Source organism: Heteronotia binoei, chromosome 1, assembly GCF_032191835.1.
Source record: "Heteronotia binoei isolate CCM8104 ecotype False Entrance Well chromosome 1, APGP_CSIRO_Hbin_v1, whole genome shotgun sequence".
Lineage (NCBI taxonomy): Eukaryota > Metazoa > Chordata > Lepidosauria > Squamata > Gekkonidae > Heteronotia > Heteronotia binoei.
In genome coordinates this window covers 248763892-249684163 of record NC_083223.1, presented here as the reverse complement: position 1 = coordinate 249684163, position 920272 = coordinate 248763892, and the positions used below count along the sequence as shown (strand labels likewise).

General features: G+C 45.8%; 29 protein-coding genes across 54 annotated transcripts; 16 read left to right on the top strand and 13 right to left on the bottom strand.

Annotated features, from left to right (window-relative positions):
* The first annotated feature begins 31773 nt into the window (after nt 1-31773).
* Nucleotides 31774-42136, top strand: RBM4B (RNA binding motif protein 4B). Of its 2 annotated transcripts, none has more exons than XM_060251899.1 (3): nt 31774-31970; nt 33633-34058; nt 41547-42136. In XM_060251899.1, exons 2-3 carry the CDS (start codon nt 33647-33649, stop codon nt 41639-41641), a joined length of 507 nt encoding a protein of 168 aa, XP_060107882.1. In that variant the 5' UTR covers nt 31774-31970; nt 33633-33646; the 3' UTR covers nt 41642-42136. The 2 variants fall into 2 exon arrangements, with proteins under 2 accessions (XP_060107882.1, XP_060107880.1); XM_060251897.1 differs by lacking the exon at nt 41547-42136 and adding an exon at nt 37971-38640 and having other exon boundaries at nt 31863-31970.
* Nucleotides 42137-45349: 3213 nt separating this feature from the next.
* CCDC87 (coiled-coil domain containing 87) lies at nt 45350-48256 on the bottom strand. Its single transcript, XM_060251895.1, has one exon. It carries the CDS (start codon nt 48144-48146, stop codon nt 45540-45542), a length of 2607 nt encoding a protein of 868 aa, XP_060107878.1. The 5' UTR covers nt 48147-48256; the 3' UTR covers nt 45350-45539.
* On the top strand, nt 48238-55258 carry CCS (copper chaperone for superoxide dismutase). The gene is made up of 8 exons (XM_060251896.1): nt 48238-48498; nt 49569-49641; nt 50377-50514; nt 50914-51094; nt 51197-51257; nt 52700-52777; nt 53040-53143; nt 53936-55258. The coding sequence occupies exons 1-8, from the start codon at nt 48457-48459 to the stop codon at nt 54075-54077; spliced, it is 819 nt and encodes a 272-aa protein (XP_060107879.1). The 5' UTR covers nt 48238-48456; the 3' UTR covers nt 54078-55258.
* Nucleotides 55259-57370: 2112 nt separating this feature from the next.
* LOC132580871 (RNA-binding protein 14-like) lies at nt 57371-68592 on the top strand. Its single transcript, XM_060251894.1, has 3 exons — nt 57371-57889; nt 65164-66523; nt 67689-68592. The coding sequence occupies exons 1-3, from the start codon at nt 57535-57537 to the stop codon at nt 67906-67908; spliced, it is 1935 nt and encodes a 644-aa protein (XP_060107877.1). The 5' UTR covers nt 57371-57534; the 3' UTR covers nt 67909-68592.
* A 12223-nt stretch (nt 68593-80815) lies between these two features.
* On the bottom strand, nt 80816-101773 carry LOC132580825 (pre-mRNA-processing factor 39-like). 4 transcript variants are annotated; one of them, XM_060251891.1, is made up of 14 exons: nt 101530-101773; nt 100132-100448; nt 98347-98472; nt 96571-96689; nt 93677-93844; nt 89911-90112; nt 89017-89124; nt 88142-88306; nt 86611-86737; nt 85506-85774; nt 84513-84697; nt 84318-84392; nt 82046-82199; nt 80816-81379 (listed from the first exon to the last, which is right to left on the bottom strand). In XM_060251891.1, the coding sequence occupies exons 1-14, from the start codon at nt 101618-101620 to the stop codon at nt 81317-81319; spliced, it is 2169 nt and encodes a 722-aa protein (XP_060107874.1). In that variant the 5' UTR covers nt 101621-101773; the 3' UTR covers nt 80816-81316. The 4 variants fall into 4 exon arrangements, with proteins under 4 accessions (XP_060107874.1, XP_060107875.1, XP_060107873.1 ...); XM_060251892.1 differs by having other exon boundaries at nt 82046-82202; nt 100132-100442; nt 101530-101720; XM_060251890.1 differs by having other exon boundaries at nt 82046-82202; nt 101530-101714.
* A 9355-nt stretch (nt 101774-111128) lies between these two features.
* SYVN1 (synoviolin 1) lies at nt 111129-136911 on the bottom strand. 2 transcript variants are annotated; one of them, XM_060251888.1, is made up of 15 exons: nt 136740-136911; nt 131651-131743; nt 131018-131170; nt 129680-129728; nt 127350-127453; nt 126304-126430; nt 125267-125366; nt 124056-124121; nt 123299-123415; nt 122275-122438; nt 121082-121231; nt 120252-120374; nt 118799-118985; nt 116602-116759; nt 111129-115755 (listed from the first exon to the last, which is right to left on the bottom strand). In XM_060251888.1, exons 1-15 carry the CDS (start codon nt 136869-136871, stop codon nt 115607-115609), a joined length of 1872 nt encoding a protein of 623 aa, XP_060107871.1. In that variant the 5' UTR covers nt 136872-136911; the 3' UTR covers nt 111129-115606. The 2 variants fall into 2 exon arrangements, with proteins under 2 accessions (XP_060107871.1, XP_060107872.1); XM_060251889.1 differs by having other exon boundaries at nt 120252-120371.
* Nucleotides 136912-149603: 12692 nt separating this feature from the next.
* Nucleotides 149604-161843, top strand: SPDYC (speedy/RINGO cell cycle regulator family member C). Of its 4 annotated transcripts, none has more exons than XM_060251852.1 (7): nt 149604-149909; nt 151559-151815; nt 152475-152533; nt 152894-152979; nt 154004-154175; nt 154417-154711; nt 161558-161843. In XM_060251852.1, exons 2-7 carry the CDS (start codon nt 151599-151601, stop codon nt 161623-161625), a joined length of 897 nt encoding a protein of 298 aa, XP_060107835.1. In that variant the 5' UTR covers nt 149604-149909; nt 151559-151598; the 3' UTR covers nt 161626-161843. The 4 variants fall into 4 exon arrangements, with proteins under 4 accessions (XP_060107835.1, XP_060107845.1, XP_060107855.1 ...); XM_060251862.1 differs by having other exon boundaries at nt 149604-149917; XM_060251872.1 differs by having other exon boundaries at nt 149842-149913.
* Nucleotides 161844-167648: 5805 nt separating this feature from the next.
* Nucleotides 167649-232941, top strand: CAPN1 (calpain 1). Of its 2 annotated transcripts, none has more exons than XM_060251833.1 (22): nt 167649-167790; nt 192577-192875; nt 194701-194770; nt 198979-199097; nt 206596-206729; nt 206942-207110; nt 210054-210137; nt 211571-211656; nt 213999-214073; nt 214183-214343; nt 217127-217302; nt 217706-217717; nt 219830-220041; nt 220744-220783; nt 223708-223773; nt 224510-224567; nt 224885-224949; nt 227219-227287; nt 229279-229357; nt 230703-230819; nt 231825-231883; nt 232048-232941. In XM_060251833.1, exons 2-22 carry the CDS (start codon nt 192609-192611, stop codon nt 232072-232074), a joined length of 2145 nt encoding a protein of 714 aa, XP_060107816.1. In that variant the 5' UTR covers nt 167649-167790; nt 192577-192608; the 3' UTR covers nt 232075-232941. The 2 variants fall into 2 exon arrangements, with proteins under 2 accessions (XP_060107816.1, XP_060107824.1); XM_060251841.1 differs by lacking the exon at nt 167649-167790 and adding an exon at nt 190095-190115.
* Nucleotides 232942-240365: 7424 nt separating this feature from the next.
* LOC132580761 (solute carrier family 22 member 20-like) lies at nt 240366-258813 on the top strand. Its single transcript, XM_060251818.1, has 10 exons — nt 240366-240819; nt 243022-243125; nt 245775-245929; nt 247047-247215; nt 248420-248543; nt 249795-249910; nt 251037-251251; nt 256062-256170; nt 256865-257068; nt 258012-258813. Exons 1-10 carry the CDS (start codon nt 240421-240423, stop codon nt 258091-258093), a joined length of 1677 nt encoding a protein of 558 aa, XP_060107801.1. The 5' UTR covers nt 240366-240420; the 3' UTR covers nt 258094-258813.
* RELA (RELA proto-oncogene, NF-kB subunit) lies at nt 247462-789699 on the top strand. Of its 2 annotated transcripts, none has more exons than XM_060251807.1 (11): nt 247462-247470; nt 765206-765248; nt 779309-779457; nt 783650-783798; nt 784533-784624; nt 784749-784883; nt 785282-785386; nt 785718-785930; nt 786869-786949; nt 787248-787322; nt 787556-789699. In XM_060251807.1, exons 1-11 carry the CDS (start codon nt 247465-247467, stop codon nt 788161-788163), a joined length of 1656 nt encoding a protein of 551 aa, XP_060107790.1. In that variant the 5' UTR covers nt 247462-247464; the 3' UTR covers nt 788164-789699. The 2 variants fall into 2 exon arrangements, with proteins under 2 accessions (XP_060107790.1, XP_060107781.1); XM_060251798.1 differs by lacking the exon at nt 247462-247470 and adding an exon at nt 747085-747247 and having other exon boundaries at nt 765207-765248.
* LOC132585259 (splicing factor YJU2-like) lies at nt 252934-254383 on the top strand. The gene is given in 3 exon segments (XM_060257064.1): nt 252934-252939; nt 253341-253596; nt 253599-254383. Coding segments are annotated over 3 exon segments (1047 nt in total).
* POLA2 (DNA polymerase alpha 2, accessory subunit) lies at nt 261367-310008 on the top strand. The gene is made up of 18 exons (XM_060251752.1): nt 261367-261536; nt 262761-262885; nt 263916-264001; nt 265003-265060; nt 266266-266372; nt 269400-269593; nt 270990-271078; nt 271448-271603; nt 273157-273219; nt 273929-273971; nt 276807-276931; nt 277493-277531; nt 278790-278863; nt 285160-285268; nt 291348-291454; nt 304928-304987; nt 306147-306273; nt 309546-310008. The coding sequence occupies exons 1-18, from the start codon at nt 261398-261400 to the stop codon at nt 309690-309692; spliced, it is 1848 nt and encodes a 615-aa protein (XP_060107735.1). The 5' UTR covers nt 261367-261397; the 3' UTR covers nt 309693-310008.
* On the top strand, nt 341873-352562 carry CDC42EP2 (CDC42 effector protein 2). The gene is made up of 2 exons (XM_060251738.1): nt 341873-341985; nt 351099-352562. Exon 2 carries the CDS (start codon nt 351555-351557, stop codon nt 352269-352271), a length of 717 nt encoding a protein of 238 aa, XP_060107721.1. The 5' UTR covers nt 341873-341985; nt 351099-351554; the 3' UTR covers nt 352272-352562.
* DPF2 (double PHD fingers 2) lies at nt 369676-409805 on the top strand. 4 transcript variants are annotated; one of them, XM_060251710.1, is made up of 12 exons: nt 369676-369832; nt 372984-373144; nt 373742-373849; nt 381128-381291; nt 383575-383667; nt 387447-387525; nt 388519-388560; nt 397491-397628; nt 398523-398651; nt 402864-402976; nt 403837-403918; nt 406145-409805. In XM_060251710.1, exons 1-12 carry the CDS (start codon nt 369678-369680, stop codon nt 406219-406221), a joined length of 1341 nt encoding a protein of 446 aa, XP_060107693.1. In that variant the 5' UTR covers nt 369676-369677; the 3' UTR covers nt 406222-409805. The 4 variants fall into 4 exon arrangements, with proteins under 4 accessions (XP_060107693.1, XP_060107685.1, XP_060107709.1 ...); XM_060251702.1 differs by having other exon boundaries at nt 398520-398651; XM_060251726.1 differs by lacking the exon at nt 388519-388560.
* Nucleotides 419361-421097, bottom strand: CHRM1 (cholinergic receptor muscarinic 1). Its single transcript, XM_060260123.1, has one exon. The coding sequence runs from the start codon at nt 421006-421008 to the stop codon at nt 419380-419382; it is 1629 nt and encodes a 542-aa protein (XP_060116106.1). The 5' UTR covers nt 421009-421097; the 3' UTR covers nt 419361-419379.
* Nucleotides 463388-490626, bottom strand: LOC132580679 (solute carrier family 22 member 6-A-like). Of its 4 annotated transcripts, none has more exons than XM_060251665.1 (10): nt 489983-490626; nt 485342-485445; nt 483438-483592; nt 479324-479492; nt 477024-477147; nt 470249-470364; nt 469597-469811; nt 468349-468457; nt 465245-465448; nt 463388-463699 (listed from the first exon to the last, which is right to left on the bottom strand). In XM_060251665.1, exons 1-10 carry the CDS (start codon nt 490388-490390, stop codon nt 463609-463611), a joined length of 1695 nt encoding a protein of 564 aa, XP_060107648.1. In that variant the 5' UTR covers nt 490391-490626; the 3' UTR covers nt 463388-463608. The 4 variants fall into 4 exon arrangements, with proteins under 4 accessions (XP_060107648.1, XP_060107656.1, XP_060107673.1 ...); XM_060251673.1 differs by having other exon boundaries at nt 469687-469811; XM_060251690.1 differs by lacking the exon at nt 485342-485445 and having other exon boundaries at nt 489983-490355.
* Nucleotides 494644-517823, bottom strand: LOC132587750 (solute carrier family 22 member 6-B-like). Its single transcript, XM_060260111.1, has 10 exons — nt 517380-517823; nt 515880-515983; nt 513590-513744; nt 512464-512632; nt 511513-511636; nt 510097-510212; nt 507435-507649; nt 503437-503545; nt 499717-499920; nt 494644-494837 (listed from the first exon to the last, which is right to left on the bottom strand). Exons 1-10 carry the CDS (start codon nt 517773-517775, stop codon nt 494672-494674), a joined length of 1758 nt encoding a protein of 585 aa, XP_060116094.1. The 5' UTR covers nt 517776-517823; the 3' UTR covers nt 494644-494671.
* LOC132587740 (solute carrier family 22 member 6-A-like) lies at nt 521773-540052 on the bottom strand. Its single transcript, XM_060260100.1, has 10 exons — nt 539557-540052; nt 537320-537423; nt 532823-532977; nt 530912-531080; nt 529744-529867; nt 527982-528097; nt 525935-526149; nt 525518-525626; nt 524058-524261; nt 521773-522040 (listed from the first exon to the last, which is right to left on the bottom strand). Exons 1-10 carry the CDS (start codon nt 539956-539958, stop codon nt 521956-521958), a joined length of 1683 nt encoding a protein of 560 aa, XP_060116083.1. The 5' UTR covers nt 539959-540052; the 3' UTR covers nt 521773-521955.
* Nucleotides 548496-575667, bottom strand: LOC132587732 (solute carrier family 22 member 6-A-like). The gene is made up of 10 exons (XM_060260087.1): nt 575203-575667; nt 572357-572460; nt 569611-569765; nt 567544-567712; nt 565265-565388; nt 563816-563937; nt 554472-554686; nt 552612-552720; nt 550757-550960; nt 548496-548580 (listed from the first exon to the last, which is right to left on the bottom strand). The coding sequence occupies exons 1-10, from the start codon at nt 575587-575589 to the stop codon at nt 548496-548498; spliced, it is 1674 nt and encodes a 557-aa protein (XP_060116070.1). The 5' UTR covers nt 575590-575667.
* LOC132580670 (solute carrier family 22 member 6-A-like) lies at nt 590590-614400 on the bottom strand. Its single transcript, XM_060251652.1, has 10 exons — nt 613374-614400; nt 605745-605848; nt 602996-603150; nt 600773-600941; nt 598838-598961; nt 596886-597001; nt 596033-596247; nt 593716-593824; nt 592570-592773; nt 590590-590870 (listed from the first exon to the last, which is right to left on the bottom strand). Exons 1-10 carry the CDS (start codon nt 613773-613775, stop codon nt 590783-590785), a joined length of 1686 nt encoding a protein of 561 aa, XP_060107635.1. The 5' UTR covers nt 613776-614400; the 3' UTR covers nt 590590-590782.
* Nucleotides 654933-666629, bottom strand: OVOL1 (ovo like transcriptional repressor 1). The gene is made up of 4 exons (XM_060260075.1): nt 666530-666629; nt 659250-659440; nt 657795-657981; nt 654933-655701 (listed from the first exon to the last, which is right to left on the bottom strand). Exons 1-4 carry the CDS (start codon nt 666627-666629, stop codon nt 655400-655402), a joined length of 780 nt encoding a protein of 259 aa, XP_060116058.1. The 3' UTR covers nt 654933-655399.
* AP5B1 (adaptor related protein complex 5 subunit beta 1) lies at nt 712641-722643 on the top strand. 3 transcript variants are annotated; one of them, XM_060251587.1, is made up of 4 exons: nt 712672-712771; nt 714550-714697; nt 716068-716236; nt 719973-722643. In XM_060251587.1, the coding sequence occupies exons 3-4, from the start codon at nt 716084-716086 to the stop codon at nt 722541-722543; spliced, it is 2724 nt and encodes a 907-aa protein (XP_060107570.1). In that variant the 5' UTR covers nt 712672-712771; nt 714550-714697; nt 716068-716083; the 3' UTR covers nt 722544-722643. The 3 variants fall into 3 exon arrangements, with proteins under 3 accessions (XP_060107561.1, XP_060107570.1, XP_060107579.1); XM_060251596.1 differs by having other exon boundaries at nt 712747-713157; XM_060251578.1 differs by lacking the exon at nt 714550-714697 and having other exon boundaries at nt 712641-712771.
* On the top strand, nt 725743-733446 carry RNASEH2C (ribonuclease H2 subunit C). The gene is made up of 4 exons (XM_060251642.1): nt 725743-726178; nt 729458-729570; nt 729662-729781; nt 732928-733446. The coding sequence occupies exons 1-4, from the start codon at nt 726007-726009 to the stop codon at nt 732955-732957; spliced, it is 435 nt and encodes a 144-aa protein (XP_060107625.1). The 5' UTR covers nt 725743-726006; the 3' UTR covers nt 732958-733446.
* Nucleotides 733587-745003, bottom strand: KAT5 (lysine acetyltransferase 5). 4 transcript variants are annotated; one of them, XM_060251615.1, is made up of 14 exons: nt 744829-744983; nt 744676-744742; nt 743011-743079; nt 741997-742133; nt 741489-741668; nt 740189-740269; nt 739414-739488; nt 739057-739305; nt 737403-737492; nt 736759-736899; nt 736145-736238; nt 735084-735243; nt 734809-734890; nt 733587-734476 (listed from the first exon to the last, which is right to left on the bottom strand). In XM_060251615.1, the coding sequence occupies exons 1-14, from the start codon at nt 744838-744840 to the stop codon at nt 734342-734344; spliced, it is 1572 nt and encodes a 523-aa protein (XP_060107598.1). In that variant the 5' UTR covers nt 744841-744983; the 3' UTR covers nt 733587-734341. The 4 variants fall into 4 exon arrangements, with proteins under 4 accessions (XP_060107598.1, XP_060107614.1, XP_060107590.1 ...); XM_060251631.1 differs by lacking the exon at nt 741489-741668 and having other exon boundaries at nt 744829-745003; XM_060251607.1 differs by having other exon boundaries at nt 739057-739488; nt 744829-744989.
* A 1239-nt stretch (nt 789700-790938) lies between the features above and the next one.
* Nucleotides 790939-794730, bottom strand: C1H11orf68 (chromosome 1 C11orf68 homolog). Its single transcript, XM_060251562.1, has 2 exons — nt 794433-794730; nt 790939-792711 (listed from the first exon to the last, which is right to left on the bottom strand). The coding sequence occupies exon 2, from the start codon at nt 792687-792689 to the stop codon at nt 791952-791954; it is 738 nt and encodes a 245-aa protein (XP_060107545.1). The 5' UTR covers nt 792690-792711; nt 794433-794730; the 3' UTR covers nt 790939-791951.
* Nucleotides 794731-800940: 6210 nt separating this feature from the next.
* DRAP1 (DR1 associated protein 1) lies at nt 800941-817114 on the top strand. Of its 2 annotated transcripts, XM_060251543.1 has the most exons (7): nt 800941-801142; nt 808205-808277; nt 810960-811053; nt 811782-811901; nt 813450-813540; nt 816102-816187; nt 816850-817114. In XM_060251543.1, the coding sequence occupies exons 1-7, from the start codon at nt 800957-800959 to the stop codon at nt 817001-817003; spliced, it is 804 nt and encodes a 267-aa protein (XP_060107526.1). In that variant the 5' UTR covers nt 800941-800956; the 3' UTR covers nt 817004-817114. The 2 variants fall into 2 exon arrangements, with proteins under 2 accessions (XP_060107526.1, XP_060107533.1); XM_060251550.1 differs by lacking the exon at nt 811782-811901 and having other exon boundaries at nt 800967-801142.
* Nucleotides 817115-817267: 153 nt separating this feature from the next.
* On the bottom strand, nt 817268-847878 carry LOC132580597 (actin-related protein 2-like). The gene is made up of 9 exons (XM_060251534.1): nt 847684-847878; nt 836996-837106; nt 830207-830422; nt 828768-828840; nt 827296-827432; nt 825081-825230; nt 823123-823268; nt 819963-820095; nt 817268-819396 (listed from the first exon to the last, which is right to left on the bottom strand). The coding sequence occupies exons 1-9, from the start codon at nt 847729-847731 to the stop codon at nt 819226-819228; spliced, it is 1185 nt and encodes a 394-aa protein (XP_060107517.1). The 5' UTR covers nt 847732-847878; the 3' UTR covers nt 817268-819225.
* A 3606-nt stretch (nt 847879-851484) lies between these two features.
* PELI3 (pellino E3 ubiquitin protein ligase family member 3) lies at nt 851485-871457 on the top strand. 2 transcript variants are annotated; one of them, XM_060251521.1, is made up of 7 exons: nt 851485-851693; nt 856133-856285; nt 859007-859136; nt 860161-860262; nt 865603-865800; nt 869605-869793; nt 870828-871457. In XM_060251521.1, the coding sequence occupies exons 2-7, from the start codon at nt 856134-856136 to the stop codon at nt 871392-871394; spliced, it is 1338 nt and encodes a 445-aa protein (XP_060107504.1). In that variant the 5' UTR covers nt 851485-851693; nt 856133; the 3' UTR covers nt 871395-871457. The 2 variants fall into 2 exon arrangements, with proteins under 2 accessions (XP_060107504.1, XP_060107493.1); XM_060251510.1 differs by lacking the exon at nt 851485-851693 and adding an exon at nt 855895-855951.
* Nucleotides 871458-886564: 15107 nt separating this feature from the next.
* Nucleotides 886565-914009, top strand: DPP3 (dipeptidyl peptidase 3). Of its 3 annotated transcripts, none has more exons than XM_060251487.1 (18): nt 886565-886670; nt 891557-891835; nt 893536-893625; nt 893800-893937; nt 894076-894150; nt 894602-894692; nt 895831-895961; nt 896617-896747; nt 896909-896967; nt 898217-898411; nt 899616-899728; nt 901765-901857; nt 903334-903396; nt 903954-904078; nt 906054-906174; nt 908228-908407; nt 909861-910023; nt 913636-914007. In XM_060251487.1, the coding sequence occupies exons 2-18, from the start codon at nt 891566-891568 to the stop codon at nt 913779-913781; spliced, it is 2184 nt and encodes a 727-aa protein (XP_060107470.1). In that variant the 5' UTR covers nt 886565-886670; nt 891557-891565; the 3' UTR covers nt 913782-914007. The 3 variants fall into 3 exon arrangements, with proteins under 3 accessions (XP_060107470.1, XP_060107462.1, XP_060107478.1); XM_060251479.1 differs by having other exon boundaries at nt 886649-886682; XM_060251495.1 differs by lacking the exon at nt 886565-886670 and adding an exon at nt 886730-887525 and having other exon boundaries at nt 913636-914009.
* The last annotated feature ends 6263 nt before the right edge of the window (nt 914010-920272 follow it).

The window sequence follows — 920272 nt, the reverse complement described above, 5'->3', positions numbered from 1 at the left end:
ACTCTGTCACACAGTGGCCAAAGAAACCAGGTGCCATCAGGAGGTCCACTACAGCTAGGGTGTGTGTGAGGTTTAAACCTCTACTCCATCCCGATGCATGCTAGGTGACCATATGCCAGTCAATCTCTTGTCAGCATAATGTGGTACACAGGGCTGTTGTGAAAATAAAGGGGGGGGTGAGGAGATGAGAACCAGTGGCCACCATATCTAAGCTTGGATATAGTGGCAATTGGTTCTCCTCCAGTTTATCTTCACAAGTATACTCTGCTGAGGTCCCAGAAAAAGGGCAGGCTAAAAATTTGTCTTAAGGCCTCCCACCCTTTATCTATCTCTTCCCTTTTTAGCATCCTCTCTGAAGAAAAGTTCTAGAGAACTCGAAAACTTGCACATTATTCTTTGTGTTATTTCGGTTGATCTTAACATTAAAAAAAACTCAGAAGATTTTTCTAAAAGTTTATCTAACAAGTTATACAGATCAACAAATATTAGAGCAACATTGCAGAGAATACAATAAGATACATGAATCTGCCTTACACTGAATCAGACGGTTAGTCTGTCAAGGTCTGCATTGTCTACTCAGACTGGCAGCAGCTTTTCAGTGTCTCAGATCCTTGCAGCTGTGAATGCTGCGGCTCAACCCTGGGACCTTCTGGATGCCAAGCAGATGCTCCACAGCTCAGCCACTCTGCACCCCTCCAGGCCCTAACAAAACAAGAAGTGATTAAAAACATGCACAGAAGGGGAATAACTTGATGAAAAGGAGTCAAGTTGCACCTTTTAAGACCAACAAAGTTTTATTCAGAATGCCAGCTTTTATATGCAGGCATACTTCTTCAGACGAGAAGTATGCCTGCATATGAAAGCTTACGTTCTGAATAAAACTTTGTTGGTCTTAAAGATACAACTTGACCCCTACTTTGTTCTACTGCTTCAGACCAACACGGTTGCCCACTTGAATCTATCTTGATGAAAAGAAGAAAATGAGGTGTTTTTTTGAACTCCACAAACAAACCCATATGACAAATTCCTTTATTGCCACCAAGAGAAATATATTTTGACACTATCCCAAAATCGTACATAATGTAATAATTACATTAGTGATATTGCATTTGTAATATCACTGATTCTTACATAATCTTTTTCCTCTGCAATAAAATCTTATATTGTGTTAGAATTCTATACTGATCCAAGTTTTACTCGATATAGAGTAAGGAAGGACGCCATGTCGCAGCAAAATAGTCTTGTGTTTTTTTGTTCTCTACCTAGTCAGCTTTTCCATGGACAAAGCGTGCCATATGTAACTAAACCAGGCATATCCATCTACACTGAAGCATTCATCACTGTGTCTTCTTATCAGTGTATTTGTGCCTCTTCCACTGAGCGGCAATAGTTGTCCTAGCTGCTGAGAGGTGGAGTGTATGACACTGATATGATGAACTGTTAATTCTGGACTTCTGTCCTAGGATACTGTCTATAAGAATACTCTACAAACTTTCTACAAACACCAGACTACAGAATGACGACTGTACCAATTTCATGACACCCTCCTCCATGAACAAAAGCTATGTAACAACTTCTTTATTAAGACCGACCAAAATGACAGTATTAGTTAAAGTTGGACAACAAAATAAGGACTAGCAGGGATCCTTGCGGGGGGGGGGTGGATCACAACCTCCCCCACCCACTCAATCATTCGCCAGCCCTCCTATCTGCCAATGGATGCCTGAATCACACGGCAGGAGCTCCAGCTCACCCCTCGACCTCCCTCCTGCCCACCGTGCCATCACCACCTCTGCCTGCCTGCCTGCCTAATGCAGGGGCTCCCACCCTTCCTTCTGCCCCCCCCCCCCAGCCTGGCATGTGCAGTGGTGGCTGTGGCACTCTTGCCCAGACTTATGTGACAGCTCCTGTTTCTTCATCTACCTCCCAACCATCCTGAAGGAGACCCTCCGATATGTTGTCTGTATGAATGCAGATGTTTCTCTTTTTGCAGAGGGGATTTAACCCTTCCTCTATTGTGGTCCCCCCACATTCTTCTGCAAACCTGGAGGTCCCTATCTGAACCTGGCCCCATTCTCTGGGACTATCAATTCTCGTGGCACATGGGTTCATCATTAGATATAGGGTGCTAAGAAAACCCAGATGAATACAAGTGCCCTCCTGAACGGTTCTGTCCTACTTTCTGCAGAATGATGGAAATGTGGGAAACTTCTGGCTTTATGAAAACATCCTCCTGAACAGTTCTGTTTTACACATTCTGTAGAATGATAAGAGCATGGGACCCTCTCCAACCTTGCCAGGCAAGCCAATTCTACCAGATGGAAGCCACAGCAGAGAATGCTCGGATATGGTGGCCATTCACATTCAGAGGGGCTTGCTATGATGGATATGGAAATATGCAGGTTCTTGGACATGACAGATGTTGTAAGTGATAAACATTAACCTGACCTGTATCCAGAAACTAATTGGTAACAAATGCAATGATAGTTGTAATATGCACACTGCATCTAGGTCCCAGTAGTAATTAAGTTGCAGCATTCTGTACCTGGTGGAGTTTCTGAGTAGTCTTTAAGGGCAGACTCATGTAGAGTCTACTATGGTAGTCTAGCCATGAGGTTACCCTGCCATGGATGAATTTGGCCTAATTGAGGTAGGGAGCTATCCTCCAGGCTTTTAACTGAGTCAGTGAGGGTCAGTTGAACCCTCTTTTTTTAAAGGCCTGAAACATTCTTCTACCACCTTTTTAAACATCTATCCTGATGAAAAATTAAAAGCTAGCACACTCTTGTGTGTTATTTCTGTTGGTCACATATTTTAATTATGTATTTACTTAATTGAAATATTTATAGCCTACCTTATCTCTGCAAACTCAAGACAGCTAACAAAATAAAGCTTTAGGACCCAAATCACAGAACCATAGAGTCAGGGACCTTCAGGTTCATCTAGTCCAACCCCCTGCACAATGCAGGAAATTCACAAATGCCTCCCCCCACCCCACACACACACCCCAGTGACCCGTTCCATGCCCAAAATATGGCAAAAAACCCTGCAGGATCCCTGGCCAAAGAAGGAGAGCCCATCACTTCCCAATGAAGTGATATATGTATCCAGCAAGTTAAAAAACAATTAAATATAGTTAAAAGCCAGTACAAACAGTTAAACATGTTTTCCACATGGACACACAGTACAGGAGCAACCATTTCCCGAGCCCCAGTCTCCCACCAGCAGCCACCCCCTCTGGAGCATCTTCAATTTGTTTTTAACCTGGCAATTTAATATTGCCATAACGTTTCAATTATGTGTCAAATTCACTGAATTATCAGGTTTTATTTTTTAAAAAATCTGTAGCCTCTTTTGTTCTGCAGATTTAAAGGGAAAGGCATCTCTCTGCAACAAAAAGGGCCAGAGACTTTTCAACTGGAAATTCAGAGAAGCTGATACTCAAATTGTTAAAACATTGTAATGATAATAATGCTATTGAATTTCCGGTTTAAAATAAAAACCAGGTAGTAGGAGGAAATGGCTGCTGTGTGGGCAGAACCAAGAAAATCTGAAAATTTCCCACTCATACGACAGATACCCAGGCTTTGGTGTGATATTGTCCAAAATTTTGCAGCAAAGCAGGTTTAGGAAAAATTAGAGAAAAGCCAGGGAAAACCTTGATGCAGTTGGGCAGGGGGATCTGCCTCCCAACAAGCATTGAACCTTAAGCAAATCACTTTTGTGGAAAAGGTCACTGCCAACGCAATCTACTTCTCCACCATATACCTTCTGGAAAAGAACAGGCTTGCAAAGCTTCCTGAATATGAAAATGGAAAGCACTCATTGCAAGCTCTGTGGTAGGCTATTCCTGAGGAATGGATTTACCACAGAGAATACCAGTGACCTGTTGGCAAATGGACCATCCCAGATGAATGTTTCAGAGGATAGTTCAATTCAGGGCTTTTTTTTGTAGAAAAAGCCAGCAGGAACTCATTTCATATTAGGCCACACACCCTGACATCACCACTGTTTCACACAGGGCTTTTTTTGTAGAAAAAGCCCAGCAGGAACTCATTGGCATATTAGGTCGCACCCCCTGCCACCAAGCCTGCCAGAATTGTGTTCCTGTGCATTCTTGCTCAAAAAAAGCCCTGGTTCTATTAGTCTGCAGTAGAACAGCTAGATTTGACTAAGGGAGTTTTGATTCTAGAAAGCTTATACCCTGAAAGCTGGCCTGTACAGTGCTAGTGAAGTCGAATCTGGCCATCCTATTTGAATGTACCATTAAGAGAAGGCTGCCTGAGGAATGCAAGGTGCACAGAAATATATTAGAACAAGAGTGGCCAAACTGTGACTCGGGATCCACATATGGCTCTTTCACACATATTGTGTGGCTCTCAAAGCCTCCACCACCCTGTCAGCTGGCTTGAAGGCATTTCTCTCTTTAAATTGCTTCTCTAAACTAAGCCAGCAGGTGGCTTGGAGAATGCATTTAAAGCTGCTTTCTTCCTCTCTCTCCCATCTATTTGCCTTCCTGCCTTCCCTCCTTCCTGTCTTTCAGCTCTCAAACATCTGACGTTTATGTGGCTCTTATATTAAGCAAGTTTGGCCACCCCTGTACTAGGAGATGACAACTCTAGGTTGCAAAAGTCTTGGGGATCTGGGGTTGGAGACTTGGGGAGAGCAGGGTTTGGGAAGGAAAGGGACCTCAGTGGGGTATAATACGGAAAAAGGTAAAAGTCGGATCTACACGGATCTTCATGAATTCATATGATTTTTACATTGAAATGAAATCAAACCACTTTAATCCTATAGATCCTGTCTTAGACTATAGGCAGGACCACAAAAATCATGCCTCCACGAATTCGTGGCGCATCAGCAATGCAAAAACTGGTTTCCAAAGCACGGATCCTCATGAATTCATATGATTTTTATGGAGAAATGAAATCAAACCACCATTATGTTGTAGATCCTGTCTTAGACTATAGGCAGCACCAGAAAAATCATGCCTCCACGAATTTGTGGCGCCACAGCACTGAAAAAACATGTTTCCAAACCACGGATCCTCATGGATCCTCATGATTTTTGCGTTGGGCCACCCCAAGATAACCAGCCAATCACATATCATGTCCATGGGCAGATGTTGCACCACAGAAATCGTGGATCCACGTGTTCGTGGCAGCGCCAGGGACCAAAAACTTGCTTTTGGACCACGGATCCTCATGGATCCACATGATTTTTGCCTTGGATCCCCCCAAGCCATCCATCCAGTCATATATCATGTCCATGGGCACAGTTTACACCACAGAAATCATGGATCCACGGCTTCGTGGCAGCGCCAGGGACCAAAAACTTGCTTTTGGACCACGGATCCTCATGGATCCACATGATTTTTGCCTTGGATCCCCCCAAGCCATCCATCCAGTCATATATTATGAACATGGGCACAGTTTACACCACAGAAATCATGGATCCACGGCTTTGTGGCAGCGCCAGGGACCAAAAACTTGCTTTTGGACCACGGATCCTCATGGATCCACATGATTTTTGCCTTGGATCCCCCCAAGCCATCCATCCAGTCATATATCATGTCCATGGGCACAGCTTACACCACAGAAATCATGGATCCACGGCTTCGTGGCAGCGCCAGGGACCAAAAACTTGCTTTTGGACCACGGATCCTCATGGATCCACATGGATCCACATGATTTTTGCCTTGGATCCCCCCAAGCCATCCATCCAGTCATATATCATGTCCATGGGCACAGTTTACACCACAGAAATCATGGATCCACGGCTTCGTGGCAGCGCCAGGGACCAAAAACTTGCCTTTGGACCACGGATCCTCATGGATCCACATGATTTTTGCCTTGGATCCCCCCAAGCCATCCATCCAGTCATATATCATGTCCATGGGCACAGTTTACACCACAGAAATCATGGATCCACGGCTTCGTGGCAGCGCCAGGGACCAAAAACTTGCTTTTGGACCACGGATCCTCATGGATCCACATGATTTTTGCCTTGGATCCCCCCAAGCCATCCATCCAGTCATATATTATGTCCATGGGCACAGCTTACACCACAGAAATCATGGATCCACGGCTTCGTGGCAGCGCCAGGGACCAAAAACTTGCTTTTGGACCACGGATCCTCATGGATCCACATGATTTTTGACTTGGATCCCCCCAAGCCGTCCATCCAGTCATATATCATGTTCATGGGCACAGTTTACACCACAGAAATCATGGCTCCACGGCTTCGTGGCAGCGCCAGAAATCAAAAACTTGGTTATAAACCACAGATCCTCATGGATCCACGTGATTTCTGCTTCGGACCCCCCAAGCCCTCCATACAGTCACATATCATGTCCATGGGCACAGTTTACACCACAGAAATCATGGATCCACGGCTTCGTGGCAGCGCCAGGGACCAAAAACTTTCCTTTGGACCACGGATCCTCATGGATCCACATGATTTTTGCCTTGGATCCCCCCAAGCCATCCATCCAGTCATATATTATGTCCATGGGCACAGCTTGCATCACAGAAATCATGGATCCACGGCTTCGTGGCAGCGCCAGGGACCAAAAACTTGCTTTTGGACCACGGATCCTCATGGATCCACATGATTTTTGCCTTGGATCCCCCCAAGCCATCCATCCAGTCATATATCATGTCCATGGGCACAGTTTACACCACAGAAATCATGGATCCACGGCTTCGTGGCAGCGCCAGGGACCAAAAACTTGCTTTTGGACCACGGATCCTCATGGATGCACATGATTTTTGCCTTGGATCCCCCCAAGCCATCCATCCAGTCATATATTATGTCCATGGGCACAGCTTACACCACAGAAATCATGGATCCACGGCTTCGTGGCAGCGCAGGGACCAAAAACTTGCTTTTGGACCACGGATCCTCATGGATCCACATGATTTTTGCCTTGGATCCCCCCAAGCCGTCCATCCAGTCATATATCATGTTCATGGGCACAGTTTACACCACAGAAATCATGGATCCACGGCTTCGTGGCAGCGCCAGAAATCAAAAACTTGCTTTTGGACCACGGATCCTCATGGATCCACATGATTTTTGCCTTGGATCCCCCCAAGCCATCCATCCAGTCGTATATCATGTCCATGGGCACAGTTTACACCACAGAAATCATGGATCCACGGCTTCGTGGCAGCGCCAGGGACCAAAAACTTGCTTTTGGACCACGGATCCTCATGGATCCACATGATTTTTGCCTTGGATCCCCCCAAGCCATCCATCCAGTCATATATCATGTCCATGGGCACAGTTTACACCACAGAAATCATGGATCCACGGCTTCGTGGCAGCTCCAGAAATCAAAAACTTGGTTATAAACCACGGATCCTCATGGATCCACGTGATTTCTGCTTCGGACCCTCCAAGCCCTCCATACAGTCACATATCATGTCCATGGGCACAGTTTACACCACAGAAATCATGGATCCACGGCTTCGTGGCAGCTCCAGAAATCAAAAACTTGGTTATAAACCACGGATCCTCATGGATCCACGTGATTTCTGCTTCGGACCCCCCAAGCCCTCCATACAGTCACATATCATGTCTATGGGCACAGTTTACACCACAGAAATCATGGATCCACGGTTTCGTGGCAGCGCCAGGGACCAAAAACTTGCTTTTGGACCACGGATCCTCATGGATCCACATGATTTTTGCCTTGGATCCCCCCAAGCCATCCATCCAGTCATATATCATGTCCATGGGCACAGTTTACACCACAGAAATCATGGATCCACGGCTTCGTGGCATCTCCAGAAATCAAAAACTTGGTTATAAACCACGGATCCTCATGGATCCACGTGATTTCTGCTTCGGACCCCCCAAGCCCTCCATACAGTCACATATCATGTCCATGGGCACAGTTTACACCACAGAAATCATGGATCCACGGCTTCGTGGCAGCTCCAGAAATCAAAAACTTGGTTATAAACCACGGATCCTCATGGATCCACGTGATTTCTGCTTCAGACCCCCCAAGCTCTCCATACAGTCACATATCATGTCCATGGGCACAGTTTACACCACAGAAATCATGGATCCACGGCTTCGTGGCAGCGCCAGGGACCAAAAACTTGCTTTTGGACCACGGATCCTCATGGATCCACATGATTTTTGCCTTGGATCCCCCCAAGCCATCCATCCAGTCATATATTATGTCCATAGGCACAGCTTACACCACAGAAATCATGGATCCATGGCTTCGTGGCAGCGCAGCGACCAAAAACTTGCTTTTGGACCACGGATCCTCATGGATCCACATGATTTTTGCCTTGGATCCCCCCAAGCCGTCCATCCAGTCATATATCATGTTCATGGGCACAGTTTACACCACAGAAATCATGGATCCATGGCTTCGTGGCAGCGCCAGGGACCAAAAACTTGCTTTTGGACCACGGATCCTCATGGATCCATGTGATTTCTGCTTCGGATCCCCCCAAGTCCTCCATACAGCCACATATCATGTCCATGGGCACAGTTTACACCACAGAAATCATGGCTCCATGGTTTCATGGCAGCGCCAGGGACCAAAAACTTGGTTTTGAATCACGGATCCTCATGGATCCACATGATTTCTGCTTCAGATCCTCCCAAGCCCTCAATCGAATCACGTATCATGTCCATGAGCAGAGTCTACAACACAGAAATCATGGATCCACGGCTTCGTGGCAGCTCCAGAAATCAAAAACTTGGTTATAAACCACGGATCCTCATGGATCCATGTGATTTCTGCTTCGGACCCCCCAAGCCCTCCATACAGTCACATATCATGTCCATGGGCACAGTTTACACCACAGAAATCATGGATCCACGGCTTCGTGGCAGCTCCAGAAATCAAAAACTTGGTTATAAACCACGGATCCTCATGGATCCACGTGATTTCTGCTTCAGACCCCCCAAGCTCTCCATACAGTCACATATCATGTCCATGGGCACAGTTTACACCACAGAAATCATGGATCCACGGCTTCGTGGCATCGCCAGGGACCAAAAACTTGCTTTTGGACCACGGATCCTCATGGATCCACATGATTTTTGCCTTGGATCCCCCCAAGCCATCCATCCAGTCATATATTATGTCCATAGGCACAGCTTACACCACAGAAATCATGGATCCATGGCTTCGTGGCAGCGCAGCGACCAAAAACTTGCTTTTGGACCACGGATCCTCATGGATCCACATGATTTTTGCCTTGGATCCCCCCAAGCCGTCCATCCAGTCATATATCATGTTCATGGGCACAGTTTACACCACAGAAATCATGGATCCACGGCTTCGTGGCAGCGCCAGAAATCAAAAACTTGCTTTTGGACCACGGATCCTCATGGATCCACATGATTTTTGCCTTGGATCCCCCCAAGCCATCCATCCAGTCGTATATCATGTCCATGGGCACAGTTTACACCACAGAAATCATGGATCCACGGCTTCGTGGCATCTCCAGAAATCAAAAACTTGGTTATAAACCACGGATCCTCATGGATCCACGTGATTTCTGCTTCGGACCCCCCAAGCCCGCCATACAGTCACATATCATGCCCATGGGCACAGTTTACACCACAGAAATCGTGGATCCACGGTTTCGTGGCAGCGCCAGGGACCAAAAACTTGGTTTTGAATCACGGATCCTCATGAATCCTCATGATTTTTACTTTGGGCCACCCCAAGCTCACTATTTAATCACATATCATATCCATGGGTAGAGCTTGCACCACAGAAATCATAGATACACAGCTTTGTGGAAGCGCCAAAGAGCAAAAACTTGGTTTTGGACCACGGATCCTCATGGTTCCACATAATTTTTGCTTTGGATCCCCCCAAGCCCTCCATCCATTCACATATCATGCCATGGGCAGAGTTTGCAGCACAGAAATCGTGGATTCACAGCTTCGTGGCAACGCCAGGGACCAAAAACTTGCTTTTGGACCACGGATCCTCATGAATCCTCCTGACTTTTACTTTGGGCCACCCCAAGCTCACTATCCAATCACATATCATGTCCATGGGTACAGCTTTCACCACAGAAATCGTGGATCCACGGCTTCGTGGCAGCGCCAGAGACCAAAAATGTAGTATTGGACCACGGATCCTCCAGAATCCTCATTAATTTTGCCTCGGATCCCCCCAACCTCACCATACAATCGCATATCATGTCAATGGGCAGAGCTTCTACCACAGAAATCATGGATCCACGGCTTCGTGGCAGCACCATGGAAGAAGAACTTGGTTTTGCACCATGGATCCTCATGAGTTTACACCCCGGAAATCATAGATCCTTGGCATCGTGGCAACATCATGGAGCGAAAACATGGCTTTGAAGCACATATACTCATGGATCCTCATGATATCTGCATTGGCTCATCCCAAGCTCACCATCCAATCTCATGCTGCGTCCATGGAAAGAGCTTGCTCCACAGATATAATGGATCCATGGTTTCGTGGCAGCACCATGGATCCAGAACATGATTTTGCGGCACGGATCCTCATGGGTCCTCTTATGAGAAGATAGGAATGTTGGAAAACAATTTCACAGTAGACCTTTATTCCTGGTTTAGCAGTGTCCCCAAACTGACATTCTACACCAGGGGGGGGCCAACGATAGCTCTCCAGAAGTTTTTTGCCTACAACTCCCATCAGCCCCAGCCATCAGCCATGCTTGCTGGGCTGATGGGAGTTGTAGGCAAAAAACTTCTGGAGAACTACCGTTGACCACCCCTGTTCTACACTAAAATCATAGAATTGTATAGAATCATAGAGTTGGAAGGGACCTCCAGGTCATCTAGTCCAACTCCCTGCACAATGCAGGAAACTCACAAACACCTTCCCCAAAATTCACAGGATCTTCATTGCTGTCAGATGCCCATCTAGCCTCTGTTGAAAAACCTCCAGGGAAGGAGAGCCCACCACCTCCCGAGGAGGAAGTCTATTCCACTGAGGAACCGCTCTAACGGTCAGGAAGTTCTTCCTAATGTTGAGCTGTAAGGAAAACTTTCTCCAGTAGAACACAGCACTTGAGCCCGAAAGATTCTACAAACCCTAATGATGTTACCAGCCGTGAAAACCTGAAAACTTTGATTGGTAAAGATATTGAACAAAACAGGTCCCAGGACAGATCCTTGAGGCACTCCACTTGTTGTCACTCCTCTCTAAGAGGATGAGGAACCATTCACAACCACTCTTTGGGTGCGATCTGTCAACCAGTTACAGATCCACAGAGTAGGAAAGGGCCATGAACTCCATCTGGTCCACCACACTCAAAGCTGGAAACTCTTTTAATTTAATTTCAACCCATTGGTTCTGGTCCCACCTTCTGGGGCCACAGAAAACAATTCCAGAGGGATGGAATGACATACTTAAGTATTGTACTGATATTTTGCCTTCTTCGTTTCAGGGCCGCTGCTTACAGTGCTTTCTGAAGGAGGGTTGCATGAAGCCCAGCAGTGACTTTGATTCATATCCCACCCTCCACTCTGAATCTCAAAGCCTAAGAGCGGCTCACATTCTCCTTTATCTTCCTCCCCCACAACAGACACTCTGTGAGGTGGGTGGTGCTGAAAGAGCTCTCACAGCAGCTGCCCTTTCAAGGACAGAGGCTCATAGCGGCCTACAATCTCCTTTCCCTTCCTCCCCCACAACAGACACCTGGTGAGGTGAGTGGGGCTAGAGAGGGCTCTCACAGCAGCTGCCCTTTCAAAGACAGAGACTCAGAGCAGCCTACAATCTCTTTTCCCTTCCTCCCCCACAACAGACACCCTGTGAGGTGGGTGGGGTTGAGAAGGCTCTCACAGCAGCTGCCCTTTCAAGGACAGAGGCTCAGAGCGGCCTACAATCTCCTTCACTTTCGTCCCCCACAAAAGACACCCTGTGAGGTGGGTGGGGCTGAGAGGGCTCTCACAGCAGCTGCCCTTTCAAGGACAGAGGCTCAGAGTGGCCTACAATCTCCTTTCCCTTCCTCCCCCACAACAGACACCCTGTGAGGTGGGTGGGGCTGGAGAGGGCTCTCACAGCAGCTGCCCTTTTAAGGACAACCTCTGCCAGAGCTCTGGCTGACCCAAGACCATTCCAGCTGGTGCAAGTGGAGGAGTGGGGAATCAAATCCAGTTCTCCCAGATAAGAGTCCATGCAATCAATCACTACAGCAAACTGGCTGAAGAGTCTTGAAAATGTTCAGTCTATGAAAACTTTAACTAAGCGGGGGCAGACATGATTGAGGATTTAAAGTTATACATGGAGTGTAGAAAGTGGATAGAGATAACTGTTCCTCCCCCTGCCGTAATACTGAACTCAGGGGCACCCAACTTAAAGAAGCACCAATTTACTCCATGACTGACATAACCATGGATTTCACCACCTGAGGATTGACTGATATCCACGGGCAAAGAAGGCTTCAAAAGGGGACATGGAAGAGATCTATAAGTGGCTACTAGCCAATTTAAATGAAGGGAACTTTCATATACAGAGCCAAGAAACCTTTGAAACCCAGTGCCAAGAGGCAGTACCAGGTACAGAACTTTGTGTCTCTACTGCATTTGTTGGGCACACAGTGTAGTTGTATGGCCACTGTGTGAAAGCAGATTATGGACTAGATGGTTGTCCATACCCATCTATACTTTAATTTGGGAATTTTTCACAATACACAGAGACCACCTGTATTCCTTGGCAACAGTTTTAAGCATTCTCGCTGAAAGGATACAAAGAGAGACACAGTATTAAAGCTGAATCTTTAAACTTTAACTTTGACACCTTTATATACAGTTTTGTTAATAATAAGAACAAATGGGTTGCACTAGAACAGTGCACTTGGAGGAGGAGAGAACTGAGACAATCAGAACTTGTGATGGATATCAGAAAACTAAGGTTTGAATATTTCTGTAACACTTCAAAAGATCAAATATGCACAACTCTTGTTTTTGCTTTGGTCATCTTGCAATGTGCCACCAGCATCACACAGCCTTCTGAGGTTTCTGTTCACATGATTATATGGAGACCTGAAAGTGTAATAAACAGGATTATATGCTGAATTCACATTTCTCATTCCTTCTTTATATTCCAGAGAGTTGTTTAATCTTTTCATGAGATGCTTCATAACATTAATGATTAGAAAATTATTTTATCTGCACATTATTGACCTTGCATTGAAAACTGGGAAAGGCACTTAAGTTGTTCAGGCTGCTGTTGTGGCAGTAACATTAAAAGCAGGACAGCAGAAACATCAGTTGGCCATCACTTTCGCAGATTAGGGTAAGAGCACAATGAGGGCAGGTAAAGGACAATGACATCATGCTTAGACCATAAGATCATGTGGGTGCTCCCCCCAAACCATCTACAGTTGGGAGTCTATTATAGAAATAACTGTTCATAAAGGTGCAGTCACTGTAGCATCAAGGAGAGGTTTACAACTGAAAAGGTGATTCCTTGAGGGGGGGCTAAGATATGTTTTGGGCCTAAGTGACACCCACCCACATCTTCTAGTAAAGGTTTTACTGTGCTACTATTCTAAAGGTGTGCAGCCGGGGAGACAAAAGTGGCTGTACACTCAGGGAGCGAGCCAAAGCACAGTGGAATTGAGCAAGGTCCTCAGTGGGCTTCCCTCAGTCCCAGCTGGCAGCTCTGTTGCTCTGAGAGACCTTTACTTCACTGATAGCCCCCCTTTCTCCCCAACGAGGACTCAGAAAGAGTTACATCCTTCTGACCTCCACCTGGTGTTCAAACCACACTGCCTGCTCTAGTGCTGCAGCCAGTGCCTCAGTGGCTCACCTTGGTTGCTTGTGAGAAGAAGTGGTTCTGCACTCTGTACAAAATCATGTTCTACATGCAGTTTGCTACAGGGATGGATGATTCCCTCACCCCAGGTTAGAAGCATCATCAAGCCACACTTGGGCAATTCCATGACCCATTCATTTAGACCATAGGAGTTAGGGATGAGTGTTAGGGGAGTTACATCAATCATGATGGTGCTGTTTGAATCCTCCTCAGTCACACCTGAGTGGATTGTTAATCTAGAAGTTGGTATTCAGGGGATTGGTCAAGCAGTCTGCATACCAGTGTTCCCTCTAAGCAGAGTTAGCATGAGCTAGTTCACAGATTTTTAGCCTCCAGCTCACACATTTCTGTCTTGGCTTAGGAAAAATAGCCGCAGAGCACAATAATATATGCAGTAGCTCATAACTTTAATACCAGTAGCTCTTAAAGTAGAAGTTTTGCTCACAAGACTGCAACTTAGAGGGAACATCGCTGCATACCCGATTGTATCTTCTGGTTTACACTTCTTATATTGGTATATACCTCCTGTCTGTGACTCTGCCTTACAGTAAATAACAGAATCATAGAACCATAGCATTGGAAGGGACCTCTAGGGTCATCTAGTCCAGCCCCCTGCACAATGCAGGAAACTCACAAATACCTCCCCACTAAATTCACAGGATCTTTATTGCTGTCAGAGGGCCATCCAGCCTCTGTTTAAAAACCTCTAGGGAAGCAGAGGCCACCACCTCCTGAGGAAGCCTGCTCCACTGAGGAACTGCTCTAATGGTCAGGAAGTTCTTCCTAATGTTGAGCCAGAAACTATTCTGGTTTAATTTCAACCCACTGATTCAGGTCATACCATCTATAAATAAATAATAATATTAAATAATGATGATGATTATCATCTTCATTTATATTATTATTAAAAATAATATGTAATAGTCATAATCATGACTGTCATCTTTCTCTAGAAACATGCCTTGATACCACTGGGGCTGGGGTTGTGAGGAGGGAGGTGAGTACCAGCACCTTCTATGCCTTCCAACTCCAACGTTCACAAGTGGAAGATTCATGATGCATTTGAGAAGCTGAGTTTTTTCAAAGGCACTTTGCTGATGTCTTGTGCAGGAACTCTGACCACAGAAACTCTGCTTGTTCAATCCCATTAAGAGCAAACTCTGTGTTCTTGTGTGTGGGAAAATGGGAAAGGGTCCTGCTCATCACCAACCTTAACACCACAAATTATTATTTCTATGGGGATGAATTCACGAACTTGCTTCACATTTTTCATAGATACCGTGCTGTCTCCGTACTTCAAAAAAAATGTGGCCCCTAAAAGTTTTCTGTCCCTTATGTGGGAATCCATACCAAGATGTTATGGGAAGTTATTGACCTGCTTCCCATCTGCTCAGTAATATATCTCCATACTGCATTTTCAAAGTGCTGCTGAATCATAGTGACATTTGAAAAGCAAGATAGGAAATCACACAGCATCTTGTTCAGTCAAAGCTTAAGTCACGAACTCAAACTCATGAGCACTGCTTCAGTACTAACATTTAAAATTGTGATTGTAATGGAACCAAGCAGAGTTTGTTTTTTTTTAGCAGAAACTCCTTTGCATATTAGGCAATACACCCCTGATGTATCCAATCCTCCTAAAGCTTACAGAATGACCTATACTAAGAGCCCTCTAAGCTCTTGCAGGATTGGCTACATCAGGAGTGTGTAGCCTAATATGCAAAGGAGTTCCTGCTTTTAAAAAAAAAGCCCTGGAAACGAGTCATGATTTGTCTTCTGCATTAAGAGCCTGTAAACCTTTAATTGGAAGAAAGTCCCACAAATTTCTAAGATTATTGCAGCAAAGTTGTCAAATTGATTTCTTTTTCTAGCAGTAGAACTACTTGTCTATTATCAGATGCTGAATCTAGAATGTTATTTCATTTTGCAATTAGAAGAAGATATCGGATTTATATCCCGCCCTCCACTCCAAAGAGTCTCAGAGCGGCTCACAATCTCCTTTACCTTCCTCCCCCACAACAGACACCCTGTGAGGTGGGTGGGGCTGGAGAGGGCTCTCACAGCAGCTGCCCTGTCAAGGACAACCTCTGCCAGAGCTCTGGCTGACCCAAGGCCATGCTAGCAGGTGCAAGTGGAGGAGTGGGGAATCAAACCCGGTTCTCCCAGGTAAGAGTCCGCACACTTAACCACTACACCAAACTGGCTCTCCAATTACAGAAAAGAGGGCCAGCATTTGTTTTATTCCTCATGCCACTCAGTGTCATCTGTGGAGATTAGGGCTTTAATCCTAAAGATATTTTTGGCTTTACTATTGAACAATGCCTAAACATGTATAATGGATATGTGCATGGGCTCTCTCCAAACCATCCAGCCTCTGTGCTTTCCAGAGTTCTCCAAGGCATGGATGTAACCCATGCACTAACACTAGGTGCACCTGCAGGGTGCACTGGCTCTGATCAACACACACGCTGATAGCACAGGAGTTGGAGTCAAGGTATGATCCTTCCTCTTACCCTTTACAGTTTATCTGCCTCCCTGCATCTCCAGAACACTCATAATATTACTTCAAAACCAGAGGTTGGATCCAGCTGATTTCCACATGTGCTGGAGCCCGAACACTTGTGGTGTTACTAACCGGACCATGCTGACCCTTGCATCCTGACTGACATTTCCACTGGAGCTAGACATTGTACAAAGTGATTGCCAGCTGTTCTTTAAGGGGGGAGAACCTGCAGACTTTCTGTGTGTGGTGTAGTATATCTCTCGGGTGCACAAGCAGAACTCCAGTAGGAAAGGTTGCACTCGTGATCATGCATAGAAGGATGTAACTTGGTGTTTCTACATTGCCTCATTAGTCACAAAGAAAACTGGTATTAGGAAGTTTCACTGTAGCACTTTAGAATCCCCTCTACCATGGAACACTGCACCATAATTCCCCCGAAATGAATTTTGAAAATCAGGTAAACTCTCCATAAATACAAGATACACTGAAAGGGGTCAGCTCAGCTATGATGCTGAAGACCATGTGTGTGGATTTACCTGTTCACATAATTTATTTGGTATGTGTTACCTACCTGTGTAACAATTTCAAACTCTATTTGGCCATTGTGGATTGACAGTCTGGACACATGAAAATTTGTGGTAGATTTTTGGAGTCCATGCCTATGCAAAAGCAGTGGTACCAGTCCTTGCATTTTCCTTCACAGTAAACCATGGTCAAGTCACTGCTGGGCTTCATGCAACCCTCCTTCAGAAAGCACTGTGACCAGCGACCCTGAAACAAAGAAGGCAAAATATCCGCACAATACTTAAGTGTGTCATTCCATCCCTCCGGACATGATCTGGAAACCGTAATGCCACTCTCTTTCAAAATTTCTCTCTCCTTGTAAGTGACAACAGCAATTTCCAGTGGAATGTATTTGTCTTTTCTTTCCAGATATGTTTTCCCACTGTACTGGATTATTTCTTTTGCAATCCAGGGTCTAACTGCAGTCATATCCTCCTGTGTGAAATTCAGTTGGGTGGCAGAAGCAATCACATGTGCAATGGAACATGTGAAAGGACCACAGTCACTGGAGTTGTCTTGCCAGGGTATATCAGTTGGTGCAAAAAACGACCAGTCAGCAAAACTATACGAACATTTCAAATCCATCTCATACAGACAACATAAGAAGGATGTTATGGCTTCAATCACTGAGTGGTTCAATCCATGTTTGGAGTCCAGGTAGAGCATGGTCTTCCATTTGAATATGATGACTATCAGTATCCAGTGGACTTGCCTGTCATTAACTGGAATGATCAAAACATCCTTCTGTAGCACTCCATATTTCAAGCAGTACTTCAGAGTTTGCACAGAGAGTCTTCGACACAGCAAGGTCTGTATGAAGTGGCAACTTAGTGTGAAAATTGTTCCATCATGACCCATCTCCTTGGCCATGATCACCCTTGAGGCTAGAAATGCATCAATTATGCGGTCATTTATCCACTTTGATCCCCTCAGTGTGTCTATGTCGTAGTCGTACACACAGATGTTGGCAACGGAGGCAACAAGCCCCCTTTTTTGAAGACTGAGTATCTTGAAGGTACAGTTGTGCCATGGGGGAACTGATTTATAGGTCTCTGATGTGTCTGCACACTTCTCACTGTGAACTGAGAATGTGGGACTATTATCCAAAGAATCAATAGTGACCACTGTCAATTTTTCTGGCACGCCTTTTGGAGTGGAGGTCATTTGAGGTTGGGTGCTTTCTAGATGTGTCATGGTCAGAAGGTGATCTGCTTTTAAGGAATCTAACTCCGTGGCAGTCTGCATTGAATCTACTGCAGCAGCTACAGTGACGTTTTCCTGAAGTCTGGGGAACTTTCTTCCTGATCTAGTCTTCTGCCTTTTATTTCGCTTCAACTGTGTGAGCTGCAGCCGGCGAGGCTTCCCGGGTACTGGTGGCATGCCAATAGTTTTTTTTGCAGCTATGATATGATAGCAAGTCCTGGATGATGGGCAAGAGCAGCTCTCTTTGGGGAAAAGGGAAACAACATAATTTTTATCCTTAACACCCCTCACCACAAACACACCAAGCTGTGGACAAGTGGCTGTTAAATTGCTTAGCACAGTGAAATCTGCAAGGACTACCTGACAAACCGATGGGTCCTTCTCGTAGATTTCATCTTTCTTGGGTCGTGGAAGTTCTCCCCTTTGTACAAGATCCATGATTTCAGATGGATCACAAGCTATATGAGGGAAGATGGTGTGTTCTGGTGATCTCGAGTGTCTGAGAAATTGAGATCGCAAATGAAGGTTTCCAGTGTTGCATAGTCCACGTAAAATTTCTCTCCAGTAAAAATTTTGCATTGCATATAATGCTAACACCATTGCTTCCATGGACATTTCTTTCCATTGTGCAAGTCTTTTTAGAGCAGCATGAAAACTTTCAGAAACATTTGTTGTGATTCCACTCTTTTCGTTATAGATGTTCAGTCTCTTTAGAATCCAGGCACCAGCATGACTGATTATAGCTGGGTGCAGCTCCTCATCAAAGTAATCTACGAATGCTCTGCTCCACTTTCTGCTGAGTTTCTCTAGTTTGACTGTGTACTCCTCCTCAGAATTTGACCTCAGGAGGTCAAAAAAGTCCGTAAGGTATATCTTGGTATCTACAGATTTGGCGCCATGTTTTTTCAACCAAAACATGATGTCTCTGCGGATGTGATTCCAGCATAGCACTCTGTGAATCTTTAGCAAAACACGATCCAAAGCCTTACAAATTCCTTTCTCCCTGTCAGACACCATGACAACCTTCTCTGAATTGAGTGAAGGACACTGCTTTGAAAGGTTTTCAAAAAATCTTCTGTGATTTTCCTCATGCTTACTATCATGTATCATAAACATCACTGGAATCAATGGTGATTCAGTGAAAAGCACATTTTGAAATATCAAAGTAGATAGGTAGAAGTCTCCAAGCTGAAATGTTGTGTCATATGAGAAAAGCATTGGTAATTCAGTCTTCAGCAACAGAACTTTCCCAATTTCAGATAAAATATCCGGTAGGCCCATAAGAACAATCACTGCTGGATACAGGGAGTAATCATGGATGAAGCCTTCGAGGAGTTCTGTAAATTCTATTATACTGTACACATCATCATGGCTGACTCGTGTACGTTGTCTTTCAAATTTAAGTTTGTTTCTTATCTGCTCCAGATTTCGTGGCTGAGATACAGGTATACTGGTTGAGTCAGTTACAGGTTTGTTACAGAGGTCCTGATAGATTTTGGAAGGCTTAGCATTGTGATCTGTAATACGTCCTATGACAGAAGGCATGGTCCGTACATGTGATCTTTTCAAATTTTTCTTTCTATTGCCATGAGGAAGTGGCTTGAACTCCTTCTCATCTCCAATGTAGTGTAACAGGACAATTTCACAGGAAAGTTCAAGCAGTGTATAACTGTGCCTTACAAAGTTGCCTGTGCTTGAACCACCTTTGATTTTATGATAGAATTTTCTCAACTTTGGATCCTTCTTTGGCCATAGTCTGACACCACAATTGATCCAGGAATATTGATCACAGCGCCAATCATCTTTTTTATGAGGAGAGCCACTGAAAGAATACAGGAAGACATCACCACCCTGAGGCTTGCATGGTGGATTAGTTATAGTCTTCTGATAATCAGGATGAGTTAGAATATGAAGGGCTTCTTCTACTGTGAAAGGGTTGCTTCTCTTACAATATAAGACCATCCTGAAGATTTCCCCTTTCCAAAGAGTTTTGGAAGCCTGTCACATAAACTGAATCTGCCTCCTTGCACACACTTTGGAAATAGACTGAAAGTATATCTCTCACCAGTTCTGCACCTCCAGCTTGGATTCTGAAGACCTGGCTCCTTAAACTGAGCTCCACCCAAATCTCAGCCCCCTTAAAGAGACAGTTCACTAAAGCTTCACTAGTTTCACTTTCCATAGTAACAAGTAGGATTGCCAATCCCGGGGGGGGGGGGGGAAAGAGATCCCCCAGTTTGGAGGCCCTCCCCCCACTTCAGGGTCATCAGAAAGCAGGGGGGGGCAGGGAGGGGGAAATAAATGTCTCTTGGGGACTTCATTATCCCCTATGGAGATCGATTCCCATAGGGTATAATAGAGAATTGATCTGTGGGTATTTTGGGCTTTGGGGAGGGCTGTTTTTTGATGTAGAGGCAGCAAATTTTCAGCATCCGTTTCCTCTCTTCAAAAACCCATCCAAGTTTCAAAAGCATTGGACCAGGGGCTCCAATCCAATGAGCTCCAAAAGAAGGTGCCCCTATCCTTCATTATTTCCAAATGGAGGGAAGGCATTTAAAAGGTGTGCAGTACCTTTTAATGCAGTGGCGGAAATTACCTTTCAGAGTTCAAGTATCCTTGTCACAACCTTGCTCCCGGCTCCACCCCCAAAGTCTCCTGGCTCCACCCCCAAAGTTCCCAGCCATCTCTTGAGTTGGCCCTGGCAACCCTAGTAAGAAGACTAGATCCACTCAGATATGCAAGCAGAGCTGTTGTTGTTGCACCTCAAATAGAGCAGGAGCCTTAACAAAACTAATGTTCTCATATTGAACCATTACATGCTTTACTATCATTGTCAACGTGGTAATATGTAATCTTTCAACTTCACATAATCCCTAAAGCAACTAACGATCAATCCAAGTCAGCATCAAAAATTATCAAATGACAACAAACACAACCAACCTCCTTGAATCAACTGAGCACTCCAGGAGGGCGTTAGGGATTGATGCAAACTTCATTTGAGAGAGAGTTGAAGAGACTGGGTTCCACTGTTGAGAAGGCTGTTCTGTATAGGCACCCACAATATTTCCAGTGGAAGGGGTAACGGAGAAGGATATGGGAGGAACATAAACTGAGCATAGCTAGATAAATATACTGGTCCATCATCCTCTCTCACAAGGGCCAACAAGCATAGAATATATATATCTTTGTTTACTTTCTGCTTAGTCCTTTTTTCTCCCTGAAACTCAAGGCAAATTACACAGTGTAAGTTCACATGATCAGAAAAAATGAGGCACGTGGTTAGCCAAAAGTTCGCAATAGTGGTGCCTGGGCATGCCATGGTGGCTGCCAACACTTTTCCTGGCACCGGTCATTTGTTCCTGGAGAGTGGGTGGGGCCAGGTATGGCTTTTTTCCCAGCAAGGCTTCTATCAGGATACTGGAGTTTTGAGTAGCTGTGGAGATTTTTAAAGATGTTGCTTTTGCAGTATATTCCACATTTTAAGCAATAGTTTTACCCATGGGGTTGGGGGGGCTGGGGGTGGGATTATCTACTATTTTACCTCATACATCATTTCACAAAGTGTTCTCATGTCCCCCCTCATCAATCCTTTCTGTAGACTTAACATTCACAGACTCTGTTGCTTTTGGTCACATAAAAGGCACACCAACCCCATAGTTGTATTGTTTGCCCTCTGCCCTCTTCCAAACAGATCACAGACTCGTGGAATCATAGTGTTTGAAGGGACCTCAAGGTTGATCTCATCCACCCCCCTTAACCATGCTGGGAGTTCACAGGTATCTCCCCTGCCCTTCTTTTCATGATTTGTCTGAGTTCACAGGATCCTCATTGCCATAGATGGCCATCTAGCCTCTGTTTGAAAACCTCCAAGGAAGGAAAGCCCACCACCTCAAGAGGAAGCCTGTTCCCCTAAGCCTAAGGAACTGCTCTGTCAGGAAGCTCTTCCTAATGTTTACCCAGACACTCTTCTGATTTAATTTAAACCTGCTGTTTCTGGTCCAACATCCTGGGGCAACGGCACCATTCTCTATAGGACATTCCTTCAAGTACTTGAAGATGGTGATCATATCACCTCACAGTTGTCTCCTCTCCAAGCTAAACAGACCGAGCTCCTTCAATCTTTCCTCATAGGACTTGGTCTCCATGTCCCTCATAATCTCCATTGCCCTCCTCTGGACATATTTCCTTATTAACCTGTGGTGCCCCAAACTGAACGCAGCAGTCTAGTAGGGTCCTAACCACAGCAGAGTAAAGTGACACAATCACTGAACATGATGCGAACACTTGGTTTTTGGTGATGCAGCCCAAAATTGTGTTTGCCTTTTTGGCTGCCACATCACACAGCTGACTCATGTTCAGCGTGTGGTCCACAAAGCTCCCTAGATTGGTTTCATACATAGTACTGCAAAGATAAGTCTCCCCCATGCTATAATGAATATGCAACTAGGTTCAGAAAAGCATCCTGCAGTTGTTTGAGACTTTGAAAATAAAACCCAGAACTGTAAATAGGAACTATAAATAGGCCAGCCATCCACAAAACTGTTTTTATGTAACTATAGCATGATCCTTATATTCTGCCCCCACTTACATCCAGAGAGCTCACGCAAGAGCAGCTGTCATTTCTGTACACTTCCCAAAAGCACTAAGTTAAAGAATAGGTAGCTGTACTCCAGTCTGAATATCTGTAAGGAAAAGTATGGTGATTCGGGAACATCATCCAATCCTGGTTAAGCTAATGGGAGAGAGAGGGATTCATCAGAATATCACACAACAGAGCAGGCCTTGAAATCTCTAGTCTCGTTTCAGAAACCAACCTATGAAGCTCTTTTGCCCTCAGGCATAGAAGGCAGTGCACAGCTTGCTCTTTCATGGGAAAACCACAGATTATGCAAAGTCACTATGTTTTTATTCTAATTAAAAGAAGACTCAATAAGTTTTAATTCTGAGCAGGCAAGTGATGTATGGAAAAAAGTCAACCCGTTGCCACTGACCCTGTTTCACTCTCAAGGTGTCCCATCAAGATACATATAACATATGCATGACAACACTTCTGTCCTCAGTCATATGCTCTCCAATTTGATGAGGGAAAAGGCCCAGCCACACCCCACATTCCACATGTATATGGGAGGACTCAGGGATGGATTCTCCTTTTGCATCTCATTCCATTAGTCTCCAAAACTACCTTTGTTTGCTGGCTTCGTGTATGTATCATTTTTCTCCACAATGAAAGCAAAGGGGCTGACATCATTCTCCTGTCCTCCAATTTTATGCTCACAGAAACCCTGCAAGGTGGGTTAGGCAGAGAGTGCATGACTGTCCTGAGGTCACACAGCAAGCTTCCATGGCAGTCAGGATTTGAACCTAGGTTTACTAGATCCTAATGTAATATTCCAACCACTACACCATACTGGCTTTGCATGACCTGGCGAGCCAAGAGTACAGCATGTAGAACAAGGGTGTGCGACTTCCCTAAGCCTTTCTTCATCTTTGGAATCATGACACAGCATGGTGGCTGCAACCAATAAAACAGCTGTCACAAAACAACTGCTGCAGGGGCAAAGCCAGCAAAAGAATGGGTGCCACGTTTTACCTTCAGTCACACAGAGAATATCCTTGTACTGTTGGAGGCAGCTGCTGCCAAAGCGACATCTACCAAAATCCACACAGTCAATCAAATGTACAACAACCAATCAAAAGCCAAGCTGGGCACAGTTTGCCACCTGATTTTAAAGAAAAACACTCCACTGTTACCAGGAAAGGTGCTCCTGGGCACCATGGCACCTATAGGCATCACTAGTTTGGAGACTCCTGCTTTAGAAGGCTGCATTAAGGAAGACTCTTGAGAGTCCCTTGGACTGCAAGAAGATCCAGTCAGTCAGTCGAAAGGGAAATCAACCCATACTATTCCCTGGAAGGTCAGATGCTGAAGCTGAAACTCAAATCCTTTGGCCACCAAATGAGAAGGGAGTGCTCCCTGGAGAAGACCCTGATGCTGGGAAAGACAGAAGGCAAAAGAAGAAGGGGACGGCAAAAGATGAGATGGCTGGAGAGCGTTACTGATGTAACAAACACGAATTTGAGCAGACTTCGGAAGATGGTGGAAGACAGGAGGGCCTGGCGTGACTTTGTCCATGAGGTCGGTCGCAAAGAGTCGGACTCGACTGTGCGACTGAACAACATTAAAAAAATCTGTTGACCATAAACAGTTGTGATTGCACCTATGTTAATGAGTACAAGACAAACTCACCCCTAAATAACAAAATGTCCCCCTTAAACCATTTACAGTTGAATTAATGTAAGAGAGATGACAGCTTTTCATTATTAATGAAAATAATTATTAATGAAAAGTCCTATGAAGAAAGGTTGAAGGAGCTGGGCATGTTTAGCCTGGAGAGGAGGCGGCTGAGAGGTGATATGATCACCATCTTCAAGTACTTGAAAGGTTGTCATATGGAAGATGGCGTGGAATTGTTTTCTGTGGCCCCGGAAGGTAGGACCAGAACCAGAACTGGTTGAGATTGAATCAAAAGTGGTTTCAGCTCAACATCAGGAAGAACTTCCTGACCGTTAGCAATTTCTCAGTGGAACAGGCTTCCTCCTCGGGAGGTAGTGGGCTCTCCTTCCTTGGAGGTGTTTAAACAGAGGCTAGATGGCCATCTGACAGCAATGAAGATCCTGTGAATTTAGGAGGAGGTGTTTCTGAGTTTCCTGCATTGTGCAGGGGGTTGGTTGGACTAGATGACCCTGGAGGTCCCTTCCAACTCTATGATTCCATTATTCTAATTTGGTGGCCTCTGTCTAGTGAGCAAGATGTTTTGAAGTCAAAGATAAGACCATTACAATATCTGGATAGTTTTGCAACTCGGTGGCATCTGAAAGTTCAGAATGCAGTTATTTGCAGTGAAAGGTATGGACATTATTTTGATTTCTCATGTTACTGTGGTGTTCATGGTAAGGTAGAACCATTACAGATACTTTTTTGTTTGGTCACCCTGTAGACATTGGTGTGATGTCATAATGCACAAGCCACAAAGTATTTGAAGCAGTGTTTGGCATCTTGGCAGTGTTCTGAGGTTTTCGTGGGTTATTCTGTGGTCATGGACGTGCTGTGTGATGTGAAAGAAACCTCAGGCGGACCACGCATGATGAGCCCAACTATTCAAAAATGAAAAGTCACAGAATTCATGAAGATTAAGTGTTTCAAAGTATGTAAGCACACCGTGACAGCATACAAGGTACTCGAAATCCAATTTGTAGTTTGCAAACGCTGGACATAGACGTGACATCTGGATGGATAATGAGTGTGGTGAACAATAAAAATGTGAATGTGTGATAGTTGTTCAGCAAGCTATGACCATGGATATTACATGTGGTATAAAGTCGAGTTTTCCTTGACCCAACGCGAATAACTTTAAGATCAAGAAGGATCTGCACTTCGAAACCATATTTTGGCTCCTTGGTACCGGCACAAAGCCATGGACCTGTCATTTCTGTGGTGCAAGGTCTGCCAAAAATCATGGTGGAATGCAACGCAGAAATCATGTGGATCCATGAGGATCCGTGGTCCAATACCAAGTTTTTGTTCCATGGTGCTGCCACGAAGCTGTGGAGCCATGATTTTTGTGGTAGATGCTCTGCCATTGGACATGATATGTGATTACATTGAGGGCTTGGGGGGTTCCGAAGCAAAAATCACATGGATCCATGAGGATCCGTGGTCCAAAAGCAAGTTTTTGGTCCCTGGTGCTGCCACGAAGCCGTGGAGCCACGATATCTGTGCGGCAGACTCTGCTCATAGACATGATATGTGATTCAATTGAGGGTTCGGGGGGATCCGAAGCAGAAATCATGTGGATGCATGAGGATCCGCGGTTCAAAACCAAGTTTTTGTTTCCTGGCGCTGCCACGAAACCGTGGATCCAAGATTTCTTTAGTGCAAACTGTGCTCATGGACATGACATGTGGCTGTATGGAGTGCTTGGGGGGATCCGAAGGAGAAATCACGTGGATCCATGAGGATCCGTGGTCCAAAAGCAAGTTTTTGGTCCCTGATGCTGCCACGAAGCCGTGGATCCATGATTTCTGTGGTGCAAACTCTGCCCATGGACATGATATGTGATTGGATTGAGGGCTTGGGGGGATCCGAAGCAGAAATCACGTGGATCCATGAGGATCCGTGGTCCAAAAGCAAGTTTTTGGTCCCTGATGCTGCCATGAAGCCGTGGATCCATGATTTCTGCGGTGTAAACTGTGCCCATGGACATGATATATGACTGGATGGATGGCTTGGGGGGATCCAAGGCAAAAATCATGTGGATCCATGAGGATCCGTGGTCCAAAAGCACGTTTTTGATTTCTGGAGCTGCCACGAAGCCGTGGATCCATGATTTCTGTGGTGTAAACTGTGCCCATGGACATGATATGTGACTGTATGGAGAGCTTGGGGAGTCTGAAGCAGAAATCACGTGGATCCATGAGGATCCGTGGTTTATAACCAAGTTTTTGATTTCTGGAGCTGCCACGAAGCCGTGGATCCATGATTTCTGTGGTGTAAACTGTGCCCATGGACATGATATGTGACTGTATGGAGGGCTTGGGGGGTCCGAAGCAGAAATCACGTGGATCCATGAGGATCCGTGGTTTATAACCAAGTTTTTGATTTCTGGAGCTGCCACGAAGCCGTGGATCCATGATTTCTGTGGTGTAAACTGTGCCCATGGACATGATATGTGACTGTATGGAGGGCTTGGGGGGATCCGAAGCAGAAATCACGTGGATCCATGAGGATCCGTGGTCCAAAAGCAAGTTTTTGGTCCCTGATGCTGCCACGAAGCCGTGGATCCATGATTTCTGCGGTGTAAACTGTGCCCATGGACATGATATATGACTGGATGGATGGCTTGGGGGGATCCAAGGCAAAAATCATGTGGATCCATGAGGATCCGTGGTCCAAAAGCACGTTTTTGATTTCTGGAGCTGCCACGAAGCCGTGGATCCATGATTTCTGTGGTGTAAACTGTGCCCATGGACATGATATGTGACTGTATGGAGAGCTTGGGGAGTCTGAAGCAGAAATCACGTGGATCCATGAGGATCCGTGGTTTATAACCAAGTTTTTGATTTCTGGAGCTGCCACGAAGCCGTGGATCCATGATTTCTGTGGTGTAAACTGTGCCCATGGACATGATATGTGACTGTATGGAGGGCTTGGGGGGTCCGAAGCAGAAATCACGTGGATCCATGAGGATCCGTGGTTTATAACCAAGTTTTTGATTTCTGGAGCTGCCACGAAGCCGTGGATCCATGATTTCTGTGGTGTAAACTGTGCCCATGGACATGATATGTGACTGTATGGAGGGCTTGGGGGGTCCGAAGCAGAAATCACGTGGATCCATGAGGATCCGTGGTTTATAACCAAGTTTTTGATTTCTGGAGCTGCCACGAAGCCGTGGATCCATGATTTCTGTGGTGTAAACTGTGCCCATGGACATGATATGTGACTGTATGGAGGGCTTGGGGGGTCCGAAGCAGAAATCACGTGGATCCATGAGGATCCGTGGTTTATAACCAAGTTTTTGATTTCTGGCGCTGCCACGAAGCCGTGGATCCATGATTTCTGTGGTGTAAACTGTGCCCATGGACATGATATACGACTGGATGGATGGCTTGGGGGGATCCAAGGCAAAAATCATGTGGATCCATGAGGATCCGTGGTTTATAACCAAGTTTTTGATTTCTGGAGCTGCCACGAAGCCGTGGATCCATGATTTCTGTGGTGTAAACTGTGCCCATGGACATGATATGTGACTGTATGGAGAGCTTGGGGGGTCTGAAGCAGAAATCACGTGGATCCATGAGGATCCGTGGTTTATAACCAAGTTTTTGATTTCTGGAGCTGCCACGAAGCCGTGGATCCATGATTTCTGTGGTGTAAACTGTGCCCATGGACATGATATGTGACTGTATGGAGGGCTTGGGGGGTTCGAAGCAGAAATCACGTGGATCCATGAGGATCCGTGGTTTATAACCAAGTTTTTGATTTCTGGAGATGCCACGAAGCCGTGGATCCATGATTTCTGTGGTGTAAACTGTGCCCATGGACATGATATGTGACTGTATGGAGGGCTTGGGGGGTCCGAAGCAGAAATCATGTGGATCCATGAGGATCCGTGGTTTATAACCAAGTTTTTGATTTATGGCGCTGCCACGAAGCCGTGGATCCATGATTTCTGTGGTGTAAACTGTGCCCATGGACATGATATGTGACTGTATGGAGGGCTTGGGGGGTCCGAAGTTGAAATCACGTGGATCCATGAGGATCCGTGGTTTATAACCAAGTTTTTGATTTCTGGCGCTGCCACGAAGCCGTGGATCCATGATTTCTGTGGTGTAAACTGTGCCCATGGACATGATATATGACTGGATGGATGGCTTGGGGGGATCCAAGGCAAAAATCATGTGCATCCATGAGGATCCGTGGTCCAAAAGCAAGTTTTTGGTCCCTGGCGCTGCCACGAAGCCGTGGATCCATTATTTCTGTGGTGTAAACTGTGCCCATGGACATGATATGTGACTGTATGGAGAGCTTGGGGGGTCTGAAGCAGAAATCACGTGGATCCATGAGGATCCGTGGTTTATAACAAAGTTTTTGATTTCTGGAGCTGCCACGAAGCCGTGGATCCATGATTTCTGTGGTGTAAACTGTGCCAATGGACATGATATGTGACTGTATGGAGGGCTTGGGGGGTTCGAAGCAGAAATCACGTGGATCCATGAGGATCCGTGGTTTATAACCAAGTTTTTTATTTCTGGAGATGCCACGAAGCCGTGGATCCATGATTTCTGTGGTGTAAACTGTGCCCATGGACATGATATGTGACTGGATGGATGGCTTGGGGGGATCCAAGGCAAAAATCATGTGGATCCATGAGGATCCGTGGTCCAAAAGCAAGTTTTTGATTTCTGGCGATGCCACGAAGCCGTGGATCCATGATTTCTGTGGTGTAAACTGTGCCCATGGACATGATATGTGACTGTATGGAGGGCTTGGGGGGTCCGAAGCAGAAATCACGTGGATCCATGAGGATCCGTGGTTTATAACCAAGTTTTTGATTTCTGGCGCTGCCACGAAGCCGTGGATCCATGATTTCTGTGGTGTAAACTGTGCCCATGGACATGATATATGACTGGATGGATGGCTTGGGGGGATCCAAGGCAAAAATCACGTGGATCCATGAGGATCCGTGGTCCAAAAGCAAGTTTTTGGTCCCTGGCGCTGCCACGAAGCCGTGGATCCATTATTTCTGTGGTGTAAACTGTGCCCATGGACATGATATGTGACTGTATGGAGAGCTTGGGGGGTCTGAAGCAGAAATCACGTGGATCCATGAGGATCCGTGGTTTATAACCAAGTTTTTGATTTCTGGAGCTGCCACGAAGCCATGGATCCATGATTTCTGTGGTGTAAACTGTGCCCATGGACATGATATGTGACTGTATGGAGGGCTTGGGGGGTTCGAAGCAGAAATCACGTGGATCCATGAGGATCCGTGGTTTATAACCAAGTTTTTGATTTCTGGAGATGCCACGAAGCCGTGGATCCATGATTTCTGTGGTGTAAACTGTGCCCATGGACATGATATGTGACTGTATGGAGGGCTTGGGGGGATCCAAGGCAAAAATCACGTGGATCCATGAGGATCCGTGGTCCAAAAGCAAGTTTTTGGTCCCTGGTGCTGCCACGAAGCCGTGGATCCATGATTTCTGTGGTGTAAACTGTGCCCATGGACATGATATATGACTGGATGGATGGCTTGGGGGGATCCAAGGCAAAAATCATGTGGATCCATGAGGATCCGTGGTCCAAAAGCAAGTTTTTGGTCCCTGGTGCTGCCACAAAGCCGTGGATCCATGATTCCTGTGGTGTAAACTGTGCCCATGGACATGATATATGACTGGATGGATGGCTTGGGGGGATCCAAGGCAAAAATCATGTGGATCCATGAGGATCCGTGGTCCAAAAGCAAGTTTTTTGTCCCTGGCGCTGCCACGAAGCCGTGGATCCATGATTTCTGTGGTGTAAACTGTGCCCATGGACATGGTATATGACTGGATGGACGGCTTGGGGGGATCCAAGGCAAAAATCACGTGGATCCATGAGGATCCGTGGTCCAAAAGCAAGTTTTTGGTCCCTGGTGCTGCCACGAAGCCGTGGATCCATGATTTCTGTGGTGTAAACTGTGCCCATGGACATGATATATGACTGGATGGATGGCTTGGGGGGATCCAAGGCAAAAATCACGTGGATCCATGAGGATCCGTGGTCCAAAAGCAAGTTTTTGGTCCCTGGCGCTGCCACGAAGCCGTGGATCCATGATTTCTGTGGTGTAAACTCTGCCCATGGACATGATATGTGACTGGATGGAGGGCTTGGGGGGATCCGAAGCAAAAATCACATGGATCCATGAGGATCCGTGGTCCAAAAGTAAGTTTTTGGTCCCTGGTGCTGCCACGAAGCCGTGGATCCATGATTTCTGTGGTCCAACATCTGCCCATGGACATGATATGTGATTGGCTGGTTATCTTGTGGTGGCCCAAGGCAAAAATCGTGAGGATCCATGAGGATCCGTGGTTTGGAAACATGTTTTTTCAGTGCTGTGGCGCCACCAATTCGTGGAGGCATGATTTTTCTGTTGCTGCCTATAGTCTAAGAGAGGATCTACAACATGATGGTGGTTTGATTTCATTTCACCATAAAAATCATATGAATTCATGAGGATCCGTGCTTTGGAAGCCAGTTTTTGCACTGCTGAGGCGCCACGAATTCGTGGAGGCATGATTTTTGTGGTCCTGCCTATAGTCTAAGACAGAATCTACAGGATTAAAGTGGTTTGATTTCATTTCAATGTAAAAATCATATGAATTCATGAAGATCCGTGTAGATCCGACTTTTACCCAGACCCGTATAATACCACAGAATCTTCCTTCTGATGCTGCCAATTCCTCCAGGGGAACTGATTTTTGCAGTCTGAAGATCAGTTGTAATTCCAGATCTCCAGGCCCTACCTGGAATCTGGCAAACTTAACCCACTTCTCGCATGGATTAAAAGTTTCAGTATGTTCACCCTCAGCCCCTTGACCATAGCTTTCCTAGGGTTGCCAGCCGAGGGCTGGGAAATTCCTGGAGATTTGGTAGTGGATCCTGGGTAGGGACCTCAGCAGAGCCTACTGACGCAGTCAAAGGCAGCCGTTTTCCCCATGGAAAAAGATTTGTGTCGTCTGGAGAACAACTGTAATTCCAGCAGCTCTCCAGGACCCACCTGGAGGTTGGCAACCCTTTCCTTAAGACAGTGGCCACAGGACCTTCCCCACTAGAGGCTTAAAAATACAATTTTTAAAATACTGTTGTCGTTTTTTTTTAAATGTACCTCCCCTCCCCTCATCACCCACGCCACCGCCCATGGGTATACCTGTGGTCACCCCCCGCCCCCGCCAAGCAACCATCCCTGTCCGCTCGAACAATGGTACAGTCCCATTTCCGACCGTCACAATAGAGGTATCGTTGACAAACAAAAAGAGGCGGGACTAGTTTAAATCCGTTGGGACGCAAAGGCAAGGGCTTAAATCTCATTGGCGAGAATCCCGCCCGTCCTTTGCTCCTTTCTTTACAGCATTAAACCAACCCCCCACCTTCTGCTGAAGCGAGTTCTTATTGGCTATTTCCACCCAAAGGATTCCAGCCGCTGCTCATTCACCGGGCCGGACGGCCCCTTTGGAGCCAATTAGGAGGCAGCGCTCTGACGTGAGGGCGGGTCGCGAGGCTCGGGAAAGGCGGAGAACCTTTTCAGTTGTTCGTGCCGCCATTTTGTGTCGTTGGCTGCTACAGAGAGGGCCGGGGCGGTGAGTGACTAAGGTGCCATTTTCTACTTGGGGAGGTTCGGAGTGGCGAGTTAAGCTGTGCTTGGTGCTCGGTTTCCGAGCCCTTGCAAAAGAGTAGCTGCCGATGAAGAAAGGCCTGAGTCGGGGCTTCTGAAAGGAAAACACAAAATAAAACCCCCCTATACCCGGTCATTCTAAGGGGAGCGGGGCCTGACTGCGCCTGCCTGGAGCCCTTCCTAAGACGCAATGTTACCATTAGTAACATTTCTATAGGAGGTCTTTGCCTCCCAGCAGTTTGGAAGCTCCGTTCCACACACAGAGAGAAAGGAGAGATGGAGTTGGACATGATGGCCGCAGATTACCGCTTAATCCGCGAGCTGCGGTTGGTGAGGAGGAGGGAAAGAGAGGAAGCATCACGTACGCAGCCGCCATGGAAACTCCCTAAGCTCGCTCCCGTAGCAGTTCATGAAAACAGGCTTGGCTCAGCTGGGTTTTGTTTCTTCGAAAGAGCCTTTTCCGAGATACGTTTGCATTCTTGTGCCTTATAGTACCTAAGGCCCCGCACTTCGCTGTAGATTTGTCTGTGATGCTGAAATTTTCCCGTTATAGGCATAAAATGGTGGAGCGAGACATAATTTGTTAAATTTCGCAGTTGTAGGTCAAGGGGCTGAGAGTTGGACCAGTAAAGAAAAAAGTGCCAGTCAGTGCAATTGTGGTGTTTGGTGGTAGGCGAATTAAGGATTAAGCCTATGGTTATAGGAGGCGGGTCGGATCTTCCTTGAGAATTGTAGAGGTGGAGGCATGTTAGCCTGTTGTAGGAAAATAAAAAATTCCAGTAGTGCCTGAAGTTTATTTCAATATGTGCTTTCATGAGTCAGAACTTCTTTAAATGCATAGAAAGGAGGTCAATTTGGGATTACTTACAGGAGAAGAGAGGAGCTGCAGGGAGACGGAGATCTGGAGTGAATCCTAACGTAAATCTTTCCAGTGTGAAAGGAACTAGAATTATTATAGGTAATGGATTGCAGCCTTACTCGGAGCAGGACTAATAAGGTAATGACGGGAGAAATAAAATTGGTTGGGAAGAAATTTCTTAAATGTAAGAAAATTAACTGATATCAGTACAACAAAAATCTAAACTCTCTAATTGCAAATACTGGAGCCAGTGTAGAAAGCAGTTGTTCAATAAGTGACTTTATCTGCCATCTCCAAATAATGTATGTAGAATTAACAGATAAACAAGCAATGACCATATCTTCATGCATATGGGGTTTTAAGTCATACGGGAGAACATTCTGAATTTATAAAATAAGTTTTGTATTTCTACAGAAGGTTACCAAGAGGCCTGGACTCTTCCTTTTCACATATCTAAAGTGAGCTCTAATAAAACTCATATTTAAATACATTTTAGTCTTTAAGGTGCCATTGGACTTTTGTTTTATCTTGGAGAGCCAGTGAGGTGGTGTGGCAGACAGATCTTGCATCTTCAGATTTGGCAAACCCTGGTTGGAATTTCTGGTCAACTATGAAATTCAGTGTGATACAAACTGCTTCTGTTAACTGAAGCACTAATGTACAAACTCTTATTTGCAGAAATGTGCTGCTTGTGTTACTTCATAATGGTTTTTTTTTTGTTCTTCATAAAAATGTAGTCTAACTCTTCTCTCCCCCCCCCCCCCCAAGCTCTAGCCACCACCATGGTGAAACTCTTTATAGGCAACCTTCCTCGGGAGGCCACAGAGCAAGAGATTCGTTCTCTTTTTGAACAGTATGGACGGGTCCTGGAATGTGATATTATCAAGAACTACGGCTTTGTGCATATTGAGGACAAGACTGCAGCTGAGGACGCCATCCGCAACCTGCACCACTACAAGTTACATGGTGTCTGCATCAATGTGGAGGCCAGTAAGAACAAGAGCAAAGCCTCCACGAAGCTTCATGTAGGCAACATCAGTACTGCTTGCACCAACCTGGAGCTGCGGGCCAAGTTTGAGGAGTATGGCCCTGTGCTTGAGTGCGACATTGTCAAGGATTATGCCTTTGTGCACATGGAGCGAGCAGAGGATGCTGTTGAGGCCATCAGGGGTCTTGACAACACAGAGTTTCAAGGTGGGATAGGGGTCTGGCTGACAGCTGGATGTACAAGTGTGTGTCATTTGCCACTTGCTTTACTGAGGCAGTCAGTCTTTTCAGCAGGAATCTTAGAGGGCTGTCCCACTGGCTGTATTTTAATCTTTGGCTAGGCTACCTTCTAACCAATTATTTGATTAATTGATTATGCTTAAAACTTCAGAAATGAAACTTTAGAATCTTGGGAAAGACAGTTTTTCTCAATGAAAACTTAGACTTTGAAAAGCAAAAGCTCCTATAATGATAAAGGCTGCTTTAATACAATTTTTCAAAAAATTGGGGGTATAGATTTACAGCCCTGATAGTTTGGGACATATCTATGACTATGAGGTACTACAGTTTTAAGAGAGACCCATACTTTAAAAATGTCCTTAAATTCTCAGCTAAGTATTACTATAAGAAACATGAGCTAGGGTTTTGTTGTGTTTTTTGAGACCAAAAAAACTTACCTAATTTTTTTGTTCCAACTGTTCAGAAAATCCATTAGGTTTTCTTTGCATCCAGTTTTGTACAGCATTGAGGGAAGAAATGCTTATATGTAAGAGTGCCCAGTCTACTAGTTTTCAGCTGTACCTGCTTTCCTTTTTGGCTTTGTGTAACTCAGGCAAATATCTTAGCAACAAGCTTTTTGTCCCCAAATTCCCTTGCTGGGTCCTTTCCCATAAACAGGAAATTCCTTTTTATTCCTGTGCCACTGCTGCCTAACTTTCACTCAAGTATGTGCTTCTTTACCTACTGACTTACATCTCTCCCATCCCATCAGTCATCATTTCTAGGCACAGTAAATCTACCTCTTCCCAGTTGTCTTTTCAGCCTTCAGTTGCTGTGATTCAGTCTCCTCCCTCATACACCAGCCATTTACTACCAGAAGTTCACCACCCTAAGGCACTTAGTGAGGTTTTGGTGAGGTTAACCTTTTACTTATCTTGCAGAAGCTGCACTGTTAGTGTTCTTTCTGGTAAGTTTTGTATCAAACATTTAGTATATTCAGAACATTACAGCACGTCTGGCAGTAGCCAGAAGCAGCTTACAGGCAGGAAGGAGCTAATCTTTAACTTTATTTCCCCCCCCCCTCCTTCCCCTCTTTTGTGTCTGGATATCTAAGGAGTACAAACAGCATTAAGAATATTGAACGCCAACTTAGTAGATTGGTAGTTTAATGGTATTAAAAATTTCCGGAGCAAATGTTGGAAAAGTGAATACCCTCTGTGTCAGATTTTTTGGCAGTCTCCTGAAGGAGTCTCAGCATCAAAAACTAGGCAGTCATGATTACTAATAAGCTGCACAACAGTTTGTCTTGATGGTTAGAACTGTGGAAAGGGAGGAACTTTGTATTGTTGAGATGAGCTGAAAGCTAAAGTGGATCATTATCTCTTCTGCTAATAACTCAAGCCTTCTCTTTTCCTGCTTCTCTGTTGATGAATGTCTTAGAACATGTAGACTTAGGCCTAGCACATACTCTCATCTCAGTAAGTGTTCTGGGCAGGACTGATGGGGTGGGAGGAAGGATGTCATTTGTGCGATACAGAGAGTTGAATTTACATGTTTTTGAATTAAGGGATAACAGGGCTGTATACCCAATACCTGGCTGCTGTTACTTAATGCCCTGAATGTGCTTCTCTCTTCCAGCAGCATAACAGTCAGACTTTCTAAGGAGTGTCGAACCAATAACAGCTACTGCTAGATCCCTAGAGAGTAGCTTTGTTAAGTTGTATCAGCAAGGAAGCAAAACTTCCCTTAAGGACTTGACAGACTGTGTGGTTGAGTTTTGTAAAGAACTTCACTAAGATAGATGGATATACATCTAAACCTGCTCCTGATAACATTGGAGATGGGCCACTGAGAACTGGTGCCTTAAGCATTCATCTGCCAACAGTCTCCCTCTCCCAAAGAAAAACACATGTCTTTCAGGCAAGCATAAGTTAAGAAATGTCCCTGCAGGCTATTTTATGGAGTGCTTGATCCATCATTTGCCAGCCAGGAAGCTATGTATGCCAGATAATAAGATGTAAAGGTGCACTTTATAGATAAAATTAATTTTTGCAGGCACGGCTTTTCCTGTTGGGATTAGAAAAGCAGCACTTCCAGACATACCTTTTCTGGCTACTCCTTAAAGGCACAACAACTGGTCTTTCTGTGTGGGTTAATGTATGGTGGAGGGTAAACGTAATTAGTAGTATGAGAGCTGAGTAACAGGGATAGAGGACCTATAACCCAGTAGCCCTGGTGTAAAACATTAACTAAATATGCCAATTAACCAATTCCTGGAGCTCCAGGTAGAGGAGAACTAGAACTCAGTTGAATGGTAGCCGCTTATGTTCTAGGTTACAGAATCTTCAGTGTATCCTAAGCCACTAGATGAAAGCATGTGGGTGGGGAGAAGGATATGGGAGGTGGGACCAAATACTCTGCTGAAAGCCTGCTTCCCCTTTGAGTTCTCCAGGGGTTGCTGCCCAGGAGCAAGGATAGCTTTTGAGCCATGCCTAGAAACCCTAGTGTCAAGAGGGTTGCCTTCCTGTCTGTCATCTGGTCAGAACAGTGGGGTTTGTTGAGCTTACCATGCTTCTGAACAGGATCAGCAAAGGGTGAGTAAAAGAGAGGCGGAAGGACACCTGTTTGAGGCTAAAAATGCAAGGGGTTTCAAGCATGTGACACGTCAGCTGAATGTAAAACTGCTTGCTGAAATAAAAGTTTTTTGGCTGCTCAGTTTGTAGACCGAGGATGTTAAGGGGGACTGAAGATAGGCCAGCCCTGATGGGTCACCCCGTGAAGCAGGACAACATTGTGTTGTGAACAACAGAATGAAGTGCAAGGCCCATAGCAATGAGATAAAAGATGCAGAGCCTTGGAAAAAACTATGGCACCCTTGTGTTTAGAATTCATATGTGGTACATATTATTGTAGTTGATGTCTCAGCGACTGGGTGGTTTTTGTAGATGTCACAGTATGTAGACCTTTGGAAATGCATCTAGAGTTTTCTGTACACCCATTAGTCTGCGTTTCTTTACAGACCTACCTCAGGGATTCTCCATTTAGTTGCTGTTGAAAGGTTTCCCTCAAGTGTGAAATGTGTTGTCTGTTTGTGGTAGGATAAAGCTGGGCCAGTAAGCAAGGATTGAATGCATCCTAACAGCCGAGGAAGCCAAATTCTATGAGATCTCTGAGCATAAGAAGTATTTGTTCCAACATCAGTAGCAGATAACCATCTTTTAAGTCACTGTGTTAAACTTGGTCTGAGAGAACTAGAGTGTGGAAAGAGAAATAGGCCTACAGTATAGAGATCTGTGGGAAGGACAAGTTTGAAAGAAGTTACTTTGTGCTATTCTGAGAACCTTCAACATATGTTGTCTTCATCTCTGTAAACATTTTGCCTGCTATCATAATGGCTGAATTACCTGGGTTTTTTTACACAACAGTTGGCAGTTGTAATTTTCTGGAATGTTGTAGGTGCTTTGAGTAGCACATTGGGAGCCAAAAACCACCCCCATGTAGCAAATCAGCCTCCATAACTAGTTCTGGCAGGATAGTAAACTTTCAGCTTTAATGTTTAGCATCAAATCTTCAGGGGTCGAATGAAATCTTGCACCATCAGAAGCAGGCAGAAACTTGGCTTTTTCCCGCCCCCAGTTATTTGAAGATTCACCTGCTGTTAGCTGCTTTGCTTCCTAAACAACTTAATGACCATTACAAGGTGGGAAACCACCCTCCTGCTACTGGGAACAACCGGGCCCAGAGGTGGCTTGATTTGCTGTTACGTGGTTAGCGTTGGTGGGTGGGCAGATTAGTTGTTGTTCCCTTGTTCTTTTTTTAATTCTTGACCTGCTGTGCTTTTGCTTTGAACTGTTTTTAACCAATCTTTATAGCTGCCCTTCTTGCGTCTGTTTCTTCAAGGCAAACGAATGCGCGTGCAGTTGTCCACCAGCCGGCTCAGGACTGCGCCCGGGATGGGAGACAAGAGTGGCTGCTACCGGTGTGGGAAGGAGGGTCACTGGTCTAAAGAGTGCCCGGTAGATCGTACGGGGCAAGTGCCTGAGCTGACCGAAACTTATAGCGAGCAATACGGAGCAGTGCGCACCCCCTACCCCACGGGCTATGGGGAGGCCATGTATTACGATGACCCTTATGGAATGGTGGACTACTATAAACGGTATCGCGCGAGGTCCGCCGCGTACGGGGCTTCTGCATACGACACATATGCGGAGCACACCATGGTCCAGTATTCCCAGTACGCCCAGTACTCACAAGCACAAGCCACAGCGGCCGCAGCCATGGCCAATCGCCTTTCTACCACCTTAGACCCTTACGACAGGGCCTTGCTGCCTGCCTCGGGAACTGCAGCAGCGGTAGCTGCCGCTGCTGCAGCTGCGTCTTCCTCCTTTTATGCCCGGGATAGAAGTCCCCTGCGTCGCTCGGCAGCTACGGCTTCCACCGTTGGAGACGTGTATGGATACGAGCGTGTTCAGCTGTCTCCCGTCCCGCGATCCTCTCTCTACGATGTCCAGCGGTTCGGGCGGGATGCGTACGCGGAAAGGTTGCGGTACACTGCGTTTTGATTCTGGAGGTGAGAGCGTATTTTCTCATGCAGCTTGGAAGAGGGGGATGAAGTATTAGTGTGGCTCGTGAAAGATGGGAAAGTGGACTACTTTGTGTGCTTGAACACCTGGTATCTTCCGATCACTGGATGTCATAGCTGAGCAGCAGCAGAGGTATAGGTTTTAGGACATCTTGAGTAGGCTTTGCTGCTGGGTGAGAGGTTTGGTCTCAGCCAAGCAAGAAAGAAGGCTCTAACAGCCTGTGTTCCTAGGCATTAGACACTCCAAAGATTTTGCCCAAAGGGAAACTAGGCTCCATCCAGATACATTTAAAGATCTGTTCCTAGGCTAATCTTGTCAACCATCTCCTCTCCCAAGTGCACCTACTTCCCCTTTGGTTGCTATAACCTTTACTGTTTGATTATAAGGCTGTCAGTTCTCCTGTTCCAGCCTCTCTGCGTACAGACCTAAGCATGCACAATTGAGTATGGGATTGAGATGCTAGCACCTACTCTGATTATCAAGGGAGAGGCTTCATCCTTGAGTAATAATAACTGTGGAATTAAAGCAAGACCTTTAGCATATAGGAGGAAGCATCAGACTCTTCTAGCTCTTCATGTGTTGGGTCGGTCATCCACAGAAGTCCCCAGCACTTCCAAAGGGAGCAGTCTGTTTAAGGTGTAGTTTTCATTACATAAGTATTGCTTATGAGGTTGAGATCCACTCTGTCAGTTGGAAGCATAAAGCTGGACATTAGCTGTCTGTTCCTGGGAAGCTGATAATCAGGACAGCAAGGCAGCAGCCCTTCTCAATTGGTGTCTGTACACCTAGTGATACTGTGCCTCAGTTAATGTAGATTTCCAGTTGGCAGTCTTGGCTAATGGACTGCTGAAACTCCTCCTCCTCCAAGAATTTGTCTCAGACCCTTTTTCAAGTCTGTGGCTATGACCACATCTTGTGGGAATGGATTTTATGTCTGGTAAACTCTACAAAGAGGTGCTTTGCTTTGTTTAATATGTGCTCACTGCCATTAATTCTAGTGAGTGGCTTCAACATTTAGTATTGTAAGATGGTTAAAAATAATCACACTGTTCCAAATCCAAATACCTTTATTGGCGCAGAACACTGTTCATAATTTCAGGAATTTCATGTGCCTTGTCAGTCCTTTTTCCCTCCCACCCCAAAATGTTTTGGTTACTTATTGCAGTGAGGATACTCCAACCCTTCAGGCAACTTAATTGCCATATTTGGATATTTATTACATTAAATTTATATCCCGCCCTCTCCGCGAGTGGACTTATACTCCACTTTTCTCCACACTGGGGACTTAAAGTCAATTTAAAGCATCATTCTCCCTTGCTCCTTTTCTCTTTAAAACAGCAACCCTGAGAGCCTAAGAGAAAGTGACTTGGCTAAGCAATGAGTTTTCATGGCGGTCAAGCTTCCCACCACAGCCCCTGTCAGTCTGTTTGTGAACATGATGTTCATCTGGTAACAAGCAGGCAGCATTGTATGTAGTTCAAAGGCCCTTGCAGGCTCCTTGATTTGTGTTGTCTTCTGAAGTCCCATCAGGTATTCTTTTGCCTGCAGCTTACTGAAAAGGCAGCGAAAGTGCTGTCCTTTTTTGGCCTTCGAGCTTGTACTGTCCCGGGTAAGTAATGAAATTACCTGAGTCTTCTCAGGGGCTTGCCAAAATGGATTGAGTCAGTCCTTGGACAGTCTGATAGGAGGGGAGCTGTGAGAGTGCTACTGCTGCTAACAAGGGCCATAGCACATGGTTTGCATGTAGAAGATTCCAGGTTTAGCCCCTGGCATCTCCAGTTACAGGTGTTTTTGGAAAAGAGGGCTAGGAAACCACCTGTCTAGGTAGACAGTGTCTGTAATTGGCCTTTTGTTGCACTTCAGAGGCTGATTGTGAATGTGAACATAAGTAGCGTGGCCAAATGGGAACTGGCTGCCACAGACTTTGGCTCTGTCAGCTGCAATACGTGACATTTCAGCCATTTGCTTGCTTTCCAGGATATGTAGAAATCATTTAATTTTGGAAACAATTTGCAGAGAACTTCCAAGTAAATGGACCAGTTGTGGCCTTACAATTTTTCCTATGTTTAATATAAAATATTCCAGTTTTTAACCGTAAAAAAATATCTTTGAACTGCTGCTTTGTCTTTGTGGCATAAAGCTAAGAAACAAGATTCTTAGCCAGTTTGGTGTAGTGGTTAAGTGTGCAGACTCTTATCTGGGAGAACCGGGTTTGATTCCCCACTCCTCCACTTACAACTGCTGGAATGGCCTTGGGTTAGCCATAGCTATCGCAAGAGTTGTCTTTGAAATGGCAACTGCTGTGATAGCCCTCTCAGCCCCACCCACCTTACAGGGTGTCTGTTGTGAGGGGAGAAGATACAGGAGATTGTAAGCAGTGATTTGGAAAAGTGGTCTTAAACTGTTCCAGATCTACCTCAGTTGCTTGCTTGTGACTTGACATTAATCAAGACAGGAAGAGGGGAAGCCAGAGTTATGACATCACTGAGGCCAGGACTGTGAATAGCAAACCAGAAAACGATTCGTGAAACACAAGTTAAGCACCAGGAGTAGGGAGAGTTTAGGGTGCAGGGACAGTCTTCTTGATGCTGCACAGACTCACAATGTGCTAGTGGGCCCTCTAGGAGTCACGTGATACTCTGTGGTTAAACCATAGAGTTTGTGGTGAATTCTAGACCCATTGATGAAGGTATAGTGCAAGGTAGCATTTGCTTCTCTCACCGGCCATGTATAAACACACCACACATCTCAGCTTTCACAAATGTGGATGGACATGCCCTATACTTATAAGTGAAAATCTTTATGCTGACATCCCCTATACAGTGGCTCTTGGGCTTTCTCTATACAGAGATATATCTGAGCCTTGAAATGAATTGTGTCTTTTATTTTTCAGGTAGGCTATTTGAGGGCTGGATGTCGGGTTCCTGTGGTACGTCCGCGGCAAAACAGTGCCAGGCTTCACGATGTGACGATTTGTGTTTAGCATGATTTCATTAATGGACATTTTGTCTCTCTTCAAAGCTTAGTGACAATTAACTTTCTTTTTGTTTTTACTTCTGGGGAGTTGCATAGAGTGGGGGAGGTGTTATTTTGGCTGTCACTTGCACCTTCCTGTCTGGAGAGGTGACTGTTTTTGCTGGTCCTTGACTTGTGCCTGGACCTGACCTCTAAGCTCAGGCAAGGGGGTGTTGGTAGAGTATGGGAGGTGTCTTTTCTTTCCAGAGCCTGGCTCGAGCCACTGTCCTCTCCCCCAGCTCATTTTATCGCTCTCCCCCTCCTCTCAAAATAGGCTTATTTTTGAAAATGAATAAATAATCAGCTCTTTTTTTACTATGGGAAGCCATTGTCATGCTTCGTATTATCTTGAATTTGGCCCCTCCTGTGGAATCCTCTGATATTAATATTAACCTGTGACTTTTGTCCTTTGACATTTGACAAGCACTCTTTTTTTTCTGCAGTAAAATAAAGCTCTTGTAACAGAAACCTGTGTGTTCATTTTGTATACCCAAGAGGAGAACTTAAAAGCTAGTTGCACACCCTCTGATTCAGTGTTTTATCAGCACCCTTTGTATGTGTGAGAAATACACTCAAGCATGTATGTCAAGTTCCACTGCTAGTTTTAAGCTTGGTTTCAGGTAGAATTGGCAGTTAAATATCCATTCCTTTCACCTGAAAGGCCGAGTGGCTTAATTTCAACTTGAAATTTGTTTTCTTTTGTAACAGGATATCAGGTGAAGTACCAAAAAATTCAGCTGCTTCTTTTTGCTCAGCCTCATTTGTGTCCCTTGAGGCTGGAATTAGGTTGGAGGCTCAGGCCTGCTGCTGTTTTCTTACCTAGAAACTATGCTGAATTGTAACATCCATGCAGTGTTGAATTGAAACCACCTATGCTGCTTTCATTTCAAGCCCTTTGCCTTAATGTGCATAAATTGCAGGTGGATTACACCTATAAATTATCACCAGAGTGCCTTTATGGTTAATGGGAGTATGTCACTGAACAAATGGCTTAGTCTAAGCTTTCAAAGAATGTGAGGGAGATTGTTGGCATTCCCTTTCTGTGTTTGACTCCATTCTTTAAACCTTGGTGATCGCAGCTGTAAAGAATAATTCTGCTCAGCTTCCCTTTTCATAGTGAAGCCAAGTACTGGAATTATTTGCCAGTCATAACTTTCCTGGGTTTCTGGAGCCCAAGAGTAGCAATGGTTGCCAGGGTCCTACCATGACAAACCCATGTACACCTCTAGGTCTCACCTTAACTGGGTAACAACAGCCCCCAAGAGGGAGAAAAGGCTGATTACATGGTGAGCTGCCTGTACAGGTTGGACTCCAGCATCCCTACTCAGGCTGTAGAGGACAGAATGCACGATGCATGAGCAACTTGCATTGTGTAGTTTTCTTAGGTAATTGCTTAGGAGCAATTAATGGTTCTAGCAAGCATGTCTGATGCTGGTTGGCACTGCTTGAGCAGCCATATTGTTCTGCTGTTCCTTAATTCAGCTCTTATAGCAGTATGAGCAGCCTAGATCAGGGAATGAAGCTTGCAAAATTTTTACTGTGAAATAAGCTTGTGGCCATCTTAAATACTACACCTCAACTCAAGGCTGGGGCATCCATCGGTGTGAGATGACTTACTGTTGTCTTGGTCCTGAAACTTAAGATTCTATAGTTTGGTTAACACTGAAAGCTAAGAAACCAAATGGAGGATATGAATAATATTTAATTTGTATCCTGCCTTCCCCGCCGAAGGGGCTCACATAGCATAACATAATATACAAACATTACAATATTTAAAAAACAAACTGTTTACACAGCATATTACAACTCACTTATATATACTATTATCATACTTTATATGAAGGGAGCTGGAGCTGTAATAACAGCAATAAGTGGGAGTTGCTTTAGATCCAGGTAGGAAGCCATGCTGATCTGAAACAACAGAACAAAGTTTGAGTCAAGTGACACTTAAGTTCTGGGAGTTGCTTGTAGCTGGAGGGTGCAGCCTGAGCTCTGGCCTGCCAAAGTTGCTGACCTATGGTCTTGAACCATATTTTTTAAAAAATGCATGCTTCCACAATTTACAAGTTTGGTCCCATACCAGTGATTCCTGCATTAGTCTTCCCATGTAGCTCCCTTGTCTTTAATATTATAAGGACTATTTTCCTGTAGTAGCATGGATTGCCATTGTGCGACAGTGGAAATTCAACAGTAGCCTAAAGAGGTAGAGGTTCTGCTGTCCTAGTATAGTCTGTGGACCACTGCAGCTATAGAAATGTTCAAAGATTCTGCCACTACTTGAAACATTAACTGCTAGTTTTTTTTAAAAAAAATGGAATGTGTCAGGAATACAACATTTGTACTATCGCACTAATTTTTTTCCCCACATAACTACTAGAGTTCCTTGGGAATGAGCCAGGCAACGCAAGTTCTGACAAGACCCAGGGTTCTCCTGGCCCTCGTTACATACGAACATAAGAGAAGCCATGTTGGATCAGGCCAATGGTCCATTGAGTCCAACACACAGTGGCCAAAAAACCCAGGTGCCATCAGTAGGGCCAGGACCCTAGAAGCCCTCTCACTGTTACCCCCCACCACCACCAAGAATACAGAGCATCACTGCTGCAGACACAGAGTTTCATCAATACGCTGTGGCCTTGTTTGAGATTGATTCCTCCATTCCTACTCTGATAAATCCCCTCCTTGGTTTTGAACCTTTCCACATGCATGGAAAAGGAAAGGTCCCCTGTGCAAGCACCAGTCGTTTCCAACTCTGGGGTGACGCTGCTTTCACAAAGTGTTCACAGCAGACCTTTTTACGGGGTGGTTTGCCATTGTCTTCCGCAGTCATTATGCTTTCCCCCCAGCAAGCTGGGTACTCTTCTTATCAACCTTGGAAGGATGGAAGGCTGAGTCAACCTCGAGCCAGCTACCTGAACCAGCTTCCGCTGGAATCGAACTCAGGTCTTGAGCAGAGGGCTCCAACTGCAGTACTTCAGCTTTACCACTCTGCACCATGGGGCTCTTCATGACATGCCATTAAAAGCAACAAGTTTATTAAAAGAAAACAGTCTTATAAGCAAGCAAAGTAAGTTGGTGCTATAAAATAACTCACTCGGGAGACATGTAGGTTACAGCAGCCATGTGAGATTCCTCTCCCCCCCCCCTCCCCAGTGGAATGGGCCATCTCAGGAAAAGGATTTCTTGAGGCACCCCAGTGTGCTTGTGCACATAATCCTACCCCCAGTTCCTTAGTTTTCATTTTATAGGACAACTGTTCCCTTGACCAGCTTGAGCCAATCACTAACATGATTGCCTAAATATTTCTGGAATAAGTAAAATTTCTCTGCCCAACCGAGAGTAATTAAGTGGTTCACTTAGATATGCAGGTAATGTTTGGCTTGAACAAATGTTATTCTTTGTTCAGGATAGTACAAACAGAAAAAGGACTATTGCCCTGGGGCTCTAGAAGAGAGTGAAGGGTGGCATGTAAACTGTCAGATTGATTGAAATAAGGCACTTTTCTTGACTAGTTATGCTCTTACATTACACATTCAGATTGACAGTTCCACTTGTTAGTTGTGGTTTTGTCTGAATCCATTTTCTGCCTTCTGCACAGCTTGTGCTCTTTGAGTCCTACTAGAACCTGCCTTGAATTTCCCTCTCCTGGATAATAAAGAATATGGATTGGCTGCTGGGGTTTGATTTAGAATATTTTTTATTAACATTGCTTGGGTCTGTCTCCAGGTTGTGCTACTAGTAAAGCCTTTCATTTGTTGAAGAAAAACCTGTAAAAAAAATCTATGAATGAATTTGGCATATATGCAGAAAAGTCCTGAAATGGTCTCTTGGTGGGTCACTGAGGGACAATAAACTGGGCAATGATGCAAGTCTAAGTAAGAGGGTGGAGTTTCCACTGCTCCCTGCCTCTCTGGATTACTTTATTCAGGTTGTTAGCACGCCGCTCCTGCTGTAGCCAGTACAGCATCTCCACTAGGTCCCAATCCATCTTCTCCAAGTATGGGCGTCCCTTGAAGGTCACAACATCATTGAATGTCTTTTTGATGTGATTGAAGATGACACAGAGCTCAGAGTCATACATGGACAACTCAGAGTACAGCTGGCTCCTGATTCTGGATTCTTTCATTCGCAATACAGATGATCTGGTAGCCTTGTTGAAGAAACGGTTTGGATCTGAAGCAGTTAGCTCAAAGCTTTCCAGTTCAGACAGCAAGAGCTCCCGGTCTTGGATACACTGTGCTGCTAGCTCCCAAGATTTGAGCATGTCTGGAAGCAGCAAGTAATATATTTTGGAACTGTATTTAATTGCCATATCCAGCCTCTCTTGTTCAGTGAAATGTAGAACTGTCCACAGTCTTTCCAGCCTCCTTTGTAAAGCCTTGAGTTCCTCAGGCTTGTGATCATAGCCAATGAAAGTTCCTAACCCCCCCATCAAGATGGTATTGAAGTTCCATTCCCCAGACTGGTAGTCTTCCTTCTCAGTCTGTAACTGTATAGTTTTCTTTCTCTCTTCTCTTTTCACCTCCTCCTGTTTTTTAATTTCAGCCTCATCTAATACGGGTTGCTCCTCTTCCTCTTCTTCTTTGTCATAGTCATACAAATGAAATACCACTTGTAAATAGTCTGAATCCTTTGTACTGATATATTTCAGGTAATCATCAGTGTTGAAGGTTGCCTTCCACCATTTGAGCCAAGAAGCACGCCGTTTTTTGGATAAGTTCTTTTTGATAGGTAGATTGGGGGTTGCAGGTGTGTCTACTACTGTCTCAAGGATGAATGGCCCAGCTGGCAGGATTTGACTCAGCTCTTGATTGATGACCTGCTCGCTTCTTTTCCTAGTTAGTGTTGAGGAAGCAAAGCAGGTAGATAGTTCTATGTCAGTTGCAGCAGGCTCTATCAAGGACCCCGTATCAAACTTCTGGTGGTCTTTTAGGATGGTGTTCTTCAGTTCCATGTATATCTTCTTGACCTCTTCCCCAGCAGAAAGATTTGCATCCAAAGCTTTGATGGTAGGAATGTCTATCTCCCCCAGGAGGTGATTGTACACTGCTGTGTTTTTGTTTGTAGCCATAGTTTCAATATATGTTCTTTCAGATACCTGTAAATCCGCTGCCTTCACCACCAGCCTATTGTGAACTGTGAGATTAATTGTGGCAGCTTGAGGATGACTGGCTGGTGCAGAAATTATGGTGTCTCTCTGCTGCTTCTCACTATCTTGTTCCTGCTGCAGGGAACAAAGTATCCTTTGGAGCTGCTCGCAGTGAACTTCATTAGACTTGCGCCACGTCAGGGCTTTAATGAGGGGAGGAAGCTCTGACTCCTCATCCAGTTTAGCTCTCCGTTGGCTGCTTTTCAGGATGGAACCCTGCACCAGCCTCCGGAGGTCCTCAGCTAGGTTTTTCGACACCTTGAGGTCACCATCTTCTGTAGGTTCTGCATAATGAGTAGGCAGATCAGGAGTGAGGCGACGAATACATAAACTGATTCCAAGTTCATCTGCTAGGAGCTGACCAACACGCATGTTGGGCAGGGATTTGCTCCTCTTGACAAAAGAAACAGGCCGATGAGCACGTTCTCGTTTAGGCTTAGCTACTGGTTCAGGGATAGGTGGACAAGGTGTTGTGACTGCAGCACATGTCATTTGTTGCATGGGAACAGTAGGTCTTGACAATGGAAGTAAATGCTTTATTTTTCTTAAATTCAGTGGCGGTAAGTCCTCCAACTCCCTTATATCTTTTGCTATTTTCTGTCTCAGCGTTGGCAGATGAGGTTTGATGAGCTTGATGAAGTAGCTAATAGTGAATCCCAAGCGGCAACCCAAAGGGTGAGATGCAGTCTGTCCATACAGACTCTTCGTAGTTTGCTCTGGATGGCGATTTTGCAGAGTCTTCATTTCCATCACCAGGCGGTGCCGGACAGCAGACACTTTGAGGAAGGTGGAGCAGTCCAGGGAGAGCTGAGCAGCAAAGCGAGTGAGGTTGGCACAGTCAGTGAAGACACCCAGGGTTCGGCAGTGTTCCATGAGGCACAGGTAGTGAAGGAAGAGATGCTGGCATACCAAGCCAATGTAGGCCACTAGATTCTGGTAGATCTCCCGGTTCGTTTGGAGACTGAAGGCGGGGTCATACAACGAACGCTGGGTGTCCTTCCAGATGCGCTTCACTTCATCCAGGATGACCTCCTGGAAGACACTCTGCCCTTGAGTGCAGACGTTCTCCCACTGCGGCCCTAACTCCAGGCGCCCTTTTACCAGCTGCAGGAGGGCCGCCTGGGAGAGGGGCGCACCGGGCTTCTGAGCAGAAGGCGAATAGAAGGAAGTAGTTTTAAAAACTGGGATCCTCCGCCGAGTATGGGTAGCGGGGAAGAGGGAAAGTGGAGCTAGGATGCGCCGGTATTGGCTATGCAGCTTCTGAGCAGCCTGTTCTGTGTCCTCCAGGGGGTACAGCCCGCGATCGGAAGGCGAGCGGGAAGACGCCATAGCGAGAGAGGGAAGCAGGGCTTGCCAACGTATCTAGCGGTAGCCATAGAAACGGTGTTCTGCAAAGAGCTGAGCCGGCTTGTTTCCGGGCGGAACGCTGGGTGCGTGGCTTTGTTTCTGTAACTGTACTATAGCGACGGGAACGATTTCCCCAGCTCCGCTCGCGAAGAGAGGGCGGGACTATCGGCCCGCCTCCCGGAAAAATAAAGACCATAGAGTTTGTTGCTCAGCCCGGATTTCCGATATGCCGATTTTGTGTGTCACGTTCAAATACGTCGTGTAATATTTCCCATTAGGAAAGTGCTACGAAATGGAGGCTGCTTCTGGAGAGGGTGAAGGCATCAGCTGTCGGGTGAGAAGACTTTCCTGCCCTATAGAGGGCACTAAAATTGTAAATTATTTCTTCTCCGGGGTATTGGCTGTTAAGCTTTCTGGGAGATGCCCAGCAGGTGGCAATTCAGTAGGTTCAGCCGTATGTGTTAAGGAGTTACTGTTGAATTTCTGTCTGCTGAGCAGCCGTTAAAAGTGCAGGAACGATTTTAAAAAACGAGCAGGAACCTTTTCAGGGGAAAAAAAAGTTGCTCTCCGTGTTGGTGAGGAAACCCTGATAAGTGGAATTGAGGGAAAAGGCTGTAGGTGGACGAGGGATTTGATTAAGGAGGTCTTGTGCTCTTCAGTTCTGTGGTAAACAACCACCACCATGCCACTTACCATTCTTGTTTAGGTCTGTGAGTTGGAAGAGGAGGGCTACTTGAGTGCTTGTAGGGTGGGAATGCTATGGGTGGAGGTAGGCTGAGAGGTGAAGAAGGGCAAACAGGTGAGCATGTTGGAATCAGAGGAGAAAGAGCGGAGATGTGGTCGCCCTCGGGTTTATTTATAGGTGATGAATGCCTCTAGTTAGGGGCGGGCGGGGAGGCCAAAAGGGCTCTGGAGAAGAACTACGCTCCCTACGCCGATAGAGATGGAAGAGCAGTCTGGGGAGAAAGAAAGCGCTATGCTCCTGCTCGCCAGCCTCTTGCAGCTTGCTTCTGGGCACTGCTTTACTCTGACTAGTAGACTTTACGCCCCCAGTGGGAGATGGGAGTAGTTCCGCTAAAGCAGAGCTGGTCAGCAGCCTTCCCTCTCCTCCGTGAAAGAAATTAAAGAGCTAGAAAAGAAACAACGTCTTGACCCCTGGCCAGTTTCTGGTGTTGAGGATTCTTGTAAAGAATGTTTAGCAGGGTGGACCTTGATCTAATTGCGCAAGACTGTTCTTAAGGCTCTTAGGTTTCATTTATGTGTTACATGTTGGAAATCTGGATGGAATCTCCTCAAGCCTTCCAGGAGAAAAAATGCATTTATTCACTCCATGGTGTTTAGCTTTTTCTGTAACTGACTTTCCCCAGTAAGTTTTGCCTCATGTGATACTTCTCTTTTATGCAGCTGGAGTTTGCTGTCCAGATGAGCTGCCAGAGTTGTGTGAAGGCCATTCAGGCAGCTCTGCAAGAAGTACCAGGTAAGGTGAATGGCTGGGCTGCTCTTCTAAGCTCCACTTTTGCAGCAGGTGTTCACCTCTTGCTCACCCCGACCCCTGCATATGGATGCTGCTTATGCTATCTGAAAATGCACCGGAACTTTTTTTAAAAGCCTCATAGGAACAGATGTGTTATTACATCATCACCACATTTACAGAGAACAGCTAGAAATGGTGCCCCAGAACTTTCACAATCAAGAACTTGATGAAAGAAAGAGGAGAGAGAGTGATCTGTTGGAAGTCTAGCCTTTATGATGCTTACAGATTGTTTCTGTCCACCCACAAACAGATCTTGTATGAATTGATTTAAGCTGTTAGGGGAAGGGGTTTCACTTTGGTTCATACATGTGTGTGCAAATGTTGTTTCACTCTGTGCATTTTAACCCTGCACTGCTTCTCCCTCTTTGCTGTCTCCACAGTACTTGTGGTCTTATGCAACTCTCTCACCCTTTTTCTCTATAGAGAAGCTGGTGTCTGTATCAGGCTTCTTCAGCCTAACCTCTGCCTCACCCCAGAATGTTTCCCTGACACTCATCGTAACTGCTGTTTGTTCAGTTCTGTCTACTTTTTAAAAAACTTGATAATAGTGACATGAAAAAGATTATGGTAGGATCCCGGGGAGCGATGGTGGTCAATTAAATTGCATACAGCACAATACAGTAGAGTATATTTATCGTATTGGTATGCATCTCTCACTTTGCCTTAATTTTGCTCCAGGCATCCAGCTGCTTGATGTCAATCTAGATTCACAAACCGTGCTGCTAGAGACCAGCCTTCAAACTGAGAAAGTCCATAGCCTTTTGGAAAGCACTGGACGCACAGCTGTGTTGAAAGGAATGGGGGGCACTGTGCCACGTAAGTCCCAGCCTGCCTCATCATCCCTCCCCAACATTTGCCCTCTTTCGCAAAGATGTGCACAACAAAATTACATTTATAAAAGTAGTTTTCAAACATCATGGATTTCGCCCTCAAATGATCTCTGGGGTTTGTAATTCTGTCAGGGTTTAGTGATCAGTATAACCAAATGCGTTACTACAGAGAATAACTGTCTTGAGAATTAAATGTAGATCTGGCAGTCCTGGGTTCAAGTCCTACTCCTGCTGTAGATTTTCTTACCTTTAGTTCCCCATGTGTAAATTGTCTATTATTTTTAGCTGCTGGGTCTGTATGCATATGTAGGGTCTGTATGTATATGTCTGTATATGTAGCCTATAGATTAAAAGTACACGGTTTTGATTTTTTATTCCCTTGTAGAACCAATTGACAGTGCAGCAGTAGCTATGATATCTGGCCCTGGATCAATACAGGGTGTGGTGAGGTTCTTGCAGGTGTCCCGAGAGAAATGTCTCATTGATGGCACTGTGGATGGTTTGGAGCCAGGCCCACATGGCTTGCATGTTCACGAATTTGGGGACATCACCAGTTCCTGTGACAGGTGAGAAGAACCATCCATTATCAATTGGGGCAGTGACTGGGGTGGGGGTGTCTTCTTTTTTATGAGTATCAAAACCTTCACTTTTGCTTCCGCATAACACAGCTGTGGGGAACACTTCAATCCTGATGGGAACTGCCATGGGGGCCCACAGGACCTGTACAGGGTAAGATGCCAGACCTCTGCACATAGACATACCCTTCTGCAAATCCCTGGTGTGGTCTCATTTGGAATATTGTACACAGTTCTGGTTGCCACAGGTCAAAAAAATAATAAACAGCGGTGAGGAAGAGAGAAAGGTTATCATTAACAATCACAGGGTTGGAACACTTGCCCTGTGAAGCAAGTTTTAAGCATTTGGGTTTTTTAGTTTAGGGGGAAATAGTAAATGAAGAGTGACATAACTAAGGATGGGCATGAACTGCATTTTTGCAGTTTGGTTTGTAGTTCATAGCTGAACCACAAACTGAACCATGAACCCATATGAACTGGGAGGCTGGTTTATATTGGTTCGTTAGCTATTTAAAGTTTAAACTCCTTTCTGCTCCCTTTGGCTTTTCTCAGCAAGCAGAAAGCAGGGATTTCCAAACAGCAGATCAGTGGGACCACCACTCAGCTTTTTGGAAACCCTTGCTAAGAAGAAAAAGAGATTGGATTTATACCCCTTCCTTCACTACCCAAAGGAGTCTCATAGCGGCTTACAAATCTCCTTTCCCTTCCCCTCCTCACAACAGACACCCTGTAAGGTAGGTGAGGCTGAGAGAGCTCTCCCAGAACTGCTCTTGAGCAGAACAGCTTTGAGAGAACTTGTGGCTGACCAAGGTCACATCAGCAGGTGTATGTAGAGGAGTGGGAAATCAAACTTGGTTTTCCCAAATAAGAGTCCGCACACTTAACCACTACACCAAACTGGCACACTTAACTACTACACTAAACTAAGACAGGGACTGCTGCAGGAATCACTGCTCAGCTGTTTGGTTTAAACCATTTAAACCAAACAGCTGTTTTTTCATGAACTGCCACAGACTGCACCAAAATTTATGGAATACTCCAGTTCACAAACATTGTTTTGCAAGTCACAAACCAGCCAAAATTCATAATGATTTTTAGTTCGTCAGCAGGTTCGTGCCCATCCCTAGACATAACAGAGGTCTACACAACTATGCATTCGGGGGCTAGAAACTTCTCTCTCTTTCCTACCATATAAGAACTTAGGGCCAGTGTACAGATTAGGTAGTAGATGCAAGATGAACAAAAAGTACTGCTTACAGTGGGTGGCTTGCAGGCCTCAGTGCCAGATGTGGTGGTGGTGGCCGTTGGCCTAGATGAATTTAAAAAGGGGTTGGACAGGCTTGCAGAAAACAGGTCTACTGTTTGCTATTAGCTGGTATATAACCAAATGGGGCCCCTGGATTCAGACCAATGGTCAATCTAGTCCAGTATCCCACCCCTGATTGACGGGTGGTGGGGAGCAGTCGCAGGTGATGGCTGTTGCCTCTGGTCCCTGCTTGTGTGTTTCACTGACTGGACATTTCTGGAATGGGATACTGGACTAGATTGACCATTGGTCTGATCCAGCATGGTTAGTTTTGTGTTTTTATGTTCCAGCATGCTGGGGATCTTGGGAATATCCTGGCTGCTGATGATGGAAGGGCTTCCTTTCGGATGGAAAACAACCAATTGAAGGTGAGGCCATCTGGAGCACATGAACCATCTGATGAATGATTTTAGCAAAGGCCTTGAAAAGCAATGATAGGATGCATCTGCATCCTGGTTATTTTTGCATGCTCTAGTCTACCAATATCACAAGTAGTGTTCCCAGTCCACACCGAAGTCCAGAATTCCACTGACAAGTTGTTATGCACTCCATTTGCTTATCACCTGCTCAGCTGGGGTGAATAGCATTTGCTCAAGGCAAGTCCCAGTCATTGCTTTGCTTCCCTCTTAGGTCTATGATATCATTGGGCGCTCCTTGGTGGTAGACTCAGGAGAGGATGACTTGGGCCGTGGAAGCCACCCACTCTCAAAAGTCACAGGCAATTCAGGCGAGCGGTAAGAAATGAAGATGTAGACTTGGACCAGGTGTTCTTCTTGTGCCTTACAAGCTGAAACGTGATAAACTCTGCAGTTTGATGGGGCTGGAAAGTTTGGGAGCCACTGGGGAAGGGAAGGAGGTGATGGAAGAGGGAAAGGCAAGGGATAGCTTTGTCTCTAGCTCAAGCATAAAATAAATATCTGCATGCATACAAACTTTGTGTGTAACAGTTTCAGCTGTTTTAGTCTGTTAGGATGAAAATAAACAGAAGTCCTGTGGTGCTGTGAAAGTTAGTCTTGTTTAAGATGCCAGACTTCTGTTTATTTTTACTTTGTGCTTGAAATCCAAAGGCTGCACATTATTCCTGTTGCTTATTTTGCTTAGCTTATTTTCTTCTGCTAGTTGTGAAGAAGGACAAAGGTTTCCATTTGGTATGGAAACAGCGCTTTATTTTTTTTACAGAAAAGTCCAGCCGGAGCTCATTTGCATATTAGGCCACACCCCCTGGCCTGGAAGCATGTGGCTGCTGCATGGTGGTTTGGGCCAGCTGGAGCCCTGGTCAGCCCAGGTGGAGCTCCACTCCTGTGGACTCCTGCGGAAAAAAAGCCTGGCATAGAACCTTCAATCCTGTTCAGCTTCTGTCCTCTTGTGACTTCAGTTGGCATTGCCCACACATTCAGCTTTCTCTTTGCTGCAATCAGGACTAAATGTTTGCTGTTAAAAAAAGTTATGAATTCTGTGGTGGAGAAATCTTTAATGCACACCGCCCCGGCCCAGCCCTTTCCAATCCTCTGTTTCTTTGCTTTCAGAGTGGCCTGTGGAATCATTGCTCGCTCTGCTGGCCTCTTCCAGAACCCCAAGAAAGTATGTACCTGTGATGGAGTGACGCTGTGGGAAGAACGGAAACAGCCAGGCAGGAAGGCGGCCAGCCAGCCAACCCCTCATCTTTAGGATATCTGGTCGAGCTTGCACCATCTCCACTGCAGATTGTCTGTCTGTTTGGCATAAGACTCTTTGGGGCATTGCAGGAGTTGGCTTGTGGCTGGTTGCCACAATACCAGTCAGGCCTAAACAGAGATCTTGGCCATGGCATAGGTGGAGTGAGCATATTTTTAATAGGCCAGCTTCCTTCATGAGTGAAGGTGATTGGGCAGCATCTCAGTGTATGGCCCTGTGAACTATACTCTGTCTAGAAACATTCCAATGAAAGCATTTGCCCTCTGGATGGAGGCTTCTGTGCCCATATTGTGTTGGTCTTGCCCTGCTTGAGAATACTTCTTTCTTTATGCCAATAAAGGTATTGACTGACTGACACTTCTTCTCTTTTCCCACTCTTGTTGCACTCTTAGGTGCAGCTACATGGAAGCACAGTAAAGGCAGTAGCTTAGCCTGTTGAATAACTGCTGGTCATGCAATCTTAAATGCTTTGTAGCCCAGCTGGGGAGGAGGTGGCATCTTGGAAAGGCACAACCAACTCATGTTGTGAAGGAATATCCCATTACCTTAATCTTTCCTTGAAGTAGGAAAATGTGTGGATGGTGGCTATGCCACTTTTTATGGGAAATTGTTGCTATCCTTTGATGTCCCTGGTTGTTGATACATGAGTTAAGTGCTTGCTAGTGCTGTCATGGGTGTGTTTAATGTTAATTGCCAAGTATTGTTTTTTAAAAAGTGCCTTGCACAGTTTCCTTTTTGAAACACTGTCTTCCGTGTTGTGAAAGGATGGTAGGATGTTGAGGCATGTGTTCTTTGAGAGCACCCTCGATGATCCTGCATACAAAGCTACCTTTATAAACACAGATGACTCTTTTGGCCACATACTTGCAATCTGAAAAGCTAAACCAATGACCTTTCTCCCACTGTCAGCACGTACTGATAAACAAAATGGGGAATCATCATCTAAGACAGAAATTATGAATGACAGCAATGCAGTGGGTCATTTATTCTGGATTGATGAATACAAAATTTGTGTAATTGTCTTGGAACTGTGGGGGGATTACTGAGGAAGGGATTCTTTCTCTTGCTTTGTATGTTGGACGGATGAAATGTCAGAGAATTTTCAGATGAGCATACTCTAGGCCTGTTCCTTGTGATCTAAAATCAACCATTAAATTTTGCATTCTTACACTCTACTTCCAGGTCTCATGTTAATTTTGGGTGATCCTTGTTCTGTGTCTGTGTGTTTCTGTGTAGGAATCTTTTGTGGAGTATTTTCAGGATTCCTGAACGTTATGCTCTTCTAATCTGGAAGGGCTGCTTATGGTTACTGCTGTGCATGATTATTTCTTCTGACTCGAGCCAGAGCTTAGTTTGTGATATTTTCAAATACATCAGAAGAGAACAGGTGGCATTACAAAGGTATTCCTAGCCTGGGCAACAGATCCACTAACCCACTTCGGATCTAAGGGAGACATCTGCATCCATAAGGAACTTCAGCCAATTTACAGCTGTGTCTGCTTCTTTGTATCTTGCAGAAACTAAACTATATATTTTTTCTTCATACACATAAAGGTGCGCTCCTGACCTTTCTCTTCAGATGAGGGCCACCCTCTCCATATCCTGATAGGTCCTTGCCATTTCCCAGCACTTAAGGCTGACGGAGACAACGTCTACAATCACTGAGATGCATTACCATTCCTTTTGTCATGGGCTGTAGTTCCTCATAGGCATGTCACTGTGTCCCTTGACCTGGATAGCCTAGCCAAGCCTGAATTCGTCAGGTCTCAGAAGCTAAGCAGGACCAGCCCTGGTCAGTATTTGGATGGGAGAACCATCAAAGTCATGAAGCAAAGGCAGCCAATGGCAAACCAACCCTGAATGTCTCTTACCTTGAAAATCCTATGACTTTACTGCAAAAGAAAAAAAGCCACTGAAGGCAAGCCTGTAAGATAGACTTAGTCACAACCAAGCTCACAACAGCTTTCCCTGTGTTCAGTTATCACTAGCTACAGGATCTTTTCTAGTGGATGAGGAAGCAGGATTTAAAAACAGAAAGTGCATGAACCTCTGGGCACCTACAAAGTACTCCTTATGCACAGCAGCTCACTGAGCCAGTCCAGGTATGTGTTTATTAGCTGAACTTAACATAAGAACATAAGAGAAGCCATGTTAGATCAGGCTAATGGCCCATACAGTCCAACACTCTGTGTCACACAGAGGCAAAATTTTATATATATATATATATACACACACACACACACTGTGGCTAATAGCCACTAATGGACCTCTGCTCCATATTTTTATCTAAACCCCTCTTGAAGGTGGCTATGCTTGTGGCCGCCGCCACCTCCTGTGGCAGTGAATTCCACTGTTCAGAAGTGGGGTGCAGGTAACATGGTGGAAAGTGCCATAAATCACATTAATTTAAACAGATTTCCTCAAATATTGCATATGGGGGGGGGGTTAGTTGCCAGGAAGAGCTAATTAGAATCAAGATGCCTTAAGTAATTGAGCAATGAATACAGCTAAGATTGAAAACACATATCTAAGATATGTAAATACCAGTCAGTTGGTATATGGATAATAAAGGAGTTAACAACAGATGTAAGAATTAACTTTGAGTTCAGTGGTCAACAAAGTTTGATTTCTGGGTATAAGTGAGAACTGAATGACTTAGCATGTGTAAGAAGCTGATATCTGTTATGTCCTGTGGATTCCATTGTTCTTCTGAGAGTTGTAATAACTTGTCATTCAGCAATCTCTCGTTCCCATCTGTTTCTGAAGTTCCTATCTGTTTCTGAGAGTTGTAATAACTTGTCATTCAGCAATCTCTCGTTCCCATCTGTTTCTGAAGTTCCTCTGGAGACTGTTAGTGTTTTTATAATATTAAGAAATGCACAAATCCCATCAATAATAGAGAACCGGGCTCGAGTCACCAAGGTACTCTGCCTCTAGGGCAGATCTGTTATTCACAGTAGATCCCAAACACGTTCTCCTCCCCATTCCACCTTTCGCCAACTTAAGCAGTTCATACCTGCCCCCTTTCCCTTAGATGAGAAGGATCACATTTAACTTTGATGATAGTTATTTGAATGGCTTTGTAAAATGACTACTTCCAACAAAAGGAACCGCTGTATTGAGAGCAGTGCGCATGTGTACAAAGAGGCTCTACGGTACGAGGCAAGACGGAATTCCTTTTGGAAGGGTTATGGAGACACCAGTGCGCAGGCAGCTGATTTATGTAACGCAAGGGGAGGGCCGAGCCTTCGCCTGAGACTGTTTGGGCGCGTGCCAAGCGCCGAGCAAGCGGTTGGTGTCTATGGTTGATGACGTCCCGCCTGGCGGTGTCTGGAGGGCGCGTCGTCTCCCTTCGTCCCTCTTCCTCCTCCCTCCCTGCTTCAGAACGCTGGCGCCATTTTGAGTGTCTTTCCTTCCTTCCTTGGTTCCGCTCGGCAGGGAGGGCGAGCCGATGCGCCCGGGCGTGAAGCTTTTCGTGGGCAACGTGCCCGAAGAGGCGTCGCAGGTGGAACTGCGCGAGTTGTTCGAGGCAGCGGCGGCCGAACCGGGCGAGGTGCTGAACGTGGCCCTCATGAAGCAGTTCGCCTTCGTGCACATGCGCGACGAGGAGGCGGCCGAGCGCGCCATCCTCAAGCTTAACGGCCACCCGCTGCATGGCCGCCGCGTCGTCGTCGAGCCCTCGCGGCCTAGGCCCACACACACCGTCAAGGTCTTTGTGGGCAACGTCTCGGCTGCCTGCACTAGTAGCGAGCTGCGCGTCCTCTTCCAGCAGTATGGGCCCGTGGTCGAGTGCGACGTCGTCAAAGGTATCGGCGAGAGCGAGAGGCTCCGTTCTCTCCCTTGGGTGCAGGACGCCCGCTAGCCGGGCCCCTTCTCCCGTTTCTAGTTCCCTTCTCTTACCGAACAGCGTAGTAAGGCAGCGGCCGAGTCTTCAATAAATGGGGGGAGGGGGGTAAACTGGCTCCGGGTAAGGGGGCTTCGCCACCACGCAGTAAACTGGCCCGCCGTTTAAACTTGTTCGATCCTCCTCGTTGGAAAAAACCCGGCTTATTGAGTCGCCTGTATACTCTTGGGAAGCTCCCACTTAGGCTCTGTCGCCTCTAGGCTCCCCCGGCATCGAACTGTGAACGCGGAAGCTCCGTTTAGCACTCACGGCTTTCGGCAGGCCTTTTCTTTGTCCGAAGGTGACTTCGATGGCGGCAGTCGGTACATCCTGTGTACACATGAGAGAAGCGCCATCATGGGTGGGGTGGGTAGAGATTATTCCGAGTGGAAGCATAAACGTCTTCTGCCTCCTTGCGGATACCGCTAGAGAACTCTTTAAGAAATGGTAATTCTCCCTACGTGCCCTCATGGGATAAAGGGAGATTTTAGAGAATGGCTCCGCGAGATAGGGTGGGAATATGGTCAAGTAGAAAGCAGTGGTGGGATTGGGGCTGGGGGTTTACAGTTATCAGAAGGTAACTGCTGAGCCCTGGTTTGCAAAAACAATTCCTGACAGAGGTACAGAGCATCCAAGTTCATTGCCATGATATGTCTGATATGTGGCACTTTCTGTGCTGAACAGGTATTATTCCTACAGGATCTCTGGCACAGCAAACTTCATGGTCTTCACTCGACTTTGCAGTGTCATGCCATGCAATTTAAACTGTGCGCCCTGTTCTACTCACTCACCTGTACAAGGATTGTGATATCACAAGATTGGATTCTCTGAGGTTCCACTGTTGCTAGGCCAAAGGTTTTGAATCTGCAGCAAGCATTAGGAGAACTCTCTTCAGTGCATCATTAAATTAGTGCATCATTGGGCATTAAACAAGGTGTAATAGAACACCTGTTTTTTTGAGTCACCATGGCAATAAGAGGAAAGTGAAGGACAACTTATTAATTCAGTATCTCCCCCCTGTGTGCAAAATTATAAATAATAGGAAAACAAGATATTTGCACTTTTAAAGGATATTTGAAATGTACTAACTATAGAAAGAAAATTTTGTTGCTGGAAGAGTTCAAATTTCAAAAATCCTTTTGACTGCAAATAAGTTTTTTTGTCTTGTTGCTATGGTGACTGTCAACAAAACAGACATTCTGCCTTAAGGGGTAACACATCCAGAGTTGCATACTCTGTTGTATTAGTATAGCTGCATGATGGTGCATGGTTTATTTTTGGGTGTTTGGTGGGGGTGGAATGTTAGGAATTCAGATTACTCTTCTGGTATGTACACCTGGGCTGTGTTTAGGCGCAGACAAAGCTTCCCATTTGCTTAAGTCTCCCTTTGCAGTGCAGAAAGTTCCTCTTTCTGGCCACAGCAGGAAGTATGATTCTGCAGAAGGGAGTGACATGAATAAAATCATGTTCTCTGCAAAACAGGAAAGTTCTTATTTTAATTCCCAGCCCCATTAAAGTAGGTGTATGTCTGTATCCTAGTTCTGATTATTTATTGTGTGCTCAGCTGTGTACACAAAGGTGGTCTCTGACTACAAATGTTCAGCCTGATCCACCTCCCAGGGTGGTGGTTATGAGAGAATGGAAGAGAACAATGGTCTAAGCTGCTTTGAGTCCCAACTGGGTAGAATAGTGGCATATAAATAAATGCATATATGCAGATAGGCTTCCTGCCCCTAACGCTTAGTGTTCTGAGGCTTTATGGTTCTTTTTATTCTCTCGCACATTTAGTATATCCCACTTAAGGTTTTTTCTCTTTTTTTAAAAAAATACATAGTAGCACAGGAAGGGAGACAGGGCCAGTTTACTGCCCACATGACCGCTTGGGGTATTAAATCGTCAGAGAGTGTACCATGGGAATAAGTGAAAGGTGTATAGCTTGTACCTGTCATCACCTCCCAAATTTGTACCACTGCAGCCGAGCTTGGGTCCGACAAGGCCCTTGCATGGGAGGGGGCATGTGCAGGGGCACCTGTAGTGCCATGTTTGGGTCCAATATGGGCTGCAGAGGTGCTTCATTGGACTCAGGTGGATGGCATGGAAGGAGGGCTCTTGAGCAGGATCCTCAAAGGGGGTGTTAATCTTGAAGAGCACATTCTGACTCCTAGCTAGTACAATTGAAGGCAACCTCAGGTTTGCAGCTGCTTTAAAAAGTTGGTATCAGCATATATGGTATTTATGGGCTTACCTACTTGCAGTGCGTAAAACATTAATGATTTTTAGGATCTGTCTTCTGTGAATTAAAATATTTGAACCCTCTTTTTGGGTCAAGGCAGTTTACAAGTAAGAATTAAAACACTACTGAGGAAAACCAGCTAAAATAAAAACCCCAAACTCTCGGTTGAAAGATGTCTGTGGTTCATACCACATGTAAAGCCTCAGCAAACAAACAAGCCTTACAGCAGTTCTTGAAGATCTTCAACAAGGTTCTCCTTCCTCTTCAAGGAGCCTGTTCCACAGAGTGGGAACCACAATGGAAAATGTCTTGGACACTGGTTGATGCCAGACAGGTTGCCCTAAGTGTGTGAACAACCTGAAGACCATAGTTGGCATATGGCAATGTATGGGGAGAGATGACGGTTTAGCAACATGAGCTCTAATCTGTGAAGGGCTTAAAAGGTTTTAACTAGCACCATGAATTAAATTGAAAACAAACTGGCAGCCATTGTAGCTGTTTCAAAATAGGCAAGATGCATTCCTGTTGTCTAGTGCCTGACAGTAATTAGGCTGCTGCATTCTGGATCAGCTGCAACTTCTGGGTCGTCTTCAAGGGGAGCCTACTATGGGCATATCAGAGTAATCCAACCCTGAGGTTACAAAAATGAATCAGCATGGCCATATTGGCAGTCTAATAAAGGAGAGAGTTAGTTAACCAGTTTTGGCTGATAGAATGCACTCTTACCCCCTGTAGTATCTGTGAGCACCATCAGTCAAAGCCAGCTCCATTCCACCTAGCACAAGTGGATCCAGTCTTTCTAAAACATCAACCTTCCCGACCAGCATTACCTCTGCTTTGTCTGGATTCAACTTCAGCTTGTTGTTCTGTTGGGACTGACCAGGTCCAACGTAGGCTCAATATACCACAGATGGATTTATTTTCTTGTTTTGACCACCTTTGCCAAAAACAATTGGAAAATTCTTCCCTGTGATGTTAATACAGAAATTTTGTCTTCTAAATCGAAGGTATGGCAACCCTTCTTGCAAATTAATTTAGCACACAGGGTGGTAAGCAGCATTGCTGAACCTAAAAGCATGACCCCTGAGGTACAGACCTCATATTTCTCCTTTAGCCTTTATTGTCTTATTGACTTACGGTTAAGCAGTTGCTGACTGCACTGGCAGCTCTCCAGAGGTGGCTATACTGATTATGAGGCCATGGGCAGAAGGATCCCCTTTACCCACGTCATTTTCTCTCAACTATCCCCCAGCTGATTGCTGTTTTCTGTGGCTGGCAAATCATTTGCAGTTACCATAGGGTGGTGTGAGGGTGCTGGATAAAATGTATAAAATCTACCAAACTCACAGTGTTCTTGTGATGATATAAAATAGCCAGAAAACACTGAACGTTATAAAAAGTGCTACACAAACTAGTATAATTACACATCTCTATAAACAATAGTAGCATAATATATTTTATTAGGGCTAAGCACAAAGTCACACAACAGCAGTCTTTAAGATTCCCAGAAATTATCATCCGTCTGGTTGTTGAGGGCAAAAAACCAAAATGATGGGGGGGGGGGGGCGGGGAATGTTTGAGAACAGAATGGAGGGGTCTAGTTTCTGTGCCCCCTTTTGTACTGCATACTCAGGCAGATGAAACATTAATTGAAGGCTTGAATTTCTAAAGTTTAAGCACTGCTCTTTCTAATGTTAGATCTACTTGCCAGTCATTCTGCTTTAAGCCAAGGAGACACCATGTCTGTGGGATGCAGTGGAAAGAACAGTGAGGAGTGGTGGGGAAAACGAGAAAAAAGAAAGGAGATATCTAGCAGCTTTGGAAAGAAAATGGCTGCCTTGATCTGAAATATTATGATCTGTCAGACTTTTTGACTATGTAGCAAAGATATTTTACAAGCAGTTGCTGGAGAAGGAGAGGCAGTTCACACTGAGGTAGACCATTGCACACACTTGATCAGCTGTGTGGCTTTCTTACCTCTGTGTGATTCTGCAAATGTTGGCTGGTCAAAGCAAAGGGAGTGGGGGGGTGTTGATGTCCCTGAGAAGGAAGAGACCAGCAGGTTGCAAAAGGCAAAGTATGTTGGCCTCCCAGAGCGCAAAAGTGACTGGCTGGGTTGTGCACTCTGCTGCAGCTGAGATCTCCAGGTAATCCAGGCTGGAGCTGGGTCTGTGGAGCAAGTAGAGGAGACTTTGACAACCCTACAGTTGATTGCCCAGCACTGTCCATGGCCAGCTCACAAATGCAGCTGCTCTGCATTCAGGGCTCACAGTGCCCCCTGCCTGGTGCAGCTGCTCCAGTTGTCCTGTGACTAAGACCCACCTCCTGCAAATCGCTGTCCACCCCAGCTGTGGGCATTGCATGAAAGAATACTGTTAGGTCAGGGATGGCCAACGGTAGCTCTCCAGATGTTTTTGCCTACAACTCCCATCAGCCCCAGCTGGGGCTGATGGGAGTTGTAGGCAAAAAAACATCTGGAGAGCTATCGTTGGCCACCCCTGCTGTTAGGTCATTGATAAAGCCTTATCCCTTGAACATCTATCCTGATACTGAGCATATCTTTTTAAAGCTGTCATGAAGTAGTCGTAAAATTATAGGGCTCACTATAAAATTATTTACTTGTTTAGCCCAGTCCTGTTGTTAGGTGGGCCATTAGGAAGACATGTGATCTCTGCTTTTATGTGCCCAGTAAGCTTCCTGACAGGACCTTAGGGTGGTTCTTTGCATATCCTTCTCAATGCCATAGTCCAACGTTGCTTATAAGATGTAATCATCAGCAAGTCTCATTTTCCCACAGGACAACTAAACCCATTCGGAGATATGACCTTTGTCTGTTAACCCTCTGTGGCAGTAGGAATGTACACCTTAGTACCATGTAGTATGTTACAGTAGTCTAGCCTTCAGGTTTTGGGGCATGGATCTATATGGGTAGGCCCTCAGAGTCAAGTTAGGGAGCTATTAATGCTAAATGGAGACTGTCACATGTTAAACATAAATTTGCCCTTAAACACTATGTAGTCTGAGTGTTTTCACTGTCCTTCGTGCAGTGCCTCCCAAAGCTCTGTGGCAAACACAGGCCAAGGAGTCTCTTTTCCTATTGACTTCTGTTCTGACTCCTATCCACTGCTGATTGGTTGACATCCCACAACCATCCAGATCACCAGGCTCGTTAAAATACATAAAATCACGCTGAGAATTGTGGGCATCACTGTCATGTGACTTGTTGAGGCAAACTTGGCAGCATATCTCTCCTTAGAAGCAATTTATGGTGTATGTCTCATTTCATGAGAATGCCTCGGTGTGTGCTGTGAAATGAATGAATGGTTTGTGTTTTGTTTAGCAGTCAAATTATTTCAACAGAATGAATATGTAAAGCCGTTTAAAAACAGTAAAATAACATTTAGTTTTAGAAAATTTCCCCAAGCGTTTGAAACCAGATGTGCAAGCACAGTTTCATTTGAATAATGCCAGACGTCTTACTGCTGAGGACTTTCCCCTTCATATTTCCTCAAGTCATGAAATGTGCTGTTTTCCTAAGAACATAAGCACTGCTGGGTCAGACCAGAGGTCCCCTAGTCCAGCATCCTGTCTCACACAGTGACTGACCAGTTACTATGAAGGGATGAAAGAAGGCCTTCCCCTGATGTGGCCTCCTGGCACTGTGGTTCGGAGGTTGACTGCCTCTGAATGTGGAAGGTTCCCTTTACTCACCATGGCTAATAGCCACTGATAGACTTGTCTTCTGTGAATCTGTCTAATATCCTTTTAATGCCTTCTATGCTTGTGTCCATCACTACATTCCCTGGCAGCAAATTCCATAAAAACATGGTTATATTTGCCACAAAGGAAACAAATTGGAGCTTTTGACTTATCCCAGAAGACAACTTAGTTCAAGCAGCTTTTAAGCTGCTGTTTGCATTGGCTAGATCCAGTGATGTGAATTCAGTTTATTAGACTATTTGGACTAGGAGTACCGAAAAGTCTTGGGTGTTTGAAACGTTTTATTAATTACTCCTGTAATTTTGGTTATATTGAGTACTCTAGGTTTCTTGTCTAAATCATGACAGGTAGCATCTGGTGTATGAAACTTAGTAAGTAGTGTTCCTGTCCTGTATCATGTAAGCCTGGTGTCCCTGATGAGAGATGTAACTGGGAAAAGAGCCTGTGAAGGTGGCTAGCAGGTGCTCTGAGGTGTGAAATCCCTCAGAGGACTGTTGACTTCAGACTGTTGACTCAGAGGGGGGGAAGACTGTTGACTTCAGTCCCTGCATACTTTGCCCAGTAACCTGAAATTCATCTTGTTCAAGCTAATACACTCTTTTGCTTGGAGAGGGGAGGTAAATTAAGTTCATGTGCTGTCAAAATGAGGCAAGTGTGATGTTATTAAATTTTATAAGTTTATCTTTACATTATCTTCTTAGATGCAGTTTTTTTTAAAAAGCATGTTAAAAAAATTCAGTGCAAGAACTGTTGTAACAATGCTAGCTGTATAGAAGCTTTACAGCATGGCACACCTTTGCAAATGAGACACCTGGTCTGCCATCAGAAGGTTATATTCCTGCCTTAATGTGAGGACTCCAGAATAGCAACTGCCATGTGAACTTCTCTGCTGAGGGTTAATAATACAGAAGCTGAGGTGCCATGGTACTTTCTGGTTGTTCATGGGAAATGTCCTGTAATGAACCCAAAGAGCAGGGTGGAGTGTGAGCTGTGGGGCAGATGTGAAAGTCAGATGATTAACCTGAAGACTTGTAGGGCAGGTGGCCTATTCTTTCACTCTGGCTGCTGGTCTGAGTTGCACGTTTACCCATGTCAGCTGCTCCAGCCTGCATTCTGCTGCCAAATAGATATGTTGCAGTTTGAGGTCTCTGACTGTTTCCAGGCTACGTCCCAGTAGGATTGGGGTCCTGTAATAACATGTAATGTGTTCCTTATTGATAACCCTCTGTCTGCTGCTTTATCAGACTATGCGTTCGTTCACATGGAGAAGGAAGAGGATGCTAAAGCCGCCATTGAACACCTTAACGGAAGGGAAGTCAAAGGCAAAAGAATTAATGTGGAACTTTCTAATAAAGCTCATAAAAGGGGACCAGCTGCATACAGCGGGCAGCCAGGAGGTGGAGCTGAAAAGAACAAAATACCAACTCTGGATAAACTCCAGAACAGGAATGATGGTTTGAGATCTGCTGATCTTTCCTTCCCGATGGCAGGCTCCAGTTATTCTACACTTGAGTATGATTATCAGCAGCGCATGGGCAACAACTTAACCAAATTTGACTCACATGATGGTCAGGCCAGACAGGTATCTCCCTCCTATTTTGGAAGAGACAGGAGTCCCATTAGACGTTCACCCACAAGAGCAGGTTACACACTTCCTATGACAGCCCAGCAAGCTTCCTATAGAGACCAGACTGCTGCCTCCATGGGAGCATCCTACAGAGACCAGCCGTCAGCCTCTCTTGGGATGGCTTATAGACCCCAGCCTACAACTGGGCAAGCCGCAATGTACAGAGCCCAGCCTTCAGCTTTGGGTGGAAATGCATACAGAGCTCAGTCCTCTGTTCCCATGGCAGCTTCTGGTGCCCAGCCAGTAGCCTCAGCTCTAACATCCTACAGTGCCCAGGCGGCTGCCACTTACAATGCTCAATCTGCTGCTGCTGCCGCCGCCGCCGCCGCCTATGCAGCACAGCCTGCTGCTTCTCAAGTAGCCTCCTATGGGGCCCAGCCCAACACAACCTATGCTGCTGCTTATGGGGCTCAGGCTGCTGCAACATATGCAGCTACCTATGGGGCTCAAGCAGCTGCTGCATACTCAGCCTCCTATGGGGCCCAAGCAGCTGCAAGCAGCCAGGCAGCCTTGTACAGTGCCCACTCTCTCTCAGCCCAGCCATCTTCGTATGGAGTTCAGCCAGCTGTTGGCCACCCAGCATCCTATGGCTCCCAGGCTGCATCTGCTCTGCCAGCTGCATACGGGGCGCAATCGGCGGCAAACCTTGCAGCCACTTACAACATGCAGGATGCAGCTGCCGCTTCCTACAAAGCATCACTCCCTGCTTCACTGTCTTCAGCCTACAGAGCACAGGTCGCCAATCCAACAGAGGCAGCCTATGCAGCACAACAGTCTTCTGTTCCAGTGGCAGGTTACAGAGCTCAGCAAGCATACAATGGGCTAACTCAGTCTGCACAACAGGTGGCCGCTGCCTTTTCAGCCATGTCTCAGTCAGAAGCTGCTGCGCTGCACCCCCCATATGAACGCACCCGCCTCTCCCCACCTCGTGGCAGCCGTGAAGATCTCTTCAGAAAAGCAGCTGCAATGAATAAGAGGTATGCAGCTAAACCCAGGGTAATACTTTGCATGTCAGTCATGTCTTCTGTCTAAGGATCTCCATGCACTTGCAGAAAGAACCTTCAGTCTTCAGTTCCCTGGGAGGTGGCAGACATCTTGCTAATATTCTAAATGGGTGGTTGGAACTGAAGGTGGGTGGTGAGTGGGGCTTGCTTCCTTTCTTTTTGCTATGCTGGCTGCGCTGTTAGTTCTTCACCAACAGTTCAGCTTAAGTTTTCAACACCTTTTCCCCTGTGCTCTTCTCTTTGGGGGAGGGGGACCTTTTGGGCAGGATTCTGTTGCTTTTCCTGTTTTCATATTTCTGTGGAGGCTTAAGAGGGCTGGATTGGACACATTGAGATCTGAAAGGCTCAAACCTGCAGGGGGTGGTGGTGGAAAGGGTCTTGTATGCCTGACATTCCACAGAAGGGAAACTATGCTCTGGACTTGGATTGTATAAAAGGATTGAACCAGTTTAGCTCCTGGTTGTGGCGACATAATGCAGGGTTGAAATACTCCTGATCCCAGAGAGCCAACTAGGATTCAGCCTCTTAATTACCTGAGGCCGGCTGTGCACATAGCACAACTATTTTGGAATACACAAAACTCCAGGAGCCTAGAAGAGTTTTCAGCTGTGGTATAGCTTGAGGTGAATTTGAGCCCAAGGCTCAACTGTGGAACACACAAAGTCACGTGAAAGTCCTAAGTTTGTTACTATGCGTTTTCCTTGGCAGATAACCACTGCCAACTTCCATATGCCTGGGATGAGTGTGTGTATCTGTGTGTGTGTGTGTGTTAAATTGCAGCCTTGAACATTTAGCTCTATATACCTCTTTTTAGGTATTGTGGCCCCCTAGATGAAGTCTCATAAGACCTGAGCCTCCTTGCACAGTTCTGTTGATTACAACAGATCCTAGGCATCTGTTCCCCAGTTCAGAAGATACTCTGTTCCATCAGAAGAGGGTATTGTCAGAATGTTGCTTCGACACTTGGCACCTCATAATGGCTCAAATCCTAGCAAATGCAACAATGGAGGCAATATTATCCTTTGGATTCCTGTAGTGTGTCTCCTAAGCTTATGCTTCAGTGATCCTCTCAGTGGTAGCATATATAAGGGCATCATCCATAAGCTCTTATTTATCAAATGTCTCTTCTCTTAACCAGGTACGGTTCTGACCTCTCAGATGACCGCCGTTTAACTGATCTCTCAGATTTCCGCCGTTTAGCAGACTCCCCTCACGCATACCGCCATTCGCCGACAAAAGCTCAACTGGATTATCGCCGTCTCCCAGAAACACAGGCCGATTATGCCCGGTATGCGGGTGCCTATGGCGATTACTTGCGTAATCTGCAGCTGCAGGCTAGTTACCAGCGCCGCCTGTAGAGGATTCCCCCCTCCCTCGGCTCTTTCTGGGGTGGGACTGCGTCACTGTTCAGGAGCCCGCCGTTGTGACCCACATAACATAGCCCCCCACTTGCTGCGTTCGCAGTGTGCAGCCTTTGCCATTTGATTTCAAAATCGCCTTTTAGTCACTACATTTCTTCCTGCCTGTTGGCAGCTGATCAGTTTAGTTAGCTCTTTATAATTTTAAAAGATATATAATTTGCTTATACCAAGTCTAGATGGGAGCATGAGACCTTCCTGAACCAATGTGGCCATCTTAGATCGCTAGAGAGTCTTGAGTTGCTGTTGTAACTTCTTAGAGTTAGAGCTCTGTGCTTGGCCTTGGAAGCACTGTACTTGGCTGCACGTTCAGCTATTTAAAACCAAAGTCCTAGGATGAGGATGGCCACATACTGAACTGTGTTTGCTTCCTGTCCTTGCCTTTCTCTAGCTTGTGCCCCAGTAAAAATAAAACTGTTCCTGTATTGCAGTCCATTTCATGTCTTTGCTGAAGGGATTTCTTGATATCCTTTCCAAACTTGCTCAGTTGCTTTTAATATAACAGCATACTTTGTTGATTTATGCGAGTATCAAGCGTGCAAGTAAACCTGATGTTAGAACTAAGCTTAGACCTTTTTTTTGTATTCTGTAAATAAAATGTGGGCTGTTTGACAGTTTAGAAAATCTAATTGTCTGGTGTATATTCCTTGAGCAGTTTTGGTGAGTGTGTGCAACATTTCCTTCTTTCCTATTTGCATGTGTGTCAGTAGCCAGATTTAGGATTGTGTCTATCAGCATGGAATGGGGATGATTCATACACAGCAGGTATCTGTCCCCAGTCTACTTCTGTAATATTGAGGATGGCTCTCTCTGTGTAAGTGTTAAGTCTGTCTATGTAAGACTCTTTACAAGACAGTCGTGAACAATGCATGATTTTTTTTTCCTTTAGAGATTCATCAGCCTTGGTGTTGACAGTTGTACAGAGATTGGAGGGGAGGGGTCAGAACTTTCTCATGGGGACTTGATGGGGAGAATCTCATAGGGGAGGGGAGGACCCTGTGCTCTGAAGGTAGAAGGAGCAGAAAATGGGATTGTAAAACCAGTGAAGGGAATAGATTAGACAGGAATAGTTACAACAGTGTTGTGACATTGTTCTTCAGGCCTGTTTACTTTACTTGTTGTACATTAACAAACATGCCTCAATCCTTGCATGGAAAAACAGGCTGCGAGAGGAGCCGGCTGAATGTCCTTCAAATCGGGGTTTGACATTGCCACCCAAAAGTAATTTGTAGCACTGCACCTCTGCTCTTCCCTTTAACTTACTAAACAGATGTTATATAGCCTTTTTGCTTCTGCTGCTAACTCAGCATACCTTCAGAGAAACATTCCCCCTTTTAAAAACACTTTCAAAAGGACAGATTTCTTAACTAGAATTGGAGCAGAGCTCTAAAATAGTGTGGCTGTGTAATCAGTCAGAAGTGATGTTGGACACTGACTCAAGCTATAGTAATAAAGATGCTTAAGTGTGACTTGACCAACTGACTCTCTGAATAATTTAGGTTGGTAGTGTATATATGAGGCTTTAGAGGAGTAAGATAACCATATTCCTGCATCTGTAGTTTGTGAGGCTGTTCCTTTGGGGTGAGCGCCTGTTGTGGTTTGCATGATCTGTCCTTTTCATTTTTTGTGCTTGAGACAATCTCAGGCAGCACTTGTTTTTATAAAAAAAAAAAGCCACACTGAATAGCCTGCTCTTCTCCTGAAGTCAAGGTATGTGCAGTCTGCTTGTATTTAACTATAATATTTTCCTCTTAGACCTTTCCCTTCTCTAGTAGTATTGTGGGACTGCACCAAACTCTGTCAAAAAAGCTGCAACTTGGGGAAAGGAGAAGGGAGCTCCCTCCCTCCCTCCTTTGCCCTTTCCTGGAGGTTCAGAATGGATTAAAACAACAGTTGGATATAAAATATGTATAATCAGACACTGATAATTCATAATCAGTAAAATATAAAAAGAAGTGGATAAGTTCCAGGAGGGATAACAGAAAAAAATTAGGCAAAGGCCTCCCTGAACATGACAGACTTGCAAGCCCTGCAGGGGTCTAACCTTGTCCGGCGAGGCATTCCACCAGGACGGAGCCAAGGTGCAAAAGGCCCTTGTCCTGGTAGTAGCCAAGGATCTGGCACCGCCAACAAGTTGTGTGATGATGAATGCAGCATACAAAGGGGATTATAGCGGGAGAGCCAGTCCCTTGAATATGATGGTCTCAGACTGTTTAGGGCTTTAAAGGTGAGTACCAGCACCTTGAATTTGATCCAGAAACAGGTAGGCAGTGTAGCTGCGCCAGCACAGGATGGATATGTGCATCTCAGGTTACACCATCTGGCAACTGCATTCTGAACTACCTGAAGCTTCCGTAGCATTTTCAAGGGCAATTCTGTGCAAAGCGAATTACAGTAATCTAAGTGAGAGGTGACTGTGGCATGGATCATTATAGCAAGATCGGAATGAGGCAGGTAGTACACTAATTGGTGGGCTTGCATAGATGGTAAGAGGCAGTCCATGTGATGTTGAACACCTGTTTCTTGAGACCAAGTTATCCAACCATACCCCCAGATTCCTGATGAAGTCCAGCAATGTAAGCAGACCACCATCAAAAGCCAGGAGTTCTGTGTTGCCAACAGGTCTGTGCTGACCCAGGCGCATCTCTTTGGTCATGGAAGGATTTAGCTTCAGCCATATGTTCCGTTGCTTGGATTTGTCTTGGAGGCAAAATCACTACAAGCCATGAGGGTTGTTGGAGCCGGGGATTTTATGCAGTGGCTTGAGATTCCACCATTGTGGCTCAGTATTTCTCTTTTAAACCATTCTATCCTTCAAGAATCTTCTCTGTGTGTGAGTGAAGTGCTGTGAAACTGCAACCAGCGTATGGCAGCCCCAGCAAGGGGCTTTCAAGGCAAGTGAGAAGCAGAGGTGGTTTGCTATTGCTTTCCCCTGCAGAGTCTTCCTTGGTGGTCTCCCAAGTACCAACTTTGCTTAGCTTCCAAGATCTGAGATCAGGCTCTACTGTGCTGCCTTTGCACCACTCTCCCAGTATATTCTGTCTCTGTTCCAAAGAGATAGGAGCTTAAAACACATCTAGGATATAACTTTACCCACATCTGTACCTGAAACATGGCTCAAGAGAACATGAACCTACTGTCAAAAAATACAACATGGCTTCTTTGTCACCTGTAAAACTCTTATCTTGTTGGGCTGTTTCCTGTGGCCTTCCAGAACAGGTGACACTGACCTTAATAAAATGCCTTTATTTCCCCCATAACAAAAAGGTTATTTTACTATTATGATAGGTAACAGATCCATATTTAAATGAGAGAACCAGTAAAGGAGAAATGATTTCTTCCCCATGACTTGATAGTGGCATACATAAATCTTAAAAACAAAGGAATGAGGCACATTGGTTTTTTGCAATAAAAACAAAGAAGTGAAAAAGACAAAGTCATGGTTTTGTCTTTTTAGACACTCTGGATCCAAGAAGAACTTTAATATCATTTTTCTTTTCATTAAGATTCTTTTGTTTTTCTACATATGATCATAAATATTCACAACTTTTTGAAATTGCTTTTCATAATCTATTTCTCAATGGCAGTCGTCCCAGTGATATGAACTGAGCAAAAAAACTGCCTCGGAGACCAACTAATCTACAAAGCAGGGTGACCCAACTTCTGCAAAGCATTGAGCTGGTATGATGATAGTGGGATCTCCTTCCACAAGAGTACTGCTCTCTCCCTAGTTGCAGTCCTTTTCATAGCATCTCCTTCCCAGCAGGCAGGCATTTCCTTTCAGTGCTAACCGTTATTAACCATGAAGAAGCCCAGCTGCAGCATGTGCAAAGCACCAAAGACTCCAGTCTAACAGTGGGCTCTTCAGCCTGATCAATTAAAAATAGTTAGTTAAACTGAAGTCACCTGCCCATTGAGCATTTAAGAAATCCATGTATTGGAGATTAAGTAAACTTCCAGCGGAGAAATTGGGTACTGGAAAATCCACAGTTTCTGTCCTGATTCATCTAGGCACTTGCCTGGTCACCACAGGCAAGCAAGCAAGCAAACCAGTTTTCTTTCACCCTCCACAGCATGGGTATCCTGGCCGTACAGTGTAGGGTTGTTTTAAGGATTATTGAGAATATACATGAAGCTCCTCAAACACTAGATAAATGTTAAAGCTGAAGTGCTGTGCACACTTATATGCAAGTCCCAGTAACCCCAGTGGGACTCACTTTCAAACATGCCTGGGATTAACCTGCATCTGGACCTCATACAATGGAAATAATTACTTGTATAGAGCTATCCAGTGTTCAGAGCACTTTGCACATATTGTAAGGGCTACAGGGCTGGCCAAACTTGCTTAACAGAAGAGCCACATAGAATAAGCATCAGATGTTTTGTTTGAGAGCCACAAGACATGTATGTAGGATGTTTGAGAGCAGAAGGAAAGAATAGATGGGGAGAGGGAGGGAGAGATGAAAAGAAAGCAGCTTTAATTTTAAATGCATTCTCCAAGCTGGCTTACAGGGTGGTGGGAGCTTTGAGAGCCCCACAATATGTATTGAAAGAGCCACATGTGGCTCCTGAGCAGCAGTTTGGCCACCCCTGGGCTACAGCAATCTTGCAAACTAGATTGTTATCACAATATTGTAGATGGAGTTTGGTGCTGAAAAACTGGTATGTTTGAGACCACTTCGTGCATTCATGGATGTAAGATTCAGACCAGGGACTTTCTTATTGGTCGCTTGGTCTTTAAGCTGCCTTGAGGGTATCATAGTCCACTGTGTCCTGTTTTATCATACAAACCTTGTGATGTAGTGTATACCAAGTGTGACTAGGGATCCAGAGAGCTCATGGCTGGGATGGGGTTCAGAGTTGAGCTTTCCACACTGAACAATCCAGTCACTGTGTAACCTTTCGACTGAGGAAGTGTATTTGCATTTGGGCCTTGACTTGCCAAACTGAAAAATAAGGTTTGCTTCCTAGACACGTCCTGTTCATGTTTCAGTTTATAAAGTGACATAGAAAGCTTAAAACAGCTGCAGCAAGGAACATTTATGCAAAAGAAAAGGAAGGCAATAAAGTTAGAGTGCTCTACTGGTTACTGTTACATTTATTTTACAGTCAGTAGTGTACCAGGTGGTATATAGAACAGAGAAATTAGGAGTCCCCATTAGTGAGGCAGTGCTGGAAGAAGAGATGCTTTTCAGTTGCAGAAATTTGTATAACACTGAACTGTCTAACAAAGTCTTCTTGATCTCTGATCCACGAGCCACTGACACTGTGTTCCTGAAGTGATGTCTGTTAAATTGCTTGGCTTCAAGTAAGTATTCCCCACACAAGGCATGAAAACGTCTTAGCTCTCTAGCCTTCAGCTTTCTTCCTCTGAAGCTGAGAGGCAAACATCTGATGCCAACCTGACTACCTCCTGCTTCCTTTCTCTGGCTGGGAGTTCTCTGTGTTTGTCAATTGATGAGGATGGGGAGCCAGTCCTGTCTAATGGGGGGGGGGGAGTTCTCCAATTCCCATCTGCTTTTGTCTTCTTGGGGCTTTCTTGCCCAAATACCTGGTTCCAGCCAGGATGGTGCCTGCTGCCAGGCACCTAACATGAGCAGGAGCTGCCTGCATCTCTTTGATTTGGGGCTATCTTACGTCTTTGTGCCCAGGGACTGTATATCTATTTGATCCTGCCTGCGTCTCTCTTACTGGGGAGTTCCTCCATCAGCTCAGCACCAAGTGATTCTCGTCAGAGGGAAGGATGACGCAAAGAAATTCCTTTTCCTCTTGTGATTGCGTCTTTTACTTACTGTTTTGAGAGGAGGTTCCATGGAGCTGTCACAGCCAACCACTGCTGAAACAGCCACCACTATGCAAACATGGCTGGGAAGGTGATATTTTCAGCATTTTGTATTCAGAAGGTAGTGACAAACTGATGCAGAATAGAGTCCTGCATCAGTCTTCTCAATTGAGTATCCATTACTCAACTTGGTTTATTCTAGAAGTCAAAATGCTTGAACTGGGAATGAAATTGAATGGAAAGAGAGAAGGCAAAGGATGGATAAAAGAGGAAAATGGGGCGGGTTGCAACACTGTCAAAACCATACTCTCCTTTAGTCAAGACACAAAGGGTCAGAAGGAATAGATGCACTCTAGGGAGTTAGCACCAACAGTGTATTGCCTGATGGTACAGTCACTGGCCACGGTTGGTACCCCCACCTGACGAATCATCATTTATTGTTTGAGGAATCCGTCTAGTAGCTTTCGTTGTTGCAATCACTTGGAACATGATCAATATAAAGAGATCAGACTCAGCTTGCGGTGGCTGCTCTTTCTGCAGAGGTGGGAAGAGAATGCTTGGGAAAGGGAATTGGGTTTGTAACTGCCCACATTCCTGTAGTTTTGAGGATGTGGAAACTAATGAAAAGTTGTGTTGGGTGGTAATAGCTGCTGATGTTCAGTAGCTACAGCTTTTCCAAATGAAAGGATTAGATGGAGGGAAGTTGTGAAATAGGAAGAGTCATCACTCAGCATATGGATGTGTAGCTTTACAAGAGCCAGTGGAAGTAGAGAAGGATTCTCTGCTTGTGCATGAGCAGAAGTGGAGTTCTCCTACCCCCAACACTTCATTGAAGATGGTGCTGGACTCTGGCCTTCCAGCTATCACCTGTTAAGTAGGGGCTAGAAGTGTATCTACTTCCCCCAGCCATCTTTGTGCACAAAGGAAAGGCATCCTGCATTCCAGTATTGCAAGGCACTCTGAAAGGGCATCTCTGAAAACTTTTTGCCTTCTAGCACCTCTGGAGATTTTTTTTTTTGGCAGAGGCATTTGAGGGTAGACAGGAAGAAATTGATTCCTTCCCTACAGGTAGTTGAACAGTGGTTATGAACCTGCTGCCCTTTAAGGGTTTCACAGGTGGTGTTCTCTTTCCCCTCACCATTCCCAGCATAGTAGTGATAGGCTGATTGCAGGACTCAGCTCTGGTATTCTTTTGCCACCACTGTGAAAGAAGACAGCAGCTCATAGGCAAAAGCAGGTGCTGTGGCCTGGTTTTGCACAATAGAAGGTGCAGCGGAAATATTTTATGGAAACTGCTTCAGTTGTTGCTTTTCTTCTCAGGTGCCATTCTGCCCCTTAAAGTAAGGTGGTCCCTAGCACCACTCCACTTGCTCTCCGTCAAAATATGTAGGAACCATTTGGCTTTGAGAAAGTTGTATATATAGCCCTAGGTTTAAGATGCCAAATTCTGCCCCCTTCTCATCTGTACTGTATTTTTCTCACACTCGTTGTGTGCATCGTATTGAAAAGGCATGAGCAGAAATCCTTTTGTGTACTCTGCAAAATACCTATGTATTGGAAGTGGAAAAGAAATTATTAAAGATTATAGTGTAATGAACAGTTAAATATTTACAATTGCCTTAAATTGGGAGGAAGGACGATTAATGCTAACAGTGTGTTTATTTGCGTCCTAAAATCTGTTGCACTTTAGCACATGTGATTGTTCAGGAATGCCATCTTAAGCTCATTTTCTGGAGGGACGGCTCATTGAACACACTAGAACTTTTTAGTGAGTAAACATACACACAATATAAGCATCCATACTTGCAAAACAACTTTTTCAGAGAACCTTCTGGATCAATTCTGAGCACACTTACTCCAAAAATTCCGCTTCATCAGATTTGCTCACAAACGATACATGCATAAGACTGCAACCTCTGTTACTTTAAAACAACAATTACAATTATGTAGGAGAAAACTAGGTGTTCCCAACCAAAAAGAAAGTCTACAATGTTCAATACACATAATAGGAACCAAATTGGACTTCCATCTGAGTAGACTTACATAAGATCCGCTTCTAATGGGATATTCCCACTTGGTTACTGGGCAGGGGTGGTAAACGCTTAACATGGATTGCTAAGGCTTCCTTTTCTGTGCAAGACCTTAGTGATCACATGCACCCCAAGATTCCCGTGCATGCTGATGGTTTCCAAGCTGGAACAACTTGTGACTCCTTGAGCTGCATTCTCTATGTGGCCATCGTATTCTGTCAGCCTCATTGCAGGGAAGCAAGGTACAGCAAGTCCTTCCAGTAGCTTTTAAGAAACAGCTTAGAAGCAAATGTTGGCAGGAGAAAGAGACAATGCAGAATGAATAGTGAGGCAGGGGAATCTTCAACTTTGGTCTGTCTCCTCTAGAAGTGAGGTACTACTCAGAAACAGAATGGTGCTTAAGTTCAAGTAAGATGTGTAGAGGACTGGTTTTGTTGTGATACATTTAAATATACACTTCCCCTTTTTATCATGCTTTCAATCTTTCAAAAATTAAAGAAGGCATGGAGATATCTTTCAGCTCCATATTTTTGTCATGATGTCTTGAACCATCAGGACTAATCTGATGCAAACTGAGTCAACCCCCCCCCCTTCTACAACCTGTTGCAGGAAATCAGTGGCTTACCTCTCCAGTGCCTGTGTAATCATTAACCTCATCCTTTGCCAAACAAGCTTCAATGCCCTTTGCTGTGGAACTCTTGCAGTTAGTCTGAAGTCTACACAAGATCTCCCCCCCACACACACCTTATCATCAATGCAACATCAGGCTCAGCTGGAAAGTTCTTGATGCAAACAATGCCATGCATGGATGAATTCCACTGAAATAAAGATGAGACTTTTCGGCAAGATGAAAGATGGGACAGGTTTGCCATATAAGGTGCAAAGGCAGTAACAGAAGCAGCCAAGAAAATGCAGCTTTATCAGAAAAGTAAAGAGAAGGCAAAATTAAAATGAGTGCCCTGTGGCATGGCTTATTTGCAAGGCCTTAGCTAAGTGACAGTAATATGAATTCTGCCATTTTCTCCGGCTTCAATATCAGTATAATTCTGGATTCTTTGCGAGCAATTTGGATTATTCCCTCCATTTTTTCCCCAGAGTACACAAATGGCAAAGAATGATGATAGGGAGGGAACTGTTTGCTACAGTCTCCTACCACTAGCTAATGACTTCTGCCTTGGTTTGTAAGGAGGCAGTGATTAGTATCCCTTTGGCTCACACAGCCCTGGTATAGAAGGTAGAAAAGCCTCTTTGCCAGCTAATTGGCATGCAGGACTTTTTCCTACAGCTAGCACCTGAAAGCTTCTTCTGCCACCTGAAGCCAAAGTCAAGCAGCCAGTGGCTTTTTACAAGGCAGACTAATGTCCTCATGTACCTTGGCCGTCTTGCCAAACTTGAGGCCCAAGCAGAGGCAATGATGTTTTATCAATCCTGGCAAACTAGTCCCTGCATCTGTTATTAGTCCCTCCTTGCTCCCATAAATGAAGAAGACTGGTCATGCAGCCTCTGTCAGTGACTGTATTTTTGTTTCAGTAACATCTATATGACCCCTTCTGTAATGCATATATTGGAGCCAAGAACTCTCGAACTATAGTTTATCATCTCCATTCTTCAAGCAGCTATTGTCAGCCATTAATGCAGCGTATTAAACCATTCCTGTGTTCTCATACTGGGTAGTGAGTTCACAGTGATTACAGCTAGGTACCTTACCCTGTGCCAGGATGGTAGGCTGATCCAACCTATGCTGTTGAGATTCTCACATCAGTTCATAACTCAGTCGTGGCTGGAGGGGACCCCTGTGCAGAGGATGGATTATATTTTCTGCTAAACTCCCCAGACTGGTGGGTGGGGGTCCTATATGTTGACATCTTCAATAAAGGCTAGACAAATTGCTCGCAAAATTTAACACCCTTAATGTTGATTGACATGGCACAGGGGCCTCAGCTAGGAGTCACAGGGTTTGATCCCTCCAGTTGGATTAGAACTCAAAGAATTTGGGATAGAAATGCTACCTACATGAGGCTGTTCTTGAACTGTTGGAAAATTTGTGCCCTGATGACCTTACTGAAGAGCTGAGCAAATGGGATCTGTACAGGTAACTCAAGTTCAACCTCTTCTGCTGTGGCCAATGTTGTGCAAGATGCAACAAGCCAGGAAGACCTGTCAGAACAAGGGCAGGGGATTGTATTGCAAAGAGCCAGTGGACATCCAGGCATCAAGAGTGACACATCAAGAGGTCTCAGGTACATTGGAGGACAGAAGGATTCCTGATGCCAGCCATTTTTTTTCAGCTGTGTCACAAAGAAATGGAAATGAGGTCATAATCCAGGTTTTTGGCAGTAACTCCTGCCCCCTGTGGACTGAAGAGGAAATATAAGGTACATATAAGAGGGTGGAAGGTGTGTTATAACCTGTTGGTGTAGTGGTTAAGTGCGCACTCTTAATCTGGGAGAACCGTGTTTGATTCCCCACTCTTCCTCATGCACTTGCTGATGTGACCTTGAGTCAGTCATAAGTTCTTGCAGGGCTGTTTCTCTCAAGGAGTTTATTAGAGCTCTCTCACTCCACCTACCTCACCAGGCTGTCTGTTGTGGGGAGAGGAAAGGGAAGGTGATTGCAAACTGCTCTAAGACTCTTGGGTAGTGAAGGGTGGGATATAAATCCAATATAATCTGTATTACCCATATAAGTGGGCCCAATTCATGCTGAATCAGACATTCCTTATTAGACTCCTAAACAAAAAGATGCACCCTTTACCTTTGTGCTAATGACCATCTTAGTCTGGAGTTCCTACTAGTCATAAGCATTTTGATACACTTAAGTAGGCATGGCAGGATCTATCTTATAAGGTGAGAGAGGCGATGTAGTGTAGTGGTTAGCACATCAGAGGCACAGGTCCTCCCGCTTCGAGACTCGATTGACCCTTGAGGCTCTGGCTTTCTTGACAACAAAGTTGTTGCAAGGGCAAAATAGGTCAACGGTATCTTGTGCCCGCCAAAGGGTGTGCTTTAAACGCAATAAACCGAAACATTCGATATAAAACGAGGCAGGGAGAGAGACTGCGGCATAGCGTGTTAAAAAGATTGGGAACGGGTCTCTCTCCACCAGAAGAATTTTCATGGAGTGGGCGCGGCTAGGGGCCGGCTCGTGTTTGGAGGGCGCCCACTGTCTGGCCTGAGAGGGGACGCCCTCGCTTTCCTTCGGGAAGATGACGCAGCCGGCGCCACGGAGTCTTGGAAGAACCAGGCCGAGCGGTTGACCATGACTGACTGATACCGCTGTCCCTTTTGACAGCCACCCGCACGGCCCGCCACACACCCCAATTCCGGTCCCAGGTTGCCGCGCAACAACCCCGCGACCGCCGCAGCATTGGCTCGTGGGGTTTTCCTCCCAGAAGGAGCCACGCCCAGCGCCGGAGCTGCCTCCTGCCGCTCTGCACTCAGCCGCGACCGCAGCAATAATGCCGTTGGTCTGAGAGCACTCTGCGCCTGTTGCCAAGGGCAACAGGCCCTGGCTGGCGGGACTATCGAAAGGAAGTCCCGCCCCCTCTTGCGCTGTCTGAATGGGATTGGCCCGATGCTCACCTCAGCTCTGTGGGTGGGAAGTCCCCCCCTGCCATCCCATTGGCTCATTCCCAACCTCGTGCTCTTGGCCCAGCCCTTGGGGAAGGGGACATGCGGGAAGCCCGTTTCTTTTCACAAAGCAGAAATCCTGTAACCGTGGTGTCCAAGAATAAAATTCACGTGTATTAGCCCCCTTCACCTGTGTGTCACAATTTTTAAAGACAAAATGCCACCTGCAGCTCATTTCCTGCTCTACTGCCATGAGAACCGCCTCACCACCATCTGAGCAGATCAGCTACTGAAGGAACAGTCTTATAGCTGCTGGTAGCCACTGGCCTGCCACCCCTAACAATGCATTATGCCGGCTCCTTGCAGCGACAAATGGGGTCTGCAGTTTATTCTGAATATCAGTTTTCTTTCCCTCCCATCCCTGCTATGGAGCAAGAGTTCGGTATTGGTGGTTCTTTTTGACTGCATCTTATTTATGAAGCATCCAAAAGTGGTAAGAGTTCTTCCTAGAGTAGGCACAAGAAACACAACTCTCTCACCAACTGATGTCAAACTATAGAGAAGCCTCCCTCAAGATGTTCATCTGACTTCTTCCCTCATTTTATGAGGTATTAGAATGAGAAGCCAGTAGATTCTTTGTTTGGGTGGGGTTTTTTAAAAGTACAGTTGTGAGGAACAAAAAGAAAACACTTTACATATAACAGAACAAGCTGCATTACAGGGAAGGGAGATGAAATGGCAAAAACTGCCAGTTCTGGTCTGTTAACATTTTTATCTTGCCTTCTTCCAAGTACCACACATAGCCTTTGAGGCCAAATTAGGCTCAGGGTCACTCAGGTAAGCTGATCTGTCTAGTCCTAAGTGAATAACCACTATAACTCTGTCTCTGCCCCACTGCACACTTACATACACTGCTGTATATACAGTTAAACCCCAAATAGGTACATTCATTTAATTAAAACAAAGATTAGGTCCAATGGCAATCAATTCTGCATATTATCTCTTGGAGTGGGTATCGCAGCATACATTTGGCCAACAGGAAACTCCTCAGCCAGTTTTACTTCTATAAAGCACATGTATGATCGTTTGTTCCCACTATTTTTTTTCCTTTTGGAGATCTTATCCCTTCAATACACATTACAAGACAGTCAAGTGTTAGCTTTCAGTGAGTTATAAAAACTGTTTCAGCAGAGTACACACCTGCATAGTAGGACATTGTGCTATGACTGCTGGCAGAGAATCTAGCCTCCCCCATCTCAGCTTGCTAAAACAATTTTATCCCAGTTACATAGCTGCAGATATGACCCCTTTTCACTGCATCAACTAAAATAATCACACAAACTTGCAAAAATGTATTCAAGTCACAGAACTTTTAGCAGAGAAGACGCAGTCCTGTCTAGACAGTATTTTAATTGCAGAGCAGTGCCAGTGTTCCTAAAGTGCTTAAAAGAGAAGACAAAAGCATGTTATGATCCATTCCTGTTTATTTACAGTCACCACACATGAAATGTACAAAGGTAGGGAAGGAAGTTTACAAAAAAAGGGAGGCAATTCTGTTTAGATTACTTTTTTTTCCAACACAAGTCCCACTAACAATATTCTGTGGCAGACGTAGTCCATGGTCAAATGTGAGTTTTATATTACAGTCCTAAAAGGTCTGTCTCTGGTGAGTTGAGGCAGCCTCCAGTTTATATGGGGTGAGTCGATTCAAGCCTCCACTCTTGATCCACTGGCAATGTGTTTCCTTGAGGCTGATGATAACAGTGGGCGGCCTGTTACACCAATGTGGGGGAAGGAGGAAAGTCAGTTTGTAGATGAGAGCAGTTCTGAATTATCTCTACTCAGCTGCCAGAGGAAAGGCTACAGGTCATAGCCAGATTTCATCATTTTGCTTCTACTTGGGGATTAAACAAGAATAGCTGCAGCTGCTTGTCATTCTCACTGCTGGCCTCTCACTCCAGTCCCTTTCAGCTCTGCTGGTAATACTGATTGTAGTTCCACGTGTTCTGGTACCCATAGCCACTGTAGTTCTGCAAACAGAACAAATGAGATATCAAGGAGAAGGCCCCCAAGGAGGTCTCTCTCCCCAAAGGGAAAAATGCTTTGCCCCAGAATTCAACCCAGAGTATCTTCGCCGTACGCCCAGCTTATTAATGTGATATACTTTATCAAAAAGCACCTAAACTGGATTTTTATATACACATTTTTAAAACAAAAAATCTGGGTAAAAAGATTTTCAATTAACAGACAAAAATTGTTGACAACCCAAATTTCCTATACATGCTAGTTTGAGTTCATCTGATCCATTTGCAAATACTTATACTTTTTCAGAAAATGTTTTTTTTTAAGTGTGGGAGACAAGGAACTATTAGCAAAGGGTGAAAAGGGAATAGCTTTCATGTACCGATCTACTCTCCTGGTAGCATTTCACACTGTTGCTTCAATTTATGATTATAAATAAGCAATCCAAATGTCCAAAAGTCCACTCAAACTAGCCAAAGTGAAGATTAAACATTCTCCCTCCAAGAGATCTCACTGAACCCTCTGCAACTCATTTAAATTTAAGCTGGTTTTGTAAACAAATCTGGTTGGAACCAATCTAAAGAAGGTATAAGTGTGCACACTGCTTGCTGGATCAAGGTTATGAACTGCTTCCAAGAAGTGTTTTGGGCTGTTGTCATTCTGCTACAACTGACCTGGTACCAAGTGTTGTAGTTGTAAGCTCCAGTTCCACTGTTGCTCACATCTGTCGCCATCAAGGGTGTGATGCCTGTTGTTGGAGCAACTGCAAGATTGCCTCCTACAGCAGTCTCTTCAAGTCTCATTCGCTTTTCATCTGCTTCCTCAGAACTGCTTGAAATTTTGGATGAGAGAGAAAAAAAGCTGTGTCAGCCTGTATCCTGCCACAGGGAGTCTCTATTTACTCTGTGGTATTAAGCTGGCTTAACTGTTCCAGCTTCCACAAAGGGGGCTATTTAAATGGCAGCTAGGAGCATACAGGTAACTGCAGAATGCAGATCACATTTATTTGTAGGGAGGGAAAGGGGAGGCCTCACAACTGTTTACATTTCAGGGCTGAGAATACATTTTACAAAACTGATTCAAATGCAGAATACGTTGTTTGTGCTTGCATAACATGCAGGCTTCATTTCCTAATAAAGATGTTTATATTTTTATAAAATATACAGGCCATATGGCATTCAGTCCTGACACAAGTGAGCATGTCTCTGTATAGGAGCTACAGAGGTAATGAGAGTACAAGAGCAGAGTTAGCATTTATATTCCCTACAAAAAAAATGCAGCAAAATCCACTGGTCACATGGTAGGCATCCAAATTTGTTGAAATATCCAAACAGGTTTAAAAACAGTGCAAACACGGAGGGCAGGAGAAAGAGCATGGGAACAGAAGCTATTTAGGGGCTGATCCATGAGGGCAGCCTCTTGAGAGACGTGGATGAGGGCCCCATAATGGCACACCCTAAAAGCCTTTCAGCACTGGACCTTTTTGTGTGCCTGCTTTCTTGTTTTGAAAATATCTCTACTGGAGTGGGGCTAGAACACCAAACAAAGCAGAACAAAACCACAACAAAAACATGTGTTTGAAACTGAAATTGGGGAGATGCATACTATCTGAACATATCTCGTACAGACAGCAACAGTAATACTACTTAGCATATTATATAACATTTTACAAGATTCAAAGCATGCCCAATCTTGGTAATTCTTACAACAGGATGGTAAAGAGAGAGTGTAGTATTATTACTGATGGAAGGCAGGGAAGCTGCGATGAGCATGAATTGTGAAAGGCTGTATGGGAGGGCAGTTCCATATGCTCAGAAGTCCCAGGTTCATTTCCTGACATCTCTGGTTTAAAGTGCATCAGGTAGCAGTTGCTGGGAAATGCGTTTCTTAGAGACAACACTGAACCAGATCAACTAGTGGGTTGATCATAGAAGTCTTCTCCTATGCTTCTAATTTTAATGCCACCCATTGAATTCATTAATACAAACACACACTGTGATAATGCTGGCTAACACATTTAGTAAAACTTTTTATAATAACCACACAAATCTTTTGACATTATAGAGAAATACATCTTTATCATATTACAGAGAAGTCCATCCTCATGATGTTACCCATCCTCATGATGTTACGCAGTGAGCACCCAGATGTAGGCTTATTTCATCAAATTTCTTCCTTAGGAATATCCTTCAAAGTTATCAACCTCTTGTTACAATTCAGTGTTTATCTTGGGAGCAAGCCAGTCCTTAATCTCTTCTCTAAACAGATGCAAAAACCTTCTGAATTTGGCTGGCAAAATGCTCTCTGAAAACCTATTTTCTTCAAAATTATCATCCTGGAATAAACCATGGTTATTACAATGAGACACAAATCAAAGTTGAATGGAAGTGAATAATTTAATATTATTGAAGAAAACAGGAATTATTCCTGAGGAAGACTTTGATGAAATGAGCCTACATCTGGGTGCTCACTGTGTAACATCTTGAGGATGGACTTCTCTTTGTAATATTATGATGTACTTCTCTATAATGTTTCAAAAGATTTGTGTGATTATTATTATAAAGTTTTACTAAATATGTTAGCCAGCATATCACAGTGTTTGTTTGTATTTCTTGTAATATAAACTGTGATCCCAAGTTGTTGTGTTTTTTTAATCCACTGAATTCATGGGCGATTCTAACTGGGGACTTGTATGGTCCACAGTTCAGACTCTATTGCTGTACCCTATGCAGCGCTAACAGACTTTATTCAGAGGTATGGCCAACATCACTGGGATTTGCTCCTCAATAAGTGTGCCTAGCACTGCAGCCTTAGCAAGCATTGGTTATTTCCTCAAAATGCAGGCAGAGGGGGCTACTAACTGAGAATACACCAACTTGCTTCCTTACCTGTTTTTCTTTTTTTTAACCCCCCCCCCCCCCAAGGTTTTTTAGAAAGTTTGCTTACCCATTTTCCAGGAGTCTCTTCCTCATCATTTGTTGGTTCAGGAGCTTCTGGTGCTCATCATATGATGTCAACAAGCTAATGATATGACAAAAGGAGAACTATCAGCAGAGAACACTGGGTGATTTGATACTTCCCAGACTGAAGACAGACAAGAGGCCTTCAGCACTCCAAAGTCCACTTTGCCCTTCCAAATACCTGTTTATGCTGGACCCAAAGTCCTCAAGAAACTCTACTCTGCGCTGGGAGAAAATTATTTTTGTCTCCAGAGGGAGGCCACTGGTCAGGGCTCGGTCAAAGCTGCTCATGGTGTTGCCCTCATTCTGCCGGACATCAGCACTGAACTCCATCTCCAACAGATTGGCATAAAGTTTGGCATTATCCTACAATAAAGGAAAAGGGGAAAAAAAGAATAGGCAAGCCAGCAAACTCACTCACTGGAAGAAAGCTTCCATCTCTGGTGCCTTGATCTCAGGTCCCCCAGAGAATCATAGAGTTGGAAGGAACTCTAGTCATCTAGTCCAACCCCCTGCACAATGCAGAAAATTCACAAATACCTCCTCCCACACCCCCAGTGACCCCTGCTCCATGCCCAGAAGATGGCAAAAAAACAAAACAAAAACTGAAACCCTCCAGGATCCATGATCAAAGTGGCCAGGAGAAAACTGCTTCCTGACCCCAAAGTTGTAATCAGCATTTCCTGGACATGTAAGAAACGGCCATGAGAACTAAGCACTGATGCAACCCTTCCTGGTCTCTCTCTCTTGATCTGCCTAAGTTCAATAGAATTATCATTGCTGTCAGATGGCCATCTAGCCTCTGTTTAAAAACCTCCACAGAAAGAAAGCTCACTACTTCCCAAGAGAACGCTCTGTCAGGAAGTTCTTTCTAATGTTTTGTCAAAAACTCTTAATTTCAACCTGTTGGTTCTAGTCCAACCTTCTGGGGCAACAAAAAACAACTCTGCACCATCCTCTGTATGACAGCCCTTCTAATACTTGGTGATCATATCACCTCTCAATCTCCTTTCCAGGGCTTATTATGCACCCACTGTGAAAGGCTGTGCAAATCTGCATAACAGACACAGCTTGAAGACCACCCCTGTTTCACTCATCCGAAGTCCCCGTTACTCCTTTCCATTTAGCAAGCCATATAAAAAGCACATTTCCCACCATCCCCATTATTCCTCACCGGATCTTTCTCCAATGCCTCCAAGAGGATCTTTCGAGCTTTGATCAAGTTCTTCTGCACTTTCAACACCTGACGAGCGAGTTTGACGGAGTAGAATGACGACACGGGCATCCCCTCGTTGTCCCGGATGGCTTCCATCAAGAGTGCTTCTGCCCCCTCCATGTTTCCCTGCCGGCGCTCCAAGCTCACTCGCCGCAAGCGCACCATGGCAAGGCCAGGGACACAATCCTCAAATGACTTCAAGATGCGCCGGGCTTCCTCCACTTCTCCTAAGGGGAGAGGAGAACGGAGGGATAAAATAATAGCTGAGTGCAAGCAACTCACTATGTTTTGGTGATTTACAGGACGGTTAACATTATCTATGGCATTTGAGACAGCCTCTGCTACGATCTCTATGCAAAGTGTGGGACATCCTAGCGAACACCACTTTCTAGGTAGCACACCCTCTTTGCCTGATCAGTTGGGACAGGCATAGAACTGGGTTTTCTGCATCATTTGGCTGCTTGTGATGTTTCCCACACCTGAAGTGGCATCTGGATCCCAGTACATAGTTAATCCTCCCTTACTGTTGATATTTTGATAGAGAAAAGCAGTGTGTGTGCATGCATTGAGGGGGAAATCAGTGAAGCCTCCCCCCATGGTGTGCAGAAAGTGGTGCATAAATCCCAAAAACAACTTTCTTCAGCTTCTCTCACGGCATACTAGAAATCATTCTGGCTTATAAATGCCAACCTGACCTGGACAGCCCAGACTAGCCTGATTTAGTCAGATCTTATACACTTAAGCAGAGTCAGCCCTGGTTGGTACTTGGATAGGAGACCACCAAGGAAGTCCAGGGTGCCAACACAGAGACAGGCCATGGCAAACCACCTCTGAACATCTTTTGCCTCAAAAGCATGTGGGTTACCAAAAGTTGGCTGCTATGGCAAAAAAAAAGGGGGCCAATTTTAATAGCTTGGTATAGATTTATTTCAGCTTTTTGAGCTCCACAGAAACTCTTTATTGTGGCCAATAAAGAGCCCTGCAAAACCAGAAAGCCTATATAAAATGGTTCAGTAAGGGACAGTGGACAGAAACAGCCAGAAAGCAGGAGCTCCAGGTGTACCTTGTCTCTCTTCAAACGCTGCCCACAGGAGGTGGATGTTGGGCTTACGCGGAAGGTGGTAACAGCAAGCTCGCTGGAAGACACTTCTGGCCCCGGCCATGCTGTGGTTCTCGAGGTACCTCGTATACTGGATTGGGTAATGGGAAGTGGACAGAAACAAAAGAAACAGGCAGTATTCAAGGGCTGGCCCTATGCAAAATATCTGAAAGTCTGGTACGGTAGCTTATATTGAGAAGGTTTTATGGTTAACTCACATTGACAAGGGCTTAACACACCTCTCTCCAGGATTTCCTGCACCCTCTTAGGCAGAGGTACGAAAGACGGGCAGATAAAAAAAAACAGCAGCAGAATTCAGAAGAAGCCTGTTAGAATTTTTTCTCCAGAACACAGAAGAATTTTTTTTAAAAAAAATGGAAGCTCCCAAGAAGCATTAAGAAACCTGCAAAGTCTGAGCCTGAGCAGCAGAGAAAGCCCTTTCAGTACCTGGGATTGGCTCCTGGACACAAGGGGATGCTACCCACAGTTCACTTCAATGTTTCAGAAGTTCTCTGCACAATCAGTTCTATCTTGCTGCTAGAGAAGCAACTGATTTCTGTCATTCTCTAAGTGATGCCTAAGCATCCCAAAGAGATTTGGTGGAATTCTGCTCCTCCCGTCCCATCTCCAGTTGACCCAAAAACAAAGCAGAAGCTCCTGGCCACCTTTCTCCATCCACCTCTTGTTCATCTCTGTCTACTTCTCAACTCAGCAGAGAAGGGGAGAAGCAGTGACAGTTAGCGGACAGAAAAGAGATAGAGTAACACACTTTTTTTTTTTTTAAGGATCAGTGGAGAGAGACAGGCAGCCAAGGGCTGTCTGATGCCCCGCTCATCTTAAAGGCAGCTTCCACATGAACAAGCATACCACGGCTTATATACAATGTGATTTTTGGCACAATGAGGGTAAACATGGAGCTGATAAGGGAACACAGGATCTTCGGTTACAGGCGAGACCCCAAACTGCTTGGACAGTCTCCTGTTCCACCATTTCCCCATTGTCCCAATTCCAAACTAGAATACTTCTATAGGGTTTGGACTCAAGATCTCTGCCACATCTCCCACTTAAATTTTCCAGGTCTCTCATGTTGGTTTCAACAAGTGAGAGCACCACAAGACCCTGCTGGCAACACTAGCACTTTGTTTTTGTTCCTCCTGAGAAAGGAAAGGAAGGCTAAACCTGCTGTACCAAAAACTCAGAATGGATTTCCTGTATCTAACACCAGCCACCTAATGTATGTAGGTGTGGGGCAAGCACACCCCTTTGTACTCTCAGGAAATAAAAAATACCGAAAACCATTCAGTTATAAGAAATAGCTGGGACACCTTCAGTGAGGTGGCTTGCTGCTGGCACAATCCAAATGAAGCAGTGGGGCTGTTTGCATTAACTGCAGCTTCTGATGCTTCTTTAGGGCACAGAGAAGGAGCTGCCACAGCTATTCATAACAGAGACAGCTATGATTTAGGCATGGAAACCAAGGAAAGAGGGAACGCACCTTGATCCAGAACTCCTCATAGAGGGCACAGGCAATGACACAGCGTTCAAAGAGCACAATGGTGCGTTCGTGTGAGCCGCTGGCTATCTCAAAATCCAGATAGTCCCGCCAGTTCCTCAGCTGTGCTCGCTCCAGTGGTTTTACGTGGAAGTAGGGTCTCTTAATCTAAATTAAGAAAAGGAACAGGAAGGAAAACAAAACCATAATGAGCAAGGCAAGAGTGGAAGTAATTACTAAGGAATGATGGAGGAAGCTCTATTTAGCTGCTAATTCATGTAAGGGGAGGAAGATGACCACGGCAGAGGACCCAGACCCCAGAACATAAAGCATTTCCAGCTTGCTGAATTACTCCCTTCTGTTCTCTCCTCATGACCACTTGGCACTTCTCAGACTTCCTGCACTTGGAGGCCACAATTATCTGCCATATTTACAAGTCCTAATCAACACTGTAAAAAATTAAGCACTGGTAGCCACTGTAAGCAAGAATGTGCATAAGGCTGGCAAAGGTCTCTATGTCAGGTTGCAGAGTTAAGCACAAATTTATTCGCCAACAGATGTGCAACATGGTCCCATGCAGCTTAACTGAAGCAACCTCCCCTACCACCCTGTTCGCTCCCCTCTGGCTTTCACAGTCAGACATGCTACCATTCTCTCGGCATTCAACAGCCACAAAAATTGCAAATAAACAAAAAAAGTAGAAAATGTCAGGCTACTGAGCATCTGCATTATGAAGACACAGAACAGCTAGGGGCATCCAAGAAAGATTCAGTTTTTCCTTTTGTTAGAAGCCAAGCACAAAGGAATCTTCCCTCTCCTCTCCCATCCCCAATATGCCACAAGGCACAAGCCCTGATCTATGACTCCACTATACGAACCCCTTCCTCAAAATTCCAACGCTTGCTGACTTCTGCTTCGTTCTGGGAGTGGATCTGCTGGCGGATAGAAATTGCGAGTTCCCGGATCTTGTCCTGGTCCATATGGCCCTGAAATCCAAAAGCAGTAATATCTGAGAGTTTGGTTGCTTCTAGAAAAATATGCCGATGTTCTTAAGTACTCCCTGAATTAAGCCCTGCCTCACTAGATCAGTTCAAAGATTTGTCTAGTCAAGCACTCTACTTCCAATGCAGTGCTCTCTACTCCTGTGGAAGGAAGCAGATATCTGACTGCTGCCTGCATCACTGCAGGGAGGGATAATGAGTGACAGGTGGGCTATACTGTGGTTCAAAGAGGTCCATGCGTGTATCAAGATGCAAAGTAGCTCTTAAAAACAAAACAGAGAACTGCCATGCAGCAAGGTGGTGGTGGAACTCAACGCACACTTTTCTCTGGCATCCTCAAACCTGAGGTTCACAGAACATATACACATATCTCTTGTTTAAAGAGAAAATAGCACCATCTTCCCACCCCCATCTCCAAATAAAGAACACTCAGGCAGCTGTACTTAAGCACCTGGATCAGTGTTTTGGCAAGGAACAAAGTCAGGATATATAAAAGCAAGCAGTCTGCAGCATGGGGAAATGCCCACATATGTGCAAGACAGATTTAAACATTAAGAGAGCCTTGTAGTGCATGTAAGTCAGGAGCTCTTTGCCAATGAAATACAGGCAGAGAAGGGGCTTGCATTATGCTGCCTGCCCACAGACCAGTTTCACTGCTTAAAATGTAGAAATCATGCACTGGCTTCTTGCAGTGTTCAAAAATCATGAGGGTCCTAAGAGAACTGACTTCCTAAATATCTGAGAATGAGGAGATGTGCCAGCACCACCCACCAATATTCGACTCCCGTCGCCAGCTCCAGTCTCATGCATGGCTTCTGCCTTCAATGGCATGTCTTCCCCAGGAGGAGCCTCCTCTGCCTCTGCTTCCGTGGTCTTGGCCACTGTATCAGAGACCATCTTTGACTGCAGCCACAGCAGCTCCTCAGTGGACAGGATGTCCTGGGGGTGGTGGCTGGTAACATGTTCCTTGAACCTGTACCATGTGAAGGAACCAAGATGGATCAAAATCAATGATGTTTTAAAAATCAGATTCTTTAAATCGAATGCTTTTTGAGGAAAAATCTATGTAAGATACATTATAGTCCAAAGGTTATTCACCATGAAATATGGATTAGCTTTTAATTGTGTGGCATGTGACTGTATAGTCATGCAATATTTACGTTTTTTGGTAAATGAATTCCATTAATCCATTCACAATGTCAAGTTCTCCCAGAAGTTTCTGTAAGATTATTTTGGGCAATTTTTCTATCTAGAAGATATTATCATAGATGCTTGGTTTTGCAGTTCTCAAAGCTGTGTGTTATAAAATAAACATACGGAACTGAGAAAAACACCTTAATCCTGTTGTTCCTCTGCAAATATATGTACACAGAATCAATCCCTTACCTCTTAAATGCTAAGTTTCAAGAAGCTCAATGAACAGAAGACTGTTTGGAGTGGAACAGATTTGCACAAAAGGCAAGCAGTACAAACGAAAGTGAAACCTTTTGAACAGATTACTCCACAAGTCTTGGGATCTTTGTGTGTATAGCCAGAGGTTTATCATATTATCCTCTCCCTGGAGGAGAAAATCTATAGCAGCAGCAGGTTATCAAAGAGATCCAGTTTGGGAAGATTTACCATATAACCAAAACAGTAATTTTTTATATAATTGTAAAACTAATCAGAAAAGTTATTATTCTAAAAATGAAACCTTAATCTGGTTGTAAATATTAAGATTATATCAGCAAGAATTAGTCTTAATGTAGATAACCATGATTCAAATTATTGTTGTTTAAATCAAATCCATCCTGGAAGAAACACTGACAGTTCAGAAGCTGAAATGGCAGAAGGCCCATCGCTTCTCAAGCCTCGCCTGCAGGGGGTGTGGAAGTGGTAGATGGTGGGATTCCTGTGCAGTACAACTAACTGGGTCCTGGAGCCGAGGTCTAGGCTTGGAGTGAGAAACTGGGTCTTGGTGGAGTCAGGGAGGCTGATGCTGCAAGCCTATTGCCATATCATGCTGAGTCCATTTCAGGTTAATGAGAGGTCCTCCAAGTACTTCAGGAAAATTGTACAATGGAAAATGAAAGTGTGTTGGCTTTGCATGAAGAAGACACTGATTCCTGTTCAGTCCATTAAGTCCACTGGCCTTGGCCTTCAGAGGAAGATACATTTTTTCAAAATATGGCAGCCTGAATCACAGGACTGACATGAGAATGAAAGAATATATCATGGCTCTAACCACACAAAGTACTTTCTGATCCTCTGCCTTCAACCCAAAATTTAAAATGGCATACATCTTGATGGAAAAGAATGAGTTATCTGAACCATGAAAACTTCCAGTCGAAAATAAAGAGATATCCTGAACAGGAATCCAAATTCACGATCGTCTTGGGACTGTCCCTACAAAACGGCCAATTGCTGTGTTCACATAATAGTTTATTTATATTCTGCCCATTCCTCTGCGGTGGCTCAGGGTGGAGCACAACATAATAAAATCACATTAAAATCATATATTAATAAATGCAATTACAATTATTTCATAAACAAATAGCTCAGCAGAACAGTTTTGATGAGATGGTGCAGCTGGACAGTGCAGTGAGTCAGTGCAGTAAGATATGCAGTATATACAGTAAGGGAAGCTGACCTATCTAATGGGTAGATGCCCACCACCTCACCCGAAAACCTGGCGGAACAGCTCCATTTTACAGGCCCTACGAAAGGCTAATAAGCCAGGTAGGGCCCGGATCTCTATAGGGAGCTGATTCCACCAGGTTGGGGCCAGGACCGAAAAGTACCAGACCCTGGTAGAGGCAAGATGGGGACAGTCAGCCTATCCTGGGAGGCCAAACGAAGCGACCTCCGAGGCATATATGGAAAGAGATGGTCCCGCAGGTATGCTGGTCCCAGGTTGCGTAAGGCTTTGAAAGTCAGAACACCTTGAAGCGGATCCAGTACTCTATAGGCAGCCAGTGCAGGCCACAAAGCACCGGCCGCATGCTCACCCATATAGGTGATGCAGTTAGCAGGCGAGCTGCTGCGTTCTGCACCCGCTGCAGTTTCCAGATCAGCTTCAAGGGCAAGCCCGCGTAGAGCGAGTTACAATAATCTAATCTGGAAGTGACCACTGCATGGGTCACTGTGGCCAAGTCTTGGGAGGAGAGATATGGTCCTAGTTGCCTGATCTGCCATAGATGGTAGAAGGCAGACCTGGCAGCTGCTGCAACCTGGGCCTCCATAGAAAGTGAGGCATGCAGGATCACTCCCAAGCTCTTCACCTGTTGAGCTGGCACTAAAACCATGCAATCCAAGGGTGGGAGCTGAGTACACAACACCACGCCCTTGACTCAGGCATAGGACCTCCATCTTTGCTGGATTTAACTTCAGTCGGCTCTGCTGTAGCCATCCCGCTATGGCTCCTAATGCCTCGGACAGGTGTTCAGGGGCAGACGACTGTCTGCCATCCATCAGCAGATAGAGCTGGGTGTCATCAGCATAGTGGTGACAACCCAGTCCGAAACCTCGGGCAATCTGGGCAAGGGGGTGCATATAGATGTTAAATAATATGGGTGAGAGAATAGCTCCCTGCGGCACTCCATATATAAGTGGGTTTGCTCACCCAGCCTCACCCTTTGTCCCTGCCCCCAGAGAAAGGAGGAAAACCACTGCAAGGCTGTCCCCCGTATTCTGGTGACGGCGAGGCGGTGGGTCAATAGGTCATAACTGACCATGTCAAACGCTGCTGATAGGTTGAGAAGAATCAGTAGCGCCAACTCGCCTTGGTCCAGATGTCTTCTTAGGTCATCTGTGAGGGCAATTAGTACCATCTCTGTCCCATGGCCCGGGTGGAAACCAGATTGGAATGGGTCCAGGGCAGATGTTTCATCCAGGAAAGCCTGTAGCTGCTCCACCACCGCTTTCTCAACTACCTTTCCCAGAAACGATAAATTCAAAACTGGGCGGTAGTTGGCTAGAACCATAGGGTCCAGTGAAGGTTTTTTCAAGAGTGGCTGAATTTCCACCTCCTTTAACTTCTCTGGGAATGTCCCACTTGTCAGGGACAAGTTGACAATGTCACCTAGAGAAGCCCTGACATCATCCTGGCAAGCCTTCACAAGCCAGGATGGACAGGGATCCAGGGGACAGGTAACAGGCTTCACTGCAGCCAGAACCCTGTCTACATCCTCCGATGTGAGTCGACTGAATTGGTCCAATATTGGACCATGTGACGGCCAAGGGGCTTCCAGTTCATGTACTGCATCAACTGTGACTAAGAGGTCCTGGTGGAGAGTCAAGATTTTATCTGCGAAATATGTTGCAAAAGCCAATGACTATATCACATTCATGTCGTGTTTTCCAGTTTGGACACATATTGTTTCCTTTTTCATACATTTGTGCCCCATCAGGGAACCAGCTGCTGCCACACAGCACTTCCCACCCACCCCCAAGGTTACAAAGCAGCCCCCAAAAGAGATGGGGAAAACCACCTTGTGACACTTGTAATTCTTAACTCCCCCCATGGCTGAACCCTAGAAAGGAGGCGTCTCAGACTTACTTTTCCCAGTGGTGGCTGTACATCTGAGTTGGCATGGTAAGCACTCGATCATAAATTGCTGTGATGGCTTTCAGGCTACCCTGCTCTCGCTCCCATTCCACGTACATCTCCCAGAGTTTATCTGAACGGAAATCCACTCCTGCAGCAGCTATAGCAGATTCAAATGTGCTGCAAGAACAGACGTTATAGGGAAATATTATTCATCTAATAATCTGCAACACCAAATCCGCATTACTAGAACTCCAGAGAACCTGACCACATAAGAACATAAGAGAAGCCATGTTGGATCAGGCCAACGGCCCATCCAGTCCAACACTCTGTGTCACACAGTGGCAAAAATTTTTATATATACACACACACTGTGGCTAATAGCCACTGATGGACCTGTGCTCCATATTTTTATCTAAACCCCTCTTGAAGGTGGCTATACTTGTGGCCACCACCACCTCCTGTGGCAGTGAATTCCACATGTTAATCACCCTTTGGGTGAAGAAGTACTTCCTTTTATCCGTTTTAACCTGTCTGCTCAGCAATTTCATCGAATGCCCAAGAGTTCTTGTATTGTGAGAAAGGGAGAAAAGTACTTCTTTCTCTACTTTCTCCATCCCATGCATTATCTTGTAAACCTCTATCATGTCACCCTGCAGGCGACGTTTCTCCAAGCTAAAGAGTCCCAAGCATTTCAACCTTTCGTCATAAGGAAAGTGCTCCAGCCCTTTAATCATTCTAGCTGCCCTTCTCTGGACTTTCTCCAATGCTATAATATCCTTTTTGAGGTGCGGCGACCAGAACTGCACACAGTACTCCAAATGAGACCGCACCATCGATTTATACAGGGGCATTATGATACTGGCTGATTTGTTTTCAATTCCCTAATAATTCCCAGCGTGGCATTGGCCTTTTTTATTGCAAACGCACACTGTCTTGACATTTTCAGTGAGTTATCTACCACGACCCCAAGATCTTTCTCTTGGTCAGTCTCTGCCAGTTCACACCCCATCAACTTGTATTTGTAGCTGGGATTCGTGGCCCCAATGTGCATTACTTTGCACTTGGCCACATTGAACCGCATCTGCCACGTTGACGTCCACTCACCCAACCTCAACAGATCCCTTTGGAGTTCCTCACAATCCTCTCTGGACCACCTTCCAGTAAGTCCTCCTCATCCTTTTCTGCATCAGTTTCCCATCTCACCTTTCAGTCTTGTATCATAACTAAATATGCCAAACATGTTTTCCAGAACAGTGCTCACCAAATGTAGAATTTGACAATGGATGTAGACTCAGTATCTAAATAACTCTGGTTTACTTTCTTTTTTAAAATAAATGTTGTACTATTTATGGCTACAAAGACAGACTTGAAAGCCTTGTTCAGTGAAATCTCTTCAGGTCTGAGTTTGTTTCCTAGCTACTGGTGGGGGTGAGAATTCAGTGTGCCATATAGCTTCTTGCCCCTCTCCCAAGACCAATAGATTATTCAAAATAAGCAAACAATTGCATGATCACTTCATTTATATGCAGCTGAAGACTTCAGATGAGGGGAGGGGGCAACCATTTTTAAAAGCCAGAATTCATTCAATCCTGATCAGAAGCTCAGTGTGAGAGAAGGAAACTGCACCCTGGTTCAGTGAACAAGGAGCCTTGATTCCAGCATGAGTAATGCCTTGCTTTGGTTCACACCAGCCTGCCATGCTGTAATACAATATATCCTTCAAAACCTCACCGGCTGAATTATCACTCTCGCACAAAAAGTGTGTAAACAAACATTTAGTGCACAGTTTATAATAAGTCCATACAGCAAAATAATAGAATGAATACCCACATGATGCTCCCCCAGACTGTTTTCTAAAGTCACATCTCAGAGGCACCGCCTTCAGCCGCTTCTTGCAGTTCAGAATCTGGGTGGAGATAGGGGCATCGTTCCGCACAACTTCTCACAAAGAGATCAAAAGATCGTATTTCCTGGATTTCCTACGGTTTCGTTGGTTTTACCCTTCGTCAGTCTTCTCTCAGTGCTGTTTTAACTGGAGCCACAGTACAAAGAATTCAATCACAGATCAATGCGTACGCGCTCAAGTAGCAGAGACTTGAGCATGTACGCGTTGATCCATGACTGAATTCTTTGTTCTGTTATTTTGCTGTATGGACTTATTATAAATTGTGCACTAAATGTTTGTTTACACACTTTTTGTGTGAGAGTGACAATTCAACCAGTGAGGTTTTGAAGGATATATTGTGCTTAATACACCGGTACCTGTGCTATTGTATTAATGCTGTAATACAAGGCGGACCTGTTGCTTTGACTACCTTACATCATCTACACCGGGCTCCAGAACAAAACCAGGTCCCTGACTAGACAGAATCTGGCTGGAGTCACTGGCTCTGAAACTTTGCCACTTACAAATCAAGAAGCACTTCTCACGCATTAGCCATTAAGCAAAAGCATGCAACTTGGAAAAGTTAACTTCTGTGATTCTGCTGTATCATGGAATAAGCAAGTGTGTAAGAGAAGTAATATTTACTTCAGCTTTCATCAGAAAGATGAAACCCTCTGAAGAAACTGGTCAGCTTAAACATACTGAACGAAATTGCCGTGCCTTTTTGTTCTTCCATAAGGAGGGGATCCATTGTCATGTTAGCAACAATCCTAGCTTCTTGATGGTGGGAGTATCTTTTTCCAACTAATCCTGTTACTATCAGCTACTTTTAGAATGTATATCCGGATGCATTCCCCAGAAGAGACAGGAGGCAAGTCACAATAAAACTAAGATATACCAAGTATAACTACAACAGTAAAATAATTCCTCTCCTTAAAGCATTCCTGTTGCCCCTTCGTCTCAACCTAAGTCCCTACACTGGACCTTCTTCATCCATTCAGACTTTGTCACAACCTACCCACGGATCTTCTGCACTGAGTCTGGGATGTTCATATCCAAGGAAGACTGCAGGAAGGAGATGTAATGGATCCACAAGTCCATGCTGAGTGGGATAGACTGCAGCCCTCGCTGGAAAACCTGTGCAGAAAATTAAAAATACATAAGTATTGCATATCATTTTCTAGTTATGGAAAGCTGGGATGGGATTAAGGATGTAAAAGTACAGAAAAAAAAATAGGGGGAAATTAGGGGAAAAGTTTTTCTGGGACTGGGAACTTTAAAAAATTTCAGATGGAAAACACTGGAAAATTTGGGGGAGCGGTGAAAATAAACTCCTATGACATATTTTCTCCTTTACTACGAGTAAATGCTTCTTAAGACAAGATTTTTCACACTCAAATCTATAGAATGAAGAGTCTGAGGACTTGTGCAATTTTTCCAATAGAAAAAAATGGGAAATTTGGGGGGCATTAAAAAGAAATTTATACTATAGACCTATAGAACATTTTTAAGTATGTTTCTTGTTTAAATGCAAATTTTGGCAACAATTTATATAAATTGTCAACAGCTACTCTTGCATTTAATAATGCATTATTAAAGCATTCAGTGCTTTCAACAATATAAAGTTTAACTTAAGATCCAAACTTGCAATTTTTCTTACAGAAAAAAATATACTTTTAAATGCCATAAATATGCCAAATAGTATAATTTTATAAGCTCACTCATTTATTTACATTATTTCTTGTCTATCCTTCTTATTGAGATCAAAGGCAGATTACATGGTGTAAATAGATTTTATGCTGTTTAATCAATAAAAATAAAGTTTGATAGGAAAGTAATTAAATATGTTTCAATTTCCCCCCTAGAAGGGTAGTAGTGGGGAATTTTTTCCCAGTTACTTTAAAATATCTGGAAATTATACATCTCTAGGAGGGGTCAGCCCTGACTGGGATTGCCCAATCTTATCAGATCTCAGAAGCTAAGCAAGGTCAGCCCACTTAGTACTTGGATGGAAGACCACCAAGGGAGTCCAGGGTCACTACACAGAGGCAGGCAACATCAAGCCACCTCTGAATGTCTCTTGCCTTGAAAACTCTGAGTTTTCAGCTCCAGCTTGATGGCCAAAAAAAAGGAAGGTTCCAGAAAAATCTCTCTTCTCCATTCACATTAAAGGGGATCTTCAGTTCCTAACTTTCTTCTGGAGCACCAGGAGGCTCTCTTTGGGGATGCAGCTATGTAGGAAAATTTTGTTTCAGAGTGTGCCTGGTACAACAGTGTGGAGATCTTTTCCATACCACATGAACCAGCTTGACTCACTTCCTTGAGACTTCTGGAGCCACTTATTCAGCAGCACCTTCAAACACTGCACCTGTCCCCAGCATATAACGCACTGTGACACAAATGCAGAACAGAGTGGCCAAGCCCAAAGGTCTGCAGTACTTCAGATTTACAGAAGTTAGGTTCCAGATTTGAATGTTCCTTCACATTATATTTAAAAAATCCTTTTATATAAACAGAAAACAAACACAACAGGGGAAAAGGTTCTATCTCCTCACTCACTGCATTAATTTCTATTTACAGGGAGTTCTTAACAGAGTGAAGCGTTCCAAAATGAAATAATGCACCCTATTCTATCACCACAGCATTCTGCTGCCTCATTCTCACGCATGTATTGGATGCGAGGGCCACTGCATTCATGCTTGTGTGAATCAGGCTGGTGATCTGAGCTGTGTGAAGGAAAACTCGGGGGAAAGGGGGGAGAAGACAGAAAAAATGTCTTCCTTTATCCCATTACCTCCTCTGTCTCTTTGATGAAATCAAAGCGACGCTCCATGTCTGCATACTTCTTCCAGTAGCCATAGCAGTAAGGGTAACGTAGGAAGAAGCTGTCAAAGGCTTTGCGGGCTGCATAGATGTGATTCTGCAGGAGTGGTAAATGGAACAGGTTTGATAGCTTAAAAAACACTGAATGGGAAATACAAAAAAATACACAAAGTCTACCATTGCATAAGAATCAAGTACCAGATGCAAATATAAGGCAAATACTTGGAAAATACCATGAGCACACACTAAGCATCTAGGGCAACACTGACCACTGTGACTGGCACCTCCCTCTTAAGTCTCAGGCATTGGCTCTCTTCCTATGATCTGTTAAGTGAAGATGCCAGAGACCGAAGCTGGGACCACTGACATCCAGTGTAGGTACACTACCACTGAGCTACAGAACTTCCCCTGCCAATGGTGGTATTTGTTTGAAGGGCTGGGGACAGTGGAAAAAACCCAAGGATATCCTGAGGTACAACCTAAATAAACCTCATAAAAACATTAAATGAACTGAGATTCATTATTAAGGAGCTCAAAATTTCTCCTTCTAGTACTGGGGTCCATAGAGAAGACTTTGGTACATATTTAAATAGGTATCTGTCAGACAGTGGCTGTTAATCTAAACCAGAAACAACAACAAAAAATCCTGCATCTGAAAAAAGGAGGGCTTGCCTACAAAAACAGACAGTCACAATGGATTTGTCTCTTAAGATGCAGTAGGAATTTCTAGGAGTCTAAGAGTTGAATGAGAAAACTCAAAAATATTTTCATCAGAAAGCTTTCTGACCTCAGGGCCTCTCATCTGATAAGCATCCTGTGACTAGTGTTCCCTCTAAACTGAGTGTGACCTAGCTCAGTTTTTTATTCTCTGGCTCACACATTTTTCTTTTAGCTTAGGAAAAATGGCCTCAGAGCAAACTAATTTATTCAGTAGCTCACAACTTTAATGCCAGTAGCTCACGAAGTGGAATTTTTGTTCACAAGAATCCACAGCTTAGAAGGAGCATTGTCTGTGACCAAATTATAATCATTCTGTATGCATATTAGCATAAGCCAACCAGATCAGAGTTGCATGGGGTGTGTATGACACAGAAGTTGGAAAACATCATTCAAACCAGAGAAGGAGGAGTTAGTCGTCATGATATTTTAGTTATGAGGTAAGTTGGAAACTGCTAGGGGTTAGTTGGGGAGGGCCATACCGTTTCTATTCATCTGGTTTTTTAAACACAGAGCAGCATTATACCATGTAATCTCCAGGAATGAGACTGCTGATTGCGTGGCTTGGCTCTTAGAGCCTAGTCACTGAACTCCACGCCACTGAACACCATGGCTCCAAGCAGGGCCAGCTCGTCCACTTGGCAAACTAGGCCTAGTGGTGCCAGGCGGGAGGGGGTGCCGAATTGAGCTCCCCTCTCCCAGTGCCCAAGGCAACCGCCTAAATTTGCCACCCTTCTCCCCTCTCGCCATCCCCTCCTCCTGCCGAAGCTCACCGCAACAACACTCCTTTCCAGAACTGGAAGTGAGGGGAGAGTGAAGTCTCCTCCATCCGTCTCTTCACAAAACGTGCAGACGCAACTGCAAGAAGCTGTTAGTAAGACTCAGCATTGTCATGGTGAACTTGGGGGGGGGCGAGTGGAGTGCGGGGGGGGGGGGGGGGCGGGCGGCAGCCTGCCTTGGGCACCATGTGCCATAGAGTCAGCGCTGGCTCCAAGGCAACTTCCAATGGTTCCTTAAAAATAATAGCCTCTCAGCCTACCTCTTGCTCCACATATTGAAGCAAGTCAGTCCATGCAGTGAAGTCGAGCGGGTTCTCTTGAGCGGCTCGCCAGTACCGCTCAAACTCCAGAGGGTACGTAATAGAGACCTCTTCTATGGGAGGGTTAAGTGCCACATGCATCACCACATCAGGAGCAGGAGGCTGAGGGGCTTCTTCCTTGGCAATTTCAGGTTTTGGCGCTGGAGTGCTGGCTTCCATGTTGACTCCGTTGCAGCCCTGCACCGGTGTTGTCTCATCTGGCTTTGGGGCACCGTTGCTTGTTGGCTTGGGAATCACGTCTTGGTCAGGGCCTACAGCTTTCAAAAGCAAACACAGAAATGAAATTTCTGAACAACTGGTTTGGTAGCCATTACATATGGAAGTCAAAGATTCCCTACACTGCTCTGACAATGAGGTGTAGGAAAGCTGAGCAACACTGCATCTCAATCATTACCATGATACCTTCCAGCATTTTAAGGATATCATTGAGACTCCAGACTCTCACATTACATCAGTAACCAAAGCTAGTATTCTCCCTCATCTCCACACACAGGTTCTCTTTCCTAGGTCAAATTTCTCTAATCTCAACATGCATATCACTAAAACTTAACCCACTTCATTATTTCTCCTTCTGATGGTATTCCTCTTCTCAGATTTCAGAACAGGCATGTGCTAATTATCTCTGATAAGTAAATATGACTTCCAGGGAACAAACCAAGAAGACTTCTGCAAACTGGACACATTACTTCCCCCCTCTGTCAGGCAGCCTTGTATTGTATGGTGCTAGCCAAGGTAGTAATATTTTGTGGGCAAAATAAACTTTCAATATTCACATGGAAGGCAGTCCTTATTTATGGGTTTAGTGGTCACATCTGGCCAATTAAAGCTCTTCCACAGACCTTCCTTCAGCACCCCCGACTGCCAAAAAGGCTTAAAGGAGTATCAACCGATTAAACTGGCTGGTCAACGAAAACAGAAAGTTATAAACAGGTCACTGCTGTCTTTTAGATGCTTGACAATCTAAAAATACCGTTTATTCTGAAGTACATTGGAAAAAAGTTTTTCCTTAAGTCCTTCTTGAACACAGCAACAATCAACGTCATTGGGCGAGCCAACATTATAAGAAACTAATCTGTACAGCCTTGATTAAAAGATACAGTAAATGCAACGATTAAAAAAAAAAGCACACGTGGCCCAATGCAGCCTTCGCCTTCGGAAGCAGAAGTTCTGGGGACGGAGAGGGCGCTGCATTCCTGCTGTGTCTACTCATTCCTGGGAAGGAAACGCTGGCTGGGCTGAGGCGATCGACCACGGGGTGCCTCCCTCAGCGCTCCGGAGGTTTCCATCCCGTTCTCCCATCCACAGCCACGGGTAGCTCAGCTGACGGGCGCCTCTCACCTGCCTCGACTTCGGCCCCCAGGCTTCCCTCACAGCCTTCGTTATCGCCGCGAGTGGGGCTGGCTGGCGCCTCAGGCCCCTCAGCCGCCATCTTAGCTCGGCAGCCGAACTGATGGTCCTAAGGCCCTCTCCCGTCGTCGGTGCTCCCGCTTAGTTCCACCGCGCCTGCGCGGCCATGGGACCCGGAAGTGAAGATGCGAAGGATGGGGCGGGAAGACAGGACCCGGAAAATCATAAAGAAAAAGATCAGATAGAAGGGCGACCATAGAAAAGGTAAACGGTAGAAGGGAGTGAATAAAGTTAGAGTCCAGTGGCGCCTTTTAGACCAACAAGGTTTTATTCGAGGTATAAGCTTTCGTGTGTACGCTCACACACACACTTCTTCAGATACAATAAAATGGGAGAAAACCATTCAAACTTATAGACAGGGTTGAAAAAAAACAAATTAGCATATAATATGATGTAGACATTTTGAAGCAAAGCAGGGACAACAAGCCAAGTGCACGGGGTCAGCAGCTGTATGGATCCAATTAAGGGGAAACTACATTTGAAGCAATGATTATGTCAAAATAGGAGATAAGTTTGTAAGGGACTCTTTTCTAATTGCGGGAAAGTTAACTTTATGATGCCCATCTGCTTCCCCTCAAGGGTGAAGGTGACAATTGCTATATGTTGTTCTAAATACTATACCAGTATGTTGTGTCTGAAAATATCTATACCTGTGTATTGCGTTCTATTACAAACAGTATTCCATTATATTATTCAAAAGAGAAAAAAAGAGAGCAAAATAGGAATGCACATAAGAATACATCCAATCCAGCAATCAAACAAGGTCTGTCTCTCAACCTCTCAACCAATTTTTCCACCCCATCCACTGCTAACGAAACCTAACAATGCTTCATCAGTCTAGATCAGGGGTGTCAAGCATGCTGCCCAGGGGCCAAATCAGTTCCCCAGAAGGTTCCTATCAGGCCTCCCGAGCAACTGATTGTCATCTGCTTCATTCTCCCTCTCTCTTGCTTCTTTCTGCATAACAGCTTACTTTGCAAGGCTTGCTCAATTGCACAGGAGCTACGGAGCAAAACCTCTGTTTTCTCCATTGGTTGAGGCTCCACCCTTGGGGAGGAAGGGAGGAGGAATAGCTCGCTTTGCCTGGCTCTCTCAATCACACAGCAGCGCTACTAAGCCAAGCCTTTCTTTCTGTTGGCTGAGGCTCCTTCCCCTCATGGTCCCCTAGGGAAGGAAGGAAAGAGCTAGAGCTTCCTTTGCCCTAGCTCCTATGGGAGAGATGCAAAGAAAGGGCACCTTTAAGACCAATGAACGCTCATGTTTTAAGAGTTTTTTAAAAATAAAATCTTTAATTTTCTGCACTTTTTCCAATGCTATAATTTTCTGCACTTTTTCCAATGCTATAATATCTTTGAGGTGCGGTGACGAGAATTGTACACAGTATTACAAATGAAACCGCACCATCAATTTATGCAGGGGCATTATGATATTGGCTGATTTGCTTTCAGTTCCCTTCCTAATACTTCCCAGCATGGCGCTGGCCTTTTCTATTGCAATCGCACACCGTCTTGACATTTTCAGTGAGTTATTTACTACAACCCCAAGATCTCTCTCTTGCTCAATCTCTGCCAGTTCACACCCCATCAACTTGTATTTATAGCTAGGATTTTTGGCCCCGATGTGCATAACTTTGCACTTGGCCACACTGAACCTCATCTGCCACATTGATGCCCACTCACCCAGCCTTGACAGATCCCTTTGGAGTGCCTCACAATCCTTTCTGGTTCTCACCACCCTGAACAATTTAGTGTCATCTGCAAACTTAGCCACTTCACTGCTTACTCCCAACTCCAAATCATTAATGAACAAGTTAAGAGTATGGGACTCAGTACTGAGCCCTGTGGCACCCCACTGCTTACCATCTTCCACTGCAAAAATTGCCCATTTATACTCTCTGTTTCCTATTAATTAGCCAGCTTTTGATCCACAAGAGGACTTGTCCTTTTACTCCATGACTCTTGAGCTTACCAAGGAGCCTTTGATGAGGAACTTTATCAAAAGCTTTCTGGAAGGAGGGCGGGGCGACGCGGAGCATGGCGGACACCTGAGGAGATTGCTCCCGACGTACAGTCCCTTTTCTCCTGTCCCGTTCCCTTTGAACGTCCTTCAAATGCCTGGGCATGGGCAAAAAGAACTCCGGAGCAAATAAAGCAACCGCCAGAGCCTCCTTAAAGTCACAAAAGGTCCTTACCTTCCTCCCGGTGAGTCCCGACGCACCTTTCCCCCCCCGGCCTACCACTTCTCAGAAAATGGCATCGGAGGCTTCCCCTAGCTCTGAAGGAAGCCCTTTACTAACTACTCAAGCATTTCAAGAAGTGATAACACGTCTGGAGGAAACTCTGGGGGATAAAATCTCCAATGCTATTGCTCCCATTCAAAACGAACTAAAAAAAAATGAAACCATTTTGGCAGTAACTCAAACGGCTAACTCCGCTTTTGAAATGGCGTCCAAGGCACAAGAGGCTGTGGAAACCCTACAGCACTCTGATCTTTGGCTCCATGAAAAAATCCTTCACCTGGATAATAAATTAAGGGCTCCTAACCTGAAGTTAAGGGGCCTGCCAGAACAGGCTGAAGAAAACAAAGAGACTAGAATTTTTATAGCAAATTGGCTTGCCTCTGCTCTAAACCTCCAAGATGGCGTCGCCCCACTTATTGACTCGGCCTATTGTCTGGGTACCCTACAACCAAATTCTAAGGATTTTTCTCGTGACATCTTGATTGCAGTCCTGGACTCCAGAACCAGAACCTCAATTTATCGGAAAGCCCGTTCCGAGGAGGGCCTGCTATACAAGGGAAAAAAGATTTTGTTCCTGGCTCTTGTCTCCAGAAACTTTGGCACACTGAAAGGGAATGAAGCAGATTCTAAACCTACTTGCAGATCACAAGATTCACTTTCGCTGGTCTTCCCCCTCGCAAATTTCTTTGGTTCATCAAAGTCTTTGATTGTCAGCTTCTGGTTCATCAAAGTCTTTGATTGTCAGGATGTGAACTTTTCAAGCAACTTAACACTGACCCTCCTCAAGCCATTGATTTGAACCAGGTCACTCCATCTCGACCACCTAACTTGCTTTTCTCTTTCAGATTAAGAAAGTGGTTAAGCTTATTTGCACGCTTGCACGCTTATGTTCCGCCCCATGCCCAACACACGCTATTGTTTAATAACGCTGGGTTTTTTTACATTTGTTCTTAGCCAAACTCACTATAAAGGGTTCGGATTTATTAATTTCTTAACTATACTCCTTTAGGGACAGTCGGGAGGTCCCTTCCTTTTGCTCTCCACTTTTTGACTAATTCAAAATATTGCACTGAGTTCCATTGTTTCTATTCAGAGACAATGAACAGCTTTGTTGATTTTGTGTTGTATTGGATGTTATTGTTATTTTTTTCTTGTTACAGGGAAAAAAGGCTACCGACCATTCGTGCCCATGGCTGGGCTGTTTCAGCTTGTTTCTTTTGACCACATTTGGTCCAGTCAATACATTTACAGTATTGGTTCACATACCGGTCTGTTCACTATCCCGACCTCTTGGTATCTAATTCTTCCTCTATTTTGGTGGAATGGTCTGAGTCATTTCAATGTTATATTGACAAATCTAAAACACTACCAGGTTTTGGTCCTTCACATTTTAATTTTGTTCTTATTAGGCAACGTTATGGATGTTAATCCAGTTTTTTATAGTTCTGCATTTTTTGCCTTTGACCTTACTATTATAGTTACTGTATGTGCTTACTGTAAAGTAGCTACTAATTTTCAGCAACTGTCGATGGTTCTCACCTCCTTACAGCTTTCTAACCTTAATATAAGCTATTGTTATGGCAGAGTTTAAATTAATTTCCCTCAACTGTAGAGGCCTTAACAATGTTATCAAGGCTAAAAAACTCTCTTCAGCTCTGACTAAACTACACCCGGTCCTCCTTTTCTTACAGGAAACTCATATCAAGTCGGCAAACACTGCTATTTTTCGCTCAAAATGGTTCCACTCACAATACGCTGCAGCTGGGATGTCCAAATCATGTGGTGTGGCTATTTTACTCTCTAAACATATTCGGTTTGTGCCTTCGGCTCAAGAAATTGATCCTCAAGGTAGATACATATTTCTAAACGGTATGCTTAATGACTCTCCATTCACCTTAGTTTCTCTATATGCCCCCAACACTGCACAACTCACCTTCATTAAAGAAACACTATCTAAACTGGCCCTTTTTCAAGAAGGTGCAGTTATCATTGGGGGAGATTTTAACCATATTGTTGATCCCCTATGAGATAGATCATATTAACTACACCCCCTACAACTGTTTCTTCACCTCCCCTACAAGCCATGCTGCAAAATTTTGACTTATTTGACATCTGGAGAATAAAAAACCCTGGTGTCAAAGATTACACTTGCACAACATCTTTACTAGAATTGACTATTTCATTTCTCCCTCCTTAATAAATCAAATAACTCTTGCCAATATAGATCTCAGAACCCTCTCAGACCACGCTTGGTTGGAGTGAACTTTAAACATGATTCCACTGGAAAAACCTACATACAACTGGACTTTGAATAAAACGCTTCTTTTAGATCAAGAAACTTGCACACAAATTGATCAAGAGATAAAATTTTATTTTGGAAATAACTCTGATTGTGGTGTCTCTCAAGACATAGTATGGGATGCAATGAAGGCTGTCATTTGAGGCAAATGTATTTCCTTGAACTCGGCCTATAAAAAGAGAAAGTCAGAACTTAGACATACCATACTTGAAAATATCAAAAGTTTAGAACAAAAAAACAAACTGACAGGTTCAAAAAATATTCCACAAACTTTTACTTGAAAGGAAAAAGTTGGATTTGATGGAAACATCTACTATCAGGGAAAACGTACTTTTTCTAAAACAGAGATATTGGCACAATCACCCTCCTGCATTAAAATTGTTGTCTTGGAAACTTCGGAAAGAAATTAGTGAAAGACAGATTTATTTTATAAAAAAACACCTTGGTAATGCACACTCCACTAACCAAAATATCTTAGAAACTTTCCATCAGTACTTTGGCCAACTGTACGCTTCAACTAATCCTTCTTCCTCCCTAATTGACAGTTTTTTACAAGACCATAACATAGTCAGTCATTTATCTCTTGAACATCAACGCTTTTTGTACTCCCCAATAACCCCTCTAGAAATAAATGCAGCTATTAAAGCTTCCAAACCCTACAAAACTCCAGGTAGAGACGGTTTACCCTCAGAATTTTACAAAAAATTTGGCCCTTCTTTTACACCCTATCTTACCTCAGTATGTAATTCCATCATGGAGCCAGGTCGTATGCCTCCCCCATGGTCTCAAGCAAAGATAATCCTTATCCCTAAAAGGGACAGAGACCCACTTAATACTAAGTCTTATCGCCCCATGTCCTTACTTAATAATGACTATAAATTATTTACTTCAGTTTTGACTGCTAGACTAAACTATAATTGGTTCTTATATTCACCCCAATCAATCAGGTTTTATCCCAAATCGTGACATTACTGATAACACTAGACAAACTATTAATTTGATTCAGTACTGTGCCTTTCAACCTCATGAATCTTGCCTCCTTGCCTTGGATATTGAAAAGGCTTTTGACACTGTTGAGTCTCAATTCTTACATAAAGTATTACAATATATGGGCTTTGGGACAAAATTTATGACAATCATAAATTCACTTTACTCTTGTCCATCAGCTCTTTTACATGTTAATGGTCAGCAATCTCCTCCTACTTTCCTTCTAGAAAGAGGGACACGCCAAGGCTGTCCTCTCTCACCATTGCTATTTGCCATGGCAATAGAACCTCTTGCAAACAAGATACAAGCTTCTTCAAGGGCTCAGGGCATTGCAGTTCAGGATCTTACTTTTAAAATTAGTTTATTTGTGGATGACATAGTCCTTTACATTTCCAACCCTTTACAATCCTTGCCAGCTATTTCTAGCCTCTTGTCCGAATTTGGTAGGTTATCTGGTCTTTGTGTTAATACCTCCAAATCAATTCTTTACCCAATCAATCTACTTCCTCTTTCTAAAAATGCCACAGCTTCTAACTATCCATTTCACTGGGTTAAAGAAACATGGTCATATTTAGGTTTGAAAATTCCGCTAAATCTCCCTGACCTGTTGAAGGTAAATTATAGCACTACTATGCCAGATGTTTCCAAAACCCTAAAGCAATGGGACAAATTACATTTGTCTTGGATGGAAAGAATTCAAGTTATTAAATCTTTTATTCTCCCGAGACTTGTATACTTATTCCGGGCCCTCCCCATAGAGATACCTCAGACCACTCTGAGATCCTGGCAACAATCACTGACTGCTTTCATTTGGAATTACAAAAAAGCCAGAATAGAAATAACTACTATATGCAGGTCCAAGGCAAAAGCAGGAATGGCGGTTCCAGACATTATACGCTATTACAAAGCTACAATTTTGACTCAACTGGTCAAATTACTATACCACCATCCTCTGCCCCCTTGGAAGTCTATAGAAGAGGCTCATTTTTCTCCTCTCAAATACTATGAAATATTATGGCTCAAGAAATCCGAACGGCCACTTTGGCATTTTGTTAATCCTTTTCTTAAGGCTCTCTTATCCGTTTGGGACTCTGAACTTTTTTATTTAGCACCAGGATACTCTATCATTTCTTCCTATATAGGCCAAAAATGGTTTCCCCCAGCTCAGCTACCATCCTCTTATAAAATCTGGAGAAGCTCTTCAAAAGTTTTTCTTTTTGATCTCTCCACCTCAAGACAAGTTTTACCCAAAGATAAATTAGACAAAAAATTGTTAACGCCTTCACCATGGTTTGAATACTTCCAAATCAGACACTTACTTCAAGATCTTAGAGTGAACCAGTCCATTTCTCGTCCCTCGACAGATTTTGAACACCTGATCCTTCAACTGCCTAAAAACAAAAAAAAACAAAAGGTCTCATCTCATGGCTATACCAAATCCTTTTAACTAAACTAGAATTCTCTCCACCTTCATATACTATCCTTTGGCAAAAGGATTGTAATGTTACAATTTCCTCAGAACAGTCGGATTCCATCTGGGCTAGTGAAACACTGCAATCCAAAATTATAAACATTTCTCAACAAAACTATAAGTTAATTGCTCGCTGGTACCATACACCTCATCAACTCTCTAACATATCACCCCATGGATCCTCTGATTGTTGGAGGGACTGTGGCTTCAAGGCATCCTATAGTCATTGTTGGTGGGACTGTCCTAAAATCAAATCTTTTCGGTCACTAATTTGTGCTCACATTTCTTCCTTAACAAATATTTTAATACCCGTTACTCCAGAGGTAATACTTCTTAACCACTGGTCGAGTATACAACTTACTCCTTCTAAAAAATCTTTGTCAAATTATTAACAGCTGTAAAAACAACGATCGCACAAGCCTGGAAAAACCCATGTAGCCTGTCACTTAACTCCTGGTTTCTTAAGATTTGGGAGCATATTGCAATGGACAAAATTCAGGCAGCCTTGGATCAAAACGATCCCCTCCAAGCTTACACCAATTATGTTGCAATATGGCTACCTATTTTGGAAAAACTAGATAGTGATCCATTTTATATCAGCTCTCTTACCAAAAGTTTGATGTACAAAGATCTGTTGTTGTTGTAAGGCTCCTTTTGATGTATCCTTTCGTCTTGGATATTCCAAGATCCACTATAACCAGTTTGTTATGAGCATACCATTTCCTTGTCCCCTTTGTTGTTGTTATGCTATTTTTTGTATTGTTACATTTTACAGACTGACCTGGATCATATCTCAGCGTTAGCTGTGGTACACCAATGATAAGTTTGGTATGTTTCGGCTATATGCTGCTCTTTGCTAAAACTATACTCACCTTATATTTGTATGATCCTTCTTACTTTAATAAAAAGCTTTCTGGAAGTGAAGGTAAACATCATCTATTGGGTCCTCTTTGTCCACGTTTGTTCACCCCCTCAAAGAACTGTAATCACTCAGCCTTACATACTTAACAAGCCTGGAAATATAACAGCGTCTTGAAGGATTGTTAAACTATACAAATCTTGTAAGTACATACAAATAAATGTTTAGAACTGGGAATTGCTACTTCAGAAACTGATCTCAGTAAAGGAAAAACTGGAGCCAAAAAGGGAAGAGTCATTAAGAAACCTAGAACCTTTTTCTGTGGCCCATCCAGGACATGATTTTGAAGGACTTCAGAACAGTAGCTTTGGGAATACTAAACACATGCTGCTGCCCAAGATGGGAGAGGACATAGGAACTTTATGTAAGCACAATGGAGCATGTATAGATAGTTGCTTACCTGTAACTGGTGTTATTTGAGAGGTCCCGAGCCACTCTTTGCAACTGTTCAGGGCTGGATTTTGAGCACTGGTTCCCATCTTGCAGGCTGGAGACTCCTGTGGGGGGTGGGGCTGTGGAATTATTGCAAGGGGTCTGGGAAATGATCCAGCTTGGACAGATTTCTGCCTTTTTCCATGGCTCACCTGTATAGCAGCCATCCCCCCCCCCCCACACACACATCAGCTTGTTGGGCCAGCTGCTGGCTGGCTATCATCTACCAGCCAGCTAGCTACAGAACAGTCACACCTCCCCTACTGGGTCAACCTGCTTTGAGCCCTCCCCCCCCCCGCCCCTCCTTAACCAGAAGCTTCAATTGTGCACCAGCCCAGTTAGGGCTGCTTGCCTACTCATGAGAACTGCTCCTTGTAAGAGATTTTAGTTGGACATATGGGCTGCAAGCACCCCTCCAACTGGAAATGCCTATGCCTTGAACAGAAGCACGGACTGTAAGGAGCCACTGTTTGGCTGGTGGATTGTGGGCCCAATAAATGGCTTCTCTGGGCCCTCCTATATCTCTACCAGCCCAGGAAGTCCCAGAGCTGCATGAGGCAGCTGACAAACTCTATTACGTGTCCCACCACCACCAACCAAAGTATAGCTATCATGTGGGGGCTGCATATGCTCCAAGGGAAGGAGTCTTGCTTTTCCTGCTCAGCTCCTTCGTTTCTGTTGCATCAGAGAGGTTATTCTGAAACTCCTGGATGGGCAGATATATGCATAATATATTTTTGATCAGAACATTCTGCCATTCACTGCTGGAAATTTGGATGGTACAGAAGCTTTTTTAAAATATGAAACATTTATATGCCTTTTCCCACTTGTGGTGGAAGTGTTAGAAAATGGAAGTATGTGTGGAAATATTAGAAAATGATAATACTATTTCAGATAGTATTTACCTCTCCAGGCAAAAGGAAACACCTAGACAAGCTACAAGGTGTATTCTGTATGATGATTAACTTATTCACTTATTTTAAAAATGAAACTGTAAAAAAGTATCAGTGCTTGGAAGCAAATTATAAAGAGAGAAATCTAAAATGAATACAAATTTGATTTATGTGATTATTTGCGAAGATGTAGATTTATGTAATTAGTATATAAGTAGTATGTTGAATATTTGTAACCTTGTAAGACAAAACATTTTTTTTAAAAAGGAAGTATAGCTTAGTCACCCAACTCAGTATTCAATGCAAGTTTATTTGCTGTGTATATACACAATTCAAGCTATTAAAATTATACAGTATTTACAAAAATTAAATAGTTATCCAAACTTCCTTCACCTCCATATGTAACACAGCTGAAAAAAAGCTGCAAGGATAGAGGTCAAACATTGTTTTGCTGTGGGCTTTCAGCTTTCCAATCAGCTCTTTTTACTCAAAAACAGAATAGTGCTGGTATTTAACAAAACCTTGTGCCAAGCATCTGTGACATGAGAAGTCTGAAGACAGGAAACAGAACTCTCCCCAGAACAGTTCCATGTGTCCTGCTGGTAAAAGTTCAAATCAGTATTTTTTTTTCATTTAAAAAAAAAAAGACCATTTGTAGGTTTGACCTATAACCAAAAATTTTAACCTGGCACCTCCTATGTGCAAAACAGCCTTTTTTACAACACAGATCTTTTTCTATGCCAAAGAGATTTGTCAAGAGAAAAATCCAAAAAGACAGTAGTCTGGGGTCACGTTCTTGCCTCCTTTATTGCCACAATTTCCTTTCACTAATGAGCCAGAATGTAAATTAATTTTCCAAGGGACATGCAATGAAAAAAAAAGTACGAAATGCTGCAGGCAGAAGGATGAGAAAGGATCAGCCAGTTCTAAAAGGGACCACTTTTAATCGTGCTCCTTTGGAGGAGTGAAGGCCACTTAGGTTTCAGAAGAAAAATGCATAAACTCAAAAAGTCTTTAGTGGGGTGGAAGAGGAGGAAACACAGGTGCACATGTGGTCATTCCAAGCAACCTAGTAGCCCTTCCAAAGTCTCCCTGTGAAAAAGACCTCTTCTAATTTCAATGAAACCCTCAGTGACTGACTGTTTGCCACTGCTATGGGGAAAATCCACTAGAAACCCACCCACCCCAGTCACATCTCTCTCCTCCTCTGCACTGAGTTTTCATTCAGTTTCCTCCCCCTTTTGGTCTGTAAAAACTACCATAAGTCTACACATGCCCTCTCATTGATCAGTATTTTGCTCTCCCCTCATTTAAAGTTTGCCCCTCAAGACTTAGCAAAGATACCCCTAGGTCAATTACACTGCACTTCCAAGAGCAAAGTAGCCCGCTCCCTTGCTCCAAAATAATATGAAATGGGGGCCATCTGAGCCTTGTTCTGCCTCATCACTTTCCTATAAGATCCTTCTTCTCAGTCCAAAGTGCCTCCTCCTCCTGCTGCTCTCCAGTGAAAAAAGCCACTTGGTGGATTCAAGTTACATTCCTGGCCCACAGTAATTTTGTACAGCAGAAGAGCCCATTTTGTCTGCTCTCCAAGAGGTAGGAGATACTGACCCCCCACCCCACCCTCCATGTTGGAATCAAATGCTGAGTAACAGGATTTGGAGAAGAGGGTAAAAGAGGTCCTTGGGCAACCTCATGAGATCTGAATGGCAGGATCCAGGATTGGTGAACACAGAGAGCAGGCAGAGACAATTTTTTAAAATAAACTACTCATCTTGGTCAAGCCTCCTGCCTTCCACCACCACACACACTTGCATTGCACCCCTATTAAGCCAAGCTCACTCAGTGTCAGCTGCAGTTTCCTGATATGTACTCATTTAGGTATATTTTACAAATATATAATTTTTTTGGTAAAGACACACACCACCTTGGTACTTGAACTACAAGGGTTTTAGCTGCCAAACTTAAAAGCTCTCTGAAGAGCTTTTAGTAACAGCTAATTGTTCGCCACATGCACTTGCCAAGTACAAAAAGATTTGCATGTCACTTATCAGAGGGAAGTTTACAGTTTGGTGGATGGTTTGAGATTGGGGGGGAATGGACTTTGTGATTGCTCTGCACATTCCTTACTGGAGCCTTGTGCTTGCAGAAACACCTGGCCTTAGTCAGTTACATATTGCATTCTTTAAAAACCAGCTTTGCTTCAGAGACAGACTGGCTGTGGGACTGCCAACTGCTTCTTGTCCCAAAAATGCTACGTATATATATTCACCCTTACTGCAGGTAAGTGGGCAAAAAGAGCCACTGTGTCCAAACTGAAGCCCTTCTATTCACTACCGAGGAAGCCTAAGTAATGAGAAGCCTTGACCAAAGTCTTTTATTTGAATCAATACTTTGAACAATCCCTGGCCATGCTCCTTGCAAATGCAAGAACAAAAAAGCTAGGCTACTTTTTCACTCCAAGAAACAAAGTGACTGCCAGGAAGTAAAGGAGGTGTACATTACTCTTGTCAAAAAGCCAATTTTAATACTGTGTTTGAGAGTTCACTAACCACTCTTAAAACTACTACCTTTCCTCAGAAAAAAGTCCTGGAGCTTTTTTTTTTTATATATATATAAAGGTGGCAAACCTATCTTGAAAACCAGGCTGGGTCTGTCCTCGAGAACTTCAGCTATAGAGCAGGTGTACCCAAAATGGAACAAAGTTCCAATTTCCTGAAACACCACAGGGACATGGGGAAGACAGTATAGGATAGGCACCCCTCCCCTCCAGAAGTAACAGTACAGAATATTTCCCCCTACCAAGCATATATATAGGGACCCCGCACAAGTGGGTCAAACAACCTCACCCACTCATATTGTGGAAACCCAGTCAGAGAACACTGTTGGCTCCAGGACTCAAAGCCCCTCCTCATGCCGGATGTGTCCCAATTCCTGCCGTAAACACTTACAGCCATTTAAAATTTCAGAGACTTCAGTGCATCACACGCATAACCATGGCTCCAGGAGACACGTGCACACTGACAGCAAATACTTCTGAACATGCACTGGGGCTTCTGTGGCAGTTCCTGCATATCTGTAGGTTTCCTTGTACTGTCACAGCAGCTCTTTTCCAAGTCTTGGGAGCAGTTTGTCAATGAGCCTGGTTTGTCTCCTGCAGAAGCCCCATTGAAAGCCCAGAAGTCCTCCCTCCACACAAACACAGTCTTTGGATCCTAAGCATTTTCTATATACACCATTAATGGGTGGAAATACAAGCAAACTACACCAGAAAGATAAAAGGGAACATTGTGACCAAAATGTTGGACCAACATAAGCAATATAATCAGATTCAGTTTCCCAGCACCTTCTTCAGAAGCCAAAGGAAGACATGTACTGCCTGCAACAGCTTTTGCATGAGTTTTGCTGTGTTGGAGGCTGGGTTGAAAAGCCTGTGCACAGAGCAGCAGCAGATCCAAATTATAAAGAAGTTCCTTGGGGGAGGGGGAGGAGTGCTAATCAGAAACTCAGAGCTTGATTCTAGAGAACTACATACCAGAGTCCCACTATACTCAGTTTTACTGGGCTTCTCTTGACCGCCATCACCATGAAGCTCCTAGGGTTACATCAGCAAAGTCCCCATCAGCCCTGACTCATCTGCAACCAGGAAAGAAATTTGGCGGGGCAAGGCAGACGCCTCCAAGATCACACATCACTTCCCAAGCCTCCTTGGGGAACACCATACAGCTAACTATGGCTTGCCTTAATTGTTGGGGATGATTTTTTTAAACCAAATAAGGAAGCACAAGGAGAAAAAATGTATTCAAGTCACAAGTTTACTGCACTGAAAAGCCACCCCACAATTCTGTGAAAATAAGGAGGGTACGCCCAAGTTTACAATTCTGTCAGATGCAGCCTGGAGCAGGAAGATCTCTCCCTGTCTCTGCAGTTTCAATGCCAGCCCAGATACACAATTCAACCCCCCTGCAGGGTGCGATTCCAAGCTCCTGCTGTGCAACTTTGGCTCCTACCACAGGCAGGTGGATTTCAGATGGGAGCAAGGACTTCGGGAAACAGCTGTGGTTCTGCTCTCAGCTATCCTGAGAAGGCCTCCTGCATTTTACCTCCACCTACAGGTGGCAAAGCATACACATCCCAGTCAGCTCCCATTTACCACTGCTGCTTTCCTCCCAGGAAAAGGAGGAGTCCACACAAAACCACTACAAAACTAGAAAGCTGGAAGTCCCAACTGGGGTGGGATGGGGAGTGGGTGGGAAGAGAGAGATTATTTGTAGGCGAAACTAACAGCTCCCTTCCTGATGGGGAAGGTCCCTTAGCTGGCAGCTCCCACATTGTTTAGGGGATAACCCAAGGAAGGTCTTCCCCAAGCTAAGCGAGCTGCCCTTGCAACTATGAATCTTGCAACTATGAGTCTGTCTGGCTGATAACTAGATACCAAAAAAGACTTTGTAAGCAAGAAACATTACCGCACTGGTGAGAGTAACTGGATCAGGGCCAGTCAGTATGGAGGGATGGGTGATTTACCCCCCCCCCTTCAGAATTAGAACATCGAGGCAGAACTGCTGCCGCCACACACCCATCCCTGCCGAACGGCATTCCCAGCGAACTCGTGTCGGCACTTGGTGGTGCAGTTGAGCTGTCCAGTCCTCATTTCCCCCCCCCTCTGCTCTCCTCCCATGTTTCCTGGAGGTGTGGGGGATGGGTGAAATCAGTCAGACTGTTAACTGAGGCACAGAGCAAGGCTCGCCGGAAAGGGGCAGGAGAGATGTCAATGGGAGGAGGAGGGCAGTTCCAGTTTTTGAAGGCGACGCCTGCGCAGCTCAGCTGTATCAGGCTCCTCCAGAGGAGAGGGCTCGTCATCCTGCTCAGGACCAGTTGGAGCTGTGTAGCCCTCAGCGCCTGCCACTGGGGATGGAGCTGGGGAAGGGGGAACAACAGTAGTCAGTCAAACGAAAGAAAATGCTCTTCGGCATTAAGCTACCACCCCGAAATTCAAAATGATCTGTTCTTAATGCCTGCCTTCTCTAACCTGCAGTTTCTTGCTTCTTCTACTCAGCATATTCTCATCTACTGTCAGCCCCACCCACCTTATCCATAGCTTCCCTATTCCCGAAATGGATTTCCTCTGTTCATCGATCAAACCAGTTCCTTCTCTTAAGACTGCCAGTCCTTCTCTTAAGACTTTCTGGAGGTTTGCTCTGATCACCTTAGCCACAGAGCTCTCCCCAGTCTCATCTTGTTGCATCTATATGCAGACTAGAGAGCTGTGTGGCTTCTGTCAATCCACAAAATACTGTTAGCATCTGCCAGCGGTGAGTTAATAGTAGCAGCGGTGGCAGCTCGAAATCAAGCACAACTGAGCAGCTTCACAGGCATCAAATATTTCAACAATGTTTCTAGCCCCTGGGAGCTTCTTTCGAGGAGTCTGATCCCTCTACTACAAAGCAAGGTCTGCCTTCCTTGACACTGTCAATGCATCTGAAGAAGTGAACAGTGACTCACGACTACTCCTACCCTGCCACAAATTTTGTTAGTCTTTAAGGTGCTACTGGACTCTTGCTCTTTTCCACTACTATCAGTGCATGCTATCCAGAAGACCACCTGAAGCACACAGGCACCCATCAAGGTTAGAAGCTGCAGCATAGCTTGGTTTTAAGAAGCGAAAAGTGAATTAGGAGATCTTAAAGATGCAAAACTGGGGGTGTTGCATGGTGCCCAGTGAAGCAATATTTTACAATGAAGGGATCCACCCTGGTTGCCCACCTGCTTGGCTTGAGGAATCTGGGACCACTGCTGCTGAAGTGGTGCTGTCAGCAGCCTGGAAAGTGGTGGGTTTGCTGGTGCTGGGTTCTGCGCTGGCAGTCTCCTGAGGGGATGCTGAAGTGGCCGGAGCACTTGGTGATGGTGCAGAGTGGGGTGTCCTGTGCAAGACAGAGACAAATCCAGTAGGATGGACATAGACAAACATTTGAACCGTCCCAACCCCACCAACAACTTTCTCCAACTGTGTTCGGGCACCAACTTGTTTTGCTATTTCCATTCCCATTTTACAGATGGGGAACGACAGACTTACTGAAAAACTGAACTAGGGGAAAAAAAGGGAACAATGGTTGCAGCATCTAGGTCAGACCTGAAAAACTGAGGCTGAAAGTAAGAAACAACTGCTACACCCATTAAACAAAGCCAAGTGTGGCTCAGAGCTTGGAAATTTTTACTCAGCCTCTTAGATTTCACCAAGTATTGGCCATTCAAGCCTCTCTTTGGAAACAAAAGCTAGATATTCTCTCTCTCTCTCAAAAACTACTTCTTAGGAAGCTCAGTCTTGGGGAGGGAGCATCCCAGAGGCACTCCCTTAGTTGCGGGGTGCCGCAGGGAGCGGTCCTATCCCCGATGTTATTTAATATCTATATGTGCCCCCTTGCCCAGATTGTCAGGAGGTATGGACTGGGTTGCCATCAATATGCGGATGACACCCAGCTCTACCTAATGATGGGTGGCCAGTCTGACTGTACCCTGGAAAATCTAGACCTGGCATTACAAGCCGTGGCCTCTTGGCTCAGACTGAGTCGGCTGAAATTGAATCCGACGAAGACGGAGGTTCTCTACCTGGGTCGGGGCGGTCCGGGGAGAGAGATCCAGCTGCCGGCCCTTGACGGGGTGCCACTAATACCGGTCCCCAAGGTCAAGAGCTTAGGCGTGCTCCTTGAGTCCTCCCTTACAATGGAGGCTCAGGTGGCAGCCACTGTTAGATCTGCCTTTTTCCATCTTCGGCAAGCACGGCAGCTGGCCCCCTACCTGGACCGCAGCGACCTAGCGACGGTAATCCATGCTACGGTCACCTCAAGAATAGATCACTGTAATGCTCTCTACATGGGGCTACCCCTGACGCTAACCCGGAGACTACAACTAGTGCAGAACACTGCGGCACGGCTGTTAATGGGGCTACCACGACGGGGGCACATTCAGCCAGTGCTGAGAGAGCTGCACTGGTTGCCTGTTGTGTTCCGAGTTCGCTTCAAGGTGTTGGTATTAACCTTTAAAGCCCTTTATGGTCAGGGACCTGCCTATCTACGGGACCGCCTTTCCCCATATATCCCCCAGAGAGCACTGCGATCAGGGACAAAAAATCTGCTGTCTGCCCCTGGCCCAAAAGAAGCCAGGCTATGTGCAACAAGATCTAGGGCCTTCTCGGTGGCAGCACCAGAACTCTGGAACACCCTCCCAGAAGCTATAAGGGCCCTGCGGGATCTGTCGGCGTTCCGCAGGGCCTGTAAGACCGAACTGTTTAGACAGGCATTTCTGGTTCACTGAAAATGAGCTGCCACCGGACATCCTACAGAAGCTGGTGGTCATAGTCAGAACCCAATACCGCCAGACCGGATCGAGATAGCGTAATAGTTTTAAACTGATAAATGTATTATGGTTTTATATGTTTTATGGAATTATTGTTTTTATGATACTGTAAGCCGCCCTGAGTCCGCTTGCGGAGAGGGCGGGATATAAATGCAAAGTAATAAATAAATAAATAAATAATATTGTGGCTTTTCTGCAGAATGAAAACAGCCCTTCTCATAGGGAGTGAGTGCAAACAGGGGACATTCCTGTAAGAAAGGGTTAAGGAAGTAGGTGAATTGGGAGACAGTCATTTTCCTTGGAACTACTCCATATGATCCTCTAGAAGCCAAAAGCCACATACTTGGAGGGCAAGATGCCCCCACCCCACATTCCACCCCCAGTCAACCATGGATGCTGGCCAATCCAAGCTGGGGGGAAATCCTCACTAATATTCAAATAAGGCAATCACTCAAACTGAGCAGCACTCAACTACCAAGCTGTCTCGCCAAGAAACTAAGGGCTACTGTAAAGTATTCTGCTTACAGCAGTTGCAGAGTGCATTTGTTAAATTTGCTTTGCCCCACCTGACAGACATGCATGCAGAGGAAAGAACCAGCCAAGTTACCCAATAGTGGCCAGTACTGTGAGGTACTGGTTGATCTGCAACATGGCTGCATCGAGGAGCGTGTGAATGTTCTGCAGGCACTGGAGCCGGGCTTCCAAGTGCTGCCGTTCATGGCCTTCCATGGCTCGCAGCTCTTCCTCAGTTAGTCCTGCAAACCCAGAGGGTGGAACTGGCATAGGAGGGAAACCTGCAAGGGGGGTGGGATGAGAAGAGGGAACAATGTGTGAGACCAGCATGACAAGGAGGCAGCTACTGGTTACAGTGAAAGCCGTTGAGGACAACATAGAAAGGAATACAGCACAACTGTCAAAAGAGTAGCCACTCCTACTGTGCCATTACAAGGTGTTAAGACATCCTGCTTCAAAATATATGCCAAGGGTGGCCACGGTAGCTCTCCAGATGTTTTTTGCTTACAATTCCCATCAGCCCCAGCCATTGGCCATGCTGGCTGGGGCTGATGGGAGTTGTAGGCAAAAAACATCTGGAGAGCTACCGTTGGCCACCCGATATATGCATACAAAGATGTTGAAGCCCTTAGATTGGGGTGCCAAATTCAAATAGGCTGGAGGGCCAAGCTGCCTACCCATTAGGTATCTATATGCCAAAGCCATCATTTTTCACTTTTAACTGGAGAGCCAGTTTGGTATAGTGGTTAAGTGTGCAGACTCTTATCTGAGAGAACTGGGTTTGATTCCCCATTCCTCCACCTGCAGCTGCTAAAATGGTCTTGAGTTAGTCACAGCTCTCGCAGAGCTGCCCTTGAAAGGACAGCTTCTGGGAGAGCTCTCTCAGTTCCACCTACCTCACAGGGTCTGTTGTGGGGGAGAAAGATAAAGGAAATCGTGAGTCACTCTGAAACAATGAAATTCAGAGTGGAGGACAAGATATAAATCCAATATCATCATCATCATCATCATCTCCCTGAAGAACCATCATTTTTCATGGGGGGGGGGCCTGACTAGCAGAAAGGCTCCCTTCACCATTCAGATTGTGCACTTCTCTTCATTCTGCCAAAATACTTTCACAGCTGCTCCAACTCCACACCATCATACTAAGCTTTTAGAGCCACACGTGTGAAAGAGCCACAGCTTCGTATATACTTTGAGGCCAGAGATGTGACAGCCGGGGGTGGGGGGAGAAACCAGGAAAGTTTCCCTAGAGGGGTTCAGGAGAACCTTCCATCGCCTCAAATATTTCCAGACACTGAACACGTCTGCCTAATGCATAACGACTTGTTCCACACTATCCTATGGTCTTCATGGCTCAGCAGGGGATTTAAACACAAGGTTCTTATGCCCCCAAAACAACACTATATCAACTGTGTCACACTGTCTTTGCCTGCCCAACTTAGCGATGCCTCACTCACCTGCATCTCCTGGCAATTTAACAGCCAGCTAGAACAGTATATTCCCACATACTCATTAGCAGCGGCTGTTCAGCTTCCAACACTCACCAAAGAGAGGAGGGAAAGGCATCCCCATCCAAGGTGGAGGGAAGGGGAAACCTGGCACTCTTCCTGAAGGGGCAGTGGAGTCTGATCCAGATGCTGAACTTCCACTGGGCCGTGAAGTGCCTGCTGAGAAAGATGATAAAAATGGAAGCTCAAAGCTAACTTACACTCTTCCATTTAATGCTGCACTATGCGGACAATCAACTCAGAGGCTGTTGGCATCTGCTCTAGCACACACTTCCTGTGAACCTGTGTCAGAATGGACAAGTTACACTCATACTCATGGACAAGTTACACATCAAACTTTCATTCAAACTGAGCACCAGAGTCACCTGAAGAAGAGTTTAGTGCCTTGGAAAAGCAGTGTCCCCATCAGTTCTATAGATATTAACAATCTGGTTTTCTCCAACACTTTAATGCAGCCATTCCTCTAAGGAACTATACGTAGCATCAAGTTTTTTATCTGTCTATAAGAATAGTACTGAGGTAGGCCAGGCTGTGAGGCAGTGACTGGCTCTAGTCACACACAGTGAATGGCACACAATGAATGAACAGAGGCTGTGCTCTGCTCCTCCCAATACACATCAAACTGTGCTTCCCTCTCAGTCCAGGGAAGGGAGCACAACCCATTTCTAGAGACTGTCCTTTCTCTTCTCCAGTCCTTAGAGAGAAAGAGCTGTCTACGTGCCTTGCACCTCATGCTGACCATAAACCACCATCCCCATCCTTCAACAGCTGTGCACATTTGTTCTTATTGGAACCCTGGGCTGCAAGTCACTTTGGAAGTCATTTTCAGCTGGAAAAAACAGCACTTCAGTTGTAGTGCATCTCACCTGCTGTCTGCGTCCCTGATGTGGAAGGAGCAGTTGAAGCACTGTCTGCATTGTTGGGTGGCTGGGCACCAGGAACTGGAGGAAATGGGCCCATGGGGGGCCACAAAGGAAACATCCCAGGTGGAAATGGAGGCAGGATGCCTTGAGGAACTACAAGAAGGAAGGAGAGAGTAGTGCGTAAGAAAGATGTATAAATGGTTCTCTGCTGCCTGGCCTATTACAACAATCTGGAATCTGCCTCAAAGGAATCACCAACATTTTAAGAGAATCAAGCCAATTTAACACTATTTATAAAATATTTTTTGGAGAAAACTTTTAATCTGCAATCATATAGTATAGCCCAGGATAGGCAATCTCTAGCTGCGCTGAAGAGAAGCAAACCACATAATTTTGCTTGGCTGATAGGCCAGTTCCCTGTAACCAAAATAAGCCCCCAAAGTGCTCATGGCGGCGACATTTTATGCCTGTTCCTGCCACCTTCTGGATCCATTCATCTGTAAGCCACACCCACGGCAATGTCACTGGGGCTCTGCTTCTTCCCAGCGTTTATCCAAGTATAATCCTAACTTCTCTCAACTCCTTTCATTTCGGACATTAGCATCTCCTTAGGTAGATGTGCTTTTCACCTGAGGCAAAAAGGCTACCTGCCCCTAGTACAGCCAGTTTGCCATGGAAATATTGGGATGTTTTGTCCATGACCTACAGTTGCCCACAGCCGCTTTATGATACTGAAATGGATACACGACGAGGCTGGAAAGATTTTTTTGATTCATGCAGCATCACTGTGATTTTTTTAGAAGCCAGTCATCTTGGAATCCCAGCTATTCTTCAGAGCAGTTATGTAAAGAGCCAGTTTGGTGTAGTGGTTAAGGGTGCAGACTCTTATCTGGGAGAACCGGGTTTGATTCCCCACTCCTCCACTTGCACCTGCTAGCATGGCCTTGGGTCAGCCATAGCTCTGGCAGAGGTTGTCCCTGAAAGGGCAGCTGCTGTGAGAGCCCTCTCCAGCCCCACCCACCTCACAGGGTGTCTGTTGTGGGGGAGGAAGGTAAAGGAGATTGTGAGCCGCTCTGAGACTCTTCGGAGTGGAGGGCGGGATATAAATCCAATATCTTCTATCTTCTTCTTCTAAAGACAATTGCCGGGAAGCAGTTTGTAAGGCTGGGCATAGCAAGCTCACAAGTCAGACTCACAATTGGGCGGCTGAGGAATCAGCGGGGTCTGGTGAGCCGGTGGCTGCTGCCCTGCCTCCTGCTGCTCAGGAGGTGTCTGAGACTGAGTCGGAAGGGAGGCACGGAGGACATCCATCCGGCATGTGGGGCAGGTCTGCTGGCGCTGGAACCATGACCGCAGGCAGCTGTAGAAGGGGAGAGGCAGCCTGTGTTAGAGCGAGAGACCCCTGCTGTAACCACCATCACCACAGCATGTGTATGCCCAGGCACATGCTGCCCCCTCAATCCCCTCCCCTTGCTGCTAGTGAATCAACTGCGATTCACGTGTTTTTTTGGGGGGATTATTCCGTTTTTCTCCCACACTCCATTACAGGAGCTTAGGATGCTATACAGGCACCCCGTTTCCCTATCGCACTCTGTGCACACTAACACGAAGTGGACAACAGCCAAGGATTTGTGCTTGATAGAATAGACCTCAAAAGGCTTATTGTTCCATTTCAGCAAGAGCCTGTGATTTCCTGCAGTTCGGAGAAGGGTGGGGGATATTCCTGAAGTCATACTAAACCTCTAAGACATTGGGGGTAGAGGCTTGACTCTGCAGTCATGCCAGACTCAGATTGGGCAACTCCAACACTCAGTGCAAGAGCCTACCTCTATTGTTGGGAGAAAGGACAGTGTCTGTGGAGAGGGCATACTCTGGCTGTCTAACACAGACAGCCAAGATCACTCCAGTATATGTGTTTGTGCCTCCCAGAGCCCACCCTCGCCTGCTAGACAGGCTCAAACAAGGTTCTCCGGTTTGACTGTGAGAAAGGAACATGCTTCAGAGGAAAAGCATGTGCCTAGAATGCCTGTTACCTTCTTTTATAGAATTTAGAATTTTATAGAATATCAGGTAACAGAGCTGGGAAAGACCACTGGCCTGCCAATTTAACAGACAATATGGGGCTAGATGGTCTGACTTACTATACATTGATCCCATACGTTAAGTTACACAAGACAGCTGTGTCAGCAAATTTACTATCACACAGAGGCTTTTCCTCACCTAGTGTGGAATATGTGGTTGCAAGGCAGGCGCTTGGCACCTGTCACCATCTCCTCCCGACAGATAATACACACATTGTCCATGGCCTGCAGCTCTTCTGGGGTGGCATCAGGGTATCTGAGAGAGAAAAGGATTGCAGAACCTACTATAATGGCCTGTCTTGCATCCTGAGATGTACACATTTGTAACCAACTGTTCCATTCTGCAATCATCAATATCTGTTGTGGCAGTAAACAGTTCTATAGCACCCAAATGCTTTGTTGTGGATGTAACTCCATCTTCTTGGTTTATCTATTGACTCTCACCTAGGTGGTCAAAATTATTCAGCGGTCATGACCCATGTTCCCTCTAAGCTGCAGAGTCTTGTGAGCAAAAATTCTACTTTGTGAGCTACTGGCATTGAAGTTGTGAGCTGCTGCATAAATTATTGTGTTCTGTGGCCATTTTTCCTGAGCTAAGGCAAAAATGTGTGAGCTGGAGGCTAAAAATCTGTGAGCTAGCTCACACTAACTCAGCTTAGAGGGAACACTGATCATGAGCAATATCACGAGCTGTGGAGTCTTATGAGCAAAAATTCTGCTTTGTGAGTTACTGGCATTAAAGTTGTGAGCTACTGCATAAATTAATTTGCTCTGGGGCCTTTTTTTCCTGAGCTAAGGAAAAAATGTGTGAGCCAGAAGCTAAAAAACTGTGAGCCTTGCAAACACCCAGGAGAACCATCTCCTGCTTGCTCTCTCTCAGAATGGTGAATACTCACAGGGTGTTCATGTTGCGTATGGCCCGGCGAGACATGATGGCATCTGTCACAGCCTTTTTGAACTGCCTGGAAAGATACAAAGAGTCCACTCTAGAGTTTTGAAAGCCTTATAGTGCTAGCACATAATACCATTATGAGGCAGTGACCCAAGAGCAAAAGACAACAAAGTTTTGTACACAAAAGATTATTCAGGAAAATATTGTTAACCAATACATCGGTTTATTCTAATAATGCTTAATTTTATTTTAAGATGTCCATTTAACATAAGCTAAACAAAACGACAACGCTCTTCACACTAGATTCATCTTTTGGTATGTCAGACTATTTTATCCATTACAAAAAAAAAAATCTCTTTCGGAAAGCAAATGCAAACATGCTATTGGCATGTATGGCCGAGGACCTGCCTACCTGAGGGACCGTCTTTCCCCATATGAACCCCAAAGAGCACTGAGGTCAGCAGGGAAGAACCAACTGACCATCCCCGGGCCGAAGGAAGCAAAACTACAGAGCACTCGCATGCAGGCCTTCTCTGTTGTAGCTCCACACCTATGGAACCAGCTCCCGGAAGAAGTGCGGGCCCTGCGGGACTCTGAACAGTTTCGCAGGGCCTGCAAGACCATCCTCTTTGGGATGGCCTTCACCGATTAAAAGATAGAGGGACTGCCTAAATGACTTTCACCATCTGTTGAAATAGCACCAGAATGTTAATTTTATTAATTTTAGAATTTTAATTAAACTGCTAAATTAGCTATTGCTTTTAAACATTACTGTATAACTTACTGTATCTGATTTAATGTTGTTAGCCGCCCTGAGCCTGCTTCGGCGGGGAGGGCAGGATATAAATAAAATGATTGATTGATTGATTGATTGATGACTGGGCAATTCAGCCTCATTACTGACAGAAACAGTATTTGTTATGAATATGAAACGTCCCCCCAAAAAACAGATTCAAGTGGATAGCCATGTTGGTCTGAAGCATAAGAACAAAGTGTGAGTCCAGTGACACCTCTGAGACCAACAAAGGTTAATTCTGGGTAGGATATCTAATAAAGTGTGCATGCACATGAAAGCTTATACTCTGAATTAAACTTCGTTAGTCTTAAAGGTGCCAAAACAGTTTGCAAGCACAACGCTGTGAAGACAGAATTATCAAGATGGAATTTTCAGATGCACCATTACAGACTGGTGCATGCTACACACCACTCACTCACCTCATAGCCAGGTACATGGGCCGAATAGCGAAAAGCGGGAAGGTATGTACTTTGATCATGATGGTCATGAAGGCCATATACAGCAACACCTTGATGAAACCTGGAGCAGGATGAGGTGGCAGCATTAGCCTTGCTTTCACTTCCACAAACCATTATTTGTCATTAAAGCAAGAAGAAGCTGCCTTGAAGCATGTACAAATCTGGGATGCAATGGGAAATCAGAACATAATCGCTTAGCCAGTGTAATACTGAGGGGCAACAGAAGGTGATGCAGAAGCTAAGACTACACCTGTGCAACAGCTTCAACACACCACCTCTGTGCCACACCAGTCTCACCTCCTCGAGGTGCCCCTGGGAGAAAGAGGAGAAAAGCAGCTGGTAAAAATGGCTTGAGAAGCTGGGGCTGTAGCTAGCATCTGGCTATTGTACAAAAATAGGAGAACAGCAAGAATGATGCAAAATCATCAGGCACACAACTGAAAAACACAGTACAGAGGCTGCAGAAGCAATTAACACTAGACAAAAATGGTTATATAAGAACTAGGTCTCTTACCATGCAGGCAGGATTACCCCAAACCTAAAAACAACCCAATCTCTTCAAGTTTAAAACTGTGCAAAGGGAATCAAGAAAACAGAACTACAGTGACCTAGTAGATTATTATTTAATTGCATTTATATATTGCATCCTCTCCTGTGTAGTCTTGGAGTGGTCCCTCCTTACTCCCATAACAGCCTCAAGGGAACATCCCTTCAGTATCACAGTCCTACACCCCCAATATCGGAAACATACAAACGCACATACTCCTTGTGCTCATATATGGGCTGGCCATCTAGTCCACACTTGTCCAAAAGCCACAGAATTAGCAGTGTTCCAAGACCATTCACTGAACCCAACTTGATTTCCATTTTTTTAGAAAGGGGAGCAGCTGGCAGGCAAGTACATGAGGACAGAGGGCAGCCTCTTGCACTAGGCCAGCCAGCAACACTGGCTCAAATGTTCCAGAAAGGACCCAACAGAAGCAGACACCCTTCCTTACCTGTGAAGAGTTCTGTGTAAAGCATGTACACTGCCTTGTTGTCCCAGGGATTCTCACTCTGGAGATCAATGGAGTGCAGGATGTATTTGATGAAGATGGTGAGCACCATTGTCATGAGGATGGCATACTGGAGAGATGGGGGGGGGGGGGGAAGAGAAGAAGAGGAATCAACAGGATGCAGTATCCATCTGCCTGCTTCTCTGTGATCCTGTTGTCACTTCACTGCTCAAACAAAACAAAACACAAAGCAGGGTGGGATCAGAAGTCCCATCTCCTGCTCTCCCAGAAGCAAACCCCCCATGTAACCCATATCAGAGATAAAACTGAAAATAACAGAAGACCAAAATAAGTTAACATCTAAATGTACATATGGAAAAGTTAGAGAACTTTTAACCTGGTGCCTAAAACTTAAGAAATTTGATACTGTATAATAAGTTTTGGGGAAAGGAGTTCCAAACACATTTTTCTTCAAACAACAGAGGGGACCCTAGCACAAAGTGCTTATGAAATGCCCAGTTTTCAAAAGTGGGTGCCATGTGATATAGAAAACTCTTGCTTGACACACTCGGAACACAGAACTACTGATGCCATGGGGATGAATCAGAATTCACATAAACCAGGTCTTTTGCATTGGCTGGGAAGAAATACCTGATGTCTAAGTGCAAACATTTTTAACTCTAACCCTGCCCAAAACCACTCCTGGGAATAAAATCTTTCCTCAACCCCATGGGCACCAATGACAGGCTGCTTTAGAATGAAAAGCATATCATCACCCCCATCAAACTGTGAGAATGAAGACTTTTCTGTTTCATCTCAATGATCCCTCCTTCCTGCCTAATGTGTTCTTATTTTTATGTCCTTGTACTTTAGCACTGTTTGTAATTGTTTTAAGGTGTGCTTTTTGCAGGCGGTGTGTTAATCTTAAAATGTGATTTTATTATGTGTTAATCTGTCAGTTGTCTAGATGACCCTTGTGAGGACAGAGAAGCAAGATATAAATTTTGCAAATAATTATGTTTGTGCATTTGAAAAGAATGCCCACTCACCTCAAACCCGAACACCAGCTGGACGGAGGCTCCCCGGGTGAGGATACTGTGGTAGGCATGGCTGACAAACAGAAAATCCAGAATGCCCAACAGCAGCATTAGAGCTGGAAAGGCAAAGCAGGATATCACCAGCTTAAGAACATAAATAAGCAAGACATCAACACTTCTCACAACCTCCATGCCCACTATGTTCCAAGTCACTTAAGGAAGCACTTCCTGAGAGAAGAGTAAGGTTAAAAGTTAAGGTAGGAGGCAAATCTGGGACCCCAGGATTCCCACTTGAGCTCTGGAAGTGAGAATAAGTAATTCAAGAGTTTTGTTCTACTGTTCTACTGCTATTTCTTGGTAACGTTCACAAGAAGAACTGCTCTCCTTCAAACTGCTTGAGGAAGTACAGTCCTTCATTCAGTGGCCCGGTGGGGCTGTGTGCTGCCACAGGCCACATGCAAATTGCTGCCTGAAGTCATCCTTCCTGACCAGCTGCTGCTCTTTGTAGAGTTGCTGGAGGGGAGTGCTTAAAAAGAGAGGACAATGGCACCCATGCATCTGACAGGGGACACCCCAGAGGCACACTTCCTCTACTCTACCAGCATCTCGCCACCTGTGCAAAACCACAACATGCAAACTAACTGCCACTCTACAGCAGCCAAAGCATCTTTGACAGTTTTTTAACTAGCTCGGATGAGGTATGCATGAGCCGCTTGACCCCCTTTCCTGACCTGGTTGGAAATGCCTGGCAAAGCTCCCCATAGGCCCACAGTTACCCACACAGGGGAAGGAAGGGCTGCCAGAAGGGGATGGAGGCCAAAAGAAAGCTCCCCAGGAGGAATTTGCACTCCACAAATTCCCCACAAGGAGAGCCCACCCCCCTCAGGGACATTCAAAGGGTCTTTCAGCTCGCTCTGGAAAAATAAATTGAAGGCCCATTTAGTTATGGAGACAAAAGGCAAAGTGTGCACGTGCTATCATAATCACTGCCCAGTAAGAAGTCAACCTGCTCTAACTTCTGTCCGATGAATGCGAAAGCACCAGAATGAGTCTTGTCTCATTCAAAGCTCCCCACAAGGGGCTCACTGTAAACATAACACCACTGGACAATATTAAACCTTTAATGTGTATTAAGCTGATGTGTCAGATACTTCATATATTAGGCAACTTAGTTCTGGGTGCTCTGCTTTCAGATCTCTGCCTCCTACCCCTCAGCCTAGAGCACCTTTAAGCCTCCTCACCACACAACACCTGGCTAGAGGCCTTTCGCTCTTTGCTACAAGCCAAGTCCCTACATGGCTTAAAGTTCATGAAAAATCACAAGAACAGTTTAAGAGCTTAGCCTAAGCATGTGACTTAAGAAATCTTTTGGCTGTGCAGGTTCTTGTGGTATCTGGCAACTAACTCATCACTATCCCACTTCCTTCTCACTGGCTGGGAAAGGGAACCAGTCCACCTTGCACCCTGTTTAAGAGGGTTGGCCACAGAGAAGGCTTGAACCCACACCCTTTGCTATTAAGAAAACAACCACTGGACTGTTGAGCAGGAGAATGTGTCTGTGGCACCTGGCCTGAACCCCATTTACTCTGCATATTACAGTAATGTTGCCTGCTTTGTCAAGAAGAAAAAGAAGATATTGGATTTATATCCCACCCTCCACTCCGAATTTCAAGAGTCTCAGAGCGACTCACAATCTCCTTTATCTTCCTCCCCCACAACAGACACCCTGTGAGGTATGTCCCCCAGAGAGACCGACTTTGAAAAGAGGTTGCAACTTATATAGATTATACAAATATGTCCCCCAGAGAGGCCGACTTTGAAAAGAAGTTGAAACTTATATAGATTATGCAAATAATCACTTATGCTGCACATTTTGTATTTTAGTTTTCTTCTTTAATCTCTGCTTTATCCCATGAGGTTCAGTGGGGCTATCAAACCACATCTCCCTAGTCTTAAGTCTAATACTTACACAGTCACCAGTCAAGAACTGAGAACAAGCACCCAGGTGGGCACTAAGGAGACCACTATCCTGTTTAATGATGGGGAAGCCCACCTTAGTCCCCCAAAACATCCTTCCACAGTGGCTTCTGAGACAATGAATGTATACCTTCAAACATCTCTCCACAGCTCAACAGTTAGAAAACTGCTTTTAAAAGGGTGACAAGGGAATCAGGAAGCTGAATCAAGTTCCATCCTTTCACAGAACTCATGTAGCCTTCACCATAGCTACTGTTCAGGATATGAAGCTGAGCAAGGTGTGTCATGTCTGATGCTGGAGAGCAAAACTTAAGTGAAGAGTAGTGTGCTTACAGATGACAGTTCAAGAGAAGACTCATACTTACAGACAATGCGGAAATGGAAGAGCCAAGAAATGTTTGGACTCCTCTCCATCTGTGGGGGGCAAAAAAACCCAAAAACAGATGAAGCTGAAGGAACCTGCCTCACCTACCACCCAAATCCACTTGTATCTCTACTAAATAAGTTGCCACAGTTGCCCTGCATGTAGCCCCTCTGTGTAATGGGTAAATATCAATGTTTCTCGTGTGCCCAGAAACATGAAGAACAAGGATCACTGAAGACAGAAGGATTCACAAGGCATGGCCTCACGGGCAGAATTCCTGATGCTTAAACAGGGCTTTTTTGTGGCAGGAACTCCTCTACATATTAAGCCACACACCCCTGATGTAGTCCATCCTCCCAGAGCTTACAGGAGGCCCTGTACTAAGAGCCCTGTAAGCTCTTGGGAGAATTGGCTACATCAGGGATGTGTGGCCTCATATACAAATGAGTTCCTGCTACAAAAAAAGTCCTGCACTTAAAAAATTATGGTGGTGCTAAATAATTTTGCTTTGTCCTTTCCTGAACAGGGTTAGCGTCCAACCATAAGAAACTGAGTATATTTCTGTAGCCTTGTGATTGCAGAGCTAACTTACTGGCTTAGTTTGAAAGACAGGCTGACAGAAAGGAAACTACCGTAACTACCTTCTTGAGTCCAAGTAAGAATGGTGGGATATAAAATATGTAATTAAATGAATAAAAACAAATAAAACTACCAACCCAGGCCACTCATGTAGGGGCTAATTTTGACAGAATTACATTTACAGGCTCCATTCACTGCAAAAAAAAAGCCTATACTTCGCTTCACACTGTGTCACTTCTGCCTGAAACAGTGACTTGCAAACTTCCTACTCTTAGAAAATGCTCTTTTACATGACTATTCAATTGTCACGTGAAACAAAAACACATACTAGAAAACACTTGGTACCTGCAGATTGCAAAGGAAGAGTGCAGCAGGTCAAATGTTTTCAGGAAAGCTTGTCTACCACTACAGATTGTCTCATGGAGGAACCCCTCTAGGAGTTCCTTGGAAAACAGTTTGAAAACCACCAATATCAAGTTATATCAAATTTCCTTCAGTGCTAAACTTTAGCTTAAGCTTCCCTTTGCACTTATTTATAAGGCTATACTGAGAGGTTACAGAACTTCCAGGTTTAACAGAAAAAATTAGCATAGCCGGATTGTACTTCTGAACACTAAAGCAAAGTAAAATTATTTCCCACTATGCCAAATTCCACTGCCTTTGTGCAGTAAGGTACTCTCCGTCCAACCTTGCACAAATCACATACTTAGCATGCCTTCCCAGAATGCTGTCATTCTGTGTATTTGCATATCGTACTCACAAAGTCCACCCGGTCTTCTGCCAGCCAGTGGAAGCACTTGAGGAAGAGCAGGAGTGTGAAAAGGGCCACAAAGCGGGGGCTGAAGTCATCCCTGAAGACTGTGAAGGCAAGGCAGGTCTCGGTCACTGCATACCATGACCGCTCAAGCAGATGCTGTGTGAGAAAGATTGATTTAAAGCGCTCTCTCTAGTCCCAGATCCTCCCGTCTTCAAGGAGTGCACATGTGCACACACTGCCTTTGTGCAAAAGCAAATTCCTCTCAATTTCCTAACAGTTGCTCTTTGTAGGCAAGTGGAATGGGAGACCTCCACACCTTTAGGTTCACTGACACATGGGGGGGGGGGGAAGAACCTAGCTGGCTGGCTGATAATACAGAAGCATGTACCAAGTCCTAACATCTCATTGCTTTCACATGAAAGAAAACATGCTTCCTACAAGACCCTTCTGGCTCCATTTTATTCCACAGAACAGCCATTAGAAGCAACTGTGTAAGATAAGCTTTCTGAACACAAAGGAGGACACAGAGATCTTGGTTCCTTCAAGACCTTAAATGCATCCACTTTCCATGATATGTAAAGCTTTTCAGTTTCCTCTCAAGGCTATTGTTTTGCTCCCTTTCATCAGCAGGCTCACCTCCATTTCCGCTGCTCGCAGCTGTCCAAAAAATACTTTGCCCATGAATTTGCCTAACAGGAACACCAGGACAAAAGCCTGAATGTATAGAACCTGCAACACAGAGAAAGAATTTTAAAAAAAAACAAAAACACCCCAGCAGTTTCTCACTCTTTTTAAACAGACAACACTGCACTAATGACATATCAAGCCATTCCACTGAATACAATCCACTGTTCAGATTCTTGCAAGGTAAATACCATCACTGTTGAAAAAAGGATCTCCCCAAATATTTTAAATTCTTTTATCACAGTATGTCAACCAAGGACTGTTCCCTCCAAGTATATAACAGGAATGCCCAGTATAAAACAAGCAAGCAAAAATGGAAAAAAATCCAGGGCTTGACTTTCCAAGCACCAAAAAAACCCCAGTATATATATACCCCACAAAACACAGAACAGTGCTTGCACATACAAGTCTCTCCTAGGAGCTTCCCCTCTCCTGCCCAACACTAAGGCAGCCTTGCTGGAGGTGTACAGACAGCCAGAAAAGCCTCCAACCACCACCAAGCCATCAAAACCACCACTAAGATGGCAGTGACAGGAAGCAAGGAAGCCTCTGCTGCCCGACCCCCTTCCTTCTCCCAGTCAAAACCATCACTGAGGTGGCAGCACAGAAGGTGGGCCAGTGGACAAAAAAGGGGAGAGCATCTGCCACTCCCTGCCTCCAGACCCAGGGAGGGGGACAGTGTTAGTGATGAGACAGAACAGTGAACCAAGGTACACCCACCTTGGATTCTTCACTGTGTCTTTTCTGTGCAAGAGGCTTGCTTCAGTATTGACACACTGCCCTTACCAAAGCACATATCTTATCTAACAGTTGTGGAAGTAAAGTAAAATAGTGAACGGGTCACATTCATCAGTAAAGTCCCCCTCCTTAGCACTGGAAAGTGATAAAAGAAAAAACAAGCTTCACTGCCTAATCTTGATGAGGGCCAGTCACATGGGAGGATCCTGAGAGAGGGACCCTCCCAGGAACACCCCTTGAGGTAGAACTGCCCCTCCTCTGAGTGGCTTAGGCTAATCACAATAGATGGGTGGAAAAGGCTTGAATTGCAGGGGTGTATACAGCACACAGCCCAAGAAAGAGGGTGGGTTCCCTGTGCAAATGACACAGCTCAACTCTACAGATTCTGGAATAAAATACCACCAGTGAGGCTGGACTTTCAGGGTGCTGGTGGTGGAGGAGGAGACTGTAGATTTATATCACACCCTTCTATCTGAATCAGAGTCTCAGAGCTGCTTACAATCTTCTTTATCTTCCTCCCCCACAACAGACACCGTGTCAGGCAGGTGCTGCTGAGAAAGCTCTCACAGAAGTTGCCCTTTCAAGGACAACCTCTGCCAGAGCTATGGCTGACCCAAGGCCATTCCAGCAACTGCAAGTGGAGGAGTAAGGAATCAAACCCAGTTCTCCCAGGTAAGAGTCCATACACTTAACCACTCCACCAAACTCTGCAAAGGTGAGTGTGCTTTGAGTGAGTTCTCAGGCCGGTGGTGGCAATTCTGTCTCTATCTATCAAATGTATATTTCACTCAACAAACTTGATTAGCCTACATGTCAAAGAGGTCACTCTTGTTCACACACATCCAACAAGATTCAGTTGCCTCTCAACAACCTCCAAGAACTGATCGATCTTGGAAGACTGGTGTTTGGCAAAAGACCAGGGTGAGTTAAAATACAGAATTCCCAACCCCCTTTCTAATAATGGCCAAGCAAAATTCCCCCTCACCCACCCCAAAAAAATCTTGCTGAGTGGGAGGGGGAGTTGCGAGCTGCCAAGCAAGTGGCAGGCCCAGGAGACGGAAGGATGGCATAGGATTCCCTCAAGACCCCACCTGTATTGTTTCCATATAAGCTGATGCAGACGAGGAAATACTTTTCATCTGCACATGTAGAAAATGCAAGTATTTTCACCAGTTCTGCTTACAAGCTATTCAAGATGTTTAGTGGCTGCACCTCCTTAGGAACATTCCCTCAAATAATGAGTCTGCTCAACAAGAAACAAACTAAAAAGAGGACAGCTCCTCAGATAGCTGTCATGTGGTCTACCTCATGGATGATAGGTCTGTCTCCCAGCAATAGGCTCTTAACAGAGAAGCCCTTTGGCTAAGGACTCCCCTCTGGCATTACCATAGCATGAACCACTCCCACAGCACTTCAACAGTACTTGAAAATTTTAGGTCACATGGAACAAGCAAGAGGTGCAGCTCTTTCTGACACCAACATTATATATCTGAGTAAATGGGGCAGCACTGACTTGGAAAGGCACTATGTACTGCAGGGGTGGCCAACGGTAGCTCTCCAGATGTTTTTTGCCTACAACCCCCATCAACCCCAGCCATTGGCCATGCTAACTGGGGCTGATGGGAGTTGTAGGCAAAAAAAAATCTGGAGAGCTACCGCTGGCCACCCCTGATTTATACTGCATGAGTCCTTCTCACATAGTTTAGAACCTTTCTGGGTTAACAGAACAGGAGGAGCACACAAACCCTTGGAAAAAGTTCTCAGTACATCCCCTTACTCTAACTCACCAAGAGTTCTGAGAACACTATCAGCTGCTAATTGAAGAAAAAAATGCACTTCAATATGGGCTGTCCTCCAAGTCAACTTCAAAACAGTCTGGCGATGTCAGATGCTCTGAAATGAATTGGCAACCTTGCCCACATGCAGCAGAGAGATTTTCTTAAAAGGAACACAAAGAGCCAGAGTGGTGTAGAGGTTAAGTGCAGCAGACTCTTAATCTGGAGAAACAGGTTTGATTCCCCACTTTCCACATGAAGCCTGCTAGGTGACCGTGGACCAGTCACAGATCTCTCAGAACTCTCTCAGCCCCACCTACCTCACAAGGTTCCTGATGTGGGGAGAGAAAGGAAGGTGACTAAGTTGTTTTGAGACTGCTCACAGTACAGAAAAGTGGGATATAAAAGGCTCCTCTTCTTCATTACTTTTTAATTGGTGCAAGTTATTATTTACTTCATTTATACTCCACCTTTCTCCCCATGTGGGACACAAAGTGGTTTACATTGCTCTCTCCTCTATCTTATCCTTAAGAGGTAAGGCTATGCTGAGAGACAGTGTGACTAGACCAAGGTCACAGTGCAAGTTTCCGTGGCAGAGAAGGGATTCAAACCCGTGCCTCCCAGATCCCAGTCCAGCATCCTACACATTGATAAAAGAGGTTGAATATGCATGGATGTTTGAAAAGATACTTTTTAAAAATACAGCTCATTGCTAAGAACTTGGAATGCCAAATTTGGTCTGCTAACCCCCAGTTAGAGCAGGATGTGTGTTCTACCACCACCATTCAAACTAAATATAATCACATCCACAAACCACAATAAAAACCCTTTCCCCCGACAAGACACACACATTCCTGAACCAATTCCCAGGTCCAGAAAATTGGTTACAAACTCTTAAGCACCAGCATCACATTTTTAAGCACATGGACAAAGCACCTGAAATATTCAGGCAGAATACATCAGGATACCAGATGCTGAGGGAGAGGGGCAACAAAAGGGGTCTTTGGCCTCTGTGGTCCTGCTCATGGACCTTCCAGGACACCTAGCTGACCACTACAGGATTTTGTAATAGACAGATCATAAGACTGGCCCAGCAGAACTGCTCATTATGCTTGTGCATTAAGAGAATCTTTCTCCAGCTGCCAAGATGCCATCCTTTCTTCAAGGGGCTACTGTTCTTCAGCAAACTGCCTAAGCCCCCCCCTTGCCACCTGATCACCCATTATGTATTTGGCAATCATTAATCGATACTGTTCCAGTTGAAGGCAGACCTTAAAGCCTGTGATTAACATGAAATGCCATGGGGAATGTTCTGAAATCTGCATATTACCCTAAACAGCTCACATATATTAAGTGTGTGGTGGAATACATGTAAGACAAAAAGGAGTCCTATGCTCTAAAGTGGATATATTCCCTGATGGATACATTGACTTATTTGATTACAGAAAAAAATCAACTACATTTATAGCTAACTGTAAACCCCCATAGGCTTTTTGCTTGAAATGGGGGAAAAAATGAACTGATGATCTATGGGTCTGAGGATTAAGATAAGAAAAGAATTATACATAAGAGAGTTTCTTTTTATTTATGCACATTCAGAGAAAACAAACAGAGAATTAAGTTGTACTAGCCAAAGATGAGTGTTGAAACATATTCCCTTCTTTCTTTCCTTTACTTCTTTTTTCACTCTTTCCTTTTTCTCCATGTTTTTTCTTCTTAATTCCCTTTTTATTAGCCACAGTGTATGTGTGTATATAACATTTTTTGCCACTGTGTGACACAGAGTGTTGGACTTGATGGGCCGTTGGCCTGATCCAACATGGCTTCTCTTATGTTCTTATGTTTTTTCTGCATATTTTCTTTTATGTATTCTGCTTAAAACTTAATAAAACTTTAAATGACATAAAGTGGATATACTCCCTGAAAGAGATGGAATGGGTGCATGCTCCGGTAATAAGCAGAATACTCATAGTTATAAGGCAAGTCATTCCTGCTACATTCTCATTTTAATTCCCCACTGAGTCAGAATAGAAATCAACATACTGAGCAATTAACATATTAAAAGATTTAACTGAAGTGTTCACACACAGTGCTGCACAATAAATCACTTAAGTTGCATGTTCAGTGCAGCTCCTTGTATTCGGCTGATGCTGAAAATATGTTAAGCCAGCAAACTTCAGGACTATACAGTCTCCTCGTAATTGCTATAGGCAGCCATCCAGAATAATGAAAAAAGGGAAGTGTCATAAGTTTGTCAAATCTCAGTTAACCAGGTGGAATTATTAAAACCCAGAACAAGCAAACCTGTTCTCCGTATGCCCATCCCTTCATAACCATACAAGGCACTGGCTTATGGCTGAAACAGACCATAGGCTCCACCTACCTCAATACTGTCTATCCTGACTGTAAGAAGCATTCCAAAGTCCTTTGCTTTCTGTAAATGGGACCTGGAATCTTTTAAACTGAAGAGACCCCCCCAAAGGCTGTACTAAACCCTGATCCTTGGCAACTGAAGCGTGCACACTCACCGCCATGCTGGGACTGGACTTGGTCAGGTACACCACAGTCGGGTAGAACTGGTGCTTCAGGTAATAAGCATGAGCCACTACTGCAGAGGTCAAGGCCAGGCTGGCAGCCATCATGATGGCTGTTCGGAACATCTCCCCAGCCCAGCGTCTTGTAGCCTGCACAAGAGGAAGGGAAAACACAAAGAGTCAGGTTAGAGACACAGACTGAGGCAGCACTTACAAAACAGGAAAAGCCATGTAATTTGCATTGCAATTGCCCAGTGCATCTGTACTGCTATTCTCAGCAGTCTGGTGAACAATCTAATTATTGTACATGTACTCTTTCCTGACACAGTGCAGTTCATGCTTAGTTGCCCTAGGTAAACTGCCTCACAGTGACCAGGCAGAAGCACTTAACAAAAGCTGGCTTTGTTGCTGTAAATTAGTTACCGGTACTTAAAAAAATAGCCTAGTTGTCTATCCTAAGTGGGCACATTTCCAACACTTGTATGCTCTATACCAAAACCCAAATGTTAACACCTAAAACAAGCGAACAAAAAACCACCTACATATTTTGATTCTTCTAATCATAATGCCTGAACAGCCCTGACTAGCCGAATCTCATCACAGCTTGGAAGCTGAGCAGATGGGATGGTAGGTGGGAGACCACCAAGGAAGAGTGGGGTTGTTATGCAGAGGAAGGCAATGACAAACCACCTCTGCTCATCTCTTGCTTTGAAAATCCCATGGTCACAGGATTGCCATGAATTGGTTGTGATTCGACAGCACACAATTTTTATTAGTCAGAGAAGGGCAATACTAGGCATAGGACTGAAACCCCTCCTCCCTGGCAGTCCTGCATAGCCTCTCCAGCTTTCAAGATTTCATCATGCATTGCATGCTGTTTTCAAACTTCTCCTTAAAGCTGTAAGGGCTGGAAATTCAGCGTTTCCTGAAAAATGCAGAAATATCTGCCCCGCAATGGCATCTATGCTTATGTGGTGCACTAATACACAAATCCCTACTTACAGAAATCAACCAAGCTATACTAATAGGGGTGGCTTGGCTGTTGTGAGGTGGAACAGTAAATAACAAATTTGCCCCACTCACACTGAACATGCAATGTAACATAACTACCGCTTAGCAACCTGGTCCAGAGAGATTATTACCCAATGTAAAGGATACTTTCCCAAAGCTTCTTCTGCGCGCTTTTCTGCAGCAGTTTCTGGAACACAGCCAGACAACCATCCGCTACACAGAAACATACAGTAACTAACAAAAGTGAAAATCACAAGATTTAGGAGCCTGTAAAAACCTGACCTGGATGGCTTGGCTAGCCCAGTCTCATTAGACTTTTTGAAACAGGGTTAGCTTCGGTAAGTATTTGGATGGGAGAACACTAAGCAAGTGTAGGGTTGTTGCACTGAAGCAGGCAATACCTCCTCAAAAACTACCTCTTTTCCCCTCTTGCCTTGAAAACCCTGCGGGGATGCCATGCCATTAAGTTGGTTGTAACTTGTCAACACTTTCCACCATCAACCATATGCCTTATTTCAAAATGAGCAAGCAAAGTTGCATGCTGCCAAAAAGCCCAGAGCACAAGTATTTCGGAACTTGACATGGAATATCCAAGTGACACAAACATGAGGCACAATCCAGCAGAAACACCCCCTGAACAACCCTCATTGAAATGGAGTCATACAAAAGCACAGTCAGTTTCAGTAGGGATTGTGCAGCCTTGTGCAAGGTGTCACCTTTGCGTTTAGAAAGTTCCAGAAGTCTGCCAATAAGCAAAATGTTTTACTAATCACATAGTGTGGCTTTCCTGGAAGATGCAAGTATCCCCTGCATCCCAGGCCAGGATCACAAAACAATTTGACCATGGTGTTATGAGCAAACCCCATCTAAATTGTGCCCATCCAAGAAAGTCCCCCCCACACACATATGAACCAATATTCTGTCACTAGCTTGGCCATCCCAAATTCTAAATACTTTTGCAGTGAGATGAAAGGAAAGGTCCCTTGTGCAAGCACCAGTTGTTTCCGACTCTGGGGTGACGTTGCTTTCACAATGTTTTCACGGCAGACTTTTTATGGGATGGTTTGCCATTGCCTTCCCCAGTCATCTACACTTTCCCCCCAGCAAGCTGGGTACTCATTTTACTGACCTCAGAAGGATGGAAGGCTGAGTCAACCTCAAGCCGGCTATCTGAACCAGCTTTCGCTGGGATCGAACTCAGGTCATGAGCAGATCTTAGGACTGCAGTACTGCAGCTTTAAACCTCTGCGCCACAGGGCTCTTATTTTGCAGTGAAAAGTACCCATCAAAATGGACAATTTCAGAGCCATGGAAAAGAGTTGTTATAATGGTAAAAGAAACTTCTGGTTTGACTCACTAAGAAAAAATAACTTAGATAAAAAAAAAAGACAGAATACTCCTCATTTGGTGGAATGCCACAGCCTACCTTGAATTTGCATTTCTAACATTTCTATTCCATCCTTTCATCACAGCATTCAGGGCTTCTAGTTTATCCTTTAAGTTAAACCTGGCTGTGAAGTAGTTACTGGGCCACTATTACCCAATGATCATCACAGTTTAGCAATAATTTTGATACAGATCTTTCTGGCTTAATTGTAACTCTATCCACAATGCACCCATCTCCTCTTGCAACATGTTAGGCTAAAAATCTAGAAAGGACTCCCCCTCACATCCCTCCCCAAACGCCTGACAGCCTACTGCATTCTCTGTCCCCAGACTAACTGGGAAAATATTTAGTTGATAAATGGTGATAACAATTGGAATGTGGATAGAAAGCATTCCACTTGCATCAGGAAACTTTCTTTTCCCTACAGGACAGACTAACAAATTAGGGTTGAATACATAAATTCCACTTTCCAATAGACTGAGAGTCACATCACAAGCACACTGCTCTGTGTGTATGAACAGCAGGAGGTATGGGTGATCTATGCTAATCCAGGCTTCTGAAGCATAAGTATGACTGGCCCAAGCAGGAACTTCCAGGCAAAGCTGGAGAAGAAGATACTGAGCTGCAAGTCAAAGTGAAAACCAAGGCTAGCTAGTAGGCAGCAGAAACAAAAATCTCTTCAGGATGTCATCTGGAATAGGACAACTACATGCACCACTCCTCCAGTTTGCACAGATTACCAACCCTTCCTTCCTCTCCGGTACTGATGCAGAAAATGAAATCCAATGTAGTGGATTTCAGTTATCAGACAACAACAAGCAAATTCAGATCTGCCACAAAATTCACCGAATGATTTAGCCCTGTTACCACCTCTCTGCCTACCCTCTCACAGGAAGGAACCTCCAGGGTCATCTCGTCCAACCCCCTGCACAATGCAGGAAACTCACAAATACCTCCCCCTAAATTCACAAGATCTTCATGATGAGAAACCAAGCGACCCAAATAAATAAAGTTCCTAAATACAACCAAACCACTAACTCCCCAAGTGCTACATTATGTGCTAATTATGCTTCATTATGTGCATAGAGTGGGAAAGCCGCAGTACTGTGGTCTGAACTCTCTGCTCACGACCTGAGCTCGATTCCGGCAGACGCTGGATTCAGGTAGCCGGCCCAAGGTTGACTCAGCCTTCTATCCTTCCGAGGTCGGTCAAATGAGTACCCAGCTTGCTGGGGGGGAAGTGTAAAAGACTGGGGAAGGCAATGGCAAACCACCCCATAAAAAATCTGCCGTGAAAACGTTGTGAAAGCAACGTCACCCCAGAGTCAGAAATGACTGGTGCTTGCACAGGGGACCTTTCCTTCCACCTGATACACAGCCCCACACATACCGTAAGTAGTCTACTGTTGTCCCCCATCCAATATAGGACCTCCACCTTTCAAAGTCCTTCTCCTTTATGAATCCACAAACCTGTCTAGTACTCTACCCACCATTGACAACCTCATTTGCACACACTCCCATTATCAAGACCCCATTAGAATTCCACAATCTTCTGCTTGCATAGTAGCCTTGTTGTCACCACCTCTCCCAGTCAGCAGCTCATACCCTTATTTTCAGTTTCCTCAAATCCCCCATAATACCTCCTGATTCTCCACAGACACCTTTACTACACCTTATCTTTGTCTTCAACACCCCCCTCCAATCTTTAGCTTTTATATCTCCCCACACCAGCGCCCACAAGGAAGCCTCACAGCCTCCATCCATGACAAGAAAGCTTCCAAGCCACAACTTTTGACAACCTCACTCTTCCCCATAACATACCCAACCGCTACCAAAACTTCATCCCACCTCCCTTCAGTGACAGCCCCATTAAACCTTTTTAGCCACATTTCATAGTTTTGACCTTCCACTCCCATAATAAATACTTCAGCTGTCCATTTAATTTGACTTATATGCTACTCCTTTCCCCTGGAAAGCAGGGCTCAGGGTGGCTTCCAACAATTAAATATATAATAAAATCAACATTTAATTATATCAAATATTACTGTAAATCACATACTAAAATCCAAATTTTACAGTTTAAAAATCTAGCAATTTACTATCTCAGATGGCACCCCAAACAATCCATCACAGGTACACAGCTGGGAAGGTAGCCAGGAAGGAGGAAGGCCAACCCACCTCCCTAGCTGTCACTGCCCTAAACCATATGCCAGGTGGAACATCTTGGTCCTACAGACCCTGCAGAACTGAACCAAGTCTCATTAGAGAGATGGTTCCATCAGGTTAGTGCCAGAATAAAAAAATCCCCGGTCATGGCTGAAGACAGTCGAACTGCTTTGGAGGCAGGGATTAACAATAGGTTGTTATTAGACTAGCATAATGCTCTCTGAGGGGTATATAGGGAGAGGGGGTCCCATTTTGTTTATGACTTTAAGGTAAGTACCAGAACCTTGAACCTGACTTGGCATTCAATCTGGAGACAGTGCAGCTGTTGAAGCACAGGTTATATATGTGCTCTCAAACGGATCCCAGTAAGGACCCATGCTGCCACATTTTGGATGAGCTGAAGTTTCCAGAGGAGCCCTGCGTAATGCAAGTAACAGTAGTCTGATCTAGAAATGACAGTTGCATGGAGGAATGAGCACTGTCCCACATAATCTAATGGCAGAGAGGCAGTGGGTCAACAAATCATGCTCACAATATCAGCAAGCACAGACTCGCCCTGATCCAGTTGTATATGAATGTCATCTGTAAAGGCAACCAGCACAGTCTCTGTCCCATGGCCAGGCCAAAAGCTAGACTAGAACAGTCCTTTTGTATCCTGCTGACAACAGTGCAAACTTTGAATCCCTAGTAATATGCCATAGATCAATGCCTATAATCTGCTTCTCCTTCCACCACCATACACCACTGTCCATCAAAAAAATAAAGTTATGATTTTTATACTAGAAGTACAACCACATCAACTGGGAAATAAAACACCCCATTAAATTTCCCCTCGCCTGTAATTTAAGAAGAAGAAGATGAAGACGATATTGGATTTATATCCCGCCCTCCACTCCGAAGAGTCTCAGAGCGGCTCACAATCTCCTTTACCTTTTACAACCAGCTTAACCCAGGCTACACTGTAATAAAAAGAATACACATTCCTGGTTCAAAGCTTACTTTTGCCACAAATTCATTAGGCAAACCAGTATTTCTGCAGCCTGACCTCCTCTTCCCCACCCCCTTCCTATTATACATACCAAGACACCCATATGAGAAAGAAACATTAGTGCCCTCATGTACTATTCTGTGGTCCTCCAGACTAGAGCAATTGGCAGGTCTGGAGACAGAATGATGGGCTAGAAGGACCACTGGTCTGATCCAGCAGGGTTCTTATGCTACTGGCCAACACTACAACGTAAAGAGATAATTAAATACGAAGCGTCCTAGGCATACAAAAGCACTACAGCCATCCTAAAAATTGTTATTAAGACAAGACCTTAAGAAACCACACTACACGAGAAAGTCTCCAGTCTACAAAACATTTAGTCAAGCCCTTCCTTGGGCCTCAGCCCAACCCCGCCACTACAACAGGACAATGATGCTGGGCACCGAGGGCAACTCCAAAGCGCTATTTAAGCACCAAATCAGGCTACTCCTCAAAGGCGAGGGCCCTCAGGTAGTTCTCATCCGTGACAGCAGCAGGAAAGTGAACGCAACGACACGGCAATTTTCTTGAGCCACGCCCCCGACTGCCACCCCTGACAACCGCCATGCAACGCCAGCCTCCCCACCCAAATGAAAGCTACCCGATCACCTTTCTCACCGGGAGTCCCGGGAGCCTCCGTTCCCACCTCAGCCACCACTTCGCCTGTTTCCTCAACCGGAAGTCCTGAAGCTCCGCTTACACCTCATTTCCGCTCGGGTCGTACCAAGAGTTTCCCTGAGCTGTTTTGTTTCACTTCCTGCTCAAACAGGAACACGGTTAGTCCCCGCTGTCCTTTCTCTCCTATTGAGTTGAATTTAAAAAAAGATTTTAAAAAACTTTGCTAACGGTTTTTGCTCTTTTCCCTACTCTTATTCTTGACCCCCCCCCTCGCTCCCATTCTTTTTATGGTGCAGTCCTAACAGCTTCTCTGGGTATTGTCCGTGAACACTGAACGGGTGAAGAGGGTCCCGTGGCTCCCGCTGATTGGCCCAAAATGAGACATCTTCTCCAATTGGAAAAATCAGCCAAGCAATGGCCAATGGAAGCGGAACAACCGTTGCTAAGTGAGGGGGAGGAGAAAGGTAAAAAGAACGAGAGCGGCTCTAGAAATTGGTGTTCGAAGTCGCCACTACCATATGATTACTGGACACGTCATTGTATCGCTCCGTTTTGCTTGTTTTTTTAAAGGAGTTTTTTTTAGCACAGAAACGATTATGTGAACCAACCTAGGGATTCTACTCCACATTAAGTTTTTTTTATCTTTAGAAATGCGATACTGAAGGATTAAGAATCCGAAAGGGCTGCTGTATTAGGTTTTAGGCTGCAATCCTTAGAATGTTTTCCTGGAAGAAAGCTCTATTTAATATAGTAGATTTTATGCTGATTGGTTCTGTTTTTTAAATTAGTTATTTTATGTATGTTTTAATTTTATTATGTATGTTTTAATTTAATCATGTATGTTTAAACTTCAGTGGCCCTTGTCGAGACAGAAAGTTGGGGTATAACTTTTTAAAAATAAAAATAAAAAACTTCCCTGAGAGTAAGCTGCACTCAATAAATGGACCTTACTTCTCAGCAGAGGTTTCCAATTTCTTCTTGGGTCTCTAAAATGTTAGATGCTTAAGTGAAGAGTGAATGAGACTTTAGTGCACATGCCTAGCACACAGCTAAATGGAGCCTAAATATTCTGGAACAGTATATCTGTGTATAACTAATAGCAACTGGCCACTGGTGCAAAGGGTGCTAGAAACAGATAAGAACATAAACAGAGCCTACTGGATTAGACCAGTGGTCCATCTATGTTGAACTTCATGGGACTAAACAGGGCTCTTCTGAAGTTTTTTGCCAGATTAACACATAAACATTAATGCAAAACACTACCACATTGCTTCCTTTTGTCACTCCCTCATAAACACTGCAAAATATATTTACGTACATTGTAACGGTTTGGCAACAGGTACAAATAAATCCCTTACACGATTTACCAAATTTGTTTAAAATTTGCTAAAAGAAAAATGGTTCTGATCAGGGCAGTTTACCAATAGGGTTGCCAATTTTTAAACAGCCTTCTACCAAGTAGAATCTACTGGTCCCTTTAATATCAGTTTGTGCTGCAGTAAACAGCTGCAGTGTATCTATCTTCATATTATGAAATACTTCACCTGCCTATTCCACTCCACTACCACACTAGTATTTATTAAAGGGACAAGACACTTTTGCCCCAGCCAGTTGGCAACTCTGTTTACTAACAGAAGCCAGTTGACTAGTAAATGAATACAGCATACAACAAACTAATAGAGAAAAGTATGCTGCCAGGGCTGGCAGCAGGGAATAAGGTTCAAAATTCCACAGGACCAACTTAACCCAGAAGAGTGGAGAGCTGAGCAAGGTCCTGCTGGGGTGCATTTGCAATATACATATTTATTCAAACATCCATGCTTCTGAATTTGAGACAGCCCCAAATGTGACATATTGGGAGTCACAGGGAATCTTCATCTCAGGGCCAGTGTGGAGTAGTGGTTAAGAGCAGCAGACTCTACTCTGGAGAACCTCTACATGAAGCCTGCTGGGTGACCTTGGGCCAATCTACATGAAGCTTGCTGGGTAACCTTGGGCCAATCATAGTTCTCAGAACTCTTTCAGCCCCACCTACCTCACAAGGTGCCTGTTGTGGAAAGAGGAAGGCAAGGCCATTGTAAGCCACATTGAGACTCCTTAGGGTGGAGAAATGACGGGGGTATAAAAACCACATTTTCTGCTTTGGGGTCCACACTGCCAGCATTCTTCTCTCTCAGGCTGTAATCCTTGACAGATAAGTTTACCAACCTCCAGGTGGTGGCTGGAGATCACCCGCTATTACAACTGATTTCTTAGAAAAAGAGATCAGTTCACCTGGAGAAACTGGCTGCTTTGTAAGGCGGACTCTATAGCATTATACCACATTGAAGTCTCTCCCCTCTCCAACCCACTGTCCTTAGGCTCTACCTAGGAAAGGAAAGGTCCCCTGGGCAAGCATCAGTCGTTTCCGACTCTGGGGTGACGTTGCTTTCATAATGTTTTCATGGAAGACTTTTTACGGAGTGGTTTGCCATTGCCTTCCCCAGTCATCTATAATTCCCCTCCAGCAAGCTGGATGCTCATTTTACTGACCTCGGAAGGATGGAAGGCTGAGTCAACCTTGAGCCGGCTACCTGAAAACCCAGCTTCTGCCAGGAATTGAACTCAGGTTGTGAGCAGAGTTTAGGACTGCAGTACTGCAGCTTTTAATGCTCTGCACCACGGGGCTTTTATTATGTAAAGTGTCCTCGTGGCTCGATTTGTTTAAAAGGTGCCACAAGGCTTGTTCTTATCTTGAGTCTTTGTTGTTCTCCTAGTCTCCTGTCAATAGAGTTTTCACTTCCAGGTTGGGAATTTGTAAGGCGGACTCTATAGCATTATATCCCATTGAAGTCTCTCCCCTCTCCAACCCACTGTCCATAGACTCCACCTCCAAACTCCAGGTATTTCCCAACTTGCACAGGGGACCTTTCCTTTCCTTTCCTTGGAGGTGGAGCCTAAGGACAGTGGGTTGGAGAGGGAAGAGACTTCAATGGGGTATAATGCTATAGAGTCCGCCTTACAAAGCAGCCAGTTTCTCCAGGTGAACTGATCTTTTTCTTAGAAATCAGATGTAATAGCAGGTGATCTCCAGCCACCACCTGGAGGTTGGTAAACTTATCTGTCAAGGATTACAGCCTGAGAGGGAACCTGCTATTAACCTCCTCCCCATCAGGCACAGCTAAGGGAAGAATGCTGGTAGTCTGGGTTTTTATACCCCCCATTTCTCCACTCTAAGGAGTCTCAATGTGGCTTACAATTGCCTTGCCTTCCTCTTTCTACAACAGGCACCTTGTGAGGTAGGTGGGGCTGAAAGAGTTCTGCGAGAACAATGGTCAATTTCTTATGCACATAGTGAAAACATGCAAAACTAATCTTTGCTACATATCTAAGCTTATTCATGAGTGCATTATTTTTATTAGGGCTTTTCTAACATTTGCATAGGACATTTTGCTCAACTTTTTTTTGTTTAAAAACTGTAGTTATTTTAAACATTCTCTTTTGTTTGTTATAATTTTTTAAAAAGTCAACTGATCTATTTATAAAGGAAAAGCACATCACATATGTTCACTTTTTCCTTCAATCCAATGCTGTTCCTATATGTCCCCCTTTGCATTCCACTGTCAGAATATATGGATGATCTATGATGAGTGACTCACTATTACTTTAGTTCCTATTCTTTAAAATGGTCACTATGAAATATTAACACTTTAAAGATACATAAGGGTTTTCACCACCACATGAATAGAAGAGCCCCAAAATATTCTTGAATTTTATTTATTGAATCTAAATCAGCACAGGGGAAATTATACACTAGATAGCCAAAAATTCTATTGCAGGTATGACAACACTAGCATGAATGCAAATGTTTTCAGCTGCTACGATTCAACCATCTTTTGTCAAATTCTTTTTAATTTGGCCAGATGATACTGTTTACTGGATTTATCAAGATACATTTCATACAGTTGCAGCAATTGAACATATATGAACATATGAAGCCTTATACCGAATCAGACCCTTGGTCCATCAAAGTCAGTATTGTCTTCTCAGACTGGCAGTGGCTCTCCAGGGTCTCAAGCTGAGGTTTTTCACACCTATTTGCCTGGACCATTTTTTGGAGATGCCAGGGATTGAACCTGGGACCTTCTGCTTCCCAAGCAGATGCTCTACCACTGAGCCACCGTCCCTCCCCCTTTTTTTCTTGATAATCTGATTAACAGCGTTACATAACAGAAAAAGGCTAAAAAACATGTTCTTTGATAACCCTCTCCCCAGAGCCCACAAACAGAACTCAGGTTTCTTGTGGGAATTCTATTGAATGGTACCAACTGAGGACAACTTACATATGAAGGATCGTCCATCCACAGGCATAGCTATCTGGAAACACTGTGTTTGTGTTGGCAAAATGATAAATGCAGGAACCCTTTCATGCAACCCCATTTCCATTGGGTTAATTGGGGAGAGAGAGTAGCTGGTTTCCCAATTGCATCAAGAAAGAGAGACAGTTGTTCTAAAAAGTTCTTATTTATTTAACTTAGAACCCAAATGTAAGTTCACTAAAACATATAAGAATCATACATCATAAATCCAAATTCAATACTTAAAACACTGTGCATAGTAAGTTTATAAAAGGATATATCCTGGTTATTCTCTCAAGTCCTTTAACACAGGGAGATTGGCCAGAACAGCCTCCAACAAGAATACATTCACACATTTGGTGCATTCACACTACACTAAATAATGCGTTTTACATCTGGATTTTTGCTGTTCTTACAGCATTACTTAGTGTAGTGTGAATGCACCAAATTGGTGCCTTTCTCCATCCATAGGAGCCAGTGTAACCGCCAATCAACTCTGTGATGAGTGTATGACATATAGAGAGGTACACAACCCTTTCTCCCTATCTTTCTGGGTCAAAAAGGTCAAGGAAACCCAGGAAGAGCTAGGGTGACCCAGAGAGTTCCAAGAAGCTAGGTTTGGATATGGTATCTATTTACATTCCAAAATGCAACAGTCATGTGAGGCTAAAAGGCAGCAGTTATCAGTACCCACAAGGTCACATCACTCGAAGCATCTTAAAGTCTCCTGGGAAACAACTAAAATTCTAACTATGGAGTATAATTAATATAAAAATAAGAACAGCACTGGGTTAGCATGGGCAGAAAACTGAGACTTAATGCAGCCCTAATTCAACAGTTTGGCTTAACTCTTTACAACACAGTCTAAAATCTACAGAGCAAAGAGAAACTGGCCCAGTCGGGATCTTTTTTTCTTTTGGGACAGTTATCCTAAGTGTGTGAACCAGGATGAGAGCCAGAACCATAACATTTTTAAGGAAACATAGACTATTTAAAGTTGTATAAAGCTGTGTATACTAAAGTTGTGTACACACATGGGAGGGAAGTTGGCATGGTATAGGCTGATTTCATCAGATCTCGGAAAGCTAAGTAGAGTTGGTACTTGGAAAGGAGACCACAAAAGACAACTCTGCAGAAGAAGGCAAAGGCAACCCTTGAAAGCCCCTTGCTGGGGTCAGCGTGAATTAGCTGCAACCTAACAGTACTTTACACATACACACACTCTGCTGGAAATTTGGGAATGGAGCCTGAGGACAGGTTTCTCAGCAGGGTACAATGCCAAGAGTCCACCCTCCAAAGCATCTATTTCTCCAGGCTGGAGAAGAGCTATAATTCCTGGGGATCCCCAGGTCCCACCAGGGCACTGGCATCCCTACTCTAGTTACTGATCCCTATCACTCTCTAATCACTGATTTTACTGATAAACCAAGTAATACCTATTATTGGTATTATTTCCCCTTCCCATGTGGACTCTTATCTGGGAGAACCGGATTTGAGTCTCCACTCCTCCACTTGCACCTGCTGGAATGGCCTTGGGTTAGCCATAGCTCTTGAAAGGGCACCTGCTATAAGAGCTCATTCAGCCCCACCTTCCTCATAGGGCGTGGGGAGAAGGTAAAGGAGATTGTGATGGCTCTGAGACTGAAGCTGCAAGCACACACACTAAATAATGCACTTCCCAATTGGATTTTGCCTGTTCACACAGTAAAATCTAGTTGGAAAGTGCATTAAAAATGGATTGAAAGCACATTATTTAGTGTGTGTAATCTCAGCCTGAAATTTAGAGTATTGGCCGGGATATAAATCCAGTATCTTCTTCATCTTCTTCTACTTAGAACCAGTTAATACCACCGCAAAAATAAGAAGTAATACCTATTATTGGAGAGCTGCTATAAGAGCTCTCTCAGCACCACCTTTCTCACAGGGTGTCTGTTTGGGCGGGGTGGTGGTGGTGGTAAAGGAGATTGTGACTGCTCTGAGACTCTGAGGCTGCAAGCACACACACTAAATAATGCAGTTCCCAATTGGATTTTGCCTGTTCACACAGTAAAATCTAGTTGGAAAGTTCAGTTAATACCACCGCAAAAATAAGAATACCTATTATTGGTATTACTTCTTATTTTCGCGGTGGTATTAACTACTGGCATGGGAAGGGGAGGTCTTGCCCAAGTCCTGAGGGTGAACCTGGTGGAAACCAGTGCCACTTTATATATGAGTATCTGTACCTTTTAAAAAAAACATTACTTTTTGGTATTTATCAGATTGATCCTAATTTTAAGAAAGGATACCCCGTGGCTCGTGCTTTCGGATACTGGAGGCATTGACCGTCTGTGACGCTTATACTTCTGTTCTACTCAGAAGTAAGAGCCTCGAAGTCCTCCAGCACTTACTCTGCGCGCGCATGCCAAGAGAATTGCAAGCTTTTGATTGACAGGCTGTCTGACGCGCAACGGGAAGGAAGATATATTCACCCTATACCCTCCCCGTTTCCAGCAACGATTGGTTTAGCGGCACGCCTGACAGAGCCTATAAAAAGTGGCTCTGAAAAACTGGGCGGAGTTAATCTTTATTTCCACCCAGCTAGCAATACGTTGCGCTGGGCGGGTTGCTCTATGCCGGTGGGTGGGTAAGAAAAAGAGGGGGGGGGGTCATGAAGGCGGGAAATGCGGTTGCCTGGAAGGGGCGGGGCTGTATTTTTTTCTTTTATTTTACCTCAGTCGTTTCTTTTGCATAGGTTGTTAAATTATTATTTTTCTCTCTATGTTATAGCGCCCCCTGGGGAATATTATCCTACCGATTTTATTTCACAAAATAAGGGAGTTAAATGGAGTGTTCTGTACCTGGGTTATAAAACAGTCCTAGTAACTTATAGCTGTATTATAGGAGGAAGCTTTTTAAAAGCTCTTCCTGTGAGGTGTATGCGGCTTCTCTTGCTGATTGTATGCATACATGCATATACGTACGTTGTGTGTATATGTAACACAAATGTTGCATTATGTGAAAACAGCTCTGCCAGAGCTGCTTTCATGAATCAGCCATAGCTGGGATAATTTCTAGGACCCATTAATTCAATTAGAGAGCTAAAGAATATGCATAAATACCGTCCTCTAAAATCTGTGGGTTTTTAAAGGGTTCAACTTTTGTTAGTTTTGCTAATATTTCCAGTGTGTGAATAAATAATAAAAGGGGCTTAAAATAATTATCACTTAATTGAATATAGTTGAAGAACAGTGTTCAGTTAACATCTAGAATCTGAATACTGAGTTTTGACAAAATCCTTTCCCCTCCCCTTTATATAACAGATAATTGACTTCTCTGCTTCAGCACCAATATATTCCACATGTTTTACTTCATATCTATAGGGTATATGTCTCTCCCTCTGTTTAAAGACAACTTTTAGAAAGCTAGTATCTGATTTCTAGGGTTGTTGTTGCTGCTTGTACTGGAATATTTTGTCCTCTTTGCCCCTCTCCTCTAAAAATAAAAAAACTAGTTTACAGAAGGTAGAATAAGGTTTTAGTCTCAAAACTTGTTATCTAATAATATGCTTCAAATAAATCAAAAGGCTACTGAAGAGGATCTTAATTTTGTCCTCACATTTTTCTGGAGCTCACTTGGTGCTGGAGGGAAAGTGCTTTGTTTGTTTCCAATGAATTTATAAAACTAGGAACAAGGTTCTAGAAATTAATACAGAGGAGTGTTCCTAAGTGTGTGCCAGGAGTGCATTATCATAAGTAGGTCTGCTGAGAATTCTGTTCAAGTTTGTTCAATGGGGCTTACTCTTATGAAACTGTTTTTAGCATTGCCTTTGTAGTTTTTGTTTCCAGCTACGTTGCTTCCTTATGTCAAGTCAGACCATTAACCTGTCTTGCCTAGTGCATTGTCTATTGCAGCTGGCAGCAGCTTTCAAGCAGAAAAGAATTACTTCAGGAAAGTGCAGGGTATTGAACTGGGGAGTTTTTGAACTAGGTGCTTTGTCATCAAACCACAACCTGTCTAGCTACCAAGTGTTCTCCTTTCCTCATTTTATAATATTTCTCCAGATCACAAAAATTTATTGAAATTGGATCTATATGCTTCAGAGCTACAGTCTGGGTATATGAGTTTCATACCTCTGTTCAGATTTTCCACATAGTTATTCTCGTTTAACATTTGCGTAGTATGAGAGAATTTGCAGTCTTGTATGATATACTTTTGCTGAATTTTTACAAGCTTTTCTGACATTTTATGGCTGATACTAATCTTTGCATTTAAACTACTTTTGCAGAAGACCCCTTTAAGCCTCTGCTATTGCCACTAAAAAGAAAATGAGACACAACCAGAGTGCTTGTGTCCCTCCTTTGGTCACCACGGTGGTGAAGCCAGGGAGCACAAAACAGCACCATCAGATTGCTAAGGTTGTTGGAACACACAGTAGTGTACGAGTGGCTGAGAGAGAACTTTCCAGAGCAGCCCTGAAAATTCCACAGCAGCCACAGTTACACCTGCGCAGAGAAGAACAAGATGCCTTCTTCAACCTCTTGGGTGAGAACCCTGAGCAGATGTGCTAGCTTGTGCTAGGGATAGCTAGCTAGCTGAAAGCATGTGATTCACATCTGGTCTGCAAAACAACTTTGTGACCCATTGCAGCCTTCCCAAATAAAATTTTTGTATAGCTTCACATAAGATGAAAGACAGCTTGTTTTTAAAAGTTGAGGTGGATAAGTATAAAGCTGCACATGTATTATATGGCTATAAATGTCTTTCTTCTAGCAGGTTTGTTTATTTACTTCATTTATACCCTGTCTTTCTTCCTAATGGGTACCCAAAATGGTTTACATTCTCCTCCACGTTATCTTCACAGCAAGCTGTGAGGTAGATAAGCTCAGAGTGTGATTGGCCCATGTCCCCCCTAAAAGCTTCTATAGCAGAGAGGGGGATTCAAACCTGGGTCTTCCAGACCTAGTCCAGCACTGAGTATACTGAATCTGTAGGAAAGCATGTCCATTAGCTCAAATGGACTGGAAAACTAAAATCTACTCAACAAATACCCAGAGGTCACACCAAAACTTACTATCAAAAATCACAGGCTTGATAGATGAAGGTAGTAAAGGATGTGTCATCGAATCCCCAGTACTGTGTAAGTGCTGCCAAAAATAAGTAGCCAAACTCAAACAAAACCACTTTGCTTCATTTCTTATCAGAGGATGATTTGGTACAAGAATTCCTGTCAATGGACACATGCTACAGAATTTCAGATAAGGTAGGTTAACCTATGGAATTGTGTGTTCTACCATATAACCCGAGTGTTTTAAATGTTAAAGGATATTATTTTGTAACTTACCTTTGAATATTCATATCCTGCACTAAACTGGTTCTTGAGGCGGCTCACATCAAATAAATACATAAAACGGGTAGAAACTATGAATACAATAAAAACAGCCAGTTTAGAACATACACATTTCCATTAACCTTATACCTGGGGGGCACCGTTTCCTGACTCCCATTTTATGTAATTATGTGTTGCATTGTGCTTCTTCCCATCTGTTTCCTTTCTCCCCTTAACCACTCATGTAATGATTAGTTTGGGACAATTCTTGTTAAACCTAACTTTTTTACACAGTATCTTCTAGCTATGGTGCTGACATACTTCAAACGTGCTGGCCTGCATATAAGAGAATACACGAGGATAAACCTCTTCACAGCTTTGTAAGTCTTATGACTCTTTATTCTCTTCATGATCAATTTGAGCAGCAGGAGAAAACAAACTGAATAGATCTATTAAACTGGGAATTGGATCCAGACTAAATTGGCGATTTCCATTTATTGCCTTTTCCCACTACTAACTCCTTTTATATCATTCCTCGGGGTCTTCTACTCCTACAGGAGCAGCATTTCACGGAGGTCAGTGGACTGAAAGGGCAGGGGAGGAAATTTAATATTGGAATTTAAAGTTGATGCTGAATTTTAGAGGCTATTGGAATACCCTTGGAACATAACAGAAGTGTGCAGACCAGCACCTCCTCCCACCTTCACTGAGTTGGGGGTGGGTTGCAGCTTGCCAGGTTCTTCCCTTGTTGTTTAGCTTGTGATGGATCATGAATACAAGGCACTCAGCATGGCAAAGAAAGCTGTTTGCCCTTAGTTATGGAAAACTATTCTAAGCTGGGAAGTAAATTATTTTTTAAAATTCTATTTGGAATGTGATCTAGTGCAGGCAGCTTCCAGTTTGCATTCACATTTCTGATAATAAGCCTGTTTAGCTGGCACCAGCGTGCCAAATGCTGGATCAGTTTTGGAACTGTGTTTGGATGTGCACTGGTGATATCTTCAACCTGAATTACTTCTGGACTTGCCCCCCTAGTATGTGCAAGCAGCCTTGGTCATAACAGTTCATGCTGGACTGCCCATATAGATATATAAAAACATTGCTGTTTGGTGTACGCAGTCTGTGAAGCGGGTGCAAGAGAGTATCAGCTGCATATGTAGTGTAAAATGCTTCTCTGCAGAACAGAAGCTATTGCTTGACACCACCACCACTTCTTAGACAGCTGTCTCTATAGGCAGCACAACCCTCTTTTCTTTTTCTTCTGCCACCCTTTGTTTGCTGGCATACCAGCATTTTCATAGGTAGATGGTGCATTTCATTTGGCACTTGGGCCATACAGGCTAGTACTTTGTAGGGGAAGTCTTCAGAAATCTATCCACCCATGCCTCCTTTTCCTGATGACAGGTACTTAGCTAATGATATGGAAGAAGATGAAGAAGACTACAAATATGAAATTTTCCCTTGGGCGCTTGGTGATAACTGGAGGCAACAGTTTCCGCAGTTCTTGAAAACGCGGGATAACTTTTGGGCTAGAATGAAGTACAGAGCATTTGTTAGTCGGAGATGCTGTGATGAGGTTAGCTGCAACTTTGTCTTTGCATGTTTCTGGCATTGGTGTGTTATGGTTATGTGTATATTCCTTAAATAAGATGTAAAGTATCCCTCTGGTCGTGGGATGTCCCATCTTCCGGGAGGTCTACAAGGATTAGAGGACTTTTATGATAGTAAGAGTTGGAAGAAACAAAGCATGAAATTCCTTTTAAGCAAAAGGTTTCCAAATTTAGAATCTTAAAGTTATCCTTTAACTATCAACCTAGATAATGTTGAAAGAGCCCACTCATTGGGCCTGGTCCCGGGAACGACCCATCCACCACAGTGGGGCACTGAGGAGTTACCTAAAGAATGAAAAGGACTTGTTCCCTAGAGGGCCTGGCGTAACACCCCCCAGCTGCCACCTCTGTGCATTTGATTTGATAGAAGATGATGCTGAGGGATCTTCTCCTGCCAGCAACGCTCCTGCCACTGACTTGTTACCTTTCACGGAGTGGAACCAGGATTTGAACAACCTTCCTCTGTTGATGCTGGATCCAAAGACTAACTACAGCATGCAGAGTAAGTAGTAACCAGTGTCACCTTTTGGTTCTCTGAAGTATGCTTGACAAATGGCATGAGTTCCTCTTAACTTTAAAGATTGCCTCTGTCAAAGCTTTCCACTTTGCACAGGGGGTGAAGAATTCCTTGAACTGAAATAATATCGTTGGTGGCAAGTTCATAGATTGGGGCCCCCAGCCTTTTTCAGCCTGCTGGCTCATTTGGAATTTTGAAAGGGGTTGGTGAGTACCAGACCAAAATGGCTGCCATGGGAGGTGGGACTGAATGGAATTCATCCTTCCACATGCCTCCTGAAAAGGAAGGCCTGAAGTGGAAATGGAACCACACACTATGAGAAGGGATGCCTTAAAGGGAATGGAACCACAGGGGAAGCTCAAGCACTTATCAGTCCTTCTGATTCTCCAGTGGAAACCTCTTTCATTTGAATGAGGGCAGCCAGTAACAAGCATCACCTTACAATGGCTCTAACCACTTCCTGAGAAGCTTGGTAGGTGCCAACCATGGTGCCCATTGGCATCATGTTGGTGAGCCTTGCCATATATAAGTTTATGTAGTGACTGTCCCTGATCACAGGAAAACAGTGGGACTTTCTCTGTTTATTAACATGTAGGCTTAATAAAACCTTTTTGCGTAAGTAGTACATGAATCAGATCTTGATGAAAGGGCACTTGAGAATGATTACTACAGAAGATAGATGGGAGCAGCTGCATGTATAGAACAACTCTGAGGTAGCTTTTCTCAGTTATCAAAGTGGAATGATGTCTCTCTGATATCATTATTGCTTTGGAGTAGCTTTGTCCCAGTTAAAAATGGCAAAGTTTCCCTTCAGAATAAATTCATGAAAGCATCTAAGTGTTAACAATACCTTTATGTGTCTCCAAGACAATTTGAACTTGCCCTGGACCAGTAATCTGGGGGAAACCAAAATTTGGTTTGTTAATTTTGACCACTTAATAGCTTATAAGTAAATATAAGCCTCCTTATAAGGGTTTTCTGTTCATGTTGTTTGTTCTGGGTATTATACTGTTGGGAAGCAGGTTTTCTCCTGCTTCCCTAAAGTATTGTGGAGCATTCATGAAGCTTCTAGGACTCCGATTTTCCTCATATCTGCTTTGCTGAAAAATTTTGAGAAAGATCATAGTAAAACTTGTATAGCTAGCATCTGTGTAGGTGCGAAAATTTGGATTTTTCTGCCCACATGGCAGGAATTTTCCCTGTCCTTGTGGTGGCCGTTTCCTGCCCTGCCACTGGATGTGTGCAGCATTTAATTCCCAACTTAATATGGTTATATCGGTATTATAACAATCTGTGTATCAGGTTCTCTGATTCTCGGTTTTCATTTTTATAAGTGTCTAGCCCAGTGGTTCCCAAAGTTGGCAGTACTGCCCTGGGGGGGAGGGGGATTACCTGGGGGTGCTAAGAGGTAAGGGGTTGGCCAGGGGTGCTGAAGTTGAGCCCCTTTGACTACTTTTTTCACTTATTTACAATTGACAAGACTATGGCATCATACTTGCAAATGGCTTTACAAGTTTCTGCCTCTGCATATTGCTAAAATCTGGTGGAAACTATTGGAATTTTTAGTAAATACACCACCAATGCTCTAGTCAGACCAATATACCATGTTTTGAGGAACTGTCATCACATGTACATTTTTGTCTCTTTTTCATTTTTCAAGTTTTTGCTGTTAAGTCCTGAGAGACGATACCTCTCAGCAACGATTCAGTGCAAAGACAAATAGATGAAATGACTGAAATGTGGAAGACATACTATGCAGCATACTGAGGACAACAGAATTTCTATTACAGCTGGATGAGCCAGATTTGCCAGGCAATGAATCTTTGTTTCTTGCTTATGTGTGCCTCTAAAAGATGAAAGCTTGGCTCAAGAGTTGCTGTTTTTATTTATGTTATTTATAGTCTGCCTTTCTCACTAGGACTCAAGGCAGAGTCCACAGAGTGAGTCAATACAATCAACAGGATTGGACAGTCAGTAAACAATGAAATAGGATTTGGGTTGTAGAGCCAGTCAGAAATCTGAAAAACAGAACAGAAGCAAAGCATAATAGAATCATAAAGTCAGAAGGCACCATATGGACCGTCTAGTCCAACCCCTTGCTCAGTGCAGGATCAGCCTAGGGCATCCCTGGCAAGGAAGTGTTCATCCAGCCACTGCTTGAATACAGCTAGTGAGAGGGAGCTCACCACCTCCCTAGGCAGCTAATTCCACTGCTGAACTACTCTTATTGTGAAAAAAATTAAGTGTTAACAGAACACATTAAATGATGCAAAACTGCATAGTAGGATCCAGCTTGCAGCAATGTATACACAGTACTACAGGCTTCAGTCCCTAATAATTTGCACAAGTAACTTTGAATCATTTTGTACAGTGCTACCCTATTGCCTGTACAGGAAAGTCCTTCTGAATAATTCAATTTTGCATAGTTCGTGGAAAGCAAAGAGTGGGAGCCTTCCTGACCTTCTTAGGCAACTCATTGCACAAGGTGGGGGCCACAATAGAGAAGGCACCTATATGGGCAGTTGTTGATTTGGCATCTGCAGGAAGGCCCTACTCAGATGAATGAAGCTGTTGTGCAGGAGCATAAAGGGAGAGACAGTCTTATAAATATGAGGGTCAAAGGCCGTGAAGGACTTTGTTGTGATAGCCAATATTTTGAATTGAGTCCAGGAACTGATAGACAACGGAATAACTCAGAATGGAAGTAATATACATGCTCCCTCTCACTCTGGATAGTAGCCAAAGTTGCAGCATTCTGCACTGGCTGGAGATTATAAATTGAGTAGTCTAGTCCCAGTTTTCCTGTGGTGTGGATCCAGGTGGTCTGATCAATTGTATCAAGGTAAAGGCCATTTTTCAAGCTAGTCTGAGTTGGAAAGAAGTCTTTTTTGCAACTGCATTAACTTACTCTCCCAGCAATAATGTTGGATCTAGTATACCTCTGAGGCTCTTCACCAAGTCAGCAAGAGTGAACTTAACCCCATCGAAAGTGAGGAGTATAATGTCCTTCAAGACATCTGATACCTTCCCAACCAGGATTACTTCTGTCTTTCCAGGGTTTAATTTCCATTTGTTCACTCTTAACCATTTAACCACAATAGGCAGACAGCAATTTAAGACCTCTGCTGCCATCACTAGGAGATTTAGATAAGGGTGTATATTGTTGTGTATCATCTCTGCACATTGATGACTGCCAACTCCAAAAGAGGAAATGATTTGACCTAATGACTTTAGATCAAGATTGAAGAACATGGGAAACAGGATTGTGCCTTGTGAGAATCCACAATATAGGTCCCACACTTGATAACTAGTCTCCATTGGCAATTCTTTGGGTCCATTCCATGAGGAATGATTTGAACCAGTCCAATTCACAATCCTGGATGCCTTCTTATTCCAGGTGCCTCAACAAGATGGCATAGTCTACTGTGTCAAAAGCAGCAGATAAATCCAGTAGGAACAATAAGAAAGCCTGACCCTTGTCTACATTTAGATGGAAGTCATTAGTTAAAATCAGCAGAGCCATCTTCATCCCATAGCCCAGTCTGAAACCACACTGAAATGGCTCTAGAAGAGATGAGTTATCTGAGAAGATCTGGAGTTGGTCTGCTACTGCTCCGTCTATGATTTTGCCTGGGATGGGCAGATCAAAGACAGGACAAGAATTGGCTACATCATTTCTCTGTAGGGATGGGTTTTTACTAGTGGATGGATAATCTCGTTGATTGAGGGAGAGTGCCCTGCATTAGTGATCAATTTATAGTAGACATTAAGGATTTTAGAGGCCAGGATGTGTAAGAATCCAGGGCACAAGTAATGGCCTTAACAGAACTGAGGAGTTTGTCAGTATCCATCATGGAAATGGGATTAAAAAGTGGTCCATGAGTAGAGCAGGCAGTTCTTCTGGTGGGCCTATATTAAAGTCAGCATCTAAATCAGAGCATATTCTTGATATTTTATCAGCAAAAAACTTTACAAAAGTATAATAACTAAGGCTCAGTTTTAGGAGTCAGTAGGTGCCATGTTACATTAAATAACTGCATCAGCTGGTTCATGGTCATCCCAATCATAGCAGAGAAATCACATTTCTTAGTCACTTTATTTATTTTATTCCACCTATATCCTGCCCTCCCCACCGAGGCGGACTTTCAGTGCCACTTCATAGATCTAGCAGTGAGGTCTATGACAAGATCTGTATGACCTAGTATGAGTTCTTTGCCAGTGATGTAGATGTATCCCAGCCCTTTTCAGATCAACCAGCTCTGTGGTAAACCAAGAGGCTAGGTTTCATCCCAAGGGTAGGAGAGGTCATCAAAGGACAACCATGGAGCTTCAAGGAGCTTCACATTCCATGCTTCTGCTACAACCTCAACTGTCCTAAAATCCTCTACAGTTTTCTAGAATGCAGTAGGATTCATGAGGCTCCATAGGTGGACCATTTTAACCCTCTTCTGCAGAGTATTGCCCCACTGATGTTGGTTTTGAGTAGGCAGTGTTCATGATTCAGGACAGATTTCCAGCCCTGATATCAAACCTGCCCTCAAAGGTTCAATGCAAAAGATTAGATTCAAGGTATGACTCCTTTCAAGTGTTGGGCTAGTCAATTGTTTGGGAGTGACCCAGGAAGAAAAAGAAGTTATAAAATCCTTGGCCAGCCACAATGAGGTATCCTCAGCATGAATGTTGAAATCTCCCATAACGATTACTCTTGTTGCTTCCAACACTAAGAGGAGACATTTAAAGAGTCAATATTTTGTGGCATTGAGCAATTCTTCAAAGACAAGAAAATTTCACTTACTAACATACTTCCTTGTGCAAACTGGTGGAGTACTATCAATGACCGATTGCCACCATGGCTGTGTTGTTTTACTTGGAAAAAAGTAATAACAAATGTTTTTACCACTCACTGTATCATTCATTGCCAACGCCTAGTTGTAAAAAACCTCAGTAATCACATGCATGTCATAACACTATTGTCATAACTGCCGTGAATAAAATTAAAGCCCATGCTGTCAATGACTGAGTATCTTGAGAGCAGATTAATGAAGATTTTGAATATTTGCTGCTTGATCCTGAAGTTCATTGGCTATTAGCAGGCAACTATGTGAAATGCTTCTATGACCTTTGAGACACTGCTGTGGAGTTTTTTAAAATGATATCAATGTTTTGCTCAGTGATGAACTCAAGAAGATCAGCATGATACCACTTATTAGAACTATTTACAAAGTTTAACGAAATGAATTTGCAGTTGCAAGGAATGAAATCAGTCTTAAGGCCAAATCTGTCATCTTTACATTTATTTCAAAGTTAACTCTATTCAAATACAATACAGGCTGTCGTGAGCTGTACCAATTTCTAAGCCTGTGTGAGCTAGAAGAGAAAGGTGGTATACAAGATGATGATCTGCAAGTTTTTTGTGACCATGTTGCATGATGATACCTATGAGCAATCTGAGGATCGTCTTGATGGAAATTCCAGATGGAGTGAAAAATTCATTTCAGACACTGAGGAGGGTGGGAGTAGTGGAGGAAGAAATAAGTGAGCTACAAACTGACATTGACCTGAAACCAGGATTTAAGAAATCATCTCAAGAGTTCTGGTTACAGGAGAAAATTTCTGCTATACAGCACGGTGGACAGTGGTTAAGAAGCCACTTGTATTTCCAACATTGTAGTTGGTGAAATGTGGTTTTAGTGTGGTCATTCAACTTCTCTCCAAGCAATGAAATTGATTCCAGATTACTGAACATAGCAATTTAAGACTCCATTGGAAAACTGGTATCACTTCATCAAGCCCATCCATGGTATTAAGAATTTACTGAATAGTGAATATGGTATCTAAGATTCTTGCTAAACGACTATCAGACTTTGAAAAGATGGTGTCACCGGGTCAAGTCCATTTTGTTGAACAAATATAACTCATGTTTTAGATTTTTTAATAAATGTACAATTGTTACCATTTTTAATTTTATCATTTTCCATAGTGGGCCTTGCAAAACAGCTATTCTGAATAATTCTTTTTGTTGTGTTGGGTAAGGGGCACTGAGGATGGGTTTATGAAACCAATGAGGCAGTGGCCTGAAAAGTTTGGGAACTACTGGTCTCTTTGGTTGCAGACCTGGAAGGAGAAAGACTTTGTGAAAGCTCAATGATAATGTCAACCCAGTGTGCAACCACAATGAAAAAGGCAAACTCCATGCTGAAATTCATAAGGAAAGGGGTTGAAAATAAAATGGCCAATATTGTAAATAAGCTGTGAAGTAGCCTCATTTGAATTACTGTGTGCAGTTCTTTTTTGCTGCATCTCAAAAAAGGACACTGCAGGACTGGAAAAGGTACAAATGAAGGCCACATCTAAGATTAGGGGGTTGGAGCAGCTTTTCTATGAGGAAAGCCTGGAGAGTCAATGAATTCTCAGCTCAGAAAAAAAAATGGGAGACAGGAAAAAGGTATATGAAATTATGCATTGGGTTTAGAAAGCAGATAGAGGTAACTTATTCTGTTTCTTTATACCAAAACTTGGGACACCCAATGAAATTGAGAGATTATTTCAGGGCAGACGGAAGGAAATACCTCTTTACTTAATGAGTAATTAAATTGTGGAATTCACAGCTAGAGGCGTCTTCACCCTTTAAAATGTTAACCTCCTTACTTTTAGAATATTACTTATGACTTACCTTATCCTAGGTCTCAGTAGTTTTTTGTATAATTCTGTCCCCAAGGGGTTCACACGGTATTGAATTCAATAGTGTTAAGATTGCTTGAGTATATTCAGCCAAATGCTTTAGTTGAACTCACAAGGGTGTAATTTCATATTTAATCTTTTGATTGACAGCGCTTCAGGAGCCTGCTATCGCTGTGGAGGGAGATGGAATAGTCATGGATTGGCGATCAGAGGGGTAGTTTGGATGTCTGAAACAGACATACCGGGAATTCATTTGATGTTCTCATTCTGTCTACCCAGTGATTTATTTTTTTCCAAGCACTTTATGCATCTCTGAAAAGGAAGATAAATGGCAATGCCTGTATTTATATTTAAAAAAAGAAAAGAAAAGCTGTTCACTGTGATTTATACAATGTCAATGTACTTGCTGGACATAATAAAGAAGTCCAGAAGAACATGTCTTGGACTTATTATTGGAACATTTCATAATATTTTTACTGGTTCATCAACTGTTGCCTACTAGAAAGATTTTTTCTGACTGAAGATTTTGAAGGCATATCCCCCTCCACAGGGAACTTAATGACTAGAGACTGCACTGAATTTGGTACCCTTGATTTTAAAAGGGAGATTTCAATGGCAAGACAAAAAATACCATGTGCCAGCTGGCATAAGCACTTACTTCTTTTCATCTTTGAGCAGTTCTGTCTTTTTAATACAAAAGAATACAAAAACAGCAGTTCATTCTACTTAAGTGGTAGGAAGGTCTATGATTGTCTCTTTACGAGGTCTGTGTCCTTGTAAGAAGAGACTACTAGAGACTTATGGTATCTTCAATATGTTTATAAATAGACAAGCAGAGCAAACACTGCTGAACTGCACAGGAATACTGGCAGTCCTGTATTAGAACCCTAAGCAATGCTTGCATGTAGTTTTGGATAACACCTTCTAGAACATGTTCTAGGTCCAGATTCAAAACTGCAGTACTTTCTCAGCCTCCCCCACTAAGAGAAGCCTGCAGCATTCAAGGTGCTGGAGAAAGAACCATTAAGCTATTTTGTTCATATCGGATTATATAAAACTGTGGGGGCCTACTCTCAAGGAGAGTTGGTTAAGTAATTTCCCAGTTCTAGCTTTCCTGCTGTTGCACAGCAAGGACTTTTCTCCCATCACTATACGATACAGTGGTGAGAGTTGCATTATCTACTTTGCAGCTTTGTTCCCTTATTTTAAATGAATTCTTTAAAGTATTTGTATTTTGCTTTTCCTTCTAAATGAGCTGAAGGAAGCATGGGCTATCTTGAAGTTTCTGACTCCAAGACATGTTCAGCTTGCTTCTGCTCTGTATGGCTTGGAAGTACTATGCTGTTCGCAATCCCTCCAGGCCTATCTTTCCTTAGTCTGCCATATGGTTAAAAAAGAATGATGCTTGGAACCTTGTGGTTTAAAGAGACATTTAGGATGTAAAGTTTGAGGTAGTAGTTGGAAAGAAAACAATTCCTGCCTAGATGGCTGCAGTTATTGATATTAACTCCACATTATTTACAAATAACTGATATCAGATGTGGTCTAAGCACTTGCTTTAAAAAGCAGCTGGTTATATAGTGTGACAGCTCCTTAAGTAAGTAGATGCTCCAGAAATTGCCTGTAGGAAAATGGTTTCCATCTTCTTCCAATCATTCTATTAGTGTGCTATGCAACTGGACTGCTGTGTGTAGCGTTATCTGTAAAGTGTTTGAAAGGTCCATAACCTGCAGGCAAGACCCCAGCATCCTGTTCCATATATCATGTTATATTCCAAGGGTGGCCAATGGTAGCTCCAGATGTTTTTTGCCTACAACGTCCATCAACCCCAGCCATTGGCCATGCTGGCTGGGGCTCATGGGAGTTGTAGGCAAAAAAAACATCTGGAGAGCTACTGTTAGCCACCCGTGTTATATTCTAATCAAATGGGGCCTAATTTGCAGATCAGGGCCACTGACTGTAAACAGATACATCTGCAAACTTGGGGTGTAGAAAAATCTTTGAATGTTAAAAAAAAATGCATTGGAGGGGGTTTAATCCCCTTAAAACAAAAGCATTTTCTACACAAGCACGGACAATGCTCATAAAAACTTAAGAGAAGCCATGTTAGATCAGACCAATGGCCCATCTAGTCCAACACTCTATGTCACACAGTGGCCAAAAAAACCCAACAACCGAGGTGCCATCAGTGGGGCCAGGACACTACAAGCTCTTCCACTGTTGCCCCCCCACAAGCACTAAGAATACAGAGCATCACTGTCCCATACAGAGTTCCATCTATACCCTGTGGCTAATAGCCACTGATGGACTTCTGCTCCATATGTTTAGCCAACCCCCCTCTAGGAGCTGTCCATGTTTGTAGCTGTCACCACCTCCTATGGCAGTGAATTCCAAGTGTTAATCAACTTTTAGGTGAAGAAGTACTTCCTTTTATCTGTTCTAACCTGACCACTCAGCAATTTCATTGAGTGTCCACAAGTTCTTGTATTGTGAGAAAGGGACAGAAGTACTTCTTTCTCTACCTTCTCCATCCCGTGCATAATCTTGTAAACCTCTATCATGTCATCCCTCAGTCAATGTTTCTGCAAGCTAAAGAGCCTCAAACATTTTAATCTTTCTTCATAGGGAAGAATGACAGGCCCAAGGTCACCCAGCAACTTTTCATGGCAGATTTGGGATCAGAGCCTGGATCTCCTGGATCCTAGTCTGACACTTTAACCACTACACCACACTGATTCTTAGCTTTCCCTCCTTTGCTTCCCATAGCAGCCTCCCTGGGAAAAGCTCCTACTTCCTCTTCCTCTGTTGAGGGGGGAGTGTAACCAGGCTTAGTGACAGGGGTGGTGATGGGGGGAAGCTGAAATGCACCCATCAGGAGCTGCTCTGGGCTTCTCTCTGGGAGTGGCAATGGAGGGGGGGGGTGAGGAAAACCTCAAAGGGCCCATCAGGAGTAGTGCAGTAGGGAATGGCAGGAAGCCACAGAGATCCTGGGGTGGTGGTGGTTAGGAGGTGCAGAAGGCAAAGGAAGGAAGAGAAGGGTGTGAAGAGTGAAAAGGGATTCTCCAGTAAGCATTGTGGATCCCCACTTGTTAATATATCTAATTCTCAATATATATCTAATTCTCAATATATCTAATTCTCAATATATATCTAATTCTCAATAATATATCTAATTCTCAATAATAAGCATCTTTGGATACATTCACTTTCAGAAGCCTGAACCTACAATTTTTTGCATGCAAACAGGTTTTCTGCTGCTAAACCACGACTGTACCCAGTTTTGTGCCTGTGTGCACAATGATCTATAGACAAGGTAGTTATTCTCATTAGAAAGTATGAAACAATACATCTGAGCCCAAAAAATGACATGCAGAAGCAAATGATCAAGCATGCAAATAGGAGTGGTGATCAAGGTAGGAGATGCTGCAAGTAGTGTATGATGCTTGCCCCCCCCAGGAGTACTATGCCACACAGTCAGATAATCCATTAATAATGGATGTTCTTTCTGTGTATCTCTGAGTTCTCTCAATAAATTTTTGAAAAGTTAAAAAAAAATGGATGTTCTCTCTCCCTCTCTTGTATTTTGTGTGTGTGCATGCATCTGTAAAGAAACAAATTATTTGGAAACTTACATGTAACCACATGAGCAAGATTACATTTGGCATCTCACCCTGCTACTCTCCTCCTGCTTAGTAAACTATTTGTTGCTTAAACTATCAGCTTTAGTTTGAAGCTTACTTCCGGTCTGTTTTGCTACTGTGGTTGTAGCAAGAGGCAAAAATGTCCCTCTCATTAGTATCCTGTGCTTAATATAACCCACCCCACACTGTTGTTCAACTTAACACCGCCTTTCCTTTTTGGAAGACCTTTTTTTATGACTCAAGAGTCCTGTAACTTGAACTCAAGAGGGGTACCCTTTTCCCACAATGCCTTCTTTACAACAGCCTTGCTGGATCAAATAATCTAACCTACTCTAATGTTGCCAGCAACAAGATGTCTGTAGGAAGTCCATAAGCAGACTCCCATTAATAATTTTATAAATATCTATCCTGTCCCTCCTTAGTTGTCTCTTTTCTAAATTGAAAAGGCCCATATTCTTCAGGCTTTCATCATTGGGAAGGTGCTCCATGCCCCTAGAGAACTGCACACAGTTTTTCAAATGAGGCTGCACCTTAAACCTATACAGGGACATTACAATACTGGCCATTTTAGTCTCAAATCCTTTCCTAATAATCACTAACACGGAGTTTGCCTTTTTTACTGCTGCAGCACACCGGGTTGACACTTGTCCTCTACAACTCCAAGATCTTTTTATCTCTCAGTCTCAGCAAGTTCAGAGCCTATTAGCCTATACATGAAGGTGGGATTTTTTTTTTTGTTCAATGTGCATCACCTTACACTCACCAACACTAGAAAATATAAGAATCCAGTAGCACTTTAAAGACTAACAAAGTTTGTGGTAGGGTATGAGCTGAAGAAGCGAGCAATGACTCACGAAAGCTCATACTCTACCACAAATTTTGTTAGTCTTTAAGGTGTTACTGAACTTTTACTCTTTTCTACTGCTACAGACAGACTAACAAGGCTACCCATCTTGATTTACCAACCCTGAACTTCATTTGCCACATTGTTGCACACTAATCCAAGTCTGAGGGGTCTGGTGACCAAGTTCTATGAAGAAAGGCTGAAGGAGCTGGGTATGTTTAGCCTGGATAGGAGGCGGCTGAGAGGTGAAGTACTTGAAGGACTCATATAGAAGATGGTGCAGAATTGTTTTCTGTTGCCCCAGAAGGTAGGACTAGAACCAATGGGTTGAAATTAAATCAGAAGAGTTTCTGGTTTAACATTAGGAAGAAATTCCTTACAAGTTAGAGTGGTTCCTCAGTGGAATAGGCTTCCTCAAAAGGTGGTGGGCTCTCCTTCCTTGGAGGTTTTTAAATAGAGGCTAGATGGCCATCTGACTGCGATGCTGATCTTGTGAATTTAGGGGGAGATATTTGTGAATTTCCTGCAATGTGCAGGGGGTTGGACTAGATGACCCTGGGGAATCCCTTCCAACTCTATGATTCTAAGTTTGTGGAGGTCCTCTTGGAGGTCTCCAGTCAACCGTGGTTTTCACCATCCTGAATAATTGTGCGTCATCTGTAAACTTGGCCACTACAATGCTCAGTCTTCATTCCAAGTCACTGATGAATACATTAAATAGTACAGGCCTCAATACCTATCCTTGGGGGGTCCCTACTGCTTACTTCCCTCCTGTCAGTTGATTCCTACTATTTGCTTCCCCTCATTTAGCCATAAAAGAGCCTGTCCACTTTTCCCATGACTGCTAGGTTTACTCCAGGGTGTTGATAAGACTGCACACTGATCCCCTACTGTATCCCCTCAGAACAGAGGTGAAATGTTAGGACAAAGCCCACTACATTACCTCTAGGCCTGTAGCTACCAGGGGCCCATGGGGCCTGGCACCCTGACAGTTTGGGGGCCCTCAACCCCCCATCCCAGGGTTGCCGCCTCCTGCACAATTTAAATTTAAATTGCGCAGGAGGGGTGCCCAGGAGCAGCCACTGCCTCTCCTATGCCATTTAAAGGGCCCACAAATCATGGGCTCTCAATCACACGGAAGGGTGGCAGGAGAACTCATCTAAATGATTTAAAGGGCCCCCTCACTCCATGGTGCCCCACGGCCCCATCCCCCCACAGTCCCTATCTATGGGTCTGATTACCTCCCTAAACATACATAGGGGTGGGACTGCAAAAACACTAATTATGTGGTAAATAATTTACACACTATATTAAAACGGTATTCAGCGACGTCGGATAAAGATTTGAGAAGCTGCTGAGTTTTTTCACGGCACTGTCATTGTCTGATGTTTCTTCGGCGGCACAGACGGCAGGGAAAGTCGCAGCCGGCCCACCCCCTGCTGAGCGCCCTTTGGTATTCTGCCCCAGACGGGGACTGTTGCAATGCGGCGGGACTGCAGGAAGGGAAGAAGAGAGCGTGGGGGACGCCCTCGGGTAGTCGAAGCCGGGTCAGTCACGCTTCCAAGGCAGATTTCCACGGCTGTCTTTCGCTGCGGGCTCCAGGAAACCCACAAGGTGCTCCTACCTCTACCGCTTCTTTGCCAGGAAGCCACCCTCTCTTCGCTGGGCGCTGCTTCTCTTTGCACCCCCTCCTTTCCGGCTGGCAGACGCCCAGCATGAGAGGCGAAGGAGGAGTCTGCAAGGGAGGAGTCGCTGTCTGCTGTGCAGCCAGGCAGCGGCAGCAAGCGGGGGGTTAAGCGCCGTTGGTTTGCCTGGAAGATCTTGCCTCGCTCGGTTTCCTTATTTCCCGAAGATTGCCCTGGCGTTCTTTCGGCGCCGAGGTACCGGTCGAGATCCAGGTAAAACGGCAAAGGGAAGAATTGTGGGAGCTGAGATTTATTGGCAGCCCTGGGAGTTTTGGTAACAGCTGGTGGGGAGGAGCAGGCGGGAGAAGGGGGCGCAGAGCAGAGGGGAAGGGAGCTGCACTTTTGCGAGTTCGCCTATTACACAACAGCGCTTGGGGACGCGGCTTCTCAGCCCAGGCGAATCAGCCGCTGTCTCCAGTGGGCCTGATTTAAGAGGTGGGAGGGAGGATAAGGAATCATGAGTGCCAGAAAAAGTGAAAATGAGGTGCAGAAGTTTAATCCCTGCTGGAAGTTTTTCCTGAGGCGTTAGCCAGAGTCAAGGCTCAGACCCGGAACCTCTTATCCAAAGACCTCAGTCCCAAGACATACGTGCATAATCGTGAAGAAAGCACCTCTGGGCATGTATAGAGCGTCCTTTCACTCTGAAGAACTACAGCCAGTCCACGTACTAATGGAATTAAAGCAGCTATATGGCTATGCAGTTGTTTAGAAATCAAACTCTGCTAGTTTGTTAAAACTACATGCAAATTGAGTTAGACTGTGGCTTACTTGGCAAAGCAGAATGTTGGCAAATGTGGATGTTTGCTCTGAAGGAAGAAAGACCACATTTCTTTGTTTCAGATATTTTGGAAATAATGACAGAGCAAACCCTTGTGCTAGTTCCAATATTTTCCCTCTGCTGTCCTTGAATGCTGATATTAAGTTGCAGAATGTTCCTACACACTTTGTTCAGTTCTTCTTCATCAATTGTGCGAGGATGGTTATTATTTCTTACTGTAATTTGGGATTACCGCTGCACTTAAACCTTATTTTATGGAATCCACTGCCCAGTTCTATGCAGAGTTACTCCAGCCTAAACTGATCTGTTTCAGTGGATTTAGAGTTGATTTTTATGGGATCACACTGTCTCCAAAACAATTGTCCCCGGTTTATAGGTTGCTTTGATAAAGAATTAAACTGATGGGGGGGGGACTTAGGGGGAGACATGGTAGAGCTTTGTAACATTATGTATGGAGTGGAGAGAGTTGACAAAGATAACTTTTTCCCCTCCCTTTCCCAAAATAATAGAACTTGAGGGCATCCAATTAAGCTGATGTGCAGTGGGCTCAGGATGGATAAAAGAAAATGCTGCCAGAGGAAGTAGTGATGACTACAGGAATAAACAACTTTAAAGAACTGAAAACAGATGGTTTGTTTGCAACTTAGTTGCAAACTGTTCCATTATTTTTGTTTGGTCCCTTTGGGTTCCTTTTTAAATTATTTATATAGTATCTCTTTGTCCTGTCCATTCTCCAAGAACCTCAAGGCAGCTTGCATCAGATTTCCCTCCTCCATTTAACTTCCAACAGCAACTCAGTGTTGGAGACAGAGTGACTGCTCCAAATTCACCATGCAAGCTTTAACGGAAGAGTGAGGATTTGAACCTGGGTCTCCCAGATCACAGGCTGACACTCTAACAATTGCATCAAACTAGAGTTGCCAGCCTTCAGATGGGGCCTGGAGATCTTCCACTTTTACAACTGATCTCCAGCTGGCAAAGATCAGCTCCCCTGGAGAAAATGGTTGCTTTTCAGGGTGGGCTCTTTCACATTCTACCATGCTGAGGCCCAGCGCTGGTGCTAGGGTGCCCTGCCATGCCTGCTGCCCCAAGCAAGGCACTCCCTGTCCCCCCACTGGCAAAGGATGCCCATCCCACCCCTGGTCTCCCCCCCCCCCCATGCCTGGTCAGCTTCGCCACAGCCACCGTACCAGCCAGAGCTCTGGCAGCATGGCACACCAGAGCTGCCTCCAGATGCTGCAATACAGATACACATCTGGATGCACACCTCTACCGCCTCCTCCCTCCCGCACAATTTAAAACACACAGGAGGGCGCTGGAAGAAAAAGAGTGGTCACAATTTCCTTTACTCTCATAGAAGCTGCTCTTTCAAGGACAACTCCTATGAAAACTATGGCTGACCCAAGGCCATTCCAGCAGGTGCAAGTGGAGGAGTGGGGAATCAAACCTGGTTCTCCCAGATAAGAGTCTGTGCACTTAACCATTACACCAAACTGGAAGAGTTGGCCGACCAGCTGATCGGCAGTGTCTTTATTAGCCAGTAGGAAGGGCAGCAACTCTCCCTTCCTCACCCACTCATTCCCCCACCCGCCCCCAGGAGCGCCCAATTTGGCGCTCCCCCAAGGCTTCATCCCTAGGCAACCACCTATGGTCACCTAATGGACACGCTGATCCTGCTGAGGCCCCTCGCTCCTCAAACCCTGCCCTCTCCTGAATCCACCCCCAAAGTCTCCAGGTATTTTCCAACACAGACCTGGCAACCGTACGTCAAACTGTGGGGCTCCTCAGACTTTATGAATTTAGGAAAGGTACAGTTTTGTAAATATCCAATGGAAACCAACTTGCTGAAAGATAAAGCAACAGAGATCCCTGTACAGACATGACCATGAGTTGATTTCTTTAATCATAGTTCATTGTTTCTTCTGAATAGCTGTTTTTGCAGCTCCAGTAGGCAAAAGAAAATTCATTGCACTTCCTGCAGGCTACCATACCTGGCTGGTGTGTTGCATTTTCCTTGGGAGAAGAGAGTCACCAGCTAGGTTGACCTATCCATAGTAGAGTAAGGACTGGTTGCATACTGGCATCTGAAGCCAAGGTTTGAAATGGACCTGCATTAACCATGGTTAAGCGTTATAGTTCGGCTGAGCAAGCTGTGGTGAAGTTGGTTTCCCTGTCTCTTCAGCCTCTCTGTTTGCAAGCAGGTCTCATGCTACCACTTAGGGTGGCCTGTCTGGCATCAACCAGAGTCTGGGCTCTAGCTCTGTGGAATAGGCTGCCAGAAGAGGTGAAAAGAGCTCCCTCCTTGGAGATCTTCAAGAGGCACTGCAAGGCCTGACTTTTTTTTTAAGGGGGTTTGAATGGCAGGCATCTTTTAAGGGCGATAATGTTTGGAGATAATGTCTGTAAAGTTGTGTCTTAATCTCATTTTCAGGGGAGAAAATTCACTCTTCCTATATGTTTCTCACAGATGGAGGCATTTCTCTGTGTAGGGTTTAGACTAGAGTGGGAAGGAGACAGGAAATGGATACAGTGCTCTGCCAGTCACTTGGGAGCAGTCTTTGTGAGGTAAACTTGGCTGGAAGATGGCTTACCTATGACTTGCTTTGCTTAGCCAAGCAAAGAGTTGAACATGAACCTCTCATGGCTTACCCTTAGTGCTGTTCTTTGCTAGTTTCTATGTTGAAAGTCAAGCAGGCCTTGGCTTGGCTAGTAAATGAAGGCATGATGAGCACATCCAACAAATTTTGAATATCTGCACCATTATTTTCAAACAGCGAATGTTAATAATTACTCTGGCATTACCTTGGGCAGTAAGGATGTTTTCCTTCGGTATCTCATGCCAAGGAGGAAGGAGTTTAAACTTCCTCTTTGCTTTGGCCCCAAGCTTAGAAGAAAATTAGCACCTATTCCCTTGCAGTGGAACAAAATTTGAGTCCAGTGGCAATTTTGAGACCAACAATTCTGGGTACAAGCCTTGGTGTGTATGCACACTTCTTCAGATACTTTGAAACAAGACTTCCTCAACCATTACATGTAGGTAGATGGGGGTAGTTGCCAGGAAAGACTAATTAGAATCAAGATGCATAAGTAACTGAGTGATATGTATAGCTAAGATTGGATTAAAGCAGTTGGTAAGACCTGTGAATAGCAGCAAATTAGTGTACAAATAATAAACAAGTTAACAAACAGGTATGAAGACTATGTTTGAGTCCAATGGCACCTTTAAGACTAACAAAGTTTAATTCTGGGTATAAGCAAGAACTGAGTGACTTAGCATGTGTAGTGAGATAAGAACTCGATATCTCTGTTAAGCCCTGGGATTTCTGTTGTCCTGAGTGTTGTAATAACTTGTAATTCAGCACCCTCCCATCCAGCTACTTTGAGGTCTCCTGTTGAGTGCCCTGGTAGGTTGTAAGTTCCCCTAGAGGTTTCTCAATTTTGTAATTCTTGATGTCAGATGTGTGTCCATTTATCCTTTGGTGCAGGGTTTGATCTGTTTGCCCTATGTAGGCATTGTTAGCATTTAATGGCATATAGTCTTAGAAGATGAGCAAGTGAATGTGCCTGAGATGGTGTTGATATTGTTAGATCCAGTCAGTTGTGTTGTCTGGGTGTTATGTGGTAGCAAAATCTCTTGCCCTTGCAGTGAGAAAGAGAAGTTAGGAGAGGCTTCCTTTGAAAAAGGAATCTCTAACCCAACCATTGATGCACAGGAGGTCCAAAGTAGCTATGCTCTGCTCCGGAACTTATAAGGCAATGGCTTGTTTTGCTGAGCTTCTGGTCCAATATTCTGTGTCCAGCAGCCACCAACCAGATGCCTCTGGGAAGACTGCATGTACACAAGGAATAGTTTTTCTGTGTTTTATGTGTGTCATGTATCTGCTAAATGTGGGTAAACTGCCTCCGAATCTGGAGATTATATTTAGCTTTCTTAATGGGTTGACAGAAATATCCTGGAAAAATGTATTTAAAAAGCCATCAGAACTAGTGACCATGTCTTGTAGCAGTGAATTCCATAAGTTAATTGTGTAGTGGGTGTGGAGTCATTCCTTTCCTTTCATGTGTTCTGAATCTACTGCTTGTTACATTTATTAGGTGACTCCTAATACTCAAACATGTTGAGTATGCCAAGGAACAGCAATAAAATACTGTTGGATTCTCTAACAGTAATTTAACCATAAACTTTCATGATTCAAGTGTGAACACTGCAGAAGTGGAGGGAGTGTTCTTCTGCAGTGTTCACACTTGAACCATGAACGTTCAAAACAGAGAGAGGGAGATTTCTCTGTGTGTGTGTGTGTGTGTGTGTGTGTGAGAGAGAGGAACTGTCCATAAAATATTTCCCACTACAGAAGCTTTTTAAAAACTCCTTGTCATATGTCTTAATCTACTCCATTTATTCTTTGTCATAGATTTTCATCTACTCCATTTATTCTTTGTCATAGATTTGTAATTCCCTCCCCTCCTACCCATGTACAATATATTTTGTGGATGTTTTCTGCCACATCCTAGCCAGTACTTTCTTGCATAACTGTTAATTTGTCATGCAAAGTGAAACTCATAATGCAAATATGCTTCTTTTCCAGGATCTCTGTTTCCTGGATTGTGGGGTTTAAGCAACTAGTAACAATTGCCCATTTTCTTGTTCTCAGCTGGGGTTGTCATCTCCAGCTCTAATTGTCTTAGAAAGGCTGGAATAGTCGTGAAGACAAATCCAAACTCCAGTTTGGTATAGTGATTAAGAGTGCAGACTGTAATCTGGAAGAACCAGGGTTGATTCCCCACTCCTCTACATGCAGCTGCTGGGTGGCTTTGGTCAGACACTACTCTACCAGAGATCTCTCAGCCCCACCTACTTCAGAGGGTGTTAGTTTGGAGAGAGGAAGAGAAAGGAGACTAAACTGCTCTGAGCCTTTGAGTGAAGGGCAGGGTATAAATCCTATCTCCTCTTCCCCTCCTTCCCTTGCTCCCTGACCCTTTCTCTCTCTCTGCAGACTGATAATGGGCCTGGCTCCCATATGCCTGAACACCACATTTTACAGCCATCCTTGTATTCTATATTAATTAATCTAGAACACTTAGTGCCCCGGTGCCATGTTTGTAATCCCAGAAATTCCCCTGTGCTAATGAACACTTAATAGGGAACTGCTGGGAAGGTTCCACCCTTTCACACCTCCCTTTCAGAGCATGCAGGAGAGCTTCCTGGTGGTGGATAGAGCCCAGTCTTTGCTCTGTTTTGAATTGCACTGCCCTTGAAGGTGCTGAACATCCGCTGTCAGAAGTTAGTTGCCATTCCTGGCCTAATAGCAAGGCCATCTCTCACTGTTGTGAGAAAACAGAGCAGTCAGATTCTAGTCCAGGGGCACCTTAGAGATCAACAACACTGTCAGGCATTTTCAGAGTTCCCTTTGTCAGATATGAAGTAATTTCTGACGAAGGGAGCTCTGGCTCAAAAACTGATACCCTGAAAACTTTGTTGGTCTCTTAAGGTGTTCCTGGACTCGAATCTGGCTGTTTTGCTGCAGATCGACATGGCTTCCTCTGAAACTGTGAGAAAAAATTTGCTTTGTTTATTATAGTTTCCTAAAAATTTGATTTTCCGCTGGATCTCAGATCTGTCTACCTGGGCTCCTGTCTTGGATAAGATAAATCAGTGGACATGTCCTCCTTGTTAATGAGGCTCAGTTGTTTTCCTTCTCCAAACCTTTCTACCCAGTTTGCCTACCAAAGCACTCCTTAGAATGGAATTATTATTTTTTTTAAAAGGTAGTCAGCTGTGCAAGCACCAGCCGTTTCTGACTCTGGGGTGACGTCGCATCATGACATTTTCATGGCAGACTTTTTTATGGGTGGTTTGCTATTGCCTTCCCCAGTCATCTACACTCCCCCCCCCCCCACCAGCAAGCTGGGTACTCATTTTACTGACCTCGGAAGGATGGAAGGCTGAGTTAACCTTGAGCCGGCTACCTGAACTCAGCTTCCGCCAGGATCAAACTCAGGTCGTGAGCAGACAGCTTGGACTGCAGTACTTCAGCTTTACCACTCTGCCCCACGGGGCTCTTGGAATTATTACAGATGGATGCTTTTTCAGCTGTGTTATTTAAAAGCTAACAGAATAGATTGTAGATCATTCCCTAAGCCATTATTATTAAGGAATTATTATAGATGGATGCTTTTTCAGCTGTGTTATTTAAAAGCTAACAGAATGAATTGCTGATCATTCTCTAAGCAAGTGGTTCCTTTGCTTGACTTCTTTAAGAGGCAATTCTTAAAGTGGGTTCTTAAGTAGCTTGCCTACTCACCTAGGATGAATACAGCTTGTCTGTAGGTGAACAGTTGGAGAAGGTTTTGTAAATATATTTTCCGCTCCTTCAGCAAGAGTATCAGGGTGGAAGGAAGGAAGGAAGGAAGGAAGGAAGGAAGGAAGGAAGGAAGGAAGGAAGGAAGGAAGGAAGGAAGGAGTGCTGCTCAAATGTCCTGGGAGAGAACAATGAATTCTTTTTAAAAATAATAGCATTGCCTTCTGAGTATCTTTCCAATTGGTCATTGCCAGGCCTGGGATTTATAAGAGAACCTGCAATTTCAAATGCTGATATTGCAGTTTTATGAGTTCTTTCAGAGTCTTGGAAGTGATGTTTCTGTTGATACCATCTAAAATGACAATAGACAGTTGCATAACTATTTAGGTAGGGTTTCATGTAATCTGCACCTCTGCAATCCCAATATTTAGCATCCTGGAAGGAAAATCAAGACAATTAAAAAGGTGAGTGAGGAAGATAAGAGAAGGTGCTAAAATGATGCACGGTGTGGAGAGAGAGAAAGAGAGAACTTTTTTGTTACTCCAGAATTTATGTTAATTTGGTTGGCATTGGTTTTAGGACAGACAAAAGTCTTTATGTAGTAGACTTGGGAATGTGGTAAGGATCACTAATGTAACTGGCTCTATGAAAAATAATTACATAAATTCATTAATAATGCAGGTTCTTATTTAGATTACAAACTGACAACCTGTATTTGTTGTATCTTTGTACTGTAGAGATAAAATAAGTAAAGTAAATTTATTTTTATATCCCGCCCTCCCCCGCCAAAGGCGGGCTCACAGACATGGAATACCATGATTTGAATAAAATACAATGTAAACAAACAATTTTAAATACAATTCAGTTACATAAATTAATTAAAATAGATAAAACAGGTGCTATAAGGTACTATAGATCACAATCATGCATAAGTTGGCTAGATGGCTACAGGTCAGTTTAGCTAGGTTCTGTCTTAAAGGCAAGCTGAAAGAGAAAGGTTTTGCAAGCCCTGCGGAACTGATTCAGGTCCCGCAGGGCTCGCACCATCTCTGGAAGTTGATTCCACCATCGAGGGGCCATTGCTGAAAAGGCTTGCTCCCTGGTTGTCTTCAGTCTAGCCTCTCTTGGCCCAGGGATTTGTAGAAGATTTTGAGAGCTAGATCTCAGTGCTCTCTGGGGAACATATGGGGAGATCTAATCTTCTAAATAGATAATAAAAGTAATAACAGTTATAACAATGAATAAACAAATGCAAATGAAGCCCAAATCACATGTAGACCCAATTGTCAGCTTGCAGTTTTCCAACATGCCTTCCAACTGGTATCTTTCTCCAGAGGTGAGCTGCTGCCACCAGACTTTTTTTGTGTCTTTTGTTTCTGTGCTTTCTTCTCATCTCTGTGGTCCCTTGCCAGTTCCTCTTCCACCTGGCTTCTCTCTCACTCGCACTTCCAGCATCTTACATGCCCTTCTTCCATGTGTTCAGAAGTATTACATTTCTGTGACTGCTTGCCTGCATAACTAAATGGAACCTTCATATAGAGGCAGAATACCTTAGCATTATGAGATGCTGAGGGCAAATAAATTGGGACAGGCATCGCTTTTATGGCAAATACCTGAGAGCTTTCTCAGAATTTTTTGACTAACCCCTGATGGCAAGAGACAGCTAAACCAAATGGATCTTTGGTCCTGTCAAGAAGGTCTCTTATGTGATTATATGGTTGACACCCCTGATGTAGCCAATCCTCCAAGAGCTTACAGGGCTCTTAGTACAGGACTTACTGTAAACTCCAGAAGGACTGGCTGTATCAGCGGTGTGTGGCTTAATATGCAAACGAGTTCCTGCTACAAAAAAAACCCTGGTAGGCATGAGAATTAAATGGAACATTCGTGTACACTGGCAGCTGAAAAACATATGCTGAGGAGTGAGGACAGTTAAACAAGGAAGGCTTCTGGCCACTGTTGAAGGCAGGATATTGGATTAGATGGACCTCTTGCTTGATCCATAGGCTTCTCTTAGGTTTGTATATATTTGTATCTATGCTTTTAGTTTTGACCACCCCCCCTCCAAGTTTTTAGCCCTTGTATCTGTATATATATGTCAGAATTCAAATGCAGGAGCGGGGTAGAGAGGACTTGGGGCTTTTACAATGTAGATGCAACGTATAAATAACCATGAGGTAGCGTGGTGTAGTGTTAAGACTGGTGGAGTCTAATCTGGAAAATGGGGTTTGATTCCCCCCCTCATCCTCCACATGAAGCCAGCTGGGTGACCTGGACCAGTCACAGTTCTCTCAGAACTCTCTCAGCCTCACCTACCTCACAAGAAGATGATGATGGAAGAAGAAAAAGATATTGGATTTATATCCTGACCTCTACTCCGAATCTCAGAGTCTTAGAATGGCTCACAATCTCCTTTATCTTCCTCCCCCACAACAGATACCCTGTGATGTGGGTGGGACTGAAGCTCTCACAGAAGCTGCCCATTCAAGAATCTCTGGCAAGAGCTATGGCTAACCCAAGGCCATTCCAGCAGCTGCAAGTGGAAGAGTGGAGAATCAAACCCAGTTGTCCCACATAAGAGTATCACACAGCCATTCTGCCCACTAGGCAAACTAGGCATTTGCCTAGGGTGCTGGCAGGGCAGGGTCACCAAAATCATCCCTTGCCCCTGCCCCTTAGACAAATCCCTAGTTGTTTCCCCCTCCCTCCCACCCAATTTTTACTGCCCGCAGAACTGGTGATGAAGTGCCAGCTCCCTGGGCTCTTTCAAGGCCGCCCCCCGCCGATCAGCTGATTGGTGAGAAAAGCCACGCCAAGGCCAGCGGCTCCTATGCCGGCCTTCCAGCACTCTCAGCATTTTCAGCGCTGAGGTGGCGGTGACAGGGGAAAGGACAGCGAACCGCTGGAAAAGCAGTGACCGCAACGTCTGCTTCCTCCACACTTTTCAGCAGTTCGCTATCCTTCCCACTGCTGCCACTGCCCCAGCACTGAGAAGGCCAGAATAGGAGCTGCCGCTGGCTTTTCCTTTCGATCAGCTAATTGTCAGGAGGGGCGACCTTGAAAGAGCCCTCGGACCTGGTGGTTCAGCGCCGGTTCCCCGGCCATTGAAACTGGGAGGGAGGGGAGGTGCCGTGGAGGGGGGCAGCAGGGCATGGGGGGCAGCGAGGCTGCCTGGGGTGCCATGCATGCTTACGCTGGGCCTGAGAGTATACACACTTAACCACTACACCAAACTGTGCCTATTGTGGGGAGAGGAAGGGAAGGCTATTGTAAGCCACTTTGAGACTCCTTAGGATAGAGAAAAGTGAGGCATAAAAATCAGCTCTCCTCCAAAGAGACCCAGTTTGGTGTAGTGTTTAAGTGTGCCGACTCTTATCTGGGAGAACCGGGTTTGATTCCCGACTCCTCCATTCGCAGCTGCTGGAATGGCCTTGGGTCAGCCATAGCCCTCATAGGAGTTGTCTTTGAAAGGGCAGCTTCTGCGAGAGCTCGCTCAGCCCCATCTACCCCACAGGGTGTCTGTTGTGGGGGAAGAAAATAAAGAAGATTGTAAGCCACTCTTTCAGAGAGAAGGGCAAGGTATAAACCAATGGTCTTCTTCCTCTTAGACAGCTCTGTTGAACAGGAACAGTCTCCAGGTAACCCATCCAGAAGTCTTTTATCTGTTGGAAGGGGGACAGCTCTTTTATTCTGACGGGCCATCAATGTACCACAATTTTAGACAAATTATTTGCAAGTGTGTTCTGTGTCAAGTCCTTTCCCTTCCACGTAGTAAACAGTAAGAGAACAAAGTCTGAGTCCAGTGGCACTTTTAAGACCAACAAAGCTTAATTCTGGGTAGCTTTTGTGTGCATGCCCACTTTTCCAGATAAAAATATACTTCCTCAAGCCTTACATGTGGGGGGAGGGTTTTGTTGCCAGGAAGGACCACTTAGAGTCAAGATGCATAAGTTAATGAGTGATAGATCCGAATAGGCAGCCATGTTGATCTGAAGTAGTAGAACAAAATAGGAGTCAATTTCACCTTTAAGACCAACTAATAAATATTTATTTATTTATTTATTTATTTTTATTATTTATAATAATTATTTAAATTATATTTATTTATAAATAAATAAAACTAAATTGGTCTTAAAGGTGTGATTGACTCTTATTTTGTTCTAACTGAGTGATGTATAGCTGATTGGACTAAAACAGTTAGTAAGACCTGTGAATAGCAGCAAATTAGCATACAGATAAAAGAGTTAACAAACAGGTGTGAGAATGGATCTGAAAAGAAAAGGCATGCACCTGCCTCACAAAGTGTGCAAAGACTTAAGCTTGCGTGTTGGAACATCAGAACCATGCTTGACACAGTAGACAGTGGTCGCCCTGAACGACGCTCTGCTCTAGTTGCCCACAAACTTCTCAGGTTGAATATTGACATAGCAGCTCTCAGTGAGGTCCGTTTCCCTGAGGAAGGTATGTATGTATGTATGTATGTATGTATGTATTTATGTATTTATTTATTTATTACATTCAATTTATATCCCGCCCTCTCCGCAAGCGGACTCAGGGCGGCTCACAACATTATAGTTTTACCATTGTATTTTAAGGTAGTCTTCAAGAACATGGTGCTGGCTATACCCTCTACTGGTCGGGTAAGTCAAAGGCTGAGAGCCGCCTTTCTGGCGTTGGCTTCATGGTCAGGAACTCCATTGCCTCCAAACTCAAAAACCCGCCAACAGGTCACTCAGATCGCATCATGTCCATGCGCCTCCCACTTCAAAACAAGCAGCATGCAACACTCTTCAGTGTGTATGCCCCAACCCTTCAAGCAGATCCTGCAGAAAAGAACAAGTTCTATGCTGATCTACACAACCTTGTACGGAAGACCCCTACAGAGGACAAGGTGATCATCCTTGGCGACTTTAATGCCAGAGTAGGTAAAGACTCGCAAGCCTGGAAAGGAGTACTTGGCAAACACGGCATTGGCAACTGCAATGATAACGGGCGCCTCCTGCTAGAATTCTGCACGGAGCACCAGCTCACCATCACCAACACTATGTTTCAGCAGAAGAACAGCCTGAAGACAAGCTGGATGCACCCATGGTCCAAGCACTGGCACCTTATCGACTACATTCTGGTGCGCCAGAGAGACCTTCGAGATGTCTTACACACCCGAGTAATGCCCAGCGCGGAATGTCATACGGATCATCGTCTTGTACGCTGCAATCTCCGTCTTCACTTTAAACCCACACCCAGGAGAGGAGGTATCCCTCGGAGGAAGCTTCAGGTTGGCAGCCTTCAGTCAGCCGAAGTTAAAGCTGCCTTCCAGGCAAAACTCCAGTCAAGAATTGAGGACCCCAGTTGCCCCACAGACCCTTCTCCAGAAGCACTCTGGGAACACCTAAAAACTACCATCCTGTCGATCTCTGAAGAAGTCCTCGGGTTCTCCACAAGGAAGAACAAGGACTGGTTTGACCAGAACAATCAAGAGATCCAAGAATTACTAGCAAAAAAGAGATCTGCCTACCAAGCACATCTTGCTCAGCCCTCCTGTCCCGGGAAAAAAGCAATCTTTCGCGCTGCATGTAGCAACCTCCAGCGCAAGCTTCGAGACATTCAGAACGAGTGGTGGACCAAGCTTGCAGAGAGAACCCAGCTGTGTGCAGACACTGGTGATTTAAGAGGGTTCTACGAAGCCCTGAAGGCAGTATATGGCCCATCATATCAGGCTCAGAGTCCCTTGCGTAGTGCAGACGGCCAAGTGCTCCTCACAGACAAGGCATCCATACTGAACCGGTGGTCGGAGTATTTTCAGGCTCTCTTCAGTGCCAACCACGTAGTTCAAGATTCAGCAATCCACCTCACCCCACTTCAACCAGTGAAAACAGAGTTGGATGAGATCCCCACCCTAGAAGAGACTGTTAAAGCCATCAAGCAACTGAAAAGTGGCAAGGCAGCGGGAGTTGATGGAATCCCACCAGAGATCTGGAAGCATGGGGGCACAGTACTACATAGCACACTTCACAAAGTACTTGTCACCTGCTGGGAACAAGGCAAACTACCACAGGACTTTCGCGATGCAATCATCATCACTCTACACAAGAACAAAGGAGAAAAGTCAGACTGCTCCAACTACCAGGGGATAACCCTGCTCTCCATCGCAGGCAAAATCCTTGCCAGAATACTCCTGAACAGACTGGTGCCCACCATTGCAGAAGAACTCCTCCCAGAGAGCCAGTGTGGCTTCAGAGCTAACAGGAGCACCACCGACATGGTATTTGTTCTCAGGCAGCTCCAAGAGAAATGCAGGGAACAGAACAAGGGTCTATATGTGACTTTTGTCGACCTTACCAAAGCTTTCGATACCGTTAGCAGGAAAGGCCTGTGGCAAATCTTGGAGCGTTTAGGATGTCCCCCAAGGTTCCTCAGCATGATCATCCAGCTACATGAAGACCAGCGAGGCCAAGTCAGACACTGCAACGACCTCTCGGAGCCCTTCCCAATAGGCACAGGTGTAAAGCAAGGCTGCGTTCTCGCGCCAACTCTCTTTACGATCTTCTTTAGCATGATGCTTCAAAGAGCCGCAGTAGATCTAGATGATGACGATGGTGTCTACATCCGCTATCGCACCGATGGCAGCCTGTTCAACCTGAGGCGACTAAAGGCTCACTCCAAGACAATGGAAAAACTCATCCGAGAGCTACTATTTGCTGATGATGCTGCACTTATCTCCCACTCGGTATCAGCTCTGCAGCATATGACGTCCTGCTTTGCAGAGGCTGCCAAGCTATTCGGCCTAGAAGTTAGTCTGAAGAAGACAGAAGTTCTCCACCAGCCTGCACCCCAGGAAGATTATCACCCTCCCTGCATCACTGTGGGTGAATCAGTACTGAAGACAGACCAGCAGTTCAGCTACCTGGGGTGCATCATCTCCTCAGATGCCAAGATCGACAAGGAGATTGACAACAGGCTGGCAAAGGCAAACCGTGCATTTGGCCGACTGCACAAAAGAGTGTGGAGCAACAAGCATCTGAAAAAAGGCACAAAGATCAATGTTTACAAAGCGGTTGTGATGACAACCCTCATCTACGGCTCCGAATCGTGGGTTTTATACCGTCATCACCTGCGACTCCTTGAGCGCTTTCATCAGCGCTGCCTTCGCACCATCCTCAACTTCCACTGGAGTGACTTTGTAACCAATACTGAAGTCCTCAAGAGGGCGGAGGTTACAAGCATCGAAGCACTGCTGTTGAAGATGCAGCTGCGCTGGGCAGGGCATATATCTAGGATGGAAAACCACCGCCTTCCCAAGATTGCTCTGTATGGCGAACTTTCCACCGGCCATCGAAATAGAGGGGCACCAAAGAAGAGGTACAAGGACTCCTTGAAGAAATCCCTTGGCACCTGTCGCATCAACCATCACCAGTGGTCTGACCTAGCCTCAGATCGCAAAGCATGGAGGCACACCATCCACCAGGCTGTCTCTCCCTTTGAGAACGCACGTATAGCTGGTCTTGAGGACAAAAGGAGATTGAGGAAGAATCGCACTGCTACAGCACCAACCCCAAATCAGACTTTTCCCTGCAGCCACTGTGGCCGGATCTGCCTGTCCCGCATTGGTCTTGTCAGCCACCAGCGAGCCTGCAGCAGACGTGGACTACTGCACCCTTCTTAAATCTTCGTTCGCGAAGTCAAGCCGAGAGAGAGAGACAAATTATGCAAAATAAGTGCACATTGTTTCCGTTTATATTAATTATTCAGGATGTGGAATTCCTTTTGGCACATACAATACAGAAGTGTAGCAGCTCTAATAGTCCAGAGTAGCCAGAGCACAGAAGTTATGCAGAGTCAGGACTTTGATGGGAGACTACCAAGAAAGACTGGGGCTGCTATGCAGAGGAAGGCAATGGCAAGCCGCCTCTGCTCATCTCTTGCCTTGAAAACATCATAGCCCTTGTATTACCATGAGTTGGTTGCAATATTATACAGAAATAACTGGACTTCAGGAGGCAGATAGCTTGAGACCCTTCGCCCAACAGACTTGGAATACCAGCATGTTCCTGCATATTCCTCAGTAATTAAATAGAATTGTTGTGCTTTGTCTGCCATGAGACCTGTAGGTGGAAAAGGAGGGATTGTATAATTCTTCTTCAGTCTTGAGACTGCAGAGCCTTCTCACTAGTAACCTCCTCTCTACAGGATGGTGTTTCCTCTTCCTCATTTTTGCCCACACAGAGAGAGACATCTAATTGGAGAAGATGGTTTCCCCACCACCACCCCCGAGACATTCTGTGGGTTTAAAATGTTGCAAGTTTTTAAGTTAGGCAGAGCTGCACAGACCAAAAACAAGGAATCTCCCCTCCTCTCTATAGCCTCAGCAGCTCCAGAACCTTTTCTCCAGGGGAAAGCAACCCGCCGAGAACAAATCTGAATCTTTCTGATAAAAACACTTTTGCAGGTCCAAACCCATCCATTGCCAGGTAGGGCAATGGCTTCAGGAATAATTGATTAGGTGACTAAGATTGTTGAAGAGAAAGCTGCAGGCCACTGATGACTCATTCCTGGGGTTATCTTGCTGCCTGCTGTTACTTGAAATACTTGTTCTAAAGTTCCTGGGAATGGGAGGGAGAGGGGAAGGAAGCCACCATGGCAACATACCTTTATGAGTCCACCCATTAGCACTTCCTCCACCCAATTTATTGTTCCCTCATTTGTGGCTTGCAAAATACCTGGTAACTCGTTAACCTTGCTATATGGCAAGAGTGTTGGAACAGCCCTCCTTGTATCAAACCATCTGTCTGGTTCAGTGTTCTGCTTTTGAGACCAGCTGTCCAGGCAGCTTGAGGGCCCTCCGCATTCATTTCACCCTAGCAACCAGTATAGAGGTAGACTGTGTCTGAATAAGAGATACTGCTTAGCTGCCATTGGTAATAGCTGGGGATAGACCTGTCCACACCTGTCATTGTGGCTAGACCTGTCCACGCCTTTGAATTTCTGAAGCGATCGCTGTGTTTCTAACTGTCAGTTCCACAAGCTGGTCTTTCACATCACCTACTGCATGGTCTTTTTAACAGGAGGTGCTGGGAATTAGATCTGGGATCTTCTGCATGCCAATTAGAGGCTCTACCACTGAGCCACAGTACCTCCCAGAGCATCTGCCTTGCATGGGAAAGATCCTAGGCCCAGTCCTGGACACCTCCGCAGCTGCTGCCTGTCTGAGTACAGAACACTGACCTTGATAGACCAAAGGTTTGACTTGTGTTCATGGACTTGCTTTTGTCAGTCCTATTTGCCCATCAGTTTTGCTAACTGATGTTGCTCTAGAGATGTGAAGGTGTGGGGGGCAGGTTCAGAGTGGGTTACAAATATGAAAAGCAACTCAGTCAGAAAGCTGAAATGTCCAATAAGCAAAGCAGTGCTGTAGGATTAGCAGGGATTTTTTTTTTCTGGAAAAAAGTGCCAGAACTCTCAAGAGGGAAAGGAAAGAGAAACACACAGCTGCCGCTCATGAACTTTTAAACATTTTCTGAGAATGTTCTATCAGTTGAACAACTAGATTAGAGGCCAGTAGCACCTTAGAGTCCAACAAAATTTTGGGGGTATAAGCTTTCAACACTCAAAGTTCCCTTCCACAAATTAATCCCTTCTGCTAGTGATTGCCAGTTCCTCTGTCTTCCACTTTGCTTGCACAAAGCATCTCCAAGGTCTGGAAAGAAGGCGACTATAAAAAAAAAACTTCATGCAATTTGCTAATCTCTTAATATGACTACTATAATGTGCTCTATGTGAGGCTGCCCTTAAAATAGCTTTTTCCTCTTTTTCAATGCAATAAATCAAGCAAGATACAAGAAGTGCACTATTTACAGAGTAATTAACAAAATGTGCTTATCACCCCATACTGAATAAAATCTTGAAAAGTTTGTCAGTCTCAACTGATCCATATGTGGTCACTCATCTTCTATTGGGTGCAAATAACACCACATTTATATTGATTTTTTATTGTAGAAGCCATTCAATTAATGTCCTTTGTCTTTCTAACACCCTTTATTTGTTATGTCATACCTTGCATTTGTGTTTTTCCCCATGGTTTGGTAATCCCCAGGGCTTTTTTTCCCTGTGGGAACACAGCAGAACAGAGTTCTGGAACCTATTTGTGGGAAACAAAATTCACTTCAAGGTGTCATAACAAATATTTGCAGACAATGTTCCGTTTCTAATCCAAAGTTTTAACACATGTCTTCAGATTCTCTAAAGTGTGGAATTTTACATTTTCTTGTTTCGGTACCTAGCTTTTTGACAGTTATAGTTCCAGCTGCAGAATTTAAATACAAAATTATAAATGCACACAGGACAGGAAACCTGAAAAATATGAATTTTTCCCTGGTGCAGGATATTTGGATGCGAGAATCAAATGTTTAGGTTTGAGTGAGCTCTGCTGGGATTCTGCTACTCTTAGCTACAGAATGACCATTGTAAAAAAAAATTTAGCACAGGAAATGAGACCTTGCTGATTTGATCTTCTGATTTCTGCTGCTAGGCAGCTGTTTCTGGGTGTGGGGGCTGGTTTCTCGGGGGACCTATCAAGCTTGCAAGTAAGATGATTTTCTCACCGCTTTTTTATTGAGCTAGCTAACAAACACGCAAAGATCCCTGACCTCCTGAGGTGTTCTTTCAGTGCACTCCAGCATCTTGCAAGGCTGATTCATGTGGTGAGAATTTATGTATATGTATGTGTGCAAATTCCAGAGGGGGGGTAGCCCTCTGATGCAGCATAAACCAGAAGTTGCAGCTAATGAAGTGAGTTCTAACCATGAAAACTTTTGCTAAAATGAATCTGCTAGTTGAATGAGCAAATCTGAAGATTCTTCAGGCAGACTGAAGTCCCATTTCAGTACACTGGGGCAAGAGGCTTCAATTTGGACTGCCCTACAGGTGCAATCCTGTGTGTTTGGTGGAAAACTGAGAGGGAAGTTTTTGATCTATGTTTATCTGGCCAACATTCCACTTTTAGTGTTTACCATGAGAGTGGGGGGGGGAGATAAAAATTGAAAGGTGCAAACAATATGAAAATAGATTTTCAGAAAGTCGTTTGCATATTAGGCCACACACCCTGATGTCACCATTGTTTTACACAGGCAGTTTGTAGGAAAAACCCAGCACGAGCTCATTTGCATATTAGGTCACACCCCTGACACCAAGCCAGCTGGAACTGTGTTCCTGCTTAAAAAAAATCCTGAGAGATTTTTTTGTAAACGCAAATTCTGCATCTCTGTGTGTGTGCATGTATATGCATAGTATCCGTGGTTCTCATAATATCCGTTCTACTACAACCACAACTCGGTGTGGTTGTAGTAGTTAGATTCTCAGACTAGCATCTGGGAGACCCAGGTTCAAATTCTTACTCATACAGTGGAAGCTCATTGGGTGACTTTGGGTCAGTCATGTTCTCTCAGCCTAACCTACTTCACAGAGTTGTTGTGAGGATAAAATGGAGAAAGAGAGGAAGTTGGATCTTGATTGGGGAGAAAAAAGGGGTATACATGAAGCAAATAGATGTGTTGAGTCTCTGCATGTGCTTCGGGTCTGAGTCTGACATGACACAAGTGGAAGTTTTGTGGTATTTGAATGAGCTTAAGAAAAGTGCTTTGTGCTCACTGGCACAATCTCTCACTTCTCTCCTCATATCCCTTGAACTGGATGTTTTGTTCTTAACTAGTTCGTCCTGGATTTCCTCCCCACCATAGTTTGCTGATCCATCTAAGGTACCAAAACTAGGGTTTGTGACAAACCAAACAAACCAGACAGGGGGAACCCTGTGCACTGAGGGCTACCTAGTAGTGAGAGAAGGGAAGATCACACAAATAAACACATGAAGCTGCCTTATATTGAATCAGACTATCAGATCAATATGGCCAGCATTGTCTTATACAAAGAATGTCAGGAGCTCTCCAGAAACTCAGGCAGAGGTCTTTCACATCTCCACCTCCTAAGATGAGAGGGCTGCCAACCTCCAGGTGGGGCCTGGAGATCTCCCAGGATTACAACTGATTAGATCCCCTGGAGAAAACTGCTGCTTCGGAGGGTGGACTCTGTGGCATTATACCCTGCTGAAGTCCTTCCCCTCCCTGGCTCCACTCCTAAATCTCCAGGGATTTCCCTACCCAGAGTTGGCAATTCTATCCTGGGGGCCAAGTACTTCCTGCTCTACTGCTCTACTAGTTCTCTCCCACAGGAGAAAGGATCGATGAAGGAGCAATGTGAGAGATATAACAGCAGCATTATCTCTTAGCCTGGTGTTTTTTTCAGGAGTCAGACATCATGTTCACACATGAAGCTGCCTAATACTGAATGAGATCATCACGGTCAGTATTGTTTGCCCAGACTGCAGTGGCTCCCCAGCAGCTCAGACAGAGGTCTGTCACATCACCTACTACCTAGTTTCTTTTAACTGGAGGTACCAGGGATTGATCTTGAGATCTTTTGTGTGCCCAGAGAGCACTGAGCCATAGCCTCTCCCCTAAAGCATCTTCCAAGCTTATTTGTGTAACGAGCGTTGCCTCTGAATGAAGGTTTTGCCTTGCTTTTCTCACAGAATACAGGAATTACTAGTAAAGCAGCATTCAGGTGATTTTACAGTGACACTGGCAAAAATAGTAAACCAGTGAAGAACAAAAGCATTATTTTGATTACGATTAACTTTATTTATAGTCTGCCTTTCTCTCTCAGACTCAAGGCAGGTTACCAAATATGAAAAGCAATTCAGTCAGGCAGCAAAGACTTCTAAATAAACAAAACAATGCAGTGGAACTAGGATTACAGAGCTGGAAAACCATGCAAAGGACAAACTGTCCAAGGCAACAAAATAAATGAAAAGGCTGCAGCACTTGCGTTCCATTCACAATTACCAACTGCTGGCTAGTTTTCGACTGGTTTAACTACTCCCCCCCCCCCCCCCCTTTCTGGCTTGTTGGCAGCCGAGTGTTGTTTTTTTATGTATATATAATGTGGGAAATAGCAGACAGACTGGTTTAAAATTATTTTTTCTTTATTTTTTAGGCCCTATTACCGTTTCATAGATTGCCATTTGGATTGTAGGTTGTATATTTGTTATTATGTTTTAACATTTTAAACTGTTAGAATTACTGTTGTTCATTATTGTTGTGACCTACTGTGTGTGGGGGGGAAACAGCACAGAAAGTTAAATAAATGTGTTACCATTCCTCATAATTAGGGTTGCCAATCCCCAGGTGGGGGCAGGGGATCCCTCAGTTTGGAGGCCCTCCGCCTGCTTCAGGGTCGTCAGAAAGCGGGGGGAGGGTAGGGAAATGTCTGCTGGGGACTGTTATTCCTTATGGAGATTTATTCCCATAGAAAATCATGGAGAATTGATCCGCGGGTATCTGGGGCTCTGGGAGGGGGGCTGTTGTTTGAGGTAGAGGCACCAAATTTTCAGTATAGCATCCAGTGCCTCTCCCCAGAATACCCACCAAGTTTCAAAAAGATTGGACCAGGGGGTCCAATTCTATGAGCCCCAAAAGAAGGTGCCCCTATCCTTCCTTATTTCCTATGGAAGGAAGGCATTGAAAAGGTGTGCCGTCCCTTTCAATGTGAGGGCCAGAACTCCCTTTGCAGTTCAATTATGCTTGTCACAGCCTTGATCTTGGCTCCACCCCTAATGTCTCCTGGCTCCACCCCCAAAGTCTCCAGATATTTCTTGAATTGGACTTGGCAACCCTACTCATAATCAAAATGACTTCGATGACTTTGGGTGAGGTCAGATAGTCCCCAAATTCGCTATAATCTCACCAGGTCATCCAAGGCCTACAACTCAGTGAGGGAAAGCAGCTGGGATGTGGTGCCCAGGTAGCTCTTTCAAACCATCCTGTTAGGCCTTTCCTCTCCCCCCCCCCACCATACCCCTCAGTTTTGCAGCAAGTACATGGTGGGTGCCCTTTTCCAGATATGTGCTAGCTGGCAACGCGGTTTATGGTTAGAGCCTTTCCATGAAGGACATTTTGTAAGCTTGCATCATTTTTTAAAAAATACCTTTTTCAAATTCCTTTTTTTCTTGTGTACTCAAGGAAGGAGAAATGTCTGCTACTGTCACAGTTGATGTAGCAGAGCCAGGGTTTAATTTCTCTTGACCTCTTTTCCAGAGAAGGCCCAAGATATTTAAATGCCTGAGCTAGAGAAACTAAGTGGCAGCTTCCTTATGGAAACAAAATGTACCCTTCTACATCCTGTCCCCTGAGTAGAAAGAAATTAATCTGCTTCTACCTCTGGCTACTGAGGCAAAAACCCCAGGATAACCAGTAAGCACCAGGCCTTAGTTTTAACTGCTATGCATTTTAAATTGCATTAATATTTGTTCCAACTAAGTCACTGAACAAATGTTGGTGACTAACAGGGCTCTTTTTGTAGAAAAAGCCCAGCAGGAACTTATTTGCATATTAGGCCACACCCCCTAACACCAAGCCAGCTGGAACTGCATTCCTGTGCATTCCTGCTCAAAAAAAGCCTTGGTGACTAATAAGAATGTAGGTTTTGGTTGTGCTGTACAGATTCCACACCCTCTCCACCTTAGCCTCTCTTGACAAAGGCTGAGAGGTGGATCTTTCAGCAGTGAGTGTGCCCAGGGCTTTTTGTTTTTTAGCATGAACGCACAGGAACATAGTTCCAGCTGGCTTGGCATCAGGGGGTGTGCCTAATGTGCAAGTGAGTTCCTGCTGGGCTTTTCCTATAACCCTCCCCCCCCCAAGTGTGCCTATCCAGGTAGTTAATGTGTGCAGGAGCCCTATACACAGACTGGACTGAGAGATGGGGAAAGTGCTCTGATGGAGCTTAAGTATGGCCTCTGTAGGAATATAATGGAGGGATCAACTGGGCTTCGTTGCCATTTTGGGCTCCTGAAAGCTGAGAACTGGAATGCAAAGGGCAGGCAGATGGCATTTGGCAGGCATTGACACTAGTGGGGGTTGTCTGTGCACTGCAGTTTAAAAGAGAACAGAAATCCATGGGCATACAATACAGAACTTGGTTCTGCAACCGAATCAGTTATGCATATTGAACCATTTTTCACTTGCCTTAATTTTGTTATATTACATGATTCTATTTTTTTGCTAGTCAAAACACAGTTACAGAGCTAGCCTCACACTGAAGTCCTGTCTCCAACCACTAGAAATATCATTCAGCCATTGCTCTTGGCTTTTGAGGTTTCCACTGGCATTGCCCATCTGTTCTCAAGCAGCCATAGGATTTGTGTTTCAGAATTAAAACTGAAATTCTCATAAAGCTAGTTCTTGGAGCTTAGAGGCAAAAGTTGATTTATGTCAGAAGCCTGTCAAAGAAAGTCTGTTTTTGCTTTCTAAAGGAGTAGAATCTTGATCTAGAAAAAATTGAAACTGAAATGCCACCAGTTTTTGTTCTTGTATGGTGTCATCCCAGAATGGAACAACATATTCTGCAAGTTTCTTGTGGATACATTTTTTAAACATAAAAGTTTCATCATGTTTTGAGCCACAGTTCTTTAGAAGAAAAGTTTACGTTGGCTGCCATCAATGTGCTGATGATACCCAGCTCTTTGTGTTCTTATCCAAATAGAAGCACTGAACCCCTGCCTGACTGTTATGATTAGCTAGTTAAGAGTGAAAAAACTGAAACCAAACCTTGGGAGGACATAGTTAATGCTTGCTGGGAAGCCGGAGGCCTTGAAGGGCATTGTCCTCCCCAGTTTCGATAGGTCCAGCTGACCCTTGCTGACTCGGATAAGAGCCTAGGGGTTATACTAGATCCAGCAATACTGCTGGAGAAGCAAGTTAATAAAGTTAACAAAAAGCATCTTCTTCCAATTCAGTGGCCTGGGAAATGACACCCTACATTGACATGACCAATCAGCTCACCTGGATCTATACCTCAGTAACACTGGGAATATAGGAGCCCCGTGGCACAGAGTGGTAAGCTGCAGTACTGCAGGCCAAGCTCTGCTCACAACCTGAGTTCGATCCTGGTGGAAACTGGGTTCAGGTAGCTGGCTCAAGGTTGACTCAGCCTTCCATCCTTCCAAGGTCAGTAAAATGAGTACCCAGCTTGCTGGGGGTAAAGTGTAGATGACTGGGGAAGGCAATGGAAAGGAAAAAAAGGAAGGTCCCCTGTGCAAGCACCAGTCGTTTCCGACTCTGGGGTGACATTGCTTTTACAACATTTCCACAGCAGACTTTTTTACGGGGTGGTTTGCCATTGCCTTCCCTAGTCATCTACACTTTCCCCCCAGCAAGCTGGATACTCATTTTACCGACCTCGGAAGGATGGAAGGCTGAGTCAGCCTCCAGCCGGCTACCTGAAAACCCAGCTTCTGTCGGGGATCGAACTCAGGTTATGAGCAGAGCTTAGGACTGCAGTACTGCAGCTTTAACACTCTGCACCATGGGGCTATGGCAAACCACCTCGTAAAAAGTCTGCCATGAAAACTTTGGAAACGACTGGTGCTTGCACCTTTACCAGTTACCTTTTTAACATTGGGACTAGACTACTGTAATACAATCTACATTGGTCTCTCCTGAAAATCAACTCAGAGACTCCAGTTAATACAGAACATCTTCTGTAGCTGCCACCTTGTAAATGGGCAAGATCAACAAACAACCATACTGGTGCAGTCTGTGTTCTGGCCTATGGAATGGCCTGCCTGGGGAGGTCAGGAAGATTCCCCTCTCCTTACTTTCTGCAAACTATGCAGAATTGAATTATTCAAAAGGGGTTTTCTACACAGATGATAAATCTGTACTATAAAAAAACAGTTCAGAAAAATACTTGGGTAATGAATTAGGGACTGAAGTCTATCCTGCTTTGTATAGCTCATACTTCCTGTTGCTGTTGGTAGGATCCTGCTATGCAATTTTTGCAATGTTTCACACATCATATTAATACTTATGTTTTGCTTCCATTCTGTATAGATTTCTAGTTTGTTCCAGATTTCTGCAGTCCAAATTCAGTTACATTGCCATATTGGGCATCCCATCTTGGTTGACTGTACTGAATTGCTCTATGTAAACTGCCATGGGTTCCACTGAGAAAGGCAGACTATAAATAAATAAAATTATAGAGAATAATACTAAAATCCAAACAATACTATAGGTGTGTATTCTTCTACCCAAGTCATGAACAGTCTTACCCTTTTGTTTTGCGAGCTTTGACAAATGTAGTCATACATCTCCACTCTTTCTCGGAATCATTATTCTGGCAGGGACCGTATAGAACCAGCGTGGTGTAGGGGTTAGAGTGCCATACTAGGACCTGGAAGAACTAGGTTCAAATCCCCCCACTTGGCCATGGAAGATTGTTGGGTGACCTTGCTTCAGTTTCTCTTGGCCTAACCAACCTCACAGGGTTGTTGTGAGGATAAAGTTGAGGACAAAGTTGTAAGCTGCTTTGGTCCCCATTAGGGAGAAAAGTGAGGTGTAAATATAGGCAATCTAGCCCAATATTGTGCCTGGTATAGGAAATCCAAGCAATGGCATTCCTGAAAGATGCGGCTGTCTATGCCTGAAGATCTCTAGGAAGAAAGAGGCCTCCACCTTACTAGGTACTTCCTTGTATTGTCAAACTTCTGTCTCCACTAAGAAGTCTGATCCTACATTGAGCTGGGAGTCGAACTAGGTGACCTATATGGCCCCTGTAATGGCTCTTTCCAGCTCTGTGATTCTAAGCTTATGTTCATGAAACCTGGAGGCTTAACATTTTTACACACCCATCTCATTTGGATGGGAGACCCCCAAGGAATTCAGGAGTTGCTACACAGAAGCAGGCAATGGCAAATCACTTCTGAATGTCTCTTGGGTCACCATAAGTCAGCTGTGACTTGATGACACTTTTCACCACCACCAAGGTTCTCTGTTCTGTTGCCCAGAAGTCATTTCAGTGTTGTTTTCTCTATTTCAGGCACAATTTGTCCAATCCAGTGATCACTCAATATGGCAGAAGAGGTCATCGTGCCCATTTACTGTACTGGAGTCTCAGCGCAGGTCCAGAAGCAGCGGGCAAAGGAATTGGGCTTGGGGAAGCATGAGAATGCTGTGAAATACCTTGGTCAGGACTATGAGAGGATTCGGAACGAATGTTTGCAGAATGGAACTCTTTTCCGGGATGACTCTTTCCCTCCTACGGCTTCTTCACTGGGTTTCAAAGAGCTGGGACCAAATTCTTCCAAAACATACGGAGTCAAGTGGAAACGGCCTACGGTGAGGCATTAATATGTAGGCTCTCTTTCCTTATCTCATTATATGGTGTCATTTCCCCCCTACATGTGATTGTCCTCCAAATCTCAGCTGTCATAGGCTATAAAAATATCTATTTTGGCCTATTAAGCGGAGTCCTACCATCTGTGTGCAGAAGTCAGACAGTCCCCCCCCCGCCCCCAATCTTCTGCATTATCATTCACAGATTGCATGATCCATGCGAAAGAACAGCTGTGAGGGTTGCTGGGCTGGAGTGAAGAAAGACAAGGGAATGAACATTGCCTCCTCACCTTAGGGAAATTGCAGGTACAGAAAAGAAAAGTTGTTTCAACTTTTCCTTCAATCTGACTCCCACTCACCCATAAGAACATAAGAGAAACCATGTTGGATCAGGTCAGTGGCCCATCTAGCTCAGCACTCTGTCACACAATGGCCAAAAAACCAGGTGCCATCAAGTGGTCCACCAGTGGGGCCAGGACACTAGACGCCCTCTCTCTGTTGCCCCCCCCCAAGCACCAAGAATACACGTTGCTGTTCTTCCACTAGAGTTGCCAATCCCCAGTTAGGGGCTGGGGATCCCCCAGGATTATCAGAAGTGAGGGGGGGGAGGGAAATGTCTGCTGGGCATTCCATTATAACCTATGGAGACCAATTCCCATAGGGTATAATAGAGAATTGATCTGTGGGAATCTAGGGCCCTGGGGGAGGTGTTTTTTGAGGTAGAGGCACCAAATTTTCAGCATAGCATCCAGTGCGTCTCCTCAAAACAACCCACAGGTTTCAAAAAGGTTGGACCAGGGAGTCCAATTCTATGAGCCTCATAAAAAAGGTGCCACCCTTCACCATTATTTCCAATGGAGGGAAGGCATTTAAAAGGAGTGCGGTCCCTTTAAATGTGATGGCCAGAACTCTCTTTGAAGTTCAATTGTGCTTGTCACAACTTTGCTCCTGATTCCACCTCCAAAGTCTCCTGGCTCCACCCCCAAAGTCCCCAGATATTTCTTGAGTCATACCTGGCAACCCTAAAAGGTAAATAAAATATTTTAGCATCCAGGAGCTAAAATGGTTGTGTCTGAAACAGTACAAAAAATCTGTTAGCAACCAGCTGCTAAAATGGATTACAAAGGCTGTGTTAAAGGGGCCAAAGCATATGTGCCAGTCTGGGGCAGTAGCAAAGAAGCTTCTCATTGTAATTCACACCAAACTTTGACTCCATTCCATCCAACCTGCCCCATAAGGTTCCCCAGTACAATTTTTCCTCATGTACCTATCTGGCAAAGTGGGCACAAAAGCTCATATTGAAATAAATGTTGTCAGTCTTTCAGGTGCCAAGATTAAATCTTACCATCAGCTCTTTTAACCTGTCTGTATGATGGGAACAATAAGGTCGCATGAAGGTTGTGATTCTGAAGAAGGCAGGAAATTTCCTAAATAAAACCCATAGAATGCAGTGGTGGGTGCAGACCATCTTTCAAAGGGTCCTCATTTTCAAACAAAACGCATGTTGTTAACCATTCTGGCTATACAGAACCCTGAAAGCATGTGGGCAACACCTGCTGGGGCTGAAGCAAATAGCTTCAAACCAGAATAAATTGGCCAAATGCAAGAAATCACACCAATGTATTAGCATAATTTATGTATTGTCAAACTTCCATGTCTTTTTATTGCTGAGGTCATGTAGAGCTCTTGCTCACAATGCAAAGAAGGGAATGACTTCTAAAAGAATTTTGCATGTTGAAACACAGCAGAAATGAATTGGCAGCTGAAGACTGCCAGGGTTTAGCACCACCGGCAGCAACATTAAATCCCTGCCTGATGTGTGTTTCAGGAACTGTGCCGCAACCCGCTCTTCATTGTGGATGGTGCCACCCGTACAGATGTCTGTCAGGGAGCTTTAGGTAAGGATGTTTCAAAAGGTGCTCCTCCACAAAGATTCAGCTTCCTTCTTAAGGGCCCGGTTCTTCCCCTGGTCCTGTTAGCTTCCTATTGGGTGAAAGGTAGGGTCTTTTGGTGCAGCAGGCAAGGTGGGCAATGTTGGTTGTAAAAAATAATTCACAAGCTGGAACTCCAGAAGGTTCACTGGGAAAGTTCCTCTTCAAGGTTAAGTTTGCTTCCCTTCAGCCATCCACGCTCTTTATCTCGGCTAGCTGGTAGAATATGTTTCCACACCACCTTCTACTTCAGGAGTTGTTCTCTGGTGGCATGAGTATAGGGTTGCTGGCACTAGTTTGGAAAATACTTGGAGATTTTGGGGGTGGAGGCTGAGAAGGGTGGTACTTGGGGAGGAGAGGGACTTCAGTGGGGTATAATGCCGTAGCCCACCTCCCAAAGTGGCCATTTTCTCCAGGTGAACTAACTTCAGTTGCCTGGGGATCAGTTGTCATCCTGGGAGATTTTCAGCCACCACCTGGAGGTTGTCAGTCTGCCTGAGTTTAGTGTGTACATGCATCTCATAGCTTTTGTTGGTTTGGGGGGAGTGGAACTTGGCCGTCATTTTTGGGGGGTGGGGGAGGTTTTTTGCAGGAGTTAGGGGATTTCTGCTGTCAATAAAGGCCTTCTCTTAACACTTAACCCTTTTAAAATACTGGTTACTTTGCTCATCTAGGGAAAGGCTTAACACTGTTTTAAGATGCTCTAATGCAGGGGTAAACTCATTTGTTATTAGGGCCAGATCTGTCATAAATGAGATTTTGTCGGGCTGGGCCAGGTGTGTCATAAAATATAATACCTGGTAGTGAAGATATAAACTTTATAAAGGACGCAAGCACAATGAAATTTTTAAAAACTTGAAAAAATATGATTAAAAATTAGCACTCTTGCAATATTTTGTTTATTTAATGGTCTCTGATAACTGTCACCTCTTGCTCTGAATTATTGCATCAAAATCTGGAGACAATGTCTGTGCTATAGCAGTCTTGAGTATGCTGTTCAGACTTGTTTGTGGGCCTGATAGAAGCCCTCTGGGGGCCTGAACCAGCCCCCGGGCTACATGTTTTACACCCCTCCTCTAATATCTAATTTATGCAGGAGTTCTTATAGATAGTCTCATTTTGCTTTTTAAAAACTATCATTTGGCAGTAGTCACATGGTCATTCAGCTATCTGTTGTTGTTTTTCTTAACTTTGATAGTTGCACCTTAAGAGATCATTCTGTAATTCTTGTTGTGGACTGATTTGATAGACTTGATGAATTGATTTTAATATTTATTGCGCTAATAAAGAGTATATGTCATATATTAGAAATTATTGTTAGTTAATTTATTCACAACTATTTTCTCTAACCCTATCTTATTCATTGATCTCTTTCTTGTATATTTTATATAAGCTCCAGGCAAGGCCTGGAGAATTCCCAGAATTAAGGTTGATCTCCAGGGGACTGCAGAAATCCCCCTGGAGAAAATGGCTGCTTTGGAGGGTGGACATTAGACTCCACTGAAGTCTTCTTCCTCCCTAGGCTTGGGCCCCAAATCTCCAGTTATTTCCCAACTCAAAGTTGGCAACCCCATGGACGTGGCAAGAAGCCTGGGAGGTTTCAGTTGGGGAAGGGAGGATGTCCATACTACATGTTGTACACCCCAGCTCTAGGAAGATGTCGTGAATGGGGTTTTTTTGTAGAAAAAGCCCAACAGGAACTAGTTTGCATATTAGGCCACCCCTGATGTCACCATTGTTTCACACAGGGTTTTTTTGTAGAAAAGCCAGCAGGAACTCATTTGCATAATAGGCCATTCACCCTGACACCAAGCCAGCCGGAACTATGTTCCTGCTCAAAAAAAGCCCTGATGCCGTGCATTACCCAAGGCATGTGCTCTGCAGAAAAAGATAATGCATTTTACATTTCAAGAAGAGAGAAGCATGTAGTCAGAGGCCAAACACACCCTAAGGAATATGAGCCACTACCTCATCAGCAACACAAAGCAATCCTGCAGTCTAAACAATATTGAAGACCTTTATTTTTCCTTAGGCTTGCCAATCCCCAGGTCCCAGCAGGGGTTCTTCCGCTTTCCCAGTCTCCTTCCTGCCCCCAGTCAGCTGGCCGGTGGGGGAAAGCCCCGCCCCCAAAGCCACCATGTGATTTTTTCCCCTTCGGAGGCTCCAGTCTCGGATTGGAAAGGCTTCCTTTTGGGATGGGGTGTCTGTGCTACTTGGAAGAAGTTGGCTGCAAGCCCTCACTTCAGAGTCGCAAGAAAACGGGGAGGGTGGGGGAACGTCTGCTGAGCACTTCATTATTCCCTATGTGGAGATCGATTCTCATAGGGTATAATGGGGAATTGATCTGGAGTTTTTGGGGGCTCTGGGGGGAGCTGTTTTTTGAGGGAGAGGCACCAAATTTTCAGTATAGTATCTAGTGCCTTTCCCCAAAGTACCCCCCCAAGTTTCAAAACAATTGGACCAGGGGTCCAATTCTATGAGCCCCAAAAGAAGGTGGCCCTATCCTTCATTATTTCCTATGGAAGGAAGACATTTAAAAAGGTGTGCTGTCCCTTTAAATGTGATGACCAGAACTCCCTTGGAGTTCAATTATGCTTGTCACACCCTTGTTCCTGGCTCCTCCCCCAATGTCTCCTGGCTCCACCACCAAAGTCCCCAGATATTTCTTGATTGGACTTGGCAACCCTATTTTTCCTCCAAATATTTTTGGAAACACAAGCTTGATCTTTTGGTAGCCCCAGTTCTTTGGAGCCTGTGAAGAGTCAAAGCTCTCAGTGTACCTAAGTGGGGAAGGGGGGCTTGTCTACTGCTGCTGCTACCTGTGTGGTTGTAAATCACACAGACCTTTTGTTGAAGAACACTCCCAGACAGCTGCAGGAGATGAACTGTCCCACCTCCCTTATAGTCAGAACGCTGCAAGCATTGCCTGTGTATGGTGTTCACCCCTTCCTGCGATACAGTGCTGGGTACAGGACCATTAAATGTGATGTTGGCTGCAAAACAGTTTGTTTCTTGAAAACCACAGAAATGAGGATTACATAAGCAGCTCTCAGGGTGCAGTCACCAAGGTAAATGACTTGGTAGTCCATTTGGGCTAAAAATACCTATGTAGATGGCTGGGAAACAGACTTTGACATACATTATTTTAAACATCATTGTAACCCAAAAGAGTTATAAAATACTATCTAGAAAACTGCTATGAGTGTAATCTACAAATTACAGATGACTAGAAAAGCCTGAGAACATCTTGTTAGTGCCATCCTAAGCAGAGTTACTCCCTTCTAAGCCCAGTAACTTCAGCAGATGTTGTTACAATAGCACTGTTTGTTTGTTTATATAGTATTTTTGTATTTATGTGTGTATGTGTATGCATGCACCTGGAAGTCATGGCAACTTCTGGTGACTGACCCCTATTGGGACCTGGAGGATATTCATAGAGGTGGCTGAATAAAGCCTGCCCCTGTCCTCCTGACTGCTGGTATTCCAAGGAGGTCTCTCATTCAAGTATTTGCCAGAGTCAACCCTGCTTAGCTTCCAAGATCTGACAAGATTGGGCTTGCCTGGGCTATCCAGGTCAGGGCTACTTTTATTGTTATTTAGCATCCCACATTTAGTGACCTGAATAGCCCAGAGTACTATGGAAGCTAAGCAGAGTTGGCCATGGGTAGTACTTAGATGAGAAACCTGGTTGCTGTGCCAAGGAGAGCAGTGGTAAACCACTTCTCCTTTGTTCTTCTCCTTCCTTGGAAACCCTGTAAAGGGTCACCCTGAGTTTGTTGCAACTTGATATCTCCTCCTCTGTTATTATTAGTGTTACTGTTGTTATTGTTTTCTTCGTCTTCTTCAGCAGCAGCAGCAGCACCACCACCACCATCATCATCAGTTTCTAACCAAAAGTATCCTGGGGCAGACTTTATACTTCACAATTCTCTCCTGAAATTAGGGCAATAAAGTGGCAAATGGCAGAGGCACTTCCAAAGTACTGAAATTGGATACTGACTCAATTAAAACTATCCCCATTACTAGGGAAATTAAAAAAAAAAAAGGAAATGTTTACACTGGATATTCAGAACGAGGGGAGCAAACTTTTACAGATGCAGCCCTTACAAAAATGGCTTTTCTGCAGTAACCTTTCATTTTCCTTTAAAAGTTTTCCTTTTTTCTTCTCAAATCAGGTGACTGTTGGCTTCTGGCTGCTATTGCCTCTCTCACATTGAACGATCCCCTTCTCCATCGCGTGGTCCCCCATGGGCAGAGCTTCCAAAATGGATATGCTGGTGCTTTCCACTTCCAGGTGAGCTTGTCTTGCTATCCACAGTATGGTGCACCCTTAGGTGCATGTCTTTTCCTCAGCAGTCTGGAGTGTCATTAATAAACCAAAAGGGCAGTCCTCAATGAGTGTATTTAGAAGTTTTAATGATAGCAATCAGGATCCTGAAGGGAAGGTTTAGCATTTTTGTGGGGGGAGAGAAATGCTGAAAAATACTTCAAGGGATTGCCAAAACCTCTAGTAGAGCTGTAGCTACAGCACATGGTTGCTGGATCAGTTCCTTTGCAGGGGTCTCTTACTGACCAGTGTCCTGGGACAATCCCCGATTTGTGATGGTTGCCCTTGATAAACCTTTGTTGTTCCTTGTTTTGGGGTGACAGCAATCAATTGCTAGGTGTCATTCTTGAAATTTTAGCTTGAATATTCTCCTTCCACCCAAGGTAGTTTTATCCATTTGTTGCAGCTAAAACTACCAGCAGTCTGGGGGTGCCTTAAGGACTGACAAATGTACTATGTCAGAAGATTTCAAGGAGTCAGGGTTCATCAGATGCAACCTGAATGTCTGGCTACTGTTGCAGTTGCTGAGGAGGTTCACAGTTTGCCTGTTGACAGTATAGGCTGCATTCCAACATCATTCTAGGGTTGCCAGTGCTGTGTTGGAAAATCCCTGAAAATCTGATGGTACAGCCTAAGGAAGGGCAGTTTGTGGAGGAGAGAAAGCTCAGCAGGGTGTAATGCCAAACAGTCCATCGTTCAAAGCAGCCATGATCTCCAGGGGAACTGATCTCTTTAGCCTGGAGATCAGTTGTAATTCTGAGAGATCCCCAGGCAACCACCTGGAGGTTGGCAACTCAACATGGCACTTTAATGTGCACAAGTGCAGCTTCTTGCCAGGCTTATGTGTGTCTCTCCCTCCTTTTGAACTGAATGGCAGGAATCCTGGCTGCAAAATAAGTCTGATTAACCCACAACAAATGAAGGTACCTTGATTAACCAGAACCAGCCGACTCCTGACAGCATTCCATTCAGGTTTGCTGCAGGTCAGGGAACTAGAAGGGAAAGTTCCTTTATTGTGTGCTTAGGGAACTGGAGAAGGGAGTGGTTCACACAATCCTGGAGACAATCCAGGTTCATGCACATTCAGGGTTAGGGTCTGCTTGACATGCTGCCTTAACGTAGGAAAGTTTTGTCCCCCCATCCCACCCAGGACAGCTGTAATTGAAAGATTAAAACTTTCTTTTCAGGCTAGGTTGTTTCACAATTAATTAATTGTGTCTGTAGCCTGGGGGGAATATTCTTTACATATTGTTGATAGCGTGTGTTTTGCATGCATGCACTCTGGCAAGGATCCATGTTTTGAGCAAACAGAAGAGAGAAACTGTACACAAGAGTCACTTGGTTTCTTCTGTGAAACATTAGCGACAAATGATCTCTCCCTGGAAAGAAACCATTGCACATTGCAAGACTGAGGTGTCATGTGAAAGAGGACAAAAATGTATTTTTCAGACTAGATCTTATGTTGCAGGAGGGTAAATTTCAGTTGAACATTTGGAGAAACTTCTCACTGGTGAGCGCAGCTTGACAAAGGAACCTGTTATCTGCGTCAAGCAGAGGCGGACAGCCATCAGTTGGGGATGTCCTAGGGTTGGATTTCCTGCACTGAACATGAGGTTGGACTAGATAGTGCCTGACTCTGTGGTTCTGAGACTGGAAAGGGCCCTCGCCCTCCTGCTTTAAAACCCTCAGCTGTTTCTTTTTCTTCTATATATTCTTTCACATTTGTATATTTAAAGTATTTATATCCTGCCATTTCCTTGGTTTCAAGGCATCCTGCCCTGACTTTGATATTGTCAGATCTCGGAAGCTAAGCAGGATAAGCCATGGTCAATATTTGGAAGGGAGACCACCAAGGAATACCAGGGTCATGATGCAGAGGCAGGCAATGGCAAACTACTTCTGAATGTCTCTTGCCTTGAAATCCCTACTTGCTGTAAGTTGACCGTGACTTGATGGCATTTTCCACCACCTCCAAGGCATCTAACAATGCAGCACCACATTGCAGGAAATAAAAAAATACAGCATCCATTAACAAAATATTAACAAAAATACAGCATCCATTAACAAATTAACAAAACAAAAATTAAAGATTTTTAAGACATCTTTTCTCCTTCCTTTTAAAGAATGCTCAATGGTGGTTTTTTTTTTTTTTTTAGGAAAGTGCTTCTCATGCCCCAAGACCTGTTACCCTAAACTGATCAGGTCCATGTCTCTTTAACTTTGCCATTCATCCAGAATAAGCCTGTATCCTTATTCTGTTACCTTATATCTTCATCTCTCAATCTTTCCTGATGATATAAACTGTGATGTGAGCTTCTCTGGCCACATATGGCCTAGAAATTTTGTCTGATGACATCCATTTGACTGATTTTCTTAACTAATTAATTAGTTAGATTTTTAAAAATTGGTTTCTAGAGCACTGTCATGAATCTTTTTACTAGCTTGCACCCCAGCAATAACTACTGTAGACAATAGGTGCAAATTCCAGTTATTCTATTATTTGTTAGTACTGACCTCCCAATTCCAGATAGAAAATATTAAAGTTAACCTCTTGAAAACACCACAATGTCCCATTGCTGTAAGAACTGGTGTTTTCCTTTAGCCCAAAATCTGTTTCTTAAATGAATAAACACACCTCTTTATGTTTTTCCCCACCCAAGACAACACCTTGCTTGGTTAGCTGCCAGTAGTAACAACCTGGTCTGTTATTTTTCTAAGCCTTCCCTGAGACTCCACCCTGGCTTGGAATCTGACTTTGTGGGTGATACAAATGCTGGTTTGTGGGAGTGGCATGGCAAGGTTGTGGTGGTTAAAAAAGGGAACCACCCTGCAACAACCCCCACCCCTTTGTCTAGATCTTTCAAATTCAGCTAATTCTGTACCCACAGGGTTAAACTGCCTGAGCCTGCCAAATGAACTGTGGTATAGAGGAGGCTGCTTTTTGTATCCACCCTTGTGCACTGCCATTTTAGGCTTGGGAAGAATAATATGTTGAGTGAGAGTTGCAGAGCTCAGTCTGAACCTGTTCAGAATACCATGCATGAATGCCATAATAAAAGGAGTTCCTTTGAACATATGCAGAAGAATACTAGTTACTTTTTCAGTGAATAATCACAGCAAGCTTCTGAACCACTTCCTGTAGCTTCCCTTTTAAGTGCAGCTCAAAGGCAACAATTAACGGGTGATATGATGTTTCAGGCTTCTGCAGATTAAACTTCTCTTAAATGTACAGGTTAGATTTTCTTTAGTCATTTAGCAGTCCCTTGCACACCTGAGATTAGAGAGCAGGATGATCAGATAAAAGCTAGTAGTTTCCAGGCAAGGATGGAGCCCCAGCACCCTTCTTTCTATTGGAAATATAAGAAGTTCAAATGCAGCAAATGGGAAAGGCATTAAAAGTGAGAGATGTGGATGCTTGCTATCCCATAATTCCTTACAGTTTTGAGCATGCTCCTTACCTTTATCAAAATAAGGGGCATCACCATACAGCCACAAGAGGGTGTCAGTAATAACGACTGGCAGTGTGTATGAATGGAATCGTATATTAAAAACATAAGAAGAGCCCTGCTAGATCCGACCAGTGGTCCATCTAGTCCAGCATCCTTTCTCACACAGTGGCCAACCAGTTCCTCTGGAGGGTCAGTAACAGGGCATAGAGGCCAAAGCCTTTCCCTGATGTTGACCCTGGGCTCTGGGATTCAGAGGTTTAGTGCCTCAGAATGTGGAGGTTCCCCTCAGTCACCAGAGCTAGTAGCCATTGATAGATTTATCCTTCATTATTCTATCTATTCCTCTTTTAAAGCCATTTATTCCTGTGGCCATCATTACATCCTCGGGCAGCGAATTCCACATTTTAATCACTTTCTGTGTAAAGTAGTATTTTCTTTTGTCTGTCCTGAACCTACTACCTGAACTTCATTGGATGTCCTTGGGTTCCAGTATTTTGGGAAATTGAGAAAATTCTCTTTGTCAACTCTCTCCATCCCATGCATAATTTGATAAACCCTTATCATGTCCCCCCTTAGTCGTCTCTTTTCTAAACTGAAAAGGTCCAGATTCTTCAGCCTTTCCTCAGTTTGGCGTAGTGGTTAAGTGCGTGGACTCTTATCTGGGAGAACTGGATTTGATTCCCCACTCCTCCACTTGCACCTGCTGGAATGGCTTTGGGTTAGCCATAGCTCTGCCATGGGGCAGCTGTTGTGAGAGCCCTCTCAGCCCCACCCACCTCACAGGGTGTCTGTTGTGGGGGAAGGAGACAAAGGGGATTGTAAGCCGCTCTGATTCTCTGATTCAGAGAGAAGGGTGGGGTATAAATCTGCATGTCTTCTTACTCTTATTCTTCTTCATAGGAAAGATGCTCCAACCCCTTGATTATTTTGGTTGCCCTCCTCTGTATTTTTTCCAGCGCTGCAGTGTCCTTTTTAAGATACTGTTACCAAAACTGTACACAGGATTCTAAATCAGGCCACATCATAGATTGGGCTGGCCAAACTTGTTCAAGAGGGAGGGGGGAGAGAAAGGTGGAAAGAAAGCAACTTTAACTTTAAATTATTCTCCAAGCTGCTGCCTGGCTTGGCTTGGCAAAATGATTTAAAGAGACAAATTCCTTCTCCAAGCCAATTAAAGAGGCAATAGAGGCTTTGAGAGCTGCACAATATGTGTGAAAAAGCCACATATAGCTCCTGAGCCACCGTTTGGCCACCCTGGCCATAGATCTATACTGGGGCATTACAATATCAGCCATTTCATCCTTGCCAGATTTGATCTTTTTTTAAAAAATTGAGATTATATGCATGAAAGTTCAAATGGATTTTTGAGCTCTGCTTTGCTTTTTTCTTTGTGTATCGCTGCCCAGTTTCAAATGGAAAAATGACACAATCTAGTTGTTCCCATCCCACGTAGAACTGAGATATACAAAAAAATCTGGTGCTTGTTGCAAAAAACAAACATTTCACAAAAAAGATAGATAGATCAACCAGTGTAAATCTAGCCTAGAGCAGATGCTCTGCACTGCCATCTCAGTGAGATAGAGGTATACAAGTGCCAGGCATGTGGGTGTGCAATCACACAAACAAGAGAACAAACACTGGAAAAGAAGAAGACGATATTGGATTTATATTCTGCCCTATATTCTGAATCTCAGAGTCTCAGAGCGGTCACAATCTCCTTTACCTTCCTCCCCCACAACAAACACCCTGTGGGGTAGGTGGACCTGAGAGAGCTCTCATAGAAGCTGCCCCTTCAAGGACAGCTCTGTGAGAGCTGTGGCTGACCCAAGACCATTCCAGCAGGTGCAAGTGGAGGAGTGGGGAATCAAACCCAGTTCTCCCAGATAAGAGTCCATGCACTTAAGCACTACACCAAACTGACTCAAGAGGGATGATGTAATGATGTGCACAGACAGACAGATGTGAACATCTATGGATACCTGTTAGGGTTGTCATCTTCAGCTTGGGAAATTCCTAGAGATAGGGTTCAGTGCCTGGGGATGTCAGGGTTTGGGAACAGAAAGAAGCACAACAGGGCTGTGATACCATAGAACCCACTCTCAGAAGCTGGTGTTTCTTCCAAGAGTACTGAACTCTGTAGTCTTGAGATCAGTTGTAATTCTGGGGAAAGCTGTAGTCTCTTGGTTGCTGGTAGCTTTAGAACCAGTAAGTGCCCCTGTAAGGATAATATCCCCTGGGCCACAGTCAGTGAACTGGCTATTCTGGGTGCTCTTGGAGAAGCTATTACTTTCATTCCTCAGGACATATTAGTTTTGCTATCCAGTGTTTTACTCTGCCTTTGAAAACACAGTGGAGTCTTCTCACGACAACTTTGTCCATCTAGTTAAATTTACACTAGAAACTCCCACCATGGAACCTATTTAAAAATTGAAAATTGTATTTGTGGGTTTTTTTTAATGATATGCAAAGAGAAGTCATATTCTTCACCAGGATATAGGTCAGCAAATGTACTCACTTTGCATAATTTATTATGGTTTTGCAAACCATATGGAGGAGGGGACAAAGAGCCATACAGGGCAATGAACAATGACTCTGCTCAGCAATTCCTTCAAGCTTCTAAGATTTGTCAGGCTTTGACCACCCATTTTCAAGTCTGTCTTCTCAGCCACAAGAACCAGAAACTTGCAATATACCCATGGGTTGAGTATATTGAAAGCATGACAGCTTTCGCACCTCCCTCCTCCCAAATGATTCCCAGATGCCCCCTGGAATGCTCCTGGGAGACTGGGGACTTTGGTGAGCAACATGACAGGGGAGTTGGAGGGCTGCTGTAGGAGGGGGGGAATTGCCCCCCTTGTACCTGTGTATATTTTCAATGGCATTCAACCCAGAGAATAGATTTGTTTGGTGTAGTGGTTAAGTGCATGGGCTCATATCTGGGAGAACCAGGTTTGATTCCCCACTCCTCCACCTGCACCTGCTGGAGTCAATCTTGGGTCAGAGCTGTTCTGGAAAGAGCAGTTTCTGTCAGAACTCTCAGCTTGTCTGTCATGGTGTCTGTTGTGGTGAGAGGAAGGGAAAGGAGAGCATAAGCTGCTCTGAGATTCCTTCAGGTAGTAAAGGGCAGGGTATAAATCCAGTCACCTCCTCCTCCCCCTCCCCCCTGAGATTTTGTTCAGGCTGCTGAATTTTGCAGTTAAATTCCATCATAGTTATGCAAATATTATGCACATGTATATTATTACCTATTTGAATAAATTCATCTGTCATGGCTTGCTCCCTCCCAAGGGAACTGAAGCTCTGGGATTAAGGAACTACAGTTTTCAGGAATGCTGCATTCTGCAAATTCTACAGTTATACAATGTAATCACTGAATACACACAGCCCTGGAAATAGCCTTGTTTAGAGTCCTGAACAGATATAACCATGGTTTGCTTTCCTAAACCAAGATTGAATTGTATATGGTTACCTCTGTGTGTGTATATACAGTGCCTCCTAGTCACAGCTGACTTAGAGCAGTTCCATGGAGTTTTTAAGGCAAGTGATTAAGCAGAGGTGGCTTGCCATTGCCTTCCTCTGCAGAGCCTTCCTTGGTGGTCTCCCATCCAAGTACCCACCCTGCTTAGCTTCTGAGAACTGATAAGATCAGTCTATACTATACCATTCTATAGCCTATATGGTTACCTAAGCTAGGTTTCAGAATGGCCGCACTTCTGTGGGTTTGCAAACCATGGTTTGTATTAACCATTACTAACAGTTCAGTTCTTAGCAGAGTTAGCTTGTCTTAGCAGAGCTCTGACTGTAAGTGTTAAATCTCATACACAATGTCTGGTAGGGTGGGGAGAACAAGCTAAATCATGGTTCATTTGTAGATTTGAGATCGTAAACAAGGGTAAAGCAATAATGAATAGTGAGTGCTGTTAAATGATGCAGAAGACTTCTGAGTATTGTTGGCACTATGTCTGTTTCAGACTTAACTCACCCGCTATTCCACTGTCTCCTTGTATTCTGTGCAGATCTGGCAATTTGGTGAGTGGGTAGATGTGGTGGTAGACGACCTCCTTCCAACAAAAGACGGCAAGTTGGTGTTTGTGCACTCCGCAGAAGGCAATGAGTTCTGGAGTGCCCTGCTCGAGAAGGCTTATGCCAAGTAAGCATCTCATCTTTTTATCTGGGGGGGAGCCAGAAAGGTGGCTTTGGGAGAGATAGGTTTATCCCATGTCTACCAGGGACTGATTTTGTGTCTTTGGGCAAGTCTGTATTGCCACAGCCTCAGAGTCAAATAAACAAAGCACTGGCCTTATCTGACTATGTTTATATTTTGGAAGGGACCCTGCCAACTCTCTGCCACTTTAATTCCAGAGTAAATGGCTGCTACGAGGCCCTTTCTGGGGGAAGCACTTCGGAAGGGTTTGAAGACTTCACTGGTGGTGTTACCGAGTGGTATGAACTCCGAAAGCCACCCAGTGACCTCTTCCAGATCATCATGAAGGCCTTGGAGAAGGGGTCTCTCTTGGGTTGCTCCATTGATGTGAGTATCCGTATCAGACGCTTTTAATATTTGTGGGGTTGCTTTTAAATATTTTTTCTGTAGTAAAAAATGTATGCCGATCCCTCTTCTTACAGGGTTTAGGTTTTAGATTTATTTATTGTATTTCTATCCCATCCTCCTGCAAGTGGGCTCAGGGTGGGCTACAGCAGAAACATATCAGGCCTATAAATAGCTGGTCATCTCTGGAAAAGTTAAGTATTGCTCCACGTGAGGGAGGGGGTGGTGGCTCAGTGGTAGAGCATCTGCTTTGCATGCAGAAGGTCCCAGGTGCAGTCCTTGGCCTCTAACTTTTAAAGGATCAGGTAGGAGGTGACATGGAAGACCTTACTTCTTCACCCAAAGGGTGATTAACATGTGGAATTCACTGCCACAGGAGGTGGTGGCGGCCACAAGTATAGCCACCTTCAAGAAGGGTTTAGATAAAAATATGGAGCACAGGTCCATCAGTGGCTATTAGCCACAGTGTATGTGTGTATATAAAATTTTTTGCCACTGTGTGACACAGAGTGTTGGACTTGATGGGCCGTTGGCCTGATCCAACATGGCTTCTCTTATGTTCTTATGTTCTCTGCCTGAGACCCTGAAGAAGTGCTTGTGTCTGAGTAGACAATGCCAATCTCAATGGGCCAATGATCTGATTAAATACAAGACAGCTTCATATGTCCATATAATATGAACCACTTTGTTCTTTTTCCATTTGTTCAGGCAGTTTATGTGCTGCAAATGACTCTTGTGAGTATGTGGTGGCAGACTGATAAAACTTTTAATGGACTAGTCTGTGAGTCTGATGTGGACACCTTTAGCATCTTCTTAATCCTTTCCAATGTGACTTGAGAGAAATAAGTTGAACTTGCCTTCCCTCAGCCAATAACATCAGGCATCCCCATCTACCTTTGTTTCCTATCTTTGAAGAAGAAGAAGAAGAAGATGATGATGATATTGGATTTATATTCCATCCTCCACTCCAAATCTCAGAGTGACTCACAATCTCCTTTACCTTCCTCCCACACAACAGACACCTTGTGAGGTGGGTGGGGCTGAGAGGACTCTTACAGCAGCTGCCCTTTCAAGGACAACCTCTGCCAGAGCTATGGCTGACCCAAGGCCATTCCAGCAGCTGCAAGTGGAGGAGTGGGAAATCAAACCAGGTTCTCACAGATAAGAGTCCACAAACTTAATCACTACACCAAACTGGCTCTGGAATACATAGATACCGACAAAGACACCTTAAGGTTTCAGTGTTCTTAGTCCTGACCTGGATAGCCCAGGCAAGTGCAATCTCAGAACTAAGCAGGGCCAACCCTAGCAAATATTTGGATGGGAGACCTCCAAAGGATACTAGAATCAGGAGGCAGAGGCAGGCTATCAAGCCACTTATTTGATGTCCTCCATGCCCCAGCAGGAGTTGCCAGAGGTCGCCATGGCTTCTAGGCATGGGGGCACTAACACACACCTGCACACACACGCACACACAATTTCAATGTTCTTTACTACCAAATATTGCAGCAGCCATCTTGATTGTATTCCTGACTAACAGAGAGGACAAAACAGCATACAAGGCTTCAAGCTGTTGTCAGTGGTTATAGTAATAGTTTCAGTAAGATATTTATTCCATTTTTATTCTGCTCTTTGTCCAAAGAGCTCAGGGCAACACACATGCTTCTGTCCAATGTTCCCTCTAAGCTGTGGAGCCTTGTGAGCAAGAATGCTGCTTTGTGAGCTACTGGCATTAAAGTTCTGAGTTAGCAATTTGACTACTGCATAAATTAATTTGCTCTGGCACCATCCTTCCAGAGCTAAGATAAAAATGCGTGATCCAGAGGCTAAAAAACGGGGGTAGTTCACACTAATTCAGCTTAGAAGGAACACTGGTTTTGTCTGGTTAGAAATAGAATGCTGGATTAGGTGGATCTTCTGGCCCAGACATAACATACAATTCTTGGGTTGTGCCTGGGTCCACCGCAAGGACTTGGTATCAGACTCAGTTCCCAGTCATGTGGGAGGCTGATTGGATGGCTGCATGTAGAGAAAGGGTGCTTAAGTCTTCCTCTCGTGCCATTTTTCTGACCTGAAATGGCCTGGGGAGGCATTATTTGGCCTGCTGTAGAAACGATGTGTACCATCACTGTACATGGAACCCTCAGTGGGGCAAGCAGCAGCTCCTGGAGCCATTTCAGATCAGGAAAACAGCACAGGAGGAAGGGCTGTGGCTCAGTGAGAGCCAGTTTGGTGTAGTGGTTAAGAGCAGTGAACTCTAATCTGGAGAACTGGGTTTGATTCCCCACTCCTTCACATGCAGCCAGCTGGGTGATCTTATGTCAGTTACAATTCTCTTGGAGTTGTTCTCAAGAGCAGTTTTTTCAGAACTCTCTCAGCCGCACTTACCTCACAGGGTGTCTGTTGTGGGGAGAGGAAGGGAAGAAGATTGTAAGCTGCTTTGAGATGCAAAGTGAAGGGTAGGGTTAAATCCTCCTTTTCCTCCTCCTCTACTTTTACATGCAGAAGGTACCAGATTCAATCCCCAGTATTTCCAGTTTAAAAGGACCAGGCAGTAGCTGCTGTGAAAAACCTCTATCTGAGACCCTGGAGAGTCACTCCCAGTCAGAATAGACAGTACTGAGCTTGATGGACCAACAATCTGATTTGCTATATGGAAGCTTCATATGGATTCACAGGGGGGGATGACTTAAGCCTCCTCTCCCCACTTATGGGCCCAATCTGACTCCTGCACACCTGGGAATTGACTTTCCAGCAGGGATCTCACAACACACATCTGTTAAAAGAGTCCTTATGGCAGATCCAGATACAACATGCAGGTTGTGTAATGGGTGGTTAAGCAAGGTTTTCTTAAGGAGCTTGTGGAAGTTGTTACTTAAATGTATTTTTTTCCCTATCCCCTTCTCCATCAATCCCTAATCATAGATCACAAGTGCTCTTGACATGGAAGCTGTCACCTTTAAGAAGCTAGTGAAAGGCCACGCCTATTCTGTCACTGGAGCTGAGCAGGTGAGCTTTTGGGTTTGCTACTTTAGAGCTATTCCAAGCCACAGAAACAGAATCAATCAAAATCTTAGCAAGCTTGTGCCAACAAATATGGAAAACCAAGCAATGGTCCACAGACTGGAAACATTCAGTTTACATTCCAGTTCTGGAAAATGGAGATAGCAACTATTGGACCATCGCATGGTGCTTGGGGTGGCAACAGTGGGAGGGCTTTTAGTGTCCTGGCCCCACTAGTGGAGCTTCTGATGGCACCTGTTTTTTTGGCCACTGTATAACAGAGTGTTGGACTGGATGGGCCATTGGCCTGATCCAACATGGCTTCTCTTATGTTTGTATCAATTTCTCATGCTCAGAATGTTACAACAAAGACTGTTATCATATATGGAATGAGAAATGCCAGATGTTGGGTTCAGAAAAAGAAGAGGCACAAGAGATCATATTGCAAATTTGCATTGGTTACTGGAGCATATGAGAAAATTACAGGAAAAAAATCAGCATGTGTTTCATAGATTACAGCAAAATTGGTTGGATTTAAAGGAAATGGTCTGATTGTTTGGATGTGCAGCCTGTACTTTGGACAAGAGTCTACTGTTAGTTGAGGCATTGCAAGGCTGAGGCTTGGAGCTGCAAGAGAGGATCAGCTGGGGTGGCGTGGAGCTGGCTCGTCTTACATCTTGGTTTAAACTGGCTGGGAGGCTTCTCCTGCCCAGTGATTTAAATCACAGGCCAATAGAAGCTGACTCCAGCATCTGCTTGCGGTGGGGAGGTCTCTCCCTGCCACACAAAGACCTGGCTGGGAAGCTCCTCCTGTCCAGTGGTTTAAACTGCTAGGCAGGAGAAGCTGGTCCCGATCCTGGGTATGGTCCTTTTTGCAGCTCAGTTGAAGAGTCAGCTGGTTCCAGCCATGCTGCATCAGCTGGGGCTGGTTCACGGTATAGCTGTCACTAGTATAGAAGCCAAAAAGAAATCAGCTTTTTCAGGCTCAGCTATATCAGTAGCCTAATACAGATCTTTAATATGTGTTCAGCTTAATTAAACCCAAAGAATACTGATAAGATATTTTTCAAGTATTTATTTGGGTTGGTTTATACAGAGTGCACGCCTTGAGTTTAAACTATGGTTTGTCCATAAATTACATGTCTTCCAGTATAAGTAAAACTAAATCCCAGTATGTGCACAATTCATGATTTGTCCGCTTCTTGCATCCTCTCCTGCCCCCCAACAAGGCAAATGTCATCCCCAAAATGTCCTCACAGTGACCAGGTCATTGCATGAGGCATTTACTACTCCACACAATTGTAATTCAGAAAGGAAGCTTTAAATAAAAATTGGATAAATACATACTCTGTTCAAATGCAAAGCCATCTCCTTCCGCACCCTAACTGGCATTGCTTATCTCTAACTGGCATCGCTTCTCATCTCATGTGTTCTCACAGATCAACTACCGAGGGCAGAGGGTCAATCTGATAAGGATACGAAATCCATGGGGAGAGGTTGAATGGACTGGTGCTTGGAGTGACAAGTAAGAAAGAACTGATGTGTGTGTCTGTGAGGGAAGGGAGAATTATTTATTTCTGTCAATTTATATCCTGCCCTCCCTGCAAGCCAGCTTAGGGTGGCTCACAAAAAGTTCTAAAACACAATGCAACATCAATAAATAGTTAAACAGTTTTAATCCATGTATTTAAACAAACATGTGGCACTATTGGTTTATATGCATAGTTTCCAAGCTGATGCCGTTGGGTCTCTGAGGTCTCTTAGATCTGGGCTGCTGAGAGATGGTAGCTTCAGCAGGGGAGACCGAATTTTTATTTTAACTTTAAGTTGCAATAAAAACTGCCCTTCTGTCTCCATACCTGTGACTGGAAGAGATCACAAATGGACCACTGTATCCTGATTTCTGTGGAAATTGCTTAAGCCATTTGCCAGGATTAGAAGTGTGTATTCCTCCCTTTTTCCAAAGAACTCAGGGCAGTATACATGGTTCTCCTCTCCTCCTGTGAAATAGGTTAGGCTGCGAGAGAACAGCTGTCTAATATCAGCTTCACGGCATTATGTCAGCTTTGAATCTGGATCTCCCCAGTGCAGCATTCTAACCACTACAGCATATTATTAACTATAAGGCACACAAAAGTATAGTTTAGGTGTAACAACAAACCATTTTGTTTGCTTGTTATATGAATGAACCTGGGGGACTCTGAAGCTTCCCGACTCTCCTCCCTCCTTCCCTTGTGTGTGGCTTGAAAATTCTGCTTTCACAATAGGGTTGCTGGCAGGGAATGGGAGGGAGCTTTCCGAGGGGGCAGAATGAAGTTGCCACATGCGACATCCCTGACATAATGACATCTTGTAGAAGTAACATCATGCCAGTAACGTTACACAGTGACACTCTGGGTTTTGGGCAAGCTCTGTGGTAAAATTGGGCTCAGACTATAAAATTTGAGTATTGCCATGCACTGTCCCAGGCATGATGACATCACTTCCACATGATGTCATTGTGTTGGGGTTGTGGTTGTTGAGGACAGAGCCCACAAAATCGGGAGATCCCCCACTCCCACCTAGGGACTGGCAATCCTATTTCATAACAAACTATAATCTCCCCTGAGTCTCAGTGAGAAAGACAGGATATAGATGAAATAAATAAAACATCATCCAAATCAGAAACTGTTTTTTCTGCCTTCAGCACTAGTTTACTCCTGGTTTGAAGAAAAGAAAACAAGCCACATTTTTTCACATGGTTTATTATTGCGTTCATTTTGGTGAGAAGAGAAAGAGTGTGTGCATGAACACGTGTATCACTTCTGTTATGTTACTAGTTTCCATAGGGATTGCTATGCTTCCCTTCTGATTCTCCTGTACCGTGGAAGTGGGGATCGAAAGCCTGTTTCTGTTTTCTTTGTTGTGTCTCTCTCTCTCTCGGCTTGGCTTCGCGAACGAAGATTTAAGAAGGGTGCAATAGTCCACGTTTGCTGCAGGCTCGCTGGTGGCTGACAAGACCAATATGGGACAGGCAGGTCCGGCCACAGCGGCTGCAGGGAAAAGTCTGATTTAGGGTTGGTGCTGTAGCAGTGCGATTCTTCCTCAATCTCCTTTTGTCCTCAAGACCAGCTATGCGTGCGTTCTCAAAGGAAGAGACAGCCTGGTGGATGGTGTGCCTCCATGCTTTGCGATCTGAGGCTAGGTCAGACCACTGGTGATGGTTGATGTGACAGGTGCTAAGGGATTTCTTCAAGGAGTCCTTGTACCTCTTCTTTGGTGCCCCTCTATTTCGATGACCGGTGGAGAGTTCGCCATACAGGGCAATCTTGGGAAGGCGGTGGTTTTCCATCCTAGAAATATGCCCTGCCCAGCGCAGCTGCGTCTTCAACAGCAGTGCCTCAATGCTGGTAACCTCCGCCCGCTTGAGGACTTCAGTGTTGGTCACAAAGTCACTCCAGTGGATGTTGAGTTTGTTGTGTGCTCCTTATATAAAAGCACAACTAGAATTTAGAGATTCATTCAGTGTGCTTGGGAAGAGGCGTTCCATCCCCTATAATTGGTGGGTTTGCCAAGTAGAAAGTGGCAAATGAAAGCAGAATGTTCTTGAATGTGAAATCCAGCATGAATTAAGCCAAAGTTATGAGATAAACATATTGGCTCTTGATCCATATATCAGTATAAAGAGCTCAGTTTGGTGAGGTCACTGATCAAGCAGTGTAATTCAGACTGCAGATGCCTCTTGTTTAATTTTAAACAGAGAGGAAATTTTAAACAGAGGAAATATCAGCAGGTGACTTTCAGAAGTGAGCTAGGCTGCATGCTAAAGGAGGGGGGGGAAATCTCATTTCCTGCCTCTTTCTGACAGCTCTTAAATTTTTTCAACAGTTCTGGGGAGTGGAATGTGGTGGAACCCTCTGTGGGGCAGCAGCTGAGAATTAAAATGGAAGATGGAGAATTCTGGTAAGTGTAATTTCTATAACCTGTAAGGGTTGCATTATTATTTTTTTTTAAACATGCACAAGTAAATGAACATGGATTCTGCACTCATCATAATTTTCTTTTCACACAGGATGTCCTTCCAGGATTTTCTCCGTGAATTCACTCGCCTTGAGATCTGCAACCTCACTCCAGATGCACTGAAGTCACGCAAAGTCCGGAAGTGGAACACCACACTGTATGATGGCACCTGGCGGCGGGGGAGCACAGCAGGTGGCTGCAGGAATTATCCAGGTAGTGCACGTTGTGTGGGATAATGCTGTGACACCTGGGAAAGCTTTTGACAATCCAGCAGAAAGGAGGTGAAGACCTAACACATAAGAATCCCATGAGGTGGCAAACCAATATTTGGATTGTACCACTTCAGATTGCAGGCTGGGGTGTGTCTATGAAGTGTGCTTGAATATTTCCACGTGGAGGAAAAGTCTCCCTGCATACAAGAAATGGTATGTTAGGGGAGGAAACTGACTAGAGCCCTTCTTGACTTCTAATTATCTATGTGCAAGGGATTTTTTTTGTGTACAGAGGATAATTCAGTCTAGGGTTGCCAATTCCAGCTTGGAAAATTCCTGATGATTTGGGGGCAGTGATGTAAACAGAGCAGAAAATGATCTACAATCATAGCAGTTACATTAAAATCTACTATGAAATGAGAATAATACACATAGCATTGTCTTCTTTGATGGGCAGGGGTTCTCCAAACTTTTTGGTGGAGGTCTTTCACATTGTCTTGAACTAGGGACCTTCTGTACGGAAAGCTTGTGACCTACCATTGAGCCATGGCTCTCCATTTTGGAGACCTGCAAGTGGTAGAAAGCTGGAATACAAATAACTTTTCTAGGTGATGGGCAGCCCAATCCAGACATATGTGGCAGCCGGCCGCTCAGGCGTGGGCGCATCTACGACGCCACTCGTTGGCTTCCAAAGGGGAGATGTTACGCCATACTTGGAGGGGGAAGAGCAGCCCAACGAGTGAGAGAGAACCCGTCGCCATGGTGATTCCGCCCAGGCGCACGCCATTGGCCCAAGGCGGGGGTGGGGGAGGCGCAGGCTCGTGCAGGACCATGGGATTGGCCAGCCCGTTGCACTTGACTGGGCAAGGGAGTGGAAAGCCTGCGCCTGAGAGGCCGTCAATCCCCCCACTCCCTCCCGCTGTCAGAGAGATTGCCAATGGCAGGCAGGCGGGCAGAGGCATGTGCGGACAAGCAGGAAGTGTCAAGTGCAGGAGTTTGCTGTCCTAGACAGCAGCTGGAATGTGTGTCTGAGAGTGGCCAGACCAAGTCCGAAAGACACCCCCTGGAGCCCCCTGCTATGTGCAAGAAACATCTCCCCTGGGGGTCGCAGAATTCAGAGTCTGAGCCGCTGGGCATGCATCCACTTCAGCGTCCCCCCCCAAGTGCCCAGCACACAACAGCCCTGTGTAGTTGGGTAGGCCATCAGCCCGGGCAGGCTGAGGGGCGGTACCCCCCATCCCCTGTCCAGCCACGCGGGGGGCAGCATGGCAGCTCATAGCCCATTCCCCCCTCCCAAGAACCAAGTCTGCCCACCCTCCCAGGCATTCCCTCGGAGAGGCCACTGACGGGGGTGGGGGTTGCCCCGGGAACGTGCAGCAGATGCCAAGCAAGAGAGACAACAGAGGGCACAGCTCAGACTTTATTTTTCCGGAACAGAGTGCAACAGTCTCCCTGGAGCGCACTGTGTAGTCTCGCCGTGGACGGGACTCCATTCCGAGCGGCAAGCAAAAGCAGCTGAGGGAGTGGGGGAGGGGTGGAGTGACACATGCGGAAGCCTCTGTGTTGGAGTCCCACCTGCAAAACGGAGACAAAGATCAAGAGCACCTGCAGGGGCAGCAGCTGGAAGAGCAGGCTGCATTTCAGCCGGGTGCTCTCTTAAAGGGACAGTCTCTGACCCACCTTCCCGCTTTGGGATTAGCTGCCACACATACTCCCCCCCCCCGGTGCCCTTCCAGGGGTTGGGAATGCGGCAGAGGGTAGACCAAGGGAAGGGAGCAGGCAGCAGCACAGGGGAGTGGGCTCAGCAAATGCCCCCTGCTGGAGCTCACTGCCAGGTTCAAGTGCCAGAGATGCTCGCACACTGAGCGGTCGAGAGTGGGACAGTGAAACTTGGGTGACAGTCCTCGCATGCAGTGCCTCTGGGAGCCCGGAACCTGTGGAGACCTGGAAACAAGAGCAGTTAGCCCCAGGGGAGAGACCTCTCTCTCCCCCTCGCAAGTCAAAGATACTGTCAAAACAACTGCACGGTGCAAAACCCATCACCAACATGCCTGCCTGTCCCTCACTCTAAGTCTGTATGGCCGGGAGCTCACCAGCAGAGCTTCCCGCCATGCGGAAATGTCCCTAACAACTGAGTTGGGCAAGGCAGAGTGGAAGTATTTCTAGGAAAAAGGAGAGGTGCAATTGGGCACCGGGGAGGGGGCTCGCCAGGCTGATACGCGAGGGGATTGGTGAGGCAATCACGCCGCTCCCAAAGGGGTTTGCGAGCTTCTGCAGCGGTGGAGGCAACTTTTGTTTTTGGTTTCAACAAGTGCCTATGGGACACGCCGCTATTTTTGCAGGCGTAATGTTGAGTCTCTCGGGGGGGGGGTGTCATGGGCCAAACTGCTCAGGAAGCCGCCTAAGCCTGGCCGCGCCCCCAACTTCACCCCCTCCTCTGCCTGAACGCCGCGCTCCACCTCACTTCCGCCCACACTCGGGCACAGCCCTCAGGCACCGCTGCCCTCGGGCGGAGCGGCGCTCGGGCGGCCCCCCGCCCACATAACTCCTCTTCACTGTGGCGGCGCCAGTCGTACGTCGGCACAAACCCTTCCTGCTTCCACGTAGTGGCTCGTTTGCTCCCAAAAGTCTTTCTGCCCCCCCCCCGGATTGTGCTGTAAATTGCTTTAACTGAAAGCCTCACAAGGTCTTGGGGTTAGGTGTTTGGACTCAGTGACCCTTGGGTATCTTTCTGGTTCTTCGATGAGTCTTCAACCCATCTCTCTCTTTTGCTTTCTCCTTTAGCTACATTCTGGATTAACCCCCAGTTTAAAATCCGTCTCGAAGAGATGGATGATGATGACGATGATGGAAGGAGAGAATCAGGGTGCAGTTTCCTTTTGGCACTGATGCAGAAACACCGGCGCAAGGAGAGGCGAATTGGGAAAGACATGGAGACCATTGGCTTTGCAGTCTATGAGGTAACCGCTAAAGCTGTTTTGATAATCTTGGAATCAAAAAAGAATGTGTGACTAACTTGTGGAATTCACTGTGGTTATGATGGCTACCAGTTTAGAAGCAGGCTAGACATATATATTAAAAGCAGACTAGACAAGTCCATCAGTGCTGATTAGCCAAAATAACTGAATGTTCAGGAGCAGTATATCTGTGAAGGTCATTTTTGGGGGGCAGCAGCAGATAGATGCACTGCCCTCTGTACCTCTCCTGTGGGGCGCCTGATGGCCACTGTGGGAAACAGGATGCTCAGCTAGATGGACTATTGGTTTGATCCAGCAGGGAACTTCTCTTATAATGATTTGGACTAGTGCTGATTCTCTTGCCTGTGTAGCTTACTGTTCTTTCTTCTCTTCTTCTCCTCTGTAGGTACCTCCTGAGGTATGTATACAAAAAACAACTCCCAGTGCCTCAAGGAAGTGGATCACCTACAAAATAGGTGGAGGGGAGCTCACAGATCAGTGGTAGAGAACCTGCTTTGCATGCAAAATAGGTTCAACATCCAGTGTCCCCAGTTTTTAAAAAAGAGATTGAGTAGGACTGAAAAGTTAATAATATCAATTTATATAGTACTTCAGACTACTGTGTTATTGCAAATTGTTTAAAAGATTAATTACCAATCCTGCTTAGTTTTCAAGTTCTGACATGACCAGGCTAGCCTGGGCTATGAGGGCTGCAAATATCACTATACTGGGGTGGGGGTGGGGCTGGAGGCTGAGATTAAGAGAGAGAGATGTTTGCCTAAAAAGAGTTTATGGGATTTAAACATGGAATTACTTAGCTTCACAGTTCATTGATCATTACACCATTCGACATGGTACAAAGATTTAAAATGCCAAGAACAAATATCTAGTTTAAATAACTGATTTAGTCAGTTTCCGCATGCATTTCCTGAACAAGCAGGCATATTAATTGCTTGCTTTAACCATTAACCAGACACGCTGGAGAATGCGTTTTGATCCTCTTTCAGAATCCACTTAACTGTGTGAAATTGCAAAATCCACCTGCAACGGATTGCTACATAGATTGAAAGTGCCATATGAAAGTACAAGAAAAGCCATTATACTGCTTAGGAGCATGATCTGAAATCCCTAGGCCTGTAGTCACATGACTTCCACACTGCCTTTCTTAGAAACAAGTGTGAAAGTATCGACATCCTGTTTGGTTGACTGTGCATGTGGAAAGATCACTAAGCAAAAGAACTTTCAGAGCTAACATTCAGTACAAAGTTGGTTGTGCTGTCTAACAGCCCAAAAGGGCAAAAGTTTCTGGAAACAAACCAGACAACTTTCTTGACATAGACTGCAAATGTTCCGAGTATTTATATTTTAACACAAAAATAAACAAACATATCACATGCATGTGTAGACTATGAGATCAACTGGCATCTTCAGTTCAACATGAGTATAAATGGGAAGCAGAGAGATAGCAGAACATATCCAGGAATGGTAATCTTGCCTCCATGAACTTCATACTTTTGTTCTGCCAGGCCCGGCCTGGCCATCTGAGTCAGAAAGTCTTGAAGGGGAGGCTACTATTGCCTTTCCCAGGAGTAAGCAAAGGAAGAGGTGTCCCTTGTGGGACAGGCCCTTCGCGGGCTGCCTTGTCTCATGATCTGTAGAAAACCATTAAGCTATGGAACTAGTTTAGTTAGGGTGCGTTAGCTTAGAATGCATTAGGTGTTTTATCTCTGTTTTGCATCTTCACACAAGTTAAATCCTTCCTTTGTTACAGAAATAATCTGAAGAAGTGTGCATGCACATGAAAGCTTATACCCAGAATTAAACTTTATTGGTCTTCAAGGTGCTGCTGGACTCAAACTTTGTTCTTTTGCTCCAGACCAACACGGCTGCCCACTTGAATCTACACAAAGTTAATCTTGTTTTTACTGAAGAGAGCCTGGTTTGTTCCCAGATCACTTGGGTGTAAAAAAACTACCCAGACTCTCAGTTGAAACAGGTCCCATCTATAGCTGAATGAGCAGCTTGTGCATGTGTGAGACAGAGAGAGGCAGAAGTGAGTCTATCAGATTCTCCTTAAGATATTTAAGTGACAGGACTGAACAACAACAACAAAATGGTGACAGCTACTTGTTGAAAGTGTGAGGCTACTGAGTCAGGGCAAGCAACAGCCAAATGGCTGCAGGGGGGCTGCGGAAGCAGGGCTGTACTTCTTTGGGCTTCCCTGTCCTCCCTCCTGAATCACCATGACAATGATGTACACAGTTGTTGTATAGTCCCCAGTTTTGTTCTCAGATCAACCTTTGAGAGGTAATGTAGATTGGGAGAGAGCAGTCATTATCCAAGAAAGCCACTCAGCTCTCATGGCTGAGAGTAAATCTATGATTTATATCTATGTCTTTCTGGTGTAAGTCTGACCCACCATCCACTGTATTATGCTGGAAATATGCAGATTACTTACAGTGTCAAAAGCTCATGTGGGGAGGGTAAACAGATAAAGCACTTCAGTCTGTCCCTTCTTTCTCTCTGCCAGTATGTGGGTCAGTCCTCAGTCCACCTGAAGCGAGACTTCTTCCTGTCAAACTCCTCCCGAGCCCGATCAGAGCAGTTCATCAACTTGCGCGAAGTCAGCACGCGTTTCAAGCTGCCGCCGGGCGAGTACATTGTGGTGCCTTCCACCTTTGAGCCTAACAAGGAGGGAGACTTTGTGCTCCGGGTCTTCTCTGAGAAGAAAGCTGGGACAGTGTAAGTCAACAATTCCCAGGGTCGGGTGACTTACAAAAAACTGTAACAGAATTAAAATGCCTTGCTGTGGCTACAGACATGCAGTTGGTCCATAGACCCTTCCTGGGAACAGGGCCAAGAAATTGGAAGTGGGGAGGGCAGATCATCTGCCAATAGCTAAGAAGGGAACAGATCCTAACAAGTGCAAGAGAACTAATGGGAAAGTGGATCTCATTTCCTTTTTGATCCCTTCCCCACCTAACAGTATTTTGGTATCTTTTATCTCATACAATGTCACCTATTTTCTTCTTTTGAACCCAGAGCCAGCAAAATGCATTTTTGGTGCCTAAGGCAGAAACTCAGAATCCACCCCCCTCCACTAAATAATGCAAGGTTCAAGCTACTGGGATCTTCTTGTGCACAAGCCTCAGTGAAATAAATGAAATCTAAGCAGCTTCTGTTAATTTAATTGTGGTTGACTAGCATTCCTTTCTGGCAAGAATGGTACATTCTGCTCATGCTGAGGAACACTCGCCTCATGAATTCCCAGGGGAGATCTGTTGAAAGACCCTCTAACTTTTCTCCCCCTTTCTTTCTAACTTTAGGTTTTGGATTTTCCCCTTTGTTAGGTCCTGCAATATTTACTCACATTTGTGTATTGTTCTGCACAGCTTTGCATTTCTGGACTGAGATCTTTTTGATTGATGCATTCTTCTTCTTTAGGGAAATGGATGATCAGATCCAGGCTACACTGCCAGATGAGGTAAGAAATGTGTTCCAGCAAAACCCTGTTCTAAGCAAGAGGCTTAGATTTGTATTTTGGAGTTAATGGGAAATCTTTTTCAGTTTAGGCATTCCAAGCAGATCCCATCTATAGTAGTGCCCTGTTTTCACAACATGGAGGCCATTTTGATGTTTCAAACAATTTATTAGTAACATATGGTAGCATAATCAATTTCTTACATCATTAATAACTAATTTTTCCCTCTATTCCATATATTACATTCTACCCACCCCTACCCCCATTACTTGACCCCCGCTGGTGTACTAAACTTAAAAAATTAATATTAAAGGTACCCTTAATTACTAAGAACCAAAATTAATATCCTCCTCCCTCTTACACTTAATCATTATCAAAAATTGTCCAATGTCCTTTTTTTCCCCACTCTTTTTCTACGTAACTTCTGAACTTTTTCCACTCCATCTTAAATACTTCTAAATCATAGTCTCTTAAGGTTCTTGTTAACTTGTCCATTTCACTCCATGTCACAACTTTTACAATCCAATTCCATTTCTCTGGTATTTTTTCTTGCTTCCACAACTGCGCATACAATGTCCTAGCAGCTGAGAGTAAGTACTTTTATGTAAAAATATGCAAGTAAATAAACAAAAGGAACTGCAGAGGTTAACAGGATGTAAAGTTACCTCTAAAATAAAATATTTGGGTGTGGACATAACAATGAAGAACATTGATTTGTTCAAAAATAACTATGAAAAGTTATGGCGTAAAATGGATGAAGATATGATAAAGTGGAACAAGCTTAATTTGTCATTGCTTGGGAGAACAGCTGCAATTAAGATGAACATTTTGCCGAGAATAATGTATCTGTTCCAAACTATTCCAATTGTGAAAGACAGTAAACAGTTTAATAAGTGGCAAAAAAAGATTTCAGAATTTATATGGGCTGGAAAGAAACCAAGGATTAAAATGAAAGTCCTAATAGACGCGAAAGAAAGAGGAGGGTTTCAATTACCAGATCTAAGACTATATCATGAAGCAGTTTGTTTAGTGTGGATAAAAGATTGGGTGACGCTATTGAATAAAAAACTTTTAACGTTGGAAGGTCATGGAAATAAATTTGGCTGGCACGCTTATATGTACTATGGGAAGAAAAAGATGGATGGTTTTTTCTCTCACCATTATATAAGAAATAATTTGCTAAATATCTGGATGAAGTATAAGAAATATGGGGATGAGAGAAAACCATTATGGATAGTGCCAGCAGAAGTAATAAAAATAACAGCTGTGTCAGGAGAGGGAAAATGGATGTCATACAATCAGCAATTAAAAATACAAAGCGGTAAAATAGAGTTGAAAACTGCTGAGGAGTTGAATTATAAATATGATTGGTTTCAAATGCAACAAATAAAGAGTTTGGTGGAAGTGATCTTAAAACTGAAGGAATAAGAGGAGAACAAACAGAAATGGAAAAAGTTCTGCTTGGAGATAATGAAAAATTAATATCGAAAATCTATGTTGCTTTTAAAATGGTCTAAGGAAGATGAAGTAGTGAAATTGCAAATGATTAAGTGGGCAATTAATGTGAATAAAGAAATACAGATGGATACATGGGAATATTTGTGGAAGAACTCTATGAAACTCTCAACATGTTAGAGTATTAAAGAAAATAATTTTTAGATGATGTACAGATGGTATATGACTCCTAAAAAGTTGGCAAAGATGAATAAAAAGATGCCAGACAGGTGTTGGAAATGTAAAAAACATTAAGGTTCTTTCTACCTTATGTGGTGGACTTGTGAAAGAGTGAAAAAGTATTGGCAGATGATTCAACAAGAGATTTCTAAGATCTTGGGATATGAATTTAATAAAGTTGCAGAGACCTTTTTGTTGGGATTACAAATGGAAAAAATTCCAAAACATCATGGAGGCCATTTTGACTTGAAGCTATGGTGCTCATGTCCTGGGGCAGCCAGGACATGAGAAAATGGGATGTATCTTTCCAAATCAGACTGAGGTCCATGTATTCTATTATCCACACACACCCCCCCCCCATCAGAAGCTAGCTAGAGACTCAAAACAGAACAGGAAAGCAATGACTGTTCCCATGAATTCAGAGGTTGCATTAAGCTTTCACAGTCACTTGTGCATCCATACTCCATGAAAGTACCTAAGCAGTGCCTTGTTGTATTAGACCAAAAGTTTATTTATTTTTTTATTTATTTATTTGGGATTTATATCCCCCCCTTCCCACAAGTGGCTCAGGGCGGCTAGTGGCTCAGGGCGGCAAAAGTCTTCTGCAGCTAGGCAGATGCCTCCCAGAAGCTCACAAGAAAGGTACAAAAGTGATGGCTTTCCCTTGTTGTGTTTCTCCACTGCTTATGAACATAGAAGTCCCATGTAATAATAGCTGCAAATGATTATTAATAAACCTTTTCTTCATGCTATTTTTAGAATAACTAAAAGTACACTAAATACATTAAAGCCATTTATGCTAGTCACATGGTATGATAGTGAATTTCTAAAGTTAACTGCACATTATGTGAGGGAAGCATCTCCCTTGCCAGTCTGAATTTACTGCATACGCTGATAGTATTTACTGATGACACTTGAATTGATTTTTGGTGTTCAGTCTTATCAGATGATCTGTGCAGCGGAGCTATGCCCTGTACGTCAGATCTGTCTGTCTCTCCATTCTACTTGATGGGGCTTCTTTGACTGTGCAAATAGACTCAGTCATATCCCTTTCCTGCTTCCCTTGGTTTTGTAGGCCCCCAGCTTGCTGTGGCTGCTAACTGGAGGGCAAGGGTGCTCCTGTAGTAGTGGTCAGAGAGATTTCTTTCTGCCTGAAGCATCCAGGGGGCCATGAGCCTGGCAATTTAATACTTCTGCCAAATGCAACCCTGATCTCTCTGCATATTGATTTTTACTTCTTCTTGCTCCTCCAGAAAGTGCTTTCGGAAGGAGAAATTGATGAAAATTTCAAGCATCTCTTCAGGCAGCTGGCTGGAGCAGTAAGTGTGCAGAATAACAGCAAAGGGGACTTGGGGAGAACTTTGGAAGATGTGAATTCCTTTCCATATTACAGATCAGATAGAGGTACTGAGGCTGTGAGGTTTATCTAAGGCCTTCTAGTAACAAGTGAGATTCAAACCAAGGATTGCTGGATTTGTAGCTCATTCTTAGCCACACCCCTACGTTAAACAATTAAACACTTTCAGTTAAACTTTTAGTGAGGTTGTTGCTGTTGTTCATTTGCACAGTCAAGTCCGACTCTTTGCAACCCCATGTACAAAATCACGCCAAGCCCTTCTGTCTTCCACCATTCTCTGAAGTTTGCTTTAGTGAGGAGGAGGGTGTAAATGTAAGGCTGTTGTTAACAAAGAGGAAAATGCTTAAAGGGAGAAACCAAGGAAAAGGAGAAACACTTGGGAAAAAATATTATCAGCCCAACCGCTTTGTTCTATAGGGCATGGTGTTAGCCACAGATTCTTATGCTTTGACTTACTGATCAGCTCAGGAAAATTATAACTTTGGTGTGATGATCCCTGTGTTGCCCCACCCTGGGGAGGCAAAAGGGGGTATGGAGTAGGGAAAGCAGGCAATTTATAGCAGTTTGTGATAGAAGCGGTCATCTTTTGTGCAGCTTTATGGGATAGGATTAGAATGATCAATTGGATTTTAAATCTCTCTGTATAAAATGCTGGGTGTCTCCCCCCACACCACCTTTTCCTATGCCTTTTCTTCCAGGATATGGAAATCAGCGTTCGTGAACTGCAGACCATCCTCAACAGGATCATGGGCAAACGTAAGCCCACACCTCTTCCCCTGTCCCCTCCTTTTATGGTAAATGAATTAATGTCCATCATCATTAGGATTTGTGCAGGAGAATGGCTTGCATATTGCAGGGATTCCTGAGACTCCAAGCAGGATCCCTGATGTGGGGATTGTCCAGTGTCAGAGCTGCAGGGAAGGTTTTCTGTTCAGTGTCTGCACATGCAGCTCTGTACTTCTTCCCAGTATAGTATTGTGCTTTCCTGACATCATACTGGCTGCCAACACATTCCTTGCAAAAATGATAAGAAAAAGCAAGTGCTACACATACTCATTTGCTTGAAATTGCAGATAAAGACCTTCGGACAAAAGGTTTCAGCATAGAGTCCTGCCGGAGTATGGTGAATCTCATGGATGTATCCTTCTTCTGTGGTTTGGTTAACAGTAATAATAGCAATACTGTTGTTGATGATAATTATAATACTGCACATTTCTACAAAACTTTCTGATGTGTAGTCTAGATAGATAATACAGCCGTTGCTTTGAGATACCTGTTTTCATGTGGCATATTCATTTATCAAAACTCATGCACATGTGGTGTGTTGAGGCAGTAACTGGCCATCTCAAGAACCCACCTCAAAAATTCCTTGATGATTTCACATGACCTTTTTGGCCTATAGCAGTTAGAATGTTTGTGTTATGCTCCCAGGAAGGAGGATTTTAATATCTGTTGGCCACTAAGTTGATTCCAAATTATCTGAAAGAACGGAGACTTTTCTAGCCACCTGTGTGTCTGTGGATCTCCTTTAAAATAATGGCTTCTACAACTTCCTTTAAATGGTTAGCAGTTGTTCATGGAAGCTCTGGGGACAGGTGAATACATTTTGATGGAAAATATTTTTTAAGTTGTCAATAAGCCCATATTTTAAAAAGAGAAAGAATAGACATTCCATTTCTCACTTACAAATTCCAGTTCTTTATGGAGTGCAGTAAACCAGTCAACCATTATTGAAAATATTTAGGTAAAGATAGTCCCCTGTGCAAGCACTGAGTTGTTACTGATGTCACATCATCACATTTTCTTGGCAGACTTTTTATGGGGTAGTTTGCCATTGCCTTCCCCAGTCATCTACACTTTCCCTCCAGCAAGCTGGGTACTTATTTCACTGACCTCGGAAGGACGGAAGGCTGAGTCAACCAAGAGCCAGCTACCTGAACCCAGCTTCCGCTGGGATCAAACTCAGGTTGTGAACAGAGCTTGGACTGCAGTACTGCAGCTTACCACCCTGTGCCACAGGGCTCCTGATTGAAAATATTAACCACTGACAAATTCGTACTTCTACTAAAAAAGTAATTCCTTACCCTTAAAACTTATTTAGAAAGAGGGGGGCGGAAAGTTCACATATATTTTTAAGATAAACTCTTTTGCATGGTCAATACATTTTTTCTGTACACTCTTCCCTTCTTGTATTTTCTTATATAAAGAGTTTTTTCCCCATTAAAATCCTTTACACCATGAAATGCATCTCATTTGCAACAATAACACTTGTGGCAAGTACTCTTACCAGTTTTCATTGCACCAGCCATAAACATGGTATACCAAGCTCTTTACATGTTTATGTGGCTCCTATGCAGTGCCAGTAGAAAGTGTTAGTGAGGCAGATCTTTCCCACCGTCTCCATTCCTCCAGCAGCCCCACCTGTGAGCATCATAAACACTGAGGATTGAGGGACCTACATGGATGAAAAGCTAGAGGAGAAAATGAATAAAACTGTTCCTTTGCCTCTCGTGTCAGTGTATATGGAACAGCCAGCTAAAGTGCTGCTGGTGGAAAAGACAGGAGGAGGGGTGATTTTGCCCACTTTTCCCCTCCTTGGTGCAGCTATGTTGTGTGGATTTATGTCCATATGGGTCCCTAACTTGCAGCATCACCTTGTTGTGACTCAGGCAGCAGATGGGGGAGAGGCATGAGACAGGAAATAAATCTGCTTCCACCAGCACCTTGTGCTGGTGGCACATAGAATCATTATGGTCTCAGTCTTTGTAACAATCTTGTAAGATCTAGGAGCGTTTTTGCACTGACCTTACTTGAGAGCGACGTCCCTCTTCACCGCGCAGCGTCTGCGCGGATTTTGCACTAATTGCTCCGCAGAACCCGGAAGAGCCGCAAAGTCCCGCAGCTTTTGCATCGCAAATGTAAACTGCTTTTTGGCCAGTTTACATTTGCGACGCAAAAGCCGCGGCTCTTCTGGGTTCCGCGGAGCAATTAGTGCGAAATCCGCGCAGACGCTGCGCAGTGAAGAGGGACGACACTCCCGAGTAAGGTCAGTGCGAAAACGCTCTAGGTTTATTTATTTAACTTGTATCCCAGCCATGACACTTCAGTGGCCCTCTTTCTATTCTTAAACCAATCCCCACAGCTATGATGGGGCAGAATGCAGACTTTCTCCCCTAAACCAGACCGCTCCCAATAGCTGACCTCACTTTCAGACGTTATTTGCCATGTTGCACAATTGGGATGGTGGGAAGGGGCTGCTCTTTGAGGAAATCCAAGGCCTGCTTTTGGCACATGAAACTACATGTACAGTTCTTCAGATCTGGCAAGGTTCTTTGGGGAGAAAGGGTCAACGGGGACATGTGGTATTCCAACAAGAGTGTCTCCTTAACAGCAGCCTCCTTGAACAGAGAGATGGGAATGGGAAACTTGGACTTGTAGAGTTCAACATCCTCTGGACCAAAATTAAGGACTATTTGGTAAGCAAAGTTTACCTGCAGAAGAAATGGCTGCCAATTGACTGACTGAATTGTTTACATCACTCATTGTTTACAGCATTCCTATGCTACTTTTCTATTAAAAGAATATAAAAATCACTATACAATGACTGAGTTGCCAAAAATTGCATACACTTACCACCAGAATTTTTAAAAATCAGATAAAGACGCAAAAGGAAAAGAGATAAAAACATGATGATTCAACCTTCTAATCTCAGGAACTTTAAGCAGCTGTTCGATTTGGCTCTTGAGTCTGGATGAGGGCTTCAGACTTTGCTCAGTAGAGTGGTAGAATCCACACCATCCAGCTGGAGCTCAGTCTCTGAGATTTTGACTCCATTCATCACATCAAAAATAGCCATGTGTTAAGCCAAGTCCTGACTGCTGATAATTCTGGAGGTTGCCAGAGAGCCACTGACCAGCCACCTATCCCCTTCTATCTGTCTATCGGACTCTCTCTCTCTCTCTCCCTCTAAGGGGATGGAAGGGGGAAAGAGGAGCAGCAATTAGTTCCTAAGGAAACATAAGCAGAGATAAACAGTGTGTGGAGAAAGGGAGGCAGGCCCTCTACAAAACTCCTTCAGATTTCTGTGTCTGTCTGTGAAAGAAAGTCCAGAATTTGCAGCAGGCATTTACAAATGGCTATTTGTCACATAATGAGAATAACATGTGATCAGGGTTTTGGACATGACACTATACTCATCTCTTACTTGGCCTCATAGTTTACCCATATGCATGACTGTTGCTTCCCTGAAGCCACATTCACTCTTCATCCAATTATTTCCCTTCTGGTTCATTAGCAACAGGTGTCCTCATTTTCCCCACAGTTAGTTGTTCAAGGATGTTTCTTAAGCCTTGCTAATTATCTCACTCAATTCATCTGGATAGGGTTGCAAGGGGAAGAGAGATTGCTTTCATTCAGAATCTTCTTGAGAGAGCAGAATTGGCTGAAGAGGGTCAGGAGCAGTGTTTCCTTTAAGGCAGAGGTAGGGAACGTTGGTTCTCCAGATGTTTTTTGCCTACAACTCCCATCAGCCCTAGCCATTGGCCATGCTAGCTGGGGCTGATGGGAGTTGTAGACAAAAACATCTGGAGAGCCACTGTTCCCTACCCCTGCTCTAAGCTGTACATGTGAGTGGCCATGCATTAGCACAGGAAGCCCAGTTCAGGAGCAATCTGGAGCCGTGCAGGATTTTGCATTGCCCATTAACCATTTTCAGATTACAGCAGTTATATTCGAATCAGGATATGAACTGCTCCACTCAGTGTGTGTGTGTGTGGGGGGGGGGAATTAGAGGGAACATTGTAATCAGGAACCCTGTGACGTACTTTTCAATAAAATAGTCTATGCTGGTAAGCCCACAGTCCTTACCCTCTTTCCATCTCCCTGCTCCTGTCCATGTTATCTACTTTGCCTTATGCTACATCTATATGATGGTTCACTGCTTGCTAGGAACTAAGGTTCCTACACTGCTGAGATTTATAAATATATTTAGATAGTTCTCTTAGTGTGATTGAATTACCCACCCAAATATATGGCTTTTTAAATCTTTCTTTACCATCATGAATAAAATTGTTTTATTCTAAGTTACATTGTGAGTTGCTGGGCCAAGCCCAAGATTAAGTTGGCTACATTACATCGAGGAGTTTATTCTGGGGTCTCTGGTCAGAGACAGAGGAACAAATTTCTCAGACTCAGGCAGGTCATCTTTGACAACCCAGAACATACTAGTCAGGCAAAGGAAGTGGCACTATATTTTACTGGTAACATATGAGGTGGGCCTCAGTTTTGGCCCACTAAGGACAGAGGGTCCACACACATGCACACATTCTTGTGGCTTCCTCTTCTCTTACAAGCACTCAAAAAGAGCGGCAAACTCTTGATGCGTTGCGGAAGCTGCTTAAGGATGCCCTGAGTTCTGAGAGGCTGGATTCTTTGTTTAGTTTTGATATCTTTCTTCTTTAATTTTAAGGCGGTCTTCAGGAAGTTTGACCTTGATAAGTCAGGAAGCATGAGTGCTTATGAGATGCGGATGGCTCTGGAGTCTGCAGGTGATGTTTCTCCTTTTTCTTTTATTTAGTTCCTACATTGCTTTACAACCAAAACAGGGCAATTTGGAAAAAAAAAACCCAAGCAGAATTAAAAACCTATCACTTTTCAAACTTGAGATGCCCAGTTAGCTCTGACCCTACTTGGTAGCAGGGACAAGGAATCGGAAGGGGGAGGGGGGTCTTGTCTGATAATTTCTAAGCAAACAGATCCTAACAGGTGCAAGAGAAATAAGGTAAAAGTGGATCTTTTTCTGATCTCCTCCCCAACTAACAGTATCTTGGAATCTTCTTTGGGCCGACATATTTCACTTTTCTTTTTTTTTTTTAACCCAAAGCCAACAAAATGCCTTTCTGGTGCCTAAGGTAGAAAATCCAGTGTCCCCAGCCTATCCACTGGGAGAGCCAGTTTGTTGTAGTGGTTAAGAGCATAGATTCTAATCTGGGAGAACTGGGTTTGATTCCCCACTCTTCCTTGTGCAGCTGGGTCAGTCACAAGTTCTCTCAGAGCCCTTGTCTTCAAGAGCAGTTCTCTCAAGAGCTCTCTCACTCCACTTACCTCACAGGAGGGTCCGTTGTAGGGAAGAGAAGGAGACTGCAAGCCACTCTGAGACTCCGAGTGAAGGGTGGAGTATACATTCTTTTCCTCTTCCTCCTCCTCCTCCATCTTTTGAGCACAAACCTCACTGAAATGAATGCTACCTGTGCAGCTTCTGTTCTGAACTGGGGAATCACTCAGGAGAACTCCTGAGGATTGAGTCTCATAGGTCATCTCTGCCCACCTCCCACTCATTCATGCTTAGTGACTTTTCCTCAATATGAGTGGGTTTTTTAAAAAAATCTTGTGTGCCACTGTGGGATTCCTTATAGCAAGGACTATGTATGAATGATGCAGCCAAACAGGTGAGGCTGATCATGTGGGAAAGACCTACATGGTCACCTCAGTCATGTAACCCCAAACTGTGGGAGACTGAGAAAGAGCAGCTGCCACATTATGTGTGAGACAGCATCCTTTCCCCCCTAAGTATTGGCTTTTCAAGTGTATAACTTTTTGATTTCTTTCAGAGGGTAGCTGTGTTGGTCTGCAGTAGAGCAGCTAGATTCAAGTCCAGTAGCACCTTACAAACCTACAAGATTTTTGAGGTATAGCCTTTCAAGAATCAAAACTCTGATGAAGGGAATTTGACTCTCAAAAGGTTACACTCCAGAAATCTTGTCGCTCTCTAAGGTGGACTTGAGTCCAGCTTTTCTGCTTTCTGAATATGTGATTGCAAAGAAGAAGATTCTGATATTTTTAAGTAGTTTGGTTTCTTGACTAAATACATCTTCATTGTGTGTGTCTTGGCAGGCTTCAAGCTCAACAAGAAGCTGTATGAGCTGATCATCACCCGCTATTCTGAGCCAGATTTGGCCATCGACTTTGACAATTTTGTTTGCTGCATAGTGCGGCTTGAAACCATGTTCCGTGAGTGCTGTTTTCTTAGGGGGTTTCTTTTCTTTAGCTTGCACCATCTATCAAGCAAATTCATGGTGGCATTTGGACCACCACTCTTGGTACAGCAGTTCTGCCTTCACACCCAAGCAAAGGTGGTTCATGTCATGGGGCATGTGCAACATATTTTGATACAGATTATTCCATGTGATAGTGACATGTCTGTGGGAAGAGAATTAAAAGTGAAGATTATTGAGTTGTGCTACTGAAAGAGCTTAGGAAAGTCAGGATCATAAACATTTTAGTCTGGAACAAATTATGTATATTATTTTTTCCTTCTTAATCTGGCTGTTAACCAGTTCTTGGGGAACTGCAAGGGAGGGTATTGCTTATTATACAGCAACAGTAAGGGAGTCTAAACCATGCTCAATAAGGTAGAATCTGAGCAGCAATAGTGATAATGTCAGTGTGTACAAAGATTCTCCCATGCAGTCCACCAGTTTTGTTCACATACAAATGGGTAAAAGTAGAGAGTAGCAGCAGAGGCCCCAATGTCACATTTGTACCAGATCCTAAAAATCCTCTGGGCAGTCCTGATTGGCTATGCTGGCCTGATGTCATGGAAGTGCAGGGCAAGCCACTGGTTGAACTGCTAAAAGGACCATTGAAGGCAGATGAGTAAATGGAAAAAAGAAGCAGATCTAGCTATCTACTTTTACAAAATTAAACTGAGAGCTAGTGAACTCTCAGATCAAGAGTCCAACTTTTGCATGTCCAAGTTCTAGCCCTTAGAATGTGTTTTGGCTTTAAGACATCATCATCTCTGTATTGCATCCTGCTTTTGAAACTCCTGTAAGTTTCCAAATGGCTTGCCATATGGCTGGAGGAGATGGGGGAATGAGAAATACTTGGTTCTCCCTTGGACAGTTCTTTGGGTTCTGGCTTTGGAGTTTTTGGACCTTATCTCAGTTTGCTTCCCAGAGAAACTCTGCAGCCAGAGTTTTTAAAGTTTAATTCTCTCTCTTTCTGTTTTACCAGGGTTTTTCCAAGCCCTGGACACTGACAAAGATGGAATTGTCACTTTTGACTTGTTTAAGGTAATGGGTTTTGTTTTATCTAAGCAAGTAAGAATCTCTTAGACATTCAGGTGCTGGGGCTGGAGATTAAAATGCTGGGCTTCTTGCATGTCAGTATATAATTCTGTTGTAATAAAGACTGGCATTCTCAATGTTGACTGGCAGTTTTTCGCTCTCCTCTGCAGTGGTTACAGCTGACCATGTTTGCCTGAAGAAGACAGAGCCAACCCTGCACGGCTGTCAGGCCTTCCTTCTTCCTGTTTCTTACCTGCAAGTGCCTTGCATCAGGAGGTGGTAGCTTCTTGCTTGATGCCACCTCTGCTTCCAGCAAAGCTTCCCCCACACACCACCTAGCATCATTTGCCTCACGTGCCAGGTAGACTCTCTTGGCTCCCACCACTGTGCCTGGTCCCTTGTGACTTTAGAAGCCTTTCACGTTCACCACTTCCTGAAAAACCACCTTTTGTTTTGGATCATCTATAGCTACAGCCATTGTCAAGAACAGTGCAGTGCCAGAGCTGCAGAGAGGCCTTATTGCTTGGTTGCAGGCTTGTTGTCTTCTAAAGGAGTATATCACAGTGCCAATCTGATGGATGCTAACTCTGAGCAAGAGTTGTCAGCACTGGGCAAAACAGTGCATGCTGGGACAATGCTGGCCTCCAATGGCCAATCTCTCTATGGACTTCTTTTGTGCTTTCCCCCCTGATGTTATGGTTTGGCTGGACTTCCATAATTTCTGTGTTCTTGAGAAGTGTGTGTAGAAAGGGTCAGATCATAGCCAAAGAAGCATTTTTAAAAAATGTCTCGTGCTGGACTCTCGGGCATATGTCTTAAAACATGCCTCTGCCAAACTGGCCACCAACATGCACTTCTCTCTGTCCTTATAAAGATGGGTGCAAGTCTTCCACCATATTCCCAGATGCTTTGCTACACTCCCAGTTGGCAACCATAGCAGCTTGGCTCATGCCAACGCTATAATTACAGCCATGCATGCTGGAAATGCTCCATAGGCCAAACTTTCTAAAGCCTTTTGCCATTCTTCTAGTAGCTATTTTTATCCCACCTGTTCCTTCAAATAGTTTGGGGCATTATATGTGATATTCCCTTCCAGTGTTGCCATTGCAACTACCCTGTGAGGTAGAGCTAGGTTGAAAGCAGGTGGCAAGCTTAAGATCAGCTAGGTCTTGGCCACTGTGCCACACTGGTTCCTCCTGCCTCCTCTTAAGCTTCTGTATGGATTATTTCACTCTTTGCCAGTGAAATGCCTGCTAAATTTTGAACCTTCATGTTGATGCTAAGGACGTTTTCTTCCAGTACCAGAGTCACTTTCTTTTCATTGTACACATTTAGACTTCTAGTATATCGCCTATTGACAACACACATTTGAGCCCTGAAGTCTAAAGAAGGGAATTTTTTCTTAGGAATAGGCCTGTTCCAAGTAGCCAGTCCTCAGTCCACATGAGAAAGTCTGAGCCATGGTGTGTATAGTGTTTTCTCTGCCACCATCCATTTCTGGGGGGGAGGGTGTCTTTGGCACTTTCAGAATTTGGGTCACTTCACAGAATCTGGGTCAATTTATTGCTGAAATGCCTCTGTAGATTCACTGAAGAGATATTCTGAGGAACTGGTTAAATCTGAACTAGCCCTGTCTGTACCTTTCAAGGTTTGGGTTCTCACCACTGACAAAAGATTCCTTTTTATGTTCTTCTCCTTCCCCCAGAGTTATCCACGTAGGATGCAGTTTAGTCTCACAAATAATTCAAAGCACTTGTGGCCAGAGTGTTGTGGGATCACAGCTGGCAACAAGAACGTAACTAGATCTTGCTGGTTCAGACCAGTGGTCCCTTTAGTCCAGCATTCTGTTCACACAGTGGCCAACCAGCTGCCCTCAGGGGCCAGGTGAACAGGGCATAGAGGCCTTTCCCTGCTACTGCCTCCCAGCACTGGTATTCAGAGATTGCTACCACTATAGATGGAAGCTCCCTTCAGTCACCATGACTAGTAGCCATAGTTCCTCCTCTGTTAGCTGAAAAGGAGGTTTTTAACTGAGCAATATCCACTACCAGGTTTTTCTCATCTTTGATTAATGGGCTCAAGAAAGAGGCCACCAAAAATGAATAGGGGTCAGATGTAAAATGATCAATAATCTTTTAACCCCTGGAGATGCTAGTGAAGTGAAAGACAATCTATATAACCTGGTTAGTCTTCAAGGTAAACTGTTTGGTATCATGTAACTTCCTGTGTATCATATCATCAGAGTCATTCTTCATCATCATCATCATCATAATAGATAATATAAAAGCTCTTTCATCTTGGCAAAACCACGATCTCCCATGGGTTGGGGGTGCGCTACATCAACCTTTGGCCCATCAATCAAGAGTACTTGCATGCCATTGGTTAAGTCTGCTGCTCTCTCCCGCCCAAGTGGCTGTTGCTAGACAGTACAGTTGATTCTTGAGAATCATGAGAGTCCCTTTGGACTGCAAGAAGATCCAATCAGTCAGTCCTAAGGGAAATCAACCCAGACTGGAAAGTCAGATGCTGGAAAGTCAGATGCTGAAGCTGAAGCTCAGATACTTTGGCCACCAAATGAGAAGGGAGCACTCACTGGAGAAGATCCTGATGCTGGGAAAGTCAGAAGGCAAAAGAAGAAGGGAACAGCAAAAGATGAGATGGCTGGGCAGCGTTACTGATGTAACACACGAATTTGAGCGGACTTTGGAGGACTTTGGAAGACAGGAGGGCCTAGCATGACTTTGTCCATGGGGTCGCAAAGAGTCAGACTCGACTGTGCAACCGAACAACAACAACAAAGCTGATTCTGTCAGTAAACACAACTAACCTTGGTTCTTGCAGTTTCTGGCTCTCCCTACTCTCCCATTGTCTGAGCCTCCTGTTGCACTGCTTCACAGAGGAGAAACCCTTCCCTCAATTGGCTGAGGGAGGAGGAAGGAAAGAGCCAGAGAAAGCTTGGCTGAGGGCTCCTTCCTGTCCTCCTCTGGAAGGGAAACAGTCAGAGCAGCAGACCAGATACAGAGAGAGAGATAGGGAGGGAAAGTGAGACACAGAGAGAGATTGAAGTCTTGTGCTTAAGACCAACAATGTTATCCCAGAGAGAGTGTTGGTCTGAAAGGCATCACTAAAGGCTTCTGAGGGAGAACTCATTGGGGCCAGTCCTGACTAGGACTGCCAGTTCCAGGTTGGTGGGAAATTCTTGGAGATTCTGTGATGGAGTTTGAAGAGGGCATAGAAGTTAGGGCTTGAGAGCAGGGTCTGCCAGACCCAGGTTCTTGCTGTGGTAGCTGACTGGGTGATTTCAGGTCAGTCACAGACTTCAGCTGAATCTACCTCACAGGATTGTTGTGCAAATCAAGGACGGGGAGGAGAATGATGTAAGCTGCTTTCCCCCATACACACATACTGTGGAGAATGTGCTTTTCCTATGTAGAGGCTGCAGGGAGGGGGGAGGTAATGGAAAGCTGAAGTCAGAAAAGTGGATAAAGGGAAGGATATAGTGTTGCCAACTCCAGGTTAGGAAATTCCTAATATTTAAGGGGAGGAGCCTGAAGAGGGTGGGGTTTGAGAAGGGGTGGGACCTCAGACAGGTACAATGCCATACACTCTACCCTCCAAAGCAGCCATTTCTTCTTGGGGAACCACTGTTGCCAATCTCTGGGTGATGCTGGAGATCACTCAGAATAACAACTGCTCTCCCGATGGCAGAGATCAGCTCCCCTTGAGATGGGAGGGAGTGAATGCCTTCACTTGGATGGCACGACAGCAAGGGTAGGGGGGCACTTGCCCAGAGCTTCTTTCTAGAACTCATTGTATTTTTCTTCACTACAGGACTTATTCCTAGTCTGTTATAATTACAGTATCTTTCTGGAAGCTTCTGCAGGCTTCCCAGTGCTTGATCATCCCTCACTGGAGCCCCAAAGGGCAGATTTTTTTCTTCTTACAACACCCAGCTTAGGAAGATTATGTCTAAAGACTGCAGCAGTAGAGCCTTCTTTGCCTGTTGTGGGGGCCTGGAAGCCCTTCTTTCCCCTCTGAGGCTTGTTTCTGTATTCCCTAAGTGTATTGCAAAGGGAGACATTGGTGATTGGTTTGCTTCAACAACATTGTAAGGAGAGTTCCATATCAGGGATTGTATTTTATGCACTTGTGATGTAACTGGGTACTACTGGTTTTTGTCTTTTGTCGTCCCCCCCCCCCTTTTTTTAATTTGTATTATAGAAACTGATTGCCAAAATAATAAAAATGCTGTTATTAAAGCTTAGAAGTGTGGGTCCTTCTTGATTTTGGCTATTCAGTTTTTATCAAGCTTTTAGCTGTGTTCAGTACAGGGGTAGTGCCAAAGAGTAGACCACTGCCTAGAGCAACCTCTTGCTACAGGGGCAGGCTCCTGCCTCCCACACCACTTGGGCTGGGAACAGGGAAGCTGGAGAGCTCCATTTGCCTCTCACTGGCTCCCCCAGCTCAAGAGCCACCTGGATGGAGCACTCATGTCCTTTCCTCCCTCCCTTCCCCTCTCCCTCCCAGTTTGAGAGCCAGAGAGCCAGTTTGGTGTAGTAGTGAAGTGTGCGGACTCTTATCTGGGAGAATCGGGTTTGATTCCTCACTCCTCCGCTTGCAGCTGCTGGAATGGCCTTGGGTTAGCCATAGAGTTGTCCATGAAAGCACAGCTTCTGTGAGAGCTCTCTCAGCCCCATCCACCTTACAGGGTGTCTGTTGTGGGGGGAGATATAAGAGATTGTAAGCCGCTCTGAGTCTCTGATCCAGAGGGAAGGGCGGGATATAAATCTACAGTCATCTTCTTCTCCCACCACCTTTGCAGCTCCCCTCCATCCCCAGCACCTTTCCACCTGCCTGACCACCCAACCGACTGCAGCAGCTGCCACAAGCATGGCACTGGGTAGCGCCAGCAGCGAAGCATGCGTGCATGCCTCCTTGGGAGCTCAGCCAGCAGCAGTACAGTTCACTGCAACCTGAACATGGTGCCTGTCTCCTGAAAAGCATCATGCTAAGAGAAAATGCTGCTGTTATACCTCTCATCTTGAACCTCCATTGATCCTCTTGCCTGTTTGCTGTAGCAGGTGGGAAAGAAAACTATAAGAGAAGCAATAGAGCAGGAAGCACTGGGCCTCTAGTTAGGGTTGCCAGTTCTAGGTTCAGAAATTACTTCATCTGACAGAATGGAGATTGATTGCACATGATTTCTCAATCAGGTTGCTCAGACCTTGATGGCAGCCCAGAAAAGTTAACAAGAACCTTCACAGCGAGTCCAATGTTCCATTCCATGTTAAATCCAAAAGGAGCCACTGACTGCTTTTATGAGACAAGTTTAGAACATTCAGAAACCACTTTAAAGATACTTTTCTGGGTTACAATTCTGAAAGATGAAATACTTAAAAATGTCATTTTTTAAGGTACACAACCCTCCAAACATTTGGAGTTTAGTGCTGCAGTAATACCATTTTTTTAAAAAATGTATTCCATCTTTCCACCCAATGCGGATCCACAAGGCAGTGAGCATAATAAAATAAAAAAATACATTTAAAATTATAAAATTCAATTAAAATATATAAACAAACAACGCTAGAAGGGGGGCCCAATAACTATTATTGGAGGTATACCAGATTAAACAAAAAAGTTTTTAAAGTTCTCTATGGCCCCAGAACCAATGGGTTAAAATTAAATCAGAAAGGTTTTTGACTAAACATTACAAAGAACTTCCTGTCAGAGCAGGCTTCCTTGGGAGGTGGTGGGATCCCTTCTTTGGAGGTTTTGAAACAGAGGCAAGATGGCCATCTGACAGCAGTGCTGATCCTGTGAACTTAGGGGGAGGTGTTTGTGAGTTTCCTGCATTGTGCAGGAGTTGGACTAGATGACCCTGGAGATCCTTTCCAACTCTATGATTCTATCAGTTTTGTTTCATTTAAAGGGAAATTGTATGCCTTAGTTAATGTTTGCAGATAAATTAATTCCTGGTTTTCAAATACAAATCACTGCCATAGAATCTGAGATAGGGATGCCCTGGAATTAGTCATCTCCAGACTACAGAGATCTGTTTCCCTGGAGAGAATGGATGCTTTGGATGGTGGACACTATAGCTTTGTACCTCATTGAGTTCCCTGTCTTCCTCAGTCTTTGTCCCCGAATTTCCCAACCTGGATCTGGCAACCCTTCCACCCTCATCTCCAGCTGATAGCCAGTGGGGACTTGGCAACCCTAGGAGACTATGCATTGTTTATAACAATCCCCCTGCAACTACTTCATAAAATCAGCTCCTGTTTTGAATTTTTAGAATTTTAGGAATGGTTTTTATCACAACGTACACCATTCTAGCTGTTATTGTGGCTTGCCATTGCATAACCTAAATAGGTACCCATGCATGGGCTATAATTTGCAAAGTGTCCTTTACACATATAAGGCCCAACATGCATTATCTGGACAATTAACCTGGGGGGTCTTCTGCTTATGTGTACCAGGGTCCCATTTCAGGGCAGCACTTCAAAGGAAGAAAATAGCTCATAAATAAAAAAAAGATATTTCCCCCCAACAAGATACAGAATGAGAAAAAGGAAAGCCAAGAATTAAAAACCAGACAGTACAGTAAACAAATTTAAAATATTTACATAAGCCTACTTGCCTATGAGCTGAGGGAAAATCTGAAAAAGCAAGGGGGAGGGGGGAAACGAAAGGGGGAAATAAAACATACAAGCCTGATCCTGATGAAAAAAGTTGGGCAAGAGTCCAGTCCAAGAGTGGGAGATGAAAAGCAGGTCTGGAGATGAAGTTCCAGAGTTCACAGGAGGAGAAAAGCAAAGTTATTTCTGCAAAAAGGTGGGGACTCTACAAACTGAACCAACTATATGGATGGGGAAGTGGGGAGATTCAGTGATTTCAGCCAGCAGACCAACCACAAGGTTGGCGTAACAGGTGCGATCCAGAAACCAGCTATGAAATTGTAGGGGGGGGGGGGAGTAGATGAACCAATGGGGTAGGTAGGTTTGGAGGTGTGTGGTCTTGGTGCTCATTGGCAGATTTTGAATCTAGGAGAGTGAAAGGTTGAAAAAACTATGGTAAAGTCAACCTAGGGCAGAGTGTGATGAGGTTACCTGCCCAGAGTACCAACTTAACATAGCTTTACAAAGGTCTGAGCAAACACTTGGTAAGTTCCCTGGGGTTCTTGACTGAGTTATGTTGGGGAGTGACAGACGTATGGCCAAACGGGAAGGTTTGCTTAATTGCCTTGCACACCTGGATGTTGGGGAGAGCTCCAGAGTCTGAATAGGGCTTTGATTAATGTTTTCGTGGAGATTTTAGTCAAGTGGGTTCCTCCCAGCCAGGAGTATCCTTGAACAACCTCTTTTTAGATCCAGGGACCTCTGTTTGATATTAAAGAGATTTTTTAAAAAAAATCCGACAGAGGCTTCTGGGGAGGGCAAATATTGGGGGGTCCCTATGGGGAAATCCGTTTGCTGGGTATCAACTACATGAAAAGGTCAAAAAGTATGGAAATAGAAGCACCTTAATGCTGAATGAATTGTTGGTGTAAAAAGCTGTTGTTTGAAGATGTAATAACAAATTTGGTCCCTGCAGCATTGATAGGCAATAACTGAATCCTATTAACCAAATGGAGCAAACTCCTAAAGAACTATAAAGACTACCCTCCCCCCAACACACATAACGCACTATAATTCCACAAGCTTGCTTTGAAACCCTTCTCCATGACCATAAACGGTTCTTATTCTCTGCAAAATGCCTGAACCCTTATAATTTTCTTTTAATTAATGGTTTTGATTCCAATAACAAGCAATCAAATAAAGGTTTCCCACGGTTAGTGAACACCTGCTGATTACATAATTCCCTATAGCTCCTTTGGGTAGTCTGTGAAAAGAACAGACATGCAGGTAAAATCAAGTCATCTGGACCCATCTATACAGAATGCAGAGAGAGAATCCAACAATCCTGGTTCTCTTCTTTTTTTGCCAGTTAACCAAAATTATAAGGCTTTGCAAGTAGATTCCTGTACTCCAGAAAACATGCTCCATTCCAGTAATTTTTGTTCCTGGTTGCATGGTTGAAGACTTGATTGATTATGAACCCACAACATTCAGCCTAGTCCTCCCTACCTTATTTCTCTTGCCAGAAGTGCGACTGAGGATTTATAGAAAGAAGGGGTGTATAAAAAATAGACTTCAACAAACTGCTATTTAGTACTATTGGCTTAAAGACTAATTTTTTTTTTTTTTACATTTCTGGCTGGAATCTGAAAGGATTATCAGTGTTTTTAATGCTGAGGGTTTTTTAAAAACTACTTTGATCTAATTATATGCCATTTCAAACAAAAGCAGATGCTTCATTGATAGATCATTAGACCTATCAGTAGATCATTGTTTCCAAGCAGCTAGCAAAGATTTTTGGATTTTTCTGGGATTTAGTACTGAAGGTCTTCACAACTGAGTGGGTCCAACAGAGGCAAAAGTTCAGAAGAGTGAGAATTGGTCTACTGTATTCAGACAAGCATTGTTCAGCTGTCCTAGTCTTCCAGCATGGCATTCAATGATGTCTTGGAGTCCATTGGGGGAGTTGGCTGCTTCCAAATCTCACAAGTCATCTTTCTGGTGATCCCAGTCTGCCTTATTGCTTGCCACAACTTCCTCCAAAACTTCACTGCTGCTATTCCAGACTACCACTGCAAACCTTCGATTCAGGGCAACCGGACCTTTCTCTCTAACATCACTGCCAAAGAGGGAATCCTACTAAAGGCATTCATCCCCATGGACCAAAATCAGAAGCCAGAGAAATGTCTCCAGTTTTCCACAATTCAGTGGCACCTTTTAAATCCAAACACCACCATCATTGAGAATGTCACTGAGATGCATACCCAGCCCTGTATTGGTGGGTGGGTATACGACACGACTGTTTTTGAGTCTACCATTGTCTCCGAGGTAAGCTTTTCTATTTTCAATGATAAATATGTATAACTCTGAGAGCCAATGGTATTCAATAGGGCTTATTCCCAGGAAAGTGTGTGTTTTTTTAAAAAAATTTATTACATTTGCATCCCGCTCTCTCCTGATGGGCTCAGGATTGCAACCACTGTGTATTGGTTTTAACTTGTTGCTGCATACCTGTGACTTCTGATGCTTTGTTAGCTGCCTTGAATCTGAGGAGACAAGGCAGGATATAAATATTAAAGCAAAAAAAAAAAAGAAATTGAAGACCATTGTAAATACTGAAAGGTGTAAAATTATGCATGCAAATGAAACAACTCCGCTTTAAATTGGGTTGCCAACCTCCAAATTACTGCTGCTCTCCAGGCAACAGAGATCCGTTCCACTAGAGAAAAAATGGCTGCTGTGGAACGTGGAATTTATGGAAACATAACCTGCTGAGGTTATCTACCCTCCCCAGGCTCAACCCCGAAAATCTCCAGGTATTTCCCAATCCATACCTGGCAACCCTACTTTACAACCTATTTTATGTGTGTGTGGTGGCGGGGGGGACAGCTTTCACAGCTATCTTTGCAGATGGGAAGTCACTAGAAAGGAGCGTCAGGGGCAAATAAACTTAATGTGATGCTTAGTCTTGTATGCTTTTGTTCTCTGATGTGTGGAGGAGAGGGTTTATCCTTTCCCTCTGCACCATTTTCCTGAACTGAAATAGTTCCAGAAGGTACTGCCTAATTTCCCCTGGGTATTTTCCCAACAGGCCAAATAGCTCTTCCAAACAATTTCAAGTCATGAAAATTAGGCAGGAAAGACTGAAACCTCTTTTCAATGTACATCTTGATCCTAATCCAAATACATGTGGGAATTGCAGGTGAATCACAAGTCATGTGTCTCACTTTAATACAGGACAAGGAGTACTGTGCTCTGTAAAATGTAAATTGGACTTGTATTCCAGTTAGCCCTGAAAAAAATAATTCTTACTACTTAAACGAAACAAATGCTTCTGAAATTTCTAAGGGGAACCCTCACATTCAGAAGCAGTTAACTTCTGAATCCCAGTGCCAGGAGGCAACAACAGGGGAACGCCTTGACCTCCATGCTCTATTGTTGGCCCTTCAGAGGAAATGGTTAGCCACTGAGTGAGACAGGATGCTGGACAGGGTTGCCACCTCCTGGATGGGAAAGACCTAGAGATTTGGGCGGTAGAGCTTGGGGACGGCAGGGTTTGGGGAAGGGATAGAGTTGCCAGTCTCGAGGCGGGGCCTGGAGATCTTCCATTTTTACAACTGATCTCCAGCTGGCAGAGATCAGCTCCCCTGGAGAAAATGGCTGCTTTGAAGGGTGGACTTTGTGGCATTGCACCATGTTGAGGCTCCTCCCCTCCCCAAACCCCACCCTCTTCAGGAATTTTCAGCACCAGCGCTAGAAAGCTCGCGCAAGGCTGGCACCACAGGCAAGGCACCCCCACTGCCCCAGCGAGGGTGAGCTTGATGGCAGTCACCACGGGGCTTCTGGGCTCAGTGTGTGCACATGTACATGCCAGCTCTCCATCTCTCACATCTGTGCTTGGAACCACATATGTGAGGGGCAGAATGACGGCGAGCAGTGAGGAGTGGAAACCCAGTGGCAGTTGCCGCAGAGCTTGCTATTAGAGCCTAACTGGCACCCTCCCCACAGAGCCACACTCCAGGTAGCCACCTCTTGCTACTTAATGGATGTGCCAGCTCTGGGTATTTCCCAACATAGACATGGCAACCCTGAGAGGGGAGAGACTTCAATAGGCTATAATGCCATAGAGTCCACCTTCCAAAGCAGCTATTTTCTTCAGGAGAATTGATCTCTGACACCTGAAGATCAGTTGTAATAGCGAGAGATCTCCAGGTTCTACCTGGAGGTTGGCAACCCTAATGCTGGACTAGACGGTCCACTGGTCTGCATTGTTTTTTGTTTAAAATTAAACTTAATAGCATACAGCTATATTCCTTCTCTTCCTCTGATGTCAGTGCCTTTGTGCTCATTTTCTCTGGTTACAGTTTTCCTAGCTTCAGTTGCAAATCTGTTAGAGATATGATGTCCTCAGCTGTGAAGTTTATCGGGTTGCCTTAGGGCGAAGGTGATTTTGCCCAGGCTACATTGTGGGAAGGGTTGCTGTGGAAAAAATGGCTCTAATTTTTTAACTCTTTCACCTCTCCCTTCTAGTGGGACTTAGTGTGTGACCTGCAGGTGCTGAGAGATGTAGCTCAGTCCATCTATATGGCTGGAGTGCTAGCCGGAGCTATTGTATTTGGAGCTTTATCGGACAGGTAGGTTGCAAAGGGGTGTGTGGCAAGATCTTGGTATTTTTAATTCTAGACTTTGTGTAACAAGAGCTAGTCTGCCAGTTTGTCTCATGTAGATTTTTGTGTGATGGACAGGTGCCAATGTGCATCTTCTGAGATCTTAATATAGATGCAGACAGTGTGGGGGGCACACTAATTTCATATGATGCACTAGGTAAAGAGTCATAGATGCAGGGGTTGTTTTGTAGAAAAATAGGTGGTGGAGCTCATCCAGGGATTGTTATGTAGCTGCACATACTATTCAATGGACAAGGAGGTGGAACTCTCAGGAGGAGAAGGAACTCTCAGAAAGGTTCAGGAGCTGCGCTCCTGTGAGCTCCCACTGAATCTGAGGCCTGCATAGATGCTATATTGGGTTAGACTACCTATCGGGTGAACTCCTCCTTCTCAGACCACAAAGCGAAGTGTCATTTCACCAATGGCATCTTTCACACTGCACCTACTTTTCAAGTTGTCCCTGATGTCATTGCAGTTTTGGCTATCACACTTTCATCATAAGAACATAAGAGAAGCCATGTTAGATCAGGCCAATGGCCCATCCAGTCCAACATTCTGTGTCACACAGCGGCCAAATATATATATATATATATATACACACACACACACATACACACTGTGGCTAATAGCCACTGATGGACCTCTGCTCCATATTTTTATCTAACCCCCTCTTGAAGGTGGCCATGCTTGTGGCCGCCACCACCTCCTGTGGCAGTGAATTCCACATGTTAATCACCCTTTGGGTGAAGAAGTACTTCCTTTTATCCGTTTTAACCTGTCTGCTCAGCAATTTCATCGAATGCCCACGAGTTCTCGTATTGTGAGAAAGGGAGAAAAGTACTTCTTTCTCTACTTTCTCCATCCCATGCATTATCTTGTAAACCTCTATCATGTCACCCCTCAGTCGACGTTTCTCCAAGCTAAAGAGCCCTAAGCGTTTCAACCTTTCTTCATAAGGAAGGTGTTCCAGCCCTTTAATCATTCTAGTTGCCCTTTTCTGAACTTTCTCCAATGCTATAATATCCTTTTTGAGGTGCGGCGACCAGAACTGCACACAGTACTCCAAATGAGACCGCACCATCGATTTATACAGGGGCATTATGATACTGGCTGATTTGTTTTCAATTCCCTTCCTAATAATTCCCAGCATGGCGTTGGCCTTTTTTATTGCAAACGCACACTGCCTTGACATTTTCAGTGAGTTATCTACCACGACCCCAAGATCTCTCTCTTGGTCAGTCTCTGCCAGTTCACACCCCATCAACTTGTATTTGTAGCTGGGATTCTTGGCCCCAATGTGCATTACTTTGCACTTGGCCACATTGAACCGCATCTGCCACGTTGACGCCCACTCACCCAGCCTCAACAGATCCCTTTGGAGTTCCTCACAATCCTCTCTGGTTCTCACCACCCTGAACAATTTAGTGTCATCCGCAAATTTGGCCACTTCACTGCTCACTCCCAACTCTAAATCATTTATGAACAAGTTAAAGAGCATGGGACCCAGTACCGAGCCCTGCGGCACCCCACTGCTTACCGTCCTCCACTGCGAAGACTGCCCATTTATACTCACTCTCTGCTTCCTAATACTCAGCCAGTTTTTGATCCACAAGAGGACCTGTCCTTTTACTCCATGACTCTCAAGCTTTCTAAGGAGCCTTTGATGAGGAACTTTATCAAAAGCTTTCTGGAAGTCAAGGTAAACAACATCTATCGGGTCTCCTTTGTCCACAAGTTTGTTTACCCCCTCAAAGAAATGTAACAGGTTAGTGAGGCAAGATCTTCCCTTACAGAACCCATGCTGAGTCTTCCTCAATAACCTGTGTTCATCAATGTGCCTACTCATTCTGTCCTTGATAATGGTTTCTACCAACTTTCCCGGTATTGAAGTCAGACTGACCAGTTCACACTCATACTTTTTCTCAGATTTTCCCCATCAGGCTTCCATCCATTCTTCGCAGTTCAATTTTTTCTGGTTATTTTTTTGTGTGTGCATTCAACAGTGCGCAACCTGATTAAAGAGTAAATAAAGGCTTATTTAGGAATTAATATACTTGATAGGAAAGAGGAGAGACAGAGATAGGTTCCTAGCTACATCTCTAGTTGAGAGACAGGGTAAGACTGAGTGTGTCGCTTCCAAGAAGAAGGGGGAAATTGCATTAAGACTAGCAATCTGGAGACAGACAAGGAATGACACTTAACAGGAGAGAAGGTGCTGACCTCACTGTCCTATCTAATTGTCTTTTTGCTGCCCCCTGCAGAGTCTTCTTCTCTTCTTCTTTGTAATTTCACTATTTTGCCATTGGATTCTAAATTTGTACCACTTTGCATTCTTAACCACTGCCCACCAGCTATAAGTTGCTCTGCTTACTGTACTCCATTCCATTGTCTGATGAAGTATGCATGCATACTAAAGCTTACATTCTGAATAAAACTTTGTTGATCTTAAGGTGGTACTGGACTTCTACTTTGTTCTTTGTACACCAGACATTGCCTTTTCCAACTGTTGCAGCCCATCAGAGTAGGCAAGACCAAGGTAGAGAGACCATCGATCAGACTCACTCTAAGGAAGTTTCATAGGATTAACCCTCACACTCCTCATTCTTTGGGACTCAGGTTTGGACGGCGCATCCCCTTGATCTCATCGTACCTGCAAATTGCCATTACTGGCACCAGCACAGCATTCCTGCCCTCCTTCAGCAGCTACTGTGTGTTCCGCTTCATGGCTGGCATGACATTTTCAGGAATTGTACTGAATTCCTTCTCTTTGAGTGAGTATTGATTGGTCAGAGGCATTGTTATGACCCACACAGCAATGCCCACGTCAGGGTATCTGATCAACTGTAAGTTGTAATGGATTGATCAGCCTGTTGTAGGTTCCCACTTGGTGCATACATGGTGCAATAGACTACGTGCATACTCACTGCATGCTACTAGTGGGAACACCTGCCCTCCATGTGGGCGGGGCATGGATGCATCCCCCTTATAGGAAATTGCTACTTCTAGAATATGGGCTTAGACTGTTTGGCACCCTAGGCAAGGCTTACTTGCAACCCCCCGCTCCCAATAACCAATTCTATCCTATGGGCCCATTCTGTCCTATGGGACATAGGATAGAATGGAGAGATCAGGTCGCTGCAGCTGTGACTCAATGTCTCCATTCTATCCTTTGGCCAATAAACCAGGGGTGGCCAACAGTAGCTCTCCAGATGTTTTTTGCCTACAACTCCCATCAGCCCCAGCCAGCATGGCCAATGACTTGGGCTGATGGGAGTTGTAGGCAAAAACATCTGGAGAGCTACCGTTGGCCACCCCTGCTATAAACCCATAGGATAGAATGGAGAGATCAGGCCGCCACTACAGCCCGACCCCAGAGAAAGGTTACCCCACCACCTGCACCTCTCAGAGACTCCAAGAAGCACGTGGGAGAAGAGATATTTTTCCTGCATTTGCATCCCAGGGTGCAAAAGCAGGAAGAAAGCCCTGCCAGTCTGGAGGGTCCAGACAAGGCATGCCCTAGGTCAGGGGTGGCTAACGGTAGCTCTCCAGATGTTTTTTGCCTACAACTCCTATCAGCCCCAGCCATTGGCAATGCTGGCTGGGGCTGATGGGAGTTGTAGGCAAAAAACATCTGGAGAGCTACCATTGGCCACCCCTGCCCTGGGCAATCACCTAAGTCACCTAGCCGCCCTGAGCCTGCCAAGGTGGGGAGGGCGGGATATAAATAAAATTTATTATTATTATTATTATTACCTAGTGAGAGATTCAGCCCTGCTTCCCCTAGTCTGATTTCCCCTAGTCAGTCTGATTTTGATGCCCCCTGCAAATACCTTTAATATTTGCTGCAAATACCTTTAATAAAAATGCCTTTTGCTGTTTCTCACCTAGTTCTGGAATGGACACCCACCAAAGGCCGGATAGTGGCAGGTGCCTGCTTGGGTTATTTTGTCACTTTTGGACAGATAATCCTGGCAGGGGTTGCATACAAGATCAGGAACTGGCGCTGGCTTCAACTTGCTGTCTCAGTGCCTTTCTTCATTGCCTTTTTATGTTCATGGTAAGTGATAATAATTCTTAACAAATGCTAAACAAGATCAGGATGGCATGGTTTTGAATATTGTATATATAGATACCCCGCTTTTCTCCCCAGTGAGGAATCAAGCGGCTTATAACATCATTCTCCTGTCCTCCATTTTATCCTCAGAACAACCCCGTGAGCTAGGATAGGCTGAGTGTATGTGACTAGCTGGCAGACCGTCACCAAATTTCCCTAGCAGAGCAGGACATCAAGCCTGTATCTCCGACCATGGACTGACACTCTAATACAGGGTTCCAGAACTTTTTTTGAGCCTGTGTGTACCAATAGAATTCTGACACACGGTGGTGGGGGCAACCACAAAATGGCCACTGTGGGAGTCAGAACCAATCACAAAATGACCCCTATAGGAGACACATACAAACACAAAAAGGAAGCCAAAGAGGAAGCCCAACTGCAGGGGAGAAAAGGAGCAAGATTTAAAAATACACTTGGAAAGAAAAGTGAACGAGAGAAAAACCAACACTATGGTGGCATCTACCATGAAACAATGTTATTATAATCTGCCCAGCCAATCAGAATCCTTGCCAAGCAAAAGGTCGCTCTGGCACCACCTACTTTCTAAAAACACTGTGGGGGGGGGGGAGGCTCCAGGAATGGTGTTGTCAGGCAGCACAGTGCCCTTGGGGCTCTAACTGCTCTAACCACCACACTATGCTCTGTGGATACAGACACACACATGCAAATGATTGGCCCTTACTCATTATTGCAGTGGTATTATAACTGCCCAGGTACTTTCACGACTGCTTTTGAATTGTGATGCTGGAGAAGACTCATGAAAGTCCCTTGGACTGCAAGAAGATCAAATCAGTCAGTCCTAAGGGAAATCAACCCTGACTGTTCCCTGGAAGGTCAGATGCTGAAGCTGAAGCTCAAATACTTTGGCCACCAAATGAGAAGGGAGCACTCACTGGAGAAGACCCTGATGCTGGGAAAGACAGAAGGCAAAAGAAGAAGGGGACAGCAAAGGATGAGATGGTTAGAGAGTTTCACCAAAATAACAAACATGAATTTGAGTGAACTTTTGGGGGCAGTCGAAGATAGAAGGGCCAGGCGTGATGTGGTCCATTGGGTCACAAAGAGTCAGACTCAATTGTGCAACTGAACAACAAACTTCCACAACAGATAAATAACCCTATATTCTCCTTTTTTTCTTTTCTATAAGGAAACTCTCAGAATCGCCACGCTGGCTCCTCCTCCACAACAAGTCTCATGTGGCTGTCAGGAACCTGAAGAAAGTAGCTGCAATAAATGGCAAAAAGAAGGAAGGAGACAAAATCACCCAACAGGTATGCTTTGTTCCCCACCACCACCACTGTTTGAAAGAATCTCGTTTAATAGCCTGATAAGCACTTTCCATAGAGTATTAGTTATGGAAATGCCATAAGTTCTGCTGTCAAAAAGCCAGGAAATGACAAGAAAAATACTCTCCGTGTAAAGAAACAATATCAAAATATAATTACAATGATTCCTGTTCCACAGTACAGCAATATGTTAGTGACAGCAATATAAATTTCCAGTGACAAAAGTACCATCCAAAGCACACAGCTTCACTACTGTCCATGAGATGAAGCAATATTCAATTAATAGTCTAACAATTATACAAAACCGGTGTGTTCTCGTTTCGGATCTGTATGATCCTTCTTCTGGGACCATCTTGTTTGCTGCTGCCATTTTCCATCTGAATAAGGAAATTAAATAGAGAAAGCCTGGAAAATAGCGAATTGTAATGAACTAGGGCACTATCAGACTACTGCACCTAAAAGCAAATTAGACAGTCCCAGAAGAAGGATCATACGGATCTGAAACGAGAACAGTCCGGTTTTGTATCATTATTGGACTGTATTAATTGATTAGTAGTGAAGCTGTGTGCTTTGGATGGCACTTTTGTCACTGGAAACGTATACTGCTGTCACTGTAACATATTGCTGTACTGCAGAATAGGAATCATTGTACTTATATTTTGATATTGTTTCTTTACACTGAGAGTATTTTTCTTTGTCATTTCCTGGTTGTAAAACCTCCATGGTCCCAGCATTGTTTGATGTCAACTTAAAAAGTGCTGGGAAGGGGGTGGTACCAGAAGCATCCAGCAAGCCAAACAGAGCTTAGTTCAAGCCCTTCCAGCCTCCCCGTAGTACAATTATCCCTTCAGCAAGAGTGAAAAAGGACATGCTACTGAATTCTGACCAGGCACTGACCCCATAACCAGTAATTAGTTGAGATTACGAAACCAATCGATTTTGTTGTCAAGTTAGCCAGAGAACCCAAAACCAGGTTTTCACTGCCCCAAGCTCACACAAGCATTGTGAAGCTCTTCTGAATCTCCTGGCAATGGCTATAGAGACAGCTTCTGTTTCAAATGTTTGACTGCATGCTCCTCAAATCATAGGCCTATCTTTTGTAAAACAATTCCATGTGCATTTGATGGTGCTGTATGAATAAGGCATAAACTCTGCCCCCAGCCATGAATCACTCCTAGCCCTGCTCTTATCTGTCTCACTTTAAATGTTCTGATGTTTCCCCCACTCCTTGGTCAGGTATTGAATTCCCACATGCAAACAGAAACCACCAAATTAAAATCCAGCCACACCGTCTTCGACCTCTTTCGCACCCCAGCCTTGCGGAGAGTCACTTGCTGCCTCATGGTCATCTGGTAAGTGTGCCAATCCCTCAATCACCCCAAATCCCCCCATGATCTGAACTTGTCCATTTCCTTCATAAAACTCTGCCACCCAAAATGGAACTCAGGTGAGTGCTGAGCAGTGCTTGGTCTTTGGAAAAGCAGCAAACGGTTACCTTTGTCCTGGCAGCATGTTCAGTTCAGCATTGTCAATGGGTGTAGCAGCAAGAAACATGTGGAGAATGATGACCAGTGCAGTATTCAGCTTTGCCGTCCTTTACACAAGGAGCTCTTTCCAGGACACTTCTATGACATCTTCTTCCTACCCCTCTTTTCCTTCAAACCCCACCTCAAAACCTCTTATTTTGTGAAATATTTGGTTGGGTCCTTAATTCCCAATTGCAAGGGGCAGACTGGGAAGTTAAAATGAACCTAGATCAAGCCGAGCTGAGTGACCTCAGTGGAGCTAGAAGCCAGCCAGCACTGCAGGTCTACTCAGCTCAGGCCCTGCTGGTGGCACCAGCCAGAGCCATTGCCTCCTTCTGCACTACTGATAACCAGTGAGGTGCAGGAGGAAGCAGTTGGTTCAAACCCCTTCAGTGGCAACAATGCAAGGTGTTTCATTCACCAAATGCTGTGGCTCAGTGGTAGTGCGTCTACTTGGCATTCAGAAGGTCCCAGATTGAACCTTGGTGGCAATATCAGTTAAACAGACCCAGGTGGTAAGTGATGCGAAAGATCTCTACCTAAAACCCAGGAGAGCTGCTCCTGGTCTGAATAGATAGTTCTAATCTTAATGGATCAAGGGTCTGACTCAGTATAAGGCAGTTTTGTGTGGGTCATGTGTGTGCTTCCTGCAACACTGGCAGAGCTACTGGAGCTCGTCTCAATTTGCTCCTGGCCCTCCTGGCCCTCCAGAGCAGCAGCCTACTGGGAATTTTCCCTGTAAGTTAAATGGCCAGTCAGCTCTGACTGAAACTACCCTATGGACCAAGATGGGTTGGATCCAGGGTTGCCATCCTCCAGTTGAGGCCTGGAGATTGTCTGCTTTTGCAACTGATCTCCAGCTGTATAGTAATAGTATTGGTGATAATAATGTATCCATAGTAATGCTCATGCGTTTACATTCATAGTTCAATTTACTTGCTGCCTTTCTTAGGTTTTCCAGTTCCTTTTCCTATTATGGCTTAGCAATGGATGTGCAAAAATTTGGGATGAACATCTATATTGTGCAGATGATGTTTGGAGCACTCGACCTCCCTGCTGTGCTGCTCTCAACCTTTACAATGATCTTTGTTGGTCGCCGCATCACCCTAGCTGGCTTCTTTACCATTGGTGGGCTTATGGTGCTTATCAACAGGTTTGTGCCAGAAGGTGAGTCATTTTGGGAACCTGACAGATGTGCTGTTAGGGTTGCTAGTCAAAGCCTTTCAATAGGGTTTTGAATTAATTTCATGCTCAGACAAATGCTGTCATCTACAAGACACTTACCTCTGCTTTAAGGCAACAGCACAAACAGGGCCGTGTGAAAATTCCTTGCTGCCCTAAGCAAATGGCAATTTTATCTTCTACCTCCACCTTCTGTGTTTCGTCTTTCTTCCGAGCTGCATACAATAGCACAGGGGTGGCCAAACTGTGGCTCTTTCACACGTATTGTGTGGCTCTTGAAGCCCCAACAGCCCCATCAGCCAGCTTGGAGAAAGCATTTGTCTCTTTAAATCACTTCTCCAAGCCAAGCTAGCTGGCAGTTTGGAGAAGGTATTTAAGGTTGCTTTGTCTCCACCTCTCCTCCTTCCCCCATCTATTTTTCCTTCCTTCCTTCCTTCCTTCCTTCCTTCCTTCCTTCCTTCCTTCCTCCCTCCCTCCCTCCCTCCCTCAAACATCTACTATTCATGTACTGCAGCTCTCAAACATCTGACATTTATTCTATGTGGCTCTTACATTAAGCAAGGTTGGCCACCCCTGAAATACCACATGACATCTGATTTGTAATTTTCAGTGATATTGTTCTTCACAATAGTACTTCCAAAATACTATTCCCCAGATCCCTGGACACTATCACTGACAAAGGGAAATGCTGATTGCCCCTTTGGGGTCAGGCAGCAATTTTTCTCCAGGCCAGTTTGGCCAGGGATCCTGGAGAGGTTTTTCTTTGCCATCTTCTGGGCTTGGAGCAGAGTCATAGGGTGTGCGTGTGTGGGAGGGGGAGATATTTGTGAATTTCCTGCATTGTGCAGGGGGTTGGGCTAGATGGCCCTGGAGGTTCCTTCTAACTCTATGATTCTGAATCCCCATTTTGCTATAAGCATACATTGAAAAAGTGCAAATGTTCTAAAGCATAGAGAACAGCACTCATGCATTGAGCTCAAACAGACATGATGTGACATGACAAGACAGTGTTTCTTTTTCTCGAATGTTAGGTGGGTGACTGGGCCTGATTCTGATTGGGACTGTGGCAGGCGGGGAGGATGGGTTTAAGCTCCCCACACAGGTTTAAGCTCCCCACACAGAATTCAGACAGCCCTGAGGAGCTGCTGTTTTTCCCACAGGGAAAATATATAGGCCTTGTTTGGCCTTCAAGTAGTGGGTTTTAAGTAGCATTAAGAGCAGAAATGAGACAAATCTGTCCCTAAGGGTACAAGCTGCTAGAAATAGATCCAGGTAGGTAGCTGTGTTGGTCTGAAGCAGAAGAATCATAGATAGAATAACAGAATCATAGAACAAAGTTTGTCCTTTAAGACCAACATTATATTCAAGGTATGCATGCACACATCCTCAGAATAGACACAATGAAATGGAATTTACCAGTCCATACATATAAGGCAGAGGTTGAACAGCAAATTAGCACACACAGCATAATAAAGATGCAAACGGGAACAACAAGTTAAGCTTATAAAGTCACCATTATTGGGATTTAATTCCGAGTAAAAAAACCGTGTAGCAAATAAATATGTCAGAATTGGAGAAAGACGTGTACATATATAATTCTTAATCGTGGAGTGCTAATAATAATTAACTGAGCCGCTGTTGTTACGCCCATCTGTCTCCTCTCAAGCATGGAGGTAACTAATAGCATCTTTTGAGGTGGGTTGATTTGTAGTGCGGTATTGTGTCTCCTTAGCTACCAGACCAGAGAAATGCCTTCCAATATACCACTCCTCTAATATTCATTACACTGCAATCACTATTCTAATTTACCAAGAAATACACTAAACGGCTATAAAGTTTGCCTGCAGCAAAAGCCACTAAAGACGCAACTCCTAAATCGCGGCAGCTAATAGCAGCGAGAATAAACTGCTTGCAAATTCTGCTCTATGGCATAAGCTTATAGGGTGCAGACCTTACAACTTGGCAGCCAATAGCAGCAGGAGAGGCGGGAATAAAGCTGCTCTCAAAGTCTACTACTGCAAAAGCCAATAGAGGTGAAGACCTTACAACGCGACAGCCAATAGCAGCACGATAGGCGGGAATCCTGAAAGAGCTGAGAGCTTGCGGAGGGAAGGGTTCGAACTGTTGTGAAGAGCCAAGATGTCGGAAAGTGCTAAATAAATACTACCCGCCAGACTTTGATCCGTCGAAGATCCCGAAGCTTAAACTTCCAAAGGTCCGGCAATATGTGGTGCGGCTGATGGCTCCCTTCAACATGCGGTGCAAGAAGTGCGGAGAATATATCTACAAGGGCAAGAAGTTCAATGCCCGGAAGGAGATGGTTCCTAACTCTGGCTCTTCATCTTCCGTTTCTACATCAGGTGCACCCGCTGCCTTGCAGAAATCACCTTCAAGACAGACCCCGAGAACACGGACTACGCCATGGAGCAAGGGGCCACGCGGAACTTGCAAGCGGAGAAGCTGCTGGAGGAGGAGGAGGAGAAGCGGCTGCAGAAGGCAAGAGAAGACGAAGAGCTCAGCAACCCCATGAAGGTTTTGGAGAACAGAACCACAGACTCCAAGCTGGAGATGGAGGTCCTGGAGAACTTGAAGGAGCTGAACCAGCACCAGGCCGGTGTGGATTCTGAATCCATGCTGCAGCGGTACAAGGATTACGAGGAAGAGCAGAAGCGGCTGGCGATGGAGGAGGACGAGAGGGTGATGGGAGCCATGCTGGAGCAAGCCCTGGCTCGGCTGCTGTTGCAGGACTCGGATTCCGACGAAGACCCTGCTGTGGCCCCTGCAAAGACGTTAACGAAAGCAAAACCTACGGACATCTTGCAGGAGGATTCAGAGCCCCGGGCCAAAAAGCTGAAGGTGGGATGCTGGGAGAGGAGCAGAGGCAAGCTGCCCAGCAAAACCGCACTCTCGGGACTTGGTGGCGGCAAAGAGGAAGCTGGATCACAGCACCACCAATGGAGCCAGGGCTCAGGATGGCCGCCGGTGGGCTCAGGGGCTGGGAGTCAGAGCATAGAGGCCAGCGATGCTTCACTGCTTTCGAAGTCACGAACGCCCAGCTCTTCTTCGCTGAGCCTCCTGGGAGCCTACTCAGACAGCGAGGACAGTAAGAGTGATTAGACAATTAAGAGAATACAGGGACCGTCGTTTATGGTAAATTTGTATTTGCTATATCATTTGTAATAATGTTTGTTCAGAATATAAGGTTATCATACAACTTAAATAAATATTTTTTTAATGATATAATAAGTTAGAGTTCAGTGGCACCTTTAAGACCAACTATATTTTGATCAAATTATGAGCTTTCGTATGCAGGTACATTTTCTTAGTAAGAGTCATTGACTGTCACCAGATCAGAGGCAGAGGGGCTGAGCCCATGGCCCTGACTTTGCTCCCACTCCTTCGTAGTAGATGGATCCAGTTGCAGATGGAGATGGAAAAGAAGATGATGATATTGGATTTATATCCTGCCCAATACTCTGAATCTCAGAGCTGTCATAATCTCCTTTACTTCCCCCCTCCCCACAACAGACGCCCTGTGAGGTGGGTGGGACTGAGAGAGCTCTTGCAGCAGCTGCCCTTTCAAGGACAACTCCTGCCAGAGCTAGGGCTGACCCAAGGCCATTCCAGCTGGTGCAAATGAAGGAGTGGGGAATCAAACGGGGTTCTCCTAGATAAGAGTCCGCACACTTAACCACTGCACCAAACTGGCTCTCTGGGAAAAGAAGACTTTCTGGCCATCTGCATGTGACATGTTTGTTTTGTTCTTTCTCGGACACTTCTGCCATGAAAATGGGCCTACAGGTTTTTTTTCTGAACTTGACCCTGTGTGCCTTTCATCCACAGCACCGCCCGGGCTTCTCCTCTTATCAATTGCGTTGATCACAACAAACCTCAGCAGCAGGAAACAGACCTTTTGATTTCGGGGGTGTTCATATAAAAGATTTTATCAGAAGTGTGCATGCACACACAAGCTCATATCGTAAATAAAACTTTGTTGGTCTTAAAGGTACTACTGGATTCTAACTATTCTGTTGCTTTGGACCAATGCAGTTACCCACCTGGAACTATCCACAGAGCAAGTCAGTATAATCAATAGGATGGGACATTCAATAAACACCACAATAGGAGGGGCTGTGGTTCAGAGGCAGAGCATCCACTTGGCATGCAGAAGGTCCCAGGTTCAATCCCTGGCTCCAGTTAAAAGGACCAAGCAGTATGTGATGTGAAAGTCCTCTGCCTGAGACCCTGGAGAGCGGCTTGAGTTGACAATACCGACTTTGATAAGGCAGCTTCATATGTTCAGCGCAATAGAATTAGGATTGTAGAACCAATCAGAAATCTAAAAACAGAACTGAAGCAAAGTATAAGTTTTAACATGAGGCATTAAATGCAAAAATTGCATTGTAGGATCCTAGTTTCAGCAAGCTAGACCACAGTCCCTAATGATTTATCCAAGTGAATTTGTCAGTAATTTAGTACAATTCAACTCTGTTGTCTGTGCAGAAAAGCCTCGTCAACAACTCAGTTTTGTATTTAGTCCAGCATCCTCTTTCCATCAGTGGCCAGCTCTGAGGATGCCCACAAGTAAGGCATAAAGCTAATGACTATCTCCTGTTATTTGTCATGAGTATCTGGTACTGCTACTGGGGTAGACTGCATCGGAATATTCAGGTTCCATTTAGTTATCATAGATAACATAGCCGAGCAGGGAACTGAATCTGAGCCTCCAAAGCTGCAACTATACCTGATGAGTATTATTTTTTACAGCTATTTCCCCCCCTTTTTCTTCCTTTAGAACTGCAAACCCTGAGGACGGCACAAGCAGCACTTGGGAAAGGGTGCCTGGCTAGTTCCTTTATTGGTGCATATCAGTATTCTGGAGAACTCTATCCTACAGAAATTAGGTAGGCAGCAATTAGTTCCTTGGACTTTTTGAAATTCTTACATGTGGGCCCCAGCTGTGCAAACAGGCAGGAGAGAGGCCTGTAATCAAAAGAAGCCTTACTTTGTATATAAAAAAAGATTAAAACATCCTGCAGGCTTAAATGTAATTTCCGTAATGCCATGGAATATTCATAAACGATCTACCTGATGAAGAGTAAACTCAGCAATAAAATGTTTGCCAACCTGGCACCTTCATCAAGAGAAACTAAAATCCTTGTTGTCTATTGCCACAGGGCATATGGATAGGAGGGGCTGCATGGTCAAATGCAGAGGCTGCTAGGAAGCTTACTGCAAAAGGAGCCCTAAGATAGGGGAAGTACAAGACAGTCTATTTTGCAAACGGAGTAAAGTGGATTTTTGGTTCCTCTTGCTGATTGATTGTAATCAGAATTAAAAGAGCCTTCTTCTTTAAAGTACCCCTTTAAAGGGAGGATGGGGGAACAAGAATGGGGGGAAAATACTGTGGGTAAAGCTAGTTTATTTGGAGAAAATCACAAAATAAATCCTCTTAAGGGTTATGAAATATATTTGGATTTTTAAAAATTAAACTATTTCTGCATCATGTTGGTTATGTCCTCACTCCCCACCACTTCCTTATAGTATAAGGTCTCAGAGATTTTATGATTCTCAAACTTTAATGTTTCTTCTTGGCAGGCAAACAGGCATGGGTTTTGTATCAACGCAAGCTCGGATTGGTGCCATGATAGCCCCCCTCGTCTACATGCTTAGGGACTCCTTTCCCATCCTGCCATCACTGATATTTGGAGCAGCTCCTCTTCTTGCAGGAGTCGTTACCTGCTTCTTAACAGAAACAAGATGCTCACCCCTCCTGGAAACCATTGCTGAGATGGAACAACGGTGGGTGCCAAATAAACCATTTATCTTCCCATATATAGCAGTTAGAACATCATGCCAGGCAGAGAGTGGTTCTTAAGTCACATGACATACAGTTAAACTTCTGGTCTACATCAGAATGGAAGATGAGCCAGAAGTCCTGGTTCCTCTATCCAGAGTTCCTTGATGGGACAGGGTACAAATAATAAACCGTATCTTTAATGTATCAGTTTATGTCTTACAATTGGACAACTTGTGAAACACATACATGCAGCATCCCAGCAAAAATAATTTTTTTACACATAGGTAACAGTTTATTTTTTAAAGGGCCCAGGCTGTATCCTAGCCCTGAAAAAATGGTAAAGGTTTTCTAGTCTCCAGAATGCCTGCATCTAGTGTAGGTCTAGAAGTATAGCATCACGACCCAGGCATGATCTTGCAAGTGGAGGGCCAGCCACGCATTGTGCTAGTTATGAGGCTGTATTATGACCCTATCTCTTATAAGCATCTTTCATGAGACAGCCTGCAGTCTAGTGTTGGACATGGCAGCAGGATACATTTCAAGTCTACCTCTGTAGAAGGAACATACGATATACCTCCGTAGAAGGAACATACGATATACTTTAAAGATTCATCCACTTAGTCTCAGTTCACCACCTGCAAAATGGGTATTGGTTGTAGAAAGTGCTGTCAAGTTGCAACTGATTTATGTCTACCCCTCATGGGGCTTTCAAGACAAGAGGCTTCAAAGGGTGCTTTGCCATTTGCACCACAACCGTAGACTTCCTTGGTGGTCTTCCATCTAGGTACTAACCAAGGCCAACTCTGCTTAACTTCTGAGATCAGGCTAGCCTGGGCCATTTACCTATGTGTAAAAAAATAAGTATTACATTGACCTTAAGTATTATAGAGTACTAGGTAAAAGGAAGATGTGGCACTTATTTTTGTATGTGTGTCTCATACTTAGGGCCAGAAAAGTACAACCACTGAAGGAAGAAGAGATTTCTCTCCAACAGCAAGCAACTGGTCATTTGAAAGAGTCTGTTTAGTTTTCTCTGAGTTACTTCTCATCTGAGGGTGAAATGCTTCTGCTGAAATTAGCGAAATAGAGTGCATGTTGTCCTTCCGGTTCCTCTCCCCTTTGCCTCCTTATGTGTGCGTAGTAGGTATACTGTAATCATTGCAGCTGGACACTGGGATTTTGCCTCATAAATCCTTCCTCCTTTTCAAGATTTCATGAGTAATCCAGAGCATGCACTTTTCTCATCCTTTTCCTTGGCTGCAAGTCAGTAGGGCTCCCAGCAATTTGTGTTGCAGTTACACAAAAGGTATCTTTGCAAAATATGCCTACAGATGTCTCAAGTGACATGAGCTGCTACACCGTTGTTATTGGATCTGGGTCCCATTTATGCCTAGTGTATGTAGCATCACTGACGTTTTCCCATGAACCACTGCCTATAACACCATTCTGGTTTCAAGAAGCAAGACATGAAAAGCTCATAACTGTATCTTTATATTGCCTCTCAGCTGTTTTAGATTGCTTTGTTTTGCTTACTGGCCTGCCCTCCAGTGACCTCAGACCCAACTGATTCTTGTTGTGATCTGTGTCCAGGCATCAATCATGTTACGCTGCTTTTTGATTTACTGTTTTTAAATACATTTTAACTGGTAATTTGTTAATGCTGTGAATTTTATGATGGGACCTGCCTTGAGCCTGCTTGTGGGGAGGGCAGGATACAAACTGAATAAATAAATAAATAGGTACTTTATACTTTGCAGCTCTTTCCTTCATTTTAATTTCTTCTAATAAAATTTGCTGCTACAGCTTCCTTTGGTTTTTGTGCCTGGAACTCAGGATGCACAAATCGTTCTCCCTACCATATCCTACTGTGAAAGGCAGAGACAGCTGCCCCTCCTAATTTGCAGATTGGTAGACATATTAGTTTATAACAGACAATAAAATGGGAGCCCAATGGCACTAGAAATCTCCATATGTAGTGTACATCAATAAGGCTACTGATTTTATATTAAAGGCTGCCAAAAAAATTAAGGGGGGAAAGGCATTGGAAGGAATGCTATTTGACTTTTGATTGGACCTTGATTTAATCAGTGGAGTCAGAATGGATTAAGACCACTCCCAAATGCTGCCAGGCAAAGTCCTAACACAAAATCTGATTTAATTAATTCTTATGTTCTTAAACTAGCCATGTTGATTGTGGGGAACCTCCACATTCTGAGGAACTAATACTCTGAATCCCAGAGCTGGGAGGCAACATCAGGGAATTACCTCTATGTCCCTTGTTGTTGACCTCCGAAAGAACTGTTTGGCCACTGTGTGAGACAGGATGCAGGGCTAGATGGATCATTCTTACAACAACCCTGTGAGGAAGGTTAGGCTGAGAGTATGACCAGCCTAAGGTTACAAGTAGGGATTTGAAACTGGGTTTACCAGATACTAGTCTTCTAACCACATGCTACACTGGCTCTCAGTCTGGGAAAGTGATGTGAAAAGCAAATCCAATTACAAGATTATAGAGCTACAGCTCGTATACTCATTATTATCTACAAGGGATGGGCCATACAAAATATAGCACCTAGGGCAAGAAAGAATTCCAAAATCCTCGGCTGCAATCACATGTGCTAAATAATGCAGTTTCAATCCACTTTCAGTGTACTTCCCCACTGGCTCTTACTGGGACCTTCCGCATGACAAGCAGAAGCTCTTCCACTGAGTCATGGCCCCTCCCCTTCTCTCAGAACCCTCTTGCCTCATAAGAACATAAGAGAAGCCATGTTGGGTCAGGCCAGTGGCCCATCCAGTCCAACACCCTCACACATTGGCCAAAAAAACCCAGGTGCCATCAGGAAGTCCACCAGTGGGGCCAGGACACTAGAAGCCCTCCCACTGTTGCCCCTCCCAGCACCAAGAATACAGACAGAAACTTCCATCTATACCCTGTGGCTAATAGCCGCTGATGGACCTCTGCTCCATATGTTTATCCAATCCCCTCTTGAAGCTGTCTATGCATGTAGCTGTCACCACCTCCTGTGGCAGTGAATTCCATGTGTTAATCACCCTTTGGTGAAGTACTTCCTTTTATCTGTTCCAACCTGACTGCTCAGCAATTTCATTGAGTGTCCATGAGTTCTTGTAAGAAAACTGGTTGGTGGCACATATGTGGACAACCACAAGGGGACACCATTCCCTGTGGCCCTGTCACCACTGGCTGTATTATCAATTTAAATGAAATATGGTTGCTCCTCACACCTCAAAGCAGGCTGTCTTGGTTTTGGTGTGGTTCAGGATGTCCCCACCCCACCACCTGCACACACACGCGCGTGCGCACACACACACTTTCTCCGTCTGTCAGTAGTGATTATGAGGAGTTCAAGGATTGTTTGTGCACATCTGGATGCCAGGAAGGGGGCAGGAGAGAAGCTAAAGCAATGGTTGGCCTTTGGCTGAGCAGGGAATGGTATCCTGGACCAAAAGGTGATGGGACAGGGAGAGATCTCTTGACTGCAATAATTATCCTCCATGTCTTCTTCGTTCTTGCTTTAGCCTCATTCCAGGATAAAACGGTCTAATTTCGGGTTCCATGGCTGAGATGATTGGTGAGTCATTTGTAATTAGGTGCCAGATTGCATTAAAGCATTTTATATATATATTTTATATATTGCATTAAAGCATTTTATATATATATAAATGGAGTTCTCATCCAACGTTAAGACGGGTTTTGGGGGGGCGGAGGATCATATTACATTGTGCAGGGCTGGATAACAGTTCTACTACATTTCAAATGCAGAAAAGGGGACTGTGTGAACTGGCAAAATCTAGTTTAAAAGTGCAATGAAAGTGGATTGAAACTGCATTATGTAGCGTGTATGATCGCAGTCCTTGTTAAGACTGCGGAGGTCTTAAATGTCACAGTGTATCACATCCTAGCTGAAATCGCATCTGTCCCAAAAACCCACCTTCCTAGGCAAACCAGGCATTTTCCCAAGCCAAGATTGGTTTGGAAACCCCACAAAGAAATGAGTTGAACAATTATTAACTTTTGCTTGTTGGGCGTCCTCTGTCGGAGCTGTGAAACGCCCGGACGACAACTGCATATTCAGGCAAACCCCACCGAATGGGACTTAAAACCCCGCACGGTTGCCATTGGTGAATCGACCAGGAAGACAAGCGAACGCGCGGGAGAGACTGCCCCGCTGACTTCAGGAGTCTTGACCACGCCCCTTCCAGCTATTCTCCTCACCGATTGGCCTGGCGCCTCAAGCGCGGCGCCTTCCTCTGACTTCCCATTCGGAGGCTCGGCTGTCCTTGGACGCGCAAGCCCCGCCTTTCTGGCAATGTGGAGACACTCGCGCGGTTATTTTGCTGTAGCAGCGAGAAGGAGGCTGGTGATGGCGGCTGAAGTGATCTTAGAAGAAGTAAAAGTTTTCGGGTTGGCGGTACAAGAGAATGAGGAGGCAGCTGTGGCCGAGAAATGTGAGCTGCAAAGGAGGGGGGTGGGAGGACGGAAGTAGACCATATTATGGTAATAACCGTGCAAGTAGAAGCCCATCAAGGCAGAGCCATTATCTCCCCTCCCCCCGCTTTGTTTCCCGTCTCAAAGCAGTGTATGTCACAGGTAGACTGCCTCTGCAAGTGGACGTTCTGTTTGCCTATTGTGCTTTACAGATAGGAAATTGAATCTTTAAGGAAGCAATACTATGTTGATGTAAGAGTAAGGGGTGACATGATAGAACAGGGCTGGCCAAACTTACTTAATGTAAGAGCCACATAGAGTAAATGTCAGATGTTTGAGAGTTGCAAAACGTGAACATCTGATGTTTGAGAACTGGAAGGTGGAAAGAAAGCAACTTTAAATGCATTCTCCAAGCTGATGGCTGGCTTGGCTTGGAAAAGTGATTTAGAATCATAGAGTTGGAAGGGACCTCCAGGGTCATCTAGTCCAACCCCCTGCACAATGCAAGAAACTAACAAATACCTCCCCTAAAGCCACAGGATCCTCATTCCCGTCAGATGGCCATCTAGCCTCTGTTTAAAAATCTCCAAGGAAGGAGAGTCCATCACCTCCTGAGGAAGCCTGTTTCGCTGAGGAACCACTCTAAGGAAGTTCTTCCGAACGTTGAGCCGGAAACTCTTTTGATTTAATTTCAACCCGTTGGTTCTTGTCCTACTTTCTGAGGCTACAGAAAACAATTCCACACCATCCTCTATAATGACAGCAAATTTAATAAGCATAGAGAGACACTTGCCCCCTCCAAGCTAGCCAACAGGGCAGTAGGGACTTCAAGAGCCACACAATTTGTGAAAGAGCAACATGTGCTCCTGAGCCACAGTTTGGCCACTTCTGAGTTTTACAAAATTATGCATGGGATAGAGAAGGTGGAGAAAGAAGTATTCTCTCTTTCTCACAGTACAAGAAATTGTGGGCACTCACTGAAATTGATGAGCAGTAGGTGTAGAACAGATCAAAGGAAGTACTTCACCAAAAAGACATGGAATTCACTGCCACAGGATTTTGGGGGTATGAGCTTTTGAGAGTCCCGGGGAGGGGGGGGGGTTGGCCAGATTTATGTTGGTCTTGAATCTAAATGTTCTACTGCAGATCAACATGGTTACCCTCTGAAACTGTCTTTACGGGATTTTTGGTAGGCTCTGTTTTCAATTTCTGGATAATGAATTTGTGCCTCTTTCTCTTGGTAGTGGCAGAGCTCTGCATGTTGTACAGGCTGAAAGAGAATGAACTGGCAGATGAACTGGTTGCCTTTGCAGCTGGGAAGCAAGCTTTCCTCCTGACAGCTGACTTCCTGAACATCTTTGAGCATGAGGTAGGGAGGCCATGGGAAGGGCTGACAGCTATGAGGTTTTGGCCTTGGTGTTTTGTTAGTCTTGACCATGCAGCCATTGAACTTTTAAAAGGGCTTGCTATTTTAGGTAAGAGGATCTAGCTGAGGCAGTGCAGAGCTCTCAGCTCTTGCTGCCGTGGCCAGTCCTGGGCTGGCTGCTCTTACAACTTGGTTTGAACTGAGCTGGAAGAAGAGTCACCCCCAGCTGAGGTGGCATGGAGCTCTCAGCTCACGCTGCCCCAGTTGATCCTCTCTTGCAGCTGAAAGCTTCACAATGCCTCAGCTGGGCTAGTTCCTTTTTCAGCTTGGTATAAACTGAGTTGTAAGAGGAGCCAGCTTGAATAAACATATGGAGCAGAGGTCTATCAGTGGCTATTAGCCGCAGCATATTGTTGGAACTCTCTGTCTGGGGGCAGTGATGCTCTGTATTCTTGGTGCATGAGAGGGGCAACAGTGGTGGGCTGTTGGCACCTGGGGTTTTTTTGCCACTATGTGACACAGAGTGTTGAACTGGATGGGCCTGATCCAGCATGGTTTCTCTTATGTTAGCCAGCATCAGCCAAAGTAGCACAGAGTTCTCATATCCCACCACCTTGGTCAATCCTGGGCTAACTCCTCTTGCAGCTTGGTTTAAACCAAGTTGCAGGAGTAGCCCACCAGCCTACCCAAATAAAAGCTGAAAAAAATCCGGCTTTATTTGGGCTCAGCTATATAGGTAACTGATCAGATTCTCTGTGCTATTTTTGACTTTTGCATTAAAAATACAAGTCCTGTAAGCACTTTAAAGACTCAGATTTATTGTAGCATAAGCTTTTTGTGGGTATGTGTGTTTAAGGAGCCAGAGGACACAGTTATAAACAGCTTGATTTGCTAGAGAAGATGAGGGAGTGCCCCTTTTCGGCTACAGGCAAAACAAGGAGGCCAAATGGAACCAAGTTTTAACATTCAGTTAATTGGTTTTTGAGCCACTGATGTCCCTGAGTTTTGATGCTTTGTTATCTTTTTTTAAAAGGCACTTAATAAGAGACCCACAAAATCTCACAAGAGGAAGGAGAATCGTTATTCTGGAGTCAAAGACATTAACACCATTCAGGATATGTATCCTTCATAAAGGTTAAATTGGGGAGACCTTTTGTGGTGGTGATTACTAATAATCTAATGAATGCAAGTCTTTAAACAATGATTCATGCCTAGAATGCCGTTACCAGTCAGTTCTAATATTCTGTTTTGGAACAAGTGTTGGAGTACTGAAGAGAAGTCTGTCGTGTGCTCTAGGCTTTCGTGTGCTCTAGGCACACTTCAAAAGTTTACATTCTGAATAAAACTTTGTTGGTCTTAAAGGTGCAACTTGACTCTTGCTTTGTTCTACTGCTTCAGACCACCTGGATCTATCAACTTAGCAACTAAAGACTTTGAACATATGAACTGCTTTCTCTCTGAAGTTAGATGGTTAATCCAACTAGTCCAGCACTGCTGGCATTGACTGGCAAAAGTGTTCCATGGGCTTATGCAGAGAATTTTGCAGCCCTGCTTCGCAAAATCCTTTAAATGGAAGTTGAATCTGGAACTTTTGCCTGCAGACCCATGCTGTACCCATGAGCAATGAGCCCTGCTGAAATGTTTCTATATATGAAACTGCTGCCTGCCAAATCAGATCAGTGGTTCATCCAGTGCACTCTGAGTTGCAGTGCCTTGTCAGTGTTTCAGGCAGACAGAAGACTTTCCCAGCATGGTTTCATTAGATCCCTTAAAAAGCTGGAACCCACAAACAGCGTGTTAAGTGTCCAGCTTCTTGTATGATGCTAATTTTAAAAAAATATTAAATCCTCTCTTCCTCCCCAACAAACCCCAATATGTGGCATCAGTTTAAATGTCAGGCCAAAGAGATCTGACAACAGAACCTGCCTGACTTTTTATTGACATGTGGTACCTAGTTACTGCAGTTGCTGTGAAAATAAGACTCCCCTCTGGCTTGTAAATTTGGCAGTCCCTTCTCTCTTTTGCTATAGAAGAGAGTGGTTTACTCCAGACTGCCAAGGAGTGAACTATGGAGCTGAGACTTAGATTATATGAGTGTTTTGAGTCTTAACTCATTTCAGTCTTGATGTCGAGGAGGAGGAAGAGAATCTTCTAGATGCCTACACAACGCCATCAAAAGTAAGTATGCTGTTATAGCAGATTTTAAAAAGAATAAAGGCACTGGGCTTGGATGGCCTGAATTTTATCAAACATTCTTGCAAAAAATTGCAAGGTTATTATTGACAGAGAATAATTAGATACACTCGGAGGGGAAGTCTCCACTTCATGGACAGAAGCCAAAATTATAGTCATCTCTAAGCTGGGGAAAGATCCATCCATGTTAGGGTCATATTGACCCATTTCCCAGCTTAACCAAGATTTTAAAATAACATAAAGGAAAGGTGTTTGATAGGTTAGATTTGAAAACATATTTTTACTTGTTCTCTATTAATGTCAAAGGTACCATTGCATTGTTGTAGTATCAGCGAATTAATACGGACAGTAGGCCACTGAGCTATATCTTGAAATTGGGAAAAGGATTTGCAAATTACGATCACAGAAGAATGGGAAAGAGCTATTCCTAGAGTTCTGTAATGTAATCTTAAAGAAAACATGTGTAAACTATTTTTCCAATGGTACCTAACTTCCCAGAAATTAGCCCTTGTATATGGTACAACAGAGGATAAGTGCTAGAGATATAATAGTTCCTCTGTAGATGTGCTCCATATTTTCTGGTCCTGCTGTAAGATTCAAACATTTTGGAAGACTGTGGTAAATTACGGTAATGAAGTGCTGGGTAAGAAAATACATTTGAACCAAAATTAATTCTTTTGGGGTTTTTAAGAGATTATGCAGACTATTCAGATTTGGAATTAGTACTAAGTTTATATACAGCAGCAAGGATGGTTATTGTAGTAAACTGGAAACAGAACCACCATCTCTCAATTACAATCAAAGGGCTAGTAGGAGTAACTTTATGGAACCTGATTTATTTACTAAATATTGGGTATTATTCATCTGTTTTTAGAATGAAAAAAATATCTAATAAGATACACTCATTCATTTGTTATAATTTGTTGTAAAAGTACTGGAGAATTTTTGTGTATGTATATGTATGAGTATATGTACTTATATTTTTGCAGGACTTTTTTTGAGCAGGAACGCAGTCCCGGCTGGCTTGGTGTCGGGGTGTGGCCTAATATGCAAATGAGTTCTTTCTGGGCTTTTTTTTTAACACAAAAAACCTCTGTATTTTTATATTGAAATAATATCTTAAAAATGCAAAACAAACAAAAACAAAGTAAGTATGCAGAGCTCTGAGATTTTTCTGAATTGTGTTTTAGGGCTCTCAGAAACGGGCTATAACCACACCGGAAAACCCCCGTTCCAAGAGGACAGTTTCCAGTTGCAGCCCCCATCTGTTGTTCTCTCCTAGCACCTTTTCACCCGGGTAGGCCTTCACAGAGTAACCAGCAGATTTCTGATGCCTCGATATTTTTTTTCTATCAGATTGCTTTCCTGATGAGCATCTCTTCACACATTACAGAGTACACAGGTTGAGTCTGGAGTCCCTGCTGTGTGTGACATGTGACTTGCACATTCTCCTGAATTCCTGGGTGTGCTTTGCTGTATTTGGATTGTAACTGCAGTGGATATGGAGAAGGGACTGCAACCATTTTCTTGAGCTGAATATTCCCAGGGGTGTGCTGTGCTGGAGACACCAACTAGCGTACATGTGGTTTTCCCAAGTGAGGCATATAGTATATTCTGGGGCTGGTTGGGAACACAGCTCTGTGTATGGGAGAGAGAGAGAAGCCCTCCTGCATATGTGTCCCAATCCAAATCAGGCACTGCATGCATGGAAACTGAGAAGAAGCCTGCAAGTCATGTGTGACTGCTATGCAGGATACAGAATGTGAAGAGGTCACTGATAATCACATCTAATTCTGAATGCCCAGATTGATTCCCATGATTAGGTGCACATGCAGGTATGAAGCTTGAATGGTTTTTGGCAATGATATGTAGTGAAGGGATTCATTTGATTAAATGTATTTGAGTGCAGCATGAATTTCCATCTGGTCCACCACATGCTCAGTCTCCAGACTGCTTTGCCAATGACCAGATTTGCCTGAGATCCTCTTGGTCATGTGAATTGGCCTTAGTTTTTAGCCACTGCATTTATTAGAGTCCAGTCATACTTAAGAGATGTGTTGTAAAATGTACATGAAGTTAAAATTTAGTATTTTACATGTGGTTACTTGCAATATTTGTGGGTGGAGGGATCCTTCAACCCCACAAGTTACCACTGTTGCCTATGAGCATGGCAGAGCTCCCAAAGTCTGCTGCCAGACTCAACTACATCTCCCCTTCCCATGGGCAACAACTCCAGTGGGACCAACATGGCTTCTGGCTTCACACCACCACAGCTGCTCTCCTCCCCTCCCCTCCCCATTGCCAGTGCTGACACTAGAGCTGATGGGACTCCCCTGACCCCACCATTGCTGCAACTGTTGCTGAGTCTGGTGCACCTCCTGACCTCTGCTGCCAGGCTCCCTGCAGTTCCCCCCAGTGCCACAGTTGTTTCTGAGGCCACCACAGTTACCAGGAACCTTCCATCGCTGTCACCATTGCCACCTGGAGGAGGTATGTACATTGCCTGCACATGCTCAGTCAATGTTTTGTTTTGGGAGGAATTTAAACCTCTCAGTAATTTGGAGGTTTTTTTAGCTTTCAGATGTTTTTTTATTTGCAAACTGGGGTGGGGGGTTTCCCCCAAGTTTGCAAGAATTTTTTTTTAGTATTGGTGTAGTCCAGTCTGCAGATTTAGATGGGAACCACACGTAGATATATAGATACGAAAGAGGCTGTTTATGCTATGGACTTGATGGCTGCTTCCTCTCGTCACCAAGGAATCCTGGGAGCTGTAGTTCTTGAGGTAAAGGAGGTTAGAGGTTACCAAGAGAGTATTCTCAGCAGTCTTACAGCTTCCAGGAATCCCGACAGAGACATCCATGATAGAGACATCCTGGATATAAAATTTATACAAATGTACACAACTTTGGTTTATACAAATTTACAAAACTTTGGTTTTTCATTATGGCTGTTCCTTACATGAAAACATTTAACCACTTAATACTTGTCTCTTAACTGATTAATAAAATACATAAATTTGCATCCTCTTAAAACCTTGAGAGGTGAGATGTTAAAGAGTGATCCTTACCACTTACTAGCTCAATTCAACAATGCACCAGACCACCAGTTGCCTTGACTGTATCTGAGAACCCAAACCATCATTTAAACTTCTTAACTGTGCAGCCAGCCTGTGGTTTAAAGCTGCTTGTCTGCTTTCATTGTCAATCTGCTTGCCATTTCAGTCTCCAGGAGCAGTGGCTCCCCTTCCAGAGGCAGAGGGGTGGCTGTAACGACAGTTGGTCTATTCAGACATTATGCCGGTCCATAAGTAGTCAAGACAAAATGGCTTGCGAATCTGTTCCAAGCTGCTGTTTCTATTCCAGTTAGCTGGCAGATCACAAACCTTGGCCTCCCGAGTCAAGCATTGCAATGTCCTTTCCTGGGGCTTGGTGTGATCTTTGAGTTGAACCACTATTTGAGAGCCAGTTTGGTGTAGTGGTTAAGTGTGTGGCCTCTTATCTGGGAGAACCGGGTTTGATTCCCCACTCCTCCACTTGCGCCTGCTGGAATGGCCTTGGGTTAGCCATAGCTCTGGCAGAGGTTGTCCTTGAAAGGGCAGCTGCTGTGAGAGCCTTCTCCAACCCCAACCCACCTCACAGGGTGTCTGTTGTGGGGGGAGAAGATACAGGAGATTGTGAGCCGCTCTGAGTATCTGATTCAGAGAGAAGGGCGGGGTATAAATCTGCAATTCTTCTATTTGAAGGAAAGCCTTTGACGTTTTATTCCCCCCCCCCCATTGTATCATATTTCAAAAGCTCTTTGAAAACCAGGAAGGTTTTTTAAAAATACAGAGGTGCCTTTATTCATAAGTCCCACCATTAATCAGCTAGACCAAAGAAGAGAATATCTGGACTGTGCAGTCATTGTTTGCCTAACTGTTCGCTGGTGTAAGGGTGAGGCATGACCATAGACGTGAACCCTTGAACTCTTGGCCCTTGGTGCCTACCCTGTGAAGCTTGGGGGCTTATGATAGCCAGCCTCGGGAAGCTAATCCTACCAACCCTGTACTTGCTACCTTTTTGTTTTGATTGTTTAAATTATATTACTTAATTTGGTCCGCAAATATCTATAAGGCTGCTTTGAGTCCCTTAGGATAATAGTGGTAAATGCAAATCCCTTATTTAAATAAACTTGAGCTTTCATTGATTAATCCAATTGTTAAATGAAGTTTGCAGCCTTATTCAAAATAGCATACAGTTTAAATAAAGACCAAAGAAATACAAAAAGAAAGAAGAGATGAGATTTTCCATTCCCCCCCACCATTAATCTTCTGTTCCCCACCCAGTGCTACCCCTTCTCAGAAGTACACCTCTCGGGGCAACCGTGGAGAAGTTGTTATGTCCTTTGGGTCCGTACAGGGCACTTCTTGGAGTGGAAATGGAGGCTCAACTGCCAGTGTAAAGTTGTTCACTTCTGCTGAAGATTCTCTCACCAAGCGATACAAATTCATGTTCCAAAAGCTCTTTGAAAAGCGGGAAGGTAATTTTTTTAAAAAATGTATTATGGGGGGTGGATAATTCGAGGAAATTATTCCTGCACAAGCTCCACTTTTAATGAAGAATGGGAGCTGTAAGTTATAGCTCTCCATTCATTTTGGTGGGGGGCTCCTCCTGGAGAAAATCATGCTGCATAGTGTTTTCTCTGCAAGATAGTGACTTGTATTACTCTTCATTTCCTAGGGGGGGTGCTGTTGCCTAACTTTGCCTGGAAGTTTCTGACTACAAGCCTCATACTTCAATAGGTTTCATTGTGGTTGATTATTGGCAAAGGAAAGGTATTTTGCATAAGCTCAGAGGAAGTCTTGTTTTTACTCATTCATATGTAGTCTGGACACCTGAGAACATTAACCTGCCTTGGGTTCTGAGTTGATCGGGGGAAAGGCAGGTGCATAAATATTTTAAATAAAATAAATATTTGAATATCATTCCTAGGATTGAACTAAGCCCTGAGGAAAGGCATGGTGGGGAGGAAGGAGCAAGAAAAAGATTGTTGTTGTTACCTTCATTTCTAGCTCACCTTTCTCACTGAGTCTTAAGGCAGATCAGAAAATATGAAAAACAATCCTATCAGGCAGTGAAGACCTCCAATAAACAGAACAATGCAGTAAAATTAAGAATTTTTATTGCTGTCTAGTCACAGCTCATTTATGGTGACCCCGTAGGGTTTTCAAGGCAAGAGACCTTTGCTGTTGCCTCTGCATAGTGGTCCTAGACTTCTTTGGTGGTCTCCCATCCAAATCCTGAGGAAGGCTGATCCTGCTTAGCATCTGAGATTAGATGAGATTGGGCTAGCCAGGTCAGCGCAAAAATGAGTATTACAGAACTGGAAAACAATGCAAGCATGAAATAGTTTAGGGGTGAAAAGGGGTTACAATTTAGAGGACAGTGCAGTAAAAAAAAAGGAGGTTATTGCTGAATTTGATTCACTTGAATGGTTTAAGGTTCTAGCTGTCACGACGCTCAGGGCAGTTAGACTAGGATAAACTGGTGATATTACTTGAAGATAGATATAAATGGGCAACACTACAGCTGGCAGAGTTTCCTGCCCAGGTTGTAAAGACAGAGTCAAAATCCTCTCATGCAAATTTGGTGAATGAATAGTTCACTGGCTTTTCTTGGTATTATTATATGAATTATATGCTATTGTTAATTCTGCTTCTTTTAGCTATAAATATTAATGTTTTAAATGTCCACTATGTGTTTTAATCTTTTAATGACTATTTTAAGGGTTTTACTTGATACTTTGATTGTTTTGTCTTGTTTTGTTTGTTTATTGTTACTGTTTTGCTATAGCTTTGAGTTAATGCAATAAAACATCCATGAGTTTCCTCTCCCCTCTGTGTTAATTTTTCTTTTAATTTTAAAACCTACAAAAGTATTCTCCAGCAAGATTGAAGAACTCGGTGAAGCACTGAAGGAACATTACCAAATAGAAGAGTTCTCCCCTATAATTGTCCCAATGCAGGTAATCTTTCCTTTTTAAAAAAGGTATGATCTGTAAATAGAGCATCACTGTCTTCAAGAGGTGCAAGTCCAGGCTGTCTAGAAGCAGAGCCCCTACATTCCAGAAATGATTTCATATGCCTCAGTGGTTAGTCTCATGGCTTTGAACCTGGATGTCCTCCTTGACCAAATCTCACATTCTACCCACTCCCTAACCGCTAGATTTATGAGTCCCATTAATGTTTGCTGTTCTTCTGATATCTTAGTTTAGCCTTCTGTTCTGAGTTTAACAATGAACTCATTTGATAATATCGAAACATGTTTTGTTTAAGCATCCAATTAGGCTAAAGTCCTCTTTCCCTTTTTTTTGTTTTTAAACGATGCTTGGAAGGAGCCAATGACTGTTCTGGGCCAAATTGGTTGTGATTCCAACGGGAAACTGAATGCGAGGTCAGTCATCTTGGAAGGAGATCAAGAACACTCTTCGGGAGGGCAAGTTCCTGTGGATGTATCAGAGCTTGCAGAATACTCTCTTTTCCCAGGACAGGTGACGCATACTGGTTATTATTTATTTAGCAAATGTTTGTGCTGCCTCACCAGAGAATCTGCATGGGGTGGTTTGTGTAATACAAATAAAGCATTAAAGGTTATTAAAATTGAGTGTTAGAACCACAAAAATACCATTGAGGAGCTTAAATTAACAGTTTCAGACTAAAAGCACACTAAAATGCTGCTGAAGCCCTTTAATTAAAAACCTGAATGGACAGAAATGTTTGGCTCAGAGCCTAAAAGAAAGCAGTATATAGGCATCAATTTGAAAGGCATTGTATGAATGAAGTGTTGCTACTGCGAAAAGCCCTTTCTCTGATTTCTGCCCACCTCACCTCGGGTGGCGCTAAGAGCAGGGCTTTTGAGGTAGATCTTAACAGGTGGACCATGGCTCAGTGGTGGAACTTCTGCTTGGCATGCAGAAGGTCCCAGGTTCAACCCCTGGCATCTCCAGTTAAAGGACGTGGCAGTAGGTGATGTGAAAGAGTTGCTGCCAGTCTGAGTAGATTGAGTACCAACCTTGATGGACCAATGGTCTGATTCAGTATAAGGCAGAAATGGGCAGCCAGTGCAGATCTTTCAGCAATGGAGTGATTTGATCCCTATACTCCCATCTTTGACAGTAGCCTGGCTTCAACAGTAGCCTGCCTGCAGGCAGTCCTTGAGATTATCTGGGCTTTGAAGTCAAAACTAGCCCTTGGACAGTGCAATGCTGGTCAGAGTTACACCCTTCTACGTCTACTGATTTCAGTGGACTTAGAAAAATGTAACTCTGCTTAGCATTGGACTTTCAAATCAGCTGGTAGCTTTTGAAGCTAAACCAGTGTTGACAATACCTTGGACATTGATTGGCTGGAGCTGTAGTGCCATAAGGGGCAGAGCAGTCAGAGCTGTTAATCTAGAAAAATAGATTGAGCATGTTACAACATGAAACAAATTAGGGAAAGGTTGTTCATGTAGTTGTAGAGCAGATGCACTGTGTGTAGAGATTCACAATTCAAGTCCTGGTATCCCAGTTAAAGGATCTTGGGTAGCAGTTATTGGGGAAGACCTTTCTTTGCCTGATTTCCTTGAGTCAGGCTTCGTTAGGACAGAATGATGGGCTGCTGGGTGGAACAAAGGCAGCTTCATATGGTTCCCCTGGAACTTCTTTGCCGGGACAAGGAAGATAAACTGAAATATACCAGTAGAAACTGAATACACACACACACACATGTGCATATATGCAATCTCTGCTAGTACATTTCAGTTTGCCTTCTTTTTGTGTGTGTGTGTATGTATATGTATATATGCAGTTTCTGCTTTTATATTTCAGTTTGTTTCCTTGTCCCAGAGAAAAAGTTGTATGGGAACCAAGACTGTCTTTTTTTTCTCAGTTCTGATATTTTTTCCTCTGACTTCTGCCATAAGAGCCAACATAGCTACCAGTGATGCAAGGTACTGGTTTCCCAAGTACTGCTTTGGCAGTGAAGAAACAGTAGTAGAAAGTGATGAAGAAATACAGTAAAGATGCTTTGATTTTTGCATCTCTTTTTTCCCCCTATCCTCTAGGTTGTGGTTATGGAAGGTATAAACAGTACCGGTGGACAGCTGGTAGCTTCCAAGCTGTACGAGGTGATGAAATCCACTTTCAGCTGCTTTGGTTTTTATTGCTTTGTCTGTGGTTCTTGGCCTAAAGGCAGATTACAGTCTTTTGTTCTATGTATTAAGCTTGTAGGAGGCTAAAGCAGATAAAGAAACGTGCTTCTAGGGCAAAGAATGGGAATTCGGGGTTGGGCACCATAAATCTGTTTTGTTAACAGCAGCATTTTTCTCTGCGCAAGGACGTTTCCCCTCTTGCAGTGATTCCTCTGAAATTGGATGTCCGAGGAGAGTTTTACGGACACCATGGGCTCCCAAAAAGACAAATGTGGGTTCTAGATCAAATCAAGTCTGAACTCTCCCTAGAAGCTGAAATGATTAAACTGGGGCTATTGTACTTCAATTACATAATGAGAAAACAAGAGTCACTGAAAAAGACAATAATACTAAGAAAAGATAGAGGCAACAGGACAATAGGAAGACCCCAACATGAGATAGATGAGCTGAGGAAACCACAGTTCTCAGTTTGCAAGACCTGAGCAAGGATGTTGATAGGATGTTTTGGAGGTCATTAATTCATAGAGTCTCTACTGTTGGAAGTGACTTGGCAGCACTTAACACACATTTTTTGGTGTGGGAGGCTCCTTGCTCCAGAAAGTGCCACTGCTCACAAAAAAAGATCCACATGATCCAGCCTATATGCCTTTTGAAAGAAGTAAACTCATTATTTTCTTCTCTTCAGGGGGTGCCGCTTCCATTCCATAAGCCTACAGGTCCAGCTGAAGGTGAGTTAAATGCCATTCTTAATTTCTAGAGGGGGAAGCTGTGGGCTCTTCATGGTCTGGAAGGATGGCTGTGTACATTCTGAATACGATGGAAGACACATGGATGCTATTAACAGAGCCCCAAAGTCATGTCATAGCCCCCCTTCCCATAATACGTAGTTTGATTAGCTTTTGAGACCTGGTTACCAACCCTTTGTTAGTACTAAACAGGCCTTTTTTGCAGCAGGAACTTATTTGCATATTAGCCCCCCCCCCATGTAGCCAGTCCTCCTAGAGCTTACAGTAGGCCATGTACTAAGAGCCCTGTAAGCTCTTGGAGGATTGGCTACATCAGGGGTGTGTGGCATAATATACAAAGGAATTCCTGCTCCAAAAAACCCTGGAAAGTTTTCTTTGTAGGAATAGTGATGAAGTGGCTGCTGGAGTTCACGATGCCCAGGTCAGTGAGACAATGGTGGCTGTGCAGTGAGACAATGGTGGCTGTGATATGGATTAAATGGCCAGGGGAGCAGCAAATAATTGGGACTGGGGGGTGCACAAACAAGCTGAGTTTCTCGAGAATTAACTTGAAACATGACTTATGTTTCTGCTATGGAGTTCTAATATGGGGATTTGCCTACCTTCATTCGAAGAACAAAGTCTTTGATGTGATTTGATCATTCAGAACCATCCCAGGAAGTGTTGCATCTCGGACAAGTCGACTGCCTTCTGAAGCTGCCTGCTCAGCTTCAACAGCTGAGAAGGCATTTTTGGTTATTAAGGTCAAGGAAGGAAGAGCAGACCACAGCTGCAACCTTTGGTTATGTCTGAGTTTTGAGGATCAAATTGAAAGCTGAGAGGCTTGGGCCTAAAGTGTGTTCAAGCTAGATGTTATGGGTGTTGGGGACCCTGCAGAGGAAGTTGAGCCTACAGAAGAAACTGTGCCCCTGCCACCTGCACCAGTGCCCCTGCCTCCTGCTAGAGAAGATCCCAGCCCCCCTGCCTCGCCCTCTCGGGTGGCGCGTGTGCGTGACCGCCTCCGTCAGGACCTCAGGGATCGGAGGAGGGCAGCACGCTCACAAGCAAGACGCTCCCTGAGCCCTGAGTTTTGAGAGGATTCTGGCCCTTCTAAGAGCAAGGATGCTTGAGTTGCAACAGGATCCTGGCTGCCTCTCTGAGCCAGCAATTAACCCAAATGGGCAACAGCCAGCAGAGGGCTATATAGCTGTAGGCTTTGGGAGGAGGCTTTGTGGAAGCAACTAGTCATCTCCCTGACGTTCTAGCATCCACTCCGGCTTTACTTTGGTTTCTGGACTCCCTGACTTTGGCTTGTGACTTCTGGACTCCCTGACCTCGGCTTCTGGACCTCGGACCTGCGATACTTGTACAGTGATTCGGATTTGGCGCCTCGGACCCTCCTGCTTACTGGCTACAGACCTCGGACTGCCCCTGGACTTTGCCTGACCCGGCCCCAACCGTGACACTAGAAATGAAGAAGTTGGGAGCTTGTGAGAAATTTCAGGGTGCAGCTATTTGGAAACTTCCTTGCTATGTCTAGATCTTTCTCTCCAGCTTTCTGTAAGCTCCCAGGGGCTGGAGCAGTCCAATTTCTGCATTTTATGTCCTCCCCCCCACTCCAACTAATCACACCTACTCTCAATATTTTGTGCCTCCTACAGCATGCTGAGTCTTTCTTGCGAGGCTCTGGCAGGGTGAATGGAGTTCTGATTAATTTACAAAGCTGTATACACTTGAAGCTGCCTTCTGGCCTAGATAAACTAATGGACTTAGTCTGTAGTATTGCCTACTTTGGCTGGTAGCAGCTCTGGTAGAGAGCCAGGTTCATATAGTGGTTAAGAGCACAGACTAATCTGGAAGAATCAGATTTGATTCCCTACTCCTTCACATGCAGCCTGCTGAATAACCTTGGACAAGTCGGAGTTCTCTCAAAGCTGTTCTGCTTAAGAGCAGTTCTCTCAGAACTCTCTCAGCCCCACCTACCTCACAGGGTGTTTGTTGTGGGGAAAGGAGATTGTAAACTACTCAGAGACTCTGAGTGAAGGGTGGGGTATAAATCCAGTCTGTTATCTCCATGGTCTCTCTGAGACTCAAGGCTGATTACAACAAAAAGCAATGCAATGAGAGCAGCATAATATGCACAACCAACAACTACGCCATAGTAATTGTAAGCAAATCTAGAATACACTGCACTAAAAACTGAAATTCAAGGGTGAATGTGCATTTCTGGCTGCTGCAGGAGAGGGAAGCTACAAAACTCATATTCTTTCAGGAGGAAATTCTTGCACCCACAGAAATATATCTTGCTTTGTCACTCAAATTGAGCCATTTTTAATCTATATTTTCCCCTTCTGCAAATTACTCTGCTTTCATAGTCATGTGGGGGCGGGGTGGGGAGAAGGGTCTTCATGGAAATTTTCACCAGTGGAAAAACATTCTCCTCAGCCTCCACATCTGGGTTCTGAGGAGAGACTTTGTCTATTATCTTTCCATCTCAGAAGACTAGAAATTTCATTTTTATTTTATTTGTGTTCTTTATAATGTACTGATAAAGAAGAAGAGTAGGTTTCTATACCCTGCTTTTCTCTACCATAAGGAGTCTCAAAGTGGTTTACGATCACCTTTTCTTCCTCTCCCCACAACAGGCACCTTGTGAGGTAGGTGGGGCTGAGGGAGTTCATCATCATTCCTAAATACTGCTAATAAGTAGTGTTTTCTTTTGACAGCCTTTTTCTATGCTACCTCCCAAGCACTTTCTTTCTGCACTATCCTTGTAGACTTGGGTATGGCCTCAGCATCAGTCAATCGTGAAAACTGAGATTTGATTAACTCTTTCAGAACTAGAGCAGCAGATGGTCTTGGTGGCCTGTGGCCCTTACACGACTTCTGACAGTATTACCTATGACCCCTTGGTGGATCTGATTGAAGTAATCAATAAAAGCAGGCCGGACGTTTGCATTCTGGTAAGGGTGTCACTTCTTGTGATTATTGTATTCTGTGCTAATCAGACTTTTCCCTGCAGCCACTGTGGCCGGATCTGCCTGTCCCGCATTGGTCTTGTCAGCCACCAGCGAGCCTGCAGCAGACGTGGACTACTGCACCCTTCTTAAATCTTCGTTCGCGAAGTCAAGCCGAGAGAGAGAGAGAGCTAAATATCTAGCTGGTGGGGTGTCACAATTTCCAAGCGCTGTTTTGACTGCTGAAGGGAAGGATTAGACATGGAGTATTGAAAAATCAGTGATGACCAAGAAGAGGCTGTTTGCCTGAAAGAAAATGAACTCATTGGATTTGGCAGAAATTGGATGAATTTAAAGTAGAGGAAGTTGCCAGAACTTTGTTCTGCAACTCACTTATATCATGTGGGTTTTGAGAGGTTTCCTGTGCTTTTTGCCTTGGACTGAAAAAATGCATCCTTTCCCCTGTAACTTTTGCCATAATTTGAGCTCTTAAGGGACCTTGATTAGTTTTTCAGAAATTACCCTGTTGGTTAATTATCTGACCTCCATTTCCTTCCATTGTTGCAGCTTGGACCTTTCCTTGATGCAAAGCACACCCAGATTGAGGTAAGTTAAAAGCACATGAGATCTCCACAGATCAGAATGTTCCTCTTTCTAAGCCGCTGCCAGTGTGTGAGCTGGCGGGGGGCACTTGGAAGCATAAATCTCAGGGGCCTTAGTGTGGGGAGAGACTCCCAGCTTCTCCCCAGATTGTTAATTTTTGCTTTAACAAAAGTTTGCAGCCCTCATACTTACAGAGTGAAATATCTCCTACTTTAATACTGGAATAAATGCTCTTGCCTTTCTGTTAATATAGCAGACCCCACACACTGTTTTGAAAAATCTTTGATGTCAATGCAAGCCAGGTATATTGTTGGTTTCTCAGCATTAATGGCCTCCTGAAAAGTGTAGCATGGATGTAAAACTTTCCTGAGGGAGACTGATGTAGTAGTGGTCAGCCAGGTCTAAATCCAGAACTGGAGGGTGGGCGCTCCAAGCCACAGTGTCAAGTCAGTTGCTGGACCTTGAAGAGCAGATGGCAGAAGGTACTGGGCAAAGGCAGAAGTCAGGGTTCTAATAATTGGCCAATACAGAGACTACATATTGCCATGCCGAGCAGCACGAGCTGGACTTGTGAGAGCCAGCATGGGCTAGAGGTTCAGAGTGGTGGACTCTAATCTGGAGACTGGGTTTGATTCCCCACTCCGTCACATGAAGCCTGCTGAGTGACCTTGGGCCAGTCACAATTCTCTCAGAACTCTCTCAGCCCCACCTACCTCACAGGGAGTCTGTTGTGTGGACAGGAAGGAAAGGCAATTGTAAGCTACTTCGAGACTTTTTAGGGTAGAGAAAAGCAGGGTATAAAAACCTGCTGCTGTTCTAGTGTGTGCTGTTTATTGGATTGTACAATATTTTATGGGTTACAACTCTTAACGAATATGATTGGGCTTTCTTGACATTCATTGTTCTGAAACATAATGAAGAAAGTTCCACTTTTCTACAAGCTTGTCTTCAGAGGTAGTTGTTTCCACACAACCGTTTTAATAATAGGTCAGTTTGGTTAAAAAGATTATATTCCAGATTTTATGTTACCACATAAATTATCAGTAGTACCAGATGCTTCCACTGCAATGCACATACTAACGCGCTTGTGCCTTGTTGGCATTATTATCCATTGAGCCTAAGGAGATAAGACAGAATATAAATATTTTAAAACAAACATGCATGCCCCTGTTTACCTTGGCATAAGCAGCCCACCAACCTGAATGGACTTTAGTTGGCCATGACTGAAAATCATGTGGCTTTTTTGCTCATTTCTTTTTAGAACTGTCAGCTTACGGCCTCGTTTGAGGATGTCTTCAAGCGGTGCATGAAGTCAATAGTTGAGAACACAAGGAGGTAAGGATTCGATTTGTCCTCTTGGACTCTCTGGACATCTTTTTTCAGAGGCACATGTTTCCCTTAAGAACATCAGCAAAGCCCTGTTGGATCAGACCAAGGGTACATCTGCCATGGCCACAGGACTCTGGAAAGCCCACATTGCTATATTTATTCATACATCCTCTTTTCTCCTCCAATGGGCACACAAACCATTTTACAACATCATTCTGGTTGTTTCCCTAAGTCAACCCTGTGAAGTAGGTTAAGCTGAGAAAGAGAGTGACTAGCCCCAGGTCACACAGCAAGCTTCTGTGGCAGAGTGGGGATTCGAACCTGTATCTCCCACACTCTAGTTCAGCATTCTAACCACTACATTTGCTTTCTTTCAGCAATGTGCATGTGTAGTTTTTCATAGATCCTGAGTACCTAGCTAGATTTACTGAGCACATTATTGTTCAATTTTATCTTCAGAACAGCCTTGTGAGGTAGGTTAGGTTGGGAGAGTGCCTGGCTGAAGCTCAACCAGTGCCAGTTTGGTGTAGTGGTTAAGTTCACAGTCTCTAATCTGGGAGAACCAGGTTTGATTCCCCACTCCTCCATATGCAGCTGCTGAATGACCTTGGGTCAGTCACAGTTGTCACAGAGCTGTTCTCTCAAGAGGGGAGGGGAAGGGAAAGGAGATTGTAATCTACTCTGAGTGAAGGGTGGGGTATAAATCCAATCTTCATTCAGCCAACTTCATAACAGCTTCTTCAGCCAGATTCATAGCAGAGTGGGAATTTGACCCTGCAGTCTCCCAGATCCTACTCTTCCACTGCACCGGCAGTCTGTAAGCACAAGCTATCCTTGCACATTGTTGCATACTGAGGTTGGACCATAGTTTACCTTAAGGTAGCATGGGTTGCTCCTATTGGCAGCAGTACTTCAGAATCTTAAGACTTCACCTTGCTGAGCATGTGGGCACTTCTGGAATTTTGAGAAATGGTAATGGGCACAATCACAAAATGGCTTCTGTGACTTACAAAATAGTGGAGCGGCTATTTCCTGATCAGTGCTCCCATTTGACCCAAAGGTGATGCTTCTTGGGATACACATTACTTGATCCAGTGAAGTGGAGGGTAGCCAGGATAGACTTTGTTTTGGGGCAGAAGCAAGTGGGAGCCAGGAAGCAAAATGGTAGGCCCAACAAGGCCCACAACTGCCACTGGAGATCACCTGTGTAAGGCACATAGAAAGGACTTCCTCAGCACCTACTACCAGAGAGTCTTTACCTGGGAGATCCCTGCATATAAAGCAGGTGCTCTTACACAGCGAAAGTTTAAATTGACCGGTGTTAATCTATGTGTCTGACTGCCTGGGTAACCCTCCCAGTCTCCTTGGGTGGTTCGGCTTAGAAATTGCTTGCAAGTTTGATGTGATGTGAGACTTCCTCCCATCTCCCATTTTACCACACCAAGGATTTAGGCTGGAACTGGGGTAGTGAGTTCTGGATTCATCCATGACGCTCTTCTCAAAAACATCCACACTAACCTTTGTGCAGTCCTTGTAGTAGTGAGTGTGGTAGTGAGTCTTTTGTGTGTGTGTGTGATTTTGCTTTAGCTGTGTGGGCTGAACTGCATTAGGAGGCCTGGCAGCTGGTCCTTTATAGATGCAAATCACTCTCCCCCCCCACACTGAGTTCATACAGATGCTCCCCAATTGTCTATACGGAGAATGGGCAGAAAAGAAATATACTCAAATAAAATAAATAAATATACTAGGGTTCCCCAACGTAGTGCCCATTGGAACCTTGGCACCTGCTGACATCTTTCCTGGTGTCCACCAAGGGTCTTTAGAAAGTGGGTATGGCCAAGCAGGGCTGGTGTCCAGCAAGGCTTCTGATTGGCCACTGGATATTTGATTGGCTGTGCAAATTGAAATAATGTTTTGGTGGCAGCTGGTGGTGTTAGTTTTATTCTCTCTCTCTCTCTGCTCTTTGCCTTTCTTTCTGTGTGGCTCCACCTCTTATGGTGGCCATTTTGTGGTTGCACCCACCAACTAGTGTGTCAGAATCCCAACAATGTGCACAGGCTAAATAAAGGTGGGAGACCCTTGCTCTATACCATGGGTGGTCAAACTGTGGCCCGGGAGCCACATGTAGCACTTTCACACATATTGTGTGGCTCTTGAAGCTCCCATTGCCCCGTCAGCTGGCTTGGAGAAGGCATTTCTCTCTTTAAATATCTTCTCACCAAGCCAAGGCAGCTGGCAGCTTGAAGAATGTGTTTAAAGTTAAAGCTGCTTTCTTTCCACATCTCTCTCCCCCATCTGCCTGCCTGCCTGCCTGCTTTCAAACGTCCGACATTCATGTCTTATGGCTCTCAAACATCTGACTTTTATTGTATGTATTTCTTGCATTAAGCAAGTTTGGCCACTCCTGCTCTATACTAACCATTGCCACTCTTCCACTCTACAACAGAGCATAACTTAGACAACATAAGGTGGTGGATTTGGAGCTGTGTTAAGGGCATCAGAGGCCACGGTGGGTCAAACTCAGAGTGCTCTTGCGTAGCCCCCATTGCTTGCAGGGAAGAACTTCTTGCTGTAATTGGAGTAATCAGTGTGTGGAAGGGAGTCCTGATTTGGATTTTCTGCCTAAGGCACCAAAGTATCTGGGATTGATCTGTACCCCACAAAAGTGTCAAAAAGCAGGGCAGAGACCTCACGGCAATTCTAGCTATCGCCTTCTTGTTCTTGCTGTTTTGCTACCAGCGAGATGGAAGGAACAAAGAACAAAACAGCCCTCTTCCCCCCCCCCCCCCGTCTGCTTTCCTTGGGTCGAGTGCAAAGCCTCCCTGTTCCTTTCATCTCACGCCAGCCTCTGCTGTCCGCTAGTGTCAGTCTGGGCTTTTTTTTCTCCCCCATTAGCGAAGGCACAATGAAGATTGTGCTGGTGCATCTGAGCGATCATTGACGTGATTTTCCTCCTGGGGCAATTCATCATCAAAGGCAGCTCCACAAACATTTCACTTTGGACAAAAGGGAAAAAAAGAGGCTCCATTAAAAAGAATAGAAGATACTGTTTTCTGAACAAAAGGGACAGCTGTTTGTGCAAGGGAGAATTGTAGCTTGGTAGCTCAGTGGTTCTCAAAATGTTGGGACAGTCCTCCTTTAGGTCATAGGAGGTAGGAAGGGACATGTGGGGTTCTGAGGAATGGAGAGGATTCTGAGCCTGGTGGTATATAATGGCAAAGAGACTGCGTTTTGAATGGAGCAAAGCTGCCTGATTTTGGGTGAATCTAGACACTCAACTCAGCCAAGATTGAGGTCTTTCTTTAACCCAGCTTTGTGGATCCATCTCAGTGAATGAACTCTTCTATCCCAGTACTTTGTTACTGATAGGCAGCTACTTTCCAGAGTTCAGCCACTCTTCAGGAGAGAGGCCATGGCTCAGTAGCAGAGAATCAGCTTAGAAGAAGAAGGATGCAGATTTATACCCTGCCCTTCTCTCTGAATCAGAGACTCAGAGCGGCTTACAATCTCCTGTATCTTCTCCCCCCACAACAGACACCCTGTGAGGTGAGTGAGGCTGAGAGGGCTCTCACAGCAGCTGCTCTTTCAAGGTCAACTCCTGCGATAGTTATGGCTTATACAAGGCCATTCCCCCAGCTGTAAGTGGAGGTGTGGGGAATCAAACCCAGTTCTCCCAGATAAGAGTCCACACACTTAACTACTACGCCAAACTGGCTCTCTTAGCATGCATGAGGTCCCAGGTTCTGTCCCTGGCATCTCCAGTTTAAAAGATGAGATAATAGGTGATGTGAAGGAGGCTACTGGAGACCTTGGAGAGCCACTGCCTGTCTGAGTAGACACTACTGACTTTGATGGACCAAGGGTCCAATTCAGCATATGGTAGCTTCATGTATTCATGGTCTTGGATCTTTCCTAATGCTTTCTGTCCAAGATCCTCTTACTGGGGATGTCTGGGATTGAACTTGTGACCTTCTGCGTTCAAAGAAAGTGTACTGCCACTGAGCAGCATCCTTTCCCCAAAGCTGCCTTTATACTGAATCAGACCTTTGGTCTGCCTAGCTCTGTATTCTGTAGTCAGATTGACAATATCCCATCAGGCAGAGCTATTCCTTCTGAGCGTTAGAACAGGTTTCTTCAGGAGTTGGTGGGCTCACCTCCTTTGGAGGGTTTTAAGCAGAGGCTAGATGGCCATCTGACAGCAATGCTGATTCTGTGGCTTGTTATGACTTTAGGAAGAGGGAGGGCAGGAAGAGATCAACTAGTGCTTGGCTCTTATGGCTCTTTCTTATATGTCCAGGGTAATGCAAATCATCATTTTGGGGTCAGGAAGGAATTTCCCCCCAGGCCAGATTGGCCTAGGGATCCTGAAGGTTTCTTGCCTTCCCATGGGCACAGAGCTGGACCTCCGAAAAGACAAATCAGTGGCTGCTAAACTAAACTGAGTGCTATCATATTTTGGTCACATCATGAGAAGATAAGTCACTGGAAAAGACAATAATGCTAGGAAAAGTTGAAAGCAGCAGGAAAAAGGAAGACCCAACATGAGATGGATTGATTCAGTAAAGGAGTCAGATGGGTAGCCCTGTTAATCTGAAGCAAGGCATATAGGAGAACACTCAGTGAGAGCTTTAACTAATATATATATTGAAAACAATATTTTAAGTCACAATATTTCCACATTAATGTGAAATTATTTCACAGTTCATTTTGCAATATACAATGTTTTTCTTCATTTGTAGGACTTCCTGAAGTCCAGTTCACCAACGCAGGTGTGATTGTAGTTCCCAAACTGGTGTGGCTGCTGGTTAGCTAAGGAGAAAGAGAAATGTGGAGCTGTGCTTGATCCCTGGAGATGTGCAGAGCCAAACTGAAACTGTTTCCCTCGGTGAGCTGCCTGAAGAAGGATTCTCTGAAAGTGGACAGAAGCAGCAGTCCAGTTGCAGCCACACTAGTTTGGGAACTGCAATCACACCTGCATTGGTGAATTGGACTTCAAGAAGTCCTACAAATGAAGAAAAACATTATATATTGCAAAATGAACTGTGAAATAATTTCAAATTAATGTGGAAATATTGTGATTTAAAATATTGTTTTCAATATATATTAGTTAAAGCTCTCAAGGAGTGTTCTCCTATATACCTTACTCATACCCGTGAGCTCTCTGGTTCCACAACGTTGATCTGAAGCAGCAGAACAAAGTTTAAGTCCAGTAACACTTTTAAGACCAACAAAGTTCTAGGTATAAGCTTTCGTGTGCATGCACACTTCAGATATATTGAAACAGAAGTCACCAACCATTACATATAGGTAGAGGGTGGGGAGGGTGTTGCCAGGAAGAGCTAATTTGAGTCAAGATGCATAAGTAACTGAACAGTAAATATAGCTAAGACCGGATGAAAGCAATTGGTAAGACCTATGAACAGCAGCAAATTAGCATATAGCATAATTGAGTTCACAAACAGATATGAGAACTGACTATTAGCATATGTAGTGAGATAATAAACCAGTATCTCTGTTAAGACCTGGGGATTCCATCATCCTGAGTATTGTAATTACATGTAACTCAGCAATCTCCTGTTCTAGTCTGTTTCTGAAATTCCTTTGCTATAAAACAGCTACTTTGAAGTTCCCCATTGCTTGTCCTGAAAAGTTGAAGTGTTCTACAGGTTTCTCAGTTTTGTGATTCTTGATGTCAGATTTGTGTCCATTTATCCTTTGATATAGAGTTTGACCTGTTTGCCCTATATAGAGAACTGAAGGGCATTGCTTGCATGTAATGACATAGAAGATGAAGAAGTGAATGAGCCTGAGATGGCATAGTTGATGTTATTAGGGGATGTGATTGTGTTGTCTGTGTGTGTATGTGGTAGCAAAATTGGCATCTGGATTTATTCCAGGCTCCAGTACCAGTGTCCATGTTCAAATTAGTTGTATTGTTGTGGAAGTTAGTTTAAGATTGAGGGGCTGTCAGTGGGCAAGAAAAGGTTTTCCCCCCAATACTTGTGAACTGTCATCCAGTAGAGGCTATAAGTTGCTGATGATGCATTGAACTGTTTTGAGCTGAAAGTTGTATGTGATCAATAGTGGTGTTCTGTTATTGTCTCTTTTGGGACTTGGTAGATAAGCCACGCTCTCTCTGAGTCTTGTACATACCTGTGCAACATAGATAGGAATGTTACATTGACTGAAATAACAGGACTGTTGTAAAGACTGTAATATCCCATCTCCCTGAACATTCCATTCTCCCTTCAATTTGTTGCTAGCCAATCTCTTTTCTCTCCTTCCCACCCATCCCCCAACAGTGCTGGCTCACGCCTTGTCATCGTCCCTTCTCTGAGAGACGTGCACCACGACTACATCTATCCACAGCCGCCTTTCAGCTGTTGCGAGCTGTCAAAAGAGGACAAGCAGGTATTTCCCACTGCTAAAGGAGTCTGGCCTCGTGCAGTGTAGGTGGGAGGAGCCCCCCATGAGGAGTCTTTGGTTGCATGTCCTTCCAAGTCATTGGCTTTCAAGCTGGGCTTCCTTGGAACTCTGAGATTCCTCAGATACTTATCAGGGGTTCCTCACTGAAGGTATGGAATAGCAGGCAAGCTCTCTGGCAATCACCTTGTGTGGCATTCCCCTTCGTGCCTTGCAGCTGTGGTGAAGCATTGGGTGTGTCTTGTGGGGAGATAGTGAGGCCAAACAGGCCCAGCCTGTTCTCTCTGGGATTACAGAGTGCGCGCCCAAGAATGTATTCTGCAGCCCACAATCCTTTGCAAAATACAAAGGTTCCACGGAGTGCAAATGAGATTCTCAACACTGGTATCTGTCTTATCTATGGGATCTATCTATCTATCTATGGTTCCCAAACCTGGGAAAATGTGCTACCCAAAGCAGAGTTGCACCCTTCAAAGTACATTAAAGTAAATGGGTTAGAAGAGAGTCATTCTGCTTTGGAATAGTACTATCTTGAAAGCTTGACTGGGTCATGACCAGAGGAGGAATTCAGGGTGGGCCTGGGCCAGCCCATCCTACCTAGTTATCATCTTGAGATCCCAATTTAACCTTCTCTTCTTGCTCTCAGTATTTAACCTTTCGCTTGTGTTCAGTTAACATGAAATAATTGAGATACTTTAAAACATTCAGATTTTTATTTGGCTTTACTCAAAAGATTATATACACACCCCATTAAATAGACTACAGAATTCCTGACTCTATTATTTCTGTTGGGATTTGTGTTATGCTTCTGGTACATAGTACTAGTCCGGATCATGGTAGGCAGAGAGTGGTGGGCTCAATATTGTATGTGGCAGCTTACCACCAGCTTCTCTCCCCCACCTATGATCAGATGAGTGGAGTTTCTCCTGTTTCTAAGGCTAGAAATAAATCTTGCCTAGCTTCAAAATGACTGTGGGCAAGTGTGACCATTGGCACATTTATCCCTGGCTGAAGGAAAGTTTGCTTTATTTACAGTCAGCTGGTTTTCCTTGAGATTCTAGACGGAATCTCCCTGAGATTCAAGACGGGCTTGGTGCTTGTGGGAAAACAGTGGGAGGGCTTCTAGTGTCCTGGCCCCATTGATGGACCTCCTGATGGCACCTGGGGGTTTTTTGGCCACGTTGTGGCACAGAGTGTTGGACTGGATGGGCCATTGGCCTGATCCAGCATGGCTTCTATTATGTTCTTATGTTCTTACAGATCACACAATTAAAAACAATGCAGTAAGAACAGTATAACATGTTTAAATCTGAGTCTAGTAGCACCTTAGAGACTAAAGAAACCAACAAGATTTTGGGAGCATAAGCTTTAAAGAGCCAAAGCTTTCTTTGTCAGACACATACTTAGGTTTGAGGAAAGGAGCTTTGATTTTCAAAAGCTTGTATCTTGGAATTCTTGTTGGTCTCTACTGGACTGGAATCTAATTGTTGTACTGTAAACTGAAATGACTACCTTCTGAAAGTAAATGGATAAAACCAAGAGTCCAGTAGCACCTTAAAGACTAACAAAATTTGTGGCAGGGTATGAGCTTTTGTGAATCACTCCTCACTTCTTCAGTCTTCAGTAAACTTACCAAAGCCACAAATTTTGTTAGTCTTTAGGGTGCTACTGAACTCTTGCTGTTTTCTATTGCTACAGACTGATTAACATGGCTACCCATTTTGACATATAACCAACAATGTAGTAAAACCTGGTTACAAAATTAGAGGACAGAGCACGAAAAACACAGTATGTTAGAGTCGATAAATCAGTGTTAGAAGACCAAAGAACGATGTCAGAATGCTTCTTCAGGGAGAATTTAAGAGAATCAGAGTGAAGTCACATCACTAAGCCATGTCTCTCCCCCTCTAAGCAGAGAATCATATTTGGCCTTTTGGGGGCTCCCCCTTTAGCTGTTTTGCTTGTGTAGCATCCATTAAAGCCCACAGTTTATACCTTTTCAAGCAAGAGATTTTGTAGGCTGCACTAGTGATTTTGTTCGAAATGCACTAGATTTAATTGAACTCTGTTAAGGAGCGTTGCTGCCTTGCAATGCCAGCAGGAGGAGCCACTGGTTTATAGGTTTGGTCACTGGAAGGTCAACTGTGCATTGCACCATAATAGACCCCAGCATAGCAGGGGCTTTCCTTCCGCTTCTGGTGAAAATTGGAGGCACTGTAATAAAAATCTTAACAGCTTTCAATGCCCAGGCAAGAAGTTCAGCTATCTCTTTCCACGAACAGGGAGGGAGTCTACCTGTTTAATGGGAGCAGTTCTGACTGGTGGACTTTGCCTACCGAACTAGGAGCTCTTCAAGGTGTTTTGCAGCCTAATCACACCTTGGAGCTAACAGTGTTTGTCTGCCAGGTGCACTGAAGGCAGCACAGCAGGGCATGAGCTTTTATGCCTGGCTTGGTGTGCTCTATTAAGTCCTTTAAAAAAAAAGAGTCCTTTAAAACATTTATACCTTGCCTGTCTCCAAATGTGTTCAAGGCAGCCTTGAGCCAGGGTGCTAAAAACATCATCCATAAAATCCAAACAGTTTTGTGCAGAATTTATTCCACTAAGAAAACACCGGATGCATTAAAAAAAAAAAAGCAGGCATTGCAAATTCAAGTCATTAATGAAGCATCCAAGAGCAGGGATCAAGTAACCTTTTATAATGAAAATAGTCAGGGCTTCTTTGTAGGAAAAAACCCAGCAGGAACTCATGTGCTTATGAGGCCACACCCACTGATGCCAAGCCAGCCAGAACTCCAAAAAAGCGCTGAATATAGTCAAGCTGTGTCAAAATTCAGAACAAAAGATCAGCCAGTGTAAGAGAGCCCATTTGCATAACTGAAAATGTACAACTTCAACACATTACTGATAATGTTTCTGCAGCCCAGATCTGGTTGTGGCAAGTCCTTTATTAAGAAGAGGTTCACACAAGGTCTCACAGTCTGGAGCACCCTGAGCGATTGCTTTAGGGAACTGGCAGAATTCTCTGCATGGCTGGCACTTGGATTCCTGGCAACTGTTTAATCTCTCTCATTTCCCTTTCTGTAAAGTATTTCCAAGAAGTCCTTTGGTCGCATAAAATATCTTAGGTTGCAGACCCTTCGTTGTAGCATTGTGCCTCCTTTGGAAAACCAGCCGCCTTCCTCACTTGGTCTAATAGCCCATTCCATAAAGCTGAGAGGGCCTGAGTCCTGCTGGCACCCCTCAGAGCAGGTAGCAGCTGATTAGGTGACTGCAATTGGTATGTAGCATACAGAGATTAGGTACATGAAGTTGCCTTATACTGAATGAGACCCTTGGTCCTGTCAAAGTCAGCACTGGCTACTCAGACTGGCATTAGCTCTCCAGGGTCTTTCACATCCCCTACTGCCTGGTTCTTTTAATCTGCACATGCCAGGGATTGAACCTGGGGCCATCTTCATGCACTGCAGAGGCTCTTCCACTGAGCCACAGCTCCTCTGGGTTCTCATAAAGAGCGATGGCCCTTCAGAGCTTGCTGGAGTTCGGGGCAAGCCGTCATTTTTGCTCTAGAATTTCTGTCGGTTTTGGTAGTAGCTGCATATATTTGTCAGCTGGTCTTAACTGGTCAAACAGACGAATATTTGCTGGCCATATGTGACTCTAAAAGGAGAGTTCTCCCCCACTCATGCCCCAGTATCCTTTAACTGCTTGCCATTTGGGAGAAGGGAAACAGGGTATGGCTAGAGAAGGAGGTGAAGCAATTAGTAGATAATCTTTTTAAATCCTTCTCTGAAGCAAGAAAAGACAAAAGATGACTCAGCTTTTGCCTTTCTGTGTGTTTGTTTTTCATTTGCTTTTTTGGAGAAAAATTATTGGGAAACTAGACTTCATTTCCTGTCAGAACCACTTGCTGGGAAATTTGTGTTACTTACTCTCCACTATGGGAAACAATCAGGGACTTCCCTGAATAGGCTAAGATGCAGCTGAGCACCAAATCCATAGCCTTTGAGACTTATGCAACCTCAGCTATTGACTTTGCCTGGGGAAATCCCTTGACATAAGCCAATGATCAGTTCCTTCCCAAGTCTGCATTCTTCCTCTCCTTCCTCCCAAGTTTCCCAGAAGATACAGTCTGCGGCTCTCTTTCCCTGAGTAGCAGCTTGTTACATGATGGATCCAGTAGAACCAGGATACTGTAGTTGACAGGGATGAAATTAGGTGGAGGAAGACCTTCATTCAAATCCATGTTCAACCATGAAGTTCACGGGCAAGCTACATTTCCATCTTGCCCTTCTTGTGAGGATAAACCGGGAAATCTGTTTCTGCCACCATTGAGAGAGTGTGGCAGCTCTGAACATTATCCTAGCTCCAAGGTCCTCAACTTCATTGAGCCAGTGAGGATTAATGGGGTTTTGAGAGAATGTAGTTGGCCTACCACAAAATGGCTGCCATATCTGGCAGGACAGGTCACAAAATGGCTGCCACAGTGGGCAATTACAAAATGTTGGGAACTTCTAAACCAAAGATCCTCCAATATATGAGCTATTATTACTGCACGGGCAGTCTTTGCCCACCCAGAAGAGATGTTTCTTGGAGTCTTCTGAAGCACCTTGCATTCTAGCAAGGTTGAGGACAGCCAGGGTTGGCTCTTTGCTTTGGGAAATAAGCAAATGGGTATTAGGTGATGCATTAGTGGGGTGCTGCATTGGTTATCATTGTCCTGCCTTATCCTCACAATAAACTTGGCATGTAACTTAGGTCAGGAGAATGGTTTATCTCAGTATTTGTCATTCAGTGTTGAAAGATGAGAAAAAACATATCAACTAGTAGTGACTAAGAAATGTGTTTTTTACAATGTTCGCTGCAAGCTGTGAGGTAGGATTGGATCCCTTCACATACATGGAGAGGGTCAAAACTGGAGACAGGGGAGGAGCAAACACCCTAGATCTCTCCTGAAAATGTAAGGCTTCACTGGGGTTTCCAAGCCCACTGAACAGCACTGAGAGTTTCATTCAAGTAGAAGAGAAAGTGAGGTACTTGTTTCACCCTGTGTACCCTTGGGTTGCTGCTTTTTGCGGTTTAGAATTGATTTATCTGGGGTCCTACATGCTCCTGCTCAAGGAAACTACAAATATAAAATCAATCATTAAAATAATCAATTCATAAAGATCAGCACCAGGTCAGAACATGCAACAATATATTCCTTAGTTACATTTTTTTTGCCCCACCCGTCCTCTAAATTGGAGGATTTTTGGATGGCATAACTAGTTCTCCCCTTCTCCACTTTCATCTCAGAGCTGTCCTCTTAAGCTAGGAGTTTGTTACTGGCCCAAGGACACCCAGTGAGCTTCATGGATAAGTCTGAATCTGAACACACATCTTCCAGGACACAGGGCTGTGGCTCAGTGGAACAGCTGCTTTGCATGCAGAATGACTTGGGATCAGTATCAGGCATTTCTAGTTAGATGGGCCTGATAGAAGTTCATGTGAAAGACTTCTTTCTGAGTTCCTGGAAAGCTGCTGCCAGTCTGACTAGACCATACTGACCTTGATGGACCTAGATAATTCACTGTAAGGCAGCTTCATGTGTGTTTCAAGAATAAATACTCATAAGCTTATAAGTCTCCCTCATATGCTAGGAGGGAGAAAAGCAACCCCCCCCAAAAAAAACCCCTAATGAAATGATTGGTTAGAAGATAAACAACTTTAACCAGGTTCTTGAAACAAAGTTTAGGTGTCAAGACAAGTTGCTGACTGGATATCCCGTAATGGAGAAGACACTGCAGAAAAGACCTTTGTCTGCAGCCAACTACCACACTTTCACAGGGGGTCAGAGAAGGGCTTCCACAGATCGATACACTTCTTGTGGAGCAAGGGATTAATGATCTTCAAGTGTCCTACTCCCAGGCCATTCAGGGATTTAAGGGTCTCTGCACTTTGCCTCCCAGTTTAGTTTTGATGAAGAAATCCTTCTGTAGTACTTGAGGGCTCTACCTAGGCCTGTTTGTTGATAAGGTGTACAGTTCTTCTGTAATCTTGCACAGTTCCTTGCCTTGTCTAATTTCAGAGGGTGCTGTTTGTCTCTGACCCCTGCACTCTGGAAATCAATGGTGTAATCTTTGGTCTGACTTCCACCGATCTGCTCTTTCATATGGGTGCGGAGGAGATCAGCAGGTAAGCACAAAGCATTGCTAAATTCTTTAACACCATGACCTTAAATTACTTGAAATAAACTGAATGGCCTTTTCTTTCATCCTTCTAATGCTCATATTAACTTTCTGGCAGATATGATTCCCATCTTGGGGTCTTACGCTCCATGCTGGATGTACTCTGTACAGTTTGTGCTGTTTGCAATCTCTTCTACTAATCTCTGGGTAGCAGTTAGTGTGAGAATAAAGAGATCAGGTCACTTACTGAGGAGGAAATTGGTGGGGTGGGTGACTGAATAAGGGAGGCAGAAATCAGCCATGAGCATGGTGGTTTGAAAGCAGATGTATGTGTTGTGGAATTACATTTTGATCTCGTAAGGTAGAAAGCCATTGCATGCAGTGTGTGTGCACTGTGCTGAACAAAAAGTCTCTATTTCAACTGTGCTCTGAATAAAGTTTGTAAATTAAGCAGATATACTTATTATGTTTTGCATAATTTGTCCTGCTGGTGGTGCAGTATGTGTGAGTGATATGGAATTAAGCAGGGGCAGTGAATTCCCTGCCCATTAGCAGTATGGTAGTCAGCAGCAAGCATGTGTTCAAAACCAACGAGGACTAGTGACTTGATTATTTAAAAAAATGAAAAATGGGAATCTTAGTTAATGAATCACAGTGTTGCCCCATATGCTCCTTTTCATATATATTGACACGTGAACTTTCTGACTTGAGTTGGGAAACTCTCCCAGAACCAGGCTGGGGGGATTAAGATCAGTGTCAGGGGAGACCTCTTCCCACTTCCACATCCTGGCTAGCTTGAAAAACTGACACATTCACCAATTGATTCTGACCAATTCACCGATTAACATGTGATTTAGGGGTCTTTACTTGGATGGTGAAGCAAGCAAGCTCAAAACGCCTCTAATAGGCTATCAATAACCACAAAACAACCAGGTTTTTCCAAAGCAAGGTTTAGAATTTATTGATGGGAACTGAAAAGGTACTCAATCATAAGAACAGTGCAATCGTGTTCAGAAGAATATACACATGAAGAGTTACATGAGAAGCAAGAAGGTAAAAGAGAGCCAGCCTCTGGCTGAGTGAGAATTGTGCACCAGGGAATGGCCACCAACAGAAGTGAGAGGGGGGTTTAAAGAAGGGGAAATAAGTGTTTTAAAGAGAAAAGGCGTTGTGAGGGAGCCAGGTCAGAGACTTTACTTGGGAGGCAACCACTTTAAATTTCTCCCCAGTCACCTTCCTTCAATAACACTCCCAGAAATCCTGTCAGAACTATTAATTGGCACCAGATGGTTTTAAAGTCAAAAAACCACAAAATATTTATTAGGTAACAAAAGGCAAGGGAGAGGGACAAAATAATAGTGATTGGAACTAAACAATAGCGCAGAATCAGTTGGCAGAATAAATCAATTACAGAGAGTAGAGACTAATAGCGCAGAATCAGTTGGCAGAATAAATCAATTACAGAGAGTAGAGACTAATCAGGCTGAGGTAAAATATAACACTACTTTGGCAGAATATCTTTAAAATAAACAATAAACCAGGCAGGTTTCAGAGTCCCACTAGACTACTTCACACAGGCTGTCTGTGCCTTCTGGGCATTCAGAGTGCTGTGACTTCAGATGTTTCCCCTAACTTTGGCAGTGCCAAATCATAAAAATAACAAACTTCAATCACTCTTCCACACACACAGAACTCCTGACTGGTGTCAGTATTCTCCCTCACAGACCCTTTCACACTAGCTATCTTCCAGGACTCGCACCCCTCTATACCGATGCATCTCAGCCCCACGGCTAGTTCTCTGGTCTGAGTCTTGAGTAACCCTGCTGACCACCAGAATCCAGTTCACCCCTCAGTGTGTATTTGTGTGATCTAGTTTGTACCTGGAGATTGCCTGATGCACTGGCAAAATCTCCCTCAGAGAGTTTCACACCGCTTGAAAACTCCCTCTTTCAGACAGAGTCCACTCAGCTGTGTCTCCCACAAGGAGCCCAGCCACTCTGGTCACTCTTGGCCCCTCGTCCAGTTGGTTTTACAACTGCCCGGCCTAAACCTACTGTCTTTACTTCAGATTGGTGTACTGAAGACTTCTCTCGAAGACCCCCTGGTTCAGACTAAAATCCTGAGGTGATTTTCTGCTGAGCAAGCCTCCAAAGGATACTTTTACGTCGCTTGGGCAACATTCCAGCCAATTGCTGCAAGCCTGTCAGTTACTCAGGCTAAGTGCCTGAGTCCGTCACAGGTGTGAACAGAGAAAGTGTTTGCCTATCCTGAGTCTGCTGAGCCAAGAAGCCATGTTGGATCAGGCCAGTGGCCCATCCAGTCCAACACTCTGTGTCACACAGTGGCCAAAAAACCAAGGTCCCATCAGGAGGTCCATCAGTGGGGCCAGGACACTAGCAACCCTCCCACTGTGCCCCCCCCCTCCCACAAAGCACCAAGAATACAGAGCATCACTGCCCCAGACAGAGTTCCAGCAATATGCTGTGGCCAAGTAGAGTACGTATAATATCGAGATTCAGCATAGAGGACTTTAGGCAGAGCTTCCAATGGCCCCAAGGACATAGTAAGAATGTTGGTTGGTTCCAGAGGAGAAGAGCAGAGTGAGCAGCCTCTGAGCCAGCAGATGAGTGGGACTGCACAATTTTGGCTGGCAGAACTACGGTATTTATAAGGGCCCACAAAGATGAATATAAAAGATATAACTGAACAAAGTTTGAGCCCAGTGGCATCTTTAAGGTCAACAAAGTTTTATTCAAGATAAACTCTCATGTGCATGCATACTTCTTCAGATACAAATAATTGTAACGTTTAGGAATTCAGGGTGAGCCCAGGATGAGAATCTGTGGGTTTCTTGATTTTGGTTGTGTTAGGAAGGGGGACTTCCCAGCAGGTTAACAAAAGGTGATTAATTTGCATCTTGGCAGAGTGGACAAAAGGACTGGCAGGGTGGAGGCATCACCTTATGCCTGAGTCAGATTGGGAGGAGACATTCAGACAAGGTTAGTAAAGTAATCAAGCCCACCTGGTTCCTTGATAGGTGTGAAGATATGCCATTTTGCTTGTGTTTAACTGTGAGTGAGATGGGGAGGAACTACCAAACCTGAGGTAGGCCTTGGCCTAGTCTCCTCCTCATTCCCCCATCCCCTCCTGTGTGTAACTAGTAATCTGAGGGCAGCCCCCTAGAGAGGACAGGAGGGTGGGCCAGTTCCTGGGTGGGAGCTGTGGTTTATATTAGTGTTTTTGGGGTAGGAAAGGAGAGTTCAACAGCCCTGCTCCTGGGCCAGAGTCCCAGAGTCATTTTCGACCATCTAAATCAATGTAACTAATTAAGGTGTCTGCCCTGCACACCATCTAGTTAGGGCATGAGTTTAAAGCAGGGAGAGAGGTAGACTGTTTTTGTCTGCTTTGATTTAATTCTTCTGTTCGCTTATTTGTATATAGTTATAATCTTCAAACAAATCTTTTGAATGTTAATGAGCTATACCACATAGTTCCCCCAAACACTTGGAAATGCTAGGAGAGGGTCAGGGAATCCCTAGAGTGGAGAAAGGTTGCAAAACGGACAGTTGACAGCTTTCCATGGGATCCTCAAAGATCCCTGGGAAGCCCTGAGGAAATTACATAAGTAGATCTTGGCAGATGCCTGGCTTTTTAAGTCCCCATGAAAATGGATAAACATGCAGTTGTCCCATCGGTTAATCAGTCTCCTGCCCAAAGTTTTGGTCACTTGTTAGCATAGCCCCATGGCGCAGAGTGGTAAAGCTGCAGTACTGCAGTCTGAACTCTCTGCTCATGACCTGAGTTCGATTCCGGCGGAAGCTGGATTCAGGTAGCCGGCTCAAGGTTGACTCAGCCTTCCATCCTTCTGAGGTCGGTGAATTGAGTACCCAGCTTGCTGGGGGGAAAGTGTAGATGACTGGGGAAGGCAATGGCAAACCACCCCGTAAATAATAAGTCTGCTGTGAAAACGTCATGATGCGACATCACCCCAGAGTCGGAAGTGACTGGTGGTTGCACAGGGGACCTTTCCTTTCCTAGCATAGCCTGCAGAGAGCTCTGGCCTCAGCATTGCTAGCTCCTAACATGGCTGCCAGAGCAAAGTCATCCAAAATGGAGTGAGAGCACACATCTTGGGAGGGGAAACCCTGGTACCAACTGCGCAGATGCAATTCTGGCTATAAAAATAGTAAAACGAAAGTGTTACCTGTTCTCAGGTATCGTGATTGTGTCTGTGGGTAGTTGCAGTGCCTTGCAAAACTGAAGTACCTGCTTGCTCAGCCCATGACTCTCCTATCCCTATAAAATGTGTCTTCAATTCCTGAACATTCATGTCCAATAGAACAGGTATTCTTAGCCATAGCCCGGGATAGTGTTGCCCAGTAGTCAGTATAAGTAGCCACTGCAAACAACGGAATAACATGAACTCTGAGTTAATTAGGGAAATCCATCAAGGTAGCGGATAGCCTAGGCAAACCCTATCTTGTCAGATCTTGGAAGCTAAGCAGGGTTGACTGTGGTTAGAACTTGTATGAAAGACTGTCCTTGAAATACCCAGTCGGGAGGCGGGAGCACACTATTCAGTCATCTCCCTGAATATCCATACCCCCAGTAGGGGTCAGTCACCAGAGGTCACGATGACTTCCAGGTGCAAAAAGGCAGACACACACACACAAACACAAACGAAAAATACAAAGAAAGGGAGGAAGTGGAGTCCCCCCTCCCACTCTGGACCTTTGGGGTAACAGCAACCAAGAGATGGGGCAATTGTATTCGCTTCTGCCTCCCAGTTTCCCTGATTGTTTCTCTTGTCTCATTTTCCTGATTGTATCAGTTTATATGGCTCAGAGCAGTGTTTCCCAAAGTGGGCGATACTGCCCTGGGGGTGCTGGAATGATCCAAGGGGGTGGTAGTAGCCTTGGGTGCAATTGGGGGAGGCAATTAATAAAAATAAGGGGGCAGTGGAAGCATAAAGGGAGAAGAGGGTTGTAGGTGTCAAAACATGTTTCTGGGAGGGGTCCAGAATTTCTGATTTAAAGAAAAATTCCAATTAACAAAAAAAAAGGCTTCCTTTTTGTTTACTACTAAGTGCGTATTCACCCAATTAGACTAGTAATGAGGACTAGAACTCCTTCCAATTAAAATATAAGAAGGATGCAGTTTATTTCAAGACAGAATAAAAAAATAGATGTGTACAGACAAACAAAAAACCTTACTAGTCTATCCTAGCCAATACTTGCTACGGCTAGCAGCTTCTCAAGGTTGCTTGCAGTTTCTCTCTCAGCAATACAGTTCAAGTCAGGCAGTGGAAGCACTGAGGCAATTGCACAAAGTTCTCTGAAGAGTTCCAACCTGTAGCTTTCTCACAAGGTTTTCTGCAGAGCGTCAAGCTTCTTACAGTTCTCTGGTTACCAGTTGGTTGCTTCTGTTGACTTCAACCAACTGCAATGCCCCAGACACAGTGTGTATTCTGCAGGGCCAGTGCGTGGGAGTAGGCAGGGTAGGCAACCGCCTAGGCACCACCCTGCCAGAGTGCCCTGCTGGGTGCCCCCTTACTCACCCTTCCCATGTGGCACGATTGCAACAGCCAGCAGGCAAGCCAAGAGCCCTGGGCGCGCTGCTTTTCTTTGCAGGGCAAACGTTGCCTGAGCTTGTCGGAGGCAAATATGTCTTTTAGTCCACTTCTTGAAGGTAGATTTCCAGGGGGGTGCTGAGTAATTTTTTTTTCTGAAAAGGGGGCGTTAGGCCAAATAAGTTTGGGAACCTCTGGCTCAGAGGAAAGAGAGTTGTTGGTAGGATTGCCAACCTCCAGTTAACGACTGGAGACTTGGGATTACAGTTGATCCCCAGGTGATGGAAATCAGCACCTGGAGAAAATGGTCACTTTGGAAGGTGAACTCAAAGGCATTATACCCCATTGAAGTAACCCCTCCCCCAACCCCACCCTCCTCAGGTCCCACCCCCCCAATCTCCAGGTATTTCCCATGCCTAGTGTTGGTAAAATGGTTACAAGAATAGGAAGGGGGGAGTACAAGTCCTTCCCAAGTCCCAGAGGAATCCATCTCTCCTGCCTACATGATCTGTGTATGTGAGAGACAGTAGAGCTAAATCACAGAGGATTACAAAATACTGGTTCACATTCTTTCAAAGATAACTCCAAGCTATGTGAAAAGGTGAGCTTAAGTCTCCACCTCATGTGAGCTTAAGGCTCCACCTCAGAGCTTAATGGAAGTCATCAGATTCAGCTTAGTGCCTCTGAGCATGTTCAGAAGGCCTTCAACCACATGCAGCTTGCAGGGGGAAATGGATGGTGGCCGAGGAAACTGTTTCCAGATCAGTTTGGCCCTTCCTCCCCTTCCTGGTGTGCAGTTCCTCAGTCCCTCAGCATAAAAGGGCCTAGGGGATAAGAGGTGTGCCTTGGAGTGGTGCCTGTGATACAAGCCTGATGTTAGTGGGCCCTGCAGCCTTCTCATTAAGTCAAGAAAGCTCCTGTCACTGTCTGTCTTGAAGGTATGTGTCATCCTTTTCTTTCTTTCATTCCACGCCTCTCATTTGCTTCCTTCCTCTTTCCCAAGTAGGTCACTCCTTATTTTCCAGTGATTGTTGTGCATTCCACCCCTCCCATTACAGACACCCAGACATTTTGCCCCTCTAGATCTTCACAGTGCCATTCCTCCCCCCCCCCCACCCCGGTCTATGTATCACCATCTGGAGTTTCAGTTCTTCTCCCTGTATGTCAGTTCATCCCAGGCCGCCTCACTGTTGCTATGACCATTTTCAAGTTTTTTCTTCTATGGTAGTATTGTTAATTTGACAACAAAAAGTGAGCGGAAGAAAGCCAGGTTTTAGTCCTATCTATAAGCCTCTCATCTTGTGTAAAAGTCATTCACTGCCCCAGATAGTGTAGAAGTCATCACTGCACCCCCCAACCCAAAACATAGGTACTAGTGACTGGAAAAGGCAATGAAAGAGCTTAGAAGCTTCAGACTTTTCAGTTATAGAAAAAAGACCTCTGAGGGAGACATGATAGAGGTTTATATCATTGTGCATGTTGAGAAGAATGTGGACAGAGAACTTCTTGTCCCTGTCCCGTAATGCTGGAACTTGGGGTCACCAAAGAAATTGAGCAGTAGATTTGTGGCTAAGGTTCCTTTCCTGCTAGCCATTTTCTCTGGAAAAGACACTCCCTCAGTTATAAAAAATGTAGTCAGTGTTTGTCTGTTTTATAGGGAGGGGATGGAGAACAGAACTTTTAACTATGGCACACAAGCATGCAAATAAAAATTTAAAAGGCAAGTATTCAAATACTTTTGGCCTTAGGATTGCTATGGTTGGCTCCTCAGCTGGAGGGATAGGTACTGCAGAATATTAGAATGGTGACCACGGTGACAGTTCTGCTTCCAGCCAACTTCAGAACAACAAGTCTAAAGAAGGCAGAAGGGGCAGAGGGGGCCTGAAACAATTACTGTTGCACACAATGCATAGTAAAATTATGAGCTTTGTTGCCACAAGGTGTTGATGGTGGCCACTGGCTTAAATAACCTTTCAAGGGCATTGGATATATTCATGTGACACACAGTTCAAGAACACCCATTAACCATGATGCCAGAGCTTTTGCATTCAGAGGGAAGAATATCAGTTGTGGGGTGGGGGGGGAATGACAGGAGAGCGGTTGTCTTCATACCATGCTTGTGGGTGGGGGGCTTTCCAGAGGCAACGGTCTGGCTGCTGTTGGAGAAAAAAGGATTCTGAGCCAAAAAGGCCCACCCTTTGTCTGACACAGGACAGTTTGTTTTTACTCAAAAGTGACTGGATGTGTGGGTGTGTTAAGTACCATCAAATCTCTTCTACTTATGGAAACGGTAAGATTGAATGACTGCCTGAACATCCTATCATTGACAGCCTTGCTCAGACAGGTCATGCAAACCAAGGGCTGTGGCTTCCTTGATTGAGTCAATCCATCTTATGTTGAGTCTTTCTCTTTTCTTGCTGTTTTCAGCTTTCCATAGAATCATAGAGTTGGAAAGGACCTCCAGGGTTATCTAGTCCAAACCCTTGCACAATGCAGGAAATTCACAAATACCTTCCCCCCCCCCCCACATATATCCCTAATGACCCCTGCTTCATGCCCAGAAGATGGCAACCCCCCCCCCCCCCCGATCCCTTGCTAAGCTGGCCTGGAGAAAAATTGCTGACTAACCCCAAAGTGGCAAACAGCATTTCCCTGGGCATGTAAGAAAGGGCCATGAGAACTAAGCACTGATGCAACTGTTCCTGCCCTCCTTACGATCTGCCTCATTTCTTAGCATTATTGTCTTTTCCAGTGACTCTGGTCACCTCATAATGTGACTAAAGTACAATAGTTTAGTCATTTTAGCATCTAGGGAGAGTTCAGGTTTGATTTGATCTAGAACCTACTTATTTGTCTTTTTGACAGTCCATGACATCCATAAAACTTTCCTCTCACACTAAATTTCAAATGAATCCACTTTCTTTCTGTCAGCTTTCTTTGTTGTCCAACATCCTCCTCACCCATACAGAGGGAATACTATGGTATTACCTTGATCTTGGTCTCCAGCAACACATCCTTTCACTTAGGAATCTTTTCTAGCTCTTTCATGGGTACCTTTCCATTCTTAATGTCCTGATTTCTTGGCTGCAGTCTCCTTTTAGTTGATGAAGCCAAGGAATAGAAGATCTTGAACAGTTTCAATTTCTTCATTGTCAACCTTAAAATTCTGTAATTCCCCAGTAGTTACTATTACTGTCGTCTTGATGTTCAGCTGTAATCCTACTTTCTGCTTTAAGTTTTATCAGTAGTCATTTCAAGTCTTCACTATTTTACATGCTGGACAGTATTATAATTATTATTTGGGTGACCTTATTGTAGATAGTACTTAACATAAACAGCCACCAAGCAGTCTTGGTTCCTGCCTCCACCTTTCCGGATGAATGTCATTTGTACATCAAATGTGTAGTTGTTTTAAATTTGCCTGATTCAGGCCACTTCCTCCTGTCAGAAGCACTTGAGGGAAATCTCCCTGGAAAATGCAAGATTTTATCACTAGGCAAAAATGTGGTTCTCTCATCCCTGCTTAGAAAAACAGTTGGGTGTTGTGAGGGTTGTTTGGAATTCTGGCAAGCATTTCCTTTAGGATGTGTTAATTAGGTGGCCACCATTATGCTTATCTGGCAAAATGGACCCTCTGCCAGAATAACTTCTGCCTCAAAAAATGTGCCCAGTCTCCTGATGCCACAAAACTATTTGTCATTTCAACAGACTAACAGATACCCTTTGGAATCCACCCCCCCGCTTAATTTGGTATTTCACTTCACTATATCTCAGTCTCATCAGTTCTCAGAAGCTAAGTAGGGTCATTACTTGGAGGGGAGACCACCAAGGCAGACTCTGCAGAGGAAGGAGTCCTCTATTTCCCACCCCCCAAACTTCAGCCCTGCTTGAAAATAAAATTCAGGTGGGTAGCCGTGTTGGTCTGAAGCAATAGAGCAAAGTTTAATTCTGGGTATAAGCTTTTGTGTGTGTGCATACAAAAGCTTATACCCAGAATTAAACTTCATTTTTATGTTTGTGTGCATACAAAAGCTTATATCCAGAATTAAACTTCATTGCCACTGGATTCAGATTTTGTTCTTCAGCCCTGCTGGTTTGTCTGCATAGGTAAAATTGCTCAAGTGATGAATTTGAAAAGAGGGATCATTTCAGGCTGCCTTACAAAACTAAAACTAGTTCCAAAAGCATATTCTAAACCTTCTTGGCAGCACAGAACTGGCCACATATTTTTGGGTCTTGGCCAGCTGGACTGTGAGTGTAGGGCAGTGGTTTATTGGTTTATGGTAGGGTTGAAACTGGAGAATTGGAAAAAGCAGCTAGGCACAGCCTTTCAGGTCTGCAACCTGTAATGAATCTGTTCTCTTAGAGCAACACTCAGTGAATTGGCAGTTACATAACCCTGTAAACAAAAAAGATTAAACAATGCAGAATGTGGCAAAGGAAATTAATGCTGTGACAACTGCCTTCTCATTACTTAGGGAAGAAGGGCCAATTTCCTGTCACTTGGGGGAAAAGGGACCAGAAATCATGCCAAAATTTTAATTGAATAGGACTTGCTTGGGAGCCTCGGGTATCCCACTTCTCTTCCTCCACTCTGCAAAACAGGAAACACATTTCCCAAACTTGCCCTGATATATCAGAATGCAAGTTGCTAGTCCTTACTGTGCTGTGTCTTCAGGGACTTTTGTTCTGAGGGAGAGGCTTGTTTAATCATTGCTTTCCAAGGCAGGGAACATGAAGCAAGTCTGGCTTGTTCCAGATTGGTTCTAATGTATATGTTACCGATCCTTGAGCGTTTTGGGATGGAGGTGGGCTAAAAACTCATAAAGAAATGGGCAGTGAGTTCTCAGTGCAGCAACAGCAGCCTTCGTCCCATTGATGTGGCTTTTGTGCTTTCCATTTTTATGGAAATATACCTTGTTTATCTTGCTGTTGGGGTTGCCTGGTTGTCATTTTGTTTGTTCAAAAACTTATGTGGGATCCCCCTCACCCAGGGTGACTTGCTTCTGCTCTCATTTCCTCTTTAGTCTCAGTATACTTAAAATTTGTGAGTTGATGCCTCCGGAAAGCAGAAAAATGCATATTTATCAGCATAAGTTTAGGCTTGTATTAGGAGAAATGTCTGTAAGTTCAAATGATGTATTAGGGGGATGGTGAACAGAGACTGCCAAAAAGCCTGCTGGCTGCATTTGCCAGAGGGCCAGTTTTGACATAACATATAGACACAAAACTATATGTTTTGACATAACATATAGACACATGCCTCTTTTCTCCCTCTTCTACCTCCCCCCCCCCGCAAAAAAAAATCCTTAACACACCAGCCCAGTTTGGATAACTTTGTAAATGTCAGTTAGCTCTCAACTTAAGCAATCTTAAAGGGTTGCTGTGAGAAGAAATGGAAGAAACTGTCCACCTATGTAACTCCTTGGAAGAAAGCAGGGGTGCAAATGTAATGAAATAAATTAATTCAGCATCTTTAAGAAAATGTATCAGTGCTTTTATCAAAATAATGTGCAGTTCTGTCATTGTTCTCTCATAAGAATTTCACCTTTCCACCCCTTAACCCTGCAAAGATAGCATCGAGAGAGAGTGGGCAGTGCTTTTGGAAATCTGTGAATCAAGAAAAGGAGCTGTTGTGGGAAGGTGTTCTGCACCCAATTCTAAAGGAAGCACAATGAACAAGTCAAATCAAGCCTAATTCCTGTAGGCTGCAGAAACTGCCTTTCCAGGGTCAGACTTGGGTTTCCTTGGTGCTATGTCTTGAAATCCCTTCCCCTACATCCTAATGTACACATTTTTGTCTCTTACTGTTTCAGAGGGTAGGCTTGTTGCTCTGCAGTAGAACAGCTTGATTTGAATCTAGTACCTGAGAGTCCCACAAGATTTTGGAGGTATAAACTTTTGAGTGTCAAAGCTCTGCTGAAGGGAGCTTTGGCTCTTGAAAGCTTCTACCTTAAAAATCTTGTGTCTCTCTAAAGTGTTATCAGACTGAAATCTTGTTTGTCTCTAATGCCACTTAACATTCTGGTCCTTTTTAGGTTTCTCTATTTAGGGACCGCAGTCCAAGTTTTGTTCCCTGGTGAAAGGAAGTGGAGGGAGATAGGGCCCAGGGAATGTTTGGGAGTGTCTAAAGCTGCCCTATGTAAGAGTGAAGTAATGTGTGTTGTATTTTGAAGTTTGTTTCCACTTCCATTTTTCAGGGAACTTCAGCTGGTGTTTAAAGGCTCCTCTGCAGGGCTTTTTTTGAGCAGGAACGCAGTTCCAGCTGGCTTGGTGTCAGGGGGTGTGGCCTAATGTGCCAATGAGTTCCTGCTGGGCTTTTCCTACAAAAAAGCCCTGTGTGAAACAATAGTGTCATTGGGGGTGTGGCATAATATGCAAATGAGTTCCTGTTGAGCTTTTTCTACAAAAAAAGCCTTGCTCCTCTGTATATACTGTGGCCCAAGCCTGATGGCTTCCATTGGGCCAAAGTAGACGCTTAACATCCATCAGTACTTTGCCTTCTCAGCCAGTTTGGTGTGGTGGTTAAGTGTGCAGACTGTTATCTGGGAGAACTGGGTTTGATTCCCCACTCCTCCGCTTGCAGCTGCTGGAATAGCCTTGGGTCAGCCTTGAAAGGGCAGCTTCTGTGAGAGCTTTCTCAACCCCATCGGGTGTCTGTTGTAAGCAGGGCCCACTAGTCAAACTAGGTGGTTGCCTAGGGTGCCAGGAGGGGGGTGCCAACTTGGGCTCCCCTCTGGTGCCCATGACAAATGCCTAGTTTGCCTGCCTCCCCCCACCACCGGCCCCCTCCCCTTGTGCTTCGCTCCCCCCCCCCCCAGCGCAATCAGAGGAGTGCGCCGAGGTTGGGCCTTACTGGCTTCAATGCAGCCAACATTGGATCCTTCTTTGAAGAGCACACTGGAGGAGGCTTGGCTCCCCCTCACTTCTGGTTCCGGAAAGTGGGGGGGGGGGAAGCCTCCTTCCTCCAGCGTGCTCTTCAAAGAAGGATTAGATGCCAGCCGTATCGAGGCTGGTAGAGCCCAGCCTTGGTGTAGCACGCTCTGATTGTGGGGGGCAGCACCGCAGAGGGAGGGGGCGGAGGGGTGTGACGGGCAGGGAGCCTGCCTGGGTGCCATGCACCCTAGAGCCGGCGCCGCTTGTGAGGGAGAAAAGTAAACAACTCTGAAACTCTGGGATTCAGAGTGAAGGGTGGAGTATAAATCCAGCATCCTCCTCCTCCTCGTGTTGAACACATTCTTGAACTAAACCCAAGTGACAAAGTGAGTTTTGACTCATAAAAGTTATAATCCGGAAAATGCTATTGCAGTTAGAATTTTGTTCTACTAAAACTAGCAGTTTAATAGCCTAGCCTAGGTTTCTTTTGTCAGTGCTGGGAAGCTAAGCAGGGTTGGCCATGGTTAGTACTTGGCTGGGAGATCGTCAAGGATGACTGGGGTTGTTATGCTGAGTATGGCAATGGCAACCCTCCTCTTCTCGCGTCTTGCTTTGAAAACCCCGCAGTGACTTGACTGTATACACTTATTATTATTATAGACTAGCATGGCTCTCCATCTGAAACCAAAACAACCCAGATTGCCAATAACAGGCTGCCCAGGTTTTGGAATGGCTGACGTTAATGAGCAGAGGGACATTTATACGGGCTCCTGAAATTATGCGCTTTATGAGGTTAAATGGCAGCACAAGGTTAAAAGGGCTGGGTTTCTATGTGGTTTAATCTGCACTGCAAACTTAACCCCTTTTATTATCAGCTGGCCAGTTTTTAAAGTCTTGCCTCTAGCTAAGACTATATTGTTATGCCATGCGGGGGAACTGGGGAATAGGTGGGGAGCGCTGCTTATTGGTTCGGTTTTGAATGTTTTATTCTCCCATATTCAATGCCTCTTGTTTTCTTCCATTTTTCCTACCCAGTTCTTCCAGTGTCTTGGACCGCTTTTCTCGAATTCTGAAGCACATTTTGACTCAGCGGAGGTGAATCCTTTTGGTTTTATCGTCTCTCTTTCCCCTTCTCAGTTCCTTACCTTGTATGTTTGGACTACCACATCAAATTGCAACTTGGGCATTAAGAGGCAGCAAAATATCTGCATTCCTTGTCACCTGGTTGTTGTTGTTGTTGTTGTGGGTTTTCTACCTCAAGAAGCAGCATTGTGGAATAGGCTGACCTGTGGTTGTGAACACTAAAAACAAAAAGTGCAAGAGTTCATTTAAGAAAGTTAAGTTGCATTGTTAGGAACATGTTCCTGGGAATAAACCATACTAAATAAAATGAGAAGGACATTAGAGTAGACCTGTTTAGGGTTGTTCACTTAATATTCCACCTCATTACAAAAAGATATCACTCAAGGCAGATTTAAGGCTATAAGGATTACAATGACAAATGGATTAAAATTGTTGTCATGCACAAGTTAAGTAATCTAAAACCAGAAGCCTTATGGCTTAACCTCATGAGATGTTACAAGTTTCATGAGTGGAACACCTAGTTTGTTTTCTCCTCTTTAAAAAAATTAATCAGATGCAGCCCAATTCCAACTGGGACCATGGCTCAGAACAACAGTGGGCTCAAACCTTCCCCCCTGCACCATTTTTCCCAATCCAAAATAGCTCTGGAGAATCCAGTCGAGAAGCATGTATCCATGTGATCACCCCAGTGAAGCAAACAGTAGCGCCTTAGACTGAGAGCACAGTGCAGAGGAAAGTTTACATCCTCTCTTTGCACCAGAATCCTGGTCAGTATCAACCTCCTGTGTACACCTGATTTTTAGGAGGGTAGGGAAACTGGTATGAGCTCTAGTCACGGGTCTTGTGCTCCTGTACATTCACCAAACCATCATATATCAGAAATAAACAAGCCACTCCATAGTAAATCCTAGCAGCAGAGAGAAATAAAATCTGATCATGGTTCTTTTTTCTTTTTTTGGTACTGAATTGACAGATTGCAGAACTCCCATGGGACCTGCAGTAATTAGTGTCACTGATGAAAGGACAGATTGTCAGGCTGCTGGTGCTAAGACAGAGAGGAACAGGTGCTGGATGCGCTTGTATTTAGGAGCGGGAAGAATGAAAGTTGCTGAATTGTGGGTAATCGGAATCTTCTTTTTATATTTTTCTCCCCCACCTCAATCCTGAGCAGTTACTACCCACTCTACCCTCCCGCAGAAGAGATAAACATTGATTATGAGAACTTCTATCACTATGCGCAGCTGCCTGTTACACCAGATGTGTTGATCACTCCGTCAGACCTGAGATACTTCATTAAGGTTGGAAGTGAAGCTGGCAGGGGGAGGGATGGGGTGTGTTGGCTCCAGAACAGGGTGAGGATTCTGGATTTCCCCCTTCTCCACCCCCCCTTAAGAAGGCAGCGGAGAAAAACTGGGCCAGATAAGAGAACAAAGCCCCCAGAAAGTTTGCTGGTAATTTAATTCTCTTCTTTGTAGTCAAAAACATATAATACAAATCTCCAGTGTGTTTTAATAATCTTCAGAATACATAACTGCATTATATTGGGAAGAGGAGGCATATATGTCTGATCTGTTTCCCAAAGGAGGATTACCAAAATGTATCATCAGGGATTTGTATTATGTGTGTTTGAATGCAAGCTGGCATGTTGTTAAAATTGCTTTATCTGTCCTACCCTTTTTGGCTTTGACTGTGGTCTTACCCACAAGAAGAGTCAGTCCACAGGCTCCTTTACGTGTGCCAGCATGTAGGATGGTTCAGTCCCAAGTAGATTCCTTTGCCCCCCATCCCAGTCAGGATTGCTGCTCCACCCAGCAGCTGTACTTGCATGATCCAAAGGTTACTCACCCTGCATTTTCTGTCATATTGCAAAGGATCTTGCGGCATGCCTCTCAGCTGATACGTCACTTCACTGGCACCTTAAAAATATTGCAAGCATTTGTGTTTAATGTGCATTTGGGACCAGGTGGGGGATGGCTTCCTTAATGGTAGACATCAGGCTTTGCATTTAGTAGTTTAAATCTCTAGCTAAAAGAAATTTGGGTGATGCAGTTGAGATTATCTTCACCCCACCACTCTGTATAGCTTCTGCCAGCCATAGTAAATAATACATTTATTATTTTATTTATTTTATTTTAGTATATTTCTATTCCGCCCATTCCCCGTAGGGCTCAGGGCAGAGTACAACATATTATAAAACAATAAAATACAGTAAAAACATTTTATAAACAAACAACCCAACAGCACTCAGAAAATTTTCCATATCATCACATATTGCCCAACCTGGCCATCTCACATCATGATAAGATGTTATCCCATACAGGTGGCAGATATTATTCCATTTTATAGCACAGGCTAAGGTTCTGACTTAGTTTAAAAAACAAAGCTTTATGTTCATATGACCTCCTGTTTTCTATTTAGACTTGAGTATGGGTGCAACATGGCCTCTAGCTATTTAATCTGATCGAAAGCAGTCCACACAACATGTACACAATGAAGACCTCTGGCAGACCTCCATGCATAGACTCGATCTGTCTCTTGGCTGCGCAGTAGATCAGGAGTAGGGAGGGATGTGCAAAAAAACCCTGTTTATGGAGTTCAGGTATTGAACCTGGAAAATATTGATATTTTCTGATATTCTCAAATCCCAATATTGGTATGGTATTTGGGTTCAGTAAATATTCAGGATTGCTGAATTTTTTCAGCTCCATTATAACCTAGGGTGACCAGTTTGGTGTAGTGGTTAAGTGTACAGACTCTTTTCACAGAGTTGTTCTTGAGAGGGTAGCTTCTGGGAGAGTTCTCTCAGCCCCACCTACCTCAGAGGTGTCTGCTGTGGTGGAGGAAGATAAAGGAGATTGTAAGCCGCTCTGAGATTCAGAGTAAGCCGCTCTGAGATTCAGGGCTGGATGTAAATCCAATATTATCATCATCATTATATTCAATGATCCCCATAGGTATAATGGAGAATTGATCCAGCAGTATCTGGGGCTCTGTGGGGGTTGTTTTTTTGAGGTTGAGGCATAAAATTTTCAGCATAGCTGCTGGTGTGCCTCCTCAACACCCCTCCCCCCAAGTTTTAAAAAGATTGGACCAAAGGGTCCAATTTTATGGGCCCCAAAGAAGGTGTTCCCATCCTTCATTGTTTTCTATTGAGATAGGAAAGGGATTGCAGTCCCTTTAAATGCCTTCTCCAAGCCACGACTCTGCAAGTGAACTCTGAAAGTGTTTGAAGGGCTCACAGTCCCTTTAAACACTTTCTCCAAGTGGTGAGTTCACTTGGAAGGTGTTTAAAGGAACTGCAGTCCCTTTAAATGCCCTTTAACTTTGACTATCTGGTGGGCCCAAAATATCATGAATATTTCCAGGAACCAGCCATTTCAGATAGCGAAAAAATGGCCATAGCTATATCTGGCTGAAAGAATATGCAGAAAATACTGATAAGATACTTTTTGGATATTTTTCTGGCTCAGATTTAGCTGAACGCACACCCCTAGCTGGCACCAATCACAAAAATGTTGGGAGTTTGCAAGCCAAACTCTGAATGGGTGTTGAATGGGTGTTGCTGCAGAAACAATGGTAATGCCACCTAGGTTCTTCTGAGGAAGGAAGGAAAGAGGAAAACCAGAACTGGCTATTCAAAACAGAAGAAATAGGTGTTAGAGAACTCATCAGCAGGCACAGTGGAGATTGCTAGAACAGACCTTGCTTCCAGAACTGAGGGAAATCAATATGTAGGGACTGAGGGAAATCAATTATCAATGATGGGATAAAATTAAATATTTCATTAGTAACTATGGGAAGAAGATAAAATTATATTTCCCAGAAGAGCTGAATATAAATAATAATGCCATTCAGAATCTAAAGCTCCAGTTTAAGCCACAAACTGGTGTGGGAGGAGAGGGAAGTCCAAATTACATCTCGACCATTTTGCTGCTGAACTCTCCCCCAACTCTTTTTAACTCCACTGGGAAAACAGTTTTCCGAGGTTGCCGCAGGGGGCAGCTCTATATAACCCAGGGCTTCTTGAATTAGTATGACATCATGGGCCAGCTGCTTAATATGAGAAAGGGGAATGAAGTTATTTTTGTCCACTGTGTGTTTTTGTTTGCATTGCTTGTTTTCAAAGCAGCAACCAAAAGTACATCTTGCATTCTAATACAAATTCATGGAGTATAAATTTAATCAACTGCTATTGGATTAAATTGAGCCTCCTCATTCACTGAGTGGCAGTGGAGGAAGGGAATAGCCATGGCAGGCATCTGGCTGGCTATGACTGGAAACAGGATGCTAGATCTTACAGCCTTAGAGCAGACCAAGCAGTATTGTCTACTCAGACTGACAATGGCTCTCCAGGGTCTAAGACAGAGGTCTTTCACTTAGTATCTGGAGACAGTACTATCTCATTATCTGGAGATATCAGTGATTGAACCTGGAACTTTCTGTGTGCCAAGTCCTACCACTGAGCCATGGCCACTTCTGGTCCTTGTATCAGAGTTAGGGAAATCTGCATGTGTTGACAGTGTTAGTGCATAATATAATGTTCTTCCCCTGGTTTTCTGCTCCTCTCCAGGACATCCTTGGGTGCATTTGTATGAATCCAGGCCGGCTAACAAAAGGCCAAGTGGGGGGCACTTATGGCCGTCTGTACGTCCAACAACAAGTCTACAGTGAGGAGCGGAAGAGCCCATGTGTTGCAGCTCAGGTTGTCCGAATCTAGCCCGGGTAGGCACTGTCAAACAGGACCAATCATCAAAGGCCATCTGGAGTTTTAGTACAAACTGGATCAAGATACATTCTGGCAGTGAGACAAACAGTTGGACAGGAGAGCCTTCTCTGCCAGCAGAACCTAAGGGTGCCTTTTAGGAGTGCAGATGTTTGGAATCTTGCCTTCAGTCTTTGCAGAGTAACCCAAAACATTGGACAGGATCCACTTGCGTTCCCTGAAAGGATAGGGAAGAAATGGTTTCTGTTGCAGATATCCTATTGGTACATACTTTCTGCTTAGATTAAATAAAAATTTTGTCTTGCTTGTATCTTTCTTTTCCCCGGGATGGGGACTCCCCACCCTGCTCTCAAGTTTATGGTCTCAGTAGCCTTATGAGTGTGTTGAAGAATGTTTCCTGTACTCTAAAGCATCTAGGAAAACTGATCTTTGGCTTGCTTAGGCAACTGAAGTTTCACATCTTGTGTGGGATCAACTGGGCTCACTACAAGTTCCATCCTATAAAATCTGTATCTCTTTTCACTTCTGTGTTGGGAGTGAAAGAGCAGGTGTGGAAGAGTAACTTAGCTGTCCCTTGTGCAGATCCAACCCTGGATAAGCTCTCTGTCTCAGCCCCTCTTTCTGCAGTATTACAAGCAGGCCTCAGATTCAATGGGAGCTCACAGGGCAGGTCCTGAACCTTTCTGAGAGTTCTACCTCCTCCTTCCCACCTTGTCCATTGAATAGTAGGTGCAGCTGCATAACAATCCCTGCATGAGCGCCACCACCTATTTTTCTACAAAATTACCCCTGCTTACAAGTAACATGGGGAACCTGTAAGGGGGCACCTCACTTCCCCCTGTATATCCTTCCCCAAACTATTTTCTCTTTCCCTCCTCCTGGCAGCCCCCATATCCACTTCCTCTGCTTCTCACCCACCTTCCCTCGTGTTCAGCTTAATTATTAATTTATACCATGCTTTTCTCCCCAAGGGGAGACCCAAACCACACTTGTATTATCTGTTTTATCTTCACAACAACCCTTTGAAGTAGATTAGGCTGAGAGTGGTTGACTGGCTGAAGGTCACCCATTCATGACAGAGAGGGGATTCAAACCTAGGTCTCCCAATTCCTAGTTTGATTTTATTAGCTCTACACCACAGTGATTTTGTGTGGTGGCTGCTGTTGAATAATAGTGAGTCACCAATGGGCCTGGGTGTGTTATGCAAGTCATGTGATACTGAGTCACCTGGTGTTTGCTGCCAGGCTTGACCATGATTTTCCTTCCCTCCAGGAGAGGGGGAACAGCGCTTTACCCCTCCCTCTGCTTCTTCTTGACTAAAACCAAGGCTTGAAGACTGCAATATCATGATTGCTGAATGTGTTAAATGTTGAAAGGTACCTGTGAGTCCAAAGCTGCAATCTGTAGCTGCTTCTGATTTACTGTCTTCCTTTTGTTTCACTTCCAGAGGAAACTGGAAAACCTGTCCTGACTGTGTTGGGTGCAATTGGGGAATTTGGTCACTTCCACTGTAGACTCACAGTAGAATTGCTTCTTTGGGGTGAGGCTATGGCTCAGTGGCAGAGCACCTGAATGTCCCATGATATTTCCTTGGCATGTTCAGTTAAAAGAAACAAATAGTAGGTGATGTGAAAAAGTCCTGAGAACTTGGAGAGCTGCTGCCAGTCAGAATAGAAAATATTGACCTTGACTCAGTAGATAACTTCATGTGTTCGTGGAGCTGGCCTCTTTTCAGTCCAGAGGCATACCAAGATCATTGATTTGTACAGAAATGTAGAGTGACATCTTTATGTCCAATAGCCTGCAGCATGGCTTGTTTTTGTTGGTGGCCTGGAGCTGCTGTTTGCCTTCTTGTAGCATGCCTTCTCCCTCCCTTTGTGGTACAAACAATCTAGATGGCACCTGCCGTATGAGTCAAGGTGAGGTTGCCTTAGGGAACAGACTTGTAGGTGCCATTACAGTCCTCAACGTGGGAGACGGATCTGACTCACAGCAGGGAAGATCAGTTTTGCGAGCCACACTGAATGAAACATAAACTTTTACAAGAGCATGGTCATTTGCCTTTGTTTCAGTGAGCCCAGGGTAGGATACAAGGTGCCCCCTTTCCACTGAGCTAAGTTAGCCATGCTGGTTGTGTGGAGTAAACTAAGGAAGGCAGTGAAGCTGGGACTGGAATACACATACATACACCCCTTACAAGGAAATCTTAAAGAGTTTGGGGCTGTTTAGTTTAGCTGGAGAATGACCAAGGAAATATATGATGAGGTCTATGCAATTATGCATTGTGCAGAAAACGTAGGAAGAAAACTTCTCTCCTCCCAAAACACTGAAATTTGAGATTGCCCAAGTGGATTCAGGACAGGCAGTTATTTCATGTAACAATGTTCATTTACTTATGCAATTCACTGCTACAAGATGTAGTGATGACCACAAGCTTAGATGGCTTTAAAGTGAAGTATAGGTCCATCAGTGGCTATTAGATATGATGATTAAATGGAGCCTCCATCTACAGAGGCAATCTATCTGAATTCCTGTTATGAGGGAGCGACAGTTTGTGTCTCCATGGCCTACTTGTAGGCCTTAAGAGGGTATCTGGTTGGCCCCTCTGGGGAACAGATCTTTGGCGTGACCCAGGAGGGCTTAATCTTAAAGAGCATTTTCTTCTTTAATTGTGAGGGATCTTACACAAGTGGTCATCAGTGTTTCTCCCCAGGCAGGGCTAAAGTGGGTGTTTCATTAGGAATCTTGTGAAGTGTTTCACCAGGTTTTTCTGTCTGAAAGACGCATTGGAGAGTATGCTTGATAATGGGAGGGGAATTGTTGAGAATTGTTGCCATTTTCAAAATCGTGCCACCACCTCTTTTGTATTCCCACTCAGAAGGGAAAAGTTGGAAGCTCTTCATTTTCAATCTGCAGGTGGAAAAGCAATCTAATACATATTTTCCTCAGACAAATGGTGGAATGTGTGTGTGTGAGTGAAAGGCAAAGCAGCTATGCCTACTCTCTCCCCCTGTCATTACTCTGATGAAATAACCAAACTCCTGCAGCATTTATCACATGCCTTGGATGACCCAGGCTAGCCTGTGCTTGTCACATCTCAAAAGCTAAGTAGGGTTAGTACTTGGATGGAAGACCACCAAGAGACTCCAAGGTTGCTATGCAGAGCCAGGCAATGGCAAATCACCTCTGAACATCTCGTCTTGACCTCTGTAGGGTCGCCATAAATCAGCTGTGCATTGATAGCATTTTATATTCACACACTTATAAATGAGGAGAGTGTTAAGATGTCTGTGCATTTGGCTAACTTGACAATTTCACACACAGAAAATGTAAAGGCTAGAAATTTGCTTTTTTAAAACAAAAAGGGGGAGTAGGACCTCCAGGAGGTGAAAAGTTATGTCCACTGCTACTTTCTGAGGTTCTTCAACTCTGATTACCTTCAGTATATGGAACAGTATTCAGTTGACAAACTATCTCTGTTTAATCCTTTGTTTCACCTAAAGCAAATTTTGTAGCTATGTTTTTTCAGCCTGTGAACTACAGCAAAATCTGCTGGAATATTAGGTGAGGGCCAATCACTTCCACATCTTTTTTCATATTGGAGGGGTATGCTCATCTGTAAAGACAGCTGCAAATGTCTTCCACTTGCAGGGGGTTTCTGCTGCCTGAAGTGATTTCCTTGTGGAGAGGCAGGCAGAAGAAAAAAAAATTGGGCTTAACATGCGTGGAGAGGCAGAAAGGGATTCTGGGGAATAGAGGGGGTGAAAAGAGGAAAGAGAGGGCTTCGTAATTAAGTTTAAATTGTCATTCTTCAGGATCAGTGAAAAACAGCACATGAACCTACTTTTGAAGGTGGTTCAGTTGTGGTATGAGGCAGTTGTAATGGTGATTGCTTCCTGGAGCTGTGTACACTGAGTATATTTTCCTCAGTACTGAGTAATTCTTCTCACATATGCTTCTCTGGAACCAGGCTTTTAAGTTCAGAAACTAGTGGCTTTCAGGCTAGCTGAAGGTTCATAAATATCTTTAGAGAACTCAGGGTTGTAGTAGCATGGATTAACTACACAACTAAATGTTCAAATGTAGGGTTGTTAACCTCCATGTGGGGCCTAAAGTTCTCCCAGAGTTTCAGCTGATTGATACATGACAGGTCAGTTCCCCTGGAGAAAATGGCTGCTTTGGAGCTATTACATTATACCCTGCTGAGGTCCCTCCCCAAATCTTGTACTCCCCCTGCTCCTCTCCCAAATATCCAGGAACTTCCCAGCCTGGAGCTAGCAACTAGTTCTGAGGCAGTCTGCCTAGGAGTACTGGTGCTCAGGGCCTAGAAGAGAAGGCTGTTATTTTTCCATCAACTTTATGCAGAGCTCAAATTTGGCTGGTGCTGGGAACAGGCTATTATGGTAGGTTGATCTTGGTCTGATTCAGTTAGACCACAGGTGACCAAATTTGTTTAATATAAGAGCCATATAGAATGAGCAGATGTTTGAGAGCTGCAAGAAGGAAGGAAGGTGGAAAGAAAGCAACTTTAAATGCATTATCCAAGCTGTTGGCTGGCTTGGCTTGGAGAAGTGATTTAAAGAGACAATGCCTTCTCCACACTAGCTGATAGGATGGGGGTGGGGCTTTGAGAGCCACACAAAATGTGTGAAAGAGCTGCACTTTGGCCACCTCTGAGTTAGACAGTTCTGTTTTTTTTTGTTAAATACATTTTTCTGGTAGTGATAGAGGTATTATCTACTTGCATTCTCAAAACAATATCAGATGTAAGATGCTTTGGGATGTAAATCTACTTGTAAATAAACTAGATATCTCTGCTGGTCTGCACAGAAGCAGCTGTTTGTTAACTTGACCTAGTGGTTTAAAAGTATTGTTAACTCATGAGGCAGTGCTCAGTCCTGTTCTTTAAAGCATTTTTACCCTATGAAACTCAAGTATAGAAAAGTTAATGTGATAATGCTTCATGTATAGTCTCATAAACTCTGTCAACCTTAAACTTTTCCTTCCCACCTCCACATTAATGCTGAAAAAAAGTGAACATTCTTCTCTTGGGAGCATTTTGTATAAATGCTGATTTCTGGGGATTTCATTTTGCAACGTTCAGGATTTGTGTGGAGGCGACAGGAGTGCTGGGGGACAAGGAAACGGGAGGAGATGGGATGTGGGTGGGCGAAATATTATTTTAACCTTTTCTTTTAAACTTCCTTTCCACAGAAGGTGGTTTGTAATTAACAAAAATAAAGGGGGAAAGTCATTTTAAAGAATCCAGCATGTCAAGGTGGCATGAGAACCACTAAAATCAGGAAAGATGAAACTAATAGTTTGTGCCCTAACAGAGTGACAGATGAGTGACAGCCTATTTTGCTGCTGACTCTAATCCCCCACATGTCCTGCCCTAATAAATAATAAATTTATTGTTTGAGGAGCCATGAGACCTTTTTCTCGTGTTTGTTACAATGACTACACCTATGTAATTAATTTTTAAAAATCACAACCATAGCTTTTGTTTCAGAGAGTCCTTTTGAGTGTTCTGTGTTACCACAGCGATCTCAATGGTAGTATGCCACTTTTCTTTCTGTACCACAGCTGTGAAGGGGAGCGGTCTTATCTCAGTAGCAGAGCATTCTGCTCAAATATCCTTGGTGCAGTCCCAGGCATCTCCAGTTATAAGGACCAGGGAGTAGTTGATGTGGAAGTTCTCTGCCTGAAACCCTGGAGAGCTGCTGCCTGTCTGAGCAGACAATATTGACTTTGACAGACCAAGGGTCTGATTCAGTATAAGGCAGCTTCATATGTGTAAAGTGTGGGACCTTAGTCCCCAAAGAGAGGTCCACTCCGATCTTAGATGTCTTGAACAGCTTCTCCTATGATCACGTCTCTGCTGCAAAATGATCTGGCCTACAGCAATTGAAAGCACAGGGAAACGTGCTGACGCCCTAATCCTGCTGCTCTTCACTTCCTTTCCCTACAGCAAAAGGCCCTGACCAACCCTCAGCAACCTTTCCTGTGTAGTTCTAAACTATTTTAAATAACACATGCACTAGAATGCTGGGCTTCTTCATTTTAAAAAAGGAAGCAATTCCTTGACCGCAGTGTGGGGCTCCAGGCTCTGATGTTGCTCAGGCCATTCACTGAAAATGTTGCTAAATATGGCAAACTTACCCAGCTACGATGTTTGGCAAACTGTGGTGCGTGTTTGAGATTGGTTATGTATAAGATTGCCAAGTCCAGTTCAAGAAATATCTGGGGACTTTGGAGGTGGAGCTAGGAGACTGGGGGTGCAGCCAGGAGACATTGGGGTGGAACCAAGAGCAAGGTTGTGACGAGCATAACAACTCCAAAGAGAGTTCTGGCTACATTTAAAGGGACTGCACACTTTTAAATGCCTTTCCTCCATTAGAAATAATGAAGGATAGGGGCACCTTCTTTGGGAGCTCATAGAATTGGATGATGATGATGATTAGTTTATTTATATTCCGCCCATTCCCCCGTTGGGGGCTCAGAGCGGAGTATAGTAAATAGAAATAAAATCACAATAAAAGCATAATAAAACCAATTACAGCATTCATCAAAGTGCAGCAAGATGATTCAGCAAGATGGCATGACAGCAAGGTGGTATAGCACAAAGTAGTACCACAATACAGCATCACAGTACAGTAGTAAAGTAGAGCAGCAGAGCAGTAGTGGGTAGGCCAATCAATCAATCAATAGATGCCCGCTGTCTCATTCAAAGTCCTGGCGGAACAGCTCCATTTTGCTGGCCCTATGAAATGCCAGCAAGCCAGGTAAGGCCAGGATCTCCATAGGGAGTTGATTCCACCAGGTTGGGGCCAGGACCGAGAAAGTTCTGGCCCTGGTAGAGGTAAAATGGGCATCTCTTGGGTCGGGGACTATCAGAAGATCTTGGGAGGCCAAACGAAGCGACCTCTGGGGCATATATGGGAGGAGACGGTTCCGTAGGTATGTTGGCCCCAGGCCACGCAAGGCCTTAAAAGTCAAAACTAACACCTTGAAACGGATCCGGTACTCTATAGGCAGCCAGTGCAGGTCACAGAGCGCCGGCCGTATGCTCACCTGTACAGATGATGCAGTCAGCAGGCAAGCTGCCACATTCTGTACCCGCTGCAGTTTCCGAATCAGTTTCAGGGGTAGGCCAGCGTAGAGCGAGTTACAGCAGTCCAACCTGGAAGTCACCATTGCATGGGTCACTGTAGCCAGGTCTTGGGGGGATAGGTATGGTGCTAGCTGCCTGATCTGCCGTGGATGGAAAAAGGCAGACCTAGCAGCTGCTCTGATCTGGTCCTCCATGGAGAGGGTGGTGTCCAGAATCACCCCCAGACTCTTCACCTGTTGGCCCGGTACTAGAACGGCACCTCCCAGTGCTGGGAGCTGGATGCACGACCCCCACCCCCCTTCGACTTAGGTACAGGACCTCCATCTTAGTTGGATTTAACTTCAGTTGACTGCTGTAACCATCCAGCCACAACTCCTAATGCCTCAGACAGCTGTTTAGGGGCAGAAGACGGTCTGCCGTCCATCAACAGATAGAGCTGGGTGTCATCAGCATAGTGGTGACAGCCCAGTCCAAAACCTCGGGCAATCTGGGCAAGGGGGCACATATAGATGTTAAATAATTTGGGCAAGAGAATAGCTCCCTGCGGCACTCCACATATAAGTGGGTGCTGCAGGGAGGTCTGCTCACCAAGCATCACCCTTTGTCCCCGTCCCCGGAGGAAGGCGGAAAACCATTTCAAGGCTACCCCCTGCACCCCGGCAACAGCGAGGCAGTGGGTCAATAGGTCGTAGTTGACCATGTCAAATGCTGCTGATAGGTCAAGAAAAGTCAGCAGCGCTGACCTGCCTTGGTCCAGATGCCTTCTTAGGTCGTCTGTGAGGGAGACTAATACCGTCTCCGTCCCATGGCCCGGGCGGAAATTGGATTGGAATGGATCCAGGGCGGATGTTTCATCCAGGAAAACCTGCAGCTGCTCTGCTACCGCTTTCTCAACCACCTTTCCCAGGAATGGCAGGTTCGAAGCTGGGCGGTAGTTAGCTAGTGCTCTAGGGTCTAGCGAAGGTTTTTTCAGAAGCGGCTGCATTACAGCCTCCTTTAACATCTCTGGGAATGTCCCACTTGTCAGGGACAGCTTAACAATATCACCCAAAGAGCCCCTGATATCATCCTGGCAAGCCTTCACAAGTCAGTCTTTTTGAAACTTGAAAGGTGTTTTGAGGAGAGGTACTGGATGTTATGCTGAAATTTTGATGCCTCTACCTCAAAAACCAGCCCCCCTCAGAGCCCCAGACACCCACAGATCAATTCTACATTATACCCTATGGGAATTGGTCTCCATAGGGAATAATGGAGGGCCCAGCAGATATTTCCCTCCCCGCCCCCTGCTTTCTGATTACACTGAAGCGGGGGGAGGGCCTCCAAATCAGGGGATCCCCTGCCTCAACCTAGTTATGTAGCATTCAGGTAGGATTGGCAGGTCCTCTGTGGCCACTGATGGGGGATGAGGGAGTAGAGTTGTCAGCTCCAGGTTGGGAGACTTCTGGAGATTTGGGGGTAAATAGATGCTATCACAAAATGGTGGCTGTGGGGACAATCATAAAATGGCTGCTGTGGGGTGGTGGGGCCAATTGCAAAATGTTGGCAGGTTGAAAGCCAAGTGTCCTATGATAGAAGTATCTGTTTCCAAGTTCGTCATGCTTCCTGGGTTCTTCTAACACACCTACTCCATTCAGATGGGAAGACATTGAGGGCTACCTGTTTGTTACAAACAGGCATGGAGAAGCCCACTGGCAGGGTTGGTTCGGGGGGGTGGGCAGAAGGGTGCTTGCCTGGGCGCTGACGGGGTGTGTGTGTGCCAAATTGGGTATGGAGTCCATTGTATTCTATGGGACCATAAGATAGAATGGCCCATAAGAGGGTGTCATTTTTTAATTTTGCCCCCCTTCAAAAAGCATGTAGATCCAGTCCTGCCCATTGGTGAGCACTGTGGTGCCCCAAGGTGCCATCTTGGGGATCACTGTCCTGGATCACTCCTCAAGAAACTTTATGGTTTTTCAAGGTGGTGTTTCTAAAACTAGAACTACAACAATTTACTCTAGATGTTAAATTCCCTATTGTCATATGAACCTGGAACTCATTCAAACAAAACACATAGGCACTCAATGTGGTGGTTTGATGAGGAATGCATGGATGCAAAAAAAGACCCTTCTTTCAGCTTACTACACCTCTGTGACTGATCAACAGGGATTTCATCACTATCTTGTAGAGAAAAAGATAACTTAGATAGTAGCTTGGGAGAAGAAAGCTGATGTAAAGGCAATGTGGGACTGGCTTCATCAAGGCAGCAAAAGACAAAACCTCCTTGAGTTTTTGGAAATTGACATTCAAATCTTCATATAAGGATACTTCTACCCTAGATTCCTTAATTACAGCAGACATCTGGGAAGAATACTTCTGGAAGCTATATGGTGGTGGGGTGGGGAGGTCTTAAATTCCCTTTGCTGAGGACAGTAAACCTTGCAGATTGGAACCCTGTTTCTGTTGATGAAATTAAGTTGTTGATTAATCAGTTTAAGGGGGGTAAAGCCCCTGGAATTGGTGACATCTCTGAACTCCTAAAAAATAATACTATTGGTGGGCCCCTCCTCTGGCCTTTTTGTTTACATATATTGATTCTACTGGGCATATTCCAGAGAAATGGAGACAGGCAATAACTATTTAAGAAAAGAAGGAAGGATCCATCTAATTACAGACCAATTAGTTTACTCAGCAAAATTGGAAAATTTATGTAAAGCACTTATTAGATAAATTTAAATCTTGGATAGAACACAAAAATCTACTGGCCAAGGAGCAGGCAGGATTTAGGGAGGGTAGATCTATTATGGGACAAAGTTTGATAATGCAACACCTGATAGATAAATATGCAGCTGGTACTGCGGTATCTTGCATTCTGAGTTCATAGTCAAAAGGCTGCCTTTGTCTCCATACCTAGGAAATGACTGGGAGAAATTAGAGGCTTCTATTGTTGATAAAAGGCTTCTTCATTGCGAGCATTAATATACCTTAGATGTAATAGGTATGAATACATTACCATTCCCATCTAGACATCAAAAGGGGTGAAATAAGGCTGTCTTTGCACCTTTATTATTCAATTCTTATATCAATGGCTTGATTAGTAGTGTAAACAACCCTACTTTTCACTCACCAACAGAAAGGTTCCTGCACTCATATGCTGATAATGCAGTACTTCTCTCCAGAACCCCTATAGGGTTCAGAGGAGCTCTGCAGGCATTTAGCCTCTTGTGCAAAGAGAATCAGTTGGTGATCAACTATCAAAAATAAAAATTATGTCCTTTGGGAATAGACCTATAATCAGGGCCTGGAGCCTCCACGAACATACAGTCAAGCAAGTAGAGAGATTCAAGTATCTTGGAGTGACATTACAATTGACAAGTTCAAGGAATGCCCAAAAGAAGCACGTGTCAGCAGTAGGCCAAAAATTGGCTCAGGTCATATTTAAACATTTTCAAACTAGAAGAGGGCAATATGTACCACCTGCCCTTAAATTATACCAGGCCAAAACCTTAGCCCAGTTCCTTTATGGGACAATATTAGGTTACCATCCTCCAGTTTTGCCCCTCTGCAGAAAGTTTTTGAGGGTGTTTTTGGGTCTTCCCAGATGTGTATTCTAGATCATTGCGTTAACGCTGTATGTGGAACATGTGCATTTAGATATAGTTATAATAGTGTTTGTGTAGCAATTTAAACTGTGTAAGACTTGATCTCTATAATCCCCATAAGCACCCTGCAATTACTATTCTCAAATTGTGAATTGTGGAGCTGATTCATAGAGAGAGTGGCTTGCCTAAGGCTGTGTAGTAAATCTGTGGCAGAGGAAGGATTAGAAGTAGGGATGTTCTGCTGTTTCACAGTTCAAGGGTCTTTGCTACAGGCACATTACAGTCTCCATTGTGCAGTCATATCCCCTCATGTTTAGAACATCACACAGGATTTGTGCAGCTCCCTAAGAAATTATACCGCATGAACTGCCCATTGTGTCTATGGTTGGAATGGGTTGTAAGGCTTAGCTCTTGCTGGCTTTCAATTCCCATAAACCCCCACACTTTTTTTTTATACTAGTGTGACCTCTGAAGTGGTTGGGATTCCCCCCTTGTAGCAGGAGCTCTTAAGGGCACCAAGGCCTCCTGCTGTTTGGAGGGGGTGAGAACCAGCTCCGACTACTGGGAATACTGGAGCCTTCTCAGCTGTACAGAACAGGGAGCTGCCAAATGCAAGGGGTAGGAAGCTGCCGGGAGGAAAGCAGAAAGAAGACTGCTGACTTTGGCAGGGTCTCCTGTCCCACCAGCTCAGACGTCTGACATTTCAAGGAACTGCCTTGGATCCTCATTCCTTTGCATAACTTGGCTCTGTGCTTGGACCACAAATGGCAGCGTTTGGATATTCCAACTGGAGCAGCTGTCCTGTAACCTGCCCTTGGACAGCAGTACTTCATCATCTGCACAAGCTTCTCAACAATTATTAATCCACATAGCAACAAAGAGAGAAGGGCAAATTCCAGAGGGTCAGCCATGTTGGTTGGTTGCAGCCAAAACGGAATGGATGGAATATTTGTGATAAAAGCTTGGAATACTGTAGCACCCAGAAAGCTACGCATTTACGTAGCACAAGCTTGCATAGTTTTCTGGGTGCTACAGTAATTTTTTTTTTTAAATTCTAGGCATGCATAGTGCATCGCAAAGCTGCCTAAGGACAAATAAAAGCTCTCTGCCCCAAGGAGCTTGCAGTCTAATTTATAAATAAGGAGGAAGAAGGAGTTTGAGGGTAAGAGGATGGATTTGTTTGTTTATGTTATTTATCATCTGCCTCTCCCATTGGGACTCAAGGTGGCTTGTACAGAGTAAGGCAGTACAATCAACAGGACGGAATATCAAAAAAACAGTGCAAGAGGATTTGGATTGCAGGAATTTGGAACAGAGCTAAAGTAAAGTATAAGTAGTAACAAGATGCGTTAAACAATGCTAAAAATTACAATGTAGGATCCTACTGAAAGAAATAGTGCAAAGGTGGCACTTCCAGAACTTGTAGAGATGCCAGCCTCCAGGTGGGACCTGGGGATCCTCAGAATATCAGCTCAGCTCCAGACTACAGAGATCAGTTCCCCTGGAGAAAATGGATGCTTTGGGGTACAAACTACCCCACTGAGCTCTCTGTGCTTCCCAGGCTCCAAATCTCCAGCATTTTTCTGACCTGGCTCTAGCATCCTTACCTCCCCATATCCCAGTAGTAACCAGGGAAGACCTGGCAACCCCATCTAGAAGGCTGTGTTAAGATGAGCATAGCTGTTGTGGTACAGTACAGAAAAAGATCTGATGGACCAGGTCTATCAATGGCTTTGTAATAGCCAGTGTTTTACAGGCAGCCAATGGAGTGACTGCAGAGTTGGACTAATGGGCATGCTCCATCAACATTTTGATAATAGCTGATTATAGTTTGGAAGGAAGATTTGAAGAGAGAAGCTGTGGTATAGTTCTGTATGGTGTTTTCCTTCATCAGTTTCTCTAGGAGAGAGTTCCAGGTTATAAAGATAAGCAAAGATACTGGACTGCAAGGGACTCTGTTCAGTGTGCTCTCTATGGCACAGGAATTATCAGTGCTGGAGTCCTTGCATACCTTTAACCTGCTCCTTGTTTCTCATCATTATTGCTCCTAGACACTCTGACTCTCAAAGCAGTTTCTGTTCCCTCCCCCCTCCATATTTAAAAAAAGTTGTGAAAGTTAAGGTGCCCACAGATTTCATGGAGTTTAATTTAAATACATGCCTATTCCACCTATCAATTTCCAAGGCAACTTATGGGGAAAAGTCAATATAAAACAAAACAACCAGGTCTATAGCTAAAATAGGCAACAGCAGCAGAATCAGCATCAACTGTGCCTGATGCTGAAATGGGTGCCTGCCAGCCAGGGGTTCTGCAGGAAGGAAAATCCCTCTCCTTGCTTACCATCCATCTCACTTCAGAAGACTGGGACAACCTGAGCAGGCCTCTGATTACAATGGAATTGAACTTGCAGATAGATGTGGAGCAGATGTACCTTTCGGATACCTGGCTCCCAGACGTTCATAGGTTAAAACCAGCACTTGAAGTTGCACAGATTAAAAACCAGAGGAGAAGAAAAAGGAAAACTTTGTTAATAAAGTGGGTGTGAGCCTGGAAGATTTTACTTGTGTCAGCCTGACATCTGTGAGTTAAGCATGCAATGACCATTCATGGAGAAGTCAAGAGATTGTGGATATGTCATGCAAATTGTTTTCCTACTCCATATTTGCAAAATCCACCCTGGCATGTGATGTGGGCCTTAATATAGAGCTGGGCAACAAAACAAAACTTTGTTTGTGTGTTTGTACCCCTGAACCATAGTCTGGAAAACAGCTACCACCAGAATACAGAAACTAGTCATCAACATCCCACATTTAACAGTTCCATCTGCATGTCCAAGTTAAAACATTGTGCACATATATTGTTGTTTCCCCTCCCTCCCCCACGTCTGGGCCTCACACACTGCGTCATAGGCAGAAATCCAATGGGCAAAATTCTATTGCCGCAAATCCAGGCTGAGAAAAGCTATACCTGTTGAGTTTCTGCCTGTTCGGATGGTAGAAGACTCTTATAACCCAAAGGCCTCTGGATTCATACAACCTGCAGAACTTCCTCATAAAAATAAATGGGAGGCTAGTGACATATTTTTCTTTAGCAATATTATTTTGGGTCCTAGTGGCAGGAACTGGTAATCCTTGATTTCTAAGAGGTTTTTCCTGTGTTGGGGGTACAGATTGACAAGCTTCAATAAAATCTACTTGCATTTTAAATAATTTAGTGTATTTATAGCCTGCATTTCTCAACGAGTACAGAAAGCCAAATACCACCCAGCTTCAGAGCAAAAAGACACCAGGACACCAGCAGCGGTGTCCTCCTCCCTCTGTTGTTCCCCTCCCTTCCTTTTGGGGATTCTCTTGGCTGCTACTCTAAAGCCGACCACCCTACATATCTTTCTGTGAGCGTCATTCTTGCTTTTAAGCCAGGGCTGCTTTGCATTAATTTATTTCCATGTTTGCAAACATGGATGACTTCTAAAGTGACAGGTCCCAGGGCTGAAAATTTGCCAGAAAGTTATGGGCTCTGATATGGAAACCATTTCCTCCATCTCATGTGAGGGCTGTTTGAAGTTGCATTAGTGGGCAAAAGAGGAGCTCTTTTTTGTGGTTAGCCTTTTGTGTTACTACAGGCTGAGTTCCAGCCAAGGGGGAGGGGGGAGGTCCTGGGGCCAAAACTTGGTTTAAATTACTTTATTTGTCGTAAAAGGACACACATCTTGCCTCTCCACTATGTCATCTCCAGAGGCGGCAGCTTCTGAGGCAAGTTCAAGCAGTGGAATTTGAGCACCTTTTAAAGGCAGCCAAAACCGTGTTCTCCTATGTAGGCCTCATAGGAGAAAGCTTCACGAGGTAATATCATGATGAAAAATGCCTCTGAGCCTGTACAGAGAGTATCTGTCCCAGATTGCAGAGCAACTGCAGTCTATCCACACAAAATGAAGGTGCTTTCCACATGGGAATGGGCTTGAGTGTTTTTTCCATTGCTGCAGAGGTACAGTGCAAGATCACCAGGGCATCCACACAGCAGGTTTTCTTGCTTTTTCCTTGCCACATGAAACTGTGAGGTCAATATTGTCTCCTCTGATTGGATACAGTTCCCCAGGGTCTCAGATGGAGGTCTATCACATGACCAACTATATAATTTTTAAAATTTATTTTTACTGGAAATGCTAAGAATTGAACTTGGAACCTTCTACATGCAAAGCTCATGCCCTTCTACTAAGCCATGGCCTGGGGGAAGGGGCATTTTGGAGCTTCTGTTAAATCTACAATTGACATATCATTAGCGTTATAATAAACGTTATGATGATCTATCAGGTTCTTTGAGTTCCCAGCTTTTGTTTGATAAAAGAGTCTCTGGCCTCTGTTGTAGAAATATAAGGGGAGAGGATTGTTTCTACAAGAAAAGGACCCAGATATTTAAATAAATAAACAAACTGAGAATTCAGAGAACATTATAGGCTGTTATGTAGAAATGTCAGCCTCTAAGGTGGGATGTGGGGATTCCCTGGAATTACTGCTCATCTTCAGACTACAGGTATGAATTCCCCTGGAGAAAAACTATGTTTTGGAGGGTGACCTCTGTGGTATTGTATCCCACTGGGATTCCTGTCTCCCCTCCAGGAGTTTCTCAACCTGGGTCAACCCTACCCCCATTCCTTACTGGTGGCCGGAGGGGACTTGGCAACTCTGCTGTTTTGATGTTATAACAATACATCAATTTCTGATTTTTAGAAAGGCCTTGGGGGGCAGGGTGGAAATGTCCACCATTGGCGAACTGGGACAATGAAAGTGGCAGCAGCGTGGGCAGAACTGGGAAGGCTTTGCTGCAGTCTTTCTCAAAACATTACAACCAAGTGGACTTGGGAAAGCTTGCAGGAAAGAAAAGGAACACAAAAAAAAACACCGTAATTGTGTGGAAAGGTGATGAAAATCCTGCTTCCCAATAGCATCAACGTGGCCTGTATAAGCACAGGCCTGAACTTCTTGAGAGAACTCTGAGAAGACAATCCGCACACCTCCCCTACCCCCCCCCCCCCCATCCCTGCTAAAGCTTTGAAAGGATATAATGTATGCAGATACTCCTCTCCCATCCCCAAATCTTAGACCAGCAACACCCTTCCTGACTGGCTCACGCTGTTTGCTCAGATGCAGATTATTCATAAACAGGCACATATATGTTCTGAATATATTTTGGAAAGATTCTTATGCAGATTTGCAGAGTATTCATCTTGGGCTGAATAGGGGCTGGGAGTGGCTAATTCACTAGAGGAACTAATTGTCTCTCTTCAGATGTTTACGTTCACTATTCATCTAGACTTTGCAAATCATCACCAGTCAGGAGTGGCTGACACCCACTCGAATGGGAACTTTTACTCTTTGGACAGGCGCTTGTTTTCATTTATGTTCTTGGATTGCCAGGTCCCTTTGTTTAGACTCCCACACACAACACGCTGCTGTTTGCAGCACCCTTATGGGTGTGTACAGGTGTATATAGCAGTTTGTGTCTGAGGGTGACCGACAATCAATGAACACCGACTTTCAGGTGCCGTGCACCTCTGCCTTGTTTTGGCAGCAACTGATAGCAGCCTGAACATGGTGGCTGTTGGCTGCCACCCTAGAGAACTTTTTGACCCCACTGAAGCAGACAGGGGTGATGTTATCATGTGGCAAAGTTGTGGTTACTGTAGGAGGCAAATTTGGGTGCTGTTAAGGATAGCAGGAAAAAAATGACCCAAGTGAGGCTATTATTTTGTGCAAACCTCACTGGAAAAAGCAGAGTGGCTAGCTCTGGATTGGAAAATATCTGAAGATTTTGGTGGTGGAAGTTAGGTAAGGTAGGGTTTGGGGAGGGGAGGGACCTCACCTCAGCAAGGTACAATGCCATAAGGTCCACCCTCCAAAGCAGCCATTTTCTCCAGGGGAACTGATCTTCATCATCTGGAGAGCAATTGTAATAGCAGGAGATTTCCAAGTGCTAATTGGAGGTTGGCAACCCTACAAATCTGATATAAGGCCACTTTCCAGTGGAACTTCACTGTCTGGAGCAAGCCATGGTGGCAACTTCAGGTTGGGAAATCCCTAGAGATTTTAGAGGTGAGAAACCTCAGAGGGGTAGAATGCTGTACAGCTTACTCTCCAAAGAAGCTATTTCCTCTATGGAAACTGATCTCTGTCATCCGGAGACCAGATGTAATTCCAGGAGATCTCCAGGCCCCACCTGGAGGCTAGCAATCCTACACAGAAGCAGACTTTGAATGTTCTCAGTTCAGTTTGTTGACATTCTCTTTGGGCTCTCTGCTGCCTCATGTTTTCAAATCCCCTCTGCCCCCCTGCAACACAAGGCTTTAAAGATAATATTTTCCTGTCATAAATGCCAATATCCTGAGGCAATATCAGAATGTCCAAAGCTTGTCTTTCTGTTCAGGGCAAGCCTAATCTGTTCAGCCTAGGCCAAAGATCAACTCTGCTTGAATTCTCCAACCTCCCCCCTCCCCCGCCCAGCTGAAACCCAGCAAAAATTCCTTATCCCACCCAAAGCGGATGCAGGAACTGGAGGAAATGCTCTCAAGAGAATCTTCCCTGCCATGAGTTTAAAGTGGATTGCATTTCTCCAGAAATTTGCCGGGGGGGGGGGGGCATCCATTGTCAAGGGGTTGTTTGTTTTAGATTTTAACTGGAAAGCATTTCACAATGGGAAGAGGGCTTTTGGCTATCAGCCAGATGATAAAGTTGATATAAAAATGCTTATTAAATAAATGAATTGTTAATGAGAAAGGAAGACTATGTGCTTACAGTCACACACCAAAGTAGGGATCCTTCTCTTGAGGTTTATTATAAATGAAGTACATTAAATAAAGGTCCTCCTATGCCTTGCCATTGACTAAAGGAAAAGGCAGGATGCTGTGGTTCACTGGGTGGGTGGGGAGAAAAGGTGTTTTCTGGGAAAGAAGGTGTCTCTACATATTCTTTCCCTATTTCTCCTAGGATTGAAAATTATAAATGAAGTAAATAAATAAATCCAAATAATTTTTTGAAGAGAAGAGAAAGAGGAGGAGTAGGAGAAGATTTTAGAAATTATTTTCAGCTTTAAAGTAGGGGTCCTCAATTTTTTTGAGGTTGTGATCAGACTCATTTGCACCATTGGAATTCTGACATGGTGTGGTGGATGCAGTCACAAAATGGCTGCCATAAAGTGGCTGCTGCAGCTTACCTTCAGTCACACAGTGAAGATCCTTGTGCTGTGATGGCAGCTTCTGCCAAAGCAACATTTGAATAACTCTTAACTGCCAATCAAATATCCAATGGCCAATTAGAAACCACAGGCACCATGTTGGGAACTCCTGCTTTAAAGGATAAGGAGAAATTCTGAAGAAACAGCAGCTATCATTGTGTAACAAGAAAAAGAACTGGGAAGCAGCAACAAGTGACCTTGGTCCCAGTTTCAACTCTTGAAGACAGTGTATTGCTTGGTCCTCTAGTTGCTCTGCTTCACACATGGGCAGGTGGCACCAGACTTATGTGGTAGTTCGCAGCTTTATGACAGTAGGCAGCAATACTCTCTCCTGTCACTTTGCATGTTGTGTTGGATTTCTGCTTGCAAAGCAGCATCATTGAATGTCTTCCTCCATAATCTGTAGGCTGAAGTGTTGCTTGCATCTATTCTACCAGACACAGAGCACAACCAACACTTTCTACATAATCATTCCAGAGACTGAGATAATTTTATTCCAGCATGTTTTTGTCTATTAGACTCTACTGCACAGAAGCTTACACAAAGCTCCTATTATTCTTAGAAGGTATAACATTAAACTCCAAGAGGCTCCTGCCACTCTAGGCTGCTTCTCTGGAGCCTCGCTTCACTTTTCAGCATGTAACCAACCCAGACTTAATTCAGCTGTTTCTTAGACTCCTACAATTCAAGCCCTTCACTTCTCAGTGTGGTGTCCTGAGGAGCCCAGTTTATCCTAGAACGCTTGCTGAAGAGTGATGGATCTCAAAGGAGACCTCCCTTTTCCCCCAACACTAATCTAGGATTATTCATTCTCTCCCTTACCTCCCAGGTTGGACCTTTAATTTTATCTTCCTGCTTTTGTTTTTCCAAGCTTTTTATCTAAGTGTGTTTGCTTCCTATCCTTAATCAAGTAGTCCACAAATGCAGGATTTGGACAAGGTTCAAAGAAATATCTGCTCCCCTTATTCCACATCTTATTTCTAGCCAAATTTCACTTTCATTCCTTTGACTCCTGGAGTCTGTTCCCTAGACTTCTCTACCTACATCACACAAAGAGTTTTGAATATTGATCCCACATGAACAACACACTCCGAGGCGAATGGAAAGTGGAAATAGCTCAATATATTAAACTGCAGAGCTGTGTCAACAACTATACTACCCAATTTCTAAAGCCCCATGTACGTGCCATCAACAACCAACTTAGAAGAAGAAGAAGAAGATATTGGATTTATATCCCGCCCTCCACTTCGAAGAGTCTCAGAGCAGCTCACAATCTCCTTTACCTTCCTCCCCCACAACAGACACCCTGTGAGGTGGGTGGGGCTGGAGAGGGCTCTCACAGCAGCTGCCCTTTCAAGGATAACCTCTGCCAGAGCTATGGCTGACCCAAGGCCATTCCAGCAGGTGCAAGTGGAGGAGTGGGGAATCAAACCCGGTTCTCCCAGATAAGAGTCCGCGCACATAACCACTACACCAAACTGGCTCTCCAGCAAGTGAACCCAGCAAGGGGCTTTCAAGGCAAGTGAGAAGCAGAGGTGGTTGGCCACTTCCTCCCTCTGCAGAGTTGTCCTTAGTGGTTACCTGACTCACCTCTGACCCAAGTTCCAGCCCTGCTTAGCTTCTGAGGTCTGACAAATTCAGGCTATACCATGCCACTTTCCCTCCCAAAATCCCATTTAGCAACCAATACCAGGGGTGGCCAAACTGCAGCTCAGGAGCCACATGTGGCTCTTTCACACATACTGTGTGGCTCTTGAAGCCTCCATTGCCCTGTCGGTCTTTAAATAACTTCTCCAAGCCCAGCCAGCCAGCAGCTTGGAGAATGCATTTAAAGTTAAAGTTGTTTTCTTTCCACCTTCCCTCCTCCTCCTCCCCATCTATTTTCCTCCCTCCCTTCCTGTCTTGAGGTTCTCAAACATCTGATGTTCATGACCTGTGGCTCTCAAACAACTGACATTTATTCTATATGGCTCTTATGTTAATCAAGTTTGGCCACCCCTGCAATAGAGCAAAATTGCCCAAGCCCAAAATTGATAGGAAGTTTGGGACAAAAAGCAGGAGTAGTACTAGGGTTGCGGGGTCCCTCCTGGCCATCAGTGGGGGATAGGGTAGTAGGGTTGCCAGCTCCAGGAAACAGCTGTAGATTTGGGAGTGGATCCAGGGGAAGACAGGGACCTCAGTGGTATACAATGCCATAGAGTCCACCCTCCAAAGCATCAAGGGAACTCACTGATATCTGTAATCTGGAGAGGAGCTGTAATTCTGGGGGATCCCCAGGTCCCACTTGAAGACTGGCATCCCTGTTATTTGTGCCTCCCAGCTTGAAAACCACAGACTGTATTTTCAGAGACAGGATGCTTGGGGAGAGACAAAGGACTTTAGCCTAGCGAGAGCAGTTCATACAAGTGTGCTCATCTCCCTGTGACTGCGAGGTCACCAGATTGCAAGCGTGAGTTGATGGCCCTTAAGCATCACAGTTTTCAAACTGCATGACATCATCACAGTGATTTTTTTCAGTGGGAAGCAATGTAGACATTCGGCAAGATGTCATCACTCAGTGAGACAGTGAGAGGGGTGAATCAGTCTTTCTTTTTACCCTGACGTGAGCACTTTATTTACATTGCCACATCTGGCACATCTGGTCTAAAATTGATAGTTGCATGGCAAGTGGATGAAGTCTGAGTGACTACAACTTGGGGGAGGGGAGGAGATCAGCTGCTGGTGATTGTTTTCAACAAAAGTTCTTTAAAAAAAAAAATCTCTTATTTTTGAAATGGAAGCTGTCATTTCACAAACTAAAACCCTTATTTTCATTTAGATATTTATACCTTCCCTGACTCCCCAAATTAGTTTGCAACATGGTCCTCCCTCCTCCATTTTGATGATGATGATATTGGATTTATATCCCGCCCTCCACTCCGAAGAGTCTCAGAGAGGCTCACAATCTCCTTTACCTTCCTCCCCCACAACAGACAGCCTGTGAGGTGGGTGGGGCTGGAGAGGGCTCTCACAGCAGCTGCCCTTTCAAGGACAACCTCCGCCAGAGCTATGGCTCACCCAAGGCCATGCTAGCAGCTGCAAGTGGAGGAATGGGGAATCAAACCCGGTTCTCCCAGCTAAGAGTCCGCACACTTAACCACTACACCAAATAGGGTTGCCAAGTCCAATTCAAGAAATATCTGGGGACTTTGGGGGTGGAGCCAGGAGACATTGGGGGTGGAGCCAGGAGCAAGGTTGTGACAAGCACAATTGAATTCCAAGGGAGTTCTGGCCATCACATTTTAAGGAACTGAACACCTTTTAAATGCCTTCCTTCCATAGGAAATAATGAAGGATAGGGGCACCTTCTTTTGGGGCTCATAGAATTGGAACCCCTGGTCCAATCTTTTTGAAACTTGGGAAGTATTTTGGGGAGAGGCACTAGATGCTATACTGAAAATCTGGTGCCTCTATCTCAAAAAAACAGCCCCCCCCAGCCCCCGATACCCACGGATCAATTCCCCATAATTCCCTATGGGAATCGTTCATGGAGGTGCATGATGACTGTGGGGGTGGGGCTTCCCCTGCTGGCCAGCTGGCTGGGGGAGGGGGGAAGCCTGTAAAACCGGGGGATCCCCCTCTGGGACCTAGGGATTGGGAAGCCTAACACCAAACTGGCTCTCCTTTTATCCTCAGTACAGCAACCCTATGAGGTAGGTAGGCTGAGAAAGTGTGAATGGCCTAAGGTCACCTAGTGAGTTTCTGTGGCAGAGAGGAGATTCACATCCGAGTCTCCCAAATCCCACTTGGACACTCTAACCCTCTGGTATAGAATTACAAAGAAATTCATAGGTGAGGCAAGTTAGTACTTAATGCTCACCCCTTTTTGCCTGCAGCCCTAGATCCAGCCCAGAGGTGACTGCTGTTCTCTGTGTCTCCATACTGCTGTGTCTCCATACTGCTCTTACACCGATAAATCTTGGTTAAGTTTTTCTTTCTTGAATTAAACTGCTTCTTATTGCTGTCTTTCCCCCCTTTTTGGAGACTGGGGTCCAAGCAGAACCGATACAAATCTGCACCACCTTGGGTGGCTTGTGTTGTGTTTGACTTAAGCAGAGAGGTCGGAATCTTTGCTGCCTTCCTCCAGCCCTGGAGAACAGCTTGTTTTGCCCTGTAGTGGGGAACCTTACAGAAGATATTAATCTTCTGCTAGGCCTGAAGAATTCCATGCTGACAGATTAGGAACAATTATAGGCTTGCCTTTTGAGTGGGAAAATCCAGGCCAACTTTGGATTTAACTATTCAGCCTTGAGGTCCCGTCAGAACAAGTGAATGAAAATGAAGAATTTTGCGCCTAGATAATAATTTTCTCCCCACTTAAAAGGATATGTACTGCATTTTAAAAAAGCACTTAGACCAAACATAAAGTAGACATGTAGGATTGCCAGTTCTAGGCTGGGAAGTTCCTGTAGATTTGGGGGTGGAGTCTGGGGAGGACAGAATTTGGGACCTTAGCACTGTATAATGCCATAAAGTCCACACTCCGAAGCAGCCATTTTCTTCAAGGGAACTGAGTTCTGTTGTCTGGAGATAGGGTTGCCAGGTCTGTGTTCGAAAATACCTGGAGACTTTAGGGGTGGAGCCAGGAGAGGGGAGGGTTTGGGGAGGGGAAGGGATGGTACAGTGCCTTAGATCCCATCCTGCAAAGCAGCCATTTTCTCCAGGGGAGCTGATCTCTGCCAGCTGGAGATCACTTGTAAAACTGGGAGATCTCCAGGCCACACCTGGAGACTGGCAACTCTATCTGGAGATTACTAATAATTCTGGGAAATCTCCCAGGCCTGCTGAGAGGCTGGAGGATAGATTTCTGCAGGGGAAATGGCAAGAGCCTTAGCATGGTGTTTAATGCCCTTCCTATACCCTGCCCTTACCCATATTTTCCCCATTCTACAGAGAGCACATCATCAGACACCTTGGGAAAAACGGCAACACTTCCGGTTTTTGAGCAAGCCCTTCAGCCAGAAACAGCATGACAACTGTATGTAGCGTCACATCACATCAGGGGGCTGTGATTGCAAAATCAAGCCATTGACAGGCCAAAATACATGGAGGAGGGTCATCACTTGTGTAGGCCTGTTACAGAGAAAGCTAGTTTATACTGGTACTGATGAGGAACAGTTTCCACAGCTGAAAATCTCTAGATTACAGATAATGGGAATTTCTGCAAAGCCCGGAACAAATGACAGGAAACCCTGACATTCCTTTGGCAATCGCTGCCTAGTGAATAATAAATGTTGGGTGGGATTTAGTGTGGTTGGCGGTGACTGGAATAAGCAAAGTCTCTTCTGTTTTGCTGGGTGTAGTTAGGGTTGCCAAACTCCAGGCAGGGCCTGGAGAGCTCCCAGAATTACATCTGATCTCCAGATTACAGAGATCAGTTCCAAGGGAAGGAAATTGCTTCTTTGGAGGGTGGGCTCTAATTAGTCTAGTATGCTGAGGCCCCTTCCTTCCCCATACCCTGACCTCCCCAGGGTCCACCTTCAAATTTCCATGAATTACCCAACCACATTGGCAGCTCTGTAAATTAGGGACCACTTATTGGTTTCTGATGAGGTTGGAATAGTTTAAAAATCAAGAACGCTTTCACATGTCGGATGACCTTTAAAATAAGGGAATGACTGATCTAACCTAGCAGATTTTTGTTCTCCAATTACTGTCTTAAACAGTTGCCAATCTAGTGAGATATTTTGGGTGGTTTTTCAGAGGGTGATCACTACATTCTTCTGGGTTTCCCTTGGCAGGATTGAAAGTGCCCATTAAAAGAAAAAATAAATCAAACACAAATTGCATAAAAAATATAATGCTGCTAAATGCTGCAAACATTTCTAGTGCATGGGCCTCTTCTTTGGGTATTTAATATGGAGGCACAAATGGACCCACAATTATATATTTGTAAGACTTGTATTTACAAAGGTGGGTGGGGGTTTTTACCTGCTCTGAGCCAGGGATCAAACGTGGCTTAATCTGAGCCAGGGATCAAATGTGCTTGAATTTTGCATCATAATATCACTTGTAATTTGTTCAGAACATGTCAGCCTACATTATTGCAGTCATCTTTACAATAACCTTGTAAAATAGGTCAGTAGTGATCCCTATATTGCAAAGGCTCAAAGAGAATATCTTGTAAAAGATTACTCTGGAAACTCATGACACAAGCCAGATTCAAAGTAGGGTCTTCTTGGTTCCCAGATGAGTCTCTTGAGCTACAGTAATGTGTGTGAAGGTGCTAAGACAACAGAGTGCCTTTCAGCATGTTTAAAATGTCCTTTCTATTGATTAGCCAGACCTCTCACGGCAAAGACCTGGCTTCCAGTCAAGAGTGATATTTTCCGAAGGTCACATTGCATAGAGATAGAGTTGGTCTTTCTGTGGCTATGAGAGCTAGAAGTGCAACCTTCAGAGAGGATGCCTTTTTCTTGGAATTCATACAGGGGAAAGATACCCCCCATTATGCTTTGCTTTGCAAATATTATCGGAGCACCTTTTTGGCCTGTCGCTGGACAGAGTTCCTGAGTTTATGGGCTACTTGGCTGACCTAACAGAGTCATTATTGTTCTTAAGGAAACTATGACTGTTTTGGGGAAGGAAATGTTGAAACGTAGTGCAGAACTGCAGAGGGGGAAAAGAAAGTCTTCAGAGGGGTAGAAGAGTTGGCCAAGATCTATTCCTTCTGGCTTAGCCTTTTTTTTGCCAAGGTCACAGCTGCCCTTCTTTCTCTCACCCTCTACATATTTCACTAGTTCTCTGCTCCCTTTCCTACCAAGCAATGCTTTACAACTGTGGGGAAAATCAACAACGGCTTTCTCTGACACTTGATTTGTGACTGTTTCTGGGGGAAAAAGATATTTGCCTAGAAGATACAGAAAGGGGGTATAGCTTAGAGCTGTGCAAAGAAGAGAGGAGGGGTAGCCTCTATCAGTCTCTGGTGTGGCAAGAAAGCCATGGTAATGAACAGCAAGGAATCTATTCATTCATCATTGATTTCAATGTGTGACATTTTAATTGGACCGCTCCCTTTATCCTGTAAATATCTGCTTGCCACCTTCTTTTTCATATACCTTAATTAGGTGGCAGAAAATAACAGCCAAGAAAGTAGTCTTTATGCTTTCACCTGGGTAAAAGTATGCAATGAGTAGGAGTCAAATCCCACACAAACCCTGTCAATAGGAATGGGAACTGCTTCACCACTGTGAATTGCCCGGCAGATTGTTCCCTCAACGAATCGACGCAGAACAGAACTTCTCAGCGCAGAATTGTTGGTGGTATCAACCCTTCTGGAAACCATGATTTTTTATTTAGGACATTCAGCCCTTCATCCTAGATTTAGCAGAGGGTAGCTATCATAGTCTGTTGCAGCCAACCCCCCCCCACCCCAAAATTCTTGTGACACCTTAAAGAGTAATGCAATTTTGTAGGAATAGCTTTGATGGGCCAGAGGTGGAGCCCATTTTGTTAGAGGTATGAAGCTGGTTATCCTCAATCCCAAGTGCTGAGAGAGATCTTCAGTAGGTGAAGCTTTCAGACTTGGTAAAGGTTGAAGATGGACAACACAGCACCTTGCAGACTTACAAAATCGATTTCAGCATAAACATATTGTGAATCAGAGCTCACTTCATTAAATGCATCCACTTGGATGCTTTCCTATTCACAGCAGAAAGGTAGGGGGAAGGGAGGAGAGATGTTCCAAAGTTTAAAACAAGATCTCATTAAAAGAATAGTCGGTTGTCTCAGAATGGCTGAGACCCTCCCACAACAGTTGTTAGACTGTCAAAGGAGAATTAACATAAAAATCTAGTGCAAGATAAGCAGATGGGATAGGAAGTTACAGAAGGATATGCAGGATATTAGCACCTATTGTGCGTGAAGAATCCCAAGTCCAGGGGGTAAATAGTCTTGAACATGTAAATGAAATTGCCAGACTTGCTGTTGTGAATGTAATGGATATATGCTCCAGTGCATCTGAGGAAGTGAGCTCTGACTCACAGAAGCTGATGCTGGAATAAATTGTAAGGACTTTAAACAGCCACTGGACACCAGTTTTATTTTGCTGCTACAAAGGAACCTGTCAGTCCACCTGGAGTAGTTTTTAAAAGACCTGGAAATAGTTTGAGGAAAACAGTGGAGTGGTGGTTAGAATATTGGCCTTTAACCAATCAGATCGGGGTTTGAAAGCTACCTTTACCTAGTGAGATAGTATAAGACCAGTTCCCTGGGTTGTTGTGTGGATAAAATATAGTGAAACCCATGGCTTAGATCCTAATTTCCCTTTCCACTCACAGAAAAGGGGTAAGGAAACTTTTGATGATTTCCCACTCACAGTACGGCCCCCTCCTTAGACCCTTGGGGGTAGGTTATAGACCCACAGGGGTTATACTTTTGGGGGATACAAGACTGCAGTGAGTGGAGGGAGGTAGAAATCTCCACAAGAGGAAACCTCCACAAATGGGCTGAGTGGGTGAAAATTTGGCAAATTTGGTGAGGTGATGCACACTGGGACAAAAATTCCCAACTTCAAGTATAGACTAATGGGCTCTGAACTTGCTGAGAGAGGGAAAAGATCCTGGGGTCATAGTGGATAGCTTAGTGAAAGTGTTAACCCACAGCGGTGAAAAAGGCAAACACTCTGGTAGGGATTATTAGGAAAACGATTGAAATTTTATTTATTTATTTATTAGGTTCAAGTTTTATATCACCCTTCTCTGGAGAACAGGACTCAGGGTGAGGTACAGTAATACAAATATACATACATAAATTAACAATAAAACACAGTAAGACCCAACAAGATGACATTAAGGCCGCTGATGAAGCCACTGCCCTGTGGTGAGGGGGAGGCAGGAAGACACGAGCACCACATTGATGGAAACCATCGCTGCCCTCAACCAAATGCCTGGCGGAACAGGCCCTGTGGAATTGCATTAACCCCCGCAGGGCCTGGATGTTATTCTGCAGCAGGCCCAGCACTAGGAGTTCTGGAACCCCAGGCTGAACCCAGCGCCCCCCATGGCAAGGAGTCTTCACACGTGGCCTGATTACATCACTGGAAGTGATGTTATCGGTCTGCGCACGCTTCGCATAAACGCTCAACCACCCCTCTCCCTCTTCAAAGGGAGCTGGGAAGAGGCACAGCCTCTTCCCTGCTCCCTCTGAAGTGAGAGAGGGCCAGGTAAGGGGTGGCCTGAGCCGTGCATTCTTTCGTCGAGAACACGTGGCTCAGGCCACCCCTTGCCCGGCCCTCTTCAGTTTCAGAGGGAGTCAGGAAGAGGCAGAAGGAGGTGGCTTCTTCCTCGCTCCCTCTGAATTGGGAGAGGGCCAGGCAAGGAGCGGCCCAAGCTGTGCATTCTCGGGCTGCCGCTTGCCTGGCCCTCTCCCACTTCAGAGGGAGCCGGGAAGAAGCTGCACCCTTCCGGCTCTTCCCAACTGCCTCTGAAGCTGAAGGGAGTAGGGCAAGGGGTGGCCTGAGCTGTGCATCCTTGAAGAAAGAATGCGCGGCTCGAGCCCCCCTTTGCCTGGCCCTCTCCCGCTTCAGAAGAAGCTGGGAAGAAGCTGCCTCCTTCTTTCTTTGCAGGGTCTGCATAAGTGGGAATGGGGAGGGGGTGCCTGCCCCTGCCCCCTACCCCTAAGGTGAGGTGGCGCTCCAGGCAACCGCCTACCTTGCTGACTCCCATGCGCCAGCCCTGTTCCACAAAGAACTCCACCAGGAAGTCGGCTGATATTGTAACACAGCTAATATTATAATGTCCCTGTATAGCTGTATGGCATGACATCATTTGGAATACTGTGTACAGTTCTGTACAGTTCTGTGTTACAGTTCTGAGAGCCAGTTTGGTGTAGTGGTTAAGTGTGAGGACTCTTATCTGGGAGAACCGGGTTTGATTCCCCACTCCTCCACTTGCAGCTACTGGAATGGCCTTGGGTTAGCCATAGCTCTGGCAAAGGTTGTCCTTGAAAGGGCAGCTGCTGTGAGAGCCCTCTCAGCCCCATCTACCTCACAGGGTGTCTGTTGTGGAGGGAGAAGATATAGGAGATTGTAAGCTGCTCTGATTCTCTGATTCAGAGAGAAGGGCGGAGTACAAATCTGCAGTCTTCTTCTTGTAACTCAAAAGGACATGGCTGACCTGGAAAAAATATAGAAGAGGGCAACCAAGATAATTAGGGAGTTGGAGTGCCTTCCCTATGAGGAAAGACTGATGACTCTGGGACTTTTTAATTCAGAAAAGGGAAGACTACCGAGGGTGGGGAGAACGCAAAAGAAGTTTACAAATTTTGCATGGAGTAGAGAGCGTTCACAAAGAAAACCTTTTCTCCCTCTCCCAAAATACTAGTACCATGGGCATTAAATGAACCTGATGGGCAGCGGAATACCTCTTTACACACTGAACTCTGATTCCGCATTAGCCATTGTCTCAGTCTTGTTTTCGGCTCTCCATTTTGTGCAAGGCAGGGAGCAATCAGGGAACACACAGCCCTGCACCAGAGATGCCAATGCGAATCCAGGAAAAAGAGCCGCTGTGAGGAGCCCCACACAGAAGGGAGGCAAGAATCAGTTTGCTGCCAGAGGATGTAGTGATGGCCATAGGCACAGACAACTTTAAAAAGAGATTAGACAGATTTGGAAGAGGTCTAAAAGCAGCTACTAGCTGTGGTGACTAAAGGGAATCTCCACCTTCAGTTGCAAAAAACATCTGAATCCAAGAGCCAGGAAGCAACATCAGGGAAGACCTTAACCTCTTTGCCCTGTTGTTGGACTTCCAGAGGCATTGGTTGGCCACAGTGTGAGACAGAATGAGGGTCTTCTAGGCTGATCACTGGTCTGATCCAGCAGGGTTCTTATGCTCTTATGGGGAAATTGCTGTTTATGTAGCAAAACACTGCACACACAGCATGGGATCCAACCCTATGTTTGCTGCTCTCCCTAGAGGAAGGGAGGGTAAGAATGCAGCAGATGGCTACTGCTTCTGGTGTAACAACAGGCAGTGCAGGTTCTCTTGAAAGGACACAAAAACCTAACCAGAGGCAAAAGAAATGGATAAACAAAGGCACAGTGGTCTCTCTTGCAAATGGCCTTTAATACCTGGTCACTCTTTCTACACTGTCAGAAGTTAAAAGCTGAAACTAGACACCAGCAGAAGATCCAATTCTGAACCTCACCCCCACCCTCCAGGAATTATTTGGCTGGGACTCTTGGGATGGTAGTGGTGGTGGAAAATGCCATCAAATCACAGCTGACTTATGGCTTCCTCTCATGGGGTGTTCAAGGCAAGAGACATTCAGAGGTGGCTTGCCATTGCTTGCCTCTATATAGCAACCCTGGACATCCTTGGTAGTCTCCCATCCAAGTACTAACCAGGGCCTACCCTGCTTATCTTCCAAGATATGATAAGATCAGGCTAGCCTGGGCCATCCAGTCACAGGACTCTGATTCTGCCCAGGGACAGGCAGCCTTTAAATGGCAACACTAAAAAGTTGCCACATTTTTTTTCTGGCCAAGTTCTTAGGCTTTTAGCTGCTGAATAAGAAGCAAGGATATTAAATTTCCCCCCAGAATAGTAATGATGCAGGGATAGGAAACACTACCTGCTGAATTTCTGCTTGACATGCAGCTGATCATGCTAAAATTTGAAAGACACACAGTAGTTTGGCCACTAAGTGGCTAAGGAAAAACTTATGAATTGACATGCCATCACAACCAACTTAGGGTGACCCCATCCCATTCAGAGTGTTGAAGGCGAGAGACGAGTGGGGATAGTTTGCCATTACTTTCCTCCACATAGCAACCTCAGTCTTCCTTTGTGGTCTCCCATACCATGGCTGACCCTCTTTAACTTCAAAGGTCTGATGACTTCAAGCTAAACTGGCCCAGCTGCCAAGGAAAAGCGTTGCTGAAATGGAGACGAAAATTGTATAGGATGCCTCCAGTGGGAATGTGAACTTTGTCTATGAATGTAATGCTACAGCAACAGATTTTGTTAGACATGTTTGATATCCAAAAATGATCAGTTAGCATCTGTGTAGTGGTTTTGAGCATTCCAAGTGCAAACTCAATCTTTACAATACTCCTGTAAGGCCTATATTTTCTTTTCTATATTGCAGACATCAATACAGACATTGAGGCTGACATTAAGAAAAGGCAGTTGACCTAAAACTACTTAATGAATTCAAGGCCAACTTGAGATTTGAACTGAGGACTTCCTGGTTTGTCTCTGTTCCTTTTCCCCCTTCTATTTTTAACTTGAAAGCTACGTTAAAAAACACTTTTAAATGAAAGCATAAAGTTGGTAAGGCATACCACAACTGTTATTTATTAAGATATCTTCTCCACCCCTGTATCTTGGGGGATTATAGTACATCCCTTAATTGCCTTTTGGCCTTACAACAGCCCTGTGAGGGTGGTCTGGCTAAGGCCACCCAGTGAGTTTCACAGCTGTGAGGATTTGAATGTGGATTTCTCATTTCTGAACTCAACACTCTCTTGGCTTTGTAACATTAGGACTTAAGTGGATAATAGCACAGTAAAGAATCTGGTGTTTCACACACACATCCAAAAAGGATCACACACTTGGAAAAAAAGAGCAAGGATAACTAAGTTTTCAATATGTAGTGTGTGTGTTTGTGGGTGTAAAACCAAACGCTTCCCCCAGCACCATATCAGCACCTTATCAGCACCTTACCATCTAGGTGCTTAAGTTGTGTTGGATACTATTTTGCTAATTCTGTGATTCTGTAATTTTACAGATTTTGTCATTATGATATTGTCTAGTCTGGATGTGGTTTGATTAATGTTTCTGTAAGGTTTGTAATGTTGTAAGCCGCCCAGAGCCTGCTTGCAGGATAGGGTGGGGTATAAATCAGAAAATTAAATTAAATTAAACCTTTTAGAAATCTTATTATTTGCAAACACATTTTTGGAATTAGGTATATATTTCTTACCTGGTTGGGTGTTTGCTGTTTGCACCTGACAAGGAGTGTTATTACAAAAACATTATTATCTTCTTAAAAAGAGAGGCACTGGGGCTCACGTGACACTCTTCAATCTAAAATCCTGGGTCATAAGTTTTGGCCTGGTTGCGGTTACTTAGCGGAGTGTATAGGGAAATACAACTCTGTGCTCAGAATCCCCTGGGGGTTATTTCTTATTATACGTTTCTAAAACAGAATCCACCCTGACCTGGATAGCTTAGACTAGCCTGATCTTGTCAGATCTCAGAAGCTAAGCAGGGTTGGCCCTGGCTAGTCTGTGGTTGGGAGTCCTTCAAGGAATACTAGGATTGTGATGCAGAGGCAGGCAATGGCAAACTACCTCAGAACATCTCATGCCTTGAAAACACCACAGGGGCTCCCTAAGTCCGCTGCAACTTGACAGCACTTTCCATTGCCCACACAAAATCTACAAAGTTTAAAAAAAACCTGGGAAGGAGGGACACAACAGCACAAATAAGATGAAAACAATAATGGCCACAAAGGCCCCACAATCAATCAATTATATGTTGAAGTACAAAATGAAGCCTAAGGGAGAAGGCCCACGTTTGTCTGACGCTGATATCCCAGCAGGGAAGCAGAGGCCTACTTAAAGGGAGGCAGCAGCTCCACAGACTCGCAGAGAAGGCCTCATTCCAGGTATTGCAGGCACACAGAAAAGAAGGTCTGGTACTGGAGGCATCACTGTATCCAAAACATTCAGGGCTTTAAAATGTGAAAAAGAGCACTTTGAATTGGAAGCCCATCTAGCTATGAACCTTGCCTGATTTACAGCCATTCAAAATGTATTATTATAGGTTTTTGTCTTGGGGGGAGGAGGGATTTAAAGGGTTGAGTATTTTGTGAATATCTGACTGCACTTGCTGTATATCATTTTTTAAGATTTAATAAGAAAAAGTACATGTGAAAAAAGAAGCCGTTTACCTAACCCCAGTGGGGCTTTATGCTTAAAATTAGGATTTGTAAACTGTCCTGAGCCAAATGGAAAAGTGGAGGTATAAATAGTTTAACTCACAGATAAATACTGTTGAGCTTCTGGACGTCCTGCAGTGAATTTTTTTTTTAAAGGCAAAAGTCCTTTGCCCATGCTTAGAGAGTCTCTGCTTCAAGATAATCAATCTTTCCAAACCAACTTCAAAATTTGCAAAAAATTCTTCTCTCGACAAGGAAGGGGGTGGGGCTTTCGTGGAGGACGGGTTGCATCATATTCCCTTCCGATTGGTTGAAGACCGGAGAGGCGTGTCCGTAGGCGGAGCTGGCCAGTGGCTGATCAGCGCACGCCTCAATTGGGCTCGCAGTTGCCGCAGGAAAGAGGGTCGGGGAAGGTGCTGTGTCGGGACGCGGGAACCGGGTGAGTCTGGCAGAAATTGTTTACGCGAGGCGAGTAGGGGTCCAGGAGAAGGGCCGGCCGGCCAAGAGGTGCCGGGGCTCCTGCCCCTTCGGCATCGCCTCCGCTGTGGAATGCTAATTTCTTGACCTCTGCATGGCACTCGCTGTTTTGCGGGGACTCTGTACATGTTCAGAGGCTTCTCCGAAGTGTTGCGGGCTCTTCCCGTAAAGCCTTCTCCCTTCACCGCAAAAGCGTGCGGAAAGTCGGAGAGAAAGGAGCGTCCGGTGATGGTGGGGGTTTGCTGCTGGTTCTTGACTCAGCCTCCCAGTCTTAAGTTTTTCCCCATTACGTCTTCCTTGCTCGACGTTTGTACTTTTAAGGTTTTCTAGATTAATTACAAAGGCGCCGGGTGATGTGGGGGGAGGGACACGGGGGAATTACGCAGAGCTAAAGCTGACCTGAAGCTTGGCACAGAAATCTGTTTTGCTGCCTGGGCTCAGCCTTTCGACTTATACTGGTAAAATGACAGCTCGCTTGAGGGAGTCTTTGGTCGCCTCTGAGTCCTTCCTTACTGCCCTTTTGCACGCCTCTGGGGTAGGACGGAGCAGGCAAGTTCAATCCCTGCTTGTTGTTAGTTTAAACCAGTCCTGGCGGCTTCGCTGCCTTTTACTGATTTATCTGTAGACGTAAGGACTGCTGCATCGTATCAAAGGTCCATCTACTTCAGTATTCTGTCTCCCATACTGGGCTGCCTCGTATTTCCTGAAAGCCTGCAAGCAGCCGCATGGAGGCTCCTTCTCTTGTTGCAATGCCTTTGGTGGTACACTGCCACTGTAGGTGGAAGCTCCTTCCAGCTGTCCTTGCCAGTAGCTTTTGACAGGTGTTCCCTCCGAGATTTGTTCTGCAGCTTCTAAAAAAAGTTGTCATCACTGCACTTTGTGGCAGAGTTCCTTTTTGTCCTTGCTGAATGCACTGCCCATAAATTTCACTGATGTTTCTGCAAGTGGGGGAAAACTTACGGTTTATGTACTCTCTCCATAATTGCATAAACCAGGGGTGGCCAAACTGTGTTTCAGGAGCCACGTGTGGCTTTTTCACACATACTGTGTGGTTCTTGAAGCCCCCACTGCCCCATTGGCCAGCTTGGGGAAGGCAATTGTCTCTTTAAATAATTTCTCCAAGTCAAGCCAACTGGTTAAAGTTGCCTTCCTTCCTCTGATGTTTATTCTATGTGGCTCTTACATTAACCAAGATTGGCCACCCCTGGATAACATTAATCACCACACCCACATAGTTTAGGGTCCCCCCTTTCTAAACTAAAAAGCCCCTTGGTGCTTTTGGCCTTCATCTAAAAGAAATTAATCCGTTTGGTTGCCCTTTTCTGTGCCCTCTTGTTATGGAAAATTACCCCAAGCCACTCTTTTAAGACACAAGAGCAGGTTGGGCCATCCCCCTAGTTAGTTGGCAATCCTGGAACATCTCTCTCTCCTTTAGAAATAGTGATGTCAGTTTTTTGGAGTCAATATGCTGGTGTAATAGATTGGGGCAGCCCTTTTAAAAATAAAATATCCCTGTAGTGTTTTTTTTAAAAAAGAGTACTCTAGCAGGCCATCTGGCAACCAGACATGCCTTCCCAATCTGTCTTGGCCTGGGTTTCCTCACCTCTATTTGGGGAAAGGAACCTGGCTGCTAGAAACGTGGAACTTTTACAACCTGGGTGTGGCATAGAAGCGTGCTGCTTTGCTCTTGAGGCCAAGCAGAGTAACTATAAACTCTGGATTACTCAACTTTAGAAGCTGGTATCATTTATCTCATTCAGTGTCTTCCCCCCTCCCTTCAGGCTATATAAAGCCCTCTGTGAGAGATCATCAGTCATTCTGTCCTTCCTGTTTACCCCCCCCCCCCAAAAGCTACATTGTCCTGGCTAAAGTTGCCTGGCCATTAATAACCAGTTCTTTTAACATCTGAATCAAATAGTTTAGGTTTCATTGATGTGAAAATCTCTGGGCCCAGTGTCAAAGTTGAGCTCTCTGCAATACCTGGCTATGGAGCTGCTTGGTAACTTTAGCTCCCTGGCTGGAGCTATCTTTGGACGCTTTGGGGCCAAGGGAGTTTTGTGAAATGGATATTGAGAACTTGGCAGAGAAGTAACTTGGTGCCTCGCATAAATGACATACAGCAGGGCAGGGGGAGAGTGGATGGATGAATGCTTGCATGGCTCCGATTTGGACCACAAAGGGAGGTGGAGTTTTTCTTCCTGCTATTTATAAGATGGGTCTATAGGGGGTCCTCATGGCTTAGAGGGGGCCAGTGATAAAGTTACAAGTCTTGTGGGATCTGCCAAAAGTCCCATTTAGTCCAGCATCCTGTTTCTTGGAGGACACAGCCAGATGTTTCTGGCAACTTCACAAGCACAGCCTAACAGTGAAGACTTCCCTTTCTGTTGATTATTTATTTTTATTTATTATTTATTTATTCCGGGATTTATATCCCGCCCTTCCCACGAGTGGCTCAGGGCGGCTTACAACAGACAACAAAACAATACAATCGGAATAAATTAGTTACATTTAAAATCAAGCATTTAAAAACCTAAAACCTTAAAATTAGTATTAACTATAGAGTTATCACAGAAATCTAGAAAGCTACATTTATCCAGTCAGGGGTAGGCTAACCGGAAGAGGGTCGTCTTACAGGCCCTGCGGAACTGGGTAAGATCCCGCAGGGCCCTCACCTCTTCCAGTAGCTGGTTCCACCACATAGGGGCCGTTGTAGAGAAGGCCCTGTCTCTCGTTGTCTTGAGACGCACTTCCTTGGGCCCCGGGGATGTTGAGAAGATTTTGGGTCCTGGTATCTGAGAGTGGCTCTGAATATGGAAGTTCTGTTTACCTAATGTGACTGGTGGAGGGAAGAAAGTGCTTGGGGAGGGTAATTTCTGCTTAGAAAAGTTGTCTCCACAGGAGTCACCCACTCCTCCAATCAAATCTGCAAACTGTGTTTAAAGGAAGACTGTGATGCTCATCTGTCATCTAGTTTAGTCCACAGCTCTGGTTTATCCTCAGGTGGCTCGAAAAGTGCTTTAATAGTACCTTGGGAATCCTTGATGCTGCCTCTCAGTTCTGACTACCTACTTTCCTGATTACCTACTTTTGTTGTTGTTTGTAAAGAGCAGCCAATGTATGGAACTCTCTGCCACATAAATAGAATGCCAGGGCCCTGCCCCAAAGAGTTTGCCAGGAGGGAGGGAAGGATGAGTTGGATGCAGGAGGAATGTGAACCAAAGCAATTGCACATGCTTAGCTTTTAAAGGGCATAGCTACTTTCATGGGCCTAAACAGGTTTGATAATCCCTTCACAGGGAGCTCCAAAAGACTTCAGTTATGTGAGCTCCAATGCTTCATTTTAAAAATTATTCTACAATTCCCATGGTTCTTTGGGGGAAGCCATGGCAAGTAAACTGGTAGAGAACAAAGTTTGAGTCCAGTGGCACCTTTAAGCCCAACAAAGTTTAACGTTGCCATCTAGATGTGCCTGTGAGGTATGCTTGGTTTAGGAGGAGCCGCAGAAGATGGAGCCAGAGCTCCGGAAGAGGATTTTCCCCATGTCTAATTTGTCTCCCAAGCAGTAGAACAATTTAATACCTGAATGGCTGCCAGTCAGGCTGGAGTGTGCATCTTTTTCTTCTCTGGGTGAGGGTTGCTTTCATCACACTAGGGTCCCCTCTTTCTATACCTCTCTTCACTGGGTCCATCAGTTAGCTGAGGAGGTTTTTCTCATACATTGGTGCAGGGAAGGGCTGGAGAAGAGCCCTGAGTCAGTTTGGTGTAGTGGTTAACAGCAGTGGACTCTAATCTGGAGAGCCAGGTTTGATTCTCTGCTCCTCCACATGCAGCCATCTGAGTGAACTTGGATCAGTCACAGTTCTCTCAGAGTTGTTCTCTAAGGAGCAGTTTCTCTCAGAGCTCTCTCAGCCCCACCTACTTCACAGGGTGTCTGTTGCAGGGAGAGGGAGGAAAGGTGATTGTAAGGTGCTGTGGGACTCCAATTGAAGGGCAGGGTATAAATCCAACTCTTTTTCATACCTTATATTGTTGCAGACCAGGGAGCTCTTTGCTCACGTGAGGCTTCTTTCATTGCCAATGTTGCTGTGCTTCTGTACTGTTGCCAACTTTTTCACTGCTCCTCTTCTCCTATACCTTGCATGCCAGCTTGATTTGCAGACATTAATAGGAAATTTTGCCTTATCGAGTGACGCCTTTTGATGTTTTTTGCCCATCAAAATACTGGTAAGGCCACAAGAGCAAACAAAGTGCTTTTTGTTGGTCAGTTGTCAGCCTTATGCCATTCTTTGTCCTAGTGCTGTATGATTTGGGACTTTCCTTGAGAGGCGATTGGAAAGACGCCCCTTGGTCCTCTTCCTCTTTATCTTCTGTGTGTTTGTGTGGACATGCTCTTCATAAGCACTGGGACTGAACCTTTTTTGATGGTGTCCCATTCAGGGTTTCTTTTGTAGCAGGAATTCCCTTGCATATTAGCCCACAAACCCCTGATGTAGCCAATCCTCCAAGAGGTTGCAGTAGGCCCTGTAGTAAGAGCCCTGTAAGCTCTTGGAGAATTGGCTACATAAGAGGGGTGTGGCCTAATCTGCAAATGAGTTCCTACTACAAAAAAGCCCTGGTCCCATTCAAGTACTAACCGGGGCTGACCCTTTTTAACTTCTGAGATCTGATGAGATCAAGCTTGCCTGGGACATCCCGATCAGGGCCATCTCTCTTTTGGTCTTATCTTATTCAAAGGTGGTCATATCTCTATTGGTTCTGTGTATTCTGTGGGTGTTTCCCCCATCAGCCCTGATTGCATTTGACCTAGTTCTAATCAGAAAACCAGACAGAGTTGCTTGGCTATCTTGATTGGCTTTGGGGAGAGGCCGTGGCTCAGAGCTTTGAAGTTCCCAGATTCAGGCCTAGGCATCTCCCATAAAATGATGTTGACCTTGGACCTGAAGACTTGCGGAGCAGATAATCCTGGACTGACTTGATGTAAGGCTGTTTCCTCTTTGTTTACAGGATTCCCAGGGACAGAGTTGTGAAAAGCTTGCTGATTCCTCAGAAAACTCTTATCAGTCAGAGTTCTTGACTTGATGGACTGCTGGTTTGGCTCAGGGGCAGGCAGTTTCATGGGCTTATACTAGCAGGCAAATTGCCTGCCAGGGGCTGATTAGTAAGTACGCAGGGGGCGGGCACTCTCTTTTGCATCTGGCATCCCCAAAGTTTGAGATTGCGCTCTTGGATTTTTCTAAAGAAAAGGGTGGATAATCCCTGTGTTGGGGGGAGAGTCATTTAGGGGGGAAATCTTTAAGAGGCAGGGACATGGTATGCATTTATAAAGATATTGAATTTGAATTTATATCCCGCCCTACACTCTGAATCTGTAGTCACAATCTCCTTTACCTCCCCCCTCCCCACAACAGACACCCTGTGAGGTAGGTGGGGTTGAGAGAGCTCTTACAGCAGCTGCCCTTTCAAGGACAACCTCTGCCAGAGCTATGGCTGACCCAAGGCCATTCCAGCAGCTGCAAGTGGAGGAGTGGGGAATCAAACCCGGTTCTCCCACATAAGAGTCCGCAAACTTAACCACTACACCAAACTGACCACATGGTGTGGAGAAAGTGGTCACTCTCCCCCCCGTTCCTTTCATAACAGTACAACAGCAACTCAATGACATGGATTGGCAGTCGATGCATTACATGCACAAGAAAGCTCATCTTTGTCCTGTGTGTGAGGTATTGCTGCTGTCTTGGATGACCTGGAAAAACTAGCTTGGCAGATTTTTGAAGGATACCTCATCAATGGCTACTATCCACAACAACTCAACGCAGTCTCCGCACATAGAGGCAGCATACTTCGAAGTACCATGTGCCTGGGAGCAAATGGCAGGGTGTGGCTGTGGCCTTCATATCCTGCTGGTGTCTTTTCAGCTGGCTACTCTTAGAATCAGAACGCTGGACAGGATGGTCCTTGATTTAGTCCAGAGGTTTTCCTGTGTTGGGAGGTTCCTGTGTTTGGCAGAGTGCCCCATCATTGCCTTGCAGGGCTTGGGGTGCGGAGTGCAAAAGAGACGGAAGACGTGACTAGCTGCGTATCAGTCCTATGATTAGTGTAGTAATTGAGTGGACAAAGAGGATACCAAGGACTTCCCAGTTCTGTGTGTAGTTCTGGAAGGATCCTGGTAGAGTCCATTTGTTAGACCAGACTGGAGAATTGTTAGAATGAAACGTGAGAAGGAACAGGCAGTGGTTTACAGGGGCTGATCAGGATACTTTGGGGCGTGTCCTTGGGAATATGATCCTACCTGGCTTTGCACGGCCATCTAGTGGCATTTTAAAAAGTAGAATTGGCTGTTTGCTCATGGGCAGAGGTCCTTTCCCTTTTTTGCAGAAAAACTCTGGAAGGTGGTGGACTTTAAATCTGGAAACCAAACCACTACAGTCCTGGCTGCCCTCTATCCATTTTGGAGAAAGGTAGGCAAACTTTACAGGCATTAGCCAGCAACTCTGCTGATGCATCAACTGTACTAGCTTCTGGGCCCAGTGAGCCCTGAAGCGTTGCTGTTTTGCATGGGAGACTTTGCTGGAAAACAGAACAAATGACCATTGTCCAAGCCTGGGGTATGCCTGTGACCTCTTGCTTCTTCCAGTCCCTGCTGTTGTCTTCCCTGTGTAGAGTGAGCACACGTATGCAGCTCTGCTTGGTAAAAATAGCCACCTGTGCTTGTTGCTAATGAGGCTGCTTGCCCTTCTAAACCCTTCACTTCCTGCTGCGCAGCTCTGGCGGGCCCGTTCAACGGCTGCTTTGCAACACCTGCTTTGTCAGCAGTACCCAAATCTGTGCCGTTGGGGCTTCAGCACCCCTGCCAAGAACCCTACACAAAGGCCGCCTTATTCAGCTGCCCAACCCTGGGCAGTGGAACCACCCATTTCAAATAAGCTGCAGGGCGGTCTGCTCTCTTTCTCTCTTTTACAAATTCATTCGTGGCAGATTGTCTGTGCAGTGGGGCATGTGGTCACTGGCACAAATGGCAGCTGGTTTCTGCCAGAAACTTGATGCTGTAAATGAAAAACAGAGGGGGGCATTTGATGGTGTCAGGTTCGGGGAAGGTCTGCTAAAGTGAAGTTGTGACTTAATTGTCCAATGTCTATTACATAGTGCTCTCTCCTTCCCTCCAAAACATTCGAAAGCAGTGTGGATGATAGAAAGGACTTCTGACCCAAGTTCAAATACATGTTGAACTGTGAAGTGGTTGATTTTGTGGGTGGCTTAGTCTCTCTGAACCTAACTTGCAGGGTTGTTCTGAAATTGCCTTCATTTGATCCTCATGGCCCTGAGGTCTTGTTGAAGGAAAGCAGGGTCAATAATGCGATGTGGTTTTTTTGCTGAGCCCCAGATGAAGCTGTTGAAGAGGCTGTTGACTTAATGTACCAAGCTGCCGTATACTGAATCCAACCATCTGTTTGTCAAGATCAGTTTGACTGGCAGCAGCTCTCTGAGCTTACAGGCAGAGGTCTTTTTCACCTCACCTTATACCTAATCCTTTTAACTGGAGTTATGGTCAGGTAGGCTGGGTAATCTGCACACCTAATGCTGATGTATTTAGATCCAAGCTGTAAATAGCAACTTGCTAGTGGTGCAACCTCCAGGTAACCAAGGTGGAAGATCTACAAAATGTGTTTGAGAGATTTTTTTCCTCTTGTAAATAACAAAGGTTAACATAATTATATGGGGGCAGGCAAGCCAGTGATTGGATTGCTGCTAGCTAATACCTTTTACAGTCCTGTTTGGAAGGCTATCAAGTTTGGACAACAATTATAGAGGAATTGGTCTGTGCTTCTTAGTCATTGATTGGTGCTGGAGAAAACATTGCTGAGATTGTTGAAAAGAGTAAGAGTCCAGTTGCACCTTAAAGACTAATAACATTTCTCGAGTCACTGCTCAGGTTGTTCTTTCTGCATGCCTTCCTTGCCCCTTTGGTGGCAGCTGAATTTTTTGCCTCATTTTTACCATTTGCCATTTTGCTGATTGTGAAAAGAGAGTGCAATGGCTTTTTTTTGGGGGGGGGGTGTTGTATTTTATGTGTGTGTGTGTGTGTGCACCTGGAAGTCATGGTGACCTCTGATGACAGACCCCTACTGAAGTCTTGACAGTTATTCAAAGAGATGGCTGAATCAAGCCTGCCTGCCCCTGCCTCCCACCTCTGGTATTCCAAGATCTGATGAGATTGGGCTTGTCTGGGCAATCCAGGTCAGGGCAAGAGAAGAGAGTGCAGTGTTATCTGGAAAAGCAATTGCCATTTTGTAAGGCTGCTCTAGCAGCCCCATGGCGCAGAGTGGTAAAGCTGCAGTACTGCAGTTGAAGCTCTCTGCTCACTACCTGAGTTCGATCCTGGCGGAAGCCGGGTTTCAGGTAGCCGGTTCAAGGTTGACTCAGCCTTCCATCCTTCCAAGATCGGTAAAATGAGTCCCCAGCTTGCTGGGGGGAAAGTGTAGATGACTGGGGAGGCCAATGGCAAACCACCCTGTAAAAAGTCTGCTGTGAAAATGTTGTTATGCGACATCACCCCAGAGTTGGAAACGACTGGTGCTTGCACAGGGGACTACCTTTATCTTTTTTTTTAATGCTGCACTGGGCCTGACCTGAATAGACCAGGCGAGCTGATCTCAGAAGATAAGCAGGGTTGGCCCTGGCTAGCATTTGGATGGGAGACCACCAAGGAGTACCAGGATCACTACATGGAGTTAGTCAATGGCAAACTACCTCTGAATGTCTCTTGCTTTGAAAACCCTTTGGGGGTCACCATAAGTCAGCTGTGACTTGACGGCAAAAAAAAAGGTGGTATGGCTCAGTAGTGAGTCAGGCCCTTGCATGTCTCTACCATGAACTCGCTGCATGGCTTGGCTGCCCCTCCTTGTCTGGAATATAGGAACAATACAGGTCTGCCTTATAGGACTATTGTAGACAATGGCTTGAAAATCACTTACAATGATTTGCCTTTGCAGTTTTCTAACTGGGCTTTTTAAAAAGGCTTGCTATGATTGAAACTCAAAGTACTTAACTTTTGTTTTCCCTATTCTTTTATTGCAGAGTGGTGGCCAGATTCTGGATGCCAAGGAAAGGCCTGGGGTGCCTTCTGGTTTCTTTCTCTGGGAGATGTAGACTTTTGCAGACCTGTAAGATTCTCTGCTGTGCTCTGTCTCTGTGAATATCAAAGGCCTAGACTTGCCAGGGATCCATCATCTGATAGATACAGTCTACTCCTCCGGAATACGTGTGCTTTGGCAGTCCTTCTGCATTGCAGACAAGGGACTCAAGAAAGCTGATCTTCTAAGGAAACAGGCCCAATTGACAGAACTAACAGCTCATGGTGTTGGATTTTTGTTATTTAGCCCTTTTTGCAAGGCAGACTTTGGCTCCGCTGTGATCCCTCTCTTTTGTCTCTCGTGGGCTTAGTATTTGACGCCCTGATTATTCTTGTTTTTCTGATGGCGAAGGCCACCATCTAGTAGGGATCCTTTTAAAAATTTCTTAGCAGTCGGCAAGATGTCTACCACCAAAGTGCCAATCTACCTGAAGAGGGGAAGCCGGAGAGGAAAAAAGGAGAAACTTCGAGATATCCTCTCTTCTGACATGATCAGCCCACCCCTGGGTGACTTCCGGCACACAATCCACATTGGGACTGGTGGGGAGAATGATATGTTTGGTGACATCTCTTTCCTGCAAGGGAAGTTCCACCTCCTGCCAAGAACAGAGAGCAGTCTGAGTTCAGATGGGGCTGGCCACTATGTAGTACCCTTTGAGTTCTCAAGGACTGCTACTGTCTCCGGTTATGATCCGCCGTCTCTGGATATCCCATCACCACTCCTAAAGAATGCAATCTCTCTGCCCGTCATTGGTGGCCCGCAGGCATTAATGTTGCCTTCTGCCCAAGCCCCGCCCAAACCACCGCGCCTCCACCTTGATGACAAGGGCCAACCAGCTCTCCCACCCAGGAACCCTGCAGAGAATCCCACCACCAGCGCACGAACTGCAGAGACCTGCCATGCTCCCAACGGCAAGTGTGTGGCCACTCTGAATGGCTTTGTTGAAGAAGAAAAGAAAGGGGAGTCTTTTATGTCCAGTGCTGGCTCCATGCTCTCCCTACACGTGGACTTGGGACCATCCATTTTGGATGATGTTCTCCAAGTGATGGAAAAGCACCAAACCGGGACTGTGGGCGCTCTGTTGAAAGACACCAACAGGCAGCGAATCCTGACGTGACAAGGAAGGACATCCATAGGAAAGGACTTGTCCTCTCCCCCAAACAGCATTGTGTAGAGAAGAGTGTGTGTTGCTGTTAACTGGGCCACCTAGACTGGGCGGCTGTTGTGTGAGTGAGAACATTGGGTGCAACTTCACTAATAGCAATCCCCCTGCCTCTCCTCCAGTATGTTGACATTAAGATTTGGGTGAGGGGCCCCCCCAAGCTTACTCCCTCTCTGCAGACCCCCACCTCATGCTACTGAAACCTGTATAGGAAAAAAAGCGCAATAAATTCATCAGCATCTGTTAGTTGCCGTTTGCCAACGAGAATCGTCATGTGGTGGGTGTGCATTTCAAAGGGATGAGTTAATCGATGGTTGAGAAATCCTACCAGCCAAAAGGAGTGTTGTTGTGTAATGCTTGCAGTGGGTGTGGTGTGACCGAGGTTGTGGAGCGGCTCGTTTGTGCGATGAACAGACTATTGCTCTGATCTTTGGCTCAGGGTTTGAAGCGCCAATGCTTCCATATGCCCTCTTTCATTTCAGTGGGTGCACTTGGGCTACCTTCATTGAAATGCTGTGGGTAGGAAGTATCTTCAGGGTCTTTACAGGATAATACAGCCACACTGGTTGATGGTTAGAGAGCTTGCTGTGTTGGCTGTGGAGAGGGAATGGTGAGCATACAGCAGGGCTTTTTTTTTAGCAGGAATGCACAGGAAAACAGTTCCGGCTGGCTGGATGTCGGGGGTGTGGCCTAATACGCAAATAAGTTCCTGCTGGGAATTTTCTACACAAAAAGCCCTGCGCAAAACAATGGTGACATCAGGGGGCATGGCTAACATGCAGATTAGTTCCTGCTGGGCTTTTTCTACAAAAAAGCCCCTGGAGTGCGGGTTCTTGGCTATGGATGGAATTAAACATCCAGCGGAACTTTAAAGACTCTCTGACTCACAAAAGCTTATGCTGCAATAAATGTTGTTAGTCTTTAAAATACTGCTAGACTTCTGCTTAATTTTGCTGCTACAGACTAACATAAAAACCCAAGGAGGGGCCCTACTGGATCAGTCCTGTGGTCCATCTTGTCCAGCATCCTGTCCCACAGAGAGGCCAAGCAGTTTTTCTGGAGGGCTGGCAACAAGGCATAGAGGCCAAGGCCTCACCCCATGTTCTCTCGTGGCACTGGGATTCAGAGGCTCATTGCCTCTGAACATGGAGTTTGCCTTTAGTCACCATGGCTAATGGCCTGATAGAACATGGTTACCCTTCTGGAATTATTAACATTGATGTTGGTGCTGGTACCACCACAGAACGAGCACAGCATGCTTGCCCGGGGGATGTACCCTATGGTGACTGTAGCATTCCTTCCTTTTTATTATGCCCCATGGGGGAACATGGAGACCGGCAGGCCCTCATTGCTAGCAGTCCAGCTCAAAAGATTTTGTATCTTTTCTGCAGAATTTGTAAACTATTTTCAAGATTGCTCTGAGATGAAGCAAAAAGTTAAGTTAAATTGCACTTAAGATTGGTTGCTCTGCATCAGTGCAATCCTTCTAACAGCTTGGTGGATCTGTTCAGTGACTGGTTCACATCTAGCCCGGTGGCCGTTAATAATCTGTGTTGATTCTCTTCAGGAGATCCTGAGTTCTCTGTCACCTGACCGCCCACTCGCCCGCCTACGTGCATGATTTTTTCCCCCAGTGTCATCGGTGTGGCCTGCCCAATTGGATATCTGGTTTAGCACATAATACTTTGTTTAAGCATCTTTAGGGGAAGAATAAATAGGGACTCGTTAAACTAACAAGCTGTTGCAATTGTCCCTTGGCAGGCGTCTTTCTTCCTGCCCATCTGTCCTTGTAGAGGGTGATTCACAAAGAGGAGCTTGCAGCTTTGCTTTCCCAAGGGGGTACATGAGGCCACTCTGGCATGACAAATGGAGAAAGACAACGATGATGATTTTTGACAAGGGCTGTTTATGCCAAGATAGTGATTTTTTTTTTAATAGTCCAGATGACTTGATATGGAGAACAGCTCCTTTGGAGAGTCTTTTGGCTTACAGCCTCCTCTATCACTTGGTCTCCTTGAGGACAGAATCCTCCCCAGATGTGTACTTATTTCACTTCAAGAATTGAGCAATCCACTTTCTTCTTTCAGTGTATGTCTTTCAGAACTGCAGTGGTGTTTTTTCTTAGCCACAAAAGATTGAAACTCATTCAGTAGAGCTCTCATTTCTGTGTACAACAAACACATTTTTCTGACTATCAAAGCACATGAGATTGTAGTTACTGTGTACATTTTCATAAATGGCAGGGGAGATATGCCCTTGGTCCCAAAGGGAAGTGACAGTCTAAATTTAATCAATGGAAGGCAGGGAGGTGGAATGGGAGAGAGAGGATAAGGGCATGGGATTGGCTTAAACTGAATGCTGTTTTTCCATATTTAGGGTGATTTCAATGGGGGAGGGTGAGAAGGAAAGGGCTGAAAGCCAAAGGGTTCACTGAAAAGGTGGGTTTTGAAAGGGAGGAAAGGCGGGTTGTACCTGAACCTAGAACGCAAAACATTCCGTTTGGCTTGTGAGGCAGAAGGATTGGACAGGTTTTTAAAAAACTGTTATGATAAAGTTGAGAACCTGCCCATTGCTAAAGCACTCTCTCTCACACACACCCTCTCAAATTCCTCTTTCAAAGTGATTGTGTCTCAATGGTACACAGCTTATTGTTCAGTTGAACGAAGGCCAGGGAACCTTCTGGAACAAGCAATATTGTGCAGAGGCTGGCTGCCTATTGCACTGCATTTGTGTCTCACTGCCTGTAATCCTCGGACAGGCTTTGTGGCCATGGTGACAGCAGTGTGGTAGTGACCGCCTGGTGCCTTCTTGTTTCCATGGATTCCCCCTGGCTGAGGTCAAATGGATAAATAGAGCTGATCCTGTGATGAATTCTACCCCTTCCACTCCCCCTTGTCTCCCCTTGTTTCTTAGCGGTGAAATTGCAAAACAGCATATTAAGGCCTCAAGCAGTACCATAATTTAAAGGAGAGGCAGTAACAAACTGTATGGCCTCCCTTGCCCTTATGGACTCTTCCACGGGAGAGTCTAAGGCTGAAACCCTGGATGTCTGGCAACTCTAGGCCCATGTGGAAACAGCAAAGGGCTCACATGCTTTTGCCAAAGAGTTTCCCTCAATAGAGATAGAAAAGAGTCAGAGTCCAGTAGCTCCATAAAGATTAAGAAACTTTGTGGAAGGGTATGAGCTTTTGTGAGTCACTGCTCACTTCTTTAGATCAAGGTGCTACTGGACTCTTGCTCTTTTCTATGGCTACAGACAGACTAACACAGCTACCCATCTTGACTTACCTCAACAGAGGGTTTGTGTATAGAAACCCAAATATAAGATTGCACGCTTACTACATTTGAAGCCCAATCTACTTGTGTTCACCTCCAGGTTGCCCATAAGGACTTTCAGTCAAATGCTGTTTTGGCAGTTCCTAGCAGGGAAGTCCCAAAATAGTATCTGACTGAAAATCTTCATGGCTGACCTGATGGTCACATGTAGTTTCCTGTACAGCAGGTCAACAATATCACCCTGAGAAGAGGAAAGGGTTAGGATTATGCAGCTACTGGCTTTCCCCTCATGTGGTGGTAGTTAATGTAAAGTTCAAAGTGCATGGGGAGGGGGAATGCATGCTCTTGGGCATCCACTCCTCAGTCCTACAGCTCCTGATCTCAAGAAAGGTGATCAGAAACACTTTGGAACACACTGATATTAAGCTCATGAGCATTTCCTAGGCATGGAAACGTGCTTGGTGACATGTTACAGAAGCTTCTTTTGGGCATAAGCGAATCACTGATTTTTCTATTCACCTACTTTAAAATTCCCCTGCAAATGTAGTAGATCCACCTATGGAGGCAGGTTGGCTATTGTCAGTATCCCCCACTCCATTTTTAGGTGCCTCTTCCGTCCTATATATCCCCTTCTCCTAATTTTGTCTTGAGGCCACACCTAATGGAAGCTCTTCTTAGAAAGGAGAAAAACTTAGCACAAAAATGAAACAGTGTGGAGCTTCTCTTCCCTAAATAGCCTGGGTCTGCCCAGAGGAGATGTTGTAAGAATTACTGCAAAGAGAAGCTATAAAAGAAACCCAATGATGTCCTAACTTCATAAGTTTCTGTAGTGAAAACTTCCTCTCTGTTCCCTGACTGCATGTCTTCCCACCCCCCTTTTTGCCATCAAGTCACAGCTGATTTATGGTGACCCAATGGAAAATTCAGAGGTGGTTTGCCATTGCCTGCCTTTGTGTCCCACCCCTGGTATTCCTTGGCAGTTTCCCATCCAGATAGTAGCCATAGCCAAGCTGCTTAGCTTCCGAGATCAGACGAGCCTGGTCAGGGCTAGTGTGTTTAGGCAGAACTGAATGACATAGGTATGCCTTCTGAGAAAGAGATCCACAACACAAACCTATGTATGCTTATGCAAAAGGCCCCCTAATTTCTATGAGGCTTACTGCAGACTAAGCATGCCTGACTGTTTTGTTTCTTAAAAGGCGCTCTCTGGAAGCACCTCTGCCTTCACAAGGGTTGTACATGCAAGGGGAGAGCCATCTCCAGTTCTCCAAGGGAGCTAAATTTTAAAAGGACAGTGTCAAGAAGACCCCAAGTTGTAGCTACTGTTATGGTTTCCTTTTTTGGTTTTAAAACAATTTATTCCCCTGCCACTTTGCATTGTGATGTGGGGGAGATGAGAAAGTTGGGACCCACTGCTGGAAATCATTCTGCCCCTGGAAATGCTCTCTTGGATCCAAGCCAGGATGTGCAGTGACCCACCATTTAGAAAAGATGGTTTGTCTCCTCACTCAGAGGTTGATATCTTTTTAAAAAAGTTGAAGAAATGCTGTGATTAAGTATTGTTCAGGGGCTAGATACAACTTCAGCATTCTTCGAGCGACTGGTGCACACACCATTTAGAAGAAGATGATATTGGATTTATATTCTGAGTCTCAGAGCACCCTCTGAGTCACACCCTCCTTTACCTCCCCCCCCCCACAACAGACACCTTGTGAGGTAGGTGGGGCTGAGAGGTCTTTTATAGCAGCTGCCCTTTCAAGGACATCTCCGAGAGCTATGGCTGTCCCAAGGCCATTCCAGCAGCTGCAAGTGGTTCTCCCAGATAAGGGTCCGTGCATTTAACCACTACACCAAGCTGGCCATGTTTCAGCTATGTTTCTTTGCTTAAAAACAAAACAGGCAAGAGGGGGCAGATTGGCTGTTATGGCTACGGGGACTTCTCGCAGTGGGATGGTCACCTGCCCCCCTGCCATCTGGGGCAAGCCAGCCATGAGAAAGGCAATGCCCAGCCAAGCTGCATTTGGCAGAGGGATGAGTTGCATGTGGCATATGTCAGGTGGCACCTTAATGGGTGAGAGGTAGGGTTGCCATCTCTGGGTTGGGAAGTACCTGGAGATGTGGGAGGTAGAGCCTGTGGAGGGTGTGGTTAGAAGAGACTTCAGTGAACACCATAGAGTCCATATGAACATATGAAGCTGCATCAAAGTATTGTCGTATGAACATATGAAGCTGCATCAGACAGGCAGCGGCTCTCCAGGGTCTCAAGCTGAGGTTTTTCACACCTACTTGCTTGGACCCCTTTTAGTTGGAGATGCCAGGGATTGAACCTGGGACCTTCTGCTTACCAAGCAGATGCTCTACCACTGAGCCACTGTGCCCAAGAGTCCACCTGCCAAAACAGCCATTTTCTCCAGGTGAACTGATCTTTGTTACCTGGAGATCGGTAACCCTGTTGGTTTATATACCTTGCTTTTCTGTACATTTAGGAGTCTCAAAGCAGCTTACAATTGCCTTCCCTTCCTCTCCCCACAACAGTCACCTTGTAAGGCAAGTGTGGCTGAGAGTTCTGAGAAAACTGTGGCTGGCCCAAGGTCATCCAGCAGGCTTCATGTGGAGGCGGAGAGGGGAATCAAACCCAATTCTCCAGATTACAGTCTGTCACTCTTAACCATTGCACCATGTGGGTGGATGGTTCGTTCTCCCTTTCTTCAGGAAGCTGGGTCTGAGGCAGGCCAGGGAATAGAACTCTTTCTCAGGTTCATTTTCCCCTCATTAATGCATGTACTGGTTAAGTATGGCAAAGCTGAAGAGCCAAACTGCATTTCAGAAGCATCACAGGGGATTGAGGGCAGATAGAATCTGACCACTCACAGATCCAAAGATGATAAATAGAAGCATTCCCACTCCCAGCATATAATTAACTTGGATACAGGCTGAGGTAGCTTTAAAAGGGGATGACACAAGTTCCTGGAAAGGTAAAGAACTGCCGGTAGCTAAATGGAATCTCCCTGTGCAGGAGCAGTAAATATCAGAGTAACATATGAGCAACCATCAGGAGAAAATAGAGCAGGGGTGTCAAACATGTGGCCCTTGGGCCAGATCAGGCCCCCAGAGAGCTTCTATCAGGCCTGTGAGCAAGTCCGCTTCCTCCTTCCTCTCTCTTGCTCCTCTTTGTGCCACAGCTTGTTTTGCCAAGATTTCTCACTCGCCCAGGAGCTACAGAGCAAAGCCTCCACTGGCTGAGGCTCCTCTTGTGGGGAAGAGGGGGGAGAGCTTGCTTTGATACTGACCACAATATTGCAAGAATGCTAATACTTTAAGCATATTTTATTTTAGGTTTCTTTTAAAAAATCTTTACTTGTCCTTTATAAAGTCACCATTATAAAAGGTGTTCTTTATAAAGTTTATATCTCCACTACCTGGCATTACATTTTATGACACACATGGCCAGGCCCAACCAGGTCTCAGTTATGTCAGTCTGGCCCTCATAACAAATGAGTTTAACATCCCTGGAACAGAGCCACGACTCAAGTAAAAAGGTAAAGGTAGTCCCCTGTGCAAGCACCAGTTGTTTCCGATTCTGGGGTGATGTCACATCCACAACATTTTCAGAGCAGACTTTTAATGGGGTAGTTTGCCATTGCCTTCCCCAGTCATCTACACTTTCCCCCCAAGCAAGCTGGGCACTCATTTTACTGACCTCGGAAGGATGGAAAGCTGAGTCAGCCTTGAGCTGGCTACCTGAATCCAGCTTCTACTGGGATTGAAGTCAGATTGTGAGCAGAGAGTTTAGGACTGCAGTACTGCAGCTTTAACACTTTGCACCATGGGGTACCTTTGTGAATTTCCTGAAAGCATCTGGTCAGCCAGTATCAGAACCCTTACGATGGCCACAGGTGACACCTTTAAAAGTGGATTAGATGTATCAATGGCTACTAGCCATGGTGACTACAGGTAATTTCCACATTCAGAGTCAATCAACCTCTGAATCCCAGTGCCAGGAGGCAACATCAGGGAAGACCTCTGCCTCTATGCTCTGTTGTTGGACTATACCCTGTCTGAGAAACTGTTTGGCCACTGTGTGAGACTAGTTGCACTACTGCTCTGATCTAGCAGGGCTATTTTTACATATGTTGGATTAGATGGCCTGATCCATAGGGCTCTACTTATATTCTTGTTAAAAGGTCAATAAATTCACAAGCTGATCAGCAGCTATTAGCCATTATAACTGTGTAGAACCATCATGTTTTGAAGCAGTCTGTGTCTGCTGGGGACATGCGAAGAGGAATCCTAAGCACATTTGCTCTGAATCCTCAGTTTTCTTAGGACTGTACTGATAACAGGGGTGGGTTATCTGCCTCCATGTCCTGCTTCCCAGGGAAATCTGGATCACTGCTGTTGGATGCAGGAAGCAGCAGGGTAGACAGAGCCTGCTTGGCTGAGATCCAGCAGGGCTCTTCTCAGCAGTGGCGAAGGATCTGCAATCTCTAAAGGAAGTTTATTGAGAAAACGAAGTGCAGGAAAATGAAAAAATGTCGACATTCTTCTCTTCTCTACTAGTTATGCCAAGAAAATGTCTGGATGCAGCTGGTTTGCAGAGCGCACAAATTAGATCCCTAATGGAGCAACCCACTCGCACCAAAAGAATTTTGTTTTTACTCAGTGGACAGGAAACATTCAGAGCTGAATTATGCACTCAGTTTCCTCTCCACACTCTTAGGCCCCCCTCTTAGGTTAGTAAATATACTTCCCAAATAGTCTCACCGCTTGTCATTCACCCACCCACCCGCCTTACTTGCAAATGCAGGCAAACTGGCAGCTCTGAGTGCATATTAATAATGATCATTTTTTTTTTGATCTCTTGGCTGCTGCAGAACAAAAGCCTCTGTACTCAAATGCAACACAAAAATGGGAATGCCTTGGCTGCTGTCTCACAAAGCTTTAGTGAAAACTGACAAAGCATCCCAAGAGGGCTTCAGCAATAAGGAATCTTAATTACAGACGCGGAGGCTTAATTTAAACATGATGTTGGCAGGAGAGAGGAACTTTTCCATGTGATTTCGCAACATCCCACTTAAGTTAGGCCATTGCACATGCAGCCCTGCTATACATCTGCAATGTGAGTGCTCCTCTGTTATGCCCACCTAGGCAGGCTATGGCTTTCTGGTGAGCTAATACTGCATGGGTGCGCCTTGCAGTTAGGTTAAGTTCTTTCATCTTTAAAAGGGTCCTTAAGAGACTTTTCTGTCCTTCCCCTTCCCAGCAATGGCAGAGGCCCTTCTGTCTCCAAGCCCTGTCAAAGATTTCCCTTGCAGCAGTCCTTTCCCCTTGAATTCATGGCACTCTTTCCATGTTTATTTAGTTTTAGATATTTATACTCTGCTTTCCTCCCCAATAAGGACTCAGAACAGCTCACAAATTTATTCCCATGCAACAACAACCCTGTGAGGTAGGTTAGGTTGAGAGACAGGGTTGCCAGCTCAGGGTGAGGAAATATTTGGAGATTCTGGGGGTGGAGCCTGGGAAAGAGAGACACTACAGTGGGGTTGAATGCCATAGAGTCCACCTCCAAAGCAGCTATTTTCTTCAGGGGGACTGATATCTCCTGCCTGGAGAGCAATTGCAATAGTGGGAGATCTCCAGGCCCCAGATAGAGGTCTACTGCGAGAGGCCCCAGACAGAGAACCATACTGAGAGAGTATAGCTGGCCCAAGGGCACCCAGTGAGCTTCCATGGCAGAGGGGGTTGCATAGGGTTGCCAGTGGGGGCTGGAGATCTTCTGGAATTACAGCTGACAAGACAAGAGTTCAGTTCTCCTGGAGAAAATGGCTGCTGTTCACAGCAGCCATTTTCTCCAGGAGTCTATGGCATTATACCTCTCTCTTTCCCCTTCCCAAACTCAACTTTCCACAAGCTCTGCTTCCAAATATCCAGGTATTTCCCAAGCAGCAGTTGGCAACCCTGAGGGTATGTGAACCTGGATCTCCTGGATCCTAGTTTGACATTCTAGCCACCACACACACACCATGCTCTCCTTCAGCCTTCTGCCCCCTCCACTCCTGTTTTTCCTTCTTCTCAGCCTGCTCCTACACTAGGACTTGTTGCCTTCAGCATACAACATCCAGACTCCCTGCTGTTTCATTCTCTAGACATCAGCACCCCCAACGCTTCCTTCTCAGGAGGGTTCCTCTCTCTCTCTGCCCCCATTTCTACCGGTCCTTGCCCTAAGCCCTGAGTGGGGTTTTGCCCCATACCCTATCCTCCTCAACCTCTCAGTCCTTCAACTCCTTGCCTTTTCCACCATGTTTCCCTCCACCACCTGTGTTTGTCTAATGTCTAGAGCCAATGCTGAATCTGCCCTCCTTGCTGCAGCCATCCTGTCTCCTGGGATGATGATAATGATTTGCATTTTGAAACATGTCAACAAAGATTGATCTCCCAAGGCATTTTACAGAAATAAGCCATTTTAAATAAGCCATTTAAAAACAGCTAGCAGCAGAAAACATAACCAAATGAAGCTTAGGGGTTCTCTTGGATCCTTTTTTAACAATGGAGGCCCAAGTAGCTGCCACTGCTAAGTCAGCCTTTTACCATCTGCAAAGCAGTTGGTCCCCTTTCTGGAACGTAATGACTTGGCAACAGTGATCCATGCGACAGTCACCTTGAGACTTGATTACTGCAATGCTCTCTACATGGGGCTGCCCTTGTCCCAAATCCGGCAACTTCAGCTTGTGCAGAATGCTGCAGCCAGGCTGTTAATGGGAGTTCCTCCACGGGAACACATTCAGCCTGTGCTGAAAGCTCTGCACTGGCTACCAATAGGGTACTAGATTTGCTTCAAGGTGCTGGTCATTACCTTTAAAGCCGTATATGGCCAGGGTCCTGCATACCTTAGGGACCGCCTTTCCCTGCACATGCCCCAGTGAGCACTTCGGTCAGGGTCTCAAAACCTGTTGACAGTCCCCAGCATCAGAGAAGCGAGGCTCAAAACAACTAGAGCCAGGCCCTTTTCCATTGCTGCCCCTAGCTGGTGGAATGAGTTGCCAGAGGAGGTTAGGGCCCTGCAGGAGCTTTTACAGTTCTGCAGGGCCTGCAAAATGGCACTCTTCCGCCAGGCATTTACATGATGGTAACATCTGCAGCAACAGGACTGGCCCATAAGAACACCACCAATGGCCTATCTTATCACACTACGGCGATCCTGAGACCTCTGAGTACAGCTAACCACCAGAATTCAATCGCTGCCTGAAACTGTTATAGTAGCACATGCAAAATGTTTTAACCAATTGTTTTTATTGTTGTTTATTTTACCGGTCACACTAATGTGCTTGTGTCGACCCTGGGTTTGTGAGCCACCCTGAGCCTCCCTTCGGTGGGGAGGGCGGGATACAAAATAAATAAATAAATATACATTGAAAAAAGTGCCTTGACCTGAATGGCGCATCATCAGATCTCAGAAGCTAAGCAGAGTTGGCCCTAGTTGGTACTTGGATGGGAGACTGCCATGGAAGCCTGGATTGACTGCACAGGGGTGGGCAATGGCAAAAAGCATCTCTGAATGTATCTTCCCTTGGACATCCTACAGGGTTGCCATCAGTTGGCTGTGACTTGATGGTACTTCCTATCACTACCAAATTTAAAACCTGCCCAAAGCAGCATAAGATTTCTCAGATCAGGAAAAGTAGCCTCTGGCCCATGAAAGCTTCTCCAGAAATAAACTTGGTAGTCTTTAAAATGCTGATCACACACACTAAATAATGCATTTTCAATACCCTTTCAAAATACTTTCCAACTGATATCTCCTTCCTGGAGAGCAACTGTAATAGTGGGAGATTGCCCTCCGTGAACTGGAAAAAGCCAATTGGAAAGTGCATGCGCTGAAAGTAGAATCAAAGTGCATTATTTAGTGTTTGTGACAGCAGCCGTTGTGTTGTATTTTTGCTTCAACACTCTAATACAGTGCTCCCGGCTCCGGGTTCTTATGACAATTCATAAGGAATCCCCTTCACCCATACGGTAGCCAGATAAGTACTCAAGGGTATTTACAATGATCTAAATCCATGCTTACAGTAAAAATAATTCAGCTAATTAAAAAAGGAAAGCCTGCAGACTGCAGCCTATGGGGATAGTGATAGGCCAGTGGCTCTTTGTTATCCACAGCCATGTTTCTGATAGTTAAGGCTTTCCAGATGGGAATGCATGTTACCTCCACAAAGTTTGATCAGGCAGATCTGACTCTGAGTCCTGGGGTTGCACTACTGTTCAGTTCTTGCAGCAGATCTACAGCACAGTAGTTAATTTAAATGAGGCTTGTGGAGAACAGCTTTCTACTAGGGGTGCCAGCCTACAGGTGGGGCCTGGAGATCTCCCGCTCTTACAACCGATCTCCAGCTGGCAGAGATGAGCTCCCGTGGAGAAAATGGCTACTTTGAAAGGTGAACTTTAGGGCCTTGTACCATGCTGAGGCCCCTCCCCAAACCCTGCCCTCTCCCAACTCCACCCCTAAAGTCTCCAGGTATTTTCCAACACAGACCTGGCAACCCTAATTTAGGTCCCCTGTTAATTAACAGACAATGGGGTGCCATTTGGGTTTTTCACCTGACTAGTTTTTTTCCTGACTAGTGGCAGGTCTGATTGCAGCAGTACTTATAATTAATTGATCACAGTCAGCTACACAGGTTTCCTTATCTTGACTGAATCAATTAAATTATCTCAAGATGGGTGTCCATGCTCTCCCTGAAGTCAGTTGCTGTGGAGATGGATTAGGCTGCTTCATTCTGGGTATGAATACTGCCCTGACCTTGATAGTTCAGGCTAGCCTGATCTTGTCAGACCTCAGAAGCTAAGCAGGGTTGGCCCCAATTAGCATTTGAATGGGAGACCACCCAGGAAGTCCAGAGCTGCAATGCAGAGACAGGCAATGGCAAAGCATCCCTGAATGTCTCTTGCCCAAGGCACAGATAAGGGGTGGCTGAAACTGCTTAACGTAAGAGCCACATAGAATAAACATAAGATGTTTGAGAGTTGCCAGATGTGAACGTCAGATGTTTGAGGGAGAGAGGAAGGAAGGTGCATAGACAGCTTCAACAGGGGACTGGATAAACATATCGAGCAGAGGCCAATCAGTGGCTATTAGCCACAGGGTACAATTGAACTCTGACAGGGGCAGTGATGGTGGGAGGAGCAACAGTGAGAGGGCTTCTAGTGTCCTGGCCCCACTGGTGGACCTCCTGATATCACCTGTTGTTATTTTGGTCACTGTGTGGCAGAGTGTTGGACTGGATGGGCCATTGGTCTGATCCAACATGGCCTCTCTTATGTTCTGTTCTGTTGCAAGGAAGGAAGGAAAATAGATGAGAGGAGGAAGAAAGAGATGGAAAGAAAGCAACTTTAAATGCATTTTCTAAGCTGCCAACTGGCTTGGGTTAGAGATGTGATTTAAAGAGAGAAAAGTCTTCTCCTAGCCAGCCAACGGGGCAGTGCAGAGTTCAAGAGCCACACAATATGTATGAAAGAGCCACAATTGGTTTCTGAGCCACAGTTTGGCTACCCCTGGCATAAGTAATGTTGATCAGGTCTTGGAGTTCATCATTAATATTTCTCCATCTAACAGACAACCTGATAGTTCTGTGTCTATATCAGCATGGCAGTGCTGCTGCCCCCATCAGGGCTGCCGGCACACTCAAAGCCCTCATGTGGGAAAGCAACAATAAAAAAACAACACGGTGATAAGATCCTAACCAAAGTGGCCTATCCAACTGCCATCTGTTGCCCCCTAAGGCTATTGAAAAGCTATCTAGCATTGCAGGGAGCAGATATTTGAAACGAGAACAGCTTGTCAGATAACCTGACTGAAGCATGACAAACTCCTATGGCAAATTAAGATATAGAATCCCAGTGATTGTATAGATTCTTACTGCTTTTCATAGACATTTTTTTTTTGTGAAGCATAGGGGAGAAGCAATTAATCCAATTTGTGTGCCACTTCTCTCTCAAAAGAAAATAAGCGAGGGGGGGGGAGGAAAAGATGTGAATCAGGTCTGAACCCCAGACATTGTCTCATTTTTTTAGAAAGTCAAAAGGTAAGTAATAAGTAAAAATAAAGAATGATAAACAAGAAGGGAAAATGTTGGCTCACAGCAAAACTGAAAAACAAAAGCCAGCTTTTATGAAGACCAACTGAAATAACAGAACCCAGTGTGCAATGGAAGCTTTTGAGTTCTATAACTCTTCACCAGTGAAAAAAGGATTTCCCCTAAAGAATGGAGCGGCTCATGCCTCATCTCAAGCATTACTGTGTTTCCACTCCAACAGTGCAGAGAGCAGGGCGGGATTAAGGCCGACGCCCTAAACCCAACCCAACCATGGTGTTTCTTGGCCTTTCTGTTGCTTACCTGACAGGACATTAAGACCCAATAAGTGCTGAAGAAGAACGAAGAATTAAAAATCCAGTTCTCTTCCAGGCCACCCCCACCCCAGGCCAGACCCTCACAACTATAATAAATATAAACTTTCTAAAAAAAAAATCAACATGAAATTGCGATAAGCACAAAGAAACCTCTGTGGTGCCCTATCTTCCTAAGATTGCTAAGTGCCCTATCTTCCTAAGATTGCTATTTTCCTAAGTGTTGGAAAATACTTGGAGACTTTGGGGGTGGAGCCAGGAGAGGGTGGGGTTTGGGGAGGGGAGGGGCCTCAGCATAGTACAATGCCACAGGGTCCACCCTTCAAAGCAGCCATTTTCTTCAAGGGAGCTGTTCTCTGCCAGTTGTAATTTCAGATGATCTCCAGCCAATACCTGGGGGATGGGAACCCTAGCTGAGAGCCACAGGCCTCCCACCAATGTTTGTTTTGTGAGGAAAGAGTGTATGACTTTCTTGAAGGCCCTAATTTGTACAAGTATTGTTACTACAGATCTGCAAGTTTTATAGACAAATCAGGTTGCTTTATTTATTGATTTTTGGGGTATTTTTGTATTTACATATGTGCATGTGTGTGCGCACCTGGAACTCATGGTGACCTCTGGTGACTGAGCCCTACTGGGGGCCTGGAGGATATTCAGAGAGGTGGCTGAATAAAGCCTGGTGCTGTCCTCCCACCTCTGACATTCCATGGAGGTCTCCCATTCAAGTACTTGCCAGAGTCAACCCTGCTTAGCTTCTGAGATCTGATGAGATCAGGCTCTCACACACCTGCCTTTCCAAAAATACCTTTCCCCCTCAGAATTGTTATAGGTAACTGCACTCCAGCAACAGTTGCCAACCACCAGGTGGCACCTAGAGATGTCCTGCTATTACAGTTGTTTTCTGGATGACAGAGATCAGTTCCTTTGGAAAAAATGGCTGCTTTGGAGGACAGACTCTACTGCATGGTACCTTGCTGAGGTCCCTCCCCAAACCCCACCCTGCCCACCCCATACCCCAAATATCCAGGCATTTCTCCACCCAGAGCTGGCAACCCCAACTTAAACTTTGTTTTAATATTGGAGACTGTTCTAGTTATTATGTTTGCCTTTAATTGTTAAAATAAAATTCATGCTATTATTGTTTTACCTGATATTTTGTTTGGGTTTTTAGTGTGATACAAAATATTCTGTTTTATTTTATTATTAAGGGCTCAACCTCCACCCCTGCTTGTTTGTTTGCCCATTCTAGAGCTCTCTGCTCTCATGACTATTTACTGGTACTTTGAATAAAGAATGAATTTTGCCTCCTGCCAAGAAAGAGCTGCACCGATGCCAGATGAAGTAATCATTTTTTGGCTAGCCATAGCTAAAATCTGATTTATAGCTAACAATATACCCCACCTTTCTCCCAGATGGAGAAACAAAGCAGGTTACATCATTCTCCACTCCTTAATTTTATACACTCCACAAAAACCCTGTGAGGTAGGTCTGGCTGAGAAGATGTGACTGGCCCAAAGTCAGCCGGCAACTTTTTGAGTTAGAGTAAGGATTGGAACTGGAATCTCCTTGGTCCAAGTCCAAAACTCTAATAACCGCTACAGCACACAGATTCTTATGAAAGAAAGGAAACTGTTAAGCCCTCAAGAGAAGGGATACTTCCCATCATCCCAGTCTGTGCTGATGCCTTTGCTGGGTTCTCAGGAGTAAACCTTTGCATCCATTGCAAATACCACATTTTGTGTGTGTATGGAGGGGGGGGGTCATCTGCACAAGGATGATATGAATCCATTAATTTTTGGTACTGCAAGCCTCATCATCAATCTAAACCCAATGGTCAATTTTGAGACTCTTTGTTTCATTGCCCTGACCTAGGTGCCTCAGGATAGCTCAGTCTTGTATCTCAGAAACTAAGTAGGATGGGCCCTGGTTAGGACTTGGATGGGAGACCACTGAGGAAGTAAAGGGTCTTTATGTAGAGGCAGCGACAAGCAACCTATGAAGTCTTTTGCCTTGACAACTTTATGGGATTGCCATAAATTAGTTGTGACTTGACAGCACTTTTCCACCACCAAATTCATTTTCTCATGAGTTATACCTGCCAAAGGCAACCTTTCTCTGAAGAAGGGAGTTCTGACTCTTGAAAAGCTTCTACTCTGAAAATTGTGTTGGTCTCTAAGGGGCTACTGGACTTGAATCTAACTTTTCTGAGGAAGAAGCATGCCACAGAAAGGTGGACAGATCCTTTTATTAATAAAAAGGGGGTGGGTGGGTTTCCTGGGGGAGAATGTGGAGTTCTGGAACCTCTTAATGGAAATAAAATTCTTTTTAAAATGTTTAAAAGTTCATGGCATCTCTTTTTCCAGAAAAAAATCCTTGACTTAAAAATATGTCAGCATCTGAGGTCTGAGTTTAGGCTTCTCCTAGTGTTAACAAATGATATGCAGAGAAAGATCAAGATGGGTAGCTGTGGTGCATTCCAGGTAGATAGATCCAGGTGGGCAACCATGTTGGTCTGAAGCAATAGAACAAAGTAGGAGTCCAGCAGCACCTTTAAGACCAACGAAGTTTTATTCAGAATGTAAGCTTTTGTATGCATGCACACTTATTCTGGCAATGGAATGGGGTAGTGAGCAGAGCTACATATAGCTGGTGGGCAGAATGCAAAGTAGTACAAAGTTAGAATCCAGTGGAAAAATAGTGAAATTAACAAATTGAAAGAACATTTGGTCTGGATAGCATTTGTGTGGAAAACCAATAAGAGGTAATAAAGGCTGCCTGTTAATTGCTCTACTGTTCACAAGTCTGGGTTAAACAAAGGACAAATAGGGTAGCTGTGTTAGTCTGTTTGTAGCAGTAGAAAAGAGTAAGAGTCCAGTAGTACCTTAAAGACTAACAAAATTTGTGGCAGGGTCCAAGCTTTCCTGCTTTCCTCTTCACTTCTTCAGGTACAGCTAGAATGTGAGTCCATCTATCCTACATAGTGGAAAGTGAAGTGATTTCAGATGCCCAATGACATTAGCAGGCAAATGACACCTCATCCAATCACACCTTCTATTGTCATTTGCCTGCAAATAATGTCATTGGGCATCTGAAATCACCCCACTTTCCAATATATAGGACAGCTGCCCCGAGCCTGCCTTGGCGGGATATAAATTCCACAAATAAATAAATAAATAAATGATGGACTCACATTTGTAGCTGTATCTGAAGAAGCGAGCAGTGATTCAGGAAAGAGTCCTGCCACAAATTTTGTTAGTCTTTAATGTGCTACCGGAGTCCGGACTCTTGCTCTTTTCTACTATATACGGAGAAATTTACGTTTAATTAGAGAAACCCGTCATAAATTGCGTAAATTAACATATACCAAGGATAACCTTTTCTCATTTAGCCCCTCATGCGTCATTATCACATTTCTGATACACTTATTTTAAAAGTTATACATGCGCTCTCACTCTCTGAAGCAGCGTCTAACCGAGAAATTTCTTAGCTCTAGGGAGCGAGTAGGATTATATTTACGCACGCGCAATTGGCCTAACTTTGACAAAGTCTATGGCGTCAGGGGTCCTTATTGCCTTTCCTCTTTGCGCGTGCGTAACTGCGATGTTGAGGGCAGCAGTGGCGGGAAGGGTGTGAGATTTGGTCATACTTTACATTGCGCATGTTTAGTGGGACTTGTGCGCATGCGGCTTGTCTTGGGCGAGAGCGAAACGTCTATGGAGCGAGAAGTAAGTCGATGTCAGCTTGGACGCCGTAGCGGCGCGTGCGCACTCGAGCAGTCCGCGGCCCAGGCAGCTGAGGGGAAGATGGCGGCGGTGGTACAGAATGTGGTGAAGCTGTGAGTGGAACTCTCGCTCTTCTCCCCGTTTTCCCCCTCCGGGCTTGAGTGGTACAGCCCGAACCCTTTGGAAGCGCGCGCGCAGGAAGACAGTCAGGAAGAATCCATTCTTCTTTCGGTGGTGGAGGGGCTGGGGAGAGAAGAAGGGAGGGGGAGGTTGTTAAATCTTTTCATTGTTCAGGGTTGAAGTTTTTTTTTTACTTAAAGAAAAATTTGCTAAGCTCGTACGCTTGGGGGGGGAGGGAGCGAAAAAATCTTCTCGCCGCAGAGTTTCGAAAGTGGGGGGAAAGAGAGCCTCTCTGTAAAAAAAAAAAAAATCCCCAAAAAGATATGAGAAAAGGATCAGATGCAAGATGCAGAAACGGGCAGGTTGGTGAGAAAAGTAGAGTTTTCGCTCTTGTGATAGAGTTGGGTAAAAGTGGGTGAAGGCAAGAGAAACGACCCCTTAATATCCTACAAGAAGGCGGGGGATGAGGAGGAAAACTGTAGCTTCTTCCCCCTGCCCCTTTAGAACAACAGTAGCAGGGGAGGGAAAGGAAAAACACCGCTCACTGTTGAAAAAATTAAATCTGAAAGAAAGGGCAAGGGGGAGAATGAGCCTTCATCCACCATATCCCAAAAGAGGGAGGGGGGAATAAAAGTGAACCCACCATAGATGCCCCCCAAAAAGGGGGTGGGGAAAAGTCATTAATGAACAGCACCTGCGATCTCCAGAAAGAAAGGTTGTGGGGGAGGCAGACCCTTCCCCCAGTACTTCTCCCATAAGTTTCTGCAGGAGGTGGTTGGGGACAAAAAGGAAGAAACACACACCCAGAAACTGGGCAGGAATTTGTGTATTTGAAACATTTGTACCCACACTCTTGACCAAGAATGGTTCCCCAGGCAGCTTATAGATTCAATAAAAATAGGTGCTAATCAATAACAAAACTAGACCATCATAAAACAATACATTTATAATTGGCATATCAATAGTAATTGTAAAAATGATTAAACAACAAGCATCAAAGTTAGAGTGAGGCATAAAATGAATGGGAGGGGGAACACATCCCCCTAGCTCAGAACAAGGGTTGGAAAGAAAATTACATTCTCCACCCCATATGTAAAGTCTCACTGGACAGAAGTGAATGCAAAAGAAAGAGCACTGTTCTGGTAAGGAGAAAGCATGGTGGAGACCTATCTTCCCATAAAGATTTTTTAAAGGGGATTGGGAGAGGGCTCTTCATAGAAATCAAAAAGATGGGAGGGTCAGGAATGCTGAATGAATTGGGACAGAGGAAAGAGACTATCTTAGGTGATCTAAAGGAAGAGGGAAAAAGAGATATGAGCACTGCATACAGACAAAACAAGATTTCTCTGTCTGCTGAATTCTCTTGAGTCTTGTACATAATTGCAGAATATGCCCTATCAGCACTGTGAGTGACAAGATTGAATGATCCTAGAGTGGAACCAGATTCCAGTGTGGTGAAGGAAGGGGAATCCCTCTGCCTTATTGCTCAGGGGTTGAAGGAAGGAGGGGAGACTGGAGTTGCATGTGATGCCCCATTTACAACACCACCTAAGAGTCCAGTGATTTAACTTCCTGATTTGTATTCTCTGGATTTCATGAACTTGTAAGTGGCAGGCTGAATACCAAACACTGTAAATGAAAGGGGCTTCTTGGTTTAAGTGTCTGCTTTTCCCCTTTCTATTCCTCTGCTTCTATTTTCTGGCAAAAGAGATCTAAAATTCTTTCTCTTGAGCAAGTGGATGCCTATTAGTTTCTATTTCCCCTTCCCTCAGCTACTGTGCGTGGCAAGATTTAACACTGAAATTACTGTAATTATACCCTATTCAATTAAGGAGCCTTCATTGCTGCTGCACCGCAGATTTTTAAAAAAAGAATGTGAATACAAGCTGTGTATTTTCCCACTTTTCCCTACCTCATAAGAATTTTTCATCTAAACCTATTTGTTAAGGGAGGTTATTGAATACGATTGGATATTATTTTTCCTTTGCATCTTAATAGATTGAATATGAAATGCTGTAGTGTAAAAAGCCTGCCCCACTAATGCATCTGTTCTTTTTAGAATGAAAATCTAAAATTAGGACATAGCCAGAATTTTGAGCTTGCACATTTAGAGCTGTTGGCTGTAAAATATGATTAATACCTTCAGAAAAGTGGTACATATTGGGTTCTGATGCTTGGGTTGTGTACTGCAAATGATTTTTAGTTCTCCAGAGATTTCTTTGCAAAACAGCTTACTAGACAATTTTTTTTATTTGTGGAGAGCCTGGAGTAATAGAATCGTAGAGTTGGAAGGGGCCATACAGGCTATCTAGTCCAACTCCTGTTCAATGTAGGATCAGCCTAAAGCATCTCTGATAAGGGTTCATCCAGCTGCTGCTTGAAGACCCCCAGCGAGGGGGAGCTTACCACCTCCCTAGGCAGCTAATTCCACTGTTGAACTACTCTTACTGTAGAAATGTTTTTCCTACTATCCAGTTGCTACCTTTCCACCTGTAATTTAAACCTATTATTGTGAATCCTATCCTCTGCTGCTAGCAGGAACAGCTCCCTGCCCCCTGAACAATCATGGCCCTCTTCAGCTTTTTGTTGTAGGGATTGGTCTTGTCACTCTCTTTTGCATCTGTCCACATCTTTTTTGAAGTGAGACTTCTAGAACTGCACATAGTATTTCAGGTGTGGCCTGACCTATGTGATGTTTAGCAGGACTATGACATCTTGTGATTTGGATGTTATACTTTTGTTGATACACCCCATATTAGGTTTTTTTGTTGCTGCATCACACTGACTTCTCATATTTACCTTACAGTCCATCTCCAATCCCAGGTCAGTGCCACTTTTGAAAACACAGTAAAACCCTGGTGGCTTGGAGAAAAAGGAAAAAACATACCTGGTTTAGTGGAAAAGAAAGCCTAGGATCCTCAAAAGGATCTTGTTCACACGCACTGCTACCCAGAAGTGTACCTCCCATCCAGTATGGTTCTCATTTTGGTTGCCCAGATGTAGAATTCTGCACTTACCCTCGTTGAATTGCATCTTATTCACATCTGCCCATTTTTTCCAGTGTATGATCAGCTACATTGGTTCTTGATGGATGATTCTGGTATGACCAGGTCTCTTCTAATGCTTGGTTCTTCAACTCTGCAGCCTTGGTGAACAGTATTACAAGGACGCAATGGAACAGTGCCACAACTACAATGCCCGACTGTGTGCCGAGAGGAGTGTTCGGCTGCCGTTCTTGGACTCGCAGACTGGGGTGGCACAGAGCAACTGCTACATCTGGATGGAGAAGCGGCACAGGGGGCCAGGTTGGGGGCAGCTGTTGGTTTTTTTTAAGCATTTGAAATCCGGGACCTTCAGATCACAGCATGGTTTTCTTGTGTGGGGAGCACTTTGTAAGAAGAGAATGGATTTTACTTAGATCCATGCAGCACTCTTCTTGGTCCCAACTGAATATTGCTGCTGTATCTTTTAACAGTTCATCTGGGAGGTATGGGACAGGCGAATACCTTCTTTCCTGTTGAAGCCCTCATATCCATTGGAGGAAGTTACCCATGTGGACGGTATCACTTGTGGGGCCCTGTGTTAGTCTTTTACAGCAGGGGTGGCCAATGGTAGCTCTCCAGATGTTTTTTGCCTACAACTCCCATCAACCCCAGCCAACATGGCCAATGGCTGGGGCTGATGGGAGTTGTAGGCAAAAAAACCTGGAGAGCTACCATTGGCCACCCCTGCTTTACAGTTTTATGGATCATTAGTGGCCCAGATGAATGATGGAAATGCGGAATACTCTGTAGAGGCATGAAGGAAGGGTCATCAGGATGTGTCCAGGGATAGAGCTCTGAAGAGGTATGTTAGTGCTGCTTTTCTGAAGTGTTTTTCTGTCTCTTTTTATTCCCTGGAAGGTTTGGCATCTGGACAGCTCTATTCCTACCCTGCTCGCCGCTGGAGGAAAAGACGCCGTGCTCATCCTCCTGAGGACCCGAGGCTTTCCTTTCCTTCTATTAAACCAGGTATGTCTTTTCCTTTGTCTCCAAGAATTGCACAGAACTGTCTGTACAATTCTGGTCACCGCACCTCAAAAAAGTTAGCATTGAAAAAAATGCAGAAAAGGGCAACTAGAATGATTAAAGGGTTGGAACACTTTCCCTATGAAGAAAGGTTAAAACTCTTGGGGCTCTTTAGCTTGGAGAAACGTCGACTGAGGGGTGACATGATAGGGGTTTACAAGATTATGCATGGGATAGAGAAGGTAGAGAGGACTTTTCTCCCTTTTTCACAATACAAGAACTTGTGGACATTCAATGAAATTGCTGAGCAGTTGGGTTCTGATAAAAGGAAGTACTTCTTCACCCAAAGGGTGATTAACACATGGAATTCACTGCCACGGGAGGTGGTGACAGCTACAAGCATAGACAGCTTCAAGAGGGGTTTGGATAAGCATATGGAGCAGAGGTCCATCAGTGGCTATTAGCTAAAGTGTATTGTTGGAACTCTCTGTCTTGGGCAGTGATGCTCTGTATTCTTGGTGCTTTGCAGGGGTGGGCTGGGGACAGTGGGAGGGCTTCTAGTGTCCTGAGCCCACTGGTGAACCTCCTGATGGCACTTGGGTTTTTTTGGCCACTGTGTGGCATAGAGTGTTGGACTAGATGAATCATTGGCCTGATCCAGCATGGCTTCTCTTATGTTCTTAAGCCACCAAGGCTTCACTGTGGTGCCAAAAGTGGCATTGACCTGGGATTGGAGATGGGAGTGTTGAGAAAAAGAAGCACTTTGTCTGTCTGGTTGAGTCACTGTAGTGGCAGGAGTGGGTTTCAGGAGCATCTGTTGTCTTCAAAAAAGAATTCAAGGAATCATATTTTGAATATCCAAAGGCTGTAGATATTTGGGTCCTGCATACTTCAATTTTTTGAGTCTTGCATGCTTCATTTTTCCCCAGCATCTCTTCAGCTGCTGTAGTAGCAATTGAGAACTCATTATTTTGTCGTTTATGCAGCAATTTTAAGTAATGGCACTTCTGTACTTTATGTGGTTGCTTCCGGCTTTGGAATTACCTTTTCTTTAAATCTTTAAAAATTTTATACTAACAAACATACAAACAAACAGAGAAAAATAAGATAGAAATACTACAATACTGCATTTTCACGTAGGCTACTGGCAAAAGCATAAATATTAATAAAAGGGATAGACCATCATTCATAATAATATTTGTTAAATAAACTAACCACATTTTTTATCTATCAGAATTGGCAAACAGATCTTACTTTATTACATACAGATTACTTATATACTTTTATTTAGTCTGTGTTCTATCATTTCCTCGTTTTAACATATCTAACGTTTGATCATAGACATATATCATTTTAGACATATATTGCTTAGTTCTGCCTTTGAATCATTCTGGAATGTATTGTTCTTATTTCAATCCTTAAAGGATTAAATCCAGATTTTGATCTGTTTTCAAAAAATGCATTCCATTTTTTTTTAGAATTCTGAGTCTGGTGTGCTATGCAAGTAGGGTGTTAACGTTGCCATTGTCGCATTCTCAGTTTATTTTTCCTGTCAGTAAATTCTGGGCATTTTTTGTCTTTCCATTTAGGTGCATTTGCCACTCTTGCTGCTGATGCTGTATTCAAATAGTTCACTGTAGGTTCTTAATATATTATATGGTAATATATTGTCACATGTTTTTTTAATTCATCGGAGAGTTGACTTTTAATGTCCTTTGTATTTCTTCATGGATCTTTATCCAATTTTTTTGCCTTTATTGCAAGATCACTACATATGATAGAATGTTTGCATCTGTACTTTTGCATTACAAACATCTAGCATTATATCTCTTGTTAGCTTTCACAATTTCTTTAGGTGAAATGCACCATCTAAAAACATTTTGTACTATTAGGGTTTGTAGAATCTTTCGGGCTCAAGTGCCGTGTTCTACTGGAGAAAGTTTTTTGTACTAGTTTTGTACTAGTTCTCCCTTAGCATTTGGGATTCAGTAAGTTTAATTTCTTTTGTCCATAAATTTTCCCACTGGCTCATAGAGACATTCTCTCTGAAGTTTTTCATCCATTTAATCATATAGTCCTTCACTCGTTCTGCTTCTGTTAAATATTACAATAGCATTTTATATATTTTTCCTAATAGATGCTTTAGGTCGCCTGTAATCAGTTGTTCATGGGTTGTTTTCTGTCTTCCTTCTTTAGCTATTTAGATGGCTTCCTTCTTTAGCTATTAGTCCTTTGTATTTTGATACTATTTGATGGTATGTCAACCATTGAATATTCTTTCCTTCGTTTTGTACGTCTTACCAATATTTTATTTTCCCTTGTCTTTTAATCATAGGTTAGATGATCATTTTTTTCTCCTGGTACTTACATCACAATATATGTTGATTGGGGATGTCATTAGTGAAGTGGGTGGGCTTATTCTGTTTTTGCATTGAAACCATATTCTCAACAATCTGTCCCTCAGGTTATGACAACCATCTTGTTTTTTAATGACTTCTTGATCCATAAGAAGTTCTGCATTCCTTCCTTTGTATCTGCTGTTTCCAATTTAATATTCCTTTCTGAGTTTATAATCCATTCTGATATCCAGACTAATGCTGCTGCTTGACAATATATTCTGATATTTGGTACCACCAGACCTCCTGTCTTTTTCTCATCCTGCATTATTTTAAATCTTGTGGTTTCTTTCCATTCCATATAAATTTGTTTATAGCTTTCTACCATTTTTTTTTACATTTTTTTCCCTATGTCAGCTGGAGGCATTTGAAAGAAAACAGTCAGTCTTGGTAAAACATTCATTTGAATGGCAGAGATGCTACCTAGCCATGAGATTTTCAGTTTGTCTCATCTTTGTAAATCTTCAGTGATACTTGCCCAAACTGTTTTGATAATATCTTTATGTAGATTTTTACTTTGTACTGTTATATCGATGACCAAATATTTTATTGATTTTTTGCTAGCAAGGCATCCAGTTAGTTTCTGTATTTCTTCTTGTTCTACATTTCTTGTATTTAATAAGATTATCTTGGTTTTCTTTTTGTTCAGTTTATATCCAGAGTGTGTTCCAAAACTTGTTATTCCATTGTGTATTTCAGAGAGATATTTGGTTTCATCACCATTATGACAACATCATCAGCATAGCTTTTCATCTTATATTCTTCCTTATCTTCCTTTATTCCATTAATCCTGTTGTCTTGTCTGATTTTATTTGTTGTTATTTCCATTGCTAAAATAAATAACAGAGGTAATATTGGGCATCCTTGTCAGGTTCCCTTGGTGATCTCAATTTTTCCTGATAAGGAACCATTTACTAGGATTCTGGCATGTTGATGGATATAAATACTTACAATCCAATTTAAAAATGCATTTCCACAGTCTCTTTTTTGTAAAACTTTAAATAGGAACAGCCTGGAAAAACCTTTCCAGAGTTTGCCAGAGCTTGAGCATCTTCTAGAAGCAATATAATGTTCAGTCCAGTACAAGCAGGCACCTTGTATAGTTTTCCAGTTGTAGTCAACACCTTGGAACACTAGTGTGTTGGGTGAATGGTAGGCTGCTGGCCTTTTCCCGGATAAATTGCCTTGAATGATCCAAGCCAAATAAACTTCTAGCCCAGTAATTTGTTTCTAACATTGGACATGGCCAGTGAGAAGCTTTTGGGAAGTCTAGAAGCAAAGCATGCTGGATGCTCTTTTGTATGTTGTTGCTGAACATGGTATGGCTATGGCAAGTGACACTGAACAAGAGGGAAGTTCTGCCAGACGACCGTACCCGAATATTTGGAAGTGGCTTTTAGTAATAAGGATAGCCAAGTGAACCTTATGGACTAATCAGATCTTGTCAGTGGATTGCCTTTTGGTTTATTCCAGTCTGTTGTTCTACCAAGCAAAGAACGGCATTGTGTAGGTGACAGCTTACCTTTGCAGTTTCATTTGTTAATGAGATCAAGAAGGAGAATTTGCAGCTGTCAGGGGCAGACTCAGAAGCACAGCAAAGCTTCCCCTTATTCTATAGTGCAGACATCTCCAAACAGGAATAGTTTGCCTCCTGTGTAGTTAGCACATCTGCATCTCAAAGCTCACTTCTGGCTTTTAGTAGGGGCTGTTCCTTTGTGTTGTTTGTATTTTAATTTCTTTAAAACTTTTTTGAAACCATAGACTAATCTTGGTGTTCCAGGATTTAAGTAATTCTTTAATGCAGTGGTCCCCAACCTTTTTAGCACCAGGGACCGGTTTTGTGGAAGACATTTTTTCCACAGACCGGAGGTTGGGGGGTGGGGGTTGATGGTTTTGTGATGATAGAATTGTGCACTTTATTTTGATTAGTTTGGTGTGGTGGTTAAGTGTGCGGACTCTTATCTGGGAGAACCGGGTTTGATTCCCCACTCCTCCACTTGCAGCTGCTGGAGTGGCCTTGGGTCAGCCATGGCTCTCGCAGAGTTATCCTTGAAAGGGCAGCTTCTGGGGAGAGCTCTCTCAGCCCCACCTCACAAGGTGTCTGTTGTGGGGGAGAAAGGTAAAGGAAATTGTGAGCTGCTTTGAGACTCTGAAATTCAGAGTAGAGGGCAGGATATAAATCTAATGCCTTTTTTATCTTATTATTATTATTATTATTATTATTATTATTATTACTACTACTACTACTACTACTACATTGTAATATATAATGAAATAATTATACAACTCACGGCCTGGTTGCTAATAGACCACAGACCGGGGGTTGGGGACCCCTACTTTAATGTATACCCCATATTTCTCCCCAGTGGGGGATCCAAACCTGCTTACAGCATTCTCTTCCTCCTCCATTTTATCCTTACAACAATCCTGTGAGGTAAATCAGTCTGAGAGTGTGTGATTGGCCCAAGTTCACCCGGCAGGCTTCCATGGCATGAGTGGGGATTCGAACCGGAGTCTCCCATATACTGGTCCGATCCTCTTATTCATTGCATCACACTGACTTTCACTAAAAGTCAGTAAAGGTTAATGAGAGGAACTATTCAGTGAATCATTCACATTTATAGAAATATTGCATACCTTTATTAACAATAATAACCTTTCAGAATTCCCTTCATTGTTTCACAGCCTCTTTAAAATTGTTTTGTAATTCCCATTGTGATTGTGATTGAAAGATTTGTAAAACACTGTTTATTAGCAATACTTACGGATAACAGTAGCAGTAATAACACCTTATAAAGAACATGAATAAATCCAGTTAATTACCAGTGACGGAAAGATTAAAAATAACAGAAACCAGTGGGATTCCAAAATCGGCATACCTGTATTAGTGAGTGTTCTAATGATGTTACTTTAATAATATTTGGTTAGTTTTTTTGACTAGTCTAAGGGCCAACTATACCAACAACCACACCTCTTCTTTCCGTCTTCCAGCTTATACTTTTACATCCTGGGTACATCCTTGCCCTGTGTTTGAATGGTGTCAGGTGTGTGGTGATCTTGTTAGAAATAACATTGCAGAGGTCTTTGCGTAAGATGATGCACTTCAAAAAAGGAGGAGAGGCCCTTAATGTGATCATGAAAATGGGTTTCAAAGCCGTATTTGAGCCCTGCCCTCCATAATAAGCATGCCTTATACTTTGTCTTGGAAGTTCTCAGGCTCCCCACAGGTCCTCTGGGGATGGAGGTTCCTGTTGCAGCCCCTCTGCATCATGTGATTGTTCTGGCTTGGCCCACCTAATAACTTTCAGGTGTTATTCTTGGAGCTTAATATAACAAGACTCTTGCAGTGCTGAGGCATGTTTCCAGAATCTCCGGCGATGCTTATCAGATCAGGAACTGTCAACTTCCCTGAAAACTGGCCTGGCTACCACTTGAATCCTATCCCCTTCAATGTGTAGTCGGAAGGAAATATTGATATGTCCTAGGTCACGCCCTCCACTTGCACCTGCTGGAATGGCCTTGGGTCAGCCACAAATTCTCTCAGAGCTGTTTCGCTCAAGAGCAGTTGCTCAGTGATAGAGGATCTGCTTGGTAAGCAGCAGGTCCCGGGTTCAATCCCCGGCATCTCCAGCTAAAAAGGGTCCAGGCAAGTAGGCGTGAAAAACCTCAGCTTGAGGCCCTGGAGAGCCGCTGCCAGTCTGAGTAGACAATACTGACTTTGATGGACCCAGGGTCTGATTCAGTATAAGGCAGTTTCATATGTCCATTCATGTCCAGTGCAAGTGAAGCCAACCATGCTTTTGGCCAGCACTCTGCATAACCTCGCTTGACATCAGTTTCCAGATTCCTTTGCCACAGGCCAGGGTTTCCTTCATAGGAGAATTAGTGGAAATGATTCCTTGAAGGTAGAAGGTTTCAAACTCAGTCTCCTAGTGTTATCCTTTAGCTTTATATACTATAACCTTTATAGTACGGTGACCTACTTAAAAAAAACAGAGCATTCACAGATCACTAAAATTACAACAGTGTAGGGACTCTCCGAAACCCACTTTGCAGTTGAGACTCACAGGTTGAGGAATGCTGCTCTGATGGTGGAAGGTGCCCCTTGGAGTTTTCAAGGCAAGAGATAAACAAAAGTGGTTTGCTGTTGCCTGCCTCTGCATACCAACCCTGAGCTTGCCCATCCAAGTACTAACCAGGGCTGACCTTGCTTAGCTTCTGAGGTCTGATGAGATTGGTCTAGCCTGGGCCATCTAGGTTGAAGAAATACTGCTCTAGCTCAATCTCCCTCCCCCCACTGCATTTTGAGATTCTCACATACTGCCCATTCTACAAAAGCAGCCAAGAGTGACACCTGAGAGACTTGGTTGATCACAGCAGAAGCTTTTGTGCTATGTCAGATACGCAGAGTATTGTCCTTGATTGGTGTGTATGATATATGCCAGTAGAAAGGAAACAAAGGCTTTGAAATGGCTGTGACATTTCTAGGCATAACTCAGTCTGAACCTGTGATAATATCACCTTCGTAGCTTCTGCTGTACTAATGGAACAGCTGCATAAATCAGCATAGCAAAATGAGGAAGATGGTGCTCCTAAGTACAGCTGTTGTGAATGGACACTGCTCTCATCTTGCATACATTTGAGCTTTGCATGGAAATGTCACAGACCTTGCATTTCATAACCTTCTAGCTCTACCATTCACAGCTCCTTTCCCTCTGCTCCTGTGTGTGTGTCTATACTTGTTGGTGGTAAGTAGCACTTCCTGTCTCTGGTGAAGCTGCACGCTAGCTCCTGATAGCTTCTGTTAGCTGTTATGGCGGCACAGGGTCCTGTTCTTGCAGCAGTAGGTTAAGCTTGTTGCCTCTCTGGGACTTCTCTTTTGCAGACACTGAACAGACCCTAAAGAAAGATGGCCTGATCTCTCAGGATGGTAGCAGCCTGGAAGCCCTCCTGAGGACGGACCCTCTTGAGAAACGCAGCCTGCCTGACCCTCGGACTGATGAAGACAGCCTTGGCGAGTTTCCCGTTGCCAACAGCCGTGCTCGTAAGGTAGGGCTGTGAGAGGGCAGTCTCCCTTCTGTTTCAAGAGGGGGCTTCATGGTAAAATTCATAAAGCTACTCTGTTAAGATGTGGTTTAAATGTATTTCTCTGTTTTATTGTTGGGGGCAGCAGAAGGGAGAAAACTTCACCTGAAAGAAGGTGATCAGCTGAGATGTCTCCTGGTTCTCGTTGCCTGAACTCTTCCTTTTTGGTTCTTGTTTTTGTCATGTTTTTGTCTTGAGTTTCCATGTTTCCAGAGCAGTGGAAATGCTCCTGGGATTCCCTAATATTTATGTGGAGTAACATATCTGGTATGCTAACCAAGAAAGTTGGGGATCGAGGCTACGTGAGGCCTTCCCACTAGGAAGGGTTGTGGAGTGTTGGATCCATCTGTTGTGGTGGGTTAATATAAGGAAACATCTTCCATTCATCATGCATTTCCTATTGCCTGCATCACAGTAAGTGCAAAGTGCAGATGTGTGGCCGGCCCTAGGCTAGAGGAAGTTTCTCCAGCTTGAGGAAGGAGCCTTCCTCTGACTTACGTGGCTCTTTCCTGGAGAAAAGGCTTCAATTGTTGGTCAGTGTTATGGTAGGATATAGGCCATTTGTTCATTCTTGCAGTACAGTGTACACTTCTTGCACCCTTTAAAAATCACTTGATACTTTCTCCCTTTTCAGATGACTTCTCTCATTTTCTGTGGATAGTTTGCATGCATCCTCCTTCATCAAGAATATGTTCATGGCTAACTAGAGGGCGGTCCAGTTGTAATCATGAAAATCTGGCAGGCTTTGCTTTCTCAAGGATTGGCTGCTCATAAACATAAATAACGTTCCTTTTTAATAGGCAGGCAGTTATTTCCATCACCAAAGCTACGAAATGCTATGCGCCAGGTTTTCCAAGTGGCCAAGCTTTCTAAACAGTGATTATGACCACTAATCCCTGCTCATCCTTTTATCCTTCCTGAGAAATTCAGCTGCTTTCAGCCTCTCTGTTTTCTGGTAGATGTGCTGCATGCGAGTGGTGCTGTTAGAGTATGGTTGGCTTAATGGTTTCAATTATTCTAGTATGTTTGGTCACAACATTCTCCATTTGTGCCACGTGATCACTTGGCAGGGGGAACACCTAACTCTGCCTGCGGCTTCTGTTTCCAGGACCTTCATTTTCTTTCTGCTTTGTCCTTTGCTGTTCTGTTCCCCTCCCTGTCCTCCTTAAGGGCCTTCAGCTATCTTCTGCTCCTTGTTTGTTTACTCCTTTTATTGCAAACTGTCTTCTTGGCTCGTGGACACTTCCTCTGTAACCAGGGTGAAATTTAATGTGAAATGTAAACCAGTCTGCTTTGCAAAAATCACTGCAGGAAGAGGGGGTGGGGTTGACTCTCTGGTTTTCATCATCATTTTTGGCTTGCTGATCTGCTGAATCTTATAACACTGTTGGCCAGTTCCCAGCATCGACTCCAATGGCCTAGTAAGGCAGCTGAAAAAGAAAACGTGGTTTGTTTGTGGACTCCAGGAAATCAGAGAGGGGGGGAGAGAAATTCTTTTTTTATTGAAGGGTTTGTGTGTGTCAGCTTTTATTTAATTCTGAATTGTGGATATGAGATGTTCATTTGCAAGCCCTGTGTGTTTTCTTTGCTTAATTAACTTATGCATGCAAACATAAGTTGGCTGCAGTATAAAACAGTGGGAGAATGTTGCCTGCTTCAATTTAAGATACTAAGAGCACAGTTCATCTTAGTGCCCAATTAGAGCAAGAGTAATTTACCAGATGAAGCCCGAAGGAAGACTAATGCAGATGATCTGCTGGATGGGATCTGTGCTCAGCAAACAACTGCTTGCACTCTTGAAGACTATCCAATTGGGCATAGAAAGGGAACTTAGCATGTAGGCCCTGCAGCCCACCCCCCAAAATATATTTAATATTGGAGTGGATTTATGAAATCCTCAAGTGTGGAAGGATTGCAGAGGCTGCAGTAATGAAGCTTTACTTTTGTTTCTGCCAAGCAGATTGACAGCCGGGTCCTACATGAGTTACCCTCAGCCTAATCCCATTGTTTACAAGTGACTTAAACCAGAACAATTCTGCCTAGGATTGCTCTGTAGATCATTTGTCCTCTTCAGCTGTTCATTGCATTTGTAACTACGTTGGAAACCCTACAGTGGAAATCAGGGGCAAACCCAGATCTTAACAGAGGTGTCTCTGAAGGGGTGTCTTTTGGATCAACTCCAGAAGACATTTTCCATCAATTTTCTGCTTGTTTCCTCTACAGTAATCTCTTGTTTCTCTGCTCTAGCGTATCCTGGAACCAGATGATTTCTTGGATGATCTGGATGATGAGGATTACGAAGAAGACACGCCAAAACGCAGAGGCAAAGGCAAGGCGAAGGTACAGCTAATGAAGCAGAGCTTGGGAGCCTTCTGTTCCTCCTCTGCTGATGGATGAGGGTAACCCCAAGTGGCTTCCCACTTTCTCCCCTCACTGCAGGCACAGGGTCATGCAGGTTTTTTGCCTGGACGGCCCCCCGCTTCCAATCCTAATCCTGCCTGCCTGTTCTGCAGTAGTGTGGTTTGGTCCGAGTACATGCTCGGTCATGTCTTCATTGCAAGCGTGGCCTTGACTCCTCTCTCTGCCCTCCCTCTGGATTAATTGTTCTGAGCCAGACAGAACAGATGAATTATGCCAGTGGCTTCATTGCGGCATACAACTTACTCCTCCCCAGCAGTCACACCACCTAGTTGTGATGGGCTGTGGGAGGCAGAAAACATAGAGGAACAGTAGGAAGTGTTTTTTATGGATCTCATGACCTAGGTGCCTGTAGAGAGGAATACAATTCATGCTGCATCAATCAGGGGTGTCAAACATATGGCCCAGGGGCTGAATCAGGCCCCAAGAGGACTCCTGTCAGGCCCCCAAGCAACCGACTGTCATCTGCTTTCTTTTCCCTCTCTCTTGCTTCCTTCTGCATCACAGCACAGGAGCTATAGAGCAAAACCTCTATTTTCTCCATTTGCTGAGGCAACTCTCTTGGCGGGGGAGGGAGAGCTTGCTTTGCCAGGCTCTCTCAATCACACAGCAGAGCTACTGAGCCAAGCCTCTCTTTCTTCTATTGGCAACATTCAAAACTGCACTGGTTGAATTATTATTCTCACACATAAAGTGTGTAAATAAGCATTTAGTGCAATATAAAACAATACATGCAGCAAAACGTTAGAACGCACACCTTCTCATTGCTCCGCCAGTCCGTTTTCCTTGTCAAGGTCTTAGAGGAGTTGCCTTTGCTGCTTTTTGCAGTCCGGACCTCAAGTGCAGTTGGGGGTGTCGTTCTGTACAACTTCTCTTAGAGAGAACAAAGACCGTATTTCCTGGATTATTGTTTCATAGGAGTAACCCTTCATCAGTCTTCTCTCAGTGCTTCTTTTACTGGAGCCACAGTAAACTGTGATCTTCAGTACACAGTGTACTGTGGCTCCAGTAAAAGCAGCATTGAGAGAAGACTAATGAAGGGTTACTCCCACGAAACCGTAAATAATCCAGAAAATACGGTCTTTGTTCTCTCTAGGAGAAGTTGTACAGAAGGACGCCCCCAACTCCACCCGAGGACCAGACTCCAAAAAGCAGCAGAAGGCAATGCCTCTTAAGACCTTGACAAGGAAAACGGACTGGGGGAGCGATGAGAAGGTGTGCATTCTAATGTTTTGCTGCATGTATTGTTTTATATTGCACTAAATGCTTATTTACACACTTTATGTGTGAAGAGTAATAATTCAACCTGTGCAGTTTTGAATTTTGCCATTGTTAATACACCAGTGCCTGTGTTATTGTGTCTCTTTCTTCTATTGGCTGAAACTCCTCCCCCTCCTGGTCCCCTGGAGAAGGAAGGAAAGTGCCAGAGCTTCCTTTGCCCAGTTCCCTGGATCCCATGGAAGAGATACAAATAAAGCACCTTTGAGACCAATGAGTACTAATGTTTTAATCATATTTTAAGGTTTTTTTTTTTTTAAAAAAAACCCCTTTAATTGTGTTTGTCTGTGTCCTTTGTAAAGTTCGTATCTTTGCTACCTGGCATTACATTTTATGACACACATGGCCTGTCCTGACAAGGTCTCATTTATGTCAGATTTAGCCCTCATAACAAATGGGTTCAACAGCCCTGGTCTAAGTGATGTCATCTTTGCCCAGGCAGGAAGAACTTTGGCTGACTTCCCTAAGTTAGACCATAGAACAGAAAAGCCTTTTGGCTTTAGGCCAGTGGTGGGGAAGAGAATCCTACAGGTCACAAAAGACATTTAATGGAAAGGAGGGAGCAAGGAGACATGCAAAGCAAGGTAGGAACAATAAAGGGGGTAGAAGCTTACAAGGTAATAGAGAACCAGCGTGGAGTAGAGGCTAGAGCAGGGGTGACCAAACTGTGGCTCAGGAGCCACATGTGGCTCTTTCACACATATCGTGTGGCTCTTGAAGCCCCCACTGTCCAGTTGTCCAGCTTGGAGAAGGCATTTGTCTCTTTAAATCACTTCTCCAAGCCAAGCCAGTTGGTGGCTTGGAGAACACAAAGTTAAAGTTGCTTTCTTTCCACTTCTTCCTCCCCCATCTATTTGCTTTGCTTCCTTCCTTGCAGCTCTCAGACATCTGACGTTCATGTCTTGTGGCTCTCAAACAGCCAACATTCATGTCTTGAGTCTCTCAAACATCTGACATTTATTCTTTGTGGCTCTTACCTTAAGCAAGTTTGGCCACCCCTGAGGTAGAGTGTGGGAGACCCAGGTTTTAATCCCCACTCTGCTTGGGGGAGCTTAGGCCCTTCGCTCTCTCTCATCCTTAGCTGTTTCAAAGAGTGGTTGTTGTAAGGATAAAGTGAGTAACGGTAGAATAATTTTGTAAGCTGGTTTGGTCTGCATTGGGTGTGGGGGGGGAGGAGGATCTAATGTAAAGTGCAGCGACAGAGCCAGTGTAAGGACATGGGATGGGCGTCTTTTGATTTTAGTCCCAGAAGAAAAATATGGGGCTGCAGCTGACTCCTAGTGAAATAGCATGTGCTTTAGAATCATTCATTTATCTTCTCGCTTTCTCGCCGGGGCTCAAGGTGAATTACAAAATTAAAAGCAATGCAATAAAGGAAGATGTAGTAATAGTTGTCTTCTCTGAGGCTTAAAATTCTTTAAAACTTAAAATCTGTTCCAGGTGTGTGCCACTGGAGGGCAGTAATGAACTGTCATTCCTCATTTAGAGTCTTTTTGGCAGCTCTGAGAGCAGGAGCCCCATTATCAGCTTCCTGTGTTTGATTAGAATTGTCACCCTGCCTAATTCCGATAATGTATTTGAAAGAGTGTGAAGCTAAATTCCCAGCAGTGATTATTGTTTCTTTTAAACATCTTGGCATTGGCTGCATTTTCTAGAGAAAGAATGTACGGCATATTTTTTAAAAAAAATTGGACATCAAGTAGTGGTATTTAATGTACATGACACATCCATGCTCCAAAGAAGAGAGTATGCTTGTATTTGTTTTTACTTGAGCTTATAGTTTGTCTTTCTCATTGAGTCTCAAGTTGAATTACATTCTTTTAAATGCAGTAAAACTGTGCAATAATACAATAACCTCAATAAAACAGGATTGCAAAATTAAGAGAAAATTCAATTTTAAAAGTGTGATGCATACAGTTAACTTGGCCTGCTGTCTTCAAAATATTTCTCTGTCCTGACCATGATGAGTACTACATAAGAACCATGGCAAGAAATTCCAGTGGTTTCAGTCCGTGTGTGTGCCTCATGTGGCTAAATAGTTTGGGTCACTTGCTGCCTGTATTATGTATGCCATACTCTGCACAACTTGTGTATGGTCATAAATTAAGCAGTTGCCTTTGTATTCTCATGCAGGGCTGGGAACATATCTCAGTTTCTTGGGCCAGCAAGAACTTTTTTCCCTCTTTGGCCAGCTATTATTTTATTTATTATATTTATATCTTGTTCTTCTGTTATGATGGCTTAAACAGGATTCCCAAGAAATCTCCCAGCCAGGCACTGATCCAACCCAGTCCTGTCTGAGCAGCTTAGCTTCCACCAGATTGCTGTCTCCTGTGCTCTCCGGTTGTACTTGGGACCAGAATGTCATGTGGCTGCTAAAATTGGCTGCAGTTTCCTCATTTTCTCTTTTTCTGGTTCCCTAGGGCAAAGGAGTTGGGGGTGCCCGGAAAAAACTCGATGCAGCCATTTTGGAAGATAGAGACAAACCTTATGCCTGTGACAGTGAGTACTAAGGCGCACCTTGCTGAGGGTGGAAGCTGCCATGAGTATACACCAAATGTGGTTTCGCTAGAGAGAATGGTGCTCTTATGGGCTGTGAGGCTGTGAGTCAACAACATGTCTAGTGTCTTTATACAATTGCTTCCTGCTCTGTCTTGGCCTTCTCCTGAGGTTGCAAGGAATCGCCTTAACATGACAAGCTGTGAAATGATGACTTTTCTTTGCCCAGCTTGGGAGTATACAAGCTTTTCAGTTTCACAGAACTCTTTGTTTTGCCTACTGAAGAGTTTTGTGGAAATGCAAGTGCTTGCACATTCTTACTCCCAGCCTAAGTCAACTCCTACACAGTGAAAAGTTTTGGCAACTTCTTCATTTCCTTGGCACCAAGCAAGAAAACCTAGCACAGTATTGTTAGCCCTGACTTGCAGTGGATCCTGGAGTCTCTCCTAGCCCTGAGATGCTGGGGATTGAACCTGTGGTCACATTGATGTGAAGCAGATGCTGTACTACAGAACCTCCACCCCTTCCTCCTTCTCTGGAGAAACCCAGAGTGGAGTATGCATACACACAGCACAGAAGGGGCAGCTGCTTTGCCTGGGTATCGCTTTACTAATATTCCATCTCACACTCGGGCCTCCATTGTAAGATCAGCCCTGTGTGACTGCCTTCTCCAACTCTATATTACTTGGCTCTTCTATTCCCTGTGTACCAATTTGGAAATGAATGCCCATGCAAACCTGGCTGTTATCATGGTGGGTGGGGGAACTGGCAAGATTTAAAAAAAATTGCAAAGAATGAGTTTTTGAAATTACTTTTCTTTCTCTCCTCTTTTACTGTCCTGTACAAATTTTATATTCGCCCCATTTAATTTGAAATTAACACCAGTTAGCATTTTCTTTCCTTCTTTTTAATTGCTCTGTATAGCTTACCGTGTGCATGTCTGTGACCTATAGAGTGTTTTCACCTTTCTCTCATTATTCTCTTTCTGTATTTCAGATAGTTACAAACAAAAGCATACCTCGAAACCTCCTGACCGAGGTAGTCCATTCTCTCTGTCTGCTATTTTATTTCTTCCTGACTTTGTTCTCCTGAAATGTTAGTTTTAAAAACTCTTTTTTTAAAAAAGTGGGTATATTTTGATACAGGGCACCAAAAATCCTTCCCTCCTGTGATGTGCTTTTTTGGAGTTTTTGTATGTGTTGGGGGGTTGTTTCTGAGTGGGGGTTGTGTATTGGGTTTGGAGGATGTATAGGAACTGGTTTGGGGTCAAAATTTCTCAGAAGTCTGGTAGAGGTGAGAGGTTGGGAGTCCAGATTTGTGCTTGATTTGACAGAACAGATTCTGTGAGTGTGTCAGGGTTGTAGAGAAATTTACAGGGTGCTTATAAGTCAGCCAGTTCTGTCCAGAAATTGCATTTATTTATTTCTGTTGTATCCCACTTTTCAGTCAAACATGTTCTCTCCAAGCCACTTACAGGCGTTAAACTTCAACATGCAGTGCTATGGTGGGTGTTGTGCACAAAACCCCCCAAGATGTGTACAGTTCTATCACTGTATCTCCAAAAAGACATTGCAGAGTTGGAAAAAGTACAGAGGAGGGCAACTGGAATGATTGGGGGGTTGGAGCACCTTCCCTATGAGGAAAGGCTGAAGCATCTGGGAGTTTTCAGTTTAGAAAAGAGATCATTAAGGGGGAACATGATAGAGATTTCTAAAAGTAAGCACAGGATGGAGAAAGTTAACAAAGAGAACTTTTCCTCCTTCCCAAAAGACTAGAACTTAAGGGCACACGGTGAAGCCAATGGGCAGCAGGTTCAGGACAGACAAAAGGAAATATTTGTTTACATAGAGTGTGATTAAAATATGGCATTCACTGCCAGAGGATGCAGTAATGGCCATAGGCATAGGCAACTTTAAAGTTCATGGAGGATAGATCTATCAATGGCTACTAGCCATGGTGATTAAAGGGAACCCTCCATGTTCAGAGGCAGTCAGCTTTTGACTCCAGTGCCAGGAGGCAACATCAGGGGAAGACCTCAGCCTCTGTGCCCTGTTGTTGGATCTCCAGAGGCACTGGTTGGCCATTATATGTGACAGGATGCTGGACTAGATGAACCACTGGTCTGATCCAGCAGGGCTTTGCTTATGTTCTTAAGATATGGGTCCTGCCTTTCAGGAGCAGAAACAAAAGACTCACAATGGAAAAGGTGCAGAGGAATCAGGGAGTGGATGGTGATCCGTTGAGGCAGTATTTAGCATTTATATATTTGGTGCATATATTAGAAGATTATGATGATACTGGATTTATACCCCACCCTTCACTCTGGATCTCAAGACTGATTTCCCACAAGCCTTATGCTGCTGTCACGCTTCTCTTCTTCCTGGGGCTTCCGTTGGATTTCACACCATCTGCACCGGGGCTGCAACTTGCTGCGTGAAAGAGGCAGATCGAGGGGCAGATAGTGTGAAATCTGACAAGCCCTGCGGAGAAGAGGAGAGTGAGAGTGGCATAAGACTAATGAGAAATCGGTCTCAGAGTGGTCACAATCTTCTTTACCTTCCTCCCCCACAGCAGATACCCTGTGAGGTAGGTGGAGCTGAGAGAGCATTCCTAGAAGCTGCCCTTTCAAGGACAGCTCTGCAAGAGCTATGGCTGACCCAAGGCCATTCCAGCAGCCACAAGTGGAGGAGTGGGGAATCAAACCCTGTTCTCCCAGATAAGAGTCAGTGCACTTAGCCACTACACCAAACTGCTTGTCAGAGCATGGAAGAATGAGTTAACTCTGGCTAATGTTAGTGTTCTTTAACAGTTTCTGGAGAGATGGGTTGCAGTGGTGTCTTCCTGGTTCCTCTGAAGGGCAGTGGGATCAAGACAGCCACCTGCAGTCTTCTCAACAGCCTGCAGTGGAATTGGTCACTGTTAAAACTTAGACCCAGTCAAAGCCAGGCTGAGCTTTCCCTGTAGTCTTGCTGGGATGGAGATGGTGGAGCTGCTGAAAAGCGTTTGGGCCTCCAGCCAGGAAAAGGAGCCAGAGTGCTCTTTCCCTTGTGTGTTTTCTGGCCAATGGCAGGAGGCAAAGCTAGGCTTCCTCCTTGTTGTGCCTCTCCATCTTGGGAGGATGGGAATGCAAACTCCCAATGGTTCTGGGGGGTTTCTGGCCAGTGAAGGGGGCTACAGTGCCCTTACCCTCCCTAGAGTAGGCACAGAAATATGATGTAGTGCTTCATTTCTGAGCCGCTGAAGTTAGGAAGAGTTTTCCTTCCCACAGTGTGATTCTGAGGTTTCTTCTTTCCCTTCCTATGAAGCAACAGGGTTGTCATGGTGCTTTGTTAAGTAATTGGTGCGTAATTATTGGGTCACTAGTCCTTTAGAGAGGTGCTGTGTAATGGTGAAAGTGTCAGGGTCAGAAAGGAGAGGCCGAGATCCAAACCCCAATGTTTGGGGTTTTGGAGAGAGATGCACTTGTTTCAGACCTGAGCTCCTTGGAGGAAGGGTGGGATGAAACGTTCTGATCTTCCTGCCTACGCTTGTTAGCCATTTTTAGACTAAAAGAGTTCTTTAAACGTGTTCATCACCTAGAGACTATCCTGACTTGCTGCAGTTGCCCAGGTGAACGACTGTTGACAAGCTCTGCATGACAGGATGTATGATACTGCAGGGCTGCCTCAGCCACATTTCCTTGGGAAGGTTGTGCACGGATTCCGCTTGGACTGTGGCTGATATATTTGAGGTCAAAAAAGTCCCCCTTTCTTGAGTAGCTGATTAGTGGTAGGCGATACACTGAAGGGGTCTTAGTGTTTGAACTAAGCAGTTGAAAAACTGCTAAGTTTCAAAGTAACGTACAGACAGTTCTCAAATTTTAATCATTCACAACTGTATTCGTAGCAAAAATACAAAAGCATATACAGAAATCATTAACAATATTAATGAAGTTTAGTAATAATATGCCAGTTATACAAATATTCCATCACATTTCCATTGCCCCCCAATAGCTTGAGTTCATAATACAAAGTAACAAGGAGTCCACAACTTTCCAGTAAGGGGATAAAGGACAAAACGTTTGTTCAGCCTTCACAAGATGCCCATTCCAGATATTCCAAGACGTTTCAATTCATATCTTCCTCAGTTCTCAGGCTGTTAAATGAAACCCAGTTTCAGTTTCTTCATATACAGATTTCAAGATGAATCAATTGTGAGGGTGGGTGGGAGAGAGACGGAGAGAAAGAGACTTCTTCTGTGTGGTACAATTTGGTTTACTTGCTGTAGTCATCTGAAGCTGTTGGTTCTGCAACCACCTTTATATGCTTACCTGCTGTGCTTGTTGCATTCTTTGATTAGGGTGGCTGGCTACAGGGAGAGAAGATTGTCCTGCCCCTTTAATAGAGGTTTAAGTTATTTACTTGGTGATTTGATTTACCTGCCTGCCATGAAAAGCTTAAGTTGCCCATGCCCACGTATTAAACTTTCTAGTAAAGGGACAGAACATTTTTCTTCTCCAGGCCTGTTGGCAGCTGTAGCTGTGCTTGATAGATGAGGAACTGTTGTAGAAGGCTAACCTTTCTCCTGTCCCAGGTAGCTGTTCTAGTATTAGGTCTGGAAACAGGTAACAAGAATGTGAAGTTTGAGCATGTAAACCGTTAAGCCAGATAAGACCTGGCTTGCTTCAGACTAGACTTGCTGTATGAAACACACTCTGGTCAGTTCCTACTGCAAGTCTGTGCTTGCCTTTCACCATACCAGCTCCAAACGAAGTCTTCTCACCTTGTGCTGCCCACCGTGGCACAAAGAAAGCCCTACTTTTTTCTGTCAGCAGTAGTCCAGTTTTTCCACTTATTAAGTAGGGTGCAAATGCTTTCCGCCAGTCGTTCCCCCAAGGGCAAAACTATAATAAGCTTCACCTATAATAGTGAAGAAGGATTTTAGGATTGTCCATTGCGAGTTTCTTTGCTTCCAGTTGCCAGCAAGTGTAAGCTGTCAGTCTACCAATTTACTGTGTTTCTCGTAATGCAGTTTTTCTATCTTAAGTGGAGGGTTTTCTGCCCTGGAGCCAGGGATCATAGAATCGTAGAACTGGAAGGGATCTCCAGGGTCATCTGGTCCAGCTCCCTACACAGTGCAGGAAATTCACAAATTCCTTCCCCCCACCAACTCCCAGTGACCCCTGCTCCCCACCCAGAAGATGGCAAAACAAAAATCTTCCTTTTCTGCAGCTTCCTTTTCTTTGCATAGCCAGGGTAATGTATTAACACAGCTTTGGGGTCCAAAAGGTCTTAGAACTTGACGAGCTCTGTTAATGATAGGCCAGAGCATGAGTCTTCAGTTTTCTCTGCCCTGTATAGTGACCCCTTTTAGCTGTTCACTTTTGGCTTCTTGTCACAGCTGCCTGTGGCCATAATCTTGATCGGTGGCATTCCTTTTTTTTTTTTTAACCTATAAAGCATTTAGCTCAAAGAGTACCTTGAAAGTACAAACTTAGCAAGAAATAAGCCATAGTTTGGATCATTAAATCTTGTCTCATTGTTTCAGAAATACAAGACTGTGCCAAAGCTTAACATGGGCAAGTCAATTAATTCATAATCATAATGTTCTAGGCTTTAGTCAGGCACTCTGGTTGACCTGGAATGTTTTTGGTACTCCCTTTTGCCCCAGCTGCTGCAAGAAGATTTCTATCTAAAGTAGGGTTCTCTGTATTCAAATAGAGGTGTGTGTTGTTTTTAAATACATTTGGGATAATTGCAGTACTTCTGTTAGTAAAATCAGTTGGAGGTTTCCCACCATTTTCCCCAGGGAGGTCAGCTTTTAAAACATTTCCACCAAATATGTTGTTAGTCTTAAATACAAATACTGTTGGGACCTTTGGGCTAAGAGCATGAAATGAAGCAGGAGAGTGACTCGTAGAATTCCGCAATGACGAGAAATTGTTCATAGTGAGCACATGTTCCAGGCAGCCAAACAGATGATTGTATAAATGGACATTGTTGAGTGGCCAGTGCAGAAGTGTTTTGGATATGGGATGTATTGAAGGTCATTAATTCATAGGGCTGCCAGAAGTTGGAAATGACTTGATGGCACTGAACACACAAACATGCATATTAATACAAAGTATCTCCAACTAATAATGAGGGACTGGCTTATTTATTTGTTTGTTTGGATTGGAAATGTTTCTGCTGCTGTTCCAGGGAACCTGCTCAAGTTGGCCTACAAAGTAAAACATACCTTGTTCATTAAAACTCAAAATTAAAAACTCAGCCAGGACACAAAACCATAAATCATTGAGCAACTTTAAATGAATTTAGCAGTTTTCAGGCTATAAGTGTAGCATAAAAACAGTGTCAAGGGATCAGCCCCTTAATTAAAAGTCTGGATAAACAGAAACATTTTGCTCTGGTGCCTAGAAGAGAGTATCGTAGGTACCAGGTGTGCCTCAGGGGAAGAGCATTCTGTAGGTGAGATGCCACTGCCAAAAAATGCCGTGTCTCTGGTTTGCATTCTGCTTAGTCTAACAGTGTATGGCATCACTGATAAGATTTGAAACAAACAGACAAAAATGGTTTTTATAGGAATTGAAGGATAATGCCCTGTTTGGTGTAGTGACTAAGTGTGAGGACTCTTATCTGGGAGAACCAGGTTTGATTCCCTACTCCTCCACTTGCAGCTGCTGGAATGGCCTTGGGTTAGCCATATCTCTCACAGAGCTGTTCTTGAAAGGGCAACTTCTGTGAGAGCTCTCTCAGCCCCACCCACCTCACAGGGTGTCTGTGGTGGGGGGAAGAAAATAAAGGAGATTGTGAGCCACTCTGAGATTTGGAGTGGAGGGCGGGATATAAATCCTATGTTGTCGTCGTCTTCCTTACATTGCTACCATAATTCTGGACTAATGCGTGGGGTAGAGAGAGCTGACAAATAATATTTCTCCCTCTCAAAAAACTAGAACTCAAGGGCATCAGATGAGGCTGATGGGCAGTAGATTCAGAACAGACAAAAGGAAATACTTCTTTAAACAGAGAATGTGAAATTTGCTGCCAGAGAATGTAGCGATGACCACAGGAATAAACAGCTTTATGGAGGGGTCAGATAGATTCATGGAGATAGGTCGCCAGTGGCTACTGACTGTGGTGACTGAAGGGAAACTTTCACATTCAGAGGCACTAAACCTCTGAATGTCAGAGCAAGGAGGCATAATCAGGGGACTATCTCGGCCTCTATGCCCTGTTGTTGGCCAGCCAAAGAAACTGGTTGGCCTGTAGTGGCCAACCAGATTTCACACAGGATGCTGGACTCGATGGGCCACTGGTTTGATCCAGCAAGGCTCTCCTTATGTTCTTATGACTGGAAAAGAAGTCTGTTTAGTTATCGCTGGTATCACATTCAACAACACATTTTATATATTAGTAATCCTTTAATGTTTGTTGATCCCCTTCACTCCGGTCTTTTCTGATCTAAAGGCAATTTATTCCTGGGATCACAGACCTGCATGGACTAGTAGCTGCATCGATTGGGAGGCTGCTGTGGAAGGAGAGGGGGTGAAATCTCCCTCTTTTATCAGCAGAACAGCAGTGGTGAAAGAGACAAACATCCCATTGCCCACTGCAGACTTCTTGCTCCTGTTGCTTTTAGACCACATGGCCCTGCAACCCCAGGAATAAACTTTTCTGGGGTTGGAATGGATTACATGAGGGAGGGCAGTGCAGGGAAGTCCAGGGATCATGGAATCCATGCCAGAATTTTTTTTTTTTAATGAGCTGTTCTTAGATTCTTTGTGACATGGGTTGACAGCATTATTTAAAATGCAGTCTAGTGCTCAGAATGCAGACAGATTTTGAATGGTGTTTTGTACCTTTTAATATTCTTTGTTGTGGGAACAGCTGCAGCTGCTGCTGCTGTATGACTCACTTTATGCCAGCATTATACTGGGCGCTGTACAGAATGCATCTTTAATTTAGTTGCCTGTCCAAAGAGCTTCCAAGAAATCTTAGGCAGGTGCCAAGAAAAAAGCTCCAGTGGCCACCTGTATACTACACATCTGCCTCTGAAAAATTCCAAGTTGCCAGTTCTGGAATGATGGGTTTGCACCAAAATAATCTCCCTGGAGGGTGTAAATGGGATTTGCTAACCCTTAGGGTCATTACTGTTACTGGAGGGCTCAGGAGTTATTTTCCCATGGAGAATAGATGGGGGTCAGTGCCCCTGTCTTTCGTTTTCCCATTAGCTTCCCTAGCACCACTTTGTGGCTTGTTTTGCTGGTATGAATTGCCTGCAGCTTTGCTTTCTGCTGGCGACCCATGGTGGTGCAAGGTGGGTATCAATGATCTCCAGATCCTCTCTCACCATTAACAGTTCTAAGCCACACAACAGCACACTTCATCTATATCTGAGTTAACTTCTGAAGTAGCCAATCTCCTAAGGATTAAATTTAAAAAAATCATTTTAGGGAAGCTGGGGATCTGACTCCCTGGCACCTTCTGTGTGGTGTGGTTTACTAAAAGGAGAGGTGCTAGGAGGACTCAGAAATCCTTGGAAGATGCCTCTTCATTCTAGATGTATGTAGACTGGCTATGTTCCTGAAGGGGGGCCTGTTTGTTGGAGAGCCAGTTTGGTGTAGTGGTTAAGTGTGCGGACTGTTATCTGGGAGAACCGAGTTTGATTCCCCACTCCTCCACTTGCACCTGCTGGAATGGCCTTGGGTTAGCCATAGCTCTGGCAAAGGTTGTCCTTGAAAGGGCAGCTGCTGTGAGAGCCCTCTCAGCCCCACCCACCTCACAGGGTGTCTGTTGTGGGGGGAGAAGATATAGGAGATTGTAAGCCGCTCTGAGTCTCTGATTCAGAGATAAGGGCAGGGCATGAATCTGCAGTTGTCGTTGTCTTCTTCTTCTTCCTCCTCTTCTAAGAGACTCCCTCCTTCTGTTGGGAGTGGGAACAAGTTCCTTCTCTCACTGCATCTGAACAAGAGCTCCTTTGGTGTTGAAGCCATTTCCTGCTTCTGAATATGTTTCTCCCACTCCAACTAAGCTTCTTAAACAGAGACAGCAGCAGGGGAAGGAGCCAGCCCTGCCCCTCCCCCCAAATCAGCTGTGTTTACACAAACCTTAAGAGAGTCATAAGTTTTTTTTTCTTTTTGGCAAATTAGCTTCCCAGTTGTGCAGAAACACTTGCATGGGGCTTAATGGACTCTAGAAAGGATTCTTTCTTTTCCCCACAGCTGATCTGTTTGCTTCAGAGGAAAGCACTGGGGAAGCGAGGTGGTTCCCTCTGAGCAAGGTCTGCCTGATATTTCCCAGTCCTGGCCATTTCAGGTTTGATGCTTGCTGCTGGTTCTTCAGTGGTGGCCCAGGCTGGGTTACTGAGTTGGCGAATGAGTCTTCTGTCAGGAATCTAAGCACCTGGTAGAAAAGCCATATCCTAAGATCTGGGCACATTGCCCGTAATAACTCTAGAAACATGCAGACTATTGAATATCCATTCAACATTTTCTTTCTGACTCTGGACACAGCTTGTGCTTGGGTTCCCCCCACCCCCCAAACGTCTTTCTTGAGGTCTAGGACCATTGTTTTGTTTATTTTTTTAAAGTAAACCTTACATGGCTTTCAGTTTGTAATACACCTGACTGTGTGGTAGCCAATTTGCCCTTTGCAAGGGAAGAATCAGAAGACATGGGGGAAAGGAGTTATGGGACAGTAAACCAGGTACCGGCTATAAGGTATGATGTTAACAGGCAGGGTGTAGCATTTAAGAGAATGCCAGGTGTGTCTAGGAATCTGAATGTGATTTGGCCACCATTTTGACATGCACTTGGGGTTTATGCTGTTGTGGGTGCTTTCCAATTTCCAGTTACAGTTTCTGGGCGAGCATTGCATTTTGGGGAGGTGTCCGTGGATTGTGGATGAGCTTTGTTGAGAGCTTTGCTGCTTTGGCCTCTGGAGCTGCTCATCCCTTGTCTTTGTGTTTTCTTGAAATTTTTCCCTCTTCAGTCTGTGGGAAGCGTTACAAGAACCGGCCTGGGCTGAGCTACCACTACGCACATTCCCACCTGGCTGAGGAAGAAGGGGAGGACAAGGAAGACTCACAACCTCCCACACCTGTCTCTCAGAGACCCGAGGAACAAAAAAGTGAGGCTCTTCTCCTTCTACTTAATGATACGTTTACTGTTTCATAGCAGCTTTCTCTCCACCCCGACTTAATTTGAGCCAGAGGTGATGGTGCTGATATTCAGTTAGGAGAAGTATTGCTGCAAAATTGGCATGCCTCTGTGCACGTTCAGATTGCTTTTCTTGTATCCAAACAGAGTTCAGATTAGGAGAACCATCATGAAGGTTGGAGGGTAGTACATCTTGCTGGCAAGCTTGAGCCCCTGGGGTCGTTCATTGTAGAAATTAAGCATCCTATATCTCATTGTATTTCTCACCCTGCTGTGCTTTGTGGTGCTCAAATACAACACCGTGTGCAGCAGCGTCACAGTCAGGACTGTGGCACAGTGATTTAATTGTATTGGGCCAGGACGTAGGAGAACCTGGATTTGAATCCCCACTCAGTCATGAAATTCAGTGGGTGAGCATAGGACTAGTCACCCTCTCAGTCTGGCCCAGCCCATAGTGAGGTTGTGAAGAATAAATGGGGAGAAGAGAAACATGTATTTTGCCCTGAGCTTCTTAGAGGAAGGGTGGAATAAAAATGTGAGAGCTAAGGCTGAGTTACTGGGCCTTTCTGAAGCTAGGCTTTCAGATACCAGCAGTGTTCTGTTAAAAGTAAATCTACAGTTTTACAGGCAGGCAGGGTCAAGAAGACAGGATGAGTGTAAAAGAGCCAGCCAGCCAGCTGAAGAGACACTGAAGAAGCAGAGTAGGAAAACTCTCATACAAGCTCTTTATAGAAATTGTGTGGGTTTTTTTGGGGGGGGGTAGCCTTTGGGGTAGGTGACTTCTGCTTACCTGATGAGACCTTGGCCTGGTGTTGTTGTCTGTCTTGACTCACTTGTCCATCGCAAATGGCTTCTCTCCCAGCAGCCAAGAAGGGCCCTGATGGCTTGGCCTTGCCCAACAATTACTGCGATTTCTGCCTGGGAGACTCCAAGATCAATAAGAAAACAGGACAGCCGGAGGAGTTGGTTTCATGCTCTGACTGTGGGCGATCAGGTATGTGACTGGGGAATGGAGGAAACCAGATCCCAGGATGAGACAACACTTTGCCACCCCTGGTTTTTCTTTGCAGAATATTGTCCTCATCACTTGCCTTGATGGGTGGGCCGCTCCGAGGACTACTTCTGAATTTTACCTTTTCCACGCCTCTGCCAGTTTTATTTATTTATTTATATAAAGCACTTTTTAAAATTCCGCCTTTCCACCCAGTCAGGGTCCACAAGGCAGAGAACATTAAAACATATTTAAACAATTAAAATACAGTTAACAATATAAACACACAAACAGCAACAACAAAAGCACTAGAAGAAGGGCCAAAAAGTAGGGTTCTCTGGACCATCCAACCCTGTTACTGCTACTGTAGAGTGGAAGTCAGAACAGATGAGAGAAATTTTATCTGCAGAATGCTTAGCAAAATGATCACAGCAGGCTGCAGAGCAGTTTGCTTTCTCTCACCGGCCACCAAGAAGAATTCTGCAGGTCTGCACTGTGCAGGTACGATGGTGGTGGGAAGGTATTCTTTCTTTTCTGCCATCACTGCCATGCAGACTTTCAAATGAGCTCTATTTCAAATGAGCTCTAATTTTAGATGACAAAGGGGACCCAATAGGTGTTGTTTACCTTGACTTCCAGAAAGCTTTTGATAAAGTTCCTCATCAAAGGCTCCTTAGGAAGCTCAAGAGTCATGGAGTAAAAGGACAGGTCCTGTTGTGGATCAAAAACTGGCTAATTAATAGGACAGTAGAGAGTGAGTATAAATGGGCAGTCTTCACAGTGGAGGACGGTAAGCAGTGGGGTGCCGCAGGGCTCGGTACTGGGTCCCATGCTCTTTAACTTGTTCATTAATGATCTGGAGTTGGGAGTGAGCAGTGAAGTGGCCAAGTTTGCGGATGACACTAAATTGTTCAGGGTGGTGAGAACCAGAGAGGATTGTGAGGAACTCCAAAGGGATCTGTTGAGGCTGGGTGAGTGGTCGTCAACTAGGCAGATGAGGTTCAGTGTGGCCAAGTGCAAAGTAATGCACATTGGGGGCAAGAATCCCAGCTACAAATACAAGTTGATGAGTTGTGAACTGGCAGAGATTGACCAAGAGAGAGATCTAGGGGTCGTGGTAGATAACTCACTGAAAATGTCAAGACAGTGTGCAACTGGAATAAAAAAGGCCAATGCCATGCTGGGAATTATTAGGAAGGGAATTGAAAACAAACCAGCCAGTATCATAATGCCCCTGTATAAATCAATGGTGCGGTCTCATATGGAATACTGTGTACAATTCTGGTCACTGCACCTCAAAAAGGATATTATAGCATTGGAAAAGGTGCCGAAAAGGACAACTAGAATGATTAAAGGTTTGGAACACTTTCCCTATGAAGAAAGGTTAAAACGCTTGGGGCTCTTTAGCATGGAGAAATGTCGACTGCGGGGTGACATGATAGAGGTTTACAAGATTATGCATGGGATGGAGAAAGTAGAGAAAGAAGTACTTTTCTCCCTTTCTCACAATACGAGAACTCGTGGGCATTCAATGAAATTGCTGATCAGTCCGGTTAAAACGGATAAAAGGAAGTACTTCTTCACCCAAAGGGTGATTAACATGTGGAATTCACTGCCACATGAGGTGGCGGCGGCTACAAGCATAGCCAGCTTTAAGAGGGGATTGGATAAAGATATGGAGCAGAGGTCCATCAGTAGCTATTAGCCACAGTATATATGTGTGTGTGTATACACGCACACATATATTGGCCACTGTGTGACACAGAGTGTTGGACTGGATGGGCCATTGGCCTGATCCAACATAGCTTCTATAATAATAATAATAATAATAATAATAATAATAATAATAATAATAATAATAATAATAATAATAATAATAATAATCTTATTTATATCCCGCCCTCCCCGCCAAGGCAGGCTCAGGGCGGCTAACAAGACATGGTAAAATCATGATACAATAAAACAATATATAATATAATTAATAATTTAAACCGTAAAACCAATAAAACAATATAACATTATAATATAATCAAATTGGGTATAAGATGGCTCGGTTTTATTGATGTTATCAGGGGTTCCGTCTTAAAAAGCTAGCTGGAAGAGGACAGTTTTGCAGGCCCTACGGAATTGGTTAAAATCCCGCAGGGCCCGCACCTCTTCCGGCAGTTGATTCCACCATTGGGGGGCCTTCATAGAGAACGCCTGTTCTCTGGTAGTTTTTAGTTTGGTTTCTTTTGGCCCAGGGATTTCGAGAAGATTTTTTGAACTTGATCGTAGTGCTCTCTGGGGAACATATGGAGAGAGGCGGTCCCTAAGGCGGTCCCTCGACCATATAGGGCTTTAAAGGTAATGACCAGCACCTTGTAACGGACCCGGTAAACAATTGGCAGCCAGTGCAACTCCCGCAGCCCAGGTTGCACATGTTCCCACCGAGGCAGTCCCAATAACAGCCTGGCTGCTGCGTTCTGCACTAGCTGCAGTTTCCGGGTTCGGTACAGGGGCAGCCCCATGTAGAGGGCATTACAGTAGTCTAACCTCGAGGTGACCGTTGCATGGATCACTGTTGCCAGGTCGTTGCACTCCAGGAATTATGTTCTCTAGCTGTCAGTTTTGTCTTAAAGCTTTCTCCACCATAGTTCTAGCGATCTCCCCTGTCTTCGTCGTTAGCAGCTCTTCAGTAAACCAAGAGGCTGTCCGGGCTCTTTGACCTGAGAGAGAGGGTGCCTAGGTGCAAGCGTGTCAGTTGTCCAGGTTGCATCCCCATTCCAGAGGTCAACTAAGGTGTGGACAGGAGTGCTGGCCATAGCATTCCCCTATTCCATTTTTTGTTTCATCAGTTATTGGGTGCACATCAGTCTCATTCTTGAGCAGATTTCTTTTTTAATGGCCCCAACCATAAAACTTTTCAGAGCGAGTTCACACATTACTAGGACTCTTTTCCTAACTTGGGAGAGTGATCTACTCAAGTGGGAACTGGTTGGTTGTGGGTGTGGCAGCATGGGAGATGTTGACCTCCTTGTTTACTGCGCTGCTCTCTGGAGTTAAGGAGTAACTGAAAATAACAAGAAGTGTTTTTAAAAGGGGGTGAGAGAAATCCCTGCAGGAAGGAAGAGGCCTATTGATGGTCATGAGCTGTCGAGATTAAATGGGGCCTTCTTGTTCCGAAAGTTATCTGCTTCTGGCCACCAGATGCTGGAGACTAAATAAAAGGCAGGAGCTATTACTGCTTGCTCCTCTTGGGAACTTGCTAAAGGTATCTGGTTGGCCATCGTTGGAAGCAAATAAGAACATATGAAGAGCTGTGCTAGATCAGTCCAGTGGTCCATCTGGTCCAACATCCTGTCTTATTCAGTGGCCAACCAGTTCCTCTGGAGGACCAACAACAACAATAGGGGCGAAGGCCTTCCCCTGATCTATCTAATCCCCTTTTAAAGCTGTTTATTCCTTTGGCCTTCAGTACATCCTCTGGCAGTGAATTCCACATTTTAATCATTCTCTGTGCAAAGAAGAATTTCCTTTTGTAGTATTTCCACATTTTAATCACTCTCTGGTGGGCTAAACAGATGAATGGCTGATCCAGCAGGGCTGCTCATGTATGGCCTCTTGTACATAACACTTTCTGGAGTGAACCCCTGTTTCCCAGCCTAAAGCATGTTGCAGGACTGTTGAGAGGATAAAATGGGCCAACCTCCCCCCCCCACCCCGGTATGCTGTCCTGATTGCCTTCCTCAGTGGAACAGGCTTCCTCAGGAGGTGGTGGACTTTCCTTTGGAGGTTTTTAAGCAGACACTAGATGGCCATCTGACAGCAATGCTGATTCTATGAACTTAGGCAGATCATGAGAAGGGAGGACAGGAAGGGGCACATCAGTGCTTAGTTTTCATGGCCTTTACTTACATGCCCAGGGAAATGCTGATTGCCATTTTGAGGTCAGTCAGCAGTTTTTCTCCAGGTCACTTTGGCAAGGGATACTGGAGGTTTTTGCCATCTTCTGGGCATGGAGCAGGGGTCACTGGGGCTGTATGTGGGGGGTGGGAAGTATTTGATTTTCCTGCATTGTGTAGAGTGTTGGACTAGATGACCCTGGAGGTCTCTTCCAACTCTGTGATTCTCTGGGGGTACAAATATGCTGTAGAAGCAGGGTCTTTTCATTTGTTCACCTGCCAACCCAGAAGTGTGCCTTGATGCTGGCTCTGCTGTGCTTCTCCCCACCAGGCCATCCTTCCTGCTTACAGTTCACTCCAGTCATGATGGCAGCAGTGAAGACCTACCGCTGGCAGTGCATTGAATGCAAATGTTGCAACATCTGTGGGACCTCGGAGAATGACGTGAGTACCCCTACCATCACCACCACCCTCCTTATGGCTAACCTTTGTTCCCCATCTTCCTTTTGGCACAGCACCTCTTTTGTTGCTTTTTCCTCCTTCCAGCCATCAAGTCATTTCTCTTGCTCCCTCTTTAATTCTGGCTTCTTTGAGCTTTCCTTGCAACACACCCAGGGTGATGAGGGCTTCAGTACTTTTTCTCCAATTCACACGTAATTGAACTCTGGTCTCCTCCAAATTAAGATAGGAAAAATTCACTTTGGCTTGCATTGGGTGTAGCTTGCAAAGATTTTCAAAGAGCTGTGGGGTTCAAGGGGCTAACCTCCTTCCCTCCTTGTTTCTGACAAGTATAGTCAATAGGGTGTGCGTGGGAGGGGATGATCCTTAGAGATGTGGGGTTGATAGACCAGTGGAGCTCTTCAGAACTACCGTTTAACCCTGGTTTGCTGGCGAGCGTTCTCTTCACCTGTGCTGAGCTCAGCTTGTTCGGCTTCTGATGGAGCAGCTCACTGGTGCTTATTGGGCAGTTGAGTTGATTTGGGATAAGAGAGCCACTCTTATCTTATGGGGTGTTTGGCTTCTGTTCTGTTCAGCCCCAGGCAAAGATAAAGGAAGCCTTTAATGTATGTAATACACGTTCATGTATTTTACAGTGTTAAATAGTTGTGTGTGTTTGTGTGTGTGTGTGTGTGCGTGTGTGTGTGTGAGAGAGAGCTGAAATTGGCCCTTACCACCTCCAGTATGAGGAGTGATTGAGCATGGTACTTTTCAACTGTAAGGGAGTAGACGTCTGCAGGATTCTGAATTTTGTCACAAACTAAGGGGATTAATATGCACTTTCTGTTTTGTCTTCCCCTCCTTAGGACCAGCTGCTGTTCTGTGACGATTGTGACCGTGGTTATCACATGTACTGCCTAACCCCACCCATGTCAGAGCCACCCGAAGGTGAGTGCTGCTCCCCTCTGTCTTTTCACCTTTTTGTGGCTGGGGGCGGGGTAGATACTTAAGATTACTCAGCATAGCTCTCATGCCTGTTTCTGAGTGGGAGCTATCCTCAGGGCCAGCCCTGCTACTAGGCAGATTTCCTAGGGCACCGACCTTTTGGGGGCATCAAATTGGGCGCCCTTCCTCATGTAACTCGGTGACATTATCAGTTCAGGGGGGGCTCCAGAAGTTAGCCTTGCCTAACAGTCTAGGGCTGGCCCTGCCAGTGGGTTGACTGAAGGATTTTCATTCCCAGTCCGAATGGAACATTCCCTCAGGCTTTCAGTTTTGCTTTGTCAGAGTACGGTATTACGTTGCAAATGCTGACTGCGCCTGGCAGCAGGTGGGTTGCTGACTCATTTCCTGAGCAGCTGCTGACTCGGGCTTTTGAAAGGATGCTTCCAGCAACAGACTTGTGGCCAGAGGTTGCAGGGCAATTCTTCCTTTGGTTAATCTTAAATGGCCTGTTAATTTTCAAATCACGGATCACAGTTCAATCTTTTTTTGCTGGGCCCTATTGGACTGGAAGGGTTTTCTTTCTTTTACAACTCTGCTTCTGGTAAGCAGGTGACACACATTGTATAACTTCCATTAAATCCTCTGTATCAAGGGTGGCCAAACTGAGGCTTGGGAGCCACATGTGGCTCTTTCACACATATTGTGTGGCTCTCGAAGCTGCCACCACCACCCTCCCAGCCAGCTTGAAGAAGGCATCTCTCTTTAAATAACTTCTCCAAACCAAGTCAGCTGGAAGCTTGGAGAATGCATTTAACTTTTCCTTCCTTCCTTCCTTCCTTCCTTCCTTCCTTCCTTCCTTCCTTCCTTCCTTCCTTCCTTCCTTCCTTCCTTCCTTCCTTCCTTCCTTCCTTCCTTCCTTCCTTCCTTCCTTCCTTCCTTCCTCCCTCCCTCCCTCCCTCCCTCCCTCCCTCCCTCCCTCCCTTCCTTGTCTTGCGACTCTCAAACATCTGACGTTTATTCTATGTGACTCTTACATTAAGCAAGTTTGATCACCCCTGCTCTATATGAAGTCCTGGCACAGGTAAAACACTTGTTTTCTATGTGCAAGGCTTCCCGGTTCAATCCACAGGTTCTTTTTAAAAGAACCCCAGCTGAGAGGGAGCATTCTGTGTCTGAGAGCTGCTGGCAGCACTGGTGTAGCCTTGGAGTGAAAGCACTTATGTAACTTCCATGTGCCTGAGCAACAACCATCTCTTCATCCATGCTGTTCCATCATTGACTAGTAATGGCTCATAGGTGCCTGACCTTGCTTGGTTGCCCCCAGCCCCAGCATTTTCTTTCTCCTCCTGGATGCTCAGCCACAGTCAGAATCTGAGCATTTCCAAGATGTGTTGCAGGACTTCCATCTTGGGTTATTATTAATAGCCAAGGTTAAGTCAGCCTGGTGGAAACGCAATGTTTTATTTTTACTGCACAATCGTAGCTACGTGCTCTCGTGTGGGTAGGTCTATAAATAAAGGCCTGCTTTGCTTGGGAGAATGCCTGAGTGGACCCACGCTACTTCTGAGGAACTCGGAGCCATGTACACAAGCTCGGCAGTTTGGAAACTGCACTACACTGGCTGTCAGAATGAAAGGCTCAGGTGGCATCCCGTACCCGGTTGCTATAGGAGTAAAAAGGGATGATGACACGTTTATAAAGCCCTTGTGCTGCAGTGATTATAGAATGCTGGACTAGGACCCTGCTTTTGGTTCCCACTCTACCATGGAAGACTTTGAGCCATCACACGCTGTTAGCCTCACCTGCCTCACAAGGCTGTTGTGAGGATTAAATGCTTGAGAACGACATAAACTGCTGTGGTCCCCACAGGAAAGAGGGGGTATAAATGAAGTAAATAAGTAGCTAGCTATACTCCTAAGCTGTGGAGTCTTGTGAACAAAAATTCTAATTTGTGAGCTACTGGCACTAAAGTTGTGAGCTACTGCATAAATTAGTGTGCTCTGGGGCCATTTTTCCTGAGCTGAGACAAAAATGTGTGAGCTGGCTGCTAAAAAAAACTGTGAGCTAGCTCACATGAACTCAGCTTACAGGGTACACTGGTAGCTAGTGTTCTTGACTGACTGCTTCTTTTCAGCCAGTAGCTGCATTTCAGCAGTACCTGTTTTGGCAACTGTTTGCCTCTGCTGACTTGAATGTCTTTCTGTGTCTCCACCCCATTGGTTTCTGCAGGGAGCTGGAGCTGTCACTTGTGTCTGGACTTGCTGAAGGAAAAGGCCTCCATCTATCAGAACCAAAACTCTTCCTGATGGGCATCGGTGCAGTGGAGAAGAAAGGAGGATCCAAAGAGGAACCTTTGGTTGTTTGCTGCATTACAGGGGCTGTCTTTCCTTTTGTGGTTTACTCTTTCTTCTACCACCTTCTGCTTTGGTCAGCGTCTCCTTCACCAATTGGATCAGGCCCTCCTCCCCACACCGGCTCTCGCTGTTGTTCTCTCCACCGTGGCTTGAACCTCTCTCGCTTAGCAGTTGCCCCCAGGGAGTGAAGGGACTCCCCCTCCCCATTCTTCTGTGAGACCTCAAGTCTACCTGGAGGTTTCAGGTGCAAGCCCTGAGCAGATGCAGAGAGTCATCCTGGTGATCACGCCTGGCTGAGGATCATCATATCTGCAGCCTTAATGCTGTAGAAGCAAAGCTTCTCTTCAGTGACCTGGATGGGAAGCCTTGCAATGCTTGCTGGGAAAAGGGAAGAAGCACCTTTCTCACCTTACCTAACATTGTGCTATTGAATTGACAGCCCATCCTTAGGCTTCTGCCTCTGCAAGCTGGGCTGGCAAATTGAAGAGGAAGCTGCTTTGAATGCTCCCCCCCCCCCCCTTTTTCTGCTTTTTCTTTTCCTGGGTTTGAACCCCAACCTGCTTGCCCGGAAAACCTTGCAGGGCGAAGAGGATACCAAGTCCTTTTGTTTTCTGGTCTCCCTCTTCCTAGAAGTGGTTTGATTGCTGGTGCAATGCAAAAGGAACCGTGTGACAGTCAGGAACGGCCTCCTAGCCCAAGGGGAATCCCGGATGACCTTGTAGCACCGTGAAGCCGGCGGTGTGAACCAGGAAGTGCTTGACTTGGCTCGGGCGGCCATTGACTCCCATCTGGCTGTGCTTGGAGAAGATCTTTTGAGGTTTACCCCGTCTTAGTGGAGATTGGGCCTTGGCCCAAAGGATCCCTGTAGAAACAAACAAAACAAACAAACAAAAGTCATTACTTCCTATCATGTTTTTACAAACACATAAGATTGTGTGTTTGACTCAGGGCTGCCTTCTGGTGGGGTGGGATTGGGGAGGGGGAAGCCCTCCAATTCTTGGAGCAGAGAAAGGGTCTCTGGGCTTTCCTCACCCTACTTTAGTAAGCCCCCAGACACATGGGGTGTTGACCACAGTCACAAGCAGGCATATTAGTGTAGCAGGGGATTTTAGTTTGTTTTAATCCAGGAGGGTGTCTTTCCAGTTTCTAGCCAGCATTATAGATTCCACCCTCCACACACACACACACACCCCACACACGGTTCTGCTGGTTTTGGGGCTGTCTGCAGGGCATTGGGTTACTTGTTTGGCTGGGAAGAGCAAAGGACCTCTTGGGCTGGCAGCTCTTTGCCTCAAGGAGCAGAGCTTGTTAATGGTGTTCCGTCCTCCAGTTTAGCAGCAGATGTTTGCAGAGATCATCCCGGGACCCCCCTTGATGTGTCGCGTGCCTCTCAGGGAGTGTTGCCCATGAGAGTTGGGCTACCTGCCTGCCTGGGTTCCCCTTTTGTCCAAGCCTTACTTGATGTCTGTTTGCCACGTTCCCCACTTTGTATGTGTGCAGTGTCTCCTTTCTACCCTTGCTGCTTTGGGCTGAAAACCCCGTGGGAGCTGATGTGCTGTCCTGGTTCACCAGACCTATCGTGTGGAGGCGTCTTTCCCGGAAGAAAAACTGTCTTTCGCTTCTGTCACCCTTTTTGCCTTTTGTGTCCCTTCCTGGGAGGATCAGTCCCCGCAAGTGACATTTCAGAAGCTCTTCTCGAAGTCCCACCATTATTATTGTTTTTGTCAATGGGATTTTCTCCAGTCCCCCCGAGTTGTGGTGGAGAGCAAAGGAAGGGTGCCTCTCTGGAACCGGGTGGTGTGGAATAGTGAACTAACACATGTGCCTGTTTTTTCTAAAATTGACCTCAAACCTACCTCCAAAGCCCCCTTTTGCATTTTCTCGCATGCTCTCAAAAAGCATTTGAATCCTTCTCTATCCCTGGTCCATTTTCCTGCAGAAGGTGGCGTGAGATGGCTCAGGGCTCTCTGTCAGAGTGGGAGGGTGGTTATTTTTTTCCTCGCTGGGCCGTGAGTGCAAATCTAGCCAGCGGTTGGCTTGTCTTCACGTTAAAAGCCTAACCCTGCTATTCTTGCCGGTTAGATTGGTGTCTGACCGGATAAGATTTGGTCTCTTAGGATAGGTATGTGGGGAAAAGGTAAGCATGAAAGCTTTTTAATCCTCCCGTCCCTATTGCTGAACAGGCTCTTCAGGTGGGCTAGAGGCCTTCAGGTTTATAAGTGGCCCTGCAAACTCAATACGTGAAGCATGAAGAAGGACCTTCTGTCTGTGCCGTTGTGCACTGAGGCTCCTAGATCCCCCTCAGGGCCACAGCTCCCATAGGGAAGCATCCACCCTCCCCTCCCAGCTTTCCTTAATCTTGCACTTGTTTTTTTCTCCCATAACTGGGTGGGGTGGGGAGGGCAGATTGACAAGATTGGAGGGAGGGAGTGTTGATCACTGGGCTTTCCCACTTTCTCATTTCCCTTGCTTGTGTGTTCCTGTTGCTTCGGGTTTTGTTTCTGTTCTGCACGTGTTTTTCTCCCTCTAGCGATCGATTTGATATTATATTGCTGTATGGCCAGCAGTTTAAATCTGCCAAATGTAATATTGAATTGACCACTAGAAGGAGTAAAACGTGTGCGAACAGAGCACCCCCTCTCAAGCAACAGGGACACACAAGTGAGGAAGACAAACATGGGGAAAAGCCCATTAAGAAATCTCGGCTAAGCGTCATTGGAATTGCTGTCCCAATCCTAGCTGGGGCATGTCTTTGCTCGAAGCATCACACCTGTGTCTTAAACTCACTACCATAATAAAAACACCAAAATGGCTTGTTTTTAGACCGATGTTTTATTGTAGTCTCTTGTCCTTTGGGTGGGTAGTAGTGGGGTGATAGATTGATGGGGGGGGGGATTGTGTTAAAAACAATAAAGCTGTGTGAAACCCCCACTGCATTGTGGGAATTCCATGCTCAGGTTAATTCAGTTGATGGGGGTGGGGTGGAATAGAAAGGTGAAGCGATGGATTCATATATTGGCTTTTTTCAATGCTTTTGTGCTTTGGGATGAGCAGTGGGCAGGGAAGGGATGCTCCTGCCTCCATTTCTCTGCCCTGCAATGCTTCTGTTCCTTGGGCATTTGCAAAGCAAAAAGACTTCCATCTTTTTTTATTTAAACCCATCCAAGGGCTGGAAGTTAGGCTACAATACCTCAACTCTGTGCTTTTGTGGTGTCCGTAAGTTGGTTTTGTAGCCCCCTGCACACTTGGGTTGCCATTCCTGCTCCAGGCTTCTACCCCTTGCCCACTCCCCCCCGTCTCCCTGACTTACTGGTTTTACATTGAGTTGGTGGCTTTGTTTCTTCCTCTCCCCAAATGTTGCAGATGATTTTGTGGGTTTTGGAATTCCTTCCGTTGGTGGTTCTTTCGCTTTTTCATTCTCTGGGGAGTCACCCCACCCACCATCTTTTTATAGCGGGTTAAGCTGAAGTGTGTTTTGGCTCTTTTATTTTAAGGTACTGTAATAAGCATTAGTGAATAAATATCATTTTTACACAGGTGGTGTCTCTTGTTTTTGTCCCAACAATCCAGTGCTGTGACACCCCCCCCCCCGAGACATTATAGGTAAAGACATCAGGTGAGATTGCTTCTCTTGTTCAGACACCTTTTTGATTGTGCTTCTGTGAATGAGCCAGGATGTACTGAGGTCGATTTGTAACCCAAGGGTGTCACTTTACTCACTTAAGTCACTTTTATAGACTGTGGTTGGTGTGGCTGTGGAAAAACCACAGGATGATGAGGGAGCTTCTTTCACAAAGGTCTTTTTTCCTTTACAGTAAAGATAGTCCCCTGTGCAAGCACCAGTCATTTCCAACTCTGGGGTGATGTTGCATCATGACGTTTTCACAGCAGACTTATTATTTACGGGGTGGTTTGCCATTGCCTTCCCCGGTCATCTACACTTTCCCCCCAGCAAGCTGGGTACTCACTTTACTGACCTTGGAAGAATGGAAGACTGAGTCAACCTTGAGCTGGCTACCTGAACCCAGCTTCCACTGGGATCGAACTCACGTGAGCAGAGAGCTTGGACTGTCTGCAGTATTGCAGCTTACGGGCAGAAATCCAGCTGCATTGCTGAAGTTCAGAGATGAGAGGGCATTTCTCTTTTCTGAATGCTCCCAGTGAGGGCACAGGGCTTTGCTAGGATAAAAAACAGGAGGAGGTAGCTTGTGCCTTGACATGGATGACCTGAGCTAGCTCAGTCTCATTTGATCCGGGGAGCTAAGCAGGGTCGACTCCTAGATAGTACTTGGATGGGAGACCACTGACAAGGTCCAGGCTCACTATGCAGAGGTGGGCAATGGCAAACCACCTCTTGAGTGTCTTTTGCTTTGAAAACCCTAGGGGGTTGCCATAAGACAGCTGTGACTTTACAGCACTTTCCACCACCAAGTAGTGTGTGGGTGTTGAGTTCTGGCACTATTCAAATATGTTTTGGGCCAGGAAGACATTGCCTTCCTCCCTTTCCTAGTGCTCTGACCTAGAGGGTTCAGGTTAGCCTGGTCTTGTCAGATCTCGGAAGCTAAGCAGGACCAGCCTTCAGGGTCACCAGAAGTCAGCTGCAACTTGGCAGCACTTTCTGCCACACTGTCTTGGCAGCTTGAGTGAAATGCTTGCCTATTCAGCCATTTGTTTGCAAGCTGGTCCCCTAAATCTGCCTCCTGGAACACCCAACCACTGTTTTGCTCCTGCTTGAAATGGCTGGGGAATAAGAAAGCCAACCCCTTTTCCTCAGCAAGGCTCTATGCTCTCCCATCCCTTGTGGCCACTTGCTGGGCCAGATGGTGCCTCCTTGGTGCAGTGGTTTAGGCAGTCATCTTGGGTGTGGGGGCTGTAGGTTCAAACCCAGCCTCTGTCTTGCAGGAAGCAGCCCCATGCCTTTGGTGGAGCATCTGCTTGGCATGCTTAAGGCCCCAGTTTCAGTCCCCAGCACTTCCAGTTAAAAGGGTCAGGTAGTAAGTGGCATGAAAGACCTCCACCCGAGACGCTGGAGAGCCATTGCCAGTCTTGGTAGACAGTAATGACCTTAGATCCAGAGGAGTTATTGTGTTGCTGCAAAATAGTAGACTCCAGCAACATCTTTAAAACTAACAAATTTTATTGCAGCATACACTTTTGAGAAACATAGCTCTAGGGTTTGTAGAATCTTTCGGGATCAAGTGCCGTGTTCTACTGGAGAAAGTTTTCCTTCCAAACTTTCTCCAGTAGACCACGGCACTTGATCCCGAAAGATTCTACAAACCCTAATGATACCAGCTGTGAAAACCTGAAATCTTTGATAAAACATAGCTCTCTTTGTCAGATGATGCATCTGATGAAGAGAGCTCTGTTTCTCAAAAGCTTATGCTATAATAAAATTTGTTGGTCTTAAAGACGCTGCTGGACTCTACTATTTTGCAGTAATGACCCTGATAAAGGAGTGGTTTGATTCTTTGTAAGGCTGCTTTCATATGTATATGACATCTCTTAGGCTGCCAGTTGGTAACCAGTTCAGTCCAAGTGGTCTTGCTCCTTTTTGCCTGGGAGCAGTGAGTCTTTTTGATGCCTTTGACTGGGAATGCTTCTTTGTCTGCTGTGCTTGAGACATGTGGCTTCCTCTTGCAAAATCTATGAGGGCAGCTGCCAGAAGGTATCATTCATGGATTCTGCAGGGCTTGCCTGCAACCAGCAAGGGGCAGAAGAAGTCTGCTTAAGTTTTGCCCAGACTCTTTTGTTCACCTTTGCTTGTTTACTTAAAATAGAAATTGCATTGATCTTGGTCACAAGGTTAGCGGTTTGACCAAACCAGGCAAATCTCTAGTGCTCTCTAAGCACAGTGCTTAAAGAAGCAGTTATCGTTTCCTTCCTCTGATGCAGCAGTTCCTGAAATTGTGTTAATTAAAGCCCCTGTGAGCACCAAATACCTGGAGGAGGTTGCCTGCTGCTTCTCTGTCTGATTGACCACAGTGATGTTGCCTCTTTCCTATTCGTTCCAACTCAGACCAAGTGATTCTGCATAATCTTCACATTATTATTATTCAATCACCCCTGAAAAAGTAGCAACTTCTCTCAGAGGAGGCTGCTCAACGCATTTCTACAAAAGTCCTTAGGCTGGCTTTGCCAGGAGGCATGTCCAGATCACTGACACGGTTGAAAAGTTTAAATTTACAACTAAGCATCTGTACCAGTGTTCCCTCTAAGCTGAGTTAGTGTGAGCCAGCTTACAGTTTTTTTAGCTCCTGGCTCACACATTTTTGTCTTTGCTCAGGGAAAATGGCCCCCGAGCAAATTTATGCAGTAGCTCACAACTTTAAGACCAGTAACACAGTAGAATTTTTGCTCACAAGACTCCACAGCTTAGAGGGAACATTGATCGGCACCTACTACTTTCAGATATTTCAAAACAACAGAGCCTTGCTTGTTTCTCTAAATTAAAACCGGAGGCCTTGTTCTTCCTACAATTTTAATTTAGAAAAACAAGCTGGCCTCAGATGTTTTGAAATCAAACTAATAGGCACACATGACCAACCATGTACTGAATGGTGCTTTAATAAGATGTTCAGGTAGTGACTTAGTCAGCTGGTGAGGAGACTACCTCTTGCTCCCCTGGATTTGTTATTAGGTCCGGAAGTATGAGCCTCTCAGCCTTTGGCTAACACTACCAAGTGAACAAAGGAAACCAGTCAGCCTGTATTTGTTGTGTGTGTGTCCTGCTGGGGTGTTTATGCTTTCAGAGCAACTGTCAGTAAAGCAAGGTATGAGTTGTGTGTGTGTGTGTGTGTTTAAAGCACAACTCCTGTGCTGGGCTGACACCCTGGTCCTTCCAGAAACCAGGTGAACTCAGCTCTGTCAAAACTTTGGGCTTCATCCACATCCCTGGACTTTTAATTTCAAGTCTGTCTGGTGGTGGAAAGTGTGTCAAGTCCCTATTGACCTAGGATGACCCTGGGAGATTTTCAAGGCAACAATTGTTCAGAGGTGGTTTGCCTTTGTCTGCCTTTGTGTCACAGCCCTGGTATTCCTTGGAAGTTTCCCATCCGAATGCTTGCCAGGACTGACTCTGCTTAGCTCCTGAGATCTGATGAGATTGGGCTAGCCTGAGCTATCCAGCTCAGGGCTGGTGTCTTTTTAGTAAATAATAAATAAATGGATATATGACCTCTCCCTTCACAATGTGACACATGGAGTTTCCCAGTTTCCCCCAATTTCATTGCTAGTCAATACAAAAGGCAAGCCTAACATTATTAGCTGCAAAATCCTTTCAGGGCCTTAGCAGCCTGACTTTTCTGCCTTGAAGCAGGTTAATAGCAGCAAAACAATTTCCCTTTTGGACAGGAAATGGGATAGCCCAGTTGTGGTGGAGGCAGAGGTCTGTGAATGAGGCACAAAAGCAGATCAAGTCAAATGCAGCTGAAACGAGGGAGTCATAGAATTATAGAGATGGAAAGGGACCTCTAGGGTCATCTAATCCAACCCCCTGCACAATGCAGGGAATCCTCAAATACCTCCCCCCCCACAGTGACTTCTGCTCCATGCCCAGAAGATGGCAAAAACAACAACAACAAACCCTCCAGGATCCCTTGTCAAACTGGATTGGAGAAAAATTGCTGTCTGACCCCAATGTGGCAATCAGCATTTCCCTGGATATGTGAGGAAGGGCCACAAGAACTAAGCACTAATGCAATCCTTCCTGCCCTCCATCCCATGATCTGCCTAATCCATAGAATCAGCATTGCTGTCAGATGGCCATCTAGCCTTTGCTTAAAAACCCCCAAAGAAGGAGAGCCTACCACCACCCGAGGAAGCCTGTTCCACTGAGAAGCCATTCGGTCAGGACAGGAAGTTCTTCCTAACGTTTAGCTGAAAATTCTTTTGATTTAATTTCAACCCGCTGGTTCTGGTCCGACCTTCTGGGGCAACAGGAAACAACTCTGCACCATCCTCTATATGACGGCCCTTCAAGTCCCTGAAGATGGTGATTGTATCACCTGGTGTCTAGCAAATTCACTTTTCTCCTAAATTGCTTGCTAAAAACTTTTAAATAGTTATTCTCCATCATTTGCTATTTTTATAATATCACAATAATGCTAACCATGAATTTTTAATAAGGGAAAAAAGCAAGTTATACTGCATTGCATTTTTCACATTGCCACCTATCTCTACCTTTATGTGCTCTAATAGGACATAGCACAATTTTAAGTGTCTTAGAGTCACAAATCTTAGAAATTTTGTTCATTTTCGAGCTCAGTTAACATTGATTCAGCTCTGATACCAACAAACCTTGAAAGGCTCCTTTGAAGGCACCTGAAAACGAAATAAATAGTCTTTTTAAAAATAAATTAAATCTTTTTATTTAAGAGAGTTGTGGTCAGCAGAGCCTATGCATACTGTGTGCCTTGAAGTTAAAGCAAACCCAGACCCATTAAACACACAAAGTCTGTAACCAGAATCTCAGGTCTGCAGGAGGTTAATTACATGTGCCTTCCACAGCCCTTTCTGCGCTCTCTCTCTCTCTTTTTTTTTTGGAAGAACTTGTGCTAACATTGAAAGGTTCTTGTGCTAACATAGGAGGGAAACTGTTCTTTAAAAATACTGGAATGAATGTAAAGCCGGCAAAATGGACAGAAGATTTTTTCTATAGACCCTCAATACTGTGGGACCAGGAACTTGAGTGTTGAATAACTGTGAAGTGGGGGTGGGTGATTTGCAGCAGAAAAACAGCATTTTGATGCTTAAGCCTTCTCCCACTGGCTGATTTTCCTATGCCAGCTCTCCCTCTTTTATTGCCTTTGGGCACTTTCAGAATTCTGACATAGCTGGATGAGTCAAGTGCATTGACAGGGTAGGGCTTTATTTTCCAGCCACTAGTAGGTTAGTAGGCCAGTGGGAAATATCCCTGTAAATTAAAGAGCCAATCTGCCCCTGAGAAGCACTCAAAAATAAGAACTGTCCCCTGTGTTGGTTCAGCCCACTCGACTGTCACATCCCTCTTGCTGCACACATAAACTAGTCTTCATTTGGGTTGGCTCCTGCACTCAGCTGCCACTAATCCAGGGATTTGTACCCCCCGGTATTCCCTCTAAGCTGAGTTAGCGTGAGCTAGCTCACAGATTTTTAGCCCCCAGCTCACACATTTTTGTCTTAGCTCAGGAAGGATGACCCCAGAGCACAATAATTTATGCAGTAGCTCACAACTTTAATGCCAGTAGTTCACAAAGTAGAATTTTTGCTCACAAGACACTGCAGCTTGGAGGGAACATTGGTGCCTGCATGTGTGAACCGGTGCATAGCAAGCTATATTTTTACTGACTGCCTACAGTGTAATTATCTAGTCTTTTCTATATCAGGATTCAGAAGCCTGCTCATCCTTCTGGTGGGGGAAACAGCATCTATGGTGGGGCTCCCACTCAGAGATTTGCTGGTTAGATTAGACTCCTTTTAGGATGCCCTCAAAAAGCTTAAGGTCTGTTCACACCACAAAGAAATGTGCCCTTTGCTCAAATGTGGGGTCAGCTAATGGTGGAAGGTAAATGAAAGTCTGTGCGTTCAGGTGTTTCTGGTGCAGCCAAGCTGGATTCGGCACTGGGCCTGCTGAACCATCAAGAAGATGCTGTATTGTGCTTGAGAAGTCTTTAGTTCTAGCTGCCACCCTGGGACTGCAATAACACAGGCAATGGCAAGCAACTGGCAACCCACGAGTCATGTTTGCCTTGGTGCATCACAAGCTTAGTTTGGGGGCAGAACTAGGACCTCTACAGCTGTGAAACAGCCCTTGAAATTCTCTGGATTTTAGCACAAGAGTCCATCCGTGTGTTTTACTATAGTCCAAACTCAGCTCCTGAAGAACGGAGATTAGAAGCAAGAACCTCTACGGCAGCAGCAAATGTTATCCAGTACTCCTTAGCTCCTGGAATGAGTTTTGTTCCCACTATTGAGAGGCAAACCTTGAAACCTGTGTGTGTGTGGGGTGGTGGTATATATCTTCCACCCATGACTATTCCTGTCCCCTCGGTCCTTAAGCACAGTTTGAGGTGAGCAGGGCCATCCTTGGAAAAAACTCACAGTGCAGTGGCTCTGAAACATGACTGGTGCCTCTGAGAAGTTCAAACGGTGGGTCCTGGAGTACGCTGCTTCTGCCCCCAGGCTGTAGATACATCCTTCTTGCAAAGGAGGGTTTTTTTTATGGCCATAGGGATCCTGTCTGTCCCTGCGAAGAGTTCTGTGGCTGCCTGTCCTCAGAAAAGCTGGGGGAAACGATAAACAAGGTAAGAAAAGTTTTGTCAGGATCTTGCCCTGCATGGTCAATTGCTACCCAGAAGGCATAGATGGCTTTAAAAATGGGGTTAGGCAGATTCAGTAAGGATAAGTCTATCAGGGACAGCAACCCATGGTGACTAAAGGGAACTTTCACACTCAGGGGAACTTACATAAGAACATTAGAGAAGCCATGTTGGATCAGGCCAATGGCCCATCCAGTCCAATAGTCTGTGTCACACAGTGGCCAAAAAACCCCAAGTGCCATCAAGAGGTCTACCAGTGGGGCCAGGACACTTTAAGCTCTCCCACTGTGCCCCCCCAAGCATCAAGAATACAGAGCATCACTGCCTCAGACAAAGAGTTCCAACAATAAGCTGTGGCTAATAGCCACTGATGGACCTCTGCTCCATATGCTTATCCAGTCCCCTCTTGAAGCAGTCTAGGCTTGTAGTTGCCACCACCTGTGGCAGTGAATTCCATGAGTTAATCACCCTTTGGGTGAAGAAGTACTTCCTTTTATCCGTTCTAACCTGACTGCTCAGCAATTTCATTGAATGTCCATGAGTTCTCGTATTGTGAGAAAGGGAGAAAAGTACTTCTTTCTCTACTTTCTCCATCCCATGCATAATCTTGTTAAACCTCTATCATGTTACCCCTTAGTCGACGTTTCTCCAAGCTAAAGAGCCCCAAGCATGTCAACCTTTCTTCATAGGGAAAGTGTTCCAACCCTTTAATCATTCTAGTTGTCCTTTCCTGCACTTTTCCCAATGCTATAATATCTTTTTTGAGGTATGGTGACCAGAATTGTACACAGTATTCCAAATGAGGCCGCACTATTGATTTATACAGGGGCATTATGATACTGGCTGATTTATTTTCAATCCCTTCCTTATAATTCCCAGCATGGCGTTGGCCTTTTTTATTGCAATCGCTCACTGTCTTGACATTTTCAGTGAGTTATCTACCATGACTCAAAGATCTTTCTCTTGGTCAGTCTCCGCCAGTTCACACCCCATCAACTTGTATTTATAGTTAGGATTTTTGGCCCCAATGTGCATTACTTTGCACTTTGCCACATTGAACCTCATTTGCCACATTGAAGCCCACTCGCCCAGCCTTGACAAATCCCTTTGGAGTGCCTCACAATCCTCTCTGGTTCTTACACACTCAAAGGCAGTAAACCTCTGAATTTCAGTACCAGGACGCAAGCCATGGTCTCTGTGTCCTGTTCTGTTGGTCCTGTTCAGTTGGTCTGTGTAGTCCACTAGCTAGGTAGCACTGACCAGTGTGTATATTTTGACCTCCACTTATGATGTTGAGTTATGAGTAAAAGCAACTGAAATGATCAAGGGATTAGAGTATCTTTCCTTGTAAAGAAAGGATAAACTGTGTTTTGAACTTTGGGGAGGAGGAGAAGCATGAGGTTTATAAAATTATGATTGGGGTAGAAAAGGGAATGTTTTTGTCCTCTCAAAATAGCAGTCACCCATGAATTAATTGATAATAGGTTAGGACGGACAGAAGAAACCACTTTCCCAGCAAATGCAAAATTAACACATCACTGTCATAAGATGCTGTAGTGGCCATTCATTAAATATGATTACACAAGTGAGCAGAAACATAGATCTCAGCAGGTGTTAGCTATAATAGCTGAGTAGTTCTTACAAGTCCTGAGGAAGTCTACCTGTGAACACCAGCTACTAGGGATAGACAGCCGTGGAAGGGAGTTTGATTCCTGTTCTGCTTGGGGGCTTTTCCTGTAAGTTGAATGCTGGGCAAAATGGACCTCTGCTCCAAATCCAAAAGAATAGTTCTTAAAACCTTAAATGGAGAGAGGTCAGTTAAAACAAGTGTTGGCAATGGAACCTCCATGTTTAGAGGCAGTTTAGCCCTGAATTTCAAATTCCAGAGGTTTTTTTGATCAGGAACACACGGGAACACAGTTCCAGCTGCCTTGCTGTCAGAGGGTGTGGCCTCTAACTGGAGAGCCAGTTTGGTGTAGTGGTTAAGTGTGCGGACTCTTATCTGGGAGAACTGGGTTTGATTCCCCATTCCTCCACTTGCACCTGCTAGCATGGCCTTGGGTCAGCCATAGCTCTGGCAGAGGTTGTCCTTGAAAGGGCAGCTGCTGTGAGAGCCCTCTCAGCCCCACCCACCTCACGGGGTGTCTGTTGTGGAGGAGGAAGGTAAAGGAGATTGTGAGCCGCTCTGAGACTCTTCGGAGTGGAGGGCGGGATATAAATCCAATATCTTCTTCTTCTTCTAATATGCAAATGAGTACCCTGTGAAACAATGGTGATGTCAGGGGGTGTGGCCTAATGCCCTACCAAATTCTCATGACAAATGGCAACAAGGGATGATGTCTTCATGCCCTGCTTGTGAATTTCCCAGAGTCACATGAAGTTGTCATATACTGAGTCAGATTTGGTTTTGGCTGCCAGCAGCTCTCTAGAATCTCACATAACTTCAGATCTGATCCTTTTAATGGGAGATGCTGGGACTTGAACCTGGGATCATCTGCATGCCAAGCAGGTCCTCTACTACTGAGCCACGGCCCCTCCTCATCTTTGGCTGGCTGCTATTAAAGTCCAGAGGGACTACTGATTTGATCCAGCTAGGCACATCATATGAAAAAAAATCTGCCTCCTGAATCTTAGAACAACTATACAATATGAATTTGCTCAGTGCCGTAAAGGATTTTAATGTTGTAGAGATGCTTTACATATTACATATTACTATCTTTCTTAAGTATACCCACTCCTAATACGGGCAGTGCTTTTCAACTCCCTCCCATTTGCTGACTCTATACTCACTGTTTGGGCATTTATGTTCTGCTCAGCAGCCAGACACAGCACAGGAGATCGGCATCTTCTTGGGCATCTTCTTGGGCATCTTCCTCCAATGATGCTGATTCCAGTGACACTGCAGCAGCATCCGGAATGTCGTTCGGAAGGACCTGTTGCACAGAGCATAGCACATTGGGTTGACAGTGCTGTTGACATAGCAAAGCCAGTAGCCAAATTTCCACAGGGCTGGGGGGATGCAGTCCTGGCAGAAAGTAGACACAAGCACCATGATGTTGTAGGGTGTCCAGGTAATGATGAAAGCCAACAAGATTGCACTGAGCGTTCGGGCTGCCTTCCTCTCTTTCACCAGCGAGAGGGTCTTCCGCTTGGAGAGATGGTTCTTCCTCCTCCTCCTCGGGATTTGCCTTTTGGTCTCTTCCTGTGTCTTATCCCTTAGGGGTATCATTGCTTTTTTGAGTCTCTTGTCCCCATTTGGAGGTTGTTTGGGGATCGCTACCCGGCCCTTTTCTCCAACCCAGTCCCTCTTGGCAGCTGCCTTGGGATCTTGGTACTCTATTTCCCTTGGTGGCTGCATCACAGTACTGATCATAGGGAGCCGGATTACCACTGAGCATATAGAGTGAACTTCGAAGGGTTGTTCCTCTCCTTCAGATGAAGTCAAGGAATCAGCAGAGGCCTCCTCCACCTCCTCTTCCTCTGTGGTGTTCCAACTACCATTGCTGCTTCGATCTAAGTAGGTGCCTTTGGTCTTCTGTCCAGGGAAACAACAAACCTTCATGGGGACGATTGCCACAGCTGGAGAGGTGGCGGGATGTGACCTTTCTGAGCTGCTACTGCTGCCGCTGCCACCATTTTGGGTTGTTTTGGAAGCTACCCGTGGGTTACTCTTGAACTCCGAGGCCTGTAATCCAGTGAGCTCCTTAGCTCTCTTTTGGATCTCTTGGTAGATTCTCCAGTAGAGGACCGCCATGATGGTGACAGGGAGATAGAAGGCAGCAATGGCTGTTCCAAATGTGATGATGGGCACTGAGAGGAATTGAATGTAGCAGTCATTCTCAGGGACTGTTCGCTCTCCGACCACGTTCTGCCAAAACAAGATGGCAGGTGCCCACAGGACAAATGAGATAACCCAAGCCAGACCTATCATAACAGCTGCTCTCTTGGGTGTTCGCTTGGCTCTATAGGTGAGGGGACGGGTGATAGAGAAGTAGCGGTCAAAGCTGATGACCAGGAGGTTCATAATAGAGGCATTGCTGGCCACGTAGTCTAGGGCCAACCACAGGTCACAGGCCACACTGCCCATTACCCATTGTCCCATGACAATGTATGTGGTGTACAGGTTCATTGAGATTGCCCCAATAATGAGGTCAGCACCAGCAAGGCTAAGCAGGAAGTAGTTATTGACTGTCTTCAACTCTCGGTTGACCTTGAAGGAGACCATCACCAGCAGGTTTCCCAGAACCGTGACCAATGAGAGAATGCCTGTCGTCACGACAATCAAGACCATCTCCCAAAGGGAGTGGCCTGCTTCTGTTGGTGTGCCTTGTACATCCAGGGAACTATTGTGGCCTAGTGGGACATCTGATAGGTTCATGGTGACTCTACGATTTCTCTCCTTGCTACCTTCCAAGAAAGGATCGCAGAACAACAGCCACATGAGTGTGTGGGACCAAGTTCTTTCCTGATGAGTAACCACAGAAGGCAGACAGAGTGACAGTGCAGAATCTGATCTTCAACTGAAGAGCACAGTCTCACATGAGAAAGCAAATCCAGAAGTGAAATAAAGTACTGTGGGTCATGACGGAGTTTGTCCTTGTTGAACACATCACGAGATATATCAACACTGCAATTAAAAAAAAAAAAAATCAGCTTCCTTGTACAATTATGTTCACTAGCCCAATTCAAGTTCTCTGAAGAGGCTAACTTTTTTTGAGACTCTTTATTCTCTCCTCTGGGAAAAAAAGGAGTCATCTCTTAATTTATTTACTTGGCCATGACCTTTTGTAAACTAAGTGGGAAGCCTCGTCAAAGTGAGAGAACTAGGCAGGGATCCAGAGGGCTTTGTGTGCGATACTGTTTGTGCATCTCTGTGTATAAGATGCACACATCCTATTGCACAAACCACTTTGAGTCCTTGCCCAAAAGAAGAAAAGGGTGATAAATGTATTTGAAATATGTTTAAATAATAAAAACAGCCCTGTTCCATGAGATATACAATGGAACAATTAGGCATGAAGAAAGATGGCCATTCCTAACAAGATTCTCTGCCTGCAGTCTCACGTTTTGTGTACAAGCTTCCAGTCCTGCCTGCTATGGTTGGCAGATCCCTGCTTGGTTTGGAAGACAGACTTTGGCAGGATAAAAATTAAATAGACAAGAAGGTGTCTATTCCCCTCTAAAGTTCCCAACGGTATTTTAGCTCTGCCACAGGCTTACCTCAGATAATGTTCTGAAAACAAAAAATTAGAAGTCTTTCAACCCAAGACAAAACATGTTGTGAATAACTCTCCTCACCTGAATAGTTCTTATTAATTTATTTAATTTTAACTCCATCTTTCTTCCAAGGCATAGTCTCCCCCCACACACACACACATTCCATCCTCACAACCACAACAGCCCTGGGAAAGAGATTAGGCTGAGAGTGACTGGCCCAAAGTCACCCAGCAAACTTTCATGGAAGAGTGCAGATTTGAATCTGAGTCTCCAAGATCCTAATCCAATACTCTAACCATTACACTATGCTGACTGCCTGCCTGTTTCTTATCCCACCCACATTCTTCTGAACCAACCCTCCTTCAAAACCCCCAGCTTCTGAGGCTTGTCTCCTCCTTCCCTGTGTTCCTGCTTCTTCTGCTCCGTCTTCTGCCTGTCTGATCCGTTGCTAGAAGCTGAGAAACTCCAGTTATAACCTTTTGCTTACTCCAAAATAGTTCAGCCAATCACTCCATGTCCATCACATTATTGCATTTTCATATAAATGTTTGAAAATATCCCTTGCTGTGTGATGAAATCAGCACACACGTGTCCCAAAATCAGCGGAAAGAGGTTCAGAAAAACAGTAGCTGAATCCAGAGAGAGAGAGAAACAGAACAGGGTGATGTGAATTGAGGTGCCTCCTTGTGCATAAACAATCCTGCAATGCCTCTCAAACCTCATGAGCTACATTTCACACTCCGACGGATTTCAGCTTCTCGCTATCAACAGTGGACTATGTAACATAGGCACATACCAAGGGGCTAGGCCTTACTGCAACAGACTAAGATGCCAACTCTGTCCCCATATCAATTTGGGAAATACAAGACCTAATAACATCAACTACACACTATCTTGGGCTCAACTGTCATATATATAAAAAAGTCCTCCTGCTTTCTACATTAGGACAAACTGCTCAGTCTAATCTATCAGGACAAAGAGATACAAATCTAACATAAGAGACCAGCATTTTTATAACATAGTGGGTTCTTAGGCATTGAAGAGGCGAGGTGGAAGTGATAACAAGCCCTTTATTGAGTACAGCATGTTAGGTGGCTGCACTAACAAGACTGGAGAACGGGGCCCGCTGGGTCAGCTGGGTTCCCATGCAAGCACATTATTAGGTCCTTCAAACCAGCAGGGGGCCTGTGATTGGAGCAGGGCAGTTTGGATTTGGATCCTACTGCCCATTGTTCCCAAGTCCCCAAGCTCAGTCCTTCAGACTCCAATGAGCCAGACAGGAACACCATTGGTACAACATGGATTCTCATACATAACAATTTTCATCTACCAGGACACTCAGTTGTTGGCCTGAAAATCACCATTCTCCAGTAAAAGGACCTCTAAAGGAGGCTTCAGTGTTTGACTACAAATGATTAAATGGGCAATTAATGTAAATAAAGAAATACAGATGGAAACTTGGGAATACTTGTGGAAGAATTCTATGAAGCTCTCAACGTGCCATAGTATTAAAGAGGACTGTTTTAAAATGATGTATAGGTGGTATATGACTCCTAAAAAATTGGCAAAGATGGACAATAAGATGCCAGACAGATGCTGGAAGTGTAAAAAACATGAAGGTTCTTTCTACCATATGTGGTGGACTTGTGAAAGAGCAAAAAAGTATTGGCAGATGATTCAGCAAGAAATTTCTAAGATCTTGGGATATGAATTCAAGAAAGTTGCAGAGACTTTTCTATTGGGATTACAAATGGAAAAATTTCCAAAAGAAGATAGAACTGTAATTTGGTACTTGCTTTCAGCTGCTAGGACATTATATGCGCAGTTGTGGAAGCAAGAAAAAATCCCAAAGAAATGGGATTGGATGATAAAAGTTATGACATGGAGTGAAATGGACAAATTAATAAGAATATTAAGAGACTATGATTTAGAAGTTTTTAAGATGGAGTGGAAAAAGTTTAGAAGATATGTAGAAAAAGAGTGGAAAATAAAAGGACATTGGACAATTTTTGATAATGATTAATTTTTAAAAAGAAGAATATATTTTTTTGTTTTAATAGTTAAATATTTGCATTTTAAGTAAATAACACCGGCGGGGGTCAAGTAACGGGGGGAGGGGTGAGTAGAAAGATATATATGAGGTAGATAAAAGAAGTTTTTAAAGATGTAAGAAATAGATTTATTACCATATGTTACCAATAAAATTGTTTTAACCAGGAGGTTTCAGTGTTTGACTACATATTCCGAAAGATGTTTGACTGTATCTCCTAAAGCCCAAACAAGTATCTGGGATCCCTCAGCCATTTAGGAGTGTTGATCAGCTTAGAGAACAAAGAGTGACTGTATTATCACCAAGGACTGCTCAGAATTATTCTTCTTTTACATTTGAATTTTACATAATTATATCTTGCCTTGTATTTCCTGTATTTCATGGCCCATTAATCCTCCTTTAAGGTGCCCATTTATTTTTGCCACCTCAGACTAACATGGCTACTTCTCTGGAATTGTTGAAAAATTGAGTTCAACATGTAGCCCATTGTGATGGTTTTCTCATGGAAGCAGTCTTGGGGTCGTGCTTGCTTTCTGCCCTTCCACTAAGGAGCACAGGACAGCATTCAGGGCTTTCCTTCTTCACCTTTTTAGCCTCAAAAAACCTCTATGAGGTAAGCTGAGAGAGAACGGCACTGGCCTAAGGTCACCCAGAAGAAGAAGATGATATTGGATTTATATCCCGCCCTCCACTCCAAAGAGTCTCAGAGCGGCTCACAATCTCCTTTACCTTCCTCCCCCACAACAGACACCCAGTGAGGTGGGTGGGGCTGGAGAGAACTCTCACAGCAGCTGCCCTTTCAAGGACAACCTCTGCCAGAGCTATGGCTGACCCAAGGCCATGCTAGCAGGTGCAAGTGGAGGAGTGGGGAATCAAACCCGGTTCTCCCAGATAAGAGTCCGCACACTTAACCACTACACCAAACTGGCTCTCCAGAAAGCTTTAAAGCAGAGTGGACTGTGTGTGTCCCATCTCAGTCTGACACTCTAGCCACTATTCCACATGACAGCTATGTGCAAGGCCAGATCTAGGGAGGGGGGCAGAAGGGGGTGCTTGCCCCGGGTGCTGACAGTGTGGGGGGGGACCAAATTGGACATGGAGTCCATTGTATTCTATGGGACCATAAGAGAGAATGGCCCATAAGGGGGCACCATTTTTTAATTTTGACCCCCCCCTCAAAAAACATGTAGATCCAGTCTTGGCTATGTGGACTGTATTCCCATTCATGGGCTTTCTGTCTGAGACAAAAGCTCAAGGAGTGGCCCTCTAGGTTTTCCTGTGCTGAGGAAACTGAAACCCTCATTATGTAAAACTGTAACCAAGGAATGAAATCAGTCCTACCTGAAAGCCCTCCATACAGGGAAAAGGACTCAGCCTGGCTGCTGCCATGTCATTGCCTCCCTTCCCACAGCCTCCTTTGGTGCTGGTCCTCTTTTTGGTTTCCCCCACTGCACAGAAGACGATAATGGTAGCGTGGGAGGAAGCTGCCAGTGGTCCCTTTCTAACGTCTTCTGCAGTTTCTGTTCTCTGTGGCTTACCCTTGTGTCAATATTAATGTTTTGCATGTTCAAACACTGCCTTTTAGCACCTTGGAGGCACCTTGAAAGAGATCTCGTTTATTTTTCCAGAGAGGTCTTACGTAGGGAAGGAAACTGAACTTAGCAGGAAGGCATGCCTCCTCTCTGGAAGCTGCACCTGCACATGCCAGATGCTTCTGTGTGGTCTACTGCCTGTCCCTGGTATTTATGGTCTGTTCATATTTGGGGAGCTGCCCATAACACTAGAAACCTTATTCTGGATAGAGACAGTATATTGTTTTCAAAAAGGCAAAATAATTGTGTGGATCCAACCAGAGGTTTCTCTGATGGAATGGCATTTCTGTTGGAGGGAGAGGGCAGCCTGAGCTTTTTTTGAGCAGGAACGCGGTTCTGGCTGGCTTGATGTCAGGGTGTGTGGCCTAATATGCAAATGAGTTCCTGATGAGCTTTTTCTATGAAAAAAGCCCTGAAGGCAGCAATTTCTATTGATTCTCCCTCCCATTTAGGGTTGTCAACTCTGGCTTGGGAAATACCTGGAGAACTGGGGGATGGTACCTGAGGTTTGGGGAGGGAAGTGATCTCAGGGGAGATGTGAAGTCATAGAATCTGCTCTCTTAGGCTGCCATATCCTCCAGGGAAACTAACCTTTGTAGTCTGGAGAGCAGTTGTAATTCCTGGAGAACAGACCTTGGCTTGCCAGCTCTGTGTTGGAAAATACCTGGAGATTTTGGGGGTGGATCTGGGAGACACCAGTTTGGTGTAGTGGTTAAATGTGCGGACTCTTATCTGGGAGAACCGGGTTTGATTCCCCACTCCTCCACTTGCACCTGCTAGAATGGCCTTGGGTCAGCCATAGCTCTGGCAGAGGTTGTCCTTGAAAGGGCAGCTGCTGTGAGAGCCCTCTCCAGCCCCACCCACCTCACAGGGTGTCTGTTGTGGGGGAGGAAGGTAAAGGAGATTGTGAGCCGCTCTGAGACTCTTTGGAGTGGAGGGCGGGATATAAATCCAATATCTTCATCTTCATCTTCACAGTGGGGTTTGGAGAGGGGAGGGGCCTCAGCATGGTACAATGCCATAGAGTCCACCCTGCAAAGCTGCCATTTTCTCCAGGGGAGCTGATCTCTGCCAGCTGGAGATCAGTTGGAAACTGACATCGCACACAAACAAAGCCTTGTTAAGAAAAATACAACCAAGGAGTACTACCAAAGAGTTTAAAAGATATTGTGAACAAAATTAAATGGACTCAACATGATAACGGCAATTAACACACAGGCTGTTCCAGTTCTAAGATACACAGCTGGCATTATTGACTGGAAACAAGCAGAATTAGAAGCAATAAATTGCGAGATAATGACAATGCATCACTCACTATACCCTAAAGGTGAAGTTGGCCGACTTTACTTACTGAGAAAACTAGATGAGCAATCTCCTGGAAGTTAAGCAAGCTGTCGAAGAAGAAAAATTGAGCACTGAATGAGTACACCAAGAAAAACAAAGAGAAGCTTAGTTGAAGTGGACAAGGCAGACTTATTTTGATTACAAAGAACATTGCAATCAAAGCTTACTATGACAACTGGAAGGAAAAGCACCTGCATGGGCAATATTTGAAAGACATTGAGAACAAAGTTGATAGTGAAAATACCTGGAAGTGGCTTCAAAATGGACATCTGAAGAAAAATAGGACTCATTCTAGCAGCACAAGAGCAGGGACTCAAAATGAATAGTATGAAAGCCAAGATTCAGAAGACTGGTGATAACAGCAAATGTTTGCAAGACACAGGATGAAACTATTGAACCACATGGTCAGTGCCTGCAGTAAAATTGCACAAATTGATTATAAATAATGTCATGATAGAGTTGCAGCTATGTTGCACTGGAATCTTTGCAAGATGTATGGCTTATCGTTAGCCTGAAATTCATGGGAGCACAAACCAGACAAAATCATGGAAAATGATCAAAAAATTTTTGGGACTTCCAATTACAAACAGGTAACACCTGGAGCATAACACCCCTGATATCACAATTGTAGTCAAATCAAAGATAGGGTTTGGTTTTGATCATTGACACTGCACTACCAGGAGACAGCAGAATAGCAAAGAAACAGTGGGAGAGGTTATGAAATACCAAGACCTACTATAACAGCATGCCTTGTGGTCTCACTGGATCGCTTCTATATGCGGCTTATGGTGACCCCAGCCCCTCTTCAGCCTTCCTTTAAAACTTTTACCTCACGACTATGGGACTCAAGGGGTGGGTATAATATGGATTTCTCTATACTAGTCTCTTCAGGGTATTTGTTTTGGTTTCTGATGGATATAGAACTCCATTCATAGGGGACCACAGCAGCTTTGATAGTTTTCCCAAAATATAGGCACCAGAGAACCTTAAAGTAAACCACAGATATTTATTTAAATACAAAGTCTTCAACTGGGGAATGGGAGATATTTACATGGGCTATATTGTATCTCAAGTAGATAACAGTTTCGCAGAAGGTCAGGCTTTATAATATATCTTTCACTTAGGTCTCTCAGGTTCCACAGATCATACAGCTTTCACTCTCCAACACTATTATAGGCTGGCCTCTTGGGTATAATGTGCCAAGTCTCTCAAGTCGACTGGTGCCTCTACTCCCAGCCCTTCAGACTTCTAGACCCACATCTGTTCCCTCAACCACCTCTTTAGCTCTTAAGAGATGTGTATATGTGTCTGTGACCGCTCAGGTCTTCACTGTGACTCTCCTTTTGTCACACACAGCCCCTTGGCTGTTTTTATAGAGCTAGCAGTGAGCTTTGCTTTTCTCGAAGACTCTCCTCAGCTCCTGTCTCAGCTCCTTCTAAGACCAACCGCCCTCTTTAGCAGTCTCCCTCAGACTCTGTTAGTCAACTGACTGCCCTCAGCCGTTAACTGTCAATCACTTCTGAGAGTTCTGAGCACTCTGGCCCCCACCCTCAGATCACCTGACGCAGGCTCTATGTGTCCTTAGTTTTCTTGTTAACCTGTTCATTACCGTCACGCCTACTAAAAGAGAGAGTGCCTCTGGTAGAAGAAGGTTACCACCATGCCAGTTGTCATTGAGCCAGTTTGGTGTAGTGATTAAGTGTGCGGACTTTTATCTGGGAGAACCGGGTTTGATTCCCCACTCCTCCACTTGCACCTGCTAGCATGGCCTTGGGAGAAGTTGTCCTTGAAAGGGCAGCTGCTGTGAGAGCCCTCTCCAGCCCCACCCACCTCACAGGGTGTCTGTTGTGGGGGAGGAAGGCAAATGAGATTGCGAGCCGCTCTGAGACTCTTTGGAGTGGAGGGCGGGATATAAATCCAATATCTTCTTCTTCTTTATTGGAGCTTGTGGAGCAGTGCATAGATGTCTCCAGAAACATTTTGCAAATAATGCCAGCTCAGCTCCAGAAGACAATGTGGCTTGGAACAGCAAGAATCCTGAGACGATGCGCAAGAACTTGGGCAGATCTCAAACTGCAGAACACCACCTACCAGTCAAATATCTGACTGTGACAATTCATCATCATTGTTATTGTCTTTACCATCCTCTCTCTGGAAAAGGAAACAGTTGTGTCCAGGGGTGGAATTCTAGCAGGAGCTCCTTTGCATATTAGGCCACACACCCCTGATGTAGCCAATCCTCCAAGAGTTTACAAGGTTCTTTTTTGTAAGTTCTTGGAGGATTTGCTACATCAGGGGTGTGTGGCCTAATATGCAAAGGAGCTCTTGCTAGAATTCCACCCCTGATGGTGCCCCTCACATCCAATGAACTGTTGGAGAAGAGAATCAACAAATCTCTGTGATGCGGTGGTGAGAGAGGTGTCCTGAACTCGACATATGAGTGTTCAGATCTTTGCTATAGAACTAAAGGCAGAGTGGAAACTTAAAAGTGCCCGAGAGCAAGCACAGCATAAGCCTTGGGGTGCCTTATAGGGGTTGACTCAGCTGAGACCCAGGCTGCAGTGACTCTTACCATGGTCCTGTCAACTTTGCTGTGGACTGGGTTCAAGCTGAGAAGACCTTGTAGGGGTGCCAGTACTACAAGGGCCACTAGGCTCAACTTGCTTCTGACCTCTAGCAGGCTCCAGGGTCGCCAACTTTAAGTTGGGATATCCCTGGAGATTTGGGGGCAAAGCCTGAGGAGAGCAAGATTTGGGAAAGGGAGAGACTTCAGTGGGATATAATGCCATAGAATCCACCTTCCCCAGTGGCCATTTTCTTTGTGGGGATGGATCTCTGTCTTCTGGAGATCAGTTATAATCCCAGGAGATCTCCAGTCACCACTAGGAGGTTGGCAACCCTACCTGCAGCCCTCCAGGGCAACAACCCACTGGGAAGTTTTGCAGTAAGGAGTTAACCCTTCTCCCACTGGCCACCTTTCCTTTTCTCCTTCTGCTCTACCAACATCTACTTTTTGTTTTAAGGTAAAGGTAGTCCCCTGTGAAAGCACCAGTCATTTTCGACTCTGAACATAAGAACATAAGAGAAGCCATGTTGGATCAGGCCAATGGCCCATCCAGTCCAACACTCTGTGTCACACAGTGGCCCAAAAAATGTATGTATACACACACACTGTGGCTAATAGCCACTGATGGACCTCTGCTCCATATTTTTATCTAAACCCCTCTTGAAGGTGGCTATGCTTGTGACCGCCACCACCTCCTGTGACAGTGAATTCCACATGTTAATCACCCTTTGGGTGAAGAAGTACTTCCTTTTATCCGTTTTAACCTGTCTGCTCAGCAATTTCATCGAATGCCCACGAGTTCTTGTATTGTGAGAAAGGGAGAAAAGTACTTCTTTCACTACTTTCTCCATCCCATGCATTATCTTGTAAACCTCTATCATGTCACCCCGCAGTCGACGTTTCTCCAAGCTAAAGAGTCCCAAGCGTTTCAACCTTTCTTCATAGGGAAAGTGTTCCAGCCCTTTAATCATTCTAGTTGCCCTTTTCTGGACTTTCTCCAATGCTATAATATCCTTTTTGAGGTGCGGCGACCAGAACTGCACACAGTACTCCAAATGAGACCGCACCATCGATTTATACAGGGGCATTATGATACTGGCTGGTTTGTTTTCAATTCCCTTCCTAATAATTCCCAGCATGGCGTTGGCCTTTTTTATTGCAAACGCACACTGTCTTGACATTTTCAGTGAGTTATCTACCACGACCCCAAGATCTCTCTCTTGGTCAGTCTCTGCCAGTTCACATCCCATCAACTTGTATTTGTAGCTGGGATTCTTGGCCCCAATGTGCATTACTTTGCACTTAGCCACATTGAACCGCATCTGCCACGTTGACGCCCACTCACCCAGCCTCAACAGATCCCTTTGGAGTTCCTCACAATCCTCTCTGGTTCTCACCACCCTGAACAATTTAGTGTCATCCGCAAACTTGGCCACTTCACTGCTCACTCCCAACTCTGGGGTGACGTTGCTTTCACAACGTTTTCACAGCAGACTTTTTTACGGGGTGGTTTTGTCATTGCCTTCCTGTCATTTACACTTTCCCCCCAGCACGCTGGGTACTCATTTTACCGACCTCGGAAGGATGGAAGGCTGAGTCAACCTTGAGCCAGCTACCTGAACTCATTTCCCCTAGGTATATTTATTACTTCATTCACACCTCACCTTTCTATACAATGGGAAACCAAAGCAGCTTACATAATTCATCTGTCCTCCATAGCACAGCAGTGATTCAAACCTAGGTCTCCCAGAACCTAGCCTGAAGTTCTAACCACAGCACTATATGGGCTTTTGTGGGGTGATTGCTGTTGAACAGTAGCAAGCAGCCAGCCCTGGGTAAGGCAGAAAAGTCACATGGTAGCAAGTTGCCCATTGGTTGCTGGTGGCCCTGGCCCTGATGAGTTCTTCTTTCCAGATAGTCCTGGAAAGTACACTTCCACTTCCTCTGCCTTTACTGACAGTAGCCAAGGCTTGAAGATTACTGATATTATGTAGTTGCCTAGCTAAGGTCACTGAAGGCATTCATTCCTCTCTCTCTTTTGTATTTGTGTGCATGTGCCTGGAAGTCATGGTTGACTTCTGGCAACCCCCAGTGGGGCAGGGAGGCAAAAGATGTTCAGAGAGGCGACTTGCCTTCCCCTAGTCCTGGCCCTGGAATTCCTTGAAGGTCTCCCATCCAAATACTTGCCAGTGTTGGCCCTGCTTAGTTTACGAGATCTGATGAGATTGGATTTGCCTGGGTTATCCAGGTCAGGGCTGAGGACATTTGTTTCTTGAAGCTTACAGGTGTTGGTTCTGTTATTTGGGGATGTGAATCCCCCAATGTATTTCTTTCCAATATAAGGTTTTTTTCTGGAAACCTGGACTTTTTCAAGTTTGCCGAAAGATCTGTCTTGTCTGTTTGTGGCATTGGTCTCTATTTAATTATCCACAGATTTGTCCATGTTGAGAATTCGATATATTGATTCATTAAAATACTTATCTACTGAACTTCTTGTATATGATACTCTCCTCTCCCCAAGCCTGACCATAATTTTTCTCCATTAACCCTCTCAAAAAAGATTATCATTTATAAACATCTACTAACTGGGGAGAGCAGCATGTTGCCAAGAGAGGAGCCCCAGTGGTGTGGCTTGCGGATCAGGCCGAGAGAGGAGTGCAGCCGAGAACGCTCCCTTCTCTTAGATGTCCGTCCCTTGGTGGAAAATATTTATATTAGCTTTGATGAATGGAGATCTGGATGTCATCATGGAGGCACTGAGGGGGAGCAGCCGCCCTGCCATCATCTCTTTCCCTCCATAGATCTCGGTGAGGGTGAGGCCAAGAAACTGGAAAGTTCTAAGCAAGACTTAATACCCTCTTGCTCTGGAGGAAGCCAGCAGGCTACCTCTGAGGCCCCAAGCCAAAGAGGAACCTCCCATTTGGCTACCTCTGTTGCCAGTGCAAAAGATGGAGAGATCAGACCCATGGGGACAATCTGCAAGGATGTTCCCTTGTGCAAGCCTGACTGAGATGAATGTGAAGTGAGCAAGAGCATGGCGTCCTGTGCTAATTAATGTGCGTGTGTAGAAGCAGGAGGATTTGCGCTTTGGTTTTAGTACCTCATGTCGCCTTACTGCTCCCGCCCCCAGCAGTAGCTGCTTTATTATGGTGGAATGTTTCATTCAGTTCCAAGCAGTTTTGCAGAGATTTTGCAGCACTGTGATTTAGCAATGCATGTGTTGCTTTCAGGCAATCGCCAGTGTTGTTTCACTGATATCAGGGGCTATTTCTACACAGGTTCTTCGCTCTGGATTAGATCCTAATGGGCAATGTTTTGTTTTTCCTATGCTTCCTGAGGCATGAGTGTGAAAATTCAGATTTTCCAGGTCTCCGCAAGCGGATTGGATAAACATATGGAACAGAGGTCCATCAGTGGCTATTAGCAGAGGTCCATCAGTGGCTATTAGCCACAGCGTATTGTTGGGACTCTCTGTCTGGGGCAAGTGATGCTCTGTATTCTTGGTGCTTGGGAGGGGAAACAGGGTGAGGGCCTCTGGTGTCCTGGCCCCACTGATGGACCTTCTGATGTCACTTGGGGTTTTTTGGGCCACTGTGTGACACAGTGTTGGAATGGATCCAGCATGGCCTGATCCAGCATGGCTTCTCTTATGTTCCTATGTCTCACCCAAATGGCAGCCACTTTCTCCAGTGTAGCCATTTCTTCCCCCTGCCATCAAGTGGCTTTTTCTTTTTTAAACTGACAACTGAATATTGTTATATTGGATTATATTGTTATATTGGAATATTGTTATATTGGATTAGGTTCTCTGAATTCTCAGCTTGCATTTAAAAAAAAACAAGTCTCTACCCTTTTCATTGCAGAGGTATAAGGGGAAAGGCATATCTCTGCAACAAAAGGGGCTAGAAATTTTATGTTTATTAAACAAATGAAAGCAGGGAATTCAGAGAACCTGATAGTTTTATATTAATATAACATTATTCAATTGCTGATTAAAAAGAAACACCTGAACAATTGCTGATTAAAAAGAAACACCTGAAAAAGCCCCAGTGGCCTGATGAGGGGAAGGCTACTCCTGAGGGAATTGTGGGGTGCCTGTCATGTGGAAAGCCCTGTTACTGCAGTGCTGTACTGGCAGCTGCTGCCTCAGTAACAGGGAAACGACAGAATCTTATCCTGTGTGGAAACCACCACAAGCTGAGCACCAGGAAATGTACTACCGCAAGGAACAAGCCAAGAGTCAGTATCATAAAGGAATCCTCTCTACCTGTTGAGAGGCCTTCTTGCCAGCCTGTTGTTCTTCTCAAACTGCATGCAAAGAGGAGCGGGAACCTGCCCTGGTACCTTTGGAAACAACCGAGTTCATTAGTCAAGTATCACACTCACACTAGCAGCAGGTCTTTCCAAAAGGAATTTTTTAAACTATCAGGTCTAGAGGGGTTTGTGGACCAGCAGGTGAGGCTCCATGGCCCCACTGAGGGTCCTGACTGAGTAGGGTTGCCAGGTCCAATCCAAGAAATATCTGGAGACTTTGGGGGTGGAGCCAGGAGACACTGGGGGTGGAGCCAAGAGCAAGGTTGAGTTCAAGCATAATTGAACTCCAAAGGGAGTTCTAGTCATCAAATTTACAGGGACAGTGCACCTTTTAAATGCCTTCCCTCCATTGGAAATAATGAAGGACGGGGTATCTTCTTTTGGGGCTCATAGAATTGGACGTCCTGGTCCAATCTTTTTGAACGTGGAGAGTGTTTTGAGGAGAGATACCAAATGCTATGCTGAACATTTGCTGCCTCTACCTCAAAAAATAACCCCCCGAGCCCCAGATACCCACGGATCAATTATCCATTAAACCCTATGGGAATTAGTCTCCATAAAGAATAATGAAGTGCCCAGCAGACATTTCCCTCCCCCCCCCCCACCACTTTCTGATGATCCTGAAGAAGGAGGACGGCTTCTAAACTGGGGGATCCCCTGATTCACAACCCTGTGACTGAGCTATGGGTTGGAGGTCACTGCTGCAGAGTGACCAACAAACAGAACTCCAGCTGGGATAGTGAAAATGGGCTGACTTGATTCTGAACAGATCACTGGGGCTCAAGAGCAAGCTTAGCTTTCATCTCAACAACATCTTCCCATCTGCATCCTTTGACTTTCTCTTGTGAAGGATCCGATGCTCTGACAACATGCCATCCCTCAGTACTATTCCTTCTGCCCAGGGGTTGTTTTGTAGAAAAATAGGTGGTGGAGCTCATCCAGGGATTGTTATGCAGCTGCATCTACTGTTCAATGAACAAGGTGGGAAGGAGGAGGTGGAACTCTCAGAAAGGTTCAGGAGCTGTGCTCCTGTGAGCGCCCGCTGAATCCGAGGCCCGCTTACAGTATGTATTTTTTCTAGCCAAACTTGACCTCTCTCTTCCCTCACAAGAGCAGCACTATTTCTTAATAAGGTTAATACTGATATCTAACTAACAGTGTTGCCTTCCTCTGAGGCAGGAAGCTCTTTTATAGCTAAGGAACCACTTGTCTTGGAGCAAGGCGGTGTTCTAGCTAAGTGGAGCAGCGGGATTTAAACTACAGTTACCATGTGAGAGGCAACATTCAAGACAACGGTGCATTATTTGATCTTCCCTTCAGGTATCACTGGGGTTGACTCTGATCTGGAAGGCAGCTAAACAGCAATGTTGGGTGTATGACATGATGAAGTTGCCAGGCACTAATTGCTGATAACTTATGAACATCAGGTAAGTGACTGTTCCCTCAGCCACATCAGTTTGCCTCTCTTCTAAAATAATTAATATTGATACCTTCAACTTGGACAATTAGAATGTTTGTGAGTGTGCCATCATCGCATTACATCAGTATAGCCAATCATAAGACAGGGCTTCCTGTTAACAATTAGAAGAATTCTCTCTCTCTCTCTCTCTCTCTCTATCTGCATGGAAATTAGGCAACATTTATTACAATGAAGAACAGGTGAAAAATACGATAAGAGTCCAATTATTGAAAATTCCATTGGTAATGGTTCTGTAGATTCCAGTCAAATCAACATGTGCAGTAATAGTGGGGCCTGGAGATCTTCTGGAATGACAAGTGATCTCAAGTACACAGACATCAGTTCCCCTGGAGAAAATGGCTGCTCTGGAGGAGTGACATTATAGTATTATACTCTGCTGAGATCCCTCTCATCCCCAAACCCAACCCCCCAAACCCAACCCTCCTTCCCAAACCTCCCGCTCTGGCGGGAGACCCCTGGGTTCGCAGCCTCATCTCCCGCTCTTCAAAAATTGGGAAGCGGGGGGGGGGGTGGAGGGGGGGGGGGAGAACATACCTGTAGGCTTCATGTTATTATAGAGCTCCTGAGCCGTTTGTAAAATGTATGCCCCTTTAAGGCTGGGCAGGAAGCAGGAAGGGCTTGGGAGAACGGCCCCTCCCTTTCTTTTGCTTTCCTTTTCACAGCAAGAGTTCTCTGGAAGAAGATCTGGTAAGTATTTGTGTGTGTGAGAGAGGGAGGGGGCAGGGGATTCCCTGGTTTGGAGGCCCTCCCCCCTTTAGAAAGCATGGGGGGGGGAGGGAAATGTCTACTGGGCACTCTATTATTCCCTATGGAGAACGATTCCCATAGGGAATAATAGGGAATTCATCCGTGGGTATTGGGGGCTCTGGGGGGGTCTATTTTTTGAGGTAGAGGCACCAAATTTTTAGTATAGCATCTAGTGCCTCTCCCCAAAATACCCCCCAAGTTTCAAAACGATTGGACCAGAGGGTCCAATTCTATGAGCCCCAAAAGATGGTGCCCCTATCCTTCATTATTTCCTATGGAAGAAAGGCATTTTAAAAGGTGTGCTGTCCCTTTAAATGTGATGGCCAGAACTCCCTTGGAGTTCAATTATGCTTGTCACATCCTTGTTCTTGGCTCCACCCTCAATGTCTCCTGGCTCCACCCCCCAAAGTCCCCAGATTTTTCTCTAATTGGACTTGGCAACCCTAAACCCTCCTCAGGTTCTACCCTCAAATCTCCAAGAAGTTCAGACCCCCTGCCCCAAAGGTTACCATCTCTGGGTTGAGAAATACCTGGAGATTTTATGGGTGGAGTCTAGGGAGGGCAGCGTTTGGAGAGGGGAGGAACTTCAAAGGGGTATAATGTAGTCCACCTTCCAAAGCAGCCATTTTGTCTGTTGGCTGGAGATAAGTTGTAATAGCAGGAGATCTCCAGCCACCACCTGGAGGTTGGCAAATCTAGGGAGTTGCTGCTGGAAGTTGCGAAGGGCAGGTGCAAATGGTGGCAGGATTCTACTCTACTTCTTGAGGGAGAGGGGCTGTAGGCAGTCCAGGCTCCCAAGTGCAGGGCCTAGGGCAGTTGCTCCTGTTGCCCATTGGCTGTGACTGCCCTGCCTTAAAAACAAAAGAAGGCAAAACCTTGGAAATTTCAGGCCAGGCCCTGAGAATGAACAATCCTCACTGTGTTACTGGCAGAGGAAGAAGCAGGCTGAGATGAAAAGCAGGGCCTTATGGAAGATAAATGGAGGCTTAAGTTGGGGAAAAGGTAAAAAAGCAGTGCCCAGAGGAGAAAACTCCCTCTTAGGGCCTAGCGGGGCTGTGTGCTGTAGGCATGAAGAAGGGAGTGGGCAGGCAGTGGTAGTCTCGAGGCAGTGGCATTTGGGGGTTCAGCAATCCGGTGGCAGCAATGCCAAGGAGGGAGGGGCTTAATGACTGATCTGCTGTCCCCTTCTCAGCCTACAAAAAAAAATCTCTGACTACCTTCAAGAAAAATTCAGTTCTCTCGAACTATGAGAGGCCATTGAGAAAGCAGACCCATTTGCGAAAGCGATATGCTTACAGGGTGAGTCACAGCAATGCTTGCCATGCAATCGGCTGTCTGAGCCTCACTGTTTTGAACCCTCAGGAATCTGCTCTCATGTGTTCTTCCTCATGCTCTGTTTATGGAATAAAACTGCCGAGTGACACATCCCCTCTGCCCGCCTTCACCTCTTGACAGACTAAGAAGAGCCGATCTATTTTAGGGATTCACGCACACAAGGTTGGCGCATGTTGTTTGCGACGGATGATGCTCATGTAAGAATGGTTCTGATTGGCTGGGGTTGGAGGTGGCAGCGTTTTATAGCAGCAAGGTAATTAGTGCTTGATGGATAGTCATCTGCATTAGCTCATATTCTACCCCCCCCCCCACTGTTAACAACTCTGCCAAAAAAAAAAAAATCTAGGTTTTACAAATGCTACAAGGTTCATACTCAGTTTGAAGACCATGTGAGATATTAATAAGGGTGAGTGCACCTGAGAGTGTACAGAGTGCCTTCTTCTATCCCAATAGAGTCATTTGGCCTCTTTTGAAGTAGTAGGAAGACAATATAGAGGTCAGCTGTGAGATCAAGTTAACATAGAAGTGTCTCAAAACTGCTAGTAACTGCCCTGATATTCTTAAGGGAAAGTAGGCACAGAAGGCCCTGACGAGGATGGCCCAGGCTAGCTTGATTTTATCAGATCCCAGCCTGGTAAGTACTTAGATGGGAGACCACCAAGGAAGTCCTGAATTGCTATGCATAGGCAAGCAATGGCAATCCACCTCTGTTTGTCTCTTGCTTCAAAACTCCTATGGCAGGGGTGGCCAACCTTGCTTAACGTAAGAGCCACATAAAATAAACATTGGTTGTTTGAGAGCCACAAGACATGAACGTCAGATGTTTGAGAGCAGGAAGGAAGGTAGGCAGGCAGATAGATGGTGAAGGGGGAAGGAGGGAGACATGGAAAGAAAGCAAATTTAAATGCATTCTCCAAGCGAGCTGCTGGCTGGCTTGGCTTGGAGAAGTGATTTAAAGAGACAAATGCCCTTTTCACGCTGGCCGATGGGGCTGTGGGGACTTTGAGAGCCACATAATATGTGTGAAAGAGCCACCTGTGGCTCCCGAGCTGCAGTTTGGCACCCCCGTCTTACGGGATCACCATAAGTCAGCTGCAACTTGATGGCACTTTCCACTACTCATAGGTACAGAAGATTGTTGTCATAGAGCAGGACCAGTTAGTAGAAAGTCTTAATCTTTTTGCTTTGAACTATTTAAATACTTATACCCAGCGGGGGTTTTGGGGTAGAAAAAGCCCAGCAGGAGCTCATTTGCATATTAGGCCATACCACCTGGTCTGGGGGCATGTGGCTGCCTCATGGTGGGTCAGGCCAGCCGAAGCCCTGGCCAGCACAGGTGGAGCTCTGCTCCGGTGGGCTCCAGAAGAAAAAAAAAGCCCTGCTTACACCCCCATGAAACTGGTGTCAGAGGGAGGAAATACATAGCTCCTAATATCTTTTATACTGTAGAGAGAAAAGCAGCTAGAGGATTTTGAGGAGGAAAATGAACTCTGGACAGGATTCAGCAGCTTCTCTTCCTGCACTCCTCTGATCTTCTCCTCAAGATGGCCATCACTAGTAGCTGCTAGGTCTGATAGCTTAACCTCTCAATATATTTTCCAGGTAGGGTTGCCAGCTTCATATTGGGAAATACTTGCTGGAGATATTGGGGTTAAGCCTGAGGAAGGTGGGGTTTGGAAAAGGCATTTCAATGGGGTAGAATGCCACATCCACCTTCCAAAGTGGCCATTTTCTCCAGGTGAACTGATCTTTGTTGCCTGAAGATCAGTTGCAATCACAGGAATTCTCCAGTCACCACCTATTTACATGCCAAGCCTAGGGCTGCAGTATGTAATCAGGGCTTTTTTTGAGCAGAAATGCACAGGAATGCAGTTCCGGCTGGCTTGGTGTCACAGGGTGTGGCCTAATATGCAAATGAATTCCTGTTGGGCTTTTTCTATAGAAAAGCCCTATGTGAAACATTGGTGACACCAGGGGATGTGGCCTAATATGCAAATGAGTTCCTGCTGGGCCTTTTCTACCAAAAAAGCCCTGCATGTAATGTTATGAAAGGGACCTTCTGAATATGAGCAGAAAGCCTTTTCCATGTTGTTTCTTAATGACAGTCAGAGCACATGTGTGCACACACACCTGGGAGCGGGGTTCTTGCAGCTCCCAGTGTGATGAGGTGAGGCTTCTTCATAGGGGAGAAAAGCTGTGTTATGTATGTAAGTGCAGTCAAGTCACAATTGACTTGTCTTAGGGTAAGCCCAGCAAGGGGCTTTCAAAGCTATAGCAAAGCAGAGGTGGTTTGCCATTGCCGTCCTCTGGAAGAGCCTTCCTTGGTGGTCTCCCATCCTAGCATTGATCCTGGTTTGCTTCCAAGATCTGACAATATCAGGCTCTTCCCATGCTGCTTTCCCTCCTGGAGGTATGCTGCACCTGCTGAAATTTCCTCTTCTGCATGAGTATAGAAGGCCTGCCGCCATTTGCATCCAGTATGTCTTGCCCTCTTGCCAACAGTGCCGCTCCCTAAACCTGGCCCTGTTGTACTTGATGCTGGTGGTACAATCTGGCATTTCTGTCCTCTTGCTTACGCTGGGGAGCCACCCCTCTCCAACATGTTTCCTCTTGCCCTAAGGCTGTTCTCAGACTGCAATGTTCACGTTTTGCTTGTAAAAGCTGCCTCTCGTGCTCTGGATTCTGTCTTGAGCAGCTACACGGCTGGCGGGAATTCAGAACCTCAATGGTGGGATCGAGCCCCAATGAAGGTGCACAAGCTTGCAGGAAAAGGACTGGAAAATTCAGGGATTAGAAAGGGGATCTATCGGATTTTCCAGCCGCTAAGCTGTACTTTCAAGGATGGCAGCTTTTGAGTGCCATTTATTTGTGCAATTTGTCCCCTTTCCCAATCTTCGATGCTGAAGGAGCACCCAGGGCAGCTTAACACAAAATACACTAACCTGAAACATTTAATATTCTACTGTGTAACCTCTGCATAGGTTAACATGTCATGTTAATACTTATGTTTTATTTCAGTTAGAGTTGCCAATCACAAGGTGGTGGCTGGAGAACTCATGGGGTTACAGCTGAGCTCCAGGAAACAGAGATCAGTTCACCCAGAGAAAATGATTACCTTGGAAGAAGAACTCTATGGCACTGTACCCCATTGAAGCCCCTCCCTTCCCTCAGCCCCACTATTTTCAGTACCACCCCAAATCTCCAGGTATTTCCCAACCCAATGCTGGCAACCCTAATTTTAGTTCTCTTCAGAGTTCTGCAATCTTAATTTTAGGACACTGATTATTGGATGTCCTGCCCTGTCGATTGTAGTGATATACACTGTAGAAATCTACATTGGGTTTTAGCAAGAAAGGCAGAGTATAGATAAACATTATTTATAAAATAAATACTAAAAATTATAAGGGTTATGATCAAAATGATAAATACCACTAAAGCAGCAGATCAAAGTATCCCACTAAAATTAGTATTAAAAGCAACATGGAGTAAAATAAATAACACAACAGTTAGCTAAGGACATTATATTAATAGTTAATCCACATGTAATCCTTAATCCCCAAGTACAAAAAACCAGTTAATATAATATCCGTTTGTTTCAAAGCATCTCCGAAAAAGCCTGGTGCTTAAATAATACCAAGGGATAGCACAGAGAACAGAAACAGACACAATTACAGATAGATCCACATGGTCTTACAGGTGCCACTGGATTTTGAGAGCCAGTTTGGTGTAGTGGTTAAGTGCACGGACTCCCAAACCCTGGGAGAACCGAGTTTGATTCCCCACTCCTCCACTTGCAGCTGCTGGAATAGTTTGTTCAGTTTATATCCCGCTCTCCCCATTGAAGTGGGCTCAGAGCGGCTTATGGCCTTGGGTCAGCCATAATTCTTGCAGGAGTTGTCCTTGAAAGGGCAGCTGCTGTAAAAGCTCACTCAGCCCCACCTACCTCACAGGGTGTCTGTTGTGTGTGTGTGTGTGTGTGTGTGGGGAAGGTAAAGGAGATTGTTACTGCTCTGAGACTCTGAGATTCAGAGTATAGGGTGAATCTCAGAATCTTATCTTCTTCTTCTCACACTTGCAGTGATAGAGAGTCTTTGGTGGAGGAGAGGGAGCAGAGCTGAAAACAATCAGTTGTGAATGCAGAGTGGGAGATGGACAGAGCTGACCTCACAGGCCTCTACCTGTGCAAACCCCTCTTGAATGAACAAGATGCTTTTAAAATGCTTTTAAAACAGCTCCCAGCCACCATTTGTGGGGTATGCACAAAGCACTATGCTCTTTGTAGATTATTGTTGTACACTGCTCTGAGGCCTGTTTACAGGGAATAAGCAGTATAAAAATCTAAATAAATAAATAAATGGAGGGTGGTTCTCATGGAATTACAATTTATCTTTATGGTACAGAGATCATAGAATCATGGAGTTGGAAGGAGCCATAAAGGCCATCTAGTCCAACCCCCTGCTCAATGCAGGATCAGTCTACCGCATCCCTGACAAGTGTTTGTCCAGCTGCTGCTTGAAGACTGACAGTGTGGGGATCAGTTGCCCTGGAGAAAATGGCAGTTTGAGATACTGGGCTCTATAGAATCACATCTCTGCTAAACTCCCTCCCAAGTCTGCACCCCAAATCACCAGGAATTTCCCAACCTGGAGTTGGCAGTTTAAATAGAAAAGTAAAGTTTGGACTGACAAGGATCTATTTGCAGGAGGATACTGGAAGAGCACTTGGTGGGAGATTCTGTGCGGTAGTGCATGGTTCCAGGTCACGGCCTATTAAGGTTAAACTGCTGATCCTAACACAAGCTATGTCACTAAGTGGTTAAAGATACATATATTAGTGAGAACCTACACATTTTGATGTATTATTTAAAGTTAAAATGTGGCTGTTGGGGGTGGGAATGGGTTTGGACCGGGGCTACATCCATGGAGCCCAGCCTCCCCCTGATCTGCTTGTTAGCTTGGTTTTTTTTTTTGGGGGGGGGGGAGACAGTCTAGGGTTGCCACCTATGGGGTGGGGAATTCCTCAAAATTTGGGGGGGTGGTGGAGACTAGCAGGGTTTTTTTGGTAGCAGGAATTCCTTTTAATATTGGGCGACACACCCCTGATGTAGCCAATCCTCCAAGAGCTTATAGTAGGTCCTGTAATAAGAGCCCTGTAAACTCTTGGAAGATTGGCTTCATCAGGGGTGTGTCGCCCAATATTAAAAGGAGTCCCTGCTACAAAAGAAGCCCTGGAGACTAGAAACGGCAGAATTTTGGGAGGGACTTCAGCAGGGATGCGATGCCATAGAGTTCACCCCTCTAGTTTGGAGATAAGATTAAATTCTGGGACATCTCCAGGTTCCACAAGGAACCTCACCCCTGGAGGCTAACAGCAGCTAAGAAGTAGGGTTTCTATCAGAAAAATGGTGCATGGAGAAAGAATCAACACCCCCCTCCCCCGCAATCCAAACTGGGCCTCCCTACTGCTGCTTTTTTGCCCTTATTCAGGTGATGAATGGATTCTTCAGTAACTTTGGTGGGTTTTCCTTTCAAGTCAACTAGGGTACTGAAGAATCTATTCATCACCTGAATAAGGGCCAAAATGAGGGTTTCATGAAAAATTTCTTGAAGTATTCCTTTTAACGTAAAAAAAGTCCCTCCCAACTCCTTGATGCTATGATCACAAAGACAATACCTTCCTCTGGTGTTTGTCCTCAGCATCTGGAGCCCAGAGACAGAGTGCCTCTGAATATTGCAGCTCCATTTTGCAACTTGGAGGATGTTCTGAGGAGAATCATACCATGCTATCGCCTGGTTTGGATGCTATGCTGAACATTTGGTGCCTCTATCTCAAAAAACAGTCCCCCTGAGCCCCAAATACCCACAGATCAATTTTCCATTATACCCTATGGGGATCCCCTGCCCCCACCTGGGGATTCCAAATCAAAAATACACTGCTTTCAGGCACAACAACACAACAATAAGAGTATAGTGATAGCCAGTCATATACAACAAAACACTAATTCCAAATATACATTCCCAATATATGGATATACAAATTCCAGAAATGAATTCCAAATATATTGAAACATATATGGACAACAGTGGGTCGATCCAAAGTGCACTGTTTCAAATTTTCATCAGGTCCAAGATGAATGAATTAATATATAGTCTTGGTATCACTTTGAAATGGGACCTTTAACCTGGACTTCAGAGAGCTTACAATCTTAATAATTGTTATCACTTTTGGAGTGGGGCCAAAACGGGCTCCAAAGAGCTTGTAATCTTATAAACAAGAACTTGTGTTTGTATGGGAATCGCCGCAAACATTCACAGGTAGCTGAAGCCTACTCTAATTACACAGGGAACAATTCTGTTTTGTTGTGTATGACTGGCTATTATGAAATTACTCATTGTTGTGTTGTTGTGCCTGAAAGCAGTGTATTTTTGATTTGGATTCGCCACACTGCAGTCCATTGTTTTGACTACCCACCTGGGGATTGGCAACCCTGTCTCTATGACAGCCCTTCAAGTATTTGAATGTGGTTATAATTTCATCTCTCAGTCATCTTCTCTCCAGTCATCTTCTCCCCAGCTCTCTCAGCCTTACCTCACAGGACAGTCTCCAGACCCCTCACCATCTTCATTGCCCTCCTCTGGACATGTCCCAGTCTGTCTATATCCTTCTTAAATTGTGGTGCCCAAAACTGAACACAATACTCTAGATGAGGTTTAGCCAAAGCAGAATAAAGCAATACCATCACTTCACATGATCTGGGCACGATACTTCTATTGATACAGCCTGAATCACATTGGCCTTTTTAGCGACCGCATCAAACTGTGGATTCATGTTCAGTGTATGGTCCACTAAGACCCCTAGATCTTTTTCACAGATACTACTGACAAGACAAGTCTCCCCCATCCTAAAATTATGCATTCAGTTTTTCCTACTTAAATGTGGAACTTTACATTTATCCCCATTAAAATTAATTTTGTTTTAGCCCAGTTTTTCAGCTTGTCAAGATCATCCTGTATCCTGAGTCTGTCTTCTACTGTATTTGTGAACCCTCCCAATATTTACCGTTTTCGCGCACAGCTTACCTTGCAGTCACAATCCTGTTCCCTCCGCAGCATCTGATCGGATTTCCCACCATCTGCGCCGGAGTTACAGGAAGTGCTGCAGCTTCTGTGTAGCAAACGTAAACTGGTTTTAGCGGTTTACGTTTCCTATGCAAAAGCTCTGGCACTTCCTGTAACTCTGGCACAGATGGTGCGAAATCCGACCGGACGCTGCGGAGGGAACAGGATTGTGACTGCGAGATTAGCTGTGTGTGAAAACGGTCATCTGCATATTTAATAAGCATTTTCTCTATTCCCTCATCCACATCTGCCTGTGAAACTCCAGAGCCATTCTGCTGGTCTCTACTGGAAACAGAGAGAGTGATACTTGGTGGACCATGGTCCTGACATGTATATGTGATGTTATGTTCCTTGATATACAAACCCATCCATTCCCAGATTGTGCCCAGAGTCTGCTACTGTCTCCCTATTTATGGTTATTTGAGTTCTTTTCATCTCAAAGCCTTAATTTAAAACAGAAGGCAGTTGTTTACAATCCCAAGAAGGCGCAATCCAGGAACTCTAACTTGGGCACAAGGGGCAGTTTTTTGAGGGATGGGTAGGAGAAATATTTGGTTTGACTCAAGGTATTTGATGGGGAGGGTACTTTCCCATCTCTCTTGTGTGCTATGCTATGTTGGTTTTACAGCTGGCATCAGTTCAGCTGGTGTGCCCATCACAGCACTTGCAGGCTAGCTTCACCTACTGAATTTCTACCAGGCAGGCATTTGATAAGGATGTAGGAGTTCTTTCAGAAAAAGGTAGCAACCCTGACAGGGCAATCCCACTATTTACTTTCTGTCTCCAGTCTGTGATTATTCATAGCATGGGACTCTGGGATTTAAGTTCAAGTTCAAGTTTATTTATATCCCGCCCTTCCCACCGAAGTGGCTCAGGGCGGCTCACAACACATAAAAATCTAACATACTTCTTCATCAGTGATATTTTCTTGGAGGAAGGGGAGGAGGAAATTGGATTTATAACCTGCCCTTCCTTTGTAGTCTCAGCAGTTCACCATTTCCTTCCCCTCCCCCTCCCCACAACAGACACCCTCTGTGAAGTAGGTGGACTGAGAGAGTTCTGAGAAAACTGCTGTTGAGAGAACAGCTCTGAGGAAACTTGTGACTGACCCAAGGTCACCCAGTTGGCTACATGTGGAGGAGTGGAAAATCAAACCTGGTCTGCCAGATTAGAGTCTGCTGCTCTTAACCACCACATTGCTCACTACACCAGACAGTGCTGTTGTATTAGGTTTGTTGCCCTCTTTTTTAACACTGAGTGAAAATGCCACATCTCTCCCTCCCTCCATGTTATTCATTCATTCATTCATTCATTCATTCATTCATTCATTCATTCATTTATATTTAAACCATTTGTATATTGCCTTTCTACAAAACTTTGGTCCCCAAGGTAAAGAACAATCCAAACAATGTTAGAATGCAAATAAATATATATTAAATATATTGAGCCATTAGATAAAATATATAAACACACATAAACAGGGAGGAGGGTCATTGTGGGGGAATGTCAGACAAAAACAGATAAGTCTTTGCCTACTGGCAGAAGACAACTATGCAGGAAGACAGATGAATCACCCCAGAGAGAGAGTCCCAGAGTGTTCATACCATGACTGAGATGGCTGTTTTCTCAGGTGGCCAACAATCTAACTTCAGATGGCAAAGGCATTGAAATCAGGACCTCTGAGAATGACTGATCAGATATATTCATATAGGAGTAGGTGGTCCTTCTAGCCCAAGCTATATAAGGCTTTAAAGATCAATACCAGCATCTTGAATTGTGCCCAGAAGCATATTGGGAGTCAGTATGGGTGAAACAGGAGTAATACGGTCACTATGACTTATTCTAGTCAACATTCTGAGTGCAGCATTTGGCACCAGTTGTAACTTCTGTACAATCTTCAAGGAAAGCCCCATGAAGAAAACATTGTAGTAGTCTATGCATCATGCTACCAGGTCATACATCACAGTGGCTAGATCTTTTCTGCCCAGGAACAGCTGCTAGTGGTTCACTCCTTCAAGGGGAGTATAATTCCACCTAGAACAAGAGGTGTCCCAATTCCTGGGCCAAAATGTTAAGGGAGATTTCAAAACTCTAGTATATCCCCAATCCCTTTCTGAGTTCTATTTGGGAGAGAAAAAGAGTCACTCAGGGCTTTAAGCTATCAGACCATGCAGTTTTGATAGAATAATAATTCTGATGCTAGCAAGCTGGCGTACTGAACAAGATTCAAAGTTCTTCTTTTATTAGATAAAACAGACAAAAGGTCAGGGTTTAGAATTGCAAAAGAAAGTTCTAGGGAAAAAACAAAAATAAGCCTTTTATACATTTTTTATGAGAGATAGTGATGGAGAGGTTGCTTAAAGAACAGATTTTTGAGCAAGTATGGGAAGAAGGAAGCATCCTAAAATATTGCAAATCAGCCATAGGCTCACAAATCAAAAGAAGAAAAAGACCGTAGATTTATACCCCGCCCTTCTTTCTGAATCAGAGTCTCAAAGCGGTTTATAATCTCTTTTATCTTCTTCCCCCACAGCAGTCACCCTGTAAGGTAGGTGGGGCTGAGAGAGCTCTCACAGAAGCTGCCCTTTCAAGGACAACTCCTATGAGAGCTATGGCTGACCCAAGGCCATTCCAGCAGCTGCAAGTGGAGGAGTGGGGAATCAAAGCCGGTTCTTCCACTTAGCCACTACACTGAACTGACTCTCATTGTAAGTTATTGTAAATCACTGAAAGTCATTGTAAGAGTCCTAAACCCTTTTTAACAGTGTAATAAAATACTTTAACACAAACCTTCCAACGAGATAGATCAAGATGGGTAGCCATGACAGTCTCTCTGTAGCAACAGAAAAGACTAAGGGTCCAGTAGCAACTTGAACAAAATTAGTGGCAGGGCAGGAGCTTTTGTGTGTCGCGGCTCATTCAATGAAAGCTCATACCCTACGAGAAATGTTGTTAATCTTTCAGGTGCTACTGGATGCTTACTCTTTTTCTAATGCTACAAGCCTTCAAGTCTTTAGTAGCACCTCCTTTTCGTGTTAGGGTTAAATTTTGTTGGGATTAAGCAAAAGTACCTTCTGGAATTATTTTCTTTCAGCTTTCAAGGCTGTCACCAAAACAAGTTCTGGCTTCAAATTCTGAGCCCCAACCTGCCTTAGCATGAAAGAGTGAGGGTATTTATCAGGGGGTGGGGGGAATTGCTGCCTTTCCCTAGTTTTCTCTTATAGAAAGAAAAGGAACCCTTTGAATACCAAGTGTAGAGAAGATAAATCATCTTAGCACATGCAATTTGGAAAGGCATGCAGGAAAGAACGAACAAGCATTTTGCCCTGTTGCCTTCACTGGCAGGTGGTTAATGTAACTTATGAAAGAACGGGGGAAACAGATCTCTCTTCTCCCCTCCTCCACTACCAAATTAAGGTTGTGACTTATTTTCCTCCTTGTGTGCTGGGCTCTTTCACTCCACATGTCCATACACACCATGTGCTTACCATTCTGTTGAATCCATTAGCTATTCTAAACATGCCCAGATAGAACAAGACAGAAATCTCAAGCTTTTTCCATTGCCTTTGCTGAACCTTCAAACACCTGCAGTAGTGTATAGTTCCGGTTGCCCCATATAAACAAAATGCCATCGACAGAGCTGGAAAAATTGCCGAACAAGACAACTTTTTCTAAGGGAGAAAGATGCCCATGATTGGATCTTCTCTAGGGTTGCCAGGCCTGGCCTGGGAAAAAGCTGGAGTCTTTTGGAGGTGGACCCAGGGCATGGCAGGGTGTGAGGAGGGGAGGGGCCTCAGCATGGTACAATGCCATAAAGCCCACCCTTCAAAGCAGCCATTTTCTCCAGAGGAGCTGATCTCTGCCAGCTGGAGATCAGTTGTAAAAATGGCAAATCTCCAGGCCCCACCTGGAAGCTGGCAAACCCTCCCTTCAGATTGGGGCTGCTTGTCAGGGGCTGTCTGGGAGACAGAAGGAATTTTAAAATTTCTTTTTTCATAATGCAGTTTGCACCCACTCCCTGCAGTTAACGACCTATGGTGACCACATGAATTAATGACCTCCAAAATATCCCTTCATTAACTTGCTCAGATCTTGCAAACCCGACTCAATCCATTTTATGTTGGGTCTTCCTCTTTTCCTACTCCCTTTACTTTTCCTAACATTATTGTCTTTTGCAGTGTTGTCTTCTTGTAATGTGACCAAAATACGATCGCCTCAGTTTATTCATTTTAGCTTCTAGGAAGAGTTCAGGCTTGATTTGATCTAGAACCTACGGATTTGTCTTTTAGCCCATATTTCCAATCCTTGCCAAGCAAACATGATAAAATCACATGAGTTTCCATTAGTCTGTAAAAAAATAAACTGCACATGCACACAACTGCAGTTCGGATTGAGATCGCTCGAGAAGGAAAAAGGGGATTTAACCTTTCAAAACCCAGCTGATTTCATTAATCAAAACCAACTTCTCCCACTGATTCCCCATTATTTTATTATCATTTGAAATGGAAAAAGACGAACTTTTAAAGGACAGCACAGGGTATATGTATGTGTGCAAGTTGGTTTGTTATCTCCAAACTCTTGATACAGGGCCAGAAACAATGAGTTGAAATTAAATCAAGAGTTTCCAGCTCAACATTAGGAAGAACTTCCTGACAGTTAGAGCGGTTCCTCAGTGGAACAGGCTTCCTCAGGAGGTGGTGGGCTCTCCTTCCTTGGAGGTTTTTAAACAGAGGCTATATCGCCATCTGACAGCAATGAGGATCCTGAGAATTTAGGGGAAGGTATTTGTGAGTTTCCTGCGTTATGGGGGGGGGGTTGGACTAGATGACCCTGGAGGTCCCTTCCAACTCTATGATTCTAGGGGACATACAACAGGGGTCTCCAGGAGGAATGTGACTGACCCCTGTTGGAAACAGGATACTGGACTAGATGGTCAGAGCCAGCAGAGCTCTTTTGATCTTCTTGCAAAGCATCAACAGCATTTCTTCTGAGCATGTAGCATGCCACTCACATCTGGAGATAAGGAGGAAGTTCTGATCCTTCTGGGAAGGACAGAACCACCTCTCTTTTAATTTCAGGTGATTACGCGCTCCCATCTTTAGACAATGTAATCTGAATCAGTTATTTTAAAATATGTGGTATTTTAATTCTTCAGGGTTTACTAAATAACTTTATTAATCTGGTGTTGGGATTAATGAGACCCCATTTAAGTCATTCAGTCTGGAAGAATCGAGAATGGCTGTTAACGATAGTATGTTTTGGAGGTCGTTAATTCACAGGGTAAATTGGAAGCAACTTGATGACAACACACAATTAGTCACGCTTTTCAAATAGTGACAAGCTGTAGATGTAGTTGGTGGTGGATCCGTTTACTTTAAAAATAAGAAATTGTATTAATGCGTCAATGTATTTCTTACATGCTTTATATCGCTTGCAAGAAATGCGTCTTTGTAAAGTTCTCAACAACCCGGAGAAAACATGTCCTGCCCCTTTAATAGGATGCTATTTACATAGGGGAGGTTATTTACCTTCCACAATATTGAAGAGGCTTGAACTTGATCCTGATGTCCAAGAGACACTGCCAGCTTTTGCAGTGCTAGTACCAGGAATTTGGGGACCCTCCAGTCCAAAGGTCCCTCTTAATCCGAAAAAGAATGGGGACGTAGAAACCAAGAATTCTCTCTTGCCACCTTTGACCTTCTTGGGTGTTCCAAATGAGAACTTGTTGTCCCCCAACAGATGGCCAACCTGGTCAGTCAGCAGCAACCTTTGTATTTCAAATTGCAGTCCGAAGCCTACTTATTTGGGAGCAATTCCCTGCTAAATCATTGGGGTTTGCTCTTGAATAAACATGACAAACCATTTTTTCCTTGCTTGGATCCCTAATTTTTACCCTTGCAAGGCAAACTATGCTTTGCATTCTAACCACAACCACAAATCAACCACCCCACCCCGTTCTTTCCTTTCTCTACCACATTTGGATCAGCTGGGAGAGATGAGGAAGGTTTGCAAGTCTTCGTTGTCGCAGGTTTTTCTGTTTCATTTTGTTTTTCGTCTCTCTGCCACTATCAGTGCAATTCAACTCCTGAGTTAGACTCGTCTTCGCTTACACTAAATATTCAGGTACAAGGTTATAATCTATAATAACGTAAATAAATAAAACCAGTGGGATCCCAAAGAGCCCTATGATAACAAGACACCCTGTAATCTTGTGCCACCTTCCTAAATCAGAGTTGTCCTTTTCAGCTCCCCATCCATTTGATACAGAGGACAGATGCCCATCAGAGCTTGTAAGCCCCCCAAAAGATGAGAACTTAGTTGCCAAATTGACACTTACCTGCCTTGGTCCTACTCCAGGTTCTCTCTCTCTCTGTAGTCCATCCAGGTGAGATGCCTGCTGACCTCTGCTTCAAGACTCAAGAGCTCATCTGGCTAGCCGAGGGGCTCTTACTCTTGTTAAATGTAGGAGGGTGAAAACACCCAGCTTTCCTGCAAGCCCTTCTCTTCTCCTCCGCTCCCTCTGCTGGATATGATGCCGAGAGACTTCTGGCTTTGTGCAAGTGCATAAAGCGCAATGAGGTAGTTGCCAGATATGAAAAGTAGTCCTATATATTTCGGAGAGCTGCCTGCTTTTTTCAGCATCCTGCCAGCGTAATGCATGAAAACTGATATATATCCATATCTTAGTTTTGATGGCAGGGAACAGGAAACGTGGGGTTCCTGTTTTGGAGGAAGCCTAAGGCAAGACTTTTACCTCTTCATCCCATTTATGTCTCCGTTATTACATTTCCTCTTTATTTTCAGTGAAAGGGAATTTAATTCAGAGGTTGCTTCCGTATGGGAAAGATTCTGCCTTGTGCTCTGCTGCTTAGAATGTAAGGGCATTTGTCTTGGCAACAGAAGGTCAATGGGGTATTCTCTGCAGTATCCCCTTGAACCCAGCATTCACCCCATTGCTGATGGAGCACTTCTTGCCAGTTTTTTTAATTGGCAGGAGATATACTGCTATTATGCAATGATACTACCCTGTCATCACACAATAGCAATACATCTCCTACCAATTTTTTCTTCTTAAAAAGCCAGCAAACCCCACTGCTGGGGGATGTGAAATGGCAGGTATGAGGGGAAATGAAATGGCACCAGATAGAGGTGCAAAAACCTGCAATTTCCTGCTTTGCACAGTGATTTTCAGCACCATCTTTCTGGTCCGGGGAAAAATTGTAACTGCATGAGAGAAAACAAAAAATGTGGTCACTTGTGTGATGACAGCATCATGTGGAAGCAACCCCCCCACTGCTTTTTGGGGGGAGTATGGGGGAGGATGTGGAACTAAAGGCAGCATGGGAGGAACCTCAGTATCACCCTCTGTGACTGGTGGCAGCTCTTTAGGGTATTAGCCAGAGAAAAGTATTTCCAGATATCTGGTACCCAAGATCCTTTCACAACAGAATGACATTAAGAGGCTTTCCCTCATGATGACTCTGTTCTGACTTTTCTCTGCTGTTGATCTACTTCCGCTAGCATGCCCTCTCTGACAAAACAAAGGGGGTGTAACAGTTTCTCTAACCTTTTAGGGGCCTATGTGGCATAGAAGTTAGAAGGGATCCCTAACATTTTTTAGTCTGTGGGCCCCTTTGGAATTCTGATGTGGCATGGTGGGCGTAGCCACAAAATGGCTGCCACAAAATAGTTGCCAAAGGAGGCAGAGCCAGCCACATGCCACAGCTTACCTTCTGTCAAACATCTGATGAGCCCTGCGCTGTGGTGGCAGCTACTGCCAAAAGATTCTTAAAAATCTGCACAGCCAAATTGCTGATGGCCAATCAGAAGCCTTGTTGGGCAAAAACTCCAGCTGGATCCACTCACTTTCTCAAAACACTTGGCAGGCACCAGGAAATGCACATAGGTACCACACTGGAGAGCCTTGAGTTCGAATATCATCCTAGGATCAAGGAGGAAAGGAAAAGGAAAGGTCCCCTGTGCAAGCACCAGTCGTTTCCGACTCTGGGGTGATGTTGCTTTCACGACGTTTTCACAGCAGACTTTTTACAGGGTGGTTTGCCATTGCCTTCCCCAGTCATCTATGCTTCCCCCCCCAGCAAGCTGGGTACTCATTTTACTGACCTCGGAAGGATGGAAGGCTGAGTCAACCTCGAGCTGGCTACCTGAAAACTCAGCTTCCTCCGGGGATCGAACTCAGGTCGTGAGCAGAGCTTAGGACTGCAGTACTGCAGCTTTAACACTCTGCACCACGGGGCTTATAGGATCAACTATGGAATGACCCAGACATTTGGAACTGGTTTTAGGTTGTTGTTTTAAATTAATGTATAATTTAAATGTTGTTTTAAACATCTTATATTGTATATCTTGTATTGTATAATTTTATTGAACTGCTGTTAGCTGCCCTGAGCCTGCCTAGGCGGGGAGGGCGGGATATAAATAAAATTATTTATTATTATTATTATTATTATTATTATTATTATTATTATTATTATTATTATTATTATTATTATTATTATTAGGAGATCCAGGTTCAAATCCCTGCACTACTGCAGAAGGGTGCTGGCCTACTTTTGGGCCAGTCATACCCTCTCAGCTCAACCTAAGCATGGATCTTTTGCACATCTGCAGTTCTTCAGGTGTCACTTGGGTTAATTTTCTTACTGCCACAATACTTCTGGGTTTTCTGCATCATTATCAGCATCATAGCACCAGCACCTTTCTGGGCTTTTTTCTCCCCAAAATAAAAAGTTTATTGAAAGTTGCAACAACATTACAAATAATGATAAATGTCAGGATTTTACATGTCATTATAACAATTTTAATGCAGGTTTTTTTTTTTAGTAGGAATGCACAGGAACACAGTTCCAGCTGGCTTGGCATCAGGTTGTGTGGCCTAATATGCAAATAAGTTTCTGTTGGTTTTTTAAAAACCAAAAAAAGCCCTGGTGAAACAATGGCAATAGATAGATAGATAATTTTATTTATATCCCGCCCTCCCCGCCGGAGCAGGCTCAGGGCGGCTAACAACATCATTCAAATTTTCATTATACAAAAGACAAGGTTACATTTAACATTAAACATTAACATTAAAAATTCTGATAAGTTTAAAATTGATTAATTAAATTGATAAAAGTGCTAATGCTATTTGTTCTTTTATAATGGCAGTAATCATTAGCAAATGGCAATGTCAGGGGATGTGGTCTAATATGCAAATGAGTTCCTGCTGGGCTTTTTCTATCAAAAAACCCTGTGTGCACGCACATGTGCTATATCAATATATTGCCTGAAGAAGACCCTGCCCTGCCCTCTTCTCCCCTTATAATCTGCTGATTAGACATCCAACTCCCTGCCATATTGATTTTGAATGTACTGGCCAAGATGTTAGTTAGGACTGTGGTTTTTTAATAATCCCAGTTCTTAGCATTGTGCTAAGGGTGTGTTTTGTATTCATCACGCACAATGCAAAGTGATTTGGTTGGCTCTGTCAGTACCTGTTGGCCAGTGGTTGGCTGAAGGACCATCATGATGGTGATTCTCTGGTCAGTTGTGGCAATGAAAAAATGCACAGGTTTGAGAATCACCATTTGACGCCACCCAAATTGAAAGAGATAACAAATTCCCTCAAAACCATAATAATAATAAGAATTTTTTTAAGGTGCAAGGAAGGTTATGAAGAGGCACACATCTTATAATAATATACCACTGTCAGGTGTGTGTTTATTAAAAAAAACTTACATAAGCCAATGCAGAGGGGGGGAACCTTTTTCTGTGGCCTGTTGTGGGGAATGAGGCTAGAGCACATGGACATGAACCTGGAAGAACAGTGATCATTCAAGAAAAAGGTGGAGGAGGAGGTTTGGTATTATACCCCCCCTTCACTACCTGAAGGAGTCTCATCGCAGCTTACAATCTCCTTCCTTTCCTCTCTCCACAGCAGACACCTTGTGAGCCACCTGGGGCTGAGAGAGAGAACTGTGACTGGCCCAAGGTCACCCAGCTTGCTTCATATGGAGGAGTGGGGAATTAAACCTGGCTCTCCAGATCAGAGTTCTCCACTCTTAACCACTATACCGTGCTGGCTATATTGCTATAACCAAGCCAACCCCCCCCCCCCCGAAAACATGCAAGTAAATAAAAACCAAAGTTCTGGAGCAGAGGGACATGGAAGCACAGGATAAACTTGTCCGTGTCTCACAAATAATGACAGCCCAGTTAGTGAAAAATGGGTTGGAAGTGAATGGAACAAACAAAAGTGTAGGAAACATTACACATGGCAACAAATGTGACTCTAAATTAGTTGTTAGATAAAATATTGGAATAAAGGGAGACTCAAAAGAACCAGAAGAGAAAAATGAGGAAAAAAATCAAGGTAAAAATTAATAATTGAAGAGAATGTGCTCTGCCCTGAGAATGGGCTGATGCTAATGATGATTGCAGGGGAGACAGCTGGGAGCGAGGCCTCATGGCCCCTTTCATCTGCCCGAGTGTTGGGTGGGCGAAAGGGGCTGCAGAGCTGCTGTGCCTTGTTCCGAGGCTACCTCCCCTGCAAGAGTAGGCAGCCTCAGAGTGAGGCCATTCTCCTCTGAAAGCTGGGCTTGGAGGAGAGCACAAACTGGCCTGCAGTCCCACCACTCTCAGAGCAGCAGAGTGGTGGGAGAGGGCACCTGAAGATATGTAAGATATCAGATGTTTTTGCACAAGTCCATCTTGGGTTCTCAGTGTTGCATTGCTAGTGTGCTGAATACTGTACATGCAGCCACCAAAGGGTCAAATAGTGCCTTCTGCAGGCCATTTCAGCTGAAGAAAAGGGTGCAGAGGAAGAGCCTGAAAATGATCTGAAATGGCCCTTGCAGGCTTGGGGGAAGAAGTTCCCCATAGCTGCTGTCTGGATGTAGGGAAGATGAATTGGGAGAGCTTTGACTCATGAAAAAACAGGGGGTGTGGCCTAATATGTTCAGGCCTAAGGTTTTTGGGGGTTTTCTGTGGAGGGGGGGGGGATGACAGATTTCTACAACAGCTTGCAAATGAATGGGCTGGGTCCTGTCCTAAACTTCTCCAGTTCCCCCCTTCTACTTCAGCTTGAAATGCCCCTCACAAATGCCCCTCATGGGGGACACAGCATGAGAGTTCCTGTGGAGGAAGGAGACTACAGCGCACCCCACCTACCCCCTCGTGCATACAGATCTTTTAGATAGGATCCAACCCATCAACTTTTGTAATGGCATCACCATCACCTCCAGAGGAATTGGTCAGCCCCTATGTGAGACAAGATGCTGGATAAGATGGACCACTGGTCTGATCCAGCAGGGCTCTTCTTATGTTCTTAGATGCTCCTCCACAGCCACCTCAGGGCTTTCCCACATATACAAATGTGTCTCTTGGGTCCCCCCTCCCCTGTGTTACTCAGCTCTCCTCACAGAACAGCTGATCGGTCTTCATTGAAAACTCTGAGCCTTGGAGACTCTGGAGGACAAGTTTACCTGGCTTGTGAATTCACATCTAGGCGTCTCCTTTTAAATTGCTGACAGGACCTTTTCTGAGTGATCAGAAAAGTTAAGCTCTAAAGTCCTGTAATGTTTTCTTTCTGCCAAGGACCTTAGAGACAAGATGTTCAGAGGAGTCATAAAGGCAGGGCTTTTTTGAGCAGGAACACACAGGAACGCAGTTCCGGCTGGCTTGGTATTGGGGGTGTGGCCTAATATGCAAATGAGCACCTGGTGGGCTTTTCCCTATAAAAACACCCTGAGTGAAACAGTGGCAACATCAGAGGCAATGGTTTAATATGCAAATGAGTTCCTGCTGGACTTTTTAAAAAAAGACCTATGTAAAGGTATCTTAATATGCAAATAAGTTAGGGTGGTGACATTTCCTGAGTTTGCAGAGAAGTTTAACTGTCTCATCAAAGATTACGAAAGATCCAAGGATACCCAAGGAACAAAAGCTAGATATCCAAAGAAAATTGGATATCCAGGGGGAAAATCTTTCCTGGATTGTAAATTATGCCTCACCCTAGTCGCTTCTTTGTATCACCTACTCTGCTGGCCTGAATAGCATTCCAGATCCACACTTGACCTCTGTCTCTTGCAAAAAGCTAGCTAGACTGAATCTGAATAAAAATGAAAAAGCTGCAAGAACAGGAAGAGGGAAAATGTTGTGCTGCACTTTAAAAGTGCAATTGTTGGCTTCCTGTCCTATAAGGAACTTTTTTTCGTTAAGGATTGACTACAAACCAGGATGCGTAGGCATGCTTTCAAATGGGGTTGCCTGCCTTAACCATGGTTAAGCAGCAGCATCGTATCTAATTCTCAACCCAGCAAAATCGGAGGTTACTTAAATCCAGAGACTGGAGTCATGAATTAAGACAAATCTTTCTACAAACCTGATAAATGTGCAGACTTGCAGAAACAAACTGAAACGGTGGCCGTTTTCGCACTAGCGTTTGCTCCAGCGTAGCGCCCCATTTACCTCCGGATCTTCTCTTGGATTTCGCACATCTTGCTCCGGCGCTGCGGTTTGCTCTGGCGCTTCAGGGATTTTACGCCGGAGTATGTTTTTCAGCATTCTGCCGGAGTTTCCGAAAACCTCCGGATCCACTCCGGATCCACTCAGCGGAGTTTGCTGTGGGAAATCCATCCGCGCCGGATCGACGCTTTGTGGGCGGCACCCTCTCCCTTTCCGTCCTCCCACCCCATCCACCCCCTTGGCCAATCATCAGCCTTTCGCGGCGCTTCCCCGAAGTGCCGGCGCGGCCATTTTTTTTTTTAAAACTTCACAGTTTTGCGTAATAGCGATATTTCGAAATTAACAAAGGGAAAAAAACCCCTCCTGGAATAGTTGCGTTATTTCGCTGTTGCGTTATCCCCCGCCTCTTCTCCCTTTAGGGGCCCCGGTGGGGGGACCGCGGCAGCCCCCCCAGCAGGCCTTTTCCAGCCAGTTCGTTTCGGGTCTAGTTTGGGGAGGGCGAGCGGGAAGGAGGAGGTTTCATCGGGCCGGAGGAGGGGCCCCGGCAGCTTCGACTCTCCCCAGCTCAAACACCCCCACTTCACTTCCATTTGCGCCCCGCTTGACCCCGCCGGCTTCCCGCTGCCGCCGCCGCCTTGGCAAAGGGAGCCCAGCCGCCCAGAGACATTTGGCGGCGGCGGCGCTTCTCCATTGTTGGGGGGGGGGAATCTAGTGCCGGTGCGGGCCAAAGCGTTCATGTGTGTGTGTTAAAAACGGAATGCCTCCCTCAGCTGTGCCACCAGGATTTCTGGACCTGCACAAAATCGCCATGTATAAAATGGGAAGTTGGAGTCCTGCATTCTTCTCCCTGGCTACATTCTGCTCGGTTAGAAAATAGACGGAGCTCGCTCTTCATACCCGCCACAGAAGGGGAAGGAGAGAATGGGGCGGGGGGGGGGGGAGCTCTGGCAGCAGGAATCAGTCAGGTCCCCCGTTGCAAGAGCCAGCCGGAGAGGGGAAAGAGAGCGGAGGAAATCCCAGCTTCGCCACCCGGGAGGGAGCGAAGGGAAGAAGCTGCCACACACACACACACACACACACACACAAACCCCTCGATTTCTCTCTCTTCGTTATTGCGATATTTCGCAACTTCAGAATTTGGGGGGGGGGGGGATATAGCGCTAGGAATGCTTCTGTTAATACATAAAGGACTGTGGAGGATTCTACAGCTGCAGCCAATCCATGAGCAGCAGCAGCACACGTGATGCGGTTTGTCCACGAAATGAAGGGGAGGGAGCAGCTCGATGTTACGTTAGTACGTTAGTACGTTAGTACGTCATTACGCAACCAGACTTGCGCTTAAAAAAAAAAATGATTGACAGGGCATCGAACTCAAGTCGATGCCAGTGGGAAAACGATTTGAGCCGGGGCTTCAGGGAAGGCGACTCCGCAAAGAGTCACTAGTGGGAAAACGAAAAAAATGATCCGGAGATAATTGCGCCGGGGAATAAGGGGAGCAAACGCTAAGTGGGAAAACGGCCGGTGAAAAAAAAAGAGGCTTAACAAAGCCCCAAATACTAAAAGGAGCAACTGCAGCTTAAAGAAATGGTGCTTTTCATGAATATGAACGACCTCTGCCTGAGACCCTGGTGAGTTGCTGCCTGTCAGAGTAAGCAATATTATACTTCCTCCCTTTCTCCCTCCCTCCCTCCCTCCCTCCCTCCCTTCCTTCCTTCCTTCCTTCCTTCCTTCCTTCCTTCCTTCCTTCCTTCCTTCCTTCCTTCCTTCCTTCCTTCCTTCCTTCCTTCCTTCCTTCCTTCCTTCCTTCCTTCCTTCCTTCCTTCCTGTCCCATGGTTCTCAAATGTCAGATGTTCATGTCTTGCACCTCTCAAACATTCTATGTGAAACTTTTGTTAAGCAAGTTTGGCCACCCCTGATATATAAGAATGCACCATGGCTTTTGCATGTCCTGATGTCTTCCTCCAGGGTGAAGAGTTTTCAGCTTGGCAAGTTAACTTTGGCTCTGTTGTACATGTATGAACTTAATCAATGTTAAGGTACCAAACCCAGGTTAGTTTAAACACAGGGCTAAGTAATTAAGCAGGGCCTTTTTTGTAGCAGAAACTCCTTTGCATATCAGGCCACACCTCCCTGATGTAGCCAGTCCTCCAAGAGCTTACAGGGCTCTTCTTACAGGGCCTACTGTAAGCTGTTGGAGGATTGGCTACATCATGGGTGAGTGGCCTAATATGCAAAAGAGTTCCTGCAACAACCCCCCCCCCCGTTAGGTGGGAGGACCTGCAGACTCCCAAGGCCAGTTCCCTGCATATTGTCTAAAAGAGACCATCCCACCTTTCCAGACTAAACCAGCATTTACTTAAACATTCACAGAAACAGCTGTGGCGTTTCAATGTTTCCCCTTTGTCCAGAGTAACGCCTGTTTGTGAGAACTCCATGGATCCCAAGCCTAGATTAATGGGGTGTGCTTGCCACAGGACGCAGCTGCGCCTTTGGCACTGGTCGCAGCATTTTCAAGGAGCCTCGGCTACAGAGCTGTGCTGCAGAAAACAATGGAGACCGGAGTGTTTTATTTGCTGCTGAGCTCTTGCTGTTTGCGTCCCGTTGGCAGGGCTGTGTGTTCCGTTTCTGTGCAGGAGCCTGCCTGGAATACAGAAACTGGCATTCTGAACGTCCGCTTTGGCTCTTCTGTCTTTTCAAACAAGTAATTTCAAACAAGAGTGTTTTCTTGCGGCTTTGTAGTAGACCTTCTTCATGCTACAAAACTTTCCTCTCTGGCCACGGGATTTAGCTAAGGGCCAAGGTGAGACTGAAGATGTGAGGCTGAGAAGTGTGCAGGGGTCGTTTTGTAGAAAAATAGGTGATGGAGCTCATCCAGGGATTGTTATGCAGCTTCACCTACTATTCAATGAACAAGGTAGGGATGAGGAGGGGGAACCCTCAGAAAGTTTCAGGAGCTGTGCTCCTGTGAGCTCCTGCTGAATTCAAGGCCTGTGGTGTATGGCACACATAACTCTTCTGTTTTTCAGACTATATGTGATTTATGCATTAGGAGGATCTCTCTAAATCAGTGGTTTTGTGCAAGCTAAAATAGTACGAGTAAGTCCCAATGACATGTGATGCAGAAAATCTGTGACCATGATCTTTGGCCTTTTTTGTCCTTAAAAAGCAGCTTGCATGGAGCAGGGGAAGGAAGGTGGCATGGTATAGCCCTATTTCATCAGATCTTGAGATCTAAGTAGGATCGGTGCTTGAATGGGAGACCACCAAGGAAGACTCTGCAGAGGAAGGCAATGGCAAGCCACTTCTGCTTCTCTCGCTTGTCTTGAAAGCCCCTTGCTGGGGTCGCCATAAAAGTCAGTTGTGATTTGATGGCATTGTGAAGGGAACTGGGAGGAATTGGATCTCAGCTGTGGGATAAGTTTTTAACCCTTTCCTTCCATGCAGCTGCCTAGATTTAAATCAGCCTCTCCACTGGGCCCAGCTTCAAAGCTGCTGTATATCCTACAATGGGAAACTGATAAACACTATTAGGGGCAAACAGCAGCTCTGGTGTGTGTATGAGGGTGTGTGAGGCAGAGATTTAAATCAAGAAAATAGCCTACAGGGAAAGGATTATCCCCCTCTGTGCACCAGCAATTGCCTTTAGAAAATCACCAAAGTTCCATCACAGCCTGACACGTCACCTGGGGTTAGTTCCTGCCTTCAGCTCCATTTTAATCAATCAATGTTTTTTTTCTTTAATTCAGCTAAATAATTAGTTCTCCTGCAAATGGTACCATCTGAGTGCCCAACACTGAGAAGAAGGACAATAATCACACCTTTCATTTAAAAGGGAAAATGATGTTTCTAGCCCTTAAGAAACCCCAGTCTAATATCCCCCTTTGACTGTGAGTTCTCAGGTTAGAGTACTCACTAGATCAGGTCCATTCAGCAGAGACAAGCCTCAGAGCTTCAAAGGATAAGGACAGAAACAACTATGTTTTAGAACAAGGGAGTCAAATGTCCAGCCTGCAGGCCACACCCGGCCCCCCTCCTCCCCCTCCTGTCCTCATCCTTTAAAGCTCTGAGGCTGATGAAGTTCCCTCCTCTTTCAGTTACATGGTCTTTCTGCTTGTCTTTGTTGGCTGCAGCAGGAAGCAAAGCTGCAAGGAAAATGTGGAATAGATTTTCTATTAAGGACTTTGTGCCCAGATAGATAGGGCCCAGAGACATTAATTGAAAATCCATTCCATGTTTTCCTTGCAGCTTTGTCTGTGCTGCAATGTGTTTCAGTGGAGTGGAGATAGTTTCACTTTCAATGTTCTTATAGCCAGCTGAAACTCATGCTTTCTGGAGTTCTGTCCTTGCAAATAAAGGGTTGATGCTTTGAGCCAGCTTGTCTCTGCTGAATGGACCTGATCTAGTGATTACTCTAACCTCGGAACTCACAGCCAAAGGGGGATATTAACAAATGAGTTTGATATCCCTGGTTTAGAATATGTCTGCCACATTCAGCATGTTGGTTCCTTTTGCATCCACAAAGAAGTATATAGCGACAGTTCATTTATTCAAACCACCCAAAGGGGTGGAGACTGAGGGTACAGCGACCCAAAATCAGCTTGAGAGCCTTTGAAGCCAGAGTCACGCTTTGGTCAGTAAACACATTTCAACTTATTTAGCTTTTAATGCAGTTCCCCACTGCAGCCACTAGGGGCGCAGGGAAGGCACTACACAAGAAACAGTGGTAGCTCTGGTCACTGCTGCATCTTTGCCTATCACTGGTTGCTGCTAAATCTGTCAACCAAGCAGTGTTGGAGGAAGTCACTGGCAGTCTTCCAGCAGCAGGTGGCCAAACACTTGTCAGGGATGCTTTAGGCTAATTCTGCACTGGGCAGGGGGCTGGACTGGATGGCCTCTATGGTCCCTTCCAAGTCCATCATTCTAAAGACCATCAAGCACAGAGTAGCAGCAAAATAAAGCAGACTTTCTTCCTTCATAATTTCTCTCCCTTTCCCACTTTTCTTGTTTTGCGCTCTTCTCATGATCTGCCTTCATTTATATCCTCCACAATTTTTATTTTCTCTCCCACCCCTATTTTTCAGTCTTGATCTCCTCCTCCCTATCCTGGTAGTTGGCTTGGTGGTGGTGCTGTTGGAAAGTGCTGTCAAGTCACAACTAACATATGGCCAAGGTTTTTCAAGGCAAGAGGAGCACAGAGGTGGTTTGCCATTGGTTGGCAACTTACAAGATACTTAATAGTAATATAAGCAGCTAATCTTTGTTAATATTATGCTTAGACAGAGAGACAGGTTAATATTTCCCCATTATATATAAAAGTACGAATATATGCTCCCTTCCACTGCATCCAAGGTAACAGAATGTTTGTTTTAGTGGTTATACGTGGCAGAGAAGTTAGAATCCCCGTCCCCACTTAATTAGAATTAATTGCATTTTAAACACTCAGCCAGTGGATTGTAGCTATTATTGTATTGTAATCTATTTGTAAATGCAATTTGACTATTCTAAGCATTGAGCTTCATGTTATATGACAAATGATATAATCTTTTTTTTTTAAAGTCAGCAAAATTAGTTCCTGTATTTCTCATCCAGCACCACCACATAACCCTGTTTGCTTCTCCTTTTGTGCTAGGTAAGGGTAGAGGTACAAGAGTAAACTGAAATGGATTTCTTTCTGGTTTTCTTACCAAAAAATTATTGTGACATGAAGTCCTAGAGCCCACTTCATCAGATGTATCCTATACTGGTAGACATATGAAAGTGTAATTATAAATTAGACACAAGATTGAAGAGTGTAATACTGATGTGCAAAGTGAATAGATGAGGAGGGCATTTTTGGTAGGGACAGCTTGCCTGGAAACAGGTAAGGATACCTGCTTCTGCTTCTTTTACACACTCATGAAGGCTTACCTAGATACTAGTGGCCTTTGCCTGATCACTGTGCTTGCAATATTTAATAATAGTTTGAATGCCAAATAAGTAGTTCTTCCTCCTGCCAAGAGTTGCAGCAATACCCAGTGAAGCAACAGCGTGAGCAGTAGGTAGTACTAGATTTATAAATAGTGTCATGCCTTGCCTTTCTCCCTAATGGGGGCTCAAATAGCTCCCATTGTTCTCCTGTTCTGCATTGTATTCTTATAATGATTCTATGAAGTAGATCTGGCTGGAAACACGTGTGAGTGGACACAGGGCCGGCCCTGCCACTAGACAAACTAGGCGATTGCCTAGAGTGCCGGCCTTCTGGGGGCATCAAATTGGTCTCCCCCATGTGGCTTGATGATATTATCAGTGCAGGGGGGGCGGGGGAGCCAGAAAGTTAGCCTTGCCTAGGGTGCCAGACAGTCTAGGGCCGGTCCTGAGTTGACAAACATCACCCAGCAATTTTCCATGGCAAATTGAGGATTTGAGTATTAGAGACACTTGACAGATTACTTACAAGCTATCTTATTACATATTGCTTATTGTCGAGATAACCTGGTCCAGGATATTCTGATTCCTTTCATTTTTGGCACTGGAATGCCCACCATCATCCTGAAGCTGATGGCTAATTTTGAGGCTCAGATGTATTTTCTGATGAGTTATGCTGGCTACAAATGGACGGACAGATGGACACACTGATCCTTTTATTATTACAGATTCATGGTAACAGCAAGCCAAGTGGTTTGTTTTGTTATGATATTTGGTTTGGATCAGGGTCAAATTGGGTGGCCCAGCTGGAATCTCTTTCTAGGGGCCCATGGTGGTTCTCAGCTTCTCCAGCCACCCACTCAAGGCTACTTATAAAGACTATGGCGATTCCCAGCTGATGGTCTGTTTCACAGTCCTCCATCTTGTGGTGCTTCTTGGCTCACCTTCCTCAGCAACACATTTTCTTGGCCTTTGGTGATGCGTTGTTCTGGCATCCTCCTGCTGGGATAAAGGACCACGCTGGTTCAGAATTGCACTTCAGCTACTCTGCTCAGACATCGTGCCAAACCATGGTTTGAATGAATCATTGTGTAGAACCCAAACTCAAGTTCCAAGCTGTTGTTTTCCCTCAGCTCAGCTCAGCCCGCATCTCCAAATGTAGCAACCTCCAGAGGCGGCATATAAACCATATTTATGATTTCTTATTTCACAATTAGCACAAAGCAAGATTTGCAAACTTACTTCAAGCCTCAGTTTCTGGCTGGCAAACCAAAATAAGTTGCAATCCATGACGTGTCTGTTCAAACCTCAGTTGAACTTCCTGTTAGAGTTGCCAGCAGGGACAGGGCACATTTCTCCTGGCCTGTCAGCAACTCTGCTTCCTATTTGAATTGAACCAATGTATATGAGCATAAAGTAAGGGCTTTTTTTTTTTTTTGCAGGAACTCCTTTGCACACCCCTGATGCAGCCAATCCTCCAAGAGCTAACAGTAGGCCCTGTAATAAGAGCCCTGTAACCTCTTGGAGGATTGGCTACATAAGAGAGGTGTGGCTTAATATGCAAAGGAGTTCCTGCTACAAAAAAAGCCCTGAGTACACCTATAAACATGACTTCGGGGAGGGGGGTAATGTGAAAAGTGGGCTCAGTCTTCTGAGGCAAAAGACAGGCCTTCTGCTCCCAAGAGCAAAAGGAAAAATTCAACCCTGTTGTAAGGAAATCCATTCTCCCCTCAGAGTATGTTAGAGCTAAGTTAGAATTCCCACTGAATCAGACAAAAAGTCCATCTCATTCAGCATTCTGTTTCCAGTGGTGGACAGCCTCTGGAAAGTTCACAAGGAACCCAGAGAACTTCCAGGCCAGAGGTGGGATTTGAATCTGGGTCTCCGTGATTCTAGTCCAGGGCTACCTAAACTTTTTGAACCTTCAGACACCTTCGAAATTCTGACAAAGTGTGGTAGGCACAGCCACAAAATGACTGCCACAGCTTGCTTTCAGTAACAAAGTGAAGATTCTTGAGCTGTGGTGACAGCTGCTGCCAAAGCAACAGTTTAAAAAATCTGTACAGCCAACCAAGTTTCCAACGGCCAATCAGAAGTCTTGCTGGGGAAAAGCCCCACCTGGTACCACCCACTTCCTACAATGCTTGGTGGGCACCAGGAAAGGTGTTGGCAGGTGCGATGGCACCCACAGGCATCACGTTTGAGACCCTTGTCCTAATTGAACATTCAGACCACAGCACCATGCTACACCACATCACCATATGGTGGCCATCCCCAGTTTTTTTGTCTCAAGCCATGGACATTATTTTTAACTATCATGGCTAATACCTGTTGATAGTCCTTGTCTCCTTGATGAATCTGTCTGAATAGAGTTGCGACATTTGAATGTGGGACACAAGTCTTAAGTTTCTTAGCTGTTATGCTACACCAGTTCTTTCTAGGCAACACCACCTCTGCCTTGTGTACGTCATGCACATTGCTGGTGCTAATCCGTTAGCAAATATGAGCAGATGAAGCAGCCCTACCTTTCTGAAAGTGACTCACCCGCTCTCAACATCCTCGATGGTGTCTGGAAGTGGCACATTGCGTGTCTCCGGTAGGAAGACGGCAGCGATCCCCGACAGGATTGTGGCTGTCCCGTATATGATCGGTGGGAGGTATGGGAAATATTCCCCCGTTATCCTCACCATGGGTGCCACTATGCCTCCCACACGAGCCAGGGTGCTGCCCAGTCCCATCCCGGTCTGTCTGCAAGTGTAGAAAACAACCTTTAAAGGAGAAACCATAGAATTGTAAAAACAAAGAGTGGGGTTCTTTAGCCAAAAACAATGACTAAAACGTTTAGTGGATCAGGGTTTCTTCTCCCAGCTAGGTCCCCTGGAGAAATGTGGTTTGGACTTCCATACACCAGGCCAGTAGCTAGAGGGGGGGTTGAGAGGACCCTGCCCCCTGACTTCCTGTTGGGTGCCCCAACTCACATGTCCCTGACCTTCCCTCCCCCCTCCCCTGCCATCACCACAGAGATAAAAGCTGAGAGGCTGGAAGATGCCCCCTCCCCCCCCAGAATTTAAATTGCATGGGAGGGGTACCCAGGAGCAGCCATTGTCCCTCCCAAGGCCCTCATAGATTGGTGGGCACTTTAAATGGCATGGGAGGGGCAGTGGTTGCTCTTGGGTACTGCTCCTGTGCAATTGAAATTACAGGTGAGGAAGGGGACGGCCCCCAGGCTCTCAGCTTTCATACCTGTGGAAGTTTCTGAACAGTTTTCAAAGGCACCCTTACATGAGTCACAGTGGTGGCAGCCAGGGGAAGGGAGCTGATAAATGCCCCCTGACTTTTTAAAATGCCCCCCCCCCACTTTTAAAATCCTGGCTACAGGCCTGCCATACATCCACATCCACTTCTCTGTGCAATGACTTCTGGGCAGGTACTTCTCTGAATGTTATTGCACTGATGTGTGGATGATAAGGAAGGTGTTGCTCTAGGATTTCATGTCTGACAGCTGCTTCCCTGTTTGATCTTGCATGTATGATCAGAGTCTCGTTGCTCCCATAGAATTCAAAGAAAATGTGGGCAAAACCAGCAGCTTTTCAGTCTGGTCAGTTTTGCTCCAGAGCAAATTTTGGAAAGGTGGTACAGTAGCTAGCAGCACAAATTACAGCCAACTGCTCCTTCCAGTTGCATACTGCCTGCTATGACTTCTTTTTTGTTTGCCATCAAGTCACAGCTGACTTACAGCAACCTCATAGGATTTTCAAGGCAAGAGACGTTCAGAGGTGGTTTGCTGGCGCCTGCCTCCACGTCATGACTCTAGTATTCCTTGGTGGTCTCCCGTTTATATACTAGTTAGGACTGACTAATCAGTAGAGACCGGTTTCGGCAATGCCTTCCTCAGGCAAAGTCTTCTCACATTCCTTATTGCTGGAAACGTCCCTTCTGTGAGAAGGCTTTGCCTGCTATAGTTTTGCACTGGAGTCCCCATCTATAAGTAATTGTTGTCATTATTGGGAAAGACGCAACGCATTGAACTGCGTAAAGGTCTACAACTGAGGAAGGCATTGCCGAAACTGTTCTCTACTGATTATTTGGCTTACTATGCTGGTGGCTATTCTCCCTGGATTTACATTGCGAGACGAAATCATTGAGGACTACGCCTTGAGCATAATTATTGCTTCTAGAGAGAGACTTTTCTATTGGAACTAATTTGTATGTTATTGTGTCTTTAAAAATTTTGCATGCTACTGCGTCTTTAAGACTATGATATTATATTGATTATTTTCTGCTACTCAGATTGTCCTTGTTTTTGCTATATCTGTACTGAGTATCTGCTTTATTTACCTCTTCCATGATAAAGCAAACTCAGAAGAAGCATTAGTAGATTTAAAATTCAAAAGAGAAGAAATTATAACTTGGGTTTTGATTTTAAAAAATCCTGAAGGACTTTGTGTATTTTTTTAAACCGTTGAGATCATCTAATTGTGCATCTCCCAAGATCGCATCTCTTTTGACAACAACAACAATTTGGATTTATACCCCACCTTTCACTATTTGAAGGAGTCTCAGAATGGCTTACAATCCCCTTCCCACAACAGCCACCCTGTGAGGCAGGTGGGGCTGAGAGAGCTCTGACAGAAACTGCTCTTGAGCAGAAAAGCTCTGAGAGAGTTATGACTGACCCAAGGTCATTCCTGCAGTTGCATGTGGAGGAATGGGGAATCAAACTCAGTTGTCCCAGATAAGAGTCTACACAGTTAACCACTACACCAAACTAGCTGTCTCTAACTTCACCAGACTGACTCTTTCTAATTAGAAAGGGCTACATAAATGTCAATTACTATTATTGCTGGAACCCTCTTTTCAGTCAAACTTTAGACCACGGTTGTTGTTTTGCTGTAGGTTCTTTTGCTTGCATCATTTCCCAGGTCTTCAGCCCTAGCCTCACCGCACTGTTTTGTTCATTAGAGACCTTTGCTATGTAATTGAACTGTTAGTATAATATTTTGTAATTCACTTTAAGTCTCAGGCTGTGATCACACACACTAAATAATGCACTGTCAATCCATTTTCAATGCACTTTCAAACTGGATTTTACTGTGTGAACTGGCAAAACAGAGTTGGAAAGTGCACTGAAAGTGGATTGACAATGTATTATTTAGTGTGTGTGATCGCAGCCTTAGTGAGAAAGTTGGGCTATAAGCAAAGATGACAATGATGATGATAACAATGATGATGATTGTCTTTACATTTAAATGTCTATATCAGGTAGGGATGCCAGTTCCCCATGGCCACCAGCAAGGAATTGGGGGCGGGGAGGTAGGGTGGCCAGATCCAAATATGGAAACTCCTGGAGATTTGGAGATGGAGTCTGGGGAGGACAGGGATCTCAATGGGGTGCAATGCCATCAGTCCACCCTCTGAAGCATCCATATTCTCCAGGCAAACTGATCTCTGTAGTCTGGAGATGCGCTGTAATTCCTGGGGAACCCTGGGTGCCAGCCAAAGCAGAACAAAGTCTGAGTACAGTGGGCGCTATTAAGACGAACAAAGCTTTATTCACTCTATGAATTTTTTATAAGGGCTTCCAAAGTGGGCTGATTTAGAGGACTCAAGGCAAGGCAGCAACAAATAGGAAGGGGTAAGAAATGTACCTGATTACTGTTGGGAAAAGTTCTCCCGTGTAGAGATAGAGACAGTTGAAGGATGATGCCAGGCATCCTTTCCCTAGTACCGCCAGGGAAGTTCTCAAGGTCCAGAGATCTTTAAGGGGGAGTACAGAATGGAGGCAAAACAAGATGTTATTGAGAGGTTTATTGTTCAGTTTTCTAATCCTGGCTAAAGAAGAAGATATTGGATTTATGCCCCACCCTTCACTCTGAATCTCAGAGCGTTTTACAATCTCCTTTACCTTCCTCCCCCACAACAACACTCTGTGAAGTAGATGGGGCTGAGAGAGCTCTCCCAGAAGCTGCCCTTCAAGGACAGCGCTGCGATAGCTATGGTTGACCCAAAGTCATTCCAGCAGCTGCAAGTGGAGAATCAAACTCGGTTCTCCCAGATAAGAGTCCACACACTTAACCGCTACACCAAACCGGCTCTCAGGGTTTTCACTAGCAAGTACAACAGAACCGCCATAGGAAATTAGATGCTGGACTTCATAGATCATTTATCTGATCTAGCATGCTCTTATATATTCTTATAACTGTTCCAGTTATAACTGTTCAAAATATGGAATGTAATAATATGGGGATGCCCTCTGATCATGTGCAGAGTGCTCATCCACCATTTTATAGCACAGCCAACTCCAACACATGTGAGTTGGTTCCAAATAGTCCGAGACTGTATTATCTGAGAGCGGGGTTGCCAACTTGACAATTTCCCATCAACATGATCAAGTCGCCTCTTCCTTTTGGTCAGTTGTCACCACTCCTGCTATAATGGAAGGACTAAGTGAAACACTGTTTTTAAAAATCATTTAAAGGATTTAAAAAATTCTTATTTACTATTTCCCTCATGACTGGAATGACCCATATGAAGTCATTTCAGCCATGAGGGAAATGAGAGGGAAGGGTGTGCAGGTGGGTAACTTTTAAAGGCCATTTTGGCTCCCTTCCCCTCCCTGGATTTGTCCCAGACTAGCTCCCTCTCCTTGCCAGATTTGCAACTTCCAAGGTTTGATAATGTTATTTGAGTGGTGTGCTCCTTCCCATACTCCCTAGAATTATCTGCCATGTCCTGGAGGATTCTGGGAAATCAACTGACTATCTTTGGCTGTTTCCTTGCAATCTCTGCTCTGGGAAGACTAAATAAGAGTCATTCTGAGCATTTACAAAACAACACACCACCCTCCGCTCTATGCAATCCAACCATAAAGTCTGCATGCCCCAACAGTATCTCACCATGGGGCACAAATATATTGGCCAGGATGGCCAAGCCGGCCAAAATAACAGACAAAGCCTGCGTGGTTCGCCGTCCAATGTAGTTCATACCAATGGCAGCAATCAGCTTGGCCGGGATATCAATGGAACCAAAAGCCACCTGGATCAGGTAGATACTGAAACCAAAATTCTGAAGATCCATGACGAGGCCATAGTAGGAGAAACTAGTAGCAAACCTGACAAAGAAGTGTAAAGACACAGGAAAGAAAGGCAGTAAATGCCAGCTCCTGGTTGTTGCAGTCAGTCTAAATGGGCTATACCAGGGATGGCCAATGGTAGCTCTCCAGATGTTTTTTGCCTACAACTCCCATCAACCCCAGCCATTGGCCATGCTGGCTGGGACTGATGGGAGTTGTAGGCAAAAAAAAACATATGGAGAGCTACCATTGGCCACCCCGGGCTATACCATCATACAGGCTAAACATAATGGTGAATGTGGTTTCCATGGGGGCATGGCTAGTGCTCATTACTGAAGTGGCAGAGTCCCTGCCCATGTTCTTAGAAAACTGAAAAGACTCAGATTTCATATTAGCAAGATGGGTCTGCCCTTTGTTCTGACAGAGGACTCACAGCCCCCTCTCCCAAGAGTAATAGAAACGTGGATCTAGCATACCAAACACTGGAAATACAGAAGGAGATCCGGCGTACAGTGGGTGTACGGGCCAAGCTGACGAACGTGTATGAGGAATCTGACAGAGCAATTTCTTTCTGCATGTTAGATTTCAAAACCTGTAGTAAGACACAGAGCAAATCAAACAATTTGACTAGTCACCACTTTAAATTTAAGTGTAAACAGGGCCGGCCCTAGACTCTCTGGCACCCTAAGCAAGGCTAACTTCTGGTGCCCCCCTCCACTGATAATGTCACTGAGTCACATGGGGGTGCCCAATTTGGCGCACTCAGAAGGCTGGCACCCTAGGTGATCACCTACTTTGCCTACTGGCAGAACTAGACCTGAGTGTAGAGATATGTTGCTGGTGACCAAGGTCAAGATAATTTATGCCATAGTATTCTCAATTACTATGTATGGGCATGAAAGTTGCACAACGAAGAAGGATGACAGGAATAAAGTTGATTCATTTGAATTATTTATTTTATTTTGTGAATTTATATTCCACCCTTTCCCAAGGTGGATTTAGGGCGGATTACAACACAATAAAAGTTAAAATTACACAATAAAACAGTTAAAAATTAAACAGTTTAAACCATCAGATAAAAATGAAATGAGGCTGTGTCAGTGGTATAAACATCATTCACAGATTGAGACACAGTATGCAGTCAATGCAGGGAGGCTGATTAGATGGTGTGAGGACGCCTGCCTGCCTCAGCCAAAAGCCTGGTGGAACAGCTCTGTTTTGCAGGTCCTCCGGAATGATGATGATGATGATAATAATAATTTTTTATTTATATCCCGCCCTCCCCGCCAAGGCAGGCTCAGGGCGGCTAGTAGTAGATCCAGTAGGGCTCGAATCTCCTTGGGGAGCTGATTCCACCTGGTGGAGGCAAACCGGATGTCCTTTGAGCAAGGGATAGTCAGAAGATGTTGGTTGCCTGATCGTAATGGCCTCCGGGGCTCATATGGGGAGAGATGGTCCCATAGGTATGTAGGTCCCAGGCCGTGTAAGGCTTTAAAAGTCAATACTAGAACCTTGAAACGGATCTGGTACTCAATTGGTAGCCAGTGCAGACTGCGCAGCAATGGCTGCCTGCCTGCCCGTACAGGCAGTTCAGTCAGCAATCATGCTGCTGCATTCTGCACCTGCTGGAGTTTCCAGATCAGGTCCAAGGGCAAGCCTGCGTAGAGCGAGTTACAGTAATCCAACCTGGAAGTGACCGTTGCATGGATTGCTGCAGCTAGGTCCCGGGGAGCCAGATTGGGTGCTAGTTGTTTGACCTGCCGGAGATGGTAGACCGTGCAGACTGCTGTGACCTGAGCCTCCATAGAAAGGGTGGCATCCAGCATCACACCCAAACTCATCACCTTATGAGCTGTCAAAGGGGTCAAAGGACAGTTTTATGGATACTGTGGACCACCAAACAGACAAATCAATATTCTAGATTATAGAATCTAGGTTCTCGATTCAATCAGGTTTGAATCCTTCCTAGAAGCTAAAATCACTGAACTGCTACCACACTTTGGTCACATTATGAGAAGGCAAGAGTCACTGGAAAAGACAGTAATGCTAAGAGAAGCTGAAGGCGGCAGGAAAAGAGGAAGACCCAACATGAGATGAATTGACTCAATCAAGGAAGCCATGGCCTTTGGTTTGCAAGACCTGAGCTGTTAATGGCAGGATGTTTTGGAGGTCATTAATTTATAGGGTCTCTATAAGTCGGAAGCGACCTAAATTGAATGTTTCCCTATTTTTTTCTTGATCAACATTTTTTATTTCATCCTAAAACCACAGCAGCCAAGTACAAGCTTTGTACTGGAGGCTTTGGCATGAAGTTTAGAGACTTGGAAATCTCACTGATAATGAATAGGAACTGGCAAGCTCTTGAACTCTACAAGATCCTAATTGTTCACAGGTGACATGCAAGTGTATGCCACACCTTCTCAAAATATTGTTTAAAATATTTTACTTTCAAAAACAAAAATATGTCTCCAGCCTAAGAAAGCCACAATTTTAATTAGAATCTTCATCCTTTATAACTTACTATGTTTCCTTGCTTGACAAGCCCTGTGATGATTATTACTAATACTGCCATTCCCATTTCACAGAATGGGAAAACTGAGGCTGATTCGACTGATGAACACATTAGGCATCCCAATCCCTCTTTCCAGGCCTATTTACACTAGGGGTTTATCTTGGATTTATCACTGACTCGAATTCAATGCAAAGGGTGTGAATTGTGATTTGGGGATGACAGCTATTGTGATTTGAACATGTCAAAAACAAGGCCAAATATTTGTGAAGTGGCCCAGTTGTGTTTGATAATGAAATGTAGAGCTAACAGTGGTGACAGACAGTTATTCCTAAGAGAGATTAAATGTTTTGAGAGATGCTTTCCTTCCCATGGTATAGGCACACTTTTTTCGGGCCCCCCAAAGTTGCCTCTGGTCAACAGGTTTCTGAAACAATACAAGAACGCATTTTGACCAGAGGCAAAAATAGAATGTGTACATATCCCAGAAGCATTTTCTTCAAACCACCTTCAGCTCTCTGAAGCAACTTTTGTTTGTTTCCAGGTGGCAGGAATGGAGAATCCAAGTGGCCTTAAAGAACTGAGGAAAAACATTCTACTCACAGCTCCTTCTAAGTTTGAGTCCAGTGGTACCTTTAAGATCAACAAAGTTTTATTCAAAGTATAAGCTTTCATGTGCGCATACACTTCTTCAGATACAATGGAATGGAAGTTACCAGGCCATAGAGGGTGGGCAGCATATTAGCATACAGCATAATGAAGATATTTAACAGATGCAAAGACCAAATAGGAATAACAAGCTTAGATTATCATTTGCTTGGGTTTAATTCTGGGGGAAATTTATTCCTGTTTATTCCTCTACCTATAAATATGGACTGATAACTTCTATTTCATTGTATCTGAAGAATGTGTGAACACAAAAGTTTACACCTTGAATAAATCTTAATTGGTCTAAAAGGTACCATTGCCCACTGGACCCAAATTTTGTTCTGCTGCGTCAGACCAAAATGGCTACCCATCTGGTTCTAACTCCCTTTAGTGATGGCAAAACCCAGTGTTATCTGGTGGTGTCTGTCTGGAAACAAGCACTGATCTTCTAGTGATTCCATCCAGTGGAGAAAAGCAGAACATTCTTTGAGGGAAATTAGCTGGCAGTAAGCCTCATTGATTGAAGTGATTTGGTCAGATCTTGTAAGCTAAGATGAGTTGGCCCCATTTAGTATTTGGATGAGAGACCACGAAGGAGTCCAGGGTCGCAACACAGAGGTAAAAAGGTAAAGGTCACTGAGTACAGTAGTCCCCTGTGCAAGCACCAGTTGTCTCTGACTCTGGGGTTTCTGACAGTTGTCTCTGACTCCTGGGCCCTTGGATGACCAAGGGGTAAAAGGATTACTGAAGGAGGATAGGGAAATGGCTGAGAAGCTGAATGCATTTTTTGCCTCCGTCTTCACTGTGGAAGATGAGAAGTGTTTGCCTGCTCCAGAACCACTTATTTTGGAAGGGGTGTTGAAAGACCTGAGTCAGATTGAGGTGACAAGAGAGGAGGTCCTACAACTAAAAGACAAATTAAAAACTAATAAGTCACCAGGTCCGGATGGCATACATCCAAGAGTTCTGAAAGAACTCAAAGTTGAACTTGTGGATCTTCTGACAAAAATATGTAATCTTTCATTGAAATCTGCCTCCTTTCCTGAGGACTGGAAGATAGCAAATGTCACCCCATCTTTAAAAAGGGTTCCAGAGGAGATCTGGGAAATTACAGGCCAGTCAGTCTGACTTCAATTAGGGTTGCCAAGTCCAATTTAAGAAATATCTGGGGACTTTGGGGGTGGAGCCAGGAGACTTTGGGGGTGGAGCCAGGAGACATTGGGGTGGAGCCAAGATCAAGGCTGTGACAAGCATAATTGAACTCCAAAGGGAGTTCTGGCCATCACATTTAAAGGGACAGCACACCTTTTCAATGCCTTCCTTCCATAGGAAGTAATGAAGGATAGGGGCACCTTCTTTTGGGGCACATAGAATTGGACCCCCTGGTCCAATTGTTTTGAAACTTGAGGGGTATTTTGGGGAGAGGCACTAGATGCTGTACTGAAAATTTGGTGCCTCTACCTCAAAAAACAGCCCCTTCAGAGCCCCAGATACCTGCGGATCAATTCTCCATGATTTTCTATGGGAATAAATCTCCACAGGGAATAACAGAGTTCCCAGCAGACATTTCCCTCCCCTCCCCCCGCTTTCTGACGACCCTGAAGCGGGGGGAGGGCCTCCAAACCGGGGGATCCCGTGCCCCCACCTGGGGATTGGCAACCCTAACTTCAATACCGGGAAAGTTGGTAGAAACCATTATCAAGGACAGAATGAGTAGGCACATTGATGAATATGAGTTATTGAGGAAGACTCAGCATGGGTTCTGTAAGGGAAGATCTTGCCTCACTAACCTGCTACATTTCTTTGAGGGGGTGAACAAACATGTGAACAAAGGAGACCCGATAGATGTTGTTTACCTTGACTTTCAGAAAGCTTTTGATAAAGTTCCTCATCAAAGGCTACTTAGTAAGCTCGAGAGTCATGGAGTAAAATATATATACATGTGTGTGTGTGTGTATAATTTTTTTGGCCACTGTGTGATACAGAGTGTTGGACTGGATGGGCCTGATCCAACATGGCTTCTCTTATGTTCTTATGGGGTGACATTGCATCATGACATTTTCAAGGCAGACTTTTTATGGGGTGGTTTGCCATTGCCTTCCCCAGTCATCTACACTTTCCCCCCAGCAAGCTGGGTACTCATTTTACCGACCTCGGAAGGATGGAAGGCTGAGTCAACCTTGAGCTGGCTACCTGAACCCAGCTTCTGCTGGGATTGAACTAAGGTTGTGAGCAGAGAGTTTGGACTGCAGTACTGCAGCTTTACCACTCTGCGCCACGGGGCTGCTGTTAACACAGAGGTAGGCAATGGCAAACCCTCTCTAATCTTCTCTTACCTTGTAATCCTCTGTAAGGGGTTGCCATATGTTGGTTGCAGCTTGATAGAACTTCCCACCACCAAATATGAATAGGATCTGGCTGCAGTTCTTTCTCTTGAAATTAAAGGTTCAAAATCCTGAATTTTTCCCTGTGCCCCCCTCTTCCTAGGCCCATTTTTGTTGATTAATTTCTTCTGGGAATCCTTTCAGAGGTGTGGATTCATACCAATTGACATTCGCACTGAATGCTCTAAGATGACATTTGTGAATGTCTGAGGGATTTCACATCAGATGCCTTGAAAATGGTCAACAGAATTTAAAGAACGGATTTCTGCTAAAATGCCCTAAAAAGAGTCACATTTGAAAATGCCAAAATTTCCAATTTTAACAAATTCCAGTCAACATTTCAAATTTTAACACTTCAGATTTTTGAGAATTTCATTCAAACTTTGACTCTGGTTCCTGCTTTAACGGCAGATAAAAGGACTCAGAGTTGCCCATCTCCAGGTTGGGCTTGGAGATAGGGCTGCCAACTCCCCCCTGGACACTGCAAAGGTAGGGTTGCCAGATCCTGGTGATTTGGGAGTGGAACCTGGGGAGGACTAGGACAGGGAATTAATTGGGCTATGATGCCATTGAGCCCACCCTCCAAAGCATCCATTTTCTCCAGGGGAACTAACCTTTGTAGTCTAGAGGTGAGCTGTAATTTTAGGGAACCCAGGTCCCACCTGGAGGCGGGCATCCCTACCTGGAGATCTCCTGCTTTTATAACAATCTTCAGACTACAGTCACCAATTTTTCTAGAGCAGGGGTGTCAAACATGCAGCCCAGGAGCCTAATCAGGCCCCCAGAGGGCTCCTATCAGGCCCCCGAGCAACAGCTGTCATCTGCTGCCTTCTCCCTCTCTCTTGCTTCCTTCTGCATCACAGTCTGCTTTATAAATCTTGCTCAATTGCCCAGGAGTAACAGAGCAAAACCTCTATTTTCTCCATTGTAGGGCTGCCAAGTCTAATTCAAGAAATATCTGGGGACTTTGGGGGTGGAGCCAGGAGACTTTGGGGGTGGACCCAAGATCAAGGTTGTGACAAGCATAATTGAACTGCAAAGGGAATTCTGGCCATCACTTTTCAAGGGACTGCACATCTTTTAAATCCCTCCATTGGAAATAATGAAGGATAGAGGCACTTTATTTTGGGACTCATAGAATTGGACCCCCTATTCCAATCCTTTTGAAACTTGGAGGGTATTTTGGGGAGAGGCACTAGATAATATGCTGAAAATTTGGTGTCTCTATCTCAAAAAACAGCACCCTGAGCCCCAGATACCCGCAGATCAATTCTCCATTATACACTAGAGCTTCCTTTGCCTAGTTCCTTGGATCCCACAGGAGAAATACAAAGTAAGCACCTGTAAGACCAATGAGTGCTAATGTTTTAAGTATGCTTTATTTTAATTGTGTTTGTCTGTGTCCTTTATAAAGTTTATATCTCTGCTACCTAATCTTAAATAGGTACACACATGGTCCAGCCTGACCTAGCCCAACAAGGTCTCATTTATATCAGATCTGGCTCTCATAAGAAATGATTTTGAAACCCCTGCTCTAGAGAAAATGGTGCTTTGGAGGGTGGACTCTATGGCATTATACCACACTGAGGTCCTTCCCCTTTTCAAACCCTGACCTCCCCTAGGCTCCACCACTCAGATCTCCAGATATTTTCCAACCCAGAGCTGGTAATCTATCAAACATCCCTGGCTTCCACTCCTTTTTCTTTGTACCTCTGTTGTGAGCTTTTCTCCTTCTTCCTTTTTCCCATTGATCTGGGCCACCTTCTTGAGGACTTCCACAGCTTTCTCTGACTTGCCAGTGAGAACCAGCCAACGTGCAGATTCCGAAAACCACCTGGGAGAAAAAGCCAGACCTCAGGCTGCTGAAGGCGCTAGTATGATGCAAATACTCCTAACCATGTTTCTCTCTGTTCTGTTAGCTGAGCTCACTATTTTCAGCATCAAAAATGTAAGGTGTGCTTAGCTCTTTCAGCCCACAATCCCAACGTTTAGACAGCACGGAAGAATAGAAGCCCATCTCATGTATTCTGCATGAGTTGCAGTTCTGAGCATGCCTCCTGTTTGGGAAGGGTGCCAGAACAGTGACTCATCCAGAAACACAATGGTATTTTGAGGTTTCAACTATTTTATGGCATTTCTTCACTATATTAAGAAGCCATTGACTGATCCTATTTCATCTAAAATATGGCAGAATAATTCTAGTTAAATAGAATTTAACTAGAATTAATAATAATAGTTAGTGGGTAGAACAGTTGCCAGCTTGTACATTTTGGCATTCTGGGAATAAGAAGAGAGAATGGGAGCATCTAGTTGACTATATGAAAGCCAGGTAGTTATCCAATGTTTCCCTAACATCAAATTAAGGAGAAGGGCCATGGCCCAGGGGTAGAGCGTTTGCTTTGCACACAGAAGGTTCCAGGTGCAATCCCCAGCATAGGCAGTTAGAGTCTGAGTTTTTAACCTTGGAATAACCAGTCCTTAAGGAGAGAGGCTGTGGCTCAGAGGTAGAGCATCTGCTTTGCACACAGAAGGTCCCATGTTCAATCCTGGACATCTTAAATGAAAAGCATCAGATCATAGGTGATAGTGAAAAATCTTGAAATGAGCCATGAAGAGCCGCCGCCAGTCAGAGCAGACCGTGCTGACCTTGATAACTCAATGGTCTGATTCAGTACAAGACATATCTGTATGTTCAAATAGACACGTATTCATGTGTTCAAGATACATTAAAAGGGTGAGGACAGAGGGAACACATGGTAAACATTTTTTTACTAACAGTACTGGAGATTAAAGTTTGAGTCCAGTGACACCTTTAAGACCAACAAAGTTTTATTCAAGGTATAATAAGCTTTTGTGTGTATGTATGCACACTTCTTCAGATACCAACATGGCTACCCACCAGTGGAGACTGATTTTAGTTGATGTACTAGGTAACCAGTCAGTGGAAACCAAATTGGGTAATGTATTACCTAGTTTTGGAGTGGGATAGAGAAGGCAGAAAAAGAAATACTTTTCTCCCTTTCTTACAATACAAGAACTCGGGGCACTCAATGAAACTTAGAACAGATGAAAGGAATGTTTTGGAATTCACCGCTGCAGGAAGTGGTGGCAACTACAGGCATGGTCAGCTTCAAAAGGGAGTTGGATAAACATATGGTCCATAGGTATAGATGGGACACTATATCTGGGACAGTGATGCTTTGTCTTCTTGGAGCTTGGGGAGGCAACAATGGGAGGGCTTCTAGAGGTCTGGTGCTGTGAGTGGACCTTGTGATGGCACCTGATTTTTGGTCACTGTGACCAGGGCTTTTTTTTTTTAGCAGGAACGCACAGGAATACAGTTCTGGTTGGCTTGGTAGCAGGGTGTGTGGCCTAATATGGAAATGAGTTCCTGCTGGGCTTTTTCTACAAAAAAAGCCCTGTGTGAAACAATGGTGATGTCAGGGTGTGTGGCCTATATGTAAATGAGTTCCTGCTGGCTTCTTCTACAAAAAAAGGCCCTGACTGTGACACAGTGTTGGACTGGATGGGCCATTGGTCTGATCCAACATGGTTTCTCTTATGAAACTCCTTAAGGACAGTTCCTTTGCAGCTTTTGTTGTAGTAGAAGAATTTTTTTTTAACATCCAGACTGATGAAGAGCTCTGCAGAACTCTGAAGCTTCTGGACACAGTTTTGCTTTGGTTGATCCTAATAAAAGGTATGCTGTTGCTTATGTTCAGACCAACATCACTACTTTTGCATACTCTGTTAGATGAAAAACACACTGGAACCCCTTCTGAGTTCTGTTAACCTGATTTAAACTTGCTCTGTAAACTAGCTCTTAGACTACACTTGTGCTGTGGCAATTCCCAGAATTCCTGCAGAAAAAGCTATAGATTTGTTTAGCCTTCTAGGTGTAAGTCCTTGTAAGGTGAAGCCCTGAGTCTACTGAAAAAACCAAGTTCAAAGTTCACAGTGATTTCATTAATTGCAAGGACCCTCCCTCCGCCCCCCCCCCCTCCGCTCACCAGGAGTAGAGGAAGAAAGCGAAAAAAGGCAGGGAAGCAGTAAACTGAAGCCAGCGCCAGTCTGGGAAGGCGTAGGCCAGTCCAGCAAGGATGATTTGTCCAATGGTTGCAGAGTAGCTCACCACAGTCCCAGCAACAGTTCGGACTTTGGTTGGGACCCACTCAAGGACTACGAAAAAGAAGAAGGGGAAGAGAGGTTAGAAGAACCAGGTTCAACAGCTGCAAAGTCTATATTGCACAAACAAGCCATTTATTATAGCGGGGTATTGAACTCATTTGTTACGATGGTCAGATCTAACATAAATGGAACTTTATGGGGACGGGCCATGCATGTCATAAAATGTAATGGCAGGTAGTGGACATATAAAGGACACAAACGCAATTAAATATATTATTTTTTACTTAAAATACAAACATAAAACTCTTACAAAATTTTGTTTAAAATGGGAAGGTGGGGGAATAGTGGAATTTGGCAATGCAATTTTAAAAATAAAACATTAAGAAAAAGAATAAGGATCACAGCAGAAACTAAAATGTAAAATGGTCTGAGCCTAAGAAAACATGAAATGGCTTGACATTGCAAGCTTCTCCCCCCCCCTCCCCCGAGTCTACTCAGATTGGCAATGGGTCTCCAGTGTAATATCCCTCTTTGGCTGTGGGTTCCCAGATCAGAGTACTCACTAGGCACCAGTTCTCAGGTACATTCAGCAGAGACAAGCTGGCGCAAAGCATCAACCCTTTATTTGCAACAGCTTCAGCTGGCCATAGGAACACTAGAAAGTTAAAGTCAGCTCCACTCCATTGAAACACATTGCAGCACAGACAAAGTTTAAAGGAAAATGTAGAATGGATTTTCCATTAAGGTCTCTGGGTCCAGAAAGACTATCTATCTGGGCACAGAGGCATTAATGAAAAATCCATTCCTGCATTTTCTGTGCAGCTTTGCAAGCCCAGAAGAGCTTCCTGCTGCAGCCTGCAAAGACAAGGCGAAGGAGCTGGGAACTTCAGCAGCCTTGGAGCTTCAAAGGGTGAGGATGGGTGTAGGGGGGGGGAGAAAAGAACAACAGGACTGCTTAAAGCCTTGGGTGGCCTGGTTGTGGCCCATGGGGTGGATATTTGACACTCCTGCATTAAATGCTGAGGGTGTTGTTGCCATCTAAGTGTGGTGCAGTGGTTAGAGTGTTGGACTAGGAACTGGAAGAACCAGGTTTGAATCCCTCACTCCAAGGAAGTTCACTGGGGGATCTTGGGCTAGTCACACACACTCAGCCTAATCTACTTCACAAGGCTGTTGTGGGGATAAAATGGAGGATGGGAGAATTATGTGCACAATCTGAGCTCCATGGAAGGAAGGGTAGGATAAAAATATACTGAATAAATAAATGCACACAGTCCATGGCATCTGCAGTTGAAATCACTGTATTGTGGCTAGCCACTGAGATGGCAACAGATGATGCTGTTCATTTCTTATCCTAATGCCAGTAATGTGACTCAATCTTACATTGATAATATTATCATTTAAAAAATTAAAAATAGAGAAGGCAGGCAACGGAGCAAAAGCTGTTCTTGTTCCTCTTTGTAACTTAGATGGGTCACACCAATAACTACTCATCAGTATTTGGCAGAATATGGATAATCATGGCTGCCCCTGTTTCTACAATCCTAAAAACAAGTCAGGGACACCACCCACAGACAATGTATGGGTTTATATATATTCAGGGAGACTCCTAGATAGACTGGAAAAATGACTTTGTAAGTTAACCAAAAGAACAGAACAAAACTGGTCTTTACAGGGTCTAACAGGGTCTTTACATGCTTCAGGAGGCAAGGGAATGAGAGGTAGGAAAACAGAGGGAGCTGGTGAAATTGGCATGCTCAAGCCCTGTGAGTTTAGAGGATCTATGATGTCATCCTCTATTCATCATTTCCCCTCTCTTCTGCTAGGTCTTTCCCAAACTTGATAATTTTGGAAAGACTGGACTGCAGCCCAAGTTAGATTCCAGTGGCACCTTTAAGACCAACAAAGTTTTATTCAAAGTGTGAGCTTTTGTGTGCCAAGCACACTTCTTCAAACAAAAGCTCACACTTCGAATAAAACTTCATTGGTCTTAAAGGTGTCACTGGACTCCAGCCTTGTTCTGTTGCTTCAGACCAACACAGCTGCCCACCTGAATCTATCTGCAGTCCAAGTGATTAGCAAGCAATGACATATTTTTTTCTGTGGCCTTGGCTTCTACTTGCCCTCACTTGAATAGCCCAGGCTAGCCTCATCTCAGAAGCTACACAGCTCAGCCCTGGATGGTATTTGGAGGGGAGACTACCAAGTAAAGAGAGGCAGGCAAAGGGCAAACCACCTCTGAATATCTCTTGCCTTGAAAACCTACAGGGTCGCCATTTCCACCACCCCCAAGTTCTTCTTTTGCAGACCTATATTTGGGGTGTGGGCAGAGTCTGATGGTTGCCAGATTTTTTGTACCAGCCCTAGCACCTGTGCCATTAACAGCAGCATCCTCTGCAGATATTATCATGCTGATCTCCAGGGCTTTTTTTGTAGCAGGAACTCCTTTGCATATTAGGCCACACCCCCCAATGTAGCCAATCCTCCAAGAGCTTACAGTAAGCCCTATAAGAAGAGCCTGGTAAACTCATGAAGGATTGGTTACATCAGGGAGGTGCAGCCTAATATGCAAAGGAGTTCCTGCTACAAAAAAAGCCCTGCATATCTCCATAAACCCACAAAGCATCTCTTTTTAAAAACCTCCTGCAGATGAAGCCACACATGCCAAGCTGGGTTTGTTTTCCCTGGTCAGTTGGCAACTTCAGAATGGACCAGAGGGGAGGAGATTTTTGTTTGTGTCAATTGCTCTCCTCTGAGCTCCATGTTCTTGCCATCCCCCACAGTCTCCACAGCTTGCACATCATATGATCGCCTTTTTGCTCAGCGTGCGAGAAAACCAATCAAAAGTCAGGTATGCCGAACTGGAGGGATAAATATTTGTACAGTTTAACACACGCTGAGCACAAAACAGAGCAAATGGGGTCAGGAATGCAGGGGAGGGGGAGGGAAGAAACTTCTTTCACACCCTACCTTGCAAAACAAAAGCTGTGTAGTACCTTTCAAAAGGACCAACCAAAATACCACAACAAGCTGCATGCAATGCCAAGCTTACTTCAGGGTGCAAGCTTTGAAATTCTCCATAACGCTTTAGCAAGCTTGAGTGTCCAGTCGCCCCCACTCCCCCCCCCCAAAAAAAAGGACATGGAGGAAAATAAGGGGGAGGGGGGTGGAGCATGTAGGCAAATCCCAAGATCTGCACTTGCAGTTCTTTTTTGTAACAACTTATCATCACCACCATCATCACCATCATTTTAAAAGAATAAAGAAAAAGGGAGATATTGAAATAAAAAAGAGCACTTGCAGTACTTAAACTGAAAAAAAGGATGTAGTACAGACTACATCGGATTTGTTTCAGAGGTGTTAGGTTCAAACCAGTTGCTGGGACAAAGGACAGCGAATGCCAGCATTCTCTCTTCACGTATATCACACGTATCATTTGTAGAACAGCTGGTTGTAGCTGGTCCATAGACTACAGAACCCTTGGCTCAAATCACAGTTGCCAGGTCCCCCCTGGCCACCAGCAAAGGGTGAGGACTCGGAGGTAAAGTTTCCATCTCCAGGCTGGGAAACGCATGGAGATTTGAGGGTGGAGCGTGGGGAGGACAGGGACCTCAGTGAAGTACAATCAATAGACTCCACCCCCGAAGCATCCATTTTCTCCAGGGGAGCTGAACTCTGTAGTCTGGAGATGAGCTGTAATTCCAGGAGATCCCCAAACACCAGCTGGAGGCTGGCATCCCTAGCTCAAATCCTTGTTCAGCTGGGTGACTTTGGACCAGCCTCTCTCAGTTTAGCCCACTTCACAGGGTTGTAGTGGTCACAGAATGACGATTGGGATAACCTTGTATTTACCACCAATTTGGAAGACAGGTGGGATACTTGTCAAAATACAGAAACTTGTCAGATTTCTGGTTCGAGCTAATGTTTCTCTTTCTCCTTCCTCCCCTACTGATATTATTAAAACTGGCCTCACCCATCTGGTCCTTTGGCTCTTACCTAGAGACATGCAGTTCAAGATAATCCCAGAGTACGCCATGCCAACCAGGAAGCGGAACACGCAGTAGGTCATGAAGGTTGGGGAGAAGGCTGTGCACAGGCCAGCAACCGCCATTTGCAGGTAGGACCAGCTTAGCACTGATTTCCGCCCAAACCTAAGACACAATGACTGTAAGTATATTTTCTTGACTGCTGTTTATTGGACGCTGTCAACACAGCTGGTGTGTTAGGGAGCGATACAAGTGAAAAAGACATCCCTAATCCTCATGGAATTTACACTCTACATTTTGACAAGGAAGGGAGAGACAAGGAGATACTAAGACCAAGGATGAGGAAATGGTGTTTTATACCCTTGGCTTTGTTTTAGGGCTGCCGACCTCCAGGTGGTAAATCCAAACACAGATACTGTAAACAAATAACTATAATCAGGGGTGCTGGAATTCTAGCAGTAGTTCCTTTGCATATTAGGCCACACACCCCTGATGTAGCCAATCCTCCAAGAGCTTACAAAAAAGAGCCTTGTAAGGTCTTGGAGGATTGGCTAGATCAGGGGTGTATGGCCTAATATGCAAAGGAGCTCCTGCTAGAATTCCACCCCGGCTATAATGTTTGTTCTCTTTCTAAATTTCAATTTTCAAATTCCATATATTCTCATTATTATTGTATAAGATATTCATGACTACTAAAATTGATATGTATTATGGGCTTTATTATTGTAAAAGGTATTCATAAATGATACATTTATGAGAATATCTAGAATCTGAAAACTGCAATTTAGAAACAGCATTATAGGTATTTGTTCACTGTATTTGTGTTTGGATTTACTTCTTCTCTGTGGATCTCTCTTGGTTGAACCTCCAGATGGTGGCTGGAAATCTCTCAGAAAATTACAGCTGATCTCCAGATTACACATACTCCCTGCCTATTTATTTATTAAGTTATTTATTTCTTTAAAACATTTATTCAACTCTTTTCTGGAGAAAATGGCTGCTTTGGAAGGTGGACCATACGGCATTATATCCTAACCTGGTTGTCCCCTCCCTAAACCTTACAACCCCTGGCTCTACCCTGAAATCTCCAGGTATTTCCGAACCCAGGACTGGTAGCCCTACTTTGTTGCAGTGAGATATGAGAATGAGGGGGATACAGCCAGGGCTATGTTCGTAGAAGAAGCCCAGCAGGGACTCATTTGCATATTAGGCCACACCCCCTGACATCACCATTGTTTCACACAGGGTGTGTGTTTTTTTTGTAGAAAAAGCCCAGCAGGAATTCATTTGCATATTAGCCCCCCCCCCCCGACACCAATCCAGCTGGAATTGTGTTCCTGTTCAAAAAAAGCCCTGGATACAGCCAAAGGTTTCATGGAAAGGTGGGATTTGGAGAAGGGATTGGAAGGAGCAGCAGGAGGTAGGAGTTTTGGGAATAAGGGACAGCAAGGGAAGAAGGATGGAGCCAGTTAAGAAAATAGCTCAGTGGGCTAGTAAAACTGGAAGTGATTAGTCTAAATCAGTCACCCTTTCTAGTCCAGAACTATCTACTCTGATAGGAAGTGGTTCTCCAGTGTTTTGGGAAGAAGTCCTCTCCAACCATGTTAATCTGAGATCCTTTAACAAGATATGTCAAAGGTTGAACATATTTCACCATTCAAATATATGCTTCCCTCCCCAGAGATTTTAATCTCTGTGGTTTCATCCTCATTGCAGCCCTTGAGGCATGACTCCATTTACAGATGGAGAACTGAGAGTGACATGACATCATTCATTTGGTGGCAGTAGTGGGATACCAACCTTAATCCATCTGATTCTCCAGTCATTGGATCATGCTTGCATCAGTCCTGCCTGCAAAACTGACCCAAACGCTGTTGGCAGACAGAACCATAAGAGTCCTTTCCATGCACCTACCTGTCAGCTAAGCTTCCAAATGCAAGAGCGCCCACCAGCACTCCCCCCATGTAAATAGACTGCGCCATCTGTCTCCGGGTCCTCAAGTTACACACCAGATCCCACTGCATGGATGGAAAGGAAAGTGTTAAAAAAGAAAAACACAAAGTCATTTACTAATTAGGACAGAACAGGACTACATGTTGCCAGACCCCCAGTGGAAGTACCCTAGTCAGCTGGCCAGCAGGGGTACTTACCAGCAGAAAGTAGAAGGCCTAGACCACATTGTTGGCATTGCACAGGAAAAATTTCATCATGCTGGTGATGTTTGGGTTTGCTCTGGTATTTGGGCAAAATCTCTATGGTAGATAGGATTGCCAAGTCCAATTCAAGAAATATCTGGGGACTTTGGGGGTGGAGCCAGGAGATTGGGGGTGGAGCAGGAGACTTTGGGGTTGAAGCCATAAGCAAAGTTGTGACAAGCACAACTGAACTCCAAAGGTTCAGTGAACATTTAAAGGAACTGCACACCTTTTAAATGCCTTCCCTGCACCTTCTTTTGGGGCTCATAGAATTGGACCCCCTGGTCCAATCTTTTTGAAACTTGGAGAGCATTTTGTGAAGAGTCATCAGATGCTATGCTGAAAATTTGGTGCCTCTACCTCAAAATACAGCCTCTCCAGAGCCCCAGATACCCTCAGATCAATTATCCATTATATGGGAATCGATCTCCATAGGGAATAATGAAGTGCCCAGCAGACATTTCCCTCCCTCTCTGTTTCTGATGACTCTGAAGTGGGGGAGGGCCGGCTCCCACCTGGGGATTGCCATCTCTACTCATGAGTTGCTGAACTTCCAACTTTTTCAAAGTGGGGGCGGGGCTTCCCCCTGCCAGCCGGGGAAGGAGCCTGGGAAAGTGGGAGAACCCCTGCTGGGACCTGCGGATGGCAAGCCTAATGGTAGAAGTTGGTTTCATCATAGAGGTTTTGTCCAAATACCAGAGTGGCACCTGGAAGTTTCTGACATGATGATACCACTTCCTGTGTGACATCAGCAACATGGCCTAGGCCTTTTTCTTTCTACTGATAAGTCCCCTTCTCCATTCCCTGCCAGTTGCCAGAAGGGACCTGGCCAACCTATGTGTGACTAGTGTTCCTGATATTTTTTTAAAAATAGTTTACTGGCAGGGAGATGCAATTTAGAGGCAAGAGCCTGGGAGAAGAGGAGCTATTTAACTCCTTGTTCTGTTTTCTCTTCGATGTAGCTGTTTTACTGCAAAGGAACTTCAAGAACAGAATGGAGAGAGAAATTGCTGAATTACAAATTATTATGAAACTTGGAACAAACACCTCCCCAGGACTGAATAGGGATATTGGTTTTTTATCTCATTACAGATGCTAAACCCACTCTCAGAACTTCAAGAACAGAATGGAGAGGGGAATTGCTGAATGACAAACTATTATGAAACTTGGAACAAACACCTCCCCAGGACTGAACAGAGATTTTTTTTTTAAATCTCATTACATATGTTAAACCCACTTTCACCAAGTAGGGTGATATATCCACAGTATTCCAATGTATTTCTGTTGGTTTTTAACTTTGTACCACTTGGCATTCCAAACCCCACCAGCTATATGTGGCTCTGCTTAATGTACCTCATTCCTCGTCTGAAGAAGTGTGCATGCACACGAAAGCTTATGTTCTGAATAAAACTAAGTTGGTCTTAAAGGTGCAAGCGACTCCTGTTTTGTCGTTCCCAAATTACTTTAAATCTCTCTGATGGGAAAAAAATTAAGGTGACGGTGGCAGGTTTGCCAGCTCTAGGCTGGGTAATTCCTAAAGATTTGAGTGGCCGTGTCGAGGGAGAGAGCGCAACAGTCTTCTGTCCTCTGAAGCAGCCATTTTTCTCCTGGGGAACTTATCACTTGTCAGGAGAACGGTTGTAATTCTGGGAGATCTCCAAGCCTGTCCTAGAGACTGGCAACTTTACATGACTGCCAGCTTGTCTAGCAGGGGGGAGTCTTGACAGGGACTTAATGTGGGAAAATGCGCAGCTGCAGTTTTTCATGGTATGGCGGGAAATTAGCTTACCTGGTAACTAACAGCCAGTGTGGTGTAGTAGTTAAACATGTCAGACTAGTATCTGGGAGATCTGGGTTTGAATCCCAACTTGAGCTGTGGAAGCTTGCTGGGTGACCTTGGGCCAGTCACTTTCTCAGTCTAACCTACCTTACAGGGGTGTTGTGAGGGTTAAAATGGAGGAGAGGCATATGATGTAAGCCAGGGCATTTTTGTAGCAGGCTTATTTGCATATTAGGCCACACACCTCTGATGAAGCTAATCCCCCTGGAGTTTACAAGGCTCTTAATACAGGGCCTACTGCAAGCTCCAGGAGGATTGGCTACATCAGGAGTGTGTGGCCTAATAGGCAAAGGAGCTGCTACAAAAAAAGCCCTGATGTAAGCTGCCTTGAGTCCCCATTGGGGAAAAAGGTGGGGTACAAATGAAAGAAATAAATGAATAGCTTCTCCAGGTCAGCTGACCACTTATGGCACCTCATGTCTTCTCCCACACAGGTCTCCTTGACTTTGCAGCTTTAGCGGTTGCATTCCATTACAAAAACTGTAGGGAAATGAATGGCAGATCTACATGCCATGCCCATGTCATGCCAGGTTATTACAGGATATAAAATTACAAAGTTCAGCCACTAGGAGGAGCTGCGTTTTGAAGGATTTAAGGAAGGGAGTTATTTCAGACCTGAAATGTTTTGGTGGGTGGGACTGAACTCAGTGCCTTCTAACCTTGCAATGACAAGATTGCACGTGTGAAACTAACCCAGGCTGAGACTGCACTTCTGGATGCGGTTTATTCAAGCAAATAGGTAAGGTTACCAGCCTCCAGGTGGGGTCTGGAGTTCTCCTGAAATTACAGCCGATTTCGAGTCTACAGAGATCAGTTTCCCTGGGTGAAATGGCAGCTTCAGTGGATGGGCTGGCTCTGTGGCTGAGCTCCTTTGCCTCCTCAAACTCTACCCCCAGACACATTCCCAAGTCTCCTGGATATTCCTAAACTAGAATTAACAACCCCGTTGTGGGATTGTTTCTAATCCCAAGTGTGTTTGCTGCTTCCTACTGAACCCCCATTCCTGGGTTGGAGTTGCCTTCTATCTATGTCCTTTTCCTGCTGCCAGGATTAGGAAGAAAACTGATGAGAAATTAATTTGGTTCATTGACTTTCTGACACATTAAAATGTCTCTCCCCCTCCCCCCCACCCCAAGTGTAAGAAGACCAAAGTAACTGACACACCACCTATAATATTCATTTGTGCTAAATCCACACACACAAAAGAACTGTTTAAACTTTTTTTTCTGTCATGCATACACATGGAGCTGCCTCACCCTAAACCAAACCACTGGTCTGTCAAAATTGGTACTGTCTACTTCAGCTGGCAGTACTTCTCCAGGGTCTCAGGCAGAGGTCTTTCATATCACTTCTTGCCTGGTCCTTTTCACTGGAGATGCTGGGACTGAACCCTTTTTGCAAGCCAAGTAAATGTGCTGCCACTGAACCACAACATACTTTCCCCTTTGAATGGTATTTGAGGCAGCTATCATTGCCACAAGTTCTGGAAGCATGAAGATGAGGATGCGTGTTGCCTTGCTGTGTCTGATCAAGGCCCGTTTACCAAAGCATGCTGTTTCCAAGAGAGGACAACCACAAGCCCCTGCATTGTTGATAACTGCTCTGCAGCATCTGGCAATCAGAGGAAGTCTGCCTCTGAACACTGAAGTCTCTTTCATACATGCTAAATAATGCAGTTTCCATCCACTTCAGCGACTGTTGGCATTGAAAGTGTGTTATTTTGTGACCTTTTAGCAATAGGGATGAATAATGCTAGATAGGATCCGCTGTGTTTCTGGCTAGAGATACAAATAATGTTGGAAAATCACTTTCTCAGGAAAGCTCTCCTGATTTGGAAATTTGGAAAATGTGTATAAAATACACATTTGATATTGCTTGAAAAGATCCTACTTTGGATGCTACTGGACTTTAGAAGTTAAGAAAAAAAAAGGGATTTGTTGTTGTGGATGCACTCTGGTTTTGCAAAATAGTTCCCAATAGATTTTCGTGTCTTCTGTCATGGGGGGGAGGGGGGGGAGGAAACAAAAACTCTGTGAATGAGCTTTGCTGGCTATTCTAAGCCTAACAAGGGGCTAAAGAGAACAATTTTTTTTTCCAGCCTTCAACTGACTATGAGAAAAGAGAATCCTTTTTGAGGTTCAGAGCTACCTGGACTTGGACCTGGGGTGGTTGTTTGTTCTTGCAGCCTGCCTGCTCAGTCATTTGTAAAGATCACTGCAATCCTATGCAGAGTTACTCCAGCCTAAGTACTTTGATTTCACTGAGCTCCGACTGGAATAAACAATTCATGGAGGAAGGGAAAGCACTGCAGCAGTACTCTGTCCTCCCCACAAGAGAGTTGTCCCTTTGAATCTTTAAAACAACACAAAATTAGTACTTTAATATGCAGCATTACTGTATTTGAAGTAATCAAATTGACTCCAAATTGAATTTTTTAAAAATGGTGCCCGCTAGAGATCCAGACCTCAGAACTTCACTACATTCTGAACCTTCATGGCAATCTTAACTCTATTCTCTCACCTCCATAATGATGGTGTTGGTGAAAATGCTTCTGTCATAGATCCATCCGTCGTGGCACGGTTCGGTGTCTGCCTGAGTCCAGTTGGCATTGGTGGCGTTTGAGTGTAGGAGATGCCATTGCGGAGTGACAAACCGGCGACATTTGTCCAGTTTACCAGCCTGATCTTTGGGGATGGAGATCCACAGGAGATCCTCTTCTGTTTTGGGATCCAGAGTCCTGTTCGCATGCTGGTGTGTGTCGTTGCCAAGAAGCCTGATCTGACAGTGATGTTCAGGGATGGCAGCGGAAAAGTTCTGGAGAAGGTTGTGAGTGGACGTAAGTAGGAGTGGGATTACCAACAGGGTCACATGAAGGACCTGGAAACGGCCTGTCCCTCCAAGCCGGTCGAGAAGTTCAGTGAATGTCATAGTAAGGGGGGATACTTGGAGCGTGCCACAAAAGGGCCTGAAGCAGCAAAACTCAGAAGCAATCTGGCATGGCCTGCATCTCTGGAACACATGCCAGCCACATACAGGCTGTTCCCACCCTCTCTGGAACGTTTCCTCTTGTTAATTTAGGGTCAGGATCTTTCAAGGCGATGTTGCAACGGTCCTCATCTTGGCTGTGGCTGTAAACATCATTCGCAGGCCTCGTGGGGGCGGGAGAGGGGTTTTTTTCCACACAAAAAAATCAGGAAAGAAACATTTGAGTAACTTGTTGTGTGAACTCTGTGCGAGACTGTTTCACCCAGGATGCTGCAGACCACGTGGGGTGTTTGTTAGTCTGTGCATGTGTTAATAACCTCGGGGAACCATCCGGCTGGTCTGGAGGGGAGGGAGGTGATTATGCAACCCCCTCCTTAATAACTTTACTTGGGTCAAAGTTCTAATGAGGCTTTGAAGGATTAGCTCAAAAAGAAAGAAAGAACAAGAAAATGCAGCCATTCAGCAAATGTGGGGCAGGGTGTGGCCAGAAACAAGTATGAGGCTGGGGAGGGGGGTGAGGTAGGAGGAGGATCTAGCTGTGTCTTGGCTGTAGAAAATTCTGTTTTTTGTTGCCTGCTCCGTGCTCATACTCTTAAAAGGAAAGAGGGCCAGACCAGCATAAACGTTTGGTTCCAAACCAACCAACAGCTGGCAGTGAAACATATGAAGAATGACACTTTTCATCAAACTGGCCCAAGTTGACATATGCAAGCTTTTGTGTTTCACAGACAGCTTCATCAAGGCACCTTTTGTGCTCTTTCTGCATCAGGAAGAGTTCTGTGGAACTTGAAAACTTGCTCTAGACAGCTGTCCTGGTGGGTTTTGGTTGCCGTGAAGACCGATAGGCAAGTAGGTCCAATCCATAAGGCCCATCACTCATTGACATGTATGGGAACTGCAGAAAGGTTTAGTAGGTGATTAGCATATGAATTGGCAAAATATCTGAAGTTTGCCCTAAACCTGTGTGCAATCAAACCTTTAGTCAGTCTGAGACTCATTTATAGGGCTGTGTTAAAAGTTCTAAGAATCTCTGTTTAATCAGTTTTTGCTTTAGTTAGGTTTCTAGTCCTCATGCCTTAGAAGTCAACCCTTGAACATGTGAGGAGAATGTTTTAATTGATGCCCTCTGCTAATTAAATCGTGCCATAGGCCGGCTAGAATTTTGGTGTAGGTGTTTCTCAAACTGCTTTCTGCTCCGACTTCCCATAACTCTCACCTGTATTTTGCAGAACATCCCGGCACATGTTTGGCACACTCAGAACACGTGGTGCACTTATCAGTCCGGTAGGGACCACTGTCAATGCTTGCGAGTGGAGAGCATAATCTATAGTACAGCCAACACTCTTCCTCAGGGAAAGGTTTGAAGGAGGGCTGTGGCTTTTTGACTGAACATCTGCTTTGCACCCAGAAGGCTGCAGGTTCAATTTAGGGTTGCCAGCTACCCTGGAGTAAAGTCTTCTATCCCTTCTATCTTCTATCCCATGGGCTATTATTTATCAAGTGATGTTATTTATCGTCATGCCATGAAAAATTTCCAACTGCCTATTTCTGCACCTTGTGCCTCTTTCGAACAGACAGGACATTTTTCTCCAGGCTAGTTGGCAATTAGGCTTCAGTCTCTACCATCTCCAGTTAGATCAGGTAGAAGGTGATGTGAAAAACCTTTGCCTGAGACCTTGGAGAGCTGCTGCCAGTCAGAGTAGACAGTACTGATGCTGATAGATTCAAGGTTTGATTCAAGATAAGGCAGATTCATACGTTCAAGGTGAGTCTCAGTTTTCTGTCAAAGAAATTCTTCATGATTGAGCTTCTCATGAGGAATCCCTGGTATTTTCTGATGGAACTCTGCTTCCCTAGAACACAATTCGAAGGTTACTGTTTGTAGGGCAACCCATCTTCTCCTAAGAACATAAGAGAAGCCTTGTTGGATCAGGCCAACGGCCCATCCAGTCCAACACTCTGTATCACACAGTGGCCAATAATTTATATATATATATATATATACACACACACACACACACTGTGGCTAATAGCCACTGATGGACCTCTGCTCCATATTTTTACCTAGCCCCCTCTTGAAGCTGGCTATGCCTTTAGCTGCCACCACCTCCTGTGGCAGTGAATTCCACATGTTAATCACTCTTTGGGTGAAGAAGTACCTCTTTTTATCCGTTCTAACCCGACTGCTCAGCAATTTCATTGAATGCCCACGAGTTCTTGTATTGTGAGAAAGGGAAAAAAGTACTTATTTCTCTACCTTCTCCATCCCATGCATAATCTTGTAAACCTCTATCATGTCACCCCGCAGTCAACGTTTCTCCAAGCTAAAGAACCCCAAGCGTTTTAACCTTTCTTCTTAGGGAAAGTGTTCCAAGCCTGTAATCATTCTAGTTGCCCTTTTCTGCACTTTTTCCAATGCTATAATATCCTTTTTGAGGTGCGGTGACCAGAATTGCACACAGTATTCCAAATGAGACCGCACCATCGATTTATACAGGGGCATTATGATACTGGCTGAAGAAGAAGACTGCAGATTTATACCCTGCTCTTCTCTCTGAAGCAGAGTCTTGGAAATAATGCACTTGGAAATAATGATCCAAACTTCCCCTACAACAGACACCCTGTGAAGTGCGTGGGACTGAGAGAGCTCTCCCAGAAGCTGTCCTTTCAAGGACGACAACTACAAGAGCTATGGCTAACCCAAGGCTATTCCAGCAGGTGCAAGTGGAGGAGTGGGGAATCAAGCCCGGTTCTCCCACATGAGAGTCCGCACACTTAACCACTACACCAAACTGGCTCTAGGAAGTTCAGCTAATCAGGAAGGAAACCCCCTTCCTGACTGAATGAGTACAACAGAGAATGAGGGAGAACAACAGGGAATGAGAACAACAGAGCTTTTGTTAATGTTGGTATTAGTTTATTTCACTCTTCCTTGAAAATCTGACAAACTCAGATCGAATCAGCTAATAAGCATGTAATGGTTTGCAATGTTGTGTTTGCTTGAATATAAATATCCAGATACAAGTTATGTTTCAGCATAACCTACTTTGCAAGAATAAAATGGATTGACCCCTATTACTGTCCACCTGATATCCTAGGCTTGCATTCACATATAATCAGCCTTATGATGGTTTGGACTGAGCCAAGTATTTTTTGTGAACATTCTGAAGAGTGACGAAAGATGTTTCCTATAATTTTCAACATTCCTTCTGAAAGCGTTTGAATAAATCACCCTCACTTGCCATTGTTCACACCCTCACTGGTGTCATTATACTGCCAAATCTAATTGGTGATGCAGTATCATATGTCATCCTGTACGCTACATGATTCCTGACTGAATAAAATTACTCATGTGAATAATCTTGGAAAAAGAAAGGAGGAAGCCAATGGGAAAATCAGTGGCACCAAATGGGGTTTTTTTTTGGAGGGGGGGGGGAACAGGGAATTATTCATAGAATTTATATTATCTGAAGGGAGAAATTTCCATCAAATTAAAATCACTAGTTTTGACAGGGAAGAATATTCAGCAGGGACCTAATTAAAAGTCCATTGTGGTGTATATTGCAGTCACTGGCAGTCTTCAAGCAACTGCTGAACGAACACTTGTCAGGGATGCTCTAGGTTGATCCTGCATTAAGCAAGAGTGTGGCCCCTTCCAACTCTAAGATTTTCTTTTTTTATACCTTCTCTCCTTGAAATGTTTTCCTCCCTCAAAAGTTAAGTTACTTTCCTCTTCTCATATCCCAAGGAAATGGTGTCTATTAGGGCCACCCACTGGTAATACAATAGGGAATGAAAGATGTCTGTCTACCAACCCAGTTATCATTCTGAACATGTGGCACTATCAGCAAGTATTGTGTGTGTGTGTCTGAATGTGTCTGTTGTAGGAAGATAACTAGATATAGACCTTTCTTTATTTTAATATAGTCCCTTTTCAGTTGATACATCTGACCATACTATACATGATCCTCCACTACCCATCGTCATCATTTTGTCTAAAAGATACAATGTGTGGATTTCAGTATCAGAACATGCATAATGGAACCCTGATATGTGTGTGAAAACCTATGTATGAAAATCCACACATGTTGATCATGTGTTCAAGGAGGATTGCATATGGCATGTTTGCCCAGTGCAATCAGTCAACTGTATCAACTAGAACTGTAGTGCTGTAGGTAAAAATGGCACAACATGGCTATCTGAAGTTTTTTATTTGTGGTTCTGTTAAGATGGTACATTGGCTTCCTCAGCTACTGCAGGGGCGTCTCTTTTTTCCATGCTTCTGATTGGCTGGGAATCTGTGAACATTCTCATATCAAGGAAGACTCCATCTTGAATGGAAAAGACTTTGTCTTTGCAGTTTTCATCTGCCTTATGTTGTTTCAGGTTCCTAGAGGGAAACAAAAGGAATCAAAGTTTAAGCCATGGGTTTCTGAAACAAAAATAGATGGTACATTTTCAAAAAGAGCCCCATGGGTTCACCAGTGTTAACAATCAAGAGGTGTATCTGATTTACTTGTTCCACAAAGCATTGATTAGGCCATCTACACTACAAAATTTAATCCAGATGACTCCCAGTTTATCAACCCTGAGAACTGAAATTTACACTTAGATCTACAATACCTCTAAAAGGTATTCCTACAAAACTAAAATTACTAGGATTCTTTCTGGAAGATAAACCAAGTTCTAGGCAGTTTGATATTATATAGAATTGGAAATAATGATCCAAATTTCCATTTAAATGACTGCACGCTTGCACATGCAAAAGGGAATGATAAAAGCAACAACTATTGTCCCAATGTGTTGCTGATTATTTATTTATTTATTTATTTGGGATTTATATCCCGCCCTTCCCACAAGTGGCTCATCTGTATGTATGTTATCTGCTTTTACTAATTTGTATGTTATCTGCTTTTACTAATATTAATGATGCTGGTTTTTATGATTAATTTTATTATCTGCTGCTGTTTTTTCAGGCTGCTTTGTGATTTTATGTTGGTTCTTTTAGGAGTCTCGTTAATGTATTTTGGAATTGCTTTAGGCTTTAGGCTGCCACTGCCTCATGAACCAGCTTATGTAGAGAGTTGTGGGCTGGAAATGCTTCATACTAAAGGATGAGACCATGGCTTAGATAGAGTACCTGCTGTGCACACAGAAGATTCCAGGTTCAGTCCCATCCCCACCAGTGAAAAGGACTGGGTAGCAGGCAGTGTGAAAGATCATGGAGAACTACTTCCAGTTAGAGTAGACAACACTGATCTCAATAAACCAAGGGTATAACTCAATAGCCATGTACAAACATTACACTGAATGTACTTGTATCCAATGCGTATGTCTCTTCGTAAGCAAGAACCAACATATGTCTAGAAATAAAACTGGATAAATGTGTGCTCTAAATTTTGCACATTCAGCCCTAAATGTGTGGATTGCTATATAAGAATCAATGGACATGCATACAAAGAAAAAAATCCCCCTCTCCTTGATTGACCATATAGGTATATGGATCTGGATTAATAATAATTGTCATATATTTGGGGTCATTTTGTATAAAAAGAGGTGCTAGAGCTCATTAGTACAACTCATTTCCATATGCCACCCACTTCCGACATCACCGGAAATTATATTAGCTTAAAATGCTTCTTGAATTAGTCCTAAATAAAATGCTGACGTTTCCAGTTTTGCTGGATATGAGAAGCTAACAATGCCAAAGCGGCTGTTGTTACATAAGATCCTGCTGTGGCATAATCAATGTTTACTTTACTCAAAGATGCTGCTTGGTGAAGAGAGTTTATTGTAGCTGCTCTTGCAGATGTCAACTGTTGTGAGGAAACCAGGGCTTTTCTGAGGCCATGTGCTGATCAAAGGTTTATTTGTGGAAAGAGAACATAAAGCCGAACTATTCCCCTCAATGTAGACTTTCAAATACTTAAAGTGTCTAAATTCTTCCGTTTTTTCCCTTATGTAAAGATGCTGGTCAGCAGAAAACATTGATTAAATATATGGGATGTGAAGGCGGTCTGGCTGTGACATCTGTCACCCCATTGATCGCCAGGGTTGATTCGGCTGATCTGGCTTGGCTGGCTAGGCAGGTGTCCCCTACCTCCCTCACTGCTCCATGTGCATCCCTCCTGAAGCTGCACACTTGGTGGAAGAGGACAACCATCCCAGATAGAAGGAGTGTACCGTTCTTTGGTCAAGGGTATACGATTAAATATGTGCTTCTTATTTATTATTTAACAAGGTTGTTTCTTGAACACACACATGAAGCTGCCTGATACGAAATCAGACTATTGGTACCTCAGTGTCAGTATTGCCTACTCCAAGGGTCTCCAGCCTCTTTGAGCCCATAGGCACCTTTGAAATTCTGACATAGCTGCCACAAAATAGGTGCTGCAGGAAGTGGAGCCAGCCACAAAATGACTGCTACAGCTAAACTGCAGTCACACAGTGAATATTCTTGTGCTGTGGTGGCAGTTGCTGCCAAAGTAACATTATTTTTTTTTTGTAAAAAATCACAGCTAATCCAGTGTCCAGTCAGAAGAAGAAGAAGATATTGGATTTATATCCCGCCCTCCACTCCGAAGCGTCTCAGAGCGTCTCACAATCTCCTTTACCTTCCTCCCCCACAACAAACACCCTGTGAGGTGGGTGGGGCTGGAGAGGGCTCTCACAGCAGCTGCCCTTTCAAGGACAACCTCTGTCAGAGCTATGGCTGACCCAAGGCCATGCTAGCAGGTGCAAGTGGAGGAGTGGAAAATCAAACCTGGTTCTCCCAGATAAGAGTCCGCACACTTAACCACTACACCAAACTGGCTGGGCAAAAGTCTTGCTGGGCAAAAGCCCTGCCTGCTTCCTAAAAACACTTGGCAGGCACCAAAAACAGTGTCAGTGGGTGTCATGGTGCCCATAGGGTCCACCCTGTCTGGTAGCAGCTTTCCAAGGTCTCAGGTGAAGGTCTTTCACATCACCCACTACCTGATCACTGTAACTGGAGATGCTGGGGATTAAATTCTGCCCCTCCCCTTGCTCCACAAAAAATATCTTTATGCTCTATACCAGGAGTGGCCAAACTTGTTTAACGTAAGAGCCACATAGAATAAATGTCAGATGTTTGAGAGCTGCAAGACATGAACAAATATAACATGTCTTTATTAAAACTCTTAATACATTACATGTATGCACTTTACAACATGACCATGCTAGGAGACTTTAAAAAAAAGCTGGGAATAACAGTCCCTATTAGACCAGCATAGGAGAAGTTAGGGAATTATTTTTGGCAGCAGTGGGAGAAGGAAACACACATGTACAGTATAAATCACTTAACACCATTTGCATCATTATGCATCTCTCTTTGCCTTAACACCAAGGTTAGTAAATACAGCTCCTTACAAGAACTGTTAAACTAAGGGGGAACCCTGCACCGCTGTCTTTAATTCTGTCCCTCCTTCCAGTGGCTCCCTCGGCTCTTGTGCTCTCTTTCCCCACTCTAGATCTCCAGATGACCTCTGTGATGGAGAAGAGCTTGCAAGCCTGCCAATTTCCCCCTCCTGGTCTGCTTCACACACTGCAGAAGTAGTCCTCTAACTATGGGCCAGCACTCAGAGGCTGGCTGAGATCCTGATGCTAAGCATTCATGCTTGAAAGTAAGCCTGCATTAAGTTCCTCCTCAGCCTTTGGGAACCACACAATATGTGTGAAAGAGCTGCATGTGGCCCCCAAGCTGCAGTTTGGCCACCCCTGCTCTGTACATTTGTTAATTGTTTCCCTGAATAGCTCTTTGAGTAATTTCATATGTAATCCAACAGATGAATTGTATGATTTTGTGATAATTACTTGGAGTAGTTCACAACAATAAAAAACCAAACATAAATATAGTTACAACAGGATAAAAATATGAAGTATAAAAAAGCAAACAACTCACAACTGATAATGGTGGATCCATCTTTAAGCCCTGAGAAATAAGCTCAACTGAGAAAGGGCTGATGGACAACTCAGCTTTATAAGCCCTGCAGAACGTAGGGAGGTCCTGCAGGGCTCAGGTCTTGTCAGAGGGCATTCCACCAGGACAGGGGCTATGACTGAAAAAGCCCTCACCCTGGTGGATACCAAATGTGTGATCTGACGGCCCAGCTCCACTGCTAGGCCATGAGATGACCGCAGCAGCTAAGGAGAGTCATAAGGGGAGAGGTGGTCCTTTGGGTATGATGGTTCCAGACTATTTAGAGCTTTAAAAGTCAAAACCAACACCTTGATTTTGGCCAGAAAACTGACAGGCTGCCACTGCTGCTGTTTTAAGAGAGTCTGTATATGTGATGACCACGTTGTTCCAGTCAGAAGCCTGGAAGCTGAATTTTGGACAATCTGAAGTCTCCAAAGTGCCTTCAAGGGCAGCCCTGCATAGAGCAAACTGCAATAGTCTATTTTGGAGGTGACCATGGCAAGAATCATTGTGGCCAGATCCAACTGAGACAAATAGGGGGCTAGCTGATGGACTCAGTGTATTTAGAAAAGAGCCTGCCTTATAACCAGGGCCGGATTAACAAATAGGCCAAGTAGGCACGGGCCTATGGACCCCCACGCCTTTAGGGGCCCCGGGATGGTTTCCCCCCAGTTCCCCCCTTACTTGTAGCCCTCCCAGCCTGCATGCATTAGGAGATAATTTGCAAGGGGTCCCCCAAGATTTTGATTGCCTAGAGGCCTCCACATAGTTTAATCCAGCACTGTTTACAACTGTGGACACCTGTTTGTCCAAGGTAAGAGAGGCGCCCAGCCAGACCACTAATGAATGCTGGACCACATCCAGAGCTGGAATCTGCAACCCTCCACAGGCCATATCTTGCCCAGCCACATGATACCAGATATAACAAGATAATTTCAGAGGGTAGCTGTGTTGATCTGCAGTAGAAGAGGTAGATTCGAGTTCAGGAGCACCTCAGAGATGACCAAGAATTTTCAGGGTATAAACTAGGGTTGTCAGCTTCCAGGTGGGGCCTGGAGATCTCCCAGTTTTACAACTGATCTCCAGCTGGCAGAGATCAGCTCCCGTGGAAAAATGGCTGCTGAGGCCCCTCCCCTCCCCATGGCATTGTACTATGCTGAGGCCCCTCCCCTCCCCAAACCCCACCTTCTCCAGGATCCAACCCGAAAGTCTCCAGGTATTTTCCAACACAGCCCTGGCAACCCCAGTATAAACCTTCGGCAGTCAAATCTCCCTCCCATCATTTTTTAAAACTAAATGTTTAAAGGCAGCATTTAATTCCTATACTTACTGACTCTCCACATCTTCAATGGTATCTGGTAGCGGCACATTCAGAGTCTCAGGGAGGAAGCAGGCAGCAATGCCAGAGACTATGGGGGCTGCCCCATAGATGACAAGGGGAAGGGAAGGGGAATATTCGCTGGTCATCCTCACCAAAGGAGCCACAATCCCGCCAATACGTGCCATGGTGTTGCCAAAGCCCATTCCAGTCTGCCTGCCATGCAAGGAAGCAAATTGAAAATGCATCACCTTAGGGAATTTTTTAAAAAGGCATGTGTGGGTGGTGGGGTGTTGTGCCCTAAAAGGCTGAGGAACTCATCTCAGGTGTGTATGTGCTGGCTGAAATTACACAGTGATGAACAGTTCTAAGTCCGCGGTGGCCAAACAGTGGCTTGGGAGCCGTATGTGGCTCTTTCACACATATTGTGTGGCTCTCAAAGCCCCCACCACTTCGTTGGCTGGCTTGAAGAAGACATTTAAAATAAAAGTTGTTTTCTTTCTGCCCTTTCCCCATCTATTTCCCCGTCCTTCCTGCCTGCCTGCCCGCCCTTAAACACCTAATGTTCATGTCTTGTGGCTCAAAAACATCTGACATTTATTCTATGTGGCTCTTACATTAAGCAAGTTTGGCCACTCCTGTTCTAAGCAGTACTCTGGTCTTTTAAATGTTTTCACACGTTTTCACACATGGTTAATATCAGAAGTCATAATAAGGAAGATTTATCAAAGGAAACTTGTTCTAAGTAAGAGAAATTAAGCCTGGGTGGATCTGCCCATCCAGAATTCAAAGTGCATCTGATACTTAAGTCAAATGTGACCTGTGGCTTTACAGGATCAAGTTTTATCAGAAGAGGGAAGATCTGGATTTTGTGAGGAATTGCTGACTCTTTTGATTCACTGCGGCTTCTGAATCAGTAAATTAGAGGCTGAAGCGAGAGCAAAGGTTATCTGTGAAAGGTTCCGGGGCTTAAACCTGGAACTGTGGGCAGGGCCGGCCCTCCCACTAGGCAAACTAGGCAGTTGCCTAGGGCACGAGAGGTGGGGGTGACAAATTGGGCTCTGGCCCCCCCTCCGGTGCCCCAGGCAAGTGCTTAGCTTGCCTCTCTCCCCCCTCCCTGCCGCTAGCCCCCTCTGGGCCACTGCCACCCGCCCTCCCCAGCGTGGCATCCTGCCCCCCAGCACTCCGCTTGCCTGCCCATCGCCGCTAAAAGTGGCGGCGGTCCACTCACTCCCTTCGCCTCCCCCTGGGGCTCGCTGGCTTAAAGTAAGCTTAGTCAGCAAGCAGCTCGCGCCTGCGCGTTTTGTTTGAGACAAAATGTGCAGGTGTGAGCTGCTCGCGGCTAAGCTTACTTTTAGCTGGCGAGCCCCAGGGGGAGGGGAAGGGAGCGAGTGGAGCACCGCCACTTTTAGCAATGGCGGGCAGGCAAGCAGAGCACTGGGGGGGGGGGCAGGACACCATGGGGGGAGGGGGCATGGAGCCATGGGGGGCACTTGGGGGGGGGGTGCCAGGCAGCAAGTCTGCCTAGGGTGCCCCAGGACATCGGGCTGGCCCTGACTGTGAGCATTAGGCAGCGGCCTAGCCCAGAAATGTTTGTGCTCAATTCATTGGTGCATTAAGGAAGTACAGCCTTGACCCCTGTACTTGTCAGGCAGGCAGGATGAAGTTTCTGAGTTGGCTATTCAAGAAAAAAACAGTGGGAGTCCGGCCTCCTATCCACCTCCCCCCCCCCAGCCTGTGGAGGTTTGGCTTCTTAACTCAAAAGCTCTATGTAGGGTTGCCAAGTCCAATTCAAGAAATATCTGGAGACTTTGGGGATGGAGCCAGGATACTTTGGGGCATCTTTTTGGGGGGCTCATAGAATTGGACCCGCTGGTCCATTTTTTTTTAAACTTGTGTGTGTGTGTGTTTTGAGGAGAGACACCAGATGCTGCAAATTTGGTGCCTCTACCTCAAAAAGCCTCCCCAGAGCCCTAAATAACTGCAGATCAATTCTCCATCGTACTCTATGGGAACGGTCTCCATAGGGAATAATGGAGTGCCCAGCAGACATTTCCCTCCCCCCCACTTTCTGATGAGCCTGAAGGGCCTCCAAACCAGGGGATCCCCTGCCCCCACCTGGATGCTCTATGTAAGTTTAATTGAAGTAGGGTTGCCAACTTCCAGGTGGGGCCTGAAGCTCTCTCAGGATTACAACTGACTTCCAGACCATGGAGATCAGTTCCCCTAATAGGATTGCCAGGTCTGGGTTGAAAAATACCTGGAGACTTTGGGGGTGGATCCAGGAAAGGCTGGAGTTTGAGGAGGGGAGGGGCCTTAACAGGCTAGAATGCCGCAGAGTCCACCCTCCAGAGCAGAGCAGAGGAGCTGATCTCTGGCAGCTGAAAATCATAAAAGCAGGAGATCTCCAGGCCCCACCTGGAGGCTGGCAACCCTAGCAGAAAATGGCTTCTTAGGATAGTGAACTCTATGGCATACCCCACTGAGGTCTTCCCTTATCCGAACCCTGTGCTCCCCAGGTTCTGCTGCCAAATCCCAACTCAGCCCTAACATACAGCCAATCACAGAACTCCTGCTGGGCTCTGACTTTCTCACAACCTAAGTTTCTAAGACTACTTCTACACTGAGGTGAAAGCATGCATGCTATACTACAGTAGCAGCAGCAGTAGAAGAAGAGTTGGTTTTTATACCCTGCTTTCTACTACCTTGAGTCTCAAAGTGGCTTACAATCGCCTTCCCTTCCCCTCCCCAGAATAGACACCCTCTGAGGTAGGTGGGGCTGAGAGATTTCTGAGCAGGGCCAGCCCTTGTCTATCTGGCACCCTAGGCAAGGCTAACCTTTTGCACACACACATCCCTGCACTGATAACGTCAGAGTCCCCCAGGTCACCCAATTTGGTGCCTCCCAAAAGCCAGCACCCTAGGCAATTGCCTAGTTTACCTAGTGGCAGGGCTGGCCCTGGTTCTGAGAGAACTGTGACTTGCCCAAGGTCACCCAGCAGGCTTTCTGTAGAAGAGTGGGGATTGGGGAATCAAACCTGACTTTCCAGGTTAGAGCCCACTGCTCTTAACTACTATACATGGGCCAGAAAAGCAGAGTATAAAACCAACTCTCCTCCTCCTCCAAGCAAGAACGAGTAGCATGGGAACAGGCAGGAATAGTGTCCACACCTCCCCACTCCCGTGCTGCCTGCGACCACTCATCCTCTTTCTTCCATTACATATACATGAAAGGACAGGCATGCACAACAGTGATTCTACCAGGACTCCACCCCCTAGTTCTGAAACCTCCCCTTTCCCCTCACTATTCCTTTCCCTGTAACCCAGCTGCATACCAGACCAGCATGGAAAGGGAAAAGGCCCTTTAAGTCTTGGGGGGAGCGGGGAGAAGTCATGTGGCAGTGAGTTGTACTGTACACCATTTTGAAAATGGATCTTAGCTCTCATCTGCCTCTCTGTAGTGGTGACAGTGGAAGCATCCGCATGGATACTCTCTTGCAGCCACTCCACAAATTCCTCTGTGAGCCAGATTAAAATGGATCTGCCTCTCTCCAGTTTAAAGAGGAGTGCCCCAGGAATGCCACAATCCATGCTTAGAATGAACACGATGTCAAGTGAACATTTTCCTTTCATGTTGCTTTCCATACAGGGAAAAGTCCCCCTGTGGAAGTAGCCCATGTAAAATGGCCCACAGGGAAGGGCCTTCTAGTTAAGTCCAAAACTGAGAGTTACCTGATCACCGTGGGATAAAGTTCTCCAGTGTACAGGAAGACACAGTTGAAAGAAGCTGCCAGGCAGCCTTTCCCCAAAACAGCAAAGATTGTTTGCAGGATCTGCATATCTGAGGAAAAGATAAATTTAATACTTTGCAAGTAAATTTAAGTTGCGGGAAATATCCTTCAGAAATGTCTCCTTAAATTATAGTTACAATATTAGCATTGGTACTAATTGATTAACTACCTTTTTGTTCCATTTTATGCCCAGCATAAACTTTCTGTCCTAACCATTCTGGTGGGGTTTTAACCCCACCCAGCCAAATTGGCCTTTTTGCAGAAGATGCAGAATTGCTGAACAGCCCATTGCCTGCATAGCGGAGCCGATGATGTGGTGTTGATGGCAAGGGTTTATCAGGCTGTGTTCAAGGGCAGACAACTGGAGTGATCACAGGCAAGTACTCCTTCCTGAATGCCAGATTCAGTCTCTGCTACTGTTTTTAAATTTATAAAACCAAGAAATGGTGATGTCATGTTTAATTTTTCCTTCCTTCTCTCTTAAAGTCATGAAGGGCTTTGCCTGTCTGTTCATAGTATCAGTACCATTCCTAATTTCCAGGTATTTATACAGTTCTTCCAGGATTGTCAGCATTCATGTTTACCAATGTTAGGATTCCATCTGCAGTTGACTGAACAGCAGTGAGGCTGTGGAATGTTCACAAGGATTCAGACTGCTCTGAAAAGGAATGTTCTCAGCCTCTGACTTGCAGTTTTTCCTAGTGTTCCTAGTATTAGCTCCTCCTCTTTCTTGTGCAAAGGCAAACACAATGGCTGCTTCTTGGGCTGCAGCATAACAGCCTGTTGCTCACTCAGTGGAGCTAACTGTTGTAGTCTTTTACAGAGTAAATCCATTGCAATGTAGTGTGGTCTAGGACAGGGGTGTCAAACATGAGGCCCAGAGGCCAAATCAGGCCCCCAGAGGACTCCCCAAGCAACTGGCTGTCACCTGCTTCCTCCTCCCTCTCTCTTGCTCCCTTCTGCATCACAGCTTGCTTTGCCAGGCTTGCTCAATTGCAGAGGAGCTACACAGCAAAGCCTCTGTTTTCTCCATTGACTGAGGCTCTTCCCTTGGGGAGGAAGGGGGGAGGGAGAGCTTGCTTTGCCAGGCTCCCTCAATCGCACAGCAGAGCTACTGAGCTAAGTTTCTCTTCCTTCTATTGGCTGAGGCTCCTCCTCCTCCTGATCCCCTGGAGAAAGAAGGAAAAAGCCAGAGATTCCTTTGCTCAGTTCCCTAGATCGCAAGGGAGAGATACACAGAAAGCTCCTTTAAAATCGAGTGCTAATGTTCTAAGCTTGTTTTATTTTAAGGTTTAAAAAAATCTTTGTGTTTGTCTGTGTCCTTTATAAAGTTTATATCTCTACTACCTGGCATTACATTTTATGACTCACATGGCTCTAAGGTTGCCAAGTCCAATTCAAGAAATATCTGGGGACTTTGGGAGTGGAGCCAGGAGACTTTGGGGGTGGAGCCAGGAGACATTGGGGCGGAGCCAGGAGCAAGGGTGTGACAAGCATAATTGAACTCCAAGGGAGTTTTGGCCATCACATTTAAAGGGACAGCACACCTTTTAAAATGCCTTCCTTCCATAGGAAATAATGAAGGATAGGGGCACCTTCTTTTGGGGCTCATAGAATTGGACCCCCTGCTCCAATCGTTTTGAAACCTGGGGGGTATTTTGGGGAGAGGCACTAGATGCTATACTGAAAATTTGGTGCCTCCACCTCAAAAAACAGCCCCCCCCAGAGCCCCCTATTCCTCCAGATCAATTCCCCATTATACCCTATGAGAAAAGATCTCCACATAGGGAATAATGAAGCAGACATTTCCCTCTCCCACCCCCACCCCCGTTTCTGGTGACTGAAGCGAGGGATTGGCATCTCTACTCATGAGTTGCTGCCAACTTCTTCAAAGTAACACAGACACACCATCCCAAGAGAAAGCCTTTCCAATCGGAGACCGAAGCCTCCGGAGGTGGAAAGTCACATGGTGGATGTGGGGGCGGGGTTTCCTTACATTGGCCAGCTGACTGGGGGCGGGAAGGAGCCTGGAAAAGTGGGAAAACCCCTGCTGGGATCTGAGGATTGGCAAGCCTACATGGCTCGGCCTGACAAGCTCTCATTTATGTCAGATCCGGCCCTCATAACAAATGAGTTCAACACCCCTCATTTAGGAGTTGGAAGGGGCCTTACAGGCTGCCTAGTCCAACCCATTGCTCAGTACAAGGAATCTAAAGCTTCACTAACCAAACTCTGACCAAACTCTGCTTGAAGACTTCTGACAAGGGAAAACCCGCACACTCTCAGGTAATTGGTTTCACCATCAAATTCCTCTTACCATTAGGGCATCACTCTTTTTCAATGAAAATTCACCCTCCTATAAGATCTAGTCTTGCCCTCTGGAGCAGCACAGAACAAGTCTATGCCCTCTTCTGTGTGACAGGCCTTCAGGTATTTGCAGAGTTAGGAAATATGGGAGGGATCCCCCACGCATTTTAAGGCCAAAGCCTCGTTTCATGTGGTACCGGTGGGGTTTTCAGTCCTGTTCCTGTGAGAGGAATTTCTGCTTGTCAGGTGCTTGTTAAAAGTGCAGGAGCCCTGCCAGAAAAACAGAGCAGCCTGTGGGGGCATACTTATCTCCCTCTGATCCACTGGAATAAGAAGAAAAGAAAAACAGTTCATTCTTCTCTTGAGGTAAATAAATTAAAACAGGACAGCTGAGCGACAGATATCATCTTAATTCTTTGGCAGTATTCATATTTTGGAGGGGAAAACTGGAGTGTATGTCCATTTGGAAATATACTTTCTGATCCCTTTCTAGATCATCTTCTGATCTAGAAATCGTACTACGTGTGTGTTCTGTATAGTAAGTCAGTAGTAAAAGAAATGGGCTCTGTACCTCCCTTTAATCTATTCAAATGTCCTCAGTTGAACACTGGGGAAAAATAAATCTTTATGTCATAAAGCTCTGGTACACATCTATACCTTTGAAATCATTCCCTCTCTCCCAGGAAACCGTAGGTATACAGGGTTTAGAGATCTCTTGGCAGACAATTCTCTGCATCTTTAAAAAAGGTATAGGTAGTTAGTCTCCTGTGCAAGCACCAGTCATTTCCGACTCTGGGGTGATGTTGCTTTCACAACATTTTCATGGCAGACTTTTTACGAGGTGGTTTGCCATTGCCTTCCCCAGTCATCTACACTTTCCCCCCAGCAAGCTGGGTGCTTATTTTATCGACCTCAGAAGGATGGAAGGCTGAGTCAACCTCGAGCTGGCTACCTGAACCCAGCTTCTGCCAGGATTGAACTCAGGTCATGAACAGAGTTTAGGACTGCAGTACTGCAGCTTTAACACTCTGTGCCACGGGTTCTCTAGGGAGCAGTCCTTGAAAGAGCTCTCTCAGCTCTACCTACCTCACAGGGTATCTGTTGTGGGGAGGGGAAGGGAAAAGAGATTGTAAGCCATTCTGAGACTCTGAAGGAAGGGAAGAGTATAAATCTAATCTCCTCTTCTTCTTCTCTCTGTGTGTCTTACATATCACTTACTAAAAAAGGTAAAGGTAGTCCCCTGTGCAAGCATCATTTCCAACTCTGGGGTGACATCGCATCACGACGTTTTCACAGCAGACTTTTTTTTATAGGGTGGTTTGACATTGCCTTCCTCAGTCATTTACATTTTACCCCCAGCAAGCTGGGTACTCATTTTACCGACCTCGGAAGGATGGAAGGCTGAGTCAACCTTGAGCGGGCTACCTGAACCAGCTTCTGCCGGGATTGAACTCAGGTCATGAGCAGAGTTTAGGACTGCAGTACTGCAGCTTTACCACTCTGCGCCACGGGGCTCCTCTCTGCATCTTTACCAAGCTACAGTTCCCAGAATCCCTTTGGAGAAGGCAAGACAATTAAAATAGCATGAAACCAGCATAACACTAGTAGTGTAGTGCTGCCATGGAACCTCACCTTGTGAAACAAAGATGTTGGCAACAATGGAAAACCCTGCCAGAATGAGAGACAACGCCTGGGTGATGCGGCGGCCAAAGTAGCAAATCACAAGATAGGCTATGAGCTTTGCTGGGATGTCAACAGCCCCAAATATGACCTGGATGAGGTATATGCTGACCCCAAAGTTCTGCAGGTCCATAGCCAGCCCATAATAAGCAAAACTGGTGGAGAACCTACAAACAGAATTGGATGAAGCAAAACAGAACACAACTTTAGACAGGAATCTTCAGTCAACTGGAAATCTAGGCTTGAATCTCTAGCACTCTTCCTGCGAGCTGCTGCCAGTCTCTAGTAGCTGTCCAATGGGAGGGGGCAAGACCTCTGTCTCCTAACCAGGAGAGTTACTTATAGTTGAGACAGTGCTGGAATTAAATGGACCGGTGCTCAGTCAGAAGGCTGCTCATAATATGCTTTTCATTCGACAGCTGCATGATCCCCTGGGAGAGGTCATTCAGGGCTTTGGTTCATTGCTAAGCAGAAGACAACCACATCTTTCCCTTCTTTTCAGCAGATTCTGACGAATCTTTGGAAAGCTCCCTAACCAGAGGGATTTACCTGGCACCAAAAATGCCAGATTATCTATACTTTTCAGTCAGGCTTTGACCACTAGTTATGGTTTTTATTCCTAATGATAAGAGATATGTTCCAATTGCTTTAGTGATTTTTGCAGTGCTGCCTTTGGAAATCTTTTCTTGATGGTTACGTTATTTGCAAAGCCTGACATTTTAAATGTTGCAGCTCACCCTGAGGACTTTGTTTAATGTGGAAAGGTGGGATAAGAATGCTACAAACTCATATATGCTGGGAGAAAAAGCCACAGACAGCAACAGAACCCCTGCTTTGCTTGCAGAAGGTCCTGCGTTCAACCACTGGCACTCTGGTTAGCTGTCAGTGGTCAGAGTGGACATTATTGTACTAATATTGCCCCACATGTTCCCCAGAGAGCACTGCGATCAAGCTCTCAAAATCTTCTGGCTGTCCCTGGGCTAAAAGAGGCTAGGCTTAATTCCACCAGAGCAAGAGCCTTCTCGGTTGCAGCCCCAATACTTTGGAACACCCTCCCAGAAGCCATCAGGGCCCTGCAGGATTTATTGCAGTTTCGCAGGGCCTGCAAGACTGAACTGAACTGGCATATAACATCTAATGGGAGAGGGCTGTCACCACATCTGGATCTATCGCGCTTTAGTACTAACTGCCTAGGATGTGTGTGTGTGTGAGAAAGAAAATATTACATGATCCGCCTGAAGTAGCACCATTGCCATTTATCTGATTGTTTTATTGTTTTAATGTTTTAATATTGCTTTTGTTCACTGTCCATTTTATGCTGTTAGCTGCCTTGAGTCTGTATAGAATGGGCGGGATATACATATAACATAAATAAATAAACTAGAGAACTCAGTGGTCTGGCAAGTATAAAGCAGCTCCATAGGTGTGGCCTGGGTTTCCAAAGAATAAGGATCTAGGAATCTCAGACTAGATGACTGAGAAAGCCTCCTCAGCTGGAGATCTTGGAGAGTGGCTGCCCATTAGATAGAAAAATGTTTTAGCAACCATTTTGGCCCATGCTAAATCTGAAACAAAATCCATGTAATGCCTTTTTATTCGAGCCAACCGAAATGACACAAAACATTTTGCAAGCTTTCAAGCTGGCAGTCTGGCCCGATGAAGCATTTTGGCGAATGCCAAAGTTGGCCCGATGGACTTTGTCTGTAAGAGCAGTCACTATTGGGCTAGATCAGGGTAGGGAGCATTGGCTCTAAAGATGTTTTTTGCCTACAACTCCCATCAGCCCCAGCCAGCATGGCCAATGGCTGGGGCTGATGGGAGCTGTAAGCAAAAAAACATCTGGAGAGCCAACGTTCCCTGCCCCTGGGCTAGATGGACCAATGGTCAGAGTATTTTGTATGTTTTTAACTAATTCTGCAGCACTGCCTGTAGACCTAGTCACCCTTTGGCAGTACTGATAATGCTAACCAGGCCTCAGATTCAGCAGGAGCTCACAGGAGCACAGCTCCTGAACTGCTCTGAGGCTTCCCCCTCCTCCTCCTCACCTACTTTGTCCGTTGAATAGTAGGTGGAGCTGCATAACAATCCCTGGATTAAGAGAGCGGGCAGCCAGCCACCAGGGGCTTTGCCACGCCCCCAGCAGCCCTCATTAACCCCAGGAAAAGCCCCCCCATTTCCACTTCTTATGTGATTTTGGGCGGCTGGTGGCTTGCTGGCCTTTTGACTGGGGGTGGGGCAGGAGAGCCCCAGATGAGTGAGGCCTGCTTGGGCAGACGGGCTCTCTAGCCAGCAAAAGCAGACCTCGCTTGCCTGGGGCTCTCCTTTCTTGCATCGGCTCGCTTTTGGTTGGGAGGGCATATGCTAATGAGTCATGCTAATGAGCTCCGCCACCTATTCTTTTTTACAAAACGACTTCTGATGCTAACTAAGCAAGGGCCTGGATTCAAGATGCTAAAAGTGTATCTGCTTGCCTGAGTGGGTGATTGACAATCTTGCCATGGAACAGCCGCAAGAAGATCTCTTCCCAAATTCATCTAGCAAAACGTTTTCAGCTTTGTGGACCTCTTTATTCTTTCCCTTTCTTGTCCCCAACCTTATTTCCACTTGTGCTTACCATACAAAGCAGAGGCAGCAAGTTAGTCGGCGCAAGACGGGCGTGCGCACAAGGTCAGCTACAGTAAACCTTAATTTGGCAGAGGCTGCTTCCTTCTGAAGGTTGTCTGCCAGGACCTGCAAGGCAGACAGATGAGGTTTCTGGACGTATCTAATCTTCCAGCCATTCCATACCCTGGACCCACTGAGTGTGGGAGTCCCGCATATAAAAACATCACAAGAAGTCACTGGACAGCAGAGTCATGAAACAGGAAGTAAGGGATAGAGCTATCACCTTGCTGATGGCAAGGCTGGAACCCTGGCCACAGAACAAGAGAGCCAGGGATGAGAAACACAAGCTGATCACCTGGAGGTATACAGCAGGGGAGGACTGCTGGGCCCCAAGGGGAGGGAGGCTGGCAGTGTATGACATGGTGGGACTCAGGGCTTTTTTTTTTGAACAGGAACACATTTCCAGCTGTCTTGGAGCCAGGGGTGTGTGGCCTAATATGCAAATGAGTTCCTGCTGGGCCTTTTCCTACCAAAAATAAGCCCTGGTGAGACCACTTTTGGTTGCATACCTGGAAGCAGCAGTGGAATTCTAGCAGGAGCTCCTTTGCATATTAAGCCACACATCCTTGATGTAACCAATCCTCCAAGAGCTTACAAGACTCTTTTTTGTAAGCTCTTGGAGGATTGGCTACATCAGGGGTGTGTAGCCTAATATGCAAAGGAGCACCTGCTAGAATTCCACCTCTGCCTGGAAGTGGTGTCACAGCAATGCGCTCCCATCTGGGGAGCTTACAAAAGATTTCCTGGCAGCAAACTGAGCCAGTGTGGTGGAGTGGTTAGAGTGCCAGACTAGGGATCCCTGTGTTCAAATCTTCTCAGCCATGAATCTTGTGTTTTGACCTTGGGCCAGCCATACTCTCTCATCCTAACCTATGTGACAGGGTTGCTGTGAGCACTGAACAGAACAGGGAAGAGCAGTCTATGCCAATCTGAGCTGTTTGGAGGAAGTGTGGGATAACATGTCACAGAATATAAATTATTGTAGAGGGGAGGAAAATACAAAAATCTTTAAATTGTACTCTGGTTTCAGAATTCAGATTGGCAAGGAGTAAACAGAATTCTGAAAATATTCTGCGGCTGGCTCTGTTTCCTCTTCCTTCCCTACTATTCCCCCCCCCAATAGATTTGCGTGCTTTGTGGTTCAATCAATCAATCAATCAATCAATTTTTATTTGTATCCCGCCCTCCCCGCTGAAGCAGGCTCAGGGCAGCCTGGCAGGCACAAATTCAGGAGGTGCTGAATTTTTACAATACAGAGAGGTGTTGATGGTATGATGAGGAGAACTGAACCTGTTGAGTTTCAGCCTGCCAGCGTTCAACAGGAGAGGTACTCTCCCAGCAGAAGGTGGTGACCCTGCCGCCTTACCTCTAAGCTGAGCTTCTCCCCTTGTTCCCTCTGACCATTTATCCGTGCAACTTTCTGCAACTCTCTTAGTGCCTGTTCCAGTTTGCCAGAAGTGGCGTGCCACCGGGCTGACTCTATGAACCACCTGCTCAAGAGAATATCAGGGATGGGGCAAAATAGGTGGGGGGAGGTCAGAGGCCGACAAATATCAATGCCCTGATGTTTACTATACTGCTATGCAGAATGAAAGCACCTTGTGTTGACAACCGATCATCTACCCCACTCTAGAAGCCCTGACCCCAACCCCTGATGTCTTTTACCAGGCAATGTTCCTGTGCCTTTAATGGTTGCAAGAAAGGGCAGAAATGCAACAGATGAAGCCTTCCTCTAGCAGGGAGATCATACTTTGCCTGTTGAACTGCTGCTTGACAATGCTATAGGCAGGGCTTTTTTGAGCAGGAATGCACAGGAACACAGTTCCAGCTGACTTGGCATCAGGAGGTATGGCCTAATATGCAAATGAGTTCCTGCTGGGCTTTTTTAAAAGCCCTGGCCATAGATAAAAGCACAGAAGCAAGGATGCCAAACTCCAGGTACGGCCTGGGATCCCCCTTCCCAGACTCTGCCTTCCACAGGCAAGACCCCCAAATCTCTAGGAATTTCCCAGGTTGGAAGTGGTAACCAGGGCCAGCCCTAGACTGTCTGACACCCTAGGTAAGGCTAACTTCTGGTGCCTCCCCCCCCCCACTGATAACATCACCGAGTCACATGGGGAGCACCCAATTCAGCATCCCCAAAGAGTTTTTGCAAGCATGAACCTCCAACACTTGCACTCTTCTTCATCCCCAACCACCCCCTCCTCTATTTCATGTGGTTTTGTAAGCCCCTTAGGGGCAAAGACTCCTGCATTCCACTGGCACTCTACTCCTAAGCCATGTCAAGCCCCAGCAGGAAGCAGGCAAGAGTACCTACCAGCCATAAAGGAAGAAGGCCAAATACGGAAAGGACACAGCCAGCTGGAGCCATCGCCAGTCACGGATGGTGAAGGCCATACCGGCTAGGACAAACTGACCAAAGCTGTAACCATACCCTGTCGCCATGCTGACAGTGGCCCGAGATTGCATGGGTGTCCACTCTACCGCTGGAAAGAGGAAAAGTCAACAGAGCTGACTGGCCAAGTCACAGATATTCAATTATTTAGATATTTGTACCCTGCATTTCTTCCCAGAGGGACACAAAGTGGCTTTCAACATCGTTCCCTCCTCCTCCATTTTATCCTCACAGCAACAACCTTGTGAGGAAGGTTGGAAATGAGAATGACTGACCCAAGGGCACCCAGCAAGTTTCCATGGCAGAGTGAGGATTTGAACCTGGGTGTTCCAGATCCTAATCTGACACTTTAACCCAGGTTAGGTAGCCCTGGCTTTCATGCCAACATCCACACACCAGACCATTTTACTTGGCACCCAAGGTGAGATCTCCACCAGTGGCACGAGAGAAGGCAGCAGATGTGGCTTATGCCCATCATTGCCTCCCAGTTGTGCACAACCATCTGGCTAAGTCCTATCTTGGCTCATCCCTCTCTCTTATTTTCTGTGCCAGTTTGACAGCATCTTTACAGGTGGATATTGCATTATTATCTGCTTCTGTCCGAAAACATTTGCCTATCCCTGCCTACACCACACTGGTAACATTCAAGGCAGCTTTTTCCTTTCATCATTGCTTTGACAGATGTAAGAGTTCTGAAGAATACAATAAGGGCAGTGTCTCCCTCCTACTTGATGGGGATCATGAGCACAGTTCTTGGGTCCAACCTTCTTGGCTTTATCTTGCAGAAGCTGTTCAGGGGAAGGGAGCCCTGGCTCAGTGATAGAGCATCTGCCTGGGATGCACAAGGTCCCAGGTTCAATCCCTGGGATCTCCAGCCAAAATGATCCAGGGGTAGATGATATGAAATACCACTTGAGAGACCCTGGGCAGCTACTGCCAGTCAGACACACACTCCCATGCTATCTTTCCAACCTGAAATAGCCTCAGGCAAAAATGTAACATGTAAACTCTTTTCACCCACAGCACCCAGCTGTCAAGAGGAACTTACAAAGTGACACGCAGTTCAGTCCGACACCTGAGATAGCCATTCCTGACAGGAAACGAAAGATGCAGTATGCTGTGAAGCTGGGGGCAAAGGCAGCGCAGGATCCTGAAATGGCCATTTGAAGGCAAGACCAAATCAACAAGGCTTTCCGGCCAAACCTGAGGCAAAGGGAAGTAAATGTTTTGTTAGGTGATGTTGGTGGTGGCTCCCCAATGATATACCTAGGAGATGTGGAGAACCTGGCAGCAGAGCAAGGCTGAGAATATGATCGAACAGCAGGTAGAAACTGGTGATTCAAGGGCAGCAAAGGTCATGCAGCTGTGTGGTGTGACAACTGGACTCATTGAAATGGGTGAATAGCTTTCTGTACGCAATACACTGATAAGAGCATTGGCTCCTCCATTGTAAGGTGACCTTGAGGAAGAATTTTTGATCTGAAATGGTCTTCTTTAGATCCGGATGAGTCTGCTGTCACACCACACAGCTGCATGACCTCTAGGAAGAGTTTGACGCTGTGAAATTAACAAAGGAACTGCATATTGATCTCGTTATTTGATGGACTTTGTGAATGTTCCTAAACAAATTGTGACTTTGTCTTACTGAAATTGGTAATTAATTTGCACTGTGCAATACGATATTCCAGTGCTTTTGGTTGTTTGTTTTTTAACCTCCAAGTTGTGGCTTGCGATCTCCTGGTATTACCATCTCCAGGCAACTGGAGAAAATGGCCTCTTTGGATGGTGGACTGGACTCTGTGGTGTGATACATCATTGACATTCCTCCCTTCTCCAAGCCACACCCTTTCTAGGCTCCACCCCCCAAATCTCCAGGTATTTCTCAACTTGGAGCTGATACCCTACCACGCTGTGTGGCCCAAGCAAGGACCAATGGCCAGCTAGATTGATCGAATGATTTATACATTTCCATGCCTTTTTTTGAGCAGGAACTCACAAGAACGCAGTTCCGGCTGGCTTGGCATTAGAGGGTGTGGCCTAATATGCATATGAGTTCCTGCTGGGCTTTTTCTACAAAAAAAGCCCTGGACATTTCTATGATGCTTCTCCAAATAATCTGCTTGAAGTGGCTTGTAAAATAAAATAAGAACATAATACAATAAAAGTTGTTAACAATTAAAAGCCTGCCTTAAAACCTCTGCCAGAGCATTAAACAGTACAAAACATTGAGCTGCTTAAAATGAGTCTCAAAACAATTCCTAGTCTAAAAACAGACTATGATGTTAAAAGATAAAAGGTCAGGTAAAAGGAAACAACTTGTCCTGGCACCTAAAAGAGAACTGGTGCTGGTTTTAAGCTGGTGCCCATCCAGCAAACCTCCAGGGAAGGTGGGCTTGCCAGCCAGGAGTATTTGGAAATAGGAACATTTATGGAGAAAATGGGGAAAACTATGGTGTGTGGTGGCATGATGTCACTTCCGTGTGAGTTCCTGGAAATGCTGTTACAGCATCAGTGATGCTCAAGGAATCCCCCTAATCTCTGTGGACTAGAGCTTGGGGGCAGGAGGTAGTCATGGTGAGCAACCTTGTAAGACCATTCCACAGGTGAGGTGCCACCACTGAAAAAGCCCTGTATTTGGTCACTGCCCACCTACTCACCTCAACTCTACAGGAGGGAGCAGGGCACAGACAGCAGAGGCTTTGTGCCACCTAGTGGCAACTGTAGCACACTATGTTCCTCAGAGGCATGAACACACTAATCCATAGTAATTTCAGTAGGGTTGCCAACCTCCAGGTGGGGTCTGGAGACCCCCTGAATTACAACTATCTCCAGACAACATTTTCTTCCTGGAGAAAATGGCTGATCTGGAGGATGGACTCTATAGCAGGGATGGCCAACAGTAAATCTCCAGATGTTTTTTGCCTACAGCTCCCATCAGCCCCAACCAGCATGGCCAATGGCTGGGGCTGATGGGAGTTATAGGCAAAAAACATCCGGAGAGCTATCGTTGGCCACCCCTGCTCTATAGCATTATGCCCCATGGAAGTCCCTCTCCTCCTCAAACCCTGCCATCCACAGGCTGCACCCTCAAATCTTCTAGAATTTCCAGGCCAGAGATGACAACTGTAGGTTCATGGGGTGTCAGTCCTACTGGCAGTGATCTTGGTCTGCTGTGGATGTTCTTAATCATGTATTCCTAATCCCACTGGATAATTGATTGAGTGAGTGAATGGATGGATGTATACCCCCTCCTCTAAGTCAAAGAATCTTCAGCTTTGCTGATTTCTGTCAATAAATGAATTCAGCTGTGGCGATTGAAATAAAAAGAAGCCTCTTACTTGTCAGAGAGGCCACCAAACACAATTGCGCCCACGAGCACCCCAGCCATGTAGAGGGACTGAGCCATCTGCTTCAGGGTTCGGGAATCGCACACTAAGTCCCACTGCAGGAGAAGGGGAGGGATTAAAATATCAGTCCACACATACCCTGAGGGGGTATATCTTCTGTATTTGAAGTGGGAATGTTGAGTTGGGAATCGTTTCAGTTATGATTTTGATTCCCAACTCAACATTTCCAGCCGTCTTCTTTCTACTGTGAGGGAAAGGAGAATATGAGTTTTTGAAAACATTCGAGTCAGGAACAGTAGTCAGGAGAGTTTTTGTTTGTTTGTTTCAAAGTGCCACTCTAGGTTGAAAAATTCCTGGGGATTTGGGGGTGAAGCCTGGCTGACAGGGTTGCTAGCCTCCAGGTGAGGCCTAAAGATCTCCCACTTTACAACTGATCTCCAGCTGGCAGAGATCATCTTCCATGGAAACAAGGGCCGCTTTGAAGGGTGGACTCTTTGGCATTGTATAATGCTGGGGCCGCTCCCCAAACCCCGCCCTCTCCCAGATCCATCCCCAAAGTCTCCAGGTATCTGGCAACCCTAAACCTGGAGAAGGTGCAGTTTGGGGAGGGGAGGGGGCCTCAGCAGGCACAGCATATTATGCCATAGAATCTACCCTCCAAGGCATACATTTGCTTCATGGGAGCAGATCTCCATAATCTGGAGATCAATTGTAATTCTGGGAGATCTCCAGGTCCCACTTGGAGGCTGGCAACTCTCAGTGTGATTACAGGAACAGATACACATTGGGATGAGACATGGCCCATTCCAAACTACCAATCTGATCCTTCCCCAGGCACCCATAAAAACCTCCCACATTTACTGAACATTTCAGAGTCCTCGTTAGGAGGTGGAATTGGGTCCCATTGGAATTTGAACACAAATCTTTGGGTCAACTCTCCGTGCTCTAAATATGTACAGATGTATGATGTTCACAGAATTCTGAGGCTGAGGGACAATTCTGTGAAATCCAAAAAGCTTATGCAAAAAACAGTAATTTGGCAAACCAGTACTTCACCCCATTTCTTTTAAAGTTCTTCAAAAGTCACATTTCAGAATTTTGAAATGTTTAAATAGTTGAAAGGTGAAAAGTTTAAATGCAGAATGTTTTACCAGATTTTGAATTTGCTGATGATTTTGGAGCAGGAAAATCATCAAGTAATACCCAACAATTTGTTTATTTATTGTTAAAACATAATTATACCCCACCTTTCCCCAAGTCTTAAGGCAGCTTTCATATTTAAATTTCAAACATACAAATCCTAATAAAACCCCAATCAATCACACCCCCCACACAAAAAATGCCAGCAACCTACTTCCCATGACAAGCCCATGCAAATGAAATAGCCTTCCAGCACCATTTTACAAGACAGCAGATAATTTTGTCCTAAGTTCTTGACTTCCCCCTTCCCCAGGTGTGTCTTGCCAGCAACCACCCCTCAGACTCTCCTACCTCTGTAACAATAGTGGATGTAAAGACAGTCGTATCATAGATCCATCCATCCAGACAAGCTTCTGTCCCTTTCTCCCTGTCCTGTGGTCCCGTACTGTTGGAGTTCAGGGACGGCCACTGGGTAGTGATAAACCGACGGCATTTCCTCAGAGTCCAGTTACCATCTGTGGTGATAGAGGCCCTTAGAAAGTCCTTGCATTCCACGCTTTCTGTTGCATTTGTGTTGCACATGCCATTAGCTGGGTCCCTACAGCGGTGATCAGGTATGGCAGCTGTAAAGTTCTGTAGGAGGTTGTGACTTGCCAGGAATACTATTGGGAAGGTCAGCAAAATCACATTGATGACTTGGAAACGACCCATGCCACCCACTTGGTCCAAAAGTTTGGCAAAAGTCATGGCTGGGCCCAAAGTTGACACGAGCCTGACTGAATGCAATGTGTGTTTGCCTGCTGGTCCGTAGAAGCAATGCTAACAACAAAGTTGTCAAAAGGAGTATTCAAAAATGGGCTCAGTGTACGCTTGGAAATTCAAAAATGACGGTTGTAAATTGCCTGGCTCAAGGACTCTAATCTGGAGAACTGGCTTTGATCCCCCACTCCTCCACATGAAGCCTGCTGGGTGACCTTGAGCTAGCCACAGTTCTCTCAGAACTCTCTCAGTCCCACCTGCCTCACAAGGTGTCTGCTGTGGGGAGAGAAAGGGAAGGCAATGGTAAGCCACCTTTCCTTAATGTAGAGAAAAGCGGAGGGTGGAATATAAAAACCAAGTCTTCTTCTTCTTCTTCTTCTTCTTCTTCTGAAATTGGAAAGTGCTGACTGACCCTGTAGAAGCTGTCAAAAAATTCCAAGCGCTTTCAGCCTCTGCTCCTCCACTATGGGGCTTTTTTTTTTTTTTTTGTTCAAGTGATCTACAAACGGAATAGTTAAGAAGAGATGTCTTAGATTTCTCCTGCTGGTGAGCAAACAGACCAGCTAGCGTCCGGCTGTGCCCTTTGTCTTTGAGACGGATCCAAAGCCACAGAGAAGCATGGTTTCCATTGGGTGGAATTCCTGTAAAGAAGTCTGTCAGGTGCTTTCTCCTCTCTAGGACCTGCAGCAGAAGGTCGAACAGGGTGCAAGAGAATCAGGCCCCAGCCCGGTGCTGATTTTTTTTGCTTTGGATTAATCTCCTGCAGCGTCTTAGAGGGCTTATCCAGTTTAATTGGATGCACTCCTCGCTGCTGAGGAATGAAAGTGAAAATGGAGGGGGGGAGATTTATTTCTGAAGAATTTAGGTGATATGGTGATAGTGAGGGGAACTAGTGGAGTCAGCGCTGACAAGGAGAACCAGATGAAAGATGAGCTTTTCATTTGCATTTGCCAAAGAAAATAAGTCCTCCTATGATGAAGGGAGGTTTAACTCCTGAAAGCCTCTGAACCCTGAAGAATTTCTTGGTCTCTGAGATGCTACTGGACTTCAGTCTAGTTGTTCTGCTGCAGATTAGCATGGTAACACTCTGGAAAGATCTACTATAGGCTGCTGTGTACATCCAAAGCCAAATTGGTTGCCACATTGGAAGTTAGGCAGTAATCCCACCCCGCCACCCCCGGCTTTGTCAGGGCTCCAGGTCCACATTTGCCAAGGCCGTTCCCTGGTGACCATGTCTGTACACAGTCACAAGCTAGTCACAGTCACGCGTTAGCTTTCCAGGTGTGCCACTATAACATTTTAGGCATACATTGCAAAACATATCTACCTTACTACTACATTTTTATCTCCCTGCTTCTTTCAAGGAATTCAGAGCAGCACACATGGTTCACCCTTCCTCCATTTTGTACTGACACCAGTCCTGTCAGGAAGATGTGGCTGAGTGTGACAGATACCCAGCAAGTGTCATGGATGTGTGGGGATTTGAACATGGGTATGTCAGGCCTCGGTCTGACATTCTAACCACTGTTGTCTTACCTGGACTATGTGAACAGGTCTTCCAGTTTACCTTACCCCATAATGGCACTGGGGTAAGGTTGCCAATCCCCAGGTGGGGACAGGGGGTCCCTTGGTTTGGAGGCCTTCCACCCACTTTAGGGTCATCGGAAAGCGGGGAGAGGGGATGGAAATGTCTGCTGGGCACTCCATTATTCCTTATGGAGACTCCCATTATCCCAAAGGGTATAACAGAGAATTGATTCACAAGTATCTGGGACTCTGGGGGGGCTGTGTTTTGAGGTAGAGGCACCAAATTTTCTGCATAGCATCCAATGCCTCTCCTCAAAGTACCTGCCAAGTTTCAAAAGGATTGGACCCGGGGGTCCAATTCTATGAGCCCCCAAAGAAGATGCCCCTATCCGTCATTATTTCCAGTGGAGGTAAGGCATTTAGAAGGTGTGCTATCCCTTTAAATGCAATGACCAGAACTCCCTTTGGAGTTCAATTATGCTTGTCACAACCTTGCTCCTGGCTCTGCCCCCAAAGTCTCTTGGCTTCAATTCCACCGTCCCCAGATGTTTCTTGAATTGGTCCTGGCAACCCTAACTGGTGGTCATGTTTTCATGTAATGCATGGTTCCTTGGTGGGGCTGGGACACTTGCAAATCTCTGAGCTAACACAGTCAGCTGGATAATGTGAGCTTGTGGCAGTGACTAACCAGAGGTTGGAAAAGAAAGCAGGCATTAATATATAAATCCAATATTAATTTGATTTAGCTTACCAAAGTTCAGTCCTGGAGGACTGCCAGGTCCCCACTGGCCACCAGCATGGGATTGTGGAGGGGGTGGGGGGGTAGGGTTGCCATCACCAGTTCGGGAACTCTTGGAGATTTGGGGCTGGGGAAGACAGGGACCCTGGTGGGGTACCATGCCAGAGTCCACCTTCCAAAGCTCTGGTAGGAATTCCCACCACAAAATCAGAGCTATGTGTATTATTACTTATACAGCATCATTAATGTGCATGCAGGTTTATATTGCAATGTAAAGGGAGGGGGAGTCCTTGCTGCAATAAGTTTACAGTTCGGCAGGAGGACAATTAAAGGCAAGGGACCTTTTGCATTCTGTGCTTTCACAACCACACCAACCTTGAAAAGATTATTGTTGTTATTGTTTTGCTTACCCAGACCAAATGTCTACCCTTCATGCTGCAACAGACTTAGTAGCATTTGGGCAATTGTCTGATGACATCACAGAAAGAACTTTTTATTTGGATGATTTTTTTGGATATTAATTTTCAGGTGGAACTGGCATGCTACTATGTATGCTTTTGGTCTGTTAATTCAGTATATATTTGTGATTGCTTTTGATACATATTATTTTGAGAATATGGACTACAAACGCTTTTGTAACAAATATTTATTCTTATAATTCTCCAGACACTTAAAATTTTTTGCACACTTTATACAGTGGTTTTTGTTTTTGTATCTATCACAGGGAAGCCAGTAGGACTGAACAGAACTTTGAGTATCCAAAGGGTGAGTCTAGCTCAGGGATCCCCATTTTCAGGCCCGTATGCACCATACAGACACTGTTTTCCTGGTGCCCACAAAATGTTTTAAGAAAGTGTGGGACCAGTACTGCTTCTGATTGGACACTGAAGATCCGCCAGATCCTGCCAGATGAGCATTTCTTATCTAACTCTATATGAATACGTGTGTATGCAAGAAAATATTTAAACAATACATTTCTCCTGTTAAACAGAACCTCTGCCTGAAATGCTGAAGAGCGACATTTAGAGCTATGTATAACCTCACTCCCTGACATTTTGTGTTTGGCTCCACCTCTTGTGGCAGTCATTTTGTTGTGCTCAGCACACTGTGTCAGATTTCCAAAGGTGCTTGCTGGCTCAAAAAGATTGGGGACCCCTGCTTTAGCTCTTTGGCACCCATTGATTTTTACACTGCTTTTCTCACCAATGGGGACCCAAAGCAGCTTACAACATTATTCTCCCTTCTTCTGTTTTATCCTCATAACAACCCTGTGAGGTAGGCAAGATCAAGAGACTGACTAACCAAAGGTCACTCAGTGAGCCTTCATGGCTGAGAAAGGGTTTGAACTTGGGCACCCCAGATCCTAGTACAATGCTTTAACCACTACACCATACTGTCTTTTATAACATTTCACAGGTTAAGAATTGTCATTCTTGAGTACTTGAAATACCCGCCAATCAACAGTTTCTCTCCAAAATCATGCTTCTTTGCAAGCTCTTCTGTTCTCCAATTTGATCATTTATCCTGTAGCAGCCTTTAGTGGTCCAGTTTCAGAAGTGGAGCTTGTTTCCTTTGTCTTAAAACGCATTAAGGATGCTTCCCACAATTTCAAAATGGCCCAGTGGACTTGGCTGTGCCTATTGCAGGGTGGAAGCAGCTCACACACATTCAACCACATTCCATTATGATAGGGTCGAGGTGGAGGGAAAAGCTTTTCATGCCCACATGCATACATGACATTTTGCAGATATGCCCTAGAGGCATGCATGTTTAGATGCACCCGTCCCAGTCAGACATTTTACAGACTCAGGGGAAGGGGCTGAAGCCCGAAAGAACTCTCATGCGCATAAGCAGACCAGGATTAGTTAGGGGGTTGTCAGGGAATTCCTGTGTTTCTTCTCCTTAGCTGCTGTTTTTGGCTGGGTCGGGCTTCGGGGAAGGGAGAAGAACCTTCATTTGCAGTTCATCTTCTTGGTTGGGCCTTGACCTTAAAAGGCATAAACAAGAAAGTTAAATGAATAAGTAATGGAGGCAAATACAAATGCATAATTGCTTATCAGTAGATGTAATGGTATATAAAAACACAGGTGTAAGAGTAAGACTTCCCGGAGCAAACTAAAGGTTTGTCTATTCCAGTTTTCTGTTGAAAATAAGAATTAATTTTCTTTGAGACAGGTGTTTTGCTCCAGCTTGGGTGCTAATGCGAAGCAGGGTTTTCCCCAGACACTACTATATGCACCTTCCAGCTTTTCCCAGGTTTTGCTGAGATCTTTTTAAAATCTGCTTTATGTGTGTGTGTGTGTTGAGTGCCATCAAGTCACTTCCAAGCTCTTCTAGGATGTTTTTGGCAATATTGAAGCAAAGCCAGGGTGGATACCACGTGAATGAGATTGTCTGGAACTTTCCAGTCCCACCCAGATTGGTGACATCCAGGCCTTGAATTCAGCAGGAGCTCACAGGAGTGCAGCTCCTGAACCTTTCTGATGCCCCCCTTCCTCCCCACCTACCTTGTCCATTCAATAGTAGGTGCAGCGGCATAACAATCCCTGGATTAGGAGAGCGGGCAGGCAGCCAGCCACCAGAAGCATTGCCACACCCCCAGCAGCCCTCATTAACCCTTGGAGAAGCCCATACTACCCTTTCTCCACTTCTTATGTGATTTTGGGTGGTGGGTGGCTTGCTGGCCTTTTGACTGTGGGGGGTGGTGGTGGCCAAGGAGAACCCCAGGTGAGTGAGGCCTGCTTAGACTGGCTGGATCTCTAGCCAGCCCAAGCAGGCCTCACTTGCCCGGGGCTCTCCTTTCTTGCGTCGGGTTGCTTAATGAACTCATGCTAATGAGCTCCACCATCTATTTTTCTACAAAATGACCCCTGGAGGCATGCATCCCTCCCCTCCTCTCCCCAACCCAGTTCTCCACAGCAGCCACTCTGTTCCATTGGAAGGCTTTTCCATGGTGGAACCAGGTAGATAGGTAGATAGGTAGATACATTGCTCAAGTGGCAATCAGAAAACACTGGGGAATCATTGTCTGGAGAACACACTGCACTCCCTTCCCTCCATCTCAGTAGCTCACAGGCAGAGAATGAAGGAGTTAGTCAGGACTTTTTTTTCTGGGGGAACACAGTGGAACAGAGTTCTGGAACCTCTTTGGGGAAACAAAATTCTCCAAAAATGTTTAGAAGTTCATGAGAGGCACCTATGTGTTTCTCTTTCATTTGCCTCTCAAAAGTTCTGGCACCCTTTTTTTCCCCAGAAAAGAAGCCCTGGAGATAGCGATGGCTTTCCCCCAGTGTCTGACACTCAGAGGTAGGCTGCCTATACACAAGGAGACAGATGGCGACTGGTAGAAGCTGCTGCTAGTTTTATCCTTCTTTACAAATCTGGCTTCTCCCTTTAAAAAATTATTTAAACCAGCAGCCATCACCATATCTTGTGGCAATGAGTTCCGGAAGTTAATATTGTGTATTGCATATTGTGTAGAGTTATTGTGTAGAGTTATATCACCTTGGCATGAAGTCATGTGGATGTTTCCTTCTTCCCCATAGTATCTGAAATTTGTGTAGTGTGTAATGCATTGCATGATATGCTCCCTCTTTGCAGGTCTACTGATCTATGGCTTAGTCCCACTACATAAAACTATGTGGCTTCAAGAGCAGAAAGTGTGGCTTCTTGGCCACAACTCAGCAGCAGAGCACCTGTTGTGCATGCCAGAGACCCCAAATTCAGTCATTGGCACCTCCAGTTAAAAGGTCCCTGGGAGCAACTATTAGGAAAGAACTCTTTTGACTGAGATTTTGAACAGTTGCTGCTGGTCAGAGTAGACACAACATGGAGCAGTGAACTCAGTTGCAAGGCACATGGATATGCTCTGTTGTAGAAATTAAGCCCTAAAATAGTGCCTCTGAGAACACACAGAGTGTTGCTTTCTCTCTGTCAGCCCTGCAAGAGTATAAGGCTTCCAACTGCTAAGAACCTCTACCATTTTAGAAAATTCTTGGACTCACCGCAATTCCGCCTGCTCAACGGTCTCTGGCAATGGGACGTTCCTGGTCTCAGGAAGGAAACAAGTGGCAATGCCTGAAATGATGGGCGCTCCTCCATAGATGATCAGGGGCAAGGGTGGGAAAAATTCCCCAGTCATCTTCACCAGAGGGGCTATCATGCTGCCCACACGGGCCATGGTTCCTCCAAGGCCCATCCCTGACTGCCTAAGGTAGAAAAGGAAACAACATGATCTCCAGTTCCTTGCATGTCCCTCAGCTGTTTCAGATGAGCTGTCCCTCCTCACTCCCTGGTTTTCACAGTTGCCAGCTCTGGGATGAGAAATTTCTGGAGACTGGTGGGGGGCGGAGCCTGAGGAGGGCATGGTTTGGGGAGAGGAGGGATCTCAGCAGGTTATAATGCCATAGAGCCCACCTTCCAAAGCAAACTGCAGGCATGCGATACTGAAGCCTTGAACTCTGTTCATTCTGGATAAGACTGGGACCTAGCACATCCTTCTTTGTAGTTATGGACTAGAAGATGGGGCAAGAGACATTTCTCCAGGCAACATCCTTAAATAACCTCCTCTCAAAGCAGCCCCATCCAAACTCTAGAGTTCTGCTTGGTGGGGTCATACTCTGTTTAAACTTGGTGATTGCTGCCAACACTGCAAGGAGGCATCCCATATATAAAAAGTAGGGTGCTTACAAATTGTCTTTTTTTGAGGGGGGCAGAGAATCTGAAACTGTTGTTCGAAATCTAAGAATGAGTGTGAGGCTTCTATCTTTCTTGTCCTAGGTTACTGGATTAGTTCCCAGGTCTGGTATCCTACAAGGGTTTTTCATAGCTTTCCTCTCCTTTTTAAGAAAGGTACATGCCCAGATCTTTAAGAACAAAAGAGAAGCCATGTTGGATCAGGCCAATGGCCTATCCAGTCCAACACTCCAGTCCAAAACGGCCAGAACTCCAGAAGCCCTCCCACTGTTGCCCTCCAAGCACCAAGAATACAGAGCATCACTGGCCCAGACATGTTCCATCTTTACCTTGTGACCAATAGCCACTAATGGATCTCTGCTCCATAGGTATATCTAAACCACTCTTGAAGCTGTCTGTGCTTGCAGCTGCCACCACCACATCCTGCAGCAGTGAATTCCACATCAATTACTCTTCTGGTGAAGAAGCACTTCATTTTATCTGTTATAAGCCTATTGTTCATTAATTTTACTGAGTGCCCATGAGTTATTGTATTGTGAGAAAAGTACTTCTTTTGCTACCTTCTTTATCCCATGCTTAATTTTTCAAACCTCTGTCATGTCACTCAGTCACCATTTCTCCAAGCTAAAGAGCCCTAACATAATGATCAAACAAATAAACAAATGAGATTCTGATAAGCCATCATAGCTCTCTCTGGTTCATAGCCAGATAGTCAGTCTCCAGGATTCAGTGGGTAAAGCATGATCCAGCATCCTCTTTTTTGACCTACCTGATAACAGTTGGAAAAAGCTCTCCAGAAAAGATGTAGGCACAGTTGAATGAGGCTGCCAGTGAGCCCTTTCCAATCACAGCAAATGTCATACGCAGATTACTCAGATCTAGAGAATATATCAGAGTCACCAGTTAGAAGCAGAACTCTCTGTGCTAGCACCCAAAGTAGGGAAGGTGATCTAATTTTTTTGGTAAAATTCAAACCTTAAAATGAGTGCTAAAACAAAACAGGGGATGGGATTCAGTTAGCTCTTTGACACAAAATTTACCCCTGAAATTTGCTATCCCCATGTTGAAATTTCATGTCTTCGCATTTGAAATTCTCCTAGTCCAAAACATCCAGCAATTTTGTACAGTTGAATTCTGTGTCAGGCTTATGTCCATTTTTGATTTAACGTTGGAATAGGACCCTCACCTTGAGGCACAAAGATATTGGCCAAGATACACAGCCCAGCCAAGATGAGAGACAACGCTTGTGAAAATCGGCGTCCTACAAATGTGATGGTCATCACTGAGATGAATTTAGCTGGGATGTCAACAACTCCAAAGATCAGTTGGGTTACGTAGATGTTGAAGCCAAAGTTTTGCAGGTCCATGGCTAGCCCATAATAGGCAAAGCTGGTGGCAAACCTGGGATGGGCAAGGACAGATCAGAAAGCTTTACATTCTGAGCCCTAGAGCCAAAGTCATGTCTCTGTGGCCTTGCTGGCAACCCCACATCTGGCCAGAAGCCCCAGTCCTCCAAACATTTGCTGGCCTGTGCCAGTGGCACAAAAATCGTCTGTCTTTAGTCCCCGGGCAGGGATGCTTCTAGGTTTTGAAGAGCCCTCAGCAGAGAGAAGAAGAAGACTGCAGATTTATACCCTGCCCTTCTCTTTGAATTAGAGACTCAGTGGCTTACAATCTCCTATATCTTCTCCCCCACAACTGACACCCTGTGAGGTGGGAGGGGCTGAGAGCATTCTCACAGCTGCCCTTTCAAGGACAACTCCTGCGAGAGCTATGGCTGACCCTCCAGCTGTAAATGGAGGTGGGGAATCAGACTTGGTTCTCCCAGATAAGAGTCTGCACACTTAACGACTACACCAAACTGGCTCTCAAGGGCCCTTGTCCCTTCCTCTGCCTCTCATCAGGAACCCTGCTCACACTCCCTTCCTGCTCAAGCCCTTCCTCCCTCTGCCTGTGCAGCCTTCCCTTGTCACTCATGACCTTTCTCACCATCACCACCAATCACACCACCTGCATGCCCTTCTGTCAACAGATTGGGAAGTGTGCACACAAGCAGGTGTCAGAAGAGGTGTGCAGGAGGGAGTCAGGGGCAGTGGGGCTTGCTATGAGCTCCGAGCCCAGGCAGAAGCAACAACAGCACTTCACATACATACAAATGGTTTCCCCTCTGCTGTTTTAGTAGGAAGGTTCTGAGGAGTACCCTGCTCCAATATATTGTGTGCATAATAGTCTCAGGAGATTGAAACTTTATTCCCTCCCCATTTTTTGGATTATGTGCTGATGATCCCTTTGAGAGATCTGTGAATGCAGCCAGTGGTTTCCAAGGTTTCCCTTGTTTGTGTGTCTTCTCTGCTACTGGTCCTGGTATTACTTTAGCTGTGGTAGCCATGGCTTCTATGGAGCACTGGCTTCTATGCTAGGATGGAAATAGAAGAAGAAGAAATTAGATTTATATTCCGCCCTCCACTCCAAATCTCAGAGCAGCTCACAATCTCCTTTATCTTCCTCCCTCACAACAGACACCCTGTGAGGTGGGTGGGGCTGAGAGGGCTCTCACAGCAGCTGCCCTTTCAAGGACAACACCTGAGAGAGCTATGGCTGACCCAAGGCCATTCCAGCAGGTGCAGGTGGAGGAGTGAGGAATCAAACCCGGTTCTCCCAGATAGGAGTCTGCACACTTAACCACTACACCAAACTGGCTCTCTAGATAAAAGATAATATTTGTAAGACTGGTTTTGTCCAGGACCTTTGGGTCATCGGATTGTTAAATAAAGGCGGGATTGTGGGACATGTAAAAAAAAAAATCTACTTTGAAGGCCAGAAATTCAAAGTTTTTCAAGGAAGTCAAGTTGGAAGAAGTTGCTGGGATATTTTTCCCCTTTACCTAAATTTGTTGCAGCCTGATGGAAAGCAATATATAGTCTTGGAAAGTGAAAAAAAAAAGGAACAGGGGACACTTAGAGAAGAAGAGATTGGATTTATACCCCGTTCTTCACTAGCCAAAGGAGTCTCAGAGCATCTTACAATCTCCTTTCCCCTCCCCTCCCCACAACAGACACCCTGTGAGGTAGGTGCGGCTGCGGGAGCTCTCCCAGAATTGCTCTTGAGAACAGCTTTGAGAGAACTTGTGCCTGACCCAAGGTCACATCAGCAAGTATATGTGGAGGAGTGGGGAATCAAACCCAGATAAGAGTCTGCGCACTTGACCACTACAACCAAACTGACTCACTTACCAGACAAGGGAGACTCCGCAGGAGATTTTGCGAATGCCAGGTGTCCGCACCAAGTCGGCCATGCTGTGGCTAGATTTAGTGGAGCAGAGCTCCTTTTGCAAGTTGTGTTTCAAAGCCTGAAAGAGAAGGGAAGAGGAGTGGGTCCAAACTAGGGGAACCACAGACAGATAACACAGAGAAGATCAAAACACAAGGATTTCAAACACTGTGACGTAAGCAGGCATATTGGGAACATGGCTTTGCTGTTCTCAGGCATTTCACAAATGAATTGGCCAAATGACTGTCAAAATGCTAATCACCTAGCAGACAATCTGAGCAGCCCTGTGGAATGTTCGTATTCCCCATCTCACATGTTCAGCATTTGATTCCCGCCAACTTTGTTTAGGAGACTTCAGTTGAGAGAAAAGGAATTTTCAGCCTTAAAAATAGGAGTCTTTTCTTGTTTGTTTTTTTATATTGGAAAACTCCATTAAAATGTTAATTACAACCCCCCCCCCAAAACAACAACAACAACAACAACACCTCAAGAGTCTTCTTGCTTGAGATTATGGGAGATCAGACATCCACAGGTCATAAGAACACAAGAACAGCCCTGCTGGATCAGACCAGTGGACCATCTAGCCCAGCATCATGTTGCACGTAGTTGACAACCAGTTGCCCTGGAGCACAAACCAACAGGGCACAGAAGCCAAGTCCTCCCCTTGATGTTGCCTCCTCCAGCACTGGTATTTAGAGGCTTAGTGCCTCCGGAAGTTCCCTTTAGTTACCATGGCTAGTAGCCACTGACGGATCTCTTGTCCATGATTTGGTCTGATCTTCTTTCAAAGCCATCTATGCTTGCTGCCATCAGTAAATCCACTAACAGTTTAATCCTATAATTTACTTACTCAAAGAAGTATTCCCTTTTGGTCACATACACATGGGTTGCTAACCCTGGCTTAGATACCACTGGGAAATATTTTCCCCTTACTGTCTCACAGCATCTGGTGGTTCCATACACCTCTTGGGGTTTTCCTATCTTTCCCTGGGTTCATTCCCAAACCTGCTTTGCTGCAATGGTCTGGCATAGCCAGGGTGATACCCATATGGATGGGAAAGCCTGGATCTTCCTCGTCCCACCCAGAGTGGCGTGATTCTCCAGCCCCAGTTCCCCGCAGTGATTCTTCGGCCCATGATTCTCTCTCCCCACCCGGGCCACTGAAGAGCTTTTTAAAAAACTAGCAATTGCATATCATTATACCATTCTAACAGTTTGTCTAAACAGGTTCTCTGAATCCCCAGCTTTCATTTTCTAAATAAAGTAAATCTGTAGAGGCCCTTCATAACAGAGATTCTCCTTATATTTCCTATAAGCAAAGGAACTACAGGTTTATTTTTAAAATGAAGGCTGAACTTGATAGATAGATCATTATAACTGCATTAGAAGAAGTAACATTGCTGATCTTTTTTAAAGCCCCCAAGTGGTCAGGGGGGAATGGCTCCTGTGGAGCAGGGCAAAATGCAAGAAAACCTTCCACGCAGAAAGCCACGTTGTTTCTGAGCTGTATTGGCAGCTGCAGCAACAACAGAGGGACCACACCAGCCCCTGAGTCTGCCCTGCATGTCCTTTAGCTTCATTGGGTGCCTCCACATTTGAGTATTAAGGGGGAAAATGTTCTGAAAGTGCCTTCGTACACCACTGGAGAACCAACAGATCTGTGCCAAAACTTTTTGGCAAAGCTGCCTCTCCCAGCCACCCCCTTCTTTGCTCTCCTCGTTCTACCTCTACGCTGAGTTCATCTCCTTCTTTCTTCCTTCCGTTGATCCTGGCCGCTCTCTTGAGGCCCGCCACGGCCCGCTTATGCTGCCCTGAGATTGCCAACCAGCGCGCTGACTCAACAAACAGCCTGCAGACAAAACAAGAGGAAAGAACATGGTTTTGGTAGCTGCCTGAAAGCTTCAGAGTCTAGTGGTCAGGGTGTAATGGGACGGAGGAACTAGCAGCAGTAGGAGGAGGACAGGATCTACATGTTTTTCGAGGGGGGGGGCAAAATTAAAAAAAGGCTCCCCCTTATGGGCCATTCTATCTTATGATCCCATAGAATACAATGGACTTCATACCCAATTTGGCACCCCCCCCTCCGTTGGTGCCCAGGGCAAGCACCCCCCTCTGCACGCCCCCCTAGATCCGGCCCAGAGTAGTAGTGGATTACCCCAAGGAGAAGAAGAAGTCTTGGGTCTGTTAGATTCTGTGCCCTCACTGGCCTAGCATTCTGATGTGATTTGGGAAGTAGGGAGTTAACAGCTGTTCTAGTCTTTGCCCCATGTGTGGATTTAGAGGGGATCAGAGAGATCCTGCTGTATTCATCTTCTAATTCTACTGTGGCATCTCTTCCCTAAACTCAGAAGCAGACCACACACACATGATCTCATGCATGGATTTCTGCACATTCACTTGTGGAGTGGCTGACCACAGCTGGGATGAGGAAGGAACAGGAAAATTATTAATATATGTGACTATATTTGACTTCATTTATCCCCCAATGGGTAACCCAAGCAGTTTACATCGTTCTCCTCTCCTCCATGTTATCCTCACTACACCACTGTGGGGTAGGTCAGGCTGAGAGCACGCGACTGGCCCAAGGTCACCCAGCAAGCTTCCATGGCAGATCAGGGTTTTGAACTTGGATCTCACACAGATCCTAGTCTGACACTCTAACCACTGCAAGGTCAAACCATTCAGGAAACCTGGTTCTAATAGCTGGCATTTGCAAAGTATCACTTCATGTTGCCCTAGCAACTTTGCCAACCCAATTTTAAGACTCCCCCCCCCCCCCACAAAACCAATTTGGTTGGAGAAAGGGTGAAGACTGACTCCTATTGTCAAGAATCTTTTGAAGCTACCTTCTTCCATCTCGAGGAATGGGACCCAGCCCTTCATGTCCACCTACCAGGAGTAGAGGAAGAATATGAAGAATGGCAGGGAGACAGTGAGCTGCAGCCAGCGCCAGTTGGGGATGGCATATGCCACTCCAGCCAGGATGAATTGCCCAGTAGTGTAGCAGTAACCATTGATAGTGCCAACAATAGCACGATATTTAGTTGGAATCCATTCCATACCTGGGATGAAGGAAGATACACAAACAAGGATATTATTTTTTCAGGTTGGCAACTGACACCACAGGTGTTGGAAGGATACAATTATATATCAAGGAAGCAACTGTTAGAGGTGCTCAGCAATGTTAAGCAGTTCAACAAAAACTCCCTCTGGGCCATCCCTTGTACTACCCAAAACCAACCTCAGGAAACATTTGAAAGCAAAATCATGGGACTTTTCCAACTCCAAATGAAGCTGCCTTATGCTGAGTCAGTCAATCTATCAAGGTCAGTATTGTCTACACAGACTGGCAGTGGCTCTCTAGCATCTCTGGCAGTGGTCTTTCACATCACCTATTGCCTCGTCTTTTTAACTAGCGATACTGGGGATTGAACCGGGAATCTTTTGCACGGGAATCTTTTGGGGATTGAACCGGGAATCTTTTGAATCTTTTGTGAAGCAGATGCTCTCTCCACCGCTTGGCATCAAGCCCATGTGGTAAAATGCTCAGAGTGGTCAGGGCCCTCAGTCACTTGTCTCCCTAACACCCTAACTTGCCACCCCTGTGTGCATGTTCAGTCTTTGCTTTTCAGAGCAGAGCTCACAAAAATTGATTGGATTATAATGGCCTGACTGCACATAACATGTCTGGGTCCACCATGAGGACTTTTAATCAGACATGTACTATGAGTCCTCAGCTGGGAGCTCATTTCCCAAGGCCATGGGGATCCAATTCAACCTGGGACAATGGTGCACAGGGAGAGAGAGAGAGAGTGCTTAAGCCTGCATTATTCTCCTGATCTGAAACACCCAGCCCTGCTCTATTTCCCTGTTGGAGAACCCATGAGAAACCCCCAAGGGGCAAATAACACCTCTCAAGTACTGTTTCAGAAACCAGTGCAGGGAGGAAGGATTAAGTGTCATGTCCACCTAGGGTTGCCAAGTCCTCTTCATCCCCCAGTGGGGGACATTTGCGAGTGAATTGCGCACGAGACAAATTACATCATTCAGAAGTGACGTCATCAAAATGGCGGTGCCCCATATGGGGCCACTCTAGGTGTTTTCAGGAAAACTCTATGGTTTTCCCGGATGCCCTAGCCATTTGGGAGGTTAAAACTCTAGGTACCTATTGAAATTGAAACTGATATTGACCCATTGGGCATAGCTCTTAAATAAAGAGCTCTTGCAGTATATTATTAGCAAGGAACAAAGACTTTAAATATTTTGTTTGATTGTGAATGCTACTTCAAAATATAAATGCAAAAGCTAAAATGTGTACTGGGGTAGCAGCATTATGTAATATTTGCAAGCTAGCACTTATAAAACTTCTGGTTTTCTTATGGTGACCTCTGGTAATTGGGATGTCCTCAGGGCCCCCAGGAAACTTTCTGCTTCATTCCAGGGAATCTGCATGGGCACCTACCTCCCTAGATCACCCTCCACAAAAGGAGTCTGTGATGCTCTGTTTTCTTGGTGCTTGGTGGGGGGGGGGGGTACAGTGGGAGGGCTTCTAGTGGCCTGGCCCCACTGATGGACTTTCTGATGGCATCTGGAGGGTTTTCATCTGGAGGGTTTTTTGCCACTGTGTGACACAGAGTGTTGGACTGGATGATCCAGCATGGCTTCCCTTATGTTCTTATGTTCTATCTTCAGGACTTTATAGGGAGTGAGGATATTTAGCACCTTGCCTAGCCCAAATGTTCTAAGGCCTCTGGGTTGAATCCCAGAAGGCATGCTGGCTCTGATGGAGGATGGAACTACTTACACAGTGAGACAGAGTTGAGAGAAATTCCTGACATGGCCATTCCACTCAGGAAGCGGAGGACACAGTAAACGGTAAAGTTTGGCACAAAGGCCGTGCAGGCACCTGACACCCCCATCTGCAAGTAGCACCAGACGATGAGGGCCTTCCGGCCAAACCTGCAAGACAGGAATGTACAAGCCTGCATTTGAGCTGGGTTATGAGTCACATCCCCCCTCCAGACACTGCTGTCTGTTTTTCTTCAGCCCTTTTGACCACAGACATGCCTGTAACCTTGCTCTTCTGTTGGGACCCCTTAATCACAAATGTTAAGCAGGCATCTCTCAAATGTACAAATAGTAACAAATTACGGTAGAATGGTTTACTAGGGGGTAGGGAAACAGGTAGAGAACAAAATGAAGAGGGGCAAAGGCTAATAGCGCTTTGTCAAGAGAACAAGCTGGTCATAGCAAACACCCTCTTCTAACAACCTAAAAGGCGACTCTACACATGGACATCACCTGATGGGCAACACAGAAATCAGATTGATTATATACTCTGCAGTCAAAGATGGAGAAGCTCCTTACAGTCAGCAAAAACAAGACTTGGAGCTGACTGTGACTCAGATCATGAGCTACTCATTGCAAAATTCAGTCTTAAACTGAAGAAAACTGGGGAAGCCATTAGGCCATTCACATTTGAACTTGATCACATCCCTTATGAATATACAGTGGAGGTGATGAATAGGTTTAAGGAACTAAAGTTGATAGACAGAGTGCCTGAAGAACTATGGATGGAGGTTTGTGACATTGTACAGAAGGCAGCAATCAGCACCATCCCAAAGAAAAAGAAATGCAAGAAAGCAAAGTGGCTGTCTGATAAGCCTTTACAAATAGCTGAGGAAAGAAGGAAAGTGAAAGGCAAAGGTGAAAAGGAAAGATTCACCCAACTGAATGCAGATTTCCAGAGAAGAGCAAGGAGAGATAAGAAGGCCTTCCTGAAGGAACAATGCAAAGCAATAGAGGAAAATAATAGAATGGGAAGGACCAGAGATCTCTTCAAGAAAATTGGAGAAATCAAGGGAACGTTTCGTGCAAAGATGGTCATGATAAAGGACAAAAATGGTAGGGACCTAACAGAAGCAGAAGAGATCAGGAAGAGGTGGCAAGAATACACAGAAGAATTATACAAGAAGGATCTCAATGTCCCGGACAACCATGACAGTGAAATCGATGGATTTCAGGCATCCTGGAGAGAGAAGTCAAATGGGCTTTAGAAAGCATTACTAACAACAAAGCGAGTGGAGATGATGGTATCCCAGTTGAGCTATTCAAAGTCCTAAAAGATGATGCTGTTAAAGTGATATACACATTATGTCAACAAATTTGCAAAACACAACAGGGGCCACAGGATTGGAAAAGATCAGTTTATATTCCAATCCCAAAGAAGGGTAATGCCAAGGAATGTTCAAACTATCGCACCATTGCACTCATTTCACATGCCAGCAAGGTCATGTTAAAGATCCTACAAGCTAGGCTTCAGCAGTATGTAGATTGGGAACTACCAGAAGTTCAAGCTGGGTTTCGGAGGGGTAGAGGAACTAGAGATGAAAATTGCCAACATTCGATGGATTATGGAGAAAGCACGGGAGTATCAGAAAAACGTCTATTTCTGCTTCATTGACAGCTAAAGCCATTGACTGTGTGGATCACAACAAACTGCGGCAAGTCTTTAAAGAGATGGGAGTACCAGACCACTTCACATGTCTCCTGAGAAACCTATATAAGGGTCAAGAAGCAACTGTCAGAATGGGATATGGAACAACTGATTGGTTTAGAATAGGAAAAGTAGTTTGACAAGGATGTATATTGTCACCCTGCTTATTTAATTTATATGCAAAGTACATCATGCGGAATGCTGGCCTGGATGAAGCACAAGCCGGAATTAAAATTGCCGGGAAAAACATCAACAACCTCAGATATGCAGATGACACTACTCTAATGGCAGAAAATGAGGAGGACCTAAAGAACCTCTTGTTGAGGGTGAAAGAGGAGAGCACAAAAGTAGGCTTGAAACTCAACATCAAAAAAACTAAGATCATGGCATCTGGCCCCATCACACCTTGGCAAATAGAAGGGGACACATGAAAGTAGTGACGGACTTCACATTTCTGGGATCCAAGATCACTGCAGATGGTGACTGTAGCCATGAAATTAGAAGACGTTTGCTCTTTGCGAGGACAGCTATGGTGAACCTGGGCAGTATAATAAAAAGTAGAGACATCACCCTGCCAACAAAAGTCCATATAGTCAAAGCGATGGTATTCCCAGTAGTAATGTATGGCTGTGAGAGCTGGACCATAAGGAAAGCCGAGCACAGAAGAATAGCTGCTTTTGAGATGTGGTGCTGGAGAAGACTCTCCAGTCCCTTGGACTGCAAGAAGATCAAATCAGTCAGTCCTAAGGGAAATCAACCCAGACTGTTCCCTGGAAGGTCAGATGCTGAAGCTGAAGCTCAAATATTTCGGCCACCAAATGAGAAGGGAGCACTCACTGGAGAAGATCCTGATGCTAGGAAAGACAGAAGGCAAAAGAAGAAAGGGACAGCAAAAGATGAGATGGCTGGACAGTGTTACTGATGTAACAAACATGAATTTGAGCAGATTTCGGAGGATGGTGGAAGACAGGAGGGCCTGGCGTGACTTTGTCCATGGGGTCGCAAAGAGTCAGACTTGACTGTGTGACTGAACAACAACAGTGGGAAACAGGCTCGGTTTCTGGTAAATGAACAACAACAATAAAGGGAAACAGACTCCGTTTCTGATAAATGTTAATTGTTGGAGTGTATGCCTCTGAAAGTCCCTTTCTAGGGTCTTCATTAGAAAATTCAGGCCTTTCTTTTGCTTCATTTTTTTTAAAACAAAAAGTGTGAAGGGACGTCTTTCATACTGAATCCCAACTGGACCCCGCCCCCTCCCCAAATGGATGAAGAGTTGTCTGCTGGGTCCATCTGTGGAGCCTACATTAGGTTCTTCCACACACCATCTGTAGGGTTACCAACTCTGACTTGGGAAATTTCTGGAGATTTGAGTAGGGTTGCCAAATCTGTGGGCTGGGGATCTCAGGGTTACAATTAATTTCTAGATGACAGAGACCAATTCCCCTGGCAAAAACAGCTGCTTTGGAAGGTGGGCTCTATGGCATTGTATCTTGCTGAGGTCCCTTCTCTCCCCAAAGCCCACCGTCCCCTGGATCCACCCCCCCCCCAATGTCTCCTGGTATTTCTGTACCCAGAGCTGGCAACTCTAGATTTGGGGATGGTGCTTGGGGAGTACAGAGTTTGGGAAAGGGAGGATGCTCAGCAGGGCTGTCCTTTCTTGGTGCCCACCATGTGTTTTTGAATGAGAGTCAGGCTCTTGCCCAGCAGAACTTCTGATTCACCACTGAAGATCTGATGGGCTATGCAGATTAAAATAACATTGTTTCAGTCGCAGCTGAAACCAGAGTGTGTGCTATATTCTCTCTCTTCCCCAGTTTATTTTTAAAATATCCTTCTTTCCCCCCACCCTTGGGCTTCCTCTGCGTGTATGGCTCCACCTCCTGTGGCTACCATTTTGTGGTTGCACCCACCACTTTGTAACAATTTTGTGGTTGCACTCCACCCGGGAGGTTCCCAATCCGCCGGCCCACATTGGGCGGGTGGGAGGAACCTCCCCCTATGTCGTCGGTGCAGTGACATCACCCAGAAGTGATGACATCACGCTGGCAACACCGCACGCTGGCCCATCTTGGTGTTTCTGGGAAAACTCTATGGTTTTCCCAGATGCTCTAGCCATTTGGGCTGGAAAACTCTATGGTACAATAGGTACCATAGAGTTTTTTCCTCCCAAATGGCTAGAGCATCCGGGAAAACCATAGAGCAGGGGTGGCCAATGGTAGCTCTCTAGATGGTTTTTTTTGCCTACAACTCCCATCAGCCCCAGCCAGCAAGGCCAATGGCTGGGGCTGATGGGAGTTGTAGGCAAAAAACATCTGGAGAGCTACCGTTGGCCACCCCTGCCATAGAGTTTTCCCAGAAATGCCTAGAGCAGCTGCACAAGGCATCGCCAGTGCAATAACGTCACTTCCAGGTGACGTCAGTGCATTGTGCGTGCACTTTGCACGTGCGCGAAAGTCCCCTACTAGAGGAGGCAGGGGACTTGGCAACCTTACCCACCACTGAGTCTCAGAATTACAAATGTGCCCACAGGTCAGAAAGGTTGGCAACCGCTGCCATAGAAACTACTCTTGGAGGCTGTCATTTTCTCCAAGGGACCTGATCTCTGCGGCCTGAAGATCTGTTGTAATTCCAGAAGAACTCCAGGCCTCACCTGGAGGATGGCAACCCTACAAACTTTTATTCCAAAGTTGGCTCACTCAATATGAAAACACAGGCCCTGAGACAGAATCCATCTGACTTATTTCTATCACCATAGCAACAGGCCCCCTCTCTTGCTGCCCTTTTCTGGCCTCCACAGTTTACCTGTCTGAGAGACCTCCGAACAGCACTGATCCTATCAGCACACCAGCCATGTAGATGGACTGAGCCATTTGCCGCAGAGTCCGGTAGTCACACACCAAATTCCACTGCAGGGGAGGGAGAGAGAACAGAAACTGTGTGAGGACATTGGGTGCAAGCTTGGGTTCATACCAAGGTAGGACTGCCAGGTCTGTGTTGGAAAATACCTGGAGACTTTAGGGGTGGATCCGGGAAATGGTGGGGTTTGGGGCTTCAGCAAGGTACAATGTAGGGTTGCCAAGTCCAATTCAAGAAATATCTGGGGGTGGAGCCAGAAGCAAGGTTGTGACAAGCATAATTGAACTCCAAAGGGAGTTCTGGCCATCACATTTAAAGGGACAGCACACCTTTTAAATGCCTTCTCTCCATTGGAAATAATGAAGGATAGGGGCACCTTCTTTGGGGCCTCATAGAATTGGACCCCCAGGTTCAACCCTTTTGGAACTTGGCAGGTTTTTTGAGGAGAGGCATCGGATGTTATGTTGCAAATTTGGTGCTTCTACCTCAAAAAACAGCCCCCCAGAGCCCCAGATACCTGCAGATTAATTCTCTATTATACCCTATGGAAATCGGTCTCCATAGGGAATAATGTAGTGCCAAGCAGACATTTCCTCCCCCCCCCCTCCCCTGCTTTCTGATGACCCTGAAGCAGGGGAAAGGCCTCCAAACTGGGGCATCCCCTGCCCCCACCTGGGGATTGGCAATCCTAGTACAATGCCATAGCACAGGGGTGGCCAACAGTAGCTCTTCAGATGTTTTTTGCCTACAACTCCCATCAGCCCCAGCCATTGGCCATGCTGGCTGGGGCTGATGGGAGTTGTAGGCAAAAAAAACATCTGGCAAGCTACTGTTGGCCACCCCTGCCATAGAGTCCTTTCTTCAAAGCAGCCATTTTCTACAGGTGAGCTGATCTCTGCCAGCTGGAGATCTGTTGTAAAAGTGGGAGATCTCCAGGCTCCACCTTTTGTGAAACTTTTACAGCATTGCGATTTGGATTCTGCTTTGTGCCCAGGTGATAGACCCTGGAAGCCATGATGGAAGAAAGACAGGGTGTCAGTGCAATAAATATACTGCAAGTGCTGAATAGTTATTAACTGCACAACATCCAGTTATTTGGAGTGAGAATTCAAAGGGTGCTGGTACCCCAGCAGCTCTGTGCTTCGGTGATCATAAAAGTGTGGGAAGTTAACATCTCCCAGTCTCCCCCACAACACACACAGAGAGTTCATAGGGTCACCTCTAGATATGAATATTCCTCTGTCATAGATCGATGGTAACTGTTTTACCTGTGGTCTGTGGCTAAGTGCTTACGTAGGAACACAGGAATCACTTTGCTACATTGAACCAAAGGTCTGTGTTATTCAACATTCCACCTGTTGATGGTGACTGGCTGGATGCCACACAAATATTCATCAACAGATGGTGACATCCATTCTCCACAGTTAATCCCTCGAAACAGGACTAGTTGCACCAGAGAATAGTTGCATGATAAAAGAGGGAATTTTGGCAAGGACAATTTTTCTGTATTACAAGCTGCATATGCCAATCTTTCATCTTCTATATCATTTGTAAAGGCAGAAGAGCACTGATTCTACAGTTTAATTACTCATTGAGCAAATAAGTCCTTCCTTTGATTTATCCTGAATCTACTGCCCATCAACTCCATTGGGTGATCCTGTATTGTTACTTTATCTATTTACTTCACATACCCTACTTTTCTCCTCAAAGGAGACCCAAAGTGGCCCACATAAATTCTCTCTTCTGCCACAACAACCCTGTGAGTAAGGTTCCCAACCTCCAGGTGGCACCTGAAGATCTCCTGCTGTTATGATTAATCCCCAGATGAACAAGATCAGTTCCTCTGGATAAAATGGCTGCTTCAGAGGGTGGACTCTGCGGCATTACACCCTGCTGAGATCTCTCCCCTCCTCAAACCCTGCCCTGCTCAAGCCCACCACCAAAGTCTTCAGGTATTTCCCAATCCAGATCTGGCAATGCTACCTCTGAGGTAGGTCAGAATGAGTGTATATGACTCATCACCCAGAATGAGGTTGCCATCTTCTGTGGCAGAATGGGGATTCAGACCTGGTTCTCCCAGATCCTAGTCTAACCACTACATCACATTGGCTGTCATGGGGATCTGTAATGGGGATCTTAACAGCCCATCTCCCTCAAGAATGTTTCCCAATTGTTTCTCTCACCTCACTGATTATGGTGCTGGTGAATGTGCTCCTGTCATACGTCCACCCATCTGAACATGGTTCAGTATCCACCGTTGTTTCGTTGACAGCAGTGGCATTAGTGTCAAGGAGCCGCCACTGGGTGGTGACAAACCGCAGGCACTTCTCTGGCTGTCCCTTCCCATTCACAGGGATGGCAATTCTAATGAGGCTGTCAGCTCCCAGCTCTTGGGTGGTATTGGCATAACGGGTGTGATTGGCTGTGATATGAATCTGGCAGTGATGGTCAGGGACCCCGGCTGTGAAATTCTGCAGAAGGTTGTGAGAAGCCAGCATCAAGAGTGGAATAGCCAGGAAGGCTACGGACATCCTTTGAAAATGCCCCATTCCTCCCAAGTTATCCAGAATGTCAGCGAAACTCATGGTGGTTGCTTGTAACGAAGAATTAAGACAAGAAGTCCCAAGAGGCCCTGACACAATTTGAACTTATAAAAATATCCACTGACTTCTAGAATGGTGTAGACAGGCCAAGGAACACTCACCAAAGACCTGCTGAACAAAAAAAAATTGTAAGTTGAGATCTTCAGCCTCTTCAGTTGCCTTGTTTCTCTTGTCTCCTCCACAGTATTGTCTCCACTTTCCTCTGTACCTCAAGAGAAACTAAGAGAAAAGAGTCATCCAGTCCTAATGGATGCCCTCTGTGTAAAGAAGCTTTTTAGCCAATAAACATGGATTGAAATTCCTCCAAGTAGGCCCAGCCCTTTATATAAAACCTCATATGGTTAAATTTTTACTTAAGGACAATTTTTTTTGTCGGGAAGAGGTATGGTGTTGGGTTAAATGAAATACAAAGATGGTTGTGATGTTGGGAAAGAGGGAAGTGAGCTGGAACTGTGAACCTTGGCCTATGGCATCACACTAAGCCAAAAGAAATGTAGAGAGAGGAGTAGTGTAAGATCCCTGACCACAAGGTTGTCAATTTGTCACCTGCCCCCTGCCTCTGTGTCTCCTTTAGCAGGAGCATAATGCTCAGGTAAAGATTTTCAAGTGTGGATTTTGCATCCATGATTTCAGGCACTTCAAAGCTCCATTCAAGACACAGCTGCCTGGGCCAGCCCAGCTGAGAGGTGATCCAGTGAGAGTTTTTGGCAAGGAAACCATTGGCTATTTTCAGAGTGACACCTTTCCTCTCTTATACAGTGACCCAACCAAACTGAACTTTGATTCTAGCTACAAGGATTGCCTTCAATTTGCAAGTGCTAAAAATGTGTCCTTCTAGGCCAGGGGTCCCCAGTGTTTTTGAGCCTGTGGGCAGCTTTAGAATTCTGATACAACTTGTTGGACACATCCACAAAATGGCTGCCATAAAATAGCTGCTGCAGGAGGTGGAACCATCCAAAGAGAACCTCCCACAGCTTACCTTCAGTCATACAGCCAGCCACGGGTCATTTTGTAGAAAAAAAGGTGCAGAAGCTCAGTAGCATATCTCATTTGCATATGCCCTGGGATCCGTGTGCAGCTGGGAGAGAACTCCCCACTGCATGCAGACCCTGGCTGGAGGTTCAGGAGCTGCGCTTCTGTGAGCTCCTGCTGAATTCAAGTCCTGCAGCCACCCAAAGAGAAACTCCCACAGCTTACCTTCAAAGTGAAGGTACTGTAGTGGCAGCTGCTGCCAAAGCAATGTTTTATAAAACTGCACAGCCAATCAAATCTTCCATGGCCCATCAGAAACCTTATAGGGTAAGAGGCCCACTTGGCCCCACCCACTTTCTAAAAACATTTGGTGGACACCAAGAAAGATGTTGGCGCATGCCATGTTGGGGACCGCTGTTCTGGGTTATCACCCAACCCAAGTCTTGAGATTGATAGGGGAAGCTGCTGTGTCTGAGGTGAGATTAGCAGGGACTCATAGGAAAGTGAGGGGAAGTTGGCATGGTAGAGTCCAATCTCATTAGATCTCAGAAGCTAAGCAGAGTCAGCCCTGGTTAGTATTTGGATGGGCAACCTCCAAAGAACACAGCAGAAGAAGGCAATGACATACCACCTCTGCTTCTCTCTTGCCTTGAAAGCCTCTTGCTGGGTTCACCCTAAGTTGACTGCAACTTAACAGCACTTTACACACATTGGAAGGCCTCTTTTGCTGTTGCTCCCAATGGATTCCCTCTCCTGGATGGTGAGTAGGGTTGCCATCCATCAGAGGGGACCTGGACATCTCTAGATGACAGAGATCAGTTCTCCTGGAGAAAATGGCTGCTTGGTGGACTCTGTGGCATTATATCCTTTGAGGATAAAACTGTATGATGTCAGCAGGTGGGAGTTCCTTTTCACACTGCCACAGGGCCTGATTTCGATCAGGACCATGACTCTTGGGGAGGACGGGCTCCATCTGTCCCCTCTGTGCCATCTTATTACAGCCCTGGAATGGGATAAAAAGAACCTTCTGGGGCCATTTCCCCTTAGGAAAGAAGTGCTGGGAGTAACGCCAGAGTTCCTCTTAACCCTGAAGCTATTGTTCTGATCTGAATTGGGTCCTGGGGCTCGAGGGTCAGTAAGTTCCCCAGAGATGCTGTTTGGCTGCAGGGAAAGCAACCCAGGCAGAGGTGCCCCTGACGCAACTTGTGGCCAAACGTAGTGCATACTTGGCCCAGTTAACTGATTTCTAGGGGTACCAACAGATTTAGAGAAAAAGAATTCTGCCACTTTAATCGAGGCATCAGGGGATATTATATACCAGGTGATGTTATTTACCTCCTTGTCATGAAAAGCTTCAGGTGTCCATTTCCACATAGCAAGCCTCTATTTAAGGTCTACAGTAGTTTTCTCCAGCCCTGTTTACTTGCTTCCTATCTTACTTGATGGCACCATAGAAGGATGTTTTAATGTTATAATTATGTATAATGCTTATAAATTACATTTGTAAATTTTTTATGATTATTGCAAGATGCCTGAGGACCAAATGTGTTATGGCAGGGGTGGCTAAACTGTGACTCGGGAGCCATATGTGGCTCTTTCACACATATTGTGTGGCTCTTGAAGGCCCCGCCGCCCCATCAGGAAGCTTGGAGAAGGCATTTCTCTCTTTTAATCACTTCTAAGTCAAGCCAGCCAGCAGCTTGAAGAATGCATTTGAAGTTGCTTTCTTTAATAATAATATAATAATAATAATAAATTTTATTTATACCCCGCCCTCCCCTGCCGAAGCAGGCTCAGGGCGGCTAACAATACGGTGACCAATGGTACACCAACAATAAAACAATTACATTAAAAACATTAAATTAAACATTAAATTAACCTTAAAAACCAGAATTAAAACAATTAACTAAAACATTTTTGACGCTATCCTTGACACTCTTCTAGTTGATGTTGATGGCGGATTTCAGTTATTCATAAGCTAATTTAAGCTTTCCACCTCTCTCTCCTTCCCTCCCTCTCCATATATTCCTCCCTTCCTACCTACGTACCTACCTACCTACATCTGACATTCATGTCTTGTGGCTCTGAAACATCTGACATTTATTCTATGTGGCTCTTATATTAAGCAAGTTCGGCCACCCCTGTGTTATGGCATCTGCAGTGAGACCAAGAGATCTTTTCACCTCCCTGGTGCATTTTCCATTGATGAAACACTTGGAATTTGAACTGCTGTGCTGTGAGCCTGATCAGAATGGGGCCCTTGTGGCACTTTCAAATGGCCAACTTCTTAAAATGGTGTCAGTGTTCACAGGTTGGGCCTGTAGAATTTGTTAGCATATAGTTTGGCTCTGAGGGGTTCTATAGTGGCAGAAAGGCAGGACAGAAACAGAAGAAATATTATAAACTGACAGTGTGGCCCTAAAATGTAAGAGTTGCTGGTTTATGTCACTAGTCCCCTCCTTTCCACCCAGGGGTTGCCAGCTGTGGCCTGTCAACTATATGTTGGTATGAAGGTGATACATCGCTTCTGGTGAAAAAACACAGAAGTAATTTCTTGCTGTAAAGTCTATGGTTTTATCATTGAGTTTTCAGACAGATTCAGGGGGTAGCCGTAATGGTCTGAAGCAGCAGAAATTTGAGTCCAGTGGCAACTTTAAGGACAATGGAGTTTATTCTGGGTATAAGCTTTCATGTGCTAGCACACTTCTTCAGATACATGTCCAGTGATTCCTAGCATGATATCACGTCTGAGTTTTTCTGAGAAGTGATGTAACACCATCATCAGACAGTGTTCCCCATGTCTCCCCCCACCAGACTTCTTCAGTTTGCCAGGGAGGAAGCTAAAGCAAGGTGGTAAATCAAATGCCCTTCATGCTTTCCCAGTTCTGTATGGAACTAGCCATTTTTTGTTCCATTATTCTCATTCAAGTACCACAGGAAAGTAATCAATTTGGTTTCCTCTGATGCCTTATGTCAGTACCACAAGGATATCATATGATATTGGTAGTGTCTAGCAGGGGTTTTTTTGTAGCAGGAACTCCTTTGCATATTAGGTCACACACCCCTGATGTAGCCAACCCTCCAAGAGCTTACAGGGCTCTTAGTACAGGGTGCTGAGCACCTTCCCCTCTCCAAATTTTGTCTGCCCCAATCCCTGCCTCCAAATCTCCAGTAAGTTCCTAGCCTGGAGTTGGCAACTCTGTTAGGTTAGTCAGTTGCCAGTTGAGCCATGAGTTTCACACCTTCCTGGAAGAGACAGATTGCCAGGTATTGCTGCTGGGCTACAACTTTTAGAGTGGAGAACAGAGATGCTCAAATGCTGATCCTGATCAGCACAAGAGCCTTAAGGATGCTAGGAAATGTCTTTGGGGCCCAAAGACATTAGGAATCTTCTGTCACTCCTGTTTTAAAATTTCTCAATTTTTCCATCATGTGGTTTTCTGCTTCTTTCTGTTGCTTCATATCACTTGTGCTGGTCTCCTTTCTTTGCATATTGATACAATACTGTCAAAAGCATTAGCATCTTAGATGTGATTGGATGTATGATTACCAATTCTGCCATGCCTTTAGCTAATGCATGGGCGGGGCTGGCCCTGTCACTAGGCAAACTAGGTGACTGACTAGGGCACCGGCCTCCTGGGGGTTCCAAATTGGGCAACCCCATGTGACTCAGTGACATTATCAGTGTGATGGAGGGTGGAAACCAGAAGTTATCCTTGCCTAGAGTGCCAGACAGTCCTATGCATGGGAGCAGGTGGGCTCATCAGTCAAATCACAAAAGAATGTGTATGTGTCCTTTTTTCAAGGTGCATGTGTAACCAATAACACAGAGGGGAGAAATGGTGTGGCAAACTTTTCATAATCCAATTCTGGAATGAATTTATATATATATAATTTTTTTTTGCCACTGTGTGACACAGAGTGTTGGACTGGATGGGCCATTGGCCTCATCTAACATGGCTTCTCTTATGTTCTTATGTTCTTAAGGATTTCTCCCAGTTTAAATGGAATTCCAGAGGACCAGAAAACAGCAGAAAGCTGGAAAAAGGACAAGAGAAAGCTGTTTTGGCCTCATTTTCCAACCTAAGTCCCTGGCGTCACTAGCTGTGACTGGGAACTAGCGTTGCCAGCCTCCAGGTACAGCCTGGAGATCTCCAGCTGGCAGAGATCAGCTTCCCTGGAGAAAAAGCTGCCTTGAAGTATGGATTCTATGACATTGTACCATGTTGGAGGCCCCTCCCCAAAACCCACCCCCTCCTGGATCTATCCCCAAAGTCTCCAGATATTTTCAAACACAGACCTGGCAACCCTAAGCCTGGGAAAGTGAGAAAAGGGAAAGTCAAAAGCTTGAGCCAAAAGTACTATAGTAGTTACTGCCAGGACTTTTTTTGTAGTAGGGACTCATTTGCATATTAGGCCACACCCCACTGATGTAGCCCATCCTCCAAGAGCTTACAGGGCTCTTAATACAGAGCATACTCTAAGCTCTTGGGGGATTGGCTACATCAAGGTGTGTATGGCCTAATATGCAAAGGAGTTCCTGCTACAAAAAAAGCCCTGCACTGCTCTTGTAGGGCAGAAGGTTAGGCACCTCATTTTTATATTAATGAGTCTTCATTCTGTCTGCAGTCCCAGGGGCTAATATATACCCTTTCCCCTTCTTTGCCCAGAGAGGGGTTTGGAGAAAGAGCCTACACAGATCCTAGTAACTCAGTAGCCTAGATGTCTGCCTCAAGCCACAAAATTCCTGGTTCAAATCGCATTGTGCCTGACACTGATAATCACCTAAATCAATGTCTTCAGGGGAGCCAGCAGAAATCCTAGTGGCCAGTATTCAATCCAAGCTGGTAGCCTCTAGATTCCAACTTCCAACACTAGGGTAGAGTCCAGAAAGAATGATGCTAGTTGATGATTCCTTTTCCTAGGAATGGGGCCTGGAGTTCAGTTGCCCAATCACTGTGTTCAAGAAGATGGCAGTCTTGGAAACTGCCGATCAGAATGGAATGTGCTGTGGTAGTCCAAGGAGCAGCCAACCGTCTTGAGATTATACATAATCAGTTATTCTGTTGTAAACGCACCCAAGCATTCATGTGCAGTGAGCTTGGTTTATGCTCTACGACCCAGTGGTTTCTGGACTCACAAGGAGTAGAATGGAAAAATCAGCAGTCTTTTTTTTTCAGGGTCTCAATGCATGACAAGTGCTTAGCTGGTAAAATTAGAGGTTCTGAGGCTAATGTCTTCTTGGAAATCCTTGTTCCTAAGCCAGGAGGCTAATTTTCTGGGGTAAGGGTGTGGGAAGATCTCTGCACTTGCTCAGGGGTCTCATTTTTATTATCATTTCACCCATTGGGGGAGCTACCCTTTAAAAGGTACCCTGCACGTTGGTATCCTTTTCTTCACAGAGCACTAACTCTGAAATCAACAGTGGGGCTGATTGTCATCTAGCTCTTCTTTTCTGTTTGGTTTGTTATCTGGAAGAATGGGGAGATGGGAATTCTGCTTCATTGTCACTCATATTAATGGTTTCTAGTTTAAGTCTTGGGAGACAAAGCAATTCTTACTCTAAAACAAGCCTTACAGACCCTGAGTTGCCAGACCAAACCAATAGTTAACAGTTTGCTAAACTTGAATTGTTGTACAGCTCAGATTTTTCAAGATGCTAATCAGCAGGATTTTAGATTGGAATCTATGAAATAAATAAAGATATAAATCTATGACCCAGTCTTAAGGTGTTATGAAATGCTTTAATGGTCTTTAGTTTAGCATATGTTGAAACATTTTCAGAACATATACAGATAATAAAACTCTTTTCTGTCTATTTATTTTATCAGATTTATATCCCGCCCTCCCCTAACGGGCTCAGAGCAGCTGACAACAGTTAAAAACCAAATGGAGGAGCTGATGACTTCCCTGAGAGGGGAGAATCCTAGCATCTCATTTTTGGATTTTCAAAGTTAGCAGGTGAGCAACCAGGTCTCCATCAATACCCTTGGGTTTGCAGTTAAAGCTTGTTATTCCATTGTGAGAGCCCAAGAAAACAAAACGAAGGAAGGATAGATGCTAATTGATCCACAGGAAGCATTTTGGAGATTAAAAATATTGAAAGATTTTTCTCTTTGTGTTGCCTTTCCTCCCTGCTGTCTCCTAACTGTCCGCCAAGAGCAGCAGAGTCAAAGCGGTAACATGTTATTTGCTACACCAAGAACAATAAATAGATGTTTTTCTGCATTGTTGGGGGGTTGTTTTCAGATCCAGAAAGCAGGGTTTATCATGGTGAGGCAGGAAACTAATCTGGAGGTTTGTGATGAGACAGCAACTGAGGATCTGGTGCACAGATAAGATGCAGAGACTATGGCACAACAGATTTTTATGTCATTTAAAATAGACAGATCTGAGTTTGAGGGGCACAATCCAGGTGAAAGCCCCACTGAACCAAATGTAATTTGTGGCAAGAAAATGATAGTACTCTTGTGATAGGTCAGGGGCGTCAAACATGCAGCCTGGGGGCTGAATCAGGCTCCTCGGAGAGATCCTATCAGCTCTTGGAGCAACTAGCTGTTATCTGCTTCCTTCCCCCTTTCTCTTGCTTCCTTCTGCATCACAGCTTGCTTTGCTTTGCACAGGAGCTACAGAGCAAAACCTGTACGTTCTCCATTGGCTGAGGCTTCTCCCTTGGGGAGGAAGGGGGGAAGGCAGAGCTTGTTTTTCAATCGCGCAGCAGAGCTACCGAGCCAAGCCTCTCTTCCTTCTATTGGCTGAGGCTCCTCCCCCTCCTGGTCCCCTGGGGAAGGAAGGAAAGAGCCAGAGCTTCCTTTGCCCAGTTCCCTGGGCTCCATGGGAGAAATACAAAGAAAGCACCTTTAAGACTAAGTGCTAATATTTTAAGGAAGTTTTAAGATTTTTTTTTAGAAAAATCTTTGTGTTTGTCTGTGTCTTATAAAGTTTATATCTCTGCTACCTAATCATAAATAGGTACACACATGGCCCGGCCCAACCTGACATGGCTCGGCCTGACAAGGTCTCATTTATGTCAGATTCAGCCCTCATAACAAATGAGTTTGACACCGCTGGTACAGATTGTCTTCATCAAGCCCTAAAGTGCTGTGAGCTGAGGTAAAGGATGCTGAGATGACAGAAGGTGGCTAACCGTGTTTTTGTGGGTTCAAGTCAGCCATTCAGGGGTGGCTGAGTGCTAGCAAGTTAGGCTGTGTGTGCAACCATTAACTGTTGCTGGGGACATGGAGGGTAGCCCCAAGGAAGTTTGCCATTCAGAATTTAGAGGCTGCCAGCATGCAAATCAGTGGGTTTAAAAAATGCCATTATTGGCAAGTGACTTGAAATCATAAAGAAAGCAAAACCACCATCAACCCCCTCCCTTTTCCTCAGAGTCCAGACTGTCCAGTGGACCATCCCATCCACATATGTTGTTTAGCCCATCTATAAAATTTCCCAGAATGCATAGTGTTGGCCTGTTTCCAAAGTGCAGAATTTGCCTCATGGACCAAAGAATTGAATGTCCCCAAAAAGCAGTCCACAAAGGGCATTTCTTAACTGGCAGTCTTTTCCATTTCAGGCTTGGTGGAGCTGAGAAGGGCCTTTGCCTGTTTCTTTTCCTCTTTCCGGAGCTGAGACCTTAATAAGAGAGAATATCGATAAAATACAGTTGGTTTTGTAACAACGTAAGAACTGACTACCCTGGATTAGATGAAGGCTAAGGCTAGAGCTGCCAGGTTTTTTTTTAAAAAAAAAATACCACACACACTGAGGATCCACCACCTCCTCCCACACTCTGCCTCCTCCTCCTAGGGCGAACAGTGCAAAGGGTGCTGTTTGCCCTACCAGGAACTCCCAGCTCCAGTGCAAAACAGCAGCAACATTTAAATGTCCTTGGTTTTTCACATTTTTTCCCAGTCAGTGAAAATACTGGACTGTGTGGGTCAATAGTGGTCATTTTAGGTCTAGCTAATCCAGCATTCTGTGGCACAGACTGACATGATGGAGCAGCCATTTTGTTTATTCATGTGTCTGCCTTATTCACATATAAAAATGATGGAAGGACCTAATTTTTACATCATTGGCATAATCATTATTCAATTTCTAAACTGCCCTATCCCCATAATTGGGGCTCAATAACAGACAGATGGGTGAGGCAACTTGAAGGAGGAGGGACGGTGGCTCAGTGGTAGAGCATCTGCTTGGGAAGCAGAAGGTCCCAGGTTCAATCCCTGGTATCTCCAAAAAAGGATCCAGGCAAATAGGTGTGAAAAACCTCAGCTTGAGACCCTGGAGAGCCGCTGCCAGTCTGAGAAGACAATTGATGGACCAAGGGTCTGATTCAGTATAAGGCAGCTTCATATGGATATGGATATGAATCCCACCCCCTTGCCACCTCATTATTTCTATGGCTGTGAGCACCTTTCAATCAGCCTAGCTCTGATACTGGAAATGAGAGAAGTACCTAAAGCAACTGCAGGGAAATAAGATAAAGGAAGGTTCAATTCCCTTCAGTCATGCTACCTTTTTGATATAAACATCATATACCTAACTCACCACTGTCTACAAGCACACATATGAACAAACAACCGGTTTACTCCAGTGTTCCCTAACCACCGGGCCGGGGACCGAGACTGGTCTGCAGCCTGATAGCAATCGGGCCACACTGCCCCTTTCACCCACCTGAGAGGATGAAAGAGGTGGCATGCCCTCGCTCTGAAGCTGCCTCCCCTTTCAAGGAAGCCAGCCTTGGAGTGAGGATTCACTGCTTCTTTCATCTGCCCGGTCCAGGGCTGGTGGAAGGGGCAGCATGGTAATGACCTTCCCCTATCTTTCATTTAAAGACCCCTGCCTGATCTGCGAGGTCTTTAAATGGGAGGGGGTGGCAGATCAGCTGCTTCTGCCTCTCGCCACCTACCAGGGAGGTGGCAGAAGTAGCCCCCCAATCTACAGACCCTCATAGAGGGGGCAGGGACAGGGGCATGAGCTGGGGGTGGCAGAAATTCCAGCATTGCTTCACCACCACCACCCGGTCCCTGGAAAAATGGTTTTCCAGGAAACTGGTCCCTGGTGCTAAAAAGGTTGGGAACCACTGGTTTACTCCATCATGTCTGCTTTGGATCTGTCCTCAAAAGGGGCTGTCCAGGGCTGGTGGAAGGGGCAGCATGGTAATGACCTTCCCCTATCTTTCATTTAAAGACCCCTGCCTGATCTGCGAGGTCTTTAAATGGGAGGGGGTGGCAGATCAGCTGCTTCTGCCTCTCGCCACCTACCAGGGAGGTGGCAGAAGTAGCCCCCCAATCTACAGACCCTCATAGAGGGGGCAGGGACAGGGGCATGAGCTGGGGGTGGCAGAAATTCCAGCATTGCTTCACCACCACCACCCGGTCCCTGGAAAAATGGTTTTCCAGGAAACTGGTCCCTGGTGCTAAAAAGGTTGGGAACCACTGGTTTACTCCATCATGTCTGCTTTGGATCTGTCCTCAACAGGGGCTGTCCAAGAACCCCTGGAAAGGTTGCAAGAAGGATGTAGGACACCCTTTTGGTCCCCTTCTTAACCCCAAATCACCACCCCATTCCTGTAACCTTTGGTTAACAGTGTTTGCTTAAAATGTTTACCACTGGCAAACTCCCCTTGCCAAATAAAAATGACCAGAATAACAAATGTTGAGGCCTTCACGTTTTAAACGTGAAATTTTACCTCAGCATCTCAAATTCAAATGTCAAGACACTGGCATCTTGTGGTCATTTTGTTGCTAAGACCCTCCATCTTCCCAAGATGCTTTGTGGCACTCCCCAGCCATTTGGTACTTACTGGATCTCAACCTGTTCTATACTTTCCCGCAATGGGACATTGAGGGTTTCTGGCAAGAAAGCAGCAGCTATGCCAGACACAATGGGAGCAACCCCATAGATCACCAGGGGCAGGAAGGGAATGAACTCGCCAGTCATCTTCGTCACCGGGGCAATCATGCCACCCAAGCGGGCCATGGTGTTAGTCAGACCCATACCGGTCTGCCTGCAAGTGTGGAAGGCAACATATATATTAGTCTAGGTAGTGTATTGCTGGAGGCAGAGAGTTTCTGATGGAAGCAGAGTAAAAACAGTTCTTGTTCACTAGGGTCAAGAAGAGCCTCATCCAGGAAGACACACAGCAAGATAGAGCACTCAGGAAGAGAAGAATCAGAGTAAGAAATGGTCAATACATTGAGTTCCCACTGTCTGAAGAGGGAACTTAGACTTGGAACTTCTTTAGATGGACGCAGAGAGGAGCAGAGAGATGCCCCAGCTTATCTCTTCTGTATTCTGCAACTGGCAGGTGGTACAAAGCCTCAGAATCTGGCACTATCTTATCAACAAAGCAATACCTGTCACTTGTTGCACTTCAGCTCTCAGCATCCTCAGGATCCTGGGTAAATGAACATACATTGCAGGTATGGATTTGGATATGTGGGGCTCTGAACCCAGCCAAACACGAGCCCCCCCTCATTCTTTTGACTCCAAAGCCACTGAATGAAATCTTGGGGCACTGCCAGGCCCATAGCCAGAAAATTCTAGTGGGGGCCGTGGAAAAAAAATTGGGGTGGAGGAGCCCCCCCTTTGGTGGCCCCCGCTGTCTCCGCCGCCACTTCTCTGGTGGCCCCGATCTCCCCGCTGCTCTGGCGGCCCCACCGCCCTCAGTACGGCATCTCCCCCTTCCTCCCTTCCACTCACCCACCTGGTGCAGTAGTGAAGAGTGGGCTCCTGGGACTTTTTCAAGGTGCCCCCCGCTGATCACATGATCAGCGGGAAAAGCCGCACTGAGGCCGGCAACTCCTACACCACTTTTCCGGCAGACTCAGCACATTCAAGCCGGGGAAAGGAGGGGCCATAAAGGTCCAGAGGGTGGGGAGGTGGGGGCTGCCCCCCATGGCTATGGGCCTGGGCACCGCTCCTATGTGACTGTGTACAGAGATGGAGCCCAAGTCACATAAATTATAGCTGAACAATTTGTCAAGTGTGAACCATGCTCAGAACTCATTTAAGCTGCATTCCTTGCAAATGACATCATGTGGTTCTAAAGTTTGCAGTACCCCTATTTGGGTAGAGCTTTGTTTTCTATGCCTTCATACCAGCATGGGAAACAACATCAAGATATATTTATTGCATCAAGACTGGACTTGTTGCATAAACCAGAACTATTTCCAAGTGCTCCTCTGAAAGACATGAATGTCGAAGGATCTCAATTGCTAGCCCAAACTGTATGCATGGTATAAAGTATTCAGAGATCAGACAGATGGGGGACAGACAAAGAGCTGCTGAAACAGAGGTGGAAGAAGCAGGTAGGATGGCATCAAACATCCTGTGAGGACCCTGAACAAGAGATTCTAATCTGCCGGGGGTGGGGGGTTGAAAACAAGAGGGAGCCTGCCATTTCAGATTGGAGCCTCACCCTACCTTCTCTGGCTTGCCATCACCCTGTCCTCTCTAACCTCTGATCTGTACACGTGACTCTCCAGGACTTTTTTTGTAAAAAAAAGCCCAGCAGAAACTCATTTGGATATTAGGCCACACCCTTGATGTCACCAGGAACTTATTTGTATATTAGGCCACACCCCCTGATGCCAAGCCAGCCAGAACTGCATTCCTGTGTGTTCCTGCTCCTGTGACTCTCTCTTCTCCTCTCTTACCTGAGCACTGTTGGATAAAGTTCTCCAGTGTATAAATAGACACAGTTGAATGAGGCAGCCAAGCATCCCTTCCCAAAGACTGCAAAGACAGTGCGGAGGATTTGCATATCTGGAGTTTAAAAAGAAAAACCACAGGAATACATTGGCCACGCTCCCCACCATCAGTGAGTTGTAGGGAACAGATCCTACCATTCTCCAGAATCTCAGGGGAGTGCTTGTAGCTCAGTAGTGGAACAATTGCTTGGCATGCAGAAGGTTGCAAGTTCAATTCCTACAACGTTTACTTTGATGGGCCAATGGTCTGACTCAATATAAGGCAGCTGTGTGTGTTCATCTCGGTTTCTAAAGACAAAGGTGTCATCTCAAAGAAATATTTTGGGAAGCTATGGTGACCCTGTGGGGTTTTCAAGGCAACAGCATTCCGAGTTGGTTTGCCATTGCCTGCCTTAGTGCATGCCTCTGGAATTCCTTGGAGGCCTCCCATCCAAATATTAGCCAAGGCCAACCCTGCTTAGCTTCTGAGATCAGGCTAGCCTGCGCTATCCAGGTCAAGGTTTGTACTCTGGAACAAAAGCAAGCAGTGATCAGGCAAGACAGGATGACTAAGCTTGAGAGCAACAGGTTGTACAGACTGTGGAGCCAGGCCATAGGCATAGATTTCTATGGTGAGTGTGACAGAATTGGCCCGATTTGACTTTCAGACATGTTTTGTCAGCTTCTCTCTTGGGCTTGTACCCCCTTTTGAAGGGTGCTATTCTGCTTCCTGCCATTAGGGTGTGCTGCTACCACCTGCTCAGTTTAGGGGTCTGGACTGAGAAGAAAAGGACTCCCAACCCCTCCCATTTCCACTTCTGAAGCCTGGCCTCAAGGTCCTATGTTACCCAGCACCTGGATGCCACAGAGACCAAAGAACTTCTTGGGGAGACCCCCTAGAAAATTGGCACCTCTGCCAACCCCCTTCCCAGGACTCTCTTACAGTAGTATGGTCTAATGCAGTCAGGGAACTATGTGGCACAGAGCCTTACTGCCAGCATTCAAAATAGTAAAATGTCTATTAAAAAGAGAAGAAGGTTACAAGCGTAGTCCTATAACACAGCGCAAGGTCAGCAATCAGAACCAAATAAAAGCTGGGTTTAAGCACATCCTTCTGTCCCTGTTTTAAAACCTGCCCTACCAAATGTTTAAGCGAAGCAAGCACATCTAAGCTTAGTAAATTACAAAACGTTCTAAGGATGCCTCATTGTTTCAGGCTTCCTGTTTCCAGCCAGGCTCAGCCATATGGTCAATATGACTACTGGCCAAAGTGTAGCAGTCTGTTCTTTTCCAAGAGTGAGAGAGCAAGCACGTCTAGTAATCTGCTGACTCCACCCACTTTACATCACTCTCCACTCCTTGTTACTGGTCCACCTAGGTTTAGGCTTCTTTTCCTGTTGTCTCTAGGAAGCCTCCTTTCTGGGAGGCATTCTGGGAAACCCCCATGCATTCTGGGAAATCTCCAGTTCATTCCTGGAGATAGTCTCTGGGTCTGGTCTAGTCCAACATCCTCCCCACTCTGTTTCCTGCCTGGAGGAGGGAGGTGCCCATTGTCTCTTTAGGCAGTTCCATTAGCATCTCTTAAGGGGTTGCCCAGATTTTGCTATAATGCCAGGTGCTAAATTCCTCCTCTCCCCTTCCTGTTTGTCTCTGAGCTCAAAGACAGAAACTTTTAAAGCCTGCTTGCCACCTCTCCAGGAGGCAAGGCATTTATCCACAGTGAGGTAGAGGGCTATTGGGCCCCTTGTGTCATGTGACACAAGCTGTTAAGCTACAATACCATCCTCCAGCGAGGAGAAAGGAGAGCAACAGAACACAACATCTCACCTTGTGGAACGAAGATGTTAGCTATGATAGCCATCCCAGCAAGGATGAGTGTCACAGCCTGAGTGAATCGGCGCCCAATGAAACTGATTGTGAGCACTGAGATAGTCTTGGCTGGGAAGTCAACAGCTCCAAAAATCATCTGGATCACGTAGATGTTCGTACTAAAGTTCTGCAGGTCCATGACCAGTCCGTAATAGGCAAAACTGGTAGAGAACCTTAAGATGAAAGACAGTACATAGCCTTTAGCTAATCCTGGCAAAGTATAACATTTAACAGCACATCTGGACTACAGCCTAGTTTAAGCCCCAAGAATCTTCAGTTCAAGGTTCTCATAAGCAGGTGTAGGGAAAGGCTTCTCTGCGTGGAAAATGACTGCTAGGTAGAATAGAATAATACTGAGCTAGACATACTCTGGTCTCTCTTGAATAAGGCAGCTTTATATGTGTGTCCATATCATATAAAAGGAACCTAAAGAGCAGCAGGTTTGAAAGGGAGGACTGAGGACCTAAGAAGACCTCACTCAGTTCCAGTTCTCAAGATTGCCTGAGGAAGCCATGACAATTAAAAGTATATAAATTGGCAAATAGGGCTCACCTTAGCCCTAAAGTCAGCCCAGACTAGCCCAAGCTCATCAGAGTTTGGAAGCTAAGCAGGGTTGGCCAAAATTAGTACTTGAGTGGGAGACCATCAAGGAAGACCAGGGTTGCTGTGCAGAGAATGGCAAATGGTGAACCACCTCTGTCCAACTCTTGTCTTGAAATCCTCCTGACTTAAAGGCACTTAATTATTATTATTACTGTTATAGTCCTTAACTCAGTGGCCCCTGACCTGGGTAGCCCAGGCTCACCAGTTCTTGTCAGATCTTGGAAGCTAAGCAGGGTCAGCCTTGGCAGGTATTTAGACAGGAGATCCCCAAGTAATACCAGGGTCATGGCATGGGGGCAGGCAATGACAAACTACCTCTGAATGTCTCTTGCCTTGAAAGCCCGACAGAGTTGCCATAAGTCTGCTGTGAGTTGACAGCACTTTCCACCATCACGACTCAATGGCCTTAGTGTAAATGCCTGGGGAGGAGCACAGATGGACACCACAAAGGTCTCTTTGTCAAAGGCAAAGTGTGTTATTGCCATATGCTTGATTCTGTGTGTGAGGAAAAACCCCCTATAGAACATCGTAGTCACCAACTTGGTTGCCAGAGCACCTGGAGAAGTAGCTCACACACGTCTGGCCAGAGAGTGTGAGTAAACCTATCCAGGGGCGAAAGGGACTTATGCAGTACTAGCAGCGATAACACTACGAAGGCACTCAAGACCGCTACAAGAGTGCCCATCAGGAGAACAGATGGCTTCCTGTCATTCTGTATGACGTCCATCTCAGCTGTGGAGCAGAGGAGGTTGCGCCGCCAGGAGCTATCCAGGAGAACGGTTTTGAAGCATTGACCATGGAATCCACTGTGGAGGGCTACCACATGCAGCTATCTTCCTACCATGCCAGACTCCATTCCAGCGAAGCGAACGGCTCACATACTCGCCAGATGTCACCTTTAACTGCAGGCAATCGACCCACCCCAGGCGTGGACAACTGTCCAACCGCCACTGTCTTTGTCCAGCGAAACCTTGGACAAAACACTGGTGACAATAGAAGATTGAAGAAGAGGAAGAACATCTTCACCCGAAGCCAAGTGTCTTTTTACCGACTGGGTGTTACCTTAGATAACATTTTGGCCATCTGTTGTCATCACCTCGGTCTAGTTAAAACCACTCCCATGAACCTCTACCCCAGTGATTTCCCCCATTCTTCTCTGTACTGTCACCTTGGAGCATCCCCACCCTGGTCCATTTCAACCTGAAAGTTCACTCAGTGAACCAGGACCCAAGCCTGTTCATTGGTCAGTTATGGGCACCCAATTAGGTGCCACCAATTAACTTGCTATTGGCTATTGCAGTAGTCCAGCCCTTATGGTCACAGTGAAGCCTCCCCTTTTTGTGAGGTCATGCATCAGCTGATCACCTTCCTCCCCCCTCGTACCTCCCATCCCCTAAGGGCTCAAGATAGTCCTTATAACCTGTGGACTAGCTACCCACAGGTGTGCTTCTAGCAGTATCCCAATTCCGCTGTCTAGATCCATCCCCAATTCTAAGGCCAAGTTTCGGGTCCCCTCTCCCACTACCTCGCTCGTCGCCATTGGAGCCGTCCTTGAAGACTACGATCGGTAAATATCACCCTGTTGGTCTACCCATGTGTTTCTCTATATCTCTATCTAATTTTCTTAGGACTGTATGTATGATTTTATGAGTATTTTGATCTTGTATGTCTGATCTATAACTTTCTAGAATAAATTTTAATTCTTTTTACTTAATTAGTGTCCTTGGCATATTTGAGCAATAGTTTCTGGACGTGGAGCCTGTATATATAGACTCTTGTTCCTTTTAAAGTCACGTGCCCACCTGTCAATTCCCCAACCTCGGTTTTGAGGGCTGTCCCGCCCAGCCCGGGCAGGGACTGCGCGGAGGAGACCCCCCGGCGCCTGCCAGCCGCTCCAAGCCCCCGGCATCGCCCCAAGAGCCCCCCCCACCTCTCCAAGCCCCTGTGGAGGCCCCACCCCTCACCTCGACTGACGGGGCGAAAGCAGCCACCCGAGCGACGCCTCCCAGACGGCGAGCCCGGCTTCGAGTCCGTGAGGTCCGGCCGGGGCAAGACGCCGGAGAGCAAGAGGGAGAGCCATTCAGCTCGTCGCAGCACGAGACGCTCCCTTGCAGCACGCCGCTGAGGGCTGGGACGCCTGAGGCACGCCCAGTCAGCCCGGCCCCGACGCACCTCTCCTGGGCGTCTGGGGCTTTGAAGGGGGGAGGAGCCAGAGAGGGGCAGGTCCTGGGAGGGGGGAGGATGGGTCGGGAAGCATAAAAGGAGGGAGGGAGGAGGTCGCTGAGGAGAGCTGGCTGATGCGCAAAGAGGCTGCCTCGCGAGAGAGAGGGACAGGAGCCATAGCACAGCCAGGAGGGAACGGGGGCCTGCGGTGAAGTAACCCAGTGCCCACCCCCCTGTTTCTGAGACCTCCGGGGAACGCCCCAGAGTGCCCGGGTGGGGCAACGGCCACGCCGGGGGACCGGGAGGGGCACCAAAGACCTGACAACGTGGTGGAGGAGGCGGGCACTCTCCCGAGCCTAGGACGACCACGCCCCCATATTCCGGCCCCGCCCGGGTGGCACTCAAGCCGAGTGGCGACCCCAACCATTGAGCCGGAGTCCAGCGAGTCGTCGACGGACGAGTCAAGTGAGGACTCCGTGATACACGTGGGGCGGACCGCCGCCATGGACACTAACCCCGCCCCCGTGGATTTGGCCCAGTTCGGGCAGTGGCTCGCAGACCACCAGGCGCAGCTCCTACGGGAGGTCACCCAGCAGCAGACGGCGGCCCAAGCCACCCTCGTGCGGGATCTTCACCAGGCGCTCCTCGCCCGCCCGGAGCCGGCGGGGCCAACACCATTCGGCGCCGGGAGGAGCCCCTGGCCCCCTCTAACGAAGCTGGGGGCGGAGGACGATGTCGAGGCATACCTGGAAGCGTTTGAGCGAGTGGCTGAGGCCGCTCATTGGCCCAGAGAGCAGTGGGCCTTTATTTTGGGACCCTACCTGACCGGGGAGGCCCAAGCTGCCACGAAGGCCCTGGAGCGGGCTCAGGCGGCGGACTATACAGCGCTCAAGGCAGCCATCCTGGACCGCCTGGAGATCACGCCTGAGGCCCACCGCCAGAAGCTGCGTTCCTGGCTGCCTACGGGGGAGACGCGACCACGCTCAGCAATAGCGACCCTCAAGGATGCCGCCACCCGGTGGCTCAACCCCACCACCAGCGACGGGCGGCGCATCGTGGAGCTGGTGGTAGTGGAGCAGCTGCTGCAGGTGCTGCCGCCGCGTACCCGCCATTGGGTGGCCTGCTGGAAGCCAACCCGTCTCAGCGAGGTCCAGGAGCTGTGGGAGAACTTTCAGGCCGCCGACCACCGCGGCCTGCCCTTCCGCGCAGAGGGCGGCAAGCCAGGGAAGGGCTTGCCCCCACCCGGCGGACGGGCCGCCCCAGGAGCGACACCCGGGAGGGCGCCCGGGGCCGGAGACCGGGGGGGCCGGGCGCGGACGCCGCCGGCCCGTGCCACGCCGGGGTGGTGGAGGCCCGGAGCACGCCCGGCGCTACCCGGACTTGGTCTACGCCCCGGAGGCCGCGAGGGGGAGAAGGAGGGGCACCCGCCGCCGGAGGCCCGCCGTCCAGCAGGAGACATAGGGCCCTGCTTCACCTGTGGCCAGTGGGGCCATCTCAAACGCGAGTGCCCCCTGATGGAGTGCGACGTGAGCTGGGAAGAGTCCTGGCAGACGGCTGAGGCGGGGGCTCGCCCCCCCCCTGGACGATCCCGGTGTCCTTGGGAGGGCGGCAACTGCAGGCCATGGTCGACAACGGCAGCTCGCTGTCTATGATACGAGCCCACTTGGTGCCCGCCCCGCTGCCTGTCATCCGCACCGCCGCCATCCGGTGCGTCCATGGGCACATCGAAAGAAGCCCGGTGGTGTCCATCCCACTGAAATACTTAGGCCGCTACTGGAGCGTGCCGGTCGCCAAAGTAAGCAGCCTGCCCTACCCAATACTGCTCGGGCGGGACGCTCCGCGTTTTGGCGACGTAGTGGAAGCAGCCAACCCCGGCCGACCAGGCCAGCCTGCCGGGGCCGGTTATGATGACGCCGCCCCCGCTGGGGAGACAGAGGACAGCGACCCCGGGGAGGGCCCGTCCAACGCAGAACGTCCCGTGGCGGGTGGCCGAGAGGCGTGGCCGGCGGACCCGCAGTTCGTGGAGGCTCAGGCCGAAGACGAAGAACTGGAGGCGCTGCGGCGGCACGAAGCAGTCCGAGACGGGGTGGTTGTAGACGAGCGCCGGAGCCGGCGCCTCCCTCGAATCATCCGGGAAGAGGGCGTGTGGTTCAGAGAGGTAAAAGGGCGGCTGGGCCCCGGGAAGCAGCTGTTGGTCCCTCACAGGTACCGGCCCGAGGTCCTGAAGGGCGCCCACGACCACCAATGGGCGGGCCACCAGGGGGTGAAGAGTACTCTGACCCGGGTGCTAGCCAACTTCTTCTGGCCTTCCGTAGCCCGGGAGGTCCAGGCCTACTGTCGCTCCTGCGGTATCTGCCAACGCCTCGCGTCTAGGGCCGAGCCGCAAGCCCCCCTAGCCCCCTTGCCCATAGTGGGGGTCCCGTTCGAACGAGTGGCTATGGACTTTGTCGGGCCCCTACCCCGCACCCCGCGTGGGGCCCGCTACATCCTGGTCCTCATGGACTACGCCACCCGGTACCCGGAGGCTATCCCCCTGCCCACCATGAAGAGCACGGGCGTGGCCAGGGCCTTGATGCACTATTTCGCACATGTGGGGTTGCCCCGGGAGATACTCACAGACCGAGGCACACCCTTCACGGCGAGCCTCATGCGGCAGGTGTGCCAGGCGCTGCACATCAAGCAGCTCTTCACCTCCGTCCACCACCCCCAGACTGACGGGCTGGTGGAGCGGATGAACCAGACCCTGAAGGCCATGCTGAGGAAGACAGCATATGACCACCCCACTGCCTGGGACCTCTATGTGGACCCGCTGGTCTTTGCCATCCGAGAGACGCCCCAGGCATCCCTGGGGTATTCCCCGTTCGAGCTGCTGTACGGGCGGCAACCCCGGGGCATCCTGGGCCTGCTCGGAGAGCAGTGGGTGCAAGGCAGAGCAGTGCCGGGAGAGGCCCCGGAGGAGTACGTCAGGCAGCTGCAGGGACGCCTAGAAGACGTGCGGCGGGAGGCCCGGGAGAACCTCGCACAGGCCCAGGAGGTCCAGAAGAGGCGTTATGACAAGGGCGCTAGGGCCCGCGGGTTCCAGGCGGGAGACGATGTCCTGGTCCACAGGGGAGCGATGGGCCAGAGCCAGGGGGACCCGTGGCGGGGACCCTTCCAAATCACCCGAGTCCTGGGTCCCCTGACGTACGAGGTCCAGTGCGGGCCTCGTGCTCGCCAAAGGAAGACCCTCCATGTGAACAGCCTAAAGGCCTGGGTGCGGCGGGAGGCGCAGCCGGAGCAGGGGCTCGTGGCCGAAGATCCGGGCGAGCTCCCGGACGGAACCCTGCCCTGGACGACCGCGGGGGGCGCCGGGGGAGGCCCGGTGTTGGACGCCGCTCTCACCCCCAGCCAGCGACAGGAGCTGCAGAAGGTCCTGGCCGAGTGCCCGACGGTATTCTCCGACCAGCCGGGCCTGACCACCCTGGTCAAGCACCGGGTAGTAACCCCTGCAGGCCAGGTGGCACGCGCCCGGTGGAGGCCCGTCCCACAGAAGCGCTGGGACGTGATCGCCCGGGAGGTAAGGGAGATGCTGCGCCTCGACGTCATCGAACCATCACAGAGTGAGTGGCGCAGCCCGGTGGTCCTGGTGCCAAAGCCCGACGGCAGCGTGCGCTTCTGTGTGGACTATCGGGAAGTGAACAAACTGGCCAAATTCGATGCCTACCCGATGCCGCGGGCCGATATCCTAATCGACCAGCTGGGGGAGGCCCGGTACCTCTCCGCCCTGGACCTCACCAAGGGCTATTGGCAGGTGCCCATGCACCCGGCCGACAGAGAAAAGACCGCTTTCGCCACCCCACAAGGCTTGTTCCAATTCAAGCGCATGCCCTTTGGCTTGAATGGGGCTGCGGCCACATTCCAGCGGCTGGTGGACAAGGCCCTAGCGCAATGCGAGGGTTTCGCTCGGGCCTATATCGACGACATCGTGGTGTGCAGTCCCACCTGGGAGGCCCACCTGCTCCACCTCCGCCAGGTACTCCACGCCCTGCAGGCCGCCGGGCTCCACGCTAACCCGCGGAAAAGCCGCCTCGGCTTCCAGGAGCTAAAATATCTAGGGTTCCTGGTAGGGAAAGGCCAACTCCGACCCCTGCCCGAGAAGGTCGTCACCCTGGAGCAGCAGCCCCGCCCGCGCACCAAGAAGCAGCTACGGCGCTTCTTGGGATTCGCGGGCTATTACAGCAAATTTATCCCCAACTTTGCGGCAGTGGCCACCCCGTTGACGGACTGCCTGCGGAAGGCGTGCCCGAACGTCCTCCAGTGGGGGCCAGCCCAAGACGCAGCGTTTGAGGCACTGCGTACGAGCCTCTCCCGAGACCCCGTGCTGAGAAACCCGGACTTCTCCCAGCCCTTTGTGTTGCACACAGATGCTTCGGGGACCGGTATCGGGGCAGCCCTGCTCCAGGGGGGCCCTGGGGACGAACGCCCGGTCCTATTCATCAGCCGCAAGCTCCTGCCCGCCGAGCGGGCGTACTCCACCGTAGAAAAGGAGGCCCTGGCGGTCAAGTGGGCCGTCGGGGCATTGAAATTCTACCTCACCAACAACCCTTTCCGGTTGGTGGTGGACCACGCCCCCCTGCTGTGGATGTCGAGGATGAAGGACTCCAATGACCGAGTCCTTCGCTGGTATATGTCTCTTCTCCCCTTTTCTTTCACAGTGCACCATCAAGCCGGGGCCGACCACCGCGTGGCCGACTACCTCTCCCGGGTCTTCGAGGAGGAAGCGGAGAAGCAAGGGACACGGGGGGGGGGTGTGTCCCGCCCAGCCCGGGCAGGGACTGCGCGGAGGAGACCCCCCGGCGCCTGCCAGCCGCTCCAAGCCCCCGGCATCGCCCCAAGAGCCCCCCCCACCTCTCCAAGCCCCTGTGGAGGCCCCACCCCTCACCTCGACTGACGGGGCGAAAGCAGCCACCCGAGCGACGCCTCCCAGACGGCGAGCCCGGCTTCGAGTCCGTGAGGTCCGGCCGGGGCAAGACGCCGGAGAGCAAGAGGGAGAGCCATTCAGCTCGTCGCAGCACGAGACGCTCCCTTGCAGCACGCCGCTGAGGGCTGGGACGCCTGAGGCACGCCCAGTCAGCCCGGCCCCGACGCACCTCTCCTGGGCGTCTGGGGCTTTGAAGGGGGGAGGAGCCAGAGAGGGGCAGGTCCTGGGAGGGGGGAGGATGGGTCGGGAAGCATAAAAGGAGGGAGGGAGGAGGTCGCTGAGGAGAGCTGGCTGATGCGCAAAGAGGCTGCCTCGCGAGAGAGAGGGACAGGAGCCATAGCACAGCCAGGAGGGAACGGGGGCCTGCGGTGAAGTAACCCAGTGCCCACCCCCCTGTTTCTGAGACCTCCGGGGAACGCCCCAGAGTGCCCGGGTGGGGCAACGGCCACGCCGGGGGACCGGGAGGGGCACCAAAGACCTGACAACGGCATTTTGGCTTACAATGTGAGGATAGAAGCAGGGACTGAATCCTTCAATGCCTGGTGAATTTTGCTAATCAAACCTGGGTTCCACATACTACTAGTAGTATTTTAAAGAGAAATAAGATAGATGTTTAAGCAGACATCTTTTTTTCTTTAAAATGTTAAACAAAACCAAGCGCAAGTTTCTTCCCTCCCTGTGGAGTCCCATTCAAAATGGGGTTTGTGCACACAAGTAATTTATCTTTTACAAAAAGATGGAGACCAACGATATTTGTTTCATCTGTTTATACACTTAGACCAATTTCCCACTCACCTTACGCTGCCCTCACGTTTGTCTTCTCAGCGGGGCTTCCTTCCAATTTCACACTATCTGCCCTGGGACTGCAGCAAGTGTCAGTGTTTTTGCACAGCGAGCAGAAACCCCTAAAAACCAGTTTCTGTTTGCTGCAAGGAAACGCTGACACTTGCTGCAGCCCTGGGGCAAATAGTGTGAAATCGGAAGGAAGCCCCGCTGAGAAGACGAATGTGAGAGTGGCGTAAGGTGAGTGGGAAATGTCCCTATGAAGAAAGGTTGAAACGCTTGGGACTCTTTAGCTTGGAGAAACGTCGACTGCGGGCTGACATGATAGAGGTTTACAAGATAATGCATGGTATGGAGAAAGTAGAGAAAGAAGTATTTTTCTCCCTTTCTCACAATACAAGAGCCCGTGGGCATTCGATGAAATTGCTGAGCAGACAGGTTAAAATGGATTAAAGGAAGTACTTCTTCACCCAAAGGGTGATTAACATGTGGAATTTACTGCCACAGGAGGTGGTGGCGGCCACAAGCATAGCCACCTTCAAGAGGGGTTTAGTTAAAAATATGGAGCAGAGGTCCATCAGTGGCTATTAGCCACAGTGTGTGTGTATATATAACATTTTTTGCCACTGTGTGACACAGAGTGTTGGACTGGATGGGCCATTGGCCTGATCCAACATGGCTTCTCTTATGTTCTTAAATTGGTCTTAGTCTCAGCTTTCCCTTAACAGTACCCTCCCCTAAACATAGACTCTGGCAGCCCACAAACATTTCTAGACCTCTGAATGCAACTCACCACACAACAGAGAGACAGCAAGAAATCCGGCGCATGGTGGGTGTCCTCACCATGTCAGTGATTGTATAGTTATGTTTCGCTGTTGATGTTGCTATTTCTTCCTTCATCTTGAGCCTCAAGGTCTGGGGTGAAGGGCAGAAGGAAAGAGACTGATGGTGGCCAATCAGAAGTAAGGTTAGAGCCCCCCCCCTCCTCAAAACACTTTGTAGGCATGAGGTTGCGGATCTCTACCCTTTCACAGTCTGAATAGCCAAGGAGGTAATGGATCATTCAGTTAAAGAAATACAGGACAAAAAAATCGTCATTTTCCAATTTGTTATCAAAAATATGCCTCAGTGCCCTGACCTGGATAGCCCAGGCAATCCGAGTCCTGTCAGATCTTGGATGCTAAGCAGTGTGGGCTCTGGTAAGTACTTGGATGGGAGACCTCCTTGGAATACCAGCAGTCAGGGCGAGTGTTCCCTCTAAGCTGTGTGAGCTAGCTCACAGACTTTTAGCCCCCAGTTCACACATTTTTGTCTTAGCTATGGAAAAACAGCCCCAGAGCACACTAATTTATGCAGTAGCTCACAACTTTATTGCCAGTAGCTCACCACTTTAATACCAGTAGCTCACAAAGTAGAATTTTTGCTCACAAGACTGAGGCTTAGAGGGAACATTGGTCAGGATGTAGAGGCAGGCTTTATTCAGCCACCTCTCTGACTATCCTCCAGACCCCCAATAGGGGTCAATCACTAGAGGTTGCCATAACTTCCAGGTGTGTGTTCACATGTGTACATGCACACACATACACACCAAAAATACCCGAAGAAAATATGCCTCAGCAATGTGTGAGAGGTCAGGCTGTGGACTACACAGTGTCTTCATGGTAGTATTTGTGTATTTTACATATGTGTGTACCAGAAACTGCATGAATCCATCAGCTCACTTAGAGATTTAACTTCCAGAGGCCCTATAGAAGAGCTGTAGTCTGAAGACAGCACAAGCAGTAATTTTAATACAACATTCCTAAAAAGCAAAAATCAGGATGCTGCTTGATTGGAGACAGGGACCAGAACATAGGCATCTGCCTTGAAGATGACTGGATAGGATGAGGATCATTTGAGAAGGCTAAGATCTAAACCCTAAAGCACAGGACTTGGGCTTCTCTTGTCTCTTTCCAAAATAAAAAAGCCTGGGGATCAATTGTTAGCCCAGGAAATCGCCAGCCACTGCCTGGAGGTTGGCAACCCTATCTTCACCAGGTGCCAAGACTACATCTAGTCACCTCAATTTGAAGCAGTTTCACAGTCACAAGGACTAGAGCTTTCCCTTTTGCATTTAATGAAACTTCTCAAGTTTCCTGAGGCCAGTATCAAGTCCCATCCTTCTGCAGTCTCATCAAGGGAACACACAGATTATCCTAAATGCCAACAAATATTCCAGATCCTCTATGCCTGCAGAGTTCACCTCAGTGTTTAGCTTATCAGCAGCTTCCTTCTTTCCATTCATCCTGGCCACCCTCTTGAGCTCCTTTACAGCCTGGTCCTGCTTCCCAACCATCACCAGCCAGCGGGCAGATTCAGCAAACCACCTGGATGAATGAAAGACAGAAAAGATGCAGATTCCAGCTAGCCAGCTTGCATCTACTCCAGCATCAGCAAATGCATACACAGCAGCTTTCCTGCCAGGCCTAATGTTTTCAACTTTGTAAATTAGGCCCAAATTACACGTTACCATTTGTAACATCAATCCAGCCCCCGTGTCGGTTGGGTCTGGGTTCCTCCCACCCAACTCTCATTCATGTTAGTCAATCAGCAACTGCTGTGAACTGATTTCCCAAGTGTACAGGAGTCCATTTCAGATGGAGACTGCAGGGTGTGGTGAGAAGCAGTATCAGCCTTCCCTCCAAGCCACTTTCTTGACTCAGAACAGCCCTGGGGACAGGACTTTTTTTTTGCAGAAAAAGCCCAGCAGGAACTTATTTGCATATTAGACCACACCCCTTCATATCACCATTGTTTCATACAGGGGTTTTTCCTACTAAAATATGCAAATGAGTTCCCGCCCGGCCTTTTCTACTAAAAGCACAGCAGGAACTCATTTGCATATTTGGCCACACCCCTGACGCCAAGCCAGCCAGAACTGTGTTCCTGTGCTTTCCTGCTCAAAAAAAGCCCTGCCTGTGGATATGCTATTTTACACTGTTGTATTTTACACTGTTGCAGGGGACACATGTGTGTTAATGGGCTACAGAGGCAGCCTCCCCATGCAGCAATGAGGCCAGTTGTCCCCTCCAGGCCATGTTGGATCAGGAAAATGGTGTGAAAGTAAGACTGAAGCCCTTTTGTCCCCCATGCAAGGTCTAGGTGCTTGGGAAACAAGTTCTCTGGTACCTGACACCTAACTGTCACAATCAGCAACAGGTTGAGAGAATCTAAATCATAGCATGTAGTTTGGCCCAAAAACTAGGGTTGCCAGCTCTGGGTTGGGAAATACTTGGAGATATTGGGGGTGGAGGCTGAGGAGGGCAGGGTTTGAGGAGGGGAACGGCTTCAGTGGGGTATAATGCCATGCAGACCATCTTCCAAATCTGCTGTTTTCTCCAGGTGAACTGATATCTGTCACCTGGAGATCAGTTGTAATAGCGGGTGATCTCCAGCCACTACCTGGAGGTTGTCACAAAACAGGGGGAGCCACAGTGTATATGAAGATAATGAAACAAAACACTGTGCAACAATAATACCCGATGACATTGTAATATTTCAATTCTGTAATAAACATACGCAATACAATGTGTCAGTGGTAGTCTCTGTCCAATGTTATAATATCTAATGTTATAATATCTTTTTTGAGGGGCAGTTATCAGGACTGTATGCAGTATTCCAAATGAGGATGCACCATACTCATAGCATAGTATACAGGGGCATTATGATACTGGCTGATTTGTTTTCAATCTCCTTCTTAATAATCCCCAGCATAATATTTGCCTTTTTTTAATTGCAGTTGCACAGTGAGTTGAAATTTTCAGTGAGTTATCTACCATGACTCCAAGGTTTCTTTCCTGGTCAGTTACCACCAGTTTGGACCCCAACAATGTATATTTATAGTTAGGATTTTCAGCTCCAATATGCATTACTTTGTACTTGCCCATGTTGAACCTCATTTACCACGTTGACACCCACTTGCCCACCCTTGACAGATCCCTTTGGAGCACCTAACAGTCCTCTCTGGTTCTCACGCCCTGAACAACTTAGTGTCAGCTGCAAACTAAGCCACTTCACTGCTTACTCCCAACTCTGAATAATTAATGAACAAGTTAAAAAGCAGCAGGCCTAGTACTGAGCCCTGGGTACCCCACTGCTTACCACCTTCCACTGTGAAAACGGCCCATTTACTCTCCATTCCTTGTTATCTCACAAGTCATATATGATACAAAGTCTCTGTGGCAGCAGTATTGCTTATATGCTTTTGAAACCTTGTGATCACAGGGGCTAGAAACTTGTCTTTTAAAAAGTGGTTCTTGGGAAGCTGATTTTTTCCATCAAGTAAGTGCCACATATTACATCTTTTCTGTGCACCTGCAGCATATACACAGCTCTGCATTTAGCCAGGTAACCATACCTCGGGAAAAACAGCACCTCAGGACAAAAAAGAGCTATACGCAGGAATGACTTTGAGGAGGATCGGGGAGGTAAGTGTCACAAGTAGAAATGTGCGGAATTAAAATAGCGATGCTTAGGCCTTACCAAGAGTAGAAAAAGAAGATGAAATAAGGCAGAGAGACAGTGAGCTGCAGCCAGCGCCAGTCCCGGATCAGGTATGCCACGCCTGCCAAGATGAACTGTCCAGTGGTGTAGACATAGCCATACAAGGTGCCCACAATTGCTCGTGTCTTTGTGGGTATCCATTCCACAGCTGCATAAGGAAATGGGGTTGAGCATAATTAAGTATATTCACTTCAAATGTTTATATGCCACTTTGGTATCTCAGGGCCCATCGAGAAATGCTGATTTACAAAGATTTGTTTACAAAAAAAAAAGGAGAATATGTTTTGGCTTGGAATCAAGGCCAGCCCTAGACTGTCTGGTACTCTAGGCAAGGCTATCTTCTAGTCCCCCTGCCCCGCACTGATAACGTCACCAAGTCATGTGTGGGGGTGCCCAATTTGGTGCCCTCAGAAGTCCAGCACCCTAGGCAATCACCCAGTTTGCCTAGTGGCAAGGCTGGCTCTGCTTGGAATGCTGCCACAGGTGGGGAGAGAACTCTTGGCTCCCCACCCCCCCCCATACTTTCCTGTGCTGAAATGATACCGAAGGGAGTTATTTTCCCATGAATCAGTAAAAGTGAGGAGATACCTCCACCCAACATTGTTTCTGTGCAGGGAAATGGATGGGGAGAGGAAATAGCCCTTCTTTTCCCTGTGATGGCATTCCATTTGAAACAAATGGGTGCTCTCTCTATTTTTTAACAGTCATTCCCACACAGTCGTCGTGTGGTTGCAGAAAACCCAGACCCAACTCTTTGAGAATCAGCACCTCTAGTCTGGTCCTAATACAGGCTTACAAAGCCTCTCATCTCAGTTAAAATAACAGTAAAAATGCAACTTTAAATTTCCAACAACCCAACAAATCCAGTTATACAACTACAAAACCAGCCAAGAAAGAAAAGCCTCAATAATTAATATACTGCTGTGAAATTTCTGTCAGAGTGCTTGGAATGGGTTGATCATTTTCAGTGAGTAGGAGCCAGGGGTTGCAGTCCTAAGGACATTTTCCTGGGAGTAAGTCCACTGAATAACATGATGCTTACTTCTGGGTTTATCAGCTTATTTCTCTCAAAGCCTATGACAATAAAATAACAAAGTTGTGGCTTCTGACTATCCAAGTTGATGGCCCAGAAGAGGCCACTGATATTTCTTCAAACTAGTGCTAATGGTAAGGAGATGCTCTCATAAGAGTTTAGAGAACGTAACCCCTTCAAGTTGCATTTTGGAATAATGTTTTTGTGTTGGGAAACAGCATTTTCAGGGTTGCCAACCTCCAGATGGTGGCTATTACATCTGATCTCCAGCCAACAGAAATAGGTTCACCTGGAAAAAAATAGCTGCTTTGGAAGGTGGATTCTAAGGCCATATAGTTCATTGAATTCCCTCCCTTCCCCAAACCTCACCCTCTTCAGGCTCCCCCAGCCCCCAAATCCAAAGGTGTTTCTCCCAACCTGAAGTTGGGAACCCAAGTTATTAAAAATACTTGCTAGACATGGAATGTTGTAGTGGATCTGATATGGCAAAGCAGCTCTTACGAAAAGCTGACCAGGACTCAGCTCTTCTGAAGCCAACTCTCAGGGCGTTTTCGCACTGACCTTAATCGGCAGCGACGCCCCTCTTCACCGCACAGGATCTGCGCAGATTTCGCACCAATTGCCGCGGAGCACCCGGAAGAGCTGCAAAGCCCCGCGGCTTTTGCGGCGCAAATGGAAACCGCCAAAAACCAGTTTCCATTTGCACCGCAAAAGCCGCGGGACTTTGCGGCTCTTCCGGGTGCTCTGCGGCAATTGGTGCGAAATCCGCGCAGATCCTGCGCGGTTAAGAGGGGCGTCGCTGCCGATTAAGGTCAGTGCGAAAACGCCCAAAGTGTGAGAGTCTCCAGGTTGGGGGGGAGGAGCTCACTGCTGCAGAGGACTGAAACAGTAGTGTGGGGAAACCCACCATCTGAGAGACCCATTGCCACTGTGGTGAATTGGTAGTCTACTCATTTTCAATGCCATATAGAAGCCCCCCGGCTGTCTTTGATGAGAATGTCAGGGTAACTCACACAGGGAGACGCCATTCAGCACAATGCCTGAGAAGGCCATTCCTGTTAGAAAGCGGAAGGCGCAGTAAAAGCTGAAATTGGGAGAGAAGGCTGTGGCTGTACCCATGGCCGCCATCTGCAGGTAACACCAGATGATAAGTGACCGGCGCCCAAACCTGCAAGAAGACAGAGGAATAGGAAAAAGAGATGTAAGAGACAAGCACTATCAAGTCAATTTTTCTTCATATTTGCTTCTGATAATCTGTATCATGTTGGACTAGGATCTGGGAAACCCAGGGCTAATCCATTCTCTGGCATGGAAATTTACTGGGTAACCTTTTCTAGTTGTTCTCTCTGCCTCATTGGGGTAATATTGCCATAAAATGGAAGATGATATTTTAAATACTACATTATAAATAGTCCCTCTTTTAGATTTCATATATTGAAAGTTGTAAATTTAACTTTTGCAAAAATCAGAAAGTTTGGTTGTAAGGTTACTGTTGAGTTTAGTTATAAGTTGTTTTAAATCTGTAGTGAAATTACATGTGTCTTTTTCAACTGTACAAAGTTATAAAAATATAGTGTAAGAATAAAATGAAGGCGGATGTATGGTTGCCAGCTGCCTAGAGAAAAAAACACCCTGTCCCTTTAGTAAACAAGTAGAAACTTAATAGGATGTTAATTACCATGTGATGTTATTGACCTCTGTGACGTGCAGGGCTTTTTTTTGAGCTGGAATGCACAGGAATGCAGTTCCAGCTGGCTTGATGTCAGGGTGTGGGGTCTAATATGCAAATAAGTTCCTGCTGGGCTTTTTCTACAAAAAAGGCCCTGTTGCCCATTTCTGCCCCTTAAAGCCTTTATTAAAAGGACAGGACTTCCTGCCCCCAGACCTGATGGCAACTCTGAAATGATGTTGTAAGCAGCTTTGGGTCTCCACTGAGGAGAAAACAAGAGTCTTTAGGTGTGGTGTGGAGATATCCTGGAATTGCCATTGATTTCTAGATGGCAGAGATCAGTTTCCCTGGAGAAAATGGTGGCTTGGGAGGGTGGACTCTATGGCACTACAGCTCACTGAGGTCCCTCTCCTCCCCAAACCTGCCCTGCCCAGGCTCCACCTTCAGATCTCCAGGAATTTCCCAACCCAGTTCCTGAGGTTCTGCTTTTCGTCTGACACCTTTTCAAACTTCAGCTTGAATTCCTTTAGCAATGTGTCTTATTTATTTATTTATTTATTTATTTATTTATTTATTTATTTATTTATTTATTTATTTATTCATTCATTCATTCATTCATTCATTCATTCATTCATTCATTCATTCAATTTATATCCCACCCTCCCCACCGAAGCGGGCTCAGGGTGGCTTGGGGTTGGTTTATCACTCATGCTGAACTCACTTGAGCTGTTGTTCCTGAGCGTAGGCCTCCAAGAAGGAAAAATTACTCACACTTCATGGTTTTTTCACAACATTTTAAAACAAACATACAATATAGTTACTGAGCCTGTGATGTAAAAACAGAGACTGTCACGGGGTAGGGGGGAGAAGAAGGGGCTATTTATTATTTCTCTTCATGTTTTTTTCCTGCCCCCAAACTGCCACCCTGAGCTGCTTTTACCCATGCTGGGGGAAAGTGATAGATATCTATATCCCTCCTCCTGTGTGGCTTTTGGATGGAGGAAAGCACAAGAGGGGAAATAATTAAATAGTCATACTTGCACCAGTCTCATGGTTTAAATCACAGCTTCCCACTGTTGAATTCTGCCCCTAGAAACTGTAAGGGGGAAAAATAGGCAACTAACATGAGTTTAGAGCACTGAGGGCAAAACAAGTTTAATTGATTAAAACATTTACACCCCGCCTTTCTTCATGGTTCAAGGCAGCTTGCTTTTTGCCTCAGTGCTGTAATAACATTTATTAAGTTTGAGTTTCTTCTAAGTGAGGATGAGAACAAAACTTGTCTGCGTAAAAAATGTTTTTTGCACTTTTTCGGATTACAGTAATCCACAAGAATAGATAAAAAAAATCATACTTTTAAGACTCTCTGCCTTGAATTGTTGTATTAGGCTTTGTAAACATTTACAGCTGTGATTCCCAACATAGCACAGATGAGTGCCATGACACCTGGGTTTTGTAGTGTCCATACTTCTTCCCAAAGCATCTCTTACTCTTGGCAGCTGTAGCAGTTCTCGGAAGCTGCTTAGTTCATGACTGGGAGTCCATCAAGGAAACCCAGGGTCTCTATGCCAAGGCAGGCAATGGCAAATCGGTTGGAACTCTCTGACTGGGACAAGTGATGCTCTGTATTCTTGGTGCTTGGAATGGGATGGGCAACAGTGTGAAGACTTCTAATGTCCTGGATGGACCTCCTGATGGCACCTGGTTTTTTTGGCCACTTTGTGACACAGACTGGATGGGCCATTGGCCTGATCCAACATAGCTTCTTATGTTCTTAAATCAATAATCAGTCAAGGCTTTCCTCCACCTCCAGGAGATGCTTCAGAAGAGTCCAGAAAGCATCATCTTTGCTTGACCGAGAACACTCATTCAGAAACAGCTGCCTCCATGGTGGGAGGATGGTTCATATGAAGATTGACCCAGTACCCCCCAGCAGTGATTCTGCATTGGGCCTAAGTCCCCCTGGCAGCCATTTTGTTGTGGCACCCACTCACCTTCCTCAAAATTCCAAAAGCACTCAGGCTCAACAAGGAGAGTTTATTTGCAATCTTTCAGTAAGCGTCACCCACATTACATGGCACCCACCTCACCTGTCTGAAAGGCCTCCGAATACAATGCCCCCCAGCAGTATTCCGGCCATGTACAATGACTGAGCCATCTGCTTCAATGTTCTGGAGGCACAAACCAGGTTCCACTGTGGGAGGTGGGACGGAGGGAGAAAAAGAGAAACTTTTCAGTGAAACCCTTGAAAATTGGAAGTTATGTTATCTATTATGAAAACAACCCCGAGAAAGCATTGTGACTGCATTTATTTTTGGCAAAGAGGTATTTATAGACAGTTTTTTTTTTAAATACAGAATCAAAGGGGGGAAAAACTATACTACCTCCAAATTAAAATTAAGGATGGGGATAAGTTATATACAGTGGTTGCATCTATTCTAAATTTTGGCTATGATCTTCTTGCCTGGAAGTTGGTTACGCTGATTACTTTGGGGGAACCAGGCCTAAGATTCTCATAACATCAAGAAAAGGTGTGTTCAGTATGTATTGCTTAAACAGTCAGCATTTTGCCTCCTAAAAAAGGGCTGACTTTTGTAATCTATAGCACCAATATTTAATTCAACTTTTGCGGCTACTAATGATGCATAAACTATGAACTACTACTGTTGCTCCTGGCTGGTTGGCATCAGCTCTTCGAGGTCTCAGCAAGGCAGTCAAGTCTAGCATGGTAGTGCTTTAGTCTGTTGTGGCATAAAACAAAGTCCTGAGGTAATTTTAAAATGAAGACATTTATTTCAGTGCAACCTTTCTAGGGCTTGGGCCCCATTTGTCAGATGCAGTGACCTTCAACCTGAGTCAGCAAGAATTCTGAAGTACCAGAATGTGCTGTACCATGTTTGACTGCAAGTGGGGAAAAGGTACATTTTTCATGCTCCTCGCTTGAAAACTCCTTGTAAATAATTTAAAAAGCACATCAGGGGAGAAAGGTTTTAAAGCTAGCTGCTTCATATGTAGTACTGGTTTTCCGCTTACGGGGAATTAATAAGGTAAGGGAACTTTAGAAAATCTAATCTGACCCCTGCAGTCTGATGTGGTACAGTCAGCACTCTGTGACCACATTTGGGTCCCCAGGGCTTTTTTTTAGTAGAAAAAGCTTAGCAGAAACTAATTTGCATATTAGGCCATACCCCCTGATGTCACCATTGTTCCACACAGGGCTTTTTTGTAGAAAAATCCCAGCAGGAACTGTGTTCCTGTGCGTTCATGCTCAAAAAAAGCCCTGTGGGTCCCTGTGCAGACCAGGTTTGGGCTTACACAGAATGAACGGGTCCTGTTGGCCTGACAGTGTTGCCAATTCCCAGTTGGGGACAGGGGATCCCCTGGTTTGGAGGCCACTCCCCCTTCCTGCTGCATTCCAATGATGCTTCCTATACCTGAAATTTTGCTCCTGAGGATTATGGGGCCCTGATGAGCTATGTGGTGGGCAACACATGCCCACCACACCTGCTGGAATGGCCTTGGGTCAGCCATAGGTCTGGCAGAGGTTGTCCTTGAAAGGGCAGCTGCTGTGAGAGCCCTCTCCAGCCCCACCCACCTCACAGGGTGTCTGTTGTGGGGGAGGAAGGTAAAGGAGATTGTGAGCCGCTCTGAGACTCTTCGGAGTGGAGGGCGGGATATAAATCCAATATCTTCTTCTTCTAACAGTGATAGTGTGCTGAGGTGGTTGAATGGATTACCACTTCAGGCAGTTGGTGAAGATTACACTCCTTTATTTATTAATAATTCCCTATAAGACGAAAACTGGGAATGCAAGTGAATGAAGGCTTAGAAAAGTTTTCCCCAATGTGCTAATAATTCTTTCTTTTTTTAAGTTTGCAGGTAGCTTTCAAATGGGGAAGCATTGCAAATATTACCCTCTACCTGCAGTACAGCCCATTCAGCCCCCTTGGAATTTTACCACTTCATCCCATTAAATTTATAGGTGAGGCTTTAGTTTATTATACAAGAGAATGAGTCCAATAAATCTATGCAAGGCAATCAGTCACAGCTTTTAGCCATGAAAGCTAAAGGGAACTCGTGTGTTCAGAATCTGCATGGTGAAGTATAGTGATTGCCACAGTGGCACCTGCCATTGGGTTTGCTGGTGCCTCTTTGCATATTCCCTGAAAACCCAGAAAGTTGAAACAACTGATTTAGTAGTAGGAGAATGCTATGCTTGCAACTACCCAACATTTCATGATTGGCCCCTGTACCTTTCACTTTCTGATGGGTCTTCTTGGTCCTTCATAGCAACCATTTTGAGGGAGCACCTATTCCTTGTTCTCAAAATTCTGAAAGTGCCCAGACTCTTAACAAGACTGGGGATTCCTTGTGCAGTGATTCAAATGACAAACTAGGATCTGGGAGGTCTGAATCCCCTGACCTTGAGTCAGTTGTTTTGTTTCAGCCTAACCTACCTCATAGGGCTGCTGTAATGAGGATGAAGGAGGAGAGGGAAACAATGTTGTAAGCTGCTTGGGGTCCCCATTGAATAGAAAAGCAGGGCATAAATACCCAAATAAATATAATTAAAACAGCCTAGAGGTGGCCAAACTTGCTTAACGTAAGAGCCACATAGAATAAACATCAGATGTTTGAGAGCCGCAAGACATGAATGTCAGATGTTTAAGATAAGGAAGGAAGGCCAATAGATGGGGGGGGGGAGGGGGAGGTAGAAAAAAACAACTTACTTGCAATGCATTTTCTAAGCCACTGGCTGGCTCGAATTGGAGAAGTGATTTAAAGAAATAAATGCCTTCTCCAAGCTGGCTGATGGGGTGAGGTGGGGTGGGGGGCTTCAGGAGCCACACAATATGTGTGAAAGAGCCACATCTGGCTCCTGAGCCACAGTTTGGCCACCCCTGACCTAGACCCAAGCAATATTAGGTTGTCTCACCTCTGTGACGATGGTGTTGGGGAAGATGCTTCGGTTATATGTCCATCCATCACTGCACAGTTCTGTTTTCATCTCAGTCCTGTTCACGTTGGTGACATTAGGGTTCAAGAGCCACCACTGGAGGTTGACAAAATGGAGACATTCCTCCCACTTTTGCTTCTCATCCATGGGGATGGAGACTTTGATGAGATCCTCATAGGTAAGGTTTTGATACTCATGAATGGCATCATGGTGAACCAAGCAGTGGTGTTCCGGAGTGGCTGCTGTGAAGTTCTGCAGTAGATTGTGGCTGGCCATCATGAACACAGGGAGGGCTAAGAGTGCCGTATATAGAAACTGGAAGCGTCCCATGCCACCAACATGTTCCAAGAGCTCAGCGAAGCTCATAGTGCCAATTTGGCAGGTGCAGTCAGTATTATATCTCTGTTCAAGAAGTCTCAAAAAGGATGATGTAGCTACTATTTGTGGCTAATGCTAATAGAAGAAGAGATTGGATTTATGCTCCACCTTTCACTACCTGAAGGAATCTCAGAGTGGCTTACAATCTTCTTTCCCTTCTGCTCCCCACAACACTGTGAGGTAGGTGGAGCTGAGAGAGCTCTGACAGAAACTGCTCTGGCAGAGCTCTTCAAGAACTTGTGACTAACTCAATTTTACATCAGCAGGTGTATGTGGAGTAGTGGGTAATCAAATCTGGTTCTCCCAGATAAGAGTCCATGCACTGAACCACTGCACCAAAGTGGCTTTCTACACCAAAATGACCTACAACTGCTAGAAGCCAACAAAAAATAACTGGACAAAAAAGGGGATTGACATCAAGATGACTCTTGAAAGTTATAAAAACCAGCAGCTGGCCTTGTCAGTGGAAAGTTCCAAGGATCTTGGGAGGCCTTCAAAGGAGATTCAGTGAGGGAGGGTTATCTTCTTGGATCACCAGATAAATATCTCTTTCATTCCTTTGTCGGACTCAGGCAATAAATCCAGATGAGAGAAATATGGCACCCTTTGCTAACACACCTTAAAAACGGGTACATGTCACAGTAAAGCTATATTTCAACCCCTCTTTCATTGTCTTCGGGCAAACCAAATGGTGTTGAGTGAGGCATTCCGCGGGTATGGTATTTAAGGCCCAAAGCTGATCTCTTGGTTAAAGTGTACAGCAGTTCGGGCAGAGGGCGTCATAAGGTGAGGGAGAACTCAAAAGTTAGCGGCTGCCAGAGTAAGGGGGTAGAGGTGAGACTCTTTCTGATCTCCAGTGCAAGCAGCTGAGTGTATTATTCACATAGCAGAATCAGGAATTAACTTGCTTTTGGGAGTCCTCCAGGATGTTCTAAGAACTACTACTGATTATTGCTACTGATAGGGCAGAGCCAAAACACCTTCCTAAGTTTGTGGCCCTGGTCACTGATTGGTCTAGCCGTGCTTTGAGAAGATGAATGGATACACGGTTTGCCCATGGAGAGGAGAGCATGTCCCATTATTACCTAGACAACTAAGCAACACTCTTCTCTTCTGGCTCTGCAATGTGAGGGCAGGGTATGAAATCAACACATAGGAGCATTGGAAGACAGGGAGTGTCCCCTGATGAGGACGAAACACATTCTTCTTGCAACATTATTTCAGCTGTGTGCTCCCCAATTGGCTAGGATAATTCCAGTAAGGATCAAGTGAGGGAACATCATGACTGTGAATAAGCCACAAAGAAGGAGGAGAAAGAGAAACAAAGAAACAGAAGAAAAAGTATGTTTGGGACTTGGTAGAGCATATTACATTCCAAATCTTTCTCCTTCTCCAATTTTCAAGGGCTGTATGGCAATCTAGCAGCCTCAGGCCGAAGTTCATGGTGTCTTGTGGTGAGCAAATATAAAATCCTGTTGGAATGGATAGCAAAGGGTAAGCTGCCTGCAAGGAACAGGAAGACTCTGGAGCAGGTTTACAGGAATTGGGAAGAAGAGAAGGGAGAGAAAGAAGAAGAGATTTCAACTGGAATAATTGGGGAATCCCCAGTTGCTTATGATGTTTGCTTGTTGCCAAGGGTCATTTTGTAGAAAAAGAGGTGTGTTTAAAAAATGTGTACTAAATTATATCAGCTCAGCATCTACCTTAAAATGCTTCTTGAATTATAATTGTCATAATAAAACCTTTCTCCCATCATACTTTTTAAATTACTTTCTCCTATGTGGCGACAGTGGCATGATGAAGATTTCAATCTGTCTGCTTGATATTTTTTGGTTATTTCCCCATTTTTTTGTGGGAAAAAAATATTAGAAAGTTTGTCAAATCTTAAAGTTCAGCAAAATTCTCCAGGGGGTTTGAACAATGGAGCCCAGAAGCAAGTATTTGGGGGGAGGGAGTAAGAAAGAAAGACCACAATAAAATTTAGAGCTTCTGGAGCTCCGCTCCTGTGAGCTCCTGCTCGAAATGAGGCCTTCTTGTTGCTGTGCCCCCCCCCCCACCTTTGCCATCAAGTCATAGCTGACTCATGGTGAGGTTTTCACAGCAAGAGATATTCAGAGGTGGTGTGCTATTGCTTGCGTAGTGACCCTTCATTTCCTTGGTGGATGGCGGTCTCCCATCCAAATAGTGATCAGGGCTGACTCTGCTTAGTTTCCAAGATCTGACAAGATCGAGCTAGCCTGGACTATCCAGGTCAAGGTGCCATGCATGTAGAAAGACTAAATTATGCTAATAAACTTTCACAAATGGAGGACTATAAACTGCAATTTTAGCCATGCACATTGCTTCAGAGGAGGCAAGAGTCTGACAAGAAAAACAGGTTTTTCCCTCTAGAGACTAGTGTGTTAATGTGGATAATTTTCGTTGTTAGTTTATAATTACATATGAAGAGTTCTACTGTGTCAGGCCAATGGGTCCATCTAGTTCAGCACCCTGTTACCCACAATGGCCAACATGAAAGGAAAATTCCTCCCTAGCATTTAGTACACAGAGGCAAGCTGCCTCTAAAAAAAGGGGCACTAACAGAATAGATTTCCTCTTCTTCCTCCATAAATTTGTCTGATCCTCTTTTAATAATAAGTTTTTATTTATATCCCGCCCTCCCCGCCGAGGCAGGCTCAGGGCGGCTTACAAAACATGATATGGTATCACGATATAACAATACAGGTAAAATCAATCAGCAATATAAATACAAATATAAATTAATTTTTAAAAGCTAAAAACAATACAGTGGTGCTACAGTCTCTATTTATCCAGGCAGCGTAATATTCAGGCTATCTAAAGCAAGTGGCAAACACTGTATTCACAGTGACTGAATTATGTGTATAAATAAATATCTTGGGGGACGATTCTATAGAAGAAGATGATGATATTGGATTTATATCCCGCCCTCCACTCAGAGTCTCAGAGTGGCTTAGTGGAGGTTAGTGAGTGGAGTTAGTGACTCAGCATTTCTGCACATTGGGAGGTGCTACTTCACTCTAAGGGTGTATAGGGGTTACCTCCCTGAATGGTGTGCCTCTTTATGTCTTAACCTGGGAGCTGCCCTCTGATCCCTCCTCTTTCCCTTTGTCCTCTCTATCTACATGGCCTTCCATGGAGACACACACATGATCCTGGACAGGCTGTCCATTTGTAGTAGGGAAAGTACCCTCTAGATTATGCTTCTCTCTCTTTTGACTGCAACCTGAATATGAACTGGAACTACTTGAATAAATGCATGTTTTTACTTTTTGCAATATAGGTCTTGAGAGATTTATTTACTGTACCTCAATACAGAGATTTATTTACTGTACCTTCTATGACTGGGTAAGTCTGGTATATTAACCAAATATCCCAATAGATTCCCAGCATTCTACTTTATAGGAAACAGAGGGAAATGTTCTCTTTCACTAGCTTTCTACTGATTTTTGCACATGGTGAATTATTTAATACATAGTTCACCTCTAGTTCTTAGTTGTACATTGTGGGAACAGTTATTTAATGTTTATTGTGAACAAAATGTTTAATGAATAGGAATTCCCTTTCAGAGCACCGTCCATTCCAAGTGGTGCTTAGATTATGAGGCAAAATGTAGGGCAGGCAGCTTTAATAAATCATGGTCCAATGTTTTTATTTATTTAAAGTATTTCTATTCTGCCCTTAGCAGCCTGAGAGTCCAGCCTAGCCCAATCTTGGGAGAGCTTAGAAGCCACACAGGGTTGGCACTAGTCAGTACTTGGATGGGAAACCACCAGGGAAATAGGGCTGCCCTGCACAGAAAGGCAATGGTAAACCACATCTACTTATCTCTTTCCTTGAAACCCCCATGGTCCTGGGGTCACCAAGAGCTGGTTGCAACTTGATGACACAATTATTCTGCTTTTCCCCATAAAAAATGCCCCCAACCCCCTTAAAAATGAGCCCAAATCATTTTTTGCCATAGCCTTCTAAAAATAGTAGCCAGATTATGTATTATGCATGTATTAAGGTGTATTATGCACAGGTGTTTTCCTTCTGTGGCAGAATGTGCCTGCTCAGGCCTGCAAGCCCTATTCTGCCCTGCCTTTCTGGGGTTTTTCATCATCACCTGGAGAGGCATTTATTTCCCTCTCAGGTAGCCTGATGCCACCGCTTCCTGACCTTTGCATGGAATTACCAACTGGGAGGGTCAGGGCTCCCAGCTTCCCTTCCAAGTTCTGAGGCCTTGCCTCTGACTCTCCTGCTGCCCAGTGCCTGATCACCACTGGGATGGTTTATTGCCTTGTGTATTCCTGGAGGAATGACCAGTTGCCAATCACCTGCCTCCCCCCAGCATTCCTTTTAAAATAGCATGTCTGAGATGATGGAGGTCTATGTGGTACAGAGAACCACGGCCAGCATCAAAAGTTATAAAGTACTTATTATATATTTACAAGCATACTTTTAGCACAGCACCAGATTGAGAAAGGAACAGAAAAGAAATTAATAAGATGCCAGTCCTCTGTCCATCTCTCTATACATGCCCTATCAGATGTTAAAATAGGACAGGCTTTTATTTAGGACATCACGGATCCCTTTAGAATCACTATTGCTTTGAAGCTTGCTCCAGCTCCTGAGGCAAGCTGATCAATGTCTGCCTTTCCAGAGGAGAGGTCTGTGTGCACTCCTGGGTGTGAATTCAAGGAAAGAGAGAGCTTCTTCCTGTGGCAAGGACTTTTTATCATGTCTGTTTCCCCACCCTCCTGACCAGATCACGCCAGATCATAGAGGCTTTTCCTGGATGTCTCTGGAATTCTCCTTTATGCAGCCTTAATCCCTCTAAGAATCTCTGTTCCCTGCCTGAAGAGGAGGGAGAGAAGGGGGAAGCTTGACCATCCCATTGTTTAGACCTATTAGCATTTGTATGAAGGTGGGCTGAGGTGAGTCTGGAGACTCCCCCCCCCCCCGCCCCTTCTTGCCTGTTCTCTGCACAGAGGAAAAAAATAAACTCTTAAAACTCAAAGTGGAGGCCTTGCTTCTTTCAGACTTCCCAGGGGAAATAATGCATTTCTTCACACTCTCACTTTCACCATGCACGTCCATTGGGTTTTCTTTGTCATTCTACATTGATTTTCCTCCCTTCAGCATTCAGTTCACTTTTTGGTCACTGTTTCCCCCCATTTTCTAAGAGTGCTTTTGTGCCATTTCCCCCCTTGTTTCTCTTCCAATCAAAAGGTAATTCAGAAGTGTACAGATTTCCTTGCAATTCCCACCCTATCCTTTTGCCACCCCTTGAAAGTCACTCCCCTGCCCACATCGAGGTCATTCCACCCATTCTGCACTTTCTGCCATCCTCTGACCTTCACCAGTGTACAAGCTGTATTTCCCCCTTGTTTTTTTTAACAAGTGTCATGAGTCTAGTGATATGAGACTGTCACTAGTCTCAGATTGCTGAAAACTTTTTTTGAAACAACAGGGGAAAAGTTTAAAAGGACCTGCTCGAGGTTTCATTCCCTTCTGGTATTGGCTTGAAAGGGGGACTGGAGAGGAGGCAAATGGCAGCATCTCCAGTGCAAAAAAAAAAAGGGATTTCAGCGTTACATGCAAACAAAATAATGGGGGGGATCCTCTGCACAGAATGATATTGACATGAGATGTAAAGAGAGAGCTTAAAGCTCTGAAAACATAATTCTGTTTAATGCAGAGGTGTCAAACTCGTTTGTCATGAGGGCCGGATCTGACATAAATGAGACCTTGTTGGGCCGGGCCATGTGTGACATGAAATGTAATGTCAGGTAGCGGAAACAGACAAACACAAAGATTTTTTTTAAAACTTAAAATGACACATGCTTAGAACATTAGCAGTCTTACACTATTTTGTTTATTTAATAGTCTCTAATAAGTGACACCTCTTGTTCTGAATTGTTGCATCAAAAACTGGAGATGATGTCTGTGCTGTAGCAGTCTTGAGCATGCTGTTCAGGTGTGTATCTGTAAGTTGCTGTCCTACTTTTCATTTGCTCACAGGCCTGATAGGACCAAAATGGGAGTCTGATTCAATCCCCAGGCCACATGTTTGACACTCCGCTTTAATGCTTTAGTGTATAAAGTTGAGGGGGGCATTTTGGTAGTCTCCGGAAGCCTAACATTGAAATGGTGGCTGAGCCACATGGATCTTCCACAAACCACCAAACTTAAGAATTGCTTAGGATCAATCCATTTGGAGGAAAGAGTGTAAACAGCACAGGAAAGGCTTTAAAAAACTGCCAAGATCACAACCACTGTGCAGGATCAAATTAGAAAATAACAAAGAGAAAACCACACAAATGTGCAAGGAAGGGCAGGAAATTAATGTTACTATGCAGCTGTGCTAGGGCATCAGCGAAAATACCCCCCTCCCCAATTGTTTTTTACTAAAGAGGCAAATAGCACACTATTCAAACTGTGTTACAGATACTAACTCAGTTTGACAGGTTTCAGAATGTTTGGTTAAAAAGCCCACACCTGTGTTCCAAAATAGGAACTGATCAAGCTAGACTTCAGAGCAAAGGAAGGTATCTTTGTTAGATATGCACTGGGGTGTGAAGGCTACAGAATTCTAGACATCCAGACAGACATGATCAAGGAATGCAACATGGTCTACCTTGATTACGAGGTCAAGCATGGGAGCAGTAATGAACATGGAAGAAATTACACCAATGGAACATAGTAAAGACAAGTAGTGGATTGAAGTGGATCAGAGCCTAACAACCTACACACCTGTGATGCCTAAACAGGTAGATGTAGATTTAAAAAAACATGAAACATTTAATCAGTCCAAATTAAAGGATACCACCAAGAACATTCTCCTATCTTGCCCAGGGTGAGACCATATCAGAACTGTCCAGATGCAAAGACATGGCAAAAAATGCCTATAGGAGAAGGTGGGGAGTGGAGATAAACTACAGAAGAGATTGAAGCTCTGAGCAAGAATCCAACATAGAATGTCACAGAACTACCACCTGGACCAAAAATATCAGATGTGAACAAATCTTTAAGATCAAGCCTTATGCAGAAGATAAAATTCAGAGATAGTAGGCCAGACGGGTCACTAAGGAATACTATGGAAGAGGCTCTGATGAAACATTTGTTCCAGGTGTGATTCACACCTCTACAAGGACTCTCCTGAGTATAGCAGCAGCTTGTAAGATGCATGTTGTGCATCTAGATGTGAAGACTGCTTTTCTATGTGGAAAGATAGAAGAGGATGTCTATGTGGGGTAACCATTAGGGTTGCCAAGTCCAATTCAAGAAATATCTGGAGACTCTGGGGGTGGGACCAGGAGACTTTGGGCATGGAGCCAGGAGACATTGGGGGCGGAGCCAGGAGCAAGGGTGTGACAAGCATAATTGAACTCCAAGGGAGTTCTGGCCATCACATTTAAAAGGACAGCACACCTTTTTAAATGCCTTCCTTCCATAGGAAATAATGAAGGATAGGGGCACCTTCTTTGGGGGCTCATAGAATTGGACCCCCTGGCCCAATCGTTTCAAAACTTGGGGGGTATTTTGGGGAGAGGCACTAGATGCTATACTAAAAATTTGGTGCCTCTACCTCAAAAAAACAGGCCCCCCAGAGCCCCCGATACCTCCAGATCAATTCCCCATTATACCCTATGAGAATCGATCTCCATAATGAAGTGCCCAGCAGACATTTACCTCCCCCTCCCCGCCGTTTCTGGTGACTGAAGCGAGGGATTGGCCTCTCTTCTCACAAGTTGCTGCCAACTTCTTCAAAGTAACACAGACACACCATCCCAAGAAGAAGCCTTTCCAATTGGAGACTGAAGCCTCTAGAGGTGGAAAGTCAGATGATGGCTGTGGGGCGGGGCTTCCCCCGCTGGCCAGCTGACTGGGGGCGGGAAGGAGCCTGGGAAAGTGGGAGAACCCCCGCTGGGACCTGGGGATTGGCAAGCCTAGTAACCACTTGTATCTGAGCAACCCAAGAGTAATGTAAACTCGAAAAGAGCATCTGTGGGCTGAAGCAAGTGGCAAGATCGTGGAATGAAAACATGAGCCAAATGCTTATCGAGGAAGAATTCTCACAGTGCAAGGCAAGACCCCTGTCTGTGCTCAAGAAACAAAGATAGCAGGTGGACATGTGTTCTGATTGACATGGGTGACCTGATCAAGTTATGAAGGCAAGGAAAACTGTGATGAAATAGTGCAACATGTAAGCCAATAAGTAGAGGTGAAACAGTTAAGAGACATCAAATACTGCCTTGGAATACAAATGGAACAAGAGGAAGATGGAAGTTGTCTTCTCAACCAGAAACCCAAAATACAATAATTTGTTCATTATTTGGGCCTGAAAAAAGCCTATGCAATATGTACTCATATGAAAATGAAATATATAAAACAGTACTGAAGTGGAAAACAGTTAGCTTCTACTAGACAACAAGCAGTAGAGAGAAATGACTGGGAAGTTCTCCTACAAAAGTACAGTGTCATGGACTGACATAGTTGCCTGCAACTATGGAAATATTGAGCAGAAGAACCAACTCCCCAAGTAAAAGTGACTGGAATGCAATCCAGAGGTTGGGGAGATATCTGAAAGGGATTGCATACCTGAAACTGAAGTTGCCAGGAAAATGTGATTCTGGATTAGAGGCACCACAGACTGGACCAGTGGACACTTTCGTGGTGGTGGAATTATCAGCTGGACCAGTAAGAAGAAACTGTAACTTCTACTGAACCTGAATATATGTCAGCCTCAGAGGCATTTCAACAGCTTGTATGTATGGATATGCCAACTGTACTGGATGTTGAGAGAATTGAGCAAGAACCCTTAAAACTGTTTGAAGACAAACAGAGATGCATAAAACTCTCACAGGTGGGAAAAGATGATGTCAAGAGCCAAACAGATAAGAAGCATCAACTAGTGAGAGATGTGCAAGACAAAGAACTTGTTAAGCTACAGTAATATTCTGAAGAAATGATGGCAGAAGCACTCACCAAGCTGCTTCCCAGAGAGAAATATGAAAGCCAATGCAAGAGAAAGAACCTTGTGGGCTTTGTACATTAGACACTGAGAAAGGGTATTGGAATATGCGGTATCTAGCATATAAGAAGCTCCTACAGGGGACAACCTATAGGAAAGGCAGTCAGATAAGAATGTGGGTACTACCTTCTTCTTTCTGCTAAATGTCAGTTCCTCATTTACTCCCCAGTATGCAATTCTTAGGCTTGCTCTCTACTTCTTCTCACTATGATCTTCTCCCTTCCTTCCATCTGCTAGGTAGCTAAAATGTTTAACATTCTATAATATAGTGGGTTCTGTGCACGGCAGAATTTCGGGGTGAGTGATAACAAGCTCTTTAATAGGAATCACATAGTAAAAGGTTACAATACAAGACTGAGGATGGGGCCTACCGGCCCAACTTATATACATCTCTGGATTCCTGCACGAGCACATCATTGGGTCATTCAAACCGGTGGAGGCCTGTGATTGGTCTAGGGCCGTGGGGATTTGGATCCTGCAGCCCTTTGTTCCCAAGCCCCCAAGCTCAGTCTGCCTGGCTCCAGTGAGCCCAGCAAGAGTATCCAAAGTCTTCTCTTTAGTCCACATACATAACATCCCTCCCCTCTTAGTTCACAAGCCCTAGTGAACATAGTATTTAAGGTTCGCGGGCTTGTGGTGCTTTCGCGTCGCCCCCTGAGCACTGGAGCTGGCAGCAATGCAGTTTCTGCAACAGGCATTCCTGGTGGAGGTCCTGGTGCTGAGGGGGATTCCATTGGCTGGACGGGGTCCTCTGCGGTCTCTGGTGCTGAGGGTGGTCCTGTCTGTTCTGCTGGTGCTGGCACCAATGTAGCTGCGGGCTTTTCTGCTTCCTTCGGCTCAGGGGTTGTTTCGCCTAGATCAGGCACCAGGGTGGTTGCGTTCTCATCCTCATCTTCCCCCCCAGGGCACCTCTCTCGCGCGTAATTGGTCAATGTGCTGTCTTATTGTGAATCCCCCCTCTGAGATGGCTTCGTATATGACAGCCCCTAGTACATGGGATACGTGTGCTGGTATCCAGGCTGGCCCTCCCCCAAAGTTTTTGGCAAACACCAAGTCCCCTGTGTCGAACCCCTGGGGGGCCGGGACTGCCTCTGGTACCTCTTGCAGGTCGGGCACGTGGTCTAGGTGTATGCGATCCAGAAGGGTTGTCAGCCACCGGCCCATGAGAAGCTCTGCTGGGCTGCGGCTGGTGACCGTACTGGGGGTGGAATGTTGCGCTAGGAGACACTCAGCGAGGCGCGCTTCCCACTCCCCACATATGATGCGGCGGAGCGTTTCCTTCATACCCCGCACCATTCTTTCCGCTTGGCTGTTTGTGGCTGGGTGGAAGGGGGCTGACCTTATGCATTTTATTAAATTCCGGCCACAGAAATCCTGAAACTCAGCCGAGGTGAAGGCCATCCCATTATCGGATACTAACGTGTCTGGGAGGCCATGTGTGGCAAATATCCTGTGGAGCGCACCTAACGCCGCCCGAGAAGAGGTGGAGGCCACTGGCACTACCTCTAACCATTTGGTGTAGGAGTCCACAATGAGGAAGAATATATGCCCCTGGAAGTCGAGGTGCATGTGGGACCAGGGGTTGCGAGTGGACTTCCACTGTTGGGCCAGGGTGCGGGGTGGCGCCGGACGTAACTCCTGGCATGGCTGACATCGGGCCACTCAGGGTTCAATGGTGTCATCAATTCCTGGCCACAAAACATAGCTGTGGGCCAGCGCTTTCATGCGTACAATCCGCGGATGGGTTTCGTGCAGCGCTGTTAGGACTCATTGCTGCAGTACTGGGGGCACCACCACCTTATGGACCAACAGTTCGTCCCGGCGGGATGCAAACGCCGAAAATTCTGCACCCACCTGTCCTTCTGGCCACCCCCTCTACACCCAGTCCAGAACTCAGGAGAGGGTTTTGTCTTTGGAAGAGCAGCGGCCAATGTCCTTTGCATGTACCAGGCGGTCTGGGAGGGCTTCCAGTGACATGATCTGGAACGCCGAGGCCGGGTCTGGGTTCATGGAGGGCAGCGGCAGGCAGCTCAGAGCATCAGCATGACCCATTGCTTTCCCTGGGCGGTACCTATGGTCATACTGATAACCCGCCAGGAAAATGGACCACCTCAACACCCACGGTGAAAGCATTTGGGGTGTTTGTTGGTCGGGGGCGAACAGGCCCAGCAGGGGCTAGTGGTCTGTCAAGATAGTGGCCGGCTGTACAGGTAATTGTGGGGGCTTTTTACCCCTGCCATGATAGCCAGGCCCTCTTTGTCTATTTGAGCGTAGTTTCACTCCAGTTTTCATAAGGTCTTTGAATAATAGGCTACCGGGACCTTGCACCCATCTTGCAGCCTGTGGGCCAACACGGCACCGATCCCGCTCATCGAAGTACGCCAGCAAGCTATTCAAAGTCAAAATGTTTTTTATCGCCTGGAAAGTGGCGGCTTGCCAACGACCCGAAACCCACGGTGCCCTTTGTCCAGCAGTCTGTGTAAGGGCTCTGCTACCACCGCCTTGTGGGGAAGGAAGGCATGGTAGAAATTGAGAATTCCCAAGAATGATTGTAATTCAGCCTTGTTGGTGGGAGCCAGCACATCACAAATGACCTTTATTTTTTCCTGGGCCGGGTAAATGCTGCTCGCGTCCACCATATACCCCAGAAAATCTATGGTGGGCACCTCCAATACACATTTTTCCCATTTTACCTTTAAACCTGCCCCCTCGAAACGCTGTAACACCATTCAGAGGCGGTCACCAAATTCGTCTTCGGTGGCTGCTGCAATCAGCACATCGTCGAAGAATGGCTGGACTCCGGGGATGCTTTTAAGAAGGGAGTCCATTAAATTCTGAAACAGTCCCGGAGCCATGCTGACCTCGAACTGCAAGCGTCTATCTTTGAAGGCTCCCCCGGTGTGTTATGATAGTTTGCGCTTCTGCTGTGGCTGCATCCACAGGGAGCTGTAGGTATGCTTGTACCAAATCCAGTTTCCCAAAGATTTTTGCTCCCGCTAGGGATGCTAACATGTGGCTTACCACTGGGACGGGGTATGCATGGCCTTGCAGCGCCTTATTAATAATACATTTATAGTCAGCACAGATGTATACGCTGCCATTGGGTTTGATCAGGGTTACTATGGGAGTCTCCCGCTTCGCATTAGCGACTGGTTCCAGAAAACCCCTGAGCCACGAGGTGGTCCAGCTCCTCTTCGATCTTGGGCCTCAGAGATAGTGGTACGCACTTGGCCTTCAACCATATGGTTTGCACATTGGGGTCCAGTTGTAATGATACGGGGGCCCCGGTGTATGTCCCCAGAGTCCCATTGAAAACCCTGGGGCACTCTCCGCACACCTTTTGAAAATCCCTTTGGACGGGGGTGTAATGGATCTCTGTCACTTGGATGCCCAGGGCCTGGAACCAGGACCGACCCAGGAGACTGCACAGATCGCCCTCCACCACGAGGAGGGTGAGCTTGCCCTTGAACTTTCCGTACCTAATTTGGACCAGGCCCATTCCCCAGACTGCAACCTCCTGCTTTTGAAGTCCCAGGCAATGAATGAGATTGGTTTTAACTGATCTTCCCCCCACCGGGGCACATCTCCCTGAACATGCGGGCCAATATGACCGTCCGGCCCGCCCCGGAGTCTACCTCCATTTTGCAGGGCTTGCCTTCCATGAACACAGTCACGTAATATTTATCCAGGGAGGGAATGGGCAACTGGCATACCTGGGTCCTCGAACTGGTGAGTGCCTGGATGTCATCCACTAGTGCGACCTTGTGTGGCAGCCATTCTGTTGGTGAGGAAGTTTTCCTTGGTGCAGCGCTGCCGACCGGCATACCCGAGCTATGTGCCTGGCCTTCCCGCATGTATGGCAGATCGTGCTTTTGAACTTGCACGTATGGCAGATCGTGCTTCTGAACTTGCACCTTCTTGATTTCGTGTTCATCATCCTTGATTCGCTGTGCCACGAGGTGGTACTTGAGTCTTTTGACCCAGGCTTCCCAGGCCTCGGGCTGTGCCATGTTGAACTCCAGAATAGAGTTTTGCGATCCGGACGTGGTGGCCATGGTCGGCAGTGCCTGTTGTGTGGCAGTGCTGGAGCTCGGTGCACTTGGCGGTGCCGGGGTGCCCTGGACCTCGCTCATCCGGATCCCATCCTTGTCGCCACTATAATATAGTGGCAGAGTCCCGGGGTGAGTGATAACAAGCGCTTTAATAGGAATCACATAGTAAAAGGTTACAATACAAGACTGAGGATGGGGCCTACCAGCCCAGTTTATATACATCTCTGGATTCCTGCACGAGCACATCACTGGGTCATTCAAACCAGTGGAGGCCTGTGATTGGTCTGGGGCCGTGGGAATTTGGATCCTGCAGCCCTTTGTTCCCAAGTCCCCAAGCTCAGTCTGCCTGGCTCCAATGAGCCCGGCAGGAGTATCCAAAGTCTTCTCTTGAGTCCACATACATAACACACTCTATTCAGCATTGTCAGTTCCTATATAAATTACGAACTTTATCTCTTTAACTAGCTCAGCTTCACTGCATACTAAATATTCACTTGTCCCATTAGTGCACATAAGTTTGCCCAAGATGGCAAACAGCTGCTTCCTGTGACCACTAAAAACAATGTGAAAGCTCCCCCCCCCTCCATCTTTCCCTGCACACATGTAACTTGTACAACATACACTCTAGATGTAGTATGAACCTGGCACAATCTTTATTATAGGCTGAAACTGGGCACTGGAAAAAAAAAAGATTTCATGCAAACAAAACCTAAGAATTGCTTTTAACTGTTAGCCTGTCTTCTAGAACAGTACTGTTTTAGGTGCTAACCTGATTCTCTTCCCGTGAGCCTGGACATTTATCCCCTTTGAATCTTCCAGGAACCTTTACTTCATAGGAAGTATATGAAGGTACCTTTGGCACTTCCATATGTGGACTTTTCCCTGTGTGAAGATGACACCTCAGACTAACAGGCAGCAAGTAGCATGCCCAATCTGTGGACCATTCTTCTCAGTCCTATTTTTCCTGTGTAATCCAGAGAAATTCCAGGGCTTTTTTTGAGCAGGAACGCACAGGAATGCAGTTCCAGCTGGCTTTGTGTCAGGGGTATAGCCTAACATGCAAATGAGTTCCTGTTGGGCTTTTTCTACCAAAAAAGCCTGTGTGAAACCATGGTGATGTCAGGGAGTGTGGCCTAATATGCAAATGAGTTCCTGCTGGGCGTTTTCTACAATAAAGCCCTGATTTCTTCCCCCAAAATGGAGAAATTGCAGGGCAGCTGCAAGTGTAGCATCCATCCGGCTGTTCCCCTGTAGTAACCACCATGGGGAGACTGGGGGGGGGGGGTGGGGCACATAACTAAGATCCACACATCCCCTAATAGTGCTTTACAGATTAAGGGACTTTCTCCTTTTTCGCCGTCAATATCTAACACTAGCACAGCTCACTAGAGGAAAGGGGGTTTCTGGTTTGGTGATCTCAGTGAAATTGCTGTGATGTCTGCATTTTTGCACAGGCATGACAGGAGAGAAAGGGAGGAGTGGAGGATAGGGATGCCAGCCTCCAACTGGGACCTGGAGATCCCCCAGAATTACAGCTCATCTCCACACTACAAAGACTCCAGACTTCCTCCTGGAGAAAATGCGAACAGCTTGGCAATGGGCTGTGTGTGGTTGCTTTTCCTGCCTGTTCCCTCACCACTGTCTGCTGCTGCTGTGACACAGGTACATTTTTGCACTGTCATGTGGATGCAGCTTTTGTATGTACAGACTTTGTTCTGTGGGAAGTAAACTGAGGCTCATCATCTATGAGGAAATGTGCCCTATACACCCTCCTAGGTGTACCTTTATTGTTACTGTACTCAGTCCTCCTTTCCTGGAAGCCAAAAAAAAAAAGCTCAGATAAACTGTTGTCCATTCCCATACCCCCTCCCAACCTCCCCAACCATTGCTTGATAACAGGAAAAAACACAAGTAACAAAGTGCTCTCTTTTTAAAACAAAAAGTTCAGAATATACGGAGGTTTTGCACTGTCTTCTCCAGCCTTCACGGCATTTCTCCTTTGCAAGGAATTCTTTGGGTGAGTATGAAAGAGCAGACAGTAAAATATTTTAAAGGACTTGGTTTCCAGGCTCAGCCGGGATCCCTGAGCTGGTCAGCAGGCCTCTTTGAACAGGGGCTTCTCCTGGCTCTGCAGCAGGATCTTCTCATGAGTAGCTGTTTCCCTCTTCTTCTTCCTGGATCTTTCAGGAAAGAGCACAGAATGGTCAGCCACAGGACTCTCCACAAGTCTGGCCATCATACCAGCAAACTTTTAAAAGTACAATCCATACCTCCCTGGTGTTGCTATAATCAGCCGATGTTTTCCTATTCCAAACAGTAAAATCAGTTGTGTTGTGGTCAGGACTTTTTTGAGCAGGAACGCACAGGAATGCAGTTCCGGCTGGCTTGGTGTCAGGGGTGTGGCCAAATATGCAAATGAGTTCCTGCTGGGCTTTTTCTACAAAAAGAGCCCTGGTTATGGTCAATACTGGATTTGGCCAGGCTTCAACCAGGATCTACCATCTTTTGCCTTGGCTCTACCCCACTCCCACCCTCAGTCCCACCTAAGGTTGCCAATCTCTAGTTGGGGGATGGAGATCTCCTAGAATCACAACTAATACCCAGACCACATCAATTACTTGTTGATTAAAGATTTAGTTCTCTAAAACTGTGGTCCCCAACCTTTTTGGCACCGGGGACCGGTTTTGTGGAAGATGATTTTTCCACAGACCGGTGGGGGTGGAGGTGCTAGAGTTTTGGCTGCCCCAGACTGCCCCCTTGCCCACACCCCATCTCTGCTCCCCATGGGGGTCTTTAAATGAGGAGTAGGCCAAGGTCTCTGCCTCACTCCACAGCCTGGCTGCTAACAGGCCATGGACTGGTACTGGTCCACAGCCCGGGGGTTGGGGACCCCTGATCTAAAACATTTATTTTGGAAGATAGGCTCACCTCACGTTGGGTCTTTCTTTTTTCCTTCTGCTTTTGACTTTTCCTAGCATTTTCCTAGCATTAGATTATCCAGTGACTCTTGTCTTCTCAGAATGTGACCAAATTACAGTGGCTTCAGTTTGATCATTTTAGCTTCTAGGGAGAGTTCAGGCTTGATTTCATCTTAATTTGTCCTTTTTGGTAGAAGTTCGGTTTTGTATCTCACTTTTTATCTTAAGGAGTCTCAGAGTGATTTACAATCATCTTCCCTTCCTGTCCCCATAACAGGCACCTTGTGAGGTAGGTGGGGCTGAGAGAGTTCTGAGAGAACTGTTACTGGGAGGCTTTCACACCCATACATCATAATAGGGAATACCACAGTATGAAATTATCTTGATACACATTCATTTTCCTTCCATCCTGCACCTCAAGCACTTTCAATCAGCTGCGCTGTGTGCTGCCAGGTTCCTTGCTGGGATTCAGACTGAGATGGCAGCATGTGAGGAGAGGGTGCTTAAGCCCCCCTGCAGCATTTTCCCAACCTCAAGTGGTTCAGGGGGGCACAATTTTCCCATGGGGTAACTAACATGAACCTTATTAGTCCACATGGAGACCCCCAACAGGGAAAACTGTGGCTCCCCAGAGCTGTTTCAGCTTATGAACCCCAGCAAGGAAATCACTTCAAGGAACCCAGCTAGTTAAAACAGAAAGAAATATACAAGCAGAACAAGAGCTGCCGTCAAGCAAGAAACCATTAAATCAGGAGTCCTCACTCCACAGCTTTCAGAGGCCCACATTCACAATTACTATCTGCCAAGAAAACCACATTATTGTGTAGCACTTGCCAGTACTTCCCTTGGTGGGGCCACTGTAATACAGGGCTTGTTCTTGGCTGTCTTCATGCAAATATGAGAAGCCCCGCCCCTTTCCACATCCACTCTATCAACAGATGCTTTTTACGAAGTTACAGACCTGCTCTCCACTTCCTCAATGGTATCCGGTAGTGGGACATTCAGCGTCTCCGGCAGAAAGCTAGCAACGATGCCAGAAATGATGGGAGCTGCTCCATACACAATTGGCGGCAGTAAGGAAAAGTAGTCCTCCATCATCTTAGCCAGCGGGGCAACAATGCCTCCCACCCTGGCCATGGTGCTACCAAAACCTAGTCCAGTCTGCCTGGGATGGGAGGAAAAAAAAATTCCATGAGAGAACAGCTTATTCACAAGACTCCTAGCTATACTGGCCCAAGAGAAAGACAATCAAGTGACTTCTGTAGTTCTTGGGGTATTCCTTGGCTAGACTTAAAGGTCTTGGATGGCCTCTCTACCTAGGGCTGCTAGCTGTGGGTTAAGAAATGCCTGGAGATTTGGGGGACAAACCCCAGGGCAGGCAGGGTTTGGGGAGAAGAGGAACCTCAACAGGGTACTGTGCCACAGAGTCCACCCTTCAAAGCACCAGTCATTTTCTCCAGGGGAGCAGATTCCTATCAGCTGGAGGTCGACTGTAATGCAGGGAGATCTTCAGGACCCACCTGGAGGCTGGCAGCCCACTACCCAAAGAGCGCAGATTGGTCATTCTTTGTGTGTGTGTGTGTGTGGGGGGGTGATGGATATGGAGCACTGGATCCTGCCAGCAACATCAAGGGGCATTCTCTCTTTTTCCTTAGACCTCCATCTCTGGAGGCAATTGCAGCTGCCTACAATCCTTCACCACTGCAGGGCTATGAGAAACAGTTAGAATCATCACAGCACTGCCGGAGTTACCCTCAGGAAATTTAGGGAGCTCTCTTTGCTGTCCTTAAGCATTGTGGTTGCTCAAAGCTCTGCAACATATACTCTGAATTATAGAATCAATTCTCCAGGTGTCAGCTTCGCTGCAAATTCTACAGGGTTCTTTCCCCCTAGGCCCATGAGTACCCATTTTGCTGCTTCTAGGGGGAGGAAGTACTCGGTGATTACCTACCATCCAGAACAGTCCCTCACTTCTGGAGACATGCTGTGCCATTGTTTGAGCCTGGGAGCAAACTCCGCCATGGTGTGATTTAAGCCACCACATATTAAAAGTTCCATGTCCCCTCTTCAGCCAGAACCAAGGGTGGCCAGTTTCACAGCTCCTCACCTGATGGGTGTGGGGTAGAGTTCTGTTGTGAAGAGGAAGACACAATTGAAGGCTGCTGCAAGTCCCCCCTTCCCAATGACTGCCAGTGATGTCCGAAGTGTCTGCAACTCTTAAGGGGAGAAAAAGGAAAGACATAAAGATGGCAGGATTTGAACACAGTGCCCAGCTGAGGCTTCTGCCCCTCTCCCTCAGAAGAGTTTTCAGCTAAACATTAGGAGGAACTTCCTGATAGTTAGAGCAATTCCTCAGTGGAACACCTTCCCTGGGAGGCGGTGGGCTCTCCTTCTTTGGAGGTTTTTAAACAGAGGCTAGATGGCCATCTAACAGCAATGGTGATTCTGTAAACTTAGGCAGATCACGAGAAGGAGGGCAGGAGGGGTTGCATCAGTGCTTGGTTCTCATGGTCCTTTCTTACATGCTCAGGGAAATGCTGATTGCCACTTTGGGGTCAAGCAGCAATTTTCTCCAGGCTAGTTTGGCCAGAGACCCTGGAGGTTTTTGCCATCTTCTGGGCATGGAGCAAGGGTCACTGGCGATGTAAGTGTGTGGGGGAGGTATTTATCAGTTTCCTGCATTATGCAGGAGGTTAGACCAGATTACCCTGGAGGTTCCTTCCAGCTCTGTGATGCTAATACTGATCTTATTGGACCAAAGGTCTGATTCAGTATAAAGCAAGTTCTTGTGTTCTGTGATTCTCTGAATCAAAGTACCACGATGCTTTTCAGTTCAGACCACTCATATACTCATCAGGGTTGTGGCTCAGAGCACACAGAAGATGGCCATGTTAGTCTCTGGCATCTTCAGTTTAAGGAGATCAGGCAGCAGACCCTGGAGAGCTGTTGCCAATCACAGCAAACAACACTGAGCTTGACTGATTAATGATTCGATGGCACAGGAAGTGTCATGTCTATTTGAGGTCTAAACTACACACGCTGCAGAATTAGGTGGTACAGTCCTGAGGTGCCATGGACTGTACCAGTTCTGACAGGATATGTGTGATGAGACAAGATATACTTTTGATAGATCCTGTAATTTAAAAAAAACTCTTCCTGCTGCCAGTAGTGAACTAGTACAGTTAGAAAGGAAGTGCTGCTGAGCATGTGCAGTGTTCTTTCCCTCCTTTGCTAAATAAACACAGCACTTCCTGTTAGAACTTACATATGGTTTCTCTTTTACTGGGGGGCAGTTCCTAGTCAAGGAAGCTGATTAATCATATACATTTTACAGCTTAATCATGCATTGGCTTCCCCAGAAGCAAGTGGGCCTTACCTCCAACTAAAGTTGGGGAAGGTCCATGACTTAATGGTAGAGCATCTGCTTGGCATGCAGAAGGTCCCAGGTTCAATCCCTGCCCTGGCATCTCCATTTTAATGGACGAAGTAGTAAGTGAAGTGAAAGACTTCTGCTGGAGACCCAGGAAAGTTGCTGCCTATTTGAGCAGACAATGCTGACTTTGATGGACCAATGGTTTGATTCGGCATTAGGCAGCTCCATGTGAACCTACATAGGACTGTCACTTTAATGGATGAATTGTTCAATTATAGTGGGGCAAATGTGGTTAAATACCTTCCCTAAGATGGGTTAGAGATAATGCACTCATATGTTATTTATGTTTGAGAAGAGGCATTCCAGCTCTGAAAGACAGAATGGGAGAATGCCTCTTCTAGCAGATGACAGAACCTGTGCCTAATGTTGGAAAAGGCAATGTCTGATGTACAAAGAAAAGAAGACCCTGCAGGGGGCAGCAAGGAAACAACTAGATAGGAGAGTGAGGTCAGCACCTTCTTTCCCATTAAGTGTCATTCCTTGTCTGTCTTCAGATTGCTTCTCTCTGGGCAATTTCTCCCAATTCCTCCCCCCACCCCCTTCTTCTTGGAAGTGCTGCACTCATCAGTCTTATCCTCTCTCAGCTAGAGATGTAGTTAGGAACCTTTCTCTGTCTTTGCTCTTTCCTATCAAGTATATTAATTCCTAAATAAACCTTTTTGTGCTCTTTAATCAGGCTGTGCACCATTGCTGTTAATTACTCCGCTAACATCTAACACCTGCTGCTTTTAACTCATTGCATTAAAAATCTTAAAGAAATCTGATTAATTGGGAGTATTTTAATTGATCAACATGTCCTTAAATAATACAACTGATTAGCTAACTGAATATCTTAGCCTCACTTTTTATTAATTATAGACTGCTTAAGCTTTATTGAAAGAATGAAGAGCTTTGTGGGACCTTGAAGTCTATAACAAATATATAACCTTTCACAGGTCGGGGTCAGCTTCATCAGATGAAGCTTCAGGGTGTTGAATGATGAGAAACTCACCTGTGGGCACGAAGATGTTAGCAATGATGACGAGGCCAGCCAAGATGAGGAAGGCCATGAGGCTGACCCTTCGCCCAAGGTAGCTCATCGTGAGGGTCACAATCACCTTGGCTGGGAAGTCAACAGCTCCAAAGATCACTTGGATGAGATAAATGTTAACACCAAAATTCTGGAGGTCCATGGCCAAGCCATAGTAGGAGAAACTGACGGAGAACCTATCATGAAGATGGAGACAGGGTTATGTTCAATAGAACAGAAGACGCATGGGAAAGACTGGGCTGGGAAATTACTTCCTACTGGCCCTTGAAACTGTTTGGTCTTCATGGTTTGAAGATTTGCCTTGTAAATTTTAGCCTTGTTGGTTTCCTTGTCATTAATGATTCCCAGGCAGTGTTGATGGGCAGATAAGGAACTATCTATAGCTGCCATGATTAGATGAAAGCAACACATTTTGCCACACACCTGAAATCAGTTGCAATATAATTTGTTTGCACTCTGCCACGTAACTGTTGGTCATGTCTCTTAAGCCTTAAAAGACCTCCATTCCTTTACAGGACAGTAGGTACTTAGTTCTCACTGACTTCAATATTGCTTGATCAGAATTATTGTAAGAGTTCATGTCTAAGGTCTTGCAAGGAGGCCTTGTAAAAAATATCTAGCTCAAAGCCTTGCAAATACATCAACTGTATTGCTCCAAAGTATGCAATATGATGCATTTTAATGTTGCTATGTAAAGCAGCAACAAATCTCATTCTGCTTTGGTAACAGATGAGCTTGTGAAGTAAGGCATGAAGTTTTCCAAGTGCCTGCACCTCCCTTTCTTGAGGTGGACATATTGGGCTGACCCGCTTACCATACCAAGCAGAGGCAGCAGCTAATGCGTCGGATGGCTGGCGTGCGCACCAGGTCAGATAAGGTATATGAGGACTTAGTGGAAGACAGTTCCTTCTCCATGTTGGTAAGCAGCACCTGCCAAAAAACCAGGAAGGTCCAAGGATTTTTGGCACCTGAGATTAATTACTTTGCTGCCCCCTGTGCACTGCAGGGAAGCCACTGCCTGCCCTCCTCCCCCCTACCTGCTGCCACCCTCTTCTCCCTCCCCTGCACCAAGAGGAAGCTGCTACCCCCTCTCATTGCAGGGAATTCACCATCACTCACTTGACCCTCACTGTAGCTGAGGCTTGCTGCAGCACCGTGCATCCAAGATTGGGCAACAGGCCACACAGCCCAGCCCAGAGAGGCGAGGGAAGTGTATTTGCCCTGCTCCCAACAGAGAAAAGGAAGGAACAGGCTTCCCTAGGACTGCCAGCCCTGGATTGGGAAATACTCAGGGCCGGATTAAACTCTGTGGAGTCCCCTAGGCAGTCAAAATCTTGGGAAGCCCTGCTACCTGCAGCCCCTGCTGCAGCCTGCAGGCACCTTCTCAAAAAGACACTTCGGTGCGAAGGGCGGGGTATAAATCCCAATATAAATAAATAATAAAATAAATAAATAAAACCCCTTTGACAAAGTTGCGGGGGAGAGGCAGAGAGAGGCAAACTTGGCAATGACGCCAGCATCAGCTGCACCAGGCAAGTCGGGCAGAGAGCGGCTCAGTTGCTGGCTGCACATGCAGGCTGGGAAGGCTGCAAGCAGGGGGGAAACCAGAGGAAGAAGCTAACCGGGGGCCCCTAAAGGTGTGGCGGCCCATAGGCCAGTGCCTACTTGCAGGGCCGGCTCATCCATTAGGCAAACTAGGCAGTTGTCTAGGGCACCAGGAGGGAGAGGGCACCAAATTGGGCTCCCCCCTCCCAGTGCCCAAGGCAACCACCTAAATTTGCTGCCCTCCCCCCTGCCGCCGCCAACCCCCTCCCTTCCGCTGTGCTCCCGCTGCCCCTCCACCACGCTCCAGCTGCTCCCTCCACCTCAAAGCTCACCGCGGCAATGCTGAGCCCTACTACCGGCTTCTCACAGCTGTGTCTGCGCATTTTGTGAAGAGACGGATGGAGGAGACTTCGCTCCCCCCTCACTTCCGGTTCTGGAAAGGAGGGAGGAGAAGCCTCCTCCACAAAATGCGCAGCTGCATCTGCAAGAAGCCAATAGTAGGGCTCAGTGTTATTATGGCGAGTTGAGGGGGGGCGTGAGCAGAGCGCGGCAGGGGGGCAGCAGAGTGGAGGGCAAGTGGAGCATGGCAGGAGGCAGCAGGGGGGAGCCTGCCTAGGGCGCCATGTGCCGTACAGCTGCTGCTGCCTACTTGGCCTAATTGTTAATCCAGCCCTGGAAATACCTGGAGATTTTGGGGGTGGAGCCTGGGAAAGTGGAGTTTGAGGAGGGGAGGGACCTCAGCAGGGTATAATGCCACAGAGTCCATCCTCCAGAGCAGCCATTTTTTCCAGGGGAACTGATCTCAGTGGTCTAGAGATAAATTTAATAGCAGATCTCCAGGTGCTACTTGGAGGTTAACAACCATAGGCTGCCCACTGAGGCTACTGGTGGCAGCTGGTGCTGCCATCTGTCACGGCAGACACAAGCAGTAGAATACCTGCAAAGTGAATGATTAGGGGACAGTATGGTATGGATGCTCACCCCCCCACACACACATACACCAAGCAGAAAAAAGAAGAAACCCTGCTGTACTTTGGATACCAAACTGGAATAAAACCTTTGTTGTGGAAGCAACCATGGCCCTGGAATCCAGCAAGTGGAGGACACACCGGGCTGATGCCACCAGAGGCTTCTTCATCTAGTGGTCTCCTATAGCCAAGACCTACTTCCACAAAGACCCAGTTGGGTCCATCAGGCTAGAGACCAAGCTTTCTGCCTTACCTCAGGGGTGATCTCAGCTCCAGCCTGCTGCTTTCCATTGACCCGGGCAACCCTCTGGAGGACTTTGACAGCTGTGCCAGATTTTCCCGCCAAAAGTAGCCAGCGAGCCGACTCTGCAAACCACCTGTGCAGAAGAAGCCGAGACATCCCCTGAATCAACAGGCCAGTCCACAAAATGCAGGTGAACAAGTGAAGTCAAATCTCCCTGCCTGTTTTCTGAAGCAATTGGTTTAACCTGAATTCACTTGCCAGAAAATGGGATTTCAGTTTTCTCAAGTCAACATTTGTTCTTGGTGATAATTCCTACATACATTGCATAACTCTTGAATGTGGGCTCCCACATTCCCCAAATCATAGACAAGGCAGCATAATATGGGTGTGTGTAGAAATAATAAGTTTTTCTAACCATTCTTTTGATTTCCTTCCCCCCCCCCCCCTGCAAATTTCTAGTAACAGTTACAGTTCCTTGGGAAAGGGGAAGGTCCCCTGTGCAAGCACCAGTCGTTTCCGACTCTGGGGTGATGCTGCTTTTTTTAGGGGATTCAAGGAATTTAGGGGATTGGCCAAGTGTAAGACTATGGATTCTGAACTTAAAATTCTTCACAAGAACTTGGAAATTGTCTTTAACTCTCTCTCTAAGTCATATTTCACAAGCAACATGCTCAGAATTCACAAATATCGGCATCTGAAACTAAAATTTGCAAGTTTTCCTTTCATCTTTAGGACCAGTTTTACTGTTTTGGGTCCAATCTGGGGAGAAAAGTGGGCGAAAACTATTTTTAAATAATTTTTGCTGCTTTTAACAAAGACAGGCAAAGGGGAGTAAGTATTTTCCCACTCACAAAGGCGCCCAGATTCTTTTCTTCTTTTTGAGGGTAGAGTTTGTATCAAGGGTTCTAAACCACCCATTCTAGTTCAGCATAAAGTGATAACAACCATTCTTCTCTGTCCTTTCTTTCAGAATCAGAGTTTAAGTGAGATTGGTTATTTTTATTTTTTAAAATACACCCTGCTTCAAAGCAGTTTACAGCAATCATTTGGTGAGGACAGCAATTAAAAACTGAAAACTTCCTCAGGCAGCCCATTTCTCAGGACCATGCCAAGAATGGAAAGGCATGAGATCATGCCAAGGAAGTCAGTGCCAGGTGAATGACAGACACTCTCAAAAGAGGCTTTTGTGAGGCAGCAATGCTGGGAGAGACAGTTCTTCAGGAAAGAAGCTGTTCTAATTGAAAATAGAATGTGTCCCACTGTCAAATAAAAATGGAAGACATGCAGCTTCCTAGCCCTTCCTGTTGCTGTGTCCTCTGCCAACCATCTCACAATGCTTCCCTTCCCCGCCCCCACCCCCACCCCCGAGAAGCTGCAGCACCCTGGGAGGAGAGGGCTGCCAATCCCCATGTGGGGGCAGGCTATTTCTGGTTTGGAGGCTCTCCCCCTGCTTCAGGGTCATCAGAAAGCAGGGAAGAGGGAAATGACTGATGGACATTATTCCCTATGGAGACCAATTCCTATAGGGTATAATAGAAAATTGATCCATGGGTATCTGGGGCTCTGGAGGGGCCTGTTTTTTGAGGTAGAGGCACCACATTTTTAGCATAGCATCTGGTGTCTCTCATCAAAACACCTCCAGGTTTCAAAAAGATTGGACTAGGGGGTCTAATTCTATGAGCCCCAAAAGAAGGTGCCCCTATCTTTCATTATTTCCAGTGGAGGAAAGGCATTTAAAAGGTGTGTGGTCCGTTTAAATGTGATGGCCAGAACTCCCTTTAGAGTTCAATTATGCTTGTCACAACCTTGCTTCTTGCTCCACCCTTAATGTCTCTGACCCCACCCCCAAAGTCTCCTGGCTCCACCCCCAGAGTTCCCAGATATTTATTGAATTGGACTTGGCAACCCTAGGAGAGAGAGGGGCCACACCCTAGCCACACTTACCATGAGTAAAAGAGGAAGAAGAAGAAGGGCACTGACACAGTTAGCTGTAGCATACGCCAGTCTGGGATTCCGTAGGCCAAGCCAGCCAGGAGGATCTGACCCAGTGTATACCCAAAGCCAGTGCATGCTATGGTGATAGTCCGGTACTGCGTGGGAATCCACTCTACAACTGGAAATGAAAGGAAAAGAACCTCTTTTGTAGGGCCACCAGTTGGCACCTAGAGATCTCCTACTATTACAGTGGAGCTCAGTTGACCAAGGTCTCCTGATGACCAATATTTTAATTGATATTTTAAGTTTCCGTTGTTAAATGGCATATATGATATTTTTGATTATTTTATGCTACTTGTTGTTACCTGCCCTGAGCCCACTTGTGAGGAAGGAGGGCTAGAAATTGAAGATAAAAATAAATTTAAAAATCAGTTACTATGGAGAAAATGGCTGCTTGGGGGGGGTATCTCTATAGCGTTGTACCCTGCTGAGGCCACTTCCCTCCCCAAATCCTGCCCAAAGATCTCCAGGTATTTCCCAAACCAGATCTGGCAACTGTACCCTTTCAGATTTCTCTATAGTCCTCCTTTTTTTGTCTGGAGTCAATGCCTTGCTGTGTCTTCTGCTGAGCCATTAGGCTTAAATGTCTTCTTCCTGTCATTTCCTACCTTTGTGGACCTTTTGAAGATGCCTTATATTGAAGGAAAGCAGCATCTGGGCTGCTTCTTCATGGAGGTTTTCCTGTGGTTTGACATCCAAACCAGTGTTCCCTCGAAGTTGTTAATGTGAGCTAGCTCAGTTTTTTAGCCTCTGGCTTGTCTCAGCTCAGGAAAAATGGCCCCAGAGCAAATTAATTTATGCAGTGGCTCAAAATTTAATGCCAATAGCTCACAAAGTAAAATTTTTGCTCACAAGACTCCACAGTTTAGTTTAGAAGGAGTATTGATCCAAACTGCAATGGATCCAAACTGCAACTCATACAAGCACAAGTAGAAGCCTTCACAGGGCATATCACCATGATACGCCCTGTGAAGGCTGTTACTTGTGCTTGTATGAGTTGCTGTATGCTTACAAGATGTAAAAAGGTTTGGAAGATCATCAAATACCCCCTTTTTGACAAAGAGATTTAAAATGGCATGGCAAGCAACCAGCCAGCAGTGGGCTCTGTCAGAGGTGGTTTTGGTGGAGTCATTTAGCAATCAATGGAATGAACTCTGGATATAAAAATTTTAAAAATATGTGGAATACTTAACCAATGGAATGAACTGTGGATATAAAAACCTCTTTGGATACAAGCACTTTTTTTGCACTCTGCACTTTTTGGAAATAATATTCCTGTGAATTTTTCTATGTGCTCTGTTGTATAGGTGCTCTGTTGTATTATTATTATATTATAGGTTTATAGTGTATATAAGTAGGCTTACCCTCTGATGTATTTATGTAGTAGTTGTGTGTTGAATTCACTTTATTTAAAATTGATATAGTTGATATAAATTTGTGTTACTTTGTTCGTTATTGCATCACGGTATTTCCCTGTTTCCAATCCCCAGGTGGAGATTGGAGGCCCTCCCCCATTTCAGGGTCATCAGAAAGCAGGGGGAGGGGAGGGAAATGTCTGCTGGGAACTCTGTTATTCCCTATGGAGACTTATTCCCATAGGGAATAATGGAGAATCGATCTGCAGGTATCTGGGGCTCTGGAGGGGCTGTATTTTGAGGTAGAGGCACCAACTTTTCAGCATAGCATCCAGTGCCTCTCCCCAAAATATCCTCCAAGTTTCAAAAAGATTGGCCTACAGGGTCTAATTCTATGAGCCTCAAAAGAAGGTGCCCCTATCCTTCATTATTTCCTATGGAAGGCATTTTAAAAGGTGTGCGGTCCCTTTAAATGTGATTGCCAGAACTCCCTTTGGAGTTCAATTATGCTTGTCACATCCTTGCTCCTGGATCCACCCCCAGAGTCTCCTGGCTCCACTCCCAAAGTCCCCAGATATTTCTTGAATTGGACTTGGCAACTCTAGGGTGGGCCGTGACAGCAGCAGTGGCAGCAAAACCAGTCCCCGGTGCCTGAAAGGTTGGGGACCTCTGATCTATTCCATGCAAAACAACACAAAAATGAAATTTTTAAACCAACATGCAAAATTAAGAATATCTAAATCCCAGTTTTCAAAAACTGCTGGATTCCCAAAGCATACATCATTTTGTTTCAGGTTTCCCTCAAGAAAGCTCTTACTCAAGCAGGCGATGCTGAGGCCGAAACCGGAGAGGGCCATGCCGCTCAGGAACCGGAAGACGCAGTAGAAAACAAAATTGGGCGAGAAGGCCGCACAGGTCCCCATGACCGCCATTTGCAGGAAGGACCAAATGAGGAGAGCCTTACGGCCAAACCTACAAGAGAGCAAAAGCAGCTACAACAGGCCTGGCAAAGGCAGCAGTGGTGCCTTCTTATTCTTATTTGCTTCAGCTTCTTGCCAGAACCAAATCAAGGGGCTTTGGGGGAGAAGGGCTACTAGGGTTACCAACCTCCAAGTGAGGCCTGAAGGGGAAAAAATGTTATGGGTGTGCATGCGCTTCTGCACACACCAACAACAACTTACAAAGATCAGTACTCCTGGAGAAAACTGCTGCTCTGGAGGTTACACCCTATGACATTGTCCTCCCTTTCCTCCCCAAACCATGCTCTCCCCAATCTCCACCTGCATTTCTGAACCTGGAGATGGCGACCAGTGTTCCCTCTAAGCTGAATTAGCATGAGCTAGCTCACAGATTTTTAGTCTTCAGCTCACACATTTTTGTCTTAGCTCAGGAAGGATGACCCCAGAGCACAATAATTTATGCAGTAGCTCACAACTTTAATACCAGTAGCTCACAAAGTAGAACTTTTGCTCACAAGAACATTGCTGGCAACCCTAGCTTTTTCTGACAGTCTCTTTCCTTTCCTGTAAGAAGCCAACTAGGGTAGCAGCAGCAGCAGCAGCAATATTTGCTTATGTGTGTATAAACTGAGAAGTGTATGTTTGAAATTAACATCAAAATGGCTCATGAGTGAACCTGTCTCTCACCCCCCCCCATTCACTTATTCCCCCCTCAGTGGTCAGTCATACCTCTCTCCAATACCAGAAGTGAAAAGGGAAGGGAGGAAAGGACCTGGGGTGATGGATTGTGTGGAAAGGAAGAAGGGATGCCAGCCTACAGGTAGAACCTGGGGTCCCTCCAAAATTACAGCTCATCTTCAGACCACAGAGATCCATTCCCCTGGGGAACATGGATGCTCTGAAGGATGGATTCCATGGCATTTCTCAGAGGTCCCTGTCCTTCCTGGGCTCTAGCCCCAAATCTCCAGGAATTTCCTAACTTGGGCTGCAGTTAGACAGCAGGCTTGGCACAGTCTGGTTGTGCCTCTAATTGCACCAGTTTAAGTTGTAGCAGGAAGGTTTGATCAGACAGCACACCCTGAGGTGGCTTCACTATGCACTTGTTCCATGTTCAATCATCCAGATTAGTTGTACATCAACCACAGAGTGCACTGTCTGATTGGTTTTTTGTGAAAAAATGTTATGGGTGTGCATGCGCTTCTGCACACACCACCAACAACTTGAAAAAATAAAGGCAGAGAAGTTCACACTTCCTATCTGGCTTCAGGGAAATCCAAGAACCTAAGTTAAAAATGCTGACATCCATAAAGACCAGACTTTCTTGGTTCCTAATATCTCAGCTTCGAAGGCAGGTCAGAATGGTGGGCCAATAACTGGGGAATGGGAAATGGATGTCACTATCTGACCTTGCACTTTAAATCCACAAGGGAACAGCAACGACATCAGATCAAACTGCTCATCTGACTGCAGCTCTGGATCTGGCAACCCTGCCCCTCCATCCCTTACCAGTGGCCAGGGGAGACCCTAAAAGGAAGGGTTCATTCCCCTCACCTGTTGATGCTTGTTTTCAGGCAGATATTATAAATTTGGCTACCATAATTATTGCTAGTTTGGCCCTAAGTCCTGGGCTGCTGCCACCACAGGCCTCAAGGTAAAGATTCTCTCAGAGTTCCCCCTGTACCATTCCAAGCCATCTCAAGCATCATATGAAAACAAACCACATCCATGGGCCTGAGTCTTTCTTAACTGGAGATGCCAGGAACTGAACCTGGGACCTTCTGCATGCCAAGCAGATGCTTTTCTACTGAGCCACAGAGCTGGCACAGAAGAAGACATTCAGTACATACATCCAGCCATGCCCACTTTATCCTTCTACAGTCTCTAGATGCTTCTTTTCCAACTCCTGCCCAGGTGACTTTTAATTTTAAATGTTGTCACATCCATCCCGCCCCCCCCCATCTTTTGGCAAGTGAACAGTCCCTTCTCAATTGCCATAAATTCTAGATTTTTTAGAAAGTCTTCCATGGTGGAAGCCAGAAATAGTTTTCTTTCAGAGATCCTTCCTTCTCCCCAGCTCTATTCCGCAGAATCTTCTGAGTAAAGTTAATCCAGATGATCTGTAGGGTGCTTTTTTCCCCAGCCGGAGTTCTTGCACTTTTAACAACCATATAACAGCCTGAAATCCAACAGGCATGGCTTTCTACCCAGGCATGGAAATACAGTGATTAGGATAATGGTGGTGATAATTAATTACATTCGCTGTTGGGCTTTTGCCTGTCAACAGCAAAGAAACCTTCCAGAACTGAAAGTAAAGTGCTTCTATCTCTGCTGCCCAAGAATTCCAGTCTTCATTCTGAAACATTTCCTCTTCTTCTTTGTTGTCTCCTCCTACTGTGTACATTTGGCTTGTAAGCTCTTTGGGGCAGGGACTTATTCTTTTTGCTTTTTTCTCTAGAATGCTGATGGGCCTGTATAGATAATAATGACAACTGTTTGGATTCGCACAAACTCAATGCTAGCACTGGCCACATCCATCATCCAGATCCATGTTCCCACTGCCCTCAAGATAGGATATGCTACCTGAGGTTGCCACCCTCTCTGACTTACCTGTCAGACAGTCCGCCAAGAACCAGCGCTCCAACCAGCACACCGGCCATGTAGATTGACTGGGCCATCTCCCGAAGCTTCCGCAAATCACAGACCAGATCCCACTGTTGTGAGAGGACAGTGGGTCAGCATGGTAAGTTTTAGGCTGAAGTGCAATCCTAAATAGAGTTGCATCTTTTGAAGCCCACTGAGGTGTAGAGCAGGGATCTCCAATTTTTTTTGAGTCTGTGAGCACCTCTGGAATTCTGACATGGAGGGGGAGTGGTGGGTGCAATCACAAAATGGCTGCCTCAGGAGATATAGCTGACCAAAAGTTGTCAGGAAGTGAGATCATGTGGCATAATTCCAATATTAACGCTTCAACATTTCATGCAGCTTTATTTAACAGGATGCTTTTACAAATACAAATTATTGCATACCTAGCTTCACTGCATGATTGCAGGTAAGACCCTTCTGCTATAGTTCTGGATCAACCATATACCTAGGCTTCTCAGCCTCCTGCTGGGGGTGGGTTTTCCTCCGTTTTGGGAGTCCCAACCCATTGACTGTCTGGCTGTCAGGGATCCCCACTCCCAAAAAGCTCCATTACACCTGCTGTGCCCAGCATGATGACATCACCTAGAAGTGAAATTGCACCAGGAAGTGATGTCATTGCACTCTAGCAATTTGACTTAAAAACTCTATGTCACATAGAGAAGCCCATGTGGCACCAAGCAGTTATGTGCTGCAGGATTTCCCCCATACATTCCACCCCCCCCCCCAATATGTTTTCAAATACATATCTATTTTGTCTTGATGTATTCAGCCACTTTTTTAACAGAAAGAGAGAAGAATGTGTTGGAGAATGGGGCTCACTGGACTAATGTGTTCTAATTGCTTATGTGTTTTGTTAATTGTTTTTAATTGGCTTTATAATATGAAGCTGATTTAATGAATTGGATTGTTGGCTTCCTTGGGGAACCTAAATTTGAGGGGGAAAGTGGCATTAGAATGTTCTAACTAAATTAATTAATGCATTTTAGAAAATAGCTTCACTGTTTTAATGCCTCAAGAACCGGTACTGCAATTCTAGTGGCCTGTCATAATAATATCAATAGCCTTACCCAGGGCTTTTTTGGTAGAAAAAGCCCAGCAGGAACTCATTTGCATATTAGGCTGCGCCCCCTGATGTTACCATTGTTTCACATAAGGCTTTTTGTGGGAAAATTCCATTAGGGACTCATTTGCATAGGCCACATCTCCTGACACCAAGCCAGCCGGAACTGTGTTCCTGTGCATTCCTGCTCAAAAAAAAGGCCCTGGCCTTACCTAAATGTTTTCAAAGCTTCAAGGGAAAGGTTTAGAATTCATTTATTAAAAGGGCCAGATCTGACATAAATGTCACTTTGTCAGGCCATAAAATGTAATGCCAGGTACAGGAAATATAAACTTTATAAAGGACACATGCAAACCCAATTAAGGATATTTTTTACTCAAAATACAAACATGCTTAAAACATTAACACTCCTACAGTATTTCCTTACAGTAACTTCCTGATGCCCCCCCTCCCACTTCCACCGCCCATCACTCATTAGCTCTGGAACAGAATACAGGGGCATCATGCACAATCCCTGTCCTCTGGCAATAAAGGTCATGATCAATTGCTTGCAGGCTGGATAAGCGCCCTGGATGGGCCAGCTCTGGCCCAAGGGCCATATGTTTAACATCCCTGGTTTAAGGTGTTTCACATACATTACCTTGTTGTAACCTTTACAACAACCCTGCAAGGCAGGCCGGTGCTACCAACCCATATTGCAGAGGGAGAGGGAGGCCAAGAGAGAGCGGCTTGCCGAAGGTTACCTGCTGAATTCACGGCATAGGTGAGACTCCTGATTTTACAGCTTAGTCTTGCATTCCACCAAGCATGCACAAAACTTGGTGGCAGGGTGGAGGGGGGAAGAATGTACAACAACATTTTTGCTCTCAGCAGAGAACTCAGCTGCTCCTTCCCTCGGGATCTTTGCCAGCAGCATCTCCCACTGGTTTGGAAATCTTCTGTTCCCAGCAAGATTCTCTGGAGACCATGGGGGGAGAGGAGGTGATGGCGGGGGCTAGTCAATTACTGCCTGTTTACCCACCAAACGCAAACACCCCCTGTTGTCCTTGCCACTTTAACCCACTTGCTTGCTGGAAGTTTCTTTGTGCTGCAGCCTTTGTTTCTTCCCTGCTCTCTTTTGCACTTGACAAAACGGCAGACACTGAATTATGTAGGGGAGACCAGGAAGCGACAACCCACAAGACTTCATTAAGTAGGGATGCTAGCTGCAGCTGGGATTTAGGGGTTGTGCCAGTGAAGAGGGGGATTTGGGGAGGAATTTCACCTAGAATCTATGGAGTCTGCCCCTCAAACCTGCCATATTTCTCCAGATCTCTCTAGCCAGGAGATCAGTTGCAATCGCTGGAGAACCCCAGGCCCAACCTGGAGGTTGGCACCCCATCATCATACCAGTTTTGTATAGGATTGGACAAATTTATGGAATACGGGGATAGGACTATTGGCAGTTGTTAGTTATAGCTTTTAAAAACGAAGACTGTTTTTCCTCCCTTTAGTTGCCTCATTCCCTGCCCTGCAGCTTAACACATTCTCAGTAAAACTTCGTTGGTCTTAAAGGTGCTACTGGACTCCAACTTTGTTCTATTGCTTCAGACCAACATGGCTGCCCACCTGAATCCACTGATCCTGATGAAGAGTTTAGTGGAGCCCAGAAAAAGCTTGCTTGCTCATCACTTTTGTGATATTTGAGTTAGTCCGAATAAAAGGGATTACCCAGCTGATAGTCTCAGATTTGTTCCAAAGGGCCAACATAACTGCTTGCCATTTTTTAAATTTAGCATTTGTGTGTGGGTGTGTGCTTGCATGCCTTGAAGTCATGGTGACTTCTGGTGACCCCTACTGGAGCTTGGACATTTCACAGAGGTGGCTTGCTATTGCCTGCCTCTGCATCCTGGTCCTGGTATTCCAAGGAGGGGCGTTTTCGCACTGACCTTAATCGGCAGCGACGCCCCTCTTCACCGCGCAGGATCTGCGCGGATTTCGCACCAATTGCTGCGGAGCACCCGGAAGAGCCGCAAAGTCCCGTGGCTTTTGCGGCGCAAATGGAAACAGCCAAAAACCAGTTTCCATTTGCGCTGCAAAAGCTGCGGGACTTTGCGGCTCTTCCGGGTGCTCCGCGGCAATTGGTGTGAAATCCGCGCAGATCCTGCGTGGTGAAGAGGGGCGTCGCTGCCGATTAAGGTCAGTGCGAAAACACCCGAGGTCTCCCATCCAAGTACTCGCCAGGGTCAGCCCTGCTTCACTTGTAAGATCTGATGAGATTGAGCTTGCCTGGACTATCCAGGTCAGGGCCTCCAGCCCACTTTCTGACTGTCCTCATCATCAAACCACTCACTCTCCTTCCCCGTTTGTTTTTGATTTTTAAAAATGGTTGCAAAAATATTAATATGCCATTAAAAACAATATACCATTGTAAATCAATACACCATTGTAAACAACGTAGTTCTCTACCCCCTTGTGGAGATATACCTTTTTTACTTACATCTCCATGAAGTAAGGGCCTAGAGGCTTTTTTTTTTAAAAAAATTGAAAGCTGGGAATTCAGAGAACCCGCTTAACCTATTGTTACAAGAGTATATCCGTTTTTTAGGGAATTTTTTTAAACAAGAGGAGGGGTGCCAGCTGCCATAAATGACTACAGTACCCTCCCTTGAAAATCCAGATTTTTGTGTGGGTGTGCCTGGAAGTCAAGGTTGACTTCTGGTGACCCCTAGTGGGGCTTGGACATTCAGAGAGGTGGCTTGCTATTGCCTGCCTCTGTGTCTTGGCCCTTATATTCCCTGGAGGTCTCCTATCCCAGAATTAGCCCTGGTTAGCTTCCAAGATCTGATGAGATTGAGCTTGCCTGGGCCACCCAGAGCAGGGCAGCTGCTTACCAGTTTCATTGCCACATACAGAAGGCTTGTGCAGCTGAATACCAGAGCCAGGGGATGTTAGGTGGGGGAAGGGGGGAGGGTTCTGCCCTGATTATGGGTTTCAAAGAGGCATGTGTGGACAGAAGCAGGATGCTGGCTTCCATGTGCCCAGCTTGCTCTGATGGATTAAGGGAGTTCTTTTATATTGTAGCTGATGTGGTCTAGGAAGAGCAGATGGCATCCTATCATGCTGCTTGCAGGGCCAGCCCTGCTACTAGGCGTTTGCCTAGTGTTTGGGATGCAGAGGTAGGCTGTATCAACTCTCTTCTCTGAACATCCTCCATGGCCCAGTAGTAGAAGAAGAAGACTGCAGATTTGTACCCCGCCCTTCTCTCTGGATCAGAGTCTCAGAGCGGCATACAATCTCTTTTATCTTCTTCCCCAACTTCCTGTGAGGTGCGTAGGGCTGAGAGAGCTCTCACAGCAGCTGCCCTTTCAAGGACAACTCCTATGAGAGCTATGGCTAAACCAAAGCTATTCCAGCAGCTGCAAGTGGAAGAGTGGGGAATCAAACCCGGTTCTCCCAGATAAGAGTCTGCACCCTTAACAACTACACCAAATTGGCTCCCACTGTACCAGACTGGCTCCCATTGCACCAAACTGGCTCCCACTACATCAAACTGGGTTGCCAGAAGTCGCCATGATTTCCAGGCATGCACATGTGCATACATGCACAAATACAAAAGGGCATACATTTTCCCCAGGGAAGCTAATCTCTATAGTCTGGAGATGGGCTGTAATTCCAGGAGATCCCCAGACCCCAACTGGAAGCTGGCGTCTATAGATCTGCAAGCAAAATTGTGGCCATTGGGACCCAGTGTGACTGGGGCAGGGTGTGTATTAAAAGGCTTTTCGAAGGTTGGCAGCTTTTATAGCCAGTCCCAAAGGTGTCTACAAAGAAGCTCAGTAATTAAAACCATAAGATTGCAATGTTCAGTCCCACTGCTTTGCAAAGTAGGGTTCCCAATCCCCAGGTGGGGGAAGGAGATCCCCCGGTTTGGAGGCCCTCCCCCCGCTTCAGGGTCATCAGAAAGCGGGGGGGGGGGCAAAGGGGGATATGTCTGCTGGGAACTCTATTATTCCCTATAGAGACTTATTCCCATAGGAAATAATGAAGAATTGATCCGCAGGTATCTAAAAGGCTCTGGGAGGGCTGTTTGAGGTAGAGGCACCAAATTTTCAATATAGCATCCAGTGCCTCTCCCCAAAATACCCTCCAAGTTTCAAAAGGAAACCAGGGGGCTCAATTCTATGAGCCCCAAAAGAAGGTACCACTATCCATTATTTTCTATGGAAGGAAGGTATTTGGAGTTCAATTATGCTTGTCACACCCTTGTTCCTGGCTCCACCCCCAAAGTCCCCAGATATTTCTTAAATTGGACTTGGCAACCCTATTGCAAAGTGCTGCATGCTTCTTATAAAGAGGCACAAGATATACATTTACCACGACCAAGCAAGCATAGAACAGATGAAACTGCCTTTTTCTGTCCATCTTGCTCAGTGTTGCATAGCCTGACTGCAGGGAGACAGCAGCTAGGTCCTCCACATGTAAAACAGTTGCTCTCTTGTTATACTGCAGTCTTCTTCTGAAGGTTGATTGTGATCTGCTGGTGAACCACCTACTGAGCTGTTCTGATTCTTGCAAAGCTGAGGCCCCCAACCTGGCATCTCTGGGTGTCGTGGTGCCCACTAGGGATGCCAGCCTCCAGGTGCAACCCAGGGATTCCCTGGAATTACAGCTCATCTTCAGACTACAGAGATCAGTTCCCCTGGAGAAAATGGGTGCTTTGGAGGGTGGGCTTTATGGCATTGCACCTCACTGAGGTCCCTATCCTTCCCAGGCTCCATCCCCAAATCTCCAGGAGTTTCCCAACCTGGATCTGGCCACCCTAGCCTCCCCATCCCCTGCTGGTGGCTGAGGGGGGAACCTGTCAACCCAAGTGCCCATCACATGCTTTCAGAAAGAGGGAGGGGCCAGGTAGGCTTTTGCCCAGCAGGTTATTTGATTGGCTATTCAGATTCCAATGTAACATTGCTTTCAGTAGCAGCTGCCGTCACAGCACAAGGATCTTCACTACATGAGTGAAGGGAAGCTGAATGTAGGCAAGAAAATATTTTCAAACCATATGTTGAAGGCATCCTGTTAAGCATAACCTCTTCCTCAAATGTTGAAGAGCTACTATCACAGTTATGCATAAAGTAGGGTTGCCAGTTTCCAGGTGATGGCTAGAGATCCCCTGGGATTACAACTGATCTCCAGGTGACAGAGATCAGTTCCCCTGGAGAAAATGGCTGCTTTGGAAGGTAGGCTCAACACCATTGTATCCCATTGAAGTCCCTCCTCTCACCAAACCCTGCCCCCCTCAGGCTCCACCCCCAAAATCTCCAGTTATTTCCCAAACCAGAGCTGGCAATCCTAGCATAAAGCCACTTCCTTTGGTTAGATCCATCTCTGGCAGCAGCCATTTTGTGGTTGTTTGCTCATTACCCTGTGTCAGAATTCTAAAGTTGCCCCCAGGCTCCAAAAAGTTGGGGACTCTTGCTGTAAAGAATACTAGTCTAGGTCGGCCTGATCCAACAAGGCTCTTCTTATGCAAGACTGCAGGCTCTGGATTTTTGGACATAGATTTATTATGTTTTTATCCTGCCCTTCCTTTCAAGTTGCATGGTGCTCCCTTTCCTCCATTGTATTCTCACAAAAGCCCTGTGAAACAGGCTAGGTTGAAACGAGTGAGTGGCTCAGGATCTCCCATGGAGCTTATACTTTATTGTTAAGAGGCCATAATTCTATTGGGAAAATGACACACTGAAAATCAAGACAATCAATGGTTATGTTTCTATGCTTTGCCCATTGCACTGTGGGCTAAGTATTGCTGAAAAATAAAACCCCTCAAGGACACGGGGCGGGGGACTTGAAAAGCACAAGAAGAGGATACCAGTTTGCTTATTTGTGTATGTTCAGATAATAAGCAAAAATTATACCCCAGCAGTGGATTTGTATTTGACAGAAGTAGGCAGTTACATGAACACATGAAGCTGCCTTATGCTCAGTAGGATTATTGGTCCATCAATGTCAGTATTGTCTACTCAGACTAGCAGTGGCTCTCCAGGGTGGTGCCAGGTTGAGATCTTTCACATCGCCTCCTACCTGGTCCTTTTAACCAGAGATGAACCTGGGACTTTCAGCACATAAAGCAAACACACTATCACTGAGCCACAGTCCCTCCCCTGAGCTGCTGATGAGAAAAGGGAAGGGTCTCTGCATATGCTCAGAAGTACATGTTCAGAGTTGAATCCTGGCATTTCTGTCTATACACATTAATCCCACCCTTCTTCCAAGGGTGTCAGAAAGATATATGTGGTTGTCCCCTCACCCTTCATCCTCACAAAGGGCCAATAAGCTAGCTCATCCTGAATTGCTGTGAGCCTCATGGCTCCGTGGGAATTCAAACTCAGAGTCTGCTAGGTCCACTCCTAATCAGAAGCCTTAAGCACTACACGGGCATTGGAAGCCACTTGGAGAAATCACTTGCCCACAGTGATGTAACATGCCCATCTCCAACCACCTGCCCCTTCCAGCTGTTTTTTCCTGGAAATATATTTCAGCCTATTGCATCTCACCTCAATGATGATTGTGGAAGAATACAGGGTCCTGTCATATACCCATCCATCAGCACAAGGCTCAGTAGTCATCTTGGTCTTGTTTGCTTCCGTACTGTTGGGGTTGAGAAGATGCCACTGGGTGTCCACAAAGCGCTGACATCTTTCCAGTTGCTGGTTGCTGTCCAGGGGGATGCCAATCCTGAGAAGCTCGCTAGCTTCTAGCGAACGAGTGGTATTTGGATGCCCACTGCCATTGGCACTTATGTGGACCCGGCAGTGATGTCCTGGGATGGCAGCTGTGAAGTTCTGGAGAAGGTTGTGGCTGGCCATCAGAAGGACAGGAATAGCGAGTAACGTAGTGTGGATAAACTGGAAGCGGCCCATGCCGCCAACTTGCTGCAGGAATTCAGCGAAAGTCATCGTGTCTGCAAGTTCCCAAGAAGAAATCACACAGGAAAGTAAAAAAAGAAAAAGGTCCTTATCGACTCCTTTCTAATCCAAAAAAAGATAAACTCCTTCTTCATAAAGAGAGCTGTGTGGAAGAAGGGGAAATGAGACTAGTTAACTTAAGGCTGCTAGAGCGAACGAGAAAGATTTCAGTAGTAGGACTTGGATTGCAATGCATTGCAGAACCACCAAGCACCTTTGGATACAGTAGATCTCTTGCTGTGACTTCTCGAAGGAGGTGAAGAAATCGCTTAGCCAAAGAGAGTGTCCTAATTTACCTAATAAACTGCTTTCAGTTAGACGGCAGGATCTCCTTGTGTCAGAAGTGGATCAAATGGTCCAGGCAGGAAGCTTTGGATTTTCTGCCAATCTGGGGACCGTGTCATATGCTTGCCAGGAATCTGAGAGCCTTTTCTCTCACCCTCCTACCTTGTGCTAACTCTTAGGGGGAATGTTCTCTTAGCGTTTACTCTGACTTCTACAAGACAAGTCCACTCGGCAGTGAAAGCTGGAAAGTTTGAAAGCAATTCCAACTCAGTAGCATGGAGTGGGAGAGTCCTCTATACCCACTTTCTCCAAGGCATAAAATCTTATTTATTCCCCCGGCTCCCTACCAAGCAAAAGTGTCCTGTATTTGCTGGCTCTTTGGGTGGATTATTTATGTAAAACAGTAAGCAGCTCATTCGGTTAAAGTTTTACTCTTGTTTTAAGGGATTAACTAAAGAAAGAGGTATTAGGGAGGAATTGGGGGATGTGGAAGAAAGGGCAGTGAGAGCCAAGGGCATGGAAGGAGAGATTTGCAACCTCCAGTTTTATTTCCTTTGGGGATGGAGATGCCCCCTCCTCATGCACCCCCTTTCTCCCCCAAGGAAAGCCAGACTTTGGCTGGAAATGCCAGTGGGGAAGGGAGCGAGGTGTTCTTAAGTAGGGCCTGTTGAATAATCAGATGATATTCTGTGCTATTAAGGATTTGCTCCTGGTGCATGAAAGTTCAGAGTCATGCTGTCTCATTGCCTCGCTCCTCCAGCTCATGGCGTGATGGGGAGCAGCAATTAGGGTGCATGCACGTTTATGCAGAGGAAATGGCCAGGTGATCAACTGGAAGATGGGGAGAAGGTGCTGTGCCACTGAGGTATGCTGTGACTCAGGACAAGTCCCCTTCTCTTTTGGCCTCTGTATTGAGGACCAGTCCAAGCAGCTGTTCCAGCTTCATTGGCTGGAAAGCAGTTACCTATTCCAGTCCCCTCACCCAGGACCAGAGGTGTTGCCAGGTGTTCTGAGGTTTACTATAATAGAAGAAACATCAAACTCAGGGAGCTCTCTTTTTTTCTAAGGTGTCCTGAGGTTGCCAGATCTTAAACCCAGGTTGCAGAGCCCATCAAAGGGCAGAGCCATTTTTTAAAAAAAAAAGTCACTTCATGTATTAAAGTTGTGGAGTATAGAAAACACACAGATATCAAATAAATGCTTCTTACATTTATGGTAAGAACACTGAACCAGAGTAAGAATAGAACGAAGTATGAGTCCAGCAGCACCTTTAAGACCAACAAAATTTAATTTGGGGTGTAATTCTGGGCATGCACACAAAAACTTATACCTAGAATTAAACTTCGTTGGTTTTAAAGACAGGACGGGATCTACATGTTTTTTGAGGGGGGGGGGGGGCAAAATTAAAAAATGGTGCCCCCTTGTGGGCCCATTCTATGTTATGGGCCCATAGAATAGAATGGACTCCATACCTAATTTGGTGCCCCTCCTCTGGTGGCGCCCAGGGCAAGCACCCCCTCCGCCCCTCCCTAGATCCAGCCCTGTTTAAAGGTACCACTGGACTCAAACTTCATTCTGTTGCTTTTAGATGAACATGGCTACCCACCTGAACCAAAGTATGAACAGTTGTAGAAACCAAAGACAGATTTTGGTATTAATAGGCACTCACTTGTTACACTTACTTTGTTGCCTAGGTACGGCATTTCCAAAAGATCTCTGAATCAGACCCGTTCTTGCCCTACTGATGGAATGAACACATCCACAGTAAGCATATATTTGACTATTGTCTTAGTGAGTAAATACTCCTCAATTAGCCTTAGATTTTCAGTAGATGAGCATATTGCTAGACCTCAGTGGACATCTTTGTAATTATTGTTTTGAGTTCTTTATACCTTCCAAAAAGGTGTGGCTATCTGTAGAATAAATGTGTGTGATGTGCAGGACTAATTCTTGCATAGTAACTGTGAGGAGAATTTTCTCTCCACCATTGAAAAATTCTCAGATTTTGTCAACCCATTTTCTCAAAGCCTCTCAATACCACACAGAATGGTTGTCATGTTTTCCATTACTTTGGGGGAAGATTTATAATGAATACAGGAGTTTCAGCCTCTGCCATTTTCCCAGCCTGGCAATCTCTGTAATGAGTGAAGATGGGCCCTGGGTGGAGTGAAAGCCTTCATGAAAAGTCAGGTTTTCAGGAGGAAGTTGAAAACAAGTGCATCTGTGTGTCAGCATAAGACGGAGCACAGGACAAAGGGCAGAGTTGTTTGAGGGGGCTGAGGAGAGTGGAACTGGAAAAGCGAAAGTTAGACCAGACCAGAACACCTTGCAGGAGCTCCTTGTCACTTATATGGATACAAGTGAGACAATATCACAACTGGACCTGCAACTTTTTAATTATTAAGCTGGTGGGGATCAAATTCAGTGGTGGGAATACATCTATTTTAAAGGTTATTTTGGTTCTAGAAATGCAAAATAAAAGAATAAAGGCAGCCCTTCTTCCTAGCAACCAGGTGGCTGGTTTTGTTTATTTGGGAAACAGTTATTTCATACTTCCTTCAGTATAATACTAAGCATTTATATAGCTTTTGCAAGCATTCAGAGTGTTTCACGTATATTACCTGGTTGCATTCCTTATAAGAATCCTGTAAGGTAGGCCAGTAGCTTCCTTATTTGAACCAGGGATTTCCTGATGGAGCCAGTTTCTTAAATTCTTTACTATACCAGCTCTTGAGCCAGCAACTAATTTCTGCCTTTTGCAATTTTTACATTTATTTAGAATAAATAATCTTTATCACATTGGCTAAAGAACAGGTGACAGGAAAAGGAGGAGGAGGAGAATAGTTGGTTCTGCATCCTGCCTTTCACTACCCAAAAGAGTCTCAGAGTGCCTTATGATTGCCTTCCCTTCCTCTCCCCATGACAGACACCCTGTGAGGTAGGTGGACTGATAGAGCTCTGAGAGAACTGTGACTGACCCAAGGTCACCCAGCTAGCTGTATGTGAAGGAAGAATGGGGAATCAAACCTGGTTTTCCAGATTAGAGTCTGCTACTCTTAACCACTACACCAAACTGGCTCTAAATAGATATCTGGAACAAGGTGTAGCTATTAAGAGGGCTGCCAGATTGCCTGCTATGGTGCCCTTGAAGTCTATGCTCCGGCTGCTATTTGATAGAATAGTAGACGCAAAACAGGGGAGGACTAGCAATGTATGATACTGTGACATCACTTCTGGCTTTAGATCCAGAAAGAAGACAAAGATGGAGGACAAGGAGATTGGATTTATAGCCTGCCCTTCACTTGGAGTCTCAGAGTGGCTTACCTTACCTTCCTCTCCCCACAACAGATGCCCTGAGGTAGGTGCAGCTAAGAGAGCTCCTTCAAGAACTGTTCTTGAGAGAACAGCTCTGAGAGAACTGTGGCTGACCAAAGACCTCTCAGCTGGCTGTATGTGGAGGAAGAATGAGGAATCAAACCCGGCTTTCCAGATTAGAGTCTGCCACTCTTAACCACTACACCAAACTGACTCTCCAAACTGGCTTAAGCTTCCCTTGCCCCCTTCTATTTTACTGACTTGAATAAAAAATATCTGATTATTTAGTCCTAAAAATAAAAACAAGTACCTTGTCATTATATAGCTCTTTCACAGATTCACAGCATTTCATATTATATTGTTCCAGTAACCCTCACAACCACCCTTTAAGTAAGGATTCCCATATTGCAAATGCAGAATGCTGAGAGAGTGTATAGGCCAGGGATTCCTGCATCCAATACAAAGTTAAATGTGTGTCTAAAACAACTGATGAAGAATAAGGAGAGGGGCTTTAGGTTAGTGGCATGAGTTCAACCCCTAGTAACTCCAGCTTGAAAAAAAATTACAAGAAATGGGAAAGGAAAGACTTTTCCTTGCCTGAGACGCCAGAGACAGGCTGCCAGTCAGACCTGGGGGCCAATTCAGACAGTCCTGGTGTCCCCCCAGGGGTCCTGTCAATCTGATGCACTCTGGGAGTTCCATACTCAGAACTTAATTCCTAGGTGATTTGGATCAGGACTACAGCATATGGGAGAGAGGACTTAAACTCCCCCTGCTTCCTGGTATTTTACTGACCTGAAGCAGCTCTGGAGTGCTGCTATTTACTCCCTTAGTAAAACTTGTGTATTGACGGGCTATACACAAATACCAAGAATACAGAGCATCACTGCCCCAACCATAGTGGTCCATCTCTATTTTAGCCACTGATTGACCACTGGTCCATGTATTTATATAATCCTTTCTTGAAGCTGTCTACACTTGTAGCAGCCACTTCCTACAGCAGTGAATTCCACTTTTATCTGCTCTAAACCTACTGCTCACTAATTTCATTGAGTGCCCACAAGTTCTTCTTTTGTGAGAAAGAGAGAAAAATACTTCTTTCTCTACCTTCTCTATCTCTTCTCTATCTCTATCTTGTAGACCTCTATTATGTCACCCTCAGTCAACGTTTCTCCAGACTAAAGGGAATACTTTTCGGGAAAGTGTTCCAAGCCTTTAATCATTCCAGTTGCCCTTATCTGCACTTTTGCCAATGCTATAATATCTTTTTTGAGGTGTGGTGACCAGAATTGTACACGGTACTCCAAATGAGGCTGCACCATCGATTTATAGAGGCATTATGATACTGGCTATTTTCAATTCCCTTCCTAATAATCCTCAGCAGAGCACTTGCCTTTTTTATTGCAGTCACACACTGAGTCAACATCTTCGGTGAGTTATCCAAGATCTCTTTGCTGGTCAGTCTCCGCCATTTTGGACCCCATCAATGTGTATTTATAGTTAGCATTTTTGGCATTAGTGTGCATTACTTTGCACTTGTCCACATTGAACCTCATTTGCCACATTGATGCCCACTCCCCCATTTCCTGCGGCTATTTCCAGTGGTGAATTTGGCACCAGAGAGGGAGGGATTCTGAGTCCCCTGTCTGTCTCTGCTTGCTGTCATCTCCATCTGAATCAAAGCCCCATGTATCTGGGAAGTATGGAACTTCCAGAACTCAACTCTGACTCAATCCAGGGACATACCCAAGAAAAACATAATGTGTGATTTGAGATTGGTAAATACCTGCATCCAAGGCTAAATTTTGAATTAAGAACATAGGAGAAGACCTGCTGGCTCAGAGTAGTGGTCCACTCACTCCAGCATCCTGTCTCACACAGTGGCCAACCAGTTTCCCTGCATGTCCAACAATCTGGGCATAGAGTCCAAGGCCGTCTCCTGTTGTTGCCTTCTGGCACTGGGGTTCAGAGGTTGACTGCCTCTGGATGTGAAGATTCCCTTTAGTCACCATGGCTACTAGCCACTGATAGACCTTTGCTCCATGAGTCTAGACAATTCCTGTCTCACAGCTTGTTTGTATAACATTAGACTGATCTTTCTTGAGTAACACTCTGCAAGAGATGGGCAGGCAAAATCACAGTCCTGCTGCTTTTAGGATAAGCTTTGCAAGAGATCCAAAGAGAGGAAGCAACTTCTCCAGTGTTATCTCAAAAGCTCCAGTCACACCCCTACTGTGACTTGGATAGCCCAGGCTAGCCCAATCTCACCAGCTCTTAGAAGCTAAGCAGGGTCAGCCCTGGTCAGTATTTGGATGGGAGACCAACAAGGAAGTCCAGAATCACGATGCAGAAGCAATGGCAAACCAACTCTGAATATCTCTTGCCTTGAAAACCCTTCAAGGTTCCCTTAAGTCAGTTCTGGGGTTGCCAATCCCCAGTTGGGGGCAGGGGATCCCCTGGTTTGGAGGCCCTTCCCCCGCTTCAGGGATATCAGAAACCTGGGGGGCAGGGCCAGTCCTAGGGCGTGGGGTGCCTCAGGCAGACTCTGATTGGAGTCATCAGAGAGTGGGTGGGGAGGGCGCCAAAATTTGGGCATTTGTCTAGGGCACCGGGCTGGGAGGGCCCAATTTTGTGCACTCCCTAGCCCAGCACCCTAGGCAAATGCCTAATTTCCCTCCCCCACCACTTTCTGATGACCCTGAAATGGGGGAAGGGCCTCCAAACCAGGGGATCCCCTGTCCCCATCTGGGTATTGGCAACCCTAAATGCCTAATTTGCCTTGTGGGAGGGCTGGCCCTGCTGGGGGGGGGATGTTTGCTGGGCACTCCATTAAACCCTATGGGGACCAATCCCTTTAGGGTATAATGGAGAATTGCTCTGTGGGTATTTGGGGCTCAGGGGGGCTGCTTGTTGATACATACTGTTGTTATATTGGCCCTAAACTGCAAGGTGCGTATTTGCAATATTATTATTTGCTGTATATGTATTTGCTGCTGACATAGGCCAGATACATTTGTGGCCTTCCAAAAATTGTGTCATTCATTTCCATATTGAAACATTCCATTTTGGGTCCTATATTAATTGTTTATTGATTTATAAGTGTAAATGGGACTTTGTTGTATTTTGAGCTCTGAAAAAGGCCTCTGCAGGCTGAAACGCGTCAGGTCATATATGTATCTTTCATGTGCATTTGTCACTTTGATGATTTTATGAGGCTTCATTTGGGCCCCCACAAGGTTTTTACATGTTTTTGTAATAAACACATGTACTTTTGTCTATAACTATTGATGTTTTTAACCTTCGGCCCCTTAGTATTCTAAACTTCCTTTGGAGATTTCCACCTCCAAAGTCTCCAAATATTTCCTGAGTCTGACCTGGCAACCCTAGAAAAAATAAGTTACACCCATGAAACATGTTGCTACTTTGCTTCAAGTCAGCAATTGGGAAATAAATATGCAGACTCCATTCAAGGTGTCTCATTAATTAAATGTAACACCTTCCCACAACATGCTCATAAGCTGCAGATGGTCCCATTACGCAGAGGATATAGGTAGACCCTGTGTTGCCTGACTGAACGGTTTGGACTCTGCCCTGCTACCTCAGTTGAAACACGTTAATACCTGGTGAAGGGGCAGGCATTCAATTAGGATAAGTAAATTAGAATAAGTAAATAATTAGTATAAGTATGCAAGCTTCAGCCAAACCCTGGGGTTAAACTTAGATTGACGGCCCTCCCATGCTGGGTCCCAAAATGAAACTGTGGTTCAAGAACGTACCAGCTATTTGGGGATGTCTGGGCTTCCCCACCACCGACACCACATCTGTAGACCCAGTTCATGAGGATGGTATCTCTGAGCCTGTGCAGAGTGCTGTTCTTTGCTGAGCCAGAACAGCCGGTCATACATACAATCAGCATACCCATTTTTCAGGGACTGAAGCTCAAATCCTTTGGCCAGCAAATGAGAAGAGAGCACTCACTGGAGAAGATCCTGATGTTAGGAAAGACAGAGGCAAAAGAAGAAGGGGACAGCAAAATATAAGATGGCCGGACAATGTTACTGATGTAACTGCAGACTTTGGAGGATGGTGGAAGACAGGAGGGCCTGGCGTGACTTTGTCCATGGGGTTGCAAATAGTCGGACTCGACCGTGCGACTGAAGAACAACAAAAAGATTTTCTCTACTTGAGTAAGCCCTTGTCAGAGCTTTTTTCCTGGAAAACAAGGTGCTGGAACACTCGAGAGGGCAATGAAGGATAGGGTTGCCAATACCCAGGTGGGGGCAGGAGATCCCCTGGTTTGGAGGCCCTTCCTTCATTTCAGGGTCATCAGAAAGTGGGGGGGGAGAGGGAAATGTCTGCTGGGTGCTCATTATTCCCTATGGAGACCAGTTCCCATAGGGAATAATGGAGAATTGATCCGCAGGTATCTGGGGTGCTGCTGGGGGGAGCTATTTTTTTTAAGGCACCAAATTTGGAGCATAGCATCCAACATCTCTCCTCAAAAGACCCTCCAAGTTTCAAAAAGGTTGGACTGAGGAGTTCAATTCTATGCACCCCACAAGAGGGTGCCCCTATCGGTCAATATTTCCAATGAAGGGAAGACATTTTAAAAGGTGTGCGGTCCCTTTAAATGCGATGGTCAGAACTCCCTTTAGAGTTCAATTATGCTTGTCACAGCCTTTCTCCAGGCTCCCCCCCAAAGTCTCCTGGTTCTACCCCCAAAGCCCTCAGATTTTTCTTGAATTGGACTTGGCAACCCTAAGAAGGAGAAACACGGGGTTATTTGAAACAATATTATTTTCATGCACTATGGACTTACCTCTACTTTAAAGCAGTTTCCAAACTTTTAAACATGTCACCAGCTTCCTCAGTTCTTTTTTGGGTCTTCCTTTTGGTACCTAATGCTGAATGATGACCTTGAAGCAACCATGTTTTAATATACTTTGTTGGTTCAAAGACTGTCATGCTCCCCCAGTGCCCCTCATGAACTGTTAGATTAACAGGGGTGTCAAACTCTTTTGTTATGAGGGCCAGATCTGATATAAATGAGAGCTTGTTGGGCAGGGCCATGTGTGTCATAAAATGTAATGCCAGGTAGTGGAGATATAAGCTTTATAAAGGATACCAACACAAAGATTTTTTTAAAAGTTTAAAATAAAACATATTACCACGCATTCGTCTTAAAGGTGCTTTCTTTGTATCTCTCCTGTGCAATCCAGGGAACTGGGCAAAGGAAGCTCTGGCTCTTTTCTTCCTTCCCCAGGGACTGGGAGGGGGAGGAGCCTCAGCCTATAGAAGGAAGTGGGGCTTGGCAAGCTGTGATGCAGTAGGAAGCAAGAGGGAGGGAGGAGGAAGCAGATAACAGCCAGTTGCTTGGGGGCTTGATAGGAGCCCTCCGAGGGCCTGATTTGGCCCCTGGGCCACATGTCTGACAACCATATATTAGACATTTTTAAAAGATTTTTGTTTCCACAAAGAGGTTCCAGAACTCCATTCCAGCACATTCCCCCAGAAAAGAAGCCCTAGCCTTGTACTTCTGGACAAAGAATGAGATTTATCACAGAGCCCTCTGTCTACAACACAATTGTTTTAAAATTAATTTTGAGGATTGCACTTGCCTGTTGCCTGTTTTATAAAACTATCAGGGGAAGGCATTTACTGTGGTCAGTAAACCAGACTGACACATTTTCAACTCTTAACAGTATGTTTGGAGGAGGGATTTTTTTGTAGCAGGAACTCCTTTACATATTAGGCCACACCCCTCTGATGTAGCCAATCCTCCTGGAGCTTACAGTAGACCCTATACTAAGAACCCTGTAAGATCTTGGAGGATTGGCTACATCAGGGGTGTGTGGCCTAATATGCAAAGTAGTTCCTGCTACAAGAAAAGCCCTAGAGCAGGGGTGGCCAATGGTAGCTCTCCAGATGTTTTTTGCCTACAACTCCCATCAGCCCCAGCCAGCATGGCCAATGGCTGGGGCTGATGGGAGTTGTAGGCAAAAAAACATCTAGAGAGCTACCATTGGCCACCCCTGCCTTAGAGAAAGCATTATGATATATATGTATACTTTTGGGCAGGAGGGGACGCTTGTTTCTGTTGTGAATGCAGAAGAATTTGCAGTCTCAATGGAACTTCTGCATAAGTGTTTTTCTTGTGATTTCCCTCTCATACCTGCCGCTCTTCAACTACCCACCTCCAGGAGGCTGTTTGCCAGGGTTTTTTTTTTATGGTTTGTATATCATTCTAGAGTTGTAACACTAGAGCAATATGTCCTGATGGTTATTACAATCTGGCAAAAAGCCCACTTGTGGGGCATGAGAAAATGGTAGGAATCAGGGGAAACAATACTGGATGTGGTGCTGGATGGATGTGGGCGGGGAAGTGTGGAAATCCATACCTTTCAGTCCACACTTTCTCCAAACCCACTTTTGTTAAGAGCTTCCTGAAAACTTCATACCGAAGCAGGTACAGGAAAACCACAAGATGGGTGGAAAGCCCAAAGATGTCATTTGGAAGCCCACATTCAAAAATGTTGCAATAGCCTGGAGTGAGAGCTTGGTGTGGAGGCAACCTTAGAGCGGCTGCTTGTGAGAAGGCAGAAGGCTGAGAGAGATTTTTTTTAAGTGCGACATAGAGGGGGTTTTTTACTTTTTTCAGATTCTTCACCCAAAGGGTGATTAACATGTGGAATTCACTGCCACAGGAGGTGGTGGCGGCCACAAGTATAGCCAGCTTCAAGAGGGGGTTAGATAAAAATATGGAGCAGAGGTCCATCAGTGGCTATTAGCCACAGTGTGTGTGTTGGACTGGATGGGCCATTGGCCTGATCTAACATGGCTTCTCTTATGTTCTTACTCAAATTCTAGAGCCTCCTCCACGTGATGTGCCTGGCACAATGATGTCACTTCCAGGTCACATCATCACATCGGGCACGTTGTGTGCTGATGGAGCTCTTTGGGGGCATGAATCCCCCCACCAGCCATCTCCATGCTGGTGGGCTGGGGGCCCCCAAACCAAGGGAACCCCCACCCCCAGCAAGAGCTTGGCAGCCCTACCTCCCATCCAAATTCTAACTAGGGCCAGTCATGCTTAATTTCAAGATCTAATAAGATCAGGCTGGCCTGGACCATCCTGGTGAGGGCTGGAACAATTTACATGTATAGAATCTTCCAGAATCTACTGTGTTATCCAAAAGTAATTATTAGTTTGTGCTTGAATCACTTGCTTATTTGAGGTTATTTTGATTGGCAGGTACTTTTGTAACTGTCCTTAAATATGTCACACTTTAAAAAAAAAAATCTCCCCCAACCTCCTGCTTTCTCACAAACAGCCACTTGATTCAAATGTCACCTGCACCACAATCTCAGTGTCCTTCAACAAAGACATTCTTCCAAGGTCTCCCATTTGAAATATGAGAATTGATTATACTGGCCTTCCTTAAGGATTATCTGCCTTGTTCACATGGCCTCCAAATGAGCCAGTATACAAGGGCTTTCTCCCATTTATTTTCACAACAACCCAAAGAGGTAGGTTAGGCCAGGTGATGCCAAAGAGGTAGGTTAGGCCAGGAGGTGGTGCCAGCTACAAGCATAGTCAGCTTCATGAGGGGATTGGATAAACATATGGAGGTCCATCAGTGGCTATTAGCCACAACGTATTGTTGGAACTCTCTGTCTGGGGCAGTGATGCTCTGTATTCTTGGTGCTTGAAGGGGCCACAGTGGGAGGGCTTCTAGTGTCCTGGCCCCACTGATGGACCTCCTGATGGCACCTGGTTTTTGGCCACTGTGTGACACAGAGTGTTGGACTGTATGGGCCATTGGCCTGATCCAGCATGGCTTCTCTTATGTTCTTAATTTGTCTGCAAACAGCCACCCTTTGGGGCATTATGGTTAGGAGGCAGGGGACAAGATACAAATAGAATTGGAGATGGGATTTGAATCTTGGTCTCCCTAGTCCAAATCCAGCTCTTCAATGTACATGTACATAAAGCAACTTGAACTGGATCAGATTCTCAGATTGGATGCCTTTATCTTTCAACAGCAGCTCATAATAACTGGGTTGCAACCCCCAGGTGGGACCTGGAGATCTCCCAGAACTATAACTGATCTCCGATGACAGTTTCTCTGCAGAAAATGGCAGAGGGTGGACTGTATGGCATTATACCCTACCAAGGTTCCTCGCCTCCCTAAACTTCACCTTTCCCAAGATCTAACCCCAAATCTCCAGAAATTTCCCAACTCAGAGTTGTCAACCTTATATAATAAGGAATTCCGGAGTGGAAAAAACCAGGCTGGAGGAACGTAAATTGAAGTTCTTGCAAGTCACTCAGAACTGGCAGCATTTGCTAGAATCCTTCCCTCTTTCCAAATTCAGTTTCAGCTTTGACTTGAACACTGGTGCCCTTCTAGAACAAATGCTGACCGCTGGCACCCATCCCTGCCCACAGTCTCCTTTGCCTCTGACTCGGTCAATAAGTCATCGCTGGACATGCTTTCTGATGAGCCACCAAATTCCATAGCGGTACAAAGGCTGCCTCTTCGGTCTCTTTCCTCTCCACCTACCCACCCACTTGGGGCCAGCAAGTGACTTGGCACTTTTGAGCAGGGGCACAAGTGACAGAATTGGCAGGGAGGCCACATGTCCTGCAAGATCCTGGGGGGAGAATCCAGGGAGGTAAATCAAGGCCTTGAACTCAAAGCACCATTTCAGAGTTCTGCAAGGGTATGGGGAGCAGGGAGGGAATCTGAATGAGGCTGAAGGTTAAACCCCAAAGAGGCCAATGTGTCTCAATAACATTTACCCATTTTATGGCTACTGTTCAAAACACCTTGGATGTTCTCTCGCAGTTATGCTTACAACATCCCAGCAAAGGTGGATCAGGCTCAGGATTGAGCACACATTGCAGCTGTTGGGTGGGAGAATGGCTTGTCAGCCTGCAAGCTAGCAGGCACAAAGCTGAACACTGGGGACTAGGGCTTCTTTGGAGCAGAAACACAGTTCCGGCTGGCTTGGTGTCAGGGGGCATGGCCTAATATGCAAGTGAGTTCCTGCTGAGCCCTTTCTACAAAAAAGCCCTGTGTAGAAAATGGTGGTGTCAGTGGGTGTGGCCTGATATGCAAATGAGTTTCTGCTGGGCTTTTTCTACACACACAAAAAGCCCTGCCAGAGACTTTCTTTATTCACACTTTGGGTTCCAGTCCACTGTGCTGCACAAGCTCTCCAAGCTCTCTTTCAGAGGGATACTGTTGCATGTTCGTCACTTCTCCAATACAGGAAACATTCCAGGGCAGCACTACCTTGGTTTAGCCCTTTGCAGGAGAAAGCCCTGAATACCTATAGTGTAACATTTTGGTCTGTTTACTGATCTATTATAGCAGAACACAGGTGGAGCTAAAAAGGCTGTCCTACAAGGAAGCATGGTCAGTGTGTTATAATGATTAGAATGACAGACTAGAACCCTAAAGACCTGGGTTCAAATCCATGTTCTGCCATGAAAGCTTGCTGTGTAGATGGGGTTGCCAGCCCCCAGGTGGGAGTGGGGGATCCCATGATTTCATGGGCTCCTGACCACCACTGGCCAGCTGGCTAACAGGGGAAGCCCCACCCCCAACAACCATGACTCAGCGTGATGTCCCCAATGTCGTACGGAAGTGATGTCATCCCACCAGGGGCATCGTGCTTGATAACATTGCCCTGCTCCCCCAATCCCGGAAATCTTCCTTCCACCCTCTATGAGCGAAAGAAGAAGGCCTGGCAACCCTATAGGTAGAGTTGCCGACTCCGGACTGAGAAATTACTTGGAGATTTGTGGTGTAGCCTGGGAAGGGCAGGGTTTAGGGAGGGAAGGAACCCCAGGAGCAGTGCAATGCCATAGAGTCCACTTTCTAAAATAGCCATTTTTCCCCAGGGGAACTGCTCTCTGTCATCTGAACACAAGGACACAAGAGATCAGCTGTAATTTTGGAACTGTAGATCAGCTGTTATTCCAGGAGATCTGCAGGCCCCACCTTGGGGTTGGCAACCCTATGCAGTTACACACTCTCAGCCTAAACAAGGTAAATGTTTGCCTTCTGCAGCAACCCTAATAGCCCAGACTAGCCTGATCTGGTCAGAGCTCAGAAGCTAAGCAGGGTTGTTCTTTGGACAGGAGGCCACCATAGGGCTGCTGTGCAGAGAAAGGCAATGTCAGACCACCTCTGCTTACCTTTAGCCTTGAAAAGCCCTTGAGGTGGAATTTCAGGGAGTCATCATGAGGCAGTTGTGACTTGGCAAGTTTTTAAAAGAATGAGATCCGCTACTGCACATCAGATGGCGGGGGGAATCCAACATGTGAAGGTACTTAAGCAAACTCGCTGCACTCTAATCCTTTTTGCTGGTTCCAAAACTATCAAAATTGGTGTGCCCCACACCAGTCTCTCAAATGCAGTCACATTGGATATTTCACTGTTGTTGGGCTACAGTAATCCTTTGCAACTTGATTCTCTTGTGTGGCCAAGCCAGAATCCAGTTCCAATGATTGTCACCATGCAATAATAATGTAATATCCAATGCTGCATAGATGCAATTGCTCCCCCTCACCCAAGGATCCCCTCTTCCGAGCTCTGCTGGATACTTGAACAGGGCTATCACAGAATCATCTCCTAGCAATTTGCGCTCATTGAGGAACATTCACACAGTCTTTTGTTCCAGGCCCTGTTCTGTAGCAGATGTGTCATTTCCCACCCAATCCATTCACAGAACTCAGACATCAAAATCAAAAGGCTATTATTGTATCCCTGTAGCACCATTAACAAGGTGGAGTTTCTTTGTTTCTCAAATAAAAGGGGTGTGTGTGCTTTTGGCATGGCTCCTGAGTAGCACATTTGTCCACTTGATAGCCTGTGATGGCCAGCCAGGCACCGGATGTGGCCAGGAATATACATGCTCACATGTGGTCTCAAACATGGCAAGCTCCTTTTTGCTTACCATCAATGAGAGCCAGTGGAATATAGAGGTTAAGTGTTGGACTAGGATGTAAGAGACACAGGTTCAGATTCCTAACTCTGTTATGGAAGTTTGTTGGGTAACCTTGGGCCAGTCATACTGAGATAAACTGACCTCACAGAGTCTTTGTGAGGATAATATGGAAGAGGAGAAGAGAATAAAGTAAACCACTTCTTCGTTGAGAAGAATGGAGGCGTATACAATGAATGAATGAATGAATGAATAAATGAAGCTCCTGAACCTAGAAGCTGCCTCCATCACCCCTCATGAATCCCCATGAGTTGCCAACCTCCAGATGGCACCTGGAGCTCTCTCAGTATTACAGTTGATCTCCAGATGACAAAGATCAGTTACCCTGGAGAAAATGGCTGCTTTGGAGGGGGATTCTATGGCATTGTACCCTGCAGAGGCCTCTCCCTTCTGGAGAATTGCCTAGAATTTCCCAAACCATAGTTGTCATCCCTACCTGGGGGGGGGGGTCATCTAAACTATACCCATACCCCTACTAAAGACAAAGCCAGCTACTGAATATGCAGGGCCATGCATGAAAACACCGTCTCAATATCATAGAGCTGAAGGGGACCTCCAGGGTCATCTAGAAGGGTGTAACTTCTTAGGATTGCACAGTTCATGGCAGTCAGAGGCAAGACTCAGATGGGGATGGTATCAGCTCTCATTCTTAGCCCTTTCTGTTGTACTCCTTGGCTGTGGTGCTGCTGGTGATGGACAGTGCCGTCAAGTCACAGCCAACTTCAGCTGACTCCTTCGGGTTTTCAAGGCAGGAGTCATTCAGAGGTGGTTTGCCATTGCTCATTGCTGTGTAGTGACCCTGGACTTCCTTGGTGGCCTCCCATCAACATACTAATCAAGGCCAACCCTGCTTAGCTTCTGAGATCTCAGGAGATCAGAGTAGCCTGGGCCATCCAGGTCAGGATGTGCCTGTGCTATTGGACTTAAATTTTATTTAGTGCTTTTGCTAAACTTCCAAAAGAAATAGCCCCACAAATGCAGGAAATCTCTCTTGAAGAATTGTCCAAAGATGGTCCATGTACAGAATAATTAGGACAGGCTACAGTGGAGAGCACAAAAAAAAGATGTTACTCTCAAGATGTTACTAGCAATCCTCTGGTGCCTCCTGGTGGCCAAAGTCATTATTTCATTTGGAAGGAGGAATTATCTTTACCCACCCTGGTGGGGGGTGGGGGAGTCCTGTTAGGGTTGCCAATCCCCGGTTGGAGGCAAGGGATCCCCCAGTGGAGGCCCTCCCTCTGCTTCAGGATTATCAGAAAGTGGTGTGTGTGTGGGGGGGGGGGTGGTTTGAATGTCTGCTGGACTCTCCATTATACCCTATTAGAGACTGGTCCCCATAGGGCAGGCCTCATTTTGGGCAGGAACTCACAGAGCTCCAGAAACTCTAAATTGCATTATGCTCTTTCTTTCTTAGCCCACCCCCTCCAAATACTTGCTTCTGGGCTCCATTGTTCAAACCCCCTGGGAGAATTTTGCTGAACTCATCAGATCTCAGAAGCTAGTTGGATGAGCCCTGGTTAGTACGTGGGTGGGAGACCCCTGAGGAAGCCCAGGGTCACCATTCAGGGCCAGGCAATGGCAAACCACCTCTGTTGGTCTGGAAAACAGTATGGCGTCTCCATAACCTGGCTGTGACTTGTCGGCAGTTTTCACCACCAGCTGAAAACGCAACCACAGACCTGCATCCTTCCTGAAAAAGCAAGGCCATCACCTCTTGCTGCAAACAAACGCTTCTTCATACTGTTAAATTATCCAAAAAACAAAGCCAGTAATTAAACCAGTTTTAATGAAAGGCTTTTGTCTTGGGCCCCACTCACAGCCTCTGGCTTGGCTTGGATTAGCTTGGAAACTGCTTGAAAATAAATAATATCTGATCTTTCTATGGGCATACATCAACACAATGTACAAGAAAATTCTGTGAGAAAAAGTAACACACAGGGTTTTTTTTTAAAAGTAGGAATGCACAGGAATGCAGTTCCAGCTGGCTTGGCATCAGGGGGTGTAGCCTAATATGCAAATGTGTTCCTGCTGGGCTTTTTCTACCAAAAAAAGCCCTGGTAACACATTAATAAAAAGAATAAACTAAAACAAGAAAGTTGTTGCAATGAACAAGATGTATCAGTAATTCTACCCAGGAACTCATTTTAAAGGAAATTAGTAATTAGATAAAGCTATCATACACAGCACATGTTGTGACAATAAAGTGACCACAACTATTATTTTTATTTCTGACATTATCCCTTTATATTCCAAAACATATTTCAAGACCACAGAAGAGCAGATTCAAGGAATTTATTAATAAGAGAGAAAAAGACAATAGCTTTTGAGATATTGTATCCAAAACCAAAACCTGGTGACATGAAATTAAAATATCTTGTTTCTTAGCCTTGCAAGTAGCAGCTGTGGCAAACCACCCATTAAAAATTGGGCAAGGTTACTATGTATGCCATCCTGAGCTACTCTGTGGAAGGCAGAAGAAAAATATACTGCTATGAGGTATTTGTGAAGTTCTTGCACTGTGTAGGACCCTGGAGGTCCCTTCCAACTCTATGATTCTATGATAGCTCAGATGGCTCTAAAATGAGAAATTAGAGAAATTCTTAAAGGATAGGACTATTACTACTAGCCATGAAGACTAAATGGAATCACCTTGTTTAGAACTGCTGTACCTCTAAATGCCAATAGCTTGGAGGGGAGGGGTTTAGAAATTCAGGTGAGGTTTTGGCCCCTTTGCCATTGTTTGTAGGTGACTGGTTGGCCACTATGGAGAACCAGGATATTGGACTAGACAGTGTGTTCCATCAGGGAGCTCCTATGTTCTTTCATAAACAGTAAATAATGTGCAGGAATGGTTTGGGCAGGTCTATACATCACAATAATAAATTTACTAGTTGCAACATCTAGTATTCAAATGGGAGAGTGATGATTGGGATGAAGGACAAACAAATAACAATTACTTGGGATCAATAACAACTGTGAAATGACATCTATACAGCCAGGCACCAAGTGGAAAGGTAAACAATCCCACAGGGCAGACAGTGTTGTAATGATAGGATTAATTTAATGGCCTCACTTGCAATGATACAATAATTTAAGTCCTTTCTTCCAATTAAGAAGATCTCCCGTCCCTCCCTTGTCTCTGCTGAAGACAGAAACAGTGCCAAACTGGAGGGAGGGGGGAGCCGGTGAGCAGAGCAGAGGCTGCTTTGGAGTTTCTGCCTGGGAAGGGGTCTCCTCCCAGAGACTGTTTTTGGGGGTGCCATATAAGAACAAATAGTGGCCCCAGCAGGGATGGGGGGGGTACTGGTTGAAGATTTTTGTCCTTCTTTTAGGAAACAAAAACTGACGGTGTGTGTCTCTGTGAAGTGTTGTGGCTGGACAGGAGGGCTGAAGGTTAATGTTTCTTGCCCCTCAGAATTGCTACTGTTCACGTTTTGAGTGGTGTGATGCCTTCTGTGCTGAAGCAGGAGGACGGGTATCTTCTCATTTCTTTTTGAAAAAAAGCAAATTCTATCAATGTGTGTTTGGAAACAGAAAAAAGGGATCTCCCTCCCTATGCACAGTTTGATTAATTTTGCTGACATATTATTTCCAGCTCCTATAAAGTGTTGGGGCTTTATTCCTTCTTTCCCTGATGTCCACCATCTACAAAGCATTCCATATTCTTGCCCTCCCTCTTGCTGATGAACATACATGAAGCCGCCTTATACTGTATCAAGCCATCAGCCCATCAAGGTGTGTTGTCTACTCAGACTGGCAGCAGCTCTCCAGGGTCTCAGCAGAGGTTTTTCACATCACCAACCACCTGATCCTTTCTACCGGAGGTGCCAGAGATTGAACCTGGGTCCTTCTGCATGCCAAGTAGAGGCTTTTCCATTCAGCCACAGCACTTTCTCTTATGGTTCTTCCATTTGTTGCCTAGCCTATTTCTCTTTGTGCCAATACATTTGAAATCGATGCTGTTCCATCCTTAGATCCAGGGCTTTTTTTAAATGCAGGAATGCACAGGAACACAGTTCCAGCTGGCTTGGCATCAGGAGGTGTGTGAAACAAAGGTGACATCAGGGATGTGTAGCCTAATATGCAAATGAGTTTATGCTGGGCTTTTTCTACAAAAAAGTCCTGTGTGAAACGATGGTGGTGTCAGGGGGTGTGTGGCCTACATGTGAACATATGAAGCTGCCTTATACTGAATCAGACGCTCATTCCATCAAAGTCAGTATTGCCTACTCAGATTGGCTGCAGCTCTCCAGGGATTCAAGCTGAAGTTTTTCACTCCTACTTGCCTGGACCTTTTTTAGTTGGAGATACCGGGGATTGAACCTGAGACTTTCTGCTTACCAAGCAGATGCTCGACCACTGAGCCACCGTCCTTCTCCTATTATACAAATGAGTTCCTGTTGGGTTTTTTCTACAAAAAAAGCCCTGCTAAGATCAAAGCTCCACCATCCTTAGGTAGTGCATGCACACAAAAGCTTATAGTCAGAATTAAACTTTGTTGGTCTTAGAGGTGCCACTAGAGTGAAACTTTGTTCCGTTGCTTCAGACCAATTCAGCTACACACCTGAATCCATCCTTAGATCATGAGTCCATCAGGCTATCAGGATTTAGTCTGACGGTAAAAATCTCTGCAGTGGATGGCAACAAACCTGGTCATGTTATTCTATCTCAATGTTAATGGTAAAAGAGAGATGAGTAATTGTAGTTGTATCTGTAAGGATCTCTACATGTGGTGCAATTATATGAATTATCCAGACATTTTAGAAAGGTGTAGTGCAGCAATCTAGCTTGTATATTTTAATCCCACCCTTCCTCTAATTAGCTCAGGGCAGCATATCTGGTTCTTCCAGTCCATTGTATCCTTCCAACAGCCCTGTGAGGTAGGTTAGGCTGATAGAGATGGCCAACTAAAGGCCATCCAGGAAGCTTCAAGACAAAGTAGGAATTTAAACCCAGGACTGCCAGACATTACTACACCACTGTAACAACTACTGTACTACTACACTGTACTACTACATCATTGTAACAACAAAACTAGAGGCTAGCACTGTGTTCATTACTTCTTGTGTATACGTATTTTTTTTTCCTGATCTGGCTCCACTGCCTGCATTCCCTGACCCTGAATTTTAATATTGTAGGAGACAGAGAGAAAAGGCTCTCTTTGGTCACTTTCTCTGGACCATAATGTTATAAACCTCATCCTTACCCCCACCATCCCCTAAACTGAAAAGCCCGACTGTCTTTAATTCTATTTTTTCACAGGAAAGCAGCTCCAACACTCTCAATCGCTTTAATTTTCTTTTTCTGCATCTTTTCCAGATGTGTTATATCCTGTTATACTCTTCTGGTGATGAGGGAACCACAACTACACAGTATTCCATTTGCAGCCATACTGGGACGTCAACCACTCATTCACGCTGTTTTCCCCTCCCATGCTGTTCTCAAGGCCATATTACAACAATTTAAGAAGCTATGGATGCAGATCCATGAAAGTGGTCAGTGGAGTGTTTTTCTTTGCATGCCTGACCATTTTTCACTTAGTGAACAAGTTTTCCTTACAGGTTCCTTTAACACCTTGACAGTCACAAATACAAACTTGCTTTTGTGAGGAGTCAGGATTGTGATGCCCCATAGTGTATAAAATACCAAGCAACTGCTTTGAGAAAAGGTCTGGCTCTTATCCATAGAAACAGTGTGTTATGTACAATCCTTCTGTCTCCTTTATCAACCAGTGATGCAAGATTAGACAGAAATTTTGCCAAGGGTGATCATGGTTTGCCTTCACATTTGTTGTTCAGTTGCACAGTCAAGTCTGACTCTTTGTGACCCCATGGACAAAGTCACGCCAGGCCCTCCTGTCTTCCACCATCCTCTGAAGTCTGCTCAAATTCGTGTTAGTTACATCAGTAACGCTGTCCAGACATCTCATCTTTTGCCGTCCTCGTCTTCTTTTGCCTTCTGTCTTTCCCAGCATCAGGATCTTCTCCAGTGAGTGCTGCCTTCTCATTTGGTGGCCAAAGTATTTGAGCTTCAGCATCTGACCTTCCAAGAAACAGTCAGGGTTGATTTCTCTTAGGACTGATTGATTTGATCTTCTTGCAATCCAAGGGACTCTCGATTCTTCTCCAGCACCACAGCTCAAAAGCATCTATTCTTCTGCGCTCAGCTTTCCTTATGGTCCAACTCTCACAGCCATACATTACTACTGGGAACACCATAGCTTTGACTATACAGACTTTTGTTGGCAGGGTGATGTCTCTACTCTTTATTATACTGCCTAGGTTCGCCATAGCTTTCCTCCCAAGGAACTAACGTCTTTTAATTTCATGACTACAGTCTCCATCTGCAGTGATCTTGGATCCCAGAAATGTGAAGTCTGTCACTACTTTCATGTCTTCCCCTTCCATTTGCCAAGGTGTGATGGGGCCGGATGCCATGATCTTAGTTTTTTTGATGTTGAGTTTCAAGCCTACTTTTGTGCTCTCCGCTTTCACCCTCAACAAGAGGTTCTTTAGGTCCTCTTCACTTTCTGCCATTAGAGTGGTGTCATCTGCATTTCTGAGGTTGTTGATGTTTTTTCCGGCAATCTTAATTCCGGGAAATATACATACCTGGCAGGAATTCCATGACCTCTTGTCCTCCACGCCTTTTCCTTCTCATGGATTACTTCCGATTGACTACTCTAGCTTCCCAGTTGTTGAGGTGATTACTATGGATGTGAATGTAACTGATCAAAATCTAAGATGAACATGACCTCAGAAGGGTAACTAATGGCCTATTATTCATGCACAGCTTACCTCAGATTTTCACAATAGTCAAGTCATGAAGCTTGGATTCAGATTCTGTGCTTGCATTTTGCACCATTCTTTTTGCTCTTTTCATTTTGTTTCTGAATTGTAGTGTATTTATTCTGTATCCAAAACAAAAAAACAGACTTCTTCTAATTAAGATGGGGCCATCACTTGTGATGTAACGATCAGGTCAAACTTCTTTCTTTCTTTTTTTGTTTTGTGCAGTAGTGTTTTGTGCTGTGCAGTAGTGTTAAGTTAAACCCTCCCATTCAATTTCCTGATGTTTGGTGTTTAAAAAAAGGTAAATGTAGTCAGTCCCCTTTGCAAGCATCGAGTCATTACCAACTCATGGGTGATGTCACATCATGGCGTTTTCTTGGCAGACTTTTTATGGGATGGTTTGCCATTGCCTTCCCCAGTCATCTACATTTTATCTCCAGCAAGCTGGGTACTCATTTTACCAACCTTGGAAGGATGGAAGGCTGAGTCAGCCTTGAGCTGGCTACCTGAACCCAGCTTCTGCTGGGATCAAACTCAGGTTGTGAGCAGAGCTTGGACTGCAGTACTGCAGCTTACCACTCTGTGCCACGGGGCTCTGTTCAGTGTTTACTCATGAGCTTTAGCATTAGTTTGCTGATTGGATGCTTTGGCTTTGAGTCTCTTTTTTGAAAATGTTCACCATTACTGCTTGAGATTCTCTCATTTGGAGTTACTTGCTGGTTATCCTCTTGGTCGTGTTGATATGTGTGACTCACTAATTTTACTGCCATGTCCATAATAAAAAAAAAAATCGGGGGGGGGGAGGGCTTGTGCAAGAGCATTTCCAAGATAATTGTGCTTTTTACTCCAAGTCATTTTATAAGAGGCTTAATGTTGAGTTATGCCAGCAAAAAGTTAACTGAACAAATGAAAAATGCTGTTTTGGGGGGACAAATTGGGGATCCTCCACTGGGTGGATCACAGGGGAGAGACTTCTGGGGGATAGCTGTGTTTGTCTGAAGCAGCAGAACAAAGTGTTGGTCTAGTGGCAAGACCAACAAAGTTTAAAGCTTTCATTGATACGTCTTCAGTTGCATTGAAACAAGACTTCTTCAACCATTACATATAGGTAGAGAAAGGGTGGGTGAGCAGTTAGTTACCAGGAAGGGCTAATTAGAATCAAGACGCATAAGTAACTGAGCAATAAGTATAGCTAAAACTGGATTAAAACAGTTGGTAAGACCTGTGAATAGCAACAAATTAGAATACAGATAATAAAAGAGTTAACAAATAGATGTGAAAACTATGTTTGAGTCCAGTGGCACCTTTAAGCCCAACAAAGTTTAATTATAGGTACAAACAAGAACTGTGTGACTTAGCATATGTAAAGAGATAAGAACCCAATATCTCTATTAAGCCCTGAGGATTCCATTGTCCTGAGTGTTGTAATAACTTGTAATTCAGCGATCTCCTGTTCCAGTCTGTTTCTGAAATTCCTTTGTAATAAAACAGCTACTTTGAGCCCCCCCCCCCCACTCAACTGAGTACCCCTGGAGGTTGAAGTGTTCTTCTACAGGTTTCTTAATTATGTGATTCTCGATGTCAGATTTGTGTCCATTTATCCTTTGGCATAGGGTTTGACCTATTTATCCTACGTAAAACTATGGAGAGACTTGAAATTAATTGCCGAAATTCCTGCCAAAGCTGGTAGTTACTCTATGAGTAAAAGGGTGAACAAGAATGCCTTGACTGAACTCTCCCTTTCTTCAAGCAAGTTACTAGACACCACAAACATTCCGCCCCATCATTCTTCGAGGCAGATGGTCCCAAGACAATCATGCACACATACAAACAAACACAATCACACTCACAACCCACCTGCTTTCTAAAACATCTGCCTTGAAGTTTCTAAAAGGCAGGCTTTGGCTCCCTCAGGAGGATATACAGTAAAAGGTGGGGGAGATAAGGGAGCTGCTGGAAGCAAAAGGTGTGCAGTACTCAGATCCTGTGCAATTTAACACTGAAGTAAGTCCTGAATTAAGTGGCTCTCTTACCCCGCAAAATATATGTACATAGGACTCAAGCAACCTTACACTGAGAATTGGCTCCTAGGGATTTAAACTCTTGATTAATGTTTTATTGCTAGTCTTGTACTGCTAAATAAAAAATATTAAAACGATGGGGTAATAATTTAAAATGGTGGTTGCACAGCAATGAAAGAGGGGGGACAGCAGAAGGTGGTTGAAAGGGCAGAACGGCCTTGATGCAGGCAAGGAACAGGCATCGCGGGGTGACAAAGGGCTGGGAGAAAGAATCTGATGAAATCATTATGATCTTGGATACACTTTGACTTGGAAGGGAACACAAAAAAATAACCATAACAGCGCTCTCTGGAAATGTGTGTGGGGGGAGAAACAAAGAGAAAGCAAGCAAGCACTAAAGGGAGGAAAACATTCAGAATTGTGTGTGGGGGGGGGACGACGACTCTGATGGACATGTACAGGGCTTTCTTTGAAGGAAAAGCCCAGCAGGAACCTATTTGCATATTAGGCCACACCCCCTGATGTTACCATTGCTTCACACAGAGTTTTTTGTAGAAAAAGCCCAGCAGGAATTCTTTTGCATATTAGGCCACACCCTCTGACACCAAGATAGCCGGAACTGTGTTCCTGCTCAAAAAAAAAGCCCTGGGCATGTACACTGAAAGCAACATAAAACACAAATGCATAATAGGCCTAATGAGATTTCTTCTGCTTGGCAGACTGATTAGGCAGAACTGATGTTTGGGATTATATTGTTTTCAGGTTCCCTGCACAATATTTAAATCTCCATTTCCTCAAGGGGATGAGAAATAAGAGCAAATGGAACCTAAGAGAAGCCGTGTTGGATTAGGCCAATGGTCCATCCAGTCCAACATTCTGTGTCACACAGTGGCTAAAAAAACAGGCGCCATCAGAAAGTCCATCAGTGGGGGCAGGGCACTAGAAGCCCTCCCACTGTGCCCCCCCACCAAGCACCAAGAATACAGAGCATCACTGCCCCAGACAGAGAGTTCTAACAATACACTTGTGGCTAATAACAATACGCTGTGGCTAACAGGCAGAGATGGATCCCTTAGATACGTGCCTGATAGGCACATTATCCAAACAAAACACTTACCCCATGTTCATGCCACACTGTACACACTGATTTGCGTGTCTGTGCACAGCAGTTCTCCATATCCTGCTGCTGGCTTACTAAAGAGAGTTCTCATTCTACAGAAGCACTCCATGTCATGCCAGAGTGAGTCTGGCCATCTGGCACTAGCTGAATGGTAAAAATAGGCAAAGGCCAATGCAACTGATGGTACTGAACCTTCTCACATTATTCTGTCTTTGTTAGGCCTTGCATCCATCCTGAACTTGAGGATGGCATGGGGTAGCTCTTCTTGTCCATGAGCTTTTCTCTTTTCATTAGATCCAGTTTGTTGTAGTGGTTAAGAGTGGCAGACTCTAATTTGGAGACTTGGGTTTGATTCCTTCAGTTGAAGTCAGCTGGAGGACATTAGGTCACTAACAACACTCTCAGAGCTCTCTCAGGCCCACCTCCCTCACAGGGTGTCTGTTGTGGGGAGTGGAAGGGAAAGAGATTATATGACACTCTGAGACTCCAAGTGAATGGCAGGATGTAAATTAGGGTTACCTAACCAGCCCTCAGGTCCCAGTGGGGGTTCCCCCACTTTTTGGGGCTTTGACTCCACTCCCAAACAGAGATGTGGCCATGCAACATCCCCAATGTGATGACATCACTTCTGGGCGACGCCACTGCACTGATGTCATGTGGCAATGCTCTGGTTCTGAAGCAAATTTTTATGGTTTTGAAGGCAAACAACCATAAGAGTTTTACCCCCAAACCAGAGCACCATGTGCAATGTCACTCACACCACTTCCAGGTGACATCATTGCATCAGGGATGTCACACACAACATCCTGCCCGCCCCCAGAACACTCCCCAAATCCCTCTGTCTTGTCGGCAAGGGGACTTGGCAACCCTATAAAATCCAACTCCTATTGTTTTTTCTTCTGTCAGCAGATTCCCAGCGCAAAGACTAATTTTGAGTGCCCAGGCCTCTAGCGATAGATTATATATCTTTTTGACACAGGATATTTATGCTGCCCTTCCTCCAGGCTGCTCCAGAGCAGCCTACATTGTTTTCTCCTTCCTCCATTTTATTCTCTTAACAAACCTGTGTAGTAGGTTAGGTGGAAAGAGAATGATCAACAAAAGGTTGGCCGTGAGCTTCACAGCACTGTGGAATTTGAACCTGGATTCTCCCAGAACCTCAGCCCTCCAACAGGGGGGGAGAGGTTAGAGAGTCAGACTAAGATCTGGGGGACCCAGTTTTGAATCCCCACTCTGCCATGAGAGCTTTCTGAGTGACATGGGGCCAGTCATGACTCACACCCTCTCAGCCTATCCCAGGGTTGCAGTGAGGATAAAATGGAGGAGAGAACAATGTAAACTGCTTTGTGTGCCTTCTTGGAGGAAAGGTGGGCTGTGCACGAAATACATTCTAACCATTCTAATAAACCGTCCAACCACTACACCACACTACCTCTCAGCAGGTTATGGGTCCTTGTGGTTTAGTGTTCACCTAGCTTACCAGAAAGCACTCTAGCTGAGCTGACTTGAGATGATTTGGGGCTGGATGTTGAAGCCACAAGGATGGTTGTTCTGGAAGTTGTTGATGTTCATGCTGAGGCTGTCTTAATGGATACCGTGGTTACCGAGGAGCTGCCCCAGAATGTTTTGGGTCCAACTAATGAGAAAAGGCATGCACTGTATCTTGTTTTCTGTATCCAGTAGGCATCATATTATATTACTGAAGAGAGGAGCACTTGCCGTTCTTATAGAATATGATTGTTGTTTTCTAAAAGTATGTGTGAATTTGCTACCCATTCATATAGAGGCACTAAATGGGTTTGAATGGTTTGCTCTTGGAAATTAATGGCTCCAAGTCATTTACAAAGTGCTCTGAGGAAATTTGAGAGTTGTGAGAGCAGCACTGTTGGATTACTGTAACCTGCTTTTTGCTGGCCTACCCGACTGATCTGGAAACTCCAACTGGTCCAGAATGCCACAGTAGGGTTGCCAAGTCCAATCTAAGAAATATCTGGGGACTTTGGGGGTGGAGCCAGGAGACATTGGGGTGGAGCCAAGATCAAGGCTGTGACAAGCATAATTGAACTCCAAAAGGAGTTCTGGCCATCACATTTAAAGGAACGGCACACCTTTTCAATTCCTTCCTTCCATAGGAAATAATGAAGGATAGCGGCACCTTCTTTTGGGGCTCATAGAATTGGACCCCCTGGTCCAATCATTTTGAAACTTGTGGGATATTTTGTGGAGAGGCACTAGATGCTGTACTGAAACTTGGGTGCCCTTACCTAAAAAAACAGCCCCCACAGAACCCCAGATACCCGCAGATCAATTCTCCATTATTTTCTATGGGGATAAATCTCCATAGGAAATAATAACAGTTCCCAGCAGACATTTCCTTCCCCTCCCCCTGCTTTCTGACGACCCTGAAGTGGGGGGAGGGCCTCCAAACCGGGGGATCCCCTGCCCCCACCTGGGGATTGGCAACCCTATGCCACAGTGTGGGTCTTGACGGGAACACCGCATAGTAGGGTTGCCAAGTCCAATTCAAGAAATATCTGGGAACTTTGGGGGTGGAGCCAGGAGACTTTGGGGGTGGGGCCAGGAGACATCGGGGCGGAGCCAGGAACAAGGGTGTGACAAGCATAATTGAACTCCAAGGGAGTTTTGGCCATCACATTTAAAGGGACTGCACACCTTTTTAAATGTCTTCCTTCCATAGGAAATAATGAAGGATAGGGGCACCTTTTTGGGGGGCTCATAGAATTGGACCCTATGGTCCAATCATTTTGAAACTTGGCGGATACTTTGGAGAGAGTCAATAGATACTATACTGAAAATTTGGTGCCTCTACCTCAAAAAACAGCGCCCCCAGAGCCCTCAAAACCTCTAGATCAATTCCCCATTATACCCTATGAGAATTGATCTCCACATAGAGAATAATGAAGTACTCAGCAGACTTCCCCTCCCCCCATTTCTGGCACACTGAAGGGAGATCGGCCTCTCTACTCACGAGTTGCTGCCAACTTTTTCAAAGTAACACAGACACCCCATCCCAAGAGGAAGCCTTTCAATCAGCGACTGAAGCCTCCGGAGGTATTTATTTATTTATTTAGAATTTATATCCTGCCCTTCCCACGGGTGGCTCAGGGCGGCTTCCAACAATAGATCCAACATAAAATTAAGCAATATTTAAACATATAAGAGAATAAACATTTAAAACAGCTAAAACAGATAAAACCATAAATATTAATAAATATTCGAAATGTATATAAAAAAACTCTGGCAAGTTGCATTAAATTCTCAAGCTAGGTATAGGCTAGCCGGAAAAGGATCGTCTTACAGGCCCTGCGGAACTGAACAAGGTCCCGCAGGGCCCTCACCTCTTCCGGCAACTGATTCCACCACGTAGGGGCCATAACAGAGAAAGCCCTTTCTCTAGTGGATTTCAAGCGGGCTTCTTTCGGCCCAGGGACAGTAAGGAGATTTTGTGTTCCCGACCTCAGTACTCTCTGGGGAACATGCGGGGAAAGACGGTCCTTCAGGTAGACAGGTCCCAAGCCATATAGGGCTTTAAAGGTGATAACCAGCACCTTGTACCGGACTCGGTATATCACTGGAAGCCAGTGCAGGGTCCGGAGACCCGGCTGAATGTGTCCCCACTTTGGGAGACCCAGTAACAGCCGGGCCGCAGCATTCTGCACCAGCTGCAATTTCCGAGTTCGTGACAGGGGCAGCCCCATGTAGAGGGCATTACAGTAGTCCAACCTCGAGGTGACTGTAGCATGGATCACTGTTGCTAGGTCGTCGCGCTCCAGGAAGGGAGCCAACTGCCTTGCCCGCCTAAGGTGAAAAAACGCGGACTTGGCAGCGGCTGCTATCTGAGCCTCCATCTTTAAGGACGGCTCCAATAGCACCCCCAAGCTCCTGACCCTGTCCGCCGCTACCAGCGGCGCACCGTCAAAGGCTGGTAGGGGGATTCCCCCTCCCGGGCCGCGGCGGCCCAAGCAAAGGACCTCTGTCTTCGCAGGATTAAGCTTCAGCCCGCTCAGCCTGAGCCACTCAGCCACGGCATGTAATGCCCGATCTAGATTTTCCGGGGCGCAGGTCGGCTGGCCGTCCATCAGTAGGTAGAGCTGGGTGTCATCAGCGTACTGGTGACACCCTAGCCCGTGCCTTCGGGCAATCTGGGCAAGAGGCCGCATATAGATGTTAAATAACATTGGGGAGAGGACCGCTCCCTAAGGTACACCACAATCGAGTGTGCACCTCTGGGACAGCTCCCCCCCAACTGCGACCCTTTGTCCCCGACCTTCCAGGAAAGAGGAGAGTCACTGTAAGGCCAACTCCTGAATCCCTGCGTCGGCGAGGCGGCCCTTCAGTAGCCTATGGTCGACCGTGTCGAACGCTGCCGACAGGTCTAACAGCATCAGCACCGCCGAGCCGCCCCGATCCAGATGCCATTGAAGGTCATCTACTAGGGCGACCAGCACCGTCTCCGTCCCATGTCCCGGGCGAAAGCCGGACTGAGATGGGTCAAGGACGGAAGCATCCTCCAGGAAAGTCTGTAGCTACATCGCCACTGCCCTCTCAATAAGTTTGCCCAAAAAGGGCAAATTTGAGACCGGCCGATAGTGTGCCAATTGGGCTGGATCTAAAGATGGTTTCTTTAAGAGGGGACGGACCACTGCCTCTTTGAGCGGCGTTGGAAAACGCCCTTCCGTCAGGGATCTGTTTATGATATCCCGTATAGGATATCTAAGGTCACCCTGGCAGGATTTAATAAGCCAGGAAGGGCATGGGTACAATTTACAAGTAGTTGGACGAGCAGATGAGAGAATCCTGTCAACTTCCTCCAGGCTGAGGGGGTCGAAGCCATCCAGCATATAATCCGAAGACAGGCTCGGGGCCTTGATTTCACTAACTGTCTCAAAATTGGCAGGGGGGTCGGGGCGGAGTGACGCGATTTTGTCCACAAAAAATTTCGCAAAAGCCTCACAGCCTATTTCCAGTTCAATAGAATTTAGTCTGCCTTGCGGCAGCGTTGTAAGTCCTCTAATTATATCGAACAATTGTGCCGGGCGCGAAGTTGCGGACGCAATCTTAGCCGCAAAGAACGCTTTCTTTGCGGCTTTGATTGCCATCTCATAGGCCTTCAAATTCTCTCTATAAGATGCTCGGGTCACTTCGTCTCGAGTACGCCGCCATTGCCTCTCCAGTTGTCTGAGTCCCCGCTTTTGTTGCCACAGCTCCTGGTTAAACCAGGGCGACGGCTTCGAGCGGGGACGCAGAGGGCGCTTGGGTGCGACCTCCTCAATGGCCCTGGAGAGCCCATCGTTCCAGGACTCTACCAGATCATCCAGGGAGTCGCCAATAGGCCAGGTGTCCCGAAGAGCCGTTAGGAACCGTTCCGGGTCCATCAGGCTCCGCGGGTGAGCTAAAATTCGCTCTCCGCCTAAACAGGTTTTGAGTGACACCCCCATACGAGCCTTAAGGGCAAAGTGATCTGACCATGGCACTGCTTCCATTGCAATATCAGTCACTGATATTCCGGCCGCAAAGACCAGGTCCAACATGTGTCCCGCCTGATGAGTGGGCATTGTAATAACCTGGGAGAGTCCTAGTGTCGCCATGGCTGACACCAGGTCCGTCGCCTGGCTGGAGGCCGCGTCGTCAGCATGGACATTGAAGTCACCCAAGACCAAAAGCCTTGGGTGCTCCAACGCCCAGCCCGCCGCGGCCTCCACCAGGGACGGTAAGGCGCTGGCTGGTGCGTTAGGCGGTCGGTACACCAGCCAGATCGCCAACCCCTCCCCAACATCCCACATCAGGCCAACACATTCTATGCCTGGAATCTCGGGGGCCGGAAGAGCCCTAAAGGAGTAAGCCTCTCGTATGAGAAGCACCACCCCTCCCCTCCGCCCACTAGTCCGTGACTGGTGGAAGACCGAGTATCCCGGGGGAACGGTCCGGGAGAGAGCTACCGTCTCCCCCTCATGCACCCAGGTCTCGGTCACGCAAGCCAGGTCCATGTCCTGCTCGGCCAGAAACTCTCGCAGGACAGCGGTCTTAACACCAGTGACAGAGGCGAGTAATTCAGCCTGGCCTTACTACTTGTCACCGTCAGGATGGGACGGAGGCTGGAAGGGGGTCGAGCGCTATTATGTCTCGATCTCCTTCCCTTGTAATTCTGCCTCGTCCCACCGTCGTATCTTCCCCTCCCCAGGAGTATTGGAATCCCTAGGCCAGTCATCTTTTGTTGATGTTCCCTAGTCCGATGGAACCGTTAGAGCTACCCTCTTCTCCTCACCCCTCCTTCCAGCCGATCTATCTATCTATAAATTAATTAAATTAATCTACCAATTACTATATAGCTATTTAATTAACTCATATCTTACTTCTCAATCATTAGCTACAAATCAAATTAATTTAATCTAAAAGCTCATTAATTGTAAAAAAACCCTCCCTATAAATATCTTCCTTAATTAATTTGCCACTAATCTATTTTTAGTTCCCCAGCTTGTTAATTATAAAACCCTCCCAATAAGTTCTACCCTAATTAACTTGCTGCTAATCAACTTTCCCTTTAGCCAATAATCAGCCTCTTAAATAGCTTATAGAACCAAACCAATCATACCAATCATACCATTAAGTTGGCAATTTAGATCTGCTGGGGTGAGGGGTTAATACAGGGGTTGTAAACTGAGTAAAGTGCAAAAACAATTGAGTAAAGTGCAATAGTTTTTAAAGTGCTGAAGTCTATAAGGTGCTGTGATCTTATTTCTGTGTCTTTGTCTTTATCTTCGGGCGTGCTGAACTCCATATGGAGCTTGTTCTTTAAAGTGGTGAGGGGGGGAGCGGTTGCTGAGAAGTAGACAGCTCGATAAGAGGGACGTTGGGGTGGTCTTATAATGACTGTGTGGCCGGCCGATGGACCCGGGCAACCCACTGCGCAATCTCAGGGGGCCCGGAGGGGTGTGAGCCCCCCCGCGTCCCCTTCGTCACACAGGCTCCGCCCCAGTCAACAATCAGCTCGGCCCCTTTTGATATTATCCGGGCCCTTTGGCTACCAGTCGAGTCCCAACGCGATGTCCTGCAACCACTCCCACACCGAGAAGGGAGGGGGGGATACGTCTCAGGTTTCGCCGCCACACACGGCTCGTCCGAAGTTGATACTGTGGTCGACGCCACCGACAACCCTTCACTGGTCCCCTCCTCGGTCTCCTCCGGCCCCCTGCTCAAGCCCACGGCTCGTCTTCTTAGTCTCTGCCTCCGCCACGCTCGACTACGGCCTTGGCCGGCTTGGCTCGCTCCTCGCTCCTCCCGCTGTGCGGGTGCCGCCCGTAGCAGTCCACGCCGCCCGCCGCTCTTTGCTCGGTTCCGCGGCTCGGCGCGGCTCGGCCCGGCCCCACAACAGGTCAGCAAGCCGCTGCAGCTCACGTCGCCCACCGCCACTCTTTGCTCAACTCTGCGGCCCAGCGTGGCCTGGTTCAGTCCGGCACCGCGGCAGGCTAAGAGCACCGTCCACTGTCTATCACGCCATTCGTATCGCCCGCCGCCGCTCTCCACTCCACTCCACTCCGCGGCTCGGAGCGGCGCGGCTCGGCCCAGCACCACAGCACCACAGCACCACAGCACTCAAGAAGGTTTCCGATAGGAAAGCGGGGTGATAGTATTTGAAATTTTCCCCTCACCTTCCTCAACTGCAACTGTAACTGCAAATCACTCACAGGTAGCTTAGCTTGTTTATTTTATGTGGCGGTGAAAGCTGTTGTCTTGGGGAGCTCCGGCGTTAGGGCTCCTCCACCGCCGCCATCTTACCGACATGTTGTGGGTGGGAGAAGAGAAACGCACATGGTCCTCTAGGGGCAGAGCTCCCCCCCCTCCGTCAGCCAGACTCCCCGAGGAGACGCCTGTAGCAGCCGGAGAGGATGCAAAGACTATGAGTCCCAGCATACACCTCGCGAAGGGAGGCCGCGCCGTTTCCCCCCCCCCACCCCTCCCGCTTCCACGTTCTTGGAGATTGGGGGAAAAGGCTCCTAATCCAGGGGTCCCCCGGCAGGGCGGGGAGGGTGGGAACCCTACCGCATAGAGCACATATTCAACCTGTGCTGTCTCAGCTGCACTGGTTTCTGGTGGAGAACCAGGTCAGGTTCAAGGTTTTGGTACTGACCTTTAAGGCCTTGAGTGTTCTGGGACTCGCATATCTTTGCGTCTGCCTCCTCTGGTATGTCTCCCAAAGAGCCTTATGCTCTGCTGAGAACAACCTACTGGTAATCCCTAGCCCAAAAGACATCCTGCTGTCCTCCACCAAAGTTAGGGCCTTTTCAGCATGGGCTCCTACCTGCCAGGACTCCCTGCACCCTGCGGGATCTGGTGCAGTTCTGCAGTGCTTACAAGGCAGAGAAGTTCTGCCAGGTTTTTGGTTGAGGACAGCCACAGGGACCATCCTATCTGGCACTCCCTTCCTCTCCCCATCCTGCTTTTCTCTCCATCTATTTGTGAGACAGTAATGCCATCTGTAAATTGATTTTAGCGCCATCTGAACATTTTTAGCTTTTTTAATTATTTGGATTTTAAATTGTATAGATTTCCTGTTAACTATCCTGAGCTCTGTGAACTCAGAGAAGGGCAGTTTATAAATCAAAATTATAAAAATAAATAAATAAACTCTAGTGACCGGCTGGAACTGTATCGAGGAGAGAAAGACAGATTTGCTCCCTGGGGTCTCCTCCTACCCTAAAATAGATCCTTGGCCACCTGGGCTACTAGAGGCCTGGGGGAAATGGAGATGGTTGAAAGATGTCTTGAACACTGTTGCCAGAAGACACAGGCCACATAGAACAGAACATACTGTAAGGACCATTTGCAGCACTGTGATGAGGCAGTCAGGGTTTTATTTATTTACCTGCTTGCTTCATTTATTGGCCAATGCCTCGGCCACCTTAGTTATTTAAAGTGTTCCATGACCTAACACCACCTGCAACAGGTTACCTCTACAAGTGCCAATTTGGCCCTTAACTGATTTTTTGCAGACTTTTTGCTGCTAAAACCTGTCAGACTGAAGGTGGATCTTCTTGAAGGATGCTGACAGGATTTTATTTTTGTTATTTATATATTTAATGCATGTACTGCACCTTTCTTCCCATTGGAGACCTGAAGAGGGTTATATTGAAGATAAGAAGGTATTGGATTTATATCCCGCCCTCCACTCCGAAGAGTCTCAGAGTGGCTCACAATCTCCTTTACCTTCCTCCCCCACAACAGACACCCTGTGAGGTGGGTGGGGCTGGAGAGGGCTCTCACAGCAGCTGCCCTTTCAAGGACAACCTCTGCCAGAGCTATGGCTGACCCAAGGCCATGCTAGCAGGTACAAGTGGAGGAGTGGGGAATCAAACCCGGTTCTCCCAGATAAGAGTCCGCACACTTAACCACTACACCAAACTGGCTCTCCTCCACTTTATCCTCACAACAACTCTGTGGTGTAGGTTAGACTGAGACAATCACGCATTGGAATGAGTGGGAATTCAAATTATTGTTCAGTCGCACAGTCGAGTCCGACTCTTTGTGATCCCATGGACTAAGTCACTCCAGGCCTTCCTGTCTTCCACCATCCTCCAAAGTCTGCTCAAATTTGTGTTAGTTACGTCAATAATGCTGTCCAGCCATCTCATCTTTTGACAAATTCAAATAGGAGTCTCCTAGTCCAACAACCACTACACTATAATAGTTATGAAAGGTTCACATGCCCATTAGATCACTGCTCCTCTTAACTTGTACAGTTGTGCTGGAGAAAGGTGTTAAAACCTCTTATGAAAATTATTTACTCCTCCCTGGGGGTGTGTCTTTCTAAAGCTGTTATAGACCTGTTTAAAATAATTTAATTGGGTAGATAAGATAGGGTTGCCAGCTGGGAGCATTTGGGGGACAGACAATAAAGAAAATTATGTCAAAGTGTTAGTGACACTCTAGGAATTCCTCCATCTCTATGGTAAACCCAAAAAAGATTAGGGTAATTCCTAGAGTGTCTCAGACACATGTAATATTCCTCCTCCATTTTCACCCTGCTGCTCAACTGAGAAAAGACAAGTGCTGGAGTGCAGAGGCAGGAGGTTGTGGCAGGCAACTTGGTAAGGCTAGGTAAGAATGAGTCTGCCATTTTCTACTTTCTCTTTTTGGGGATGTTAATTGGGGATGTAAAATGTGCAAGATGGCGATGGCGGTAGAAGCCTAGGTGCTAAGGCTCCTGCCAGCTGATAACTACAACAACTACAGCTACAAACAACAAGCTATCAACAGCAGACTAAACACTGGACACTAACTGGAGACTCAACTTACAAGACGACGGGGGTGGCGGCGGTGACGGCCACCCTTGGTGCCCACTGTGGGAAGAACGCTGCTGCCAACCGGGCCGACGCCAAGGTGGAGGCGGGGCACGGCCGCGGGCTGGCGTGCGGGAGGAGCCGGACCAACACCGGAGAAAGGAGTGCAACACAGGCCGGTGCAGCGAAAGGCACGAGCGGTGAGCAAATTGTGCGGTGCAGCCGGTGGCCACTGCAGACGGAGGCTGGGGAGACCCTTGGGGGGGGTTGTGAGTGGGCGGAGTGGTGGATTGGTCCTGGGGCGTCAGCCTTGGTGAGCAGCCCAATCTTTGTCCCTCGCCCCCCCCCTCATCTTTTAATCTTTTCACCCCGCGGACGCCAACGAGGTGCGGCTGTGCCGGTTGGGCCGGTAGCTGGGAGCTCTCCCGACTGCGAAGCTCTATACGGGGCTTGGATGCCGGGAGGCCCAGAGTGTGCGCGAGAGCTGCGGAACAGCTGGAGGTGGCGCTGATGGGGCTATAGCCTCCTAGCCGAAGCTGCAAGGATCCAACTAAACAGCTGGGAGGGAACGGGGAAGATCTCACCCCACCCTGGGCCACCTAAGCTGTGAGTACCACCCGCACTTTAAGAACTGCACCCGCACTTTAAGAACGTTACGGACATCTGCAAGCACTGGCACTTTAACTTTAACCTTAACAACAGCACCTTAAGAACAATATCCTAATCTACCTCTCTAATTCAGTATCCTGGACTCCTACTCTATTGGATAGAAGATCTTATTGACCACTAACTGGAACTATTATTTAATTTAATTAGAGATTATGTATTTGATTAGTAATTGGATTTTATTATGTATTTATATATTTAAATGCATATTTATCTATTTATTTATATTAGCACATTAAATTGGGACATAGGAATGGGGGGATTTTATTAATGTGCTAAGAAAGAAAGTAATTTTTGACTAATCAATTAGAGGGACAATTGGGGTGGGTTTTGATATTAATTAAATTTGATCAAATTATAGTGAGTCAGATAACCAGGGGACTGAAGGTGGAGGGTGGGCTAGGGATTTAAGCTGTAAACTGAGACAATCCAGCTAGGTGGGTGAGGCCATCCTACTACTATTAATAAGATCATACCGGGGCATAGGTGTGGATGCCCTGCCAGGGGAGTCCAGTGCTCCTGGGGAGGGGAAGGTATGATGGTGGGAATAGACAGAAGTGCAAGGGAAGGAGGTGGAGACAAAACAGTGCTCGGCTCCCTTCCAGTCTACTTTCCATCCCAACGGTGACAGGTAGTGGGGCCAAGAGGAATTGCCCGCTCCCGTCATTGGTGTTATGCAACGCCAGGTCTGTAAATAATAAGACCGAGATCCTCAGGGAGTTCCTGCTTTGGCAGGATGTGGACCTGGCTTGCGTGACCGAGACCTGGCTGCGAGAGGGGGAGACGGTGGCTCTCTCCCAGATGATCCCCCTGGGTTACTAGGTCTTTCACCAATCATGGACCAGCGGGCGGGGGGGAGGGGTGGCATTATTCATATGGGAGGGTTACTCCTTCTGGGCTCTCCCGGCCCCAACAATCGATGGTATTGAATGTGCCGGTCTGGCGTGGGATGTCGAAGAGGGGTTGGCAATCTGGCTGGTGTACCATCCGCCTAATGCACCAGCCATCACCTTACCATCCCTGATGGAGGCGGTGGCGGGCTGGGCGTTGGAGTACCCAGGGCTTATGGTCCTGGGTGACTTCAATGTCCATGCTGACGACGTGGCCTCCAATTGGGCAATGGATCTAGTGTCTTCCATGGCAACACTGGGACTCTCTCAATTTGTTACGACTCCTACGCATCAGGCAGGGCACATGCTAGACTTGATCTTTGCATCTGGGATTCGGGTGAACGATATCGTGGTGGAGGCGGTACCATGGTTGGATCACCTAGCCTTCAAGGCCCGTATAGAGACGCTGCCTCAACCCTGTATGGGCAAGAGCCTATTTTGGCTTGCCCATGGAGCCTGATGGACCCGGAATGGTTCTGAATGGCTCTATGGGATCCCTGGCCCCCTGGCGATTCCCTTGACATCCTGGTTGATGCCTGGTAAGATCGGCTATCCAGGGCGATCAACGAGATCACACCCCAACGCCCTCTGCGCCCTCGTGTGAGGCTGGCCCCATGGTATACCTTGGAGCTACATCAGCTGAAACAAGGGCTCAGACGACTAGAGAGGCAGTGGCGGCGCACTCATGACGAAGCGACGAGAACATCCTATAGAACATTTATGAGGTCTTATGAGATGGCAGTCAAGGCCGCGAAGAAAGATTACTTCATGGCCAGGATTGCGTCTGCAAATTCGCGCCCGGCACCATTTTTAGAATAATTGGACATTTAACTGTCCAATTGAAGTGACATCACTTGGTCCTTGACACCACAGGAAATGACATAATTCCTGTCTCTCGGCTCCACCCCCAAAGTCTCCTGGCTCCACCCCCAGATTTTAGTGGGCCACGAAGGAGAAGTGTAAAAATAACTTGGCCACAGGAAAGAAAAGTTTGGGAAACCCTGCTATAGGCGGTTTCCAGAACTCTTTTGTAATAACCATAGAAATTAGAGAAATTTTTAGAGTGTCACCCATGGCTTGGGTTGCCAAGTCCAATCCCAGAAATATCTGGGGACTTTGGGGGTGGAGCCAGGAGACTTTGGGGGTGGAGCCAGGAGACACTGGGGTGGAGCTAGGGGGGAGGGGGGAAACGGCGCCGGGGAGCGTGGCGAGCCGCCCCGTCTTGGAGTGGGCGACGCTGCTGCGCAGCTGCTGCCTCTTCTCCGCTCGCAGTGGCAGCTCCTCTGAGATGGGCTCAGGCTGAGCCCATCATAGAGGAGCAGCTGCGGTGGGGCGGCAGCAGCGCGGCAGCCTCACCTGCTCCGCTCCGCCTCTGGGGTGGAATCGGAGGGGGGGTGGAGGCGGGCCGGGGGTGTGGTGAGCCGCGAGTCCGGGTCCTAGAAGGGCCCGGATTTGCGGCTCGCCATGCTTTAGGCCTGCCTCCACCCTTCCCTTCTCTGGTTTTGCCTGCACTGCTGCCGCCTCTTGGCTTCTCCTCCGAGATGGGCTCAGCCTGGGTCTATCTCGGAGGAGCAGCTGCGGTGGGCGGGGAGGGGGCGGCAGCGGCGCTGCAGCCTCGCCCGCTCCAGGATCAGGCGGCTCACCATGCTCCCCGGCGCCGTTTCCCCCCTCCCCCCGCTTCTTTTTTGGGGGGGAGCGGGGGAAGAGGGTGGAAATCCTGGGGTCCCCCGCCAGGGCGGGAGGGTTGGGAAGCCTACCCCTGGCATGTTTTCATGCCCAGCCCAGTTTTTCAAATCTCTGCTCCTTCATTAGCCTCAGCAGTTGCTGGCTACGGGCTGAAAATACACAGACCCCTTTCAGACAAAATGGCAGCCAGCCAGCCATGCATATTGGGACACTTGCAGGTAGTATAGTAGCAGCATGATCTCCCCAAGCGGAGAAAAGTAATGACTCACAAGGGCTTTTCTGTCCCCTAAATGAATTTATACACTACTTATATTTTTCAGGTCAGTCTCAAAAGTTTGCGAAAAGTGCAGGAGATTATGACCACAACCCACTGAGGGCATCATAGAATCAGGGCATCAGGAACTTTTCCTCGCTTCATTTTTATGAAAGGAGTTCATCTTGTGCTTTTGAAGAGAACACAGCAGACATGGCTGCTTCATTCTCCATCTCTATTGCTTTAAACTCTTTCTCCAATGAGGGTGGAGTTTCTCAGATAGTCAAAGCCAACAAGCCAAAGATGTTTCAGAAGACTGTCTTATGACATAACGTTTTGAGATCACTCTCTGAAGAATATTTTGAGGTTGCAGAAACTGTTTGATTACATGGTATAGCTTTGCTTCCTAGATGCTAGATTAAAGAAAGTTGAGGAAGGAACTGTTTTGCAGGAGGAAAGGGGGGATATGATGTTTAGAAGGCCACTTTGTGTTTTCCAGTTATTCTAGTATACTAGAGCCTAGAGGAGTTCCAGCTCCAGTTTTACTTGTGGCTTAGTTTCTCTCCAAAAACTGATCCTCATCAGAGTGCCATGAAAGACTCTTGGATACAACACCTCACCAATGGAGTTATTGATGCTAATGTTTGTTCAAATAAATCAGACTTGGACATGAATAGTTCTCCTTATTCATGTCATTTGTGATGTACCTGGGCTAAAGTCTTGGTGAACTTAAAGACTAGCATTTGGAGACTGGTCCAGGCTGGCTATTAGCCATTCCTCTTTGTTATGTACCTGAGGTGGCCAGCTCTGGGTTGGGAAATACCTGGAGATTTGAGAGGGGAGCCTGGGGAGGGCAGGTTAGTAAGGGCAGGGTCCTGAGCAGATATAATGCCATAGAGCCTAAGCAGCCATTTTCTCCAGGGGAACTGATCTTGGTATCTGGCAATCAATTGCAATAGTGTGAAATCTCCAGGTGCCACCTGGAGGTTGGCAACCCTATGCCCCCAATGGGCTACAGAGTCATACTATGGCCAAGTATTATTCCACTCCAAGAAGGCACTGAAGAAGAGGTTTTAATGCCCTTTCTCTACTTTAAAAGCAGTTCCCTTCCCTTCCTCTCCCCACAACAGGCGCCATGTGAGGTTGGTGGGGCTGAGAGAGGACTGTGACTGGCCCAAGAGCACCCAGCATGCTTCATGTGGAGGCAAAATGGGGAATCAAACTCAGTTCTCCAGATCAGAGTCTGCTGGTCTTAGCCACTACACCATGCTGCTCTCTGTTGGAATTGTAGATTGTTGGAATATGAACACCACACCCACTCACACCAATGAAATAATCAGTTTATTTATTTTAATATCAGAGGAAAAATAACTGGTATTAATAATAATAATAATATAATAATAATAATATAATACCATAAAAGTTCACAGGCTTGGCTTGTTCCACAGAAAAGTCCAAGACAGAAGTAAAATATGTAAACGAGATTCATACTTTGTATTCAACTTAGGCCTGCATACCAGAGCTGCTAAAATTGGTTTCCGTATCACTACGCCTGCGCAGCAACAACATACCAACTTACACCATTCATATCCAAACATTAATATTCTTGCACTCTCCCCAGTCAGCCATATTTTTTCCTGAGAAGAGAGAGGCCACACTCCCAGAGAGTTTGTCTATTACCTCTGTGGTAGTCAATGCAATACCAGGGACCAATACTACTCATCTGGGCTCAAGAGTCCCCCAAACTGTTGATGGCTGTCTATCTAACCATTTTCATCCCACCCTTTCTCCAAGCTCTGGACTACATATATGGCTCTTCATCATTTTATCCTCTGTGAGTAGGGCTCCTGACACTGCCTAGGCAAATCTGAGGAGATATTGGTGGTGGTGGGGAAGCAAATGAGAAGGGCAGAGTTTGGGGAGGATGTAATATTACTAAGAACACTAAGAAATTTCCCGGCTCCTATTGTTAAGACCACAGAGAATAGGGGAAACTCCCAGAGTGTCACTATGGAGGCCATTTTTTTCTCTCCCACTCCTCAGTTTCTCAAAGGTGCGGAATTGGGAATGGGAAATTCTCATCTAGGCCTAGGCAGTTAGGAAGCCTACCTGTGAGACAGGTTAGGCTGAGAGAGTATGACTGGCCCAAAATCACCCAGTGAATTTCATGGCTGAGCAGAGATTCAAATTCATGTCTCTCTAAATCTGGTTCTAATCCAGCACTCTATCCAAAACACCACAATGGCTCTAAGGCACATGATTTTTTTCCATTAAAATGCAAGGGGGCATATTTCACACAACCCCAGAGTTTAGTGTTTATTTGTAAGGCACAAAATTTACCATTCTTTAGATGAAGGCCCCTCTACGCTTCTGCATGTGCTATCATTCTGGGCATGCCTTTTCACTGGAGCAAGGCAAGCAAAGAGCAGCAGCTCATGCACAGATACAACAAGCAGCCTCTCACTAGAATGGCTTACTCCGCTGTGTCTCCATATTGCATGTGACTTAACCATTCAGTTCCAACTGACATAAGTCAAAATTATCCACCCAACTGATTGGAAGGCAACAAGGCTACAGTAGTGAATTATATGCAAAAGGCAGTATCCTCCCTAGATGTGTACTGCAAGAAAAATGAATTCAGAGTCCAAAATACACAGTTTGGGAGCTAGGAAACTGCCTGTTCACAGAAACAAGATAATATGCCCCTAAAATTAAATAGCCACTTTTCTAAAGGACCTTCATTTAAATTAGAAACAGCTGCCTCCTGCGCCACCTGCTACATTAGCTTTATTCACTGTTTTTTTTAAAAAAAATACCCATGAAGAAACAGTATGGGGAGGGAGCCTTTGTGGTGTCACTTGTAACAACATTAACCCTAAACTAGGAACTGGAATCTTGTTTGCTCCCTGTGATAATAACTGGAGAGGAAATAAGGCAGCAGCAAGATGGAATACACTTTCCTACATCTCACTCAAACCCACTCCCCTACCCTCGATCACCACCAGTTCAGTTTATGCATCTAACTTTTTAAAAGGTCACCCCTAGTCCTTTGCTCTGTTGTGGAGTCAGCTTGTCCTCGGAGCAGGATCAGCAATGGCATCTTTGTCCTTTGCCTTCAATATCTCCGCATACAGGCTCAAAAACGTTCTCTCTCCTGTGCTCGGATAAAAACCTGAGAATCCCTGAGCTTAAAAGAAGGCCTGACTTTGCTTGGAGATGCCAGTAGGCTGCTGGTGAGGACAGACCCCCTTCTATGCTCCACTTGGGGGCAGTTTCAAAGGCAAAGGTTGCCCTGCAGCAGAGAGGGTGGTGGGGTGGTACCATGGAGCAGGGCAGATGATTTGCGTGAGGCTTTGCGTAGAAGTGGATTGTCCGGATGGCGCTCCTGCAGATGACGCATGTGACCCTCCTGGCTGTCAGCCGTGGCACCACAATCCTCACACACGTATAGCTTGGCCCGGCGCTCTTTATAGGCGTAACTTTGCTGCACCCCGTGGATCTTCTTCAGGTGAGACTCCAGGGAACAGCGCTGGGTGAAGGCCTTGTCACAGAGTTCACACTTGTAGGGGCGCACACCTGCATCAAGAAAGGTAGAGAGGGAACTGGCTTCAGTCTGAGGGGGAGAAGTTTGCTCCTGCCGATAGCTACAGAGCTCTTCTTACCTATATACCGCATCATATTTTTATTCCACTTTCCCCCCAAAGAATGGCATATGGTTGCCAAGCAACAGGGTAGGGGACAGTGTCACCAGCATGATGACATCATTTCTGGGGAGCATACAGAAGCAACTGTGGTAGCTCTAGGAATTACTGGAAACTTATGGTAAAGTTGGTCTTATCATAGAATTTCCGGTGATTCCAAGAGCTACTGCCATCTCTTCCAGGTTTTTCCCAGAAGGAAAATCACTGCACATCCAATACCAGTGAAATTTTTAAAATTTAAATTCATTTCCCCCTCAACAACATTCCATACAGAAGTGAGGAAAGAGAACTTGGAGTGGGGGAATCTGCTGCCTTGACCAGGGTCTTGGCAGCCCTAGAAGGTTTTCTGTTTGATTGTCAAAACAAAGTTAAAGAGTGACCAGCTCAAGATCCCATCAGTGGCCCCCAACCTTTTTGGCACCAGGGACCGGTTTTGTGGAAGACAATTTTTCCATGGACCGGGGTGGTGGTGCTGGGGTTTTGCTGCCCCAGGCTGCCCCCACTCCATCCCTGCCCCCCCCATGGTGGTCTTTAAATGAGAAGTAGGCAAAGTGTCTCACTTTGTGGCCCGGTTGCTAACAGGCCATGGACCGGGGGACCGGTCCATGGACTGGGGACCCCTGAGCTACATGACTGAGTGGAGACCTGACAGGCTTTTCTGTTTTACTTCCCACACAGGTAAAACGCTATCCTTGCCTCAGTCTCCCACCTTTGAGAAACTTATGAGTGGGGGGCAGGGAACTGCAGGAAAATGACCTCCATAGTGAAGCTCCAGGAATTGCCTCATGTCCCCATGGTCTTTACTACAGAGATTATGGGACACTCCCAGAGTGACACCTGGATATGACATCGGGTTGCCAATCAGGAGGGCTGGGGGTGCAGTGTCACAAGTGTGATGACATCACTTCTAGGGAAATCCTGGAAGACCTACTTAATTCTAAGAGCTACTGCTTTTGCTTCCAGATTTTACCAGAAGTGACATAATCATGTTTACAATATCAGTGAAGGTTCTTGCCCACACTGCCACTTGGTACAGAAACATACGAGTTGGAAGGACCCCCAGGGTCATGTAGTCCAACCCCCTGCACAATGCAGGAAATTCACAAAAACCTCCCCCTAAGTTCACAGAATCAGCATTGCTATCAGATGGCCATCTAGTCTCTGTCTAACAACCTCCAAAGGAGGAGAGCCCACCATCTTCCAAAGAAGCCTGTTCCACTGAGGAACCGCTCTGTTAGGAAGTTCTTCCTAATGTTGAGCTGGAAACTATTCTGATTTAATTTCAACCCACTGATTCTAGTCTGACCTTCTGGGGCAACAGAAAACAATTCTGCACCATCCTCTATAAGACAGCCCTTCAAGTACTGGAAGATGGTGATCGCATCACCTCTCAGTTGTCTCCACTCCAGGCTAAATATATCCAGCTCCTTCAGCCTTTCCTCATAGGACTTGGTCGCCAGACCCCTCACCATCTTCATTGTCCTTCTCTGGACATGTTACAGCTTGTCTATATCCTTCTTAAACTGTGGTGCCCAAAACTGAACACAATACTCTAGGTGAGGTTTAACCAGAGCAGAGTAAAGCACTACCATCACTTAATGTGATCTGGACACTATAATTCTGTTGATACAGCCCAAAATTACATTTGCCTTTTTAGCCACCGGATCACACAGCTGACTCATGTTCAGCGTATGGTTCACTAAGAACCCTAGATCCTTTTCGCACATATCACTGCTGAGACAATGGCAGATAATGAAAGCTTGGGGTTGGTGATCTCTTAAAAGCCATCTCCACATCTTCTAGCAAGTTCTCCAAGTCAACCCACATTGCACAAAGTACTTCTTGTCCTCTGTCCTGAACCTTCTGCCAATAAACCTTGTTGCCAATCATTCCTCCCCCAAGTTCTAAAACTACAGAGAGGCAAGCCTCACCTCCTACCCAGCACCCACACAGCCTTGTGAAGCTCACCTGTATGTGTCCGGACATGGCGCTTGAGGTCAAAGGTGTCGTTAAAGCCTTTATTGCAATAGGAGCAGAGGTGCCGCTTCACCTGACTGTGGCACTTCAAGTGGCGGTTCAGCATCCGCTGGTAGGAGAACCCTTTCTGGCAAACAGGGCAGCAGAACTGCTCACCTGGCCCTTCACCTTGGGTCACCTGCAGAAGAACAAAGGGCTTGCTGTCAGAGAGGACACAAGGAAAATACCTGATACCCCATGCTGAGTGATGTTGACAAAGTGTGCACATAAAAGAAAATGAAATGCAGCTACATTTAAAATGTTTTTATTGTGTTTTTATTATATGTTGTACTCCACCCTGAGCCCTACGGGGAATGGGTGGAATAGAAATATACTAAAATAAAGAAATAAATTGCTTTATAAAGACCCTGGTGTGGAACAAATTGCCTGTGTCATGGAAACCACATGGAGTTTTCCACAATTCCTCTCTTGGGATCATGGCATCCATATAGAAGAAAAGCCATAGGAGCCAGTGGGCTGGAGTAAGGAAGAACAAAGGGATGAAATAGACTCCCTTTCCTCAGCAGAGCTGTGCTTGTGTCCATGGCTCAGTGGTAGAGCCATCTGCTTGCCATGCAGAAAGTCTCCAGTTCAATCCCCAGCATGTCCAATTAAAAGGACCACGTGGTAGGTGATATTGAAAGACTTCTGTCTAAGACTCTGGAGAGCCATTGCCAGTCTGAGTAGACAATACTGACTTTGATGGCATTATTCAGTATAAGGCAGCTTTGTGTGTTCAAGAGGAAGGAAGGAACAGTTTCACCCTCTGTCCTTCCTCACTCTGACCCCCTCAACCTATATAGTTTGCTGTCTGTGTGTATCCCTCAGCCCCTGAGAGTGATCTTTCCAGAGATTGAATGCGCTGCTGGAACAGGCAGGAGTGCAGGAAAACTCTGATTTGCACACATGTCATGGCATGATGCACACAATTGTTGTTAACCCATTTTGGAAGCACATAGAGGCTCCCACTGTACCATCATCACCATCTTTCACCAAATCACAACAAGTAATCTTATACCAAGTTTGACCATTGGACTCCCTAATTTTGTATTGGCAGTAGAAATAGCTCTCCAAAGTCTTGGGCAAGGAGCTTTTCCACCTTGGATACTGGAGGATTGAGAGCCGGTTTGGTGTAGTAGAGAACCGGGTTTGAGTCCCCACTCCTTCACATGCAGCCACTGGGTGATCTTGGGTAAGCCACAGTTCTGTCAAGAGCTGTTCTCTCAGAGCTCTCTCAGCCCCACCTACCTCACAGGGTGTCTGCTGAGGGGAATGGAAGGGAAGGAGATTGTAAGAGATTCCAAGTGAAGGGCAGGGTATAAAACCAGTTTTTTCTTCTTCTTCCATGCAAAGTATCTGCTCTACACCAAAATGTAGAACTTTCCCCTCTCTTTGTGTCAGTCTTACCTTGATCTTGGAGCACAGGAATCCAGGCTCTCCATCCTGAGGCATCCCACTGGGGACCTGGGCTGTACAACGGGGCTGTGCTGCCATAAAGGTGGAGTCTCGTATGGTCATGTCCAGAGGCATTGAGTACGAAGGGGGTTCCGCAACGGAAGGCTCCAGATTTTTCCACAAGGCATACCCACCCAGTGAGACTAAAGGGAAAAAACAGGCAATATTAACATAGCGCTAAAAAAAAATCAGGGTGGGGGAATGTGACCCCTTCCCTAACAATGCACTGGTGTGAGAAGAGAAGAGGCAGTTAAGAAATTTGACATCTGGATGGATAGTTCCAAACTGTGCTTATTTGGGGATCAGCAGTAACCCCAGGCTAATTAGTCTGGAATAAGAGAAAGCAGTCTTGAAAACCTGTTAAGCAGCAGGGCCAGGAGAACGGTTAGCAGCCTCGTCACCACCACAGGCTTCACCACACCACAGTCTTCCTGATTATGTTTATTAACCAAAGCTGGCTATTGAAGAACATAAGAAGTGCTCTGCTTGATCAGACCAGCGCTCCATCTAATTCAGCATCCTGTCTCACACAGTAGCCAACCAGTTCTTCTGGATGGCCAACAACAGGGCATAGATGCCAAGGCCTTCCCCTGATGTAGTCTCTTGGCTCTGGGATAAGTGATCATGGGATCGCTTTGTGTATTTCTAGAAGTTATTTCTGTTCTTTCATGTATCATATTGTGATTTGGTTTCAGGCTTTCCCCCCTCCAGCCACTTTGAATCCTTACCGGGAGAATTTGTGCACCATCAAGTTGCAGCCTGCTGAGGGCAACCCTGTATGGCTCAGTTCCGTTTGTTTCAATACAAGATCAGCTTGAAAGATACTAATAAGAGCAATAAAAACTGCCACGTATGATACGAAGACCAACAAAAAACATATGTGTGTCAGCAGAATCCAGCATTCCAATGTTGTCATGCACACTTCACAATAGAGGGGGGTCAGCTATTGGAAGACTTAACCACCTGCTTTCATACTGCTGTTAGGTTATCAGTAATTTCTTTAGAGAAGTCTGAAAGGAGGAGGGAAGGGATGAGCAGAGGTGGTTTGCCATTGCCTTCCTCTGCACAGTGGCCCTGGATTTGTTTAGTGGTCCCTCATCCAACAGGGCCGACCCTGCTTAGCTTCCAAACTCTGGTGAGATTGGGCTAGTCAGGGGGACTGTAGTTGTTAAAGAGAATAAAAATAGTCTCCAAAAGAACTCTGCAAGCCTGAATGAGGCTTGATCCAACACAAGGTTAAGCCACAAGATGGCCTCTATGGACAGTGTGGTCCCCATGAAATTTACCATCCCTTTGACCAAGAAACTAGTCCTCAAGACTGGAACTCAGCTGGAATCATTGTGATGCTCCCCCCACACCGATGCTCTGTCTTCAAGCACCATCATCACCACCACCTCCCAAAACCAACTCCAACAACGAGTAAACAGCTCAGAACCGGTTAACCGGGATGTTATTGGAAAGTCCAACCCAGCCCAGAGAGTTAATTAAGTGTTTCCGGCCCGGCGCCACAACTCCAGCTCTTGTCACCTGCCTCAGGGGGGTGGAGTGGGAGGGGGGCATGTTGCAATCACCCTCAAACCAATTCAAGGAGCATCATGTAGCCTTCCCATTCTCCCTGGCTCCGTTGCAAACAGCAAGGACACCTCAGCATTAGACAGAGCCCAAGTGGGATCCCTGTGCATCATAACATTTGGAGCAGAACCATGCCCTTTCTGACCACTCACACCAAGGCCACTGCTCAGTGGCTATAAAAGACTGTCAACCAACAACAAGCAGTTTGGAAAGAAAATCTGAGGAATGAAGTTTGCAAACTCGACTTGTGTCAAATTAAAAACGCATCTCTGAGTGTCAAAAGCCCTCTCTTGCACGGAAGCAGTGTTATGTTTCATACTGATTCATATCAAAGAGCCTGAAGTGAATTGGCAAATCATTTGAAGCCTGTCAAATGTGTCGTCTTTTAAAAAACAAAAATAACAGAAATATGAAATGTTTTATGAAGTAGTGCAATTTTAAAAGAGAGGTGCTAGTTATGAACTTTGGCCCAGGCTTCTGCAAGGCTATATCCGCAATGTACAGTGCCCCATCGACCCAGATACTCACTAACTCCTTTAGATCCGAGGAATTATACTTATTTAGAGGTACCAGACAGGGCTGTCCCCTGTCCCCGTTATTGTTTGCTCTCTCTGTAGAGCCTTTTGCTTTCCTTACTAGAACCTCCCCAGAAATTACGGGCATTCGAATTGATGAGTCTGAATACAAAATAAGCCTTTTTGCTGATGATATGGTTTTTTATCTAACTAACCCTCTCACCTCTTTAAGGCATCTGAAATCCAATTTGGACGAATTTGGCAAACACTCTGGGTTCTCTATAAACCTCGCTAAATCAGAAATCTACCCTATCAACATCTCTGCAAGTCTTCAGACATTGATAAAATCTTCCCAACCTTTCAAATGGGTAACTAAAACATGGAGGCACCTTGGGATCCAAATCCCATTAAAGTTAGAAGAACTATTTCAAGCCAATTATGGTCCTCTCTCCAGCTTTATGACTGCTACTTTAAGGGAATGGTCTAAATTAAACTTTTCCTTACTAGAAAGAATTGATCTCCTTAAATCTTTTCTTCTTCCGCGTTTGTTGTTTTTATTTCAAAATTTACCAATTCTGATCCCCAAAAAGGAGCTCTCCAAATGGCAATCGCAGTGGTCGTCCTTTCTTTGGAGCAACTGTAAACCTAGAATAGCCCTTTCGCTACTGGCTAAACCATATAACATGGGAGGTTTGGCAGCTCCATTAGTGGATAAGTACTTCTTAGCAGTGCAACTGAGAGTTATTGTTTTATATGCGTCTCCACACTCTAACCCTGCGTGGGTCCAAATTGAAAAGGCGAACTTACCTAGTCTACTTTTACACGAATTCATTTGGTACCCGAGAGCAGACAGAAAGGAGTATGTAATTTCAAACCCATTTCTAAAGTTCACCCTACAACTTTGGGACCAATGGAGGAATGTTATCTCACCGGCATCATCTCCAATTATGGCATTTCTTGGCCAACCTTGGTTTCCCCCAGGTAAAGACAAATCTCTATTTAGAGCCTGGAGGGAAAACAACATTTTTAAATTAACTGATATTTCTATTGGTGGAAAATTGTGTTCTCACTCCCAACTGGAAAATAAGTTTAAGACCTCTATTCCGTGGTTTCAGTACCTACAGGTACATCATGCGTTGCATCAAGTAATTCCCATCGTGATGCATAACAGACCACTAAACCCGGTTGAGAAGTTAATCAATAAAAGAGAGGTGCTAGAGCTTGAACCTCTCCAAAAGCCATAATTTCTGCTCTCAGAGCCCTGTTATTTGATCTCAGCTATGTGAAACCTGGCAGCAATTATCAACATGCTCTGCACGTACTCAGAGACACTCTCGTTACCGCTGCCAGTTCACTTTAACCTGTGCTCAGAAGTTCTATTCAAGTTTCAGGAAAAGAGAAGAGGCAGTTTGGTGTAGTGGTTAAGTGTGTGGATCTAGGAGAACTGGGTTTGATTCCGCACTCCTCCACTTGAAGGTGCTGGAATGGCCTTGGGTCAGCCACAGCTCTTATAGGAGCTGTCTTTGAAAGGGCAGCTTCTGGGAGAGCTCTCTCAGCCCCATCTACCTCATAGGGTGTTTGTTGTGGGGGAGGAAGATAAAGGAGATTGTGAGCCGCTCTGAGTGTATGGCAGGATATAAATCCAATATCATCATCTTCTTCTTCTTTATCATCGTCATCATCTCCTCCTGCTCTTGGGAATCATTGGAGAACACATGATCTCAGCTGTATTACTGCCCCCTGCCATGTCTGATTGGACTCCCAGTACCTTTAATAGTTGCTCGATAGGAAGTAACTCAACAGGCCCAGTTTCCGCAATCACAACATCTCCATGCCAGGAGAGGCATCACCTGTTGAATTTCTGCCAGTCACAAAGCTGTTAAACGTGCAGGAATAGTTCCCCCTCAAAAATTCTCTTCCCCATTTTGCTATCAGCTCCACTGGGGCCCCAACTGACAATTCTACCTTCCAGTAAGTTCACTGTTGGCGACTTCTAGCTTGGAGCTTGTTGACTGCTGTGCTATCTGCCTCAACACACACAACCCTCCTGCTTCAGTGCACAGCTTCTAATGCTTTCTCAGAAATGCTGGGGCAGGATCTCAGCACCTAGGATGCAGATCTTAGTCCTAAGTACTCAGCTTCAGCTCTTGTTTTGAATTTGCCCTGAAAAAGAAGGCTTCTGATCACATGCAGAATTCCTCTTCCGTAATCACCAGTCCCCCATAGGATAGCAGCCGTTCACTTGTATGGAAGAAATGCAAATCCAGGAAAGTGTCAAAGGCACCTCCCTTCATCTGCACAGCCTTTTCTGTTTGTTGCATGTTAGCATAAACAACAGGCATTGGGAGAGTGGGACAGAAGCCTGGTTCACACATGCAGGAGACCAAGGTGGTAAAGCGGATGTTGATTTCCAGCTTTCACAGAAAAGCCTTCCTGCCATTAAGAAAGTAAAACCTCAGGAAATAGGGTTCTATCCCCATTTTGGCTGGTTTTCTGCTTCCACCTGCAGGAGTTCCACCTGCAGTCTGAAATGGTGGTACAGTCAACTGGACCATCTCCTTCCAGTCCCTCTCTGTTGCATGTGTGAACCAGGCAGCCAACTTCAGCGGTGGGAAGTGGTGTTGTAGAAAACACGAGGCTAACAAGCCGCATATCGATTTCATTGGGGGGTGGGGAGAGATAGACTAGCCTGTGCCCCACTGTGGGGCTCAGGAGAAGAGATGAAAGAGATAGGGGAAGGAAGCGAAGGCAGATGTGGACCAGGAGGTGAATCAAAGCCATGCAACAAGCGGACTCAGGAAACGTAGGCATTTCTCCATGTAGCAGTCCAGCTACCAGAACCAAATCCCCAGTCGTTCTGCCTGGAGGAGAGCCGCCCATTTCCCTTTCCTTAGCTGCACCTCAGTTTCCCCAAGTGCCATTTCCCTGCCCAGCTCTCATTACACCAAAATTAAAAGGTCTGCTATTTTAATACCGGTTGGCAGAAAAGGGGGAGGGCCCCTGTCATTCCCTCCCCAGGTCAGCAGATTGGAATCTGTGGCGGAAAACAGCGCCAGGCTTCCAGCGTGATTAATTAGAAGCTAATTACAGACTCCCCAGATCAGCCTTATGATGCTTGCCAAGTAAGACGGGGAGCTTTACAAGCTGGGCACAAAGCGTCCTCCGCATCTTCTTGGGCTCTGTCTCCAAGACCGTCCTGGGGAGGCTGGTGCTGCAGAGAACCAAGACAGCTCAGCTGAACCTCCAGCAGTCTACCTTTGAATGTCCACAGCTGAAGGTCTGTGGCCTCCATACCCCAGAAACATCAGACAGGCCCTTGATCAAAATAGGATGCCAATCCATGTATAACCTTTTGGTCTGATTTAGCAAGCCTCATCTGATGTTTGGAGAAGATAAATGTTACTGTCCCCTATTCCTTGGAGCAAGGGATGTACGTGAGTGGCCAACGTCCATACTAAGGTCTGGTTGGGAACACAGCATCAGGCATCTTGGTTCTGCTTTGTCTTATTTAGGAGTGCAGTGCCTAGTAACTGGAGAAGGTGGAAACTTCACTGCCTGACTTGTCCCACGTCTCCCAGGCTCTGTGGTGGGATGAGATACAGCACTTGTTGGTTACAGCTTAGGTTTGCCATCTCCCCTCTGATCACTGGTGGTGGTGGTGGGGATAGGATTGCAAGCTCCAGGATGGGAAACTTCTGGACATTTGGGGGGTGGAGGCTGGGGAGGACAGGGCCCTCAGTGGGGTACAATGCCACAGAACCCACCTCCCAAAGTATCCATTTTCTCCAGGGGATCTGATCTCTATAGTCTGGAGATGAGCTGGTATTCCAAGAGATTCCCAGGTCCCACCTGGAGGCTGCCATCCCTAAGTGGGGGCCTTGTTTTAAGAACAGCATCTAGAACAAGGGTGCATGACCTAGAACTGCTCTTCTCAAAGCAAGACACAAACCAATTTCGCACTAGATCTTTCATCCTGGTTTAACCCTGTCCCCAAGCTGACATTCTTCACTAAAATCATAGAGTTGGTTTCTCTGATTCTATTATTCCGGTGTAGAATGTCAGTTTGGGGACAGGGCTAAACCAGGATTAAAGGTCTAGTGCAAAATTGGTCACAGTCTGATATATTAGAAATGGGGAGTGACGCCCCAAAACCAAGGTCGCAGGAAAGGCTCCTGAACTGCCACCTTAGTAAAACCTTTTAATAGCTGCTTGGCAAGCAGAAATCCAACAGATTCAGGAAACACCCCCCCCCCCCATTCTGAGCCCCTTGCATTTCTGCCTGAACGTAGCTATTAAAAGACCAAAATTCGTAGCACGGCTTAACTGTTTTTGTTGACCGTGACATCAGTACAAGACCCCACCCCCACCCCGTGTTTAGCTCGGGCCCGGCTGATTACCCGTTCTTGGGCCATCCTAAACGCATCGCCGTGGGAGGAGTAAAGCCCCATTTCTGTGCTGTCTGAGTAAGCAGCGTTAGGATTGCGCTGCGCGCGTGGCAAGAGCCGCCAGCCCTAAAAGCTTCCCCGCAGGGGCCCGTCGGGTTGCGCGCCTTCCAATCGCGAAGCGCGCTGGCAAAGCCCTCCGCCCCGCGCCTGTTCCACAGCGACGCGTCCCCCCCCCCCCTCGCCGCCGCCGATTTCCCAACCAATCCACCCAACTGCCGGGAGTTTAAACATTGCATGCTTGGAGGGTGGAGGGAAGAAGTTGTACGTAACTGCCCCTTCCCAGCATTCTTGGGGGAAACAATAGGCCTGACCGGGCGAAGCGTGCAGGTGTGATTAGCCCAAAGTGAATGAAGGGAGGAGGGCCTGCGAGTGCCTGCACTCTTGCTCTCTCGCGCTCGCTTTGCCTTCAGGGGGATTCAGCCGAGACGTGGGCGCCTCTGCCCCCCTCCCCCTCAGTTCCCTCCAGGAAATGAGATGGGAACCTCCAGGACTTTACCTGACCCAGGAAGACCGACAGACCGCTGCCCTCTCCCTTCCCCTCCCCTCCTCGAATGGCCCTGGCCGTTATGCCTCACTGTGTCCCCCAGACGGCTGCTGGAAAAGAATCAAATGCTGCTTCCCCAAACCACCGAGCAACAAGCATGACTCCCGTTTTATTCTAACGCCGACTTCTGTCCCCTCCCCTGTCCAGGCGACTCACCTGGCACGTAAATCTCGCCTCTTTCTTCATCTGGAAGTTCGCTCCAGTTCCTCTTGCCGGTGGAAACGCTCGCCTTTTTCACTAGGAAAGCTCGGGGCATCTTAAAAATCGTGGCGTTTTCCACTCCCCTCTCGCAAAAAATAAATAAAGCCGATTCGTTTCTTTCTGGTCTCCTCGCAGCCCCCTTCCTCCACGCCGCAGCTTGAAAAACAACCCCAAAACCCCGAATGGCCTGAGTTTACTTGGAAACCAAAGGCGTTCTGCGGATGGAACGTTGAGCTCAAAGTTGGAAGCGCCCAGCGTTCTACGGCCCGACAGCCAGCCCGGCGGCTCTTCCCAAGCGGGTCAGTTTCGCCCGGAGCCTTGTGCCGTTGGCGCGCAGGGCTTAAACCCGGCCGGGGATCAAGGTACAAGAAGGCAAGGTGGGAGGAAGGCGAAGGTAAAGCTAGTTGGAGTCTCTTTGCAGTTTGCCGCTCGCCTCTCTCTCTCTCCCCCGGATCCCTTTTTTTGGCGTTCCCCTCGGTTGCACTCTCGTGGGGGAGAGGAGCTTTCTCTTCACGCTCACGATCCGGAGAGACGACTCAGTTGTCGCACGAGAAGAAGGAAAGGAGCATTGGCCCTAATTAGATCAGATGTTTGGGGAGGAGGTGGAAGGGGGGTGTGGTGGGGATGGCGCATGCGTTTGGAAATAACGGTGTCTTACCCTCTTTTTTTTTTTTTTTTAACTGGTGTGTTACCTGGTTGCCAAACCGGTTTGTGAGGGTAAGGAAGAGGAGACCATGTTTCTAACACCCACGGTTTCTGCTAGGCTTTTGTTTTATTGTTTCGGTAGCCCCTCTTTTTTTCTCTTTCTCGGGGAAGTGGGGGGTATTTGCCTCCTCTTTAAAAAAAAAAGGTTTTTAAAACTCTCATCGAATAACAATAAGCCAGAGGCGAACAACATGTTAACGAGTATAACGAATCAATGGGAGAAAGGGGGTGTCCCAAAGTTCAGAAAAATGCAGATTAAATAGCAAAAGAAACAGGAAGGAGAAGGACCCCCCCCCCATAAACCTCTTTCCATCTTTGAGAGCAAATTGCTCCCCCCCCCCAGTAGTACAACCGCGCCTACGTGGAGCGACTTCAACTAAATACGGTTTCCTGGGCCTATCGGGAACTTCTGTCCCACCCGCAGGCGACCAAGCCCTGAGATCTGCCGATTTAGCTCGGTGTCCGCCCAGCTTCCCACCCCCCATCAGCCCTAGCCAGTGCGCCGGCCTAGGGATTGTTTTAGACAAGAGCCTAAAACCCTAAAGCAATCTGTTTAGGCAAGAGCCTAAAACATCTGTTATCGGATGTGTGGCTTTTTGCTAGCCACCGTTAAAAGATAGCAGCTGGACCGCTTGTGTTTACTTAGAAGCTTTAGCAAGTCTGCCTCCTTTAGCCTTCCTTTATACCAACAGTCGATGGTACCTTTTGACCAACGACAACATTAACCAATGCTTAGATCCAAGTGAGCAGCCCTGTTGGTCTGAAGTAGTTGAACAAAGCAGGAGTCAATTAACCAATGCTTGTTTTGGAAATTTCCCCTTACATGAGGTTGGGTCAATTTCCCTCAATTTTCCCCTCTCCCTGCACATAGCCACTAGGCTATTAGTAGGGTTGCCAGCTCCAGGTTGGGAAATTCCTGGAGATGTGAGGGTGGAGGCTTGGGAGGTGAAGTTTGGGGAGGGAAGCAACCTCAGCAGGGTAAAAGGCTATACGGCCCACCACCCTCCAAAGCCACCGTTTCTCCCAAGGATACTGGCATCTCTAGATCAGCTATAATTCCAGGTGATCTCCAGCTCTCACCTGGATGTTGGCAAGCCCAGTTATTCTGGAGGACCCCGGCCTACTAACCTGCAGGAACAGAATCTTGGATGTCTCTGTAGGCTATGGCAGGAGAAGAGGATCACTGTTACCTCTCTAGAGAAAAAGATACTTAATTTTTCTCAATGGTGTGGCCATTATCGGATCATCTTTACAACAGCCCTGTAGAGTAGATCAGTATTATTATCTCTCGGATGTCAAGAGTGGTCTGAGAGTGGGAAGTGGAACCCAAAGGCACCCTTGAGTTCAAAACACAAATGAGAAAGGCTGGTAATGACAGGACATTTTGGAGGTTGTCATAAGTCAAAAGTGACTTGACACAATTAACACATACACATGCTACTCAGTAGCAGTGTTCATTTAAAATAAGACCTGAGCAGACATAATGCAAGATCCTTTGAAAGACTGTTGGGACCCCAATCTCTGCTCTCTTCCCCTGCTCCTTTTGGAAGGGATCTAAACCTGTGAGCCCCAGTGAACAAATCAAAAATCCCAGGGATCTGGCAACACCTTTTTCTCAGCGTTTCCAAAACAAGAGGAAGGAATGGTGGGGGAGGGGGGGAGATGGAAAAAAAAGTGCAGGGTGGGGCATTCCTTCATTCTTCCCCCTCTCCCAACCTGGAAAGAGAACCTTTGCAAATAGAGAGAACAAAGCAAAAGCAAACAGCAAACAATGGGGGGGGGCGGAGTGGGGGAAGGAACAGTCAAGGAGCTCAGAGGCACTGACCCCAAACCAAGCAGCGGCCTGGGGTGGGGGGTGGGTGAAGTTTGGACCCCTGGGGACTTTAGCAGATCACTGTGGCCAAGGTCTAAAGAAAACTTTCCAGTCTGTGGTGCAGCTTCTTGAAGACCGTTTCCCTCCATATAGGGTCTGTGCCCCTAGCCAGGTGTGAAATAAGATTAACGGTAACATAGGACTCTAATACTGCCAATAGGGTTCATCGCATAGGCCTCCAATGACTGCATAGGCCTTCAACGAAGCTTCATTTTGAGTTCACATCAGTTGACTGGCTGGAGAACAGCAATGATCTGTGGAAAGTATTCCTTGCCTTTTTAAACAAAGATTCCAAGGTGGCTGAGAGCAAGGAGATAAAAAATACAACAAAAGCCATTAAAATTAGCTGTGATGCAATGAAATGGATAAATATAAAGCATGAATAAAAACAGCAGCACAATAATAGCAACGAAAATGTATTGTTTTTAAAAAGCCATTAAAACACACATTTGCATGCATCGAGTAGGAGTGGGACACGCAGGAACTGACTTTGGGGTAAAAATACATAGAATTGTGGCTGGTACAAGGAGCCTAAAGAAGAGTCATTCTGGAGCAGACTAGTAGTCCATCTAGTCCAAATGGTTGGAAGGATCCTCCAGGATTATTTACTCCAGAGAAGACCCGTTGAGTTTAGTGGGATTGCCATATGATTCGACATCTTTACATTTTGCACATTGATGCTTCTTTGAGAATTGAGTTTAGTTTCCATTCCAGTGGCCCAAAGATGCATCTTCAAGTACTTTGCTGCGCCATTTCTATACAGTGCTGGAAGGGACCCCAAGGACCATCTCGTTCAACCCGCTGCACAATGCAGGAAATTACCCTCTACTCCCCCAGTGACCCCTGCTCTATGCCCAGAGGAAGGCAAAAACAAAAGACAAAACCCTCCAGGTTCTCTGGGTCAGTCTGGCCTAGAGGAAAATTCTGGGCATATAAGAAAGGGCCACGAGAGCTGAGCACTGGTTCATATCCTCCCCCCCTCCCTCTCATGAGCTGTCTAAATTCATAGTCAGTCCCAGGACCAGCATTGCTGTCAGAAGGCCATCTAGCCTTTTCTTGAAAACCTCCAAAGAAGGAGAGCCCACCACCTCCCAAGGAAGCCTCTTCCACTGAGGAGCTGCTCTGTCAAGAAGCTGAAAAGTAATTTGATTTAATTTCAACCTGCTGGTTCTGTCCCAACCTTCTGGGGGAAACATGAATCCCATGTAAGTAGATCCCATGAATTCAAAAGGGCTTTACATGCAAAAACAGTGCTGCGGGTTGCAGAAAGAAAATCTCCCTCCCATGCTTAACAACTGGGGGATTTGATGTAGCAGGGTTGCCTGCCATTGGACCCTGGGTGTCAGGAGCCTAGCTGTACTAGTAACTGTTTTCTTGCAGGGGAGCATGTGGGTGAGGCTCAGAGGAGGATTTTGCTATTACAACTCCCCCCCCCCCCCAAATCAATCACATGGGCAGCTGCTGCTGGATTCGCCTAGCAGTGGAGCCTTCATGTCTGATAGGAAGGGTGTGTAGGAGGCTGGTGCAGCTCAGGCCTGTGCAATCTCCCCTTCTCTTACAATGCCTCCTGCAAGCAGCCAAAGGCGGGGCTTGGTACTTCTGTTGCCTTTGGCATCTGACTGGGCTGACTGGCTTGAGTCAGCAGGCATGATGTTTGCACGGCTCTCATTTGCAACGTGGGGCTTGTCTAGATGCTCTTCTGGTTCTTTCCAACGTTACTGTTATCTTTGGATCCAGTGTTTAATTTCTGGAACATGAAGTGTTCAGGCCTGCTAGGGACAGTCTCACTCACCTGGAGCCTCTTTCTTCTCATCTAAGATATGGGAGTGTTGATGAGAAACGGCACTTTGCATATGTTCTGTAGTGCAACTCTATTTTTTGTTATATTTAAGAACCTAAGAAGAGCCCTGCTGGATCAGCCCAGTGGTTCATCTAGACCAGCATAATATTTCACATAGCAGTCAAACCACTTGATCTGGAGAGCCAACAGCCAGAGCATAGAGACAAAGGTTTTCCTCTTAGCATAAGTATGCAGATGTTTACTGCCTCTGAATATGAAGGTTCCCTTGAGTCACCATGGCTTCTAGCCAAAAATTGACCTTTCTTCTATGAATTTGTCTAATTCCTTCTTAAATCTTGAGTCATTGCTACATCCATTAGCAATGAATTCTACAGTTTAATCACTTGTTGAGTAACACAGGTATCTTATTTTGTCCACCCTGAATTTATTGTCCATCCATTGGGTGCCCCAAGTTCTAGTATATTGGATCAGGGAGAAAAAGTTCTCTCTATCCATTCTCTCTGCCTCTATCGTGTCCCTTTTAGACATCTCTTTTCCAAACTGAAGTCACAGACTCTTCAGCCTTTCCTCATAGGAATGGTGCTCCAACCCATTAATCATCTTTGTCTTCTTCTGATTTGTCTTCTTCTGCACTTTTTCCAGCTGTGCAATGTCCTTTTTAAGATACCACAACCAGACCTGCACACAACATTCCAAATGAGGCCACAGCATAGATCTGTACGTCTATCTGACTGTTTTATTTTCAGTCCTTTCCCCAATAATCCCCAGTATTGTCTTTTCACTGCTGCCAGACAATGAGTTGACATTTTCATTGAACTAACCAGTACAAACCCCAAGATCTCTTTCAGTCTCCATCTTGGCCAGTTTGGACCCATCAACTTATATTTAAAAATGGGACTTTTGTTCCAGTTTGCATGTCCTTATATGCATGGAACTTCATTTGTCACGATGTTGCCCACTCAGAGAGTTCCTCCTGCAGATCATCACTATCTGCCTTGGTTTTCACTTGATTTGTCATTATCAGCAAACTTGGGCAACATAACTATCTTCCTGATAGTTTATGAACAAAATAAATACTACTAATCCTAAGCCTTGTGGGACCCTGCTGTTGTCTTCCTTCCATTGACAGAACTCTGAATTTATCCCCATGCTCTGCTTCCCATCATTTAACCAATTTGACAGGAAGGGATTTGATTGATGTGAAATGTGCTGTTGGAGGAGGGCTGGACCACCACAAAGACAAACCAGTGGATTTGAGATCAAATCCTGCGTGAACTTTCCCTAGAAGCTTAAATAACATAACTGAGATTATCATATTCTGGTCACATTAACAAAAGTTAATGGAAAAGACAATAATGTTAGGAAAAGTTGAAGGTAGCAGGAAAAGAGGAAGACCCAATATGAGATGGATTGACTAAATAAAAGAAGCCACAGACTTCTGTTTGCAAGACCTGAGCAAGGCTGCTGATGATAGCATGGTTTGGAGGACACGAATTCATTGGGGCACAGTAAGCTGCAAGTGACTTGACAGCACTTAACGTACACATTCAATACAAAGACCTGTCTTGTGTAACATCTGTTAAACTTACTAGGGAGCCTTTGGTGAAGTACCTTGTTAGGATAAAAGTTTTGGAACTAAAACTGAGCTGAGCTGAATTGATCTGGCACAGAAACTAACTAACTGGGCCATCCTAAACAGAATTACACTTGTCTAAGCCCCTTGAGCTCTGTGGAATTAGAATGGTATAACTGTGCTTGGGCTTGGACAGTTGGGGGCTCAGTGGCCCATAAGGAAGCTCCAAGATCTTCTCTACCTTGAAGTCACTGGACAATCTTAGACAAGTCACTGTCCCCTCCACCCACAATATAAAGATAAAAATATTGACCTATTTTACGGGACCATTGTAAAGATGACTGAGACGACTGAGACAATTTATTAAAAAGGCTGTATGGGAGAAAAAAGGGGCTGGATAATGTGGAATTCCTCTTCCTTTTAGAGGCTTTGAGGGGCTGATGTCCCACAATATTTGAGGTCAAGAAGGAATTGAATTGAGAAGCAAGGAATTACATTATTCCATTCAGAATGTTGGGCTTCCTACTTCCAGGGCTGCTATTTCCCTTTCTTTCCTTTGTGTGGACTTCCTGCCCCTCCCCCCACTTTGATTTGCATAGACCTACCGTCACAACCCTGTGAAATAGATTATGCTGAAAGCGAGTGACTGACCAAAGTCACCCAATTAGCTTCATGGCCAAGTGAGGATTTGAACCCACAACTTCATAGTCCTAAATTCTAACCCAGGGGTGTCAAACTCATTTGTTATGAGGGATGAATCTGACATAAATGAGACTTTGTTGGGCCGAGCCATGTTGGGCCCAGGCCGTATGTGTACCTATTTAAGATTAGGTAGCAGAGATATAAACTTTATAAAGGACACAGACAAATACAATTAAATATTTTTTTAAAAAAACCCTTAAAATAAAACATGCTTAAAGCATTAGCACTTGGTCTTAAAGGTGCTTTCTTTGTATCTCTCCCATGGGATCCAGGGAACTGGGCAAAGGAAGCTGGGGCTTTTTCCTCCCTTCCCCAGGAGGCTAGAAGGGGGAGGAGCCTCAGCCAATAGAAGGAAGAGAAGTTTGGCTCAGTAGCTCTCTGTGTGATTGAGAGAGCCTGGCAAAGCAAGCTCTGCCTCCGCCCTTCCTCCCCAAAGGAGGAGCCTCAGCCAATGGAGAAAATAGAGAATTTGCTCTGTAGCTCCTCTGCGATTGAGCAAGTCTGGCAAAGCAAGCTGTGATGCAGAAGGAAGCAAGAGAGAGGGAGAAGGAAGCAGATGACAGCCAATTGCTCGGGGGCTTGATAGGAGCCGTTTGAGGGCCTGATTCGGCCCCCAGGCCACATGTTTTGACACCCCTGTTCTAACCACACTGCCTGGTTACTAGTTTCCAGCACTTGGTCCTGTAACCAGCTCCAGAATGCCTCTTCTCTGTTCTTGTAGTGCTGCTCATGTAAGCTTATGGGGTGGGGTGGGGTGGGGGAAGAGAAATGCAATTTAGGGAGCGAGTGGCCCCTATCTTCCAAGAAAGGTTTCCCTTAAATGCCTCTCTGATTCTTGTCCTGCTTGTCAGCTTCCCAGAGGCATCTGGCTGCCTGCCTTTGGAGTCAAAAAAACAGGACAAGATGTGCCTTCTGGTCTGATCCAGACAGGCAATTCATATGATAATGCTGGCTCTGATGATTCTGTGGAGTAACATGATCATTCACGGAGCAGCAAGCAGCGTGTTTTCGAATGGCTTTGTCATGCCTTTGGGTAGACCGCTGATCCTGCTGGAAGGGTGGGGTGTTCTTTTGCTCTCTTCCCATTTGCTCCCCGGGAGGTGCGTGCCTGGATTCTTTGAGGTGAGCGTTTGGGCAAGGTCAGGCCCAGGTGTGTGGTGTCGGCCTCCCAGAAATGACAGGGCCCTTTTGAAAACAACTGCCTCAAAACGCCCCAGGGAATGGGGTGGGGTGCGGGGGAGAGCCGTGCTGTTGTTTCTCCAGGTTGCGGCATGGAGGATCCTTCTGGAGGCGGGAGGGAGAGCATACTCCAGCAGTAAGTCAGCTGGGCGGGTGGCGTTAGGTGGTAATTCAGGCCCTTCCTGTGAAGGTTTGCAAGTCCTGGTGCCTTCGAAATAATGTTTGCTGACAATTTTTTTTAAAGGCTTGGGTGTGGAACGTGGGGCCCTATCCTTCCTAGGACAGAAGGAGGAGGAGAATGAGAATCTCCCCAAGGGTTATGGAGATCCTTGTCACTTCAAGGACAGAGCTGAGTTAATTTCCCTCCTCTGCTATATTTGTAGCGTGTGGCCTTTGTCAAATTGCTGCAGCTCACCTGTGGTGCTCTCTTTGGGAGCAGAAGTCCTCTACTTCAAGAGAACTGCAGAGGCAGCAAAATGTCACCTGAGAAGAAGAAGATGATGATACTGGATTTATATCCTACCTATACTCTGAATCTCAGCGTCTCAGAGTGGTCACCATCTCCTTTACCTTCCACCCCCTCATAACAGACACCTGTGAGATGGGTGGGGCTGAGAGGGCTCTCACAGCAGCTACCCTTTCAAGGACAACTCCTGCGAGAGTTATGGTTGACCCAAGGTCATTCCAGCAGGTGCAAGTGGAGGAGTGGAGAATCAAACCCAGTTCTCCCAGATAAGAGTCCGCACACTTCACCACACCAAACTGGCTGTAGGGTTTGCCAAGTCCCCTCTTGTGGATGGCAGAGTACGGTTGCCAGATCCAGGTTGGGAAACTCCTGGAGATTTGGAGATGGAGCCTGGGGAGAACAGGGATCTCAGTGGGGTACAATGCCACAGAGCCTTCCCTCCAAAGCATCCAGTTTTTCCACTGCTCCCAAAAAGTCTGGAGATGAACTCTAATCCCCGGGGGATCCCCAGGTCTCACCTGGAGGCTGGCATTCCTACCTCAAAGCCAGCATGGTGTCATGGTTAAATTGTCAGACTAGGAACTGGGAGATTCCCAGTATGAATTTCCCCCCTTTGCCATGGAAGCTTGCTGGGTGATCTTGGATCAGTCATAGACTCTCAGCCTAAGCTACCTCACAGGGTTGTCGTGGGGATAAAATGGAGGAAAGAAGAGGTGTGTAAGCCGCTTTGGGTACTCACTGTGGAGAAAGGTGGGATGTAATTAAAGAAATAACAAAGTAAATAAATGCAAATATTTGTCAATCCCTTGGCATGTTAAGGGAACAGAAGTGTTCAATGGTAATTATTTATTTATTTATTTAATGATTTTTATCCCGTCCTTCCCAACAAGTGGCTCAGGGCGGCTCACAGCACAAAGTTCCACATAAGTACAATTTAAGCATAAAAACAGTTAAGATAATTAATACATTTAAACAGAGAAGGCAGGAGGACTAGACTGATTATGAGACTTGAGGTTGGGAGATGGCAACATCTGATCTGGAAGGCTACATATTTTTAAAAATTGTGGAGCCCAAAAGAATAGCAGAGGGTAGGGCAAATTGGACCCCCCCCACCCCCCAATCTCCCTCTCCATGGTTCTCTAATGTCTCAGTTGCTTGAGCGGGCTGATAAGCTCCCCCTGCAACTTTCCCTGACTCTCATCTGCTCATAATTTTTTGTGTTCTTGGACCAGCCAGTTTGGTGTAGTGGTTAAGTGTGCGGACTCTTATCTGGGAGAACCGGGTTTGATCCCTTACTCCTCCACTTGCACCTGCTGGAATGGCCTTGGGTCAGCCATAGCTCTTGTATGGCTTGAAAGGGCAGCTGCTGCAAGAGCTCTCTCAGCCCCTCACAGAGTGTCTGTTGTGCTGTTGTGGGGGAAGAAGGTATAGGAGATTGTAAGCCGCACTGAGTCTCTGATTCAGAGAGAAGGGCAGAGTATAAATCTGCAGTCTTCTTCTTTTTCTTCATATTTAGTCCCAATCCAACCCTGTAGGTTTTTTTTTTGTTGTTAATTTACAAAGTTTCATTTTCCTGCATACCTAGAGAGGCCCTCCCCATAGTAGGCTGAGAGATCCCTGCGTTATCTGCGGGTGGCCTAGTTTTGCTGAATTTTATCACACGCTTTCGGGCCAGCCAGTTTATTGTGAGATATAGTGATAGCCATAATTATAGTACATATTTAGCGTTTTATTCTAAGTGCTCACAGTACTTCCTACTATTTCCACAATCCTTCCAAGAACTGTACAAATTAGGTTAGCACTATTAAAAGTAATGTGTAAAATGTAAAAGGGACAACTGGAACGGAAAGAGAATCGTATATCTGAAGGCATCCAGAGTACTCGTGGCTAAGATGCGGTTGGGAGCCAAGGACTTTTGGCTCACAGGTCATTCTTGCTACCTCCACTGCTGTTGCCCTAAATCCAAACTTCCTCCCTGCTGTGCAAGCATTAAACTTCCCAGCTAAGGTCTTCAAAAACAGATTTGTCAGGCCTTTTCAAACCTGGTGGCACTCCACAAAGCCTGAACAGCAAAGTGGGATGGGATAAGACTCTGGAAAGACTACATAGTAGTTGCCTGATCTAGTTGGGCCAGGCTAGCACAATCTTGTTAGGTCTCCCAGAAGCTAAGCAGGGTCAGCCCTGGTTAATCCTTGGATCAGAGGCCACCAAGGAAGTCTAAGATGGCTACACAGAGGCAGCCAGGCAATGGCAAACTACCTCTGTTCATTTCTAGCCATGAAAACCCTACAGGGTCCCCTTAAGTCAATTGTGACTTGACAGCATTTTCCGCCACCATGCCGTTGTTATCTGCAATCTGGCTAAGTGATTGTGAGGATGGAATAGGGGCCACAGATACACTGGACGAATGAATGAATATGGATTAAAGAGATGTAGGATTGCCAATTTTCAAGTGGGGCTTGGAGATCTTAGAATTACAACTAATTTCTGTATGGCTATCTGACAGCAATGCTGATCCTGTGAACTTAGGGGGAGGTATTTCTGAGTTTCCTGCATTGTGCAGGGGGTTGGACTAGACGATCCTAGGGGTCCCTTCCAACTCTATGATTCTATGAACAGAGACCATTACCACCACCACCACCATCTCCGAGAAAACGGAGGGTGGTATTATGGTATCTCCTCTCCCCAGTCCCTCCCCTCCCCAGGCTCCACTCCCAAACTTCCAAACCCAGAGCTGGTAACCCTAAAGGGATGTGATCTTCCACATTAGGGCAAGCAACAGGAGGGAAAGAGCTGGGAAGATTCCAGAGCCAAATCAAGTGCCCTAAAAGTGCCATCTAGCAGCCCTTGTGCCCTTGTTGACAGCTAGGTAAAAGGCTTCATGTGTCAAAAGCAGCAGCTATGCCTGTGAAAGTTGATTTGTTTGAAATGTGGTCTTGGAGGAGAGTTTAACGGATACTGTGGATTGTCAAAAAGACAAATCAGTGGGTCCTAGGTAAAATCAAGCCTGAACTCTCTCTAGAAGCTAAAATGACTAAACTAAGACTATCATACTCTGGTCACATTATGAGAAGAGTCACTAGAAAAGTCAACTATGCTAGAAAAAGTTGAAGGCAGCAGGAAAAGAAGTTCCAATATGAGATCAACCGACTCAATCAAGGAAGCCGTGGCCCTCAGTTTGCAAGACCCGAGCAAGACGGGAGGATGTTTTGGAGGTCATTAATTCATAGAGTTGCCTTAAGAGAAGTGATTTGAGAGCACTTAACACACACAAACCTGGGAGAGCAGCTAGTCATCTGTGGCTCACCAGCCTCTCCTGAAAAGCCCTTCTGTAAAGTTAGTTGCTGACAGGCCCAAGTGACTAGTAAAGATGGTGGCTGCTTTCTATCCCCAGCTCTGGAAGAGGGACAATATCATCCGGTGGTTATCCCAAACCCAGTGTGTGGGTTGCCAGCTCTTAGAAGGCCCAAGTATAGCATGGGGGGAATCAATCCAGGGAAGAGCTCAGCCCAGAGCCCAACTTCCCAGGCCTAAAGCCCCATCCTCCAGATACTTGCCCCAAAACTGAGGGGGAGGAGCAAGGTGGTGGTCTGAAATGGGATGAGACACATTCATGGAGGAATAGTGTTGCCAACGGATCTGGAGGAAAGTGTGCTTTGGTTCGTGCCTAGCTTTTACGCCTTACCAGAACACTCAGTTGGCCAATGTGTGAGACAGCATGGTGGATTAGATGGATCATTAGTTTGATTTAGCTCTTCCATTCTTATGTTGTAAGCCAAGCCAAGCCAAGCAGGGAGAGAGGCAAAAGGAGCGGGAAATGCTGAGTAGGGCGATGGCTTTTGAAAGTTCACTCGTGTGTCATCTCCATTTGTTTCCATGATGAGAACAAGTCAGATAACCTAGGGTTAGATTGGAGGAAATCTCATGATAGGGGTTGACTCAGTAGAGGAAGCCTTCCGTTTGCAAGGCCTGAGCCAATGATAGGATTTTTGGATGGCCATTCATTCATCAGGTTGCCATAAGTCGGAAGCAGCTCGATGGCACATAGCACACACTTTGATCTCACCCAAAGTCAGGGCTCTTTTTGAGCAGGAATGCACAGGAACACAGTTCCAGCTGGCTTGGAATCAGGGGTGTAGCCTAATATGCAAATGAGTTCCTGCTGGGCTTTCTCTAAAAAAAGGCATGTGTGGAACAATGGTGGCATCAGGGGCTATGATCTAACATGCAAATGAGTTCTTGCTGGGCTTTTTCGACAAACCATGTGGGCTGGGGTGTCATCAATTTGCAGATGACACCCAGGGGGAGGTATCCATCTGCTGATGGATGACTGCCTGGACTCAGCCCCGGAGGAACTGGGTAGGGCATTGCAAGCCGTGGCTGGTTGGTTGCAACACAGCCGGCTGAAGCTGAATCCATCGAAGACGAAGGTCCTGTGCCTAGGTTACAGGGGGCTGGAATCAGAGATCAGGCTCATACCCTTTGATGGGGCTCCATTGATGCCCACGTTGAGGGTGAAGAGCTTGGGGGTATTCCTGGATGCCTCTCTGACTATGAAGGCCCAGGTTACCACCATGGCCAGATCAACCTTTTCCCATCCGAGGCGGGTCAGACAGTTGGTCCCATATCTCACCCCCCATGACCTGGCCACAGTGACCCACGCAATGGTCACTTCCAGGCTAGATTATTGTAACTCTCTCTACATGGGGCTGCCGTTGACTCTCCTCCAGAAACTCTAGCTGGTGCAGAATGCTGCTGCGTGGATGTTGACATCGTCGCTTGTACGGGCATGGTTCCATCCTGTGCTGTGTGAACTGCATTGGCTACCTATTGAGTACTGGATCTGGTTCAAGGTGTTGGTACTTACCTTTAAAGCCCTATATGGCCAGGGGCCAGCATACCTTCAGGACTGTCTTTCCCTGTATGAGCCCCATAGGTCTTTATGATCAGCGACCCAACACCTTTTGGTAATACCCGGCCCCAGAGATGTCCCTCTGGCCTCAATGAGGGCCAGAGCCTTTTCAGCCCTGGCTGCTGCCTGTTGGAATGAGCTCCCCATGGAGATCTGGGCCCTGTGGGATCTGCTCCAATTCCGCAGGGCCTGTAAAACAGAGCTCTTTCACCAGGCTTTCAGCTGAGGCAGTGAACATCATTCGTTACCGACCTCCCCCCTTCATTCCATCCCAGTGCTATAAGATCTGCTGCACTTGGACAATAGGCCATGTCTGTGAGGCAGAACCTGCCATTTTAACCTCTATTGTCACTCTGTAGTTTTAGATTTTATATATTTTAAATTTGTCCTTTATTGTTTTTACTGTTGATTGTTTTTATGATGTAACGTGCCCTGAGCCTGTCCTACGGGAAGGGCAGGCTAAAAATAGAATCAAATAAATAAATAAACGCCCTGTGCGAAACAATGGTGCCAACAGGGGGTGTGGCCTAACATGCAAATGAGTTCCTGCTGGGCTTTTTCTACCACCCCCCCCGCTCATAGTCATCTAGCCATGTTGAAACAACAAGTAAGTAATATGTACAGAATCAGACAAATGGTCTTTCTCTTTGTTCAGTATAAAAAAAAATCCTTCATCTGGCAACTGGCTAAAAATGGGGAACAGCAGTCACAACAGTGTAAAATTGACTAGTGGATGGCTGGGAAGCAGGACTCCTAGGCCTGGCCTGGGGTGGGAGTAGAGGAGTTAGAACTGCTGTGGCCACAACAAAGGTGGAAAACGTAAACTGGAGAAACTGCATAGAATTGCGCTGTCAGCTAGAATCTCAGCATGTCCCCATTCCAAGGGCATTTTATCCAGTGAGGAATCTGATGAAACGGGCTTTATCCTATAAAATCACGCGCTCCAGCAAATGTGTCATTCTTCCAGGTGCCACAGGACTCTTTGCGGTTGTTTGCTTCCCCAGATGTTAATGCGGCTCTCCTCCTGGAATCCGGTCTTGTGTTCAGCCCCGGGGCAGGGCAGGGACGCTCAGAACTAGCGCACCTTTCATTGCGGTGCCGAGCGGGAGCCTCCCCACCCCTGTGTTGTCGTGTGGTGCTTCAGGTTCCTCTGCCTGGGCGAGGGCCGGACGGTACGTGATTCACCTGCCATGCGGGAGCCTGCCGCGTCGCGTCCTTTGGCAGCCTGGTACATACAGAGAGGCAGCGCTGGGGCTGACGCCTGGGGGCAAAGCTGCAGGCGCCGCTGGGCCACATCCAGCATGCTTAATTGGAGCCAGCTCGACAGGCACCTGTCCTCCGCGTTCCACCTCCTGGCGCTCCACTGGCATTCCTGGAGTCAAGGTTCCCGCAAATCAAGTATAACTCAGTGTGGGGAAACGGCCCTAGTTCATTGCCATGTTCACAGTAAAGACAATGCTTTTGTTTTATGTTTAGTCTTGGTAGCATACTTTCCTCCTTTGGAAAGAACTGTGAAGGCTTATTCAATCGTGTCTGGCGGGGTCTATGCTGCCATAATCTGGGAGTCCTTGGGCCAGACATATTTTGTGAGCTGACCCCTTTATGTGTAAAAGGGGAGCCAAGCACGAGCAGGGTCATCTCGCTGCCTTAGGATGGTTTGGCTTTTTACAGGACTCAGGGCTAGGGTCGCCAATCCCCAGGTGGGGTCTGGGGATCCCCTGGTTTGGAGGCCCTCCCCCTGCTTCAGGGTCATCAGAAAACTGGGGGGGGGGAGAGAGAATGTCTGTTGGGCACTCCATTATACCCTATGGAGACCGATCCCCATAGGGCATAATGGAGATCTGTGGGTGTCTGGGGCTGTGGGTGGGCTGTTTTTTGAGGTAGGTGCACCAAATTTTCAGCATGGCATCTGGTGCCTCTCCTCAACCCTCCCCCCCCCACAAAGTTTAAAAAAGATTGGACAAGGGGGCCCAGTTTTACAAGCCCCCCAAAAGGTGCCCCTATTCCCCATTATTTCCAATGAAGCGAAGGCATTTTAAAAGTGTGGTCCCTTTAAATGAGATGGCCAGAACTCCCTTCAGAGTTCAGTTGTGCTTGTCACACTATTGCTCCTGGCTTCACCCCCAAAGTCCCCAGATATTTCCTAAATTGGACCTGGCAACCATACTCAGGGCTCTGGAAATGGCCCAATATCACTGCCTTCTGGATCCAGCCTGCAGGCATGCACCATGAAGCTCAATTCAGGGAGGGTGAATGATTTCTTGCTCTCAGATTTTAAACCACATGTCATTACTGTTCAGAGGCACTGATATCTAGTTACTGTGGAGGTAAGCAAAAGGTAAGGGTAGTCCCCTGTGCAAGCAACCAGGTCGTTACTGACCCATGGGGTGACATCACATCATGACATTTTCTTGGCAGACTTTTTTATGAGGTGGTTTGCCATCGCCCTCCCCAGTCATCTACACTTTACCCCCAGCAAGCTGGGTACTCATTTTACCGACCTCAAAAAGATGGAAGGCTAAGTCAACCTTGAGACAGCTACCTGAACTCAGTTTCTGCCGGGATCGAATTCAGGTCATGACCAGAGCTTGGACTGCAGTACTGCAGCTTACCACTCTGCACCATGGGGCTTCTCATACTGTGGGAATACCTAATGGTAATTCACCACAAATACTCTTTAGATGTGTAGCTCTTTTGTAATGTAGTTTTATTACATGGTTTGTATCCTTTTCCTTGAAAAAACACAGACACACATTGCTTCCTTTACCCTACCTCCCCACCACTCTAGCTTCACAGAATCCCTTAGCTAATTAAAGTGTCCCAGGGTCACCATGCACTGCAGAGCAGACCCATGTTCAAATCTTCCACTCCACCGTGGCCGGCAGCCCAACACGGTATCTGCAACACTACAGTGGTTCCCAGTTCTGCTGATATTAGGTAAACTGTTCAAGGAAGGTTCCACTCAGCTGCTCTGTATGGTGTAGCCCTGACCTAACCAGCTGGTCTTCTGGCGGAGCCCAATTAAAATGTAAGAAAATCAATTAAAATACTAAAGTGTGTGTGTGTGGGGTGGGGGGGAATGGTTTGATTTAAATGTGACTCTGCTTAGGAAAAAAGCACTTTCCCCAGGGACTTTGTACTGTGCAGTGCCTTTCCATGTTTACTTGCATGCTGCCAGGTAGCTATGCATGCTTCGTTAACACCCCAGCACAATGCCCACCCAACGGGGCTGCCAGTCTCTGACATATTGCTGCTTTGCTCAGTTAGAAGTGCAGTTTAAACAAGACACTGGGAGAGTGTACAAGGAACATGTACCATGCCAACATCACATTTAAATCCAGCCTTTCATACATAACCATGTGCCACAATGAACTGACTGACAGTGGGCTTCCAAACATATCCTGAGAAGAAAAAGAAGAGCTGGATTTTTACCCTGCCTTCCACTCAGAGTCTCAAAGCAGCTTGCAATCTCCTTCCCTTCCTCTCCCCATAACAGACACCCTGTGAGGTAGGTGGGGCTGAGAGAGCTCTGACAGAAACTGCTCTTGAGAGAGCAGCTCTGAAAACTTGTGACTGACTCAGTTGGCTGCATGTGGCATGTGGCGGAGTGGGGAATCAAATCTGCTTCTCCAGATTGGAGCCCGCCGCTTATAACCATTGCACCAAACTGGCTCTCTACACCAAACTGGCTTTCTGTGTTTTATGAGAAAAGACAAGAAACCTAAAAGGTTAATATGCAATTAAAGGGCCGAACATTAAAAACAAAGCATAAAAAAATCATAAATCAACATACATGTATTTATTGTTGAAAGCTAAAACCATTTAAGGGCCCATCATAAGCCTCTATCCTATGTAAAATCATAAAACCTCAATGGGAACCCACTCAACTTGACCTGATGCGTTTTGACCTAAATTGGTCTTCTTCAGAGGTCAGAAAGGCAAGTACACATATTGACTCATAATACAGAACAGAATAAAACAATAGAACTATGCTGGACCACAAGGAAATTTTTGTAATATAAAAGAGAAAAATTATAAATTTGTAAAAATATTTTTTTCATGCTATTTAAGGATAATATTTAGAATTAATTACTTACAGTGACGTGACAAAGGCTTATAGATATTTTTACAAATTTATAATTTCCTTGTGGTCCAGCATTGTTCTATTGTTTTATTCTGTTTTGTATTATGAGCCAATATGTGTACTTACCTTTCTGACCTCTGAAGAAGACCAATTTAGATCGAAATGCATCAGGTCAAGTTGAGTGGGTTCCCATTGAGGTGTTATGATTTTACATAGGATAGAGGCTTATGATGGGCCTTTAAATGGTTTTAGCTTTCAACAACAAATACATATATGTTGATTTATGATTTTTTTACACTTTGTTTTTGATGTTCGGCCCTTTAATTGCATATTAACCTTTTAGGTTTCTTACTCCAGTTTTTGGGTTAAGTTTCTTTCCCTTCTTTGTTTTTCTTATGAGAAAGGGCACCATTGCATGTTTCGCTGGTGGGTGGGGAAGGCACAAAGGGAGGGAGGACAACAGTCAGAGCACAGTCCCTCTGGTCAGTGTTGGTAGAATAGAGAGTGTGGAGACACAGCTAAAGTGATGAGCAGGGAAGAGGCTTGGGATCTGTGTTCAATTCTTTATGCTGTTAAGTTCACTGCGTGACTTGGGTCCAGTCATTCTCATAGAAGATTGCCAACAGCCAGATGAGGCTTGGCGATCCCCCAGTATTACTATTGATTTCTAGCTGGCAGAGATCAGTACCTCAGGGGGAAAATGGCTGCTTTGGAGGTGGACTTTTTGTCATTGTACCCTGTTGAGGTCTGTCCCCTCCTCAAACCCCTCCTACCCCCAGGCTCCACCCCCAAATCTCCAGGTATTTCACAACCGAGAGCTGGCAACCCTACTCTTGCAGGGTCTAACTATAGGATATCTTATCCTCATGTCCCTCTTGTGTCTGCCATGAGTCCTATTGACCAGAAGTGCATTGGGAATTCTGTACTGAAACTTAATTCCCGAATGTGCGGCAGGGGTGTAGCCAGGATTTTAAAAGTCAGGGGGCACCTTTTCCCATCCACTGTCGGGCCTGCTGCTTCTCAGAAGCTTTCTGGGGTAGGGGGAAAAGCTGGAGGCGCTGAAAGTGGCCATGTCAAGGCAGACAATCCTAAATCTTTGGAGACAAGAAGGGACTGCACCTTGTGTGCAAGCAGGGGGGTTTCCTTCCACCTTCCTTTGGTGTAGTGGTTAAGTGTGTGGACTCTTATCTGGGAGAACCAGGTTTGATTCCCCACTCCTCCACTTGCACCTGCTGGAATGGCCTTGGGTCAGCCATAGCTCTGGCAGAGGTTGTCCTTGAAAGGGCAGCTGCTGTGAGAGCCCTCTCCAGCCCCACCCACCTCACAGGGTGTTTGTTGTGGGGGAGGAAGGTAAAGGAGATTGTGAGCCGCTCTGAAACTCTTCGGAGTGGAGGGCGGGATATACTGTAAATCCAATATCTTCTTCTTCTTCTTCTTCTTCCTTTCCCCCACCCTAGCACTTTGCAGCCAGCAACTCCATCCATCCCCCTCCCCCATCCATTCCGCACAGCTTCCTCCACCTCCCACTCCTCTGTTTCCCTCCTCTCCGCCTGCTGCTTTTGCTGCTGCAGTCCACTGTGCCCTGCTCAGCTCTCCGGGGTCCAGCTGCCACTGATGACACTTTCCCAGCTCCGCCATGGCAAAAAAGGTTAAAAAGCAGGCTGCATCCCAGAGGGCCCACTGGAAGTCAAGGGGCCTGCCTGGAAGTCAGGGGGCAGTGCTTCACGGGTCCCCCCAGGGTCTCATATGCAGGGAACCTTTTCAGATCCTGACCATGGTGTGCAGGGAGAGGGAAGCTTAAGCATCCTCCGCACACATTGTTTTCCCAACTCAAACACATCCCCAGGGCCGGGGAGCTGCTATTTGCCTCCCTGGTAACATATGCTGATAGTACTGATAAATGCAAGTTTCCTCAATAGACTGTTTCAGAATAGGGAAAGAGGATGGGGAGGATTACTAAAAGTCCTTTCACCATGTACTGTGCTCTAATTAGAGAGCCAGTGTGGTGTAGCCGTTAGCACACTAGACTATGATCATGGAGACCCAGGTTCATTCATTCATTTATTGTATGGGAGAGTTGCACTCAGAAAGCATATAATAATATAAAACATGGAACCAGGTTGATACAACAGGTATGCAGACCGATTGGGCAAGCCCCCTAAATCCCAAAACCTAAATTTTCAACCCACTCAACCACTGCTGGGGAGAGTTCAAAGAGCTCTGCCACATCTCCCTGAAAAGCAGCTCACATTCCTGTGACAGATGGAAAATAGTTTGGTGGGCTGCACCACAAATGCATTCGGGTCCTGGTATTTTGCCCCATTTAAACAACAGGTCTGTGCAGCTGGCAAAGCCTGTTCATATCTTATTAGCCGTCTTCCATACTTTATGTGGCAAGTCACATCCTGTGGGTCTCTCGGCTTGACTTCGCGAACGAAGATTTAAGAAGGGTGCAGTAGTCCACGTCTGCTGCAGGCTCACTGGTGGCTGACAAGACCAATGCGGGACAGGCAGATCCGGCCACAGTGGCTGCAGGGAAAAGTCTGATTTGGGGTTGGTGCTGTAGCAGTGCGATTCTTCCTCAATCTCCTTTTGTCCTCAAGACCAGCTATGCGTGCATTCTCAAAGGAAGAGACAGCCTGGTGGATGGTGTGCCTCCATGCTTTGCGATCTGAGGCTAGGTCAGACCACTGGTGATGGTCGATGCGACAGGTGCCAAGGGATTTCTTCAAGGAGTCCTTGTACCTCTTCTTTGGTGCCCCTCTATTTCGATGGCTGGTGGAAAGTTCGCCATACAGAGCAATCTTGGGAAGGCGGTGGTTTTCCATCCTAGAAATATGCCCTGCCCAGCGCAGCTGCGTCTTCAACAGCAGTGCCTTGATGCTTGTAACCTCCGCCCTCTTGAGGACTTCAGTGTTGGTCACAAAGTCACTCCAGTGGATGTTGAAGATGGTGCAAAGGCAGCGCTGATGAAAGCGCTCAAGGAGTCGCAGGTGATGACAGTATAAAACTCACGATTCGGAGCCGTAGATGAGGGTTGTCATCACAACTGCTTTGTAAACATTGATCTTTGTGCCTTTTTTCAGATGCTTGTTGCTCCACACTCTTTTATGCAGTCGGCCAAATGCACGATTTGCCTTTGCCAGCCTGTTGTCAATCTCCTTGTCGATCTTGGCATCTGAGGAGATCCTGTGGGTATCTCACTGATATTTATCAGGTGGAACTGATTGCATCCATGTTCGCAACCTAGAACAAAAATCTGTGATTGCAGGATATGCACAGATCTTATTGCTAGGTGTTTGTGATGATCTTTCTATATTCATGAAAAGAACATCTTGTTTTCAGAGAGGTGGGGGAGCAATGTGGCACAAGTTTGTGGACACGGGAGCTGTTGCGCCACACTAAAGTACTGTACTCTGTAGTACTACACACCAACCCCAATGCTGAGTATCTAATTGTTGTAGCAGGTGCACTTTGAGTTGTACCACATAATTTTTGGAGAATTTTCCTTTTTTGTGTGTATGTTCGCTTTTTCAATGGTAAGATGGTGTCCTGTCCAGGGTAATGCCTAGGTACTTAGGTGTATGGTTGTGTGTAAGTTGGGTGCCATTAAGATTGTTATTGAGATGGAAACAGGAGAATTCTGTTTTTCCTGGATATGGGATAAGCCACCATTGAGGTAGTAGTCTGCAAAAATTTCAGTGTCCCTAGTCAATGTTTCCTCAGTCAATTGATTTGTGTCTTACTGCAGTCATCATGTAATTGGCATAAGCAAACTTCCAGGATATCATCTTGAGAACATCAGAGATGTATAGATTGAAAAAAACTGGAGTGAAGACTGAGACCTGGAGAAGATGGTTATTCAATTTCTTCTGTTTGCTGATTGACTGACCCATAGTTACTTTGAAGAAGAAGATTTGGATTTATACCCTGCCCTTCACTCAGAGTTTCAGAGTGGCTTACAATCTCCTTCGCTTCCTCTCTGCACAACAGAACAAAGCAGTAGACAAGTGCACCTTTAAGACCAACTAAGTTTTATTCAGAATGTAAGCTTTCGTATGCTCTTAAGCAGACTTCATCAGACAAAATGGGAATGGAAGCAGTTGATTCCAACACAGCTGCCTACTGGGATCTCTCGCCACAAGAGACACCCTGTGAGGTAGGTGGGGCTGGGAGACGAGAACTGCTCTTGAGAGAGTGGCTCTGAGAGAACTGTGACTGTCCCAAGGTCACCCAGCTGGCTGTATGTGGAGGAGTGGGGAATCAAACCCAGTTCTCCACATTACAGTCAGCCACTCTTAACCACTACACCAAACTGGAAAGTTCTGTTGCTCAGCATGTTATTTAGAAGTCAAAATAATATTAAAATCCCCAGGTTCAAATCTCCTTGAAGCCCCACTGGACTGGTTGCAGGAAACAAAGCAATGCTATACACTGCTTTGAGTCTCCATTGGGAAGGCAGGAAGGGTATAAATGCAGTACATAAATAAATAATAAAACAACTTGAATTGGACCCCTGGCACCTGGAGATTAACGTCTGAACATGTAACTCCCTGCACATGTCTAGTAAACAGCACCTGTGCCTTATACAGGGTAGGGTGTGGGGAAGACACAAGGACTTATCGTCTAGATAAGCCCTCAGCCTGACCTATTTTGAATGGCTGTTCTGAGAATGTAATAGCGAAGGGAGAAGCACGTATGCCTCTTTCAGCTCTTTAGAGAATGGGCGGGATAAAAGTGAACAAGAGAGATAGGAAAAAAAGTAAAAAGTCTGGAGACTGACTTTTAAAAACAACAAAACACCCTATAAATGTTTCACATTCAGAGGAGTGGACTGGGTGGGTATCTCTTTGAGGCCTCCTCAGCCGCCACAGCCTCTTACCTCATAAGTAAGGAGAGAGGCCGCGTCTCTGTTTTTCAGGGCACGTGTGCCTTCTAGGATGGAAGGGTGGTGATTTGCATGAAATGGCCCTGACCAGCCCATGACTAATGGCACAGGGGGAAAAGTGTGAGAGGCCAGGAACTGCTAATTACTGCCCTACCTGAAATTCCTAGGGCCTTGTCAGGTGACAGCAAAAGCCAATCTCCCTGTCCCAGCCTCCACTGTTATGTGGCCTGACCAAGGCCTAGCAGGGGTGGCTCTGGCGGCAAGGGAAGCTGGGGGACGTAACAGAGTGCAGGTATTGAACTCACTCTAGAAGGGGCACAGAATATGCATCCTCAAGCATTGTGTCATATATAGAGAAAGCATGGTTATATCTGGAGAAATGTTTAAACGATGTTAAATTATGTAGTGTTTTCTCTCAGTGTGAATAATTGTCTTTTTGAGGTGGCAGATGAAAATTCAGATATCAGCTTGCCCAAAGGCTTAGAGAGGGCAGCCGGTTAAGCAGAGAAGACTACAGTTTTCGTTGATGCTGTGCCTGCAGCCTAACTTAATAAAGTGCATTCAGCTGCTGAATGCTGCTGTTTTAGTGTGGGTGATGGGATAAGAGTAGAAGACTGGATAACTGACCCCAGATGGTATGGTTTCTGCTTAAGAGCAGGGGCAGTCTACCTCAGCAGCAAGAACTTGGAATTTTGGCAGCAAGAGCCTTCAGTGCCCAGGACCACTCTTAATTGAAGTTCAGTTCTCAACTTTTACTGTTTCTGGGCTTACAAACCTTTTCCTCTTCCCATTGTCACAACCACAGTGAAAATAGGCTCTAGCCTCCTGGGCTAGCTCCTTTCGTTACTAAATTGTGTGCATGTACAGTTAGCAGGTCTTTTCAATTGTTGAACTTCAGTCTATTGCCTTAGATTTTTAAAAGGCTTGATTTCAAGGCCAGGGCATACAAAGATGGAATCCCACCCCCCACCCCCTCAGTATTAGAACCCAAGGACACTCTAATGAAGCTGATGGTGTTAGTAGGTTGAGGAGTAATCAAAGTACATCTTCATGTAGCACATAATGGATGAATGGAATTTACTGCCACAAGATATGGTAAGAAAGAGCCACTAGCTAAAGGGCATTTGACAGATCCATGAAGGATGGTCTGTCTAATCAATATATTGAGCTTCCCTGTTCAGAGTGTGAATTGCTGGGGTGGGATTGGAGAGGGCTGTTCTTTTCACGCTTTGCCTATCCAGAAATACCCAGTTGGCCACTGGTGGCAACAGAATACCAGCCCAGATAGACTTTTGGTCTGACAAGGACATTCTTGGGTTATCAGACTAGTTCAGACTACAGGTAGGGGAAGATTTAAGAAGATGTGTATTTACAGCCAGGATTCAAGAGCCACTAGCTCTTGGGCAGATTCCACGTCAATTTGCAAAAGACTGGGTGTTCTCAGAGCATGCAATGCAGTTACTTCTTTCAATCTCATGTAATCTGAGATGCAAAGGATAATCACCTTGCCTGAAATAGGGGAGAACTGGAGTTCCTGTTTTCCTTCTTGAGGTGCTTGCAAACACAAACTCAGCCTGGTCTCCCCTTAAGTAAACTTCCATCTTGTATGAAGCTCTTCTTTCGGGCCGAGTCTGCTTGTGAGTTTTGTGCCACTTATTTCTTCCACTCCCTCCCTGCCAGGTTTCTAAAGAACAAGTGGTGGAAACAACAGAGATGGAGAAACAACTCGGGGCACTTTCCAGGGAAGTTTGTAAACCAGGAGAGGAGACCCTAATTTAAGGTGAATGCTCCCTGGATAATCCAGTGATGGAAACTGGGGTGGGTGGATGGGTGGGGCGAGGTGCTATACAGTTCCCTGCCTGATGCTCACAACCGCTAGACCTGGAAAGCTGACAGTTTCGGTACTGTTTCCTGGCTGGAATTCCTGGTTGCTTGTCCACCCCTGCAACACCCACCCCTTCCCCAGTGACACAGCCTGTCAGCAAGAAATCCAGAGTGGATGCGAATGCATCCGAAAGACGCTGATCACGCCCAAAGGAACAGACCGTGGCGCCAGTGTAACTGGTTCCTCTGAATACCGGGAGGAGGAGGAGGGAGAAACTAACAGGAATGATGTTGGGTGGAGTGTTATATAGTGGGTAACCTGGCAGCTTGGACTCCAGGGTTCCTTTTCTCTTCTCAGAAGAACTGAAGGCGGTGGGGCAGGAAGGATGACAAGACAGGATTCCTAACTTTGCCTCAGGTTGCTAGAGAAGCAAGTTAAGAATTAAGAGGACTCAAAAGGAGGGTGTGTGTGCCTGGTTGTGTGATTGTGTTCTAAAGGAACAAGGGCTAGTGGTTAGAGAAAAGAGGAAGGGTGGCACCTGGGGCTCCAGAGTTCTCCTCCCCAGGAAGAGGTTATTTATTTATTTATGCATACAGTGTCTCAAGAATCTCCTAGGCAAGGTGTTTACAATGTAAAACAGCAAAAGGAAAAGGGAGCTGTAGAAAGGATGGGTGTCAGCAAAGGCAAAGAGGAGGCTTATGGATGCAAAGCAGCTGTGGTCAAAATTCTTAAGAAGTAGGGTTGCCAATGTCCAAGTGGGGGCAGGAGATCCCCCAGTTTGGAAGTCCTCCCCCCCCCACTTCAGGGTCATCAGAAAGCAGGGGGATGTCTGCTGGGCACTCCATTATTCCCTGTGGAGACCGATTCCCATAGGGTACAATGGAGAATTGATCCACAGGTATCAGGGGCTCTGGGGCAGTGTTCCCTCTAAGCTGGGTTAGCGTGAGCTAGCTCACAGATTTTTAGCCTCCAGCTCACACATTTTTGTCTTAGCTCAGGAAGGATGACCCCAGAACACATAATTCATGCAGTGGCTCACAATTTTAATGCCAATAGCTCACAAAGTAGAATTTTTGCTCAGAAGACTCTGCAGCTTAGAGGGAACCTTGCTCTGGGGGGGGGGGGGCTTGTTTTTTGAAGCAGAAGCACCACATTTGCAGCATAGCATCCAATGCCTCTCCTCAAAACACCCTTTACTTTTCAAAAGGATTGGACCAGGGGGTCAAATTCTCTGAGCCCCAAAAAGAAAATGCCCCATCCGTCATTATTTCCAGTGGAGGGAAGGTGTTTAAAATGTGTGTGGTCCCTTTAAACATGATGGCCAGAACTCCCTTTGGAGTTCAATTATGCTTGTCACAACCTTGTTCCTGGCTCCACCCCCAAAGTCCCCAGATATTTCTTGAATTGGACCTGGCAATTAAGAAGAGCCATGCTTGCATCAGTCAAGTAGTTCATCTGACCCCAGATGGCATGGGTCATCAGCCTGTTCCCCACCATGTCCAACCAGATGCCACAGAAGGGCCCACAGCAATGGCTAGACATAAAGGTCAAAGCCTTCCCTTCTTCAGTTTGCTGCCTGTTTCAGCAATTGGCATTCAAAGGTATACCAGTCTCTAGGTTGACCTTTGATTACAACTGAGTTCCAGAGATGAGTCCCCCTGCAGGAAATGGCAGCTTTGGAGGGCAAATTGTATTTGGCATCACATTCTTGCAGTGCTGACTGAGCTCTCTGCCCTCCAAAGGCATTGCCCCCAAATATGCAGGCATTTCCTAAGCCAGAGTCAGCAACCCTATTTAATTTAACCAATACACACTGTTTCATCCCAAGGATACCACTGAACCTAACTCTATGCTAATAGCATCTTCTGAATCTCACTGCTGGCCTTACAGTTTTATGAGGTTAGAGGGCTGAATTTTAGGTTCTACTGTCCTGGGGTCTCAACTGTATTAGTACCAGGGCTGCCAAGTCCACGTTGGGAAAAACCTGGATATTTGGGGGGTGCAGCCTTGGGAGGGAGGGGCTTCAGTTGAGTAGAATATCAGAGTCCACCTTCCAAAGCAGCCATTTTCTCCAGGTAAGCAATTTTCTCCAGGTAACCTGATCTTTGTTGTCTTGAGATCAGTTGTAATTTCAGGAGACCTCCAGCCACCACCAAGAGGCTAGTAACCCTAGTTAGTAGGGGAGCAAACCTGAGGCCTGAAGTTTGTCATTTCAAATATGCACTTAACGTGTATAGTGGTTGCAGATAAAATTGGCTATTATGGCTCCCTGGCCCTCAGGAATGGTGGTGGTGGTGGTGGTGGTAGGAAGCGCTGTCGAGTCACAACTAGCGACCCTGTGGGGTTTACAAGACAAGCAACATTCAGAGTTGGGTTGCCATTGCCTACCTTTACATCATAACCCTGGTATTCCTTGGAGGGCCTCCCATTCAACTACTAGTCAGGGATGACCCTGCTTTGTTTCTGAGATCTGACTATATTGGGCTGGCCTGTGCTAACCAGGTCAGGGCAAGAATGCCGGGAACTATTTATTTGAAGAGGGAGGGAGAGAGTGCGTGAGACCAATTTTCAGGGTTCCCTGAAGAGAGTGAGTGAAGTTTACACCAAAGGGGGAACAAAATGGCAGAGTTTTTTTATGGGGCAAAGCCCACTTGTCAGATGCACCGTGTATAATTCAAAGCAAGCCCCAAACATGATGCCCACTTACTTCTTCCTGAAATCACATTTTTCACAAAGTAGGGCTTACCCTGGCTTTCCTCTTCCTCACTGGATCAGGTCACAAAATGCTTCAGGAATCCTCAATAGGCTTCACCTTTGAGTCTGCACAAGGACCTCCCGTTTGAAAACAACTGCCTTCATCAAAAAGACGATGCTTGACCTAGAGAGTCTTCCAGCCTTCTGTGACTGATCAACTTTCCATGGTAGCCATTTTGTGATTGCTCCTGAATCCTACCTCCCATGGAAGCCATTTTTGGTAGTGCTCACTTAGATTTGCCAGCTCTGGGTTGAGAAATTCCCTGGAGATTTGTGGGTGGACATTGAGGATGGTGTGGTTTGAGGAGGGATATCACCTCAGCAGGACATAATGCCATACAGTTCACTGAACTCTTTAAAACAGCCATTTTGGGGAAATGCTCTCTGGAGATCAGTTGCAATTAAGGGAGATCTCCAGGCAGTACCTGGATATTAACAATTCTATACCCAGTTCAAAATCTTCAACGTGCTCACAGGGTCAGCAAGTTTGCCCCCCTAACTCAAGTTTCAGTATATTAAGAGTGGATTGTGTTGTGAGGCAATAGGAGAAGTGGACTTCAGGCTGCTCTCCTTGCCTCTGCCTCACAGTTTGGTGCCCTGGTTTCTTCAGTGTAAATCCAGAGCAGGCTGTGAGCCAACTCACCCATTAGCTAACCGAGAGTGTTTTCTTTGAAGCGTGCTTTGAGGCCTGGCCTTAGTGCTCCAGGGCTGAAGCGGCGGATGCCACGAGAGTGTGATGCCCACAGTTATCATGTCCCAGTTAGTATTAATTTAATAACAGCCCATTGTGCTTCTCTTGCTTTTACCTCTGCTTTCATCTCCACAGGCCGGAATTGCCTCACCTGCCTTCACTAGTGAAACCACCCACCCCCTCCTTGGGGAGAGGAGGAGTACCATTAACTTCATTCTGTACAAGGGAAATTAAGGCAGAAGGCAGGTGAAGGGATCAAAACCAGGCCAAGAAGAAGAAATAACAGCACTCTAATGTTGCTCTGTTGATTACATGCCAGCACAGTATAGATTCTGTGTCCAGATGAAGTTAAATTCTTGATCTGACAGATGTTGTAAATTCTTTTATTTTGGCATATTTCTTTTTAAAAAGTTATAACCCTTTTTCCCTGATTGGACCAAAAGCACCTTTTTGCATTGTTCTTACCACCTTCACTTAACTTTCACAACAGCAGCCTTGTGAGGTAGATTAGGTTGAAACATGATAGGCTGAGGGTCACCTGATGAATTTCCACAGCAGAGCAGGGATTTGCGAGTCGTCTCACAATCTGAGGCAATGCTGTGTCAGAAAGTGGCACCAAAAGTCCTAGCCTTAATAATTTAAAATTCTGCTCATTTGCATTTCTTTTTTTACTCTTAAGAAATAGATACCTCTGTGTGTGTGTTTAAAAAGCAAATTAAAAACTGCAATTTTTGTAGACAATGACGATCTCTTGTATGATTGTGGAGTGACAGGATCCACATGGCCTGCACCCTTCCGGCAGTTTCAGGTGCTCTCAGTTTGGCGGTGGAAAATGCACACCTTTTTGTGTATGCATGATGTAGATAATTTATTCTTTGTTTTAAACAGCAGTATGCAAACAATGAACAATAATGAACAAAGTTCTAGTGGTTTCTTCATTAAGTGAAGAGGAAAAATAAGGAAAGGGCTGAAAAGAACAAAAGGGACTTAGCATGTGTTGCATTTGTTCAGGGCTGGGATAAGCATTGTGGGGGGGCATATATTGGGGCCCAGAGACCATTGAGGGGCCTACCACTGACCTCCCAGTCAGCTCCTCATGCACACTACCAACAGGTTTTTGTAAATATGTGAAATCAATGGTACTACCTGGACAGAGTACCCTTTTGTGCCAAAAGCAACTTCTGTTATTTCCAGTGTTTTGAGGCTTCTGTAGTTATGCAGTGATGAAGGGTGACACTTTGCCTATGTTCTAGGACACTGTTGCCTTCTTTCCACATCTAGAAGCACTGTACATGGAGAGCACTAGACCAACCTGTGGCAACATGCAGTCAGATGATAAAACCCTCAATTTGTTAATATAATTCTGTTTCCAAATTATCTACCTTTGGAAAGATTGTCAGTCCTTGGCCTTTTGACAGCAACAGAAAGTGAGCCATCAGATAATGTAAGTGACAGGCATATTGACCAATCAGCAGTGTACATCAATGTCAGCATCAAAGAGGTTTATCTGGTTTGCAATTCCACCAATCATTGCCTTTTCTCACCAGGAAGGGCTTTTCGGATTCCATATTAAGTGCATTTTAGGTTTTAAAATACCAAAATAGCTCTCTTATATATTCTCCCTGAACAACTGCAATAGAAAATGAAACATTTACTTATAATAATAATAAGATATTAGATTTATATCCCATCCTCCACTCCGAATCTCAGAATGGCTCACAATCTCCTTTATCTTCCTCCCCCCACAACAGATACCCTGTGAGGTGGGTGGGGCTGAGAGGACTCTCACATCAGCTGCCCTTTCAAGGACAACTCCTGCGATAGCTATGGCTCACCCAAGGCCATTCCAGCAGGTGCAAGTGAAGGAGTGGGGAATCAAACCTGGTTCTCCTAGATAAGAGTCCGCACACTTAACCACTACACCAAACTGACAATTGACAACAGCAAGGCATCTGTTAGCACAAGCTTAGAAGCAGATTAATGGGTTGATAAAATATTACCTATTGCACTCATGGATAAAATCACAATGTATAAGAAAATGAACTATGGTAAGAGTAAGGCACAGAAAAAAATTATTGAGACATAATATCCTTTTATATTGGAATAGAAAGGAACCAAATAAATAGGTTAAAGAGTCTATTTTAAGATCTATTTGATAAGATATGCAGAATTATATATGTGTTTAATCTGACATGTATATATTAGCATTAGTTCATATTCCCCATAACTGGTTATTTCTGGATTATAGTAAGATTCTACAGTTGATATGAAACAAAATTGTAAATAATTGAACTGTCTCCCTGGTGTAAAAGGGGAACTGGTGTCTGTCTTGTTTTTTCACATTTCTTTCTAAATGAATCAATTAAAGGGGTGAGGGGAGAACAGCAGAGCCATTATTGTACCCACATCAAGGAGTGCTTTGTAATTGTTGAAAGGGTGTGTGTGTATGTGTGTGAGAGAGATATATTAGAAACACAATGATTGGCAGGTAGTGTCCCTGAGAATTCATTCCAATTGGGTGGAAATGAGAAACAGCCGGAAATGGGCTGTATCTTTCATTACCCATTACTCTCTTCTATCTGCCTGAAAACGGAAAGCTGGATCTAAAAGGTACAATCCTTAAAAATGTTATGTCAACTGGGTGCAAAATAAAAAAAAAAATGTTATCTCAACTGGGTGCTAAATAATAGCCAAAAATGTGTGTCCCATTGAAGCAAACAAATACATAACATGAAGAAAATGGATATTAAAATAACAAAATGAACTGAAAATCAATACAGATTACATGGTTGTGTGCTCACATTCTAGCCTCTTTCCCAACTATTTGGAGGCAGCTTTGCTTTCATCACTGATCAGCCATTTTGGGATTAGAGGTCAGAGAGAATGAATTCCTGGAAACTTTGGTTCTTGACATTTCTCTATCTTGGAATTGAAGAGTTAAATGGATAGAGAACAGAACCCTTAAGGAATAGCAGGATATAATCTAGGGACTCCAGATCACAGAGACAAGTGGGGTTGCCAGCCTCCAGGTGGGGCCTGGAGATCTCTCACGTTTACAACTAATTTCCAGCTGGCAGATCAGCTCCCCTGGAGAAAATGGCTGCTTTAAAGGGTGGATTATATGGCATTGTATCATACTGTGCCCCCTCCCCTCCCCAAACCACGCCCTCTCCTGGATCCACCCCCAAATTCTCCAGGTATTTTCCAACACATATCTGGCAACCCTATAAGATCCCCTATACAAAGCGTCTGTTTTGGAGTGTGAACGCATCCCCAGTGATGCCAGAGAAGCTCCCCATTCATCAAATACAAGCTCTGGGCCTTGGTCCTCCTGCTTTGGAGTCAGCGAGGGTTTTTAGAGGACTTCTGTGGTTTGGAAAGGAAGAGCCTATTGAAGAACAGGTACCCTCAAACAAACAGGCTGCTGAGGTTCTTGCAAAAAAAAAGGGGAAGGACCAAATGAGGTTCCGGTTCTGGCATCATCTCCATTTCCTCCCTCCTTTCCCTCCTCACTTACTTCCACATTCCTGTTTATGCTACACACCTTGAATGTTGTACTGGGACCTGTTCCTCAAGCCGTATCCACCCATCCTGCCTTTGGGATTCAGCCCCAGGCTAGGGCAAGAACACCATTCCAGAAACAAGGAGCATTTGGGGATGAAAACAAATCCTACTTGAGATCAACCAGTATACAGTGGGATTTTGGGGCGGGGGGGGGGGGATGGGGTGGCGTGGGGAAAGGAAGAGAGACGTTCCTGTGAGGGAATCACATTAATCAGGAGAACAATAAAAGCAGAACTTCTGTGAATGGACTATAGGATTAAGAAATGGATGCTCAAAATTTGAGAAACAGACAATGCACAACACACATAGACATCTGGCTTTCCAGCAGTCTGCTGCTCCAGAAATGGTTTAGAAGCAGGGCCCCCTAGCCCCATATCCTCCTTTTTCAGCAGGGTTAGGAATCGTTGCTGCCAGATCCAAGGCCTCACTTGATTTCCAGGAAGTCTGACTCTCCAATACCTTCCATCGAAACCAACAATAACGCCCCCTCCAAAAAAAATTGCAATCTGAGCTTGGCGGAACTCACTACCACAAGGTTTTCACTAGGTGAATTAGCTTCTTTATATGTAAGGTTGCCAGGTCTGTGTTGGAAAATGCCAGGAGACTTTGGGAGGTGGATATGGAAGAGGGTGGGGTTTGGGGAGGGGCCTCAGCACGTGCAATGTCCTAGAGTCCACCTGTCAAAGCAGCTATTTTCTTCGGGGGAACTGATCTCTGCCAGCTGGAGATCGGTTGTAAAACCAGGAGATCTCCAGGCCCCACCTGGAGAATAAAAACAACAGAGAAGTCACTTCAAGATTAGAACAACTACAACCACACAGGTTATAGCGATCCAATAACGAAATATTAAAATGCGAAAGACATAATTCCCATAAAGTCCCAATGAAATCATAAACAACAGGGAGTCCCAATGTGCAGGGAGTCGACTTGAAACGTCCTGCTTCGATCGTTCTTCAAGCATGGGGTGCTCCTTTCATAATAATTATGCAAAAAGTGGGAACTTTTCATTGGGACTTTATGTGAATTATGACTTTTGCATTTTAATATTATTTCATTATTGAGTCACTATAACTTGTGTGGTTGTGTTTGTTCCCACCTGGAAGCTGGCAACCCTATGCCATTATACCCCACAGTTCCTCCATTTCCTAAATCCTGCCTTCATCAGTCCAACCATAAATTTCTAGGAATTTCCCTACTCATCACTGGACACCCAACACACAAGACCTTTGCTTTGTTGTTGTTGTTCTTAGCCCTGACTATAAATAGCCACAGAAGCTAGCTTCGCCAGCAGGCCTGCCCTTTAGGATGCTATTTACCAGATAGGGTTGCCAGGGTTTGGAAATACCTGAAAATTTTGGCGGTGGAGCCTGAGAAAGGTGGTGTTTGGAGAGGGAAGGGACTTCATACAGGGATGCCAGCCTCCAGATGGCACCTGGGGATTCCCTGGAACTACAGCTCATCTCCAGTCCACAGAGATCAGTTCCCCTAGAGAAAATAGATGCTTTGGAGGATAAACTGTATGAGATTGGAACCCACTGAGGTCCTTGTTCTCTTCAGGCTCCACCCCCAATCTCCAGAAGTTTCCCAACCTGGATCTGGCAACCCAACCCCTCCCATCCCCAGCCAGTAGCCAAGGGGCATCTGGCAGCCCTAGACTTCAGTGGGGCATAATGCCATAAGAGTCTGCATTCCAAAGCAGCCATTTTCTCCAGGTGAACAGATCTCTGTTGCCTGGAGATCAGTCGTAATACAGGGAGGTCTCCAGTGACCTTATTAATCTTATTACCAAGCAGTGTTGCTTACTTATGTTGTGAAAAGCTTCAGAGGACCATTAAAAAAATTAAGCCTCTATTAAAGAGTCCCCCTCCAAGCCTATTGGCAACCCTACAAGGCAGAGCTGTGAAGGCTTAGGTTGCAGGCTGTTGCAAGCCACAGGAGTTTGAACTGCCGAAATATGTGCCCAGAGTCCTCTCCTCTCTTCTCTCCCCACCCACAGGCCTGTGAGTTTTGCAAACAACCTGTCCATTAAGGCCCTTAGCAGGATGTTGTTAAAGTCTTGGAACACCAGCCGGTGTGGACTAGAAACCGCCATCATTTTAAGCGCAAGTTTCTGCCAGATCCATCACAAGAACTAATCTGGCAAGAACAGAGAGGTTCCCCCCAGATAACATCTTCACAACACCTAACGGAGGAACTGCCTCACAGCTACGCCTGGGCCCGGGTGCGAAGAGAGGCTGGGGCATGAGCAGACTTGTACAGAGTTTCATTGAGTAAAGACTGAGTAACAGTACACGAAACCACTTTCCTTGCTCCCTCCCAAGGGTGAGTGAGCAGTACCAACCAGAAAACTCTTCAGGTTGCTAAAGGCATCGGGCAATTATGTGAACAAAAAGCCAGGTCTCCCCGTGTGCTCAGAGTTGCTCTTGCAACTTTGGGACAAGCCTTTAGAACTCCCTTCCCCAGCTGACATAAAACACGTACCCCTGTACCTGTTCTCATTTCCTCCCACATCACCTCTATTGCCTGTTTCTTTTGTCTGTTGAAGTTTTGATTGCAGGCTCTTCAAGGCTTTTTTTCTTACATAACAATACAAGTACCAGTTGAGTGTCAGAAGTTGCCTGGAACGCCTCCTACCAGCTGGGGCAGGTTCATCAGCTGTGACCTTTCCTGGAGAAAGCTGACATAGCCCCAGCCACACATACCTTCGTAAAAGGCAGACTTGTGAAGGGGCAGCCTCTGAATAATTAATTAATACCCCCAATAATAATATTTGTCATACTGAGTAAAAATATGCTTTGTCGTCAAACTAAGGAGTCTGTTGTAAAACTGCCGTTAGAAACTGACTACCGCCCAGTGGGTGTGAGCTCCAGCTGTAAGATTGGATAAGGGAACAGCCTCCTACAGGTGACTTGCTGTATATAGATAAAGTAAAGGGAGCCATGTCATGGAAATTTACTAGGAGTTCTGTGAAGGCGGGATCTTTGAAATCTGATAAGCTTGTGCCAGCCTACTTGCTTGCTTGCTTGCAAACTGTATGCACACAGGGAATGTATCTCAGTCATTTTGGGGGCCCATGCCCGACTGGGTTCTGCTTATGGTACCATAAAGTAAACCTCGCTTCAAACCAGTAAGTCTGTGCAGACCTTCTTATTTCTCTGCTTCATTTTGATGCATTGACCAATGGGAAAATAACAGGGTAGGATATTTCCTTCCCCTTGGGTTGCTGCATAGCTGTCCGCCTTCCACTCTCATGGCGGGAAGACCGGACTAGGTGCCACGGTCACATTTCTGATCAAGTCCAGCTCTCTCCACCCCGGTGGGAGAAGGCGTCCAGTTCGCCAACCAAGATCCCACGCCTGGTTGAACTGACATGTCCAGGGAATCGGAAGATCTTCAGGATTGTGAGTATGAACTGTCTGGGAATTCTGATTACCTCTCCTTAGGAGAGATGAAGGGTCTGATCACCCCTTACGCTCTGTCTATTAGGTTCCACTTTGGAGCTGAAGCACAGAAGCTAGGATCTGGGAGGATTTCTGTGGTGTGTGTGCATGTGTGAATGAGAGGAGACGAAGCCTCTAAGCGAGAGGGACTTTCTCTTGTGCCGTTCCCAGTAGAGCGACCTCACTGGGTCACGAGAGAGAGGAAGTGAAAACCCCCAGGGCTCCCTGGCTGCCAGACCCCATACTGGCAGCTGCTGTTTTCTGTTTTCCCTAGAAGTATCTTGTCTAAACATCTGATGCCATGGGTGGAAATCAGTCAACCCCCCCGCTAGAGTACATATGTAAAAAACTTCAATGAACATTTCTATGAAATCAAACAGATTGCTAAGAAAAATCAGGAATTCCAGCAAAGGTTAGAAGCTAGTATTAAAGAAAAGGAAACTGCCAAACTTTTGCAAACTGTCCTAGAATCTTACAAATCCACAGAGAAGAGGCTAGAAATTCTAGAAGTACTGGGTAAGAGGAAATATAACAGAACAAATGTAGGAGTTCAGACTAGGCTTCCCAACCCTCCCGCCCTGGCGGGGGACCCCAGGATTTCCACCCTCTTCCCCCGCTCCCCCAAAAAATGGAAGCGGGGGGAGAGGGGGGAAACGGCGCCGAGCCGCCGGATCCTGGAGCCAGCGAGGCCGCCGCGCAACTGCCGCCCCCTCCCCGCCCACCGCAGTTTCTCCTCCGAGATGGGCCCAGGCTGAGCCCATCTCGGAGGAGCAGCCAAGAGGCAGCAGCAGTGCAGGGGAGGGCGAGGCAGGCCAGGAGCATGGCGAGCCGCGAATCCGGGCCCTTTTAGGACCCGGACTTGCGGCTCGCCATGCTCCCGGCCCGCCTCCACCCCCCCCCCTCCGCTTCCATCCCAGAGGCGGAGCGGGCGAGGCTGCCACGCCGCTGCTGCCTCTACTCTGCTCGCCATGGCTGCTCCTCCAAGATGGGCTCAGGCTGAGCCCATCTCAAAGGAGCAGCCACGGCAAGCGGAGAAGAGGCCGCCGCGCTGCTGCCGCCTCTACTCTGCTCGCCGTGACTGCTCCTCCAAGATGGGCTCAGGCTGAGCCCATCTCAGAGGAGCAGCCACGGTGAGCGGAGAAGAGGCAGCAGCTGCGGGGCGGCTCGCCACGCTCCCTGGCGCCGTTTCCCCCCTCCCCCTAGCTCCACCCCAGTGTCTCCTGGCTCCACCCCCAAAGTCCCCAGATATTTCTGGGGTTGGATTTGGCAACCCTAGTTCAGCCTCAGCCTTCCTCTCCTCCTCATGAAAATGAGAACACAGTCCCTGTTTCTAGGGTTGCCAAGTCCAATTCAAGAAATATCCGGGGACTTTGGGGGTGGAGCCGGGAGACATTGGGGCAGAGCCAGGAACAAGGGTGTGACAAGCATAACTGAACTCCAAGGGAGTTCTGGCCATCACATTTAAAAGGACAGCACACCTTTTTAAATGCCTTCCTTCCATAGCCAATAATGAAGGATAGGGGCACCTTGTTTTGGGGCTCATAGAATTGGACCCCCTGGTCCAATCATTTTGAAACTTGGGGGTATTTTGAGGAGAGGCTATACTGAAAATTTGGTGCTTCTACCTCAAAAAAAACAGACCCCCAGAGCCCCCGATACCTCCAGATCAATTCCCCATTATACCCTATGAGAATCGATCTTCCCAAAGGCAAAAGGAATATAATTTTTTTTTTTTTAGAATGCAGTGCTCTGAGACATTAAGAATGTAACGTACTCGAAGCGGAGACGAGAGTAGGGCAACATTGTTTATTAGGAGCACGTTGCAAGAGTGATAACACGCGGGCCGGGTCCCACTTATATACAATCCCCGGTACAGCCTACAAGGTTGGTCAGGCCAATCCTGACCCGTTGAACTTCCCGCCACAGCTGTTAATAGGCGGGGAGATTCGCGCCCTGCGCTGGGGCTTCTGGGACGGCCCAGTTGCCCCTGCGTCCGGTCGCATATTATTTACTGATACACTACACCCCTCCCCCCCTGGTTAATGAACATAGTCTTGCAGATATGCGGGAGGTCGGCGCTCTCTGGTGGACCGTCTGGGGAGGTCCTGTGGGGGAGGCGCCGCCACCGCATCTGATGCTGCGGGGGACCCTGGTGCGGACGGTGGCGGCCGGACTGGTTCTTCGGCACCTTCGGGCTCCGGCGGTTCCGGTGCTACCTGGACCGGCGTTAGGGGTGATGGGGCCGCGTCCTCCGGTCGGTCCCCGCTGGGCTCTTCTCCGGCTCTTGCCTCTTCTGTGTCCGCCAGTTCCTCTGGTAGCGTGCGGCGCCTCAATTGGTCTATGTGCCGCCGTAGTACCTGGCCCCCCTCAGTTGATATGTCGTAGTGGCGGGACCCGGTGACTCGTAGCACTCGGCCCGCCACCCAATTGGGCCCCCTTGTGTAGTTCCGGGCGTAAACCGGGTCGCCCGCGAAGAAACCCCTGACTGCGTCCCGGACCTCGGGGCTCTCGCGGGTGTCTGACGCCCGGTCAGGGTGTAGTCTGTCCAGCTGGGTTATGAGCTTTCGCCCCATGAGGAGCTCAGCCGGGCTAACCCCTGTGACCGGGTTGGGGGTGATCCTATTGTCGAATAGGAATGCCGCTAATCGGTGGTCCCAGTCTCCCTGTACAATACGGCCCAGGGCTTCCTTGGTGGTGCGGACCATCCGCTCTGCCTGACCGTTGGTGGCTGGGTGGAAGGGGGCCGACCTTATGTGCCTAATAAGGTATCGCTGGAGGAACGCCTGGAAGTCTGCGGACGTGAAAGCGGTCCCATTGTCCGAGACTATGGTGTCCGGGATACCGTGTGTGCTTAAGACCCTGCGTAATGCTCGGATTGCGGCTGCGGACGTGGTGGACCCTACGGGGATGACCTCCAGCCATTTGGTGTAGGCGTCCACAATTATCATGAAGATCTGCCCCTGGAATGGCCCCGCGAAGTCGAGGTGGAGTCTCGACCATGGTTTCCTGGTGGACTCCCACCTAGTGGCGGGGGCGCTGGGAGGCTCGGGCCGCGACTCCTGGCACGTCTGGCACCTGCGGACCCAACTCTCTATTTCCCCGTCCATTCCCGGCCACCAGACGTAGCTTCTGGCCAGGGCCTTCATGCGAACTATGCCGGGGTGGGTCTCATGGAGGGATTCTAGAACACGCCTTTGCAGCAGGGGCGGAATCACCACCCTACTCCCCCATAGTAGGCACCCCTTGTGTGCCGCTAGTTCCTCCCTCCTGACCTTATAGGGTTTGAAATCTTCCCCCATGTTCCCCTCTGGCCACCCCCTCACCACCCAGTCGAGCACCCGTGCAAGTGTCTTATGTTTCTGGGTGGCCTTGGCGACCTCCGCTGCGTGAAGGGGCGGCTCTGGGAGGCTTTCCATCAGCATGACCTGGTGTGCGGGGGCGGGGTCTGGACCCGTTTCCGGAAGCGGCAAGCGGCTGAGCGCGTCAGCGTGACCCATAGCCTTGCCGGCCCGGTGTACCAGTGTGTAAGTGTAGGAGTTGAGGAATTGATTCCACCTCAACACGCGCTGTGACAGGATTTGGGGGGTTTGTCGATCTGGGGCCAGCAGACCTAAGAGGGGCTTGTGGTCCGTGGCTATGGTGAACCTCCGCCCGTACAGATACTCATGGAACTTGCGGACCCCCGCCACGATCGCCAGAGCCTCCTTGTCTATTTGCGCGTAATTGCGCTCTGCCGGTGTCAGTGTGCGGGAGTAGTACGCTACCGGCACCTCCCTCCCGTCCGGGAGTTGGTGCCCCAGGACTGCTCCCACCCCATACGGCGACGCATCGCAAGCCAAGATGACGGGGAGGCTCTCGTCAAAATGGTGGAGCACCGCGTTGGACACCAGAACGTCCTTGACCGCCTGAAACGCGGCGGCTTGTCGTTTGCCCCAAACCCAAGGGGCTTTTTTATCCAGTAGGCGGTGAAGGGGCTCTGCTAGGGCTGCCTTGTGGGGGAGGAATGAGTGATAAAAGTTAAGGACCCCCAAGAAGCTTTGTAGCTCCGCTTTGCAGGTGGGGGCCGGAGCTTGCACGATGGCCCGTGTCTTTTCTTCCGTGGGGTGGATTCCCGCTGCGTCCACGGCGAACCCCAGGAACTCCACCCGCGGAACCCCCAGCAGGCACTTCTCCCTCTTGACTTTGAGCCCCGCAGCCTGGAACCGGCGGAGCACCTCTCTTAGGCGGTTGCCGAATTCTTCGGGGTCCGGGGCGGCGACTAAAACGTCATCGAAGAACGGCTGGACTCCGGGGATCCCTTTAAGGAGAGCGTCCATTATACTCTGGAAGATCCCCGGAGTGACGCTTACCCCGAACTGTAGCCTCCTCACCCGGAAGGCCCCCCTGTGCGTTACTATCGTCTGGGCCTCGGCCGTCTTATTGTCTACCGGGAGCTGTTGGTAGGCCTGGGCCAGATCCAGCTTCCCGAAGATTTTAGACCCCGCGAGGGCAGCCAGGACGTGGCTCACCACCGGCACTGGGTAGGGGTTATCCTGCAGTGCCCGGTTTATCGTGCATTTGTAGTCTGCACAGATCCGCACCTCCCCGTTTGGCTTTAGTGGGGTTACGATGGGGGTCTCCCAGGGGGCGTAGTCCACTGGCTCCAGGACTCCCTGGGCTGTGAGGCGGTCTAGTTCGGCCTCTATTTTGGGCTTCAAGGCGAACGGAACCCTCCTTGCCTTGAGCCGAACCGGCCTGACCGTGGGGTCTAGGGGCAGGGAGATGGCCGGCCCCTTGTAGCTTCCCAGGGACCCGTCGAATACTTCGGGGAACTCTTTGCAAATCTCCCCGAACCCGCTGGGCGTTAAGGTTTGCCCCACCCCCTCCACGCGTATCCCCAAGGGTTTGAACCAAGCCAGCCCTAGCAGGGTGGCGAGTTGGCGCTTTACCACCAGGATGTCCAGCGGCCCATAGAAGGACCCCCTCTCGACTTGCACCCGCGCCCACCCCGCAATTTGCACCGGGTTCTTCTGAAAGTCCCGGAGTATGAAGTTCGCCGGCCGTAGTTGCAGCCGCTGCCGGGGGCACAGTTCCCTCAGGGTCTCCTCCGCTATGAGGGAAATGGAGGAACCTGAGTCCACCTCCCTTTGGCAGGGGTTCCCTTCGATGAGGACTGCCACTTTAATCTTATCGGGGGTGGCGAGGGGCAAGTTCAGTACCTGTAGGGACGTGGAGTCTGCTGAGTGGGACTCCGCTGACTCGTGGTGCGTGGTCGGCCTCCGGCGGTTGAGCTTGGCCCGGCAAGCCCTGGCGATGTGGCCGGTCTTCCCGCAGCTCCGGCAGTCCCAGGTCCGGTACTGGCAGTCTCTCTGATCGTGGGAGTCGCCGCAGCTGGCACACTTGGTGGCCGGAACCCTCTCCGACGCCGGTGGTCGATCGGCCGCTCGGGGGCGTTGGGCCGCTCTGTTGGGTGGGCCGGCGGGGCGACGCAGCTGGTAGGCTTCTCTCTCCTCCATGCGGTCGTGGTCCAGCTCCTCGTGGTGGACGGCGTCTGACCGGGTCTTGGGAAAGGTCCTGGAGGTCCTCTCGAACGCCACCGCTTCACTGAAGGCGCTCTGGAGGGTGAGCTCTTCTTTGGCGAAGAGCTTCTGCTGGAGCCTCTCGTCGCGGAGGCCCCACGTGAATCGGTCGGCCAGGGTGTCTTCCAGCTGGGGGAAGTTGCAGTTCCCGGCGATCTTGCGGAGGGCTGCCAGATAGTCGGCGGCCGATTCTCCTGCCGCCTGGTCCCTCCTGTGGAACAGGAATCTGCGAGCCACCCGTGAGGGCTGCGGCAAGAAGTGGCCCGTGAGGAGTCTGATGATCTCCTCGTAGGATTTCTCCGCCAGGCGGGCGGGCGCCGAGAGACCCTTTGCGATCTCGAACGTGGCGGGCCCGCATACGCTCAGGAGAACATCCCTCTTTGCTCCGGCGTCGGTGATCTTGTTGGCCCGGAGGTAGAACTCGACCCGTTCCGAGTAGGACTCCCAGCCCTCTGGGTTTGCTGGGTCGAAGGGCTCGAGGTAGCCGGTGATTCCGCCCTGGTTGGCCATGGTGGCGGCGGCGGTCGTGACCGGTCGTTCGTTGCCCAAGATCTCCGTCGTAGCCGATAAGGCTAGAATCCCATCCTCGTCGCCAGTGTAACGTACTCGAAGCGGAGACGAGAGTAGGGCAACATTGTTTATTAGGAGCACGTTGCAAGAGTGATAACACGCGGGCCGGGTCCCACTTATATACAATCCCCGGTACAGCCTACAAGGTTGGTCAGGCCAATCCTGACCCGTTGAACTTCCCGCCACAGCTGTTAATAGGCGGGGAGATTCGCGCCCTGCGCTGGGGCTTCTGGGACGGCCCAGTTGCCCCTGCGTCCGGTCGCATATTATTTACTGATACACTACAAAGAAGGAAAGAAAATTTTCACCTCAAGTCTCTCCTCTTAAAGCACAAGCAACCAGGTGTCTTTAGAGAAAGAGACCCGTCTTCTTTTATAAATCAGATCCATAACTAGCCAGGGAAGAAGAAATTTGGTCATTTAAAAATCTTTAACTATGTGACTAAGTTGATGGACTCACGTTATGACAATCTGTGGAAAACCAAGGAAAGCTTTAAAGGGGAAAAGCACCTATTATTGTTGTTTTGTTTGTTTCTCCAAGTATGTTTTCCAGGCTCTTCCATATCCACCCAGAGGTCCTGAAATTTGCCTGGCCATGCCTCATTGATGTTGGAAGAAAGGCCTCCTCCAGAACCTCATCCAAACTGAGTTGTGGAGAAAACTCATTTCCAGGGAAATTCCTCTGCCTAGAAAAAGGCTAGTTGCCCCAGCTGATCACAACAGCAGCCCCACTGCCACTTCCAAGTTGTGTTTCCAGAAAAAGAATTCCTTTTGGCTGCAATAAAAACAGATTTCCCTGTAAAAAGACTGTCCTGCATTCCTCCATGAACTCAAGAAACAAGACCTTTTGTTAGATTAAGGGGGGAGGGGAACAAGGAATTAGTCAGGAGATGGTTTTTCTATTGTAAATAATGTGACCAAATGTGGACTGCCTGCAACTGGCAATGTTTCCAAGTATGTCTGAATGTGTGTATCTTAATCACCCAGGCTACAGCAAGGTGTTTGCCGTAAAGGCACATGAGTTGATCCAGTTTATAGCATGTCACTTGCATATGTCCCTTATTATTGCTTATGCATTTTAGAAATTGAGATGAGTTCTTGTATTCTTGCATCATAGCTAGTAAAGTTTTATTGATAAAGAAATAAGTTCCCTAGGATCCTTCCAAGATTTATGTTCACAAATTTAGACTGGACATATGCATATACCATGAATGAATTTCTCTGTTCAAGTGATTGCTTATCTCAAAAATGAAATGTATCTCTAGCCTCCTCTTTCCTCTACCTCCTCCTCCAGATCGTCCCAAATTTCAGTGATAGTCTTCAGTACCAAGACACGTAGTCTCCTTTTCCCCCGATTGGATTGCTTTTTTAAAATTTTAACTCATGTATAGCCTATTTTTGTAGTTGACATTCCTAAGCCTTTCCCCTTTGTTCCAAATGTGTCTCAACCCTGGTTGTTTGAAGTCTGATTGGCAGTGAATCATGAAATGTGGCACACACCCTCCAAAGATTGGGCAGTGTCAAAGGGGGGAATTGATACCAGAGTGCTGCCGAATAAAGAGGGTAGCCTTAAAAGACATGGGGCACCCCTCTCAAGCTAGTCTGTGTGCCTAGAAAGGCCCCATGATGAAGAACACTGGGCTGCTTTCTGGAACAAGCGGGAGCTGTACAAAAGAGACGGTCTCCACTTGTCCCCAGATGGAACCAAGCTGCTGGCGCTTAAAATAAAAAAGGTGGCAGAGCAGTTTTTAAACTAAATCTTGTGGAAAAACTGACAGGAGATTAAATGTTTCTGGTTCGGGAGGACTCATCTCAAAGAGTTAGCTGTTACTTTTCTACCGAGTAATGGATCAGAGATGTCCACTGAGATGGTGACAAACAGTATGGAGTGTCTGCCAAAGTCTCAAGGCAGCAGGAGGAAGGCTGCGGGCCTAACATGCCTGGGAAATTATAGTATATAAATGCTAGAAATGTTCAAAGTAAAATTGGTGAATTGGAATGTTTAGTGTTGGGGGGAAACACAAACATTGTGGGAATTTCAGAAACTTGGTGGAATGAGGAGAATCAGTGGGACACGATTTCTGGCTATAAGTTATATCAGAAGGATAGGGAGGGAAGGGTTGGAGGTGGGGTGGTTCTGTATGTCACAGAGGGTATACAGTCCAGTAAGGCTGAGGTCAAAGAATTACCGGTATATTCCCTTCTAGAAATGCTTTGGGTCAAAATAGAGGGCCCAAAAGGAAATTTAAGTATGGGAGTTTGTTATCGCCCACCAAATCAAAAGAGAGAGGACGATTATAATATGATGGAAGGATTAAAGATAGCGACTAAATGTAAAAACTGTGTCGTAATAGGTGATTTTAACTACCCGCAGATTGATTGGGTCAATATGTGTTCAGGTCTAGAGAAAGAGATTGAGTTTCTAGATGCTCTCAATGACTGTGCTATGGAGCAGATGGTCTCAGAACCTACAAGGGGTGGGGCCATCCTGGATTTGGTCCTAAGTAATGCCCAAGACTTGGTGAGAGATGTAAAAGTGATCACACCGCTTGGGAGCAGTGACCATAACGTTATTGATTTCACCATTTGTATAAATAGGGAGTTGCCCCCAAAGACCAGCACAACCACGTTTAACTTTAAAAGGGGTAAATTCTCTGAGATGAGGAGGCATGTGAAGAGGAAACTGAAAGGAAAGGTAAATACAGTCAAACCCCTTGGGGAAATTTGGAGGCTATTTAAAACTACAATCCTAGAAGCTCAGATAAAATATATACTGCAGGTTAGGAAAGGCACAAACAGGTATAAGAAAAGGCCTGCATGGTTAACAAACAAAGTAATCAAAGCTGTAAAAGGTAAGAAGGACTCCTTTAAGCGGTGGAAAGCTAGTCCAAGTGAGATTAATAAAAGGGAACACAGGCTGTGGCAAATGAAATGCAAGATTGTGATCAGGCAAGCAAAAAGGGACTATGAGGAACATATTGCAAAAAACATAAAGACCAACAATAAAAATTTCTTCAAATATATTAGAAGCAGGAAACCAGCCAGGGAGGTAGAGGGGCCATTGGATGACCAAGGGGTAAAAGGATTACTGAAGGAGGATAGGGAAATGGCTGAAAAGCTGAATGCATTTTTTGCCTCCGTCTTCACTGTGGAAGATGAGAAGTGTTTGCCCGCTCCAGAACCACTAATTTTGGAAGGGGTGTTGACTGAGTCAAATTGAGGTGACAAGAGAGGAGGTCCTACAACTGACTGACGAATTAAAAACTAACAAGTCACCAGGTCCAGATGGCATACATCCAAGAGTTCCGAAAGAACTCAAAGTTGAACTTATGGATCTCCTGACAAAAATATGTAATCTTTCATTGAAATCTGCCTCCTTTCCTGAGGACTGGAAGGTAGCAAATGTCACCCCCATCTTTAAAAAGGGTTCCAGAGGAGATCTAGGAAATTACAGGCCAGTCAGTCTGACTCCAATACTGGGAAAGTTGGTAGAAAGCATTATCAAGGACAGAAGGAGTAGGCACATTGATGAACACAAGTTATTGAGGAATACTCAGCATGGGTTCTGTAAGGGAAGATCTTGCCTCACTAACCTGTTACAGTTCTTTGAGGGGGTGAACAAACATGTGGACAAAGGGGACCCAATAGATGTTGTTTACCTTGACTTCCAGAAAGCTTTTGATAAAGTTCCTCATCAAAGGCTCCATAGTAAGCTTGAGAGTCATGGAGTAAAAGGACAGGTCCTCTTGTGGATCAAAAACTGGCTAATTAATAGGAAGCAGAGAGTGAGTATAAATGGACAGTCTTTGCAGTGGAGGACGGTAAGCAGTGGGGTGCCACAGGGCTCAGTATTGGGTCCCATGCTGTTTAGCTTGTTCATGAATGATCTGGAGTTGGGAGTAAGCAGTGAAGTGGCCAAGTTTGCAGATGACACTAAATTGTTCAGGGTGGTGAGAACCAAAGAGGATTGTGAGGCGCTCCAAAGGGATCTGTTGAGGCTGGGTGAGTGGGCGTCAAACCAGTAAGTCTGTGAGGACCTCGTTATTTCTCTGCTTCACTTGACTACTGTAACATGCTGTATGCGGGGCTTCCCTTGGATGCGCTTCAGAAACGTCAAGTTGCTCCAAAATGCAACAGCTAGAGTCATTACAGAAATCTAACAGAATAATGGCCTCCAAACCATCCTATCATTAACAGCCTTGCTCAGGTCTTGCGAACTGAGGGCTGTGGTTTCCATGATTGAGTCCATCCAGGGCTTTTTTTGAGCAGGAACACAGTTCTGGCTGGCTTGGTGTCAGGGGTGTGTCTTAATATGCAAATGATTCCTGCTAGACTTTTTCTACAAAAAACCCCTGTGTGAAACAATGGTGACATCAGAGGTGTGGCCTAATATGCAAATGAGTTCCTGCTGGGCCTTTTCTACGAAAAAAGCCCTGATAGCAACCCACACTGTGGGAGGGTTGGTGGCTGCCACCATGGCAGCATGATGTAGCCTGATCTTACCAGATCTCAGAAGCTTAGCAGGTTCTGTCCTTGACATGGAGACTGACGAGGAAGGCAGTGGCAAACCTCCTCTGCTCCATCACTTGCCTTAAAAGCCCCTCACTGGCGTTGCTGTGAGTTCTGTGACCTGATGGCACTTCACACAAGACCCACACTGTGGTTTTAAAATCTGCCCAAGAAACCCTCTTGGGGCTGTCTTCTAGTTGAGGTAAGATCTGTCAGAAGCAAGGGCTTTCCTGTTGAGGCTCTGGTCTTCTGGAACTTTCTTCTCCAGTCTCTCTTTTGGGAGGTCAAGTGATTAAAAACCTTACAGAGCCGCCACCACCTTTGTAAACCCACTGACTTCAGTGTATGTAGAAGGATAAGAACATAAGAGAAGCCATGTTGGATCAGGCCAATGGCCCATCCAGTCCAACACTCTGTATCACACAGAGGCCAATAATTTATATATATATATATATATATACACGCACACACAGTGGCTAATAGCCACTGATGGACCTCTGCTCCATATTTTCATCTAACCCCCTCTTGAAGCTGGCTATGCTTGTAGCCGCCGCCACCTGTGGCAGTGAATTCCACATGTTAATCACCTTTTGGGTGAAAAAGTACCTCCTTTTATCCGTTCTAACCCGACTGCTCAGCAATTTCATATAACTCTGCTTTTAGGATGGCACTGTAATTCAGCCAGACATTTAGGAATTCAGTTGGTGCAGTTTTAACGGTAGTTTAAAATTGTTCCTGCTCAGTACAACAGGCTGTGGCATTTGGCATCTTTCCTGAAAACAAAGAGTCTCTGAGCATGTGCAGGGTGTCTCCCTTCTTTCCTCCCTTTCCAACGCATTTGGAATAAAGAGGCGCTGCGGGCAATGGCTTCGGGCGACCGTGAGCTTCGGCGCTTGAAAAAAACTCGCCGCTGATACTTACCCGGCGATGGTGGCGGAAGACCCGGCGCGTTGGGCCGCTGCTCTGTGTCCCTCTAGTGGCGGTCGCTGCAATCGTCGCGAAGGGAAGCCGGAAGCGTGGCTTTGTTAGGAAGCAGCGAGATCAGCTGAGTTGCAGCCGAAGGAAGTCGGGGAGAAAGCCGGAGGCGACTGGGCGGGCAGGGAGGTACGTGGGGCAGGGGAAAGTGCCTGGCATTTTCGCTGAGTGTCATGGAGTGGTTGGTGGTAGGCGCCCGAGTTTTTTTTTGTTTCTCTCTGGGCCCCCATGCACATGAACCCAGGCCCAACAGAAGTCCACCTCCTTGCATCGCACAACTCCAAATACCTCATTTTCTCTTTTTCAACACATTATTCTCACGTTCGGGGTTGACCCAAGTTCTTCTCCCACCCCATTCACCACACTCTTTTCCAGAGCATGACGGACCGGTGCATAAATTAGTGTGCAAATCGGTAGGCATGTAGCAATCCTGCCGGCGCTTCTATGGGACCTCTAGAAATCCCACCCCGCTGCTTGTGCTAAGAGGACGCCTGGCCGTCGCAAGGACAAGACCAGTTGAGTAAACATAGATTTCCAGCTATGAATAGCTCAACGTGAGATGCAGAAGTCCAGGGCTTGACGGTTATCGGGTGGGATTTAAATGCAACCCTTTGCAGTTCAAGCCATTGGTGATAACGCAGTCTTGCTCCTTTTTGCTTCAAGGCATCCAGTTCTGTGGGGGGCGACTCTCATGCTTTTGTTTTGCAAATGAAATCACGTGTTGTGATTCAACGCGTCTGGGCTGTCTGACTCATGAAAGCTGATGCCCAGTCAAAGCGTCTGTTGCTGCAAGGTTCTGTCGTTTTAATTGCAGCAATTTTAATTGCTGCAATTTTTATTTATTTGAAACCTGTAGAAGCCCACTTTTCTCCCGGATAACGGGGGCGCAGTAAGTCACAACAATAAAACAGTACTGAAAATATCATTCTAAAACCAACAAAATTAAAATTACCTTGGTGGTGGTGGCAGCTAGGTGGGGGAGGTACAGTTGAAGGCACCCGCAAAGAATGGAATCCTATGCAGACTTCTATCTAAATCTACTCTTTCAAACAATTTTTTTTTTTTGCTGTCACGTTACAACTGACTTAGGGCAACCCATGTGGTTTTCAAGCCAAGAGACATGCAAGGGTGGTTGGCCACTCCATGCAGCAACCCTGGTATCGCTTGGTGATTTCCTATCCAAATACTAACTGGGGCAATTCTGCTTATTTTCTGAGATCTGACGAGCTCCAGCTATCGTCAGAGCACCCACTCTCTTGCTGACCTACAAACCACATTTATCCAACAAAAGAACTCCGAAGAGAGGCTGTAGTGTAGGCGGGTCATTCTGTTCAAGTGGAGTGGAGTATTTCTGCCTAGGCCTGATCTGGAGGTTTGGGGCGAGGCATTGTCAGTATGTGGGTGCCACTCCATTTCTCTGTTTTAGTGGATCCCAAAGAGAGTATAGATTGGTTAAACCAGTGCTTGAATGGGCTGGATGAGGGTAAAAAGCCTAATGCAGGGAAGACAAAGGTGGGTATCTGATACAATCTGTATCTGGTATGCAGCCTGGACAGGTGATGGCAGGGGCCAAGAGAACCTTTTCTCAGCTTAGGTTGATATATATACCATTTGCTGGCTTTCCTGTTGAAACCTGGTCTGACCAAAGTTAGACATGGCCTGGTGGTTTCCAGGCTGGATTAATGTAGTGCACTATGCATGGGGCTACCCTTGAAATATAATTGGAAACCAGATCAAAATGCAGCTACCCAGTTGGTGATCCCTCTTGAGAACACTGCACATGATTAGGATGTTTGTTTTCAGGCCCAGTTCCAAGTGCTGGTTTTCCCCATTCAAGCCCTTAACAGTATGAATCTATGGCACTTAAGGCCCTACTTTCTTTAATGTGAATTTCTCTCTATGCTTAGGTCATCTGGACAGGCTTTGCTTGTGGCTTCCCAGTCTTTAGAGGTCTGGTGGATGGCTTAAAGGGACAGTGTCTTGGTTGTCCAATGAGGCTTGCTAGGTACAGTGCCTCTTTGGCTTCTGGAGTTTGCTTAACACAATTCTGCTGAGGTGAGTTTCTGGGTTGACCTTTGTTTATGTTGATGTTTATGACATTCTGCTGAATTGACCTGCTTTCAGACTCTGCTGCTTTTATTGGCTTGTTTCTAGGGCCATTCTTCTCGTTTTTAACATTCTGTTGCGTTTTATGGCAACCCATGTGATAACAATTGATGAAGTTTTTAAAATTGATTCCTGCTATTGTAATCTTCTTTTATGATAGGTCCCTGAATTTAAAAAAAATGGGGCAGAAATATTTGAATGAAAAAAATACCCCAGCATTCTGTTTCCAGCAATGGCCAGCCAGTGGTCACTTGGAATCCTAAAAGTAAATCATAAAGTCAAAGTAAATCATAACGATTTGTTTCTCACCATGAGGTACTTAGAGGCATATTATGTTAGATCATGGAGGCATCAGTTTTTGGTTAATAATTTTGGTTAACCACTTGGTTTTAGTTAACCATTAAGGTGGCCCAAGCTGTTCAAGGAAGGGGTGGGGTATAAATCAACATAAATAAATAATAGGCATTTAAATGTTTGTCTTCCTGAGGGAATTTCCTAAGGGATCCTAAGAGTTTCTTATTTATATCCCACTTTTATCTCTAAATGGAATCCAGAGCAGTTTATTACATTATTCTCCCCTCCTCCACCCTATCCTCACAACAACCTTGTAAGGAATATTAGGCTGAGGGACTGTGAAAAGCCCAGTGTCACCCAGAGAGCTTCCATGGCAGAGTGAAGGTTCAAACTTGGATGTCCTGGGTTCTAGTTTGAGACTCTAACCACTTAATCATGTCAGCCGTCAAGACAATGCCTCCCTCATTAGAGTGGTTCCACAGTCCCCCAAAACCTACCAGGTACCCAAGTAACACATTGCTGTCTATTTAGGGCCACTAAAACAGGGTAAGATAGAAATGTGGGAGTGGTGAACCCTAATGCAGTGTCTGTGGATGCCATGGTGCCCACCAACATCATTTCTGGCACCTGCCAAGTGTTTTCAGAAAGCAGGCAGCACTGGGTGGGCTTTTGCCCAGCAAGACTTCTGATTGGCCATTGGAAATGTGATTGGCTGTGCTTTGGCAGCAGTTGTCTCCACAGCACAAGGATGTTCACTTTGTGACGGAAGGTAAGCTACAGCAGACATTTTGTGAATGGCTCTGCCTCCCCAAACAGCCATTTTGTGGGTACTCCCACCACCCATGTCAGAACTCCAAAGGTGCCCACAGGCTCAAAAAGGTTGGGGATCCCTACTGTAGGTTTTTCAAGGCGAGAAACATTCAGGCATAAAAAGAGCCATCCCAGGAGCACTACAAAGCATGTTGGGGATGAGGGCATAAGATCCAATATCAGCCAATGTCTTCAATATCCTCTTTATTTTGCAGTCTTACTGTCTTCATCATGAGCCCAAGGAATACAGAGGGCTGGACCAGTGCTGTGGCCTCTTTCCGTTCGTGCCCCACAGCCTTCCTTTCCGCCTATGGGGCCAATGACACCTTTGTATCTGAACTGTTGCAGGATCTGCACAATGAAAAACTTGGGGAGCAGATCAAGGTATGGAGGGGGAGACCCATGGCTTTTAGAGTGGTTGCAGAGAAGGGTGTGGGTTGAGATCATGGCCCTTACCTGTTTGAAGGGCCAAGTTTTACATTTGGGATTGTTGTGGGAAAAGCAAGACATATTCTATGTTAAAACAACAGGAATTGGAAGGTGTGGGGGCATTTCCCTCTGCTAGTGCTGCCTTGAAAATTCATTCCACCGATACGAGGTTCCATCACCCTCTTGGCTGTCTTTTCACAATAACACATGACCCTGCTTTCCCCAGTTTTCCTGTAATGCAGTCTCCATTGTAGTCTCGGGATGATTTTTTTTTCTTACTCCAACCAAACTATCCATGCACTTCCCTCACAGTAGCCATATTGTTGTTCTGGTACTTGAACCTTTCTATCTCAACTATTAAGAATGTTTGTGAACATTCCATCACATTATAGGCTCTTCATCAACAGGCAGCCACCACCTGCTCAGAGACTGGGGGTGTGTGGCTGGAAGGACGCTAGTTTGTGCTGAGAAAAGTATGGAAAAGCTGGGAAATGTGAGAAGTGATTGTCTTGTAGCTTCGGCATGGGTTGAAATTATTTGGAAGACAATCACATGGGCTCATATCCCTACTCAGTCATGAAGCTGGATGCCTTTGGGCCAACCATTCCTCAGGTTTTTTTGCAGCCCTCTGAGTTACCTCATTGGATGGTTGTGAGAATCAATGTGAAGGAGGAGAGAACCAGTGTACATTGTCTCAGTCTCTTTAGAGTGGTTAGAAAAGGGCAACTAGAATGATTAAAGGCTTGAGAGTCATGGAGTAAAAGGACAGGTCCTCTTGTGGATCAAAAACTGGCTGAGTAATAGGAAGCAGAGAGGGAGTATAAATGGGCAGTCTTCGCAATGGAGGACGGTAAGCAGTGGGGTGCCGCAGGGCTCAGTACTGGGTCCCATGCTCTTTAACTTGTTCATAAATGATTTAGAGTTGGGAGTGAGCAGTGAAGTGGCCAAGTTTGCGGATGACACTAAATTGTTCAGGGTGGTGAGAACCAGAGAGGATTGTGAGGAACTCCAAAGGGATCTGTTGAGGCTGGGTGAGTGGGCGTCAACGTGGCAGATGCAGTTCAGTGTGGCCAAGTGCAAAGTAATGCACATTGGGGCCAAGAATCCGAGCTACAAATACAAGTTGATGGGGTGTGAACTGGCAGAGACTGACCAAGAGAAAGATCTTGTGGTCATGGTAGATAACTCACTGAAAATGTCAAGACAGTGTGCGTTTGCAATAAAAAGGCCAACGCCATGCTGGGAATTATTAGGAAGGGAATTGAAAACAAATCAGCCAGTATCATAATGCCCCTGTATAAATCGATGGTGCGGTCTCATTTAAAGTACTGTGTGCAGTTCTGGTTGCCGCACCTCAAAAAGGATATTATAGCATTGGAGAAAGTCCAGAAAAGGGCAACTAAAATGATTAAAGGGCTGGAACACTTTCCCTATGAAGAAAGGTTGAAAAACGCTTGGGACTCTTTAGCTTGGAGAAACGCTGACTGCGGAGTGACATGATAGAGGTTTACAAGATAATGCATGGGATGGAGAAAGTAGAGAAAGAGGTACTTTTCTCCCTTTCTCACAATACAAGAACTCGTGGGCATTTGATGAAATTGCTGAGCAGACAGGTTAAAACGGATAAAAGGAAGTACTTCTTCACCCAAAGGGTGATTAACATGTGAAATTCACTGCCACAGGAGGTGGTGGCAGCCACAAGCATGGCCACCTTCAAGAGGGGTTTAGATAAAAATATGGAACAGAGGTCCATCAGTGGCTATTAGCCACAGTGTGTGTGTATTTGTGTGTGTGTGTATGTATATATATATATATATATATAAAATTTTTGGCCACTGTGTGACAGAGTGTTGGACTGGATGGGCCATTGGCCTGATCCAACATGGCTTCTCTTATGTTCTTATGCAACACTTTCCCTATGAAGAAAGGTTAAAACGCTTGGGGCTCTTTAGCTTGGAGAAACGTTGACTGCGGGGTGACATGATAGAGGTTTACAAGATTATGCATGGGATAGAGAAGGTAGAGAAAGAAGTAAGAACATAAGAGAAGCCATGTTGGATCAGGCCAACGGCCCATCAAGTCCAACACTCTGTGTCACACAGTGGCAAAAAATTTTATATACACACATACACTGTGGCTAATAGCTACTGATGGACCTGTGCTCCATATTTTTATCTAAACCCTTCTTGAAGGTGGCTATACTTGTGGCCGCCACCACCTTTTGTGGCAGTGAATTCCACATGTTAATCACCCTTTGGGTGAAGAAGTACTTCCTTTTATCCGTTTTAACCTGTCTGCTCAGCAATTTCATCGAATGCCCATGAGTTCTTGTATTGTGAGAAAGTACTTTTCTCCCTTTGTCACAATATGAGAACTCATGGACATTCAATGAAATTACTAAGCAGTCGGGTTAGAACTGATAAAAGGAAGTACTTCTTCACCCAAAGGGTGATTAACACATGGAATTCACTGCCACAGGAGGTGGTGACAGCTGCCAGCAAAGACAGCTTCAAGAGAGGGTTAGATAAACATACGGAGCAGAGGTCCATCAGTGGCTATTAGCCACAGCATATTGATGGAACTTTTTGTCTGAGACAGTGATGCTCTGTATTCTTGGTGCTGGGGGGCGGGGAGGCAACAGTGGGAGGGCTGCTAGTGTCCTGGCCCCACTGGTGGACCTCCTGATGGTGCCTGGTTTTTTGGCCACTATGTGACACAGAGTGTTGGACTGGATGGGCCACTGGTCTGATCCAATATCACTTCTCTTATGTTCTTATGGTTTTAAACGAGGTTGTAGAATGGACTGTTCCACTTCAAAATGCGGGGTGAAGGAGAAATAACATTTCTGAATCTTCCTCTATGAGTCTATGTAAACAGAAACTTCTCATAATATAAATGCTGGTACAAAAAACAGACTGGACTAGAACATCTTTCCCTGCTGTGATAGTTCATCATTATTTTTTTATTTGCAGGGACGTTGTTTTTTTTTTTTAGCATGAGGGAGCATTTAGAAATGGTGTGTCCCTGTTATCTGTACACTTTTATCTGCCACCTCAGGATTCTATTGCATGAGCAATGACTCATGAAAGCTCATCCCCTCCCATAAATTTTGTTAGTCTTTAAAGTGCTACTGGACTCTTGCCCTTTTCTGCTATTTCAGACAAATTGATACAGCTACCCATCTTGATCTACACTAAACTTATGTAGAGTATGCGATATCAAATTATCCTTTTGCCTATTCCATCTTTGTAGGTAATTATGGGGGGGGCCCCAAAAACCCAAACTCAAATAATTCACCATTGTAAGCTATCTGTTTTTTTAAAAAAATGTTGGGTTCTGTGAACTTCTATCTCAGAAATGTGACTCAAAAATGGGATTTTGGTTTGGGATAGGTTCAGTCTGACCTTGGGCGAGTCCCCCCCTCCCATTCTGTGAAATGGAAATACATGTTGCTAAAATCTTGTAAAGTATACAGTAATGGTTTTGAGATTTATGTCTATAGAGAGTTTGGAAGATAGGAGAGGGTAAGTCCAATCCAGTTTTGGGGAAATCACTGTGTGGGGAGGGATTGTGCAGGAATGGAGGTAGAACCCAGCAGGGCTATCATTAAGGGAAACTGGGCCTGGTTCAACTGCTTCCCAGTGTCCTCTGGCTGGCTTTTCCTGACAGCAGCTATGTTTCCTTCTTGCAGGTCTCCATGTTGTCACTCTTCTTGGAATACCCCACTCTGTTGTGCCCAGATGACAAGATGGGGCAAGAAGCCGCAGCATCCTTGCTGTCCCTTTTTGCCCAGCTGGGCTCCTCGCCTAAACTGCTGTCTCTGCGGTGCAACCTGCTTTTTGCCATGGGGACTGTGCTGCTGGCCACAGAGGCCTTTGCCGAGGGCTGCCCAACTTCCCACGAATACCTCTCCCTGCTCTTTCACCTGGCTTTGGACCTCAACGACCGGCATGGGGGGTCTGCAGAAAGACCCGTACGGGTAGCTGCTTGTGAGTGCCTGAGAGAGGTGGAGTGTTGCCACCCTGGCTTGCTGTCACGGCGCTTGGAGACCCTGCGTACCTTGCAGCAACAGGAAACCTCCCTGGCCCATCAGGGTTACACCTTGCTCTATAGTTTGGCTTTGCGGAACGCGATCTTGCTACTTGCGCGGGGTGGCCAGGGAACCCTGGGGGAACTTCTGGCAGGCAGCGAGGGTCTGGTCTGGGAGGCTACAAAGGAGCTGGGTGACCTATCCTTGGCCGCTATTGACCAGCTGCTTCTGATGCCGTCCTCGGGGGACCTCAAGGAGTTGAAATCGGTGGTCTCGGCTCTGTTGGACAGCTCTTACCTTCTGTCCCCAGCCGCTCAAAGCCACCTCCTGTGGCACTTGGCCCAAGCCATGAGCATCGTGCGCACGCAGTCTCCGGCCATCTTCAAAGCCCAGCTGGTGCGACTCTTTGGCACAGCCGACGTGGCGCTGCTGCACGCCATCCTGCAACTCAAGTCCCTCTTCACAGACAGCCTCTTCACTGCCGAAGATGAGGCTTTCTTGCTTCGCCGCCTGGTGGGCATGGCCCAACACCCGGCTTTGCCCGCTCCGGTGAAACTCTTCCACCTGGATTGCCTCTTGCACTTCCCTGAGAACCGGCCACTGGGCTCGGGCATGGAGGAGGGCCTGCCGGTTTTGCTCACACCCCGCACGATTTCTGGCCTTTTCCCCGGGCTCTTCCAGGATCAGGGCTCCATCTTGGCACGGCTGAACTTGCTGTGTCTGGTGTGCATGGAGAGCGAGGGGCCTGCTGCCGAACAAGGGGTGAGCTACCTCTTGGAGCACGTGCTGGCTCTTGGGGGACTGGTGGCCGGGGGAGGTGGGCAGGAGGCCTCCCGGCTCTTTTTCCGAGCAGCGTTCCTTTTTTCCCGGTATTTTGGCTCCCGAGCACAGCCCATGGGAGAGCTGACCCGCTGCCTCTTGGATCTCTATCGTCAGAACTGTGCTCTGGCACCAAACATTATCAACTTCTTGGACGAAGTGTGGGTGGTGCTGGAAGAGCCCAGCTGGGCTGGTTCCTTTGCTCACGCATTGCAAGAGCTGATAGTGGGGTTGCCCTTGCAAGAGAGGGAGCTGAGCTGGCATCTCAAAGTCTTGGCCAGGTTGGCAAAGGAGAAGGGCATTCCCCAAAGGAGCACCATGCAGTTTCTGAGGCGTTTGGTTGCCTTGGACCAACTAGGCGACTGGCGCTCGGGACAGATTCTCCTGAGCGTCTGCCGCAATTTGATGCAGCTCCAGCCACTGCCTGCTCCGTACCAGCTGGCAGACCTCCTGCAGGCTGTCTCCCTCTGCCACGTGGATGTCGATGTCCGAGACCGGGCTCGGTTCTACTACACCCTGCTGGCCAGCCTCTCCAACGAGAAACTTGGGGCTGTGCTGGCCCCACAAGGCCCCATCAAGGCCCGGACGCTCTCCTCCTCCATCGTGGCTGACAGCGAGAGCTTTGTGGCTTCTCTGACGGTGCACCCAGCTGAGCGAGCCCCCATGCGGCTGGAAAGGGTGGGGAAGAGCAGCGAACTGCCTGCAGCCCCCTGCACCGAGCAAGATGTGGACAGCTATTGCCAGTGGTTGCTGGAGCCGCGGCCCCCCTCACAGCTGAATTTGATGTACCGGCTGGTCCACACAGGTCCCCCTAGTCCCCCCTGCGACCTCCTGCTTTGCGTGGTGCTGCGTTTTGTGTGCTCTGACCGGCATTATGAGCCTGTGCCAGAACTGTGTGTGCCCTGCCTCTCGGCAAGCCGTCCACCCCAGCCTGTGACCCTGACACTGCAGCCACGTTGTCCCTACCCCACACATGTCTACGTCTTTGTGGTGTATACAACTCAGAAGGGCCTTACCCAGTGCAGCCAGCTGGAGCCACTGGAAGTAGCTTTTCCCGATTTCTTCTTGCCCCTGAAGCTGCCAGCTTGGCCCCCTGAGAAGCGACACCAACTCTTTGGCGCTCTTTGGCACCGGCTTTGCCCAGACAGCAACAAGACTTGTGCCGAAAGCCTCATCTGCTGGCCTGTGGCCCCTCCGTCCCTGAGGCACTTGGTACAGGATCATTTTGCCAGGTACATTCTAGCCGAACAGTCAGGCTCGTATGAAATCGGCATGGCTCTGCCGCCGCAGTACCACATCCTGCTGCAAGTGCAAAGCGTTGAAGACACTGCCCGAGTGAGCATCCGAACAGACAACTGGAAGCTCTTGCCTTCCCTAAACAGCTACTTGCGGGGTCTGGTGGAGGCAGGGTGAGGGGGAAGAAAGACTGACCGTTGGCTGAACTCTGGCTGGGATGTGCGTATGTAAAAAAAAAAATTGTTCTAACAAAAAATAAAAATCTTTTTGCAAGTCAGCTATCATGGAAGTTGGACAGGAAAAGGGAAGTTTGTTGCTGAGTGAGGTGGAGTGTGTTGGAAAAGGGACTGCGGCGGCTGAACATCCCCTATGGATGTGGTGGCCATACCGTGGCTCATTGGAAGCATCAACAATCTTTTCTCTGTGGTTTCCCTAAAAAGGAAGGAAGGCCTGTAATTATCCCACATGTGCCATGTCATATTTGTAAGTTTTTAAAAAATTTTTTTTAGCAGGAATGCAGTTCCAGCTGCCTTGACATCAGGGGGTGTGGTCTAATATGCAAACAAGTTCCTGCTGGGCCTTTTCTACAAAAAAGCGGTGTTTGTAGTGCTTTCCATTCTTCTCCAGAGAGCTGCATACAAGTTCTTGGCAAGCTTTCAAACTGTACCAGGAATGCTATTTTATTTTGGGGGGCCATGGACTTTGGGAGAGTCAGATGCTCTCAATGCAAGAATCTCAGGTAGCAGAGAATGGGAAAATACTTTATGTACCTGAGACCTTGGGGAAGGGGGTGTACTGACTATAGTATGTAAGTCCGTGATAATTTGGGATAAGGTAGCTTTGTTGTTTTTTTTCTTCAGGGAGGGTGGTGGGACTTAGCTCAGGGTTTCCTGTGCCAAGTTCAGTCCTCAGGGTCCTCTCCAGTTAAATGGCCCTTGGATAGCAGCAGCCATTGGGAAAGAGTTGTTGCCAGTCAGAGTAGACAATACCAAGTCAGATGGACCAGTAGCCTGACCTGGTGCAAGGCACTGATGCAACCCTTCCTGCCCTCCTTCTCAGTCTGCCTAAGTTCACAGAATCGGCATCGCTGTCCAATGGCCATCTAACCTCTGTTTAAAAACTTCCAGAGCCCACCACCTCCTGAAGAAGCCTGTTCCACTGAGGAACCACTCTGTCAGGAGGTTCTTCTTAATGTTCACTGCTCCCAAAGACAGTCTCTCTTTTGCAAAGGGCTCAGTGGTAGGCCAGCTGCTTTGCTTTCCAAAGGCCTCAGGTTCAATCCCCAGTTAAAAGGACTTCCAGCCTGCTCTCAGGTCTAGGGTGGCCGGGGTATAAATTTGCAGTCTTCTTTTCTGCGGCAAGAGAAGTTTGCGTGAAAACAAGGGCTTGATAGACTCTTGAGTCATGACAGGAATGAACTCACAGCCCTTCTCCATCCATGCCTTTCCATCAAAGAAGTCTTTGTGGTCTGAAAACTTGCACCCCTGTTGATGGAAGAGGTCCAGTAGAAGCTAGTGTTGTCATCCTTCTGGAATCCTGTGCATACCGATAGTAGGTAATATAGTGCAGAGGTGGCCAAACTGTGGTTCTTTCACACATATTGTGTGGCTCTCAAAGCCCCCACCACCCTGTTGGCTGGCTTGGAGAAGGCATTTGTCCCTTTAAATCACTTCTCCAAGCCAGCTGGCAGCTTGGAGAATGAATTTAAAGTTGCTTTCTTTCAACCTCTCTCCACATCCATCTCTCTCCCTCCCTCAAACATCTGGCATTCATGTCTTGTGGCTTTCAAACATCTGACATTTATTCTATGTGCCTCTTACATTAAACAAGTTTGGCCACCCCTGTGCTTCTGGTGAGGTTGTATATACTGGCTAAACCCATGTTTTGGAGTTTATCTGGTGCACCAGAATTCTAATGTCTCACAGGGCCAACAGCACTGGACACTTCCCCCTTAAATAATAGGATACTGTACTGTGAGCAGGACTTGCAAGCAATCAGTGTGCTTTAGGGTTTGTAGAATCTTTCGGGATCAAGTGCCATGTTCTACTGAAGAAAGTTTTCCTTCCAGACGTTTCGTTCTCAGCTGCGGAGAACATCCTCAGTGGCATTGCAGCCGGAGCAGGCGCTCAGACCTTCTTGGCTGCTGTGCATGTCAATGCACAGCAGCCAAGAAGGTCTGAGCGCCTGCTCCGGCTGCAATGCCACTGAGGATGTTCTCCGCAGCTGAGAACGAAACGTCTGGAAGGAAAACTTTCTTCAGTAGAACACGGCACTTGATCCTGAAAGATTCTACAAACCCTAATGTTACCAGCCGTGAAAACCTGAAATCTTTGATAATCAGTGTGCTTTTGGGACGTCATAATACCCATAACTGCTTTTAGTGGATCTCATGCAGCATAATCCTCTCAAAGTGCTCAAAGCCTTTTCAAGATGTCAGGGCAAGAGGGTCTCTAGGCATGTGCAGAAGGGAAGAAAGCATTGCAGGGCTGAGGTGGTAAGTGGTCTCTTGAATGAGTGAGAGAGGTTTGCTGTGCTGTGCTAAGCAGAGTTACATCCTTTTAAGACCATTGACTTCAATGGACTTTGAAAGGTGTGATTGTGTTTAAGATTACATTATTGGCATCCACAGCAGGGCTGGCTGGTTGGTCTGCTTTCCCCATGGCTAGAAGGCCCCAGGGTATTCGGGAGCTCCTAGAATGTATCTTGGTTTAGCCAGTAAACCTCCATAAGAAGAGCCCTGCTGGATCAGACCAGTGGTCCTTCTAGTCCAGCATCTTGTCTCACACAACAGCCAACCAGTTCCTGAAGGATTAGCAACAGGTCATATTAGCTGAGGCCCTCCCCTGGTTCTGGGGTTCAGAAGTTTAGTGCCTCTGAATGTGGAGGTCCCCCTTAGTTACTATGGCTAGTAGTCACTGACAGGCCTCCTCCATGAATCTATCTAATCCCCTTTTAAAGCTATTTTTATTCCTGTGGCCATCACTACATCTTCTGGCAGCAAGTTCCACATTTTAATCACTCCATATAGTTTTATTCCTGAGAAGTTCACTGAAACATTAAAGTGAGATCCTTTCCCACCCCCTCATTGTTTAAATCCCCTATATACACCCCTGACCTCTGCATTTTCACTCGAAACAAGTTTTATTGAGATGATTTACTCCTGAGTAAACATTACACATATTTAGTGTGTTCGCTCCGCCCTAAATGAACAAGCGGAAGGCAGGGCTGGAATCCCGTATACGCTCCGGTGAGGCTAAATTCTCTTGACTTAAGGGCAAATTTACTTTTAGGCCTCTTATGCGGAAGTACGTTAAAGTCCGGGGGCGGAGCACAGCGGCTCGCAGCTCAAGTTTACTCAGCGGTAAGGCCAGCTGCCGTGCAAGTGCACGTAGAAGAACCGAAGCTCTGCTCCATTCCATTGTGCACTCCCTGGGAGTCAGCCCCATTGCACCGGGCAGGCGTTACTTCTCGGAACCAAGACTGGCCGAACAGGGCGCTCTCGGTTGCGAACTTCGGTTCACCACAAGTGGTCTCGCTTCATTGAGAGTAAACGGCTCGCTCCGCCTCCCCGGTGGGACGGCCTTGCTGCTTTCCCGGAAGCCGGCAGGACAAGCGGCGCGGGAAAGGAAACTGGTTGGTGATGGCTGGGGAGGACCGGTCTCTGGTGCGGCTGGCGCTGGGCACGCTGCAGGAGGCGCCGCACGACCGGCTGCATCTCCTGCCCTGCGTCATCCAGCACGACGGCAGCGCTGCGGTCCAGCGCTACTTCACGCCGGCCATCCGCGGCCCGCAGGAGCCAGAGTCGGGCGACGGTGGGCAAAGAGGCTTGGTGGCCAGGGAAGGCGAGAGAATTCAAGAGCATGATTCCGCATCGGGCTGAACGGGCACGCACAGAACCACCCCACCTCACCTTCTCCCATAGATGCTTCTCTTTTTCCTCTGCGTGGGATGCAGGCCCGTAGCCAGAAAATTTTGGGTGGAGGGGGGCGCAGGGCTTGGCTGGCTCTTCCCAGTTCTGGTTCCACCTGCCCCCAGGCGAGGATCATCACTTCCCCTACTACTCAAGAGAAAGCCCATGCCTGCCTGAGCAGCCTGCAGCAGGCCAGAGTCTGACCATGGGGTGGGGTAGGGTGGGGGAAATGATAACAGGGAAGAAGCGCCCCCCCCAACCTTGTCACACCTAGTATGCGCATTTGCGGTGCTCCTACAAAACCATTTACATTGAAGGATCACAAGCGACTAATAAGGATTTTAGCTGCTATGGCGGGCAGCTAAAATCCTTATACTGAAAAATGATGCTTTCCCCCACGAATTGCTTGGCAGTCCGCGGAACAGCCAGCCGCTTACAGAAGTGAGATGGACCATTGATGGGCGGGGTTTAGGCTCCTAGCGAACCTCTTGGTCTCCCCCTCTGTTCAGGCAGTAACATTTGTTACCACTCTCAGCCCTCTAAGAAGGTCGGGTTAGAATGTGCTATTATAGCAGGGAGGAGCAAGATCTCACCTTGTGTTTTAGTCCTTCGCAAAGTTGCTGTTGTTTTAACTAAGCCGCCAGTGCTGAGTGACAGCCGCCAAACAGTCATGCCCTGCTGAGCAGACTTTCATTTGTTCCTGAGGGCTTTAGGAAGGGCATAACTATCCCCCCCCCTTAGGATGCAAGTTGTTTGGCCCAACAGGTAACCACTTCCTCCTTCAGCTTGCTTGCCTTTCCAGATCTTTGCCACCACTGCCTCAGAGGCAGAGGACAGTTTGGGAAAGGGCCTGTGGTAGCACGGAGCCCCTGTTCACACGGGCCCCAAGATGTCTGTGGCGTTTGCAGCCCCCAGGTGTTGTCGCTCTCTCTCTCACTCTCCCCCTCGCTTGCTCTTGCTGTCCGTCTTCCTCTCGCTTCCCCCCCCCCCAGCGCTGTTGCTCTCTCTCTCTTGCTCCCTCTCACTGTTCCCCCCCTTTTAACTCTGCTTCACCACCTCCGCTCAGCAGACCCTGCTCAGAAAGTGCATTGGGTTCCTAGAGGACAGCTCCAATGGAGGGGCCCTATAGAGGGAAGGGGGGTTTAAACAGAGGGGCCAGCCCCTCTGTGCCCCTAATGTAGCTACGGGCCTGGTGGGATGTCTGCCCTCTTCTAGATCAAGATGGGTTGTGTCTGTCTCTATAGGGTTGCTAGGTCCAATTCAAGAAATATCTGGGGACTTTGAGGGTGGAGCCAGGAGACATTGGGGCTGGAGCTGGAGCAAGGGTGTGACAAGCGTAATTGAACTCCAAAGGGAGTTCTGGCCATCATTTTTTTTAATGCCTCCCTTCCATTAGAAATAATGAAGGATAGGGGCACCTTCTTTTGGGGCTCATAGAATTGGACCCCCGGTCCAATCTTTTTGAAACCTGGAGGGTGTTTTTAAGACAAGCACTAGATGCTATGCTGAAAATTTGGTCCCTCTTCCTCAAAAAAATAGCCTTCCTCCGAGCCCCAGATACCCATGGAGTAATTCTCCATTATACCTAATGGGAATCGGCCTCCATAGGGAATAATTGAGTGCCCAGCAGACATTTCCCTCCCCCACTCCTGCTTTCTGATGACCCTGAAGCGGGGGAGGGCTTCCAAACGGGGGGGATCCCCTGCCCCCACCTGGGGATTGGCAACCCTATGTCTGTAGCGGTAGAAAGGAATGAGTCCAGTAGCACCTTAAAGGCTAACCAGATTTGTGGCAGGGTCTGAGCTTTCGTGCGTCCCTGAAGACTGAATAAGAGAGGCGCTTTTAGCCTAGTCTTTAAGTTGCTACTGGACTCTTGCTCCTTTCTGCTGCCCTTTTCTAGAAGCAGAACACTCTCTTAAGAACATTAAGAGGGCTCGTGCTGAATCAGGCCAATGGTTTGTCTAGTCTAGAATCTTGCTTCCGACAAAATAATACTGTGGAAAATAACTATGAAAATACTATTACTTTTTATAATAATGGCAACAAGTTTAACTCCATGAGAGCATCGGATATGGAATTAATATATTAGAGACTTTGACTTGATATTGATTTTATTTCTGAATTGTTTGCACAATATATAGGTATGAATTGTTATTATTAAAAAACCCTGGTATTTTCATAATTATTTTCCATGATTTACTCTATTTTCCATGGTTCTCTTCAGGATCCAACAGTGGCCAGACAGAGAAAGCCTCACTGGTAACAGCTTTCACCTGCTGACCTCACAGCAGCATCTGAGAGGCAGAAGCATTGTGCCCCTGAGTCCAAAAGTCTCATTCAGCTATCTTTGGCTATTAGCTTGACCCCCTTTGAAATCCTTCTAAGGCTACGGCCACTGCTTCATCTTGAGGCAGTGAGTTGTCTGAAATTGCTCTTCCTTTTGGTTGTCTTGAATCTGTGCCATAGTATTATTCTAGTATTGTTTCTTTCTATGTGCCTAAGTATTATTTTCCTGCCAGTATCTTTCTAACAATTTCTTTTTGCTTCTTTTAATGCCACACCTGTCTGTTATAGACTTGCACAAAGATCCACCAACAGCAGCATCCTTTTCATCTTTTTGAGCAAGTCTGCTATAACAAGACCTCAAGTAAAGTGCCCCTGCTTACTCCAGGGTGCTTTCTCCCTTTTCAGTTGTTTGGCTTTAACCCTTTTGGTTGCACAAATGCCTTGGGTGGAAAAGGGATCCTGAAACACTGCAGATCTGCAAAGGCAAACCAAAGGTTGTGACTCATTGTTATTTTTTAAAATCGAGATGGGTAGCCCTGTTGGTCTGAAATAGGGTAAAGTTTAAATCCAGTGGCACCTTTAAGGCTTGAGTTTATTCCGGATATAAGCTTTTGTCTGTATGCACACTTCTTCAGATACCAGATGGTTTCTTAAGTACGGTATGTATGCTCATGGAAGCTTATGCCCAGAAAAACTTGGTTGTAAAGGTGCCAGTGGACTCAAACGTTGGGTTTTTTTAATTGATGGCTTTATTGGGTAACCTGGAAGATGCCTCAAGAGTCAATTTGAATATGAGCACAGCATATACATTTTAAAAACAAGACAGAAGTGAACAAGAGTGGCCTTTTATTCCAGTACAGCAGGTCTTGTAATTTTTGGTGTCTTTCCCCTGCAGAGTCAACTGTGTCTTTCCGTGGCCGAATGCTAAAGGGGAAACAAGTCCTTGTCCCTGAGGGGTACGTGGGACTGGTACTAGAGGAGGCAGCAGCTCCTTACTTGTCATCAAAGGCACGTTTGAGCAGAGGGGGGCAAAACTTGCTATGAATTGGTACACAGAGAAGTGCTGGTCATCCTTGCTGAGTGCTCTTTTTCTTCTCAGGAGCGGAATATGCAGGTGAAGTCTACCTTTGACTCAATGACTGTGTGGAACCTGGAACGGGCACCAAATGAGAGCGATGAGATCCTCAAGGCCTTCAGCTGGCCAAAGATTGCAGAGGGTGTAAGTATTTTCTGTTGGTGGTGGAAAGTGCCATCAAGTCCCAGCTAACTTATGGAAACCCCTTGGAGTTTTCACAGCAGATGTTCAGAGGAACTTGCCGTTGCCTTTCCCTGCATAGCAATCTTGGCTTTCTGGGCAGTCTCCCATCCAAATATTAACCAGGGCTGACCCTGCTCAGTGTTCTAGATTTGATGAGCTAGTGCTAATCTGGACCATCCAGGCTTATGTTTTACCCCCCCCCCCCCAAACTTTCCTTCAGTCAGTATCCTCAAGAGATAGTAACTTGCCCAAAGACTGCTCAGCGAGGCTTGCACCTGAGTGGAGAGTTGAACCCTGCCCTCCCTGGCCCAAGTCTAGCACTCAAAGCACCACATCTATAGGCAGCCTGCTCTTTTGGCCAATTACTCCATTTAAAAAAAGTATTTCTCTGCTCCTTTCAGGCATTCCTTATTTTTCCCTTACAAAAATAGATCCCCTACTAGATATCCTCCCCTTTTTCAAACAAAAACAAAAAAAACCCCTAAACAAGCGAGTGTGTTTGTTATTCTGAAATTCTGCCCAGAAGACTGGGGTTTATTTTGTGCCTGGTTAATGCAGTGCCCATGCTGTAGGAGGATGTTTGGAACATCCTGATATTTTGTGAATGGCCCCATCCCCCACAGAAGCCATTTTATGGCAGCACCCTCTGTGTTCTCAAGTATTCCAGAACGTAATTGCACAGGTGTGGCAAAATCCTTGCCAGAATGCTCCTGAACAGACTGGTGCCCACCATTGCAGAAGAACTCCTCCTAGAGCCAGTGCGGCTTCAGAGCTAACAGGAGCACCACCGACATGGTATTTGTTCTCAGGCAGCTCCAAGAGAAATGCAGGGAACAGAACAAGGGTCTATATGTGACTTTTGTCGACCTTACCAAACCTTTCAATACCGTTAGCAGGAAAGGCCTGTGGCAAATCTTGGAACGTTTAGGATGTCCCCCAAGGTTCCTCAGCATGATCATCCAGCTACATGAAGACCAGCGAGGCCAAGTCAGACACTGCAACGACCACTCGGAGCCCTTCCCAATAGGCACAGGTGTAAAGCAAGGCTGCGTTCTCGCGCCAACTCTCTTTACGATCTTCTTTAGCATGATGCTTCAAAGAGCCGCAGTAGATCTAGATGATGACGATGGTGTCTACATCCGCTATCGCACCGATGGCAGCCTGTTCAACCTGAGGCGACTAAAGGCTCACTCCAAGACAATGGAAAAACTCATCCGAGAGCTACTATTTGCTGATGATGCTGCACTCGTCTCCCACTCGGCATCAGCTCTGCAGCATATGACGTCCTGCTTTGCAGAGGCTGCCAAGCTATTCGGCCTAGAAGTTAGTCTGAAGAAGACAGAAGTTCTCCACCAGCCTGCACCCCAGGAAGATTATCACCCTCCCTGCATCACTGTGGGTGAATCAGTTCTGAAGACAGTCCAGCAGTTCAGCTACCTGGAGTGCATCATCTCCTCAGATGCCAAGATCGACAAGGGGATTGACAACAGGCTGGCAAAGACAAACAGTGCATTTGGCCGACTGCACAAAAGAGTGTGGAGCAACAAGCATCTGAAAAAAGGCACAAAGATCAATGTTTACAAAGCGGTTGTGATGACAACCCTCATCTACGGCTCCGAATCGTGGGTTTTATACCGTCATCACCTGCGACTCCTTGAGCGCTTTCATCAGCGCTGCCTTCGCACCATCCTCAATATCCAGTGGAGTGACTTTGTGACCAACACTGAAGTCCTCAAGAGGGCGGAGGTTACAAGCTTCGAGGCACTGCTGTTGAAGACGCAGCTGCGCTGGGCAGGGCATATTTCTAGGATGGAAAACCACCGCCTTCCCAAGATTGCTCTGTATGGCGAACTTTCCACCAGCCATCGAAATAGAGGGGGGCACCAAAGAAGAGATACAAGGACTCCTTGAAGAAATCCCTTGGCACCTGTTGCATCAACCATTACCAATGGTCTGACCTAGCCTCAGATCGCAAAGCATGGAGGCACACCACCAGGCTGTCTCTTCCTTTGAGAACACACGCATAGCTGGTCTTGAGGACAAAAGGAGATTGAGGAAGAATCGCACTGCTACAGCACCAACCCCAAATCAGACTTTTCCCTGCAGCCACTGTGGCCGGATCTGCCTGTCCCGCATTGGTCTTGTCAGCCACCAGCGAGCCTGCAGCAGACGTGGACTACTGCACCCTTCTTAAATCTTCGTTCGCGAAGTCAAGCCGAGAGAGAAATTTAATTGGGGATACCTGTGCTCAGGCCTGTAGCTATGTGTGGGCCTCTGGGGGCACAGCCCAGACTTCTGGCCAAGGCCCCTGACTCTGGGGCCCCAAGGAGCCCCTAACATATCAGTGGGAGCTGCCACTGGCCCCGCAATTTGCATGGTGGAGAGGTCAGGGTCAGCACCAGAAGCAGTTTGGGCCTCACAGCTGCGTTAAAGGCCCCCTCGATCAGCTAATCAGCAGGCCCTTTAACTGCCTGCCAGCCTGCTATTTTAGTGGTGGGGAAGGAAGGTCAGCGGGGAGAGCAGCTCTCCCTTCCCCACCACTAAAATAGTATGCTGGGCTGGGGACAGAAGCAGCCCCCAGCCTCCAGTACGTTAAAGGGCCCGCTGACCAACTGATTGGCGGGCCCTTTAACTCATGCGGGAGGCTGGGGGCTGCTTCTGCCTCGGGCCCCATGCACTATTTTAGTGGCGGGGAAGGGAGAGAGGTGACAAGAGCAGCAGGGATGGAGGGTGGGAAAGTTGTGTGGGGGTTCTGGGGTGTGTGAATGCTCCCTGAAAAAGTTAAATACCCCCTGACCTTCCAAATCCTGGCTACGGCCTGCCTGTGCTCAGCTTTTCACATTTTAGCCTGGATGCCTCCTTTTCTGGTAAACCTGGGCATAGAACAGGGTTCATTAGGGGAGTGGTTGAGAGATAGTTGTGAATTTCCTGAATTGTACAGAGGTTTGGGCTGAATGACCCTTGAGGTCCCTTCCAGCTCAGTGTTTCTAAATTAAGAAACTTGAGATTTTATTGAGGACTAGCAACTTTAAATTCACAGGGAGGGGCTGTTTCTGCATACAAGGGACAGGAATGTGGTTGTAATGTGTGCTGATGTCTGCTTTTAGATCCATGCTCCTGTAGCGGATGACAAATAAGATGGACAATCAACACAGCGCTGCAGAAGATAAACAGCACTCTGAGTTTGCTTTGGACTGCTGGGGACAGAGGAGGCCAGCAGAAATTGGATGAGACAGCTGCTCAACACTCATGGATCTGATTTCCGCTCCCCCTGCTCCTTCCAGCCCCCTCAGTGGACATATATGTATACAAACAAGATGGACTGTTTATGTAGAATTTGGCTTTCTTAATCTGTTGGCCTCTGGTAGTTTTAAAGCTTTTCTTTTTTGGTGTGTATAGATTTTGAATAGATGCAACAGCAGGTCGATGCCTTTGGGAGTAGAAAGGATTCCATTTGTATTACAGCTGTTACAGTTGCTGCCTGTTCACATAAATACATTTCCTGAAGGCAGCTATAAGAGTTGTTACAAGCCATTTCAGCTACATCTGTAGTGTACACTGAGCTGTCTCTGGTTGTGGTCTGAAATGCTTACATGAACATGTTTTGTATTAAATGAATAAGAATAGGTGTTTTAATATTCTCCTTTCACTGTATCCCAATTCCTTATACCTATACCTTATAAAAGCTTAACCACAGCTATAGTTTCATAAGATATGTGATCATAATCACATTAAGAACATCCATATAACACAGGTGAAAACTGTACACAGTCTTTAAAACTCTTCATTAATTTATTTTGATTACAGGAGATGGATGGGGTCCCTCTCTTAGCTCTCCCCCCTCTGATTCTCAGAAGTTTTGAGCTGATGTGATAGAGGTACCCTTCCCCTCAGCCAAGAGGTGCGCCATTGCTGTAGATACTCCTTTAGAGCAGTGGAAGATGGAGGTTTTTCCCCAAAATTTACTCACAGAGTGGTGCTACAACAAGGTGTCAACAGGTTTCTTCTGCCCTCGAGGCTCATGGAAGCAAGAGCAGTCCTTGCTGTTCACCTTGGGATCCTGTGCCAAAGCAGAACAGTTTTACCTGGGAGCTGCAGCATAATTCTGCCTGGAAAAACGGTAGTGGCAGCAGCTTCTCCACTGCAGTGCATTATGGGAAAGTAGCCTGTTGCTAAGAATATATCCCTCCTGAAGTAGGATCCAAAGTTCCATCACTGACTTTTTGTAAGAAAATCTCCATTCCATTAAGTAACAGCATAGGAAGAGTGGAATGGAGGGGGGTGGGGGGGAAGGACACACTGTTCTGTGCTTTCAGAATTTCTGTACAAAACTGAGATATACAGTCATATACAAAAGGGCAGGCGAGAGCAGCTGGGTCTGGTCAGCACTGCCTGTGGTTCAGGGCTGGCAGAAAAGTGTCTTTGCAGGAGTGTTCGCGCATTCTGCCCTAGCCCTTATTGTCCCAGTGTGGGAGGGTCTGCCAACAGTCACTCTTCACTTTGAGTGGCCAGACTCTACTCTCACCACTTTCCCCTCTTGCTCCAGTCTTTGGGGGTGAAGTGCAGACACTTGGAGTCGATCCGCAGGATCCGTTTCAACATGGCACGCTCATGTCCATCCACTATGTCCTCTGAAAGCGTTAGGATATACTGGCCCTAGAATGGAAGATCACCACAAATTTTTTTTAAAAAGGGAAAGAACTAGATTTCGACTCTGCTGAGAACATCAGAGGAACTGCACTCCCCCCCTGCCCCCAAAGCAGGTACACGGAGAGGACTTTCTGGCCTTGCTGGTGTACCTCCTCATGGCACCTGATTATTTTGGCCAGTGTGTAACACGTAGTGTTGGACTGGATGGGTCATTAGCCTGTTCCAACATGGCTTCTCTTATGTTCTTAATGACAAAGCCACAGCAATGGATTCAATAAGGCTCAGGCTCCATCTCTATATGGAAGGTTTTGCATAATGGTCAAACTAGCAGCTGGTACCTTGTAATAGTTGATGAGGTTGAGGTACTGTAATGTAGAGATGACATCTTCCTTCTTGATGCTTGTGATTTCACTAATTTCGCTGGAAAAGGGAAGGAAATGAACACTGAGATGCCAATGCTACCATCTCAGCATCCACTGGGGTGGAAAATGGGGCATGTTGGCCATTTCCCAGGAACTCTTTAAGTACTAGAAGTAATACTTCCACCCTCCCTGTATGTTAGGACTTGAGACCACCACAGCCCTTCTCCAGTACTCTTCTTTTGGGCACTCACTTGATAGTGATTTGTGGACGCTCTCCATTCTCTGATTTGAGATTCATGAGGATTTCGAGAATGGTCTGGGACCAGTAACTTCGGTAAGACAAGAGTCCCAAGTCTGACAGGGGCTTTTCTGGTGTGCCCGTCTTCCCTTCCACCTTGGATAACTCGTAGCCTTGGTAGGAAGAAAAGAGAGCAATTCCGTTTGAATGGGTTTACTATGAAATTCAGTAAAAAGATAAGATTGACTGTACATAATAGGAGGGATTGTGGGGCGGAAGATTCCACTTGTACCTCTCAAGACTTGAGAGTTTTAAAATGTTGGTGAAGAAGCCCTCTAACATCCAGCTTGCTACAAATAAGTAGTAGCCAGTGGTCATAAAAGAATAAAAATATTTAATGGAGAGACATGGTTCTTGGAAGAAGCTAGGAAAACGGGAAAATAACAGATTTGGCATCATAGGAGAGTTACTGAAGATCTTTATGAAACTGAAGATGCTTATTCTATAGAATAGATGCAGTCTAAAATAAGGCTTTTCACACTAGTCAGGTATTCCCTATAATGAGGATGACACCAATACATAGAGTAAAGCAAGATTTTTGCTCTGTTCAGCTGCACATTGATCAGCAGCTGCTGTTCCCCATCAAGGATCAATGTCTAAACAGTATGCCATTTTACATATGACAAAAGCACTGCTCACAGCAATATATGAAACAAATCCTTTTCTATAAGCTAATCTTAGACCTGTTACCCAAAGCCACCAAAAGCCAACCCAAGTAGAAAACGAACCAAACAAACAAACTGATCTGAAAAGATTATCAGGACTGGGTTTCAGCAGATCCCCAAGATGAAGGTATCATGGGGCAGCCTCAGGTGTGTTCTGCGTACATGATGCTTTAAACCTGGCTCACAGAGCATTTCACAGCGGCATGATGGGAAGGAAATGGCTACTTTTATCCTCTTAAGGATGTCAGATACAGTTATGGGTGAACACAGAAAATTAGCAGTGCAAGTAGGCGAGGGAATGTAACAAGTGCTTACCCCTACAACTGGTTAAAGGAAAGCTTCCACTTACTGAACTCAATCAGCAATTTGCCATAGCCTCGTCTCTGGTAAGGGGGCAGAGTCAGGATACAAGCCACGTTGTAGTCCTCTGTGGATTCCTTCTCCTACATAGTGGTGAAAGAAGCAGTTATGCTATTTTTTTTCCTGACAGTTGTTCCATAGCTCCCCAAGATACCTGATCATCCCACCATCAGTTACAAGAAATATCTCTCCTTGTCCAACAGCAACAGGTCAGGTTTGATTATTGCTATGGAAGAGTCCATACAAGAAATCTGAACACTCAAATCTGATGCAGGATTTACAAAAACAAGGCCTCCATCTTTCGTAGCTGCATCAGCTACAAGAAAGAACTAGAGGAAAAAATGGCAATCTGATGAAATATCTACAAAGCTGGATATGAATTAAACTAGGCAGAAGGGGATGTAGTGTGTTGACTCATGCTCTGTTAGTAATGAACCTTTCTGCAACGTTCCTTGTTTTGTTTGCATTGTTAATCCTATGTCTAGACTTTTAACTCCAGCTTTTCCCCTACAGAGAAAGAACTGGCAAGCTGGGAAGAACTGCAGTTCCGAAAATCACATAGCAGTAGGCTCCCATGGTTCCAGCAATCCCTTTGAACGTTACCTTGGAGAAGTAGCCAACGATGTGGAAGCCCTTGCTGTCATACTCCGTCATGACATAGAAGAGAAAGGGGTCCGTGTCATAGTAGAGGGTCTTGTGGTCCAGGAAGCATTTTGCAAGCAGGCAGAGATTCTGAGAATAACTCTGTAAGAAGGTGAGAGAGGGAAAGAGCAATGAAAATAGTAACCATCCCTGTGAAAGGAAAACTCAGCATCCATTACCAGCATGAAGCAGCTGGGCTGAGGAAATCCTAGGCCATTTCAAATTCAAGACAAAGCATTTTCTCAGCTTTCTACAATGCACGGTGCTTAGGAATCCAAGGCAGGTTTACAGGGATCTATGTATTTGTCCCCCAGTTCTGAAGAATAAATTTCTCAATACATATGAAGTAGAAATTCCATAAAACTGAGGGTGGAAGTGGAATCCAATATGGATCAGATGTTTGAATGCCAATTGGCTGGAAAGTAGAACAAGGTCTGTGTAGACGGGGCAAAGAGTGTCGGAAGGGACTGGGTGATAATCAGTCTCATATTTGCCACCAGTCACCATCGAGTCATTTCTCCTCCATCTCATATCATGGAATCAAGTTCTTGGCAACTGAAGGTCCCCACCTCTCACAATTCCACCCCTGCCCATTCCACACTTACTTTGTTCTTCCGCCCATCAATCTCAAAGAAGGAGATGGTCCCCTTGCGGTAGATTTCATTCCCAGGTGGATGCCGCAGGTCGCATTTTGTCTGCAAAGAAAATAATTGCAAGCTGAGTTGTGCTGACAGAGATCTCTGGTCAAGTGATCTTTCAAAATTGGCAGCTTATTTCTTGGCCCAACTAGGAGGGGCAACTTGCCATATTGGAGGGCAATACAGAATTTTCCTGCTGGTTCAACTGGCTGGAGAGACTCCCCATGGCTATTCACTTGACTCCCTTGCTCAAGCCAGTTTCTATTTCTGGGATGTGCTTGCTCTCTAACTGCAGTAAACTGCCATCTAGATGGGTGTTGTGGCCCCTTATGATTGTAAGAACAAGCTCCAGGGGAAAAACTCTCTTACACAGCAAAAAATACACCAAGAAACAGAGAGGTGAAAGCTGCAGACCATGAAAACAGCCACCCAGAGAGCCCTGGCACAGCTGGGTTCCAAATCTAATGTTAATATGATCATTTGCCTCGTTAAGAAGATGAAGAAGATATTGGATTTATATTCCGCCCTCCACTCCGAAGAGTCTCAGAGAGGCTCACAATCTCCTTCATCTTCCTCCCCCACAACAGACACCCTGTGAGTTGGGTGGGGCTGGAGAGGGCTCTCACAGCAGCTGCCCTTTCAAGGACAACCTCTGCCAGAGCTATGGCTGACCCAAGGCCATTCCAGCAGGTGCAAGTGGAGGAGTGGGGAATCAAACCTGGTTCTCCCAGATAAGAGTCCGCATACTTAACCACTACACCAAACTGGCTCTCCACGATCATCTGCCTTGTAGTACAATGAGGAACCTTTAAATAGATTCAGGGATAGCCAAGCACCTGAGTCTCACTGAACTTAGATAGACAATGCCCATGTTTTCCACAACAAATACTCTTCTTGATGTTTAAACTAAAAAGATAAAGGTAGTCCCTGTGCAAGCACCAGGAGGAAACAAAGCAGAGATCATGACCCGTCCTTAGTTTTTCATCTCCTCCCACCCTAAAAGGCAGCCCTCCCCAGCTGTCTGGAAGTCCTTCTCAGTGGAATCAGGTGAGAGGCTATATTCATCAATCCAAGTATGGCTATTTTGGAACAGGTGAGAGGCTCTATTCACCAACCCAAGTATGGCTATTTTAGAACACCACTGGTTACTATTATTGGTCCTTCTTTAACTGCTTTACTTATGTCCTTTACAATGCATTATCGTAATCATAAATAAATCGTGTTTAGACAAGAGAAGATGTCACTGAGTCTTCCTACTTGTTACTGGAAAAGGCTCTCTGGTGGCCAATATATAAGGGAGGGAGTGGTGACAGCACGCTGGGGAGGGAGAACCACAGTCTCTGAGCAATGCCAAAAGGGAGGATCTGTTTCCCACCTGCCCCAGGCCAAGCTGAAGCACTGGCCATCCAAAACTGGTGTTACTCCAGAGTAACTGTTCACATAAACAATGTCTTGGAGAAAATATTAAGACAAACATTTTCAATGTCGGTTGTGTGTGTGTGTGGAGTCATGACAGTTCAGTTGGTTACCATTTGCAGATGTATCCCAGCAAGAAAGAAATGTTCCGTACATTCTCCTCCTTCCTCCCGCCCCATGGGAGGATAGTAGGAGCTGCACGTACCAGGTGCCTCTGGAGACATTTGAGACTCTTGACATACTTCAGGCAGAACTCGCACAGATAGAGGACAGGTAGGGTGGTGAGTTCCTGTGGGTATGGTGAGAAGTACCAAGGCTTCAACCGGTGTCGGCCAAGCTCAATGCACTCAATGTTTTTCATGCGTGTGATGATGTCATCATGGCTGCGGTCCGATACCAAGCTGCCTGTCATGCGTGGGGCTGAGGGGATGCCGTCCGAGCTGTCCTGCGAGTCCTGCTCACAAGCGGGGAGATATTTTTCACAACCGAAAAAGAGCGGCTTTCTTCCAGCCCGGGACACCTGGCAAAGCAGGTGGGCAGTGTCGGTAGCCCCGGCACTCACCTCGTCCGTGCCGAGGCAATTGGACTTCCTCTTCCTGCCTGGCTGGGCAGCCACTGCTCGGCGGGCAGAACCATTCTGGGAAACAGAAGACCAAGGAAGGCATCAGATGCAGAAAAAACACTTCAGAAGGGTCTCAGCTGGAAGCTCTCCCACTGCCTTTCCCCTACTCATACAGGTTGGGCCAGAAGGGATCTTTAAGACTACATGATGCTGTCTTTGTGCCAAGGCAGATGACCTGGTATTCATGTCTGGACTCACTGTAAATGCTGGAACAGGTCAGCTTCAGGAAAGTGCTAAATGAACTAGCTTCAGATGGCTCACCAAGTGGGTGATGCTGCCAAATACAGAAGAAAGCACTTTTGTTGTTGTTCAGTCACACAGCCGAGTCCAACTCTTTGCGACCCCATGGACCAAGTCACACCAGGCCCTCCTGTCTTCCACACACCCGAGCCCTAATTAATCTGACCTGAGAAACTCTCTTCTGTCCCCAAATATGGTCATCAGGAAGACCCTGAGCATGAACAAAACCCACATCAAGAAATGAGCTTTCTGTTACTGTCCATGGCACCACCAACCTGCCCACCCCAACATGGTCCCACATGAAATAACTTTGCCATTACTTGCTTTTATGAATGTGACACTCTATCCGTGGTCTCATGCCCCAGTCCCTCTTTCCCCTCACTCTTGCCAAGTCCTTGCTCACGAATGTAATTCCTAACCCAGGGCAAACGTACAGCCAAATGCCATCTTCTATGAAACACATGTGACAGCTTACCTGGGGAAACACGGACGCCTGTGTAGTCTCAGGCGGTGCAGGGATTGGTGTTGCTGGAGAAACCACCTCCACTTTCCGCTTCTGGAAGAGACCAGATTAAAACGGGTTCTTTGGCACTGCCCATCCCCCTCCCCAATGTCCCCTCCTCCCTCATCCTGGGACACAATCCCACTTGCAATATATCCAAGAGGTCAAAGTAATGACAAGTAGTGGCAAGACATGGTTGCTGCTGGGGCTGGGATTCCCCTCACAACTTTTACTAGAGGGAGGGGGAACTGGCAAGAAGCAATGGGGTACCAGGGGACAGATTTACATCGGGATCTAATTAGTCTACTCTCTCAGAAATTGAAGCCCCATCTATACAGCAACCTCTTGCTAAGCACCTTGAAAAGGAACTGGAACTGCATTTTTGTTCTACCCCTGCATCTGAGAAACAGATTTTTTTCTAAAGGATGCCTTTCATTTGTGTGGCTTTCTCTCCTATGGCATTGGGGACTGTTTAAACAAGGATACAGTGGCTCTTCACAATGCAGGGCCAGAGAATATTTATTTAAGTTCATGTAGAAATAGCTAGAGCCCAGAGAAAGGAGACCAGAGAACCCTCCAAGTTGCCTGAAGCCAAGATCCCTTCCCTTTGGGCAAAAGCTGATGGCCAACTCGCTGCAAAATTCTATGGCATATCTATACTACAAATGCTGGTCAGTTTCAAACTTGCTTAATGGTCAGGGCTCTTAGTCAAGGAATCTTGAGGGCTGCAACTTTACAAAGAGAATTCCAGGGAAGAATTCTTTGCACACCAGAAAACCACAGTTCCTAAGAATTGCTTGTGGGAAGCCATGGCCGTTACACTAGGTTCAAACAGGGAGAAATATGTAAGCCATTCAATAAAATGCAGCCAAAAAACAATAATCTAAACTGTGCTTTGAGTGGAATTCAAAGTCTTACAGACTTTGGATCTCAGGATGCATCCACAGCTCAGTTTGAGCAACACATTAATAAGCCATGCAGTGCTTTCAATAAAAGCACCTACGGAATGTGCATGGTGCATGCCACACAGGGTTTAGTGTATTCTGAAGTTTTGAATCTATGGGGCAAGCCCTGCACAGCTATGGTTTGACATGGGAGGAAACAGAATGCCCTCAAGGTGAAGGCTATGATGCCCCTGGGCTCTCCCTGGAGGCCTCCCTTGCCAGCCCAGACCTAGCCCAACCCCGCCCAGCTGGTGCGGCCTGTTGAGAACGTGCCGGGTAGACAAAGACACAAAAAGAGCGAGCCGGGGCGGCCGAGCGCCGGTTCGTACCGTTGAACGATGGTTTGGTTGGACGCAGGAGCTGGAGGAGAGGGGTTGGTCGGGCGAGCCGGGGACGGCCTCCCTCTCTTTAGGAAGATTAAAACGGAGGGTTATCTGCACCGGGATGGGCAGGGTTTTACCGCTGGATGGAGTTGCGGCTGGTTGTAGAGACAGATCCAAGGTCTTCCTCTGAGTAGGGAGGAAGACGGGTGTTATCAACACATGGGGAAGAGGCAGTGCTGCCACTCTGGGGGAGTATGCTGGGGTCACTGTCCCCACATGCTGCAGGTGAGGCAGCAAGAGAGAGAGAGCACAAGGCCCAAGACCAGAAGAAACCACCAATACTTCTGAAGGCCCCATTCTTATGGCATGAAAGTCTCAATATCTTTAGTCCAAAAACAGCCAAGAAGCTGGGGGTAAGGCATGAGCACTCTCTCCCCAAGTCTGTATCAACATTCCACCCACCCATCCCTTTCAAGGCTTCCCTCCCTCCCCCTCAGCCCACAGTCCATCATACCACATCACGTTCTGGAGAGCTGGGTCGGGATCCTGGCAGCCCATTCTTGGTGGGGGTCTTTGCCTCTTTTTTGGGGAACTGGATCTTTTTCAGGTCCAGACGATCATGGGTCACCCATTCATCCAGACGTTTGTTAACTGTATGGTTAAGACAACAAACATATTTTTCCTGATTTTACAGAAGCAAGTGATAAGTCAGAAAATCTTCCAGGGCCCTTGTTTGTTAATAGACAACTTGCACTGAGTCCACCAAGTCTTTTCAGCTGCCCTACTGAGACACTCCTCCCCCAAACTATCTAAGCTGTTCACAATGGCTGCTATTTATCTATTATTGTATTTCTTCATAAAATATACATACACACACAAAAGCATGGCATCAAGGGCTATAACCAGGAGTCTACAATTTTTGTTGGGCTAAGTAGCCAACAAAAAACCTGCTGTTACCAGGACTGTGCCAATCCTTGGCTTTGTGCTTCAGAAGTCTTCCAAGTGCTTCAACATGCAGTACAAAGTAAGGGCCAATCTCAAGTATCACCAGGAGATAGGCTGCAGTTTGTATTTTGCTAAACACAGAGACAGTTGGGGGGGGCGGGTTACCTGGATAGCCTCCAAAGTACATTGCAACACTATCAAGCGCCTGCTCTCTTCCTCAGCATGGAGCATTAAGGATCATGCAAATAGCTAGAGCTCATCATGTGAAGAGATGAAAGGGATGCTTGCCATCGTGAGCACATTAGCAGACTCCTAACTAGGATGCCAGTTGCTACCATAAGTGCAAAGCCTCTGGTGATTTGGCTGGACCATTTCTTCATAGAGTTCTTACCTATTCTTAATCACACAACACTGTCCATATTAACACTGCCATCCTATGCAGAGGTACGCATTCTAAGTCCACTAACTTCAATGGTCTCAGAAGGGTGTAACTGCTTACAATGGCACTATAAATCTTCACTTTCACAACCTATTCTAGAACAGCCTTCTGCAACCTTTTAGACTATCCCAGTTGTCTACTCACAATCAATGTAGTGAACGTAAAACAGTTTCCGACCACTGATGTCCTTGACGCTTAGAATTTCAGCCAGTGCTGTAAAAGGGAGAAAAACAAAGTTATGTTAGGAAAAGCTGAATGAGGAGTCAATATGGATGGGCTCTTGCTTACAAAAAGCAGAAAAAGGCTCTTACAGCTTTTGGGGAAGCATCCTAATAATCCCAGAATGGAGAGGTCTCTGAAGGTGACTATTGTGGTTGCTATAGTGAATCATGCATAATGGTGTGCTCAGATGTTCTTTTGAAACAGGTTCAAAGTCCTTCTCAGCCACATGGCTAAGTGTGCAAGCTGCTCTAAAATGGGAATATTAAGACCAGCTTGCTTGGTCTAGACACAAGAGATATAAGTTTAGAAACTAGCCACAGCATGTGGTGGCAGAGGCTTTTAATGTCTCACTCTATCTCTTTGGGACAAAAAGAAAGTTACACTGCACTCTGATTTGTATTGCCAATGGTCTTCCTCCCAGAAGCATCATACTTCTTTGTAACAGCTTTTGAACTCAGCTCCAAAACAATTTCATACATACAGTGACTCACATTTCTGTCTTGTTGTAACACAGACCTATCTCAAGAATCATGTTGACACCCCTTACCCAGCATTTTAGCCAAAGTTCCTTGGAAACAGTATTGAACAGACCAGTTAGGGCAGGGATGGCCAACAGTAGCTCTCCAGATGTTTTTTTGCCTACAACTCCCATCAGCCCCAGCCAGCATGGCCAATGGCTGGGGCTGATGGGAGTTGTAGGCAAAAAAAAACATCTGGAGAGCTACCATTGGCCACCCCTGAGTTACGGAATAGGTAGGATATAAATACCTATACCAAGAATTAACGTGTGGGGACACCTTTTCTATAATGAAGGGCTAAGAAGTCTGTGGCTCTCTGGTTTAGAAAAAGGACAATGAGGAGGGCCATTATAGAGATTTCTGAAATTATGCATTGGGCACAGAAAGCAGTTTTTCCCACTCTCTCATAATTCTAGATCCCTAGGGCACAAAGTGAAGTTGACAGGCAACAGATTCAAGGCAGACCAAGAAAGTACTTTTCCTCTCAATTAAAACTGTGGAATTAATTCACAGTAGACACAGTAATAACCACAACCATGGATGGCTTTAATGGGGGAGTACATAGACTCATGGAGAATAGTTGCAATAGTCATGAGAACCAAAGATAATATCCACAACTTAAGACAGTACACCTCAAGGCCAGCACAACGAGGCAACTAGAGAAATTCTTTGGCAACTGTTCAGCCGCTCTGTGAATACAGAAAGATGGGCTAGATGCACCACTGGTCTTATCCAGCTTGGCACCTCTTATGCCTTGGCAGAATGGTGGCTAAAGCAAGGGGGCTTGGTCCAGTAGATCCCCATTTCAAATTTCACTTCTGCTTCAAATTCACACGAGGGCACTCTATCCAAGCCTCTCCCTATCTCTCCGCATCTCATCTGTGACAGCGAAATGACAATACCGGTCTAGTTTACCAAACTGTTGCAAAGACTACTGAGAGAATACGAGGGACGGCTTAAGCACTAAAAGCACCCAAATACAAAGCCGACCCGGCGAGACCCATAATAACTCCTCCCCTCCACGCCTGTCCCCGCCCATTCTTCGTGTTTGGCCCCACCCCTCACTCACGCCACTCGTCCTCATTGTCTTGGTTACGGCGCAGCACAGGAAGACGGCAGCCTTCGGTTACCTCCTCCTGCAGGGAAGACAGAGGAGAGCTTAGGAGTGGGTCACACTCCGACGGGCCCCCTCTTCCCACCCCTTTCGCGGCTCCCCACTCACCACCTCCGCCATCTTGGACCCTCGCTGTTGACCGCGGCCTTCTCTTCCGGCGTCTACATGAATCTCTTCCAAGACAACGAGAGCCACTTCCTGTGTCAGCCTAAAAGGAACTCAGACTATTAAAAACACACACACAAAAAGAAGCCTCCTCTCGACGGTAGAAGCCGCACGTCTGTCACGTGACGGAGGAAAAAAACGTAACTTCGATTCGGCGGCCGCCCTCAGTGTCACGTGATCCGTCAAACTCAAATAACCCGGATGTGGGGTTTTTTGTGTGTGTTTTATTTACATACATGCGTTATCTATTTATGATTGGGTACTTCTGTAATGAAATAGAGATCAGCTCTCTTTTACCTACTGAGTTTTTAGCTGCCAAATATATCGCAAAAGGAATGCGACAAAGCAAAGTGTAGATCGGGGTGGGGAATCTTTTCTCTGCCAAGAGCCATATGGATATTTATAACATCATTTGCGGGCCATAAAAAATTATCAACTTAAAAAACAGTGCTCCGCTGAGGGAGAATGATTCAGGCCAGCAAAATTAATGCAAATAAATTTTTTTAAATTTGAAGTCATGTGGGAAGAGCCTAATCTCGCACACACACACCAGGCTCGCAGCCCTAGGACTCAGTAGCATATTAGACCACATCCCCTAATATTAGCATATTAGGTCACACACTCATTAGCATATTAGGCCTCACCATCTGGGATAATCAAGTGCAAACAACTGTGACAGTAATTTTTCCAGGCCCTGCAGCAATTCTGCCGGCTGGCCAGGCCCTGGGGATCCTGCCGCACAGTTCATCTGGGCCCTGTGATCGCTTGCCTGGCTCTGGGGAGGCTGCTGCACAGCACGGCTGGGCCCCAGGATCCCCGCTGCCACATGGCAATCTATGTAGCTGGCCAGCAATCCTCGAGGGCCATACCAAGTGACCTCAAGGGCCATATACGGCCATCAGGACAGGTTCCTCACCCCTGGTGTAGATCCTTGTGCTGCGGTGGCAGCTGCTGCCAAAGCAACATTTAAAAAAACCCAAACCTTTGCACAGCCAGTTCAATCTATAATAAATCTGAAGCCTGAGCAAAAGCCTTACCTGGCCACTCCCATTTCCTAAAACAATTAGCGGGCGCCGAAAAAGTGTCAGGAGGCACCTTGGGGGCTTCTGGACTATGCTATACCAGCTGGGTTTTAGATAAAAAGGTAAAGGCACCTGTGCAAATACCAGCCGCTTGCGACTCTGGGGTGACGTCCCATCAAGACGTTTTCACGGCAGACTTTTTTAATGGGGTGGTTTGCCATTGCCTCCTCCAGTCATCTACACTTTCCCCTCAGCATTTAACCGACGTCGGAAGGGTTGAAGGCTGAGTCAACCCTGAGCTGGCTACCTGAATCCAGCTTCTGTCGGGATCCAGCTCAGAGCGTGAGCAGAGCTTAGGACTGCAGTATTGCAGCTTACCATTCTGTGCCACGGGGGTTTAGATACTGCTATGCTATTTCCTTTATTTTCTTTATTAGCAGCAGTTCCAGCCACAGACTAGGTGGGGAAAAGCTTTCACCCCACCCACCCGTTTTCGAATGCCGACTATGTTATGGAAAATCGCCGGGTGGCTGTGCACCAGTCACAGGTTCTCAGCCTAACCTATCTCACAGGGCTATTGTAAGGATAAAATGGAGGAGAGGTAAACGATCTGCTTTGGATCCCCATTGAGGAGAAAGTCTGAGGATAAAGTAGATTCAGATGGGCAGCCCCTGAAGCAACAGAACAAACTTGGGAGTCCAGTGGCGCCTTTCAGCCCCACGAAGTTTAATTCTGGGCATAAGCTTTCGAGTGCATGCACAGGCAATGGACTCAAACATTGTTCAATACATCCAGGTGGTTAGCTGTGCAGATTTGAAGCAAGAGAACAAAAAGTGAAGAGTCCAATGGCGCCAACAAAATTGTATTCCGCTTGCGAGCTTTCGTGTGCCAAGCACACCCTAAATAAAATGTTCTACAAATAAATAGCTACCATTCTACTCCAGCTGCCTGCTAACTCAAGCGGGTCCTACCCTCGCAAGCGTCAAACTCGCACTTAGACCTCGCAGGTTCTTCGCGTGACGTCTTCCACACTTTCTCGAAGTGGTTGGAAGAAGAGAGATTTGCATAAGGGGCGGGCAGAGCGCTGGATCACGTGGGCCGGGGTGTTTCCTCTGGCCTGGCAGGCAGACCCGGCCGCCGCTGGAGAGTTGCCGTGCAGGTCGGCCGCGCCTCTGCCTCTCCGATCGGCCGCTCCTGTTGCCGGAAGGGGGAGGGGTGAAGGGCTCCGCTCCCGGGCCCCGACCCTCGCACCGCCCCCCCCCTTCGGAACTTCCTCCTTCCTGGCATGGGGGACCATTTGGGCCCGATCTCGACCGCCTTCTCCTCTCCCACCATGGACGGTGAGCGCCGGGCCTCCCGCCCGCCCTCTTCCCCCCTTTCCGCTTTGATGCCGATCTGGGACTGCTTGCCTTTCTTCCTCCTTGGGTTTCCCTCCTCCCTCCTTGCGAGAAAGGGGCTGCCCCACAGTTATGTAGGTTACATCACGACCTGGGCCTGAGTCGGAGAGGGGCGTCTCAAAATGTTTGGGACGGAATATGGGGAGGGGTTGCTATTTTACTAAAAGTAAGGGAATTCTTGATTTTGAAAAATTCTGTGGGGTTGAAGGAGGCTCGGAGGCGATAGCTGGCTGTGGTAGTGAGGTATTTGGGTTGTTATTGGTTCAGGCAGAATTGCCGCAGTTGGGAGGAAGTGATAGCGGGTAGTCGCTCTTGACCCCGACCCCATCTTCTTGTTAACCCACCTTGAAGCGTTTGTTTCTTCCAATGTATAATCATCCTTGGGGAAATGCCCTTAAGACTTCAGTCTTTCTCCCAGGTTACATCTCAGCTTGGCATCTTTTTCCAGTCCTTGAGGTTTAATGTACACTGTAGTGCATCTGTAGCACCTGCTTTTGACACCTGGCTCTAACTGTGGAAATAATAATAAAGGAGAATGCTTTGAAGCATGGGCAGAGTGCTTCCCTCTCACCACTGAGTGGATGCCTCTGACTTGCTTAGAGGAGAGGAAGGCAGGATCTGGCTCTCAGCTTGGGTTCAGTGCTGTGGGTTATCTAGAAGACAGCTGACTGATAAATAAATGTAAGAGTGACACAAATGTTCTTTCACTTACTACATGCTTTTCAAGACTGGCAATTTGTATGATTGTCATGCAAGCTCGAATGAAGTGTGATGGAGATTGCTATTCCCTGCCATTTCTCCTAGTGTCTGGTGCCAGTTGACTTCCTCTGAGTATGGAAGTTGTTTTCTTCTGGGTTTGTGATCATCTATCTGTGAATTCGCATTACCTTTTTTCCAACTATCTGTGCTCACGGCTATTGTCACATCTTGCAATGTGCCTGTTACATTCTTTTGATTATTTGGTTCTAATTTTTCACAGCAAGTAACAATGAGATAAAGCAAATCACCTTATTGCATATGCTGTCTCAAACATTTTTCTGTACTGGAATAATCATATAAATAGAGGGGAAACCCAAAGCCATAGAACAACTTTGTGGGAACAAATTCATTATGTTAGTGCTGTGAAGAAGTCCTTCCATTTGCTCTATATCTGTCACTGGATTCAATTTCAGGAAAGTGCTAAGAAACGTTTTATTTGAAGGAAATGTGTGTGACTATCACTGTTATCCAAAATATGTAGATATTAACATTTATATGTCCATTTTGATGATCCCAGGTGACATTTGTTAATGTCCTGAAGTGGGGACAAGTGGCTGTTGTAGGTAACTATCAGTATCCACTGCTATATCTCTTGACATTCTGGTAATTACCCAAAATTAGACTGCAGTTGTTAACATTTGCTACATTTTAATGCTCCATGTAAGAAATGTATATTTCCTCAGTGCATTTTTTTTGGGGGGGGGGGGCGGATAGCTATATGATTTCAGAAATAAATACATAAAATAATAATAGGTGGTGGTATTAGAATGTATCGTATCAATACCTGCTGATTGGTAGGCAGGCCTTCTGCTCCAGCATTTGGCTCAATACACTCCAGATTTGTATGTTGAGCTTTGGCCGGCTGATAGGGTAGCACTTGGTCACATGTTTGCATTCTTGTTAGTGATAAGAGCAAGTATATTTATGTGGGTAGGGCCTTAGACAGGTACATGAGAGATCCAGTTTAAATTTCACACAAAACTTGCTGGATAACCTTTGGCCAGTCACTGACTCTTAGCCTAAGCCACCTTGCAGAATTGTTGTGATGATAAAAGAGGAATCGTGTATGCTTCCCTGAGCTTCTTGGGAAGAGGGCAGGGTAAAAATGTACTAGCAGAAAGGAAAGTCACTGCAATGGCCTGTTTCTTAGGAAGAAGTTAATGAAGAGTGTGTAATCCCAATGGTTCATCAGGTTTAATGATTGCTGCCAACTTCTGAATCCAATTCAGGGTGCTGTTTGGGCACATGTTGGGATTTGATACAATGTGGGACAGGGTGGAGGATTCAGTCTACTGAGAATTTTGACTTTAGTGAGTTAAAAAAATATTTCTAGCCGCATGACTGCAGAGATAGTTGCATGAAAAATGCAAGCTGAAATCTTGGAAATTGTAGAGTCAACTGTGGAAGAGCCAATCCACATGTCACAGAATTAGGTGGTAGTTTGAGAATGGATGAATTAAAACTGTACCACTTCAGACTGAAGGTATATATAAGAACATGTTTCCCCATGTGAACGACAACAACAAAATCCCTGCCTGTAGTAAACAAATAATAGGGGAAAGGCTGTTTTTTATTTTTATTTTATCAAATTTCTATCCTGCCCTCCCCTAACGGGCTCAGGGCAGCTTAGTGTATTTGTCTTGCTGGTTTTCTGTGTCCGGAGAGGTTTTATATGAGTAGTATCAGAAAAGCTGTCTTCTGTCCTATACCTGCAGTCTGAAGTAGTAGTATCCAGAATTCTAGTCCCTTGGCGTATCTATCAAGTGCGGTTGTATGATTTCTGGGGCCAGAATGTCAGTACCTGTTACCTCTATCACTAAAAAATCCCACCCTAGAATAAATAATAAATGATATAAATATACTCAAGTCATGCTGGTTGCTGAATTGTTTAAGTTTTATTCTTTCTAAAGTCCTTCTCTGTCTTTTGCCTGCCTTGGGAGGGAACACCAAGGAGGGAAGGGAATCAGGGCCTTAATTGTTGTGGCTCCCAAACTGCAAAACTTCTCCCAGCATTCCAAGCTTTTCTGTGAAATGGGAATAGTCTTTCTGTGCCAATGGACGTTCATTTGGTTCCATTTTTGCTGTTAAATTGTGAATGAAGAGGCAGTTGCTAGTTTTTGCTGTTCTGGCATATATTTTTTCCCTTGATGTGGTTTTATGGAGATGCATTTGTGGCCATAAACTTGACACCATTTGAGTTGAGTGGTAATGTAATTTAAACAGATGGGTCCCTGCCCACAAGGAGCTTACAATTTAAATTTTGACTTGGAGGCAAAACAGTGGCAGGGAAGGGAGAAGAGAGAGCAAGGAGCTTTGACTGCCCAGTTGGCTGGAGAAGGTTTCAGAGGGTAGCTGAGTTGGTCTGCAGCAGAAGAGCAAAATTCAAATCTAGTAGCTCCTCTAAGGTTTTTGTGTTATGAGCTTCCAAGAGCCAAAGCTCCCTTTATTAGCTCCAGTTGGCTGGAGAGGTAATAGGCATTTATAAAGGATGCAGGAGAGCTGCTTTCATCCTAAAAGAGAGGAGCTGGTACTCAGTTGTTGCCTCTGCTTTGTAGAGATTCTATGTCCCATCTAGTCTCACATTACAGACCTTGTCTGATGATGGTGGGTTTCATGGGAGGCACCAGGGACTCAAGCTAGGGCCCTTTGAACTAAGCTGTGTCTCCAAAGTGGAAGTCCTGCCAAGAAGGGGCCACTGCCAGGCTTCATTTACTCAGTGGAAATAAGTGTCTCTGCATATGTTCAGAGTCGTTTTCTTCTTTGGTGGTGTTTGACAAACCCTAAGAATCAGATCTGATCTTAAAGCCATTTCTGATCTTTTTTGCAGAAACACTCTATGCCATCCCTTCGGGTGTTTTATAACCTTCACAAGTGTGCATATTTGTTCAGGAAAACCAAACAGTATTGGACAAGAAATGTTTGCTTTTCTAGCCTCTCTGTCCCAGAGACATGGAGCAGGAAGAGAGAACCAGTTCCAAAATACAGTTGGCTTTATAATCAAAGCTACAAGTGAGGGGGCGAGTGTGTATTGTTTTAGCCTCTTTTTCAATTATTATTATTAAATTTTATTTATATCCCACCCTCCCCGCCTAGGCAGGCTCAGGGGGAGGGCGGGATATAAATTAATATATAATATAATAAACACAGTAGCACCACTTGAGTTGGTGACTAACTCAGCCTGTACATCTTAAATGCAGAGTGATGGGTTTGACTGAAGTCAAAATTCAGCCTCTCAGATCCTTGCTCAGGGGTCCTGTAAATATAGTTGTTGGGTGAATAGAGGTAATGGACAGCGAGGAACTTTGCTCCTCCCCTTCCCGGAGTTCTCTGAGACAGGCCTTGATCCTCTGCCAGTTTCCCTGGTCGGATTCCAAGCGTCTCCAAAGCCTGTCCTGAAGTGAGAAAATGTCTGTGTCTGAAGGCTTGGAGGAGGGGTGAGGCCACATACACCAACAAACAATGACTGGCTACCAAGTGCTGGCAAAGTTTGAGCCTTGGCCCTACAAATGTGACTTCTGAGCATGTACAGGGTGCATTCCCATCACTCGTCAAGAAAGCGTGGCCTCTTTTTTTCCATTCATTCCCATAAGTGTATACTCCATAAATGTGGCTGCTGATAGATTTGTGTACTTAAAGCTGGAATTTTCTTTTCTTTTTTTGGGGGGGGGGTCCCAAGACTTTGAGGTTAGTTACTAGGTGCCTTGCTTGGTAGCTCATGCAGTAAAAAAGTCTTAACCTGATAGTGTGTGCAGTTATGGAGGCCTCACTTAAAGAAGGATGTGGGTAGAATGGAGCAGGTGCAGAGGAGAGTAATGGGAATGATCAGGGATCTGGAGACTAAGAAACCCTATGAGGAAAGGCTGCGGGACTTGGAAATGTTCAGTCTGGAGAAGAGAAGGTTGAGGGGAGGGAGACATGATTGCTCTTTTTAAGTATTTGAAGGGCTGTCGCTTAGAGGAGGGCAGGGAGCTGTTCCTGTTGGCAGCAGGACTCACAATAATGGGTTTAACTTAAGGGTGGGAAGGTATCGACTGGATATTAGGAAAAACTTTCTTACTGTACAAGTTGTTTTATATTGGAATCAGCTCCCTTGGGAGGTGGTGAGCTCCCCCTCCCTGGCAATCTTTAAGCAGCGGATGGATGAACACTTGTCAAGGATGCTCTAGGCTGATCCTGCATTGAGCAGGGGGTTGGACTAGATGGCCTATATGGCCCCTTCCAACTCTATGATTGTAAGATTTGAATTGCTGGGTGCATAAAGGAAGCCTTGACTGTTTTTAAGCTGTTCTGTCCAGGTACTTCATTGGGAAGGGACCACAGCTCAGTGATCGAGCACCTGCTTTACAGGTGAAAGGACCCAGGTTCACTCTGCAGCACCTCCAGTTATAGGATTTCACAGGGCCAGCAAAGGAAGGATGCGCTGCACTCTGCAGTGTGGCATACGCAGCGCTGCATTAGATGGGCCAGTATAAGGCAACTTGAAATGTTTCACACAAACTTTGGCTTGAGGATCTCCCTCCCCCCCCCCCCCCACCAGATATTGGTGGTGAAAAGTGCCATCAAGTCACAGCTGACTTATGGCAACTCCAAAGGTTTTCGGCAAGAGACTTTGAAGGTGATTTGCCATTGCCTGGCTCCACATCACAGCCCTGGTATTTTGGGGAGGTCTCCCATCCATTTATGAGCCAGGGCTGACCCTGCTCAGCTCCAAGATCTGATGAGATCAGGCTAGTCTGGGCTATCCAGGTCAGGACTTTTTGGGGATTAGCCACTGTAAAGGAGCAGGTGAAACTTGGCTCACAGTCTGTTTAGACGATTTATGTGCTGTCTTTCCAGGTCTGCCTGAAGTGGCTGGCAATGAAAGCAATAAAATAAAAGCCAAGAAAATAAAAACAGATCTTGCCAATAAAATAAGCCAAGTCAATAAAATAAAATACAAACAACTCTGTGAAAACATACCAATAAAAGCAATCCAGGGTGTAAGAGTACATAAAAGTGTGAGACTTGGGTCAGAGCGGCGGGGGTCGGCATTATCTCTGAGTGCTGAGGATCTGTCTTCTGCATCTGGGGTCTGGATTGGAACAACAGGAAGGCCTGAATCTCACCACCTCTTTAAAAGGTCAGCTAAACACAAAGGGTGTTTTTTGTTCTTTACAAATGACTGAACTATCCCATAGTGCTTGGGACCTGTGTGTTGTTTGCATCTTGAGATGGGGAAGGTGGCCTGTGTTCAGATCCCGGCTTTGTCACCGCTCTCCTTTTGTAAGATGAGGTTCTGGAGTCACCCAGCCGGGGATAAATTTAGGGAACAAAAGGCGCTCCTCTGGTATGTTTCGGCATTTGAAACTTGGATGTGCCTCTTCTGCAGACTTCCTCTTTTTGGCTTTGTTCTTGAGTCTCGGGGCCCCTCGGCTGCAACTCCTCTCTCCTAGAGGCTGCAGACTGTGGGCTGGGTGAAAGATTGGTGGTGGTTGTGCTCGTCTCAAGGTTTCTATCCTCCCATGCCTCCAAGGAACAGAGTGGCAACACCCCTCTCAAGGGGTTGAGGAGCCCTGATTCAGATGGGCAGGATGACAAGGTGAGAATGACACTGAGATGATGAAGTGGATGCACTGACTGGAATCCTCTGTCCCAACTATCTTGAATGTTTAGAGAAGAAGCTGTGGCTCAGTGGGAGTGCATCTGTGTGCAGAAAGTCCCAGGTTCAGGCTGTGTGACATCTCCAGATGAAAAGGGCCAGTTGATGTGAAAGGTTACACCTAAGATTTGTGGCTAGTCTGAGTGGTTAATACTGACTTTATAGACCAAGAGGTGTTCAATATTCCTTTGTATGGGGGTGGGGAAATTCCATGCTAGTAGAAAGCTAGCACAGTTGGTAAACAGTTTTGCTCCTCCTCTGCACACACTTTACTTGGGCAGCTGGTTTTGTATTTCTAGGAAGTGATTAACTTGGGGAGATTTGGGCATGGTGCACGGAACGTGGAAGCTCAGCAGGGGTGTGACCCTTCACCAGCCGTCTGAAGTGATAAAGATTGTTCTGCCATACAGTTGCCAGTTCCAGCTTCCATAATGCGATCCTTCACCTGCTGTCTGAAGCACTTGAGACCATTTTACCATAGAATTGCCAATTCCAGCTTGGAAAACTCTTGGAGGTTTGGGAACACTGCCTGGGGAGGGTAGAAGTCCTGCAGCGATGTGGTGCTGTAGAGTCCATTCTTGGAATCTGTCGTTTCCTCCAGGGGAACTGATATTGGCAGTCTAGAGATCCACTGTAATTCTGGGAGAATTCCAGGCCCCACCTGGAGATTGGCAACATTTCTGCTGGCATAACATTTTCCCATTTTGTTTTCTTGTGTGAGTGAATCAGGATCCCATAAACCACCTGGTGATTATTAACCCCAGAGCAAGGAATCGGAACTTTGATTTCTCCTTTCAAAAGCCACACTTTTCTAGCTACTGCATGCACTTCCATAGGAAGCATATTTTGTTTTCACTTTAACCATTTCTGTTCTGCCCACTCCACTGAAGATGCTCAGGAGAAATGAAAATATAAATGTTTAAAGTAGTAGCAAGTATCATGTATTTAAATATATAACTTCAGAGAGCCTCACTCGTCACCTGCTGAGGATCAATGGGGAGATAGAATTCTGTAAGTGTATATGAAAATAAAATTCTGTTCCGAGAGCATCTAGATTTTTCAATAAGAAAAGCTAAATTTTGCATAGGTGTCTACAGAAATCGGCCTGGTTCCCCCCCCTCCCCATGTTGACTACTTTGCATAATTTATTGCCGCCTCGCAGACACTGGGATCCAGGGGTTGGCCCTGCAGTGGCTTTCCTCTTTCCTAGATGGTTGGGGGACAAAGGGTGGCGATTGGGGGAGAACTGTCCCGGAGGCATGCGCTTAATTGTGGGGTGCCTCAGGGGGTGGTGCTCTCCCTGATGTTGTTTAACATCTACATGCACCCCCTTGCCCAGATTGCCCGGAGGTATGGGTTGGGTTGCCACCAGTATGCTGATGACACCCAGCTCTATCTACTGATGGACAGATGGCCCGACTGTGTCCCAGAAAATCTGGATCTGGCGTTGCAAGCTGTGGCAGGATGGCTTAGGCTGAGTCGATTGAAGCTGAAGACAGAGGTCCTTTGCCTGAGTCATGGAGGCCTGGGCAGGGAATTCCCTTTACCAGCATTTGATGGTGTGCCATTGACAATGGCGCACAAGGTCAAGAGCTTGGGGGTGCTGCTGGAGCCTGCCCTGACAGTGGAGGCCCAGATAGCAGCCACTGTTAAATCTGCTTTCTTTCACCTTAGGTGGGTGAGGCAGTTGGTCCCCTTCCTGGAGTGCGGCGACCTGGCAACAGTGATCCATGCAACGGTCACCTCGGGGTTAGACTACTGTAATGCCCTCTACTTGGGGTTGCCCCTGTGCTGAACCCAGAAAATACAGCTAGTGCAGAACACGGCGGCCAGGCTGCTATTGGGGCTTCCCAGGTGGGAGCACATACAGCCGGGGCTGCGGGAACTGCACTGGCTGCCAGTAGCATACTGGATTTGTTACAAGGTGCTGGTTATTACCTTTAAAGCCCTATATGGCCTAGCACCTGCCTACCGTAGGGACCGTCTCTCCCCGTATGTTCCCCAGAGGGTATTTCGTTCAGGATCTCAAAATCTATTGGTAATCCCCGGACCAAAGGAGGCCAAACTAAAGGTCACCAGAGAGAGGGCCTTCTCTATTGCAGCCCCCCACTGGTGGAACCAACTGCCAGAGGAAGTGAGGGCCTTAAGGAGCCTTGCCCAGTTCCGCAAGGCCTGCAAGACCGCTCTCTTCCAGTTGGCATTTAATTGATGTGGAGTTTAGGAAGCTGAAGACATACCATCGCCGCTGGAGAAATGTGTATTGCCAAAGAGATTAGCACTGAATTAATTTTTTAATTACAGAATGTGTTTTATATGTAATGTAATTTTATAATATGTTTTGATCTATTGTTTGTTGTGATTTTAAACTGTGAGCCATCCTGAGCCTGCTTCAGCGGGGAGGGCGGGATATAAATCAAATAAAATCAATCAATCAATAGTTGTGCTACTTTTTTAGGAGTGGGGCAAGGGGATTGTGCTGTGTCCCCAACCTCTGCTACTGGAAATCTTTTCTAGTCTCCTTTCCGGGTGATCTCAATGGGCATGGCTCATATGCATTCAAGCAGCCATGATTGTTGGAAACTTGTTTACTCCTCTCTCCCTCTCACTCCTTCCCCCTCCCTCCCCTTTCTCTCTTGATAAAACAAGTTGGGGTCTTGGCGACTTCAATGCCAGAGTAGGTAAAGACTCGGAAGCCTGGAAAGGAGTACTTGGCAAACATGGCATTGGCAACTGCAATGATAACGGGCGCCTCCTGCTAGAATTCTGCACGGAGCACCAGCTCACCATCACCAACACTATCTTTCAGTAGAAGAACAGCCTGAAGACAACCTGGATGCACCCACGGTCCAAGCACTGGCACCTTATCGACTACATTCTGGTGCGCCAGAGAGACCTTCGAGATGTCTTACACACCCGAATAATGCGCAGTGCGGAATGTCATACGGATCATCGTCTTGTACGCTGCAATCTCCGTCTTCACTTTAAACCCACACCCAGGAGAGGAGGTATCCCTCGGAGGAAGCTTCAGGTTGGCAGCCTTCAGTCAGCCGAAGTTAAAGCTGCCTTCCAGGCAAAACTCCAGTCAAGAATTGAGGACCCCAGTTGCCCCACAGACCCTTCTTCAGAAGCACTCTGGGAACACCTAAAAACTACCATCCTGTTGATCTCTGAAGAAGTCCTCGGGTTCTCCACAAGGAAGAACAAGGACTGGTTTGACAAGAACAATCAAGAGATCCAAGAATTACTAGCGAAAAAGAGATCTGCCTACCAAGCACATCTTGCTCAGCCCTCCTGTCCCGGGAAAAAAGCAATCTTTCGTGCTGCATGTAGCAACCTCCAGCGCAAGCTTAGAGACATTCAGAACGAGTGGTGGACCAAGCTTGCAGAGAGAACCCAGCTGTGTGCAGACACTGGTGATTTAAGAGGGTTCTACGAAGCCTTGAAGGCAGTATATGGCCCATCATATCAGGCTCAGAGTCCCTTGCGTAGTGCAGACGGCCAAGTGCTCTTCACAGACAAGGCATCCATACTGAACCGGTGGTCGGAGTATTTTCAGGTTCTCTTCAGTGCCAACAGCGTAGTTCAAGATTCAGCAATCCACCTCACCCCACTTCAACCAGTGAAAACAGAGTTGGATGAGATCCCCACCCTAGAAGAGACTGTTAAAGCCATCAAGCAACTGAAAAGTGGCAAGGCAGCGGGAGTTGATGGAATCCCACCAGAGATCTGGAAGCATGGGGGCACAGTACTACATAGCACACTTCACAAAGTACTTTAGTCACCTGCTGGGAACAAGGCAAACTACCACAGGACTTTCGCGATGCAATCATCATCACTCTGCACAAGAACAAAGGGGAAAAGTCAGACTGCTCCAACTACCAGGGGATAACCCTGCTCTCCATCGCAGGCAAAATCCTTGCCAGAATACTCCTGAACAGACTGGTGCCCACCATTGCTGAAGAACTCCTCCCACAGAGCTAGTGTGGCTTCAGAGCTAACAGGAGCAACACCGACATGGTATTTGTTCTCAGGCAGCTCCAAGAGAAATGCAGGGAACAGAACAAGGGTCTATATGTGACTTTTGTCGACCTCACCAAAGCTTTCGATACTGTTAGCAGGAAAGGCCTATGGCAAATCTTGGAACCTGAGAACGAAATCTGAGAACGAAACGTCTGGAAGAAAAACTTAAGAACATAAGAGAAGCCATGTTAGATCAGGCCAATGGCCCATCCAGTCCAACATTCTGTGTCACACAGTGGCCAATTATATATATATATATATATATATATATATATATATATATATATATATATATATATATATATATATATATATATATATATATATATATATACACATACACACACACACACACTGTGGCTAATAGCCACTGATGGACCTCTGCTCCATATTTTTATCTAACCCCTTCTTGAAGGTGGCTATGCTTGTGGACGCCACCACCTCCTGTGGCAGTGAATTCCACATGTTAATCACCCTTTGGGTGAAAAAGTACTTCCTTTTATCCGTTTTAACCTGTCTGCTCAGCAATTTCATCGAATGCCCACGAGTTCTTGTATTGTGAGAAAGGGAGAAAAGTACTTCTTTCTCTACTTTCTCCATCCCATGCATTATCTTGTAAACTTCTATCATGTCACCCCTCAGTCGACGTTTCTCCAAGCTAAAGAGCCCTAAGCGTTTCAACCTTTCTTCATAGGGAAGGTGTTCCAGCCCTTTAATCATTTTAGTTGCCCTTTTCTGAACTTTCTCCAATGCTATAATATCCTTTTTGAGGTGCGGCGACCAGAACTGCACACAGTACTCCAAATGAGACCGCACCATCGATTTATACAGAGGCATTATGATACTGGCTGATTTGTTTTCAATTCCCTTCCTAATAATTCCCAGCATGGCGTTGGCCTTTTTTATTGCAAACGCACACTGTCTTGACATTTTCAGTGAATTATCTACCATGACCCCAAGATCTCTCTCTTGGTCTGTCTCTGCCAGTTCACACCCCATCAACTTGTATTTGTAGCTGGGATTCTTGGCCCCAATGTGCATTACTTTGCACTTGGCCACATTGAACCGCATCTGCCACGTTGACGCCCACTCACCCAGCCTCAACAGATCCCTTTGGAGTTCCTCACAATCCTCTCTGGTTCTCACCACCCTGAACAATTTAGTGTCATCCGCAAATTTGGCCACTTCACTGCTCACTCCCAACTCTAAATCATTTATGAACAAGTTAAAGAGGATGGGACCCAGTACCGAGCCCTGCGGCACCCCACTGCTTACCGTCCTCCACTGCGAAGACTGCCCATTTATACTCACTCTCTGCTTCCTATTACTCAGCCAGTTTTTGATCCACAAGAGGACCTGTCCTTTTACTCCATGACTCTCAAGCTTTCTAAGGAGCCTTTGATGAGGAACTTTATCAAAAGCTTTCTGGAAGTCAAGGTAAACAACATCTATCGGGTCTCCTTTGTCCACATGTTTGTTCACCCCCTCAAAGAAATGTAACAGGTTAGTGAGGCAAGATCTTCCCTTGCAGAACCCATGCTGAGTCTTCCTCAATAACCCGTGTTCATCAATGTGCCTACTCATTCTGTCCTTGATAATGGTTTCTACCAACTTTCCCGGTATTGAAGTCAGACTGACTGGCCTGTAATTTCCCGGATCTCCTCTGGAACCCTTTTTAAAGATGGGGGTGACATTTGCTACCTTCCAGTCCTCAGGAACGGAGGCAGATTTCAATGAAAGATTACAGATTTTTGTTAGAAGATCCACAAGTTCAACTTTGAGTTCTTTCAGAACTCTCGGATGTATGCCATCCGGACCCGGTGACTTATTCGTTTTTAATTTGTCTATCAGTTGTAGGACCTCCTCTTTTGTCACCTCAATCTGACTCAGATCTTTCAACACCCCTTCCAATATTAGTGGTTCTGGGGCGGGCAAACACTTCTCATCTTCCACGGTGAAGACGGAGGCAAAAAATGCATTCAGCTTCTCAGCCATTTCCCCATCCTCCTTCAGTAATCCTTTTACCCCATGGTCATCCAAGGGCCCCACTGCTTCCCTGGCTGGTTTCCTACTTCTAATATATTTGAAGAAATTTTTATTGTTGGTCTTTATGTTTTTTGCAATATGCTCCTCATAGTCCCTTTTTGCCTGCCTGATCACAGTCTTGCATTTGATTTGCCACTGCCTGTGTTCCCTTTTATTAATCTCACTTGGACTGGTTTTCCACCGCTTAAAGGAGTCCTTCTTACCTTTTACAACTTCCATTACTTTGTTTGTTAACCATGCTGGCCTCTTCTTATACCTGTTTGTGCCTTTCCTAACTTGTGGTATGTATTTTATCTGAGCTTCTAGGATTATAGTTTTAAATAGTCTCCAAGCTTCCCCAAGGGTTTTGACCGTATTTACCTTTCCTTTCAGTTTCCTCCTCACATGCCTCCTCATCTCAGAGAATTTACCCCTTTTAAAGTTAAATGTGGTTGTGGCGGTCTTTTTGGGCAACTCCCTATTTATACAAATGGTGAAATCAATAACATTATGGTCACTGTTCCCAAGCGGCGCAATCACTTTTACGTCTCTCACCAAGTCTTGGGCATTACTTAGGACCAGATCCAGGATCGCCTCACCCCTGGTAGGTTCTGAGACCATCTGCTCCATAGCACAGTCATTGAGAGCATCAAGAAACTCAATCTCTTTCTCTCGACCAGAACACATATTGACCCAATCAATCTGCGGGTAGTTAAAATCACCTATTACGACACAGTTTTTACGTTTAGCCGCTATCTTTAATCCCTCCATCATATTATAATCGTCCTCTCTCTTTTGATTTGGTGGGCGATAACAAACTCCCATAGTTAAATTTCCTTTTGGGCCCTCTATTTCAACCCAAAGCATTTCTAAAAGGGAATCTAATTCTCTGACCTCAGTCTTACTGGACCGTATATCCTCTCTGACATACAGAGCCACCCCACCTCCAACCCTTCCCTCCCTATCCTTCCGATATAACTTATATCCAGGAATCACCGTGTCCCACTGATTCTCCTCATTCCACCAAGTTTCTGAAATTCCCACAATGTCTATGTTTTCTCCCAACACTAAACATTCCAATTCACCAGTTTTACTTCGGACACTTCTAGCATTTGCATACAAACATTTATAATTTCCCAAGCAAGCTAGGCCCGCCACCTCTCTCCTGCCGCCTCGAGACTCTAGCAGACAGTCCATACTGTTTGTCACCATCACAGTGGACAACTCTGATCCGTTACTCGGTAGAAAAAGTACCAGTAGAACACGGCACTTGATCCCGAAAGATTCTACAAACCCTAATAAATCTTGGAACGTTTAGGATGTCCCCCAAGGTTCCTCAGCATGATCATCCAGCTACATGAAGACCAGCGAGGCCAAGTCAGACACTGCAACGACCTCTCGGAGCCCTTCCCAATAGGCACAGGTGTAAAGCAAGGCTGCGTTCTCGCGCCAACTCTCTTTACGATCTTCTTTAGCATGATGCTTCAAAGACCCGCAGTAGATCTAGATGATGACGATGGTGTCTACATCCGCTATCGCACCGATGGCAGCCTGTTCAGCCTAAGGCGACTAAAGGCTCACTCCAAGACAATGGAAAAACTTATCCGAGAGCTACTGTTTGCTGATGATGCTGCACTTGTCTCCCACTCGGTATCAGCTCTGCAGCATATGACGTCCTGCTTTGCAGAGGCTGCCAAGCTATTCGGCCTAGAAGTTAGTCTGAAGAAGACAGAAGTTCTCCACCAGCCTGCACCCCAGGAAGATTATCACCCTCCCTGCATCACTGTGGGTGAATCAGTTCTGAAGACAGTCCAGCAGTTCAGCTACCTGGGGTGCATCATCTCCTCAGATGCCAAGATCGACAAGGAGATTGACAACAGGCTGGCAAAGGCAAACCGTGCATTTGGCCGACTGCACAAAAGAGTGTGGAGCAACAAGCATTTGAAAAAAGGCACAAAGATCCATGTTTACAAAGCGGTTGTGATGACAACCCTCATCTACGGCTCCGAATCGTGGGTTTTATACCATCATCACCTACGACTCCTTGAGCGCTTTCATCAGCGCTGCCTTCGCACCATCCTCAACATCCACTGGAGTGACTTTGTGACCAACACTGAAGTCCTCAAGAGGGCGGAGGTTACAAGCATCGAGGCACTGCTGTTGAAGACGCAGCTGCGCTGGGCAGGGCATATTTCTAGGATGGAAAACCACCGCCTTCCCAAGATTGCTCTGTATGGCGAACTTTCCACCGGCCATCGAAATAGAGGGGCACCAAAGAAGAGGTACAAGGACTCCTTGAAGAAATCCCTTGGCACCTGTCGCATCAACCATCACCAGTGTCTGACCTAGCCTCAGATCGCAAAGCATGGAGGCACACCATCCACCAGGTTGTCTCTTCCTTTGAGAACGCACGCATAGCTGGTCTTGAGGACAAAAGGAGATTGAGGAAGAATCACACTGCTACAGCACCAACCCCAAATCAGACTTTTCCCTGCAGCCACTGTGGCCGGATCTGCCTGTCCCGCATTGGTCTTGTCAGCCACCAGCGAGCCTGCAGCAGACGTGGACTACTGCACCCTTCTTAAATCTTCGTTCGCGAAGTCAAGCCGAGAGAGAGAGAGCGCATGTATAGTGACCAGGGTGGCTTCCATAATTTTTTTTTCTATTTTATCCTCACAACAGCCCTCCAAGAGATGTTAGCCTGAGACTGTGTGACTGGACCAAATTTATTTAGCAGACTTCTGTGACAGAGGGGAGATCCGAAACCTGGTTCTCCCAGATTCTCATCTGACACTCTAACCACCACATTACACTATGCATCTGAACTGTTTCCTTAGCTTGGGATAGATCCTTTTAAAGAAAGCCAGTGCTGTGTATGTTGGTTAGATAGTTGGATTGGGGAAACCGAGATTCAAATCCTTGCTCAGACAAATGAAGTTCACTGGGAGACCTTGGGTCACCCTGACCTATCTCACAGGGCTGATGCCAGGATAGACTGGAGGAGCTGAGAGCCATGGATGCTGCCCTGAGTTCCTACAAGGAAGGGTGGGATAAAAAGCCATATATAAATAGCATCTCTGTTTGCATCTGTAGCATGTCTGGGCTGCAGTGTCTTAAGTGGAGAGGCACAATGAACATATGTTTCAAAGCAGCAGGTTGCCATCTTGAGCCCTTCTTAAACATGCATAGGAGAATATTTCTAGCTCTCCTGGTTTCAAATATTTGTTTGGGACTGTAGAGGCAGTATGATTTCCAGCTGCTAGTGCAGCTTCTGGAATCAGAATGGATTACCCACTCTTGCCTCGATAGGGTGAGAGACAGCACCTTTTCTTAGGGTTCGGGTTTAAATGTATTTGTTTGAGCATGGAGTGCTCAGATTCATGGCTCCAAGGGTCAGGCGTTGACTGTGTGTCTGTTGGAAAGAGGAAGCAGCAGGTTGTGGCTGGAGTTGGGGACAGAGGCTCTGAAGGGACTTGTCAGATTCCCTCTTGTCTGGGGGTAGCAGCAGCCTTCTGTTTTTCCAACCTTTCTTTAACACCAGCATGAATCCTGAGAGGGATTCACTGTTAATGGTGCAGGTGTCCATCTTTATAGTATCCAGCTTCCTAGACCCATTTTCTTCTGGAGTGATTTAGACATCATGCCCGGGAAGCTTCATTATGTCCATGGCATGATGTCTGAACTGACACCTTGCAGTCGGCTGGAAAGCCAGGCTCTGAAACCATGGTGTGCAATTGTTTCAGAGACCAACTCAGGTTTGGTGGAACATCTGAACATCTGACTTCAGCAGTCGGGTTAGAACTGATAAAAGGAAGTACGTATTTGGCCGAAGGGTGATTAACACGTGGAATTCACTGCCACAGGAGGTGGTGGCAGCTACAAGCGGGGATTGAGGTCCATCAGTGGCTATTAGCCACAGCTTATCATTGGAACTCTCTGTCTGGGGCAGTGATGCTATGTATTCTTGGTGCTTGGGGGGGGGGCATAGTGGGAGGACTTCTAGGGTCCTGGCCCCACTGGTAGACCTCCTGATGGCACTTGGTTTTTTTGCCCACTGTGTGACACAGAGTGTTGGACTGGATGGGCCATTGGCCAGATCCAACATCGCTTCTCTTATGTTCTTAAATCATGGTGGTGGCCATTGTTCCATCTTGAGAGACCATGGCACCTGGAGGCTAGAAAGATGCAGATATTGGAAACGAGAGCAGGCTGTTGCGTCTGAACCACAGCTTGTGTTCTAAACCATGGTTGGTGGGATGTCCGAATTGAGCTGCTGTTTCTTGTCTGTCTTTTCCTGGGGCATTTCCTTCCCCTAAGGTGGCTGGGGTGCTGCCGGGGTGACCCACCAGCTGGTTTAGAGAGACTCGGTCAGTCATGGGATGGGATGGCAGTTCTTTGACACCCCCCACTTTATCCACTCTGTTTTTGTTCCTTTCTGTCTAATGCAAGCTGTTATGAAGGGCATTGGCATTTGCTTTTTCAGTTCTGGCCCCGATCTGGTGGGACTCTCTGCCAAATGACATCAGGGCCCTGCAGGACCTCATGCGATTCTGCAGGGCCAGCAAGGCAGAGGTGTCCCACCAGGCCTTTGATGGAGGACAGTAACAGTTTATCATCGACTGGCACCTTTCTCTCCTTTACTGCTTCCCCCACTCCCAGATGCTTTGTTAGTTTTTCTCCCCAGCTGATGCCCTGGTAGTCCAGGATGTGCACAAAAAGAACTCACGGGATGCCATCTGGGATTTTTTCTGAGAAGCTTTAATTGTAATATGCTGTGTGATTTTTAACATACGTATTGTTTTAATGATATATTTTGTCCATCACTCAGAGCTCAGTGTGTGCCAGGATGAGGTGATTGATGATGATGTCTGTAAAGCATCAAGTGGGAAGAAAGTTGATTGGTGGCCACTGGGAGAGTGACTGCCTTGGTCTCACCCAGCAGGACACGTTCTCTTATGTCTGAAAGCTTAATGCTACTGAAAACAGATTAGTTAATTTGTGTTAATGACACTGCACATGCACTCTTGTGCTTCAGTTTAAAACACCATAAAATAATTTGAATCCCCGCTCTGCCATGGAGCCTTGCTGGGTGACCTTGATCCATTCTTGGCCTCACTAACCTCAGAAAGTGGCTGTGAGAATAAATAGGGGAGAGGAGAACAATGTTGTAAGTTGCTTTGGGTCCCCACTGTTGAGGAAAGCAGGGTATAAATATGTAAATAAGTAAATCAGTCTTCCTCCTCCTCCTCCCATGCTGTATCAAGTGTGGCAGTCTGTTCTGTAATAATTTTGTAGAGGCTGAAGGGTAGAGCAATGCCTGCCCATCGTGAGGAGGCAAGGAGTAGGACTTAGTGGAGAGTTGAGGTAGGCCTGGTACTTTTGGGTCTGGATTTGTTGAGAACAGGGTTGCTGGGTTTCCTGTTCTCCACAGATATTAATGGTGCTTCTTTCTCTCTCTAGATCTTCTCCCACTGATCTTCCCGCAAAACTGGGGTCTTCAGGGTAAGTGATGAGTCCTGCTTCTTTGCGGTTTATCCTTGTCGCTTGTATGTTTCCCACTGACACCACAAAGCAAAAGAGAGACATGAAAGACCTCTGCCTCAAATCCCAGAGAGCCATTGTCAGTCACAGGAGACAGTATTGGTGTAGTGGTTAAGTATGCGGACTCTTATCTGGGAGAACCGGGTTTGATTCCCCACTCCTCCACTTGCACCTGCTGGAATGGCCTTGGGTCAGCCATAGCTCTGGCAGAGGTTGTCCTTGAAAGGGCAGCTGCTGTGAGAGCCCTCTCCAGCCCCACCCACCTCACAGGGTGTCTGTTGTGGGGGAGGAAGGTAAAGCAGATTGTGAGTCGCTCTGAGACTCTTCGGAGTGGAGGGCAGGATATAAATCCAATATCATCATCATCATCATCAGTATTGACCTTGATAGACCAGTAGACTGTCTCTGTATAAAACAGATTCATGAATTCACCTGCCTTGGTTCAAAATAAGGTCCTTCATATCTCTCCAGTGCTATTTGTACCTGGATTTTTAAATTTAAGTTTATTTAAAAGTTGTTCATTGTTGTTGCTTGTTCTTATGGTTGGACAGTTCTGTTGTTTTAATGGCTCTGTCGCTTGCTTGATTTTTCCCACTGCGATGGGAAAGGCGATATCAGTATTTTGATAAATAACTTCTTGTGGGGTTGTAATTCAGTTTCGATCCTGAATGCAGTCAGCAGTTGACATCAGAAATTACCTGTTGAATGAACAAGAGGTGTATTGTTTACGGGTCACCATCAATAAAAATGGCACTTCAGAGCATCATGTGGTGCCCCTTTCTCAAGGAAATTCTGGTCTAAAGTGTGACTTGGGGGTAATTTTGACTTTAGCCAGGGCATCAGGAGGTCTGCAGCGTGAATGCTACACAGTATTTCTGTGGGTGGAAGGATTTCTGTCCGTGGGGCATAATTTTCTTGCCTTCCCCAATTGCCGGGCCCCACCTGGAGTATTGTAGGCAGTTCTGGTGGCCTCACTTCAGGAAGGATGTGGACAGAATGGAGTGGGTGCAAAGGAGAGTGACAAGGATTATCAGGAGCCTGGAGACCAAGCCCTATGAGGAAAGGCTGAGGGACTTGGGAATGTTCAGTCCAGAGAAGAGGAAGTTGAGGGAGGAGACATGATTGCTCTTTTTAAGTATTTGAAGGGCTGTCACTTAAAGGAGGGCAGGGAGCTGTTCCTGTTGGCTGCAGAAGAGAGGTCTTGCAATAATGGATTTAAATTAGGGCAAGAAGGTACTGGCTAGATATTAGGAAAAATGAATTGGCTGCCAAGGAAGGCTGTGAGCTCCTCCTCACTGGCAGTCTTTAAGCAGCGGTTGGACAAACACTGTCAGGGATGCTCTAGGTTGGACTAGATGGCCTGTATGGCCCCTTCCAACTCTGTGGTTCTATAAAATTGAGTCTCATTGGCATACTGGTGATAGCCCAGCTCAGATCTCCAAATGGCTTCTCCCAGAGGTTTTATGTAGATGTCAAAAATATATGGAACTCTGGGGGAACCCCACGGGGTAGAGGCTGCACAGCAGTCCCCTAGCACCACCTTTCAAAACTTACCTTATAGTTAAGACTGAAACCACTGCAAAACGGTTCCTCCTATTCCTAGTTCTTGAAAAGTAGTTCAGAGGAATACTGTGGTCAGTTACACTGAAAGTCACCAGGAGTGTATGTACAACCATAAACAGATATTTATGCATTAAAAAGGAATATATAGAGAAGTGAAACAAAACTCAAATCAGAAATAAGATACATTTAAGGGAATCAAACAAGGCATCAGGATGGGAAGATCAGTAGAATCTAGACAAGAGGATGACTCCGAGAATATGAGCAAGATTAATCCCTCAGGCAGAAGGAAAAAAAGGAAGGGAATGTATGTGGGGGGGGGGGACAAGAAGGTGGTGGGGGAAGACCAAGAAGGGGAGAGAGAGCTACGGATCCTGGAGTCCCAGTGAAGGAACAGGGTGCTGGGCAGTTCAACAGGGGAAAAGCACCTGGCATGCTTCAAATTGAGACTTTTTCCGTTCCAGAGGGCAACTGTCTAACTTGTGGGAAAAGTTCCTGATGGCCCAGTGCTCTAGAGTAGGGGTCCCCAACCCCCAGGCCATGGACCAGTACTGGTTCAGGGCCTGTTAGCAACTGGGCCGTAAGTTGTATAATTATTTCATTATATATTACAATGTAGTAACAATAAGAAAAAGAAGACATCGGATTTGTATCCTGCCCTCCACTCCGAATCTTCCTCCCCTACAACAGACACCCTGTGAGGTGGATGGGCTGAGAGAGCTCTCCCAGAAGCTGCCCTTTCAAAGACAGCTCTGAGAGAGCTATGGCTGACCCAAGCCATTCCAACAGCTGCAACTGGAAGAAGATGATATTGGATTTATATCCCGCCCTCCACTCCAAAGAGTCTCAGAGCGGCTCACAATCTCCTTTACCTTCCTCCCCCACAACAGACACCCTGTGAGGTGGGTGGGGCTGGAGAGGGCTCTCACAGCAGCTGCCCTTTCAAGGACAACCTCTGCCAGAGCTATGGCTGACCCAAGGCCATGCTAGCAGGTGCAAGTGGAGGAGTGGGGAATCAAACCCGGTTCTCCCAGATAAGAGTCCGCACACTTAACCACTACACCAAACTGGCTGGTGGAGGAGTGGGGAATCAAGCCTGGTTCTCCCAGATGAGAGTCCATACACTTAACCACCACACCGAAATAAAATGCACAATTGTATCATCCTGAAACCATCGCCCACCTGCCCCACCATGGTCTGTGGAAAAATTGTCTTTCACAAAACCAGTCCCTGGTGTCAAAAAGGTTGGGGACCACTGCTCTAGAGGGCTACTGGTGACTAGGAGCAAGCAGAGCCAAGCTTCCATAGCTCTGCCAGATCAGCAAGGTTCACTTGGCTCAGATCTGGCCCTGAACGCAGCAGCGCAGGAGGAGAGAGTAGGTCAGCTGGCACCCTTTGTGGGCATCTCTGGCCATTTGCTTCAGTTGCACAGGGGTCATTCTTAGCCTGGCTTTCTCTTGGACTGTTGTAATTTCCCAGGCTGCCCCTGATGAGCTCTTGAGCCACATGGTCTCAGGCAGGCCAGAAGCACACTCTAGGGAAGGAATCTGTCTCCAGTTAAAGGGCCAGCAGGTGTGACATAGAAAGGAAGGAGTCTTTTATTTTCAGACTTGGGGGGAAAGGGGGGCACAGAGGCCAGATGTGGGCCTCAGAGCATTTGACTAGAATAAGGTTGGTCCTAAAAGGGGAGGGGACCAGGAAGAAGCTGCAACCATACAAAAGGTGGGAAATGGGCTGTAGAGGTAGCAAGTTCTAAATATGGACATTGCTTCTGGGTGAGATAGTTAAAAGGCAGAGTTGGTGCCAGAGATTTGGAAATGGTTTTACACTTGTTGGTGGTAGTAAGGAGGTCTGTTGCTTCATACTGGGGGAAAGTCTAACCTTTTCCCTTCATTGAATGATTTTGGAGGTTGTGGGATGTTGCCTTGATGCTGAAATAAATTTATTATAGATTCATGTAGTATAGACTTTCCAAAGCAGCAGTTGAGAGATGAGCCAGTTGGGTGATCCTTTGTACTAAAAAAATTCCAGGACCTTGTAGTCACATGTTTTATTTCTTTATTTAGATATTTATACCCCACTTTTCTTCCTAATGGGAACCTGAAGGAACTTCCAACATAAATTCTACCCCCCCCTCCACTGTCCTCACCACAACAACCCTGTGAGGTAGGTCTGGCTGAGGATATGTGCCTTGGCCCGAGGTCACCCAGAGAGCTTCTATGGCACAAGTGGGGGATTCGAACCTGGGTTTCCCAGACCCTAACCCAGCACTCTGTCCACTACACCACACTGGTTCTTTCCCCCCTGTGCTGTAATGGTAACGATTTGTGGTTTGAGATTTTTTGTACTGCTTTAGGTCTCATTGTTTGTTAAAAGGAGGGACTAAGTATGTTAAAACTAGGTAAGATTTGGCCAATGTGGTAAACGTGGATATGTTGCTGATAGTGGGGGATGGGGGAGCTTTGGTTGGGGAAAAAGGCACTTGAATAAAAGTAGCGAAGGCTCCAAATTGTGATATGACTGCCTGGGAGTACTGATCTTGTGGACAAGGTGTGGTCTCAGATTTTTGTTTCCATGCATATCCTGGAGCACTACTGATTAGAGTGATTGAATTAGGGGTCAGAGAAATTCCAAGTCTACAAGGTTTGCAGATTGTTGGAAACCAATGTTCCCTCTAAGCTAAGTTAGTGTGAGCCAGCTCCAGTTTTTTTAGCCTTTGGCATACACAATTTTGCCTTAGCTCAGGAAAAATCGACTCAGAGCAAACTAATTTATGCAGTGGCTCACAACTTTAATGCCAGTAGCTCACAAAGTAGAATTTTTGCTCACAAGACTCTACAGCTTAGAGGGAGTATTGTTGGAAACATGGCAATTTCTTCTTTGTATGGTCTGCTCCTTCCTGTTATGTTTCTATAGATAAATGTGAATTTTGCTACTTTTTAAATTCAGTAGAAATAAAGCCTGGTTTGCACATGGCTGTGTTTGGTTGTTTGTTGTTCTTTTGCAATGAGCTCTTTTGCATGATGAGTAGATGTATCCAGGCATTGAGTTTACACCAAGGCAGGCCAGATTCTTAGTCTGTATGATCTGCACAGCTGCGGAGGCACGTGTTTTTGCTTCACAGATATCTATTTCTATGAATCAGCTGCCTCTTCTCATGGGGCGAAGCACTGAGGGCCCTGCCTGTTTCTTACTGCAGACCCTTTGCTCTTGATCAGTCTATCAGAGTAAAGGTGCATAGAACACTTCTGGTGTCTGCTTTGAGATAGTAGTGGAGCTCCCTCCCTCTAGGCTTGCTGAGGTTACAACCCGAACATCTTTTGGAAGCCTTGAAGGACCTTCCAAGCGTATTGGTGGGTAGTGGAACCTCAATTGAGCCAGGAAGGTATGAAGGAGCACTAATAATTAAAAAGCCTGGTTCTTCTGAGATTGTGCGGAAGGGATTTCCCTCCTCAAACACACAGGAAGCTGCCTTATACCGAGTCAGACCAGACCATTGGTCCATCAGAGTCATTATTGTTTACTCTGACTGGCAGCAGCTCCCCAGGGTCTTAGACTGAGGTGAAATACCTATGACTTGATGGTTGCTGGAGATGCCACGGATTGAACCTGAGACATCTACATGCGCCCCCTTGCCCAGATTGCCTGGAGTTTTGGACTGGGTTGTCATCAATATGCGGATGACACCCAGCTCTATCTGCTAATGGACGGCCGGCCTGACTGCGTCCCAGTGAATTTAGACCGGGCACTGCAGGCCGTGGCAACTTGGCTTAGGCTGAGTGGGTTGAAGCTGAACCCGATGAAGACAGAGGTCCTTTGCGTGGGGCGCAGCGCTCTGGGGAGGGAAATACCTCTCCCGGTTTTTGACGGTGCGCCGCTGAAAGCGGTGGGCCGGGTCAAGAGCCTGGGAGTCCTACTGGAGCCTTCACTATCAATGGAGGCCCAGGTAGCGGCCACTGCCAAGTCGGCATTTTTCCACCTGAAGCGGGCAAGGCAGTTGGCTCCTTTCCTGGAGCGCCGGGACCTGGCAACAGTGATCCATGCGACGGTCACCTCAAGACTAGATTACTGCAATGCCCTCTACATGGGGCTGCCTTTGTGTCGAACCCGGAAGCTGCAGCTAGTGCAGAACGCAGTGGCCAGGCTGTTATTAGGACTCCCGAAATGGGAGCATATACAGCCGGGGCTGCGTGAACTGCACTGGCTGCCAGTTATATACCGGGTCCGATACAAAGTGCTGGTTATCACCTTTAAAGCCCTATATGGCCGAGGACCTGCCTACCTGAGGGACTGTCTCTCCCCATATGAGCCCCAAAGAGCACTGAGGTCAGCAGGGAAGAACATGCTGACTATCCCTGGGCCAAAGGAGGCAAAATTACAGAGTACCCGGGCACGGGCTTTCTCTGTTACAGCCCCGTGCCTTTGGAATCAACTCCCAGAGGAGGTACGGGCCCTGCGGAATTTGGACCAATTCCACAGGGCCTGTAAGACCATTCTTTTCAAGCAGGCTTTTGTAGACCGCTGATAGGATGGCTGTTTAATCCACCAACGATTTTATCTAGTGACCCCTGCCATAATATAAGTGTACAGAATAACATCAGGAAGATCACCGCCGTTTAAATTATGGAACGACCCAGACAGCTGGAACTGGTTTTTAGATTGTTGTTTTAAAGTATTGTATAATCTAAATGTTGTTTTAAACCTATTTTATATTGTATAATTTTATTGAACTGTTGTTAGCCGCCCTGAGCCTGCCCAGGCGGGGAGGGCGGGATATAAATAAAATTTATTATTATTATTATTATTAGACCTTGTACATGCTGATGCTCTCCCACTGAGCCATAGCTTGCGAACTTCTGGCAAATCCCCCAACCCTTCCTCCTGAAGGTGCCATAAAGAGGAAAGGAGACCTTGATAGATTTTTGGTTGCCATTTCGCTGTTAAAGGGTATCTTGGCTCTGTTGGGGCAAAGGGAAAAGATGACAAATCAGTTCCAGTCCTGGCTTGCAGACAGAGAAGCCTCTTACATTGCGTGAGCCCCTAGACTGGGGAAGTCTGACTTGGGCATCAAAGGAGAAGGTGAGGCCAAGGGTTGGGAAGAATGCAGTGAATCTGCTTAAATATACCAGATAAACAATGACGTCATAGATTCTATGTGAGGCTGAAGCCTTGGACATTGATTGGCAGAGCTGGAGTAATAATGCAGACCGTCCAGCAACATTCTAGCAGCTTAGGAAACCAGGCTTTCAAAACTTTCGCATTCTCTGCCAAGCTACTCTGAGAGACAGAGTATGTTGTTACAGAAGGACTCTTGTGGGGCATACTGAGGAGGGAGAAGAGACCCCAGAAGTGGCAGTTGGGGGAACCAGGAGTCCAAAGACAGACCACAGAGCGGCAATGAGGATTTTGGCACTTGGGAGATGAGGCCTGGACTTCACATTTTTTATTTGAACCAGCTGGCCTATTCTGTAGCAGTAAGCTTCTGGTTAGCTATTCAGCTACAAAACAAAAACAAAACTAGTAGTCCACATGTCGATCATGGGCACTGCCACTAGAACTGAGGTGGCCAAACTGGTTTAATGTAAGAGCCGCATAGAATAAACGGCAGGTGCTTGTCTGGAAGGAAAATAGATGGGGGGGAGAGAGGTGGAAATAAAGCAACTTAAACTTTAAAGGTATTTCCCAAACTGCCGTCAGGCTTCACTTGGAAAACAAAGAGAAATGCCTTCTCCAAGCTAGCCAATGGGGCAGTGGGGGGGTTCAAGAGCCACACAATATGTGTGAAATGAGCCACAGTTTGGCCACTAGAAGAGCTGTGGTGTTTGGTGTCGCTGGGTGTCATGTTCCCTGTTCAGGAAGGGCAAGATCACTTGAAGGGCAAGATCACTTGAGAGGCCTGAGAGGAGCAGAACAGAGCAGAGCAGCTCTGAGAAGCTGAGACAGCTGGAGAAGTTGCTAAGAATTTCTGCGTTTTGAAAGACTTCATTCTGAGGCTTGGGTGACTGCTGAAAAGGCTGAGTTGTGATAGCTGGGGAACTGCTGTATGTTTGGGTGAGTGGGCTAAAGGTGAAAGTGATTGATTGATTGATTGAGAGTAATTGTTGATGATTGCTTAGGAGTGGTCTGCTCCACCCTCTTTGCATTTTAAGCTGCGCCTTGCCAAAGGGCTAAAGGGCTCTTGGCCTGTGGCTCTTTGCCTGGGGGCTTCCTAAGGACCAGGAACCCAGATCCCTGATTTCCTTGTTCTCCCAATAAGGTAAGTTGACCTTCCAGAAGGGGAGCCATGTAAACAACAGCATTTAAAGAGGACTGTATATTTAATATATATATCATGAAGGTAGAATGCCAGCAGGGGGGTGGGGGCTTTCCAGTGTTTTGCACTGAGTGTCACATGTATGACTATCTGCCCACAGGACAGAAGTCTTGGGTGTGTGCTCGATGCAAGGTGCTCCTGGTCCTCAGGGAACGAGTTCGTACCCTTGAGGCCGAGGTGACTGCCCTGGAGAAGCAGAGACGGTCAGTTAGGCAATTGGGGAAGACTCTCGGGGGCGTATTAGATGAGCCCCACTCTGAATGTGGCAGCCCCGTTGCTGCCAGAGAGTGTGAGGGTCGAGAGGGAACAGGGCACCTTGCTGAGGATAAGGGGAATGCGCCCTCAGAAGGGACCTCTTCTTCGGTTGGTGAGCGGGTATCCTTTCGCGCCAAGGAACCATCCCTGGGCAGGGGGAGAGGGGGGGTCTTGGTAGTTGGTGATTCGATCCTTAGGCAAGTAGACAGCTGGGTGGCAAAACCGCATATTGACCGTATGGTGACTTGCCTGCCTGGTGCGAAGGTAGCGGACATTACGCGTGTAGTAGATAGGCTGATAGACAGTGCTGGGGAGGAGCCTGTGGTCATGGTGCATGTTGGCACCAACGATGTGGGGAAATGCAGTCGTGAGGTCCTGGAGGAGAAATTTAGGCTGCTAGGTGGGAGACTTAAGGCCAGGACCTCCAAGGTGGCCTTCTCGGAAGTGCTACCTGTTCCACGTGCAGGGCAGGAGAGACAGGCGCAAATTAGAAGTCTCAATGTGTGGATGAGACAATGGTGTAAGGAGGAAGGGTTTAAGTTTGTTAGGCACTGGGATGCTTTCTGGAACAAGCCGGAGCTGTACAAAAGTGACGGTCTCCACTTGTCTCCGGATGGAACCAGGCTGCTGGCGCTTAAAATCAAAAAGGTGGCAGAGCAGTTTTTAAACTAAATCTTGGGGGAAAGCCGACAGGAGATGGAATGTCTCTGGTTCGGGAGGACTCGTCTCAAAGAGATGAAGGGTTGGCTTCTATTTTTCTACCGAGTAACGGATCAGAGTTGTCCACTGTGATGGTGACAAACAGTATGGACTGTCTGCTAGAGTCTCGAGGCGGCAGGAGAGAGGTGGCGGGCCTAGCTTGCTTGGGAAATTATAAATGTTTGTATGCAAATGCTAGAAGTGTCCGAAGTAAAATTGGTGAATTGGAATGTTTAGTGTTGGGAGAAAACATAGACATTGTGGGAATTTCAGAAACTTGGTGGAATGAGGAGAATCAGTGGGACACGGTGATTCCTGGATATAAGTTATATCGGAAGGATAGGGAGGGAAGGGTTGGAGGTGGGGTGGCTCTGTATGTCAGAGAGGATATACGGTCCAGTAAGACTGAGGTCAGAGAATTAGATTCCCTTTTAGAAATGCTTTGGGTTGAAATAGAGGGCCCAAAAGGAAATTTAACTATGGGAGTTTGTTATCGCCCACCAAATCAAAAGAGAGAGGACGATTATAATATGATGGAGGGATTAAAGATAGCGGCTAAACGTAAAAACTGTGTAGTAATAGGTGATTTTAACTACCCGCAGATTGATTGGGTCAATATGTGTTCTGGTCGAGAGAAAGAGATTGAGTTTCTTGATGCTCTCAATGACTGTGCTATGGAGCAGATGGTCTCAGAACCTACCAGGGGTGGGGCGATCCTGGATCTGGTCCTAAGTAATGCCCAAGACTTGGTGAGAGACGTAAAAGTGATTGCGCCGCTTGGGAACAGTGACCATAATGTTATTGATTTCACCATTTGTATAAATAGGGAGTTGCCCAAAAAGACCGCCACAACCACATTTAACTTTAAAAGGGGTAAATTCTCTGAGATGAGGAGGCATGTGAGGAGGAAACTGAAAGGAAAGGTAAATACGGTCAAAACCCTTGGGGAAGCTTGGAGACTATTTAAAACTATAATCCTAGAAGCTCAGATAAAATACATACCACAAGTTAGGAAAGGCACAAACAGGTATAAGAAGAGGCCAGCATGGTTAACAAACAAAGTAATGGAAGCTGTAAAAGGTAAGAAGGACTCCTTTAAGCGGTGGAAAACCAGTCCAAGTGAGATTAATAAAAGGGAACACAGGCTGTGGCAAATCAAATGCAAGACTGTGATCAGGCAGGCAAAAAGGGACTATGAGGAGCATATTGCAAAAAACATAAAGACCAACAATAAAAATTTCTTCAAATATATTAGAAGTAGGAAACCAGCCAGGGAAGCAGTGGGGCCCTTGGATGACCATGGGGTAAAAGGATTACTGAAGGAGGATGGGGAAATGGCTGAGAAGCTGAATGCATTTTTTGCCTCCGTCTTCACCGTGGAAGATGAGAAGTGTTTGCCCGCTCCAGAACCACTAATATTGGAAGGGGTGTTGAAAGACCTGAGTCAGATTGAGGTGACAAAAGAGGAGGTCCTACAACTAATAGACAAATTAAAAACTAATAAGTAACCGGGTCCGGATGGCATACATCCGAGAGTTCTGAAAGAACTCAAAGTTGAACTTGTGGATCTTCTAACAAAAATCTGTAATCTTTCATTGAAATCTGCCTCCGTTCCTGAGGACTGGAAGGTAGCAAATGTCACCCCCATCTTTAAAAAGGGTTCCAGAGGAGATCCGGGAAATTACAGGCCAGTCAGTCTGACTTCAATACCGGGAAAGTTGGTAGAAACCATTATCAAGGACAGAATGAGTAGGCACATTGATGAACACGGGTTATTGAGGAAGACTCAGCATGGGTTCTGCAAGGGAAGATCTTGCCTCACTAACCTGTTACATTTCTTTGAGGGGGTGAACAAACATGTGGACAAAGGAGACCCGATAGATGTTGTTTACCTTGACTTCCAGAAAGCTTTTGATAAAGTTCCTCATCAAAGGCTCCTTAGAAAGCTTGAGAGTCATGGAGTAAAAGGACAGGTCCTCTTGTGGATCAAAAACTGGCTGAGTAATAGGAAGCAGAGAGTGAGTATAAATGGGCAGTCTTCGCAGTGGAGGACAGTAAGCAGTGGGGTGCCGCAGGGCTCGGTACTGGGTCCCATCCTCTTTAACTTGTTCATAAATGATTTAGAGTTGGGAGTGAGCAGTGAAGTGGCCAAATTTGCGGATGACACTAAATTGTTCAGGGTGGTGAGAACCAGAGAGGATTGTGAGGAACTCCAAAGGGATCTGTTGAGGCTGGGTGAGTGGGCGTCAACGTGGCAGATGCGGTTCAATGTGGCCAAGTGCAAAGTAATGCACATTGGGGCCAAGAATCCCAGCTACAAATACAAGTTGATGGGGTGTGAACTGGCAGAGACAGACCAAGAGAGAGATCTTGGGGTCATGGTAGATAATTCACTGAAAATGTCAAGACAGTGTGCGTTTGCAATAAAAAAGGCCAACGCCATGCTGGGAATTATTAGGAAGGGAATTGAAAACAAATCAGCCAGTATCATAATGCCTCTGTATAAATTGATGGTGCGGTCTCATTTGGAGTACTGTGTGCAGTTCTGGTCGCCACACCTCAAAAAGGATATTATAGCATTGGAGAAAGTTCAGAAAAGGGCAACTAAAATGATTAAAGGGCTAGAACACCTTCCCTATGAAGAAAGGTTGAAACGCTTAGGGCTCTTTAGCTTGGAGAAACGTCGACTGAGGGGTGACATGATAGAAGTTTACAAGATAATGCATGGGATGGAGAAAGTAGAGAAAGAAGTACTTTTCTCCCTTTCTCACAATACAAGAACTCGTGGGCATTCGATGAAATTGCTGAGCAGACAGGTTAAAACGGATAAAAGGAAGTACTTCTTCACCCAAAGGGTGATTAACATGTGGAATTCACTGCCACAGGAGGTGGTGGCGTCCACAAGCATAGCCACCTTCAAGAAGGGGTTAGATAAAAATATGGAGCAGAGGTCCATCAGTGGCTATTAGCCACAGTGTGTGTGTGTGTGTGTGTATATATATATATATATATTTGGCCGCTGTGTGACACAGAATGTTGGACTGGATGGGCCATTGGCCTGATCTAACATGGCTTCTCTTATGTTCTTATGTTCTTACTTCTCAGCAGTAGCTGTATGTACTTTGGATCCAGACGTAAACCTCTCCCTATGAAGGGGATTCCCCGGCAGAGTTTAGCTCCCCCCCACCCCCCACTTCTTCCACTCTTCATTGATTTAGCTAGGTAAAGGAATGCAGCTGATGAGGGTGGCGCAGGAATCCCTTCTTCTGCCAAGGCCAAGCAAAACAAGTGGAGCCGAGGCAGGAGGGACTGTCCCCGAGCAGCTGTAATGGCTCTTGCCAGAGGTAGTGGATCTTGACTTGGACTCTGCAAGGAGGGTGACTTCAGCATGGGTTGTAAATTTCCAATATTGCTTCAAAGCAGAGATTGGGGAAATCCCCAGGATGGAGGGGAAGGACTTGGCTAGCCGAGACGGCTGAATTCTGGGCTGTATTTATACAGAGGCCATTATGTAAAGGATGGGGTGAGGGAGCAGAAGGGGAGCGCAAGAGAGCTTTCCTCAGCGCCTCCCTTTTCCTGCCTGGACAAAGAGATGCCAAGTGGTCTGTTAGAGAGGGAAAGTCCATTTTTTGTAACTCCCGGTTCAGCTTAACTGCATTGCTGAAGGATCAGAGAAGAAAGACAGCCTTTCTTTCACAATTGGTGGTTCTCCTCAAAGCAAAACACATGCGAGCAAAAGACCTTGGAATGGTTAAGGAGTGAATGGTGGCGCTCCCCCTTCCTCAAAGTAAAAGACCAGGATTCAAGCTTTGATGGATGTCCAACCTCTTTGCGCACACCCCAAACTCCAAAGCTGTTGATCGAAGGCAAATGATCAGTGGGTGGGAGCTGGTTGAGCTTGGTGAGAGAAGGACATTCAGTGCATCCTCAGTAATACTTTGCATGTTCCACTCTAAGGACTGTGAGAGGAGGAGCAGCAGCTTACACCCCCGTGCCATCTTTTACAGAAAGCACAATAACTTTTATTTTGGTTTTTCTTAATACCTGGATAGCAGTGTCAGGGTAACAGGTGCAGATGGTGATGCTGCCATTTCAGATCAGACATTTCCAGGCAACAAGTCATAACTCCCGGAGTAAATGTGAACTCCTGAAACTAACTTAAAATAAATGTTATTTTATTATTCCAACTTTTCATACTCCAGTGAAAATGTTTCATACATTAATAGATCATACATCCAGTTCAGTTTGAAAAGAAGACAAAAATACCCCCTTCAAAGACCCGTACTCCTACAATGTTATATTTACCATTCCTAATAATATAATCATAAATTTGTGCCTGCCACTGTCTGTCATTAATCGCTTTATTTTCTTGGTAGCCTTTTGTTCAGGTGTATCTCAAGATATTGTCTTTTACCAGATCCTTTCGTTTGTTTCTATTCCAATACACAAAAACGAGAACCATGTTTCAGTAAATGTCTCCTGCGCCTTACTTTCCCCCTCACTGCAGTCTTATTCATCAACTGCAGTCTTATTCATCAACACAACATGCCTCTGATGCAGTCTTTTAAAGGAACACTGTCTCTGATCTCAAAGTCTAGAAACTTAAATCTATATTTCATTTAGATTTATGAAGCCCAGGTTATTTTAAATGTGCTGAAGCCAGTATGTGTGAAGTAGGACTCTGTCGACCCAGGCTCCAAATCCCCAGTTTTCCATGAAACTCACTGGGTGGCCTTGTTCTCTAAATCTGCCTTACAGGTGAGGATGAAGAACTTGACCTCCCAGGGGTTTTCTACTCTACCCTTCCTCTCTCAGGCACACACTTAAAAGTGAAGAATCGCTGAGTGCCCCTGTTCAGCCAGTTTGGTGTAGTGGTTAAGTGCACATACTCTTATCTGGGAGAACCAGGTTTGATTCTTCACTCCTGCACTTGCAGCTGCTGGAATGGCCTTGGGTTAGCCATACTCTTGTAGGAGTTGTCCTTGAAAGGGCAACAGCTGTGAGAGCTCTCTCAGCCCCACCCACCTCACAGGGTGTCTGTTGTGAGGGAAGGAGATAAAGGAGATTGTAAGCTGCTCTGAGACTCTGATTCAGAACAAAGGGCAGGATATAAATCTGCGGTCTTCTTCTTTTGGCTTGGTTGGGATTGTTTCTCACTGCTTTTGATGTTGCTTCTCTTCTGCTTCCCTTCCAGACCCTGCCCCCAGCACTCCTTTCGTGGAGATCATTGAACAGCCCAAGCAGCGGGGCATGCGTTTCCGCTACCAGTGCGAAGGACGCTTGGCTGGCTCCATTCCTGGAGAACGCAGCACAGACACCACAAAGACGCACCCCACCATCAAGGTCAGCTCTACAACATTTTGGGGAGGAGGTGTCCCTTGGGAACTGAGGAATTCTTGCATCTGTTGCCAGGGTGGCTGGAGTAGAGAAGACCAGGCCTTTGAGGATATTGTTTTATCTTATTTAGAAGCTTACTATGCTGCCTATCTAGATACTTATTCTGGGCAGCAAACAAAAAGAAGAAATAAAAGTAAATCGATAAGGCGAACCCTATAACAGTCAAACCATCTGTGAAATCAAAAGCCAGCAAAACCAACTGTGCATGAAGTAATTATTCCAAGTACAAAAGCAAGCCACAAAACAACAAGGAGTGGAATCTACAGATAATAAAATAGACAGCTGAAAAGATGGGATGAAACTTCAGTTCAAAGCCTGGATGAACAGAAATGTTTTTGCTTGGGGCCTAGAAGGCATTAAGGTAGGCATTGGGCAAGCCATTGTGGAGGAGATTTCAAAGGTGAGCCACTACCACTGACAAAGCCCCGTCTCTGGTGGCTGCCCACCTCACCTCTGCAGCTGAAGATACAAAGAGCCAGGTTTGAGAGGAAAGCCTTAAGAATATCAGAAGAACCCTGCTGGATCAGACCACAGGTGACCTGTCTCACACAGTGGTGAACCAGTTCTCATGGAGGGCCAACAACAGGGCATAGAGGCTGAGGCCTTCCCTGATGTTGCCTCCTGACTCTGTGATTCAGAGGTTTAGTGCCTCTGAATGCGGAGGTCTCCTAGTAGCTATTGAGCTATCTAATCCCCTGTTTATTCCTATATCCTCTGGTAGCAAATTCCATATTTTAATCAATCTCTGTATAATAATCCCTAACATAGAGCTTGCCTCTTTCACTGCCGCAGCACACGGGGTTGACACTTCCACTGAGTTCTTCACTACAACCCCAAGATCCATTTCCCTCTCAGTTCAGACCCCATTAGCCTATACCTGAAGCTGGGATTTTTTTTTGTCCCACCGTGTATTACCTTACACTTACTAATATTGAATTTCATTTGCCACATTGTCGCCCACTCACCCAGTTTGTGAAGGTCTTCTTGGAGCACTTCGCATTCAGCCTTGGTTTTCACCGTCCTAAATAATTTTGTCATTGGCAAACTTGGCTGCTACACTAGTCACCCCTAGTTGCAAATCATTTATGAATAAATGCGATAGTACTGGCCCCAATACTGATCCTTGTGGGACCCCACTACTTACTTCCCTCCATTGTGAGAACTGTCCACTGATTCCTACTCTTTGCTTCCTGTCATTTAACCAGTTTTTGATCCATAAGAAAAACAATCTTTTCCCCCCATAACTGCCAAGTTTCCCTTTGCAGAAGCCATGCTGATTTTCCCTCAGCAGGATTCATTCCTCTATGTTCCTTTGTTCCATTCTATCTTTGATTACATTCTATTAATTTGCCTGGGACAGAAATTAGGCTGACTGGCCTGTAATTTCCTGGTTCCCCTCTGGATCCCCTTTTAAAAACTGGTGTAACATTTACTACTTTCCAGTCTTCTGGTACGGTGGCTGAATTTCATGATAGTTTATGAGTTAGTAGATCAACTGTCTCACATCTGAGTTCCTTAAGAACTCTTGGGTGTATACCATCAGGACCTGGAGGTTTTCCGGTTTTTTCATTTCCCCAGTAGGTCTAAAACATCATTTCTGTTTTTTTCAGTTTGTCAGATTCCCTTCTCTGCCATCTCCCCATCTTCCTTTAGAAACCCCTTTATTCCTTTGTCATCCAAAGGCCCCACTGCTTCTCTGGCTGCTGCAGATATATTTTTTAAATGTTATTATTTGTCTTGATGCTTTTAGCAACCCACTCCTCAAAATCTTTTTGCATGCCAAATTATTGACTTACATTTCTTTTGCCAGAGCCTGTGGTCCTTCCTGTTCAATTCATTGGAGCAGACCTTCCACTTCTTAAAAGAAGCCTCTTTGCTTTTTATAGTTTCCTGGACTTGTGTTGTTAACCACAAAGCCTTCTTTTAGACTTTACAGTGCCTTTCCTGACCTGTGTGTAATGCATTCTATTTGGGCTTCAATTAGTGTGGTTTAAATAGCTTCCAAACATTCTCTAGGGATTTGACTCTCTTGTGTTTCCCCTTCAGCTTCCTTTTTACTACTACTCTTATTTTTGTAAAGTTTCCTCTTTTGAAATCAACTGTTGACAGTCTTGGACTTCTTGACCTGAATGCTGAACTTAATGGCATTGTGGTCAGTGTTCCCAACTGGTGTCACAACCTCTACATCTCTCACCAGGTCTTGAGACCTGCTTAGAACCAAGTCCAAGATCACTACCCCCCAGTTGGCTTTGTGACCAATTGTTCCAGTGAACAATCATTTATGATATCTAAGAATCTAATTTCTACAGCATGACTCAAGCACATTTACCCAGTCAATGTGAGAGTAGTTGAAATCTCCTAGTATAATAGTCACCTCCCTTATTTCCTTCTCCATGTCAAGATTAGCCTCAAGGGTTTGATCATGCAGGTGATAGTACATCCCACTTTTAAGTAACCCTTTGGGCCCAGTATTTCCACCCATATAACTTATGCTGGAGAGTTAATTCCCCTGATGTTTTCTAACTTATTTTATTCTACGTCCTCTTTGATTCACAGTGCAGCACCTCCCCCAAATAATGTTCCCTCTAAGCTTCAGAGTCTTGTGAGCAAAAAATCTACTTTGTGAACTGCTGGTATTAAAGTTGTGAGTGACTGATTTGGCTGCTGCATAAATTAGTGTGCTCTGGGGCCATCTTTCCTGAGCTAAGACAAAAATGTGTGAGCTGGAGGCTAAAAATCTGTGAGCTAGCTCATGCTAACTCAGCTTAGAGGGAACACTGCCTCCAACCTATCCCTCCCTGTAGAGATTATATCCAGGAATGACTGTATCCTATAAATTTCCCCCATTCCATCATGTTTCTGAGATACCTATTATGTCTAGATTGTCATTAAACACCAAACCCTCCAGCTACGCCATCTTGTCTAGAAGCCTTTTAGCACTGGCAGGTTAGCAATGTGGGAGGAAGAATCCTTCAAGTACCCAGATCATAAGCCGTTCACAGTGCCACCCTTCTACACCCTTCTTAGCCCCCTAAACTCAGTGAGCTTGGAGGGGTGTGTTGGAATGACAGTTGTTGGAGGGCTTAAGGGTAAGAACCAGCACTTTTAGCTGTGCTTGGAGACAGACAAGCAGTCAGAAGAGATCTTTCAACACAAGGATGATATGGTCCCTCCATCCAGCCCCTGACAAAAGCCTGGCTGCCACTTTTCAAAATAGTTTAAAGGACAGGGTTCAAGGGCAGCCCCTTGGAATCCCTAATGAGGGAACAGTAGAATATGATTAAATGGTCACTTGGACAGCTGAGGAAACAGACATAGAAATGGTTTCAGTTTGCTTATAAATGCTGCAAAACCTTTCAGAGTAAATTGGTGTAATGATTAAGATTGGCAGACTGTAATCTGGAAAACCGAGCTTGATTCCCCTCTCCTCCACATAAAATCAGCTGAATGAACTTGGGTCAGTCACAGTTCTCTGAGCTCTCTCGGCCCCACCTACCTCACAGGGTGTCTGTTGTAGGGAGACGGGAAAGCAATTGTAAGCCACTTTGATACTCCTTTGGGTCGTAGAAAAGCAGGGTATAAAAACCAAGTCTTCTTTTTCTTTGTAACTATTTTCCAGCCAAGCTGGGAGAGCAAAATTGTCCACACTCAGCAGTTTACAGGAAATTAAGGGGTGAAAAGTCCCACACTACCAAAATTCTCAATTTTAAGTGCTGAGGTAAATGCTGTCAGATTCATAAAATCTTCAGATGGACGGGGAACTGGGGACTCTGTGACTTCTCTGAGAACCATGCTGACAACTGGTTTTTCACCCCACCCTTTGGTCTGAAAAATTGCTCTGATCCATTTTGAGTTGTGTAAAAACATTGTTATGTGCTTTTTGCATGAGAACAGACTTGGGATGCCTTCTACTGAAATGTGGATGGACACCAAGCACAGTCAGATGTGCACTGACTGACTCACTTTGCTCCCTCCCTCTGTTCGCAGATCCATAAATATGTAGGTCCAGACTGCCCCAGCTATATTGGGAGGTGGATTGCCAATGTGGGGCTCATTGTGGTGACAAAGATAAAAGGAACTGGGAAGTTTATATGTGCACTAATGGTTTCTGTCTCTTTCTCCCTTTCTCTGTTCATAGATTCATAACTATGTGGGTCCAGGCAAGGTCCGAATCTCCCTGGTGACCAAGGAAACTCCCCACCGGCCCCACCCCCATGACCTAGTGGGGAAAGACTGCAAAGAGGGCTTCTACGAGGCAGAGCTGGCACCAGAGCGCTCCATCCACAGGTTAGCAGGTGGAAGGAAAGAGTCAGGCCTCTGGCTTCTGTTCCTCTGGTTATGTAGCTGTGGCTCGGAGGTAGAGTATCTGCTTGGTGAGCAGAAGGTCACAGGTTCAATTCCTGACATCTCCGGTTCAAAAGGAACCAGCAGTAGGTGATGCGAAAAAGCTCTGCCTGACGTCCTAGAGAGCCGCTGCCATTCAGAGTAGACAGCACTGACCTTGATAGATCAGTGGCCTAACTCTGTAAAAGACAGCTTCGTGTGATCGTGCAAAGTTTCTTGGACTAGGAAGATCTTTTTTCAAGTACTCACTCACTTGGGTGACTTTGCAGTAGTCACACATTCTTGGTTGTGACCTACCCACACTCTTCACAGTTGTTGTGAAGATAAAATGGAGGAGGAGAGAACCATGTATACAGCTGTGAGGGAGAGAAAGAATCATAGTTGGAAGGTACCCTCCAGGGTCATCTAGTCCAACCCCCTGTACAATGCAGGACATTCACAGCTACCTCCCCCTAAATGGGAGTACTAGGAAGGTGAGCTAGATTCCCAGAATGAGAGGGGATCTACCTGGTAGGTATTTGTGGGGTGGCTGGTTCTTTGTCTTTTTCTCTGTCGTCTTCCGTCCTCCTGTTCTTCCCCCCCTTTCCACACTATTCTTCTTTAGTTCCTTCTTTTTAAACATTTCCATGCTCCTTTGTTCCATCCCCTGACCACTGCTGTTTTTGTGCCCCTTCTAGCTTCCAGAATTTGGGGATCCAATGTGTGCGGAAACGAGACCTAGACAAAGCTGTGGCCAAACGAATTGAAACCAACAACAATCCTTTCAATGGTAAGGGGGCGGGAGAAACGAGCAGGATGTCCCTTTCTGGCAGAGGGCGGGGTGTCTGGACTGAGAGGCTTATCCTTCCCTGGTCTACTGAGCTGGTTTCACTTTCTCTCTCCTTCCCTGCCAGTGCCCGTGGAAGAACTCAAAGGAGACTACGACCTGAATGCTGTTCGGCTCTGCTTCCAGGTGTGGATTCGAGATGCAGCCAGCGGCCACTTGGTTCAGCTGCCCTTGAATGTGTCGCAGCCAATCTATGACAATCGTGAGTGTCAGTTTGAGGGGGGGGGGGGGACATGTCCCATTCATTAACAAAAAGTGCCCAAGACAGCCAAGAGTTGACACTGCTCATTTAAAGTTAGGGAAAAGGTGTGCCTGCTGTCCTCCCTTGCACCAAATCCAGCTTTTGTTCCCCTTCTTGTGGGGCCTTGTTATTACAAATTGTAAGTGTCCAAGCCCCGGTCTCTCTCTTGCAGAGCACCCAGCAGACTCAGTAATAATGATGGCTAGGTTTGATTATCCCTTCAGTTTAATGTCTCTTCCCTCTCTCACAGTGATACCAATACGGTTAAGCTGAATTAACCCAGCCTATGCACTTGTGTTTTGTTTTTTTGCTACCTTGCCAGTGACTAATACAGGTCTTTCCATGGTTTCCTTTTCCAGGTGCCCCCAACACAGCCGAGCTGAAGATCTGCCGTGTGAACCGTAATTCAGGGAGCTGCTTAGGAGGAGACGAGATTTTCCTTCTCTGCGACAAAGTGCAGAAAGGTACAGTTGCAACATTTGGGATCTTGTGGCCTCTGCCCTTCCTGCCTTGCCTCTTCAAATCCCTCCCACGACACCTACAGGGAACCACCATCTTTCCTACAACATGTGTGACCCATCCCCTTTGTCTTCTTCACTCCCAACATAATGAAGCCCAAGTATGGTTAACTGCTTTGACTCGTTTAATCCCATGTTCCCTCTTCCCTCTCCCGCTGATGACCCCCTCCCAATTTGACAACAAAAGGGAATCTCTTACGGCAAGGAGAGTGACCAACTGTTGCTGTTTTGTGTTTCTTGCGACTATTCAACACTTAACTCTCCCCTGCTGTTTCAGAGGACATTGAAGTCCGCTTTTTCAAGGATTCCTGGGAAGCAAAGGGCTCCTTCTCTCAAGCTGACGTCCACCGCCAAGTGGCCATTGTCTTCAGGACTCCCCCTTACATGGACCAAACCCTCCGTGAGCCAGTGACAGTTCAGATGCAGCTGCGCCGTCCATCAGACAAGGAAGTTAGCGGCTCCATGGAATTCCGCTACCTCCCTGATGAAGGTATTTGGCTCCCAAGCCAGTAGAAATAAGAGTTTCTTGGGTACATCTGTACCTTCCTTTTAAAACTGTTTACTGCTAAAGTTGGGATAGGGTCAAATACTGCATTGCAAGCACAGTTCTACTTCTGTTGGGAATGAAGCCACCAATGGCTGAGAAGAAGAGCATTCTTTCTTGCTGGACGCTTCCAGGCAGAGGTTCAACAGGTGCCTGTTCGGAATTCCTGTACCCAATAGAGTTGGGCAGGAGGAACCAGGCCTCAGATTCAGTAGGAGCTCACAGGAGCACAGCTCCTGAACCTTTCTGAGAGTTCCTCCTCCTCCTGAGAGTTCCACCTCCTTGTCCATTTAATAGTAAGTGCAGCTGCATAACAATCCCTGGATGAGCTCCGCCACTTATTTTTCTACAAAACAACCCCTGAGGAACAAAATTCTTCCTTTTTGGTAGGGGCTAGCTACAACCTGAGGCAGGATTCTCACCCAAAACCTCTTTATTTTCAGTGCTACAGCTTCAGCTATGAAACATGGGACAAACTGAGAGAGCTCCTGAACATGTACAAAGTGCTTAGGGCTACTCATTACAAGCAACCCCCAGATATCTCAGGTTTAGTAACATAAAATAACTCAGGCACTCGCAGGCGCAAAAATTGCAGGTAACCATGTTCTAGTTTGGGGGGTGGGGTTGGAAATCCCAAAGAATCTTTTTTGAAAAAGATAAGCAAAGGCTGTACTCTTCACTGCTTTAAAAAAATTATGCTGTACAGCAAATGACTGTCAAATAACTTTATAATGGAACAAAAAGCAAGAGAACTTTTCATAGCCTACACATTTAGAGGATTTGCCAGGAGGGCTCAGGTACCTAATGCTATTATCCTTTTAGAAATTAATTGAGTTGGAACACTTCTGGCCCCTTCCCAAGCAGATTGTTGCTTTTTTTGGCAGGTGATTTCCATCGCATTGAAGAGAAACGCAAACGAACCCTTGGGACCTTCAAGAACTTTGTGCAGAAAGCACCCTTTGCAGGTACAGCTATCACAGAAGGGAAGGAAGAACAAGGGGGGCTGCGTGAAAACGATGAAATGGGTAGACCTAAAATAAACAGGTGGCAGGAGTGGAAGGCACTTAAGAAGGGGCTTGGACAATTACTGTGGAGATCTCTGAAATGCAGCAAGGTGTTTTTGTGTCTGTGTGGGGAGGGGAGAGATGAACTTCCAGGTTCCTATCAAAATGTATTTGTTTATCCATAAGCTGTTCAAAATGACATACAAAGCAAAGTGGGTTACTTTCTGTTCTACCCAATTTTTTCCTTTCTCCCCATCAGTAAACCTTCCGGAATCCCGCTCCCCGCGCCGTATTGCTGTTCCAAAACATGGCTCAGCCCGGCCTAGCACTGGAGGTAAGAAGTCCCTTGATTTCATCCCTTACAAACTTTCCATCAGATTTGACATCTTGCTCAATGGATGGAGAACTGTTCTTGAAAAGCTCATGCTGTGTCATGCCTTACCCCCTTTCCCCCCATCCCTCTTTCTAATAATGCTTTAGTTTACTTACATGGGAGGCGTAGCACACACCTGGCACTGTTAGGTAGCTCTCTTTCATTGGCTGTAATCTTTTTCCATCCTCCTGCAGGTGTTCCAGGGCTCCTAGGAGCTCCAGGCCAACTCCCATTGTCCATTACAAAACCACAGACCATGCCCCAGGCTTCCTCAGGCTTCTCCTTCCCTGGGTCCAGCCATGCCCCTCCTCCGGCGACAGCCACACAGTCCGACTTCAGCACAGTAAACCTGGAAGATCTGTCCGGCCTGGGCGTGTCGCAGAGGGTCCAGCCCTCTGAGTCAGACGCGGAGACCAGCATTGCAGACGCAATCCTGCACCTTCACTTTGAGGGAGGAGATGGGGGAGCCATGGAGCTCAGCGGGATCTTGGATGACGCCCCCTACACCAGCTTGGAGGGGATCAACACAGCAGATTTCCACAAGCTCATCATGGAGGGGAACGTCCCCACGTCTCTCCCGGGCAACCAGGGCACTCTGCTCACTTACCCCGAGTCCATCACGCGCCTGGTGAGCCAGCGGCGGGCAGAAGGTGAGGCTGGCGATGGCAACGGTGGCGGCGGAGGGGGCAGCTCGGCCAGCAGCTTCATCAACGGCATTTTGGGGGCCCTTCCAGGTGAGGACAGCTTCTCCTCCATGGTGGACCTGGACTTGAACTCTCTCCTGAACCAGCTGAATTCATAATACGCTCTCCCCCGGACTTGGGCTCAGACACCAACTGTCTTCTGCCCGTGCCTGACTTTGCAATTTGTACTCCCCTTTGGTGGCTTCTTGTAGCCAGACTTCTGGGTGGGGCCACCTTCAGCCGGGCTAGCCAGCTGGCTTCTTGGAACTGGGATTGGTTCTGCTTAACCTAACCTACCTGACCCCAGATCAGGGGACCTGTGCATGGCCGGTTGCTTGGGGTAGTTGTTCCGCTACTCAGCGCAGAGGCTGTTACTCTTCCAGATATGTATTAACATTTTTTGCAGGGGAAGAGAGAGGAGGGATTCAACCCCAACTGCTGCTCAGATGGGTATTTTTACATCAACTGGTTAGTCTTGCTGACTCCTTTATTTTTGACAGATTTCCTGTGCCTTAAGAACTACACAACAAGTAATTTCTCAGTAAATGCAGCTCTTAGTATCACACAGCTCTTCCTTGGAATGGGAGGACTGGGCAAATTTGGTGTCTCTGTGCTGAGGCACTCCTATGGAAGACCTAATCCATACCTGACTTATCTAAAATAGTTTGCAAAAAAAAAAAATCCCACTAGAATGCCTTAAAATATTGTTCCAGCTTTCTGGGAAATATCTAACTATACAACCTCCACCCATCCTGCTCCTTGTCTCAAGAGTTCTTAGTCTCTCTTGGGTTCTGCTAAAACTACTTTGGAACAGAAGCAGAAAAGGAGGAAGGGCCTAGAGTAAGTCACTGCAGAGAAGGAAGCAAAAGGTCTTGCAGCATGAGGTGGTTGGAGTTTGGGTGTATGTACTGTAGGCAGTGCCCCCCCAACCTTTTTGGCACCAGGGACCAGTTTTGTGGAGGACAATTTTTCTATGGACTGGTGGGGGGGGGGGGCGCACTGGGCTTTTTGCCACCCCAGGCTGCTTTCCATGTAGAAGGTCCCAGATTCAATCCTCAGCATCTCTAGTTACGAGGACCAGGCAGTAGATGATGATGGGAAAGACCTCTGCCTGAGTCTCTGAAGAAGAGCTGCCAATCTGAGGTGATACTGGCTCTGATGGGCTAAGGGTCTAATTAAGTATAAGGCAGGTTCCTGTGTTCAGACCGTTGGTGTCTTCTTGACTCCTTATCTAAGTTCCTCTTTGCCAGAAATTTAAAAACAAAAAACGGGTTATATGACAGGTGATGGTAGGGAGTGGGTTTTTTCTTTCTCTTACCCCCCACTGGTAAAACTGACTGAGCTAAGATGCTAGCTTTCTAGAAAGGGAAAGAAGCCCACCAATCAAGTTGCCTACACTCAAATGGTTTAGGGAAGAGTATTGGTAAGCCCCTTAAGCTGAAATGTTGCAGAAATGAGTAGTGGTTTCTGCACCTACCAACCCATTTTTTTTTTGCCTTGTTTTATACTATTTTTGAGGGGTTTGGGGCTAAAATTGCTTGACCACTTAAGGGCTTTTATTATCAGAATTGCCTGTTTTTCTCTTTGTATCTGAACTGGTGCACTTGCTGTTTTCTATATAACAAGCTCCTAATAAACTCAAGAACATTCTACTAGGCTGAGGTTTATCTCATGGTTGGGATATTTGAGATTATCCTGGAATGACCACCTGGGCGAAAAGCTATACCACAGTGCTGGGGAAATGCCTGCCATGTGTTGGCTTTCCAGATTACAAGCAGCCTGTCCTCTTAAGCTACGGTACTATTGGTAAAGGCCTGTGGAAGTGAGATCGCAACACACGCTCATGACAGTCAAGTGGGTCTCTGGCTGCTGACAAGGCATAGAATGCGAATGACTGGCAGCCTATAGCCCAAGGGCGAAAAATGCACTTATAGTGCAGCTGTACAGAAACTCTTCTTAGCAGTTTTCTGTAGTGTAAACAGTTTGATTCTGTGTTCCACCTAAATCATTCAAGGTTGCCTATGCAGCATTTCTGTGATCATCATTTCTGGTTGGCAGGAGGGGAGGGAAATAGTAACAAAGGCCCCTTCCCAATCACTGCAAGACTTTGTTTAGCAGCTGCTGCAGGATGCCCCAATAGGCACTGTTAACCACAAGCTAATGCGGAGCTGCTCCTAGTTTTAGCATAAAACAATCTGTTCCTATAGAATCTTAAACACATGAAGGCCTGACCCTTTCTTCCAGAACACAAAATGCTACAAGCATAGCAGACTATAAACTTGTGCCTAGCTGGGCAGGGTACTGGCCAAAGCTATTGCCTCTCCAGCCTATTTCATGAGTGAGTGATCCCAGCTGAAGCAGAGCTACGGCTTCACTGATATGGCATTTGGTTTATGAGCGAGGCAGATCCCAGATACTGGGGTGAAGAAATCAGCACTGATCCTTTTTATTTCCATGGGCCTCTGTGCAATTACAGCAAAAAACCCCAAAACACCACCCTGTACTACTCAACAGTGTTGCTAGAAAGTTTCAGAAACATTGCCAGAGCTAATGGCAAGGTTGAAGAAATGCTATTTAGAGTGGGACTCTGGAGTAAATTGCTGCCTAAAGGAGAGAGCTGGGAATTTATCCCTGGCTGAAACTGGAACCTCAGAGATCATGCACCACCATCATGATTTGGATGAATAGGTTTAGAATGTAAGTGTTGAACTATAACAGTCTCTGCCCCGCCCCCGAAAACTTTTGCAATGGTAAACAATCTAAAATTTTTAATGCATTTTGTCTTTCCCTAGCATTCTATAAAGTTAGCCACTTTACACACTGCAAGCTAGAACAGCTGAAGACAAATTCCAGACATCCGCTTTCTCTCTTCTCAGCTCACACAAACATGGCCAGAGGAGAAAAAAGTAACTTTATTTTCAACCCACATTACAAGTGAATGCCTCAGTGAACCAAATTTATTTTCCACATCCTCAGCAGGACACATGTGAGGGATCCACCTCGTCTTTGACCAAAGAAGGAGTGTTTCACTGAACAGCGAGTCTCCATACATGTTTAGCATCCCCCAAGAGTAGGAGAGGCTAGCTGTGTGCATGCAGGAGGGTGGGTGTGGAGAAGTCTACATTTAGCTTCTCCCCGAAAGCTAAGTCCCATTCCATTAGAGCAAGATGCCCTAGACAGAGAGTAAAGCTGGAAAACCATAAGTCATTTTCCAGTCATTTTGTAAACTGATCACCATCCCCCACAAGAGAAAGTGAAAAGACCTTCTGTTCAACCAGCCTATCATCTGAGCGCACACAGTATCAAGTTTCACAGTACTTTGAGACAGGCTCAAAGACTATTCTGCCAGAAGAATGGCCCTATGATGATAGCTTTCATATGGCTACATTGTCCTAAGTTCATTTTACTTACTCTGTCTTCCCTTTCTGACCCCCAACAGCAATCTGTCTGCTCTCTGTTGATCTACCATAGGGGAGGGCTGCAGCTGTGAGAGGCTTAGTACCAAAGAAAGCACAAGAGCCTGGAGTCACTGCCCCTGAGGCATTATGGTAGGATACACACAGGCAACAGTGCAAAAATGCACATTAGCAGATTCTTAGAAACAGAGGAGGGCAGCACATGCTGGTTACAAGTTCATTTTAAGGAAACAAAGTGACCATCCTGTGGCACTGCGATGAGAGATCCTTTGACACACTGGCTAACATGAGCAAAATGCACGGGTGGAGCATATGGAAATTCTGTCCATAAAGGCTGCATCGTTGGTGGCCTGTGGTTTGCAAAGGTCTCCCAGCAATTGCTTTGAAGTAACTTGGTCTCTATTTTTTTAAAGTATGCACTGCATGCTGGGACTTGTAGTTCCTGGTAATAGCACCATCTCACTGGAAGTGCTGCACACTGAAGGAGCAAGTTAAGTAACTTCCATGTTGTTCACTTTGTTAATGATGCGGGAACGGCGGGGGATACATTCGAGATCAAACTTGCTCTCATAGATGGTGGGGCAGAGGTGCCAGCGATTGTCACGATAGATGCCCAGGTAGGTATAAACATCAGGCTTATAGGACAATAAGCACTTGACACCTGTGGAACGGATGATGGCATCAGCACTCAGCACCTGCTCCTCATTGGTGAAGTCATCCGTGTAGACGCAGATGACCTGCTTGCGCTCTGATTCAGGGCAGAAGGGGCTGACCTTTGCCACGCCAATGCGTCCATCAAGCACAGCATGGGCAATACCACACCAGGCATGGTCCACCTTGAAGCCACTGTCCAAATGCATCAGCCACTTCCCTGTCAGCACACGCCGGTTGAGGGCCAGCTCTTTGATGGTATCAAAGGTGATGTGGCGCCCGCTAGCCTGTAGTCGCTCCCAGTCCTCCTGCAACCCAACCACATCCCCACTTTCAGGACAGAAACTAGGCCCATAGACCGCAATCCACCCCACAGGTTCTGCGTTGCACTCTGGATCGCCAAAGCGAGAGACCCGGGACGGCTGATAGGTTTGCAGCCATTCCTCAAATTCAGCCCGTGGGGTCTTCCGGGCATCAAAAACCACCCAGGGATCCATGTCTGCAGCCATGGATTCAGCTGCCAGATGCTCAGCTCCAAAGGCCCCATCCTTCCCTGCTTCATCCTCCTGGGCAGACATGATTCAGCAAGGCACCTAATTTCTGGGAAGGGGAAAAAGGCAAAAATGTCATAAATCCAAAGCAGATGAAGGCAGCCCATCCGTTCCTGCCTAGTCTAGTTCAATGCAAGTTTCTACAACACTGTAACCAACTCTTATTTCCTCTGGGAGAACTGATGACTAAGCCATCACCCAGCAAGTCGAGTGCTGAAGGTGAAGGTACAATCTTTGCATAAGTTTGGGTCTGAGGCTCCTTTAAAAGAAAGTAATTCAAAACAGCTGGACAATGGATTGTAATGGCCAAAGTGTTCAGTGTGGACTGAGGAAGATGGGTTCAAAGCCCTACTTGGGCATCAATACTCAAGCCAAGCCACTACTTCACAGGGCTACTGTAAAGAATGATGGGATTTAAGAACAAGAGACAATTTCTTCAACACTAGGGGCTATATTTGATAAAATAAACTAATTGTTAAGCAAAGGGAAATGAATTTACATACATCTAAGTAAATTTTACTTATAAATAAATAAACATTACACAAACAACATTCCCGCCAACATATTTAAATATGTATCCTACTTGGATTATGGAAAAGTTTAATGCTGTTTTCTATTTATTTAATTTCTAAACCACCCTCCCCATTAATCAGGTTCAGGGCAGCATGGAACATTCTAATATGGTTCTAAAACATAACTAAATTTGCACATTTAAACTCAAATAATTTTAAAATAAGTCAATCAATCAAGATAAAACCCTTAAAATATTGCAATCTAAACTACAGATGATGTTTTAAACAGTATATTTTCCTCCTCCATGAGGGGGTGCAGATGGGGATAGGTATGGTGGTATTGCCTGGTGGAACATCTCTGTCTTGCATCCCCCCTGTGGAACTGTGTCAGGTCCCACAGGGTGTGGATGCCACCAAGCAGAGAGTTCCAATAGGCAGGCACCAGGGCAAAGAAAGCTCTGGTTGAGGACAGCTGGACATCTTTTGAGCCCAGGGATCAGTCGGTCCTAACAAGAAGACGACGACTGCAGATTTATACCCCACCTTCTCTCTGAATCAGAAACTCCGAGCCGCTTACAATCTCCTAGATCTTCTCCCCCCACAACAGACACCCTGTGAGCTGGGTGGGGCTGAGAAGGCTCTCACAGCAGCTGCCCTTTCAAGGATAACTCCTGTAAAAGCTATGGCCGACCCAAGGCCATTCCAGCAGGTGCAAGTGGAGGAGTGGGGAATCAAACCCAGTTCTCCCAGATAAGTGTCTGCACATTTAACCACTACACCAAATTGGCTCTCAACAAAGATGATTTTTGTTCTTGCAGCAATACGGATTATTCGCTTGCCTATCTGAGCGGTCAAAGCACTTTATACACGTACAACTACAGTAAACCCTTACCACCACCGGCCTGTAAGGTAGGCCAGTATTATGAAGTCTGAGGACTTCAAGTGCGGAAGCTACAGAAAGGGATTCACCGAGAGCCTGCCGGAAGAGGGCTGGGCGCTCGCTGGCTGAAGCTGCGACAGACAGACGCCTTCGCCCCAAGATTCGGCGGGGAAGGGCCGTCTGACGTCCCCCCCTTCTACTTCTCAGGGTTGTTGGGAGAGGAGGGAACGTGATGTACAAATCTGGACACTGGGGATTCTGTTTATTCACATACACGGGAGCCATTATGTGCGTGTGAATATGAAGAAGGCCCAAAACGGGAGGGTCCGGGAGTCGATTCGGTGCCCGACACACCTACCCGCGCGCGGGTTACCTTACCGACGGAGCAAGGCGAGCGGAGGCGCCCGAGGCAGACTCCGGAAGTGATAAGAGAACCTGCACAGGAAACAGTAACGGTCTCTACAGAGCGTTGAGCTCTTTGTGCTTTCCGTTATTTGGGCTTTCCGCCCCTAGAACAGAGCGACGCCCGATTTGGACTTCCATTTATGAAACTCGAAGGCCGTGATTGGCCGCGGTTCACACCCAGGACACCGCCGCTCTAGGCTTTGCCATCTCTATGTGGACATCCTTCAGTTTTTGACCTGATTTTATCCAGAAAGTTATAGCGACAATCTACTTCCGTTTCAGGTCGGAAGTCCTATTAAGGGTAGCGTCAGATTTGCCCCTTTTGATCTCGGGCCCTTATTGGCATTTCCTCTATTGAGTGACATCTGGTTGCTGGCCCAATAGCCAATCAAAAATAGGGCGCTGCAGAGTCCGCGAAGGGGGCTGTGACCTCTCCATGCAAGCCAAGTAGCAATTTTGGACTAACACGTTGTTTTCTTACATAAACTGTCGTGAGTTAGGATCTCTTTTTCAAATGTTTATGGACTGTACAATCGCTTTACAGAAAACTTTATAACAAAAATGGAAGGGGAGGGAGAGTTGTAACAGAGAAGAACCAGTTGCATATCGTATTGCAGAGATCAAAGGGGTGCGAGTCCTTGTGAAAAGGACCGGAAAGGATGGGGTTATTGCACTTAGTGGATGATAACAGAGGTTCCAACTTCTCCTGGCGTGCAGATACAGAAGGATCTAATCAAAGCAGTCATAAATTCATTCCTAATCGTAGAAGATGGACGGGGTGGGGGGGATAAGGATAAAGTCTAATCAAGGAAAGTGGAGAGTACAAGTGTTATGTATGTGGACTCAAGGGAAGACTTCGGATGTTTCCACCTGGCTCATTTTCGGAACAAAGGGCTGCAGGATTCAAATCCCTGCAGCCCAGGACCAATCACAAGCCCCCACCGGTTTGAATGACCCAATAACGTGCTTGCGCGGGAATCCAGAGATGTATATAAGTTTGGCCAGGGCCCCTAATGCCAGTCTTGTAATGTGACCCTATACTATGTCACACCTATTAAAGAGCTTGTTATCTCTTACTCTGAGACTCTGCCATGCATAGAACCCACTATATTATAGTGGCGACGGGGATGGGATCCAGATGACCTTCCTAGCCCGCTTGCGAGACCTGGGCAGAAAGGCGGAGTACGGTACACAATTGGAAGACACCCTGCTCATGAAGTTCACTCACGGCCTCAAGGACGTGAAGGCATGTTGGAAAATCGCAACGGAATTAAAGCCGACCTTGGAGAAAGCCCTACAAATAGCTACTGCTGCCAAGGACGCGCACAAGGAGAAGGCCCGCTGCCTGGGAACCAGCGCTCACCAGCTGCGACCGGCCGCAGAATCGGATGGGGATGACGCCATGATGGGTGGGCTTGGAATTCTTGGCATTTGCATCCCACCGGGACGAACTGTCTGTGCATAAAGAGTGCCTATTGTGGGGAAGTAGGGTGGTGGTGCCCCCGGTACTGCAGCAGCAAGTCCTATCAGTGCTGCACGAAAGCCATCAAAGGATTGTACGCATGAAGGCACTGGCCCGCAGCTATGTATGGCGGCCAGGAATTGACAACTCCATTGATTCCTGGGTGGCCCAATGTCAGCCATGCCAGGAGACCCATCTGGCGCCGCCCTGTGCCCCGGCCCACAGTGGGAGTCCACTCACAACCCGTGGCCTACACCTCGACTGCATGGGGCCTTTCCAGAGGCATATATTCTTCCTCATTGTGGACTCCTACTCCAAATGGCTAGAGGTAGTGCCAGTATCCTCCACCTCTTCTCGGGCGGCATTAGGGGCGCTCCACAGGGTTTTCGCCACACATAGCCTCCCAGACATGTTGGTATCTGATAATGGGACGGCCTTCACCTCAGCCGAGTTTCAGGATTTCTATGGCCGGAATTTAATAAAACACATAAGGTTGGCCCCCTTTCACCCTGCCACAAACGGCCAAGTGAAGAGAATGGTGCGGCCAGCGGATTTCCCCTCAACACCAGGGCATCTGCCAATAACGCCAGAAACAGAAACCGCGTTGCCTCCACCTCCAGTGCCCACGTGGTCGACACGAAAGCACAGCAAGCCCACGTACCTTAAAGACTATGTTCACTAGGGACTTGCAAACTAAGGGGGGAGGGATGCTATGTATGTGGACTCAAGGGAAGACTTTGGATGTTTCCACCTGGCTCATTGGAGCCATACAGGCTGAGCTTGGGGACTTGGGAACAAAGGGCTGCAAGATTCAAATCCCTGCAGCCCAGGACCAATCACAAGCCCCCACCAGTTTAAATGACCCAATAACATGCTTGTGCGGGAATCTAGAGATGTATATATTTATTTATTTACTTTAAATTTCTATCCTGCCCTCTCCACAAGCAGACTCAGTTTGGCCTGTGGCCCCTAACGCCAGTCTTGTAATGTGACCCTATACTATGTCACGCCTATTAAAGAACGTATCACTCTGAGACTCTGCCATGCATAGAACCCATTATATTATAACAAGGGAAAAAAAGATCCCTGTAAAGGATTACAGTATGATAAAATCTGTAAAAATGGGTTATGCTGAACTATTAACAACTACGGTGAGTTAGGAAATCCAAGTCTCTATTAAAGTCTTGTGTAAAAACTACATCCTGACCAATGTTTACTGTAAGCTGCAGAGTATTGTGAGCAAAAATTTTTCTTTGTGAGCTACTGGCGTTAAAGTTGTGAGTTACTGCATAAGTTATTGTGTTCTGGGGCCATTTTTCCTGAGCTAAGACAAAAATGTGTGAGCTGGAGGCTAAAAATCTGTGAGCTAGCTCACACTAACTCAGCTTAGAGGGAACACTGGTCCTAAACATATTCTTCTAAATGGCTGGATCACAGAAACCAGCACATTGAGGAAATTAGAAAGTTTCTGTACTTTTAGCTGCAGCCAAGAGTGTAATTGCACTTCACTGGAAAAATCAATCTAGTCCAAAAATGCATCAATAGTACAAAAAACTATGGTCAATGTATATTGTGGCTAAAATAACTAGCACTCTTTCAGATGATGGTTCTCAACGTGCAACAAGGTTTTTTACAGCTACGTGGTTTCCTGTTTTAGAATTCCTAGCAGCACAAGAAATACCTAAAAAAGATGAATTTTGTTTATTGTAACTGAAGACTTTATGTATTTATTTATATTTATTTCTCTCTGTATTTATTTTTTGATGATGAGTTATAGATGCTTACTGTAACTTGTATATTTCAGATATTAAAATAAAGTAAAATGTTAAAAAGTCTGGTGTGATCGGAGAGCCAGTTTGGTGTAGTAGTTAAGTGTGCGGACTCTTACCTGGGAGAACTGGGTTTGATTCCCCACTCCTCCACTTGCACCTGCTGGAATGGTCTTGGGTCAGCCATAGCTCTCGCAGAGGTTGTCCTTGAAAGGGCAGCTGCTGTGAGAGCCTTCTCCAGCCCCACCCACCTCACAGGGTGTCTGTTGTGGGGGAGGAAGGTAAAGGAGATTGTGAGCCACTCTGAGACTCTTCGGAGTGGAGAGCGGGATATAAGTCCAATATCTTCTTCTTCTATTAAATCTTTTAATGAATTCTACACACACACTTGATCTTAGTCAAAAGGCAGAGAAGCGATTTTAATGAATTCTAATTAAGCATCTACACTTTGGATTCTCCCTTGAAGAGTTTTTGTGGAAGAACAGTGACCATGGAAGTATGTCCTGGAAGATTAAGTGGTCCCCCACTGATTTTTGAATGTTGTGAGTTTTAATGGCCAGCCTTGGGTCAATTTATTCTGTGGTGTAGGCACAGTGTAAACAGCAGAAGGGCACTGTTGACACACACATTTTAGTCTTTTAAGCTTCCACTAAACTTCCTTTCTATCCCAGACTATTCTGATCTCATTAGAACTTGGCTGCAAAGTAGGGTTGGTCCCGGCGAGTATTTGGATAGGAGACCATCATGGAATACCAAGGTCTGACGTGGAGGCAGACAATGGTAAAGTACTGAGAGCCATTTTGGTGTAGTGGTTAAGTGCACAGACTCTTATCTGGGAGAACTGAGTTTGAGTCCCCACTCCTCCACTTGCACCTGCTGGAATGGCCTTGGGTCAGCCATAGCTTTCACAGGAGCTGTCCTTGAAAGGGCAGCTGCTATAAAAGCTCTCTCAGCCTCACCTATCTCACAGGGTGTCTGTTGTGGGGGAGGTAAAGGAGGTTGTAACCGCTCTGAGACTGAGATTCACAGTGTAGGGTGGGATATAATATCCAATATCTTCAACTTCTGAATGTGTCTTGCCTTGCAAACCCCACAAAGTTGCCATAAGTCAGCTGTGACTTGATGGCACTTTCCACAACCACCAAACTATTTTTTTTTACCCCTCTGGAATGTGTATTTTAGAGTTATGGTCAAAGATGGCCAAAGTTGAGGTTGTGTGGTCTCTTCTCCATTCCCCCTCCATTGCTGCATTGGACTTGGCCTTTTTGAGGAAGTGGCTGGTGTTAGATCTCTTGAGCCTCTGAGTGTTACATGGGAGGATGGAAACCAACAGATACAGAGGCTGCATCAGCTGGGTTTTTGCCTGCCATGAGTTTTTAAAGATACAGGTGCCAGTAAGACTTAACAGAAGTTTCTGCTGCAAGGAATGCAACTGAGGCTTTTCAGGGCTGTTGGAGCTCACAAAAGGAAATGAGGCAAAGGAATCAAAACACATGATGAATGCAAGTGCTAGTACTGCAAAAAAGAAGGAATCTGCTCCATGCTAAATCCATCCCACAGCATCCTAAAACCTTCTTATGCCTCCTAGCGTTTGGGTAGCCCTATATATAAAAAGAAGCAGCACAGAGCTAGCAATACCACATAGTGGGAAATGCCTGGTTGTCCAATGTGGCTATCCACAGTACTAAAAACAATATTAGTATAGTTGTTGTTACCACATGCTATGAATAACTCAATTTATTTGAGCCAGAATTCAGCCCCTTCAAGAGGCACTATTGCACTTTCATTTTTATTTATTAAGTCCAATTTTAAACCACCCTCCCCAAAAGGACAGGGCTCATGGCAGTGTACAACATAATAAAACAGTTAAAAAAAAACCCTAACAGAACACAGCAAGTAGCCTAAAGATAGCACTAAAAATTCTAATGGTGCCACTGCCTTACAGGGAAGCTTGGGGTGGAAATGCCAAGAAGATGGAACTGTCACTGTCCTCAACCAAACAGCTGGTGGAACATCTCTGCCTTACAGGTCCTGCAGAATTGCAACAAGTCCCACAGGGCACAGATGTTATTCAGCAGAGAGTTCCATCAGGCTGGAGCCAAGACTGAGGCTTCATAGTGCTTCTGGGCTCAAAATCAACTCTTACTGCTGTAGGAGGGGCACTGCATATAGCTCAGAGGTACACATGATGTCGCACAGCTGGAGCCCCTGCAGAGAAAATGTATCGCAGGATTGCACTGGGGCTCTAAACTGGTGGTGTTGGAAACACAGCCTGTGTGGTTGGGATATTGCAATAATGAATTCCTCTCTCTTCCGGCTATGAAACTTAACAGTGAAAATAGGTTCAGGGACTAGGGTTGCCAGGTCCAACTCAGGAAATATCTGGGGACTTTAGGGGTGAAGCCAGGAGACTTTGGGGATGGAGCCAGGAGAAAGGGGAGTTCTGGCCATCACACTTAAAGGGACCGAGCTCCTTTTAAATGCCTTCCCTTCATTGGAAATAATGGAGGATAGGGGCATCTTCTTTTGGGGCTCATAGAATTGGACTCCCTGGTCCAATCTTTTTGAAACTTTTTTTGGGGGGGGTTAGGAGAGGTACCAGATGCTATGCTGAAAATTTGGTGCATCTACCTCAAAAAACAGGGGCCTGGGCCCCAAATACCCACAGATCGATTCTCCATTATGCCCTATGAGGATTGGTCTCCATAGGGTTTAATGGAGTGCCCAGCGGACAATCACACACTAACACACACACACACAAAGCTTTCTGACAACCCTGAAGGAGGGGGAAGGCCTCCAAACCAGGGAATCTCCAGACCCCAACCTATCAGGGACTGAGTGCTGTTTTCAGTTGTGATGTTGTACAGTGGCTACGATAAAATGACTTCATCCTACATAAGCAGACAATCCTACACCCCCAGCCCCTGCAGGCGGCCAGGGGGTCCTGGCAAGCCCCATGATTTCAATATACGACATCCCGCTTTTTATCAGATGTTTTGTTGTTTTATGTAAGCCGCCTAGGGGATCTTTGTGGTTCCAACGCGGAAGAGACATCAAGACGAATACAGTTAATTAAACAAGATGATAAATACTGATGTTGGCGGGTCAGTGAAGCAGGCTATGCGCTTTACCCGCTGGCTCCGAAGCGCCCTCTGGGGAGCCCCGCCACACCTGCCACCCTCGCTTTACTGCTGTGTTGTTGTTTTTCTGAATGGGCCAAGAGGGAAGGGGGCGGGGCGTTCCATTCATCGCTCCCAGCCTTAGCCATGAGCGGCGCTAGGACCGCGCGGGACGTGGCGGGCGACGGCTGGGCCGGGCTTGGACTCCCTGGCCGGGTCGGGCGAGGCGGCTGCTTGCGACGGCGCTTGGCTCGCTGCAGGCCCGGCGGACGAGGAGAAGAACAGAGGAAGATGCCGAGCAAGAAGAAGAAGTACAACGCGCGCTTCCCTCCGGTGAGAGCCGCTTACCCCGCGCACAAGAGGCGTCGCCGTTTACCCCGGGGTGGAGCGCCTGAGGCATTCTGGGGTCGGGAGGCCTGCGGGAGGCTCCAAGAGGCTTCATTGCACACTCCCGGAGGAGCGGCGCCCGCCCCACCCCCGCCAGCAAGTCTTCAAGAAGCAACATCCCCCTCCCGAATGAAGCGCTGCCTTTGGCAAGGGGTTAGAATAGAGCCGGTCCCCTCCCCGACCAGCATCTGCCTTCCGAATAGATGACATCCCCTGACGCCCACGGGCAAGTGATCCGCCTCCCCTCCCCCCCCGCCCCCCCAAGCTCCAGCTCTCTTCTTTGGCTGCCCTATATCTGAAGCCTCCACTCCACCCGCGGCTCCAAGGTGGCTTCAGCTCTCCAAGGGGCACCCTACAGTTAGTCCTCCTCGACTCCATAGAATTAAACCTCAGACGCAACCGCGGGGATCTATCTTGGAGTTGGAGGCTCGTCTCTTCCATGGTTTAGAAGTGACTGCGGGGAGGGGCGGGGGTCGCCTTCTCTATCTGTCCCCTGTATTTGGAGGCAGCGTTATTGGATGACTGTACAGTCCTACGCTGGGGGAGGTGCGTGGCATTAACTGCTGCTAATTTTATAAGCTTCTCTTTCGTTGTCATTTTGCTTGACGAAAAAGCTCCAAACCAAGCTTCTCTTTGTCGGTGAAATGCTCCTGGCACGTGTGGTTGCCCCTTTCTGCATCCTTTGTAAATCTGCCATGTCCTTTGCAGTGGGGTGAGCCGAACTGTACCCAATATGTGGCTGCTTCATAGATTCATATAAAGGCATGGCAGTAGCTGTCCTATTTTCATTTTCCTTTTTAATAATCTGCAGCTTGACTATACTGCATATTAGACTAGTGCTTTCACTGAGCTGACCACCAGCACAGGATCCCAAGACCTCTTTCCTTTGAGACCCGATCTATGTAAACGTAAAGTGAGATTTTTTGATCCTTCAGCATCGCTTTATTTTATTTTTTCCCAAACACAATGATTTGTGTGCCTAACAACTTTCTGTGCACAACTGAGTCAAATGAAATTAAAAGTGTGGTTGCAGTTGTGTCAGAAACACGTCAAATATTAAGACGTTAAATAGGTGGAAGAACAAAACAAGTCACCAAAGGCCTGGGGAAGACATAGTCATCTTCACCTGGTGCCTTGGACCCCCAAGGAACAGGCACCAGCTGGAGGGATGGGGAGCTGGGGTTCTCTTGTTAGGCGATCCCTCCCAGGGGGAGTGCTCTAATCTCTAAATCTTTTGATTGCCTCCCAATCCCTGTCTATAGTAGCCCATCCCCCTTGCAGTGGGTTTGCGCATAGAGCATGGCCTGTGTTGGAGACTGGAGCTGTTGGGGCAGGTTCATTTTGAAGCAGGTGATTATCCTGATCCTTGTCCATGTAGGAGTTCCAAGGCCTTGCTCTCCATAAACTGCTCTTCAGCAGAACAGCTCTGAGAGAGTTATGACTGACCCAGGGTCACTCCAGGAGGTGCATAGGGGAGGAGTGGGGATTGAAACCTGGTTCTCCCAGATAAGAATCCATGCACTTAACCACTACACAAAACAGGAAGCTGCCTGGAAACGAATGGGCAACCGACAGAGTCCCATAATGGAGCTTTGTAGCCTACTCTGGCAGCTCCGCCAGGCTGAGTATTCTTTAAGAAGTGACAATTATGAATTTGTGAGAACAACAAGAGTTTTACTGATTGCGCTGAAATACCAGATGTAGGGCCACTTTCTCTGTAACTGTCAGTAACTGTCGGCTCTCACTTTCAGTTTCCAGTCTCTCGTAAATCCCACCTCCTCCTCCTATTGGCTGTCCCTAAAGATGCATCGGAAATGCATTCAAACATTCTTTTACAGGCTTTTCAATATTAGTGAGATAAGTTGAATGCACATAATCCTATGAAGCTGCCTTTGTACTGATTTGGATTGTTGGTCCCTTAGTTCAGTAATGTCTCCATGGCTGGCAGTAACTGCCCAGGGTCCCAGGCAGAGAAAGCTCTTTCCCAGCGCCAGTTATCAAAACCCTAGTTTAACTAGACATGCTGAGAACTGAAGCTGGGAGCTTTTTGAAAGCAAAAGTGTCTTGCTTTTTCCACTGAGCTGTGGCCCTCTTTCAGCAGTCTTACACCTGAATTCTAGACAGATTGGTGGAAAGTGCCATCAAGTCACAGCTGACTCATGCCAACCCCTTGGGGTTTTCAAGGCAAGAGACAAATAGAGGTGGTTTGCCATTGCCTGCCTCTGCATGGCAGCCCTGGACTTCCTTGGTCGGGTATCCCATCCAAGTACTAACCAGGGTCAACCTTCCTTAGCTTCCAAGATCTGATTGGATAAGGCTAGCCTGGGCCATCTAAGGCAGGAGTAGGAGCAGTTACAGGGGTGTCAAACTCATTTGTTATGAGGGACGGATCTGACATAAATGAGTCCTTGTTGGGCCGGCCTGGGCCATGTCAGGCCAGGCCATGTGTATACCTATTTAAGATTAGGTAGCAGAGATATAAACTTTTTAAAGGACACAGACAAACATGACTAAAGATTTTTTTAAAAAAAATCTTAAAATAAAACATGCTTAAAACATTAGCACTTGTTGGCCTTAAAGGTGCTTTCTTTGTATTTCTCCCATGGGATCCAGGGAACTGGGCAAAGGAAGCGCTGGCTCTTTCCTTCCTTCCCCAGGGGACCAGGATGGGGAGAAGCCTCAGCCAACAGAAGGAAGAAAGGCTTGACTCAGTAGCTCTGCTGTGCAACTGAGTGAGCCTGGCAAAGCAAGTTCTGCTCCCCCCCCCCTTCCTCCCCAAGGGAGGAGCCTCAACCAATGGAGAAAATAGAGGGTTTTCTCTGTAGCTCCTGTGCAATTGAGCAAGCCCTGCAAAGCAAGCTGAGATGCAGAAGGAAGCGAGAGAGAAGGAAGCAGACAAGAGCCAGTTGCTCGGTGGGCTGATAGGAACTCTCCGGGGGCCTGGTTTGGCTCCCGGGCCGCATGTTTAACGCCCCTGAGTTACAGTTTCCAAATGGCAGCCTCATGTAAAGTGCATTGCAGGTGTCTAATCCGGATGTGATAAGAGCATGGGTAATTCTGACCACTTATCAAGGAAGGGGCCTAGCTGGTGAACATTCTGAAACTGGCTTTCAGGTGTGATGTGCCATAGATAAAATGTAAGCTTCTGTGCAAAAGGATAGCTAAAAGAGCACCCGAACTGTGAAGCTGTACTGGGGGTTGGGAAGGTTAGAGCAATCCCTCCCAGAACAGGCTGCCTCAGCAATCGCTTGTCTGGCACATTAAGAGATTGCCTTCTACTGATTCTTTTTTTTTTTTAAACATATGATAAATTTATTAGAAATCCCAAGTTATACAGAACTTTGTTGGGTGTAGTATCAAGTAGATTAATTCCATATATAACAAAATTTTACTATGCATAAAGTACTATGGTATATATAACATTATAGAACATCTTATTTAGCCAATCAATCAATCAACCTATAGATAAAAATAAATAAATAAATAAATAAATAAATAAAATCTTCTAAGGATAAATTAACTGGTAATTGGGCTAGAATTTTGACTCTTAAGCTGAGAATACTGCCTTGCTCCATCCCAAGCCAAACAAAAGGGAATATTTAAATACAAAGAGAAAGAAGGGATAGCATAAGTTACAAAGAATTATAGTGAGAGAAATTGAAGGTAGGTTGTGTTAATAGGTAAAATGTTTTTAGATTCAGTATATTCCAGAAACGGAAGCCATTTTTCTTCAAAAGGTGTGACCTTGGGGTAAATGTTGGACAAGGAAAGTTGTGTTGTGGTTTTCTCCATTATTAAAATGTCCCAGATTTTTGTAAACCAGAGTTCAAGTGATGGTAAGGTGTTGGATTTCCATAGAGATGCTATAGCCGTTTTAGCAGCTGTAAGAAGACTTTCAATCAATTTGCGAGAAAGCTTTGGAATCTTCAAAGTTTGCCAATATTACAAAAAAAAAAAAAAGACTTCAGGAGAGTGGGATGTTGTAACCAGTAATGTGCTTAATGTGTTCAAGAATCTGTCTCCAGAAAGCTTCTATTAGTGGGCATTGCCACCAGTAATGTGCAAATGTACCAACATTCCCACAGCCTTTCCAACATAAATTGGAATATAATGAGGAAATTGAAGCAATTCTTTTGGGGCTTAGGTACCATCAAGTTGAAGTTCTGCAGCTTCATATGATGAGATGATGAATTGGCCAAGGTCAATATTGCTTAGCAGAAGCTCTCCAGGGCCTCAGGTGGAAACCTTTCACATCACTTACTACCTGACCTTTCCCTTTTTAATCTAAAGATGCTGGGGACTTGAACCTGTGACTGCCCTCATGCAAAGCGGATGTTCAATCACTGAGCTACAGGGGACAACTCATGCTTTTTATTGAATGTCATCTGTCATTTTGGAGCACATTCATCCACTTTGGAGACATAGCCTTTTGGGGATTTCACGGTTTATCATCTCCACTGACTAGTAGCACCAGTATAGATCCTTAGAAGATCCTGTTAGCTTTGATCAATTACAAAAATTGTTCATGTGTTCTGACTCTGAGTCCTGACTGTTTGCAAGTTAATGACTTGACCTTTGACTTTTAAGACCCTGGTTCTTTGCACACATACCAGGGAATGGTGGAGTTCACTTAATGTATTGGGAGTTACTCTGGAACATACATATTTCATCTTGAGGTGCATGTTTTTTGTTTGGTAAAAGCTTTTTGAAATTGAAAGTATATAGTTTTTTGCGGTCTGATATCTTCTATCTACATTTCTTTCTCAGCAAGGCTTCTATGAATTTAACACTTCACATCTAGATCAGGCTTTCCATCAATGCAACCAGGAACAAAAGTTACAACAGACCAGTGTGTAAACTTATGGACCTCTTTTCTTAAAACGTTGCCACTTTCAAATCCTCTTGTAAGGATAACATAAACGTGTCTCATTTTTTGTTGAAAACATTGATCAATTTTGTAGTGGAGTCCTTCTGGGCAAATGTCATCTCTACTTGACAACCAGATTGCTTGCCAGTTCATTGTAAGACTTTGCTCAATGCAGCCTCTCTTTGACTCAGTTCCAGTTGGTTTCTGGAAAAGTATGAGTCTTTTCATGGCATAGAACTGAAGCAAGGAACTCCTTCAGCTTCTCTTCACTTGGCTTTACTGTGTTGTATGTTTAAAATAAATTTTCTTGAGTAGTTTGCAAGTTCCCCAACAGGTTACTTCTTCATTTTTCTTCTTGTAGGTTGTAGTTTGGTTTGCCAGCCAAGTCCTCTGTTTTTCCAAGAACATTCCCTGGCCCTTTATAGTTTCCTTAAGTCTACTGTTTAGCCATGCCTTTGGGCTCATTTGTCGCTTTTGTCAATTATGATTTATTTTTGATCTGAGCCTCTGCACATGTTAATCTTGTGCTTTCCTGAATGGTTTTGCCCCTCCCAACAGTACACAGTCTCAGTTTCAACAGATCTCTTTTTTTTTCTTAAAATCCCTTTTTGAAAAATGGGTGTAAAAAAGTAGCCCCGTTTCTATTCATAGGGATGTTGAATGTGATAATAGGTTTGGTTTTGATCTGTCACCCTGCACTGCTTCCATCCACTTCAGCAGTGCAAGAGAACTTCCATGAATACAACATATTGCCATATCTCTGGGTTTGACAGACAATTGGTCCATCTAACCTGGGGTGACCAAATTTGCTTAACATAAGAGCCACATAGAATAAAATCCAGATGTTTGAGAGCTGCAAGAAATGAACATCAGGTGTTTGAGAGCAGGAAGGAAGGCAGATGGAGGGAGGTGGAAAGAAAGCAACTTTAACTTTAAATGCCTTCTCCAAGCTGCCATCTGGCTTAGGTTGGAGAAGTAATTTAAAGAGAGAAATGCCTTCTCCAAGCCAGCCAATGGGGCTTCAAGAGCCACACAATATGTGTGAAAGGGCCACATTTGTCTCCTGAGGCACTGTTTGGCCACTCTTGATTTAACCCAAAATTGTCTACAGTGATTGGCTGTAGATCTCTGAGGCTGTTGGGATCTCCTGTACTGAACGCAGTCATCCTGCTACTGAGCTGTGGCCCACCCTGAAAGGTACAGCTCCCCCTTCCTTTCCGTCAGGGAGAGCTCAACAGGAATTCAGTCTGGCTTGCTGCAGAAGGCACGGGGCTCCCTCACCAGCTGGTTCCATTCATTTGCTGTTCTATTTCAGGCTCCAAAAAGGCTGGCCTTTGCCCAGGGGCTTAAGCACAGCTTCCTGAAGCTTGCATCCCACCCTCTGGCCAGGCCTGCTCTCATTCTGCTCTTCTAGACAGCAGTGCCTGTAGGATGTCCTTGGCAAGCCAGGCCTGCGAGACTGCAGTCAGAGTGGGGGAAATCTTGGGTGCGATTGGTAGCCAAACAGGCTTTCCTAGTGAGGTGTGCCTTTTTTCCTTGGGTGGGGCATGAGATGATTTGGCTGCCATTTCCCAGGTATGTGCCTGGTGTTCAGGTGAAGGTTCTGCCCTTATGAGAAGTGCCGAGGCTGTAACCTTCCAGGAAACCACACCCTTTGATTCCTGGCACTTAAACCAAGCTTCGGTTACTCGGTGGAGAGATAATTGCACTCAGCACACACTCAGAGGAGGCTTTGTTTTTTTACTCCGTTGGGGAGAACAGTTGGGCTTTCAAGACAAGTGAAAACCCTTGCTCAGACTGAGCTCCGGGACTGCTTCTGGATAAGAGTCTACAGATCAATGAAAGGGCTGTGGCTGTGGATCATTCTGCTGACCATCAGCCAGCCCCCAAGTTCTCTTCTTGTTCCATCTTTTCCTCTCCTCGCCCCTGTGGGGATGACCCAGGGCCACATCTTTGCAGCCTCCCTCTGTGTCATCTGTCCTCTCAGTGAAGGCAGGTGACTCTGCCCCACAGACAGGAAAATGAGGCAAAGAGAGCAGGTCGAGGTGGACATGATTCTGCTATGATGGAGGAAGGATTTGATTGCTTGGGATGCTTGAAAGCTGAACTCACATGAATCCTTTCTCCCCTTTTTTGTAAAGGCTCGGATCAAGAAGATCATGCAAACAGATGAGGAGATCGGGAAAGTGGCTGCTGCTGTTCCTGTGATTATCTGTATCCTTTTGCTGTTTCTTCCATGAACCACCTTCCCTTGGGGAGAGTTTCAGGTGGGTAGCTGTGTTACTCTCTTGGGGAAGCATGATGAATGTGTCAAGGTTGCCTGGAGTAGGTTCTTAATGCCTTATGGGTGACCTGTAGTCGTTGGCTCATGACCTGAGTTCGGTCCTTGCAGAAGGTGGGTTCAGGTAATCAGCTCAAGGTTGGCTCAGCCTTCCATCCTTTTGAGGTTGGTAAAATGAGTACCCAGCTTGCTGGGGGTAAAGTGTAGATGACGAGGGAAGGCAATGGCAAAACCCCATAAAAAGTCTGCTGTGAAAACATCGTGATGCGATGTCATCCCAGCGTTGTAAATGACTGGTCCTTGCACAGGGAACCACCTTTACCTTTTTTGTCATCGTAAAGCAGGTCCTTTTAAAAAAATTAGTGTGTTTTTTTAAATGTTCTTGATGTGCTTAGGGATCAGATGACTACCTTCAAACCTAACTATGCTTGGCCCTGTATCATTGGGGTCTGCTTTGCTTTCCAAACACTAGGCCATGGCCAGGTTAATTGGACCACCTCATAGTACATTCAGCTTTTAAGTTGGCATCGCCAGTCAAATAAGTCTGTAAATAGTACACAGATTTAGCTATGTTGGGCCAAACCACTAGCGTGAGCTCACCCTTTCAGTTGCTCCTGGACTCTTGCTCTTTTCTCCTACTATAGACTAAGACGACTGATCTATATTCATGTAGGTACATTTAAGTTATTGTGAACAGATTAACTTCAAAAATTTTAACTTGCTCCAGCTCCAAGCCCAGGTAAGAGAGAGAAGAGAGATCCTATATCAGATGAAACAGAAGAGAAGCAACAGCCACTGACTAAATGAGAGTTACTACTGAGTAGAGCTGCTTTGGGTTCCTCCCAGAGTTTCACTGATTCCAGGACCTAAATGACTGAAAATCCACAAGAAAAAAGTGTTTTAAGTCAGGGTGACTGATGGTTTATATCTATAAATCAGTAGAGCCAGATTTAGCCCCAGGGCCACCAGTCGGCTACTTGTAAATGAGACCGATATTCCAAAATTAATCTCTTCTCTCTTAGACAGTTGTTCAGGTGACCTAAGCCATCTTTTTCTGTGGCTTAGTAACCAAGGAGGAGAGCTGGTGCACGATTCATGTTGGGTGGGGTTTCTTTTTAAATTCATTTATCTGAGTTACGTTTATCCTGCTGAGTTTGCCGACTGCTCAAAATGCCTCATGATTCGTGAAAGCCATTTTTAAAATAAGCTCTAAACATGGAGTTGTAGCCAGTCAACCACAAGAAGAACAAAACTTGCAGAACGAGATTTGCAAAACTTGCAGAATGAAATAACACAAGCCAGTTTGGTGTAGTGGTTAAGAGCAGCAAACTAATCTGGAGAACCGGGTTTGATTTCCCCACTCATCCACATTCAGCTGCTGGAGGGCCTTGGGCCAGTCACATTTCTCTCAGAGTTGTTCTCTCAAGAGTTCTCTTAGCCCCACCTACCTCACAGGGTGTCTGTTGTGGGGAGAGGAAGGGAAGGAGATTGTCAGCTGCCCTTAGACTCCAAGTGAAGGGTGGGGTATAAAACCAACTCTTCTGCTCTAAACAATAAAGTTGCTAGTGTCAAAAAAAGTTACTGCTTGTTAAAACATCAGCATGAATCCATTGTTCAGATGGCAGCCCCATGGGGTCTTTAAGGCAAGAGCACAAACAGAGAAGAAGAAATTGGATTTATACCCCACCCTTCACTACCCAAAGGAGTCTTAGAGCGGCTGACGACCTCATTTCCCTTCCTGTAAAGAAGAGGTCAGCTTAGAGCCAGCTGATAAATTAAAGCAAGTTATTGACCTAAGTTTTGCCAGGAACTGTCCGATTTTTAGTTTGCCAGAGCTGCTGAGTTGTCCTAATTAACAGCTGGGCTGGAGGAGGGAAAGGGAGCCAGTGGGTCAAGTTTTCCCCCCTGTTTCCAAAATAAAGCCAAGCAGGAAAAAGCTTTCTTATCGTGTTTATCTTGTGGGGGCAGGAAATACCCCTGCTCTTGGATTCTGGATTTATTTGGTTTTTAACTGATTTGTTATTGTTTGTAAACCTCCAAAGACACCCCAGTTTTCTTTGCCTGGTTAGCATTGGCATTAGAGTCATTCTTGCCTTCTCTGTATTAATGAAGAGCCTTTCCCCTGATTTGTGAGAGTGAAGCATGCAGCTTTGAACCAGCTACAGCAAGTGACCTACAGTCGGGAATCATTCACCTCCCCACAGTAGACACCCTGTGAGGTAGGTGGGGCTGAGAGAGCTCTCCCAAGAACTGCTCTTTAAAGGAACGGCTCTGTGAGAATTTGTGACTGACTCAAGGTCACATCGGAAGGTGCATGTGGAGAAGTGGGGAATCAAACCCAGTTCTCCCAGATAAGAGTCTGCACACTTAACCACTACACCAAACTGGCTCCCAGACTAAGGTGGTTTGCCATTGACTGCCTCTGTGTAGCCACCCTGGTCTTCCTTGGTGGACTCCTCTCCAAAGTGTAACCTGGACCAGCTCTGCTTGGCTTCCAAGATCTGATGAGTCTGGGCTAGCTCACGATGTCATTACTTCACATTTCCTGTTATTTCAGTCATTGGGGGGGGGGGGCTCTTCCTCTGAGGTGTCCCTTAACTCTTGCCTTCCCCAAGCTCGGGCACTGGAGCTCTTTCTAGAATCCTTGCTGAAGAAAGCTTGCCATGTGACACAGTCCAGAAATGCCAAGACTATGACAACCTCGCACCTGTGAGTATGTGCCTCACAGCCCTGACCTCTGCTAGGGCAACAGTGGGCAAAAGCCTGGAAAGGTGCATCTCCAAGGACTAAGATGGAACTTTATCCTGGAGAGCGCTGCCAAAACAGCAAGTTCAAAATCAGAGGCAGGCTGTGGGGGGCTGGGGGCATATTGTCAACAGGAACTTTTTGCCTGGCACTTAAGCTATGTAAAAATTTATCAGGAGCACTAGCCCACTAGAACTACAGGCAGGCTAGTGCTTCTGAAAAACCGTGTAGCTTCTTAGCACTCCAGTCTGGATGCTGACTTTTCTTGTTCTGAAAGCAGGAAAATCTGGTGTCCACCTCAGAGCTCTGGAAAGACCCAGAAGTGGCTGTGAGACCCAATGTTTTATCGTTCCCATCTCTAATCCTCTCTGGTTTTGAGCAGGACCTGAGAACATGTTGAAATCAAGGGGTGGCATCAAAGTGCGGTGGTAGAGTATGTGCTTTTCACAAGGAGTGCACAGTCTCTGGGTTTTCCAGTTCTGCACTAATCGGTAGTGGGGTCAGGAAAGACCTGTATGACAGCAACTGCTGGTCATTAGTCCAGGCAAGGTAACACTTATAGTCGCAGATATACGGCATCTTCAAACGTTCATAAAGCTTTTTCTGAATCCACGAGGGCTAGTACCATTTATTTTGCTTTAGACTGAAGGGCAAGCTTTCTTACTGTCTCCGGCTGTGGTCTGCTTTTGCAGGAAGCAGTGCATAGAGCTGGAGCAGCAGTTTGACTTTCTGAAGGACCTGGTTGCTTCCGTGCCAGATATGCAAGGAGACGCAGAGGATAACCATGTGGAGGGGGAGAGAGTCTCCAGGAGGTAGGGAAGCCTGGCAGAAACTGGAGGGGAGGGGAGGCACTTTTTTTCTCCTCAGGAATTGGAGCTGTTGCCTCAGACTTGGGATAGGGCCTTTCCACCTAATAGTACACATGCTCAGTTCTCATTTTCTTCAGTTGCTTGCGGGGTTTTTTTCTTGTTCTGTGTTTTGCTCCCTCTAGTGGTCAGTTCAATATTATATAGCCATATGTCCAGCAACTCTGCACATTTAAACGACAGGTTTTATGCTGGATGTTAACCAACGTAATATTGTACCAACGTCTTGAGGGAGCAAAACACATGTGGAACAGAACACAAAACACCCTGAAGCAATAGGAAGACACACAAGCAAGGAACATGAGAATGTGGGGAAACCCTTGTTCATGTGTACTATTACAGGAAGTCTTCCCACCCACTCTGTAACAGAGGTAATTAGGGCCTTGCAGGTGGGGGGCTGAGGAAGTTTTGGCTTTCCCTGAGCCTTAGCCCAGCATTCTAGGTGGGGATAAAAATGACTTTTGAACTCTCTCACAAGATCATGCTCTGAAGGGTCCATTTGGGAGTCAAGTACTAGTTTCATTTCTCATACATATAAGTCATTTTGAGATGCCCCTCTTTTTTTCTTCCAATTTTTTTTTGGGGGGGAGGGAGGGTTGTGTGATTTTGGGGTAGGGGGACTGATTCTTCACAGTCATTATTTTGCCATGACCTTTTCAACCCAATTCTCCGAGAACATATGGAATAGAAATCTGTTATCAGCTTGACTTGTGCTGCATGAGCAGAGCTGTGCTGCAATAGTGGCAACTTTCCCATCTCTCTCTTCCCACCCTGTTTCTCCTGAAGTTGTGCCCCATGGATCAGTGTAACTGCTCTCCCCTTAGAATAGACGGCGGGTTTAAGTGGGGCACTGCAGTGGGAACTGGCAAAAATCGCCACTGCTCCTCTAGCAGAAGCATTTTCCATGAGCAGAACAGAGGTATTGGATCCAAACCTTTGCCTTGTGTCTGAAGGCTGCCCTTCAGGGATGCACAGCCCTCCCAATGAGGCATGCTGGCACTCATGCCAAGTGTGAGAGATCCAGGTTCAAATCTCTGCTCTGCCCCAAAGTTCACTTTGTAACCTTCGGCTGTTCATTCTCTCTCAGCCATATCTACCTCCCAGGTTGAAATGGGGTCAAAGAACGGCACACCTGCTTTGAACTCCTTGGAGGAGAGGTGGGATAAAAATCTACTTGCTAGATCTTCACTGAGTAACTTTTCAGCTAGTTGCTCTCTCCCTCTAACCTACCTCACAGGGTTGTTGTGAGGATAAAATGGGGAAGGGAGTACGATTTGCACTGTTCTAAGCTCACTGGAGAAATAGTAGTGATGAAAATGTGGTGGACAGAAGCATGCCTCAGAGTTGGAACTTCCACCTCTATGTGTGTGTGGGGGGGACTTTAAACTTAACCACCGTTTTGTGCGTCAAATGAAATGCACAGCCATGCCCAGTCTGGGGAGGGAGAACTGCATCTCTCTTGCATCTGCAACCCCTTTCTCCTCTTTGGCACAGGGGTCGGAAACCTGGCAGCGGACGGAAGAATGGTGGCACGGCAGGCAAGGGAAGGGATGCCAAGCAGTCTGGCACAGACTCTGAGCAAGAGGTGGGTGCACTGCGGGGCCAGGATGTGCCCTCCATAACTTGGAGATGGACCACTTGTTGAGGTCAGGAAAGCTTTTCCATGCAGTCTGGCTGGCTTTTGGCAGCCCTGGCTTGTGAGTACATTTTGCTGTATATCCTCGGTGGCTTGGCTCGCTTGTCTATTGCTCTGGCCTCTGTAGTGGCTCACCTGGTTATTTATATAAAATATCCCACTTTTTTCATTGGGAGAGATCTTCAAGTTTATTTTAATCAGCAGTTCAAAGCACGGAGGAACAAAAGCCCGCTTAAATGTTAACAAGGTAACAGCAGCTGACAAGCTGAACCACAGCAGAAAAGCATGGCATCAGCCTAACCTATTTCAGAGGGTTATTGTGAGAATGAAGGAGAAAGGGGGCAGAGGACCATGTTTTCTATTAATTTAAAACAGTTATTAGCTGCCTATCTCCCTTGCAGAACTCAAGGTGGCTTTCAATACCTTGAGCTCCCTGAAAAGAAGGATGGGATCAAAATGTATCAGCTAGAAGAAAGGAGGATAGGCTTAATAGACACTAGGCTCAAAAGGCTCAAGTGGCTACCTTTTTACTGCTCAGAGAAATAACAGGTAGACTTTAACTTGCCAGGGTGTTCCGTGGCTGTGGTGCAACAGCCAGAGTGTTCTTGTATCTTGCTCGATTCAATTGCCCCTTAGAGGGTGGAAGTCCAACTCAGTATTAGGGCAGCTTCATGAGTTCAGTTGATTGTAGTGAGCAGGTGCTTCTGGTCCAAGGCAAGGAATCCAAACCAGAAGTTGCTGCTGCATTGCCTTCGGACTCCTGGTTCTGTCACCCTCCTCTGCTTCTCTGGGGGATGTGTTGCAGCAGAAAGGATGTGGGTGTTGCCAATGGCATGTGCCAGAGGTTCTAATACAGTCAACCAGGCCTTTCTGGATTATTACTTTTTTATATCCCTTTTCCCCAAAGGTCACCTTGGGGCCATGACTGAGCCTTCCACTTGTAGCCTGCAATATACCCTAAGACGAAAACATTGTCAGAATTATGTTTCATTTTTGGGGAAATGTTTTGGGGTTTTTTGCCATGCACATTATCTGTCTTCTACTTCCACACACATCCTTTTATGGAAAATCCTAAACAATACTTGCATGTTGTGTTCATGCTAGACCCCCTGATTGAAGGTGATGAAGGAGCCATCTTAAATTAGTGAGGGGAGGGCACAATTATGACAGTGTCCCCCCCCCCAAGAAAACCCCCTGTGAACTGTAGAGAGTCTGTTCTTACCTCTCCTGGCAGGGCTTCTTTTGTAGCAGGAACTCCTTTGCATATTAGGCCACACACCCCTGTTGTAGCCAATCCTTCTGGAGCTTACAGTACGCCCTGTACTAAGAGACCTTGTAAGCTCTTGGAGGATTGGCTACATCAGGGGTGTGGTCTAATATGTGAAGGAGTTCCTGCTACAAAAAAAGCCCTGCTCCTGAGTATCTAAATGGCAACCTCTTGAAAACTGTCCAGGAGGGACCCACACTTGACGGATGGTCCTCTTGAGCCTCAACTGTGCTTACTTCTTTTCTGCTCTGCTTGAAACAGCCTATCTTCTTCCCGTCCAATGTTGTCACTTTCTTCTTCATTTATTTACATAATAATGATTTTAAATCTTTATAAGCTCACCTTTCTGCAAACCACCATCATTTTACCCTTCTTTCTATGCCCTTTTTCATTTATCAGTCAACATTTTTCATATTTTTATTTGTGGCTCAAGGTGGCTTACAGATCCAGATTTCATTTCAGAGGGCAGCCATGTTGGTCTACAGCAGAATAGCTGGATTTGAGTCCAGGAGCACCTTAAGAGACCCACATGATTTTTGGGGTCTGAGCTTCCCAAAAGACCTGGCAAAGGGAGCTTGACTCAAAAGCCCCTGCCTCCAAAATCTTGCTAGCCTCCAAGGTGCTCTGTCTGGGACTCAGGTCTAGCAAATCCAGATTTTTAAAGCCTATGAACAAGAACAAATTGCCTTGCTCACCCGGCCCCGCCATACCTTCACTCTACACACCACTAAAAGCCCTTGAGAAGAAAAACAGCCTTCTCGGGAAGTCCATTCCAGGCTCTGGTCAGTGCCAAGCAGCTTATCTGAAGGGATGAAACAGCCAGCAGATGGCAGCCTTGAGGACGGAAGTTGACACACAGGGACATATGGGGAGAGACGGTCCTTTGAATAGATCATTAATGTTTTGGACAGGGCGTTGTGTTGTGTTTGTTGCTTTACATTCTGTGCAGGGCATTTGCGGTGTGCTGACTCCATGCCAGGGCAGTGCAGCGTCTTAACTGTCAGGCACAGCCCATGCCCCCCACCCCACCTTCGACTGGGCTTCAATAATCCACTATTTTAACTGCTGGCCTCAGACTGCAAAAATCAGGATGGGCAAGTGCCTGGCAAGCTCCAGCTTGAGGTTGGCCACCTGGGTGGTGCTGGGTACAATAAAGCCATGGCTTTGTAAGACAGAAGTAGGCTGCTAAACACAGTGCCGGATCATACAGCGGCCTCCTTACTTTTCTTCCTGATTCCCACAGGATGATTCAGAAGACAGTGAGAGTAACGAGGAGGAGGAAGTGTCCCAGACCGCTCCCTCTGTGCGACCCGCCACACATCTTTCCACGTAAGAATTAGAATTTCTTATTGCCATTTTGACCTGTTTTGCCTGGCAGGGTATTCAGAACCCTTGAGGCGGGTGGAGGCAGGAGCCCTGTTTCTTTAACCCACAGGCCTGCTCTCCCCTCACAGTTGATTTCCAGAATTATAGGCAAATGGGAGACTGAAGAATTGAGCTTCCCAGAAATCCCAGAGTCCCCCACCCAGACTTGAGCTGACAGAGACCTCATGCCCACAACCCTTGCCAGCAGCCCCAGTGGAACTAGGTGTGTGGGCTCCCAGCAGTGGAGAAGGGCTTGGATTCAGAGCCTGCACTTTTGAGGCCACCCTCTCCCACCAACTTTTCTACCATGGGACGCGCAAGGAACACCAGAGGGGTGGCCTGTAGCTCAGGGGCAGAATCCATGCTTTTCTGCGTGCAGAAGGGTCCCAGGGTTTGAGCAGTCCCTCAAGGGTAGAAAGTAGTTGGACCAGTGAACAAAAGACTTATGTCTGGGTAAAAGCAGCTGATTCAACAGGGCAGTCGAGTGCGCCTGGCATGAGTTGCTCTTGCTTTTATATGGATACAGCCATGTTTGCTTGCCCTCCCAGGGACAAACCCGCCCCCCCGCCAGTTCTGGGCTTGCACTCTAGAGGGCGCACATCTTAACCCTCTTGCTTTTTCTCCAGGGCTCCAGCTCCGTATTTACATTTTACCTCCCCGCCGGTTCCCGCAATACCTCTGCCCGTCTCTGCACCAACAGGCACTATGCCAGTTCCGCCCCCGCCTGTGCCGCCTGCCCCGGCCCCAGAAGACGAGGAGGAGGAGGATTACGACTCCTAGCCCCATGTCTGTTTTCACTGCTGCCACTTTGGAGGGGAGGGAGGGGGGAGGGGGTAAAAGCAGGGGTTTGGATGGGGCTGTTCTTAAATTTATTAAAAAACATAAAAAACGGTGTCAGATGCTATGCGAGGTCTTTTCCCTCCCCTTGCTGGTTCTTCTTCCTGCAAGCAGAAGGGCCGATTTAGCCGTTAGCATCTCCCCACGGTCATCTTGCTCACTCCATTCTGGGTCGTTCCCAGTTCAGCATTAAATTAACAGTCAGAGTTTGGAAAGCAAAATCAACCTTTAAAAATCAGGATTTTTAAAGAACAATTAAGGGGAAGGGAGCGATATTCCTCCCCCTGCAGTGGATACAAAGAACAAACTTGGTGCAAAATGCCCATATTAATCTGCCCCATTAAAAAATGAGAAGCGGAGGCACAATCATAGTCCCCACCAGGGGAACAGGAGTCCTATTGTAGAAGACAGTAGAGGTTTATGGCTAGCGGGGGGGGGGGGGAGGTAGCATAGACAATTACTGCAGGGATCCCCCAACTTTTGGCCAACTGGGATGGGGTATGGGTTCTGCTTTCTAACTCAGCACAGGGGCAGCAAGTGGTCCTCTCAACCCATGCTGTCTTTTTTTCTTTTGCCTTCTCTTCCCCTTGTAAGAAACAGACCGTTGGGGAAGTGGGAGCATTGGGGAGTGGAGCACAAGAAAGGTACAGCAGGAATGTTGACAAAGGTTTCTGCAGGGGATGGGAAAAGGATGGTTACCCCCTTTTCTTTCCAAAGGGCTCCTATGTCTTTATCTGGGGCAGCTTTTCTAAACAGATGTGGTTTGGAATGTTTTGCAGTTGGGTCTATGCCTGTCATGCAGCCATTACAGATATGGGAGCCCAGCCAACAAAATGGGTAGTAACCCTACTTCCTGGAAAGCCGTTTTTAGCAGAGGAGGGATGGGTGGGTTGAGGATGTTGGCTGCCTTCTCAAAATGGAGGAACCTCCACATTTTGGCTTTGCACCTTGCTTTTTGTTGTTTTTATACCCTGCTTTTCACGAAGGGGTCTCCAAGTGGCTTACAATTGCCTTCCTCTCCCCACAAGAGACACCCTGTGAGGTAGGTAAAGCTGAGAGAGCTCTTCCGAGAACTGTGACTGGCCCAAGATCACCCAGATGGCTGCATGTAGAGAAGTGGGGAATCAAACCCGGTTCTCCCAGATTAGAGTCCACCACTCTTAACCACTACACCAAGCTGGCTTTTGGTCCTGTTTATGATAGCTCCACTTGTGGAAATAGAGGCTTAGGTTGTTCCTTTCCTTTCGGTTTTCTAAAGGTGCCTGGTATTCTCTGCTGCCATGGAAGGCTAAAACTCAATCCTGTGCCTATGGCTGAACCCCCGCCCCCCAAACACATATACCTAGGTGAGCAAGAGCAATGCTCCCCTCCCCATGGGGAGGTCCAACAGTCACTTCCTCCCCCTAACATTAAGGGGCTTGTTTTGTACCTAATCCACCCACCCCTGTTCTTAGCAGAGGCAGCCAATCCCTAAATCTGCAAGCAAGATTTGTAATTACTTGCTTGCATGGTGGCGGGAAGATAAGCCAAGACTGCCATTCTTACAGAACTTGAAAGAACCAAAAGGGAAGAAGGACGTGAGTTGATATCGTGAAGAAGGACCAGGCCTGAGTTTCAGCCCTGCCTCCCAGATCCCTGAGCTGTTAGCTGTGCTTAAGCATTTTGCTCTCAGCCACGAGGTCTAGAAACTTGCTCCCCATTCGCTCAGTGGAAGGAAGGATGCTAGGTACAGATGGATTTCCCTGAGCCTGGGTTAACAGCCTGCATTCCACGGAATGTGTGTCACATGGAACTTCCTGGAAGATGAACTTTGACCCACATGGGGCCAGTGTGGAGCCCTTAAGCCCCTCTGATTGGAGGGGGGGGCAGTCTTTTTTCCTATCTGATGGATGTGATGAGATTGCTAACACATGTCCATAAGAGTGAGCAGCTTGAGCGGGGGGAAACAAAGAGGGAACAGGGAGGAGGGGATAAAATAACCGCTTATGCTTAGAAAACTGGAAGCTTGTTTTAGGAGTTCTTCTGCTGACCCCAAGCCTCAGTGCCCCAGTTCACATACACACCCCCTGCCAGAGTCGGCAATGGATTGCTCAACAGAAAAGAAGGAACTGAAGATTGGGGGGGGGGGGGTGGCAAGGCATGGAGACGGGGGGCGGGGGGAGTTCCTATCGCACCGTCACCCCCAGTTTCTCTAAGATACGGGTTCCTTTCTCCAAGTACTCATCCCGTCGCAGCCAGAAGTTGTCTTTGTCTTTCATGATGTCGGCAAGCACTGCCCCTCCTAAGAACACCATGTGCTTCCTCCGGGGTGGATCCTCAATGCGAATCTTGAATTTCTGGGATAACAAAGGGAGAGAAAGGCACCATCAGCAATCTCCCCACCACCACCACCTCACTTGCAAGGGTGAGTGAAATTAAAGTTGCATATAAACCACTGAGAACCACTGGGTTCTCACAGACAATGACCTACCTCACAGGATTGTTGGGAAGGTAAAAAGGAGGAGGAAATAAAAAGTGGCCACCAGTACCGTATATTATTTTTAAAAAACTGACAATGAGAAACACCAATAAAGTCATTCAGCAGATGCTGCACAACAGGGAACAAGAAGGCAAAATCAAGCCACTCAAAGGGCCCCTTTCAAGACCACTTTAACAACCATGTCTTTACTGCCCATTCCCTTCCACTAATACAGGGCACAGTTCAGTGGGCAATTCTGTGCAAGCCCCACAGGTTTGAATACCCATGGCTTTTGCTCAGCTCCCACTTATTCTAATGGTGCTGGAGATCTTCCCAGTGGGCCAAGTCCCAGTTGTGGGTAAGCTCTGCCTGCCTCCTGCGCTGCCTGCTTCACCTGCCTTCCTGATCTAAAAAAGGTCACTACCACCACTACCCCTGACTCACCGACAGCTTTTCCACGTCACCCTTCAGCACCCGCTCCAGATACAGCTGCTTGATCTCACGCTCCAGCCGAGACGGCAGCCCAGGATACATGGTGGAGCCGCCGGAAAGCACGATGTGTTTGTAGAACTCGGGTCTGCAACAAGAAACACAATGATGCCTCCAGGTCCTCCTTTGAAGCATCTGCAGTAGGGTAGCAATGGAGGCAGCTTCCAGTCTCTCTCATTCTCCTTTACCTTATGTTGTTTCCTCCCAGTCAGAGAAAGGGAAGAGAGAAAAGAGAGCCCTGCAAGCACCTGAAAGCTGACCGGAGGAAAGAAAACGATTGGATTTATACCCTGTCCTTCACTACCCGAAGGAGTCTCAGAGTGGCTTATAATCTTTCCTTTCCTTTCCTTTCCTTTCCTTTCCTTTCCTTTCCTTTCCTTTCCTTTCCTTTCCCCGCCCCTCCCCTCCCCTCCCCTCCCCACAACAGACACCCTGAGGTAGGTGGGGCTGAGAAAGCTCTCTCTGCTCTTGAGAGAAACAGCTCAGAGAGTTATAAGTGACCCAAGGTCACTCCAGCAATTGCAGTGGGAAATCAAACCCAGTTCTCCCTGATAAGAGTCCGCACACTTAACCACAACACCAAAGGCAGCTAGGCCTCTCCCTGATAGTGCAAAGTGCCATCAAATTGCAGCTGACTTTTGGCAACCCTGCAGGGCTTTCAAGGCAAGATATGAACAGAGGTGGTTTGCCATTGCCTGCCTCTGTGTAGTGACCGCGGGCTTCCTTGGTGGTCTCCTATCCAAGCACTAAGCAGGGCTGACCCTGCTTACGTTCCAAGACCTGACAAGATTGGGCTAGCCTGGGCCATCCAGGTCAAGGTCCACCTCCCTGAGAGGAGGAAAAAATTGCTTGAGAAAGGCTTAAGTGCTTGAAAAAGGCTATGTACAGAGATGGAAAGAGGGGACAAGAAAGTATTTTAAGGAGAAAGAATGTGACACCAAGAGCCCTGGCCCTCTACTCAAAGCACAAGGCTTCCTCCATGAGACTGGGCGTTGCAGACACTGGCTCTGTCTTTCAGTCAGTGACAGATATTACCAAGGATGTTAAGGCTGATATACAGACACAGGGAGAGCATGTGGGTGGAACAGAGAGCCAGTATAATGTAGTGCAGGGGTGGCCAACAGTAGCTCTCCAGCTGTTTTTTGCCTACAACTCCCATCAGCCCCAGCCATTGGCCATGCTGGCTGGGGCTGATGGGAGTTGTAGGCAGAAAACATCTGGAGAGCTGCCATTGACCACCCCCGATGTAGTGATTAGAGTGTCAGGTAGGATCTATGTGACCCAGGTTTAAATCCCTGCTCTGCTCTGCCATGGAAGCTTGCTGGATCATCTTGGGTCAGTCAGACACCTTCAGCCTAACCTACCTCATGGAATTGTTGTGAGGATAAAATGGATGGGAGAAGAATGATGTAAGCAGCTTTGAGTTTCCCGCTGGAAACCAAGATAGGGTATAAATGAAGTAAAGAAATACCCAAGGAAGTGATCTAGGTCAGTGGTCCCCAACCTTCTTGGCCCCAGGGACTGGCCCCAGGGCTGGCCCACCGACCGCGGCCCCAGGGCTGGCAGAGTAGGGGCACCCAATTTGGCCTCCCTCTGCCCTCCGCGGCGCCTCCTCCTCCCCCCCCCCGTTTTCCTCCTCCCTCCTTGGCCCCCCCATGCAGACTCGCCACCTCCTCCTCCCCCGTTTCCTCCTCCCCCTGCGCAGCCTCACCGCCTCTTAAAGGTGCAGCTTGACTCCTACTTTGTTCTACTGCTTCAGACCAACACAGCTGCCCACTGGGATCTATCCTCTCCCCCCACCCACCCGTTTCCTCCTTTGCCCTCCCATGCAGCCTCACTGCCTTCTTCTCCCTCCACCCCATTTTCACCATTTTAAGGCCGGTGAAGGGGCTGTGAAGCTCCTCCCAGGCCAACCCCCCCTTCCCCCCCCCCAGGAAGGAGGCAAGAGCAGTGTTCCTTGCCACTGCTGCAGTGGTTTTCCTGGCTGATCAGCTGATTGGCCTGGGAGGTGCTTCACCACCCCTTCCCCAGTCTTAAAATGGGGGGGAGTGCCATGAGGGAGAGGGTGAGTGGCCCGCTGCAAACAGGCCACAGCCTGGTACTGGTCCCCAGCCCAGGGATTGGGGACCCCTGATCTAGGTGTCATGGTAGACAATTCACTAAAGATGTTGCCACAGTGCATGGTGTGGCAATCAAAAAAGGGCTGAGCTCTGTGTTGGGAACTGAAAACTACCATAGTCCGAATCAGATCTGGAGTACTGTCCACAGCTGCAATCACACTCCACATCCCTAAAAGTGTTGTCACGCTGGATGCTGTGACACCCTTCCCCTCAGCAACGAGAATGATTGAAGGGCTGGAACGCCTCCCTTAGGAAGAAGGGATAAAGCATATGAGGCTTTTGAGATTTAAAATAAAAGAGGTCTGAGGATACACATGGCTTATAATGGATTCTTTCCCCTCATAATATTAGAATTTGGGGTTGCCAATAAGAGTGAATGGCCATAGGTTCAAGACAGACAAAATAACGGACTTCTCCACACAACACATCATTATCCACTAAAACAAGAAGCAGTGGAGGCCTCTAGCTCAAATAGCATTTTAAAAGGGTTTAAAAATCCATAGAGGACTGTCTATCAATAGCTATTAGATGTTACACAAATAGAACCTCTATGTACAGAAGCAATATTTTCCCTTATAATGGAGTCTGGGGACAAATGGCAGGAGATGGTGATCTCCACCAGAATGTGCTGGCAAGTATCCAGGGAACATCTAACTACTCCTGATGACAGAAAGGTGGCTAGAAGCATCTTGGTCTGAGCCAGCAAAATACTTATGCTCTTAATTGAAAATAACCTCCTCTTGCATTTGCTATTTCTGCGTGGCAAATTTTATATTGTGTTTTTTATCTTGTGCAGCTTACCCACCACACCTTTCCAAAGCTGTAGCAGTCTGAAGCCTTTGCTTCATAAGACAGAAACAGATCCTTTCTCTAGGATACTGGGGCAAGATCCTGTTGCAAGGCTCAGTGAATCCCAGGGATCCCCCAAATCCATTGCACCTCCTCTTGCCCTGAACCCAGAGGAGTCACACGTCGCCTACTGCAGCTCAGCTCACCGGGTGTCGATGTCAGCTGCCTGGATGGTGTTGAAGAGGAGTTCAGCCACGCCCACACCCTCCACGTTGATGAGGTGGGGCTGGAACAGGGCCTCCGGGGCCTCAAAACGCTCTCCCCCGACTTTAATCACTCGCCCATCTGGGAGCTACAGGGACAAGAAGGAAAGGAGATCAGTGGGATGTATAGATGCCTGCACCAACTCCGCCCCCCTCTCCGTCCTGTGGTTTCTCCCAGGGGAGGTCTATGTTAAAAACTTGTATCAGTCTGGTACCACATGAATGGGAAAGTTTCTTTCACACTGGGGAAATACTGCCGTGAGTAAAATGGATCCATGGAATCCTACCCAAATTGCCTTCATCTTCATCAGTGAGATATTAGCTGGTTGGCAATATTTTTTTTTTTAAAAAATGTCCTCTAGAGCTGAACTTCAAGTACATGATTTGATAATTAATTGAATAATAATAATAAAAAAGATTAGGGCTACAATTCAATTGTACATTCCACGGAATAAAATATTTTCTTTTGAGTAGACCCACCAACAGCTTGGGATTGTGCTGCTTGGTTCTACTGAGAGACTCTAGGAATGATGGCAGAGCCCCTGGTGTGTGTGTGGGGGGGGGGTGCAGCTAAAGTAGAAGACAGAGCAACAGCTGGTGGATTGAGCCAGAGTACCCCAAAGACGTTTCTCCACATGGATCTCTTTTGTCCCTTTACAGGAAAGGTCAGCATCCTTGGTTTCTAATTCTGGCTTGGGAAATTCCTGGAGATTTTTTTTTGGGAGGGGGTGCCCAAGAAGGGTGGAATTTGGGGAGGGATCTTGCTGGGGATGTGATGCTTCAGAGTCTGCCCTCTGAAACTGCCATTTCCTCCACGGCAACTGATCTCTGTAGTCTGGAGATCAGCTATAATCGTCAGGAAACTTCAGGTCCCACCTGGAGGTTGGCAATCCTAATGGGTAACTGTTGGTGCTAAATCATCTGGCTCGTAGAGGGAGTTGTTCTGTAAGAGTTTTTATTTAGGCAGTTAAAGGATTTATATCACTGCTTGCCGTTCACTGAGGGCAGACTGCAACACTATTTTTTAAAAATCCAGTAGTTAGGACTCAATTAAATTCATGTACCTAACAAATACACAATTAAGTCAATGATAAATACATAGCTTAGTTAAAACACTCTTTATAAAACATTTCACTGTCCCTCTGTAAAGGTTAAAGGCCTGTTTAAAAACGAAGCTCTATGAAACTGGTCAAAGAGTCATTAAAAATATCTTTCAATGGGATTCCACTAGGCAAGCAGCCCACATCCATCTGTTCCATTTTTATTCCCTCCCAGAGCTCCAGGTGGCACAGATGGTTCTCCCCTCCTCCAGTTTATCTTCACAACAAACTTGTAAAGTAGGTTCAGCCATCTAAGTATGACTGGCCCATGGCACAGTAGAGACAGTGTGGTGTAGCGGTTACGAGTGTCAGACTAGCATCTGGGAGACCCAGGTTCAAATCCCCACTCACACCATGAAGGCTTGCTGGGTGACCTTAATCCAGTCACACACTCTCAGCCTAAACCTACCTCACAGGGTTGTTGTGAGGCTAAGATGGACGAGAGGGGAATGATGATCAGCTGATTTGGGTCCCCACTGGGGAGAAAGTCAGGGTACAAATAAATTAAATAAATACAAATAAGTACATAAGATCCGAAATTGGATCTCCCATGTGCTCACCCAATACCTAACAACTACACCACCCTGGGTCGTGCCTGGCATTCACAGACAGTCCTTTATTCCGCATTGAGGGAAAGGCACTCTGCAGATGTTCAGAGAGACCTACTTTATTACTAGATTTTGCCCAATATGGTTTCAGGGTTCATCCCCAGGGAGCTGTTACACAAATTAAGCCCCATTCGTCTCAAAGACAGGATCTCCCCCTTTTCTACCATTTCTCCATTCTCATCTCAGCAATTACCGTATAGGATTCCACAAGCACTGTGGTCTCTTGTGCCAGCTTCTGTTCCTGGTCAATGTTGTAGCCAACATAACAGAGCTTCTCCTTCATCATGCGCACTGTCTCAAAGTCAGCTGAGTGGTTGAAGGCATAACCACGCAATAGCAAGAGCTGCCAGAGAAAAGGAGACAAGCAGTGTATGTATACTACTAACGTATACCTGTTTATTGATCATGGCTGCCCCTAAATAATTCTGGAAATTGGAGAAGGTCATGAAAATTCTGTTAGATTCTTAGCTCCCTCACAGAAGTACCTTCTCCTACTCACAATTACAATTGCTAACATTAGGACTATTTTCCAGAATCATTTAAGAACAGCAAAGGTTACAGACACACAACATGACACAGATCTTTCCATTTTATACGAGGCGTACATTAGCAAAGGGAGTCATTTTAAGTAAGTAAAAATGCTAAAATTACTGTTCTTATTGTTGCTGCCACAGTTGGTCTGGAATATTATTCATTAACTCAAAGTTATTGAAATATCCACATTACACTCTTTCCACCTAGTGTTTTCCCTGCTGTCATCCAGAGGTTTTTTTCAGATCTGATTCATGGTGATTAAAAAAAACTACCGCATCAGCCTGTTCCATCAGGATATAGTGCTTCTTTCAGCTACTTTTAAACATTCCTTCTTTCTGTCTGCTTCCAGGTCATTTATTAATTAAAATATTTGTTTCCTGCTTTTAAGTATAAATATACCAGAACTCACATAATAATTCGAAATCTCACCTGCAAAATACTGTATGCTTCAGTAAAATCCAAAATACTTCAGATCATAATTAAAACAACCTGTTACCCTAAAGCCCAGTCAGTGCCTCTTCAAACTATAGAAATAGTAAGATCAGCCTCCCAGATTTACAAATGGTTAACTAAACTAAAGGCCTGCCAAAAAAGAATGATTTCAGCCAGCCTTCTATAAAAACTGAGGACATTAGTTACTCCCTGTTCTCTTAGGGTGCCACAGCATTCTTGAATCAATAGTTAATTATCAGGTAAAGCAGAGGGGAACACACATTTAGTCAGAATTAAGACCTGCTCACCAAAGACTGCTTCGCCTTCCAATTTGTTTTACAACCTGATTATTTCCTGTTCAGATGAGCTGTTAGCTCTTATTCCTTAAGGATGATGGTGGAGGTACTGAAATTATTGTATTTGTCCTTGTAGTCACAGTGATTGGTCATTATTATTTTATTTCTATTATTATAATCTCATAAGTGAGGGGCCCTCAAGGACTTGCAGAGAGCATCTCAATTCTCCTGTATCCCCTTCACCCACTATTTCTTATTTCCCTTCCTGGAAAGCCTCTGTAGCTGCCCCTTTCCCTGCTTCCTTGTCTTCTTCCCATCCACCAGCCAACATACCTATCCACCCCACTTCCATCTTAAGCTCTTCCTCCTCCTGGCAGCCTCTCCCTGGGAAAACGCTGGCTGAGTTGCACAAGGTCAGGCTAGGTTTAGTTATGCAGAGCTGGCTGCCAGATTTGCTTTACAGAAACCAAGGCCTAGAAGGCGCAGCAATATTGTCTCTGCTACCCAGCAACCTTTGAAATGGCCACTGAGACCTCAGTGGGCATTCTTTTCTTAATGTGACAGGTGTTGTTTCTATTATTCTGGGAAGCAGGTAAATCCCCCAAATGTATTTTGTTAGACCTCAAATTTTTCTGCAAATCTGGGACTTCCTTCAAGTTTGTAGCAAAATCCCCGTTTTATTTTGTGGATCCACATTGTATGGCCCTATTCTGTATTAGATATATAACTATGCAATTACAAACTTTAAAAAAAAGAACAATCACTTTGGTTTACCACCTTCTTCCAAGAACTGTTAATTAATTACACAAATACCATGGCCAATCACATAAATAGGCTGTAAAATTAATTCCAGAGAGAAACGACAACTTTGCTGACTGAGACTCACTTCCCAGTAAACATACAGTAGGATCTTGTCCATATTGCTAGTTCAATTCTGCTTGCATGAAACTGCAGAGAAGGAATGAGCAAACAATGCAAAATTACCTAATGTGGAAGTAACTATATATGTTTATAGTACTGACAGCTTATAGATACTAACATAGTTGTAGACACTTGAGCTTTCTGTTCCTTGATGGTTCCCACCTGTAGATGGGGCAACCCCAACCCAAGGAGGCTACAGACTGACTACAGACCTACGTATCTCACCTTGATGAGGTAGCGTGTGATGTCACGCCCTGCAATGTCCAGCCGACGGGTGAGATGGGGCAAGGAGAAGCCCTCATAAACAGGGCAGATGTGTGTCACGCCATCCCCGGAGTCCACCACCACACCGGTGAGGAGACCTGGAAAAGGAAGCACATTGAGGCTCTACTGTACTGCAGATATCCCCCGGGGTGCATAGATTAATTTTGTGTCCTACCTGTGAATATGATTGCCAAGTCTATCAAAGACTACTAGCCACATTGACTGAGGGGAACCTCCATGTTCAGAGGCATTAAACCGCTGAATCCCAGAGCCAGAAGGCAACATCAGGGGTAGGCCTCAGTCTCTATGCCCTGTTGTTGGCCCTCCAGAGGTCAATGTGTGAGATAGAATGCTGGACTATATGGACCATTGGTCAGATGCACCAAGGCTTTTCTTATGTTCTTAACCAACTTGGAGAAAAGAACAGTCTGGATGGATTTTTATTTATTTATTTTTGCTGTGGCTGATTACCAGGAAAGAAGGAGTAAGGTCACTTTTTCTCCTTAGGCAGATTTTAAAAACAGTCTTACTTCCATTGTTTTCTAATTCTGTTATCTACCTGCAGTTCCAAGGAGAAAAGTGGACTACAAACTAAGTGAATGAATAATTGCATTTAGAAAATAAGTGTTCAAGGCACTTACAATTCCTAAAATAATCCTGCGAAGTAGTTCATTATTTTTATCTTTGTATTACAGATGGGAGGGAATGACAGTACCTGGGTTAAGCCTGTTGGTTCCTAGTAAAGCCAACAATCAGACCAGATAATTTCGCAGCCATTACACAAGTTCTCTTTTTAGGGGATAGATGACTTTGTGGTAGGCTTTGTACTAGAACTGCTGAGGTATCTGACTTTCTTATTTCAATAATGGGCAACCATGAACTAGACATAGTCCACTTATTCCGATGGTGTTCTGGAATACCAACTACTCTGAAGACGCTCAACAGAATAGACAGACCCATCATAATCCTCTGCAAGTTCTCAACCAGGTCAGCTCTAGGACTCAGCTGACCCCTGATTGGCTCTCTTTCTCTTCTGTCATCTGACGCCATTGGCGGGGGGGGGGTGTTATTTTCTTCACAGCTGTTGATAGAACTGCCCTATCTTGATAGAACTTATCTATTACATTTTTATCCCACTCTTCCTCCAAGAAGTTTAGATCAGTGTGCATGTTTCTTCTCTCCTCCACTGTATCCTCGCAATAATCCTGTGAGGTAAAATAGGCTGAAAGAGAGAGGGAGGCCCACGGTTACCTATTAGCTTTGTGACTCAACAGAGATTTGAACCTATGTCCTCTTTGATCCTAATCAGGCATTCTGACCACACTACACCAGCTGTAGGTTGTTTTTTTTTTAAGTGCCACAAAATGAGGAAGTGAATCAGGCAAACCAATGGCAAATTCTCCACCCTCCCCTCCCCTCCAGCCCTAACTTACCCTGAGCATAGAGTGTCAACACTGCTTGGATTGCTATATAAACACCCTCAAATTGATAGGTCTCAAACATCACCTGAGTCATAAAGAAAAACCTTCAGTTAGTGCTGCATGAAGGACTGGTTTCCCCACTGCAACTTTCCCAAGCACACTGTTTCAAAGCTGTTATTACAACCCCCCTTCCTAGGTCTTCCTCTACAAGATTAGGCCCTTATCATCATTTTAGGCCTAGATTACACATGAAAGAGAATGAGACAGCAGAATGTGGAAGACTATACCTAGGGTTGCCAAGTCCAATTCAAGAAATATCTGGGGACTTTGGGAGTGGAGCCAGGAGACATTGGGGGCAGAGCCAGGAACAAGTGTGTGACAAGCATAATTAAACTCCAAGGGAGTTCTGGCCATCACATTTAAAGGGACAGCACACCTTTTAAAATGTCTTCCTTCCATAGGAAATAATGAAGGATAGGGGCACCTTTTTTGGGGCTCATAGAATTGGACCCCCTGGTCCACTCATTTTAAAACTTGGGGGGTACTTTGGGGAGAGGCACTAGATACTATATTGAAAATTTGGTGCCTCTACCTCAAACAACAGCTCCCCCAGAGCCCCCGAAACCTCCAGATCAATTCCCCATTATACCCTATGAGAATCGAACATAGGGAATAATGAAGTGCTCAGCAGACGTCCCCCCCCCCCCAGGTTTCTGGTGACTCTGAAGTGAGGGATTGGCTTCTCTACTCACAAGTTGCAGCCAACTTCTTCCAAGTAACACAGACACACCATCCCAAGAGGAAGCCTTTCCAATCGGAGACTGGAGCCTCCGGAGGGGGAAAGTCACGTGGTGGCTTTGGGGGCGGGGCTTCCCCCCGCCAGCCAGCTGACTGGGGGTAGGAAGGAGCCTGGGAAAGCAGAAGAACCCCCGCTGGGACCTGGGAATTGGCAAGCCTAACTGTACCACTTCAGTCCATTCTTAGGGCTCCTGCCACCTCATTATGAATACAACCTTATTCTCCCACGTGTGTGAATCAGGTCTTAGAAGGGTTAGAATCTCCTCCACCTTTCATAGTTCAGCTACATGTTCCACATGCCATTACTGGCCTTCGGACTGACTGGAAGCCCCTTGTATTTTCTCTTCCTCGGAGAAAAAGTACCCCAACTGAGAACTGCCTTCCACACAACTCTCAGCCTATTTGTCAGCTTGGGTTGGCTTCTGCCATCTCCAATTTTTACCAATCTGCTTTTCTGCTTAGGACTTACTTTCTGGAGACTGACTTCAATCAGTCTAGGTAACTCAACTAATTGTCTCCCCCATGAAAACTGATACCCAGATGAAATCTACTGCATGATCCTGTTACCACACTCCCACACACCCAACTGTCTCTCTCTGATATCCTCTCCCAGCTCCTCTGCTTGTATTTCCCCTTCCCCCTCCTTCCCCAACCTCAATGATCTTCTCCCGGTTCTTGATAGGGTTCATGGGAGGCTCCGTGAGGAGGATCTTGCAGTTGCGGGGGTCAACATTGAGTTTCTCCGGACCAAAGGTGTAGTCCCACAAATACTTCATGTCATCCCAGTTGCGCACAATCCCATTCTCCATAGGATAGTTCACCTCCAACATGGAGCGCAGCTCACTGGCCTCATCACCCACCATCAGGTCCTGGGCAGACAAGGTATCAAAATATAAGTTTAAAGTTACATTTTACTGCTCCAGCCTGCATGGCTTCTGCACTTTGCAAAATATAGTCCTTCAAGGCAGCAGGGGAGGGGAGGGGGGACATTCTTGTATTTCAGAACCCATGCGATCAAAAGCCAGGGGAACATTCACAATGACTGCTTTTTAATGCCCATGTGACCAGAATGCAGCTTGTAATCCTACTGTGGGTGAGTTTCCAGGAGTTTCCATAACATAGGATTTGGAGGCTTGACTATCTCTGAGCAGTGACTTGCACATTCAGCTGCAGCGGCCCTTGTCTATGCATATGTATTTTTTTTAAAAAATGTTTATAGTCCACCTTATCTCCCTAGACTTAAGGCGGCTAACAATTCAACACCAGGTTGCAAGGATAAACAAAATAACCATTCAATTAACAAGGATGCTCGGGAGCCTGGAGACCAAGCCCTGTGAGGAAAGCCTGAGGGACTTGGGAATGTTCAGTCTGCAGAAGAGGAGACCGGGGGGGGGGGGGGCATGATTGCTTTCTTTAAGTATTTGAAAGGTTGCCAGAATAGGACAGGGAGCTGTTCCTGTTGGCCGCGAAAGGATAGGACTTGCATAACTGGGTTTAAATTACAAGAAGAAAGGTACTGGCTGGATATTATGAAAATGTTGAAGAGTAGTTCAGCAGTGGAAGTGGCTGCCTAGAGGTGATGAGCTCCCCCTCACTGGCAGTCTCCAAGCAGCAGCTGGACAAACATTTGTCAGGGATGCTTTAGAGTGAACTTGCATCGAGCAGGAGGGCCTCTATGGCCCCTTTCAGCTTTATGATTGTATGATGTCTTTCAAATTGCACAGATTAAAAACACAGTTCATCTAGTCCAACCTCTGCTCAATGCAGGATCAGTCGAGAGCATCCCTGACAAGTGTTTGTCCAGCCGCTGCTTAAAGACTGGCACCACCTCCCTCAGTAGCTGATTCCACTGTTGAACTACTCTTACTGTAAAAAAGTTTTCCCTAATATCTAGTCGATACCTTCCCATCCTTATTTTAAACCTACTACTATGAGTCCTCTCCTCTGCTGCCAACAGGAACAGCTCCCTGCCCTCCTCTAAGTGACAGCCCTTCAAATACTTACAGAGAGCAATCATATCCCCCCTCAAGCTCCACTTCTCCAGACTGAACATTCCCAAGTCTCTCAGCCTTCCTCATAGGGCTTGTTCTCCAGGCCCTTGATCATCCTCGTTCTCCTATGCACCTGCTCCATTTTGTCCACATCTTTCCTGAAGTGAGCCTTCCAGAACTGCACACAATACTCCAGGTGTGGCCTGACTATTGTAGTATACAGCTGAACTATGACATCTTGCAATCTGGATGTTATGCTTCTGTTGATACACCCCAAGATCGTATTTGCCTTTTTTGTCGCTGCATCACACTGGCTGCTCATATTTAATTTATAGTCCCACTCATACCCCAAAGATCTTGTTCACATACACTGCTACCCAGAAGTGTATCCTCCTACCCAGTATGTGTGTTTCTCAACCGAGATGTAGAACTTGGCACTTATCCTTGTTAATTTGCATCTTGTTCATTTCCGCCCACTTTTCCAGCATGAGCAAGACCTTAGGAAAAAGTTATCACGTGACAGAAGAACTTTTGCCACTCAGCTCTGAGAGGGAAGTTCCATGGCTGAACAAAGAAGATTCTTCTAAGAGCAATGTGGAACGGTGCCCCTTCTTATCTGTTTGCCTGACTTGTGCAGGGAGCAGGGCCGACTGCAAATGCATTTCTACTGCAGAGGAACCAAACAGAAATCCAGGAGCACCTTAAGACTAGATTTATTTATTTACTGCAGCATAAGCGTTTGTGAGTCAGAACTAACTTCATCAGATGCATCAAAGTGCGTGTGGGTGGGTGTGTATTTCTGTTATGGACATACACTTCATTAATCCACACGAACGAAGTGAGCTCTGTTTGATGAACGCTTCTGCTGGAATAAAAAAATATTAGCCTGTAAGGTGCTGCTGGACTTCTGTCTATCTCTCTAGAATCAGTACAGAGAAAGTGGTTGCTTCTTTCCTAGAAAGCAGGAGAACTCTAGGATAGCCTCCCCATGTTTTCAATGGGCATGGTTCTTCTTCTTGGAAAAAAAAGGAGAATCCCCCCATCCCAGTGCATACAATACAACTGGACAGCCAATTCAGTTGTAAAACATATACTTTGCAAACAGAAGTCCCAGAATCTCCAGTTGCTGGCACAAACACTCTAACCACTGCTATTTAACAGTGGTGGTGGTGGTGGTGGTAGAAACAGCCATCAAGTCACAGCCATCTTCTGGTGACCTTGTAGGGTTTTCAAAGCAAGAGACTAACAAAGTGGTTTGCCATGCCTTCCTCTGCATAGCAACCTTGGAACAGGCCCGTAACTTCAGTGGGGCCCACATGGTCCTGACACCACCAATTAAACACCAGTGCAGGTGTCTGGGCCCCACCACTTGGCACCTCTGACTTCCCACGGAATGGGCCAAATCCAACCTCACCCCCAATCAAAAAAGGCCTCTGAAAGTGGGGCCTGCTGTGTGTTGGGGCTGCCCATGAGGAAGGTGCCCCCAGTCAGCATCCCCCTCCTACTCCTCCAAGCGGGGGGGGGAGGGTTTCCAATGAATATTTCAGCAGCTTGCCGGCAGCCTTGCAAAGCCATTAGGCGCTGAAGAGAAGGGAGAGAGAAAGAGGAGGCCAGGGCCACCTCCCCCCCTGCCTTTCAGTAGCCCCCTGGCTTCCCCAAACAAAACATCCTGGCTATGGCCCTGCCCTGGAATTTCTTAGTGGTCTCCCATCCAAATATTAACCAGGGCCAACCCTGCTTAACTTCCAAGATTGGGCAAGCCTGGGTCACCCAGATCAAGTCTTCTGTTTAACAGAGAGGTGTCTTATTTTCCTAGTACTTGTCAATGGAAATGAACTGTCCCTCCCCTGCCCCTAGCTTTGCATTCTGTAGATGGCTGCTTAACATTTTGTGTGTGAGTGAACTCCCAGCATTGACATTTTTCAGGGTTCAGCTCCCTCCTCCATGAAATTAAATCTGAGTGGGTAGCTGAATGCTTCTGGCCTCTAGTGAATACCGGGCAAATGAATGTGCACGAACAATGAAGCATCATGCAGTGCACAGCCTTGCCTATTCACCTTCTGCAGTCGCTTGGCTATATTTTGAACCGCTGATAACATTGTAGGACAGTTAATTTCCTTATATTTCTTTAACAAACAAAAATGTGGGTTGTAGATCACAGGAAGACAGGGCTATTGCAGGACAAATAAGTGCACTGTACAGAAGGCTGTGAAATGACTTCTGTAATAGGTGGGTTGGTGCTTGCAACAGGAAACTTGGTAGGGAAAGGGGGATGCTACAGTCATGTCTCTGCACCGTCGGCATGAAAGGGCTGTGCCTGCGACCTTTGATCAGCAACTAGATGGATCCAGAGCTGGAGGACAAAAGCTCAGACTTCCATCTCCCCAATGTAGCCAGGGCTGTGACTTGGTAGAAGAGCATCTACTTTGCATGCAGAAGGTCAATTCTTGTCATCTCCAATTAAAAGGATCAGGTGATATGAAAGACTCTGGAAAGCTGCTGCCATTCCCTGTAGACCAGGGTTTCCCAAACTTTTCTTTCCCGTGGCCCAGTTATTTTTACACTTCTCCTTCGTGGCCCACTAAATTTGGGGGTGGAGCCAGGAGACTTTGGGGGTGGAGCCGAGAGACAGGAATCATGTCATTTCCTGTGGTGTCAAGGACCAAGTGATGTCACTTCTGGGGCACACTGAACCAAAACTCCACCTTTTCCTGTGATGTCACTTCCAGGGCACTCCCCCAAACCTGCCTCTTCTTCGGAAATAAATTCATTTTCAGAAAAATCTTTCTGAAACTCATGCTGAGCCAAAATGGGAGTGGAAAGTGGGAAGTCCTCTCTTTTCACCCCCACACCTGCATGCACCTATCTGTTTGTGTATTCTTCTCCAGCTTGCAAGCACTCCTAATGCCCATGTTCAATTGCCTGCACCACCTACACACCCCTTCCTCAACAGCATTGGCCAGTGTATGCAATTGGGAGTGCTGTTGCCACTGCCATCAGGGATGCCAGCACTGTGTACCACCCACACTGGGCCCTGGCAGCTGCTCTACCTCAAAATAAGCTGACACATTTAGTAGGCCTTACCTTCGGCTGCTACTACTGGAACCCTGCCTCAAGCTACAACCAAGCTTGCTTGGTTTCAACAAAAACTTTCGACAGCTATTTTTCATACTTTTCTTTGGTTGAAACACGGGGAAATTGCTGTGAAAGGTAGCAGAGAATTGTATTGCAATTAATGAATTAATTTCAAGTTATATGAAGTTCATACAAGCTTTTCTGCAGTTATCCCAAAAAGGATATTTATGAGGGCCTTGAAGCTTTTTACTGGCTGTGTTTCCCATGCCTTTAAAAGCAACCTGTTGTGCAGTTACTTAGCCAGTGAACTACTTTCATCCTTTTTAATATTTACAGGAGGAGTTTAATTTTGGTGTCAGACAGCTGTTAAAAGCAGGACCAGTAGAATGGTGCCAAGTTCATAGTACCATCTCTTCCACTGCTGTTGAGATATACCGCAGTAATCTCCAATAATCTCTTTCTGCCCACACCTCTTACTCTCACTCACTCACACAGAAATCTCATAGAAGGCGACCTGGCTACAACTGGGGGTGCCAGCTCCTATGTCTGCCACAACAGTATGATAAACAGAAAAGTTTCATCCAGTAAAAAAGGAAGGAAGGAAGGAAGGAAGGAAGGAAGGAAGGAAGGAAGGAAGGAAGGAAGGAAGGAAGGAAAGAGAAAGAAAGAAAGAAAAGAAAGAAAGAAAGAAAGAAAGAAAGAAAGAAAGAAAGAAAGAAAGAAAGAAAGAAAGAAAGAAAGAAAGAAAGAAATGGAAGGAAAAGAAAAGAAAAGAAAAGAAAGACATGGAAAGAAAAAACATAAACATAAGAGAAGCCATGTTGGATCAGGCCAGTGGACTATCCAGTCCAAATTTCTCTCATACAATGCCCCAAAAGCACCAGAATGCCCACCAGTGGGGCCAGGGCAATAGAAGCCCTCCCACTGTTGCTTCCCCCCCTCCCAGCACCAAGAATACAGACAGAGCATCACTTGCAGGGAGGGAAAGAAAGGGGGGGCAAAGGAAAAAAAAGCCTTCCTCACCATCAGATGACCCCAGCCGGCAAAAATTCTGCCCAGGGGTCATTTGGTAAAAAAAAAAAAATAGCTACCGGAATGCCCACTCCCCGCCCCTCCCAGCTGAAAAAAACACACACACCCTTCTTTGCCGTCCAGGCCTCCCGGGGAAATCTCCCCAAAAGAACATACCGCAAGGCACATGAAAGCTCATACCTTGAAGAACACTTCATGGGTCTAAAGTGCCAGTGGATGTTAGCTTTTCTCTCAAACACTAAGAGCAAGGGAGAAGGAAGGAGAGGCAGCCCAGCTCCTTTCTGCACAACACAGAGATGGGGCGGGGCTAGCTTTGCTGGGAGCGGAGCTAGCTTTGGCTTTTCTTGTGACCTGGGAGTGACCTGGGAGTGAGGCTTCCGTGGCCCGGTACCGGGTCACGACCCTGCAAATGGGAAACACTGCTGTAGACAATACTGATCTGAAAAGCAAAGTCTGACTCAGTGTAAGACAGCTATATGTACACACTGTCACTCCTCTCTTGCCTCTGCGTATGCAACCTGGGATCCAAGAAGAACCTCTGAAGAATTCCAGACTAGTTGGACCAAACACTAACTCATACAGAAGGGAGGCTAGTTGTTAAACCAGAAAGCAGATTGTTCAAATCCTTCCTGACCATGACTCTTTTTGGGAGGGAGGGACTATAGCCGTGTGCAGGGCTTTTTTTGTAGCAGGAATCCCTTTGCATATTAGGCCACACACCCCTAATGTAGCCAATCCTCCTGGAACTTATAGTAGGCCCTGTATTGAGAGCCCTGTATTGAGAATCCAGGAGGACTGGCTACATTAGGAGTGTGTGGCCTAATATGCAAAAAAAGCCCTGGCCATGTGACAGAACACTTAGGCTGCCTAGCCTGCATACAGAAAGTCCCAGGTTCGTTCCCTGGCATCTCCAATTCATAGGATCTCAGCGAAACAACAAGTGTTGACAAAGAGCCTTCCCTGTCTGACGTCACAGAGACTACCACCCATTAATGTAGACAATAATAGCTTGGATGGGCCAATGGTCTGATTTGTTTAAAGGCAGCTTCAAACATTCATAAAGAGAACAGAGCTATGGACCATCTTCTTGGATAACCCCTGCAAAAGTCCACAGTGTTGTTCTCTATCATTTCATGTGAATCAGGCAGCCGCATTTAACTTCCTCCAAAAAAATACAAGAACTGTATAGTGTAAGAGTTTTCTTTTGGTTTGGATTCCCCCCCCCCCAAGAGTGTTAAAGATTTGCAGAGACAGCCAGATTCCTCTTTATTCTTTAATACTGCCTTCCCACATGCCCCAAACTCTAATCTGAGCTCTGCCCCCACCCCTATTGACACCACTCACCTTGATCTCAATGTTCCCAACTTTGGCAGTGGAACGGATGATGGGACGTCCCACCAGGGCTGGGAAAATATGTTCGGGGAAGTTCGAGCCAGCATAGCCACATTTAACAAACTGGAAAAGAGGGAAAGAAAATATGTAAAAGACAATAAGGGGAAAAAAACTGGCAATAGGGGAGAGATAAATCATGCATGTAGAAGCGCAAGCTTGGATCCTGTAGTAAATTTCTAGAGATGGAAGAGACGTCTATCTGTGGAGCAGGACTCTCTCACCTCCCAGCAGAGTTGCCAACCTTCAGCTGAGGAAGAAAAAAAATGGAACTCTCAGCACAGAAGCCGCAAAAATCAGCTGAGGATAAACCCTCAATGTTTCATAAATATAACAACCACCAATTTAATACTGAATAACATAATAGAAGACAGTAAGATGCTAATAATCAAAGCCTGTGGTAATCTCAAAAAACTGGGGAGCACACGCAGGTGTAACACTTTCTGAAAGATACAAAAGCAGGAAGCCAAACATAAAGATTCCGACACAACAGATAAATGTCAATTGTCCATTCGTCCACAAAAGGTCAAAGTCTGGTTCAACAAAGTCCATAAAGTGCATATTTCTAAGGTGGACCTAGATGAAGACTAATTCCTGAAGCCAATGAGATGCTTGTCCAGTGTACTTTGCATTTCGATATTACTTTGCAAGTCAAATGGCTACATTTGTTGGCACCCCTAAATCCTGTCAAAGTTTAAAGGGCATATTGCTCACTCCTTGCTGACGGAAGGGTTCTCACAAATGGTTGTTATATTTATGAAACATTGACGGTTTGCCCTCAGCTGATTTTTTTTTTTTTTGCAACTTCCAGCTGGGGACTGGAGATCTCCTGGGATTATCAACTGATATCCAAAGTACAGCGATCCATTCCCCTGGAAAAAATGGCAGCTCTGGAGGTTGGGGTCTATGTCACTGCATCCTTGTGGAGCTCTTTCTTGATGCTCTATATCCCCAAATCTCCAGGAATCTCCCAACTCAGAGTTGGCCATCCTACCTTCCCTGTTTCTACTGCAGCCAAAAATACATCCTGAAATGCTGCTCCTGGGGGTGAGGGGTGTGTGTGCAAAGGACCCATGGCAGCACGAGGGGGAGTCAGCAAAAATCATCCTCATCTCCATTTGTGGAAATTTGGGGCAGGACCCAACCCAGCCTCTGCTAATCTAGCTGTTGCACTATTTATTTATACCCTGCTTTTCTCTCCTGTGGGAGAGGAGCTTACAGTAGCATTCTTCCCATCTCCACATTATCCTAACAACAGCAGCTACCCTGTGAAGTAGGTTACACTGACAGTGACTGGTCCAAGGTTATGCAGTCAGCCTTCTCAGCCTTTTAATCCAGCAATTTTTAATCACTGAAAGCACTTCGCTGACATTCTCTAACTTCAGTTGTTACAACAGACCTGTAAGGTAGGCCAACAGTAGCATGCAGTGCAGATTTTTTGATTGGGGGGTAGTTGGTTTCCTTACAGCCATCACATAACAGAGATGAAACTGAAAGCAAGGATTCAAAGCTCAGTAAACTCCCAGATGTACCCGGCTGGCATCTCCTAAATCCAATTCAAACTGGGCCTCAGGCTGGATTATTTCAGGCAGGGCCTATAACAGAATGTCCCTCCATACAAAAGCATCCTTGCACTTAGAAAACTTAGTGTGTCAAGGAAAAAGCTAATCTAGAAGCTTTCTGTTTTTTTTATGTACAGGGATTTTTTGCTTTCCTTTTTTAAATGGAGGTGCAATCCATCACTCTTGCAGTCTGAAGTGATACAGCTCAAGCACAGGATGACAGTCTAAATGAGAAGTGGGCCCCTGAATGCTGGGCTATGTGGATCTAGCTGGACAATTTGCCTCTGAGCTGAATCACAGTTCTGTTTTGTGCTCCTCTGCACAAGGATGGAATGGCCTGTAGCTTGCCAAGGAGCACTGAGAGGGACTGGTATGGGAGTGGAACAAGCCCTGCCCAATATGGACCCTGCTACCACTATCATATACACACAGTCAGCCAGAAGATCTGCCCTCAAACCAGACTGAAGAAACAGAGCAGCAAGAGGAAGTGGAGAAACAGGAAGCGAAATTGCTAGCAGTGACTCACGGTAATGGAACAAACAGGCCAGCAAGAAGGAAGCGGCTTGCAGCCTGCGGGTTCAGAAACATGCACACTTTGGGAACCAAAAACTGTGCATATTTGGTAACATGCTTTTGTCCCTGCTGATCTTCGCTATCTACAGCTAGCTTCAGTTGCCACATCAGCCCCACTGGAATCTTTCGCCACTGCATTTTCCTTACAGAAGGGGTGGGTGGGAAGACAAACATGTCTTGGTTTCAGGCAAGCATTAGTTTACAGTGAGAATCTCTTCCATCAAAGCCAGCATCATAAAACTAAAAGGTCAGAGATTCCAAAGGCCTTTTACCCCCTAACTAGCACCCAGTATTTTGGGGGTAGAGAAAACTCTTCCGGGGTGTGTGGGAGAGAGGTCCTACTAGCAAGCTTAAGCTCCAATACCATCCCTCGCTTTCTCTCTTCTTTACATAAACTAAATCAAACATTGGTGAATCACAGAACAAGCCTTCTCCCCACCCACAGCCCTCACAGCCAGCTTCTGTGAGTCATGTTCAGCCAGAAATCTGGGAACAAAAAAGCCGTGGAAATCTGCAAGAACGCAAGGGGGTGGCTTCGCCTACAGAGCCGTGCTCCAGAACACTGTCAAAGTCACAGCGCAAGGCTCATGGCCATTGGAAATATTGCCCAGAAAGTCACATTTCAACACACCCCAACAGACCCTGCGAGTGACACGTGTGCAGCCAGAGAATTAGTCACACACCATAACAAAGGCAGTTTCAGGTGGGTAGCTGTGCAGGCCTGCAGGAGAAGAGCAAGATTCAAGTCCAGGAGCACTTCAGACCAACAAGACTTAAGCTTTGGAGAGTCAAAGCCCCCTTCGTCGGACACACTTTGATTCCCGGACGTTTATACCCTGGAAACCTTGTTGGTCTTTAGGGTGCTACTGGACTAGAATCCGGATCAGTAACAAAGACGCTAAACTCAGGGCTCCTTAACGTGTTGTTTATTTTTTTGCTTCATTTATGTCCTCAGCTGTATGCCCCAGGCTAGCCTGATCTCATCAGGAAGCTAAGCAGGGTCAGTCCTGGGCAGTTCTTGGATGGAAGACCACCAAGGAAGAACAGGGTTGTCTTTCGCCTTGAAAACGCTATGAAGTTGCCACCATAAATTGGCTGTAGGGTTGCCAAGTCTTTGTTGGAAAATACCTGAACACTTTGGGGGTGGATCCAGAAGACAGCAGAGTTTGGGGAGGGGAGGGGCCTCAGCATGATACAATGCCATAGAGTCCACCCTTCAAAGCAGCCATTTTCTCCAGGGAAGCTGATCTCTGCCAGCTGGAGATCAGTTGTAAAAGCAGGAGATCTCTAGGCCCCACCTGGAGGCTGGCAACCCTAATTAGCTGTGACTTGATGGCAAAAAGAAAGAAAGAAAACCTTTCTCCCCAGTTGGCACCCAAAGCTGCTTAAATAGTTCTCCTGTCTTGAGGCCAGGGCCAGGATTGCTTATTCCCATAAAGACCATACCAAACCCACTGCATTTGACTTCCTCACATCCACTTACTTTTGAAGGCAAGGTAGGTAACCACAAGGGACTTTTTGGTGACAGCCCCCCACCAGCTTTAGAATGCTCTCCCCCATTCCCTGCCACCTTTCTGGACATTTTTCACTGCCAAGTGAAAACCTGTTTCCTTTCAAATAGCTTTCATTTAATTTCTACTCTCTTTTTAAAATTTGTTGATATTTTATTTGGCTAACTTGCAAAAGGCAAATAAAGCATTCTGTTTTATTGATGTTATTTTTATGGTCAACTGGATCTGCTGTTGTGTTTTACAGATTTCTTTTTAGTTTTACGGATTCCTTTTTAGCTTCATATTATGTTTCATTTTATGTTTTGACAGTTTTAGTAAATGTGCACCGCCTTGGAAACTATTAGCAGAGACGCAGCCGAGCAAGAATGTAAATAAATAAAAAATAAGATTGAATTAGCATGTAATCTGCATTTAAACCTTCTCATGCAATACACAGATGGGTGGAATCTTGTACTATTTAACATATGCTGAAATGCAGCTTCCGAGCAATGAAAAATTTAGATGGCAAGATCATTCCATATGCTGATTGACATGTCAACAGGAAACAATTCCAACCCAGATGCACCTGTGTGCAATTGCTGCGATGCCACTTTGTCACTGGATTTCAGTGCTGTACGCATATCTTGTGAATGCATGCAGCATTTTAACCAGGGAGCTGTCTAAAAAGTGGATGGTGTGCTGAGCCATAGCTGTCCCTTTGGGTGTTCTTCCCATCAGCTCTCTACAGCATAGTCTTTCCCACCTCGATGTCTGTCTGCTTTGCCACACTAAAAATAAATCAATCCAAAGGCACCTACCCAGAATCAATTCATGTGCATGTATTCATCAACTTCTTATTGCTGCTAATAATGTATACTCAATATCTCCCTACTCTTAGATTTTGCCCTAGAGATGTGGCACCCACCTTCCAAAAGTTAGAACAACAAAAAATTCTCTCACACATAGAAAAGTGGAAATGCCAGGTGAACTTCCACATTATGCACCCTGTGGTCCACATTATACACCCTCCACTCCACACCCTGATCTGCAGGCCTGATTCCACTGCATGTTTTATGGCCTGGGACCTGCCTACCTGAAGGACCGTCTCTCCCCACATGTTCCCCAGAGAGCACTGAGTAGGCTTCCCAAATCCCCCGCCTGGGCGGGGGACCCCCGATTTGGCGCCTTCTCCCCCCGCTCGCAAAAAATCCGGAAAGCGGGGGGGAATGGCGGCCCTTCCCCCCCCAGGCTGCCACACTCTCTCTGCGGCCGTCCGTCAGTCGCCTCTTGTGCCACAGCGGAAAGAAGGCGCTTTGCCAGAGGGCGGCCAGAAAAAGACCCTGTGGCGGCGGCAGCAGCCTCCCTGGGCGGGCAACACCATAAAAGTGACCGTGCTGGACCTTGGCACCATGTTCGCCAAGCTCTTCAAGCCCCCCGCTTCGTCCTCCTCGCCCCCTTTCTTGCCCGCCGCCAGCGCCCTGCTGCCCAAGTGCTGCTGCTCCTGCCTCCCTCTCCGAGCGCTCCTTTGCCCAGCCGCAGCGCTGCCTTGGCACCCGCAGGGGGCTCGTCTATCCCCGACACCACTTTCTCGCCCGCCGCCCAAGTCGCTGCTGCTCCTGCCTCCGTCTTGTGCCAATTTTGTCCCAATTTCACCTGGGAGTCGGAGCCTCCTTCGCACTCTCTCCGAGGGCCTCTGCCTCCCTCCCTGCGGGGACTCCCCCTTCAGGACCCTTGGCTCCCCCCGCTGCCCGGCTTCCCCCTGGGCCCGGGGTCATCTTCTTGCCCCTCCGATCGCAGGGCCGGGGGCGTCGAGCCCAGCGGCTGGATGGGCGGGCTTGCAGGGTCGAGCCTCGCGACCACTTTCCAAAGCCCGGGGCGCAGGACGGGCTCGCAGGGCCAAGCCTCGCAGCCACAGCCTCTTCTTAGAGCGCGGGGCCAGGGCAGACTCGCAGCACCGAGCTTCGTGGTCGCTTCCCAGGGCGCAGGGCAGGCTCGCAGGACCCAGCCTCGCGGCCGCTTTCCAAAACCCAGGGTGCAGGGCAGGCTTGCAGCGCCGAGCCTCACAGCTGCAGCAGTTTCCAGAGCCCGGGGCCCAAGGCGGGCTCGCAACACCGAGCCTCACAGGCACTTCAAAGAGCACAAGTTGCAGGGCAGGCTTGAGGGCCGAACGTCGCCGCAGCGGTCGCTTCCCAGAGTCCAAGGTGCAGGGCAGACTCGCAGCACCAAGCCTCCCTATAAGCAGCTGCTTGCCAGGCTCACGGAGCCCAGCCGCGCTGTAGCAGCCAGTTCCCAGAGCCCAGGTCGTAGAGCGGGCTTGCCGGCTGAGCCTCCCTGCAGCAGTCACTTACCCGAGCCCCAGTTGCCAGCCTGGCTTGCAGGGCCCAGCTGCGCTGTCACGGCTGCTTTCTAGATCTCCTGTCAGGCTTGCCGGGCCAAGCTCTGCTGTGCCGACCACTTCCCTGGAATAGTTCAATTCCCTTTGATGTATCTCTGCTTGTGGCCTCGGGGGAGGAAAGGAAGGGGGGGGGAGCATTACACATTTTTTAAAAAAACCCTTTAAAAGAGAGGGGGGGGGGGGGGAAACCAGGGGAAAATCTCAGCTGATGACCCAGGAGTAAGGTAACGGCAGCACGGAAGGGAAGGGAAAGCAGCTGAGGTGCATTCATCCCGTTCGCCTTGCTCACGGGCCCCTCTTCATGCTTGCAATTTGTGTCTTCCCCCTTTAAAACTCTTTATTAACCTCCTCCAAAATCGCGTTCCCTCAATCTCAGCCATCCTTCGTGTGTAATGAGAGCCCCCCCCCCCCCGTTTGTTTTTTTGGCAGTCCTGCATTTCCGTGCCTGGCTTTTTCTGCCCATCGGTCAGAATCCGTTTTTCTTGTCTGCCCTTCCATCCCGGCAGCACAGAGGCTCTTGTTTTCTTTCCCCTCCCTGTTAGAAGCCTCTTTTTGACGTTTTGGGACGCTGTTTTCCACCACCCTCCCACTCTTTCGGCTTCCCTAGCTGACCACTCCCTCCCCCAGCTTTTTCTTATCCTTTAAATGGATCTAGCTGTCCATTTAAAATGTTTACATTCCCTTTGGTGCCACCTTCTGAGGGCAGCTTCCTGGAGCTGTCCCTTGTGTTCTGGAACTTAAAAGAGAAAGGTAATGAGGTAAATAAGCTGTTTTCTTTTTATTTCCCCCCCAATTGGCTTAAATAGAATTTGTGCAGTCAAGCACCTAGCATAGGTGAGGTGAGGCCATCAATTATCAGTTATGTTTCCACAGCCTTTAGATGCAGATCTCCCCCCCCTTTTTTGGGGGGGGGGTGTCTCAGTGAAGTAAATACTTAGGGCATAGTATACTCTAAATATATTCATGTCAGAGAATGAAGGTGTAGCATATTTGTTTGTTCTTGTTTGATTTCTATGAAAGGATTAGTTTTCCACCCATGACCCACAGACTATTGTTGTTTCACAGGCTGCATCCTGCTAACTTATTCTCCTGCTACTGCATAAGCACATGCTGTATAACCAACTGTAATAATTTTCCAAAGTTACATATTTTAATAAAACAGAGGCTGAGTCAGTACCCTTTCCCCTTAAATAAGAGAGACACAGCTACTTGTGTGATTATTCAACTTGCGTGGGATTTGCGTGGGAATAAACAGTCCTTAAGGCATACTGGCCTCATGTCATATAGGGCTTTAAAGATCAATACCAGCACATTTGATTGGCCCTGGAAGGAAACTGAGAGCCAGTATAGGTGGAACAAGACTGCAGTGGTATGGTTCTTATAGGGTTGCCTAACTCCAGGTGTGACCTGGAGAACTCCCATCTCCAGACTATAGAGATTGGTTTCCCCTGGAAGAAATGTAGGGTTGCCAATCCCCAGTTGAGGGCAGGGGATCTCCTGGTTTGGAGGACCATCCCCTGCTTCAAGGCTATGAGAAAGGGGGGAGGAGGGAAATGTCTGCTGGGCATTGTATTATGCCCTGTGGAGACTGGTTCCCATAATGGAGTATAATGGGTATAATGGAGAATCGATCTATGGGTATCTGGGGCTTGGGGGCACCTGTTTTTTGAGGTAGATGCACCAAATTTTTGGCATAGCAGCTGGTGCCTCTCCTTAAACTCCCCCCAGTTTCAAAAAGATTGAACCAAGGGGTCCAATTCTAAGAGCCCTAAAAGAAGGTGCTTCCATTCTCCATTACTTAAAATGGAAGGAAGGCAGTTAAAAAGAGTGCAGTCCCTTTAAATGTTATGACCAGAACTCCCTTTGGAGTTCAATTATGGAGTTCAATTGTCACAGCCTTGATCTTGGCTCCACCCCTAATGTCTCCTGGCTCCACCCCCAAAGTCTCCTGGCTCCACCCCCAAAGTCCCCAGATATTTCTTGAATTGGACTTGGCAACCCTAGCACTGAGGTCAGGAACACAAAATCTCCTCACTATCCCCGGGCCAAAAGAAGCCCGTCTGAAAGCCACCAGAGAAAGGGCTTTCTCCGTTATGGCCCCCGTAGGGTGGAATCAGCTGCCGGAAGAGGTGAGGGCCCTGCGGGACTTGGCGCAGTTCCGCAGGGCCTGTAAGACGACCCTCTTCCGGCTAGCCTATACCTAGCTAGGATGACAACTGATGTAACTGGCCAGCCATCTGTTTACAGGAAATTGAAATATTCTGTTTTAAAGTTTTAACTGTTTAAATATTTAATTGTTTTATACTTGAAATTGTTTAAATTTTATGTTTGATTAATTGTTGGAAGCCGCCCTGAGCCATTCGTGGGAAGGGCGGGATATAAATTTCAAATAAATAAAAAATAAATAAATAAATGTTTTTGGTTAGTATGGGCTTCATACACACAAGATATCTGTGCAGTGTCTCTCAGTTAACCTGGAATAACTAATTCCCCACCCTCATTTTTCTACTAACAAACAGTAATGCAGATCAGAATTTCTATTTCATCTATTGACATGCATTGAAAGGGGCTGGGGGTGGGGGAAGCTCTGTTTAACAAGTATGCCTTTGAAAAAGTAACGTTTAAAAAGATTTCCTTTCTTACAGACCAGTTATCTTCAGTCCCACAGTGAGGATCCTTGTACTGCAGTGGCAGCTGCTGCTGAAAGCAACTTTTTAAAAGCTCTGCACAGACAAGCAGATCTCCAATGGCCAATGAGAAGCTCTGCTGGGCAAATGCTCCATGAACACTTTCTAAAAACGCTTGGCGGATTCCAGGTAAGGGGTCTGCAGGTGCCATGGCATCCACAGACACTATGTTGAAAACCCTAATGGGAGACTGTGAATAAAGCCAATTGGTTAAACCAAGGGTATCAAACATGCAGCTCGGGGACCAAATTAGGGCCCCAGAGGGTTCCTATCAGGCCCCCAAGCAACTGGTTTGTCTGCTTCCTTCTTCCTCTCTCTTGCTTCCTTCTGCATCACAGCTTGCTTTGCCAGGCTTGCTCGATTGCACAGGAGCTACACAGGAAAGCCTCTACTTTCTCCATTGGCTGAGGCTCCTCCCTTGGGGAGGAAGGGGGGGGAGGGATAGCTTGCTCTGCCAGGCTCTCTCAATTGCACAGCAGATCTACTGAGCCAAGCCTCTCTTCCTTCCACTGGCTGATGCTCCTCCCCCTCCAGGTCCCCTGGGGAAGGAAGGAAAGAGCCAGAGCTTCCTTTGCTCAGTTCCCTGGATCCCATGGGAGAGATACAAATAAAGCACCTTTAAGACCAACGTGAGTTAATGTTTTAAGCATGTTTCATTTCCAGTTTATTAAAAATTGACTTGTGTTTGTCTCTGTCCTTTAAAAGTTTAAAGTACACACATGGCCTGGCCCAACAAGGTCTTATTGATGTCAAATCCGGCCCTCATAACAAACGAGTTCAACATCCCTGGGTTAAACGTTGATCTGAATGAATCAACTGTGCTGGCTTATGCAACTCCCTACAAATTCTAATTCAAGTATAATCAGGAGTAGATTAACTGGTGTGGAGTATGATCTTGTCTACAGAGCACAAGAAGTATTTACCCTACATGCAAAAGGTTTGATGCAACACCTTCAAATAATTTCTGGAATCCTAGGGAGCAGAAACTGAGAAAGGACTGCATATATATATATACATCACTTTGCACATCATCAACTCTTATTTTGCACTTTTGGAATATTTACTACATATTTTCATTTCTATGTCTAACGGACTGAATAAATATAACTGAACTGCACAAAAAAAGGAACTACCGAAAAGCATTTCTGCTTTTAATGCTCTGTTAAATTTCTGCTCAATTGGCTGTTTTCATACATACAAGACATCATTAGATTGTGAGCATGAATCCTCCCTGCAGTGTTAACTGAGGGTCCCACACACCTGAGCTGATCCAGGGAAACTAAGAAAGCACTGGAGTATAAGCTAAACTCTGATTAAAATACCAGAATTTCTTTTAAGAGAGAAGATGAGTCTTGTGTTTCCAAACGCCTGTCACACCCTGCTAGATACATTATGCAGCCAACTGTGATTTCTCACAGGCCCTCTGTTCATGATCAGAGACAATCATCACCATCATAATCCAGTGTTCTGAAATGTTCAATTATCTGGCACCCGAATTGACTTATTTTCCTTTCCAGCTCCTTTGGCTTTGGTGTCATGTCTATCAGATTGTAACAGGCCATTCTTTTCAGTGGGGAACTCTCCCCAAACGCGCACGTACACACACGCCACAAGTGCAGCAGGGCTGGACGACAGCAGCTCGCTTAAGGCCACCTAACTGCACAGGAGAGATTCGAACCGGGAACTTCCTGCCTCTGACATCCTCGGACGGAACCGAGGCCTCGCTGGGGAAAGGAGGGGGGGTGGAAAGCGGCTCCGAGGCTCCAGCTTGTTGCAGCCCGGGCAACAATCCTGCACGCTCCTTGGGCCCCCTCGGCCACTCCAAGCCGCGCTCCGGTCGCAGCTCACACCCGCCCCATCCCGGCCAGCGCCTTGCACTGGTTTCTTCACCCGCCCCAGCCCCGCAGCCAGGCCGCCCCCGGCCGTGCAGGCTCACCCCGGTGCCGTTGTCGCACACCACCACGCGGCGGCCTTGGCTGTCCATGGTGGTGCTACTGCCGCCGCCTCCGCCGCCGGGTCGCGGGTTCGCAGCTTCCCTCTAGTGCTGGCCCGGCAGGAAGCGCCGCCGCCCGGCCTTGGGGCTGGGCTGGTGCTGCGAGCAGGCGCCGGAGCTGGGAGGGAGCCAAGCCCCGGCCGTGATGCAACATCCTGGGCTGGGAGAAAGAGCGAGAGAGGCAGGCAAGCAGGGAGGGACCGAAAAGGGCCAGGGGAGGACTCAGAGAAACAGAGCGGAGGGTCCCCTTGCTGAGACGACCTCGGCTGCCAAATGCTCTTGAGAACGTTTGAATGCTAGACGGACCCTTGTCTTCTCATACAAGTGGATGGAGTGATACAGCTCCGAAGAAAGGGACGGGGAAAAGGAAGAAACAATGACAGGTTCAGTGGCAGAGCATCTGCTTTGCATGCAAAAGGTCCCAGGTTCGATCCCCAGCAACTCCAGTTAAATATCTATATCGGAAAGCAGGTAATGTGAAAGATCCTGAGACCACCTGGATAGGTGATGCCAGTCTGAGTAGTCATCCCTGAACTTCCTACTCCAAGAGCTTGACTCATAATAAGGCCAGTTTACACGTTACAGTGAACCTACTGACATCCTGTATCTAGGTGTGTACATCTGTGTGCAAGAAAAAGCCAGCATGGGTTCATTTGACAAAGAACTGAGGCTCAGGACCTGGATAAACCTAGAGTCTGGATCTCACATTGAGCTGTACATGCATTGAACATGATGTGAAGATTAACACATTTATAAAGAAAAATTAAGTGGACACTGTACACAGTTTGTATATGTATTATGTTTAAAATTGTCAATGTTTACTTCAAAGTATACTAGGAATTGTAGTTTCCTGGAGATGCAAATAATTTTAGTAGAGCTCACAGAACTACAATTCCCAGGATTCCTTGTCTGAGAATCAATGTGCAAATAGTGTGTTGTTCACATTTGTAATGCAGAGATCTTCTCACATTCACACACACACACACACACACTTTATAAGATCTTGATTTTGGTTTTATTTTAACAGGAAAAAAGCACCACATATCAGTTCTTTAGGGGTTTGAAGCTGACTTAGCATCTCTCTATTTCCTTCTGGCCAGACCCTTCTGCAAGATTTGAAGTGTGTGGCAGTGTTTATAATAATATACCCTAACTTCTCCCTCAGGGAACTAGTTAACAGCTGAAAGAAAATTGTGGACAACTTAACTTTTCCAACTTAAAAAAATATCTTTAAATTTTTGGTTGAGAAATTTTTGTACATTACACTCATCTCTTCTTTGTTCTCACCTGAAGCTGCCTTATACTGAAATAGTCCCTAGGTTCATCAAGACCACTACTGTCTACTCTGACTGACAGCCACTTTCTACTAGAGGGTCTCACATCACCTGCTACCTGATCCTTGAACTGGAGGTGCTGGGGGCTTGAATTTAGGATCTTTTGCATGCAAAGCCAATGCTCTTAAGCCACAGCCCCTTTTAGCAGATGTTATATCTGAAATCTGTCAAAATGTCACTTTGTAAAATACTACACTGCCGTGCCACTAAAGATCAGTGTCTGTCAACCATAACGTGCAGCCAGACATTAATTATTGCATTTCAGCAAGCTAATAGTCAAATATCAAATACTGAAATCCAGTATGTCAAAGGATGGTATCTAATACTTAGGTGAATATTCTCCAAACAGAGTCATATTCATAGCACCAACATTTGCAGATGTAGAGCTTCCAGAGAATCTGGGAGCGAACTCATTTGAACTGCTGCTCTTATTTATTTATTTCAATATTTATGGCCCACACTCCTTGCCCTGATGGGGACCAAAGGGCTTTACAACATCAGTCTCCATCTTTTCCCTTTTTGTCATCACAACAGATGAAAGAGAGAGTGCCTAGCCCAAGTTCACCCAGTGAACTTCCATGGCAGAATGTGGTTTTGAACCTGGGCTTCCCAGAACATATTCTCACATATCTAAGTGTATGCATGTGTAGGCCAATGTAATGAGTGCCTGACTTTTTGGGTACAGCAGAACAGAACAGGGGTCAATGTATGGAGCTGGGGTGGACAGGCAGGTAGAGTATGGTGAAGGGACTGGGCTGGTGGGTAAGCTACTGGTGATTCTTTGAGTACCTCTGCTTTGGAGAAAGCCCAGTCACTCCTGGCTCTCCAACCTGCAAATGTGAATTTGATTGGTGCCAGGCAATCTGAATATAAGAATCCCAGAAGAGACCTGCTAGATGGGACCAAAAGAACATCCGATCTAGATATTTTCTTGTGAATAGCCAGAGATTTCCAGGCAATGCCCAATTAGAGCACGAGTAAAGCCCTTTCTGAACAACTAGTATTGGAGCTAGGCTGCCTCCAAACCTGCAAGTCTGCCTAGTGATCATGGTTGGGCATCTAAGCCAGACTGTTTCACCACATATTGTGGCAATGAATCCCACCAGTGAATCTGAGCCCTGGGCCAAGACGAATTCTTTTCCATCTGTCCTGAGTCCACCATCTACCATTCTCACAGAATGACCCTGAAGCTTACTACTATGGCTTCCCATGGTGATAACAACACAAGATGCCTGCCTGCAGTAATCCATTCAGTTTTTCTTTCCAGTTCCCCTCTTTCCTGCTTGTGTGAACACAGTTTACCAGGACTTAAGTTCCTGCTCTGGGAGGAAAACAGCTTGTTATGCAAAGACAAGGAGAGACAGTCACTCCTGGCAGGCTTGAAATAGATTTTCCTACTCTGCTCCACCCTGCCCTACCCTAAATACTTGCTTCTTTTAATGGGGGGGATCATTTCAGGCAAACTGGCTGGTCTTGATTAGGCAGATGTGGGAGGGGATCACCAGATAAATACTTCCCTTTAATCAATATAATGGGGGGGGGAGGTAAGGTTGTCTATTGCTTCCTCATACAAAAAACAGCACTCCTCCACTGACTCCGGATCCTGCACTAGCTCTTCAGTTAATATCCCACCCCATCTGTCACTAATCTTCAAAAACCATGTTTCACTCCATTGGTTTCCCAGTTCTGTATGCTCAATACTCCACCCAATAATTCCTCCAGTCTCCTGGTTCTCATGAACCAGTGAACATCTCCATTAAATTTTGGGTGGTGGAGAGTCAGGGGCTGCCTACCTTTAAACTATTATGTGGTTAATAATAATAATAATAAACACCAACGCTATCATTATACATTAATAATATACCGAGAACTAACATGGGAATTCTTATTAGCAAAATGATGGCATATAATAATAATAATAACCACTGTTTGCTAATGATAAGGTTTTATTTTGCTCCTGATGATCTTGGCTCCTCCGTTGTTGTCTTGCTTTCCGCCTCTCTTCCGTTCTGTACTGAGAGGGGGCTATGCTATCTGTTGCACTTATGCCTCACCGCCGCCCCCCCCCTCCCACCGCCCCACGCCAAGTGAGGCATGCCTGGCTTCTTTCTCCCTGTCTCCCAGGCATTGCTTCCCAGGATCCAATCATTTCTTTCTCTGTATTTATTCCCTCTGTCCCTGGACACCCCCCTTCCCACCCCTCCATTCCCATCTGTTCTAGCCTTTTCCAGGCGTTTTGCACCTGCAAGACAATAAACAAACACCCCCCTCCTTCTTCCTCTCTCTCTGCTTTGTGATGCAGCTGGTGGGGGGGCATGGCTCGGGCTACCCCTAGATGGGAGGGAGATGGGAGAGGAGGGGCAGGGTAGGGTCCCCCTTCCCCTCTCGGATTCTGGGTGTGTGTTGTGTGTTGCAGACTTGGCGCGGGGGGCGGGGGGGGGGGGAGAGCTGAGCTTGTGATCCCGCGCGGCGCCGGAGCAGCAGCAGTAGCAGCAGCCGCCGCGGCAGCAGCAGCAGCAGAGCCGCCTCCTTCTTTCGGCAATGCAGGGCCATCCATCCTGCGCAGGCGGTTGCTGATCAGGGACCCGCCGCAGGGGAGCGGGGGGGACGCGCAGAGGGGTGAGCCGGAGAGACCCCCCAACCCTGGCGTGGCGGGAGGGAGGACGGGGCGGGAGGGGGGTGCATGGGGAAGGGAGGGCAGGGAGGAAGGAGAGATGCCTCGCTCACCCCACTCTCCCATCTCTGCACTTTAGCCAAGTCTCTGCGTTTTGTCTGTCTGTCTGTCTGGACACCCCCCCTCCCGTTTGTCTGCTCCCCCCATCAACCGTAGGGTACCCCCTCTCCACCCTTCCCCAAATCTATAAGGGTCTCCCTTCATTCCTCACTCAGCCCCCACATCGATCTGGGTATCCTTAAACCATAACCTCACCATCACCTCTGCCTGTCTCTTCCTGCCTTATCTGTTCCCTCCAGATATGATTAGACTCCTCTGGATTTTTTGTTTCCATATTGATCCCTTCTCCTAATCCAGCTAGGTATCTACCTTCATTCCAATCGGTGTCCTTTAATTCCTATGTTCCTCCCCCCCCACCCCCGCCTTTCATTCCTTTATTGACCACCCCAAATCCAACCCAATTGTTTTTAATTTCTAACCCTAGTCCGATCCTCAAATTTAGTGGGGCGTTCCTTAGTTCAACTCAGCACCAACACCCCAGATCTCTCTGGGTGTCCTTTAATTCCTCTTAATTCCTTATCCACCCCCATCTCAATATATCCCCCCATTCCTGACTCCTTCAATCCAATTCTTGTCCATTTAGTTGCCTTTAGCTTATTACAAAATAGTTTGCATTAAGGGGGGATATATGCAGCATTTTTTCTTAGCAAAGAATCACTGGTAAAATGTGGCTCATTCCCCCCCCCATACACTCAGATGCCATTTCCCTCCCCCTAGAGTCTTTCCTCAATTCACATGCTCCACACCTGCCTTATCCACCCCCATCTCCTAGTGCAAGTTCAGTATACATTTTCCCTGGGTGTTAGACAGAGCACTCAAAATGCCCCAAGAAGCACTTCCCAGAAGCATCAAAAAAAGAAATAAATAAACCCTCCCCCAAAGCAGCCTCACAGTTAAATCAAAATTAATCAAAATAGCAAGGACTGGTCCCTCTCCTCCAATACACACCCAGTCTTAGTCTTCCACCTCATCACCCTAGGTCTTCTGGGGCTCTGCCCCTTTTGCAAGTTCTTTCCCCAGATGCAGCCTCTCAATCCACTCCCCAATACAGCAAGCATTCAAACACACACTCCGGTTCCGAAGTTCTAATTCTAGCAGGATTTGTGCATTGCTTTCCACCATACCATAGATGCTCTTCTAAACATTCTTCTCCTACCCTTGTAGGTTATATATCCCCCCCTCAAAAAAAAAACTATGCAGGTTTCCTAGAATCTCAATATAGCAGTATGTGGTCCTCTAATTCTCTGTTGGTATTATCCCCTCACACACATACAGTATATTATGCTCATGCTACAGGTGCAGCATATGCCACCTCTGAATGTAGAAAGCCTTAGTCCTCTTTCCTCTTTGACCTGACCCACAGATCTCGACTCTTCCCACAACATTCAGGAATTCAGCCACCTGTCTCTGATTTTCTCCATGAAATTCAGGAATTTGACCACTTAGCTTTGACTGTTTCAGTGTATCCCCAGCCCAAGAAATAAAAGCCTCAGAATATTCAGCTGTTAAAAGCATTAAGCCTCTGTAGTTACAGTGCTTTCAGAAGAGGCGCTGGAACTCACTGTTACTTGAAAGTCATTTCCTGTCTGACTTAAAAGCTTTATCCTCGAGCTCAGAAGTGTGCACTGCAGAGTCAGTGGGAAAGGAGAAACTCAGTATCTGCTCAGGGGCCCTCTCTTTCTTGGTGTTACTTTACAGTCTTCACCACACATCCCAGTTTCTCCACCACAGCTCCCTAACATTCTTGTCTCCTATCTTCCACCCTGCCTCCTGTCCCCATCTCCAAGAACAGACCTTCTGGCTTTGTTGTCATTATTAATTTTAATACTATTTTTTGCTGGCTACTTCTATATCACTTTTCAGCAGGCAAAGTGTGGGCTTTTCACTTGAAGTTTAGCCAGACTTCTCAGGAACAGGTCTCCAGGGGACCTAAGCCTATTCACATAGGTGCATCCCTCCCCAACATTAATTTCTCAAGTTTCCATGTTTGATGAACACATTAAGCTGTGTAGCAAGCTAGACAATTGGCCTATCAAGGTCAGTAACATTTGCTCTGACTGACAGTGGCCCTCCATGGTCTCAGGTGGAGGTCTTTCAAATCCCCTGCTACCTGATCCTTTCAAATGGAGATGATAGGGATTGAACCTGGGACTAGCTGCACACAAAGGACCCTTTTGCAGACCCATGGCACCTCCCCATACATATTAAGGGCAAAGCTCCCTCATGGAAATTCTGTGCTCATTCTATCCCCACAAACATGCCACCCTGAGAACTTAGAGAAGGAAAAAGTTTTAGAAAGAAAGAAAGATTTATTGCTCCATTCAAAGCATTCAAAGCATTTTTGCAGGTTTTCAATGTGGGAGGTTTAGAAATATGGGGCAGCATGTCTCCTGTCAACAACCTCAAAAACTCAAAATGTAAACACTTTAAAATTCAAAATTCCATATTCAGATTTTGAAATGCATTTGTGCAAAATATCATTTCAGTCCTACCTGAGCTTGGATATTTAAAATTCCTGCCCATAACAACTTTGTTAGACCTGTGTCAGTTGTATTTTGGAAGCCAAAATGGCTTCTTCATTTGGTGAGGTATGGTAGATGGCTATCTTAGAGGCCCTGTCCACATGGATCCATTTACTCAGAAATTACAAACAAGAGGATGATTCCAGCAAGGAAAATTGCATTTGGGTTGCACACTACAACCAGGTTGTGTTGCATTGTCCTGCACATGAATATTGAATTTGTACAACTGTGATATTGTGTGTGCAGCATATAGCTGTGTATAGTTTTGTTGCTGATCTAAATGCTTGAGATGTAATTGTGTTGATCTGTGTACCAGAAAAGACTGTAGTGGCATGATTATGGGAATATAGCAGCAAAATGGAGTAAATGGAAAAGCTTGGGGATCTTTCCTGCTTCTGGCAGGTAGGTGTGTTTAGACATGGTGCTGTAGCTGTTATGTGGCACTCAGGTTCAGATGTAAGTCAGAGGGTGCAAGTGTGATGATGCTGATCTGATCTCAAAGACACAAATTTGAACCTGCGCTCACCCCCTTAATCCTGAGTTCAGTTTTGGAATGTATAAAGAGCCAGAGCCAAGTCCTGAAAGATCAAGATTTCCAGGGAATAAGCTTTAGAGAGTCAAAACTCCCTTCATCAGAATACCAGAGCTTCAACTCTGGAAAGCTTATAACCTGAAAATCTTGTTAGTCTTCAAGGTGTTCCTGGGTTTGAATCTTCTAGTGCAGACCAACACAGCTGCCCACCTGAAATTATCGTAAGAGAACAGTAAATACAAGTCTTGGACTATCCACAGAGTACCTTAGCTTCACCTCTGGGTAACCACAACTGGCTTCCTGTTCACACACACACATCAAATGAAGTTAACACATTCGGTGCGTTCACACACACTAAATAACTCGCTTTGCAACTAGATTCTTACTGTGTAAGAATAGCAGAATCTACCTGGAAACAGTTGCAGTGTGTAAGCACACACTGTTACCAGTGATTAATTTTGCTAAATCTTCTAAGCCAGACCCATAACTCACACATGTTGTATGTACGTGGAGTGACTGCAGTGGCTCAGTGCTGAGAGGAATTGAACATTGTGCATGCTTAGAGGCACTCTTATCTATATTATCCCTTCCCATATTGCAGAGCCGTACCTGGTGTTAGCCAGGCTTTGAGGCCTTTTGTTACCCATCTCCGGGCCCCTGTAGTTTTCTTTCCTTTGTGAAGGAGGGTGTATTGTGTGCATGTGATATTTCTGGAACTAGTCTGAAGACTGGCAGACTCTGGAACAGGGGATAGTTAGAGGGTTTAAGTGAACCACCCTGGCCTCCTCCACTCAAAGACACCAGGTTGAAGACAAGAGTGTTGCCATGGTAACAGGGCGGCATTAAATATCTGAAATGCTGCCGTAGTAACAGAGCAGAGGTAGTTTAGGGCTGTCACCGTGGTGACTTTGGGGGCCATCACTTTGGAAACCAGGAAATGCTAGAGGTGTTTACTAAGAGGCAAGAGCATCACCATGGCAACTTAGAAGCAGTAGAGGTCAGGGAGTGTCACCGTGGCAACGGATGGATGCAGGGAAGCCATCCAAGCAGGTTGTGACAATACGAGGGCAGGATGCGAAATATTGTTCGGTAATAATTAGCATCTGAGCATGCGTAGAGTTTCTTACCCCACCCCTCTGAGTAATTTTTAAAAAAACCTCTGACGTTAGGGAAAGAGTATCCCGGTAAGATCAGGATGTGCCTCCGTATCTCTTATTTTAGGAATAAACTCTCTAGAGTGACCCCTCTGTCTTCTGGCATGTAATTACAGGATGGTGCTAGAAAGCAGCCCAGAAGCAGTGAGTTCCCATTCCCTAGATCTCCGGCGAGCTTGCCCCAAAAGCAGCCGCATCTACCCTTCTCCAGGAGACAGTATCCTGTTAACCAAGGAGCCAGTGAAGTACGGGGAGCTGATCGTGCTGGGGTAAGTAGAGAGGGCAGCAGGAGCCCCTCGCTGGAGGGCGGGGCCAAATCTGAGCCAGTACCCCCTTAGCTCAGCATGTTTTGCTTTAGGAACAGAAAGAATGAGATGAGTAAGCCTGAGCATGTGCATAATACTGTTTTCTTACTACTGAGTAACCAGTGTTAGCCCATTCTATCCTTGCCCCATCTACCCATCTATCCTTCCACCCACCCACCCATCCAGGCTTAGCGGAAAACTGTCAGGGGATGGGGGGTAGGGTTGCCAACTCCAGGTTGGAAACTCCTGGAGGTTTGGGGGTAGAGCCTGGGAAGGCCAAGGGCCTCAGTAGGACACAATACCACTAAGTCCCTCTTCCAAAGTATCCATTTTCTGCAGAGGAATTGATCTTTGTAATCTTGAGATAAACTGTAATACCAGGGGATCCACAAGTCCTGCTTGGAGGCTGGCTTCCCTAGTGGGAAAGACTTTTCTGTAAGGGATGAGCTCAGTGCCTCTCTTTTGAGAACTTATGCAGGGATTTGAAATCTCTGACATGCACAAGTAGCAGCATACTAAGCCAAATGTTGCTTAGGCATGGTGCCCCCCCCAATACACATAGGCTTGAGATACCTGCCTGCTTGTTTAGAAGGCAAAAACAGTGTGATTGTCAAGCACGAGAAAGACCACAATATGTAGCCAGTGGGCAATATGTAGCCAGTGACCACTAGTTGTGTAGATCAGAGTCAGTTTAGAGGTCAGTGGTGCTGACTGGCATCTCTCTGTATTGCAGAGATTACATAAGACTGGGTTTGGGCAGTTAAGGAAAATAATGGAATGCAAACAAATCGGAATGATTAGAGTAATACTTCACTAAAGTTGCCTGGGAAATCTGTCTACAAGGTTCAAGAAAAATTAAACAGCAGTGGCACCTTAAACTAAAGACTAATTTTTTTTCACCAGCGTAAACTTTCATGAGTCAGAGTTTGTTTTATCAGTTGTGCAAGTGTCCATGGATCTGATGAAGTCAGCTATGACTCACAAAAATGTATGCTGGAATAAATGTTGTTAGTCATTAATGTGCTACTGGATTGCTGTTTTTATTTTTCCGGAAAAGATGAACAGGGGTGCACATCTGGAACAAACGTTTCATTATTTTGAACTCTGGGTTTGAATTTTGAACTTTTTCCATTGTTTGAAGCCAAAGCTTATTTTCATATTGTAGGCATAAAAAACACAGGAAAGGGGGAAATATAGTGCATAAAGAGTGATGATCAAATAGTTCAGGAGAAAAAAACCTATAAAACACGAGTGAATGTAAGAAATAATTCAGATCATGACTGCAATCTATCACATCAGTCTCTACAAATGCCTGGCATAATTTAACCATAGCAGCAGCAAATATAAACACCTTCTGCATTCAAACAGCCGGCACAATAAATGGTGGTTTGTTTAAACAAGGGGTTCCCAACCTCTTTGAGCCCATGGGCACCTTTAGAATTCTGACACAGGGTAGTGGGTGCAACCACAACATAGCCACTGCAGTAGATGGAGCCACAAAAACAAAGGGGTAAGAAAATAAGGGATTTGTTTAAAAATAGACTGGGAAAGGGCAGTGAGTAAGTAAGGGCAAATTAAAGTAACGTCGTTTCAGTGGCAGCTGTTTTATTAACAAACACTGTAGTGACAGCTGCCACTGAAACAACGTTACTTTAATTTGCCTAGCCAGTGGGCTCTCCAGTAGCCAATAAGACGCCCTGCTGGGCAAGAGCTCAATGTAGCTCTACCCGCTTTCTAAAAATACTTGGTGGAACCAGGTAGGGTATCAGCAGCCACGGTAGCACCCATGGGCACCATGTTGGGGAACCCTATTTTAAACTGTGGTATGTGCAACAAACAGAACAATCCTAAAGCCAATTTTCTGGGAGTTCAAAATCTGGACTAAGTATTTTGTTGCTGGTTTAAATTGGCTTTTTATTGATGTCTGCATTAAAGATGAACATAAGAAAATCATGCCAGTGCCTGAATAACCCTGCTTGGCCTGAGTTTATCAGATCTCACAAGCTGGGGCAGGGGGGAGAGCCATAGTTAGCACTTAGATGTAGGGTCACCAGGTCCAAAAGGAAATACCTGGGGACTTGGGAGTGGAGCCAGGAGCAAGGTTGTGGCAAGCACAATTGAACTCCCAAGGGAGTTCTAGTCACCAGATTTAAAGGAACTGTGTTCCTTTTAAATGCCTTCCCACAATTAGAAATACTGGGGGATGGGGGCACCTTCTTTGGGGGCTCATAGAATTAGACCCACAAGTCCAATCTTTTTGAAACTTGGAGGGTATTTTGAAGAGTGACACTGGATGCTATGCTGAAAATTTGGTGCCTCTACCTAAAAATAACAGCCTCCCCAGAGCCCCAGCTACCCACAGATCAATTCTCCATTATACCCTAGGGGACTGGTCTCCATAGGATATAATGGAAAGCCCAGCTATTCAGCACTTTCTGATAACCCTGAAGCAGGGAGACGGCCTCCAAACCAGGAGATCCCCTGTCCCCAACTGGGGATTGATAACACTACTTGAATGGGAGACCCCCAAGGATAACCCCCAAGGGTTGCTGTGCAGAGAAAGGCAATGGGAAACCACTGCTGCTCATCTTTTGCCGTGAACACCCCACAGATAGGGCTGCCATGAGCTGGCTGTGACTTGATGGCACACACTTATTTTTGTTATGTTGGTGCCTTCCAATGCAGGTACAATGGCTCCTTGCCCAACGGTGATAAGGGCCGACGCCGCAGTCGACTGGCCCTATACAAGAGGCCCAAGGCTAACGGGGTAAAACCCGACGTCATCCACCACATCTCCACACCGCTTGTGTCTAAGGTGAGCTCCCTCATCCAAGAAAAATCTCAAAACTGTTTCCTGGCCACTAGAAAGTTCCCTCCTCCAATCATTAGACCAAGCCAAGGCTTTTCAAAGATCCATTTTTTTTAATACCAGACTTATATTGAAATATTTTTTATTTATGTTATTTATAATTCGCCTTTTTCACAGGGACTCAAGGTGGATTACACAGATTGAATTAATACAGTCAAGAAAGTGTGGTATTCAATAAACAGTGCATTAGGATTGTAGAAGTTTGGAACCAACCGGGAATCTAAAAGATAGAATTGAAGCATAAGTATTAATGTGATAAAGTAAGCAATACAAAAATTACTTGATAAGATCTTACTTAAAGGAATCCATACACAGCAGTATAGATCACAGTCCCGAACTGATAAGAACATAAGAGAAGCCATGTTGGATCAGGCGAATGGCCCATCCAGTCCAACACTCTGTGTCACACAGTGGCCAAAAAAACCCAGGTGCCGTCAGAAGGTTCATCAGTGGGGCCAGGACCCTAGAAGCCCTCACACTGTTGCCCCTCCCAAGCACCAAAAATACAGAGCATCACTGCCCCAGACAGAGAGTTCCAACAATACGCTGTGGGCCATGGCTAATAGCCACTGATGGATCTCTGCTCCATATGATTATCCAATCCTCCCTTGAATGGTTTGTGAACCATTTAATATAGTACCTCCCTGTTACCCTGAATAAGTGATGCAGTAAGTAAAGAAGTGCTGAGCATGTGCAAACTGCATTTCCCTTCCAAAAGAAACTACCAACAAGCCCTGTAAATCTGAGATGCGAGGGTTGCTGTTTCTAGGCAGATGCAGGGCCACTCTAGGTGCAGTAGTGTGGCTGCACTTGAGGAATGGGAGACTGTTTTATGTCCCTTGTGCAGGTGTGGAATGCACTGCTCATCAAATTGGCAAGGGGATGGGTTGTTACGGGGGGGGGGGTGATGTGTTCTGCTCTGGAGAGGAGCTTCAGGCAGTTCCTATGGCTATTTCCCTCTCCTCAACAGGCACTGAGTAACAAAGGCCAGCACAGCATCTCCTACACGCTTTCCCGAAGCCACTCAGTGATTGTGGAGTACACGCATGACAGCGAAACCGACATGTTTCAGGTACCCAGTGCAGCCACAGCGGGAATAGGATCGCCCCCTTGTTTTCTGGCAGGGCTCCTGTGCCTTTGAGTGCGATACAACACAGGACAGAAATTCAGTGGTAAATGAAGAACAAACTTCACCTGGTGATTTTCCATACCCAAAACAAAGAGGCGAGAAGGTGGAGATAGGGGTGCCAACCTCCAGGTGGTGGCTGTTGAGTGTCCCCTCTAAGTTGAGTTAGTGTGAGCAAGTGCACACATTTTTGTCTTAGCTCAGGAAAAATGACCCCAGAGCATAATAATTTATGCAGTAGCTCACAACTTTAATGCCAGTAGCTCACAAAGCAGAATTTTTGCTCACAAGACTCTGCAGCTTAGAGGGAACATTGCTGGTGATCTCCTGGGATTACAAATGATCTCCAGACTACAGAGATCAGCTAACCTGGAGAAAATGGCCACTTTGCAAGGTGACTCTATGGCATTATACTGCACTGAAGTCCAAATCCTGACCTCCTAAGGCTCCACCCCCCAAAACTTCAGGTATTTCCCAACCCAAACCTGACAATCCAACTAGTAAATGATCTCCTTCTTTGGAGAGGCTAGATAGTAATCTGACAGCAATGCTGCTTTTGTGAATTTAGGCAGATAATGGGAAGGAGGCCAGAAAGGATTAAATCAATGCTTAGTTGTTGTGGCCCCTTCTTACATGTCATACTGGTCACCACTTTGGGGTCATGCAGCTTTGTTCTTCTCTAGGTCAATTTGGCAAGGGACCCTGGAGGTTTTTAGCCATCTTCTGGCCATGGAACAGGGGACTCTGGGGGAGGTATTTGTGAATTTCCTGCATTGTACAGGTGGTTGGACTAGATGACCCTGGAGAACCCTTTGTGATTCTAGCATTCTGTGTGTAAGGGAGGGGAAAAACCAATGCAGTTAAGAAGCTAAACTACAGCAACAATTTCCTGGGACTTTGCAGCTGTTAAAGCACAACTTTGTCAGGGGAAAAAAGGGACAAACCTAGGCACTAGTAGCCTAAGCCAGCAAGCCAAGGGGCATCCTTCTTCCTCCCCAATGTTTCAAATGTTGTTTTTATCTTTTGTACTTACTTTAAGCTCTGTTTTTAATGACATATTTGCATTCTGGTTTTAATGGCTTTTAATATGAGACTTTGACATATATGCTTAAATTTGTTAGCTATCCTGGTGGCCCTATGTGGGCAAAAAAGTGGGGTAAAAATAGGGTTGCCAGCTCCGAGTTGGAAATTACCTGGGGATTTGGGGAGCGCAGCCTGGAGAGGGTGGGGTTTGGGGAGCGGAGGGACCTCAGCATGGTGCAATATCATAGAGTACATCCTCCAAAGCAGCCATTTTCTCCAAGGGAACTGATGTCTTTCTGGTCTGGGGATCAGCTGTAAAAGCCAATTTCCAGATTTCAATCTTCCACCTGGAGATTGGCAACTGTAGAAAAAAACTGTTAATAAATGAAATAAATAAAAATATATACAACCATTGTGGGTGTAGAGAAAATCCAGGTTTCTGAATGGTGCTCTCTTACTACAGGTAAACTGCAGTTTGAAGGGTTTTGACAGGGTTATGATGGTAGTTTCTAAAGAATGCCTAAATTCAAGATGGTTTAACAGAATGTAAATCCCAGGGATCCTGATGAAAGACTTCTGGAAATTGTAGTTCTGTACAGGACTTCCAAGAGTAAAGCTGCATTACTGCAGTTGGAGCCCTCTGCTCACGACCTGAGTTCGATCCCAGCAGAAGCTGGTTCAGGTAGCTGGCTCCAGGTTGACTCAGCTTTCCATCCTTCCGAGGTCGATAAAATGAGTACCCAACTTGCTGGGGGGAAAGTGTAGATGACTGGGGAAGGCAATGGCAAACCACCCTGTAAAAAGTCTGCCATGAAAACGTTGTGAAAACAACCCCAGACTGAGTCGAAAATGACTGGTGCTTGCACAGGGGACTACCTTTACCTTTTACAGGACTGCCGAAAGGCCTGGAGAAAAATGTCTTGTCCCTTTAATAAAAGCTTGATTGAATGTTATTTACCATGTTTAGCTGGGTCTCATTTTAATAATCTCAGCATAATTTAAAAGATACAATTATCAGTTTGTGGATTAAATATTTTTATTAACAAGTCTACATAGTCTTTAAAATATGGCCATTTTTTTCAGACATAGAACAATTATTTCATGGGGCTTATTGCAAAATAAAATCATTGGAGCTGGACTGTGACATCTAAGATTATCAACAGGCCGCCTGGAGAAAAGACTCATGTCCCCTTTAATAAAGGCATAATGGATACTATTTACCAGATGGCATTATTTATCTCCATGCCATGAAAAGCTCTGGATGCTTTGTGGCAGAACATTTCTGCTCTGGCCTGCAGGCCCCATTTCACCCTGCCCTCCGAGCTGCTTCTTCACACCTGGAGGGGCTTTTCTTCCACTATCTGGTAGCCTGTCACTCCACCTGACCTTTGTACAGAAATGCTAGGGACGCTAGTCCTCAGGTGGGGGAGGGGGATCCCCTGATTTTGCAGGCTCCTGGTCACCAATGGCCAGCTGGCCAATGGGGGAAGCCCTGCCCCCAAGGGCGGCTACCCCTTTCCTTCCCCTCCAGTGAGATTTAAAGGGCCCTCAAGCTGATGTGGCCCACCAATTAGCTTAGGGCTGCCAAGCTCCTGCTGGGGGCCACGAATTCGTTGCTTGGATTTCAGGTGTATGGGATGCTGGTCTCCAATGTGATGACATCACTTCTGTGTGATGTCATTACACAGAGGACATCCCCGCACCCTCTAGTAATGCTCCCCAAAGTCCTCTGCCGGGGACAAGGAAGGACCTGGCAACTCTAGGAATTGCTCATTGGGAGGGTCAGGACTCCCAGCTTCCCCTCCAAGTTTTGAGGCCTTGCCTCTGGGTCTCTTGCTGGCCAGTGTCTGATCACCATAAGAACAGTTTACTGCCTTGTGTGCCCCTGGAGGAAAGGCCATATGCCAATTGCCTGCCTTCCCCCTGGCACTCACTGTTAAAATAGCATGTCTGAGATGGTGGAGGTCTATGTGGTACAGAGATCTGTTCCCAAAAAGTTATAAAATATTTATTAAAAAGTAAATTTATTAAAAAGTAAATGTTTACTGTATGTGTGTGAGTGAATGAGTGAGAGAGAGAGAGAGAGAGAGCTTGCAGCTGTTGGGGAATAAGGAAATACTGTATTACTGCTGTATTTTTATTTATTTATTTTAGGGAATGTGAAAGTCTCCTGGCTTCACCCCCAGAGTCTCCAGATAGACTTTTCTGAGTTAGACTTGGCAACCCTAACTTCCTTCCTGTTGCAAGGAGAACTTATCTGCTTCTCCACCCACTGACCAGATCACTCCAGGCCAAAGAGGGGGGAGACAGGTTGTGACAAACAGGACTGAACTCTGAAGGGAGTTCTGGCCACTACATTTAAAGTAACTGAGCTCCATTTAAATGCCTTTCTTGGAAATAATAGAGGATAGGGGTACCTTCTTTCGTGGCTCATAGAATTGGACCCTCTCGCCCAAACTTTTTGACATTTTGGGGTTTCTTTGAGGAGAGGTGACAGATGCTAAGCTGAAAATTTGGTGCCTCTACCTCAAAAAACAGGCCCCCAGAGACCCAGAGATCAATTCTCCATTATACTCTATGGGAACCAGTCTCCATAGGGTACAATGGAGTTCCCAGCAGACATTCAAACACCCCCCCCCCACACACACACTTTTTGATAACTCTGAAGCAGAGGGCAGGGCCTCCAAACCAGGGGATCCCCTGCCCCCTACTGGGGACTGGCAGCCTTAGGATCTGTTAGCAATTGTATGAAGGTGAGAGGAGGTGAGCCTGGAAAGCCACTGATGGACTTCCTTCTTCCCAGCCTCTTCTCTGCAGGGGGGTGGGATGTTAAAACACACAGTGGAGGCTTGGCTCATCTTAAAGCTCCCAGGGGAAAAAAGGCATTTCTTCAGACACCTATTTCCAAGGATGTCTTACATGTCCCCTATATTCCTCACCCAAGAATTTCACCATGCATAGCCCTTCAAACACACCAGGGTGTGTGTTTTTTTTAACTTCACTCTATTTTCCACCACCTTTATCTATCACTCCCACTAGCTGTGCCTCCATCACACATTGTGAGATCCTGGGAAGTTGTCCAGACTGCCCCAGAGGTAAGGCTGCCCAGCCTATTTCTACACAATCCAAGGGCAGGATTTTTTAAAAGTTTGGTTTCCTGTAGTTCAATATATAACTAAAAAAGGTATACTTCCCAAGAATACACTGTATCAAGATACATTATTTTTTTAACAGACCTCTGGTATATTTGTAGATAGCCAACAGATAAGAAAATGTAATTTTGGTGACTGCCCAGATGTTGTTTGTTATTCTATAAAAAGAAAAAAAGGCAGGATTTTTTTCTCCAGGCCTGTTGGCATCCCAGCACTCACTAATACATTAAATTGGGGGCTGCTGCTTAATCGCCACCACTGCCATAAGCACCTCCTCCATGGTGGCAGAGCAAGGTAAGAAAAAGAACCTAGTTAAGAGTCTGCTGGCAAAGAAGAGTGCTGATTGGCCCGTGGTAGCCAGAATATCCGGCTCTCATTGGCTGAAAGCACACACAGACCACTTCACTTCTCTTCATGGAACTTCTTCTGTTTTATGTTTTATAATAAAAATTACACCCAGAACAAAGAGTGCTATAACGAAACAGAATTGCAGGAAGCTGCATACAGGAAGTACTACTTTATTGAGATGACAAAAGAATACATACAAAGCTCAGATTGCTGCAATAAAATATGTTGATATGGCAAGGTAATCTAGGGACCTTCCAGAGTTTGCTGCATCATATAGCTTTTGCTGAGAGAAAAATTAATTGTCCAGATGCTGCTGCAAATAAGAAACAAGTACGGCCAGCCCTAAACTGTCTGGCACCCTAGGCAAGGCTAACTTCTGGTGCCCCCCCTGCACTGATAACGTCACCGAGTCACATGGGAGCACCCAATTTAGCACTCCCAGAAGGCCGGTGTCCAAGGCAATCCCCTAGTTTGCCTAGTGGCAGGGCCAGCCCTGGAAACAAGTGAAGGATGGATTCAGGAAGGAGGCAAAGAGCTGGATCCAGATTAAATTAGCCATTTCTACCAATTCCCTCTCCTTTTGCTGCAGATCCCTTTCAGGACCCCCCTCCCTCCCCCCAGGAACAGCATTTCATTGAGGACAGTGGGTCGCAGTCACTGGGGGAGGCATGAAAATCCCATTCCTAAGTTGGAAATTTTCAGTTTGGACGCACCCTATATATTAATTCATAGCTTTCTCTCACATCACCTCTGTTATTCCCAGATTGGTCGTTCTACAGAGAGTATGATTGATTTTGTGGTGACGGACACGACCCCTGGGGCCAACTCAGCCGTGGATGGTCAATCAGCTCAGAGCACCATCTCTCGCTTTGCCTGCCGTGTCATCTGCGAACGGAACCCCCCGTACACAGCCCGCATTTACGCTGCCGGCTTTGATGCCTCCCGCAACATTTTCCTTGGAGTGAGTGAGTCACTGGAGCGCCTGTGTGTGTCTTTGCACATTTGGGTGGGGCGATGCTAGATGGAATGCAGGGTTAGGTTTGGGACAAGAAGGACGCTCAGTAAATGGACTTTTCCCCAGCCTGCTGCTGGAGAAGATCACCCTCTCTGTTCTGTATCTGCTTGCTGCACCGCACTAATAAGTCACTGGTCCCAATGCCAGAGCCATCTGAAGACCTCTCTTGTGGCTTCCACCCTTGAGTACTCCCTCCCAAGGAAAGCTCATCTGATCTCCACGTTGGAGGCTTTAAAAAAAAAAAGGGCTGAAAAGCTAAAATTTTAAATTCTGTACTGATTCTCATGTGATGCTGGCTGCTTCCACATAGAGGGTTTTTTCAGCTTTGGCTTCTAAAATGGAGTGTCTTGGGGGGAGGGGCTTCAACATGTCGTAGCCCTATTTCCAGGTTTTCCTTGTCCTCAACACAATCCTTATTTATTTCATGTATAACCCACTTTTCTCCCCAGTAGGAACCCAACACACAGGGCTTTTTTCAAGCAGGAACGCACAGGCTGGCTTGGTATTGGGGATGTGGCCCAATATGCAAATCAGTTTCTACCAAAGAAACCCTGTGTGAAACAATGGTGCCATCAGGGGTGTGGCCTAATATGCAAATGAGTTCCTGCTGTGCTTCTACAGAACAAGCCCTGAGCATACATAATTATTTTCTCTTCCCTGTTATCCTGACAACAATCCTGAGGTGAGGCTGAGTGTATGACTGGCCTAAAGTCACCCAGTAAGTATGGAACCCTGTGCCAGAAACTGAACATAAAAAACAATGTCACTATTATGCATGCCTCAAGGGACGGCCCAAGGGCATGTGGCGTCCCAGGCAGACTCACTGTCTGCCGCCCCCCGCCCCTGAGGGCCCTAGACAGATGTGCACCAGGCCAGGCTGCCCCCTCCTGCGGCACCATGTTCCAATACTTGCCTGCCTGCCCCCACCCTGCGCTCAGAGGTAATTCCAGAAGCGAGGGGGGAGCGAAGCCTTGTCAAGCACTCTCTCAAGAGAAAGCGTGGAGATGCCCAGGCCACGTCTAAAAGGGTAGGGGCGATTCTAGCAGCACTCCTTTGAGTGTGCTGTGGGGAGGGGTGGAGCACGGTGCCGTGTTGGCCTGAAGTAGCAGAATAAAGTCTGAGTCCAGTGGCGCTTTTAAGACCAACAAAGTTTAATTCTGGATATAAGCTTTTGTGTGCATGCAAACTTCTTCAGATACATTGAAACTGACTTCCTCAAGCCTTACATATAGGTAGAGGGCGGTTAGTTGCCAGGAAAGGCTGGTTAGAGTCAAGGCAACTAACTCTTCCCCTCTACCTATATGTAATGCCATGACTGGTGACTTCTTTTTCAATGTATCTGGAGAAGTGTGCATGCACATGAAAGCTTATACTCAAAATTAAACTTTGTTGGTCTTAAAGGTGTCACTCGACTCAGACTTTATTCTATTATATTGTAAGAAAGTTTGGAGTTCTTTTCCCATTCCACAATGTTCACTTCTGCTTCTAGTCATTTCTTTCCTTCTTTTTGGCTGTGAATGCAGATTCTTTGGCTTCTATCTTTATCCTCTGCCTCCTTCATACTGCACTAAAGCTGCTGCATTATATTGCACTAGTTCTTGCCATTTGCAAAAGGCCCCTGTGTGACACAGAGTGTTGGACTGGATGGGCCATTGGCCTGATCCAACATGGCTTCTCTTATTTTCTTATGCCCCCTCCCATCTCAACCCACCCAACTACCCCACAATTTCCCTGCTACCTTTTGCCTCCAAAAAATACAATCACTGTGACCAGAAATTACTATGAATAATTGCCTTGCAAAAGTCACTCAGGCATGGGATTATTAGATATTCTTTCAAACTAACACTTGGCCACAACAATTCATAGTCTTTCCTGGGACCAAAAGGTCTCCGTGAAACTTCTCAATAAGACTAATACTCAAATGGCTTAAAGCCCATGCCTGAGGAAATAATCTTTGAAATAGGTGAAGAAAACTGGCAATCCTGTCGCATCATTTATGAGATTAAAGAAATATATTTCTCACATACAGCTTTGGAGGATACCACCGTTGGAGTTACTACTTAAGTGACTTTTGTAAGGGATTTTTGAATACTACATATTTGTGTATTAATGAGGATGTCTGGAGTATGAATTGGACTTTGGCTTTGCTTGGCATTTTTTATTAAATTTATGTTTCATGTTTAATTTCTGGTCACAGTGATTGTATTTTTGGTCTTTACCTTTTGCCTCCATGCTGCTTCTTCCCACATTGCCTTGACTTTCTCTCCTCTCTCCATCCTCTACAATCAGGTTCCTGCTTTCCGCCTTTAATCTTAAACTACCCTCGCTGAAATCACTAATAATTTCCTTGTTGATAAAGCAAAGGGATTCCATCATCTTCCCTGTTGACTCCTCTGCTGTCTACAGATCACTATCCCCTGCTTGACTTTCTTCTTGCTCTAGGTTTCCATGACTCTGTCCTCTGCTTGTTTTCTTCTGTGTCTGATGTTAATTTAGAGAGAAAATTTATTCCATGCTTTCTCGCTGTCTGCTGAGGTCTGCTAAGGATGCGTATTGAATTCTCTTGTAGCCTCTCTCTATGTTATGTCCTTAGATGGCCTCATCAAATTCCATGCCCTTCAGTACCATCATCAGTGGCTTGGGAGTCACATGTGGCTCTTTGACATGACACCTGTGGCTCTTTGGAGCACCAGACCCCAATGTGGGACCTTGTCCCATGTTCCAAGAAAATAGGCAGGACTGGCTAGGCTTGTTGCTGACAAATAGTTCCCACCTGGAAATATCCACCACCAAAGGGATTGGAGGATGGGTGTGATGCAGGCACAATGCCAGGGATAGAAGTAAAATGCCTGGAAAATCATGTGGATACAGCCACTGGTTACAGTTACATATATAATAATTTTATCTTATATTGTTATATGTGTGTGTGTGGTAGGGTGATGCACAGGGTGTATAGCCATGTGGATTTTTTTTGTTTCTGCTAATGGCAAATGAGGCTCTCTGCTAGCCATGGACTGAGTGCCACGGATCCTGATGCTGATGGTACCCAGTTTTCCCTCGCTCTGCTTCATCCCTCCATCCAGTTCTTCATCTCCCGTTGCTATCTGGTATTTTCACTTGGATGTCCCTCTCAGTTTTCTCAGACCTCATAGGTTCATCCTTGAGCTTCTGGTGACTGCTCCTCCTTCCACTCCTTCCTCGTCTCATGCACTTCCCAGAGCCACTGATAATCTCTCCCTCTGGGACACAGCATGCATGAGGCTGTGGCCTTGACTCTTCTCTCTCCTTGACTTCCCATCTTCTGTCTCTCACTGCTCCCTTTACAATACTGTAAAAGTACAACCCTGCCTCTCTACCATGGCAAATAGCACCTCCGGGGAGAGATTTTACTACTGCGGGGTGGGGTGGGGGTATTGCAGCCGCTGTGGCCGGACCTGCCTGTCCCACATTGGTCTTGTCAGCCACCAGCGAGCCTGCAGCAAACGTGGACTATTGCACCCTTCTTAAATCTTCGTTCGCGAAGCCAAGCCGAGAGAGAGGCATATCCAAATGGCCCCTCCACCCCAATGTTTGCTATTGATAGATGTTTAAAGAGATAGAAGAGCCCCCAACCTGTTCACATTACTAGAACTGGACGGTGCTCCTTCCCCTACCACATCTAAGGAGAAACAGGGTGAGAAGACAACCCTTGTGCCCCTGTACCCCCTGCCCAAGCTGTGCTGTGATGCCAGTCTCTGGTTTCATTGGCAGGAGAGGGCGGCCAAGTGGAGGACTCCGGACGGGCTGATGGACGGGCTGACAACAAACGGGGTGCTGGTGATGCACCCCAATGGCGGCTTTAGTGAGGACTCCACGCCGGGCGTGTGGCGCGAGATCTCTGTGTGTGGGAATGTGTATGCCTTGCGCGACAGCCGCTCTGCACAGCAACGGGGGAAGCTGGTATGTCGGAAGAAGAGGGAAAAGTGATGGGAGGAGGGCCTGTGGCAGATTAAAAAAGAGCCCCCCCAGTCCCTCCTAATATTGGCCACTTCAGGTTTTGGGATATGAAATATGGCCCTGAACAGCCCTGGGTCTCAGGGGAATCTGTTGAGAAAGCAACCTGTCTGCTATGCATGTATTGGCCAGCTTACCTGAAGACCATAATTGGATTTCCCCTGTTTTTTTAAAAGGTAAGCTGAAGCTGGGAGAGGTGGGGAGTCTATTATTTTCCTCCCACCATTTTCCAAATGCAAATGTCCCCTTCTCTCAAGCTCCTTTTTTTCTGGGGGTGGGAGGTATCCATATGTTACCTGTGTGTTTTCCTTAAATAGATGCTAAAAGAAGCAGCAACTGAAACTGGAAACGGGCACCTGGGGGGAATGGTTTAGCCCACCTGTTGGGTTTTGTAAATCTCATCCTTTCAGTCAGCGTTACCAGCTTTGCTTGGGTCTTGCAAACCGAGGGTTATGGCTTCCTTGTTTGGGTCAATCCATCTCATGTTGGGTCTTCCTCTTTTCCTGCTGCCTTCCACTTTTCCTAGCATTACTGTCTTTTCCAGTGACTCTTATGTTTTCATACCAAGCTATGATAGCCTCAGTTTAGTCATTTTAGCTTCTAGGGAGGGTTCAGGCTTGATTTGATCTACAACCTACTTATTTGTCTTTTTGGTGGTCCCCAGCAGTGTTCCCTCTAAGCTGAGTTACTGTGAGTTAGCTCAGTTTTTTAGCCTCCAGCACACAGTTTTGTCTTAACTCAGGAAAAATGACCCCAGAGCAAGCTACTTTATGCAGTAGCTCACCGCTTTAATGCCAGTAACTCACAAAGTAGAATTTTTGCTCACAAGACCCCACAGCTTAAAGGGAGTATCCCCAGTATCCATAAAATTCTCCTCCAAGACCACATTTCAAAGTAATTAACTCATTTTTTCATTGTCCAGCTGCCACTCCACACCCATGCATGGACTTTTAACACCCTCTTTCTCCCCTTCCTGCCAGGTGGAATCAGAGTCCAACGTGCTCCAAGACGGCTCACTCATTGATCTCTGTGGCGCCACTCTCCTGTGGCGGACGTCGGAGGGGCTCCTGCGCACACCAACGCTGCAGCAGCTGGAAGCGCTGCGCCAGGAGATCAATGCTGCCCGACCCCAGTGCCCTGTGGGCTTCAGCACGCTGGCATTCCCCAGCCTGGCACAGAGGGGTGTGGTGGAGAAGAAGCAGCCCTGGGTCTATGTCAACTGCGGCCACGTCCATGGGTTCCACAACTGGGGCTTCCGCAAGGAGAAAGGGGGCCTGGAACGAGAGTGCCCAATGTGCCGGCGCTCCGGGCCCTATGTGCCTCTGTGGCTGGGCTGCGAGGCAGGGCTCTACCTGGACGCCGGGCGCCCCACCCACGCCTTCTGCCCCTGTGGCCACGTCTGCTCTGCCAAGACTGTGCAGTACTGGGCGCAGATCCCTCTGCCCCATGGCACCCACGCCTTCCACGCTGCCTGCCCTTTCTGCGGCACCTGGCTGACGGGCCAGCAGGGGTTTGTCCGTCTCATCTTCCAGGGGCCTCTCGACTGAGCTGGGGGGTGGGGGGACAGGATGGAGGGAGATTAAAAAATAAACAGCAACATCTGGGAATAATTTCATCCTTTGAGGACCGTATGTGCCTGTGTGATTTACTGGAAATGCCCATCGCTAGGACAGGATCACACAGCAACCTTGGGGTTGCTGTCCAGTGTCCATTATAGACCAGTTTCCCAGATCTGTTCCCATAAAGTGCCTTCCTATCCATCAATTAATTTTTAGATACACCCTTGGCGGCATTGTCTCCTACCAGCTTTCCACTTGCTGGAGTGGATCATTTCTACCTTTCCATTCCCCCAGTAGCTTGTTTTGAAGCTGGGAAAGACTATAACAGGGATCAGGGAACCCACATGGGACAAGAACCACAGAGGAGAGGTGGTGGGAGGGGGGAGGGCTGCAGTGAGGAGAGGAATTGGGCAAGACTGCCCCTCTTCTATCAGCAGACAGCTGATAGGATCCAGCCCTATATATTTGGAGTCCTAGCAGCCTACTAGCTCCACCTAGCCCAGGGGTAGCAAAGCTTGCCTAATGTAAGAGCTACATAGAATAAATGTCAGATTTTTGAGAGCTGCAGGACAGGAGGGAGGGAGGGAGAGGTGGAAAGAAAGCAACTTTAACTTTAAATGCATTCTCCAAACTGCCAACTGGCTTCACTTGGAGAAGTGATTTAAAGAGACAAATGCTTCTCCAAGTCAGCCAATGGGATAGAGGGGGCTTCGAGAACCACACAATACGTGTGAAAGAGCCACATGTGGCTCCTAAGCCACAGTTTGGCCACACCTGACCTAGCCTGATCTGTTCAGGGCTTTGAAGCTAAGCAGGGTCAGTCAGTACTTGGATGGGAGACCATGAAGTAAGACGAGTTGCTATGCAAAGGAAGGCAATGGCAAACCACCTTTGCTCATCTCTTGCCTTGAAAACCCTGTGGTCCTGGGGTCACGACAATATGCCAGTTGTGACTTGATGGCACACAATTATATAGATGCTGACCTAGCTGTCCAGGCTAGCCTGATCTCATCGGATCTTGGAAGCTAAGCAGGGTTGGTACTTGGGTGGGAGACCGCCAAGGAAGACTGGGGAGCCTATGCAGGGGAAGGCAATGGCAAATCACCTCTGCTCATCTCTTGCTTTGAAACCTCCTGGTTCTGGGTTTGCCATAAGTCAGTTGGGATTTGATAGCAATCAAGGGTCATTTTGTAGGAAACAAAGGTGCAGGAGCTCAGTAGCGTATGTTATTTGCATATGTCCCAGGATCTATGTGCAGCAGGGAGAGAACTCCCCACTGCATGCAGATCCTGGCTAGAGGTTCAGGAGCTGTGCTCCTGTGAGCTCCTGCTGAATTCAAGCCCTGCTGGCAATGCGCGTGCATGTTTTTTTATGCACTGATGGTCTACATTTTATCCAGGATGAAAAGGGCCCGCAGCTCTGAAGTACAGTGTATCAGAAGGTCCCAGGTTCAAACCCTAATGCTCCTATTTTAAGAAAGACCTTGGGTAGCAAGGCTGAGAACCAGAGCCTGACTGAGTCTCAGCACTGTTGCAGTGAGAATGTACAGCCAGAGAGGCTGACCCCCTACTTTTCTCCTATATCTATAGCAGCAGTCTGATATTTTAAAAAAATAGCAAGCAAAACTTTTCCTTTTATGGAGATAAAATGATAAGACACGTCTCTTCTGCTTAATTTCTTTTGTTAGGCTGAAGTTAAAAAAAAAAAAAACAGGAACAGAGCCCTGAAAATAGTGGGGAAAGTAACCGTGCTCCCTCCCCCAAACTCTTCTGCCTAGGGTTGCCAATGATCAAGGTGTGGCTTGGAAATTACAATTGATCTCCTGACTATAGAGATCAGTTCCACAGGAGGAAATGGCAGCTTCAGAGAGCAGGCTCTATGGTATATCATAGATACTAAGTGAAATCCTTCTCCAAATCCAAAGGCAGCATCCCCAAATCTCTAGGAACATCCCAGGCTGGATTTGGCCACCCACCTTCTACCCCTGGACCTGCAGGTGGCACTGCCAGCTTTTTAGCAGGCCCTGGGTTGGAGGACCTCCCCCATCTCATTTCTCAGGGCCCCCCTACCCCAGGAGCAGCATTTCAGGAGAGGCAGGAAGGTTTCATTCTGCCTTTCAACATTTTATCCAACCCTGTATGTATTAACTTAAGAGATTTATGCACTGCTTTTAAATATAGGAATTCAGAAAATGATTCACAAAGTTTAGAAACCTGAAGGATAACCAACAACTTAAAAGAGAAACAGAATGAAAAACCTCATCTACAGAAGCACAGTGAAAATGCAAGCCCTGGCCACCAAACAGACGCACTAATGGATTGTTCAATTAATTACAGATAGTAGATGATCTCTGTGGGATGATTTTTGCAGAGCAAGCTTTCCCTCCTGGCTAGTTGGCAACTCTAATTTCAGGGGAGGATTTGGTGGTTGCAGGCAAGCAATCTTATTGGGGAGGATTTGTCCTGTTCCTGACCAGACTTTTAGTCAAAGAACCCCTGGGGAACTTCAGGTTAGTTGAAATCCACAGCTTCATACTTCCTCTTCTACTGAATTATTAGGGTTGCCAGTTCTGGGTTGTGAAATTCCTGGAGATTTGGGAAGTGGAGCCTGGGGAGGGCAGGGTTTGGAAAGGGGCAGGCTTTCAGTGGAGTCCACTTTCCAAAGTGCCTGTTTTCTCCAGAGGATTTGATCTCTTTCACCTGGAGACCAGCTGTAATCCCAGGAGATCTCCAACCATCACCTGGAGCCTGGCAACCCTATCAGGTGAATAGTTAGGGGGCAGTTTTTGGATGGGTTGCTTTGGAGGATACTGCAGAGGGAATTTATCCATGGAACTAAGCTCATGGGAAGGCTGGCATAGTCTGAAAGCATCATGGACACCCACCTTGGAAGCCTAAATCAGCTCTTTGTCAGCCCTGTGGGTTTTTTTAAAGTTGCTTTCAGCCCTTATTGGACACAGATCTCCAGCCCAACCTGGTTTCAACCACACAAACAGAAGGCTGTGATGCATTCTAAGGTCCTAGGGCACCTAGTAGCCCATTAGGCTCCCTATCAATAACCAGAGTTGCAGGAGACAGCCACTGTACATAGCAGGATGCACACCACTTAAAGCAGCTTCTTTGACCCCAGTTTTTCCTCACGATCACTGGCCAACCAGTGACTGAAGGAAGAGAAAGTTTTGATTCAGGTCCTTGTACTTCCTCGAGTGGCTGCACTGTCTGGGGTGGGGGGGTGTCTCTGGAGTTCTCTTCTGAATTGCATGCTGCTAAACATGTCACTGCCCTGACCTGGACAGCCCAGGCTAGCCTGATCTCGTCAGATCTCAGAAGCGAAGCAGAGTCAGCCGTGGCTAGTAAATGGATGGGAGACCTGCAAGGAATACCATGAGGCAGGCAATGGCAAACCCCCACTGAATATCTCATACCTTTAAAAACCCACCCAGGTTGCCATAAGTCAGATGTGACTGGATAGCAAAAAATAACAGCAACAAAACATGTCATTGGGTTGCTTTAGCTCTTCTTACACAGACATTAAGGCATATGAGATCTCTGAGGTCCTTGGGGAGTCCTGACTCCTCCAGCAACCAAGGAGTCAGTTGGTAAACTGGATCAGATGAGTGTCTATTGCTCCCACTTTGCTACTGGCTGGGTCTAAAAATGTAAACCAATAGCTAACATCAAAGCATACTTAGGGGTGTCAAGCTACTTAAATATCAGTGTTAGTGCTTGGATCAGAGAATAAGGAGCCCAGAATTGCAGACAAATAGGGAAGTGGGATTGAGAACCAACTTCAGCCTGGTGCAACCTTGCCTCTAGGGATGCCAGCCTCCAGGTGGGGTTTAGGGATCTCCCAGAATTACAGGAACTAATATCTAAACTAGAGATCAGTTCCCCTGGAGAAAATGGCTGCTTTGGAGGGTGGTCCCTGTTAACCTTAGGCTCCACTCCCAAATCTCCAGGAACTTCCCAGTTTAGAACTGGCAACCCTATTCCAGGCTCGGTGGCTATCTACTCTGGCATGATTTCACTTATTGGAGCTGAGGTTCCTGTGTGCTTTGATTAGTCTTGGCAGTGGATGGGGCACTCTAATCCACCTAATTCAATCATGGGACTTCCAGGATCTCATTTAGTTTGCACATGTGGGTAGCTTAATCTCACACACCCCTCCTGTCAAAGGGGTACTGGAGTTCATCAACCTGGAAATCTTTTGCCCTCTGCCCTGAAGAGAGGGTTGCCAAGCTCCAGGTGGGGCCTGGAGATCTCCTGGCCTGGCAGCTGATCTTCAGATGACAGAGATTGGTTCCCCTGAAGAAAATGGCAGCTTTGAAGGGTTGGAATCTAAAGCAATATGAGATCTCACCCTTCCCCAGCCCCCCTATCCAAGCTCTAATCCTCCCCCACAAGCCCAAAGCTCCAGGAATTTCCTAACCCAAAATTGGCAACCCTACCTGAAAGCCTTCAGTTTAGATCCCAGATATCTGGGTCTCAGGCAGGAAAATGCCTTCAGCGCCCACATGGAAGTATTTGGTCTGGTTTATTGCTTCCTATCTCTTAGATTGAGCCCTGACTCAGATGAAGCACTGCCACCCCAGATTTCCTTGGGTTCTTCTGACCACTGTAATTCTTAACAGCTCTCACTCAGATCTTTCCTTGGTCCAAAGCAAAGTTGTGGCCTTAAATACCAGGAATGGGAAACAAGATCTTCTGGCTCCAAGGTAGCCAGGTACCTGCTCCTTCAGGCATCCTCTTTTTTGAGGCTTATGTCCTTATTTCAGGTGACAATTTCATTTTCAAAGCCTGTCCTCTGGGATGTCTGGCTTCTGCTTCTGCCTAGTCATATCTAGAGATGCAAAGGCTTGTTGGGGAATAACATTTTTCCCGTAGGACTTTTTCCGATGTTTCTAATGCAGAAATTGGAATTTGGGGGGGGGGGGGAGGACTGGGGGAGGGAAACTCCAATGAAATATTTTGTCTTTTTGAATGAGTGAAATACTTTTAAAGACAAGGTGGCTATACTGTGGACACAGACAGCTCTTAAGTCCAAGATGCTTTTCTGCACTCAGAAGGATACCTGCTCTTCATGAGAGGAGGCCAGGTTTTCATTGCTTCTCACCAGGTACAAGCCCTTTGTTGTCCTTTTGACTACAGGTAGTAGACCTTTTCACCTCTCCCTCAAACCACTGTGACATATTTACACACAGGCTGGATAAAAAGGAGCTTATTGTCCTACCTTGTGGGTAGGGCAGAAACTGCATTAAAGCCTCAGAGGAGAACTGAAAGTTTTCGTTAGCTCTAACCAAATAGCAAAAATTAAGGTACATATGCTAAAATAACATAGGGTGCATCAGTTTGCAGTTTTCTCTCAGGTATTGGGGATATTTGTAATTTTGCTTGCACTAAATAAAGGCATTTATAACCTTTAAATTCTATATATCAAATACTGCAATTTTATATCCTAAGTAAGTGATAAATGATGGATTTTCCATCGTTAAAGCAGTAAAACTAGTAGCTTAGGTTTGAAAGGACAGCAAGTATTGCATATGTTTCAATTGTTCCCACAATTTCCTTTTTTTTCTGGGGAAGGGGGGAACCCCCCCCCCCCATTCAAAATTTCCTAAAATTTGACATTTCTAGTCATATCCGCTGCAGGGGTTTTTTGTTTGTTTGGATTTTGCTTTTGCAAAAACATGTGTCAGCCTGTCACTCAAAGAGCTAAACTCTGCCTCCTGCTGTCCCAGATGGAGCTGACAGACTAGTGATTTGTACTTCTGTTTAAAGTAATGATGTGTAAGTTTTCATTCGTGAACGTAAATTAGCAGGTGCAAATTGTGTCCTCCTTTCTGAGGGCTCTTGCCACCCATAGATGGCATCAATTCATCTGTCACTTCAGCAGTAACATCACTTGCATCTGGGAGTTCCACAGCAACCAGCATTCCTCACTAGATCGCAGGCCCACTTTACTGTTTAATCAGACCGCACTGTAGCCTGTTCCTACACTATATCATTTCCAGCTGCAGGGTAACTGTGTGTTGCCTAAAAAAGATCCCTGGACATGAAAATTCCACATGTCAGGCAGTGTCCCCTCTAAGCTGAGCTAGCATGAGCTAGCTCACAGATTTTTAGCCCCCAGCTCATACATTTTTGTCTTAGCTCAGTAAGGATGACCCCAGAGCACACTAATTTATGCAGTAGCTCACAACTTTAATGCCAGTAGCTCACAAAGCAGAATTTTTGCTCACAAGACTGCAGCTTAGAGGGAACACTGATGTCATGCAGATGGCATTCAGCCTGTAAAGGAGGTGGGGGGAGTTGTTCAGGGAGGGAGAATGGAGAGACGCAACCCTCAATTGCTGTCTGTAGCAATCCCATTAGAGTTGCCAACTCTGGGGGGATGCAATGGCATTATATCGTGGGTTGCCAACTTTGTGTTGTGAAATTCCTGGAGATTTGGAGGATGATGATGATAATAATATTTAATTTGTATCCCGCCCTCCCCGCCGAAGCAGGCTCAGGGTGGCTAACATAACATAACATAACATAAAATACAAGAATTACAATAATAAAAGCCGCTATTCCACAACATTTTACAATTCACTTATATATACTATTACATTAAAACCATCTAATTAAAACCTTCAAATTCATTCCAACAGATTATTTGGTGCTACGTTCTCAGTGTTACTCATCTTACAGTTATTCGTGATGATGGTACAATAGATTCCACATTAGGAAAAGGCCAGCTGAAAGAGGGTGGTCTTGCAGGCCCTGAGGAATTGGGCAAGACTTTGCAGGGCCCGCACCTCCTCTGGTAATTGGTTCCACCAGTGGGGAGCTATGATCGAAAAGGTCCTTTCTCTTGTAGCTTTCAATATGGCCTCCTTCAGCCCAGGGATTGTCAATAGATTTTGCAAACCAGATCTCAGTACCCTCTGGGGCACATATGGGAAGAGACGGTCCCTAAGGTTGGCAGGTCCTTGGCCATATAGGGCTTTAAAGGTAATAACCAGCACCTTGTAATGAATCCAGTATACAATTGGCAGCCAGTGCAGTTCCCACAGCCTCGGCTGTATGTGCTCCCACTTAGGGAGCCCCAATAGCAGCCTGGCTGCCATGTTCTGCACTAGCTGCAGTTTCCGGGTTCAGCACAAGGGCAGCCCCATGTAGAGGGCATTACAGTAGTCCAACCTCGAGGTGACTGTTGCATGGATCACTGTTGCCAGGTTGCCGCGCTCTAGGAAGGGGGCCAACTGTCTCGCCCACCTAAGATGAAAAAAGGCAGATTTAGCAGTGGCTGCTATCTGGGCCTCCATTGGGAAGGCTCCAGTAGCATCCCCAAGCTCTTGACCTTGTGCGCCATTTCCAATGGCACACCATCAAAAGTTGGAAGAGGGATTTCCCTTCCCAGGCTGCCATGGCTCAGGCAAAGGACCTCTGTCTTCGCTGGGTTCAACTTCAACCTACTCAGCCTGAGCCATCCTTCCATGGCTTGCAATGCCAGGTCCAGATTTTTTGGGACACAGCCAGGCTGGCTGTCCATCAGTAGATAGAGCTGGGTGTCATCAGCATATTGGTAACAACCCAGCCCATACCTCCGGGCAATCTGGGCAAGGGGGCACATGTAGATGTTAAACAACATCGGGGAGAGCACTGCCCCCTGTGGCACCCAACAATTAAGTGGATGCCTCTGGGACAGTTCTCGCGCAATCGTCACCCTTTGTCCCCGACCATCAAGGAAAGAGGAAAACCATTGCAAGGCTAACCCCTGAATTCCCGCATCGGCGTAGCAGCAGGTCAGTAACTGATGGTCGACTGTATCGAACACAACCGATAGGTCTAACAACATCAGCACTGCCAAGCCGCCTCGATCCAGATGCCGCTGGAGGTCATCCACCAGGGTGATCAGCACTGCCTCTGTCCCATGACCAGGACAAAAGCCAGACTGGTGAGGGTCTAGGACAGAAGCATCATCCAGAAAACTCTGCAACTGTAATGCTACTGCCCTCTCAATAATTTTGCCCCAAAAGGGCAAATTTGAGACTGGCCGGTAATGAGCCAATTCGGCCAGATCTGATGTAGCCTTTTTCAGGAGAGGGGGGACCACAGCCTCTTTAAGAGGCGTTGGAAAATGCCCCTCCGAGAGGGATCTATTTACGATGTCCCGTATAGGACACCTAAGCTCCCTCTGGCAAGTTTTAATTAGGCAGGAGGGGCATGGGTCCACATCACAAGTTGTTGGGCGTACAGTAGAGAGGATTTGGTCAACTTCCTCCAAGCTAAGTGTGTCGAAGCTATCCAGAACTGGACCAGAAGACAGGCATGGGGCCTCGAGTTCACGTACTGTATCCAATTTGGTGGGGAGGTCATGGCAGAGTGACGAGATCTTATCTACAAAGAATTTCGCAAAAGCCTCACAGTCTATCTCTAATTCTCTAGCATTTGGTCTGCCTTGTCAGTCAGTCACAGTCACATTTTATTTGTATCCCGCCCCCCCCCCCCAACCAAGAGGCTCAGGGTGGCTAACAGCAAAAAACTCAATATATATTATATAATAAATAGCATTTAAATACAGTTAATTAAAATCCATAAAATTCTAAAAACATTAGTACATTTAGTGCTATTCCGCTGGCAAGTTTACTTGGCAGTTTAGTAGTTTCAGCTGGTGAAGGCCGTTCGGAACAAGATGGTTTTGCAGGCCCTGCGGAACTGTTCAAAGTCCCGCAGGGCCCGCATTTCCTCTGGGAGCTGATTCCACAGCTGTGGGGCCATAACTGAGAAAGCCCGAGTACGGGTACTCTGGAGTCTTATCTCCTTTGGGCCAGGGATAGTCAGCAGGTTCTTCCCTGCTGACCTCAGTGCTCTCTGGGGTTCATACGGGGAGAGGCGGTCCCTAAGGTAGGCAGGTCCTTGGCAGCAGTGTTGTAAGATTCTGAATTTTCCTAAACAATTGTGCCAGGTGTGAATTTGCAGACACAACCTTGGCCGCAAAGTAACTCTTCTTTGTGGCTTTGACTGCCATCTCATAGATCTCATAAACTCTAAGATATTCTAGTTACTTCGTCTTGAGTACGCCACCATTGCCTCTCTAACCGTCTGAGTCCTCGTTTCAGCTGTCGCAGTTTCGGGGTATACCAAGGGGCTAGCTTAATACGAGAGCGCAGAGGGCGTCGAGCTGCGATCTCATCGATGACTCTGGAGACCCAGCCATGCCAGGACTCAACCAGTTCATCAAGAGAATTGCCAGGGGGCCAGGGATCCTGAAAAGCCATTTGGAACCTCTCAGGGTCCATCAGACTCCGCAGGCAAGCCAAAATAAGCTCGCCGCCCAAACAGGCTTCAGGTGGGACATCCACACAAGCCTTGAGGGCAAAGTGGTCCGACCATGGCACCGCCTCTGCAGTAATATCGTCCACCAAAACCCTGGCCGCAAATATCAAGTATAACATGTGCCCCTCCTGGTGAGTGGGCGATGTAACAAATTGGGAGAGTCCCAGTGTCACCGTGGATGACACTAGGTCCATCGCCTGACTAGAGGCCACGTCATCGGCATGGACATTGAAGTCACACAGGATCACAAGCCTTGGATGCTCCAATGGCCAGCCTGCTACGGCCTCAATCAGGGATGGTAAGGCGCTGGCTGGTGCGTTAGGCGGATGGTACACCAGCCACATTGCCAACCCCTCCCCAACGTCCCACGCCAGACTGGCACATTCAATGCCATTGATCTCTGGGGCTGGGAGAGCCCTAAAGGAGTAAGCATCTCGTATGAATAGAGCCACCCCTCCCCACCGCCCGCTAGTCCATGACTGGTGAAAGACCGAGTAACCCAGGGGAGCCGTTTGAGAGAGAAGATGATATTGGATTTATATCCTGCCCTCCACTCCGAAGAGTCTCAGAGTGGCTCACAATCTCCTTTACCTTCCTCCCCCACAACAGATACCCTGTGCACACATCACCACCCTGTGCACACTTCACCACTACACCAAACTGGTGAGAGAGGGCCACAATGTCTCCCTCTCGCACCCAGGTCTCAGTCACGCAAGCCAGGTCCACATCCTGCTCAAGCAGAAATTCTCGGAAGACCGAGGTCTCATTATTTATGGACTTGGCATTGCATAATACCAATGACGGAGGTGAGTAATTCAGCCTGGCCCTACTACCTGTTACCGTCGGGATGGGACACAGACTGGAAGGTGGCCGAGCACCACCTTGTCTTGGACTTCTTCCCCTCTGTCATACCTTCCCCTCCGCAGGAGTACAGGAATCCCCAGTACTGGTCTCTACTTCAGCCTCAACCAAAGTAGAAACTCACACCCTGCAATTTATTAACTCCCCAACTCACTCCGTCCTTGCTAATCCACTTCCCCTTAATTTACCAACCTGCCAATTCTAAAAGTTAACCAACCCACAATCTCCCTTTGAAATCAATTAGCTAAAATATTAAATTAATTCTGATGGCATTACCAATTATAAAAACCCTCCCCCAACAATGGAACATGCTTAATTATTTTGCCAAAAATATTCTATTCTATCTGAAAGCCAATCAATTCAACAATCAATTCATCTATAAATTAGTTTATAGATGAAGCTTGGGGAGGAGAAAGACTTCAGAGAGGTATAATATCATAGAGCAGTGTTTCCCATTGGCAGGATCGTGACCCGGTACCGGGCCACAGAAGCCTCACTACCAGGTCACAAGAAAAGCCAAAGCTAGCCCCACCCCCAGCAAAGCATGACCTCTGCTCTGCTTCCTTCCTTCCCCCATCTCTCTGTTGTGCAGAGAAAAGCTAACCTTGAAGACTTGACACAGGTTGCAAAGCCTGCACTCCATTTGGCTTCCTTCCTTCCCCTAGCTCTCTGTTGTGCAGAAAAAAGCTAGCCTTGAGGACTGACACAGGCTGCAAAACCTGAGCTCTGTTTGGCTTCTTTCCTTCCCCTGTCTCTGTGTTGTGCAGAGAGGAGCTGGGCTGCCTCTCCTTCCTTCTCTCTGCCTCCCAGTGTTTTAGAGAAAAGCTGGGGTCCACTGGCACTTTAGACCCATGAAGTGTTCTTCAAGGTATGAGCTTTCATGTGCCTTGCAGTATGTTCTTTTGGGGAGATTTCCCCGGGAGGCCTGGGTGGCAAAGAAGGGTGTGTGTGTGTTTTTTCAGCCGGGAGGAGCAAGGAGTGGTCATTCCAGTAGCTATTTTTTTTTACCAAATGACCCCTGGGCAGAATTGTTGCTGGCTGGGGTCATCTGATGGTAAGAAAGGATTTTTTCTCTCTCCCCTCCCCCTTCTTTCTTTCTTTCTTTCTTTCTTTCTTTCTTTCTTTCTTTCTTTCTTTCTTTCTTTCTTTCCCTGCAAGTGATGCTCTGTCTGTATTCTTGGTGCTGGGAGGGGGGGGGGAGAAGCTACAGTGGGAGGGCTTCTAGTGCCCTGGCCCCACTGGTGGACATTCTGGTGCTTTTAGGGCATTGTATGAGGGAATTTTGGACTGGATAGTCCACTGGCCTGATCCAACATGGCTCCTCTTATGTTCTTATATTCTTTCTTTCCATGTCTTCTTTTCCTCTCCTTCCATTTCATTCTTTCCCTTTCTTTCTTTCCTTCCATTTTTACTGGATGAAACTTTTTCTGTCTGTTGTTGCAGACATAGGAGCTCCATCAATGAAAAACTGGCACCCCCAGTTGTAGCCAGCTGGCCTTTCTATTAGATTTCTGTGTGAGAGAGTGAGAGGTGTGCGGCAGAAAGAGATTATTGGAGATTACTGCTGTATATCTCAACAGCACTGGAAGTGATGGTACTATGAACCTGGCACCATTTTACTGGTCCTGCTTTTAACAGCTGTCTGACACCAAAATTAAACTCCTCCGTAGATATTAAAAAGGATGAAAGAAGTTCACTGGCTAAATATCTGCACAACAGGTTGCTTTTAAAGGAATGGGAAACATAGCCAGTAAAAAACTGCAGGCCTCTCATAAATATCCTTTTTGAGATAACTACATGAAAGCTTGTATGAACTCCATATAACTTGAAATTAATTCATTAACTGCAATACAATTCTCTGCTGCCTTTCACAGCAATTTCCCAGTGTTTCAGCCAGAGAAAAGTATGAAAAATAGCTGTCTTGAAACCAAGCAAGCTTGGTTATAGCTTGAGTCAGGGTTCCAGTAGTAGCAGCTGAAGGAAGGGCCTACTAAATGTCAGCATATTTTGAGGTAGAGCAGCTGCCAGGGCCCAATGTGGGTGATACACAGTGCTGTCATTCCTGATGGCAATGGCAACAGCACTCCCAACTGCATACACTAGCCAGTGCTGTTGAGGAAGGGGTGTGTAGGTGGTGCAGGCAATTGAACATGGGCATTAGGAATGCCTGCAAGTTGGAGAAGAACACACGAACAGATAGGTGCATGCAGATGTGGGAGTGGAAAGAGAGGACCGCCCACTTTCCATCCCCATTTTGGCTCAGCATGAGTTTCAGAGAGATTTTTCTGAAAATGAAGTTGCTTCAGAAGAAGAGGCAGGTTTGGGGGAGTGTCCTGGAAGTGACATCACAGGAAAAGGTGGAGTTTTGGTTCAGTGTGCCCCAGAAGTGACATCACTTAGCCCTTGACACCACAGGAAGTGACATAATTCCTGACTTCCAGCTCCACCCCCAAGTCTCTTGGCTCCACCCCCAAATTTTAGCGGACCACAAAGGAGAAGTGTAAAAATAACCGGGCCACAGGAAAGAAAAGTTTGGGAAACCCTGCCATAGAGTCCACTGTCTGAAGAAGCCATTTTCTTCGGAGGAAGTGATCTCTGTCACTTGGAGATAGGGTTAAGAACATAAAAGAAGCCATGTTGGATCAGGTCAATGGCCCATCCAGTCCAACACTTTTGTGTCACACAGTGGCCAAAAAACCCCAAGTGCCATCAGGAGGTCCACCAGTGGGGCTAGAAGCCCTCCCACTGTGCCCCCCCCCCCAAGCACCCAGAATACAGCATCATTTCCCCAGACAGAGTGTTCCTTTGAGTGAAGAACTTCCTTTTATCAGTTCTAACCCGACTGCCCAGCAATTTCATTGAATGTCCATGAGTTCTCATATTGTGAGAAAGGGAGACAAGTACTTCTTTCTCTACCTTCTCTATCCCATGCATAATCTTGTAAACCTCTATCATGTCACCCCACAGTCGATGTTTCTCCAAGCTAAAGAGCCCCAAGGGTTTAACCTTTCTTCATAGGGAAAGTGTTCCAACCAGGGTTCCAGCTTCCCTCTGGCCACCAGTGCAGAATAGGGGGGTAAGGTTGCCAGATCCAGGCTGGAAAGCTCCTGGAGATTTGGGGATGGCGACTAGGGAGCACAAGGACCTCAGTAGGCACATGCCATACACTCCATCCTCCAAAGCATCCATTTTCTCCAGGGAAATTGATCTCTGTAGTCTGGAGATGAGATGTAAATTCCAAGGGATCCCCAGGTTCTGCTTGGAGGCTGGCATTCCTATCTGGAGATCACCTGTAATTCCAGATCTACAGGTCCCACCTGGAGGCTGGCAACCTTATAATCCACTAAGGTCCTTCTCCTCCCAAAGCCCTCTCTCCCCAGACTCCACCCCCAAATCAACTTAAGAGTCAGCAACAAGTCAGCTAGGAACAATTTTCTTCTACATGATGTTTATATAACCCTGAGGACTTACTCCTGGTTGGTGCTTCAATGGAATGAGATTGTTGAGTCCTGAGTGATAGAACTGGCAATCACCACTTCACTTCTGTATAAAGAACCTGCACAAACGTAAAAAAAAATAAAAATAAAATAAAACTAGCACTGTAGGCAAAGAGCTGGACGAGACATGTTCTTCTCCCCCAACACACTGTTTTTAAATGGTGGTGAGAGGATTCAAAGGTGTTATGTTTCTTAAATAAAGCCTCCACGTCAGTCTTAGTTTTATTATCTCCAAGTCACTCAACACACACAACATAAAATCACGTCCCACAGCTGCAAGGTTCACGCCCTACTTCCTATCTTGACTTATATATAACCCTCTTAAAGGGACATACACCACAAAAGGTAACTTCCCCTTAGTTCAGGGGTGGCCTAACTGTAGCTTGGGAGCTATGTGTGGCTCTTTCACACATATTGCGTGGCTCTTTACGCCCCCATCACCCTGTCAGCCAGCTTGGAGAAGGCATTTAAATTCTCTGAGCCAAGCCAGCTGGTAGATTTGATTTAAAAGTTCCTATCTTTCCACCTCTCCTTCTCTCCTCCCTCCACCTATTTGCCTGCCTTCCTGCCTTGCAGCTCTCAAACGTCTGATGTCCATGTCTTGCTACTCTCAAACATCTTACATCAGAAAAGGGCAACTAAAATGATTAAAGGGCTGGAACACCTTCCCTATGAAGAAAGGTTGAAACGCTTAGGGCTCTTTAGCTTGGAGAAACGTCGACTGAGGGGTGACATGATAGAGGTTTACAAGATAATGCATGGGATGGAGAAAGTAGAGAAAGAAGTACTTTTCTCCCTTTCTCACAATACAAGAACTTGTGGGCATTCGATGAAATTGCTGAGCAGACAGGTTAAAACGGATAAAAGGAAGTACTTCTTCACCCAAAGGGTGATTAACATGTGGAATTCACTGCCACAGGAGGTGGTGGCGGCCACAAGCATGGCCACCTTCAAGAGGGGGTTAGATAAAAATATGGAGCACAGGTCCATCAGTGGCTATTAGCCACAGTGTGTGTGTGGAGATATATATATATATATTTGGCCGCTGTGTGACACAGAATGTTGGACTGGATGGGCCATTGGCCTGATCTAACATGGCTTCTCTTATGTTCTTATTCTATGTGGCTCTTACATTAAGCAAGTTTGACCACCCCTGTCCTAGCTGAAAACTGAAGTGGTACACTCCACCCGGTCGCCTCATTGTGCTCCTTGCGTCCATTCACCTTGAGACTTGATCGTCCTAAACCAGCCTTGGCTATTTATCTGTTTCCGAACAAAAAAACATAAACGCTTTAAATGAATTAAAATCCACAGCATATAGCTGAGTTGGTTCTAAAGAAGACCAAGTGAGCACCACACCACTACCGTGGATTTAAAAGGGCGGGGCACAAACCTAGGAACCAAAACGAGAACCAACCACTGACGCCAGCGAAGGGCCAAAGGGTGGAGCCACGGTCTCCAGTCAGCCTAAGGAGAGCGCCGCGGATTGGCTGAAGGGGTCGTGGAGGCGTGTTTACAAGATTGGAACAATGAATGGGGAGGAAAGGGGCGTGGCAGGAAATTGGATCTAGCAAGAAACGCAGGTGGGAACACGTGTGAGTTTTATGTGTATATATGTCTTTGGCTGTCTGTGAAAGGGGTCGTATTTCAGTGGTGTGCCTTGCATGTGGGAGGGTAGCTTAGCAGATAATGCTGGCGAGAGGTGGTTGCCTCTCTATTTTCGTTTGCAGCGACAGCAGCTGCCTTCCCGCCCATTCCCGGAACCCAGAGAGGGAACTGCTATCGTGGGCCGCTGTGTCTTTGGAGGGGAGCCAAGAGAGCGTGGCAGCTGTCTTTCACATTGCTCTGGTGTAGAGTTTAAGAGCAGAAGGGTGGAGGAGTCTTCCATGGCATCTAGGATTGCCAACCTCCAGATGGGGCCTGGAGATCTCCCAGAATTATACGTGATCTCCAGACCATAGAAGATACTTCCCCTGGAGGAAATGGCAGCTGCAGAGATTGGACTGTATGGCATTATGCCTTACTGAGGTCCCTCCCCTTTCCAAATCCTGTTCTCTATATGCTGCATCCCCAAACCTCTCAACCCGGAGTTGGCATAGATGCCTGCAGCCAGCGTCTCCTTGTCCCGAAGACAAGATGAACAAGACAGTCGGGTTTCAAAAGGACCCAGACAAGCCATCCGCCTGAAGTAGTAATTTTGTAGACTTAGCAGAGAGAGGGGCGTGATCCTGCAAAATGAAAGAGAGAGCCAACCATTGACGCAGGGGGAGGACCGTGGGGGGCAGACCCTCTGTTTCCAGGCAACGTAGACATCAGTCTCTTCAAAGGAGCGCATGGGATTGGCTGAATAAAACATGGTTGTGTGTCGGTGGCTTGTAGTCCAGATGGGGAAAGAGGAAGGAGGCGGGGCAGGAAGTTGAAAGTAGCAAGAGAAGCAGGTGAGGTGAGTGGGGCAGGAAGTGTAGGAGGGGGAAGATGGCAAGGAGGGGGCACCCAGCTGAGGGAGGGACTTGAAGGAGCACGTGGCTTTGCAGGTATGAGGTCCCAGGTTTCAGCCTGGATGGAGGGGGCAGTTCAGGCCAGGATCTGAAGGGCCATTTCTGGGGGTTCCAGAAAAGGACTTTGAATTTTCTGTATTTTCAGTGCCAGACCTCACCCTTCCTACGTAGTGCACCTGGCAGGCTGTCTTGAGGGCTGAGCAGCTGCATGAGAATTGCAAGTTAATGGCTGCTCTCTTTCCCAGTGTAACTTGTATTTTATCTTGATTGTGGTTTTAAAGCTATAATAAAGCATGTTTGTGCAGCTTGTGTTGTGTGATGGGATGGGGGGGGGGCGTTGTCCATAGTGCAAGAGACAACTAGAAAATATTTCCATGTGAGTGGAGGTTTGCACATGCACAAACTGTGTGTCAAATGGATTTTACAGCCATGCTGTGCACAAACAAGTGTTTTTCGTTTTCTGGATTTTTAATCTGTTGAGACCTTTGGTGAGTTCACCAAGCAGAACCCTCTAATTTTGAAGGCTTCTTCATAAGACCATAAATAGGATTGTTGCAGTCTCCTTGGTGGGCACCTGCACCCTTTCTAGCTTCTGGGTCTTAGCCTCCCAGTGCCTTTGATCCACGAGTAAAGGGATAGAAATACTGGAATTTATTGATAGAATAATAAGAAGACATTGGATTTATATTCCGCCCTCCTCTCCGGAGAGACTCAGAGCAGCTCACAATCTCCTTTATCTCCCTCTCCCACAACAGACACCCTGTGAGGTGGGTGAGGCTGAGAGGACTCTCACAGCAGCTGTCCTTTCAAGGACAACCTCTGCCAGAGCTATGGCTGACTCAAGGCCATGCCAGCAGGTGCAAGTGGAGGAGTGGGGAATCAAACCTGGTTCTCCCAGATAAGAGTCCACACACTTAACCACTACACCAAACTGGCCAAGGACTTGAGAGACTCAGTTCCCTACTTGGTTATGACACTTAGGAAGTGAGCTTATATGTGATATAAGTCACATATACAGCCTAGCCTACATTGCAGGCTTACTGTGAAATAAAATGCAAGGAAGAAGAGAAGTATAACAGATCTGCCTCCCTTCAGATCTCCTTAATACCTCTACGCAACCCCTGAGTAACTGGCACATACTGATGTTCTTTTCTCATCTTCTCTTTGGGTAAGGTTATAGAGCAGGCAGTAGTAACTCAGTTACAAGGGTTGCTGGATGACACTTCTACACTGGACTTGTTCCAGTCCAGCTTTCGTCCAGGTCACGGGATGGAGACAGTTTTGGTTGCCCTCATAGATGACCTCCCACAATACCTGGATCGAGGCAGCTCAGCGGTGCTGCTGTTATTAGATCTGCAAGCCGCATTTGATATAGTTGACCACCAGCTACTGTCTAGCCGCCTCGCTGACGTGGGAATTCAGGGGTCTGCCTTGCAATGGCTGGCCTCTTTCCTCCGAGGTTGGGGACAAAGGGTGGTGATAGGGGAAGAATCATCCTGGAGGCGCCCACTTACATGTGGTGTGCCACAAGGGGCGGTTCTGTCCCCAGTGTTATTTAACACCTACATGCGCCCTCTTGCCCAGATTGTCAGGAGGTATGGGCTGGGGTGCCATCAATATACTGATGACACCCAGCTCTATCTATTGATGGGTGGATGATCCGACTGCACCCTGGACAACTTGGACCTGGCATTACAAGCTGTGGCATCTTGGCTCAGACTGAGTCGACTGAATCTGACGAAGACGGAGATTCTCTATCTGAGTCATGGTGGTCCAGGAAGGGAGATCCCTTTGCCAGCTTTTGACAGGGTGCCACTAGTACCGACCCCAAAGGTCAAGAGCCTGGGAGCGCTCCTGGAGTCCTCTGACTATGGAGGTCCAGGTAGCAGCCACTGCCAAGTCTGCCTTCTTTCTATGGAGGTCCAGGTAGCAGCAACTGCCAAGTCTGCGGCAGGTATGACAGTTGCCCCCTTTTTTTGGAGCACCATAACTTAGCAATGGTGATCCATACTGCAGTCACCTCAGGAATAGACTACTGTAACGCCCTCTACACGGGGCTGCCCTTGACTGACTCGGAAACTGCAGCTAGTGCAGAACGGTGCAGTACGGTTGTTAATGGGGCTCCCTCGATCGGAGTACATTCATCCTATGCTGAAAGAGCTGCACTGGCTGCCTATTGTGTACTAAATCTGTTTCAAAGCCCTATATGGTCAAGGACCTGTCTATCTACGGGACTGCCTTTCCCCATATCTCCCCCAGAGAGCACTGCGTTTGGGAGCACAAAATCTGCTATCCATCCCCGGATCAAGGAAGGCCAGATTGAGCTCTACATGGTCCAGGGCCTTCTCACTGGCAGCACCAATGCTGTGGAATGCTCTCCCAGAAGCCATAAGAGCCCTGCAGGATCTCTCCCAATTCCACAGGGCTTGTAAAACTGAACTTTTCTACCTGGCCTATAATAACTATGTGGGAGAAGGCTGCCACTTCTATGCTACTGAGCAATACCATCAGAAGGAGCACTAACAGATAAAGAGAAGAACAATGACATCAGCATAATCTGATCCACCTATATCAAATTTTTCTGTATAGTACCAAATATGTAGTTTTAAATTGTTTAATTGTTTAAGTTTTATTGTTTTAAAATTGTAACTTGAAATTGTTTTAAAATGACTATTAGCCGCCCTGAGTCTGCTTGCAGAGAAGGCGGGATAAAAATATAAGGTAAATAAATAAATATAACCAGTGCTCCCTGCTGCCTCACACCCTTTCCTTTGTCTACCTAGATCAGAGGTCTCCAGCACGGTGCCTACTGACATCTTTGTTTGCACCTACAAAGTGTTTTTAGAAAGTGGGTGGGGCTTTTGCCCAGCAGGGCTTCTGATTTGCCACTGAAGATCTGATTTATGCAATTCAAAATAACATTATTTCATTGGCAGCTGCCACATCAATGCTTCTTTCATTCTCTCTCATCCATCTTCCAAGTGAATTTTTTAATTACCCCTCTTCATTGCATTGGCAGGGCCGGATTAACAATTAAGCCAAGTAGGCACTGGCCTATGGGCCCCCACACCTTTAGGGGCCCCAGGCCGGCTTTCCCCTCCATTCTCCCCTGCTTGCAGCCCTCGGAGCCTGTACATGCAGCCTGCAACTGAGCCACTATTTGCCCGATTCGCCTGGTGAGGCTACTGCTAGCGTCATTGCCAAGTTTGCCTCTCTCTGCCTCACCCCTGCAGCTTTGTCAAAGGGCTTTTGAGAAGGTGCCCACAGGCTGCAGCAGGGGCCATCAGCAGTGGGGCAGGCACTCTGACTCTAATTTGCAAAGGGTCCCCCGAGATTTTGACTGCCTAGGGGCCTCCACAGGGTTTAATCTGGCACTGGTGGTTGGTTTCCTCTCTGCGTGTGGCTCTGCCTCTTGTGACAGACATTTTGTGGTTGGCTCTGGCTTCTGCAGCACCCATTTAATCTTTGTGCCCACTACCCCATGTCAGAATTCCAAAAGTGCCCAAGTGCTCAAAAAGTATGAGAACCCCTGACCTAGATCCAGGGCTGGCTCTAGACTGTCTTAACACCCTAGGCAAGGCTAACTTTTGGTGCCCCTCCCCGCGCTAATAATGTCACTGAGTCATGTGGGGGGCACCCAATTTGATGCTTCCAGAAGACTGGCACTCTAGGCAATTACCTAGTTTGCCTGGTGGCAAGGCTGGATCCTAGTCCAGCACCCCAACCAGTACATTACAGTAGTTTCCTACTTGATCACACTGGCTGCCTATTTGAGGGTGGGCAGAGTGCTTTTCCCACTATCATTGGGCAATTTCAGTCTGTTCCCTCAATAGGATATAATGTGGAAGGTTTTGAAGGCAGGCTTGAAGTCCCAGTACTCCCTTTCCTTTATCATTTGCTTAAAGATGTTAACCTCTAATGCTGCTCTGTGCAGGAAGGTTAATCATATATCAATGTCCTTCTCTCCCTAGGTCGGCACCATGGTGGACTCCCAGTATATCTTGCCCAATGATATCGGCATTGCAAACTTGGACTGTGCCGAAGCCTTCAAACTGCTGTCACCAGAAGAGCGGCTCTATGCCCACTACCTGTCCCGGGCCTGCTGGTATGGAGGGCTAGTGGTGTTGTTGCAGACCTCCCCAGAGGCACCTGCAATCTACACCCTTATCTCTCAGCTCTTCCGGGTCCAGGACCCGGCTCGGTTAGGAGAGCTGGCACGCTCCCTTGGTCTCTCTGATGAGGAGTATCAGGTACCTGAAACTTTGTCTTGTTCTAAGTTCCTCCAGCATTCAAGAATGCTTGCGTGTTTCTTCTGCCTGCATCTGCATTGACACTCTTCCTTTCTATCCCCTCACCCCATCCCTGCATCTTTAAAGTTGATTCCTCCATCTCCTGGATCTTGGCAGTGCCTTCCTGCCGGTTTGGTGTCGTGGTTAAGTGCATGGACTCTTATCTGGGAGAACGGGGTTTGATTCCCCACTCCTCCATTTGCACCTACTGAAATGGCCTTGGGTCAGCCATAGCTATCGTAGGAGTTGTCCTTGAAAGGGCAGCTGCTGTGAGAGCCCTCTCAGCCCCACCTACATCACGGGGTGTCTGTTGTGGGGGGGGAAGGTAAAGAAGATTGTGACTACTCTGAAACTCTGAGATTCAGAGTATAGGGTGGGATATAAATCCAATTAAATCCAATATCTTCCTCATTGGCCTTACTTCCTGGGGCAACTTCCTTCCATAACCATAAAAGGCCTGTTCAGTCATACCATGGAAGTTCACCAAGTTCAGCATCTTGTTGTTACAGTGGCCAGACAGACACCTATAAGCGGTCAGCTGGCCCATAGCTTGCCTACCAGCAGAACTTTAAGAGAAAAGATTCATCTAGTCACCATGGCTTTTGATAGACCTCTCATTTGTAAATTTGCCTAAAAATCTTGTAAGGTACTGGTCCTCAGTACACCCTGTGGCACCGAGTTCCAGAATTTGTGTTGGGTGAACTAGGTACCTAACTTTTTCTTTTCATCAACCGCAGTGTGCAAACCACCTCATGTCTGGCATTATAAGAAAGGAGAAGGGAGGCATCTTTACCTCTCTTATCTGCACCTTGCATGATTTTGTAATCTGTTGTGTCTAGGGTTGCGAGGTCTCTCTTGGCAACCGGTAGGGGATCGAGGGGCTTTACCAGGAGAAAGAGGAAGGCATAAGTCATGTTGCTGGCATCATACAGGAAGTGACATCATCACACTGTACCATAACTGTGATGCTCTGGTATTTGGGCAAAAACTACGCTAAAAACAGCTTATACCATAGAGGGTTTTTTGCCTAAATACCAGAGTGTCACCTGGACTTTGCAGGCATGCTGACATCACTTCCTGTGCAACACCAGCAATAGGGCCTGTACCTTCCTCTTTCTCCTGGTAGGGCCCCCCCACAATCCAGCTGATTGGTGGCTGAGGGGCAGGACCTAGCGGTGGGGTCTGGCAGTCCTAGTCATGTCGCTCCTTAGTGGTCTCTTTCAAAACTAAACAGTCCCACAGTTTCTATTTTCATTTTAAGGGATGTACATCCTCCTCCTTGATAATTTTTCCAGTACCTTTTCCAGCTCCATAATACCCTTGTCTAAGATACCAGAACTGCATACATCAGTTTGACTTTTTAGGTAACCAATCATGGCATATCTGGTCTTCAGACTTCATTGAACCCTTTCTAGAACAGTGTGTGTGTCCGTGCGGTTACGTGCAGATAATACTGCCTTGCTTCATAGAATTGTGAGAAGGAAGGAGAACATAAGAATAACCATGTTGGATCAGGCCAGTGGCCCATCCAGTCCAACAATCTGTGTCACACAGTGTCCAAAAAACCCAGGTGCCATCAGGAAGTTCATCAGTGGGGGAAATGCAGAATGCATGAATTACAGTTATATTTGTGTGTTAATCTTAATTGTTTTTTCTTGAAGGCATTCTTGGTTTATGCTGCTGGTGTTTACGCCAACATGGGTAACTACAAATCCTTTGGGGACACCAAATTTGTGCCTAACCTCCCGAAGGTGAGCTATAGGTGAAGGGTGCTGAGTACTGGTGGTGAGGTGGAGATGGGAGGGAGCCATTTTATCTGTTGCTCTGTAGCCAATGGGAATATTCCCTTTACCTTATTGGCTGAGTTTTCTTCATCTGATTTTTCCTATGCGTACTAATGCATCCTTGTGCCCTTCTGATTCTAGGAGAAGCTAAAAAAGTTGGTATGGGAGAGCCAGGCCCTAAAGGAGCATCCAAAAGAAATGGAAGCACTGTGGGGCAGATGTGGAGATCTCATGTTTTCCCTCGAACCCACGCAAAAACACTTGGGAATCAGTGGTCAGGTATTGTCCCCATCCTGCTTGTTTATGAGGACTCTAGTTCCAGGAGGAATGAGAGAGTTGATGGCATTCTTTGTTCGGTCAGCAGCTCTGCTGTTTGGGGGCAAGTCACTATCCTGTGACCTCTTTATTTTTCTGTAGGGTATCTCCACGTACTTTTCAGCAAACTGCTCTGTGGAAGATGCAAAGCTGGCCCAGGAATTCCTTGACTCACAGGTAGGACATGAACCCTCCACCTATGCTTGGATGGTCTGTGCATGACAAGGGCATAATGGATGGGGCGGGAAGGCTCCAGACATTGATGACAGGTGGGTTGGGGGCTTCATGGGGTCTACCCTGGTTGAGGGAGATGACGGGGAAATCTCTCCAGTTGCCTTGAGGCATAAGCTGAAAAGGAGAGATGTAGGAGCAGGAACATTTCAAGCTGAGCATTCTGTACTGGTTAGGTGGGTTTGTGGGACTGACTGAGGTGAGCCCCTGAGCTGGGGAAAGACTTCTTTCCATGCCCTGGAGCACTCTTCTGCTTTGCATTGATTTCTAGCTCTGAGCGCTGACATAAGAGAGGATTTAGGTCGACTGTGGGGTGGGGGCAGTGACGTGCTTCTGCTAAAAGCGTAGCCTTCTGGCAATAAGATTTCCTCAACTCTTTGCCTGGCTCTTTCCCCAGAACATCAGTGCTTACAATACAAGGCTTTTCAAAACAAAGGCACATGGCAAAAAATGCTACGAGGTTCGGCTGGCCTCAGTACTTTCCAATGGTAAGAGCCTTTTCTGAGTTGGTGAGGGTCCTTGTCATTTCTCCTCCCCTGCCCCCCTCCCGCTGTTGGGAGGCACCAGGAACAAGGTGGTAGAATGGACTATACCATTCCCAGCTGCAGGTGGAAACTCAGCTTTCTTCCATGCAGCAATGATTCTCCATGGTTTTTTCCTTACTGCTGAAGTCCCAGAGGCTTTTGCAGTGGTCGCAGACTGTCCGCTTTCCCTGAGGTTTCCCTCCCACATGCCTGCAGCAACTCCATATTTGCTCTTTGCCAGGAAGGGTGCTGAGTTATCATGGCTGTAGTGGGAAGTCACCCCTTTTAAACATCCCCCCATGATCCCCTGAGTTGTAATAAATAAATAGCTATTTTAAAATTCCATCTTTCTCACTGAGACGCAAGGGCAGATTACAGATCTTAAAACAATGCAATAAACCTAATGGGGAAGTAGCCTCAGGTCGTGGAGGGCAAGTGGGGCTGAGCCTGACAGTGTAGTCTGCCACCAGTTGGGTTCATTGTGTGCAAGTCTTGAAGCCGGACCTCCCAGAATCATACCTTAGCCTTTGAGTCCGGCTGAGACTGAATGTATTGTATAACACGTGATTACTGTGGGGACTTGCAGCCATGAGGCAGCTGTGAATTTATTTTATTTACAACTTTTTAATCCTGTCTTTCCCACTGATTAGGTGGCATGCATAAAAACATTGAAACAATTAACAAAATCAACAATTCAATAAAGATACATAAACAGTGGGAATTCAAGTTTTGAGGTGCCTCGGGAGGCCTATTCAGCCCTCTCCTCCATTCATTTTTCCCACTAAAATGGCTGCAGGTCAGAAAGATTGTGGGGGGGGGGAGCCTTAAGCCCCTCCTCCCCCTTTCCAAGGTTCCAATCTGAATTGGACTCTGTGGCACTTCAGAATTTAGTTTTTCCAGGGAGCTCAAAGTTGCTGTATGGCTATAGGACCTTGTGGTAATCATGTGTTACGTGTACTCTGAGTCGCCACACATTTCTTATTCCCTGTGCTGGAAGAGATCCCTCCTTCTCTACTAGTAACTGGAGACTGCAAATGTCAGCCATCCTTGGACTAAAAGCTGTGTGTGTGTGTGTGTGTTTGTCTTCCTCTTCTCCGTCCAGATTCTGAGCTTGATGATGAAATGAGAGCAAAAATGAAGTGCTTTGAGTTTGGAGGCTGTGACTTCACAGTGACACGAGGCGATTATGGCCCTCTTCTGGAAAAAGTTGTGGAGAACTTGCAGAAGGCCTTGGTGAGATGGGGAGGGTGGCACTGGTTGCTTCTCTGCTGCTCTGCCTTGAGTTGAGGAACTCAAATGAAGTGTTTTTGGTGGGATGTTGAGCATTGTTTTCCACCTCTGACTCCATGAACCTAAGAATTAAAGTCTTCAGCCTGGTGTCCTGTTTTAATTTATGCCAACCAAACTTATTGTCATCATGTACTTTACATAATTTATTTATGTCTTACTAGACTTGGGGACGTTAGGAGCAGGGAAGCACTTTATGTCCTAATCTGCATAAATGCTTCTAGGGAAAGCACAAGCACGCATTTTCAGTGGTAGCAGCAGAGTAACTTGTTTGGCTCTGGGGTTTTGCATACAGTGCCCACTCACCTTTGGGCTCTTCTTCGTAGCCATCAAGGCCTAAAACTTCAGTGGAAGCTGATATCCTTGGGAAGGTCATATTTGTTACTTATACTGCATTCTGTGCTCCTGAAAAATCATGAAATGCACACATCCCTTTTGAGAGGGAGGAGGGTGGCAGAAGTTGAGGCCAATGGGCAAGATTCATGTGTTGGCTAGGAGCCAGTTGCCTTCCTAGATTCTTGAATCTAGTTGTTCTGCTGCAGACCAACATGGCTGCCTCTGAAACTGCCTGACTGTGGACTGTCTTATCTTCTACCACTAGCCTCACGCAGCAAACCCCACACAGGGCGAGATGCTGACCCACTACATCACCAGTTTCACCCAAGGCTCCATTTCAGCTCACAAGAAGGGTTCCCGCTGCTGGATCCGGGACAAGGGGCCCATTGTGGAGAGGTGGGCTTCACGTCACAGTGATTGATGTCTGCAGTGCATGTGCACAAACCCGTTTGCTATTCCTGGGCTGTTGCTCCATGTTAAAAACCAGCTTTGTGTTGGGTCACATGGTGGCTTTAAGGCTAAGCTAAAGTAATTTTCATTTCTGCCCTCCTTCATAGCTACATCGGTTTCATTGAAAGCTACCGAGATCCATATGGCTCAAGAGGGGAGTTCGAAGGTACTATCCTGCTTTTGGGGTATTTGGGGCTGGGTTGTCAGATCTGACCGAGCCAGATTGGGGATATCTTGTATTTATAGTCCCTAGCATTCTGTTGGTACTTAGTGTGTCCAGCAAGGTACACAAACCTCACACTCTAATTAGTTTTTTGCTGGAGGGCCACTTTGAGGAATGGGCCAAGTTTGCCTCCCTCCCCAACATGCTGAAAAGGCAACTGCTCAGCAGTCTCATTGTTAAAAAAACCACTGCATCCCAGGTAGGGTAGATAATACCATTAAGCAGGAGCAGATTTGGCCCTGAATCTCCTCTTAGTACTCCACTTTCATGTTCATTTTGAAGCTGAAGGGGGCTGTTCTTCTGTTTGCCTGCGAGGTATCTTGGGGGCATTTCTGCAATGGATTGGAGTCAGTTTGAGGGCGCATGGGCCATACGGTTGTGTACCTTTTAAGTGCAAGGCTGTGCTGCTGAGCGTACTCTATCAAATCTATCATATCAAATTTTGCATCTTTGATTATGTGAGTTAAGCACACTTGGATGTATGTGCTTTTATTGCCAATTGGTTATACCTTGCCTAGACAGGAGAATGGTGTCTAGCAGTGTGCATAGTAGAGTTCTCCACTTCCAAGCCTTTCTTGATAGCTAGAAACTCGCTTTTAGAAACAGAGATAAATGACAGAATTTCCTATCAGTTGTGGAATTCTTCACTTAGCATCCAGTTGTGTGCTTGTGTAATGCAATCAAGGAATGTGCACAGCTCTACTTAGATTTTGGAATGAGTCCAGTGATGTCTTTGGGTGGTGGAGAGCAGTGTTCCCTATAAGCTGAGTTAATGTGAGCTAGCTCACAGCTTTTTGCCTCTGCCTCACACATTTTTGTCTTAGCTCAGCCTGAACTTCCTGAGTATGCAGTAGCTCACAACTTTAATGCCAGTAGCTCACAAAGTAGAATTTTTGCTCACAAGACTCCGCAGATTAGAGGGAACATTGGTGGAGAGCCAGGTTCAGATCTTTGCAGTGAGACTTCCTGGGTAACTTAGAATGGAGTTGAATGGGGCTGAAATGAAAGCCTTTTCTGTTGCAAGGTTGAAATTTATGTAAACTTACCTGGGAGTGAGTCCATAGAACTGTGACGGAACTTGATTCCAGGTTTATATGCATTGGATGGGGTTCCAGAAAATTAGATAACAGAGAGGTGGCAAGATGAAGGAAGTTGGACTGTGTTGCCCAGTTGGCATGTTTTCTTTCCCCAGGATTTGTGGCGGTTGTGAACAAAGCCATGAGTGCAAAATTTGCTCTTCTGGTGGCGTCTGCAGAGCGTCTGTTGGAGGAGCTGCCTTGGCCTCGTGCTTTTGAGAAAGATGCATTCCTCAAGCCTGATTTCACTTCGCTGGATGTCCTGACCTTCGCTGGAAGTGGGATTCCTGCAGGCATTAACATCCCAAACTGTAAGGCCCTGGTCAGCGAATCTCTTGGCTGGTGAATGGGGGCCCAGGGCCTGAATGACCTGCTATCAGGTTCCAGTGGTTCACTTCTTTCTCTCTGAGCTAATGATAGTGGGTACGGAAGGCACCGTGGGGTTGGATATGGCGCAGGAACTGACCGGTGCTGGCCCCTGATGTAAAGCAGGTTTAGGAGGAGAGGAACAGAGGCTAAAGATGACATTCCCAGTGCATTCTAGTGTGTTTCCGAAGTTTGCCTCTACTGAACACCACCACAGCTATTTCTTTAAAGCCTTTATGAGGGTTTTTCTTACCTTTTTGCATTTTTTCCTGAAAAGGAGCTGTTTCCCCTCCCTCCAAACCACCCCCCCCCCACCGTGAGTAGGGCATTAACACAGAGCAAGGTTTGAATGGCAAGATTGGGCATATAGGGAGGGGCTATGGTTCAGTGGCAGTGCTTGGCAGGCAGAAGGTCCCAGGTTCAATTCTCAGCCTCTTTAGTTAAATGATCAGGGAGTGGATGATGGTAAAGTCCTCTGCCTGAGACCCTGGACAGCCACTGCCAGTCTGAGTAGACAATACAGATCTTGATGGACCAGTGGACCAGTGATTCAGGGTAATGCAGATACATGTGTATATGTACAGAGTGCCAGTCCTTTTATGGTGTGGAGCCATCCTTTCATATCTGGGTTTTAATGGCTGAAGAAAGTGACTTCAAGCCAACTTGAGCCTCTCATTTTCAGATGCTTTTTAATTTATCTGGTTCTTCTCCAGAGAAGAGTGCCTGTCCAGGATGGCCAAGCTGAGTGTTGTTTAGCTTTAACAGCCTCCAGGAGTGACAAACCAATCTCCGGTTCCCTTTCTCCTTTGAAGGGAGCTTTGGCTGTTCTGAACCCTGCAGTTGTTGCAGAAGTCTGTGTTTGGATGGGGTGGGAGAGTGATGGAGTTCCACCTCCTCCTGTCCTGTGGGGCCCCAGCTAACACAGTCAGCAGGTCCTGTCCACTGCTCTCAACTTTGCAAGCAGGAAATCCCAGGTCTGATCTCTGGCATCACCAATTAAATAAAGGGTCACCACTTGCAGGTGTTGGGGAAAGGCTCTGCCCGAAATCCTGGAGAGCTGCTGCCAATCAGAGCAAACAGTCCTGAGCTGTGGATAGAACCAGTGGGTTTGCCTTTGTACAAAACAGTTTTGTATGTTTATGTTTCCAGATGATGATATCCGCCAGACAGATGGGTTCAAGAACGTCTCCTTGGGGAACGTGCTGGCTGTGGCTTATTCCACACAGAAGGAGAAGCTGACTTTCCTTGCAGAGGAGGACAAGGTGTGTGTCTGTGGGGGATTTGTCATCCTCTAAATCAGATAATTTTATTTAACATTTGTAAATTGCCTTTCTGCCGACTTGTGCATCCTGAGGGTGACATGCAAGAACCAGAGCTCAAGAATAGGTTTAAGCCAGTGTGATAAAAGGAGAAATTCACAAAGGATGTGCCATGCGTGAGGCTGGGCTGTGTTGCTGTGACTGGATACATCCCCTGCCCCCACGCCCCTCGGGTGTCTCACAGTTGTCTCTCTTCTCCCTCTCGTCTCCTCTGAGCAGGGACTTAGCCATCCTCCCCTTTCCTTGGGAACAAGGATGTTTTGGGATTCTGCTTTAGCTGCAGCATCCTTGCTGCCTAAAAATGTGAGCCCAGGAGGCCACATAAACTGAGTTGCATGGAGGATGCCTGCTCATTGTCTGGGCTCCAAATCATCTCTCTTGAGTGTGTCTGCATTCTCACATCACAAGCTAAGGTTGCGTATCAAATTTACCAGATACGAGAGACATATACTGCTTTGGGCATAAGATCCAGTTTAACTCATTTTTTGCTTTCTTGTAGCTTCCTGCCAGCAGGGTTGACATCCACCCTCCCTATATGATGAGTGTTTTTTGTGGCTGCGAGGGGGCAGTACTGCTCAGCAAAAGGGGGTTATGAATTAAGATGTTGCAACAAACCACAGCTACTGTTTATTAGCCTGATTTTCTCCCTAGTTTGGGGACCAAAAGTAACTTCAAAAACCCCACAAGGCAACTTAAATGGACAAGTATTAGTTAATTGAAAACAGAATATCTCAAGAAAGAGGTGCTTGTCTTCTCAGGTTGACCAAAATGGATGAAGATCTGATCTTAGGTCTTGTGTAGGTTCCCCACCAGCCTTCTAGCTGTAGTTGACAAACCTTCTGTTCCTTCTGGGGCATCTGGCTAGCCATGCTGGAGAACAGACTGGACCTGATGGAGCTGTGCAACAGAGTGGCTCTCCTGGCAGTTCCCATCTGTGGAATGGGGATGTTCATCCTATGGCTTCCCAGTGGGCTTTTTCTGCAGAGCATGTAAGATGTTCTTGCCCTGATCTGGATGGTCCAGGCAAGCCTGATCTCAGAAGCTAAAAGTGGGGATAGCCCTGGTTAGTTCTTGAATGCGAAACCACAGAGGAAGTCCAGGATTGCTGTGCAGAGGCAGGCAATGGCAAACTACCTCTGTTCTTCTCTTGCCTTGAAATCCTGTTGCGGTTGTCGTAAGTCAGCTGTGACTTGATGCCAGTTTCTGCAACTAAAATATTCCTATTTGGCAAGGCTTTCTATTCACATTTACTGCTTTTTCAGTTTTAAAGGATTTATGGAATTCTTCTGCTTTGCAGGTGTTCTCCCCTTCCTTTTTGCTAATACGTTATAGGCTTGGGGGGGGGGGGGATTAGCATTTTTATCTGTTCTGTATGAAGGGCTGATTTATATTGCGTCAGGGGAGGGCGGGATATAAATCTGATTAAAAATTTTTAAAAAACATTAAAACAAATCCTACAAAGCAAGGGAAACAGTTACTGGCCTTTGTAAATTAAAAAATAAGTTTTCAGCTTACATGGAATTCACTGCCACAGGAGGTGGTGGCTACTACAAGCATAGATTGCTTCAAGAGGGGATTGGATAAACATACGGAGCAGAGGTCCATCAGTGGCTATTAGGCACAAAGTATAGATGGAACTCTCTGTCTGGGGAAAGTGATGCTCAGTATTCTTGGTGCTTGGGAGGGCTTCTAGTATCCTGGCCCCACTGATGGACCTCCTGATGGCACCTGTTTTTTTGGCCACTGTGTGACAGAGTGTTGGACTGGATGGGCCACTGGCCTGATCCAACATGGCTTCTCATGTCCTTAGCTTTGCACCAGAAGCTGTAGGAAGCTGTATCACAGTGGCTGAACAAGCTGTACCGTGGGTAGTGGAATCTTGGGGAAAGCAGGCACTCAGGTCAGAGGGGTTTCCATCCTGGCAGACCATGGAAGGTTGAGGGGAGAAAGTGCATCTTTCCTTGTATGTTCTCTTGCAGGATCTCTACATCAAGTGGAAGGGGCCCTCCTTTGAGGTGCAGGTTGGACTTCATGAACTCCTAGGCCATGGCAGTGGGAAGCTTTTTGTCCAGGTGAGCATCTTTGTGCATGCTCTTTGCTTGAGAGAGAGAGAGAGAAAGAAAGAGATGATAGTATGACTGAGGGCCTTTGTACAAGTGGTACAGCGCATTTTACATGAATGTGTCCATTTTCACACCTTTGCATCTCGTTGTCATCTGGCTGAATGCAGGAAGAAAGCTCAGTTAAGGTGAAATGGGAATTGCTGTTTATTTAGAGAGATAATTTGAAGTTTTTTCAGGGGAAAACTGAAATGTCAACCAAGGAGTTCATGGCAGCCCACTTGGCTCCCTGCCTTCCACAAAGACATGGCTAACACGAGGCTATCCAAACTAAGATCCTAACACCCAGCCATAAGATCTGCATAAATCTTGCAATCACAAAATTTCAGTCTAGAGAATGAATGGTTGCAAACATGGATGCAGTCAATTCCAGCCAATATCCATAACCTGATAAACCCCAACGGGGGAGGCCATTAGGATTTGACTTGCCACATAAAGTTGGAAGACAGCTAATAGGATACGAGCAGGCTTTGGCAACTGTGCAGACCTGTTGTTTAAATGGGGCAAAATACCAGCACCCGAATGTGATTGTGGTGCAACCACAAGGAATGTGAGCATCGTGCTTTCCAGGAAGATGTGACAAAGCTTTTTGAACTCTCCTGAGTTGTGATTGAGTGGGTTGAAAATTTAGATATTAGTTTATAGGAGGATTGCCCAGTTGGTCTGCATACTTGGTTCTGTGTTTTATATTATTATATGCTTCCTATTTGTAACTCTGCCATACAATAAACATATATGGCATCATTCATGGGCGGTCTGAAGCAGAGCACATACAGCAGATGCATGCTGCTTTCATTGAGAAAGACAAAAAGGAAAGCACAAGGCTCATGGAAAACACAGGCTGTGCAGTAAATAATCAAAAAGAATTACAGTAAAATTGCAATAAAATTGGTGTAGCGGTTAAGTGGGTGGACTCTTATCTGGGAGAACCAGGTTTGATTCCCCACTCCTCCACTTGCAGCTGCTGGAATGGCCTTGAGGCAGCCATAGCTCTGGCAGAGCTCGTCCTTGAAAGGGCAGCTGCTGTGAGAGCCCTCTCAGCCCCACCCACCTCACAGGGTGTCTGTTGTGGGGGGAGAAGACATAGGAGATTGTAAGCAGCTCTGAGTCTCTGATTCAGAGAGAAGGGTGGGATATAAATCTTCAGTTCTTCTTCAAATTCTATAAGGGAACAATCCTTTCTTTATACAAATAGGATACAGATGGGATTGTTCCCTTATAGAATTCCTCTATAGAAATTGAGTAATTTTCTTATAATTCTGTTTGATTATTTACTACACAGTCTGTGTTTTCCATGAGCCTTGTGCTTTCCTTTTTGTCTATGACATACGGTTCCCCTCTCTTTTGTTTTTGCTTCCATTGAGAAGGCAGCCTCTTGTCACAGCAAAATCTGCTCTAAGTTAAGCGCTTTCTCTTTTCTTCTGGCAGGACGACTCGGGTGCGTTCAACTTTGACCGGGATGCAGTGATCAACCCAGAGACAGGGGAACTGGTGAGGACTCGGGGGAGGAGTTGGAATGGGGGAATTGCAAACTTGGTTAGCTTCTGGGAAAGGTTGAGGCTCTGACTCTGTCCCTTCTATCCTTCTCAAACAGGCAATCCTGTAATATGAACAGAGCTAATATTCCTGCTCTTACAGCTGCATAGAAGGTGGCGTTTGGGATGGAAACCTGGCTTAAGCGTTCCAAGAATCCTAGCTAACTGTTTTCCTTAAGAGTGTCTGCCTGGTCTTCATGGCTCCCCTGGTGCCAGGTTCAATTCCAAAGGCTACAGTAGTGCTAACGAGGGTTTCTGTAATAGGGAGCTGGCAGACTTGCCCTTCCCTGCCATGGTTTGCAAAAGCAATAGAAATGATGCAAATCCTTAACAAGCAATCTGGATGTCAAAAGTACTCCTTCCCTCCTTTGATTTTTTTTAAAGCACAGAACTTAAGTGGATCCTGAGATATTTGGTCCCGATGATTTAAGAGTTTGGGCTGGCCAGACTCTTTTGACCTGTCTCTGAAGCATAAGGTGATCTAAATTCCTGAGTTTCTTCCTCTTTGCATAGGTTCGGAGTTGGTACCGGGGTGGCGAGACTTGGGATAGCAAGTTTTCAAGTGTGGCATCCACTTACGAGGAATGCCGGGCTGAGTGTGTGGGGCTGTACCTCTGCCTGAACAAGGAGGTGTTGAGGTGAGTGCCAGAGATGCCAGGGGCAGGATGGGGTGGGGAGGCTGTACTTGGATTCAGGGTAAGGGGAAGCATCATCAAAGGGCGAGATGGTGGAGGGGGAGCTTCTTAATCTTCCGTCTTAATTTCACAACAACCCTGTGAGGTAGGTTAGGTTGAAAGAGTGCCTCAAGGTCAGCCCACGAGTTTCCTGGCTAAGTGAGGATTTGAATCCGGGGTTTTCCTGCCTTAGTCTGATGCTCTAACTGCCTACTTCATATGGAACGTTGGAAGTGAGGGGGGGAGATACTGAGCTATTGACCCTTCTGCATGCCAAGCAGGTGACCTGCCTCTGAGCCGTGACACTTTCAAATAAGCCCTTTGGAGAACAAGTATGTTGGTTGCTTCAAAATGTTGCATCTCCATTAGCATCTCTACGGGCTCCTGGCCATTGTGGGCGGTGGGGAGGGTCCATTGGAGTGTGTGAAGGCATCCCTTTAAGAACCAGTTAGGGTTGCCAGGTGATGCTGACAAGCTGACGGGGAACTTACCAGGAGGCTCTGGGAGAGGAGAAGTGCAACTGAATGCTGAAGCAAAGTGAGCTAGCTGTTGCATTTTTAAAGGGACCGAGATCCTTTTAAATGCCTTCCCTCCATTGAAAATTATGGGGGTTGGGGGCGGACCTTCTTTTGGTCCAATCCTTTTGAGACTGGGGGGTGAATTTTTTTTTTTTTTTTACCTTTTATTTGATCCAACTTATCTTACAGTTCTATAAAAAACAAATAGTTCAGTACAAACAAATCATCCATGACAGTTGTAGATTAGACAAACAAACAACATTGCTGGCATCTTGCCGCTTCCACCTAAAATTCCAGATGGGGTGAGACTGTGGTAAAACCAAAATCAACTGTTATCTTCCATTTCACGCATTAAGATACTCTAACTTAAAAATTACTAAAAGTAAATAAAGTTGTCCATTCCTCATTTCATTTTAATTGTTTTCTAACCATGAATAAACCTTTTCCCATCTTCCTATTGCTTTCTCCTTCATGTTTCCCTTAATAATATTTGCTAATATGTCCATTTCCACCACGTTTAAAATTTTTTGAGATATTTCTTCTCTATCAGGTATAAATTTAGATTTCCAGTACTGGGCAAATAATATTCTAGCGACCGTTATGATATATACTGAGATAAATTCATCCTCCCGTGGGACCATGCCTCTAACTAATGACAATAACATGAATTCTGGTTTGAGAGGGAAATTTACCTTCAGTATCTCAGCTAAGATTTTATGGATTTCCTTCCAGTATTTTTTGGACACATTGCAAGACCACCAAAGATGATAATAAGTTCCTGCTGTTGCTTCACATTTCCAGCAAATGGGTGAAATCGCTTTGTTAATTTTATTAAGTACAATCGGGGTGATATGCCATCTATAAAAAAGCTTTATAAAATTTTCTCGCAAATTAACTGGCTTTATAATCTTGAAATTGTTCCTCCACGAGACTGGGGGGTGAATTTGAGGAGAGGCACAAGTAAGTACACCGAAAATTTGATGCTTCTGCCTCAAAAGACAGAGCCCCAGATGCCCACGTTATACATTATAATGGAGCGCCCAACAGCCACCCCCCCACTACTTTCTGATAGCCTTGAAGGAGGGGAAGGGGCTCCAAACTGGGGGATCCTCCGCCTCCAGCTGGGGGTTGGCAGCACTAGCATCAGTGCATTCCAGGGGCTAGAGAGCCAGACTGGCCTCTAGAAGAGCTGCCACACTGCCAAGCCACCCCTCAGCCTTGGTGTTCCTCATCTGCAAAATGGGAACAATAGTTGCCCTGGCCCTTTCTTATCTCATTGTGCGATGGAGATGGGAGAGCATCTTGATTATTGAACCTCCCATATTTGAGGTGCCTGCAGTGCATCTCCTCCCAGGCTTCCTTTTTTTGCATCTGGGTTCTTCCCTCCCACTTTTCTTTTCTTTTCTTCCCCTTTTCACCAGGATCTTTGATCTTCAAGGAGAAGATGCAGAGGATGTGATCTATATTAACTGGCTGAACATGGTGCGTGCCGGGCTGCTGGCACTGGAGTTCTACACGCCGGAATCTGGAACGTGGCGCCAGGTAAGATGTCCCTTGGTTATAAGGAGAACTCCCTTCTCCCTCACCATTGTGATGACCAGTGGAGCTTTTCCTGGTGGTGGTGGTAGGGGGAGCTATTATATTCTGGCCCATAAGAGCAGTTGGAGGAACCTTCTCTGCACCACAAATTGCTAAGCAGTTAGTGTGGTGTAGTGGTTAGAGTGTCAGACTGGTATCTAGGAGACCCAGGTCCGAATGCCCATGCTGCTATAGAAGCTCATTGGGTGACCTTGGGCCAGTCTCTCTCCTTGTTAGCCTAATCTGCCTCATGGGGCTGTTGTAAGACGGAGAAGAGGAGAACACTCTTGTAAGCTGCTTTGGGTTCCTAGGGGAAGAGAAAAAGACATCAATCCACAAGCTGGTTCTGGGTAGCCCTCAAGATTCCACTTCCAGATCCTCTTCCCAGCTCATGCAGCCCAATGTTGTGGTGAAGATCTTTTGTATGAATCACAGAGTTGGAAGCGACCCTACAGGCCATCTAGTCCAGGGGTGTCAAACATGCAGCTTGGGGGCTGAATCAGGCCCCTGGAGGGCTCCTGTTAGGCTCCCGAGCGACTGGCTCTTGTCTGCTTCCTTCTCCCTCTTTCTTGCTTCCTTCTGCATCTCAACTTGATTTGGAGTTTTCTCCATTGGTTGAGGCTCCTCCCCCTCCTGGTCCCCTGGGGAGGGAAAGAGCCAGAGCTTCCTTTGCCCAGTTTCCTGGATCCCAGGGGAGAAAGCACCTTCAACAAGTGCTAATGTTTTAAGGATGTTTTATTTTAAGTTAAAAAAAATCTTTAGTCATGTTTGTCTGTGTCCTTTTTAAAGTTTATATCTCTGCTACCTAATCTTAAATAGGTACACACATGGCCCGACACAGCCCAGCCTGGCCCAGCAAGGTCTCATTTATGTCAGATCCGGCCCTCATAACAAATGAGTTTGACACCCCTGATCTAGTCCAACCCCCTGCTCAATGCAGCATCTCTGACAAGTGTTCATCCAGCCGCTGCTTAAAGACAGCCAATGAGGGGGGAGCAAGCCCATTCCTCTTAGGGCTTGGTTGTTTTTATTTGCTTTGCCACTACACTACCAAAGCACAATAAAATTCAGGGTTGATTTCATAGAATCACAGAGTTGTGGAAGGGGCCATACAGGCCATCTAGTCCAACCCCCTGCTCAATGCACGATCAGCCTAGAGCATCCCTGACCAGTGTATGCCCAGCCTCTGCTTAAAGACTGCCAGTGAGGGGGAGCTCACCACCTCCCTAGGAAGCTGACTCCACTGTTGAACAACTCTTCTTGTTCGATGACTGATGTGAGGTCCCCTGCTAATACCTCAGCCTTACACCCTTCCTCAGAGACTTGGTGGCATACATGTGCTTCCACTGACCAAGGGTCAAAGTCTGGTCATGCATGATGGGGCCCTCCCTGCTGTGGCACTGAACTCCGGGAACTCACATCTCAGGGAGATCTGCCTGGCTCCCTCTGTGATGGCTTTTAGGCAGCAGCTGGAAACTGTGCTGGCAAACATTTGGTCAAAGCTGGAACTGCTCAAGGGGATTCTACTATGTACCATTGACTTTTAGAGTTCAGCTGCTTCTGGTTTCTTTCTGGGTCTTTTCTTATTACTATACATTTTCAAATGTGTAAGCCACCTTGGGTGCTTCAGCAGGTGACTGACCACTGTCAGAAACAGTGTGCCTGGGACAGTGGGGTCTTGGTCTGATCCTACATAGTAGCTTGTATATTCTGATGGATGGGATTGGGAGCCAAGAATCCTAGGTGCTATCTAGGTTTCCTCCTATGGAGGTAGGCCATAGTTCAGTTGATCGAGCATCTGCTTCAAATGTAGGAGGCTCCAGGTTCAGTCCCTGGCATTCCAGGGTAAAAGGACGAGGTGGCAGGTGATGTGAAACACCTCTGTCTGAGACACCCTGGAGAGCTGCTGCCAGTCAAGAGCAGACAACGCTAACTATAATTGATAAACGGTGTTTGATTTGGTTCACAGTAACTTCCTGTGTTGAGTTTCTCCCTGTGTTCCTTGTCCCCGAGCCAGGCTCACATGCAAGCTCGCTTTGTCATCCTGAGGGTTCTCCTGGAGGCTGGTGGAGGGCTGGTGTCCCTCCATCGCACCACAGGGGCAGATGGCAAGCCGGATGCGATTGTCTCCCTGGATCGCAGCAAGATCACCACGGTGGGGAAGCCCGCTCTTGAGAGTTTCCTGCGCAAGCTACAGGTAGGTGGCAGTGAGAATGTGAGTGCTGTGAGGAGGGAGGCCCAAGTCTGCCTGTCTTGGGCAGAACTGTGGGTTCTGGTGCAAAGCAGGGAACTGGGAGAGGGATTTTGAAGATGGAGCTTCCATAGGCTTCTGCAACAGCAGCTTAGTCAGAGGCATTCCTAGCTTCTTTCTAGATGCTCCCACATTCATCACAGTGATCCAGAAATGAAAAAGACTGCTGATCTTCCTTAAGGTCGTCTGCCAAGAGACTATTTTCCACCAGTCCCACAGTCAGACAGACAAGCAGCAGTTTCCGCACCTGATCTAGGCAAGGTTGTAGAACAGTGTAAGCCTGTTCTATGGGAAGGGCGGGCTAAAAATCTAAATAAATAAATAAATAAATAAGCCATACGGTGGAATGGGAAAACTTTTGGGGCTCATTTTGCATCAAGTCTCTGTCCCAGCTGCCTGTTTTCAGCACTGGGGTCTGGAAGTGAAGAAGAGGCAATGCTAGCAGTCTCTCTGAGCATATGACAAGCACATTTCCTTCACTACTGAGTGATCACAGGCCCAGCTGAATACATCTGGGATTGGGAGAGGTCTATCAGATAAGCACGAACTTATCCATCACTTCCTTGCCCTGTATGGACTGATCAACAGACGAGCCCTTGTAAAACTGTTTTAACGTGCACATTTATTTAATCCCTTCAGGATTATTAGTATTGCCTAATAACAGTTTGTAATGTAAATATTTGCTTAGATTTAGCTGAGCTTTCACTGTCCTAGTCTTTTCGTGTTGATGTTATATCTTTCTGCTAAATTTTCAATTAAAAAGTTACGATCTTTAAAAAAAGAAGTGCACATGACCAAAAGTGCCACATAGGCCTCTTAGAGGTGTTAAAGGAAGTGGTGAGAATGTCTAATATTTTCCTAAAAGCTGCCACTCATTCTGAAACAAAGTACATTAATGGGACAAAGCAAATATGAATCTCTTTATTTGTTCCTTTCTATCCGCTTTTCAAACGATTGTGTGTCAAATCAAGTCTCTTAAATTAAGAAAAACAGGATAAGGCCTCAAAAGTTGTCTAACTAAAAAGAGAAGACACACAAGGAGGTGCAGGTGGGGTCACAGTCTCTTTCACATCTTTTGTTCTTAGATGGGAGAAATCGTTTTGTTCTCCCTAGTAAAACACTGGAAACAAAATGGCCTGAAAACAAAACAAATGTTTTAACTCTTTGCTGCACTAATCAGTTAACAAAGTTGCTGTTGATTAAACATTGGAGGCCTAAAATTGACCACTGCATTTAAACACAGTCCAGAAGAATAGAGTCAAATCAGGCAGCAGTAAGGGCAGGAGAGGGCAGCAGCGCTATGGTGAAAGGGGAAAGTGGGAGAAGTGAATTGTGGGGTGGGCTTTGGGAGACGATGCAGCAGTCCTGTTCTGCCACTCCTTGTTTGTTCATCTTGAAGGTGCTGAAGTCCACGGCAGATGTGGTAGGGGGGCGTGCGCTCTATGAGGCATACTCTGCGGTGACGGATGAAGAGCCGGAACGCTTCCTCACCCTGCGCCACACTGTGCTCCTGCGCAAAGAAGCTCGCAAGCTGTTTGTACAAGCAAACACCCGCCTGGAAGGTAGGGGCTGCAGGACTGTCAACAGACTTCACATTGCCTGTTCAGTCTGGAGTGACTTAAACAGTTTTCGTATCAGCACAATGTTAGCGACCAGCCATGGTCATATTCTGACTAGTTCAAGGCAAAGAAGGCCAGGTGCTTCAGGGAATGGCCAAAGCCTCCACTGGTCTTCATGCTGATGAGAAAAGGGGTTAAATTCCTTTGATTGCTTTTCAGCTCAACAATTGGAGTACATAAAAAGGGATATCCTTAGGTTCATAGGACATTGGGGCTCCAAGGGCTATAGCCACCGACTTCTACATATGGTGAAATGTTGGTGCCACTGGCACACCAGGAGTCCTTAACCCTTTTTCTGTCATGTTGTCCCAAGAGTCTTTTGATAAACTGGATTGTGATGGGTGTTTGGTTGCTCCAGCTTTACTACTGGGATAAAATCCATCCTAAAATCTACATAACAGCTGGTAGCTGACCCTACTCTTGTGGGGCAGTGGGGCTCTCCTGTGTTATGGCAGGAGAAATCTGACCGGGCTGGTGACATGATTCATCAGCATCCAGTCTCTTAACTGCCTTGTTCCCCAGGAGGGTCAGTGGATACTTCTGTAGTCATTTGGCCAAAAGAATGAAGGTGTTGATCTAGAATGTGACAAGCAGAATGGGTTAGACTCCCCTCCAACTCTGCCTCATATCACAAAACATTTACATAACTCAGAAAAGGTTCACATGCACATAAGCTGCTATGTTCCATAGCCTGCCTTTGGCGGGGGAGGGCGGGATATAAAAATAAATTTATTATTATTAATTTATTATTAAAATGACCCCCTGGGCAGCTCAAGCACTACACTGTGAAAGTAACCCCACAATATTTATTTACTTCAAATACAGTTGGAGTTTCTCATTGAGACTTAAAGAGGGCTATGCAGTTTAACACTGCAATAGGAACAATTTAACAGTACACACCAGGCCTTGAATTCAGCAGGAGCTCACAGGAGCACAGCTCCTGAACCATGCTGAGGGTTTCCCCTCCTCCTCCCCACCTACCTACCTTGTCCGTTGAAAAGTAGGTGCAGCTGCATAACAATCCCTGGATAAGCTCCACCACCAATATTTCTACAAAATGATGCCTGGTACAGACAATATGATAAACTGGATTACAGGATGCGCTAGAAATTGATAGAATACCTACAGTAATAAAGCAGGATTTTGTTTGAAATTTGGTGTGGTGCTGGAGGATGGTTTTACAGATACTGTGTTGGGTTCTAGATCAAATCAAGCCTGAACTCTCCCTAGAAGCTTAAGTGAATGAACAGAGGCTATTGTACTTTGGTCACAGTATGAGAAAACAAGTCACTGAAAAAGACAATAATGCTAGGAAAAGGAAAGCAGCAGCAAAAGAAGACTTAACGTGAGATGGATCCGTTTAATCAAGGAAGCCATGGCCTTTAGTTTGCCAATCCTGAGCAAGGCTGCTAACAATGGGAAATGCTGGAGTTCATTAATTCATAGGCTCACCATAAACTGGAAGCAACTCCATAGTACCTTAATGCACAACACACAAAGCAGGATTATGAACTTGAATAATAGCGCAACAGAAACAGTATGGTTTCTTCATGTAGACATGGACAAAAGCGGTGAAAAGAATAGCTAAAAGGCTAATCAACAAGCTGCTGATAAATCCATCAGTACTAAAATTAATAAAGAGAAACAAAAAATACTCTTCCCTCCCCCCACCAGCAATTTAAACCCTGTACAGATGACCCATCTGCATGTTGAAAGTCCATGGGGAGAGACAGCAGGGCAATCACTTGGCTGTCCATGCAGTGCAAATACACAGACACTTGTTCCACCCATTCGTTCTCTCCCCTTCATCAACAAGGCTGCTCAACAAATGCTGCTGATCACTGGGAGGGGGTGTAACCACAGACAGTACTGTGCTGGTGATTGGTGGAGGAGGCCAGTGTGCTTGTGCCCACTCTCCCTCCCTCCCTGTGTGCTCTATCAACGCAGATGATTGTCCATATGGAGTTATGGTTAGTACCATAAATGCAAACAGCAACAGTATTAGCTTTGGTTTGCCGCAGCTGCTGGAGTGGGTAAAGTAGGCTGTGTTGCAGGCAACTGCAAATGATCTTTAGCCAAAGATGTCCATTTTGAGTCAGAAAAGCATTCCTTCCTGCTTCCTTGGTACAATGCAGCATGGAATCCAAGGAGCAGAGTTTTCGCAGTCTCCAGACCAGACGCCTTTCTCTCTTCACCTTTCAAATTTTTAGGACATTTGCCTTTGAACTTGCCAGAGGGATATCATCTCGATTTTTAAAGAGAAGGCCTTAGTAGAAGACATGCAGGAGGGCGAGTCTGGATTCTTCTGTCAGCGCGCAACCTGGGATCAATAAGTGTATACAGCAGAGGTGGCCAACGGTAGCTCTCCAGATGTTTTTTGCCTACAACTCCCACCAGCCCCAGCCAGCATGGCTGATGGCTAGGGCTGATGGGAGTTGTAGGCAAAAAACATGATGGCTAGGGCTGATGGGAGTTGTAGGCAAAAAACATCTGGAGAGCTACCGTTGGCCACCCCTGCTGTATACAGCAGGGTCAGATACATAATCCTTACAGTGCCAGACTAGCATCTGGGAGAGAACCTGGTTCAAATCCCCCTCTTGTGCTACGGAAGCTCTCCGGGTGACCTTGGGCCACTCATGCTCTCAGCCTAACCTACTTTGCAGGGTTGTTGTGAAGACAAGGGAATGACGTAAGCCACCTTGGGGTCCTCATTGGGGAGAAAGGTGGGGTATCAATGAATTAAAATAAAAAAAAACAGTTTCTTTAGTAGCCTCTTGTATTGTTAACACTCCATGACATTCTAAGCTTTGCAAATTTGGGGGGGGGATGTCCGATATAGGGTTGCCGAGTCCAATTCAAGAAATATCTGGGGACTTTGGGGATGGAGCCAGGAGACATTGGGGGCGGAGCCAGGAACAAGGGTGTGACAAGCATAATTGAACTCCAAGGGAGTTCTGGCCATCACATTTAAAGGAACAGCACACATTTTTAAATGTCTTCCTTCCATAGGAAATAATAAAGGATAGGGGCACCTTCTTTTGGGGCTCATAGAATTGGACCCCCTGGTCCAATCATTTTGAAACTTGGGGGGTACTTTGGGGAGAGGCACTAGATACTATACTGAAAATTTGGTGCCTCTGCCTCAAAAAACAGCTCCCCTAGAGCCCCTGAAACCTCCAGATCAATTCCCCATTATACGCCATGAGAATCGATCTCCACATAGGGAATAATGAAGTGCTCAGCAGACGTTTCCCTTCCCCCCTCCACCCCGTTTCTGGTGACTCTGAAGCAAAGGATTGGCCTCTCTACTCACGAGTCACTGCCAACTTCTTCAAAGTAACACAGACACCCCAGCCCAAGAGGAAGCCTTTCAATCGGAGACTGAAGCCTCCGCAGGTAGAAAGGCACATGGTCTTCTGGGCTTCCCCCCGCCGGCCAGCTGACTGGGGGCGGGAAGGAGCCTGGGAAAGCGAAAGAACCCCCGCAGGGACCTGGAGATTGGCAAGCCTAGTCTGATAGCTGTGCTTGACTTCTGACCGTTCTCCTGTTTTGCAGGCGAGGATGTGATCCTGGTGCAATATGACAGCAACGCAGCTGGGTTGATCAAATCCTTCTGTGACCGCTTCCCTGAAGACGCTGAATTCTTGGAACAGCAGCTTTTGAAGCTGGCACAGGCTGATGCCCACTTCTGGGCAAGCTGAGACGCTGAGTAGTGCAGGCCCTGGCCTCCCTTGGCCCCCTGACCCTCTGTGGACTCCCCCTTGACCTGCCACCCAGGCATGGCAAGAGTTCCTCTACCCTCTCCTGCCAAACACACGGTACAATGCTAGTGAATGGCCTGGCCCTTCTTAGTACAAGACACCCACCATCCACTGACGGAAATGCCCGGATGCACTTGTAATCCAATAAAGCTTGCTTTTTAAAAAATGCCCTGACTCTCTCTTTTGTTATGTGGCAGGCTGGGGCAATTAACTTTATGTTTGAGGCACAAACTAGACAGTTCCTCTTTGTGTCTTTGCACTGGATTCAGGAGCGGCCCTGCCTCTAGGCAACCCAGGCAATTTCCTAGGGCGCCAGCCTTCTGGGTGTGCTGAAGAGGGCACCCCATGTGACTCGGTGATGTTATCAGTGCAGGGGGGGGGGAGATGCCAGAAGTTAGCCTTGCCTAGGCTGTCGGACTAGACTGGACTTCGGCCCTGTGGCGCTTGTTGTTGCTTAGCCCCCTTTCATTTGAATGTGTTCTAGAATGTTCCAGAACTCTTCTGAATGGGAAATGCTTAACAGTGAAATGGACGTGAGTAGTGTCGCTTAAAGGCAGGCAGTGAAAAGTCAGGTCATTTTGTTTGGCAGAGTTAGGACAAGTAATATGGGAGCAGTGGGAGTTGTGTGCTTTTAACGTTAGGACAAGGAAGGCCAGAGGTAATGGGTAGCTTTGTAGCTTAGGGTGGAGCATCTGCTTTGCATGCAGAAGGTTCCAGATTCAGTCCAGCATCTCTTATTTTAAAAAGATCAGGAACACAGTGACATGAAAGATTTCTGCCTGGGACCCAGGATAGCTGCTGCTCATTGAAGTAACCCAAACTGACTTTAATAGACCAGTAGTCTGATATGGTATCAGGCAGCTTTGTATATTTAGGTAAGTAGCCTAAAGTGTCAGAAGTTGAGTAGAAACAGGATACAGAGCACAGCAGAGCTAAAATCACTTGATAGAAGGGAAGTGAGTTGAATAAAATAGGGCACAGAAAGTAAACCAGTGGGGTTATAGGGGTTACATTAGTATTTCAGGGACTTCACATTTCTGAACAGGGATGTTGGTTACTGAATTAGCTTAGGTGAGAGTTATAAGATTTGTCAGAACAAAGCATGGTGAGCTTCTATAAAGCTAGATAATATTCTTGCTAGAACCTTGAAGGTTATTCATACAAGCGGGGAAATGGTGGCACAGCAAGTCTGGCAATTCTGGTCAGAAGGGAACCTGGAATGTCTACTGCTTCCTGTCCTATTGGCAAAGATAATGTTATAAGCCACACGGGGGCACTATTGCATTAGCCTCTTTTTGGCTCTTACAGCGTTCTATTCTGTGGGCACAATATCCATGCAGTATTCTAAAAAAATTCCTACAGCAGTGCTAAAAAAAATTGCAGCCATGGTCAACCATAGAAGAGGATTAAAAAATGCAGCACACTATGTGTCCAGTCTCTTTGTGACTTCTTGAACAAGTGAAAAAGTAGGCAATATATTTGTAAACAGGTGGTATAAGTTTTATCAAAAATGCCCACCTTCAACTTTTGTACTTAAATATATTCAACTTCTGTATATATCATTTACTTGTAAATTAGAGAAATTAAACCCTCCCTTCCCACCTCCATGTCAAGAGTGCTGCATGAGACGCAGCAGGAGTCCACAAAGTGTGGCTAGGCATGAAAGTCAACAATTACTTCTGGCCAGCAGGAACATACTATACTATCTGCAGATAGATTTAGGTGGGTAGCGGTGGTGGTCTGAAGCAACAGAACAAAGTCTGAGCCCAGTGGCACATTTAAGACTTACAAAGTTTAATTCTGAGGATATATTTTTGTGTTCAGGCACACTACATCAGATTACTTTATATCCAGAATATAGCTTTGTTAATTCTTCAGATACAGCTAGAGCATGAGTCTATCTCATATACTGGAAAGTGGAGTGATTTCAGATGCTGAATGACAACAGAAGGTGTGATTGGATTAGGTGTGATATGCAGAGGGGTAGTAGGTGTAGAGAAATTAGCATTGGTTATGAGATAAGAAACCTAAGTCTCTATTCAGTCGAGGTGGATTGGATATGTTGTCTTCAGCTTCATTATTAGTTTCAATTCAGCAGTCTCTCTAATCTCCCTTTGAAATTCCTTTGTAAAAGAACAAGTACACCATTGCGTGAAAGCTTCCCAAAAAGTAGGGGTATCCAGCTCTCCAAACTCCCCATAGATGCAGCCACTGTCAACATCCCTATCAATGAAAGATAAGCCAAGAGCCTAAAATGCTCAGTGAGCTTCATGGCAAAGTAAGGGTTGGAAGGCTGATTCATTACTAAAACAAGATAATATAATTGACATGGAAATTGGACCTTTTATGTGGACAGACCATGCATATGTTGAAGGCAGTATAAGGAAATTAGACAGAACACCCAGACAGAGGATTTGGAAATTAAGTCAATTTTATTGAATGAGAGATTCAGAGAGGAAATAACTCAAACCATTAAGAATTATTTTGAACTAAACTATAATTATTAGAATTGCCAGTTGTTCAGGATGCCTTCAAGACTGTTATGAGAGTAAACTGGTAGCTTTGGCTTCACACCTTAAAAAAGAGAACAAAAAGTTAAGGACTTATTAGAAAACGTTAAAAAGTTAGAAAAGAAACAAAGATACAGGACATTAAGTATAAACTTCTTGCAGAATGCAAAGTTTAGAGTAAATAGAAACTATGGCAATACAAAAAACATACTGTACACAAAACAACAAATAACAAAAAACAACAAACAACAAAAAAATTAAACATTTCATCCTGAAGAGTTAAGAGTAAGAAAACAGCCAGAAGAATTTTTTCAGTTAAGAATAGCAAAAATGAAAGGAAAACTATAACAGCAGAAATAGGAAATTGTTTTGTACATTACAGTAAAATATATTCCTTGAATAAACCCAAAGAACTAATCTTGCTTCCTTCTGTGTCACAGCTAGTTTTGCCAGGCTCTCTCAATTGCACAATTGTTCTTTATTTATGTCCATCTTGTGTCTATTACAGTTAACAGTGTGTTGGTTAATTTTGGTCTCTCAATTGCACAGCTGAACTTTTGAACCAAGTCCCTCTTCCTTCTATTGTCTGAAGCTCCTCTCCCTCCTCGTCCCAGTTCCCTCGGTCACACAGGAGAGATACAAAGAAAGTACCTTTAAAACCAATGTTTTATTCAAAATATGAGCTTTCCCCCTTGCTACAGAGAGAAAGTGTCAAGCATGATATTTCTGAGTATTAATTTAGCATGCATTCTGTGCTCATACTTCCCCCCCTCCTTTCTATTGTCCCTCTTTTCTGAATAAAGATATCTCTTCAAAGTTTCCCCCCCACACACACCTGTTGACTCTCAAGGATGCAGGATATGCAAGTAATCTTCCAATTGTAAAGCAGAAATGCCTCTCGCACAAGTTCCCATACATATCAGCAAGTCAGGAATGTGTGGGGAAACAAGAGATCTTATAGTATCCAAATGAGTAGTTGATAGTATGCTTTGAATCTTCTATGCAATTCACATCTGTATGTTATGTTTTGAAGTTATCTGAACTTTGCCTTTGAAGTAGCCTTTAAGATGCCATGCTATGTAACATTCTGTATCACTTCCAAGGTATCATTCCTTGGAGCAAGTATTGGATTATCAATAAAACGAGTCTTTGATTTAAACAATAGCTCGATTATTTGAAATACTGATGCTTGACAAAAGAGAGTGAGTGCATGTTTTGTTGGTTCATTAAAGACCTCATCTCTTTTGCAAAATTCTTATATCTGTAATAAGTGAACCAGACTGAAATATCAAACATTATGGCAAATGGATTGCCATGACAGGATCCAAGAGACAGATTGGACAAAGATTTGGAACTCGCCTAGCAAAGGTGGCAAAACTGTGGCTCTTTCACACATATGGTGGCTCTCAAAGCCCCCCACCACCCCGTTGGCCTGCTTGGAGAGGGCATTTGTCTCCTTAAATCACTTCTCCAAGCAAAACCAGCCAGCAGCTTGGATAATGCATTTAAAATTAAAGTTGATTTCTTTCCACCTCTCCCTCATCTATTTGCTTTCCTTCCTTCCTTCTCTTAAACACCTGACGTTCATGTCTTGCAGCTCTCAAACATCTGACTTTTATTCTATGTGGCTCTTACGTTAAGACAGTTTGGCCACCCCTGTTGTCTAGCATGACATCCAGAATGTTTTAATTCTTTTAAAGTCTTGAAAAGATAGTACTTACCTCAAAGAAGAATACATGGTATACACCCCACACACACAAGCCCAAAATGCTGGAAGAACTGCAGCAAGCAGGAGACTTTTTGCGCTGTTATTCGCACTGTCCATTCATTAAATATTTTTGTTAGCAAATTTTAGAGCACATGCATGTAATCATTAGATGTGTCTTACCTGAACAACCAGAGATGGTCCCCCTTTCTCATTTTCCAAATCCTTCAGGCAACAAAATAAAAACAAGATTAATCTCATATCTATTAGCTATAGCTAGAACAACAACAATAGAATCTTAATTGAAAAAAAAATTGAGAGAAAAATTAGGTTTACAAATATGGCAAAATAAAAGTTTGTATTATGTCATTCTACAATGCCCAACCTGGATGAATCAAGAAACATTGCAGGCTTTGTTGTTTTCTGTGGTGGACTATTTAGCTGAAAAGGAGATAGTTCCCAATAACCCTTATTATTCAGACTAGTTAATGTTTTGAGGTATAGGAATAAGAATAGACTTAACTAGAGAGGGTGATTCCTTTTTTGTAATAAAGTGAAATCTGATAAGATGATTAAGCTTGTAAAAATGTTAATGGTATTTTTGCATTAAGGAAAATAATTTTTAAAAACAACTCATGCCTATTTAACAAAAATACTCATCTTAAGGCATCCCCAAATAAATCAGATAAAGGATGACCAATTCAACTGGTTGTTCAGACCACTAGGCTGCATAATACTCAGAGTAAAAAAGGTAAAGGTAGTCCCCTGTGCAAGCACCAGTCGTTTTCGACTCTGGGGTGACGTTGCTTTCACAACGTTTTCATACCCATAATACTCAGAGTACATACTCTCTGAAGCAAGATATAAGTATATTAACTGAGGTATTAATTGTAATATCTAGACAGTTTTTTCAACAGCAAAAAAGTGGAAACTGTTAGAACTCTGGTTCTTTCCCATAAATGGTACAAGTGGCATTTCCCATAAATGGCAATTACCTGTGGGATTGTTTCCCATAAATGGTACAAGTAAGTTGAATAACAAGACTTGTTATTCAACTTATTGCAATGTTCTGTGATTCTGGTTTTCAAGGAACACATTGTCTTACCAACATACAAAAGATGCATATCAAATCAACACATAAATGACAGATGTGGACCAGCAAAGTTTTATTCAAGGTACGAGCTTTCTTGTGCAAGCACACTTCTTCATCATCCCTTGAATAAAACTTTGTTGGTCTTAAAGGCTCCACTGGACTCTAACTTTACTCTATTGCTTCAGACCAGGGGTGGCCAAACTGTGGATCTGGAGCCACATGTGGCTCTTTCACACATATTGTGTGGCTCTTGAAGCCTCCACCGCCCTGTCAGCTGGCTTGGAGAAGGCACTTGTCTCTTTAAATCACTTATCCAAGCCAGGGGCGTAGACTTTTCAATTTCCCAGGGGAAGGGGGGCTGGGGCCCAGCCAGAGACATTTGATCCAGTGACATCATAGGGAGGAGCTAGTGACATCACAGGGAGAGGCCTCCATTATCACTACCTTTGAATTTATGGAGAAGCTCCCTTCCCATAAATTTAGGGAGCACCCCAACAATGTCCATGGACCAGGCCAAACCCAGAAAAAGGTTGGAGTTGGCCTGTGGTTATAGTGGCATCTCAGAGGTCTCTTGCTGTGTCCTATTTTGAAATTTACTTTTAGAATAAGAACATAAGAGAAGCCATGTTAGATCAGGCCAATGGCCCATCCAGTCCAACATTCTGTGTCACACAGCGGCCAAATATATATATATATATATATACACACACACACACACACACACACACACATACACACTGTGGCTAATAGCCACTGATGGACCTCTGCTCCATATTTTTATCTAACCCCCTCTTGAAGGTGGCCATGCTTGTGGCCGCCACCACCTCCTGTGGCAGTGAATTCCACATGTTAATCACCCTTTGGGTGAAGAAGTACTTCCTTTTATCCGTTTTAACCTGTCTGCTCAGCAATTTCATCGAATGCCCACGAGTTCTCGTATTGTGAGAAAGGGAGAAAAGTACTTCTTTCTCTACTTTCTCCATCCCATGCATTATCTTGTAAACCTCTATCATGTCACCCCTCAGTCGACGTTTCTCCAAGCTAAAGAGCCCTAAGCGTTTCAACCTTTCTTCATAGGGAAGGTGTTCCAGCCCTTTAATCATTCTAGTTGCCCTTTTCTGAA

Excerpts from the sequence above, each read along its gene's own strand:
- RBM4B (XM_060251897.1), top strand. The coding sequence starts at position 33,647 with ATGGTGAAACTCTTTATAGGCAACCTTCCTCGGGAGGCCACAGAGCAA. Across the intron at positions 34,059-37,970 it reads TGACAACACAGAGTTTCAAG|GCAAACGAATGCGCGTGCAG; the intron begins GTGGGATAGGGG and ends TGTTTCTTCAAG.
- CCDC87 (XM_060251895.1), bottom strand. The coding sequence starts at position 48,146 with ATGGCGTCTTCCCGCTCGCCTTCCGATCGCGGGCTGTACCCCCTGGAG.
- CCS (XM_060251896.1), top strand. The coding sequence starts at position 48,457 with ATGGAGGCTGCTTCTGGAGAGGGTGAAGGCATCAGCTGTCGG. Across the intron at positions 48,499-49,568 it reads GTGAAGGCATCAGCTGTCGG|CTGGAGTTTGCTGTCCAGAT; the intron begins GTGAGAAGACTT and ends TCTTTTATGCAG. Across the intron at positions 49,642-50,376 it reads AGCTCTGCAAGAAGTACCAG|GCATCCAGCTGCTTGATGTC; the intron begins GTAAGGTGAATG and ends ATTTTGCTCCAG.
- LOC132580871 (XM_060251894.1), top strand. The coding sequence starts at position 57,535 with ATGCGCCCGGGCGTGAAGCTTTTCGTGGGCAACGTGCCCGAAGAGGCG. Across the intron at positions 57,890-65,163 it reads CGAGTGCGACGTCGTCAAAG|ACTATGCGTTCGTTCACATG; the intron begins GTATCGGCGAGA and ends CTGCTTTATCAG. Across the intron at positions 66,524-67,688 it reads GCAGCTGCAATGAATAAGAG|GTACGGTTCTGACCTCTCAG; the intron begins GTATGCAGCTAA and ends TCTCTTAACCAG.
- LOC132580825 (XM_060251890.1), bottom strand. The coding sequence starts at position 101,620 with ATGGCGGCTGAGGGGCCTGAGGCGCCAGCCAGCCCCACTCGCGGCGAT. Across the intron at positions 100,449-101,529 it reads GGGGGCCGAAGTCGAGGCAG|CTGTAGGCCCTGACCAAGAC; the intron begins GTGAGAGGCGCC and ends TGCTTTTGAAAG. Across the intron at positions 81,380-82,045 it reads ACTACAACACTTGGTACCAG|AACTACAGTGGCTATGGGTA; the intron begins GTCAGTTGTAGC and ends TTCTGTTTGCAG.
- SYVN1 (XM_060251888.1), bottom strand. The coding sequence starts at position 136,871 with ATGTTCCGAACAGCCATCATGATGGCTGCCAGCCTGGCCTTGACCTCT. Across the intron at positions 126,431-127,349 it reads AGCTGGTGTTCGGGTTTGAG|TATGCCATCCTCATGACAAT; the intron begins GTGAGTGGGCAT and ends CCATCTCTCCAG. Across the intron at positions 118,986-120,251 it reads GCCTTTCCCTCCTCTCTTTG|GTTTCCCTCCTATGCCAGTT; the intron begins GTGAGTGTTGGA and ends CCCCCCTTGCAG.
- SPDYC (XM_060251852.1), top strand. The coding sequence starts at position 151,599 with ATGAGACACAACCAGAGTGCTTGTGTCCCTCCTTTGGTCACCACGGTG. Across the intron at positions 154,176-154,416 it reads GTCGGAGATGCTGTGATGAG|ATAATGTTGAAAGAGCCCAC; the intron begins GTTAGCTGCAAC and ends CTATCAACCTAG. Across the intron at positions 154,712-161,557 it reads GACTAACTACAGCATGCAGA|CGCTTCAGGAGCCTGCTATC; the intron begins GTAAGTAGTAAC and ends TTTGATTGACAG.
- CAPN1 (XM_060251833.1), top strand. The coding sequence starts at position 192,609 with ATGGCAGAAGAGGTCATCGTGCCCATTTACTGTACTGGAGTCTCAGCG. Across the intron at positions 220,042-220,743 it reads GAGAAGAAAGCTGGGACAGT|GGAAATGGATGATCAGATCC; the intron begins GTAAGTCAACAA and ends CTTCTTCTTTAG. Across the intron at positions 227,288-229,278 it reads CCAAAATTAAGGACTATTTG|GCGGTCTTCAGGAAGTTTGA; the intron begins GTAAGCAAAGTT and ends TTTAATTTTAAG.
- LOC132580761 (XM_060251818.1), top strand. The coding sequence starts at position 240,421 with ATGGCATTCAATGATGTCTTGGAGTCCATTGGGGGAGTTGGCTGCTTC. Across the intron at positions 248,544-249,794 it reads GAGACAAAATCACCCAACAG|GTATTGAATTCCCACATGCA; the intron begins GTATGCTTTGTT and ends CTCCTTGGTCAG. Across the intron at positions 256,171-256,864 it reads CTCTATCCTACAGAAATTAG|GCAAACAGGCATGGGTTTTG; the intron begins GTAGGCAGCAAT and ends TCTTCTTGGCAG.
- POLA2 (XM_060251752.1), top strand. The coding sequence starts at position 261,398 with ATGTGGAGACACTCGCGCGGTTATTTTGCTGTAGCAGCGAGAAGGAGG. Across the intron at positions 271,604-273,156 it reads ACTCTCTTTTCCCAGGACAG|GTTGTGGTTATGGAAGGTAT; the intron begins GTGACGCATACT and ends CCTATCCTCTAG. Across the intron at positions 276,932-277,492 it reads GGCCGGACGTTTGCATTCTG|CTTGGACCTTTCCTTGATGC; the intron begins GTAAGGGTGTCA and ends CCATTGTTGCAG.
- CDC42EP2 (XM_060251738.1), top strand. The coding sequence starts at position 351,555 with ATGTCTACCACCAAAGTGCCAATCTACCTGAAGAGGGGAAGCCGGAGA.
- DPF2 (XM_060251702.1), top strand. The coding sequence starts at position 369,678 with ATGCGGCTTGTCTTGGGCGAGAGCGAAACGTCTATGGAGCGAGAAGTA. Across the intron at positions 373,850-381,127 it reads CTTTCCTTCTATTAAACCAG|ACACTGAACAGACCCTAAAG; the intron begins GTATGTCTTTTC and ends TCTCTTTTGCAG. Across the intron at positions 388,561-397,490 it reads CTCGAAACCTCCTGACCGAG|TCTGTGGGAAGCGTTACAAG; the intron begins GTAGTCCATTCT and ends TTCCCTCTTCAG.
- CHRM1 (XM_060260123.1), bottom strand. The coding sequence starts at position 421,008 with ATGTGGCTGTTGTTCTGCGATCCTTTCTTGGAAGGTAGCAAGGAGAGA.
- LOC132580679 (XM_060251665.1), bottom strand. The coding sequence starts at position 490,390 with ATGACATTCACTGAACTTCTCGACCGGCTTGGAGGGACAGGCCGTTTC. Across the intron at positions 485,446-489,982 it reads CCAACACCATCATTATGGAG|TGGGATCTGGTGTGTAACTT; the intron begins GTGAGAGAATAG and ends CCATCCATGCAG. Across the intron at positions 470,365-477,023 it reads GAGAAAAGCTCACAACAGAG|GTTTTGAAATCTAACATGCA; the intron begins GTACAAAGAAAA and ends GTCTTACTACAG.
- LOC132587750 (XM_060260111.1), bottom strand. The coding sequence starts at position 517,775 with ATGACTTTTGCCAAACTTTTGGACCAAGTGGGTGGCATGGGTCGTTTC. Across the intron at positions 512,633-513,589 it reads ACTGAACTGCGTGTCACTTT|CGGTAGAGTGGACACCCATG; the intron begins GTAAGTTCCTCT and ends TCCTCTTTCCAG. Across the intron at positions 511,637-512,463 it reads GCCTTCTTCCTTTATGGCTG|GTGGTTCATAGAGTCAGCCC; the intron begins GTAGGTACTCTT and ends TCTCTTGAGCAG.
- LOC132587740 (XM_060260100.1), bottom strand. The coding sequence starts at position 539,958 with ATGAGTTTCGCTGACATTCTGGATAACTTGGGAGGAATGGGGCATTTT. Across the intron at positions 537,424-539,556 it reads CCAGCACCATAATCAGTGAG|TGGAATTTGGTGTGTGACTA; the intron begins GTGAGAGAAACA and ends CCTCCCCTGCAG. Across the intron at positions 526,150-527,981 it reads TGCGGAGTCTCCCTTGTCTG|GTTTGCCACCAGCTTTGCCT; the intron begins GTAAGTGAGTCA and ends TGCCCATCCCAG.
- LOC132587732 (XM_060260087.1), bottom strand. The coding sequence starts at position 575,589 with ATGAGCTTCGCTGAGCTCTTGGAACATGTTGGTGGCATGGGACGCTTC. Across the intron at positions 565,389-567,543 it reads ATCTTCTTTTTCTACTCTTG|GTGGTTTGCTGAATCTGCCC; the intron begins GTAAGGCCTAAG and ends TCATTCATCCAG. Across the intron at positions 563,938-565,264 it reads CTGATAAGCTAAACACTGAG|ACCTTGAGGCTCAAGATGAA; the intron begins GTGAACTCTGCA and ends CCTTCACCCCAG.
- LOC132580670 (XM_060251652.1), bottom strand. The coding sequence starts at position 613,775 with ATGACTTTCGCTGAATTCCTGCAGCAAGTTGGCGGCATGGGCCGCTTC. Across the intron at positions 596,248-596,885 it reads TGCTGCCTCTGCTTGGTATG|GTTCTCCGTCAGTTTCTCCT; the intron begins GTAAGCGGGTCA and ends TCTTCATGATAG. Across the intron at positions 592,774-593,715 it reads CTCTACCCCACACCCATCAG|GCAGACTGGACTAGGTTTTG; the intron begins GTGAGGAGCTGT and ends CTCCCATCCCAG.
- OVOL1 (XM_060260075.1), bottom strand. The coding sequence starts at position 666,629 with ATGCCCCGAGCTTTCCTAGTGAAAAAGGCGAGCGTTTCCACCGGCAAG. Across the intron at positions 659,441-666,529 it reads AGGCGAGATTTACGTGCCAG|TCTCACTGGGTGGGTATGCC; the intron begins GTGAGTCGCCTG and ends TTTTCCCTTTAG. Across the intron at positions 655,702-657,794 it reads CCATGTCCGGACACATACAG|GTGTGCGCCCCTACAAGTGT; the intron begins GTGAGCTTCACA and ends TTCTTGATGCAG.
- AP5B1 (XM_060251578.1), top strand. The coding sequence starts at position 716,084 with ATGAGCCCAAGGAATACAGAGGGCTGGACCAGTGCTGTGGCCTCTTTC. Across the intron at positions 716,237-719,972 it reads AACTTGGGGAGCAGATCAAG|GTCTCCATGTTGTCACTCTT; the intron begins GTATGGAGGGGG and ends TCCTTCTTGCAG.
- RNASEH2C (XM_060251642.1), top strand. The coding sequence starts at position 726,007 with ATGGCTGGGGAGGACCGGTCTCTGGTGCGGCTGGCGCTGGGCACGCTG. Across the intron at positions 729,571-729,661 it reads CTCCTTACTTGTCATCAAAG|GAGCGGAATATGCAGGTGAA; the intron begins GCACGTTTGAGC and ends TTTTCTTCTCAG. Across the intron at positions 729,782-732,927 it reads GGCCAAAGATTGCAGAGGGT|ATCCATGCTCCTGTAGCGGA; the intron begins GTAAGTATTTTC and ends GTCTGCTTTTAG.
- KAT5 (XM_060251607.1), bottom strand. Across the intron at positions 742,134-743,010 it reads TTACGTTCACTACATTGATT|TTAACAAACGTCTGGATGAA; the intron begins GTGAGTAGACAA and ends TTAACCATACAG. Across the intron at positions 740,270-741,488 it reads AACCAAACCATCGTTCAACG|AAGCGGAAAGTGGAGGTGGT; the intron begins GTACGAACCGGC and ends GGTCTCTTCCAG.
- RELA (XM_060251798.1), top strand. The coding sequence starts at position 747,193 with ATGGGGGACCATTTGGGCCCGATCTCGACCGCCTTCTCCTCTCCCACC. Across the intron at positions 783,799-784,532 it reads CCAGAGCGCTCCATCCACAG|CTTCCAGAATTTGGGGATCC; the intron begins GTTAGCAGGTGG and ends TGCCCCTTCTAG. Across the intron at positions 784,625-784,748 it reads CAACAACAATCCTTTCAATG|TGCCCGTGGAAGAACTCAAA; the intron begins GTAAGGGGGCGG and ends CTTCCCTGCCAG.
- C1H11orf68 (XM_060251562.1), bottom strand. The coding sequence starts at position 792,689 with ATGTCTGCCCAGGAGGATGAAGCAGGGAAGGATGGGGCCTTTGGAGCT.
- DRAP1 (XM_060251543.1), top strand. The coding sequence starts at position 800,957 with ATGAGCGGCGCTAGGACCGCGCGGGACGTGGCGGGCGACGGCTGGGCC. Across the intron at positions 801,143-808,204 it reads ACAACGCGCGCTTCCCTCCG|GCTCGGATCAAGAAGATCAT; the intron begins GTGAGAGCCGCT and ends TTTTTTGTAAAG. Across the intron at positions 811,902-813,449 it reads GGGGAGAGAGTCTCCAGGAG|GGGTCGGAAACCTGGCAGCG; the intron begins GTAGGGAAGCCT and ends TCTTTGGCACAG.
- LOC132580597 (XM_060251534.1), bottom strand. The coding sequence starts at position 847,731 with ATGGACAGCCAAGGCCGCCGCGTGGTGGTGTGCGACAACGGCACCGGG. Across the intron at positions 837,107-847,683 it reads TGTGCGACAACGGCACCGGG|TTTGTTAAATGTGGCTATGC; the intron begins GTGAGCCTGCAC and ends CCTCTTTTCCAG. Across the intron at positions 825,231-827,295 it reads TCACACGCTACCTCATCAAG|CTCTTGCTATTGCGTGGTTA; the intron begins GTGAGATACGTA and ends TTTCTCTGGCAG.
- PELI3 (XM_060251510.1), top strand. Across the intron at positions 860,263-865,602 it reads GCGAAACCGACATGTTTCAG|ATTGGTCGTTCTACAGAGAG; the intron begins GTACCCAGTGCA and ends TGTTATTCCCAG. Across the intron at positions 865,801-869,604 it reads CCCGCAACATTTTCCTTGGA|GAGAGGGCGGCCAAGTGGAG; the intron begins GTGAGTGAGTCA and ends TTTCATTGGCAG.
- DPP3 (XM_060251495.1), top strand. The coding sequence starts at position 891,566 with ATGGTGGACTCCCAGTATATCTTGCCCAATGATATCGGCATTGCAAAC. Across the intron at positions 896,748-896,908 it reads AAGGGGCCCATTGTGGAGAG|CTACATCGGTTTCATTGAAA; the intron begins GTGGGCTTCACG and ends CCTCCTTCATAG. Across the intron at positions 898,412-899,615 it reads AGGCATTAACATCCCAAACT|ATGATGATATCCGCCAGACA; the intron begins GTAAGGCCCTGG and ends TTATGTTTCCAG.